The sequence below is a fragment of the Schistocerca cancellata genome, chromosome 9 (assembly GCF_023864275.1).
Source record: "Schistocerca cancellata isolate TAMUIC-IGC-003103 chromosome 9, iqSchCanc2.1, whole genome shotgun sequence".
In the NCBI taxonomy this organism is placed as follows: Eukaryota; Metazoa; Arthropoda; class Insecta; order Orthoptera; family Acrididae; genus Schistocerca; species Schistocerca cancellata.
In genome coordinates this window covers 137458775-138499679 of record NC_064634.1, presented here as the reverse complement: position 1 = coordinate 138499679, position 1040905 = coordinate 137458775, and the positions used below count along the sequence as shown (strand labels likewise).

The window sequence follows — 1040905 nt, the reverse complement described above, 5'->3', positions numbered from 1 at the left end:
GGAGAACAGGCAGGCCACTACATTCGCCTGATATCTCCTGTTTCAAGGTAATCCACAACGATGGCAGCTTGGTGGGGCCGCGCCTGTCATCCATCAGGAGGAAGGTGGGGCCCACTGCGCCCATGTTAAGGCGGACATACTGGTGCAAAATGACGTCCCGATACACCTGACCTGTTACACTTCCTCTGTCAAAGACATGCGGGGCTGTACGTGCACCAATCATAATCCCACCTCACACCATCAAAACACGACCTTCATACATATCCCTTTCAAGGACATTAAGGGGTTGGTATCTGGTTCCTGGTTCACACCAGATGAAAACCCGGCGGGAATCACTGTTCAGACTGTACCTGGACTCGTTCGTGAACATAACCTGGGACCACTGGTCCAATGACCATGTACTGTGTTTTTGACACCAGGCTTTACGGGCTCTCCTGTGGCCAGGGGTCAGTCGAATGCACCTTGCAGATCTCCAGGCGAATAAACCATGTCTGTTCAGTCGTCTGTAGACTGTGTGTCTGGAGACAACTGTTCCAATGGCTGCGGTAAGGTCCCGAGCAACGCCACCTGCAGTACTCGATGGCCGTCTGTGGGCACTGACGGTGAGATATCGGTCTTCTTGTGGTGTTGTACACTGTGGACGTCCCGTACTGTAGCACATAGACAAGTTTCCTGTCTGCTGGAATCGTTGCCATAATCTTGAGAACACACTTCGTGGCACACGGAGGGCCCGTACAACGACCTCCTGTGTTTGACCAGCCTCCAGTCGCCCTAGTATCCTACCCCCCATAACGTCATCAATATGTGTTCTTTGAGCCATTTTCAACACAGAGTCACCATTAGCACGTCTGAAAACGTCTGCACACTAACTCGCTGCACCGTACTCTGACATGCACCAACTCACCTCTGCGTATGTGGACTGCTGCCAGCGCCAGTGTGCGACGACCACAGGTCAAATGCACCGCATGGTCATACCTCGAGGTGATTTAAACCCGCAAACCGCCCTCCAGAGCGTTGTTTCACCATGTATCAGCATTATCCTTAATTCATGAGCATGAGTGTGTACGCTATACCTATATACCGCATGAAGATGGCTGCCTTTTCAGATCTCTGAAGTACTCTTATATTTTCCTGTATAGATGACACTTCATTTGTTTATTTCGGCAGACTGCCGTCATTAGATCAGTAACTGAGACAACCAGTACAAAGTATTTCGTCTGATAGTACATGACAGTACTTGGTTAAGTTATTGATCTTATGATGGCAGTCTGCTAAAAAGCGTAATTAGAACAAATGAAGTGCGATCAAGACAGAAAAATTTTATGTATAAATGCATCATGGTCGCTCATCTTTACAAAGACATTTTGCCATCCGTTAGCCCCTGTAACACCCGGTGACAAACCACACAGGCTAACACGGACTACATTCCACAACTGAAGTTAGTAAAACCATGACCAAGGTGTTGGAATGCTTGCTGACATGGGATATGGTAGCCAAAATTACTGTAAGTGAACCTGCGCTCAGCAAACAGAAAAAAATACATGTATCTAGCTCTAACCATCGCACAACAACGACACATTTCCCTGAACTGTCATTTATGATTAGATCCCTAAGAGATCACGAATATATGCATGAACTTGACGCACAATGAGCCCTAACGATACCAAAGCACAAATATCTCGCACATACTACAAATAATAAATAAATTATTGTTAACAATTACTTAAATGATAACATTTTCTCCACTCGACTTATTTTATTTCCTCCTGTATACACCACAACAGTTTCAGATTTGTAACCATTTTCAAATTACTTCGCTTTTAAAATTAGTTACACTGCATGTCGACAACACTTATAGATAATTTACGTTATACTTTCTATTCGTGCAATCAAGTACCGGTACCACATAAAGGTGTGGTCAAACAATGAATATGATGTTTTTTACATATACTGTGACATACAATGTCTTTTATGTAAAGAATCATATTATTTTTTTCCTCTCATTCTTTTATTTTTATACATGTAAGATACATATACAAAATAATAATTTTGTACCATAGATAATATTGACATACAAACAAAACAAGGAGAGATAAGCCCTTCAATTGATTAATCTTCACGTTTTTGTCTCCATAAGTGATAGCGGGCGGACGTATTACGAGTTCCGCCGAGTAAATACTGTTAAAAAATGTGTATTCCAACCGTACATTAAAGACGTGTTATAAAAAGTTATTAGGAAAGCAAAGTTTATTCGTACGTTCATATTCTGTTCATCATTTCGCCCGCGCCGAGAATTCTGCATCAAGAGGATCGGACAAACAAGAAGAATTCTCGTGAGCAGAGGAGGGGCGATCCGGAACCAGTATTGTCCTACCAATCTCTATGCACAATGGCAGTAACAAGAAAAAGAAGTACGTAAAGTTAAATGCTGAATATATGTATTGAATATTGAAGGTCTGTTGATACTAATGCCAGTTAAAGTTCACTCACAATATGAGTAGTTTCCGATTTCTTTCAATTATTCTTTCAAAATTTCTTTTTTAATTATTTAAGCAGTAATTTTTAATCAGTTTCTATTATATAGCATATTTTATGCACGTCCCCCTATTCTCACAGCTACTATTCATTTATTTCTAAAGAATGTTAAGAAATCATCTGAAAATTGCCACAAAGTCGAAAATGAAATAGTGTAACCAGAAGGAAATTGAATAACAGTCAAATGGCGACAGCACCATTACTCGTATTTAGACAAAACATATCTGTGATCCGTGACAATTAAATAATCATTAAGTAACAAAGAAAACACATATTTTAGCTTTTAAGTATTAAATTCATTTATATACATATTATATTTAAGAAACACACTGGAAGAAATATATCACAGCGGAGCTGCACAACAGGAAACACTGTAAAGTGGAATACACCGTTTCTAATAACAAGTACAGTCACCATGAAAGCATAGGAAAGATCAAACCTATTACATATCAATAGAAAGAATCAGCTACAGCTGTAAAATCTATCATTATAACAGCAACAAAACTATAATTTTAAATCGTTCTTTCATTGTAATATTTTGCAAAAATCAACTGCATATGAATTTTAACAAAATATTAAAATATTAAATAGATAGGAAGGAGCAACAAGATGCTCTCAGACAGCTCATCCTTCTCCTTCAGCGTAATGGGCCATAAAAAAGAAGAGAGCTACGTTGCGGCCAAATGAATGGATAAAACGAGTGTACGGCATACTGGTTTCCTCACCAGGAGATTTCCGTCTTCCCGGAGACGGAAGTCGTCCATGTTACTCTGCAGACGGTGTGACCGCACGGTGCAGTTGGGCTTGCGGTTGCGTAGCAGGAAGTACGATCTACTCGCCTCAGGATCCTGCAGACACAAGACATCGTCTGGTCAGCCACTCGGAAATAATACCATTCGACGCAAAGCTTATAACACTCCTTTCGCTTGCAAATTAACAAGTGTTATCAAAAATGTTCGGATGTGTGTGAGTTCCTAAGGGACGAAACTGCTGAGGTCATCGGTCCCTAGACTTACACACCACTTAAAGTAACTTATGCTAAGGACAACACACACATCCATGCCCGAGGGAGGACTCGAACCTCCGGCGGGAGGGACCGTGCGATCAGTAGCATGGCGCTTCTAACCGCGGGGCCACTACGCGCAGCTAAGCGTTATCGCTTTTCCAGGATAAAGTCATCGTGAGCGTGTGTGTAAACAATTAAAGTAGTCGGACTACGATTATTAACCTGGTTTCCCAACATACGAGTGAAACTGTACACTGCCCGAAAAAAAAAATGCAACGTCCTCGAGGACTATATTAAGTGGCACCAGGGCACAGCACAAGGTGTGGCTATGAAACAACAGAACTAGTACTGTAAAACTTTTCGTTTCGAAAACATACATATTTAGCTAATGCCACCATCAATATACTCCACGTGTCTATCATTACAACGCTCCATGCGAATTTTCCGTTGATAGAAAGTCTTCCTCTGTGAGCCCCTTGATGACGCGTGCTGCTCCTTCTTTCACTGTTTCAGCAGACTGCAGGCCTGTTATTTTTAACGAAGATTTGACCTTGGTGGACGGATAAAAGGCACATGCTGCTAGGTCACGTGAATAAGGTGGGTAGTCTAACAATGGGATGTTGGACTTTGCTAGATACCTCTCAACAGACAGTGCGGTGTGGTGCATTGCCTTCATTTCCGTTATTTTCTGCAAAAGGAGGGAGCGGATTCTTCAGCCTGTATGAGTAACCAAAATCTTAGCATATTTTCAGTTTTGCTTCCAAATTGCTATTTTACCTGAACACAACAAGGAAAAGCCAAAAAATTAATAGTGTAGCTCCTTTTTTATATCCACTAATTAATATCTTCATACCTTTACACACTTTGAAATGTAAAGTTCAGCTAGCCCCAGTACACTCTTAGGCACTCCAAGTGCCTTCTGTTAGCCAGTTACCATAAAAGAAAACTACATATCCACCAGTCTTCAGCCAAACAGAATTCGTTCCCCCCACTCAGAAACAAACTGTAGCGACTTCCCTTTCGCAGTTTGACCTATCGCTGTGAACACTGCGTGTCTCTGCCTTCTGCTGCTCCAGGAAGAACTGCCATCCTCTTTCTTCGTTTGATTACTCTCTATCGACTCTCGTCACAGTCTGCACGGCCCGCTCACACTTGCGGCCGGCAACCCCCAACTAACACCGACTGCCCACTAGAGAGCAGAATGGGGGCGAGTACGAGTGTAATGTTGCGGGTTGCATACTTCACAAATCAGGCTCCTGCTGTTACGTCAATACTACTGGGCTTCTTTCGTTCTCACTGTGGCTCTGTGAGTTCGACGAGTCTAAGAACTGTGGCGCTGCGACTGCTTCATACTCGTCGACTCGTCCTCTCTTACTGAAGCATGCTAGAGTGTAGAGCTAGTCGTGACTTGCTGCTAGAGATGATGAGTTCTCGCACTCGCTGCTGTGAAATTACAGGTAGTATTGATAGCACTGGTAGGGAAAGAAACACAAATTAATGTGTGAGAGAAACTGGGAGCCGACGACTTCTCTTTGCCTTTTGTTTGTTTTGCACATAAATAGAACCGCACATCGTTCATTGTTGTCCCGTTGTGTATTCTATTGCCTTACAAAATATGAACTGCATTTTATAAGTAATAAAAACTAGTTGTCCACAGAAGTTCTACGCTTTTATGTAACCACAGCAATTACTTTCGATGCAAGTACGATTTATGTGCACAAATATAAAAATGTATATTATTATTATTTCTTTTTGTACTCAATAGAATGTTCTTCACCATGATCAAGCGCAAGCGTTTCCTGTTATTATTGATAAGTGCGAAAGTTGTCCATAAATAACAGGAACATGTTTTATATAAGCTCGATGAAGTACTGAAGCAATGTTCTACATGTTTTGGTTCAAATGGCTCTGAGCACTATGGGACTTAACATCTGTGGTAATCAGTCCCCTAGAACTTAGAACTACTTAAACCTAACTAACCTAAGGACATCACACACATCCATGCCCGAGGCAGGATTCGAACCTGCGACCGTAGCAGTCGCGCGGCTCCGGACTGAGCGCCTAGAACCGCGAGACCACCGCGGCCGGCCTATATGTTTTGTTTTGAGTTTTTAGTCTTACCTCGTTTCGAAGAAATTGCATTTTCTAGAGTTATATGATAAACTTGTATCGTCTTTTTTATATTTTTTTACTACAGCATCTCTGTTTTGCATGTTACCAACTGACAATTTTTGAAAAAGACTTGAATTAAATACTGACAGTTGCAATTTTGTTTTTTAAGTAACAGACAGGAGGATAACTATGTAGAACAAAAATGTTCTGTAAGTTATGCAGCCCCTTACATCTACATCTACGTGATTACTCTGCTATTCACAGTAAAGTGCCTGACAGAGGGTTCAATGAACCACCTGCATGCTGTCTCTCTACCATTCCACTCTGGAACGGCACGCTGGAAAAACGAGCACTTAAATTTTCCGTGCGAGCACTGATTTCTCTTATTTTATCGTGATGATCATTTCTCCCTATGTAGGTGGGTGCCAGCAGGATGATTTCGCAATCGAAGGAGAAAACTGGTGATTGAAATTTCATGAGAAGATCCCATCGCAACGAAAAACGCAGCGCGATGATTCCCACTCCAATTCACGTATCATGTCTGTGACACTATCTCCCCTATTTCGCGATAATACAAAACGAGCTGCCCTTCTTTGTACTTTTTCGATGTCATCCGTCAGTCCCACCTGATGCGGACCCCACACCGCACAGCAGTACTCCAGAATAGGACGGAAAAGCGTAGTGTATATATCCTCACTCAGTTTCTAGACATTTCACCACTTCCAGCTGCTAGGGGAATCTAGGAAGGAACTGATCGCCTAAGTAAATAAGGCGATCGAAATTAGGTAACGCCCGCAACACACCTAACGTACAGATAATGCGGTTAAATCTAAATCTACATCTACATTTATACTCCGCAAGCCACCCAACGGTGTGTGGCGGAGGGCACTTTACGTGCCACTGTCGTTACCTCCCTTTTCTGTTCCAGTCGCATATGGTTCGCGGGAAAAACGACTGCCGGAATGCCTCCGTGCGCGCTCGAATCTCTCTAATTTTACATTCGTGATCTCCTCGGGAGCTATAAGTAGGGGAAATCAATATATTCGATACTTCATCCAGAAACGCACCCTCTCGAAAACTGGACAGCAAGCTACACCGCGATGCAGAGCGCCTCTCTTGCAGAGTCTGCCACTTGAGTTTGCTAAACATCTCCGTAACGCTATCACGCTTACCAACTAACCCTGTGACGAAACGCGCTGCTCTTCTTTGGATCTTCTCCATCTCCTCCATCAACCCGATCTGCTACGGATCCCACACTGATGAGCAATACTCAAGTATAGGTCGAACGAGTGTTTTGTAAGCCACCTCCTTTGTTGATGGACTACATTTTCTAAGGAGTCTCCCAATGAATCTCAACCTGGCACCCGCCTTACCAACAATTAATTTTATATGATCATTCCACTTCAAATGGTTCCGCACGCATACTCCGAAATATTTTACAGAAGTAACTGCTACCAGTGTTTGTTCCGCTATCATACACTCCTGGAAATTGAAATAAGAACACCGTGAATTCATTGTCCCAGGAAGGGGAAACTTTATTGTCACATTCCTGGGGTCAGATACATCACATGATCACACTGACAGAACCACAGGCACATAGACACAGGCAACAGAGCATGCACAATGTCGGCACTAGTACAGTGTATATCCACCTTTCGCAGCAATGCAGGCTGCTATTCTCCCATGGAGACGATCGTAGAGATGCTGGATGTAGTCCTGAGGAACGGCTTGCCATGCCATTTCCACCTGGCGCCTCAGTTGGACCAGCGTTCGTGCTGGACGTGCAGACCGCGTGAGACGACGCTTCATCCAGTCCCAAACATGCTCAATGGGGGACAGATCCGGAGATCTTGCTGGCCAGGGTAGTTGACTTACACCTTCTACAGCACGTTGGGTGGCACGGGATACATGCGGACGTGCATTGTCCTGTTGGAACAGCAAGTTCCCTTGCCGGTCTAGGAATGGTAGAACGATGGGTTCGATGACGGTTTGGATGTACCGTGCACTATTCAGTGTCCCCTCGACGATCACCAGTGGTGTACGGCCAGTGTAGGAGATCGCTCCCCACACCATGATGCCGGGTGTTGGCCCTGTGTGCCTCGGTCGTATGCAGTCCTGATTGTGGCGCTCACCTGCACGGCGCCAAACACGCATACGACCATCATTGGCACCAAGGCAGAAGCGACTGTCATCGCTGAAGACGACACGTCTCCATTCGTCCCTCCATTCACGCCTGTCGCGACACCACTGGAGGCGGGCTGCACGATGTTGGGGCGTGAGCGGAAGACGGCCTAACGGTGTGTGGGACCGTAGCCCAGCTTCATGGAGACGGTTGCGAATGGTCCTCGCCGATACCCCAGGAGCAACAGTGTCCCTAATTTGCTGGGAAGTGGCGGTGCGGTCCCATACGGCACTGCGTAGGATCCTACGGTCTTGGCGTGCATCCGTGCGTCGCTGCGGTCCGGTTCCAGGTCGACGGGCACGTGCACCTTCCGCCGACCACTGGCGACAACATCGATGTACTGTGGAGACCTCACGCCCCACGTGTTGAGCAATTCGGCGGTACGTCCACCCGGCCTCCCGCATGCCCACTATACGCCCTCGCTCAAAGTCCGTCAACTGCACATACGGTTCACGTCCACGCTGTCGCGGCATGCTACCACTGTTAAAGACTGCGATGGAGCTCTGTATGCCACGGCAAACTGGCTGACACTGACGGCGGCGGTGCACAAATGCTGTGCAGCTAGTGCCATTCGACGGCCAACACCGCGGTTCCTGGTGTGTCCGCTGTGCCGTGCGTGTGATCATTGCTTGTACAGCCCTCTCGCAGTGTCCGGAGCAAGTATGGTGGGTCTGACACACCGGTGTCAATGTGTTCTTTTTTCCATTTCCAGGAGTGTATAATCATAACATCGTAACAGACGAATGCTACAAGGAAACCTACGGTAGTCTACGCTTACTTGTGATAGTCTACGGTAGTTAACGGTTGTTTTACGACTCCATCGCCATCCTTCGAGGGTGTGGCGTCACAAACGACTACCAGAGACACTGACCCTTGGCGCTGGCCGCCAGTGACCGGTGCTGGGGTCGCGGTCCTCTTCTTCTTCCGTGACGAAGACGCAGCTGCCGCCGCCGGTGAGGTCGTAGGCCTGGTAGTCCCTGCAGCACTTGCGCACACAGGGCGCCGGCCCCGCGCAGACGCAGGCGAAGGCGACGTGCAGCAGTTTGCTGCCCACGCGCACGCCGTCGACGCAGAAGGAGTGCGCTGGCACCAGCGCGCCCTCTGGGGACAAGTCCGGCACCAGCACCTCCAGGCGCACCTGCGCAATCATTCGTTCACTCATTCACCGTGCTGCGTACACCCTATAAACAGAGAAGGTGATATGGAACGAATCGAGTTTTCAAATATGTCGAACGAGTAGGTGCATTAGGTTGGTGGATATGTTCATAGTGTTTTTGTTTTTCATGTTGGTATTTCAGTTTATCTATCGACTGCCATTTTTTATTTGTAGTTCACTGTTGCGATTTGCATTTTCATATTGTTGTTGTTGTTGTTGTTGTTGTTGTTGTGGTCTTCAGTCCAGAGACTAGTTTGATGCAGCTCTCCATGCTACTCTATCCTGTGCAAGTTTCTTCATCTCCCAGTACCTACTGCAGCCTACATCCTTCTAAATCTGTTTAGTGTATTCCTCTCTTGGTCACCCTCTACGATTTTTAGCCTCCGCGCTGCCCTCCAGTACTAAATTGGCGATCCCTTGATGCCTCAGAACATGTCCTACCAACCTATCCCTTCTTCTGATCAAGTTGTGTCACAAACTTCTCTTCTCCCCAATCCTATTCAATACTTCCTCATTCGGTTTGTGATCTACCCATCTAATCTTCAGCATTCTTCTGTAGCACCACATTTCGAAAGCTTCTATTCTCTTCTTGTCCAAACTATTTATCGTCCATGTTTCACTTCCATGCATGGCTACACTCCATACAAATACTTTCAGAAACGACTTCCTGACACTTAAATCTATACTCGATGTTAACAAATTTGTCTTCTTCAGAAACGCTTTCCTTGCCATTGCCAGTCTACATTTTATATCCTCTCTACTTCGACCATCATCAGTTATTTTGCTCCCCAAATAGCAAAACTCCTCTACTACTTTAAGTGTCTCATTTCCTAACCTAATTCCCTCAGCATCACCCGACTTAATTCGACTACATTCCATTATCCTCGTATTGCTTTTGTTGATGTTCATCTTATATCCTCCTTTCAAGACGCTGTCCATTCCGTTCAACTGCTCTTCCAAGTCCTTTGCTGTCTCTGACAGAATTACAATGTCATCGGCGAACCTCAAAGTTTTTATTTCTTCTCCGTGGATTTTAATACCTACTCCGAATTTTTCTTTTGTTTCCTTCACTGCTTACTCAATATACAGATTGAATAACATCGGGGACAGGCTACAACCCTGTCTCACTCCCTTCCCAACCACTGCTTCCCTTTCATGCCCCTCGACTCTTATAACTGCCATCTGGTTTCTGTACAAATTGTAAATAGCCTTTCGCTCCCTATTTTTTACCCCTGCCACCTTTAGATTTTGAAAGAGAGTATTCCAGTCAGCATTGTCAAAAGCTTTCTGTAAGTCTACAAACGCCAGAAACGTAGGTTTGCCTTTCCTTGATCTATTTTCTAAGATAAGTCGTAGGATATGTATTGCTTCAAGTGTTCCAACATTTCTACGGAATCCAAACTGATCTTCCCCGAGGTCGGCTTCTACCAGTTTTTCCATTCGTCTGTAAAGAATTCGTGTTAGTATTTTGCAGCCGTGGCTTATAAAACTGATAGTTCGATAATTTTCACATCTGTCAACCCCTGCTTTCTTTGGGATTGGAATTATTAATTATTATATAATTATTCACTATTATTATGCTAATCATTATTAATTATATTATTACATATTAAATTATTATATTATATTAATAATTATTACATACATTTTCATATTGTAATTTTGTTATCTGGACATTCTTAGTGGAGCTGTGGAAGCTAATAGATGGAGTGTCAAGCGGACAAATCGGAACATTTCCGACGTATTCTTCTGTTTGACTTCAATAGAGGGGTGCCGACAGCGGAGGCAACCAGAATCATTTGCGCCATGTATGGGGATAATGCTATTGGACAGCGCACGGCAGGAAAATGGTGTTCTCGTTTCAAGCAGGATCCTTTATATATTAAAGACTCTCCACTTTCAGGAAGAAATTCGGGATTTGATGAAGATCGTTTAAATACATTAATCCACAATGATCCGCATCAGTGCACTCTAGAACTGGCAAATAGCATGAAATGTGATCATTGCACCACCATACGACATTTGGATGCAATGGAGAAAGTTCAAAAATCGCATGTATGGGTACCGCATGACTGCATGCTCTTAAGTCCAAATCACAAAAATCAATGGGTGGCCAAATGTGCTTTTCTGCTTGCTCGTCATCAATTGGCTCGTGAACAGCACCGTCCATTCCTGTCCTGTATCGTTATTGCTGACGAGGAGTCGTGTCTTTATGCTAACATAACGAGAAGAAAGAAACGGTTATCCCAATCAAAGCAGCGATTCCCTGTAGAAAAACCTATGCGGTCCACGAAAGGTGATGTTACGTATCTGGTGTTACAGCGACGGTGTGATGTCCTCCAAATTGCTCCCCCGAGGTGCAACTATCACTGCTGACATTTACTGTCAACAACTGAGACGCCTGGCAGACGTAATCCAAGAACAACGACCAGAAAGACTACATGAAGTGACGCTTCTCCACGATAACGGCCGCCAGTGTTCCGATAGACTGACAAAAAACTCTATACAGGAGTTGGGTTGGGAAGTCATTCCACATCCACCTTATCACCCGCCTTCGTGTCCGAGGTCGCTGATGCGGTGGCGCTCGGCCCGGAGATAAGTCGGTTCGAACCCGGGTAGTGGAAAATTTTCACTGCCAGTATTTCGCCGGCAAGGGCAGCAGAGTAGGTGGCGTAGAGTACCTGATCACCAAATTTTGCTCCATTGTCCTGGTTTAAATACCAAACCTCACCGCAGCGTCACGTGAAGTGAGAGCCCGTGGCACTGTCGACAGTGATCCGTCCGGGGGTTGCGGACCTTAAGCTTGGCGGACCCGCCGTACTACTCACGAGAGTGGGCTACGTGCCGGAACCAGATTTCACCGTCTCCGTTTTCTCATCGTCATCATCATCATCATCATCACCATGATTATCATCATCGTCTTGAATATCATACAACACGCATATTACACTACACACACACGTGTAGCAATACAAAAAGTTGTAATGAAACTTGTTGCAAACAAACAAGGAAACAAAACCCCCTTATTCATCTAATCTTGCGCCCCCAGATATTCCTTTTTTCCGCTCTCTGTCGAACAACATTCAAGGAACTTCCCATCCGGATGAAGAAGCACTCCGAACACGGCTCGACGAGTTCATCGCCTCAAACATTCGTGATTTCTGCAGTCGTGGAGTCGAAAAGTTACCACAACATTGGCAGACTGTTGTTAACAGTGAAGGAGAAATAACATTGACGATTAAAGTCTCTGTTACGTGTATCTGTTGTGTTTATTGCACTGAAGATCCGAAAAAACTCGTACACCTGTCTAATATCGTGTAAGGCCCCCGCGAGCACGCAGAAGTGCCGCAGCACGGCGTGGCATGGACTTGAATAATTTCTGAGGTAGTGCTGGAGGGAACTGACACCGTTAATCCTGCGGGGCTGTCCATAAATCCGTGAGAGTACAAGGGAGTGGAGATTTCTTCCGAGTAACACGTTGCAAGGCATCCTAGATATGCTCAACAATGTTCATGTCTGGGGAGTTGAGTGGCAAGCGGAAGTGTTTATGCTCAGAAGAGTGTTTCTGGACGTCGCATTGTACTGCTGGAATTGCCCAAATCCGACGCAATGCGCCATAGACATGAATGGATGCAGGTGATCAGACAGGATGCTTACATACGTGTCACCTGTCAAGAGTCGTATCTAGACGTATCAGGAGTCACATATTACTCCAACTTCACACGCCCCACACCATTACAGAGCCTCCACCAGCTTGAACAGTCCCCAGCTGATTTTCAGGGCCCATGTATTGATGAGGTTGTCTTCATACCGTACATTTCCATACGCTCGATACAACTTGAAAGGAGATAAAATAGTTCAAATGGCTCTGAGAACTATGGGACTTAACATCTGAGGTCATCAGTTCCCTAGAATTTAGAACTACTTAAACCTAACTAACCTAAGGACATCACACACATCCATGTCCGAGGCAGGATTCGAACCTGTGGCCGTAGCGGTCGCGCGGCTCCAGACTGTAGCGCCTAGAACCGCTCGGCCACACCAGCCGGCTTGAAAGGAGGCTCGTCCGACCAGGCAACATGTTTCCAGTCATCAACAGTTCAGTGTCGGTGTTGACGGGGCCCAGGAGAGGAGTAAAGCTTTGTGTCGCCCAATCATCAAGGTTAGACGAGTGGGCCTTCGGCTCCGAAAGCCCATATCAACGATGTTCGCACGCTGACACTTGTTGACGGACCAGCACTGAAATCCACAGCAATTTGCGGAAGGGTTGTACTTCTGCCACGTTGAATGATTCTCTCCACTCGTAGTTGGTACTGTTCTTGCAGGATTTTTTTCCGGCCACAGCGATGTCGGAGATCTGATGTTTTACCGGATTGCTGATACTCACGGTTCTCTCGTGAAATGATCGTACGGGAAAATCCCCACTACATCGCTACCTCGCAGATGTTGTATCTCATCGCTCGTGCACCGCCGACTGTAACACCACTTTCAAGCTCATTTAAATCTTGATAACCTGCCATTATATCAGCAGTAACCAATCTCACAACTGCGTCTTATATAGGTGTTGTCGACCGCAGCGCCATGTTCTGCCTGCTTACATATCTCTGTATTTGAATACGCATGCCTATACTAGCTTTTTTGGCGCTTCAGTGTATATGAGTGTCAGTTGTGTTTATAAAACTTGTGGAAAAACGCTACGGACGTATGCACCAATCCCGTGCATAAGCTACCCATAAAAATTGGTGGTCACCCGCTTTGGACATGCTCGTGACCACTCCGTGAATAAATTTTCTCGTTTTGTTGGTGTGTCAAAGCGAACTTTCAATGTGTACGCAAGCAATGATGTGCCACTCGCAAACAGGTAGCGCTGCGTCGTAACACCCCGACAGGTGCCATAGACAAATGTTACGTCTTGTCAGTGACAATCAGTTTCAAAACGGATAGAAACTGCTACCGTCCTCAGTTTCCGAGCTAGTAATATGTAGAGAACTCTATGCAATGGACACTTGAAGTCCGGTGCTTATATCTTTAATGATATTTTGTATTTCATCCACACTGGGGGTTCTGAGTTTGTGTAATTGCATCTTGCATTTTGTTCTAGAAATATGCTCTTGGTTCTCCACAATTTAACAACTTATTGAAATAGCTTGCTTATATTTCTCGATTGTTTCGAGCTAATTTTCTCTCTTCATTTTTGAATTACAAGACAAGTGGCTGGTAAGTTTGGACGCTTTGCTTAGCGGTTTTATAGAAATTCCTCCTATTGTCTTGTGGCTGTCTTCCTCAATTATTGATAACTGGTGTCACCCTTTTCCGAAATGTAAGTAATTGTGTGTATGTGTGTGTGTGTGTGTGTGTGTGTGTGTGTGTGTGTGTGTGTGTGTGTGTCAGTGAGTGTGCGTCATGTAAATATTTGTTTATTTACTTCACATATTTATTTATATATTCTGTGTATGCATGTATATATAAAAAGCAAAAATACGAAAATCATGCATATTAATATGTAAATATATATACGCACACCACAGGGAAAAAAGTAAAAAAAGTTAAAGAAATGTAAACAAGAGCATAAACAAACAAAAAAAATTCGTATATTTACTTATTCATACACAGCGCATGTGTACTGTGTAAATATATATCTCACATAATGTGCGTCATGTAAATAGTAAAGTTGTTTAGTAAAGTTGTTTTTTTTTAAGTTTCACCTGCCGCTAGCTGCGCAAGACTTATAAATTTTTAAGTGTACAAAGTCCATCATAATTATTGTTCAACTATTGAAATTGTGGAATTTAGTTATTGTAAAAAAGTAACTCCACATTAGTTTCTAGCGTAGATTTATATATCTGGAAAAATTGTCAAAACATGGAAAAAATTGTAGAAATATTCTCAATCAGTCTTACTGTTGAGAGGTTATTTATTTCCTAGTTATTAGTAATAGATTGTAAGTTAAAAATATCTCTGCATTGTAATATCAGAGTCAAACTGTATCTCAAGAACTGAATTTATCTCAAGAATTGAACTGTATTTCAAAAACCAAATTATACCTGTGTGAATTGAATAAATGAAAAAATTCATTACCATATGTCTTCGTTGTTATTTCACAAAGTGCTACCGTCACAAATACACTCCTGGAAATGGAAAAAAGAACACATTGACACCGGTGTGTCAGACCCACCATACTTGCTCCGGACACTGCGAGAGGGCTGTACAAGCAATGATCACACGCACGGCACAGCGGACACACCAGGAACCGCGGTGTTGGCCGTCGAATGGCGCTAGCTGCGCAGCATTTGTGCACCGCCGCCGTCAGTGTCAGCCAGTTTGCCGTGGCATACGGAGCTCCATCGCAGTCTTTAACACTGGTAGCATGCCGCGACAGCGTGGACGTGAACCGTATGTGCAGTTGATGGACTTTGAGCGAGGGCGTATAGTGGGCATGCGGGAGGCCGGGTAGACGTACCGCCGAATTGCTCAACACGTGGGGCGTGAGGTCTCCACAGTACATCGATGTTGTCGCCAGTGGTCGGCGGAAGGTGCACGTGCCCGTCGACCTGGGACCGGACTGCAGCGACGCACGGATGCACGCCAAGACCGTAGGATCCTACGCAGTGCCGTAGGGGACCGCACCGCCACTTCCCAGCAAATTAGGGACACTGTTGCTCCTGGGGTATCGGCGAGGACCATTCGCAACCGTCTCCATGAAGCTGGGCTACGGTACCGCACACCGTTAGGCCGTCTTCCGCTCATGCCCCAACATCGTGCAGCCCGCCTCCAGTGGTGTCGCGACAGGCGTGAATGGAGGGACGTGTCGTCTTCAGCGATGAGAGTCGCTTCTGCCTTGGTGCCAATGATGGTCGTATGCGTGTTTGGCGCCGTGCAGGTGAGCGCCACAATCAGGACTGCATACGACCGAGGCACACAGGGCCAACACCCGGCATCATGGTGTGGGGAGCGATCTCCTACACTGGCCGTACACCACTGGTGATCGTCGAGGGGACACTGAATAGTGCACGGTACATCCAAACCGTCATCGAACCCATCGTTCTACCATTCCTAGACCGGCAAGGGAACTTGCTGTTCCAACAGGACAATGCACGTCCGCATGTATCCCGTGCCACCCAACGTGCTGTAGAAGGTGTAAGTCAACTACCCTGGCCAGCAAGATCTCCGGATCTGTCCCCCATTGAGCTTGTTTGGGACTGGATGAAGCGTCGTCTCACGCGGTCTGCACGTCCAGCACGAACGCTGGTCCAACTGAGGCGCCGGGTGGAAATGGCATGGCAAGTCGTTCCACAGGACTACATCCAGCATCTCTACGATCGTCTCCATGGGAGAATAGCAGCCTGCATTGCTGCGAAAGGTGGATATACACTGTACTAGTGCCGACATTGTGCATGCTCTGTTGCCTGTGTCTATGTGCCTGTGGTTCTGTCAGTGTGATCATGTGATGTATCTGACCCCAGGAATGTGTCAATAAAGTTTCCCCTTCCTGGGACAATGAATTCACGGTGTTCTTATTTCAATTTCCAGGAGTGTATATATAAAGGACGTACATGACACAAATGATATTAGTTTTTCTGAAAATGAGTGCTATTAAGGGGCTGAAGTTTAAGATGACAGATAATAAAATATATAGTACGGTTGCATGGGATTAAGCCTATCGTGCACCAAGAATTGGCTTATGGGAGCAGGAGACACGTGACCATGTCCACTTCCAAAGGCAAGTAGCAAACATGGCTAAAATTATATCTACTGTGTTTGAAGAAAACCACAGACATAGTATCTGGGTAAAATTGTATACTATCAAAGTGGGAAAAGAGTGAAATCAGTTAGAAAAAAAGTACACTCATATTATGAGATAAAAATTCATCTATTTCTCATCCAACTTAAAAGTAATTTTACATTTTCATAAGTAGACATAGCAACACTATTTTCACACATCTTCTTCTTGAGCCGACGGAGAGCAGGGCACCCATAGAATTCCAGGTCTTGAATAGCAGCAAAAGTGAAGATTCGACACATCAGTGCGATCTTCTCCTTTCCCTTCACGTAGATGATGGTATCCATGTAGTAGATTAATCGAAGTGAAGTCATCGAGTCTTTATAGGATATTCCAGGCTCTTCCCAGAGAATTCCATGTAGAAATGTGTTAACCGCTTTCCACTCTTCCGTGTTCTAGCGCACTTCACAACCTTGAAAGACCTCAGTGATGCAATGTCTGCTCAGAATGTCTCAATCATAGTTGCATCTATATATGAATATGAACTGTCTACGTTTATCATCATAGAAACCTTGAGCATCTGCAATGATTTTCAGACCTTGAGATGTTGCAGTGTCTTCCAGGAAATTTGCTGAAGGTTCAGATTCAATTCCTACATCTATAGGTCGAGATTTAATTATCTCACTCTGTTTTGAGCAGTCTATTGCGACGATTTGTGCCAGCTCCTTGAATGTCCGTGGCTGAGTAGACATCCTCCTCTTCATAGCATGAAGCATGGAACCTCACACACATGTAATGTGCTAGACTATACAGATTTTCTTCCCACTGCAGGTTTAAATTATCATAAGGAAGGAATTCAGAGTTCAGATAGACCCCGGCATGAGTTAACTAGCGAATTTTGTGGAATAATTCGCTATATTCTGTCTTCTATTGGCCTGAAACATGAGTATGACGAAGCTGAGCATTTCCAGCTGAGAGGAGGTTTTAATAGACAACATTCGTGTGCTTATAGTCGGTGGTACTGGGTACTTGAAAGAACACTGCTCATTCGTTACTGCGATGTGCGGCATTTTCCATATTATTTTTCTGATGGTGATCTCGTTCTCCTCTTGAACTCATTTATGTAGAAGTTGTTATTCATTGCAGTCCGTACCAAAATCAATTCCTCTTTAGCATCCAGAACAATTCGCCACATGTCCGCAAGGTATATCATAAGCAGTTGTAATTGTGTGAACACAGTAAATCTCTTGTACTCTTCCACTGTTGTGTGTACTGTCTCATCAATAAACCATCCAGGATCTTCTAAATCGTTCAGATCTGAGGGAGAAGCAGAAACATACGTTTTAAGAGTTGATGATAAGCCTATATAGCGTGTACAGTCAGTCTCGCCCCTCTTAAGTCCATATCGTACCTCATGAAACAGGAAAACTAAAGTACTACACGTGAGGTTCGATGCCACTGTAGTAGTACCATCCCTTTCCGTAAATGATCGATCAAGATATATGAAATTCTTGCAGGGGAGGGTCACAGTGTATTGGTGTTGGATGACAATCCTAAAATCACCGTTCTTGTTAAATGTGGTTGATGCATAAGGTTTATGCGAGAAGTATTCCTGGTGTATAATACACTCGTCTATTCCACTGGGCTAGTTACGTCGACCACGCGTTGCATTGCTTCAGACCCATTAATTTAAGAAACTCATAGTTTGACATGTCATCACCTTGCTGTACTGTTGTGAAGTGCCAATTGTGGACTGTCGTTTTATACCTTACGTCCATCCTGTCTTGGTTGACAATACGGGTCTGCTGCGATCCCTGACTGGTTGAAGCTCGCCGCCAACGCTTACGGTCCGGCGAGCTGAAGGTCGCCTATTCTGCTTCCAACAATCCCCGCTGCATGAAGACCGACACCGCTTCTGTCTCTCTGCACGTTCAAGGTCACTGCTGGCGCTGCTTTAGAGGTAACTGTACAATGATTTCCTCGCCGCGAAAATCCACAAGTCGATTATCCTGGTCCACAATATGCAACTCCAGATAGTCCAAAGCCTGAACTGTTATTTGGAGGTAAATAGCTTTGGTACGGGTCTCAACGATCTTATAACCTGTTCCCACTGACAGGAAAAATCCGTAAATTGTATGAATCAATCTGTTGTTGAGATAAGAGTTTGTTGCGACGTTACACTCGACATGGATTGTATTGACAGAGAGTATATCCACTGACTGGTTGGATCTGTAGAATTTATTAGGATCCTTCCTCAAAACCTGTCCTTTTGTGTTACACTCGACATGGATTGTACTGACAGAGAGTATATCCACTGACTGGTCGGATCTGCAGAATTTATTAGGATCCTTCCTCAAAACCTGTCCTTTTGTGAAACCCAACAGCCGTCCTACTGATCCTTTCTGGTTGAAGTCAATCGTTGCATTCGTTGTCTTTACTTCAGATTTAAGTTTATAGATGTTTGCATATGGCGCAATCTCTTTTCCAGACCGTTTTAAAACTTCGGTTAAATCGTCAATATCATACGCACCAGGTTCTATTGTCACAATTTCTTTTCCATCCTTAATTTTCAGATGACGTTTATTGTTAGCCTCTGTGATATTGAGAATTTTGTTGTAAATCTCCTGTCCACTCCCCATTGCTTAAATCAATCGGTAGGAAGCAATTCGCGTGTAATGCTGACGATCATTCTTTTAAAGTCAGAGTATACGACATTGCAACTGAAGCCTCACTGACAGGTGAATGCTTAATGCATCTCCTTATATAGAGACTTCTTCGTAAATGTTAGGAGGAGCATAATGCACAGATACCCGCAGAAGTAAGTATTAAAATCTTAATAATGATGAAAATTCTCGAACATGCCCTTCTGTCCAGCTGTAACTCTTCTGGCGGCTGCAGGTCTCTAAATGAATCGAAATAGTAAAAGTTATTTGCATTTTTCTTAACATACGCCATCCAGTGAGTTCCTGGTCCCCAGCAACATCTAAATTCAAAATTCTACAGTCTTCGACATAGTCTTCAGTAATGTATACCGCATAAACACACTACGGAATCATGGAATGCTGAATTTTTTCCTGACGAACTTGAGAAGACCTGTATTTGTAAGCGGTCGTGTGGTAGAATAGCTAACGGTCTTTTTTTATTGATGAAGAGACGTAGTCCGTTCTTGTATGGTTTCAAGCATAGTCGTTTCCCGATGTCTGCTGCTCCTATCATGCAGTTATGTCTTCTTGCTTATTCTAGCTGCTCCTGAGAGCTTTGTGCATTCTTGACTGCCTTGGCAATAGCCGCTGCACCACCAGACAGTGAACCCATTGCTGAGAGACCTGCGAGAGCAGGGAGGGAATAATTCCACCTGATGCCTTGGGTTTCAGTAGAACTCTGGATGCTTTAACGCGTCTTTTATGCTTCAGCGCGCTATTACCTGCGTACATCGCTGTCAGGATACAGTTTCAAACAATGGAAAATCCAGGATGGAATGAACAATGTTATGGAAAGTTGCTGCTCGCCATATAGTGGAGATACTGTGTGCAGACAGTCACAACAAAGAGACTGTCACAAATAAAGCTTTCGGCCAGTAAGGTCTTCGCCAAAAATAGACCCCCCCCCACACACACACACATACGCACGCAAACACGTAACTCACAAACACACACGACTGCAGTCTCTTCAGTTGCCTGAGACTGCAGTCACGTGTGTGCGAGTTGCGTTTGCGTAAGTGTGTGTGTGTGTGTGTGTGTGTGTGTGTGTGTGTGTGTAGCTATTTTTGACGAAGGTCTTAATGGCCGAAAGCTGTATTTGCGACAGTCTCTTTGTTGTGTCTATCTGTGAACCAGCATTTCCGATGTATGGTCAGGATACTGGTTTTTAAGCGTCCCTTCTCCTTCTTCATCGTTTTCTTCTTCTTCAGTGCACGACTTGCATTACTCATAACTTGCTTGAAATTCATCATCTCTAAGCCCAACTTATATTCACCATGCGTGGTTTTATCAATTATAAATGCCGCAATGCTCTGGCCAATACCAATATCGTTTCTCGCACATGTTGCCTTGGCTTTGTCAGCTAAAATTCTATCTGCAGCGTGACCTCCTGGGACACCTCCATGTTGCGCGTATTCAATGTCGTGTTCCAAAAACGCCTCGTCAAGCAGGTTAATCCTCTTATCACCATGAGCCAAACGTTTCTGAAGCTTTGTTCCAGGTCTATAGTAATTATACCCCAGAATGTGCAATTCAATGGAAAGTTTGTAGGGAATACCACCGTCTCCTATAATGCGTCTCCTATCACGTATACTGTGCTACTGTGCTGGTTGTGCTCTATACAGCCCATTATGTGACAAAATCATCAGCATCAATCCAGCTGTTTTGTGTTGCAAAAGCCATTAAACTGTTGCTCTATTCCCTTTATGTCTTATGTCACGGCCGGCCGCGGTGGCCGAGCGGTTCTAGGCGCTCAGTCCGAAACCGCGCGACTGCTACGGTCGCAGGTTCGAATCCTGCCTCGGGCATGGATGTGTGTGATGTCCTTAGTTAGGTTTAAGTAGTTCTAAGTTCTGGGGGACTGATGACCACAGCTGTTAAGTCCTACAGTGCTCAGAGCCATCTTATGTCACGCTCTATGATAAACAGTATCGTTCTGAGCTCTTCTGCGTTTCCTAGGTGTAAAAGCATCCTGAAATTTCAGTACCACTTCTGTCATTTAGGATGTAAGTTCTGGGATTTGTTCTCTGCATTTTGGAAACTGTAAATATCTCACTCGATCGGATTGTAAGTTATGTTTCTCAAATGCTGTCTTGTGTTTTGAGATGTATCAAATCACCCATATTAAATTTCTGTTTTCGTGGATCCAGCATTTTAATATGGTAGTACACTGCATCCATGAGTCCATTATCATGAACATCGATTGGTCTCATTTTTATTGTGCTATGTTTGGTTCGATTTTACTGTGCAATTATTTTTGGTAGGATATCTTTCCATCTGCATCAGCCATGAAGATTAAAACACATCCACATTTGACCTTTTATTGCTCAGTTCAGAAGCTCCACAATACTCGCCTTCAGGTAGGTGAATGTTGAGTAGTGATGTATTCCAAACCACTGCATCACAGTCTTGGAATTCCTACTCTAAAACTCTCCGCCATGATCGGTTTGGAGGTTGTCCAGGCATCGATTCGTCCTTGTCTGCAACAAACATTCAAACATCACCGCGACATTTCTCCCCATTTTTGTTTTAACAGGTAATGCCAAGGCAAATTTGGAGTATGTATCAAAACTCATTAGAACATATTTGAATCCATTATTCTCATGTGAATATTCCCTCACATCTACAAGATCGGCCTGCAGTACGTCATACAACCTTTAATCATAACATGCGTATGACGGTATGTTTTGTGTGCTGGTTTGTGCAGCTCTCAAACAACTGTCTCCATACTTATTCGATTCTACCTCTCTCTCTAAGCTTAGAAATTATTGAGACAACCTGATTTGAATGAGTGGTATTGCCCGCAGCAGCTGATGCCATAAGCAGTGGCAGTCAATCTATCTCGTTGGGACGTCGTAGTATATATGCTGATAAGGCTGCCTGCTGACATTTTTATGCCGAATGTCAATACCATCACCGCTGACATACCGACAGCCTAATAATAACAGCTTTATAATGTCTCTGTATTTGCCACTGCGTTGGTTTTCTGCATTACTGTGTACACCAGTCAATTGTAGTATTTCATGATACATCTCCAGATCTTTGGGCGACAATTTTACTGTTTTTTAGGGTTTTAGGGAAATGAGGTTCAGTAGACCTGGTGTTCTTTGAAATTCCCTATCACCTATGTGTATTGTTTTTTCATTTAAAGTTATAGGCTGTGTGCCCAACAATGTATGGTTTTTCACTACTGACACCGAATGTTTTGTCTATCGCCGGCCGGAGTGGCCGTGCGGTTCTAGGCGCTACAGTCTGGAGCCGAGCGACCGCTACGGTCGCAGGTTCGAATCCTCCCTCGGGCATGGATGTGTGTGATGTCCTTAGGTTAGTTAGGTTTAATTAGTTCTAAGTTCTAGGCGACTGATGACCTCAGACGTTAAGTCGCGTAGTGCTCAGAGCCATTTGAACCATTTTGTTTTGTCTATCCTGGGGTCGCTGTGAGGGTTAATGAAACCGGCAATAGCATTATCGTCATCACTGTGCAATTTCGCTGAGAGTTCAGTGATATTTTGAACGTTTTTCACGGTGTCTGCTCTCAATCCAAATGTCCTAACCTGAGCAACCGTAACTTCTCCTGAAGGGCCTTCCGTGCAGAGATTACCTTATGCTTAGTTGACATCTGCTTCACAGGCTGCACCTTATACACATACATTCCGCTCAAGCTTTACGGTTACATCATGTACTTTCTTTTCAATTCCATCAACCTTTACAGCCAAGTCGTCTACTTTCTTTCTCAGAATGATGCAGATGTACTTCTCTAGTTCCTTAACGCTTGCATCAAATTCGTTGATCAGTCTTGTCGATGTACAGAAGCATTCTCTGTGTATGCACAACTATCCTCTTGGACTGAGAGCCTGACATACATGCGAACTTGTCCATGGTGTGGTGTATACTAACACACTCATCACTTTTTTCATAGCTAGACACACGAGGGTAATCTCAAAAGTAAGGTCTCCTACTTTTTTATAAGTACAGAACTCTGTTTGTGTGGCAGTTGGTCACACTGTTATGAAGAGTACTTCACGCGCTGTGTGTAAACATGTGCACGCCGCGCTGAGGCGCTCAGTCTTGGCTTGGCAGCCGTTGAGAATGGTGCTCCCGTTGCATGTTACCGCCAGGTGCGAATTGTGCGCGGTTATTCGGTTTTTGAACGCAAAGGGCACTGCGCCGACTGAAATCCATAGCCATTAGGAACATGGAACTTGCATTAAGAAACTTTCAGTTCCCATGGGTTTCGCTCTGAAATTTAAAGTTACTGTGCTCTTGACTGACTAGGGGTCCGCCATGGATTTTGCACTGAAGAAGGGGTCCACCAGCTGAAAAGGTTGAGAAGCCCTGCGCTACAGGATCCCATGGTGCCGCTGCCACTGCTGGTCTTGACAAACCAGAGTTCACTGCAGGTCATGCCGAGCCGATGGTGGCCACTGCTGGTCCAGACACACTGGATGTCACTGCCAGTCTGGATACACGAGAGGCCACTGAACAAAGAAGGAAAAAAAGAAGGAACAATAAGCATTCACAGACCAATGACACGGACTTGAATGAATAAAGGGAACATAACAGAGAAGAGGCTGAGGAGGAACCGCTGCATGCAACCACATGTAATGAGTACTTACTTTTACATTTCTTCTGTGATGGAGAGGCAGATGAAGGCCTCAACTGTTACTGTTGATGCTTCATGTTTCTTCTTCTTCCATAGACTGCAAATGGGACTGATAACCTAACACATCCATCTTATATCCCTTACATCACGATCACGTGACTGTAAGTTAATTAGCCAATCAATTTATTGACCTCAGCAGGATTTCTGGCCGATTCCCAGTCAGGCATTTCCCTAGTTCTTGCGTGCGGCGGCATCCCTCAGGGGAAGGCTGAGGTATTTCCCACATGTGAGCCACAAGGGAAGTGTGCCAAGGGGGAAGGCAGCAGTGTTTTCCTGCAAAAAGCACATGAAGGAAGGCAGGAAGGAAGGCAGCATGGTTTCTGGTCTACTGCCAGCTTCACGTGGCATGGTCGGTGTGTCACAAAGAAAGAAAGTACCCCAGGGAGGAGAAAGGCTGTAGTTATTTCCTGGACAACAGAAAGATCTTAGCACAGCCCTGTGCTTGCTGCATCTTGCACCCTGGCCACTGCCACGAGCCCAGTGCTTGGCTCCTTCCAGCGACCACGACTCCGGTGGATGGAGTATGGATGAGAAAGTTCTTCAGATATGCTTAGCAAGATCTGTGACAGTGTAGTTATGTGATTCCTTTCTCTATCAGAATAAAAAAAGGTACTGCAATTTTTTACATTCCCAAATTGTTTAAACAGTATTCCACTTTGTAAATGAACAATAACAATATTCCTATACCAGTGTCAATTTCGAGGTATATTGTGATTTTAGACATACATAAACAATATTCCACACACTATCTAAATTGCTTCAACGCCAGCATCAATTTCGAGGGGTAATGTGATTTCAGAAATAAAACACAATATTCTTAAACAAACTGTTTAAATTATGCATTATGCACATTATATTAGCCTACCATTGTATGTTCTTCCCAGTCTGATATCCCAACACAGGCTGAGCGAGTTTTCCTGCCACTTCCAAGGGCGTGGGGCGGGAGGAGTGGGTGACATCACAGGAGTGAGGGGGATTTTTCAGAGGAGTGGTGGGGAAATGGACACGTGCTGGCCAGGGAAAATGCATTAAGTCATCAGGAGTTAAGGGGCAAATAATTGATCAATTTAATTAATTTGCATAATTAATTTGACAAAACTCTACCATCTGGTGAGCACGATGTATGAGACAGGCAAAATACCGTCAGACGTCAAGAAGAATATAATAATTCCAATCCCAAAGAAAGCAGGTGTTGACAAATGTGGAAATTACCGAACTATCCGTTTAATAAGTCACAGCTGCAAAATACTAACGCGAATTCTTTACAGACGAATGGAAAAACTGGTAGAAGCCGACCTCGGGGAAGATCAGTTTGGATTCTCTAGAAATGTTGGAACACGTGAGGCAATACTGACCCTACCACTTATCTTAGAAGAAAGATTAAGAAAAGGCAAACCTACGTATCTAGCATTTGTAGAAATAGAGAAAGCTTTTGACAATGTTGACTGGAATACTCTCTTTCAAATTCTGAAGGTGTCAGGGGTAAAATACAGGGAGCGAAAGGCTATTTACAAGTTGTACAGAAACTAGATGGCAGTTATGAGTCGAGGGACATGAAAGAGATGCAGTGGTTGGGAAGGGAGTGACACAGGGTTGTAGCCTCTCCCCGATGTTATTCAATCTGTATATTGAGCAAGCAGTAAAGGAAACAAAAGAAAAATTCGGAGTAGGTATTAAAATCCATGGAGAAGAAATAAAAACTTTAAGGTTCGCCGATGACATTGTAATTCTGTCAGAGACAGCAAAGGACTTGGAAGAGCAGTTAAACGGTATGGACAGTATCTTGAAAGGAGGATATAAGATGAACATCAACAAAAGCAAAACGAGGATAATGGAATGCAGTCGAATTAAGTCGGGTGATACTGAGAGAATTAGATTAGGAAATGAGACACATAAAGTAGTAAAAGAGTTTTGCTATTTGGGGAGCAAAATAACAAAAATGGCTCTGAGAACTATGGGACTTAACATCTGAGGTCATTAGTCCCCTAGAACTTAGAACTACTTAAACCTAACTAACCTAAGGACATCACACACATCCATGCCCGAGCCAGGATTCGAACCTGCGACCGTAGCAGTCGCGCGGTTCCGGACTGAAGCGCCTAGAACCGCTCGGCCACCGCGGCCGGCAGCAAAATAACTGATGATGGTCGGAGTAGAGAAGATATAAAATGTAGACTGGCAATGGCAAGGAAAGCGTTTCTGAAGGAGAGAAATTTGTTAAAATCGAGTATAGATTTAAGTGTCAGGAAGTCGTTTCTGAAAGTATTTGTATGGAGTGTAGCCATGTATGGAAGTGAAACATGGACGATAAATAGTTTGGACAAGAAGAGAATAGAAGCTTTCGAAATGTGGTGCTACAAAAGAATGCTGAAGATTAGATGGGTAGATCACATAACTAATGAGGAGGCACTGAATAGAATTGGAGAGGAGTTTGTGGCACAACTTGACAAGAAGAAGGGACCGGTTGGTAGGACATGTTCTGAGGCATCAAGGGATCACAAATTTAGCATTGGAGGGCAGCGTGGAGGGTAAAAATTGTAGAGGGAGACCAAGAGATGAATACACTAAACAGATTCAGAAGAATGTTGGCTGCAGTAGGTACTGGGAGACGAAGAAGCTAGCACAGGATAGAGTAGCATGGAGAGCTGCATCAAACCAGTCTCAGGACTGAATACCACAACAACAACAACAACAAACAATTAATTTGATATCAGAACTGCGCCATAACCGACTTTGTCCCACTGCTTCTACTGACCCAGTCGTACATAATGTTCATGGTCCGGAATGTAAGTGCTAATGGGTGGCACAGCTTCTCGCATCTCCTCTGGCCACCGCAGTCGCCATATCTCAATATTATTGAGCCTCTGTGGTATGCTTTGGAGAAAGGGTGCGCAACGGTATCCACCTCCATTATTGTTACCTGAACTTGCCACTATTTTGCAGAAGGCATGTTGTAAGATTCGCTTGAAAACCATACAGGAGCTGCATTTACACATTTGGAGACGACTAGAAAACATGTTAACGGGAGACGTTGATGAAATTGACCAAAAATGTCAATTTTCGATTTATTTTTTATTTGTTAGTACAACTTATGGACAATAGGTTCCCAAAGTTTCAATTTTAAAATCGCATCCGAAGTGCCTAAAAATTAATTAAAAGTGTGACGCGGCCTCCCTGTCATGCCCACGTTTTGAAGCAGCATTTCAATACCATCTCAGTGAACAACGATTCTGTGTATTACTTTCAACCAAACGTGTGCAGGATACATCTAGAAAACCCTTTGGTTTTATAGATCATCTTTGGCCGATCCTGCACTTCTCAAAAAGTGTGTTCATAGCAAGACCCAAAATCCAAATGAGTCTCTAAATTCACTCATATGGAAACGATGCCCTAAAAACACATTTGCAATTGCTACAGTTGTCAGAATTGCAACTTATGTTGCAGTTATTGTATTTAATTATGGGAACATCGGGAGGATGAAGGTATTAGAAAGAATAAGCTTAAAGACAGGAATTTTACTCAAGACATTCTGAGAAAAATAGGTTTACAGCGCGTCTCTGCAGCTGAAAAGTCAGTTGAAGACCCGGTAAAGGAAAGAAGACAGACAACAAGAATCCAGACGAGAAGCCTTGAAGGGAAAGACGACCCAGAGTACAAATGTGCTGCGTCCTGAAGAAGTGACATAAGGAAAAAAGTTAGGTTGAACTTTAAATTGCGTTTCCTGAAAAGTTTGTTTCTTAAAGTTTATGTAACTTTTTCTCAGATTCTATAAATGCTAGAATTAAGAAATTTTGTACACATAATTCTGTAAACCTAATAAACGTTGTCTCAAGAGCAAATTTTGAAATTATGATTGCAAGCTGAGATATGGGGCAAATTGCTTGGAATTTTGCATGAATTTAAAATTGTACTTGTGGAATTATAATTAAAAAATTATGAAAATTCTCCTATTTGACCTATTCCAAAAACTCATGAGAGAAGCTTACAACATATAAAGAGATGAAACAGAGAAATTTTTGTAGAAATCTCTTGAATACTTTCTGAGAAAAAGGAACATACAGTATTTTTTGAAAATAAAACTTCAAATTTCATTAAAAAAGTTGAATACATATAATCAAAGGATTTTATATGTAAATGTGTTACTTTCATGTAAAGCGTTGTACAAAATTTCATTGCCATATCTCCAAAACTGTGGATGTGGTGCATTTTTGAAATAGTTTGTGCTTTTCATCACCGTTCCCCCTTAAATGCCAACGACTTTCTTGCACTGTATTAGCACGGTAATATATTGTGTTTTTGGTGTTTCCATATTTTGTCCGAACCCTGTACTAGCTCTTCCACTTTTTTAAATTGCCTAACATCGCACTCCGTCTGTATAATTGTATTTTAAAATCAGTCTGCTGCTGCCACTTACTTGTTGATGTCCAATGTGCAAGTGGAACTCGTCCATGTCTTCTCCAGGCAAGTTGACCAGCTCAAGGCGCGACTCCTGGCCACAGGGTGCCGTCGTGTTGTAGACTGCTCTCAAGCCGGACAGTGCACGCGTCACAGCTTTCGTATCGGTCGGCGAGTCGTCTGCAACAATGCGTGGACATATTCCGAATAATACATTTCCTAATTGGACATAATCATTATCCAACACACTTGCATTGGATAAAAATTAGCTATCCCGAATATGTAGTGCCACACTGCACCTGTCATACACAGGCAAGGCGACATTAGACTGCACACGCAACTTCCTTAGGAATTCAGACCAGCAACCAGACCTAGAGAGAACACTGAACAGTATTTCAAGAATTTTAGAAGAAGAACATGCAAGAGTAAAGCCACATGGACCCGTACCCAAACTAAACATAACCAACATGTTAAATGACAGTAGTCGTGATACAGAAAGTGAACATCATGTAGCATAAGATGAAGCAGAGGTAACGCAAGGTAACACATAACACAAACGTAGCTACAAACTTCTATAATTATGTAAGGAAATATTAGAGATAGAAGGAGGAGGAGGAGATTAGCGTTTAACATCCCGTCGACAACGAGGCCATTAGAGACGGAGCGCAAGCTCGGGATAGGGAAGGACGGCGAATGAAATCGGCCGTGCCCTTTCAAAGCAACCATCCCGGCATTTGCCTGAAAGGATTTTGGGAAATCACAGAAAACCTAAATCAGGATGGCCAGAGACGGGATTGAACCGTTGTCCTCCCGAATGCGAGTCCAGTGTGCTAACCACTGTACCACCTCGCTCGGTATTATTAGAGACAGAAATGCATACAAAAATTACTACATGCAAATTTACAATTAAGAAAATATTGGGCAAAAATGAATAATTCGATGACCCCATTCCGAGATCTGCCTTCATGACGAGCCCCTCAGAACTGACAGTAATAACTATTATAATAATTACTTTTGAAATGTAGTTCATGATAGTCTATAAATAGTGACTGGCTTTTGTTGCCTGGCTTTTAAAACAATACAATGCCATAAATAAACACAGTTCAGTATATATAATAGTAAATAACTATCCTTAATATACAGTCAAATTACATACAAAACTTTTAATGGAAAATATCAAGGCAAAGGCTCGATGAAATTCCGAGGCTTTCCATACCGATCCTTAAGAATGACGGGCAACCATCTTATATATCCTTTCCTATCTTTCTTTTATCCTCTTCTAAATTAGTAACAATTTTACTTAACACGTTCCATTTTTTCGCAAATCTGCACTTTATACTTTGCTTGATTTTATTTGTAGCTATTATTATTACTTTGATTTTCTTTGGTGTAAACAATATTTGCTTGTAATATGAAACACTTATGTTATTATGTGATGTAAATTGTAAAATGTGTGACCTGTTTGAAAATACTGGGTAACAAGTTGTTAAGTATGCAAGAAATAAAATGAAAAATTAGATGAAACACCTTCAGATCAAGTCGTGCCCTGTGGTACCGCCAACCCTGGATCTACAATATTTCCGATCCAAGGAAGAAACTTGATGGTGCCCCCCCATCCTCGTGCGTTTGAGATAGGACGTCAAAAATTTTCAAAAGTTTGATTTTTCAAATATGTATTCATTTTGTAACGCATATCTTTCTGAAGATTTTGATATTATAAAACATATATGTTCGAGGAAATCTAAAACATGTAATTTGGTCGTAAGTGTGCCAAAGTGCACTGCCACAGCTCTTCACACAGTGTTTTTCTATCGCATGTCACTGTATTTCGCTCTGTGGAATTCAAGTGTAAATATTTTGTACTGGAAGCCATGAAACCTACATTCCGGGCAGTGGAAATTTAAACGTCCTGTGGTGCCTCTCCTGCTCCCAGTCGGCCCGATTGACAGCCTACCCCCCTTGAAAAAACTCACAATTAATACTGGGTGCGATTATCTGAAACCAGGAGAATAAGAACTCTTCAGAAAATTTGCACTCTTTATTACCTATTAGTTACTAATTTTCTCTTTTGTGTGGCACAAAATTAAATATAGGTAACATAAAAAGACTCAACACAAGAGACAAGCGACACAGCACACATTTCATCAATCCTTAGGTCCCAGCATTTTGTTCTCTCCAATCTTGCTACAGCTTTACACGCCATGGGTATTGGACAATCTGCGTTCTGCCCCACTTTCCATTGTTGCCAGATGTATACAAGATGGCGGTTATGACTGCATCTGATATGGCGGCGTGTAGATTTGGCAACATTGCATGACATCATCCAATATGACGGCCATCACGTCATTCAATATGGTGGCTTTTGGTGGGACGTTCGAATTTTGGTGAGAGAAAGGTCAATTGGGCTACCTCCACTAACTTAAACCATTCTCCCAGAAAAAAATGGCGGGAAGTTCAAATTCCAACAGGATAATGCATCACACCACAGTTATCTCTACTAAGCTAAGAAAATCGCAGGAAGATAGGCCACTTGGACTACCCCCACTAACCTGTCACCCGACTGCCACTTCTTCCTTTGAACTGGCGCCGAGTTCGAACTATGGCAGTAACAAAAGGTCAATTCACGTATCTCTACTATGCTAAGAAAATTGTGGGAAAGAACGGACACTTGCACTAACCTCACTCACTCGACCGCCATCTCCTCCAGAAAAACGGCGGGAAGTTCAAAGTCGAACAGGATAATGCATCACACCACGGTTATCTCTACTAAGCTAAGAAAATCACGGGAAGATAGGTCACTTGGGCTACAACCACTAACCTAAGTCGCTTGACCGCCACTTCTTCCTATGAAATGCCACCAAGTTTGAATTATGGCACTAAACAAAGGTCAATTCCAGTATCTCTACTAAGCTAAGAAAATGGTGCGAAAGAAAGGACACTTGTACTAACCTCACTCACCCGACCGCTACCTTCTCCTAAAGATTTGTAGGAAAAGGAATTGGACATAAGTCTTTATTTAATCATGTTCATGCAGTACGACCATCTAGGGTGTTCACCACGAGATCCGGACTCCAACTGACTTAGTACACATGGCCACCACCAGAGGGAGCTCTCATCTGTGACAGAATCCAAGATGGCGGCAAACAGTGTGTTCACCAAGAGCTCCAGACTCCAACTGACTTAGTACACAGCACTACCGACACAGGGCGCTACCGCGACGTCAGCTGAAGATTCAGGTACCATAATCCAAGATGGTGGCAAACAGTGTGTTCACCACGAGGTATAGTACATATCAAAACACCAGAGAGCGCTACCATGGAGTAGAAATGAATTTTTGCGACTGCCACTCCCACCTGGACTTGGAAGGAAATAGTTGAAGTCTGCACCAAAATCCTCAACCGACCACCATGTCCCCTTACCAAACCATGTTGTTGGCTAATGTACGTTAACATGCACTAACGTGCACTAAGGTGTAGTAACGTGTACTAAAGTGTACTAACGTGCATTAATGAGGACTAACGTGCACTAACATGTACTAACATACACAGTGCATGATGTCATCCAAGATGGTGGGAGAAATGGCGGGAAGACAACTCTGCCTATGATGGACATAAGTTTTTCTTTTGCAATAAATGTCTCCACCACGAGATCTAGACTCCAACTGACCTAGTACACATTACTGCCACCAGAGGGTACTGTCACCTCTCCTGTGACCTAATCCCAGTTCATGGTCTGTAGGGGGAAAATGGCGCGAGAATGACTCAAGCTTTGCTGGGCTGCTGGGAAGAGTAAGGAAGTAGTGCCGTCTATTTGTTTTGGAACATTTTATTTAAGGATGGAGTATATTTATCACACTGACACAAAACACTCGCCCTGATGTGCTTGGGGTCACAATACACAGTCTGTAGACACACAAACAACTCCTAATTTACAGAAATAATTTCAGTACAGATCTGCAAACTGCTCCTAAATAATGTAGCACAGTGATGTGTAGACACACTCAGTACTCGTAAACTGTCCAAATAACGCAAACACAGCCTACAGACCCACGTGCAAAATAATGCAATCAACACCACAAATACCGTCCGCCACCTCCCGGTCACTAAAGTGCACAGGAGGTTAGTGGCAACCCCTGCCAAGTGATGCGGCTGTCAGCTGTCAAACCACACACAGAGGCCCGTTAAGGTCCCACACACATGAGGCAGTGGCGCCCCTTTCATAACTGAGACCAGATACATTCCTATGCAAGTAAGTGTTCACCTAGACACAGGTGCTGTCTTGACCAGCCAGGGAAGCGTGTGCTGTCACAGTCACGAGCCACCGCCAAATGCAGGTGAAAGATGCATCTATTTTCAGGTATACAGTCACTGTTATGCTGACATCATAGAACTCGAAGACGTGGTCCCCATTTGCGGAACAGTTACGGGCATCATGTGTCTTTACCATTGATTTTAGAGTACTTACAAACTTTCGCAAACACATCTAACAATGTTCTCAAACTTGTACTCATGTCATGTGACTATGTGCAAAACAATAACTGAGTCGACCTCGCGAAAATTGTATAGTGTCCCAGAAATAGTTTTGCTCGATTTACTGATGTCTCAGCCTGTATGAACGAAAATTCCTGCCCTAACAGAACCTGTTTACGAAAATAACGCAGAATAACGTCGAATGCAGTCTTCCTCGTGGACCTAACGTACTACCCACAACATCACGTGTTACCCTCCCTGCTCTCAACATACGCAAATGTTCTCACTGCTATGTAGAGGCGCCTATATGCCAGCACAAAGAATGTGAATAAATCGAGCATTGTGATTGGCTCTTATCGAATATACCCCCTGAATTACTGTTGTCGTCAGTATTGAAGCACCATCCAACTTTTTTTCTGCAGATGAGACTTTCAGTGGTAAAATTATTTTGCACAGATCCCTAAGGTACATTGACAGTTAAACCCCTAAATTTGTCTGTAGATCGTCAAATACAATGGAGACTCAAAAGGATATTGGAAGCCAGGAACATATTTACCAGTGTAACTACAATTAAATATTACGATTGCTGCTACAGTCTGACACCGATCCATGCACAGGTAATGTCTTCTCTTGACAGTTGTGCTTCTGGAACCAATCTCAGTATCTATAGAGCACATAATTTTCCATGTAAAAAAAAATCTCTCACGGTTATCGATGTGCTGAATCTATATGTACCTCACGATAGGACACAGAGTAATCTTCTCTAGTCATACCACAACATAAACCACAGTAACTTTACAATGCCATATATACACATTTTAAACAACATAAACCACAGTAACTTTACAATGCAATATAGACACATTTTACACAACAGTGAAGTAAAACAAAACCAAAACAATTATGGTATACCTACACTCACACCAGCTATGTGTCACGATGCTCCTCAGTCCTAGGGAAGCACGTCTGAATTTTCTCTCTTTCTACAGACGAGACTATTTTACACTGATCGCCATACTGCAGCGACAACTAAACCACGCATAGTGCCATACATATCATCAAATGCAGAAATACTCCTACTCAATTACACTGCTATTCCACTGATGACAGGAGCTTGAATACAAGAACACAAGTATTTTTGCATGGTTCACCATAATACACTCCTGGAAATTGAAATAAGAACACCGTGAATTAATTGTCCCAGGAAGGGGAAACTTTATTGACACATTCCTGGGGTCAGATACATCACATGATCACACTGACAGAACCACAGGCATAGACACAGGCAACAGAGAATGCACAATGTCGGCACTAGTACAGTGTATATCCACCTTTCGCAGCAATGCAGGCTGCTATTCTCCCATGGAGACGATCGTAGAGATGCTGGATGTAGTCCTGTGGAACGGCTTGCCATGCCATTTCCACCTGGCGCCTCAGTTGGACCAGCGTTCGTGCTGGACGTGCAGACCGCGTGAGACGACGCTTCATCCAGTCCCAAACATGCTCAATGGGGGACAGATCCGGAGATCTTGCTGGCCAGGGTAGTTGACTTACACCTTCTACAGCACGTTGGGTGGCACGGGATACATGCGGACGTGCATTGTCCTGTTGGAACAGCAAGTTCCCTTGCCGGTCTAGGAATGGTAGAACGATGGTTTCGATGACGGTTTGGATGTACCGTGCACTATTCAGTGTCCCCTCGACGATCACCAGTGGTGTACGGCCAGTGTAGGAGATCGCTCCCCACACCATGATGCCGGGTGTCGGCCCTGTGTGCCTCGGTCGTATGCAGTCCTGATTGTGGCGCTCACCTGCACGGCGCCAAACACGCATACGACCATCATTGGCACCAAGGCAGAAGCGACTCTCATCGCTGAAGACGACACGTCTCCATTCGTCCCTCCATTCACGCCTGTCGCGACACCGCTGGAGGCGGGCTGCACGATGTTGGGGCGTGAGCGGAAGACGGCCTAACGGTGTGCGGGACCGTAGCCCAGCTTTGTGGAGACGGTTGCGAATGGTCCTCGCCGATACCCCAGGAGCAACAGTGTCCCTAATTTGCTGGGAAGTGGCGGTGCGGTCCCATACGGCACTGCGTAGGATCCTACGGTCTTGGCGTGCATCCGTGCGTCGCTGCGGTCCGGTCCCAGGTCGACGGGCACGTGCACCTTCCGCCGACCACTGGCGACAACATCGACGTACTGTGGAGACCTCACGCCCCACGTGTTGAGCAATTCGGCGGTACGTCCACCCGGCCTCACGCATGCCCACTATACGCCCTCGCTCAAAGTCCGTCAACTGCACATACGGTTCACGTCCACGCTGTCGCGGCATGCTACCAGTGTTAAAGACTGCGATGGAGCTCCGTATGCCACGGCAAACTGGCTGACACTGACGGCGGCGGTGCACAAATGCTGCGCAGCAAGCGCCATTCGACGGCCAACACCGCGGTTCCTGGTGTGTCCGCTGTGCCGTGCGTGTGATCATTGCTTGTACAGCCCTCTCGCAGTGTCCGGAGCAAGTATGGTGGGTCTGACACACCGGTGTCAATGTGTTCTTTTTTCCATTTCCAGGAGTGTATTATATCATTTTCGCGGTACTTCTCGATATCAAGCACACAGCAGTAGCCTCCCGATCGCTCACGCAACATAATTCCGAAGATATAGACTGGAAATTGTTTCTGTACAAACCCGAAACTTAAGCAAGGTGGAGTGTGCTCTAGACCACTGAGTAACTAGAAACAAACAGATGAAAAATGATATTCCTACCCGCGAATACCGATCTCGCTGATGTAACAGATTCCAAATCATCTATATAATTTACAAGCCAACTAAGGTGTTTCTCATATCTAGAGAACAAGCAAACGTCTCTTTTACCGGCTAGATGCACACCCCACAATCGATCTTCTCTCAACTAAATAAAGGCGCGAAATATGCAGAAGCAGTCAACCGAACAATTTACATGGGAGGGAATAACAATCCAACGCAAACGCACCTCCATATTCATTCTCAAATTTCCACTTGATCACGAAAGCTATCCAACACATACTAAGTATTAATTCACTATTCAGTCGTCTAGAGGATGATAAAGTTAACTCAGATACATTCCTACACGCCAACAGGCCTTTGCATTCGGACGGATGCTGCTGTTAACAGGAAACGTGAATCATTCCCACCACAGACCATGCATACACAGAATCATTCTAGAAAACCGGTCACATATATTTTTTGCAATTATACTTACAATTAAATGTTATGATTGCGACCTCAATTGAACGGCATTCCACAATGAGCAAAGTATCGGAAATACACCCTGCCGAAGGTTGTAGCTCTGAAAGGGAAATATATGTACCTTCCTTATGACTGGACATAGTCATTTCCTTTGCACAAACATGTACTTTATAAACCTGATGCTCAAATGCGAATGTAACACGCATCCCTACTACTAAGTATAATACTTGGTCACTAGATGATTGCCTATGATACGAAATAATACTGACCAAAAATCAACGATGGACGCGCATGTCTCTTAGATTTCTTCCTGCGAGTGCTGCTACTGTGTCGTAGAAAGAGAGACGGAATTAGCCAGATGTTAAAAAATACCGATCGTAACAACTACTGCATGTTACTGTCACAAGCGATCTTGGTTCTACAAGTGCACACAAGTATCCATGTTAAAAGCAATACCCGCTTTACGAATTGAGGTATGACATTACCTCTGAATGAGGTGGTTTTTTCTGGACAAATACTGTGATGGTGATTGTAGCAATCTGTATTATCAGACCAACACATAGCCCACCATGCAACCTCGTGATAAAATTACCACATTTTGAAAGTGATTTGGCTAAGGAACGTAGTATGTAAGAAGTATTTGACACTCCCTCAAACTAATAATTCTATAGTATTTGTAGCGCATTCTGTCTCAATACCATATCAGAGGTTCCGTGATATATCCACTGAGTTATAAGCGATGACTGATTGAGAAGGAACACTAACAGTAGTAGTAGATGATGTGACAATTGAAGTCGTAAGAAAATGTACACTAGTTTCTCAGATTTCTAGTGTAACGCTATCTGCTAGAAATGATGTCCATGATTTGGAATGGGCTTTTCCATCCAAGCACATACCTTTGTTGGATCCTATTGACAATTCCTTTTATGATTACAACCACCACTCAGTCATATTTCTGGCACTCTCATACGAGGTGCATTCAAGTTCTAAGGCCTCTGATTTTTTTTCTCCAGACTGGAAAGAGATAGAAACATGCCCATTGTTTTAAAATGAGGCCGCGTTCATTGTCAATACGTCCCAGAGATGGCAGCACAGTACACCAGATGGAATTTTACCGCTAGCGGCGAGAATGAGAACTGTCTTAAATACTTAAAATGGCGACGTTTTCCTTACTTGAACAGCGTGCAATCATTCGTTTTCTGAATTTGCGTGGTGTGAAACCAATTGAAATTCATCGACAGTTGAAGGAGACATGTGGTGATGGAGTTATGGATGTGTCGAAAGTGCGTTCATAGGTGCAACAGTTTAATGAAGGCAGAACATCGTGTGACAACAAACCGAAACAACCTCAGACTCGCACAAGCCGGTCTGACGACATGATCGAGAAAGTGGAGAGAATTGTTTTGGGGGATCGCCTAATGACTGTTGAACAGATCGCCTCCAGAGTTGGCATTTCTGTGGGTTCTGTGCACACAATCCTGCATGACGACCTGAAAATGCGAAAAGTGTCATTCAGGTGGGTGCCACGAATGCTGACGGACGACCACATGGCTGCCCGTGTGGCATGTTGCCAAGCAATGTTGACGCACAACAACAGCATGAATGGGACTTTCTTTTCGTCTGTTGCGTCAATGGATGAGACATGTATGCCATTTTTCAATCCAGAAACAAAGCGCCAGTCAGCTCAATGGAAGCACACAGATTCACCGCCACCAAAAAAATTTCGGGTAACCGCCAGTGCTGAAAAAATGATGGTGTCCATGTTCTGGGACAGCGAGGGCGTAATCCTTACCCATTGCGTTCCAAAGGGCACTACGGTAACAGGTGCATCCTACGAAAATGTTTTGAAGAACAAATTCCTTCCTGCACTGCAACAAAAACGTCCAGGAAGGGCTGTGCGTGTGCTGTTTCACCAAGACAACGCACTCGCACATCGAGCTAACGTTACGCAACAGTTTCTTCGTGATAACAACTTTGAAGTGATTCCTCATGCTCCCTACTCACCTGACCTGGCTCCTAGAGACTTTTGGCTTTTTCCAACAATGAAAGACACTCTCTGTGGCCGCACATTCACCAGCCGTGCTGCTATTGCCTCAGCGATTTTCAAGTGGTCAAAACAGACTCCTAAAGCAGCCTTCGCCGCTGCCACGGAATCATGGCGTCAGCGTTGTGAAAAATGTGTACATCTGCAGGGCGATTACGTCGAGAAGTAACGCCAGTTTCATCGATTTCGGGTGAGTAGTTCATTAGAAAAAAAATTGGAGGCCTTAGAACTTGAATGCACCTCGTACCTCAAAACAAGTCACCTTTCCCAAACCTAGCTACTACAGTCAAATTCCAAAGTGGTTTTAGTCACCCCCCACACATCTTGCATACCACAGCCAAAAGCAGATCCGCATCCCTTCAAATCAGTCAGCCCAACATGCTATCATCATTATACTCTACCCCCAAACAGAGAAAAATTACGAACTACAAAAGCTCAACTAACTTCATCCAATATAGAAGTCACCTAGGCACTGATGCTGGCGCGATGATGTAAAGCTGCAGTGGGGACCCAGCACAGATAAAGAAATTTCGCAATACTCCCCAGAATGGCGCAGCATGCAGCCATCCAAACATTCCTATTAGATGGGTTAGATGGGTTCGCGAAGGTCTGTAGGTACTCTGTCATCAACGGTAAAGACATGTGCTGCACGGAGGTGTCCCGCATATGGAAGCTGCGCATTGGAGTTCTGTAACGTCAGTATAACAGTGGCTGTACACCTAAAAGTAGATGCAACTTTCACCTGCGTTCGGCGGCAACTCGCGACTGACACAGCGCACGCTTCCCTGGCTGGTCGTGCCAGCACCTGTGTCTAGGTGAACACTTAAGTGGACAAGAGCTTCTCTGATGTCAGAGCACTCTAATGGACAGGGGATTGGCGGACGGTGTTTGTGGTGTTGATTGCATTATTTTGCACATGGGTCTGTAGGCTGTGCTTTGCTTTATTTGGACGGTTTATGAGTACTGAGCGTGTCCACACATCACTGTGCTGCATTATTTAGGAGCAGTGGTTGCTGTGTAGGAATGTATCTGAGTTAACTTTACCATCCTCTAGACGACTGAATAGCGAATTAATACTTAGTATGTGTTTGATAGCTGTACTGAAATTATTTCTGTAAATTAGGAGTTGTTTGTGTGTCTACAGACTGTTTATTGTGACCCCGAGTACATCAGGGCGAGTGTTTTGTGACAGTGTGATAAATATACTCCATCCTTAAATAAGATGTTCCAAAATAAATAGAGAACACTCCTTCCTTACTCTTCCCAGCAGCCCAGCAAAGCTTGAGTCATTCTCGCACCATTTTCCCCCTACAGACCACAAACTGGGATTAGGTCACAGGAGGGATGACAGCACCCTCTGGTGGCAGTAAAGTGTACTAGGTCAGTTGGAGTCTAGATCTCATGGTGGAGACATTTCTTGCAAAATAAAAACTTTTGTCCGTCATAGGCAGAGTCGTTTTCCCGCCATTTCCCCCACCATCTTGGATGACATCATGCACTGTGTACGTTAGTACATGTTAGTGCACGTTAGTCCTCATTAATGCACGTTAGTACACTTCAGTACACGTTACTACACCTTAGTGCACATTAATGCATGTTAGTGTACATTAACCAAAAACATGGGTTGTAAGGGGACGTGGTGGTCGGTTGAGGATCGTGGTGGAGACTTCAACTATTTCCTTCCAAGTCCAGGTGGGTGTGTCAGTCGCAAAAATTCATTCCAAGTCCATGATAGCGTTCTCTGGTGTTGTCAACATGTACTAGGCCTCGTGGTGAACACGCTGTTTGCCACCATCTTGGATTACGTTACTTGCGTCATCAGCTGACGTCACCATAGCGCCCTGTGTCGGTAGCGCTGTGTACTAACTCAGTTGGAGTCTGGAGCTGTTGATGAACACTTGCCGCCATCTTGGAATATGTCACAGATGAGAGGCCCTCTGGCGGTAGCACTGTGTACCATGTCAGTTGGAGTCCGGATCGCGTGGTGAACACCCTAGATGGCCGTACTGCATGAATATGATTAAATAAAGACTTATGTCCAAGTTCTTTTCCCACAAATCCTTAGGAAGAGGTAGCGGTCGGGTGACTGAGGTTAGTACAAGTGTCCTTTCTTTCGCGCCATTTTCTTAGCTTAGTAGAGATACACGAATGGACCTTTGTTTACTACCATAATTCGACATCAAATTGATATCAAATTAATTGACTAAATAATTAAATTAATCACTTAACTATCCCCATCCTCTCTAGGAAGTCCCCAGCCCTTTCCTCTCAGAGATCAAACCTGTGTGCCGGTCCAGGACTTGAACCTAGAACCTTTGACTTTGAAGTTTGGAAGATAAAAGAAAGGTTCTATGCATTTTATATCAAATTAATTAAACTGATCAATTCATTTCCCCTTCCCTCTCACACCTGGAATAGTGACAGAAAATTCGAAATCGGTGGCAAATTCATTTTTTCTTAATAAATTCGAATTCTGCTGTAAAACAAATCCTAATTTCATTGCATTGCAGAGCATATTATAATGGTATTAAAATAATAAAATTAATAACAAAATATTCATTATTTATTAAAACTAAACGTGTTTATCGCTGGTGTGGAATGATGTAGGTTACTAAGTACTCTCTTCATTATATCACATTTTTAACACTGACACAGTCTAACTACTACATCACAGTCCAATATGACCGACCTAGAATACTTGCGCTGTCTAAGTCCACTACTCCTGTTCACAGTAAATTCAGAAATTGGTGGGAAATTCAAAAATGAGCCGCAAAATTTAAATTTTTTCACCCAGCTGTGGAGCATGGGAGTCATGGAGGTGTACTCACACATTGATCAAGTGCTAGAGAGTCGCTCTAGCCAGTCTCACCAGTAACTTCTGGATGTAGAGAGGATATTTTCGCTATTAGTCTAGCAAATAGTCCTATATGGGAAGGATAATAATAATAATAATAATAATAATAATAATAATAATAATAATAATGGATACAATATTACTGGAACATACCCACACAAAATCACACATTTGCTATATATGGATGATCTAAAACTACTGGCAGCAACAAATCAACAACTCAACCAATTACTAAAGATAACATAAGTATTCAGCAATGATATAAATATGGCTTTTGGAACAGACAAATGTAAGAAAAATAGCATAGTCAAGGGCAAACACACTAAACAAGAAGATTACATATTGGATAACCACAGCGACTGCATAGAAGCGATGGAAAAAACAGATGCCTATAAATACCTAGGATACAGACAAAAAATAGGAATAGATAATACAAATATTAAAGAAGAACTAAAAGAAAAATATAAACAAAGACTAACAAAAATACTGAAAACAGAATTGACAGCAAGAAACAAGACAAAAGCTATAAATACTTATGCTATACCAGTATTGACCTACTCATTTGGAGTAGTGAAATGGAGTGATGATGATGTTTGGTTTGTGGGGCGCTCAACTGCGTGGTTATCAGCGCCCGTACAATTACCCAATCTTTGCTCAGTCCAATTTCGCCACTTTCCTGGATGATGATGAAATGATGAGGACAACACAAACACCCAGTCATCTCGAGGCAGGTGAAAATCCCTGACCCCGCCGGGAATCGAACCCGGGACCCCGTGCTCGGGAAGCGAGAACGCTACCGCGAGACCACGAGCGGCGGACAGTGTGTGAAATGGAGTGACACAGACCTAGAAGCACTCAATACACTTACACGATCACAATGCCACAAATATAGAATACATCACATACATTCAGCAACAGAAAGATTCACATTAAGCAGAAAGGAACGTGGAAGGGGATTTATAGATATAAAAAACCTACATTATGGACAGGTAGACAATTTAAGAAAATTCTTTCTAGAACGAGCAGAAACTAGCAAAATACACAAAGCAATCACTCATATAAATACATCAGCTACACCATTGCAATTTCATAACCACTTCTACAACCCTTTAGATCACATAACATCAACAGATACAAAGAAAGTAAATTGGAAAAAGAAAACACTACACGGCAAGCACCCGTATCATCTAACACAGCCACACATAGATCAAGACGCATCCAACACATGGCTAAGAAACGGCAATATATACAGTGAGACGGAAGGATTCATGATCGCAATACAGGATCAAACAATAAACACCAGATATTACAGCAAGCATATTATTAAAGATCCCAATACCACAACAGATAAATGCAGACTTTGCAAACAACAAATAGAAACAGTAGATCACATCACAAGCGGATGTACAATACTAGCAAATACAGAATACCTCAGAAGACATGACAATGTAGCAAAAATAATACATCAACAACTTGCCATAAAACATAAACTAATAAAACAACACGTTCCCACATACAAGTACACACCACAAAATGTACTGGAGAATGATGAATACAAATTATACTGGAACAGAACGATTATAACAGATAAAACAACACCACATAACAAACCTGACATCATACTCACCAATAAAAAGAAGAAATTAACACAACTAATTGAAATATCCATACCCAACACAACAAATATACAGAAGAAAACAGGAGAAAAAATTGAAAAATACATCAAACTGGCTGAGGAAGTCAAGGACATGTGGCATCAGGATAAAGTCGACATTATCCCAATTATACTATCAACTACAGGAGTCATACCTCACAATATTCACCAGTACATCAATGCAATACAGCAACATCCAAACATATATATACAACTACAAAAATCTGTAATTATTGATACATGTTCAATTACCCGAAAGTTCCTAAATGCAATATAACATATACCATACAGTTACAAGGAAGTCACGCTTGACCGAGGTCCGCGTCACGTTCCATTTTTAACCAGACTTAAGTCTGAGAAAAAAAAGTCAATAATAATAGAAGATACAAAAAAAGTGAAAACAGAAGGAAACTAAACCAAACATTCAACACAAACCAAAAGAAATTTTACCAGACAATAGATAACACACACATTAAAATAGACAATCCACCAAGCATAACAGACATGGAACACCTCTGGAGCAACATATAGTCAACCCAGTACAATATAACAGGCATGCACGGTGGATACAAGCAGAAACAGACACATACAAGATGATACCGCGGATGCCTGAAGTGATAATTTTGCAACATGAAGTCACCCAAGCAATTAATTCTACTCACAATTGGAAAGCCCCTGGAAAAGATAAAATACCAAATTTCTGGCTAAAGAAGTTCACTTCAACACATTCACATCTAACTAAATTATTTAGCAGTTACATTGCAGACCCATACACATTCCATGATACACTTACACATGGAATAACTTATCTGAAACCTAAAGATCAAGCAGCCACAGCAAACCCAGCTAAATATCGCCCCATAACATGCCTACCAACAATATACAAAATATTAACTTCAGTCATTACATAGAAATTAATGACACATACAACACAGAACAAAATTATAAATGAAGAACAAAACGACTGCTGCAAAGGAGCACGAGGATGTAAAGAGCAACTGATAATAGATGCAGAGGTGACATATCAGTCTAAAACTAAACAAAGGTCGCTACACTACGCATACATTGATTACCAAAAAGCTTTTGATAGTGTACCCCACTCATGGTTACTACAAATATTGGAAATATACAAAGTAGATCCTAAATTGATACAGTTCCTAAACATAGTAATGAAAAATTGGAAAACCACACTTAATATCCAAACAAATTCAAATAATATCACATCACAGCCAATACAGATTAAGCATAGAATATACCAAGGAGACTCATTAAGTCCTTTCTGGTTCTGCCTTGCTCTGAACCCACTATCCAACATGCTAAATAATACAAATTATGGATATAATATTACTGGAACATACCAACAAAAAATCACACATTTGCTATACATAGATGATCTAAAACTACTGGCAGCAACAAATCAACAACTCAACCAATTACTAAAGATAACAGAAGTATTCAGCAATGATATAAATATGGCTTTTGGAACAGACAAATGTAAGAAAAATAGCATAGTCAAGGGAAAACACATTTAACAAGAAGATTACATATTGGATAACCACAGCGACTGCATAGAAGCGATGGAAAAAACTGATGCCTATAAATATCTAGGATACAGACAAAAAATAGGAATAGATAATACAAATATTAAAGAAGAACTAAAAGAAAAATATAGACAAAGACTAACAAAAATACTGAAAACAGAATTGACAGCAAGAAACAAGACAAAAGCTATAAATACTTATGCTATACCAATATTGACCTACTCATTTGGAGTAGTGAAAAGGAGTAACACAGACCTAGAAGCACTCAATACACTTACACGATCACAATGCCACAAATATAGAATACATCACATACATTTAGCAACAGAAAGATTCACATTAAGCAGAAAGGAAGGAGGAAGGGGATTTATCGACATAAAAAACCTACATTATGGACAGGTAGACAATTTAAGAAAATTCTTTATAGAACAAGCAGAAACTAGCAAAACACACAAAGCAATCACTCATATAAATACATCGGCTACACCACTGTAATTTCATAACCACTTCTACAACCCTCTAGATCACATAACATCAACAGATACGAAGAAAGTAAATTGGAAAAAGAAAACACTACATGGCAAGCACCCGTATCATCCAACACAGCCACATCCAACACATGGCTAAGAAAAGGCAATATATACAGTGAGACGGAAGGATTCATGATTGCAATACAGGATCAAACAATAAACACCAAATACTACTGCAAGCATATTATTAAAAATCACAATACCACAACAGATAAATGCAGACTTTGCAAACAACAAATAGAAACAGTATATCACATCACAAGCGGATGTACAATACTAGCAAATACAGACTACCCCAGAAGACATGACAATGTAGCAAAAATAATACATCAACAGCTTGCCTTACAATATAAACTTATAAAACAACACGTTCCCACATACAAGTAGCACCACAAAATGTACTGGAGAATGATGAATACAAATTATACTGGAACAGAACCATTATAACAGATAAAACAACACCACATAACAAACCTGACATCATACTCACCAATAAAAAGAAGAAATTAACACAACTAATCGAAATATCCATACCCAATACAACAAATATACAGAAGAAAGCAGGAGAAAAAATTAAAAAATACATCCAACTGGCTGAGGAAGTCAAGGACATGTGGCATCAGGATAAAGTTGACATTATACCAATTATACTATCAACTACAGGAGTCATACCACACAATATTCACCAGTACATCAATGCAATACAGCTACATCCAAACTTATATATACAACTACAGAAATCCGTAATTATTTATACATGTTCAATCACCCGAAAGTTCCTAAATGCAATATAACATATACCGTACAGTTAAAAGGAAGTCACGCTTGATCAAGGTCCGCGTCACTTTCCATTTTTGACCAGACATAACGTCTGAGAAAAGAACGAAAGAAAGAATAAGAATAATAATAATAATAATAGGGCAGCAAACTATCATTGAAGTGCAAAGAAGTAGCCTCCTGCCAATCTTCAAACAAATAGTTGCTGCTGGAAGGGACATAAGAACAGGTAATACTATTAGGGCAGTGACCCACTGTCATAAATCCATGCTCCCTATATACAGGGATCATGTAGCAACAGCACTCAGGAATGAAACACTTTCATACCTACTTACAGTTGCAAGTTGTATGCTAGCCAACAGTAATGTAGAAAAACAATGTACGAATTTTAGCATGTATAGTGCTCATTATCTTACTTGAAGAAGGCATCTCAAGACGAAAAAACTGGCCAGCCATCTTCAGTGTAGTCCAGCGCCATCTATCGAGTGTACCTAAAAAGCTGACTGGCCAGAGCCATTGTAACAGTTGAGCTCTCATGATCACGCCTGCACTGGCCGTGGATGAGCTTCACTAACTCCTAGCACACTGTGAGACAAGCAGCTGTGGCTTGCACATAGAGCTCCAACTGCAGTTCCACGCCAAGATAGACCTTCCACTTTAAAAAATCCACTCTATCCTCTCTAAGAGAGGTATTTTTTTGTCAATACACCTCCAGGGAATCCATTGTCTCACAGGTCAAAAGCCACCCATTTACATTTCACCATTCAGCTAACATCACTCAAGCCTCGTCTTTCCTCCAGAAGACCATCACTGATGCCGTGGAGGCCCAAGTTCCTATCAAATTTATCTACCTTCACTGTACTACTCTTCCTCCACAGGCCTCCCTTCTTCTCTGTGAATCCCACAGGCTCTACTGCTCCTTCCTGCGCACCCGTGACTGGGATACACTCCTCTGCCACCAGCAATTACAACGACACATCCACAACCTCTTAACAGCAGAGAAACGGCGGACCTGGTACCTGACATGTACATGACTCAACTTTGCCCTCCCTGTCAACTCCTCCAGATTCTGTTCTGCCTTTCACTGCCTCACTGGTAACCATCCCACTCTGCATTATCCCCTTCTCCACAACGAATGCCCCTTCCCTGACAATCTCAGTAAGCGTAACCGTTTTACTTCCCACCTCCTCCATTCTCGACGATCCTCACTTTGATTACTCCCTCTTCGCCACAGACTTTGAATGCTCCAATACATCCATCCCACAACTCGCCCCCAGTTTCTAATACTTGGATCAGTTACCCCCTCAGACAAAAACACTCCCAATACCGCACACAACATCAAACTCATGCTCTGCTCCAAATGCAACACTGCCCCTGGTCACTATGGTGTAACCTAGCACCACCTCAAGGATTTGCCCCCTTCCTGGCTGTCCGTGCTACCTCGTGTATCATCCTCTCCATTGGCCTCCACCCCAACCTGTGGAAGACTTCCCACGTCCTTCTGTTCCCTAAACCCAACAAAGCCCCCTCTGACACCTGTTACTATCTTCCCATCTGCCTCACCTCTCTGTTCAGTAAGGTCTTAGAGTCCATCTCTCCTGCCATATTGATCACTACCTTAACGAGCACCACCTCCTTCCCCTTACCCAGTGTGGCTTTTAGCGCTCCTTCTCAGCTGACCAGCTCCTTAACTTGACCAATCTTCTTTGCCTCCTACTTAACTCCCATTGCTCCACTATCTTTGTTCTTCTCGACCTCCAGAACGCCTATGTCAGTGTATAGCATCCAAGGCTGTTCTTTAAACTCCATCAGTTTAGTTCATCTCGTTGCTTGCTTCCCCTCCAGTCGTCCCTCCAAAATACCAACACCTGTACTCTGTATCCTACCACCAGCATACATCAAGCCTCCGTCCCTTCCCTCTCCTTTATCTCCTGTATCATGCAGATATGCCGAAACAGCCACCACCTCTTCACCTCCTCCAATTTGTTGATGACATCGCATTCCTGGCCCTCTATTCCACCCTTCAATGATCCCAATGTACCCTTCAGATCCACCTCGACCAGTTCACCACCTGGTGCAACCAGTGGTTCCTTTGCATCAACCCTTCCAAGACCCAGTCAGTCATCATAGGTCATACCACCCCCTCCTTCTGGCTACCTTACCATACATGATCGTACTATTCACCTCACTCCTAATCTGAAATACCTTGGCCTCACCCTTGACCATCACCTCACCTGGACTCCTCATCTCCTTAAAATCCAACACAAAGCCCACAATAGACTCTGTCTCCTGAAACTCTTATCTGGCCAGTCATGGGGACTGCATCCTTCCACCATCCTTCACACCTACCAATACTTGAACCATCCCATCATTTGCTATGCCAGTGTTGCCTTGATTTCTGCCCCATCCAGATTCTATAAAACTCTCCAAATCGTTGAATGTCATGCACTTCACCTCACCTTACATATCCACTTCCCTTCCCTCATACGCATCCTCTATGACCTCATCCTCTTCTCATGTACTCTCCTTTTCCTTGAACACATTGGTACCCTGTACATCACCCACAGGCTCGATCCACCACACCCCCTGGTGTCCCCTATCCTCTCTACCCCCATCCCATTGCTGCACGTTTACCGTCATGTCCCATTCTCTCTCCATCTCCATGATCTCCACCAACGTACCTTCCAGTCCCTACCTCTCACGGATTATGAGGTTTGACCTGATATCTACCCCTCCTACCAACTCTAACCTCTCCTTCCCCCCTCCCCCTCTAAGGGCTCCCTCTCTCCTTCCCTTCCCTTCCCCTGAGCGGTTTTTTCCTCCCTCTTACATCCCCTCCCTTTCCTGTGCATCCCTTCTGCATCTCTGCACTCCCTCCTGACTTGCCTTCCCTCTTCCTCTCCCACCCAGCCTCTCTCTTGCCCCTTAGTGAGACCCCTGTCTCCCTTTACCCTCATCCCACTCCCTCCAGCCCCCTTCCCCCGCTGCCCCCTCCTCTCCCTGATTTTCCTCAGGTTTGCCCTCCCTCATCAGGTCCCTCCCAGCAGGATTTATTCCTCATCATGTGTGCTCCTTTTTACGCAGTGGTTTTAAAGTGTCATCGTTCTGATGTGTTTCACTGCTGTGCCCAACTTTTAACTTGTGCATTTGACTTCAGCGTATTTTATGTGCTCTGCAAATCGCCAATCTTTATGTGGACTTTTTTAACTGTCTCACAATGAATGTCTCTTTGCATGTGTCTATTTTAACCCCCACTGTCTCCCCTAGTTATGTTCTTCTGCACCCCCTTTTTTTATCGCCTTTTATGTGTCTCATTTCATACTTTTATTTATACTGTCACTCGGCTGAAGAGCAGCGGACTGTGCCGCTGACAACCCTCCTCTGTCCATATTGGGATGGGGAATGAAAATACAATAACGAAAAGTAATGTTACATGCTGATTCTTAGTTTGAAAATCCTGCATAACATTATGACAAAGCCTGTATTTCTCCTAAGAATTCTCTCATCAGGTAAAATAGTCTGTTCTTATCGGCTCAGTATCTATTACATCCTGCATCACAGGACTAGAATATTAAACTCATATTTGGCTGATGATGGAGTGCTGAGAGCATGCTCTCTCTCTGTTACAGGATGTCTTCTCACTTTCTAACTCTCTTCACGTAGTCAAATCCAGATATGTCATGACATACAAAGTCTCTTAACGTAGCCAAATGTCTGGACAGAGGAGCTGTAAATATTAGTTTAATACTACACATCGCTTTAGAAATTGGGTAATACAGATGATTTCATTACGATGGCTGTCTCTTCTTGTAGAGGTGGGAGACTGAATTTTCGTCAAGAGATCTCGCCACAACGAAAAACGCCTGATTACCGCTGCAGCTCACGAATCATATTCGTAACCATCGTCAAATAGTTATAGATATCCAACGCTAATTACTTTATGTCTGTCGGTTGCCTTGCCATGCTAGTGAAAGTAAGTCACTTAGAATTCTGGTATATTGCTCTCAAACCATTCTGGCTGAGACTTGTCAGTCAATGGGGACAGTAGGATGTTTAATTCACCTCTCCCCCCCCCCCCGATGCTTCTGCCTCTGACCCAGCCACCACCACCAGGTCATATGTGAACAGCTGCCCCCACCGCCAGCAGATGGGGAACCTTCACCAGCATGTCGGAGCTGTACCGCTCCAAAGCGAGGAGCCTCTGGTCGCCATGCTGGACAGCTGTTAAAGATTCCAGAGTCCCAGAAGCTGTGCTGCCTTCCTCAGGAGGAATGGGCACTTTAATGTCGCTGGGGTAAATACCTGGACGTTGAACAACGTTCTGAGACGTGTTTTCAAGAATTGCCAGAAAAGCTGACCCAGTCAACAATAGCAAAATATCTGTCTGCTGAACACCCCAAACGTGTATGAGCCTGTGGGCCTGGGTTTCCTCAGAATACAGTTCTGTAGAAGCCTTCCTATTGGCTCCCGCCAAACTATTGGACGGACTGCACTCAATTCACGAGACGTATGTGACAAACTGTAATATGTTTGCCCACAACAATTAGAAGAAGTGTATACATTTACCCCCACCTCCCCTTTTGTCATAGTATCGCTTACCTGCCGTATTCTCGCGAACCTTCCAGTCTTTCACATACGGGGTGAGTCACTAACTATTGCCACCAAGAATAACTCTGAAAGTATGATAGGAGCTGAAACATTTGTGGGACAAATGTTGCATGGGACAACGGGGACCATAATATGACGTTGGTTTTTTGTTGCTAGGTGGGGTCGCTTCAGAGATATGAAGGTCAACTTTGTTTTCTTAAATGAGTTGCTACAGTTTGGTAGTTATTTTCTGATAGCGGCTATCGGGACCAATCCAGTGATGTGTAACAGTAAGGTGTTTGAACGTCTATGAAGGTCACAAACGTGGCATGAACGTCCATTTACAGAAGGTACCCGAAGTGATTATCATTGGTATCAATTCAGTGCTACAATCTTTTTATAATGGATTGAGTGGTATTCCTTATTATATCGGCACTTATCGAAGCACATGCTCTGACAATTCTCTCTCGCATATCTTCAGGTGTAGTTGGAACGTCTTTATAAACAATGTCTTTTACGAATCCCCACAAGAAAAAATCCAGAGGCGTTAAGTCTGGCGAACGAGCCGGCCACAACACATCTCCTTCGCAACCAATCCAACGATTTGGGAATTGTCTCTGCAACTCATTTCTAGCTACCAGCGAAAAATGTGCTGGATACCCATCGTGTTGATACCACACTCTGTTCCTTGTTCCTAAAGGTATTTCTTCCAGTAACTGACCTAATGTTTACTGCAGGAATGTGGTGTACTTCCTACCATTAAGATTTCGTTCGATGAATAGGGGCCTATAATTCTGTCCTCCAGAATCCCACACCATACCCAACATGCATTTTCAGTTGCCCAATAATGCATGTTATGCAAATTAACATTTTCATGGTTCGTAACCTGGTCAGTAAATAAACTCAAATTAATAAATGTGTCATCCCTCTGAATCTGAAGTTGAGCCCATCGGCAGAATTCAATGCGATGCATATAATCCGTACAAGTTAATTCATGGTGGAGACTGTTATGGTAAGGATGATATTTATGGCGAACTTTCCTTTGTCAGATATGTTACCGATGCGTTAAAGATCAGTTGTTCTCAATTTATCACACACATGTTTAAATGTACGATGTGTAGAGTGAGTACGTTGAGGATATCTTTCAGCGTATAAGTCTCTAGCTCTCACTGAATTTCGTTGGCATTCCCCGTAAATGAGAAGCATGTCGACTTGTTCTTCAAAGGAGTACATCATTCACATTCGCTTGATTCGACGATACTAGTCTCACCGTTCCAATTAGTGCTGTATTGGGAAACCGTCGAATGGTGTTTACATGTCAATGGCACGTTAGATGAATACGCTGTATTCGGCGAATGTTTACTATTTGCACGATGCGTGTGCTTTGATAAGTGCCGAAGTGATAAGTGATACCACTCAATCCATGATAAAAAGATTGTAGCACTGCATTTATACCCATGGTCGTCACTTCGAGTACCTTCTGTAAATGGACGTTAATGCCACCTTTTTGACCTTCGAAGACCTTACTGTTACACATCACTGGATTCGTCTCAATAGCCGCTATCAGAATATAAGTACCAAACTATAGCATCCCATTTAAAAAAAAAAACAAAGTTGACCTTCATATCTCTGACACGACCCCACCTAGCAACAAGAAAACCAACATCATCTTATGGCCCCATTGTCCCATGTAACATTTGTCCCACAAAATTTTCAGCTATCATACTTTCATAGTTATTCTAAATGCCAATAGTTAGTGACTCACCCTGTATAAAATTTGAACCCACCTGTTTTTGATATGCAAGGGATGTCCTCCGGCCGGCCGTTGTGACCGAGCTGTTCTAGGCGCTACAGTATGGAACCGCTCGACCGCTACGGTCGCAGGTTCGAATCCTGCCTCACGCATGGATGTGTGTGATGTCCTTAGGTTAGTTAGGTTTAAGTAGTTCTAAGTTCTAGGGGACTGATAACCTCAGAAGTTAAGTCCCATAGTGCTCAGAGCCATTTGAACCATTTGATGTCCCCCGCCAAGTCACAGACCCTGCCAAATCTGTCGAAATCCCATACGACAGCACAGTTCCATTAGTTAGAAGTCTGTCGTCCATCCTTCAATGACTAGGTAGACAGCTATTACAGTTAGAAAATTAGAACACTAACGTATAGGAAGAAATTCACCACCATGCAGAGTGAACGAGGACCGCAAAAAAAATTGGTTCAAATGACTCTAAGCACTATGGGACTTAACATCTGAGGTCATCAGTCCCCTAGACGTAGAACTACTTAAACCTAACTAACCTAAGGACATCACACACATCCATGCCCCAGGCAGGATTCGAACCTGCTACCATAGCAGGAGCGCGGTTTCAGACTGAAGCGCCTAGAACCGATCGGCCACAGCAGCCGGTGAGGACTGCACAAAAACGTTCAGAGGCATAACACTTCAAATCATCGATATCGAATAATTGTCTATAAATATTCCCTTTTACATGTCCTAATCTCATCTATCATATTCCTTAGTGTTTCAAATAGAGCATACCTCCATAATACACTCCTGGAAATGGAAAAAAGAACACATAGACACCGGTGTGTCAGACCCACCATACTTGCTCCGGACACTGCAAGAGGGCTGTACAAGCAATGATCACACGCACGGCACAGCGGACACACCAGGAACCGCGGTGTTGGCCGTCGAATGGCGCTAGCTGCGCAGCATTTGTGCACCGCCGCCGTCAGTGTCAGCCAGTTTGCCGTGGCATACGGAGCTCCATCGCAGTCTTTAACACTGGTAGCATGCCGCGACAGCGTGGACATGAACCGTATATGCAGTTGACGGACTTTGAGCGAGGGCGTATAGTGGGCATGCGGGAGGCCGGGTGGACGTACCGCCGAATTGCTCAACACGTGGGGCGTGAGGTCTCCACAGTACATCGATGTTGTCGCCAGTGGTCGGCGGAAGGTGCACGTGCCCGTCGACCTGGGACCGGACCGCAGCGACGCACGGATGCACGCCAAGACCGTAGGATCCTACGCAGTGCCGTAGGGGACCGCACCGCCACTTCCCAGCAAATTAGGGACACTGTTGCTCCTGGGGTATCGGCGAGGACCATTCGCAACCGTCTCCATGAAGCTGGGCTACGGTCCCGCACACCGTTAGGCCGTCTTCCGCTCACGCCCCAACATCGTGCAGCCCGCCTCCAGTGGTGTCGCGACAGGCGTGAATGGAGGGACGAATGGAGACGTGTCGTCTTCAGCGATGAGAGTCGCTTCTGCCTTGGTGCCAATGATGGTCGTATGCGTGTTTGGCGCCGTGCAGGTGAGCGCCACAATCAGGACTGCATACGACCGAGGCACACAGGGCCAACACCCGGCATCATGGTGTGGGGAGCGATCTCCTACACTGGCCGTACACCACTGGTGATCGTCGAGGGGACACTGAATAGTGCACGGTACATCCAAACCGTCATCGAACCCATCGTTCTACCATTCCTAGACCGGCAAGGGAACTTGCTGTTCCAACAGGACAATGCACGTCCGCATGTATCCCGTGCCACCCAACGTGCTCTAGAAGGTGTAAGTCAACTACCCTGGCCAGCAAGATCTCCGGATCTGTCCCCCATTGAGCATGTTTGGGACTGGATGAAGCGTCGTCTCACGCGGTCTGCACGTCCAGCACGAACGCTGGTCCAACTGAGGCGCCAGGTGGAAATGGCATGGCAAGCCGTTCCACAGGACTACATCCAGCATCTTTACGATCGTCTCCATGGGAGAATAGCAGCCTGCATTGCTGCGAAAGGTGGATATACACTGTACTAGTGTCGACATTGTGCATGCTCTGTTGCCTGTGTCTATGTGCCTGTGGTTCTGTCAGTGTGATCATGTGATGTATCTGACCCCAGGAATGTGTCCTGGGACAATGAATTCACGGTGTTCTTATTTCAATTTCCAGGAGTGTATGAGTTTAACAGTATCACAGACCTTCAGTACATCATCCATTAAATCATTTACACTCGAGTGAAAGCTTCTCACATCTCTACGCATGATTCAGAACTGTTGCAAGAATAGGGGAAGATTCGAGACTTAATCAGAGCAGTGCTCATTTTTACTCTCACCTGCTGTTCGATAGTGGAACGACCATGACACTGTATTCGTCTAGAGCAGAGGATATCCATATAGGTAGTGGTAGTTATTTACCTACGCGCTTCTCCAGTTATCATACATCGAGAGAAAATTAACCAACAAGTACAAGCCAGACCAAATCAATGTCAATGTTTCATTCAGCAATAGCAGCCATCTTAGAGAGCGGATTATACTCCTCCCCCTATAAAAATCCATTCATATGAATTTTAACCTGACACATTCTTCTGTTTTAGCTCACAGACTTGTCATTTCTTTATTCTTGGGATGCTTTCTTTACGGTACCAGAAAATGAATCCTAACCCTTCACATGCTTTCTTCTTCAGCTCGCTCCAAACACTTACTGCAATTAGCACTTCCGATTACAATGTGTTGGACTTCAAGTCTTATTAAGGTGCAACATTTAGTTCAGATCAAATACCTACACTACCACAGATCGTCCCGCTTGCTTACATGCAACTCTATCACCTGTGAACATTCTACACATAAAATAAATACGCCGCTGTACAGTGCTTGATGGAAGGTATATCGCACCAGTGTTAACGATTGCCCTTCCATACCAATCTCACTGTCTGATTGAGTAAAAAAAATGATTGTCTGTATACTTCCATACAAACCCTAATCCAACCTTACGGTCCTGGGAAAAATAAGTCGTGGTTCTCAGAGATTTTTTCCCTTACACATTCGATGGATTATGCCAACCTATACGATCTTAGCAGCATCCAGTTGATGGTTTTGCTTCACAGCTCAGCCACATAACACCAACATATGTGGGCTCAAATGATTTGTGGACAGCAACTAGGTAGTGCAGGGCTGTCTAATCGATGTTACTGTTTAACCATCAACAGGTCTATGCATGTTAATGTTGGAGCAGCAGCCGCCAATGGCCTCATATATGTATGAAAAAGGGGTCGCTATAGTCTCATCTACCTTGTTTCAGCTACTTTTCAAGGTCATTCGGTTACACAGTCCCCCACCCAAAATATACACACGTGTTGTTGTTGTTGTGGTCTTCAGTCCTGAGACTTGTTTCATGCAGCTCTCCATGCTACTCTATCCTGTGCAAGCTGCTTCATCTCCCAGTACGTACTGCAACCTAAATCCTTCTGAATCTGCTTAGTGTATTCATCTCTTGGTCTCCCTCTACGATTTTTACCCTCCACGCCGCCCTCCAATACTAAATTGGTGCTCCCTTGATGCCTCAGAACATGTCCTACCAACCGATCCCTTCTTCTAGTCAAGTTGTGCCACAAATTCCTGTTCTCCCCAATTCTATTCAATACCTCCTCATTAGTTATGTGATCTACCCATCTAATCTTTAACATTCTTCTGTAGCACCACCTTTCAAAAGCTTCTATTCTTTTCTTGTCCAAACTATTTATCGTCCATGTTTCACTTCCATACATGGCTACACTCCATACAAATACGTTCAGAAACGACTTCCTGACACTTAAATCTATACTCGATGTTAACAAATTTCTCTTCTTCAGAAATGCTTTCCTTGCCATTCCCAGTCTACATTTTATTTCCTCTCTACTTCGACCATCATCAGTTATTTTGCTCACCAAATAGCAAAACTCCTTTACTACTTTAACTGTCTCATTTCCTAATCTAATTCCCTCAGCATCACCCGATTTAACTCGACTACATTCCATTATCCTCGTTTTGCTTTCGTTGATGTTCATCTTATATCCTTCTTTCAAGACACTGTCCATTCCGTTCAACTGCTCTTCCAAGTCCTTTTCTGTCTCTGACAGAATTACAGTGTCATCGGCGAACCTCAAAGTTTTTATTTCTTCTCCATGGATTTTAATACCTACTCCGATTTTTCTTTTGTTTCCTTTACGGCTTGCTCAATATACAGATTGAATAACATCGGGGAGAAGCTACAACCCTGTCTCAGTCCCTTCCCAACCACTGCTTCTCTTTCATGTCCCTCGACTCTTATAACTGCCATCTGGTTTCTGTACAACTTGTAAATAGCCTTTCACTCCCTGTACTTTACCCCTGGCACCTGCAGAATTTGAAAGAGAGTATTCCAGTCAACATTGTCAAAAGCTTTCTCTAATTCTACAAATGCTAGAAACGTAGGTTTGCCTTTCCTTAATCTTTCTTCTAAGATAAGTCGTAGGGTCAGTATTGCCTCACGTGGTCCAACATTTCTAGAGAATCCAAACTGATCTTCCCCGATTTCGGCTTCTACCAGTTTTTCCATTCGTCTGTAAGGAATTCGCGTTAGTATTTTGCAGCTGTGACTTATTAAACGGATAGTTCGGTAATTTCCACATCTGTCAACACCTGCTTTCTTTGGGATTGGAATTATTATATTCTTCTTGACGTCTGACGGTATTTCGCCTGTCTCATACATTTTGCTCACCAGATGGTAGAGTTTTGTCAGGACTGGCTCTCCCAAGGCTATCAGTATTTCTAATGGAATGTTGTCTACTCCCAGGGCCTTGTTTCGACTTAGGTCTTTCAGTGTTCTGTCAAACTCTTCACGCAGTATCGTATCTCCCACTTCATCTTCATCTACATCCTCTTCTATTTCGATAATATCGTCCTCAAGAACATCGCCCTTATATAGACCCTCTATATACTCCCACCTTTCTCCTTTCCCTTCTTTGCTTAGAACTGGGTCTCCATCTGAGCTCTTGATATTCATGCAAGTGGTTCTCTCTTCTCCAAAGTTCTCTTTAATTTTCCTGTAGGCTGTATCTATCTTACCCCTAGTGAGATAAGCCTCTACATCCTTACATTTGTCCTCTAGCTATACACACGTAAACCATTGTAAATAGGAAATATCTTAGGATTTGTGACGGGATAGTGAATAATACAAGCAAATATTCTCGTTGTTTATTAATTTCTGCACATATATTTTCACACAGAAAACAATTCTTGCTTTGTGCCTGTTGGGCGTAGGTAACAAAATCTAGCTTAATTTTTAACTTATAACTTAAATCCACATCTGAATCAGATATTTCTTTCTCCAGCCAGTAATTTGACAGGTACAAAGAAAGTATGTCCTCGAATTCTAATACATATCTATTTTTGTTACTGTAAACTATCTTCTTTATGGTTTAACAATTACCTCTGTTCCTTCTTACAGTTCTTCTAAACGACAGCATTTGGGGATTTTAATTTTACCTTTTATTTTCTCCACGACACTACTGATAGAGCACTTCACATCTTCTGTGCGTACGCCAACAGCTTTTGTCCTTCACATTCTTGTGGAATTTCTATATAGAACTTAAAGTTTACAACTATTTCAAACGAGTGTCCTTTAAATGTAAATATTCCATCGATTTTAAACTCTACAAATAGCTGCTGTGTTAGGTGCTCAACATCCAGTTCGCCACCTAAAAGTTTAATATAATCATTTTTCTACAAGTCCAAATGGGAATGGTGGTTTATAAAAAAGTATTCGTGTATCCTTAAATGTTGTAAACATTCTCGATTCCATTGATTTCGGCCAACACTCCAACACGAGACTAATTTCCAGTGCCGTTTACTGCAAGTACTGATATTTTATATTCCCCAGTCATAGCCAGATTTCCCCACACACTGTGTATAAGGCCATATGTAAACCTTGGTTGCACATCTGCAATAGCTACTTTTTCCATTTGAAGTTTATATTCTTCCTCTATGGCGGTTATCTTGGCCATGCACTCCAGTTTTTGTTCCTTACCTCAGTGTTCTCCATTTTCAGTTTTCTTTTTCGTACACATAACTTATTAACTGTACTTTCCTTCATAGGAAATGACTCAATTCTGTTCGACACATTGGTTCTTTTCGTTAACACTTGCTCGGGGACTGGGTGTTTGTATTGTCCACATCATTTCTTTATCATTCGTGCAAGTGGCGAGTCTGGACCGTGTAAAGATTGGGAATGTGTACGAGCGCTGATAACCACACAGTTGAGCGCCCCACAAACGAGTGTGTGGTGTGTGGAGCCAGTCGGCCGTGGGCAAAAGGGGTTTGGAGTTCTGGAAGGTACGTGAGAGCCATGTTTATTGGACTTATATAAGAAGTATACATTCACGGACCCATGTTTATTGCACTTATTTTTCTTGTTTCGATGAGTACTGCCACAACTCAAAGTATTCTGCACTTTTTTAATACCCTGTACAAGAGGACTGACATCAACTTCTCAGTCTTTTTATTTTTTGGTAGCCAGTCGTTGCGTATATTGTTTGGTTATTCAGTACACTTTCATATTAGTTTCAGCAGTTCCGTGACTTTGCTACTTCTATGCCCTCTTTTCATCATGGACAGATTTGCAGTAAGGAAAAAGAAAGCTTTTCGTCGACAGCTGTGAAGAAAATGGAGATGAATATTCTAACAAAAATTCTGTCGTCAACAACCAGAATAACCTAAAACTAGAATGAAGCAAGGTCCAGCATAACCGCCACTATAAAGAAGAAAGTAGAAATTAAGGATTTACGTGGGCAGGCGAGGAGAGAAAGCCTACACTGAAATGCCTGGTGTGCGCCACAGTGTTGTCATATGAGTCTATGATACCTAATAAATTGAAAAGGGATTTGGAACGAAACCATCACAGCGGCTCTCAAAAACCACGAGAGTATTTTCAGCATCGGTGTACTTTCATTCAAGCATCTATCACGATGGAAAACCTAATAAGGCTCTCAGACGGAGCCTTTTTGGAATCACTCAAAATTTCTGAAATGATTGCAGAGCTTATTTTACCGGTATGTGAAGAAATTGTTGCTACTATGTTGGAATCGGAAGCACCTGAACAGATTTAAGAAGTCCCTCTGTCAAATCATACAGTTTAGCGGCGCACTGCGGACATGTCAGTTGATATTCAAAGTAATCCTATACACTGAAGAGCCAAAGAAACTGGCACACCAGTCTAATATTGTGTAGGGTCTCCGCAAGCACACAGAAGTGGACTCGACTAACGTCTGAAATGGTGCTAGAGGGAAGTGACGCCATAAATCCTGCATGGCTGTCCATAAATTCGTAGGAGTACGATGGGGTGGAGATCTCTTCTGAACGGTACATTGCAAGGCATCCCAGATATGCTCAATAATGTTTATGTTTGGAGAGTTTGTTGGCCAGCGGAGGTGTTTAAACTCAGAAGAGTGTTTCTAGTGCCACTCTGCTGCAGTTATAGATGTGTAAGGTATTGCATTATCCTGCTGGAATTGTCCAAGTCCGTCGGAACGCATAATGGACATGAGTGGATGCAGGTGATCAGACAGGATGTGTCACCTGTCAGAGTCGTATCTAGACGTATCAGCGGTCCCATATCACTACAGCTGCACACACCCCACACTATTACAGATGCTCTACCAGTTTGAACAGTCCCCTGCTGGCATGCAGGGTCCATGGATTCATGAGGTTGTCTCCATACCCGTGCACGTCCATCTGCTCGATACAATACGAAACGAGACTCGTCCGACCAGGCAACATTTTCCCAGTCATAAATAGCCCAATATTGGTGCTGACGGGCCCAGGGGAGGCGCGAAAATTTGTGTCGTACAGCCATCAAGGATAGACGAGTTGGCCTTACGCTCCAAAAACCCATATCAATGATTTTCCGTTGAAAGGTTCGAACGCTGACACTTGTTGATGGCCCAGCATTGAAATCCGAGCAATTTGCGGAAGGGTTGCACATCTGCCACGTTTAACGATTCTCGCCAGTTGTCGTTGGATCCATTCTTGCAGGATATTTTTCCAGCTGCAGCGATGTCGAAGATTTGATGTTTTGCCGAATTCCTGATATTCACGGTACACTCGTGAAATCGTAGTACGGGAAAATCCCCACTTTATCGCTACCTCGGAGATGCGGTGTCCCATCGTTCGTGCGCCGACTATAACACGACGTTCACACTCACTAAAATCTTGATAACCTGCCATTGTAGCAGCAGTAACCGGTCTAACAACTGCGCCATACACTTGTTGTCTTATATAAGCTTTGCCGACCGCAGTGTCGTATTCTGCCTGTTTACATGTCTCCGTATTTGAATACGCATGCCTATAGGAGTTTTTTGGTACTGCATCGCAGAAAAGTTAACAAACAAGCAATTTGCTCGACAGTTAGATAAAAGCACTGACATTTCCTGAAAAGGTAATGTTAGCGGACCAGAAACTATGAGTAATATCTTTTTTGTTGTGAACTGGAAACAACAACCACTGCAGCTGATATATTTGGTCCTCTTGAGAGTTTCTTTCAAGACAAAGGAGGCAGGTGGACGGATTGTATTCCTACGTGTACTGATGGTGCTGCTGCAATGTCAGGAAATACAAAACGCTTTCTAACTTTTGTAAGGAATAAAAACCCATCAATAGCAACTATTCATTAATTTTTACATGTGGAGGCTTTAATGGTGAAGACTACAGTCGGAAATCGTTTGGATGACGTCATTCAAATGGTTGTGTCAGTGATCAACTACGTAAAAATTTATCTTATAAAATCGTGAGCGCTTGAGAAACTCTGTAAAGGCCGGCCGCGGTGGTCTAGCGGTTCTGGCACTACAGTCCGGAACCGCGGGACTGCTACGGTCGCAGGTTCGAATCCTGCCTCGGGCATGGTTGTGTGTGATGTCTTTAGGTTAGTTAGGTTTAAGTAGTTCTAAGTTCTAGGGGACTTATGACCTAAGATGTTGAGTCCCATAGTGCTCAGAGCCATTTGAACCATTTGAACTCTGTAAAGAAAAGGATGTAGTCCATAAAGTGTTGTTATTTCAAAGAAATATCCGTTGGCTCCCAAAGAAAAATACTTACCACAGCTCTAGAACTTAAAGACGAACTACTTGCAGTTTTTTTTAAACTAACGATTATAATCAGTTTGAATACTGTGAATGTCTTAATACCCTTTGGTGCACTGAGCTCCCGTGCCTTATCAATATTCCAGCTAACTTAATGCATTGAATTCAGACATGGAGGGGCAGCATGAAACAACAGTAGGAGAACAAGATCGGTTTTAGCACACATTGCGCGTTGCCTACATCAGGGGCAAGTATAGATTCAGGGGCAAACCTATTGTTCTCTTTTGATTGACTGGTCCTTAACCTATTGTTCCTGCTAAGAGCATTATGACCCCCTGGGGATAATCCATTCTTTTGATTGACACGTTCTTAACCTATTGTTCCCCCACCCATATCTCCCCTGCTGCTGTTGGATCCAACTTCGAACCTAGAACACATCTCCAGATGTAATGCATGGTTTCTCCACCTAAGAGCCCTATCCCAGATGTGACATGTCGTGGATTCGCCTCTGGACATCGCTCTGGGTATAATGCGTGGCAGTTCCACCTTCAAATCTTATCCTGGACGTGGCATATTGTGAATCCACATCCCAACATCGCTCTGGACGTAATGCATGGTTGGTCCACCTATGAGCCCTATCCCAGATGTGTCATATTGTGGATCCGCCTCTGGACATCGCTCTGGGTATAATGCGCGGCAGATCCACCTTCAAACCTTAGCCTGGACGTGGCATAATGTGAATCCACATCCCAACATCGCTCTGGATGTAACACATGGCGGATCCACACTTCTATACTAACACAGGTCTACTCTGGATCATGGGAGCCATCCGCAACACATTCACAGATACAGACATATAGAAAACAGAGCAGATGCACTGTAACTGTAGAATACATGGTTGGACGTGACTGGATGCATTCGAGTACAGTGCTATACTATGCCGACTGACCAGAAAAATAGTACGTTTGGGTTTGATGTTGGCAACTGCACTACATTTACAAGCAATTTTAGAATACAGAACGAAAAGTCATGCCATGATTGCATGGGAGGAAGTGACATAAAATCGACAAAATTACGAAAAATCATGGAAAATACGTATAAATTAAGGGAAATACATTGAAATGCGGGAAAATTGTGGGAGTACTTGCATGTATGCAGGACAATTCTTGTACATGGGAACAAGTATGCCAGAGCAAGAGGAATATGAGAAAATGTTGACATGAAAGCACTGGCAGCCAGGGAAACAGCTGTTTTCGTCGACAGCGATAAAAGGGTTGGAAAAGATTGTTTAACGTTGATGGCCACCAAATGTAGAGTAATAAACTTATGTATGTCGGATCACAAGGCTAGGTGTGACCCCAAAATTATTGGCAACCAAAAATGAGTTTAATATTTTAGTCCTGTGATCCAGGATGTGGCAGATAAGAAAAGACATTTTTCTACCTGATGAAAGAATACTTAAGCGGGATACAGCCTATGTCACAGTCCTCTGCAAAATCTTCACAACAAGTAACGATACTCCAGCGATATGAAAATGTGTGTATTGTCCAATTTCTTCTATCTTCGAAAATAACTCATATAAACGGGAGGAATTTACTTTTCGCTTTAGAAATTCCAGGTGTATGATCAACAACATCACTGCTCACATACGAAAAAATGGTTCAAATGGCTCTGAACACTATGGGACTGCTGTGGTCATCAGTCCCCTAGAACTTAGAACTACTTAAACCTAACTAACCTAAGAACATCACACACACTCATGCCCGAGGCAGGATTCGAACCTGCGACCGCAGCAGCAGTGCGGCTCCGGACTGGAGCGCCTAGAACCGCACAGCCACCGCGGCTGGCTTCACATAGGATAAAGTAAATTTTTTATAATGGTGGGTCTATGTCAGAGTGAAGTGGTTTAGACCCCTACATACGACCATGCTGCAGCTGCTTGTACTGTAGTGCACTGTAGCTGCCTGCAAGGGCAGTCAAATGGTTCAAATGGCTCTGAGCACTATGGGACTTAACTGCTGAGGTCATCAGTCCCCTAGAACTTAGAACTACTTAAACCTAACTAACCTAAGGACATCACACACATCCATGCCTGAGGCAGGATTCGAACCTGCGACCACCGTAGTCGCGCGGTTCCGGACTGAAACGCCTAGAACCGCTCGGCCATAGCGACCGGCAACAAGGAGTCGGTAAGCAGAATAAATGGATTAGCTCAGCCTATGATGCATGCAAAGAATGCACTTATGCGTCTGATCTTTCCCATAGCAGTGAGGGCTGGTGAAGTGACCAGTGTGCCAGGTGAGTGCGATAGAAGCAGATGTGTGTGTGTGTGTGTGTGTGTGTGTGTGTGTGTGTGCGTGTGTGTGTGTTGCGTGAGAGAATACTCAGAACGATGGACGTTTGTGCTGGATGTATTGATAACATCCGAATTCCTACCACTTCAATCATCCCCTGATGCTCTCCATTAGCCAGAAGTGGTGCACTCTAGCATACATGCAAGTCCATGACTGCGACTGTAGCGGTTATTTTCACCAACCTCTTTATGTCACCGCTGGTGGTGTACAAGGGGACGGGCAAGCTGCATGTGGACCTTGGGACATGAGCGAGTGGGATGTGTGAATGTTTTCAGCTATCTCCGACATCTAGCCATGACAACTACTGCTATACACTTAAGTGTGTTGTGTTTAGTGCTTCTCAATACGTTGCAGTGGACTCTGTCTTGGAGGGGTATTTGTTGTTGTCTCTATCCTGTCAAGCAGCAGAACCTTCCTCCCTTCTTCCAGATGTAGCGGAGGGAATCGATTTAGGAATTCTATGGTACTTTTAAAAACCCAATAGTGACGCCAAATTCCCGACTGATCAATTTATTGTTTCTGACAGTTGTATTGCTTGCACACATGCATTTGGTATGGGTGGGCATGGCCTGCATGGGTGTGTGTCTCTTCCCTGGCGGATGTGGCCAGGGGCTACCCTAGAGACAGTGAACGGCGGGCGCCTCGCCATCACTAGTTTGTGTGATCGGTAGGATTTTTTTTTTTTTCACCAGATATGTTACATGGAACGTTGTGGTGGAGGAGGTTGTTTGTGCTCTCAAACTTTGGTGTGTGCAAGATATATTTCGCACTATGACCTATCTGTGATGGAAATCTCACTACTTGATATACATAACGTTTGAGTGTGATACCCAAACGTTGAAAATATGTTTTATTATGAAGAAGGATCATTGCAAGTTGGGGGTGAGTGCTTTAAGGAGGTGAGTGTTTCCCTTATTTTATTGTCATAATCGTTTCGATCCACGTAGTTCGTCGACAACGAAATATTTTCACATTTGGAGGATAAAGTTGTTGATTGAAATTTCGTGAGAAAATTCCGCCACAAAGGAAAACGTCATTGTTTTAATTATGTCCATCCGAAATCCTGTATCATTGTCAGTGACACTCTCTCTTCAATTTCACAGTAATACAAAACGTGCTGCTCTTCTCTGAACTTTCTCGATGTATTCCGTTAATACTATCTGGTAAGGATCCCAGATCGCGCAGCGGTCCTCCTAAAGAGCACGGAACAAGCGTAGTGTAGGCAGTCTCTTTAGTAGATCTGTTACATTTTTTAGCATTCTCCCAATGAAGTGCGTTCTTTGGTCTGCCTTCCCCACAACATATTCTATGTGTTGTTTCCAGTTTAAGTTGTTCGTAATTGTAATTCCAAGAAGTTTAGTTGGGTTTACGGCTTTAGATTTGACTGATTTATCGTGTAATCGATGTTTAAAATAATTCCTTTTAGCACTCATATGGATGACCTCACATTTTTCAATTGTCAATTTTCGTACCACATAGATATCTTTCCTAAACTGTTTTACATTTTTTTTAATTTTCTGATGACTTTACTAGACGATATATCTGCAAAGGCGGCTGCTCAGATTGTCTCCTAAATCCTTTATGTACGTGAGGAACAGCAGAGGACCTATAACACTACCTTGGGGAACTTCTTTTTTTAATCGATGACTTCCTGTCAATTACTACGAACTGTGACCTCTCTGACTGGAAATCACGAATCCCGTCACATAACTGAGACCACATTCCATAAGCACGCAATTTCACTTCAAGTCGCTTGTATGGTACAGTGTCAAAAGCCTTCTGAAAATCTAGAAATACAGAATCGATCTGAAATCCCTTGTCAACAGCGCTCAACACTTTCTGTGAGTACAAAGCTAGTTGCGTTTCACAAAAACGATGTTTTCTAAAGCCGGGCTGACTTTGTGTCAATAGACTGTTCTCTTCAAGGTAATTCATAATGTTCTAACACAATGTATCTTCCAAAATCCTGCTGCATATCGACGTTAATGATAGGGGCCTGTGATTCAGTGGATTACTCTTACTACCGTTCTTGAATGTTAGCGTGCAACTTTGCTGTCTTTGGGTATGCATCTTTAGTCGAGCGCGCTGTTGTGTATGATTGTTAAGTGTGGAGCTATTGCATCAGCATACTCCCGAAGTTGCTTCACTACTCCGAGGATATCTACCTCTGCGTTATTCATGTTAGCAGCTCTTCCTGATTAGAATTCTGGAGCATTTACTTCATTTTCTTTGGTGCAGCAATTTGGAAAGGCTGTGTTCAGTAAATCTGTCTTGACAGCACTATCGTCATAGTATATCCAATGTTATCGCGCAGAGAAAGCATTGATTCTGTCTTGCCGCTAGCATACTTTACATATTACCAGATTCGCTTTGGATTTTCTGGCAGGTTTCGAGACAAAGTTTCGTTGTGGAAATTATTATAAGCATTTCGCACTGAAGTCAGCGCTAAATTTCGAGTTTCCACAAAAGATCGCCAATCCTGAAAATTTTTCGTTCTTTTAAATTTGGCATGCTTTTTTCGTTGTTTCTGCTTTGTGTATCAAGTGGTATCAACACCGTCGTTTGTTAATTTATTTGGTATAAGTCTCTCAATTGTTGCCGATACTACACTCCTGAAAATGGAAAAAAGAACACATTGACACCGGTGTGTCAGACCCACCATACTTGCTCCGGACACTGCGAGAGGGCTGTACAAGCAATGATCACACGCACGGCACAGCGGACACACCAGGAGCTGCGGTGTTGGCCGTCGAATGGCGCTAGCTGCGCAGCATTTGTGCACCGCCGCCGTCAGTGTCAGCCAGTTTGCCGTGGCATACGGAGCTCCATCGCAGTCTTTAACACTGGTAGCATGCCGCGACAGCGTGGACGTGAACCGTATGTGCAGTTGACGGACTTTGAGCGAGGGCGTATAGTGGGCATGCGGGAGGCCGGGTGGACGTACCGCCGAATTGCTCAACACGTGGGGCGTGAGGTCTCCACAGTACATCGATGTTGTCGCCAGTGGTCGGTGGAAGGTGCACGTGCCCGTCGACCTGGGACCGGACCGCAGCGACGCACGGATGCACGCCAAGACCGTAGGATCCTACGCAGTGCCGTAGGGGACCGCACCGCCACTTCCCAGCAAATTAGGGACACTGTTGCTCCTGGGGTATCGGCGAGGACCATTCGCAACCGTCTCCATGAAGCTGGGCTACGGTCCCGCACACCGTTAGGCCGTCTTCCGCTCACGCCCCAACATCGTGCAGCCCGCCTCCAGTGGTGTCGCGACAGGCGTGAATGGAGGGACGAATGGAGACGTGTCGTCTTCAGCGATGAGAGTCGCTTCTGCCTTGGTGCCAATGATGGTCGTATGCGTGTTTGGCGCCGTGCAGGTGAGCGCCACAATCAGGACTGCATACGACCGAGGCACACAGGGCCAACACCCGGCATCATGGTGTGGGGAGCGATCTCCTACACTGGCCGTACACCACTGGTGATCGTCAAGGGGACACTGAATAGTGCACGGTACATCCAAACCGTCATCGAACCCATCGTTCTACCATTCCTAGACCGGCAAGGGAACTTGCTGTTCCAACAGGACAATGCACGTCCGCATGTATCCCGTGCCACCCAACGTGCTCTAGAAGGTGTAAGTCAACTACCCTGGCCAGCAAGATCTCCGGATCTGTCCCCCATTGAGCATGTTTGGGACTGGATGAAGCGTCGTCTCACGCGGTCTGCACGTCCAGCACGAACGCTGGTCCAACTGAGGCGCCAGGTGTAAATGGCATGGCAAGCCGTTCCACAGGACTACATCCAGCATCTCTACGATCGTCTCCATGGGAGAATAGCAGCCTGCATTGCTGCGAAAGGTGGATATACACTGTACTAGTGCCGACATTGTGCATGCTCTGTTGCCTGTGTCTATGTGCCTGTGGTTCTGTCAGTGTGATCATGTGATGTATCTGACCCCAGTAATGTGTCAATAAAGTTTCCCCTTCCTGGGACAATGAATTCACGGTGTTCTTATTTCAATTTCCAGGAGTGTATTTCTTTGAATTCAAGTCACATCTAGTCTATTACATTGTTAATGTGCAAGAAGTGGAGATTGTCTCTCAGAAAGGCGTCAAGTGAATTTTTATCTGCCTTTTGGATAGGTATATTTTTCGTTTATTTTTTGAGCATTTGGGGGTTACAATATTCGCTACGACAAGCCTGTGTTCACTAATTCCTGTATCCGTTTTGATGCTCATTATCAGTTCAGGATTATTTGTTGCTAAGAGGTCAAGTCTGTTTTCACAACTGTTTATTATTCGCGTGGGATCATGAACTAAATGCTCGAAATAAATTTTTGAGGATGCGCTTAGCACAATTTCTGATGAGGTTTGACTCGTACATCCGGATTTAAGCATGTATTTTCAGCCGGCTGGAATGGCCGAGCGGTTTTAGGCGCTACAGTCTGAAACCGCGCCACCGTTACGGTCGCAGGTTCGAATCCTGCCTCGGCATGAATGTGTGTGATGTCCTTAGGTTAGTTAGGTTTAAGTAGTTCTACGTTCTAGGGGACTGATGACCTCAGGAGTTAAGTCCCATAGTGCTCAGAGCCATTTGAACCATTTATGTATTTTCGCCAACATATCGAGGATAAAGTCACCAATGGTATGTAAGGAGATGTGCAGTTCATATTATTTTGCTGGCAATGGTTGATCTTAAATACTTAACTGTGTTAGTGAGAGAGATGGGTTTGTGGCAGATATAGAGGTGTAAATCTGTATGATGCACATCCCAAGTGTTCCAAACAAATATGGTTGGTTGGCTTTTCTGTGGACTTATTTGCAGTTTCTGCATTACTGCACACGATCAGAAGCTTAGAGTGATGTTGAATGGGTTATGGACAAACTGGAGGGTATGAAGGGATCCAGGCAAGCGATGACGTCAACATACTACAGGAGATTCGTGGGGGAAGGGATTGATCTGGGAGCGTCTACGTTGTGCAGGATGTAGTGGACGGGGAACATGACAGTGCCTTGAGTCACGCTGGCAGTAGGGTGAAAGTTGTGGAACCATGTGTAGTTGTCTGTAACACATGTAAGACGGATGTGAAGAAAGCATGCTATAATGTGAGTATAGTTAACTAGGAATGCAAACGTTTGTCGCTGAACAACAGTCCACAACAGCATTTCTGGTGGCCAAAATTTTATTGGATATCAAGGGAGACTAATATGGCGGATTTTAATTTATTTAATAGATGGGAGGTGAAGTCATGCAGTACGAAAGTTAGTCGTTAATCCAATAGCTGGTACGAAAGCCACAGTAGATGTTGTGGTCTAGTACGAATGTTGAAAGAAGCTGATAGATTAGTTGGATGAGGATGTGAGGCGTAGCGCCATGTAACGATCCTGCCTTGTAGGCGGTTAAGTGGGAGATGTGTCTCAGAGTTGGAGAGTGACAGATGTTGACGAGAGACTGGATGCGCACGTAGTTTATGTATCAGCCTATAGAGGACAGTATTGGATAGGGGATTGATTTAGTTTCTATTGTGCCCAGTAGAGTGCACTAAAGTAATAGAATGTTTTTCATAAGCTGTTATAGTATTTTCATAAAGTGTTATTATGTCTTTTTGGGTATGTAAAATGTTATAAATGTGTTTTAGCAGTATGAATGATGCGTGAGTGTGGTTTAAGATTAATATGAAGATAATTGTTTAACGAGTTATGTAGTAGGATTTAGTGTGGGAACATTTCGAAGAATTATGGATATGAACAAAGGGGATTTTTGTAGAATAGATTTGTAAAGTAAGTTTATGGTAAAGGGAAAGTTAATTCAGGTATAAATAACAATAGTAAATAAATTTATGCATAAACAAAACTTCAGCATATTAGATAATTACGTCTGTAAAAAGTGCACTCGTTAGGTTTACTATTTTGCCATTGGTTATTGATGAAAAGCGCGGACTGACGCGGCAGAATGTTGTTTTGCTATTGGCTGTTGAGTAAACCGACCAATGGTAAAGCAATATTCTTCGCGCGCCTTTCTCTGCTGGTAGAAAAGACTTAGAGTATTCTAGAGAAGGTCGGAGCCTAGCCGTGAAACAGTTCGGACGTGTGTAGTAGTAGTTCCGATGGAAATGATAAGTTGCCGGATCTAGCAGTGTTTCATACATCTGAAGTGTGGTAAAGTGACGGCATAATTACTCCGATGGGCGTGTAGAAATTTCGGAATTTTTAAGTTAATTTTATGACGAGATAAGACATATATTCCGCGTGGCGTATTGAGCAGGTCGGTGGCTAAAAACTGTGACTGCATTTGGTACCGACAGACTTAATACTTGGCGAGCATTGTCAATCAAAAACAATAAGTATTTTTGTAGCTATTACGTTTTCGGGAAATGAAACACCATAAACTTGCTAACGTGAGTGAAAGGGATTGTGAGTGACTGTGTTAAGACTAGCACGGGCTTGGCACCTACGTTTCGGAATATATTAATTGGGGACAAAATTTCCAACCTTTCATATCATATGAAAACTTTCTCCCGAAACGTAGATTAGTGACTTTAATTGCAGCCTGGTTGTCGTCGAAGTAGGTTTCACTCGGCTTCCCTACTGATGATATGCTGAGACAATGGTCGTAAAGGGACGGAAAGAACCGCGCCGCCGCAGATGCTATCAAAGTTCCTCGTGAAGACTGACGTGAGGCGGACAGGTCGGTAGTATGGGGAGGTCTGTGAGGATGCAGTAATTCATTTTTTAGAAAGTGGAGGACTCTGAATGCTTTCCAATAGCTCTTGGAAGTAAATCGTGTAGAGGACGACATTGTAAAGGATAGCAAGGGTTTCCTAATAGACTCTGAAACGATCCTTGACGTGGCGGTGCCCTTAAGAATTGGGTGGTTCCTTTGAATACACAAACTTAATAGTCGTATGGGTATGTTGAAATTTACCCATTGATGAAACGGGATGAATATCCAGAATAAGATTTTCACTCTGCAGCGGAGTGTGCGCTGATATGAAACTTCCTGGCAGATTAAAACTTTGGCTTTTGCGGGCAAGTGCTCCACCAACTGAGCTACCGAAGCACGACTCACGCCCCGTCCTCACAGCTTTACTTCCGCCAGTACCTCGTCTCCTACTTTCCAAACTTCACAGCTCTTCTGCGAACCTTGCAGAACTAGCACTCCTGGAAGAAAGGATATTGCAGAGACATGGCTTAACCACAGCCTAGGGGGATGTTTCCAGAATGAGATTTTCGAGTCTCCATCCGGCACACAGTTTTAATCTACCAGGAAGTTTCATGTTTGGGATGAATATTATTGGAAAAATCCTACATTTCACAGTTGATGCAGCATCCACAGCGATTTGAAGAGCTGGACAACACGCCAACATGCGGCAGGACTCACTGAGACTGAGAGAGTTGTTGGGAAGCCACCACCAGGAGTCTCCGCCGTCGTCCTGGCTGGCAGCTGCTCCTGCTCTGCGACACACGTGTCCGGCGTCCAGGAGCTGCAGCCGGCCGCAGCACTTCTGCACCAGTGGCTCACCGTCTGACGCCACATCCCAGACCGTCAGCTCCAGCACAAGCAGCAATGCTAGCCGACGCAGCATCGTCACACACACTGCAACGGCACACAATCATCAACTAATGACCAAACATCAAAGATGCATTCCTGCTCCCATCTCCACCCCATTCCCTCATATCTTTATCACTCCCTCTACATCACTGCGTTCTACCTCGCTTTCTGTATCAAATACCAAACCACATGGTCGGTATCACACACGTGTGCTGTGGGTGCTGATTTCACTACTGACCCTTTTGTCTCACGTTCCTTCTTTGTTGATACAAGGACCATCAAAAAAATTTTGTTTGAGGTCGTTGCTGCAATGTACACTACTGGCCATTAAAATTGCTACACCACGAACATGACGTGCTACATACGCGAAATTTAACCGCACGGGAAGAAGATGTTGTGATATGCAAATGAATAGCTTTACAGAGCATTCACACAAGGTTGGCACTTGTGGCGATACCTACAACGAGCTGACATGAGGAACGTTTGCAACCGATTTCTCATATACAAACAGCGGTTGACCGGCGTTTCCTAGTGAAACGTTGTTGTGATGCCTCGTGTAAGAAGCAGAAATGCGTATCATCACGTTTCCGACTTTGATAAAGGTCGGATTGTAGCCTATCGCGATTGCGGTTTATCGTATCGCGACATTGCTGCTCGCGTTGGTCGAGATCCACTGACTGTTAGCAGAATATGGAATCGGTGGGTTCAGGAGGGTAATACGGAAAGCCGTACTGGATCCCAACGGCCTCGTAACACTAGCAGTCGAGATGACAGGCATCTTATCCGCATGGTTGTAACGGATCGTGCAGCCACGTCTCGATCCCCGAATCAACAGATGGGGACGTTTGCAAGACAACAACCATCTGCACGAACAGTTCGAAGACGTTTGCAGCAGCATGGGCTATCAGCTCAGAGACCACGGCTACGGTTACCCTTGACGCTGCATCATCACAGACAGGAGCGCCTGCGATGGTGTACACAACGACGAACCTGGGTGCACGAATGGCAAAACGTCATTCTTTCGGATGAATCCAGGTTCTGTTTACAGAATCATGATGGTCGCATCCGTGTTTGGCGACATCGCGGTGAACGCGTGTATTCGTCATCGCCATACTGGCGTATCACCCTGCGTGATGGTATGGGGTGTCATTGGTTACACGTCTCGGTCACCTCTTGTTCGCACTGACGGCACTTTCAACAGTGAACGTCGCATTTCAGAGGTGTAATGAACCGTGGCTGTACCCCTCATTCGATCCCTGCGAAACACTACATTTCAGCAGGATAATGCACGACCGCATGTTGCAGGTCCTGTTCGGGCCTTTCTGGATACAGAAAATGTTCGACTGCTGCCTTGGCCGGCACGTTCTCCAGATCTCTCACCAATTGAAAACGTCTGGTCAATGGTGGCCGAGCACCTGGCTCGTCACAATACGCCAGTCGCTACTCATGATGAACTGTGGTATCGTGTTGAAGCTGCACGGGCAGCTGTACCTGTACACGCCATCCAAGCTCTGTTTGACTCAATGCCCAACTCGTATCAAGGCCGTTGTTACGGCCAGAGGTGGTTATTGTGGGTACTGATTTCTCAGGATCTATGCACCCAAACTGCGTGAAAATGTAATCAAATGTCAGTTCTAGTATAATATATTTGTCCAATGAATATCAGTTTATCATCTGCATTTCTTCTTGGTGTAGCAATTTTAATGGCCAGTAGTGTGTATGCGACGTAGCATGACTCAGATACGGGTAAGTGAGCACCGACATGTAGGCAATTGATAAATGTGACATTCATGCCTTTCCAACATGCTCGCAGTAATTCTGGGAAAGTGAACTATGGTGACGCTATTACCAGAGAGGCTGAAACAGAACCAACGAGCTGTTACCCTTCTCTTTCCTGCTGTCAGACAAACATCGGAGAATGAAGAATATGCATAGAGCAGCAAGTCTGGGGTGGTGCGCGATTCGACACAAGACGCCGGTCAATCTGGGAAGCAAGCCTCATCAATTACAGAGTCAGGTGGGAGACATTCGAACACCCGCCCTATAGTCATGATCTCTCCCCATGCGCGTATCTGTCCTGCAGTCCCCTAAGAAGGCCCTTGAAGAGTCGACGATTCCTGTCGGTCGAGGGTGTGCAGCAGCCAGTTACGAGTTTCCTCATGCAGCAGGACACGGTGTTGCGCCAAACGGTTATCTTCAACCTGGTGCGTCTTTGGGACGATTGTCTCAATGCTCAGAGCTATTTTGTCTAATTGGCATACCTATTCTGGATTGTATAGCCTTCCACCGGAAACTTTTTGATGGCCTCTAGTATTTCACTCTCTTCGCCCCATACGGGCACTTTTTCTGTAACAAAGCAATGCATGGGGCAATGCAACATGTCAATAAATGGTGTAATTTGAACAATTTCGCTGTAACACGATTTATGGGGCAGCCTGTTACAATTTTATTGCTACATCAGGATGTATGGAGTAATTTGTTATAAATTTGCTATAAAAAGGGCAGTTCATTAAAATTTTTCTGTAACATAGCAAGCCGGCCGGAGTGGCCAAGAGGTTCTAGGCGCTGCAGTCTGGAACCGAGCGACCGCTACGGTCGCAGGTTGGAATCCTGCCTCGAGCATGGATGTGTGTGATGTCCTTAGGTTAGTTAGGTTTCATTAGCTCTAAGTTCTAGGCGACTGATGACCTCAGAAGTTAAGTCGCATAGTGCTCAAAGCCATTTTGTAACATAGCAAAGTGTGGACACCGTTACAATTTTTATGCAACTCGGAGCAGTTTGTTAGAATTATGCGGTAACATGAAGATTTATAGAGCGGTTTGTTAAAATTTTGCTATAACATAGGTAATCTGTTACCACTTTGCTGCATCAATGCGATGAATAGAGCATTTGTTGCGATTTTGCTGTAACATGATTTATTACAATTTTTCTATTGAACCGCGCGACCGCTACGGTCGCAGGTTCGAATCCTGCCTCGGGCATGGATGTGTGTGATGTCCTTATGTTGGTTAGGTTTAAGTAGTTCTACGTTCTAGGGGACTGATGACCTCAGCAGTTAAGTCCCATAGTGCTCAGAGCCATTTTGAGTCTTGTTCACAGGGATAACTGAAGAACACATCGTCACATTTCGTCTGACTCACTAAGCACCCGATATCAGAAGTGCGGACTATTTGCAAAACGCCTGGGACTATTTGGAGCAGTGGATCCTACGCAGCAGTCAACATCCTCGCAGTTTCGTAGTTCTATATGATCTACACTCCTGGAAATTGAAATAAGAACACCGTGAATTCATTGTCCTAGGAAGGGGAAACTTTATTGACACATTCCTGGGGTCAGATACGTCACATGATCACACTGACAGAACCACAGGCACATAGACACAGGCAACAGAGCATGCACAATGTCGGCACTAGTACAGTGTATATCCACCTTTCGCAGCAATGCAGGCTGCTATTCTCCCATGGAGACGATCGTAGAGATGCTGGATGTAGTCCTGTGGAACGGCTTGCCATGCCATTTCCACCTGGCGCCTCAGCTGGACCAGCGTTCGTGCTGGACGTGCAGACCGCGTGAGACGACGCTTCATCCAGTCCCAAACATGCTCAATGGGGGACAGATCCGGAGATCTTGCTGGCCAGGGTAGTTGACTTACACCTTCTAGAGCACGTTGGGTGGCACGGGATACATGCGGACGTGCATTGTCCTGTTGGAACAGCAAGTTCCCTTGCCGGTCTAGAAATGGTAGAACGATGGGTTCGATGACGGTTTGGATGTACCGTGCACTATTCAGTGTCCCCTCGACGATCACCAGTGGTGTACGGCCAGTGTAGGAGATCGCTCCCCACACCATGATGCCGGGTGTTGGCCCAGTGTGCCTCGGTCGTATGCAGTCCTGATTGTGGCGCTCACCTGCACGGCGCCAAACACGCATACGACCATCATTGGCACCAAGGCAGAAGCGACTCTCATCGCTGAAGACGACACGTCTCCATTCGTCCCTCCATTCACGCCTGTCGCGGCACCACTGGAGGCGGGCTGCACGATGTTGGGGCGTGAGCGGAAGACGGCCTAATGGTGTGCGGGACCGTAGCCCAGCTTCATGGAGACGGTTGCGAATGGTCCTCGCCGATACCCCAGGAGCAACAGTGTCCCTAATTTGCTGGGAAGTGGCGGTGCGGTCCCCTACGGCACTGTGTAGGATCCTACGGTCTTGGCATGCATCCGTGCGTCGCTGCGGTCCGGTCCCAGGTCGACGGGCACGTGCACCTTCCGCCGACCACTGGCGACAACATCGATGTACTGTGGAGACCTCACGCCCCACGTGTTGAGCAATTCGGCGGTACGTCCACCCGGCCTCCCGCATGCCCACTATACGCCCTCGCTCAAAGTCCGTCAACTGCACATACGGTTCACGTCCACGCTGTCGCGGCATGCTACCAGTGTTAAAGACTGCGATGGAGCTCCGTATGCCACGGCAAACTGGCTGACACTGACGGCGGCGGTGCACAAATGCTGCGCAGCTAGCGCCATTCGACGGCCAACACCGCGGTTCCTGGTGTGTCCGCTGTGCCGTGCGTGTGATCATTGCTTGTACAGCGCTCTCGCAGTGTCCGGAGCAAGTATGGTGGGTCTGACACACCGGTGTCAATGTGTTCTTTTTTCCATTTCCAGGAGTGTAGTTATCAAGAGAGGCTTCAGATGGATGTTGTGTACCTGAAGAAACCTTTGGACTCTGTTCCTCGCCGACGTGAGACCATTTTCGAGCAAGTGGCGCTGCTATTCGGTATTAGCATGATCTCTCGTAGAGGCGGCTAATCTTTTGCCAGACGCGTTTAATTCAAGGGCCATTTTATCTATGATACCTGACTTAATACACTGACGGGAGAAAAATAGCAGAACCAAGAAGGAGTTGTGCGACATAAAAGATATCGGTAGACGTGTTTCTACAGTTGAAAGGTGATATAAATTCCAGTTTCGCACCAGTAGCATGAGAGTGGAGGTAGTTGCGCCACTATGAGGACGCAAATCAGGTTTGCTTTAAATACACGCTGTAGCGGCCGTGAGCGTTAGTTACCTTCGAGACTGGACGTGGTGAGGTGATGTTAATCAAGAATGCCTTTAAGGCGACAAAGACGACATAATCGACACCTCAGTGAGTTTGAAGGAGACGTTTAATAGGGCTACGAAAAGCTGGATGTTCCTTCTGTAATATTGCGAAAAATCTTGGTAGGAATGTAGCCACTGCATAGGATTTGTGGCAGCGGTGGTCACTAGAATGTACGCTCGCAAGAAGATCGTGATCCGAACGGCCACGTGGCACTATTGGGAGCGAAGACCACTGTATTAGGTGTATGACTCTGGCGCATCGTATTGGATCTGCAACAGCAGTATGAGCAGCAGTTGGCAGCACTGTTACAAATCGGTTACTTCAAGGACGGCTCCGAGCCAGACGCCCTATAGCCTGGATTCCCCTGACCCTAAACCACCAACATTTGTGACTTCAATGATGTCAAGCGAGGGCTCATTGAAGAGCACAGTGCGGGTTGAAACGTCCCCTTAGAAAAATTATAAATGACTGTGCTTAAACTGACACACAACATTTTTAGCGCAACGCAATCTGACTTTAAAAAATCCCTACAAAAGAATTGCCCTGACTAACAATAAGCTATACCTTTCATGAATCACTTACCTCACAAAAATCTTCGTTACTCGAACTACTGCAATACAGTGAGCGCCACTACTGCCAACTAAATAAAAGATTCTAACTACTGAAGGCACTAACTACTGATAGGCATAGTTAGCAAATGAAAGATTTTGATAGAGAACAAACAATGTATTTACCTTAATAGTGTTCAAAAGTCATAATATATCAGTTCATGATATCCAGTATTACAAATTTACTCTCTCTGATGGACACACGTCCAGATCATCCGCTCTCAAAACTCCTCCATCTCTCTCCCCACATCCACCACTGCTGGCAGCTCACCTCCAACTGCGGAACGCTACGCGCTGTTCAAATCAAGCTGCCCAACACTACAATAGCAAACAACAATGCAAACCAGACACAGACTGCACACAGCACAGCCAGTGATTTTCATACAGAGCGCTACGTGGCGTTACCAATAAAAAAAAACCTAAACAGCCTACTTACATAGCCCCCATGCTCCCCACAAAAAAATTTTACAAATTGTTTTGGGCAGTGGCCAATACAGATTTGAAAAAAATTTTCATAATTACAATTACAAAGATATCAAATGCACACACTTATTGATACAATGTTGGTCAAAAGCAAAGATTTTCTCACAGTCCATAAAAACAGTCCTGATCATTCATCACAGTAAAACTGCGCCGGCCAGAGTGGCCGAGCTGTTCTAGGCGCTACAGTCTGGAACCGCGCGACCGCTACGGTCGCAGGTTCGAATCCTGCCTCGGGCATGGATGTGTGTGATGTCCTTAGGTTAGCTAGGTTTAAGTAGTTCTAAGTTCTAGGGGACTGATGACCTCAGATGTTAAGTCCCATAGTGCTCAGAGCCATTTGAACCATTTTTGAACAGTAAAATTGCAGTGTTTTTCTCAAAGTCTGAGCAGTAAAAGAAAATGCACACGGAAGTAGTGGATTTCCATGCAGTCTTGAAGAAGTAGTGTTGTCCTTCCAACGGAAAGACAGTGCTGACTCTGGACATGCAGACAGGTAATGGGCCACAACAGAGCAAACCCACAGCAGAGTCAGTCGAAGTTTTGAAGACTAAACAGCCTACTTACAAGGTCTGTTCTGTTTTCCGATGAGAGCTGGCACTGCCTCGGTGCCAGTGATGGCCGTGTGTTGGCTAGAACGAGGCCAGCTGAGGGCATGCAACCAAGCTGTCTGACTGCTGGGTACACTGGACATATCTGGAGTTGTGATCTGGGGTGCGATTTCGTATGACAGCAGAAGCACCCTCGTAATTACCTCACGCACCCTGTCTGCAAATCTGCAAATCACTCTGGTGATTCGACCTGGTGAGCTGCCATTCATGAACAGTATTCCAAGGGTTCTTTCCCAACAGCATAACGCTCGCCCACGTACTACTGTTGGTCACCAGGTCTGTCTCCATTCGAACACATTTGGGACGTCATCGGACGACAACTCCAGCGTCATTCACAAACAGTATTAATCGCCCCTACATTGACCGACCAGGTGCAACAGGCATGGAACTCCATCCCAGAAACTGACATCCAGCACCTGTGCGACACAATGCATGCACGTTTGCATGCTTGCATTCAACATTCTAGCGGTTACACCGGTTATTACTGTACCAGCATTTCACATTTTCAGTGGCTTATCTCGCAAAAAAATGGTTCAAATGGCTCTGAGCACTATGGGACTTAACTGCTGAGGTCATCAGTCCCCTAGAACTTAGAACTACTTAAACCTAACTGACCTAAGGTCATCACACATATCCATGCCCGAGGCAGGATTCGAACCTGCGACCGTACCGGTCGCGCGGCTCCGGATTGTAGCGCCCAGAACCGCTCGGCCACTCCGGCCGGCTTATCTCGCACTTTCGGTAACTTGTGGTCTTGCAATACGTATTAACCATTTAAGTATGTTCCCTAAACAAATGACCGAGCGGGGTGGCGCAGTGGTTAGACACTGGACTCGCATTCGGGAGGACAACGGTTCAATCCCGCGTCCGGCCATCCTGATTTAGGTTTTCCGTGATTTCCCTAAATCACTCCAGGCAAATGCCGGGATGGTTCCTCTGAAAGGGCACGGCCTACGTCCTTCCCAGTCCTTCCCTAATCCGATGAGACCGATGACCACGCTGTCTGGTCTCCTTCCCCAAACCAACCAACCAACCAACCAACCTAAACAAATGTATTCACAAAATTTCATTACTCTACATTATTTTCTGTTTTTGCGATTTTTTCAGTCAGTCTATTCTACAGGGTGAAAAGTATTTAAACCGACAAACTCTGGGAAGTTTTAGAGGACATCAAAACAAATATTTTTCCCTAATGTCATTTTTTCCTATGAGGATTATTTAAACCAGTGGAGGCCGTATTACGTTCTTCTGTTGTTAGAGGGCGTATTACGCTCTTCACTTGTAGGCAACTGCTGTCCACCAGTGTAGTAGCGCATTGTCTCTGTTTACTAATGGAGCGATACACCTGGAGTGAGTACACTGATATGGTTGGTGCGTACTACATAGCGCACCACAATGGACGAGCTGCACAGCCGGTTTATCAACAACAATATCCTAATCGCCGTATCCAGCATCATACGACCTTTGCTGCTGTGTACCAATGTCTGCGTGAGACCGGGTCATTTACTCGTCGCCGTCGCACGGCAAGAACGCTGCAATTTGAGGAAGCTGTCTTGCAGCTTGTGGAGTCGGATCCTTCAATCAGCACTCGTGCAATTGCACGTAACATGGGGACGAATCAGACGAATGTAAGAACAGTCCTTCGAGAGCAATTGTTACGTCCATTTCACTTACAGTGTGTCCACACCCTGGAACCAGTTGATTATCCACCCAGAGCACAGTTTTCGCAGTGGTACCTGGAACCGTGTGAAATGCATCCTACATTTCCATCCTCCGTGTTGCTTACCGATGAAGCAACGTTCGGGCGTGATGGAGTCTTCAACATGAACAATTCGCATGTTTGGAGTGAGGATAACCCACATGCCACAGTTACTAGCGCTCATCAAGAGCGGTTCTTCGTTAATGTGTGGGTCGGTGTTGTTGGGGACTGTTTAATTGGGCCGTATCTGCTACCTAGGCCATTAAATGGCAGGCACAATTACAATTTTCTAGCCAGAGCATTGCCAGAATTGATGGAAGACGTCCCACTCCCTACAAGACAACGCATGTGGTTCCAACATGACGAGCCGCCGGCACATTTCAGTCGTCGTGTGCATCGATTCCTGTACCGACGGTTCCCAGAAACGTGGATTGGCAGAGGTGGTCCTGTACTATGACCTACTCGATCCCCAGATATGTCCCCTCTGGACTTTCTTGCGTGGGGAAAGATGCGCAACCTTGTTTACGCGACTCCTGTTGCATCAGAAGAGGATCTGGTTGCCCACATAGTAGCAGCAGCAGGAACAATTCAGGATACTCCTGGGGTTTTTGCCCGTGTCAGACAAAACATGATCCGACGGTGTAACCTTTGTTTACGTGTCAATGGAGGCATTTTTGAAAATCTACTGTAATTGAAATTGGGTTGTGGTAATGTGCTGTCTCTTGGTCATAAAAAATGGAAAAGTGTTTGTTGCTTTAATTAATTCGCCGCCAGAGAAATCTTCGATTTAAATACTCCTCATAGGAAAAAACGACATTAGGGAAAAATATTTGTTTTGATGTCCCCTACAACCTCCCAGAGTTTGTCGGTTTAAATACTTTTCACCCCGTATGCTGTCAAAATACACAGAACAAGTCTAAAAGAGCTCCGACAAATTGGAAGCGACAAAGCAGTGATATGAAGCGCTGCAGTAGCGCGGCTGACTTACCAGATGAGGAACAGCACGAAGTAGCTCGATGACTGAACCTGAGGAGGCCGCAGAGATTTCTACCCAGCATCTTAGCCTTACCCCGGGAGTCATGCAACCGGTGTGCGTTCGTGGTTTTCTTGCAGAGTGGCGTCCATCTGGACAGAATTCGATACACTTCTCCGGCCGTGTGCCACGTGGTGTGATGTTACATATTTCGTTACCTCGCAAGGTTAACCGCATACGGTCGGTCTTCGCCAATGAAGTGCACGGACTATTTCTCAGCATAACGAAAGTGCAAACAACTTACAGGAATGCAGCCAGGTGACGTCTTCGGCAACAGTTGATATTTCGACAGGTGAACACCCTGTCACTTTCCAGGCAAAGCGCAACGGCAGAGCTCTGTGCAGGGAAATTTAAACCTTCGATAGGTGGAGCTGCGCTAGCCACGAACAATAATACGGCGTATGTAGAGAGACAAAGAAAAACACACATACACACACTGTAAACAGCTGGCGTCACCACAAAACCAAAGATGACCGACTTCACAAGTTATCGATAGTGAATATTAATTACCAAATGTTGCGCAACTATCATTAATCAAATGAAGCTATATGGTTCCGGAGACCTTTAGAAGTCTCAAACATCTATGATGTATATACGCAGCCTGAAGCGACGAATGAAAATTTGTGCCAAAGCTAGGATTCCAACCCAGGTCTCCCGCTCAGTAAGCAGATGCGCTAACCACTAGACCACCCTGGCACAGTGCCTGTGCTCAACTGCACAGACTACCCTATCACGCCTCCCTCCTCAATCCAAATTCCCACTCACACCTCATTTCCCCTCAACTCGAACATCATTGCAGAGGCTCTCCAACAGCATTGCAATAGCACCCCAGCATCGAACGAAATAGGGGAGCCTGCCAGAAACCTGGGCATAGGTACCTTAATGAAATGCAGCTATATGGTTCGAGAGACCTCAAGATGAAGTTTCAGATTACGCTGATACAATAGCTCCCTACTTAGCACTCATATACAATCGCTCGCTCACCGATAGATCTGTACCTACAGATTGGAAAATTGCGCAGGTCGCACCAGTGTTTAAGAAGGGTAGTAGGAGTAATCCATCTAACTACAGACCTATATCATTGCCGTCGGTTTGCAGTAGGGTTTTGGAGCATATACTGTATTCAAACATTATGAATCACCTCGAAGGGAACGATCTATTGATACGTAATCAGCATGATTTCAGAAAACATCGTTCTTGTGCAACGCAGCTAGCTCTTTATTCGCACGAAGTAATGGCCGCTATCGACAGGGGATCTCAAGTTGATTCCGTATTTCTAGATTTCCGGAAAGCTTTTGACACCGTTCCTCACAAGCGACTTCTAATCAAGCTGCGGGCCTATGGGGTATCGTCTCAGTTGTGCGACTGGATTCGTGATTTCCTGTCAGGAAGGTCGCAGTTCGCAGTAATAGACGGCAAATCATCGAGTAAAACTGAAGTGATATCAGGTGTTCCCCAGGGAAGCGTCCTGGGACCTCTGCTGTTCCTGATCTATATAAATGACCTGGGTGACAATCTGAGCAGTTCTCTTAGGTTGTTCGCAGATGATGTTGTAATTTACCGTCTAGTAAGGTCATCCGAAGACCAGTATTAGTTGCAAAGCGATTTAGAAAAGATTGCTGTATGGTGTGGCAGGTGGCAGTTGAAGCTAAATAACGAAAAGTGTGAGGTGATCCACATGAGTTCCAAAAGAAATCCGTTGGAATTCGATTACTCGATAAATAGTACAATTCTCAAGGCTGTCAATTCAACTAAGTACCTGGGTGTTAAAATTACGAAGAACTTCAGTTGGAAAGACCACATAGATAATATTGTTGGGAAGGCGAGCCAAAGGTTGCGTTTCATTGGCAGGACACTTAGAAGATGCAACAAGTCCACTAAAGAGACAGCTTACACTACACTCGTTCGTCCTCTGTTACAATATTGCTGCGCGGTGTGGGGTCCTTACCAGGTGGGATTGACGGAGGACATCGAAAGGGTGCAAAAAAGGGCAGCTCGCTTTGTATTATCACGTAATAGGGGAGAGAGTGTGGCAGATAAGATACGCGAATTGGGATGGAAGTCATTAAAGCAAAGACGTTTCTCGTCGCGGCGAGATTTATTTACGAAATTTCAGTCACCAACTTTCTCTTCCGAATGCGAAAATATTTTGTTGAGCCCAACCTACATAGGTAGGAATGATCATCAAAATAAAATAAGAGAAATCAGAGCTCGAACAGAAAGGTTTAGGTGTTCGTTTTTCCCGCGCGCTGCTCGGGAGTGGTTTGGTAGAGAGATAGTATGATTGTGGTTCGACGAACCCTCTGCCAAGCACTTAAATGTGAATTGCAGAGTAGTCATGTAGATGTAGATGTAGATCTGACTTGACGTTATGGATATTTAGAGGATGTTTCAGTACAGGGCGAGAGCAAACATTTGAAAGGCTGTTCTAATTAAGATTGTGAATTTATTACTCATGTGGAATACGTGACATAACATTTGATTAGCAATAAAATTTCTTTACTTCTTAATTTTTAGAAGATAGGATTAAATTAAGTTATAAGAGAGTACCATCGCCGCGCGAGATTAGCCGAGCGGTCTAGGGCGCTGCAGTCTTGGACTGTGCGGCTGGCCCCGGCGGAGGTTCGAGTCCTCCCTCGGGCATGGGTGTTTGTGTTTGTCCTTAGGATTGGCTCTGAGCACTATGGGACTTAACATCTATGGTCATCAGTCCCCTACAACTTAGAACTACTTAAACCTAACTAACCTAAGGACAGCACACAACACCCAGCCATCACGAGGCAGAGAAAATCCCTGACCCCGCCGGGAATCGAACCCGGGAACCCGGGCGTGGGAAGCGAGAACGCTACCGCACGACCACGAGATGCGGGCTGTCCTTAGGATAATTTAGGTTAAGTAGTGTGTAAGCTTAGGGACTGATGACTTTAGCAGTTAAATCCCATAAGATTAAAAAAAAAAAGTGTACCAGCGAAGATTGACTTTAGCAGTTAAATCCCATAAGATTAAAAAAAAAAGTGTACCAGCGAAGATCCCACATTAATATTAAAATTGACACACGCAATGCAGTAACAGAAAGGAATAACACTTCCTCCACTACGACTGAATAACATAGGAGCAAGAGGTCATGGTACAGAGAGGCTTGAGTCGAAGTCAAAGCTTTCTCACCAAATTTAATAATTTCCGTAACTTCCATGATATTTGAAAATCGTTATATAAATTGGGGTTCATTCTGCATAGAATTATTCATCCCACTCATTAGCTATGCTTGCGGTACATTCGTTTTGTAGACACATGGCGGTTGAGCATTGAAACAGTCCCAAATGCTGCAACAAAGTAATAAAACTCAAATCTCGATAAGTAAACAAGCAACTCATTTCAAGATTACGAGCTAATCACTAAAGGATATAACTCTCGCTGAGCGGACGGAAACTTGAACTCATTACTTTAAATCGCCAGCCTGCTTACACCGAGGTATTAAATCAATATCAGCATCGTTATGCTCACAAATTTAGAGTACATCGTATTTAAACGGATCAGAACGCTTGATGACATAAATGAAGCAGTTTCCTAATCAAAACGATTACCTATTCTCTCCAATCAAAACGCAAAGATGTTACAAACATGTTCTGAAGAATGTCATGCTTACCACAGCTGCGTTCAAAACCAAAAGCGAAGATCCTGAGGCGCCAGCCATTGGTTCTTGCCGTGGGGACCCGCTGTCTTCTTTAGTGGTGGGGAGGGGCTGGGGGGAGGGCCGTGCTGGTTAGCCATTGTGTGCTAGAAATGGAAGAGCGGGAGACATCCTGATGCACAGAAATTCAAACAGTGTCAGCCATTCAAAATGGCCAGCCAACAATGGTTGCTGCGAAGACCAGTCTCTTCACTAAACCGAGTGACGGTGGTTCTTGTAGTCAGTGTTAAGGAGAGAATCCAACGGGAAAGCTTTGACTCGAAAATAGACCTCTCTGGAGGGGCACTCCACTACCGTCTCCGGTCCGGCACAAATTTTCATCGTTCTGGAATATTCTACAGCTGATGTGGAAGCATAATCGCAGTTTGAGAGTTCATTCTTCATTTATAGAATGGTGTATTAAAACATAGTTTAGCAAGAAACCAGGGGTTCTACGACGAACTGGACGTTAATAACGGTTTCACTTATTCTAAAAGATTTAAAAATGCTAATCAAACGTAATCCTTTTGTTGGTGTCGATTCATCTTGCAACTAGGGCTGACAAGTGTCAGGCTATAGCCAGTTACGTTCGGCTTTTTACGGTTTTGCCCAGCCAAATACAAGTTCGGCCTGTACGACTTTTTAGCAATGAAACAGAGAACGCACTACTAAGGCCCTTAGGAAGCTAGTGACGTAAGCGCGAAGAATGATTATAAGTAGGAATAAGAAGATACGCCGAAGGAAGAAATAGACATATGAACCAATGCTTTTCTTATGTCTGTGTCCTGTGTTTTTATTCGTAAGCCAAACGAGCCTCACACACAATGTTACAAACGCAACACGTGGCGATCAGCCGATGCCAAACGGCCCGGTGCTCCTGCCCGTGCTGAGACAACCGAAGTGCGAGCGAGGGTTGGTCTGCGCTGCGGCATCTTTAGGAAGGCGTTTTGCTCGTGCTTCCGCGCGTCATGGCGTTCGTATCAGTGTGCGGCGGACCTTACTGTTTATTTCGTTTAATGAAGAACTTTTAGTTTATTTTGATATAAAATTATCTTGGGAAGAAGACTGAGCAGTTAAGAAGACAGAAGGCTTAGTTTCTATAACAACTGCCCAATTATAAGGTCATTCAATTTTTCTTTGTTCAAGCATGTTCAAGGTTGGTCTCGCAGAAAACTGACTATAATTGTTCATTAACAAACAACTGAAAATAATCAACTGACTGCAGATACACTTCTTGGGTTTAATGCCAGATGATATTGTACAAGTACCACAATATTTCATACAAGCAACTGTTTGACATCTTCAGGTGTTGGTAGATGCTGTTGCCACCGCCCTTCTCTCACAGCTGTATACAACAGAAAGACAAAGGCTTCGCTCGATGATCGTGCATATCGCAAGCTCAGAGAGGATCTAACGGAAGGTTATGAGAACTGTTGTGGCGTATCAAGACAGCCACGCCACTCGGAAGTAGCCGAAATGCACGCGTTAAATTCAAGCAGGCTTGCTGAGGTCTGAAACAGGATACGTAATGAATGCTATAAAGAAAAGTACGTAGCTTCTGTAATACTTAACTTTAATCCATCATTTGTATACAGCATTCTTGATGATACAAGTGAGACTCTCTCTAGATATGGTTAATGGCGCCTTGCTAGGTCGTAGCCATGGACTTAGCTGAAGGCTATTCTAACTATCTCTCGGCAAATGAGAGAAAGGCTTCGTCAGTGTAGTCGCTAGCAAAGTCGTCGTACAACTGGGCGAGTGCTAGTACGTCTCTCTAGACCTGCCGTGTGATGGCGCTCGGTCTGCAATTACTGACAGTGGCGACACGCGGGTCCGACATGTACTAATGGACCGCGGCCGATTTAAAGCTACCACCTAGCAAGTGTGGTGTCTGGCTGTGGCACCACATTCCTCCCCCGCAAATCGGCGAACGGTCGTGTGATAAGGCTTCCGCCCGCCGTGGGGAGGGCCCCGTGTTGACGTATGCGATGAGGTGGGGAGCCTAACAACAGGCGAGGCTGTGCCACCCGCACCCAGCCATTCGGTCCGAGGGGAGCTAGGAAACGCCTGGAAACCTAGTCCAGGGTGCACGTCAACATGCGGTGTATGCGCCCGTAAAGAGACAGGAGGGGCCGAAGGGTCGACCTCCATTGCGTCGGCGTATCCGACGCGCGATGACGCCATGTGGTCCGGAGCGGGCAAGAGTTCCATGGCGGAGGACAGCTGGTCACTGGAAGCGATCGGCGGCGTGTGACCCAGGGAGGCGCTTGGCGGCTGCAGCGAAGCGTCCACTGCTGGCGGCGCCGGCGAGAGAACAGGCGGAGGCGGCGGCGGCGGCGGCGCGTCGCCTTGGGGCAAAATGGAAGGCAACGTCGGGAACACCTGGGGATGAGGCGAGCCAGTAGATGGGTCCCCAGGGCGCTGACCGGACGGCACCGTCGCTGAAAGCAGACGGGGAGCGGCAGAACCCGTGCGACGACATAGGCGCAGCTGATTGAGATGCCGACGCACCTCACCAGAGGCCCCCAAAACCAAATACATCGCGCGGCCGAGGCAGCGAAGAATGCGCCCCGCGAGCCAACGCCGTGAACCGCGATAGTTTCGATAGAATACAACGTCGCCTGGAGCAAAAGCAGGAGTCTGCCGCTGCACAGGAACCTGATGCGGCGGATGCAGCAAAGACATCAAGGTTCGATGAGGACGACCGTGGAGCAACTCAGCCGGCGAGCGACCATCTCGGGGCTGAGAGCGATACGAAGACAAAAAAAGCAACAACGCGTCCTCCCGAGAATGCGACTCTTTCAATTTCAACATCTGTGACTTGAAAGTCCGGACCAATCGTTCAGCGGCACCGTTTGACTGAGGCGAAAACGGCGCGGACGTCAGATGTTGAATACCATTGGCCTTGCAGAATGACTGAAATTCTGCGGACATGAATTGTGGGCCATTGTCGGAAACAATAGTCTGTGGAAGACCTTCAATGCAAAAGATAGCAGACAACGCTTGGATGGTGGCAGATGACGTCGTGGAAGACATCCGGACAACAAAAGGAAAATTACTGAATGAATCGACCACAACTAACCATCGAGCATTCCAGAATGGACCAGCAAAATCGATGTGTAAGCGTTGCCAAGGGGAAGTGGCTTTTGGCCAAGCAAGTAATTTCCGCGGTGGCGCGGATTGTTGTTCGGCACACGCCATGCAAGAAGAGCACATATTCGTAATCGCAGCATCGATTCCGAACCAAGTACAGTGCTGACGAGCAAGTTGTTTCGTTCGCACTATACCCCAATGTCCTTGGTGGAGAAGCTTTAAGACAGAGGACTGTAACGAACGTGGGACCACGACCCTAGACTGATCATTATCGGAACGCAACAGCAAAACACCACGTCGTACAAAAAGTCTCTCCTTGTGAGCAAAAAATCGGCGAACCAACGGATCCTCGATCCGTGACTTCGACAAGGGCCATTGCGTAGCAACAAAACGCAAAACGGTCGCAAGGACAGGGTCAGCAGCTGTGGCTGTAGCTACACGACGAAAATCAATCGGAAACGATTCGACCACGTCATCAGTTTCCACATCAATGAACATGCAAGCAAGTTCAGAAGAATCGAATGCTCTATCCTCAGCAACAGGCAAACGGGACAACGCATCGGCGTTTCCGTGCTTAGCAGTGGACCGATACAAGATATCGTAGCGGTACTGCGAGAGGAAAATAGACCAGCGAATAAATTTCTGCGCCGTACGCGGAGGTACTGGCTTGTTCGGATGAAAAAGCGATGTCAAAGGTTTGTGGTCTGTGATGATGGTAAAGGGACGACCATACAAGAAATCATGAAACTTTGTAACACCAAACACGAGAGCCAAAGCTTCTTTCTCTATCTGCGAATAATTTCTTTGCGCAGACGACAGCAATTTGGACGCAAAGGCAATAGGGCGATCATGCGAGCCATCTTCGTGCGCAAGCACAGCACCGATCCCGAAATCCGATGCATCTACCATCAACAAAAGGGGTTTCTGGGGATCGAATGGCGTAAGGCAAGTATTTGAAGGCAACGCCGATTTCAACTGGCGAAAGGCGCGTTCGCATTCCGTCGACCAGACGAACGGAACAGCTTTACGGCGTAAGCGATGAAGCGGAGCTGAAATGGAAGAAGCGCGCGGCACAAATTTATGGTAATAGTTAATTTTTCCCAACACACTCTGTAGCTGCTTCAAATTCTGCGGCGAAGGCAAGTCCTGTATGGCACGGAGGTGCTCTGGACTCGGATGTATGCCTTGGGCATTGATTACATGTCCCAGATATGGTAAGTCACGAGCAAAAATCACACATTTGTCCTGCCGCAAGCGAAGACCATTTTGTCGCAATACCTGAAATAACGTTCGGAGGTTGGATAAATGGTCTGCTGCTGTCTTTCCAGAGATCACAATATCGTCCAGATAGTTTGCAGCAGTAGGGACTGACGCACAAACAGTTTGTAAATATTGCTGAAACAAGGCAGGGGCAGATGCACACCCGAATGGTAGTCTTTTGAAGTTGTACAAACCAAGATGCGTGTTAACCACCAAGACGCTCTGGGATTCGTCGTCCACCGGTATTTGCAAGTACGCATCTGCTAGGTCCAACTTTGAAAAATATTTTCCCGGGCACAGTTTGTCAAAAAGATCTTCCAGGCGGGGTAAAGGAAAAGTTGCAGTCACAAGTCGTGGATTCACTGTTGCCTTGAAGTCCACACAAAGTCTGTTTTCCGGAAGGTTTTTGCAAAATTACTAAGGGTGATGCCCAGAGAGAAGCCTGCACACGTTCAATTACATCTTGTGATTCTAAATCGTTTAATGTTCTTGCGACCTCATCACGCAATGCGTGGGGAACATTCCGCGCTCTGAAAAATTTCGGTTGCGCGTTTACGTTCAGTTCCAAATGTGCTTCATAGTTCTTAGCGCAACCAAGGCCCGGTGCAAAAATGTCTGCAAATTCCTCACATAGACGAGAAACACTGGCGGAAGGCACAGTCTGGTTCACTGATAGGACCTGATTGACGATAGACAAGTTAAACAACTGAAATAAATCTAAACCAAACAAGTTCACTGCAGAAGAAGAACGAAGAACGTAAAAAGACACAAGTTTTGCTTGTCCCTTGTATGTTGCAAGAAGGCTACACTGTCCTAACACAGGGATAAGCTGTCCTGAATAACTCTTGAGCTGAACATTTGCGACACGCAACGGAGGTGCGCCCAGTTGTTTCTACGTGGCTTGATTGAGTAGTGAAACTGCAGCTCTGGTATCGAGCTGGAACGGGATCACGTTGCCATTAATTTCCAAGTCTACAAAAAGTTTATTGTCCTGCCGACGACAAGAGCGACTGTTTTGTGCAACTTGAACAGACACTGGTACAGAATCACTTGCGACGTGACGGGATTTCCGTCGACGTCGACGCACACTTTTTGTGGGACGAACACAGTCACAGTTAGAGAGAGTAGCACAGGGCGGAATGGCATTAACTACATGAATGTCCATGGGCGAAGGTTCCTGAGCCTGAGTGTCCTTGATTCGATTCCGGCGCGAAGCAAAGGGCCTGGAATGGTTGGTAGTGTCCGATCTAAGCTTTTTCTGGCAAACACTTTGAACATGTCCTTTTTTATTACAGAAAAAGCAAATAGACTGGCGCGACAGGCAATTCTCACGCGAATGTCTAGTGGCACACCGCGGGCATGATTTCAGTACAGCATTTGCTTGCTTTCGCGGGACACGTGGCTGCGCGGACATGCGCGAGGGCAGTTTACAGTTCCGTGCAGCTCGCCCGGTGGACTGGTTAATGTGACACACAGCTGGCGAAGTTTCAAATGATTCCTGTGCAAAGTCAAGTGTGTCTTGCCCATCCAATATGTCTCACTTGTTGAAGGGAGGGATTGACTAGTTTCAAAATCTGTTCCCTTATGCGAACATCAGAAACGTTCTGTGCAATTGCATCACGCACCATAGTATCTGAATAAGGGAGTCCACATTCACACTCAAAAGCACAATCCCTTGTTAGGCCTTGCAAAGTTGCAACCCACTCCCTATTAGTCTGACTGGCCGTAAGTTTTGTACAAAAGAACGTATACCTTTTTGCAACGACATTGACTGTTTCTTTGAAATAGGCATCTAATGCTGACAAAATTTCTTCGTAGGACAGAGTTGCTACGTCGCGTCGGGGAAACAATTTCACTATCACACGGTACGTCTGCACCCCGACGGATGCTAACAAAAAAGGCTGCCGCTCGTTACCTTGAATTCTGTAGGCGGCGAGATGGAATCCAAATTGGCGTGACCACTCCGTCCAGCTTTCTACATCCGGGGCAAATGGCCAGAACGAGGGTGCAACAGCATGTTGTGGCTGCGGTAGCGCTGAAGCGGCGGCGGCCGCATCGTTTTGCAGTGCACGTTGACCCTGGACGAGCTGTCCAAGGGCATCCAATAACGCCTGCGTCTGCTGATTCTGTAAGCGATAAAAATCGGACAGTACATCTGGAGAATGTGGCGAAGCCATGACACAAGCAAATTAATACAAACGCTATTGGCTCGTCGCCAACTGTTGTGGCGTATCAAGACAGCCACGCCACTCGGAAGTAGCCGAAATGCACGCGTTAAATTCAAGCAGGCTTGCTGAGGTATGAAACAGGATACGTAATGAATGCTATAAAGAAAAGTACGTAGCTTCTGTAATACTTAACTTTAATCCATCATTTGTATACAGCATTCTTGATGATACAAGTGAGACTCTCTCTAGATATGGTTAATGGCGCCTTGCTAGGTCGTAGCCATGGACTTAGCTGAAGGCTATTCTAACTATCTCTCGGCAAATGAGAGAAAGGCTTCGTCAGTGTAGTCGCTAGCAAAGTCGTCGTACAACTGGGCGAGTGCTAGTACATCTCTCTAGACCTGCCGTGTGGTGGCGCTCGGTCTGCAATTACTGACAGTGGCGACACGCGGGTCCGACATGTACTAATGGACCGCGGCCGATTTAAAGCTACCACCTAGCAAGTGTGGTGTCTGGCTGTGACACCACAAGAAATAATTCAGATCTTCTCAAGAAGAGTTCTATTCTGACTAAAGTCATAGAGTGCCTGCGCCAACAGGCTGCAGTTCCCCCAAGACCGTACAGCTTACCGAAGATGCGCAACGATGGGGCTCCTCTTCGCCCAATAGTGAGCGACATTGGAGCTCCTACCTATTTCCTGGTTAAATATCTTACTTCACTACTGGAGCTTCTCGTAGACAAATGCGAGCATCACATCCCGAATTCAGAGGACTTCATAGGTCGCCTGAAGACACTTAACCCTAGGACGCCCAAGCCTTTTTTTCTAACTTGGATGCCTAAGGGGGGGGGGTGTTCGGCGAGCCCACAGGTATTTAATAAGTTTACTGGCGAAAAATTACAACTTTCAAAATGGTTTATGTATTTTAATTAAGGCATCGGTTTATAAATGTTGTTAAAATAAATATTGGATAAATATTGGATTGAGTGAATAAAGAATTGACATATTGCAATACAAAATACAGATGTGTTCATATACAATAGACTACTCTGAGTCGTCAACTTGAAGGCAAGAGACACACTTCACAATTTTTTCTGAATGTGTGTACACACATGTTTATGACACTGTCCACAATACTGTTTTGGTTTACTTAGATTGTTGTACTTCTGCTTCTTTGTTTTAGCTTTTCTTACACAAATATGGCATCGACCTTTCCCTGCAGGAGGCTGACGTGCTTCTGTTGTCACTTCTTTGATTTTCTTTTGTAGAATAGTCTCCATTGATTGAACAATTTGGTTTGATAACCCTCTTGCATTGGCACTTCTTTCTTCTAACTGCAATTTCACTAGTTCCATCCCAGCTTGCAGAAGATAAAGTTTCTGTTTGTTGTGTTTCTTTTCATTTCATCTTGGATGTTGCTGGATGTATATGGTGGTTGCATTGATAGCACAAATGTCGATGAGAGAGTAAAATACAGATAGAGGCCATCTCTTTGTTCCCCCCTTGCAGGTGTACATACGCGCCATTTGATCAATGGTATCAATTCCACCTTTAGTGGAATTATAATATGCATTTATCTCGGTTTTATTTTTCTCTCCTCCAACAGTGCCTTTATCTCGGTGCACTGTTGCCAAACATCAGTAAGTTCTTACTTGGTTTCGTTTTTGCTGTGTAGGACACCAAAGTTACTGGAGGCCTAGGTGTTGGGAACTGCACTAACTCACTGCAAGTTTACGAGATAAATAACAGCTGACTGACATCAACAATCACTTCCTCTGAAAGTAAACCGATCGTTGTGAATATCAAGAATACCGACCAACAAGAAACTAACTTTCATTGTTGTAGAGATGAGAAATACGAAATCCTACTAAGGGAAATTTTCTATAGCATGGAAGCCTAAGGGGGGGGGGGGGGGGTGTTTGTTGGACCCATAATAAGTTTATTTATTTTTTCTTCCAAAGCAGGAATTTTCTATAAAATATATTGACACTAACATTTCATAAAATAGCCAACAAACAATGACTCAAAGGGAATATGTAGTACGAAAGTTACTTGGGCAAAAGCAGGGGACATAAAAAAATTGTGGGTTCAACGAACCCCCCCCCCCTTTAGGCGTCCTAGGGTTAAGCTACAACCGCCGGATATTTTGGTTAGCTTTGACGTTGTGTATTTATTTACGAAAGTAACTCTGCAGGACTTAGGCCTATATGAGCTTGTCAGCAGCAAGTTTGAACAAGACATTGTGTCACTGTTTTGACATGTCCTTACCTCGACGTACATCTCACTTAATAGTTAGAATTTTGAACAACTGGACACAGTCGCCATGGGAAGTCCTTTGTCTCCCATGGTGACTAACTATTTTATGGAAGACACTGTGCAAAAAGCACTACACGCGAAAAGTCCCCAATATTCCTGGTTCTGGCTATGTGTCGATGATACGTTTGTGATGTGGCCCCACGGAATAAAGATACTACCTATGTTTCTCCAGCAACTGAACTCGCTCCGCCGGAATATTTAATTCACCATGGAAGTGATGATGTCACCGTTACAAAAAAGTGTGTACGGTACACTGGGAGAGTGTGTCCATGACAAACCAAAAGCACAAGAGCTATACTTGCAGGCCACAAGCTGTCATCATCCTGCACAACGCGGTAGTGTATTAAGTTCTCTGGTACATAAAGCATACGTAGTATCAGGCACCGAGAGGTTGTTTAGTGAGCTACAACACCTAAGAACGGTTTCCAATATAACCGTTATTCTGAAAAACAAATACGCTTTGCATTCTGTTCTAAGCAAATTCAATGCAGGGATGTAAATGAAGATGCGGAGGCACCCACTACAATGACGTTCTTGGCTTGTTTTGGCGGCACGTCTTCAAGAATCATCAAGAGACACGTTAGAAAGTGTGTTCCTCGTCCATCAGCAAAATTGAGAAATTTGTTGTGTTCCGTCGAAGACCATATTGGCCTTAGGAAACGTAGCGCGAAATCTTAGAGCAGACATATCGAACCGCTGTGTTGGACACGATCATCATACACGCCTATTCAATCTGATAAATCAGCGGTAGCGGAGCATCGCCTGAACACGGTGCGTCGCATGTTTCACAAGAAGACTGACGTTTTATCCTCAGCTTCATCATACTTGGACAGCGTTTTTTACGGCGGTCATACATATCCGTACGGCGGAAAATCTTATCAACAGATATGCAGATTTTCAATTACGAGCCGCCTGGAATCCAACGCTGGCTGCCATTAAAATAAAACGGGAGAAACAGAACTACCATTTCATGACCGGACGTAGCGCATTGGCGAGATTTAACTCAGCTTCTGACCACAGGACACCAAGACAGTCGTTGTCCACAGAGCACACGCGGAAGGCCTTAGTGCAGGCTGTTCCAGCTCGTCGGCCCCGTCGTGAGCCGCGGAGCGCTCCCTGCTCCAGGGAGCCGTGTCGCTCGCTGTGACCATTCAAGTGGGCCGGCACGCCGGCACGTGGCACGGCTGGCTGGGGCAGGCGGCAAGGCAAGCGTTCTGATGTGCTAGCTGTGTCTTACAAGGTCGACAACCTCATACTCTTAGCTGCTAAGACGTTGTGACTTGCTACACCAGAATATATACGATGTTCACGAAATAAATAAGAAACAACTGTTTTACAAGAAATTGCATACTACATTTATTGGGCCTCTCTAGCTTGACATTTTCTTTTCATTACAAGATCGGAAATATCAGGCGTCAAAGTGTTGGCAGCGTTAATGCTGAGGATGGCCTTCATTGTTGCATCCTGAAGAAACGATTGTTCCTTACTTTTTACTCTTGATTGCTGAGAAAAGCAGCTCACAACAATACATACATCCAAACATGCACATGATATGAGCGGCATTGTTGTGAAGCTTGGGAAATGGTTTTTGCTGTAATGTACGATACCATCGTGACAAATTCAACGTGTTGCAGTACCTCTCTTTCAACAAAGTTGAATTTTGCAAATCAATAATCTCCAATTGAAGTGACGATGACAAGTCATCGGGGGAAACTGAAAAAGGAGTGCTGAACACCTTCAGTTCCATTTCCAAACTAGTGAGGTCTCGGAATCGTGTTTCAAACGACGTGATGAGCTGCTTTAACTTTGCTTGGTAATCGCCGAAAGTAGTACCTTCAGGTAGTTTTAAAGAAGCAAGACGATTGAAGAACGTTAAATGTCCATTACTCATCTGCCTCTCAAATAAACGTAACTTTTCCATGAACGCTTTGATCTGGTCGTGCATGTCAACGATTAGCTGCCCTTTGCCCTGCAATGACAGATTTGAATTACTGAGATGCATAGTTATGTCAGCTAGGAACGCTAGGTCTGATATCCATTTTATACCTTCCAGACAACGCATTTCTTTGCCTTTCATTTCGAGAAAAAGGGATACTTCCTCACAAATGGCAAAGAAAACATCAAGAACTTTTCCCCGACTCAGCTAACGAACTGTACTGTGGTAAGGTATATCCCCATACTCCGCTTCCATATCTTTCAGGAATCCTTTGAATTGGCGATGATTCATACTTTGACGCCGCACAGAATTCACACACTTCACGACATCTTTCATTACGCCACCAGGCTCTACTGTTTCAGCACACAGTGCCTCTTGGTGAATAAAACAATGAAGAGTCAAAATGTCTTTCCCGAGTTCGTCCCCGAGTTTATTTTTCAAACGAGAAGCAAAACCTGGGTGACGCCCGATCATTTTTGGTGCACCGTCTCTCGCTACAGAATGGAGCTTATCCCACGGCAAATTGATATTGTCCACTGATTCACAAACAGCTTTAAAAATGTCACGCCCTGTCGCGCTGTAATCGGATGGTACCACATCCAAGAGTTCATCATTTACTTGCAGCTCCATGTCGACATCACGCACAAAGACTGCAAGCTGAGCACAGTCCGATATGTCGGTGCTTTCGTCAAGCGCTAGCGAAAATGCAACAAAGCTCTCCGCCTTTTTCCTGCAGCGACCTCGCAGTGATGTGAGCGACCCTGTAGCTTACTCGAATGGCACATTCAGTAGTGTTTTCTCTACTCTCATTCGCCTGAAAATTATAAACGCATTACAGAACACGAACTATGTTGCACGTTTTGATACCCTCCGTATTACGAAACCGTTTTTAGACTTAGGTCTCCTGGTATGTCGTTCTTAAGCCTGGCTACCAGTTCTCTGCATGCAACGCCTTCTACCTGATCGTAGTGCGCTACTTGAAGACGTGTATAATGTCGTTGTATATTTTACCTCTTCGCAGAATTAAATACTTTATGGCATACAAGACACTGCGTACGACCACCCCTCTCAATGAACAGAAAGGTATCCTCCAATAGAGGTACAGGGCTCCCGCGGCTAGTCATAGCTGTCATTGAACACGGATTATTGCGTCAGTTGCGGCTGCATGCGGCCAGGGGGCAGTGAGTTCGCTTTCCCCCTCCACGCGGGCTCCGAGCTGCCGCAGTGAGCGCTCCGGAGCCCTCCGGCTCCCTGGAGCTCAGTTGGAACAGCCTGCCTTAATGCGTCTCCCGGCAGGGTTGGTTGGTTGATTGGTTTGGGGAAGGAGACCAGACAGCGTGGTCATCGGTCTCATCGGATTAGGGAAGGATTGGGAAGGAAGTCGGCCGTGCCCTTTCAGAGGAACCATCCCGGCATTTGCCTGGAGTGATTTAGGGAAATCACGGAAAACCTAAGTCAGGATTGCCGGACGCGGGATTGAACCGTCGTCCTCCCGAATGCGAGTCCAGTGTCTAACCACTGCTCCACCCCGCTCGGTCCTGGCAGGGGGCACTAGGAGGGTTGCTTTCATCCAGGTGTGAGAACCTTCCCGCGCACGCGTATTTCCTGCTACTGACCTGATAAATTTTGATGCCTTAATAAATTTAGACTATCGCGCGGTTACCAGCAGTTGCGTTTTGCAGCAGTGACAACGGCAACGACAACCACCTGAAGATATCGAACAATTGTATCGATGAAATACTGTACGATTTGCGCACTATTAACCGGTGGCAAACCCCAGAAGTGTATTTGCAACAGGTCCGTCGGGAAAGCCTGAAAAGACGCAACCAAGTGACTGTTTATACACTGCGCAGAAGAATTAAAAGACCAGTTTTCTGAAACATCGTCATTCTCCCCCACTGTGACGCAAAAGTGCGTATAAAATTCCGCTGTAATTGTGCAAAAGCGTGGCATCGTGCGAAGTCACCCTCGGGCTCAGCGACGTTTCCTACATCAATATATCAACAAAAAAATAGCTCAAATGGCTCTGAGCACTATGGCACTTAACATCTGAGGTCATCAGTCCCCTAGAACTTAGAATTACTTAAACCTAACTAACCTAAGGCCAACACACACATCGATGCCCGATGCAGGATTCGAACCTGCGAGCATAGCGGTCGCGCAGTTCCAGACTGAAGCGCCTAGAACAGAACATCATACACAAATAGCAGTTGACCGGCGTTGCCTGGTGAAACGTTGTTGTGATGCCTCGCGTTTCCGACTTTGATAAAGGTCGGATTGTAGCCTATCGAGATTGCGGTTTATCGTATCGCGACATTGCTGCTCGCGTTGGTCGAGATCCAATGACTGTTAGCAGAATATGGAATCGGTGGGTTCAGGAGGGTAATACGGAACTCCATGCTGGATCCCAACGGCCTCGTATCACTAGCAGCCGAGATGACAGGCATCTTATCCACGTTTGCAGCAGCGTGGACTATCAGCTCGGAGACCATGGCTGCGGTTACCCTTGACGCTGCATCACAGACAGGAGCACCTGCGATGCTGTACTCAACGACGAACCTGGGTGCACGAACGGCCAACATATCAACACATGCGAAAAAAGGCCACAGCTCAGGAGCTGGTGTAAGATGGGTTAATGATGTCACATTGGCGCCAATATTTACCACAATTCTGCCCAACGTCACTGAGGACGTGTCACAAGATGGGAAGCTCGTAACAGCCTTTCTTACGCCTCTGAGTTGGAGGTCAGAAACGCGACGCCCAGCGTAAAACCACGCGCTTTCCTTAGGAGTGGACGAGGAAAATTTCAGACGCACCGACGCTCAGAATGGCCTTACGGGGTGGCATGAAGGGCGTCAATGAAACCACTCCTTTCCTTGGGGTTGATTTTCACACATTTCGTTGTCGAGAACGACTGTGCGCAATGTGATCAGCAACATGACGACGTTCTCGACAACCTTTGACACTGCTGATAACCCCCATACCCACTACCACCACCCAACAGACGATTCAACCCTTCGCTAAGGACAACGAGGAACAGCAACCCCACTGAATGTGGTCGTATCACATTGGAGTCAGTGCGACCGCAATTTTTGACCTGGTGCACAGGGTAAACCCACTAGCGACCTTTCAAAACCATTTGACGAAATCTGAAAGTAATCCGAAGCAGCAAAAGGTCTTTATATACTACTGGCCATTAAAATTGGTACACCACGAAGATGACGTGCTACAGACGCGAAAATTAACCGACAGGAAAAAGATGCTGTGATATGCAAATGATTAGCTTTTCAGAGCATTCACACAAGGTTGGCACCAGTGGCGACACCTACCACGTGCTGGCATGAGGAAGGTTTCCAACAGATTTATCATACACAAATAGCAGTTGACCGGCGTTGCCTGGTGAAACGTTGTTGTGATGCCTCGCGTTTCCGACTTTGATAAAGGTCGGATTGTAGCCTATCGAGATTGCGGTTTATCGTATCGCGACATTGCTGCTCGCGTTGGTCGAGATCCAATGACTGTTAGCAGAATATGGAATCGGTGGGTTCAGGAGGGTAATACGGAACTCCATGCTGGATCCCAACGGCCTCGTATCACTAGCAGCCGAGATGACAGGCATCTTATCCACGTTTGCAGCAGCGTGGACTATCAGCTCGGAGACCATGGCTGCGGTTACCCTTGACGCTGCATCACAGACAGGAGCACCTGCGATGCTGTACTCAACGACGAACCTGGGTGCACGAACGGCCAACATATCAACACATGCGAAAAAAGGCCACAGCTCAGGAGCTGGTGTAAGATGGGTTAATGATGTCACATTGGCGCCAATATTTACCACAATTCTGCCCAACGTCACTGAGGACGTGTCACAAGATGGGAAGCTCGTAACAGCCTTTCTTACGCCTCTGAGTTGGAGGTCAGAAACGCGACGCCCAGCGTAAAACCACGCGCTTTCCTTAGGAGTGGACGAGGAAAATTTCAGACGCACCGACGCTCAGAATGGCCTTACGGGGTGGCATGAAGGGCGTCAATGAAACCACTCCTTTCCTTGGGGTTGATTTTCACACATTTCGTTGTCGAGAACGACTGTGCGCAATGTGATCAGCAACATGACGACGTTCTCGACAACCTTTGACACTGCTGATAACCCCCATACCCACTACCACCACCCAACAGACGATTCAACCCTTCGCTAAGGACAACGAGGAACAGCAACCCCACTGAATGTGGTCGTATCACATTGGAGTCAGTGCGACCGCAATTTTTGACCTGGTGCACAGGGTAAACCCACTAGCGACCTTTCAAAACCATTTGACGAAATCTGAAAGTAATCCGAAGCAGCAAAAGGTCTTTATATACTACTGGCCATTAAAATTGGTACACCACGAAGATGACGTGCTACAGACGCGAAAATTAACCGACAGGAAAAAGATGCTGTGATATGCAAATGATTAGCTTTTCAGAGCATTCACACAAGGTTGGCACCAGTGGCGACACCTACCACGTGCTGGCATGAGGAAGGTTTCCAACAGATTTATCATACACAAATAGCAGTTGACCGGCGTTGCCTGGTGAAACGTTGTTGTGATGCCTCGCGTTTCCTACTTTGATAAAGGTCGGATTGTAGCCTATCGAGATTGCGGTTTATCGTATCGCGACATTGCTGCTCGCGTTGGTCGAGATCCAATGACTAGCAGAATATGGGATCGGTGGGTTCAGGAGGGTAATACGGAACTCCGTGCTGGATCCCAACGGCCTCGTATCACTAGCAGCCGAGATGACAGGCATCTTATCCACGTTTGCAGCAGCGTGGACTATCAGCTCCGAGACCATGGCTGCGGTTACCCTTGACGCTGCATCACAGACAGGAGCACCTGCGATGCTGTACTGAACGACGAACCTGGGTGCACGAATGGCAAAACGTCATTTTTTCGGATGAAGCCAGGCTCTGTCTACAGCATCATGATGGCCGCATCCGTGTTTGGCGACATCGCGGTGAACGCACATTGGAAGCGTGTATTAATCATCGCCATACTGGCGTATCACCCGGCGTGATGGTTTGGGGTGCCATTGGTTACACGTCTCTGTCACCTCTTGTTCGCATTGACGGCACTTTGAACAGTGGACTTTACATTTCACATGTGTTACGACCCGTCGCTCTACCCTTCATTCGATCCCTGCGAAACTCTACATTTCAGCAGGATAATGCACGACCGAATGTTGCAGGTCCTGTACGGATCTTTTTGGATACGGAAAATGTTCGACTGCTGCCCTGGCCAGCACATTATCCAGATCTCTCACCAACTGAAAACGTCTGGTCAATGGTGGCCGAGTAACTGGCTCGTCACAACACGCCAGTCACTACTCTTGATGAACTGTGGTATGGTGTTGATGCTGCATGGGCAGCTGTACCTGCACACGTCATCCAAGCTCTGTTTGACTCAATGCCCAGGTGTATCAAGGTCGTTATTACGGCCAGAGGTGGTTGTTCTGGTTACTGATTACTCAGGATCTATGCACCCAAATTGCGTGAAAATGTAATCACATGTCAGTTCTAGTATAATATATTTGTCCAATGAACAGCCGTTTATCATCTGCATTTCTTCTTCGTGTAGCAATTTTAATGGCCAGTAGTGTAAAATGGTAAAGGAGGCCTCTAAGACCATCCAGTTCGGAAACACCCTCAGTGCCACCCATGCACCTTTGTTATGTACTTTAAAAATGTTAGTGTAGAGAGACAATCCTTGACCAATTTGTAGGTTCCTTCAGGCAGGCAACCCCTTCGACACCTATCAGATTCCACATACCTGCAAGCAAGTGTTAGAGCAGCTGTATTGCACCATTTACGGGGGCTATTCGGAGAGTAAGGTCCGATCAGTCACGAAATGGAAACCACTGTGAAAATTAAAAATATTTTGTTTACAACACTTAGCTACACCTTCCAGGTACTTCTCTACATAGTCACTGTTCTGACTTAGACATTTGTCGTAGTGTTGTAGCAACTTTCCAATACTCTCGTCATAGAAGGCAGCCCCCTGTACTTGCTGCCAATTCTCTGCACTGGTGTGCAGCTCGTTGTGTGTGCCAAAAATGTTTTCTTCATAGATAGCGGTTTATGTAAGCAGAGGCATAACTCGGGGGGGGGGGGGCAAATTATGGGCTGTATTATGAGTGATCAAACACTTCCCAATCGAAGACGCCGCAGAAGCATCTTCATTGCCCCTGTAGAGTGCGGCCAAGAACTGTCCTCAAAAATCAAACGCATGACAGTTGTGTTATGTGTGCTGCATGATATCAGGCGAAATCTCTCTTTACATGGTCACTGTGCTCTCAGAACACAAAAAAGCGACATAACGCGATCGACGGGAATACTAGAGACACTGCCCAACAAATCTGTTCAAAAAATGGTTCAAATGGCTCTGAGCACTATGGGACTTAACATCTGTGGTCATCAGTCCCCTAGAACGTAGAACTACTTAAACCTAACTAACCTAAGGACAACACACACATCCATGCCCGAGGCAGGATTCGAACGTGCGACCGTAGCGGTCACGCGGTTCCAGACAAGCGTCTAGAACCGCACAGCCACACTGGCCAGCCAACAAATCTGTGCAAAGCTTCATTGGATGTTCACTGTGGTTTCCATGTTGTACCCGATCAGGCCTTACTTTCCAAACAGGCCACGTAGCTGTATGGTGTTGGAGGGGTTATCTTTCCCACAGGTGCCTATACTCGGGCCGCTGAAACATTGCACTTGACGTTTGCGTATTAAGTTGGCAGTGTAACAGTGTAACAAGTGAAGAACGAGAGGCGCTAGGCGTTCAGCGCGGTGCGCCAGCCAATCACAGCGCAGTGAGCACTGCTGTTGTGACGTCAAAGTTCCCGCGTTGCCGGCTTTGTTTAGTGAATGTGTAAACAACGTGAATTGTATGTTGCTTACCGCATGTTTTCGTTTTACTGTGTTCTATGTGGTTGTAACTTTTGTTACGTTGTGAGTTTACAAACTTGGAAAATGCCACCGAAAAGACTTCGTTCACCTAGTGACAATCCTTTGCGTCGAGGGGTGCCGCTAAACAGCCAGGCACTGGAGTTACTGGGCAGAACTCGTGAGTTTTACGAGCAGGAGAAAAACTACGTGCGCATTCATGGACAGCCATCACTTCCTGCCAATAAAGTGGTGGAACGTACGTCGAAAACTCTCGGAATTAGTGCAAGAACCGTAATAAGTAAGGGAGTATTACTACAAAACTTGGAAGATACTGAAGTGAGCCGTAATGATTCCGAGCTGTCTGGATCAAATAACACATTTTTAACGACCCCGGGAAAGAAGAAAAAGCAGCCTAGTCCTATCACAGATTTAGATTCTTTCCAGACTGATGCAGTTCGCAGGCATGTTTATGCTTACTACAGCAGAAAAGAGTATGCAACTGTAGCTAAGTTATTAGTCTCTTTCAAAGAAAGTGAACTCTTCAGGGGTGGTAAAACATCACTAAAATTGTACTAAAAATATGGGTTTCCGTTACAAAACGCTAGACGGACGCAAAGTACTGTTAGAAATGGCACATATTGTTACCGCTCGAAGCATTTTCTTGCACAAAATTGTGGGCAGAGACATTCATTCCATAATTTGGCTGGACGAAACGTGGGTTAATTTCGGGGAAGCTGTCAGTAAATGCAGGACAGATAACACACCCAGCAGTAGCGGCCATCAGCCGACGGGAAGAGGAGCTAGATTAATTGTGGCCCATGCAGGCTCCTCCAGCGGTTTTGTCCCCTACGCACTTATAGTTTTTAGACCAAAAAAGACTGGTGATTACCATGACGATATGGACCACACACGATTTGTTGAGTGGGTCAGGAACCTTTTAAAACGATTTCCTGTCCTACAACAATTGTAATGGACAATGCTCCATATCATTCGGTGACTGAACAAAGCCCCAACCACAAATGATCGGAAAGAAGTTATGGTGCAGTGGTTACAGGCTCGAAATTTTGCAGCGGATATGATTATGACAAAGGTTCTATTATATTCTCTTGTTAAAGAAAATAAGCCTACGACACCTACATATGTAGTAGACGAAATTGCCAAGGAGCAGGGTCATAGTGTATTGCCTGCCACAATATCACTGCCATTTCAACCCTATTGAGTTAGTATGGAATCATGTAAAAATGTACATAAGGAACGACAAGTCCTTTACAATAAGAGAGGTGGAAAAGCTGTTGCGTGAAGCTCTCGTGACTGTGGATGCAGCCTCATGGAGGAAAAAAATTGAGTACGTCGAGAAGCTTATACGAGCAGCATAGACAATAGAAGACATTATAAGTGGCCATGAACAGTTAATGGTTTGTCTTGCTGATGACGACGATGAAGACGGTTTTGGCGATGAATCGGTCAACAGTAATGATGGCGAGCTGGATGGAATTGCGCCATTATCGCTGTAAATTGCTGAGTGAAAAATTACTAATATTGGTTATTTATTGCAGTCTCGGTTATTATTTATTTTGTAAACTATGTACAGTATTGATTTTAAGGTACCAGTCGTCAGATGCTTGTTTTCTGTATTTCTTTGCTCCGTTATCGAAAGGGTGTGCATTGTTATGCTTTTACGTGCATTATTATACAGTTGTTTACTTCCTGTCATTGTAGTACAACTAAAAACGAGTTTTTATATACTCTGTAATTGCTCAAACGCTTGCATTTACGAGACGGGACGGAAAACTGTATCGTCTGCAGTGTGTATATAGGCTGCTGTTGCAACATCGCTATTACAGTATAGCCAACCTGACTTGGCAAAAAGTGACCTGTCAAGTGCAATGTTTCGCCGGCGCGGGTTTAGTAATCGATGAATGGTTGTTCCTGTACAAATGCATTTTTAAAGCGCTGAACAATGGCACACAGGTGGTACTGATGGTGTTGTGAAAGTGGGGGTATCAAAGAGGCCATTGTTTTATTCACGTATGTGTCGATGTCACATACCCTTGTTCACACGCTGCAGGAGAGTGTGAAATAGGAGAACTGGAAAAGCATAAACACCCTATGCTGCTTTGAATCACATTCAGATTTCATCGAATGGCCCTGAACAGTCCTCAGCGCTTACATTCTGCACGCCTGAGCAGCGGTATGTCTGAAATGTTTCTGTCAGTTACCCATAAGAAAACTGCACGACTTCTTCGCTGGGCGTCATGGCTCTGACTTCCACTGAAGATGCGTCCAGAATATCCAGACACCGCTACATAATGTGGAAATGACCACTTGATGTCACAAGAGGTGGACTAGCCAGCATGGAAGAAGGTGGGTAGCGATGTGTTGTCAGCAGAGGGGCATTAACAGCAGAATGGGTCGAGCAGAAAATCTCACTGACTTTGAAAGTGGACTAGTGACTGCATTACACTTGAGTAACAGACCCAACAGGGACATTTTCAACCTTTCTGACGCTGCTCAAGCCAACTGTTGGTGGCGCGGTTGTGAAGAAGACACGTGAATGAACAGCGACAGCTAAACCAAGACCAGGCAGAGCTGATGTACCAATTGCCGGGGTCGTCAAGCATTGCGGAGATTCGTCGTAAAAAATGGCATGAGATCAGCAGAAGGAATCACTCATGAGTTCCGAAGTGGTAGCAGCAGTCCATCGAGCACAATGACTCTTCGTATGGAGTTACAAAGAATGGGGTAGAATGGTCGAGCAGATCCTCATAAGCCACAAATTTTTGTAGTCCATGGTAATCGATAGGCAAAGGCCTTGCCGCAGTGGATACACCGGTTCCCGTGAGATCACCGAAGTTAAGCGCTGTCGGGCGTGGTCGGCACATGGATGGGTGACCATCCGGGCCGCCATGCGCTGTTGCCATTTTTCGGGGTGCACTCAGCTTCGTGATGCTAACTGAGGAGCTACTTGACCGAATAATAGAAGCTTCGGTCAAGCATACCATCTTACGACCGGGAGAGCGGTGTGCTGACCCCACGCCCCCCTATACGCATCCTCCACTGAGGATCATACGGCGGTCGGATGGTCCCGGTAGGTCACTCGTGGCCTGACGACGGAGTGCTTTTTTTAAGTGATGGTAAGCGATAGATGAGGTGGCGTACAGAGTGACGCAACTGGACACTGGATGACTGAAAACGAGTGATTTGGAGCGATGAAACATGCTACACGCTGTGGTCATCCGAGGGAAGGGTTTGGATCTAGCAAAAGCCTGGAGAACGTCACCTACCACTTCGTGTAGTGCCAACAGTGAAGTGTAGAGAAGCTGATGTTACAGAATGGAGGTGTTTTCCGGGTGTACAAAGTGGCCTCCTTATTGCACTTGCAAGTATACTGCAGGGACAGAATTATTGAACTATATGAAACAAAGTTCTGAACAGTTTGCGTTAGGTCGTTCAAACTGCACTGTTGGCCGCAGGGCATGATGGGAATTAGTAGGCGTATTATGGTTTGGTTTAGCGACGAAGCCCACTTTCATTTGGATGGGTTCGTCAATACGAAAAATTGGCACATTTGGGGGACTGAGAATTCGCATTCCGCGATCGAGAAGCCTCTTCACCCACTGTGAGGTGACTGTGTGACTGTGTGGTGTGGTGACTGGTGTGGTGTGCAATGTCAAGCTACGGAATAATTTGTGCGATATTCCTTGATGGCACGGTGACTGTCGAATGGTACTAAAAGGTTTTGGAGGATGATTTCATCCCCATTATCCAAAGTTATAACACCTTTCTTGCAAGCTTGCGCCAAGTATAAGGCTATGCTCACAGACTGCGTTACCCTCTGGGAGGATTTTTAGTGTTTTGACCGTGTGTTTACCTAATGATCAGAGGGTATCGAATAGTAATTTCGTATATATGGCAATCAATAAAAAACTTAACAGGCTTTACTTTGGGGTTAATGAAAATAGAGAAGTGCATACAAATGAAATAACAAACGGGCGCCAGCCTAATTAAGCATAATAATTTGAAATATTATGTTCAAGGAAATTGAATATCAGTAGCTAAAGTCACTTTCATTAACACTCCCTTTGAATAGTGTATACACACGACTACCGGGCGAACTAATTTTTAGGTAGAGTATTTACCATTTACACAAATCAGTAATCATAGGATGATAAATGGTACCTCCCTCTTAATAATAATAGTTACTACTGCAATCATTAATCAACCTAGCTCTGCGATATTACTGTATGAAACACTGGACTAAAGTTGGGCATGAAAAGAGTTCTGACTTAACTAACATATAAATACCGCAACTTAACTTGAATAATACTACATAGCCACTTTTTATACTCTCATTTATGGGAATGCATCAGATTTCTTTAGTAACAATAAATATCCCAATGATCTGTCTAATATGAGAAAAACTACAATAGGCCCATAAACTGATACTGCCTCTCCAGGCAACTCTGTGATTATTTGAAAACCAAAGTGCAATTCACTACTATTGATTCCTAAATCCACTTGAAATAGTTTATATTTTTATCCTTTAAATTAAATTACTCAAACACAAACCTGAATTAACCTCAACAAATAGTTCATAGTACCAATCAATGCTAAATTAGTTTCATAATAGCTCAATTTATGTGTTTTTTTCACCACCTGTGAAGCAGGTATTTTAGATAGCAACACTCACACCCTATGGCACTGAACTTTAGCACATTTAATATGGCAACAAGTCACTATTTAGTTAGAAATAGGATACTCGGTTTCTGCACGTTTAGGATGGGATCCTGCATCGGTTCATGTTTACGATAACTTTAAGGTTCAAACACAGGTTTATAGCACTTGAATTACTATTGAAAAACACTCACACAAATATACTGGTCCATGTTATAATACATATCTGTATTCCTGAAGTTGTCAAAGCAGTGGTGCAATAGTGGTGGCAACAACGTGGCGGCTAACTGGTCTCACACTCTTGATGTTGAATGCTCTTTACAATTTATTCTTGGCGACGGATTTTTATCGTTTTAGAGCTTTTCTGTAATACCTAGAGCACCATGCAACAGCCGAAACCACACCCGAGGCAGATTTCCATATAAATCGGCTTCCAAATGCCTCCCTTGGCACCCTCGATGTTATCGTACAACTGCAAGCCACTGACTGCGTAGCGTTCCCACCAAGTAGCCGCCCAGATCGACCGGCAAAACCACCTTTTACCATGCGCCAAGCCACTTCCGTAGCGGAGGGCGTTCCCTACACGTTTTATACTTTACAAGTTCCCTAAGCATTAACCAGATTCCAATGTACAAATATTTCTTTACAACCATACATATTTTATAAAATTTCATTATTTTTAAACATTCTTTAACTTTTATCATACATATGCAGGGTGGTCCATTGATAGTGACCGGGCCAAATATCTCACGAAATAAGCATCAAACGAAAAAAACTACAAAGAACGAAACTCGTCTAGCTTGAAGGGGGAAACCAGATGGCGCTATGGTTGGTCCCCTAGATGGCGCTGCCATAGGTCAAACGGATATCAACTGCGTTTTCTTAAGTAGGAACCCCTATTTTTTTATTACATATTCCTGTAGTACGTAAAAAAATATGAATGTTTTAGTTGGACTACTTTTTTCGCTTTGTGATAGATGGCACTGTAATAGTCACAAACGTTTAAGTACGTGGTATCACGTAACATGCCGCCAGTGCGGACGGTATTTGCTTCGTGATACATTACCCGTGTTAAAATGGACCGTTTACCAATTGCGGAAAAGGAAGATATCGTGTTGATGTATGGCTATTGTGATCAAAATGCCCAAAGGGCGTGTGCTATGTATGCTGCTCGGTATCCTGGACGACATCATCCAAGTGTCCGGACCGTTGGCTGGGTAGTTACGTTATTTAGGGAAACAGGAAGTGTTCAACCACATGTGAAACTTTAACTTCGACCTGCAACAAATGATGATGCCCAAGTAGGGTGTTTTGGCTGCTGTCGCGGCTAATCCGCACATCAGTAGCAGACAAATTGCGCGAGAATCGAGAATCTCTAAAACGTCGGTGTTGAGAATGCTACATCAACATCGATTGCACCCGTACCATATTTCTGTGCACCAGGAATTGCATGGCGACGACTTTGAACGTCGTGTACAGTTCTGCCGCTGGGCATAAGAGAAATTACGGGACGATGACAGATTTTTTGTACGCGTTCTATTTAGCGACGAAGCGTCATTCACCAACAGCGGTAACGTAAACCGGCATAATATGCACTACTGGGCAACGGAAAATCCACGATGGCTGCGACAAGTGGAACATCAGCGACCTAGGCGGCGTAAAGTATGGTGTGGCATTATGGGAGGAAGGATAATTGGCCCCCATTTTATCGATGGCAATCTAAATGGTGCAATGTATGCTGATTTCCTACGTAATGTTCTACCGATGTTACTACAAGACGTTTCACTGAATGACAGAATGGCGATGTGCTTCCAACATGATGGATGTCCGGCACATAGCTCGCGTTCGGTTGAAGCGGTATTGAATAGCATATTTCATGACAGATGGATTGGTCGTCGAAGCACCATACCATGGCCCGCACGTTCACCGACTCTGACGTCCCTGTATTTCTTTCTGTGGGGAAAGTTGAAGGATATTTGCTATCGTGATCCACCGACAACGCCCGACAACATGCGTCAGCGCATTGTCAATGCATGTGCGAACATTACGGAAGGCGAACTACTCGCTGTTGAGAGGAATGTCGTTACACATATTGCCAAATGCACTGAGGTTGACGGACATCTTTTTGAGCATTTATTGCATTAATGTGGTATTTACAGGTAATCACGATGTAATAGCACGCGTTCTCGGAAATGATAAGTTCACAAAAGTACATGTATCACAACCGAAATAAAATGTTTAAACGTACCTACGTTCTGCATTTTAATTTAAAAATCCTACCTGTTACCAACTGTTCGTCTAAAATTGTGAGCCATATGTTTGTGACCATTACAGTAGCATCTATCACAAAGCGGAAAAAGTGGTCCAACTAAAATATTCCTATTCTTTACGTACTACACTAATATGTAATAAAAAATGGGGGTTCCTATTTTTAAAAAAAAACGCAGTTGATATCCGTTTGACCTGTGGCAGCGTCATCTAGCGGGCCAACCATAGCGCCATTTGGTTTCCCCCTTCAAGCTAGACAAGTTTTGTTCTTTGTAGTTTTTTGTTTGACGCTTATTTCGTGAGACATTTGGCCCGGTCACGATCAATGACCATCCTGTATAACAAACTTTAAATTTCCTCTCACAAATCAATGACCTTAATTAGTAAATAAGAACCACTTCATAGTCACATACACATAGTTACATAGTATAACCTACTTACAATCGATATTGGAGTTACAAAGTGATCTTGATTTCGATTAGATGTGGTTCATGTGAGACGGAGCTCGACCGCATCGAAGCAGGAGAGCGTTTGATGTTCTGGGGCAGCACTTTGGGGACCGCATTCCGGCTCTGCAGTACCCAGAGGCCAGTGGCATGCGTCTCGATTGGCCGCCATATTCTCCGAATCTGAACACACGTGACTCCTTTTTGTGGGGCTGTATTAAAGACAAGGTGTACAGCAAGAACTCCAAAACCATTGCTGACAGAGCCATTCAGGAGGTCACCGGCGGCATCGAGGTTCCCACACTTCAGTGGGTCGTGCAGAATTTCGCTATTCGTCTGCGTCAAATCATCGCCCATGATGGCAGCCATATCGAACATGTCATAACCTAAATCCGAATATCTGTAGTGACGTTTACATGTTGAATAAAGTGTGTGCTCGACGTAGTTTGTAACCAATTTACGTTTTTTTTATATAAAAAATGGCTCTGAGCACTATGGGACTTAACAGCTATGGTCATCAGTCCCCTAGAACTTAGAACTACTTAAACCTAACTAACCTAAGAGCATCACACAACACCCAGTCATCGCGAGGCAGAGAAAATCCCTGACCCCGCCGGGAATCGAACCCGGGAACCCGAGCGCGGGAAGCGAGAACGCTACCGCACGACCACGAGCTGCGGACTTTTTTCATGTAGTTCAATAATTGTCACCCTATAAATGCGAAAGAATATTAACAAATTTTACAGCATTGTGTGCTACGAACAGTAGATGAAGAGTTCAGAGACGATGACTATTTATATCAGCAAGAAAGTTCACCCTGTCATACAGCTGCATCTGTGATGCTATGATGGTTAGTGGACAACAGGATTCGTGAAATGTACTGGCTGAAACCGATGGAACGCCTTTGGGATGAGTTACGACGTCGACTTCCCTCCAGAACACAGCGTCCAACATCAGTACCTTCGCTGGTTTCGGCTCTTGAGGAAGAGAGGACTACCATTCCTCCATAAACATTCAGACACGTCAATGAAAGACTATCCAGCAGAGTTCAAGTCTTCATGAAGTCAAAAAGACAAATGTGTGTGAATTTCTAAGGGACCAAACTGCTGAGGTCGTCAGTCCCTAGACTTACACACTACTTAAACAAACTTATGCTAAGAACAACACACACACCCATGCACGAGGGAGGACTCGAACCTCAGTGACACGGCGCCTCTAACCGAGCGGCCACTCCGTGCGGCTCTTCATAAAGGCAAAGGGTGGACACAGTTCATATTTATTTTCAGTAATAGGCGACTGGATACTTTTAATCATATAATGTATTTACATTAAGTGACAGAGAAGGTTGAAAATGGGCTGCGTTTTAACAAGCGTCGTAAATGCCATGGCAGGAATAAAAAAAAGTTTGGGTTGCTATTAGGCAATACACCTATAGTTCGGACGTACGGTACTACAAAACATAAACAGATCATTCAAGCAGAACACGTGAACGAGCAAGTGCGTGCTGCCTAACGAGACATATTCCACTTGCGAGGAGATACGCTAACATGTGTATGTCAGGCATGGGGTAAAATCGTTATCAAATAACCAAATGCGTCACAGCACGAGATTTTAAAAGATGTTGGAAGTTATTTCGAGTCAGCTTCAACGACAACATTTCATCTACATCTACATCATACTCCGCAAGTGACCTAATGGTGTGTGGCGGAGGTTACCTTCGGTGCCACTACCTGATCCCTTTAAACCTGTTCCACTCGCGAATAGTGCTTGGGAAGAATGATGGTCGGTAAGCCTCTGTATTGGCTCTAAGTTCTCGAATTTCTCCTCGTGGTCAATACGCAAGATGTAAGTGGGGGGAAGTAATGTGTTGTCTTACTCTTCCTGAAAAGTAATGTCCCGAAATTTCAGTAGTAAATCTCTCCATGATGTATAATGCCTGACAGTGGAGTTTGTTTGGCACCTCCGTTGTGCTAAACGAATCCGTGACGAAACGCGCCGCTCTTCGTTGGATCTCTTCTATCTCCTCTGTCAGTCCTACCTGTTAGGGATCCCAGATAGATGAACTCAAGAACCGGGCGAACAAGCGCCTTATAAGCCACTTCTTTCGTGGATGAGTTACATATCCTTAAGATTCTTCCAATGAATGTGAGTCTGGTGTCTGCTTTTCCCACAATCTGTTTTATATGGTCATTCCACTTAAGGTCGCTCTGGATAGTTACGCCTAGATATTTTACGGCAGACGCTGTCTCCAGCAGTTTGTTATCAATAGTGTAGCTGTACCGTAGTGGATTTCTTTTCCTATGTATGTGCAATATTTACGTTCAGGGTCAACTGCAGGAGTCTGCACCATTCATCAATTCTCTGCACGTCGTTCTGCAAATTATTACTATCTTCTGGTGTTGCTACTTTAGTATAAACAACTGCATCATCTGCGAATAGTCTTAAAGAGCATCCGACGCCTTCTACTAGATCATTTACATATATTGTGAACAGCAACGGTCCTATCACACTTCCCTGTGGTACTCCGGATATTGCCCTTACATCCGTCGATTTAGTTCGGTTAAGAGCGACTTGTTGAGTTCTACCTGCAAGAAAGTCTTGAATCCAGTCGCAGGTCTGCTCCGATACTCCGTAAGCTCTTATTTTTTTCATTATACGGCAACGCCGGACGGTGCCAAATGCCTTACTGAAATCAAGGAGCACGGCTTCAGCCCTAGCGCCGGTATCCACTGTGCTGTGGATCTCATGGAGGAACAGAGCGAGCTGAGTTTCGCAGGATCTCTGTGAGTGGAATCCATGTTGATTTTTAATAGAGGAGCTGTTCATTTTCCAAGAACGTCGTAATTTTTAAGCATCAAACATTTTCCATAATTCTACAACAGATTGACGTCAACGATATAGGTCTATAATTGTGTGGATCTGTCTTACGGCCTTTCTCAGCGGGAATGACTTGCGCCTTTTTCCTGTCATTAGGTACCTTTCGTTGCTCAAGCGATCTACGATAAATTACTGCTAGAAGGGGAGCAAGTTCTTTCGCATAATTTTTATAGAATGCTACAGGTATCTCATCTGGTCCTGAAGCCTTTCCACTACTAAATGAGTGTAGTTGCTTTCAGTTCTGCGATCGGTTATCTCAATATCTGTCATTTCGACGTTCGCGCGACGATTGAAAGGAAGGACAGTGTTACGATCTTCCGCAGTGAAACAACTACGGAAGACCGAATTCAGTATTCGGCCTTCTCTCTGTTATCTTCCGTTTCTGTGCCGGTGTGGTCACCGAGAGAATGAATAGATGATTTTGACTCACTTACTGATTTTACATACGACCAAAATCTCTTGGGGTTTTTACTCAGGTCGGTTGACAACGTCTTACTTTCGAAATCATTGAACACTTCTCTCATTGCTCTCCTTACGCTCATTTTCGCTACGTTCAGCTTTTGTTTGTCAGCTAGGTTTTTACTTCTCTTGAATCTGAGATGAAGTGCTCTTTGTTTACGCATCGCTTTTTTAACACTGCTATTAAACCATGGTGGATCTTTTCCATCCCTTAAAAGCTTACTTGTTCAGGGCATATTGAACGATGCCTTTGAATTTTTCCATTTGTTCTCCACATCTTCGTCCTCATCACAGAATATTTGATGCTGACTGCTGAGATATTCTGAAATTTGTATCCTGTCACCCTTGCTGAGCAAATATATCTTCCTATCTTCCTTTCTTATAGGACCCATCGTCATAGATGCTGTCACAGCCTTATGATCACTGATAACTTCCTCTACGTCAACTGATTCGATAAGTTCAGGTCTGTTTGTTGCCAAGAGGTCTAAGACGTTACACTCACGAGTTGGTTCTCTAACTATCTGCTCAAGGTAATTATCGGACAAGACATCCAGAACAATGCCACACGATCCCCTGTCTCTGGCGGCAGTTTTGAAGGCATAGCACTCCCAGTCTATACCTTGCAAGTTGAAGTCACCCCCTATTGCAACTGCATGATCAGGAAAATTACTAATGATATTCTGCTAGCTCTGTCTGAAGCACTCTACAACTACAGATCCTGACAGAGGTGGTCTATGAAAGCATCCGATCATCATTTTCGACCAATCTTTGATACTCAGTTTCACACAGCTTAATTCACATTCGGAATCCATGACAACCTCGTTAGATTTTATCGAAATTTTTACTGCAATAAACACGCCGCCACCTTTGGCTACTAATCAATCCTTACTATAAACATTCCATTCTGAACTTAGTATTTCGTTGTCCTTGACGTCTGGCTTCAACCAGCTTTTTGTTCCCAATACTGTCTGTGTATTACAACCTTCAATAAGCGATACTAATTCTGGGACCTTCCGTTGGGTGCTCCAGCAGTTTACTAAGATCATATTCATCTTTATCTATCTCTGATCTGCGAGGACCAATATTCTCTGAGGTCTCTCTGGCTGATTTAAAAGGCAAATCGTGGCTGCTCCCAAGGGAGGGGTCCTCTAACCTTAAAAAGCCCCATGTTCACGCCACACGTACTCCGCTACCCTAGTAGCCGCTTCCTGCCCATAGTGCACGCCTGTCCTATTAAGGGGAACCCTACAATTCTGCACCCAATAGCAGAGGTCGAGAAATTCGCACCCGATACCGTCGCAGAGCCGCCTGGGCCTCTGGTTCAGACCTTCCACTCTGCTCCAAACCAGAGCACCGCGATCAACCCTGGGTACAATGCTACAAATAGACAGCTTAGCCTGCACCCCGCGAGCGTTGCTAGCTGCCTTCACCAACTCAGCCAGCCGCCGAAAAGAGCCGAGGATGGCATCAGAACCCAAGCAGCAGGCGTCATTCGTGCCGACATGTGCACTACATGGCCGGCTGCTGTGGCCGAGCGGTTCTAGGCGCTTCAGTCCAGAACCACGCAGCTGCTATGGTCACAGGATCGAATCCTATCTCAGGCATGGATGTGTGTGATGTCCTTAGGTTAGTTAGGTTTAAGTAGTTCTAAGTCTAGGGGGACTGATGACCTCAGATGTTAAGTCCCATAGTGCTTAGAGCCATTTGAACCATTTTGCCACTGCATGCAGCTGGTTGCACCCAGTGCACTCGATAGCCACTGGCACGGCCTCCTCCACATCCCAGATGAGACCTCCCAGCAAACATACCGAATGTACACTGGATTTCTTTCTCGCCTTGCCTGCTATCTCCCTGAGGGACTCCATCACCCGCCTAACATTGGAGCTCCCAATGACTAGCATACCCACCCTCAGTACATGTCCAGATTGGGCAGGAAAATCGACCACTGGCCCATCAGGAGAGGCATTCCGTGCTGGCTCAGAGTTATCATCAACACTGGGAAGCACCTCGTACCTGTTGCTCAGACATAGGGAGCCAGCTACATGGCCTGCTCCTTCTTTCGCCTTCCGCCCAGTGACATGTGAACCCACCACTGTCTGCCGACCACTCTGGAGTGAGAATGGACTGGTCAGATTTTGCGTATTGGAAGCCACAGTGATGTCCGGGCCATGTTGTGTTGCTTCACTTCTGCATGCTCGTGGGGACCCTACATGATATTAGGCAGGCATACCAGTTTCTTTGGCTCTTCAGTGTATATGACCGCTCAATAAATCACTTCCCGACAGGCAGAGAGCCACTTCAAAAGCAAAGGCATGTACGAGGAGTTTCCCAATCCTGTTAAAATTTTGATAATCTGATAATAAAATCCTTTGATAGTGAAAACAGTGAAACACTCTGAAGCTAATTTGATAAATAAGGACACACAGTATACTGTAATTTTGCTTACCAGTAACAGTTAAACCCAGATAAATTTGCATCTAAGCATGAATGAATAGAAATATGACGTTAAGTGACATGTAAACAAAGATTGCGCACTTTGACAGCTGTTAGATTCGAAGTTCCCTTTAACTCGTTAACTTGAACCAATGGCGAGTAAGGTATTTCTTTGTAATTGGTAGGTGTAAATAACTTGAATGGCAGATGCTTCAACTTACATGTCTGGCCACATTTCACAGTGCAACACATAAATTCTCCTGCCTAAACGACTGTATAAACAAGTCGAAGCACATCCCTCCTAAAGACACACATAATGCATGCAACGACTAGTACAAATACACTGAAAAGAAAAGCAAATATGTGATGGCAATAACTACTGTTAGTGGTGGGGTCAACAATCACTGAAGGTGAGCAGTCTTTACAATATACAACTTTTATTTTTGAAGAGAAACATTAAGAGCTAGTCTGTTACAAAGCAGAAAGAAATTAAATTGGTTACAATTGTGAGTTTCTCGAAGGGAGGAATTGTTTTGAATCTTTGGGTCGGTGTGATGAGGCGACGGCAATAGAAGTAGTTTGAAGTTAATTGTATGAATCCTGTAAGTTCCTCCAGCCGTGTCCTTGGACTTAATATATCCTCTTTCCTTACATCCAGTTTCAGCTGATGGTGGTAATAAGTTGCATAGCATCCATTTGTCGTAGGCTGGAACAAAGTAATGTTTATGCAGCACTTGACGTTCATATTAGTTCAGCTGCAACTTCCACACACGACAGTTTGTCACAGTCCATACGTCGTGTTTTTAAAATTCCATTTGCTATAATTTGCCAACTGCATAGTTAGACAGTCTACCTGCTGTTAATACTAATGTCTCATGATAACACAGTTTCTGCAAAAGCAGTCACTTACATCGCAACACAGTTCACAGTTTCCACATTGGCTGTTAGCGTTTTAGCACACATCATATTTCGTTGTCAAGAAAAATGAGTTTATGTAATGCAGTTCAGTTCTAAACTGACGACAATACTGTTTGTTCACGAGTCCATTGTCACTGCCAAAAGCATCATTCTGCAAAAACCAACAGCATTCGCGTAATACAATGTCCGTTTAGAATGTCCATCATAAAGTCAAATTTCAAACCGAGTCTAACACACAAAAGTCCGGTATTAATATCGCGTTAAACGCACTCCATTACCACATACAATACTTGCTTCCGTACGGCCACGCTCACGCGCCACCCGCGACTGCCTGCTGCACACTTTGACCCGACAACTATCGATACCTCTCTCGCTCCACAGTTCTTACAACACTTCTGCCTACTGCGTTCCATTTCACACAATACAATTAATAAAACTATTTGAAATATCACTATAAAAAATCTAAGTCTTTACGGAAGTAACTTCTACAGAAAACAGCATAGTAAACATAGTCACACCTTGTATTCTACACTACACAACCAAATGGAAAATATTCTACGTCATCAGAAATACGAAGGTATTTCGGAAAGTAACGATACACTGTATGCCAGAGGAACAGAAGAGTTTTGGCGAGCAAGTTGGCAGCACTGGTGTTAACCTTGAACCGTTAGCTTTCTCCTCGCGGTCGTTCGGCAGTTGAACGTTGCTTCTGGTTGGAGTAGGTCGTGTTTAAAATGGCTGCGCCGATTCAGAATCCTGCCAAATGCGAAGTGCACTCCGTCATACGTTTTCTTCGTGCAAAAGGTCAGCGACCAGCGAATATTCACAAAGAAATTGTTTCTGTTTATGGGAACATTATGAATCGGCAAAATGTAACGAAATGGTGTCGTCATTTCTCTGAAGGTAGGACCGATGTTCATGACGAACAAAGAACAGGTCGGCCATCTGTGTGATCTTTGATGCCCTTCTTCGGAGAACGGAGGAAGCAATTCGTGCGAATAGACGTCTCACATTGGAAAAGTTGCATTAGATCATGCCAGATGTGTCAATGACAACTCTTTATGACATTGTGACTGTCAAGTTGGGGTACAGGAAACTGTGTGCGCGCTGGGTTCCAAAACTGTTAACGGAAGAACACAAAAAGAAGAGGATGGGCTCTGCACTCGACTTCCTCACATGCTATGCTGAAGCAGGTGATGAGTTCCTTGATCACATTGTGACAGGTGACGAGACATGGGTTTATCACCATACACCTGAATCCAAGCAACAATCAATGCAATGGCGCCATTCGAATTCACCAAAAGCCAAGAAATGCAAAACGTCGATTTCAGCAAAGAAAATCATGGCTTCTGTTTTTTGTGACAGACAAGGCATTCTTCTGTTGGAATTTGTGCCTACTGGAACGACAATTAATGCTGCTGCATATTGCCAGACTTTGAAACGTCTTCGAAGGGTGTAAGTAGGCTGTTTATGTTTTGTTATTGGCAACGCCACATAGCGCTCTCTGTATGAAAATCACTGGCTGTGCTGTGTGCAGTCTGTGGCTAGTGTGCATTGTTGTCTGCCATTGTAGTGTTGGGCAGCTGGACGTGAACAGCGCGTAGCGTTGCACAGTTGGAGGTGAGCCAACGGTTAAGGCGGTGGGTTTGCTCTGTTGTGGCCCATTACCTGTCAGCATGTCAAGAGTCAGCACTGTCTTTCCGTTGGAAGGACAACACTACTTCTTCAAGACTGCATGGAAATCCACTACTTCCGTGTGCATTGTCTTTTACTGCTCAGACTTTGAGAAAAGAAACGGCAGTTTCATTGTGATGAATGATCAGGACTGTCTTTATGGACTGTGAGAAAATTTTAGCTTTTGACCAACATTGTGTTAATAAGTGTGTGCATTTGATATTTTTCTTACTGTAATTATGAAAATTTTATCAAATCATTATTGGCCACTGCCCAAAACAATTTGTAAAATTTTTTGTGGGGAGCATGTGGGCTATGTAAGTAGGCTGTTTATGTTTTCTTATTGGCAACGCCACGTAGCGCTCTCTGTATGAAAATCACTGGCTGTGCTGTGTGCAGTCTGTGGCTAGTTTGCATTGTTGTCTGCCATTGTAGTGTTGGGCAGCTGGACGTGAACAGCGCGTAGCGTTGCGCAGTTGGAGGTGAGCCGCCGAGAGAAACGGTGGAGATTTGAAATTTGTAAGACTGGATGGCATGAACTGCTATATATATTATGATTATTAAGGTAAATACATTGTTTGTTCTCTATTAAAATCTTTCATTTGCTAACTATGCCTATCAGTAGTTAGTGCCTTCAGTAGTTTGAATCTTTTATTTAGCTGGCAGTAGTGGCGCTCGCTGTATTGCAGTAGTTCGAGTAACGAAGATTTTTGGTGAGGTAAGTGATTTGTGAAAGGTATAGGTTAATGTTAGTCAGGGCCATTCTTTTGTAGGGATTTCTGAAAGTCAGATTGCGTTGCACTAAAAATATTGTGTGTCAGTTTAAGCACAGTCATGTATAATTTTTCTAAGGGGACGTTTCAAGGGCAATTCAAAACAAACGCAGGGGAATGCTGACAAGTGGAGTCCGCTTGCTTCATGACAACTCTCAGCCTCACACAGCGCTCGTAACCAAAGCACTACTCAAACAATTCAAATGGGACATATTGGACCATCCGCCATACAGCCCGGACCTTGCACCCACCAACTTCCATGTCTTCCATTACCTGAAGTCACATCTTGGTGGAAAATCATTCCATGACAATGAAGAGATCAAAGATGAAGTTGAAATGTGGTTCCCACAACAGACAGCAACCTTCTATGACTGTGGGATACAAAAGCTTGTGCACCGACTTAACAAATGTTTGGATAACGGGGGTGATTATGTTGAAAAACAACAAATAATCCAGTTAATAAGATGTAACTGACGTTTTCTAAATAAAGTAAAGATACAATGGGTCGCAGTCTATTTAAGGACTACAAGCCATTGTATCTTTACTTTTCAAAATGCCCTCATATATCTGTGAAGTACAAGGCAGTAAAAGAAAGGAAAAAAATTATATCTCGCCATTAGCCATGGCATCACACGTTCCACCGAAGACTAAAACCATATGGGAACAAGCAATATCGCACACAAACACAGAACATTCAGCTGGCGCTGACCTGCACTGCTAACAGTGTACTTACATGCGGCAACAAAGCTATGAGGCAGGCGAATCACAGTGCTTAGCCCCTCCAGGCCGCAAAGAGTGGGTGTGACCTCGAGGTGCGCAATTTTGTGACAGCCGCTATAGCGCTGGGGCATTGCTGCTGCACAACATCAAATCAGTGTTCCCTCAGGGAAATGGCGCTATCAGCTTCGAAAGTTCCAGAAGCCTGCGATAAGTAAGTAGTACAATATCAATACGTTACAACATATAAGATAGCTGTACACCTTACATCCAATTCTCCAAGGCGTGCTTATAGGGAGACGATGTACAATGGGATGTGGGAAGTGAAAAATCATGCACATTCAGTCTTGGCAGATTGTGTTCAGCATGCAATAGAAAAGCCACGCTAGGTCAGATTGTTCATATTTGAGCACTGTAACAGATATTCGCTGGGTGCCATCCATGGAACAACTTGAATCCTTCTTACAGTTATTGTTAGGTAAGTACTATTGACTGTTTACAATCAGCTTCTTCAGAATATTAAATCGCCCACAAGTTAATTAAAGCAGGATAAGGTGTATACCTTGAGAGAATAACGGAAAGAAGCTTCCGAAACACTCAATGAGAAACTGTTGAGGCCATTTGTATGTATTGTCTCAACTTCAGTCAAGTGATCACAATCATTACATACAGTAGCCAGAATACAGAAGAGTTAAGAAATATGTGTCCATTACATGCTCCAAATACTTGAAGGAGAAAGAAGCAGTGCACAAATATGGGGCAGGGAGCCACTAGCATTTGGCTTAGTCAGAACGCATTTCTGATTGCATGTGGAAGGCAATTCACAAACCACGCCATAGTTGAGTACCGTCAGTGGATCTTGGTCCAGACTTATGAAAAGAAAATGTAATGTATGACTGTCAAATTATATGCCAAAGTGAAGGAGTAGTGAAATATCTAATGCCTTATCCATAGGGACCAATGGCCTTTTTAGTCTAGTCCCTTCAACCCCCACAAACCAACCAACCAACCTTATCCATATACGCTGATGAACCAAAACACATGGTGGCGCAGTTAAAAGTATCCCATCTCCACTTTGAATGTGAATTCAATATTTCGACTTCAGAAATAGAGTAAACAACTACAACAATGGCCAGTTTTATGCAGTAATCGACTGTCAGAATTCTTCTGCCAGCATTTCAGTTCATTTCAGTTAATTTCACCAATGAGGTTATACGTTTCTCTTTGAGATCACAAAATGAGTTTCTCGATAGAACAAAGAATTGAAATTGTGGAAGCATATGTGAAAAGAGGTTCGATCAAGGAAACGCGCGAAATTTTCAGGGTCAGGTATCCGGATAGAGGACTACCAAAACAGCAATACAGAGTCTGCATAAAAATTGGCACACCTGCGGATCTGAGCCAATTGTAAAACAACAAAGAGTTTCTTCAGTTCGGACGCCAGAAGTTGCAGACATTCGCCTAAGAATTAGTAAGAACCCAAAGAAGTCTACACGAAAATTGGTCCAACGGGCACATGTAAGTAGGAATTGCCAGCGAGTAACGAAAAGTCTCAATTTGAAACCGTATTGTGTGACAGTTTTGCAATAATTATGGGAGAATGACAGAAATGTGTGTAACAGGAACACGCACCAGTGGACCGATATTTTTTGGCACTGCCCCCAACACGGTTTTATATATGGAAATTGATACACTTCGTGCTCAGCCCACTGAAAATAAAATACAATTCTGCTTCTTCCAGGGAGCAACATTGTACACGTCTAAGGTACCCCGGAACGAATCCATGATATTTTTTGACACTGCCCCCAACACGGTTTTATATATGGAAATTGATACACTTCGTGCTCAGCCCACTGAAAATAAAATACAATTCTGCTTCTTCCAGGGAGCAACATTGTACACGTCTAAGGTACCCCGGAACGAATCCATGATGAACTATCAGAAAACATTAATGGCCACCACTTTCGTCGGGTCTAACAACACGTAATTTTTTTCCTGTGAGGTCATTTGTAGATAAAGATCTATGAAACAAATCCACACAATGCAGGAACTAAAAGACAACATCAGCCGTGAAGTTGACGCCATTGATATCCAAACTTTATGCCGGGTGTTTCCAAATATGCTTAGATGTGGACAGCCTTGTACTGATGTTGCAAGGGGTCGCTTTCAGCATCTTCTACATATGTTTTCTTCATTGTATTTTTCATTGTAAATAAATGGTAAGTCCATTACAGCTCTTCAGTTCTGTAATTTCACCGCATTTCCTTTATACACTCATGCTCATAAATTAAGGGTAATTGCAGAATGTGGTGCCACACAACGTGGCACTACACAAAACTGGCGCTAATAGCGTACGTACATAGGGAACACACACGACACAGATCTGTATGTCTATGGTATTGGTGAGAAGTTGAGAAAACTGTCCCGAAACACACGTGCTACAAAACGCCACTGTTTCCTGCACATGTACCCGGACATCAGTATGGGATATAATCACCATGCACACGCACACAGGCTGCACAATGGGTTGGCATACTCTGGATCAGTTGGTCGAGCAGCTGCTGGGGTACAGCCTCCCATTCTTGCACCAGTGCCTGTTGGAGCCTCTGAAGTGTCGTAGGGGTTTGAAGATGTGCAGCGATACATCGACCGAGAGCACCCCAGGTCTGCTAAATGGGGTTTAGGTCTGGAGAACAGACAGGCCACTCCATTCGCCTGACATCTTCTGTTTCAAAGTACTCCTCTACGATGGCAGCTCGGTGGGGCCGTTCGTTATCATCCATCAGGAGGAAGGTGGGACCCACTGCACCCTTGAAAAGGCGGACATACTGGTGCAAAAAGACGTCCCGATACACCTTGTCTGTTACAATTCCTCTGTCAAAGACATGCAGGGGTGTATGTGCACCAACGATAATCCCACCCCACACCATGACACCACGACCTTGATACAGGTCCCTTTCAAGGACATTAAGGAGTTGGTATCTGGTTCCTGGTACACGCCAGATGAAAATCCGGCGAGAATCACTGTTCAGACTATACGTGGACTCGTCCATGAACATAACCTGGGACCACTGTTCCAATGACCATGTTCTGTGTTCTTGACATCAGGCATTATGGGCTCTCCTGGGACCAAGGGTAAGTAGAACTCACCTTGCAGGTCTCAGGGCTAATAAACTATGTCTGTACAGTCGTCAGTAGACTGTGTGTCTGGAGATAACTGTTCCAGTGGCTGCGGTAAGGCCTTGAGCAAGGCTACCTGCAATACTCTGTCGCCGTCTGTGGGCACTGATAGAGAGATATCGGTCTTCTTGTGGTGTTGTACACTGTGGGCGTCCCGTACTGTAGCGCCTGGACACGTTTTCTGTCTGCTGGAATCGTTGCCATAATCTTGAGATCACACTTTTTGGCACACGGAGGGCCCGTGCTGTGACCTGCTGTGTTTGACCAGCCTCCAGTTGCCCTGGTATTCTACCTCATAACGTCATCAGTATGTATTCTTTTAGCCATTTTCACCACACAGACACCATTAGCACGCCTAAAAACGTCTGCACACTTACTCGCTGCACCGTACTCTGACATGCACCAACACATCTCTGCGTATGAGGACTGCTGCCAGCGCCATCGAGCGACGACCGCACTGTATGGTCATACCCCGAGGCGATTTAAACCCGCAAACTGACCACCAGAGCATTGTTTCACCATTTATCAGCATTATCCTTAATTTATGAGCATGAGTGTACATACATGGTGTGCTGCGTCAGCGTCAGCCTATATGTAAGCGGACCGAAGATGAATGGACGATAACTCTAATGACGAAGCGGGTTGTACATGGGGAAATCGACTGACGTAAGCGATCTGATAAATGCCGCCTTGTTATGGACCGGCATCTGGAAAGGAGCACTTCGAACGCAGGAAAGCTGGTCGGTTGTTTGCATGTTATTGTCGTGAGAATAGATGGAAAATGGTATAAAACCGGTGAAACTCCGAATAGACGAAAAGGTGTTAGACGTCCGCCCCATTACAGAACATGGAGGTCGGAGAGTTGCTGATTCTTTAAAGCAGAATAGGTGGCGATCTGTAACAGATCCGATGACAGAGTACAGTGCTCGTGTAGGCACAGGTGTTTCAGAGCACAGCGTTCAGGGCACACTGTTGGACACAGAGCTCAGCAGCAGACAATTCCTATCTGTCTCCAAGTTGACCCAACGTCATCATCAAGACAGCAGAGGGCACAGGCTCACCGATACTGGATCGTGGATCAACGGAATGTTGTCGCCTGGTCGGGCGCTCCACGCTTCTTGTAAGAGCAAGTTTTCCTCAAAGTAGCCGCAACACTCACCAAACCTCTGTGCAGTGTTATACGGGGTTCTTAGGCCATTAAGTCAGTTTATCGACGAAAGGACGAAGTACGAAACTTTTCGGGAAAAGACAGGAATGTAGCAACATAAATCCCTTAGGAATGAATAACAGATAGCAAATGCAGGGCAACCAAGGCGAAAATCGGAAAAGAACGATCGTCGGGAGGACTGATTCAGCATACAGAAAAGTCAAAAGAACCTTCGGTGAAATTAGAAGCACGGATAGTAACATTCAGAGTGCGATGGGAATCCCACAATTAAACGCAGAAGAGAGGGCGGGCAAGTGGAAAGATCACACTCGAAACCTCTATGAGGGGGAGAACTTGTCTGATGACGTGTTAGGAAAAGAAACTGGAGTCGATATGGAAGACATAGGGGATCCAGTATTAGAGTCAGAATTTAAAAGAGCTCTGAAAGACTTGAGATCAAATAAGGCAGAAGCGATAGACAACAGTCCACCGGAATTTCTAAAATTATTGATAGAAGTGACAACCAAATGACTATACAAGTTTCTATGTAGAATTTATGCGACTGGCGACATTTCAAATATAGCCAGGGAAAGTGCGAAAACTATCGCGCAACCAGTTGAACAGTTCATTCATCAAAGCTACTGGCATTACTAATATTCAGATGAATGGAAAAGATCCTCAATTTTCTTTTCCGTTCATCTGAATATTAATAATGCTAGAGATGCATTTCCCACGTTTCGCTTGATAATAGAAATAAGGTTGAAGAAAAATCAAAGACACGTTCATAGCATTTGTCGACCTAGTAAAAGCTTTTGACAAAGTAAAATGATGCAAGTTGTTCAAAATCCTGAGAATAATAGGAGATAGCTATAGGGAAAGACGGGTGATACACAATATGTACGAGTATAAGAACCAAGAGGGAACAATAACACTGGAAGACTAAGAATGAAGTCCTCGGATTAAAAGTGGTGAGACATTCATAAATGACATTATCCATTATGCTAACACTTAATCGTGTAGTATTAGTTTTCTGTCTTAGGTATCATAGTATGTAGCTTATACTGTTGATTTGCATGTTTGTGATAAATTTTCAATGCACTTTTATATGGAAGCATTAAGCACCGATAAATCATAATCTGAAATTTAATTGTAAGACAGGAATGAAGTCGAAGGATGTAGTTTCATATCCTGCTACATGCAGCTTTTTTCATCTTCGCATTGTTAACACATTCTGGGTTTTTCTTATGAATGTAACACAATTATGTTCTGGGATTTTCTTATGAATGTAATACAATTATGTTCTGCAGTATACAATGCTCAGAGAAAATGAAGAACTGGCAAGAATGTAAATGGCCAAACAGTTGAAAAAACAAGTTTATTTATAAGCTATACTGGAGGCTACAACTTATGATTGATCTGCATCACTCACCACCGTAAAAGCAAGTGTACAGTGGAAATGTTCCTGTTATGATAGAAAAGAATTATTGAAAAGTAGTCTATGTGATTCGTGCAGCAGTGTTGCCTGAACTAATTTGAGGGTAACATTCACTTCATAAGACTTTGCAGTATCGAGACTCGCAGGAACTGCTATCAACTTTGTAACAAGGAAGAAAAATATGTTATGGTGCCTCATTTCACTCATAGGAATTTAAGCTGTTCTCTTAGGTTCCTGCCTAATCACGCACTCAGAAATTGCCCAAAATTTATTTCATCCTTTCTTCTCTGATGAGATGGAATTAAAAATAGCTCCCTTCTTTCTGCACTACTAATTCACTTACTACACTAGGACGCTGAAATGAAGTGTAACCTTGTAGTTGGTTGGCTGTGGTGTGGTACACTCCATGTATGATCTTTTACCCTGATGCATGTGTGTCAGCTTTACCTCTTATCTAACTTCCTGTTGCTGATCTTGAAGCTGATTACTTATTTTTGCAGAGTTTTGTGAAATGAGTATTATCCTTTCTTTGAAACTTCCAAGGCACCATCCAGCCACGATGCCAAAATATAAGCAAACCTCCGCAGCAGGTACAGACGTGCAACTGCCACCGCACCTTGTCAATGTCCAGAGACAGCAGCTTTCGCGCCTATCTGCACATTTGTTAAAAATGCTTGATATCGGTAACTGGAGGAACTACTATCGACTTTCATTAGTGTTCGATAAGGGCCTCCATAAGACTTCATACACACGTATCGGAGATTTATAAAAACAAATCATTTTTGGTACTATTTATTATCATTATTCTTACAGTTAAATTAATAGCTAGGACAGATTGAAGCACCGAGCATGCTGGTGCAGTGGTTAGCACAATGGACTTGCATTCAGGAGGACGATGATTCAAGCCTGCATCTGGCATTCCTGATTTAGTTTTTCCATGATTTCCCTAAATCACTTCAGGCAAATCTCAGGATGGTTCCTTTGAAAGGGCACTGTCGACTTAGTTCCCCAGCCTTCCCAAATCTGATGGGACTGATGACCTTGCTGTTTGATTCTCTGTCCCAAACCAACCAACCAACAGATTGAAGCTCTCTACAGCAGCTACCCCTACTGCAGAGGGTGAAGTCAGAGATCATGGTCTCATGGCACTGTGCAGCAGGAAACTAATTTGATTAATCAAGAAGAAATAAGCTTATTTTGTGTTAAAACTGAAGGAGTGCAAAGTAAAGTCAGAAGTTGAGAAAATAATAGCAGTTGACCATAATAAAGGGGTCACAGTGATAGATGTTCATGTGCTTAAACAACCTTTGGCATGTGCGTGGAGAAAATGTCACAGACGACTCGGATGAAATCTGGATTGTGTCTTCAAGACTATAGACGCAACAACGATCTCAGAGGGCATCCCTGTAGCAGACAACTAGCAGGATAACAATGCTGCTCCTCTTCGCAGTGTAGCGGCTGGTCAGCCTGCGAGTACACAGATGCTCATCTCTACATCACCGAGACCAGTGCACCCAATTAGGTCAACAATAAACGCCCATGGGCTGAGATTTTTTGTTTAGAAATTCAGTCTGTTAAGTGTTGTAGAAATACATTTCACACATTTTGTGCTTTAGTATCAAAACAGACTCACAGTATTTCAGTGTTATTGAGTAAATATATTGTTGCCTATATTGTATACTGGTTACTACCCACAAAATGGAGGAAATAATGGTTGTCATGAAGAACCAAACAGAGTAATTAAAAAAATTGGATGAGTTGTCTAATAGTGTAAAATACTTTGGAGAAGAGTTATCTAATAGTCTTAAAGTCACCACAGATGCATTGTCAAATACAATTGAAACCCAAGGAGAAGCACTGTCTAATTTGTCTAATAGTATTACAGATTTAAAAACACAGAAGGAGAATATAAGTGCAAATAAAAACTAAACTCTATGTGAACAGGCCTCAGAAGGCCCAACAGTACTGACAGACCGCCATGTCATCCTTGACCTACAGGCATCTCTGGATGCAGATATGGAGGGGCATGTGGTCAGCACACTGCTGTCCCAGCCGTTGTAAGTTTTCATGACTGGAGCCACTACGTTTCAGTCAAGTAGCCCCTCACCTTGCCTCACAAAGGCTGAGTGTACCCTGCTTACTAACAAAGCTCGGCAGACCGGACAGTCACCCATCCAAGTGCTTTCCATGCCAGACAGTGCTTAACTGCGGTGATCTGGCGGGAACCGGTGTTACCACTGCAGCATGGCAGCTGGTATATAACTGCAAAAGTAGATAAAATTTCTAATGTGGAAACAATAACTTTAAATTTGCCTACAAAGTTACAGACACAAATAGATAAACAGTGTAACCTAGTAGGAAACAAAGTAGATGAACATTTTAAAGAGGTGCATGATGAACTTAAACATTAATTAATCAAATCTCAGGTTCATGGGGCTGAGCAGACGTGTGTGAACAATGTAAAGAATTTGGTAAAGTAATTGGCACCCCAAACACTTCAGCTAGTTTGGAGGGATCAGTTGAACAAAAAGTACAGGAAAAAGTGGAATCTATCAGTGCAACACTTACTTTTGTGGGAAATACAGAGGAACACCAAAAATAATCCCTGTAAGCTTATAAAAGACTACAGTGAAAGGCAATCATTTCTGAAAAAAATTTAGATATAAAAATTACAATAACACTGATTTGAGCTTTGAAAGTAGCATATCTGGAGATGGTGTGCATACATATAGTGACACTGATGTGTGTTTGTGTTTTGAGGTTTGTGGCAATAAGAATGTGTGCCTTATGGATTGCCTGAGTCTAACCTTACATTATATTTACATTAATTAAAGCAACAAAGTTTCTTATCAGTTAACTTTGTGCTGTATCAGGCATCTTATGTTACCTAGATGCCTTGTAATTACTAGAAAGAAGGGTACTATTTAACAGAAAGATAGAATTTAAGATAATTCTCATTTATTGTTCACTCTCAGTTGCACATCATTAACTATATTACATGTTTCAATCACTCTGGATCATCTTCAGATCCAAGAAGGTGCATCAGCATCCCGTCTCGTCTACTGAGAAAAACATATCAGAATACTCGAAACACGTAATCTATTTAAAAATATGCATTGGAGATGGAACAATAAATCAGAGTTATCTTAAACATCAATAAAGATGCTGAAACTCTCAAGATAATTATGTCAGCTATAGAGAAAGACAGAAAGTAAAGACTTAATGTATATCTTTTCTCCCAACCTGGGAAGAGGTCATAGTAATTAATCTAGAGGGCATTTTAAATCATTGTAGATATAGCATGCCTCACATTGCCAGTCAGAGAACTGGAGGAAAGACTGAGATGGATCAATATGAGGAGTTATCCAAGATTGCCACGTTAAAGAAATTCAAACCTTCAGATTAATCTGCGATCTTTGTAGATTTGGCTGTTTGACATACATCAGGTGTCCAAGTTAACTGTTTCAGTATTTCACGTTTCGTTTTCCCTGGAGCAGTTTTTTCTTCTTCCACTAGCCAGTGATACACAAAAATCTATCTTACACTGGTGCTATCATATCTTGCACTGAGGAACTTTGGAAATTATTCCCTAACTGAAGGCTAGTATGATGTGCTGACATGTAAATAGGGAAAAAAAAACATAAATAGTTTGGAGAAAAAGTTATTGGGCTGTCGTATTTTAGCATGCTATTATCTCTGGAGAGAGAGGGGGTGGGGAGGGAGGAAGAGAGCATTAAAGAAGTGCTTAACAGATGAAGAGCAAAAGTAGTATAGGATACTCAAGTTATACCTGAAATGAGAGTGCTGGCAAATAAATGATTTGAAATTTAGTAAAAAAGCTGCTTTTATTCCCATATCACAAACCTTATAGCACAACTGAAGGATAGCTGTGAAATTAAGTAGATGTTTCTTATCTTATAATTACGGCAAAGAGTAAATACCCCATAAGAGCAAACTTAGAGTTATTCTCAATAGAACTTGAGAAGAGCCTTTCAATAGATACTGTGAGTATGTATCCCAAGAACTGAAGAATAGAGTTCTTTCCCATCAAACTGCATATCTGCAGGATATTTAGTGCTGGTGGAATGTGGCCACTGTGATAATAAAGAACAATAAACCATTTAATTAAATGGTAGTGAGTAACTTGCATGTGATCAATAATTAACAAATGGTATTTATGGGGAGGAAATTTATAATATTGCAAGAAGCATAAGTAGACATTGGATGATGATGATGATTATTATTAGTGTTTTAGGGCACACAACAACGAGGTTATCAGCGCCCGTTCCCAAAAGTTCGATGCAGAGCCGAATTGTGAGAGAATTGGTATTGTTCAAATTGCAAGATGGGACACACTAGTAGACATTGGAGAGGAGTAGTCAGGAAACCACATAGAGTCAAGCTGTTATGGGAAACTTTGTCACTGGGAGGGGTAAAGATAAGGGTCAGAGGCTGTGTATGCTGTTACGGACTGAAGATGGGGTATAGGTGCTGGAGAATTGAAGCATAGGTGGACCCTTGGAAATGATGGCCCACACCTAAGTCAGATGAATTCAAGGAAGGGAGGGATGAATAGAGGGACACTTGCATTGAAGGGATAAAAAGGTATTTACACAGTATCAGCCCATAGAAAAGGATGCAGCTCTTACAGAAGTGGGAAGCAGTACAGTCAGTGACTATTAGTCCCACGACCAGAGCGTTCCCCAAAATAGTTAAAGGCTAATAGACTTAACTGGGCAGGCATTCATGTTTTTGCACAGGCTTGACTTACCACAAATCTGAGATGGGAAACTATAGAGAGTTCTGTAAATTAAAATGTCAGCATGTAACTCCTGATGGTAGAGCTGAACCTAATCATTTTTCTACCTCAATACACGTGAAAAACTTGAACTCTTGTGATCTATAAGTTCAAAGTAAAGAGAACACAATCACATGTGAGTGACCATAATATAGTCTGATTAAGCAGTGTGACACTTCTCTACTGAAATGAAACAATGTTTCCACAGAAATTCACTTAAAGGAATCATAAAAATGCAAACTGGAAAACATAATTTATTATATTATGAAATGTAATGTACAAAGGAATATCAGTTGAACACATATGAATATTTTGAATGAAGTATGTCAGATACAACTCAGTCCTTTGTCTGAAAAAGTTGAATTTCTTGATGCAGATTTCTTTTCAGAGATAACTGGAAACAATGATAATTGACATAAAGAGAAACATGTTATTTAAAGAATAATTTTTGTTATGCACTGTTGTAAATAGTTAAGTAAGTTGGGTTACACGAAAACTTTTGTCTGAGTGAGGGGACCTGTGGTGTAACATGGGACTCGATGGAATAACATGTCACACCTCTATCTTTTAGGCCAACAAAGGATGTTTGGGGAGACTGAAAACGTAGTTCAGGTAGTTATAAAGAATGGAACACCCCACTATGTGCACTTTGGTTTAATGAATGTGCAAATGGGTTGCGAAAGCTGCCAGTTCTGGATATTGAAAAGGTGTGATAGTGATTCCACTTCTCCACCAGCTGGGGAGGCTCACTTACACTTTGGCATTGCGGCTTGCTGGGCATTGGAAGTCTCAGAGAAAAGATGCAATTGGCAGGAATCTAAATGAGCAAACAGTTGAATATCAGAGTAGTTACCTACCATCATGACCTGGCTGTCAAATGTCAAAGCGTCAGAGATAACACGTTACAATATATTGTAAGCTACAGCCTATGAGCAATCTGTGTCATTCATCATTGTAAAAGTAACTGTACAGTGGAAACATTGCTGTTACAGTACAGATGAGTTATTGAAAACTGGTTTACATCATTTAGTATCTTGGACAGATTGAAGCTCTCTTCCAGCACCTGCTTCCATTGCAGAAGGTGAAGAAGTCAGACATCACAGTCTTGTTGTACTGCATAGCAGGACCACTAAAGTAATCAGCTTCAAGAAAAGCAACTGGTGATTATTTCAAAGGTAAAGCTGACACACACACACATTAAGATGACAGATTTCACATGGAGTGTACCTCACCATAATCTACCAACCATAAGGTTACATTTCATATATGCTACTGAAATAAGGATGGAGAAAAATTGTCACAAAATTTTAACCCTGGATAGCTGATGCCAGTAGCAACCAAAATTACTAATGTTGTGTAGATCGACAATGCACCATTTTTAAAGTACAGGAACGTGGGACCACATGCTCCAGTTTCTCTTGGGATTGCCCTGTTACCTTCATCAGTTGACAGGCAGTGCCATCTTTGTAGGTTCACACATACAAACGTCCCTCTCCCCATCACTGCCCCAACAAGGTATGTACATGTGTCAAATGCCTCACATCAGAGGCATTCACATGTAAGCATTGCTTTGGAGCACACACGTCACCTGCAATTTAGTCATACAGTAAGCATGGCAGCACACTATTCGTTTGAAGAACAATGAGATATGGTTTTTGTTTATGGACTAGCCGATGTAATCCACACAAAGCTTGACAGTTGTATGAGGAACAGTACCCAGCAAGATGCCACCCATACCTGCAAATGTTTACAGCAATTCACCAGCAACTTGGCAAAACAGGCTCATTAGTGGTATATCATAGTGATGCTGGAAGTCCTCGAACATGATGAGATGCTGCATTTGAGGAGAATGTTCTCAAGCACTTAAAGGAAGCACCTATGACAAGTACTCAACCAGTGGGACATGACAGGGTGGTCACTCATTGGTTAATCTGGGAGGTTTTGAGGGACGATGGCCAGCATCCATTTAGTTTCCACCCTCTCCGAGACCCAAATCCTGTGGCGGACTATGAACACAGGCTAGTGTTTTGGCAGTAGTTTCTGCGATGTCTTGTACAAGATCACGACTTCCCCACCATTGTTTTGTCTACTGATGACTGCACCTTCCATCAGATTGGCCTTTACAACACTTGAAATGTTTACTACTGGGCAAGGGGAAATACTCAAGTCACATACATCCACAGGCACCACAAACGATTTTTGCTCCACATTTAAGCAGGCACTGTGGGTGACCATCTTATTGGGCTGGTCTGTCTACCTCCTTGACTTACCAGGGCAAATTACCTTCACTTTTTGCAAGAAACTCTACCCGGCCTGTTGGAGGATGTTCCCCTGGACATACAGCTATGCATGTGATTGCACATAACAGTGGTGATGTGCATGGATATTTAAATGAGCTCTTCAACGGCCAGGTAATTGGCAGAGGCACTTGTAGGAAATGGCCCCTACAATCACCAGACCTCACACCACCGGACTTTTTCCTGTAGGGATTCTTCAAGGTTCTACCTCACCCACCCAGACATGAACCATCTAGAAACAAAGAGGAATTGATGGATTGCATTCAACATACCGCCAATCACATCAAGACAATGCCAGGAATCTTTGAAGGAGTTCAGCAAAACACCGTTCGACATTATCAAGCTTGTGTCATGTTAGAGGGTCGCCATTTTGAACACCTGCTATAAGTAAACTATGTCCTAGCTACAAAAAGGGCCCTTTTCAGGGCCAACACAGTTTGTAAAAGGTTTTCTGTACTTGATGGGTTTTTTAACAGTACATCTTATCATGAAACTATAATGGATGTGTCAGGATCCCGGCAGATTCATCCCCAGGCCCCCAGAGTAGAAAGCTGGTGTGCAGCCACCAAGTGTGCGGTCCACCATGGATACATTGTGATCTCCAGCAGGCAAAGCATTCACAGTCATGCATTGTCCAGAGCATCTGGCAACAGTGCAATCCCATGGCCAATTGGAGCATGTGGTGCCAAGCCTCCATTGTTTAAAAATTGTACATTGTCGTCCTACACAACATTATTAATTTTGGTTTCTATTGGCATCAACTATCCACAGTTAAAATTTTGTGACACAATTTTTCTCCACCCTGTATACTGCTGAAATGTCATCCAGATATGACAAAAGCATAATGAAATGTGATCCAGCCACAATGAATTGTGTAATGAGATAATCTCTAAGCTAACAAACTCAGCAGTCACTCTATCCACAAAGTGCACTGTATCCACAATCATACACAAAGGTTGATTTTGTTCTACATACAGACAATGTTGTTTTAGACTACACAAATGTTGGTTCATTGAGAATGTTAAGGTTTTACAAAATAAGACCGGGGTAGTGAAAGAAAACTATTTTATTGAGAGCAAATTCATCTCTGTAATGGAGTATAGATATAATTCCTACAGAAAGTATGTGATTAGTTCTATAAACATTTTTATCTGTAATTTGCTATCCTCAAGACAACTGAGATCCATGACAAGACCATGAAATCACATGTAAATAATATGTACAGATAGCCTGCAATATAACGGTTTCACCTTCTAAGAAGGATATTGTCTCAGTGAGTACAAGACGGAGATATAGAACAGTGATGAACGTACATCATGAAAAGTTATGACACAGTAAAACTAGCCGTGTGTTTGGCTAAAAATTCTGATGGAAGGTCTATGAAGATTCTTGCACGTACTGAGATGAATTCAGCAATTTGCTGTCCACTTCTGGTGTAGTGCAGCATGGTGCAGTTTTCTTGTTGTGATGTGGGACCATTTCACACAAACTTTCACTTGCATTAAGAAACTCATATGGTTGAATTGCAACCAGCACAGCAACCCAGTGGCATGGGAAACCAATCTGCATACCAGGCAGTTGACCTGACTGTCATTGTGAATACCTGAGCACCACCTTTATTAATTTAAACTGTATATTTAAAACAGTATGAAACTGCTCTGCAGTGACACGTATGTAGTGCTTGTTGTGGACCTTAATTAGAAAAGTGTTTCTGGCTCTATGAACTCATTCATTACCAGCATTGGTGGTTTAAATCACCATGTGCTAAACATTGAATGATTCTTCGGGAATTATACAAAAAGATCCCCCCCTCCATGCTAATTCAGATCTGTCTAATGTGTCACTTTTATTTGTGTAAAAAATTTATTTGTACGTTGGCAAAGAACTTTCTTTCAAAACAACTGATGAAGGTTGTACATTAGGTAGTAGTGATTCTGTTGTAAAACTGTTGTGTGTAAGCTAGTGACAATGGGCTGTCTGATAGTGTCATGAGGTACAACCCCGAACTATGATGGCATGACTTTTCTGCTGTCCAGTCATCAACCTCTGTCCAGATCCTGATTACCAAGATGACTAACAATGTTGCCTACACCATGGTCTAGTCCATTGTACGTCATCATCATCAACAAAATCATGCAGCCATCACCATTTTCAACACCACCTGATTTCTGACACTCGCTTCTGTAAAACAAAAACTGTAAGCATTGTTTCAGAGCACTTATCCTACATATTGTACTATATGTTGTTCTTGCAATGTTGTCTCTGAGAAACAATGGAAACAAAAATAATTATGAAGACATAAAAAAGTGTTGAATACTTTTAGAGGTGATAGTACTCATAAAAACAAGAAAAATCGGTTCACTAAATATCAGTGCATAAATGCATACTTTCCAAGGTAAACATGTCTTTATAAGAAGGGCTGTGCAACACTTGGTTGTGAATATCTGACCGGAGGAGAAACACCCCTCTGAAGATGTCCAGCGCAGCTCTGGACGAAACGTTAGGAGCTGAAGAGTTTCATGGACCACGACCTTACATCCCGGAAGGTTTACTAGGAGATGTGTCATCCGGTCGTGAAAGCCTTCATAATACCCAGATATGTTCCACATTGCCTATGTATGGTAACAATAGACCATAGCCATGGCCCAATAGGCACAAGAGACAAAGAAGTAGTAGGGTGATTTATTTTTTTTTTTTTTTTTCCCCGACAACCACCTATGCCCTTCTGGGGTCATCAAACTAGTTTGGAAAATTGCACGGACTAATGCATTGTCATGCATTTCTGCCACAATGCTGATGGAGCCAACACCATGAAGTCTGAATTTATGGTTTTTGTTTATAGGTGTTTACTTTTGTTTTCACAGCCGCCACAGTGGCTTGTAAACGCCTCACACATTCTGTCAGTTGTCCTACTTTGCTTAGGGGCATAGCATGATGACACTATATCTGAGTCAGGGCAGCCTTTCCCACCTTCATTGGTAATGCTCAGATTGGGGCCTACAGCCATGCTAGTCTGTTTGACAGTGTTACAACCTTTATGCTCTTAATATATGGCCATCATCTCAGTTTTGTCGGCCAAGACTGTCAAGGGTAATTCAATGTGTGCTGCTAAGAGAGTGCTGATTATTGGTGGTAGCCACCTAAGCCATAATGACTGAAGGATAGCCTTAGGCAACAAATCAACACCAGCTAGCAATTTTAGTTGTGCCAACATTTGTTTTGGTGTTATGTCACAAGCTGGCATCTCCTATAATAGTTTATGCGATCTGCACTACAGGATTAAAGAATAATCTTTGATAAATCTGCTTTTAGAATCTCATAACCCTGTGAACTTTACAAGTCTTCCAGTTGCTCAATTTGTGCCTCCTACAAATGTACCACCACACAATGAATGAAGCCTGTCAAGAGAAGCTAGGATGCCAGGTTGCAAAAATATGCTCTCTGCCTGCCTGAACCTAGGTGCGGTCATTTCGCCCAGAAAGAGAGAAGTTTAACATTTCCGAAGTTCTTACCTTGAACTGTACAGACTGTAGGTTCATTTGAAGAGATTGCCTCTGCTGTAGTGTCCTGTTATGCTGCATTTTGAAGTTGCTGCTGTGGCTCCAACTTGATTGTAGGGCTGTCAGTATTGTTAATCATGACGATAATTCTTCGGCAGTGTCACCACTTCGTACCTTAATAGAACTGAACTGGTGGTGAGAAAGAACAAGCTACACACTTGCAAGATAACTTAATACATTTGCACTAAAGGACAAATTACAAAAATGGCAAGTCAGTGCCGAAACATATCGAGAGCGAATGCCAGCACAATAGAATAAATCAAACATATATAAAAATGAAACACACTGAAACATATCACTGCCATCTATGTCCACTTATCAATATCACTTGCCCCTACAGAATCATTACGATTTTTCCACAGACTACATTATTATTTTTATAGTTGATTTGCCACAACAAATGTGTAGTAGAATTTCATGCCTGTGCACAGAGCCATTTCCAAGAAAAATCTCTTTAGGTTGTCCATTGCCATATATTTCCAAAGTAGCTGCACTCTTAAACAACAACATCAACAATAAAAATTTGCATTTAATTTTTAAAACACAGAGCACGTCAAGGCCTGTAAGTTTCTCTTCGAGTGTTGCACATTATTTTTGCGATGAAAAGTATTTTAGGCGTTAACTGTGACATGGACATAAACATTAGGCTACACTATAGGTCAATCTGTTAACACAAACTTCATTAGGCACATTCTCATTCACTGGCTTTAGCTCTCAACTGAATTATCTCCTTTCAACCTAATCTAGAACTCAGGCTACCTTACACAGCCAAGTTGTTTTTTTTTTTCCATGGGGGTGGGAGGGGAAGTGAGGAAGGTCTCATATTGCCCATCACACTCTAGCCAAACATATCATTGCTGCTGCAAGGCAGAACACCAAGTGTAAAAATTTTTTCGTGGCAAATTACCCTCTTGGTTCATTTCTTTGACCATGCGTAGGTTATACATTCATAATGTGTGACACAAAGTTCTAAGAATGAAGTACAGAGGTCGGCCAATGGTTGGCATATTATGTTGAATATTATAATACTTAAATGTAACTTTTAGTTGTTACTTGTGGCTGAAATTGCCGCTAAAGGTTTGTGGCATCTCTGACACGAAGTGACACTTCTTTGATTACTTTCTTTGGCTTGGTTTGACATCCATTTCTGTATCTGCTCTGTCCAGTGCTGCAATAAATGTTAATTCTTACTCTAAAAGTGTGTTATTATGGTTCTACGGCACATAATATCCACAGGTTATAAAGATGTTAATGTGAAAACTGCAACTTCTCAATCACTGTGTTTTGTAATAGATATGTGATGTCTTGCCCACTACTATAGTGTGAAAAATCTTTCAATAATTAAGTAGACATTGAATGAACAATTTTTGCTCCAGATATTACATGTAACCTAACTATACATTTCAACTAAATTCTATTCATTTCTCTTATTGTTGACAATGTGAACATTATGCAGTAATATTTTCATTGATAACCAGTAATTCTATTCATGAGAACATCATTTGAAGCGACTGACTGAAATGCAGTTGTCTTACAGACAAAAGTGAATTCAATGAAATTTATAAAGTAGATCTATCATAATTTTCTGACAACACACTCATCTTGAACAAGTGGGACATCTGAATGGAGAGGTGTTTTGTAATAAAGGCTACACTAGTTGTGAAGAACAATGACTGATCATTTGCAGTTATTATTTTTTCTGTCTCAAGTGTACTGCAGTTTAAAAGAATTTTTTCATCAGATGCATTTTGCATGTATCTATAAAGCATTTTCTGTGGTCATTAGTGTTGGTTCTTTTCCATAATACCTCCTAAATGTATGCTGTACTAATTGTAAGAGGTGAACATCTATTGCATTCCAACACACAAACTTTTTTTTCTTGCTTTGTCACCATTTTGTCAAGGTACTACACTCTTAACGCAACTAGTCGACACGATTCAAAAGATGCGAGTTTACAGTTCTAGTCATGCATCAGTCATATCTATACATGTAACACTTTGGAAAATATTAGTTGATAGATCACATGAAGGAAATGGGTAACCCACAATACAAGAAACCTCTTAGTAATTTGTGTCATCTATTAGGAGTTCCTCTGTAACACATCCTTGTAGTTCGAGCTTCTGTATCTGCTCTGTCCACACACACACACACACACACACACACACACACACACACACACACACACACACAGAGAGAGAGAGAGAGAGAGAGAGAGAGGGAGAGAGGGCTGACAGAGTGTCGATCACCAAGTTCTATAACCACCTCCAAGTTTTAGCAAGTGTATTTTTTTGAAAAATGTACAAGTGTATGCAAATTGTGTCTACAGAACAGATGAAAATGGCTGAAGGTTCTCTTCTGTGTGTCCTTTTTGCAATAAAGTTCAAATTTTATTATTTATCATGTTTGATTGTGTTTCTTTGAGACATCTTTCCTCTGTTTTTTTCACACAATGAGTTGAAAGAAGGTTCACATACATACACACATTACATACATATATACTCTTGGTTCTTTTCCATTATCAGGGCAAGGTTAAGTTGATGCATTGTTGTTGTTCTGACCAACACAGGTTCCTCGTACGAAACTTGGTTGTCGACTGACTGTCTTGTGACCAAAAATTGGGCCCTTATATACCATCACAATAATAGGTACTGAAATTACACATTGTTTAAAGTTAAATTTACAGCAATTAAAATTAAAACTTAAATCATTAAATTAACTGATACATCGAAAAATTGGTTCTTTCTAACAGTTTCTTCTACTACAAAGGTTAAGCCAAATTATTTGCTTAAATCATGAAATTAATGTGTTCAGTTACACAAACAATACTTTTGACAAAACTGTTAATTACTTTGGAATTAATGAAGGGCTGGTTTTCCTAACATGCTTCCGACTAAAGATAAATAGATACTTTAAGAATACTAGCATTTTGTCTTCCAAATGTTAACAGTTATTACAGAATTTACATTTGTTTGTATGTTAACATATGAAACAATTACTGACTCCTCCCAATATTGAAAGATACTAACTAGGAATAATAAAAAAAAAAATTATAGAATCAATTACATACCTAAATCTAAGCACAAAATTAGACATGTGTTATATTATTTAAAACTAAGGTCCAATCCTTGTCTTTTATGAAAATGCAGATTGTTAACAGTAATCAGTTACAATTGAAAAAACCAATTTAATGTTGGTTGGTTTGTTTGTTTGTTTGTTTAAAAGAGGGGGCGAGGGACAAAACTGCTAGGTCATCAGTCCCTCGTTCCAATTAAAATAATTCCACAAGGGTGGGAGTAAAATAATCAAGACATACAAAACATAGCTGGAAGAAAAGAGAAAACCGCAAGAATAACAGAAGGGCAACAAACATTAAAACGGGCCAGCCTCTCTGCAACACATTAAAACCTCCACCCTAAAAGCACTAGGGTGGAGGACACAGAGGGACAGAGGACATGCGCTAAAACTTACATCAAATTATATAACCCACCACCCAGGAACAAAATGTAAAACTAAAGCTGCTGTTGAGGCATTGTCACCCAACACCAATGAAGGGTGCTGGGAAAGTTAAAAGTACATCACAGAGCAGCTAAAAGTGGGCAGTCTAACAAGAGGTGGACAACCGTCATTTGTGAGCCACAGCGACACCTAGGTGGGACCTCACGATGCAGGAAGTAAACATGTGTTAGCCACGCATGGCCAATGTATAGCCGCAGAGGACAACTGATTCTCTGCGAGACAACCACATGGAAGATATCCACATATTCATACTCTCCTTAATGACATGCAGTTTGTTGTGCATACTGTTATGCCATTCTGTCTCCCAAAGCCGAAAAATCCTACAGCATAAGACAGAATGCAGGTCAATTTCAGAGATGCCCATCTCCAGAAGTGGTTTCTGCATAGTCTGTTTGACCAGCCTGTCAGCAAGTTTGTTGCCTGGGATTCTGAAGTGTCCTGGGGTCCATACGAATACTACTGAATGACGGGACCGTTCCAGGGCACAGATGGACTCCTTAATGGACGCTACCAATGGATGGCGAGGGTAGCTCTGGTCATTAACTTGTAGGCTGCTCAAGGAGTCAGTACACAGGAGAAATGACTCGCCAGGGCACGAGCAGATGTGCTCAAGAGCACGAAATGAGACCGCCAGCTCTGCAGTGAAAACACTGCAGCCATCTGGCAAGGAGTGCTGTTCAATACGTCTTCCATGAACATACGCAAAGCCTACGTGACCATCAGCCATCAAGCCGTCACTGTAAACCACTTCATGGCCCTGGTACATGTCAAGAATCGAGAGGAAGTGATAGCGTAGAGCCGTAGGGTTAACAGAGTCCTTCGGGCCATGCGAAAGGTCCAGGAGAATCTGCCGCCTAGGTGTACACCATGGAGGTGGTAACGGAAAGGATTCTAATTCAGACAGAAGGAACCGGACATGAACCGCAATCGTAAGCCTTGACATGGGCCACCAATGCGGGAAATCAACTGCCATGGTTGGGAAAAGGAGACAGTAATTCGGATGCACAGGAGAACTATGAACGTGTGTCACATAACTGGCAAACAGTTGTGCATGCCTAACCTACAATGGAGGGACTCCGGACTCCACCGGGACGCTTGTCACCAGACTCGTTCTTAAAGCTCCCATCACTAGGCAAACGCCACAGTGGTGCACTGGGTCGAGTAAACACAACACTGAGGGCACTGCTGAACCATACACCAGACTTCCATAGTCAAGGCGGGATTGAGCAAGGGATCTGCTGAGCTGCAGCAGTGTAGAGCGATCTGTACCCCAGTTGGTGTTGTTCAGGCAGCAGAGGGCATTGAAGTGCTGCCAGCACTTCCACTTAAGCTGACGAAGGTGAGATAGCCAAGTAAAATGGGTGTCGAAAACCAGTCATAAGAATCGATACGTCTGCACTACAGTGAGTGGATTGTAATTAAAGTAAAGTACTGGTTCTCGATGAATGGTGCGACGCCGACAGAAATGCATGACCCACGACTTCGTGGCTGAAAACTGGAAGCTAGAGCTAGAGCCAATGACTGTCTTATGAATGGCTCCCTGTAGGCGCCACTCAGCAACACTAGTACTGGTGGAGCAGTATGAAATACAGAGGGGGTGAGACAGACGGCCCTACAGCTGCTGCTAGACCATTAATGGTCACTAAAAACAGTGATACACTCAACACAGAGCCCTGCAGAACGCCATTCTCCTGAATACAGGGGAAACTATGGGAGGCACCGACTTGGACATGGAAAGTACGGAGCGACAGGAAGTTTTCGATAAAAATCAGGAGCAGGCCCTAGAGACCCCACTCATACAATGTGGCATGGATATGATGTTGCCAGGTAGTGCTGTATGCTTTATGTAAGTCAAAAAAGGTGGCAACCAGATGTTGGCATCTGGAAAAGGCTGTTTGGATGGCAGACTCGAGGGGCACAAGATTATCAGTGGTAGAGTGACCTGGTAGAAGCTGTCCTGACATGGCCAGTAGGCCGCGTGGCTCCATGACCCAACTCAAACGTCGACACACCATATGTTCCAGCAGCTTACAAAGAAAGTTGTTGAGGTTGATGGACCAGTAGCTTTACACGTCAAGCAGGTTTTGACTGGATTTCAGCACCAGAATTATGTTGCTCTCTTGCCATTATGATGGAAAGACGACATCACACCAGATCTGGTTGAAGATGACGAGGAGATGTAACTTGTAGTCAGACGAGAGATGTTTAATCGTCTGACTGTGGATCCGATCCGGCCCAGGAGCTGTGTCGGGGCAATGTACAAGGGCGCTGAGGAGCTCCCACTCTGTAAATAGGGCGTTATACAATTCACTGTGGTGTGTAGTGAATGAGAGGACTTTCCTTTCCATCCGCCGTTTCAGGGTGCAACACAGACGCTCGAGCATAGTGCTTAGCAATCACGTGTGCATCTCTAGATAATGCTCCATTGATGTTAATGCCAGGTACACCTTTTAGGGTCTGGTGCCCAAAAACATGTCTGGTCTTTGTCCAGACTTAGGAAGGTGATGTATGACACCCAATGGTCGACACGTACCTCTCCCAACACTCCTGTTTTCTTCTTTTTATAAGCTGGCATATGCGGGCACAGAGCCGCTTAAAGGCTATTAGGTGCTCAAGGAAAGGGTGCCGCATATTTCACTGTAGAGCTTGCCGACGCTCTTTAATTGCCTCAGAAATTTCTTGGGACCACAAAGGGACTATTTTTCACTGGGTGCACCCTAAAGAACGATGGATCACGTTTTCTGCTGCAGAAATGATCGTTGTAGTGACCTGCTCAACAATATCGATGGCACCATGTGGGGAAGATACAGCGGTGACAGCAGAGAAGGAGGTTTCCCAGTCTGCCTTGTTTAAAGCTCATCTGGATAGGTGTCCTTGGGCGTGATGCCAGGGGAGTGACAGGAAAATGGGAAAGTGGTCACTACCACACAGGTCGTCATGTGCTCTCCAGTGGGTAGATGGGAGCAGGCCAGGACTGCAAACCGAGAGATCAATGGCCGAATATGTGCCATGTGCCACACTGAAATGTGAGGGGGCACCTGTATTTAAGAGGTAGAGGTCAAGTTGTGATAATAAATTTTCGATCTCCCTACCTCGGTCGGTAAGCATGGCACCACCCTGCAAGGGGTTATGCGAGTTAAAGATCTCCCAAAGGTAGGAAAGGTTTAGGGAGTTGATCAATCAGTGCAGCCAATACGTTCAGGGGTACTGCACTATCTAGAGGAAGACATACATTGCAGGCAGTTATTTCCTGCGTCGTCCTTATCCTGACTGCCACAGCTTCAAGAGGGGTTTCAAGGGACACAGGTTCACTACATACTGAGTACAGGACATAGACACAAACTCCACCTGACACACTATTCTAGTCACTACGGTTCCTTTAATATCCCTTATAGCTGCGGAGGGCAGGGGCCCGCATTGCCAGGAACCAGGTTTCCTAGAGGGCAATGCAGAAAGCAGGTGTAAAGCTTAACAGTTGTCATATCTCAGCCAGGTGGTGGAAAAAACCGCCGTAATTCCACTGGAGGATTACGTGATCTTGAGACTGGGAAGGCATGAAACACTCAATGAGGCAGTCTATGCCTCAGGGTCACCCGCTGCCACCAGATGAGTACCTGTGCGACTGACATCCGTTGTGTCCAAGGGCCCAGTATGATCTAAGTCATCAGTGGATGCCAGAATCTCCATGTCATCCTCACACACAGAGCTTGTAGGTAGTGGTGGTGTGGGTGCCACTGCAGTGCCTTTGTTCTGGGCGATCTTTTTCATTTTAGGTTTCTCTCGCTGCACCTTAGGTTTGTCCATCTGGGAGGCCTTCACTGATTCAGTCTCAGCGACTGAGGAGGACCGTGAAGCCCTATGACCAGCTACCTGTGGCTGCTTCAGCCACTGGCAGGTGTCAGCTTTGCCACTGGTAGGAACCTGGGAAGGGAGTGTCCAAGGGATCCATTCCTGGCGAGAGGAGCTGAAGAAGACTTATGCTTCTCCAGCTGAGAAGTGGGGACTGACTTCCCCATTGGTTGGGGAGGGAGGGGTGTTGCTACTGAAGTAGGTTTTGCAGGGGCAACAGGGAGGGAAGTGCCCCCCACCATCAAGGGGCAGGTGGAGTCTGTCAGCTCTGGGAGCTGTACGCGGTGGAATGGAAGATGGTAGAACTGTTGTCATAGAGGCAGTGTAGGTTGACGTCATACGCACAGGATGTAGCCTGTCATATTTTCTCTTAGCTTCAGTGTAGGTCAGTCGGTCCAGGGTCTTGAATTCCATTATTTTTCTTTCTTTTTGGAGAATCCTGCAGTTTGGTGAGCAGGGCGAATGGTGCTCTCTGCAGTTGACACAGATGGGAGGCAGGGCACAGGGAGTATTGGGATGTGAAGGATGTCGACTATCCTGACAGGTGACAATGGAAGTACAGCAGAAAGACATATGGCCGAAATTCTAGCAGTTAAAACACCGCATTGGGGGAGAGATGCAAGTCTTCACGTCACAGCGGTAGACCATAACCTTGAACTTCTCGGGTAATATGTCACACTCAAGGGCAAAGATGAAGGCACCGGTGGCAATCCGATTATCCCTCGGACCCCGGTGGACGTGTCGGACGAAACAGACACCTCGCCGCTGTAAACTGGATTGCAGCTCATTGTCAGATTGCAATCAAAAGTCCATGTGAAATATAATACCCTGGACCATATTTAAGCTCTTATGGGGAGTGACTGAAACAGAAGCATCCCCCCAGCTTGTCATAGGCAAGTAGTGCCTGTGACCGGGCAGAGGATGCTGTTTTGATCAAGGCTGACCCTGACCACATTTTGGACAAGCCCTCCACCTCCCCAAACTTGTCCTCTTAATGCTCCACAAAAAACTGAGATTTCATTGACAAAAAATTCCCCATCAACTCTTGTACATACGAGGTACTGGGGTGAGTATGCTTCACTGCCGTCCATACCCTGGCGTTCTTCCCATGGTGTGGCCAGGGGGACGAGGGAGGGAGGCGGGGCGCAGTGGGGGAATGTTTTGGGATCATATTTCTTAGCATTGAAGTTAGACCTTGATCGCTTAGAAACTGCTGGTGTTTGACCACCAGCAAGAGATGATGTACTACACTTCATGGCGTGTCATTCGCCCTGGGGGCCTCCCCATGGGCGCCACCCAGCCACAGCAAAGGCCACCTGGCAGGATGGCCATTGCCAGGAGTCCTGATGCCCCAGTGGGATGGGCATCTATTCCTTGAAGATTCGGGGGGGGGGGGGGGGGGGGGGGGAGTTAATGGCACAGGCATCAGCAGAGTGGTCCCAGTGTGATCAGGGGGGCTACAACCAACTTGGTACATGGCGGCCCCACCACAACGGACTGGTTACCGTGCAGGATATCAGGCACAAACAGGATAAGAAGTCCATTATCGCCGACAGTGCAGAAAGCAATACTACACAGAGGATGGAGGAAAACACACCCAGGAGGGCGACCTCATCCGACAGCTGGAGAACAAGCGGAAGAGCAGATCCATGCCGACAAAGGATGCTAGAAGTCCAGCACACGATGGACACTATGCACCATGTAATGTGCCATTACCCAATTGGCTCATTCTTCGGGAAAATTTTGAAAAATAGAGGTCAAAAACCCTACAGGGGACCATCACATAAAGGCTGAAATGAGTGAGACTCCTGTTAGTCGTCTCTTATGACAGGCAGGAATACCTCACGCCTATTATAACCCCCTCACCCAGGGGGGAGGGGAAGTAAAAATATTTCAATATGCTTCACCACAAACCCTACAAGTTTATTTTAATTTATAAAATTTCTGCATCTACTAAACTTATGAGAAACTGGACTCCAAACTACTTTGAATCTCTCTTTAAATCCCAAACACTCAACACTAAATTCTCCTGTCCTACACGCATTCCACAATGGAGTAACCTGTCCAGCAACATAAGAGAACATGCACATACCCCCCCCCCCCCCCCCCCACCCCCCGTTTAAAAAAATAAACTGTTGGTTTGCCTTCCGAAATAATAGTAATTCTACATTTATTTCTCACTTAGTGTGTGTACACCACAATCAACAAGAGTTCACAGATGAGTACCAAAGGCCTTAAGACACAATTGTAACCCAATTACTATATGTAGGCCATTTTTAGAGGATATGATTAACTACTTTTTGTTTGCTTGTGTGTGTGTGTGTGTGTGTGTGTGTGTGTGTGTGTGTGTGTGTTTTTCACACATATTTTCCCTTCTTAGCTTACCCAAAGGGAGTGAATTACACGAGAGTCAGGGACGTAGTGTGGCCGGTAGACAAGTAAATATGTGGATTCAGTTTATTAAGCTACCAAACCCTCTTTTTTCAGTCATGCAAGATATCTGGGTGTTGAGCCTCAGTGATATCAATCACATCACCTACGTACTATGCACCTGGATAACATGGCAGTCTATAGTGTGAGCTTTGAAGAACATCTCAGACATATGAGGAAGGTATTAGGTTGTTTGAAGGAGGCTGGAAGACCCACAGTCTTACTTACCGATGGGATCCTTTTAATCCATTATTTCTGTGGAAACTTATCTTAGAAGTGCTCTAATCCCTTGCCCAGTTCCAGCACAGCTCCTACCAAGTTATGTTTGTATGTATGTATGTATGTATGTACTCAGTGATGGGTTGATAAAGCCTATGCTGTAACAAGGTTTGACTGCCCCGAGTTTCCTACCATTGTGCTTCACTCATTTTTGTTAAGTCTGTTTGGATGCTGGCAAGTTCTCCCTGGATGACACACTTTAGAATTCATTACTTACTTGCCCGTGAATTACTTAACATAACTGATAGCAGCTCAACATATTTGGTACTTTCCACCTGCTATGGTTAATAGGGCAGTGCCTGACACCTAGTTTCCTTGGAATTGTATGTTTTAAAATAAGAGTGGCACCCCCATAGTTGTTTATCATACAAGGTGACCTTGAATAAAACTAACAAACTGCAGGGACAGAGTGCTGACTGGAAATGGAGGAAAAAAGCCCAATTCATCTGGAAACCAGTCATTGCCATGGTAGATGGCGCTGACGAATGACAGTTCCTCTGACCATGTGCCATGTGTTCCTTGCTGTGATTGATGCGGCGTACGTAAGAAGCAGAATGGTCCAGTATTTATGTCAGGAACAAGCAGTGATGGCATTTGTGTACGGCCAAGAAGATAGAAACAGTCAACTTTAATAGTTAAATGGTTGCAGGATTTTAAAAAAGCTGAGGTTCATTAAGTATGTGTTTTCTGGATTGATGTATTTAAATGTATAAACAATTTCACGGAGGACCAGGGCCTCAGGTCTGGTTAAGTTCACTTGGGCGCTACAGCACTCCAGTGACCAATTTCCAGGTTGTTAGTACACTCCTGGAAATGGAAAAAAGAACACATTGACACCGGTGTGTCAGACCCACCATACTTGCTCCGGACACTGCGAGAGGGCTGTACAAGCAATGATCACATGCACGGCACAGCGGACACACCAGGAACCGCGGTGTTGGCCGTCGAATGGCGCTAGCTGCGCAGCATTTGTGCACCGCCGCCGTCAGTGTCAGCCAGTTTGCCGTGGCATACGGAGCTCCATCGCAGTCTTTAACACTGGTAGCATGCCGCGACAGCGTGGACGTGAACCGTATGTGCAGTTGACGGACTTTGAGCGAGGGCGTATAGTGGGCATGCGAGAGGCCGGGTGGACGTACCGCCGAATTGCTCAACACGTGGGGCGTGAGGTCTCCACAGTACATCGATGTTGTCGCCAGTGGTCGGCGGAAAGTTCACGTGCCCGTCGACCTGGGACCGGACCGCAGCGACGCACGGATGCACACCAAGACCGTAGGATCCTACGCAGTGCCGTAGGGGACCGCACCGCCACTTCCCAGCAAATTAGGGACACTGTTGCTCCTGGGGTATCGGCGAGGACCATTCACAACCGTCTCCATGAAGCTGGGCTACGGTCCCGCACACAGTTAGGCCGTCTTCCGCTCACGCCCCAACATCGTGCAGCCCGCCTCCAGTGGTGTCGCGACAGGCGTGAATGGAGGGACGAATGGAGACATGTCGTCTTCAGCGATGAGAGTCGCTTCTGCCTTGGTGCCAATGATGGTTGTATGCGTGTTTGGCGCCGTGCAGGTGAGCGCCACAATCAGGATTGCATACGACCGAGGCACACAGGGCCAACACCCGGCATCATGGTGTGGGGAGCGATCTCCTACACTGGCCGTACACCACTGGTGATCGTCGAGGGGACACTGAATAGTGCACGGTACATCCAAACCCTCATCGAACCCATCGTTCTACCATTCCTAGACCGGCAAGGGAACTTGCTGTTCCAACAGGACAATGCACGTCCGCATGTATCCCGTGCCACCCAACGTGCTCTAGAAGGTGTAAGTCAACTACCCTGGCCAGCAAGATCTCCGGATCTGTCCCCCATTGAGCATGTTTGGGACTGGATGAAGCGTCGTCTCACGCGGTCTGCACGTCCAGCACAAACGCTGGTCCAACTGAGGCGCCAGGTGGAAATGGCATGGCAAGCCGTTCCACAGGACTACATCCAGCATCTCTACGATCATCTCCATGGGAGAATAGCAGCCTGCATTGCTGCGAAAGGTGGATATACACTGTACTAGTGCCGACATTGTGCATGCTCTGTTGCCTGTGTCTATGTGCCTGTGGTTCTGTCAGTGTGATCATGTGATGTATCTGACCCCAGGAATGTGTCAATAAAGTTTCCCCTTCCTGGGACAATGAATTCACGGTGTTCTTATTTCAATTTCCAGGAGTGTATTTTGCTAATAGGGCTTGTGCTCATATATTAATTTCGTCTATCCGTGTCAATTTTGTATACTTACAAATAATTTTCCCAAAAGGAGCAGTGCCCAAGGTCTGTGTTCATTTCAGATGGGACCTACACTAACTCCATGGACCAGTTTCAAATTTAACAGTATTTGCTAATAATTTTAAGTTTGTGATGATAAATGCTTTGGGTTAACTAAAGTTTCATCAAGGATGCTGGTTTTTAAGTGTTCAGTTATTAAAAGTTTGTTACAGAATTTGTTAATACAATAACTCCAAATTCGCCACATATTTTGCTGCACATTTGTAAGCTGCCAGCAATGTAGAAATGGGCCTAAGCCCAGAGTTAACAAGTATCTCACTGGATTGTGTGGCATTCATGCTTGTGTAACGTAAAGAGAGTTCTTAAATAAAAATGTATCAATGTGCTCAGGGGCAGTCCACTTCCACACCACTGTGTTGCAGCCTGAACTGCTCCTAAAGTTGTCTTCTGTTTCCTATCCCTGTCCTGAAGGTTTCAGAACCCCTGAGATATTTCATAGCAACAAGTCTTCAATAGGTTATTTAATATTTTTTGTTAAGAGTTTAATAAGTTGTTCGGTCACCCGCTGTCCAACAACATTAACCAATTTGCTCACTGGTCTGACACAAAAGGATAAGAAGAAGGAGCCTTCGAGGTAGAAAGTGCTACATGAATATTATCTACCTCTTTCATGCTGGACAATAAGATGTATTAAACTATATTTCTGGCTCCCTATCTTCAATCAGGCTGTCTTTTATGCCTTTTCTCGTCAATTCTGCGAAGAACCTCCTCATTAGCATACCTTATCAGTCTACCTATTTTTACATTACTCTGTAGCACAGCATCTGAAACACTTCGATTTTCTTCTGGTCCAGCTTTCCCACAACCCATGGTTCACCACCATACAATGCTATGTCCCAAAAGTAAATTCTCAGAAATGTCTTCCCCAAATTAAGGCCTATGTGCAATATCAGCGCATGTCTCTTGGCCATGATTGCTCTTTTTTCCAGTGCTAGTCTGTCCTCCTCGCTCCATTCATTAAGGCTTATTTTGCTGCCTAGGTAGCACAATTCCTGAAATTAGTCTACTTCATGATCACCAATGTTAAGTTTCTTGCTGTTCTCATTTCTGCTACTTCTCATTACTTTTGTTTTTCTTTATTTACTGTCAATCCAGTTTCTGTACTTATTACACTGTTCATTTCATTCAGCAAGCCTTTTAATTCTTCATCACTTTCATCGAGGGCAGCATATGTCATCAGCAAATTTTGTCATTGATATCGTTTCACCTTTAATTTTAATTCTGCTCTTGAACCTTTTCCTTCTTTCCGTCATAGGTTCTTTGATGTATAGATTGAGCAGAATGTGTCTTGATTTTTCTTTAGTCTTGCTTCCATTAACAAATAAAAATGTCAGAACTGACACTCTGGTGCCTTTACTGTACCTAAAGTCAAACTGATTGTCCTCTAACATATCCTCAATTTCCTTTCCCATTCTTCCATATATCATTCTTGTAAAGAAATTGGAAGCATGAGCTATTAAATCAATTGTGTGATAATTCTCGCACTTGTCAGCTCTTGAATTCTTCAGAATTGTGTTTTGTTGCCACTTTCTCAAATGATTTTAAAAATTTTGGGGGAATGTTATCTGTCCCTTGTGCCTTATTTGACCCTAAGCCCTCTTAAATTCTGATTCTAATACTGGATCACCTCTCTCTTCCCTGTCGGCTCCTGTTCCTTCCTTTATCCCATCAGACTAGTTTTCCCCCTCCCAGAGGCCTTCAATGTATTCTTTCCACCTATCCACACTCTCCTGTGCATTTAACTGTGGAATTCTCATTGCAATCTTGATGTTACCACCCTTCACTTCAATTTTACCTAAGGTTCTTTTGACTTTTCTATATGCTCAATCAGTCCTTCCGACAATCATTTCTTTCTTTCAATTTCTTTACATTTTTCATGCAGCCATTTTGCCTTAGCTTCCATGAACTTCTGATTATTTCATTCCCAAGTGACTTGTACTTTTGCACTTCCTTCTTTCATCAATCAATTGAAGTATTTCTTCTGTTACCTATGGATTCTTAACAGTCACCTTCTTTGTACATAAGTTTTTCTTTGCAAGTTCTACAATTGCCCTTTTTAGATATGTTGATTTCTCTTCAACCAAACTGCCTACTGTGATAAAGCAAGCTGGGATAATTTTACTTCCCCTCTTGTTTTGCTATCTGCTTCCTTAATTTTTTTTTTTTCATTTTTGACTAATTACTATTAACATACGCGAGTACAATGTCAATTTTCATAAAACAGAAATGTTCGCCCTCAGTTTTAAAGAATATAACACCAGATCTAATTTTGTGCTTAGTTTTACATATGTAATTGATTTTCTAATGTATTTCAATTATACCTAGTTAGTATCTTGTTGTAGGGTGAAATCAGTAATTGTTTCGAAACTTAAATTCTATTGCTGAATTATAAACAATTATAAATTCTGCCTAATTATGAACATTTGGAGGAACAACTAATTGTATTCTTAAAAGATCTATTTGGATCTATTCAAAAACATGTTAGCAAAGCCGGCTCTTAATTCCAAAGTAAGTAACAGTTTTATCCAAAGTATTGTTTGTGTACTTATATTTGCTAATTTCATGATATAAGCAAATAATTCAGGCTAAATCTTGTAGTTGAAGAAACTGTTAAAGAACCAATTTTTTGATGCATTCAGTTAATTTAATGAGTTAAGTTTTAATTGTAATTTCTGTAAATTTAACTTCCAACAATGTGCAGTTTCAGTGCCTATTATTGTGAGGATATATAAGAGCCAGATTTTTGGTTCCGAGACAGTCGGTCCACGGCCGAGTTTCAGATGAGAAACCTGTGTTGCGTAGAACAACAATGCTTCAACTTAACTGTGAAGTAAGTGTTACACAATTAGGCCAAGTGTTAAAACAATGACAGTGTCAGAGTCTGCTCCGTACGTACCTTTCTATTCTTCAAGAACTGTGAACTTTGTGGTTAGGCTTTTATTCCTCGTAGATGTTCAACAGTAAACTATTACTAACAAAGAGATAGAGTGGCTGGCCAGTACTTACCTCAGCTCAGTACAGCCGATAGATACACATAAAACAGAACCGAAAATTACATTCCTAGCTTTCGGAACAAATGTTCCTTCATCAGGGAGGAGAGAGGGGAAAGAAAGGGAAGAAGGGAAAGGAGATTCAGTTACTCACAACCCAGGCTATGAAGCAACAGGGAAAGGAAAATAGGGAGGGTAGCAATGATGGAAGCATGGTTGTCAGAGGGAAGCCAAAGATATTCTACTGTAAGTACTGTGCCAGCTTCAAACCAAAGAGGATGCATACAGAAGTAAAGAGGTATATAGTATAAAGATAAACACAACTATGTAGGATGAAAAGATGCGTGAAAGATTAAAGAGGAAAGGGAAAGAGGAGAAGACTGAAGAGTAAATGGGAGTGAGGTTGTTTAACGTAGGTTCAGTCCAGGGGGATGGCGGGATGAAAGGATGTGTTGGAGTGCAAGTTCCCATCTCCGCAGTTCAGAGGGACTGGTGTTGGGTGGGAGAAGCCAAATGGCACATACGGTGTAGCAGGTTCCTAGGTCCCTAGAATTATGCTGGAGGGCATGCTCCGCTACTGGGTATTGGGCATCTCCTAGGCGGACAGTTCGTCTGTGTCCGTTCATGCGCTCAGCCAGTTTAGTTGTTGTCATGCCGATGTAAAAGGCTGTGCAGTGCAGACATGTCAGTTGATAAATGACGTGTGTAGTTTCACACGTGGCCCTGCCTTGAATTGTGTATGTTTTACCAGTAGCGGGGCTGGAGTAGGTGGTTGTGGGGGGATGCATGGGGCAGGTTTTGCAGCGGGGTCGGTTACAGGGGTAGGAACCGCTGGGTAGAGAAGGTGGTCTGGGAATATTGTAGGGTTTAACAAGGATGTTACGGAGGTTAGGGGGGCGACGAAAGGCGACTCTGGGTGGTGTGGGGAGAATTTTGTCAAGGGATGATCTCATTTCAGGGGTTGACTTGAGAAAGTCATATCCCTGGCGGAGTAATTTGTTGATGTTTTCGAGGCCAGGATAATATTGGGTGACAAGGGGGATGCTTCTGTGTGGTCTGGGGGTAGGAACATTGTTGTTGGACGGGGAGGAATGTATTGCTCGGGAGATCTGTTTGTGGACAAGGTCTGTAGGATAGTTGCGGGAGAGGAAAGCACTGGTCAGGTTATTGGTGTAATTGTTGAGGGATTCATCACTGGAGCAGATGCGTTTGCCACGAATAGCTAGGCTGTAGGGAAGGGAGCGTTTGATGTGGAATGGATGGCAACTATCAAAGTGAAGGTACTGTTGTTTGTTTGTGGGTTTGATATGGACAGAGGTGTGGATGTGAGCTTCAACAAGACGAAGGTCAACATCCAGGAAGGTGGCTTGGGTTTTGGAGAAGGACCAGGTGAAATTCAGATTCGAAAAGGAGTTGAGGTTATGGAGGAAATTAAGGAGTGTTTCTTCACCATGAGTCCAGACCACAAAGATGTCATCTATAAACCTATACCAGGCCAGGGGAAGCAGCTGTTGGGTCTTCAGGAAAGCCTCCTCCATGCGGCCCATGAAGAGGTTGGCATAGGACGGAGCCATCCTGGTTCCCATGGCCGTTCCCCTGATTTGTTTGTAGGTCTGGCCTTCAAAAGTGAAGTAGTTATGGGTGAGGATGAAGTTGGTGAGTGTGATAAGGAACGAGGTTTTTGGAAGATCCTCGGGTGGGCGTTGGGAGAGGTAGTGCTCAAGGGCAGAGAGACCATGGGTATGTGGGATGTTTGTGTAAAGGGATGTAGCATCTATGGTGACAAGAAAGGTTTCAGGTGGGAGAGGAGTGGGAATGGATTTGAGGCGTTCTAGGAAGTGGTTTGTGTCTTTGATGTAGGATGGGAGTCTGCGGGTGATAGGTTGGAGGTGCTGGTCAACCAGAGCTGAGATACGTTCGGTTGGGGCTTTGAAGCCTGCTACAATGGGACGGCCAGGATGGTTCTCTTTGTGGATTTTTGGTAGTAGGTAGAAGGTAGGGGTACGTGGCTCAGGTGGAATGAGTAAGTCTATGGAAGCCGTTGTGAGGCCTTGTGAGGGACCTTGGATTTTTAGGATTTTTTGCAGCTCAGTCTGGATGGAGGGAATGGGATCCTGGGTAACAGCTTTGTAGGTTGAGGTGTCGGAGAGTTGTCGCAGTCCTTCTGCCACATACTCCACACGGTCAAGTACGACAGTTGTGGAGCCTTTATCCGCCGGGAGGATGACTATAGAGCGGTCTATTTTCAGCTCCTTAATGGCACGGGATTCAGCTGGGGTGATGTTGGGGGTTGTCGGGATGTTCTTCAAGAAGGACTGGGAGGCAACACTGGATGTGAGGAATTCCTGAAATGTCTGCAACGGATGGTTTTGGGGGAGGGGAGGAGGATCCCTTTGGGAAGGCAGTCGGAACTGTTCTAGACAGGGTTCAACACTGGGTCTAGTATTTGGGGGCTGTGTTTGGGTAGTGAAGTGATATTTCCAGTTGAGGTTCCGGGTGAATGAGAGGAGATCTTTAACCAGGCCAGTGTGGTTGAATTTAGGCGTGGGGCTAAAGGTTAAGCCTTTTGATAGAACAGATGTCTCTGGAGGAGAGAGGGATCTGGATGAGAGGTTTAGGACTGAATTGGGACTAGTGATATGTGACATTTGACTGTGGTTATAATTGAGATTTGGTCTGTGTGGGGTATGTGCTGGGATGGGGAGATTGAGTAGGGTGGCTAGGCTAGGTTTGTTGGCTATGAGGGGGGTTTGTTGAAGGTTCTGTTGTGGTTGGTGTTTGTGAGGGATAGGGAGAGGGACCCCACTTCTTAGGTGTTGCACTAGCACTGTGGATAGTTTTTTCAGGTGGTGTGTGGCATGGAATTCAAGTTTGCAGCTGGCTTCTAGGATGATGTTCCTGAGTGTGTTCTCCAAGCAAGGGTTTGAGAGGCGAAGGACTTTGAAGAGAGATAGGAGCTGTTGGGAGTGGTGGTTACATGAAGTAGTGTAGAGATTCAGGACAAGTTGGGTAAGGGCTAAGGATTGAAGGTTCTGGAAGTCCAGGAGAGACTGGTGGAAGGAGGAATTGCACCCGGAGATGGGAACTTTTAAGGTAAGCCCTTTAGGGATAATTCCAAAGGTTAAGCAGGACCGGAGGAAAAGTATGTGGGATTGCAGTTTGGCTACGGTGAATGCATGTTTCCGGAATGAATGTAAATAATGTGGTGTAGGATTAGGGTACATAGTGGGTAACTGGTGGGTAGGGAAATTAAATAACTAAAGTTGAAATAGTAATCATAAGAAGGAATAAAACGGGGAGGGAAGGACGAGAAAGAAAGAAATTGTGTTGGTAATGTTCAATACCAAAGGAAGACCACTAAATAAGAAAAATACGGAAAAAGTTGACCAGACCAAGCAAGTATGTCCAGATCAGGGGTAAATAACACACGTTGCTCAAAAATAGAGATCGCGCGTGCCGCAAAAGCGATCGCGCGTGCCGCAAAAAAGATCGCGCGTGCCGCAAAAAAGATCGCGCGTGCCGCAAAAAAGATCGCGCGTGCCGCAAAAAAGATCGCGAGTGCCGCAAAAAAGATCGCGAGTGCCGCAAAAAAGATCGCCGATGGCGCAGAAATGACCCAAAAAATTTTCTTGTGGCAGAGAAAGATAGCCAATGGCACAAAAATATCGCCAGCAACAAGAAATCGACGGAAATGGATGATACTGGTAGGTGTGGAAGAGATTGTTGGCAGTGATTGTTGGCTGGGAAACAGCGAATAACGAACGTTAAAACTATGGAATGTTGAATAAATAAATCAATAAATAAAAAAGAGAAGAGGACTATAAACGGAACAAGATAATAGGACGAAGATGAAACCAGCACAGTTGGTGACGAAAATATTTATTTATGTATATATAAACACTGACGAAGAGAAAGTGTTAAGATGACAAACAAACAACAGTACCTTCACTTTGATAGTTGCCATCCATTCCACATCAAACGCTCCCTTCCCTACAGCCTAGCTATTCGTGGCAAACGCATCTGCTCCAGTGATGAATCCCTCAACAATTACACCAATAACCTGACCAGTGCTTTCCTCTCCCGCAACTATCCTACAGACCTTGTCCACAAACAGATCTCCCGAGCAATACATTCCTCCCCGTCCAACAACAATGTTCCTACCCCCAGACCACACAGAAGCATCCCCCTTGTCACCCAATATTATCCTGGCCTCGAAAACATCAACAAATTACTCCGCCAGGGATATGACTTTCTCAAGTCAACCCCTGAAATGAGATCATCCCTTGACAAAATTCTCCCCACACCACCCAGAGTCGCCTTTCGTCGCCCCCCTAACCTCCGTAACATCCTTGTTAAACCCTACAATATTCCCAGACCACCTTCTCTACCCAGCGGTTCCTACCCCTGTAACCGACCCCGCTGCAAAACCTGCCCCATGCATCCCCCCACAACCACCTACTCCAGCCCCGCTACTGGTAAAACATACACAATTCAAGGCAGGGCCACGTGTGAAACTACACACGTCATTTATCAACTGACATGTCTGCACTGCACAGCCTTTTACATCGGCATGACAACAACTAAACTGGCTGAGCGCATGAACGGACACAGACGAACTGTCCGCCTAGGAGATGCCCAATACCCAGTAGCGGAGCATGCCCTCCAGCATAATTCTAGGGACCTAGGAACCTGCTACACCGTATGTGCCATTTGGCTTCTCCCACCCAACACCAGTCCCTCTGAACTGCGGAGATGGGAACTTGCACTCCAACACATCCTTTCATCCCGCCATCCCCCTGGACTGAACCTACGTTAAACAACCTCACTCCCATTTACTCTTCAGTCTTCTCCTCTTTCCCTTTCCTCTTTAATCTTTCACGCATCTTTTCATCCTACATAGTTGTGTTTATCTTTATACTATATACCTCTTTACTTCTGTATGCATCCTCTTTGGTTTGAAGCTGGCACAGTACTTACAGTAGAATATCTTTGGCTTCCCTCTGACAACCATGCTTCCATCATTGCTACCCTCCCTATTTTCCTTTCCCTGTTGCTTCATAGCCTGGGTTGTGAGTAACTGAATCTCCTTTCCCTTCTTCCCTTTCTTTCCCCTCTCTCCTCCCTGATGAAGGAACATTTGTTCCGAAAGCTAGGAATGTAATTTTCGGTTCTGTTTTATGTGTATCTATCGGCTGTACTGAGCTGAGGTAAGTACTGGCCAGCCACTCTATCTCTTTGTTAGTATTTGTTTCACATCTTTATATGAGATTTTCCATTAATCATTTAGATCAACAGTAAACTATGGCAGCAGTATGTGAATGTTCACCTGCAACCTATTAATGAGGCTTATTGAAAGTTAAACAGTAAGTGCACTGGCCATGTAACTGTGTAATGTTCGGGGTTGTTGTTGTTGTTGTTGTTGTTGTGGTCTTCAGTCCTGAGACTGGTTTGATGCAGCTCTCCATGCTACCGTATCCTGTGCAAGTTTCTTCATCTCCCAGTAACTACTGCAACCTACATCCTTCTGAATCTCCTTAGTGCATTCATCTCTTGGTCTCCCTCTACGATTTTTACCCTCCACGCTGCCCTCCAATGCTAAATTTGTGATCCCTTGATGCCTCAGAACATGTCCTACTAACCGGTCCCTTCTTCTCGTGAAGTTGTGCCACGAACTCCTCCTCTCCCCAATTCTATACAATACCTCCTCATTAGTTATGCGGTCTACCCATCTAATTTTCAGCATTCTTCTGTAGCACCACATTTCGAAAGCTTCTATTCTCTTCTTGTCCAAACTATTTACCGTCCATGTTTCACTTCCATACATGGCTACACTCCATACAAATACTTTCAGAAACGACTTCCTGACACTTAAATCTATACTCGATGTTAACAAATTTCTCTTCTTCAAAAACGCTTTCCTTGCCATTGCCAGTCTACATTTTATATCTTCTCTACTACGACTCCCCAAATAGCAAAACTCCTTTACTACTTTAAGTGTGTCACTTCCTAATCTAATTCCCTCAGCATCACCCGACTTAATTCGACTACATTCCATTGTCCTCGTTTTGCTTTTGTTGATGTTCATCTTATATCCTCCTTTCAAGACAATGTCCATTCCGTTCAACTGCTCTTCCAGGGTCTTTGCTGTCTCTGACAGAATTAAAATGTCATCGGCGAACCTCAAAGTTTTTATTTCTTCTCCATGGATTTTAATACCTACTTCGAATTTTTCTTTGGTTTCCTTTACTGCTTGCTCAATATACAGATTGAATAACATTGGGGAGAGGCTACAACCCTGTCTCACTCCGTTCCAACCACTGCTTCCCTTTCATGTCCCTCGACTCATAACTGCCATCTGGTTTCTGTACAAATTGTAAATAGCCTTTCACTCCCTGTATTTTACCCCTGCCACCTGCAGAATTTCAAAGAGAGTATTCCAGTCAACATTGTCAAAAGCTTTCTCTAAGTCTACAAATGCTAGAAACGTAGGTTTGCCTTTCCTTAATCTTTCTTCTAAGATAAGTCGTAAGGTCAGTATTGGCTCACGTGTTCCAGTATTTCTACAGAATCCAAACTGATCTTCCCCGAGGTCGGCTTCTACCAGGTTTTCCATTCGTCTGTAAAGCATTCGTGTTAGTATTTTGCAGCCGTGGCTTATTAAACTGATAGTTCCGTAATTTTCACATCTGTCAACACCTGCTTTCTTTGGGATTGGAATTATTATATTCTTCTTGAAGTCTGAGGGTACTTCGCCTGTCTAATACATCTTGCTCACCAGATGGTAGAGTTTTGTCAGGACTGGCTCTTCCAAGGTCATCAGTAGTTCTAATGGAATGTTGTCTACTCCCGGGGTCTTGATTCGGCTCAGGTCTTTCAGTGCTCTGTCAAACTCTTCACGCAGTATCGTATCTCCCATTTCATCTTCATCTACATTCTCTTCCATTTCTATAATATTGTCCTCAAGTACATCGCCCTTGTATAGACCCTCTATATACTCCTTCCATCTTTCTGCTTTCCCTTCTTTGATTAGAACTGGGTTTCCATCTGAGCTCTTGATATTCATACAAGTGGTTCTCTTTTCTCCAAAGGTCTCTTTAATTTTCCTGTAGGCGGTATCTATCTTACCCCTAGTGAGATAAGCCTCTACATCCGTACATTTGTCCTCTAGCCATCCCCGCTTAGCCATTTTGCACTTCCTGTCGATATCATTTTTGAGACGTTCGTATTCCTTTTTGCCTGCTTCATTTACTGCATTTTTATATTTTCTCCTTTCATCAATTAAATTCAATATTTCTTCTGTTACCCAAGGATTTCTTCTAGCCCTCGTCTTTTTACCTACTTGATCCTCTGCTGCCTTCACTACTTCATCCCTCAGAGCTACCCATTCTTCTTCTACTGTACTTCTTTCCCCCACTGCTGCTAATTGTTCCCTTATGCTCTCCCTGAAACTCTGTACAACCTCTGGTTTAGTCAAGTTTATCCAGGTCTCATCTCCTTAAATTCCCACCTTTTTGCAGTTTCTTCAATTTTAATCTGCAGTTCATAACCAATAGATTGTGGTCAGAGTCCACATCTGCCCCTGGAAAATTCAAAACCTGGTTCCTAAATCTCTGTCTTACCATTATATAATCTATCTGATACCTTTTAGTATCTCCGGGATTCTTCCATGTATACATCCTTCTTTTACGATTCTTGAACCAAGTGTTAGCTATGACTAAGTTATGCTCTGTGCAAAATTCTACCAGACGGCTTCCTCTTTCATTTCTTAGCCCCAATCCATATTCACCTACTATGTTTCCTTCTCTCCCTTTTCCTACACTCTAATTCCAGTCACTCATGACTATTAAATTTTCGTCTCCCTTCACTACCTGAATAATTTCTTTTATCTCATCATACATTTCATCAATTTCTTCATCATCTGCAGAGCTAGTTGGCATATAAATTTGTACTACTGTAGTAGGCGTGGGCTTCGTGTCTATCTTGGCCACAATAATGCGTTCACTATGCTGTTTGTAGTAGCTTAGACGCACGCCTATTTTTTTTTTTTATTCATTATTAAACCTACTCCTGCATTACCTCTATTTGATTTTGTATTTATAACCCTGTATTCACCAAAAGTCTTGTTCCTCCTACCACCGAACTTCACTAATTCCCACTATATCTAACTTTAACCTATCCATTTCCCTTTTTAAATTTTCTAACCTACCTGCTCGATTAAGGGATCTGACATTCCACGCTCCGATCCGTAGAACGCCAGTTTTCTTTCTCCTGATAACAATGTCCTCTTGAGTAGTCCCCGCCCGGAGATCCGAATGGGGGACTATTTTACCTCCGGAATATTTTACCCAAGAGGACCCCATCATCATTTAACCATACAGTAAAGCTGCATGCCCTTGGGAAAAATTACGGCTGTAGTTTCCCCTTGCTTTCAGCCGTTAGCAGTACCAAAACAGCAAGGCCATTTTGGTTATTGTTACAAGGCCAGATCAGTCAATCATTCAGACTGTAGCCCCTGCAACTACTGAAAAGGCTGCTGCCCCTCTTCAGGAACCACACGTTTGTCTGGCGTCTCAACAGATACCCCTCCGTTGTGGTTGCACCTACGGTACGGCTATCTGCATCGCTGAGGCACGCAAGCCTCCCCGCAAACGGCAAGGTCCATGGTTCATGGGGTGGGGGAGGGGGGGAGGGGGGGGGGATGTTGGCGGTTATGAACAGTGAAAGTAGAAGACTGTGAAATGCCACTGTGCATCTGTCTGCTACAGCATTTACAGAAGACAGTAGTTGCACTTCCACCCCCTACTTTTTCAGCCAGTACGTCAACACCGAGGACAACAAACAAAAAAAGAAAGCAGCGAACATCGTCACACTATGAACTACTCATTATTGGAGTACCTATAGCAGTGGTCTTCAAACTGCGGCCCACATGAATACTCATGCTGTTGTTGTGGTCTTCAGTCCTGAGACTGATTTGATGCAGCTCTCCATGCTACTCTATCATGTGCAAGCTTCTTCATCTCCCAGTACCTACTGCAACCTACATCCTTCTGAATCTGCTTAGTGTATTCATCTCTTGGTCTCCCTCTACAATTTTTACCCTCCACGCTGTCCTCCAATACTAAACTAGTGATCCCTTGATGCCTCAGAACATGTCCCACCCAATCGATCCCTTCTTCTAGTCAAGTTGTGCCACAAATTTCTCTTCTCCCCAATCCTATTCAATACTTCATTAGTTATGTGATCTACCCATTTAATCTTCAGCATTCTTCTGTAGCACCACATTTCGAAAGCTTCTATTCTCTTCTTGTCCAAACTATTTATCGTCCATGTTTCACTTCCATACATGGTTACACTCCATACAAATACATTCAGAAATGACTTTCTGACACTTATACCTATACTCAATATTAACAAATTTCTCTTCTTCAGAAATGCTTTCCTTGCCATTGCCAGTCTACATTTTATATCCTCTCTACTTCGACCATCATCAGTTATTTTGCTCCCCAAATAGCAAAACTCCTTTACTACTTTAAGTCTCTCATTTCCTAATCTAATTCCCTCAGCATCACCCGATTTAATTTGACTACATTCCACTATCCTTGTTTTGCTTTTGTTGATGTTCATCTTATATCCTTCTTTCAAGACACTATCCGTTCCGTTCAACTGCTCTTCTAAGTCCTTTGCTGTCTCTGAGATAATTACAATGTCATTGGCGAACCTCAAAGTTCTAACAATTCTCAGCCATATTTTGTAATATAATGCATCAAGCAACTAACAGCCAAACACAAAAACGTCAACTAACCGTAACAGCTTCTTAAAAGAGTATTTTTCTTGTCCAATAACATACAAAAATACTTAGAGAGACAGTAATATTTTAAGATGTGTTTAATGTCAGTTGACCTTGGTGAATCCGGCATGAGCCACGTAAATTTTGCAGCTTACATCGGGGGCATTGCAGGGTTAACGGAAGTGAAATATAAATATTCCATTGTTCGTCTCCCAATGCTGACAACTCAAGGAGTGTGCACATCTAGCACCAATCAGCTGCCATAGTATAAATGTCAAACAGAAGTAACATGGATTTGTGGATGCGCATCTACAAATGTGGTACATGTTTGCAGCTAGTAGTATTTAATCAAATTAAGGCTGTTGCAATACAGTGGAATGAGTAAGAGAAAAATATCATTTAAAAGAGTTTGTAATCATTTATCATCACGGCTCTTACTGCAATTATTGTCTCAGAAACATTAATTTTTGTAGGTTACCAACTAGTAGTAAGATTGGTAGGGGAAGATTGGGCAAAGTGGCCAGGCTGGGAGAAGTAGCCATTGCATAGTTTTTGCTCTGCTGGCTTGCGGAGAAGTGAGCAGTCTAGTTCTAACACAAATCACCATTGTTGTGCATGAGACTGACAGCAGGAGCTTTTTTTTTTTTTTTTTTTTTTAATCCAATACAAGAATACTCATTTATAGTAACGCTTTTTTACAACATTGATGCTTGGCCTATAAATGCAGTTCCTTGTTATTTATTTTAGTTCATCTGTGGATCAATAGTGCAACAGGGCACCCAATTGGGAAAAGTGGCCACATTACTCGTTGGGTAAGGTGGCCAAGGTGTTCACCCTAATGAGAGTTAGTTACTTCCAAAAAAAAAAAAAAAATCTAGAATGCAACAAATACAATCGACTTCTAATCTGTTTTATCCACAAAGCTATCATCCATTTCTCTTGCCCTTTATGACAATTTTGAATTAAGTTATATTATTAAAAATCATCTCTGTTGTGCTATATTTGGCCTAATATGAAAGTCCAATGGTAAATGGTCTGCTGCAGTTGCTTCGTATTCCTTCACACAGTAGAGTGTGAAGACCCCTAGAAAATCTGAAATGCAAATCTGTGATCCTGTTACAAAGACACAGGCCACAATACCTGATTAGGTATGGAAAACTGGTCACTACGTAAATCTCCGGAAAAATGCATATAATTTTCCTTTTTCACTTAAAAATATTTGGTGTGATACCTTACAATATGTAGATCCAAAATGTGTAAGTGGTAACCATGGTTGGTAAAAACTGAATTTCTCTTTGAATGGCTACTATAATCCCCAAAACCTATGCGGTCCGAGGTTTTGTCCTACAATGTCCACACTGGCAGTTAAGCAAAACAGCTCGATGACCACTGATACATAGCCTCAGAGAACTTCAAGCATATCTCTTCATTCCTTGGTACTTCCATATCCCTTTTCTTTGCACTTCAGCCTACTCTTCATCACTACTAAATTGTGATCTGAGTCTTTATCTGTCCCTGGTTATGCCTTACAATCCAATATCTGATTTCGGAGGCTCTGTCTGACCATGATGTAACATAATGGAAATCTTCCTGTGTCTCCTGGCCTTTTCCAAGTATACATTCTCTTGCGATTCTCTAAGACAATATTCAGTATTATTATTGCAGAACTCAATAGTCTTTCTCCTCTCTCATTCCTAGTACCAAGCCCATATTCTCCTGTAACCCTGTCTTCTACTCCTTCCCCTACAACTGCATTCCAGCCCCCCAGGGTATAGATTTTCATTCCCCTTTACATACTGAATTACCCTTTCAATGTCCTAATTACCCTTTCAATGTCCTCATACACTCTCTCTCTCTCTCTCTCTCTCTCTCTCTCTCTCTCTCTCTCTCCCCCCCCCCCCCCCAATCTTCGGCTTGCTACATCGGCATTTATACTTTAACTACCATTGTTGTTGTTGGTTTGCTGCAGATTTTGATGAGAAAAACCTTGTCACTTAACTGTTCATAGTAACTCACTCTCTGCCCTACCTTCCTATTTGTAGTAAATCTTACTTCCATTGTACCATTTTCTGCTGCTGTTGATATTTCTCTATACTCATCTGACCAGAAATCCTTACTTTCTTCCCATTTCGCTTCACTGAGCCCCAGCTATAGCCAAGTTTGACCCTTAGCATTTCCCTTTTCAGATTTTCTAGCTCCCCTACCACATTCAGACTTCTGAAATTCTATGCCCTGACTCACAGAACATTATCCTTTCATTGTTTATTCGATCATTTTATTTTCTCATGGTCACTTCCCTCTTGTCAGGCCCCTCCCGGAGTTCCAAATGGGGGGAACAAACCTGGTATCTTTTGCCAATGGAGGGATCATCACAACACTTCTTCAATTACAGGCCACATATCCTGTGGATACATGTTGTGTGTGTTTAATGCAGTGGTTTCCACTGCCCTCTTCATCCTTATGCCATTGATCATTGCTGATTCTTCTGCCTTTAGGGGCAGTTTTCCACCCCAAGGACAAAAGAGAGCCTTGAATCTTTGTCCACTCTTCCGCCTTCTTTGACAAAGCCGTTGACTGAAGAACAGTGACTTCTTATGCTGGAAGTCTTCAGCCACCACTGCTGATGATTTTTATTCAAAATTTAAGTGGTGATGGGTTTCAAACCTGGAACCGAGGACGTTTTGATCACTAATCAAAGATGCCACCCTTAGACCAAGGGTGCACTACGAGATAGTGACAGCTGATTATAATACAGTGTACAGAATTAGTTTCCATCAGCTGATTCCACACATCGATATGTAACCAGAGCCAGTTCAAGGACCAAGCAATACAAACCACCACTTGAGGCCCAAAGCTGAGAGAGGCACACAAGTGTGTAATTTGTATACTGCACTTATCACAATTTGTAGCGAAAACTGACATGGGTGGAATGCAGGTGAAGGTTCATCATGTGAGGTGGGTCAGACATTATGGATGGTTGGACGCATTAATGCTTCCTCTCTTTGTTTTTCATTTTTCTTTCCTAGTTATAACGATTATGAAACACACACACACACACACACACACTCACTCACTCACTCACTCACTCACTGTGTGTGTGTGTGTGTGTGTGTGTGTGTGTGTGTGTGTGTGTGTGTGTGTGTTTTACTCTCTCATTCCTTTCCATATTTTCCATCAGATTATTTTCTTTTTCTCTACTATCAATTATTACATTCCTCGTACTTGCAGAAGCAGCACAATCTAATTTGATGTTACATCACACAATCTCCTGTATTTCTGATATCTTCGGGTGTAATCCTGTGACTCCACAAATAACTTCTCGTGAATATGAATCTCATTTGCCATGCGCTAACTACAAGTTGAGATCTAACGTGTGAGCCTTAGAATCTAGGGGGATTTATCTGGTTTTGATCTGCCTTTTCTACATTTAACTGCCTTACTTGATCGTGTGGTTTTGTAGCAGTAGCAGCAGCAGCAGCAGAATTAGAGAAGAATGAACATAACCACCTACATGGTAATCTATATAGCCACAGTGCAAGTTGTTAAGAGTATTTCCATGATAAGGAATATTGGAGTCACATTTAACAGTTTATGTATCATGACTGGTACAGTATATGTTTATTTGTGTATAATACATATGACTAACAAATATATTTACAATTTAATACATGTATTACAAACAGACTACTATAAAATATCTTTCTGTAGTTTAGGAACTCACAACAAATCTTTGAAAATCAAGCTAAAACATATTTAAAACCTTTTCATTTTCCATATGTGATCCATCTCAGGCATTCTTGAGGGCAAGGGAGCAGTTATCAGCTCCTTTAGATTGGATTATGAAAGATCCAAGCCAGCATTACAAACAGAAAAAACATTACAAACAGAAAAAACCTGTTTAGCTCTGGAATAAAAGAAATACTACAGGCAGTTTTAGAAGAGCAAGCTGCTTCCACCTACCATATACAACCTGTAGCATATTAAAGCACTGCTTGTACGTATTATTGCTTAAGCTCCATTCACTGAAAAGCCACAAAACGTGCAGAAACTACCTACAAGAAGAAGTAAATAAAGTGTACAGTATTGAACAGCATGTTCAACACACATTAATGCCTATTATGAAACTCAAAGAAACTGCAAAACAATGCAGAGTGGAGAATCATTTCTCAGTTAGTACACTAATGCAATGGTTTTCTTCTTATCAAAGTGAACAGTGTATGTTCACAGATAAATGGAAGCGTGTTACATAAACTCCTTCTAGCCCTCAAGATAAACAAATGAAGTTCTGATACTTTACAAGATAGTCCTTCAAAATAATTTTTCATATATAAAAATTACATGAATGAGACCGATGATCAACCAAACACTGATCAGTCATTCATTGTACATCACTTACAAATCATTACAAAATGTACAAAATGCTCTGAGAGAATGGCTGATAAGTTGCCACAAATCTGATGCACACACAAATATGGAACAGTTTTAGAATTATATAATATTCCACTTCAATAATAAAAATGATGTTACTCACAGAAGCAGATTTAATATCATTTTCACCTATGTTATTGCCTTTCTGAAAATTTACAGAATTCCCAGTTCTTTGAATAGTTCTTATCAGTTCATTTCCTTAAATCAATACATCCAACAATACATTATTTACATACATATTTATGGAAACAGTTTAAAAACCACTTGCTGTTAAAATGACATCAATAATATACGTCATTTATAAAATGCAGTAATTTTATGACTAGATAATATAAATATAGCTGCTTTTGAATGTATGAAGATTCTACTGTCATATTATGCTACTATTACTAAAACATCACTGGTTTTATTAATTATAGAGCACTACAGGAGAAACAATCTCACTTTTGTACATCCAGATTCAAGCCCAAAGCTCCCTTATTTCTGGGGAGGGGGAAGGTGTTTGACATATAAAGATACTCTCTCTCTCTCTCTCTCTCTCTCTCTCTGCAGATGATATAGGACTCACACACACACACACACACACACACACACACACACACACACACATAGTTCTTAAAAATATATTGTATCCATTTCAATCAGCAGCTGCACTCATTCAATGTAACAATAAATAAACTAAGTAAAACAGTGATGCTGAGTGTTCTCTAATAAGACTCACCAAACAGAACAGATCTACTAAGAATGTCTTAACTGCTGCTTTGTAAGCTACTTGTTCACTATCATCAGAGAGTAGTTTTATTAATTATAGAGCACTACAGGAGAAACAATCTCACTTTTGTACATCCAGATTCAAGCCCAAAGCTCCCTTATTTCTGGGGAGGGGGAAGGTGTTTGACATATAAAGATACTGTTCTGAGCTGCATTAATCATTTGGAATGTGAATAATTACTTGTTTGTTACCTTTGGACAATACATTAGTATCAATTAATAGTCACTAGTCACTCTGTTCTCTCAATATTTCACAAGAAGCAAATTTTCTAAAACACCTCATTCAAACCAGATAATGTCACATCTCTCAATTTGTCCAAGACATTCATTAATACAACAACCAAAACAGAACAGATGCTTCTTGAGCCTTCATATATAAAATCACGAATTAAAATACCTCCTTTTGTAGAACACTGAACAACAATAAAAAGATGCATTTCAGTTAATTTCACGTCTCAAAATGCTTATAAATGGCAGTGACATATGCCATTATTTGCTGCCAGTCTGGTCGTTCCAGCTGAATCATTTCGGACAGATTCTGAAAAAAATGAAGTACATGCATTATTTCATAATTATAATATGGAAGTTTATGGCAGCAAATAAATAAATATTTCACAACTAACCAATGTTGTAGGAATGCCAACAGATTCAGCTGCTGCGAATGCTATACAAAAATTTCTCCTTTTTTCACTTGGATTCAATGTGTCATAAGGCACCTTATCTGGTAAGTATGAATGAAGGATAGCACAAAATGCTAGCCCATCATTCCATGAACTGCTAAAATTTGTGATGTCTATGTTTTTATAGCCAACTGTCTTATTCTGGCACCACTTCAGGAGAGCGTTGCGCTTCGAGCCACCATTTTTTGTCAATGCTGAAAGAGGATCTTTTCTTTCACCTGTAAAATAAATTGCTAATGTAAAAACATACAAAACGCTACTAAAGTTAATGGTTGCTGCCATGTGGCATATAAAATGTATATATGGTATAGAGAGACTCAAGTCTCAGGAACAACGTTTCTACTGCACACTACTAGTTACTAGGCAGGTTAATTGTTTCATTGATTGCCTTTGCTTTACAAGAGTGATTATCTCAACAAGGTTAAGTGGCCCCCTCTACCCACACACAACTGTATCGATCAATTTATCTGCAAAAGACTCATGACATTGGGGAAATTAGTGTGAAGATCTGGACACAAGTTTAATGTGGCTCAGGTATGCACCCCAGACTGTACTCCACTATAGAACAAAAAGATAATAACTCATTTCCAAGAAATTTTCTTACCTCAGATTCTAAAACAATTCATTTTACAAAATTTTATTCTCTTACCGTATCACCTTTCTCCTGTATTCACACTTTACCTGTTACCAAATAAGTTTTATTCTCATCCCCTTTTTCTACTAATTTTGATTTCCAGAGTTCATTTAAGAAGTAATGCATGGCATTGGCAGTGTCTCAGAAATTAAATAATTACTACCTCTCCCTACTGTATGCAGCAGACTGTTTAACTACACAGTGCGAAATAATTTTGTAACAGAAAGTCGCTAACCAAAAGTTTGTTAAACTTAAATATTTTGTACAATGTCAAGAAGATGAAGGACGAGACATGTACATGGCAATACAAAAATTTGGCATCGAAATATGGTAAGGTATGAAATAAGGTAGAATGATAAATAATATACCACAGACCAACAACAATTGTGCAACTTGGGTGGCAGGCTTGTACACTGCCATTGAGTAACAGTGGAACATTCAAAGTAATAAAAACTACAATAACAAGCATTCAATCTGTTAATACAAATTGGTCTTGTGATATGCATCAGCTAAATAAAAGGAGTATCTAAGGAAATTGTTCTTAATTTTATTCCTAAATGTACTACCATTTACACAAAGTGATAGGGCTCATTCATAGTAGAGCGCAGTGCCCATCCGTCTTAACCCAACTAGGTTCCTTGTCAATTTTTAGCTCGTAAAATTAATGTTTTCACTGGAATGTGTATCATAAATGTGAACAGACTTTTTATTCTTAAACGTATGGTAGTTCTGGTTAACAATTGGCACAGTTTCTATTATATGTAAGTGCAGCAAACAGGTATTATTTTTGATTTCCTGAATATTGGCTTGGCAGCTGATTGAGGAGACACCTGTTTCATTAGCATTATGAGCCTCTTCTGCATCACAAAAATGTTCCATAACAGTCACTGCTTCACTCCAAGCAGCAATGGTCCTAAACCAACCTCTATCTGACATCATGAACTGTGTTTAATAACCACCATGCACGAAAAGAAGTAGCATATCAGCTCATTAATAGATGATAAATGAATAGTGAAAGATCTAGAGACAACTGGAAATATGGCTACGTAAGGTAGAATTTTTTGCCCATTCATGGCTGTTATTCTCCTATTTAGCACAACAGCTTATTTTTTATCACTAAAAAGTAATTTTACTAAAACAAAGTAAGGTTTTTTTAACTACTTTCTGCTAGTTGTTACAAAGTAACAAATCTTAAAAATGAGGTACCCTTTATCTGTTCACATTGAGCATTAGCATTTAACACATAAAATGTGAAACCAACGTACTTAAATCACTGCAACTGTTTTTCCTCACAAAATCCATTGTTTTGTTGGCCAGGATTGACACTGGATTAGCTTGTACCACATCTCCCAATGGTTTGTTATTCTTTAAGCTGTCATTGTAGAGATTTGCTTTGCTGTTTGTGTTGTCTAAACATAAAAAAGAAAAGTAAAAAAAATAAATAAATGAATTGTAAAACAGTATAATATTTTGCTGAGTAGAAATATAACAAACTGTAACAAAATCCCCTTCTGTATAATACACGTTCTACAACAGATCATAAAATATAACACAACAATTTGTGTTGTAATAAAAGAAACTTGTTGAGACATTGTAAACAACCTGCTATTCCACTGTATTCTGAAACAATATTGTGTTTTACAAAAGCACTTTGTAATTTGTTTCTTACAGAAAATTTCATATCCCACAAGTATACTGTTATTAAATAAAACTGCTGGTGAAATTTAATATTTTATAACAAGTCAGGGCCCAGACCACATAAAAACAAACAAAACATAATTTTAAGGAAAATTGAAGCAATCTGCTGTGTTCATGGAAGAAGTTATTTTGTTGAAATGAGTCCTAATGGAAAATTCCACAAGCACATGGGTACCAATGGCAATTCTAAAATGAATATCATTAATAGTATGCGTGAATGTGTGGTGTTGCAACAAGACCCCCCCCCCCCCAAAAAAAAAAAAAAAATGAATAAAAGGCAGTGTACACAGAATGGCAAAGAATGAGGCAAAATTAGCATGCCTGAAACCAATTACATTAAGTAAACCATTTGTTTAACTTACATTGACACACAGTAATGCTGTAGGAATATGGGTCTAATTACACATACAATTTGAACACAGCAGCACACAAGATTTAAATTCAGTAACTGAAACCTTTTTAACTATCAAGTGCAACACAACAGAAGCGTACATATGTTACTTTTGGATCTAAATGATGAATTAATGAACATAAAAACAAAATGTTTTAAATGGCCTAATTTTATGTACACTGGTAAAGAAGTATATCAGCATCCACCATATAGAGGAGATGCCGAGTCGCAGAAAGGCACAACAAAAATACTGTCACACAATTAGCTTTCGGCCAACAAGGCCTTTGTCAAAAGTAGACATCATACACACACGCACACACTCATGCAAATGCAACTCGCACACACATGACCACAGTCTCTGGCAGCTGGAGCCAGACTGAACTGCAGGGCATTACAGGAGAGGCAACCGGCTGGGAGTAAGGAGGAGGCTGGTGTGGGGAGGGGGAATGGTAGCAGGGTAGGAGTGACGGGATGGTAAAGCGCTGCTGGGATTGTACAGGAGTGAGGTGGAGAGTGGGACAGCTAGGTGCAGTCAGGAGGTTAGATGGAGGGTGGTGAAGAGGGCGGAGGATTAGCAGAGAAGGAGAGAAGTAAAAAGGAAAGTACAGTGATGTTCCCTTATTCCCAGCCAAAACCCAGTCCCCCATAGTGTTCCTGCGTTGTTGTTGTTTGGCTCATGGAATCCACCCAAATGGCCTTACCATCAAATTAACCATCTCTGGCTGCCACACTCCCTTCCACTATGACCTCCATCTGTTCGGATTCCACCAACCCTTAGCCCCCCTCCCCCAATCAACATAATCCTGCAAAACTGTATCAATCAGGTCCAAATCTTCTTGCAATACCTTCTCTCCGTCTGCCAAATTCTCCTGCTATGCAATCCCAAATTCCTGGATCCCATAACACACACCAACTCTTGCCCTACAGTAACCAGAGCAACATGAACTATGCCACCTCAAAAAACTCTCCAACCTGCTCACTTCCTACTCCCACATTGGACTACCACTTCCACAACCTCTACAACAACCTGCAAACCTCCCCCACATCCCCTCCTAGCCAACAAACACTGTCTCACAGACCTACTACACTTACCCCACCCTCACTCTCACCACCACATAAAATGCACAACCTAAACAGACCCCAAAAACAAGCATGAACCTTTCCTCCAAAAGCTTTAGCCCCACAGAAGTATTAGCCCTTTCCGAAGGCCTCACCTTTTGCTCCACCCTCAAATTAAATCACGCAGGACTTGTTGAAGACCTTCTCTCCTCCTCCCGGTCCCTACAGTGGAAACACGTTTTCTCCATCAACCCTACCAATCAAGCTCAACTAAAATCAATGATGGACCCTACCCGACTCTGTTCACTCCTCCACCCAACAGTGATCACCCCCACCCCCGGCCCCAAATCAACTCCTGTTAATTTACCAGAATTTCTTAACCTCGAACTCTGCCTCACTATCATTCCCCAAATCCCTGAACATGCAGACTAGACGTACATCCACAGAAAGATACACAACACACCACCTAAAAACTGATACCAACCCTATAATCCTACCTGCTGACAAAGGCTGCACTACTGTTGTTTTGAACCACACGTATCATCTGGCAGAAGAACTCCACCAGCTGTCAGATTCATCCACCCACAAACCATGCCACAATGACCCAATTCCAGAAATCCAGCAGTATCTCCAGACTCTCCTCAAATCCTTAGGCCCATCCCAGGACCTCTCTCCAGAGTTCACCTCTCTAGTCACCCGTACCACTCACCGCTCTCCTACCTTCTAAATGCTACCCGAAGTCCACAAACCCAACCACACAGGTGCCCCATTGTGGTCTGTTACTGTGCCCCCACTGAGAGAATCTTTGCTCTCATAGATCAACATCTTCAGCCCATTACTCACAACCTATATATAAGATACCAACTGTGATGTCACCGCCAGACACCACACTTGCTAGGTGGTAGCCTTTAAATCGGTCGCGGTCCGTTAGTATACGTCGGACCCATGTGTCGCCACTATCAGTGATTGCAGACCGAGCGCCGCCACATGGCAGGTCTAGAGAGTCTTCCCAGCACTTGCCCCAGTTGTACAGCCGACTGGTCTTCATACAACAGACTGAAAACATTTATAATTTTTTTGGTGTTGTATTCTTGGACTGTCTGTTCCTTCTTGTAAATGGTACACATGGGCGAGCTGGAGGTGTGCCATTCATGGCTGTTGATGGAAGTTGTTCAATGGATGTAAGGTATTCTGTCATACTGATTACACTCACACAGCTAGGTTCACTGGGATATCACGATGACAGTGTCTGAAAAGGAAGAACTTAAAATAATACAGGTGGTTTGCAAATGAGTTTTGTCATCACAGCAGTGAACCACGATCTTCAAGTGTGCTCCCATCGAACAATGGAATAAATGCTTCAAAGTCAACTCTATAATCCTTTAACCCCTTCTGGATACAGAGGAAGAATTGCAACCCCATCATTGTAAGTTGGAATATAATATTTTATCTGACTGTAATATCAAGTTCCGGTGAAAAATAATATCTTGTGTTTTGTTTACACTTACATGAATTGTAAAATAAACTGGAATATTTCCCAGAGGAGTCCACAAAAGTAAGGCTCAAAACTGTACACAGTTTTGCAGCCTTTATCACGAGGGAGCCACTCTTCGTCTTTTGAAAATGCTGTCACCACCTTATTTATACCTGCATTTCATTCAATGAAGAACTGCAGCTTGGTCATTAGTAGTGTCTCACTGTCCTTATAGCACAGACTACGTGCTGTAGTGAGATGGGTTCTCCATGTTGACAATGTAGTCCCTACTCCCACGGAACAGCTACGAGCAGTTTGGGGTTATGCTGATGAGCATCAAATTGAGAGTTCCAGCTAGAAGATACTGTCACAGTCTTCTAACTGCTAGTTTGAGTCACTACATGGGACACTGGTCTGGTGACACTCTCTCTCACAGGAGGGCAGGGAGGGGGGCGGGGGGAGGTGGTTCACCCCACTGTAATCACCCAGACATGGCAACAACCACAAGTCATTGTGAATGCTGCACAGATACCCAGTGCCCCGATAGCGATGGGCACCTACTTAGTGGTACCTTTGGAACGTTTATGGTACAGATACTTGCACTGTCAGGGGGCTACAACTGTGCAGTTTCATGGTGACCACACCACAACAGGCTGGCTACCCCATTAGTTTCTGGGGCTGGCTCGTAGTTCTCCTAGAACTGGGTGTCAGGTTGAGTACTTCCAGACAGATACCCATGATCCATGTTGAGTGCCATTGCTTGCACAATTTGTACTTACTGAAATTTGGAAAAGAATAAATATCAAACCTGTTTAGGGTTAAATATAAAGTTATATCTAGGAAACAACGTAAATGATCATGAGAGAATGCCGAGATAAGAATTAGGTGAAAAGCTGTAAGATCGGGCAAGGATACAATTTGTGGGGGAATTAGAGGTGTGAGGAACTGCAGTACAGAATAGAAATAGTACTGCAATGACATGGGGTCCCATGATTGCATGTGCACGCACACACCCACACGCGCACAAGCACGAAGGGGTCAAGAACCTCATCGGGGTGGGGAGACAGTAACAAAATAGCAAAATAAGAGGTGAAGAAAGCTAATGGGTGTGCGTGCGCGCGTGCGTGGGGAGGGGGTGGGGTGGGGGGGGGACTTTACTGTTTCAGTGAGTTTACATGATGAACAACACAGTTTACAATAATGGGTTGCAAGGACAAAACACTGCAAACATTCTGATAAGCAATACATTATTTCTCACAAAATACAAGCACGCCATGTGTACAACTGTATTTTCTCAGTTCAGTGTTTTGAAACTGTGTATCTGCTATTCCCCCATGCCTCAGTGGTGGACATGCTAGCACCTGCGCTGTGCGGTAGTACCGTTTTGTAAGAGAGTTAATGACACCTTCTGATAAAAAGCCACACACATTCAAATCTACAAATTGCTCGCGATGAAATTAACTACAGTTTGCTGTGTGGAATGTATTTATGGTGCAGTTTCAGAAATTAAATTTATGAGCAAGTCACATTTCAAGTATGACCTAAAAATAACAACTTGAAAGTGTTGGTCTGCTACCCACCAGTGATTAGATTTCTCCTATTCTGTGAAGCCTTCATATTGTTTGTATTGTTTCCAACAGTTTGGTTATTGCTCTGTTGTTGGTCCCGAAGAGGCGTCTTCACAGAAAACACAGCATCTGTTTCAGAATTATGCCTACGAGTGAAGTTTGGTGTCTGTGGCATACTTGGATTGCCTGTCGATGTTGCAGTCCTCACTTCACTTGTTATGCTGCTTAGACTAGATGTCGAACTACTTCGGCTTCGTGGACCTGAGAAATTCATCAGTTTTACATTAAAAAGAAAAAAACATGCAACTGCAGTAGCTATACATGAAATGACTGCTTTAAATGTGGTACAACTGGTAAAATGTAGCAGCAACATCTACACTTTGCTATTAGTCCTCAGACAGACACCATTACATATGTCTAACATTATTTAAAACAACAGTGCTATCACTGACTCCATAAGAATATTAGCAGACCATTAGAATTGACCCAGGACAAAATCTGGACTAGTTATGAAGTGGTTCTTTGCACTACGGCTTGGAAAATTGTGGACAAATGTTGATTTTGTCTGGCCCAGTTTGATTTTCTCATAGACGTCTTTATGCGCACACACACACACACACACACACACACACACACACACACACACACACACACAATATTAAGTATTTGTCACGTATAATGAATCATTTTTAGAGAAACCAAGTGGAGAATTTTTATTTCAAGGTGAATGACACAACAAGGATTAATCTTGAAGTAGAGATTAATCTTGAAGTAGAGGAGAAAAATATCAACTAATGTATGCAGAGTGTCAGGGTTGTCACAAGTTTCCCCAAGTGAAATTCCCTGATTACCAGGCAAATTCTAGCATTTTTCCCCGACAAATTTTGAGATCTCAAGGATAAGTAGAGACATAAGTTGACAAAAAATGTAAGGGCTCCTGTATTTCTGAATGTGTGAGCAAAAATCTGAAGTACTAACATCAACATCTTTTGTAATGAACTGTTTTTAGATGGAGAAAGCAAGCCAAATGGTATATATGTTTCAGTAAGACCACTGATATTAATTTTTTCAATAAAACAAAACACATTTGGTGACAAAAATATGCATTTTGTTGGAGTTGCAAGACAGATTTAAAATACTTTCACTGATTTCAGTAATAACCTTAGAAAAAAAGTAGGCCCCTTGAAAGAAGTGTATAAGGCAGGTAAGAGTTGTGTAAACAAACACTATAGGTGACCGCCAATAAAATGTTGGTTAGACTATGTTCGTTATGGTCCATTTTTAACCACTGTGTTATTTCTATTATTTTACAGGTACTGTGTAGTTTTTCTTTCAAGAAATACGTGAGTACGTAGTGTACAAAGTGCCAGCAACTGGTACAATTTACTTCTTCTTACCGACCATACTTTCTACTATAAAAACTACTTTCAAAGTGCCAAAATGAACTAGAATAAATAAAATATCTATAAAACACCACACTGTACAATTACTTGTGTTGTGACTCTCGCAATTCCTGAAATCCATTACCCGTGGCCTCTGGTCTGCCAAGGAACACAGCAGTCCTGGTTTCATGAATAAACCACGAAAATTCACAGCATTAAGCCACACATAAACATACCTAGGCTGTGGGCAGATTGGTGAGACTAGATGCGATAGGCAGAGGCTGCAAATTAGTGGGAAATGATGGGCTTCAGTACAGCAGGCCTGATCTATTAGATACCCACAAAAGTGGCCTGCAGTTTTGAAAGTTCACTCATGTGGCCAGCTATTCACGTGTCATGGACACCATGTCTATGAAATGAGACCACAGTGTAAATCCATGCAACAGATAACTTGCACAAATAATCTGAGAATCAATACTAATGAGGATAGGCAACGTATCACCATAAAGATGATTACTGAGCCACAGACAGGCACACGTAAAAGACAATCACACTCTCACAACTAAATTTTTGGTCATAGCCTTTGTCATAAAATGAGAGCATACAGACATTCACACACTCACTCACAGACAACTAAGGCACACACGACCACTGTCTCCGGCTGCTGATTCAAATATCTCTCATAATCAGATCCAGACAAACCACTCCTCATGTTTCCCTGCAGCTGCTAGGCTAGCAACAAGAAGTAGTGGCAGCACTGACTGCAAGCTGAGAATTTCCCCGACACGTTTTAGATTCCCCAATATTCCCTGATTTCCAGAACTTGTGGCAACCCTGAGTGGGTGTTGGGAAAGTAGTTCAATAAACAAGGAAATGCTACACACTGTGCCAACTTATTCCTTACTTTATACATATAACAACACAACCAATTCAGTAATAAAACACATAATACATTCGTACATTTATACAACATGATAACTGTAAATTTAACGTGAATGTTTTTCAAGTATGGTTTCATATCAGCAAATAACTTTCATATTAACTGACTAATGCCTGACTTCTATGCAGTAACAATTTAAAATTTGTCTCAAACCAGAAATTTCATTGTCACTGATTTTTCCATCTACAATTTCTCAACTATACCACCAGAGATCCTACCATGTGGTACCCGAGACCAACATCACTGGATGAACATAAGACTGTACAGGACGAGGTTCACCCTGCCCCAAACTACATATATGTAGGAGGAAAGTTGCTACTCACCATATAGCAGAGCTGCCGAGTCACAGATAGGCACAACAAAAACTCACAATTATTGCTTTCAGCTCTTAAGGCCATTGTCCACACACACACACACACACACACACACACACACACACACACACACACCTGCAGTCTCAGGCAACTGAAACCACACTGCCAAATGCCCAAGAGTGCAGTTGTGTGTCCGAGTTGTGTTGCCGCGCGCACGCCTGCCCGTGGTGGTGGTGGTGGTGGTGGTGGGAGGGGGGGGGGGGCATCTGTCTACTGTTGGCGAAGCCCTTAATCGCCAAAAGCTACAATTGTGAGTGTCTTTTTGTTGTGCCTATCTGCAACTCAGCATCTCCACTATATCGTGAGTAGCAACTTTCCTCTTCATAATTGTTACATTTCATCCCGATTTTCCATTGTTTGAAAGTATGTATATGAAATGATTTAAATGTATTAAACGAAATGCAGTGACGGACGTGAAATCAATGAAGATATACTGACATGAAATTATATTCGTGTAAGGCATTCAGATATGTTGAACCTGCTACGTAACAAATATTTTGCAGTAATAGGTGGAAACATCAATGACAATGAAAGTTTGGGCCAGGCCTGCACGTGAAATCAACTATACATTGCACGTTATCATGTGTAAACCACTTCTACTGATAACATTTGGGCAACTTCATCTCGTATCATACAGGTCAAGAGTGAATGTGTCACATCATCAGTATTTCAAAGTTTGCTGAAGAAACTGTGTGTTGAAGTTCCACATTATACCTCTCCAAAACTGCATTTTTTTGATTATTTGTTCAAACACTACAGACCTCTTTAAGTGAGAGTACTTGTGAAAATGTCGTAACAAAAGGAAAAACTGAAAAATTGTTATAAACATACCAAAAGTGATAGAAAACTGAATTTATTTGCAGTAAATAAATTTGTAACCTTTTGCGAATTTCAAAATTATATTTTGAAAATATGAGTAGTCACAGGATGTTAACTGTCTTGAGAAATAATAAAGTGGAAGGACTGAAATTGTCAGCTATGATATTAATTGATGAAATTTTTGAACTGTCAAAATATTTGTACATAAAAGTAAAAGAATCTGGATTTTTTTTTATTTAGAAATTATTTTCAATAAAATGTTCTAAGAATTTCATGGTACATGAGTTGGTCATTGTACTTAGGGAATGTAAATCACCGTGAGCAATGCTTGTATGCACAAAAATTTGAGAAAAATTTTAGGTAGATCTAAATCTACTCTCCAGGTCAAAAAAATCATGGACACTTAAATATTTACATTTATCGCTGATTTTAAGTAAATTTCATGCAAAATTTGTATTTCTGAATTAAAATAATTGCTTTGCAACATTGTGAGTGGCAAAAACAATTCATAATTTTGTTTAACAGCATTTTATAACAGAAATGAGATGTAGGATATGTATACGTGCGTGCGCGCGTGCGTGGGGAGGGGGTGGGGTGGGGGGGGGACTTTACTGTTTCAGTGAGTTTACATGATGAACAACACAGTTTACAATAATGGGTTGCAAGGACAAAACACTGCAAACATTCTGATAAGCAATACATTATTTCTCACAAAATACAAGCACGCCATGTGTACAACTGTATTTTCTCAGTTCAGTGTTTTGAAACTGTGTATCTGCTATTCCCCCATGCCTCAGTGGTGGACATGCTAGCACCTGCGCTGTGCGGTAGTACCGTTTTGTAAGAGAGTTAATGACACCTTCTGATAAAAAGCCACACACATTCAAATCTACAAATTGCTCGCGATGAAATTAACTACAGTTTGCTGTGTGGAATGTATTTATGGTGCAGTTTCAGAAATTAAATTTATGAGCAAGTCACATTTCAAGTATGACCTAAAAATAACAACTTGAAAGTGTTGGTCTGCTACCCACCAGTGATTAGATTTCTCCTATTCTGTGAAGCCTTCATATTGTTTGTATTGTTTCCAACAGTTTGGTTATTGCTCTGTTGTTGGTCCCGAAGAGGCGTCTTCACAGAAAACACAGCATCTGTTTCAGAATTATGCCTACGAGTGAAGTTTGGTGTCTGTGGCATACTTGGATTGCCTGTCGATGTTGCAGTCCTCACTTCACTTGTTATGCTGCTTAGACTAGATGTCGAACTACTTCGGCTTCGTGGACCTGAGAAATTCATCAGTTTTACATTAAAAAGAAAAAAACATGCAACTGCAGTAGCTATACATGAAATGACTGCTTTAAATGTGGTACAACTGGTAAAATGTAGCAGCAACATCTACACTTTGCTATTAGTCCTCAGACAGACACCATTACATATGTCTAACATTATTTAAAACAACAGTGCTATCACTGACTCCATAAGAATATTAGCAGACCATTAGAATTGACCCAGGACAAAATCTGGACTAGTTATGAAGTGGTTCTTTGCACTACGGCTTGGAAAATTGTGGACAAATGTTGATTTTGTCTGGCCCAGTTTGATTTTCTCATAGACGTCTTTATGCGCACACACACACACACACACACACACACACACACACACACACACACACACACACAATATTAAGTATTTGTCACGTATAATGAATCATTTTTAGAGAAACCAAGTGGAGAATTTTTATTTCAAGGTGAATGACACAACAAGGATTAATCTTGAAGTAGAGATTAATCTTGAAGTAGAGGAGAAAAATATCAACTAATGTATGCAGAGTGTCAGGGTTGTCACAAGTTTCCCCAAGTGAAATTCCCTGATTACCAGGCAAATTCTAGCATTTTTCCCCGACAAATTTTGAGATCTCAAGGATAAGTAGAGACATAAGTTGACAAAAAATGTAAGGGCTCCTGTATTTCTGAATGTGTGAGCAAAAATCTGAAGTACTAACATCAACATCTTTTGTAATGAACTGTTTTTAGATGGAGAAAGCAAGCCAAATGGTATATATGTTTCAGTAAGACCACTGATATTAATTTTTTCAATAAAACAAAACACATTTGGTGACAAAAATATGCATTTTGTTGGAGTTGCAAGACAGATTTAAAATACTTTCACTGATTTCAGTAATAACCTTAGAAAAAAAGTAGGCCCCTTGAAAGAAGTGTATAAGGCAGGTAAGAGTTGTGTAAACAAACACTATAGGTGACCGCCAATAAAATGTTGGTTAGACTATGTTCGTTATGGTCCATTTTTAACCACTGTGTTATTTCTATTATTTTACAGGTACTGTGTAGTTTTTCTTTCAAGAAATACGTGAGTACGTAGTGTACAAAGTGCCAGCAACTGGTACAATTTACTTCTTCTTACCGACCATACTTTCTACTATAAAAACTACTTTCAAAGTGCCAAAATGAACTAGAATAAATAAAATATCTATAAAACACCACACTGTACAATTACTTGTGTTGTGACTCTCGCAATTCCTGAAATCCATTACCCGTGGCCTCTGGTCTGCCAAGGAACACAGCAGTCCTGGTTTCATGAATAAACCACGAAAATTCACAGCATTAAGCCACACATAAACATACCTAGGCTGTGGGCAGATTGGTGAGACTAGATGCGATAGGCAGAGGCTGCAAATTAGTGGGAAATGATGGGCTTCAGTACAGCAGGCCTGATCTATTAGATACCCACAAAAGTGGCCTGCAGTTTTGAAAGTTCACTCATGTGGCCAGCTATTCACGTGTCATGGACACCATGTCTATGAAATGAGACCACAGTGTAAATCCATGCAACAGATAACTTGCACAAATAATCTGAGAATCAATACTAATGAGGATAGGCAACGTATCACCATAAAGATGATTACTGAGCCACAGACAGGCACACGTAAAAGACAATCACACTCTCACAACTAAATTTTTGGTCATAGCCTTTGTCATAAAATGAGAGCATACAGACATTCACACACTCACTCACAGACAACTAAGGCACACACGACCACTGTCTCCGGCTGCTGATTCAAATATCTCTCATAATCAGATCCAGACAAACCACTCCTCATGTTTCCCTGCAGCTGCTAGGCTAGCAACAAGAAGTAGTGGCAGCACTGACTGCAAGCTGAGAATTTCCCCGACACGTTTTAGATTCCCCAATATTCCCTGATTTCCAGAACTTGTGGCAACCCTGAGTGGGTGTTGGGAAAGTAGTTCAATAAACAAGGAAATGCTACACACTGTGCCAACTTATTCCTTACTTTATACATATAACAACACAACCAATTCAGTAATAAAACACATAATACATTCGTACATTTATACAACATGATAACTGTAAATTTAACGTGAATGTTTTTCAAGTATGGTTTCATATCAGCAAATAACTTTCATATTAACTGACTAATGCCTGACTTCTATGCAGTAACAATTTAAAATTTGTCTCAAACCAGAAATTTCATTGTCACTGATTTTTCCATCTACAATTTCTCAACTATACCACCAGAGATCCTACCATGTGGTACCCGAGACCAACATCACTGGATGAACATAAGACTGTACAGGACGAGGTTCACCCTGCCCCAAACTACATATATGTAGGAGGAAAGTTGCTACTCACCATATAGCAGAGCTGCCGAGTCACAGATAGGCACAACAAAAACTCACAATTATTGCTTTCAGCTCTTAAGGCCATTGTCCACACACACACACACACACACACACACACACACACACACACACACCTGCAGTCTCAGGCAACTGAAACCACACTGCCAAATGCCCAAGAGTGCAGTTGTGTGTCCGAGTTGTGTTGCCGCGCGCACGCCTGCCCGTGGTGGTGGTGGTGGTGGTGGTGGGAGGGGGGGGGGGGCATCTGTCTACTGTTGGCGAAGCCCTTAATCGCCAAAAGCTACAATTGTGAGTGTCTTTTTGTTGTGCCTATCTGCAACTCAGCATCTCCACTATATCGTGAGTAGCAACTTTCCTCTTCATAATTGTTACATTTCATCCCGATTTTCCATTGTTTGAAAGTATGTATATGAAATGATTTAAATGTATTAAACGAAATGCAGTGACGGACGTGAAATCAATGAAGATATACTGACATGAAATTATATTCGTGTAAGGCATTCAGATATGTTGAACCTGCTACGTAACAAATATTTTGCAGTAATAGGTGGAAACATCAATGACAATGAAAGTTTGGGCCAGGCCTGCACGTGAAATCAACTATACATTGCACGTTATCATGTGTAAACCACTTCTACTGATAACATTTGGGCAACTTCATCTCGTATCATACAGGTCAAGAGTGAATGTGTCACATCATCAGTATTTCAAAGTTTGCTGAAGAAACTGTGTGTTGAAGTTCCACATTATACCTCTCCAAAACTGCATTTTTTTGATTATTTGTTCAAACACTACAGACCTCTTTAAGTGAGAGTACTTGTGAAAATGTCGTAACAAAAGGAAAAACTGAAAAATTGTTATAAACATACCAAAAGTGATAGAAAACTGAATTTATTTGCAGTAAATAAATTTGTAACCTTTTGCGAATTTCAAAATTATATTTTGAAAATATGAGTAGTCACAGGATGTTAACTGTCTTGAGAAATAATAAAGTGGAAGGACTGAAATTGTCAGCTATGATATTAATTGATGAAATTTTTGAACTGTCAAAATATTTGTACATAAAAGTAAAAGAATCTGGATTTTTTTTTATTTAGAAATTATTTTCAATAAAATGTTCTAAGAATTTCATGGTACATGAGTTGGTCATTGTACTTAGGGAATGTAAATCACCGTGAGCAATGCTTGTATGCACAAAAATTTGAGAAAAATTTTAGGTAGATCTAAATCTACTCTCCAGGTCAAAAAAATCATGGACACTTAAATATTTACATTTATCGCTGATTTTAAGTAAATTTCATGCAAAATTTGTATTTCTGAATTAAAATAATTGCTTTGCAACATTGTGAGTGGCAAAAACAATTCATAATTTTGTTTAACAGCATTTTATAACAGAAATGAGATGTAGGATATGTATACCAATTTTTCTTTTTATGATGATACTCACAAATTGTTATTGTATTCTGTCATGGTCTTCTTTATGACTTTCCATCAATTAAAATTGCCTACAATGTAACACTCAATACTGCAATGCTGGAAAGACTTCATTCCCTCCCCCCAACTTTGAAGCAAAGTATGACAAGAATTGTGAATCATGTCACAAAACTGACAGCATTTATTTCCAAATGATAGTCACTGCTGTATTTCTTACACGTAAATACAAGTTTACCCTCGGAAACAAAACCAGAAGGAGAGTCAGCATGCACAATAATTATCCAACTACCTATTCCTGTGAAAACTTTAGAATTGCCAGTACCATCACTTATTTTCCAGCAGATCTTCCTGGAATGATTCTAATTGACCCGTTTCATCAAGGTAATACACTGTTTAAGTACATCATCCTCTTGTATTGTGAATCTTCATATGGGATGTAGTTTGTGCTGCACCAACGCCACTTCTTTGAACTAAAAATGCTCTTCTTAGCATATCATGAACGAACGTCTTTTAAAATTCTTTACATCGACGAAGTGCTTACCATTGTAGTTGATTTTCTCCTGCATAACTGTACCACCTTTTTGTGAGGTCGGGCATTCATCGTTCACATGGGGCACTTTAAAACATCGTTGTTTAAACAATCTATTTGTGTTGTAGGTTTCTTGTGATTTCGATGCTTTACAGGCAACATGAAACCAACTTTTCCTATGGTTCCTATAGCTCTGACACTTTTGTTTAGAATTCTCTTTACAGTTTTCTTGCTGACACCACATTGTTCTGGAGTCCGTTCTTATGTCTTCAAATGTCAATGTTTTCAAGTTCCTGTTTGAAGAAGTTATAAATGCGGTAAATAATCCCCCTCGCCTTCTTGTGAAGTGCTTCACTTTTTTTCTTTATTGCACTTAAACATTTACTGATACACATTCCACGCGTATACTGCTACAAGAAAAAAAGAGAATACAAAAAAACTGACAGCTGAATGAATAACTTGGTTGTCGCGAAGTACGGCAACGGTGCAGCATGTAGGAGTGAGATTCTTGCTGCCTAGCTGTAACTCGCTGCTAGCCACTTGGAAAGACAATGATTATTATTGGCTGCTAGTGGCTAATGGAGGGGGATGTGCAGAACGGCTGAAAACTGGGCCGCCTTCCACAATGACGTGGACTTTGGCCTTCCATAATTATGGGAATTTATTTCAATTCACTTGACAGCACCCAACCACAGAAAACAGAGATGTGTAAACCAACCGTAAACACTGCTTACGTGGAGACTAACCCTCTCCCCACTGCAACCCTGACTACTACGCACATGCGTGAATCTGGCAGGTTGGGTGTGCCAGAAAATTTTTTAATAGGTAGCACCTCACTGCTTGTTGCTACTACTGATACAGCTAACAGCCACACTTCAAGTAGCTGGAAGCAGGAGAAGGTACTGTCCATACGAAACTCAACTGGGCATCCATGTGTGCCCACAGGCAACTGCTCAAATGAACTTAATGTAAACAGTTGTGATGTCACGGTCGTCAGCAGCAGTTTATTGTTATGAAGTACTCCACAGTCTTCGTCATAAACCTTATTACACATTTTGCTGTTTATCAAATCTTATCAGTCAAAATTACAAAAATTTAATTGAAGACTGAAACAATGAAAAATTTCCGGACTGTAAAAAATTCCCAAGGTCTTCCCAGTTTTCTCTCGGATGATAAACCCTGTCATTGAATTTGTATAGCCGAGCTGAATTTGCACACAGACAAGGATGATCCAACAAGAGCATTACTTGGGAAAAGAGAACTGTACACTGATCTTTTCATGATGACCATTTGCAACCATTAGCAGGAGCATGAGGGAGACAATTGTATCTTGCAGCTCATGAGAGAGACTTACTACCTGTCGCACCCACCACTGGTTGTTGTACACACAAGAAATGAAATGGCTCACTACAATGTATACTGTGGTCTCTGGATTTCACGCACAGTAACAGGCTGCATTTCAGTGACAACCATTCTTGCAAAGTATGTGCCACTCCGGGATGCAACCCGGTAGTGGCTTGATTGAATTCCTACCACAGGCTTCATAGCAGACCACTCTTCTCTCTTTCTTAAACAGAATTCCCTTACTGTACTTCCATTTCGAATTAAGACTTTCACGTGTGTTACTAATGCTGATATGCCTAAAAACAAAGATGATTTAACTTACCAAACGAAAGCGTTGGTATGTTGATAGACACTAACAAACACACACACACAAAATTCAAGCTTTTGCAACCCACAGCTGCTTCATCAGGAAAGAGGGAAAGAGAGGGATAGATGAAAGGATGTGGGTTTTAAGAGAGAGGGTAAGGAGTCATTCCAATCCCGGGAGTAGAGAGACATACATTAGGGGGAAAAAGGGACAGGTACACACACACACACACACACACACACACACACACACACACACACACACACACATCCGCACATAACAGACATATGTAAAGGCAAAGAGTTTGGGCAGAGATGTCAGTCGAGGCGGAAGTACAGAGGCAAAGATGATGTTGAATGACAGGTGAGGTATGAGCGGCGGCAACTTGAAATTAGCGGAGGTTGAGGCCCGGTGGGTAATGGGAAGAGAGGATATATTGAAGGGCAAGTTCCCATCTCCGGAATTCTGACAGGTTCGTGTTAGTGGGAAGTATACAGATAACCCGGAAGGTGTAACACTGTGCCAAGATGTGCTGGCCGTGAACCAAGGCATGTTTAGCCACAGGGTGATCCTCATTACCAACAAACACTGTCTGCCTGTGTCCGTTCATGCGAATGGACAGTTTGTTTCTGGTCATCCCCACATAGAAAGCTTCACAGTGTAGGCATGTCAGTTGGTAAATCACGTGGGTGCTTTCACACGTGGCTCTGCCTTTGATTGTGTACACCTTCTGGGTTACAGGACTGGAGTAGGTGGTGGTGGGTTTTACACCGGGGGGCGGTTACAAGGGTAGGAGCCAGAGGGTAGGGAACGTGGTTTGGGGATTTCATAGGGTTGAACCAAGAGGTTATAAAGGTTAGGTGGACGGCGGAAAGACACTCTTGGTGGAGTGGGGAAGATTTCATGAAGGATGGATCTCATTTCAGGGCAGGATTTGAGGAAGTCGTATCCCTGCTGGAGAGCCACATTCAGAGTCTGATCCAGTCCCGGAAAGTATCCTGCCACAAGTGGGCCACTTTTGTGGTTCTTCTGTGGGAGGTTCTGGGCTTGAGGGGATGAGGAAGTGGCTCTTGTTATTTGCTTCTGTACCAGGTTGGGAGGGTAGTTGCGGGATGCGAAAGCTGTTTTCAGATTGTTGGTGTAATGGTTCAGGGATTCAGGACTGGAGCAGATTCATTTGCCACGAAGACCTAGGCTGTCGGGAAGGGACCGTTTGATGTGGAATGGGTGGCAGCTGTCATAATGGAGGTACTGTTGCTTGTTGGTGGGTTTGATGTGGACGGACGTGTGAAGCTAGCCATTGGACAGATGGAGGTCAACGTCAAGGAAAGTGGCATGGGATTTGGAGTAGGACCAGGTGAATCTGATGGAACCAAAGGAGTTGAGGTTGGAGAGGAAATTCTGAAGTTGTTCTTCACTGTAAGTCCAGATCATGAAGATGTCATCAATAAATCTGTACCAAACATTGGGTTGGCAGGCCTGGGTAACCAAGAAGGCTTCCTCTAAGCAACCCATAAATAGGTTGGCATACGAGGGGGCCATCCTGGTACCCATGGCTGTTTCCTTTAATTGTTGGTATGCCTGGCCTTCGAAAGTGAAGAAGTTGTGGGTCAGGATGAAGCTGGCTAAGGTAATGAGGAAAGAGGTATTAGATAGGGTGGCAGGTGACAGGTGCTGTGCACAAATGCAGTAACATCTCTTATAGCATCAACAGTTTCATGCTGGAAATGAAATCTCATTGCAAGATGTTTACAGAGACTTACAGTGTTGATCAAGCTCATAAAGCTGAAAGCGACTTTTTAAATGAGATGATGCACCATCAGGCACACACACGTTTAGGAAATGCATGGCGTCTAGAAGCTATGTCATCAGTTATCATGCTGATGGAGTAGCATGCACATGCACTGTCACAAATGAGATCGTCACTGACAATAGCAAAACAGTATGATGTTCCAAGGGAATGTGAAACACATGTAAATATTGATACCTATAATGTGTGCCAGTGGTAAGTTTGAAATTTGTTCTGCAAAGATCAGTTGTCAGCAAAGTTGAAATGAAGAACTAGTGTGGTAGTATTCTGGGATGTGGGTAATTTTACTTCTGCTACAGCCTGTCTCTGAATCCTCTGGATGTGATGGTGAGCTATTCCTTTCATGACACAATGCCTAACCTCCGTAACAAACTTCTCTGGCTCTACTGTCTTCTTCACCAACCCTCTGCCCTCCAACAATGCATAGGTTACATCACTGTCAATATCCTGAAGGTGCAGCGCTTGAACAGTACCAGGACACATTGCACACTCCTGCAATCAACATTTATCATGCAGCTCTTGACATATACACAGAAGCATCAGGTCCATCTCTGCATAGTATTACTGCGATAAATACATGTGCATACTTCCTTCACTGGCTGGCATTTTACCCACTTTGGTTGTAAAGAGTAGAGCTTTGCGAGACCAATTTTTAAACTGGGGTTCTCCTTTTTCGTCAGGAGACATGCTTCTCTTATTGATCTTGTTTCATATCTTTTTACCTTTTTAGCTTTTTCACCATTTTCACTAACAGAGGTAACATCAGCATGGTTAGGGCTTTGCCTGCTGCAATCTTTGTCATCACTTAGGTAATATCCCAGAGCAACAGTAAGCATATCATCTTGCAACAGATGCCCACAGTAAGAATCTCGTTCTTTATTTTATGAGCCTTTGACATCAAATAATGTAAGGAAGTGTGTATGTATTTCTGTATCTTATGATTAGAGTAGCTACCTGGTATCTATTTCAGTAACTGTACCTTCTCAGTATAGTTGGCTGTCAAGATAGCAATATTTAGGTTTTAGAACCACAAATCACATTTTGTGCACATACCACTATTTTCAGGTTCGGCACCAAGTGCATCTACATTATACACTTCACAAACTTTTGAAGCTGTTGATTGTGTAAAACTTGTGTCAATTTCTTCCACTTTTCTTTTTACGTACTGTTTTCTTCTTGTGCTTCTTAGTTTTCTTGGACATTTAAGGAAGGGCATAGTAGGGGATACAGCAGAAATACTAACTTTCAACACATCTATAACTTCTCATACACCCAGGAATATAAACATCTCCACTGTCTTCTTCAATTTCATATTCAGGTGGGTTGTCACTAAATTTCTTTTCATAGTGAATGTAGAAATTCCTGCATAATGAATGTGATGCTAATACCGTTACTTGAGGAAGAAGAAATTTGTGCAATACCTCTGGCAGATTTCTAACAACTGTGAAGTGTTTTTCACTTTTCTTAGACACCACCTTCTTGTGTCTTTTTTCACAGTTCACACACCTCACTCTCTCACTACTGTATTTCCTCATTACATCAGTAGTCTCTGGCAAAATGACAGAACAGATAGCATTCCATGGAAAAATTAACTTCAATTTCGTATTTTTGTCTTAAATTTGTAAGTTAAAGGAAGCCCATAAGTGTGTGGGTGTCAACTAAATTTAACACACTAAGAGGGTGCTTTAATGCAAAATATCTGCCAGGCCTCCAGTACTTTTGGTTTATTAGTTATATACTTTTTGTTGTTCTCTACTGTTGTAAAAGTTAGTTGCAAAATATACATTTTTCAAAAGGCCATACCATTAACAAAAATTAAGATAAAATAAAAATATTTTATATCTTAACACACATGATATAAAGTGTAATATATATTTCTTCCAGAGAAATTCATGACCAAGAGTTGATGTGATCTGTACGATTTAAGATGAAATCACCCATTTCATGTTCTTGCATCTTCATTGATGACAATCCAATTAATTCCCTCATTTTATTTCAGTGCATTTCATTCACTTCATATTTATTGCAATAACTACAACAGCATTAGTATTTGATACAAATGAATAAGGACAACACGTAAAACACACACACGAAGAAATGTGTGATTTATTGGAAGGAAGTTCATGTCACAGGCAAGTAGAAGAAAATCATGTGAAGAAATATGGAATAAAATTTGGAGTTTAATGTCTTATTAAAGTCAAGGTGACTGAACTCAGAGTTAGCTTGGATATGAATTAGGTCACCTTGACTAAATCATCCTGACATTGGCACTTCAAACCTGAAATCAGACTGTCCCATAGGGAATTGAGCCCATTTTAGGCTGCACTGTCCTACTAGAAACCGCAATGAAATTCTATACCACTAATACATCATCATAGTCTTTCTACTGATGTTTATAAGTGCATTTCTGTACCACTACAAAACAATGAAAGGCTTACAGCAATGGGAGTGTAAAATATTGTTATCTTACCACCTTTTGCCTGTTTGGTTGCATTCTCGATGCTCTCTATCAGAGATTTGACAGAAATCTGGCTATCTTGTCGAGAAACTCCAATTTCCCTGCCTCTCAATGTTATCTCCTGTGGAACACTATTTGTCACAGTAGATGGACAGCCAGTTTCTTGCATGGCTGAAGTAGGCACTCTAATTCCCAGTGTAGCTGAAGTCGGTGGTTTTGGCGTGGCTGCTGTAATCCACACAGTATGAAATGCACAAATTTCAGAATAATAAAGACAAGAGATAATTTTGTAATTAATGCAATCACTCAACTTAATATGCACAAGGAAGCCATTTAAAGCCATTATGAATTGTTGAAAATGCAATAAACACAGAACACACATACTAATGACCCCATGTTCCACCTCTCTTCCTGAGAAAAATTAAAAGGTCACTCACTGAAAATTTTACTGTGGACAAGGGCTAATCTAATATATGAACAGAATGTTCTCAAGTTGATAATGGATTCAACAATATGCCTTTGTTTGCGCAAATATTTATCTCAAGCTAATGTTTAAACATAGACAGCAACGCCAAAATTATGAATGCTTTATACAATACACACAATTTTTTTTATTTTCCTTGGGATTAGAATTTTGATAACGCAAAAAAAGTTACAGCCACAAACCACTGTTCTCAACTAAAAAGACACATCATTCAATATTTCTTTTTTCAGTAAAAAGGTGGGGGATCATTACTGACTAGGAGATAGTCTCAGCCAAGACCAACCAATTCAGGTCATATTTGGCATGTCACCTGAGAGCAACCTAGAAAGAAATACTCTTAGGTATTTCAGCGTGTATATGCAGAAGGGGAAAAAAAATAGATTTCCCAGTTAAAAATTCGCTTTTCCTCAGGTGAAAATACACTATACACCATGTGAAAGTATATTTTCTTCATGTTAAGTGACAGTATACTTTCCCTCAGAGCTGTGAAATTTATCGGTCCTTTGAATGGTGAAGCTTTATACACCAGCATCGAACCTCAGAACTTTTTTTTTTCATCCATCAATGACAGCAGATACATGTGTGATGTAGTCAGCCAATACAACACTGTTAAGCAGTGTGAACACACAGATAGGAAAAGTTACCGATTTAATGTAATATAGACACAGTGTACCTACAGGAAAAGCTAAGCTCCCATACATAATACAGGCTGTCAAAAATGTTTCGCCATTTCTTTCCGAGGGTGTGGTTAGACCACAGCTTAAATCGCAGCAGCTGGATATTTCTGACATCCACAGCTATAAATTTCACTGCTGTGCACCAAACATTTTATGGTTACCCGGCTGAATACATGTTCAGTTTACCACTTCAACTTTTACGTGGAAAAGTCAGTTATGTGTGGAATTGCTAAAGAACTCACTCCGCACTCAAAGAACTAAATTGAATATGAAAAACTAACCTTGACACTTGATCCTTTTTAGCCTGTGTTACCCTACAGGATACATCAAACACAAATCTGCCACTAAAATTTTGAATAATGCCGTAAGTGGCTGGTTTTCTGGGCCCAAAATTTTTCTAAGTTGTTGGTCCTCGAAGACTTGAGTTTTGAATGAGATGCAAGAAATTTGTTACACATTCTCACACTTAACATAATACATCTTGCGTAAAACGAAATTTACTTTGAAAATATCACTTCCAAAGCCACCATTCACAAAATTTTCCTGCGATGTGTTAGAAATGTAAACAGCTGAAACATCAGACTCATCGAAGGGAGGATCACAATCTTGTGGGCTCCACATCGAAAGCAGTCTCCTGTTAAGAAGTATTGCATTGTCTTTGACGCATTTTGCTGTCAACGGATGCTAGTGTGTCCACAGTGTTTTGTTGTTGTACATGGCACTTTTTTTCCGAACTTAAGTTTTATTTTGGTGTCATTCTCTCATTTATGTTTTATTGCTGCACTACTATTCTGCAGTAGCAAACTTAAATAAAATTCTTTATTTGAGTATCAATTCTCAAAATTGCAAAAATTACACTGAGAACTAAATTGATGAGAAACTCCCAGAACTATATAAAATAAAATAAAAAATCCTGGGTTTTTCCCAGATGAAAAAATTCCCAAGTTTTTCCTGGATTTCTCAGGGTGTATCACCCTTTGTTTTGGCTTAACACCCCCTCACTCTCTCCTTTGTTTTTGAAAAAACCACCCCTGAAGTTTATGATACACAATCGACTAAAAATTGATGTGATTGATAGATATTGGAAAATATGCAATTTTCATCAACATACATGGAGTCCACAAATGCATATTTTCCTATAAATCTAGGAAAGACACTTTTCTGACTGCTGCCTATGTACCCATAACATAAAGGCTGCTAAATGAAAAGCACTGGTCGTGTAGTGACCAAGCAAACTGTCTGTGGAGCGGGGAACCAGTGTTCTATACCCAGTTGCACTCTGCAGACCCTTCCCCTTCCTCCCACCCTCCTTCCTCCCCACAAACACATACACCCCTCCCCTCATTCTGAAATTGATAGGCATAGGAGAGTTAATAAGGCTAGTAAATCAATAGACTCTAACAACTACTTTTAGCAAATAAATTTCTGAAATAACTTCGATTAATAAAGAACTAAAAATTTAATCCTGGTCACTTTATAATGATTCTTCCACTTGCTCTGTTAGAAGTCTTCAATTTCCTTCAAACTAGATGGATGTAACTTGTCATATAAACATTTGAAGCGATATACTCAGGACACCAACAATATCTAATGAATGCAATCTTTATGTAACTGCATTGTTCCATCTGAAGACTGTGAGGGGAATACACTTTGTTTACATTTAAAAACATTTCTTGATCAGGAATTAATCTGGATGAATACCACACACAATACATTGTCTGAACAATTGCTGCTAAAAGTTAATCATGAATTATGCTGTGAATCATTATTGCATTTGCTTGACTGTGCAATTTCTGCTGGGTTTCCAGAAGCAGACTAATTTTGAAACCTCTAAACAAAGTTTTTAACTAGCACACAGGCTTGCAATTTGGCAGTATTACTTCTAGCGTGCAAGTCAGTTGACCACCATTATCTATAGACATGACGTAACACATGATGGTGTTAGTCTGTTCACCCCAGGATTCCAATACCGTACAAAACTTGTTATCTGAAAAGTATGATTTTAAAATGCAGACTGCAACTAGGAATCTTACACAAGTTCTCTGCTACTGAGCGAGATGCCTTGGTCACTATGCCAGTGACAGTGCGTACCTTTTGGGTACATAAATGGAAGTCGAAAAAGTTTCTTTGCTCAATTTCCATGACAATATGCATTTTTCAGAAGCCATACGTGTTGACGAAAAGTGCTTAATTTTCCAATTATCTATCGATCCCGTCAATTATGAGTCAACTGCGCATCATAAATTTTAGGGGTAATTTTCTCAGAAATGGGAAGCACAAGTTGATCCAAAACATCTTCGAGTCTTTCATCTCAGATGGTACACACAAGTGATTTGCCAAACATGAGCAGCTGGCAGAGTCTGAGAGCTTCCCCTTGTGAATGCACTGAAACCAGCAGTGTCAAAGCTGAGTTATGAACATCATCATACCCTCTCAGGTTCAAGGTGCATCCAGCGAGTTTTAATTCTCAATCTAAAGAGTTGCATCTCAATGAGACTTATTCAGCAATGCCATCAAAGACTTCCATAACCTGTGTCTGGTAAGAAAGCAATGTACTATATACAAGACTGGAAAAACACCTCTTACATACAACATAAAATATTTTAAATAAGAAAACTCATCAAAAATTGCAAACACACAGGTTTCCCAGTGAACGCAAAGCAGGCAGTGAGAATCATGAACACATAAAGCCTGAAAAATTAAGGACAAAAAACTCAAGCTTAACAGCATGACACTTAAAACATTATTTGAAATATCAAGAAGAATAAGAACGGCGCTAGACAATACACTGCAGAACAATGCAACTACTGCACCCTCATTCAGAACTTCACTCAATTAATATTGTTTTACATTCATGTCTCGTATACTAAAACTTTTTTGATGACGTTGAGCCACAGTCATGCAATACTTTTTAAAAACGTAAACAACCGTTTGACTGTTTATTCTTATGTTTATCTTTTGTACTATCCAGATTTTGGCTTTTATGTCATTGTGAAGAACAATGCTAAAAGTTGTAAGACCATTATTAAGTCATATCTGTTAAGGCTGTCAAAAGCAGGTAAACAAGGCTAACCCATGTCTTTAAAATTGAACTGTTGAATAAGGTTAACACACATCTTTAAGATTTAACTGTAAAAGAACTTAACTGCCTTAACATACACAACTTACAATGATCATACAACTTTTAGCATTGTACCTGACAACAGTTTAAAAGCCGAAATCTGAACAGTACAAAAGATAAATATAACAATACACAGTCAAATGATGGTTTTCTCGTATACTAGTTCACAGGATCAGCCCTGATGAAGGCCTGCGTATTTTCTTTCTCACATCTGCGAACAAGCAAGTGATGACACACAATAGTATTCGGTGCCTTCATGGAGAGAGCAAATTTCAACACAAAGGAAGAAGTAATCACCACCTCTCTTGCATACAAAATAAATCCAACTGGTGAAGAACATACCTTATCACTGTTTTGTTAACAACTAACACAAGATCTGCCAGCTCAAAGTTAAAAATGGATACCCATTATTGCTGTCATACAAACATCAGTTCTCAGAAAACTGCAAAACTAAAAACAGGTTTAACAATGCTGCTGCAACTATTGTGTTATAGCATTGCTAGATTGCACTAGACACTCACTGCTGACACAGGTAACGTTAACTCACAGACATCTCTCTCAATCTGAAGACTACAGAGATGAAAGGCAGAGAGAAAATGTGAAGAGAGTACCAGTTCATTCTCATGACTCAACTATGTGATTCTGCTCAGCCTGCGAAGGGACTATACTCAATTTTCCACCTTATATGCATGTCCCTCACAGGAAAGGTCACAATATCACTGCTGTGTTACTCACCACCTTAATGTGGTAGATTACAACTGGGGTTACCCAGAGGATCAGGTTAACAAGCGAGTAAGTTATCAGTTTCACGTAGTGTGGTTCCTCCAATTACCTATGGGGCTATCACAAGAGATGCTGAGGAAAGAGATGAGGCACTCATTTGACGAAAGGTAATGGGTTGACCTGACACCAAGTGTTCTGATAAACTTTGTGTCTCATACAAGGGAGCAAGTAAGATGAATTTATTTGGATTTTCAGATTCTCCTGGCAAAATTACTATATCCAAAACTATTATCACACATGTAATTTTTTTGTCTGGGAAGAAATTAGGTATTTAAAATCATGTTTTCCTATGTTCTCATTCTGGGTTGAATATGCACCACTCAAAATTTTATGATTCTCTCAACAGGAAAATACTTCACATAGATAGTAGATACTCTAGTAATTGAGTATCGCACTTCTGAAGATTTGAATGGAGAACAGTGGAATCAAAGTTGGCATATATTAGGAATAACGGGAGATATTCTTAAGTTCATTTACTTTATGGTGCTCATAAAATATTTAATGTTGTAGCATTATTAATTTGTAAATATTCTTTATGTATTCTTATGCACAAAATTATGAAGAATGCCCAAAAAAAGAAGACTGAACTAAACCTATGAAGGTCATTCAATAAGTAAAGCCCCACTTTTTTTTCATAACATATTTATTGTTAAGAGACAGTATTTGGTGACAATATACATCAACATGTCTTGTCCATGTCCTATTTTTCTGTGTAGTCTCCATCACATTCTATGGCCACATGCCAACGTTGTGCAAGCGCATGTATTCCCTGCTGGTAAAAGCTCTTGTCTTGTAGGTGTAGCCATGTTTTCACTGGATCTTCAAGTGGCCCAAAGAGATGGAAGTCCGAGGGTGCCAGGTCTGGACTTTAGGGTGGATGAGGCAATGATGTCCAACCCCAGTTTGGCAGTGTGTTCCCAGGTTCTCAGATTAGTGTGTGGGCATGCATTATCATGCTGGAGCAAGATTTCTACTAGATTATTGTCTGATAGAACACGTCGGAAACGGTTCTCAAGTTTATTCAGAGCCTTCACGTATACCTCCGAACTGATGGTTGACCCTCTTGGCATCATATCCTCGAGAATGACACAATCACAATCCCAGAAGGCTGTCACCATGACTTGACTGGCACAGGGGGTTGCCTTGAATTTCTTCTTTTGTGGTGAAGGAGGATGATGCCACACCATGGACAGCCTTTTTGTTTCCAGCACAAAATGGTGCACCCAGTTTTCGTCCCCCATACTGATCCATGATAAACATTCCTCTCCATCGGTCTCAAAACACTCCAACAAATTCAGATGAAATGGCCTTTCTTTGAATCTTGTGGTCCACTATGAGCATTTGTGGAACCCATGGTGAGCATCCCTTTAAATATTCGAGAGTCTCCATCATTGCAGATGCACTTCCAATGCCGACTGAAAACTGTAGAGCCAATTGTCGAGTTCTGGTGCACTGGTCGGCACGAATAATGGCATCCGCATGATTCAGCATGTCTGTTTCTGCATTTCCTAAGGCTGTAACTTTCTCTACCCCTCATCCAACTGTACTCCTATCAACTGCACACGAATGTTCATGGATGTTTACCACAGTTTCTTTTTCTGCACACAAGAATTCAATAACAGCACACTGCTTGTAATTTGAGTCATATATAGACGTCATTTTGACGTTTTACTATGGCTCTGCCATCTGCCAGAACGGTTCGAAACTTCACCAGCACACAGAACAAACATAAAATGTGAAGTACCACCAAGGACATTTGTCTATGTATATTTATGGCTTTTTTAAAAAATGTGGGGCATTACTTACTGGGGTGGGGAGGGGGCCACGGGGAAGGGGGGAGGGGTAGGGGGATGTGGCGGGGTATATATTTTCATTCAAAATAAAATGGGTTTCATAACTACATGTCAATGGTTAATAAGATTACAATAACATAGAGTTCACCACTTTATGAGGCGATGGAGACTATTCAGTGAAATGAAAATAGATTGTAAGTACCTTTATTCTGTCAGAAGTACCTAAAGTGAAACGTATGTCTCAGAAGAACCATTCAGAGGCTCCTAATGAAACGGTGCAAAAGCTCGATCTAACATTTCAAAACAATCCCCCCCCCCCCCAAATGCAAGCACCCAAGCATGCACCCACACACTCAATCACTCTCTCTCTCTCTCTCTCTCTCTCTCTCTCTCTCTCTGTAGCCAGCACTAATTACAACCGTTCAGGAATGTAGAGTGAACTCTTTATTGACCTGTAGCTACAATGTAGGACACCTATCTAATCTGTTGTAACTTTACTAAACTCCATTTTCGTAGAACACATTTCACCATTTGTTCATCTGTGACTGACTTTCTGCTAAAGCCACATAATGGATGCAGGAGTGCTTATGTTCCTTAGCATACGTCATAGAATAACAAGAACAGACAAACTGACACTGTTGTGCAAACAGCCAAGCCTGGAAGGGAAAGCATACCAAATCGCATGCTGAAGAGAGATCCTTTTGCACACTGAAACAGTCACACATAGCAGAAGACACTGCAAAGTGACACAAAGATGCTTGTGGTTTGATGCAAAACTTACAACATAAGAGAGAACTGCTTGGGCTGGACCATCGCTGTGTTGGACTCTGTGGTTTACTGCTGTCTTTGGCCCTTAACACAACTCCCGTTTGTGGCAAGTCGCAGAGTGATGCAGTAGGTCTCTGTAAACTTTCAAACTTGGCTATTTTTGAGAGGAACGAGTCACTTGCTTTCACATCTGAGAATCTCCAGTGTATATCAAAAATCTGAGTTTCATTGTTAGTATCAATGTCTGCAAGATCCAAAGTATGTCTGTTTCCTATGGAGCGATGACACAGTTTATCTGTAGATGATACTGTGAATGAGTCTACTGAGCAACAGTCACTATCAGGTACATTGGATGCCACAGTGGCTCTCTCTTTGTTGTCTGGACATGCAAATGCTTTATGAATTATGTTTTTAAACCTTGAAGTGTCATTGTCAGGAAACTTAATCCTTTTTTTTGTCACACGTGGGGACAAATTCTGCTTCCTATGATTAACATGTCTCGTTTCAGGTTTCACTTTGTGCAAGGTTTCCAGGTTTTGTTTCTTATTTGAAGACGGAAATATTTTTTGAAGCTTGAATGTTATTTTCTCATTTTTGTCTACTGAAGTTGCATTTTTATCACAGTGTTTTTCCATACATGCGGCTGCAGACTTTCCTTTCTGGTTATTTTCCTGTTCACTCTGCAAATTCCAACAAGAGCAGCAGATAGTGCCAGACAGATCTTCTGCTTCAGCTGGACTACAATTGCCACATAAATTTCCATTTGCACTTCCTGATAATTGAGAAGGTGCCACACTCTCTTGGAGTAAGGCTTTCCCATTTTCATATAATGTGTGTGTTGTTTTGTTACTGAAAATCCCTGAGAAACCGTCCAGGTCATCCTTCCAATTTTCGTTTTGATCTGAAGTCTGCACCAAAATTTTGTTTTTCTGAATTTGTTCAATATACTTATTTTCACCTCTATTCATCACTTCCACAGGCCTATAAACAATCATGTCTGACAGTCTGGCTCGATTGTGGAAGTTCACAAACTGTTTGTTATACGTTTCAGCTATAGCTGTAGTATTCACAGAATTTAATTGCGTAGTGGGCTTATTTTCAGAACCTGCAATGTTTTCCACCTCGCCTTCATTAATATCAGGCATTTTATCGTAATACAACCGCAGATAGTCTTTATTGTTGTTTGTTGTGACAAGTTTATTTTGTATCCCATTAAAACAATCGGCACTGTTTTTTTCTAACTCCTGACTCTCTCTTGGTGCGACATCTGACTGGCCTGCTGTTGAAACATCAGGGAAAATGTGTGCTCCATGAGACATGTCATGGACTATCATTAAATCTGGTAAGCTTTCAGCTCTTTCTTTAATTTTATATGGACGTTGAGAAACTAGTGGCCTTCCTCTTTGCAATTTTGCCCTTCGAGACCCATCTGTGACATCTTCACCAGACAGTTTTCTCAGCAGCAATTCCCGATCAATTACTTTCTCTTCTAAGGTATTGCATTCACCTACAATTTACATTAAAATTAAAATGTTTTTAATTTTAATTACATATTTTACTACAAATAAAAAAATAATTTGTAATCATCATTACATTACTGCACTTTCCTTCAAGTTCTGTTCAGGACGTCTTTCTCTTATGGGTTATAGATATTAGGAATAGGTTGCAGTAGTTTAGTACAACTTGAATTACATTGGTGCTTAATCTTGTTTCCTTTTTTCATAAATTTATGTAACATTATAGATTAACACAAAATATATATAGTTTAGCAGTAATATATCCTCCTGTAACAACTAAATGGACTGTTAACACTTGGGTAATTCTCTTTTTATTATTTCACCCATGTAGAAATCTTATGCATGTGTTTTGAAATTGTCAAACAGATTTTGAAACAGAAAACCTTTCCGTCCAGAAAGCAATTATCTTTAAGGTTACTGAATACAGACCTGAAAATGTAAGGACACACATTTACAAAATAAAGCAAATTGTGGATGACCTCCAAGCTGCATTTCTCTACAGCTTGTTTGTCATGTTAGAAAAGTGCAAACATGTCATTACACAGTAGCAGCATCTGAAGCACACTACTTTAATGTTTTACTGTATCTGAATACCAAGGAATCTTATTTGTTTGCAATAAATTCAGCAATGACAGTTACATCCCTAAATAGTACCGTATTTACTCGAATCTAAGCCGCACTTTTTTTCCGTTTTTTGTAATCCAAAAAGCCGCCTGCGGCTTAGAATCGAGTGCAAAGTAAGCGGAAGTTCTGAAAAATGTTGGTAGGTGCCGCCACAACTAATTTCTGCCGTCTAATATATGTAGCGCTACACAGACTTGCTTTGCAGGCACAAAGATAAATACTGGCGCCAAAACCTCTGCGTCAGTAAAAAAAAAAAAAAAAAAAAAAAAAAAAAAAAGGGTGGAAGACGAGCTTTTTACTCCGCCCCAAGTTTCGACCACTGCATTTTCATACATTATCCAACGAAGTAAATACAAATTCTGTATTGTTCATCTTCGAATGTAGCAGCATTTCAATGTACTACGAAAATCCGACTGGCAAGACTGTTTGGGGTTTTTGTCAATATGGCCAACTCTACATTCTGAATTTTTTCCTACCCGTGAGAAGAGATGGTTGCTAATAGGAACTTTTATGAATTGTGAATCACATACACGAATATAAACATTTTGCGATGTATTCTTTCGTGTTTGCTGCTATCTCATTTAAATCCTGTCTGCCTAATAAACTACGAAACTAGAGTGAGACAACAGCAAACGCATACAGATCATGTCATGTTTATATTCGTATTATTCGTATGGCTAATAGTGATACAGTCAGAAATGAAGCACGATAATTGACTAGATTTTTAAATCTAAGATGGCTCTAATTTCTTAGCAGAATGTAATGTAATGTACTAAAGAGGTGTCTGCAAAGATTCTCAAACGGGGAAAAATTTTCGCTTAACTCTTGTTCAGAACATGTTCTATCATACACAGTCTATTATTTGGTTCTTGTTGATCATTATCAAAGAAAGCAGCAGTGTAAGTAACAACAAATAGCAGTCTCTTGCCATTGTTTCGCTAATGAGACGATTCCTTTCTTTTTTTAATTGTAAGCGGCGATAGCGCGCAGAAAAGCAAGCCATGCCGCGAACGGTGACAGGCCGTAAACACGCACTATCATAATGCGACAAACAATGCATGACACAGTACAGTAATGCATTTTCAGCTTCGAATGACGTAAACACCTATAACAAAGAAAATGGAACTTATCAGATCAAAGAAAAATAAGCAATCAATTCAAACCAGACGAAGCACGTGAAAAAGGAAGGGTACCTGTATAAGTACGGACGGAGCGCCTGACGCATAGCAATGGCTACCTGGTAAAGCTTAACTGCTAAGCTTACGACTTGAACCAAACTACTGTAGCTGTATCGTCATTCATTCGACCTAAATTGTGTCTCATCTTAAAGTGGACCAACTTTGTTTCGATTGGGAGGTGCGGCCTAAAACTTTTCTCTCCTCTTGTATTTCGAGTCTCAAATTTCAGGTGTGGCTTAGATTCGGGAAAATTTTTTTCCTTGATTTCGAGTCTCATTTTTCAGGTGCGGCTTAGATTCGAGTAAATACGGTAATATGTGGTAATTTTGTACTCATACTCCCAAGCTTGTGCACAGAACCTTGGTTTAAGACATATCCCTCAAAAGATTCATCAGTAAGTTTCCACATTTCCCACATTATTTACATTAAATATCAATTAAAAATCAACTCTAAAAATGGGTGTTTTGCTTCATTCCTACAGTTAAACCCTTATAATTATTCTAATTGTCAAATAAAAATCTCACAATTTTGTATTTGGGGGAAAAAAAAAATCAGAAAAATCGCCTGTGGTTAGAGATTTACGGAAAACTTTATGTAAAACATTATCCAAGAAGTGCTTACTATAAATTTGACAGCTCTGGGGTATACAGAATTAATTGTGGTCAAGTATTATATCAGCCAAACTAGCCACTCTTGTTACGCAGGGTTTAAGGAGCAACCTACCTCGGGACTGCATTTATCAGAAACCCGCCATAATATAGGGAGCATTAACAGAATGTGTATTCTCCACAGGGTGGAAGAAGGCAATGCTCTCAATTTATCAGAAGAGCTTCAAATTTATAAAGCCAAAAAACAGGTGCCAGCAAGTGTGCTCAATGGTCAAAACGCTGCTGTAAGTACTGCTATTTTGCTTTGTTCGACTATGTCTTACATTAACCCTAGCAATACCAAGGCATTTTCCATAACGCTATCACCAGAGAGTGGGGTGGGGTGGGGTGGGGTGGGGTGGGGGTTACTTTATGCCCACCTCACCCAATAACATTGAGCAAATAAAAAGTTAACTGTTCTTGAATTATATTAACAATGTACTTTTGAAAGAGGTATTGATGTGTGATCAGTGTCCAGCACCTGAAAATAGCTTTTAACGCACACTTAGCAATATCAATGTACTTTATGACCCCACAAAGAAATATAAGAAAATGCACATATAGAGACTATGATATGTAAGGCAGGCCTGAAACTGGAAATATTGAATACAACTTCCACTAAGAATAGTGGCATTTACTACTGAGATTTAAATTTTTTGATGAAGTTTAACTGAAAAATTTCAAACATATATGGAATCTGATAGAAGAATTCATTAAAACTAATAAATTTTTTTTTTCAAAATTTTAATATATAAAGAAACTGACTAGGTTACACTTCTTTCAAAGGGTGAGCATAAAGTATCACCCCTGCCCCCCTTTGGTATTGCAAGAGTTAATCGTTGGACACCTCACTTATGAATAAATTGCCTTCTCATTACTGAATATACCATGCTTTACATATTTGCTTATTTTCTTGCATTGACTGCATTACCCTTGTGTTAAAGTGTTACTCCTTTTGTTTATACGCCTATTTGACTATATAATCTTACTAACTGACTGGTCCAATATTTCATCCTCCTCTTTGTACGAAAGGCCTTCTGGCTGATAGGTTCTTCCAACCATTTCTCACCTACACTGCATTCTAGTGGCTATAGCAACAGAGGGTGCTGATTACTTCCTTAATTTTTTTTTCCATTCATTTGGTTTTTCCCTAGTTGTTTTATCATTCTTGTCTTATTTTGTTAGGTTTTTGTGTATGTTACTATTTTTTCAACAATCACTGGAAGAGTGCCTCAGAATCACATACTAACATTTAACCATTTCTTTTTTAACAATTTAAAATTTTTAAACTTATTTGTTTTAATTTATTACATTTCACAACGGTACGGTCAAAAGTAGTATCTTTTAATGTCTCTGATTGTTTTTTTTATTTGAAAACTCTCAAAGCTCAAGAAGTCAACCTAAGCGATCTACGAGTAAGGGGGCCACCGTCAGGAGGGCTCTAGTTTGGCGGTGAGAGGGATCCTCACGTCTGAAAATGTAGCCATACGTCAGCCGAGTGTGACCAATACCGAGTCTACGGAGGACAGTGGATTCACTGTGAGACACATGCAGGGAAGTTTGCCATGTGGTCGCGGTCTCCTTAATTGTTCTCAGTTTGTTTGGGACCATCAGGACAGATCAATCCGAGTTCCAGACTTCCAACAATCCATGGCGCATGAACGACCAAAGGTCCAGTTCTGGGACCCCAAATTCCAGAATCTGCATCCTCATGGCCAGCTTGGCCAACCAGTCAGCTCGTTCATTTCCTGAAACCCCAACATGACCAGCGGTCCAACCGAAAATGACTGGCCACACCACTTAATGGAAGTCAGAGACAATATCCTGGATAGTCGTAACCGGTGTGTGATGAGAGCAGCATTGGTCTATAGCCTGAAGGCTGCTAAGGGAGTCACTACAGATTAAGATACTTTTCCCAGTGCAAAAACAGACATGGCTCGGTGCTCATTTAATGGCCATCAATTTAGCAGTGAAGACACTGCAGCTGTCTGGTAGAGAGTGGAGTTCACTGCAACGTACATGTGTATGCACAACCTGTTTGTCTGTTGACTGTTGAACCATCAGTGAATACCACTTCCAAACCAAGATACTTCTCAATCACAACCCAAGAACAGGCGGCTAAAAATTGTGGGGTCAAAGGACCTTTTGAACGGAAGGAGATTTCAAGACAAATCCGGAGTAGGGGCAAAAGCCATGGGAGCAGATGCGATGTCTCCGTGACCAGAGGTGACAGTGGAGTTTTCACAGGGCTAGTTCAGAAGGTTCCTGTTGCAAGTTTGACCCCACAATAGCGAACGGGGTCCAGTATTCCCAACGTTGAGGGTAATGCAGAACCATATGCAAGACTCCCATAGTTAAAATGGAACTGAATCAGGGCTTTGTAAAGCAGTGGGAGGGTAGAGCGATCTGCATCCCAGACAGTGTTACTAGTGCAGCGAACTGCATTGAACTGTTCCCACCACTTTCGCTTAAGTTGATGAAGGTGGGGAAACCATGTCAGCTTGGAATCGAAGAATAGTCCCAGAAAGCAGTGCATCTCAACTACAAGAAGTAACTGACTGTCTAGATAAAGCTCTGGCTGTGGGTGGGCAGTACGACAGTGACTGAAGTGCATGACGTGAGTCTTGGTGGCTGAAAACCAAAATTCATGGATGAGAGCCCGTAACTGCAACTTTCGTATGGCATCCTGTAGGCAACACTTAGCAACAACCATATTAAAGGAGCAATAATAAAAGCAAACATTGTTGGCATATAAGGAGGGTGATATGAAGACCACACAGTCACCAATAGACCACTGATAGCCACCTGAGAGAGAGAGATTCTCATTACAGAGCCCTGCAGGACACCATTCTCTTGAATATTGGGGAGGGGGAAGGGGGATGTATGCGACAGGAAGTTCATGACAAAAATTGGGAGTGGACCTCAGAGTCTGTAGGTCAAAAAAGACACTGATGTGGTGCTGATGATGTGCAAAGGCAAAGGCCATCTGGATGGTGGACTCCAGGTGAAACAAATTATCAGCAGTGGAATGGCCTTTGCAAAAACAGCCCTGAGATGCAGCCAGAAGCCCCTAGACTCAAGGAGCGTCACAGCGGCTTGCTCACCACACATTCAAGCGACTTACAGAGGAACTTGGTAATGTTGACTGGGTGATAACTGTCCATCTGAAGGCGGTTCTTAACTGGTTGCAGTACCAGAACCAACATGCTTTCTCTTCACTCAGATAGGAAACCACCCTCGTTCCAGATCCGACTGAAGTGGACAAGGATGTGACGCTGATAATCAACTGAGAGCCCATCCACTGAATGGAGCATCATATGGCCCCATGTGGTGGGCAACAGCAGGTAAGCGCATTCACTCATCCAGTTGTTTTATGAGCTGAAAGGTGGGGTGGGGGTTATGAGACGCAGATGCGTGAGCATAATGCTCACAAATCTGTTCGGCAACAGTGTCTGGATCAGTACAAATGGAAAATCTAGGTATACCTGTGTTGGGGAGGTATGTGATCCATTGGCGGAAATGCACCATTCCCAGGATTCTTGCTTTTGTCATTTTATGAGGTAGTGAATGCAGTCAGAAAGCCATTTAAAGGCAACAAGATGTAACAGTGATGAGTGCCAAAAGAGTCAACCTATGATGCCTAATGGCTGCAGTGATCTCTGGGGTCCAACAGGGTATCATCTTCCAATGGCAGCATCCCGATTGCGATTGGAGTTAAGGTAGACAGCAGAGGTGAACCTATCCCAGTCAGAATTATGAAGAACCCACCTGGGCAAGGGTCCAGGGGAGCAACGCTGAGGGAGGGAAGAAGGCCAGGAAGTGTTCATTATCACATAGGTCATCATGGACCCTCCACTGAACACATGGTAGAAGACCAGAACTGCTAAAGAAGAGATCAATGGCCGAATAAGTTGTGTATGCCACACTGAAGTGTGTGGGGGCATGAGAGTTCAAGAGGCAAAGATCAAGCTGTGCCATGAAAGTTTAGATGTCTTTACAAAGGCCAGTGATCATTTACAGATGGTAAAATCCTGTTGTGCCCATGTCCGTACCCAAACAGCCAAAGCTTCCAACAGTGTAACAAGAGGCACAAGGTCACAGCATACAGTGTCCAGCACACACATACAAACCCCTCTTATAATCAGTACGATTCCCAAAATAACCTCGGTAGACATGAAGGACAGGTGTTCTAGTTGCTGGATACCGATGTGACGGAGCAAGCTGGAATAATTTTACTTCCCCTCTTGTTTTTCCACCTGCCTCCTTAAATTCGTTTTTTTCAATTTGAACTCATTACTATTAACATAATCTGTATTTCATAAAAAGAAAGGTTGGCCCTCAGTTTTAAAGAATATAACATGAGATCTAATTTTGTGCTTAGTTTTATGAATGTAATTGATTTTCTAATTTATTTCAACTATACCTAGTTAGTATCTTTTGTTATAGGGTGAAATCAGTAATTGTTTCGTAACTTAAATTCTACTGTTGACTTCTAAACAGATGTAAATTCTGTACTAATTATAAACATTTGGAGGAGCAACTACTAGTATTTTTAAAGGATCTATTTAGCTCCATTCGAAAACATGTTAGCAGAGCCGGCTCTTAATTAATTCCAAAGTAATTAACAGTTTTGTCCAAATTATTGTTTGTGTACTTATATTTGTTAATTTCATGATTCAAACAAATAATTTGGCTTAACCCTCGTAGTACAAGTAACAAGCAATGACAGTGACTGTTCAATTTATTTGAAAGACTGAACTGTGTGGTTAGGCTTTTACTGCACATAGATTTACAACAGTGAACTATTGTAGCAGTATGTGGATGTTCACCTGCAAACTATTAATGAGGCTTATGGAAAGTTAAACAATAGTGCACTGGCCATATTAAATGTGTATATGGTTGGTTGTAAGTAGTGAAAGTAAACTACGGTGAAACGCAAATGTGTACCTGTCTGCTACACTATTTACAGTAGTCAGTGTCCAAACTACCAACTTCATTTTTCAGCCTGTGTAGCAACGCAGTACGTCGACACCATAGACAACAAACGAAGTAATAAAGCAGGCAGAACCACAAACAGTTTCCTGGATGGCAGTACAGAATGCAGGATATGTGCTTAAAAGCTGCTGTAGCTCAGGGAAGTGGTGAAAAAACACATTACTATTCTACTGGTGTCAGGGTGTCTTAATACTGTGGGGGCATGAAGCTACTAGTGGGGTGCTGGTTACAATTCAAGGTCATGTACTGCCATCAGTCGAGACGTCAAAGGATTCACTGACATAGGTTCCCCAGCACCTTGCCACAGAGATCTGGTTCTTCAGGTGCCACAAGGATCTCCACCTTGGACACAAAAGGAGAACATGCAGAGTCCAGTGATGTGGTGGCCATCGGCATTTCTTACAATATGAGGATGGAGAAGATTTCCCTGAATTGGTTTCAGGGACAGAGAAACAACGAGAAGTTCAATGGCCAGCAGCCTGTGGTTCCTTCAGCCACCAGCTGGCATCTAGCTGTGGACCAGCAGGAACTGTGGAAGGAAGAGGCCCAAGGGACCTCTTCCTAACTAGAGAAGCCAGAGGAGGATGAGGTGCCTCCGAGTGGTGGATGGGGACCAGTGTTCCTGTCAGACTTGGAGCCAATGTTCCTGAACTGGGTGGAGTGGAAGCAGCAGAAGGGATCCCAAACTGCCCAGGATACAGGTATCAATGCAAGGTGCCTACTGTAAGAGACGCAACAGGCACCATCGACAGAGAAGGCAATGACATTGCAGCTGTAGCGTGAGACTGTGTAATTGGTCTGGGTTTAAGATACTTCTACTTTTTTCTGGCCTCTTGATATGTGAGCATGTTCAGTGTCTTACATGCCTGATTTTCTTCTCACACTTGAAAATAAGAGTCATCTGGTGAGCAGGGAGAACGGAGTTTGCCACAGTTTACACACATGGGGGTAGGAACACAAAGAACATTCGTATGCATTGGACGACTACATCCCTACATTTAGAGGTAGCAGTACAATGGGGAAACATATGTCCTAACTTCATAAACCTGAAGCTCCTCTTAGGAGGAGGAACATTGTGTTTCATGTCACACCTTGACCTTCTGAAGCATCACCCTCCAAAGCCAAGATGAAGGCCCTGATAGCAACTCCGTTTTCCCTTGATCCCCTATGGACACAATGGATGAAGTGCACACCTTGTCACTCTAAGTTGGCCTGCAGCTCATTGTCAGATTGCAGGAGGAGATCACAGTGAAAGATGATGCCCTGGACCTTATTGAGACACTTGTGGGGAGTGACAGTCACAGGGATATCACTTAACTTTTCACAACAAAGCAGCACCTGTGACTGGGCAGGAGATGGTATTTTAATGAGGAAGGAACAGCTCTTCATCTTAGACATGGCTGCAACTTTCCCGTATTTGTCTTCAATGTTTTCCATAAAAAATAAAGACTTTGTAACCAGAAAGGTGCCCTCGTCGATCCAGGAACAGACCAGGAATTTGAGGGAGGATTTTGCTCCTTGCCATCTAGTCCTGCATGCCTCTCACAGTGTGGCAAGGGAAGGGAATGCACTAGGATTGTATTTTCTTGCATCGTACATGGCCTTGCCATTTGAAACGATTTTTGGGACCGTTTAACCACAAGCAGGTGGAAGTTTAATTCATTTCATGTGCGAACTATCCGCCACAGTGCCACCCACTCTGAACAGGTGCGCAAGATGAAGACAGCACTGTGAAACTAGAAATCAAGACCAAAATTATGAGCGAAGTCCAAGCAGGGTCTACACCAAAAGAACCATCCAATGGAAACACAGAGGAGATAAGAGATAATCTAAGTGTAGGTTTGCAGCTCAGAAAGAGGAATCAATGTTGCAAAGGCTGGGGCCCCATGGTTGCCAAGCTTGTACTCATGAAAGAGTGGCGAGTCCCCTGGGGAGTTCTATAATGAATACCAGTCCAGTGTTTCTGGAGATTCCTGACATGTCAGCTAGCCTCTCAATACGTTGTAATCCCTCTAACATAAATAGAAACAATTATTAACTAGAAAAGTATTTTCTTTTTAATATATATGGTGTTAGAAATACAAAAGATCATCTGTTCTACTCTCTACCTTCCCTTCTCATATTTTTGTACCTAACGGGAAAACAGTCAACAACAGATATAAGAAATGAAAATGCCAAGACAAACTTCAATTAACAAAATGTGTAATAGACTACTACAGCATACAGTTGGCATTCCCACTCATTCTTTCCTGCATACTTCAAGGGTAAGTATCTTCAGAGTGCTACATGTAAATAACAGACAAGGGAACTTTGTTTACAGTATTTTTCTCATGGTTCAGTAGTAATTTATTGCAGGGTAGCATTAATATGCAACGGCAGTGTTAGTAACACACAAAGCAAATTCAGCAAATGAAAGTAGATGTGAACCGAAACAAAACTGAAGACACAGAAAATGAATTGCATTTCAAGGCAGTGGAGCCAAAGAGAATCCTGTTGTGGGAGAAAAAAGGAGCCACTGACTACTAAATGAAATGTGACATTATTAGTACTAGTGAAGAAGTGTGGATGATCTTTGATGTAAATGGTGACTCCTGTAGGCAAGATACACGAAGTGTAAGCACATACACTTCTCAGGTTTGTCACAGGATCGTACTGTGTAAATCCCACAATATTTCATCAATGCAACTAAATATGTCAAGCAGTTGCATCAAGGAAATACTGTACTGATAATTTTCTGTGTGAGCAGTCAATACAAATAGCTCTTGTTCCTACTGTGGTTCACATTACCTTTGTACTTCTCCAGCTGTGCTTCTATGTTTCGCACCTTATCCCTCAAGTTTTTGTTTTCCACCAACAGCTTCTTCAGCTCCTCACTTGCTTCAGTCTTAAAGTCGTTCGCAACTCTAACTGTTGTTAAGAGATCAGTCTGAAACTGCTGCCATTCTTCACTCTGCAAGAAAAAATTTCTCCTTTATGAAATCAGTAACAAGACACAATAACTCAGCTAACCACATGAGAAGATGTCACCAATGAGGAAGCCTGCAATCACACAGTTATAAAAAGAAGGATGGAATTTTTCACATGGCAACAAGTAATTAATTTATAAATGCTCCATTTCATATACAAGCAGTAGCAATGAGGAAATGAAGAGAACAATGAGCACGATATTTGCGGAGTGACTCTCACACTCTTCAGTGGAACAAGTATTGTTTTGAAACTTGTGGACTGTTTAGAACAGCGTGCCACACACTGTCTCAAATAAGCAATCTTGCCTTTGACAGGCAATGCTCTTACCAACTGAGTGGTATGAGGATTGTCTGTAAAAGGTCAGGTTTGAGGCTTGAGCCCCAGTTCAGCCCATAGTTCAGTCTATGTTGCACACTCAGTCAAGTTGCATACTCTCTTATAGAATTAAGGGCGCGTGTTGATTCATTACATTTTGGGAGTGCAGCTGCAGCATAAAATTCTAGCAACGACTTTATCTTTTTGTGACTTGGGGGTGAAAAAAGCAATTGAAATTCATTTGGTGAAAAATTTGACTAACAGAGGTCACAGTTTTAGTTTGGACAAATCCTGGGATAAATCACTTCTTTAATAAACTCGCAAAAATGTCACTTTGGAGCCACTAATAATGGTACATCGCCACTAATAATGGTACATCAATACACCAACATGGATCGACCATGTAGTTACAGATTCAATTTATGCCAACCCTTTGCCATCAATTAGTGTCAGCCACACTTGTGTATCTGTGATTGAAAACAATGGAAGGAGTACTATGGCCCCAGTCTGTCCGCTCACTTAGGAGATAGCGCTGAGATACCCAACCAATATATTAGAAGAAGAAGAAGAAACAAGTTCCTGAAACTGCACTCCCAAATTTTAATGGAGGAAGGTACACATCAAGAACAACTGTGTTTGCTTTCTTGCACCATATCAATTTTTTTTACAAGTTTATTGCTCTATTTACAATTATGTAGGTCAACTCGAAAGAAACTTACAAGCAAGTTTCACTCGAAAGAAACTTACAAGCACATTTCTGGATCACCTCACTGATCACTACAATTTAACTGTGTTATACTACAATTTGTGAGAAATTATAATGTGTAAAATACATGTTTGATCATCAGCTGCTTTTATTTAAACTCAAATATCAACCAGCTTCAGTCACATACCATCATCACAGATTAGGGTTAAAACAATTTAAGCGACTACATCGCATCTGTCACTTCTTAAATAATGGCCACATCTCATGTGTAGAGCATGTCATGAATTCCAGTACACAACACAGAACTTTTAGAAGCAAACATAGTTATAAGAACTGTAAACAGATCGGTACTGACTTTTTATCTTCTCTTCAGTACTGCTCTGTTTATGATTATTATTACTATGATTGCTTCTAGAAGATCTGTGTTGTGTACTGGAATTCGTGACATGCTCTACACACGAGACATGACCATTATTTAAGTAAAGACAGATGTCATTATGTGGCTTAAACTGTGTTAACCCTAATCCATGAAGATGGTCTGCGACTGAAAACCATCGCTATTTGGGTTTAAAATAAAACATGCATTTTATATATTACTTGACGGCTGTTGATAGTCACCTTCCAAAAATATTTAGAAATTATAATCCAGCCTTTACTAGATGAGAATAACAAAACATCTAATTTACTGAAAAGGATGGCTAACTGTTTAAATCTTGTGCTGTAGTTATGAGATAATACTGTTAAGTCCATCATCTACATACATTACCTCTTGCTGCCGTAACCTCCTTTCTTCTTCAAGACTCTTTTCCTGTTCAGTCAACTTTTGTTCAGCTTCACTCAAGTGCTTTTGACAGTCTGCTAAAACTGCCTGTAGTTGCTCTTTATCATCTAGGTAGCACTGACATTGCATCTAGAAGACAATGAATATTATTTACATTGCAATAACAGTTACATAAATTAAAGAAAATGAAATTTTTGGACCGTTATAAATGTAAAGAAGAAGATAAGGTCATCATAACAATACCTTAATATCAGAAAGAGATTTTTGCAAGACCTGCACTTCTGTTGACAGTTGTTGTTTTTCTTGTTTAAGACTTTCAAATTTGTATTCCAAATCAGAAAGTGCTGACTTTGCATTATTACGAGTTACCTGAAAATTAATCATAACTAGTTCAACTATTTCTATAGTGTACAATACCACAGGTCAATACATGGTAAATTAAAACATGAAACATTGTTGCTAAAAAAACTTTCACATGTTTTCTCAAATTATGTATGTCTCATTGCATCTAATATCTTTTGCTGTAAAAATGACTGTGTGCAATATACAACCCAGTGGTTATCTTCAGCACTCTCAATGACTGCTTAGCATAAGCCCGAAACATATTAATGGCTCTTAATGTTTATGAAAATAAATTTAATTCAAATCAAAACAATGTGTGGCAATAGCCAAAGAATGTTACCATTTACAAAAATTATGATTGAATAATGCTACTGAAAGTACAGACTCAAGAGTATCAATTTGTACTGTCCTTCCAAATTGTTTTCCTGTATCAGTACCAACCTTGCACTCCTCCTGCAAGTGCATCAATTGTTCCTCCAACCTAGTGATTTCACACTGGCCACGTAACACTTGTTCCTGCATTGTGGCTACTTGGCTCTCTAATGTATCCTTCTCTTTCCTGACATTGTCCAACATTTCTTCAACATCAGATTTGTCTTCCAACTCACGAGCTGACTCTAACTCCTCAATCTATAGAAAGATAATGTTATCAGACAGTGTATCCATTCAAGGTATTATCAATCGTGTAAATTCCCCTTAACAAGTCTTTCTCATTTTCTTACATATATTCATCTTGAAACAATTACATACCTTCGCTCGTGCATTTTCTAACAGTGTGGTGAGTCTCTGCAATTCAATGAGACGTGACGAGCTTTCCTGTCGAACCTCTGCTAATTCGCGCTCCAATGTGTGCCGTTCTGCTTGCACGGCCTCTAATGTTGCCTCTAGCTTACGTGCTGACTCTCGTGACTGAGCTGCCTCCTCCTGGGCAACATTGGTAGCTTGGCGTAGCTCTGCCACTTGAGTAGTTAATTCCTGCTGTTTAACTAAGAGGCAATCTCTTTTCTCCTGGGCAATCTAGGAATGAAACAGTTTGTTACATAAATTGTGTCACAACACTCCATCTTTTTAGCATTGACTTCCACACTAAAGGGTCTTTAACTACCAGCGGAGAGACTAGTCAGCAAGTTGTTCATATTTTCCATTTAAAAAGAATGAACTAGTACTGCAATTTTTTTCTGGAGAAAAATACCCACAAACTACAGATCAAAGATATTAATAATACCAATAAGAAATGAATTTCAAAAAGTTAATAAAAATAATGAAGATAATTTCCAGTTTCTGCAGAAAACTTCTGGATGATTACATGGTTGCAATCAGAATTTGAGGATCAAACAGAGGCCAGGGATATATGGTGTTTGTAGAAATATGGGAAAAATTAGAAGTATGTGGAATTAAGTAGACACAGGAAATGAAGGTACAGAAAAAGAGTGGAGGGAATGCAATGACAATCACATAAAGAAAGTGTTTAAAGAAACACAAAACTGGGAAATCTTACAATCAGATTACTTACAGGAACATAAATGTTATGCTCACAAGGTAACAACTACTTTTAGAAGTTTATCAAAGCTGGTATCTGAGTAGAGAATTAGTTTATGGCGGTGAAGCAGATGGTAAAAAAAGATTAGTTTCAAGGAACCAACATATTTGTTAGATGAGAAATATCCTTTAATAATTTTTTTTTCTCCTGGAGTAAGTATTTGTAACGTGACAGGCTTTGTTCACAAACAGAACCACACAAGGTAAACAGTGATGCAAACTACTGTAAAATTAATGCAGGTTTGACTTACATTATAATATGAAAGCAAAGAGAAGACAAGCCTGTGGAGTCAACAACTGATGGCGTAATAAAGAGTGTGGCTTGTGTGTATTAGGCAGCATTAAACCATTAACTGCCAAACTGTTTTCTTCAATCTGCATTTATTTCTGGGTTACTTGACTGATATAGAGACTAGAAAGAGGAAAAATGAAATAAACTACAAACAAATGCTATATTCTAATTGATCTCCAAATGGGAGTCATGGCATGCCACTCTTAACACTTTTGTTTGTTTTTTTGTGCCAGACAACAAAACATTCAATACTGGGCAGCTTGTTGTTGTTGTTGTTGTTGTTTTAGTCTTCAGTCCTGAGACTGGTTTGATGCAGCTCTCCATGCTATTCTATCCTGTGCAAGCTTCATCATCTCCCAGTACCTACTGCAACCTACATCCTTCTGAATCTGCTTAGTGTGTTCATCTCTTGGTCTCCCTCTACGATTTTTACCCTCCATGCTGCCCTCCAACACTAAAACTCCTCTTCTCCCCAATTCTATTCAATACCTCCTCATTAGTTATGCAATCTACCCATCTAATCTTCAACATTCTTCTGTTGCACCACATTTCGAAAGCTTCTATTCTCTTCTTGTCCAACCTACTTATCGTCCACATTTCACTTCCATACATGGCTACACTCCATACAAATACTTTCAGAAACAACTTCCTGACACTTAAATCTATATAAGATGTTAATAAATTTCTCTTCTTCAGAAACGTTTTCCTTGCCATTGCCAGTCTACATTTCATACCCTCTCTACTTCGGCCATCATCAGTTATTTTGCTCCCCAAATAGCAAAACTCATTTACTACCGTATTTACTCGAATCTAAGCCGCACTCGAATCTAAGCCGCACCTGAAAAATGAGACTCGAAATAAAGGAAAAAAAATTTCCCGAATCTAAGCCGCACCTGAAATTTGAGACTCGAAATTCAAGGAGAGAGAAAAGTTTTAGGCCGCACCTCCATATCGAAACAAAGTTGGTCCATTGTAATATGAGACACAATTTAGGTCGAATGAATGACGATACAGCTACAGTAGTTTGGTTCGAGTTGTAAGCTTAGCAGTTAAGCTTTACCAGGTAGCCATTGCTATGCGTCCGGCGCTCCGTCAGTATTTATACGGGTATCCTTCCTTTTTCACGTGATTCGTCTGGTTTGAATCGATTGCTTATTTTGCTTTGATATGATTTTGATATGTTAAGTGCCGTTTTCTTTGTTATACGTGTTTATGCCACTCTAAGCTGAACATGCATTACTGTACTGTGTCATGCACTGTTTGTCGCATTCTGATAGTGCGTGTTTACGGCCTGTCGCCGCTCGCGGTATGGCTTGCTTTTGTGCGCGCTACCGCCGCTTACAATTGAAAAAAAAAAGAGGAATCGTCTCATTATCGAAACAATGGCAAGATACTGCTATTTGTTGTTACTTACACAGCTGCTTTCTTTGATAATGATCAACATGTACCAAATAATAGACTGCGTATGATAGAACATGTTCTGAACGATAGTTAGGCGAAAAGTTTTCTTCGTTTGAAAATCTTTGCGGCCGCTTCTTTAGTACATTAAATTCTGCACAGAAATTAGTCATCTTAGATTTAAAAATCTAGTCAGTTGCCCTGCTTCATTTCTGACTGTATCACTATTAGGCATAAAAATAATATGAATATAAACATGACACAATACGTACATTCTTCCGCGTTTTCTGTTGTCCCGCTCTAGTTTCGTAGTTTATTAGGCAGACAGGATTTAAATGAGATAGCAGAAAACACGAAAGAATACATGGCAAAATGTTTATATTTGTATTATTCTTATGGTGAAGAGAATAGTGCATGTGATTCACATTTCATCAGGTTCCTATTAGCAACCATCTCTTCTCACAGGTAGGGAAAAATTCAGAACGTACAGTTGGCCATATTGACAAACATCCCAAACAGTCTTGCCAGTCGTATTTTCGTAGTACATTGAAATTCTGCTACATTCGAAGATGAACAATACGGAATTTGTATTTACTTCGTTGGATAATGTATGAAAATGGCCGAAACTCGGGACGGAGAAAAAAAGCTCGTCTTCCACCTTTTTAAAATTTATTTATTGACGCAGAGGTTTTGGCGCAAGTGTTTATCTTTGTGTCTACAAAGCATGCCTGTGTAGCGCTACATATATTCGACGGCAGAAGTTAGTTGTGGCGGCACCTACTAACATTTTTCAGAACTTCCGCTTACTTTGCACTCGATTCTAAGCCACAGGCGGTTTTTTGGATTACAGAAACAGGGAAAAAAGTGCGGCTTAGATTCGAGTAAATACGGTACTTTAAGTGTCTCATTTCCTAATCTAATACCCTCAGCGTCACCCGATTTAATTCGACTACATTCCATTATCCTCGTTTTGCTTTTGTTGATGTTCATCTTATATCCTCCTTTCAAGACACTGCCCATTCCGTCGAACTGCTCTTCCAAGTCCTTTGCTGTCTCTGACAGAATTACAATTTAAATCCCTACCCTGAATTTTTCTTTTGTTTCCTTTACTGCTTACTGAGCCACTTACTGCACACAAAGTACTACTTTACTGTGAGCTTATTGTGAATTCCATATTTTCTTTGCTTCCCCAATTTTGTGCATTCAATCATGTGCCTGGACCCAGAAGCCTGGAATTCAACTGGAACACTTGAAGTGGATGCCTTTAGTGTTGATGGACATCCTGCCCTTTTGGGATCAGAGGCGTCAGATGGCTGAGCAAGATATTCCCTTGCCACAAACCTTCTGGACTGGAGCAGTGGAATATTTTCATTTGCGAAGCAGTGTATGATGTAGGTGCTGACCAATGCTACAGCTTTTGTGTTGGTGAACAATGGGAAGTACAATTTCTTACCTTGAATTCTCACATAATACTTCTGCAAATTCCAGTCCAATTTGTCCATGCCTCCCATGCTTGTTTTACTCTTCCATAATTCCTGGCTGTGTAACTTTTACTTCTTGATTCTCAGCTTTGCTCCACCTCTTTACTTGGCTTACTGAATGCATTGTATTATGGTTTGTCAAGAGTTTAAACACAACAGTTATCTTTCCACATTACTGCAATTATCTCTGTGTTCTTGTCAAATCTATAGTCATAATTTCCTATCTGTTCCTTTTTCACACTGTTCTCTCTTTCTATGAAAGTTTATTCATTCAATTCATTCAGACATTTTCAGTTGCCCTTATTCTCATTTAAGAGAGCTCTTTTACTAAACCGAAACTCATGAAAAGTTGTCAAAATAAATTTTGAGAAATTTAGGAGATTGCAGAACAGAAGCCATAGTCAGTACAGCTGATCTGCCAAGTCATAAAAACGAAACATCACTTGAGTCTTTAGATTTTCCTTCACAGACTGACATACAATAACACTAACCACTTCAGGAACAGCACATGGCCTGCTGTTTGAAACCGAATCTCACTGGTTTCTCACGAATGAATTGTTTTGGATAATGATGTACATAATATCGAACCACCTGCTTATCAATGCTCAGGCTATATACATAACACAAAAAACTTCAGAATTTCATGAAATTTTGTGCAACAGTCCACCAAAGGACGAATTTTGAAAAGTTTACCCCCTTTTGTTAGCGGTGATTATATTCAGCTGTGTATTGTCATTTAGTGAACGTGGTGCTGGATTTCTAGATATCTGCCGCAGCTTGTACACTGTCTTACAAATTTTGTACCAAAGTCTTCACCTTAATTCCAATGTGACTATTCCTCTGGAGGAGCACGACATCCAGTGAAGAGCAGTATACATAAGAACTTTTTAAGCATTCCTTGGGTAACTCAAAGCTGTGATTATTCTTCTGTGTAGCATGTCAGACACTTTCGTCACAAAATTCTTCAAAGTACTCAACTGCAGACTTTCCTGTTAATGCTACTATCAAAACGTATTTGTTCTGTTCAGTTCCTATTATATTGGGAAATATTTTATTGTAAGTCACATCTTGCACAGTCCAAATAGAAATGGTATTATCTCTCATTTTCTTTTTGGGATGGCCTGCACTTTTCTCATCCTTCCTTTCTTCACTAGTGTGTACCTCGAAGGTACCTAGTGCACCAGCTGAAAGACTACCTTCCAATATATTTTAGTTGATATCATCAGTCAGACATTTCATCTACAGTATCTGGATGTCAGTAGTCTCTTTTACTTTACCCTCATCACCATAAGAAGCCATGAAATTGGTGTTATTTACAATTTCCTCAATTTGTCTTATCAATGAGTTTTATAGCATTTCATTGTGCCTGGGGAGGAAATAGAAATGAAATGCTGTTTTACGCAGAACCTGCCTTGAGCCCCAAATGGGAACCAAAATTCAGAGAGCCCAAATGGGAAAATAAACCTTGGAAATAAATAACTGTTAAACTACTTTTAAAACCATTTTCAGAAAATGCCAGTATACATGTGCTGTAAGTTATTTATATAATTCTATAACTCACACAGTTTGGAAAATTTTCAAAATATCAGAACTCTAAAATAGGTCTCATGGCAGTTGCGTTAAGCCCACGGGGAAGGCAAATTATCACATTAGGACTAAAATGCATGCACCCTGGAGAGGAGGAGACCGAATTTCAGTACCAGTTTAGTTCTCATAGTTCTAGCCTTTCAAAATGTATACGGCCCCCATCAGAAACAAAATTCTTTTTTTATGTTGTAAGTGACAAGCCATGCAGATAAGCAGGTTCATGTGCATTTTCTCTGCAGTAAGCTCCACTTTGTCAGAAGGAATAAATGATACCAAATATTTCAAACTTTGTTCAGGAGACTAACAGTAAAAAAAGAAAGGGGGGGGGGGGGGTGCTTACAGTATTAACTTTTAAATGATGCTGTAAACCTTAGTTTGATAATGCCACTGAACTACAAATTTTACATAGTTCACAGTGAACAATGTGAAAGTACAACCCTCATTTACCACTCCATTCATTTTTCAACACATCTAGTCCCCACTGCAGCACCCCTCTGATCACAAATGGTAGCAGGTAATATTTCTGGTTTGCAAACCACTTAAAATCGCTCCAAGTGAACAGATATTCCCCAAAAACTAATAAACATTTCATTGCAATATTGATCATCAGATGCAAACAGAATAATGTTCTCTTACTTTGAGGAGGTCTAATAATCTGTCATCATGGACAACTTCACCGGGCCCACCCCGCAGCAGCATTCCCTGCAAAGCTTCAGCTTGACTCCGGCTGTCTTCCAACTTTTCTGACTGCTGGCACAGATATTCCACAAGAATGTGCTTGTCTTCAACCAGACGTTCATTCTCAGCCTGCAGCTCCTGAAGCTGAGATTGCAAGTCAGAAAGCTCCTGAAGAGTTGCCTGCAGCTCTTCATTGGTGCTGAAACAGTACATACATTCAAATAATATGAAGTGTTCACCATTTCCAACCATCATAGATATCACATTAATTATTCATATTAAAGTTAATACTTTTCAATTATCAGTGATTTCAGAGCACTAAAAGGTACTGAAGTTATACCTGTGCACAAAATATGTCTCTGTAAACTTAACCACAAATTAACTTTTGTATTATTTCAAGTCTTATACATCAGTGCACACCTAAGAATTACGCAGAGAGGGCTCAATGATGGTCCCCTCTGGAATGGCTGTTTCACACTATTCCGAAAACAGCAAGAGCTGACAAGTGCGAGTATTACCGCACAATCAGCTTAACAGCTCATGCATTCAAATTGCTTACAAGAATAATGTACAGAAGAATGGAAAAGAAAAATCAAGGATGCACTAGATGACAATCAGTTTGCATTTTGGAAAGGTAAAGGCACGAGACAGGCAATTCTGATGTTGTGGTTAATAATGGTAGCAAGACTAAAGAAAAATCAAGACATGTTCATAGCATTTGTCTATCTGCAAAAAGCATTTTACAATGTAAAATGGTGCAAGACGTGCAAAATTCTGAGAAAAGTAGGGGTAAGCTATAGGGAGAGACGGGCCATATACAATATGTACAACAGCCAAGAGGGAATAATAAGAGTGAACGACCAAGGACAAAGTGCTTGTATTAAGAAGGGTGTAAGACAAATATGCAGTCTTTCACCCCTACTGTTCAATCTGTATATCGACGAATCAATGATGGAAATAAAAGAATTAAAATTCAAGTTGAAAGGATATCAATGATACGATTCGCTGATGACATTGCTATCCTGAGCGAAAGTGAAGAAGAATTACATGATCTGCTGAACAGAATCGACGGTCTAATGGGTACAGAGTGGACTGAGAGCAAATCAGAGAAAGACGAAGGTAATGAGAAGTAGTAGAACTTAAGAAATTCTGCTACCTATGCTGTAAAATAACCAATGATGGACGGAGCAAGGACATGAAGAGCATACTAGCAATGGCAAAAAACCGCATTCCTGGCCGAGAGAAGTCTTCTAGTATCAAACATAGGTCTTAATTTGAGGAAGAAATTTATGAGACTATACGTCTAGAGCACAGTACTGTACGGTAGTGAGACATGGACAGTGAGAAAACCGGAACACAAGAGAATTGAAGCACTTGAGATGTGGTGCTACAGACAAATGTTGAAAATTAGGTGGACTGATAAGGTAAGGAATGAGGCGGTTCTGCGCAGAATCAGAGAGGATAGGAATATGTGGGGAAACACTGATAAGGAGAAGGAACAGGATGATAGGACATATGTTAAGACATGAGGGAATGACTTCCATGGTACTAGAGGGGCCTGTAGAGAAAGACAAGAGATTGGAATACATCCAGCAAATAATTGAGAACATACGTTGCAAGTGGCACTCTGAGATGAAGAGGTTAGCACAGGAGAGGAATTCATGGTGAGTCACATCTCAACAGTCGCATGACAGATTTGGGGTGGGGGGTGGGGGGGGACATCTCATTAGTTACGTGATCTATCCATCTAATCTTCAGCACTCTTCTGTAGCACCATATTCGAAAAGCTTCTATTCTCTTCTTGTCTAACTATTTATTGTCCATGTTTCACTTCCATACGGGACTACACTCCATACAAATACTTTCAGAAACAACTTCCTGACACTTAAATCTATACTCAATGTTACCAAGTTCCTCTCTTTCAGAAACGCTTTCCTTGTCATTGCCAGTCTACATTTTATATCCTCTCTACTTCGACCATCATCAGTTATTTTGCTCCCCAAATAGCAAAACTCCTTGACTACTGTAAGTGTCTCATTTCCTAATCTACTTCCCTCAGCATCACCTGATTCAATTTGACTACATTCCATTATCCTCCTTGCTTCTGTTGATGTTCGTCTTATCATCCTTTCAAGACACTATCCATTCTGTTCAACTGCTCTTCCAGATCCTTTGCTGTCCTACTCCGAATTTTTCTTTTGTTTCCTTCACTGCTTGCTCAATATACAGATTGAGTAACATCGGAGAGAGGCCACAACCCTGTCTCACTCCTTTCCCAACCACTGCTTCCCTTTCATGCCCCTCGACTCTTATAACTGCCATCTGGTTTCTGTACAAATTGTAAATAGCCTTTTGCTCCCTGTATTTTACCCCTGCCACCTTCAGAATTTGAAAGAGAGTATTCAAGTCAACATTGTCAAAAGCTTTCTCTAAGTCTACAAATGCTAGAAACGTATGTTTGCCTTTCCTTAATCTATCATCTAAGATACATCGTAGGGTCAGTATTGCACTCTGTCAAATTCTTCACGCAGTATCATATCTCCCATTTCATAATCATCATCTACGTCCCCTTCCATTTCCATTGTACTGCCTTCAGGTAAATTGCCCTTGTATAAACCTTGGCCTTTCTTATTTCCCTTATTTGCTTAGACCTGAAATCTTGATAGTCATACAAGTGTTCTCTTCTCCAAAGGTCTCCTGTAGGCAGTGTCTGTCTTACCTCTACTGATACATGCCTCTACATCCTTACATTTGTCCCTTAGCCACCCCTGCTTAGCCATTTTGCACTTCCTGTCCATCTCATTTTTGAGATGTTTGTATTCCTTTTTGCCTATTTCATTTGCTGTATTTTTATATTTTCTCCTTTCATCAATTAAATTTAGTATATATTTTCTCCTTTCATCAATTAAATTTAGTATATCTTCTGTTCCCCAATGATTTTTACTAGCCCTCATTTTTTTTAGCTACTTGATCCTCTGCTGCCTTCACTATTTCATCTCTTCTATTGTATTAATTTCACTATCTCCCTAATACTCTCCCTGAAACTACCGACAACCTCTGGTTCTTTCAGTTTATCCAGGTCCCATCTCCTTAAATTCACACCTTTTTGCAATTTCTTCAGTTTTAATTTACAGTCATATCCAATAGATTGTGGTCAAAGTCAACATCTGCCCCTGGAAACACAATTTAAAACCTGCTTCCTAAATCTCTGTTTTACCATTATATAATCTATCTGAAACCTTCCAGTGCCTCCAGGCCTCTTCTGCGTACATAACCTTCTTTCATGATTCTTAAACCAAGTGTTATCTATGATTAAGTTACGATCTGTGCAAAATTCTTCCAGGCAGCTTCATCTTTCATTCCTTATCCCCATTTCATATTCACCTAATACTTTTCCTTCTCTTCCTTTTCTACTATCGAATTTCAGACCCCCACGACTATTAAATTTTCGGCTCCCTTAACCGTCTGAATAATTTCTTTTATCTCATCAAACATTTCTTCAATCTCTTCATCTATCTCATTTTGTATTTATAACCCTGTATTCACCTGACCAAAAGTCTTGTTCCTCCTGCCACCTAACTTCACTAATTCCCACTACATCTAACTTTAACCTATCCATTCGCTTGTTAAATTTTCTTAACTACCTACCCGATTAAAGGACCCGACAGTCTGCGCTCTGATCCGTAGAACACCAGTTTTCTTTCTCCCGATAACGACATCCTCGTGAGTAGTCCCTGCCCGGAGATCTGAATGGGGACTATTTTACCTTCGGAATATTTTACCCAAGAGGATGCCATTATCATTTAACCATACAGTAAAGCTGCATGCCCTTGGGAAAAATTACGGCTGTAGTTTCCCCTTGCTTCTTGCACTTTGCAGTACCAGCACAGCAATGGGTTGATGTTACAAGGCGAGATCAGTCAATCATCCAGACTGATGCCCCTGCACCTACTGAAAAGGCTGCTGCACCTCACCAGGAACCACACATCTGTCTGGCCTCTCAACAAATACTCCTTCGTTATGGTCACACCTACGGTATGGCTATCTGTATCGCTGAGGCACGCAAGCCTCCCCACCAATGAGAAGGTTCATGGTTCATTGGGGGGGGGGGGGGGGGATTTCTGTCATAGCTGCATATAATTTTTAATGTCGACTGGTTTGGAACGCTTCCATTCTTTTCGTCCCCTTACCTGCATCTCTAATGTTTGACTAACCCAATATAAACGGCACATTCAAAAAGCTTCTTCAAACTATGTAAGACTTCTGAATGTTCCACTGGAATTATGTAAACGTCAAAGATTACAGATGCAGTAAATTGTTTGAAAATGAGTGCAGGCATTTGAAATTAGACACCATTAAAATTTAAAAGGAATTGTGACAGACACATAAATAAACAATGAATCCAGCACTGAGATAGGAACATAATTTGTGCCTAAGTAAGGTGTTTCAGCACACTGTTCAGTGCAGATGTTTTTGGAGACAATCTGTGATGCTCAAAGTGGTCAGTCATAAGATTGAGATTGTGTTTGGCTATGACATTATTAAAAGGTACCCACTGCTGACATCATCTTTGTAAATGTTTATTTTTCTAAGTTTCTAACAATTGCGTACTTTAAAAAATCTACAACAGATTATTGTAAATGTTTCATATATTTTCTGGAACTTTAATTTGGGAAGACTGGGCTTCAAATCTCTGGCAATCTCATTTATATTGTCTGTGATTTCTCCATATTGATTAAGGGGAAACTTCTGAAAAAGTTACAGGTGATTTCCTCACAGTCTCTGTCTTATCCAAGATCGTGCACAGTGTCTATTAAATTTATTATGAATTAATACCTTTCCACATGATTGTTCAACAAAGGTTAACTTTTGAACCACGACATTTATGCAAGGGTACTAGATAGCTAATAGTTACCTCTCTCAAACTCTGCTAAACGCCTACAGGTTAGTCTACAGAGAGCTTTTCAAGAGACTATATTTTTATTTACGTAAGAACATTTGTAAAAATCTAAAAGTGACTGAAATAGCATACAGTACACACATTCATGGGGAAAAAAAAACCCTGCTACACAAACTTTCTAGGCAGAAAATTTCAGTTATGCAAAGAAAAAAAATTAAGAATGAGATTTTCACTCTGCAGCGGAGTGTGCGTTGATATGAAACTTCCTGGAAGATTAAAACTGTGTGCCCGACTGAGACTCGAACTCGGGACCTTTGCCTTTCGCGGGCAAGGCCCCGAGTTCGAGTCTCGGTCGGGCACACAGTTTCAATCTGCCAAGAAGTTTCAAAAAAAAAAAAAAAAAAAAAAAAAACTTTTTTAGTAGCATGTGGCCACTTGCTTGCCATTACTTACAAAAATCATCAGGAATTTCATTCTTAATAAGCAGACACTTCTCTGAATTACTACTCTCTGGTAGTGAACCCTAACTCACTACTGAATTAAACTTTAATTACGCATACCTATAGTGAGTCTCTTCCATTTGCTGGATACGATCCTGTAAACATGCAACAGACAGTTGGCTGGCACTGGAAGCTGACTGCCTGTCCCATGATGGAATGGATGTTTCTGGTATTGCTGCATCTGCTGTATCCTCCACTGGTAGTTGTAGGTCCTAAAGGGGAATATCAAATTAAAGACAGTGCTGATCTGCTCTACACTACACTTCACACTTTACAAGTACATAAAAAATACAAAAATTAAATTTTATTGGTTTGTTCATTTCTGAAATTATTGTCTTCTCATTACATGAAATGCTTGAAGAAGAAGATGAAGGAAGCCTATGTGTTCATGGATCATTAAAATATGATCACTTCTAAATAACCCTGGTCTCTTGGTACATGTAAAACAGGCCTGGCAAGGTGTGGCTCGAGAGCCATTATCATGCAGTTACTGCTCCCCCTCGAAATTTATTTGCATTGTGATGTCATGAACTCGCCACAGCCTTCAGTTTGCTGTTTTAAAAGTGATACCTGAAAGCTTAGGCTCTTGCATATTCACTGGTATGTTGAGCCATTTTGGTCTTGACACTTCTTACAGACCACTACTGTACTGCGTCATGGGGAAATTAGTTACTAAATTAATTTTTTCAGGGTGATGATTATAGCTTTCACTACCCTTCATAACATGGGAATCCTTTGTTTCTGTGCTCCTGAGACATTTACCACAATTACTGCCAAAGCAGAGTTTCACACGTGTACTCAATAGGTTTTTTCAGACTGCTTTAATCTCGCTACGAATCTGTCACAATTGCTAAGTGAGAAAGAAATTTTAGAAGCTCTCGAAGAAAAATTCAATGGTTCTGGATCAAAGGGACATTTTATCTGAGTGGGAACAGTCTGAAGGAGATTCATATTCATGTAAGCAGCAATATGCTACAATTTTTTCATCGCTAATATTGTAGCTACAGATACTGATGCACTAATTAATACTGAGTTCTGTCTTATCTGTCTGTATTCATCAGAATACTTGTTGCCAAAACAAGCAGGAAAGAAACAAATAAGTATTGGCCTGATTGCAACATACCTCTCTGCATACCAGAATACTCCAGGCTTTACCATACAAAACACAATTATATGTGAAATCGCTCAATAACTCACCTCTCACCCTTTTTATGATAGTTGTAATGTATGAAAGAACTTAAGTAAATATGAAAAATAAACCTTGAAACTTAGTCTTTTTGGTATGTATTATTAAGAATTCGTACTGTATTTACAAAATAAAAACTAAGGACTTTTAAGAAATAAAAAATTGCAAATTGATACTTTGCCACAGACGTTATCTTGTCACAGGCGTACTATTTAGTTAAGGTTTCCACAGCCCTTGCCATTGCTGCCAACGTAAAGCATCTCCGACTATTGGCACTGCAGTATTGAGTTTACATACAGCAAACGGTGTCTGTTGCCAGTAATGTGTGTAGTCGTACCCCCGCTCTATTCTCCATGCCTGAGGTGGGGATAGCCTTATCCCTCTCACCCTAAATGTCATGCAGCTTGAGTGGCCCTCTTAACTGCTTTGGTCTTCGACCTATGCATGCAGTCTTTTTGTCAACTTTTTAACTTTGTGTTAATTTTGTAAGTCTGAATTTAATTGCCAAGACAAAAATAAGGATTTATAAGCACCATAATTAAATCAAAGGATAAAATAAGCACTTATGAGGGCTTTCATCGCACAATTTTTTCAAGTACTTCTAAGAAACATATGAACCTTGTACAATTTTTTGCTTTCCTACAAATGAAGTATGATCATGGAACAACTTCAATTTGTTCTTTTTTCTTGTTTACTATTTTCACAGTATTCCCTTTTCTTCTCCTCATACCGTCTTTTCATTTCTTCTGGCCATGTTGTTCCCAATTTCTTATTTCTTCTGCATAGAAAGGCTTCTAAATTTAGTATTTTATTCTTAAAATGGTTTCTGACTTATCTATGAATCTTTGATGTTTCTTTCTTGTCATTTACTTATTTCTGTAATCCATGCTACTGTCAATTTCTTCTTCCAAAAATACAATGTTGGGGGTTTTTTTTTTTTTTGGTGGGAGGGTGTTCCTCTTCTGATTCATTTGGTAGAGATGTCCAATAAAGATTATCTCCTTTTACTCATTACTTACAATATTTTCTCTATATTTTTAGAGCATTTTTTGTTACTACTCATTTTCCAACCATTTGGAGTTTCTATTGCATCTGTTATTTTTCTAATAATCCACACTGTAAATACCTCTACTCTGTTCAGCTTATAGTTCACTGTTACATGTTCACATCCATATAAGCAATCTGGTCTTACTGCTGTGGAATAGTGTTTTACTTTTCTTTTTCTACACATGCATTTCTTGTTATAGATTGAGATACTTCTTCCATAAATTTAACTTTACATACTGTATGTGTTCACAAATTGTGTTTGCTAATTTTGCTTTAACACCAAATTCTCAAATGATTTTATCTATTGTTTCTCTGTCTACCAAATCAAACACTTTCTTGAAATCAATAAATTTTGCTATTATATGTTTGGTGCATTCTCAATGAGTGGATTTCAAATTGTTAATTACAAATACTAATAACAATAGTAGTTTTTATATAAAAGTATCAGGGTAACACTCTTGCAGTTTTGTTAAATAGATATGGGGAGAGTCACATCTGAGAGCACACAAGAAAGAATGGAATAGTAACAGTGTCAAGGATTTTGCAGTGCACCACGCACTTAGGTGCAAATCAGCCAACATCTTATTTTGGCTAGGATCTTAATCGTTTTCCAGTTTCAAGTAAAATACGTCTATTAATATCTGAAGTGCATTACTGTACAGTATACAGTGTTTATTTACCGCAAATACACCATGATGGCATCTAATTTTTGCACATAGTAACGGTAGCTACTCACAATCTTATAGATGCTACGCTTTATTAGTTCACAGCATGATACTGCAACGGACATTATTAGGGGAAACTGCAATGTGAGGCAAGTGGGTAACTGTCTCACTGCTTGCTGAAGTTGTTAATTCATGGCCACACTAACCTCATCTTGCCTCTCTCAGTGAAATTGTTTTCTCAAATGTATTTGTAAGGTACCTACTGTCGAGATGGCATCAGAAGATCCTTGACAGCTCGCAGCACTGTTGCTGTTTTCAACCACAAAGTGCTAATGGCTGCAGGTAGTAGCTGACTACAGATCTCTCGACAACTCTTAAGCACTGCCGTGGAGATGTTTAGAAAATCACTTTTGTTGTTGTTTGAGGTAGGTATGCGAAGATGCTGCACCCAAACAACTGCAACTGTCAGGGATGAACTCATGTCAACTGAAGTATATGGCATTGCTCAAACATGTGTCATAATATGTCTACTACTAAACAGCAACATTACTGGCTCAGCATGAGAGGGATATAGAAGTGTCATCTAAAATTGGTATTTTCTTTTATGAAAATCCTGAAATTCCCAGAAATTTCCATGATTTTTCCAGGTAAAATTTAATTCCTCAAGAATTCTAGGTTTGGCAGAAGAATCACCAACCTGATATATACTGCATCCTTCTGGAGAGCGGCTAAGAAACATGTTTATGCGACGTTGATCAGAAAACTCCTAATTATTCTTACAGGATGATACAGTACCCTGAACCCAATACAAAAGCCACAGCACAAGTTTTAGAATACATGGAATATAATGTGACCCCAGCCTAAAAAACCCTCTACAAATGGAAAACGAAAACTTTTTTATACTCACACTGGCAACCATAGATGCAGGCGCAGAACTATGCTGTCGAGCTCCAAGGAGTAGTTGTTGCTTCTCAGAGTCTGAGAGAGGCGAGTGTGCAACACTCAGGAGCTTTGCTTGCAAGGACACATTTTCTGCTCTCAATTGCTCCATTGTGGAATGCTGTTCCTGAAAATAATGAATAATTACATGATGAAAATTTCGATTCTTATAAATAACAGAACGTTAGCAACTGAAAAGTCTTTTAACCTACTAACTTGTGAATGACGAGTATGCTAAGTGAAACTAGTTCCTCAGATTTGACCTCTACCATTATTAGAGCCAATGTTGTCCCTAAGTGATACAGCTAAACTGGGTCAAAAAGGAATTTCGCTCTGGTAAGTGGTGGGACCTTAGGAGGTGAGGAAAAATGTTGCCAGTGACAAATATGTAGCTGCATGTGGGAAGTCAGAAACAATCATACATGAATGCATAAGGCAGGGGACAATAGTAACAGAGCCATAGAAAAATTAATACAGTATAAGAAGAAAGTAGCAAATATGGTGACACAGATAACGAAGGGAACTAGGAGAGATGAATCACAGCAGAACAAGGTGGAGAGGGAATGAGAGGCTGGGGTTCCAGGCAAGCAAAAATCATGGATCAGCAGAGCTTATTTCAAATAAAATCCACTGCAACTGGCTGTACTAGTCCTCCCTTTGTTATTGTTTTATGGCAATCAGTCATCCCACTGGCAAGTTTGTTTGCAGTCACATCTATGTAAGGCGCTGTGCATTAGTTGCATGGTAATTAATGATAAGGAGGAAAGGAGTTCCCTTATTGCTCATTATTAGGTGCCTGAAAAGGGATGGATGTGTATCAAAAACATGCAGTCCTCTGTCAACTTAGCAGCACAAACTACCACAAAACTAAATCACGTACTTCTCCTTTGTTCACTGAGTCACGAAATGAGGGATATCCTCCCCACAACACACCCTACCCTTGTCCTTGTCCTTCCCTTTCTTATTCGTTGGTTGGTTGGTTGATTTGGTGGAGGAGACCAAACAGCGAGGTCATTGGTCACATCGGATTAGGGAATGAAGTTGGCTGTGCCCTTTCAAAGGAACCATCCCCACATTTGCCTGAACCGATTTAGGGAAACCACGGAAAACCTAAATCCGGATTGCAGGATGTGGGATTGAACCATCGTCCTCCCGAATGCGGATCCACTGTGTTAACCACTGTGCCACCTCGCTCGGTTTCTTATTTGTCCAACCACCACCCCCCCCACCCCCCCATGTGTCACACCCATGTTGCCAAAGTAGAAAACAGCCTCCATACATCCACCCTTCACCATCCCTTTTTTTCCCTTTGTGCCTTTCATTTCTTATACCATCATGATCTATGTCACTTGTGATAGCCACGTAACAACTACTCTACTGCGACTAATGTTATTTACATGGCTACATCCCAAACAATCCATTCACGTGAATGGTCATCAGTAAGAGCCTACCGCACAAATATTTCTACATCAGAAAAAAGCATCAACAGGACTAATCATAATATGAACAAATAAGGCAAGAGACATTACATTTTGCAGATACCTATTGTGATCAGTCCAGGTTTTTTTTCCTCTCTGTAAACACAGCATCAAACAGAAAGATCGGCTATCTTAAAAACTGTAGATTAGTTGCAGTCCTTTGAAGTCAACCAGCTGTGTTTACTAATTACATAGCCATTCATTAAATTTGTTAATTTCAATAAAAAAACTGTATTTAAATTAAAAGGCATCACAAAGGTTAGCAAATCACCCCAAAATTTTAACTATACACATCAACCAAGTGATGAAAAGAACTCTTTGCAACAACAGCTATGATTATGTATGATGCAATCGTTCTTGAGATGAATTTCAGTTCCTCATAAAGGGGTGTATCATACCAGAATCTTTGACAATGAATGGCATACGGCATACGACAGGACTATACCAAAACTATCCATTGGAAATCAATCTGTTTATACTCTCTTCTAGAACCACATTATAAAATATTAATTCTGGTGGTCACAAGGTTACAGTGATAGTAGGTAAATCCTACAAAATATTCCAGTAAAATATTTCATAGTTGAGACAAGCAAGATTGAATGCCAAATGACAGCCCAAATCATTAGATACAGACTGATAGTGAGCTTTGACAAGAATGAGGGGGAAGTAACAGTGACTCGCTTTGAGGAAACCTCCAGGCATTTACCAGAGGCTACCATGAATCTGCTAATGGAGAAAGGAGTGGAGAATCAAGACAAAATGATCATCATTTCTCTGCCTCAGATGAAAAGAGCACCATCAGAAGCACTTCCCATTACTTCAGAAGACATTATGTTGGTACATGGGGAAAAACTGTAATAGGAAAAAACAGAAATAACAGCTGTAACAACTGAAAATATGACATTGTATTGGCATTAGTGCAGCAATATGTATCACATTACTGCATTAACTTTTAATGTCTCAAAATGAGAAAATCTTACCACATTAAGTTGCCTACTGCTATAGCAAAAAAATTTGCAAAATGAATGTACACCTATCATATGTATCACAAACCTTGCATATATTGCTGTACACTGGTTATTTAATTATAAATACTAACTACATAGCAATGTGTCTTAAGTGTCTAACAAAAATGAACATATCACTCTTTGTAGTATTGTTGTCAATCAGTCAAACATGGAGGGTTAAGTGAACATAGTTATCTTTACTATGGACATAAAATCCGTTTCAATTACAAATTCGCCTGTGTTAACACCATTAGTACTTTACAAAAAAAGATTTGCAATTAATTTTTCAAGTTTATTTGCCGTCTGTCAGACTTTGTATGGTATTGTGCAGACGTTCACAGGGATTATCACTAAACGTGAATCACAAGCCCTGGGTGAAACAACTTGATCCATTCATTGCCTAGTTCTCGTCTTTGGCACCGACCACATGTGGAATTGTGTATATTTACTATGATCGATTTCGAATGTGTAGAGATTTATTCTCTACGTGTTCATTCAAACTGCGCTAGAGGCCAGATCTTCAAGTATATTATAGCTGTAGGCCATCAGTTTAAAAATGATGGAAGTGAAAACTGCTTGAGCGCATCTACCTAACGAGATGAGACTGTAATCTGCAAAAACTTTTTGGATACTCTGTAAATACTACTCGTTGTGTCAATAATAAAAATGGTTATCAATGAGTGGCTCTACGCATACGATCAACTTGTTTGTTGCACGTCAAATTCTTTAAATGAAATGTGAACTCTCACTAAAAGCTATCATGTTTTACAAAGACTGTATCTCCACATAACCATTCCTGTCTCAACTTTTGTGACGTGTTGTTTCTGGTTTCAGTCGCACGTGTATCTTCAAATGCCAGGCTGTGTAAAACACAGTTCTGTTTTCAGTGTGACAAAATAAAAAAAACTATCTTGTTCGAATGACAATTTTGGAACAATTACAACTGAAAACAGGAAAGAAAACTTCAGAACAGAAATTGACAAATGCCATAACTAACAATTTAATGGCTGGCGAAATGTCCACTAATTGTGGTGTGGCCCTGGTTTGATTTAGAATTATGTCATTTTCATCCCTCATCTGGTAGAATGAAATCAATCTACGTTTGTGTATTAAGAAACTAACGAAGTATGAAAACACTGCAATTTCAGATAAAATATTTACAGTGGTCTTAACAGTATTCTTAAAGTTTTTCTGCTTAGTTGCATGCGTGTCGCATTTTACCAATTACAGGAAAATATAATTTCGAAATAGTAAAAGTCTGAATCGATTTTAATAGCAAACTAAATAATGAAAGAAAAAAGCGCGTGCAGAAAGTATATATACAACTAAGTTACCTAGCTTTGCTCAGCTTCTAATACGTTGAAAAGCATTTAGCTTCTCTTATGGGCTCGTAGTCTTCTAGGCATCGAATCCGAAGATACGGTAACTTCAGGAAATACTTCTACGCAAACGGTTTCCCCAATTCGTGGTAAGCATTTTGCGATTTTGTTCTTCACTAGTGAAGACCAATTTTCTGCTGCATTGCTGTTTGGTGACCGTGGTGGAGTTCGTTAACTGGCGAGGAGCACTGCAAGGCAATCATTGTTGGGGCTTATATGCCTAATTTTTTAATTGTTATCCAAATAAAGAGTTCAATTCCAAACGTCTGCTCAGTTTTAAGGCATTGTTTCGTGCATTTAAAACACCGCAAAGCGGCTTTTTTCCAACGTCCCGTTGTCTTATACAAATTCTGTGCTCTCCCTCTCCCACGATTCACCTTTGACAAGTTTTGACGATCCCTCCTATGCGATTACTTATACAAATTCGAATATTTTGATTCTGATGTGCTCTATGTTTTCATCCCTTATGAGCACATTTATCCGAACATTATGCTGGTTTGGATGAATTGCAGTCGAAGATTTTTGTTTTTCCTACAAATGCACTCTAGCCTTAGATGTAGGTTTTTGTGGTCTCTTCCTAATGGTCTGTTGTGTAAACTGAATCCCACAAACTGTAGCAAGGTCTTCTGACCTCAAGAGCTCTCGTCTGGAAGCTTTCTGTAAATTTCTTCAGGATGTAGCAAGAGCCCTTTAAGGCACCCTTGGCGACGCTTCCTTAAATTTCCTTCTACTATAATTAATTACTACGATGTGTGGCAACCTCTTAATTCCCAACTTCTCTGTAGACACACACGAAAGAAATACATTTCCTGACTTTTTTTGATCTATTCACTCGTACGATCGAAGACTCATTGCGTGCTGTAATTTTCGTCTTGCATCGAATGGTGTGGGTACACACACACACGCGCACTATTAACGGAACTAACACACACCAAATGAATACTTTTTGTATGTTATTTTCGCTTCATCTCCATGTTAAATAATATAACCAGTTTTTTGACAATGTTATGGAAAGTATTGATTACTACTTACCATACAGAGGAGATGCTGAGTCGCAAATGGGCACAACAGAATGACTGTTAAACACGTGAGGTTTCGGCCTAAAGGCCTTCTGAAATAGACAGATGAGTTTTAGGTCTTTTGGCCGAAAGCACACATGTTTAGAAGTCTTTTGTTGTGTCCGTCTGCGACTCAATCTCCTCTATAAGTTAAGTAGCAACCCATCCATTCCATAATATTTTCATTATTCCGTCCTGGATTTTCCCTTGTCTGATATAACCAGTTCTTTGGCAGATCACATTTGGTGGTCTGCTTGTTTAAAAAAATATACCCAGCTATATATACACATTTAGAAAGAATGGAAAAGCACAGTGTATGATTAAGTCACTCACTATCGAAGAAATGACGGATCCTGAGTTACATCTAATCCATTACATTCAGTGCTAACGAGCCCACAAGCCTAAAAGCACTCCACAAAAGATGTTTTAAGGCTGAGGAAAATCTGGTAATGTGACAGAGTGTATGTTTTTTGCTTGCAATCTTATTTCTCCTTCAGTATTCAGTTTTGCACGTAAAATAACAGATATTAAAAATAGATTCTTTCGTAAAAAAAAAGAAAAAAACACACACCTTTTGAGGAGCGCCGTACCTACGGTATGGAAGCCGGGGTACGTGTCCTGGGCGCCTTCGCTCTGGCTCTGATTTGGAGTTCGATAACACAAAATAGGCGGAAAGGTTTTTCTAGAGAAGTGTGCATCGCTAATCTGGAACCGGGCTTCGACACCGTTACGTCTACTGTTGGACTATACTGGGTTGAGAGTTAATGGTGCAGTTGGGGTTGCCATACGTCCCAATATATCGGGACCGTCATTGTTATGGATCTTCTTTGTCCAGAAAACCCGGTAAGCCCCTATTTTTCCCCGATTTTGGAAAATACCCGCAGCCATTCACCCCGGTGGGGCCTCGTTTGAGAGCAATGGACGAAAAAAAAAGCTCTGGAATTCCGTGTGATACCCTAGTGCCTTAAAAATAATAGTACTGCAGGGAGTGGGGTTGTGAGTAGTTTTTAATGGGCAATAGTAACCTGCAGGTTATTGTTTTTAATCTCGTCAAGTGAGTCGGAATTTTGATTTTTTACTCGTTGCCGAAATAACTTTGACCATTGCGTAAGCGCAATTAATTGTTTTAAATGTAAGGTTTTTTTATTTCTACTTCTTTGCAACGTCATGTTAATCGACGTAGAAACGTTTCCTTTGTCTTCATATTTTCTTCCTATCATTGTTTTACCTATTTGAATCTTTATTCGCGTGATTTGGATTATTTTCATTTGTCTATCATAATACTGAAACGCTTGAAATGGTCGATCTAGCGATTAAAAACCAAAATACGAATTGATCTACTTATAATGATTGTGCAATGGCGTCAAAACTGTACTTTTCGTTACAATCTGTGGATGGTAATGGTCACACAAGCATTTAATGACGCAAATGAAGAGGTAAACGAAAGGAGTGATCATAAGTAAAACCGAAATTCAACTACAAAGAGGAATAGAAATAATGAATGCAGTAACAAGGGCGAAAACAAACGTTAAAACGGACGAAATGAAATCGACGTTAATAAGCGAAAATAAAAATCATATGAACAAAGCTTGCTAATGAAAAAAAGAATGATAGGAAATAATAGTGTGAGCAAATGAAAAAGTTCATATGATGATTACAATGATGTGACAGAGGAATAGAAATAAAAAATTATATTTAAGCCACATAACTGAACAAACATTATCATCTAAGTAATTTCGACACAGATTTAAAAATAGACAATGTCAAAACACGCGACCAACCTTATGTATGTTAACGGTATCCCTTTCCATTACGTTAGGGCAACCATTTATGTAGTATACTTCAGTTTAAGACACTAGCGTATCAAGCTAAATTCCGATTGTTTGAAAACAGGGATGCCACCATTAGGGCCCTCTCCTTGTTAGTCAACAGCCAGAAACGTAACAAAGGGAGGGAAAAATAATGATGAAGCAATAAATACATTTCCTCAAGTCGTTCACGTAACAACAAAATAATCAAGGACGAAAAGTAACAATAACTATTCACAACTGCTCAAAGCGTCGTCCTCGAATCTGAATGCACGCATTGCAAACGCTGCGTTACGGAGTCCGCAGGTTTTCCGAAATCAACAGTTTCCCTGATTTCATCAAAGGCTAAAATTATCCTCGCAAGAAGCTCTTCTACGGTGCCTACTGGAGTCTTGTGGACGATTTTCTTCTTACCTCTACACAAATAAAAATTTAAAGCGGTAAGATCTGGCAAACGAACAGCGTAGTGTGGCGGTGCGCCGTCATGTTGGTATCATGTTACATGACGGACCACCAGAGGATCACCTCAATGCAATGGAAGGACGTTCACATAAACTGCTAAATACGTCCGTCCGCTAAAGTACGACGGGATTCAGCAAACCTGCCTAAATATTCACGCCTAACTTCACATAATTGCCATGCGTATTTTCGTTGTTCCAAATGACGCCGTTTCGAGAACTGAATGGGCCTTTTCTGGTGAAACATGCCTGGTCTTTTCACGGTACCCTCCTTTAGAAATCTGGAATTTCGATGTATTGATTTAAGCCTAAGTACTACAGGGAATACCGATTCCGATAAAGATAGCCCTTTTTTATCAAATCCTCCATTTCCTGTAGGTTATGGGGAAATAGGTTTTCGTCGTGTAGGTCTTCCAATACTACAGCGTGCGAAACCTGTCGCAGCGAACCGATGCGTCTACTGTATTTAGGCACACTCTAAGAACATCGGATTAACATTTCTTACTCCCGACGAATTATTGCTAATGGCCCTAAAGCTGATAGTAGGATTTGCAAGAACCGTATCAAGAATCTTTTCTTCAAACTGAACGCTCCGAAACTTTGACATTAAGTGAACTTCGTTTACAACAAAACTTCCGGTCTTCTTCAATCGTCTATCAGCCGCTACAAACTAATTCGCACATGGAATAACGCGGTTCGGAAATCGCGCGTTGTATATTGTGCGGTCTCTTGTGCAATTTGACCCGCAGCGCTGTATGCTAAATACATATCTCCGCATTCGTCGAAAGAATAGTGGATGCCCGTGTCACGCCTGCCACCATCTTTGTCCCATCGCACCTCTTTCCGTGTACATTCGCAGCTGATCGAACACTTCCGACAAAGCTCGACTGCCTTAATACGATTTTCGGAGATGGTCGAATGACTAGCAGACACAAATCTGCGACACAATCGGGTACCAGTTATGCTAGTTGTTCTCATAGCGTAGATCGTAGAGCACAGGACCCTAAGCCGTTGACTTGTGTTCAATACCTGTTACAGTCAACGGTTTAATTTTTGTAACGCTCTCTTTTTTTCGGATTGAGGAAAACAAATGAAGCACACGTTCAACAACACCGCCTCTGGCAGGCTGCTTCAACTGTCGCGCGTGACGACCTGATTGGCCAACTTCAATGCTATGTAACAGTGAAACGGCGAAACGTAACGCATTCTTTCTTAACAATTATTTCTCAGCACAATAGAGTTGGGCAACACGATTCTTTTTCCTGATTCGATTCCTACGATTCAATCTCACATTGCGAATCGATTCCTACGATTCGTTCACGATTCTTTCACGATTCATTCTAGTCTGCGATGGCACGATTCTTACGGAATGCAAAAAGTTCTACATCTTACTCACAGATGGCAGGACAGGTCTAAAATTGTCAAAGGGGTTAGAATCGAACTGATAAGATATGCCAGAAACAGTTTATTTATGAGTAAACATGCATATGACGTTACAAGTGCGATTCTCGATTTATACGTGTAATGCCTTAATTGTTGAAAGGTCACGTTTGATTTGATTGCATCTATTGTTTTATTTCAGTATGCCAGGAGAGAGGAGTCGATTTGTGCGGAAGGTGGTGCAAAATTACGTGATATGCCAGTTTGGTTGTGTGGCTTGAACGTGCCTAACTGCAGACGTCTGTTTTATAATAACAAAATCTAGCAGTGAAGCAGACGTGGTTTGGCTCATATCATTCTAAGTTTTCATGTGCTAAGATGTCTTTCGAAGTCCACATAACCCTTGTAATTCATAACGCAGCTGACAGCCCTCCCACACAGGAAATTTAGCTTAACTTTCATTTCTTCTAAATACAAAGCATAGGTATTTGGCTTTTAATTTGTCTGAGAACTTGCCGCCGTCACTACTGTTTACGTGAGAAGACGACGTACTTCTACACAATAGGATTCAGTCGTATACGTCGACATTACTTCACTAAAATTTAATATGAATGTGAACAGGATAACATTTTAAAACTCGAACTGGAAATTATTACTTAAAAAGCTTTAGTTTAAAGACGGTATGTAGGCTCTGTAATATTGGTCTAGTGCGACAGCCATTTAGTGGCGGGACTGGTGGAACTAACAGAATTAGCAAATTAGCAGTGAAGTAATGTCGCTGTATACGATTGTGTCCTACACTTTAGAAGTATGTCGTCTTCTCACGTAAATAGTAGTGGCAGAAGCAAGTTCTCAGACAAATTAAAAGCAAAATACCTATGCTTTGTATTTCGACGAAACAAAAGTTAAGCTAAATTTGCAATGTGTGAGGGCTGACAGTTGCTTTATTGTGAAATATAAGGTGCTGTGGAATTGGAAAGAGCACAGAAAAACGTAGGATGATACGAATCCGTGTATGTGCACTATATAGGGACAGTAAATGGGAAATGCCTTTACGCTCGTTCCCATCAGCCACCGCCAAGTGTCAGCTTGGTTTTCATGTCGAGTAATATTACGGCCCCCGAACTTCGTTTGTTCCTTCCGAGCTTCCTTTGTTCACACGCATCCTCCACTTGACTGCCATCTGGCGGTCGTAATCATTCGGCACGACTCGGCATGATTCCGGAAGATGCCTTCGAAGCATAGCGTACTAAGAATCGATGAATCGTTGGAACTTGGAATCGTCACGACTCGGAAACACGCAATCGTTCTTACGATTCTTTTGAACGACGATTCGTCCGTATCACGATTCGATTCTTACGATTCTTTATTTAGAGTCGTTCAAATGAACGACTCATTCACGAATCGCCACAACTCTACAGCACAACCTCCTCTGCAACCGTCTTACAGCTTTCCACATTGTTTCTGACCAACTCGCATAAGGAGCACTAGCGACAATAATCTGGATAGCCCGTCACAAATTTTAGAACAGCTCCTGCTCAATACAACTCCATTGTTCTTTTGTGTTCTTTACTCCGTCTTTTCACAAAAGCGAAACCAAGAGTGTAAAGCAACACGTGGAAGGGTCGGAGTAGCTGGTCTGTGTCACCAATCGGCATCTTCGAGACAATGACTTCTGTGATGGATTGAAGGAAGACTGGGTTTAAACGTCCAGTCGACGACGACGTCATCAGGGACGGCACAATCTCGGATTTTGTAACGAATTCGTGTCTTCTTCGAAGGAAGAACCGCCATTTGCCGATTTGTCTTGAGCGATTTTGAGAAATCTGAATCTGGGTAGATGGACTAGGACTTTAACTGGCGTGAACCGTAATGCGGGTACAGTGCGCTCGCTCGCTCTCTCTCTCTCTCTCTCTCTCTCTCTCTCTCTCTCTCTCTCTCCCCCTCTCTCTCTCTCCCTCTCTCCCCCTTCTCTAGTTCCAGATATAGAAGATATGGTGGAACGAATAAGTATTATCTCCGATGACTTTTTCATTATTGCATACGGAAGGTGGCCACTTTAGAGGAAACGTGCATAAAACGATGTAGCGATCAATACAAAATTACATTATTGGAAACTTGAGGGTAGAAGGAGTTACATAGCATCTGCCTAGCTAGGTAAGACTTATCACTTCGCACTGTTCGTAATGAGCCAATTTTATACAACTGCCCAGGATTGGATCAAGAAGTCATTCTTCCAGTCTCTTATAATTAAGGGCATGTAAAATTGTTGAAAGTGACACCAATTCGAGTGGCGAGTTTTGTGGACATCTTTTCACATTCCAATAGAAGTTACTCCACAGCATTGCAAGATTTGGCCCATTTTCTCAGCTAAGTAGGGGAATGCAACGTCTGTTATTGCTGACATTCTAGACACTGAAAATGCTGCGAACGAAAGCTTAATGAGCATTTGAGACTGGTGGCAAATTACCTCACAATCGCACAAATAGGTCTGTCCCTTAAACAGATCTTGAGCACGGTGATACAGAACAAAAAATCATTCTCGTGTGGTTCACATGCCTCTCGAAAAACCTTAATATGTTGTTCTATACTGACGCACAAGATGTGTAAAACTAACATACCTTCGGAGTCATGTACAAAATGGTATGTAAAGATTTCAATTGGAGTTGCCGAGACGTAATTTACTCTATTTTGATAAAATCGCTCAATGAAGCACAGCTTGTTATAACACATTAATACTCATCGAACATTGTTTCATTTCACTTATTTGTGTTCAGACCCTCTGTGTTAGAGTGACTGACGAAACAGTTCCTTGTCCAGCCGAAATTAGGGGAGGTAGCGATGTTAATTGCTCCCGAAAGCATTCCATTGGTGTTGAGGCCAAAACTGCGAGCAGACCAGTACATTTCAGAAATGTTACTGACCACTAACCACTGCCTCCTAGATGCCGCATTGCGACAGGCTGCATTGTGATGCTGATATTAACAGTAACTGTCTCCGGACTGTTCCTCTACTGTACGCAATACACGAGGTTGTAAAATGTGCTCATACCTTTCAGCATTTGGCGTTTTCTTAAGCGCAATAAGGAGAGCACACCTTCACCGCTAACACCGCCATATGTAACACAACCTCCTCCGTACTTCACTGTTAGGATTGCAAATGACGCAGTAACATTCCCCAACCAACTGCCAAACCAAAACCCTTCCATTCGATGTCCATAGGGTATAGCGTGATTTAGCATCCAAAATCACTCGTTGCCAGCCATACACTGTACAGTGGAGTCGCTCTTTGAAACTTCAGTGCAAAAGATTTCGAGAACGCGTCTAAAGAGAGAACGTTAAGGCGGTGATTTTAAGTGCGAAAACCGTTGGAAAAGTTCTCATTTAAGATTTAGTCGAACTCGCGCGCCGTTTCGTGTGGGAAAAGGACGGGTCTCAGATTAGCGAATGTCATCAAACGAAACACGTGTGTTACGACACTGTAATAGTCATCGAATACTGTTTCATTTCGCTTATTCGAGTTCAGATCCTTTGTGAATGTATGCACTTTATTGTTCTACGGTAGATTCATATTGTTAACACGAAGTATCGTCAACCGTGACTTTTTTCCAGGAAAGAATTGTCCGCGTTCAGCATTTCGATCATGCCGCAGCAGGCTTCCACGCTTCACTGTTTTTGTTCGGGAGTCAAGGTGTGTCGGACAAACTTTACACACAAATTTCTCTTTGTCTAGAATTTTCTGGAGGGCGTGTTGAACACCTGATTTAGTTATGTTGTTCTATTGCCGTTTATGACACGAATTATCGACACACTACGGTTGAACATCCACTACTTACACTGCCGCCGGAAACTGACTGGTCGAATCCCAATCTGTTTACAATTGTTAGTTAAAGTTGCCACCGCAGCTACTGCGCTGAGGTCGCTTGGAAGTCAGGAATGAAATCAGTCTCCGAACTTTTCGGACGGAGGTTGACACCAGCTTAAGCACTGATTAAAGAAATGTGTGACTTATGAGGAGCCGGCCGCGGTGGTCTAGCGGTTCTAGACGCTCAGTCCGGAACCGCGCGACTGCTACGGTCGTAGGTTCGAATCCTGCCTCGGGCATGGATGTGTGTGATGTCCTTAGGTTAGTTAGGTTTAAGTAGTTCTAAGTTCTAGGAGACTGATGAGCACAGCAGTTAAGTCCCATAGTGCTCAGAGCCATTTGAACCATTTCTAACGCCCTACGCGCGGTCGTTGCCCCAGCTGGACTGCTGGCAGTACTTTAAAATTCGCGAATGATTGCTTCCGCGGATTTCAAGCGATTTTTTACAACCACCTTCCGCAATGCTCGACGGCCCCTGTCCGTCTGTACGTGAGGTGTGGCTCGTCTTGGTTTAGTTGTGGCTGTTCCTTCGTGTTTCCATTTCACAATCTTACTGAGCAGCTTTGGAAGGGCTGAAATTTCCCTGGTGGATTTGTTACTTACGTAACAAATGACCGAGCTCTCCTGATTGAGTCCGCAGCTCGTGGCCTAGTGGCTATCTCTGGACTAAGGGGTCCCGGGTTCGACTCCTGGCCGTGTTGGGGATTTTCTCTGCCCGGGGAATGGGTGTTTGTGTTGTCCTCCTCCTCCTCCTCATCATCATCCGTGACAGTGGCTTAACTGGACTGTGTAAACATTGGACCGTGTAAAAAAATTGGGACTTTGTACGGGCGATGATGACCGCAGTTAAGCGCCCCACAAACCAAACAACACCAACAACATCTCCAGATCGATCCATTCTGCCGTTACTGCTTCTCTACTGACAATACAATACTCAGAGCCTATTTTTGTACAGGCGGATCCGGCTCTCATGACATCTGGTGGTCAATTTCGTTTACACGAGAGTATCCGAATACTTTTGATGAGATAGTGTAGGCACTGAAACACAATTTCATGTGATATAGAATACCGGTATATAAATGTGTGTGAAGTTCAATTTTTTCTTGTCCGTTGAGCTATGGCTCCCTACAATAGTTTTGCATACGTAGGCGTCGAAAGATTTCAGGTCTCTAGGGTTATGTGACCACTTGCTGCCAACAGTAGCGGCTAAACAACACTGTAATAGTCATCGAGTGTTCAGATCCTTGTTCGTTGTGGCGCTAAAATGTGAAGAAATTTTAAAATGAAGGGTAGTGTAATGCCAGGTGAAAATGCACTATCCATGGCCTTCGATTGTATAGTTCACGACCAGCTAACACACTACCTAACCACGAACGACCTATTACACGAATATCAATCACGTTTCCTTAAACGTCGCAGCACAACCTCGCCTTACTAAAGGTAACAGATGGTCTGAGGCTTGCGATAGATGCAAAAAGAGGCGACTATCATGCCTTTGAGACAGTCGAATTCGACATTTTGCTTGCAAAACGTAGCAGCCTAAACTTTTCTCAAAGTGCAGTGCAACGGTTTCGCTGGTACCAGACGTCCCGACAGCAATGTGTCATGTTCGGCCCCATATAGTCAATGGAATATCAGAAATCGGTATTAAATCCTATACACTTTTCATGGTATGTCAATGTTCTGTTGTTAGTTTTGACCTACTGCAAATAGCACATGCACTCTGATTACCCCCATTATATCGAAGTGCAAAATCAATTAACATAAAGGCAGCTGTCGAAAATCTCAATACCGACCTGTGTGCACTAACAAAATAGGCGCAGGATATAGGGTTAAAACTCAACCTGTCCAAAACCCAAACAGTACCTGTTTGTCATCCTAGTCTCATTAGCCGAATTATTGGGAATCGCTACCAACTTTACCCCTAAATGGGGCAAATATCAACTTTTCTCCTCCACTCTACGAGTAAATGGCTCTGAGCACTATGGGACTTAACATCTGAGGTCATCAGTCCCCTAGAACTTAGAACTAATTAAATCTACCTAACCTAAGGACATCACACACATCCATTTCCGAGGCAGGATTCGAACCTGCGGCCGTAGCAGTCTCGCGGTTCAGGACTGAAGCGCCTAGAACCGCACGGCCACCGCGGCCGGCTCCACTCTACGAGTAATAATATACAAATATCTAAATTGGACTGAGCACATAATTGCAATGTGCAAGAAGGTACCAGCATCTCTCCATGCCCTACACAAATATAAAAAGCTCTCCCCTCTTGACATGAAAAATGAACTTCTACAAGCACTTACACTTCCTATTATTGATTACAGAGATGATATCCTCGAAAGCTTTTCTCAGGCCTGTGCACGTTGCATCTGTGATGTTCGACTCTGATTATATTTCACCATCATATGCACAGCTATCGATGCTGCATGCACACAGGCACAGAGATTTCCATACTCCCTGTCTTCTCTATTGTCTTAACGTACACTGTCTTCCATGTCTGTCCTCGATCTTAACGCCCTTGTCTGAAAAACATGGCAGAAACACTGTTCCCATCGTGCCGAAATCTTTTCTGTCCCATTCCATCGCTCATCCATTTTCTGGAAGCCGTTCCAGCAGCAGGCACCCGACTCAGGAATAATCTCCAATATTATATCAAAGAATTGAGTAACATCTCCAGCTTGAGAAAACAGCTGATGACATAGCTACTAAAGCAACAACAGCGATTACCACTGTTTCTGTACGCACTCGTTATCTTTGCACATCCTTCTTTCCAACCAGATCTTCCTCATTTCCCAGTATTCTTAGGTGGTGCAGCCTTCTTAAATTTCCTTTCCCCAGAAGTCGCTACGGCAGAAAACATTTTGTACACCCATAAATTCTTGTTATAGCTGCCACTACCATTATTAGATCAGGTTAAATAAAGTACGTTTGTAGGCACACCCATAAAGGCTTTTGTAGTTGTGAAGTACGTAACACTTCCACTGGCAACACACTGGATAAAAGCACTCCCAAAGCTTTTTCTCGCAGTAGTTTCATCAGATAATTGTTTTCCCCCTCGTACTATAACCCGAAGTGTTCTGAGTCATTATTAAATGCGCTGTCTATCTATGTTATGTCAGTGCTTACAGTATTTCAAGGAATGAGAACTATCAGCGTACACTTCGTAGGTGCGCCTATTTGTAACTGTAGCTCCACATCCACTAGAGGTTATCTGCTATTGTACCCAGTCCCACAGCAGCAGATCATGAGAACGCTTCATGCTTTACATACAATTTAGGCGTTTGCTGCAAAACAGGACGTAGCTTCATTCTTGGGGAGTTTGTTGTTACATCTTGTGCAAAAAGAGGCTTTTTCGTTGTGTCTGAGAAACGTCGCTCGTTCTTTTATTACTGAAGTGATGGAGCTAGGTGTCTCTTAGGTTTGTTGTGTAAACAGTGCTTCATTCTATGGACGATAGGCAACGAAAATGGACGCTGCTAGATTATGTAATACTAATACCGTCCATACCGACGCAAGAGGAAACATCCAGTAACCAGTATGAAGCGACTAAAACGAGTTTCTAACTTCTGCAAAAAAAGAATGTGACTTCAAGTCTCTTCTGAAGGTGGGCCCGAGAAGGTTCGAAATTTAGTTAACGGACATAAATATTTCATAAGGGACTGACCTCAAATTCTATTACTCTAAACAGGGCGATAAAGTTTCCGGTCGAAGGCCGTGAAGCAGAGAATCCCTATGCAAATCAGCCAAAATCGCCGTGAGCGTTCAGGCATCATACCACAGATGCACCAAGTTTCAGATACCAGTTTGGTAAAACACCGTGTCCTGCTGCGTGAGAAAGTCCGTATTTGCCTGCTGCACATCCTCGTCCGACAGGAATTGTCGACCCTTCGAAGCCTTTTTAAGGGACCGAAGGCGTGATGGTTGCACGAGGAGTGATGAAGGGGTGGCTGCTCGAGAGTCTCACACTTGAGCTGGCTATCTTCTGCGTTATGATATTTGCGATATGGGAACGTGGGTTATCATGAAGCAGCAGCAGCCCTTGTTGCGTAGCATTTCCACAACTTTGGTTTTCTATAGATGTGCTGCCCCCATACACATCTTCATTCTCCGAGGGATGTCTACCAGTGTTTGTCCTTCGGCAGCCAAGAAAAGAATAACACCACGCTGATCATGTTTGGATGGTTCAAAAATGGTTCTGAGCACTATGGGACTCAACTTCTGAGGTCATTAGTCCCCTAGAACTTAGAACTAGTTAAACCTAACTAACCTAAGGACACCACACACATCCATGCCCGAGGCAGGATTCGAACCTGCGACCGTAGCGGTCTCGCGGTTCCAGACTGCAGCGCATAGAACCGCAGGGCCCCTTCGGCCGGCATGTTTGGATGGATTTGGTAATAACTTCGCCACAGTTACGTTTCGTCATTTACCGCAGGCATTTCGGAAAGACATGAACGCCACACTAATCCATTGCCTACATGTCAGTGCTGAATGTATCCGCACCGAACTCACGCTATGTTGCATATAAGTTACAGCAAAGCTCTCAAACGGAAACTTCTGATCGCCCCCTTGTAACAGTCACGATGCTACACAATACCCATAACGGATAACCTCAGTGCGGCTTGTGGCACGATACCTGGACTTTTTTAATTTAAGTAACATACACTACTGGCCATTAAAATTGCTACACCACGAAGATGACGTGCTACAGACGCGAAAGTTAACCGACAGGAAGAAGAAGCTGTGATATGCAAATGATTAGCTTTTCAGAGCATTCACACAAGGTTGGCGCCGGTGGCGACACCAACAACGTGCTGACACGGGGAAAGTTTCCAACAGATTTCACATACACAAACAGCAGTTGACCGGCGTTGCCTGGTGAACGTTGTTGTAATGCCTGGTAAATGCGTACCATCACGTTTCCGACTTTGATAAAGGTCGGATTGTAGCCTATCGCGATTGCGGTTTATCGTATCGCGACATTGCTGCTCGCGTTGATCGAGATCCACTGACTGTTAGCAGAATATGGAATCGGTGGGTTCAGGAGGGTAATACGGAACGCCGTGCAGGATCCCAACGGTCTCGTATCACTAGCAGTCGAGATGACACGCATCTTATCCGCATGGCTGTAACGGATCGTGCAGCTACGTCTCGATCCCTGAGTCAAAAGATGGGGACGTTTGCAAGACAACAACCATCTACACGAACAGTTCGACGACGTTTGCAGCAGCATGGACTATCAGCTCGGAGACCGTGGCTGCGGTTACCCTTGACGCTGCATCACAGACAGGAGCGCCTGCGATGGTGAACTCAACGACGAACCTGGGTGCACGAATGGCAAAACGTCATTTTTTCGGATGAATCCAGGTTCTGTTTACAGCATCATGAAGGTCGCATCAGTGTTTGGCGACATCACGGTGAACGCACATTGGAAGCGTGTATTCGTCATCGCCATACTGACGTATCACCCGGCGTGATGGTATGGGGTGCCATTGGTTACACGTCTCGGTCACCTCTTGTTCGCATTGACGCACTTTGAACAGTGGACGTTACATTTCAGATGTGTTACGACCAGTGGCTCTACCCTCCATTCGATTCCTGCGAAACCCTACATTTCAGCAGGATAATGCACGATCGCATGTTGCAGGTCCTGTACGGGCCTTTCTGAATACAGAAAATGTTCGACTGCTGCCCTGGCTAGCACATTCTCCAGATCTCTCACCAACTGAAAACGTCTGGTCAATGGTGGCCGAGCAACTGGCTCGTCACAATACGCCAGTCACTACTCTTGATGAACTGTGGTATCGTGTTGAAGCTGCATGGTCAGCTGTACCTGTACACGCCATCCAAGCTCTGTTTGACTCAATGCCCAGGCGTATTAATGCCGTTATTACGGCCAGAGGTGGTTTTTCTGGGTACTGATTTCTTAGGAGTCTATGCACCCAAATTGCGTGAAAATGTAATCACATGTCAGTTCTAGTATAGTACATTTGTCCAATGAATACCCGTTTATCATCTGCATTTCTTCTTTGTGTAGCAATTTTAATGGCCAGTAGTGTATAAGAACCATTGTGGAACTTCGCCATAAGGATAACTTCCAGGCAACATATTTCTGATTAAGAAAGAAGCAGTTTACCAAAATAAACGCCTTTTAGGGTAAAAACAGCTGAACTTACTATCAGACAGAAGCATTAATAGGACTTTAGGATTAGTAAAAAGACCATTGTCACATGAGTGAGTGTTAAGCTTAAGACGAGTCTACAGAACGCAGTGACAGCTCAAACAGCAAACGCAAAATGTTCCTGTTTGGACTGCTATTATCTAACCTTTTGGAAACTAAGGGACTACAAAGAGCTCCCAGTGGGACTAAAAGACTAAAAGCCTTGGCTATTGTACAATGGTAACTTTAATATTGGCTCGACAGTTCTAGTCTTACACAGTTCCCAACTGCTAGACGGGATAAGTGCGTAGAGAAAACCAAGGGCTGCATACAATCCAGTATGCCATCTTCCTACGACTGAGTCCTATAGCGGCAGTGGAAGGAAAATGAACTGCAGCTGGAGTCAGGAAGGGTGGCGGTCGAGTTCAGGCTTGTTCCGCGCATCTACGTCACGCATTCTCGCACAACCAATGAGCGTTCAGTCGTGTTCTGAGGGCTCTGCTATGAATGTCGTAGCCAATGCGAGCATTAAGCACCATCGTCTCGAGTTATTTGGTGAATTTTTATTCCATTTGTTGCGAGCTGGCACAGCTAACGATTGTGGTAAGCGACAAACTCTGAACAATCAAACAAGTGACATAAACTGCAGTATATACGCTTCCTCCAAGCGCAGTGCACGCGTATGCGCTTACCACAACCATCGCTTGGAACCGACAACAACAGTGTCCCCGTCCGTGGCACGAACCGCCATCGTTCGTGGCTGCGGCTATAGTGGGGTACATGTAACCATTTTATGTATCGTGTCCAATGCATGGCCGTCAGTGCAGGAGTGCATCTTGAGATATAAAGCCTTTTCTCGTCTTCAAAACAGACTGACTGCAGATTAATATGACACTACGTTCGCCGGCCGGAGTGTCCGAGCGGTTCTAGGCGCTACAGTCTGGAACCGCGCGACCGCTACGGTCGCAGGTTCGAATCCTGCCTCGGGCATGGATGTGTGTGATGTCCCTAGGTTAGTTAGGTTTAAGTAGTTCTAAGTCCTAGGGGACTGATGACCTCATATGTTAAGTCCCATAGTGCTCAGAGCCATTTGAACCATCTTTTGACACTACGTTCTGTATTAGCGAAAGAATTAAGAATCTGTCATCGTCCTGCAGCATCCCTTGACTGAATTGGAATATTTTCTTTGCGAAGAATTGTATAAAACGTTACTGACTACGTTACAGGTGATTTATGATCTGCACATTTAATTTAGAACCATCGATTCCACAGTCTTGAATTATTTCATGTCTGAAGATACTGAGCCACTGAAGGTTATATCCTATAGCTACTTACTTTGATTGCCGAACTATACTGTAATGTGGGACTAGCAACTGCTGACTTCTTTTGGCACTACTTTCAAACTGTTGGCTAAAAAAAAGAAGAGGAAGATGTTACTCCACTACATGCATCACTTACGATTCCCTTATGTGATCGTCAGTTGCACTTTATTTTTATTCCATACTTAAAATTTTGAAGGCGTATCTGAATAGTAGCAGTAACGATGAACAAAAAATGTTTACGTGTCTAGCCGATATTATTGTGATTTTCTGATGGCTGACTGGATAAATTTTATTCTGGAAACTGATTCGGCCACTTATACCTTTTTCGTTCATTTCACCTACGGCTATGATCTTTGCGTTCGAAAAATGCGAAGCTTGACAGTGTTTCGGATTGCACACTAAAAAGGTATCAGGCGAATTTTTTGTCATTACTGTCATTATTAAACACATCTTAAGATTGCCGACATGAAATGTTATGGAGTCGCATTCCAATGATTTACTTCAATTACTGATGAGCAGCACGATAATTTGTTTTCTGTCTTTGAAGGAGAACAAAGCGGCAAAAATACTTATGCTCATTTGCTGCAGGTGTCTGAAACAATGTACCATCATATGACACAATGGTTGGGTGATACAAATGCCTCCAGTGTAGTCAAAGTAGTTAAGAATGGAGCGTCTGACCGTCTCTCTGGAAATAACCTGGAATCTAAAGACCTGCGTTTCACTATCGCTGCAGTTCTGAGAAAAGTAAATATCAGTCGTTAATCAGTTCGCAAACATCTTACACGACGTTTTAAAAATGACGAATTTCGCCGCTCGCTTGGCACATAATTGTTCTCCGCGAACAACGCTAGCAGCGGAGATGTTGAGCTACGTCATTTCTTAGACTCTCCCGCCGATTTGATGACATCTCGTGGAAATCGGGTTTTCTGCCGGATATCAGCGTCTTCCAAACACGATATTTCGAGGTCATTACCTGACGTCTTCATCAGGTGTTCCCTGAGATCGAAATATCGTGTTTGGAAGACGCTGATATCCGGCAGAAAACCCCATTTCCACGAGATGTCATGTTGAGCTATGTTCGCTCAATCCAGTTGCCTTCTTTAGCCGCCTGGTCAACACTGACAAGCGTTCGATTCATCATTATAACCTCGAGACAAAGAAGCGATGCAATCGGTGGAAACATGCGGACCCTCATCGGGCAAGGTAGTGACTTTTTTTTTTTTTGTCGCACTAATACGTAATAGCTGTGCACAGTGGTTGCTTTTGCCACAATGCAACTCCCCAACTTATCCTACACAGGAAACACTAACACTCGCTATCAAATTTTGCCACATCCCCGTATTCTCTTCACAGCGCACGCAGTGACTTCTTCCTCTCTCCTGGGATGAAGAAATCCTTGCATGCCATGGACATCCGGAACGACACCGAGGTGATTTCCAAGAGGGCACGTTTCCGTAACAGTCAAAATGCGGACTTAAACAACCTTTTCTGCCAAATTATTCATCGTTGGGAAAACTGTGTCGCATTTAACGGAGATTATAATGTATAGGATTATTCTGTCACCACGCTTCATGGTGGCAGCTTGGTTTTCTCGAGGTAATAATCAAAAGGTTGCGGTTACTCCTCGGATAAGATATGACTGCTCTACACGGGAGGTGAAGTTTACTCCATCCACGCCGCTTCTCACGCCCAATGCCGGTTACAGAAGAATTCTCCGAACAACCTACTAGTCATTTGACGCATCCCCTCTCTACATATACAGTAATACTCCGAAGCCATCTTACGTTGAGTGGTGCAGGATATTTCTGGTGTCACAAACTGGCTCCCCCCTCGCCCCCCCCCCCTTTTCCACTGTTCCACTCGCATATGGGACAATGGAAAAAAAATTGTTGTCAATAGGTCTAACTCGTCAATAGGTGTCTATATTATGTCTAATTTCTCTAATTTCCTGACGTGGTCGTTTTATACGATGTATGTGGGAGGAAGTAACCTGTTGTCTGACTCTCCTAAAAGAGAATCTCTCCGTGGTGCACACCGCCATTCTTGCAGCATCTGCGACTCGAGTTTGTGGAGCATCTCTGTAACGCTATCGCACGGACTATACGATCAGTTCGTCATTCCACCGGGAAGGAGGTACACGGATCCTGTTGTCTGTAGTTCAACCATGCCTAGACGGTCATTGTTACTTTGTGCCAGAAGGTGAGTGAACCAAAGCAATGTTGTTCGGACATGGAGGAGATACATAGAGACAGGAACTGTCTATGACATGCCACGCTCAGGCCGCCCAAGGACTACTACGGCAGTGGATGACTGCTACCTACGGGTTATGGGACTCGAAGGAACCCTGACAGCAACGCCAGCACGTTGAATACTGCTTTTCGTGCAGCCACAGGACGTCGTGTTACGACTCAAGCTGTGCACAGAAGGCTGCATGATGCGCAACTTCCCTCCCGACGTCCATCTTTGCAACCATGACAGCATGTAGCGCGGTACAGACGGGCCCCAACAACATGCCAAATGGACCGCTCAGGATTTGCATCACGTTCTCTTCACCGATGAGCATCGCATATGGCTTCAACCAGACAATCGTCGGAGACACGTTTGGAGGCAATCCGGTCAGATTGAACGCCTCACACTCACTGTCCAGAGAGTGCAGTAAGGTGCAGGTTCCCTGCTGTTTTGGGGTGGCATTATGTGGGGCCGACCTAAGCCGCTGGTGGTCATGGAAGGAGCCGTAACGTCTGTACGGTATGTGAATGCCATCCTCCCACCGATAGTGCAACTATATCGGCAGCATATTGGCGAGCCATTCATCTTCATGGACGACAATTCGCGCCCACATCGTGCACATCTTGTGAATGGCTTCCTTCAGGATAACGACATCGCTCGACTAGAATGGCCACCATGTTCTCCAGACATCAACCCTATCGGTCATGCCTGGGATAGATTGAAATGGGCTATTTATGGACGATGTGACCCACCAACCACTCTGAGGGATCTAGGCCGAAGGGAGTGAGACAATCTGGACCAACAGTGCCTTGATGAACTGGTGGATAGTATGCCACGACGAATACGGGCATCATCAATACAAGAGAACGTGCTACTGGGTATTCGAGGTACCCGTGTGTACAGCAATCTGAACCGCCACCTCTGAAGGTCTCGCTGCGTGGTGGTGGTACAACACGCAATGTGCGGTTTTCGTGAGCAATAAAAAGCGCGGAAATGCTGTTTATTTTGATCTCTGTTTCCAATATTCTGTACAGGTTCCGAAACTCATGGAACCGATGTGATGCAAAGCTTTTTTTGGTGTGTGTATATTGTAAGCAGTAACGGTCCTATCACATTTCCTTGGGGTATTCAGGAAATAACATTTACATCTCCCTCCCTTCTTTTCCCCTCTTGCACTTTCACCCGCGTCATTTTCCGCTACTAACTGTGATACGCACTGTACACTCATCTTGCACTTGGCCGCCCTCTCAGTGTAGCACTGCAAGTGGCTGCCACTAACTGTGATGAGTCCTGTACAGCTGCGGCACCTCTGGCGCCCTAGGTGGCGACTTGTGTCGCTTGGAAACCGGCCCTGCTCACGTCACCAGAGTCTTTATGACGGGATTCCCTTGTCTGACCGCACCTTCCTGCGAATGGTGACGAGTGCGCGTTTAGTCCTACCTCGTGCCGGAAGTCCAACTACCTTGTGGGTACTATCAACTGACAGTAGGGCTGCTAAACGTCCCATATGGTTAGAGATACCCCGTAGATGAGCGTTTAAAACATTATGGTGAATCGACATTGTATGGGACAGCAAAATCCCATATTCAATATTTTCCCGATACGTTACTCTTGTCCGTGTACTCATTTGTCGAAATTGCATCAGAGTTTGGCCGATATGTTGCTGATCAATATAATGACGTATGAAGTTGTCTTCTATCACATTTATCGGTTATCGTGTTACGTTACATCCCACTAGCCGGCCGGTGTGGCCGTGCGGTTCTAGGCGCTTCAGTCTGGAACCGCGTGACCGCTACGGTCGCAGGTTCGAATCCTGCCTCGGGCATGGATATGTGTGATGTCCTTAGGTTAGTTAGGTTTAAGTAGTTCTAGGGGACTGATGACCACAGATGTTAAGTCCCATAGTGCTCAGAGCCATTTGAACCATTTTACCCATCCCACTACTTTTATCAGAAAATGCGTTTTCATTGAATTTGCAGCTGTAGCGTAAGTTATTTGTCAAAGAAACTTAAGAACTGTGTCTACGTACAAGCAGAAGAAGAAGACACGACGGGCCACGTAGGAATTATCTGAATGTGACGGAAATCGGTATATGTTATGTGCATGTACAAACAAACAAATTATTATAATTTCAGAAAAGTGGTTAGCACACTGGACTCGCATTCGGGAGGACGACGGTTCATTCCCGCGTCCGGCCATCCTGATTTAGGTTTTCCGTGATTTCCTAAATCGCTCCAGGCAAATGCCGGGATGGTTCCTTTGAAAGGGCACGGCCGACTTCCTTCCCCATCCTTCCCTAATTGGATGAGACCAATGACCTCGCTGTCTGCTCTCCTCCCCTACAACAAACCAATCCAATTTCAGGAAAACTTTGTGGTTTATTTAAGAGAAAGAACTCCATCAATTGAGCAAGTCAACAACGCGTGCTCCACCTCTGGTCATTAAGACAGCAGTTGTTCGCCTTGGCATCGACAATGGAATTGTTGGGAGTTCTCATGAAGGATGTAGTGCCCAGTTCTGTCCGACTGGCGCGTTACTTCGTTTAAGTCCCGAGCTGGTTGGCGAGCTCTACTCACAATGCTCCAGACTTCCTTAACTAGGGAGCAATCCAGCGACCCCGCTGGCCAACGCAGGGTTTGGCAAGCAGGATTACACGCAGTAGAAACTCTCGCTGAGTGTGGGCGGACATTATCTTGCTGAAATGTAATCCCGAAGGCTAACGAAACGAGCGTAGAAGACCGTCATTCCGCAATGCCGTGAGGGTGCTGTGGATGACAACCAAAGGGTTCCTGCTATGAAAAGAAATAGCACCCCACATTATCACTCTTGGTTGTCGGGCCGTACAGCGGGCGACAGTCAGCTGTCCGAGGCGTCTCCATTGACTGGAGTAGAACTGATCCCTGATGACCAGCGAAAATGTGTGTGGAGACGCCCCGGACAGCGCTGGGATACCAATCTGACTGTCGCTCACCGTACGGCCCTGTAGCCAGGGCTGCTTTTTCACAGCAGAAACCCTTTGATTGTCATTGAGGACACGCTTACAACACAGCGGTACGTCGATGATATCCTATACCCCGTTTTGCTGCCCTTCACGGCAAGACATTCTGGGCTTACATTTCAGCAAGATAATGCCCGCCCACACTGCATGTATTCGAGCTTGCCAAACGATATCTTCGCCAGCAAGGACGCCGTGTATCTACCCAATTAAGAACGTCTGGAGCATTATGAACACGGCCCTCCAACCTTCACGAGATTCTGATGATGAAACGCGCCAGTTGGACAGAATTCGGCACAGTATTCGTCAAGAGGACATCCAACATCCCTATCAATTCATGCCAGGCCGAATAACTGCTTGCATAAGGATCAGAGTAACTACTTTCATAAGGATCAGAGTTGGACCAACACATTATTCGCTTGCTCAATTTGTGAAGCCATTTCTCTCGAATAAATCACCCAATTTTTCTGTAATTGGGTATGTCCATCACATCTACCTGTTCCCGTCCCATTCGCGTAATTCCTTCGTCGTTCGTCTTTGTTTGTTTTTTAAGTAGTTTCCTTCAGATTATCTAATTCCAACTACACCTCCGAACGAACAAAAATTACGCGTCCGTAATAGCCATCAAGTGTCAGCTGTCACGATTGTTGCGTTTCTTTTCTTCTTTTGTCAATAACGATACAGAAGTGGACTCCGTTCAAAGGTGTGCTGTAAAAAACTTAAGTTTCTTGTAGCTTTTAAAATGAGAAATTCAGGTAAACTTGAATTATAGTTACAGTAGTCAGGAATTTCTGGAAATTCTACATCGACAAAAACTTTCTGCCTACAGCAAACACGATTTTATTAGAGATTAGTCTCACGATGGAATGATCTAATACGAAGGATAGTCAATAATTCTGTAGACAAATTAATGTAGAAATGTAACAGTTTGTAGGAGTTGTACATGACTTTACGTTGGCATCACTGGGATGCCCTTAGAACAGCTGATTCGGGTAAAAATTGTTTTGCTCGTAACCTCAATACTGCATTTGACGATGGCGTGTTCGATTCTAGTCGCCGCATAAGCTGAACAAAATTCAGTGATACTTCTATTGTTTTCTGAAGATGAAGAACCGTCTACTATCTTTTCTTGAATAATTTTGTATGGCAGAAGTTGTAGGAACCATGGAAATTTTTGTTCAGTGGGCAGAGCGGTTCAAAAAAAGTCGAACCTCAGTGACTAACGAGCACGTTCTATCCGGGCAGTTGAAGCGTCAGCTCCTTCGCCTGAAGCTCGCACTGACGAGGTTATTCAAAAAGACCGGTATGTTACAGTTGAACATAGAGCATATAACATTGGCCGCAGATGTTGGAACAAGTCAAAACGTTATCAGTAACAAGCTCAAATATAACGTGGGTCCCGAAGGAGTTAACGGAAAACCACTAGCAAAGAAGAGTCAGAGTGTGGACAGACTTGAATGAACGCTTTTCATACAACAAGATTTTGACGTGTAATGAAACTTGTATCCACTATTTTGAACCAGTTTCCAAAAGACAAAGCATGGAATGTAAGCACGCCAGCTCACCTATCCAAAAGAAATTCAGAACTCAATCATCAGCGGGAAAATGTTGATCGTCCTTTTGGAATGCCCAAGATGTATTTAGTGGTTTTTTGGAGGATCAGTGTACAGTACAGTACGTACTACTCAGACACTCTGATCAAGTAGAGCCAGCAATGAAAACATCGCGGATCTCAAAGAAAAGGCGTAGATACGACATTGCTGGCCCACATCCCAGTTGGCTCAAGATACCATTGAAAAATTATGGGTTCGGAGACAATCAACTCATCCTCCCAGCAGTCCAGATTTGGCTCCTTCGGATTTTCGGTTGTTTGGTCTACTGAAGGAGGCACTACGTAGAAAGGAGCTCAGCAACAACGACGGGGTGACTTCTTTGCATCACGTATATAAGACAAAAAACTAGTTCATTATTGGGACAAGCGTACTAATATTAGTAGGGATTATGTAGTGAACTAGTAAAATATTTATTATGTACAAACACTGTTTTGCTTACATCAATTTGTCTGTATAATTATTGAATTCCCTCGTATGTTTGTGTTTAATGTCTAAATTTTGAACTGATTAGTAAGAGCTCTGCAGTATTTACACGTTGAGTGCCTAATTCACTTACTACTGTACACCGATTACGGTAAACTTTCTGTTTAGTACCCAGCTCAAACCGTTCCCTAAATAAAATTATAACCATCCGGGTAAAAATGTGGAGTTACGATTGGTGTTCGTAATTGGGGTATTGTAGAAGTTGGCAACCTTAGCTCGCACCGACGCTACAGCCAGAGTTACCAACATTGGCGTTCTGAACACGTCAGCAATGAGACGGCTCATGTTTACCTCAACGTCTACGCTACACCTGTTGCGCATGCGCTGAGCGCACTTTCCTCTTATCGTGGCTCAAGCGCGCTTTTGGTCCGCACACAATGCTAGACAGCTGTTAGTAGTATTGTGCCGTGCAAGACAGCGTTATCGTCGTACCTGGAGCCTCTCCCTGAGAGAATGGACCTCGTGCTCGGCGTCGAGCAGAACCGCGAGGCGCGCCTCCAAGCGCGCCTTCTCGCTGACCACCTGTTGGTACTGCGCGGCCAGCTGCTGCTGCTGTTGTTGTAGCTGTTGTTGTTGTTGTTGTTGTTGTTGCTGCTGCTGCAGGGCCAGAGAGCCACCCTCGACGTCCACCATGCTGGGCCCCGAGGGCTCGGCCGCTGCGCCGCCCTTGGGCCCGGCGCCGCCGCCCGCGCCGCCCCCGGCCGAAGACGCCGCGTGTCTGCCGCGAAACAGCGATTTCAGCTTCATCATAATAGCACAGCCCAAACACACAAGGAACAAGGAAACCCCGACGCTCACGGGCTCACACAGTAACAAAACCGAACACGCGCACAACTCCTCCGTGGTGTCTGAGCACAGAAAAAACTTAAATCGAGTTGTGTTAAAATACACGATAGTTACTACTTTTTATGTATGACCACACGGTAACGTCAGCACATTAAAAACTGTCATGCACATAGTGGGGACAGAACGACACCTTGGATGCGCAAAGTATTCCAACTCGTCTACGCGACCTTATCTCTTCGAATGACAACTCGCAATTCCAGGAGCGCGCATCATCATTCGACTGCCCCAGCATCACTGAAACCAATCTAACCGGAATGTCAAGATGTCCATAAAACGGAGCTTCACATTACTAAATGCCGACACAAGACCCGGATACTGTTTGTATCACGCAACTGACTCTTGACATCAGTAATAATGCCTCGTAAAGACAGACTGAGAGCGGCAGTCACTTGGCGGATACAACGAAATCTTTCAAATCGACCACCTGTCAGTCTAAACGTTTGATCGCTGTTCTCCTCTCCGCAACAGCTTTGGAGGAACGCTGTCAATTCTTACTGCCAGATCCTACCAGTAGACACGCAGATCTCTCCCACATAAACACATACACTTTTCCTCCGTTATTCGGCCGTGCGCGTCTGTTACTGACGAAACACGGAATACTGCTCAGTCCATAACGAACACACAGAGCACCGCGCACACCCGCAAAACACCGTAGTCAACTTTCCCCGCCGACTGCTCATACGAGACTGGAGTCAGGAGAGACGAGGTGGTGAAGAGAGAGAGCGCGGTAGCTACAGAGTGGGGGTACCCACGGCACTGGTAGGGGGAGGGGCGGGACGCGGGGCTCTGCCTATGCTGACCGTTATCATTTCAATGCCAGGCCGGGCTGCGCGGCGTTGCCACGCGCACGCGCAAGAGGCACTACGTCTCACCGGCGCGGCGCGGCGGTCGGATCGCGAGCTACCAGACGAGACCGTCTCTCCACTGCGTCCTCCGGTCTGTCGCCCACGCTTCAAAACGGCGCGGCGGCCGGGCCGACCTTCGCAAGGACACCTGCGTGCGTTCACTGCCCCGTCCGAGATGCCTCTGGCCGCCGACCTACTGCCTGAAACACATGCACACACCTGTCGGAAAAGAAATCGGCAAATGAAGGATACAGCTGACTCTTCAAGCAAAAGAACGATGAGACTGGCAGTGACAAATCGCGACTGGCTAGATCTGTTTCATATTACACGAGGTACTGCGCCCGGAATGGTGCTGTTTTGTCATGGAGGTATCGCCAGGATAGAATACCTGCTGGACAAAATAAGCGGGGATATTTATCAAAGAACATTGAAGATTAGGGACACGCACAATATACGGAAAGGTAGAACACAGGGAATGATGGAAACGGTGGGACGACGCTTTGATCCGCTCTTATTTGCTGAACCGCCCACAACTCAGTAAACATAAATGAAATGTTTTCATTTTATCCATATTTTTGCAGCTGTGAACGTGACTGTATTCAAAACACATGAAGTTTAAATAAAAACGGCTTCAGTCACAACTTTTTCGTGTTTTATTAAGTTATACGATGCATTTCGGATCTTTAGGTGCAAATAGTGTAATACATAATTTCCATTTGGTATAGAGTTAGGTGAAATGCATATTCCTGCATATTGCTGTTAGGTTTTACAATTTGTCTTTCGTGAATAGTGTGTGAAAAAATGTGAGAAACAGTGGAATAAAAAAAGTTGAAAACTTAACCGTACAAACAAGGAAGATCATTTCTAACCTTTTAATGTCACCATACCTTTGTTTATTCTTTCTGTCATCGCACATCATGTCACTCAAGGCTAACATTTGTTAATGCACTTTAAAAACACTTCTCATATACAGTTTAACGTATGATCATAGATGAAGATTATCAAGTAATGCTAGAAATGTATTACGAAGTTGACATATGCAAAGAATAAATTTTAAGGTCTTTAAAATTAGTAAATAACTATGGCTAGTGAAGTGTGTGTATATTTTTGATTTTATGGAGGTATATTTGCAATTGTTCTAACAGATTTAGGGTCTTAACATTGGCTGCAATGGGTAGTACTACTACATTTTTCCTATCCCGTTGATTACATTACAGTGTTATTAAATTATCATTCCTATCCTGTTGATAATATGTTTGGCTTCTAGCATATGGTGTGTAATAACTCATTTTTCAAGCTAGTTGAATGAAGTATTTCTAAAATGTGTAAACTAATGTGCGCCTTGAGTAACGTGATGTGATGTGATGCGATGTGCAATGACAGAGTCAATAAACCAACGTAAGCTGACTTTAAAACGTTGAAAATTTTCTTCCTACTTTGCTTGGTAAGTTTTCCATTGTTTTTTTCATTGTTTTTCCACTGTCTCTCACATATTTCCCGCACCTGATTCACGAAATACAAAACCTATCCATCTCACCCAAGAACAAATGTAAATTTTGTATTACGATTTGTACCTGACGATCGAGCTCAGAGTCCGAAATGCATCGTATAAATTAATGACAAACGAAAAAATGTGACTACAGGTATTTTGATCCATACCTCTATCACAGCTCCCGTACCTGTGAAAGAACCGGCAACCAGAACCGTAACCCCGGTTAGAAGTTTAGTACACTGGTGCCCAAAATTAAAGCAACAAACGGAAGTTTTGCAAAGTTGTGTTTATTTTACCACAAAACAGTATGAACAGGTGATAGCAAAGTAGAAGCAATGTAAAGAATACAGAACGTAAACTGCAACATGGAGAACAGTATACGAAAATGCTCTTCGCTTTTTCCAACTTCAACAGATTTGCACACACGTCCCGACAACTGCTTAGCGTGCTCACTATGGGGTCTGACCACCTCTGGCAGCAATAGATGTCTGACAACGACGGCGCATGGTGTGAATGACGTCATCAATGTCATGTTGAGGCAATTACGTCCTCTCTTCCTGCAAAGTAGTTCTTAAGTATTGCAGAATGGATGCAAATGTTGGCGTGATGCAACCCGTCAGCCTAATGCATCCCAGACAATTCTATGGGATTCAAATCGGGAGAGCGAGCACGCCACGCCATGTGCACAGTATCTTCCATTTCCACGAAGACATCAACCACTCGTCCTCTATGAGGTCGAGCAACATCAAATCTGGACGCACAGCACCGCGCAACAATCGTGCCCGAGGTCCCAAGACCTCGTCACGATACCTGACAGCAATTAAACCTTCCCGATTCACCCGTACAATTTCATGAAGAGGTGTTGGATTGGTCAACATAATCCCTGCCCATACCATTAACGATTCTCCTCGATATCTGTGTCTTTCATAATGTTCGGATCTCGAAATCGTGTTCCACATCCCCTTCCCGTCGAGAATCGCTCTCCAGACCAAAACGGGACTCATCTGTGAAAAGGACATTCGGCCACTGTTCGACTGTCCAGATGATATGTTGACGACTCCACTCTACACGTTCGCTTCTGTGAAGATGTGTCAGAGGTAGACATACAGCACGTCTCCGACAATAAAGGACACTCTGCCGAAGCCTTCTGTACACCGTTTGCATCGAAACAATACGTCAGATACCAGTTGCTGTGCAGCACTAAGGCGGTTCGGTCGTGCCCTTACAGCCAAATAACGGTCACTGTTACTGGTGTCTCAAGTGGTCGGCCCTGCGCTGGTCTTCGGCATACAGTTTCGATCTCGGTAAACTGTCGCCACACCCGAGAAACAACAAAACGATTCACGTTAAGCCATGGGGCCACATGAATTTTGCGACTGTCCTGCTGCCATTCTCCCTATGGCCCTCCATCGCAGAAACGTCTGGAAAGCGTTTTCTCTGTGCCATATTGCACCAACTGTGACTGTGCACCAGCGATTGTGGACGTGGGACTACCCGGTAAACACTACTCCGTTCGATACGTGCCCTGGTGTCATCGTCGGCGTGGTTTTCCGTTGACCGCATTGCCATCTTCCGTGCAGGACACGATCGTACGGATATCTGTTGACAGTTTGTATCACTATATCGTGAACTGTACACAGCACGGGTAAATAGCGGTTTCTTGCTTAATTTTGGACACCACTGTAATTCAGATGTGGTGACTGCCGCAGCCACAATTACACTACTATCCGGAATAGTTTTTCAACTTACTCCGGCAGCACGGAAGCGGTATATTAGTTTTCGAACGTCGTTTCTGTTTAACATCTTACATGCCCTATAAATCTGTAATGGAACTTTAGGAACACACAGCGCGTATCTCTTAGGAGAATTCCCAGATTCAACCCCGAGTTTTGTAATACAATGAAGACATACAATTAACTATACCAACATTGGTTGCACATCAGCATACAGGAAAGCTTGATCTAGGCTCCAAAATGATGTCGTCGGTTTAAGGTTTTACATAGCGTCCAGAAGAAATGAATAATAGTCCAGTAACCCCAATTCAAAGCCAACGGAGGGGATGATTCATTTGTTGGCCGAGGGCAATCGCGCTTATCATATTTTCTGTTCAAGTGACGTGGAGCGAGTAGCGACGTGCTAAGTTCAAATATTTACCTGTAAGGGCGAACAGGAAGCCGCAAATACTGCTGATGTGATCAACAAGCTTCCTTCTGTGGTATCGCTCCATTAAGGACCCAGAGCCCGGAATTACGATTAATATAAAGCCGCATTTACAGTGGATCTGGAAAACGTGTGTGTTTGTAACATTATCTACATTATCGACGAACCTATCTCTGTTTATTCACATCGCCTGCTGCGGCAAGCCGACGTACAAATATTGGGAAAGGAGTGAGACAGGGTTGTAGCCTCTCCCCGATGTTATTCAATCTGTATATTGAGGAAGCAGTAAAGGAAACAAAAGAAAAATTCGGAGTAGGTATTAAAATCCATGGAGTAGAAATAAAAGCTTTGAGGTTCGCCGATGACATTGTCATTCTGTCAGAGACAGCAACGGACTTGGAAGAGCAGTTGCACGGAACGGGCAGTGTCTTGATAGGAGGATATAAGATGAACATCAAGAAAAGCAAAACAAGGATAATGGAATGTTGTCGAATTAAGTCGGTTGATGCTGAGGGAATTAGATTAGGAAATGAGAAACTTACAGTAGTAAAGGAGTTTTGCTATTTGGAGAGCAAGATTACTGATGATGGTCAAAGTAGAGAGGATATAAAATGTAGACTGGCAATGGCAAGGAAACCGTTTCTGAAGAAGAAAAATTTGTTAACATCGAGTATAGATTTGTCAGGAAGTCGTTTCTGAAAGTATTTGTATGGAGCGTAGCCATGTATGGAAGTGAAACATGGACGATAAATAGTTTAGACAAGAAGAGAATAGAAGCTTTCGAAATGTGGTGCTACAGAAGAATGCTGAAGATTAGATGGGTAAATCACATAACTAATGAGGAAGTATTGAATAGGATTGGGGAGAAGAGAAGTTTGTGGCACAAGTTGACCAGAAGAAGAGATCGGTTGGTAGGACATGTTCTGAGACATCAAGGGATCACCAATTTAGTATTGGAGGGCAGCGTGGAGGGTAAAAGTCGTAGAGGGAGACCAAGAGATGAATACACTAAACAGATTCAGAAGGATGTAGGTTGCGGTAGGTACTGGGAGATGAAGAAGGTTGCACAGGGCAGATTAGCATGGAGAGCTGCATCAAACCAGTATCTAGACTGAACACAACAACAACAACATTTATTGATATTCTATGCTATGTTATGTTTGATGATGACGACAAATTTGCTGTAGTGGGGACTCCATTAATAATACTCCGCAATACAAGCAGGCGAAGAGAAAGACTCAGTCGTCGGTGGACGAAAAGGCACTACAGAAAACGAGACGAGAATAACATACTTCGAGAGCTTAATTTGGAATACGCGCTGGTTTTCTGAAATTCACTAGTATGCTGCCGTCTGACTTTAAATTCTAACAAATATGACAGAGCTATTTGTTTCAAAGAAAGACACAAATTTCAGCAAAGCAATTCCTGTGAAGCAAAGATTTGCTGTATTTGTACAGTTTTTAGTAATTGGATATTCCTTTCAAAGCCTTACGCATTTCTTCCGTATTTCAAAGCCAGCTATATCCCAAACAGTTCCTGCAGTTCGCGAAGCATCGATTGTAGGATTGCGTAAAGACAATTCAATTATGCAAGTAGCGTGTAAGTATATGAAAGGATCTTGATTGTCAACTCCCACAACCTCTCGTACAGTAATGTCAAAACTTTACTGAAGAATGACGCGAGGAGTTACGCAGCTGCCGATCACCCCGCCGCACCCACGCTCACTGACGTGTACGTATTTAGTTGCGCCTCAACCAGTGGTGCTGTAGTCCACACAAATTGTATCTAACAATTCAGCCTTCATTCGCTACAGTGCCTATTTTAATGCTAGTTCTGTACACCTCTGAAATTGTCTCACGAAGTGCACACCAGGGTCACAGTGACTCTGAATTACTTGTTGGAGAAATTGCATGAAAATAGAACATTTTATAATGAAATTGGACTATCATAAGCTAATCGCATTTTATTTCACTTCTGTCATGTACCGTTTCCATCGAATATTCTTAATCATGCATCCAAAATTCGAGATTGAGTAAAAACTGCCATGGAAGCTCTTCAATGACGAAACTTTAAAGTGATCCGATCTAAAGACTTTATTTAATGAAACGCACATATTACACCGATAGTTTGAGGTGTTCTCAATCATTGATAAAATCGTTCGTTCATTTTTTTCCACTCTCTCTGAATATGGACTTCAATGTTACAGGCAACTGGCCGGCCTCTTCTGTTAGGGACATTTGCTCCAACGATGACTATTCTTACTATGGCGGACTGTATTTTCTTCATTGCTGTCGGAAGATTCGGCAGACTGATTAGTTTCGGCAATGACCAGAACTGACGCAGGAGAATCAGCTTCAGAATGACTTTGATCAGGAAAGTCACCCTCGCGACTGATTCTTCTAACAATGCTGCTCATACAACATCCTCTGTTAGTAAATTATCATTTAAACGTGACGTTTTCACGATAGGACAGTTAGACAATGTGTACTACAAGGTCACAGTGACCCTTCAAAAACTATTTCTTTCAAATTAATTACACAACGATGCCTCAAAACTTCGAAAGTCTATTCTATACTAAGTCTCACTCACCGCTGAATTCATATTGGTGGCAGTGTGGGCTGTGTGTGTACGGTAGCGCACGCATGCATGTTATTTCGAATCCTAAGGATAGATTTTTAAGCGGGTTCTTGTTTTTACAGCGTCTATGTGTGTTCTCTGTTCAGTCACGGTGACTTTAGGAAACTGTAAAAACCAGATAAACTGAATAAAGATAAAGAGGTCCAAAATGTCATTGAGCAGAATCTAATTTCAAATTAATTTTTGTGACTGAAGGTGGAAGTATGCTTTTGCCAATAATTTCCAAAGAAGAATGCATACTGATGAACAAGTTCGTTTCCCGTCATTGCCCTTTCAGAGCATACATTTGTTACAGATTAGTTACTTACATGTTCCACAACTCCTAAACAAGTCTTTTTTCAAAATGATGTGGAACCAATCACTTCATACGTTCCGTGTACATGATTAGTGTTAACCCTAATGAACACATTACTTTCAGCCTTACTCTGTCATCTACACTTAGATTATTTTTAGCTTTTTAATTTTTTATTTAGTAGAAGTTCGTCAATGGAATAGGAGGAGACTTCCACGAAAAATTACCTTTGGGACATTTTAAGTTATTGGACAAATAAACAAAAATTTTTGTCGCTGCATACTGATATTTATGAGACACTGGGTAACGAAGGTCATTTTTTCCGCTGGTGTTGTAGGTGTGGAAATCAGTATACTTCTCAAACTGAGGGTTATTTACGACTAATTTCTTTATTGAATGTTATGTGTTGCAAAGTTGCAGTTAAAATGCCTAACTCCTCGAATAGGTACCTGTATCAAGACTGCGGGTGAGCGCATTTCTTACTGCTCGATTTTGTGCAATGAATAATTCCTAAGTGATGAGTTGCCCAGAAAATTATTCCAAGAGTTTATTGGATGGAAATACACAAAATGTGAGGAGGTTGATTAGTTTGTTTCCAAGGCTAGCAATTATATGAAGAGCGTAAGTAGTTGAACTTAAGAATTTAAAACGCAATGTCGCGTGTTTCTTCCGGTTCAAGTCTTCATCGATATGTACACCCAAAAATTTGGAGTATTCTACCATATTTCTTGACTTGTTCATGTGCGACATCAACTGTTGGTATGACACTCTTGTGCACAATTGAACACATTTTTTTTGTCAAAATCATGAGTCCATTTTCAAAGAACTACTCAGTAATTCTTTGAAAAACAACATTGTCTTCTATTGCTTTTGTCTCTAATACGATTTATTAAAAAAATAGTATTATCTGCAGAAAGTGCCAATTATGCTCGTTGAATGTTACGGGGAGGGTCATTTACATTTGTAACAAGAGTGGACTCAAAATTGAACCATGTGGGACTTTGTGATTTCTCCCAAATCACTAAAATTTTCTACCTTTCCAACATCGTTTGAAATATTCCGCACAACTTAATGTATTAACTTTCATATATGTTTTTTCTCTAGCATGCTGCTACAGAAAAAGTAACCATCGCTCTGCCGTGCAGTGCACGAACAGAAGGTATCACCTCAATGATAAATAAATTTAAATAATCTGAACTCACACTATATAGATGGAACTGGCACTGAACACCTTATCTCAGCGGATAAATTAAAGATCTATCTGTTAGGCAACTCCTCCTACTGCACTGAAGACTCTCTTCACAAAGACTTTTATGATCTAGGCTAGTTTATGATTAGAATTCGTGCTACAATACAGTGATTTGATTTCACGATATTGCACTTAAATAAAATGTACATCTGACTTCTTTCCACATCCCAGAGAGTGTTCTCCATGGAATACGACTCACCGGTGACATTATTGACCATCCTCACCTCCGTAAGTGAGCACAAGGGGGAAAAAAGAATACTAATACCTAGTGTAGCGGGAAGTATCCCATGTCCCAAGCACTCCACAGCGTTTTATAGGGTCTGGAACGTATAACGACGACAGCAGAAACCGTAAGCAACGTGGCGACGGCATATCTTCCTGCAAACAGTCTGAAAGGACAACCTGTCAGGCCGGTAATTGTTCAGCTCCACAGCGTGGCGGTCGCTATGGTTACCCGGTCACTGCGACAGCCGCTGAGAAAAACAGCCGACGGGTAGCGACGAAGTGCTCCGAACCTCTCCGGTGGGGATTTCGATTACTGCTGCGCCGACCTTGAAGGTGGCGACAAAGGGGGCGATAGGTAGGGGAATCTAACAAAACGACAGGCACAGGCAGACCAAGGACATCGTTTTTCAGTGCTTGCACTGCCAATGTATAACAAGAATGCAACAGGCACCTAAAAAACCCTGGGGCTGAGTGAAAAAAAAATATACATATATATACAATGCGACAGAAGAACTGCAATGGTCACGAGTTTGCGCACAAAACCACGAAGATATAAACATGACCGAATATCCAAGGCAAGTTCTGTTTTCATTCGTCAGTTGTCAATTACAGCGATTAGGAAGAAAAGTTGCTTTTTCATGAAGCAGCATTTTGACCGAAAGGTTACTACATAACTATAACAAAAGTAAATACACTTCAGAACATCACTGGCAAAGCTACTGATGTTAGTACCGCTGGAGAAAGAGGCTCAATAGATGATTATACTCAATACTTACAGCTGTTAGCTCCGATTTTTATCATAATTTAACTACAGATCCCTTGAAAAAAAAATGCTGTACCCAATGGCTGGCAAGTCTCTTTAAATCATCATAAATATAAAACTGCACAGAAACGTAGCTATAATTATACCAAAACATCAATAAGCCACAATTGGAATCACTCGCCTCATTAAAATATCTGTATGTGACAGTTTGTAATGATACGAGGCGTGTTTTTCAAGTAAGTACGGTTTTGAAATTAAAAGAGACATGCTAAGATATCTCAATTTTATTTTTACATGAAAGCCTGTACCTTAATCTACGAAATGACGCCATTACATTCCAATTCTTCCTTGTTTACGTTGTGTACTGAGTGTTTATGATGCCTCTGATAATCTTGAGTCCCGCCGACTGTGAAGTACGGGCTGTGAAACGTCCCCTTAGAACAATTATACAAGACTGTGCTTAACCTGGCACACAATAATTTTTAGCGCAACGCAATCTGACTTTCAATAACCCCTACAAAACAATGGCCCTGACTAACTTTAACCTATACCTTTTACAAATCACTTACCTCACAAAAATCTTCGCTGCTCGAACTACTGCAATACAGCGAGTGCCACTACTGCCAGCTAAATAAAAGATTCAAACTACTGGAGGCACTAACTACTGATAGGGATGGTTAGCAAATGAAAGATATTATTAGAGAACAAACAATGTATTTACCTTAATATTCATAATTGACATCCAGTCTTACAGATTATCAAAACTCGGCCATCTCTCTCCCCACGTCCACCACTGCTGGCGGCTCACCTCCAACTGCCCAGCGCTACGCGCTGTTCGCATCCAGCTATAGCAGTTCATGACAACAATGGCAGACAACAATTCAAACTTTTCATATAGAGAGTGCTACGTAACGTTGCCAATAAAAAAACATAAACAGCAAACTTACATAAAGAAAACATAAACAGCCTACTTACATAAAAACATAAACAGCAAACTTACATAGCCCCCATGCTCCCCACAAAAAATTTTTACAAATGGTGTTGGGCACTGGCCAATACAGATTTGAAAAAATTTTTCATAATTACAATCACAAAGATATCAAATGCACACACTTATTAATACAATGTTGGTCAACAGCTAAAATTTTCTCACAGTCCATAAAGACAGTCCAGATTGTTCATCATAATAGTAATTACAGTTTCTCATTAGTAAAAGAAATTGCACACAGAAGTAGTGGATTTCCATGTAGTATTGAAGAAGTAGTGTTGTCCTTCCAACGGAAAGACAGTGCTGACTCTTGAAATGCTGACAGGTAATGGGCCACAATGGAGCAAACCCACAGCAGAGTCATTCGAAGTTCTGACGAATATTGGTAGTTAGGTCATCACAGAGCAGACCAACTGCAGTCCTGGTAGAGAGTATGGTATTGGTGGGCCACCAGAGGTGCAGACCCACTGCAGTCCTTGTAGAAACTGTGGTACTGGTGAGTCAGCAAAGGTGTAGACCCACTGTAGTCCTGGTAGAGATGGCCAGCAGCCATCTGCAGCGACTGTGCAGGTGCACAATCACCATCGAAGAGTCTTGCAGAGAAGATAGCAAGTCCATAAACCACCACTTGTGCACGCACAAAGTTTTTGGGAATTGTCCTTAGAACCAGCAATGCTGTTATCCAGTCCCTTGCTGAATTAGTAACACACGTGCAAACACTAACAGTCCCTACTTCTCACATATTGTCCATATACTATGACCAACAGAATGTGTGCAGTGAAATGAATGCTTACAAGTTAATAATATGATGAACTGGTGTCAATTACAATTATATAACATAAGAATACAATTACAAAGATACAAAATACATCATTAAAAACATAACAATACAGATAATATTTGTAGTAATAGGGGCTTTACAAAAGAATAGAAATAAACATATACATCAGTGTTACAGGAATGATGACATGAGTACATACATAAAAGATCAGAATAACTTTTGAAACGTCAACTTCACACATGAGCATTAAAACAAAGCAGAATAAATAAAGTCTAAGCATCTTTACAAAGAAAATAACAGAGTATTAGAAAAATTCTACAACATAGCTCTCATCAGCTAAACACATAAAGACAGGAAAAACACAAATACACACGGGTACCCAAACACATAGTGGGATAACACCAAAAGGAAAGGACAACACACAATTACATATTGGGAAAAAACAGCAAAGAGGAAAGGACAGGGTTTGTTTTACTGCAGTATTTTGCTTGGAGATCTCCCTTCATTCCATAGATCGTTCGTCTTATTTCAACCTTTGCTTCCACCAAAAAAAATCCTATCTAAGCATGCTTTCTGTATTTATATGTTCACATATTGCTTACCCCATCATTTATTTACAAGAAAATCCTACCTATACCTCGTTCCTGTATTCTATTCATATTTCTTTCAAAATAATTATTTCTGATTGTACAATACTCATTGGGGCCCAAATCTTTCTTCGCAATGCATTCTTTACCTATTCTCCATAGTCAGTTTCTTATATAGTCTACCCCCTCTTAAGCTAAAAAATGTCTTAATGCTGAAGACCTAAAAGCGATCGATATTCATCGTGAGATCTGTGCAGTTTACAGAGAAAACATTATGAGTGATGGAATGGTAAGAAAGTGGGTGAGAGCATTTAAAGATGGCCGCACAAATGTGCATGATGAACAACGGAGTGGGCGTCCTTCGGTCGTTAGTGAAAGTTTGGTGCAGGATCTGAGCACTATGGGACGTAACTTCTGAGGTCATCAGTCCCCTAGAACTTAGAACTACTTAAACCTAACTAACCTAAGGACATAACACACATCCATGCCCGAGGCAGGATTCGAACCTGCGACCGTAGCGGTAGCGCGGTTCCAGACTGTAGCGCCTAGAACCGCTCGGCCACTCCGGCCGGCCTTTGGTGCAGGAAGAGGACAATAAGATGAGATAAAACAGACGCTTTACGATTTCCTCCTTGCGCGATGACTTTCCTAATGTTTCTCGTAGTGTTTTGTATAGCATTGTGACCGAGCACTTGAATTACCGCAAACTGTGCGCATGTTGGGTACCGAAAATGTTGACGGATGTGCACAAAACCAAACGTTTACACAGTGCACTGACTTTTCTTGAGCTGTACCACAACGACGGTGATGATTGTTACCGGTGTTGAAACATGGATGGCCTACGTCACATCAGAATCAAAGCAACAGTCCATGGAAGTTGAGCAAGGGCATCGTTTTGCTGCAAGACAACGCCCTTTCGCATGTGGCGAATCAGGCCAAAAGTCTCATCACTTTTCGATGGGAAACTCTAGATCATCCTCCGTACAGCCCCGATCTTGCGTCCAGTAACTACCATCTGTTCCTGCACTTGAAGAAACACCTGGGGGGTCAGCGTCTTCAAGACGATGACGAAGTCAAAACAGTGGTGATGCAGTGGTTAACAAGTCAGGCGGCAGACTTCATGAGGAGGGTATTCAAAACCTGATGCAACGTTATGACAAGTGCCTGAATATTGACGGCAGTTATGTAGAAAAGTGGATTAAGGTACAGGCTTTCATGTAAAAATAAAATTACTGAGATACCTTAGCACCTTTTTTTTAATTTCAAAACGGTACTTATTTAAAAAACACGCCTCGTATTAAATGTAATTGATCACACAGGCTCAATCATAGGGAAGGCAGGTGACACATTGTGGTTGTTTGGCAGAATATTGGGACAATGCAATTAGTCTACAAAGGAGCTTTCTTACAAAACACTTGTGCGCCCCCTCTTAGAATATTGCTCAAGTGTGTGGTAGCCAATCCAAACAGGACTCACGGGGACGCTTAATGTGTACGAAGGAGGGCGGCACGTATGATCACAGGTTTGTAGAACTTGAAACCAAGGCGTCACGCAAATACTGAAAATCTACAACTAGCAGATGCCTGCAGATAGAAACAATTTATTGTCTCGAAAGACTAGTTACTAAGTTTGGGAAGAGAAGAGATATTCTTCAGCCGCCTACGTATCGCCTCCCGTAAAGCAGTAAAGAGAAGGCTAGACAAATTACGGCGCGCACAGAGGCATTTAAACCGTCTATTCCTCTCGTGCTAAAGCCGCGATTGGAACATAAAGGAACACTGTCATGTGGAACCACGTTAAGTAACCCTCCAGTGCGCTTTACTGTAGAATTTAAATACAAATGTGGTTTGATAAGTCTGGTAAATAAAATAAAAACAAGAAAAATGTTTGTTTCGCAAACATCTCCCCTTACTTCTCGACATAGTCTCATTTGAGGGATATACATTTGGTACAATGATCCTCCAGCTTTTTCATCCCATAGGAAGTCATGTTCTTTCAAACTAGCTAAGGCTCAAGCTGGAGAATCTGGGGCTGCCAAGTTTATTGAATAGGGTGGTCGAGCAAACAATCCAAAGCGCAATTTTCGAAGCAATCTATGAGGATCGTTCCTTGGTAATCCAAAATTGTTTCCTCGGCGCACTTTCACCAGCCTTTGTCCGTCGTTTTGACTACCGTTTTGACTGGCGTGTAATGATGTGTGTGTGAATTCCTAAGGGACCAAACTGCTTAGGTCATCAGTCCATGTAATGATGGTACCAGGTATCATCAAGTCACAAATCGGCGAGAAAAGTATTGCAGATTGCGGTTAAACAATGCCAGACAATGTGTTGTGACGGATACAGTTTTGGTCGCCTGTGAGAAATAGCGGCACCGACCTCGCAGACAGCTTTTCAAAGTCAATTCTCCGTGTAGTATATAATGCACTCGCTCTGTTGTGATGCCTACAGTCTCGTGATATTTCACGAATTTTCATCTGGCGGTCTCTCATTACCACATCATGGGTTCTGCCATTATTTTCCTTTGTTGTGACCTCAACTGGGCGGCTGGAGCGCGCTTCGTTCTTCAGTTCTTGTCCAATCCGAGGCCTACGAGAAAGACAGGCCGCGGCGCCTACGTCACGAAGGTAGTCCTGCGCTCGCCCGCTCGCTCAAATCAGCTGACAAACTACGTTCCTATACCTGTTAACTCGTAACTAGGCATGTCCGTACAAACGAAAACTGAATCTTCTACTGAAAACCGCTATTATGGAATTTTACTGTTATTAGTCCTATAATGATGGGAAGTTCATGGGCCTACTTATAATTTGTTACGGCTGTACTCGCGTACAATAAAATAAAATCATGCTAAAATGATTATCAGTTGCATAAGGCACCACTTCCAGCATGTAATGAGTAATGTTGAGCAGGAGATACTGCATGCTATAAACAAGCCGTTATACCATTTATATCGAGTATTGATCTTAAATTAAATTTTGCTGTAGTACTGTTAATCAGTAAGACTTTATACAGATTCCAGTGGAAGATGTAATTCTCCTTAGTATTTACACGACCAACTGTGAGTTAACAGGTTTAGAAACGCATTTTGTCTGCTGTGCTGAGCTTGTGAGCGAGTTCAGGACTACCTTCGTGACGTACGCGCCGCGGCCTGTCTTTCTCGTGGGCCTCGGTCCAATATAGTTTAAGTTCATTAATCGAATAAAATAGTTTCCAATGATGGTGCAATCAGCGTGAACTTCGTCCGTTTCTGTTCTGTTTTGTGCGGCAGCCCAACAAATGAAATGAAAATGTTTAATTCAGACTTTGTCAACAGTGAACTGTACGCTACAGCTTATCAACCATGAAAGCTAAACAAAACCGTTCTATCCCATCATCGAAATTTGCCAGAATTATCAAACCACCCTCATGTAGAAATAAAATGTTTCTGGGTTTCACTAAAACATACCCTTAAGCTCACCACATTCTCCTTTCATCCGGCAAGCTATTTCGTAACACCAGATTATTTCAGTAGGCACGCCAGTAACAAACTCTTCCCCCCCCCCCCTCTCCCCCAGCACCCAACGTCCCTATTGCAGTCACTTCGCCGAGTCAAACATGACCTCCACGCGGTCCGCCGACGGGAGTTCGTTTCATTCAAATCGTTTCGTGTAAGCCTGAAGCTGAGCCGCGTTAATAACCCTGCCATCGCCTGCTTGATTAAATTCCCCGCCGCAGACTTCCAACCCAGTTTCCAACTTCAATGCGCGCCGAGAGAAACGCTCGCCACATCAATTTGATAGCACACAGTGGTTTGATAACCTAGCGTCTGGTACCGGTACAAAAACTCCCATTTCATGCTACTTTTCTTCTTGATAAGCTACTTTATTTTCTGCCATTCCTGAACATAATAATTAAGAGTTTGAAAACCTCATCAGGTATGAATGTAGCAGATGCACTAGTCACGAATGGAAATCGAAACATGAGTTGATGTCAAAGGATACTAGAAAAGTAATTCTTCAAGAAATTACCAATAACCTATGTTTTGAACACGGAAGGTACACTAGTTGAGGAGGAAGATAGAGAGCCTGTTTCTGATGCTGTTCATGATGTACAACGAGTAAGCAGTAAAGAGAGTCAAGAAAAACTTGTGACACTGTAATTTTGTCATAAACGGCAAAGAACTGGAAAGATCAGTTGAACGAAACAGATAATGTTTTTCGAAAAGAAGTTATAAGGTGAACAACAGAGGTGAACCAAGGGTAACTGGATTTAGTCGAATTGAATCAGGCGATACTCAATGACAAATCAGGAAATGAGACGTTAAAAGTAGTATGAGTTCGTTATTTGGGCAGGCCGAAGTAGAGAGGATTATACAATGCAAGCAAATTATTTATGAAAGAGAGATGTTAGGTAACATCTAATAACAGGTTAAATGTTAGGATGTGCTTTTTGACGGCATTTGTCTGGAGTGCAGCCTCGTACACAAATAAAAAAGAAACGGACAGAATCTTTCGAAATGTAGTGCTCCAGGAGAATGATTAAGATTATATGGATGGACCGAGCATTAACGAGGAAGCACTGAGATTAATTTGAGCTAATACATTTATGGCTTTACTTCAGTGAAAGAAGGGTTAGGTTGATAGGACACATTCAGAAACATCTTTAAAATGTGTGTGTGTGGGGGGGGGGGGGGGGGGGGAGATAAATTCTGTAGCAGGAGACCAAGGACTGAATACAACAGGCAGGTTCAACTGGATGTAGGCTGCGGTAGTTATTTGGAAATTGAGACGCTTGCACCCTTAACAACACGACTGGCCGATTATGTGGGCAGTAAGGAATACTGACGAGATCAACACGGTTTTCGTCCTGCAGTACGGAAAAAAATGGCTCTGAGCACTATGGGACTTACCACATGAGGTCATCAGTCCCCTATAATTAGAACTACTTAAACCTAACTAATCTAAGGACATCACACACATCAACGCCCGAGACAGGATTCCAAACTGCAACCGTAGCAGTCACGCGGGACAGCTTTACAGATTCTTCCCTTCTGATCGATAATAATTTTAGTCTCAGAGACATGCATTTGGCGGAAGGTATACTACAACATGGGTTTATCACACTAACACCCTGCCGGCGTGTTCGGCGGACTTCCCTTAAACGTCTCTGGGATTCGCTTACAAGGCTCGTTGAGGCATATTTCATCTCGACCAGCAATTTCGGCAACTGCTCAGCATCATTTTTTTTTTTTTTCAGGGAAGGCCTAGTGCTCCTATAAAGTGACAGTATCCATGCAACGTAGGTGCGAAGCAGAGTTGTCTGCTCGCTCGGACCACATCACTTATTACTCGACATTAATTATGGTTGCTTTGCCTGTTTTTGAGCCCTAAGATTGACAGAAAAAATTATACTCACGAGTAAGTATACACCGGAGACCGACAGTAACATTTTGCAAAGAGGAAGGGGAAGGACTTTCTATAGGACTAGGATCTGAGTCTAATGTTTATAAGGCAGTGATTTTACGTTTCCCTTGGATCTGGCTCCACAGCCGGCGACGTCTAGAAGGCACGGTCCGGGCTACTGACGATTGTGAAGTTTCCGTTACAATCCCCTTCCCCACCCTTTTAAAGCAGACGCTGAATTTGAGTTACCTTAATCGGCGTGTAAAGTGTGCTGCAGGCGAGTCTCATAATACATGGTGACTGTTGAGGTCGGGATCGCTTAGAATAGAACAGAGTTTGGTTTGATCTTCAGTTGACTTCATGTCTCCTCCCTTGCTCCCAGCAGTATCATCAATATTGTCAGAAATCATGGCAAGAAGCAGCACGTTCTCCCACACATGACATTGTCCGCATGTGAGTTAAAAGCAGTCCTTTCTGCTTCTCAGGCCTGAATGATTAAACGTCTGCGGCAGAACAAGGGGCTCGCAAAGTCTGGTGGCGTAAGAGCGGTAGACCCTCTGGAGCGAGAGTATCGTTTCCATATTGGTGTTGATTTCTTAGTTTGGAAGTTGGTGATCTACATTTATCGACAAAGTATTTGTTCCAGCATGAAAGACTTGCAAGAATTGCGAGTAGTGTACTCGTTCACGGGCGTAACATTGCTGTTTTTTCCGATTTTCGTAGCGAACTGTGCGCGCACGAGGTAGGTAGGAAGAGGCATGTAATCGATCGTGGAGTCATTTGCTAGTTCGAGGTGATGTTTAAATTAGTACTATATCGGCGAGGGTTCATTACAGCCAATAAATTGCAATGGTATAAGCAGAAAACTGAAGTGTTGTCGTCTGACTCTCGGCTTAACGCAAGTTTGATGCACTACCCCGTTTCGCTCTTTGTGGACATTATCCTTGGAAGTTATGCGGATCATGTCGGATGAGGTGTAATGGCTGGTAACGGCGTACGTTTTCGATTCCGATGGTTGGATTTCGTAGAGTTTCTCAATGTAGTTTGATTGCTGTATAGTACTTATTATGGCTAATTGCAGAGTGCCTATTTTAGCCCCGTCTCTTGGCTTATAGTGAGGCTGGCGAATACGCACGCCAGCGATGGGAAGTTACATGGCCTCCTGATCAGTGAAATGGTGTCTGATACGTCAATAGTTTGTGTGAACTCAGTGCAGTAAAGTAGACCGACGTCGAAACTTAACAGAATGGCAGAAAGGAACTATCGTGGTTCGAGGTGACCATAACCACACCGTGAATGAAGTTGCCCAATTTGTTGATGTATCAACGCGAATTGTCCACTGAGTCAACAAGGAATGTTATAAAACTCGTGGGCATTTAAGACGAACAAAGAACAGTGGCCGTAAAAAATCTGGCAAACAGGGACAGGAGAGGAGTTTCACAACTTGTCAACGACGAACTGACAAGTATTGCTGGTGTGAATGAATGCAGGTTCATGTCAACAGGTTCCGAGCAGACATGGCTAAAAACAGCGAATGCAGTGGACTACTGGAGTCACATATCTAGCAAAAAGCTATTATTCACTGCGACGCGTGAAGTTTTATGTCTTCAATGGGCCAAACACCACAGAAAGTGGACAGTAGCTGACTGGAGGCATGTAGCGTCGCGCGACGTGTCACCAGTTTGTCAATCGTTAAATGATGAAAGCAATGTTTGGACATGCGGCTCAATGAGGCGTTTAACCTGCAGAATGTGGAGGGTGTAGTTCGGCTCTGAAGTAGTTTTGTACAGTTCTGAGGATTTTTTCGTAACACATTTTGCACCCGCCCGCATTCAGGTTACCATGAAAATGAACCGTGATGTTTATTCGACATTCTTTGTGACGAAGTTTTACTCTTTCTTCTGCATGTTCAAGCTGAGTTTGCTGTGGAGATTCTTATTTCCCTAGATGTGCACAGCAGTAGTGACAGGATAGCAAGCATATGTCCCTGCTTTGACCAACATTCAGACACCCCCCGCTCCTCGGCTGCCTCGCTACATTAGCCGATCTTAATCTCACAGAAAATGCCTGGGACTATCAGGAACAGCGGATGAAAAGTAGTAATCTCCATCCTCGCGATTGGTAGATCTACGGGATGTAATCATAAATAAATTGCTTCTGTTACACATTGCGTACCTGAAGTAATTTCTGATATCTCTTCCTCGCTTAAGTGAGAGTATTATAAAAACTACACGGTTTAGCACGGTGTCTGACTTCTTCCTAGCCGACACTTTCGCCTAGTGGCTCCGACCGCTGCCGCCGTCAACGCTGCTCACCTACCATGTTGCAACTCGGGCCGCCGCGGCTAACGAACCGCGAGCAGCTTCCCAGGAGACAGCGGTCGCTGCCCTGTCGCTGTCGACAGAAGTAACAGTGCACTCCTCTGCAGATCTACTCGAAAGCCAGCGCCTCTGCGTACCTTCCTTCCTAAATTGCTTTCTTTAGGTGTTTTTACAACCGTTATCAGAGGAAAAGGTTAGTTGACTTCGTTCCACAGCGGATCACCCACATAGACGGCGGGCAGGCTAAACGGGTTTTCGTAGGAGCAGAAATTTTGCGCCGCGTCGTACGTAATGTGCCGGGCGTAGTCCGTCGCCCCCTCGACAGTGGCGAAATAGTGAAGGTGTTACCCGACAGAGCGCAATACGTAACGCGACAGCGCATTACTTTAGGCGTGACAGGCCAACTGTTTCTGTACGAGTGTAATGCGTTGTGTGCTGCGTTCTAGCGAAGATATTGCTGAAAGTAAGCTAAAGTTCGGATGAAAAATGGCTATAAAGTGTGCTAACAAGCAACAAGTGCATATCAGTACCAAGGAACATAAACTGTTAATCGACGCAGCGTCAAAAATATATTCTTGCCCGTTTTTCTGAGTTTCGCATAGGTCTGGTACAAGTAACCCTCTCCTCCATCGTCCATCAGCAAACCCAGGAGTTTCGTGTTCTTTTCTCCCACGCAATCCACTAATACTGTACAGTGCAGCAACACTTTGCTTGAAGTACAGCACTTGCCCAGTTCCCTTTTTTACCTTGTTCTGATTTATGCGAGGTAGCTTATCTCGTACGAACAGGCAAGCAACTTGTTTTGTTTTAGGGTGCAAAAAGAACTAGGGTAATGCGCGCCCATGTCAGAACTGTAGAACATGAAGGCAGAGAGAGGAGTTTAAATCGACTACACTTTAATCCCAATCACGGAAGAAAAGACAGCTAAAAACATGGACGTGGAGAAAGGTCAATAAAATACACCATGGAGGTCCTGAACTAAAGATTAAATGTATATAATTGATGTAAATCGCGGAGGACATCCAGCGCGTTGTTCGCTAAAATGTCCGGCAAGTCGAATGGCATCCAACTTGCTGTTCGTGCTTTGACAATATCACGCAGTTATTAGTACTTTCAAGCCGTCTTTGATATACTTCGTGATCGTTTGTAACGGATGGCGAAAGGGAGGAGTTCGGGGATGGCGATGATCCAGATGCAGAGAGGTGAAGCGATTCGCTCTACACTGAACCTTCACGTGTCCTTTCACGCTAGAGACGCAGAGCTTCGTCTTGGACTCACTGCGGCAGTCGTCCCTGCCTTCTAGACGATTGGCAGTGAGCAGCTCGCCGCGAGCCACTGTGCGCAGTCCTGATACACATCGTCAAGTCAGCGGCTCGATGGTTTCTGCCTACTGCCCACTGTTTTACATTAATGTACAGTTTCGTAATAGTTGCCTGTAGTGATAGAGAAAACAGTGACTATACTCGATATATACAGTTTCATGGCGTAAGTACACAGTAGGCCAGTAATGTGGCACTGTTCTACAGCTGTCTGTGAAACAAATTTTAAATGGGGGAAGCTTGTAATGAAATGAATCATACAACTGGGATTTTGACACCTTGGAACCACAGGAGAAGAAAATAAAACACAGGTACTTGAACTGTTTTCTAATAGTCTCTAGGAAGGTATTTACCGAATAATCTTGTGTAACTCGTGCATTCTACTGCATTCCTTTCCGTGTGCAGCAACAAAAACAAGTTGAATTTTGAACCTGATCGTACAATTTTTAATGCTTAAATTAGCGAAGACTGGCATTCGCGTTGTCCAGCACTGCCGACTAAGTAGTCTATCAATTAATCTCGTACAGTGCTCGTTGTGATCTGAAAGCATCTTGTAGCAGAGCCAGACATCGTATCTTTAAAATTACAGCACTGCAACGTATATTGAAATTTTACTCTGCTTCGAGTGCGAACAAATTCGTAAAGCAGCGTCGCGCGAAGCCACACTCGGGCTGCGACCTGAATCCACATACTCTAGGCGATGTGTCCAGCGCGGAACGAATTACGGGACATATTGCTCCGCAAACTTCTTCGGAAACGGACACGGATCTTTGCTGTGCATTGCTACTCAAACTCACCAGCCTTGCTTTGACCCCCGAAACAAGCTTAAAACAGTCGTTACTTCTATACCTCTCATTAAGGCTCAGCAGGAATCCAACTACTTTCAGAAGTCTCTCAGATTGTTAGACCACAGGTACACGTAGACCGCGCACATCCATATCTCTGTCATCTTAGACTTCGAAACAAACGTTTAAGGCACGTGACGGAGGACAAAGAGCCGAGTATCTGTCACTAAGCACTAAGCGAAGTGGTAACGACACTTCCAGTTTTTCTCATGTCTGTCTGAAATCGAACAATGATTTCAAGAGTTCAACGACTTTTAGTATCTGTAACACACATGCAGGAGTGAATTTTACCCAATTTCTTCGAAATTTCTGATATTATTGCGATAGTTTTAGTTTTTACATTTGACCAGGCGAGACGGTAAAAAACAGTTTGAAATATTGTATTGACAGCTTTTTTAAAAAGTGATGGAATAATAGTTCTTCAGTGTATTTCTGAATTTTTTTTGCACTGTCAGTCATTCAATCCACTGATTCTACTAGAATAGAAGACAAAATATCAGTCTGGCAGGAAGCATTTACTTTTCTGACGATTTATCAAAATAATATGTGTGGAATGTTTTACATGTATTATGCTTTTACAAGACATGGCTTTCGTTTCAACCAATAATGTCCGCTATTTAGACAAAATAAGCGTTTACGTTTTATGACGTCTGGTTAATCCGGTCGAGATACCGGAATAATATCAACATATAAAACTTAAAGTATCAGATAACGCTGACTACAGACCTAACTCTTGCAGTGAGGTAGATATTAACATTCTGTCGTCTCAAAATATTCGTCGATCATCGACTTTTAGATCGGAGAACCAACGTATTTTTACGAGATAGATATGTAATGGCCCTTATCTTTCAGTTCGTAATATTTAGACACAAACACACTCAAACAGACCAATCGCATCTGCTTGGTAATGATACAAGCCTTAGCATCAGCCTGTAAATTCACTTTATTTCGAAAAATGTATTCGTAATATTTTGTTTTGAAACAACTTTACCTGTGGAATGAAATATTACTTCTCTCTATTTATCTTTCGTTGCAACCAAACACTGCACAAGATGTCACCACTATTATGAAGGGACTTTTACTAAAAATACTACAATCGCGATAAAAAATAAACTTAAAATTGAGTATTCCGAAGTCGCCGCAAATGCATGTCGCCACTAACCAGCTAACTGTTCGAGATGTTTGTTTCGGTATAATGACGTCATGCACGGTCACTATCATGTACGGTCTAAACTCAGATCCGACCCCTGGATTCGAAAATTAGCCCTCTACAGCCACTACATTGTAACCAACCAAAACATCTCCTCCATAAACAGAACTGCTGAACAGTTCTAATTTGGAAGGAAGAAGGTCAGCACAGATCACCGTACGCTTCCGCTGGAGGAAACGAGTTTTACGGTGTTTTATTAAAAATCGACAGGTTCATCCTGATCATTAAACAACACAACCTGCTAACTAGTTGCTCCGCGCTCTACTGCGCAGTCTGTTGCTACTCAGCACGTTTACGCCCTATGTACTGCAGCTACCTACCGCCTTGGAACCGGGCAACTGAGCAAGCCTGTTCCCACGCCCGCGCATGGGAATGCACTTCCGGAGACTTTCGAAACTTTCTTCACAGAGAATAACTTCACTGATCACCGACTAATAACATTCCTAACAAATCCTCCACCCCCCCCCCCCCCAACCCCCCCCCCCCCCGCCCACACACACACACACACGTCCCGCATGGCTCAAAAATTGTTTTCTGCAATCTACGAGGGCTGCCGGCCACTGCTCGATTTAGCCAGATCCAAGAAATTATTCACATTTAGCATTTCAAACCAATCAGAACTAGAATGAAGACATTTCGTTAGCCATTTCCTGCTCCTGGTAATAGAGTTTTGTGAGATGCTGTTTGCAGACATACCTTTCGCTGCAACGGATGCCAGAAAACATCATGCGGAAGCACAAACCTTCACGCCAGCTATTTACCCTCCGGCCGCAACCCATCCAGAAGCGTTAGACAAAGATCAGCCCATCACCTACCTCCGCTATATACCGGCTTTGAGCACAATAGCCACCTAACGAGCACACAGGCGCTGCAAGGAAATCGTATGGTACATGAGGTCTTCTGCAAACTCGAGAGATACACTGAAAGGTTGGTGATAAATCCGCCCCTTATTAGCTAATATTCCAACTGTATCCCCTCCAGAATGCACCCTCTGTACCACCAAGCAGACCAGGTAGAGCTATCCAGCACAGAGTTCTTATGTGGCTATTCATTAATTAAGTTTTCTTGTAAGATTCGGAAGAGCAATGCTGGAAACTACAAAAGGGTGTTCCTCAAGCAATGTTGAATTATCGTTTAGCTCTTCCTGAAGAGCGGTGCTATACGCCAAGAGAAAACACATTCGTGATAATCTGTGTCCTCATCGAAATCTAATAGTGAAATACACTTGTCTGCAAAACTTAAGGGCGGGACAGATAGAATAACATGTTAGTAACTATACAGAAATGAGCGAAAGCGCGGAACCACGTTGCCAGAGGTCTCCCAGTCGTGCACAGAAAGTTGGACTTAACATGGCGTGAGGTCAGTATGACCAGCCCCTCAACATCAGGCAACCAAAGAGACAGGAAAAGATGCTGTGTGTGTGTGTGTGTGTGTGTGTGTGTGTGTGTGTGTGTGTGGGCGCGCGCGCGCGCAGTCGATCAGCGACCAGTAATGGTGCCCTGTGGTGATTTTCTTCATTGCAGCATGACCCAGAGACATCATTTGTATGAGTTCGCACAGGGAAGAATCATCGCGAAACTGGAACAAGGACGGAGTGTGATCAGTTTAGCCCAGGAGTTTGGCATTGCTCTCAGCATAGTCTCACGTTCGTTGGGAGCGTTCCTAACGAACCACTGGTGTCGCTTCCCAGTTAAGGACCACGATCAACTACAGCAGCAGACGACCGCTGCATTGTGCAGTTCCACATCGACGGCAACGTTTGCGACAGTGTCAGGCGCATAGTGACTGGATCATCGAGGAGAGATGCCGCGTGCTGTTCTCGGATGTACCCCCCCCCCCCCCCCCCACACGGCGAGAGGTGGCTACACTTAACATATCCAGGAGAACAGTCAAACATAATCTTTATTGTGGTCCACCAGGTATTGTGTGAGGAGGCATAATGTAGGATGGGCGTACGGACATCCAAATCTTTTAACACTGTACCCTCCCTCACCAGTCAGTATTACTGTGACACTGCAGTCCTACCAATGTGCGTGTTTTTACTTTCATGGATGACAATGCGCGACCGCATCAAACAACGCACGCGGAGCAGTTCTTGGAATGAGAGGATATTCGGGAAATTGATTGGCATAAACGCTTTCCATAGTTGAATTGCAGCACTTCCACATGCAAATGCACCAGCGACCGTCCAGCCGTTGTCAAGCGCGCTGATGCAGGAATGGAGCGCCCCACCACAAGAACTCCTAACCGGCCTTGTGTCCGGCTGCAGAGCATGGTCTAAGTTTCACCCAGCTACGTTACTTGGCAGCGACACACCATACGAAAGTAACTTGAAAGCTCTCTACTGGATTCCTTTCATGTTAATTTCTTAAATCTGTTGTCATTTACGGCATAAATTCCACTTCTAAATTTACTGTGGTGTTTCTGACTATCTGGGAGGAGACTGAGCAGTGGAACGTATTACTTTTACACATAATCAAGAACGATCTGTCACACCACTGCACTTTAAAACACAGTCTCATATGGAACCTACATGTTCTTTCTTTTATATAGTGTATATGATAAGATACTGTCATCCCCCTTCCCTTCTGTGTGAGAGGATGAATGAGCAAATGTATATATAGTTGCATGCTTGAGGGTAGCAGACAAGCCTGTCTGCTAGAGAACAGTAGGACCAACGTCGGAACAGGTAGCTACGCTTTCTAAAAGCAAAGAGGTTTCTATCCTTAGTATGGTCCTGTCCGTCGCTTGTCATGTTGGTATAGGAAGCTGCCCCTCTGGTCACTTCCGTTTGTATTTGTGAGCCACCCTCAGGAAGGGACCAGTCAGTCTGTCCGTGGCGAGCGTCTGAAGTGGTAAGATCTCCGGCTAAGCGCATCTCTGCTAAGTCCGTAGGACAATGGATTTCTTAAGTTCAGCCTAACTGAAAATTTAATCACCTTTATTTCAGGTTTAGCTCTAAAATATCTAATGTTATCTTAAATTGCAACGCAGTGTGATTCGAGTGTACAGTTCAGAATATATTCCGGTAGTTGCTTTGTCGCTACTTTGTGAGTAAAGTGGAACCACGTGTTGATGATACGTAACTCTAACTAAGATCATCAATCTTAAATGCGAATGTGCGTGTGATTATAACGTCTCGTCTTGACAATATTTTTCAATATAGCAACTTTTCTTTATGTTCAACCCACGTGGGGTGTACTTTGTAAGACCAGTACCACGTGCTTATACAATTGTTTGACCCATCAGGTTAATAGTAAGACGATAGTAATCAGTTCGAGGTTTTCTTTTGTAAATTGCATTTCGATGTAATTTATTTTAATTGTCAAAATTATTGTGGAGTTACACTCTTTGTGTAAACCAAGTTGACCACGTGAAGCATCTGGTGTAATCATCAAAGTAGCCCTCAGCTATTCTTTTCGGGAAGATTTCACAGAGAATTAGTATGAATTTAGTATACCAGTGTGTGGTAATTTCATGACGGACAGGATTGCGCTAAGAACGTAACTTCTTTGGGTGAAAATTGAATCGGTTGGTTGTGGTTAATTTCCTCTTGCGTATGTTTCAACGTTCTTCGTGTGTTATTTTATGAATGCAGTGTTGTATGCAGTCTCCCAATCTTGGCTCCATATTTGATGTGTTCCGTAACATTACAAACTCACAGTTTCACAATCCTAAATAGGGCACCAGTTTACTTATGAGTCAAGTTTAATACGCTGCAATTTTAATGGTGCAATGATCAATGTTAAAATAAATGTCTAAATATAAACTGATTTATTTCTTTTAATTTAAATTCTATTTTTATATGTATATCACCGTTTGTCGTAAGATGACTATTAAAAGATTATAATTACTGTTAGTCTGGTTGGCAATTTGGTAAACTAGACTGGATACCTGGTGAAACAGTTGTTCAGTAACGCAAGGATAACTTCTCCAGATAGCTCACAGCTTTTAACCCGCTTTTATTATCTTGGATATCAGCACCGCTTTCAGAACAACTTAATGCATTAACATTACAAACCTTCCTCCTTAAGTGTTGCAGAACAGTGTGTTGGAGTTGCAGTTCGTGACTATGTCGTTTTCTAGTCTCGATTTCTAAGGAAAGGAAACCCGGTTCTGGAGTAATGGAAGTGTATCAGGTCAGGGGACGCGCTGAGGAGTGGGCTGCTCGTACGGGAAGTGCCGGCGTGGCGTGGCGCCAGCCAAAGCACACAGACTGCTATCGCGCGGCCGCCCTAGGCGAACATTGATTTCCGGCACACGCCGCGCCTTATCTAATCCGTAGGCGGTCCACATGTGCTCGCACCGCGCACTGCGTTGCCGGTATGAGGAAACTCTTCCTGGCGAAATATCCAACACCGTAATGTCACTGACTGAAGAGTCTCTTCGAAGATAGAGTTTTCATAGAAACACGTTAACAAAAGCAATATTAGGGCAGTCACTGTCTAAATAGGAAATAATTGTACATTCAAAGAGCAAAGATGAAAGTTGAACAGAAACTATTGTGTGATCTAACTACAACAAATGACTCTTCTAGAACGGCTAAGAATCTAAGAGTGGAAAAAAATCAGACTAAAGGATACACGAGGAATGACATAACGATGAAAATAGGAATCGTAACAGCACATAAAATGGTATGTGACTTGGGATGTGAGGAAGCCTTATTTTTAAACAAGGTCTAATCAGGAAGTACATATTAATTATCACGTCGTAAAAAAATCAAGCTGTGGTCATTATGAAACTTCGTGATTGTGTTAGCATACATATTCGTCCTTCAATGCGGCACATTTTCTCAACGGTGGATGACTTGGCAGGGGCTTCGATTGTACAACTCCGTATTTTGGGTTTTCAGGATCGTCCCACATCGAAAATCACCTCGTCATCGTTCTGCAAATGTGTCATGAAATCTTTCCTCAATCCTAGGAAAGAAGACGTCCATGGGCGCCATGTCGCGAGAACACGGGAGGTGGTGTCGCGAGAACACGGGAGGTGGTGGCACAATTTGATGCCCAAAAATGTAGGATGTGTGACAGTATGACTGTGTCCTGCGTAGAATGAGCTGGGGAGTTATCGTGTTGACTGTGTCCCGTAACATCGGACGATTTCGGTGGCGTCCTCCTGTGACGACTCGGTCTTTATGAGCGTAATCTGTTACGGCCACAACATGACAGTTTTAAAAAACACTCAGCATCAGCTTGCCTTATATTGGTTGGAACCTGTCCTTTTTCGGCGTTGGAAAATGCACTTGTTTCCATTGGTTGTTTTTCTCCTTTGTCTTACAGTCATAGCCACACACCCAGTATTCGTCCATGGTGATGATTAGGCATCTAAGGAAGTCAAGAAGTCATCTCGTCTGTCTTAACAAAGCTCCAAAATTTCTGGTGCTACGTCGTTTCGGCGAACATTTTTCACGCGTAAGGGCAGTCGTGGAATAACACGCGGGCTGCGACCTTTGTCATGTTCGAAATATCGTGCAAGAGGTTGAAAACTGACCTAAGACTGAATTTTTTTCGTCATCGATTCGATTGTGAACGCCCTTCTTTGAACTCCACGGCCCACGGCCTCAACCTCTCTAACGATTCCCTGTTCTCCACACGGAGAAGGTCTTCCACTGTCGTTTTTCGCCATTCGGAACTGTCTGACCAAAACTGAAGAGAGAGAGAGAGAGAGAGAGAGAGAGAGAGAGAGAGAGAGAGAGAGTGTGTGTGTGTGTGTGTGTGTGTGTGTGTGTGTGTACGTGCGCGCGCGCCCCATCTAGCCACTGTGTCATATGATAGTGCGTCGTTGGCGTAGATTTGCACCAACTCAACATGGGTTGATGCAGCGTTGTTCCTCTTCAAATGCAGAAAACTTACTGACACACGACACTGCACTTTTTCAATGCTGTGTGCCTTTTGTCTTGGTTCCCCTAGCCGCATATTGCGGAGATTTCAGTGTGTAGCTAGACAGACAAACCAGAAAAGAAACGAAAAGTATGTAACCATCTTTCCTAGGTAAGTGCCAAAATTTTCTGACTACCCCTGGTACATGTATGTAAAACTGTTTTTACAGGGGTGCTATCACTGTGACAGTGAAACCATTCATTGAAACCCACTTCTTTGGCCTAGCGCCTTCGCTCATGATAGATAGGCAGCCGAACTTTCTTCCCCACCACAAATCAAATTTTCATAACGTAGCTTATTGTTCATTTAGATTCCGTAAAATGAATGAGGAAAGTATGTTTCAGTCCGCATGAATGTTTCTATTATCTCATCAGTATGACAAACGAAGCTTCAATAATGCTCGAAGGGAAATAATATGTACATACTCAATTATTACTGCTAAAACCGCAAGTGTGATTGTGTAGATGTTTGAGCTCATTCCGTGACTGGTGGTTTTTGTGGCACGTGCTGCTGTGAAGGCGCTTTCCGCTAGTATTCGACACATCTGCGACACGCGTCGACTGGAATCCCTCCACTTTCCTCTGTCCTTATCTGTTGGCAACTACGTTCATTTTTAAAGTCATCCAGCACTACCACGCCTCCTCTCCCTCGCCCACATTCCAGAATTACTGAAGTTTTTCTTCTTTCTTTTTGACGGTCTGTGGTTCACTCTCTAGAAAAAAAAAATCATCATTCGTAGTTCTACCACTCTACAGGAAGTCTTTATCCTCCCAAAAAATCTTTCATCTTTTCGAAAGATCTATTAATTTCCTCCACAAAACTTCATTTTTTTTGTCACTACATGTCGTTAAGTACCTAGAAGATTTTACTTGTTCCAATGTAATTTCCACCCAACTATATTCCGAGTGAACCTTCGTATTTCTCCGAATCCAGGACGGCAGTTTCTGACGACAACGCACTTTAATAACATTCTTCCAGTTTTCTTGCTGTGTCAGGCTTGAGCAGTAATATCAGTTTTTTGTGACTTCCTACGACGTCATCGACGTGAGTTGACTTGCCGTAACTGACAGGGTTGTAACCAGTCGTATCTAAAACTGACACCCATTATGAGTCATAGAGAATTTACGCAGTCGCCAAGGAGTTTGCCTATCCTACCAGAGATTTGGTAGGTATCTGCGAAGAAGGTGTGCAAGTAATTCCCACTGCTCTACATACATCTCTCAGCACCGAGTGCCGGCTCCCATTAACCTCTATCCCTGTCGTAGTAATTGTTTCATAGTCTGATCGTAAGAGATTCCTTGATAACAAAATCTCAGCAGGTCACTGCACGGGACAACTTTAAACATAATTCTATGCTTATCTGTGAGACTGTGCCGACCAATCGCCCATTCGTTCGAATCAACACATTTAACGCGACGAGATAAATTCCGCCCGATGAGAAGATCCAGTATGTGTCGCCTTGCCGTATTACGAGCGGCTCATTCAGTCTGTGTTAAAGCAAACTTGTCAGTAAGAAGGCAACTTTGTCTCTCCATCTCAACCGAAAATTTGATATGAGAGTACGTACTTTGATGCCACACAGGCAAGAGCATAATCGTGTTAAAATAACGAAAGGAGGAGGATGGACGAAGGGGGTAGCTGAATTTAAGGCGCCATTCTACAAATATTCGATAAAGAAATAGCTCACTGTTGGGAACAAATCAGAATAATGGCCATTCTGTAAGCCATCTTACAAAATTTACTGTCCTATAAAAAGTCAGTGGACATAAAATTATATTAAACCAAATAATGTTGAAAAAAAAAGGGACTGCCACGCACAAAATTCTGGTTGTTTAATTTTGTCGACGAACGTCGCCAAGTTTCAAACATGTTTGCAGCAACCAACTACGGGCGCCATTAAATTTTGTTTGATATGGTTACGCTGCAGTTTGAAGAACCAATAGTAATAACAACATGTAACGTATTGGTAAGAAAGATATACCGTGATGTAAAGAACAATACACAATCTAAGCGTTAGGATACTAGTATAGTCAACAGCGAACAAGAAATCCATCGGACAAGTATGTGTCATTGTTTAGTTATTCTCTCTGTAAACGTATTAAGAAACGATTTGCGATCAGTTAACTTCCGTAATTTACTATCTTCCCCTGGCTCCGTTGATGTTATTTCATGATCTCGTCAATATAAATTTTATTACTTATGAAACAACCAACACATTTAGGACGGCATGGGAGAAGAGAATCGGTCGTGATCTTTCTCCAGGATTAGCCACGGAATTCGCCTGAACGAAAGAAATTACCGAAAGCCAAGAAACACAGGGCAGGTATCGATTAGAAGGAGCTCCTTATAATATAAATCTCAGCCGGAAGATTTTCTTCTTTGCTACTCCCTCTTTTATGAAGCGTCAACTTTTAACCCTAGAAAGTTACCATGAAGAAATAAGGGGACAGTGGTTCTAGTACCCGTAGAAGTAGCCTCCATTCACTTTCCCGTCAGTGAACTAGAGACGTTCTATCGCTTTGAGTGCTGAAAACTCACTGGGTAACTGGTCACAGAAAATAAACCTTACTCGCCTCTGTCCCATCGAGGTCAAGAGAGTGAACTGCGGCAATGGCAGTGCGCCATCAGTGTACTGCGGAAAACTCTCTAGAACCGGAGACAGATACCTGTTCACTATTTCTCCGACCGCCCCTGGTAGCTGAGTGGTCAGCGCGACAGTGTGTCAATCCTAAGGGCCCGGGTTCGATTCCCGGCTGGGTCGGAGATTTTCTCCGCTCAGGGACTGGGTGTTGTGTTGTCCTAATCATCATCGTTTCATCCTCACCGACGCGCAAGTCGCCGAAGTGGCGTCAAATCGAAAGACTTGCACCAGGCGAGCGGTCTACCCGACAGGAGGCCCTAGTCACACGACATTTTGTTTTATCATTTCTCCGTAGGAATCTGACGTCTCCGAGGCATGGAAATTTCTAGCGTTGCGACGACGAGCTCGGCCAATGACCATTGCCTAAATGTAAATAGCGAAATGGGTCACGCATTTGACATGCAAATGAGGAGCAGCCAGGACGGCAGCTAGATCGAGGCCTTTCAAGCCCAGGGACGTGGGCCGTTTACGAGACAAAACTGAACCCCAGGAAGCGTAAAAACAGACGCCCCGGCGCGAAACAAAACGCTCGCCGAGGCGTGAAGCCTGCCACGCAGCCAAGTCGTTCCCTCCAGCTTGCACTGCCTGGGGCCAAAAAATAACAAGAGATTGTAGACATACCTAACCGGAACAAAAGTTATAGCAGCGCTATAAAAGGTGCTCTGCGCGACATTCCCATCCAGTGTTCTCGTCGAATAACCCTCTATTAACTCAGACTACAATTAGATATATACTTGGGTTGAATAAAAAGGAGCGGCAAAACGGTTTTAATTCATACGAGACTGTCAGACGTTCACAGTACAAGAAGCCGTCAATATAATCACTCTTATCTCGATCAGCTTCCCCCACACAGATGGAAGGCGTCGTCCACTACCAGCGCGTCCATCTCTGTCGGTGTCTCGCAAAGACCGCCCTGTAACATGGACGAGGTCGTCTATTGTGTTGCAGAGAATGCCGCGGAGAGTTTCCTTCATTTTGGTGAATAGGCCGTAACGGCACAGACTCACATCGAGTGAATAAGGTGGATGTTCCAGTATCTCCCACGCCCCACATACGCAGGAGCTCTTGCACGGGGTTCATAGCGTGGCACGAAGGATGACGGAACGCAGTCCATCAACGATCCACATACAGTGAGGAGCTCAGCTGTCATGCTGTCCAGGGAGGACGTCCCGAATACAGCCTGTCTTGAATGACATCCCTGATGTTTCGACACACCTTCACCCACCTCGCCATTGTACAGTATGGCAATGCTGCATCATCACACGCCTCAAGCAGTCCCTAAAAACGATGTTGTGCGATCCGACCACGTTCCACTTGAATCTTGACCCATGCACGTTATTTGGTTTCCTAAACATACAGTTCGGGAGCTTTAACTGGCTTCCCGCACTTTCAGACAGTACACACTGCAACTGACTCAAACACAGCCGTTCACTTTCACTGCACTACTTCAACTGACTTTCTGTTATCAAATACAGACAGTATGCATGTCATTGGATGCACGTCTTTCATGTTACGACAGAGTTGCCACTACTTCTAATCCGACCACAGCTCTATAAATGGACAGAGATCAGACAGAAAATCATAAAAAATGAAGTATTTCAAAGAGCGCGCGCGCGCGCGCGCGCGCGCGCGCTTGTGTGTGTGTGTGTGTGTGTGTGTGTGTGTGTGTGTGTGTGTGTCCAAACGAAGCGGCCAATACAGAACTCATTTGTGTGAAACACTACTGATACAAGGTGGACGTTGCTGGAAGACGCCCAACTTTTAAGTGGTGGCATGTGAAACGCGCTCCCAAATTACTAAATGGAGTTGCCACTCTCGCGGCTACGCCTGAGTAGATGCTCTAATAAAGGAAAAACCGCCGCCATATACTGAAAAAGCATAAGCTTTCTAGTATCTTAAGGGTATCCCTAGTTGACCACCGTAACCGAGAAAACAATAGAACATTCCATCATCGTCGGATGTGTATTATTGCACGCGCACACATCTGACAAGGAATCACCAGCTTCATCTCAAAGTTTACGGAAAAGAATGTACATTAAAAAGTTACCAGCCCCGACTAACCTATTTAACATGGAAACTTGGGCCACAATTCTGATAGTACGCTGTTGTAACTTCCAGAAGGTACAGACTTTGAACTTTCGCTCCATCTCAACGCAGCTGCCAAAGCACGAGTGCAAGTATTGTACAGCCGTGTGTTGAAAGCAACGGGAGAGGAGAGAGGGGGTGGGGGTGGACATATATGCTCTATGTGTTTTGGAATCTTGTTCGATAACACATGTTCCACGCGAAAAATAGGTAAGTAATTTGATCACGTATGTGCCAAACTCACTCAGTTGTGCACTCAATCTGCGACTATAAATACAGCTTAAAATCAAAATCATAAATCTAAGCAACTGAAGAATTATCGTTAAAGCAAGTTAATGACTCAATTTACAATTTAATCATGGCAATCACGTCTAAGAATAGAGCATCTTGTACAAATTTACTTCACTGCAACTGTGCCAAATTTAAAATCTAAAGAAAATGAAGCACAGCAGCGAAGTTATTAAGTGAAAGAATAGGTCTACGCAACTTCTTTAATGAAACACTCATTCGTTTCATTTATATACACAGCATTTCTGAATCGCAACATAAAACTTTTCAAAGCAAACAGATAGATGGCACCAGGTGCAGGTCAGAAACCGCACACTTTGAGACATTGAACAATGTACGTTTTCAGTGCCAAAACAGTACTTCACAACCCTCTTACTAATTATGATGCACAGTACTTCGCGCTCAGGCATGTGGCTGCAATGGAGCGGAGGGAGTCGCGCTTGTTTAACGTTCAGATGGGCTAGGGTACGGATTCTAATTACCTAAAAATCATCGAAATATGCTACAATTTATGATCTAAAAGTCACATAATATAAACTTAAAATATAAAATTTGACATTATGTAAGTTTTTAAATAAACGTTCTTGTTGAATTTTTATATACCATCAACTAAATAATTCACTTCTGAACCATTTCAAATACAGTTATTACTTTTCGCACAGTTTGAAACTAACTAGTACTTATTTTTGGAATGTCTGCATGTGTGTGAAAGAAACACGAAATAAATGAAAGCATTCAAACAATCAAACCACGTTTTCACTACTGCTCACCAATTGTTTGAAGTATTCCAAATTAGCTACCATGTCTTGTCCTTCTTCAGTTTCTGCACAGTTGCACTGGATCACAGAGTGCGTTCCCAGGTTCTCAATTGCGGTGAGGATAGTTTTGTATCTGGTAAAACTGTTCTCCGTACCACAGTACGTCACACGAGTTTATTTGAAGGCTCCGAGATCACTGCAGGCTAGCTTTGGGTCATTGTCTTCAAATAGTATGGCAAGCCCAGAAAGACTGTCATTAACTTTGAACACTATAGAATAACCAGGATTCCGCTGGAGGATATTTTGCAATTTGTTGAACAGTCTGTCGGCCAAATGATCACGAGCTCGAGCCAACTTCCTCTGCACATGTTGCACAATATCCACGGCTTCACACAGTTGAATACCGGCGGCTTCCAGTCGTGTGATAGCTTTTCATAAAACTGAAATATTGGCGTTGATGCATGACAAGTTTCCAGACAACGTATCTGTAAAGACCTTTGTCACAGTTTTGTTAGCACTTTATTCATCGCTATCAAGCTTACAAAATCCTGTTTTTATTTTTGTGTAGTTCGTGCTATAGGTCTCAGCAACATTACGCCAAGAACCCCGTCGTGCAAGAACAGATTGAGGGGCTAGGGGCCGTGAAGGTGCTTGTTCCTGGAATTTCTGTAGCCGTACCTGAGCTTTCACATAGATTTTCTTGCCACAGGAAATTAATTTGTCCACATCAGCGTAATTTGATAGCACCTCTCCTACAACTCTGTGTAACGCTTGTGCAAGGCAAGTGATGTACATTGTAAGGGTAAGAGAATCTGTAGCCCCTTGGCTGCTGTAGCCCTGTATGAAACACCATTGTTACTAGCAGTACAACGTTGTGTTTGTGCACACTATCCGGCCACAGTAGCTTCACAGAGTTGTCGAACAAAATGGCAACTGTAGAATTGTTTACTCTGGAGAGAAAACGCATACGATAATAAAAGTATCCATGCCCGAGAGTTTGACAAGTTAGGAGCAACGTTTCTCCAGAGCCGTTAACTTTTACAGAGCCAACAACAACATGTACAACATAACGCCTACCCACATCTATGGGCACCCAGAGCTTTTGGTCAGCAACACTAAACCGTATGTTGTTGAGGGATAATTGGTTAATTCTCAAAGTAGACTCATCTGGAACTGGACGTATTGTGTACTTCTCCAAGAACTGTCTGAAGCATGGGTTCTTCAGCTTCTCCAAGGGGATGTCCGAAGATAGCAGCCACTCAAGTTCTTCGAACAATGATTGCACGGCTGCAGATGGACCTCTTTGGTCAAGCAACAACATTTTACAGCTGTTACTTTCAGCACTTCTCTTCGCACTGCTGCTGTCTTGGACGGTGTTACGGAGTATGTGCAGTTTAAAGCGCTTTTCTTCACTAACTGTTTCACTTAGTTTACAAAATAATATTTCCCCGTCAGCGCTGAAGAATTTCTCTCCAAAGTCACGAGCAAAACCTCGCAAATTCCTGTTGTTGGGCCAGTTTATTTTCGGCACGTTGAACCAGATTGAGTTTGCTTTCATACTGAATAGTGTGATCACGTGCGCGATTTTTATTACATCGGAAGCTTGTTGTCTTCGAGAAAGTTTTGTAGACCCCGCGCAGAAATGTATTACGTCAGCGAACTGTTACGTTGCTTGCCTACTATAGTCCTGATAGATAAAGCTTAGTTATTATTGTTGTGCTTATTTATGACAATATAATATGATACATTGTCGTTTTTATTCTTGTATCCTTGAAGATAAAAATATATAAATTTTTGGCAAAAGTTGGCCGAAATATGGCGTATCACTAAAAAAGGTGTAGACATGACTTTATATGCAAAACAAAACAACACTTTTCTGGATCGTGCATTAATTATTGTAAAATGCACCGTGAATGCAGTCATTCTTTAGGCTGCAAGAGTCGGTGGTCCATAGGCAGTGGCACATCCTCGATTAATCTATAAGCAGTTTATGAAAATACACACGTAAAGACTTTAAACGTGCTGAAAATACTAAACGCGTAACTATTTTGCTCAACTCACGATTCTTGTCGCCTGAATATCTACCAGCTTACAGATCGTAGAAAATTTTTCTGGGATTCAGTTGGGAACATTTCAATATAAGCACTACTGCTCAGGTCTTCGGTTATCCCACCTTCACACTCATGGCGACTTACGGAGGGAAACTTGTTTGGAAAGTCTGGACACGAGTTAGGTCCCGTAAATGAACTAAAGATTTATGGGGATGGCCTCTAACAGTTTCATTTTCATTGGAAAAAAAAGTCTGCGCTATTATCATGATTGCTGTGGGAGTAACTGATCTTCAGTAAGACCTTTTGTGGTCTGATGAGTTTTGGTTGACAGCTGCTACGGATTGTGTGTCCATTCGCATACAGCTTACTCCTTAAAGGCGGGGCAATCCACGGTGCGAATGCCCTCATCGCGTGACCTCGGGCCTCTGTTTGCGTCGCGGTGCTAACCGCCCGCGTAAGCAGCCCATACGGGAGAAGGAAGCCTCGCTAATTGACCTGCTTATAAGGCAGCTGCTGACGACCGACATCATTTACGACTTCGACTTCCTGTCAGGCGACCAAGTGCAATGTGCTCTCCAAAGACTTCGCAGCTAACAAATCTTGTACCGCACGGACGACTGCGAAAACACGCACGCGCTCGGGAGAGGGAGGGGGGGGGGGGGGGGGGAGAGAAGAGTGGAGGGGATTACTCGGTAATTTTGATCTACACCAAGCTAGGTTACTACCGATCCAGCTGCTATTACACAAGAGCTTAGCAATTTTAAACGCGGCTTGTCTCATTCAAGCACTTTCTGGTGTAACGTGATCGCCCATCTACTCTGCCTGAAATAGTCCGCTTGAAGCCCGCTGGGTAAAGAGCTCACATTTAGAGTCAGAGCTATTAGTGCTGATCGGAAAAAAAGACTACAAGCTATGAGAGGCTGTAGTTGTTTCACGAGCACTACAAGGACGACATGACATACTATGACTAATGACATATTCAACTTCTAGCCGTATCTGGTACTACCTCTTAAAAGCTTCGAATTACTGTGGCACTTAAAATTTGATAATCTCCTCCGCGAGATTGATCGTTAATTCGCAGGAGCGCTCAACCGATGAGTCAGTCTGTTTATATCTTGGAGGTCGAATAATTCTTTTTTCGGACCACAGAATATTTCAATCTGCCTTTACTCTAACCTTCACCTATCAATGATGTTAAGATTCATCTTCGCGCCCCTTCTAGTACGACGACTATTACAAGACGGTGAAATTTTAGTTTTTTTATTTCTTAAAATAGTAACACCATCTTAGCAGAAATTATGTCTTTTCGTTCAGTACATGGCGATTCCTTGTCCTAACACTTATCTCAATGTTTTTACAGCTTTTATGAAGGAGAGCCACGATTTAAGCTGGATTGTGCTGGTAATACGATGATAACCATTGACAGGCCGCCATCACAGCAGCCCTATGTACATACCGGGTGGTCAATAACACAGCCTGCATTCTTTCTACATCCGTCGCACGAAGTCAGATATTGTATAAAGAAGCATTGCCTTACAAAGCCCACGTGGACATTGAAATATCGATTCACCGTCGCACATCACACTGTTAGCAGCCATTCAGCGACCAACGATTATGCCGATTTCTTTTTCTATCTCACATCATTAAGGTAATTTAGCATTCTCTCCTCATTAGTAAGCAAATAATTAACGACAAACCCCTTGTTTGAAGGAAAGAGGAATTCTATGACTCAACTCGCCGAAATGGCGTTCACTTGAACGACTTGCATCAGGCCGTTTATTCACACGAAATTTATTATTACAACACTGGACAACTCGTAATTTTCAACATCATCGTTATCATCACCACCACCACATCCAGTTTCTTTTTTTATGGACACGTGACAGTACAACCCAATGAGCTTGAGCTTCGATGACTGAGCCTCAACTAGTACTATGAGCAATGGGAAACGGAAGTTATCACTAGACCGCGGATTTTAGGTAAAAACCTATTTTGTTCCTGAGTTCCTATTTGCATAAAAATTTGTACTTACGCGTTTCATGACTATTTACACTTAATAGCGTAAATTCTATAGGACCTAAAAAAGCCTATTTCGACGTTAGTGCCTATTTTTGCCTATTTCGGCTTAAATATTCTAAAAAGTGCTTATTTCATCGTATAAGACAGTGGCTTCAAGTTTTTCCACACTATACGACAGATGGAAAAAAAAATATATTTTCTGCCCAGCGTGCAGCAAGGTGGCTAGTTCATACGCGCTCGTGCTTCGTATTTGCCTAACACGTCGGTCTTTTTAATTTTTTTATATCGCTATCCCTGTTAATACCATATACTCTTTATAGGTGTTTTATTATTCATATGTAAAAAATAGATCACGGATCTTTAGGTTAAAATCTATTTTTTCCTAAGCTCCAATCTGCATATAAGTTGGTACTTATGCGTTTCATGACTAACTAAACTGAATACCGTTAGTTCTAGAGGACCTAAAATTGCGTATTTCGACGTTTACGCCTAATTTTGCCTATTTAGGCATCAAAATCCTAAAAAGTACCTATTTCGTTAATCTGACAGAGTTCTTGTGTTTTCAAAGATTAGAAAAAGGAAGTAAACTTAGGGCTTTACGTTGAAGGCGAAGGTCGTTAGAAACTGTTTACAAATCCTTTGCTTGACTTACTACCAACAGCACTCGGCACGGTTGAATGGTCATCCATCCAAGCACGCGCCGAGCGCGACAGTGCTTAATTTCCGTGAGCGAATGGGAACCGGTCAAAGATTTGAGTTACACATTAGAATCGAACGTGGGAGTACTAAATGTTAAATCTGAAAATATTTCGTTCGTAGGATTCTGGCCAGCTGTGTATTTTCGCAAAGAAACGGTTTCATAGGCCTTAAGCTGAGCACGGATTAAAAAATCACAAAGTTAATCGTAGACGCACTCTATAGCTAAATTACTGCCCTTCGCGCATTTTCTCGCTGCTGGCTACAGGCAGTCCGATCAAACAACTCTGTTTCGTGAAAGTTATTATACGTGAATTTTCCGGTTCGAAAAATAATTTGCCAGTACTGAGATGTTTTCATCTGAAGCACCGGTAGATTCCATTCGCTTGTTCAGAAGGGGCGGCCATCTGTCAGGTGCCATATGTCCAGCAACGAGTACGGTACTTCCCCTACCGCTCCCAAGCACCGGAGTAAAAGGAAAAAAAGAAAACAGGTCATCGTGCACTTTTTCCCAGCGAAAACAAATCAGTACATTGTGTAGCGACCGACGTGTTAAGTGTTACTGACGTTCTAAGTGCAAAATAAATTTTAGTTTCTGTGTGAGAATAATACGCCATGCCGAAAACAGCTAGTGCAAAGTCTACTCACATAAGGCAGTGGCTGCATGATTTTACGCATTATACAACACATGGGAAAATTATTTTCTGCCAAGAATGCAACATGGAAGTTAGTTGATGTTTTTCTTAGACTTCTTATTTTCCTGTCACTTAGGATTCTTTTTTATCGCTATCCTTTAGTAATACAAAATACTCTTTATATGCGATTCTAAACTGCATTTCCTTCTCTCTCGTATTAGGTTTCGAGTGTTAAGAAATCTCACTTATCTCAGCATGCAGATGGAATCGCACATAAAGCTAATGTTGAACGAAAGTCAAAATTGAAGCAAACTCTTTTAACCAATAAATCTGGTGAACCCTCCGAGAAAAACAAGTTCTGCAGTGATTTGTGTCATGCACTTGTGGCAGCAAACATCCCCTTTCGGATACTAGAAGACCCTATTTTCAGAGGTTTTCTTGAGAAGTACTGCCATCAGTCTATTCCTGCAGAGTCAACTTTGCGTAAGAATTATGTGGATTCAGCTTACAATGCTGCATTGCACAGAATCCGAGAAGATGTTGGAGAATCTTGTATATGGATTTCTGTGGATGAAACTACTGACAGTCTTGGCCGTTACATTGCAAACCTGATTATTGGCAAGTAAGATCCAGGTGCTCCATCCAGGGCTCATTTGATTTACTCAAAACAGCTTACAAAAACTAACCAACAAACAATAGCACAGTTTGTGAACAATGGATTTGAGGTGCTATACCCAAACGGAGTGGATGAGAATAAGGTGCTTCTGGCCGTCACTGATGCTGTTGCATATATGATAGCAGCGTTTCAACTATTAAAAGTATTCTACCCATTGATGCTGCACGTAACTTGTTCAGTGCATGGGATCAACCGCCTAGCTGAGCAAGTAAGGCTACAATTTCCTAAAGTAAATAAAGTAATATCTATGGTGAAGAAAATTTTTGTTAAAGCACCATCAAGAATACAGGCATTCAAAGAACAGCTTCCAGATGTCCCATTGCCGCCAGAGCCTGTTGTCACCTGCTGGGGCACGTGGCTGATAGCAGCAGAATACTATAGTACGCATCTCTCAGCTGTCCAGAAGGTGGTTGAAAATATACCGGAGGATGCTGCATCCGTAACTGCTGCAATGGAGTTACTCAAAGATTCTTCTTTAAAACGGGACTTATCTACACGTTTATGGCAAGAATAATTTCACAATTAGAAGGCTCAGGGAGACCTATCTACGACAATATTTCTTTGCTTGAAGAAGTCAAAATGAAAATTATTGAAGCGCCAGGTGAAGTAGGGGAAAAAGTACGGGCAAAAATGCAAACGGTTTTGCAGAAGAACACTGGCCTGAAGGAGTTGTGTGCAGCTGCCGACATACTTAGTGGAAAATCCAGCACTCCTGACTGCAGCATTCCTGTCCAACATGTGCCAAAAATGAAGTACGCCCCTGCCACATCTGTTGATGTAGAACGTTCTTTTTCAGCGTATAAATTGATTCTGACTGACAAGCGCCACAGTTTTTCACTAGAAAACCTAGAAAAGATTTTGGTTATTTATTGTGAAGCCAACTATGGTCAGAATACGTGAAACTACGAATGTATTAATTAAACCATTGCCACATCTTTTTTACGGAGATCTTTATCTTGCAGAAACTCAAAAATATTTGGAGTTCTGTTCAACATTAATGTTGTAGATTGCTGTGCTCTGAAACTGTGTAAATATTCATTCTCCTTGTTTTAATGACTAATAAGTTGTTCATACTGTCCACACTGTGTATTTTGATTTATTTTTATTTTCTCTGCATCATTTTTATTAGAGCCTATTTTAGGTTTTATATAGCCTAAATGAACTACTGAAGGAGCCTATTTTAGGTGCCTAAAACACTTTTTTACGACCAAAAAATCCGTGGTCTAGTTATCACATACAAGGAATGACAAAAGAAGAGCAACGGAGTCAAGTTTACGTGTACGCGCACTGCATACATAAATCTATGAATGCTGGCTGGAAATTGCAAAAGACAAATTTTATTTGTGTTTACTATCAGCCGAAGCAATGACTCTCAGGGAAGGGACGACGTCGTCCGTCATTGCAGACGGAGCGCAAGCCTGGATGGGGCAGAGAATCAGCTGTATCCTTAAAAAATCTTCGCGCTCACGTAATTTGATTTAGGGAAACGACGGAAAATTTAATTCTGCTTGGCCGGAATGTTTTTAACAACGCTGCTCCCTAATGTAAATCCACAGTTATATTCAAGTAACTATGGATCAGACCAGAAAGAGAAAGTAATTATATTATGGACTCAAAATTTCTCGAGGGGAGCTCGAAGACCACCAACGACGTGTACGGATTAGAAAGGGCGCGAGGCGAGGTAACGATGCAGTTTTTTTTTTCGCCTACTGTTCAATTTGCACGTCTAACGACAGCAAAAACGGAAAGAAAAGGAAGGTACAGTAGATGGGTTAAAATTCAGGGTGGAAGGATATCAATCTTAAGATTCGCTGATGACATTCTTACGCTCAGTCAGAGTGAAGAAGAATTACAGAACCTGTTGAATGGAATGAGCAGTTTACTGAGCACACACTATGGATAGAGAGAAAACAGAAGAAAGACGAGAGTAATGTGGAGAGTAGCAGAAATGAGATTAGCGACGAACTTATCAAAATTTGGAACAATGAAGTAAAGTAAAGGAATCTACTACCTAAGAAGCAAAAATCAAGGATGATGGACGAAACAAGCACGGTATAACACGCAAGGTAGCACAGAAAAGGAGTGCGTTCCTCGCTAGAGACAAGCGTAACAGCATGAAATATGTGCTTTGTTTTGGGAAGAAAGTTTTGGGAAGAAAGTTCTGAGAATGTTCGTCTGGGGTTCAGCATCGTACAAAGTGAATCAAGAACATTGGGAAATTCGGAAAATACAATAACTGAAGTGTTAGAGACATGTGAAGGGTGCTTAAAATTAAGTGGACTCTTACGATTAATAAGGAATTTGCGAGGAAATGAATAAATGGAAATCCCTGACTAGAAGAAGGTGCAGGATTCTAGAACATGTGATAACTTACCAGGGAACAACTTCTAGGGTAACAGTGTGAGGCGCAAAAGGCAAAAATAGTTCAAGGAAATTTCTGGAGGGGAGCTGAAAGATGTCACCTTAGATTTTCAACTAAACGGTACCTTTTTTCCATGTTACCCCGTCTGGTACTATATCGTTCAGTCCAGAAACTCCACCAGGTGGCTACGAACATTTAGCGGATCTTCGACGAAATTATAACAAAAATAAAACGTTCAACTACGTGCGGTCATATGCTTCTGGATTATCTGTCGTGCTACCTGAGAAGCTGACTGCACTGTTTTATTTGACTGACTTGCGTTTCGCATCTTTTTCAGATATCTCTGTAGGATTCGGGGTCCAATAATTTGGCAGTGCAATCACAGCAATCTCTTGAAGGCCTACAATCGTCTGCATCAAACAGGATTAGTGTATTAAAATGAACAGACAAAAAAGGAAAACATGCTAAGAACAGGAAAACATTAATTCATTCGCCAGAATTACAATGAACATTTTTTCATGTTTCGCCATAGAGATGTTCGTCCTTGCTCAGTGCGTAAGAAGTATCAATGACGAATGGATTGCTTATCGCCATCTTTGTGACGCTCAGTTCTAGCAGAATGTCTTACTTTTCGGCTCAAAATCACGAGACCAACATTCAATAATGATGAACATTATGACTTACATGATTTTTTCGATAGTTGTTTAATAAGAACTATACCGAGAGAGTACTTTTTTCTCTGAGGTCTCCGCTTGCCACCATTTACTTAGCTAGCTGTATGCAACTGTAAGTTCGGCATTACGAATGTCATCTTTTATGTCTCTCCAGCTCTCTTCATTTTAGTAACAGTCTAGTCTTCTACGCGTTTCTTTCCATTTTTAAGTATCTTCCTGTCGCCTGAAATCGTAAACTCGAAAAGTGAAGCGTTCGATGAATTCCAACAAAAGATATATATACTGAACAATTAATTTAATGAACGTATGAAAATAAAGCAACCATTAATCTTTATTAACGACAGAGTGTTTCGCTATTTATTACCATTGTCAAGCTCCCCGTGAAGAACGCGTAAAGATGTGAACGGCATTTGTATTTAACTAACTATATTGGACTCACGTCTAGAATTATGTGATGTCTATATTAGGTCGTTAGCGAACTGTCTTGTAACTGTCAATGTTTTGATTAGTTGGTAAATGACGTTAATATATTGAAAATATTACTTTAATTCTAGCTTGACAGTAGTTTGGGAGTTTTGCGACGTTTTATGTTTACAAAAATTATACAGATGAACAGTGATGTTGTATTCACTAAATTTGGTCTCGATTAACTTTGGTTGTTGCGTATGTTATTTTAGATTTATCTGTTTTCGTTTCCTAAAAGCACAATAACATATTTGAGATAGTATTTGTCTAAATTCTGTACGCTCACTTAATATTTCTTGTGACTATTTTCTCGTATGTGTATATAGATTTTCCAATTCTTCAAGAATGTTCATTGTAGTTCTGTGGAGGTTTTGGAGTGTATTTTAGATTATATCGGCACTGTGGTTTTAATTTCTCAAATTTAGAAAGAAGCTCGACTGACCATTCTCGCTGCTTCTAGTGTGTTCTTTATATCTGGCGTTATAAGCAGCTATTCTGGCGCATCTTCCTAATAAAGCATCCGTGTTAATAAGTTTGCTTCTATTCCTTTCAACAACTTGATATTACCTAACAAAACTACATATCATACTACGTATCTGCTCTGTTGCTGTCCTCATCTCTGTTACGCGCCTCGCGTAGCGAAGACCTAAGGGATGACACAGGTGTACGCCGCACCAAATGCTAAGTAGTACGGAAATGCAACAGTAAAGCCCGTTAACTTTAATGGTAATATTCGAGAAACTGCCAAGATGAGCTAGTTGTCCGTGCTTACCCCATCTCAGGCTAGGACGGCCCTATTACAGACCAAGAAACATGACCTTGAAACCGAGTCCCACGCTGGCGGCCTCGAAGCACATAAAACTGGGCGGCGTCTGCTCGGACGTCTGTGACCGGAGCAGTCCACACAAGGAGGTCACCGCGGCGTCGCCCAGCCGCAGCCTCCTACGCTAATCACAGCGCCCGAGTGCCCATTAGCATAACACATGTCCTGACGGACGCAACGTCGCCGCAGCCGCGCAGGCGCGCGCAGCCGACTCGGCGTGGCAGGGCGGCGCGACACACACACACAAGCGGCCACTTCAGCCGACATATCCCACGCTGTTACTTTCACAAAGCTAGGCGCATCGGGGAAAATGTCAGTCAAGAGATCACTGTGATCGCTCTTGAACGCTACGAATGGTGCAGAACTGGAATCAGGCTGTCATGCGACACACTACTGCTGATTTAAATCACGGCAGTGAAGTGGTGCTCAAGTGCTGTTCGGTTGTACGGAATCATCGCAGCGAGGTGGTTCGACGCAAAGACATGACAGAACGGCACGAAGGCGCTATCGTGTGTGGACGTGTCCATGACCACACCGTGAACGAAGTTGCAAGTGTAACCGTTGATATATCCACGGGGATTGACCAACGTGTACCGTTCAGTCGTAAGATCATTCGTAGCAAAACGTCCCTACAGACAGCAGCCGGAGACGGGTGCTACACCTAGTTACTGAAAAACCCAACTGGAATAGCCGCGTTCAGTGACTCAAGTCAGTCAGTTTCTGAACAAACACTACGGCGGATGGACATTTGGCGTCACATACCTCACACAGCGGCATATACAGGGTGTTACAAAAAGGTACGGCCAAACTTTCAGGAAACATTCCTCTCACACAAAGAAAGAAAATATGTTATGTGGACATGTGTGTCTGGAAACGCTTACTTTCCATGTTAGAGCTCATTTTATTACTTCTCTTCAAATCACATTAATCATGGAATGGAAACACACAGCAACAGAACGTACCAGCGTGACTTCAAACATTTTGTTACAGGAAATGTTCAAAATGTCCTCCGTTAGCGAGGATACATGCATCCAACCTCCGTCGCATGGAATCCCTGATGCGCTGATGCAGCCCTGGAGAACGGCGTATTGTATCACAGCCGTCCACAATACGAGCACGAAGAGTCTCTACATTTGGTACCGGGGTTGCGTAGACAAGAGCTTTCAAATGCCCCCATAAATGAAAGTCAAGAGGGTTGTGGTCAGGAGAGCGTGGAGTCCATGGAATTGGTCCGCCTCTACCAATCCATCGGTCACCGAATCTGTTGTTGAGAAGCGTACGAACACTTCGATTGAAATGTGCAGGAGCTCCATCGTGCATGAACCACATGTTGTGTCGTACTTGTAAAGGCACATGTTCTAGCTGCACAGTTAGAGTATCCCATATGAAATCATAACAACGTGCTCCATTGAGCGTAGGTGGACGACGAAACTAAAATGAGCTCTAACATGGAAATTAAGCGCTTCCGGACACATGTCCACATAACATCTTTTCTTTATTTGTGTGTGAGGAATGTTTTCTGAAAGTTAGCCGTACCTTTTTGTTAACACCCTGTATAGCTGCAGGTCTTCAATGAGTCACGATGGAATCACTGAAACTTTTCAGTCTGCATTTAACGTAGTCTTCACCTCTTAGCCGTGTGAAGATCCACCAGGAACGACACGTGCTTCGGATTCCACGTTAAACTCCATGTCCCCTTTCCCCGGTAGGATTACTGGGGTACATAGGCAAGTCACCTAAGTGGCGTTCAACTGAAAGACTTGCACCAGGTCTTTGAGCCACACGAAATAACAATATTAATAATAATAAAAAAATTCTTGGAAAAACTTTCTGACGATTTTCAGATAAATACTAGTGTACGGCAAGGAAGTGGACTTTCCCAACTGCGACCTAGAAAAGGTAGCCAGAGAGGGGAACACGAAGATTCATAGTGGAATCCGAAAAAAAAGGCATCAATTTTCTAGCCTTTGATGACGGTACGGCCTACTATCCGAGACCTGGAAAGAAGCCAAAGAACGGACACTGAACTACAAGAAGTAGCAAAAGTGTCAAAATCTCCTTCGGAAAGACCAAGACAATAGCAAACATAATAGGACACCATAACATTTTAAAATGGGAGTACAAATAGAGATAGTCCAATAATTAAATTATCATTTGAGAATGGATAGGTTGGCGTGCCTTCGAGTAAAAGGAAATGGAACCTTGAAGAAAGGAAGCAGAACTGGCCTCCCAACTCACCAAAACCACATGTAACAGAAAGTCCCTCTCCTGGAATGGAAAAACAAAACATTACAACGCAGTAATCAAACCGGAAGGTCTGTATGTAGCCGAAACATCGTATATCAGGCTTTTCACAGTTTCGGCACGGGCACGATGTGCGCCATCTTTTCAGTACTTATTGCTGCTACACTGTTCCACACATTCTCCTAGCCTGCATCCTTTTCGGCAATTACTTCTGGATATTGCAACTTTTACCGTAAGTGGACTGATAAGAAATAAAAGAACGTCTGCATAATCATCGACGAATATGTAGAAAATATAGATTAGAAGAAGCGACAGGGTGATACGCCATTGTGGTAACACATCAGGGAATCACTTCCATGTTACTAGAACAAGCTACATGGGGAAAAATATGTAGAGGAAGATAGAGACTAATGTATCCAACCAGTTATCGGGGACATGACTTCTGAGTGCTACTCTGTGCTGATGAGGGTGTCGTGGAAGAGGAAGTGGTAATGGCCACACTAAACTGCCTACCTACTTCAAAAAGTATATTCATGTCCAGTCGCGTGAGGGTTGTTCTCCATGTCCCATCTGTATATGCCTTACCCAAACATCATTTCAAATGCTAGGTTTCTTTCAGTTACGTACCCGACAATGGTAACTGGAACGCCCGTTACCCTCCTACCTAACGAACTACCTACTTACAGAACTACCAACCTAATGAATTTCGTGTGTACGGTATGGAGTGTCATTTCATTTGGGAAACTTTGTCTTCGTTGTACATCCAACACAACCTCGTGGATTTTGTTGTCCATGCTTCCAATGGTCGCTGTAGAAGAGCTACTAGCATAATCAGAAAATTGAATAGATGAGTTTTAGACCGCACTCACGTCACGAAGAATAATCCCAATACCCTGTTTCGCGTTTCTTCCTTTATTCCACTTGAGAAATTGAAGTAACTGATTTTTTTGTCCTCTTCACCAGAGGAATGGAGACAGTCTTTGATGATTCATTATAAATGAAGTTCTAAATAACGACTACCACGCGTGAGACTGATGTCTGACACCAGGTATAAACGAAGAGAGAAACTTCTCTGAACTCTTGAGAGTCCGACTGTTTTATTCAAAGCCTGTTTCAACACTACAGCTAACGAGAAGCAACGCAACTGATCGTCGAGTAAGTCTGATGAGCGAACGACTGTTAAATATCTGCCAAGCGAACAGGCCATAGGCGCACTGGGATACAAGAAACTTCCATGCGTACTGGTCAGTTTGCTAGACAGGTACAGTCTCAAGCAAAAAGATTGGGTCGTTCATCGTGCATTTGAGCCTAAGAAAGTCGTCCTCTGGCGCACGAGTCTGCAGCCATCCCAAGTGTTTCCAAATGGAACGCATTACGGAGAAGTGAAGGGAACTGCGCTGCTGTGCGGAGCGAGTGCTAAGTAGCGGCAGAAACCGCCTTGTCGTGACGCAAGCCCGGCGCAGCGGACGACCGTCTGCTTGACGTACAGCGACGCCTGTTAAACAGCCTGGCGCCGACATTTAAGCGCCACTACTTCGTCGTGCTGCATCATCCGAGACGGACCACAGTATGAAGATGACAAAGTCACACCTCTTCTATAGTAACGCAACGAACGATATTTTCCATGCGATAAAAACCACCGAGTGGCAACGTAATCTTGATGTAGCATTTACCCGTCATCTCCAGTCGAGTACTTCAAAAATACTCAACACTGGGCTGGTAATTCGAGAAACTGTCATCAGTGAAATCTGCCCACGATTTTCTACGTGCCGCGCGGTCTAGGGCGCCTAGTCACGGTTCGCGCGGCTCCCCCCCCCCCCACCCCCCCCCCCCCTTGGAGGTTCGAGTCTTCCCTCCGGCGTGGATGTGTTTGTTGTCCGTAGCGTAAGTTAGTTTAAATTAGATTAAGTAGCACGTACGCCTAGGGACCGATGACCTCAGCAGTTTGGTCCCATAGAACTTACCACAAATTTCGAAAAATTTTTCTCCGTGTTTGTTAAAGATTGTCGAATTCAACAGTTGTAATGCTGAGCAATTACACATCCTTAGGTTTGAAGGAATAGTTGATTTGGCAAAGGAGTCGAAAGAGAACACACACACACACACACACACACACACACACACACACACACATTATATATATATAAGCGCTCGGAAGGGAGAGAGGGGAGCATGGAGAGGGAGAGGGAGGGAGAGAGAGAGAGAGAGAGAGAGAGAGAGAGAGAGGGGGGGGGGAGAGAGAGAGAGAGAGGGGGGGGAGAGAGAGAGAGAGAGAGAGAGAGAGAGAGAGAGAGAGAGAGAGAGCCCGTGACAGAGTAGGCATCCCTTACCTTCTGAGGCTTCAGCACGCGGCTAATCTTCTAACGAGCATCGCGCCCTAACTGTTGGCCATTGTGGTCGTATGACTGTCTACATGGATTATGGAAATTTCAGAGTGCAGCTACGAAGTAAATGAGACTATTGATCAAGGGTTCATATTCAAAAGCTTCTGCGCAGGGGAAAATAGTCGACTGACGAGAGTGGCACTATTACTTATGACCAACCTAACTGAGTCTTTTGCAGCAGGTTCTGAAAGAACGGCTTTGCTATGTTAGGTTGACGGGTGCTGGCGCCCTTTTTGCCGCCATATTCACATTGTAGGTGTTTCCCTGTACATCACGATGTGTCCTTTCCTACAACGGCTCCGAGGGAAAACACCTTGGCGACAGTTTGTAACTCTTTAATTCTATGAATTACATAGGCGTAAAAATTTGGGAAAAATACCTCCATATCTGAGGAACATAACTGCGTTATACCGGGTTGTTATAATTAAACATTCCCTACTTAACACGTTATAATACGGAAACTAAGTACCGTATGAGTACCAAACTTGGTAGGATTAACGACCAGAGTATGGTGTGCTTGATTTCCATGCGTCACAGCGCCACCATCTAGTTACAACGATGGCCACCAGGCGCCTTGATCAGTCTTCGTGATTCGTAGTCTTACACACCTGCACCCGGCCAGTCGCAGTGTACTTTTGGAGTGTCAACATGAGCGTGGACAAAAGGAGCAGGACATTATTGGTGGATCTCTATTATCAAAATAACAGTAATGCTGCAGCTACACTTCGAGAATATCGCCGGCTGAAAGCATTACTGAAGGGTCTTTTTTCTCCACCTGTAATGCGGAGTTCGAATCAAATGGAGAACTGGGCGTCGCTACGGGAAAAGACCGACGGCCGGTGGCACCACAGGTGGTTGATGATATCGCTGTTGCCATGGCAGACAACGCTGCGCGTAATTCCCGATCGTCAGGCAGTGCGCGTGCTGTGCCACGATAGTTGAACATCCCGCGGTCCACTGTACGGAAGGGTTTCGAACCATTCTCAAATAGTATCCGTACAAGACCCATATCGAACAGCAGCTTGCAGCACAGGACGCACAAGGACGTGTTGACTGGGCTGTCCACTTTCTCGCAAGAATTGAAGTTTACGAGGGCTGGCCCTGGACCATGGTATGGACAGGCGAAGTTCATTTTTCTCTGACGGATGAGATGAACACCCAGAATTGTGGAGTGTGGGGATCTTCACCTCCAGTCACTTTGCATGAAGTTGCTGTGTATGTTGAACATGTCACCGCATGGTGTGGCTCCACAGCTACGTTCATCATTGGCTCGTTCTTTTTTGAACAGGTTGGCGTTCAAGGACAAAGACGTGCAGTGTGACTGGCCACCGTTACTGCTATATGCTTCGCCAGCATGTCCTACCCGCCCTACAGGAGAGAGACGCATTGAACTCAACAGTTTCCATGCAAGATTGGGGCCCCACCGCACGTCGCTAGTGAAGTTCACCTGCTTCTCAGAAACACATTTGGAAGCGATCGAATTGTCAGCCGATCGTTTCCAAATGCTTGGCCGGCACGATCACCTGATCTCACTCCCTGTGATTTCTGGTTGTGGGGCTAACTGAAGGACGGCAACATTCAGTTTCTCCAATGCAGCTTCCCAAAGAGTACCCATAATTTTAAGAGGACTACGGTACGACAGTATTTTCACTTAAACATATTAACAGCGGTGGAAATTACATTAACCGTCAGAAAAATTTAGCATCTGGAGATAATCAATTCCTTTTTTTCTTCATTCGTAACTGACTCCCACACAGTCACCATGCCAAACTTTCGTAGTATCCTCAGTTTCAGAAAATGATCTGTGGCTAACTGATTTGGCGGAATGTACAACTCGGCAACAAATAATGAATACAAAGTACATAAGACCATCATATATAAAAATGATAGCTGAATATGCCACGAAGAGCTGAAAATACCCAAACGTTGCGGCACGGAAGAGACGCCAGTATTTTCCTGTGTAGGTAAACAGTCATCAGTATGTTATCTGAAGATATAATGAATCAACTGTAGCTTTTCCTGAAGGAACGAAGTTATTTGTGAAAGCCACTGCATGGCTCGTTAAAATACACGTATAAAGCACAAGTCAATGTATGTAGTCAAACTTGTCACATAAGAGCTGGAAATCTTTAATAATACGTAAATGCATATTTCAAAATGTAATATTTCTGTTCCTGTCCAATATGGACTGGAAATCCTGATCTGTTCAATTTTAGCAGCTCAGTAATTGAATAAAATGAACTCGGAAAGTCTGTCTTTCAGCGCTTAATGATAATCGACTCTGAAAAGATAGTAAACTAAAGTGAAATTTGTTTCCTCTCTGGCGAGAAATCTTTCTGGCAGATTAAAAAATGTGCCAGGCCGGGACTCGAACCTGGGACCTTTGCCTTTCATGGAGAAGTACTCTACCGATAGAGCTATCCAAGCATGACTCGTGGAGTAAATCTGAGGACAGGTCACGAGTCGTACCCGAATAGCTCTGTTGGTAGTGTAATTGCACGCGAAAGGCAAGTGTCCCAGATTCGAGTCGCAGTCTGGAACATATTTTTAATCTTCCAAGAAGTTTCAAATCAGTGTACACTCCATTATAAATTGAAAATTCACTCTGGTAACCAGCGAGAAGTTCGTCATTATCTTCCACTGTGTTACATCTGCGAGTTTTTTTAAAAATCATGATAGCAATAAATAATATATGAGAAAGAAGGGCAAACCAACTGATACATTAACAGGTGATCATGGAAGTATAACGTTTCGAGGAAAGAAGCGATGAAACAGAAACCGTCTATGTACTGCATTCAGGTATTCTCTCTTTTCAAGATCTGATGCCGTCTCCTTGATGAAGTGAGGGAAGTGATTTCCATTAACACAATACTCTGTCTTGAAGGAGACTTCTCACTGTCTCCACTCATAATCAACGTATGCACAACACTTGTCAAATATGTGGAACACGGTGCAATCAACATGTGCATCTAGCTCTCCTACAGAGGTATCTCCTTTTTGTGTTTGCGAAATATATGTGAAACAGCTTTGAGTTAAGCAAGCTTACGTAATTGAGAAAATGTGCGATAAGTGATTTCGCTGAAAAGAATATTAAAACAGTGTGATTGAAGTGCTGGCGTTGCAGGAAAAACATACTAAGAAATTATTGTTAGCTAAGTATTCACTGAATTAAGTCTACTGACGTATATGGAGAATGTATTAACTGATACACGTCGTGCTAAAAAACAGTGAGGGGTCCGAGGAGCCTGTTCGCCTGTTGGTAGAGTCGGCCTGAGTCGCAGTAACATGATGGAGGAGGAGAACGGCGCTGCTCCAGAAGCTAATGAGGGTGTAATTTTTGGCCTGGTCTCTCTCTCTCTCTCTCTCTCTCTCTCTCTCTCTCTCTCTCTCTCTCTCTATCTATCTATCTATCTCTCCCTCCCCCCTCCTCCTGTGAGCAGACGCCGTGTCCAGACGGAGGAACTTCCAGCGCTGGAGACGAGATGGGTTTGTTTGCTGGACCGGTTTTCACAGCTCTCGCGCCGCTCCGGTTTACTTACGCGTACAAGAAGTGGGTGCATTCCGCGCCTTGCTTTCTGGGGAACTCGGGACTGAGGAGCGTGTTCTGTCTGGGGTATCGTCGCTGGTAGCGACAAGATGGGGGGGGGGGGGGGTGGAGACTGCCGTACAGATTTCACAAAGGTGCAGTATCTCTCTCTCACATGACTCAGCCGGTCGCCAAAAGATAATGATAATCGAGATGCAGAGGGAACTGAATGAGCGTAGCTGAGCTATCACTATAAAGGATTGGAAAGATTTGGCCCAATGAACTGGAATTGTACTGCTGCTACGAGGAAAGAGTGTTTCCAGTGATTATAAGGTGACTAAAATCTTTTTTTAGATTCATAGTTTCTCTGTATCATTTATGAAGTGTGGCAGCTGTGTGATGAATACAGCATAACGTCATAAAGATGCTATCTGGGTCCTCTGTTGTAGGGCAGAGTCATAGATAACCTTGAAGGAGAGAAGTACTCCGCCTTTAATTCTTTAATTCACCAGTATGATGGAAATGAGTGCTCATCAGGTATTTCATGCGACACCCACTGTCGACAGGAAATGTCTGTTTTCCGCTTCAACTACAGTGATTTTTCAAGCGCAATATTTCTTGGCCATTCGACAGAGCGGTTCCAAATTAGTCTAATGCGATGTTCATTTTATTGATGTGCGTTAACAGGGACGGTAAAACACGAAGAAAAGCACCGTGCTGGCCACTGCTGACTGCCACCGCCAAGGCGCGGCGCTGCCCAGTCGCTGCTGGAGTACTGGCTTTTCTTCGTGTTTTACCGTCCCTGTTAATGCACATCAATAAAACGAACATCGCATTAGACTAATTTGGAAACGCACTGTCGAATGGCCAAGAAATATGGCGCTTGAAAAATCACTGTGGTTGAAGCGGAAAACAGACACTTTCTGTCGACAGTGGGTGTCGCATGAAATATGTGAGGAGCAGTAGTTGTTTGGTCTGACTCTGGCTACATATTGCAAAAGCGAAATTGTAAATATCTGCCGAAACACCAGAGAAAATGAGCCAGAAGTCTCTGAGGAGAGGCGCCCTGTGTAACTGCTCAGGCGGATGAATTTAGATTCGATCTCAGGATCTGAAACCTACACAGTACAGCTGAGATGCAACGGGGAGACAAGTTACAGACCGTCACCAGCCACCACAGCATACCAAGCCCCCGCGCACAGTATTATTAAGAATGGGCACGACCTCTGAAGGGCTGTTTTACCACAGCACACAGCAGGCTACGTCGCTACCGAAGGTCGTATGGTAGCAACAAGTACCATCAACATCCCTTTTTACTACCAGAGTCTTATATCATTAAAAAACCTCTTCCAGATATGTAGACGTGTAGTCTTTTCTAGACCAACGTTTCAGACCCTGTTTCAAACAGCTTCATCTGGCTGGGGTATTTACTATTGCCTAGTCGTTTTGTCGTCGTCGTCGTCGTCGTCGTCGTCGTCGTCGATCTTGTGTTTAACCCTAACCTTGTTTTGTGACTATTCCGACATGTTCAGGAAATATGCTCTCCCCCATTGCACTGATTGGTCTGTCACTGTATTCTATAATTAAAATTTACTATGAAACACCGTCGCCATTGAACCGCGCTATTTTGTTTTCTCTACAATCCGCCGTTAGAATCCTGCGGCTCAATCTTTTGGTGCTTCCCTATGCGTCTATTGCCCATGCTAATATGGTACATTTGACACATTGGATTACTTAGCCAACTTTTGAATTTTGCCTTCTGTATTAACTTTCGGCACGATGTTTGCTAAAAAATAAAAAGTTAAAAATAAAAGATGAAGCTGCAAGCTTAAGGTACAATATTACTACGAAGTGAAAGTATGGAATGTGACTGAAGTCATTTATCTCAGCAGGTCCGTTAATATAGGCTACGTGTCCAGTTTTGAAATAAATAGTTGTTTATCAACACCAATGAGTACTTTCAACTAATTCTCATTTCCATCACACTCCATCAGCTGAGATATCTTATATGTAGCAGCTCAAGCGAAGAAATGGTTATTGCAGCTTGAGGCAGGTACCACAAGAGGAATTTTCGGCTTAATTAGCAACTGTAGGCGTTGGAGGAAAGGTCAGAATTACTGCCTCACAAATTTCGAAGACATCAGAGACTGTATCAGAATTGGGTACTTTCGGTGGTTGTGACACTTCAGTACTGCTCCAATTCACACACACTGCATCAGTTACAGAAATTAAAGTTGAACAGTGCTTTCAAGACGAAGACAACAGTGCCGTGGCAGGCAAGGTCGTAGCGGAGGCGGCATTCGCTTGTGTCCAGCGGACCTGAGCAGCGGTTCACATTAACTTCAGCTACACGGTAAATTCGAAACACGCTGCAGCTTGATTTATTCACCTACATGACAAGCATTGCCAGAGGTTAATATTGCGTCAAATGCCAGCGAGTCCTTTGAATGTTTGGTCCAACACTTAGCTCTCGATAGAGAAAGAGAAGTAAATGGCAGAAAGAAAGGTAGTCGAGTCAGTGAAGAATGGAACCTTATCTGGTAACTAGAGTGCGTGCACGCTCACACCTAATGTCCCTACGGTGCGTGCGCTGGAGACACGTCGGTACGTGTTATTGAAGTCGTGAGGGCAGCTCGTGCTCCATCAGGGGAACGTGCCGGTTCACAGACCGCGGCCGTGAGCTCACAATGGCGCTAAGCTGCGTTGGTTATGTGTGTGTGTCGTCTCATGTAAATCGTAATGGTTGCTATGGTGATGGACATCAAGTTTTTTTCTCACTTTACCTCTTCCAAAACTCAAACAGGCCAGGTCCGTTTACACGGCTTCTTGCTTCGACGGTTTTACACCTAATGCACGAGTTGAACAGGTAACTTGTGTTCCAAACTGTGTACTCAAAATTATACATTACCAGTGAAGAGGTGGTATCTGTGCAGCAAAAACTCAAAACAAAAAAAAAATATTTGTATACTCGAAGTAGCCGTCTGCATTTCCACAAGTAGACACTGTAAAATCGTCATTTTCCCGTAAAAGTAAGATAGACCGGTAAGGAAACACGACTGCATCTTTAGTGTCTGAGCAGTACCTCTGTTGTTCACGGTCTAGGAAATAAATCGGCCGTGGGATAGTTAATCGTATCAGCGCTCTCACACACGACAATATTTAGACGAACCACCGAAAATCTTATTCTGCTTGGCCGACGTCCACTTTAACTACAATTCTCCCGATTGCGACTCCACTGTGTTAAGCACTGCACCAACTCACTCGATGAGGTACTGCCACTAGGCATACAAGGAACAACGTACAGAAACAGCAGAGTGTAAATGAAGATACGAGGTATCAAAACTGTTTGTGGGATGTAGGAGGGAAGGCGTAAGACAGCACCGCACACGAAGCGTGCCTTCAACCACAATGCGTCTTAGTACTACAGTAGTTGTGATAGCGATGAAACAGAACTTTATTTCACCACTAAATTGTGGGTGAGCGTTACATTCCTTGCCTAGAATGGAATAGGTAATTATAGGTTCATATTCACTCTCTACATCGTTTTTGTAAATACGGAATAAAATCCAGACTATGGCTTGCATCGCTCGGCACGATACTGCACCATATCCCAACCCTGTTTCCTGAAACACGCCAATTTAAAATCTCTGGCTACCTCTGGGTGCCCCCACTCGCACGAGTACTCCAGCATGTTGGCCATATTCGTATTCACCGGGAATATTGTTCCTTGTTAGTGGACGCGATGCGTATCAGTTGCAATTTGAATCCATTGTCCACGCCCGGGTTTCTGGAAAGCTTTAGCAACGTATGCAAAACTTCCAGTTACGAACAGTACGGAGAAACTTCGAACCTCACCATCACCACCGCCATATCCAAGGGGTATTTTTCAAAGTTTTGTTTTAGCTTTCCGTTGTGTCCAAATTACTTTCATTTTCTGACAATGGGCTCTCGTCCGCTCGCCAAACCGAGTTGTTCCGGTCTTTTTGGGTTTCCCTGTCGAGTCAGCTGTTCATTCGTGAATTTTCTCCAAAAAAAAAAATTGTCTGTTATATCAAGTCTGGTTGCATTAGGTACTCTTTCACATTCGCAATCCACTTTATCGTTTCAATTTACTGCGAGTTTCTTAAAATTCCACAATCTGTCCACTCCTCCTCATATTCATCAAATGATTAAAAACTGAGTTCATCCTCCCTGATGTTAAATTTCGTTCTTCTTCCGAAAAGGCTGGCCAGCATTTCACGGTGGACCGCTAGTTTTTCCCAGCCATGCTACAGCAGTGACGCGCATCTCCAAGAAATGACGCAACGTGTGTGCTGGCAGTCGTGGCTTAGCGCTGTCAGGCACTGCACCCAAGCGATAATTCGGCGCTGATAACGCACTGTGACAACATTACTGTGTTAACATCTCAGTCGGCTTCACCGAGATAAGAGAAACGCCTAAGAGCGTGGAGCGCCTCATAGGTGAAACGAGAAAGATGGGAAGTAAGGTCACAGACATAGACGCGGGCCGGCCGGGGTGGGAACCGCGCGTCCGCTACAATCGCAGGTTCGAATCCTGCCTCGGGTATGGATGTTTGTGATGTCCTTAGGTTAGTTAGGTTTAAGTAGCTCTAAGTTCTAGGTGACTGATGACCTCAGAAGTCCCATAGTGCTCAGAGCCATTTGAACCATAGATGCGGATAAATAAAAATAAAAGGGGGGTGGAGTGAAGGTCTCAAGGGGATCAAGACCCACGCAAAGTATTTTGGTAGTAAAAGAAACAACACTAGGGTTTAACGTCCCGTCGACATCAAGATCATTAGAAACGGAGCACACGCTCTGACTGTTTCAAGGGTGTGGAAGGAAATCTACCGGGCGCTTTCCAAGGCAATCAGCCGGGAGCGTTTTAGGGTAATCGCGGAAAACGTAAATCCAGATGACCGAACGCGCATTTCAACCGTCGTCACGCAGAATGCGAGTCCAGTGCTCTGACCACTGAGCCACCTCCTTCGGTCATTTCAGAAGGACCTTATTTAAAGTAAGACAAGTCCCAATTTCACTGCCAACTTTCGGAGACTAAACTAGCACGAATACTAAACTATCTCGAAAATGTCAAGGAATTCTAGAAGTTACAAGCTACATTTAACTCGGGACACTTTTCGACTGTCGGCACTAGAGGAGCACAATCACAGGATGACCATTCCTGCCGTTTACAACAAATCCGACGAGATAGAGTCCACACGTAGAATCGGCAAACTACGTGAAGCTGAGTAAAAGAATGGAGAGGGCCCCCCCCCCACCAAAGAACAACAAATTACACACTGACTTCCCAAACTTAGGCGGAAACAACAGACTAATACCATACCCATTATTCATTCTCTCGCATACCCAGTCTGCATACCGTTGTTTTTAATCTTAGTGCTTAGCTAAATACTGATTCCGATGAATGCAAATTCCGATTTTGTATCGTGGGAATTATGACAGTGTCCAAGTTACGAGAGTGTGTTGCTACTGCTGTTCTTAAATCAATTGCACGACACACGTGCTTGTCAAATTTTCGGAAGAATGCCTTTCAAATGCGGCATTTCTTTGGGTTACAGCTTGTTGGAACTTGTGCTAAAGCATATTGCATTATTATTGCTATCGAAATTGAAGGCATCTGTTGTACGCTAAAAGTGGGCGCGACGCCATTTTATATAGGGCGCGGCTGAAAAACGCGCTGTTTTAATTAGTCTCTAGAAGTGGAAGGGTAGTATTGGGAACACTGAACGTTGAGCGCTGCAGCGGGCCTGAACGTGCTGTGGCTGTTGAGGCCAATTATAAAAATGGAGACCACGTTGCTGCTGCTAGACGGGAATACCGTCGCTGTTTCAACCTTAGACGCAATGGTACTGAACCACCGGTACATGCATTGAGTTAAAATCTTTGAAGCAAAAGGAATTGCACTTAAGCTGAAATCACCAGCAGTCGACGCTCACAGGAACGAATATAGGAGGTATAAAATGTTGTGACGAACAGTCCAAAGCGTTGTGGGGGACTAATTGCGGCAATAGTGGCGAAGTCCAGTCGTTGTGTGCACGGAATTTTACGGAATGATTTGAAGTTACAACCGTGATGCATGTTGTGCAGCAGTTAAATGAAAGTGATAATGGAAAGCGAATGACTGACTTGATTAAAACTAGGGACACTGAAGGCTTCTTAAATTTGCTATGGATGAGTCGCGACCCATATTTTCAACTCAGTGGTTATGTCAAACAAACACCACCGCCTTTACTGGTGCGAGGATAATCGTCACCAACTTCATCAATACCCCTTCACACTCAGATAGTCACTGCGTAGTAAATTACCTCTATTCCATGGGAATAATTCCATTTTCTTTTTTGAGGATGAACATGATCCAACAATCACAGTCACAGCTCAGCGGTATGCTGCCGTGGCTGACATTGCTCGCACCTCAACTTTAACTGTTTTCTGCAAATGAGTATTGGTTTCAGCCAGATAGTGTTACGTCTCATTGTGCTCAAAATGGCAGCAAAAAAGGTGTTTGGTAGCCACATCATTTTCGGAATGGGGACATTTTGTGGCCTCGCAGATATTGTGACTTACCAGTCTGTGATTACGTCCTTTGGGATTCCTGAAACACAGGGTGTATTGTAGACGTCTACACAATTGCGGAACTGAGAGACTCCATCCCCGCATAAATCAGAAACATTCCGATACAGATGCTTGAACGTGCCCTGAACGGTTTACACCGCAAACTGTGTCAACGTAACACTGCTGACCACATAGAAGACATTTTCAAAACATGAACAGTACGCGAAATGGCAAAACCAAGTGTTTCATTTTTGTGATTGAAAATGTTTCACAATAGAATCCTTAGCCTGTTCCGCTATATTCAAACTGGCCTGTTTTTCTACCATTCCCTGTATTTGTAGGGATGGGGAAATGACAGTAAGACTCCATGACTCCACCTTCAAAAACCGAAGGGTATTTCACGTCAGCACAGTACTACTGTCTCGCCGGCATGGATATCATAGCGGCCGGAGCGTCACATTAAGTAAATTGTTGGGAGGAAGGGAAAGGGGTGAGGAGTGAGAATCGGCCGAGTACTTTGTTGCAGAAACCATCCACGGACTTTTCTGATGCGATTCGGCGAAAACTAATGGTAATACAGATAAGGAAGGGATACCTGGGCGCGTATTTAATTCATTTTCCGAAGGGATACAAGTCCAGTGCATCAACCATTCCTCAGTAGTAGATGGCAAGTAGTTCCGATAGAAGGTCCTCGCCATCATCTGAGATACTTCAGTGCTTTCCACAACTCTTATCCCACTCATAAGTCAATGGAATGATCGTATGGGTTTGATCGCCGTGAGTATCCACCTGCGGAAGTTGGGCCGCTGAGCTTTAAGTCTTTTGAATTGACACCACAGTGGGCGATTTGCTTGTCGATGATGACAACACAATACGCAGTCCCCTAGTAGAGAAGTTCTCCGACCCGGTCCGCTGCATGGTAGTCAAACGCTCTGACCAGTCACCTGAACAGGCGGACTAATCATTCAATAAATTACTATTATTTATTAACATCCATTTTATTTTAAGCCAGTTCAGTTTTTTCAGCATCTGTGTCACACTCACCCAAGGGTCAAACAAATCCGCGACCACACGTGTTACTCTTCGCTTTCCAGGGCCATCGGGTATAAATTCCCTCCACTTGAGCTGTTATTATAGGACACGTGTTTTGTACGCAGTCTTCTTTGCAGAACTGACTGCACTGTCGTAGTATTCTACCAGTGTACCGAAGTCTTCCACCCGGTTTACCGACGTCTGAATCTGTCTGACCACTCCTTTTCATATCACAACAAGTTGTCACGCCAGGTATTTATATCAGCTGATTGTTTTGACTCCTTGATATTTTAGAATACTACATGTTTTCGTTTTGTGAACTATAGACAGTTTTACATTTGTGACAATTTGAAGTAAGATGCCAATATGTGCACCGCTTTGAAATATGATCAAAGAGGCGAGCGAATATTTGTGAAGCTTTTTTCAAACAGCGCTTCGTTACATAGGCTCTTCGGAAATTCCCTTTACACACTTCTAGGACTTGTAGATGGGGGGTGAGTACATAACGTTTTGAGTAGGAACCAATGTCTGGAAGCGTGCCGTTTCCATTCTATGACGGTTTCAATTCAGATGTTTAACTCATCCACATCTCCTTGAGCATTTTAATTAGGCGTGACGCAGAACAATCATTGGCTAACAATTCGAAAGGAAACAAAGAAATATCCATGTATCATTTAAACACATTTGTTTGCATTAACGCTTAAACGTTGTGTGTTTACATTATTCCACAACAAAAAAGAAACAAGCATTCTGCACCTACTGAACAGTACTGACGCATTAAAAAGGCTCGATGTGGCGACCGTCAACGATGTTACAGGCATTGTACGTACGAAGCATGCTTTGGTACTCACTCTCCATCCACCTGGTGACTCAATTTCTAGCGCAGCGGCCAGAACTCGTGACAGATCTTCCTCTGTCTCTACAGGAATCTCGTAAATTAAACTTTGTATACGATACCACAGGTGTCCATAGTGATAAACGTTATCAGCTGTACTCTCTCGCATACCAGGGCAAGCAACTCTGAGACTTTTCTCTTTCCCTGGAGGCGTTACACTTTTGAATTAAAATCATCGCATCTTGAAGTTCTAGAAGTTTGTAACGGGAATTTCCGAACACCCTGTATATGGCAGCATCGTCTGCGCAAAGTCTGAGGTTACTGTTGTATGCATTGTCAATGACGTAACACAGGAAAGCAGGAGCCGCAACACATTACCCTGGGACACAATGGAAGTTACTTCTGAAGCTATCGAGGATTCATGCTGCGTCCTCCCTACCAAAAAAATCCTCAATATAATTATATAAGTTATGCTTGCTACTCTGTACGACTCCACCTCCGTTTAGAAGTTCCTGAATCACTTTTCGGAAGTCAAAAAAAAATGCTGCATCTGTCTGACGGTTTTGATCCATGGCTTTCAGGATGCCACGTGAGAGCAGTTCGAGTTGCCTTTTGCATTATCGGTGTTTCTAGAAGCTATCTTGGCTAGTGTCTACTTCGGCGATGAGAATAGACCTTGCTATGTTTAGAAGATGCGAAAGAGATTTTCTCTAGGTATCATTGGAAGAGAACCTTGTAAATAACCCAACACGTCGACTGGCAAACGACGACCTGATGTTCTCCAAAAAGGTCCACCTTCAGCAGCTGCCGTTATTGAAAGCAGGCGTTAACGGTCGTGGAGGGCGGTGATCGTGAACATCCATCTCAAATACTGGCAATGAATACCCTGTACGGCGGTAGCGCCACGAAAGATTTCTTTCCTGTAAGTGTTCGTCTCAGTATTGTCATTCGCTGATCCCTTGTACTCTCAGTACGTCTGAATCTTAGTAGGCCATCGGACGCAAAAACGTGTCCTTAGACTTCCTCCACAACTGTGCTGCAGCATCCTTTGTGTTGGAGAGATCCAGTGACGACGTGTCAGACAAAACACCTGAGCACCTCCCAGCTGCTAGCCGGGCCTTTGGAGCCGTGGCCAGACAGCCGGGGCCTGCAGTAGCGCTTCCCGTTCCCAGCCTCTGCTTTCTCCCCGCATGCCAGTCTGCAGACGGCTGGCGAGGAAAGCTGGCTTTCTTTGTACCCGGCCTGCCTCCCCTCCGCAGTCGGAAACCGAAGAGCGACCCGCTTTGGTGGTCATTAACGCAACGGCATGGTCGCTCCGGCCAGAATCCGAGAAGGGACGGAGGCTTAAAGGAGGCCACCCATTCGGCCGGCTGCAGGCAAGTCCACTCCTGCCTTACGCAGACGTAGGGCTTCCTGTTTCCGTATCACGGATGTGTGATAAATGTACAAAATGTCTCCAGTATTTTAGCTGCTACAGCTTCGAATTTCAACTCAACGTTGGCGGCATGGCCCGCATTTCGACACGACGAGTTTAAATTCAACCATTAGTATGGAGTGATAGCTGAAAGCTCTTCACCAGCTGAATTGGATTAGCTGAAATGTAATCCCAGAGTGACTAAATGTGGTAAACATCAACCTGCCGACAGTCAAATCTACCACCCTTGCGTGGCGAAGCTCGTGACTGCTACACCTATGGAAGGAAGTGTTTTTGTATTATGGACAGAAAATTGTGTGTTGTGTTTAATACGTTTGCGATTCTGCACAAATGAACCACAAGAAAACCACAAATAGAAGTGGCGAAGTTTGAATGAACTAACTGTACAGGGCGATTCAGCTGCCCCTACTGAAGTTGTCTTATGCAACCCACAACACGTCCGAATCAGCAACAGTACAGAGAGAGGGGATAGCCACGTAATCCATGTTAAGTTCCCTCTCAGAGCTTTGGGCTACTGTTAGCAAACGGGATCTTACTGCAGAAAATACAAGTGAAGACTGGACATAAGTTACACAGTTTTTTGGATCGAGATTTACTTTACTTCTGTCAGCTTATGCAATTGTCTCCAGTCTTTCTTTGTGTAATTAGCGGTCTAGTTACACAGGTTTTGGATGTGTCTGTAAATTTATTCCATTCATAGTACTCTGTCCTTCGTAAATGGTTCAGAAAAGTTGCCTTATAAAGTGTGTTTCATCATAGGAAACAATGACATTAACAGGAGATATTAAAATGGGAGTGTGGAAGTAACAACTTTCCGATGTATATCCCACCATTATCGGTGTTCTGCCCTTGGACAGGTCTCCACATGCAGTTCTATCCTTTCCTACCCCTCTCCGTTTTCTTATAATCGTTTCCTATCCTTACACTATCCGCCATATGGTATCTCGTTCAGCCTCCTCCTCCTCCTCCTCCTCCTCCTTCTTCTCCTCCTCCTCCTCCTCCTCCTCCTCCTCCTCCTCCAGTAACTGTTCCTTCCATAACATCTATCAATAAACAATCTTCTCTTATTCAGCATCCAAACCAATTGTGTCTCCTCTTCCTGATTAACTTTAAAATTTCTCTTCTTTCCCCCTCTCTTCTCAACATATCATTTCTCATTTTGTATATCCATTTTAGCCCTTCCATCCTCCTCCAAATACACATCTCAAATGCTTTTATTCTTCTTCCTTCCTCTTTCCTCAGTGCTCATGACTCAGCTCTGTATAATGCCACGACCTATATGAAACATTTCGCTAATAAAAAGATTAATGTTCAGGGCGATCCAGCTGCCCCTACCGATGATGTTTTATGCAACCCCACGACAGAATAATATTGTTGGCCATTTGGCTCTGGAGATGTAAAGCAAATTGTCAAAATGGTAACTGGTAAACTGCTAAGTTATACAAAGACACCTTATACCTATTGTGCATATTTCATTTATGAAACTACTTTAGAATAATGACGTGGCAAGTCATATATTAATCTTTTTATATTGCGTTGTACACAGGAAACTTGGTACTTCCACACTCCCCATTTTGGTATCTGCTGTTAATTTCGTTGTTTACAATTTTGAAACACTTTGTAACGCAAGGTTTGTGAACCATTTACGCAAGATCAAGTACTGTAAATGGAATAAACTTACGGATACGTCCAAAACCTGTATGACCAGATCGCTAATTACACAAATGAAGATCAGATACGAATGGATATGGTAAGTACGGCAGAAGTAAGGCATTTCTGGTTCCAAAAATATCGTATAACTTATGTTCAATCCTCAATTACATTTTTTTCTTCAGTACGATTTCGTTTGCTAACACGCGCCCAAATCTCTCACAGGGAGCCTACATCGATTACGTGACAGTCGCCTTCCTGGATACCGTTCTTGATTCAGACGTAGTGCCGGCTCCATAAAACGACATTGGCAGCTGCAACTGGATCAGCCTGTATAGTCGCATAAAGATCGATAATCAACTAAAAATTGCAGTAAAGTCAACAGAAACATGCAGAACGCCGTATATCAAAAACATCACAAATAAATGGTGTAGCATACAGAGAAAAATGCACTTGAAAATGGGAATCATTTCCCGAAACGCATTGTGCAAAATATAAATAAAACATAACCGTGATTGATAGCAGAGAAGATATTTGTAAACAAACCCTTTGCTTTTACAATCACAGGATTTCACAAACTGCTTCTAATGGATCAAATTTTCAGATTTCAATGGTTCTTTTCGTGTCACTACATTTCATTTCACTGATGTTTTCTCCATTTCATCGAGTCATTATAGTGAATGTCATTTAGTTGGTATAAACCACTACCACATGATAACCCACGGTGCACCTCCAGCTCCTTTCCCCGGTGGTGTTATTCCCACGTATCCGCTGGTAGAATCTGGGATTATGTTAAAAAATAACAGCAGACAATATGGGTGACGAGGAAAAGGGCTTGGAGAGGTAATCAGGTAGCCCTGTGGTTGAAGTGTCTGCTCTCGCTAAGCACGTCGCCTGGGACAAATTTTCAAGACCTATTCAAAGCTCTGCATTATTGAGTCCGAAATCAAAGCCATTTTCTGTGATTCGACACTACTTTTTCTAGCGTTGCGATATGCGAACATTCACCTCACACAGCAATATCTCCCAAGTTGTTCCCGATCCGTCCTGTTGATGGTGACGCTGTACAAAGAATGTTCTCTCACTCTGTCAGTGTGAACTCGGCTACACAGGCAGCAGTGTTGCACATGTAACTGTTTGCCCTGGCGATCTAGAAGAGGAATATTGAATGAACAGACAGCAAACACACACACACTCCATTTCTTACTACAAAATGTGTGATTTCCAGATATATGCGATTCAAAAGGTAAACCAATCAGAGAATGCATGGTAACTAAGGTTATCGCTTCATAAAAATCGAATAGGGCTGGCTCTTAACGCTACACGCAATATTACTCGCCTGACAGTTAAGTGTGATGACACTTATGGTATTAAAAAACAACCACCACTTACCGCATGATATGAACTGGTACGGATCGTTCCCCGCCACAACGCGCAGTCCTCTTATCAAGAGACTGCATCCTGCGAAATTCAGCTGATGAGTTTAGTCATTATCCAATCCGTCGAAAGTGATGTGTGTTCGGAGTATAGTAGTTTGTAGAGTGATTTTTTGCCAGCAACCCAGGGGAATAAACTTGTTAAATGTCCTAGAGACATGTGCGGAAGACTGCATGCGTTCTGCTCCTCATGCTGATATGCCAAAAGACCGCATTGTTTAAGTGCTTTTCGTGAGCAACTGGTAACTCGCAGAGTCAGGCGTAGATCAACAGCCATTTTCTCTGGCAGACATGGTTTTCCAAAGTGTTTAAAATTTCTGAAGTTGGTAGCTAGTGACCGTTAGAGATCGACAACGCTGTTTTTCCAATACGGCTACAAGAATTCTGATATATGTTCTCGTGCGACGTCGTGGAATTCCCATTGGTCGTTCCTCTGTTTCCTAGAGTGCACGTGCTGGGTGTGCAGATGTCTCTTATCAGATAGTGGAGCCATTAGCTACTTGTCATTAGCCATTAGCTTTGGACCAGAGAACGTGTAACCCTGTCTCGCAGGTCAAAGCGAGACAAGCAACAAATTACTATCATTATAAAACGTGCAGAAGAGCGGAAGATTTACCACCGTCTGGCAATAAACAGTTTCCCCTGTTAGTCTTCGGAGCAAAAAGTCTCGCAATTGGTCTGGCGCGCCAGAAGCACCTAGGCTACGGCCGCGGTGGCGCGTAAGACTTCGCACAACGCAGTCTTTATTTCCCTCAGGGACGAGACGAAGGAAGGTTTCACAATGTTCATCCATTCCTCATACGCGACCCATACGCTGCCTGTTCAACAGAATCGGTATGTTAGTACAGCCACGGAATGCCTTAACCGAGCGCAGGCGCGCAGTGACTCAAATACGGCACCTGCATTCGGAAGAAACCGAGTTCCAATCGCGACCGGCATTCTAGATTTAGATTTTCCACTGCGCCCTCCTACAGATTAGGACGAAGCTGGAATGCTTCCACCCTAAAGAACACAGCTGACATCCTTTCCCATCCTTCACCCTTGGGCTAACCGAACTAGTGCTCGATCTTTAATGGTCTCATGGTTGACAGGATGCTACCTTTTCCTGTGAATTTACCTCCCCCCCCCCCCCCCCCGCACCCCACTTTAAAAAAAAATATCCTCGCTCCAGAATGCAGTAGCCGAAACTGTCCTCACTTGTTTTCCTCGTCTTTAGAAAGTTACTTGAAGCAGAGCTCTCCTTGCTCTATCTTGCGCACATCTCTTCCATCTGTGCGTAACAGTTCTACTTTACATATATTTCATCCCGTTAGTTGTCGTCAACAATATTGCATTTCCCATACTTCCCTACTTTACCAAAGGGACGTTTCTTTCATGACTGATATTGTGTCCTATCAACCGGTCCCTTCTTTTGGTCCACCTGTCCCACAAATGTGTCTTCGAGAATTCGATTCATTACCTCCGCATTTTAGTTATCTAGCCATCAAATCTTTTACACTGTTCTGTAGCACCACATTTCAAAAGTTTCTATTCTCTTTTTGTCTCAACTGCGTATCGTCAACGTTTAACTTCAGTAGAAATCAGCGCTCCTGACAAAAAGAAACGTCCCTTTCGCCCGCACCTCGGGGCTTCCGCAGCATCGCGCGAACTCCCACTCGCGGCATGGTTCGAATCCACGTGGTCTTGCTCACGTGCGGCGCGCGAAACGAATTATGCGACCTACCGCTCCGCGGATTTAGTTGTTAACGTTTACCAGCGAACCCGGATCAATTCTCTGCAGTGCTGCGCACATAAAATACAGTATTAATAAGGATTCTCAGCCTCGCTTTCACCCGCGAGACAGGATTAAACTTCACAATACAAAATTCAATAACTAAAAGCCCTGTAAGTGTCTACCGATGTGTCATGTTCTGAAAGTGTACTAGATTTTTTATACGTTTTTAGAAATAGCGCATCTGAAAAAAATTACAGGATATTGTAAACACGCTTGTTGACTGTTTTCCGACATAGTCGCCGTCCCGTTCAATGCACGAGGAGAGTCGTGGCCCAAGAATTTATGAACTCCCGGAAGAACTTTCCCGCCAACTCTGTCCCCTCTTTCTGCACCTGCTCGTCAGATGAAAACTTTATTCCACTGATGTATGTCTTCAGAGAGGTGAAAAGATGATAATCTGAAGGCGCCAAGTCAAGGAAATATTGGGGGTGGTTCAAAACAACCCAACCGAAGGAGTCAATGATGACCTTGGTGGCTAAGGGCGTGCGAGGACGGGCAACAAGCACACTCCTCTCGTCACCATTCCCTTCTTTTTGTTTGAATGCTTCTTTTGAGCTTCTTTAAGGTCTCTCAATATCGTTGTGCATTGATGGTTTCTCCCTGAGGTAGAAATCAGACCAAATTGATGTCTTTTCAGTCCCAAAACACTAAGATCATGCTGTTTTTCGGCCCGAAATTGTGGTTTTGAATTTTTTAGAAGAGGGGGAATTGGCATGACACCATTGTGATGACAGTCTTTTTGTCTCAGGAGTGTAATGAGTCATTCACGTTGTATTTCCAGTCACAATAGAGCTCAGAAAATCCTCACCTTCCAGTTCCGCCAATTTAAGTCGCTCAAGAAACTCGGCGGCGCTACAGACGCGATTTTTCTTATGCTGCTCTGTCAGTTGTACTGAGACCCATTTTGCACACAGTTTCCGATATACCAGCGTTTGTGTGAAAGCCTCGTATAAGAGTTCTGGAGAGTTGGCGAAACATCGCAGGAATCGGCGGTCTTCACGAAAAATTTACTCTATCTTTTTGTACCAACTCACCAATCAAAATAGGTCTTCCACTTCTCAGTTCGTTATGAACATTTGTTCTGCCTCCACTGAACTCCCCACATCACTTAAACACACACTGTGTGTTCACATACGCCCGAAACGGTTTTGAATCACGAACAAATTTCGGTAGGTGTTATTCCCTCTTACCGATATCTTTCACGTAACTAGACACTACAGTTTACGTACTGTCACGTTCTTGCAATCTCGCTCTGATCAGCTCAGCTACTCCCCCCCTCCCCGTCTACCACTCAGTGTTGGCAATCATGGAAAAAAAAGGACGGTTCGTTATGGTCACAGCATACTTGTTTTCTGAACATGTCTCGTACTTTCACGAAAGATTCCGAAATACGGACACTGAACTGGAATATGTTGGCTGCTTACAGTTTATGCACTCACCCCATGTGGTCACCAACAAGTCCCGCCGATAATGACCACAACGAAATAAGAATACAGAGCAAAGTCAACAGGGGAAACGTCACTCAAAAACACCACACTCAAATTTGCGCAAAACCTTATGAAATTTATCGGTATCAATTAATCCGAGCCAAGTCAGTCCCCTCCAGCTAGCTAATCGCTCTACGCTCTGCTCTCAGGGCACTTTGTTATCGGACAATTCGACGCTCACAAATCCGCACAAACGACTACACTTCCAAATGATTTATACGCTTTCCGAAATGGAAGCATAACCTCACCGATGACAAACGATCACTTAATAGGACTTCCGAAATGTTGCCGATTTTAAAACACAACCACCGCCCCTGAGAGCCCACAAGTTGCCACCTCAACTCCACGAGGGCTGTCATGCGGCTCCTCGGTTTCGGGAGCTCCAGACCGTATTTAACGTTCAGGCCTTCCAGCCCATCCGAATCAGGAGTAGAAATGAAGGCACTGTCCTTGCCCATTTCCTGCTGCTGCTGCTGCTGCTGCGTAAGGTGCTGTGTCCGGACAGCAGATTATGTAGACTCCTGGCACAATCCATTTAGCAGGATTTCAGAAAGGTTGACCTATCAGCTCCTGGCACCAACAATAACAAACGCTGGTAGCACACATGCGTCGCTAGGAAATGACATGTTGGAAAATACGTTTACAAAATACTTTCTAAAAAAGTGATGATGTGGTCTTGCGGGGTTCATCTCTACGTCTCGCTCTCTCGCTCAATGATTTTTATCTCCCCCCCCCCCCCCCCACACACACACACACTTCCCTCCAGCATTAAATTTGTGATCTCTTGATGTCTGACCATGTGTCCCATCAACCCCGAGTCCTCTTCATCAAGCTGTACCAGAAGTGTCTTGTCTTTTCCCGATTCTGCACTACTGCTTCCCTGTCACGCTTTCTGTGCGACTATTACGCAACCTCTCGTTCCTTGTATTTTATGTCTGCTACTTGATTAGTCATCTGATTTTTTTGCATCTGGCGTTCAAGATTCTACTATAGCCCAATATTTGAAAAGGTTCTGTTGTGTTCTACTCAGTTCACTTCCATCTGCCGAATCCCGCTGGTTTATGAGAAGCCTGACACTTCTCCTTTTGTGACCCAGGCCAGTGGGCACAGTAGCGAGACGAAGTGCAAGGAGTGGTGGTGCCACAGGCCAGAGCGCTGCCCTTACGAGGGGAGGGCAGGGGCAGTAGCGGCCGGTCACGCCCCGGCCATATACGGTCTGAGCACGCAAAGCCACGCCGCGCCGCCTGCTTGGCATTCGGCCAGAGCGCCGCCACTGCCGGCACGCATTGCAAACGCGACCCTTAAACGGACCGCGGCAGCCGGCCTGCCTGCCTGTGTCCTGTCAGCCGCCTCCTGTCACCAGCCCGCTGCTCACTATAGCACAAAAAAATTCCCTGACGTCACACCGATCTGCTGAGTCACACACCCATACCCTCCGCGTCAAATTTGTGGCAGCATTTTAGATCACACTTCTAAACCATCCCCTTCCCCCTCGTCATCCCGACCCCGATTCTTTGAAGAATCGAACTGTGCGTGGCGCTGAAGTTTAAATTTGGTCAAGAATTATATGAAATACAGAAAATCAAATTTATATTGCCCCGCCCGTGGAACCCTTTACCTAGACAAGATGCAACCGCGACCGGCTCATCGACTTAGCCGTTTAGTAATATAAATACTGTGTTCCAACATTATGAAATAAGGCCAAGAGAACGATCTATTGACGCAGAGGCGACACATATTCAGAAACTAACTTTCCTGTGAAATACAAGCGGCTTTCTGTTCACGTGAAGTAACGAGTGCTGTATACAGTGGACAACAAGTTTATTCCGTTCTACACCTAAAACCCGACATTGTCAGGGAATTTATTTACAGCTGTGCCCGAGACTCTGTACACGTGGAATTCATTTTTCACTTGTAAAGATTCTTTGTATACAGCGTTTCAAGTATTATCGGGAACATGAACGAAGAGCACGTCCGTTTCACTAACATAAGAGAAAGCCACATAAAGGGAAACCGTCCGACGTCACCTACACCTATATATATATATATATATATATATATATATATATATATATATATATATATATATATATATAAAGACTTCGCTGACTCACATGAGGGTTAACGTAAAATAATTCAATTACTCTGTTTTGGCTTTGTCACTAGCAGAAACGTTAATGTGGAACTAGTATGAATCACTAACGCAAGGACGCTATTTTTCTTTTGAGTTGTCCGGCCTGAACATACTCAGCACCTTCGTAACACAGGTAGAATCATTTATATGACAACACTCTGGCAGAAAATTAATCACTACTTAAAGTCGACGCTTGCTAGTGCGTCGCAACCAGCTTTATTCGTCGTTTCCAAGGGCCCTACCCCATTTATGTCCGCAGATATGCGTTGAACACCAAACATCTGCATATTCATGCGGCACAGATGCTGCTCACGTCATCAGTAGCCGCGTATGGCGCTGTTTACTTCCACGTCGCGGAGGTATCCATTACGTGGATTGGCGCAACGTAATCTTCTGTTGAAAATTTCGTCACAGCTGGCACAGGAATTCAGGTGAGTCGCTTTCTAGGATTTATCGCTGCCAATCGCTTCCGCGTATTCACTTGTCGGCGGTTTGCAATTTCCAATAGTGCCTGGCAGCTATTAAGTGATGTACAGTAGCGATAGTACATCTCGAGACTGTTGCAGGGCAATGTCACGGAGCAAGTGTTGTATGCTAATTGAGTAGCTATTAACTGGTGCTTACTAACTACTTAGCAGGTGAGACGTCACGGAACGATTGTTGCAACGCTCTAAATTTGGATGCGTGCGGCATTTTCCCGCAGACGGCGAGCGCTTAGGAATTCTAATGGAGCGCTTAGGAATTCTAATGATCTAGATCTCAGCGAGTAGCTACAACCAATCTTCTCTCACATATAATTTGAAAAAATTACTAAGCGCTACAACACTTGCATAACACTTTTTTTTGTGAAGGGCGGGATGGGAACGTGTTGACATGGGAGCGTAGCTCTCTAACGCGTGAACCAATTTCAACCAACCTTGTGCACGACTGTGTGTGGCTCACTACACCAAGGAACCTGGAGCACATGTGCGACGGGGAGACGGCGGAGAAAATGTTGGTGGTACTGGAATTACGTAGTCAGACCTAGACAGATTTATAAATTAATGCTGATTTCCACAGATGTATGATGTGGAACGGCTGTTCAGCCGTAAATAAAGCAAACCTTATGCAAGCTAAATGGTACCTTGGTCGGAGGCAGTCAGACAGGACGCTGCATGCCAGCTCCAGAATTATGTTCTTTCCCGCAAATGTAGCTTGCTACGTGCTTAATTTAAAGCTTCACTCCATGATAGCCTTATTCTTTTCGTTCGACACAATTGTCACAGGGAGCACCGAATGAAGCTCGCGCTCCCTTGGTGTGTGTGTGTGTGTGTGTGTGTGTGTGTGTGTGTGTGTGTGTAGGGGGAGATTGAGGACGAGATGCTCTACCGGCCAGCCACATTTAGAAAACTTTATAACGCAAATCTCCGTCTGTTTAGCGGAGCTGTTTAGCGAATACTGTTTTTAGCAGATGACTAGTTTCAGTCACAGTTTCATTTTCGATACAGTTAACTTTAGGAGACTTAATGACAGCATGAAACCCATGTCCTCTACTAAAGATTCACTGAGCAGGTTATGTCGTTTCCACAACCAGCTGTTTCATCCAGATTTACGCTTTCCCTGTGTCCCCTATATTAATGCTGGGAGGGGTTCATCTAAAGAAGCCTCGACCAGTTCTCTCTCTGTCCTCCTCCCATTTGCGGCAGTGGTATGTTTCTAATGGCCTTGACGTCAAGTAGACCCTAACGAAGTCTCACCTATATATAGGTAAGACAGGGAGCAGATATGTGCATTTCTGTCGAATCGTTTGCTTAACGCGCCAAACATTAGTAGCACTAGCCCCTTCCTAGAAGTCTTTTTTCAACAATGATTTATGAAGTAGCAAAATACCTCAAACCCCCTCCCTGAAGCAGAAGTACGATATCCTTAGGTTGGTCTGAGTACTACAGCGGTTTCCAAGCATGGTACTACTGGTCCTATTAGAGGTGGAATATTCTTATCTCCCTCCGACCTTTGAACTGACAGACCACTTCAGTTACAGATGCACCAGCAGGTTAACATGGACTCCGAACCACGGGACAGCTTTGCATTTTTCGTATTGTCATATCATTAGCAGAGGTGAAAGAAAATGTCCTAACACCAACGGGCACGAGTCGCGGACCTCGTAGCCTGACACACTCGAGCTATACATATGTTCCGTATGACACACAATGAGATAAACAAGTTTGAACAGATGTTGATTTGGCAGGGTGTCATCTCGTCTGTCATTATACCATTACGAATTCTTTTAGTTTATCGTTGTCTACTAAAAATTCCTTCTGTCACCTAATCCCACATGAACAACGTAGCAATATTTATCTAAAATTATACTACACAATTTTAAAAGGTGTTCAGTGCTGAGTTCATTGTACCCTCCCGTATCTAAAATGTGATGAAATCAGTGACCAGCTCTGTTTATCCAACTTTTTTTTAACGGTGAAAGTCCGGAATTGGGCTAGCAACATGCGAAATACCACCGTCCGAGATTTGTGACTGAGGACAGTACTTTATCGTACAGGCTTCTGAACGTGAGCATATTGAAATGGTGAGAACATCTCTCTGAAAGGGTAATAGCACCGGAATTATCGGACGTAGTAACCATTCTTATATTTAAGGCAGACATAATGCGGACCTTCATTAAAACGTTTTCGAGGATGTGCCCGCGTCGTTATGCATATAAAAGCAATGTTTCAGGCGCCTGCTGCAGTGATCAAAACGTTGGTTTTATAAGTAACGTGATGGAGCGGCTACACTGTGACAAGGTTTTAGTGAACGGCCGTGGAAACCTAACCTTGCACATAATTAGAATTTTTTATTTTTTAAAATGTAACTTCTGAAGTGATGCGCGACAGAATGCAAGGATCGAAGAGTTATTTACAGCTTTTGCAGAAGCCAAACTGCAGTTGTAAAGAGTCGAAGGACGAATAGGTAGGTAGTAGCTTATAAAGGAGTGGGGTAGGATCGCAGCTCATCACTAAACGAGGAGGTACAGAATCAAATTTGAGATAAAAGAAATGTCTAGCTCAGTTTCACTAAATGAAGAGAGGGGTTGGTATGGCGCACTGTGAGGCGTCAAGGAATAGTGAATTTCATAGTGGAGCGAAGTGTGTGAGGTAAGAATCTTAGATGGTGATGTAGGTCGCAGCAACTGTGCAGAGATCTAAAGACTTGGAGCAGACAGGCTGAGATGTTCCTTTACAGACAAATTACGCGACGTACTGATCCACAAATTTAATCGTAAAGGTTCACTGGCGTACCAGGATTAATTCTCTGCTCTGCTACACTACCAGATCAGTCTAAATGACGGTCGCACCCTCGCTGGTTCGCGAGGCATGGTTAACTTCTCATCAGCTCAATTTCAATAATTAAATACCGTATAGCAATCCCACAACTTTTAAGTACACTCCGCGATCCGACCAGTGGAGTGGAAAATGTACACCACTAACAGCTCATACCTCGCCTCCAACTAGGTCCCAATAACCTCCACCGATAGCCTCCACAGCAAGAGAAGAGGAACACAGTTTTAAGTCATCAGGAAAAGGGTCACGTAGTAACACCAATACCTGCATTTCCCAGCAAATAAATATAACGTATCTGCTTTTCCAAAGCCCGACTCGTTCACTGAACACCACCATCCAACTAGCTACTTCGGTCCACAATCAAATTTGTCGCGTCTGTGCTTAGAAAACCAAGATGAATGAACTCGATATCCATGCCTCTTACCTAGTCTCATTAATTTCCGTATGGGCAGGAAATATCTCGACTGATCACGTGGGACTTACCTTTTCCCGACTGAAGTACACTAGGGAAACATGACATCCGCCCCTACATGGAAAACGAATTCTATACGCAACGAGGACTGCCGGCAGATTCCTCCATTTAGCGAGCTCCAGACCGCTCCACGAAGCTATTTAAAATTTAACCATTCTGGGCTATCAGAATAAGAAGCAGAATGGAGACGATGATGTTTCGTTTGTGTGGCGCTCAACTGCGCGGTCATCAGCGCCCGCACAAAGTCCCAATTTTTACACAAGCCAATTTTTTTTCCACAGTCCAATCGAGCCTCTGTAACAGATGATGATGATGATGATGATGATGATAGTAACACCACAAACACCCAGTCCCCGGGGAGAGAAAATCACCAATCCGGCCGGAAATCAGACCCGGGACCCCGTGATCCAGAGGCAGCAGAACGGAGACATTTTCATTGGCCATTTCCTGCACGGACTTGCAGTGGGTCTGTAAGGTGCCACTTACAATGAGAACTTCTGCAAGTTTTTCTGAAATGGATATCGGAAAACTATGGCCATCACGGGGAAATAAATGGACATCTATCTGGCATCATATGCCCAGACCTTTATACATTTAAGGGGACCGGCCTGTTACATCTAAGCCGGGGAAGAGCTCATTCCCTGGCGAACAAAACATCCACGGAAACGAGCAAATATACGAGATCCGGAAATGGTATGGTACAAGAATAGCGTGGCGTGCTGCACCACCCAGACAACAACATTTTGTAGAAGGTCCGCATCGTACTCGTTCCGGCGACATGAAAGCACGCGAGCCACAGAGCCGCCGCGTGGTCAGGGGCGGCGCCTGGGCGGCCCGTGCGGCGCCGCACCGCACTGATAACCACGCTATCAGCGCTGACGCAGGCGTCGACGCGGCCACGGTAAACAGCCGCGTGGGATGCCACGGCGAGGAGAGCGCCGGGAGCCCTGGTGCGTACAGCGCCTAAAGCCGACCCCACAGGGGACGCGCCAGACGTGGTTTCTAAAGTGGTCGATGCACGCTCGGAAACCAGCTGGTACATAACACGCCACGTGCTCCTCTACGTAATTCGCGACCGCAGCGCTCTCCTGCCGCACCTGTAAGCCAGCCATACTGTTTACGAAAACGGACGTACACGAAAATCGCACGTTTGTTCCCTTTTCCACATACTAGCGTGTTGTTCTGTCTGTAGTATATTAAACTGCGACGTAATCAGCCAGTGACGTAGACAGCTACCTTACATTTTGTCGGTCCCTGTTCTCTGAGACGTACACAAAATCGAACAAAGTCACTTCTGAGCGGCGAGCGCTCTTATTTGTAAATAACATCGAACACTCCAGAACATACACCAGTTATATATATATAGCTAAAGGCTACCCAGCCATTAACCTTCGTCTGTGCGAATGCGCACATTTTGTCCGAACTCTTACGGGAATCGTCACCTTAGTGTGCGCGAGTAAGGAGTGGATGGGCAAATGTCTATTAGGTACATTACGTATGTCTATTGTGGACGGTTGGGAATGTGGGTCTCACGGGAAGCGTGCAAGAGACGAGCCTCTGCAGTCGCGCTGTTCATCTGTGTCCTCGGTGGCTCAGATGGATAGAGCGTCTGCCATGTAAGCAGGAGATCCCGGGTTCGAATCCCGGTCGAGGCACACATTTTCAGCTGTCCCCATCGAGGTATATTAACAACATCTGTCGGCAGCTGAGGGTTCCAATTAATTATCATACAGCAGTTAAATTAATGCTAAAGTTCCAGAATCAGTACACAAAACATGACTGTTCCACTGTCACACCTCACTGCTCGCATATACAGTACATTTCTCTCAGCTCAAAACTACACTGGCTTTCGAAAAATCAAGAGCGCACTGCGTTTTAATTATCAGGTCAAATTTGCATTTTTCTAGTATTGAGATTGTGATAAGACCCTTCTCGTTGACCCACATTCCCATATACAACCGTGATCAGTCAATGCAACGATTCATCGCTTTATTCATACCCAAAGTATGCACAATACAGTCCGATGCTACAGAAGCTCACGGGACTGAATGTCTTTCCTCGCGCTCCGATTATTACAAGAAATGGTCAGTTTGGGTGTGTCGTTATATCTCGGCTGAACAGTAGTAATGGACAGCACACTTCTCACATTATAATCGAATGCTTAATTGTACGAAAATGCAACATGCACACTGCATGTTTCTAATCCGATTTCCTAAGTGATGTTCCATGTCATACTGAATATTAGGTTCGAATGTCCTCCTGTGTTACTAAGGAGACACTTCTGTGAGGCCATGTTCAGTCGCCCGCAAATAAACAAGATGCCATGTACCCTTTACTTATTTGTTACTTAGTTTTATTGCGTAAGAATCGTATAGATAAGAGTTGTTTCGCTGTCAGTCCAGCGCTAATTCAGGTTCTTAAATTGCATGGTATATTTCATTGTAGAATGAACTGTACAGAATACACCAATGGCATCGCATATTGTTTATTTTCATTTAGTGGCTGTAGTTAGACAGGAGAGTGGCAATCCATATGGCTTTTGTACTGAGCCAACTACGTCAAACGGTTAACACATCTGCGGCTGTCTAAGCACTTTTAGCTAGTTATCTGGATAGCTGAAGTTTCTTCACTATTCAGGCAGTTCCTGACAAAATCAAAGATGAAAAACTCTGATCATTCCAAGGTTACCACCATTACCTGATTCAGAACATTAGAACTGTCCAATGATCAAAAGATCACACGTACAGAACCCTCATGTAAGAAAAGGGCACTGAAGACTCGGAAACTGCTGAGACATATAATCTGCGAAATCTGGAAGTTTACTCCTCACTGAAGTGACAAACAAAAACAGCATTTGATTGCTATGATTCCGTAACTGACCAGCAAGGAGCATGCAATAACTGTACTCACAAATCAGTCGAAAGCAAAGGGCACGTGGTACCTGTGACAGTTATGTGGGATTTTGCGCCTTTCATAAATTTTCATGTTTAACTTTTGAAAGGTAATAATTTTTAAATACATCAAATGTTTCGGGAAAGTGTCTCTAATTCATTACCATAAAAGCGGGAAACAATTAGCTCTTACAATTAATAATGATTTTAGATTTACTTGATTAACCGCCAACATGTTCTCTTCAAATACCATTAAAATCGTCAGTCTTGGCATCCAGGAAACTGCAGAGTTACTATGTTCAAATGTGGGTGTCAATTCCTAAGAGGCCGAACTGCTGAGGTCATCGGTCGCTAGTCTTACACACTACTTTAACTTATGCTAAGAAGAACACACACACCCATGCCCGCGGGAGGACTCGAACCTCTGGCGGGAGGGACCGCGCAGTCCGTGACTTGGCGCCTCAAACCGCACGGCCAATCCGTGCGGCAGAGTTACAATTATAGGTAATAATTAACTGTACTTTGAAATCGCTGCTCTAATTTATTAACGCCTGACGAGATCATTCCGAAATTCGTGGCGTTACGGAGAACACTAACGAATATGATCTCTATTAAAAAATAACATACGCTTAAGACATAGGCTCACTTACGAATAGCACGCAATGGTAAAACTACGGAAAATCCCTCTCCATTCCTTTTACAAAATCGTCAGTTGTGCTTCAAGCCCTTGGAGAAATAAGGAAAAAAGAAAAGAAGCAAATTTCTAAGACAGTACTGCTAGACAACGTCGATATGACAGTCTGAAGTTAACTGCTCATCGCCGTTAGCCAAGGTTAAACAATTTACACTACAAACTTAACAGAAACTGCATGATTAACAACACGTTCCTCTTAAATGGACTAGCATCACGACGGTTTCAGGCTGAAAGTTTGGTTTCTCTGTGAGTGTTTGCAGCCGTGTTCTTTTATTACACTTCTGAGTCTCCAGAACCATGGTAACATTACCACTACATCAAACATGTCCCTCCATGGTGGTATCACCACCACCACCACCACCACCACCACCACCACCACCACCACCTAAAAAATTAATTATCACTGTACTTGCATGACATATAATTTCTGTTTATTAATAATAGACAACGAATTGGAAATGCAACCACCGATGCTTACTGTAATAAACTATCCCAAAATTCGTCTGGAATCATTTGTAAAAAAAAAAAAATCCAAAATCAAATCATGATCTTAAGTCCCCATTATAACAACAACATTTCATGAATTTCATTCAGTTTTCTATGTTACAGTAATAATATTAGCAAGCACAATAACTTTACGTGTTTGTCGGATATTACGAGCTTGCCAAGACAATATCTTTTTTTGGCTTGAAAATATGCAGTTTATCCGCAAACTAATTCAAATCTTCTGGAAACTTGCTATACAACTATTTTTCTGAGTACTCTATCAATTAATTACGTTGTACGTGGCGTGAGTTGCAAGTTTAGCCGACGATTTCTTCACGGTGTTGTGAGTACAGTGTTCGAAAGAGCAGTTCTACTGGCGCCTTTGTAACTGTGTGTGCAAGGCTAAACTGTAGGGGGAGTAAAGACTGGTTGTACCCCATGTCGATTGGTCGATGCAAAACGTGTCGTCAAATATTAGCTAGTTGCGCTCAACACGGAGACAGCGGCAACTAGCAAGCGCTATATGATTGTCCTGGGACGCCACAGCTCTCAGCACGTCGTCTAACAAGCTCGCAGCTGCGTAAACAAACACTAGGTCGCTAAGCGCGAATACGCAAACACATCCGCAACACGCGCATCTTTCAGGGACGAGCGAACACGGTGGTGTTTGAAAAACAAGCAGCTACCTAAAGCGTAACAAGGTGGAGGCTGCCAGACGACAACGTGGCAACGAACATACCGACCTTGTTCTGCCGTGTCCTTCGCCGTAGGACGACTCCAGAAGCCAACTGCGACACTAACATCTTATTGTTTTCTCTGCGTCAACTTCCGACATTTTAAAACTTCTTAACGCCCGGGGCCCATTGAATTAAGTCGCGTTACCTTTGGAACTACCACTATAACGTATCAACAGCATCTCTTCTTTAACAGTTGGGTCTGCCAGGTAGTTTGAGCGAGTAGTGCGACGAATAACAGTACTATGGCGCTCTGTTTACACATCTTTGTCGAGTGAAGCAGCTGAGTGTTAGGCACACTGGCTCACACTCGGGGAGGGATGATGGTTCAAAATCCTGTCTAGTCACAAAGATACATGGTTTCCGAGATTGTGGTCCGTCTCTAACGACATCGTCGTCAACGGGACGCTAAATCCTAATCTGTCCCCACTGAGAACTACTTGTGGAAGTGGGAAGCCCAGTTCTGGAAAAGACTAGCCATCGAGACCTTTAATTAGCTCTACCAAGTCATATCCTGATAATATAGCGATGGTTCCTAGATCGAAGTCACACGCGATAGCTTCTGCTTCTGTTGGTGAGCTGGACCTTCTCCAGAAACGTAACAGTAAATGGACGGTTTACCTCGCTTTACCGCGTACTAAATTACTACTACTTTCTAGTTTACGCTGCTGCTGAAATGGACTCAAGAGGCTGTGAGTTCTCTGTGATAAAGTTTCTCATCTACGGATGTGCCAGACCGTATCGTATTAATGGAACAACAGTATTTTATTAACGACTGAAATAGGTGGAATTTATGTGAGCTATGGAGTTAATTAAATCATATATCGTAGACAAGTAGGAACAATTAACCTATGTTGTGGTCGTCGTCGTCGTCATTGTTCTTGTTGTTGTTGTTGTTGTTGTTGTTGTTGATGATGATGATGATGATGATGATGATGGAGCTGGAGGTGATGGCGATGTGCAAGAAACGAAGAGACAGGTAGATTACACTGGGACTTATAAGAAACAATACGAAAGGAATGGGGCGTGGGAGAAATTAATCGCGGTAAAATTTTCTGTTGGAAATGTTATTAGGGGCGGTGCACAAATTGCATTGCGGAAAGAATGGCCGTGTCCCTTTCAAAAGGGGAATCACCGGGCTTTTGTTTTAAGGGGAGTTGGAATGCCCTATCTCGCCAATGTTAAATTTGCTAACTTTGTGTACCTTTTTCTTTGGAACTATTATCTTCAGAACTTTGAAATTCTGGCAGAGGTTTTCAGCATATATTGTGAGCCCACTGAACTAGAACCAATGTTTTCTTTTTGTTGGTATAGTATTTATGAATTTTTTACCATTAAGCCATTTTTTATTGGAAAAAGTATAACATAAACTTCCCTAGTTCAGAGAATAAGCCAGTTCTTGTCATGATTCTAGTTCAGTGGCCTCTTTGAACTGTTTTGCAGCATTTCTGAAAATTTGAATGTTGTTGGTTGAGTGGTTTATGAGATAAAGGTACATGTAACACTAAAAATGTCAAATGCCAGAAAATGCGATTAAAGTAATTTATTATGAAAATTCACAAATACCTTTTATTCTATTATCAAAAGTGTCCAGCAGAGTAATCAGGGTCATCTTCTAGTTCTTCTTCTTCACCTAGAAGCTTTCTTCTCCTTGCTGCCCTTGCTTTTTTTGTATTAAATTCAGCTGCATACTGAGCCTTCCTTACTCGCACGCTGTCCAGAAGCTGAAGACCTCTGATGGTGTTGATACCAGGAGCAATGCCGAGCCTTGCCATGACCTTTAGCCTACCCATATGACCATCATTGAATGAAATAACAGCATCACTGACTCCCCATTTCAATGTTTTTATCCCAACAAATACATTCTTAGGTACACGAGTCCAAATGAGGTTGTTGAACGACTCGTTTTGATTCTGGATACAACCATGAAGACATTTTCGCAGAAGATCAGGATGCCCCAAGTCTCTATATATTGGTTTAATTACTTCCATAACAGCCAATGGAATATAATTTTTATGGTGATAAGGATCCCCAGTAGCTTGAGATTTTCTATAATTGCACCATGACTGAGGACCATCTGGACAAGCAAAATGTTGAGGATTATCATCAGTTGATGATCGATGTAAATATGTGGCCCATACAGCTTGTCTCATTTCCTGCAAATTATTTGCATTATTTCTTATTGCCATACCATAGTATTGTTGTAATTCATTTATAATTTTATCTGACAGGCGACCTCTAATGGTTTTACCATCTGACAAAATTTTGTCCTTCAGATTCTGTTTCAGTTTCCTTAGACGAGTGCCCATTCGTTTCTGAACATGACCGACACATTCTAGTTTAGTTATTGTCTTATTGACATATGGCATGGATTCTGTAACACTTTTGTATGCCTTGGAGTCCCCATCTCCAAGGAATTTTGTGTAAAATACTCCCCGTTCTTTTTCTGATCTGCTAAACATTTTCACAGCAGCGGCAGCCTCCATGCCTCCACTCGTACCTTCATAATTCTTGCTACATATGTGAGCTGCTTCTATCTTACCAGATGCACAATGGTAACAATGTTTAGTGAGCACTTCATAGTCCAAAACTTTACCGCTGTCCACACTAGTAACAGTAGCAACAGCATTTTTGGATGTGTGACCCCTTTTCTGCCAGGTTCCATCAAAAGCAACAGGGATATCTGGGTTTCCTTCATTTATATATTTTGCTTCACTGGCAGCAGCTTTCATTGATAAATCTGCTACAGACTGAACAGCATCTCCTATCACTTCAGTGTAATTGTCAATTTTAGCAGGTGGAGGTGGAAGATTCATTATGGCACAAAATGTTTGAGCAGCAGTATGTCCTTTACCAATTGCTCTCATTGCATACATTAGCCTGATATTACTCTCAAACAAATTGCTACTGCATGTTTTAGAGCTCCAAAAACAGGTCTCATTTTCACAACTGGCACAAACTATAGCAATTTTGCAGGAAAGTCCTATAGATTTTGTTATGTTCATATCAAAAGAACCTCCACAAAGATTACAACACAAACATTTCTTCATAAACTCAGTAAAAACAGGAAAGTCGACTAAAACATATTGTTCATTAGAAGCTTCATCTGTAATTTCACTTGCACAGTTTGATAACTTCTTTTTTGATGCACTGGTGGGCGTGTCTCCTTCACACATCTCAGCTGTACAAACGTCAGAACTTTCACCAGCATCAACAGGTGCTGAAGCAGAATCACTTGAACAAACGTTATTTGTAAATCTATTACCGCGAAACTTTCGCTTTTTAAATAATGATGCACTCCTAGGCATCGTAGAAACTACGCACTCACCACTGAAAGTCAAAACAAGACAGATAACAAACTCCCAATGAGCGACAAACTAAACTCGAGGCTCAAAACAAACACTCACAGATCAAAAACTGAACAATAAACACAGCTAGTCGTAAAAACAATGGTACCTATGGAAGGATCAAAGATTCTACAACTGAAGAGTGAAATCCACAGCCTTCTATATGTAATGTTTTCGGAAATGCGAAGATTTAAATGTGTACAAATCACAAGATGGGTAACTTTGCTGGGCGCACATGTAATTTTGAAAAATTAAATAAAAATACTTCCAATTGGAATTTCTTAACAAATTTTGCACCATTTTAAGCAGAAAATTTCAAATTAAGTTATAAGGTTAAAAACTGAAAATGTGAATTTTTTCCATTTTCCGGCATTCCAACTCCCCTTAAGCGATTTAAGGACACTACAGAAAAACCTAAATCAAGATTATGTCCGGGCGGGGATTTAAAGCCAGTCTCCTCGATTCCTTATTGAGCCACCTCGGATAAGCTAAGGCAAAATGCAACGTCGATGATAGCGAGTGCTCAAAGAGTAACATAAACAAAGTAAGACTTACCGCGTTATTTCTGTCCAAGTGTACATTCGCTATCCACACTACCACCTCCTTATACAACAACAGCCTTAACAGGTACGAAGACACTAACCGAGTAAGGAACACGCCTCATCTGGCTTATGTAGCTCTGTAGCTCCGTCAGGTGGTGTCTCGTGCACGCAGCCAGCCACTGTACAAAAGAAGTGTATGGGGTAAGCAGGGCGCTCTGCCAAACCGGTCTCCCTCGCGAGGCGTCGTGAGCAGGCAGGCAGTAACAGCCCTTTGGGCGCTGGTCGCAGCTGCGTGCGGAGCAACTCGCATATGATTAGCCGCGCACAGGCGGGCACCCGCACGCCACACACCACAAGCGGCAATACAGTCCTCAAAACTCTTCTTTAGCAACCAGCAACAAGAAATACGGTTCAAAAGTCTATAGCTTGCTTGGTGCAAAGGCCGTAAACCTAGGCCAGACGAGATGCTACGAAAACAAATATTACGCAAATCAGTGTAAATGTAAGTTGTTCATAGCACTGACGCTGAAGAGCGGGTCCGCAGCAGTACACACTGATGTGGTGATGTTGGGCGGGAGGGGGAGAACTATTTTGAAAAGGTGTAAGCTTGAGTGGGTGTATAGTTTCCATTTAACTGTCTTGATCGCGCAGCTTTTGAATAGAACTACCGGTTTCCGCTATGCAGTACTTATCGCCAGAGTCTATAACAGAAATAAAAGAAATTACATTACTAGCTATTAAACAGATATTAAAAACAAATGGCATATAAAAACACGACATACCTCTCATTCTTCTGCACCGCAAGTCATAACATGCAAAACTGACACGAGCCGAAGCTGCCATGGATACTTCAATCAATTATACAGGGTCTAACGTATAAGTGTAGATATCTTCGTATGTGGTACATTAATATGTACACACATCAGTGTGTTCGATCCTTTTTCCTCTGCGTCGAACAGTCTTCCCACAAACATGTCACAAACTTTACGACCTGATGTTTTCTGCACGACTGTAACTGCATGACTAAGTAGACGACATCTGTCAGGGCAGACTAACCTTTTTGCGTCTACGCGTCCGCACTTCACCCTGAGCTGCTTCTCAGGGCAAATAAGTATCAATGGCTTGCCCCTGTCACAAATACTTGGAGGTACTAAACAACCTAAAAACACAAGACTTGTAATAGCTACTATTATTCTGCACATTATGTAAATACTGATGTAATGATGTTTTGTACACCGTGCTCAGTTACCAATTGAAATACCTGTATTTATATCCGTTACACCCTGCACATGAGGACGCAAAGTGATCCTCGAGGTCGTAGATGCGTGCATAACGTTCAAATAAATATACAAAGTAAATGAAATGAAATTCATTTAAAAGTATATTTGTTGAAAATATTCTTAGATGTATATAGGAAAGTAAGATTTTTTTTAATGTTTAACGATGTGTATAACGTATTCGTCCTCTGTCATTTAGAAACAATGAATCTTTATTTCTTGTATCCAATTCAAATTTTAAAGAACCGTGCTTTTAAATGAATTTCCTTATAATTACTTTGTTAATTTATTTGAATGTTATGCATGCTTCAGCGACATCTAGGATTGCTTTTTCTCCTATAAGAAACTAACTGAAACATGCAAAGCAGTTTTGATTCATTTTTACATGTTACAACCTTGTTGCAGTGCAGGACAACTGGAGCTGTAATGTGTTATAACGAAAACTTTACCATGTGTTTCTAAGCTCTTAATGCAGAAGCGAGTAATTTACTTTCACTTTTTTTGCAAAGTCTGAAGTTGGTTGTCGCATAGCCGAAATCAGTAATTCTACTCAAAAAGCTGTACGATCAAGACATTCAAATAAAAATTATGTCTATGATCATCGCTCTCCCGATAGTCATTTTATGTCAGATTCTGCAGAACGTGTTTTGCGTGTGTGGTGGGGGAGGGTCATTTTGCAAATAACTACCTTCCTCGTTCTAACTCTCAGCAATTTGTTCGTAATGGACATCACAGTCATAAAATTACCAATGTGACGTTTCTAAACTTAGGATTTATTTATTTTACTTCTTCGTTCCAAAAATAGTATCGGATTTTTAATGCATTATGAAGTGTTCAGCTAGAACAAGGTCCCATATCTATGAAAATGGTAGCGTATTCGCGTATATTTTCTTTTTGGTTTACAAATTGTGTTAATCTTCATCGTTTGACAGATTGTCGCTGCACACAAGGCAGGAAAAATGTGCGAGGATACCTTATGTCTTTACTTAAGACTGCAGTGTTGTCGGTAACGATGAGGTGGATCATGTTTTGGCACTTCCTTTTGATTCCTCCACTGTTTCAATGCAAGCTTTGGAATCCTTTGTCAACGAGTACAGCAAACTTCCGTACTTCTGTGATATTCCATGTACCTGCTGATTCCCTATTTGGATCTTGGCACTCGTCAAATCTTTGTCTTCTCTGGCCCTCAATAAAACACCTATATGTTCTCGTTTTGGGTTAGCGACGCCGACAGCGCGTCGCTACCGCACAGTATCATTTAGTGCTTGGCCGGAGTATTACATATATAGAAACAAATAAATAAATACCTGAGTGGCCAAGCGGTTCTAGGCGCTACGGTCTGGAACCGCGCGACCGCTACGGTCGCAGGTTCGAATCCTGCCTCGGGCATGGATGTGTGTGATGTCCCTAGGTTAGTTAGGTTTAAGTAGTTCTAAGTTGTAGGGGACTGATGACCTCAGATGTTAAGTCCTATAGTGCTCAGAGCCATTTGTACCATTTTTTAAATAACTAAAATGGTATGAAAGGCGCGCAGACCTCGCTAACAACACTTTAAAGATTTAGAAAATGAAGGGTTGTTTGCATGAACGAAAGTGGGGACCAAGCTACGAATTTCTTCCCAGTACTCTAAGCGGATATTAGGACAAAAATTCAAAAATGCGTTACACTTCGTCTGCTGGTACCTGAAGTAGAGGAGCCAAACGAAAAACTCGGTCCGAACAGGCGATGAAGGCCGACCGGCTGTCGTGTCATCCTCAGCCCACAGGCAATGCTGGATGCGAATACGGAGGGGGCATGTAGTCAGCACACCGCTCTCCCGGCCGTATATCAGTTTACGAGCCCGGAGTCCCTACTTCTCAATCAAGCAGTTCCTCAGTTTGCCTCGCAAGGGCTGGGTGCATCCCGCTTGCCAACAGCGTTGAGCAGACTGGATGGTCACCCATCCAAGTACCACCCAGCCCGACAGCGCTCCACTTCAGTGATCTGACGGGAACCATTTTTACCACTGCGGCAAAGCCGTTGGTCAAAGTAGAAGAGACGCCCTCAGGAAAATTGTGGACTGCTGTCAGGTGCGCTTGCCTGCAATGTGGCGTCGCAATCATCGCACTTCGGTTGAGTTTTCTCGCAAGATGACGACGGTGCATCAGAACGGATATCCCTATCAAGAGCCGAAATAGTAGCGCGCCAAATCGCCCTTTATAACTAGCTCTGCTTCGCTAGTAACACCACATTCCAATGCAATTACCGACACGAAAATGTGGCGGACTGTGTTAATAGAAACAGAAAACAAGAACTAGTCGAGTAACTTGCACTAAGTGATGAGAAGTGTTCCCCAGCAGTCACATTCTGGATAATTACCTCTCGTTAACATTCATACTGCGTAGTGTCATTCCGCATCCGGATAGATGTGATCACTTTACACAGCCAACGAAATACGGGACGTTTCGCCAAGGGATCGTTTAGTCAGCAAGAGAACGTTACGCCAAAAAGAGTTGTGAAGAGTCCTTCCACATATCTCACGAAATGTCCATGCCGAGAAAGTGATATCAGAGCTCTTACGAAGATTTGTCGGCAGTCTTTCTTGCCACAGGCAGAGAAGGGGAGAAATTATAGAGGTAAAATTAGTACCCTCCGCCACACACCTTGAGGTGGCTTACGGCGCATAGAGGTACGTGTAGGTAAATGTTGACTGACGGCTAATATTAGCGTTAAGTTTATCCGCCATGGCGCGAGCTTATTCACAGCGTGCTGTTGAAGAAGGAAGCCACAGGCTCGGCAGGTTCTGGGGATCCTGCGGCCTGCGGTTTCCGTGGAGCAAAGAGAGAGAAACAGCCACGGTTAGCGAAAAGCTCGCTCCTGGAAGTCAGTCAGGGTAGGCCAGGCAAACTCGGATGGCAGCTCCTGGAAACTGTGCACTCACGTCCCCATGCACCCCTGGCATGGACCATGTGAGCGATGTGACCCGCACGACCGCCGCAGCGGGAGCCAGCTGCTGCAAGGTCTCTCCCAGTCAGTCACGGCTCGCGCCACTTCTCAGGGTGGCTCACATCCCTCCCCTGCTTGTTTGGTTCCCTAGCCTTGGATGATGTTTACGAGGCGGTCTACGAGGAAGAATGTTAAGGTGCATTAGCACCTGTGCAATTTTCCTTAACCACAGGTGCACGTAGCTATTGCACGCAGGTGCAAGGGAGAGCAGGGAAAATGTCCAAAGCCATGCATATACGAATCAGACTTATCACAAGGGCGCCGTGTGCAGGCGCCAGTATCTCCCCATTCAAGCAGGACAGACATTAGCAACAGCAGTGCGCCTGTCCGCGGTTCTCTGAGTTTCCTGCTTTGTTTTAATATCGCAGGCAATCTGCCTTTTGAAACTTCCTGGCAGATTAAAACTGTGTGCCCGATCGAGACTCGAACTCGGGACCTTTGCCTTTCGCGGGCAAGTGCTCTACCATCTGAGCTACCGAAGCACGACTCACGCCCGGTACTCACAGCTTTACTTCTGCCAGTATCTCGTCTCCTACCTTCCAAACTTTGTGGCTAAGCCATGTCTCCGCAATATCCTTTCTTTCAGGAGTGCTAGTTCTGCAAGGTTCGCAGGAGAGCTTCTGTAAAGTTTGGAAGGTAGGAGACGAGATACTGGCAGAAGTAAAGCTGTGAGTACCGGGCGTGAGTCGTGCTTCGGTAGCTCAGATGGTAGAGCACTTGCCCGCGAAAGGCAAAGGTCCCGAGTTCGAGTCTCGGTCGGGCACACAGTTTTAATCTGCCAGGAAGTTTCATATCAGCGCACACTCCGCTGCAGAGTGAAAATCTCATTCTGGAAATCTGCCTTTTCTTTAGCACTATCACTGAGTGGTCTCATGGGAAACACAAAGAACATATACTGGATTGTCTGCCATTCCATGTTTGTGGTTCATTAATTTCGTACACGATAGAGAGAGTCGAACTAAATGACTCCCTATAGTTTCTTAATGGTACATCGTCTGTGTGTGTCAGATTTTACTTCCTCCTCCAAGCTCAACTAATAATTTATTTAGTCGCTCAAATCCAGTTCCATTACAAAATGGTTCAAATGGCTCTGAGCACTATGGGACTTAACTGCTGAGGTCATCAGTCCCCTAGAACTTAGAGCTACTTAAACCTAACTAACCTAAGGACAGCACACACATCCATGCCCGAGTTCCATTACAATAGCTCATCTGAAGCTACAACGTACATATATGCTCCAATTTTAATGCATTCATTTTCAGGTATACCAGCAATAGAAAGTAAATGAAATTTACGGAATAAGGACGTTAGTTGTACTCAGTGAAACCAAGAAATCTTCTGAATGATGGTAGGTATTGTACAGTTTACTCAGTTCCTCCTCCTTGTAGCATTATACACAATCTACAAACATAAAGTCTAACCAGAGCAATAATAATAATAATAATAATAATAATAATGTACATAATGTCTGAGAAAGGAAAGGAAGAATAATAATAAGACCACAACTTGACATATACATAGATGTGATCCAGTTACTGCAAATTGTCTACCTGTGTTTACAATACTATCAAACAATATGTACATTTTTGAACACATCATGACATTATGCTTCTACGAAGTATATACTGACGTCTGCTAAACCAATACTAGGCTTCTGAAGATGACAACTTGTCGTGTAAAGTGTATTAAAAATAAATCTGCAACTGACGACTAAATTTTATTATGACAACTTTACTGGTGACTGCTGTCGGCGTCTAAAGTGCACGCCCATATATGAGAAGACAGCGAAAATAGATGTGACGTCAACTGAAAGTTTCACGAAAGGAGGCCAGTAGGATGCAGTCCTTGCGCTTGTTTGTTATGCATACAGCAAGGATAGCGTCCCAGCGTAGCGTGCGGCTGAACTCGCTCGGCCAAAAGCCGCAGCAGGCATCTATATCTCTATCTACATAGTACAGTGCATGGCGGAGAGTACTCTGTGCCAGTAGTAACTGTTTCTCTCCCTTTCTATTCTATACGCCTCTGTTTGTTGCTGCAGTAAGGTCGTACAGCCTCTCTCGAACCCCGCTTCTGAAACAATCTGCGTGAATAAGGCGAGCTGTGCTTCACAAGAAGGTTTTTTTTTTTTTCCTCCCTGAAACCGTATCGATTCTCTGAGAGAAGTTGCAACGTAGCAGATCAGGAAATAATAATATGCGGTTATCGATGCCAGGTCTGATGAACATACCGATGCACGGGTCGCTCACGGAACACTTATTTTGTAGATGACTGCTATTATGATCATCGTTCATTTCAGTTAAATTTAAGTTTATAGTAACTTTTTAAGCTCAAACGAGCTTGTTTCCCGCTTTCAGATCATCATTATTTTAAGTGAATCTACTTTAACGCAAAAATTTCGAAAGATCGATTTGACACCAATTCCTGAAATCGCATTTCCAAATTGTTTACTCTGGAAGTGATTTGTAACATTCGTTAGAAAATTAAATTCAGATAAAATGTTAGTCATAAAAATCATTTCATATGTGGAAAATAAATTAATGGTTTCTGAAACTCATTTTTAACTTAACTTATAAAACTTTGTACAGAAAATCCATTTTTTGGAAAAGTTTTTCCAATACTGAAACGTACATAAAAAGCACAATTTTTACTGTAAATTTAATCATGTTTAAGCACTAACAATAATTCGAAGTATGTCAATTAATGTAAGTTATTTATGTCAGCGGCGGAGCCCGCCAATCAGGTTTTAGTATTTTTTTGTCCAAGGCGGTTTAACTTGGAAAAGTTACAGTGCAGTGCCAGCCTGTGTCTACGTTTGTGAGCTCGAAATGTTCAAGATATAGAAGTTTTATTACATTTTAGAGCGTAGAGAAACAGAACTATGACGATCAAATGGAAACATTCGTATGGTTATCAAGTTACGTTAGAAACTGAAAACCCAGGCAGAACTGAGTGGAGGTAAATATCTACGTAAAAATTTATCATACGGTGTTTTTGCTTCTCGGTCATGTACAATGGCAATATGTTCCAATAAAATCATCTGTAATTTTTTTTTAAGTTTAAACGTATATTAATGATTTTTCGTAAACCACTGGATGGTGATGACACGGTTTTTTTTTCCCCTTCTGGTACGTCACAGTTTGGATCCTGTTACAGGTGGGCGTCAGCGATAGTGTTCTGTTGCTCTGTACATCAGATGCCTTAACCTATCTGTTAAAAGGAGTGGTCTGGATTCTTTTCCTGTCATCCGGGGCTATTCTCTGCGTAAGAGATTGTCATTAAATATGAGTTCAGAAAGGTGCTCATTCCGCAATGCACTCAGTGTGAAGTCTAACTGGAGTTCAGCTCCACAACGTGTGGAAAGCGTGCCAATGAGGCTGCTGGAAAGCAGTTCTTCATGCAACGCAGAGATCTGGGACAGACACCGGCAGAAGCAGCTTTTTTTGTGAATGGTTTGGTGCGGCCAGCCACGACTTGCTCTTCTGTCCCAGCCTCTTCCTCCCAGAGGATCACATGCAACCTATTTGTTGGTTATATTGCAGTTTTTGGCGCTGTGGCTCCCTCACGTAACATGAAAGTTATTCCTTTATTTCTTAACACGTGTTCTATCATCCTGTCTCTCCTTCTGTTCGGTGTTTCCCTCCACGGAGGAACATTTCCTATCAGCCCACTTAATTTTGTGTTACTCCTTTCCCGGTTTTCCCACAGTCCAAGATTCACTAACCATGCAATGCGGTGCGCCAGATTACATTCCCAGACCTTTCTTCTCTACATTAAGGCCTCTGTTTGATACAAACAGACTACTACTAGAAAGGAACGCACCCTTTGGCGATGATATTCTTCTTCTTATATATTCTTTGCTTCGTCGGTCAACAGTTATTTTGCTGCCATGGTCGCGGAATCCCTTCCCATCGACAGCTGCGTGAAACCAAATTTTGTTGCGTGTTTATCGCTATCTCATAGCTGATACTCCTCATTGCTTTCATTTTTTGCTCTGTTGGCAGAAGATCCATACAAGCGAACGGTAGAGCCATCTAATTAATTTTGAAGCTACACTTTTGTCAATACTAATGTGTTGTCTGAGAAGTAATTATTCATCTCAGATTTCTATGTGAAAAGAAATTTCTCATGCTTTGTGGTGCGAAAGACCGTTGTAATCTCTGAGACCGATCTGACCTTCAGACATTATCGGAAGGCTTTTCGCATTGCACGGGAGTTATGTTCAGAAAGCTTTGCATGCGAACACGTTAACTTCGCTTCTTTTTATTTTGCCAAATAGAAGGGTTAGTCATAGTTCCAGTTATCACCTCGTAAAATTAAAGTTAAAATTTTTTGTTTGCATGCTGGTACGTGACTGCCGTCCCGATGCACAGAAATCCCAACGCCACAGGGTAGCAGAAGGCCGCTGATGGAGCTAAAAAGCAAAATGGTGTAACAAGTTAATGAAGTGGAATATTGTGTGGTATTTAGTTTTCGGCTGTAGAAGAAATATTACGGGTGTATCAGACCAATCTAGACAGCATTAGCCATCATCTAGACTGGTCTCATACGACTGCAGTATTTCCACTACTGCCAAAAACGAATTACCGCACAATATTACACTCAGATGATTTCATCGTGCAACAGGACTGTAGACTTGAGAACAAACCACGTGTTACCTAAATTTATTCATTTTTTGAGGTGATAAGTAAAACTTTAAATATTCCTCTAAGGGTCAGGACCGTGGTTAGCTCTGGAGAGAACTGCGCTAATGAGAGCAGCAACTGGTCACGAACAATCTATGCTTTCTGTAGCTATTGCACTGATCAGTCAAGAACACTGTATGCGTAACAAATTTCGGGAATTGCTCAGAACTTGTTAAAATGGGAATTCTTCGCGGGAAGATACTTATTCCAGCGGGACCTAGATGCAGTTCAGATTTTCACAAACGGACATTATACTCTCGCAAGCGCCCGCAGCTTCTGTGAAATTTGGAAGGTAAGAGACGAGGTACTGGCAGATTGAAGCTGTGAGGACGGGTCGTGAGTCGTGCTTGGGGAGCTCAGACGGTAGAGCACTTGCCCGCGAAAGGCAAAGGTCCCGAGTTCGAGTCTCGGTCCGGCACACAGTTTTAATCTGCCAAGAAGTTTCATATCAGCGCACACTCCGCTGCAGAGTGAAGATCTCATTCTGGCAGCATCTCTGTTGTTTCCCCGTGGTACTTTCGTTTCAGATCGGGGAGCTACGTTTTAGATGGGCCACGTGCTCTTAGAAGAAATGAACTGTCCACGTTTATTAGTAAGAAGAAGCCGTATTTGTTTCCAGTGAATCTGTGTTTCACTGTGGTGCACTTTCTAGCTTTCACATCTATAAACTCGTGTCTGGAGACTGCTGTCTTCATTGACATTTCGGTAATTTTGCGATGAGCCTATTTAAGGTATCACAGAGATCTTTTCCCGTCCAGCTGTCGGATCTTTCAATTTAACTGAGTGCAGTCTGATGCAGTAGTGTCACAGTTGTGATACTACATCTGTCTCAGGTTAAAAGTGACTAGCGACAATTATTAGAAACTGTTTCGCCAAGTACTGGGAGTTGATCAGGATGAGCTGGTTAACAACATTTCGTACTAGTAACGTTGACTATTTTGATAAACAGTGTAAAAAACTGCGATTCACCGTGACGTTGACGGAACAAGATTACAATTGTGGGAGACATTAGGATAAGCACTTTAGGGGCGAGAAATGCAGCAGTTAGGTAGCCTGAATGAAGATCCTGATACTTGGCACTTCGTTCTAAGCGGTGTCAAAGGTAGTCCGATTGCGAGAAGTTAAAATCCGGAGACTTCACATCCCATTACAACTGTCTAGAAGATCCGAAACTTTCACCGAGGGAAACAGTAAAGTTGAAAGTTGTGAATTCGAAAACTGTTACCCTGTTCACCTCTGATAATTTCACGGTCCTCGATAAGACGACGGTCAAAGGACAGAACAGCGATGAAACTCTTCATTTAAAACCAATTACAACTGTTACACAACACCGTGCTACCGCCTCCAATTGGCAACACACCTTTACCATACGGGAACAAATGTGATTCATTTCCTTAGACAACATAGTTACAGTCATCTAGGATCATTACTATAGTCTGCTCGACCACTGTAACCGAACACCATTGCCTGAAGCAGTGAGGAAGGGAAAACGTATAACTCTGCTCCAAATAACCATGCCAAGCATTTCCGCCTGAAGTGTAACTCCTGGAAACGCGTCAGGATCTGCGTTGACGTTCTGCTGCTGTTGCTGTCTCCTGCTGCTGTTCATTTTTAGCTACGAGCCGGCAATTCCAATCGGTCACGATCGTCTTGTGAATGTAATTCTCGACCGACTTTTGGTTTGGGAGAGCTGCTACTTTTAGTTTGCAAAATTATGAAACAAGTTAATTTTTGATAATAAAACCTACTACGTTTTAAGTGGCTTGGAGCAATTGACGTGATGGAGATACAGTCGATCTTGCTAATTCGAACACCGATAAATCGAATAAATCATGGAAGAAGCCGAAGAAGAAGGAGAAGAACAAAAAGAAGAACAAATATGGATTCCATCTCTGATTTGTCTGATCTCTTCTGGGGTATTGCTGTGCAGCCTGGGATCCGCATCAGATGAGATTGACGGACGACATCGAGAAAGTTCAAACAAGAGTTTGTATTATCGCGAATTGAGTCATTGACATAAAGATGCTTTTCGTTGCGGCGGGATCTTCTTGTGAAATTTCAGTCGCCAAACTTTCTCATCCGATTGCGAAAATATTCTGTTGGCGTTTACAACAGTGTTTGTACCGGATATCTTTACTTCGACAATTTCTTAATTCCACCTTGGTCAATCAAACTTTCGTTAAATCTATCTCTGAATTAACTTATTCTGAGCTTCCCTGAACTATAAATTATTGAGAGACGATTGCAATTAAAAACCACCTCTTCAGATACGAACGCTCTAACATGATACTGCGTTGCTGCACCAAAACATGTACTAAATGCCATGACCAAATTTCGGTAGTAAATCATCTCTTATATGTGTTCTAGAACACTTATCGAGTATAGAAACAACGTACATATTTAGTGTTTTAATACAACATACTTTTTAAACGGTTAGTAAGAAAGCGAGGCGATCAGTAAGCAAAAAACAGTAAAGAGCAAAGGCAGCACTAAAAACTATGTACGAAGTTGTATGGTTTAAGTGTCCAAACTGTATGTTTCTGTGTCCAAACTGGTTCAAGAATACCGAGAAGCATATTTCGAAAATAAATTCGACAGTGGTGATACGCCCGAAAATCACGATCATACAAGGAAACGCACGGAGCTTTATCAAAAATAGAACCACCCCTCTTCACCTTCTACATACCAAACCGAGAAATTAAAACGATACCGGGTGGCCAGCACTATACGCATTATGAGAGGCGCCCAAAAGGCTGCAACCTGGCAAGTAAACAGGCTCCAGGACACAGGACTCGACAGAATCGGCAGGCAATATGATATAGTGGTCTGGAGAACGCGTAAAAGCTTGACAAACGAGGGCAAATGTTAAATGGAGGTCCGTGCGTTCACACAAAGCACATCAGCAGCCGACCTTCCGCTGGCCCTTAACGCTCTTGAGCCTGACTGCCTAAAACTTCAAATTGGGGCGTGCAATGACGAACAGCGCCCCCTAGTGCTTAGTCGGCAGCTGCTTCTCCCGAGCACAGTGAAGCGCTGGTCGGGTTTTCAAAGAAAAAAATAAAGGAAAAAAAAACAACAGCAGCACTCAGTCGTAGTAGGAAAGCCGCTGCTCCATATGGCCGCTCGTGGCGTCTGACAGATACCATGAACGACAATGCACTATGGCCACCGCATCCAATGCCATACAGAAAGCATCAATCCTGTCTCCGTCCACGATCAGAACGTCTCCGTGATTAGTGTTTGTTGGCGTCTGGAGGTCTATGGGTAACTCTCCAACGTTTATTCACGAGAGTACTATCACACGTGGTATCTGTCAGAATTTGAGTCTGGAGCGAGGATTTCTTTGCTGGGCAAGGGGGAGAGAGAGGGGGGGGGGGACAGCATGGACAGTCATCGACGGACATAGAAGTAATATCAGGCTTGCCGCAGAGAAGTATGATCGAGAGTCAGCGAAGTCTTTTTTTACATATAGGTGTAGGTGACGTTTCTTGTTGCTGAATCTGATTATTTTCATGTCCTTTTCTATTGTGGTAGAGTGATGGTTTGTTTGCCTGAGGTGTTCTACACACATCAAAAAAAGTTTTGCCACACTTCGGATCCGAGAGTTCCGGAACCTGTACAGAAAACTGGGAGAGAGATCAACATAAACATCATTTCCGTCCTTTATATTGCTCATGAAAATACACATTGTATGTTGTACCACCATACAGCGATACCTTTAGAAGTGGTGGTCCAGACTGCTGTACACACCGGTACCTCTAATACCTAGTAGCACGTCCTCTTGCACTGATGCATGCCTGTATTCATCGTGGCATACTATCCACGAGCTCATCAAGGCACTTTTGGTCCAGATTGTCCCACTCGTCAACGGCGATTCGGCGCAGATCCCTCAGAGTGGTTGGTGGATCACGTCGTTCATTAACAGCCCTTTTCAATCTATCCAAGGCATGTTCAATAGGGTTGATGTCTGGAGAACATGCTGGCCAGTCTAGTCGAGCGATGTCGTTATCCTGAAGGAAGTCATTCACAAGATGTCCACGATGGGGGCGCGAATTGTCGTCCATGAAGACGAATGCCTCGCCAATATGCTGCCGATATCGTTGCACTATCGGTCGGAGGATGGCATTCACCTATCGTACAGCCGTTACGGCACCTTCCATGACCACCAGCGGCGTACGTCGGCCCCACATAATGCCACCCCGAAGCAGCAGTGAACCTCTACCTTGCTGCACTCGCTGGACCTTGTGTCTAAGGCGTTCAGCCTGACCGGGTTGTTTCAAACACGTCCCTAACGATTGTCTGGTTGAAGGCACATGCGACACTCATCGGTGACGAGAACGTGATGCTAATCATGAGCGGTCCATTCTTGATGCTGTTGGGTCCGTCTGTACCGCGTTGCATGCTGTCGTGGTTGCAAGGATGGAACTCGCCATGGACGTCGGGAGGGAAGTTCAGCATCATGCACCCTATTGCGCTCAGTTTCAGTCGTAACACGACGTCCGGTTGCTGCACAAAAAGCATTATTCAACATAGTGGCGTTGCTGACAGGGTTCCTCCGAGCCATAATCCGTAGGTATCGGTCATCCACTGCAGTAGTAGCCCTTGGGCGGCCTGAGCAAGGCATGTCAAGGCATGTCATCGACAGTTCCTGTCCCTCAGTATCTCCTCCACGTCCAAACATCGCCGGTTTGGTTCACTCCGAGACGCCTGGACATTTCCCTTGTTGAGAGCCCTTCCTGGCACAAAGTAACAATGCAGACGCGATGGAACCTCGGTATTGACCGTCTAGGCATGGTTGAACTACAGACAAACGAGCCCTGTACCCCCTTCCTGGTGGAATGACCAGAAATGATCGGCTATTGGATCCCCTCCGTCTAATACGCACTGCTCATGCACGGTTGTTTAAATCTTTGGGCGGGTTCAGTGACATCTGTGAACAGTCAAAGGTACAGTGTCTGTCAAAGTCTATCTTCAGGAGTTCTGGGAACCGGAGTGATGCAAAAATTTTTAATGTGTGTACAAATGTTGAATGGCTGGTACCATATTTCCATGCCTCTTTCGTGATCCTTGTACCTTATTCCAGAATTTCTGTGTCTGCTTTAAGTATCGGCATCACAACTGTTGCACTGGAGTTGCTAAATGCTAGGTAGTTGGTATAAGTCAATACTATTTTCCTTTATTAGACATTCCTGTATTAAATTATTGCTTTGATGTATTATTTCTATTCCTTGTTTCTTGAGGATTTTACCAATTCTGTGTGTCACTGTTTCCTTATGTGACTGTGCACCAGCTTTGTAAGGTGGCAAGAACTATGCCCCTTACATGAAGTCATTAAAGATCACCTAACTCACGTTGAGCAAACAGTAGGGTTGAACAAAAATGACTGACAAGGCATAATGCATCTTGTAGAGGGTATAGTATGGACGTATTGGAATAATTAATGTCGGGTGATGGTTTTAAAGTAATTCACACGACATGAAAACTTCGTGGAAACGCGTCGCTTTACCGGAGGCTAGTTTATCCCAGGGAAGTGTTCAAGAGTTGACCGAGGCCGGCTGGAAGTGGCGAAGGGAAGCGACAATAGGCAACTTAGGGCGGCTCAAGCTCTGAGAAAGCGGTAACGGGGCGCGGCCTCCAGCTGCCTTAAGATGAGTGACACTGAGTGGGTGGTTGACCCCATGCTGGTGTGCCGGGAAGCAGACGGAGAACTTGTATGCCTGTTGATAAATGTCCGTCGCCCCGTTTTCAGTGAAACGTGCGAGAAAGCCGCGCAAAGCTATGGCGGAGCGGTCAACAGAGGCCAAAATATGCATGTTTGTAACTATAGCAACTTCACACTGAATTCACGGTTCGCAGAGTCTGAAGTAAATCAGGTGAAGAGTGACAGAATGAAATACGCCGGCCTCCAATGGGAACATAGGACCATGGAATTTGAAGTACTCTACTGGGATTCAGAATTCCGGAAAAATTGGTGTTTTTTGCAGATGCTAACCTTCATGGGTGCCCTGGGAGGAGCTAAATAGCAGAAGTTGAGAGGAAGGGAAATTTTGGGGGAAATTTGTTCACTTCCCAGAGCAGGCATTGGTCGGCGCTGGGAAGCAACGCATAATTTACGCGACTTGTGCTGCAATTTGCGTAAGTGATTTTGCTGGAGGGGAAACCAAGGCAAAGAGGGGACTGGCAGAAGTCTCCGTAGAGGTCTTCCGTTCTCAGCTTGCCTAGTGTGCGGACGTGGCGTTCTTTACTCAGCTTGCCTGAGAGAGAGTGAGCATCTCTGCAGTTTAGGACCTAGCAAACGGAACGATTGTGCTTGGAGATAGAAAGTTTTTGTTCAGCTATGTACTGAGCAAGATAGCTAGAAGTGAATAGACGAGCACAGCTTTGCAGCACCACGAGGTCGGCCGCATAACGACGTCGCCCCGCCACGCTGAATTGGGTGATATTGCGCCCACTCCAGCCACTGATTAATTTGTTGGATCGCGTCGGCAAAGTTTCCATGGGGGTTGCATGGGCCGTGTATTGTAGAATTCTTTTCGCACTTCGTATTACGCCTGGGTCAGTCGATAGGAATTACTTTTGATTTATCGCACTTTACTCCACGCAAACGCAATTTATTACCACTGCCTGTTAGGAGAGTCATGTAATGTGATGATTGAAGGTCGTGAGTTAAAATCAATCTGTGCTAATCGACTGCATCTGTTTTCAATCAAGTAGTTGAAATCCCAAATCACTTTCTTAATTAGGTTTACGTTCAACATTTGCATCTGGTGTTCAATAGCTGAATATAACATCAGAGTGCACCCTTTTTTAATTAAAAGGGATCAATTCTGAATAAATTAATGTCAACACTGCCACTACAGTTCAATCAGGAGTCACAGGGCCTTATTACTTTCTTTGTGTTATCCGACATTGCGGCAGTTTTGCACTCTCTGTTAACCTGTTAGTCAATTACCTGGGGTGAACACACACCAAAACCAGATAAGTGATGGGTGGGGTGTTACAGCTTGCCTGTTGAGTTGCTATGTTGTTCTCTTGTTGTGTAGTTGTATTGGTGGTGGTGGTGGTGGTGGTGGTGGTGGTGGTGGTGGTGGTGGTGGTGAGTCTCTGGATATGTGTGGTGTTTTTTATTTTATTTTTATGTTTGTCTGGATTTTTTGTTCAGTTTTGTTACTAGAGACCCTTGGTATCCATCACTTCGTGCTACGTGAATAATTATGTCCAACTCATTACAGTTATGTTTTGTCAAGTGGTGCTTTGTTTAATCTATGGATCATATGTATGAGGACAGATTCTTCTTGGCCCTGTGAATGGTTAGATAACTGATGTAATATTGTTTCTGTTGTGTGTTTCTTGTAAATGCTGAATGAGTGTTGTTTATTTTTCTTTGTGATTTCTATCTCTGAAATTTATTTGGTCTGTCTGTTCCATCTCTGAGATCAACTTTATGTTTTTGTGTAATGTGTGTATCTCTCCATTATTAGTTGTATTTCATTTTCTGATTCATCTACCAAGCAGAGGATGTCATCCTTGTGTCCCCTAATACAGTATATTATGTTCTGCAGGTACTGTTTTTTTTTTGGAAAATAATTCTACTTTGCCATGAATATGTTTATAGCTTTTCTGAAACTAGGGATTGCATTGGCACGCCGCGTTCTTGTAGGTAGGTATCTTTGTTGAATTCTAAGTCATTGTGGTCAGCAATGAGGCGCAGGAGTGTACTTATATCTGTTGTGTGTTCTTGTGGTAACGAATTGTAAGTTGTTCCATTACCTTGATTGTTTCTTTGACAGAGATTGTGCACGCTTCCTACATCAAATGAGACTAAAGTAGCTGTATCTGGAATATATAAGTATTTTACGTGATTTATTAGTTCATACGAGTTTTTAACTGTTTCGTCATTTTGTATTTTATACTGTGCGTGCGTGTGTGTGTGTGTGTGTGTGTGTGTGTGTGTGTGTGTGTGTGTGTGTGTGTATTCCTAACGGACCAAACTGCTGAGGTCATCGGTCCCTAGCCTTACACACTTCTTAAACTTATGGTAAGAACAACACACACACACACACACACACACACACACACACACACACACACCCGAGGGAGGACTCGAACCTCCGGCAGGAGGGGCCGCTCAAGCCGTGACATGGCGCCTCAAACAGCACGGCCACTCCTCGAGGCTTTTTTGTCTGTCATCCAGTGTGTGTTCAACTGTTTTTAGTACATTTTTAATTTTTGTGTGGAACCTTTCTGTTGAGTCGGACTTTAGTTTTGCGATTCTATTCTGTGAAATGAATTCAACACCTAGGGCAGACAAGCAGAACTTTTTAAATAAGATGTAAGGACCACGAAAGAGGCATGGAAATATGGTACCAGCCATTCAACATTTGAAGCACACCTGAAGCAAGAAAACCACCATCCTACCACAACAGAAAAGGACATGGAAATAGTCAGATTCAGGAACAAGAAATAGCGCCTACACCTATATAGAAACGAGACATTCAAACTCAAAAAGCAATAATAGAAAAGAAGCACAATAAATGGCCCAACTAACATCAGCACCCAGATGCTACTTAAACTAATAAAACATACTGTTGAGAAATAACAACCACCGTGGACACACAAAGTAATATAACAAGCTAGGCAATATCCCCTCCCTAGATCATTCACCACTGTAGCATACTAAAAAAGTAACTTACACCGACAGTAGATAGGACATGTTAGTTCCCTTAGCAAACACCCAAACGAAGATTATCACCTCCAGTAACATAATAAAAATGTAATCTCTCTCTCTCTCTCTCTCTCTCTCTCTCTCTCTCTCTCTCTCTCTCTCTCCCCTAGTCGGAAAACAAACACAGAGAGCGATAGCAGATGCTTCCACCACTATCAGAACGAACAAAACACTAACGCACTCCGTAATAGCAAACCAAAACACGCAAAATGGCGAGAGGACAGTGGTACTTCCCAACACGAAAATGGAAGTGTGTTCACTGCAGTGAAAGTACTGTGTGCAAAACCTTAACACCTACACGTGGAAAACGAGGAAAATGCAATGAACAACAAAAATTTGGAATCAACGAAAAGAATAAAAACTGTTGATAGTAACATGTAAAGCATGTGAACCGTTAATGATCATTGCAAACAAAAATTTAAGAGACAAAAAGCGTTCTGTTACAGTGATCACTTGAATATACTTTAAAATAAAGTGAAACGCGTGTGGTCGTAAGAAGACTTTCATTACAGTTGCTAAATATAGCAATTAACCTGTGTTGAAACGTTTAGAGAACACTACTCTGTCCCTTCCGTTCTCCACAAATTACCATAAGAATTTTGTCAAAAACGCCCGCTATACTCTAGACTTCATTAATTTCTTATCATTCCTTTGACCTTCATTTTCATACTACACAATGATTTTTTCGTATATAGGGTGGTCTCACATAATCTCGCTTTCATCGTAAGTGCCATATAGCACCCCCAACATTTATCACTACACACGCAATTTTGGCACTGGCGTGTAAACGGAAACGCCCACTCGTGACAGACGAGGCTCAGCACGGGCGCAGCAGAACCCTCAGTTGCCACTATTAGTCCATTGGGATAAGAAAGTCGCTCGAGTAAAAGGGGCTTCATGTACACCTCACTTGTGAGAACGCTTCAGAAATGAGCGATCTCGATCGCTTTAGCGCGGGCACAGGTCATTGAAACATTCTGATTTTGTCCATTTACTGCCTGACTCGAGGCACGTTTGCAGCTACGTGGAGCTGACATGAAAGTGGTTGCTCGTTGCCAGGAGCGAGAACAGCTGTGTCGGAAAAGGAAAGCAAAGGAACGGAAAGCAAACGACCGCCCGCAGTGATTCCCACGACAGCGCCTCAGCGGGGCCACGTGGGGAGGGGGGGAACGAACTGCAGAGCGAGCGGGCAGCCGGCCAAGAAAGCAGCACGTCCGCAGACACTTCCGCCGCTTTCACTGTCGCCCTGTCGCAGCAAACACAGCTCGCTCTGTCGACATTCCTGCTGCGGAGCTCTCTTCTCACCTGGTGTGCCGTCGCTACAGCCGCTCGTACCCCGAGGGCGCTAAAATGTACTTGTGTGGTGCGCGACTGAATCAGGCGCAGCCGGTTGGAATCTCGAGGGTGGAAACGTTTTCACCATCACCACTGGCGTAACTAGATCAAGTAGCGGCCAGGGCGAACTTTCACTTTGCGTCCTTCACCCCTCCCCCTCCTACCGACCTCTAATTATCTCATTCAATCCTTCTCATTACTTCGCCTTTATCAGCGTAAAGCAGGTGTAAAGTAGGTCTTTGCTTGATATGGAATCAGATTCCCTTAAGAATCCCCCTTCATACATCTCCCCTCCTTCCTATTTTACTAACCTCCAAATCTAATCCTCCTCCACCACAACAACAACAACAACAACAACAACAACAACAACAACACACTACACTTTTAATTTATCTCCATGGGATAAACAGAAGACATCTGATACAGAAGATGTCCAAAACAGAAAAAGTCGCAATAGTCCCTGTGGAACACGAATTTATCACATGTTATTTACAGCAAAAGTCCAACCACTAGCAGGAAACGAAGGATGGCGCCCCATATTGTGATCTTCCAATACATTTCGTCAACTTCCTTTTCAAATATTTACGTCTGTGACAGACGTTATCGGGCACTGTTTTGTCTCTGGCAGTCACCGTCTTAGTACAGCACGAATTGAGTGTGCACAATTCTCGACGAGTGTAGTTCCAAGTACAAGTTACTATTTATGTCGAGCAGTAAAAAAGTTCGATGCCAGATGTCGGTTGTTCAGTAATAAGATTTTCCCTCTAGGTAGTACTCGCAGAAAAACCATTTCATCCTTCAAGAGAGGTACGTTGTTTGAGTTCGTTGTTATTTTAGTGGTGTAAAACAACTGCCTTTCCTAATATCCTTCCTTATTTTAGGCAATCACTACTTCTAAAAATAGCAGGAAATTGCCAGTCATATTTAGTAAGATGTTTACTGCCTTCTGAAGACTAGTCTACCGAGTACAAAACCGCTTCAATTTCTAGCCGAATAAACAGATTAAACAATAGCGGCTGTTTCAGGAAGAAATGACACGTATTTAAAGATTCCGTATAACCTCTCCCTTAGAACCACCTTGGTGAATAGGTTTTCACGACGCAGGAACACAGGCCAATTCCATATCCAAAATGACCAGTTCCAAACATAGCACTGTCCGAGCGCAGATGGCTGTTATTCTTTCTTCCGGCCGAGTCAGCGACCGCCGACCGCGTCAGGCGAGCCAACAACGGCATATTCTGCATGCGGCGGCGGCGGCGCATTTCCCAACAGAGCAACGGCCTTGCCGACGCAGCGACCTCCAGCTGAAAGAGGCGTGAGCGCACAGCACTACACCGCCGACCCTAACCGGCTCACGTGCCGACTTTGTCCTCTCCACGCCTAGCCTGCACCTTGCTCATGCATAACATAATGCCATACAAGCAACAGCGGGACAGGGCACGAGCGTTTAGCCATGCCATTCCTGACCAACGTGTGTGTGCAGAGTCATCGTGATGGGCGGTTATTGAAGAAAATAATGACGAAAAATTAGAAGACGGCAGCTTCAGAAGTCACAGCAGCACTGAGTCTCGCACTCGCGAGCCCCGTCAGCATCAAAAGAATACGAAGGGACCTCCATAAGCAGGGTATTGCACGGTGAGCTGTAGTTCCCAAACTGGTCACCAGTGAGGAAAATGCCCGTAAACGTGTTGCCGAAGTCATAAAACCTACACTATGGAGCAATGGAGGATAGTCATTTGGTCGGACAAGTCTTGTTTCACACAGTTTACAATTTCTGGCCGAGTTACTGTCCAAAAAGTGAAACACGCTCTGCAAAGTCGCGTTACTGCTGAGTATTATGTCACCATTTTGGCTGATCAGATCAGTCTCATGGTAGACTGTTTGTTCCCCATTAGTGATGCCGTGTTCCAACACGACATGGTTCCTTTTCACACAACTCGCATCGTGCAAGAAGGGTTTTGTTTTCTTTTAAGGCGCGAAAACAACTGGGGTCATATGCGTCTAAGTCAAAATTATAGAACACGAAGGCAGAGAGGAGTTAAAAAACGACTAGACGTTGATACATGAGAAGGCAGCCAGAAACAGGGACGTGGAGAAAGGGCTACGAAAGACACCATACAGAAACGGAGGTCCAAAACTAAAAATTAAATGACCTTCGCCATATTGCTTTGAAGGATAAAAAGTAAAACGCGTGCGACAGACCGCGCGTCATTTGCTAAAACGGCCGCTAACTTAGACGGCAAACCCAAGCGGTAACGCAAACGGTTAGAAAATGGGTATTCAGTCAGGAAGTTTCTGACGGTTAAAACTTGGGCCCAATGTATACAAAGCGCTGGGGGAGCGCCACTTATCAAATGACGGTGGTAAAAAGGCAGTGCCCAATACGCAACCTAGTTAAAGAGACCTCCTCCCGGCGGGAGGGCCGAGAGGAGTTCGTCCAAGCCGCTGGGATAGGCTTAATAATCTGGAGCTTATTCCCACGAAGTGAGGACCAATGGCGATGCCAAAGGGACACCACTTCCTGACACACGGCAACACAGAGATCATTGGAGTAGTAGGCTGAGGTACGAGGACTGCAGCCTTGGCAGCAGCGTCAGCAGCTTCGTTTCCTGGCAGACCGACATGAACAGGATCCCACATACATGTCACAGTGGCTCCACAAAGAGTGAGCAAGTGACAGTTTTCCTTGACCCGCTGCACTAAGGAATGGGCGGTGTACAGCGCACAGACTTTGAAGGGCGCTGAGTGAGTCTGAGCAGGGGACACAATTGAAAAAGGCTGTGTCGCCGGATGTACATCGCGGCCTGATACAGGGCGAAGAGCTCGGCTGTAAATATTGAGCACTGTGCCGGAAGCCGGTATCGAAAGACACGGGTGCCACTGACAAATGCACAGCCGACCCCACGGTGAATCCGAGAACTATCAGTGTATACAAAGATGCTGTCGCTAAGTTCCATGCGAAGGTCGTGAAACTGAAGGAGATAGAGCGAGGCTGGAGTAGTGTCCTTAGGACGCTAATGAAGGCCAACGTTAACATGGGCCGCCTCACGAAGCCAAGGTGGTGAAGGGTTCACACCCACTGGGAAAGATGCAGGTAGTGTGAAGTTAAGCCACGGTATCAAGTGGCGAAAGCGGAGTCCAGGAGGTACCAGGGAAGAGGGACGCGCCCCATACTTACGATCAGAGGAACCATCAAAGAAGGATGCATAGGATGGGTGGCCACGCATGTCAGCCAAACGGCATGTATACCTGCTAAGGAGAAAGTCACGGCGGTAGGACAGTGGTAGTTCAGCAGCTTCAGCATACAGACTCTCAACCGGGCTAGTGTAAAAGGCGCCAGTGACCAAACGGATGCCACGATGGTGGATAGTGTTGAGATGGTGTAAGAGGGTCGGGCGTGCAGACGCATAAACAAAGCGTGATCGCTATCCACCTTTATCGTTGCCTGTACTTGTCACTATTCTGCAGAAAGAATGGTCTAAGATTCCGTTGAAAACCATTGAAGACATACACTTACTGATTCCGAGATGACTGGAAGCTGTCCTGAATGCCAACTGTTTTCCTACACCCCATTAGGAATGGTAACTGTTAAGTTTGTGGTGTTTCCATATTTTTGTCGTATGTAATGACAGGGTTTGGTGGCTATTATAGCCGGTTGCGGACGACTTCGGCCACGTCGCCTGCGGAGAGCCTCGGTGGGCGCAACTGACTCAGCATCCGCCGAGCGCCGCTCGCCGCTTCCGCGAACTCCGCCATCAGCTCCGGAGCGAGGGCCTACGTCACCACCACGTCACCAACGGCACCAGCACATGATACGCCCGCTACAAATTTGCGGGTGAGAGTTGGGCTTACATGCCTCGAACGGATTAAAGGCTGATCGCAACCATGTGAGGAACTACCCATGTTGCATAAATCCTAAGTGGCATCTTGCGTTATGCGACTCTCAACTGAGATATTGCGTTACCAGTACCAACTGCCACATACGACATATATACTATTCACAACGCTGATCTCTGAATAAAAACATAGTTCTATCAACAGAGGTCTGCAGACTGTGATAAACAATTTGGTCCCGTTCAGCGAGGTATCGTGTGGATCGATTACGCATATTGACTTCACATATTCAAGCACTCTAAGTTTGGGATGTCTTTAATTGTTGACAGGAAGACTCCAAGTTGTATAAGTTTTGCTCTGAAGACCGCCGCATTTATTGACGACTTGGAAAATTACGAGCTACCTGAACAGTTTTGTCTCTTGCAGGTTTTCTCACTTTCGCCACTATCTGCAGCGCATTTACCTAAAACACTTGCAGAGTGGTGCCGAAAGTATTCAGCCCCGAGGCAAAACAGGGTTACCCCGAATTTTTAAATAAAATGGACCCGTTGTGGAAATTCTAGTTTTGTGTTTACGGCGATTACCAATGGAGATGTGTACGTTGGACACACGCGCACGCGCGATATTGCATTGATGCAGTGACAGACCGCTACTTGTTGACGACGGTAATTATCTATATCAGGGCGTCGTCTGGCATCTATCCCATGTACATCCAACGGAACAGGGATAACATTACGCTCGCTTCCAAAAGATATGGTGGCTCTTCGGATACCATATTTTGGCCAACGAAGACAGCGGCGGCTTCAACACGAAATCGCTCATTTCAAACTGTCTCCACACACGTGTTTCATTGCCGCGTGTCACGAAGTGGATCTTCTGCTTTCCCTAAACAAATCAGTTCGTATGAAAGGTTGCTCGTAAACCATCTGCACTGCTTTCTGTCTTTCAAACAGACAAAAAGCGATTATCCAGCAGCATAGGAAGTTTTTATTTGGAGAAAGCAATGTTCGAACTTTGAGTACTGTTAACTACTGGCTCAGTCAAGAAGGTTGAAATCCCGATTGCTCTTCGGTATCACGGCGTGTGTGTATGGAAACTTATGGAGCCAGCTGTTTCTGCACCATAAATCGCATGTCTGAATATTTATTTATATATGTACGAATTACTCTGAGGGCCTACATAGCGTAGAATTATCGCGCTACGTACGGTCCTACGCGACTTGAGACTCTCTCCCGGTGGTTTCAAAAGAAATCGAACGACACACCATTTTACACTGGTAAGACCGTGTAAGCGTAAGGCTAGAATGCGAATACTGTAGTGAAAAACAGAAATACACGTGTTTTTATTCTAATGAAGTGAATTAAGTTTAGGCTAACAGAAGCCTTTTCATTTTTCTCGCCTTGTCTTGCCTCGGCCTGCCCACCGTAAAGTCTTTTTCTGGGACCAGAGTGTTCGAAACATGGATGAAATGTTTCTTCCAGTACTTTTTGTATCATTGTAACACATTCAACTAATTCATGCAAATGGAGATCTATTACACGTCGAGAAAGAGAGATACCACAGAGGCATTTCTAACGCAGCCATTGAAAATGGGAGCAAGACTTAAGCAAAATCAAGACCTGTTTGTAAGAGCCGTCGACCTAGAAAAAGCGTTCGACAATTAAAATCGTGTAAGATGTTCAGACATCTGAGAAAGACCTGTAATATATAATATATAATACGTACAAGAACCAGAAGTGAGCAATAAGAATTGAATGCTAGAAACGAAGTCCCCGGATTTAAAAGAGTGTAAAACAGGAATGTGGCCTCTCACCCCTAGTTTTCAATATAGCCATCAAAGAAGCAATGCTTGATATAAATGAAAGTTTCAGGAGTGAGTGCTGAATACAAGGTGAGAAGATCTGAATGATAAGATTCGCTCATCACGTGCTACCGTCTAGGGGCGTGAAGAAGAATTACAAGACCCGTTGAATGGAATGAACAGTTTAGTGAGTAGACAATACGGTTTGAGAGTAAACCGAAAAATATCTGAGTAATGAGGAGTAGCATAAATACGGTTAGCGATGAACTTCAGATAGAAATTGAGAACCAGGAGTTTTACGACCCTGAAAGTACACTACTGGCCATTAAAATTGCTACACCAAGAAGAGATGATGATAAGCAGGTATTCATTGGACAAATATATTATACTAGAACTGACATGTGAATACATTTTCACGCAATTTGGTTGCGTAGATCCTGAGAAATCAGTACCCAGAACAACCACATCTGGCCGTAATAACGGCCCTGATACGCCTGGGCATTGAGTCAAACAGCTGCCCGTGCATGACCTGCAACATGCGGTCGTGCATTATCCTGCTGAAATGTAGGGTTTCGCAGAAATCGAATTAAGGGTAGAGCCACGGTTCGTAACACATCTGAAATGTAACGTCCACTGTTCAAAGTGCCGTCAACGCGAACAAGAGGTGACCGAGACGTGTAACCAATGGCACCCCATACCATCACGCCGGGTGATACGCCAGTATGGCTATGACGAATACACGCTTCCAATGTGTGTTCATCGCGATGTCGCCAAACACGGATGCGACCATCATGATGCTGTAAACAGAGCCTGGATTCATCCGAAAAAAATGGCGATTTTGCCATTCGTGCACTCAGGTTCGTCGTTGAGTACACCATCGCAGGCGCTCCTGTCTTTGATGCAGCGTCAAGAGTAACCGCAGCCATGGCCTCCGAGCTGATAGTCCATGCTGCTGCAAACGTCATCGAACTGTTCGTGCAGATGGTTGTCGTCCTGCAAACTTCCCCATCCGTCGACTCAGGGATGGAGACGTGGCTGCACGATCCGTTACAACCATGCGGATAAGATGCGTGTCATCTCGACTGCTAGTGACACGAGGCCGTTGGGATCCAGCACGGCGTTCCGTATTACCCTCCTGAACCCACCGATTCCATATTCTGCTAACAGTCATTGGATCCCTACCAACGCGAGCAGCAATGTTGCCATACGATAAAACGAAATCGCGATAGGCAGCAATCCGTCCTTTATCGAAGTCGGAAACGTGATGGTACACATTTCTCCTCCTTACACGAGGCATCACAACAATGTTTCACCGGGCAATGCCGGTCAACTGCTGTTCGTGTATGAGAAATCGGTTGGAAACTTTCCTCATGTCAGCACGTTGTAGGTGTCGCCACCGGAGCCAACCTTGTGTGAATGCTTTGAAAAGCTAATCATTTGCATATCACAGCATCTTCTCCATGTCGGTTAAATTTCGCGTGTGTAGCACGTCATATTCGTGGTGTAGCAATTTTAATGGCCGGTAGTGTAAAAGGAGGGAATAAAATGCAGACAAGCACTGGCAAAAAGAGCGTCCCGGGTCAAAAGAAGTATAATAGCATGACACAAATCCCTTCATTTCATGAAGTTTCTGAGAATGTAGGGTAGGAGTACAGCGTAGTATGAAAGTGAAATATGGATTGTGGGAAAAGTGGAGAAGAAGTGAATCGAAGCCTCTAAGAAGCGGTGTTGTTCAAGGATGGTGGACATTGGGTGGACTGACAAGACAAGGAATGAGGAGGTTCTGCTCAGAATCGACGAGGAGAAAAATATGCTGAAAACACTGACAAGAAGGGACACTTTGATGCGTCATAGCTTAAGACATCAGGGCAAAACCTCCATGGTACTTGAGGGAGCTGTAGAGGGTAAAACTCGAAGTGAACGCAGAGATTGGAATATATCCAGCAAATAATTGAGGACGTCGGCTGTAAGAGCTACTCTGAGATGAAGAGGTTGGCACAGAAGAGGATTTCGTGGCGGACCGCATCAAACCAGTGACAATACGGACAACAAAAACTTCCACGCAAAAACTTTTCCCGACGCGAACCTGATGATCGTCACTGCGTCAGCCGAACAATGCCTGGCACACAACTTGCTCGTCATCTTCTCACTACGTGTAGGCAGTAAGGACACTTCCCCGCAAGCGAGCGATAGGACACACATCCTTATAACGGCTACACCACAACAGTCCTACGCGGCGAATACCAGCCGAAGATGGATCATCGCCAGATGCGGAAGTGCCCGCCACGTGAAAGTGGTTCCTGCTCCGTCCAGGAATCGTGGGGGCGTGTCTTGTGTTTTCCTAACCACGACGGCAGCCATTGGCTTACTCATGCTGTATGTCATTGTTAGCTACACTACCTATCATATCACACCACTGTGCCTACATCCCTTGAGTGTGATACAAGCAGCTGCACTGATCAGGTATCTCAACGATGGAACATGTTTTAGACAAGTCAGAAATGAATAAAGAACTCTAGACCGCAGTGGAAATAAGAAAGTTTTGCTTCCATGGGATGACGAACGGAGGGAGGGAGGAAGAGAGGGAGGATGACCTTAAGTCAAGCACCCAGATCATTAGATAAAGCACTGTCCCAGTGATCTATTCCAAATTATCATTCCGACATTCGCTGTAAGTGATTTACGAGAGATCGTAGAAAAGCTAGTAGTGAATCAGCCTGTTCCACCACCGGTTCACAACGCTCGCTAGGGGAGCGTTATGCGTACCTTAACAAGGAATCAACAGAAAAAAAGACTTGCTTACAACAACAACAAAAACAACAACAGTAATAGTAACAGCAAAAATAATAATAACAATAATAAAGACTAACAAAAATACTGAAAACAGAATTGACAACAAGAAACAAGACAAAAGCTATAAATACTTATGCTATACCAATATTGACCTACTCATTTGGAGTAGTGAAATGGAGTAACACAGACCTAGAAGCACTCAATACACTTACAAGATCACAATGCCACAAATATAGAATACATCACATACATCACATACATTCAGCAACAGAAAGATTTACATTAAGCAGAAAGAAAGGAGGAAGGGGATTTATCGACATAAAAAACCTACATTATGGACAGGTAGACAATTTAAGAAAATTCTAGAACGAGCAGAAACTAGCAAAATACACAAATCAATCACTCATATAAATACATCGGCTACACCACTGTAATTTCATAACCATTTCTACAACCCTCTAGATCACATAACATCAACAGATACGAAGAAAGTAAATTGGAAAAAGAAAACACTACATGGCAAGCACCCGTATCATCTAACACAGCCACACGTCGATCAAGATGCATCCAACACGTGGCTAAGAAAAGGCAATATATACAGTGAGACAGAAGGATTCATGATTGCAATACAGGATCAAACAATAAACACCAGATACTACTGCAAGCATATTATTAAAGATCCCAATACCACAACAGATAAATGCAGACTTTGCAAGCAACAAATAGAAACAGTGGATCACATCACAAGCGGATGTACAATACTAGCAAATACAGAGAACCCCAGAAGACATGACAATGTAGCAAAAATAATACACCAACAACTTGCCATAAAACATAAACTAATAAAACAACACGTTCCCACATACAAGTATGCACCACAAAATGTGCTGGAGAATGATGAATACAAATTATACTGGAACAGAACAATTATAACAGATAAAACAACACCACATAACAAACCTGACATCATACTCACCAATAAAAAGAAGAAATTAACACAACTAATCGAAATATCCATACCCAATACAACAAATATACAAAAGAAAACCGGCGAAAAAATTGAAAAATACATCCAACTGGCTGAGGAAGCCAAGCACATGTGGCATCAGGATAAAGTTGACATTATACCAATTATACTATCAACAACAGGAGTCATACCACACAATAACCACCAGTACATCAATGCAATACAGCTACATCCAAACTTATATATACAACTACAGAAATCCGTAATTATTGATACATGTTCAATCACAAGGAAGTTCCTAAATGCAATATAACATATACCGTACAGTTAAAAGGAAGTGACGCTTGATCAAGGTCCGCGTCACTTTCCATTTTTAACCAGACCTAAGGTCTGAGAAAGGAAAGAAGATAATAATAACAATAATAATAATTATTATTATTATTATTATAGCGTATAGTCGGTGCAGCGTTTAGCGTCTCGGTAACTCACAGCATTGTTCAGCGAACCAAATGGAACATGACTCTTACTCTAACTATGTTACGCACCATCTGTGGTGAAGTTTCGTCAGTTTATACCTTCCACATTACTGTTTGGTTCAGATGATTGCGATTAATTCTTGAGGTGTGCGTTGTCAAGTATTAGTTGTTTGGGAGAAAGGTAAAGGAGTAGGAAGGGGATGACTATGAAATCAACATTAAATGAGGGATGCCTTACAACATCAGAAGTCTATATTTGGTTCACGCTTAACAGTTAAGATAAAAAGCGAAAAACCGCATGTGGGTACAGTTGTCGCAAAAAGTCTTCGCGCCCCCCACCAGAATCCACGGCGTCCTAGCGATGAACGGTGAGCGCCCTTCTTCATCACTGCGCTGCAAAGTTTTTTTTATCGGATTACACGGAGCAATCATCACTACGTAACAGCACGATCTTAACATGGGCTCCAGCATCGTTTGCTCATGTGAGATAGGGTTACATTTCGACCTTCTCTAACACAAACCGTCCTATGTCAATCCATCTGCATTCAGCAAGACGCCGAGATTAAATCACTGGACTGGACAACGAGCACCGTTGACAGTCAGTACATCACCTCAAAACTGGTTCCTTGCAACTCTGCAAAAATTTCCACGAAGACTGACCAAGGTAATAGTTCGAAGCGACTGGGACGAACGTCTCTACTACATCACGACAAAGTTCCTACGGAAACAACTGTTTATTAACTTTAATTAATCCTTGCGCAGTCCGTTTCTTCCATCGACCAACATACCTACATAGATAACAGATCCAGTATTTGATATGGGACACTTTACCAGTCAGTCATGTGTGTACGTTCCAAGCGCAACTGTCACTTTTAACGTGAGCACAATGCACGTGTGCCAGTGACCATCCTCTTCTCCTGCTAACAGCATTTCTCTTTAATGTGCTGTCTCCTCCCAAAACTTTCTCCAGTACTGTTAATGGCGCTGGAAGAGTAACTTAAGTCTAGGGATATTCTTTAATCCCTAAACGAACCTAGCATGCTCCTACCACAACATTCAGCACGTATTATACGTCTCCCCTACGGCATACTTTAGGCGGGCCTACTTCTGGCTGATAGGGCACCAGGAAACTCCGTCGCACTTCGTCCCTTGCGTTGCTAATAGGCCATGTCGTGTTCTCCATGTGTGGCCGTCTACGGGTGTCAGATAGAAAAGAAACTTAAAACCCCCTCCCTTTTTAAATTAAACTAACAAGGAACCACACCGTAATCGGATTTTTGTATTTTTTAATATTTATGGTACATGAAGGTCAGAAATAAAGTATCAGTTCTCAAGGCATTACCATGCAACTCTCAAAAAATTCCCGAGAAAATAGACGTAAGTTTTCTGAACGTCTTTAATTCCCTAACTCAAGGTTGATTTGTCGGTGGCTGTGTGGCTTTTGAGGTAGAACGCTCTCTTGCCGTGTGGCAAGCCTGGCTTCGATACCTGGCCACTGAACATTTTCAAACAAAGGTGCGTATTCTAGCAGCATTTCCGGGAGGCACAAATACGTAAAAATGAACACATTATTTGTGATGTCTTTTTAAAAATTTAATGTCTTTACTAAAAATATTTTTATAAAAAGATCGGTACTAAATAACTCATATTCGTAAAGAAAACAATGTTTGTGCTGGAAATGTAATTAGAAATAATATGATGTGCATTTTTCATAAAAAATGCCGGTCGGATGTGTGACCATGAGAACGTATTTCATGAATTTGACATTTAAATGACGTAGGTATTCGAACTGAACGGGGGGAAAAAAAAGACAGAAACAAAACTCGAACCAGCGATTTCAGTCTCGAGCGCTACCGATATTTATTTTTCGTTTATATACGCTTCACGGAGAACATGTACCTTTATTTCAAAAGATGTATTGGCCAGGAACCGAACCTGAGCCACCCACAACGCAAGTGAGCACTGCCACGGGGCCCTTCGTAACGTAGAAAGTAACGTGAGTTAGTGAATTAACGACACCCAGAAAAAGTTTCGTTTTCTCGCGAATTTTCGAAAGTTGCAAGAAACTGCTTCGGGGGATTGATATTTTGAGTTCTTAACTTCATTTACCACAAATATAAAAAAGAATTACAAAAATCCCACTGCCGTGTTGCCTCCTTGCAAGACGATAAGTCCCCGGGTACTCCCTCCTCCAGTCTAGGAAATAATGTATTATAAAGGAAGGTGTTTAATGACGAATGTGATAATTTCATGTAGCAAGAAGTTTCAATAACTGGCACGAACATCGCGTCGAGGGCTAGCACTGCTGAGCAAGACAGGGAAATCCAATCGAAAACGTTAAAGAACCCTTTAAACGATCAAAGTCATTTGTCAAATTTTCTGTTTACCATTCAGGCGGTTGTCGAACAAGCGCTATAGCGCAACAAGAAACTTTGTCAATTTTAACCTCACTTTTGAATCACACGTCACGCTAACGCGAAGTATTTCGACACTAGTGGGAATGGCTACCGATGCGAACAAAGCATTCCTTGCACTGTCTTTAGCACTGTGTGTAAAAGTCCTTGCTCCAGTGAATAGTTGACATTGAAATATATATATCCAAGTACGACAACGTGGAAACACACAAATCGTCCGTGAAAGAACTGGAGAGTTTAGTTTTTTTTTTTTTTAAAATTCCTCTTAACGTCTTTCTGCTTAATAAGCGGTTGGGGAAAATGTAACAGTTCACTATTTCGAAATTTAACTGAGATTTTCTGTTTTTATCCAGATACTATTTTGATCATGGTTCACACAATTATGGAAAGTCACGACACAATGAGAGAAACACTTGCAGAAAAATGCACGGCGAGCCATCAGCACAAACATCATCCGACATCTTGTCAAATAAGCCGTCAATCAAAATCGGTCTCCAGCATACAAAACAAAGCTATACTCTCCCAAGTAATTTGACAAACAAACGAAGTTCGACAAATTGTTTGACTGTTTACAGGGGCCTTGGAGTGTGTTGCACAGAGCACTAGGCTGGCTCAGAACAGCTGTGCGCAGCCGCAATTGTACCGCTACGTCAGATGCCTTTGTAGAAGTGACGGAACTGCTGAGACACTCCAAGGAGAGGGGACCGGCGCGAGGCACCTCTCGCTAGCACTCGGAGGCTGCGGCAGCGGACCACCGGGACAGCTGGACTCGTTGCGCAACCTCGCTTCGCGGCACAGCTGCTGTGGCGTAAGCGCCGCGCTGGACTCCAGGTGCGGGCGTCCGCCGCTGCTGACACCGGCACACTCCATATCCAACTGCAAGTGGAGCCCCGGCCACGCGTTTACGTAATTAACGCGTACACAGTGTCCCTAAACCCATTTTCAAACCCTTAGCGCATTCAGAAGACGTTGCGCAGTTAATGGTTGTAAAAGGAACCATTCCTCTTAACGTCAAAAAATATACGAAAGAATGTGTTCAGTTCTGTCAAAAATTAGATCAATGAGCGATACTAATTTAATCTTAGTCTGAATTATGTTATTTATTTACTATTTGTTAATTATTTATTAACTATGGCAAAACCCGTAGGAGAAAAGATATGCAGCTGCACGAATATCAAGCGCTCATACGGCAATGTCGTATACTAAAGGTGCAAGGAATTTATTGAGCAGCTTTGTAGCGAAAACTTCCAGACAATATTACGGAAAGTGCAGACGAAGTAGTTGAAGACGAGCAGCAAAATATGATGCAAAGATAACAAATCGATAGACCACCGAAACACACTAGTCGAAGTAAGGTACGTGGAACAGCGAGCATTTCCTCATAAATATTAGGATCCTTGGAAAAATACAGTGACGAAACTTTGCCACGTGATACGCAAGTAAAACTCGTCGAGGTATACAGGAAGGAGATGGAAGATGGAATGTCCGCGCTCTCTCGCTCTCTAACGGTACATAGCGTCACGGTAGTCACACAATTCCAACTTCAACCGTACCGTGAACTTAGTTTTTACCAAGAGACTCATTCATGAAGGATGCGCCGTAACCTGTTAAGGTTCTATCTATTGTAAACGATAACTGTTTACAACGTACGACGTACCACACAGTCGCGAAGGGGAAGCCAGTATGAACATTTTGGTACAGGGCACTTGCAGTCTGTAAAGATGGGAAAAAATCTCAAACTGGCCTACGAAAGTCATCTAAGCTACTCTGTATGGACGCCACGCTAAGAGTTTAGTATCCACTCGCACTCTTGCTTCGCCGGCTGTTTCGTGAGGGCAATGAAAGAAAAAAGCGAAATCTGTAGATGCTATTGATCTAAAGACTTACAGAAGCTTCGTGGTAAAAAGACCAGACAAACAAAATTATTAAACTATTAATATTATCCTGTTAAAATTCACAACACTTCGAGGTAAATTTTACAGACATTAATTTTACATATTGAAATTGTGAGAATAAAGAGCGACGCACATACTCTGTGACTTAGGGGACTTTTTTAGTCCAATTTGATGCTGTTCCTACACCTACATCGAAACTCTGCAATGCACCTTATTGCGCGTGGCAGATGGTACCCCGTACCGCTACCGGTCATTTCCTTTCCTCTTCCACTTCCAAATACAGCGAGCGAAAAACTACTATCTATATGCCTCCGTATGTCCCCTAATTTCTCGTACGTCATCTCCGCGGTCCCTACGCGAAACGTATGTTGGCGGCAGTAGGGTCGTTTGCTGTCAGCTTCAAAAGCCGGTTCTCTAAACTTTCTCAGTAGCTTCCTTCGAAATGAATAACTTTTTCCCTCCAGGGATTCCCGCCTATGCTGCCGAACCATATCCATAACACCTGCACGCTGATCGACTCTACCGGTAACAAATCAAGCAGCCCGCCTCAGAACTGCTTCGATGCTTTCCTTTAACCCGGCCTGTTAGGGATCCCAAAAACTCTAGCAGTACTCAAGAATAGGTCTTCTCTACCACAATCCTCACACGCTCGTTCCCTTTTATCGTTTTGCAACGTTACGCCCAGATATTAAACGACGTGACTGTCTCGAGCAGGACACCATTAATGCTGTATCCTAACATTACGGGTTTGTTTTTCCTACTTACCCGCATTACTTTTTTCTACATTTAGAGCTAGCTGCCATTCGTCACACCAACTACGAATTTTGTCTAAGTCACTTTACTGGCCCACACGTGGCCAGTATCAGAACGTTCGTCTCCACCTCAACCAGACCAGTGTTGTAAGTTGTGAATAATTATTTTTCACACATTGTATATGCCGTATCTGGAAAGACAGCGAAAACTCATTAGCTAGATGGTGCAGGAGGAACCCAGTTGAAATTATAAGAGGGCTAAGTACGTTAACAATATTTTCTCTACAATAGCATCCTATGATGGTACTGTTACAGTATGAGTAGTTTGAATGGGACAACTGTTTGTCAGTGCACACTACACATATTTACTGAGGGTACGGTGAAACAGCAATTTCATAATTGTACTAGGCTGCATCATGTTCTCTACCTCTCCAGACAATGTTATTACATGAGACTGACACGTTACTACAATTTTACTTGTGTCTGAAAATAAACTGATTATTCTGTTGTTCTTTGATACTACAGACTTGCGTAATCACAAACTGTTCCACCAGGATTTGTTGCACATTTCTCGTTCAGTACCAACTCTACACGTTTTAGTCATCCTTAAGAGCAACGGTTAGTTTTATTTCTTTTAATTTACTCAATGCCCTCATGGTCGCAACATCGAAGTTTTCAGTAACAGCATACATCCGTTTGACATATTTTCCTTAAAACATTTGTCTCTACAACGACGTGGCAGATCTGCTAATGACCTACATATTAATGATAGAACGAGTTTGCAGCAATAGCAAATCTGTGATCCACTTCCTCATGCTGTAACTTTTCGGGACGACGGCGGTTCAGATCCCCACTTGGCCATCCAGATTTTTGTTTTCTCTGACTCTTTTAAATAGCTTAAGGTAGATTTCCTTAAAAAGGACACTGCCCATTTCCTTCCCCAATCTATGTTTATGCTCCGTCCCTAATCACCGCGTTGTCGATGGAACGTAAAGCCCGAATCTGCCTGGTACTGTACTGTGTGGAATGGTGGTTCTGTCATGTGGTGTAACGTTACGCCGCATCCAGACGCCTTCGCGCTACAAGGAACCGCGAGAATGTCACGCTTGCTGGCAACTTCCGCCGCACACCGCATCCGCAACGGCTGTGACGTCACACTTCGCCATCTCTGCCTGGAAAGAGATTTCGGCCTCCTGTGTTCCCACAGCCTTGTTCCGTTTTGCACTACCGGAGGCACTCCCTCTCGTAATACCACCATTTTTCAGTACTCTTCTGGGCTCAACGAATTCATCTCAAACAATGTTTTGTTAGCCATAGAAAACTCACATTTCATACCACTATTTCAAACAATCTCGTGATGCATTTCGAGACCAAGTTCACTAAAAGAACAACTTTCATACTGTTGTGAAAGTAGTTCAAATTATTCTTTTAAAAACATCCGGAAATTAAAAATGCAAGGGCTATGCAATGCATATTTCAGAGTTGGCACCCACGACGTTTAGAGATGTTCGTAAGGATCGAATGACACCTTGAGCGCCGCAATAAGTTACGAAATTATGTCACAGCAGCTTAACACGTTATCCAGTGCGCTCTCCCTTTGCTCCACCTACAGTAGATGTGAGACACTTTCAGTCATTCGGTTCCTCAATTTGGCTAAAGAATCGGCGGCCAGCACCCACCGCCAACTTATGGAAACCTATGGACCCGAGATAATGACTCGTCAGAATGTTACAAGTGGATTAGGTTGTTAAGCAAGATCGTCCCGACAACCACGACGAAGAAAGAAGTGGAAGACCATGTTGTTTCAGAATAGCTTATGCAGCAAGTTAAAGAAAAGTTCGCTATGATCGTCATGTGACTATTCACTCCCTGAAAGAAAGCTTTCCACAAGTTTCACGAAGTATCCTAGGTGAAATCTTGTCAAAAAGACTTCAGTTTAAGAAGCTGTGTGCACGGTGGGTGCCGAAAATGTTGACCCGCAGCACCGCGAATATCGCTAATGGGAACACGCGAATTTCTTATACGTTTTCAAACTACGGATGAATCCTCTGCGAGTCTATTGCAACTGAGGGCGAAATGTGTGTGTGTGTGTGTGTGTGTGTGTGTGTGTGCGCGCGTGTGCGCGCGTGTGCGCGCGCGTGCGCGCGCGTGCGCGCGCGCGTGCGCGCGCGCGCGCGCCACTATACTCTTAAGGGGCTCCGGAAAGGCTCAAAATCATGAAAAGTTCAATTTTTACTTTTTTGCGTTTTCTGAATCTGCAGACTATTACCTTTTAATAGATATATAATTTATTCAATTCCGAAGACTACAACTATTTTTAAATTTTTTTTAAATGTGTTCTACATGGGCGTGACCCACTGTGGCGCTGTTAAACTGCTGTCAAATGGTGTTATTATTAACGTCCGTGTTCATCAGGTACATTTTAGTGATGTGACATAAAGTATGTGTTGTGGCTAACCTGTGATGGTTCAATATATATCGCTGGTGTGATTGTCGATTGTTTCATGTTTATTTACTCTGTCGTTATCTCGAAAATATTCGTAATTAATTCTGTTTCTTGAGTCTCTGTTTTGTTGAAGTATAATAATGAGTAAAAGTAAAGGCTATTAGGCAAAATACACAAAGTGTCGACGAAATGAAGAAGGCTGTTTGGGCTCTTTTTTTTTTTCATACTTCTTCAACCGATGAAAATCCCCAACATAGCTTGTGTCCCAAAGAAGAAGACAGTTGGTGTAAATATAACAAAGGATTGCTAACTGGTGAAGTATACACTCATAAGCATAGTCTGCCTCATGCAATAATGGAGGTGATAAAACCTATTTTCAGAGACTTAGCAGCACCTGAACTGTTGAAAAAGTGTATTCACGGAAAAACTCAAAACCCCAATGAAAGTGTAAATAGTGTTATATGGTCGAGAATCCCCAAGACTGTATTTGTTGGAACAGAAACACTTCACTTTGGTGTGTATGATGCTGTTGCAACTTTCAATGATGGCAACATTGTAAGGTGCAAGGTATTTAGAAATATGGGAATGAAGATAGGTTCTAACATGGTACAGCGATGCTTGCTTTAGACAAGGAACGCCTTCGGGCTGCAGACAGGGCTGTAAAGAGTCTAGAAATACAAGCAAGAGTAAACAGGAGGAGGAACAAGAGGAAGCTGGAGGAGGAGTTTGCAGAGGATGAAGATAATCCATCCTATGGACCTGGAATGCACTAAAAAGTTAATCCAATCTTTGTCGCTCGATTCCCAAAACTTTTATTTTCTCATACTAATTACATGTTTTCTAAGGATCTTCCAAACATATTTGTTTCAAACTTTCAGTAAATGTTACACAGTACCTTCTGCATAATTTAACACAGCCTTTTTCCAAAAAACTGTATTTTTGAATATATAAATAAAAAATTCCAAAAAAATGTTGTGAATTTTCATTACAATTGAAAAAAAATCATCTTTAATAACTGAACTAAAATTTTGTAAAATCCCTGTGTTAAGTTGTAGCCCATGTTCCAATAAATATTCTGTAAAAAGTTCAACTTCCTACCTCAAATACTTTGTGAGGAAAGATGTAATTTATAAGCGTTATTTTAACATTGCAAGTATAGGGCGTTCCGGAGCCCCTTAAGTCAAAAAGTCAATCTATGCAGAGGCGCTGTACCCATTCTCCATCCTCCAAAAAGTTGAAAGTTCAATCTTCAGAGAGGAAAATCATGGCGTCCGCATTCTGGGACTGGAAAGGGCTCATGTTGGTCTATTACACGCCAAAAGGTACCAAAATCAATGCTGCTGAATACTGTGAGACCCAATATAAGTTGAGGAAAAAATCAAAGACAGAAGGAGGGGAATGTTGACTCCATCATGACACCCCAGACCCCATATCGCCCGGCATACTCGTGATCTGCTCGTGTCGTTTGGATGGGACAATGTGACTGATCCACCCTACTACTCTGGCCTGGCACCCTCTGATTATCACCTCTGCAGTAAATCGGAGAAGTTTGTGGGTAGACAGCGCTTTTCGAACGATGAGGTGATCTTTGAGACGTAACAAATTGGCTTTGAAGAGATAGAGTGGACGGTAAACGATGAGAGTATATAAAAGCTGGCTTCAAAAATGCATTGGCTTCAATTTTGCCACTTACCACATCAGTTTTAATTAAAATTATTAATTTTTCGATTTCTAACAATTGTTGTATTCTTCTTTTCTCTATGCCTCTCGTAACTTACATAACACTATGGGGGCTACGAGATTCTAGAATAAGGCCACAGTTGTATTGACTTTCAAGTACCGCAGGCCGTGAACTACTCACTCAGACACGAGAACGGATAAAACGAAGAAAAAGAGGCATGTTCACACAGTGTGTCGCAAGTACTGATTTTATGTAACAAATATTATTAAAATTATTTTATGGAAACGTATCGTTCCCGGCAGATGCAACTTCTTCGAAAATACAGTTTGGCGAGACACTTTATAACTCCGAATCGGGTTCCCCTTGCGCCAATGTCAACTGCACTGGCATAGCTGAAAAGAAGTAAGTTCTATAAGGGTCCGCCCTCTCCTTTCCTGGGGGAAAAGAAAGAAGAATTGACGGTGAGGGTCGGGCTGCTATCAGATAAATGGGGGGAGCCAAGTTGTCTGGAAGTGAAACACTGTAGCTTTCATGCCTGCAATAAATAACATACAATAATTAAGAACAGTAGTCTCACACTCTCTCTCACTCTCTCTCGAGGGAAATCAGACAGGAAGAGCAAGATTGGGAGAACGTGGAATCGTCGAGTCTTGTTCCTGGGCGGCTTTTTCCTTACGTGAAATTGAAATCACCAGTTTTCTCCTCCAATTGCGGAAATATTCTGTTCGCACCCACCTACATAGGGAGAAATGATGATCACAACAAAATAAGAGAAATCAGGGCTCGCACTTAAATATTTAAGTGCTCGTTTTTCCCGCGTGCCGTTCGAGAGTGGAACGGTAGAGAGACAGCTTGAAGGTGGTTCATTGAACTCTCTGCCAAGCACTTTATTGTGACTAGCAGAGTAATCACGTAGATGTTATGGTCGTCTGGGAAAGTGGTGTTGTGTTCAAACAGCCCTGAAGACATTTTCAGATGTCTGGACGTTTTCTTTCAATTGTTGTGGCAAGAATCTGAATTGTTGGGAATAAATGCTATCCGTTACTGTCACATTACTGCCAAGGAATTTCTAGTACACAGCATCCTCTTTCCCCATCCAAAATGCCTAATATGATTACCACAGGACAAACAAACTTTTACACAGTGACTTTTTACCCCCTCTTTGCCTTAATCATTTATTTCCTTTGTTTATGAATTCATAAAAAAGTGCTATTATCTTTCCTAGTCGTAGCATACTGCTCACATTAAAGTATACTATATTTAAATATTTCCTTGCCACATCTTCTCCGATGACTTCTCTCTCTAGGCTAGGCAAGTGTTTCAAACCGCTTTTACACAGGTCATCAGCGTCTCCATCATCTTAGTTCACCAACAGCGTAATTTAATTCCCATTACACAAAACCAAAGGGATTTTTACAAGTACAGACTTACGTACGACGATTCTTAGATAATATGCTACATAATTCCTAGGATAGCAGTGTTCACATAACGTATGCAAACGCACGAGTTTTTTCAACAACGTAATGCATCATTGCCTACAAGGACGAAAGAAGAAACAATCATTATGATATTTTTCGGGCAAAACACTGTCGTATCTTAGTACTTCGTTCTTTAAATTCGATTTTCTGCGAGACTCCAAATGTTGAGTACCTTTGAGATTCGTGGCAACTGTGTCTCTTGACAATTCCTCAAGAACTTCGATTCCCGTTGATCTACTTGGCAAAGAGCTAAGAAATGCGGTAAATGAAAGACTAACCAGGAACGAAGCAGATGGTTTCTCCTCTTTCGTTAAAAAGTCCGGAATTGCAGCTGAGATCAAGACTACCGCTAAACTGTGCACGTGAAACGCAGTCAAGGCCGTGTTTTTATCAGCGAAGACGCAGCACGCGATCTCACTGGAGAGTTCGCGCTGTGTATTATGTACTCTATGGACACCGCAGTACTGAGGTACTTAGAGTGTGTCATAGTCCATCTCACATGTACAAAGGGTTAGAAATAAACAGAGCTTCTGAAATTTCGAAGGCCGGAAGAAGGAAAGGGCATAATACCTCCAGGAAGTCCATGCCTAGATAAAGCTCTGTGATGTTGAAACCGCCCTTACGGTTGAGGACAGCTTAAAGGAACTAAAGCTCGAATTGTTATGGGGGTCACTATCACGCTCACGAGAAACGAAACAAACGCACAATGACGAAACAAGCAGTGTTAATGTCTAAAAATCTTTTACGGCGCCTGGTGCTGAACGTGAGACTGTGGGAGAGCGATCGTACCTGCTAGGTATGAAGACCCCTCTTCCTGCGTGCGGCAGGTGGGCTGGCCAGCAGGTGCGGTTACAACGGCGCTTCCCACGCCTGGGGAACCCTTGTGTATACAACTGATGCCCAGACCTTTGGCAGTGTGAAACACTAGCTGCGTACAACAGTTACCCACTTGTAACTCAACACTTTCTGCCGAGCATTTCATTTCATAGGGCTATTGGAAAATGGTTCTGCGAGGAAGCGAAGTGTACGTTGCGCTCGAGTGCTAGTTTTATTACACTTTGCTGCCGAATGTTTACATAGCTATCGAGGCATGTGCACTGGCAAACAAGCAACAAGTGTAATCTTTAGATGCGCTTGAGACTTATTCTTCAGCGGCAGTTATTTTGTTTGTTTCTACTTTTTAAGACCGGCGATTAAAATGTCCTAGGACACGCAATCTATTCCTGGTGAACATACACCATCACGATTCAGGTGACAATGTCAGTATACATCAGTTTATTTCTAATCAACGTACCTCCGTTCCCCCTGTTACGAGATCGCAAAACTGCATATTTTCCCGGCATATGCAGTCTCCGCGAAAACAGGAAACTCCGGAGCATAAAATAACCGTGTTCTCTGAAACTCTTCGCTTCGATTCTCGGGACCGCCCAGGGTTAGAACCAAATAATGGCACCACTGTACGGCCCTTGACAAAGACGCCGTTGTTGGCGCGCCCTCGCCATAAACACTGTAGGGAAGGCCACTGTGTCATCCGGAAATGCGACGCCTCCCACACAAAAAAGAAGCCGCCCTCGCCGTGGAGATCCTCTCGAGTGATCTGTTGCCATTCAGTTATTTTCCACTAACAGGGCGAGCGCTTTCTTAGATGCGACTGCCACTCGCTTATATTCTAATAGCAGCGTAGTTTCTCCCTATCCATGACCCATAGATCCAGATCGCTCTGACAACTGCTAAAAACATCTCTACCATGCTCACATGTTCCTTTGTAGAGTCTTGCTCAAATCTGTGTGTGGCACGTAGAGGTCAATATCGTGCAACAAATGTTACACCGGTAACTCAAATACTGTATAAATACGTGTAAAACACTTGTGAGGAAAAGGCGAGTGACAATGTTCTGGAAGTATGTCGTCCTCTTATAATTTTGCATGTTAAGAGATAATAACTGTGTGCAGCTGTTTACAGGACTTAAGCTCTGGTTATAAAATCAAATCGAATCTGATTATGAAATCATATCGGATCTGGCGACAAATTAAGAAATGCCAGCAGGGGGGATGAAACATCAAGTGTGAAAAGAAATTTGAGACTGTGACGTTGCCTAAAAACCTAGAAGATTTTACCTTCAGTTTCAGAGGATTATTGCCCCTCCTCATACTACAGTTTTGCAATTTGTTTCTTGAATTAAATAGTGATGAATCTCTTTGAAAGATGAAGATTAACAAATGAACATATCTCTCTATCTGCTTATTTTGTTATGTCTCTAAGCCATTTCAGGTGAATACTCTTACAGACCCTGGTCAATTTGGTAGAAGAAATTTCCATAACTTGGTTGGGAAATGAAATGGAGTTCATGGTGTATTATTGGTTATCAGCTCTCTATAATGTCTACCAGAACCATACGAGACGATTTACGGTGAATCCTCCGTTGAATGGGAATGTTACGAATGGAGGTCCCTTTAGTGATATGGAAGAGTAATACGCGTGTGTCCGCTTCAGGTTTGAACCTCTCTGTCTGTTCTATTTTCGTAGTCATCCGCCACACAAATTTAACACTACAATGGAAGAATATGCTTTGTTGATCTAACGTCCTACCCCCAAAATTTGGACACTTTCAAACACATCCTATGACTCAGAATCATTCTATTTTCCTCCAAAGAATGTGGGATCTGCTAACCAGCTCCTCAACCCTGCAAGTTGCCAACCTCCCCCCCCCCCCCCCCCCAAAAAAAAAAGTTAAGAAATTGGGGGCGGTCAGCCAGTCAACTCACGGACACAATGCAAGCTTTCACTGACCATATTCTACTCCCAGTAACAGCACCCTTTTGGAAAGCGCTGTTTCCTCCCTGCATTTTTTAGAAGTCCATTTTAAACAGGTACTGGAAAACACCCACCAAGATAGAAAGCTCACTGACCCTTAAGCCTTGTAGGTTCTGACCGCAAATCAGATTAGATGAATTAAAGAAAATCTGGTATATCACAAGGTTAGAGGAAGCCCCCCCCCCCCCCCCACACACACACACACCCCCCTTCGGACAACTACAATTCAGAGATTTATTTCTGATATGTTACTTCGGATGAGACGTGCGAGTAACACCGTTGTCATTGCAGGTGTTTCCACAGCTATTTTCTACAAATAAAGTAGGCGTTTTCCGCATGTTGTAAAAGAGCGCAAAGTGAGAGTTGTTGCAGTGTGCATAGATGTATACCGAAATAGTAACGAAGCAATAGAAGAGTCGTGACTCTAGATATCAGTATTTCAAAATGAACATAACGAAACGTTCAGTCAATAACATGAGGATTTTTTTTTCCTTCGAGGGCGCCTAAGAACTGATATAAAGGCAGCAAGCAGCATCTAATAAGACAGTGACCGTGCGGCCAATGCAATATGCCTGCTGACGTGACGGAGTTGTGGTTACGTATGATGGTTAACGATCCGGAATGTAGCTCCCGTCCAACGATCTATTTAAATTGTAACTGGTGCTAGATCACTGCCTACTTTAGGCGCGTATCGACATTTAAAAGCGGTCGGCGATTTGATAAGAGTACTCGGAACGATTCATATATCTGTGGTTTCTGATGGCGCGGAAATTAAAGTAATGTGTGAAGATAAAGATGGGTCGGACATTTCGTTGTGAAGTGCAACAACGTCGCTCCGTCAGGCTATCACTCGTCAATTAGCAGCTACGGGGTTATCTGGTGCCACTGACTTAACCCTGCATCTCATCCTGTTTGCTTGCACAGATGAAATCCAGATCACTGTTTGTGCAAGCAAAGGGTTCGCCTTGAATGCTCGCCCAGTGCAGTCACATACGATGGTTTCAACACAAAAAACATGTGTGAAGGACAGCTGAGATTGCAGATCTCACCCTGGCTGTACCTTCAGCAATAAATAGATAAGTAAATTACATGACAATTTTCAGATGACGTGTTTTTCGGTGTCCAGTAAGTTTACCTTTCGGCCAACAATATCTAGGCTTGATCCTGCCTTTTTCGGCAGAGGTTGGTCCAGTGGGAGTTCCTTTCTGGGTATGTCGTGCAACACCCTCATAGGGTGGTGATACTGAGTGTTGAACCAAGGACTAGATATAAATTAAGTAAAATTAATTGAAGCCCAGAATTGATTAGAAAACCTCATTAGTTAGAAGCACCAGTACCAAAAATTAAATATTAATTTTGTGGGTGTTCTAGAGGGCAACCGAGAGGTGTCCCGGGTGGTTATAATTAAACTTTCCCTATTTAACACCTTTTAACACGGAAACTAATTAGCGTACGAGTACCAAACTTGGTAACATTAATGCCAAAGACATGAGGAAGAGAAATAATGCAGAATTAATTTACCTGAAACACTTTTGATATGCTGCTACGGTACATCATACCATTATATACCGGCACCATTACTGCTACAAAACGGGCTTAATATGGCGCACATCAGTGTCCATGAGAGTCTGAAAGCAAAGGATTGCATTCTGCACAGCAAACCGAATCATGTCCGTAGGTATGCTGGTTATCTCTCTTGATATGCTGCGCGTCTGCGCTGCGTGCTGAGGCGCCTTGTCACGGTTCACGCGGCTCCCTTCATTCCGAGGTTCGAGTCCTCCCTCGGGTATGGGTGTGTGTGCGTAGTCCTTAGCGTAAGTTAGTTTAGATTAGATTAAGTAGTGCGTACGCCTAGGGACCGATGACCTCAGCAGTTGGGGCCCATAAGAACTTACCACAAATTTGCAATATGCTGCGCTTCAGATCAGCACGTATGTAAATGTTGCCCTGGTAAACCCCGTCCTTCAGGTAGCCCCACACCCAGAAATCACAGGGAATGAGACCAGGTGATCCTTTTCGGCCAAGCGTTTGGAAACGATCGGCTAATAATTTGATCGTTTCCAAACGTGTTTCGGAGAAGCAGGTAAATTTCACGAGCGATGTGCGGTGGGGGCCCCATCTTGCATGAAAACTGTTAAATTCAATGCGTCTCTCTCCTGTAGGGGGGGGGGGGGGGTGTTACGTAATGTTGGCGAAGCATATCAGAGTAACGCTGGCCAGTCACACTGCAAGTATTTTGATTCTTGAGTGCCAACCTGTTCAAAAAAGAATGAACCAATGATGATCGCAGCTGTGAAGCCACACCATGCGGTGACACGTTCACAGCAACTTCATGGAAAGTGACTGGAGGTGAAAATCCCCACACTCGGCAATTCTGTGTGTTCACCTCACCCGTCAGAGAAAAATGAATTTCGTCTGTCCATATAATGGTCCAGGGCCAGCCCTCGTCAACTTCAATCCTTGCGAGAAAGTGGAGAGCGAAGTCAACACGTCCTTGTGCGTCCTGTGGTGCAACAAGTACGGATACTGGTTAAGAGTGGTTCGAAGCACCTTCTGTACAGTGGATCACGGGATGTTCAACTGTCGTGGCGCAGCAAGCGCACTGCCTGACGACGGGGAATTGCGTGCAGCGCTGTCTGCCATAGGAACAGCGATTTCATTAACTATCTGTGGTGCCACTTCATCATGCTCCGCATTGCAGGTGGAGAAAGAGGACCCTTCCGTAATCTTTTCAACCGGCGGTATTCTCGAAGTGCAGCTGCAGCATTACTGTTGTTTTGATAATAGAGATTCACCAATAACGTCCTGCTCCTTTTCTCCACGCTCATGTTAACACGCCAAAAAGTGCACTGCGACTGGTCAGGTGTGTGAGACTATGAATCACGAAGACTGATCAAGGCGCCTTGTGACCATAGTTGGAACTCGATGGTGGCGCTGTGATCCTTCGAAATCATGCTCCCCATGCTCTGGACGTTAATGCTACCAAGTTGGGTACTCATACGGTACTTAGTTTCCGTATAGTAACGTGTTAAATACAGAAAGTTTAATCATTACCACCCGGTATAACGCAGTTATGTTCCTCAGATATGGAGGTATTTTTCCCAAATTTTGACGCCTATGTAATTCATATTATGTATATATGAAGACAGTAACTGTTCTCGAAAGAACAATACTGTTGACGACAATGCAGCTTTTCCCAGAAATAAATGATGACTAACTGAAACCCTCAGCTGCCGACAGGTGTTGTTGATATACCTCGATGTGGACAGCTGAAAATGTGTGCCCTGACCGGGATTCGAACCCGGGATCTCCTGCTTACATGGCAGACGCTCTATCCATCTGAGCCACCGAGGACACAGATGAATAGCGCGACTGCAGGGACTTATCCCTTGCACGCTTCCCGTGAGACTCACATTCCCAACTGTCCACAATTCTACATATGTAATGTACTTTATAGACATTTGCCCATCCACTCATTACTCGCGTACGCTTTGGCACACATTTTCAGCTGTCCACATCGAGGTATATCAACAACACCTGTTCGCAGCTGAGGGTTTCAGTTAGTCATCATTTATTTCATATTATGTAATTCATAGAATTAAAGAGTTACAAACTGTCGCCAAGGTGTTTTCCCTCGGAGCCGTTCTAGAAAAAGGACACATCGTGATGTACGGGGAAACACCTGCAATGTGAATATGGCGGCAAAAAGGGCGCCAGCACCCGTCAACCTAACATAGCAAAGCCGTTCTTTCAGAACCTGCTGCAAAAGACGCAGTTAGGTTGGTTATAAGCAGTAGTGCCACTCTCGTCAGTCGACTATTTTCCCCTGCGCAGAAGCTTTTGAATATGAACCCTTGATCAATAGTCTCGTTTACTTCGTAGCTGCACTCTGAAATTTCCATAATCCATGTAGACAGTCATACGACCACAATGGCCAACAGTTAGGGCACGATGTTCGTTAAAAGATTAGCCGCGTGCTGAAGCCTCAGAAGCTAAGGGATGCCTACTCTACCACGGTCTCTCTCTCTCTCTCTCTCTCTCTCTCTCTCTCTCTCTCTCTCTCTCTCTATCTATCTATCTATCGATCTATCTATCTATCGATCTATCTTTCTCTGTGTGAGTGTGCGCATGCGTTTAATGTTTATGTGCTAAGAGGATGGCAGTAACTCTTTTTTTATCAAGTTCGATAAGAGAAGTGGGTAACCTCGAACAATGGAAGTAACGATGAATATATGGACAACGTTCTTAACGGCAACGTCTTTTGCGAAGTAATAGAGGTACGACCATTATACAATACACTGTCTTATGCAACTCATGTAACTGAAGTAATAATGTAGTGTTACTGTTCATTCAACGTATCTGAACCTTTGGCGAGGGTTCAAATCAAGTGGTGAAGCAGTGCCAACGTTGACAACAAAGCTTACGCGACCCTCTCCTCAGAACGCTGCAATGGACCAATCAGCCGAAGAGCCGACACGGACAACGCGGGCCAGACGCTGACGTCTTTTTACCTGAGGTAAAAACAAAAAGGAAACACAGCGCCCAGACAGCCCAGCCGGGCAACGAACTGCGTTCGCCAGGGTCAGTGGCTTCCAAACTGGCCAAGGAAAGCCGGAACGCGTCGCCTTGCTGGCAAAGGTCGCGGAGGTCGTAAACGCACGGCTCTCCTTCACACAGGACGTGAAACCGACAGCAACGACGATCACATCATGCTGAGGTTGAATTATTTGCCCTACGTGATCGTCCTTATCCGCTACTATAACCTTCCACAATACAGCGACAGATTCATATCACCTTACACTATCAGGAATTCAGTTATCCAGCGGGTGCCAGTTCAGCTTAAGGAAACTTAGGATAGTTTTTTTTTTTTTTTTGTTTTCAGCTTTTCGCTGTCTTTGATACATCAAGTTAACCTCCTGCGATCTCACAATTTATACCGCAGTACAGGCGGACGCGAATCGATTAAGAAAGAAAATATTACATAGATATTACCCCACAACCCTTATATATTAAAAGACGTCACGATTACCAGCCTAAGCTGCTTACTGAATAATATTTTTAGTGACTATCTCTTTCTGTAACACAGACCATCATGTGTCAACAAATATCAAAGCAATACACACTGATCAGCCAGAATATTATGGCCGCCTATCTAATATTCGGTCTGTCCACCTTTGGCACGTACAACAACGGCGATATATCGTGGCATGGGACCAATGATACTTTGGTAGGTCGCCGGAGGGAGCTGGCGCCATATCTGCATACACACTGGTCACTTAATTCCGGTAAATTTCGGGCAGGAGGAGTGATGAGGTCTGACGCCATGTTCAAGCACATCTCAGATGTGTTAGGTCAGGTTCAGACCTGGCTAGTTGAGGGGGTGAGGGGGGGGGGGGGAGGCAGCACATGAATTGGAACTCGCCGTTGTGTTTCTCGATATACTCCATCAGACTCATGGCCTTGTGACATGTCTTGTTGGAAAAAGTGCCACTGCCATCGGGAAACACGATTGTCATGGAGAGGTGTACGTGATCTGCAACCAGTGTACGATACTCCTTGCCCGTGAATGTTCCCAGTAGAGATGGGTAGTTCGCGAACGAACGGGTGCAAAGGAACGGTTCACCAAAATGAACGAAAGGACCGAGTAACGAATTCCAAGGAACGATCGGTTCATAGTTCACTAGTTCACATCGGTCGCGGCGGTCACTTCGGCAATTCTCGTTCCAGCCTCGGTCGCGCGCTCGTCTCAGTCTCTGTCTCCCTCGGCCGCACTCGTCGTTCTTCGCATGACCACCTGTCTCAGATCCACTGCCGACTGCTCCTAGTTGGTTCAGTATCCAGATGCTCGTTTCGTTCACTGCGCTCGCCCATTTTACATGTGTTCCAAAGTGTTCTTGCACTTGGTTCTGGCTATTCAGCGTCCACGGCCGGTAATCGAAAAGTATTTTATAGTTACATAAATTACATAAAAATTACGTCGTATGTATAGGTACGTCTTTTCAGGTAACAAAAGGGTACATCAGCTCACTTCATTATATCGATAAACAGCAGAAGACATATTTTTTGGTTTCATCGACTTGACTTAGCAACTAAGTTTCAACAATTTGCTTAATTTTAAGTGTAAGAAACTCATATAAAACGATTTTCATGTGTCTTTCATATACAAAACATTACATTTAGGAAGGCTCTAATTATTTTTAAGTTTGGTTCTTTCCGATTTGAATTACCTGCTAGTTTGGTTTCTTTGAAGAAAAAAAAAAAAAGAGTGGGTTGTGGGTCATTTTGGCTCAGTAGGAAAAGCGGTGCCTCTCCATTTGAAAAGACTTAGATTGCCATAAAATCGTATTTACTTATTATCTCAAAAACATTTGTTCAGAAGGAGCTTTCAAACCAGAAACTTTACTACTGCGAACTTAATTATCATTATTATTGCTGCATTAACTTTAATAATGCTACATAAAAACCCAATTTTTACTAAGCGTGTGACGCAAGTGTGATGAGAAAACCACATTTTATTTTATGCTTCCATAAAGTCTCTACTTCGCCTCCGAACCCAGAGACAACGTGAAGTGTATATACGGTGTAAACGATTATTGTTTACAACGTAGCACAGCTATGTAGTGGAAGTCGAAACGAAGAATTTTATAGAAGACACTTGTGGTCTATTAAGTTGGGAAACAGCCACCAACAGGTTTACAAGACTACATGAGCTATAGCCCATGCGCGTCGCGTGAGTTTTTCATGTTCTCTTCTCCAGCTCTCTATACATCGACATCGATTGCTTCGCAATTGTTGCTTGCATTAGCTTGTTATTTCTTCACTGCCTAGTTATTACATGTTTGTCTGTTTGTTGTATCTGCTCGTAACGGGCAACACATCGTCCGTAATTGGCGAGCAGTCTGTACTCGGGGCCGGTTTTCCGTACACCACCCTACATTATTTCCCTGCGATCAGCCACGCTGGCTAAACGAGAGGTTCTGCAGAATCACAGAAATTACTTCTAAAAGTCTGTAAGAATTTTGTAATGAATAAAAACTCCAGGGAGGGAGGCATGTGACCCCTCTTGGTGCCCTCCATCCTTCAGTTACGTACACTACTAGTTTTCAGTTTTTCATAAGAACCATACCAAGCACAAATGGACTATGAACGAGTAAAAAATGAACGGTTCCAAAAAAGAACGATCATCAGTGAACTAGTTCCCAAGGATGAACGAGTTTGCCCATCTCTAGTTCCCAGAGTATAATAGCCCGCCGCCAGCTTGTCTCCGTCCCGCAGTATTGGTGGCAAGGGGCTGTTCCTCTGGAAGACGACGGATACGAGCCCTCCCAGAGACATGATGAAGAAGGTATCGGATTCATAAGACCACACAATGCTTAGTCACTGCGCCAGCGTCCAGTGCCGATGATCAGTCGCGGTTGCCGATGTCGTGGACGGCTGCTGGGGCCCGCCGTTAGGAGTGCTCAGACACACTTGTACTCTACCCAGCATTAAAAATATGTTAGCCGGCCGGAGTGGCCGTGCGGTTCTAGGCGATACAGTCTGGAGCCGAGCGACCGCACCGGCCGCAGGTTCGAATCCTGCCTCGGGCATGGATGTGTGTGATGTCCTTAGGTTAGTTAGTTTTAATTAGTTCTAAGTTCTAGGCGACTGATGACCTCAGAAGTTAAGTCGCATAGTGCTCAGAGCCATTTGAACCATTTTTGATTAAAAATATGTTTGTTCTGCCACAGTTCGCCGCCTGTCCTGTTTTACCGGTCTGCCCAGCCTACGACGTCCGACATGTGTAATGAGGGGTGGCCTCCCAGCCCACGATGTCAGAACGTGGTTCCACGTTTGTTTCGACACGTGTTGAAGACTCTCTCCACAGCACTCCTCAATACCCGACAAGTCGTGCAGTTTCCGAAATGCTCGTGTCAAGCCGCCGGCCCATCACGATCTGCTCTCTTACATCGTGCGCATTCCCCATTCTATATATGGACGGTAGGCTCACTGATACGGAATGCGCCGTGCGTGTGTCTCACTAAAAGTCATTCCTCGCCAGGGGACTTATCGCCTGGACGGGTTTATATCGATAGAAGGTCGGTGGTAATAATGTTCTGGCTGGTCAGTGCACTTACCACAGGTAATGATGAAATACACTACTGACCATTACAATTGCTACACCAAGAAGAAATGCAGACGATAAACGGGTGTTCATTGGACAAATATATTATACTAGAACTGAAATGTGATTACATTTTCACGCAGTTTGGGTGCATAGGTCCTGAGAAATCAGTACCCAGAACAACCACCTCTGGCCGTATTAACGGCCTTGATACGCCTGGGCATGGCATCAGAGCTTGGATGGCGTGTACAGGTACAGCTGCTCATGCAGCTTCAACACGATACCACAGTTCATCAAGAGTAGTGACTGGCGTATTGTGACGAGCCAGTTGCTCGGCCACCATTGACCAAACGTTTTCAGTTGGTGAGAGATCTGGAAAATGTGCTGGCCAGGGCAGCAGTCGAACATTTTCTGTATCCAGAAAGGCCCATACAGGACCTGCAACATGCGGCCGTGCGTTATCCTGCTGAAATGTAGGGTTTCGCAGGGATCGAATGAAGGGTAAAGCCACGTGTCTTAACACATCTGAAATGTAACATCCACTGTTCAAAGTGCCGTCAATGCGAACAAGAGGTGACCAGGACGTGTAACCAATGGTACCCCATACTACCACGCCGGGTGATACCCCAGTATGGCGATGACTGAGACACGCTTCTAACGTGCGTTCACCGCGATGTCGCCAAACACGGATGCGACCATCATGATGCTGTAAACAGAACCTGGATTCATCCGAAAAAAATGACGTTTTGCCATTCGAGCACCCAGGTTCGTCGTTGAGTACACAATCGATAAAACAGGCGCTCCTGTCTGTGATGCAGCGTCAAGGGTAACCGCAGCCATTGTCTCCGAGCTAATAGTCCATGCTGCTGCAAACGTCGGCGAACTGTTCGTGCAGATGGTTGTTGTCTTGCAAACGTCTCCATCTGTTGACTCAGGGATCGAGACGTGGCTGCACGATCCATTACAGCCATGCGGACAAGATGCCTGTCATCTCGACTGCTAGTGATACGAGGCCGTTGCGATCCAGCATTTCGTTCCGTATTACCCTCCTGAACCCACCGATTTCATATTCTGCTAACAGTCATTGGATATCGACCAACGCAAGCAGCAATGTCGCGATACGATAAACCGCAATTGCGATAGGCTGCAATCCGACCTTTATCAAAGTCGGAAACGTGATGGTACGGATTTCTCCTCCTTACACGAGGCATCACAACAACGTTTAACCAGGAAACGCCGGTCAACTGCTGTTTGCGTATGAGAAATCGGTTGGAAACTTTCCTCATGCCAGCACGTTGTAGGTGTCTCCACCGGCGCCAACGTTGTGTGAATGCTCTGAAAAGCTAATCATTTGCATATCACAGCATCTTCTTCGTGGTGTAGCAATTTTAATGGCCAGTAGTGTATATTATGAATTATTCTATCATAAATCTACTCACCAATGGAAAATCATATTGCCCATTATAGCTGTGATGCCTTGTAACTATCAGTAGATATCATTATAGAAGAACAACTAATATTTCATTTTATTACTGACACTATAGTATTATCTATATCTTGGTGATCATTACACATTATTCACACAAATTGAGGGTTGCAGATTCAACTAAATAGCTAGATATCACAATTTCAAGCAACTAAAATAAGAATCATCACACAGAAAATTTTGTAGTGAAAGTGAACCAGGAAGCTTGTTTTATTGGCAGAACACTCAGAAGTCCAATCAGATCCACTAAAGAGATTGCTTACACTACGTTTGTCCGACATCTGCTGGAGTACTGCTGTGCGGTTTGTGATCCTTACCAGACAGGATGGATGGATGGATGGATGGATGGCTGACATCGAAAACGTTCAAAGAAGGACAGATCGTTTTGCACTAGCGCGAAATTGGGAAGAGAATGTCACGGTTAATATACACGAGCTCGAGTAGCAATGGTTAAGAGAGGCGTTTTCGTTTCTGCGACATATTGTCAGAAATTTTGAATCACCGCCTTTCTCCGAATGCGAAAATGTTTTGTTGACTCTCGCTTACAAGAAAAGCAGAGCCCGTACGGAAATACATAGGTGTTTTTTTCCTACTGGTCGTTCGAGAGTGGGACTGATTTTTGTTTCATTAACTACACTTTTTTCAAACTAACAGAATGTGAACATCAGTTATCGGACATAAAATTCGTACAGTAGTACGACACAGTTCTCCAAAAAAATTCGGAAAATTCTCCTCACATTGCAAAATTTCAGACCGCTTTACTATTTTTAAGTTGATATATATTAAATCCTGGCAGATTCAATGCTTAGTATAAAAAGTTTAATGATCGTAAAAGAACTGTTTCCAGTATTCCTGGTAGCAATATTTTGAGTTCTGTTTAAACTTCAAACAACAAAAGTGCAAATGATACATTGAAAATATTCAAACATTTTTAAGTCGTGAGGCTACGCCTATAACTATCTGCAGTTATTTTCTAATTGTCCTGATGTTGAGTCTACGGTTTTCTAATCTCATGTCACTAAATGGCACCGTTGTCTTTGCCTGTGGTATGTTGCAGGGTCATCACATCAGTCCACTTTTCGATGTTTCAACGTGAAGACCACTGTATCACTCACTGTTTGCACCATAGAACAACAGAAGTCTGTAATCAGAGAAGGGAGCGCGTGGGGGCAGAAGGGGGGTGGCGGGTGGGGGAGCGCGTGGGGGCAGAAGGGGGTGGCGGGTGGGGGAGTGCGTGGGGGCAGAAGGGGGTGGGGGGTGGGGGAGCGTGTGGGGCTCAGAAGGGGGGTGGGGGCGCGTGGGGGCAGAAAGGGGGTGGGGGCGCGTGGGGGCAGAAAGAGGGTGGGGGGCGCGTGGGGGCAGTAATTCATAGCTTCATTGAAGACTTTCAGTACAATATGGGAACAATCTTTTATCACAGCAAAGTGTTTACCAGTGGACTGCATAGGTCAAATGTGGTCGAACGAGCCTGAAGAATAAAGAAAGTGCAGAGCAGCCACAACTAATGCCAATACTAAACGAGTCAGTGCCACGATTCTGAATACCGGACGAGTGATCCCTAATAGTGTGACATATCGTATATACAGGTTCTGCATATGTAATCGTGCATAACAGGCTCAACTATCACCAAGTCTGGCGACATGGACTCCAAAACAACCCTATGAAGAGCACAATGTAACCTTGTGATAAGCTATCAGCACTCACTGCACCGTCATGCTAACGAAGGTGAGATGTTTCTGAAACGAGTTATCACTGGAAATGGGTGCACTTGAAGAGGGCCATCTATTCAGCTCTGATCAACAGGTAAAAGAAGCTGTGCATACGTCTCTTGCTATCCAATCAGCCCCCCCCCCCCCCCCCCCGCCAGAGGGTCTCGAAAGATTGTGCAATGGAGGACCATGTACAAGTAGGGTGAAGAGCTATAACAAACTATAAAAATTGGTTGCAGACAGTTAGTGACTTACCCTCATAGATAACATCCTTCTACTTTTAATTACTAACTGCATGAAAATGCGAGTAATCACAAATTAAAATTTGATACAAGAACACCGAATAACAAATCGAAATAATACCTTTTAATTTCTAGATACTGAACAGTATTATCTATCTGTTTAACTACCTTTTCACAGTAGGGGTTTCACATATCCATCAAATTTTAATTTACTTTCTTGCAATTAGTACCAGATAGAATAAATAAATTATTTTCATTAAAAATTGTGATTTGATAAAAAGATACGGAGTGTATGAGTAAATACAAACTACACTGCCCATGTGTGTGTACTTTTATTACTGTAAATAAGTCCATTTACTAACTGAAGTGCGTGTCATTGCTGGACAATTAATAACCTTGTAATGTACTGTGCTTAACAGCAGTCGAGAGTCTTCTACCTTCAAAGACGAATTTTTCTATTTTATTTATCACCTCATCCTCTCCACCTGTCTGTGTCCATCGCCTACTGCACCCTCTCTCTTTCCATGTCGTCCTCTATCCGTCTCAGCTTTCCCCAAACCATGCCCATGGCCATGTCCAAGTCCAAGTGTAGCCCTTGCAAAATAGGTGCAGAAAGCAGGCTGATACTATGCAACATATCTGTCATGCAGTGTAGCCTACATGTCAGGGGCTACAGAGCTAACTCTTGCCCCTGATTTGCACGCCATCCTGCAAACCCGTCTATAAGGTAGTTGGTACTATTCCCACATGCTACATCTGTAGTGCAGGACGGACTATATGGCAGGGACTGGAAAAACGTTTGTACCCATATCTCTGCTCGTATGGGAGCTAGGAGGTTGTGTCCTGTGACAAATTTGGCTGCAACCCATCTAGGGGGGGTTTGGGAGGATACCCTGCCTCTCTCTCTCTCTCTCTCTCTCTCTCTCTCTCTCTCTCTCTCTCTCTCTCTCATCTCCCCACCATTGCTCCCTTTGTATGTGTAACAGACTGTGTTGTACTACTTTAGGAAGACCCCCAAATTCTCTAAGAATGATTAGAGAAAAAGAGGTCCAGTTTGTAAGGTCTCCCATCATTAGTTTGATTTTTATTTGCAAGAAAAAGACAAGAGATTTTACTGTAGTTTTCTCAGATGTAGACGCTGGAGACAGCCAATGTGCGGCTGAACCAGGTGGGATTATAATCATTTTTCTGAAACTGGCAGTTTAAGAACGTGCGTGTGCATTGCGTACTGACCTGGTCGTGGGCGTGGGCGCGCGGCCGCGGAGGTTGTTCCTGGAGGCGACAGCGGTAGGAACTGGCGGCTTCTTCCTTGTATTGGGCGGCAGATCCCTCGTGCGTAGGCTCCGCACTGGGACGGCGGGAGACGCCGGGACCAGCTGGTGCCGCCGAGGCGGCGGCTGCTGCTGCTTCTGCTTCTTCGCGGTGTCCTGACTGCCGCCAGCCGGCTTGCTGCGCACTGGCTGGACACCACCTCGCGTCACACTCGCGATCACCCGTTTCCTGCACAAATCGTGACCAATCGTCTGATTAACTTCTCTATTCACCGCCTCCCATATATCGAACACAATGTACACTGCTAGGCACTGGCAAGGATAGCGAACAACCAAGTATTACCTGCTGTTTCAATACAGCATACTAGCAAGAATACATTTATGAATGTGTAGGTTATTTGGGAGAATACTGCACACAAAATGTTGCACATAGATCTGCAACAACGTATCTCGACAATGAGTCGAACTGAGCCCCAGCAGCAGATATGCGTCTTCAGCCCTACAGCAGAGTTCAACAATCTTAGTGGCTGTCGAGCTCTGGTGTGCGAGACTCTCCTGATGCTATCAATGTATGAGACATCTGGAGGATGTACCGCCCAGGTCAAGTTGAATAACCTCTGTATCCAATTACGTCAGAGAAGCACGGATAACAATGCGGTCTTGCGTTATCTTTCTGAAAGGTAAGGTCTCAGAACACTGGAAAATAAGGCACAGCCACAAGCCCAAAGTAGTCTATGCAAACAAGAGGTGATCCTGTTGTGTACCCAATGGTACCACACTCCATCACGCCTAGTATTGGGTCCACACGGCGATGACAAATGGAATCTAGTGAAGTGCCATCTCGTCTGACTATCCAACACTGTTACGGCCATTGTGATGCTGGACGCTGAACCAGTTTTGTCTTAAGAGGCGACAAGGGTCCACCAAGCGTCCAGTGTTATTGCTGGACGTAGAATTGTCGGGGAGTTCCTATCTGCTACTGCGTCAAGGGAAACCATAACCCATGACCGTATTTCTAACAGTTTATGGTGCTCTGGGAGTCGTCACACTGCCCATGTGTGTACTTTTCTTGGTGTAAAGAACTGCATTCACTAACTCAGGGGCATGATGTAGCTGGACGATCCCGCACAGGCTTTGCGAGCAATACATTTGTTCTCCCAGGCAGTACACATGTAGAGCCATATTAGCATGGCAGACATAGCATCTTGACCAATGCGATAATCTCAACCACAGTCCTGCAGCTGTCGAAATCAGCCAGGTGCAGGTAGACGTTTCTACTCTTTAGGTGATGCATAACACTAACTTCTCATAAAATCAACCAACAAGATTCCAATGCAGTTTCTGAATGAGAAACCCACTGCAGAATATTTCCTTCCATGCAGAACGGTGGTGACGATTCGCCTATCTACTCTATGCAAATGCGCTGGAATGCCAATCATTTCCATATCGAAGTAGTTGTAAGTACTACTGTTGCCACTTTCACGTTAACTGCGTGGCGGCTTCATGATACTGTAATTTTAACTATGTAATCGCAGAACTTATATAAAATCATTAATACAGCATCAACAATAAGAAACTGACATCGTAGTCGAGTACATCAACTCGGAAGTGCTGCTGCATGCAAGATAGGAGTGCTGTCAACAGCTTGCGTCATCTGTACGTAGCAAACGCGTGCACATGTTGAAACTACAGCGGCAATCGGCAATGTGAGATGGAGTGAAAATGGTGGGGTAACCATTTTTCTCGGGTGGGTGAACACATGACTTACTAGACGGACAGCGACGGGGGAAATCGCAGATTTAGCAAGCCGAACTCGAAGGTAAAATCTCGAGTCTCGTGGTTCTCGTAGATAGGATCAGTATCTACAAGGGCTACCCAAGGACAAGGGCTACAACTCGTGGGAGTACCAGCAGTCACGTGATCTCATCCCAAAAAGATGAGATGGAGATGCCATACCATAGTAATTAAGGTATTGTGTGGACTTTTTCCAAATAATACTGGGCTTGATCGCTCGTTTGGTGAATCATTAAAGGTGGCCTTGAGGAACTATGTAAGTGCCAGAGAGAGAGAGAGAGAGAGAGAGAGAGAGAGAGAGAGAGAGAGTTTAAGAAGAAGCTACAGGATGAAAACTGGTGTCCCTACGCAGCATAGTTATATCTAAATACAGCTAAACTGTGTCTGCCTCCTCCGCATCCCTAAGTAACCCTGTCAATGCTAGTGTAGTCCTCTTGCGTACTCTATGGTGATTGGAGGTTCGACACTTTACCTCCATCCTACAGCATCCTGCAGCACACTGCAGGTAAGTTTTAGGGCTTTCCGGTTAAAAGGAACAGAGATCGTAAACCTTTAAGTATTTATCCCCGAAGAGAACTCTGCATGACGAGAAAGGCGTAGGCACGTCAGCAGGCCGTTAAGTCGTGGAGGGGGTGTCTTAAGAGCTGTTAGCTGCCAGTGGAATGCGCACAGGAGAGCAAACATCAAGGCGCGCGACTCCGTAATATATAGTCACTGACCTTATATGCTGTGCAATCCGTCAGCGTTATTCTGTTTTTCTCTATATACTGCACTCCTGTGAAACACCTTCGCTTGGAAGTAGTCATGTTTTAATCGCAAACTGAAAGCATGTTACCTCACATTTTGTCAACACTACACCCTCGACTGAAACAATTGTAAGTTCAAGGGACTTGACAAGCATTTCGAATAACGGATTTCGATTTAACGCGAGTTTGATGAAGATGAAATCAGGAAAAAGTGGAACCAGAGTGTACGTAGTTTCAATAACATACTAATTTCTTCACGAACGCAGAAATTAACAACTAGAACTCACAATAAAGTTTTACCAGTTTCATTATTTTTTATTTTAATATTTCAATCGAAATGCACACACTATATTCCGCGACTATGTAGGAAAACTGCACTTTCATTAATTTTACCATGATAAACATACGGTGTGTACAAAATGGGAGTGCTTACGACAAATCGTCTTAAAAACGAGATTTTGTCTTTATGAATTTAGTGCGCCATTCCCCCACTTGCTGCAAACCCTTCAGTGCCCGAACTAGCAGCAAATTACTGAAGCTATTTTTTAGGTACATAACCTCAGACATATGTGTTTGACCTCCACGTTGACTAGGCCATTGAAATAAGCGTTTTTCAAGAGGAGGAGACTCAGTTAGCCGGTCCTCTTTGTCCCTCCCTCCTTATGATACATTTCAGCAGTCTTACCGTTCAGCTTCGTGATTGTGGACACCGTGGATGACTGAATCCCGAAACCTTCCGCTGCATCCTGTTTTTTCACCACCAGGGGTTCAATAACTCGTTTCTTTTCTTCGGAAGTCTAACGCATTTACTTCTTTCAAGTCATTTTTACAACTTATTTATGTACTGTGGTAAGTTATGCGTTCGTGAGAAAAAGGAGTGCCACAAAAAGTTGAATGACGAAACAATTATCTGAACAACTGACGCAATAATTCGAATTACCGAATGTTGTCCGCTGGCTCTACACTGCGACCTGCCACAGCAGTGGCTTCGACGTACACAGCACACCAAAACACACAGGATTTCTTCGATTTATGGAGGTTATGTTAACGAACTTTACGAGCAGTTCGATTTATTGCGAAATTCGATTTATTGAAGTTGGTGTAAGCAAAAGTCGCCTGTAAAAATATTTACACAGTCATAGGTGTATTTCGTTTACACTGTTGCATTCATTCACTTGACTCGTTCGTCCTCTGCGCCTGCACCCAAGCCGCCAATAATCGAAAGAACCTCCAGCCATTCTTTTATTTGGCACAGGCGTATTTCTAAAGAAACCCATACGAACTGCGAACGATGTTGCTCAAAGACGCCATAAGCTTCTGTAATGTTTATTTCCTTTGAGACTGAACTACAATTTTTTCGATACAATTTTTTCTTCCTAAAAACCAGAACAACAACTTTCGGCATACTGTCTTGCGAAATACCATTTAGTCAACATGCCACCATCATTCGTACTTGAAGTTGGCAAAAGGGCGAAATGCGCTGTACAATTTGCTTCGAATAAAGTCGGTGAATTGCCAGATGTCTAACACGGAACACATTAAAAATGGTCCAATGTGCGTCTAATAACAAGCCAAGAAGTACCACATATGTCAAACACACAAACCTGGTCCCAGAACGTCGGCTGCAACCAGTGCGAATTTTGTTTACCAGTGATTCAAACGCCATTGGGACGGAAGGGACACTACTGGCGACACGTCACGCTCGATTGTTGATGAGCGTAACGACGAACACCGAACAAGTGCTGACGAGTTTGTACAAAACGTGATTTCCTTTATGACTGAAAACACCACATAGCTCGACGATGCATGATCCTATTGTAGGTAGTATACCGCTGTTTACCTCCAACCGTTTAACTGCATTACCCATTCAGTTAAAAGGGGGCAAATTAACTAAAGAGGAAGACTAACATGGATGCACAAACCTAACTAACCTAAGGACATTACACACATCCATGCCCGAGGCAGGACTCGAACCTGCGACCGTAGCAGTCGCGCAGGATGTCGTCAGAATCTGTGATTAGCAAGAGCAGGATTAACGCCGCTACACACAATGAGCTGGGTAATTGGATAAAAGAAGGGCATGCGGATGGAATATTATAATAATAATAATTCATTCTGCCTTTTCCCCGGTCCTAATTTTTGTTCAGTATTGTTTCACTCACACTTGGGAACCTTATCCGCTCTTCGGCCCATCTTGTTTTTGTCCGGCCTGTAATTCTGTCCGAGGAACATGTCGCAACATCGCATTTAGAGTTATATGTTATCCTGCTGCAAATCTTTAATTCCGATATCATGCGTTTTATTATATAATGGGGTGAATATTTTGATGTACCTTTACACTCGCGTGTGTCACAGACTGACATCATGTCCACTTTTTTTTGTCTAGAATGAAAATGGAAAGCTATGTCTTGTAGTGGGACGCGAAATTGAAGCGTCACCCATCCACCAGTGTCAGCCCAGTTTGCAGGTGAATATAAGTTTAATTTAGTGTTTTGTTTATGTATTTTGTAACATTTGAAATGGCTGTGAATTATCTAAAGTTTTGTATTTATTTTATGTTTCATGTACGGAGAGGGCGGCGCAACGAACGGTGACAGCATCTTCAAAGCTATACGTCGCGGGTCGACAGCCGAAGAGCAACAGAAGATCCTGAAACAGAGTTGTTGCGTCGTGCTTCTAAAAAGTGAAAAAATAAGAATTTGTAATGTTTCTACAACAATGACGTCATAGAAAGTTTACTCATGTTGTACATGTTCAGTCCTATCTTGTCAAGGCTCATGTTCACGTCTATATGTAGTATATATGAAGATAATAAACTAGTGTATACTACAAAAGTTTAAATACGTGTTCTGAGAATTTATTTATGGAGAATTATATTAAGGAAGAAGTATTACTGATTTATTTGACAAGATTATTAATTTTTGACAACGTTCATCGCGAGTTTGAGTCTTAAAAGTTTATTCAGTGTGGTTTTAATATTTGTTAAAGCAGATAACTTGCATTAATATAATTTACGAGAAGAAACAAACGACATCTAAAAATGATAAAAAGTTTGCGCAAACCAATTGGACTGAGTAACGTAATTCTGCGCATACGACTCAAATAATGATGTTTTAATTACAGTTTCGTTCAAGAACCATTCAGAGACAACTTTAAAAAGAATTTAAATAATTTTGAAGTGTTTTGTAACTGACGTAGGTGACGAAGTCTGCACATCGTCATATTTCAAAAGAAAATCATTTATACAAAACTTACGTCGTTACACTACAGTCTCTAGACTCTCCGGAGACACACTGTCTTCCAGCACCTGAAGTTACACCCTTCAGCATTCGGGCAAAATGGACATGTGCTCCGAAGAGACTTCTACAGCTATCTTATGTCATTTATAGACCAAACAGGTACGCCATAAAATGACCAGTTTCCAACACACGCTAGACATTTTCTACTAACCCAATTTATTAGGGCACTAAAGTATATACAGGCGAACATTTAAAACTTGCACCTCTTATTTCCTAAACGATTCAACATATCGATAGGACGTTTATATAGGTGATAATATGCAGAAATGCGCATAATTCTGTTACAAATTTAATCCTCTTAGCTCTTATCACCTTAAATAATGAAGAAAATTGTTTTTTAAATGGAATGATGTTTGTAGCCCTTGAAAATCCGAATACAGTGATATAACGCACGTTGAAGTTGGCTTTAAATGTTCGCAAAAAATTCGAAAAATGTTATGAAGCAAAAAGGCAACGCAGCCGAAATGGCTACAGAGGTGTAAACTCGCCGAGTAGAGCTGTCATGGCAAGCTCTCGGTTTACATGCAGGAAGAACATAGCTCTACGCTGCTAACCCCCTAAAACGTATTTATTCTTGGCCCTACTTTATTAATTCAGCTACGAGACCAAACCTAGTCTGAGATATCTACTTGGCAGCGTTTACAGCCCAATACACGATCCTAGTCGGTTTTTCTTCCAATTTTAGCTCATTCCTCGAATATTTTGCAGAAAGTTTCAACGCGAACATTAACGTGCGTTGTACCACTATTCTCGTCTTTCCAAGAGATATAGTCTGTCGTTATGAAGTATCTTGTTGTTTTCTTTTTCAAACATACTTGCTTAAATATATTGGTTAATACGAGAATTAGTAGTATTTTTTATTCTTATTTTTAGCCCAAAGACTAGTCTGTGGGAGTTCTTCACGTGACTATATCCTGTGAAAGTCTTTTTATCTTTCCATAGTTTACATCTAAATCTATACTCTGCAAACCACCTAGAGGTGCATGGCAGAGGGTACGTCCCACTGTACCAGTTATTAGGGTCTCTTCCCGTTCCAGTCACGTATGGAGCGCGGGAAGAGAGATTGATTGAATGCTTCTGTGCGTGCATTAATTATCATCATCTCAGCCTCACGATCCCTTTGTGAGAGATACACAGGGGATTGTACTAATTCCAAGAATCATCATTTAAAGACTGTTCTTGAAACTTTGTTAATAGACTTTCTCGGATAGTTTACGTCTATCTTCAGGTTCAAATGGTTCAAATGGCTCTGAGCACTATGGGACTTAACATCTGTGGTCATCAGTCCCCTAGAACTTAGAACTACTTAAACCTAACTAACCTAAGGACATCGCACACATCCATGCCCGAGGCAGGATTCGAACCTGCGACCGTAGCGGTCACGCGGTTCCAGACTGAAGCGCCTATAACCGCACGGCCACACCGGCCGGCTATCTTCAGGAGTCTGGTAGTTGAGATCCTTCAGTATCTGTTACACTCTCCCACGGATCAAACAAACCTGTGACAATTCGTGCTGCCCTTATATGTAAACGTTTAATGTCCCCTGTTAGTCCTATTTGGTACGGGCCGCACGAGTGACTTTTAAGCAATCTCCTTTGTAGACTGACTGCGCTTTCCCAGTATTCTACTAATAAACTTAAGTCTGCCACCTGCTTTACTCACGACTCAACCTTCGTGATAATTCCATTTCACATCCATACAAAGTGTTACATCCAGAAATTTGTAGAGTTGGCCGATTCCAACAGTGACTCATTGATATTATAGTCACAGGATACTACGGTTTTTAGTTTTGTGTTCCTGTTACCTACAACCCCCATAACCGTATGAATCTACTTATATTGCACTCAAGCCCTGGTCACGCTATACAGTTTTAACCTCGGACACGTCTTCCTTCAATTGCGAATTACGATGTCTGTATGCCTCAGAATGTATCCCTTTGACCGATTGCTTCTTTTTAGTTAAGTTGTGCCACAATTTTTTCCCCAGTTTGATTCAGTACTTCCTCACTAACCCTGTCGCTACTACAAATGTGTTCTCAGCATTCCGTGCTGCGGGTGGCTTTTGTTATGGCTGTACTGTTCGCCAAACGCTCATACCTGTGCTGAGAGACGGCGTTGTGACCATACTTATTATCCGATTTTTCGGAAACTATTGGGCGAAACAATTAGATTTTTGTATATCTTCCAGTCTGATATCATCACACGATAAAGAACTGAATTTATTTTCATTATCTGCCATACACTCTGCGCTGCATCAAATTAAGTAAAACATTGCACGAAATTTAAAGAGTTTGTAAAGGTAAATACGAATTGCGAATGGTTGATTTTAGCTCATACCTTGCAGGATACGAAATATAGAAAAAATACCGAAATTTTATCTAAAACTGAGAGCAGAGCGACGTCACATTTCGTTTACGACTTATTGGGTTTTACATCGGATAGGCGGTCGCGCGTGACGCGCCCATTCACGTCCCTGCGCATCGCGAATCACGGGGTCCTAACAATCGTCATATTCCATGAACGATTCATGATACTGAACCGAGTTTTTTTGCAAATGATAACACGTAATGACTCTCATAAGCTTTCCGATAAGTACTCGAAACTTTTTTATTCGCCGAAACGTGGAAGTAACTTGTCCGCAACAGTCAGGGGTCACCAGCTCAGGACGCATGCTGAAGTCCATAGCACTGCAGTGAAACCCAAGCGGCGTCCACAGCACCTAGGAAACGGCGTAGCAAGACGTGTACACGTACCTACAGCAGCGAAAGCATTAGTTATTAGATGTACCCATATTGTCATCAGGATTCTTCTATAGCACCACTGTTTTTAAAGCTCCTATTCTCCCCGTGTGTTTGCTATTTATAATCCACGTTTCATTTCAGTGTAAGGCTATATTTCACACAAATAGCTTCAGAAAAACTTTCTAAACATACGAGGGCTATTCGGAAAGTAAGGTCCGATCGAGCGGAAGTGAAAATCCCATAAAGCTTTGCACAGATGTGTTCGGCAGTGTCTCTAGTATGCCCATCGATCACGTCACTTCGCTTCGCTCTCTCCAGTTCTGACCGCACAATGAGCACATAAAGATGCCTAGCTAAACAGTGTCTCCCGCAAAGTATGAGGGCCAAGTGAGAGACTTCGACTGATGTCAAGCAACCCACATAACATAGCTGTCATGGGTGTCCTCCTGCATGACAACTCTCGGCCGCACTCTGCGGAGGCAATGAAGATGCTTCTGCAGCGTTTTCGATAGGAAGTGTTTGGTCACCCACAATACAGCCCGTAACTGGATGCCCATACGTTTCATATCTGCTCGCGTGAACCTTTTTGTACGGTCAACGAGCTGTAGACAAGCGTAGAGAATTGGCAGGAAGCACAGGCGGCTGCCTTCTATGACGGGGGTACTGGAAAGGTGGTACACAGCTAGGGCAAAGTGTAAGTCGGAGCGGCGACTGTGTAGAGAAGTAGCTGGAAGTTTTAGCTAACTGTAGCAAATAAAACATTTTTTTTTAATTCTCACAGTGGTTTCCATTTCGCGACCGATCGGACCTTACTTTCGGAATAGTCCTCGAAATTTTGCATTCGGCGTTAAACACGATTGCGTATTCAGAAATGCTTTTCTCACTACTTCCGATCTGTGTTTTATATTATCTCTACATCGATCATTATACAGGGTGTCTCAAAAGAAAGTTTATTTTGAAGAGGTCTCTGCGCATGCGCGGCAGATGGCAGGAGAGTGGGTGGTACGTTCATTGTTTGTTTGGACTTTACGAATTCAGTCGATATGGGGTGCTTTCCGGGAGATGACCGCGCGTTCTGTGTGCGAGAGTTTTACAAAAACGGTGATTCGGTGACTGTAGCACAGAGTAAATTTTGAGTGATAATGGACGGCATAATGTAAATGATGCTCCAAGTGTTACCCTTGCCTGAAAATGGATCAAAACGTTTGAGGAGACCGTTTCAGCATTGTCGAAACGGAAATCCGGGCGACCAAGCTAATAAAGAACGGACAAATCCGTGGAGAGTATAAATCGGCGTTCGTGACGATGCTAACCTTTCCATTCTTAAGGGTGCAAGTTCTTTAAATGTGCGTAGATCATCACTGCACCGCCGGCCGGGGTGGCCGAGCGGTTCTAGGCGCTACAGTCTGGAACCGCGCAACCGCTACGGTCGCAGGTTCGAATCCTGCCTCGGGCATGGATGTGTGTGACGTCCTTATGTTAGTTAGGTTTAAGTAGTTCTAAGTTCTAGGGGACTGATGACCTTAGAAGTTAAGTCCCATAGTGCTCACAGCCATTTGAACCAATTTCATCACTGCACCAAATTCCGCAAAAAGATCTTGAACTGTACCCTTACAAAATTCAATTGGTGCAAAAATTACAGCCTCAAGATGCCAGACTTCGGTTGCAGTTTGTTACTGGTGTGTCTGAGTGCTCGTCATTTAACAATATCTTCTTATCTGACGAGGCATATTTTCATCTGAATGGTCAACCCAATAAGCAAAATTGCCGCTACTGGAGAGCAACGAATCCTGAACAGGAGCATGAGAAACCCGTTCATTCCCCAAAAGTTAACATACGGACTGCGAAGTCGGCTCGATGAAGATTTGCGGTCGTGCAGTAACAGTGAGTTTGGAACGTTATGTGACGATGTTAAATGACTTTTTGCTGCCTGACTTTTAAATCTTTCCTAGTTATAACCAAAGAACATGGTTTCAGCAAGACGAAGACACAGCAGACATGTCCAATGGGTCTATACGGAAAGTTCGTGAAATTTTCTCCAGGCAAACTGATATCCAGGAGGGGTGACTTAAATTGGCCCACACGCAGTCCTGATTTGACCCCCAAGGACTTATCTTATCGGATTGTGTCGAGTCTGAAGTGTCTGTCAACAACCCGACTTCTCTTGAGCAACCGAAAGAAAATTTTCATAGCGAAGTGGCAGCCATCCCAGTGTCCACATTCCGAGCCATCATGCAAAATATTTTCATCGTTCAGATGAGGGCCTTAGGCATGCTGGATTGCATTTAAAAGGCATTATTTTTAAGAAGTATATTGCTGAACTGCGTATTTCAATAATAAATTTAAAAAATTGTCGATAGAATTCTACCTCTATTTTTGTGACACATCAAAATTTCTTTTGAGACACCCTGTATAATAAAATTACGGACCCCGTAAGAGCGAAGTTGGGAGATGCAGGAAGTGGCGCGGCCTGCAGTGCAGCGACCTGGCGATCGCCGCCTGCAGTGTACGTGCGTGGACAGAAAACACGCCGGCTGACACGGCGCTGGTTTTCATTAGGCGGGCCTGCCGTGCCATAAAGCCGCGGTTCGCCTGCGACGCGGCACTAACTCACCGATAACGAGCGCCGCGAGCCGCGGCTTATCTTAATGAGGCCCACTGGCCCGGCGGCGGCGCCTTCCTCAACACGGCGCGCGCTGCCTCGCATCCAGTCCTGGAACCCTCCCATCCCCACTTTCCGGGCGAGCCTTTATCAGCGGCCACAGAAATCTAGCTGGACATCGTTTCCCTTGCTATAATAAAAGGCCAGACTAGGAGAGTGGGGAGGTAGTTTGTATGCCATTTTATTCTCTGCAAGATAGCTGAAAAATATTTAAGTTACAATCTTGAGATCTTTCGTCTGAAGACTCATTTCGTTTGACGCACCTCTCCACGCTACTCTATCCTGTGCAGGCCTGTTGATCTCTCGACAATGACTACAACCTACACCTTTTCCTAGTTGCGTACTGTAGGTAAGCCTCGTCGTCTTCTACAATTTACACCTCTTTCTTCACCCTCTCCCACTCCCGTATTTTCCTCAGGTACCGTAAAGCCTCAGAATGCGTCCTCTCACCGGTTCCCTCTTTTTAGTTCGTCTGTACCACATAAATACCGAGCTAGGTGGCGCAGTGGTTAGACACTGGACTCGCATTCGGGAGGACGACGGTTCAATCCCGAGTCCGGCCATCCTGATTTAGGTTTTCCGTGATTTCCCTAAATCGTTCCAGGCAAATGCCGGGATGGTTCCTTTGAAAGGGCACGGCCGACTTCTATCCCCGTCCTTCCCTAATCCAATGAGACCGATGACCTCGCTGTCTGGTCTCCTCCCCCCCCCCCCCCAAAAAAAAGAACAAACCACATAAATGTCTGTAACACCTCATTTCGATTCGCAACCGTGTCTTATTTGTCCATCCATCTAACCAATCTTAAGCACCAGATTTCGAAAGTTTCTATTATCTTCCTGTCTCAACTGCTTGTTGTCCATGTTTCACTTCCGTCCAACAGTACGCCCCAGACGAATATCTGCAGGATATTTATATTCCGTGGTAACAAATTCCACTCTTTCAGAAACGCTTTTCTTCCTACTATCGCTCTGTATTTTATATCCTCTCTCCTTCCACTGTTATCACTGATTTTACTGTCCAAATAGCAAAATACTACTACGTTTTAGTATCATTTCCTAATCCAGTTCCCTCTGGAGAGTCTGATTGAATTCGACCACAGTCTGTTACCGTTGTTTTACTTTGATCAGTGTTCACAATATAACCTTTTTGAAGACACTATCCACTGCGTTCTACTGCCCTTCCAAGTCGTCTCTAAAAATGGTTCAAATGGCTCTGAGCACTATGGGACTTAACAGCTGTGGTCATCAGTCCCCTAGAACTTAGAACTACTTAAACCTAACTAACCTAAGGACATCACACACATCCATGCCCGAGGCAGGATTCGAACCTGCGACCGTAGCAGTCGCGCGGTTCCGGACTGCGCGCCTAGAACCGCGAGACCACCGCGGCCGGCAAGTCGTCTCTGACAGAATTAGAAAGCCATCGTGTAACCTCGGCTTTTGTTTCTTCTTTCTGAACTCTAGTTCGCTATGCGAATTACTCCTTTGTTTCCTTCATATTTCACTACACGTACAGATTGAACAACATCGGTGACAGGTTACAGCACAGTCTATCATCTCAACTAATGTTCTTCTTTTCATGTCCTCCGTCTCTAGTAACTGCAGTCTGCAGTTGAAGATAACCTTTCGCTCCCTATATTTTCATTCTTGGCATCTTAAGGATTTCGAAGAGCGTATTCCAATCAACATTGTCAAATCTCTTGATAGGTTATCGAGGATAGCGTCTGATACTATTGTTTTAACTGTACAACATTTCCATGAGGCAGAGTCATGGCTTGCAAATTTGTATAAATTTATACGCTGGTTCGTTAGAAAAGCGTAGGCGCACAGAGCAAGCGCAACGAACGTTGACAAATAGAACCGTCTGTTGGAGAAGTGAGCCGCAGATTCGGCATGCGTGGAGCCGGAATGTACAGCAGCTAGCCGCGGATCTCACAGAATGCCTGCTGGCTTCGATCCCCCATCGGTGTTATCTCGATGAATTCATTTGTCAGCGGCCGACAGTTACTTAGGGCCGCTGATGGTAGTTCCCGGGCTTTGCCGAGTTCAAAACCTGCGTCTTCGTTAATTGTTACCTACAGCTATTTCAACTGTTTCTTTAATGACGGAGTTCCCGTACATGTAGGCGGATGGGAAGGTATCTCCGTAATTCATACCATATCCTCGTTTATCGTATCTATCTTTAACAGTGCCACATGACTGACCAGTGTATTATTTTCCGCACACACACACACACACACACACACACACACACACACACACACACACACACACACACACACACACACAAGCGCGACGTGTTTTACATATCTCTTTTAGGAAACCCAGCATAGCTTGTATCCAGGCCAGAGCATGGAAGACATCTCATTCGTTGTTCCTTGAAGAGCAGCCGGGCTCCCAAGAGAAACGCTGACAAAAGCACGAGTTTAATACGGAAACTGATATACACTACCTGGAAAAGAAATTTAATCACTCAGAACAGTATTTCAGAGAATGCAAAACCTGGTCAAAGTCAGAAAGAAGCAGTATGAGGCCACTTATCAGTATGACGTTGTTCTCCTCCTGGCCTGCATGTGTACACCAAGTCAGTTCGGAAATATATCATAAATCAGCTGTATGCTTTCCTGAAGCAAGATGGCGCACAACTGTTGTAACTGATACTTGACATCCCAGACACGGGCACTGGGACATTTGACATCGGAGGTGGTCCCACCCATACTTTGCAGGGGAAAGATTTGGTTATCCTTCTTGCCACAATAGCGCCCCAACATTGAGGTATCGATAGCAACGATGCCACGGCGTAGGTGCAAGTTATTAAGTTGGTGCCGGCCGGAGTGGCCGAGCGGTTCTAGGCGCTACAGCCTGGAACCGCGCGACAGCTATGGTCGTAGGTTCGAATCCTGCCTCGGGCAAGGATGTAGGTTAGTTAGGTTTAAGTAGTTGTAAGTTCTAGGGGACTGATGACCTCAGAAGTTGAGTCCCATAGTGCTCAAAGCCATTTGAGCCATTAAGTTGGTACCACGACTGACACCGACGACAGCGCCCTCTAGCTGGCGCTGTGGAGCTCTACGAGCTCCGCTCCAAATTGAGCCCATTTCATCATGAGCAGAAGGCCTGGAAACATCGCTTCAGCCTCACAGGGTGTTGGATTGCTCTTGAGACTATGTACTACTTACGACGGGTCTAAGGCTTCGCACTTCAGTGCCAAGTTATGTATTTAATCAATACTGTGATATAGTAAAACCATTTCTAATAGCAGTACCGAGAGATTTTCACCTTTTCCTGCTCCTACTCACTTCCTGCATTCGGCCTACCCATCAGTTTACACGAGCAGACCCACGCGCCGCCTTCCAGGAGGCGATACAAAAAGCATCACACAGACATTTCACATAGATACGTGGCATGTGTGAACAAGTATTGTCTCGTTCAAAAATGGTAAACGATACTGTCGCATCAGACTTAACTCAAGAGGACGAAGGACGTCCGTAACATACCATCGTGCTCTCAGACTTCCCTCAGTCACTGCAAGCCGCGACCTGAAGTCATACACAGTGGCTCCCCATACCACGATAACAGGAGTAACACCGTTGCGCCGCTCCAAAACATTCGAAGAATGGAACCTCTCCCCATGTAGTCACCAAGACGACCGTCATCTGGGGTATGGCAGAACTGCGATTCATCGTTGAACAGAATGCAGCACATTCATCGGCAGTTCGTGCTGCCAGGTGACGACACCACTCCAAACGTAGTCGAAAGTGTTGTCGTGTTAACGGCAGTGTATGTGTGGGACGTCCGCCCCTCGTGGTCTCGCGGTAGTGTTCTCGCTTCCCGAGCGCGGGGTCCCGGGTTCGATTCACGGCGGGGTCAGGGATTTTTCCTGCCTCGAGATGACTGGGTGTTGTTGTGTCGTCTTGATCATTATCATAATCATTCATCCCCATTACGGTCGGAGGAAGGCAACGGCGAACCACCTCCATTAGGACCTCGCCTAGTAAGGTGGTGCGGGTCTCCCGCATCGTTCCCCTACGCTCTGTAAAGAAGCATGGGACTTCATTTCCATTTCATGTGTGGGACGGTTATTCCCTAGTCCAACTGCTGCTGGTCTCCGATGAATGGTGCGGGCTGACTTAGTGTTTCAGGAAGTCCGTTACTTGTTCTGGGATGGCAGTAACAGATATAAGAGGGTTACGATGTGCTCGGTGCACAATACGGTAATCGACTGGAACTTGGAGTATGCCTGCCCTTACGTTCCCATGCAGACCAGCGTCGAGCAACTGTCACATCAGATTGCCCCCAAAGTTGCTCGATTCGACCAGCTGGTCAAGTAATACCTCTTCGAAACTACTGCAGGTGCTAATAACGCTGTATCACACGATTACACGGCTTCTGTGTTCTTTACAGTGATCACTCAACACCTGACTGAATTCATGGCCTTCGTACACCCTATCGAGTGTGCTGAGAACACTACACGTCGGAGATTCGAGGCTCTTGTAATTCACGTAACCGCCGACGGTGTGCACGTGGAATACGGTACACTGTCATGCGACCATTTCGTCTAGTTGCTACATTTTGTCAGGCAGTGTGTGTAACAATACAGAATCTTTTACAAATATTTGGTATTGGGGTGGAGGAATATTGATTTATGACCCTTTGTATCGGCGCCTCTTAAGGCCAAAGTAGTATATGGAAAGTTGCGAGTGCTTTGAGGCAGCAGGAGATGGGTGCCACTGAAGCGCCGCGATGGGAAGGGGCAGGCGGGCGCGAGTTTGGCAACGCCGTGCAGAGCAGCGGCGGCGGAGGAGGAGGAGCAACGAGCCAGGGCGAGATGGGATGGCGCGGCCCGCAGCCTTCCAGACGACCTTGCCCGGCTGCCTGCAGACGGGAGCACACGCGGCAGCTGTGGCCCACGCCCCCGCACGCCCGCTCTGCTCTACTCTCGCCCTCGTCGGAACACAGACTGTCTGTCCTCCCAATCACAGAAACCATCAGCGTAATTACAACGACGTCGCCCAATTACCTTCGGCCACCGACACTCTTGCCAGACGCCCGCAACATCGAAATTCGCGGGGCGACAGTGTGTCCACCATCTAGACTACTGGCCATTTAAATTGCTACACCACAAAGATGACGTGCTACAGGCGCGAAATTTAACCGACACGAAGAAGATGCTGTGACATGCAAATGATTAGCTTTTCAGAGCATTTACACAAGGTTGGCGCCGGTGGCGACACCTACAACGTGCTGACATGAGGAAAGTTTCCAACCGATTTCTCCTACACAAACAGCAGTTGCCTGCGTTGTCTGGTGAAACGTTGTTGTGATGCCTCGTGTAAGGAGGAGAAATGCTTACCATCACGTTTCCGACTTTGATAAAGGTCGGATTGTAGCCTATCACGATTGCGGTTTATCGTTTCGCGAGATTGCTGCTCGCGTTGGCCGAGATCCAATGACTGTTAGCAGAATATGGAATCGGTGGGTTGAGGAGGGTAATACGGAACGCCGTGCTGGATACCAACGGCCTCGAATCACTAGCAGTCGAGATGACAGCCATCTTATCCGCATGGCTGTAACGGATCGTGCAGCCACGTCTCGATCCCCGAGTCGCCAGATGGAAACGTTTGCAAGTCAACACCATCTGCACGAACAGTTCGACGACGTTTGCAGCAACATAGACTATCAGCTCGGAGACCGTTTCTTTTTTTTTTGGGTTTAAGGGCGCTCAACTACTGAGGTCATTAGCGCCCAGTCACAATTGTTAGAGCACATAGAATCTAGGAAAACTCAAGGGGGGGGGGGGGAGGAGAGACACCAGAAAGTGCTTACAAAGATGCAGATAAAATAAGTGAGAGAGTTAGATGTCCTTGGACAATCCAGTCGAAGTAATGAAACGAAGAACACGAGCAGCTGCTCGAGCGTCATCCGCTAAAATATCCTGTAAAGTAGATGGCAGAGACAGGACAACACGAGATTGACTAAAACGGGGGCACGACAGTAACACATGGCGCAGTGTTAATGAATGACCTCAAGGGCACTGTGGGGCTGGGTCACCGGAGAGCAGGTAGCAGTGGCTAAACCGGCAATGCCCAATCCGCAACCTGGTCAGAAGGACCTCTTCTCGCCGAGATGGTCGGGAGGAGGTTGTCCAAGAAGTTGGGAACGGTTTTACTGCCCGGAGCTTGTTTCCTTGAAGTGAGGACCAAGTATCCCACCACAAGGACACAAGCCTCTAACAAACAGCCCCACTAACGTCAGATGACGGGACACAATGGGAGGCTGCCCGAGGCAGGAGGACTGCAGCCTTGGCCGCAGCATCAGCAGCCTCATTCCCAGGCACTCCTACATGGCCGGGAACCCACGGAAAGCTGACAGGAGAGCCACCATCAGCAAAGGAATGGAGGGACTGCTGGATCCGTTGCACCAAGGGATGAACCGGATATGCAGCTCCAAGGCTCTGAAGAGCACTGAGTGGATCAGAGCAGAGTACATACGATGAATGGCGGTGGCGGCGGGCATACTGAACGGCCTGATGGAAAGCAAAAAGCTCGCCCGTAAAGCTGGAACACTGGTCGAGGAGCCGGTATTTAAAGGTGACGCCCCCGACGACAAAGGCACAGACGACAACATCGTCAGTTTTGGAGCCATCAGTGTAAATAAAGGTGTGACTGGCAAGTCGTGCACGAAGTTCGACAAACTGTGAGCAATACACTGCAGCCGGAGTACCCTCCTTCGGGAACGAGCTGAGGTCGAGATAAACATGAACCGGAGCCTGGAGCCAAGGTGGTGTCGGGCTCTCACCTTCTCTGAAGGTGGTAGAGAGGGCAAAATCCAATGGTCGAAGCAGGCGACCAAAGCGGACTCCAGGGGGCAGCAGGGCAGACACACACAACCCATACTGACGGTCGAGAGAATCTGCGAAGAAGAACTGATAAGAGGGGTGGTCGGGCATTGACAACAGCCGGCAGGCATACCGACAAAGCAGAAAGTCGCGCCGGTAGGTCAATGGTAATTCGGCAGCTTCAGCATGAAGACTCTCGACGGGACTAGTATACACTCCTGGAAATGGAAAAAAGAACACATTGACACCGGTGTGTCAGACCCACCATACTTGCTCCGGACACTGCGAGAGAGCTGTACAAGCAATGATCACACGCACGGCACAGCGGACACACCAGGAACCGCGGTGTTGGCCGTCGAATGGCGCTATCTGCGCAGCATTTGTGCACCGCCGCCGTCAGTGTCAGCCAGTTTGCCGTGGCATACGGAGCTCCATCGCAGTCTTTAACACTGGTAGCATGCCGCGACAGCGTGGACGTGAACCGTATGTGCAGTTGACGGACTTTGAGCGAGGGCGTATAGTGGGCATGCGGGAGGCCGGGTGGACGTACCGCCGAATTTCTCAACACGTGGGGCGTGAGGTCTCCACAGTACATCGATGTTGTCGCCAGTGGTCGGCGGAAGGTGCACGTGCCCGTCGACCTGGGACCGGACCGCAGCGACGCACGGATGCACGCCGAGACCGTAGGATCCTACGCAGTGCCGTAGGGGACCGCACTGCCACTTCCCAGCAAATTAGGGACACTGTTGCTCCTGGGGTATCGGCGAGGACCATTCGCAACCGTCTCCATGAAGCTGGGCTACGGTCCCGCACACCGTTAGGCCGTCTTCCGCTCACGCCCCAACATCGTGCAGCCCGCCTCCAGTGGTGTCGCGACAGGCGTGAATGGAGGGACGAATGGAGACGTGCCGTCTTCAGCGATGAGAGTCGCTTCTGCCTTGGTGCCAATGATGGTCGTATGCGTGTTTGGCGCCGTGCAGGTGAGCGCCACAATCAGGACTGCATACGACCGAGGCACACAGGGCCAACACCCGGCATCATGGTGTGGGGAGCGATCTCCTACACTGGCCGTACACCACTGGTGATCGTCGAGGGGACACTGAATAGTGCACGGTACATCCAAACCGTCATCGAACCCATCGTTCTACCATTCCTAGACCGGCAAGGGAACTTGCTGTTCCAACAGGACAATGCACGTCCGCATGTATCCCGTGCCACCCAACGTGCTCTAGAAGGTGTAAGTCAACTACCCTGGCCAGCAAGATCTCCGGATCTGTCCCCCATTGAGCATGTTTGGGACTGGATGAAGCGTCGTCTCACGCGGTCTGCACGTCCAGCACGAACGCTGGTCCAACTGAGGCGCCAGGTGGAAATGGCATGGCAAGCCGTTCCACAGGACTACATCCAGCATCTCTACGATCGTCTCCATGGGAGAATAGCAGCCTGCATTGCTGCGAAAGGTGGATATACACTGTACTAGTGCCGACATTGTGCATGCTCTGTTGCCTGTGTCTATGTGCCTGTGGTTCTGTCAGTGTGATCATGTGATGTATCTGACCCCAGGAATGTGTCAATAAAGTTTCCCCTTCCTGGGACAATGAATTCACGGTGTTCTTATTTCAATTTCCAGGAGTGTAGAATGCTCCAGTCGCGAGACGTAACCCCCTATGGTGGATGGAATTGAGACGGCGTAAGAGGGATGGCCGAGCAGACGAGTAGACGAGTAGACGAGGCTACCATAATCCAGCTTTGATCGGACTATGGACCGATACAAGCGAAGCAGGACAGTGCGATCCGCTCCCCAAGATGAACCACTAAGAACTCTGAGGACATTAAGGGAAAGTGTACAACGGGCAGCCAAATAAGAGACGTGCGGAGACCAACAAAGTTTCCTGTCCAGTGTGAGCCCTAGAAACTTAGTTGTTTCCACGAATGGGAGAACAATGGGACCGAGATGTAAGGATGGCGGAAGGAACGCTTTATATCGCCAAAAGTTGATGCAAACCGTCTTCTCTTCAGAGAACCGGAAGCCATTAGCCACACTCCATGAGTATAAGCTGTCAAGACAACGCTGAAAGCAGCGCTCCAGGAGGCATGTTCTCTGGGCACTGCAGTAGATCGCGAAGTCATCGACAAAAAGAGAGCCTGAGGCATCAGGTGGAATGCAATCCATAATTGGATTGATCGCTATGGCAAAAAGGGCTACGCTCAAGACGGAGCCCTGAGGCACTCCGTTCTCCTGGAGGAAGACGTCTGACAATACGGAACCCACACGTACCCTAAACTTTCGATCTGTTAAAAAGGAATCAATAAAAAGGGGCAGGCGAACGCGTAGACCCCACCTGTGCATAGTGTGGAGGATACCTCCTCTCCAACAGGTATCATAAGCCTTCTTCAAATCGAAGAACACGGCGACCATTTGGCGCTTTCGCAAAAAGTTGTTCATGATGAAAGTCGACAAGGTCACAAGGTGGTCAATAGCGGAGCGGCGGCGACGAAAGCCGCATTGAACATTGGTAAGTAGCCGTCGAGATTCAAGAATACAAACTAACCGAGCGTTAACCATGCGCTCCATCACCTTACAGACACAGCTTGTAAGAGAAATGGGGCGGTAACTAGAAGGAAGGTGTCTATCCTTCCCGGGTTTGGGTATAGGAACAACGACGGCATCACGCCAACGCATGGGGACTTGACCTTTGGTCCAGACGCGATTGTAGGTACGAAGAAGGAAGCTTTTGCCTGCCGGAGAAAGGTGTGCCAGCATCTGAACGTGAATGGCATCTGGCCCCGGAGCAGAGGACCGGGACAGTGCAAGTGCACGTTCGAGTTCCCGCATAGTAAAGGGGGCATTATAATTTTCCAGATTCAGCGAGTGGAAGGAAGGTCGCCGAGCCTCTTCTGCCTCTTTCCTGGGAAGGAAGGCAGGGTAGTAATGGGCGGAGCTTGAAACCTCCGCGAAAAAGCGGCCGAAGGCGTTGGAGACAGCCACAGAATCTACAAGGACCTCATTACCTGAAGTCAGGCCAGGTACCGAGGAGTGGGCCTTAATGCCCTACAGCCGGCGCTGGCCACCCCAGACGACAGAAGAGGGAGTAAAACTGTTAAAGGAGCTGGTGAAAGAGGCCCAACAAGCTTTTTTGCTGTCTTTGATGACTCTACAGCATTGCGCTCGGAGTCGTTTGTACCCAATACAATTCGCCAACGTAGGATAGCGGCGAAAGGTGCGTAAAGCACGTCGTCGAGCACGGATAGCGTCTCTACAAGCCTCTTTCCACCAGGGGACGGAACGCGACGTGAAGAAGAGGTAGTACGAGGAATGGAACGTTCAGCAGCATTGATGATAACAGCCATGAGGTATTCGACCTGACTGTCACAACTGAGAAAATCGTGGTCCGGAAAGGTCGCCAGGGAGAAGTAAAGTACCCAGTCAGCTTTCGGTATGTTCCAGCTCGAAGGACGTGGGGATGGGGTGTGGTGCAGGAGACGAACGACACAGGGGAAGTGGTCGCTCGAATAGGTGTCAGAAAGGACATACCACTCGAACCGACGGGCAAGAGTGGTAGAACAGATCGAGAGGTCCAAGTGGGAGTAGGTATGAGTAGAGACCGAGAGGAAAGTCGGGGCGCCAGTATTGAGGCAGACAAGATTGAGATGGTTGAAGACATCCGCCAAGAGGGAGCCTCTCTGACAGGATGCAGGAGAGCCCCAAAGGGGATGATGGGCATTGAAGTCGCCAAACAATAGAAACAGCGGAGGAAGCTGAACAATCAGGTGCATCATGTCAGCCCGACTAACTGCGGATGACGATGGAGTGTAGACGGTACAAACACAAAAAGTAAAGGCAGAAAGAGTAATACAGCCAGCTATTGTTTGGAGTGGGGTGGTCAATGGGATGGGATGGTAATAGACATCGACTCGAACGAGCAACATGACCCCACCATGAGCTGGAATACCGTCCACAGGGGGGGAGGTCAAACCGCTCCGAGGTATAGTGGGTAAAAGCAATACGGTCAGTTGGGCGCAACTTGGTTTCCTGGAGACCAAGGACGAGCGGACAGTGCAGGCGGAGGAGCAGTTGTAATTCCTCCCGATTAGATCGAATACCTCGTATGTTCCAATGTAACAAAGTCATCGCTAGTCAGAAAAGAGGGGGAACGAAACGGGTGAAGAGCTGGTCACCTCGACGGCCACGGAGGGCCAGGTTTCGAGGGAACAACGCTACAACCGGCGGGAGGCGGATCCTGTTCCATCGAGTCGTCGGCAGCTGCGGCCGCTTCCCCGGGTTGCGTAGGAGGGGCAGCATCATTCGCCGACGAGAGGCCAGCTGAGCGCCTGGCAGCAGAGCGTCCCGGCGAAACTGAGGACGGCCGGGAGCAGCGACTCACAGATGGAGCGTCAGACGAAACGCGCCGGGGTGGAGAGGGGGATAAAGATTTCTTCTTGGAGGATGAAGTCCGATGAGGCACGGGGATGGTGGGCTGGACCCGAAGAAGGTCCTCACGCGCGGGGTCCGTTTTGGAATGCCGGACCTCGGAAGCCGGGGTCCGGAATGTTCCCCCAATGGACGCCTGAGAAGAGGAGGAAGGGTGGCCCCCAGGGCAGAGGGGGCAGGGGCCGCGAGGGAGGAGGATTTGGAAGGGAGGGATTTGGGAGGCGGAGGCACAGACCCCGGATGGCGTGAGGAGGTGGAGGGGGACAGGATAGGGGTGAGGATACTGTGGAAGGAGTGGACACGACTGAGGCAAACGAAGTTGTCAACGTCACGGGATGGAGGCGGTCATACTTCTTCCTGGCCTCAGAATAAGAGAGACGATCCAAAGTTTTTAATTCTAGAATCTTCTTCTCCTTCTGATACGCGGGGCAGTCTAAAGATCTAGGCGAGTGGATGCCAGGACAATTGACGCACTGAGGTGGTGGGGTGCATGTATGTTCCTCACGAAGAGGACGTCCGCAATCGCCACAAAGGGGCTCAGCCTCACACCGTGACGACATGTGCCCAAAGCGCAAACACCGAAAGCAGTGCATCGGAGGCGGGACGTAAGGTCACACGTCGCACCGGTAGCACATCACCTTTACCTTCCCTGGGAGAACGTCCCCCTCGAAGGCGAGGATAAAGGCTCCGGTGTCGATGCGACGGTCTTCGGGGCCGCGCTGAACTCGCCGGACGAAATGCACGCCTCGGCGCTCCAGGTTGGTCCTGAGCTCCTCGTAAGATTGCAGCAGGAGCTCCCGATGAAAAATAACCCCCTGCGTCCTATTCAGTGCCAGATGCGGGACAATAGACACTGGGATGTCCCCGAGTCGGTCGCACGCCTGGAGCGCCGCCGACTGTGTGGCGGAGGCGGTCTTTATAAGAACGGACCCCGAACGCATTTTACTGAGAGCCTCGATTTCCCTGAAGATGTCCTCGATGTGCTGGACAAAGAACATGGGCTTGGAGGTGGCGAACGTCCCCCCGTCGATCCGAGAACAGACTAAATAGCGGGGGAAGTACTTCGCCCCAAGCCGGCGGGCCTGTCCTTCCTCCCAGGAAGTGGCCAAGGGGGAAAGGGCAGGAGAACCAGAACCAGAGAAAGTACCTTTCTTTTTAAAAGACTCGGCCGCAGAGCGACCTGATACATGTTGACGTTTCATCTGCGAAACGTCCGCCCCGATACCACCCACTCGGACCAGGGGCTCTCCCCACGGGCGTCACCCAGCCTCAGCAAGGGCCACCTGGCAAGATGACCATTGCCAGGAGTCCCGATGCCCCAAGGAGACGGCATCTACTCCTTGGCCGACGTGGGGAGGGTGCAGCTTAGGTATCGGCAGTACGATCCCTGTGTTGTCAGGGAGCTACAACCTAGAGGGTACATGACGACCCCACCACAACAGGCTGGCTACCGTGCTGGATTTCGGGTGCCATGGGAAGTCCATCATGATCGTAGGTGCAGATGGGGACGCACTATGGGCGTAACTTGTGCAACCCATCAGGCGTTTAGGCCCAATTTGAGGAAAGTGGGTGTGGTTACAACGCCGTTACAATGCTGAGTGCCAAGGTCTTAGTGCACTGAGGACCAGTGATACACCACGTAAGGCGTCCTTCCCCAAAAGGCTCGTACTTCTGTAGAATTTTGAAAAAGGGGGTCAAACCCCAAGGGGGACTATCACATGGAATGCCGAAACGGTTGAAATTCCTTTTAGTCGCCTCTTACGACAGGCAGGAATGCCTCGGGCCTATTCTTACCCCGGACCCACAGGGGGGGCTCGGAGACCGTGGCTGCGGTTACCGTTGACGCTGCATCACAGACAGGAGCGCCTGCGATGGTGTACTCAACGACGAACCTGGGTGCACGAATGACGAAACGTCATTTTTTCGGTTGAATCCAGGTTCTGTTTACAGCATCATGATGGTCGCATCCGTGTTTGGCGACATCGCGGCGAACGCACATTGGAAGCGTGTATTCGTCATCACCATACTGGCGTATCACCCGGCGTGATGGTATGGGGTGCCATTGGTTAAATGTCTCCGTCACCTCTTGTTCGCATTGACGGCACTTCGAACAGTGGACGTTACATTTCAGATGTGTTACGTCCCGTGGCTCTACCCTTCATTCGATCCCTGTGAAACCCTACATTTCAACAGGATAACGCACGACCGCATGTTGCAAGTCCTGTACGGGCCTTTCTGGATACAGAAAATGTTCGACTGCTGCCCTGGCCAGCACATTCACCAGATCTCTCACCAATTGAAAACGTCTGGTCAATGGTGGCCGAGCAACTGGCTCGTCACAATACACCAGTCACATTAACTATGTTTCGTTATCGATGCCGGTTGCCAGGGAGTGGGTTATTCCATTCGACATATCACATTACGCTTGAGCTCAGTATCTGGAGTCCTCAACCTCAGTTAGAAATCGCGTCCAATTACAACATTCGTCGTGAACATGTTGAGACGTCATGTCATAAACCTGTTGAATGGTAATACTAAGAAGCTATTTTAAACGGAACAATCGCGCAGAATCAGCACTGAGGAAGGTGAATGGAAGACTTTGAAGGATTCTGGGACAGTGCAGCGCACTAACAAGAAAACCGTATAGAAGACGCTACACTTAGAGGTTGTAGCACTGTTGCTAGATTGCAGCCAATAAGAACAAAACTGTGGTGGCTGGACCAATGCCATTTACAGAGCTGCGATCACAAAGAGAGACATACAAGATCACAGAACGTGGTTGGTTGCAGCAGAACAACTGACCCATTATGCCGATGGTCAGTGCTTTTCTTTCGCCATATAGACTACAGCCGACAGACACTAGCGTACTGTTCCATGGTTTGGAGTCCTTATGAAGTAGACATGACTAGGGTCATAGCGCGATATTGGAGGCGCATTGCTATGATCGGAACAGGTCGTTGTAGCCCACTCTAAATTTGACAGAAAATCCTCCGGGAATTCCGAACCCTGTAATAGAGACTCAGATCTCGTGAAACGTTACTGGCTAAATTTAAATAATCCGTATTCCAAAAAGACGGCGCGGCTATCACATATATCGCAATTGGATGATAAGAATAAAATGAAAGGAAATTATGGCGCGTATACAGTAAGATAGGCAGTCATTTTTCCGTCTCTCAATATGTGCATGAATTAGGGCAAGGAATGTATATCATGGGTACAAACATTTCGCTTTCAAAAATGTTAATTTGTAGACTGTAGTAGTTCTCTTCCCGTAGTCTATTTTCTTGTTTACCCCTGATTATGGACAGCCGGCCGGTGTGGCCGAGCGGTTCTAGGCGCTCCAGTCCGGAAGCGCGCGACCGCTATGGTCGCAGGTTCGAATGCTGCCTCGGGTATGGATGTGCGTGATGTCCTTAGGTTAGTTAGGTTTAAGTAGTTCTAGGGGAGTGATGACCTCAGATGTTAAGTCCCGTAGTGCTCATAGCCATTTGAACCATATGGACCTAATCATGGACATACTGTTTGAAGAGGAATGCCAAGCGCAGCATGAAGTTACGAAACTAATGGGATTAAAGTTTTCGTTGTGTTTTTGACGAATGACGCTGATGAAAGAATCGTTACGAAAGACAAGGGAGCTGAAAATCTATACGAAAATTTAATCAGTGGTTCACCGGACGTTTAATTACGGAGGTCGTTTCATTTCGTCTGCATGTGCATTGTAGTGACTTATGAACGTACGGCGTGGTAGGCTGCTTTCAAATGCGAAAATTAGACGAAAAGATAAGTTTGCCTACCTCGATGCTTTGCCTCGATTAGCAACGGTAGTCAAACAGTATGTGCCATTCCCAACAAAAGAAAACCCGCCAAAGTAAGAAAGTAGCAACTATGCGACTTGAAAGCAGGGGAGAGGGGGATGTATTGTTTCCGTGGTAATAATTTCCTGTGGCTCACGGCTTGGTGCAAGTCTTCCAACTGGACGTCACTTCGTCGACTTCAGTGTCCCTAACATAGTCCAGTAATTCCACCGGGGCGTTGTCGTCGGTTAAATCTGGAATCCGAACGAATTGTCGTTACTGACGAATCTTCCAGTCAACGAGAGGTGAAGGCTAGGTTAAAGGTAAACTGAAAAAATTCCGTGGTCCGACCCCAATTCGATCTCGTGACCTCAAAGTTTCATAGCACGCACTTTACCAAGCACCTGTTCTGTAACAGACGTCTCTCTTCTCGCCTCCGCGTTCTGTGGCCACTTTACTGATTGTAGATAAAGAGCGTATCTCGCCGTGCGAGTTTAATGGTCCCGGGCATTTCTGTTGAGAGCTACCCGTACTTGTATTGTGTAGCCTCCTGTTTTATTTATGTGACTTAAGCGCACACCTGCAGCAGCACAAAATGCCCTGCAGTCACGCGACCTCTTGTTTCCTTTGGAACTCAAAGGGCTCAAAAGCTTTTGAACGAAATCTTATCTCTACAGTTTAGCGCCAAGCATAATGCGTTACCGACGAGTTAGAGTGAATAAAATATATTATTATATTCCGCTACGAAGTTATGATTGACATCCTCTTCTCCCTCGCCTTTCTCCATTTATGTCTAAGATTACGGGACACAGAAAACTAATAAATTACTTAATTAACAGTCATATCCTTAAGGCCTATCTGTGACGCTAACGTAGTTTAGGAATTATCTTCCTCCTCCTCCTCCTCCGCCTCCTTGTATTGGCCATCTCTGGGGCATACTATTTCAGCTGTAGTTTTCGTCTTCCTTGTGCCTTAACTTAACCACAGTATTACTGCGTTCGTCTCTGCGCTGTTCTTTCTCTGCTTCAGTCCATGTTTTGCCAGACTCTCGTTATGTTTTTCCTTGGAAACCAAGATGCTTTTTGAGTTCCTTCTTGAGCGGAATGCGCTTATGGATATCCTCCAATGTTATCCTCACTTCTTCAAGCTATATTTCTGTTTCTGTGAACCACACGTCTTTGGCTTCCTTCTAGAGAAAATAACGGACGATCTGGTTACTCAATGTTGTAGGATTACACACGGGCGAGGGAGCATAGAAGACTACCCTCCCTTTACCATGGTGTCTGACTTTTTCCACATGCCCATACAGTTCATCGTTGAATCGTCGCCTGAATTCGTAATTTTCTTTGATCAGGTCATTGATTTTCTTTCAGATTTGATTTACTATTACTTTTAATTTATAAGTCAGACCTTTTCTATTCACGGAAAGGTGTTCTGTCGCATAGAGGGCTTTCAGTCATAACACTGTGCATTGAAGTTGCATCCTGGTTTTAAATGATACTCATTTTTTCTTTAGACATTTTGAGTTAATTGGTATGATGTTTCCATTTATTTGATACATGATGCAAATGCTTCTCACTCTAAAGAGTTTGGCTCTATTCACTCTCCTCGATAGTGAAAACTTATCCGTCCGTTTGATTTCCCTTCCTTCTGATGTTTGTAGTGTTTGTGATACATCAAGTTCTCGGGGTAGGAGCTCTGGAGTCCTGCCATTGTTGCTTGAACCTAAGTTCAATGATTTTTTTCTGCAGGTGTGTCTAGCTATTCTGAAAAAAAAAAGATAGTGAAGAGTCAAGTTCATGTTTCTATAGCCAAGCATAACCCCATTTTAACACCTTTGTCTCGTCGAAATAAATTTGCTGGCTGCGAATTCTTTGACATCAGTTGTATTAGGTATAGATCTACGAGCCTACAGTTGTCCTCGTTGCCTCATTGTCCTTTTGCGGGAATCAAGTAATGTTGCAAGTATTAGGTGATGAACTTAGTGAACCCCACTACAAGGATTTAGAAAGTGTGACATATGAAAGTTTGGGTCGGTCTAGGGAACGTGCTTGAGAAGCCAAAGTGGTTAAAGCTACCGTTCGTGATAAGCAGGAGATTCGCGTTCAGATCTATACGTAGTATAGCTGATGTCAAGGAATTCGCTGTCAGGGAATTAATTTCGAAGTATTTCGTACAGCTGTGGGTTCTTTGAGAAATGCATGTAAATCCATCTTCGTCTCTCATTCCGTTTCGCCACTCATGGATCACTTCCTGAAGTATACAATTGAAAATCCGAAGTTCGACTCAATCTCCTTGCCTTACTGCCTACCTGATACCAACAGCAGTTAGTGAATATTTTTGTTATTCATATTTTAGTATCTTGTCTTAGTCGAACACGTTTCGGAATTACAACTCCATTCTCAACGATTATGTCACAATTTTTGCGAGCGTTACGACTGCTACAGTTTATCGCTTTCATTTAGAGACGAAGTCCTCATAATCGTCATTGGTGAAAAACGCGTTTGAAAAAATGAGAAACTAGGAGTGTGTTTATTAGTAACAAAAATATGCCTAACCCACAAACTCATTACCGGATACCCGATCGCATTTTTCGTAAAATGTTTGAGCGCAATGAGAAGAAGACTACCTAGTAATTACAGGATGGATTTTTGTTCGAATTTTCACAGCGAAACGAAGAAATGGACTAGTGGGGTACAAAATTGATCAGCCTGAGGACTAGTTCTGAAGATAGAGGTTTAATTGCTTGAAAGAAATCAGGATAATTAAGAAAGATTGGTGATATGAGGAAAATAGAAATATTTCACAAGCGAGCTTCCAGCTAAGTAAATGAAGAGTCGACCAGTTGAACTCGACAAGGCCGATATTTTTTGCGCACAAAAAAGTTTTCATTGGTGTAGTAATTGTGGAATTCTTTCTTCCATATTTAAAAATATGAAATTACGACACTAATCAAAACATGTTAGCTTTCTGTTGATAAATGGTCTCTTAATAATTATAAAATACCAATCGGTATTTAAATATATTTCACACTCTGTGAATAAATCTTGAAAATAAAAAAACTATTCTAATAAAAAGGTCAAATGTTTTGTGAAATGATTTGTCTAAAAGTAAGAAATAAAATAGGTAAGAGAAACATTCGATGCACCTCGTCTTCTGTCATGACTTTGAGCATTGTTGTTGTTGTTGTTGCTGTTGTCGTCTTCAGTCCTAAGACTGGTTTGATGCAGCTCTCCATGCTACCCTATCCTGTGCAAGCTTCTTCATCTCCCAGTACCTACTGCAACCTACATCCTCCTGAATCTGCTTAGTGTATTCATCTCTTGGTCTCCCTTTACGATTTTTACCCTCCACGCTGCCCTCCAATGCTAAATTTGTGATCTCTTGATGCCTCAGAACATGTCCTATCAACCGATCCCTTCTTCTAGTAAAGTTGTGCCACAAACTTCTCTTCTCCCCAATTCTATTCAACACCTCCTCATTAGTTATGTGATCTACCCATCTAATCTTCAGCATTCTTCTGTAACACCACATTTCGAAAGCTTTTATTCTCTTCTTGTCCAAACTATTTATCGTCCAAGTTTCACTTCCATACATGGCTACACTCCATACCAATGCTTTCAGAAACGACTTCCTGACACTTAAATCTATACTCGATGTTAACAAATTTCTCTTCTTCAGAAACGGTTTCCTTGCCATTGCCAGTCTACATTTTATATCCTCTCTACTTTGACCATCATCAGTTATTTTGCTCCCCAAATAGCAAAACTCCTTTACTACTTTAAGTGTCTCATTTCCTAATCTAATTCCCTCAGCATCATTATGCTCATTATCCTCGTTTTGCTTTTGTTGATGTTCATCCTATACCCTCCTTTCAAGACACTGTCCATTCCGTTCAGCTGCTCTTCCAGGTCCTTTGCTGTGTCTGTCAGAATTACAATGTCATCGGCAAGCCTCAAAGCTTTTATTTCTTCTCCATGGACTTTAATACCTACTCTGAATTTTTCTTTTGTTTCCTTTACTGCTTGCTCAATATACAGATTGAATAACATCGGGCAGAGGCTACAACCCTGTCTCACTCCCTTCCCAACCACTGCTCCCCTTTCATGCCCCTCGGTTCTTATAACTACCATCTATCATTTCACAAAACACCTGACTTATTTTCACATTTTTAACTGACAGTATTACTGGTAAGACTACACGGTTGACGGCCTTTAGCGACGACTGGTTGCACGACAGCCATGGAGCACGCCAGCTATACTGTGACGTGCCCCAGTTGGTCTGTAACCGCTGTGGCACGACACCGTTCTCCCTCACACGCGACGGAGCAGAACAGCGCACCCAGCCAGCAGCGAATCTGATCGTTCCTAACTGGGGGGCCGCTGTCACCGGACCCAGAGGGCTGCGTTCGTTTCACTAGCCTTCACCCACATTCGGACGGCTATTGCGCAGTCGACCACCTGTTGCTGCTAATCTTTCAGAAGACACCGGCGTGCAGGAAGCGACTACCCCTCAACACCAGCGAATCTCTCTTCAGTCCGATAGCGCGCAGCTGGCCGACACTTTTTTTTTCTTTTTAATTCTGTTTCTGTAGCTGAGGCCAGTAACACCGGTTCCCGTCAGATCACCGAAGTTAAGCGCTGTCAGGCTGGGCTAGCACTTGGATGGGCGACCATCCGGTCTGCCGAGCGCTGTTGGCAAGCACGGTGCACTCCGCCCTTGTGAGGCAAACTGAGGAGCTACTTGATTGAGAAGTATAGCGGCTCCGGTCTCGGAAACTGACATACGGCAGGGAGAGCGGTGTGCTGGCCACATGCCCCTTCATATCCGCAACCAGTGACGCCTGTGGTCTGAGGATGACACGGCGGCCGGTCGGTACCGTTGGGCCTTCATAGCCTGTTCGGGAGGAGTTTAGTTTTAGTTCTGTAGCTGAGGTCGCTAGCGCTCGCACGGAGCCAAGTTGCGCAGTGTTTTTTAACACTGGACTCGTACTTAGGGGAAATCGATTCAGAATCTGCGTCCGGGGATTCGGACTAAATTTCCTATGGTTTCCTGAAATTAAGATAATTGTCGGAAACGTTTCTTCGAAAAGAAGGCGGCCCGAAATCCTCCGCCATCATTTCCCAATCCGACCTTGTGCTTAGTCTCTAATGATCTCATCTTTGACGGGAAGAAGTTGCTTTTTATAATTCATGAAGTGTTGCGAACACTGATTCGTTGATAACGTTTTATATTCGTTCTGAACTTTCTTTCCTTGTATTACTGCTTTTTATATATGGTAGTTCTAGTGTAAATTTATACTACAGTCTACTGCTTTCTGCAAGGATCTTCACACCTCTTTCAAAACATAAAAAGAAATAAAGAAAGGTTCAAATGGCTCTGAGCACTATGGGACTTAACATCTGAGTTCATCAGTCCCCTACGCTTAGAACTACTTAAACCTAACTAACCTAAGGACATCACACACATCCATGCCCGAGGCAGGATTCGAACTTGCAACCGTAGCGATCGCGCGGTTCCAGACTGAAGCGCCTAGAAGCGCTCGGCCACAGAGGCCGGATCAGACCTCTTTCAATGTTTCTTGGGTGGTTGTTTTCCTCTGTGACACGTTTTGCCAAAGCCCAGTTTGTACTTTAACTTTTTAAGACGCTGGAGTGCTTTGAACATCTAGGTTTAGAACTTTTGCCCGTTTGGCCTACATAAGCAGACTGATATGAAATAAAAGTTAATTTATAGACTTCAACTCTATTAAATTTATCTGTGGATGTTGTTTTTTCTGTACCGTGGCGACATGAATTTTCTCAAAAAATGTGTGTGAAATCTTATGGGACTTAGCTGCCAAGGTCATCAGTCCCTAAGCTTACACACTACTTAACCCAAATTATCCTAAGGACAAACACACACACCCATGCCCGAGGGAGCGCTCGAACCTCCGCCGGGAGCAGCCGCACAGTCCATGACTGCAGCGCCTAAGACCGCTGGGCTAATCCCGCGCGGCATGAATTTTTTCCTATATCTCTTTTTTTTCCTTATGAAAACGTGTGATATCAGGTAAATGTGAAGTGCAAAGATATTAAAAACAGTTCCTTTACTTAAAACATAAAAAAAAGAAAAAACATCACAGTTGTACAGAAGGACGGAGAAGAGAAGCACAGGACGTAAGTCACTACTACTCTCCGAAAAAGTATTTCGAAATTAGTAACTCTTTGAACAAGTTCTTCTTACTATTTTGCAGGGGACATGTTATCAAGCCTTAAAAAACCATAAAGCTAAACGATTTTTGCTGTTATCGATATCGACACTAGCAAGATACTGGTCCCTGGACTTCCAAGACCGTATCAAATCTCTGCAGCAGCTCCTCCGACTAACCCGAAGATAAGAAAACGGATGATGAATGCAATGTATGTTCATATGGCAAAAGACATGTTTATGTGATGTAATTACAATTTACAAAATTTCAGACTATTTATTTTATTTGTAGTGTGAAATATTGTTTCTTGCCCCATTTCATAACTCTATGTCAACCGGAAGTACCCTATAGGTGTTGTTGAGTGAATTTTTTTTCGCGAATCAAAATATGTAGTATAAATGACCGAATATTTTGACTGCATTGACTTAGAAGCTTAACATTTTTAGACCGCCAAGGGACCACCGACTTGAGATAAATTTGAATTTGGTGAGTCTACCCATCGCTGATAAAATTGGTTCTTAACACTGGGACAGACAGACAGACACCAAAGCGATTCTATAAAGGTTACAGATAGACACAGAACACTAAAAATCATGAAAATTATATACCATTTGTATAAAAAATAAATTGAGACCCTCGGATGACGACACACAGGCGTCGAAATGTATTTCGATAAATATAAAAAGAAACACTTTGTTTTCCAGAAGGCGGAGTTTAAATCCCGAATTCCAGCACCAGTAACAGGATTATGTACAATTTGTTCGTTTTCTCACAGTAAATGAGTTACACATTGTTGGTTCGAATTTGAATGACATTCTGCTGTAGAAGACAACGCTTTACGTATTTTATCATATGTGTAATAAATAAACACTACTGCTCATTTTTTTAACTTCTTCAGAAGGCTCATGTATTGGAGTTATCTTAGTTTGTACAATGTTATCGTCATTGCTAGCTCCCTCTGGTATAATATTTTCAATCTCGCCTCGCCTAAATACAAAGATAACATGGCACTTCTGCGTATACTTGTTACGTAGTCTTCTTATTAGATCCTGTTTAAAGTGTTCCTCCTCCGAAGATATTACTTGATCTTCTTTGTTGATTGTTGTGGTTAAGTTCACACATCGACGCTGTTCACTTTTTACTGTGTCAGCTGAGCTGACCGTCCGTCTGGTTTGCTGTGGGTCGTAGGGGGTACCCCCCAAGCAAAGCGACAGCCTTCCCTTAAGCCTAGAACTAAGAGACCGACCTGTCCTCCGGAATACAGAAACGCAGCAGCCGCTGTCTAGCAATTGGGTCCTAACGTGATGCTATGCCGAAAGATACCCGCAGAAGTGAAATTATTCTATGTACACGTATTTGGCGGACTGATACATTTCTGACAGGCTGAAACTCGTGGGAGCGCTCGCCCACTCCAACTAGGCCAGCCCAGCCCGCACGGCGGTCCTGTCTACCGCAACTTGACAAGACACAAGAGTCTCTTGTCCCGCCAATACAATTCCGTTGGTTTGCGTGTGCTTGCAAACGGTGTTAAGAGATTAAGTGATTTTATCTCGGAATGCAGTTCTAGTGGGCGTTAAGAACAGAGCCAAGGATATGTCAGATAACTCGTTTCGCTGAGTCTCGTTTCCGATAACGTACTGGATTTCTTCTACCGTAATCAACGCGTTGTCGCCTCTCTCATTTCCAAGTCCATTGTTTTCAAAAATTATTCTGCACTTTTTCGCTGATTGATAGCTGCTACATACAGCTGTTTGCAGTACGTTAAATGCAGAAAAATATTAAATGAATTCGTCAACCTTCGTCACTTCAATTTTTTTAAAAATTGTAGCACGCACAACTTAATTGAAATGTATATTTGTTTACAAAGTTCAACCCTTAGTAGTGTCAGTGGACTTTAAATGCCCGGAAATGAAAGTACAGAAGAAAGTCCCGCAACATGAGTCATAGTAAGAAGATGAAGAAATGTACTACCATGGATAAAAACTTGTGAGAAACTGTTGGTTGGTTGGTTGGTTTGGGGGATGAAAGGGACCAGACTGCTACGGTCATCGGTCCCTTTTTCCAAAGACAAAGAACATCCACAGAGAATAAAAACGAGGAACAGAATAGATCACAGACGATACAGAACAAGAGAAACGGAGACAAGGACAAGACAAAACGAACTAAAACCACACAGAGTGTGACAGTGGTTGGCCGACCATAGAAATAAAAAAGGAAAAGCCAACCACTTAGAAACACATTAAAAGATCAGTTTAAAATCATAGGCCAAAGGCCAGAATCAAAACAAAAAATAAAACATAAACACTCAGATGAAAGAATAAAAACTCCCTGCCCTAATAAAACGTAAAACTAAGGCAGCCATAACAGGGTCATCGGATAAAACGGCAGGGAGCGTATCAGGCAGCGCAAATGTCTGCCTGACCACAGCTAAAAGGGGGCAGGCCAACAGAATGTGGGCCACCGTCAAAGCCGCCCCGCAGCGACATACAGGAGGGTCCTCCCGGCGCAGTAAATAACTGTGTGTTAGCCGGGAGTGGCCAATGCGGAGCCGACAAAGGACGACTGAGTCCCTGCGGTTGGCTCGCATGGAGGACCGCCACACAGTCGTCGTCTCCTTAATGGCACGGAGTTTATTGGGTGTAATCCGATCGCGCCATTCAGCGTCCCAAAGCGCAAAAACTTTTCGGCGGAGGACCGCCCGCAAATCAGCCTCTGGGAGGCCAACATCCAGAGATGGTTTACTCGTGGCCTCTTTCGCCAGGCGGTCAACAAGTTCATTGCCCGGGATACCGACATGACCGGGGGTCCACACAAAGACCACAGAGCGGCCGCAACGCGCAAGAGTATGCAGGGACTCATGGATAGCCATCACCAGACGAGAACGAGGAAAACACTGGTCGAGAGCTCGTAAACCGCTCAGGGAATCGCTACAGATAACGAAGGACTCACCTGAGCAGGAGCGGATATACTCTAGGGCTCTAAAGATGGCGACTAGCTCAGCAGTGTAAACGCTGCAGCCAGCCGCCAAGGACCGTTGTTCGGAATGGTCCCCTAGAGTTAGCGCATACCCGACACGACCAGCAACCATCGAACCGTCGGTGTAAACAATTCCAGAGCCCTGATACGTGGCCAGGATGGAATAAAAGCGGCAGCGGAAGGCCTCTGGAGGGACCGAGTCCTTCGAGCCCTGTGTCAAGTCGAGCCGAAGGCAAGGGCGAGGAACACACCACGGGGGTGTACGCAGAGGCGCCCGGAAAGGAGGTGGAACAGGGAAAAACCCAAGCCCACAGAGAAGCTCCTTGACGCGTACGGCGATCGGACAACCCGACCGGGGCCGACGGTCTGGCAGATGGACGACTGACTGCGGGAACAGGACACGATAATTTGGATGCCCGGGCAAGCTTAGAACATGGGCCGCATAAGCGGCCAGCAAACGTTGGCGCCGGAACCGCAGTGGAGGTACACCTGCCTCCACTAGTACACTGTCCACAGGGCTGGTGCGGAAAGCACCAGTGGCAAGGCGTATCCCGCTGTGGAGAATTGGGTCCAGCACCCGCAACGCAGATGGGGATGCTGAGCCATAAGCTAGGCACCCATAATCCAGGCGAGACTGGATTAACGCCTGGTAGAGCCGCAACAGGGTAGAGCGGTCGGCGCCCCAGTGGGTGTGGCTCAAGCATCTCAGAGCGTTTAGATGCCGCCAACACGTCTGTTTAAGCTGCCGGATATGAGGCAGCCAAGTCAACCGGGCATCGAAAACCACCCCCAAAAACCTGTGGGTTTCCACCACAGCAAGGAGTTCGTCGCCAAGATAAAGCCGCGGCCCAGGATGGACTGTTCGGCGCCGGCAGAAATGCATAACGCGGGTCTTGGCTGCCGAAAACTGAAACCCATGCTCTACAGCCCAAGACTGCGCCTTACGGATAGCGCCCTGTAGCTGACGTTCAACAGCTGCAATGCCAGTAGAGCTGTAATAAAGGCAGAAGTCGTCAGCATACAGGGAAGCAGAGACAGAATTTCCCACGGCCGCAGCGAGCCCGTTAATGGCTATTAAAAACAGGCAGACACTTAAAACAGAACCCTGTGGCACACCGTTCTCCTGGACGTGGGTGGAACTATAGGAGGCTGCGACTTGCACGCGGAAGGTACGATACGACAGGAAATTGCGGATAAAGATCGGCAGAGGGCCCCGAAGACCCCATCCATGAAGCGTAGAAAGGATGTGATGACGCCATGTCGTATCGTACGCCTTCCGCATGTCGAAAAAGACAGCGACCAGGTGCTGACGGCGGGCAAAGGCAGTACGGATGGCCGACTCCAGGCTCACCAGATTGTCGGCGGCGGAGCGGCCTTTCCGGAACCCACCCTGAGACGGAGCCAGAAGGCCCCGAGACTCCAGTACCCAATTTAAGCGCCGGCTCACCATCCGTTCAAGCAACTTGCAAAGAACGTTGGTGAGACTAATGGGACGGTAGCTGTCCACCTCCAGAGGGTTCTTTCCAGGTTTCAAAATGGGGATGACAATACTTTCCCGCCATTGCGACGGAAACTCGCCCTCGACCCAGAGACGGTTGTAAAGGTCGAGGAGGCGTCGCTTGCAGTCCACTGAAAGGTGTTTCAGCATCTGACAGTGGATGCGATCTGGCCCGGGAGCGGTATCAGGGCAAGCAGCAAGGGCACTCTGAAATTCCCACTCACTGAATGGAGCGTTGTAGGGTTCAGAAGCGTCGGTGCGAAAAGAAAGGCTCCGACGTTCCATCCGCTCTTTAATGGAGCGGAAGGCCTGGGGGTCATTCGCAGAAGCGGAACTCATAGCAAAATGCTCTGCTAAGCGGTTTGCAACGACGTCGGAGTCAGTACAAACTGCTCCATTCAGTGAGAGCGCAGGGACGCTGGCAGGGGTCCGATAGCCGTAGACGCGTCGAATCTTGGCCCAGACCTGCGAAGGAGTGACATGGAGGCCAATGGTGGACACATACCGCTCCCAGCACTCCTTCTTGCCTTGGCGGATAAGGAGGCGGGCCCGCGCACGCAGCCGTTTGAAGGCGATAAGGTGGTCTAAGGAGGGATGTCGCTTGTGACGCTGGAGCGCCCGCCGGCGATCTTTAATCGCTTCAGCGATTTCAGGCGACCACCAAGGCACAGCCTTCCGCCGAGGGGACCCAGAAGAACGGGGAATGGCAGATTCGGCGGCAGTAACGATGCCGGTGGTGACCGATTGAACCACCGCATCAATGTCATCACTAGAGAGAGGCTCAATAGCGGCAGTGGAGGAGAACAAGTCCCAGTCAGCCTTATTCATAGCCCATCTGCTAGGGCGCCCAGAAGAGTGACGCTGTGGTAGTGACAGAAAGATCGGAAAGTGGTCACTACCACACAGGTCGTCATGCACACTCCATTGGAGAGACGGTAAGAGGCTAGGGCTACATATTGAAAGGTCAATGGCGGAGTATGTGCCATGCGCCACACTGAAGTGTGTGAAGGCACCATCATTTAAAATCGAGAGATCGAGCTGCGACAATAAATGCTCAACGATGGCGCCTCGACCTGTTGCCACTGACCCACCCCACAGAGGGTTATGGGCGTTGAAGTCGCCCAATAGCAAGAAAGGTGGCGGCAATTGGGCTATCAGCGCAGCCAGGACATGCTGCGAGACATCACCATCCGGTGGAAGGTAAAGACTGCAGACGGTAACAGCCTGTGGCGTCCACACCCGAACAGCGACAGCCTCTAAAGGTGTGTGGAGAGGGACAGACTCGCTGTGCAGAGTGTGAAGGACATAGAGGCAGACGCCACCCGACACCCTTTCATACGCTGCCCTGTTCTTATAATAACCCCGATAGCCACGGAGGGCGGGGGTTCGCATTGCTGGAAACCAAGTTTCCTGAAGAGCTATGCAGAAGAAAGGGTGACGGCTGATAAGTTGTTGGAGCTCAGCTAGATGGTGGAAAAAACCGCCGCAGTTCCACTGGAGGATGATATTGTCCATGGCTGAGAAAGGCGTGAAAGGACTGGGAAGGCAATTTACGCCGCTTGTTCACTCACTGCCACCGATTCAGTACCCGTACGAGAGGCATCCATGGCGTCTGAGGGACCAGCGAGATCAAGGTCCTCAGCGGACGCTAGAATCTCGACTGCATCCTCAGACGCAGAGCGCGAAAGGTGCGGTGGGGTTGGCGCCACCGCAAGTTCTTTGGCCTTAGAGGTCTTTCTCTTTGACTTCTCTCGCTGAACCTTGGGTTGCACCGGCTGGGAAGGCTTCACCGATTCAGTCTCCGGGACAGAGGAGGATCGTGAAGCCCTACGCCCGGCCGCTGGTGAGGACTTATGCCACTGGCGGCCGTCATCCTTCCCGCTGGTGGAACCCTGGGAAGGGAGGGTCCCAAGGGAACTCTTACGGGCGAGAGTAGCCGAAGAAGTTAGACGCTTCTCCGGCTGAGAAGCGGGGACGGACGTCCCCGACGGGTGGGAGGAGGTTGCTCCTGAGGTAGGTGGTGCAGGAGCAACCGGTTGGGTAGAGCCCCCCACAGGCAAGGGGGCAGGAGGAGTCGTACTGCTTATCGAGCTGGCTGGAAGTCTCGAAACTGATGGGGCTAGCACAGTTGTCGTAGCAGCTGCATAAGAGGATGTCATTCTCACAGGATGGAGTCTGTCATATTTCCTTTTGGCCTCAGTATAGCTCAGCCGGTCTAGGGTCTTATATTCCATAATTTTGCGCTCTTTCTGAAAGACTTTGCAGTCAGGCGAGCAAGGTGAATGGTGCTCCCCGCAGTTGACACAGATGGGAGGCGGGGCACATGGAGTATCGGGATGAGATGGGCGTCCGCAATCTCGACATGTGAGGCTGGAAGTGCAGCGGGAAGACATATGGCCGAACTTCCAGCACTTGAAGCACCGCATCGGGGGAGGGATATAGGGCTTGACGTCACATCGGTAGACCATCACCTTGACCTTTTCCGGTAACGTATCACCCTCGAAGGCCAAGATGAAGGCACCGGTAGCAACCTGATTGTCCCTCGGACCCCGATGAACGCGCCGGACGAAATGAACACCTCTACGTTCTAAGTTGGCGCGCAGCTCGTCATCAGACTGCAAAAGGAGGTCCCTATGGAAAATAACACCCTGGACCATATTTAAACTCTTATGTGGAGTAATAGTAACGTTAACATCCCCCAACTTGTCACAAGCAAGTAACCTGCGTGACTGGGCGGAGGATGCTGTTTGTATCAGTACTGAGCCAGAGCGCATTTTAGACAAGCCCTCCACCTCCCCAAACTTGTCCTCTAAATGCTCGACGAAGAACTGAGGCTTTGTGGAGAGAAAAGACTCCCCATCAGCTCTCGTGCAAACTAAGAATCGGGGCGAATAACTGTTACCTCCATCCTGGGACTTACGCTCTTCCCACGGCGTGGCCAGGGAGGGGAACGTTTTCGGATCGTACTTCTGAGCATTAAATTGAGCCCGAGAACGCTTAGAGACTGCTGGCGGCTGGCCGCCAGCGAGAGATGATGTACCACGCTTCATTGCGGGTCATCCGCCCTGATGCCACCTACTCCGACCAAGGGCCCTCCCCACGGGCGCCACCCAGCCACAGCAAAGGCCACCTGGCAGGATGGCCGTTGCCGGGAGTCCTGATACCCCAGGAGGATAGGCATCTACTCCTTGGCATACGTGGGGAGTTAACGGCGCAGGCATCAGTAGAGCGATCCCTGTGTTGTCAGGGGGCTACAACCAAGAGGGTACATGGCGGCCCCACCACAACGGACTGGCTACCGTGCTGGATCTTAGGTGCAAAACTGTCCAAGGTCGTCGCCGCAGTTAAAAGAAACACTGCAGAGGGCAGCGTGGTAATCGCACCCAGGGACGTATCCCCGCCCTAAAGATCGAAAACGAGCGGGACACCATGGCAACGACGTGAAAGCCGGCTAAAGGTCTAGTTGCACGACGGATACAATGCACCACGTAAGGCGCCCTTCCCCAATTGGCTCGCTCTTCAGAATAATTTAGAAAGATGGAGGTCAAACCCGAGAGGGGACCATCACATAAGGCCAAAACATGTGAGACTCCTTTTAGTCGCCTCTTACGACAGGCAGGAATACCGCGGGCCTATTCTAACCCCCGAACCCGCAGGGGGGTGAGAAACTGTGCCGTTCAAGGTACAGAGAGATGAACAGGTTTCTTGAAAACATCTTACTCGCACAAATACGAGTAAACAAACAAACATACAAAATACATTCGCGTGAAATGCACAGTTCGAAAAAAATGTAGTAGCATGAAAGTATTGGAGCAGCAGAAATTACACCTTTATCACAACAGCAACCTCCATCAGTCTGAACCTGCTTACTGTAGTAAAGTCTGTCGCCTCCTATAATTTTTATACCCAGCTCTTTCCCCAGTTGCCAAATTCAATGTTCCTTGTTCCCTGTGCCCTCAGGGCGCGTTCTATCAACTGATCCCTTCTTTTAGTAACGTACAATCAGTTTCTTTTCTCCCCTATTCCTACTTACTAGTTACTCGACCTGCCCATATAATCTTCAGCAATCTTTAATAGAACCACAGTTCACAAGCTATTCTCTTCTTGCGTGAATTGATTCTTGTCAAAATTCTACTCCGTACACGGTTACACTCCAGAAAACTAAGTTCAGAAAAAGGCTCCCCAACACTTTAAATTTATATTCGATGTTAACAAATTACTCTTTTTTCTTTTAGAAATGTCTTTTTATTGCCGGTCTGCATTTCGATATCCTTTCTTCTTCGACCATCGCAACTTATTTTGCTACCTCTATAGCTAAACTTCCATATTACACAGAATGAATCAGCTAAAACTTGCACCGCAAATATTGTGGAAGTGGAAAGTGTTACTGATGTGCGGTTTTCAGAAAACATTTCTACTCAGTGGCTCGTATTTTTAGCTAATCAACAGATTGTAATAATACAATAATACTTAGGAAGTGTATTTCTTGTGCAAACATACACTTTTTAAATTGAACAATGCCTTTTGACATTAACAGACTGAAAGTAGCTTAAATTAGAATGTCAGTGGTGTTTGTTGCAGGCTCCTAGTGCGAGTCGTTTACGAGATACAGTGTTTTGAAAAGTTTGCACACCGCCAATTGCTTTGCCATTCAACCTGCGCAGTTGCTAAGTACGATGTTGTTATGTTTGCTTACAGTGTACTTGCGACTTCTTAGTCAACTAGTGTGTGACAGTCCAAGCAACAGGTCGTGAGTGGATGATGGGATTTACTAACGCAGAAAAAACCGACATGCTAATGGTGATTGAGAGTGTAAGAAGAATGCAGTTCGTTCTTGTACGATATGTGCGGCAAGATAACCCAACAGACGTCAACCATTTCGGCAATTACTTATCAATCTCTTCAACCCGTTACGTGAGAGTGATAGGGTAACACCTAGACAACGTAACAGATGAATGCTGGAAGACGTTCCTCTGCAGACCAAGAGGAACCTGTGGCTCCAACATGGTGCCTGTCCAGCCCATAGTGCACGAAGTACTATACCATGTCTACACGAATTGTTTCCGCGTCGTACGCTTGGAAGCGGAGAACTTTATTCTGTAGGTACAGCTGAAAGATGCTGTCTACAAGGGTATATCAACTACACCTGATGTTACGCAGCGACGTATTACTGCAGCCTGCTCGGGCACCTCCGCTGAAATGCTAGCAGTCGTTCCATACCAGAACTGAAAGTGTATGTTGCTGCTGCGGGTGGTCATTTTGAATACAAATTGTGATGGTCAGTTGTCTCATCACTGGTCAGAATGTAATTAGTGTATGCACTAGTGTAGTTCTTTATTGTGTGTTACCAAAGGTATTCTACAAGTAGTGTCGGTGCAGAAACTTTTCAAAATACGATATCTCGTAAACAACTGTCGTAGAATCCTGCAACAGACACCACCGACATTCTAGTTTAGCCTACTTTTAGTCTATTAATCTCAACAGGTACTGTTCCACTTAAAATTTTATATTTCTACAAAAAATACACTCTCTAAGTACTATTACAATATGTTGATTGGCTAAGAATGCGAGGCCCTGATTACCAATACATTTCTGGAAAAAAAATACATCAATTGTACTTTCCATTGGCGCAATATTTCGGGTGCAAGTTTTACGTGCTGATTCAACTTGTTTATAGTTTCTCATTTCTTAATCTAATTCTCTCAGTATCGCCTGATTTAATTCGAATGCGTTTCATTATATTTGTTTTAGTTTTGCTGACGTTCATTTTATAGCCTATTTTTGCAGACACTATCAATCTCGTTTAACTAATATGTCAAGTCCTTTACTGTCTCGGACGGAATTTTAGTGTCATCGCCAGACTTCAAAATTTTAATTTCTTCGCTCTGCAGTTTAATTCCCTTTTCAAATTTCTCCTGGGTTACCTTTACTGCTTGCTCGGTGCAACAGCTTCAATACCATGCAGAAAACGCTACAGCCCTGTCCCCCTTCTCAAACAGCTCGTCTTTGAATTCGTTGCTGCCGTCTAAATTGATTGAATAATGCATCAAATAAGTTACAAGGTGACTGCGAAAAAAGGTAAAGGAAGGGAAATGAAATGTAGTCTAATTAAATGTGGTGATGGTGAGGGAATGAAATTACGAAATGAGACACTAAAAGTACATTAGTTTTGATATTTTGGCAGCGAACTATGTGATCATGGCGTACGTACAGCGGACATGAAACGGGAAGTGGTAACAGCAGGAAAGCATATCTGAAGGGAAAGAAAAGCTTCCTAACACCTAATATACGCTGATAAGCCAAAACATTGTGACCACAGTCCACCGCGGCGTTGGGTGTCGCCTGGTAGCGTTGCGGGCATGTGACGCGGTAACGAAAGCATTTAAGCGGATCAGACACGGCCGGGGAATCATCCTAGCGAAGATATGGGCTGCAAATGGCGAAATCTATTGAGATAAGAGACTTTGACAGTGGACAGAGTTTTATTACACAGAGCCTGTGAACAACTATCTCGAGAACGGCGAAGGGGGTTGAATGTATACTTGCTCTAGTCGTGAGCGTCTATGGAGAGAGGTACGACAGTTAAAGTACCACTATGCGCTAAATAGCTGGAAGTCCACGGCTCTTCACAGAAGGTGGGGTTCGAAGGTTTGTCTGCTCTGTAAAGTAGGATAGATGGTGATCTGTGGCATCTCTGCCGAAAGAGCACAATACTGGTGCATGTACAAGTGTTTCGCAGCGCACTGTTCATCGTACATTGATGAACATGCAGCTCCGCAACGGATCACCCCTGTGTGTTCGCCTGTTGACCCAACGACATCGTCAATTCCGATTGCAGCGGGAAAGGGACCATCGGGATTCGACCGTCGATCAATGGAAACTTGTCAGCTCTTCGGAGGAATCACACTTTTGCTACACTAGGTCGCTGGTCGTCTCCACAAACGCTATCGTCGAAGTGAACGGTGGCTCGAAACGTGTGCGCTACGGACGCAGGCTGCTGGGATCACTATCATGCTATGGGAGGCCTTCTCCTGCGCTTGCATGGGACCAGTAGTAGCAATCGAAGACACGCTGACATCTGCGAACTACCTGCAGCCCCCTTCGTGCTCTATGTCTTCCCCGACGGCGATGTCATCTTTCAGCAGTATAATTGTTCGTGTCTCTGAGCCAGAACCGTGCTGCAGTGGTTTGAGAAGCACCATAGTGAACTCATGTTGATGTCTCGGCGACCAAATGCGGCTGATGTAAATCCTATGGAACCCATCTGGATCGCTATAGGGCGCCATCACCGAACACGCGTATCAGAGACCCGTTATTTACACGAATTACATGACCTGTGCGTAGACATCTAACGCCACAAACCACCACAAACCTACCAACAAACTTTCGGATCCCTGATACGCAGAATCTGTGATATATTTTGTTCGAAAGACAGGCAAGCTATTAAGCAGGTGATCATAATGTTTTGCCTGACCAGTATAAATTTCAGTGAAAGGAAGGTCCCTGTTTGGAGTGTAGCGTTGAGCGGAAGTGAAACTTGGATGAAAGCCAATTCAGAGAAGAAGAATGTGGAAGCTCTTGAAACGTGGTGCCGTAGAAGAATAACAATTTGTCCATTTTATTTGAACTGTTGAGCTCCGTGGTCGTGGATAATGATATTTTACTATAAAAATACAGCGACAAGCCACTTTTTTTAATGCGTTTTATTTATGCCAATATGCATTTCGGGTTTGCACCCATCTACAGCTGGCAAATTACATGTATCTTCAGTTTCTACAGTGGTAAAACATCGACTGCAGCATCCAAACTGCTGTTGATATTTTACCACTGTAGAAACTGAAGATACATGTAATGTGACGGCTGAAGATGGGTGCAAACCCGAAATGCATATTGGTATAAATAAAACGCATTAAAAAAGTGGCTGGTCGCTGTATTTTTATAGCAAAATACCGTAGAAGAATGCTGAGGTTTAAGTGGTAGATCCAGTAACTTATGAGGCGACACTGAATCTAACTGCCGGAAAAAATAAAAGAATCGCGCTTGGTAGATCACATCCTGCAGCGTCAAGGAAGCATCAGTTTGGTGATGGAAAGTAGAGAGAGAGAGAGAGAGAGAGAGAGAGAGAGAGAGAGAGAGAGAGAGAGAGAGAGAGTGGGTGGGGGGGGGGGGCTGGGGGTTACTAAACTTACAGAGGCACGCCGAGGCTTGAATATGGTAGGCAGGTACAAATGGAAGTAGGTTGCGGTAGTTACGCAGCGCTGAAGAGGCTTGTTCAGGACAGAATGGCGGAGCAGCTACTTCCCAACAGTCTTCGAACTGAAGATTGCAACAACCATAACAACACTGCGTATCTCGTCATTTCATTTCACGATACAGAACAGTCCTTGGTAAGCCTTCTGCACATATAAACAGTAGCTCGCGATGCTCCTCATAGTTTGACCGTGTGACGAGTATCTGATGGCCGCTGAAACCACAGGTCACGTGCAGCGAGCAACCTCGCCTCTGTTGTGTCCCGGCCTCTGCCGCGGGACGGGATATTTGAATTGGATACTGGCAGAACGAGGATACGCCTGGCGTCCTTTTACTTCACTTAGCGTCTGATTCTGGAATTAGGCGGGCGCCTGACCGGGAGAAACGGCGATGCTGACACACTGGCGCGCCCTATCGAGTTGCGGGCAGGCGTAACAGGACACAGCAGGGCGGAACGGAGGCACAGGTGTCTCCTTGCACAACGGCGCCAGGTGCCCGCCGCAAGCAGCCACGAACTCTTTTGTTCGTTAAGTTCCTATCGTAACGTGTGTGTGTGTGTGTGTGTGTGTGTGTGTGTGTGTGTGACCTATTTAATGGCTGCACAGCTGCTGCAGTCTCCAAAGCGGAACCAGCTACCTACCCATCTCTCTCTCTCTCTCTCTCTCACACACACACACACACACACACACACACACACATATATATATATTTGTATTTTCACAAAGTCTAACAAGAAGACGGCTTATCGCCACTCTGTTGAACATCGTACTGGCAAAAATAATCGGATGATTGGAAACGCGTGTCATAAGGTGCTCAAATTGGAAAATAGAAAGGAAGAAGTCACTTTGTTGTTGACATTGCTATATAACAAACAACAAGGATAAAGCCAAACTAGTGCTTGATAAATTACATGAAATCTCCCGTAAAACCGGACCCCAAATTTCCTACGAAACATCTCAGTTTAGGACACCAAATCAACTGGAAAATTTCCACTGAAAGCCCAGCATGGTAAAATCTCACCGGTCACTCACATCAAGTACTTAGAACAAACCATCTACCCACATGACCAGACACAGTCTCCAACGAAGAAAGAATATTCAAACTGAAAATGAGTACAAATTTGGAAGCACTACAATAAAAGAGCAATAACTCGTAATGCAAAACTACGGCACTACAACACTGTTCTTTACCGGAAGCCTTGCATGCGGCAGAAACCACAGTTATTAGAAGGGTGACAAAAATTCATGACACACAACACAGAGAAACAAGACAGGAAAATCCTGAGAAAAATCTGCGGCGCGCTTCCCCGAGACCATCTGTGCCACACTACCTATAAAGGGAAGCCTATGAACAGACAGAACTGTAAATAAATTTAGAAAAAGACGTCTATAGTTCTATGGACACTCATGTAAGATAGATGAAAACAGATTCACAAAGAAATTTTTAACGTTGTTAATGCAAGCAAATTGAAGAATAATTGGATATAAGAAACACAAGACGACCTGCAACAACTGAAAATTTCCTAAGAGATTACGGTGGACAGGGAATAGTTGAATAATAAAATAACATAGAAGTAACTTCAATTGTCAGTGAAAGAAACAACATAAAAAAATGGACAGGCGAAGAAAACAGTGAATTAATGAAGAAAAATGATTCAAATGGCTCTAAGGCCGGTATTACACTATCAAATTTCTTTGTCCAATATCTTTGTCAAAGATATTTCATGGTGTAATAGGGACTTTGTCAAATGTCGTCCAATATTTGATCAAATCTAGGGCCTCGCTGTAGATTTGATCAAAGAAATCGCTTGTCTTCTGTTCACTGCAAAGTGACATGTTACCACATGGAGCGCTAGCATCGCTGCAGCGTTCTGTCGTCTGTAGTGTTTTTATAAACATTACGGTAAATACAATTGCTGTGTGCCGACAACTACAAAATTAATAGAGATGTATGAAGCTGATGAGGCGCTTTACTACGTGAGGCACCCTGAATACAAAAATAGATTAAGAAGATTGGAGACCTGACCTGACCTGATCTAACCTAACCTAACATAACCCCCTCCTGCAGCAAGGAATCTGAGTGTTACAGTGAGCCTGTCTTCTGAAGATGTAGCAGTTCTTAAGTGAATATTGTGCTTTGTGATATAAGGATACACTTCACTGAGCACATACAGAAATGCATGCTCATCCATTCTTAAGTAATTGATGTACGACTTGACGTCTTCCACTGTAAGCTCACGTAACAAGTTTTGTTGAATGCTTTTATCGTATCGTCGTAAAACCCACGGCTTCACCCAGGTTAGATTAGTTTTTCGTTCCACTGACTTGAAGATTTACCCCAAAATATTATCCCATATGACATTATGGAATGAAAGTAGGCAAAGTATGCAAGCTTTTTCATTTTTATGTTGCCTATGTCTGCTAACACTCGAATCGCAAATACAGATTTGTTAAGGCGTTTCTGCAGTTCTGTGGTGTGCTCCTCCCAACTGAATTTACTATCAAGTTGTAATCCCAGGAATTTAAGACTGTCAACCTCGTATGTATGGTTCCTTTTTTTCCCCCCACTTCTATTCCGCGTGTGCACATAATGCAATTGCGGCACGTGCAACTGCTGCGGTTAATAACAAGTTGTTGTCAGCCATCTTGAACTTTGACGAAAAATTTGATGACAGTGTAATACCCCTTCTAGCGCTACGTCAAAGATCTTTGTCAAATATATTTGACGGAATATTTGATCACACCTTTGATCAAATCTTTGACAAAGAAATTTGATAGTGTAATACCGGCCCAAGCAATATGGGACTTAACATCTGAGGTCATCAGTCCCCTACAACTTAGAAATACTTAAACCTAACTAACCTAAGGACATCACACACATCAATGCCCGAGGCAGGATTCGAACCTGCGACCGTAGCGGTCGCGCGGTTCCAGACTGTAGCGCCTAGAACCGCTCGGCCACTCCGGCCGGCTTGGCTGACAGAGACTGCCTACAGTTGAAGAGAGTCGTTATGCGTAATAGGCAGACATCTATCCAGACCATCACACAGGAATTCCAATCTGCATCAGGATCCACTGCATGTACTATGACAGTTAGGCGGGAGATGAGAAAACTTTGATTTCATGTTCGAGCGACTGCTCATAAGTCACACATCACGCCGGTAAATGGCAAACGACGCCTCGCTTGGTGTAAGGAGCGTAAACATTGGAGTATTGAACACTCGTAAAACGTTGTGTGGAGTGACGAATCGCGGTACACAATATGGCGACGCAAAGGCAGGGTGTAAGTATGGTGGATGCCCGGTGAACGTCATCTGCCTGCGTGTGTAGTGCCAACAGTAAAATTCGGAGGTGGTGGTGTTACGGTGTGGACGTGTTTTCATGGAGGTGGCTTGCACCCCTTGTTTTACGTGGCTCTATCATAGCACAGGCCTACTTTGATGTTTTAAGCATTTTCTTGCTTCCCACTGTTAAAGAGAAGTTCGGGGATGGCGACTGCATCTTTCAACACAATCGAGCACCTTTTCATAATGCACGGTCTGTGGCGGAGTGGTTACACGACAATAACATCGCTGAAATGGACTGGCCTGCATGGAGTCCTTACCTGAATCCTTCGTGCCAGGCCTCGCCGACGGACATCTATACCTCTCCTCAGTGCAGCACTTTGTGAAGAAAGGAGTGTCATTCCCCAAGAAACCTTCCAGCACCTTATTGAACGTATGCCTGCGAGTGTGGAAACTAATCAAGGCTAAGGGTGGTACTGAAGTGCAGCATTATCGATGGAGGGCGCCACCAACTTGTAAATCGGTATATCAGCTGTCTATTTCAGTGGCGTTCTGACGCGGAGATACCTATAGACAATACGCAAGCGATAGTATGTACACAAATGAAGATAATATGTACATTTGAAAATTACCCAACCCCGAAAAACTGAAATCCTTTTATCAGCACTTACTGTGTATGATGAGTTCAGCGTATCGTTACGAATGTTTATTACAATATACTCAGTGCACAGAAATTAAAATAGAAAAAGAAATGACAAGTAGGCTTCCAGACGAGACTATAATTATGTTAGGGACGGAAAAGAACTTTCAGTATCAACTGAATGGTCCAGAAAAGAAGTTACAATATGAACGACAAGTAATGTTGGAAAAGGATAATGGAGTGTACGTGTAGCTGAGGCTTATGTTTACCAAATGGGAAGTTGAGAGTAGTTGACGTATTTTGCTGTTGGAGCAGCAAAATAACAGGGGTGCCAGAAGTAAGGAGGATGCAAAATGTGTGTATGATTCCAAGTGTACCTGGCTGCAAGAGAAAACTAAGTCAATAATCTGGGACGCACCTTCACGGTATACGAGCGAATCTACACACACAATGTAAAGAGTGTCCCAGGAGAAATAGGTCAGTATTTAGGGATATGACACGAACGATCATTCGAAACCAAGAAGTCTGGTGAACGTGGGCTCGAAAGCTGCGCTTCATCTTCGCTATTGTGAAACACTTCACTTCTACCGAACAAGCTCTTGACGTACGCATTTTAGACTCCATGTTTACTAGACTTTTTGCTTCGAATGATCTTTACTGTCATAGCACCGAATATTGAGCATTCATACTGGACACACTGTATGAGCCTATGTCCGTGCCGGTTTGGTTGGGTTGGGTTGGGTTGTTTGGGGGAAGAGACCAAACAGCGAGGTCATCGGTCTCATCGACTTAGGGAAGGAAGTCGGCCGTGCCCTTTCAAAGGAACCATTCCGGCATTTGCCTGGAGCGATTTAGGGAAATCACGGAAAATCTAAATCGGAATGGCCGGACACGGGATTGACCCGTCGTCCTCCCGAATGCGAGTCCAGTGTGCTAGCCACTGCACCACCTCGCTCGGTTATGTCCGTGGCGCAGTCTCTCTGATATGCCTGAGCTCACGATAATTCATAACCGAGTATGGAAGAAATAGAGTGAGGAATATCTCAAAACAGATAACGTCAATGAACAAAAGCACAGATAAAAACTTCGAAGAATACAACGAAAAGCACATCGTGTGACATTCGATGTAACTTATATTCCACTATTCCGTTCATACTCGGTTATGAACTATTGTGAGGCCAATTTTATGCTTTTTAGAGTAGTGGTGTATTACACACGGTTAAGTAAACTTCTATAAACTTTGAGGATTTTCAACTCATCTAAAGGAAAACACGAATTGCTTAATATCTGAAAAATCGCTTGTCTTTTCCTGATAGTGGCTGCGACCGAATAATTTGTACAGCTGATGACTAAAACGCAGTTCTTCAAGTTCCTGACAACTATCGAGTCACCTCACTGAAATACTGGAAACTGGAACAATTCGTGTAAACCAGCGGACACACTGAAAAAAATCAATATTTGATCGGGCGAGTAAATGCGAGTGAGGCCTAACCAGCAAACATGAGAGAGAGAGAAACGGTTTCCGGAGTTCGATCTTCTTCTTCCTCAATTTGCGTCACGTGTAAACGTGGCAGAAAATCCCAAACTTGTGGACTGCATATAAGATGCGGTGACTGGCCGGGCACGGAACGAGATAACAACAGTCCAGCAGCGAACAGCGGCAGAGACAGCCAGGACCTGCAAGTAGGTCGCGTCGCACCGCACCGCACCGCCACGTTCCTAGCCGCTTTCCTCTCGTGGCCGCGGAATCCTAGCGCCTACCCCACCGACCCTTCCCTGGCAGTCACAGTCGGACTACACAACTCACTGCGATCCGAAACGTGTCATGCCTACGTTGTGATTAATAAGAACATTATTCACCTGCTGTATGACTACTTATGCGACCTAGCCAGCTTAACTAGAGATCTATTCATATATACTGGAATGGTCGCTAGACTCCTACGTGACAATGCCACACCTTTATTACTACACAACCCTGTTTGTCAGTTCTGTACGCCGGGTTACACAGTGGAGCAGTCAAGGTGCTCTGAGTAAGTACTGTTTCATACAAAACTTCATTCACACACTGAGCATCCTCTCCTTCAGCATGACAGTGGCAGACCATACACGAACGCAGCGGCATCAGTAGTAATTCACTCCCATCCATCATCCTTAATACAGTCGCGACATGACCCCATTCTATTTACATCTGTTTCCGAAACTTATACAGAACCTATAACACTTTCCATCCTGGACACCTTTTTTTTGAAAATCGTGAATAAAGTTGAGTTCTCTGTATACTTGGGCATAGTAGACACTGGGAAAAATAATAAAAAACTCTTCCATAAAAAATGTAGCAGGAAAATAACTAGCACAATCGTGAGGGTCAGGTTTTACTTCACCAAAATTATTCTCTGACTTCCAGCTATTTGTTTGATATTGTAAGTTACCTGAGGAACAGTTATGAATAAAAAATTATTCTTTCATTACTTTTATTTATTAGTTGTTATAAAAAATGTTACATAGATTGTAAATAATATGCTGTGGCAAAAAAATTAATAATTTTTTTTATTTTTTAACACAAAGTCATGGTTCAGACTGCTTCACTTTTCGTGAAATAATAAGAAACAATCCTTTCCTTTTGCAAGACGTAAGTACTGATTGCATTTAATGCACTTGGGCTTTGTTCTGGAACTGCAGCGCTCATACTGACCTGTTCGTGGTGACAAAATATCACCCACTGTCGGCCAGTGATCATACCCATCATATCGCTTGTCCAAACCTGGTTTCGGATGGGTTTGTAAACTTTTGCCTTTGCGGAGGTACTTAACGTATCATCTAATGGTGTTTCAAACTCTTCAGCTCTCCTCTTTCTGTCTGGACATGACAGAAGAGCCTCAGCTAGAGACATTCTAAATTTTAACAGATCCATAATGTTCTTTTTTGCAGTCTGGTTTTCACGACAGTGCTCTCTGTAGAGAAACCAGCAGTTCACCACTGAAAGGTCTATGAATTGCAGCAAGCACTTGAGTGTCCATTTCCTTGTTCTGAACCATGTTCGGTAACACTTGGTTCCAATTGGTGCATGACTCTAGCATTAAAAAGAAGATATTTTATTAAGAAAATGGGAATGATACACGAAATAGGTAACTCAGATCGCACCTCTTTGTCACTGACCTCAACAGCACTGTAATTAATGTTTGGTGGATGAAACTTCTGAACAAAATTTGATCTCCGAAAAAGCAGTGGTCTGACCTCCTGTGACAATGTGTGAACTCCTGCGCTCTTCAGGAACTTCTTCGGCACTCAAATCATCATCAGACGACTCGTCTGCCCGCTGAATATTTGAAGGAGAAGGAACAAACTCGTCGTCTTCATCTGACGAAATGCCACTCAAATCCGAATCCTCTAATAGAGAACGGATTTGATTGTCTGATAAACCTGCATACAATAACGGGAATGTGCATAAAAACTTTCCCTTTCAAAACTGTATGAAAAGCAGTAATATAGGGACGCCAATGACACAATCAACAACACCCACTCGAGGATGAAGTTACACAGTCAACACCTAACCCGCACAATCGTGCTAGTACAAATTTAACGCACAATTACTGTGCGAAGATATGAAGTTACTTTTCAAGGCGCCCTCGTACTACCCGTAATAGCCAGCTGTACGAAGAGCTTTAAATGGGGAAGTCTGCAACCAACAAGCGACGAATTGAAGCAACGGAGGCCCTAATTTCTTACATTTTCCCAGTATTTAGGTCCACGGATTATCTCCGTAAGCCATTGCAAGTTGCATTAGAATGAGTATTACAGATGTGGTATACTGTTACAATTGCGTAATGGGCAAGGAGAAAGTGACAATCTTAAGCCTCTGCACGTGTCCAAATCTCTGGCTTCTTATTCTCTTTATCCCCGCGCCAGGTACACGATGACGCCAAGATAATGGTCGTCTTGTCTTCTTCAGATACACGCTCTCCAAATTTACAGTGTTTCGCAAAAACTACGCTGTCATTCTTCCAAGCATTGCAATTTAAGATCCCCGAGCATTTCTGTTACACTTCCCTCTGGGCAACACCAACTTGTTGCATTAGCAGCGCGTCTCTGAACTCGTTCGATGCTTCTTGTGACGCCTACTCAATAACGACTCCTAACGATAGAACAATACTCCAGAATTGCTCGCATTAATGTCTTGCAAACTGTTCGCTTTCTGGCACATCGCATTTTACAGAACGAAGTCTTCCATTCGTCTTCCCTAATACTAATTTTGGTTGCTCGTCTCACTTCATATCGCTTTTTATTTTTTTATTTTTACAGAGTTAACGTTAATACAAGCGACAAACTGCAGAGACGGATTTCTGACTGGAAGTGGGGGGGGGGGGGGGGGGGGAGGAGGAAGATTCTACGAACGTGTGTCCGGAAATGCATCGTTGCCCCAACAGATGACGCTGACGAATGGAAGTTCGTCTGACCGGGTGCCGTGTGCTCCATGTGTGTTGCAGCTGTGAGACTGACGCAGCGTAATGTAAGCAGCAGAATGGTATTCATACCGGGAACGAGACGAGATGGTGTTTGTTAACGGCCAAGCAGATGGAAACGGTCGAGAGGCAGCACGGTTATACCAGAACAAGTACCCTCGCAAGCACCAACCACGTCACACATTTCTAGACCTTTTTGGGCGTCTGTGTGATCGTGGGTCCTTTCTGAAAGACGAACGTGCATGGAGGGTACTTGTTTTGGTACAGCCGTGCTTCCTCTCGCAGTTTCCATCTGCTTGGCGCCACACACACACACACACACACACACACACACACACACACACACACACACACACACCCACACCCCATCTCGGCTTGTTCGGACCCTTTTGCTGCTTACAATACTGCTGCTTACAATACGCTGCGTCGATCTCTCAGCCTGCAACACACAACGGACACAGGGCACGTGGTCAAAGGAACTTTCAATTGTCAGCGCCATCTACCGTGGCAACAATGCGTTTCCAGGCACAAGATCATACGAACTTTTTTTGCCCATTTTCAGTCAGGAATCTGTCCCTGTAGTTTGTCTGTTTCAGTTATGTTTACCCTTTATATTATTATAGGATGTGGCATGCTCCGTATTTTAACTATCTGGTTTTACTTTTTTCTACTAGCGTTACCTTGCATTTGTTTACAATTTAAGATTCACACTAACTGGAAATTGGTATTACAGCAGTTACTTACGATCGTATAATGACGATACTTTCCTGCAGTCACATTTATCTTTACTGTTTATTGTTTCATATAAATTTGACTGCTATTTTTTCACATAATTTAACTTGCCTTAGATACTGCTTGCTTAGCACGTGCTAATGTCATTCGTCAATAACAGTCAATTATCTAACTCCTCCGCCTGAACAAACTTCTGAAGTTCCACAGGTTCAAATGGCTCTGAGTACTATGGGACTCAACTGCTGAGGTCATTAGTCCCCTAGAACTTAGAACTAGTTAAACCTAACTAACCTAAGGACATCACAAACATCCATGCCCGAGGCAGGATTCGAACCTGCGACCGTAGCGGTCTTGCGGTTCCAGACTGCAGCGCCTTTAACCGCACGGCCACTTCGGCCGGCCGGAAGTTCCACAGGTACACACCAATAATTATCTAATCATATGAAAATTTTAATCAGCATATAACGTAATTTTGGATTTTATTTCCGAGAAGTGTATACGGGGTGATTATAATTAAAGTTAAACTTTCAAATCGCTGTAGAAGTAACACCACTGGTCAGAATGACGTCAAATTGCAACGGAATATTATCGGAGAAAGGGGAAAATATATGGCAGAAGAAAAATAAATAGCTACAAAATGTAGCAATAGATGGCGCTGTAAGCATCATTATTAGTGGTCGACTACAAATGAATCATACAACAATGCTTAGGGTGTGCGTTTGACGTTCAACGAACTGCACTGCTCAGTGTACATGGGTGTGAGCGATACTGCTAGCTCCGTAAGCCCATCCACCACGTCAAGGTCATATCACATCGGACGAGGAAAAATCGGTTTTTAATTGTCCTGGAGCCAAACACTGCATAGAAAGCATCATTCCAAATCAAATTATTAATTTCCACGTGACTGGTGCAAAGCATCAGTAGTAATTCACTCCCATCCATCATCCTTAATACAGTCGCGACATGACCCCATTCTATTTACATCTGTTTCCGAAACTTATACAGAACCTATAACACTTTCCATCCTGGACACCTTTTTTTTGAAAATCGTGAATAAAGTTGAGTTCTCTGTATACTTGGGCATAGTAGACACTGGGAAAAATAATAAAAAACTCTTCCATAAAAAATGTAGCAGGAAAATAACTAGCACAATCGTGAGGGTCAGGTTTTACTTCACCAAAATTATTCTCTGACTTCCAGCTATTTGTTTGATATTGTAAGTTACCTGAGGAACAGTTATGAATAAAAAATTATTCTTTCATTACTTTTATTTATTAGTTGTTATAAAAAATGTTACATAGATTGTAAATAATATGCTGTGGCAAAAAAATTAATAATTTTTTTTATTTTTTAACACAAAGTCATGGTTCAGACTGCTTCACTTTTCGTGAAATAATAAGAAACAATCCTTTCCTTTTGCAAGACGTAAGTACTGATTGCATTTAATGCACTTGGGCTTTGTTCTGGAACTGCAGCGCTCATACTGACCTGTTCGTGGTGACAAAATATCACCCACTGTCGGCCAGTGATCATACCCATCATATCGCTTGTCCAAACCTGGTTTCGGATGGGTTTGTAAACTTTTGCCTTTGCGGAGGTACTTAACGTATCATCTAATGGTGTTTCAAACTCTTCAGCTCTCCTCTTTCTGTCTGGACATGACAGAAGAGCCTCAGCTAGAGACATTCTAAATTTTAACAGATCCATAATGTTCTTTTTTGCAGTCTGGTTTTCACGACAGTGCTCTCTGTAGAGAAACCAGCAGTTCACCACTGAAAGGTCTATGAATTGCAGCAAGCACTTGAGTGTCCATTTCCTTGTTCTGAACCATGTTCGGTAACACTTGGTTCCAATTGGTGCATGACTCTAGCATTAAAAAGAAGATATTTTATTAAGAAAATGGGAATGATACACGAAATAGGTAACTCAGATCGCACCTCTTTGTCACTGACCTCAACAGCACTGTAATTAATGTTTGGTGGATGAAACTTCTGAACAAAATTTGATCTCCGAAAAAGCAGTGGTCTGACCTCCTGTGACAATGTGTGAACTCCTGCGCTCTTCAGGAACTTCTTCGGCACTCAAATCATCATCAGACGACTCGTCTGCCCGCTGAATATTTGAAGGAGAAGGAACAAACTCGTCGTCTTCATCTGACGAAATGCCACTCAAATCCGAATCCTCTAATAGAGAACGGATTTGATTGTCTGATAAACCTGCATACAATAACGGGAATGTGCATAAAAACTTTCCCTTTCAAAACTGTATGAAAAGCAGTAATATAGGGACGCCAATGACACAATCAACAACACCCACTCGAGGATGAAGTTACACAGTCAACACCTAACCCGCACAATCGTGCTAGTACAAATTTAACGCACAATTACTGTGCGAAGATATGAAGTTACTTTTCAAGGCGCCCTCGTACTACCCGTAATAGCCAGCTGTACGAAGAGCTTTAAATGGGGAAGTCTGCAACCAACAAGCGACGAATTGAAGCAACGGAGGCCCTAATTTCTTACATTTTCCCAGTATTTAGGTCCACGGATTATCTCCGTAAGCCATTGCAAGTTGCATTAGAATGAGTATTACAGATGTGGTATACTGTTACAATTGCGTAATGGGCAAGGAGAAAGTGACAATCTTAAGCCTCTGCACGTGTCCAAATCTCTGGCTTCTTATTCTCTTTATCCCCGCGCCAGGTACACGATGACGCCAAGATAATGGTCGTCTTGTCTTCTTCAGATACACGCTCTCCAAATTTACAGTGTTTCGCAAAAACTACGCTGTCATTCTTCCAAGCATTGCAATTTAAGATCCCCGAGCATTTCTGTTACACTTCCCTCTGGGCAACACCAACTTGTTGCATTAGCAGCGCGTCTCTGAACTCGTTCGATGCTTCTTGTGACGCCTACTCAATAACGACTCCTAACGATAGAACAATACTCCAGAATTGCTCGCATTAATGTCTTGCAAACTGTTCGCTTTCTGGCACATCGCATTTTACAGAACGAAGTCTTCCATTCGTCTTCCCTAATACTAATTTTGGTTGCTCGTCTCACTTCATATCGCTTTTTATTTTTTTATTTTTACAGAGTTAACGTTAATACAAGCGACAAACTGCAGAGACGGATTTCTGACTGGAAGTGGGGGGGGGGGGGGGGGGAGGAGGAAGATTCTACGAACGTGTGTCCGGAAATGCATCGTTGCCCCAACAGATGACGCTGACGAATGGAAGTTCGTCTGACCGGGTGCCGTGTGCTCCATGTGTGTTGCAGCTGTGAGACTGACGCAGCGTAATGTAAGCAGCAGAATGGTATTCATACCGGGAACGAGACGAGATGGTGTTTGTTAACGGCCAAGCAGATGGAAACGGTCGAGAGGCAGCACGGTTATACCAGAACAAGTACCCTCGCAAGCACCAACCACGTCACACATTTCTAGACCTTTTTGGGCGTCTGTGTGATCGTGGGTCCTTTCTGAAAGACGAACGTGCATGGAGGGTACTTGTTTTGGTACAGCCGTGCTTCCTCTCGCAGTTTCCATCTGCTTGGCGCCACACACACACACACACACACACACACACACACACACACACACACACACACACACACACACACCCACACCCCATCTCGGCTTGTTCGGACCCTTTTGCTGCTTACAATACTGCTGCTTACAATACGCTGCGTCGATCTCTCAGCCTGCAACACACAACGGACACAGGGCACGTGGTCAAAGGAACTTTCAATTGTCAGCGCCATCTACCGTGGCAACAATGCGTTTCCAGGCACAAGATCATACGAACTTTTTTTGCCCATTTTCAGTCAGGAATCTGTCCCTGTAGTTTGTCTGTTTCAGTTATGTTTACCCTTTATATTATTATAGGATGTGGCATGCTCCGTATTTTAACTATCTGGTTTTACTTTTTTCTACTAGCGTTACCTTGCATTTGTTTACAATTTAAGATTCACACTAACTGGAAATTGGTATTACAGCAGTTACTTACGATCGTATAATGACGATACTTTCCTGCAGTCACATTTATCTTTACTGTTTATTGTTTCATATAAATTTGACTGCTATTTTTTCACATAATTTAACTTGCCTTAGATACTGCTTGCTTAGCACGTGCTAATGTCATTCGTCAATAACAGTCAATTATCTAACTCCTCCGCCTGAACAAACTTCTGAAGTTCCACAGGTTCAAATGGCTCTGAGTACTATGGGACTCAACTGCTGAGGTCATTAGTCCCCTAGAACTTAGAACTAGTTAAACCTAACTAACCTAAGGACATCACAAACATCCATGCCCGAGGCAGGATTCGAACCTGCGACCGTAGCGGTCTTGCGGTTCCAGACTGCAGCGCCTTTAACCGCACGGCCACTTCGGCCGGCCGGAAGTTCCACAGGTACACACCAATAATTATCTAATCATATGAAAATTTTAATCAGCATATAACGTAATTTTGGATTTTATTTCCGAGAAGTGTATACGGGGTGATTATAATTAAAGTTAAACTTTCAAATCGCTGTAGAAGTAACACCACTGGTCAGAATGACGTCAAATTGCAACGGAATATTATCGGAGAAAGGGGAAAATATATGGCAGAAGAAAAATAAATAGCTACAAAATGTAGCAATAGATGGCGCTGTAAGCATCATTATTAGTGGTCGACTACAAATGAATCATACAACAATGCTTAGGGTGTGCGTTTGACGTTCAACGAACTGCACTGCTCAGTGTACATGGGTGTGAGCGATACTGCTAGCTCCGTAAGCCCATCCACCACGTCAAGGTCATATCACATCGGACGAGGAAAAATCGGTTTTTAATTGTCCTGGAGCCAAACACTGCATAGAAAGCATCATTCCAAATCAAATTATTAATTTCCACGTGACTGGTGCAAAGCATGTTCAATATGCTGTCCATCGTTTTCAACAAGTTGAAATAGAGAAACAGCATGTTCCACAACTGATCGAAGTGTTTCCGGGGTCATGTTCAGAATGTGTTGCGCAATGTGTGCCTTCGATGTAGCTAAGTTTGCTGTCGGAACACTAAACACATCTTTCAAATAGCGCCACAGCCAGAAGTCACACGCATTTAGACCAGGTGATCGGGGCGGCCAGGCTGTAGGGAAATGGCGGCTGATAATTCTAACATTTCCAAAAAGGCGCTTCAGCAGCTGCTTAACTGGATTGGAAATGTGCGAAGGTGCGCCGTCTTGCATAAAAATGATCCCATCCAAACAGTTGGAGAGCTAGAATGGCGTGGTTGCGCTAAAGACACTCGTAGCGCTTACCAGTGACGGTACAGGTAACAAGACCGGAAGCACCTGTCTCTTCGAAAAAATACTTAACTTTTTGTTCTGCCTTACGGCCGGTCTTGACATGGGGGAGGCCTCGTCAGAGGGGCCCACCGCATGAGCGTTTAGGGAAGTGATTCCAGTGGTGGTTTCCCGTTGCCTTCCACAGGTGATGATGAAATGATAATGAGGACACCAGAACACCCGGTCCCTGAGCGGAAAAAAATCTCCGACCCAGCCGGGAATCGAACCCGGGCCCCTTGGCGTGACAGACCGGCACGCTGACCACTCAGCTATCGGGGCAGACCGAAGAATTAAAGGGCCCTTTGATAAATGATGCCACAAACCCGCACCATACAGTGCCCTTTTCAGGGCGAAGTGATACTGGTTGATTTGCACGTGGATCTTCCGTTGTAACAAGAAATTCTAAAGTAAAGGTATCCCTTGCTAGCAGGTCAACAGGAAGTAAACGTGCACATTGGTAATATTGAGCACATGGGTAATTTTGAATAGACAGCAGAGGGTGATATTTCTTAGAATTTTACGCACCGTGCTCACGGGTATGTCCGATGTTCGGCCAATTCCCCGTGCACTACACGTTTGCACATCACCCCTAGTCGCCTCCTGCGTTCCTGTGGCCACTGCTTCCACAGACGTAGAGTCAATTTGTTTCCTCCCTCTACCAAGTTGCACACCAAAAGAAACCGTCTTTTCGAATTACCGAATCATTTTCGTCAGACCACGGCAGTCATCGGACCAACCCTTCAGTGTCCGGAACTTCGGCAGAGCGACGTATGCACTATCATTCTTGTAATACAGCTTTACACGCAGAGCCCGATCCTGCATTGAGAGTCATGGCGAACATCTCAGACGCCTGAGGAGGAAATGCCGTGTATCCGGCGTGTTTATACTAATTTCAATGGGTCGTGCGCATGGCATGTGTTTCCATTTATGAATTCTGACACATACAGCGCCATCTACTGATCAATTTTCACGCTATTTTTTTTCCTCTGCCATATGTTCTTGTCCTCCTCCGATAATATTCCGTTACAGTTTGACGTCATTCTAACCAGGGGTGTTATTTCTAATGCGTTTTGAAAGTTATACTTTAGTACTAGCGAACCCGGCAATATTTCGCAGCTGCTAAATATGTAGGAGATTTGGTATTCATCCGAAACTCCTCTCTCTCTCTCTCTCTCTCTCTCTCTCTCTCCCCAATCACTGTTCATCTCATCTTCTCCCCTTCCTTTGACGTTTAAGCCTTGTTTATTGTTATCGGAAACATCGGAAAGGTAACACTGATTGGAAACTGAAGTAACTTGAAACCAATAGGTAAACGTGTTAGGACTATTGGTATGTGAGATATCTCTCAAGCTGCTGCTGGATCTTTGAGGTTAGTAGCTTCAGTGAGCGCACCGTTTGAATCTAACAGTAAGTGCGACAGCAAAGTTTCAGACGATTCAGATTCCGCGATAGTACTCTAAAAATAAGCCGATGAACCTTAAATCCAAGTTTCCTGCTTTGTTTAAAACCGGCGACGAGGAAGAAAACAAAGCATTTGTTGTTCAAAATTACATGTAAGGAGAGAGAATACCTATGGGAGAATCAGTATTGTCTAATAGTTTACATGTCCTGCTATAGTAGTTCAGAAAACAAAATCGCAGGATTTCACAGCATGGCACAGCACAATATTTTCTTTCTCGCAGTCGGTTCTAACACCAAACCTGCACATTATCGTTAAAAAAAAGATTACTGCCAACGACCGTCCGAATGTTTATTAGCACATCGTGTAAAAATCTTAAGTAAATCGGTCAAGTGTATATAAGGTGTGAGCTGTATATGTCAGTGCTCCCACAACACTTCTGTAAGCCGAACACGGTACAAGCGACGTCGGCATTTGTCGTACAGGAAACGTGACACACAAAAGAGCGTGCCGAGAATGCTGCGCAGTCCTTACGACAATATTTACACCCCGGCACGCGCTGGTTCAGAGATTGGATTAAATTGTCTGTCCATCCTGTACTATATGCACACACAATAATCGTCAGGAAAATCGGTTACATGTTTTTCAAAGCAGAGGTTAGAAGAACACGCTGTTTTGTTAACAGAATTCAACCTCAGTTTTGATCATTGTGACGTTCTGTAAAATAACAGGTCCTTTTTTCAGATTCTCACAGGTGAGCGACAAGGCTATTTTAGATAACAGACACTTATGTCTGAAAGAATAATCGTAATGCAAATTCAAAGTAATACAAAGATAATTATTCAGTGTTTAACTTTCGCGTTAAAAAACATTATCTCCTGGTGAAACGGTTTATGATTTTTACTATGAAGCGAAGACGCTTCATAGTGTACTAAGTACACGCGGAAGCACACAAACACCGCAAAATCATTGATGAGCTGTGAACTCAGTGCCCGTGGCACTGTTGAAACAAGTTTCAAGCAAATTTTGTGTAAGGCAGTAAAATAAATCGATTTTATTACATTTTTCCACGCAACTTTTTCACCCTCCCTCCACCCTTACTCACAAGCACACACATAGAAAGCAAGAAATAACGCCAGCTCACTCTATTGTCAGAAATATATGTAATGGGAATCAAATCGTCTAGTTTATTTCCAGAATCAATTCCATCTGATTAAGATTGGCGGAAGTTCCTAAAACAAACACACACGCCCCTGTGGAGAGGGGATACTACAATATTTTGCAAGTCGTCTTTTGTCGCATTTACATTTTTCACGAGATTTTAACTGTTTTACAGGGAGTTTATTACAATATTGTGAGATGTTCACGGGAGGAAGTTGAAGTACATACATTAGTATTTACACAATTTGAGTGATAGCTACGCGTCACTCGTGCTTATCAAACTTAACACGTAGGCGTTAAATGCTTTGCACGAGTAATCTCAATTACACGCAATGCTGTATCTAAATATAGATAGAGGTCAACAGCAGCAACCTACTTTCCGAAGTGAAGTGCAGCTTCACGCAAAATCTTCGTGACATCCGAAACTTTCGTGTCTTATTTTCCCCACGTATTTTCAATTCGGACAGTAAGTACAGACTTTTTTTAGCAAGTAAATCTATGCGTAATTTACTAGATCTTTAATTTTGCAAATAAATAAAAGATCGTTGTGAGTGCGAAGAAATTTGCAAGCTCTTTTGCACAAGAACATGTTAAATAAATAAGTTAGAAATACATATGTATGGTATAGCTACTTACATGAACTGAGTGTCGCTCTAACTCCGAGACTTCCGTTGCTTTCACAACATGAACGATACATACAACAATTTTAAATTATTCCAAAAGAGACTATCCTCCGCAATGTTAAAAACAAACTTGATCAAATTACATGTCAAAGAATACTACACAGAAAAGATATCACAGAGATACTGTATCTCTGAAAAAAAAAAAAAAAAAAAAAAAAAAAAAAAAAAAAAAAAAAAAAAAACAGCTTAGCAGTTCATCCGCAACAAATGATGAAAAATTAAAGAGCATTTTCTCTTTATGATAACAGAACCTACGTTATTTAATGTAGGCAACGATGAACAAACACATAATGCATTATAAGCATATTGGAACGGTACTTCAGCAACCAAAGTGAGCTTTGCTTGTGAACATTTCACAAACCTTATTAGAATAACAACAAGGCAGCAGAACTTTCATTAGCGTTTTGAGGACTCGCTTGGAGAATGAAATGTGGATTTTTTCGCGCATTTTCTGGTACGCTCACGTTCCTTAAGATAGCAGCACATTACTGAACAGGATCACGAGAGTCCTAGTCGTTTCATTATAGGTTTTGCTACTTTTGTGATGCTGCGCAGAGGAAAAGATATCTTCGTCATACAAACCTGTACAAAATCCCTATGTATGAGATACATACCCTAAGTGTAGGGCAGCAACTGTTTGAAACCTATATTGACAATCTGTTGACAATTTACGTAAACTTCTGTTAGAGGGCTACACATAACCACAAAAAATTGCGTTACAAGCTCTCCTTGACAAGGAAGGTACGAAATGAGATGACATATCGTATCTAAGAGAATGCCTAGCGTATTGTTTGAAGAAGGTTTTGTACCAATAAACAAGAGAAATGAACTTGCACATTGTTGGTGGCGTCAACAGCGTCCAACCATAAATTCGTTGTGGGTTACTTAATTCAAAAAGTACCGTTACCAGTTTCGAATTTATACAGTTCATCATCAGACAGCTCTCCTGATTTCGTCGAAACACGTTACGCTGGATTATTGGTGAGTTTACAAACGTGTAAGCCGGCAGCTGTGGCCGAGCGGTTCTAGGCGCTTCAGTCCGGAACCACGTGGCTGCTGCGGTCGCAGGTTCGAATCCTGCCTCGGGCATGGATGTGTGTGATGTCCTTAGGTTAGTCAGGTTTAAGTAGTTCTACGTCAAGGGGACTACTGACCTCAGATGTTAAGTCCCATAGTGCTTAGAGCCATTTGAACCATACAAACGAGTAATACACATGGTTGCGCTACAGACTTGTGTTGCACTGCAACGTACAGCAAATGTCCGCCTGGAACTTACGTTTTTACAGCATTCCCGCAACGAAACACGTTCATGCAGTTTTTGTATTTTCAAACACCCGTTGGATTTAATTATTAAGGACTTTCTCTGAGCCACAAAACAAATTACTTATTCGCATCAAGTGTTTCGACGCTTACGAAACTGTATGTACATGACACTAAACATTAAGAAATTTTAATGTACTGTCGTCAGCACTGTTCAAAGAGCACACGAGGTTTTTAAATCCTTTTTTAACATTATCTGTTCTTCTACCAAAGTACTTTATAAGTTTGTAACGTTGTAATTTACCAAATTTCCATTTATTTCTCTCTATTTAACGCCCAGCATTTAGTATAAAATACATTTCGAATTTATGACGACACTAATGTACGTTTCCTTTCCCGAAATGCCGTAAATTTGTAATGTATCCTTGCACAGCAGCATCTTTGACACTCATGTACTTTGTAACAACCCCGTATTTGTTTTTGTGTGTTTTAAATCAGTCAAAACACATGGAGTGGATTAGTAAATTGTTCTGAGGCCCATCTTAATAATGAAAATCAACGAGTTAGAGTGCGAAAATAATACAAACTATACGAATATATATCGTTTGAGAAAACGTATAAAAATAAATCTTCCATGTGGATATCTGACTTAAGTTTCATGCAAGACAAGTCCGTAGGACAACCATTTTTATTAGACGTTCGTAGCCGTGAATTACTGTTTATAGCAGGGCAACTCACCTATAAACCAACATGACGTGTTTTGACGAAAGCCTGAAAGCTGTCTGATGATATACTGGGTTAGTTCGAAACCGATAGCGGTACATTTTAAATGAACTTCCCTAAAACCAATTTGTGGTTTGTTGCTCTTGCACGCCATCAACAATTTGTATCATGTAACTGCAAAGGCATCACATCATGTCTCGAGAAACTGCGTGACAATGCTTTCACAAAAAAGTGTTGGCACGTATAGTACCTATGTTGGAAATACTGTCCAACTTGAGGAGAAATACTGCCCACTGGAGGCCATTTTTGCGATTCGCAACCGAAGAAAACGGGCCTTCATAAAAGCTACAGCTGTCCTCATTTCACAGTTTATGCGCCTCTGGAACGCCCCGCGCGCTGTTCTGTTTTCATAATCTTCTTCACCGAGCCCACTGACCCCATAACCGGCAGTACTAAAGATCGCGCTATGATATATTATTTATGCGCTTAATTTCTTAATCAGTTCGTGTTGTTTAGTCCAGGAGTTTGCTGCTTTACTGGCAAATGACTTGCACGTCTGCACATACTTTCAACTTTTTATCGATGATTTTACCAGAGTATCTACAATCTTTCACTCTCTTGGTGTGTTACTTATTCTCAATGCGGGAGTTTATCACTCTAGATAGCACTAATATTCTGAATCTCTGAGAACAAATATGCCGTTGGCTGCACATGATAATATTAATTAGTACTTTACTTCTGGAGCTTCGCCGGATTGTCTGCGCTGTAATCTCCAAACATGTAATAGAAATAGCTTATTTGGGACGACGCATCTGCTTCAGTCTACTCAACATGTGGTAGCCTATGATCCATTTTTGTCAATCACTGTGTCTACGATGTAATTATTGTCTATGGTGTAGACGATAAGGTGTTGGTGCTGATGATTCACTACATCTTCTGGATGTTTCGTTCCTGATACCGTGTTGCAGACCATGACAACTGTCAGGTTGCTGCGAAGAGCTTTCAGCGCGTTATAAACAGAGCACACGCGAACGCGAACAGAATGTCTGAAGATGTAGGATTAACGATCCCAGATTGATGGCGAAATGAATAAACGATGTTGTGGTGAGGTAAATGCTTATTTACTGCATATAACTACTACCACGATCAGGTCACAACATTTACTGTATAAGCGTATTCTAACTTGGATTCACGCTACGCTAGGTATGGTACTATTGGAATGGTATACCCTTGCCTTCTTCCGAGCTTGGAACTGACGCATCCAGTCAGCTACTGTGGACTCTGAACAACGGTTTTAACTTGGCATTTTTCTAATGTTAAGAACATTGCCACACGTGATAGAAGCCGTAAGTGACAAATAAATCTTATGACTGACAGGGAAGACTTTAGATTTTTAGTGTGACACCCATTGCAAATGCAAAACCGCGTGTCGCCGAGCAATAATACTGAAACAGTTAGGGCAGAAGACGTTCAGTTTACTGCCTTATTCATAATCATATCCTCTGGAGCTCTTGGAAAATGTCTACTTAGCATGAATATTATGTGCCTGTCAGACTCTTACTCTTCAATACCGTGCCCATACCATCAATTTTTTTCTTCAGCGGTTGCAGAACGGTCTACACTTGTGTACTTCGTAGCATACCTATCTTACTCCGTTCAGTGCTTTAAGGCGGACACAACAGATACGAAACTTACCAGCTTATCCGCCACGCTAACACAGATGTCTTTTATTGGTTATTATTCAGGACGCGCGGGGCGCTCTCTCAACAGCCTATTGTGCCCTGTTGAGCATACACCGTGCTGCAAGTAGGTCTGCTCTCCACTGACCTCTGGGAAAGTGGCAGAGGCCATCACGTCTCTTCTCTGTGACCAGACATTTAAGCTCGTTGAGCTGACGACTGTCCCTTTGTCACCAAGTACGACACCAATTGTGCTTATTCCACACAGCGATCGTTAACACACACAGCTGCGACCTGTCGCACCGTATGCGAGTCTTAAAAAATCCCGCCCGCGCAGAGTATCAGAAATCGTCCTATAACAGAGAGATTATGTGCCCCCTGTTCACTACCAGGTTTTTCTGTGCTTTCACTGAATATGCCAGGGTGGTTTCTTTGATCTGTGATCGTCATTTGTTTAGCCTAAATCGTCACGCTGCCATATATTGCTCTTTCATGCACTTCATGTTACAAATACGCGGCTGTCTGCGGCAGGTTTGTTTCCAATTGTGAAATGATTTCTATACAGGCAACATCGTCTTTCTGAAGAAGATAAAATTACGAATCCTGTAAACCGCCTTTCAACAGTAGTGCCGAATTTAGCTATATTTCAGCCGACGGTAGCGAAAATTTAAAAGAAAGACCACGATAATATTACTGAGAACTACGACTGCATTGCGCACCGCGAACTGACCGTTCTCAGACCCTGCAGAACAATTACAAGAATCCTAGAATAGGAGAACTTATTGCATCTATGAAGCTCAGGTTTCCCAATTATGTTCATATCAAGTTTGAACTAGTGTGTGGTCATACCGACCACCACATTTAATGCCTGTCCATAAAATTCAACTAGTAGTGAGTGCCATGCCTTTTCGTCTCTAAAAACTTGTGTATCCCAATGTAATCTGTAACTACGAATGGATATATTGCATGATAGCATGTACAGCGTGGTTATTTTAAGATCAGTAGTACAAATGCATGGGTCACATATGCAACAGTGTGCAGTGGTATTCTCACCAACAGAGGGGAGCAGTGAGTGACGCAGCGGCAGTGAGAGTACTTTTATAGTTTGTTCTCTTTACTCACAGTCACGCTAATAGTGTGACTGCACCAGTACAGCAACTGTCCAACGGTCACCAGTTCTGTGTGAATAAATGTTTACTAGGTAGATGCGTCTTGTGAAAAATGACGAGTAGAAGAGAACAACTGTTTATCGAAAAGTTACAAAACAAACATTTCACATGTTAGTTCTTGTTGCTGAATATCGTGATGGTGAGTCTCGTACAACGTGGAATTCTATCTTATTTCATATGTCGTATAGGGCAAAGAGCAATCCATGTCATGGACAGCTGACGCGATTATTCCGCCAAAAATTAAAAAAGAAACTGAATGAAACTATGCAGAGTCGGTTCAGCTGAACAACGAACACTGCACGCTCGTATCACAACCGTACTCTTCTGCAATGGTACATTGGACATCTTTTTGATCGTCTCCAAACGCTACTTAAGAGTGCTTTTTAGACATTTGTTGTGTTTTTAGGCACTGAGGAAATGTGCTATCATCAGGCAAGTAAAGGCCACGAACTGCGAGAGAGTATATGATGTATTTTTCTGCAACGTATTACAGCAAAAACTTATGATCTAAGTTCGCGCCTAACTACAACACTGTCTCTAGCTTCGAGCGTTTAATTTTATTTAACTACTGCAGTAATTTGGAGAGAGATTAGAATTAAGGGAGGAGGAAAAAAAAACTTTTCAGTGTAGTATTGTCAGACATGGCAAAGGTTTTGGAAACGCAGTTGAGCGGAATGGGCAGTGTACTGAAAAGAGATCATAAAACGAACATAAACGTAAGTAAAACAAGGGTAATGGAACGTAGTCGAATGAAACTGGGGGAATTCGAGCTGGAAATAAGCTACTAAAAGGATTCTGCTATTTTGGACAGCAAAGTAACTGATGGTGCCATTGTGCAAACGACATAAAATGCAGATTGTCCATAGCGAAGGAAAGTGCTTCTGAAATAGGGTCACTTGTTACCATACAAAATTAGAAGGGTTGATAAAACTCCTAATGAAAAAGCACTGAATCTAACAGAGGGAAACTTTGTTAAAGGAGGTGTCATTTGACAGGGCACATACTTAACGACAATGAATCCTAAATATTTTCAACATTTCGCGGCCCTGTCAGCAACTGTATAAATATTAATTTAATTTTAATAACCAACAGCAAACGGTGCAACTGAGGCTGTTGGTTATTAAAATTAACAATGAATCCTCATTTAGGTAATGGAATAAAGTCTCCTGGGTGGGGGTTGGGGAATTGTCGATGGAGAACAAGGCTTGAATACTAATCAGGTTCAAAATGTGTGGATTGCCGTAGTTTTACGGAGATGAAGAGGCCTGCGCGGAACTGACCAGCATGCAGAGACGCATCAAACCAGTCTTCGGATTGAAGACCACAAAAAGTTACAGCTGGTCACCAAGCAGATATCTAAGAAAATGTGCAACGGGAAGTAATATAAAACGAGATTATATTGCAGTGGAGGTAAAATCCTGCAGGCGACTGTTTCACCGTATCACGTATATAGTTTACGTCTGTTAGAGAAATTTTAACGTACTTGAAATATCAGGAACCACATTTATGCAGTTTTTCCCAAGTCGGCACCTCCATATTTTTAGGTCATAAAACTTCTGAGCGCTATACTTTGTTTACACTACGCAGCGAATGGTCGTCTACTGCAGTGCACATCCAACGGGTGCCATTACGCTACCTGAGAGAAGACCTACTGCAGGTGTTTTCTTGTTGATCTAGCGCAAATAGTATAAAAAGCACCCTAAAGCATTGAAATTCGCGCCGTCTCCTTGTGAACTGTCGTGATAAATGTTTAAAACACAGCGTTTTTGTTTCAGTTCTTCATCGTTATCTGCCCCGCCAGTCATCGACTTTTTATTTGTATGTTCCTTCGTGTTCCTCGGTGAAACAAGTGCCTCCTCAAAAGTGGCGGGAAGCTTACTATATGTAACGTTATTGATAACCATTTACACAAAAAAATAAAAATCCGTCGCCACCGTACATCTGGGTTTATCGGAGTCTGTTTTCTTGTTCGACTAGTAAAATACGGTCACGCTGCAGCTAAAGCCTAATCCTAACTTAGTGCAGCGCTATCGGAGCGGAGGACAACGTAGCGTAGCTCAAGGTTACTTTAGATGGGGTTAGCCCAACGAGGATAACCACGCCGCCACCGTAGTCTGAATACACTGTCGGTTGAGCCAGGCAGTCGTCACATTTTTGTACGAGTAGTCTAGAGATCTCGGGCCAAACAGCCCACATTGGCACGCGTCTTTATGCCGGCCGAACCTGTCGCGTCGACAGGGACGTAGCAAGCACGGGGGAAAGAGTTATGTTAGCAAGTAGAAAGTGTGGACAACCAAAACCAGACTAGACACTGGACACTACAGGACCGCAAAGTGTGAGCAGCGAGACTGCAGCACAGACGTACCATTACAGCCGTGGGCCGTAGCACTTTACAGGACGTGGTTTGCATTCCGCGGCGAGGAGGAGCCATATCAAGTAACAACTAACGTGGAGAAATAGCGAAGTGTTGGCTTCCGTATTGCGATGAACGAAGTACAGCTGTCATCCCTCGTCCCTACCAGACCTCAAAATCTCACTATACTTTACTACAGTAGTAGACAGTGACGAATCGTTTCGGTACATTGTGTTGCAACTGCTTGTAGCACAGTACGCGGAGAAGCAGTGGCGGGACCATGCAAAGTACCACTTACGATTGCTTGTCTGATAATGAAATTAACACTTCACGTCGAGGGCAAATAATCAGTAGGATAAAAGTGTGTATGTGTTCCCACGCAACGCATCACATACGGCAGTCGCCTGTCTACGGGGACGACTCATCGTTCTCCCTTCCTGCTCTTCTTCTTCTTCTTCTTCTTCTTCTTCTTCTTCTTCTTCTTCTTCACAAGTAAAGTGTTCCGAAAACAGTCATTTAAGCCACACAGCCTACAAATTCAAATGTCTGGGCTCTGATCTTCAGCTGGTCCATTCCGTCACCTTCTTTCATCTCAGTGATGGAAGGTGTGAATAACGCTACCTGGGCCAGAGTCCACGTTAACTGGTAGGTCGCCCTATAGTCGTCTGGATGAGTTCTTTCACAGACCGAAGGAAGATGGGGGTGTAACGTCCAGTCGACGAAGAAGTCGTTAAGAGACGGAGCACTAACTTTGGTTAGCGGAAATCAGCCCTGTCCTCTTCAGAGGAAAGGTTTCCGACATTTGTATCTGGATGGCCGCACGAGGATTTCAACAGCCGTCCTCTCGACTGTGAATTTGGCGCTATCACTGCGCCAGCTTGCTCAACAGAGGAAGTCAAGGGAAGGGCAGGACAAACCACCTCCAGCCGGGCCATGTACAGTAATGTACTGATGTGTTCAAACTAAACCAATTCGGGACAGTTTTACCTTCACAGCTCAGAGCTTCCGTACGATGTAAAACGATTCGCTCAGTGGTCCTTGCGTAGAATTTCCTCCGTGTTTGTAATATTCGTTCATTATGTCATGAACCAGAAGTCGCTAGTTTAGGGTCGACCGAAGTCTGTTCACTTCGGCCTGTTAATGTTTTGTGTTCGGCATCGGCCAAGACTGGCGATCTAACAATACAATAATCGTGTACTGTGCTGTGCGAAACCGGTAAGAACTTATCTCAGTAATGTGTGACGAAAGCGCGGTTAGTCTCCTACTCTCCCTCTTCTCCCCCTCCCCCCCGACACACGCACACACTTTCACCCTCCGCTGATGAGATGCTCTGAGCTGATGGGTGGAGATTGCCTCCCTCACGCCCCATCCCCCCCTTTCCCACACACCAGAGAATTCTTTCAGGGCGTTTAAACAAACTTTAGTTGAGTTTTAAGTGGGAGAAATGGTATTCCAGTGCTGTAGTGTTGGCAAGGAACTGACATACTGTTGGCAGCAGAACTCATTTTGTTGCAAGGAGACACGTCCAAGCTAGACCTATAGGGAGAAGTTAAATTTTTCTCCCACTCCGACAACTGTAGTGGAGAGAGAGAGAGAGAGAGAGAGAGAGAGAGAGAGGAAAAAAAAGAGGTTGCGCCTTGCAGCGGACAGTAGGACAAACTTCTTTCTATCTGAAGGTGGCGGAGTCAATTATCAATAAAGGGAAAATAAATCTTAACCGTCGACTTCACTGAAAGGCTCTGCTCTGAAGCAATCCGACATCAGCCAGACAAACCCAGGACGCAGTATCCTCTGCGCACGTTCTAACTGATGCAGGTACCGAGCTGATTTGTGGCAGGACACCGAATACGTCATTTACACTGTGTTCTGGCGAAGCGAAGTGTCCATTAGAAACAAATTTTTGCAAAATATGCGTAGTACTTGTGTACGCTTTCCAGTAAGTCATGGGAGCGCAAAAGAAAACGGACCTGTCAAAGCGAAACTTAAGTAATAGCAAATATGTGAGCGTGATAGCTTGGCACAACAAAATTACGTTTAAATATAAAGTTAAGTTTTAACTTGCCAACTAAATTTACATTAACATCGCTTGGCTGCAGACGATACGCTGCCAGTTCTTGGTAATGTACAAATGGCTCAAATGGCTTTGAGCACTACGGGACTTCTGAGGTCATCAGTCCCCTAGAACTACTTAAACCTAACTAACCTAAGGACATCACACACATCCATGAACGAGGCAGGATTCGAACCTGCGACCTTAGCGGTCGCGCGGTTCCAGACTGTAGCGCCAAGAACCGCTCGGCCAATCCGGCCGGCGGTAATGTACAAATGGTCCTGCAGAAGCGTACAGTGTGTAATTAAGGTAATGACAAAAAAACAGAAACTGTTGTTTACGTCTAATTTTCATAGGTAAGTTATCACTCAAAATACGTTCACATTTCCCCAGATTTTAATAAAGAAAACCTACTGATGACGGCACAGAACTGCTGGAACGTGTTTGGATCGCCTGAAGAAAAAAAAAAAGTCTTTATTAACTAGCAGTCCTTATACCCAATAATTCTACATCAAACTACCAAACTGCCGTTTACTTATCAGCTGAGGAACACATTTGTTGTGATTCGTTCTTACATGCTTGGTTTCTTTACGCAGTGCTTCTTTTCTGGAATTGGGGTGTGTAAAACTTGGGACTTAATACGGGCGCTGATGACCACGCAGTTGAGCGCCCCAAAAACCAATCATCATCATCATCATCATCATCATCATCATCATCATCATCATATTTTCTGGAATGTGTGAAGCTGACCGAAGTAGCTTAGGAAAGTGACAAGATTATGACGATCCTGCAAAGCAAACTCAATACCACACGTTAGCGAGGAACATACGGACGTACAGGGGGGTACTCAGGACGGAGTCACGCTGCTGCTGCTGCTGCTGCTGCTCATGCTACAGCAGCCATACTGCGCCTGCGCGAAACTGAGAACGGACAACGGACATCATCTGCCTCTTCCTTGATAAACTGTCAGTCACTTTGTTACGTTCATTCAGGTACACTGTCCATCATTAGCCGCGCAATATCCGCACTGTTTTGGCCCTCCCTCTGCTAAACAAGACGGCAGGGTTCCCCTCCTCCCACCCCCACGCTCTGTGCCGCTACGCCCCAGCTACTGGCGACGCCTCCATCCTCTTTTAGCTTTCGTTTTTCACTGCGCCGCTGCGGGCTGAGGCGGCCGACAGCTGCATTCGGAGTTATAACACTCGGGGCCAGCAGGGCAGCCAAATATTTGCACCCGGCAGCAGGGCCAAGTGGCTCGGCCGACTGCAGCGGCAGACACAACACAACACAACACACTGGCAGGGCCGCCCGCCGTCGTCAGCGTGTTGACCCGGAGAAGCGGCAGCGGCAGCCAGAACTACAGCCCGCCCCGAAAGTAGATTCGCTTCGAGCTGCTAGCTGCAGGATGGGAGTGGCCACAGTCGCTTCCAGTCAAGAGGAATTTGAAACCATTAATCAGCTGCTTGTGACGTCACTTCTTGAAACGCATTTTTAATTAAATTTGTTCATATCGCTGGTTGTTGTCATACGTTCGTTGGTATCGAAAGAAATTATATCTTTAAGCCCTGCTTTGTACAGGAAGCAACATACTGTCTTCTTTTTATCAGATTTAGCAGTCATTTTCTTTGGGCTATTTTTTTAATTCATACTGCTTACCGTGTCTCCCACTTTGGCTGCAGTGCCTATTTTATCAAACAGTGATTAATGTTAATATTTGCACACTATGAGGGTTTTACTTTGTAGCATCATAACTTTATTCTTAACATAAAAAAGGTATTATATTACGTAATTTGTTTTCTAAATAGTAGCATAAACTTTATTAATATACCATATAAAAGTTCTTTAATAGTACGATTTAAATAAAACTCTGTCCTATTTTCACGTTAATTTAACATTCCGACACTTTTCAGAACTAATCGTTTCAAGTCAAATTGTTGTGTGAAATGGGTGTTTCAGCATCTTGTCGGGTGCCATTCTGTTGTATCACTTCTTTCTAATACTGCGGTATACTGCTAGTGATCTTTTTTAAACAGCCAGTACGCAGACCGTCCCGTTCTTCTTTTAACCGACGATTCAAAGTTTCTTTGGGAGATATTGCAGTGTTTCTGGTACGTCGCTCTATTTCTCGCCACACATTCGCAATAGTGTTGGAGTCTCATGCTGCAGATGGTGTTTGTAAGACTTTCGGGCAGTTTTACAACAAATATTCCTACACGTTGTGGGCCTTACGTTTCGGGTCATTGTCCTGGTGAAACATGGACGTGTTTTATATCCCCATTATTCAGCACTTTCATGCAAATTATTTTTTAATATGTTCAGACAGACATTTGTCGATAATACTGCCGATGGACACTAATTCGCCCGCAACAAATGTGGAGATACAGCCGCAGACAAGAACCCTGCCGTCTCCGTGCTTTACAGTCGCCTTGACATACATGACTTTACATTCTTCTTTCTTCTCCCGCCACGCCACCCTTTCCCCATCCAACATAAAAATGTTAAATTTACTTTCGTAGGTAAGAATGATGTCGTTCCACTATGTTTCTTCCTGTGTAATAAACTTTTTAGCAAAGTCCAGTTTCGTCTTTCGATTCTGTTCATTCACATAGAGTTTTCTCCTAGCCACCCTTCCACTCTAGCCACTATTCTTCAATGCTCTGCGAATCGTTTGAAGGTGTAAATTCCGTCCAGCCTCGTTTAGAAGCTTGCTTGCTAATTTGGGTGCACTGAATATACACTCTTATTTTTCGTATCAGATTCCTCTTGGCACGTCCACCCAACTTCTTTCGTTGGGCTTTTTGAGATAGAGAGTCTACATGGTCCTCATTTTTGAATCGTCTGACGATATCCTGCCACAGTACTATTACTCATGTTGAGCACTGCAGCAGTTTGTCTATACAAGTTATTTGCCTTTCGCGTTATGAAGAATCAGAGTTGTCCTATATCAAAACTGTTATTAGTTTTGCGCGCTACTGTAATGTCTGGACAGTCAACCGTGCTTGTAAACAAACACTGCCCTCTAACTCATAGTACGTAGCTTGTGGTTTTGCGGTAGCGCTCTAGCTTCCCGCGCACGGGGTCACGGGTTCGATTCGCAGCGGGGTCAGGGGACTTTCCCTGCCTCGAGATGTCTAGGTGGTGGTGTGTCGTAGTCATCATCATCATCATCATTACGGTCGGAGGAAGGTAATGGCAAATCACCTCCGCTAGGACCGTGCCTAATACGGCGGTGCTGGTCTGCATTGTTCCGTACGCTCCTCGGAGTATGGGACATCATCATCATCATCATCATCATCATCATCATGGAGCTATCTGCCACAAGCATGGCGTCGTGGTTGTGTGATGACCGTGTTGGGCTATGAAGCGGAAGATCAGAGTTCAAATCTCCCTCGTGTCCCTTTTTTTTTTCACAAAATTATGAACTTTCCGTCCGGTCACTGACGTGTCTGTTCTCCTTCTGTAGTCTTGGCAGTGGTTATACTATACACTGATTATAGAATACGAGTCATGTGGTAAGAATATATTACCGTCGCAAGTAAATGTGGTGAGTAGTGAGAACTGGCGAGACACCGCATATGACCTCTCACAGAATTGAAAACAACAAATAAACACGTCTACTGTGTGGCCGGCTGGTGTGGCCGTGCGGTTCTAGGCGAGTCAGTCTGGAACCGCGTGACCGCTACGGTCGCAGGTTCGAATCCTGCCTCGGGCATGGATGTGTGTGATGTCCTTAGGTTAGTTAGGTTTAAGTAGTTCTAAGTTCTAGGGGACTGATGACCACAGATGTTGAGTCCCATAGTGCTCAGAGCCATTTGAACCATTTTCTACTGTATGTTACAACAAATGTATTAAAGAGCAGAACGTCCAAACCGGAACAGAAAGGGTCGTAACATATAGAACTTGTGTACGTCTGGAGGTCCCTTCATTCCACCTCGCTGTTGCAAACGGACGTTACACCACGGCACAATCATGCGTCAATGAACGGACGGGCAGTTTATAATTTTTCGAAACAAAAATGGCCATGTGGGAGATTTGAATACGAATCGCCACCTTCGCAGTCCAACACTGTGACCACACAACTAGGATACCCTGACTGTACAATTCGCCCGATGTTGCACGTCTTGAGCTTGGACCGCTCACTGTTTCTATTTTGCTTCTTTTCTCACAGTTCAGAACACCTTATTCTTGTTTTCATACTTGATCTGATTCAGTTTTTGACGGGATATGCACTGGGCCATCTTACCACCAAATCTGAAGGGAGTGCGGTGGGAGTTTCTCTTTTAAGATTTCCAATACTAGTTAAGATTCATTTATGATAAATAACCTTTTAGTTCGTCCTGTGCGTTGTGTTAATTACAGCTATACGATTTGTTTTTAAGATATTCCATTCGTCTTATTACCAAGAAATATTTCTCTCATTCATGTATGATTGACCGTAAAGTTGCAATTAGACGTATTTTCTTTCGATAAGTGGTAAATTCTCATAATCTTTTCGCTAATTATATGATGTTAAAGTCGCCACGCTGTTAACGTAGTATGTCACATATCCCATGCTCAGTAAGTCACTGGTCACAGCAGACGGCTTAATATCGCTATTTGCTCTGTATCTTGTAGGGACATTATTTGTACAGTAAACCAAAACGCTGCTATATTCAAAGACCTTTTATTATTTCTGATGCTATAAGCTTATTTGGCCTCCACGGCCATTATCAAGCCATCTGCAAACATATGGACGTATAGTACTTCTTTCGTAATATACCGTTAACGCTGTTTCTATCTAACATTTAACTTGTGTTTGTGACTATCTTAGGTGTAGCGCAGACGAATTTTTTTTTTTGCTACATATGTACTGTCTCATCAGCACAATTTCTTGCTGAGCAATATTCGCTAAGACCTTGTAATATTTTCCGTAAGTTCGATAGCTTCAGTTGACAGCTAAGTGAACCATCTTTTATAGTTATATAGTTGACTTCTCTATGGAACTGTGTGTGTGGCAGTAGTAAATTGTTTTCCAATGTTCGCTGGTGATGTCTTTGCCTGTAAATTTGTTCCAACCGTTATCTTGTTCTATGGAAATGATCGTATGGCGTCAGTGGCCGGGAGTTCCCAGTCGGGAAGTTCGACCGCCAAGTGCAGGTCCTATTGAGTGCGACGCTACAGTAGGTGACTTACACGTCGACAGTGGGGATGAAATGATGAGGGCAGCACAACACTCAGTCCCTGAGGGGAGAAAGGGAGAAAATCACCCTCCCCAGCCGGGAATCGAACCCGGACCCCCGTGCGTGGCATTCCAACGCGCTGACCGTTCAGCTATTGGGGCGCACATCGTGTTCTATAATTTCACTGAAGTCATCAAGACAATTTTTACTTTTTAAGTAGGTATGTTCGTGAAGATATTTGCGTGTGTGTATATAGAATTCTATTCTAAGAAGTTGGTGTTGTGTGTTGATGCAAACTCATTTTGTTATGGCTTCTCTCGTGCTGTGGTACGATAATATGGCGTGGTGATTTCAATGTGTGCCGGGGCTGCGGACACTTACATGCAAACAAAAAAAAAATATTAACATCGCAAAAACATTAATGACTACCATCGTATACACAAAATCGAATTTGTAGAATGAAAGAATTCGACGTGAATTAGGACATCAGACTTTAATTTTCGACAACCGAGAAGCCAAATCCTTCATTTAAGACTTCTGTAGTTTCCTTTAGTAACTCCGATAAATCCTGAGAAAGTTTTTTTTCTACGGAAGCTATAGGTTTCTTTCCGCGGAGCATTGTCAAACTTAACCGTAGCTCTGGTCATAAAGAGGAAATACGATTTCATCTTCATCGAGGTTAAACATCGCAACAAACGATGATAAAATGTAATTCATTCTCTGACCACGGCAATCTCAGTAATACCTAATGAGTCCAAACTTAATACCCTTTACGAAACTTGGCTTGGCGTCATAATGCACCACCACCGCCGCCCTCATGTACCACAGCCAAGAAGTATGTGCTCTGATCCACTAGATTTCCATCCAGGCTCAACCTTTCGAAGCAACTAGAAAATAATTCTGGCGTGATGTATGTTCTTCAGGTAGCCGTTTGGAAAGGAGCATTAATATCTTGCAGTAGATAATTATTGCGGCAGCCTCTTGACCGATAATCGACTCCGTTCTCGCGTGACAATTCACTGTTGGACAAATTTCTTCATCTAAGGCTATTTTCATTGGAAAAAGAATCATTTTATGTATCTTCTGTGTGCGTTGATTGCAAACCCATCCCCACCCCCTGCTTCATAGGATTATTTCATAGGGAAAATTATACTACGAAAATATAATTTCCTGGTCATAGGTTGGGGTTGGGTTGTTTGGGCGATGAGACCAGGTAGCGAGCTCATCAGTCTCATCGGATTAGGGAAGGACAGGGAAGGAAGTCTGTCGTGCCCTTTCAGAGGAACCATCCCGGCATTTGCCTGGAGCGATTTAGGGAAATCACGGAAAACCTAAATCAGAATGGCCGGCCGCGGGGCTGGACCATCGTCCTCCCCAATGCGAGTGCGGTGTGCTAACCACTGCGTCACCTCACTCGGTCCTGGTCGCACACACACACACACACACACACACACACACACACACACAAACTCTCTCTCTCTCTCTCTCTCTCTCTCTCTCTCTCTCTCTGATTGTCTGACTGTTCCTAATCATGGAAAGGATGAAACGCGAAAAGAAAACAATTTTTCTATAAGCTGAGAGCTTAAAAACGCTTTATACGAATGCACTGCCAATGTATTTATTACTACGTTATCGCGTGGCAAGTGGAGGTATTGGATCACTCCAAACGACTAGACAGGAACATACTCAACTTGAAGCTGCAGAAAGCTCTGTTCTTAATTTCCCTTTCCTGTTCGGATATTGCCAAGGGGGAGAAAGGAATGTTTCTTCCGCAGCGCCTCTTTGTACTGTAAGTTATAAGGGCATTTTATCATATGCCTCCAATCATAATTATCTTTTTGTTATCATCATTCGTCGATAAACTGGAAATTCTTTAGTTCTGCTGTAGTGTCATAAATTAATGTAATCATTTAACACTACCCCCTGATATATGGGACAGGGAATATTATAAATACATTATTTATACTTCGGTGCTCTGTGGCTCAGTTTCTGGGAACACGAACATTCTTGATGAATAACGTACAGAAGACAGGGATGCTATCTCTAACTTACCTTTGGTTCATTCATATTTCTTTGAGCTCATTGACAATGGTCTGACTTTAAATAATGCCCGCATCTCGTGGTCGTGCGGTAGCGTTCTCGCTTCCCACGCCCGGGTCCCGGGTTCGATTCCCGGCGGGGTCAGGTATTTTCTCTGCCTCGTGAAGGCTGGGTGTTGTGTGCTGTCCTTAGGTTAGTTAGGTTTAAGTAGTTCTAAGTTCTAGGGGACTTATGATCACAGCAGTTGAGTCCCATAGTGCTCAGAGCCATTTGAACCTTTAAATAATTAGAAGTGTGAATTCACCCACATGAGCATTATAAGGGATCCGCTAGATTGCGGTTACGCGATAAATCACACAAATCCGAAGACTGATTACTTATGGATTACAACTGTGAGTGGCTGAAATTGGAACGATCGCATAGATAAGGTTGTAGGGACAGCGAACCACAGACTGCAGCTTACTGGCAGAAGATTTAGAAGATGCAACATGTTTACTAAAGCGACTGCCTACACTACGTTTCGCCGGCCCGAGTGGCCGAGTGGTTCTAGGCGCTACAGTCTGGAAGCACGCGACCTCTACGGTCGCAGGTTCCAATCTTGCCTCGGCCATGGATGTGTGTGATGTCCTTAGGTTAGTTAGGTTTAAATAGTTCTAAGTTCTAGGGGACTGATGACCTCAGAAGTTAAGTCCCATAGTGCCCAGAGCCGTTTGGACACTACGTTTCTAAGTCTTCTTCCGGAGTACCGCTGCGCGGTATGGAATTGATGAAGAACATCTAAAAAGCTGAAACAAGAGCACCTCGTTTTGTGTCATCGTGGAATAGATAAGAGAGTGCCACAGATATGGTACGAGGCAATCATTAATACATATTTTTCGTTGCGCCAGGACCTTCTCATGAAATTTCGATCACCAACATCTCAGAGTGTGAAAATATTTTGTTCACGCCCATCTACATAGCGAGAAAGGATTATCATAATAAAATAAAAGCCCACACGGAAAGATTGAAGTGTTCGTTCAGCCCGCGCGTCGATTGAGAGTGAAACTGTAGACATATAGTTCGAAGTTCGTTCGATGAACCCACTGCCAGGCACTTAATTGTGAATTGCAGAGTAATCATGTGTTTATGTGAGACAATGGTGATGCTGATTAAAAAACTCGTCTCCCTGGTAATAATGAACTACTTTGGTATCGGCGCAGTCTTTGAGAACAGAGAGACGAAACAGTGCGTGGAGAGAAATTTGTAGGTGATAAAATATATTTAATATTTACGTACCGATAATACAAACTTAGCTGCTTTGGAGGCTCTTTGTTGAGAGAATGCTGAAAAGCAATGAAGTGAACCTACAGGAGAGTCAAATGGGCTCGCCATTCTATCTTCAATTGGTTGTGAACCATGGGAGATTTTCCTGTTTTTATATAGCCTACCTGCTGTTTACGATGAGTATGTTAATAGTGGCGTCTGGTACTTGGTTGGGGTTCGAGGTAGACTGAAGAGAATCGAGGCCATACGACAGAACGTCGTCCAAGTGGAACACAAGACGCCGCACGTGAGCGGACAGCATGGCGGCAGCCTCTGGGAGGAGTGCCGCCCCAGCCGCTGACCCGTAATGCCGGGCGTGATAAGCCACCCAGCTCACACAGGGTCAAGCCGTCCAACCGCTCTACTTGAGCAAACACTCCTTTATCGTTTTACGCGCGCTCTCAATGGAGAAACGCTTACCGGCACTTAATGGACGATGCGAATCACGTTGTTTCACGTACAGCAGAAACTTACCGACAGACCTCACAGAACCAAAAATGAAATCCTCGTCACCACAGCGAAGGAGGCATTCAGTAGAAAGAAGAGATCATTTATTTATTTATTTATTTATTTATTTAGCGTATGGCTCATAACATCACAGTAAAAATTACAGAAACAACACGATTTAAAAAAAATCACATATGTATAAACAGAGCAATAAGTAACAGTTTGTATATAAGGACACCGCCAATTGTAAATTTACACTCACGGAAGAGCAATCACAAGCAGACGTCCAGCTTAGATAATAAATAGTCGATTGCCTCTTGGGTCGCCATTAGGAAATCCTGTGGGTCACCCTCTTATGCCCTTAGTGGGCATTTCTGCACGATGTGTTTGACCGTCTGTCTCTCAGCGCCACAGTCGCAAGCGGCCGAAGGAAGTTTACCCCATCTGTGTAAGGAGTCGGCGCATCTCCCACAGTTGGTTCTGATGCGATTAAGAGTTGACCAAACTTTGCGAGGGCAATCAAATCCTTTTGGTTTACTAAAGATGCATGGCATACTGTGGCAGTTGACTGCTGTTCTGCTCTCCCATTCCTCTTTCCATCGGTCATTTATTTTGAAGTTGGTTTGGTGCAGTGAAACAGAACGACAGACAAAGCGCTATACAAGATACATACAACGGTCCTTTTAGGGACCAACTGACACAGGATCTCGGACCATGCAACCGAATCTGCCATTTCAACATTGAGGGCATAAGCAGAGCAAAATGTCAAGTATTGCAGAGAATTTTACGCGATAACGACATTGACCTGGTAGCCATACAGGAAACAGGAGATCATTATGTGATAAGGACTGAAGAAAAGGGTTGGCAAGTGTTTTGTTTGGAGTGTCTATGGTGCAGAGGCATGGACAATGAGACGAGAGAATGAAAAAAAGGCTAGAACCAGTAGAGAAGTGGATGTGGAGGAGAATGGAGAGGATAAGCTGGATGGGAAGAGTGAGTAATGAAAGGGTTGTTTAGAGGAGAAGGCTGCCAGGGGTTGGAAGAGAAAGGAAGAAGAAGAACTGGATGGACATTCGATGAGAAGAGAGTGCTTGCTAACAGACGATTTGGAAGGACTAGTCTGTGGGAAGAGGTTTAGAGGAAGAAAGAAATACAAGATGATACACGACATAAAGGGAAGTGGAAATTATGCAGACTTTATGATGGCGGCAGACGACAGCACAGTACGGACTGTTACCAGGTGAAAACCTGCCTTCGAGCAGAACACTAATGACGATGATGGAAAGGCTATCATTGGCACCAAAGCTATAGTGTTGTGACACTCACGTGTGACACAGGAACTGAAATAGACGGCAGGGAAGCAAAAGTGTCGCACTTTGTTTCCAAACGTTCGTTTAAAACGAAACTCCAGGTTTACTGCCGCAGTTCAAATCTCGCACCACTGCAAAGTTAAGTGATACGGAACTTACAGTCAGTGGCGTTGTGAAGCTAAGATGCAGCTGAAATTGTTAAAATTGAACTAAGCGCCAGGGCCCCGATGGAACATCTGTGCCGAACAGAATGACCTCCTCCACCGCAACCGTACCACAAAAATTATTCATGGAAAAGGCAATGATCGCTTTTCTTACTGTGACTTCCTAATAGCGCGAATCTAGGCCGTCAGGTAGATGCAGTACATCTCGACCTCTCAAAAGTATTTGACTCAGTGGCACACCAACGCTTACCAATTATAAGTACGTAATATGGGGTACAAAAAAATTGTGATTGGATTGAGAACTACGTCGCAGAGAAGATGAAGCATCTTGTCTTGGATGGAGACTCGTCTACATATGCGGAACTAACTTCAGGTACGCACCTATTAACTGTATTGGGGCTTTATGTCTTCCTGTTTACTGTTAATGATCTCCAAGACAATTTAACACCAGCCCAAGCCCTTTTGCAGATGATTCAGTGAACTGCAACAAAATCCCATCTCAAAAAAATTACCCACATATTTAGTCAGATCTTGGCAAGATTTCAGAAGGGTGTAAAAACTGGCAACTAGCTTCAAATGTTCAAAAATGTAAAATTTTGCACTTTACAAAACATAAAAAGATAGTAAAGGAAGACTGCAGTATCGTGAGTAGCAGTCGGGATAGATCAGTGCATACAAATGCCTGGGTGTAACAACCTTTAAGAAACAACCACATGGGCTCAGTCGTAGGTAAAGTACGTGTTAGATTGCTGTTGACTGGTAGAATACTAGAGAAATTCTATCAATCTACGAAGAAAATTCCGTACAGGACATTCGTACGAATACAGCTCAAGTGTGTGTGACTCGGTCCAAATATGACAACTAGGGGGTACTAAACAAAACATGAATGTCGCAAGACGATAGACGCCAACGATCCAGCGAAAGCCTACTGGAAAAGTCCCAGGGAAAACTGTTGAGTGAGGCAATTGAAAATATATTACAGCCTCCTACGTAACGCTCCCGTACGGACTGTTAAGACTAATTTACAACGCGCACAAAGGCATTCAAACTATCATTCTTCGCGCGCTCCGTGAGCGAATAAGAACGGGAAGAAGACCAGATATGTCTCCCAATACCAAGTGCCCTCTACTATCCACTTCACAGTGGTTTGCAGTGAATAAATGTTGAATGTGTAACCTATCTTCAGACAATATGTAGCTGCTTCAGCGATAGAGTTTGAAATTTGTTTCAAATCAGGAACGGAAGCTCCGTTTCAGCACTAATTTTATCTGCAGAGAGAAAAAAGAACCTTTACAAATAGTTGAAGGTAAGGCCACTTATTTTCGGGAACGTCATTGCTTTTGTTTGAAGCTTTCTGCTTCGCTCTGTCGTTGGTTGCAGGAAATGAAGCTAGGTACTTACGATAACTTCAGTGCTGCGCATACAGCTGGTACTGACGTATCCCAATATTCGAGCTTGCCAAAATGCTAGAACGCGAATTTATAGCAGAAGAGGAGGAAAGGGAGCTCCGTGGAGAACTTTGCATCTGTGTGCGCTTCTCCCAACGGTGTCTTGGGCAGTGCACGCAGTGAGCATATGACGTTACAAGTTAAATGGTTCTGAGTACTATGCGACTTAACTTCTGAGGTCATCAGTCCCCTAGAACTTAGAACTACTTAATCCTAACTAATATAAGGACATCACACACATCCATGCCCGAGGCAGGATTCGAACCTGCAACCGTAGCTGTCACGCGGTTCCAGACTGTAGCGCCTAGAACCGCTCGGCCACCCCGGCCGGCACGTTACAAGTTATGTTCAGGCCAAGAACTGGCATGTAAGTTAGAGTCTTTGTGACACAAAATGCAGAGGAAGGATTTCATAGAATTTAGAATTCTTGTATGGTTATTCGATAAACCATTTTTAATACCTGAGCTTTACAGTGATGCGCCGAAACATGACTACTTGGTTAACAGTGTTGCTGCACCTTAGGAACGCAGTACAGGAGCGGTTCCCTGTGGCATGGATTCACTAGGTCCTTGGTAGATTTCCGGAGGAACGTGACACCAGACTTTATGGACAGGCCACTCAATTCTCGTGAATTACGGGGCGGATGTTTGTGGACGCTGAACTGGCGCCGAATAGCGTCCTATTACCTTGAGTCCTCATCAGGATAATTCAATGGACAAGACAATGTTGAGCTCACTGCCATGCTCATCAAACGACTCTAAAACAATTACGCCCTTGCGACACGAACTGTTATCTTGCTGGAAGATGCAATCGCCGACGGCGATGGCCTACTATCCAGTGGTAACACGTTAATATGCTGTACACAATACTGACGTAACTATTCTTCGCATCTCGCCTTTGTTAATTTATATCAGTGTCGGCCCTTAAATTATATATCTGCAACAGTTACAGTAGCCAGTAGGATACATATTCTCATGCCGTATTTACTAGTTACACGGTCTTATTAATTTGTCTGCAGCAGGAAGACATGTTGGGAACAGATCGTCACCGGATCAAAATTTCGTTAATATCAAAACTTTTGTCAATTTGTCCTATGGAAATCGGTTAACACCACAGTGTTATGTTTCAATTGTCGATGAGATGTCTAGATAATTAGTGTCTGGCTGTCTTCGTAAAATTTGGACTGTATACACTCAGGGATACTGAAAATACCGCAGCAGTAGGAGAGCATCGGATCGACGTGGAGCTTAACTAAACATAATGATACAGATGAGATATTCACCAGATCGCAACGTCGAGACATGTAAATAAATACAGCGAGTGCAGGTGGACAAATACAGTGTAACATCAATATCACCACCTTTCGCTGCAATACATGCCGCAACATGATCCGGTACCGGCTGGATCAACGTGTGATTCGCCGTCTGTTGTCTTGGGCAGATTAGCCCACAAATCTTGAACAGCAACTTGAAATTGCGCACAGAGTGACGCGGCGGCATCTGGCGTTTCAGCTGGTCCCACACACGGGACAAGTCCGGGGAGCAGGTTGGCCGTGGAAGAGTCGGAACATGAACGACTTGGGAAGCCCTGAGCAACTCGAGCTGTATGGGGACGAGCATTATCGTGCCGGCAAATTGCCCCACACAGGAAAGGACCCACATGGGGTTGAAGAACGTCATCAACAAAATGCTGGTCCGTTAAGGTTCGACGCACCGCGATTAGAGGGGATCGGCTATCGTAGGATACGGCCCCTGAGAGCATTACGCTGGCTGTGCGGGCGGTGTGGCGCGCGACAGCTTGGATGGAATTTTACCGTTCACCAGGTTGCCTCTGCATCCGTATGCGGCTATCATCCATGTGTAAAACGAATCTCAAACATCACTTTTTGACAATGTGTGACAGTCCATGTAGTTCTGGCTTGGCACCACTGTAGACATAGTCGCCGATGTCTGGTTGTTAACGCCAATACACGACACGGGTGCCTGGATTGCAAATTTGCGTCTGCAAGGCGTCTGGAAATAGTTCGTGGAACAGCTAGCACCCGATGTCTGCTTGCATCGTGGAGCGAGTTAGTGTAGGATCCTCGATCGCTTGCCGCATGATCCGTCGATACACTCGCCTCGCCGTATTTGTGCTCGTTCCAGACCGGGTACGTTGCACGTGTCAATTGCTCCCAACATCTCCTAACGGAACACTCCGAACGATCGACCTGATGAGACGCACGGCGTGTCGACCAGCCTGCGGTTTCCGGCCAATGATTAGGTCCTTCTCCAACTAGACTGACTGAGAGAAATGCCTGACACGTCTACCTGGCATTCTGTGCCTACTAACGTCCTGCTCGAGTCCGTATACGATCGTCGCGTGTATAACTCATTCGTAGGCATCTTACACAGGGACTCCTGCCCGATTGCAGCGCGACTTGAGGGTCTGTTGGCATGCGCATTGGCACTTTTAGTTAACAAACGTTGTCATGTAACTATGCACTTCACTCCCAGGAGAGCGCTATACTTTGGACTCTATGGTGAAGCGATGCACAGGGTATATTAGGCGGCGTTACGATTTCCGAGAGGAATGCCCGGTGTAGGGTTGGGGGAATTGGAGAGCTGGTGGTGGCTGACTGCTGAAAGTGCGCCGCTACGTCGCTGTGACGACACGGCCACGGCTGGAGGCGTCTGGCGGTAAATCACGTGGGCAAGGCGGCGGACGGCGACACAAACGGCGGAAGCGCGCCGTGCCGGCCCGGAATAACGAACGATGCCCCGGGGCCCCGCGCTGTCTGTCTGTCTGTCTGCCTGCCTGCCTGCATATGTGTGTGTCTCCCACACCCAGCATGGTGCTGCACCCACCGCCTCGCCTCCCGCACTCCATCAAATGGCGCCCCCACAGGCTTTTACTGCCTCAGTAACACCTTCAGCTCAGGTCAGGTATAAAGCTCTTCCTCTGAACACGTAACCTACTCACAAACTGGATCTGGTGGTCCAACAGCAGTCCAATATCAGGTCGTTGAACGACTTCGCCGAGGAGGGGTGAGCGGAAGGGGACAAGTGGAAAGGGAGGAGACGTTAGAGGGAAACTGTACAGAAGTTTACTACTATGGGGTTATTCACAAGTAGCTCCGGGGTTTCAAAAGACGACTGAGCGGAAACTAAAAAATATGCAGAAAAATGATACGCATCAGTGGATGGAGCATCCTTTCAAGTTTCGATTCGCAATACGAGCTGAGGTGTAGTTGCACAGTGCGCTATTGGGTGCCAGGTATTGCGGAACATGACGTATAACGGAGCGATGTGGGAGTTTTGTGTCTTCTGACTTCGCCAAATGTGATGGAGTTGTGACGGTTCTGCGACGATTTCGTACCAAATATCAGGAAGGTGAATGGTCTGAAGATGCGCATTTGCGGCACAGGCCATCAACACGCGGTTATCGAACACATTCCTAATTCACCTAAAACTGATGTATTTGTATTGTCTCCTCTTCAAAAGTTTGACCATTTTTCTTCGTGGTCAAAACTGTGACTGGTTTTGTGTACCTGGGTATGCTGCAACAATGGCTTATGTGTGGATTACACCAACAGTGGAGACATTTTGCAACAAGGCGGTGGTCCACCACAGTTCCTTTATGTAGTAAAAGTCTCCAACAGCGATATGGAGCTGTCGCACCTGCCGGAGATCGAGCCCTTCACAGGCAGGTCTGGAGGCAGCAAGGTAGCAGACCCACGATCATACTCACCACGCACTGCGCCCGTGACACGGCCGCGGGACATTGCATCACGTCGCGTCTCACCAGCTTTGAATGAATGTGTGGCCTGTGTGTTGCATCAGGACGTTGACGACACGGTGGGCTGACATCTGCTAATTTCCTTTTAACGGGGTGAGAAGGAGAAAGCCTCTTGGGATATTTAGCGGAGGTGATGCAGCAACAGAGAGCAGACGTTTGTAGGAAGCGAGTAAGAGTGCACACACTTCAGATACTACTTAAGAACACTTTATTGTTCAATAATTCAAACTTACACGGATGGGTATCATACAATAGCTCTTTATTCGTGAATGATTACACCCTACCAGTCCAGCAACCCCACTTCCACAGTACTACCTTTTACTAACAGAGGCGAGTGCTCTGCTAGCGACACGTTCCGATGATACATCAGATATCCGCAAGAAAGTAAGAAATGAGTGCAAGACAGCTCTCATTCCTTGCTGTACACAGAAAGGCGATTCCGCTGTCTGCATTTTATTTTCCTGGCCGACTGGTACCTCTGTACTGTATGAAACAGGATTGTCTGGCCGCAACGTCTATACGGAGGACGACATTGCTAGTACCCCGGCAACTGCAACGAAAGCGTTGGAGGCAATACATTTCTGATAAATTCAGAGGTGATAGAGCAGACGTGTTTCAAGTAGTGGCTAACTTACAATTTACCTTTAATTTATGTTCCGTGTGGGTTGTATGTTAATACAGGGTCCGGCATAAAAAAACTCCCCGATTACAAAGTAACGTGCAGCGGACAGTAGAAGGAGCAGAGTGGTGGGGGGTGCGTCGTTACGTAGCTGCCTACGTGCCGTTTTCAGTGTACGCCATGGCGTGGTCTGGTGAACATCGTGCCTTCGTAGTGGAAGATTTTTATTCAAAATGGCGAATCGCCTATTAATACTCAACGTGCTTTTCGCGTTCGCTTTGCGCTCGGACGACGGGACCCTGTTCCCGATAAGAAAACAATTTATTCTTGGGTTGCTAACTTTCGTGAGACAGGTTCCGCATTAAAAAGGAAACCACCAGGACGACCACGGACTGCAACAGGCCCCGGAAATGTTGATGCAGTTAGAGCTTCAGTTCAACAATCTCCTCGACGATCCGCTAAAAAGCATGCGGCAGCATTACGGATATCTGATCGAAGTGTGAGAAGAATCTTGCATCGAGATCTTAAAATGCATCCTTACAAACTTGTAACTACGCAGGAACTGAGTGAACGAGACTGTGGTGTCCGTGTAAGTTTGTGCCAAGACCTTCTTCGGAACATTCGTCCCAACGATATTGTGATTTTTCCTGATGAAGCACACTTTCACCTTGCCGGAACAGTGAACAGCCAAAATTGCAGGTACTGGTGTGAACACAATCCCCAAGAACTTCATCAACGACCACTTCATAGCCCTAAAGTAACAGTATGGTGTGCTGTTTACAATTCCGGAGTGATCGGTCCTTACTTTTTCGAAGAAAATGACAGGAATTTAACCGTCAACAGTGAACGCTATTGTGCCATGCTCCGCGACTTTCTCCAACCGCAACTAAGGGAGCTTTTTGGTGAAATAGAGAACGTGTGGTTCCAGCAAGATGGTGCTACAGCCCACACAGCGCGGCAGTCACTGGCATTGGTGAAGGAAATGTTTCCTGGACATGTGATATCGTTGCGTGGAGACATTGGCTGGCCCCCACGATCGCCGGACTTAACGCCCTGTGATTTCTTTCTTTGGGGCTATTTAAAAGCAAAAGTTTATGAACAACGTCCACAATCTTTAAGAGCCCTGAAAGAAGCAATTACACAAGAGGTTGAAGCTATTCCACCTGAAATGACTCAAAGAGTAATGAATAACTTCAGGGAAAGACTCAATCAGTGTGTCGACAGTGCAGGAAGCCATTTAAGGGATGTTTTATTTAAAAAGTAAGACCATAAGAGTATTTTCTAAAATGGCATAATATGTACTTTTATTTAGTATAAATAAAATTGTTCTACCTTATTTGGTTTTGTTTTTATTAGCTTTCCTTAAAGGGGAGGTTTTTCTGCCGGACCTTGTATAATAGAAACGGGTGGGACTCTATAAACTTACTGTAAATCTTCAGAATTTTTACATAAGCGAGCAACTGCAAAGCATTATCGCCTGTTCTACGAGATCTAGAGCGAGCGTCCGCCTCCAGAGTTTGCAGTGATGAACAAGTATTTCGACCTCGCACGTTTAGCAGCCACAGAAACTTAACTACAAAATGGACAGCTAAATCAACTTATATTTGAGACCAGCATTAACCTATTAAGGGATATGAAACAACTAAATAGAGTTGCATCTATCTAAATCCTTTCCTGAATCATACGGTACAAAGAGACGTAAGGCTGGCGTTTGCCCCCTCTATCTGCATCTACACATAAATCGTAAGCCACCACTAGTCGTTTCTTCTTCCACTCACGAATACAGCGAGGGAAAACCGATTGTCTTTATGCCTCCGCAAAAGTCCGAGTTTCTCTTATCTTCGTGGTACTTGCGCGAAATGTATTTTGGCGGCAGTAGACTCGTTCTGCAGTCAGGTCCAAATTCTCTAAATTTTCTCGACAGTGGTCCTCGAAAAGAACTTCGCCTTCCCTCCAAGAATTCCCTTCTCAGCTACAGAAGCATCTCCTTAATACTTGCTTTCTGACCTAACCTACCGGCAACAAATCTATCAGCCCATTTCTGGATTTCTTCGATGACTCCCCATAATTGACCAAATGAGGATCCCGCACACTGGAGCAGTACTCAAGAATGAGTAGCACTAGCGTTCTACACGTGGTCTCCTTTACAGATGAACCACACTTCCCTAATATTCTCCCAGTACACCGAAGTTTACCATTCGCCTTCCCTACTGCAACCCACACATGCTCGTTCCGTTTCAAATTGCTTTGCAAGGTTACGCCTAAATATTTAGTCGATGAGACAGTCTCAAAAAGCACACTCCTAATGCTGTATTCGAACAGCACGGGAGTGTTTTTCCCATCTATATTAACTTACATTTTTCTGTATTTAGAGTTAGCTGCTAGTCATCACAACAAGTAGAAATTTTATATAAGTCATCTTGTATCTACAGTCACTACACGACTGGAACTTACAGTACACGATATTATCACCACCAAACGGCCGCGGACTGCTGCTCACCCTGTACGTCAGGTCATTTATACCCTTCTCAATACTGAGGATACCGCGGTAGCATTCGAAACCTCTACGATCTGAGAGGATTCTCAAGAGAATATGAAAAAGGTAAAGTTTGAAGTCGGCGAATAACGTAGACAGGCTACCGTGACTACCAGACCTGCTTCACGCTGTGGACTTCACGCGATGAGAGAATGCCTTCTCTGCGCGATAACAATGGAGATACTATCAAAGACGGTGCTGCCAAAGCATTGTTACTAAACACAGCCTTCCAAAATGCGTTCACAAAAGAAAACGAAGTAAATATTCCAGAATTCGAATCGAGAACAGCTGCCAACATGAGTAACGTAGAAGTAAATGTCCTAGGAGTAGTGAAGCAACTCAAATCACTTAATAAAATCAACTCTTCTGGTCCAGACTATACCAATTATGTTCCTTTCGGAGTACGCTGAGGCATTAGCTCTATACTTAACAATCATATATAACCGTTCGCTCGACGAAAGATCCGTACCCAAAGACTGGAAAGTTGCACAGGTCACACCAATGTTCAAGAAAGGTAGTAGGAGTAATCCACTAAATTACAGGCCCATATCGTTAACTTCGATATGCAGCAGGATGTTAGAACATGTATTGTGTTCGAACATCATCAATTACCTCGAAGGAAACTGTCTATCGACACACGGTCAACATGGGTTTAGAAAACATCGTTCCTCTGAAACACAACTAGCCTTTATTCACATTAAGTGCTGAGTGGTATTGACAAGGGATTTCAGATCGATTCCGTATTCCTGGATTTCCGGAAGGCTTTTGACACTGTACCACACAAGTGCCTGGTAGTAAAATTGCGTGCTTATGGAATATCGTCTCAGTTATGTGACTGGATTTGCGATTTCCTGTCAGAGGCCACAGTTCGTAGTAATTGACGGAAAGTCATCGAGTAAAACAGAAGTGATTTCTGCCGTTCCGCAAGATAGTGTTACAGGCCGTTTGCTGTTCCTTATCTGTATAAACTGTTTGGGAGATAATCAGAGCAGCCGTCTTCGGTTGTTTGCAGATGATGCTGTCGTCTATCGACTAATGAAGTCATCAGAAGACCCAAAACTGCAAAACGAATTAGAAAAGATATCTGAATGGTGCGAAAAGTGGCAGTTGACCTTAAATAACGGAAAGTGTGAGGTCATCTACACGAGTGCTAAAAGGAACTCAAACTTCGGTTACACGATAAGTAAGTCCAATCTAAAAGCCGTAAATTGAACTAAATACCTAGGTATTAGAATTACGAACAACTTAAATTGGAAAGAACATACAGAAAATGTTGTGGGGAAGGCTAACCAAAGGCTGTTTTATTGACAGGACACTTAAAAAATGTAACATACCTACTAAGGAGACTGTCTACATTACGCTTGTCCGTCCTCTTTTAGAATACTGCTGCGCGGAGTGGGATCCTCACCAGGTAGGATTGACTGAGTATATCGAGAAATATCAAAGAAAGGCAGCACGTTTTGTATTATTGCGAAATATGGGAGAGTGTGTCACAGAAATGATATAGGATTTGGGCTGGAAATCATTAAAAGAAAGGCGTTTTTCGTTGCGACGGAATCTTCTCACGAAATTCCAATCACCAACTTTCTCCTCCGAATGAGAAAATGTTTTGTCGACACCGACCTACATAGGGCGGAACGATCACCACGTTAAAATAAGGGAAATCAGAGCTCGTACGGAAAGATATAGGTGTTCATTCTTTCCGCGCGGTATACTAGATTGGAATAGTAGAGAATTGTGAAGGTGGTTCGATGAACCCTCTGCCAGGTACTTGAATGTGATTTGCTGAGTATCCATGTAGACGTAGAAACCAGGACGTGCCGTGAGCAGCGTCTTTCACGCGGCCGTCAATGCCGGAAAGTGCAACATTTCCTTACGAGTGGCTCGATGCGACTGGAGCTGTGAACCGATCAGCGTTCACAGCTTGAGAGACGGCCGCATGGTCCACGAACCTTCAAGGAGGCGAAAGTAGCGCGAGAGCCAAACCTGGAATGTCCGGCCATTACTCCAAAGTCTTCCAGTCGAAAGGTCGCAACCACGTCAGCTCGCTCCGTGCACTGTAGACGGATACAGTAGTCCGTAGGCAACACTTCCTCCCGAAGACTAAGACTGTATATTGAATTAATGGCATTCCGAAGAAACATTGATTTATATACGCGTGTGAATAAAGAACTGTTTGCCGATTAATCCTTGTGGCCTTCATCGCGCTGTGTTGCAGCGACAGTATAAAAGTCGCATATTGCCGAGAATTTTGTGTGTTGGGACTTACGACATACAAAGCAGTCATAGTTCGTGTAAGGACAGGAGGGATACATCAGAAACGACATTACGAAGTAGTACAATCAATTCAGAATAATAACATAGCCCTGTGCTCATAGTTTGTAGATTGATCCCGTGTTCCTGAACTTCCGGAAGGTATTCTACTCATCTCTGCACTTTCTTTTAGTGACCGAAATACGAGCTTACCGAACCAACTAGGGATGGGGAAAACCGAGCGGTTAAAACCGGTAACTATTTTAGTTTTGAGAAACCGGTATTTGTTGATCTCTGTTATAACACGCACGCGTTCCTATTATTTACTAATATCCAGGTAAAAAACCCATTAATCAATTAGCCATTACAGCAGTGCTATATTTTTTCGTGTTTAAATAAACCTTTTTTAAAGAACGAGTATTTTTTATTCGTAAAATCTGCATTGCTTCGAAATATTGCGTCACTATAGAACATGAAAAAGCAAGCAGTGCTATTTTAATAATAATGCCGACAGAAACGAGCAAGAAGCACCTGGCATACAAATTAATACAGCATTGCTACAACAGTACTGTAACTATGTAACTATGTCTATTAGATTGTCTGCGTGTAACTGTTTTTAAGACTTGTCCCGTCTGGTTTGTATAGTGGTTACTCACTCCCATCATCCGGTATCAATTGTATTACAAAATGACAACATCCCTTGTCTGGAAGAAATTTTAGGAAGTGCGATATCAATGAAGTACTATGCTCCTTTTCCTTTAAAAGATTAAAATCAGACGAAGCCACAACGAACTTGTGGCACAATATAAGGAGAAAATGTAAAGCTTAACAGTTCATTCATAGTGCACAATAAAAATAGAAAGCTGCTGATCTGCTGCTTCTGTCTACAAAACATGCATTATCTTCTTGTTGCCAGTGAAAACAGACAAATTAAAACGAATGAGTTCTTCAACCTCAGATTTCACCCTTTAGCACTCCCCGATTACAGCATGATTTTGGAGCACGGTTTCAAAAATCCAGAATCATGTGGAGAATACTGGTAATCTTTTGTAGAAGTCTACCATTTATCACTTTTCGAGAAAAAAACAACCGGTGGATGGGCCAAGTTTTATTTTATTTGGCTATTTAATTTAATACGAGTATTTCGATTTTATGTATTTTGAAACTGAGAGCAGTCAAAATTTTTCAATTTTCGTTCTGTTTCTACATTTATTACAGGAACTACCGGTAATAGGAATAAACCATTATTTTGGTCGCTTTTAATAGTTCGTTTAAACTGGCGTTGGAAAAAAAAAACACCGATTTAACCGAAAACTGTTTAAGAGATAACTGCCGACATCCCTTGAAGCAGCTCGATAAATGGTCTTCCCACCAGGTGAAATTCCAAGTCGTCGGTGAAGGGTTGAATTCGATAGGTATATCGCGGGAGCTGTGTGGGCCTCTTCGCGGATAATGCTGTTCTATACCACATAACCCTAACACCAGGAAACTGCCGTGATATGCAATTATGCAATGCTGTTGAATATGCAAGAAAGTTTGCAGATTATCGACGCAGGCTTCTGAGGACTAGTGCTTGATTCTCAGTGTGAATAAAATTAACGTACTTCGTATAAAAGCGAAAAGACCCATTAATATTCGTTTGTTCTACTGGGGATGAATGATTGCAAACAGTAACAGTCGTAAAATACACTCCTGGAAATTGAAATAAGAACACCGTGAATTCATTGTCCCAGGAAGGGGAAACTTTATTGACACATTCCTGGGGTCAGATACATCACATGATCACACTGACAGAACCACAGGCACATAGACACAGGCAACAGAGCATGCACAATGTCGGCACTAGTACAGTGTATATCCATCTTTCGCAGCAATGCAGGCTGCTATTCTCCCATGGAGACGATCGTAGAGATGCTGGATGTAGTCCTGTGGAACGGCTTGCCATGCCATTTCCACCTGGCGCCTCAGTTGGACCAGCGTTCGTGCTGGACGTGCAGACCGCGTGAGACGACGCTTCATCCAGTCCCAAACATGCTCAATGGGGGACAGATCCGGAGATCTTGCTGGCCAGGGTAGTTGACTTACACCTTCTAGAGCACGTTGGGTGGCACGGTATACATGCGGACGTGCATTGTCCTGTTGGAACAGCAAGTTCCATTGCCGGTCTAGGAATGGTAGAACGATGGGTTCGATGACGGTTTGGATGTACCGTGCACTATTCAGTGTCCCCTCGACGATCACCAGTGGTGTACGGCCAGTGTAGGAGATCGCTCCCCACACCATGATGCCGGGTGTTGGCCCTGTGTGCCTCGGTCGTATGCAGTCCTGATTGTGGCGCTCACCTGCACGGCGCCAAACACGCATACGACCATCATTGGCACCAAGGCAGAAGCGACTCTCATCGCTGAAGACGACACGTCTCCATTCGTCCCTCCATTCACGCCTGTCGCGACACCACTGGAGGCGGGCTGCACGATGTTGGGGCGTGAGCGGAAGACGGCCTAACGGTGTGCGGGACCGTAGCCCAGCTTCATGGAGACGGTTGCGAATGGTCCTCGCCGATACCCCAGGAGCAACAGTGTCCCTAATTTGCTGGGAAGTGGCGGTGCAGTCCCCTACGGCACTGCGTAGGATCCTACGGTCTTGGCGTGCATCCGTGCGTCGCTGCGGTCCGGTCCCAGGTCGACGGGCACGTGCACCTTCCGCCGACCACTGGCGACATCATCGATGTACTGTGGAGACCTCACGCCCCACGTGTTGAGCAATACGGCGGTACGTCCACCCGGCCTCCCGCATGCCCACTATACGCCCTCGTTCAAAGTCCGTCAACTGCACATACAGTTCACGTCCACGCTGTCGCGGCATGCTACCAGTGTTAAAGACTGCGATGGAGCTCCGTATGCCACGGCAAACTGGCTGACACCGACGGCGGCGGTGCACAAATGCTGCGCAGCTAGCGCCATTCGACGGCCAACACCGCGGTTCCTGGTGTGTCCGCTGTGCCGTGCGTGTGATCATTGCTTGTACAGCCCTCTCGCAGTGTCCGGAGCAAGTATGGTGGGTCTGACACACCGGTGTCAATGTGTTCTTTTTTCCATTTCCAGGAGTGTATATGAAGAAACCGCGAAGAGCGGAATGATCACATAAAATACAGCCGGCCGATGTGGCCGAGCGGTTCTGCGCCCTTCAGTCTGGAACCGCGCTGCTGCTACCGTCGCAGGTTCGAATCCAGCCTCGGGCATGGATGTGTGTGCTGTCCTTAGGTTAGTTAGGTTTAAGTAGTTCTACGGGGCTGATGACCTCAGATGTTAAGTCCCATAGTGCTCAGAGCCATATGAACATAAAATAGTTGTATGAAAAGGAGATGCCTTCTGAGACTTACTGGAAGAATCGATAAGGAAATTTAACTCTTACATTAAAGTAGTAGCTTACGGAAGACTCGTTCCACAAATTCGCTAACACTTTTGTTAGTCTAAGAACCTTAGCAGGTAGGATTAAAAAAAAAAAAAAAAAAAACAGATCCATCGAAGAGCGTTGCGTTCCACCATGTGTGTTCGTTTCGAAAGTGCAATGGAGTTGCGGAGGTGTCCAGCAAACTGCACTGTACAGTCGCAGACACAAATAGAGGAGACTTCTGCCTTATGGAGAAATTTACAATGAGAGTACCGAAGGCGTACGTTCAATGCGGAGTTGACTGAATGTTTGGAATGTACATCTCTTTAAATGACCACGACTTGAAAATCGGAAAAATTAGAGCTCACAAGGAGTCTTCGCGACATTCGTTCTTCCTGCGCACCATTCGGCAATGAAACAGGAAACGGGAGAGACGAAAGAATGGAGGGGGAGGGCGGGGGGTGGGCAGCGGCTAGTAACATTGGTACACCGACAACATTGGTCCTCACCGCTGCACACCGTAAGGTGGTTTGTGGGGTCTAGATGTTCACGTGTTTTATCATCAATAAATCGCAGACTTAGCGTGGTACGTTAGTTTGCTTAGAAGAAAACTTGGATGGAATGTATACTTCTCCAAGTAACGCACGGCTCACGTAAAAGCCCGTTTTAAACAATCGGCTTTCCTCTCTCAATTCACTACTCGAGTAAAGTGAATTTACTACAGCGTCCCTGGTGTTTCATTTCTGTACTGAGTCTTGTACGTTTGTGGTTGTCATTTTCGTTCACACATCAGCCCCAAAATTCTGCATGTGAGAGCTGTCTGCCGAGCAGCGTGGCACCTGAAAGGTGAAAATGTGCTTATGAAGGACTGCTCCTTTTGCAGAAAGATAGAAATATAGTAACAAAATGTAACGATATTACGGTCTATTAACAATAAAGCAAAATTCATAGTGGATGTCCTTGTCATAGGTGTGGTAAATTCTGTACAGTCCGTAACTCTGGAAGGGTAGGAAAAGTGTCGTGCGTACATTCAAAATGTATACATTTTTGTGCTCGAGAAAATATATACTTGCAAACACATCGAACGTGGATCAGAAACAACGAGAATACCGTTGAAAGAAACATTCCGATTTCCACATGGGTAAGGAGGGGTTAACATTTGTTAATTGCGTACTACTTTCTTTGTTTCAGGATATAAACGTTGCTCAATGTCTGCATCCACGACAGGCTGGAACCACACTACAAAATTTCTCTACTGCTGCGCAAAACATCTCGGATGGGATGTTAGTCACTCCCTTGTTCCGATTATCTTCAACCTCTTACGTGTGTTAGTGTCGCGTTCATAAAACCTATCCTTCAGTTAACCCCACAACCAGAAATCACACGTGTTCAGATCTGGTGATCTGGGTGAAACGATCGATTTTCTCCAAATGTGTTACGGAGTAATTGAGTGACACCACGAAGAATGTGAGGTGGAGCTCCAACGTGTATCAAAACAATCGACTCCGAAGTATCCCTCTCTCGTGGAACAGGGATCACAAGTTGGCGAAGCAGATCACAGTACCGTGTGCGGTGGTTCACACTGTACATACTTTGTGTCCGAGTTCGTCAGAGAAAAGTGAACCAATCATGAACTGTGCCGTGAAGCAACACCACACAGTGACGCGCTATGCATGGGATCTTTATGAACGATTGTTGGTGGTGGTGATCCCAAATGAGACAATTTTGAGTGTTCGCTGCCCCAGTGAGCGTGAAGTGTACTTCAGTACTCTATATAAAATAGTCTAAGTCCGAATGTCTTCAACCTTTGCAAGAAACATTTAAGCAAAGTACAGTCACGTGGCAAAAGTTGGTGAGTACTGTCAAATTTGCACGGATACCATTTCACAGTCTTTCACAGCAATTTTGGAACAGTGGAATACAGAATGTCCAGCTGTCGTGACATTGGCCGCGCACTGCTTGAAAATCGCACACTGTGCACAGCATTCTCAGGCATGGCATCAATAACTACTTGTACAACTTGTGGCGCAACAGGCCGTCGGCTTCTACGAGGAGCACTTCCCAAATCGCCAGTTAATTGTAACTTCCAGATCATATTCTTCAATACCCGTGCGGAAAGGGGATCTCTCCGTACTCCTCGAATGCGTCGACTCGCGAGGAGTAGCAGCACTACTCCTACTATTTTGATAAAACAGCTTTACGAGTAAAATCCTGTCCGTCTTGTCTAGATTCACTTTAACTTTCGGGTACTGTACCGCACACTGGTACTACGGTTTCACCCTAAGCCGCCGCAGCCGTACCGGTGTCTACGGTCGAGTCAGAACACTAACACTACCAACAACGCATATCCTGTGGTGTACTGTCTGATCATCACTGCTATACAACTGGGCACCCGTACGGTAAACAGTTTTCCGTCTACATTCGCTCAAGTAGCGAAAGTTTAATTATAACCACCCTGTAATTAGCGCTATCTTACTTTATGCTGTACGTCTTGTTTTCTGATTAAGTGCTACATAACATAGAAAATTATTTTCTCGTCAGTAAGTGACTTAACGCTGTCGAAATAATTTTCATTATATCACGCTTATCTATTTAAGTTACACTTATGCATGGAGTAGGTTTTTTCTCTGGAAAACGTAGATACCATTTTGCGTACAGATATTTCATCTCTCTCGTAGGGGTAGTCCAGTAGGAAGAATATCAGCACCTCGTGGAGCTTTTTCAACGCGTCACAAAGACAAAGCTAAGAACTTTACGGAGACACAAAAGCACGAAATCCATTTCTTAAGATGAGTGAGTTCGGCCAGAATAGGCTAATTTCCGTCGTTAGCAGACGCCACTACTCTCCCCTATTTTATGCTCATGCTCAGTGTTCAGCATACTCGAAAATTTAGAACGCAACACTCGGCATAATCTATAGATCACTGACATCATATTAACACTCGCGACATTGTTGACTGTTGGTACGAAAGGCTCAAGCACTTCGAGTAATATGTTTTGACCACAAAGTCGCTCGTTTAAAACGGTTTAAAATTCTCGCGCTAAATACTACTTTATTTGTTACGAGGGTCTTTCAATAAGTAATGGCCCACATGTTTTTTCTCAGAACATATTCATTTTTAAGTCAGAATTTGGTGACAATATTCATCAACATGTCTTGTCCATGTCCTATTTTTCTGCGTAGTCTCTGTCACGTTCTATGGCCGTACGCCGACATTGTGGAAGAGTATGTATTCTCCTGCTGGTAAAAGCTCTCGTTCTGTAGGCGTAGCTATGTTTTCACTGCATGACTGACACCATCGTCATCTTCGCAATCCGTTCCCCGTACAACACCTATAAGCGGCCCTAAGAGATGGAGATCCGAGGGTGCCTGGTCTGAACTGTGGGGCGGAGGAGGCAGTGATGTCCAACGCAATTTGGCGATGTGTTCCCGAGGGGGTTGTGCGTGGGCGTGCATTATGTTGGAGGAAGATTCCTGCTGGATTCTTGTCCGATCGAACATGTCGGAAACGGTTCTCGAGTTTTATCAGTCTCCACGTATGCCTCTGAACTGATGGTTGATCCTGTTTGTATCACATCCACAAGAACGACGCCGTCACAATCCCAGAAGACTGTCACCATGACTTTTCCGGCAGAGGGGGTTGTCTTGAATTTCTTCTTTTGTGGCGAATGAGGATGATGCCCCTCCGTGGACTGACTTTTTGTTTCCGGCGCAAAGTGGTGCACGCAGATTTCGACCCTCGTAACGATCCGTGACAGAAAGGCCTCTCCGTCTGTCTCAAAACGCTCCAACAATTGAGATGAAATGGCCTTTCTTTGAATCTTGTGGTACGCTGTTAGTATTCGTGGAACCCATCAAATGGCTCTGAGCACTAAGGGACGTAACGTCTCAGGTCATCAGTCCCCTAGACGTAGAACTACTTGAACCTAACCAACCTAAGGACATCACACACATCTATGCCCGAAGCAGGATTCGAACCTGCGACCGTAGCAGCAGCGCGGTTCCAGACTGAAGCGCCTAGAACCGCTCGGCCACGTCGGTAGAACCCATCGTAAGCACCTCTTCGAATATCCGAGAGTCTCAATCATCACAGACGCACTTCCAATGCTGACCGACAACTGTATCGCCAATTATCGAGTTGGGATGCGCCGGTCGGCACGCATAATGGCATCCGCACGATTCACCATGTCTGGAGGAGTGGCTGTGACAGGACGTCCCGAGTACGGCTCACCATGGAGCTCTATTTCTTCATTTCCTGAGGCTGTAACTTTCTTTACCCACCGTGCAACTCTACTCGTATCAACTGCAGCATCGCCATACACTGCACACAAACGTTTATGGATCTTCACCACGATTTCTTTTTCTGCACACAAGAACTGAGTAACAGCACGCTGCTTGTAACGGGAGTCATATGTCGACGCCATTTTGACGCTGTACGACGGCTCTGCCATCTGCAAGAACGGTTCGAAACTTCACCGGCGCACAGATCAAACACCAAATGTGAAGCACGAACAAGGACTTTTGTCTGTTGTTGTGGTCTTCAGTCATGAGACTGTTTTGATGCAGCTCTCCATGCTACTCTATCCTGTGCAAGCTCCTTCATCTCCCAATACCTACTGCAACCTATATCCTTCTGAATCTGTTTAGTGTATTCATCTCTTGGTCTCCCTCTACGATTTTTACCCTCCACGCTGCCCTCCAACACTAGATTGATGATCCCTTGATGCCTCGGATCATGTCCTACCAACCGATCCCCTCTTCTAGTCAAGTTGAGCCACAAACTCCTCTTCTCCCCAATTCTATTCAATACCTCCTCATTAGTTATGTGATATACCCATCTAATCTTCAGCATTCTTCTGTAGCACCACATTTCGAAAGATTCTATTCTCTTCTTTTCCAGACTATTTATCGTCCATGTTTCACTTCCATACATGGCTACACTCCATACAAATACTTTCAGAAACGACTTCCTGACAAATCTATACTCGATGTTAACAAATTTCTCTCCTTCAGAAACGGTTTCCTTGCCATTGCCAGTCTACATTTTATATCCTCTCTACTTCGACCATCATCGGTTATTTTACTCCCTAAATAGCAAAACTCCTTTACTACTGTAAGTGTCTCATTTCCTAATCTAATTCCCTCAGCGTCACCTGACTTAATTCGACTACATTCCATTATCCTTGTTTTGCTTCTGTTGATGTTCATCTGATACCCTCCTTTCAAGACACTGTCCATTCCGTTCAACTGCTCTTCCAAGTCCGTTGCTGTCTCTGACAGAATTACAATGTCATCGGCGAACCTCAAAGCTTTTATTTCTACTCCATGGATTTTAATACCTACTCCGAACTTTTCTTTTGTTTTCTTTACGGCTTGCTCAGTATACAGATTGAATAACATCGGGCAGAGGCTACAACCCTGTCTCACTCCCTTCCCAACCACTGCTTCCCTTTCATGCCCCTCGACTCTTAACACTGCCATCTGGTTTCTGTACAAATTGTAAATAGCCTTTCGCTCCCGGTATTTTACCCCTGCCATCTTTAGAATTTGAAAGAGAGTATTCCAGTCAACACTGTCATAAGCTTTCTCTAAGTCTACAAATGCTAGAAACGTAGGCTTGCCTTTCCTTAATCTTTCTTCTAAGATAAGTCGTAAGGTGAGTATTGCCTCACGTGTTCCATTGTTTCTACGGAATCCAAACTGATCTTTCCTGAGGTCGGCTTCTACCAGTTTTTCCATTCGTCTGTAAAGAATTCGCGTTAGTATTTTGCAGCCGTGACTTACTAAACTGACGTTTGTCTATGTATATTAATGGCTTATTAAATAAATGTGGGGCGTTACTTATTGAACGACCCTCGTAGTTTACTGAAACTGACGAAACCCTCTTTCGACGTTTGTCGAGATTTAACAGCTGCAATTTTTACGAATATTCATATTGTGAGTTGTAGAATCCCTAGTGGTTCAATCATTGTCTTTGGGACGAGATGTTACTATCTACTGGATGTAAGAGTATGTATGTATGTGTATTTGCCAATTTCCCACACGATCGTCAGTGCAACGGATAACTTCACAGGCGAGTACCAACGGCCGAGACAGTTCCATTTCTTGTTGAGAAGCAGTCAGTGAAAACATCCGTGTCTTTCGGTGTTGCTGCGTTCGGTACTTCTTGTAGTGTTCGTCTCCGCGCTGAGGAGCGGGTGCGGTGGGAACTGCCCGCACGCAGCGCAGCCCGCCGCGCGCCCGGAGTGACGAGCGAGACGCAGCGCGGCAGGGCATCCGTCAAAGACGCGGCGACACTGCGTGTCACGCCTATTAATACCGGCTGACGACGCGCATCTGGCCGGACAGTCCCCACACGCGTCCTGACTGTCTAAATCGACGTCTCTCAAACACTTGTTTCGCCGGTCCACTCCGTGTGACGCTGTCTTGGTAACATCGACAACAACTGATTATCTTTCTTTAAGAGGTGATAATCTACAGCCGTGGCCTCTTCATCAGACACTTACGGCAACGCCTTGTTGATACCGACTTCCTTTACTGTCCTTCGTCACCCTTCCTATTTGGTTGTAGTTGCTGCAGCTCATTCCAGTGATTTAAGGCTTTCAAAAATTCATGTTCTAAACCTGCCCCTACGTTTTCCCCATGGTTTTACTTTTTAACATGTTTTTATTGAAGTTATGCAGAAATAGGAGGCAAATTTAATTTTTCATCGCTTATTACGTTAACATCTTTTTTCCCCATTCATTTCTTTTAATATTTCTCGATTACACTATTTTTTGACCCTTGATGTTTCTGCGATTCTGTTCCCTAGCCACAAACATACTGCATGCCATTTTTCTATTCTTGTTTCCATAGAGTGCGCATTTGACAGCTATAGCCTGAACTGCTCCATTTAGATATCTTTATCAATTTCACTTTTGCTTTTTGTTAATGTGGTTATCTTTTAATGAATTACTCTTCTTTCTGAAGACCTGTTTAGTCATACATGAACCTGCAGTCACTGTGAATCAGTATGTAAAACATTCTTGGTTTTCTTGCCGCGTCAATTCGGGATAAAATATCTATCGTCGAAAGCTTGAGATTTTATCCCGAACTGACGCGGCAAGAATACCGAGAATGTTTTACATAGAAGTGCCGTCGCGAAAGACTTCGTTCCCATACCACTCTGAATCAGGAGACAACGGAATTAATGACATTAAATGCCAGTGACCATTGATTTAAATCAATGGAGAAAGGCGAAAATTTGTGCCCGACTAGGATTCGAACCTGGATCTCTTGCTTACTAGACAGATGAGCTGACAACTGCGCCATCCAGACACAGTGGTCATCACAACTCATGGACTACCCTGGCACGCCTCCCGCCAGACCCAAATTCTTAGTTTTTCCACCCACTACTGATGTTGCGCCCCTTGCCCATTATCCTCATTACTCGCAGTATTCCGTTGATTCTGGTAAGATGATGAGCTGGGTTAAGGGAGCGCTCGACATCACGGTCATCAGCGCCCTGACGAAAAATCAACAGTAAATCTCATGGGTGGGGACGAAGGCTGTCCCCACATGCAGAGCAGTTTATAACGTACTAAAGTCTGCCGCTCTTCCGCACCAGTTTAGGGATGAGGCCTGATAGTTCACAAAATTTCACCACTCTGTTAACACTGGTATCGGTATTTGCGAGGGCGGTCGGCAGATCTCCAGTGAGGCCAAGGCCTGCCCTATTATCAGTATACCGGACACACGTAGCCACAATATGCTGAACTGAAAGCGGCACGCCACAAACTTCACAGAAAGGTCGATCCTCCCCCCGGAGGAGGAATCCATGTGTGAAAGGGCTGTGCCCGATGCGCAGTCTGGTAAGCAAAACCTCCTTCCAGCGGCGAGGCTGACACAAAGTCCTCCAAGCTTTTTAGCTTTTGTGGTCGGTTTGAGTGACCGCAGTTTGTTGTCCGACACCTGCAACCATTCAGTCTCCCACTGACGCATGATGCATCTGTCAGAAAATGAGATAATGGTGTGCAACGGGATGGGACATTGATGGACAGCAACATCCCAACATGCTTCCTTGGCAGCTTTATCAGCCATGTCGTTACCCTGTATCCCAACGTGGCCAGGTACCCGGCAAAAGATCACCCCCCCCCCCCCCTTGCCACGGCGTTGGAGCCGCTCTAAGCAGTCATGGATGAGCTGAATCAGCGGGTCTACCGGATACGTTTGGTAAAGCGCTTGCAGTGCACTAAGAGAGTCTGAACAGACAAGAAAACTCGTACGGTGATGTCAGTGAACCCTCTCCAGTGCCATTAGAATGCCATATAACTCCGCATCATCATTTGTAAATTGTTCTGGAAGACGCACTTAGAAACCCTATCAGGGAAAACCACAGAAGAACCAAGAGCATTCCCCTGCTGGGATCCATCTGTATAAATAACGATTCCGGTAAGGGTTCGAGCGTGGTTTGCACCCCACACTGAAGTGATCATTGGCCGTCTTCACCCTAATTGTATATGTGATATCTGTTCTTTCAGACACTACATTACTAGGGTGTGGATAAGCTGGGAATTTGCGTCTGACGGAAGGCATGCTATAGAGTAATCCGTGCAGTCGCAACGACCACCGTGTCTGGATGGCGCAGTGGTCAGTGCATCTGCCTAGGAAGCTGAAGACCCAGGTATGGATCCCTGTCTGGCATAAATTTTGAACTTTCCACATTGATTTACATCAATGCCCACTTGTAGTTAGTGTCATTAATTTATTTGAGACTTGTTTTGTCATTACAGTTTTTCTTTTAATATCCATTATACTTTTTGTTATCTGTTGCTGTAATTCCCAAATAGTGAAATTCATTTATTTGCATCAGTAATTCATTGCCTTATTGCCTATCTTAAAGTTTTCCCTCATTGTACGATTTGTGTGTCACCACTATTTTAGTCTTGATTGTATCAAAATTTTTGTCTGATACCCTGGAAAGCCACCAACTGAAAATATAGTTCATGTCCCTTTCAGAATGTCGTAGGGCTACTACGGTGCCTCTTTTCGTTGTCTGTATTCTACTTTCTACACTTAAAGCACATTAATGGAGAGGGAGGACTGTCTTGTCCGACACTTTGTCCTAGCTTCTTTATTAGTGCCATTCATATCTATTTCTGTACTGCGATTCTCAATCCATGGATAAAAACACTCTTTTGTTTGCCCAGTCTATTCCAATTACATCAATTTTTCCAAACAACTATGACTTACTAGCCAAAAATAAAGGTGTCAAACTCCACATAACTCATTTCCAGCTAGATGACAGCTATCATCAAATCTCTGTTTTTCTTTTAGAAAATCTACTTGGAAAAAAATAAAAAAGAGACACTGCGAACCAGTAAGTACACGCTCAACATATTACTGTAACGAAACATAGCTCCAGACTCTTGTCTGTACACAATTGTTACGTGGCTGATTTGTACCACGCTGTGTTATGTAAGGGATCTGTACGAGTAATCACCAAAAATTTAAACACACGAAGTATCTGTTCAGATAACCAAGTTACGTTTACTACGAGGGTGAGTCAAAGGAAAACCTTAAATTTGTAGTAACAAATCGAAATTTCGCGCCGTTATCCTGTAAGTTGGCAAGCGTGCTACAAACAGCCTGCAGAATGGCCTGTAGGTGACAGCATAGAGCAGATGAACACACACCGTCACAGTATAAATATAAAGACGGGCCGCCCCACTTGCGACTTGCACCAGGGAAGAACAGCGTTCTGTTATTCGGTTTTTGGGTATTGAAGGTGTGAAACCTATTGAAATTCATCGACGAATGAAGGTTCAGTACGGTGATGCATGTTTGTCACAGCAGCAAGTCTACGAATGGAGTAGGAAGTTCGCAAATGGTGTGACTTGAGTGGAAGATGCTCCTCGTCCAGGTCAGTGTTTCGACTCCACAGAACACTGCAACAATTGAAGTCATCGTGAAGGAAAACCGCCGAGTGACACTGAATGACATTGCAGCATGTTTACAGATTAGTCATGGGTCAGCACACCACATTGTGCATGATGTGCTCCAGTTTCACGAAGTGTCTGCAAGATGGGTGCCACGGCAGCTGACTCCTGAAATGAGAGAACGACGTGTTGATGCTTGTGAAGAACTTCTTCGGCGCTTTGAACTTCCACCAATCGGAAACGAAGAGAGCGAACAAGGAATGGCGCCATTCCTCATCACCAAAACCAAAGAAGTTTCGAACAGAACCATCAGCAGGGAAGGTTATGCTGACACTCTTTTGGGAGGAAACAGGCGTCATTTTGGAGCATTACATGCACGAACCTCCTTTAAAAAAAAAATCATCTGCGGCCTGCAGTCAAATCAAAGCGACGTGGATTGCTGTCAGCAGGTGTCCTTTTGCAACATGACAATGCAAGGCCCCACACTGCCTGTACAACAGTTACCTTGCCCCCAACTGATTTCCATATGTCTGGACCACTCAAAAACGCAATGGGAAAAAAGAAGTTCCATTCTGATGAAGAGGTACGCCACGCGGTGCATAAGTGGTTGCGCGGACAACCAAAAGAATTTTTTTGTAAAGGAATTTATGCACTTTGTAAGCGCTGGAGGACTTGGATTGAGCCTGGGTGAGATTATGTTGAAAAATGATGCAGCTTTGTACCATTTCTGAAAATAAATAATATTTTAAAAAATTTAAGGTTTTCATTTGACTTACCCTCGTACTAGCCTGCTGATAAGAATGTCACAAAAGACAATCTCCTGTCATTAAGCGAAAGACTGTTTTCACATGTCTAACGCAGTACACGGTTAAAACATCGTAAATGGTTTCACTCACAGATAGGATCATGCTAATGCCATTTAACAGCGCCTCTAGTCTTCAAAATGGCCTCATTTCGGCGAGGATGAGAGTCCACAAGTTTCTTCAGGTACGCTATATGAAGCACAAGCCATCCATTGGTAATTATATGCCGCAGAGCTGTCACATTGCGAAGACGTCTGCTGATTTTCACTAATTGTTTCAAGTATTCCCAGACATTTTTCCATGGGATTAAAATGTGGATGATTTCGTGGACTCATCGAGCCATACTACACTTCTCCAGTCACCTGCCAGGTACTGCCCATGTTTGTGTTGTCTGCCCCACTGGCTACATGCAGACGTATTCACCGTGGCGAGAAACGGACTTTTGTGACGTACCCGAATCCAAATGTCCACGGAGTTAATTTCATTTTGCAAGGTTGGCCCCGAGATCTGGATGAGATAAAGCTGCATTCACTGACAGGCACAGCTGGTGTGCTCCATGAACCATAGACGTAACCAAGGTGGGGCGCCTTGCGTGCCTGAACGAAACAGATAGCTGTACCGTACGTGTAAAGACAACGGCGGACTATCTGAAGAGAGGCCAGGCAAATATGTAGTTCCTGAAAAGGGGGCAAGCAGCCTCTTCAGTAGTTGCAAGGACAATAATCTGGATAATTAACTAATCTGACCTTTTAACATCAGTCAGCATACAATTCCTGCGCTGTTAATGGGCTCAGCTGAAAGCAAAGGAAAACTAAGGCCATTACTTTTTGCAAGGACATTAATGTGTACAGTGAGTTAAATGATGATGGCATCCTCTTGTGTAAAATATTTCGGAGATAAAATAGTCAGTTATTCGAATCTCGGGGCGGGGACTACGCAGACGGATGTCAACAGGAAAAAGAGAACAGGCGTTCTACAGATGGGAGCGTCGAATGTAGGGTCCCTTAATCGTGTAGGTGGGTTAGAAAATTTAAAATGGGAAATGGGTAAGTTGAAGTTACGTGTAGTGGCTATTTATTAGTGAAGTTCGGTGGCGGGATGAACAGTCCTTCTCCTCAAGTGAATACAGCTTTATAAATACAATATAAAATAGGGGTAATGCAGGAATAGGTCTAATAATGACTAAGAAAATAAAAATGCCGGTAAGCTACTACGAGCGGCATTGTGAAGCCATTATCGTGGCCAAGATAACACGAAGACAAGACCAACCACAGTAGTGCTAGTCTGTAAGACATAGTTCCGCTAATGATTAAATAATTGAAAGAATGTACGACGAGAAAAGAAATTTAAAAAATGTTTAAGGCAAACGGAAATTTAATTGAGGTAGGAGACTGGTTGGTTGGTTTAAAAGAGGGGGAGGGGGGATTAAACTGCTAGGTCATCGGTCCCTCGTTCCGATTAAAATAATTCCTGAAGGGTGGGAGCAAAATAGTCGAGACATACAAAACACAGCTGAAAGAAAGGAGAAAACCACAAGAATGACATTAAGGGCAACAAACAATAAAATGGACAAACCCGGACAAGAAAACCACAGACACACTCAAGAAACATGTAGAAGAGACCAAAACAAGAGAGCAGATTACCATCGCTGGCTGACCATGAGAATAAAAAGAAGCCAGCCACTGTGCAACACATTAAAACCTCCACCCTAAGAGCACTAGGGTGGAGGACACAAAGGGACAAAGAACATGCGCTAAAGCTTAGATCAAATGATATAACCCACCCTCACGAATAAAACTTAAAACTAAAGCTGCCGTTGAGGCATTGTCGCCCAACACCGAAAGCAGGGGGCTGGGAAAGTTAAAAATCCGCCGCAGGGCGTCAAAAAGTGGGAAATTCAGCAAGAGGTGGACGACCGTCATTTGTGAGTCACAGCGACACCGAGGTGGGTCCTCGCGACGGAGGAGGTAACCGTGCGTTAGCCACGTATGACCAATGAGGAGCCGGTAGAGGACAACTGATTATCTGCGAGACGACCGCATGGAAGACTTCCACACATTCGTAGTCTCCTTATGACACATAGTTTGTTGTGCTTACTGTTATGCCATTCCGTCTCCCAAAGCCGAAAAACCCTGCTGCGTAAGACAAAACGCAGGTCAGTTTCGGAGATGCCCATCTCCAGAAGTGGTTTCCGCGTAGCCTGTTTGGCCAGCCTGTCGTCAAGTTCGTTGCCTGGGATTCCGACGTGTCCTGGGGTCCACACAAACACCACCGAACTACGGGACCGCACCAGGGCATAGATGGACTCCTGAATGGACCCTACCGAATGATGGCAAGGGTAGCTCTGATCGATAGCTTGTAGGCTGCTCAAGGAGCCAGTACACAGGAGGAATGACTCGCCAGAACAACAACATCCTGATTAAATTGAGCTTAACTTAAATTCCATAAGGCAGTGAAGCAATTTCGAAGTCTCGGTGCGACGAAAATTGTCAGTCGATCTCCTGAAAACATTTGTAATAGTTATTAACTTTCGGTGATCACATGGGGAAGACCGGAGATCTGCTGGTAAGACCGTGTTAGCCCATTTATTGAAAGTAATAAACTGGATATCTTGAGCGTACAAAACGGCAGGTTCGTCCAGTGTAAATGAGACGTTCCCCACTGATCCCGCGCAACACAGCGTAGTAAGCAGACACTGTCAATAATAATCAGTTAAATAATACGCGAAGACACTTACTTTTAGTTTAGTTCCTGTATTAAATTCCTTCTCATACAGAATCTCATCAAGATGGCGACTAGTTCAACAATACATACATATACATCTTCGTTCTTTCACGGCTAATCGGCAAGATCTCTTTCATTCTTTTCATAAGAGAAAACATAGATAGCAGAGAAACTATTCCATGGGGTGAATGCACGCTCCAAGGAATAATAGGGCTTGAAACTACTTTGCATTGATAATCATCGTATATTAAAGTTTCAGAATCGGCAAGATAAGAGATATTTCGAGATATGTACTGAGTTATATAACTTATAAAATTTCTGAAAATATCGCGGAGAGATCGCTGCAAGAGACATTACACACTACTGGTGTCGGGTCTGTCGTTGAACCGTGACACGCGTCTCGAGCCCCTGTCGTTTAGGTTGTTATCACGACCACTCTTCTTCCTGTATGTTACTCTGCTGCTAGTCGTACACTAGTACTTGCAGACACGCTGGACAGCGTGTCAATAAAAGAAGAAGTGGACAACTGAATTCAGTGTTGCTTTGAGCACTACCGAATAGGATAGCTCCTCTTTGCAATTCTGTCACCTCTCCAGGTCGAAAGCGACCAGTCTGCTATTTTCTTTTTTCTGGGGGTAGGGGTCATTAATATTTTGCCCCGTGATCTCACCTAGTTACTGAAGCTGCAATGCGTTCATTGTAGGGGTAATATCTTTAAGTAAATGTACAGTCAAGGATTTCTAGGCGCAATACTCTGTATTGCTACCTGTAAGAATAATAGAAGAAATTATAATGTCAGATGTAACGCTTTACTAAATACCGAAAAGGTAAGAAATCGACTGCGACAAACGGAATGACGCATGATGTCATTGTGACAGGCGAGGTGAAACTCTTGCAATATTTCTTCGCCGCCGACGTGACGTTCCTCTGCTGCCCAGGGGTACATGCTCACCATTAACACAATTTATTTAACTCTAATACTTTGCTGAGTGTCATCTAGTGCTGAACATTAGGCCACCGGTGCGTACACTGACTAACATTTTCATCGTGAAGATCTAGAAGTATGGGCAACCCTTGCTCACCGAGAATGTTGAAATGAACATACAGTCGTCGATTCATAGCAGGCAGGAAATAATTCCAGAATCAACATTTATTGCATTCTCGCCTGTCTTTGATGCAACGGTTGGTCGCTAGTTGCGTTCGGTCAGATCGTGACCGAGAAAATAGGCCACTGCAACGGTGCAGTTGCGGTAGCGTGGGGCACGTGCATTGGGAAACTGGGCCACGTGCGCGCAGATAGGCAGCGGTACACGGCACCCGCGTGTGGCAACCGGGCCAGACAGCCTGTGTGTGTGTGTGTGTGTGTGTGTGTGTGTGTGTGCGTGCGTGCGTGCGTGCGTGCGTGTGTGCGTGCGTGCGTGGCTCGCCACCCCCGCCAGCGACGTGGTGACACGACGTGCCGAGAGGTGCGAGCCAGCGACAGCTGTTCCACACTTCCGGCCCGCATGTGTGTCAACACAGCCGTGCCGCGCCGCGCGGGAATGTGACAGGAACGGGCTCATCCGACGTTCTTATTTCTGAAAAACTTACTGAAACAAACTTTCTCTAGTAAGCCACGTTTGAGAGAGAGAGAGAGAGAGAGAGAGAGAGAGAGAGAGAGAGAGACTGTTTTCCGCAGTTAATCCTGGTTAAAAACAGTTGTGTGTGTAACAGCATCTTTGTTCTTTTCCAGTCGCCATACTTCCGCTCTTTGAATTAAAGCAACGTGAGTGGTCCAGGAGTGCTTAGAAACACACACAATTTGATCAATACTTGCGTGCTGTATTTCCTGGTAGCCAAAGTGGCTGTTCTTGATAAGGAGAGACAGTGAAATAAATGGGCAGCCTAATGACAAAAACAATCTACTGTGCTCCCAGTATTTTTACATTTCGAAGTCGTAGCTTCGTCAGGGCTTTCTGTTATGTAATCGTGATCACTAGGAGTCAACAAACGATAACAGCTAAGCGTGTATATTGTTATTTGCAAATTGCGAAATTGTCGTAGAATATACAGGGTGACAATTATTAAACTGTATAAAATAAATTCGCCGTTACTTCTGAACGGTTGCCGTTAGGACGTTTAAATTGCATGGTTGGCTGCGGGGCACTATGGAAATTAGTGTGCGCTGTACGGTTTGGTTTAGCGAAGAAGCCCATTTTCATTTGGATGAGTTCGTCAATAAGCATAATTGACGCATTTGGGGGGGCTGAGAATCCGCATTTCATGATTGAGAAGCCTCATCACCTTCAACGGGTGAATGTGTGGTGTCCAATGTTCAGTCACGGAATAATAGGTGCGATATTCCTTGATGGCACTGTGACTATTTGGAGGTAGTCAGTCAGGCAATTGGAGGTAAGCGTGTGGTACGAAAGCTTAAGGAAGACAAAGGCTTTAATGCAGTAAGTAGTTTCAAAAGTATGTGGTATTAACGCAAGGATGAACAGAAAAGACGGAATGGAGAGCATGATCAAATCAGTCTTAGGACTCTTTGAAAACAAAATCGATCGGGTTACGGCAAAAGCAGCTTCACAACTAGCTTCTTTCACATCTGCAGTGACCTTCTCAAAATAGCCTCTGAAAACGTGCGTACGGAATTGTTTTACAGACGACGACGACGAATATATATACATTCAACGACTCATGACAAGACCATCTTCCTCAAAAATGAACTAAATATTCCGTAGGTTGCTACTAGCAGGTCTACAGTATAAAAAAATTGCATGCCAAGGAGACGGTGGAGGACTCATGGACACAAGCAATAAAAATATTCAAAACTATCTCCTTTCTGTATTCAGTATTTCTAATGCTTTATGCAGCTCATGTTTCTTCACAATGGCTACAGTCATTGTCTAGATACATGTGAGGTACGACCTAATTGGTATAACAATCATGAAATGCAAAATCACTTTGGAGTGTCAGCGACTGGCAGAAGTTTTGATGGGGAACACTCCAAAAAATATTTGTTGCGTGGGTATATCTAGTAATTTACAGTGTAAGCCAACTGCCGTGTGACAACACGTGCAACAATTAGTACACATGGGACATGTGAACTTCATGTAATGGATCAACGAATAATTTCATTTACCCCCAACAGGATGTTACCCACGTTCGCTCCAAACTCTTACTGCCATGTCTGCCATTATTAACTGAGAATTAAACAATGGCAAAAATTACGTTCAAAATCTAAACTGATTAAGGAGAATCATTGAGTTCACTTTCTGAAGGCAGCATACATCTACAACGCAAATTTCACATGCTTTCTTATCCGAAATAACACATCGTGCAAAATGATTTGTGTTTATCATGGAGTATCGTCATTCAGTGTGAGATATGGAGTATATTTCTTAAACGTTTTGGGGACGGAAACTAACTAGATTGGCTTCAGAAATTGGCCCATATGGTAATTTTACAATTGGTTTTACTGCCTTTGCTCTTCTAAAATTCCTCCAGACTCTCCATGGGCGTCAAGTCACTGACTGCGCGGTCCCTCCCGTCGGTGGTTCGAGTCCTCCCTCGGGCATGGGTGTTTGTGTTGTACCTAGCAAAAGTTAGTTTAAGTAGTGTTTAAGTCTAGGGACCGATCACGTCAGCTATTTGGTCACTTAAAAATTCACACACACATTTTGACTCTCCTTGAACACCCAGCATTTTTCTGTTTAAGCAGTAAAACTTAATAGTGGAAACAGTGTTTCCACTCGTGCTGTCACTACCTTTAATTGAGATACGGATCTACTCCCAGCAAATTTGCAGTACCAGTACGCTATTTTGCCGACAATACATAGAATGGAATCTCTGTGCACTGTAAGGATGTTGTTCAGTACCATATTTTTCGTTGTCTCTAGAAATATACTATCTCACTTTAGAATATGTGTTAATTTTTAACTTAAAATCACGTCTACCTCAAAAAGAACTGAGAAAGCCGTTCATCTCTGTAGTATTGTACATCTTAGATTTGATTAATTTGTCATTGACACGGCAAATTTAGCTTTACAACTTAAAGCAATCATTTGGTAAATATTTACGAAACTTTTCGTGCCTTGCTATTCTCCTAATGTTGGAAACCCCAGTACTTATTAGCAAATATGTCAGTGAGATTACTCTGTCCCTACCTGGCGAATTCTACTTATTTACTGCGCAGTTGCCGTACGTCGTCGGTTTGGTTAAATGTGTTTCAGAAACTTCCATTCACGGGGAGTGAATTTTATTTGGGAGAATGGGCCAAATAAGTTCTTTGCTGGGTCCTACTAGATGAAAAGAGGCCTATGACAGTACGTCAGCAGCGATGATCAACTGGCTACAGATGAAAGGAAACGAGAATGTTAAATACCCGATAAATCTGAAACTATAGAAGAGGGGTAACAAATTAAACACGTAGCCTTTGACGAGGTATATAAAGGACTGAGATTCGGTTATTTTATGCTTTTCAAACATAGAAAATTACGAATCCAAGACTATCAGGTCGCAATACGTAACACCTTTGCCATCTTAATTAGGTCAGATGAGTTTTTCTAATATTCGCATAACGTTTTGGAAAAGATTCCATAGTATATTTTACACTGGAGTTAGCATGGCTATATTTTTTGAATGTAAATTCGACATGCTTCTGAGAAATTTAAAGTCAAGAAAAAAAACTACAGTGTCCTGACCTTTCAAGATCCACGTATTAGCGCTTCTAACGAACTTTACATTATGACAAATGCTTGCACAATTTCTGTGTTACTCAGAGAGCTTATTTGGTACTTCATATAATTTTTTTAGAGTACGAAAGAATTTTTTTCCGTAATTAAGTAATTCTGCCGTGGTATTTTCATTCTCTGTTCTGACAAACACTGGTTGGAGCACCTTCTTATCGACGTTACCCTGTCAGCTGCCTTCCGAATTATACTTTGCTGTATCCACTACGCCGGCCGGAGTGGCCGTGCGGTTCTAGGCGCTACAGTCTGGAGCCGAGCGACCGCTACGGTCGCAGGTTCGAATCCTGCCTCGGGCATGGATGTGTGTGATGTCCTTAGGTTAGTTAGGTTTAATTAGTTCTAAGTTCTAGGCGACTGATGACCTCAGAAGTTAAGTCGCATAGTGCTCAGAGCCATTTTTGTATCCACTACGAAAAGTAACCAGGCTCTTGCAGAGTACGTTGATAAAACGCTGATGGAAGTTCATTGATTACAAAAGATGGAAATAGCTGGGATTTGAACATACGAATTTCAGTTTGACCATTTACTGGGTGGTGTAAAATAGGTGAAGTAACTGTATTGGAAGAGAACTGAAAGCTACGAGTTTCACTGTCAAGTACTAATTAGAAATTATTCTTTATTATGCTTCATACCGAATACGAGATTGTACTATTCATGTAACAGCATAAAATGTGCCCCATTTGCACAAGATTTGGTACCTCATTGAATGAGAAAATGGAGCTCTCGTAGTTTATTGAAAAATACGTAACGGCCGCAATCTATCAATATGTAAATGTGCTTAAGAAATACATTGCATAGTGCTGCAACACAACTAAAAGACAGACCAAAATTATTTGTATCTAACGCAGAAAAACGACGATGTGATAGCAGACGGCATTTCCCGATGTAACCGAGAAATCATCCGGCAATCGCCGTAAGTACAAATCAACTCTTCAGTTTTTGTAGTTGCTCTCAACATCGTATTATTCATTTAATGCCAAGTGATTCATTGTAATTTTAGCTGACAGTAGGTAAGTCTTGGCAGTTTAGTTGTTGCGGTTACTACAAAAAAAAAAAAAAATCTTTAATGAGAACAGCACTAGAGACTAACAAAATGTTATTACGATATTAGTTTCCCCATTACCTACGCGATGGCAGTACTGCGGCGAGAGACCGGGAGTGCAGTTTGTTGCCGCGAGATAGCAGCACGTGACACGAAGTTCCACCTTCGGCCGCCACGGAGCAGCACTATATGGACATCAAGTCTCGTTTGTAACGAGTCTCGCTAGCAATGGCGGAACGGAGATTCGGTGCTCATACTTAGGTTTGTCTTTTCCTACGACTGACTAAATTTTCGCCAGAATTTCCGAAAGGATACCATGAACAATAGTGTGGGCAAGCAACGGATAAAGAGGATTTGCTTGAATATCTGTGCAGTAAACAGCGACCAGTCAGCTTTGACATACTTTTTCTTTGTCATTAATTTTGCATTTCATCCTGAGGATAAGCCTGAAAAAAGCCGCGAGGACTGGATACTGGAGACAGTCTTTCATATTCATATTCAATTTTACACTAATTCCGTCTTCTACAATATCTGAGGTAGAGACTTGACTGGCCCAAAGATTGTCTTCATACCTTAGGATTTGAATGTCAGTGTCCGGACATAAATACCTGAACCAATACGAAACTCTCAAAGAAAGAAGTTCCAAAAACTCGCCTTTTAAGTTTAGTAGATTTTCGAGCAATTTTAAGTAAAAAAAAAATTCACTCCTACTGACATTGTCGTCGGTCTCTGAATGCCTAGCATGAAATGTTCCTTTGAAAACGAATTAAAATTTGATACAAACATGCGAAATGACTTGTTGATAAATGGAAAATATATACATCAGTAATACTGTTCAATCTATAGAAACAAAGTATTTCATTAATTTTCGCCTTTTCATTCGATTAGTAACGAAAAATACAAAAATAATTCTATTAAAACAACATGATTCACTTCAAGAATTATTACGTAAAATTTTTATTTTTAGTAAATATGGATCTTTAACAAAAGCAGAAAAAAAATAGTTGCTATAGCGACTTCAACGACCATTACATTTTTGCGCTAAACAGTCAATGTCAATGAACTTTAAAACTTTTATATTCGATGTCACGGCAGTAGTTTCCTGTCTTCAAAGTCGATCCGTCAGAACAAACCACAGCTAAAATGCGGTATGTCATGGAATAAAACAACTGGATTCTGATACGGTGGTTGGATCCTCTCATCGCATCGGATTCCGACTGTTTTATTCCATGACATACGGTCTTTTAGCTGTGTTTTGTTCTGACGGACGATGAACGTTGGAACTTTGTTCCCACGCTTTTTGTGTCTAATGTTTTAGCTATACACTGAAACGCCAAAGAAACTGGTACAGTCATGCGTTTTCAAATACGGTGATATGTAAACAGGCAGAATATGGCGCTGCGGTCGGTAATGCCTATATGAGACAAGTGTCTGCGGCTGTTGTTAGATCGATTACTGCTGCTTCAACGGCAGATTATCAAGATTTAATTGAGTTTGATGGTGGTGTTATAGTCGGTGCACGAGCGATGGGACACAGCATCTCCGAGGCAGCGTTAAGTGGGGATTTTCCCGTACGACCATTTCATGAGTGTACCATGACTATCACGAATCCGGTGAATCATCAAATCTCCGGAAAAAGATCCTGCAAGAACGGGATCAACGACGACTGAAGGGTTTCGTTCAACGAGACAGACGTGCAACCCTTCCGAAAATCGCTACGGATTTCATTGCTTGGCCATCAACAAGTGTCAGTGTGTGTGAATCATTCAACGAAACATCATCGATATGGGCTTCCGGAGCCGAAGGCCCACTCGTCTACCATTGATGACTGCATGACACAAAGCTTTACGCCTCGCCTGGGCCCGTCAACACTGACATTGGACTGTTGATGACTGGAAACATGTTGCCTGGTCGGACGAGTCTCGTTTCAAATTGTATCGAGCGGATGGACGTACAGAAGTATGGAAGCAACCTCACGAATCTATGGACCCTGCGTGTCAGTAGTGGACTGTTCAAGCTGATGGAGGCTCTGTAATGGTGTGGGTCGTGTGCAGTTGGAGTGATATGGGACCCCTGATACGTCTAGATACAACTCGACAGTTGACACGTACGTAAGCATTCTGTCTGATCACCTGCACCAATCCATGTCCATTGTTCATTCCGATGGACTTGGGCAATTCCAGCAGGACAATACGACATCCCACACGTCCAGAATTGCTATGGAGTGGCTTCCACACTCCTCTGATTTTAAATACTTCCACTAGTCATCAAACTTACCAGTGTATGTGTGTGTGTGTGTGTGTGTGTGTGTGTGTGTGTGTGTGTGTGTGTGTGTGTGTGTGTGTTGGGGCTTATGGGCGCTCAACATCGAGGTCATCAGCGCCCTGATCAAACTTACCAGACGTGAAAATTATTGAGCATATGTGGGATGCCTTGCAACGTGCTGTTCAGAAGAGATCTCCACCCCCTCGTACTCTTACGGATTTATGGACAGCCCTGGAGGATTCATGGTGTAAATTCCCTCCAGCACTACTTTACGCACTGGTCGAATCTACGCCACGTCATGTTGCGGTATTTCTGCGTGCTCGTGGGGGCCGTACACGATATTAGCCAGGTCTATCTGTTTCTTTTTCTCTTCCGTGAATGTTAACCTGAAGATGTGCCTTTTAGTGACACGAAACCGGTAGTGATCTAAAAATAAAGGGCTAAACGCAGCGGTTTATTAACATCCATTATGATTACTCATAGCTGTGGTTGTTCTATTTACAAGGTTGTCTCTATGTCTGTTATAACAGTGCCATCCCACCTGTAATTTATCTTTGTCGAGGCAAGCATTTATTCATGCATTGAATAGTTTATGGTCGGTTTAATTATTTTTCACACTTTATTATCTGCCAGAAAGGGAGGATACGTTACATCGGCATACCAGCACTCGTCGTTAACCCGTGACGCGGAATCGATCCAGAGCAAGCTCACCTCTCCCTATGCCTGAAACGGCGCGTTAACGCGTTTGATTATTCGGCCGGCTTAAATCACTGAAAATAATAAATGTCGTAAAACAGCTAGCACTAGCCATCTGGAGCGACCCAAAGTGGAATGAGTACACGAAAGAAACTGTTGGGAAAGCAGAATCCAGGCTGAGACTCACAGCAGGAGTTTTAAGGAAACAGTTCGTCCACGAAAGACGAGGCTTACAGAAGACTGGTTCGACCAAATCTTGAGTATTGTTTATCAGTCTGGGAACTTCACGCAGTAGAGTTAACAGAACATTTGATGAAAAGCGGCGCATAAAGTCACAGAATAGTTTAGCAAGTGATGCCCAACAAACTCCAGTGGCAGTCTTAACAACACAGGCTTTGTGAGTGACGGCGAGGTTTGCTAGAGAAACTCCAAGACAGTACTTTGCGAGAAGAGAGAGTGCAACCTACTACTTCCTCCCACGTACGATCCGTGAAATGAACACAACGAGAAAATGAGAGAATTTACAGCCGATACGGAGGTTGTGACTGTTCAACTAGAACGACAGGGACTACATTATTTTAATCCTTGAGTACATCGTACACACAAGGGATTTTATCAGTCAAAAAGAACATTGGGAGGTCACTGCTGCCAAACTAAGAACATACAAAATAAATTCATGTACATTCTATATAAATTGAAGGTGGAGGGAGGGGAGGAAAGAAAAGATTACTGATGTCAGCTGCATCGAGACATTAAACGGTATTAGCGGCGACGAGGGAAAATGGGAACCGGACCAGGATTCGAATTTGGGATATCCTAATTACTAAGCAAGTGCCTTAACCGCTGCGCCATCCGAGACACAGTATTATCTCAACTGCACGGAGTACCTCGGCACGCCTCACGGCAGACCCAAACTCCCACCGAGCGGCACCTATCCGTAAACCCTGTCCATTTCCTCCATGCTCGCTACTCTGATTCCCGCAGGAGGTCGGACGTACGTGTGCACCCACACTGAAGAAGGTGAATCCATTGTCCATCGAGGCAAATCAGTTATATGAATGCGTGGTGTCAGTCCTTTCGGACATTTCCGAAAGACCATGCACCACGCATTCATATAATTATGTACATTCGATCGCAGTATTTTATTCTTCACAGACTGACTTGGATCACTCCTTTTGTACCACGCCAGTTTTGACTGAACTGACATTCATGGAGCACAGTATTTGTTTTGTACACATATCAAAAAAGTTTTGCATAACCTCTGTTTCGAGAGTTCCGGAATCTGTACAGAAAATTGAAAGAGAGATCAACATAAACATCATTTCCGCCCTTTTTACTGCTCATGAAAACCACACATTGCATGTTGTACCACCATACAGCGACACATTCAGAGGTGGTGGCCCAGATTGCTGTACACACCGGTACCTCTAATACCCAGTAGCATATCCTCTTGCATTGATGCATGCCTGTATTCATCATGACATATTATCCACAGGTTCATCAAGACACTGTTGGTCCAGATTGTCCCACTCCTCAACGGCGATTCGGCGTAGATCCCTCAGAGTGATTGGTGGGTCACATCGTCCATTGACAGCCCTTTTCAATCCATCCCAGACATGTTCGATAGGGTTCATGTCTCGCCAGTATGCTGCCGATATGGTTGCACCATCGCTCAGAAGATGACATTCACATATCGTACAGCCGTTACGGCACCTTCCATGACCACTAGCGGCGTACGTCGGCCCCACATAATGTCACACCAAATCAGCAGGGAACCTCCACTTTGCTGCACTCGCTAGACAGTGTGTCTAAGGCGTTCAGCCTGACCGGATTGCCTCCAAACACGTCTGCGACGATTGTCTGGTTGAAGGCATATGCGACACTGATCAGTGAAGAGAACGTGATGACAGTCCTGAGCGGTCCATTCGGCATGTTGTTAGGCCATCTGTACCGCGCTGCATGGTGTCATGGTTGCAAATATGGACCTCGCCATGGAAGTCAGGAATGAAGTTGTGTATCATGCATCCTATTGCGCACAGTTTGAGTCGTAAGATGACGTCCTGTGGCTGCACGAAAAGCATTTTTGAACATGGTGGTGTTGCTGTCAGTGTTCAGAGTCATAATCCGTAGGTAGAGGTCATCCACTGCTGTAGTAGCCTGGGGCGGCCTGAGCGAGGCATGTCATCGACAGTTTCTCTCTCTCTCTCTCTCTCTCTCTCTCTCTCTCTCTCTCTCTCTCTCTCTCTCTCTCTCTCCCCCCCCCCCCCCCACTCCCTCCATGTCGGAATAACACAGCTTTTGTTCACTCAGAGACGCCTGGACACTTCACTTGCTGAGAGGGCTTCCTGGCACAAAGTAACAATGCGGACGCGACTGAACCGCGGTATTGACGGTCTCGGCATAGTTGAACTACAGACAACACGAGCCATGTATCTCCTCCTCGGTTGAATGACTGGAACTGATCGGCTGTCGAGCCCCCTCCGTTTAACAGGCACTGCTTATGCATTGTTGTTTACATATTTGGGCGGGTTTAGTGACGTCTCTGGACAGTCAAAGGGACTGTGTCTGTGATACAATATCCACAGTCAACGTCTATCTTCAGGAGTTCTGGGAACCGGGATGATGCAACACTTTTTTTGATGTGTGTATTATGGACATATATAGTTAACATGCGTTAGAGCAGTTTATTAGTTTTTCTGCGTAGTTTGAAGTGACTGTGTGTTCAGTCAGATCTATGACTTTAATTTGTGGTAATACACTCTGAAGCAGTAGCTTTTACTGAGAAGTAATCGCGAACTGCGCAAGGTGGTTACTCTTTTGAGTTAACGATCGTTCTTAGGGAACTGACATTTTTACTATTCGACTGTAGGCACCACACTGATGTCCACAGAGACTGATGCAAAGCATTTTAGTCAGGGCCAAGTTTAACAAAAGAGAATTCACTTGACATTTATTTTAGCTCCTACTGCTGGCGATCACACCTACACCGGACTACTTATTCGTTGGCGTACAGAATGGGGAAGGCACCAAATGAGATAGTATACGACCACTCACTCAATAAATCACTCCCCGACAGCAGACCGCCACAATGTTTAATTCTTCCCATGCGCCATTCATGAAAGAACGAGGGAAGCGGCTCGCAGACAATGGGAACACAAGCATCTTACGCCATAAACCTAGCACTGCCTTGCGGAGTACAGATGTATGGGCAGAAACGACGAAATAATTTGGTGCACGAATTCTATATGAGGTAAGCAGGTTCGTGTCTATCTGTGAAATACAGCTAAGGGTAATGCATACTTCACTAAGCAGTAGACAGGCGGTAAGACACTGTCAGAGTGTAGTAGGTACAGTCGCGTCGTTGCTTACCTGTCCCTGGTGGAGCTAGATGATGGCGTACTGGTCACCACCTGAGGAACGGGCGAGGGCGTCTGCACGCGGGACCTCTTGCGGGGCGGGCTCGGCATCGGACCCTGCAAAAGCCAAAACACGCCAGTTAACACGTGGCGAGAGATGTGACACAGTGGCGCAATCATTCACTTCTCCATGTCGTAATCTCTTGGAAAGTCAACACTGCCACAACACTGAACACAAATGCTCAGCTCAACCGGAACTCGAACCGCAGAACTGAGTTTGCACTCTTAGTAGGGCACTTACTCTGTTTTATTTATTTATTTACAAAGAGCTACAGTGTTTCAAAAATAATTTTGCATGCTTAGTATCAACGCATCCTTGAATTTGGGGGTAAAATAGAGTACGAAAATTAGTCCGAAAACAGCCACCTCTGGCAACAACAATGAGCCTAAGCCTGCTTGGCATCGAGTCGAACTGAGCTTGGATGACAAATAGCGAAACGCCACTATCCTGTTTTATGTCTGTGCCTGAGTAGTTCATGCGAGGGTAGTTTGGAAAATTCTCGGAATAATGTTTTCTGGTATCTGGGGCGCTCAACTGCGCCGTCATCAGCGCCCGTAGAAAGTACCAATTTTTACACAGCCCAATTTTTTTTTTACACAATCCAGTCTCGCCACTGTCACGAATGATGATGATGATGATGATGATAATGGGATGATGATGATGATGACAACACAAACACTCACTCCCGGGGCACAGAAAGCCCCAACCAGGCCAGGAATCGAACCCGGGACCCTTCTCAGAATCAAATACAAAGAAATTACCCCAGTAAAACTATTTTTCAGTGTGGTCTCTTGTACACGAAGGCGCTTGTTCTATCTACGCTCCAATGCCTTGTTCACATTTCGAAAATCAGATTCCTCCAGACCTGCAAAATACCCGGTAACTTGGGCTGTCACTTATTCGTTTGAAGGGAATTTCCGTCCAGCGAGGAAAGTTTCGAGGTTGGAAAGAGACGAGTTCTGACTGAGCGCAAGCAGGCGAGTTAAGGCGGGTGCGGCAACAATTCTTATCTTGGTTCACTTATTTCTGCCGTGGCAACGACACGTGTGCGGGCGTGCATTTGGTGAAATGTGGCGTTCTTCTTTACCAAACCTCGTCTTTTTTTGGCTTATCTTTTGCTGCAGTTGGTCTAGGTTAGGGTAGTACTGCAAATTTATGTCAAGTAGGAAGACAATCTATCGGCAGAGTACTTTTCTTCTTTCAGAAAACTAGCGCCACGAGCCTTCCGGCCGATCGTATTGCCTTTGTTTTCTTTGATGGTCGTGACATTTTTTCTGTCTTGGGTACAGTAGTGGACTAAAGATTCATCTGTGGTCACAAACCGGCGAAAAACCTTGTTGGTTGTTCTGAAAAAGGGTCAAGCACTGTTCAGTTACTTCCATTCCGATGCGTTCCTGATCCTGCGTTAAGTCGCGACACTCATCTAGCAGATAATTTTCTCGTATCGAATTCCACTGTTAAAATGTGATATACCCGTTCAGATGACATCCCTACAGCTTCAGCAAATTCACGCACTTCCTGCCGGCAATCCTCCACGACATTGTTATGCATTTTTGCAGTAATTTCTGTGGTAGCGGCACACTTCTGACCAAATTTGAACTCGTTTTTCCACTTGGCAACCGCTCAGTATGAAGGAGCAGAGTCGCCTCTTACGCATCGGCCTTCGTGGCGAACATGTCTATGCTCGGTGATATGGACCTAGCGTGTATTGCAACTGGGTTGGCTTCCTTACGAAACATAAGCAGAAATTAAGCGGAACGGGCAAAAGAAGTCTCAGTAGCTTCCAGTGAACATTTTAACGCACTAGCGGTTCATTCACAACAACATGGATTCATATATCACAACAGCTAATTACAAATGAAAGAAGTGACCTGTCAAATTTATCGCGTACATGTGCCGTATTATATCTATCTACCGAGACAACTGCTGGAAACCAAATAAAACAATTACTTACTGATTGCAAGCTTACATTATATGATGTCTGTGCTGTGGCAATTGTTGTACGAAAAATAAATGTTTATGGTCACTGGAGAGCTGAGCTGAGCTGAGCGAGACAATTCTGAGAACTGCTATAAATAAAATGTACACCTAAGTTAATTGTCATGACACTATCATTTCCACTTTCCTCTGATATTTAGGACAACGAGCTATTCGTTTTTCCTGATCAATCACTAATTCTGTTTTTCGAAGTACTCTACGATGCTTTCATCGGCGTCTTCCACCTCACATCCTGATATTTAATCATTCACTTTTTCCCGCTTCTTGCGGAAATTCGAAGCGACTTTAATTTCTCTGCGTTTCGGCAAGAACCGCTGTGTATCGCGCAATAAAATCTACTTTAATATATTGAGCTAGCGTCGATATTGTTAAACTTTTACTGAGCCTTTAAGGACGCCTTAAGCAGTGCCACGGGCTCTTCTTTCCGACGCCTTCGATACGACAACCAGACGGACTACCGTGTACTGCTGGCAGCATATACGGCTACACTGCAGGCGATCTTACCGACTGCTCCTCCCCCAGTTTTCTTCATGCAGGAATTATACGATCACTGCCCAGACAAATTTCTAAAATTAGTACGATGCGCTTCTTCAAACCACTTTAAGAAACTGACTTCCAATATTTCCGAGCGCTTTTGTGTATATAAAAATTGGAATGCTTATACAAGTGTCAGTAGCTGTGTATATAGCCTTCGTCTCATCTGATCACAAATTGAGACATACTGCAGCGTAATTTTTTTGGTAAAAATGACATTTTACTTTTGAATTATTATTTACATGAAAACTTACATATTCAGAGCAAACAAAAATTCCCAACAAAAATGCGGAATATGAAATATGAGTCACGTAAGACGTAACATCCCTTTCATTTCCTGAATGGTTCCAGACGTCGAAACGACGTTTTTCGCAGTTCACAAAGTGACGATGGGCACGTAACGTTTTGTGTGGATAATGGCCTGAACTCTGGTATCAACCGAGCTATTGAAAGAATATATATTTTTTAATGGAACAGTATACTTTTTCATTACTGAATTCAATAGCTCTTGGAAAGACTGTTCAATGATACTGCGCTAGTTAAAATTAACGTTGAAAATTTTCCAAAAAAAGGTCCGGGAAATGCACTAAAACTGGAAAGCAATGAGGCTAGAGTCGGCTATTGCGGTGTAAAAGCCGCCAAGCACAACTTTCGTGTCAGGCTCAGTCGTTATATGCTGCAAGACAGACCTACGGTACGAAGATAAAAACTCATTTTCTCTATGACACAGATACAGGTTCACCTACAAGTTTTGTATATGGAACTACGATATGTCCTAGCTTCTGGGCCATCAGATGGTTCTTAGGGAAACTGTATCAAATGTGCCTACGCTTCCAGGTTTTTGTTGAAAAAAATATAGTTTCTTCAGGCAGGTTTCCATTCCCATTTCGACAAGATTTGACATTTGCCGTATAAAAGTAGCATGTGTAACTTCTACTCATTGGTGTATACGCCTGCATGAAAGAATGCTGATGCTGAAATGACCTGCGTATAGACAATTCAGTTTCTACTGGTTCTGCAGTGTCGTCAAGTTAACAATCGATAGTTTTGCTACAAAGGCGTGGTCTGGCATGAGTGCGTTTATAGCGCAATAACCGATTTCGGCCCACTTGCTTTTTAATTTTAGAATACTTTTCGCATTCCTTTGTGAAGAGTTTCAACCCGCGAATTAACAAATATACCACTGTACTCGTCTTTTCAACTGCTTTCGGATGAATTTAAAAAAGTATATCATTCTATTTGAAAAAGAACGCAAATAAACACCGTCCGAACAGGCCTTGAAGACCCAACGGTACCGACCGGCAGCCGTGTCATCCTCAGTCCTTAGGCGTCGCCGGATGCGCGTACGGAAGGGCATATGGTCAGCACACCGCCCTCCCGCCCGTTGTCAGTTTTCGAGACCGGCGCCGTTCCTTCTCGATCTAGTAGCTCCTCAACTGGCCTCGCAAGGGCTGAGCGCACCGCGCTTGCCAACAGCTCTCGGCACACCCGGATGATGACCCTTGCAAATGATGGCCAAGCTCGACAGCGCTTAATTTCGATGATGTGACGGGAAACAGTGTTATCACCGCGGGAAGGCCGTTGAAATTTTAGAAAAATATTAATTGCTTCAATATCTCGATCGATACATGAATTCAGATTCTATTAGGTTTGTGCGTATGTTCGTAGCGCTTTTTTTTTTTTGCATGTTACTATTCCGGTTGCTGTGGGTTTATTTATCGACTCTCATTTATTTTTTAACTGTAGTTACCTGTTGTTCTTTGAGTTTACTTATTGTCATTTTGTCATCTGGAGGTAGTGGGTGGATATGGACGCTAGAAAACGGAGTACCAAGTGGAGAAATAATCGGATCATTTCCGACATATTTTTCTGTTCGAGTTCAATAGATGGGTGACAGCAGCGGAGTCAGCCAGAAACATTTGCGCCGTGTATTAGGATAATTCCGTAGGAGAGTGGACGGCAAAAAAACTGTTTTCTCGTTCTGAGGAGGATCTTTATGTTGTTTGTGGCCCTCGAGGTTCAGGAAGACCTTCGGGGTATTATGATGATCATTTAAAGGTATTAACTCACAATGACCCACGTCAGAGTACTCGAGAACCGGCAAATGTGATTAACTGTTATCATTCCACGTTTCTATGCTTCATCATTATTGGTGAGGAAAAAACTGAGTGTTTATGCTAACATAAGGAAATGAAGGAGTGGTTGAGCCCAAACAACGCAGCAACTGCCCGTACAAATACCTGTGCGCATCCACAAAAGTTATTGTTATGCATGTGGTACAACAGCGACGGTGTGGTGTACTACGAATTGCTTCCCCGAGGTGTAACCATCTCTGCTGACATTTATTGTCAACAACTGAGACGTCTTGCAGTCGCAGTCTAAGAACAACGACAAGGAAGACTGCATGAAATGGTGCTATTTCTCAACAACCCCCTCTTGCGTTCTGCTAGACTGCCAAAAAAGCACTATACCGGAGTTGGGTTGGGAAGTCACTCCGCACCCCTCTTATTCACCCGATATTGCGTCAGACTTCCACCTGTTCCGCTCTTTACCGAGCAAACTTCAAGGAACTTCCTTTCGGGATGAAAATATACTCCCAACATGGCTCGACATTTTCTTCGCCTGAAACGCACGTGATTTCTACAGTCACGGATTCGAGAAGTTACTCCAGACCGTTGTAAATAGTGAAGGAGAATATATTATTGAAGACCGAAGTCTCTGTTCTGTGTATATGTTGTGTTTATTATATGTGTAGCTGTTGTGGTTACCGAACATACGGAAAAACGCTACGAACTTATGCACCGACCTAAAACATTACATACCACTTTACGTGCCTCCACAGCGGACTGTCCTTTGCCGGAAACTTCGTTTCGATATCCGGAGCCATTTACGAAATAAGAGGGGTATCACGTCTCATATGATTCACCCTACACATTGAACAGTAAGAAGTCTCTCCTTTTCATGAGGTTAATAGTTAAAAATAAAACAGGTTTTCATTCGAAAATTATTATTCAGTATTTCTTATGTAACATCTCTATACGATAATACTTGCAAATACAGGATTGAAATAAAACTAAAAGCAAAGATGTTGCACCTAGTGAGAATCGAATCAGTAACCTGAAAGAATTTTTGTCTGCTATGTATACCTCTGTAGGTATGTGCATGACCCCTTTGAAAAGAATAGGGTTCAAACGCAATCGAAATAAACTATTTAGACGATCTCATTAGATTTCGTGGATCAGTTTATGTAGTCCACTATGTTTTCAGGCGACAAATACAAACTATCTAACACATCGCGCAGCCTGCGTCGAACTGTAGTCGCATGTTCGTACGCTACTCTAAGTTTTTAGAGAACCATCAACATCGTCAAATACCGGTATTATTAAAACTTTTTATGTTCGTGAGCGCTACTGTCTAGTGAAAATATTACAAAGACAGATTGAAGTTTAACATTTCATAGAAGAGGATTCATTCGAGGTGGATTACAAGCTCCGTTGCAAAACTAGGGGGAAGAAAATTGGCCGTGCCCTTTTCTAAATGCCACCCTGACATTCGTCTTATGAGGCTTACAGAAAACATAGATCTGTAAATACTGCTAATTTTCTTGCCATCCATTAATTTAAAATTGTGTTTACGATCGAGCAAAGGTAAACTAACACTGGACTAATTCCCAATAAGCGGGCTTCGAATCCTTGTCTGACCATCCAGAGTTTGTTTTTCCGTGATTTCCCTGAACAGATTAAGGTGAATACGGAAGTGATCACTCACGTTCATCCGTCCTTGTCAAATTGAACTTGTGATGTGTTTAGTACCCTCGTCTTATTGTTAGACAGAAAGTGCAAATGTACGTACTCTTAACTCATCTCCCCGTCATTAGGACTCAAAATCTATTCCAAACCCATCGCCTCCAACTGTGCTAACAGGAAGGCCACACAGCAATCGAGTTTTTGTAATTTTTTTATATTTGCGGAGTTCAGAACTCAAACATGAAACTGCCAAAGCACTTTAATGCAACTCTCGAAAGTTCTCGAGAAATTCCAGTTTTAAGTTTTCCAACCAATTTTAATACGCTAAAGTAAAGTCTATTTTTCGACAAGCAATGTGACTCTGTGGTAGAGTGCTTGCCTGCCACGCGGTGGACGCTAGTTTCGATTCGTGGTAGACTGAAATTTTTAATCAACAATGCCTGTTCTACGAGCATTTCCGTGAACCGTAAAATACATGGACGGAAAAAATTAATTTGTTATGTTGTTTTCTTTTTAAATTTAAACATTCGTTACTATGAAATTTTTGTAGAAGATTGGTACTCAAATTTGTATTTGCGATGAAAACTGGATTTTTGTGTGCGACATGTAATTAGAAGTAATTTTTCACAAAATTGCCAACTGTATTAGCGAATTTTATATACATACGGAGTAGACATTCCAACTGAACGAAAAAAAAATGACAATAACGAGACTGGAGCCAGCCAGCTATTACGAGCGCTACCATTTTTTTCCATCTTTACCAGGATTAGAATTATGAAACCGGAATTTTGTTGCAATAATTACACCTCTGTTGTTTGAAACTGATAAACGTTTTATTCAAAATAATCTCCACTGCTATTTACACATTTCTGCCACCTCTCCGTCAGGATATGAATGCCACACCAAAGAAACAGTTGTTCTTTTGAAGCGAAGCAGTCAGCAAGCCGTTTTCGTGCATTTTCATACGAATAGAAGCGTTGTTCAGCCAGAGCTTGTCCCAGTGATGCAAAGTCTGGAGAATAAGCCTCGATCGTTTCCATGGCCCATTTTTATGTGTGTGATGGGACGTATCATGGAGCAATATGACTGTGTTGCCTATATACACATTCCGGTCGTTTATCACGTAATGCTAGTCTTAAATCGATCTTTTGGTGTTCAGAGCGATCTGTGCTAGCGGTTTCACTAGGTTTTAGTGGCTCATAATAGATAGCACCCTTCTGATCCCACCAAACACAGAGCATTGTCTTCTTTCCAAAGCGATTTGGTCTTTCAATGGATGTCGCTGGTTTGCCACGATTCATCCATGATTTATGACCTTAGGATTTTCAAAATATACCCGTTTTTCATCATCTGTCATTATTAGATGGAGAACGGACTTTCTTTTGTATCTGGCGAGCAGAATTTCACAAGTGGTCATTCAATTTGCTTGCAGTCTTTCATTCGTTTCATGCGGAACCGATTTTCCCACTTTCTGCGCCTTTCCAGTAGCTTTCAACCGAAGGGAAACGGCTTTTTGCGTCACATTCAAATGTTTCTCGAGTTACTGTTGAGTTTGAATAAAATTTTCATCCAGTAACGCCAGCAATTCTTTGTCTTCGAACTTTTTCGGTGGTTTCTCGCGCTCGCCGTTTTTCACGTCAAACTCACAACTTTTCAATTTTTTTAATCACTCTGAACACTGTTTTCCCAAGAGCATGTTCGCCGAAAGCTTCGACAAGCATTCGATGCGAATCTACAGCAGTTTTCTTCAAATGATAACAGAAAACCAATGCTGTCCGCAAATCGTAGTTCATAGGCACAAGACACTACGTTTTTACAGATACCGATATATGAAACTTGGATTGTGTGTGTTGACATTCGTCATCAGCCGTTACAGGAAGGAATTTTAACCACCCAACGCGGCTGGAAGCCCGAGAAGAAATATAGAAATATCTGATCATGAAACTACAAGCGAACAGAGGATGATGAAGCAGAAAGAAGAGAGGATGGTCGGGAAGAATACCGTGAAACAGGAAGACAATCTGGCTATTTTTCTACACAAACCGTTCTAAATACAGTAGCAACAGGGTGCATCGATATTTTACGTAACAACTCGGCATGGCATAGGTCAAATCAAATATCAAAGAGGAAAATAAATTACAGAAATTTTTCTAGGGAGCTTGGAGACTGCGATGGACAACGTCCTTCCTTCGCAAAAATTTTCAAAATTATAGCAGGGTCGCCGAATCTGCAGTGTAAGTCCAAGCGAGACGCAGTCAGCCAAAGAAAGGCAAAGGTGTCACGATGCCACCACAAATGTCCCCATCTGAAAGATACAAAAACTGCAAAAACACGTTCTAAATGTGAAAAATACGTAAGCAAAATGCATTCCGTTGCCAAAAAGGTAGGTCTTTACTGTGATGAACGAAAGTAAGTGCTTAATTCGTTCATCCACGTACTGTGTTTTTAAATTGAAAATTGTTATTTTTTTCTTTTCAGTGTACTGAACTGATCATGATTTGATCTCAAAACATGTTTGTGAACGCTGCAGAAGTAAATTTTTTCTTTAAGTTAATTAAAAAACTGATTAAGCGGCTAATGTTACTGTTGTTGATACAAACATGTTTTTTTCCTCATGAACGTTGATAAAGAGACAGCTTTCTTTTATTGATTCGCTTTTGAGGTCCTCTGATAGAAAATATTTGTACTTGTGCAGGATTATTTTTTGGATTAAGAATCGTTATTTTAGCTTTTGCCAGCTATTTAATTTATCATTCACTGTCTAGGAGTAACTATCATTTTGATTTTCGAAGTTAAAAGGTCCTTTGAGGAAATAATATACGGAAAATAGAATTAAGAAGTACAGCGCTGGGAAACGTCTTCTTTCGACACACATGGTGACACTTCGAATTTACTTATTTCCCGCCTTTACGACAAATTCGTAATCCGTGCGTGAAACCCTTAAGATCACTGCTAAAATTTATTGAATTTCTTTTCTTTCTAATAATATTAACGTCATTCTACATTCTTACTCAGAGTCTCAGCAGTTGTCAAACAATGTACGGACGTTGTTTTATTGAGAGAGCTGAAGGAAGGAAGAATAAACTGACCATGCAGCTATCTCTTGTTTATTGGATCCACGGTTTTAAAAACCAGCAGCTCACGTTCTGAAAGTATGCTATACAGTACCTCGAAAGTATGGTTTATGAACAACTTTGATGCTGCTTCGTCTACTGTAGCACAGGAATACGACTTTTGGAAACATGACGCAAAGCTAGCGCACAACTACAGAAAGAAAATGGTAACAAAGTGTACAAGCATATCTCTATTTGTCATACCCTTCAACATCTTTAAAGAGCAACCCATTTGCAGAATGGGAAGACAAGAAAGACATTTTCTACCTTTGTACAAATATGCCTAAGAATATCTTATCGTCGTTGTATGTGCCTAATGAGAGTATATTTTCTAAAGCTGGGCCAACTATACGCATAATAGAAGTAAGCTGTCTCCTAAGAAATTGCTGCATTTAATTTTTGGGAAACCTCAGAAAACGTGAATAGAATTCAATGTGTTTTGTAAGACTACATAAAATAAGGAAGCAAGTAGAATACCAAGTACTCATTGTGCTACTCCTTTTGAAGAAAAAAAAAATGATAGGAGTAGGTGTCGATACTTTTGTTTGGAGTACTCATATGAGTAGTATCGCTGGGCGAATTGACTACTACTCATTTGTATAGTCATTGATACTATGGTGATATCTGAACATCCTTAGCTGTGCTTGGTGCGCTCGTGACCTGCGGATAACATCTAGAGCCCCGGCTGCAGCGCCATTGCCTCTGATGCGGGCACTGCTTGTCGGCGAAGTAGGTGTCTGCTGGGGACTACTTTGTCAAAAGGCGTACTTGTATTTATAGGCTGTAGTGCTGCCAATCCCATGGTGCGCTCTCAGCGGTCGGCACGTACTCTCTCCAGTGGAGCAGCGCCTGGAGTCTAGCTACCAACTCGACGCAGATGATGTGCGGGAGGCAGAAGTATCTGGCGCATGATGGGACATGCACGGCAAAGGCAAAGCGTCGAGTGAAGCTGTCCCACGGAGTGTATTCTATTCGCGATAATATCCCAGCCAACTTTGCCGAAGGAACAGTTACAGATGCTGCTTCTCTGGACTACTAGATTTTACCTGATTTTCATACTCGCCGGACTTCACACTCTCCCCTCAAATCAAGAAAGCATTACTTGGCACGCACTCCCAGACTAATGATGTGATTTTGAAGGTGTGCTGCATTTCCTGAACACCCAAAATTTAGACTTTTATAACCGACGCCTCCGCCCCCGTCAAGTCATCCTTCATGGAGGACGAAAATATAAAGAAGAAATAACATCGCCAAGGTTCATGGTCTCAGCTTGATCTCTTGGAGTTGATAAGTAAAACTTTATGACTGCGCGTGGTATTAATGGAGGCGATACTACACTGCTGTAGAACGGAAAAAAATCCCAAGAAAAAACCTCAAAGTAAGAAGAGAGAAAGAACAGCCACTCCACAAATGAGTAATAGTAGTGTTAAGTAAACAATGTTTCCCAGTGATACTGCCACATCACTGTCAGCCTATCAGTATTCACCGAATGAATGAACTGTGGAAAGCCTTTAACTGTCTAAACGACTGAGGTGTTTTACACATATATTCTACAGTTCATTAGCACTACACGAATACCCCTGTGTGATGAAGTCATTGGAGACCACCCCGTTCACTGCAATTTTAATGGAGGTATTTACTAACGAAATGTATGTATTAAATCTGAACGAAGGAACCATTCGAAAAGAGTTACACATATGGAGAGAGTGGTTTTAGGAGGCCAAGCTTGAGAACGTATTGTTCTTGCATTGGTTTCTTCGTGTACGCGATTAATGCTTGACTTGCGAAACCCTGAAAATACGTTACTTCCGAAGGGAAATGAATTTACTTGTTTTCTCAGTGTTCTTTTCATATGTGCCGTTGTTTTAGAAAAATTGAAAAATCAGGAAATATGGATGCCCCCAATGAAATGTATCCCTACTTGACGGTTGGTTACAGAAGAAACCAAGAAACTGGACTCTCGCTAATCGGACTAGGTCAAACATTAGGTTAAGAATTATCTCGCTACACTATTATCATAGGCCTAGGCATTATACCATTAACTTACTTTTCTCTGTTATATACCTCTCCAATCCGTAACGTACGATAGGCAATAACATCCCTACTATTAAAAGTCTCAAGTCTTGGACCTGTTTTAATTTTACCACCATTACACCGCAATACTACAATAGTTAACCAGCTATTGCCACACTCTGCTGCATCAATTTTGGTAAAGGTGAAATTCAGAACAAATCCACAAAATACAGACTGGTCCTGCAATGTAAGATAGTAATTCGTTTACAGACCGGAGTGTCTCTGGCATTACTTCGTATTCCCTATAACTCTGTGGATTTTTTTTGAAAGAAAGTTTCTAATAACATGCACTATGAGCGCATTAATTCTAACCCCCCCCCCCTCCCCCCGTCGTTAACATGCACACAGATTTTCACGAAGCATACACCATTCGACCAAATGCTGGTGTGTGACACACCACGCAGACAACCCACACAACAGCTACGTCTCACTAATTGCCGCTCGTCGGGATTGCAGGGGTTGCGCACTCAGATAGGTTACTGCAGTGTGAAGGTATTGGAGGACAACGGGCATAGCGTTTCGTTTATTAAATGAAGTCAAAGTGAACCCGGAGAGGAAGTGCAAATCATCATATCTTTCAACCAGTTAATCGGGAATAAAACAATTTTTGCTAGAAAATGTAACGCTGCTCCTTTGGACCATTTGTCGTGATTACAGACGCCGAAGCCCGAAGTGCTTTATATTGAACCCCAAAGTGAAACTCAGATACTACAATCAACAGGAAGTTGAGTACAGTTGTTACTTGTCGCCTATCTATCATGTGTAAACAATCAGCCACTTGTCATGCAGTGGTGGAGCGAGTCCGCCTTTAGAGACACTCACGCATTAAGTCACTGTGATCTTCAGCTAATACATGTTGTCTAACTTCGTCTTCTTACATTCCGGTAAGTCGTCTCCTCTGTCTTTCCTTACTACTTGGAACCCAAGGAAGAACTTCTACGACCCACTACCTTCCATTCTCATGGCTACACATCCCGAACATCTCCGTTTAATTTTCCCACCCTGTGTTCTAATTTATTTACCTCTTCTGCCTTTCCTGAGTTTAATTTGCACACCTCAGCCAGTTTTCGAATGGTTTCGCACTGAAAATTATGATGTAATTTCTTAATCGATTACCCAAAGAAAGTCTATCGTGATATCTAACAACGAACTCTTTGAACGTGACTACATTTAAAATGAAGTCAATTCCATTTTTTATACGTAAGATATTTATGACTGTACTACAGTACTGCTTGCTGATTCCAGAATTATATCACAAATGAACGAAGAAAGCTGTTGCGTGACAATCAGATTCAATTATGAGACTCTTTATAGAAGTAAAATTTATTCACTATATGCTGAATTCGTATTGCTAAAATATAGATTAGAATATGAAATCCTTGTAACTTCGGAAATAATCCAGACTCGCAAGTTCTAAGAGTAGTTTTGGAATCAGCACTAACATATCCTGAAGGTATGTTATAAATTCTCAGGCTTTTTAAACATTTCACTTATTTTATATTGCTAAGACGCAGAACAATTTTGTGGACATAACACAAGGCTCAGATATGGTTGCTAGAACCTTAATATACCTTCAACCAAGTCTAATATGCAGCAGAGAAACTTAGTTAATAATACTATAATTGGAAACAGCGGTTGCCTTGAGGAAACTTTATTATAATATACATTTTACACGGAATTTTGTGATTTCACATCCTTTGAACTGGTGAGGAGAACGATGTTTTTAAATACATTTGTGGTAGATGCCAAGCGTCACTTTACAGTGACATGTTGATGTGGTAGTTCGCAATTTTTAGTTTTTCTGAAATTCAACCAAATGAAAGTTGGCAACAGTGAATAATCATGTCCATCTTTTGTGAGTTGTTCACGAAATAAATATTGACATATGGTGACATGTTTGGTTTATCAATATCTACATTCCACATAGCTACAAATACCGTATAGCACATGGGAACTTCAGGATCAGACACTTTGAATCGACTGCAGCCGTCAATTAGCACACATAACATTGATGAAATCCGTATTTGTCGAGTATTTATGCTATACTTTATGAAGGCTTAGACTATTTAGTCAACTCCTAGCAAATGTAAAGTTGTAAGTCCACTGATCACTGTTTTAAGCGCTAACTCGCCATATGCACTGGTTGTCAACTATCAGATTTAGACATTATTGCAATCTTCGGTTTGGATATTCTGTAGTTTAAACAAGACGCCCGTTTAGTAGTCTGTCTGCAACAGCTTGACATACAAAAACTCACCAACGAGAGTCTGCCCGATTAAAATACGTAATCACCACATTTAACAGAAAACAGAATAAATTAACGCACTGAAAATGATTTCCAGTCCTACTATCAAACATGAAGGTGCGTTTTTCAAGAGGTGTTATAGATTTTATTGAAATTTAGTGAAATGCTCTCTGGAAACACACAAATCCTAGATAAACTGATAACTTACACCGCCCGTCCAGGAAGTTCGGAGACTAATTTTATTCCTGGTACATAAGCGACGTCAGCGCTGTAAGGTGGCAGCTTGAACTAACTACTGTGAACAACAGAAGCGTTCTGGACCAGTCAGTTGTGAACAGGAATTGCTACGCAGTGGACCTGCGGTCGTACTGTTGTGTCACAAATCACAGTGGTACAGCATCTCTAAATCACAATGGTGCAGCATGTCTAAATCAAGTGTTGAAGACATTCTCCAGAATGTTTTAAGGAAGGCAGAAGTGTGCGCAAAGTTTGTCCGCACACCTTGAGTCCCGAACAAAAACGACACGTGTAATAGAGTAATAATCACGAGTGTCGAGACAGGGGGTGGTGGTGGTGGTGGTGGTGGTGGTGGTGGTGGTGGTGGTGGGAGGGGGCGTCGACGACTCATCGCTCCACAATACAATTTCATCCAAGACTTGCAAGTGGTAGACTGTGCCATATTCACATTTTTTCTGTGCCATCAGTGGTAGATGATATGATTTTGCACTTTCCGCTCTTTCTAAAAAGCTTTTATTTCCTTAAAGTTTATCTTTGTGGGCTTTTTATGGTTTTCAGGTTTTTAAGAACATTCGCAATTGAAACATCCGTTGGCGGTGGCATGCACCAACCGTGGGTAAGTCAAGATGTCATGCAGATGGTCCCCTGGGCGTGAGAAACAGCTGCGCCACAGCTCCTCGACGAGTTACTCTCCCGAGAAAACGGCAAAAAAACAGAGGGATGCTCATCAGGAGGCAAGCGACAAGGAAAAACGCTCCCGAACAGTCGTAGAACACTGTCATTTGCAAACGAGGAAAAAAAGCTCATTTAGACACGCACAGCAGAGCTGAGAATCATTGTTGCTGTAACATCTGCAACCATTTAAAGAGAGTTGCTTTAAAAGCTAGAGGGAGATGTTACTGGCATCTTGCTGATTAAAATCAGGACAGTACTGTGGCCCGGAGGGTAGATTTCTGCGGTTTTAGTCAATTTCTAATCTTTCCTTTCCGTAAGGCACCTCCACTTCCCGGAAGTTCTGAGTCACATGAGGCGGACTCTACATCTGTTTTCACGTAAGTCGCTGGAAGTGGTTCGATGAACCGACTGCCAGACTATTCTCCTAACGGCCCACTCTCCAATATCATGCAGGCCAAATGAATATTTAGATATTCCAGTGTGAATATGTCTTATTTTAGTACGATGCTCATTTCTCCCAGTGCAGGTGGGAATCACTGAAATATTGTGGCATTGGGACGAGAAACAAGGTGAGTGAAATTTCGTGAAAAGCCCTGGCCACAATGAAAATGCCTTTGTTTTTAATAATCGCCAACCAGTGGTCTGGTGGCTGGCATCCATGCATGTAGATCCAGGGCTCTCGGTTCGTGTCCCAGCCACTGCGCACGTTTTCTTCTCTCGGTGCTGGTTGCTTGTGAGGTTATCATCTCCATCAGACACGCAAGTCACCGACGTCGTGTCAGACAGACTTGCACCACGCACCCAATCAACGCCAAACGGGCTCTGTCGCCCAATAATGCCAACGACCACACATGATTGCTACCCCAACTAGTTTACGTCACAGCCTCTCATTTTTCTGCGAACTTTTTCGATGTCCTCCTTCAATCTTATCTGGTAAGGATCCCATACAACGCAGCAGTACTCCAGCAGAGGTCGGGCCAACATAGTGTACGCAATCACTTTGGTAGATCTACTGCATCTTCTGAGTGCTCTGTCAATAATACGCGCTCTTTGGTTCGCCACCTCCATAATATTTGCCATGCGATATTTCCAATTTGTTTCTCATTGTAATTCCTGTGTGTTTACTTGAATCAACAACATTTAAATCTGTGTAACCGAAATTTAACGGACGTTCCTAGTATTCATGTGAAGGGCCTCATACAAGTTTTAGTTCTATTTCTTAAGTGTCAATTGCGACTTTCGTACCATGCAGGTATCTTGTCTAGTTCGTTTTGATCTTCTGACAATTTCAGGAGATGTCAAATGACAGCACCACCTACAAAGAATGCAAGATAACAGCTCAAATTGTCTCTTAAATGATTTATATAGATTAAGAACAACAGAAACATTGTAACAGTTTTTTGGGAAACTCCAGATATCACTTCGGCTTCTCTAGATGACTTCTCGTCGATAACTTCAAATTATGAGCTCCCTGACAAGGAATCACGAATCTAGTCGCCCAACGGAGAACGCAGAGTTTCATTACAAGTCACTTGGGAACAACGCTGTGTGCAGCCATCTGGAAATTTAGAAACAATGGAATCAATCTGATATCCGCTTGCGATAGCAGTAATTACTTCGTGTGTATAAAGAGACAGTTGTGCTTCACAAGAATGAAAACTTAGCAATCTATGCTCCTCATGTGCCAATTAGATTTCTTACAGATATTTCTTAACATTCAAATATAGCATACGTTCCAAAATTCCACTGCAAATCAGTGTCATCAACGCCAAAATAGCTTGTCGTAAAAACATACGAAAGTATATAAACACGAGAGCACTGGGAAATTTCTCACACTTCAGTGTTTCTTACACAAACTCACTAGGACCAGAATGAAATTTTCACTGTGCAGCGGAGTGTGCGCCGATATGAAACTTCCTGGCAGATAAAAACTGTGTGCCGGACCGAGACTAACTCTGAACCTTTGCCTTCGAGGGCAAGTGCTCTATCGACTTTTTTTGTCGTTGATCTCTCTTTGTTCTATATTGTTCGTTGAATTTATTCGGTGCCAACGTCCGATGACACGCGATCAGGTTGTTCGTTGATCCGTTTATTCAGGTTTTTTATTACAGAGGGTAGTTAACCCTCTGACCGAACACGCCGAGCTACCGTGCCGGCTACAGACTGAGCTACCCAAGCACGACTCACGCCCCGTCCTCACAGCTTTAATTCCCGAGTTCGAGTCTCGGTCTGGCACACAGTTTTAATCTGCCAGCAAGTTTCACAGGGACCAGCTTATGTTGCTTCAGATTACGCGGCAGCAACTACCAGACGATCTTACTTTATCCACAAATGTGTACAACCAGATAGCCAAATCTTAAAGCAAAGCTTCGTTAGACATGCTGCTATTGCAGGTACCGTTAACTTGCCTCCCGCCGATCTTCGATGAAACTTATCCTGACAGTTGTAAGGGGACCTGTAATTTCATCTAGACTTCCAACCACGGTGAAACTTTGCGTATTTACATATTCTTACCTGACGCATTTCGGCCACAAGAAGGAGCAACAAACCTTCCGTAACATAACCGAGAATAATATAACATATAACCTAAAGAAATAGAAGGTGAGTAATGGAAAGTTTTATCAGGATAACTGCATTCTCTACTGATCCACTGCCCGAATGATTTACACTTAGGAAACTACAGTACGAAGAAGATATGCACAAATACTCTAAACAGAAATGTTAAAGCATGACACGAAGTTCTGCAAAAGGACGACAATGTTCCAATTGCTGTAGAGTGAGTAGATGGAATTACTCTATCTATGACGACACGACTGGAACAAAGTGAGTAGATGGAATTACACGATCAATGACGACACGACTGGAACAAAAACTGGAAGTAATACAAGCGAAAACAAACCAAAGATTACCTAAATGCATTAACAATGGAGCTTTTCAGCAATACATTAATCAAGAATAGCGTTAAACTTTAGTTTTGTGTCAACATTATGAACACTTTGTTGGGGGGGGGGGGGGAGAAGAGATGTTCATAAAATGTAGTTAAGCACGTCAGCTTCTTTTGAAGCACACAATATACGATGATGACATTATGTTTGCCCGAGGCCACCACGGAACTTAACACAAGTAATGTACAGAGTTACCACTGAAATCACCGACTCTTTGTCATTGCATGTATTTTGATTTGTTTTCGTAATGTCTTTCATCAGAATTCCGCCATGGTTCGGAATGCAAAGGCACGAGCGTATTATTTTTTCGCCGACCATTATAAAATGATATCAGAAACCGTATTCGTGGAAGGAAGTGACTCCTCAAAGACAACACTTGGTATTTGAGTCAGCCGGTGTGGACATGGCGATGCAGCATCATCTTCGCCACGTGGAGGGTATCGATTCCGGACAGCCGGGGAAGCCCCAGGTGGCGCCACGTGACTTCCGTGGCGTGTGGGGCTTCCGCTTCTGCTGATGGCCATTTCTGTGCATACTTTGACGGACTACTAATGGAGCAATTGGATCTGCAAGTCTCCGACCAAGCCGAAAACTCAAGGCTTCCACACGTGCTGAATCACTTCTCACCAATCTTGTTAAGAGCAGTGTAGGTATTACGGGGTGCCAAAAAACTATTGTCCATTCGGTAGTTCGGAACACGTTCGCAAGTTTACTATTCATGAACCCTTATTTAGGAGCACAGTGCATTAACGAAATGCAAAGCCGCACACATCAACATAGATCTGTTTTGTAGCATTAATTCGTAAAGTCCATGAAGATAGTCGACGAGACTAATGTAACATTTCATTGACGAGGATCAAAATCGGGACTACTACGATATTTCGGATGCGACAAAAGGAAATTTGTGCTTACCAAAATACACTATTAAATACGTCTCTTACTGATTCTGAATACCATACACAATGAATCCATGACCAGCATATATTGTAAACACAAATAACAATATTGGGAAATTTATGGGAGAAATATGTCAGTTGACAAATATCAGACAGCTATTCTAAAATAAATTTTGTATCACAGAATAAATACGAAAACATTATCCCCGCACCAGTCTAACTCTTCCTTTCCGTTTCGGTTCTTCTGTTTTATGAGTCATACCGGCCAATTGCACACAATTTTATTTCATGCTTAATCTTCGATGCACAATATTTTCTTTAGCCGTCGTACACTAAAACCACCTTGTGATGGAGTAGAAAATGCGCTTTCTCTGAATGTTTTTGTAAATCCTACAAAAACATTTCCCAACAAATGTACACGCCAACAGCTGCGAAACATCGTTCTAATCGGGTAGGTTTGCCAACAATACTCGAAGATAAGGCACTTCTGATTCCATCACAAGGTGACTATACACGAAAAACGAGTACACGGAAAATATTTTGCATCCAAGAGTAGACACAGCATACAAATTTCCATCTCTGTACAGTCGTCCTGGAAGAATCGTAAAAAGTGATTAGCTAAAATTACATGAAACTGGTGTATTGGACATGCTGATGCTCTGAAGTAAAGAGGTAAAGATGTTCTTTTGTCCGTCCGTACAATGGTCAAGTTACATAGGTACTGTCACGTGACTTTATGTGACATTTCTTGCTCAAAGGAGCTTGAACTTCGGACGATCAGCTCTGAAAGTTGGAGATCCAAATTACGGATATTTCCTCAGCATATTAGAGCTCTTGAGTCACTATGATCGAGTTCTTGTAAAAACGCATTAACAGGGTCAGAGACCAACACGGAGCTGGAAAGCTTTTACAAGTGATACTCAAAATGAATTTATTTCTTCTTGCGCTAATCATGTCAGGGATGCCATGTTGAAACCGAGAGGAAATGAGAAGTATTATTCAATTATTTTTGGTGCAATTTATGATTCAAATTACACTGAACAAACAACATTCATTCTGCGTTGTACTTACTTCAAGAAGGAAATTGATAAGTGTGAAATAAATGGTTTCAGGAATTCATAGATTGTAATCAGGAAATGAGAGCTACTAGTGCAAGTTTAATTCGATCAACACTTGTGAAACACTCAATTCCTATTAGTGAATGCCGCAAACAGGGTTAGAGTTACGGAAGAAATATTAGAGGGGCTTATACAGGAGCTCAGGCACACTTTATTCAGTGATATCCTCTTCCAAAACTTTCCCTGTGTGCTTGTTACAGCATTATGTGGAGTACAAGCAGCTGAGACCTGTCATGAAACAGATGCTTTTTTCGGAATGACCTGTTCAGTAGCAGTCCACAACGGTGGGCAATCGTGGAACAGTGTGCTGGAAGTTCTTTATATTCCGTGTCTCACACCCGTTGGAGTGCTCGAGTTGATGCTGCAATACCAAATGCAGCTCAGTCGGGTAAGATTGTCATTGCTGTTGATAATCTTAGTTAAATTTATCAGTTGAAACACGTTCGTGATACTGGGTGTTTTGGGTTATGCTAGATCATTCAAGTGTTTAATTATGGCATAAATGTACCTACAGTAGTTGGTACAAATTGACTACAGAAGCAAATTACTGCAAGCTCGAAATAGTACCACTGACGTTGAGGTAAGACACTTTGAGAACTTATTACATGACTTGAAATATCTTCGCGAAAATTGAGACGTCATACTCCCTGATCGAAAGTTGTTGACAGTGCAGTTAATATTGATCCTGAATTTCCAGAGGTGCGCGCTAAGGAGAGGAAATCGTTTTATGATGAAACGAAGAATGTAGTGGGAAGAGATGAATTCACAAGATTTTGTCACGAAAAATGTATTTTATGTCATTACTGGCAGTCTAGTATCTAACTTGAAAACGTGATATGAAACAGTGAAGATTTTAGATGAAACATTTAGATTTTATGGTAATAGTCAAATATCAGGTCGCTGAAGCATGCACGTTATGTATCAATAATTACCATAATGATGCCGCAACAGATTTAGAATAAGAAATGAATTATCTAAGATCAATTCATACTTCTAGCTTTGGATACGTTACTTTGGAACCATTGGAACTCTGGAATAAGATGCACGAGCTTAAAGTTTTAAGCTTGGTTCTGAATGTGTATGTAGCTATGAGCATCTTTTATACTCTATCCATGTCTGTAACTGAAACAGAGAGGTCATTCAGCACTCTGGCTGAAGTTAAATGAAATTTGTCAAGGCAGCCAGACTTTGGCGACTTGATCCAAACATTTCCTGAACAAAAAGCTCCCAAAGCGCCATTAATAGTGTTACAGTGAAGTAGCTTGTACTACGCTACTCATTGCACAACTCACAGCGTTTTACATGCGAGTGCGCTGACGTCTATCTACTGAAATGTGTGGTCACGCCAGGGAACTAGTTGCACCAGAACACTCCATAACGCAGCGTTACCATCATGATCAGACATTTCGTCAATGTACACATCAGTGTAATACTTTGCCTTTTGTTTTAAACTGAAGTGAAAGAAAATTAAATTTAAAATATAAAATTAAGTGGAGCTCGCATACGTTTTACAGTAATTCATTACTGAGAAGCATGTGATGCCTAACTTGCAAGTCTGTCTATCGCATCAGTTTTCTCCCTTTTCGTGTAGGTCATGGCTGAGCTATCGTCTCGTTCCCTAGCTGTGGTGGTGTGGGATCCTGGTAAATGTCTTCGTCACTACTTTCCAGATCAGTTCATTTCTATTATTTCAATTTGGTACTCCATGAAAACGTTATGGCGCCAGTATTCTTTCTCAATCTATTTAAATCTTTCCACACCCTTCCATCCGACTGGTGTGTTAGTTCGACTCAGTTGAAAACTAGAGACATAGTTTATGACTTTTGTTTTACTAAATTCCAAATAATTTTGACTGTAGCAGAACATTATACAAGGTGTATCATAATAGCTATTATTATTTTTCCGAAATAACGGAGGGCGTAAAATTAAACATACTCCTTAGTAAACGAATGTCCAGTAATGAGTCGTTTCGAACTTGCACTAAGGTGAAGGAAACTACATTGTAATGAAAGTGCTGGAAAGTCTTCATTGGGGAACGAGTGGGAAATTTAGAGTATGATCTTAGCAAGGGCACATCACACAGGTGTGCTACTAACTGCTATGAAATTATCATAAATAAATGAAAATTCCAAAGAAAAAAACGCTATTTAAATTTGTAGCTACCACAGTCTATAGTAATTCTGTTGAAGATGTGTATGGAAATCAGAAATTTTAATGCAAAAAATTACGTGCTCGAGGCAGCACATTTAACTTTCAGTGTCAGTTCTGCAATTACGAAGCCTGTCTCTCTCCACATTCGTAGAAAAACAATGCTACGTATTTTAAAACCCAAAACTAAATAAACACATTTCATAGAAGGTATTCTGTGACCAATAGTGACAAACTAACGCCAGTAGATCGTTTTTGTGGTGAGAGCAACAACTGAAGCAAGAGCATGTAAACTCTGAGTTGTGAGCACTGGCTTTTGTGCAGAAGACGACGCATTTGTAGACACTGTATTATTGATCAGTGATGTTTACGTTGTTGTCCTCTACACCATTAGGAAATTAGGAACAGTTACTCTCATACATCTGTATGAAACCTTCTGCGCAGCATCTGAACACTTCGCGGTATTTCTTCGGTGGCATCCACTTCCTAAATACAATGCAATGACATGTCACAGTCTGTGTAATATCCTCGAATGTTCCTATGTTCTGTGATACAGGATGACTCTGCATCCAACATGCAGCCGAAGTTAGTGGCTCTGAGCACTATGGGACTTAACATCTGAAGTCATCAGTCCCTTAGAACTTAGAACCACTTAAACCTAACTAAGGTAAGAACATCACACACATCCATGCCCGAGGCAGGATTCGAACCTGCGAGCGTAGCGGTCACGCGGTTCCAGACTGAAGCGCCTAGAACCACACGGCCACACCGGCCAAAGTTAGTACTCTCAATAGTGACTCCATGATACAAGTGTCTTTACTACCGCGCACTCTGATTCGACCTATTGCACCATGAACAACTATTAATTTGCTCGAAGTTTGCCAGCAGTATCTCGTGCAGCGTATAGTAGCGTTGTATAAACCAGCGGAAGAACGCCGCTGACAGACTGCGGCAAGGCGACTAATGTTGCTCTTGAAAACACTGACAGAAGAGTGGAGACCAACTTTCTCAGGTCCGCGCGGTCTGACGCGTCTTGTTACGGTCCGGACGGCTCTCCCCGTCGGAGGTTCGAGTCCTCCCGTGTGTGTGTGTGTGTGTGTGTGTGTGTGTGTGTGTGTGTGTGTGTGTGTGTGTGCGTGTGTGTGTGCGTGGGTGTGTGTCCTTAGCGTAAGTCAGTTTAAGTTAAATTAGGTAGTGCGTAAGCTTAGGGTCCGTTGACCTCGGCAGTTTCGTCCCGTAAGACCTTACCACCAATTTCCAATTTTCCCTTTCTCAGAAAAAATTTCGGAATGCGAACACATTCGATTCGCTCTCTTGACACAGAACATTCTGAATCCTTTTCTCCAGTCTCTGTTTGTCGCGACGTCTTCAGACAACAGTATCTCCGTCTTACTGTCACTATCTGAGTCTCTCCCTCACAGTCTCGTTTTTGTCCCATTGACTTACGGTATATTCCAACGACAGTGTCTCTTTCCTCACTGTCTCCTTTCGTCCTTGACGCTGCCTCGGTTTCCGCTATACCTGGGCAGCACAAAAACTCTTGGGGGGGGGGGAGAAGCTTTTTTTTCTTCTCTTTTCCTCCTAAGCCCACGTGTTTAAAATTTCGCCCAAAATGCGTCCTTCCCCACATCTACGTGTTAAAGTTCGCCTGTCTGGGAGGATCCAGGCCCCCTCCCGCCAAGTGTACGTAGAGTGTCAACTCTTCTCTTTTTTATTTCCACTGTGTCCTCTCTACGTTTCTCTCACTGCTATTATCTCTGTGCATCTCTAATCTCTTTTACTGCCACTGTCCCTCACTGTGAATCAACATCTCCTCTGTCTTTAGCTGCCATTGCTGTTGCCTCCATTCGTCTCTTTTTCTCCTTCACTGGCACTTTCTGTCACCCACCATCTCTCTCTCTCTCTCTCTTGTCACCCACCATCTCTCTCTCTCTCTCTCTCTCTCTCTCTCTCTCTCTCAGCACAGAAAGCCGAAAACACGTACGCATGCCAAAATTTTTGGCGACGAAGCCGGTTTCTATCAAAAATCTGTCCCAGGTGAACATATTCGGCTGTTTTGTGATCTGACACGAGCACTTTTCCACCGGTTCCGTTCTTTTCCTAGCTACAGCAGCGTACTCACCTTATACAAAACGAATTCTACACGTCAGTAAAGTTTTGACAGTTTATTTATGTACTTCCACACATATAAACAAGTAAGTACACATAATATAAGATTAACACGAAATCATTTGCTTTACGTATTTTATCAGTAGTTGCGGAGCGATCGCTATTCATCAAAAACGCTTGGCTTGTAATTTGTATTATAATAGAGTAAAGATTTTGTCAAATATTTTTACACTCATTTTGAGTTCTTATCAGGCATGTTAAGATTCTTTTTAGCTTATTTTATGTCACTGTACTATCACTTTGGGCATGTTTGTGTAGGCGTGAAAAGCCCGCTATACGCAGACAGTGTGTCAGTAAGTTTATTGGTGAAAAAATGCTGACTAAAACAGTTTGGTGATCTCAGAACTCTTACGACTACCGTACAACCGTTTCTTTATGTCCATAACGTCAGTTAAGACAACATTTGCACTTCAGATCGGATAGTACGTGCATAACTTACTGCGTAAGTACGACAACACTGAACCTCTGACTGTTGGTAACGGATAATGATATCGACAAAACACCCACGAAAATATCATCTTAAGAACATGTAGTAACTTCGACGAACTGAGGTGACAAAGTATAGAAGTGGCCATCTTTACTTCTCGTACACAAAAATTGTTTTTTCGGATTTTTTTTCAAGAATCACCCATGAACAAAGGGTGCTTCTATGAACTGTCTAAGGTTCACCTTAGGCCAGCACTAATGCACAAGAACCAACTGATTTGCTCCGTTTGCCTAGAGTGGAGGAAGTATGTAATGTTTAAATTTTTATCTTCTACTACGCGATAGCTACAGAATGGCAGTTCTTCCGATAGGTATAGAAATGGTCGACAGGCCCAGGGCTTTGCAAAATACGAGGTGCATTCAAGTTCTAAGGCCTCCGATTTTTTTCTAATTAACTAATCACCCGAAATCGATGAAACTGTCGTTACTTCTCGACGTAATCGCCCTGCAGACTTACACATTTTTCACAACGCTGACGCCATGATTCCATGGCAGCGGCGAAGGCTTCTTTAGGAGTCTGTTTTGACCACTGGAAAATCGCTGAGGCAATAGCAGCACGGCTGGTGAATGTGCAGCCACGGAGAGTGTCTTTCATTGTTGGAAAAAGCCAAAAGTCACTATGAGCCAGGTCAGGTGAGTAGGGAGCATGAGGAATCACTTCACTTCAAAGTTGTTATCACGAAGAAACTGTTGCGTAACGTTAGCTCGATGTGCGGGTGCGTTGTCTTGGTGAAACAGCACACGCGCAGCCCTTCCCGGACGTTTTTGTTGCAGTGCAGGAAGGAATTTGTTCTTCAAAACATTTCCGTAGGATGCACCTGTTACCGTAGTGCCCTTTGGAACGCAATGGGTAAGGATTATGCCCTCGCTGTCCCAGAACATGGACACCATTTTTTCAGCACTGGCGGTTACCCGAAATTTTTTTGGTGGCGGTGAATCTGTGTGCTTCCATTGAGCTGACTGGCGCTTTGTTTCTGGATTGAAAAATGGCATCCATGTCTAATCCATTGTCACAACCGACGAAAAGAAAGTCCCATTCATGCTGTCGTTGCGCGTCAACATTGCTTGGCAACATGCCACACGGGCAGCCATGTGGTCGTCCGTCAGCATTTGTGGCACCCACCTGGATGACGCTTTTCGCATTTTCAGGTCGTCATGCAGAATTGTTTGCACAGAACCCACAGAAATGCCAGCTCTGGAGGCGATCTATTCAACAGTCATTTGGCGATCCCCCAAAACAATTCTCTCCACTTTCTCGATCATGTTGTCAGACCGGCTTGTGCGAGCCCGAGGTTGTTTCGGTTTGTTATCACATGATGTTCTGCCTTCATTAAACTGTCGCACCCACGAACGCACTTTCGACACATCCATAACTCCATCACCACATGTCTCCTTCAACTGTCGATGAATTTCAATTGGTTTCACACCACGCAAATTCAGAAAACGAATGACTGCACGCTGTTCAAGTAAGGAAAACGTCGCCATTTTAAGTATTTAAAACAGTTCTCATTCTCGGCGCTGGCGGTAAAATTCCATCTGCCATACGGTGCTGCCATCTCTGGGACGTATTGACAATGAACGCGGCCTCATTTTAAAACAATGCGCATGTTTCTATCTCTTTCCAGTCCGGAGAAAAAAAAATCGGAGGCCTTAGAACTTGAATGCACCTCATAATTGAGCCCTTATCTCTGATTTACAGAACCCGAGGTGTGTCCTCCTGAAAAATTGCTTTTTCGCGCGCTGCATTTTCGAACATATTGGCACCGCGCACTGTCGTTAGTTATGTTTATATCATGTCAGACCTTATTTAAAATAACAAAATTTGGTTGCTACGTTTGGAAATGCGGTTCAATCATACATCTTGCCCCGACCCCTGTCCTGACTCTCAGTGGCCCTGGCCGTACTTTCAGGAAATCGGACAGAAGCAGTTACTCAAATCTTCTACCAAGAATTGCGAATACTCTATGTGTCTCAATTTCAGCAGGAAAAACAATATTCGCGACAAAAATGCGTCAAAGAAACTAAGAGATATGGAGTGAGTAAATTTGAATAATTTGGAGAAACCATAAAGCTGAATGGACTAGAAAAAATGTGCAACAAATGTAAGAAGCATATACTTTGATAAAAAATATCTACAACAAGAAGTGCGTATCTAGAAATATAAGGTGGCGATGAAACAACTTCCGTTCGAAGGCCGTGAAGTCCAAAATTGGTATGACGATCAGGCAAAATCGCCGTGACCATTGAGGCAATCATCCTAGCGAAGCATGAAGTTGGAGATACCCCTTTGGTAAAACGCAGCTACGTGAAGGAGTGCGTAACTGCCTGTTACACTTACTCGTCCTACAGGAAGCGTTGACCCTTCAAGGCCTTTGTAAAGGGACCGAAGGTGTGTTAATCGCACAAGCAGAGATCAGGAACATAGAACGGGTGCTCTAATGTCTACGACTTGAGTTAGCGAACTTCGACGCTGTTACATCTGCGATATGGGGACGTGCATTACCATGTAGTGCCCTTGTTGCGCCCCATTCCGCAACGCTGGTTTCCAATAGACAAGTTGCCCCATACATATTCTTCATTCTCCAATGGATGTCTACCGGTGTTTGTCCTTCGGAAGCCAATAAAAGAATAACAGCACGTTATCCTGTTTGGACGCATCTGGTATTAACGTCGCCATAGTTCACGTCTCCGTATTTAACGGACGCACGATGGAAAGACATGAATGCCATACTAACCACCTACCTACATGTCGGTGCTTATACACCATCAGAGTCTCTCTACGTTGCATATACGCTGTAGCAACGATCTCATACACAAACTTTTTGATTGCCCTTTATACTAAATCAGAACACTATATCACAGCTGTAAGACCACAATGTTTATACGCATGTGAATGGTTACCGACGAACTGTAAGTTGGAGAGAAGTGAGAAAATCTGAAGACAAATTATTAGCAAAATAATGGGTGCGATAGCAACTGTAGATGACATGACATTGAGAAGTACTCTGGTATACAAAAATATAAAGAAAATATCAGAAGCAATGGCTAAGCGAGGGTTAATCTTCTTTGGACACCTCTACCGAGTAACTCAAAACAAGCTAACGAAAGAAGTACACTGCATTTCTGGAGAAATAAATTGACAATAGCCTCGATTACTGGACTAAGTGAAGAACTAGAAATAAATAACGTAAAGGAATCGAAAATAATAAACATAATAGAATAACAGTTTTAGAAGTCTTTCAAAGCATTAGTGTCAAGAAATCTGGAGTAACATGCACAGACGAAAAGAAAAAAAAATATGGGGAGAACTTTGAGGAGTACTAGAAAAACAACTAACAAAGAAAGAAAAAGAATTGCAGTTGTTATGTGATCCTCGTTGGTCAATACGAAAATAAAAAAAAAGAGATCCAAAATGTAAGGTTTATGGGGAGTGCGGTGGGAGCAATATAAATTACATCTTAATTAAGTATTATGAGGAACGACCAGGGTAGATCCGACTAAGCTCAAGTGTTGACGTGATGAAACAACACGTTCGCGTGTGCCACTCTCGAACGTTTGTCGTTTTTGATTAAAGCGGAGACAGAAATCTACATTAGTAAATGGCTAACCCGTTTCATGGGACCAGGTTGAAAATTAAAGTTGCTTACTTAACGGCTTCCAAAGACAGAAAAAATTGATTTCCAATATTTCATTGAATTATTGACCAATTTTAAAAATTTACTGCACTTTTATAACCTGCACATTTGGAGGCATAATCTTACATGTGTTAAATGTTTAACATGTTACGGCAAGCATTGCAGTTAGAAACAGTACAGGTGTGTTAAAACAACTAACTCACGACGCGCAGACTACGCACACTACATTTATCCGGTATCTGAGAACGGGACGACTTAGCTACTTACACACAATTTTAAACGTTTTATTCACTTTTTCTCGCTTATATGGTTTACGTCAGATACTTAAGTCATTTACTCTTTTGTAAAGTAATCAGACATTTGGAGCTGTTTTATACACGGGCGTTTGATTTTTTGAAAAATCGAGGGTGTACTGGTTGGATTCTAATGTTCCACTGACGGAATCAACTAGTGTTTAACGATCTGCTAATGGAGCAAAATAGGGGCCCCACTTACTTTATTTTTGTTCTAACAATCGATCAGAATCCCAAGAACCTGTTATCAGCTCACCATCCGAGGAAGTGGTCTTTGCGTTGCTTGGCGAACTTGGATAGGCTCTATCTATTTTTCCAGCAGTTCCCGTAACACGGGACGATAGTGGTGGTTTAACATTATGTAAATTTTACGAGATTCTGCGTTCAAATGCATCCCGTTTTGGACAAACACCATTAACAGCATCAAGCACCTGCCAATTAACAGTTATCAGTTTTCAGTTTATATATTAACATTGTTTAAAAATACCTCACACAAAATCGTAAAGCACTGGAAACAATCGATCGCTGAGAAAGAATTTATTGAATTAAACTTTTAGTGTTACAGACTGGCCTAAGTGTATTACGTCATAACATGATATCTCCCACTATGGCCGCCGGCTATGGAACAGATGGATAACCAGTGCCTTCGCAGTATGTTTGTCATATTTTAATGCATTTCTGTAAAGTTTTCATGCTTGCTATAATATTTAGCCCATTTAGATACACGTCTGTGCGCATTATCTCCCGTCGAAAGTGGCAGTGTTTGGTTTTCAAGTTGCAATGCTAACCATATCGTAGATTAGGCTTTCCCAATCCGTGTTGCCACGTTCTGCTGTCTGACGCAGAACTACAGGGTGTGTTACAGTTTAAAACGTGAGCCGCAGTACCTGATTGTCAGTTTCAAGTTTTTGTGAAAATTGTGTTAGCGGTTACATTTCTATCTCACTTAGTGAAAATAGTAGCAAGACCATCATTTGGTCAGTTTCAGTGTTGCACTGCCCAAGTAGATAGCGTCCAAACATTTTACAGCAGTTTCTTGACGGGGATTCTGATCATCCGTAAGCACTGATTTTTCGTTCCTATGAGAATTGAGCTAATAAGAATTAATCGTGCCGATTAGTTTCAGCGTCCTGAGGTACGTTGCCCAGATAACTATTGAAAAAACTGAGGTGCACAGCAATTTAAAAGAATGGTTCAAATGGCTCTGAGCACTATGGGACTTAACATCTATGGTCATCAGTCCCCTAGAACTTAGAACTACTTAAACCTAACTAACCTAAGGACAGCACACAACACCCAGCCATCACGAGGCAGAGAAAATCCCTGACCCCGCCGGGAATCGAACCCGGGAACCCGGGCGTGGGAAGCGAGAACGCTACCGCACGACCACGAGATGCGGGCACAGCAATGTAGTGATTAAATTAGTATATGAAACTTTATCACACAGTACATAGGAACATTACACGGAAGTAAAATATTTCCAGTCGATAATATTACATACTATGGAAAAAATAATTACGCAATATTCCCGTATCATATGATATAATTTTTCCATTAACATATCGTCGATTACTTCGTGTATCCTGACACAAACCGACTAGCAGAGGACGCTTATACTTCGGTGCTTCAATGATCAGGTTAAAACTGTGTAATAGTTAATTTTGATCAGCACAGCTGCCAAGCCTTTCAAACGCCAGAAACACCGAGGAGAAGGCTACCAACCAGTAACTACATGTCATATCCATTTGAGAATTTGAATGAGAACATGCCACAAAACAAACTTACTCGCATAGCCGCGGTTTAACGGTGATATCGGATTTGTCATTATTCATCATTGATTAGTTTTGTTAAGACTGTTTCATGTTTATGGATGTCAAAACTGATTTTGCATTTTTGCTTTGGTCTTTCTGTAACCGAACTAGGTGGCGCAGTGGTTAGCACAGTGGACACTCATTCGGGAGGACAATGGTTCAAACCCGCGTCCGGGTATCCTGATTTAGGTTTTCCGTGATTTCCGTAAATCGCTTCATGCAAATGCAGGGACAGTTCGTATGAAAGGGCACGGCAAATTTCCGCCCCTACCTTCCTTCAACCGATGGGACCAATGACCTCGCTGTTTGTTCCCCTCCCCGAAATCAACTAACCAACCAGCCTTCCTGTACAACGTTTTCCAGCGGCTTTGAAGTCATAGATTGTATTTGGGAAAATACCCTCGCCCATTCTCCCAACATGATTTAACCAATTTATCGGATGTGCTTAACTTCCTTACAGCATTCTCTTAACACCTCGTAGGTCTTGTCTTTATTTCAGACGCGACAATTTCTTCTGTATCTTTAAGTGGAACGTAGATATCAATTTCTGCTGGCTGGGTTCATCGTATTTGTTTTTCCGTTAGAATCCCTCATACTGCTACACGACGGACTACAGGTGCTACTTCGATTCAATGGAAGTTAATCATGGACGCAAGAATGCCTTTGCGTGCATCGCATCAAACAGAGACTGATTTAATTATGGAGTCAATATCGCAGGAACTACTTCAACTTGAACTACAACCAACATATTTAAAAACATTTGGGTGTCCTATTGACATTTTTCTTCTTGTTAAGTGGTTCCCAGGGAACGCCTGTAGTTTAGTATTGTGGGTTCTTTCCTGATCTCAATGTGTGATGTGTCTAAACTCTACGACCTCTGCCCACAGAGAGACCGGATGTTGCCTACTCGCGTTGTCGGCACGTGACATGGTAAGGGAAGTATGCTAGATGGAGCAGGGACGACTGGAAAGTCATTCTAATGACAATACGGGATGTAAATGAGGAAATGCACTAACGTGGAGCTCTGAGACTTGCCCTCTCTTTAAAGCAGGATAAGAAGCTGTCTGTGGCGGATCTGACGACGGAGTACAACGCTGCTACAGGCCCGAGTGGTTGGGAGCACACAGTTAGGCGCACATTAGTGGGCATGTCCCTCAGCAGCACTGAGACCCTACATGTTTCCATACTGACCCAAGAAGAACATCGATCACGATTGTAATTGTCACAAGATAATCGAGACTGGACCACGGATCAATGGTAACGGGCCGCTTGGTCGATGAATCAAATTTGAAGACAAATGTTTGTAGTTCCTATATATTCTTTTCTTTTTCACTTAAAAATATATTGTGTAATACCTTATAATCTGTAGACTCCAAATGTCTAAGTAGTAAGCTTGTATCAGTCACCATGGTTTGGTGAAGACTGAAATTTCTGTTTGAGTGACCACTTTATCAACTCCCTCCCTCTCGGCTTTTCCTAGCGGCTGCGGTGTAGCCCTACAATATCAATATTGGCTGGTGCTCCACGCCTTGGGAAACTTACAAAAGACTCGTCGAATGCATGGCACGCAGAACCGCCGCTGTGCTGCATTCCACTACTGGACCAACAAGCTATTAAGCAACAGATGGTATTGTTTTCGCTCATTAGTGTATTTGGGACCCTGCAGCAGTTTATTTTTACAGGAAGCTCTTCTGCCTTGTGCAGTCTTTGCAAGGAGAAGTCTGCGCCACTTTGGTTCCAGACAGCGCGCCATTAGGTTTGGGACAGCGGAGAGCGAAGTTCTCCCCGAACGCGGTGGCAGCGCGTGCTATTGACTCAGCCGGCGCTACAGCCGTCCCTCCTCCCCTCTCCCCGCTGCTGCTACCGTTTTGTGCCCCTCTTTTCCCCGAAGAGGCAGCCCAGACGGCAGTGACGCAGCCGCCCAGTGTCTCGGGTTCGTTCCCTTGTACCGGCAGCAGGCTGCGGTTTCCGCGGTTTTGCCGCGTACGGCCAACACGCCAGCACACTCCAGCAGCGAGGCCGCTGCAAGTGTATCCTCTAACTAGCTGACGCGTGTGCGATCTTGTGGAAGAATACTCGGCAGGAAGAAACGAGAGCAGTGAGCCCCAGGACAGAACATACGCATTCCCAGCTAGTGGTGTGTAATTTGAGGGAAAGTTTTCTTAACATTTACGGTTCGTGTATTGCAAGACTTTCTTATCAGTCCGTTATCCATCTAAAGGTAGCGGGGAAACCGACTAAAAGTCATAACTAGGCATCCCGCAACACAGACTCCCGTCGTTAACTGCAGTGCAAACATTCTATCTTGGCTAATTTCTGATGCGGATGTATGTTTGTTTTGTGGCGCAAAAACAACTCTGATCATACGTGCCCATTTCACAATCACAGAACACTAAGACAAAAAAGGCGTTGCAAACGACTACAAGTTAAGCCCAATCGACAGAAGGAAAGACAGCTAAAAACATGAACTTGGAGAAGCGTTTATAAAATACTCCATAGAAAAAACGGAGGTCCTCAACTACACAGTGAAGGTCCTTCGCCATATTGCTATGACGGATAAAAAGTAAAACACGGTCGACAGCCTGCGTATCGTTCGCTAAAACGGCCGATAACTCAGACGGCAAACAAAGTGGTTAAAAAACGGTCACCCCTTCAGGAAATGGCGAACGGTCAACGGGTTGAGGACAATGAGAAAGTGCTGGGGGATAACCACGTAACAAATGGCGATGGTTAAAAAGACAGTGCCCAGTACGCATCCTAGCCAAAATTATCTCCTCACAGCGAGAGGACCGAGAGGAGGTCGTCCAAGCCGCTGGGAGAGGCTTAATAACTCTGAGCTTGTTCCCTCGAAGGGACGACCAGTGGTGATGCCAAAGGAACACCACCTGCTGTCAGACGGACGTCACCAGGAACCCACATAAACATCAGTGGCTCCATGAGGAGTGAGACAGTGACAGCTTTCCTGGATCCGATGCACTAAGGGACGGACGGTGTACAACACACAGGGCTCTGAGGGCGCTGAGAGAGTCGGAGCAAATGACAGTTCAAAAGCCTGTGTCGCCAGATGTACTGCATGCCTGATACAGGGCAAAGAACTCCGCTGTAAATACTGGCGAGTGTTCCGGAAGCCGATACCGAAAAGCGTCGGTGCCAACCATGAAGACACACCCGGCACCACGGGTAGTCCGAGAGCCATCTGTGTACACGAAGGTACTGTCGTGAAGTTCCGTGCGAGTGCCGAGAATCTTACGGCGATAGAGCGAGTCTGGAGTAGTGCCCTTAGAAAGCGAGTGAAGTCCAAGGTGAACAAGAGCTGGCGCACGAAGCCAAGGTGGTGAAGGGTTCACACCCATTGGTAGAGTGGCAGGCAGCGTGAAATTGTGTTGCTGGAGCAATGGCCGAAAGCGAACTCCACGAGGTAACAGAAGAGGGACCTGCCCCACACTGGCGATCAAGGGAGTCTTCGAAGGAGGCGGCATAGGACGGGTGGCCAGACATGTCAGACAAACGACATGCGTATCTGCTGAGGAGAAAATCACGGCGGCATGACAGCGGTAGTTCGGCGGCTTCTGCACAGAGACTCTCAACGGGGCTAGTGTAAAAGCACCAGTGGGCAAACAGATGCAACAGAGCTGGATTGTATTGAAGCGGCTTAAGATGGGCGGACTTGCAGATGCATAAACGAAACAACCATCACCTAGTTTCGTACGGACAAGGGGCAGGTACAAACAGAGGAGGACGGTCCTATCCAATCTCCAGGAACTAGCCAGGGGACACGTAGAACACTGAGGAAGCGGGTACAGCATGCGGCCAGGTAAGAATGTGGGAGGACCAAGAAAGTTTTCTATCAAACAAGAGCCCCAGGAACTTTATAGTTTCAGTGAATGAAAGAGCAACAGGACCGAGATGTAAAGACTGTGAAAGAAACCATTTGCGCCGCCAGATATTACAAACCGTTTTGTCAGTGGAAAAGCGAAAGCTATTATCGATGCTCCACGATTAAAGACGTTCGACACAACGCTGAAGACGCCGCTCGAGGCAAGTCCGTAGAGAACTGCAACAGATGGCAAAATCGTAAAAGGGGAGCCGGAGATGCCGAGGGGGAGACAGGCCATTATAGGGTTAATGGCGACGGCAAAGATGACGAGGCTCAGGACGGTACCGTGAGGCACACCGTTTTCCTGGATAAAGGTCTCCGACGAGGCAGACCTCACACGTACCTTGAAAACCCCGTCTTTTAAAAATTCCTGAAGGAAAGAGGGTCATATGACCTCAGAATCCCCACGTGTAAAGAGTAAACATGATACCAGTACTCCAGTAGGTGTTTTAGGCTTTTTCCAAATCGAAAAACACGGCCACAGTCTGGGATTTCCGCAGTAAACCGTTCTTGACATGGGTCGACAAAGTGACGAGATGGTCAACTGCAGAACGCCGCCCTCGAAATCCACGTTGTGCAGTGATTAGTAAATTGCGAGACTCGAGACACTATACCAGCCGTGCATGATCTTACGTTCCATCACCTTGCACACACAGCTGGTGACAGGTATGTGGCGGCAGCTACACGGAACGTGTTTGTCCCTACTGGGCTCGGTATAGGTATGACATGGCTTCACAGCAGCGTCTGAGAAACGTGCCCTCTGCCCAGATGTGGTTGTACGTATGAAGCAGCAAGTGCTTGGTTCCAAGATAAAGATTCAGCAACATCTGAATGTAAACTTCGTCTGGACCTTGGGCGGAGAACCACGACCAAGTTAGAGCATGATCTAACTCCCTCACGGCAAAGGCGACATTGTAGTACTCCAGATTCTGAGATGAGAAGGGTATCACTCGACCCGCCTCCACTCGTTTTCGATGGAGGAAGGCAGGGTGATAGTGGGTCGAGCTCGAAATCCCCGCAAAATAGCGGCCCAAGGTGAGATAGCAATAGAGTCCACTAGGACATCATCTGCTACGGTCACACCGGAAACTGGGGAATGGACCGTGGCCCCCGAGAGCCATAGCAGGTTAGCCCACACGACGGACGAGGGAGTGAAACTGTTAAAAGCACTAGTAAATGAAATCCACCTAGGTTTTCTTCTATTCCGAAGAATGCTACGACACTGCGTACGGAACTGTTCAAAACGAATGCAGTTTGCCATGGTAGGATGACAGTTAAAAATGCGGAGAGCACGTCTCAAAGCGAATTGCGTCGCGGCATGCCTCAGTCAACCAAGGGACCGGGACACGGTGAGGTAAAGATGAAGTGCGAGAAATAGAACGTCTGTGGTGGTAAGGATAACGTTGGTAAGGTAGTCAACCTGATGATCAGCACTGGGGAAGGTTCCCAGGGAGGAGTAACGCCTCTAGTAGGCCTCAGAGAGCTGCCATTTAGGTGTGCACATACGCGGGATAGGAGTCAGCAAACGGATAGCACACGGGAAATGGTCGGTCGAGTACGTGTCAGAGATAACGAACCACTCGAGACGATGGACAAGCTGGGCAGTGCAAAGGTGTGCCTGGAGTCTGAAAGGAACGTGAATGCTCCCGTGTTAAGACACATGAGATTAAGTTGATTGAGAAGGTCAGCCTAGTGAGTTCCTCTCGGACAGGTTCTGGGAAGACCCCAAAGGGAATGGTGCGCATTAAAGTCAGAGCAGCAGTAAGGGGGTGAGGAAGTTGCTCAATTAGCAGGAGGAAATCTGACCCACTGACACCGAATGACGGAGAGATGTAAACGGTACATAGGGAAAACGCGAAGTGAAGAAGGAAAATGCAGACTGCAACAGCTTGAAGCATGGTAGTCAGGGAGATGGTTTGACTATGAACGTCATCCCGGGTGAACAGCATGACTCCCCCAAGAGATGGAATGCCATCCTCAGAGATGTCAAAGCAGACCGGTAAATAATGCGGGAGGGGGCATGTTTGATGTGGATGCAAGTCTGAGTGAAACAAATGGCGGCAGAAAGAGTATTGCAGAGGAAGCATGTTTAATGTTTAAATAGAACTGTCTTTCCTCAATGTGGATAGTCAACATTATTTTCTGAGGAGGAGTTGTAGAGAGCACTGAAGACTGTTTCGTCTTTCCGTAAGGAAAAGTGGTTACAAATAAACAGTACCAGTTGCCTCACTGACTCGTTAGTTCGTCGTCTGTTGAAAGAAAATGATTTTTCATTCTAGAATTTAGTTAGGCGATGGTGTGGGAAGGAGCGGACTAGCGGCTAATAGGTGATTGCACTCTCGGGTACTGGTCTCAGAATGGCTGGGAGCCACTGTACCAGTACTCTCCACGCTAGTCTACCGTCATCAGGCCTTTTCATCGCTGAAGATCTACTTTAAGCTGCACCCGTTTGAACCTGTTTTCCGTTTATTCAAGCCTTGGTCTCTCTTTCCCCAGTTTTTCCCATCGTACTTCCGTCAATCATCAAATTCACTGTTTCTGGATGCCGGACGATATGTCCGAACTGGTAACTTCAAGCTGTGTCCTACACTTCTCTTTCCCCTAATGTGAGTCAGTACCATGTCGCTAGTTATTCGATCTGTCCATTTAATGTTCGGTATTTTTCTGTAGCAAGACATTTCAAATATTTCTATTCAATTCTTCTCTGTACTGCTTATTGTCCACGTTTTACTCATGTAGTGGGTTACAGTCCAGAGAAATGCCTTCACAAAATACTTCCATGATGTTGGCAGTCTACATTTTATATTTCCTCTAATTCAGCCCTCGGAAATTTTTTTAACTGCCCGAACAGCAAAATTCATCTACTACTTCTAGTGTCTTATTTCCTAATCTAATTCCTCAGCATTGTCTGATTGAATTTGACTGCATTCTAATAACTTTATTTTGCTTCGATTAATGTTTGTCTTGTATCCTCCTTTCAGCTAATATCCATTCTGTTCAACTGCACTTCCAAGTCCTTTGCTGTGTCTGACAGAATTACAATGTCGTCGGAAAAATGTGAAGTTTTTATTTCTTCTCTAAACTTTAATTCCCCTTCCAAATTTCTCCTTTATTTCCTTTACTGTTTGCTGCATGTACAGATCGAACAACATTGAGGATAGGTTACAACTCTATCACTCCCTTTTCAACCACTGCTTCCCTTTTATGCCCCTCGACTCTTACTACTGTCGTATCTAAGGAAGTTATATAAAACCTTCCGCTTCCTGTGTTTTACTCCTGGTACCTACAGAATTTTAAAGGGCGTGTTCCGGTCAAAATTATCTAAAGCTTTCTCCAATTCAACAAAAGCTGTAAGCAGTAAGCAGTAGGTTTGCACGGTCAGTATTGTCTTGAGTGTTGCTACATTTCTCCGCAATCCAAACTGATCTTCCCTGAAGTCAACTTATGCCAAATCAAATGGTTCAAATGGCTCTGAGCCCTATGGGACTTAACAGCTATAGTCATTAGTCCCCTAGAACTTAGAACTACTTAAACCTAACTAACCTAAGGACATCACACAACTTACGCCAGTTTTTCCATTCTTCTATAACTATTTTGCAGCCGTGATTTGGTCGTATTCTCACCCGTCAGTATGTGCTTGCTATGAAATTGTTCACAGCTTATCTGTGGGACTTTCGTGTGGCTAACACTAGCATAGTGCCACGGGTGTCGCTTCGTTTCACCGTGTTGGACGTAAAATCAGAATCGCAGCATGACAAAGCCTGACCAGGAAGAGAGAGAAGCCGACCGCTGGACGACTGAGCGGTGCACAGGCGCAGCAGCAGGGTGTTTCCGTATTTAGGCCGGCAGGTCACCAGGAAGCAGCATGTTGTGGAGTATAGTTCTTGCTGGCTGTCTGGCAGAGCCGCAAAACGTGGTGTGGCGGCACTCCCGTTAGGCGCGGACCACGGACAATGCGCGGTGGGCGACGCTCGTAAAGCTAACGGCCAGGGCTACGTACAGGCTGCACCGAGACTCGGAGCAGCCGAGGACGATACGATTGACCTGTGCGGCAGTCTTGCTGCTTCCGGCATTTTCTTGTTGTCACAACATTGCACTCCCAAAATTAGACGGCCAACTGAGTACACAGTATCCACTTGTTTTATGACAGCAGTCGAAAAGCAGCAAAAATAAATAAATAAATAAATAAAATAAAAATTACGATGCTTGTCCAGGAACTACACAGTAGATGACGGCCAAACGGGCCGATAAACACTGAATGAACCTGTAAACAAGCCTGATCCTTTGTTTCTCTTCACCTTAATTTCCTTGCGGGGGCAGGTGGCAGCAGAATACGACTGCTCATTTTCCTCGCTTAACGCATTTAAACAAAGTCCAACGAGGTGAAAATTACGAATAAAACCTACATCGAAACTAGTGGCCATGTGGTGACGGTACGCACGGTGCAGGTTGTGGCGTTTATGTGGGTTGAATCGAAGAATATGTTCAAAGGCTTTGTTACTAGCTTCGGGTAGAAAGAGACCAGAGAGAGAGAGAGAGAGAGAGAGAGAGAGAGAGAGAGAGAGAGAGAGAGAGAGAGGGGGGGGGGGGGGAGGAGGAGGCATACCTTCCTCGTGACCTGCAGACCAGCTCTTGCAATGATTTAAATGGTGTAATCAGTTTAACGGTCTGAACTTCAACCCAAACCTGGATTTTTCCGGCTATACACATGGAACTTTTAACGCATTCTTAATCGTACCTTTCGTCCGACCTCGGAACTACTATTAAGGGACGCGAAGTCCCAATCATGGCCATGGTCAAATTCCACACACTCTTTGCTACGTGCGAGACGGATCCTCACTGCTATATTTAATTCCGCCTAGAGGTGTTTGAGACACGTAGCGCAATAAGGGAAGTATACAGGGTGGACCTTTTTAATCCGTAATGGGGAATAATTCGGGATGGAGATTAGATACAGCAAAATGTTTCGTCTAAAAGTTGCAGGTGGCAAAGAGGGTCACGCTTTAGTAGTAACGGCCGTGACCTTAAACGTGATTTTCAAGGTGATTTGGAGGTTCGAGTGATTTTTGAAAATGGGAACCCTAATACTTGATTCAATATTTGAAAATAGCGGCAAATTTCACGTATAAAATGTTACATTATTCAAGGTCAAGGCTAGTTTAATGAAGGTACAATAAGCAAAAATGATTTTTGTTCTAGTAGGGATTAATTTAGAGTATGGGAGGGATACAGCAAAATATGTTAGATACAAATCGGAAGGGGTATCCAGAGGAATGAGAGGCCAGAGAACTCTCTCAGCGACTTGTAAATCAATTATCTACGTTTTATTTGTGTTTGTTCTGTCTTGAAAATGCCACAATAACGTTTCAATTAAAATTTAAAGTTCAAATTCTGTTTGCTCTTTTAAAATATGATGTCACAAATAGGGGTTTCCATGAAACAAAATCCAACCTTCGAATGAGTTTCTATAATTACCTACAAAGTCATGGTTATTGGTAATATGCGTGACCCCTTAAGCTCCTTCCGACCTGCATCTAATGTTGTATTTCGTTGTATCTCTCCTCTATTCAGATTTAATGCCTACAAGAATTATAAACATATTTGCTTATTTGACCTTCACTGAACTTCCCACGACCTTGAATAATGTATCTCTTTATACTTAAAATTTACCGCTCTTTTCAAATAGTAAATCAAATAATAGTGTTTGAGCCGTGGAGACTCGGTTTGTTGGCGTAACTACCTTTGGCACCGGTGGGATGGTCAACGCGTGTACCCAGCCGGATCGCCGAGTGACTTGTCGAATGTTGGGCAGCCGCTAAAGAAGGAGACGAAGGTGGAGCTCTGGTGACGGGGGCCTCCTCCTGTTATTTGAAGAGGAGTAAAAATTCACGTGTGCCTTGGCTTGAGAGTGGCCAATGGTTTTTAGTGCATCGTCTTTGATGCCACGTGATTCTGTTAATTGGTAAACCGCTTGTGAGCGAACCAAGTATTGGGTATCAATTTGAAATCGAATTGTGTTTTAGTAAAGTGTATTCATTCTACCCTACGCTGATGTGTTATAGTCATAAGTGAAGTACGTAGGGCTACTACCGAGTGAATTTTTTTGACTTGCTTAAGGGTTAGCTGCAACTGTCCTGTTTGTACCTGCAAATTGTCAGTTACACGTACTCGCTTATCAACTTACCTAGACAGAGGCGTAAGTATTTATTGTGAACGACAAATCCATTCTAATTGTATCTCTATCAATCTTAGCGAGTTTCCCCCAATCTGAGTCAAAGCCATATATGTAAGTTTGGCTTTAACTGTTTTATCTAAGGTTACAAGTTGTATTTATCTTGCTAATGCGAGTCACATCATTTGTGAGAGTATATTCTGTTATTGTTTGAGGGTGCTGCCTCGCGTGTGAATTATGTTCGCAGTCGATTGCGAAACACGCGAGTCTACCTTGGTGTTTGCTGCCGTGACTTCTGGGCCGCTACCTTGGTGGTATCCTGCCCAAGGCCTAAGTTAATTGAAGCGGGAGCGCTTTGCCGCGTAGTCTGCCATACCTAGCAAACGTTTAGTAGTTGTCTTGTTCCTGGGAGCTATATCTGGGTTGAGTAACTGCCGCCAGTGTGTAGGCTGTGGAGTTTGGCAGGATTAACTCACGAACTTTGTAAATTACGTTTCAAATTTTTTCTGTTATAAACAAAAATGCTCCGTGTGTATTGAATACTGTTTCCCATTGCTTATGTTGGTAAATCTCAATGGTTTGTCACTTTATGTGTCACTATAATTCTGATGGTTTTCATGTTATTAATCTGTAACTTAACTGATCAGTATGTTTTTGTTAAATAAATATTAATTTGGTGAAAACGACTACCTGATGGGGTCTCCCAAGTGTTGATGTTTGATCCTCTCCTATCCTGAACCTGTTACCTGGGTTTTAGTGTTCCCATTTTAAAAAGGATCACTTTCGCCTCAAAATCATCTTGAAAAATCACGTTCAAGATCACGGTCATTAGTTGGAATGCGTGACACTCGTTGCCACCTACTGTTCTATCTAAAACATTTCGCTGTATCTCACCTCCATCCAGTTTTATTCCCCCATTATGTATTAAAACGGTCTAATCTGTATAACCGCAGCACAGACGAATGAAGAAACACAGCCACTGAGCAGTTCCAGTTGAGTGTAAGATGTCGAGCACAGCAGACGCCAGCGATGCAAATACTGCTTCGGCCTTAGACACTCTGGGATCCGTCGGTCGGCGACATTCGGTCTCAGGCCCGTTGGAAACTGCAATCGACCGCCGCGTTACCATCAGGCTATGGGAGAGGGGAGAATGGACATGCGACGGAGACGGATTACGCAGCACATTCATACCTCCCTGTTAACCCTAGAAAAACAGGCTAAATCCGGGACATCCAGCACTGCACGTGCCGCAAATCCGGCTTCGCGCAAGCGATTAAGTCACCGGCGCACTACTGCACAACCAGCACACGCACACACACACACACACACACACACACACACACACACACACACACACAGACTGATGTACAGGGCTTAAGAAAACACCTAAATGAGCCGATATATCTCGTCGCCTCTAGCAAACACAGTCGCTGAGGACGTCACATTCTTTAGGACGCTTGGCTACCGAGGATGCCTCAGAGTTCGACGGCGCCGACAGGAACTGTAACGTCGGCTTTAACTCCGAAACCACCACCTTTCTTGATGCAGTTCGAAAGTGATTAACTCGAGCTACTCCGTCAAGAACTTCTTCGATGGTCGCGCATTCGTTTCCATTGAAATTCTCTTAACATGACATCAAGAATTTCCTGGCTGAAGTAAGATGCGCTATCGCGACTTTCATCCGAATGAAGTGGCCAAAGACCAACTCTGAGTGGCCCCGAACTTTTACTTCAACAAAAAGCTGACACACATGTTCATCGAGTAGGTGGAAGGCCTGCACGACAAACGTGGCTCCCCCATTGCTTCAGGTGCCAGAGGGACAGGCCGTGTCGCCCAACACTGCACCATACCTGACGCGTGTGTTAAATACGCTTGCCGATGTCCCAACGCAGACTGCACTTTCCAGAAAGGAACCGACACAACGAACCGCATGAACTTGCGGTGGCGCTCGTGTTGCCGTTTATAGAGGATGCACAGCTTTCAAGTGTATCGTAGTAAGGAAACGAGGCATTACCATAATACCTCCAAAGAAGAGGTCTGATGCAGCAGTGCTCTCTGCAATGCCCTTCGCTGCAGTTACGTCCGGGAAGAAGACGAAACAGTTGCAGACTAAACTGACGACGTTACAGACTTCAAAACAACAAATGACCGGCCGCAATGGACCAGGCATGGCGCACAGCAAGTTACCCGTCCACCACACCAGGAGCCTGAGCTTGCAAGAAATCACTGCCGACGTAACAATAACGCACAATAGTCAACAACCGGCGTCTTCGGTCACGCTATCAATAACAGCCCCCCCACCCCAACCCTGCCGCGCATTCGACCACCGAGTTCACCTGCTGCAAATCGTGACAGCGATCCTCGCCCTGGTTCAGAGCTAAAGCAACTTCTGCAACAAATCACGGCTGCAGTAGTGCAGACAGTCCAGGCTACCACAAATCAACAGCACAAGCCACAACTAGGCTACTGGCAGCAGAGGAATGGTCAGCTGCGTGTGAAATGTCAATGCCAATGCCAATGCCGTTCACAAGCAGTAAGTGGAGTCCCATCAGTCTCTTTAAGATCACGCCACTGCCGCCTGGCTGGTGACAAACACACTTGAAAACGAGGGTAGGCGTCCACGATGCCAACATCATCTACTATCGTAAGAACAGACCCGCAGCAGGCAGTGGCACAGCCATTGTACGCACATAGTTCTCGCACATAGTTCTGCCAACAGCAACAGTAGTTGCAACGTCTCCAGACACTGGAAACTGCATGGGTGGCAGCTGACACGACCAATCGCCAGGTGAGCTTTATCGCTTCTTACCACCAACCCAGAGGGACTTAACACTTTGATGTGACTCCCTGGTGTGATTTTTTTTGGGGGAATATTTCAAAACCAAGCAAACGGCTTGACGCTCAACGGTTTCCAACACCAGCGGCAGACGACTGCTGTGGGTGATCAAGCAATACCACTGGCCCACATTTGCTGACAAAGGTCCCAGCAGCCGGGAATGAGAGCCTGTTATCGTGAACATCGCCACCTGTAATGAACTGCCACACGCGGTGCTTGGGACCGCCAGGGATATATTGTCCTAAGATCATGTACCCGTCATGTTTGAAGTTGACAGTAAGGCCACTACTAGTGGCTTGTCATTAGTACCTTTGAAACGTAGGAGGCTAGGTACTGGCGAAAGTAAAGACGTGAGGCCGTGCCGTGGGTCGTGCTTGGGTAGCTCAGTCGTTAGAGCGCTTGCCTGCGAAAAGCAATGGTCCCGAGTTCGGGCCTCGTTAAGGCACACAGTTTTAATATGCCAAGAAATTTCTTATCAGTGTACATCCCGCTGCAGTGTGAAAATTTCATTCCAGAAGCGAAAACGTTGTATATCGATGCCTCATCACACTTCATTGTAGTCTAAAGCTTGCCAGCTCGGTAAAGCACGATAGGTGGCGATCCGCGGCAGATCCGATGACAGTACAATTCTAGTGCAGGCAGAAGTGTTTCGGAGGAGACGCTCAACGCACAGAGTTGAACATGGTGCTCCGCGTTCAGATGCTGCCACAACGACATCAACAATTACGTGCGCAGTGAATAGAATATCTTCGATATTGGATCCTGAATCGATGGAAATGTGTCACCTACTCGGATGATTCAGATCTGTTTGTTACGTTAAGTCTATTGTAGGGCCGGAGACACCTCATTTGCGTTAAAAGCTCCGCAAAGCACATACCACACCTTGACGCACGTCGGTGAGTGAAGCTTTATGTCATGGGGGAGATTCACATAGGCTTCCGTGTGTCCCGTGCTAGGAACGTAAGGCACCATGACAGCTGTGGATTAAGTGAACATTATTGCCGACAGTTGCATCTCTTCATGCCTGATGTGTTCCCCGATGGCGAGGACAGCTTCCAGCAAGGTAACTGTGCGTGTCCCGGGGCTAGAATAGTGCTACAGATTTTTCAGAAGCACGAAAGGGAACCTACGTTGATGTCCTGGTCACCAAATGCGCTCTATCTTATCCGAAAGAAACAAATTTGGGGCTCTACTAAGCGCCATATCTGCGCCCCCCAAACCAGGGGCAGTAATGTACGGCAACTGCGTGACCGGTACGTACGAAACTGGCGTCCTTATCTCCGGGATCCTAACGCACACTTATGGAATCCATGCCATGCAAAACCGTTACTGTATTGTGTCCCGAAGATGGACCAACATGCCATTAAAGCGGTAATCATAAGGTTTTGGCTTGTCAGCGTGTATGAGCAGTACGCAGTACAAGTAAACGATGAAGAAATATCACGTATCGCGAATAGCGAAGGTGGTGTGAATTTAATTAATTGACACATCGGATTTGTTTGAAATGCATCAGGTAGTGCCAGAGAGATGACTATTTTCGCATAAATGAACCTGACTAATTTCTTATTTACCGATATGCACAAGAAAGAAAAAAAATCAACTTGTGGTAAGTTCCTATGGGACCAAACTGTTGAGGTCATCGGTCCCTAGGCTTACACCCTACTCAATCTACGTTAAACTAACGTACGCTAAGGACAAAACACCCACACACCCACCCACACCCAACCACACACACACCCAACCACACACACACACAACCACACACACACACAACCACACACACAACCACACACACAACCACACACACAACCACACACACGCCCACCTTGGAAGAACTCTAACCTCCGACGGAGGCAGCTGTGCACAAAAAATTCATCACGCGTACGGAGTAATTAATAGCGTATGGATATGGCATGCTACTAGTCAAACTGAATTTTAATCTACGTACAGCAAGTGATATCGATTCACTATTATTACTTGTTTTAAAAGGATTCCGAAGAAACTAGGCAGTCTTAGCAAATACTAAAAAATCTTTAACGTTGACAGGTAATATAATGCAATATTTTTCAAAACACCCATTAAATATTGTTTAACTCGATTACAGGCATAATATATCTAAGCACATCAAAACCAACTCTTGTGCCGACAGCTTGGGGTAGAGCGGTAACAAGAATATGTGGACTCGGTGCCATAAAATCTAAACTCGTATTCCAGATTATATGACTACAGTATTCTTTACGCACCGTAATTCAATGGAATTGCGCGTAAGTAACTAGCCATCTGTAAACTTACATTAAATAAAAACTATTACTATATCCCAAACGAAGCAAAAAAAGGTGCAGCTTTAGGAGCGTGGCTTAGCTGAAAGGCAGTTTAAACTAAGAAGGCTGATCCATTTGGAAAAGGGTGTAGCAACTTGTTGATATGACATTGTTTCAACTGAATGGTTAGTTTCTCATTTACCTCTGTTCCGCTGTGCGACTGACATTTCAGTGAGAAATTTAGTTTCCTCACTAGAAGTATACGTATGTTTAGGAATTTGGTACGCCTAACTGGTATAGGGACCCTGACTTCGCTTCGCTTTCCCCACAACATTTTCTGTGTGATCCTTCCGATTTAAAGTGTGTGTAATTGTAATCCGTAAGTACTTAGTTAAATTTACAGTCTTTAGACTTGAGATATTTAAAGTTCAACAAAAATTTAGCGGATTCTTTTCAGTGCTCATGCGGACGCTCCCCACTTTTCTTTATTTAGAATCAGTTACCATTTTTCGCACCATACAGATATTTAGAAACTGTTTTTGATCATTTGATGACTATTAGACGGTAAACGAGCGTTCATCTGCAAAAACTCCAACTAGTGTGCTCAGATTTCCTCCTAAATCGTTTGTATAGAATTAAAAAAAGAAAAAACAAGAGGGCCCGTAATAATTCATTAGGGAACGTCAGACTTCACTTCTGTTTTATTGGATGACTTTCCGTCAGTTACTACGAGCTGTGACCTTGGCAGGCAATCGTACAACTGAAACTATACTCCGTAGACACACAATTTGATTGGAATTCGCTTGTGAGGAACGGTGCCAGAAGTCTTCAGGGTATCTAGCAATATGAAATCAGTTTTAGACTCCCTGTGGAAAGCGCTCATTATTCATGTTAATGAAGAGTTCGTTGTTGTTTCACAACAACTATATTTTCTGTATCCGTGCTCAAAGCTTTATAGAGAATATCTTTAACAGTTTATCTACAGAAGTTGTGCATTGCGATTTTTGACAAGACACTACGGCCTCTTGTCCGTTACTTAACGCTGGCTGCTCGCAACTGACTGGTCCAATGCAAGTGTGTCAAATGGCTCTGAGCACTATTGGACTTAACTGCTGAGGTCATCAGTCCCCTAGAACTTAGAACTACTTAAACCTAACTAACCTAAGGACATCACACACATCCATGCCCGAGGCAGGATTCGAACCTGCGACCGTAGAAACCGCGTGGTTCCAGACTGAAAATGCAAGTGTGTCGTTTACAGTTATTTCAAGCTGGCGCGATGGTTACTGCGCTGACGCCTCTTATTCGTCACGAATAAAATCATTCTCCGAACGCTTTGGACGGGCGGTGTATTTCCGTATGGAAGCGAATGACCTGACTTTACCATGCGCTATCTAGCGCACAACACCGCATTCTGGCGTCGCCACAGTACAGTTACCACACGCTTTTCTCACAATCTGCACGTGGACGGGCCCACTCAGCTCCTAATTAGACACGGGTAATGCGTGCTTTCGAAAGAATGTAGCATGAAAAATTCATGACGCACATGCATGGCTGTCATTGACCATCACGGTGTCAAACAATGGCGGACAGCTACATCCATTCTCCGTAATATTCTCGCTTGTGTTTCGAGGACCATTTGCAATTCCAAGGAGGCGACTTTGGCAGTGGCGACGCAAGAAACGCTTCCTAGAAGGCTGCTTCAAAAATCGGTCGTGATTTAAAATTCTTTATGTCTGCAGTCGTTCCACTTTCTACAACCAGAAGAAGTTGAAGAAAACGAGTAATGTGAAAAGAAAGTACGGTTATCCATATCTCGCAACACTTCTTCCATTATCATATCAAGTAAGGTATACGAATTTAGAACTCTTGTCTCCTCTTTCTCGTTTAATCCTCATGTGGAATGTTGGTATCACGAAAGACGCCAGAACCCCCAATCCATACGTTCGTAGTTCGGAGTTCTCGTACCACTGTTTCAACCTGCAGATGTTTATGTAGGGTTGCAGACGAACTAGTATATTCCTATATAGTAAACAGTACGCAATTTGCAAATTCCATTTTCGTAATCACATATACACGGTCCGGTCACATTAATGTTACCACTGCCTGTGTTCACGTCAACGTGCAATAACCAATCACACACAGCAGATGGCAGCACTAGCCGTCGAGCGTATGTAAAGCACGTCGGGGTTGGGTGAGAGGCGACACGGAAAACGAAGCGATTCATCTGACGTCCAAAGAGAACGATCATTGGCTTTCAGACCAAGAGTGGGAGCATTCCCAAAATGGTGAACTGGTTGCGTGCCGCCCTGGTTAAAGTATACCGTCGATGGCAAAATGGCACTATCCAAAACTGGCACCAGGCGACAGTGGTAAACCATGGGCCACAGAGGACGGGGGTGAACGATGGCTGCAGAGATGTGTACCGGTCAATAGACGTGCAACTGTTGAGCAGCTGACCGCCCACATGAACCAATGTGATGCCAACAGTGCTTCCTCAGCGACCGTTTAGCGAACATTGCTGTTTATGGACCACAGCGGCATGCCCCTTGATCACGCACCCACAGACTGCTGGAATTTGCAAGCCAATACCGCAAATGGATGTCCACTGACTGGCGACAGGTGGCCTTTTGTCATGAATTACATTTTATGCTCCATCGGACAGATACTCTGCAACAATCGTCGGAAGGGTGCAAGCCGGAGGACATTCCGTGGGTGATATTTTGGAAGGCACACTGGATCAACCCAAGTATGCTTATATCCTTGCGGATCATCTCTCCTCAAGAACTGTTTAGCGAACTGGCCTTCGCACAGCCGCATGGGTCATGCACCCACACTGTCTTTTTTCTCGGCAGCATGGCATCTACCAGCAGGACAATGCAACGTCTCACAGCTCGCAGTGAAGAGTACCCAGATGAGTTAACTGTACTCCTCTTGCCACCGAACTCTATGGTTTGATCTCTATCGGTAATCTATGGGACCATCTCGATCAGGTTGTTTGCGCCATGGAACCTCAACCGAGAAATCTAGCGCAGCTCGTCATGGCAATGGAGTCGGCTTGTCTCCATATCTCGGTCGGTACCTTCCAGAACCTCACATACACTCTTCCTGCACGTCTCGCAGCGATCTGCGCTGCTGAAGTTGGTTATTCAGGTTTTTGGCGGCTGGTCACATTATCGTGACCGGACAGTGTTCTCACTCAAATACCCTGAAAGTTTGCGACGTAATTGAACATTAGACAGTAAAACAATTAACACTTCTATTATTAAAGTGACAAGTTATTTGCAATACTTCGTTAATGTTGAATTAACAGAAACTTATTTTTTACGTTTTTCACTAAGCCAAAAAATAGTAAGTCAATGGAGTCTTTGGTTCTGCTTATTTCTAACAATGGCTTCATAACTTGGTTTGGTATCCACCTTTGCACATCGGAAGTCATGTATCAAGTCCATCAAATTATTCTTTTTTTTTCATTCCTTTCAGAGTGGGAAGTTCACTTTCACACCCGAAAGTCGTGGCGAATCTTAAGATAATAGTATTAACAACAGATCGCCCACTAGAAAATGCTAGTTATGACGTATGAAAATCAGTATGTAGTGAGCTGCTTTTTCTCTGTCCAAGAAATTATGCTTTGACTCTATCACTCCAGGAATCATTACTTCATCCGCCGAAAATTGTCTTAGTACAGAACTCAATTTCCCAAATCTGAAAAAAATTGTTACAATTTATTACCGGCGCCAAGTGATTGCTACCTCTGGATTGACAGCGAAACCAGCTGACAAAAAACTGAAGGTGACCTTGAGTTCTGCTAGTGAAGTATGTAAATTTTGAAAATGAAGCCTTTAACGTGTATGAGACTATGTTTACAAAGAGTCTGTATTAAAAGTTTTGACTCATGAGAGTGAGACGCGGTCTTTTAACACGGAGACCATTCAAAATTTGATGATGACTCATTGACTGATGAACAGATGCCCGTTGCAAATTACTGGGAGAGGCAAGAAAGCAAATAAATGAATTAGGACGCAGATTAGAATGGGAGACTGAAGTAAAATAGTTATGAGAAAAGTTAAGGTGGTTTGTACAATAGACAGAAAGATGGCCAAAAGAAGTTCTGATCTGGATTCCAAGAAATAAGTGAAGGTTGGCAACTACAGCAGTAAAACTAATGTATGCACTACACTTATGCCTTAATGTGAATACTTTTATAGTGACAGTGTTAACAGGTGTTTGCTGTATGCTGTATTGATGCGCAGTAACGAAGGAATGCGCCCTCCTTTGGTTGCTGCATTCTGTACGTCGTTCGTAATGGTACATAAATCACTAGATGGAATGGTATTGTAAGAGATTGCCATTACGATATTTGGTAAGCTTGATGCCTTAACGGACAAAGTGGGGCGCAGAATCTCCACAGGAAAGAGCTTTCAAGAGAGTGAAAGGTGTACTGACAGCCATAAGCAACTCGATTACACTTACGAAGAGGTTCGCCAAAAGTTGTGTGTAGAATGTGTTGTCTTTTGGTTCTGAAACGTTGACTGTCAGGAAGAACAAAATATTCAGGAAGCTTTGAAATGTGGTTATGGGTAAGAATAGAGAAAGTGAAATCGACGACAAATGAGAAATGAGGTGTTGAACAGAGTAGGAAAAAAAGAGGAACCACATGAGGGTCATACAGAAGAGCAAAACATCTTGGATGGAATAAATATTACGTAGGAACTGAGTACTTCAGAGAACCATTGAGGGAAAAGAAGAAGAAAGGGGGGGGGGAGGAAGGAGGTGGTTTAAATGCTAACAGATGGGAAGAGAGGAAGAAACAAAGGAGAATCCTGAGGACACAGAGATATGGAGGCCATCCAGTTGATACCCGTTTGACGACAGAGTTACCGAAAGAAGAAGCTAATCTATTACTGCTACGTCAGCCAAGTCATCAGATAGTAGACACTACCCATGTGAAACCGGGGAAGGTCGCTAGTTGAATTAATGTTCATTGTTTTCCCAAGAATGAAGACAAATATGACACTATAATACAGTCAGCTGTCGGATTATTTTCTTGCTGCTGTATTGACGTGTCTACAGTTACGTCAGGACAGGACTAGAGCTGTTATCACTGATACTTACAGGTTTTAGGAAGTTTAATGGTATAATAGCTGTCAAAGTTTAATGGTATGGGGCGCAGTGCCTGTAGGTCAATGGAGAATTATACAAGTATATCTTCATCACTTTCGTTGGACCTTTGTCCAATTTCAAAGCGGGGTCTGCCTTAATATGGATGTGGCGATGTTAGTGTCAGAGGGCAGCCGAATACCCTTACTGTCGCAGCCCCCTACCTCTCGGGACGGAAGTAGGGTATCCCAGCTGTCTGCGCCTAGTGTAAGCCCTAAAACAGAGTGAACGTTTTCAAATATCTGCGAGTTGTGTAACTGAGGCGGACATGGGGACCAGCCTGGTATTCACCTAGGGGGATGCGGAAAACCGCGTAATAACCACATCCAGGCTGGCCGGCACACCGGCCCTCGTCGTTAATCCGCTTGGGGGATTTGATCCAGGACCGGCGCACCTACCCGAGTCCAGGAAGCAGCGCATCAGTGCCCTTGGATAACCTGGCGGGTCAATTATACGAATGTGTGTGTGTATATAGTTATGACTTTCTCGCTGGTAACAATTTTCGAAGTGGATTTTTACTTAGCCTCCTTATGGCAATCTGTGTATGTAATGGTTTTAAAGGGAAACAGAGTATCAACACTCAAATAGAAACGCCCAAATTGACAACCAGTCCGGAGCACCGAGTCATTTTGGCTGAAGTCCTCACGTTACCGTGGAGTGTTGCAAGTGGGTACTCTTTAACACTGTGTTCGTCTGTTTGCTCTACCGTTCTGCACTTTGAAGTCCGCAGATGAACCGAAATGAACGAATAATTGTTTCGTGGTGCGTCGCTTTTCTTTTTTTTTTATCTTGGAGTGTATTTTCCTGGACACACACAGTCTGGAGGATAAGCTGGTGTTTATACTACAAAACGAACAGAGCTACCTAAGGACCAATCTTTATTTATCTAATTTTAACAAAGATTTTAATAAATTATTTATTTCCAATCATATCAATAGGCAAAAACAGGTCGGGGTTTACCTTGTACAGGTGTATTAAAAAAAACCAGGATGCCCCGGTCGCCATCAAAACGAGGACAAATCCGGAGAAACCACGACGTACGGCAGACCTACGCATAGTTAACGGAGACGGAGTGCAGGGTCAGACCTGTGACGTAATTGAGCTGTGCGCGCACCGGCCGCCTCTGCCCAGCGCCACGTCCCGGTGAAGCTGGCACGGCGGTCGGCCTGCGTGGGCGTACGCGACATGTCGGGCACAGCCTGTGCTGTGCTGGCCGTGTGATCAAGGGCCGGCCGGCCCCGCGCGGCCGCCCGTGTAATTACGCCATCCTCGGGACTGCCGATACGACCGAGGGCGTGCCGCGTATGAATAACAAACCACATGATTTATGGCCGCTGGAAATGAAATTAGGCGTGCGCCTGGGCGGCCGCCCACGCCCCAGCCGCTGGTCAACGTCACACACACACTCGTGCCGGCCTGCCAGTCCACTGATAACTTTCCTCTTCCTAAGGACTGCAGAACACCGTGGGAATGGTGTTGTCTTTGATAACATTACTGACTGCGTCTCATTTACTTCAGCGTGACAGTTACGTGCGAAGACAAACTGATAGTCAATGCCGTTATTGTGCTACCGGGTTGCATCTTTGAGGTCATCATAAGGTCATATTAACTGAAACACCGAAATGATGCATCCATTTTATTTCGTGAACATCGAAACAAGGATTTTGGCGAATGGTAGGCAGAGCATTAAGGACCACCTACCTAATAGTCAGTACGTCCATCTTTGGCACGGATAACAGCGGCGACTCTTAGTGCCATGAAAGCCCTAAAGCTTTGGTAGGTCGCTGGAGGGAGCTTGCACCACATCTGCACACCAAAGTCATTTAATTCCCATAAATGTCGGGGAGGGACACCATGAGCTCTAACGCCACGTTCAATCACGTCTCAGATGTGTTCGATCGGGTTCAGACCTGTCGAGCTGGTGGGGGCAGCACATTAACTGGACCTCGCCACCACGTTCTTCGAACCACTCCTTCACACTTATGGCCTTGCGACATGACACATCATCATGCTGAAAAATACCACTGCCATCGGGAACCATGATCGTCACGAGGGGCTGTACGTCGTCTGCAACCAGAGTATGGTACACCTTTACCATCACGGTGCCTTGCAGGAGCTCCACTGGGCCCACAAATGCCCACGTGAATATTCCTCAGAGCGTAATGGAAGCGCCGCCAGATTGTCTCCGTCCCACAGTACAGACGTCACGTATCTATTGCCATAGAAGACAACGGATTCGCACCCTCCCATCGGCATGATGAGGAAGATATCGGGATTCCATTCAACATTCTCCCACTCTGCGTCAACGTCCAATTCCGATGGTCACTTGCCCATTTCAGTCTTAATTTCCAGAGTCGTGGTGTTAACAATGGCACATGCATGGGTCATCGGCTGCGCAGGCTCACCGTTAGGTGCACTGTGTGCTCAGACACATTCGCACTCTACCCACCATTGAAGTCTGGTATTAGTTCCGCCACAGTTCGCCTCCTGTCCTGTTTTACCAGGCTGTCCAGTCTACGACGTCAGACATCTGCAATGAGGGATGACCGCCCAACGCCAGGACGTCTGGACGTCGTTTCACCTTGGTTTCGCCACGTATAGAAGACACTCGCCACAACACTGCTCGAATACCCGAAAAGTCGTGGAGTTTTCGAAACGCTCGTGCCAAGTCTCCAGACCATCTTTATCTGCCCTCTGTCGAACTTAGATTGGGCGCCTTCCTCATTCCACACGCGGACAGCACGCTCAGTGTTACTGCATGTACCGTGCGAGTGTCTGACTAGCAGTAATTCCTCTCCAGGTGACGCTGCTATCGCCTGAACGGGTTTATACCGATAGTAGGTCCATTGTCATAATGTTCTATCTGTGCAGTGTATCAATGCCGTTTTACTATTTCTTCCAACGCATCGGTCATCCACCTACCCCGAAGGAGATCTAGATACACTATCGGACCAAAAGTATCCGGTCACCCCAATGTAAAGCTTAACTGACCACATGTCACAAGAGGCGGACCGGGCAGTATAAAAGCAAGCGGGGGATATTGTGTTGTCAGTACGGAGTAGAAACAGCAGAATGGCTTTGTCAGAAGATGTCAATAACATCTAACGTGGACTATAGTTTACTCGGCATAACTTGATCACTGACAGTTGCACCGAGCTGGGCGCGGCAGCTTGGCGGGCTTATTATCTCAACCAGTAACTTAACGCGATTTTGTTAACGACTCTATGGGAATGCCTCATTGTTGTCACATCTCTGTAGACGACTGCTGTTGTCGCCTGCAGCCGTCAGTGCTTCACAGCTGAAACCTGGCAACAGAACTACGAACGCCTTCCCGACTGTAATCATTGGATGACACGTGGGAGTCAAATAGACCAGACAAGTCGACCTTTGGTGATTTGATTGCGTAGCAGAAACTACAGCTACACCAAAACCAGCGTACCTCATGCACTGACCGACAAGGAATTTGCGGAAGGCCGTTCAAAAACAAATTAGCATGAAATCAGCGGAAGGAATCATGTTACCGAAAGTTCAGCTAACACAATGACTGTGCGTGGGGAGTTAACAGGGACGGTGTGCAATGTTCGAGCAGCTCCTCATAAGCCATACATTTCTACAATCAATGGTCAGCGAAAATTGAGGTGGTGTGAAGGGCGACGCCGACAGACAGTGGACGACTGGAAACGGAGGATTTGGAGTGAAGAATCACGCTTATATTCTGTGGTAGTCAGCCTGGAGAACGTTACCTGCCATTATGGCAATCGGAATTTTGTAATTTTTTTTATACTGATGGTAAGTGAAATTTAGAACCTTGATGTCGATCACCCAGAGCATTCGATGCAAATCTCATAAATTTTCGATAAAATCTGCTTCAAAACTTGCCTAGAGTAAGGACGATTTTTCGACAAGCAGTGTGGTTCTGTTGTGCGCTCCCCTGGCACGTGGAGGACAAGGAGCACGTTCTGCGAGCATTGCTGCGAAGCGAAAAATATACAAAGATCGGAAAAATGGGTAACACTCGAGAATTGTAACCGCTGGATCGAGTCTCCCTTTTTCGTTATTTCGCTTGCCTATGTGATATAAAAATTACAATATATATATATGCGCTATTAAAAGCGTGTGTAAGACATTTTACAAAAAATACGCGTCTTCTTGTTTCTAATTACGTGTGACACAGAAAAAGCCAGTTTTCATTCCAAATATAAATTCTTATTTCCCGAGCTTCTATTAAAGATTTTTAATCACGATTGTTTAAGTTTAAAAAATTAAAATTGATTTTTCCACCTTTGTGTTTTTAAATCTCACACAAACGCTCTTAGAACATGTATATTTATTTAAAAATTTGAATTTATCATGAATTGAACACAGACCCTACACATGGCAGGGAGAGCACTGTACCATAGAGCCATACTGGCTGTCGAAAGAATGAGTACACATAAGCGTATTAAACGACGTCGGAAAATTTCTAGTCCATTTTCTCGAGAATTTTTAGAGTAGCATCGAATTGGTGTGCGATATTAGCATTTGAGCTCTGAACTTCCTGTGCCATAAATATTTAAAAGAAACGCGAAAATCCGATTGCTGTGTGGTCCCCTAATAAGACGATCCCTGAATTTTGGTAAATGCTGAATGGGTGTTGGACGAAAATACGGAACTATCGACTGAACAGTGTTAAAGCTTCCGTCTTTGAACTGTTCATCGCTTACTGTAATTAGGTCCGCAAGATTAATGTCCAAAATTGTTTTGGATTTCTAGTCTACTGAAAGAAGGGACAGGAAATTTAAAAGTTAAGAATCTGTAGACCACGAGGTCATTTGAGACTAATCAGAATCTACAAATAGATAAGAAATTCAATCACCTGCGACTTTTTTTCAAAGAACGGTTCCATCATTTGCATGGAACGAAATAGGGAAATCACGGAGAATCGTGAACTGCATGGCTGGATAGGTCATTGAAGCCTGCACTTTTGCCGCACGAGACCAGTGTCTTAAGTATCCACCAATCCCTCTGTGTACTGGTGGAAGGCTATTTGTCGGCAGGTATCGTCATTATGTAAAGCACTTTTACACTCCACTTCTTCGAACGCCATACTTTCCTGCGCTTATTGCTTCCACGATGATATCCAAAAAACACTGAGGATCGTTGCATCTCAAGGCACGGGAAACTTGAGTGTTCACATGACAACACACAGCTCGTGTATATTCTGGCATGCGTGCGACGTCTTCACCGAAGTGTCTTGGGCCTGGAGCCGAGATGAAGCATACCCTCAGGAAGTCTATGGCAATTAAAGTCGGGAATGTGGGCCATTAATCACTGTATACCGGTAATTTATAGCTGCCAGAGAGCACAATAACGTTGCGACACCCAGGTGAACACGGAGACCGGCCGATTGGAAGCAATTATCCAATGCCCTGCTCATTATTTCTAGTAAATGTTGTAGCACAGCTGCTGGCACATAAAAGTCCACTATTCCGACAACAGAAAGCGCTTGCACCTGCAGGTTACGCAATAACAGAGCCGAGAATTATGGCTCTCTAAATTATGTTTACAACAACCGCACTGTCTGCCAAACCGTGGAATGTCACAAAAGTGAAGGGAGCTACATGCAACTAACATACAAACGAATGCTGTAACTAGTAACCTGGAGGGAATTTCAACTTCGCTTGTTTATAAGTCTGTAGCTTAGCAATATATCACCACCTGATCCTGTATTATGGTGTTCTTGTTTCGACGACGACGTCAGTCCGAAAATTGTTTTGATGCAACTCTCCATACTAGTCCATCTGTGCAAGCCTCGTCGTCTCTGCGTAACTATTGGAACTTACATCCATATGAATCTGCTTACTGTACACATCCCTTTATCTGCCTCTACAATTTTTATCTCACAACACTTCTATGTATTACCAATTATACGAATTCTTAATGCCTCAGAAGATGTCCTATCAACACATCCATTCTTTTAGTCAAGTTGTAACCTATGGATCATCACGATTTTTTTTTAACATGAGTGCTAAACATTTTACTATATTACCCATATTTCCAGAATGAGATTTTCACTCTGCAGCCGAGTGTGCGCTGATATGAAATCTCCTGGCAGATTAAAAATCAAAGTTTTAATCTGCCGGGACCTTTCATTACCCATATTATTTTTGAGATACACTTTGGAGATTTGGTCATCCAGTCGGTGGGTTTGCACTCAGTAACAATATAAATAAAACTAATTTACAAAAACGAGAAGTTTGCACTAGGAAGCAACCAGGTCGCTTGGAGAAAACAAGTACAGGCGTCAACATGTGATATCGTCCACCCTACGCTGTCTTCACAACAGGAGGGAGAGGGAGAGAATGAGAAAATGAGAGACGGGCCAAGACAGGACTTGACACGGATAGGGGAAAGAGACTGTCAATGACTTTTTGCACGGAAATAGAAATTATGAAAGTCGTAAATCAAGATGGCTGGGCACGGTTTTGTCCTGAATCCTCAAATTTTATCACAGTTATGTAAAAACCTAATACCTTATAAACCCAGAATAATTTTTGTCTCATATATGACGACAAATGTCTGACGCAGTTGTTAGATCGGTTACTGCTGCTACAATGGCGGGTTGTAAACATTTAAGCGAGTTTGAACATGGTGTTATAGTCGACGCACGAACGATGGGACACAGCATTTTTACTGACAGGTAGAGAAGATGACGCACTATCAACACACACACAGTTCCAATCCTGTAGCTAGATAACAGCTCAGTGTCTGCAGCCAGCTTAGTGCAGTCCCTGAATTAAGCTACAGCACAAAGTTTCGCAAGTTTTGTACCGGAGAACTTTGATCATTAAACGTTCTTCTGCATGATTACTTTCAATCATACAATGTATCAGCAATATCTGAAAAACTGTTTGGACTTCACTTATTAGGAATAGATCACCAAATGCCACACATCAAACTGTTACTAATGTTGTACGCTTACTAAATGCTACCGATTATTTCTTGCTGTGTTGACACACTTCTGTTCTAGAGGAATTAATTTGATAGTAATAACAGCGTGCAGCCTGCTATCAATTTTAATGAAGTACAGTACTAATAAGTTTACTGCTACCGTGAATGTTTGGGTTGAATTAATGGTAAAATTCAGTTAAAACATCCAGACAATAACTGGACAAAATCTATAGTCTGAGAACGATGTGTGTGATAGCAAAGAGGAATAAAAGAAAAATTCTACACATCCTGGAATGTAGCGGCTATGTTGCAGCTTGTGAAAATAGTAAACAGGTACAAAAGGATGGGTGGTGCAATAGTTAGGCTGAGATTTGAGACAGTTGCACAAGACAGACAAGGCAGGAAAGCTGCACCGAACCAGTCTTTTGAATGAAGATCGCAACTCAAAAACACATCAACCACCGCCACCACCACCACCACCTCCATTACATCATCTTCAACAGCCAGCCTGCAGCACCGCTTTGTTTGCAATATACAGCCGCCAGGATTGAAGCTAGCGTCGTCATGCTGGGCTGCGTTCGTGCAGTGACTGTCTAAATACACTCGAGGAAAAGCAGGACGCGCCACGAAGGAATTACCTGAATGGGACGGAAATCGGTGGATGTACATGTAAAGACAAAAAAAGATTTCAATCTCATAAAAATTGGATGATTTATCTAAGAGAGTTTCACACATCGAGCAAGTCAATAATGGAATGATCCATCTCTGGCTCTTATGAAAGCAGTTATTCAGCTCGGCACTGGTTAGTAGAGTTGTCCGATGTCCTCCTGAAGAATATCATGCCAAATTCTGTCCGACTCTCACGTTATATCGTCAAATCCTGAGATGATTCGAGGAGCTTGTCCATAATGTTCCCTAAGTTCCCAATTCGGGAGAGATACCGGGACATTGCTGGGCAGGGTATGGTTAGGCAAGCACGAAGACAAGCAGTAGAAACTCTCGCCGTGGGTGGGCGGGCATTATCTCGCTGCAATGTGAGCCAAGGATGGCTTGCCTCGAAGGGCAACAAAACAGGGCGCTCAGTATCGTGCCGCGGATGACAACCAAAGGAGTCCTGTTATCAAAAGAAATGGCGGCCCCAACTCCTCGTTGCTGGTGGCGGGCGACAGTCAGGTTGGTATCCCACCGCCGTCCAGGGCGCGTCTGTACATTCTTCGGCTTGGAATCGTGTTGACTGGAGTCAAGTTGTCTTCAGAGGTGAGCACCGCTTCGACCTGTGGCCCAGTGAAGACGTGACTGGAGAAACCCCGGACAGCAGCGGGGTATCATTCCGTCGCCCGCTATACGGCCCGACATCCAGGAGTGATCGTCTGGTGGTGCCATTTCTCTTCACAGCGGGAACACTTTAGTTGTTATTCGCCGCAGCCTTACGAAATTCTTTACCCTGTTTTGTTGCCCTTCATTACAAGCCATCCTGCGCTTGAATTTCATCAATATAATGCTCGCCCATACACGGCGAGACTTTCTACTGCTTGTTCGCATGCTTGCCAAACCCTACCTTTGCCAGTAAGGTCACCGGACCTCGCCCCAACTGAGAACGTTTCGAGCAGTATTGATTTTGACGATCTAACGCACCAAGTGGACAGAATTTGGCACAATATCCCTCCGGTGGACATCCAGGAACTCTAGACGGTGGCAATTAATGAACTCTATGAAATAATATCGGTATAGCTTCTGAACGGTTTGCGTTAGGACGTTCAAACTGCACGGTTTTCCGTGGGACGTGGTGGGAATTAGCATGTGCTGCATGGTTTGGTTTAGCGATGAAGCCCACTTTCATTTGGATGAGTTCCTCAATAAGCAAAATTGGCACATTTCGGGGACAGAGTTCGCGTTTCACGATCGAGAAGTCTCTTCACGCTCAACGGCTGACTCTATGGCATGCAATGTCCAGTCAAGGAATAATCGGATACTTCCTGGTGGCACAGTGACTACCGAACGGTACGTGGAGGTTTTGGAAGATGATTCATCCCCATTATCTAAAGTGACCCTGGTCCGATGGGATGTGATTCATGCAAGACGGCGCTCGACTCCATCGAAGCAAGAGAGTGTTTGATGTCCTGGAGGAGCACTTTTGGTACCGCATTCTGGCTCTGCGTACCCCGAGAGCACTGACATGCGCCTCCATTGGCCGCCATATTCTCCGAATCTGAACACATGCGACAGCTTTTCATGGGACTAGAAGACAAGGTTACAGCAGTAACCCAAAAACCACTGCTGAACTGAAAACAGCAACTCAAGAGGTCATCGACAGCATCGAAATTCCGGTACTTCAGCGGGACATGTAGAATTTCGCTATTCGTTTGCGTCACATCGCCAATGATGGCGGGCATATCGAACCTAAATCTAATTATCTGACGTTTACAAGTTGAATAAAATGTGCGCACGCCGTAGTCTGTAACGAATTCGCGTTTTTTCATATGGTTTAATAACTGAGAGCCTGTATCAAACAAGGCCAAGTCGAACAGTGCTTGCATACGGGCCGGAGCTGAAAGAACACGTTACTAACTTGCACAGTTTGTGAAGCTATTTTTCTTGTATAAACAATCCAGTTTTTCTGAAACTGTACTCGTTTGTTTGTCTGTACATGTACATCACATTTACCGATTTCCGTCCCATTGGAATAAGTATTTCGTGGTGCGTCGTTTGTTTTGTTTTGTAACGTATTTTATTTTTTCCAGCGGGCCCCTGTCTCTTTATTGAAATTGTTTCCATTGTCATCTTCGCTCTCTTGCGTGTGTGTTCGGTACAAATTTTGCAACTGATTTTAAGCTAACTTCCCAATGAGGCAGATACTTGCAACCCCCCCAAAAAGCTCAGATATGGACGACCTGCAATATTACTTCCCCTTCTTGTCCGGTGTGTGGAGGAGTGTACCACTACCGTTTCTCCCTTTTCCTGCACGAGTCAAAAATTTTTTGCGGGAAGAAAGATTGCTGGTAAGCGACTGTGTGGGTTCGAACACAATTCTTACCGTCGCTGTCTTTTCACGAGGTGTACGTAAGAGGAATCAATATGTTTATTGACTCAGGTGAAGAGAAACTGAAATAAACCCGAGATTTACCACATGTCACCATTGTAATCTCATCAAAATGTTTGAAATCGATTGAGATAATTCTCCTAGCCCTACGCAGATTTCTATGCATCATACAGATAGTCGTGCAATTTATTGACTGTGAAGGTTTTGTATGTAACGACAATAGTTGCACGATTTATAACAACAAATGTGGGACGTAAGCAGTATGTAACTGCTGCATGAATATTTCACCTCCCTACTACTATCTATTGTATGCGCCCCACGTTTTTCGTTATAAATCACGTAACTATATTCTAGCTATTAAAAATTCAGAATCATGAATTTTACAGGACAATCCGTATGGGGTTTAGAAATGTATATAGGGCTGGAAGAATTACCTTATACTTTCAAGTCGGTTTTAAAAACGTGCGGCATAAAATAGATTTTTTTTTAATAATTCTTTTAGTTCACTTTCATTCCACTTTTGCGAGACAAGAAATTATATATTGGATTTACTGAATACAGTATGGTAGTTTTAGTACATGACGATTCAAAATCTTATCTATTGCTTATCTTGCATTTTCTGCCTCCAGTGAACTGCTAAACGCTGCTGAAACTTTTTAGCCAATTTCCAAACTGTGGCTAGTTTCGTGAGATCACAACGCCTGGTACTTGCTGAGATGACGCCAGCAGGGATGAGTTGGGCGACGCCTTGCGCCGCAACAGTTTTCACGCCAACGCGCGCCGCCAGAAAGAGCTGCTGAATATTTAGCAGCGACAGCGGGCCCCGGGCCGCGGTGGATGGAGGTTTATGCGATGAGCGCGGGTGGCGGCGGGGTGCGAGCGATGCGGCCCCTCGTGGGGCAGAGTGCCGTAAGCGACGAAACGACAATGATGTGGCTGAACAGACCGCATCGAAATCACTAGCTTCCTCCGCACTGAAACGTGTGAGGACAGGATCTCGCCCATAAAAAAATTATTTCGCGAGATACCAGCACATCAGCAGTCACTTTCACAGAGATTGGGCCTTCTGGTATAAGGAATGCTGGCCGCCTGCGTCAATGTCTACAACCTTTATAGCGTGTGGATGGCGACGCGTAAGCAGAGATTTCTTTAGAGCAGGGCTTCCCAAACTTTTCACCAGGTGGACCCCTTCTTCAATGGAAAATCCATGGCGGACCCCTAGTCAGACAAGAGCACAGTAACATTAAATTTCAGTGCGAAACCCATGGGAACTGAAAGCTTCTTAATGCAAGTTCCATGTTCCCAACGATCCTCCCTCCCTCCCCCCTCCCCGCCCCGAAGTAGTTTTTGGTTTAGAGATGAATGAAAACAACCTGAAGGTCAAACATCGACTTATGAAATAGGTAGTGCACTGACAAAGCAAGTTCAACTTTTAATGATGCCTGGGGCCGCATACGTACCAGCGAGCGCTGTGATCGGTCGACGAAGCTCGCTCCGCGCATGCGTAAAAGGTTTGAGCGCATCTACCGCCGTGAGCCGGCGCACAAACGACCCCCGTATTGTTGCGAAACAGTCGATCAGAGAGGCCGCATTCTCCGGCACTAAACTGTGTATGCGTTCTCACTTAGGAACCGCAAAGGCTGCTTGGGAATACGACCTGAAGTAAATGTACACATGTTTTTCACACAAAAAGGTGATGAATTTGATTTTCACATTTTTATTCAATAATTTTACTCATTATTTTACACGATTTGGTGAAGGGTGGCCGCGGACCCCCTGGGGTCCGCGGACCACACGTTGGGAAGCAGGTGGATTAGTCATAAATGTGTCAGATGAATTGTTTAAATATTTGGAGTCTGTGACTCTTTTCTGACAAACGCATACACTTTCATGTTATTTACCGTTTCTCACGTAAAGAAGGTGTGCAGGCTGAACGATAACGCGGTGCGTATCCTGAAAGGAAAGTTCGGTTGCTTATACTTCAACGTTGACAGATGAAAACTTTGTTCAACGTTGCACAACGGCTGTGGAATTTGTTCATTGTTTACTTAGCTAAATCTATTGATTTCCCAGTCATTTAACTGCAGGTGAAAGCAAGCAATAATCACTTCACTAGTCGCGAAGTGCGTCCTCCGAGTGCAGAAATATTTACAGCTGGTCAGATTAATCTGGAGTTATCCCTAGTTCACGGGCTTTATTGCTGAGTGGAGGGGGATTGAGACGTTTGAAGTGGCCGTACGAATATGCACGATGAAGGCTCCATATCCTGACCGATGAAATCGTGCAGCAGGTTGACAAATAACTAGTCATACAGATTGATGCTCTGCCTCATTAATTTCCTCATATTGGCCGCACCAGCATTTACTTAAGAGTTACGGAAAAGCTAGGCTATTGCATATTGCGTACCAAGTGGTTACCGAAAATTCTCACCGAGAAACATTCCGCTCCCGTATCGAGGGTAATACTCGGTTAGGAATTTTTGGACCACCGATCCAACATCCCCGACATAGTTTCCAGCGACTATTGCCTCTTCCTACACCTGAAACAACTGCTTGATGAAGAACAGTTTAAGGGTAATCAATGCAGTCATTTCCTTTCTGAGGGCGTGAAGAAGCTAAAGCAATGTTACTACAAGTGATTTGGGGTGAACGGCGATTACGTGGGAAACGAAGATCATTTGCAGAAAACCAAAACCATGAATAACTAATATATAATTTTTACAATCGAACGATGATTGCTTTTCGAATACGCCTCGTGCAAAATACATCATGTCAACTATCTTAAGTTACGTAATGTCTGAAAGTCCGTCTTGTTTATATTGTTCAAAACAAGTGTTTTAATTCGTATTACTGTACATGAATCACGCACAGTACCTGAGCAATGTTATACGATTTCAACAAAAAACTTATGCAGCCGTCTGCCCATCGGCTAAGCTTCCAAACTGGTAACAACAAAATCAATTATTGCAGTCACCTAATTTTGATTGGTGACAGCACTTTCTTTCTTTTCGTTATCCTCATGAGCTTCCGAACAGCCGTGCAGTGATTTTGTTCTCACCGTGTATTACTAACACTTCGCATCTGTTCATCAACGAGTAGTACCCACAACAAATTATTTAAGTTTCAACCTCAGTGAAAAGATCATTTAATACCGTCAACTTATCTTATAAACATCCTCTTACCTCTCTCAGATAACTGAGTTTCGTCACGCGTAGCGACTGTACTGAGGATCGGCGATAGTTATACTTAGAAAAGCGTCACTGATCAACGCAAGAACTACTGTTTCACATCCATGAGAGCAAACGAATGCTCAATACCAGGTGATGGGTCAAGTGCCGTTCAGTAAGCTCAGGGAGAATCCTGAAACAAATTTCTCGTCTTTATTAATTTAAACTGTCACAAACCTCCATAGATAGCAATACACTTGAGTAATTTTGAACACGTTTATTCTTTCGTAAATCATGTTTGTACCCACTGTTTCTGAGACTAGTATTTTCTCTTTCGCAATTTCTGAAAAGCGACTGCGCTTATTATCTCATTAATATGCTCACTTACATCTCTTCAAATACCTGGAAAAGCTGCACTATTTTTCCTGCAAAATCCAATACAGCTGGCAGTGGACCCCGCATTCATCAAAAATCCTGGCATGCAGCCGCACTTATACGGAAGCGTCGCACCTTCCTTGCAGCCACGAACCCCCCCCCCCCCCCACACACACACACACACACTACTTGTCCTCTCCCCAGTGGTGAATACATCCGACTTCCGTTCTTAGAGACCATGAGATCATTTCTGAGTTAACCCATCGCAACAAAATAAATAAGTACGTAAGTAAGGCTCCAACCAATCCATCCCGTTCAAAACTGCACACTCTCCACTCTCTGCCATCTACATTCACTCTCTTGTTCGTTTCCAGTATTCATTCCCTTTTATTCCTAAAATCTTCATTTAACTGTTTTGATTGAAGGCTGAGAAGCAGCAATATGATCACACGAGGATATGAGACATGTATGCTTTATTGAAGGAAACCCTTCACGGTAAAAGAACAAAAAAAAAGATCCGTGGCCTCTCTCTTGTTATTTACAATGGAATTAAAATTTTGTCACATAGTTACTCCAAGTAGGTTAACAAAAGGTGTTTTGCATCGTCTTTAAGTCAACTGTTTGGGACTTGAGGATGTGCCTTATTCACGAAACTAGTAGTGAACCAATACTCTGTCCGAACACGCCTTGGAAGGCCCAGCGGTATCGACAGGCCGCCTTGTCATCGTCAGTTGACAGTCGTCACTGGGTGCGTACATGGAGGGGCATGTGGTGAGCACACCGCTCTCCCTGCCGTTGTCAGTTTTCGTGACCGGGGCCACTACTTGTCTATCCAGTAGCCACTAGCTCCTCAATGGGTCTCACGAAGGCTGAGTGCTCCCCAGTCGCCAACAGCGCTCGGCAGACCCGGACGGTTACCCATCCACGTGACAGCCCAGCCCGACAGCTTTAACTTCGGTGGTGTGACAGGAACCGGTGTTACCACTGCGGCAAGGCCGTTGTGAACCGACAGGAGATGTATAAAGCTTTTCACAGCAGTTGCTGCAATTTTTTTTTAATTCACATAAACAGTATTGGTTTCAGCACATATCATCATACCTAGGGGAGTGTCGTAGGACCGTTGCTATTCACAATATACATAAATGACCTTGTGGATGACATCGGAAGTTCACTGAGGCTTTTTGCGGATGATGCTGTGGTATATCGAGAGGTTGTAACATTGGAAAATTGTACTGAAATGCAGGAGGATCTGCAGCGAATTGACGCATGGTGCAGGGAATGGCAACTGAATCTCAATGTAGACAAGTGTAGTGTGCTGCGAATACACAGAAAGATAGATCCCTTATCATTTAGCTACAAAATAGTAGGTCAGCAACTGGAAACAGTTAATTCCATAAATTATCTGGGAGTAGGCATTAGGAGTGATTTAAAATGGAATGATCATATAAAGTTGATCGTCGGTAAAGCAGATGCCAGACTGAGATTCATTGGAAGAATCCTAAGCAAATGCAATAAGAAAACAAAGGAAGTAAGTTACAGTACGCTTGTTCGCCCACTGCTTGATACTGCTCAGCGGTGTGGGATCCGTACCAGATAGGGTTGATACAAGACATAGAGAAGATCCAACGGAGAGCAGCGCGCTTCGTTACAGGATCATTTAGTAATCGCGAAAGCGTTACGGAGATGATAGATAAACTCCAGTGGAAGATTCTACAGGAGAGACGCTCAGTAGCTCGGTACGGGCTTTTGTTGAAGTTTCGAGAACATACCTTCACCGAGGAGTCAAGCAGTATATTGCTCCCTCCTACGTATATCTCGCGAAGAGACCATGAGGATAAAATCAGAGAGATTAGAGCCCACACAGAGCACATCGACAATCTTTCTTTCCACGAACAATACGAGACTGGAACAGAAGGAAGAACCGATAGAGGTACTCAAAGTACCCTCCGCCACGCACCGTCGGGTGGTTTTTGGAGTATGGATGTAGATATGGTTGCCTTCTGAGTTTTGACAAATACGATACCACCGCCTGCAGGAATGTGACACTTTTTTAAATACCCTTTATAACGATATGTTTTATGCTTCCAGATGCTTGAAAGTGACCAACTGTGTAAATGCAATCGCAAATAATAAATCTGCTGACAACTACAAGCGATATTGTGTCGAACAATTTTCGTGTTACAGGCAAGAGGGCTTGCAACACGGCGATATAAGAGGCGACCGGCACTCGTTTATCGAGCCCACGAAAGGTCAGCGTTTCGGAAACGGCGTGTTGTTGTGGAGAGGGCGTGACGCTGCTGTGACAGCCCGGCCCAGCCGGTAGCAGGAAGCGGCGCGGCGCGGAGCGGCAGGATGCGGTGCGTGGGCGGCCAGCCAGGCGCTGCGCGGCCCACTGCCGGCCGGCCAGCCACGTCGATGGCACCACCTGCCGCCCACGTGGGCCGCACCGGCAACAGCACTCACCGGCCGCTGCCTACGCGGCGTGCCCGCTAATCCCCGTCCTGCAGCTGTTCCCTATCCGGGGAATGGAAACACTTGTTGGATGAGCGTAACGCAAGCTCCTATTTTTGACGGTAGATCACTTTTAACACAAAACTGTGTCCAGACATTGGAAGGAAGATATCTAGAAGATGGGTACCACAAGTGATCCGCGAAGCTGACCCCTTCTTTCGTTGACACCCGTCTGTTGTAGCATCTTAGAACATATTCTGAACTGAAACATAACGCCGTATATCCAACAGAAGAACTTCCCCATGCCAACCAGCATGGATACCGGAAACATCGTTCAGGCGAAACCGGACTTGCCCGTTTCTCATGCGGTAAAGAAAAAACGGGTTGGAACACTGCTGCAGAAACAACGAAACAAACATGCCAAATTTAAACAGACGCAAAATCCCCAAGATTGGCGATCTTTTACAGAAGCTCGAAATTTAGTGCGGACTTCAATGCGAGATGCCTATAACTGTTCTCACAACGAAACTTTGTCTCGAAAGCTGAGAGAAAATTCAAAGACTTTCTGGTTGTATGTAAAGTATGCTAGCGGCAAGACAATCAATGCCGGCCGGGTGGCCGAGCGGTTCTAGGCGCTTCAGTCTGGAACTGCGCAACCGCTACGGTCGCAGGTTCGAATCCTGCCTCGGGCATGGGTGTGTGTGATGTCCTTAGGTTAGTTAGGTTTAAGTAGTTCTAAGTTCTAGGGGACTGATGGCCTCAGAAGTTAAGTCTCATAGAGCTCAGAGCCACAATCAATGCCTTCTTCGCGCAATAGTAATGAAAATACTATCGACGACAGTATTGTGAAAACAGGGTTACCAAACACAGCCTTCCGAAATTCCTTCACTAAAGAAGTAGTAAATATTCCAGGATTAAATCAAGAACAGCTGCCAACATGAGCAACGTAGAAGTAAATATTCTCGGAGTAGTGAAGCAACTTAAATCACTTAATAAAAGCAAGTCTTCTGGTCCAGACTGTATACTAATTAGGTTCCTTTCGGAGTATTCTCATGCATTAGCACCATACTTAACAATCATATCCAACCGTTGGCTCGACGAAAGATCTGTACCCAAAGACTGGGAAGTTGCACAGGTCACACCAATATTCAAGAAAGGTAGTAGGAGTAATCCACTAAATTACAGGCCCATATTGTTAACGTCGATTTGCAGCAGGATTTTAGAACACATATTGTGTTCGAATGTAATGAATTACCTCGAAGCAAACGGTCTATTGACACACAGTCAACATGGGTTTAGAAAACATCGTTCCTGTGAAACACAACTAGCTCTTTATTCACATGAAGTGTTGAGTGCTATTGACAAGGGATTTCAGATCGATTCCGTATTAGATTTCCGGAAGGTTTTTGACACTGTACCACACAAGCGGCTCGTAGTGAAACTGCGTGCTTACGGAATATCGTCTCACTTATGTAACTGGATTTGCGATTTCCTGTCGGAGAGGTCACAGTTCGTAGTAACTGACGGAAAGTCATCGAGTAAAACAGAATTGATTTCTGGGGTTCCCCAAGGTAGTGTTATAGGCCCCAGATTTTGGAGACAACCTGAGCAGCCGTCTTCGGTTGTTTGCAGATGACGCTGTCATTTATCGACTAATAAAGTCGTCAGAAGATCAAAACAAACTGCAAGAAAAGATATCTTAATGGTGCGAAAAGAGGCAGTTGATCCTAAATAATAAGTGCGAGGTCATCCACATGAGCGCTAAAACGAACTCAAACTTCGGTTACACGATAAATCAGTCTAATCTAAAAGCTGTAAATTCAGCTAAATACCTAGGTATTACAATTACCAACAACTTAAATTGGAAGGAACACACAGAAAATGTTGTGGGGAAGGGTAACCAAAGACTGCGTTTTATTGGCAGGACACTTAGAAAATGTTACAGACGTACTAAGGAGACGAGACTGCCTACACTACGCTTGTCCGTCCTCTTTTCGATTACTGCTGCGCGGCGTGGGATCCTTACCTGATAGGACTGACGGAGTACATAGAAAAAGTTCAAAGAAAGGCAGCGCGTGTTGTATTATCGCGAAATATGGGAGAGAGTGTCACAGAAATGATACAGGATTTGGGCTGGAAATCGTTAAAAGAAAGGCGTTTTTCGTTGCGACGGAATCTTCACCCGCAATTTCAATCACCATCTTTCATCTGCGAATACGAAAATATTTTGTTGACACCGACTTACATAGGGAGGAACGATCACCAAGATAAAATAAGGGAAATCAGAGCGCGTACGGGAAGATATAGGTGTTCATTCTTTCCGCGCGCTATACGGGATTGGAATAACAGAGAATTGTGAAGGTGGTTCGATGAACCCTCTGCCAGGCACTTACATGTGATTTGCAGAGTATCCATGAAGATGTAGAAATGTTTAAAGAAACAGACCTCTGCATAACAGGTGTAAAACAAAGCATAGAAGAGAGATACTCACTGAGACATGTTCGGCTGTTAAGAGTGCAATGAGTACTCCAGCAAAATACTGTCAAATGATCTTTCACGTAAAGACTCTTAGTGGCACCGAAGTTAGTATGAATTGAAAGTGAGAGTAGAAAATCAAAAGCAGAGATGCTTAACTATTTTCAAAGGTTCCTTCAAAGGACCAAAACCCAAGAGAAATGACCCAATTTAATCCTCGTACAACTGAAAAGAAGTATTACTGGCAGTAATGTTGAGAAACAGCTGGAATCGATGAAACTGAATAAAGCACCAGGGCCCGATGGAATCCCAATGAGATTCTACAGGGCGATTTTTTCCATCGCATAAAAACACTAGGGATTGATCGATGAGAAGATACGGAACAAAGAAGGTCTAATGAACCTATTTCCGGAAATGCTTGGTTTCCACGCTAGAGACCATTTATTAAGTCATACATTGTTACAGAGACTACGGTACAATACGCACTGTGTCATGCAGCCATAGTCACAGTACGTGTCGAAAACTATTTCCATGTGCCTCAGCGCACGCTCATACGCGCCGTAGTATGTTCTGTCTCACACATTCACATCGGCCAGTCTGTATCCCAACAGTGTCAAAGGCAGCATGAATACGCTGCTCCAGTGCCTCGACATCTGGAATTGGCTCTGCATACACGATTCCTTTGAGATGGCCCCATAACCAGAAATCGCAGGGGGTTGAGATCCGGTGAACAAGCAGGCCATGCAACTGGACCTCTTGTCCGATCCATCTACCAGGGAAGGCACGACTGAGATACGTCCAGACGTTAACGGCGAAATGAGCTTGAGCAACAACATGTAGCGGCCACATAACGCCTCGAATCATCAATGGCGCTTCCTCCAGCAGAGGAGGCAAAGTCAGCCGGAACAAACGCCGATAGTTCCGGCCTGTTAGGTCACATGGAATACGGTCGCCAGTTATCCCGACCTCCGCACTCGGGCTGCACCGACGCTGACGACTCGCTGTCACCTCCTACGAGGGGTCTGCATACTATCCCACATTTGACAGTTTTAAAAGTTGAAGGTATCACCCCGCGTAAAGGCGGCCTCATCTCTGAGTACAATGTATGACGCAGATGCCTGAATTACGGTTCCTGGTGAAGAAACCATGTGACAAACCTGATCGCGATGTGGAAACTCTGTCGCTAGCAAGTCGTGCACACACTGTAAGAGTTAAGGGTAGTAACAATTACTGACACGGCGGTCGCCTTCCACAGTGTTAATCACATTTTCCTCCAAGTCTGGTATCCGAAAATTTTGTGTACGTCCGTCACGATTTCCTGCTTCCTGAAACGAAGCTGTCTCAGATAAACGGTAAAACGCTGTTGAAAACATTGAATGCTGTGGTGGTTGTCTGCGGGGATACGTCTCCTGACGCAGCGTTGCTGCCTGCAGCCCATTGCCATTTGCCTTTCCGTAAATAAACACCATGTCGGCAAACTCTCGATCCGAATACGGAACCATTGTGTATAAAACGTTATATCACAACAAGGTGTGTCAGCACGAGAAGTGAATGGGAAAAAACATTTTCAATTACTATGGCAAGAGAGGGCGCTAGTGCATGACGTATGAGGAACAGTGGCACTCTCTAGGAGGAAACAATGCATACTTTTACTTGTGGCTGTATGGTACAGCGCGTGTTGGACTGCAGTCTCTTTAAACGAAGTATGATTGAATAAATGGTCTCTAGCACGGAAGCCATGCATTTCCGGACTGAAGTTCATTAGACCATTTTTGTTTCGTATCCTCTCATTGACCAATCCCTGGAGTTTCTACACGGTGGGAACACTCACCCTGTATACTGAATCTGCGACTGAGCTAGTTCCTCTCCTAAATAGTCCATTGCAGATCCACTGAACAAAAAACCGTGCGCAGTACTTGGAAGAAATAACAAGCCATACTAGTTTACAAGAAAGGTAGTAGAAACTACCGTCCAATATAGCTGCCACCGATTTGTTGTAGGATATTCTTTATTGTAGAACAAACCTAATGAGGTATCTCTAACAGAATGACGTCCTACATGTCAAACAGCATGAATTCCGAAAACATCTATGACGGGAAACACAACTCGCACTTTTGTCACTTAACATATCGAAAACTTTGGATCAGGGCAGTGAAGTAGATGCACTCTTTCTTGATTTCCGAAGAGCATTTAACTCTGTACCACATCTACCCTTATTATCGAAACTACAATCATATGGGGTGTGAAGCAAAATTTGTGACTGGATTGAGGATTTTCTGGAAGGGCGGACGCAGCCCATTAACTTGAATAGTGTGTCGTAGTCAGATTTAGAAGTAACTTAATGACCTTGCAGACAATATTAATAGCACCCTCAGATATTTTGCAGATGATACAGTACTGTCTGAACGAAGCTCCATAAATAGTCAGATCTTTATCAGATTTCTAACCGGTGCAAAGATTGGCAACTTGCTTTGAATGACCATAAAATTAAAGTTGTGCACTTCAAGAAATGAAGAAAGATGTATTCCATAACACACAAGTCACAATTTGACCTTGCCAACTCTTACACATTTCTGGATGTAACACATTGCAGGGACATGAAATGGAATGATCACGAAGGCTCAGTCGTAGTTAAGACAGGTAGTACATTTCAGTTTATTAGTAGAATATTGAGAAAATGCAGTCAGTCTACAAAGGAGATAGCTTACAAATCATTCTTGCGACCAATTCTGGAATACTGTTCAAGTGTGAGGGACCCGTACCACATAGGACTGACAGGGCATATTTAACGTTTACACAGAAGAGGGGCGTGAATGGTGACAGGTTTGTTTGACTCGTGAGAGAAAGTCAAAGATGCCGAAGAAACTTAACTGGCAGACTCTCGAAGATTGACGTAAATTATCGTGACAAAGGCTACTTACAAAGGTTCCAGAACTGAATTTAAATGATGATTCTAGAAAGTACAACAACTCACCTACGTATCATTCACTTAGGGATTGTTAGGACAAGATTATAATAATTACAGCGCACACAGAGGCATTTACAGCATTATTCTTTTCGCGCTCAATACGTGGATGGAATGGAGAGGAACCATAATAACTGGTAGAAATGGGGCGGACCCTCTGTCACACACTTCACAGTGGTTTGAAGAGTATACACGTAAATTTATCATGGAAACTACGGATCAAGGCAATCGGGTAGATGCAGTATTTCTTCATTTCTGAAAAGCCTTCGATTGGATACAACGCCAAAAATTATTAACTTTGGTACGATTGTAAGGGGTAGGGAACAAAATTTGTGACTCTGCTGAGGCTTTCTTGGTGAGGAGAACGCAGCATGTTATCTTTAATGGATAGTGAACAACAGGAAATGAATGAACTTTTATTACAATAGTTTGTAGTGTACCACTTTGGAGAATACTGTACGAAAAATATTTCTTTTCGTTCATTATTCTTTCTTACCGTCGAACCAGCGTGCACGAAACGTGTTGTTGTTGGCCAACAAGCGTACGGAACTCTCCCACGAGAAAGACAGGTCGTTAAGGTAGAGACGACAACGCACTGCAATGTTAGATCAATGCACCGCCCTTAACTCGCTGGCATTAATAGAGGTAACACGGAAGCAGTGAAATACTGGCAGTAATACCTGTATTGCCACTTCACCTGAACACGTCGGCTCTAACCAGCCCGCTGTAATCGCGTCGACGGCGGCAGCTGTCGGTGGCGAGCTTGTATCATCAGCAGCTGCTTCTACCACCACTACTTTATTACTCTCTCCTAATGCCTAAAAAAGGAAGGCAAGTGTTGCTTTCAAGAGCCCTCTCGCCAGATGAACATATACCTTTTTCTAGTCAAACTTATAAACATCGAAGGCACGTAGAATTAAATATGAAATTTCGTGACAAGGAAAATACTTTTACAATGCTGCTTTTTTCTTGTAGCAACTTAAGACAGCACCCAAAACCAGCATACTGAATTTTCCTTTTACAAATTTAATGACGCACGAGAGTACTGTCGTTCTCATATTCGAACGGCGCACAGAGTGACAAAGGATACTGATACAAGCGACCCCAGGTATTAAAAAACAAAATTAAGACAAGTCCAATCGAACACTGCACCATGCCCTGACGGGATTCCAGATGGACTTCATACTGAATAGCTAATATTTATCGGGAACGTCTTGGGCTGTAAACGGTAAAATGACTGATCCACGAAATTACATTAATCTCTAACGTCGATAAGATGCGTTAAGTTGGTGCATTTTCTAGACTGGGACGTTTTAATACTGCTAGACAAAGAAAATATAAGCTGCTTTATAAGAAGCATCACAGGTTCTGAGAAATTTGCTCATGTGGGAACAGCCCACTCTTTTCACTCATTACGCTTTACAACTATGTTCAGGAGCACTCAGATGAAAGCAATACAGACGGAATAAAGTTTAATTCAAAATTAAACGCCGCAACTCTTAATACATTTGTCCCGCTGCGAGGAAAGAGACGGCCAATGCCTTCATGGAAAGAATGTCTTCGGTTGCCTAAGGAACCATGATTGTAACCATGAGTGTACCTCTTCATCCGAAGCAAATCGACGGCCACAAATGTCTTCCTTCAGGATTCCAAAAATATAGACATCGCATGGGGAGAGGTCGGGATTGTATGGAGGACGTGTAAGTCAGCGAAACTTCTGCAGCGTAGTGGAAAAAGCCTGACGACAAAATGCCGACACCACGTCGCCAAGGTTGTTACGCTGGGAAGCCCTTACACATCCTTCATACAGCCCTGACCTCTTCCCGTGCGATTTCGATATTTTTGGAGTCCTGAAGGAAGTTATTCGTGGCCCTCGATTTGCTTAGAACGAAGAGGTACTTGCGTAGATACAACCACGGTCCTGCATTCAACAACTACCATTTTTCCGTGAAGACAATGACCGTCTTGTCTCTCAGTGGCACAACTGTATTAGCAGCTATAGTAGTTACATTTCAAATAAGAGAAAGTGTCTTACTTTTTCCCATCTGTCTGCTTTACATTTAACTGTCCCTTATGCACGCAGATCAACAAGTAGATTCAGTCTTCCTAGATTTGTGAAATTCTTTCGAGACAGGTCAACTTTATCGACTAATGAAAATGCCGTGTGGCTAGTGCCTCCCGTCGGGTAGACCGTTCGCCTGGTGAAAATCTTTCGAGATGACGCCACTTCCCCGACTTGCGTGTCGATGGGGATCAAATAATGGATAACGACAAAACCCAGTCCCTGAGCGGAGAAAATCTCCGACCCAGCCTGGAATTGAACCCGGGCCGTTGGGCATCATATTCCGTCACGCTGACCACTCAGCTACCAGGGGCAGACTATCGACTAATAATCGAGATATAATCATTCGCATTGTCTTCACACATATGCCACTTGCTCAGTTTTTAAAATCACAGAACGAAGTGCGCTACAACGCACGGCGAATATTGAACAGAAGGGGAAAGTAACATCGGATGTGCCCCATGTCACAGTAATAGTACCTCCGGTGTTCTGAATACATCCAAATGAACTATCGGATAGAGTCAGCAGCAGTAGGTTCTGCGCTCGCGATGCTATTGGGTAGAAGAAAGTATAGTCGTTCGACGATACTAAGGAAAAGCAGAACGATTTACAAAAGATTTATAATTGGTGTAATCAATGGCAAATGTTTTTTGAACTGGGTTACATATACGATAAGGATCACGGAGCCGGCAAAGTAGTACTAATGGACGCGATGTGTAATGGCTTTAACAACTAAAATTTGTAACAGATAAAGCGAATGTATGATCGATTTGTTGCAAGGCTGTGGGAAAGTGCAGTCAATTTCTACGGCATATACCATACATGATGCTACACAGACCAGTCCTAGAGTATTGTACCACTATTTGGAAACCTCATCAAGTAAGCATCACATGAGAGAAAATCTAGAGAGGATCTGTTAGGTACTAAATAGGACGGAAGAGGGCACACGAATGTGTAACTCAGATTGCCGGGGAATTTACGTAGAGATCTTTGGAAGACGGAGGGAGTTTTTCTGCGGATGCAGAGAGAGTATTCGGTGAAAACTGTGCAACGATCTTTGCTGCCACCATCGTACATCGTGCGTAGGGATCGTAAGAATAAGTTAACTAAGATAAGTATGAATATAGGAATACACGAATTGAATAGCGCAGAAAAATTCCAGTGGTGCTACGAAGTATCATCCACCACGCACTGTGGGGTGGATTTACAGGGTGACAATTACTGAACTATGTGAAAAAAACGTGAATTAGTTACGAACTACAGTGTGCACACACTTTATTCAACATGTAACCGTCACTGCAGATATTCGTATATAGGTTATGACACTTTCGATATGTCTGCCATCATTGGTGATGTGACGCAGACGAATAGCGAAATTCTGCATAACCCGCTAAAGTGTCGGGACTTCGATGCCATAGATGACTTTCTGAATGGCTGTTTTCAGTTCAGCAATTGTTTTGGAGTTATTGCTGCACACCTTGTCTTTAACATATCCCCACAAAAAAGTCGCTTGTGTTCAGATCCGGAGAATATGGCGGCCAATCGAGGCTCACGCCAGTGGCCTCTGGGTACCACAGAGCCAGAATGCGGTCCCCGATGTGCTCCTCCAGGACATCGAACACACTCCTGCTTCGATGGAGTCGAGGTCCGCCTTTCATGAACCACATCTTATCGAAATCAGGGTCACTTTGGATAATGTGGATGAAATAATCTTCCAAAATCTTCACGCACCGTTCGGAAGTCACCGTGGCATCAAGTAATATCGTATACATTATCCCGTGACTGGACATTGCACACCACACAGTCACCAGTTGAGAATGGAGAAACTTCTTGATCGGGAAATGCGGATTCTCAGCCCTCCAAATGCTCCAATTTTGCTTACTGACGAACCTACCCAAATGAAAGTGGGCTTCGCCGCTAAACCAAACCATACAGCGCACAATGATTTCCATTATGCCCCGTAACCAACCGTGCAGTCTGAACGTCCTAATGCAAACCGTCCAGAAGTTACGATTTTTTTCATGTAGTTAAATAATTGTCACTCTGTATGTGAAACAGTGTTTTTCACGTGCTGAACTTCGATTGACTATGCATCTAAACGTACGATTGACCATGCATCTAAACGTAGAGGGCGTTTGAAACGGCTTCATCAAAGCTGAGAAAAGTTTATCTTTTCTGTGAATGAAGCTAGTAACTACTGATTACCTTATGGAAGGTTTACGAAGTTTTTGATTTCAGTAGTTAATAAATGCTCTAAATTGTAGTTGCCAATGCGGTGTACTTTGCCCTGTTAAAAAATGAAATTTTTGCCATGTTTTAGAAATTAAGGCCGGTATTACACTATCAAATTTTCTTTGACAAAGTTTCTTTGTGAAAAAAATTGATAGTCTAATGATGAACCTTGTGGAACTTACACCTTGGTCAAATTTTCTTTGATGAAATTTAGCGCGTCGTCTTGGATATGATCAAACATGCGCTCTTCTTCTGTTTAGTGCAAGAAGAAATGTAACTGCTTCGAGTGCTACCACACCTTCAGCTGTCTCACATATAATGACTATCAACATGGCTACGAAATTTACGTGGTACGTCGCATCTAGAACTAAACGAATGAAAATGTACGAGTCAGGTGAAGCACTTTATAATGGAGTAGCTTTCTCCTGTCGCAAAAAATCGCAGTGATACGGTAAATCCTTTTGCGGATATAGCATATCTGTGGTGAGTGCTCTGATTGCTGATGTGATGAGTCACTTGACTGAGCACATATTGAAATGTACTCTCGTCCATTCTGAAGTGCCGGCCACGATAGCCGAGCGGTCCTACGCGCTTCAGTCCGGAACCACGCGGCTGCTACGGTCGCAGGTTCGAATCCTGCCTCGGGCATGGATGTGTGTGCTGTCCTTAGGTTAGTTAGGTTTAAGTAGTTCTACGTTCTAGGGGACTGATGACCTCAGATGTTAAGTCCCACAGTATTTAGATCCATTCTGAGGTCATTTTCATGAGACTTTACGTCCTCGACTTGCAGTTCTGTAACAAGTTCGCCGAAATACGTTTCCTTTTTCTTTTCTTCTGCTCCTGCTACACGTGTAAATATAACGCATTTGTCGTCGGCCACTCTGAAGGAACTATGAAGTCGAAGTTCTGCGTTAAAGAAAATCTGCTAACAGCATAATACCCCTACAAGCACCTAGTCAAATATCTTTGTCACAGAGACTATGATGAATATCTAACAATTCAGGGCATCAATGGAAACAAACTAACGATTTAAAGCTGTTTTTCTCGTAATGACACACACACACACACACACACACACACACACACACACTTTTACGAGGCCGCACACACTGCTCTGTGACTTGCTCGGCGACCAGATAGCAAATGTTTGCAGTTGCATTTACAGGTTTCCGGTGGAGCTTCCAGAAGGGAGGCCTAAACAAAACTCGCCTGGAAAATCTAAGTCCGACGGGAAAATGACCCTTGTTAACTCTTTCACATATAATAAAATAAAAAAAATTAAAAATTTTTTGCAAAACTGACCGTTAAGAAAGTGGCAAAAGGAAGAGTACACTATCAATTGTTCTAAGGGGGTGGTTTCACTTTGGAAGCGCTGGAACGTTTTGTTTTCAACCTCCCATCGCTTCATGGGATATAAATTTCGCATTTTTCCAGGACACAGTATCACATCTCATGCCTAAAAGAAATTATAGTCCCAAAAATAATGTAATTTATCTCAAAGGTACATACAACTCCATTGCTTTGATTTTGAAACTCCTCATAAAAGCTGTAGCAAAAACTCAAATTTACGTTATAGCAATTTAATATATTTACTTTAACTGTTAATGATCTCCATATGATCGCTATAAAGAAAATCAAATGTCACCATCTTCTACAATCACTTAGCACAATCTTCGCGCCGGCTGTAGGGGACTAACACAATGCACCAGATTCGTAGAAGTACCGAGGTGTACCACCAGAGGTGGTCCCGCAACAGCATCGGCGATTTCATCCGAAAAGCACTGGTTCCGGTACTTAAAAAATATTAACAAAATGAAGGCTTCAAGCAGAAACCTCTGGTACTCAAAGGGTTAATGAATAAGTAATCTGCCCATCAGATGAAAATGTTGGGAACCGTTATTTGTACGCAGTAATCTGTTGCTGCCGCAAACCTGTGCATGCTCATCTCCCACTTGTTCTGTTTAGAGTATTTCGCTGTGTCATTACACATGAATGAAAAAAGAGCAGGGAGAAGAGAAGACGTGCTTAGTGAGCAATTGAATGAAATACAAAGCGGTGTTCACAATGAAGCAGTGCGTCCTCACTGTTATGTAAAGCACACTTTATGGAAAACGTATGCAGAACTGTTTGTGCAAGAGTGTAGGACTGCAAGTCCCAAAATGATCAGCAAAGCCTGTTATGCAAAGCTTTGTGGCAAAATGGCGCGAAATGGGCCCTGTAGAGAATAAAACCTGTCGTTTTCGTTAAAAAGGGTCAATTCCGCAGCAAATTTTCGCCTTATCTCCGTGGCTTCACTTGCATACACGTTCAACACAGACATTGCAAACATCTCCTCCCCCCTAACTCTGTCCATCTGCTCGTTCCCATTCTTTGGGTACATCTTCTCCTACCCCTCTCTCAGTCCATCTCCTCTGTCTACTTCCTCTGTCAATATCCAGCTGCCCCCTTCCTTCCCTATCCGTCCCTCATGCTTCCTCTTTCCATCCATCACAACCTTTATCCATCACAAGCTTCGCCTAGCCAAGAACACACACACACACCTGCAGCACTCGCACAAAAGTCTGATGAAGCAGTCCGATACTTCTCCTATAACACACTTGTCATGAGGGTGTCAGAGTCTTCAATACCGTTAAAAAAAATAAAGAAAATGGTTCAAATGCCTCTAAGCACTATGGGACTTAACGTCTGTCATCAGTCCCCTAGAACTTGGAACTACTTAAACCTAACTAACCTAAGGACATCACACACATCCATGCCCGAGGCAGGATTCGAACCTGCGACGTCGCGGTCGCGCGGTTTCATACTGTAGCGCCTAGAGCCGCTCGGCCACCTCGGCCGGCGAACTGTATAGCGGGGGCTTAAGAAATACCATTGTCTTTGTATCTGTGCTCCTATTGGAGCTAGAAGATCATAAACCACACAGTGTTGATACTTGCTAAATATGCTGTTTGTGTGCGAAATTTGTTTGAAATCCATCCTCCATCCATGGCCTTGGGAGGAGATCCCGGACACACACACACACACACACACACACTGTACTTCATATACATACCAGATTTTCTGGGCCTGTTTTGTTTGGCCCGTTCTGTAGATGCGCCGCCAAATTGAGCACGGCACTAGGCTGGCGGCGTGTCTCCTTGCGAGAGCTTGCAGACCGTGTCCACGGACGGGCATGCGGTGCCCGCAATAGCGGACATTACTGCCGGCTAACAGCGGCCATTAGTCGTGCCGCCGCCGCCATTATCGGACACGGGGAAGTAATACGGACAGCAAATCGCGGGTGGTTCTGAGCGGACGTCGCCGCTGCGGTTCCGCTCCGCTGCGGCCAGGCCGGCCTGCACTTCATAACCGACAGCGGCGGCTGTCGCCGGGGTCCCGCCCCCAATAAAGCAGACGCCGGCTGCAGGGCCATACACTTCCCAGAGCAGTGCAACGTCTGCCACAGCGCAGTAACCCTCCTCGCCCGCTCCACGTTGCCGTTCATACAAATGAGGCAGGGTAGAATTTAATATCCACAATGCAGGAAAAAAGTCTGAAGTCGAGAGATTTTCAGGCGTAAAAGTAGCTTTGGGCGTATGTCAAGAGTATATTCACATAGTGATACCACGCGCTTCATACACCGTCTGCCCCAAATGTTAACAGTCTTACTTTATTCCTGGTGAATAAGCAACGTAACTACAGTGCCAGTTTGTATTGATTAACGGGGATGTGCATTCGGTCAGTTTGTGAGCAGGCAGTGTTAAGTGGTGGATGTCCTGCCGTAGTGTGTCAACGTGTCACCTTTTAACATTTTTCTCACATAAGAAAGGGTTTTTGTTATCTCGTCGAAACACGAATAATTTGTATATGTAATTTTTTGGCACCCTTTATAGGCGGAAAGATAATTCACATCTGCCCGACGCATTAACGTGCGCTTCCATTACAAATTCATTCCGATTTCTAAGGATCCATTTTCTTTCTTAAAAGTGCACGACTGGATCTCTAACATTTGCCTTGAGCAGGCTATTAGTAACACCAAAGTTAGCTTTCAGTCAATTGCCGGTCAATCTCGAACAAACTGGGGGTACAGCAAACAAAAGCAGAAATGCTTAACTATGTTTTCAGAATTTTCTTTGCCGGCGTAGTGCACGGAAGCCGTCTGAAGTCCCCTGCAGAAATATTGAGCTATGCTGCCTCTATAGCCGTCCATAAGTGCGAAAGAGCCGTCGGTGCAGGATTTTGTGCTCGAACTGACCTGTCGACTATGTCCCATAAATGTTCGATAGGATTCATGTCGGATAATGTGAGTGGTCATGTCATTCAATCGAACTGTCCAGAATGTTGTCCAAACAAATCGTCAACATTATTGTGGCCAGGTTAAATGGCGCATTGTCATCCACTGTTGTTTGGGAACATGAAGCCCACAAATGGCTGCAAATGGTCTCCAAGTATCTGAACGTTATTTCCAGTCAATGATCGGTTCAGTTGGATCAGAGGATCCCGTCAATCTGATGTTAACACAGCCCACACCATTTATGGAGCAACCTCCAACTTGCACAGTACTTTGTTGACAACGTCGGTCGGTGGCTTCGTGAGCTCTGCGCTAGATACTAACCCTACCATCAGCTCTTACCAACGGAAATTGGGACTCATCTGATCACGCTATGGTTTCCCAGTCGCCTAGTGTCCAACTGATACGGCCAGGAGCCCAGGAGAGTTTCTACATGCGATGTCGTTAGCAAAGGCATTCACGTCGCTTGTCTGCTACTACAGACCATTAACGCCGAATTTCGCTACACTGTCCTAACGGACATGTTCGTTGTACGCCCCATATTGATTTCTGTGGTTATTTCTCGCGGTGTTGCTTGTCTGTTAGCACTGTCGAAACTAGGTAAACGTGCTGCTCTCGGTTTTTAAGTTAAGGCCGTAAGGCACCGCGCTTTCCGTGGTGAGAGATAATACCTGAAATTAAGTGTTCTCGGAACATTCTCGACACTGTGGATACCGAAATACTGAATTCCACAATTGTTTCCGAAATGGAATGTCTCATGCGCCTAGCTCCAAGTACCATTCCGTGTTCGAAATCTGTTAATTCGCGTCGTGCGGCCATAGCCACGTCGGAAACCTCTTCATATGAATCGCCGGAGTGTAAATGACCTCTTCATATGAATCGCCGGAGTGTAAATGACAGCTCCACCAATGTTCTGCCGTATTATACCTTGTGTACGCGGTACTGTTGCCATCAATATCGCAGCCATCATATCGCTAGCCAATGACTTATCATCTCACTGTAAGTTTTTGATATTTGTACTAGGGAGGCGATCTGCAATGTACCGGTCTTCCAATCAAATGCCTTTGTAGCGATCTTGGTTTGTGGAGTTTTCTTCAGTTACTAAACCCTGGAGAATCGCCCTCAATGTCATCCCCGACCAACTGAAAAGATGAGAGAAGGAATTGTCAGTGGCGTTGAGAAACAGCTGAAATAGTTAGAAGTCAACAAGGCTTTAGGAACCGATGGAATCGGTCGGATTCTATACTGAATTTGCAGCAGCTCTTTTAAATACAGTCTATCGTGTGAACCCTCTAGATCGAAACTGTGCCCAGTAGCTGGAAGAATGCACAGGCCACACCAGTCTACAAGAAGGGAAGTAGAAATGATCCTCAGAACTGCAGTCCAATATCCTTGACATCGATTTGTTGTAGAATCTTAGGACATATTCTTAGCTCAAATATAATACGAGTCTCGAACAGGACGACCTCAACGGCAACCAGTATGAATTTCGAGAACATCTATAGTGTGAAACGCAGCACGCACTTTTATAACGTGACTTGTTGAAAGAAATTTACCAAGGCAGCTAGGTAGATTAAGTATTTTTCTATCCCCGAGAAGCTTTTGACTCATTACCACATCTACGCTTATTATCGAAACTAGGATCATATGGACGCAGCGGGTTATCTCGGATGGAGAGTGATCAGATGCAGAAGTAACTTCGGGTGTGCATCAGTAAAGTCTATTGGGACCTTTCGGCACATTTTTAATATTAATGACTATTTGGACAATACTAATAGTAACCTCAGACTTTTTGTAGATGACAGTTGCTTATAGCGAAGCACTGCCTGAAAGAAGCTGCATAAATATCCAGTCAGATCTTTAAATATTCAGAAATGTAAAACTGTGCACTGAGTAAAACGAAGAAACGAAGTAATCTAAGACTGTATCGGTGGGTCACAATTGAAATCGGTAAACTTACACAAATACCTGGATGCAACACTTGGTAAGGATATGAAAGGTGATCATATAGGTTCAGCCACGAGTAAAGCTGGTGGCTAACTCCAATTTATTGGTAGAATCCTGGGAAAATGCAAGTTGTCTACAAAGGAGATACTAAACGTACACAGAGAAGGGCAGCAAGAATGGTCACATGTTTGTTTGATCCGTGGGAGAGTGACACACAGATAATGTAGAAACTGAATAGGCATACTGGAAGACGAACGTAAACCGTCCCAAGAAAGCCTACAAACAAAGATTCAAGAACTGGATTTAAATGGTGACTCAAGGAATAGCTACAACCCCGTCTGTATCGCTCCCGTAAAGATCTTGAGGACAGGAATATATTAATTATAGCGCACATGAAGGCATTTAAACAGTCATTCTTCCCGCTATCCATACTTTAATGGAACGGGAAAAACCGTAATATTTGGTACAATGGGACGTTTCCTCTGCCACGCACTTCACAGTGGTCTGCGCAGTATAAATGTAGATGACTTGGCCTGAACACGCACACCTACAGTTACGGGTGGTTTAACTGATGCGCCTAGGTTCGAGAATCTGTCCAGCTCACAGATTTCATTCGCCACAAATGATGAACACAGCATACACTGGAATTCCATACTTAACCAACTTTTTACTTCAGTGAGTCACGCTAAGTCTTCGTCAGTCGCATACAGCATCAGACAACAACGTAGATACGTTATCTCCGGGTTCTTGCCTAACGGGAGGCCAATGCTTTGTTTTCGGCAGAAGCCTTCGAATGAGAACAACCTATCCGCTAGAACACACCGGCCGTACGTACAGCGTAACGCAGATACTGCCTTCTGGTGTTTGCGCAACTACCTTGGCGCCATATTAGGCGCTGCCCACACGCTCATAAATCATTGGCTGTCGTCGCTGTAGGTCGGCCCTTTCTGCACCTCGTTCATTCAAAATGCATTGTGCAAATGCGTTCCTCAACTTTACGTACACTCAGTTCAACTACACCACCGCGAACTAACTGCTTCACAAACGTCTCATCTTTCTTTTCCGTTTAACCACTGTCAGTAAATGACTGCAGACTGAACTAGACGTGCCGAAAGCTGGTAAGTTAAGAGTCAATATCAGTCTATATCCATCACTTTATGACGGCATCACACCCAGAAGAATTTTATTCAAATGGAAGCCCACGCTTTTATATTTATCTATTTATCTAACCGGATCCTTCAGCTGATCTCTCACATCGGACCACAGTTTTACACATCCAACGCTTTTTATATCCCTGATAGTTGTTGATGATTATGATAGTTTTAATATAATAATAGCAATGATTCGAGGTAGACGAAATTGAGGAATTTTTGCTACCTTCTAAGCGTAACAACACAAGACGAAGCAAGTACGTCTTAAATAGCCGAGCGTTCATGGCGAAAGGAAGTCCCCTAGTATGAAGCATCGGGCGTTAATTTGAGGAAGAAATTTCAGCACTGTACGTTTGAAGCACAGTATTTGGTGTTAATGGATCATGGATTATGAGAAAACTGGAAAAGAAGAGAATCGAAGCGTTTGAGATGTGATGCTACAGAAGGATGATAGGAGTTAGGTGGACTAATAAGGCAAAGAATGAGGAGGCTCTAGGCAGAATCAGCTAATATACAGGAAACAGTAACAACAAGAATATCAGGATGATGGCATATGTGTTAAGACATCTGGGAACAACCCCATGGTATCGTTCAATAGGTAATGAATAACTTTTGTTCTCTGACAGTTACGGTTGAAAAAAATGCGGAATATCCCCGTTTCTGCCCTTATAGTTTCATGAATTTTTAATAGGTGGTCGCGCTACCGTAGCCTCCAAAGAGGCGTTTGTAAAGGAGGTGCGTTCCAAGCACAGCGATATCATTGAGTTTCTTTTTCGCGGAAAACCCGAGTATCGCCGATATTCATAGGCACTTGAAGTCTACGGGAACCTGACAGTGAACAAAAGCACGGTAAGTCGTTGGACGGGACTTACATCATCGCAGCAAGGTTGCTGCAGAGCTATCAGATCTCCAGCGTGCCGGCCAGCCGCACAGAGCTGTGACTCCAGAAAACTGGAACGTGTGAACAATGTGTTCACCGCCATAAAAATGCAACCCAAGGCCTAATACAAGCCTGCGCATCCGAGAGCAGCTCATAAAATTTCATTCGACCGTTCTTCTTCATTCACTCTACAGCCCACATATCACGCACCTTCCGACTTCCACCCGTTTGGCCCAATGAATGATGCACTCCGCGGGAAACAGTACTTCGACCAGTGAGTGGTATCATGCGAGCATACAGGCCCTCCCAGTAAGGTGGCATACGACCGTCGCAATGAACGGAAATTATGTTGAAAACTAGGGTTTTGTAGCCAAAAGTGTGGCGTTTTGGAGCCTGAATAAAACGAACTTGCCAACAGGAAAAAATGTGTTGCATTACTTACTGAATGCCCCTCGTATTAGAGGGAGCTTTTGAGAGTGCGAAGTATGCGATAGAGAAGGCAAAGATACGTTTATAATGGCTCTTCGCTTCTTCTGGTCCGCATCTCGTGGTCTAGTGGTCTAGTGGCTAGCATTGCTGCCTATGGATCACGGGGTCCCGGGTTCGATTCCCGGCCGGGTTGGGGAATTTCTCTGTCCAGGGACTGGGTGTGTGATCATCATCATCATCATCATCATCATCATCATCATCATCATCATCATCATCATCATCATCCGTGAACGTGGCTAAAATTGGACTGCGTAAAGAATGGGACATTGTACGGGCGCCGATGACCGCGCAGTTGAGCGTCTCACAAACCAAAAATCGTCATAATCGCTTCTTCTGGTCACTGTTTCAGCATGGTTGTTGTTTCAGCCAACTGCTACCACCTGCAAGCAGACAAGTGGCCCAGATTCCTGAAGCGTAATAAATGCAAATCCATCCTCCGCGCTCGCCTGCACCTTAGCACAAAGCACGGGCGTTTCCTATAAAAAACGACGTGTCACTTCTTTTACGATCGGCGGCGCCTTTTCGCACCCCGCGTCCAGGCATTATCGCTCCGGCCGGTTGTTACAGCTAGTGCTTGTAGTATAAACGGCCTTATTTACAGGCAACAACAAGAACCCTTGCCGTCACAGGCCACGTATTTCAAGGCGCCTGACAGGTTTAACTACGCTGGCCAGCACTGGTTCCTGAACGTGGCATTTGTGGGGTGAAGAAATCCGTCCTTTGCATCAGACGCTTGGCTTTAGATGTCGCATTAGGCGTTTTAGCTTTTCCTAGTTCCTTCACGTCACCCGGCTATATGGGCATGCCGTTTACGTTCAGTGACGTTAAGGAACCGCAAGAGGTCTTAAGGTACGTCTGTTTTTATTGTCCTATTTCATTAAGCACTTTGTAGCCGAGTGTGCGGAGATTTTCAACCTTCTGATAGATTAACGCTATATGCCAGACCGGAACTCGAACCCAGTATCTCTACGCTCAAATCGATGCAGGATGAAAATTCATTCCGGAAACAATGCGCTATGCTGTGGGATAAGCCATTTCTCCACGATATGCTTCTTCCAGGAATGCTGGTCCCGTAAGGAAAGGAGAACAACTTCTGTGATGTTAGGAAAACTGGAGAAGTGGTACTGGCGGAAGTAAAGCTGGAGGGTGGGTGGTGAATCTTATCTGGATGTTCATCCGGTGCAACAGCTGCTCACGAAAAGCGATTATCTCAAAGTTTCATGGAATATACTAAAGACTATAGCGTCTAGCGGTATTGAAAGTATACAGATATAAAGTTTGAGTCATCAGTCTTCCGACTGGTTTGATGCGGCCCGCCACGAATTCCCTTCAGTGCCAACGCTTTCATTTCAGAGTAGCACTTGAATCCTACGTCCTCAATTATTTGCCAGCTGTATTCCGATCTCTGTCTCCTACAGTGTTTCCCCTGTACTGCCCCCTCTACGGCCGTAGATTATCCCCTATGTCGTAGCAGATGTCCTATCATCCTGTTCCTTTTTCTTGTCTATGTTTTCCATACCTTCCTTCCTTCGCCGATTCCAAATCCACATTCTGTACTCATTAGACTGGCCTTTCAGCCAGATAGATCTGTAATTGTTCTTCACTTTCACTGAGAATAGCAATACCTCTCCAAGTCTTATCATTGATACTCTTTTACCCTGAATTTTAATCTCACTCTTGGACGCTTCTTTTATTTCTGTCATTGCATCACCGATGTATAGTTTGATCAGGTGGGGCGAAAGACAGTATCCGTTTCTTGCAGCCTTCTTAATCCGAGCACTTCGTTCTTTGTCTTCCAGTCCTATTGCTGCCTCTTGGTTGTTGCACATGTTGTGTATCACCTGGCTTTCCCAATAGCTTCCTCGTATTTTTCTCAGAATTTCGAACACTTGCATCACTTCACATTGTCGAACGCTTCTTCTAGATCGACAAGTCCCATGAGGGTATCTTGATTTTTCTTTAATTTTGCTTCCATGACCAAATGCTATGTTAGAACTGTCTCGTTGGTGTCTTTGCCTTCGCTAAAGCCACCATCTATTTAGTTAACGTTTATCTTAAACACCACATCAGCTAAGTTTCATACCTTTTTTTTCCATTCATTTTGTCGTTGAAAATACGTAATACTATTTTTTGTTAACTGACGCATTAGATGTCTTCACTTATCGGTTAAGTCTACTCGAACAATAGAAGCCAAAATATAAGAAGTGCATCTAATCTCTTAAATAAATTTTGATCATTCTTCTGTATTTTTGAGTGCACCTTGGTGGCGTTATGGTTCCAGTTTTCTGTTTATCTAGTACTCTTCCACATCGTTTCTAAGAATTTTCGACTCTTAACTCCACGTTCAAGAAGGGGAACAGCTTGATTAAAACAGGATTCTAATTACTGATCTTGCTTGAAAAACTTACCTGACCACCTATTTACTGAAATTCTTGAATCTTCACGATCTTTCCTCAGCTTCTAAAGACACCCTGTTTATCTTCGCAATGCATCTTTACTGAAAAATTTACTTTCGGGGCTTCTCCTGCAGGCATTGCTATGTTTTTTTCAGTACGGAATCCACCATCTGAAATGTTATCCGTCTCTTTTTGCCCTGCTTCGTCGACCTGATGAAAATGCAACCAGTCTACAAAGGAGAAAGAAAATGACATTCCGTTGAAGTATGTTAGTGATTTACTTATGATGAACTTGTGTTTATTGACGCATTCACCTTTTATGGCAAGAGTCATTGCCGGTTTGGCCCACGATGGACATCTAGGATGTTACTGGTGTTGAGCGGCACTTGGTGAGCGAACGTCAAATTCCAACGAATTTCACGTACAATGTCCCCTTAAGCCATTTACTATTAATTCCTACTCTGAGAATTTATCTTTTAACCAAAGCACAAGTTATATTGTGGAGCATTACGCGAAAGAGAAACACCCATGCTGCCTACGCGGCAATACGAGGAGCGATGTGTTGTACGGGGACATACGACTAACAGTTCCTTCAGTCGTTATTGCAACTAGATAAATCCTGATGATGTCGCTGCTTATGTAACCACGCAGCTACTCATTTGGACCCCGTACTAGACTTCGCCGCATCAGAAAAATTTGAGAATGCACCGCCAATCTCTCCCGCGTCCTTCCGCACCAAAGACAGCGACGCTAACCACTCTGCTATGGCCTGTGTGTATTACAGTAAACATTCGGAACTACTTTCTACGTTGTTATTGAATCGCAACACTGAAATGTCTCCAACACCAATGTGCCTACTGTACTCAAATTGACAGAGAGGCTCGTGTTGTTGAACTGTGAACACGAAAAATTTGCTGTCGAAAGCGCGGGAATTTATGCCTAGAATGACCAACCAGTCTAGTCGTGGAAAAGGCAATTGCCACACTAATTTATAGAAATAATTCTGAGGAAGCGTAATTCACGCACGAGAGGGGTCGCTTACATTATTCTCGTTTGGACAATCTTTCAATGTAGCTAGCCAATGTAGGACCCTTGCCAAATTTAACTAACGGAAGAATGGTTCAAATGGCTCTGAGCACTATGCGACTTAACTTCTGAGGTCATCAGTCGCCGAGAACTTAGAACTAATTAAACCTAACTAACCTAAGGACATCACACACATCCATGCCCGAGGCAGGATTCGAACCTGCGACCGTAGCGGTCACGCGGTTCCAGACTGAAGCGCCTTTAACCGCACGACCACACCGGCCGGCCTAACGGAAGAGATACAAACCATTCACCAGAGGGTTATTTAGGTAGCACATGTGTTAGACGGAAGTGATCAAAGTGGCATGACGGGACGATGAGCATTGCGGTGAGAAGCAGTCCGACAGTCTACTGCCGGAAAGGAATCAGGAAGTACACCACTCTCTGTAACGTATGCCTACAATAATTACCAGAAAAAACATGAATTCTGGTCCATATTGAAGGGAGCCAAACGTCTTCCTTCCCGCGTGACATTTGCGAAATACCGTATTTTGGACTGCGGAGTACATATGTGAAAATAAATAATATAATGTAGTCTGCACGCTGACCCCATTGTCATACACATAGATCTTAGGATTGATCTGATCATTAGTGAGTTGATGAGGACGCGCTGTTCTGTGGCCTACCATTGTCATCAAGCGCCGATGTAATATACGTCGCAGCATCCTGCCTGAACACACATGTAAGCATACCGTACAAAAAGTCACCTCCAGAAGACACACCGCTAATACCGTGTAACGTTGGCTTCCTAGTGGCCTCAACTCGGCGAGGAAGGGTGTCCACAAATTTCTTACACGTGTTGTATCCGAGGTCACTGACTGAAGATTATATACCGCAGAGGTACCAAACTGCGGGGCGTTGACTACTGCATTTCATCCACTATTTCAGATAGTTCTCTATGGGAGTAAGATGTGGTAGTGTGCCTCAGAGTTCATCAAATGACGAACGGTATCCGAAGAGCTCTGCGAACACAATCGTCACCTTGGAACGACGAGAATGTCCAAAGCATCTTCATTATTGAGATGTAGAAGGAAGGACAACACTTGGTACAGATAATGCTGAAATAAACACCATGGTTCTTCGTTCATGGCAACCTGATAAGCAGTCCTAGTTCGTGGTAGGTCTGCCTCACTGAGCCGCCGGTGAACTCTGCACCTTGGATCGTTTGGAAAGCAGCAAAACTGCAACTGGTTGGACGACACAACACGCCTCCACTCTGCAACTGTCCAGTTTGTGTATTGCAGACGTGCAGTTGTACCAGTATGTGTGTCTGTGAGCAACGACCTTGTGCGAGGAACTCCACTCTAAATGTCCATAGCAATATTTGCTCTGAAATGGGATGGGGTGGACCTATATACCGTGACAGTAGCCATCCAATGACGGGTTTCAAATAGACTGTCATTGACAGACGTGACACCCGTCTCTGTTTCTACGATATTTTTACGAGCTCTGTTCATACTCCGTGTGAGAAGGTTGAGAGGTGGAAGAGGATCACTTATGTTCCTGATACCAGTTACAGACGGCCTACAGAGCTCGAAAGCGACCCACATGCTTATTTATGGGAGTAACTAATATTTCGTCCGCTGAGCTTAGACCATAACAAGGTTAGGTAACAGGTTGCATATTTGAACTAAACGCTGTGTCACCGTTCTGTAACGAAGTTCTACAGGGCCCTGTTGGACGAGGCAACTGTACGTGTAGCGCTCTGCAGAGAGTGGCTGGACAGCTGTAGGGCATCACAAAAGCAGCTCCAGTGTGGGGGACTCCTGTAAGTGAGGCACGGCTCCAGAGCTCGCCGCAGTCGCGCCCCACGGACGGAAATAGCGGCGCGTGCGGCCCTCCCCAGCTGCGCACCAGCACCGCTAGCATATGCTCTGCTACTCTCCACGTCGTGACTGTAAGGAACGAACCGTACCAGCATTTGCCCCCCCCCTTCTCTCTCTCTCTCTCTCTCTCTCTCTCTCTCTCTCTCTCTCTCTCTCATGCGGCCCGCCACGAATCTCTCTTCTGAGCCACCTCTCCACCTCAGTGTAGCTCTTACAGCCAACTTTCTCAATTATTTTTATTTGTTGGATATAGCCCACATTCTGCCTTCTTCTGCAGTTTTTACGATCTACAGTTGCGTCTAGTACCATGGAAGTTATTAACTGATGTCGTAACTCGTGTTCTACCATCCTGTCCCTCCTTGTCATGTTCCTTTCGTCGTCGATTCTGCGGAGAACCTCCTCATTCCAATCTTCAAAGTCTACCAAATTTTTAATATTCTTTTATATAACTGCAGTTCAAATGGTTTGATTCTCTTTTGCTCCGATTTTTCCACAAAACATGATTCACTTACCTGTAGTGCCCTTCTCCGAACACACATTGCTAGAAATTGCTACCTCAAATTAAGCTCTGTTTGATACCATATATACACCTACATACATACTCCGCTAGCCACCAAGCGTTGTGTGGCGGAGGGCACAATTCGCGCCAAAGTCTTATTTCCACCCCCTCTGTTCCACTCGCGAATCGCGCGAGGGAAAAACGACTGAACGCCTAAGTAAGAGCTCTAATTTCCTTAATCTTTGAATGGTGATCATTGCGCGATTTGAAAGTTGGTGGTAATAATTTATGCTCTGCATCCTCGGTGAAGATCAGATTTCGGAGCAGCCCCATCCGTTTAGCGCGCCGTCTATCTGCAAGAGTGTCCCACTTCAAACTTTCTACGAGATTCTCGCAATGGCTAAATGTAACAGTCACGAATCTTGCCGCTCTTCTTCGGACCTTCTGAATGTCTTGAATCAGACCCAACTGGTAAGGGTCCCATATAGACGAACAATACATACCAGCAGATTTTATTTTGAGAGAAACGCCTTCTTTTTTCTGTGCTAGTCTGCGTCTTACATCGACCTTGCTTTGTTCGTCATGCGTAATTTTGCTTCCAAAATAAAGTTCCTTGACTCTATACTATTAGTCTGTATTACAGCAGGTAAACAGATTAGGCTGCTACCCGTATACGATACAAAAGATGTACTCAAAGAATCGAACACTTTAGCAAGGAGAAGCTGTACACCGAATGTGACAATTTTTCTTCATTCTGTATCAACAACAGGAACAGCACATGAATCTCTACCTTGGCGCCGCCTTAAAAAAATTAAAACCGAAAGACGAATCAAAATCCGCACTTAACTGAAAATTCCAGTAACTTACGAAGAGTGATTACATACTGTTGGCCCGAATCAGACTAGTAACTAAGGTAATAACGAAACTTTTCAACACTTACATACTACAGCTATTGGATGATTCTTAAAAATTTCGGAAAAAACTAAGTTGCCCCAATCCTCTTTCATTAGAGATGTAGCAGTGTTAGATTGCAGCGTCATTCTGACAGTTTAGTCAACCGACACCGCGATCATTTCCTATTTTAGGAAATATTTTAATTTAGTTTCCTGTCTTGAACCATTAAGTTTCGGACACATGAATGACCACTTCCACAGTTTGATACTAATGGCAATCAGATCACGATAGCTGATGTGTTCCGTTAGATTCGAGGCGATTATGCTATATAATGTTCTAGTTTAAGCTGACTCGGCCTTATGAAAAATCAGAACTGTGCTTCCCAAACTTTCCGATACCATTTCCACTGAACGAGATCAGACATCGGACAATATCCACAAAATGTTTGCCACCTAAGGTTTATACTAAGGAAGAGAACACTTAATACTATTAAAATGAAGGATAAGAAACATAGTTAACGTTCATGCAGATAGAAATCACGTGTTTTAACGTTTTTCTGATCAAAAAATAATGAGTCACTGCCACTGTTGGTACTGTATTTCAGTCAATAATTATATATTCTGTTTGGTGTTTGGCAATGAGCAGCGTAAGATATGCTCCCAATTCATATGGTTCCTCGCTTTTGATTTCATTGCTACTATAGTTAAAAAACACACTTTCACAACTGGAAGTTTTAGCGAACGGAATCTGCGATTTTAGCGCATTTTCGTAATAATAGCGGATACTTAGCACAGACGTTACACGAAACTGTCAGCTTATAACGTCCCTATAAAAATATTTTAAAATAATATTTTTTGCAGCTGAAGTGAGACGGAGAGAAACTATGGGGAAGAATTCTATTGACAAATGCATGAAGGCAATATATTATACGAACAGGTCCAAAAATAATAGTTTAAAACGATATTGTTTTATTGGTAAGTGTTTATCTGCTGTCTTCAACCGATTTATGTACGTAAAGATGTTCTCTCTCTCTCTCTCTCTCTCTCTCTCTCTCTCTCTCTGGTTGTATTGCGAAGCGTTATTACGTATACTACTTATCCAGGTCTGTAATGTAATGCTATGTAACTTACTAAGCTGACGCCAAATAAGATAATAAGTTAAAGCGTGAGCTGAGTTTTATTTGTAGAAGTATTAAGCCTATCTCAAATAGCTCCAGTTTCCAAAATTATAGCATGGTCTGCAACGGAGAGGAAACAACATCGTTGGAGCGCTGCAGTCCGCCGCCATTACGCAGCACATTTAAAATTTTGATTGTTTTAAAAGTGCGTTATTGTCAGCGCAGACTATTTAATTTTTTCTGCTAGCAAAGCTGAAAATCTGGACCAGACAATTTGATGATGAATTTGTCAGTCATTTTAAGGTACTGTATGGAATCAGGCCCTAGCTTGTACTACGTCCAAAGGACGAAGACTTTCATACCAGAAAGTGACTATCACATTTGACCTAGTAACACGATGAAAAACTAAGTGACAGCTAAAAGCACACTTATTTTCACCAATAATATCAAGGTGCATTTGGTTGTGTTTTAATGTGTTCGTAAGATATCGATCGTATATAGCTTAGAATTTGCATAGTGTTGCTAGATTATTTGTACTGTTTAACTATTTGCAGCAATGTTGTACCACATACAGTTTTACTGAAGTAATAATAGCAATATTTAATTAACATAAAACAAACTCAAATATTAGTATATTTTCAAAGAATATGTAGAACATAATTTAATCAGAGTACGGGAGCAGTAGAAGTTCTGTTGCATGGCAGGCTGGTTTTAGTGTGAGACATTCGCAGAGTGCAAGACATGGCACGTTGGCTCGAATTTTAGGTTTTATAATCTTATAGTATCCCTTCATCGAAAATTGAGTTTTAACACAGAGAACCAGTAAATTAAAAAGAGACCAGTTTAACATTCCACTCTAAGTTGAATGCACTACGAAAAGCTGCATGACGCAGTAAATCTTTTACAAGAGTGTGACTTCATGCCATGCAGTACAAAATAAGAGCAATTAAGCATAGAAAGCACGTAAAAAAATAACGTGACGCACTAAGTGTTTTCTCCCTCCACATCTTCTGCACGCATTTCCCTCCTTAAGCCGTAAATCCGTACATCTGTCACTTTCTTACGCAGCTCAAAAATGCAAAATAATGTACGAGCCTAGAGAGAGAGAGAGAGAGAGAGAGAGAGACGCAGGCAGCTAGACAGGCAGGGACCACCCAGCCGGCAGAGTTTGGCAACGCCCGCCAGCCCACGCCGCCGTCCCACGTCACTCTGCAGAGTGCGTACCGCGACGCAGCTGCGCCGAACGCAGTCGCCGCTTTAACACGTCACCACTGCCGCCTCGGTATTCGAGCAACCGAGAGCTGCGATCAATGTCCCGTCGATGAGGAGATTAGACAGGATCGTCAGCAGCAGTGTAACGTTGTTCACTGCCCAAGCTGCTTTGCACAGAGGAGTATCGCTGGGACGGTCGTAAGAAACTGCAAAACAATTTCCACAAAATTTGCGATGTACGCAATGATTGGCAGCTCCCTTCAAATGTAGATAAACGAAAACTACACTAATGAGCCAAAACATTATGACCATCTAGCGTGTTCGTCCACCTCTGGGACGCAATCCAGCTGTGATTCTGCGTGCCATGGATTCAACAAGTACTTAAGTTTCCAGAGGTTTCTGGAACCAATGGCTACGGACAGGGCGGTTCGTCTGTGGGCGCGAAACTGGCGCCCGACAGCACCCCAGTTGGGTTTCATCTGATTCAGATAAGCCGAATTTGATGACCAAAACACGAACGTGAGTTCATTAACACGCTCCTCAAAGCATTGCTGTACGATTTTTGCCTTGTGACAAGGACAATTATCCTGCTGGAAGATGCCGACATTCTTCCAACAATTCCCATTCAGGTTCCCCGAACATTTCTGTTACACTTTCGTATCACTATAACAATTTGTTAAGCATTTCCGAATTCCTTAGATGTTTATCACGCCCACTTAAGTACTGGAACAACATTCTACAGTTGTTGCCACTGTCACCTCGTTTACAGTTCCCTTTAATAGATGCACCGCACTTTCCCAGAGCCCTTCCAACAAATCCAAGTCTTCCATTCGTCGTCCTTAATACTGATTTTAAGTGTTAGTCCAATTTCATAACACTTCTTAATACTACTCCTAAATAATCACACGATGTGTCGTGCTCGAGATGTTCATCACCGTAAAGTGGCTTGCGAAGAGTAGATGTGGATGTAGTCTTCTGATGACATTCTCTAGTAATAATAGTAGTTCACGTTGGTATGTGACATTGTCATTTCACTCTATGTTTTATCATTTATGTAGCACTTAGACCGTCATCTACGTTTGGTCTGTATCTGTGGCTTAGGTCTTCGAACCTTGGTGATCGAATATATTCCAGTCAGTTCGCCCTTTACTCACACTATCAGGCGATACCTTGTTCTGTATCATACGTAAGCTTAAGGCTACTTACAACTGTAATTAATATCTAACGCTGTTAAGTATGCCAATTTCGTTTTTCCTATAATGTGTGTTAGGTTTCATAATAACGACCACATATAATGCTGGTTGTACTTTGCCACTGCAAAAAAAATGGTTCAAATGGCTCTGAGCACTATGGGACTTAACTACTGTGGTCATCAGTCCCCTAGAACTTAGAACTACTTAAACCTAACTAACCTAAGGACATCACACACATCCACGCCCGAGGCAGGATTCGAACCTGCGACCGTAGCAGTCGCGCGGTTCCGGACTGAGCGCCTTAACCGCGAGACCACCGCGGCCGGCTTGCCACTGCAGCTCAGGTTACAACATTTATTAACTTCAGCCGTTCGCTTCTTTTATGAAGCAGTAAAACTGAGTTATCTTAATGGATATCTATTTATTGTGTTTAACACCTAGACGTTAAACTTCATTTGGTGTATAGGTCTGTCCATGTCCTCTGGAAGTTGGTTTGAATATGACTGCCTTTATGAATAGGTATTACAAAATGAGCAGAAACAATGCATATTGGTACATCAGCTGATTTGTATTTTCACTTTCCTCGTACGTTGTATTGTTTGATGATATAATCTATAGCAAGTACCTAGGTACAAGGCACTACGATTATATGCTTGTAGTTCGATCCTTGTAACCGTCTAAAAGTAATGGCTAATGATTCAATTGCACGACTTAGGTTCTATCCATCTGTTTACTGGTTTGTAATTAAAGCCATTTAAAACGCTAATAGTAATTGCCACCTAGACTTCGGGTTACTTTATTACTGACATTTATAATTTTTTTATCATTAGCACTATACATACTACATGTATGTTAAAATATTGTACTGCTTTCAAGTCTGACCATATTGATTTCCTTCTTTTTAGTATGTCCTGGTTTTGTAAAAGTTAGCGAACAGTTTACTTTGGGTATATGGTTACTAGAGATTGTAGAAACTGAACATAGTTCCTTAAATATTATGCAACGTAAATGTAGCAGAAAGTTCGTTACGTCAGTGTTCTTTACATTATTATAGAGGCAGGGCTTTGCAAAACTTAGTTGGTTAGTAGCGCCATCAGACAGCGTTTACGTGTAGCACTAACGCTACATACGTGGCGAGTTGTCTGACAACCGTAATACAGCTACTTCGTTGTTTCTACAACTGGCGTTGTGAGTGATACACCATATTCACATCCAAACACGGACTATATGACTGTTACCACTTTCAGTCTCCTTGCTTTTAAACAAGTGTGGTCATATGAGCCCTGGATACATGTATGGCTAACGTTGCAAATTATATCAACGTGACGACCTCCTTTAGGTAACACTGGAGCTTTACACAACGAACCAAATCTACTTTGTGTGTCTTTATTTTTGTAACGATCGATAAAATTTTTCAGTGCATACGTGACTATGCCAGCGATTCAGCTCAACAGATTATGACGATGTGTAGTGCATGGTACTAATAAATACTGTATTATGTAATTTTTGTTGGTGTGTATCATAGAATCGAAGTTTAAATACAAAATGTATGATACTGTTGTTCACATCTTTTATGCAATTTTCTGTGTTTTAGATCTGAAGACAGCTTCTCAGTGAGCTGAAACTGGTACTCAATAAAGCAATTTAAGCGATCTTGGATTTTAATCCGTGCAATATACACTGATGAGCCAAAAGCTTATGACCACTGCCCACCGCGAGGCTGTAGCCTGCCTAGTGTGGCAGAGGGCACATGCTGTGGCGAGAGAAGTATACGAGCGGAACAGAGACGAACGGGGAATCATTCTAGAGACGATAAGTGGCGCAAATGCGAAAATCAGCCGACTTAAGCGACTTTGACAGAAGCCAGAACATTGTGGCCCAGTGCCTGGGAGCGAGCATCTCGGAAACGGGGAAGCTGGTGGGCTACTCGCCTGCTACCGTCGCGAGCACCTGTGGAAAATGGTTGAAGAATGCTGAAACTACGACTAGGTGACAAGATGTTTGACGTCAATATCTCATCACAGAAGGTAGGGAACGGAAGCCTTCCCACCGTCTAAGACACGATAGGCAGCGATCTGCAGCACGTCTGACTACAGAGTCTAGTGCTGGCACAGGAACAAGTATTTTGGAGCACACCGTACAGTGTTGAACACAATGTTCTGCAGCAGAGGATCCCTACGTGTTCCCATGTTGACCCAACAGTATCGTCAATTATGATTACAGTGGGCGCGGGATAATTGGGATTGAACCATAGATAAATGGAATCGTGTCGCCTGTTTGGATGATTTCCGTTTATTGTTAAATCAGATCGGTGGTCGTTTCCAAATCAAGGCGAACGACTGCTGGAAACATGCAGCGAGCCACGGGCCCAGGTCGGTGGTAGCAGTATTATGTCATGTCGGACGTTAACCTTGGCATCCATGGGATCTGCGGTAGTACTCGCTGCTCATTCGCTGCTAGAGTACTGGTTATTCCTCGTGTTTTACTGACCCTGTCAAAACATATCGACAAAACTAATATTGTACTACACTCGTTTGGGAATGCTCTATAGAATAGTCCCATAAAATTAAACTTAATAAATCATTTTGTTTCTAACGGTAAACAAACGGACCCTTTCCATCGACGCTGGGCGTCTTATGAAAGACGTGTAGAGCAGGATTTATTTGGACTGACTCCATCTATACATTACAAAAACGGAATTCCAAATATCTGCCGAAATACCAGAGAAAATGCGCCTTATGTCCCACAGGAGAGAGATCAGGCATAGGTAGGCCAGGAACTATATTTTGTTTTATTTACAATCAACAGACAAATTTGCGTAGTGCATATATGGAATGTTTGAAGTGAGTTTACGCTGAACCCCGAAGATCTGATACTTTTGCACTGTTGTGCAAGTATTTATTCGGCTCGTCGGCAATATGCGTATTACATTGATAACCAAACAAGTTTCTTTTTAATTTAAGGGACTATGAAGTGCGCGGCAAGTGAGTGACCATACCAAAAACATTGTGTTATGTTCAGATCCACCACATGCGGTTGCTACTTTAATGTGATGATGGACATAGCTTTCTGTAAATATTCAGTCATTTCCGGATGTGGAATAACATAAGAAACAAAGGACCGGGAAGATCTGTGTACGCGTCCTTGTACTTCGCTGGCTTAGTTCTCCCTTCATAAAGAATTATTACTGTGTAAGTATTTATATAAACAGCGCTTGCTCGAGAGAGCGCTTGCTGTCCATTGTGAGACCGCGGATTCTGCAAAACTTCCTTTAGTGCTGTAAAAGAAGCACAACGACAACGTCAAAATACTGTGTTGTTATGCTGTTTTGGAGGTCATTGAGTAACGCAGATCGAGGAACGTCCACTCTACTTCTGCTCACGAGAAATGTAGCAACTATTGCGCAATGTTGGTCGTTCTTTGAGAAAGACGGGCGTGTAATTTCTCTCTGTCTACAATCCATTCAGTACTTATCACAGCGATCAGTCTCACCGCCACTTCGGCATACACTGCAGAGCACCACGCAACTTCAGCGTTATCGCGTAACGATGTGGATAACGTATTCTGACTGTTTACTTCCCTCCGAAAAGCGGCGAACTTCACATAAAAAAATGGCCAAGGGAATAGTTCGTTAGTTTTCGGCATTTGCATCAGACGGTTCCGCTCTCATGTTCCCTTCCTTTCACACTTCTACCGAAATCTGTGACTAGAATGAAGTCCAGAGTCCAGTAAGTGACTACAAGAACCGCAGGCAACCAACGGAAATACGAATCGAAAAGCAGCCATTTGTAGAGAAAGATACTGACATTAGAGTTTACGCATTCAAAGGAGCCACATGCGCTTCCTAGAATCATTACGTACAAATCTTCTAGGTCTTCTTAATGCAAGTGAATCCACCAGATGACAGAGGCTTAGTGGGAAGATAAACAAATGTGCATGGTTTCAGTAATTCATCTGTTTCAAATGATATATCTATCACAGTTTGGTGTAACCTTTCACTGCCAAGCAAGGAAATTTTCGCTCTACCCTTTCCCTTGTAAGGTGCGCGCGATTAGATTTCTGCCTCTTCCGCCGGCTGCGCGACGCGCCCACGGTTCTGGCCCCCTCCAGACGCGACATGCAAATCTGCAGTGTTGCGTCCCCGGCGGCCGCGACCTCACACGGGTGCTAACGGTACAATCAGAGAAACCAGAGCCCGTCCTGGCTCTAGAGTTCCCTCACAGGCCTTGTCTGCTGTCAGCCGTGGGACGTGACGGCAGGTTCCGGTGAGTCGCTCTGCCCGACAACAAGGGGACACTGTAAACGCTTTCAGGTGCCACCGATGAAGGACGCCTTGTGAATCGGCAGAAGAGGCCAAGCTAGCTGCTTTCCTGCCGAGCTGAAGGGGCAGCTAGCAAAAAGGTAGTAAACGTGCTGCCCAGACATGGGCAGAGACCAGTGTCCTGGCCCGCCCCCACGATACGAGATATGCTACGCTCTGTTAAACACAACGTAGCTCTTCGTGTGCACGAAGCGCATGCTGTCCCTTGCGAAGGCGGCAGCATCTGTATGTGAGGGGCATTCGAAAAGTAAAGAACTTTTTCCTACAAAATTTTTTATGTAATATAACTAAACGAAACTTTAGTATACATAGAATTTGATACCCAAGGTACTTTTCTACGTGATCACCGTCCAAATTTAGCACTTATCGTACTGTTTTAGCGACTTTTCTATCCCTTCCGTATACTCAGTTGCCGCCAAGTTTATGAACCACTAACTAACGGCTTCTTTAAGTTCATCCACTTAAAAAAATCTTTCAATTTGGGGAATAAATGATAATCACTTGGGTCTAAGTCCGGACTCCACGGTGGATGTTGAGAAGTTTCCCACTGAAACCGCTGAAGCAAGTCCTACGTCACTCCCGCTGGCTGCGGACGTGCACTACCGTGAAGGAGAATGATTCCACTGGTTGGCATTCCGCGCCGCTTGTTTTTAATGGCGCGGCGAAGTCGTTGAGCCGTCTGGCAGTACTTCGCTGCATTTATGGTCTCATCTCTAGTCATCTAATCGATGGGTAACACCTTTGCGATCCCTAAACACCGCCGACATAATCTTTGTTGTGGTCAAAATTTTTCTTTTTTCGTTTTTTTTGCGGATGGCGAATGATGCCATCCCATTGGCTGGCGCATTGTTTCTGGTGTCAGATGTGATTTCAAAGTCTCATAACCAGTGCCAATTTGATTCAAAAATTCATCATCTTCATTTTCATAGCACTGAGAAATGTCGATGTAGTTGGCATTCGTTTGGTTTCGTGTTCGTCTGACAAAATTTGAGGAACACACCTGACACACACTTTTCATAGCTTAGATATACGCTAACAGTCTTGTACAACAGTTCTTGAAATAGAATGGTGCAGTCGCTTAACTGTGAGACGCTTTGAATTTTTGGTTCAATCCCTGGTTTGAGTCCGTCAGCCGCAACTGAGGACCTGCCCGAGCGATCTTCCGTCGTGAACATTTTTCCGTCCGCCATTAAATATCATACACCCCCAGTTCCGAACTGACGGTTTGTTCATTACATTACCGTAAACAAAAGTGATCTGTCTGTAAATTTCTGTGGGTCTGACTTTTAGCCTGTTTAAAAAGCGGGTAACACGGCGCACCTCACACTTGCCGGGATCTTCAGTTTTCAATCAACCGTATTGGATCGTAGCTGCCGCCAAACTCAGCAAGTAAGTACCAAGGTCCGTGGTCGGTCGGCGGCAGGGGAAAGATGGAGAGGGGGACACGGTCACATACAAAAAAGACCGTTTTCTTTATTTTCCGAATGACCCTCATAGGTAAAACAATCTGCACAGTTACGGTGCGTTGTACTGAGCACAAATGACGTATTAGGAAAGGGAGCTTGACAAGTCGGCAATAGCTGAGCACTGTCTGGTGAAACGACACAAAATACAATTTAAGAAAAACGAGTGTCTTTGTTCATGCGTCAACGTATTGGGATTCCACTGTAAAGGAGGCGGTCGAGATTAGAACAAGTAGCAAAAATTTTAACTGAGACCGGAGTACGCACTTAGTAGGACGTGAGCGTCGGACTTTGGATATGGAAAGAAAGAACGGCGGATGCTTCACGGCGGGAGCGGCAGCTCCAAACGTGGCGCCGGTCCTTCGCGCTACGTGACGTCACTGCTCCTGCGACGGACTGGAGCTGCTGCGAGCTACACAACTCATTTTACCGCGCGCGCGTCACTTCGGTCCTCTCTGATTGATGCCAGAAACTGTGATGGTGGCCATATAAGCTAAAAACCGTGCCAGGCCGGGCAGTCAGTGGCTTTTACTGCTTACTACGAAGGCGTAGATAGCCATCGAAAGCTCGAGTGTATTTTCGATATGACGCTGCTTGAAAATCGAGAAAATTTTATATACTCAATGTTCATATATCTGCTGGCTAAAATGCATGTTTCGCGAATGGAATCATTCAATTACATTAAGCAGCTTCTGTCTCTTGTGATTATACTACCGAGATAATAAAATTGTTTCACATGATCAGTTTTGACATCCTCTATTTTTATACTGGTTTTCATTTCTATCGCAGTCTGCCTCACTACAATTACTTCCGTTTTTCGGTTTGTTTACTTTTAATTTCCGTAATTTATGGGTGCATGATTGCACTTGCAGCATTCTAATCGTTTCTTTTTCGGATTGCGCAACTATTGCCACGTCAACACATCTGATATAACATATTCTTTCGTTTCTTGCTTTTATTCAGTGTGTCTTTTCCATCACGATCTAAACAGGTTTCTCAATGAACACGATAACGATGGAGATAGTGGACATCGTTGTCTAATTATTTTTCTACTCCTGGCCTCCCCCGGTACCTTATCGATGTTTATTTTCGTGCTTTGGTTCCGACACAGCAGATTAATCGTTCTATCCTTGCAGTAAAATCCAATTTTTTCGCAGTTCTCATGAGTAGCTCCCAGTTCACGAAATCAGAGGCCTTTTACTACGCCAATGTAGCCTGGCACCTGCATTTCCTACAATGTTCATGGTTTGTTTAGAGCGCTCCAGAGGGTTACTGCTAAGGTTACGCTTGTTATGTTTGTTATTGTTTCCAGCGATTTTTCACCAATAGCGCAATGGCGTAGCAGTTTCTCTCCTCGGCTATTTACGCGCAGTACATCACATTACACTTACCTACGTTCAGGGTCAGCTGCCCTCCCTGCACCAGCCCTCGATCCTCTGTAGGTCTTTCTGCATTTTGCTTCCCTCTTCCGGTGTTGAAACGTTCCTACAGGCAACAGCGCCGTCCGAACGACAGAGCTCTCAGAGCTTCCGACAGTACTCACAAGCCGGTCGCTTAACACAAATTAATGAAGTTTTCTCGGTTTTCAAGCCGCGCCATTTCGAAAGAACACTCCAGCTTTCGATGGCTCTCCCCGCCAATGACGTCAGGAGTAGATACCACTGTCGGGGCTAGTCAGTGATAAAAATGTGAACTGAAAAAACAGTTAAAAATACTTGAGAAACACTTTAACGTGACAGAAGATTCACTGATAGCCAAAACAGAGCACCGGTACACTTTCGCTAAAACTTGGAAAGGACTTGCAATGGGATATTAGACACACACACACACACACACACACACACACACACACACACACACACAGAACAGTAATGGCTCTATATACTACTGCATTGGATACCCGGGAAATTAACTTCACACTTTCTTTCAATTTAATCCCGTTTAAGAGTAAGATACTCAGTCCTACGTTCTCGGAAGTTCCGTGTCCAGTTACAAATCTGGCCTGATACTCGGTAAGTTCATATCTTTTCGACAGTGCGGTATTGCAAAGAATGCCTTCCAGAAGCCAAGGATCACGGTATCAACCTGGGCGCCTATGTCGAAGAGCCTCTCGATTCCATCGACGAATCGAGGAAGCAATGTTTTGCAAGATTGCTTTTTACAGAATCCATGTAGGTTTTTATAGACACATCTAGGTCTGAAGAAACCTCGTAATATCTGAACCTATAGCAGATTCAGAAGGATGTGGGTTGCAGCAAGTACTGGGAGATGATGAAGCTTGCACAGGATAGGGTAGCTCAGTCTCAGGACTGAAGACAACAACAACACGTAGCATGTCCCAGAACTCTACTACATAAAGGCCTGTCATTATTTGCATCAGTTCGATGAGGCTTCTTGTAAGCGGGACAAACTCTTTCCTCCCCCCCCCCCCCCCCTCTCTCCAACTGGTTAGCGCTTTCAAGGTTCCAGCGACATACAATACGCCACTTCTAGGGGGAGGGGGGGGGGGTTGTTTCGCATAGTGTTTCCAGAATCTCTCATGTGTGTTATCCGGTCCACATGGCTTTCCACTATGCAGAGATTGTAGTTGACTGGAGAAGATTTACTGCCTTCTTTGATTTCTAGACGACAGTTGAGAAGAGAACATGGTGACTGTAATGACGGAGGCGTCGCTGTACGTACTGGTGACGCGGGAGTTTTGGTCACAGGACAAACGTGGACGTGGCGCCAGCGCAGAAAAACCTAGCAATGCTGATAGCTGGCGACAGCGACGAGCAGGCAGACGCGAGCCAAGGCCGCCTGGGCGGGCTTATCGCGCGGTGGCAAAGCGCGGCGCAGCGCAAGCCGGCCACAGCGCTCCGCGGCGTGGCTTGACTGTCAGCACTCAAGTCGCCCAAGAGGCGTCCAATTGGAACACTTGCACCAAGAAATTAGTACTACTGCACCACCACATTACTGGACTTGTCCTCCAGTGGCCGTTATCGGAAACACGCAGTGACGTTACAGCAGTTGTAGCGAAGGAAAAAGAGTAGCACTGTGAATGCTTTCAGGTCAGTTGCGGGTATACAATGAATTGGTTCAGCGTGTCCTCATGATATATCCCGAAAAAACTCACGGTAAACCGACGGAAACGCCCTCACTGCGCGCCAGAGCGGTACAGAGTGTCGTCTGGAGGGCCCAATAACGGCTACGTTATGTCACGGAGATGAAGACTTGAAAGGGAGTCAACAACTACAGTAGACCTTTACAAATTTTTGAGAGTACATATAGGTGAAAGCTGGAAATGGAAAATTCGTATAATTGAACTGCTCAAACACCGGAGTTAAGCACCTTGTAAGCCTCGTATAATTTTGATCATTTCGTGTTCTTCAGCTGAATAACGCATAGCACAGAAGGATGTTATGTTCCCTGCATGTGTTGATGGCTGTGCTTGTACCAAGCAGTCGGCCAAGTCTTACAGCGTGCTCGTCGTGATCCAAACTGTCCGTTTACCGTTATGTAGCACCATTACATATTTCTGAGTCATGGTAACGGCACGTTTCTGCCATTTTGTGAGAATCAGTTAAAGGAGACTGTTGGCAAACTTTCAGTCGGCTGAAGACTCCATTTGTTACGAAAACAGTTGTGGCGTAATTAATCTACCTGAAAAACTAGCTGTGATAGTTTCTCAAACGTTTACTGTGTATAGTTACTAGTTTTAGAGGGGAAAAAAAATCAACATCTTAACACCTCGCAAATTTCCACTTAATGTCTTACAGCTTTTTCGGAGGAGTCGGGGGGTGGGAGGGAAGATGATTGATTGATTGATTAATAGGGAGGGGTATGGGACCAAACGGCGAGGGTCATCAGTCCCGCGATTCCAAAGCGAGTTACAGGAGAAAGAGGGTCTGCTAAAAGTGGACGAATTCTGTCAGGGGAGTCAAATTATAAAATAATGAATATTAAACACACACAGTGAAAGCATAACAGCTGAGACCAAATCCAAAATCTGGAAAAAAGGGGGGCAGGCGGTCAAGGGGAGCAGACCGTGAAGACTGCAAAAGAAGTCCCAATCACAACCAACCCGCCCCTGTTCCAAAACTAAAGCAGAACCTTCTATCTGAAAAAAAAAAAAAAACTAACTTTCACGGAGGAAACCGAGGGCCAGGTCAACCATCCGTGGATCATCTCCTAATATTAAATTTAAGGAAGCAGGAAGACTATACTTAACACGAAGGGCCGAAAGAAGGGGACATGCCACCAATATGTGACATATGGTTGGTCGCGCGCCACAACCACATTGTGGGGGTGGGTCGTTACGTAGGAGGAAACAATGGGTGAGCGGGGTATGAGCAATGCGTGAACGACATAAAACAGTGGACTCCTTCCGAGAGGAGCGAAAAATAACAGCGCCAAACTGCAGTAGCCTCCTTGATTCTGCGGAGTTTATTACTATGCGCAGTAGCGCTCCAAATGGGATTCCACAGTTGGGCAAAGAGAGATCTGACGTAGATCCGCATATCCGCTATGGCCTCAGCCATATGGGTACGTAACAGCTCCACCACACGGACTGGCTACACGTGCTGCCGACCTAGCAGGGTGGCAAATGGTTCAAATGTCTCTAAGCACTATGGACTTAACATCTGAGGTCATCAGACCCCTAGACTTAGAACTACTTAAACCTAACTAACCTAAGGACATCACATACAGCCAAGCCCGAGGCAGGATTTAAACCTGTGACCGCAGCAGGCAGGCAGGGAAAAGGAATCCACACCGTAGATACTAGGGAGGAAGTTCTTCCCCATATGGCTCCCACTAAAAACAGGACATTCTGAAGTGGAGGTCAGACCTCAAGTGGGGACCGAAACGCCAGAAGGGTAAAAGAACAGGCAAAAGGAACAAAATTGTAACCAATACAGGAAACCATGTGGACCGCCAGGTCGACATAAATCAGAACACCGAGAGAGGGGAAGGAGGTGGCATGGGGGGGGGGGAGGAGCGGGTATAGGGAAGCGTGAGGGTGGGGAGAGGGGGCAGGGGGAAGGAAATGCAGCCAGGGTATGACAAATGGGCCGCAATAGCTTGGGGCCCCAGGCACGAACATTCGAAAGAACCGAGGTGGGAGAGAGGGGGGGGGGGGGAAGGGGGCGACGATGACTCTTCTGTTTTTTCACCGCACGTTCACAATAAGCACACTGGCTACAGAAAATCATCCTACATGAGCCACTGCAGTTTAAGAAAGATACGTATGTCCATAGCTGCAAAACTAAGAGAAAATAATTATTACGCTTTATCGCATGTCAGTGGCTCAAAGTTAATATGTAACAACAAAAGGCTTCTCATTTGCCCAACAGTGTAAAATATCTGACCGGTATAAAAGCAAATTTTAATCTGCTGCGAAATAGTTTTTTTTCTGGAAAACTTACTATTTCACAGACGAATAACAAACCTGGTAACACATGTAAAAAAAATAGTTTTAAATGAAACACTAGCTACAAGAATATAATTGCTGGTCACTCTTGTTATAGTTAACGTGCAGTTTATTTACCAGTTAGTGATTAGAAAATGAATCATTCTTAAAGCGAACTTTGCGCAGCCCTTGTGGCAATACTAATACTGTTAAAAAAACCACCTCATGTTCGAAAAGATGTGACCCAAAGGGAGATTAATAAAACCGAAAGAAGTTTTTCACATTCACACTGGCTAGGGGGGGTTTAACATCCCACCGACCACAAGGTCATTGGAAACTGAGTACAAGCTCTCACTGGAGGGATATCGGCTGGAATTTTTGTATAAACTAACGGCGCAGAAATTGCCTTAAGCGATGCAAGAACCCAAATCTGGATGGTCTGCCGTCCTCACTAATCAGAGGCAAGCGTCGCTTACTGCGCCACCTCGCGCGGTCTTTACTGAAATCAATGAAAGATTATTGTTTTTCCAACTTTCTGAAAAATGACTACGACATTTGTAGCATGTTACTTCGTTTAGTGACAGCTGATTACGAAGCCGAATTGTATTGAGAGTAAAGTGGTTAATACTGAATTATGACTTCTTGTCACTTCAAGGTATTTGCCTGCTACAAGAGACTACGCACACACAAAATACGCGAATGTGCGACACTGATTTCTCCAGTTACTATCAGAAATAAACACTGAAATAGTGAATATACATGCCTAGTGCTGAAGAACTATCAAGGCGACCAAGTCTACTCGCCGTTCAGTCCATATCTGTGATATATCCATGTCTTGTCCAGAAATGAAAATGACAGGAGTAAGAGTTCCAAATGGCCGAAACAAAATTGCATATTTGGCACGGAATGGGCCAGACGTGAACCATTTATGTTAGCATAGCTTGCACTCACCAGTTAGTACAGCGGAAATAGTGCAGAACGGTAATCCGAGGGTCGCAGTTTAGAGTCCATCTGGATGAATCAATTTCCTTTTTATTTTCTTTTTGTACGTTACTTACATCGAAAATAAACTGAAAAAATGCTCAGCGTGTTATTAATATTTTCATAAATGGCACGAAAAGAGAAGGCAAATGAAAATGAAGTATCGCAAATAAATTTCGAGGAAGGGATTGTAAGGCGTTCACGACAACTTCGTATATAGAAAAACTGGTATTAGTGTGCAGTTGATGATTTACACATAATGGATTGATATTCGTAACTTGAACAGGGGATGCATGAATTCCCTCAGCGCCTTGCGCACGTTGTGAAGGCCGCAGTTTTATAATCACCTGGTTGTTTTAAAGTTTCTGAAGAAAAATTAACTTGTTTTAGTTTCATAAAAGGCTCTCTCTTATCGCACAGCTTGGCAGCAAAACAGTCCAAATATTGGCGAAGACAGCTGGTGGCGTACAATGGAATTTACACTACTGGCCATTAAAATTGCTACACCAAGAAGATGAAATTTAACCGACAGGAAGAAGATGTTGTGATATGCAAATGATTAGCTTTTCAGAAAATTCACACAAGGTTGGGGCCGGTGGCGACACCTACAACGTGCTGACATGAGGAAAGTTTCCAACCGATTTCTCAAATGGTTGAAATGGCTCTGAGCACTATGGGACTTAACTTCTGAGGTCATCAGTCCCCTAGAACTTAGATTTAAGTCAGTCGAGATGACAGGCATCTTATCCGCATGACTGTAACGGATCGTGCAGCCACGTCTCGATCCCTGAGTCAACAGGTGGGGACATTTGCAAGACAACAACCATCTGCACGAACACTTCGGCGACGTTTGCAGCAGCATGGACTATCAGCTCGGAGACCGTGGCTGCGTTTACCCTTGACGCTGCATCACAGACAGGAGCGCCTGCGATGGTGTACTCTACGACGAACCTGGGAGCACGAATGGCGAAACGTCGGATGAATCCAGGTTCTGTTTACAGCTTCATGATGGTCGCATCCGTGTTTAGCGACATCGCGCTGAACGCACATTGGAAGCGTGTATTCGTCATCGCCATACTGGTGCATCACCAGGCGTGATGGTATGGGGTGTCATTGGTTACACGTCTCTGTCTCCTGTTCTTCGCATTGACGCACTTTGAACAGTGGACGTTACATTTCATTTCAGATATGTTACGACCCGTGGCTCTACCCTTCATTCGATCCCTGCGAAACCCTACTTTCAGTAGGATAATGCACGACCGCATGTAGCAGGTCGTGTACGGGCCTTTCTGGATACAGAAAATGTTCGACTGCTGCCCTGGCCAGCACATTCTCCAGATCTCTCACCAACTGAAAACGTCTGGTCAATGGTGGCCGAGAAACTGGCTCGTCACAATACGCCAGTCACTACTCTTGATGGACTGGGTATCGTGTTGAAGCTGCATGGGCAGCTGTACCTGTACACGCCATCCAAACTCTGTTTGACTCAATGCCCAGGCGTATCAAGACCGTTATTAAGACCAGAGGTGGTTGTTCTGGGTACTGATTTCTCAGTATCTATGCACCCAAATTGCGTAAAAATGTAATCACATGTTAGTTCTAGTATAATATATTTGTCCAATGAACACCCGTTCATCATCTGCATTTCTTCTTGGTATAGCAATTTCAATGGCCGGTAGTGTATCTTGATGCAGTCTTCTCGTAGGATTTCTACTTCTCTCTCGATGAAACAATAGCAGTTTAAAATCTTTTTGATCAAATTCTTTATATGACTATAAAAGTTACATCGCACGGATCGATTAGCGGAATGCATTCCGAGGAAATTACTTAAGTACTGCATGATAGAACTCCTCCTCCATCTCGAAAAATCTCGCATAATAGTTTATTTTCTTGTCCTCACCACGAGTTAATTAACGCAGGAAATCTGTAGCCTTACACGTGGGGCTTCAGCACATTAGTCTTTTTTGTTTATTAGAATGATGTAAGTTTACCAGATGATGATGAAGTAATGGCGACTTTCCTCCACTGAAGCACCACAGAAACTGGCAGAAACATGCGTATTCAAATATAGAGAGATTTAAACAGGCAGAATACGGCGCTGCCGTCGGCAAGGCCTATATAAGACAAGTGTCTGGCGCAGTTTTAAGTGAGTTTGCATGTCGTGTTATAGTCGGCGCACGAGCGATAGGACACAGCATCCCCGAGATACCGATGGAGTGGAGTTTTCCCGTTCGACCATTTCACGAGTGAGTATCAGGAATCCGGTAGAACCGTAACTCCCCGATATCACTGCGGTTGGAAAAAAATCGTGCAAGAACGGGACGAAAGAAGATTGAAGAGAATCGTTCAACGTGACGTAAGTGCAGCCCTTTCAAAAATTCCTGCAGATTTCAATGCTGGGCCATCAACAAGTCTCAGCGTGCGAACCATTAAACGAAACAACATCGATATGGACTTTCGGAGCCGAAGGCCCACTCGTGTACCCTTGATGACTGCACGACACAACGTTTCACGCCTCGCCTGGGACCGTCAACACAGACATTGGACTATTGATGACTGGAAACTTGTTGCCTGGTCAAATTTTATCGAGAGCGGATGGACGTGTACGGGTATGGAGACAACCTCATGAACCCATGGACCCTGCGTATCAGCAGGGGACTGTTCGAGCTGGTGGTGGCTCTGTAATGGTGCGGAGCGCGTGAAGTTGAAATGATTTGGAACCGCTGATACGTCTAGATACGACTCTGGCAGGTGACACGTAAGTAAGCGTCATGTCTGATCACCTGCACTTATTCATGTCCATTGTACATTCCGACGCACTTGGGCAATGCCAGCAGGACAATGCGACACCCCACATGTCCTGAATTGTCACGGAGTGGCTCCAGGAACTCTCTTCTGAGTTTAAACACTTTCGCTGGCCACCAATCTCCCCAGATATGAATGTTATTGAGAACATCTGGGACGTCTTGGAATGTTCTGTTCAGAAGAAATTCCACCCCTCGTACGCTTACGGATTTATGGACAGCCCTGCAGGACCAGGTTTGTGATTGGATTCAGGATTTCCTAGAAGAAAGAACACAACATGTCATTCTTAACGGTTCAAAATCTGCAGATGTAGAGGTAATTTCGGGAGTACCGCAAGGAAGCGTGATAGGACCTTTATTGTTTACAATATACATAAATGACTTCGTTGACAACATCGGTAGCTCCGTGAGGCTATTTGCAGATGACACGGTTGTCTACAAGAAAGTAGCAACATCAGAAGACTCGTACGTACTCCAGGAAGACCTGCAGAGGATTAATGCATGGTGCGACAGCTGGCAGCTTTCCCTAAACGTAGATAAATGTAATATAATGCGCATACATAGGGGCAGAAATCCATTCCAGTACGATTATGCCATAGGTGGTAAATCATTGGAAGCGGTAACGACCGTAAAATACTTAGGAGTTACTATCCGGAGCGATCTGAAGTGGAATGATCACATAAAACAAATAGTGGGAAAAGCAGGCGCCAGGTTGAGATTCATAGGAAGAATTCTAAGAAAATGTGACTCATCGACGAAAGAAGTAGCTTACAAAACGCTTGTTCGTCCGATTCTTGAGTATTGCTCATCAGTATGGGACCCTTACCAGGTTGGATTAATAGAAGAGATAGACATGATCCAGCGAAAAGCAGCGCGATTCGTCATGGGGACATTTAGTCAGCGCGAGAGCGTTACGGAGATGCTGAACAAGCTCCAGTGGCGGACACTTCAAGAAAGGCGTTACGCAATACGGAGAGGTTTATTATCGAAATTACGAGAGAGCACATTCCGGGAAGAGATGGGCAACATATTACTACCGCCCACATATATCTCGCGTAATGATCACAACGAAAAGATCCGAGAAATTAGAGCAAATACGGAGACTTACAAGCAGTCGTTCTTCCCACGCACAATTCGTGAATGGAACAGGGAAGGGGGGATCAGATAGTGGTACAATAAGTACCCTCCGCCACACACCGTAAGGTGGCTCGCGGAGTATAGATGTAGATGTAGATGCAGGATTCATCGTGTCAATTCCCTCCAGCACTACTTCAGACATTAGTCGAGTCCATGCTACGTCGCGTTGTGGCACTTCTGCGTGCTTGCGGATCCCTGCATGATATTAGTTAGGCAGGTGTACCAGTTTCTTTGGCTCTTCAGTGTGTATTTTGTCGCGTACTCATCCACCACATTTTCAATCCACGGTCCAAAACAATCTGTGTTCTCCTGTAGGAACAAGTAGACTGTTGGCAATAATTTTCCTTAAAGGGTTATAGTATAATGCGCTGTATACAAGTGGGTTACTTTGCTCATATCCTGTCGTTTCACGAGAATTGTTTTAGTGCCACTATGCTCCAGGGTTTGGTGTAGGTCGATTGGGACTCGAAACCAGGAGAGAGAACACAAGAGTTTAAATATTTTACTATACGTGACGTTAAAGAAGAGTATTTCGATTGATGTCGACGAATAATAGCTCTCTACTTGTCTGTCTGATAAGACATTTTAATTACATTCCGTCCTTGGGGAATTATTTGCAGACTCCCTGAGAAAGCTGTAACTACAATCCTTTCTTGTAGATTTGCAATCCAGAATTTCTTTTCCTTTCCTTTTCATGCATTTAATGAAAATATTAATAGGTACAATGTACTGAGCATTATTTCGGTTTATTTGCAATGCAAGTAATAAAAAAAGAAAATAAAAATTTATTTCCCACCAATGACTCTTAACTACGGTCCTTGGATTATCGTCATCTACTCTTTCCGCTGCGCCAACTGCTTCCTAGAAACCACGGAAACGTAAATGGGCCCGCAACAAGGCAGCAACTTTTTGCTGTAGCTCTCACTTCCATCACATTCTCTTCAGGCCGAGACCTGCAGTTACCGTAAATTTGGACGAAATCAGTGATGACGAACAGGCGCGGTCCTCTTGTAAGTACAAGTAAGGAATAACACACTGCACACAGTCTCCTTCTGCCGTCATGCAGTGTTTCTTGTCCATGTTGATAAGAAGCATTATGTTCATTCAGTGACAGCATCGCAACTATAATAAATTACTTCTGGAGGAGTTATGGGGATTATTAATGAAGGAATTGCCTCACGAGGAAGGCTACGATCCTCCAGGATTTTAGTTCACTCCTTAACCACTGCACCATATCGCTCAATAAGGCTACTTCAACTTTTTTTCGCTCCGACTGCAACTCTTGCGAACGTCACAAAATAATGACTATTCTAACTACATGTCATGTAGAATTCTGAAATGCGAGTACTTTTTATTATGATGTAGGAGTCACGCGTACCCTCATCGGCAATCAATAAACAGTGAGTTTCTTTTGTTATGAACAAGAAAGCTGGCTTGCTTTACCTTCCTCATAGGCAGGAGTGGAGGACACAGCACTGCTGTAGAGGTTCTTACCTGAAATAGAAAGGAAATTTATTAGTTTCACATGCAAAACACTGCTGCAGCTTGTAGACAATTTCTTAACCACACACTACCAGATTCAAGAGTGCTTTCCCGTGTTTGCACCAACAGAATGTAATACAGAGACAGCAAGAATGTGCAACTCGTTTAAAATTTATAGGCCACGTTAACAAGTACGACCAAAAGACACAAACCGAATTAATCAATGCCTTTTTTGACCACATTAGACACAGGCTTGGGGTTACGCTTCTACTGTTAGCGCTATACGCTGAATTGCCGTAGGGTACACGGGTCACCTGGTTCAAGTCTTTTCAGTTGACGACACTTCGGCGACTTGCGTGTCGATGAGGATGACATGATATGAGGACTATACAACACCCACTCCCAGAGCGAGGAAAATCTCCGACCCAGCCGAGAATCGAACCCGGGGCCCGCGCATGGAATTCTGCCGCGCTACCACTCGGCTATGGAGGCGGAAATGATGTATCATGAGGAGCAGTAAATATTTTAGGAGCTGATAGAATCAACCAATTCGAAAAGAATATTCCATGAACATGAGACCAACTTTCCTCGATTCCAGACACACAGCTGGTTATACAGGTAAGTTTCCTATACGAGTGTTTAAACACCACTTGCTTTGGGTTTATTTATCGATAATTTTGAAGTGCAATTAGTGAAGCTGTGCATGAGTTCACTTTACTTTTTTAACTGCAACTGATTTATGTTGTCAAATTCTGCAGTATCATTTAAGCATGCTGCATGTATTTGCTAATTCTGACTATGCCGATATGGTATTTGTGTATTTGTTTTGCAATGCAGAACAGTGCTGCAGCTTGTAGACAATTTCCTAACTACAGAGTACCAGGTTTACCCGTGTTTACACCAAACTGCGTGAGACTTGTACAGTGCCCAGCAGTCGCATCTCACACGAACGAAAAAAATGACCCGAGTGTAGATGATGATATTCAGATGATATAACTTAGTCCTCCAAGAAGCACACGCAACATTCTGCGTCTATTGGTATTTCAAATACAGGAATACGGCGGACTTAACGTATATACGGCCTCTCTCCTTACCATTTGCTGCCGATTTCACACATTCGAGAAGCAGATCAAATAGAAGAATGGAATTCTGTCGCTGGCTAATTGCAAATCAGTGAGTAATCCAATGCTATTTAGTGATGAAACCATTTTCAATGGCGACAGTTTCAATACAATTCTGACTCACATCGGTTGTCCAACGCAAACCCATGTACCTTCGTGGAGACATTTTACAGAACGCTTTTCTGTAATTGTGTGGTATGTTATGATAACCTGTTGACTGAGCATATTGCGTTACCATACCATCTTACAAGGCCTCGTGATCTCGGCTCTCTTGAAAATGAGAATCTAGCTCTGCTAAAAGAGGTTTCTTTGGCAACAAGGATGGGTATGATCATCCAGCATGTCGGGAACCCCTATGCATTCTAGTTGTCGCGTGACGTTATCTAAAACTAGCATATCACAGATGACGTAACCGCAGAAATTATCACGTTTCTTTTCCACCATACTCCCCGGACTTCACTTGCCTCTTTAGGTTTATCCTAAGGGCATGGTTGAATGCTTATGTCTACAAAGAAAAAGTGAACACAAGAGACATTTTGACCGTTCGGATTATGAATACTTTGCCCGCACAGAATAACGCCAAGACGACCTAGTAAGGGGACCGCGGGTTTAGAAAAACAGCATTTCTGACACGGGTCGGTTGAGGCATGAGCCACTTAGTTAGCATAGTTTCGACACAGCCGTTGGAGTTGCGGAAAGAGCACAAAATGATAATCCGAGCGTTTTGGGGTCGAATCCCTATGCTGAAACTTTTGATTTTACACTGCAAATAATGCTAAACATATTCTATTTCAAATTCTGATAAAAGTAAAGGCTAAGGCAAATTTGGGACAGCAAATTTCAAAGAAGTTATTTTAACGCCCACACACGAGCTTCGTATAGAAAATTATATACTTTTATTATTTTATTGTTTACGATTTACACATTGTAGGGTAATATTCACCGTAAAAACAGAGGAAGCAGTTATCTTCTCGGCATGTTGCACACTTTATAAAAACAGCATTTCTACGATTACCAGGTTGTTTTGAAGTAACTATACACAAACCAAATTACTTTACATTCTTTCTCTCATCGCACAGTTTGGCAGCAACCCTTGCGTAACGCATTATTTCGCCAAATATTGGAAAGACTAGATGGCGATGTACAATGGAACGTATCTTGATGTCTTCTCGGGACGCGATTTCTTCTTCTCTTTTGACGAGTTAAAAACTGCTCTTAAGTTTTTTGATCAAATTCTTTGGGTGATGATAAAATAGGACATCGCAGTCTTGCAGTAGAGGAGTGCATTTAGGGAAGCGGGGGCCGGAAAACATCACTTTAATACTGCACGCAGGTGATAATTTATCTCGGGAACTCGTATAACTGTCGATTTGTCGCCCCACGAGTCAACTAACAGAAGGAATTTGCTGCTCTACACATATTGTTTCATCGCATCAAATACATCATATTGAGTATTACCTCTGTTTACTTGGAATGTAAGTAACGTAAAGACTAAAAATGGAAAAAAAATTCTGTATAGGGTCTCGACCCGACGACCTTCGGATTTCGGTTATGTGCTCTTTCTGCTGCGCCAACCTCTGCTTGGAAATTACCCTAGCATAAATGGTTCATGCTTCGCCATACCTACGCTAAAAGTTCTGTTTTTTATAAACTCTTGTTCATCTGTAGCTCCCACTTCAGTCATTCTTATTTCTGGCAGAGCACTACATATACCAAAATCCTCTTGTGAGATGAGCAACACTTGCAGTTTTCAAGATCATTTACCAGCGGATTGAAATAGAGGTGGTATTTAAAAATCAACTGTGAACCTTATTAATTGACTTTGCTCAACGTCTCCTGCTACTATGTGTATGGATTATATTGTAACAGCTCGATCTTTGTCCGCGCCGATAGCTGAGTGGTCAGCGCGACGGACTGTCACGCCCAGGGGGTCGGGTCGGTGATTTTCTCCGCTCAGGGACTGAGTGTTGTCTCTATGATCATCATCTCATCCCCATAGACACTCAAGTCGCCGAAGTGGCGTAAACTCCAAGTACTTGCACCAGGCGACCGGTCTACCCGACGGGAGGCCCTAGCCACACAACATTTCCATTTCCAGCTTCATCTCTAACCAACAGAAATTGGATGTGTGTTGTACAGAATATGTTATTCCGATTAATGTACACTATCGGCTCTTAAAATATTTACTGTCCCTCCTGAAACACATTGTACATGAAACTTGACTCGACCGTTTATGTCCAATTCCATATTTATAGCCGCACTACCTGAAGCACTTTCTTTTGCATGTCCTACTAGCAAGTAAGTGTTGGAAACAAAGTTGGATATTTACTTTCTTTAAAGCTAACGTCCGTCCGAACAGGCTCGGAAGGTCCAACGTTACTGATTTGACGCGAACAAGTTTTACCAGTGCGGCAAACCGTTGACATTTACTTTGTTTAGCCTGAGCTTATCTGTTACGCAGCTTTCTTTATATTTTTAAGCCACTGATGTCCTATTACCTGCGAACAGTGAGTGGTCATGTCAAACCATGCCACTGATAAACAGATCATTTACAACATAAGTGTTTTGTGTTTCTTATATTTTGGTCATGTAAGTTTCAGGATGTAGCATACTCCACTCGAAAGGAAAGAAGGACTCCCTTATCTTTGTGTGCAAAATGTGGCAATGAATTAATTACACCAGGCCGAACAGGAGCCTCGGTTTGATGCAAATGCAGAAATACTATTTCAATAACTTCATCCACTATACTGGAAGCGACAGCATTGTGAAGTAGGTCGAGTCTGCTACGCGGGCTGTTCAATAAAGAATTATCACAAATTTTTTTGACATTACACATTTACTCAGCCTCATAGTTTCGATGGTCCTTCTCAAAGTAGCCTCCCATGAATGCGGTGCACTTGTTCCAGCGTTTCTACCACCCTTCAGATACATGCCGGAAATCATTTTTTGAGGGGTCCTTCAAATCGCCTCTGCAGCCTTCACCATTGCTTCTGATGATTGATAATGCCTCCCACGGAGACGTTTCTTCATGATGTTGTCGTTTTTGTTGTTGTCTTCAGTCCAGAGACTGGTTTGATGCAGCTCTCCGTGCTACTCTATCCTGTGCAAGCTTCTTCATCTGCCAGTACTACTGCAACCTACATCCTTCTGAATCTGTTTAGTGTATTTATCTCTTGGTCTCCCAGCAAAGTCACATGGGGCTAAATCCGGACTATAGGGAGGGTGAGGGCTGCACTTCACTTTGATTTTTGCACGATATTCAGCAACAGCATTGCCAATATGCGGCTGCGCTTTATCGTGGTGCATCATCCAGCCTGCTTCACGGAAATGTGGTCTTTTGTGCCTGATATGGACTTGCAATGTTTTGTGCACTTATTGATGTGTGTGCATGTACAACATGCTGATAAATTCCAAGAATATCGAAGAATGACGTGACCATAACTTTCCTAGCAGAAGCAACCACTTCTGTTATTTTGGGGGTTGGTGAAAGAGATTTCCACACTGAGCTACGCTGTTTGCTCTCCAAGATCGAAACGATGTAGCAGAGTTTCATCAGCAGTAGTTACATTTGAAAGAAACTCCGGATCTTCCTCTAACATCAACTGTAACTGCATGCAGACCTGCACACGAATGTTCTTTTGTTCGGGAATCAACGGACTTTGGAACCCATCGCGCACAAACACGTGCCATGTGTGAATTTTTCTGTCACCGGGATGTGGGTGGCACCCAATGAAATGTTCAGTATTTCAGAAAATGAGCTGAAGGTGATCCGTCGATCCTGTCTCACAACGACAGCAATAGTGTTGATGTTTTCTTCCGTAAGAGCAGTAACTGGAGCACCATGTCCACCTTCCTGTAAAATTGATTGTTGCACCTCTTTAATCATTTTAAACCACCTTCGAGCTGTGCTGTAGGGAAAAAACAATACTCCATAGGCCTCCTGTAACACTGTATAGGCCTCAGCTAAAGATTTGTTGAGACGAAAACAGAATTTCAAAGCCGCATATTGTTCCTCGCGTGTTACCTCGATTGCAGCGGTAGGCGATACTGAACATGTCTGACCTTGCCTGCCTCTCACAGGCGGGAACAGGGAGTCCCAACAATGAAACTACTACGGCGTGTTTGTTGCACATTAAGCTAACAGAATATCGTAAGACTGCATTTTAACGCGAGAAATTATGACCATAAAAAAAACTATGATCGTTCTTTATGGAACAGCCCTCGTATTAATGTTTTAAATATTTAATGTCAGAAACCTTACTATTGCTACGTCAGCTTCCCTAGAGGTTTCATAGTTGTGTGGCACTTCTGGATGGTCAAATGTAACTATTTGGTGTCCCAACCGCGTCACAGAACTTGCCCTCCTCCATTAGTCTTTCAGGAGAGTTGATTTCTTGCCTCAACAACAATGAGTCAGACTATGTTTTTAGTTCTTTGTCGAATTTCTGATACATCTGCGATTCGTTGCTCTCCCTCGCAAAAAAAACTCTTTATAATAGCCGTACTTTCAGATAACTGAATATAGCAATTAATTAGAGCCGACGAAGCTATGGAAAAACGTTTCAGCCACAGCCACGATTACTGATTCGTCCTGACATAAAGAACGATATACACTGATCACAAGAAATCTAACATCTTGAGCATTACTGTACCTTTGTCCTGCTGTTTAAATGTTTAGAGCCTCTCTATCATGCTGTAAAAACAGATCTTAACGCGCACTTGATACGTAAAATTTATGTCGTTCCTTAGGTCGTATATAAAACTGATACCTAATTCAGCATTTTTCAGCCAACTGAACCTATCAAAAGTGTTCTTTGTTCAGCCTACGAAAAACGGACTGAAAACTATCGCCGCGGAAATAAACGACCTTCGGAAACGACCCTGAATGACATTTATCAGCAGAGCACTGTCATGTTCTTGCGTGAGCGTGTACAGCTAGTTTTAAAATTGTGCCGACATTCGGTTATGAGACTTAAACTACGCCAAGCACACCGGCTGTACTGCCTTTGTTTCAATTGCTTTCGCAGTTTTGTACCGTTCAGTGGAAGAAAGAAAGAAGAAAGGCATTCTGACCATTGTCTTGATCATCCGGTTATTCACATACGCGCTCCATCTTTAGCTTTGATTTTTTTTGAGTTACATACATATAAACGGATACAGTCTTCGAATTACAGAAAATGTTTAATAGAATTAATTGAAAACAGTAACCGAGCTTTCAATATAAATCTGGTTAGACAGCTGGTGACTCTACCTGCACCATGGGTGTAATCTACTGATCTGTTACGAACAACAAAAAGACAATCAGCAGTTACCTCAGAACTGCAGCGTTCACGATCGTGAAACACGGGCCAGACTAAACTTACTTTTACAAACAGTAAACAAACAAAAACAGGAATCAAAATTTTCCAAACAGGTGTATAATTTTAGAGTAATTTTCCGTCTATAGCGAATTCATTAAACAAAATTAAGTGTTATTCTCAGCTGAAGTAACATGTCTTATCAATTTGTAGATGACTATGGATGAGTGAACAAGTAACGTCTTTATAACCGAGCTTCTTCACTCGCTTCAACGGTACTGAAACTCTCAGAAGCTGAAAGTTGTGATATTTGGAAAGAAAGTGAAGAAGCACAATTTAAATAACATTAGGAAACATTAAACCAAGTAAGCGCTGCGTTGAGTTGCAGCGATGCTCCAAGCAACCCTTGCAGTAATAGCGCAGCCCAGCGAAGAAAAATTGCCGTTCTCCTATGAAGGCGCTAATTCTGCATCGTTACAATCCTCAACAAAACAAAACTTAGTGTTGGGATATATGTCTCGCTGCTAAGGCGAGTGTAGGTTCTCACTGCAACTCTAGCTCCACTTCCAAGACCAAGATTCCACCATAAAACGTTTGCTTCTCAGTGCAATGGGACGTAAAAATTAGGAGACCGTTACGTGATCTTCACAGGTCGTAGGATGCCTTAGATTTGCTGTATTTCTGTACTTCGTCCCGTAACAACCTGTTCTGACTGACTAATTTTACTCTGGAATGTTTTTTTATTCGTTGTATCTTCCAACTATCTCTAACGCAGCTTTTGTGACTTGAAAACTTTCTTGTATGACTGCTACTCGCCTCTGATGCGGATAGAGCACACAGAGGAATATGTATGTCGTATAATAGGCCTTAATTACGAAATTCTAAATTGGTTGCGGTAGAGATCAGGACTGCACAGGGTTGAATAGGGTAGTTAGTGTTCAGACCGGGAACCACAAAAAGAAATACCGATACTACAACTGGAGTCATGAGCGATGGCGGCCGAGTTTAGGTTCGCTCTGCGCACCTACGTCACGCATTCTCCGACACCCAATGGGCGTTCAGCAGTGTTCCGAACGCCAGGTATTTCTTAAATGTCTGTTACATTTGTTGCGAGTTATTGTGCTGATGGTGGTACGCGAAAAAGTGTACGTCAGCAGGCGGCAGACACAACATATATGATGCACGTTTCTTGAAGTGCAAAAGACGTACGTGTATTAGAGATGGGGGATCCGCTCTTGAACTGATTCATAGAGTTGAATCTATCAAAGGAGTGAACAATCAGTGATTCAGAAAAAAAGAACGGTAGCTCCAAACGTTTCCCACGGCAGAGAGAGAGAGAGAGAGAGAGAGAGAGAGAGACGGAGCATATCAGCAGTGCCTCTGCTGGTCACAGCACAGTGCATGCCACACAACACAGCCGGCCTCTGCCCTGCTTCTACCTTGGCTGCCTGCATTGTGCAGTGCCCCATTGGATTTTTTGTTTCACATATGCCGTGCTGTCTCTGTGCGTCATCTGCCGCCTGCAGTGTCTGGCGCAGCTTAACTTCGCATCGCACTCTGTCGGCGATCGTTTCAGTCGCACGTCCTGCCCTCTGGGCAGTTGATGCGAGCAACAGGACAGAGAGCCACCTAGCGGATAACATAAGAACTACTTGCAACAACCTGCTCGCAAGGGAACGGACGATTTGTCTCGGAGCGGGTGAGTTCACCGCTCCCCCCACCCTCGGAACTCGCCCGCTCAACGCTCACCCCACCGTTCTCGACTCTAGCCAGAGCGTTGAGCAAAGCAACTCAGGTGTCACTCTGGTCTCTGCGGTCTTAGCTCACGCAGTAATACAGCTCGCGGCTCGGCCTGCTCGACTCAGTGCTTCTGCATCGGAGTTCGTCTCTACTGGATATTGTTCTTCGTAGTAATACCGCTATGTATATTACATTATTATGTTATGTATACATCATTTGTTTTATTTTATTTTTATTTGTTTAAACTGATCAGATTAGGTTCCTGACGACTCCTCTTACTATAGGATTTTTATTATGGACACTCGAATTTACACTTTCATTACGAGCGAACCGATAAACGTATCGCAAAATGTGATACACCAATATTTTCCTTGTTTTATTCTGCGTAAGGCTATATGCAGCACTTTCGTTTTATAGTCAAATTTATACTTTTTATCTTATTCTGGTACGGATTTTGCGATTTTAGGCGACTTCGGAAGGAAACGTTCACTTTAAAAATATATGGCTTGCGATGTATTTGTATGAGGTTAATGAAATTTTAATACATTATAGCCAAATATATTGTTAATGTAAATCTCAAGTTACAACATTTTCTGATCACCCAAAAAACCACGATAGTGCAAAATAAATCAATAATCAAAAACTTTGTCATATCGTGGAAATTTCAATAAACAATACAAAATTCTTACTCATTATCTGTGTTACTTCAAAATAGGATCAAATAAGATCAAAATACAGGTATAATACTGGAATAAACCAAGTTTAAAGGACAATGTGCCTTCCATTTATTTTCTATTGTAAATGAGTGGTGAGTCATGAAAAAGAGCTAATTCATTTCAGGGAGTGAACAGTTCTGATCCCATCTCTGAAAAGAACAGTTTTGCCCATCTCTAACGTGTATGTGCGTGGCCCAACTTGCGCCTGGCGAGGTGGCGCAGTGGCTAGCACACTGGACTTGCATTCGGGAGGATGACGTGTGCGGCCATCCTGATTTAGGTTTTCCGTGATTTCCCTAAATCGCTCCAGGCAAATGCCGGGGTGGTTCCTATGAAAGGGCACGGCCGACTTCCTTCCCTAATCCGATGAGACCGATGACCTCGCTGTCTGGTCTCTCTTCTCCCCCTCCCCCCCCCCCCCAAAAAAGCAACCTGTGCGCTTGGAACCGGCATTTCATTTCAAATCCCCACCCGTGTCCCCACCTACGCGAAACGCCGTCGTTCGTGAACCGAATTTCAGAAGTAAAAAGAGAGACGGCAACGTGAATTCTCTCACAGTACAAACGACAATAATTCAGCTTGAGAGTTATACGTGTACGGGGAGTAATTTGTGCAGCTGAGTGCAACCAGTCGCACGTCGTTTGGCGGCGCGGAGCTATCGCGCGCGAGGTGTTTTTAAGAGGCCTCGGCTTGCAGCCGCGGTAATGAGCGGTTAGAGGGCTGGCAGCCGAGCACTAATTGCAGCTAAGCGGCTGCAGCCGGCGCCACAGCAGCGAGCGAGGGGGCGGAAGTGGACGCTGGCTGGCTGGCTGGCTGTCTGCTACGAACGCAGCGTGCAACTGGCAGACACCGTCATGTAGTACAGGCACCTACGGAGAGAGCATTCGGATCCTGTGAACGAGAATTCTGTCCGCAAAACCTCCTGTAGCCCAAGTTACGTGATTTTGGGACGGCGCGTTTTAGTCCGTGTAGTGCTCAACGTACTTCGAGTGTCATTACCTCTACTACAGACGGATCACCTTCAAAAGTACGCTGAATCTTCGTATACGCGTTTCACAGACATCTTCATTTGATACCAGGAACTGAAGTCTGCTGCTTAAAGATGCGAACAGCATGACTATTTTGGTTTTTCCCCACACTATCATAGCTACCTTTCCGCTGTGTTTACGTTTCTACGGTACCGGTATCAGAAGTGAAAACTTACTTTTTCTACATTTTACACTACTGGCCATTAAAAATGCTACACCACGAAGATGACGTGCTACAGACGCGAAATTTAACCGACAGGAAGAAGATGCTGTGATGTGCAAATGATCAGCTTTTCAGAGCATTCACATAATGTTGGGGCCGGTGGCGACACCTACAAATTGTTGACATGAGGAACGTTTCCAACCGATTTCTCATACACGAACAGCAGTTGACCGGCGTTGCCTGGTGAAACGTTGTTGTGATGCCTCGTGTAAGGAGGAGAATGCGTACCATCACGTTTCCGCCTTTGATAAAGGTCGGACTGCAGCCTATCGCGATTGCGGTTTATCGTATCGCGACATTGCTGCTCGCGTTGGTCGAGATCCAATGACTGTTAGCAGAATATGGAATCGGTGGGTTCCGGAGGGTAATACGGAACGCCGTGCTGGATCCCAACGGCCTCGTATCACTAGCAGTCGAGATGACAGGCATGTTATCCGCATGGCTGTAACGGATCGTGCAGCCACGTGTCGATCCCTGAGTCAACAGATGGGGACGTTTGCAAGACAACAACCATCTGCACGAACAGTTCAACGACGTTTGCAGCAGCATGGGCTATCAGCTCGGAGACCATGGCTGCGGTTACCCTTGACGCTGCATCACACTCAGCAGCGCCTGCGATGGTGTACTCAACGACGAACCTGGGTACACGAAAAACGTCATTTTTTCGGATGAATCCAGGTTCTTTTTACAGCATCATGATGGTCGCATCCGTGTTTGGCGACATCGCGGATGCGTGTATTCGTCATCGCCATACTGGCGTATCACCCGGTGTGATGGTATGGGATGCCGTTCGTTACACGTCTCGGTCACCTCTTGTGCGCATTGACGGCACTTTGAACAGTGGACGTTACCGTTAAGATGTGTTACGACCCGTGGCTCTACCCTCCATTCGATTCCTGCGAAACCCTACATTTCAGCAGGATAATGCACGATCGCATGCTGCTGGTCCTGTACGGGCCTTTCTGGATACAGAAAATGCTCGACTGTTGCCCTGGTCAGCACATTCTTCAGATATCTCACCAGTTGAAACCGTCTTGTCAATGGTGGCCGAGCAACTGGCTCGTCACATACGCCAGTCACTACTCTTGATGAAGTGTGGTATCGTGTTGAAGCTGCATGGGCAATGCCCAGGCGTATCAAGGCCGTTATTACGGCCAGAGGAGGTTGTTCTGGGTACTAATTTCTCAGGATCTATGCACCCAAACTGCGTGAAAATGTAATCACATGTCAGTTCTAGTGTAATATATTTGTCCAATGAATACCCGTTTATGACCTGCATTTCTTCTTGGTGTAGCAATTTTAATGGCTAGTAGTGTATGTACCATGTGGACACGCAAGGGGGAAATTGAACTGTGAACCAGTCGACCACAACATTATCGCACCTGGGAGAGAGGGCGTCCCGGTCGCCTTATCGGGAGTCAGCGCGTTATCGGGACTGACAGTATGGGCACAACCGACCTGAAATCAGTGACAATGTGATGCGTTTTCTTTTGTCAGCGCTGCACTTGGTCACTGTAGAGTCATCGAGTGTTCCCGATAACTTCCAAGCGCAGTAATATCGTGTTTGAATAAAACCAGCAACACCAAGGGCGCACACACACACACACACACACACACACACACACACACACACACACACACACACACTGTAATATCTCTCTACTTTTCACTTCCAAAGTGGTAAGGAAATCTGGAAAACACAAAAAAATGATCCCAGGAAAGTGCAAGGTAGCCTTGATACACCTAGTACATAAGAAAGGCAATAAACAAGACGTTAACGAATACAAAGGAAGTTCTTTGCTACCAGCTGTACATCAAATATTTTCCAAGATTTTGCCACACGTGGAAGAAATTGCGCCGGACAGCGCTGAATATAAAGGTGGTTTTAGGAACGGCAGATCATGTTCTCACCACATATTTAGCCTGAAGTTAATAATGCGCTACAGATTACTGAATTCAAAAGGTAATTTAGTAACGTTTGTTGATTTAAAAAAGGCTCTGATTCCGCTGACACATGAACTATGGATAAAATAATCCGAGAATTTTGTGTACACTCTGAATTAGAAAATCTAATTCGTGAAACATTTAAGGACAGTCTCTAAAGTGAAATTAACGGGGAAAAAATATCTGAGCGCTTCGAAATAAACACACCTGCACAAAAGGTGACGGCATATAACCAATTCTTTTTAAATGTGTTCTAGAAAAAATAATGATATTTTGGAAGAAATACTAAATGAATATGAAATTTCAACAATAAGGTTGGCAAGAGGAAACAAAAACGTTGGAATAAACAGTTTCGCATTTGTGGGTGATGGTTCAAATGGCTCTGAGCACTATGGGACTCAACTGCTGAGGTCATTAGTCCCCTAGAACTTAGAACTAGTTAAACCTAACTAACCTAAGGACATCACAAACATCCATGCCCGAGGCAGGATTCGAACCTGCGACCGTAGCGGTCTTGCGGTTTGTGGGTGACTTTGCTATACTTCCTGAAAATGTGACAGCTGATACGACACAAAAATAATCTTTTAATGGAAATAACCAATCAAACGCAAAAGTAAGGCATTAGAACACAGTCGTTAGGAAAATATTAGGCCCACGAGGAAAAACTACGCAGTATTGGAAATTACAAAGTAACAATCAAATTCATCGAAACATAGGGAACGTATCAGAAGTAATGAGAAAAAGGAGGCTGGTATTCTTCAGACATTAAATCGGAGTAAGACAACAGATTGACTAAAAAGATCTTCAAATATTTGTGGAATAAGAAGTCAACAAATTAGACCCATGAAGTACAAAAGAATTTAGGAAAAAATAAAAGCTGGGGAAATAACTGACAGATACGTTTAGCGAAAAAAGTTTTGAATATCGACATATTTCAAGGTAGGACAGAAAAAACTGAACTGGCATGAAGTGGTCAGAAGAAAGCACGAAAAAACATAATGAACAGGTGCAGGAGTAATGGAAGGAAAGGAGATAACGTGTAAGTAATCGAAATTGGCACTACCTATCTCGACTACATTCTTTTGTCTTCCTCTTCGAAAGACAGCAACAATGCACCAAGATGTTTTAGTACGTTACTGAAACAGACAGGACGCATTTGCCTACTCAGTTGCTATCGTAATCCATTCACTGCCTACTGTACATTAGTAACCTATACTGTGATTATTGTTACCAGACTTGTACCGTCGACGATGTGAATAATAAGATAAATTAAGAAAGGGAGGAAGGCTTATTATAAGAGATCACCTTGTATAACGGGAGGATAAACTTTTTAATGTTTCCCCAACATATAACACACACTTGTGATAACATTCTTCGAAAGTGCGGTAGTTAGATGGTCACAGGCAGAATTCGTGTAAAATTAAAGAAGATTAAAATCCATTCCCTCACCTTTGTATACTGACAGAATCGCTGCAAGCAGTCGCTTTCAGCGTAAGCAGAAGTGGTCAGAAACGTGAAATAGCAATGCCTGTTAACATAATCATATCCTCATGAGACCTGTGGAAAACTAGCCGACATCTAATTACCACGAGGTGCTTGAAAGATAATTAATACACTCTGCACAGGCTACGGCAGGTACGCAGAAAGCCTCAACCGATAGGGGAAGGCTTGGTATTCTCAATGGGACTGTGGCAATGAACACCAAACCATCGAACACATTCTAACAGGCTGTAGCAGACAGGCTTAGCATGAAAATAAAGCGTTTTTCTGAATTGTCAGCTACGATATTAATTTGTTGATCTAGTGTTTCAGATCTACTTACTTTTAAAATTATACGAGTCAAGAGTTTTAGCTGCACTTCAGTTTATATTGCCATATTCCAAATAAGTAAGTAAGTACATAAAACTTCTTACATCGACATGTATCCATCTCATTGCGCGTGGGGGCAGAAGGGTGCTTCTGTCTCCACTTTCATTTCTTGGCTTCCTTGTTTCATTTTCGAATGGTGCATGGAAGAACGACTGCTCGTAAACACAGATGTGAGCTCCATTTCTGATTTCCTTGCAGTGGTCGTTTAGCAAGAGTTGCGGTAAGAAGTAATGTCGTTTCACTCTACTCTTAACACACGATCTTTGAATATTATCAGTGATTCTGTGGTGTACAACTCCTCTTTGAGATTGTTGAGTATCACCGTAACTTGGCTATCAAATCAGACTGACTGTTAAAGTTAAAGAATCGCTTCCAATGATTTATCAGCAACCTAGTTGTTAGCAGCAATGGACTTGTCCGCCTATTTAATGCGCAACACGTTGCACTTATTTACCTTCCTGTGTCATCTGCCAGTCACTGCACCAACACCCGATCCTCTGCAGATATTCCTACTCTTCGCTATAGTCTTCTGCCGTCGAAACCAGCCTACGCAAAAGGGCGTGATCAGCCAACAGGCAACAGTATCTTCAGAGATTATCTGTTAGATCACTTACGAATAGTGTTAACAGTGACAGCCCTAGAACACAATCAAGGTGTTCTCTCGAAGTTACTTCAGTATCTGTAGATTTTGGTCCGTTAAGAACAACATGTCGCATTCTTTGTGACAGGAACTCCCAAATCCTGCCACAAAGCTGGTCTAATTTATTACAAAGTCTTCTTTTATTCACCAAACCACAGCGCGGAGCTATTTCTAATTCCTTCCGAACGTCAAGAAATAACCCGGAGTTGTTGGAATCCGACTCGACGAGAGCGAGGCGAGTTTCACAGTTCTCTGCTTGTGAAATTCTTGTTGATTCCTACAGGAGATTTCCTACGGTAACAACGTCTTCTAATAGCAGATGTAGTAAGCTGTGGAGGGTAAGGCCTACTCGTAGAGGGGTGAGAAGCGAGAAGCGACTGCATACGACCTAGTTATAGAACAGAAAACCAATACCCTGTATCTTCTAGCTACTGTAACTCATCAGACGTTGAAAGGAAAGCAAGAGCTTATTGCTTGAGGTACAAATCACTACTCCCAGGAGAACTACGGCCAATAGACAACGCTCAAAAACGAAGGCGCCTTACAATCTCGATACTAGACAAACTCTGGAAAATACATTCAGAGTCCTTTTCAAAATGTGGCAGGGAGACTGGACATCATGGTACGAGTTAGTATCGCACATTATTTTTCGTAGCTTACAAACAATGTAGCTACATGGTACGCATCCAAGTACTCCTCGGTGATCACTGTATTAAACGATACGTTTATCTGAATGTGGCTTGCAGTTTTATATTTTATAAAGGAAAGTGTGTAAAATATGGTACAAACTTTGACATGGGGACACGATACAGGTCAACCTGTTACCAAAACTGTCTCGCGTTCCGTTCATTGGCTTCTCCAACTTTTAAGCAGACTATCACCTTCCAACGTAAGCTAGAAAATGGACTACGCTACAGGTTATTCTGCCACAGCAATCAACATAGGAGGAGGAGTAGCGCGAGCACCATCACACCACAACAGCACGGAACATCTGGTATTATGACAATAGAGAGACTGGTAGCATTATCGCACACTAGCAGTACACCAGAGCACCGAACCTGTGGTGTAACATGGCAACTGAGACACTGGTTGTGGCATTAGAAATTCAGTAAGCGACACATCACGATTTCAATTGAAAACAAAATTAGCGAGGAAATATATTTTTTACTGTGGTTTGCAGTTTAATTTTAATTAGTATGTAGTAACAGGCGCAGAAAAAAAAATCTGTGGCTGTTCCCATGGATAGTTAAGATGGCAGCGATTAGCGGGAAAAAACGGAGAATTGTAGCAAAGATTACTAGAATACCCAAAACATATTATAGAGGACGTTGGATGTGGGACGTATGCAGAGGTGAGAGGATTATCACAAGTATGGAGAGACGGATGACAGGATGTAGTACTTTTTCTTGAGACTTTTTCCACTTGCAGGTTCAGTCCTGTTTGATAAAGGGCAGCTGTAACTCATAAAAAATTATCTGTATTTGCCATCCCTACTACGTATTTTTTTTTATTTTTTTCCTAATGCAGTAGGCCTACATATTTCGGTAAAATCTATGTTACAGGTTGCTTAACCGAGCTAATTCACAACTTATTCCTTTTCCAGTTACGTTTCACCACTCATTCCAGAAAAGTAATTAACAACAGTTTGTTAAAAAAGAAAAGAAAAGCGTAAACGGGCGCCATGTAGCTCGTCTTCTACATCTTTAGCCGGGGCGGCACTCGCAACAGCTGCCTGTCTACATTACGCTGTGGCGGAACCCAAGGAATCACTGAAAGAAAGAATGAAGTATATTAAATAATAGTCCTTAAAACGAATCTTACCCGAATTAGACATTGCCTTTGATTACACCAGTGGCGGCAGTACGACCGCTAGAGACAGTAATTTTGTGACACGAGTACCTAGCTACAGAAGGGACTGATTACGTTAAAAACATCATTAGGAAAGTTGGACCCGACAAATCGCTCTGTAGGCTGCTCTGTTACGTGTAGTAGAGCAAAGACCAGTGAGCCGCAACTGAGTTTACGATGCTCTGCTCGTTGGGGCAACGGTGCGTAATTCACTTCAAGTCACAGATAAAATCCGTTCTAAGCGAGCGATCAGCTGAGAAAGCCGACACACCCCTCCACGCGTCAGCGGCCGGCTGTTCTGGAAACCCCGGTCTCATCAGCCCCCCGGTGACGAGGAAAGATCCGCATACATGCAGGCCGCACTTTTTCCTTATTGTTCTTGCTGCGCTGCTCCCAGCGACACCACTGGGAGACGCGAAGCGCCCGAAGGCCAGCCGCAGCAAAAAATGCCGAAGCTCGTCATCCGTTGTTGCGCTGCGGAGCTACTTAAACACGCCTTTGTAGGTGCACCGGTGGGCTTTGCTTCTGGACTGCCGCAGTGCTGACAAATAACGCGACGTCCATGTTCTGTACGAAGTTTCGAACAACCTGGTACAGCGGCTTTCGGCCCGCGAGATCCGAATTAACACGTAAATGATGCAATGCGCTGCTTAGGATGATACTGCTGCAAATTTAGACTGAGTGTGACAAAAGGTGCCTCAGCGCCCAGTGTGTTGGGAAAGCGTTTGCTGGAGAATGTTATGGAGATGTGAGGAGCAAGTAGAGACACTGAAGTACAGTAAGTGGCCAATAGTCATGCGAAGGCAAAGAAACTCGAGTCGCTCGTCTATTGATCAACACTATGTAGTGCATTTCTCTTCGCACAGTTTTCCTACAAATAGGTTCCTGGCGCCTCACATTCAACCTGATTAGAAGACCATCCGCAGCCCCTTACGGCTCTGCGGAGACGACTTGACGTCCGTTCTTCAACCACTAGTGCTCGTCCTGTGCGGGGATTTATGTGGTTGGTAACACTGTCTCAACTATATTTAAATTCCCGCTAAGACGTTGTTGACATCGCAAACACGAATTCTTGTACAATCTGCGACACGCATTCTGCACCAATTACAAGTCCACGTTCAAAGTCGATTAATTCTCCACATGCGACATTCACTACACACCTCTCTACCAGACTGCTCAAATATCTTTTCTACATTCGTTCCACATGCCGCATCATTCGAGCTTCACAGAGGAGAAATAATCAAATACGATAGCCCTTCCGTTGACTGTTACTGTACACTGAGGCGTCCGAAGTCATGAGGTACCTCTTAATATCGTGTCGGACCTTCTTTTGCCCAGCGTAATGCAGAAACTCGACGTGGCATGGACTCTTATAAGTCGTTGAAAGTCTCTCGAAGAAATACTGAGCCATGCCTCCACTATAGCCAACCATAATTGCAGAAGTGTTGCCCGTACAGGGTTTTGTGCATAAACTGACCCCTCAATTATATCCCACAGATGTTCAATGGGAATCATGTCAGGCGATCTGGAGGCCTCATCAAATTGTCTACAGTGTTCCGACATCGCGCGTTGTCATCCATCAAAATTCAACCGTTGTTTGGGAACATGAAGTTCATGAACGGCTGCAAATGGTCTCCAAGTAGACGAACAGAACCATTTCCAGTCAATGACCGGTTCAGTTAGACCAGAGGGCTCAGTCCATTCCACGTGAATTCAAGCCACATCATTAAGTAGCTTGCACAGTGCTTTGTTGACAACTTGGCTCCATGGCTTCGTTGGAGTCTGCGTCACACTCTAAAGCTACCACCAGTTATCAAATAGCGACAGCCGACGGGATCACGGTTTTTCAGTCGTCTAGGACCCAACCAATATGGTCACGACCCCAGGTACTCGCGTAGGTCGTCTGCTGTCATAGCCCATTAACTCAAAATTTTGCTCCACTGTCCTAACGGATCCGTTCGTCGTACGTCCCACATTGACTTATGCCGTTATTTCATATAGTCACTGTCAACTCTACGCAAAACGCACTACTCTCGGTCGTGAGAGGGAGTTGGAACGCCCTATCCCGACCGCGTTAAATTAGGTGACTTTGCTTCCCTGTATATCAGGAACCACTGTAGCCATTGACATGAAACTTTTACAAGACATTAAACTTTATGTCCCGAGTCTACTGAACTACAATAACTGCATTTCAACCACTGCTTGCGGAAATACAGTTTTTTAATTACCTGGTTAAAATTTTGTGTACTGTTTGTACTTTGTCCTAAATAATTTTAAGTATACATAATATTATGTTGTTCTTTTAGTTCAGTAGACTCAGGATATGTATGTTATTACTCCTTGAAAATATGAATGCTCTACTCCAAGTGGTCTCTGAGATTTAGGGAAAAATGCTACAGAAAATGTAGATTTTCAGGAAAGGCTTCTAAAGTTTCAAAAGACTAACTCACTTAATATATGCTTATTTTTATTTTTAGTCGCTCAGAAGCACCCTGCACCATACTGCATATCATCCGCTTGATCTTTTTCGAAGTTCTTTCTTCTTTTCTTCTTTCTGGACTCCTTAGTGGCCAATGACCTGCATACTTTGCTTTATCAATGCGAACCTTGTCCATCCGTTCAAGTTCTCTGATGCAGTTTGCTCCAGGATTAAGTACTATGTGCTGTAGCACTTTCACTTTACCAATGTTTCCACCATTAAAAGCAATAACAGCATCACTAACCGCCCACTTTAGCGCCTTCATTCCAACAAAAACAGTTTTTGGTAAGCGAGTCCATATAAGATTATTGAACGACTCATTGGGATTTTGAGTCTGACCTTGCAGACACTTCTTCAGTAATTCAGGATTTTCCAGGTCTCTGTAAATAGGCTTTATGATATCCACGACTGCTGCTAGAATGGAATGTGTATGGCTGTACGAACTTTCAGTACTGGGCATTGCAGTAATTGCACCATGAATCAGGACCAGGAGGGCAAAGGTGGTGTACTGGTTTTTCCATCACTTGGCAGGCTGTGGTAGAAGGTAGCCCATACTGCCAGCTTCATTTTCAACAAATCCTCAGTATTAGTTTTAATGGCCATCCCATAATACTACTGTAGTTCATCAATCATTTTGTCTGTCAGCCTGCGTCTTTCGGTTTTACCATCAAAATATTTCTTGTCTCTCAAACTTTGTTTCAACTTCCTCAACGTGGTGCCCATCCTCTTCTGTACATGACCAATACATACACGTGACTTAAGCTATGTAGCACAGGACTCCACAGCCTTCTATACATAAAAACTATTGATTTTATTAGCTCTTTAAGTAATGCACGTAAAAATTTAACATTTTCAACAGGTGTACAATATATTTAAAAAAATAAACCATTTCCCATGTGAGTTTCTAAGTGTATATATATAATTATTTTATTCGGAAATTGCAAATATTAAAAGGATATAAAAACCTGAAAATGTGTAAAAAATTTCCGTTCTAACTCCCCTAAGTGAAGGCCGTCGGCCACTGCGTTGTCTGTGGTGAGAGGTAATACCCGAAATTTGTTGTTCTCGACACGTTCTTTACACTTTCGATCTCTAAATATTAACGTTGCCTAACGATTTCCGAAATGGAATGTCGCATGCGTCTAGTTCGAACTACCATTCTGCGTTCAGAGTTAATTCCCGTCGCGAGGCCATAATCACATCAGAAATCTTTTCACATGAATCACCTGAATACAAACAACAGTTCCACCAACGCACTGCCCTTTTGTACCCCACGTACGCAGCACTGCCGCCGTCTGTAACATGTGCATATCGACTTAGCAGCGCACCAGTATGGCGGTAGCAGGAGGCGCGGGCCCGGGCGGTGCTGTCGCTGCTGGAGTACTGGCTGTTGTTCGTGTTTTATTGATAAAAAGAGTATCGCGGTAGATTGACTTGGGACCGTTTTACAGAATCAGCACTTAAAAATCCGCTCTAAAAATAATTTATTTTGTTACGGGTGTAAGACCACGCTTTCCGTCGATTTTGGGCGAAGCAGGAAACGTGATGAGCAGGGCTCGTCAGGGCTGACCTCAGCTATATGCTGGAAAAACTAAAATGCAAACATCTGCCGAAACGCCAGAAATAATGCGCCCGACGACTTTTCATCCGTTGAGCGCGTCGCCTTTCCAACGTCATAGCGTAGAAAAAGTCCGGGGGTATTTCTGAAAATGGAAAGCGATATCTGGCACGTAAGATATTTTGAACGTGCGTTTGAACTTTGAGCTATGAGATGGAAGAACTCCATCTGCATCTCATGTCCGCGATATCTCTTCCTAATAAGAACTGCAAACTACATCATTCTGAATCTACTTACTGCGTTCATCTCTTGGTCTCCTTCTACGATCTTTATCCCTCCACGCTTCCCTCCGATACTAAACTGGTGATCCCCAGATGTTTTGCAATGTGTCCTATGAACCGATCCATTCTTTCGGTCAAGTTAAACCAAAAATTTCTTGTCTCCCCAATTCTATTTTATTTAGTTCTGTAAAACAGTTACGCCTCAAAAAAAAAAAGGTTGTTTTGTCCGAGTTTCATAAAATTATGGAAAAAGAAATTCACAATTTACGTACAGTGGTGAAGAATCTGTTGTGCAAGACCTGTGAGTAGTTTATCTGGATGATGTAGTATAGTGAATATCCGAAAAATCAACGAAACCCCGTTAAACAATATGTCACTGTTGTGGTGTAATATGAACGTCGACATTTATGACTTCTTAGGGAAAGTAAACTACCGATTTTCACATAAATTTCATGTTCATCGCATTAATGTACTTTCAAAGAAATTTATACCGTAGAACAATATTATGAAACGAGTGAAAGAGGGTGTTGCGGTTTGTTTTAATATATTAATGGGTGTTATTAATTTGAGGCGGCCCTCCACTCAGACAAAATTATGATTAGTGCCACAACCTAGGAAATTTTTCCTAAACTGGTCATACATAAATTTAAGATATTGCCCGTAACAGAAAGAAAGAACCCAGCTATATCCGATTACGCGATTAGTGGTGAACGTCTTGATCCGGTCAGGTCGCACTAGTATTCAGGGGGGCAAGTTATGATGGGATATGAAACACGACGATCATACAAAATCAGTATTATGAGAAGCGAATGGAATACTTGTGATTTGTTGTAAAGTGGAAGCTGCACTACGTCTGCATAGTGAATCCAACACAAGAAGCCTGTGAGACCAATTCTGGACTGTTGCTCCAGCGTCACGACGGACGTGGAACGAATTCCGAAACGCACTGGTAGGATGCTAACATGTCGATATAAGATGACACGAAAGGTTAACATATGCTACGGGATGTGTAATGGGAATGAATAGACATGCAGTACTGAGTCCACGTATTGTTTGTTGGGGAACCCTATTTTGGCATTCACGTTTCTCTCTGGAGCCCTATGAAACAACAAATAATAAACATATTACTTCTTAGCCCATAGCCCTATGAAACAACAAATAATAAACATATTACTTCTTAGCCCATAGCTGCATCATTATGCAGTAGTACCGTGTAGCTCCTCATGTCTCTACTTACACAGCCATCGGCTATCATCCCAGTTCCCAGAACTCCTGAAGACAGACGTTGACCGTGGATACTGTATCACAGACACAGTCCCTTTTACTGTTCAGAGATGTCACTAAACACGCTCAAAGATGTGAACAACCCTGCATGAGCAGCGCTTGTTAGACGGAGGGGGCCGACAGCCGATCACTTACAGTCATTCCACCAAGGAGGAGGTATACAGTTCGTGTTGTCTGTACTTCAACCATGCCTAGACGGTCAATATCGCGGTTCGATAGCGTCCGCATCGTTACTTTGCGCCAGGGAGGGCACTCAACAAGGGTAGTGTCCAGGCGTCTTGGTTCAAATGGCTCTGAGCACTATGAGACTTAACATCTATGGTCATCAGTCCCCTAGAACTTAGAACTACTTAAACCTAACTAACCTAAGGACAGCACACAACACCCAGTCATCACAAGGCAGAGAAAATCCCTGACCCCGCTGGGAATCGAACCCGGGAACCCGGGCGTGGGAAGCGAGCCATGAGCAATAAAAAGGGCGAAAATGATGTTTATGTTGTTCTGTGTTCCAATTATCTGTACAGGTTCCGGAACTCTCGGAAACAAGCTGATGCAAAACTTTTTTTTGTGTGATTATTGTTGGTTGTTTCATAGAGCTATAGAGAAAAACTAAATTGCCGAAATCGGGATAGCCGATAAACGTATCTCAGCACTGACTTATGATCTCTGTAGTGAAACTCAATGTGTTCACTGATGCTCTAAGCGAACAACATGGCGAAGAAGCACAAATTAAATGAGAATTCTTGGGGGAAAAAGGCGAAGTGGTTTTCGCGGGATCAGTTGCGTATACGTAGAGAAACTGTGTTCGATTAGGAGTGTTTAACCGTTGTTCTACCAGCATCGTACATCACTTTTATGGATGATGATGATGATGATGATGATGATGAGGCGGGAGACATCAGGGTGCGTAAAGAGGCACACAGACCATCTTACCCGTGACAGTGGTACGTAGTACACAGACATATGAATTCATGGCTCAGAGAAGCAATTTGAAGGGTTCAAAATAGGTGAGTGGCCAGGTCCAGTTGGCATATCTATTTGGTTTCACAGAGAATACTCTACGGCATTGGTCCCTTACTTGGCTTGCACTTATCGCAAATCCCTAGACCAGCGCAAAGTCCCTTGTGACTGGAAAAAAGCGCATGCGACTTCTGTATATAAAAAGGGTAAAAGAACAGACCCGCTAAAGTCCAAACTAATATCATTAACATCGGTTAACTGAGGAATTCTTGAACATTTTCTGAGTTCGAATATAATAAATTTCCTTGAGAGGGTAATGCTTCTGTCCACAAAGCACCGCAGATTTAGAAAGCATCGCTCATACGGAAACTCCGCTTGCCTTTTTCTCACGTGATATCCTACGGGCCACAGATTAAGGGCAACAGGCAGCTCCCATAATCCTCGATATCCGGAAAGCGTTTACATGGTGCCTCACTACAGACTTAACGAAGGTAAGGCATATGGAATCGGTTTCACGATCTGTGAGTGGTTCGGAAACACACTAAAGAAACCCGTATGTTGTCCTCGACGGCGAGCGCTCATCACAGACGAGGGTATCGTCAGAAGTGCCCCAGGGAACTGTGTTATCTGATGGACAGGTTGAGCGGCAATCTACGACTCTTAGCTGATGATGCTGTGGTGTGTGGGAAGGTGTCGTCGTTGAGTGACTGTAGAGGAATGCTGTAGAGGAACAGCTGAAATAAATGTAAACAAGCTCAGGTACGCGGATGATGCGATCCTGTTGGCAGAAAGTGATGAAAACGAAAATTATTACAACTACACCTACCAATTCGTGGGATATAACAGGAGAAACCATGGAGGTAGTGACCACATTCAGTTATCTCGGTTCCCAGATCTCTGCTGATGGCGACTGCAGCCATGAAATCCGGAGACGCCTGTTGCTCGGTAGACAGGCGATGTCAAACCTTGACAAGGCTATAAGAACCAGAGGTATAAGACTAGCAACAAAGACCCGTATTGTGAGGGCTATGGTCTTTCCAGTTGTGATGTATTGATGTGAGACCTGGACCATTAAAAAGACTGAACGGCGAAGAAATCACTCCTTCGAATTGTGGTGTTGGAGGAAACTCCTTATAGTGCCATGGACTGCAAAGAGAACCACCAGATCAATATTGGAGCAAATAAAACCAGATTTCTCCCTGGAAAGTCTGATGCTAAAACAAAAGCTGACTTACTTTGGACACACAATGCGAAGGCATGGATCGCTGGAAAAAAACATTAATGCTGGGGAAGATTGAAGGAACTAGAAGAAGAGGACGTCAGAGGATGAGATGGATCGATGGCATCACAGAATCAATGTGTTCCAACCTGGAAGGTCTACGGGAGAAAGTGCAAGACAGGAAAAAGTGGCGCGATTTGGTTCATGGGGTCACGAAGAGTCGGAACCGACTAAACAAATATATATATATAATATTAGCATAGATATTCTCGCGTACTGATCGAGTGTTTAGGATGCTGATCAAGTCGGATTAAAAGAAGACACTAAGCATTTCAGATGAATGCTGGTAGATTTATTACTGGTAGATTCGGTGAACACGCGATTATTGAGGGAATGTTCGGCGAACTCAAACGGTAATTTCCTGCGAAACACTACTGATAAAGTTTGGGGAGCCACGACTGCAGTACTAGTCTACTGTCAACAACGTACGTCTCAGGAAGAAAAGATAAAGAAAAAATTAGGGTAACTACTGAGGCAAAGACACCCTCGTTCCACTTGTAATACGATAGCGAAAGTAGTGACCGAGACCGGTACAAGGTACCCTCCGCCATGCATCATTCAACGTCTTGTTGCGTTTTTAGGTGGGATACTAGAGACACGCGGGAGATGTTTTCCCTGGCTCTGAGCAGTTGCTGGGTGTATACAGGCACAAGGAAAAAAAAATTTCCGGATTTCGCGGTTGAAAATACACTTTCTCCCGGGAGAACATACACTTTTCCCGTGTTAAGTGATAGTATAGTTTTCCTCGGCACTGTAAAACTTATCAGTCCTTTTAATGTTTATGGTTTTATATGCCGACGTAGAATTTCCCGGAACTTCAGGAAACGATACTAAGGGGGAACAAAACACGTTTTGGAAAGATCTTTGATGTGCAGCAACATGTACGCTGCATATTTTCGTGTTATGAAGGTATAAATTCGAATTCCGCCATACACCGCATGTTACTTTCCAAAGCATTGAAATCGAGATTGCGACGCGCTTTTGTAAGCCAGTGATAGCTCATCTCACGTGATCTCGCCAGCCGAATACAGCATAGGACACGTGATGTAGTCAGCCAATAGCAAGATCACTTAAGTAGCGCGGAAACACAAATAGGAAAAGTTAATGGTTTAAATTAATATATTGTTGCTACAAAAAATAAAACAAATCTTTCACATGTAATCGTGGTCTCTAAGATTAATAAGCTGCAAGAAGCGCTAAGCTCCCACATATAATGTTTATCTTTTTTGCGCGTGTTACATTTTCAGATATATCACACAAATGTGCCAGTAAAAATTTTAATAACGACGTAAACTTCTGATCTCCTGCGCTCTAAATTATTCTGGATGGTCGTCCTCAAAAGAGTTGATTTTGAATTGACAGTCAAACGGTCTATGATTTAAGAAATTAATTGTACATTCTCGTACATTGTTCATCTTGTGTAGAAGTAAATGTACTTGGAAAGTAACGCTTTTCAAACAACCGTTCGCAATATTTTCCCGTGACCTGTTAGAAACTGATTCGTTTCAGCAGTTGGCAGAGAGCGCCAGATAGCAGGCGCCACTGCTCATGCGCAGCTACGTCGACGCAGGAAGCTGGTATGTTCGTACGTGTAAAACATGAAAAGATCTTGCACTATGTAACAAGAGAAACACATCAGAAGATAATTCAAAAGTATCGGAATTTCGTGAACAATACTAAAATGCATAATTCGGCTTAAAGTGCACATTGGTATGTCCAGATTCGGATGTAAATTTTCTTGAGTACCAGTACTGGCCGGCCGAGGTGGTCCAGCGGTTCTAGGCGCTACAGTCTGGAACCGCGCGACCGCTGTGGTCGCAGGTTCGAATCCTGCGTCGGGCATGGGTGTGTGTGTGTGATGTCTTTAGGTTAGTTAGGTTTAAGTAGTTCTAAGTTTTAGGGGACTGATGACCTCAGAAATTAAGTCCCATAGTGCTCAAAGCCGTTTGAACCATTTTTGAAACAGTACTGCCTGTCACGTCACGCTCATCGGAGGCAATTTGTTGTTAGGAAGCATTGCATAGTCTTCCTAAAGCCTTTGACACACTTTGCAGTTGGCAGACGCTTGTATCAGCACTACGTTTTGCTGTTGTATTTCCTTTACGACTTAAGTTTTATTTTCGTTTTCTTCCCCCTCACGTTCATGTTTTGTTGCTGCAGTATTATTCTGCAGAAGCGGGATAGAGTAATATCCTTTGTTGGAGTATTGATTCTTACCAGACAAAAATCACAAAAATTTAACTGAAAAATGAAACAACAATAGACTCCCGGAATTCTAAAAAATTCCCGGGTATTTCCCGGTTATCTCCCGGGTCGTAGACACCCTGAGTTAAGGAGCTAACACTCTGCATACGCGCTCGTGGCTCGTCACGGAGCTCTGCGAGACTGCGTGCCGCAGCTCGCGCAGCCCGCCGACTTCGCGCGTATCTGGGAAATCTACCCCGGCCGGCGCTTCGCGGCGCGGCGAGCACGTGGACGCAGCCGCAGCCACAGTGGCCCCCGCTGTGCTCGCGCCGCCCGCAGCCCCAGCAGCAGCCGACGCCGCCTCTCACTCGAGCCTGCGTAGGTGGCGAGAAAAACTCCCGCGGCCGCCTGAGCGACATTTCCGTGTCGGTCGCAGTCAGCTATCCTGTCGCACACGCCTGCAGATAGCTATCTGGAAAGCGCGGCCGGGCTGGCGTTGCTAGGGGAACCAGACGGTACGCGCTAAGCGTCCCCGCGTCTCAAAAGCCTTAATGGACGGGTCACGCTTCGTTGGCCTGCAATTACACATCGGTCGCCGACTTCGTTAATCTTGGCCGAGAGCGCGCGCTCGCGCGCGCGCGCGCGCTCGCCACACTGCGAACGGAAAGCGCTCTCCTGCAGATACCTCGGTGTTCGCTATCGGCCCCATTGTGAAATCGGTCGCCGCGGAACGAGTCGTTTCGCTTCCACTTCGTAACTCGAGTATCATATTTGGCTCGTTCTGACATATATCCCGCTGCAGTCATTACAGAATGCATTATAAACCCTTCCGACATCTATCTACTTGCGCAAAAATGGGGAAGTCCATAATCACTATCGAGTTGCAGAGGCATATTAGGGTATCGACGCGTTGCTTTTTTCTATAGTGTCTTAGCAATGGCAGTGGCTAGGCGAACTTCGGAGCTCTGTCGCCACCGCCCCCCCCCCCAAATACCCTCCCCCTTCCTGCCTACATCTGCCAACTTTTCTTGTTGATTCCTCTTGGCTGCTAAGCCAATGTACTGAGATCAACAGAACTCCACAATGAAGTAAATGGAACACATGTCGGTAATAGTTTCTCCACGACTCAGTTCCAAACACTGAACAACACAGCCCAAAGTCGCGATGATTTCAATAGCCAGAGTCCCTTTTCACAGTTTTAATGTCATGGAGAGAAAAAAAATAAAATAAAAAATAAAAAAATAAAAAATGCACCGTCGTCGCGTTGGCTCACTTGGCATAACGAAAGTAACTCCACCCACTAGTCTAAATCAGAAATCAAGCATCTCCACACTAGGGAGACGTAGGTTTTATGTAACTGTTGCTCAACACGTTCCAACCCGAATATCTTTGTGATATCGATTCAAAACCACGCTCCTGTGGAAACAGCACCAAGAACAGGGGGCCCCCGTCAGCTACATCCTAGTCACATCTTAGGTTCCCGAAAGGCTATACAACAGCACAGATTAAGATGTTCAACTGAAGTTTGCAAGCCGGCCGGAGTGGCCGAGCGGTTAAAGGCGCTACAGTCTGGAACCGCACGACCGCTACGGTCGCAGGTTCGAATCCTGCCTCGGGCATGGATGTGTGTGGTGTCCTTAGGTTAGTTAGGTTTAAGTAGTTCTAAGTTCTAGGGGATTTATGACCACAGCAGTTGAGTCCCATAGTGCTCAGAGCTATTTGAACCATTTTTTTGAAGTTTGCAGTTTATTAGCACGAATGCTTGTGCAGTTTAGCGTTGGGTTTCTCTTGTGCGAAACAGAGGTGGCGGTTCGCTTCAGCCACTCGGATCTCGTGTTGGAGGAACGGTGTCCAAATTCCTTTCGGGCGTCTAGTTTGAACTTTTCAGTGGTTTTTCTATTTCTCACTGTGCCAATACCTACACAATTCCTTCGAAAAGGCGATATCGGATTACGTGTTCCATCCTTGTCCATCAGATTCAGTGCTCTCTTTCTATAACCGTTACATTCTACGAGAAGTTACTGTCAACCACCTAGATATTGAATGGCATAAATTTAACAATTACTAGAAAAATCCGTTGCCGTTACAGAACATATTCCTCCGAAGTAGCAGTGAAGGGGCTGTCACATTCAGCATCCCCCACTTGTACACACACACACACACACACACACACACACACACACACACACACACACACACACACACACACACAAAAAAAAAATACTGTTCTTAACTTTTCAGTTTAATAATTGATATTGATATATGATATCTCGATGAGCAACTACACACCACCGATGTCCTCGCTTTACTGGTCAGATCCTGGTGCAGAGAATCACTTCTATAGCGATTATGGGGACTGGAAAGGCCTGTCCGCCAGTGCCACCATGCTACCTGCGTTTAGAAATACCAGCCAAATGATAAAAGGAAGACTGGGATTTAGCGTCCGATCTATCATTCGGTAATCGGGGATGTAGTACTAGTTCGTACTGGGGCACGAAGTCGTCCACCACTTACTGAAAGTAACTATTCTGTTAGCTTCGTTAATTTGAGGAAGCCAAGGAAACAATGAAAAGCAGTATCTCGTTGACCGAGCACTGATTTGAGATTCCCATCCTCACGAATGCGAGCTCAGTATCGTAACTACTGCACCGCCTCAGTCATCAACCAAATGGTAGAATGCAGCTGCTGTCTTCGCTTCAGCCGTCCATCACGTCAAGTTTTGAGCAGCGCACTATTTTAACCAGCATTTGTACTTTAATCCCTATTTTCTTAGCTTCATAATCATGTATACGTTTTTCGACAAGGTTAAGCTGCGTTCCCAGTTGTTCGGTTTGGAAACTCCCACCCTTACCCGACTTATTGTCTTGCTGGTGCCTAAAGCATTGAATTTATGTCGAACTACAGGTGTGATTTGAACTTGGCTTCACGATCACAGTGGACTAAATCAGGCGTAGCACAACTGAAGTATGCCGGCGTGTGTGGCCGTGCGGTTCTAGGCGCTTCAGTCTGGAACCGCGTGACCGCTACGGTCGCAGGTTCGAATCCTGCCTCGGGCATGGATGTGTGTGATGTCCTTAGGTTAGTTAGGTTTAAGTAGTTCTAAGTTCTAGGAGACTGATGACCACAGCTGTTAAGTCCCATAGTGCTCAGAGCCATTTGAACAACTGAAGTATGCATATTTTCACTAAACACCCACAAATTAACAGTGAAGCTCCCACGAGTGAGCAAGGTAAAAATGCACTGGAATAAGTGGCAACAGTTCTTGTATACAAGACGTATTACTGGACCGGGAGACGGCGCTCGATCAATCAAGAAAATACCACAAACCTAAGTAATCCAAGGACTCGTACAAAATGAAAAAAATATAACAGGGAGAGCAAGAAAAATTGTGTCTATTTACGGTACACGGCAGTAGAAAGTGGTAGATTATCGCAGCGCCGGTATGGAGGCTTCTGCGGTCTGGATGCTATTGTAATTACACGCTGCCATCGTAATTCCTGATGATCCGATTGTCTTAACACGCGAGCAACAAGATCATTGACTATTTGTAGTCAACTATGTTTTATTCATCTCCTGCTGCCTGTAGCACTCAGATAAACTGTCTCATCACGGCGCCTGAAGAGTAAGACCGTGTGGTCTGGAGACTGACTGTACCAGCCACAGAAACGCTTCTTAATGGCATAGCTCTTGCTGTGGGTGCCATTTAAAACCTTGGGTTTCGAAGAATTTAACTGTACTCATTTGCACGGCCTTCAGCACGCAGTTCTATTACGTTAGGCTGACAGACACTGGCTTTTTTTAACGGCCAGAACCGTTCCTCTGGTGTGTTCGTGGCCGAAGGATTATTCGAACTTAGCACAAAGGACTCACAACGGAAATCATCATCAAGGCAAAAATTAGTAACTTCTGAATTAATTGCATTACGACCAGCAAATACTGTGGGCATTTGCTTCTATACCGGGGCATAATTACTATTTATATGGTACACCACCTCTGCTCTCGCAAAACAAAATCACTAATGAAATAACTATAGACCAAATTAATTACTACAGAAATATCGCTGCTAGCCTCGAAAGCTTTTTAATATCCGATTAATTCTGATACGGTGGCAACAGTAGGGCATCCCTGAAGAGCGTACCATCACTACCTCTGAAAATGTTTGTGATTTCAGGGAAGTATCAACATACTGTTCTGGATTTTCCGTTCTTAAAATCGACACGCGTCACTTCATCGGGAGCAGAATTTAGTTGAGTTTTCGTAATGATCCTGGAAGTGCTGAATTCATGGACGCAAGGCTGGCATTTCTATTTGGAATGAACCGGTTATCAAGAAGTAGGAGAAGGGAAGGGGAGGCGAGAGAAGGGGGATGGAGCGGGGGTGGATTGTGCAAAAGAGTACTCGGTCCCTAACCTATTTGCCAGCACAGCCAAGGTTTTTACGACGCTGCAAGAAAAAATAAAAATCTGTCGACGCTGATACCAACTACTCTTCGTTCAAATCCGCTGAATTTCAGTACATACTTCATTAAACAGCTATCTTGACCAAGTATTCCACAGTTTTGAAAGGCATGTTAGCTACTTGGAGGTGGTGCATCGTCCAACCCACGGTAGAACATAAAATTTCTATTTAAAATCATTTCTGTTCCATAATCTGTCAGAAATGCAAAATAGTAATTTAATCGAATTTGTCTCGTCAGAACGGCATTTCTACCCAGGCTCACATCCAATTGTTAGCGAAATTGATTTTACTGACACATTTAATATTCGCGAAAAGAGAAAGGAAACATCAGATTAAACTGGAAGATGTACTTACCTGCGCAGGAATTTCATTTCCTTTGAGCAACCAACACCCCCATCCGCACACAATGCGGCAATCAAGTGAATTATTTTCATTCGTTGTTATTTCCAGCTTTCCATGACGAAATTTAATTATTTATAGTTAACAAAAATAAAAAGACTGTCATAAATTAACATCCAAAGCTGGACAGCCTTAGAAATCCATCGTTACGCAGATGACCTGCCAATCACGTACTTAACAGAGTGTACTTCATAGTACCGTCTCCATTTCGCGCATCACTCAGTTAGCGGGTAGTACAGTACATCTCCCAGCTACTCTGCAGTTCACTCGCCGTTCATTTTTACAAATTTTGGATCTAGAACTGTAAAGCAAGCCAAATTGTAAATTTGTTTCATTACAGACCACTGCTGTCTTATCACATTAATGAAACAAGAATACGCTCTTTCCTGCAGTCCCAAAACCGGAATTAAAATACTTCCAGTAACTGCAAAGCAACTACGGCACTATGGCTACAAAAATGAAGGAATTTTAGGTCTTTTTCTGTTTGATTAGAGTTAACAGCAAGTTCCTGAATATCTGGGAGTATGTTATTTGGCTTGCGGATTATCTGAAAAGTTCTGTTTAAAAATGTGAGGAAAGGCGCCTGAAGTATTCTGCTGTAGTTAAGTAGAATATTTTTTTTTGCGTGGACTGGGGCAGGGCGTCCTGGGGACATTGAGTATTTTTAATATTTTGGAAGACGAACTTCGACTAGGAAGTAGCCATTAAGAAGGTGCAGTTTCGATCCTGTTTAATACTTGAGCAAAAGTGACTTGTCGATCATTTCCTCGAAAGAAAAAACACCTGACTGCTTTGTATTTTTCTTTCCTCGACAACTAAGGTGAGGAGATGCGACCCCCCCCCTCCCCTTGCCCTCGAGTGTGTGCGCCCTTCAACAGTGTGTGTTCGGTAAGGGAAGGAATCAGAGAAACGATCGAAGTACCGTTATCACGCACAGAGACAGTGAACTGCGTTATTTGTTACCAGAGAATACAATGCAAAATTCATTTGAATATTCTGTAGATTTAGTCTCCAGAAAATGAGAACCATCGCCAGGGAAAAAACTGAATTAAAGACAAGATGTTAGCCGAACGATTTTTTCAATGAATTATGAAGTATCTCGATATACGTGAACAGCATGAGTGCGACTCTTTATGTCGACCCTTATCGCTTCAGAGGTTGTTCAGTAAGCAGGGGGCATAAAAAGAAAGAAAATATAGTAATCTAGAAACTTATTGAAACAGACACTATAATTTTTAAGTCGCCCCCGAAACAGACACTCGTCATGCTCTGGCATGAAAGAGAACATTTTGGCGCCACAATGGTTTGCTGCCTACCAATGTGCTTAAAACCTGCAGAAAATGTATTAAATGCTGATGATACTAACGCCAGACTACGAAGAGTATAGTTTAGTCGAGAATTTTTATAACATGGGATAGAGGAAAAATATTGTAGAAGGCCTTTCGACTAGAATGAGTTAAAAGTGATGCAGTATACACAGAACATATCGTAAGAACTTTTTCCACCGCTATTTGCATTAAGATCTTCGCATAACCTCCTGCAGCTGTATGAATAGCCACGTTACAATCAGATACTTTACATTTCACAACTAACATTCGTTGGACTTATTCACCGCGGCCAGAGTTTATAGCTAACAAGCTGTACCTACGCGTGGCTTTCGACTACTAATATGCAAATACCAACTTGTTCGGGACGCCAAGCTTGCAGCATGTGCTTGCAGCTTGTAAAATAGCCTCGAGACAAGGCGTTGCTCAGATACGGAACTTGTATCCTTCGTGCTGGGCGAGGATGGCAAGGGAGGGAAAGGAAGGTAGGAGGAACGAGAGGTGCTGCGAGCGGTCGTGCAGAAGAGGCGGGCAAAGGGGGTGGGGGAGGGGGAGGGGAGGACACGAGTGCCCACGCCAAGTCTTGAGGATGGACGTCATACACGGACGTGGCTACTGGCCAGTGGCTCAATCAGAGCGGTCGCAAATTAAGTGCAGGTGCAGGCAAGTGGCGTTGGTGGCGCTTCTGCGCTGGCTCCATTAACGAGTGCGAGATATTCATGGCGCCAGTTAGCGAGAGGACGTGTTAGCGGCCAGTTAATTGGTAGCCTTCGCTTCCCACGCCCCACAGGCACTGCTAGCTTGTCCCAACTTACGGGGGGACAGTGCTCGTACCTCACGGCCGCTATGCCCATTACGTGGATATTAATGTAGCTGCTCGCGGCTCGCGTGTAGCCTGTAATATCGAGCCGCGTCCACTCCGCCCAGGCTCCTCATTACGTACCTGCTGCGGCGGCGCCCGCAGTATCTCTTCGATCCGCGAGCTTATTTACTTCTGAAATGTCTGACATCCGGCCAGAAATAGGCTCTTTACAGAGCGACACGTTCGCACAGTTCTTCCACATATCAAAGTAGTTTTAACGGTTGGCTTGTTTATCCGTTCGCACCAACTACACAGGGTGAATCACCTAACACTTGCACCGCACATGTTTCAGGCACGGACGCCACTATCGATATTTGTTTTTTACAGAATTGAATTGTTGGCAGGGGAGCTTATTTGCAGTCAATAAACAGATTGAGACGTTGATGAAAGTGCAGTTTTGATAAGTTACAAATTCCAGAATGAGATTTTCACTCTGCAGCGGAGTGTGCGCTGATATGAAACTTCCTGGCAGATTAAAACAGGTTCGCAGGAGAGCTTCTGTAAAGTTTGGAAGGTAGGAGAGGAGATAGTGGGAGAAGTAAAGTTGTGAGGACCGGGCGTGAGTCATGCTGCGGTAGCTCAGGTGGTAGAACACTTGCCCGCGAAAGGCAAAGGTCCCGAGTTCGAGTCTCGGTCGGGCACACAGTTTTAATCTGCCAGGAAGTTTCAAGTTACACATTTTTAAATGGGACAATGCCTATTCACAGAAAAATCCTAAAAGTAGTTTATCCGGGAATGTCAGTAGACGTCAACCTCTTCAAAGAATTACAGGCGATATGAAACGGCGCATTACTGCTGCCTGCGCTGCAATTTCCGATGAAATGCTAGAACGTGTGCAGCAATCGTTTCATGGCAGACTCCAAGGTTGTATTGGTGCTGCTGCTCGTTTTGAGGACAGGCTTTGAGGATATATGGATTCTTTACGTGTCAGACACCACGGAGACACCATCTTTGTCTTTCGTTCGTCACAAGTAGTGTACCACTTCACGACAGCTTCGGAGTCAGGTTAACAACTGTGTAGAGCTCCACATACGCATCCGTGTCAAGTTCACATTCGTTTGTTCTACAACATTGAACAAACTACTGTCGTCGTTTACAATGTTCAAATGTGTGTGAAATCTTACGGGACTTAACTGCTAAGGTCATCAGTCCCTAAGCTCACACACTACTTAACCTAAATTATCCTAAGGACAAACACATACACCCATACCGGAGGGAGGACTCGAACATCCGCCGGGTCCAGCCGCACAGTCCATGACTGTAGCGCCTAAGACCGCTCGACTAATCACGCGCGGCTTACAACTAAGATACCTCGTAAAATACTTGCTCTAGACTCCTGCAACAAACACCACTGAATTTCTTCTTTAGCCTACTTTCATTGCGGTGCTGGCAATAGGCATTGTCCCACTGAAATATTTCTATCTTTTGTAAAGAAATACATATCTGAAACTTCATAAAACACCGTCCATCGGCTGCGAAGCCGGGCCATCTGACAACCATTCCAACCTGTGAAATCCCGATATCAATGGCGCCTCCGATTGTCGAAACACACGGTGATTCACGAGGATATGCCAATATTATTGTGTTATTCTACAAATAAAACCGAAGAAAAAAGTCCAAATAAACATTGTTCCGCAAATGTTTAGTTACAGAGTTACGGCTAATAGAAGATATTGCCTGAAATTTAGCGGCTTCGCTAATATGAAGCCATCGCAAAACTACATGAGGTTAAAGTAAAGCACGATTTCCATTTATTTATTGTTACTGATTTGATGAATCTGATAATACATGTCCCAGACGTGTATCTGCAGTAGCTTTTCAGACCATCCAGAGAAGCAGAGACATAATTTCATGAAATTTTGTTTACAGTGAGGAACACATTATTGTACTTCAGAGTACGTCACACCTTAGATTGTGAAATGCGTAATCGTTGAGAGATACGTCGTGTTTTGGTACCCGGACTACGTTGAACAGCATCCGTAATATCCTCATCATTGTCTTCACGCATCGGGTGCTCGTATTGGTTATGAACGGTAGGTAGAGAACCTGCCTCCTAACATTCGAAATACTCCGTTAATGGTTCGTGCAATCGGAATCCTCCGAGCTGGATAAGGCACACGGTATGCGTTAACTGCAGCCGTAGTATTACCATCACATATGCCATAAATGAACACCATATCGGCGTATTCCTGTCGTAAATTTGAAAGGCACCCGTATTTCATAAATAATCTAGAAACTACAACAGTTGCTATGTGGTTCAACTTAAATACACTTATGTTGAAACAATGAAATTAAAGCGTAACTGTGCATGGAACACGTTAAGAACCGTAACATTCGTAAAAAAAAACTGCTCGATCCGTAAAAAAATTGCTGAACCAAGAAATAATTTCTGTGACATTAAATTAAAGTAGGTAATAAGGAGAACATCAAAGAAGACGCAATGATTCGAAAAAACGCTCAGAAAATCTGAAATTTATCTGATGATTATGTTTTGACCAATGTAGATCAAGTATCAAACTGGGAATGGAAGCCTAACGTGCTTTAACGGAGCAATAAGACCAGAAATACCCGACAACGAAATTAAGCCACGTCTGCGGTGTAATAGCCGAACACCTGTGACGAGTACTTGTGAAACGGAGGAAAATCCCGACTCGAGTCCCAGTCTCGAACACATTTACATTCATCTTCACGTACAAAAAATTGTGCGTGTGTACAACAGGCGCTAAGCCTGTACTAGTCTATCATCTGTATTGCTGAAAAGCATTTCAAGAACCGTACGCCATACATCAAATTGCTTAATTTTGCCCTTTTCCCTAAATTAATATTATTATTCGAAAAATGTATTGCTCATGCCGTGTGTCTCCCAAATACGATTCAATATTTTAACTGACAACACATTCTATCTCAGTGCTACATGATGTGATAGCATTACCTTCTAACGCAGCTTAAGCTATCATCAGAATGAAGCCCTATTACTAGTATTTGTTTCATTAATTTAATCATTGTTTATTAAAGTCATGGCTGTCAATTATTATCACGGATTATCGAGAGACAGTTGAAACTACTGTGAGAAAGGCGTAATTACTGTTCCTACGACTTATTTTTGAGGATATACGTCGAAGAAAGGAAAGAAGAAAGGAAAATAAACAGTTACAGTATTTTTAGATTTAGAAAAGATTTTAATAATGCTGAACGGAACAGACTCCTCAAAGAACTATAGTCATCAGAGATACAGCAAAGGAAGAGAAAGGTTATCTAAAACTCCAATAGAATCCAGATTCTAGTTCCAACAGTTAAAGAATATAAAAGGAGTAAGGATATGAGGCAGCAATCGAGAAGTGAGTGAAGCAGAATTTTAGCCTACTCTCATGTCATTCAATCTGTTCACAGAGGAAATACAATAGGAAACCCAGGAGAAACACTGAAAATGAAAAGAAATACAAACTTTACTGTGTGCCGATGACGTCGTTACTCTGTCAGAAACTGCAAGGCTCGAAGTGTCAGTTGAACGTAATGTTAGGACTTCGAAGAGAGGCTGTAACATGAACATCAACGAACGTGAAACATGTTACTGGAGAGTAGTCAAGAACTTAAGGTTCTGCTGAGGGAATTAGATGAAATGAGGCATTAAAACTAGAGGAGTTCCCTCCCTCCCCACCTCCTCCTGATTTGGTCAGCTAATTAACGCAAGAAGGCAGACAGAGTTAACATAAAATGCAGCCCAGCAATAGCAAAACCGGCATTTCTGGCCAAGAGAAATTTATTAGGGCTTAATATTAATTTAAAAGTAAAAAAGGCCTTTTCTGGAGGAATTTATTTGGAATCTAGAAATGTAGCGTTATACTGCAGTGAAATGCGGAAGAGAAACAGTTCAGACAAGAAGGGATTTGAATGTTTCGAAATGCGGTGCTACAGAAAACTCCTGAGGATTAGATGGGACAGTCTAACTAACTAGGAGGTAATGGATGGGAATGGAAAGAGATAAATTAATGGTGTAACTTCACTAAAAGAATGGATAGGTTGCCAAGATAATCTGAAGTTGTCAAGGAATTGTGAACTTTGAGTGAAGTGCGGGGGGTAGAAATCGTATATGGAGATCGAAGGCTCGAATACAGTAATCTGGTTCAAACGGATGTAAACTGCAGTAGTTATGTACAGATAGCGTGGAGAGTTGCATCGACCTCGTCTTCCTACTGACGAAGACGACCAAAGTTAACACAACAGATATAGGAAATAGGACAACTAATACACCATTATCAACGAAAGTGACGTTCAACTGGAGTGATTGACAAATAAAGGTGTGCTCAGCATCCGTTAGACGGAGTAACATAAATCGATAATGAATAGAATCTTTGACAAAGATAACGGAACGCACAAGCCATAGTGCCGTAGCTCCTACGCTCACATTTCCTCTACAATGAGGTTCCAAAAGTCGTGTGACTACGTTATTCACATATACGGATAGCGGTAGTATCGCGTAAAACAAGGTGTAAAAGGGCTGTGGATTGGCGGAGCTGTCGTTTGTACTAAAGTGAATCATGCGGAAACTTTCCGGTGTGATTATGGTCGCACAACGGGAATTAACGGACACTGAACGCGGAATGGTAGGTGGAGCTGGATGTATGGCAGTTCCATTTCGGAAACCGTTAGGGAATTCAGTATTCCGAGGTCCACAGTGTGAAGAGTGTGCCGAGAATACCAAATTTACCTCACACCACGGGCAAGCAGTGACTGACGGCCTTCGCTTAGCGACCGGGAGCAACGGCGTTTGCGTACAGTTGTCAATGCTAACAGACAAGCAACACTGAATGAAACAACCTCAGAACTATACTAACCGTACGTTAGGACAGTGCGGCGAAATCTGGCGTTAATCGGCTATGGTAGCAGACGGCCGACGCGAATGCCTTTGCTATCAGCACGATATCTACATCTACGTGAGTACTTTGCTATTCACAACGAAGTGCCTGGCAGAGGGTTCACTGAACCACCTTCATGCTGTCTCCTGTCTCTAGCGTTCCACTCTCGAATGACGCGCGGGAAAAAACGAGCGCTTGAATTTTTCTGTGCGAGCCCTGATTTCTCTTACTTTATGGCCATGATCATTTCTCCTTATGTAGGTGGGTACCAACAGAATGTTTTCACAATCGGAGGAGAAAACTAGTGATTGAAATTTCATGAGAAGATCCCGTAGCAACGAAAACCGCCTTTGTTTTAATGATTGCCACTCCAATTCACGTATTATGTCTGTGACACTATCTCCCCTATTTCGCGATAATACAAAACGAGCTGCCCTTCTTGCAGTTTTTCGATGTCATCCGTCAGTGCCATCTGATGCGGATCCCACACCGCACGGCAATACTCCAAAACAGGGCCGACAAGGGTGGTATAAGCAGTCTCTCTAGTAAACCTGTTGCATCTTCTAAGTGTTCTGACAACGAATTTCAGTCTCTGGTTGGCTCTACCCAAAACATTATCTATATGAGCGTTCCAATTTAGAGTATTTGTAATCCCTAAGTATTTAATTGAATTTGCGTGACTTATCGCGTAAGGGAAATTTAGCGGATTTCTTTTAGTTCTCATGTGAATAACTTCAAATGGTTCAAATGGCTCTGAGCACTATGGGACTTAACATCTGAAGTCATCAGTCCCCTAGAACTTAGAACTACTTAAACCTAACTAACCTAAGGACATCACACACATCCATGCCCGAGGCAGGATTCGAACCTGCGACCGTAGCAGTTGAATAACCTCACTCTTTTCTTTATTCAGGGCCAACTGCCACTTTTGGCACCATACAGATATCTTATCTAAATCATTTTGCAAGTCGTTTTGATCAGCTAATGACTTTACAACACGGTAAATGACAGCATCATCATCAAACAATCTAAGACGGCTACTCAGATTGTCTCCTATGTCGTTAATATAGATCAGGAACACTTCCTTGGGGACATATCGCCTGCAGCGCCTCCCTTGGTCACTTGATCATGTCTGATGGACCGTAGACGACTGGAAAACCGTGGCCTGGTCAGATGAGTCCCGATTTCAGTTGCTAAAAGCTGACAGTAGAATTCGAGTATGGCCAGACCCCACGAATCCATGGACACAAATCGTCAACAGGGCACTGTGCAAACTGGTGGTGACTCAATGTTGGCGTGGACTGTGTTTACAAGGAATGGGTTCGGTGCTCTAACGCCACTGGACCGATCACTGACTGGAAATAGTTATGTTCGGCTACTTTGAGACCATTTGCAGCCATTGAGGGACTTCATATTGCCAAATGACTATGTCATGTCATCAGTCCGCAACTGCTCGCGATTGGTTTGAATAATATTCTGGGCAATTCGGGCGAACGATTTGGCCACCCAGATCGCTCGATATGCATCCCATCGAACATTTATGGGACACATCTTGAAGTCAGTTTGTGGACAAAATCCAGTACCAGCAACACTTAATATTTCTGCATTTCTGCCTGGAGACTGCCAACGGTTCGTTGCGTCGACGCCACGTCAAGCTGCTGCAATATTCTGGGCAAAAGGACAACACACACACACACACACACACACACACACACACACACACAGACAGACAGACAGACAGAGAAAGACGCGACATTATGACATCCGCATAGTGCCGATGCAGCGCAGCCGAGGAAGTTGTCGGAGCAGCACTGCTAAATGGCTTGCGGAGCAGTAGTGATGTGGAGATGGTGACGGAGGCAGGCGCGGCGGATGACCCCCCAACGCCGGGGGCGCTCTGCGGCTTCCCAGCGCTGCTCCCGCCTTTTACGTAACGCCGCCGTCTGGAAGCCAGATGACACGTGCACCACAACGCGACGCGTCACGTCATACCGGCGTCACGTCGCGACACATTCCAGCGCCCAGTTGTCTGCCGCTCCCGCTGCGTGATATCCAGCTAAGACTGCCCCCTGTGCGCGGGAGACACCTCAGAATTAGCGTGGAATGTGGCAGACTGCTAAATACTGGCTGGAAGTGTGAGGTATTTTCATTTCGGAAATTACAGATTATGCGAAAGGGGAAAACAGTGTGGCGAAATTTTAACCGGCAAGAAGTAGGGGCTCATTTTGAGCAGGAAACAAAAGTGCATTCCTGAAGCCGGAGTACGTCGCTAGCTTGCAACTCTCGATAACGACGAATGTGAGAAGGAAAATGGAAACAAAACGTCGCCATTAACTAAAACAAACTGGCCAACCTGGCTGATGTGAAGAGTAATTTCGAGACACTAATTTAATTCTAGTGATTTATGGAATATTCCGACGGTACTTGGAGGAACACCTAAAAACATAGTATTGATGTATCCCATTAATATTCCATAGTTAGTTATGAACCGGCTTTCGGCTTTCTACGCCTTTCTCGTAACCTTAGACTAAATAGATCGTCCACGCAACAGCAGCGTGAGTTTATAGCTGTACGAAGTGAGTTTTCCAAAGCTATGTGAGGCTTTACAATAACGTACACAGTGTACACTGACAAGCCAAAATATTGTGACCACTGCCCACGGCGACGATGGATGCCGTTTGGTGGCGTTGCGGGCACGTGAAGCGTCAACAAAAGTAAGCGGAGCAGACACGGACGGGGGACTACCCTAACGAAGATGTGTAGTCTAAATGGGGAAATCCATAGATATAGGCGACTCTGACAAAGGGCTGATTGTTATTGCACAGAGCCTGTGAACGAGTATCTCGAAAACGGCGAAGCTGGTCGAATGCTCACGTCCTAATGTCGTGAGCATCTACGGAAAGACGTAGAATAACTGTGGAACTACCTCTAGGCGCTAAATGGTTGGACATCCACGACTCTTCACAGAACGTGGCGTGCGGAGTCTTGTCTGCTCCGTAAACTAGAGTAGATGGTGATCTGTGGCTTCTCTGCCGAAAGAGCACAATGCTGGTACACGCACGATGGTTTCGAAGCACACCGTTCCTCGGTGTTGAACATGGAGCTCCGCAGAAGAGCATTCCTACGTATTCACACACTGACCCAATGACATCATCAATTACGATTGCAGTCGGCACGAGTCCATCGTGATTCGACCGTCGATCAATGGAAACGTGTCGGCTCTTCGGGTGACTCCCATTTTTGCTACACTATGTCGTTGGTCGCCTCCACAAACGCCGTCATCAAGAGGAACAGCAGCTCGGAATCACGGATGTAGGCTGGCGGGAGCAGTATTATGTCTTGGGATACCTTCTCCTGCGCTTGCAAGGGACCTGTGATACTGTTCGGAGACACTCTGACGGCTGCGAACCCCCTTGTATCCCTTCATGCTTTATGTCTTCCCACACGGCGATGTCATCTTTCAGGAGTATAATTGTCCGTGTCTCTGAGCCAGAATGTACTACAGTGGTTTGAGGAGCATTATAATGAACTCACGTTTATGTCTCGGCGACTCTGATGTAAATCCTATGGAAACCATCTAGGTCGCTATCGGACGCTATCATCGCGTACGCAAATCAGCGGCCCGCTATTTACGCGAATTACATGTCCTGTGCGTAGGCCTCTAATGCCACATCTCTAATGCTACATACCTCCATGAACCTACCAACAAACTGTCAGATCCCTGATAAAAATCAGTGATTATTTCTTTCCAAAGACGGGCAAACAAGCTATTAAGAAGGTGTCATAATGTTTTGGCTCATCAGTGTATCTACACAACAAGACAAGCGTATTGAAATTCAAAAAGAAGCTACGAACAATCTAATCATTGTATTACTTTATACTCTAAGATTAGGAGTACATGAAGTACAGGGCAAAACCGGTTCACAAGTGAGTATCAGCACAGACTATGGTCAAAATAACGGTTGAATGGGATGAACGGGCCAAAAAGTGGGAGGGGGAGCAGAGGCTATGGAATCGCGAGTGAGAACAATTATACTACGTTCAACAATCATATTAAATTATCTAATGGTAATAAAAATATTAACTGGCTGCTGTTACTTTAGGAAGAGCGATTAATGAAACTGTGTTTGGTCATCAAAGATTCAGGCAGTATTTTTTGTGTGTTATTTACTGATAGAATTTAGAGGTATGTATTGATAAACAGAAATTCGATTAATGTTAGTCTTTGGATATATCACTTTTATTAACGTAAGATCGACACTCATTCGGAACATGTTCAGCAAAGGTGTAATCTTTCTTTTTCGGTCTCTAACTCCGTTCATGCTCAGTCAGTATAGTGCTACCTTATTAACCTACATATAATGCACGACACAGATTACAGAAAATCCTATAAATTCCAGTCTGTTCTAAAGATAGGTATCTTGTCTCTACTGTTGAATAGAATGTGGGCAAGTGAATTGCTAGCATACAAAGCTGGTATATTTCCTGGAATCTAGTTTGCTGTCAAGTACCTATGAAGTCGCACCAACATATAGCACGTCTATTTGTTATCAATGTGATTTACTGCTTTTTGAAGAGGCTACTAAAGTGCTGTTATCCTCTTTTCTTTTTAATGAGTATCTTATCAATTAGGGTAGGGCTATAATCATTACTGTATGTTATTTCTTTAATATGTTTAATTCGTTTTCAAAATCTGATTTGGTCTGTAGTGCAGACCATAGGCGCTGCACAATGGAACTGAAGCCTCTTTGTGTCTTACAGGGTTGCTGGGAACTGACAGGTATTACTGTGTCTGTGGAAGTTACTTTTCTGAATATCTCAAAGACTTCTGCTTGCTAATGACAATGGTAAGGTCCGGATCAGTACTGTATATTTAAATTGTAAGGTAATGAAATTTAGCTAACCTCATTTTACTATCTTAAAGGGTTATTTCTGGGAAATTTATTGTGTGTTTCCTCAATAGACGGAAAGGAGGAAGTAGAGGACACAGACGGTGGCAAGAAAAGTCGCAATGCGAGTGCGAAAATATGTCAACAAACGACGCTGGTGGTTGCAAAATATGCAAGTGTGGACTCTGATGTAAATGCCCATAAAAATAATTATCTGCGGACTAATGCTTTCCGAAGAAGACGTATTGCATTATTTGTGCTGCAAACAGACAGTGAAATCAAGCAGGACTAACTCTGATGACCAACTTCCGAATATGCCAAAAAGGGAGTAATGATGAAAAGAGTTTTGAGTATAATGCTGAGTTTCTAAGTTTATGTTCATTATTTTAGTTTAAAATGAATTTACTTTCTTTGCTTTGTATAAATAACCAGCATAGGTCGTCTCTGTCTCGAATTTATTCTAAGGCAGGAATCACGAGACAGCCCGCGGCCCTTAATGCCGCACGCGACGTCAATTCGTCCAGCCCGCCGACGGGACTGTAATTTGCTTGATACATTCATGTAACATAAAACGTTGTGGAACATTTAAATTTAGGTGTTATGTATAGAATACTGTATGTTCACCCGAGCAGATACACTATGTGATCAAAAGTATACGGACACCTGGCTGAAAATGACTTACAAATTCGTGGCGCCTTACATCGGTAATGCTGGAATTCAATATGGTGTTGGCCCACCCTTGGCACTGATGACAGCTACTCCTCTCGCAGGCATACGTTAAGTCAGGTGCTGGAAGGTTTCTTGGGGAATGGCAGCGTGTCCTTCACGGAGTGCTGCACTGAGGAGAGGTATCGATGTCGGTCGGTGAGGCCTGGCACGAAGTCCGTGTTCCAAAGGTGTTCTGTAGGATTCAGGTCAGGACTGTGCAGGCCAGTCCATTACAGGTATGTTATTGTCGAGTAACCACTTCGCCACAGGTCATGCATTATGAACAGGCGCTCGATCGTGTTGAAAGATTCAATCGCCATCCCCGGATTGCTCATCAATAGTGGGAAGCAAGAAGGTGCTTAAAACATCTGTGTAGGCCTGTGCTGTGATATTGCCACGCAAAACAAGGGGTGCAAGCCCCCTCCATGAAACACACGACCGCAATAGAATACCACCATCTCCAAATTTTACTGTTGGCACTACAAACGCTGACATATGACGTTCACCGGGCATCCACCATACCCACACCCTGTCATCGGATCGCAACATTGTGTACCGTGATTCGTCACTCCACACAACGTTTTTCCACTGTTCAATCATTCAACGTTTACGCTCCTTACACCAAGCGAGGCGTCGTTTGGCATTTACCGGCGTGATGTGTGGCTTATGAACATCCGCTCGAAAGTTTTCTCACCTCCTGCCTAACTATCATAGTACTTGCAGTGGATCCTGATGCAGTTTGGAATTCCTGTGTCATGGTCTGGATAGATGCCTGCCTATTACACATTACGACCCTCTTCAGCTGACGGCGGTCTCTGTCAGTCAACAGACGAGGTCAGCCTGTACGCATTCGTGTTGTACGTGTCTCTTCACGTTTCCACTTCACTATCACATTGGAAACAGCGGACCCAGGGATGCTCAGGAGTGTGGAGATCTCGCGTTCAGACGTATGGCACAAGTGACACCCAATCACATGACCACGTTCGAAGTTTCGTGAGTTCTGCGGAGCGCCCAGTTCTGCTATCACACGATGTCTAATGACTACCGAGGTCGCTGATATGGAGTACCTGGCAGTAGGTGGCAGCACAATGCATCTAATATTAAAAACGTATGTGTCCGGATACATTTGATCACATAGTGTACTTCCATACTGCTGTTCGTGTTAGATTGTCTCCAGTGATCAGGACTCAGTTAAGTGGCAAATTACAGGCGCTCTGTTCATACATGCATCACACATCACAAGCACATTGTGGGAAAGACATGGATATTTCTTGTATATTGAAACCAGTCGTCTCTGCTGTTAACTTCATTAGGGGACATGCTCGCAGCCATCGTCAGTTTCGTTCTTTTCATGAAGAAATTTTATTCTGAGTATGTAACCTGCCTTAGCCCACAGCAGTGAGGTGGCTCACTTGCGGTGAATTTCTGTTTCGTTTTTACAAGCTCCGCAACGAAATGGATGCTTCTCACTGAAAAATTTAAGAGCTGATCCACAGCTGTCAGATTTAACTTTTGGTCGACATCACAACCCGTATGCATGAAAGGAACCAGAAGCTTCAAAGGATTTCGGAGGATGCTGTCATTGTTTGAAGAACAGTGACGTGTTACATTTCTTCAAAATGTCACCCTTGACTTTAAGAAAAAAATATCTTGACTACTATTGCTCCAGAATCGGTTTGATTGTGACCTCGATGCTGTGCCACTTGATTTACAGTTGGAGCTCAACGATCTGCAACTTAATGATGAGTTGTAAGATAAGCACAGAGAATGTAAACTTTTTTTTACCTCTGCTTACCCGATGCTGAGGTATCGAAACTGAAGTAATTTGACATCAGTGTTTTGAACAACTTGTATCTGTAAGTAAACATTTTCGAACATAATATATATTAACTCAGTATATCGAACGTAACTGATGAACAATTTAAAACAATTCTCTTGAGTGGACGCAGCAATACCAAACCAAAGATTGATGATAGCTTCAAACACAAACGTTAGTTCCACGAAGCTCACTAACGTCTTTCGCTCCTTAGATTGAGAGGGACGTGCACACTACTAGTACGATGTAATTACATTTTTGCTCAAGTCGCTTTATTTGGCAATTATTTCATTAAATAGATATGTTGTTGGCTGTGCTTGATTCATTTTGGCGTTGCACGCCACTCACCCATGATTAACATGGAATACTAAACAGTGTCTCGTCTTTTGTCCTCGGAGCTTCGTTGTATTGTACGAAATGACGACGATGCATCGCACGCTCAATATGTCAGGAATCCGGCCCATTGTGAAATAGGTTTGGTGACCTTAGTTCTAAGGTGAAAATGTGTACGGCGTATATCTGCGTACCCCTTTGATGTCAAACATGACTATATTGAGCTTGTTCCTTCCTTTACTCGGATATAGTTGTCTTTCCCACAGCTGAAAAGTAACTGTTAGCTGAGAGGTAGCTGTTTGCTGAGACGTAATTTGCAAGTGCAGCGTCCATGATACGTGTCATTTTAACTAATTCCATTACTGCTCACGTTCTTTGTATTGTGGAATCTTAAGTTTGTAGGGCAAGAAGACAGGTATGAAAACTAAAAACATCACAAGTAAAAATAAAACGAGTTGGGGAGTGGGTGAGAGGGCGGAAAGTCTCCGACCTAGGACGTCGCAGTCTGTAAATCCATCCTTGTGAGCCACTATCGCAACTCTGAAAAACTGTTGCTTTAGTTGCTCCTCAATGCTGGGGAACCTACTTTGGCATTTTACATACAACAATCGTTATACGCATTTGAGATACTTCTGGCTATGTGTAAGACTCGTGCACCAGTTTTCCGAGATACTGCGCACTGTCAACTAACAACCAGAAATACGCGCTTGTGACCAACACGTTTAGAATCAGCCTTATTTCGTCAGTACACGATATGTTAGTTTCAAAACGTACGATAATTTGTCACGCTGAACCGGTAAACGGCCGTACTCCATTGGGCCAAGATTAGATTCTGGAATCACTGTTCTAGTTCTGTTCCCCGGAACGGTTCTTAGAGCGACGTTTATCTTCTGCAGCACTTAGTCCGCCTGAGCTAGTAAGACTTAACTATGAGACGTCTGACAGAGAACGTAAAACGGAATAAATTTATGTTGTTTATTGACGACTAAAAATGATTGTAAACGCCAATAACGAGAGGTCACGAACGTTTTATATATTGACATAACAGAGGTTTCAAAGATCGTGACACGATTCTTGATAGTCCACTTACACAGAATTGTTCCCGAACTTACATACAGTACTCCAATTGCATTATAATTGACAACTCCTCCTCGCTTCATTATGCTCTTTGTTATACCTTTTTCCTTTTTGACCCGTTCCAGGAAGTCTTCGTTCCTGACTCGATCAATCCAACTGGTCTTCAAGTCTCCTTCAGCAATACACATCACACTTGTGAAGGCCGTCACAAACCATGACAGAGGGATCGTATATCATAAGAGCCTCTTGTCGAAGTTATGATGAAGGTTTTAACGATCTGTGAGGCGACCACCAATACGGTTCGCGGAGCGGAAGCTTCAGCCCTCTGTGTTGGGGTTAGTACAGTACACAGAGAATCTTCATCCTGCAGGACGGTAACAATCCCTCCAGTAGTCACACTTGCCGGAAATAGAGTATGCTGGAACGGCATCTATGATGATACTTGCAGGCGTGGTCGGGTACAGTTAACGGCTGATTGGAAAGCAACGGATAACCGCCACATTATCTTTCCCTAGTACATTCAGCTCTCTGTTAAAAATGTCATGATAGTTTTACCCTGAGTAAAATACTCCTGACGCTCCTCTAGAAATCTGACACACTCTAATGTTAGAAACCTCGGTCTTAGCGCTCCCACGTCACAACGTTATCTCTCGTGCAAAATGAGTCTCACCGGTATCTCCGGCTAAAATCAGCCGCAGCGCTACTTATATTTGCCGCAAGTGCGTAACAGAGCCGCCGGTCTAAAACGCTGCAAGGCACAGGAACCACTGACGACAACGTCGACGAACTGTGGGCAGTACGAGTTCCCCGGGCCGTATCCCGGCTACCCACCTCCCATTACGATACGTAATAGCTGCATCACAAACGCTTAATCGAAGCCTGCAGTGACGATATCATCTGAACAATAAAGGGGTTAATGGGTGCGCAGCGGGCACAGGAATAATTGGTTGCGGACTGCAACCCTTTACTCGGCCCCAGCAAACGGTTAAAAAAATTAATAATCTCTGCCGTGACCCGACGGCCTCTCGAGTTTCGCAAGCGTCGGCGCCACGGACGCGTTAAGTCACTGCGCTCTTGGTACAATGCAAACTGGCAAATGCGCCATTGCGCTGGGCTGAACGCTAACAAAAAAGAGAGGATACCACGCAAGGACACTTCTCTCTCATTAAATTACACAATACTGTAAATTAGAGTTCCGACATGACGGTGACCAGTAAGTGTGTTATGCATCACCAGCACGTGGTCATTTTGTAACCAAGCTTCAAAATTTCCGGTTTCACTGTGTCTGATAAAAAGGTACGCAACTGAGTAGCAAATTTTCCAAGGGGAAAATGCAAGTCAGGAGACAATGAATATCAAAATTAATTTTATATTTATTGACGTAAAAGACAGCAATACTACCCTTGGCTTCATAAATAATCATTACCAGTGATACTGCGATCAGAGCCTTGCGAAGTGGGCAGATTACGTTTTACCTACGGTTTTCAAGGGTCCTCTAAGCTCTCAGCACTGCACAGTCTATGCCAAGACCTATTGGAAACACTTACTGGTTTATGCGAGAACCACTGGTTCTATTTTTAGGTCTCTGTATTTTTTAAGGTTTTCCAACTATTTTTCCGTCGATTATGCTGTCATCTGACATAAGCATGTCGACGATCTACACCCACTTTTTCCTTCACGATTGTATCGTGTTGCATACTGTGTTTCAGTGTGAGATAACGTGGAAGCCTGAAGTCTCTCAGTATATTTCTGGCCATTCTTTTCGGGTTTATCTTTCTACCAGTTATTTAGAAGTTGCAGATGATAATTCACGCATATGTTACAGTATACCATATGCGCCACAATTAATCATTTTGTGATCTGCCTCTGCGATCTTTTTGCAATAACTCATTATAGAGTCGACCGTTCCATCAGCATCTCTAGAACTATGTTTTCCGATTCTTCCATTGCGCTCTGAATTGTTGGTTTGATTGCATTCGTTCTAATGGCCTGTTCCCATTCTGCAGAATCTGTACAATTGTGTTGTTTTTTATGTTTCAATTGTTCAGCTACAACTTACGAACACTGTGCTTTATTGCACCAGTTGTCGGAACCTGTACACCTGTTTTCCATTACTGATTCTTCGTGTCTTGCGCTTTCAGTAGGTTCTGAGTGTCAAATTACAATCCCAGAAGTGTCGCGTCGTCGTTGTGGGGGAGGTAACTTCTTTGCTACAGCCAGGAGTTATACTGCCTGTAGTGCGATCTCCTGACTTTTTCAATGACGCCTCAGAGGTCTAACCATAGGAGCAGGACAAAGATCACTTAAGTCGTTTATTCTGATGAAGAAACCAACCAAATGAAAGACTGTATTAACTCAGCTGTCGCCCAGGATATGAGTCGGGCGGTGGGGAATACGGGAAATCGTCGACGAGTTGGTTATAGGAACAGATGAGCAGAAACACTAAACGCCAGAGAATCACACTGTCTCTATTTCCTACTTTAAGATAACCAGAAAAGCGTCTTTGCCAGAAATGAAGATGCCAATTATACAACGCGGTGCAGAAGTAGCTATCAGTGGGTATACTACATTTTTATTTCTTCCGATACGGTTTTCTTTTTTTTTCCAAAAATCTCGATAATCATGGATGGTAACTCGAGCGACGACCAACGGAAGTGGATACTTAAACAATATGAAGAATGCCGAACAGGTTCGACACAAATGGACAGGAGAATACAATACATTTCCACGAAGCAGGGTATTAATTTACAGGTTGCGCGACAAATTCGATTTAACTGGGTCTACTCGCAGCGCAGGCGAGTGGTCGACCAGTGAGTGATACTCCAAAAGGAGAGCCTGAATCGAGTTGGACCTTTGCTGCAGATTCCGTATATTCCAGTCGATGCTCTGTTCAAATTTTCCTCTTTCTCTAACTTTTAAATTTTTATTCATCTGCCAAACGGTTGTTTCCGCTGTCCACAGTGTTTCTGGAACTGTGATTGGTGCAGTGCCTTAATTTTTCCGTTAATGGATACTAACCTTTTTTTGTAATGATTACACGTGAGCATGAATGCTATATGAAGTCTGATTCTTTCTTGATCGGCTTTTAACTTAATCACTGATGGTTGAACAGTTGCCCCATAAATATTTACCATTAGAGGCGTTATTGTCCTGTGGTGATCCTTCCGTCTACTGAGTATTTTCGTACGAAATTTGCAAACCAGTGTTTCGTGTTTTTTATCTTTTCATGCGAGAGCACTGCAAGATCTTCCACAGATATAAGACATTTCATGCGGAACATTTTTGTGTCAATTTGGATTCCTTGAGTTTCCTTTTCCCATGTTCTGATAACTGAAGACTGGCGTTAACGAGTGATTGAGTTCTTCATATGGCGTACTCTGGTTTCTATCTCGAACATCTCCGAAATTTCACTAAATACAACGCGAGGAATTTCACCCTCTCCCCCTCCTGAATGATGCCTTATGATGCGACATGGCAACAGACACAATCGTGCGTACCATGGGGAAGTTAGTGAGTCATAATATCAGAAACAATGGGAGTCGTTCTAAATTCTTTGTGAAATATCCGAAGGAAGGTAATTCGCTTTTTTCGAATCCGGATCTACTGGCAGTTTCAAGTATTTTCACTGAACAACATTGTACTACAAATCAAAAAATGTTTTTTGCAGCTTATATCGCTCCACAGTGGTCAAAAAATCTCTGAAGGCCATTCGTCGAAGCATACCTAGTTTTCAAAAAGTTTCACGTCGAATGTTATACAACAGCGCAACGGCGACGTAAATTTAGACCTCGTAGAGCTACTGATATTTCTGATAAACAATCAGAGATGTATTATCTATGAAGTAGTTCCTCTAAGGACTTTTAGTTTCTTTTGTGAAAGGAAATCGTTTAATAGCAGCAAAAAGGGAAGTGACTGATTTCTTTATTTAACTAGATCAAAAGTTTTTGTATATTTAGCATACAGCAAAATACGTATAACGTAATGCATTAACTTTTGTCGATGTCTTTAACTGTTTATGATGCACGCCTTATTTATGGCTGACCTCTAAGGACAGATACCGTAACGACAGAATGTAAACCTTCGACAGGCAAAAACTCCTATCAATATTCTACTACGTTTCCTTTAACAGTGCTGAACTGACTACTTCTAATGGCAGCGCAGAAAAATTAATAGAAAAACTGCATTTCGTTCTCGCTAGTTCAAATGGTTCAAATGGCTCTGAGCACTATGAGACTTAACATCGAAGGTCATCAATCCCCTAGACGTAGAACTACTTAAACCTAACTAATCTAAGATCACACACATCCATGCCCGAAGCAGGATTCGAACCTGCGACCGTAGCAGCAGCGCGGTTCCGGACTGAAGCGCCTAGAACCGTTCGTCCACAACGGCCGGCTTCTTACCAGCTCTCCGCCACCATGAATAAGAACATCGTTCGGTTAATGGAGTAAGTGAGTAGGTGGCCATCATAATAAAGACGTTTAAAAAGAGTTCAGAAAAAAAGTAAATTATTAAAGCCAGGCATGTAATTAATGAGGAAAGAAGTAAAATAAAACTAATGTTTCACTAATGCAAAATCGACTGACAACAGTTCTGAAGAAAATAATCGCTTAACAGAATACAAAAAGAATGTTTTCATACATAGGTACACACTCGCGAGCGCGCGCGCGAAAAAAAAAAAGAAAACTAGCGTATCCATGAATACCAACGTAAAAATGTGAAAGGCTTGAAGCACAAGGAAATGGAAAGGAGGTAGAGAAGGCTCACAAATTTGCGACGTAACCGGTCTGTACAAAAGAATACCTTTAATTAATGTGGGTTCACACCCTGGAGTTTTTAGTGTCCGTCAGAATAGGAATGAAAGACGTAAAAATCTGAGACTAGTAACTTATAAGAAAACGTTATGTACTATGGTCGATGCAGGCGATTCAGAGGAAAGGATGACGAATACGCCTAACTGCACATAGCCGAGTGTGAAACCAGCAGCGCTTGTTCAGAACTAAAAAAATTGCGAAAGGCATGTCGACAGAGAAATGCTTGCGGTATCAGCTACTGTTTACGGTGTACAGCATGACCAAATTACGTGCTATGCCACGGCCTCCCAGTCGGGAGGTTGTTTTGAACACAAAGTGCAGTACTACGCGTGATCCCGTAAGAGGTAATACGCCCTTCGTTCCCCCCCCCCCCCCCCCCCCCCCACCTATGGCTCGGCTGACACACCTTCTTACCACTTAACGCGCTATGTGAGGTATGCTGCAACTTTGCACTTCTCAAGTATACTAACCAGCGCCACTGGAGAAAGTCACGTTAACGCTCTTCGAGCAAACAATGATTCTGAGCCTTCAGAGTTGTCTTCAGTAGAGGCCGGATTTTCATGCACTATCAGGTCCTAAAACATACATGTATTCGTGCAGTATCACTAAACATGCACAATGAGGCATCAAAAAGAAAAATGGGAGAAACCAAAATTTAATTCTATATTTGTTTCTATTTTCTTCTAAAACAGTACACAACAACGAACTTTTCCAAGTTTTCTTAACTTGGGCTCATGCGTTTGTCTGAGAGAACAAGTTTGTACAAATAAAATGACAGGTGCATACTTAAGTGAAGAAATTTCGAATGAGGTGAGATCAACCTAGAAGTTTTTTTGCATTTTCTCCAATAAATATAAATTTTATGAACTCTATAAACTGAAAATCCGGATCTGATCTGGTAATATGGTAAGATTATATTTTCCTTCAACTTCCACTTCTTCGTAAGATGATGCCAAATATTTCTGAACCTCTTCAAAAGTTGTGAAGGGCTCTACTCGTGGTTGACCTGAACAAGTACCATTATTACCGGAGGGAAACATGCAGTATTTCATTTGATGTAAATCATGTTTTTCCTAAAATCCGTTTCCTTGAATGCCAACTGATTGTCTTTAATGAAAGCCGCATCAGTGTCTCCGAAAGTTTCTACGACATAAAACCGAATGAAGTTGCAATAATTACAATGAGAACAACTGGACGAAAACTATACTGAATAGCATAACCCTTTTTAATAGAATCAAGAAAATACATGCTAACTTCAATAACTTTGCGGGAATTTGCTGTCTTTTACTCACTTGATTTGATCAAAATAATCACAGCAAAAGATGGCAGAACTTATCCAGGTACCACATCTGGATAAAAGTGTTGTGGTCGCAAAGCTGAATCTGGCGGTAAGTGTCTAGATGTGGGCTGGAACTTTCAAGACACCTTTACTAGGAAAAAAGTGAATATATGGTTTAATTAATGCTCTCATAATTATCAGATTGGTGGATTTTATGGGTCTATTTACTTTCTTTGTGAAGAATACCAGCGTGTTTACATTGTATTTTATACTTACTGTTTCAGCTACACGATGTAGCCCATGGGCCAAACATCTAATTTGCTTTAGGTCAGTATAAAATAGTTTACATATTGCTTTCCCAGCCTCCATCATATACGAGGCAGCATCGCTTACCAGTACCTTTTTATTTAATTTTACTGGCCACAATATTCGTAAAAATTATGAAAATGAGATTACTGCTACATTTTGATCTAAGACGTATAGTCTGTAAACGTTTCTGCAAACACAGCTCCTTGGCTTGCGAGTAGATGGTTAGGAGCGCACAGACTTCTGGATAGCCATGGGTAGTGCTAATGAATCAGTTTCCGTCACATCGTACAGTGCTGGCAACACTTTCTGTGGCGCATAGCCCAAGAACAATAATTCATACCACCTACCGTAAAGAGCAAGGACTGGGAGCAGTGAGCGAGGGCACGAAGTATATTAACTTCTAACGACACCTAGCGAGCCGAACTAGGGCGCCTGAGCACATTACGAAGTTTACAGACTGTAACAAAAATCACGAAATTACTCATGTTATACACTTTTGGCGTAATTCATACGAAAAACGATCTATAGAAGGGTCTATCATTCAAGTTATTTTAATATATGCACTGAAACCATAAATATAATCTGCATTGTAAATGTCTGAAGTCATACTATTGTATCACTAAAATTTTCGAAACATGCTTTTACTCCCCTTGCATTTGCATGGAAATCCGGGTATTACTAATCTGAAACCAACTGAATTACCAAGACGTACTCCAAGAACATAGATCTGCAAATTTTACTAAGTTGCCTCAGTAGAATGCAACGGCGTTGCCGCAGTGTTAACACAGGTTCCCGTCAGATAACCGAAGTTAAACGCTGTCGGGCTGGCCTAGCACTTGGATGGGTGACCATCCTGTCTCCCGCGCGCTGTTGGCAAGCGGGGTGCTCTCAGCTCTTGTGAGGCAAACTGAGGAGCTACTTGATTGAGAAGTAGCGGCTCCAGTCTCTGAAACTGACACACGGTCGGGTGAGCGGTGTGCTGACCACATGTCCCTCGATATCCGCATCCAGTGAAGCCTTCATGGCCTGTTCGGGACGATTTAGTTTACTTTTAGCCACAGTAGAATGGTATTCATCTAGAAACTATGCCACATTTCAATTTCTACAGCAAAATCCTGGATGGACGAGCAATTCTATATAAAGAGCAGCTGTTATTGCAAAAGCATTCTTAGTCCAAATAAATTTTTAATAACATTTCTTGGCAACAATTGAGACATTTTTCAAGTGATGCAACGCTTTCCCTTTGTCTTCCAGTTCGTATTTTCGTAATTTGTTGCAGTGTTTAATAGCTACGTGTTCTTACGTGTGGTATAACTCTACAAATACCTACGTGTGGCGCCCATGTCTGGCAACTATTTTATCTAACTTCATGGTTCAGTTCTTATCGCTGGGGATGGATTGTGACAATAGATTCGTGCGGTAAACGTTTAGCGTGGCTTGCGCAGTCCTGAAACTACCCAAATACTAGAAAAGGCGCATACGTTCCTTCGTAAATAACGAGCAACACAAACGGCAATATCCTTGTGCTTTAGTAAGTAAAGTGTTTCTCTTCAGTGAATTTCGCTGTTTTAGATTGTGTGCACCGCAGATAAGTTCATTGGCCCAATTTTTTAAAAGTAGGAAAATACTTTAGGCATGTTAGATCAGCATACACAGCAATAGAGAAAATGCATCTCAGGTCTTTTTCGCATGAACTAATGTAGATAAGTTTAAATCTAAACGGAATTTTTAACTTTTGTGGCCCAAAAGGAAGTAGTGTTCTGCAGCTGTGACATTCCTCTCTGACCTGAGATCTATACACTAACAATTTCGCTACGGCATAGATCATCTCGAAAGAGCGAACACATTTCGCTTGAAAGTGCCGAAATTATTTGCCTCCCGTAAGACAGTAAGTGAGGCGCGAAATAGTATGATTTAGCAGCCCATAAGCAGACTAGTTTAGTGAGTAATATGTGAACAACAGCAGGGTTATTAGGTACGCAGCAGTAGTTACGTGTGGCCAGGAACTTAAGAAACAACTCTAATATTCTTCAAGAAAACCCCAGAATAGCGAAATCAAAATTGCCTGTTCCTTCCCAGTTACAAGACAGTACCCTTAACAACTGCGTTATTTCACTTGTTATAATTGCGTTTCGAGGAAGCGACATTCAGATGCATTTCCTGTCACCATGATTTATGTAAACCATTCCATACGACCAATTCCCTAGCCTCTACGGAGATGTACAGTCTGTCTGTAGAATATTAACTGCTTCAGTCTGGGATACGGAAGTCTAAGAGCATGTTAAATTTATGTACTCTGTAACTATTGTTGCCAGTTCTTTACATTCACTCTATTTTCAGTTAAATTTTGAACTGTTAACACCGTGTAGCACATAGAAACACGAAGCGAAACTTCGTTCTGGAGGATCGTTATAAAATAAAGTAAAATTATAATTAAAAATTAAAAATTACGTTCATGGTGCCGTATGTATGAAAGCAACGCCGCGGTATCTTCGTCACCGCCGGGGAAAGCAGTTAACGAGGCCTAATTTCTCCCGAGCGTCGAGTGGGTAATTACCGACATCGTGTTATCACCCGATAAACAGACCACTCCCGCTGACACAAGGCAGAGGCGCCTTTGAGACAACGTGTGTTCCCCACGCCTTTGCTGTATCGTCGACTGAGAATTCTGGACACTACGCAATTCGCCCCTAAGTTTTGTTACTTTACACTAGAGAAAGGCAAGTTCTTTACTCTTTAACGACGTCCTCATTTGTAGTAAACCGTCTTCACTTACAGAAGTCACTTATGGGAAAGAAAGGAGGATTAGTGTGTAATGCCCCGTGGACGATTCAGTCATTTGGGACTGACTGAAAGCTCTGACTTGAAAATGATGGAGGCATGAAATCGATCCTAACTCTCCTTGTGCACTTCACAGTAGTATCCAATTACTACACGAACGAAAACAAAACAAAACAAAACAAAACAAAACGCAAACACCAAGAAGTTCTGCTACATAAACGAAAGTTGGTAGCGTGATACTACATCTGAAACAAGTCTATTCAAATTTTCGCACCAATGGCAAAAGAGTGGCGCTAGTAACCCACTATGAGGATACAAATCAAGTTTTCTTTAAATACACTCTGTAACGGTTGTGAGCGTCAGTTACCACTGAGATTGGACGTGGTCGTTCGATGTTAGTCAAGAATGCCTTTTGGGCATCAAAGGCGCCATTACTAACACCTCACTGAGTTTGAACGAGGTCGTGTAATAGGCTACTAGAAGATGGATGTTCCCTCTGAGATACTGCAGAAAAATTTGGCAGAAACGTCGCAACTGTACGTGAGTGCCGGCAGTGGTGGTCACGAGAATGTAAGGTAACGTAAGAGAATCGTTCAGCGTGCCAGAAGTGCAACCCTTCCGCAAATTTATCCCGATTTCAATGCTGGGCCATCAAGTGACAACGTGCGATCCATTCAACGAAACATCATCGATATGGGCTTTCGGAGCCGAAGACCCACTCGTGTATCCTTGATGACTGCACGACAGAAAGCTTTACGCCTCGCCTGAGCCCGTCAACACCGGCATTGGACTGTTTATCACTGAAACATGCCTCCATCATTTTCAAGTCAGAGCTTTCAGTCGGATGAGTCGTTTCACATTGTATCGAGCGGATGCAACCGTACGGGTATGGAGACAATCTCATGAATCCATGGACCCTGCATGTCAGCAGGGGACTGTTCGTGCTGGTGGGGGCTCTGTAATGGTACGGGGCATGTGTAGCAGGAGTGATACGGGACCCCTGATACGCCTACACACGACTGAAAAGTGACACGTACGTAAGCATCCTTTCTGATCACCTGCATCCATTCACATCCATTGTGCATTCCAACGGACTTGGCAAATTCCAGCAGAACAATGCGAAACCCCACACGTCTATAATTGCTACAGAGTGGCTTCAGGAACACTCTTCTGATTTTAAACCCTTCCGCTTGCCACCAAACTCCCCAGCCATTAACATTATTGAACCAATCTGGGATGCCTTGCAACGCACTGCTCAGAAGGGATCTGCAGCCCCTCGTACTCTTACGGATTTATGGACAGTCCTGCTTAATTCACAGTGTCAGTTCCCTCCTGCACTACTCCAGACAGCAGTGGAGTCCATGCCACGTCGTGTTTGCGGCAACTGTGCGTGCTCGCTCGGGCCCTACACGATATTAGGCAGATGTACCAGTTTCTTTGGCTCTTCAGTGCATGTACGTCGCCGAATTACGTCTTCCCGAAAATTTCTGAGTTCCGTCACTTTAGCAACGCGCACTCGGGTGTTTCTTGAAGTTGCAAAAGCAGAAATTGATTCTTGTGAATCTCCAGCACAGTCTCCCTCGTTATTTTACCCGCGAAGGTTGACAATTTTCAGAGCTGCCGTTACTCATGCGACGACATTCGACAAAAGGCATGTAAGGGTCACTGTTGCCCTTTCCTCCTCGACGTACCATCGCCAGTTATATACGAGCTAACGAGACTTGCTCTTCAAAGTAGTGCCCCTGCTCACTTTCGTGCAGCTCGAGGAGAGCGTATCACATGTATTTCAAATTAACATTACGACACTTTACAACGTTTTGTTAACAGGAATTTAATCGGTAACACGATCCGCGTACAGCACCATGTGCGACTTTGGGTTTCAGGCTGGTAAAGGAACACCACCAACACCACCACGGCAACGTTGACATATTCCAGAGATTGGATTGGCGTTAGAGTGCACCTCCATACAATGACCTCTGCGGGCGTGAACTATAAGGACTTTCATTCAGTGGTCTGATTATAGTACATTGGTAAATACGCTCTGCCGTGCACTTCACAGTTGTTTGCAACGTATGGATGTAGACATAGACAGTTATTTGATTTCATTCTCCTTGAGCGATTTAGGGATGGTGGTATGGGTATTTGTACTCTGCTCCCTGAAATGTATGTTCAGTGTCTTAACTGCTACGCCCCCACTCATGTATTCTAAGAACATCAGAGGATTGCAACAGAACCCAGTAATTTCTTCTGACGTATACGACACCGCCTTCCCATGCATATTTCTTTTGTCACTTAGCAAGCTTTTCACATCTGGATTCTTAAATAAATTTGTCGTGGAATGAATTCCAGTCAGATAAAATCATTGGACGCTTTTTTTTTAATAAAAAAGGGGGCCCCGAACCGACCGAGTTTCTCAAGGGCAAGCAAAGTTTTTCTCATCTATGTACCTCCCTCCCTCTCCCCCAACCTCGTATTCGCAACAGCTGAAAACAGCTTTGCACAGCATATTCTCTCACAGCCGCCACTCACACCAACAGTTAACGTTTAGCTTAGTCGTCAAATACTCAAACATGACATCCAACAGAATGCAACGCCGCGTAACAAGTATGTTCGCGATCACTGGGCGCTCCGTTACCGTAACAAGTGGATACGTGTTTAGGCGTGTGCCACGCTCCACAGAAGGCGCTACGCTCCCACTCGGTTTTACCGTCGGACACAAAGGCGATCGCTGTTAAGCCCCTGGATGCCGAATTGAATAGAACTTTGTGTGAACACGCGCGTAAGAAACAGTGTAGCTATGGTTCACTTTTACATAGCCTGAGGAGGTGAGAAATAAAACTGTGACACTAATCAACAAAAATTAATAAGCTGGATTCGTAAAAATCCAGTTTATACGGAAAGAACATTAAGTGCGATCTTCAGTGTCACCAACAGACAGCGACAAATACACCATAGCACGATCGCAAGAACAAAAGGTGATACTGATGGCCGAATTTCACAGAGAAAAATCTAAGTGAAATGAAAAGTAAAGCAACTGCAATTATGAATATTACACAGTTGCCATAAATAAACCTTCATATACTGAACAATTTTTAACTTGGAATTGTTTTGAATTTCTTGCATGCCTTTACGTAACATTCGAGATGTAGCCGAAATTTACACAGGTCATTCGTTAGCATATGAAGCAGTTTCTCTTTAGAAGCGTCGCGACGATCCACTATTGCGAAGATCCACGAGAATTAACTGGTGCGGTATGATATCAAGACTCGAGCTTTCAAACGAGGATATTTGTATTTTATCGTCTGGTTCAGCAAGATGACGTCAACTGCCGTGGGTAATATGGAACGGTTAGGCGCAAATGACGCTAGTTTCCAAGCGAAATCGGGAAGGGCGTTTTGTGAAGAACTTACGAATGGGACCATGAGTTGTCTCTCTTGCGAGAAAGTGACCGTAGTATTTCTGCATATTCTTTTCTGGCAATAGTAGAGAAGACCTTCTGCAACCTTCCGCAGTACAGTGTATCCAGATATAACCGGCACTTGCTCCAAATTCCAACGACCCGTTCACTCAATGTCCGGGGAAACATTACGGAGCAGAGTTTGTTCACTGCACCGCCCGCAAACTGGAGAACATGCATGACTGGAGAGCACTCCTTCCCGTTCGCAAACTTTATGGATACGCGCCTGAGAACTTCTATAAGCATTATAAGTAAGCTGCTTATGTTTTTATGTTGGTAACGCCACGTCGCGTTCTGTATTAAAGTCGCTGACTGCGCTGTGCGCAGTTTCTCGCTGGTTGGACTCATTGGAAGTTTTTCACCAGTGTAGTGTTGGGCTGTTGGATGTGAACAGCCCGTGTAGTGTTGGGCAGTTGGAGGTGAGCCGTCAGCAGTGGTGGATGTGTGGAGAGAGATGCGAGATTTCTGAGATGTTAATACGGGAGGACGATCTGGACCTGTGTCAGACAGAAAAAGGAAATTTGCTAAACTGGATGTCACGAATATATATATGACTTTTGAACACTATTAAGGTAAATACATTGTTTAATTTTGGTAAACATTTTTGGAGAGCAGTGATCAATAAATTGTTATATTTTGACTAAAGTTCAGTATTGATCACTCATGTATGTTTTAATGATATGGGTAACCGGTTTCGGTTCTTTCTACAGAACCATCATCAGACCCATGGCTCCCTTAGGATGGTAGGCGGAGCTCTCCTCGCTGCTACGCAGTCAACTGCGTCAAGACTGAACTTTAGTCAAAATATAAATACATTGTTTGTTCTCTATCAAACTCTTTCATTTGCTAACTATATGCCTATCAGTAGTTAGTGTCGTCAGTAGTTAGAATCTTATTTAGCTGGCAGTACTGGCGCTCGCTGTATTGCAGTAGTTCGAGTAATGAAGATTTTTGTGATGTGATTTTTGAAGAGTATAGGTCATGGTTGGTTAGGGCTGTTTTTTGTAAGGATTACTAAAAGTCAGGTTGCGTTGCGCTATAATATCGTGTGTCAGTTTAGAAATGATCAGAATAAGTAAAGAGAAAAGTGTCTCAGTGCGTTCAATTTCACTCTGGAGTTTCAAAATCGCGCAACGTGAAAGTTTTACCAGCACAGTCATTCTTTACATTCGAAGGGAAAGTTTCAGTATTGATGCCAGTTGCTAATTCTCGTGGCAGGATATACACTGGATGACTTTAAGGCATTTCATTGTACAACCATCCCTACCATTATAACGCGCACGAACCTGTTTGATTCCGCAGATAACGCCCGTGATATCTGGACCACTGTACCAAAAATTTCCGATGATATGTAAGCCTGTAACATGGACCCGCACGGTTGTTAGTACATGTTATTACCGAACAACGTTCTTTGTGTCCTGCAGTCTTAACTTTATCCAGTGACCGCGGAATCTGTCACTTCGACAGACAAGGTTCTTTAAGTTACAATATTTCGTAATGTGATGGACAAACGGTCTGGTTGTTTAGCCCTTTCCAGCTACTGTGATTCCACACACGCGTCAACTCAACCAAACAACCGATGACCACATAACTTGGAAGTGCCAAATATTATACCGTCTCCTCCATCTATCACCACTTCTTGAACGCAGTTCTGAAATGAAGTCTTCCTATTTTAACGTTATAGGTCCTGATTAAAATAAACATAAATCAGCTGTGGAGAACAAAATGATCAGTATTGTAACTTGCAAGCTTTTCCGATGCCTCCGATGAGGACGAATTAACATCAGTTCCACATGGGAAGACGGCGACGGGTGCATTGAGGGAGGAAATGTGATTCTTCTATTCATTTCAAGGTAATTTACGACAAGCCGACCGAAGCGCATTAATAATGTGATCAACTAATACAGCGCACCATTTGTGTACTGCGACCGTCATGCAGGCTCTACAGCGTTAAAGGCTGTTTATTGGTTCGATACAGACGTCAGTGTGTCAACACTAAAGACCTGAAATCAATTTCGGTGTAACGATGTTAGAAGAATGTATTTCTCACTTACCTCCTTCGCCACGGGCGTACTTAATGCATGCTTGGTGCCCACTGTGTGCGTTCCCGACACCTCCCGACGGAAGGTATCTGTTGGTGGCTCCGTCGTACTATGTCAGTTTGGGCATCGAATACGAACACAGCGTGTATTCCGTAAGAAAAGTACAGTGCGTGACTCAGTGTACCTCGTACCAGCACAGAATATTTCCTCTCACTTATTTCCGTGTTCAGAGAGACCAAAATGACTATGCAACTGTACGCACCCTTCTCTCCGTTGTCTTCTTGTGATGATCCCTATATGCGATATATGACCATTGCAGCAGATATTCTGACAGCTTTTCTCCAATATCTGTTCTACAACATTCACGAAAACAGCTTCGCTTTGGCTATAAAATGTCGCAACTGATGCACGCTCAGTGATACAGTCCAGCAGCGACATGAATGCCATGGGGATTATTATATGAAGACCTACAGCCCTTCATACGGTGACATACGCGAAAGGGACGTTTTTATATTAGTTATTAAACCAGTGACAGTGGTGGGAAGGTGACGGCGTGTACGCCACTAAGTTCAGGACGGTCCGCCATTTCCGCGTTGCGATGCGGTAGGTGATGTGTCGCCATTTTAATCGCACACTTCCAAATTGCAATACGACCCGACAACATGTTACCACTTTCAGAAGAACAGGAAATACGTCAGGGAAAATCCAGGAGGTCCTGATAAAAAAATCACCATTGTGAGAGAGGCTATCATCAAGCGTTCGAGAGAATGGCAGTCACTTGGATGACATAATTTTACTTAAGTGGTCACTTGCTAAATCAAAGGGAAGATGTTAATCCTCTCCGAGTTAATTCGCTGCGAATGTTTTCTCCACTTGCTTAGTTCTGTACGTAATGTATCATGGCTTACTTCAAAAGTTCCTTCCACACTTTTCATTCCTTTTGTGATCGCATTTGGGGTAACCAGTTGTTCGTCTTTGTTCATTTATAAAAGAGGTGAAGTTCATTTTACCAAACGAGAATTTCGATTTGTGGACGATGGTCCAATCATAGTATGACCTTGCGGATAACACGACCGTCAGGGACGATACTTACTATTAGTTCTGACGCACCATACAACTGATTGATTGAGAGTGTTTATGGGGCCAAACAGCGAGCTCATCACTCTCGCGATTCCGAAGTTAATCACCGAGGAAAGAGGATCCACAAAAAGTGGACGGATCCAGGCAGAGGAGTCAAATTATAAAATAATAAAGTTAAAACACACGCAGTAAATGGCATAAAAGGTGAGAGCAAATCCAAAAACGGGGAAAAAAGAGCGGTCTTTCCATTATGGAGTGGTCATCGGGTCCCAGACAGAGAAGACATGAAGAAAGGCCCCAACCACAACCACCCTGTCCCAAGAGTAAAGCAAAACCTTAGATCTGCAAATAAAAACCGCTTTACGGGGGAAACTGAGGACCTGTTCGACCATCAGTGAATCGTCTGCTAATATTAAAATTAAGGAATCTGGAAGACCATACTTAGCAGAAAGGGCCAAAAGAAGGGGACATTCCAAAAATATGTGGGATACCACATTGTGAGGGCGGTTCGTTGCGCAAGAGAAAACGATGGGCGAGCCCGCTACGACCAATGCGTAGACGGCATAAAACAGTGGACTACTTCCGAGAGGTACGGATGGAAGAGCGCCAGACTCCTTGTTGTGCACAGTTTATTACACTGTGGGCAGTACCGCACCAGATGTCATTCCACTTTTGGGCAAAGAGAGATTTGACGTAGATCCGCATATCCGCAGCTGCAATCATGAAAGGGAATGGTGGAAAGTAACTGCTTCTCTAGCCAAAAGGTCAGCCAGTTCATTCCCGGGGATGCCCACACGACTTGGGAGCCAGCGAAAGACAACGGAGCAGGCGGCACGGCGTAGGGCGGAGAGGTGGTCATGGATACCAGAGACCAAAGGGTGACGACAGTATCATCGGTCAATAGTCAGCAGGCTGCTCATTGAGTCGGTACAAATTAATACACTGTGGAGGGACGCCTAAAAAACAAAATGGAGGGCTCTGTGGATGGCTAGAACCTCTGCTGTGGACAAATTACATCATCTCGGAAATAAATGGTATTCTAAGCCAGTAGGAGACGCGAAAGCGTATACCACGTTACCTACTGTCTTAGAACCATCAGTATAGAAGATAGTGGCACCCTGAAACTCTGCAAGTATGGCACGTACAGAACGCCGGAAAACCATAGGGACGATAGAGACCTTGGTCCCTGGAGCAGGCCTGTCCTAATCCGTGGTCTGGGAACCATCCAATGGAGATAGGAAGTACACGGGACTCATTGTAGTGAGTGAAGATGGAGATCCCGACAGAGGGAAGTGAGACGCAGTCGAACCAGCAATCCCACCCGTGGCCGGTTGTCAGGAGGAAGACATCCCTCGTTTGGGAGGATGACTGCGTACACGGGATGGTCAGGGAATTGGCGAATGGCGCCTGCATAAGAAACCAGGCGCTGGCTCCGTCGTATGTGTGAAGGGGGAATCGCCGATTCTGCGGGAAGACTGTCAACGGGTCTAGTGCGAAAGGCACCAACCGCCAAACACAGCCCGCAGTGGTGAACAGGGTCAAGTATTTGCAGAGTGGAGGGAAACGCTGAACCATATAAACCTGACCACCATAATGTAGTCTGGACGAGACCAGAGCACGGTGAAGATGGAGAATAGTGGTACGGCCTGCACCCAAAGATTTATGGGCCAGGAGGCGGAGAACATACGTGTAGACTTTATGTGGCGAATGTGGGGGAACCATGTCAAAAATAAGGCCCAAGAAACGGAACTGTGCTACAACACCGAGGAGCTGGTCGTCTGAATAGAGTTCTGGACCAGGGTGTACTGTGGGTAGTTTTGGAGGGAGGACACGACTAATTTATTGGTCCATAAAGGCTTATATTGGCTTAGATCTCATCCGTCCTGCACAGGATATAGAACCACTTCACTGAGAACAAGTACCTTGCTATTTTACAAGAGGGAGATTGTGCCTGTGACGCGGCGCTAAGCGCCTTCAGATATCGCTCAGAAGAGCAGTGAGTGATAAGCGTAGCAAGTGGTGACAGGCAACAGTGAGTGAAAGACTCCAACCTGCGTGCTCTCCCCTATCGCACAGGTGATAGGGCAGGAATGCTGCCGGTGAGCGCCGCCGACTGTGTACCAGAAATGTTTGCACAGCTTATTTCTGCTGCACACAATGAAGAGTGATAAGGATCAAGCTCCTACACAGAAAAGCTATTCCTGGGCTCGTAATTTCGGCGAGAGCCTTCCGTGAGCGCGAGGAGCAGTGCAGTCACGCACGCCTGCGATCGATCAACACGTGTTATCTGGCGACCGGGAAGAATGTCAGGCGGGCTTAAAAGCTTGTCAGCAAAGGCTCACCAGCAAAGGCCACCGCAGTCACTGAGCTTACGATAGAGAGGTGTGCATAAAGAGGTCGCGTTGTTAAATGTAGTCAACAAATTACTGAGGGTAGAAGAAATCGCAACCCCTTCGAGCTGAATTATGTCATTAAGGACACAGCTTCACCGAACATCAGATTAAGTCAGCAAGAATGCTACCTGGAATCAGACTAAAATCTATTCCATGTCTGCAAATATATCTCCTGTAATACAGCGGTCAACCTGTGTGCAAGGAATGGTTAAGTGCACCTAGGGTACGCAGACATGGATATACTGGAGTGTTGACCATTTATGTCTACAAAACAGTATACGAGAGAATAAAAATTACTTAGAACTTGAATGTCAAGAGAAAGTGGGTACAGAAATAGTGAACTTTCTTTCAGTCCCGATTCTACAAGCCCAATATTTAAATCGAAAACAGCTGGTTATGTTCTCCAGTGTCAAATTAAGCTGACGCTTAATTGATTGACAGTTCATCTTTGGGAATGCAAATACAGTCTGATAGTTTTGTTATGGCACATTTGCATGATAAATTTTTTGAACACGAAGGCTATTTCCTTTTATACTGAAATAAATTAAGTTTTAGATGGTTAAAATCTATGTATACGCATGATAAGTGTGGTTTGTCCATCCGTGCTGCCGTAACACCGCAACCCACTCCTGCAGCAATATGTATTTCTAGGGGGAAAAAAATGGATATTTATAATGTTAGAGATTTTACGAGTATTTTTGAATTCTAACTAATATTCTCGAATGTTGTAAAATAGTATCGGATATCCGAAAGTACTCCGGAGTATTGTAGATTACTGCCCAGTTTTCTTTACCGCCGGCCGCGGTGGTCTAGCGGTTCTAGGCGCTCAGTCCGGAACCGCGAGACTGCTACGGTCGCAGGTTCGAATCCTGCCTCGGGCATGGATGTGTGTGATGTCCTTAGGTTAGTTAGGTTTAAGTAGTTCTAAGTTCTAGGGGCCTGATGACCACAGATGTTAAGTCCCACAGTGCTCAGAGCCATTTGAACCATTTTTTTTCTTTACCGTTCTCGAATATTTATGAATGTTTTGAGATATTTCGAATGTACTTTCTATCGCATATAGAAATGAATAAATGAAGGCAATTTATTTCATATTAGGGCATTGTCGTTAAGTACTTAACTGGATTCATGACTACTTAAAAGTATTTTTTAGCGTTCGAGAGTCTTTGAGCGTGAAATATTAACAGTTTCAAGATTTTTTGAATGTTCATTTTGCATGTTCTCAAGTAATCTGGAATATTCTTAGAAGACAAATGAAAATGAAGAGCGATGTGGATCTTTGTTAGATAGCATTTAATAATTGTGTTGTGAAACGTAAAAATTTTTCAGTCTAACCCACTTTGGCATTAGCGTTCGCATTCGCGGCCATATCCACCCCAAAGCGCACAGAAAACATTCTGGAGTGATCATGTAAAACCTGTTGTCAAAATTCAGTACATGGCTCTGACATTTGGGACACTGTAACTAACTCTTTCTGTCGACTTACTGATGTGCAGCCATTAAAGCAGCCCGCTTCTTTATGTACGATTTGGCAGTATCATTGATGATTGAATTTCTTTCGTACCATTAGTATCGTTAAGAGCGTTAGCATATTAAGCGATAGTATTCTGTCTACACCAATATTGTAATAAATATGCAAAATAATACATTACACTGTAATATCTAGATTTCATTAGTGAATACCAATAATTCGTCTGCTCAGTATTAGGTTGATAAAATAGTTAACTCCGTTGAATCGACTGAGTATGACTTACAAAAATTTCACCTGTCATTTCTCATAATGAATAAAACTACGAAAAGCAAGGGCTGTTCTATTTAACTTTGCTTAACTTAAGTTTTGCGTATGAATCAAGCTCAAGCTATCATCCAATAACTTTTTTGCTCCAAAAATGTGGCCTAGACATGTGATGTCACCTTCGCTAGTTCCAACAGTTGATCTATTCCACAGTTAGTTACGCCCGTTACCATACTACATACATCTAGCAGTCTCAACAAAGTTGTGCCAAATAAAATTACGCTGCAGCCGAGACAAGAGTGACGCCAGTGGAATGGCTGGTACATGGTCACGTTTCATGACCTTTCTTTTCGCCCTTTGATCCAGACAGAGACTCGAGAATTATGAAAGAAAGTGTCATGTAGATTTAACAATTTTCAGATTATTATAAGCCGTTCTGGATATGCACCAACCCATTTTCCGTCTGTCCGTGACGTGTATAAGCTCTTCCACATACAGACAGACAACAGCCTGAGAACGAACTAAAAATGTAAAATACGCAACAGATTTAACTTTCCTCCCTTATTGCCCGCCCCCTTTTTTTCTTGCTATTGTGCTTCTCGTAGTAACACCGTAAGACACTGTGCTGCTGCTTGCACTAAGTTTCGAGGAAACGTGGTAATCAGGAGGAAATCTGTGCCTGCGCTACTCTTAGTTCCGTTGAGACTAGTTACTCCTTAGTTACGAGAATGTACGAAAACTATTGTAATTACATATAAATTTCTTTAGCTCTGTAATATTCTAAACACCGGACTGGAAACAATTGTCATTTACTTTTATACTATTTAATAGATCTACGGCCGGCCTCGCTGGCCGAGCGGTTCCAGGCGCTTCAGTCCGGAACCGCGCGACTGCTACGGCCGCAGGTTCGAATCCTGCCTCGGGTATGGATGTGTGTGATGTCCTTAGGTTACTTAGGTTTAAGTATTTCTAAGTTCTAGGGACTGATGACCTCAGATGTTAGTTAAGTTCCATAGTGCTCAGAGCCATTTGAACCATTTGAAGATCTACAATACTGCCCGAAAGCCGTCAGCTTCTAACAATAAGAACAGCAATCGACTTATGGAAAATACGTACTCCTATCTTTTTTCTACAGAAGAGGTTAGTGGATAGCTCCCTGTGGCAAATACGTCCAGTTTTGATTAGGTGAAGACTGTTTAATTATTCTCTTAGTTCTGTTACCAATTGTACGGCATTACATTAAGACACAAAATGCACGTTACTTCAACCTAGCAAGTGATCAACTGAACTAAGATTCAACTGTACGACGTTTCAACAGAATTCCACAAATACTGTCAACCGACTACCCTTCTACAGAGGCCCTATTTCGCTCTAATTCTCATTATAACCCACTATATCTTTCTCTCTGCCAGAAACAGTGTACAAGTTTATGGCTACATTAATAGTTTTGTCGATGTACGAAGATTTCGCGTAGATGAGAACGCTAAAAATTTCGCTAACAGATCAGTCGGTTGTAACTTGCTGCTATTCTAACGTAGAAACTGAGCAGATTATTAGATTGGTACCACTGTGCAAATACAGCGTATGTTCTGTCAGCATACAAGGTCCACTTAAGCGTGGCTACTCTGTCGCACAGTGTGAGCTTTATCTAGCCAGATCAGGTTAACGAAGTCGCAGCATGACGTACTTCTACCGATAGCCTCGCAGCCTTGCAGCGTGCTGATAAGCAGAAGCCAAAGCACACTGCACGCCAATAACGCAGCATTGCGACAATGAGCTTGCTAGAGGAATGGTCCCATCTTCCGATACAGTTTACCTTAAGAACGCAATATATCAAAAAGTGACACATGTGCATTCATAAGTACAGTTTGCGTTCCAAGAAATTTCTCTGACGACAGAAGCATTATCTCTTCTGACACAGTTGAATTTTAAGTGGAAAAAGATATCGTAAGCGTCTACCTCTAAAGTATGAGCTGTCATCGCCTAAAACCTCATGTTTTCGCACTGCGAGAATGCGTCGTAATTAGAACAGACAACGATAAACGAATGCTGGACCACAGTGCTTGCAGGCAAAGTAGCTGATGATTCGTGTGTTTGAACGAAGTACCCAAAGTTTGTCCCTGCAGACCCGTTCGTCATTGGGAATTGCTGTGGCGGTAGAATCGTAGCTATGCTAGAGAAACCTTTAATTACATAATGGTTGCAACTACACCGCATCAGATGCTCACGTTGTTTCGTTAATTACTGTAAACGTCTATTAGGATACTACTTTGATAGGTGGATAATTATTTCCCTTAAGTAGAAAAACAAGAGGCGCCTTTTAAATTGCCAGAAGGAACTGCCCTAACCTCACATCTTACTAATCGGTGCATAGACCTTAGTTCCGCTTCACAGACACGTTTTGAGTAAAACTCCTGTATCACCACAGTAATGGTTATATAATCAGTACCGCTGACCAAATAAATATTTTCGAGAAAACAACAACCACATTTTCAAGAAAGAAAAAAAATGGCTAATGTCAAGTAAAAGTTGTAGGCTACGTTATTGCAGTTTTCATATGGTTGAGGTTACAAGTAAGATTTGCTGGAATTGAATTTCATCCTGGTTAGTAGAACGTGTTGCCACAGCAACCGAACTATCCACTAAAATAAGACGACGATCTCTTAGTACTCATTTTATTAGATATCACGTCTAGATGCTGTCCGCAAATTCCTTTAATGTAACGAGTGGAGCTTATATTTTGCTAAAGAAAAAACAACCGTTATGACCAGTGTAACGGCTATAACGTGCATGTTACGCCTGACCTCTTTATCAACGTGAATAGTTTTGGTTTTCATATTGCGAATCTTTTGTGCAGACCGAGCATCTGACTTGGCCGTATAAGATGATCCGTTACGCAGCCAAGTCTTGAGACCTTGACAGCCAATTGACGGAGTCGTCTCCCGGCTCTGGATTAGCACACACCACATAAAACCAAGAACGAGAAACAATAGAGACGTTTCGAATTAACCTTTCGAACAAAACAAAGAATATTAGTTCCGAGTAAAAGATTTTCACTGCACAGTAACACTCCATTGTACGGGGAACTGAAACTGGTATGTAACCACAATGATCAGAACCACCTGGTAACTTTCGGACACTAGGTAACACTTTAACTAGGTCAGCAACCATGCGCTTTACGCGCTTTATTTCCGCAGCACCTGTTTTGACATTCAAGTAAGATTTGATGGCACTCCATGTGCACACCATATTGGATTTTTGACTTTCAGATGAACATTATTTTACGTTCCTGAAACATGTATCAATACACAGAACGTGAATCCAATTAGGTGTACGTCGAACATGTGGAAAATCCCTGCTGCGATTGTGTACCGTTCTGAACAGCTTACCGTCTCATCTCTGATAGCGGAAAAAAGGTTTGTTAACATATTACTTCCTTGCACACGTGTCATGCAAATTTTGCAAGACGATAAAAAATCGTGAAATGAGAACTCAGATGAGAGTGTAACCACAGAAATTCTTCCGACGCATCATTCGCGAATGCAACAGGGAAAAAGTGAATGATGATGGTATCTTAAATACCCTCCGCCACACAATATAAGGTGACTTGTTGACTGTAGTGTAGCTTATGTGGAATTTAAAACACAGCAATAGGGAACTATTGACAATACGGACGTCGGTACAACGGCATAACGAAGACTCGGAGAAAGATACAGGTAACCTGAGACGACGTAATTCAGACACTTAGGTGGAATGAAGTGTGGTAGGTTGCGCTTGAAAATTGAAATTTTTCACTGTATCATCCGAGACTGCTGAGTAGTAACAATAGCTATGTGATAGTGCAATTACGAAACGCGTAAAGGCAAAAATCATAAAAAATGAATCAACACCACCACAGCCACCAAATACGGTACTGCCGTGGCATACTTCGATAAACATTTTATGCTGGCCGCAAATAGGAATGTATAGGATTTCGTGAACAATAAACTATCCCGGCCAGTTGCCAGAGATGTGCGAGCTTTCCCTCTCTGCTTACGATAACTGGCCGAGGTCACTGAATAAATTTGACGCAGCACACGACACGAGCAGCTGGGAACGGGGACGGCGGCTGCGCAGCCAGTGGACGTCCGCTCGCAGCAGGTACCTTAGGGGCCACGCCCACGGCAGCGGCAGCGACAGGTGCCCCAGCGGCCTTGACCGCGGCGGCTCTCGACGGCGGTGACGGCGCGGAAGGCCTCGCGCCAGCTGCCGGCTTCCTATCAGCGACGCCTGCAGCGGTCCTGCAGGGTGGGCCGGTCGGCGGCTTATCGGCGCTCGTCTTGGGGCAGGATGGACGGGCCGCCGCCTTACTGTTCGTTTCGCGGACGGGACCGGTCGCGGACCTGCGTCCCGCGCTAGCGGCCGGTCTGGCGGTCCCCGCGGCAGGTGGCTTAGCGGGCAGGGAGGCGCCGGCCGGCCGCCGGGCCGGAGGCGGAGGCGTCGCGGAGCGCCGCATGCCGCGCCTCTGTTCTCTTCCCGCCACGTCACGTGCGGAGCGGCGGCGGGCGCGCGGCTAAACTGAGGAGCGGCTGACGCTGCGGCCGCGGCTGCATCGGGCGGGTCGCGGCGCGCTCAGGGGCCGGGCCACGCCGCCTCCCCCACTGCCGAGCCAGCGCCGGCTGCCGCGCGCGATAACAAACGGCGCAGCGCCGCGCCGCGCAACGCCACGCCACGCCACACTGACTCATCTGCCGAGAGGTCGCGTCTCTGACCGCCAAAACACTGTCTCCGGCATGTTTCTTTGAATTTTGCAGCAGCCACAGCAACAGCAGCACATCAGCATCATGCCGTGAACCAAGGGCAGGAAAATAGCGCCTTGGATTTAGGCTCAATAACTTCTGCCTGTCATTATAAGAGATGATGGCAATCTAATTCTCTCAGCATCGCCTGATTTAATTCGACTACATTTATCATCATTTTGCTTTTGTTGATGTTTATCTTCTATCCTCCTTTCAAGACGCTGTGCATTCCACTGAACTGCTCTTCCAAGTCCTTTGCTGTCTCTGACAGAATTAGTATGCCATCGGCAAACTGTAAAATTTCAGGCTTATTCAGCCATCGTATTAGGCTCCAGGAAGCTATTCCCAGGGCAGTGGAGATGCAAGAAGCATAAAGATGACGCAATGTGGGATGGGGTACCGGTGACAGATGTTAGATTCCGTACCATTCCCGTGAGAAAGACCGCCTGCATGATGCTGCTGCTCTGTGATTGGCTGCTGTGTTCGGCGGTAGGGCGCCAAAACGTTAAAACTTTAGTTGCTATTGTTAATTAAACCTGTCATCCAAATTACTTCATTTTTTTAAATAAACATCTCTCAACAGCCAGCTATCAATCATTCATTTCAAAATTATTAAAATCAAAGAATTACTAAAACAAAAGACTGACGATATTACTGCCGATGCACTTCGGTGGCGTTCGGGTCACGCCTTGCTGGCTTGGCACGCGAAGTGTCTCGGGCAGTCCGGCTCTCCAGTTCTGACCATTCCAATAGACAGACATGTTGTCTGTTATAGCAGTATTTCTCTCGTGCAATTTTATTTACTACAGTTCCGACCGTCGCTAGGTACAGACATGTTGTCTGTAATAGTAGTATTTGATTCATGTAGTTTTATTCTCCAGTTCTGACGGTTCCAGTAGACAGACATGTTGTCTGTGGCAGGATGCATTTCATGTTATTTTAGCCAGATATAACGACTGTGGAAAGATATGTTCAATACGTTGTGATCAAGAATAGTTTCTCGTGTCTATATCAATAAAAACGCGAGTGTCAGTAACTGTTGTTCAACATCGATTAGAATGGATTGCTGTGTTCGGATGAGGGCTGAGTTGGCATCCCTTTGCTCACAGCTGCAGGCGGCGCTGACTTCGGTCGCGTGGCTTGAGGCTGTTGCCAATGGGCACCACTGTGGTTGCCCCGGTTGCTGCCCACAGTGGGGCGGAGCCCTCGCCTGTGGTTGATTGGGACGTCGTTCCAAGACGTGGCAGGCAGCGAAAGACGTCCCCGGAGGCTGATCAGAAAGCCTCCCCGGTGCGTCTGACATACAGGTTTCAGGCACTGTGTCTGGCTAAGCCAGATGCAGCTGCTTGCCCTGTTTCAGAGGATGATTCTCAGCCTTCAAGGTCCGGGCAGTCACAGGGGGTGGACTAATTGGTAGTTGGGAGCTTCAATTTTAGGCGCGTAATGGGGCTCCTTAGGGATATGGCGGCTAAGGAGGGGAAGAAATCCAGTGTGCACTCCGAGTGCATTCCGGGTGGAGTCATTCCTGATGTGGAAAGGGTCCTTCCGGATGCCATGAAGAGCACAGGGTGCAGCCAGCTGAAGGTGGTGGCACATGTCGGCACTAATGACGTGTTTCGCTTTGGATCTGAGGAAATTCTCTCTGGATTCCATCGGCTATCTAATTTGGTGAAGGCTGCCGGTCTTGCTTACGAGATGAAGGCAGAACTCAGCATCTGCAGCATCGTTGACAGAATCGACTGCGGACCTTTAGTGCAGAGCCGGGTGGAGGGTGTGAATCAAAGGCTCAGACGGTTTTGCGACCGTGTTGGCTGCAGATTCCTTGACTTGCGCCATAGGGTGGTGGGGTTTCGGGTTCCGCTGAATAGGTCAGGAGTTCACTACACTCAGCTGGGGGCTACACGGGTAGCGGAGGCTGTGTGGCGTGGACTGGGCGGTTTTTTAGGTTAGAAGGCCTCGGGAAAGTACGGGGTGGGCTTCAATCTCAAAGGGTGCATGGCAAATACAGGACGTGCTTGGATCAAGGAACAGTCGGAATTGTAGTTGTAAATTATTGTTGTTGTGCTGGGAAAGTCCCTGAGCTTCAAGCGCTAATAGAAAGCACGGAAGCTGAAATCGTTATAGGTACAGAAAGCTGGCTAAAGCCTGAAATAAGTTCTGCAGAAATTTTTACGAAGTCTCAGACGGTGTTCAGGGAAGACAGATTAGGCAGAATTGGTGGTGTAGTGTTTGTGTCTGTCAGTAGTGGTTTATCTTGTAGTGAAGTCGAAGTAGATAGTCCGTGCGAATTGGTATGGGTATACTTAACAGCCGAACTAAGTTAATAATTGGCTCCTCCTACCGACCCCCAGACCCCGATGATATAGTTGCTGAACAGTTCAGAGAAAATTTGAGTCTCATAACAAATAAATACCCCACTCAAACGGTTATAGTTGGTGGGGACTTCAACCTTCCCTCGATATGTTGGCAACAATACTTGTTCAAAACCGGTGGTAGGCAGAAAACTTCTTCCGAGATTGTCCTAAGTACTTTCTCCGAATATTATTTCGAGCAGTTAGTACACGAACCCACGCGAATTGTAAATGGTTGCGAAAACACACTTGACCTCTTAGCCACAAACAATCCAGAGCTGATAGAGAGCATCATGACTGATACAGGGATTAGTGAGCACAAGGTCGTTGTAGCTAGGCTCAATACCGCTTCTTCCAAATCCACCAGAAACAAACGCAAAATAATTTTATTTAAAAAAGCGGATAAAGTGTCACTAGGAGCCTTCCTAAGAGACAATATCCATTCCTTCCGAACTGATTATGCAAATGTAGATGAGATGTGGCTCAAATTGAAAAATATAGTAGCAACAGCAATTGAGAGATTCATACCTCATAAATTGGTAATAGATGGAACTGATCCCCCATGGTATGCAAAACAGGTCCGAACGCTGTTACAGAGGCAACGGAAAAAGCATGCGAAGTTCAGAAGCATACTGGGACCTCTGCTGTTCCTGATCTATATAAATGTCGTGGGTGACAATCTGAGCAGTTCTCTTAGGTTGATCGCAGATGATGCTGTAATTTACCGTCTAGTAAGGTCATCCGAAGACCAGTATCAGTTGCAAAGCGATTTAGAAAAGATTGCTGTATGGTGTGGCAGGTGGCAGTTGACGCTAAATAACGAAAAGTGTGAGGTGATCCACATGAGTTCCAAAAGAAATCCGTTGGAATTCGATTACTCGATAAATAGTACAATTCTCAAGGCTGTCAATTCAACTAAGTACCTGGGTGTTAAAATTACGAACAACTTCAGTTGGAAAGACCACATAGATAATATTGTGGGGAAGGCGAGCCAAAGGTTGCGTTTCATTGGCAGGACACTTAGAAGATGCAACAAGTCCACTAAAGAGACAACTCACACTACACTCGTTCGTCCTCTGTTAGAATATTGCTGCGCGGTGTGGGATCCTTACCGGGTGGGATTGACGGAGGACATCGAAAGGGTGCAGAAAAGGGCAGCTCGTTTTGTATTATCACGTAATAGGGGAGAGAGTGCGGCAGATATGATACGTGAGTTGGGATGGAAGTCATTACAGCAAAGACGTTTTTCGTGGCGGCGAGATCTATTTACGAAATTTCAGTCACCAACTTTCTCTTCCGAATGCGAAAATATTTTGTTGAGCCCAACCTACATAGGTCGGAATGATCATCAAAATAAAATAAGGAAAATCAGAGCTCGAACAGAAAGGTTTAGGTGTTCGTTTTTGCCGCGCGCTGTTCGGGAGTGGAATGGTAGAGAGATAGTATGATTGTGGTTCGATGAACCCTCTGCCAAGCACTTAAATGTGAATTGCAGAGTAGTCATGTAGATGTAGATGTAGTGGCAGCCCAAATGAGTTATAGTTTATTCGTAGCAGCAGTTCCTTGCGAAGTTAATATCAGCCTCAAGAAAAAGAATCCACGACCTGCGTGCTGTTTTCTGCGCTGGGGACATCATCATCATGAAGACAGCAGGTTAGTGGAGTGTACAAGAACTTATGTATTCGACAGAGGGCAGTGGAAACAACTAGGCACCTCACGTGTACTGCATGCGCAGTACAAATGCGCTCAGTGACGTTATTTGCAGTAATGCAGAGGAGGTAAAGAAGGATGAAAGTATTAACACTATCTCACTTTTATTCCTTTTTTTCTTGCCATACAACGTCAAAGTTTATATTTCTTCTCCATGGACTTTAATTCCTATTCCATATTTTTCTTTCCTTTCCTTTACCGCTTGCTTAATATGCAGATTAAACACCACCGGGGATAGGCTACAACCTTGTCTCATTTCTTCTCAACCAATGCTGCCCTTTTGTGACCGTCGACTGTCCTAACTGCCATCCGGTTTCTGCACAAACTGTAAATAGCTCTCTCGCTCCCTGTATTTTACCCCTGTCACCTTCAGAATTTCAGAGAAAGTATTCCTGTCAACATTGTAAAAATCTTTCTCTGAGTCTACAAATGTCATAAACGTAAGTTTGCCTTTCCTCAACCTATATCCTGAGATTAATCGTAGTGGATCACTATTGCTTCGCATGTTTCTACATTTCTCCGGAATCCAAACTGATCTTCCCCGATGTCGGCTTCTACCAGTTTTTCCATTCGTCTGTAGAGACTCGTTGAAGTATTTTGCAACCGTGACTGATTAAACTGATAGTTTGACACTTTTCACACCTGTCAGCACCTGCTTCACCACCATCATCCCCGATCTCCGTTACCACCGTTACCACTGGTAGCTCGAAACAGAACCATCGACTTTACTGACAGCATCCCAGCAATTCCTACCACAATCAATGGCAACATCCGCAAAAAACACTGCGACAGAATTTGTCTCTCTAATTACAGCCTACGATAACAAGAACTGTCAGATCTATCGATTTACGTCCATTCAGACATGTTAGCAACAGAAAACCAGCTGGAAATAGTACGGAATTTATATTTTCTAAATAAGTTACGAAATAATGGAGAGGTGAGACGAAACAACGCGTCGTCCAGTGTTAATATAACTTTCTACAGGTAACACACCATCGTCAAGTATGTACAGTCTGTCAAGTATGATCGAGGTCGGCGTTACACACAGATGGTAAAAGCTGCTGTTCTTTCACAATCCAACAGAGAGAATTTTTGTCCTTCATGCATTGTCCGTAAAGCATATTTGGCGATATTTTTGAAACTTGCGTTTCGGCAATTGACATGTGTTTACCGAGAATTAAATGCACAGAAGATGTTAAAATTTATCGAAGATATTCGATGCCCATTGACAAATGTTGGTTCATCGACAAAACGAAAGATTTGATAGTGCAGGAGGGCAATGATCCAAAGTACCGCAGCAGGCTTTACAGGGACTGGATAAAGGAGAAAGGCGTACAAGCACTGGATTGGCTCTCACAGTTCCCTGAAGTCAATCCTATCAAAAATGTATGGTCGTACATTAAAAAGAAGTTGCAAGGAAAATGATTTTCACTTTGAAACACCTGTGAACGCAAAGTTCGACGCATGTAGAGGTTTCTTCCACGTGAATACGAGGAAGAATGTTTCACGTACGCTTCGCAGATGTCGAGCAATTATATACACTGTGGGTGGCTGGAATTATTATTAACTGTAACTGCGCTTTTCTTTTGTTCATGTATGATGTACGTATTGTTTTAGTTTCTTCTCAAGTACATTTTTTCTACTGATTAACCCGATCACGGTCCTATTTAACGGACTGTAAATGACTAGAGCTCTTAATCTCTGTGAAGGTAAAAAGTGCACCGAACTCCATTACTTTTGTTCGTATTTGGTGTAGTTACCAGGCCTCGTAGGGTATGTAAGGGGTATGAACAGCATCAGATTTTGGGTGATCACTGTGGGGCACGGTGGTATCAAATGTCTCTATTTCGCCGGCTGGTGTAATTGTGCAATATTCATGTTTGCTGCGCATTTGGATCTGACAGTGGCCTGATGTTTCAGTACATCCGAACTTGAGGGTTGACATATCGTCGCCAAAGTTCCGGCCAACTAGGTCTGGTCATTCCAGCGGAGGATCGCCGTATTGCGCATCAAAACCACATTGTACCCCCTTCACACGTGAGCCCGATAACAAGTAATGCGCTTCACACTAGTCGCAGATCAGCAGCAGCCGGACTATCGAATTACCGCCCAGTGGGTAGGCCGCCCCCCAACAACACGACACAAACGGACGAGTTTGGAGTATGTTGGCGTGACTGGGAAGCATAGAGTGAGCTGAAGAATAACAGCACATTGTGTTCAGCGTTGAGCCGCGGTTCTGCACTACCCCCGATTACCACCGTCGGCGAGTGTGGCGGCGATCCATCCCATTCTTCCAATGTTTTGGAGAGGCACAGCGGTGTTACTGCTTTCATCGTGGTGTGGGCAGCTACCGGGAACTGCTTCAGATCACGGCAGACGGTGATCGATGGAACTTAGGGCAAAACGATACGTCAAGTAAAGATAGCACAAGACAGGACGAGTGTGGGATCAGCCCGGATATCAACTTCGTCCCTGTGCTAGTATACGGTGTGTCACGGACCGTTAAGAACGATAGTGGGCCTCGGGAGAGGATGAAACGGCTTTGCGACATCCTTCCCAACCGCATCAGTGAATGCAGCCACGCCACAGGGCCTGCAACGTCCTACTGATAACTAGGCTCATACAGTTAAGTACTTCGTAAATTTGATTCAATAATGTAAATACTGAAATAATAACTATGTTATGAACAAGAATAAGATCACATACCGTCTCAACCCGCGAAGTGCTTCACTTTCCAGGCAGCGTGTAGGTATTCTGCAACAACACCTTTTAGTTCCAAAATAGTTTCTTTAATTGCGTGTTTTTTATTTAATTGTACATACGTATTTGTCCAGAGTGAGTATAGTGCAGACACTTGACGCGTTTACTTCACGTAAGTGTTTTTTGTGCCTCATCTGCACCCCACTTTGCTGTGAACAGCAGTGCCGTACCCGTTCAATGATGCAGACCTAACTTATGACGATCGTATGAGGACAACACTTCGGCTTTATCGTACTTGGGTAATATACGGATTTTTGTTTGATTTAGTATGTTTTATCACATTTTCAAGCTAGTGTTTTAAATAAGCAACTTCTCATCACTTTATAATTGGTTTACAAGATATATATATATATTACTCCTGGAAATGGAAAAAAGAACACATTGACACCGGTGTGTCAGACCCACCATATTTGCTCTGGACACTGCGAGAGGGCTGTACAAGCAATGATCACACGCACGGCACAGCGGACACACCAGGAACCGCGGTGTTGGCCGTCGAATGGCGCTAGCTGCGCAGCATTTGTGCACCGCCGCCGTCAGTGTCAGCCAGTTTGCCGTGGCATACGGAGCTCCATCGCAGTCTTTAACACTGGTAGCATGCCGCGACAGCGTGGACGTGAACCGTATGTGCAGTTGACGGACTTTGAGCGAGGGCGTATAGTGGGCATGCGGGAGGCCGGGTGGACGTACCGCCGAATTGCTCAACACGTGGGGCGTGAGGTCACAGTACATCGATGTTGTTGCCAGTGGTCGGCGGAAGGTGCACGTGCCCGTCGACCTGGGACCGGACCGCAGCGACGCACGGATACACGCCAAGACCGTAGGATCCTACGCAGTGCCGTAGGGGACCGCACCGCCACTTCCCAGCAAATTAGGGACACTGTTGCTCCTGGGGTATCGGCGAGGACCATTCGCAACCGTCTCCATGAAGCTGGGCTATGGTCCCGCACACCGTTAGGCAGTCTTCCGCTCACGCCCCAACATCGTGCAGCCCGCCTCCAGTGGTGTCGCGACAGGCGTGAATGGAGGGACGAATGGAGACGTGTCGTCTTCAGCGATGAGAGTCGCTTCTGCCTTGGTGCCAATGATGGTCGTATGCGTGTTTGGCGCCGTGCAGGTGAGCGCCACAATCAGGACTGCATACGACCGAGGCACACAGGGCCAACACCCGGCATCATGGTGTGGGGAGCGATCTCCTACACTGGCCGTACACCACTGGTGATCGTCGAGGGGACACTGAATAGTGCACGGTACATCCAAACCGTCATCGAACCCATCGTTCTACCATTCCTAGACCGGCAAGGGAACTTGCTGTTCCAACAGGACAATGCACGTCCGCATGTATCCCGTGCCACCCAACGTGCTCTAGAAGGTGTAAGTCAACTACCCTGGCCAGCAAGATCTCCGGATCTGTCCCCCATTGAGCATGTTTGGGACTGGATGAAGCGTCGTCTCACGCGGTCTGCACGTCCAGCACGAACGCTGGTCCAACTGAGGCGCCAGGTGGAAATGGCATGGCAAGCCGTTCCACAGGACTACATCCAGCATCTCTACGATCGTCTCCACGGGAGAATAGCAGCCTGCATTGCTGCGAAAGGTGGATATACACTGTACTAGTGCCGACATCGTGCATGCTCTGTTGCCTGTGTCTATGTGCCTGTGGTTCTGTCAGTGTGATCATGTGATGTATCTGACCCCAGGAATGTGTCAATAAAGTTTCCCCTTCCTGGGACAATGAATTCACGGTGTTCTTATTTCAATTTCCAGGAGTGTATATATATACGGGGTGAGTCACCTAACGTTACCGCTGGATATATTTCGTAAACCACATCAAATACTGACGAATCGATTCCACAGACCGAACGTGAGGAGAGGGGCTAGTGTAATTGGTTAATACAAACCATAAAAAAATGCACGGAAGTATGTTTTTTAATACAAACTACTTTTTTTTAAATGGAACCCCGTTAGTTTTGTTAGCACATCTGAACATATAAACAAATACGTAATCAGTGCCGTTTGTTGCATTGTAAAATGTTAATTACATCCGGAGATATTGTAACCTAAAGTTGACGCTTGAGTACCACTCCTCCGCTGTTCGATCGTGTGTATCGGAGAGCACCGAATTACGTAGGGATCCAAAGGGAACGGTGATGGACCTTAGGTACAGAAGAGACTGTAACAGCACATTACGTCCACATGCTAACACCTTTTTGTTGGTCTTTTTCACTGACGCACATGTACATTACCATGAGGGGTGAGGTACATGTACACACGTGGTTTCCGTTTTCAATTACGGAGTGGAATAGAGTGTGTCCCGACATGTCAGAAAAATGGATGTTCAATGTGGTGGCCATCATTTGCTGCACACAATTGCAATCTCTGGCGTAATGAATGTCGTACACGATGCAGTACATCTGGTGTAATGTCGCCGCAGGCTGCCACAGTACGCTGTTTCATATCCTCTGGGGTTGTAGGCACATCACGGTACACATTCTCCTTTAACGTACCCCACAGAAAGAAGTCCAGAGGTGTAAGATCAGGAGAACGGACTGGCAAATTTATGCGTCCTCCACGTCCTATGAAACGCCCGTCGAACGTGTACTTCGCCCCTCATGGTAATGTACATGTGCGTCAGTGAAAAAGACCAATAAAAAGGTGTTAGCATGTGAACGTAATGTGCTATTCCAGTCTCTTCTGTACCTAAGGTCCATCACCGTTCCCTTTGGATCCCTACGTAATTCGGTGCTCTTCGATACACACGATCGAACAGCGGAGGAGTGGTACTCAAGCATCAACTTTAGGTTACAATATCTCCGGATGTAATTAACATTTTACATTGCAACAAACGGCACTGATTACGTATTTGTTTATATGTTCAGATATGCTAACAAAACTAACGGGGTTCCATTATAAAAAAACGTACGTTTGTGTTAAAAAACATACTTCCGTGCATTTTTTTATGGTTTGTATTAACCAATTACACTAGCCCCTCTCCTCACGTTCGGTCTGTGGAATCGATTCGTCAGTATTTGATGTGGTTTACGAAATATATCCAGCGGTAACGTTAGGTGACTCACCCTGTATATATATATATATATATATATATATATATATATATATATATACTCCTGGAAATTGAAATAAGAACACCGTGAATTCATTGTCCCAGGAAGGGGAAACTTTATTGACACATTCCTGGGGTCAGATACATCACATGATCACACTGACAGAACCACAGGCACATAGACACAGGCAACAGAGCATGCACAATGTCGGCACTAGTACAGTGTATATCCACCTTTCGCAGCAATGCAGGCTGCTATTCTCCCGTGGAGACGATCGTAGAGATGTTGGATGTAGTCCTGTGGAACGGCTTGCCATGCCATTTCCACCTGGCGCCTCAGTTGGACCAGCGTTCGTGCTGGACGTGCAGACCGCGTGAGACGACGCTTCATCCAGTCCCAAACGTGCTCAATGGGGGACAGATCCGGAGATCTTGCTGGCCAGGGTAGTTGACTTACACCTTCTAGAGCACGTTGGGTGGCACGGGATACATGCGGACGTGCATTGTCCTGTTGGAACAGCAAGTCCCCTTGCCGGTCTAGGAATAGTAGAACGATGGGTTCGATAACGGTTTGGATGTACCGTGCACTATTCAATGTCCCCTCGACGATCACCAGTGGTGTACGGCCAGTGTAGGAGATCGCTCCCCACACCATGATGCCGGGTGTTGGCCCTGTGTGCCTCGGTCGTATGCAGTCCTGATTGTGGCGCTCACCTGCACGGCGCCAAACACGCATACGACCATCATTGGCACCAAGGCAGAAGCGACTCTCATCGCTGAAGACGACACGTCTCCATTCGTCCCTCCATTCACGCCTGTCGCGACACCACTGGAGGCGGGCTGCACGATGTTGGGGCGTGAGCGGAAGACGGCCTAACGGTGTGCGGGACCGTAGCCCAGCTTCATGGAGACGGTTGCGAATGGTCCTCGCCGATACCCCAGGAGCAACAGTGTCCCTAATTTGCTGGGAAGTGGCGGTGCGGTCCCCTACGGCACTGCGTAGGATCCTACGGTCTTGGCGTGCATCCGTGCGTCGCTGCGGTCCGGTCAAAGGTCGACGGGCACGTGCACCTTCCGCCGACCACTGGCGACAACATCGATGTACTGTGGAGACCTCACGCTCCACGTGTTGAGCAATACGGCGGTACGTCCACCCGGCCTCCCGCATGCCCACTATACGCCCTCGCTCAAAGTCCGTCAACTGCACATACGGTTCACGTCCACGCTGTCGCGGCATGCTACCAGTGTTAAAGACTGCGATGGAGCTCCGTATGCCACGGCAAACTGGCTGACACTGACGGCGGCGGTGCACAAATGCTGCGCAGCTAGCGCCATTCGACGGCCAACACCGCGGTTCCTGGTGTGTCCGCTGTGCCGTGCGTGTGATCATTGCTTGTACAGCCCTCTCGCAGTGTCCGGAGCAAGTATGGTGGGTCTGACACACCGGTGTCAATGTGTTCTTTTTTCCATTTCCAGGAGTATATATATCAGAATTTTGTCTTGTTTCCTGTTTCCCGCATGGTCTGAAGATTGTCATTATGGGCCGAAATCTACAGTCGACCACTTGTTTGTGATCACTTACTGCAATGAAAGATTCTGTACTTCCGGGATCACTCCTATTCACGACTACGTCACAGCTTGTAACCCTAACGCCGCCGCCGCCGCCGCCGCCGCCGCCGCCGCCACCACCACCGCCGCCACCACCACCGTATTTTCGGAATAAACCATTACCATCATTACCAACATCGCCAGCACTACCGGTATCTTCAACACTCGCATTATCGATAATTAGCATCGCCATTTATTTCTTTAAGCTTGTTCTGCCTCTGTTACAGATCTTTTACCTTATTTACCCGTCTCAATGCTTAGTTATGGAACCATGTGTTGGACCCATAGATATGCACTGTGTTGTTGCCAATAATTTCAGGTATCGATTTATTCTGATTTCTTCACTCCCTTCACGGAGAAAGACTGACCACACCTTTCCAGTCTGCAAGAACTATCTTTTTTTTTGTATGTCTGATGTCAAACTTACGTTTTCGTTTATGTGAAGCTACCATGGTATTTCAAATACTTCTTAAAATTGGAGTAAAATTTACCACGTAGCTCCGCTCTCCAACATCTCTGCATTGCTCCAAAGGAAATTCTAAAACAATGATGGGTCCTGTGAATTTTAGTTTTACATTTCAAGGAAGCGTAACTATGGGAACAGTGAATTGTATTTTAACGATAATATTGTTAACTAGAGGTTTGGTTCAACTATTTCTATATCATCTTTCACTGGTTCCATGATTTAACTAGTATTCTACAATTTCGTTCCGTGATCTTATTTCTCGAATGAAATTACTTGTCAACAACACGACTTTTGTGCTACTGTGACGTACTATAAGAAACTCCTTCATAGCTCTCAAATTGAAGTTGTTGATCATGTGCATGTAAAAATGTGGGCGACAAAACACATTTGTCCGATTCCTTGCCTTTTTGTTGTTCTGCAATACTATCAGTTTTATTCGTTCTTATTCGTCTGGTCTTATTGTAAGAATGAGATCTGTTGTAAGCCTTCTAATCGAACAATGTTTTAAGTGCTACCCGCTCCCACAACTGGGTGAAACCAACTTGCGATGCCGCGCTGGTGTTGTATAAGAAGGTGGGTAGTTCGAGTACCGTTGGCAGTGACGAATCGCATCACTACATCAAGCGTCAATTCTCTGATCAATAGCCAACTGTCTGGGCATGACCAAAGCGGCGAGAGCTTTGGGAACTGATACTTAAAGGGTCAATTGCTGATCGCTGTCTTTTATCACTCGCCATTACGCTCGGCAACCTTTTTATAGTCTTTCTGGGAAGTAGCTTGTGTTGCAGCACGTTACTGGACATATTTCGTGCATTACATCACAGACAGATACGGTATTTGGCATTCAGTGCATCATGGGTACAGTTCAGGAGAAAATGCGAACTGAAAATGAGCTCGGGGAAAAAGTTTTGAGTGTAGCCGTCAGTCGACATTGTACTACCTCATTTAAGCAAAAGTGGTGATTTGAGAGGTCAATCTCAAATTCGGTCGCCAGACAGTACTAGGATTTCTGTGTCACTTATCACTTTTAACCTCTGCAATGTTTGTTAATGTGAAACGGGCCGAACTGCATCGTGGTTAAACTATACGTCTTCCTATAAACTAACTGGATACGAGAGGTCAAAAGTCAAAGGGAGGCAAAGTATCACCATTAAGATATGCCTGGTAAAGCACTCTAGCGTTCAAACCAACACCGGGTTGACAGTTTGACTTATGGTACAAAGTTCCTCTGACCTACAATTTTCTTAGAAGAACCACCACCACGTCCAATACGTTTCGAGATCTGATTAATGAAAAAATAGAGAAAAGTTACGATGGTTGCTTTAATGCTTCAGATGTTCTACGTAATCTGCCCCACTTCTCTCACTTCAATAAAACACACTTAATGTTCACATAACAAAGTGGAACTGTTATGAAAGTCCTCCTTTGCAATGTTTTTCAACTTGTGCGTCAAATCAGTTTTGAAGTGCGTCATGTCGTTCAGGTGCTGACTCTGTATGTGAGTATCCGCTTTTTTTTCCTTTTTGGTAAATTTGCAATGATGACACCATGTCTTGTTACCAGTCATGACCTTTCCAGAAAAGAACCGTTTCGAGTTTTGCACTTCAAACATGTCGCGGGAGGCGTCCACGCGTGGTTTTCTTGGAGTCGAGGTGTGCGCAACGAACTTTGCACACACTTATCTGTTCTTCAAAATTTTTTGAAAAATGTGTAACGCTTGATTTATGTATCTTGCTCCACTGCGATTTGTGACAGCAACTACACACTACAGTCACTGCTACCCGACCACGATATTATTGCACTTGGGCTCCCGTGGTCATTATCGGAAACAAGGAGTGATTTTACAGTAAACAAGTACAGTGGTAACTTAGGAAAACTTAACACTGTGAATGGTTTCTAGATAGCTGAGCGTGAAGTGCTTGAGCATGTCCTCGTGACCGATCAGGATAGAAACTAACGAGAAATCGACTGAAACGCCTCACTTCCAGGTGCAATAATATTGTCGTCGAGCATACTTAACACTGCTTGCTCTCAACTGGTCTAATGCACATCTGTCAGATCAAGTTGCCACCGTAATTACTGCGCTGACGTCGCTTATACTCCAGGAATGGAATCCAGCCTCGGAGCTCTGGGGGCGAACAGTTTATGTTTATAGTGACTTACAGGAAAATCATTATGAGAGTGGTAGGACACAGATTTGTGCCCCCATCGTGTCGGTTGAATGTCCGGTATCTTAGCACCTGCGTGAACACAATCGGTTTAACAGGCTGTCTCCGATGTGCACGTACATCGTCGCCACAGCCAATACCACGTACATCAACTTTGTGTGTTTCCACGCAAGTGGACTCGCCAGGAAATATTTTTACACAAGCGTCAGGAAGGAGAATATGTATTATAGGTAACAACCAGAGAGGTCTCTTTAGGACAGTAATATGAACTACTGTTGTCCTTGTGGTCAAGAACGATCAAGACTGCCGAATTTCGGGCCGTAAAATCAATTTGGCGCTTACGAAGTCTTGTAGGCATATTTTGAATTTGTAAATAACAGTACGATCGATGATAATAATAATAGTGAAACGAATTTGTCATTCCGCTATTATCGCTCAACCTTCACAATGCCATCATGGACGTAGGTGAGGACTATTCGAAAAGTAGGGTCCGGTCGAACGTGAAATGGAAACCACAGAGAGAATCTTATGTTTCGCACGGATGTGTTGGGCAGTGTCTGTAGATGCCCGTCAGTCTCATCACATCGCTCTTTTCAGTTTTCGTCGCACATTGAGCACGTAAAAATGCCTATAAAATAGTGTCTTCACGACAATTCCCGGCCACACTCCGCAGGGACACTCCAGCGTTTTCTATGGGAAGTGTTTGATCACTCACAACACAATCCATAACTGGCTCCACCTTAGTCTCATCTCTGGTCACATAAACCGCTGGCTATGAAGACAACATTCTGGCTCAGACAAAGAGCTACTGACGAACTTAGAGAATTGGCGGGAAGCGCAGGCGGCTGTCTTCTGTGACGAGCGTACTGGAAAATTGGTACAACGCTACGACAAATATCTAAGTCGGAGCGGCGACTATGTAAAGAATTAGCTGGAAGGTGTACTTAACGGTTGCAAATAAAACATTTCTGATTTTCACAGTGGTTTCCATTTCGTGACCGATAGGACCTTACTTTCGGAACAACCCTCATACTTATTATGATCAGCTGTGAAAAATTTTAGTGGTAACTTCTCCACTGAGCTACACGTATTGTGGGTCGACCAGCATCTTTATGACTTATTTAAAGTAAATTAGATCGTCATTTTTGGAAAGTACGGCATTTTAGTCATACCGGAGACGTCAGTAATTGTTCAGATGTTTGTTTGGAATATAGTTTATTTTCCGGTACACCCACACAATCTCAGTAAGAAATTAGAAGTTTCGGCGGTCAGCGATCGACTTCAGATCATATCACGTATGCAATAGTTCACTCCAACCACATTTCTTATTGAAATTGTGGGTATTGTACCAGGTAATGTACTGTACTTTTCTTGGCAGCCAAGGGAACCCGACTCGTCAAGTACTGCTGGAGCCGTGTCTGTACGAAGTACGTTACATACAGTCATGAAACACAAGTGAAATGTTGAAATCTCGTAAGCTAGTGTAACGAGCTCTTAGCTCTCGTTAACCTGTCGCAGTTCGACCTTTGAGAACCAGACCCTGTTCACTCTCCCATAATGCACTTGCATCTGGGTAGAACAGTAAGAAATTGATATACAGTGAAGATGAGTGCCGTAATTAACAAGATGTATTTCAGAGAGTCCCAACGTTATGGATCCATTACCACAGCGATTACGGTACTTGTGCTCTTAATGAGACGACACAAGCTTGGATTCAATAACAGCGTGGTGTTTTGAAGGAAGGCCGAAGCATACGTTAGTTACTAGAAGAAAAAAACTATCGTATGTTCAAGTATAACAGCTAACGATTCCGTTATCCGTTGTGCTGCTCCCTACACTATTGGACGTTTCATAACCCAAGTACCGGACTAGTTTTTGTGTTGGCGGGTACCGTAACCTCAGACAGCAAACAAAGCGGTTCGCTCCGCATCTCAGATTACCGTAACATACCGCAGGCACGCAGAGATTGTTTCGCAGCCAAGGAGTGCCTCCGAGAGCACACGCTAAGGTAAGAAACTTGTACAGGATCCTCTGTCACGTATACCCACTCACAGGAACTCTCCTGCCGGCCACTGAAACAACTCAGCAACGAACTCTGCGTTGGCAACCGGATCACGCGAATTCCGCATCTCGTACGTAATGATTATTATTACTCCGCATAAGCGAAATGTCCCTAGTCATACAACGAATGTGGCAAGGAGCGACGTGCGATTCCGAGCAGCCGTCATCCCGTAAAATAACTCGTGACGCGTCCACACAGGTGTCGACCTCTCCCCCTTTCCCCCGTGTCGCTCACTCACACATACAGATTAAGCGAATCTACTTGTGTATGAGTGAGTGAGTGGGGAAAGCTAGTAAGTATGAATGATTATGAATTCTAGCACGCAGGTCACGCATTGTTGAGGTCAGGGAAAGGACGTTTGCGGATCCTGGCCAGCATGCTGGGTCTATTCTGTAACGCGCTGGCGCTGTAGCAAGAATTAACACAATCGACATATCACGCGCTGAACTGCTCGAGCCCGTACGTTAAGCTTCTAGCGGCGCAGTGTATCCCACCTTTACGTTACCCTGACACTGTTCTACTATGTGTCCGGCCACGCCTATCATTTGGCGAGAATCTAGTGAACATAATCTCATCGTCAGTGCAGTGTCGTGCTGCTGTAATGTCACCGAGATTGGATAAAATATAGCGAAAGCGAAACAGGAAAACTTAGCCAAGAGTCGACTGTGGTTTTTTCCTAATTCGAACCTGGATGAACGGAATTCCTGTATCAATGTAAATGTTTTTCCAGTCCCTTGAAAATCCCTCGATAGGTCTAAGAAATTGACAAATCGAAGCGATTAACCGCCGCGCAAACACACTGTCAGTGCCAGTGACTAACACTGCTAACTTTAATTGTTTCATGACTCGTTGGATAAATGTTTCGTCATTCACCTCATCGCAATCCTTCTTTGATCTGTCAATAATTCGTGACTTAGTATAGTATACAAATCAGTTGTAAGAACATTTCAAAGTAGCTAAAATACGTGACTCAAGCAGAGAAAGAGATCACTGGAGCCGTGAAATGAAAAAATAAAGTATGGAAAATTTTCGTGATTGAGTCATCTACGCGATTTTGTCGATAAAGCTGGAAACATCACATACGGAGAGAGGAAGCAGATCCGGGAGGGTGAGTTCCTGGGTCTTGAAGAATGCTTATTGTAGTGCGTTAGAAAACTTAAAGGACAAAGCATGCCTATTAATTTAAAAAAAGAAAAGTAAAAAGCGTAAGAAGCAGCTTCGTTTTTAAGGTAACTTGGAGCAAGTACGAGCGTTCATGGTTCCGTCTGTTTAGCATTATAAAATGAATTAAACTGACGTTTTCTTATGTATTCTTGGAAATTTCTTTGTGCTTTTCGTTTGAAATGTGAAAATGAAGTAGGTAAGGCCATGTTTGAGTTTTAGTTGATCGTTTCCGCTTTTCCACTTTTTTGAAAGAAATATGAAAGTTATTAAAGCTGCTTTTTTTTTTTTAATTTGTGCTCTTCTTTCGCCTTAGCTTCCACCTTTATCAGTTACCATTTCGTAAAATGTAAGTCATTCTCACTTTTCGTTAGGTCGCTTGAATATCAAATTCCCGACAGTCGACTGTCGTATTACTCTGCCACAAAACTGATCTCCAGCGACACATTCCGTATTGGCTTACGTACATTATATCAAACACCATCGGTTTAGTACAGACGCGAACACAACAAGGAAGTAAAATTTCAATACTCTGCCGGCGTTGATGATATTACAGATTGGGGTTCTGCACCACTAGGTGAAGTATCTGGGAGGAAATCGTTGAAGGCATTCACGTGTAGTGATTTAGGGAAACAACAGAAGACTATCACCCGGAGAGGGATTGGGGCGCAACTCATTGCTAGTAGCGGACCATTCTAACTGCACAGTCACAACTGGTCGTACACCAAAGTAGAGCGTATGTTACCTCAGATGCAGAGTATTTTTTAAACAACTTCATCGTGGAAACTTGGAATCACTGATTTTTTAACGAAATTAAAAAATGAAAAGAAAAAGCTTGCGATATCCATACATAACTATTGCTATATCTTGTTACAAGACACACAAAACGAAGCGGATGTTGTTCTATTACACGATAGGTAAGAAATCATTACATGCAAATACCGTCAAAATATTTAGCGTTGTACATCAACCAATCTAAAACGGGATGTCTACGTCGAACTTTTAGCTCAGAAAGCAGAGCACCATTTGTATTCATGAGAAGAATTCTGAAATCCATTACAGAAGTCCTTTCGTCTAACATGTGCTTCAGCATTGCTCATCTCTGGAATTCGCACTGAATAATGGGACAGAAATGAAGAATCGAAAAGAAGAGTTATGACGGATATCGACATGAGCAAGGTGATCTGCACCACGTTGATAGCTGCTGCTAAATTTTCCAAGACTGTTTAACGAATGAGTCAAAAGACATATTTAAGTAAAATAATTACGAACAGGGTATAATCTTGAGACAACGGAAACACATGGAAACTGAAGAGGCAATTTTTCTTTCCTTTCTTGTCTTTCGAACAGTCTAAAGTTATTGTACATTGTGTTTTCCGAGTACAATTGGGTCACACATAGATGGAGATCAGTTTCATAATTTTTCATCATGGTGCCCATTTCATCCACTGAACACTTTCAAAACTATTATTGGTGCAGGAAGCAGAGGGTCATAATGAAGCAAGTAAGCTCCACCTCAGCCGCAAGATAAATGGAAGGCAGCTTCTAAAAACGGTTCAAATGGCTCTGAGCACTATGGGACTCAACATCTTAGGTCATAAGTCCCCTAGAACTTAGAACTACTTAAACCGAACTAACCTAAGGACATCACACACACCCATGCCCGAGGCAGGATTCGAACCTGCGACCGTAGCAGTCCCGCGGTTCCGGACTGCAGCGGCAGAACCGCACGGCCACCGCGGCCGGCTGAAGGCAGCTTCCGCTGGGCGCTCAGTGTCGACTGTTGACCAAGGCACAGGAAGTTGCGCGACGAAGCAACGAACTGTTTGGTACATTCGAAAACGATATCATCTTACAATGTTTCTCAAAGAATTTAACTCTAAAATGTACGCACCTTTGCATACGTTAGAACCCATTCCGGGAATAGTTTTTTCCCTACTCCTGCGTTGGTACCTCAGAACCATGTTTTTGGATTCTGCAGCTTTTGACGGAAAAGAACTAAAAACGAAACCGTTAGGCGAATAATCAGGCGAATACCTGCAATGAGAGACTATTTCCACCATTCTCTCCGTCACGTAATGAGTATGTGCCAGCTGCCGTTCTCATGATTAAACTTGATGCGACATTTCCGGTTATTTGTCGGTGTTACCTGTGACTTGTGGCAAACAAATTCTTTTATATCATATAGCGTTAACGGTTCTTATATCCTCTAATGCAATGATCGCATCAGGTACAGTGGACCAACAGAAACATGCAATCATTTTTTTTTAGAAGTGAATCGTGAACGATCCACTTTCGTTTATTTCACCTAATCTTGGAAGATTCGAACAGTTGACTGTTGCTTTTTTTCCGGCTGGTATGATTATATCCTACTTTCGTCCCCTGTTACGTTTTGCAATTCCTGGGTCGAATTGTTTGAGCACTTGCACGAAATGACACCAGCCTGTTTTTGAGTATCGCTCAAATTGTACAGAATCGATCTGGGATAGATCTTTTTCACAGCTAAATGTTTAGGAAAAATCGAACGTACTGAGGTCTTCAACATAGCTAAGGATGCCTTCATCTCGTGCTACGTGACCGGATGATACCATTCACTCATGCTGCGCCGGTACTGATGTTTTCTGAACCACTCGCAATTTTGTCGACTTTCAGGAAGTTCATCGTTGATGTAAGTACGACCACGAGGAAATCCTGAAAACGAGTTGTAAGGACACTATATCGATCCTCGATGGCGAACTGCAACTTATTTAAATTGGTGATTTATTAGGGTATTGAATGCAACAAGTCTTTTTTTTAATTTTTGATTATTAAGTAATTTTGAGGTTAACGGAGACTGATCATACGGTGGAAGTATTACAGGAACATTACATGGATCACTTACTCGGCTACTAGAAATTTAATCGCAAAACGCGTTTTTAGTTTGATTGTACTAACATCTTTAATTGATTTTCATTGCTGATTACCACGAGCTTGGCTCCACTTTTTCCATGGCGTATTTGGCACTGCTGCAAAAATTGTATAAAATAAGGTAGACACTGCGGTGGAGTAGTCGTCTGTCAATTTTCCGAACAGCAAGCGGGATAAGGCGATAAGAAAATCATGCAAGATAGTTTTCAACATAGCAATTACCACTTACGACTTCCCGCAGGACTGATAGATGGAAGGTCACGGGCGTGAAACCGGACAGCTACTCACCTGTAACAAACAAAAATGAAGTCTGTAGGCATTACAAATTTATTACTTTCTACAGGTATTATTCTTTATACCACTAACACCTTACGTAATTAAGAAAAAAAGACAAAAATAAGAAGTCCACAACATAATACCACAAATGACCCACCTATTAAGTTCAAATAATATATTGGAATGTATTAAATTGTTGAGAGTTTCATTTATGCACGAGAGAAATGGTGCTTTAACAACAATGTGGCATTAAAATAATTAGCATCCACTATGAACTTACTTCCAGTGCAAAATAATTTTGTTGTAAAGGTTGCTACAGTTTGAAGGCAAACAAGACGTAACGCTTTAACACTACTACAAGATTACTAGAACACACTGTGCGTGCATGAAGAACTTCGGCTATTTCTCGACGTTTATGTTTCAAAAAATGTACAGGGATGGCCCAAACATTAATGCCGCCTGCTTAATATCCTGTTAATCCATCTTTAGAACGCAATACAGCAGCGATTCTGAAGGCATGAATTCAACTAGTCCATGGTAGGTTTGCGGATATATAGCGTCGGTTGTCTATGTGAAAGTAACGCTATTCCCGTAGATTTTTGTGGGCGCAGAACTGGCACCCATGAGGGTCCCAGATGTGTTCCATCTGGCTCATAGTAGGATTCACTACCATGCTCTTCGAAGCAATGTAGCCCGATTCCGGTCTTGTGACACCGACAAGTATGCTGATGGTAGATGCCATCGCCGTCGGGGAAGAACTTCCAAGCATGGGCGGACGCAGTTGGCCCGCAATAATGTTGACGTAGTCCACAGCTGCCATGATATAGTACTGCCACAGGTCCAAGGAAAGCCCAGGCGAATGTCCCTCAGAGCACGGAACTCCCCCACCGCCTTGCGTCCGTGGCGCGGTGCATGCTTCGAGCGGCCGTTCTCCTGGATGACGGCCTATCTGGACACGACCACCGACCTGTCGTAACAAGAAACGTGAGTCGTCCGACTGACCGACACGTTTCCATTGATTCACGTCCAGTCTACATCGAACAGTGCACTTGGCAAACTTGACCGACGCTATCGTCGGATCAACTTATGAGCAGGTAGTGGGCATCTGCTATCGAACCCATGTTGAACAACGTGCTCTTAACAAGAGGGCTCCGAAACACTTGTGCCTGCAGCCCTCTTCTACGCTGTCGTCATATCTGTCAGAGACCACCGTCTGCCGTCTTTAACAGAGCGGACTAGCCTTTAACCTCCACGTTCTACGATGAGAGGCGGACGTCCAAGTAGCAGCTTACTCCAGTACATTTCCCCCACTTGCGGCCCGTATCGTCGCTAGAAAGATCCCTTTTTCTCTGTTTCTTTCGAGTGTGTTTGACGTCTCATCGCCTGCTAGAGGCTTCCTTCACTTTAGAGAAGTGGTTGTAGAGCCATTGGGATCCATAAGCCTAGCTCAGACACTTTAAAATTTACTATTACCATAATAATAATCATAATAATGATATTGTTGTTAGTTATGGGCTAACGTTTTAGCAATTTCAAAAAAATAAAGCTTTCGCCCCCCCCCCCCCACACACACACACAAGACTGCAGTCTCAGACAACTGAAGTTTCACTGAAATTGTCCGAGACTGCAGCCGTGTGTGTATGTGTGTGTGTGTGTGTGTGGGGGGGGGGGGGGGGTTAACGAAGGTCCTACTGGCCGAAAGCTTTCCTTGTGACAGTTTTTGTTCTGTTGATCTGCGACTCAGTATCTCCGCTATACAACTTTCCTTTTCATAATACTGTTACATTCCATCCTGGATTTTCGATTATTACATATACGTATTTTTGGAACAACCAAATTCTTGAATAATCGAAGTGTTTAGTAGTGTATTTGGGTTCGCTATGCAGAAAAATTATGTTTCCCGTAGCGAGCGATTTCCTGTTCGTCTTTGTTCCGCTGATATACTTTTCTCTGTTATATGAATGTTTGGTGTCTGCTCTTTCGGACATGTCCGGAAAGAACTGAAACCACGCATTCATATCATTGAGTCGCCTCGACAGGCAATGAATCCATAATCGTCAGTCTACATACTGTTCGACCTCCAGCGCGAATCTAACATCAGCGAGAATGGTAGACATGGATAACTGCGGATAGGTGGTGCTAGGTAGGAATGTTGACTGGGTCGGGAGCGTGCCGAAACAGTCCGTTCATTTGCGACCAACGCTGTGTCCGGACGGCACAGTGGTCAACTCAACAGCCTAGTAACCAGGAGATCCCAGATCCCAGGCTCGAGTCCCGGTGTGGTACGCGTTTTCACTTGTCTTCGATTCCACATCAAGTCCCCATGCAGCCGATACCATCAGTTCCACCCTTTTCTTTCTCCCCCCCCCATTCAATTTACATAATTATATTTTTTCCTTGCGGCGTCACGTGTCCACAACGTCGGCATTCCGTTTCGCTGAGGGTATTGGTCATGCTGTTCCGCCTCATGAGCGTAACATGTGCTCGTAATCATATGGACAGAAAGTTCTATTCATTTTTTAAACGGAAAGCACATGTTGTGCTTTTCGTTTATAATTACGAAGTTTATCAACGAAGCGCTGACGGAAGTATGAGTCAACTTATAGCTTCTATATTGTTCACTACATTACTCAGCTGCGTATGGAGGTGTACATTACGTATGAATTCCTCAGATTTCTCTCTCACTGGAACGAGTGTGCTTTCCACTCACCTTAACTTGAGGCGAATTTTCTTTTCACCAAAGACGACAGGTTCAGGTGGAATCCCAGTTCAGTTTTACAGCAAGCAGCCTATAGCACTTACCCGTTGCTTAGCTTTCATTTGTCACCAATCTCTGCTCAGCGCAAAGTCCCAAGCCATAAAAGAAACCAGTGATGACTCCTGTATATAAGAACGGGAAAATAACGGACCCGCAGAACTGCAGACTATTATCCATAACATGGGTTATCTGCAGAGTTCGTGAGCAAACCCTAAATGTGACTATGACATTTCCTTAAGGCAGAGATGCTTCTGTCCCCAAATAAGCACGGATTTAGAAACCATCTCTTGTGTGAAACTTCGCTTCCCTTCTCTCTGCTCTCTGTCGATTATGGATGGACGGCAACAAGCCGAATCATATTCTTAGATCTCCGGAAAGCGTTTTACATAGTGCATCACTGCAAATTTAACAAATGTCCGAGCATACGTTATAGGTCCTCAGATATGTGAGAAGCTCTAAAATCTTGCAACTAACAGAAACTATTACGCTGTTCTGGAACAGGGACTGTTCATTGAGAAAGGTACCGTTACGAATGCCATAGGTATGTGTGATATGACCGTATTTTCTATATACATAAATGATCTGACGGGTAGATAGAGTAGCAGTCTGTTACCCTTTGTGATGATGCCACAGTACACGGTGAAGTATCGTGGTTGCGTCACAGCAAGATAATTTTCACAAAATTTCTGTTTTGATGGACGGCACAGTGCTCTAAATGTAGAACTATGTAAGTTAATGCAGGTGAGTCGGAAAAACAATCTTGTAATGTTGGAATACAGTACGAGTTGTTAGCTGCTTGCACAGACTCTTAGATTGAATATGTACACGTAACGTTGCAAAGCGATATGAGCTGGAACGAGCAAGCGAGGTCGGTAGTAGGAGAGGCGAATATTTGACATCTACTTATTAGGAAAATTTCCGTGAAGTTTAGCTCGTCTACAAAAAGAAAGATGCGTACACAACACTAGTGTGACCCGTTCTTGAGTATTGATCGAGTGTTCGGCATCCCCGTAAGGTCATATTAAACGAAGACATCAAAGCTATTCATAGGTGGTTTGCTGGATTTGTTACCGGTAGCTCTGAACAACACGCGTGTGGGAAGACTACGTTCCTTTTGTGAAACATTATTCAGAAATTTTGTAGAACCCGCGTTTCCAACTGGTTGCTGAACGATTCTATTGCGCAAGTGTACATATGGCGTAAACACAGCGAAAACAAGATAAATATGGAGCGAGTGAAAGGGGAGAGGGAATGACTAGTAGTGGTACAAAGTGCCCTGCGCCATGCACCATACGGTGACTTGGTTGAGTTTATATGTATAAGGGGACGATCAAGGAGTTTCCGTTCGAATGCCGTACAGTCCAGAATCAGTATGCCTTTCAGGTAAAATTTCCGGTATCACTGAGGCCCTCGTCTCACTGACGCACCTCGTTGAAGTTAACAGTTTGGTAAAACAGTGTATCCTGCTGTGCGAAGAGCTCCGTAACTGCCTGCTGCACAGCCTCGTCCAACAGGAGTGTGATAAACGCTTGGGGAGAGGTAAGGACAATAGGACGGATAGTAGAGTGTCTCCCACTTCAGCTGGCAGAACTTCTGCGTCGACCGGTGTGTTGGGTTGAATCGCGACTAGCGCGGAACGTCGCACACCGTCTCGCAACGGTCTTTTTGAGGGACATGCTGCCTCACATACATTCTTCGTTCTCCTATGGATGTCTACTGGAATTCGTCCTTCGGCAGCCAAGAAAAGATCAACAGCATGTTCGTGCTGTTTGGACGCATTTGGTAATAACGTCACCATAATTCATGTTTCCTCATTTACCGCACGCACTTCGGAAAGACAAGAATACCTCATTACAAGAATGCTTCATTACATGTACGCTGCAGCAACGCCCTCAAACGGAAACTTTTTGATCGCCCCTTACATATCTAAGATCCATCGAAAAATGCTTACCCAGGAATTCGACGAAACTTCGTTTCTGACGTAGGAGACTCTTTTTAAAACTTAATAATTTTGGTAGTATTTTTATAATCTTCAATTATTAATTGGTTTGCACATAAAACAAAAGATCGTTTTCTGTTCTAAACAAGGCATTTTTTATTTAGTTAGAAGATGTAGATCAAACGAGTTATGCTGCAGAATAAAACTGGTAAGAAAGAAATTAGTCTGGCGTTAAGTGTAGTGAGGACACAGCTTGTCTATAGCGAAATAGCTAGGCCCCGGACACAATACCCGCTTTCGGGTTTTCAGCAAAGTTGGTGATCCCACTTTATGTGCAGTATTCCGATGACCTCTGTTACCGTCTCCTTCAGGCAGTGCGAGCTGAGTTCTTATGCGTAATCACCTCCAGGACTCTAACTTGTCTGGATGGCGCCCAAGCGGCTAGTATGCTTGAGAACACATCGCAGCAGCTGAAGAAAACGTCCGCGTCGGTCGTTAAGTATTTTGCTTAAAATGGAACCAATAGCTCTGCAAACTTCTGAAAGCGCACCATTAACCTCGCCGAGAAAACTGACATATAGAACCACTTCGTTACTCGTCTACAAACAATTTCACGAGGTTGTAGGTCGTACTACTTATGCAGAGATGAGGCTAGCACTAGACCAACTAACTCAGATATGCTTCAAACTGGTCTTCGTGCTGAAAACAGCACCAAACACAAGAATCACTCAACTGTTTCAACGAGATTCAGTGTGTCCTGTGACTGTCCTCCAACATCGATACCATTGATACGTTCCTTAAGGATACCAAGAATCAAAATAAACCGAAAAAGCCGACTGATACTTCAGCTACTAGTTATTACAGAATACCTCTAATTGCTCACGATATCTAGGTAAATTTTCGGGCAAAAGCTACAGCACGAAGGAATGACGTATTTTGCCCCATGTTCAATATACTTCACTTATGACCGAGGTCACTTTTGTAATCTAAAAAGTTTAAAGTTTCAGGAGGATTCCTTCTCTCTGTAAGCGGCAAATACAGCGGTATACAAAGCATACGAGCATATTGGTGACATATTTAGGAACAATAGTCCAATTTCGTAAATGTTGACTGCTACACGATTTCTATTTTGTCGGAACTTTTCATTAGCAAATACGATCAAGCGTTGACCTTTTCAACACGTAGAAAACGCTGTCTTATACTGCGCCATAAAAAAGTTCAGTACAGATTAGAATTTAACTTTCCATCAAAGACGAGATCATGAGAAAGCAGCATAAAGCTCGGATTGAGTCAGAATTGGGGGAAGGAACCCGCGTACGTCCGCAAGCGAATTAAAGAAACCACTGAATATGTAGATCTGGAGGGCCAAATGGGATTTTAGGTCCTGTCGCCTCGAATGAGACCAGTGTTTTTCCTACGGTGCCACCTCGCTTGGTTTCCAGCACAGGTAGTTGATGGTATTAATTATAATAAAAAAATATTTGTGCTTTGGGCGCTGTCAGCTGCCCAAAACGTAAGAGTACGTGTAACGTGCATCTTTGCTAACCACAGACAATGTAGTATCAACTAAACCATCTGTTCTAGTATCCAGTCCCGTTGCGGGACGGAAGACCTGAAGCTCATGCTTCAGTGGATTGTGAACTATATTTGTTACGGGATAATTCAGGAACTACTGAAATTTAAAAAATTATACACGTCTTTTTTCTTCGTCTCAGTTGCATATTACTGTCACAGTACGACTACTTTCGATCACACTTTCGTCTTCAGATCTACGTAGTCGCGTTACACACCCGTGGTGTCAATGCAGAAACTATACATTGGAATACTTAAGTACTTCCTTCCGTCGTCCTCTTAACGTTTCTAGAAAAAGCAGATGCTTCCCCCCTTCCAAGTTTTACTTCTTTCCCTCTTCGTTTCACAGTTAGTCCATTTTCTTTTCCCCTAACTTCACTAGTTGTATTTTATCACATGCCTCTTTCTCTTGTACTCATTATCATTTCCATTGCAATTAGCGCTCATAGTCTGAGTCTGCTTTCCTGTAATTTGTCTTTATTGCTGTACTGGCATGAAATTATGAAAACTGTTCTCTCTTTTCTTCTGAACCATATTTCTAAATATTGTAAAATTCTGTATATTAGATGTAAGTCATAACATGCTTACCATAACGAATGTAATGTAATGTAATGTAAAATGTGTACCAGAAGGTCTGATGGCTTTAATCCCATCAGGTTACATTAACAAATAAATAGAAAGAATGTTGTTTCTGCTGATTGTATAGCATGTAGCTCGGATTGCTTCGACACTGACTGTCTTGCGTAGTGATGAAACACTAACGCAAATCGAAAATGTTTGAGGAAAATAAAAGGTTGTGCCCGGACATTCGCTTCCATTGGGGACCTACGTTCTCCCTGGACTTTAAAACGCATCCGCACTCTGTGCGCTTAACTTGGTGATGGGGTCTCGTCTCATGTGTGCGTGGATGTAACTCAATCTTCTCGCTCCAGAAGTGATTACGTCCTTAGGTTCCTCACGGTGCTGCAAGACTTTTACTTACTTTTTGGTATCAGGCTCGACACCGTAAATTTAAGTAACAAAATGTTCTTATATTTCTCAAACTAAGAGGCAGCGGCAGTGCACGGGACCCCGCCAGCATGGCCCCTGCGATATGAACAGTTCCAAATACGTATCTGTTTATAGAAACTAAAATTAAACTTTGTTAATTAAATCAGTTTAGAGATGAAATAAACACTGATATTATTCAGAGCTTTCAACAACATGACAATTTACGAATCCATTAACATTAGGATGTGCAGTTACTTGAAGTTAATTAGAATAACAATAACAGATATAAAAACTGAATTACTATAACATTACGGTTAATTCAATATTACTAACATGTTTTCAGCAATGAAGTAGTTTTTAATGCGCTAACGGTCTTTAAAGATCGTGAAATCCAGATCCTGGCGTTTGTTCTGACAATGATGAAACGTTTTGCATTTGGATACTTTCGTGAATGTTTTTGTTGTTTAACCACAAAATAAGACGGCGTGCTGAAAATTAAGCCACTTAATTTTTTATTTCGTTCTCAGTATCGGTTGAGGCGCTTCCTACATGCCGTGGGTATTACCCGACCGACGTTCCTGCTTCTTTCACGCAAGCTGCAATCCTCTGCCGCTACAGTTCTAAATTTTAGCGTGTCACATGGCGGTGTGTAACGTAACTATCAGTCCAGTCAAATGATGGAAAAAGCCTATACCTTGCAAAAGATGGGGTAGAAGATTTTGGCAAGAAAATTTATGTTGGTTAATGTATCTGTAGTAAAAATTAAAAGTATCGGACTTTCTTCAGCTTCTTGTGCTCCTAGCGTGTTGGCGCCTAATTCTTCTTTAAAACAGCACAAAATTTTCTACAAATTTGATTAGTACAACTTTTTTCTGCACCCAGCGCCATGAGCGCTACAGTTTGTCATACAATAAGGACTTTTCAAACTTCGTGTAAAATGACAAAACACCAGTTTGTAGCACTTTTATTTGAATTTCTGTTTATATGGTACTAATATGTTATCATTGGAACTGAACATCTCACTTTGCGATATGGCCAGCATGTACTCAGAGGTCTACAGCACCGCTGACATATTCAGTTCGTAACTGACTGTCAGGTCAGGCTGCCTGCAGTTTTTTGTGGCTTGCACAGAATAAATTTTTTGTCGCTGATGGAGCGTACCTTGTACGCAAAGTAATCTGGCATCGAAATGTTTCCTCGAAATCAATAGCCTAAAGTTATGCTTCTTACCTACAACGTCGTTCAGGATCTGAATTTGTTATGGTATTTGGTGTGTTCCATGCTGCGAAAGTGACCAATGTAGCACCAAGAGTCCTGGAGAGAATTCGTAGATGTAGAAAATGTTCTTCGGTTGGAGTAACAGTACAATCGCAGATAGTAAACCAAGTCACCCAGGACAAGTTTTCGTACCACAAACGAAACAAAAATCGCTTGTTCACACTCAAAAAGAAATTTCGTGAGTGTAGCCTTGAGGTGGAAAAGGCACAAGAAGATGATGACCTTATGATTATAACATCTTCCATTTCAAGAATAGACGATTTTGCAAGTGTGGACATAATGGGAGATGATGTTGACGGCCTTATGCTCATGATCGGTTTAGGACAGGGCATCGGAAAAATTACATTTTTTAAGCCAGGAAGAGGAAGTTCGGAATACTTTTTTTTTGTACTGTATCCAACACGTTTGGCAGTGTAGGATTCACTCACACCGTTATTGGATGTGATACAAGACCCCCTTTCTTTCGTCAGGGAAAAAGGAAGTTTTGAAACTTTGTTACGAAACATTAATACCTAAACACAGCGCGTGGCACGTTCAAGAAGCCACACACCACTCGTGAAGAAAGAATAACAGGCGGAGAACAGTTTACTATCGCATTGTATTGCGGCGTTAGCTGTTCCCGGACGCCAGACGATTTGCAGTGCCAGTTATTACCAAAATCTAATCTTACAAGGTTGCCACCCGCAAAAGATGCTGCGCAACATAATTCGTTACATAGTTGCAAGAAAATCTGTAGTTGCCGGCCGTTGCGGCCGAGCGGTTCTAGGCCCTTCAGTCCGGAACCGCGCTGCTGCTACGGTCGCAGATTCGAATCCTGCCTCGGGCATAGATGCGTGTGATGTCCTTAGGTTGGTTAGGTTTAAGTAGTTCTAAGTCTAGGGGACTGATGATCTCAGATGTTGGGTCCCATAGTGGTCAGAGCCATTTGAAAGCTATAGTTGGACGAAAAACTGGTAACCTCCTGAGGAATGAGGCTGGACTCAAGTAACCACAGATCGAGGCCTGTTGTAATCAGCCAAAATCCAGCGCCTGAGTCAGTACTTCCACGTTGTTTCGTGCTGCTGTAACTTGAGCTGTGGCGGAGCGCGTTTCTGCAGAAATGCAGGGTTGAAATGTTTTTCCACTTCCAACGACGGTCGTGGAGTCAAATGTGGAAAAGTGCCCGAATTGTTATATCAAGAGTGTGACGAAGCAGATGTTACGGACACTGAGGACACAGAAGTCGAAGTCAACGAACTGGAACAGGCTGGCACTCTTCTGGAAGAACAGGTCGATGTGGGAGCCGGCATCTTACACTGAATCCACTAATCAAGGCGTTTTAGACATACCGAGGAACTCGGCTCATCAAAACGTCGCAAGTGACTCTCATATCCACTTTAAGTGCGCCAAAGGTTGAAATACATAATCACGCAATCAGAAATGATGATAGTAGGAAGTGTTAGTAAAGGTTACTATCTTGTTAATTATCATAACGCTACCTATGTTTCATTTGTATTGCATGGTTTCTTTATAGAAGTACATTTAGCTACATATCTTGGTTTACATTTTTCAGCTAATAATTGTTAATTTCCTCTCGCAGGTTGTTTAATATATACATAAGATAATGAGTAAATGATTTAGTTTTATAAATGCGCATGGGAGCGGAATGAAAATAATGCCCTGGAGAGTGACTTCGATTAGAGATGTATGAATCACAATACGTGGACGCCAGGAATTACGCGACTGCACATGCAGAAACCGAATACCGCAAAGTGAGATATTCAATTCCTCAAAATGACATAATCCTTCTGCTAGATGAACAGAAATAAAAATTCTCAAAAACTGAAAAACTGGTATGTTTCGACGAACCCTGGCGCCCCTGGTACTGGATGTAGAAAAATGTTGTAATCAAATATGGAGACAGTTTTGTGCCCCTTTAAAAAGGAAACAGACAACAAAGCGTTAAGTGTAGAAAAAAAGCCTTTTTTTTAAAAAAGAAAACTGATAGAAGCCCGAATTTTTTTTAGAGTTTTTTGACCACGGAAAATTTACCCAACGCAAATGTTGTTGGCAATACTTCGTTTTCCAATATTTCAAACCACATGAGCAGTTCAAAAAATGGTTCAATTGGCTCTGAGCACTATGGGACTTGACTTCTGAGGTCATCAGTCCCTTTAACTTAGAAATACTTAAACGTAACTAACCTAAGGACATCACACACATCCATGCCCGAGGCAGGATTCGAACCTGCGACCGTAGTGGTCGCGCTGTTCCAGACTGTAGCGCCTAGAACCGCTAGGCCACTCCGGCCGGCCACATGAGCAGTTAAAAGAATAAAATCTTCTATCCCACCTTTTGCAAGGTGTATCTATTTTGTGAGTGGGACTACGAGTAAGTGTCGTGTGTCGGTGCGTGAGAAACAGCGTACTGTAGTCCCTCAGAAAACTGAAAGCACAAATTCGAAGAGTTCGTCCACACATGCAGCACCCTCTCCTTCAGCATGAGAACGCTGGACCACACACAAGCGCTGCGACATCGGCAAGAACCCGACGCCTGGGTTCACTGCCACAGTTCATCCCCTACACGGCCCTGACTTGGCGCAGTATCAGTTTCCAGAACTTCAAGATTACCTTTCAGGACTTCACTTTCATAATGATGAAGCGGTGCAAGCAGAGGTGAAGTCGTGGCTCCGTCAAAAAAATTCAAACATTTTACAGAACGCCAGAGTGACTACGTTGAGAAACAAATATGTTGTCATGAAGAATAAAGATGTAGAATGTGAATGAACTTTATTTTATCAGAAAATTTGAAGAGCTTTCATATAAAAAAATTCGGAAGCATTGTTATTTCAGCGCGCCCTCTTCGTTAAACAATAATAATCAAGAGCACAAAAATTTTTCTGTGAATCATACGTATGTAGGTGAAGCCGATATTTCTTCCCTGTGAATAAATTTAAGATGCGATACGGGCACTATAATGTGTTGTTAAAAGCGGTATCGACAAATTTGTTCTGTCCATCCCCATTCTGACGTTTCCCACTTTAGACGACCCGATTTTCTAGTGAGAGTCTTGAGTACCGACTATGTGCTTATACCTTTGCAGACCTGAACGTCCTGTCAGGGCTGCATGTATATCGCACGACTGGGATTCCACTCATATGGAACTCAACGTCTTTCGAAGTCCTACTACGAAATTCTTATGCGTTTCGCTTGGTCCTTTGTTAGTTTCTTTTTAAGGAGGCTAATACACGCTTCGGCACAACAAGCCTTTGAATAAGCTCTGCGAAATGTTTGCATAATGCGCAATTTTAGCGGTCTCACGGATGGTAAGTAGGTGAACAAGGTAATTACGACGCTGAAATATTCATGGCAGCTCCCACCTTAGCGGCAGGCTCACGATCTTCCGTCCCTGCAAAACGCTTTTATCTCCCACTGACAATTAGCGGTAGCGCCTGAAGCTTTTTCACCTCACTGACAGGAAATATTGTCAGCTGAGTTCTCGCGGGACAGACGTGGTCGTCCACTTTCCGTCATCAACGAGGTCTGCATCTGTCCCACGCGCGGCTCGTACGCCTGACTGCTCTTCCGCATAGAGACTTCTATTGTTTCTACGCCGCGGAAAGAAAAATCTCGCGCTGAAACAAAAGCTGGCTTTCGCACGGCCCTACGGCACGTTTCGCCTCCCGCCATTTGTTCAGACAAGGATAAGATCTATGAATTACAAGGCAACCGAGTCGCCAACCAGTCACCGCTGCCCAGCGGAGGTAGGTCTAGATTTAAGAGGTTTTCTCATGAACTTCGCAGAGATAAGGACCTATCAGGCGGTATGTTTTAAAGGACTTGTGAAAGTGATAGTTACTGCCCAGTATCTTTATCTGATGGATAAACGACGTAAACAAGTTGTTTTTTGCTACTCCACCACACGACTATCGACACACACACACACACACACACACACACACACACACACACACACACACACACAGGTGTAGTAACTGCGACCACTCTTTTGTAACAATTTTCTGAATTTTCCGAAACACTCACTTCTCCGGTACTTCAGGTAAACGCCTTCAGCTGAATGTTGTTGCTTATTGCATAATTCGACGCGTCACAGGAGCATCCATGAAATTGTGTATTTTCACTCCTTGCTACATCGGATGATAAGCATTTCATAAAAATTACAGAAGGGTGACCAAGAAGTGGGACTTTTGTGATAGGTACAACGAAACAGCCTTCCGAATCGACGGATAATAATAGAATGTTCGCATATGTATTTTAAGAAGATGAAGTGCACGGCTACAACTACTCCAGATAGATAAGATTAAATATCGAGGAAAACTTCATACGCCTCGGTACTGCATTGGTAAAATCTGACCGATTTGCGCGGATTTAAAAAGTAAGTATCAGCGTCCGTAGTGAGCATACATTTAATAGTTTGATGCGCCATATGAACAACAAAGCGGACCCCCTTCTCAAGGTCTAGGATCTGCAAAATATACTATGACTGACGCCAGTAATTTTAACATGTTAAACGTGGCCGTAACTTCAACACCAGATATAAGGAGCGCACTATAATGACACAGCAGTAATTTCATAGTGCCTACACATTTAAAGACACTGTCCACACTATTTCAGAGACCGACAAAGCCATACAAATATTGCACACAAGCAACAAAGGGGGATGTATGAATGGAAATGGAAAAATACACGCATGCGAAGAGCGTGGGACAATGTGTTGTACAAACAGACAGAAATACGTAGCATAAGGTTTTTACATATGTATGTTTGAATTTTGACAAAACTGAATAGTGAAGTGTAACAAATAAGTGCCCAGGTTTTTTGTAATAACATGTATATTATATAACGACAGCTTACAACTCCGATGAGCTTGTGAAAATTTATTTAAGTATCAGTCTTCAACAATGATTTTAAATTCTACTCCAATTCGTCGAATGACTTAGAATATGAAGTCACGAAAGCCTGAACCTGTTTTTATTTAAGAAAAGAGACACACATACTAACGATAACTCGTCGAGAAAAGCTAATTAGGCACCATGTTCCCGGTTCACATCAACGGGTTCCATCAACCGGACAGTGGTGACGGATGCGGCTGTTTCTTTGAACTGCTGTTTACTGTGCAATGGACTGTGTAAAATCAACCCGTGAAGAACGATGTTCTAAGCGATAGCTCATTAGTTTACGTACGTATGCCGCTACGATAGTAGTGTTTTTTAAAGCGTTCACGAGATTGGAACGTTGTCGTCGTTCGATACAGCAATTAAACACTATATGATCAAAAGTATCCGGACACCCTAAAAAACAAACGTTTTTCATATTAGGTGCACTATGCTGCCACCTACTGCCAGGTACTCCATATCAGCGACCTCAGTAGGCATTCGACATCGTGAGAGAGCAGAATGGGGCGCTCCGCGGGACTCACGGAATTCGGACGTGGTCAGGTAATCGGGTTTCACTTTTGTCATACGTCTGTACGCGAGATTTACACACTCCTGAGCAGCCCTTGGTCCACTGTTTCCAATGTGACAGTGAAGTGGAAACGTGAAGGGACACGTACAGCACAACAGCGTACAGGACGACCTCGCCTGTTGACTGACAGACCGCAGACAGTTGAAGAGGGTCGTAATGCGTAATAGGCAGACATCTATCCAGACCATCACACAGGAATTCCACTGCAAGTACTATGACAGTTAGGCGAGAAGTGAGAAAACTTTCTAGTGGCTGTTCATAAGCCACATATCACGCCGGTAAATGCCAAGTGACTTCTCGTTGGTGTAAGGAGCGTGAACATTGGACGATTCAGCAGTGGAAAAACGTTGTGTGGAGTGACGAATCACAGTAGACAACGCTGCGATCCGATGGCAGGGTGTGAGTATGGCGAATGCCCGGTGAACGTCGTCTGCCAGCGTGTGTAGTACCAACAGTAAAATTCGGAGGTGGTTGTGGTGTTATGGTGTGGTCGTGTTTTTCATGGAGGGGGCTTGCACCCCTTGTTTTGCGTGGCACTGTCACTGCACAGCCCTACACTGATGTTTTAAGCACCACCTTGCTTCCCACTGTTGAAGAGCAAGTCGCGGAAGGCGATTGCACGTTTCAACACTATCGAGCACCTGTTCATAATAGAGATGGGCAAAACTGTTCTTTTCAGAGATTGGATCAGAACTGTTCACTCCCTGAAATGAATTAGCTCTTTTTCATGACTCACCACTCATTTACAATAGAAAATAAATGGAAGGCACATTGCCCTTTAAACTTGGTTTATTCCAGTACTATACCTGTATTTTGATCTTATTTGATCCTATTTTGAAGTAACACAGATAATGAGTAAGAATTTTGTATTGTTTATTGAAATTTCCACGATATGACAAAGTTTTTGATTATTGATTTATTTTGCACTATCGTGGTTTTTTGGGTGATCAGAAAATGTTGTAACTTGAGATTTACATTAACAATATATTTGGCTATAATGTATTAAAATTTCATTAACCTCATACAAATACATCGCAAGCCATATATTTTTAAAGTGAACGTTTCCTTCCGAAGACGCCTAAAATCGCAAAATCCGTACCAGAATAAGAAAAAAAATATATAAATTTGACTGTGAAACGAAAGTGCTGCATATAGCCTTACGCAGAATAAAACAAGGAAAATATTGGTGTATCACATTTTGCGATACGTTTATCGGTTCGCTCGTAATTAAAGCGTAAATTCGAGTGTCCATAATAAAAATCTTATAGTAAGATGAGTCATCAGGAACCTAATCTAATCAGTTTAAACAAATAAAAATAAAATAAAAAACAATTGATGTATACATAACATAATAATGTAATATACATAGCGGTATTACTACGAAGAACAATATCCAGTGGGGACGAACTCTGATGCAGAGGCGCTGAGTCGAGCAGGTCGAGCCGCGAGCTGTATTACTGCATGAGCTGAGACCGCAGAGACCAGAGTGACACCTGAGTCGCTTTGTTCAACGCTCTGGCTAGAGTCGAGACGGTGGGGTGAGCGTTGAGCGGGCGAGTTCCGAGGGTGGGGGGGGGCGGTGAACTCACCCGCTCCGAGACAAATCGTCCGTTCCCTTGCGAGCAGGTTGTTGCAAGTAGTTCCTATGTTATCCGCTAGGTGGCTCTCTGTCCTGTTGCTCGCATCAACTGCCCAGAGGGCAGGACGTGCGACTGAAACGATCGCCGACAGAGTGCGATGTGAAGTTGCGCCAGACACTGCACACGGCAGACGACGCACAGAGACAGCACGGCGTATGTGAAACACAAAATCCAATGGGGCACTGCACAATGCAGGCAGCCAAGGTAGAAGCAGGGCAGAGGCCGGCGCTGGCTGTGTTGTGTGGCGTGCACTGTGCTCTGACCAGCAGAGGCGCTGCTGATATGCTCCGTCTCCGTCTCTCTCTCTCTCTCTCTCTCTCTCTCTCTGCCGTGGGAAACGTTTGGAGCTACCGGTCTTTTTTTCTGAATCACTGATTGTTCACTCCTTTGAAAGATTCAACTCTATGAATTAGTTCAAGAGCGGATCCCCCATCTCTAGTTCATAATGCACGGCCTGTGGCTGAGTGGTTACACAACAACATCCCTGAAATCGGCTGGCCTGCACAGAGTCCCAACCTGAATCCTATAGCACACCTTTGGGATGTTTTGGAACGCGGACTTCGTGCCAGGCCTCACCGACCGACATCGGTACGTCTCCTCTGTGCAGCACTCCGTGAAGGATGGGCTACCATTCCCCACGTCACCTACCAGAACCTGACTTAAAGTAAGTATGCGAGAGTGGAAGCTGTCATCGAGGCTAAGGGTGGGCGAACACCATATTGAATTCCAGCATTACCGATGGAGGGCGTGTAGTGTCCCTTTCGCAATATTCACCCTTATCAAGATGAAACCTAAATAAAACTGACAGTATGTGACTCAAAATGAATTGCAAGCATTGATTTATCATTGATTTAACTGTAAAAATATACAATATATATAGATATCGATAAATACAGAAAAGACATTATTTTTATTGTATGAGATTATTATGTGATTATCTTTGTAAGGGTACAAAATACAATGCAATGCTTATTCTCCTGTCTAGTCTGTTTTGTTCTCTTCGTTCTGGTGTTAGCTGGAATAAGGTACGCAAGCTATTGTGCTGCGCTAGCATTTTGTTTCTGTTGTAACGTAATTGAAAATATTTAATGGTGTAAACTGTGTCCTAGTACGAATATATTAGTATAAAGTGATCTCCGTGTGTTATTTCAAGAACCTACGCCACATTTAGCTTATGAAAAGAATATTTAATGAAAATTATTTAGCATGTTTCCAGCTGCTGCGGAGCGAGTAACAGTAATCTCTGACTGTTAACAATTAGCCGCCATTACGCGGTACATTTAAAAATATTTTTTCACAGCACAATGTGTGATAGCCGGAGCGGAAGAAATTAAGTAAAAATATTCAGTGAGATTAATTGAAGTAATCCAGTGAAATAATTTTATTCAAACTTGTCTATTTTCTGTGATAGTAATAATTTCAGAGCTGAGTACTACTACGCTATTGCATTTACAGTAATTTGTAGGGAGCCTGGCGCTCGATAAAACCAGATATAACACGTAATTGGCAACCTACGAAATTCATTATTTTGCTTATTATATCTCTTTTGTATTTTTTTTGAAAGCTAAAGGAAAAACTAACTCCACTAAAAATCAGTAACAGATCACGAAAAATCAAAGGACAAACAAATTTACTAGGAGAGTGTTTTCCTCAAAATAAATAGCTAAATAAGAGATATAATAGGCGCAACGAATTTGTAGGTCATTTTCACCAAATGTCCGGATACTTTTGATCACGTAGTGTATGTATGCCGCTACGATAGCGGTGTTTAAATCTTTTACGAGACTGTAACGTCGTTCTCGTTCGATACAGCTATTATATCTCGTAAGAGTCGTGAGGCACATTTTCTGTTTGGAAAAGTAATTATTTTCTTCGTGTAGCTGGAGCCAGCTCAGACAAGTACTACTCGTCACGTCTTTCATGCCACTCTCAATGTCGACAGAAACCGTCGGTTTGTTTTCAGTCACAAACAAAACTACCTTAGTAGCGCAATTTTATGTACCCATTCGATAGAACGATCCCTAATTAGTCTCGTGCGATATAAGCGTCATCGATATGTATTAACAAGGGCAGTAAAACACGCAGAGTAACTGGTATTCCAGCTGCGATAGCAGGGCCCTGTTACGCTTTGAAGTATTACCGCCACGGAGCTGCGCTGTTCAGTCGCTGCTGGAGTACTGGTTATTCTGTGTGTTTTTCGGTCCCTATTACCATGTAGCTATAGAGCAAAATAACGCACTGGACTAATATAGGACGGCCCTATCGGATAGGCAAGTAAAATCACGATTTTAAAATCGTTTTGTTTGTAACGGGAAACGAACCGTAGCTTGCCGTTGACACTGCGAGTCGCACAAACGGCGTGATGAGCGTTATTTGTTTGGACTGACTCCAGCTACATATTGAAGAAACGAAACTGCCAGTACCTTCGGAAACAGAGAAAATCCGCCTGACGACACTTAAGAGCGACACCCGGTATCTAAATGACAGACGAATATGTTACGGTTTAATCTCTCCTGAACACAGGGAATAATTATAGGATGAACTATCCACAGTTTCTGCATTCATGGCTTACCTTGCATTTTAACCACCCTATCCAACTAATAAACCGCTTAATTATCTCGGCCTAACCTTTGGTCGGAAACGAACACGAAAACCCCACCTACTAACCAACCAATGGAATGCCCACAATAAAACTACTGACCAGGTAAAAATGGGGATTGGATCTCCCCACCACCCTCCACACCTATAACGCCTTGCTCCGACCTTTCCTCTAAGCAAACTCACTCTGGGTATCTGTCACACTGACATTCTATCAGTCCTTTCAAATCCTTTAACGCCATGCATTTCGTATAGATTTTGGAATTCGCTTACCCTCTCCTAGCTCATCCTTTTCCCCGTCTCCTCGCCCACATTAACACGTTCACGCCGGCGTACACCGCCGGTGGCTCACTTTCCCATCAGGAGGCATGTTCCATCGGCGGCTCTTGCTCCACTCTACCAATTACGCTACCAGCAATCCACTCGTCTATGATGTATGAAATATCATCCAGCCGCAACAGACAACAATGAATACAATTTTGTGTGACCCTTCGACGCGAGGAAAGCAGATGACAATGTTTGATTAATTTAGTACAAAATTATATTATGTGACTCCTCGTTCTTTTAAAAGAACGGACTTTGAAAAGGAAAGGTCAAAATATTAAAGTAATAGCCTAGGGCGTTTGAATAGACTGCCAGAAGCAGGAATTCATGAATACGGGCGCAGCCCCACAGCGAGGAACAATTCTCAGCGGTGTCGTGAACGTGTTAAACACCTCCGCGTATCTTATACTGATGATCATGATGATTATGATAACACCCGTTAACTCTAATTCACAAACACTTTTACACGCACTATCCGTATCCCCATATTAAATCTGCATCTACATAGATACTCCTCAAGCCACCGTACGATGCGTGGCAGAGGGTACCCTGTGCCAGTACTAGTCATTTCCTTTCCCGTTCCATGGAAGAACGACTACCTACATGCCTCTGTATGATCCCTTATTTCTCCTGTGTGATCTTCGTGGTTCTTAAACGCAGTGTACTGTGGCGGCAGTAGGATCATTCGGCATTCAGCTTCAAATGCTGGATCTTCAAATTTTCTCAACAGTGTTCCTCGAAAAGAACGACGCCGTCTTCCCTCCAGAGATTCCTAGCTTGTTGTTCAGATCTACCTCTAACAATTCTAGCAGCCCGACTCGGAACTGCTTCGATGTCCTCCTCGAATCCGACCTGATACGGATCCCAAACACTCTAGCAGTATATAAGAATAAGCCGCAGCAGCATCCTAGATGTCTCCTCCTTTACAGATAAACCACTCTTTTCTAAAATTTTCCCAATGAACCGAAGTTGATTATTCTCTTTCTCCTTCCTTCCCACAATCCTCATATGCTCCTTCCATTTCATATTGCTTTGCAACGTTACGCCGAGGTATTTAAACGATGTGATTATGTGAAGCAGTATCGGAACATTACCGGTTTGTTTTTCCTACTCATTCGCATTGACTAACATTTTCCCACATTTAGGGCTAGCTGCCGCTCGTCAGACCAACTAGAGACTTACTTTAAGTCATCTTTTATCATCCTAGAGTCACTCAACTTCGACACGTTACCGTATACCACAGCATCATCAACGAACAAACGCCGACTGCTGCCCACACCGACCGCCGAATCATTTATGTATACAGATAACAACAGTGGTCCTACCACAATTTCCCCAAAGTGGAGTGGAATGAGAGGATATACACCCCCTAATATCCACCATGTACCAGAGGTACTCCCCTAAAAAATTGCCTCGCAAAGACTAGACACACGGACAGTGCAAGAGAAAACATAGAGACAGATGATGAACAAGTCCAACAGACCATGCGAGAGGGGAAAGACGAGTAAAAGGAGCAGATAGGGTGAGGTCATGGCTCACCAAGCCCTGACAGCTGCTGTCCGGTCTGGGCAGACGAAGCAACAGTGTGTTCTGCTAATCCCTCAATACGCCGATTACGATAAGTGACGCTCCCTTAAAGAGTGTGATAAAAGCCCCCTTCACGAATACAACGTAAAACTAAATCAGCTGCTGGGGCATTGTCTCCTGACACCAACCGTAGAGTGTCAGGGACATTTAGAGTTCGCCGCCAGGGTGGCTAGTTTAGAACAGTTCAGCAAAATGTGGACCAGCGTCAAACGGGAGCCACAACGACAGTGGGGCGGGTCCTCGCGATGCAGGAGATGACCAGGAGCCAGGGAAGTATAGCAGATGCGGAGCTGGCGAAGGACAGTCGAGTGCTTGCGAGAGGCCTGCATGGCGGACCTCCAGAGATTCATGTTCTCCTTTATCACCCGTAGTTAGCTTGGCAGAGAGTGAGCCATTCCATATTCCAGGTTCCTAAAACTTGACGGCGTAATACTGATCAGAAATCTGTTTCCAGAATGTCCATCTCGAGAGCGAGTTTACAGGTAGCCAATTTCACCAGGCTATTAGCGAGTTAATTCCTGAATGTCCTGATGTGGCCGGGTGTCCAGACGAAGGCCACTGGGCGTCCACATTGTTATACAGCATACAGGGATCCATGGATAGTACAGACCATAGTATGGTGAGATTAACACTGGTCGTGAACTTGCGAATTGCTCAAGCAGTCGTTGCAGATGGGAAGGACCCACTGGTGCAGGAATGGATATGCTCAAGACCACTAGAGGTGGCTACCGACTCCGCAGTTGAAACACTGGAGCCATCCGACAAGGGGTGCAGTTCAGTATGTCCAGTTTGAGTATAAGCTAAGCCTACGTAACCAGCAACCACCAGGTCAGTATGAACTATTTATGAACTCTGGGATGCACCAAGGATAGAAAAAAAATTGGTGGTGAACGGCCTCTGAAATGACAATCTTTTAGTCCTTGTGGCAGGTTAAGACAAAGCTACAGCCAAAGGATTCACCACAGCAATGTACGTCAGTGGGCCCAGAAGAGAGGTGTAAGAGGAAAGAACTGGAGTTCAGAGAAGGCAGACTGAGCATGGACTGGTAGCATAATCCCTGATTTGGGTCGCCATTGCAGGAGATTGATTTCCATGTTTGGAAAGAGCAGATGGTTGTTCAGATGCTTAGGGTAGGTACGATATGGGTAGCAAAATTTAAAAGCTGCTGTTGGCGCCTGATCTACAATGTAGTGAGTCCAGCCTCCAAAAATAAGCTGTTCAGAGGGGTATTTTGAAGGACTCCTGTCGCAAGTCGAATCCCGTAATGGTGTATCAGATCCAGTATCCACAATGCTGAGGAGATGCCAAGCCATATGCTCGACTCCCATAAGCAAGACAGGATTGTATCATGGCTTTGTAAAGCTGCAGGAAGGTGGTGCGATCTGCACCCCAACTGGTGTTACTCAGGCAGCGAAGTATATTAAGGTGCAGGCAGCACTTCGAAGATGAAGAGTTCACGTCACCTGAGAATCAAAGACGAGTCTTGAAAAGCGGTAAGTCTCCGCCACACTGAATAGTTGGTCGTCAAGGTAAATTTCTGGTTGTGGGTGAATGGTAGGACGTTGACAGAAGTGCATTACGCAAGTCACGGCGGCTGAAAACCCGAAGCCATGGGTGAGAGCCCGTGTCTGTGCCTTTCGTATGGCACCTTGCAGTCGATTTGCCGTGGCACCCCACACTAGCGGAGCGATAGTAGAGACAAAACCGTCAGCATTCAACGAAGGTGATACTGAGGACTCCATAGCTGGTGATAGACCATTGATTTCTGCAGGGCCCCAGACTCTTGGATGTGGGAGATACTTTGGGAAGCACGAACTCTAACCTGGACTGTGTGGTGCGTCAAGAAGTTCTGGATAAACATCGGAGTGGACCCTCAGAGATGCCACTTATAAGGTAGCAACGATGTGGTGTCACCACGTGTTGTTATAAGCGTTTTGCAGGTTGAGTAAGACAACTATAAAATGTCTGGCAAAATGTCAGAGTCCAGGTAAACCAGATTATCCGTAGGGAGACGGCCTTGGCGAAAACCATCCTGGGATGGAGCCAGAAGAACCTGAGATTGAAAATGCCAACACAGCTGCCAGCTCACCACACGTTCGAGCAACTGACAGAGAATATTGGTGAAAGCTATTGGGCAGTAACTATCCGTCTCGAGAGGGTGCTTAGGCACACATGGTTTCAGTTCTGGAACGACGATTACTCTTCGCTATTGCGATGGGAATTCGCCGTCGCTCCAGATGCGGTTAAAAATGGCAAGGTTATGACGTTGACAATCCACTGATAGGTGCCTGATCATTTTGTTATGGATGCAATCCGGCCCTGGGGCTGTATCAAGACACTCGACTAGGACACTGACTAATTCCCACTCCGTGAATGGAGCATTGTATTGCTCCAGGTGACGGACAATTGAAGACAACAGCTTTCGCTCCACCCAATGTTTTACGACACGAAAGGCAGGTTGATAACTATCAGACGCAGAAGCTCGAGCATAATGCGGAGCAAAATGTTCGGCGACGACATCTGGGTCGATGTCGACAGTGCATTCAAGATAATACCAGGAACAACTGTAGGTTTCTGGTATCTATAGACACCAAACCTGCGAAGGAGAGGTACTTGGTCCGATAGTTGAAATGTACCGTTCCCAACATTCTTGTTTCCACCGTTTTATTAGGTGGCGGACCAGGATAAGGAGCCGTTTAAAGGGAATGAGCTGCTCCATGGAAGGATACCACTTATGGCGCTGGAGAGCCCACTTACAATCTCTAATGGCATCTGTCATTTCTGATGGCAATTAAGGCACTGTCTTCCATCAGGACGGACCCAAAGAACAGGGGATCGCCAAATCATCTGCCGAATTAATGGCTGTAGTTGTATTCTAGACTGAATCATCGATATCTCCATGCGGTGGGGAGCCAAGGGCGATAGCACCCCTGTCAACATTGTCGAGAGCCCATCTGGGCAGGCGTCTACGGGAGTGACGTTGAGGGAGGGGCAGGAAGATGAGGAATCGGTCAACACCACACAGATCATCGTGGACTCTCCAGTGGATGGTTGAGAGAAGATAAGGGCTGCAAACAGCAAGGTCAATGGTCGAGCGCAATGAAATGTGTGTAGATATCAATATTCAATAGGCCAAAATAAAGCTGTGCCAGTAAGTTTTCGAGGTCTTTACTGCAGCCACTTATGTTGGATCCACTCCACAAAGGGTTTTGAAATCGTTCAAGATTAGGAAAGGTGGAAGGAGGGGGGAGAGAGCTGAGAAAACAACGCAAACAATGTTCCGAGACACTTCATCGTGAACTAAGTAAACATTGTCGATCGCAAAAGCCTGAAATACCGTTACCCAAACAGCCACAGCATCCAAAGGTGTATTAAGAGGCACATGATCGCTATACAGACTGTCCAAAACATATGTGCAAACTCTGTCACACACCCTGTTATAGGTAACACGATTCTTATAATATTCCCGGTATTCACTAAGGGCTAGGTTCTATGTTGCTGGAAACAGTCACCTGAAGGGCATGCAGAAAGCAGGGAAGTATTTAAAAGATGTCACAGCTCATCCAGGTGGTGGAAGAAACCGCTACAATTCCACTGAAAAATAATGCTGTCTATGTACAGTGAGGCCATCAAGGGACCAAGAAGTCCAGTTATACCGTAGGGTCACCTGCTGCCACTGGTTGAGTGGTTATGACATGAATATCCATAGCTTCCGGGTTCCTTTGTGTGGTGAAAGCTAGATAAGGTGCCAATGCAGCAGAGTACTCTTTGTAAAACCGAGGTGGGATTCCATCTGGACCTGGTGACTGACTTGCTTGCTTTGAAATCTTTCACTTGTTTCTTTATGCCACGGATGCTTATTACTATGTCGTTCATATGGCAGTGTGTCTTCTGGTCAAATGACTGTGTCTTTGTACGGTTCTCCTGCGCGAACGATTTCTTGAACGCGAACTTTAAAACTTCGGCTTTCGTTTTGCTATCTAGAACTACCACACGAGCCTCGTCAATGAATGACTTGATGGACCCGCTTAGAGATTTTGCATACGACCAGAATTTTCTCAGGTTCTCTGTCACATATTTTGCTAAGGTATGACGGTGGTGGTAGTTTTATGCTTCACCTATATATCTTTTCATAGACGCACGAATATCTAATAACCTTTGCTTGTCATTTATGCAGTCTCTTTCGAACCGATGTGCAACAGCTTCTGTTTCCTCAGCATCTTCCGAATTTCGTATTAAACTATGGTAGTTCTTTCCCATCCTTTGTCCACTTACTAGGCAGGTAACCCCCCCAGACCACGATTTACAGTATGCTTTAACTTTGGCCAAGCCTCTCTACATCGATCTTACTGGGTGTAAGTGAGTCAGTTCACACTCTACGTGAAATGCTAATGATTATCTGCTCTATCTAGCATGAACACTCGCCTAACTTTCTGACTGATTTATTAACTTCCGTAACCATAGTTGCTACAATGTTCGCTAATTCTCGTTTCTATACTGACATTGTCGGTAAGGTCCGGCCTATTTCTAGCTACAAGGTCTAAGATATTCCCATTGCGTGTGGGCTGCCGAACTAGCTGCTCAAGGTAATTATCAAAAAACGTGTTCAGAAGTATTTTGCATGACTGTGTGTACCCCAGGCGATGAATCCATAGACATCCTAGTCAATACTCGGCAAGTTAAAGTCGCTTCTAACAAGTATTAGATGTCTCGGTATTTACGCGCTATTGGCCATAGATATTGTTTAAATGACTCAAACTGTCACAGTGGAATCGGGTGGCCGATAAAAACATCCAACATTAGCTTGGCTTCACCTACGCCTGTTATACTCTACCAGACAACTTCACTGTCACACAAGTTCGACCTCAATAGATACAATATTTTTGTCAACTGCAATGGAAACTCCCTCTCGTATGGCCTCTAATCTGTCTTTCCGATATACGTGGCACGACTCGCTAAATACCTCAGAGCTTACCACACCGGGTTTCGGTCAGTTTCTAGTCCCACGAACAATATGAGCTTGAGAACTTTCCTGGAGGGCAGTAAATTCTGGATCTTTGTTACGAATGCTCCTAAAGCTTACTGATAAAGTTTTAATAGTCGAAGAGTCTTTATTCTGAACGCGATCTGACTTCCCTTGCTGCGTATCGACTGGTGAGTGTTCATCGGAGCACCTCTAACTACCGCCTAGCCTAAAAAACCCTCATGTGCACTGCGCAAGTATTCTGCTATCCGACTAGCTGCTTCCTTCGTGTAGTGTACCGCTAATCTATCAAGTGGATTCCTACAAATCTTCATCCGATAACCCTAGAATGTTTTCCTGCGAACCGTCCTGCTACGTTTTATCTGTCCCAGTAACCCACTCCAATTGAACTGAATAGCTCTACAAACAATAACCGTCCTAAAGCGCCTATTCGTCCTCCCTTTCCCAATTATTCCCTCAGCCATCAAGAGGTAGTAATGTCGTGAAGTGTAACGGTTTGTCTTAATTTTTTTGGAACACAGAAGTCTGTTTGAAACTTCACAGTACATTTTTGTGTGTTATTTATAATTATCATTAATTAAAAGCGCCCTTTTATATATTTTGAAGCAATTGTACACATAGAATTAACCTGATCTAAACAAGAACGAAAGCGATGAATCGTCAGCAGCCGTAGCACACGTACAAAAGCGTACCATTGCAATCTACACACAACAGGATTGACCTGGAGTGAAGTTAAGCGATTTGCTGCGCGAAATAGTACGACATTTAAGCTGCCAGACGTACTGTAAATGCACGAAGCTTTGTTACACGTCACTGCCGAAAGCTGACAGCACGTAATTAACGAATACAAGAATATGTGGCGCTTGAATGACTTCCTGGATTCTATTAGTGATCGCTTCGTTACCAACGCAGCATGTGACAGTTGGGGTACTGAAATTTATTCTTCGGATTTGGGTATGGAAGCAGCTCAGATTACCAGGAGACTATTTACCTTCATTGGCTTCAATACGGGAAATCCCTGCAATACGCTTTTACATAACATATAGCTCAAGCAGAAAAATTACCAGGTGTTTAATTTAGAAATTTTCATCACTCTTATTTTTAACACCAAAACTGTGTTAACTAGGAATGAGAATATGGTATGTTTCCCGTCTGGTCTCCTAGCGAGCGTATTGCCGAAGTTTTGCTGTAGATTTTTTTTCATTCTGTTTAAAAATTAAATGACACTCGAAGCTATATTTTTGCAGTGCTCGTCTCTTTTACGTCTTAACTACAACTGTTCAACGTCACTGCAGGTTCGTTTGTCCAGCCGGCTGGCCGGCCAGCTCTGTGAGAGTTAAGTGCTCCGATAAAGCTGTTAATTCTGCATTAACGCTGAATTTATGTGCGCGTAACGCAGAGTATAAAAAATATCCTTAGTGTCGTATTGGACTCAAGATAGCTTGGCTTCCGCTCCACGTAAAACGAAATCCAACCAGATTCTAACAAACGCGGAAGAATATGTGGTGTAATGCTTACATCAGGTTTATTCTTATGGTGAACGCAGTAAATGTGTGTAACCGAACCCTGTATCGGCGCATGAGAGCGGTTGCTATGCCAGCAGAAACTGAATTGAGTACGTGAGTACAGGAATTCCGGTTTACGTATCCCTACCGCCGCAACTTTCTCCAGTGGGCATGCTCAGTGCTGGCTGGCCCATTTGCTAACCGCGGCCGCCATACATCGTAACGTATCGGATCTGTTGTAAACAGATCCCGGTAAGCAATGCTGGCCACTGAAATACGAGCCGGTGCGAAAGACCTGCACCTCTGGAGAGACCGAGTTCGTACGTGCTCCCATACCGGAGAGCTATTCCTCGAGCCTCGGGTCCCAGGCTGCTCAGTCCTACGGGGCTACTGTTTCGACAGCTTTAAACGTCTAGCAGAAAGTCAGCTATCTTTATCTCCTTTCTAGATATCGTAATCACACACTCATATTTGTCTGGTAAGGTTTCGTTGGAGACATTGTAGGATGATATTGGACGACAAATGCCGCTCCAAGTCACTGTTTTCAATTATTTCTTTATTTAGTCTACACCCTGTAAGGAAGAAAGATCGAAGTCTAACATTCCGTCGAAGATATTAGAAACGCAGAAAAGGATCACAGGAAAGTCAGCCGTGGAGTCTTACAAGGAATTATCACAGCGTCTGCCTGAAGCGACTTAAGGAAACCACGGAAAGTCTCAATATACGAAAGTTGAAGCTGAAGGGAGAGAAGGGAAAGAAGAGAAAGGAGAGGGAAGGAACAACTGACGTCAGTTGGATAGGGACTTTATGCAGAACCAGTGGCGACAAGCGAAATTTCGTACCGTACCGGGATTCGAACCCACGACCTCCTGCTTCCTGGGCAACTGCGTTAACCACCGCGCCACCCAGATACTGACTATGGTAACTGTGCGGACGATCCCGGCACGCCTCGCCACCGACCCACATTCACACGCTGCGCAGTCCATATGCCCGTCCTCCATGCTCGCTACTGTGAGACTCCCGCAGGTGGTCAGACGTAAACGTTCATCTGCACTAAAGAAGGTGGATAGGTTGCCCAACGAGGCGAGTCAATTGCATGAATGCGTGGTGTGTTTTCTTTCGGACGTGTCCGAAAGAACAAACACCACCGATTCATATAAGAAAATCTCTATGTCTCTGGCTACACGGGGATTTAAACCGCATCCCTGCTAATGTAAGCCCATTGTCTTACCACTGCACCACCTCACACAGCTCCAGTACCGAAGAGCTTCTCCTTAGCAGTGGTACGTATTTTTTATATTTAAGTCCTCCGATTTTCATAAAGGATGCTTCACATTCGTACATTTTTGTGTATCACCATAAAATTTAACTCTCCTAAATCAAATTCAGTATAATTGTCTGCAATGAATCGGTGCTAATTATATTCCGGAGAAAAAGCTTTCACTGCTCTTTGCAGCACTGCAGTAAAATTGCTTGCCATCCGGCTTTTAAGTTAACACACAATTATAATGAAGAATATACCTGAAACAGAATATCACTTTCATGTTATATAAAACAACGAAGGCGGTGATCAGTAGAAGAAACGGGAACAGCGAACTGCTCAGTATTGTAATTGGGAACGACGCGGTCCGTAAGAAATCAGGGAAAAACATAACTTATACATTAATTACTTCAAATAACGTGCTGTCGAAAAACGTTAAAATTTAATTGGACGGACTGGTTATGTACCAAATGAAACACTAAGAAGAACAGATGAAGAAACAAGTTGGTCGTTCTTGTACGACAGCCAGGAACAGTTAATATCGCGCTGGAAAGAACAGTAGAGAAGAATAGTTAAGACGGCAAAGACTAAACTATGATTATCACATTACATCGCATGTTCACAGTACGTAGACGATAAGATTAAGGCGACAAAGGAAAGTACAGGACAGTATCAATCCAGTTCAACGACTGAAGGCAACGTTCGGAGTTTCTATTTCCAATCTTCATCGTGACAGGATGATGCCAACCACAATATTACGTATTTCCTTTTATACTCCCTTCGTGCTGGCCAGGTGCCTCAACGCCATTCGTCCAGCACTCCGCTCCTCACGTGGTAACTCCCTCCATAATAGCTTTTTCCCTCTCTCCCAGTGCAACATCCATCCTTTGCGCTGTTGTAGCAAAAGTGCGGGAGTGAGTCTACGCGTTTGCGTTTAAATTGTGCATCACGTCGAGTCTGAGTAGTATTAGGCGACAGTTGAAGGACATTGCGTATGAAGTATATTACTTTTTCGAAGCGCTGGGAAACTGCCAGGAAACGGTTTGTGATGTTTTCCGAGATACAAAACAACCGCAGAAGCATGTTAGATCTTGGTAAGAACAGTACAACGCATGTCACTACGTTCGCATTAGACATGACTACGTTCACATGCGACACATCTTCCGAAAGACGAAAACCAAAGTTGCAAAACAGCTTTTCTCTGTCGTGTTTGAATGTTACGGTCCGAAGCGGATTTGCTAGCCCAGTTAAATAATGCGCCTGGAAAATAGTTGTTACAGTTTCTGATCTAGTCAGCACAAAGACTATTTCGCTTCAATTAGACGAGAAGTAAACAGCTTCAGTCCAATATATCTACTTAATTGTCCATTGTACAAAAAGACACTCCATCCATAATATCCGAAATTTTTTTAAAAACGAGACGAGAACTGACGGCCCAAGCAAAATTTCGAAACTGGTCGCGTTTACATGGGAGCGATAATCGATTGCGGAATTGAAAAACTGGCAACACGTACAACTACAGAAGGCAGGGAAGAATGTAAAACGAGCTATCGCCACGGCTCAACCATTATTGTAATGGTGATCCAAATCCACTAGCAAACGCTGCGAGAGGCGCGTCCTTCATTACGGAATGGTCTACTATTGAAATTCCTAAAGCTTACGTACTCTCGCTCACGATCGACAGCGCGAACAAAATGCCATTCACCGTCTCTCCAAGAAATTCAGTAACAATCAGTCTTATGTACAAAGACGCATATTGCCCTTAGCTGCTTCTGTCTACAGGAGAGCGTAAACGTTCAGTCTGCTACCTGCAGTGTGTGTGTGTGTGTGTGTGTGTGTGTGTGTGTGTGTAGGAGGGGGAGGAAGGGGGAGGGAGCCTGTTGCGCGGTATGGAATCCGCTTCTGACCCGTTCACTTTAACTGCGCGGCATTCATTTCATTGAAAAAGAGAGGGACAGGTTTCGCTGCGCAGTAATGTGATGTGAAGTGATGAAGGAGCCCGTGGTATGTGAGTGAGGGGCTCCGTAACTCAAAGAGAGCCCGCTGGAAGGGGCAGAAAGGGAAAAGGAGAAAGACGTATCCGCGTTCCTCCAGGTTCACACACCGCCGCCGCCACTGACACGGTAATTGATTTCACTGAACCACACCAGTCTTTCATACGTACGTCGCCATTTATTATTCGCGTCTGTGTATCTAATTGCTGGTGATATTAAACCTAAAACACGACTTGTAAATGCTCTGTCCAGCCACATTACTGTGACCATCTGTCAAAAACCTGAATAACCACCTTTCGCAGCGCGGACGACTGCCAGATGTACAGGAAGGGTGTCAGTGATGTTCTGGGAGATACCGACGTGGATCTGGATCCGTGCCGACTCCAAAGCCGCGGCCATCTGCGCAACGTTCCGCAGTTGAGGATCCACGGTGCGAACCGCCCGATCGATGTGGTCCCACAGATTGTCCATCGGGTAAAATCCGGGGAGTTTGGAAGCCAAGGGAGTACGGCAAAATCATAGACTGCGAGCTATGACACGTAGCACTGTTCCGCTGGTTAATGCCAACGTGACGTAAAACAAATTGCATGTAGGGGTGTACATGGTCTCCAAGGATAGATGCACACTTTTGTTCATCCCTTCTGCCTTCCAGAATGACAAGATCACCCAGAGAAATGGTTCAAATGGCTCTGAGCACTATGGAACTTAACTCCTGAGGTCATCACTCCCCTAGAACTTTGAACTACTTACACGTAACTAACCTAAGGACATCACACACATCCATGCCCGAGGCAGGATTTGAACCTGCGATCGTAGCGGTCGCGCGGTTCCAGACACCCAGAGAAAGGCACGTAAACATCCCCCAGACCACAACGCCCCCTCCTCCGGCCTGGGTCGTTCCGATAATTGTTGCAGGGTGTTTTCTTTCAGACGTTTCACACCAATGCAGGGTAAAAAATGAACCACCTGAGAAGTCAACCTGGCGCCACTCAGTGGACGTCCAGTTGAGACACTGGCGTGCACATTCCAGCCTTCGTCGTAGATTAACAGCATTCAGCATGGGTGCATATAACAGACGCCTACTGCGGAGATCCAAACGCAGTAACGTTCCCTTAAGGGGCGTTGGGGGGAGACTGATGGTAGCCCCTTCGTTCATCTGGGCGGTCAGTTGCTCGACAGTTACACGGCTATTCGCCCGCATACGTCTTCACAGTCGTCGTCACCTCTGTCGCCTGTGGTCCGTCGTGCACCATATCTGCCTCGGTGCCGGTTTTGGCTAGCACCGTTTGTCCATGACGGTATAATTTAACCACGGCTGCACGTTAACAGTTTAAATTCTTAGCCGTTTCCGAGATGCTTCTACCCTTGGCCCGAAAGCCAATGATCATGCCCTTTTGGACGTCAGATAAATCGCTCTGTTACGAGAACGACTGCACTGTTTCCGCATCCCCCGGACAAACTTTTACATACCTTCCATTGCTAGCGCTGCCACCTGCCGTCTGTGAGTTGTCACTTCACGCTGACGTCAAACATACAGGGTGGCGCACGAAATGTGTTACCATTTAGTTTTGGAATATAAACTTTATTGTCAATACAATCTGAGAGGAACATATACGACAACGAAGAGCCGTCCATGGAGATTTGTTCTAACTCAGCACATCCTCAATATGTCCACCATTTCGTTTCCCAACTTCCTTCAAACGAACACTGAAGTTAGTGATTACCCTACGGCACATGTCTTCCGTTATTTCACGGCAAGCTTGAAGAATAACTCTTCTGAGCTTCATTAAATCACGTGGACGTTTCGGGAAAATATTTTCCTTTAGGTACCTCGAAAGAAAAAAGTCACATGGATTGAGGTCTGTACTATTGGGGGGGGGGGGGGGGGCAATTTTATCCGTTATTGAAGCGACCTGGAAACCCGAGTGATATGATCCGCATGTCGAAATGCTCGTGTAAAAATAACACAGTGTTTGCAGTATGTAGCCTTGCTCCATCTTGCATGAACCACTGCGTGTTCAAGGGCAAGGTAGTAGCAAGGTGTGGAATGAAGCCATTGCGAAGCATGCTCAAATAACGCTCGCTGTTCACAGTTTCTTCAAAGAAAAGGGTCCAGTAAGTCCGTGACTGGAAACTGCTGCCCAAGCTGTAATCCTCGGAGCATAATGTTGTCGTTCATGAAGCACTTGTGGGTTTTCAGTGGCCCAAAAGTGTACATTTTGTTTGTTAACCACACCGTCTAAATGACAATGCGCCTCGTCTGAAAACCAAACCTTGTTGAGAGATTCTTCCCTATCCTCCGCCCACTGAGCAAACTCTAGTCTCTCCTGTTTGTGTTCTTCAGTGAGCTTCTGTGCACAGGTCATCTTGTATGGGGACATATGGAGGTCACTTTTAAGAACGCATTGAACGGAGCGTCTGGATATTCCCAGTTGCACTGCTGCCTTTCTACACGATTTCCCGGGACTTCTCTGTACAGCAACTCGTACCGCTTCAATATTCTCCGGCGAACAAACAGGCTTAGGCCGAGGTCGCTTCGCTTCCAGTACTGTTCCTTCCTGTACAAATTTATTGTACAACCTGTGGATGGTCTTCTTGCAAGGGACCCATCGTGTGTTAAACTGTTGTCGAAAACGCCCCTGAGTCACAACATGAAAATGTAACACAATTGCCGACCGTTGCTGTGTCGTCAGTCTTCCATTGTCAGCCATTGCTGCTTACTAGTCTCCTAGCGGCAGTATCGTGAATTACAGGTAATTTCGTAACTCATTTGTTTTTCCAAGCTCTGCTGGTACTGCTGTAGAGATCCCAGCGGGATATCTAATGTGCGTCGTAAATTATGAAAGAAACAATTGGTAACACATTTCGTGCGCCCCCTGTAGGCGGTACTCACAGTTACTGGACGTGTAATAGCAATCGTCAAATGAATGGCTCAAATGGCTCTGAGCACTATGGGACTCAACATCTTAGGTGATAAGTCCCCTAGAACTTAGAACTACTTAAACCTAACTAACCTAAGGACATCACACACACCCATGCCCGAGGCAGGATTTGAACCTGTGACCGTAGCAGTCCCGCGGTTCCGGACTGCAGCGCCAGAACCGCACGGCCACCGCGGCCGGCGTCAAATGAAATTCAACGTCCTCAGAGGTACACAGGGGTCAAAAGTAAGGGCCTTCGACAGTATACAAAGAAGCATATTTGGTAGTAGTTATGGCCACAGCTGAGTGTACAATGCTGCTGCAATTTTCCCTGTACTTAAATATGTATTTTAGCCCTGTCAGGCTGGCACGTGTGGAGAGGTAAGATTTTTAAATTTCTTTTAGAACTGCTACGCTAAATCGTACACATGGGAGATTAGGAATAAAATGTATAAATTCGAATTGCTCAACGACCTTCATAGCTTGCACACCTGGATTACTACGGTGTTATCCGAGTTAAGTCGCGATAGAACTTTATCACTTTAGCCCTACGGGCAAGTCTCCAATTAATGTGGCCTATGCTGGATTATGTGCGCAAACTTAGAAACAAATTCGTGAGAAAGTATCACCAGTAAGATACACAACGCACTAACGAAAAACTCCACGAAGAAACCCATCGAAATGGAACAGTAAGCAAAGAACTTTAAGACTTAATAATGTAATCCTCGGCTCCAACATCAGTGCGGCTTAGCATAGCTTAGTAAATGAACTGAGCCTACCGACGAGAGGCTTTATAACTTACAGCTAGGAACAACCTACTGCGAACAGAGCAATTTTAAGAAAACGATACCACATGATGTCATATGTAAGTACCAAACACTGGTATGGAATTCGACTATGAAAACCAGATAAATGCAGCCTCAGAGGAAACTAACATTTACAGATTTGATACGACTAGACTGAAAGCTATCCCCAAACGCGAAAAATGGCTTCACCTGGTTAGGTGGACATTATGTAAATTAATACTCCCATTCAATGGTTATGATCCCACTCGTGCCCGCTGATTTGTAAGTTTCGTACTTTCGTTTGCAGTAACAAACATTACGCGGAAGGACTTTCAAGGCGCCTGCACACTGGTCACTCACGTTCTCAGCTCATTCATTCTGTGTAAGTACGATTGGTACCTAAGCTTCAGCATGTGTTTATTTCGAAACACAAGATACAAAAAATTTTAAGAGAAGCTAATTAGGTAAATTAAATACCTGCACGAACAAGCCTAAACATTGGTCTGTCTTCGGTTTTTAAATTTTCATTATAATTATTAAGAAAAGCCCAACACGTCATTCTTCATTGTATGTGTATTTCTTCGAATTCAATTCTTTAATCCCTTTTTTTAATTAAGAATTTTTTTGCAGGCGACTGAGTCACATGTATTAGGAAATGCAATTCTATGTTTCTGTAAAATATTGACACTGTTTTTATTGCACGCGTGCAAGGATGCACGTAACAATGAATCTTCTTGCTTTGTTACAAAATGGAACGATAATCAGCATGTACTTCACAACTCTTACCTTTTTTTCTCAATGAATTACATTTCCATAAATTTGGAGGCAAACTTTAACTTGTGCAATTACACGCATGTAGTCAAGGGGATGTCTGCTACGAGAAAACCATTGTAGCTTAGGGCGCTGATATGCACGAATTGATTTATTGTTTAGTTAAATGGCAGCCAGCATTCACAATCACTGGGCTGCGAAACATAAATCCAGTTATGGTGGTCCAAAGAGTTTCGTAAATACTCAGTGTGGCACATTCAAGGGTCAGTTCACATTCTGTTTGGAGAAAATGTAACACTTAGGAGCGACAGATGTGATCACAATGAAATTTATTCCACCGATTAGGGACAAGAAACTACACAAATACTTAGGTTTACAGACTTTTACATGCACTCTGGTTGTGGAAATTCTGTACGGCGTAGCGCCACCACGTGCTGCAATGACAGCGGCTAGACGTCGTGGCATGGAATGAAAGAGCGCGTGAATATGCTACAGGAGAATACTCTGCCACGCGGTTTGCAAACTCGTTCACGAAGCATCAACTGTGGCTGCAGAACGACTTGGGAGAACAAGTTGCCGACGACAATATCCCAGACATTCGTTGCGTGATATGTCAGAAGAACAGGCACGCCAGGGAAGTAGTGGTATCCGTTTTTCTTCGAAGAAGGCTTAGATATTCCTCGCAACATGCGGTTGGGCGTTGTCGTGCTAAACTATGAAAAGTTGAAGGGCCTGCAGGAGAGGCAGTGCCTGGGGCTGTAGAACCTCCTTGATGTAGCGGTAGTTGTTCAGATTGCCCTCAAGACACAGGAGGCGAGATCCTGCGTTATAGGCAATGGCGCCCCAAACCATCACACTTGGCTTTTGTCCGCTACGCCGCTCAACAGTGGTCTGCCCGACTGTGCTCACCGTGGCGGCGTCGGAAAGGTATGCAGGCGTCACTGTAGGACAAACTGAAGCGAGACTTGTCCGAAAACACCACATTTTGTCACAGCACGCCGTTGTCTGCGTTCACGTGCTCACTGCAGTCCGCGACGTATGTCGGCTCTTGTCAGTGGAAGCAGACACAATTCTATGTGTGCTACTAGTCCAATCCGACAAGACAATATCGAACCGTCGACCCAGACATGTCCGCGTCCGTTGCGGTGCTCCAACGTCACGCCAGCTGTTCTGTGCGTTACGGCCAAACGGACAAGATGGCCGTCATCTCGCGCTGTGTTCACGTTGTGTCGTCCAGTACCCTGTCGGCGCGCCCGCCAGGTAAGCCGATCGGTCTAACGCACGGCTTTCCGGAGTGGAAGGAGCGCCTGGTCCCCGGCACGCATCCGCCCGGCGGACTTGTTTCGAGGTCCAGTGAGCCGGCCAGTCTGTGGATGGTTTTAGGCGGTTTTCCATCTGCCTCGGCGAATGCGGGCTGGTTCCTTTACTTCGCCTCAGTACACTACGTCGGCGGTTCTCCACGTATGCGTACACCACCATTACTCTATCACGCAAACATAGGGGTTACAATCGTCTGATGTAAGACGGTCCCTGGGGGCCCACCGAGGAGCGAACTGCACAATAACCCTGGGTTCGGTGTAGGGCGGCGGAGAGGTGAAGTGGACTGCGGTAGCCGTGGTGGGGTTGTGCACAACTGCGGCGGGGACGGAGCCTCTCCGTCGTTTCTAGGTCCCCGGTCAACATACAACCACCCTGTCAGCGCTGTGTACGATCCTCTTCTCTCCACTGGTTTCACATACGCGTCACTGTTGAAGCAGTATGACCTTTACTACGAGTCGCAATGTCACGGAACGACAGACCCGCGTCCCGGAGACCAGTCATTTTATCCCATTCGAACGCACTCACATGCTGTTATTTCACCCTGTGATGACGACGAGACATCGTGGCACTTGGTTAAACTTTCGACTTCGTATGACGGCTCCGCACCGACTGAGCGTTGTGTAACACTGACCTCTCCAGTCACACAAAAAAGGACGTTGTTGGACCTACTTGCACGCTACCTCTCTGCCACTTAAATAACTTATTACAATTCTCCTGTTCTACGCGTCTGCTTATCTTGCCGTGTTGCAGACCATCGCTTCTGTTTCACTTTTTACCGAAAGTAGTGCAGTTTTATGACAACTTTTCAAACTAGAAACTTTAAGAAGCGCCTTTATTTTTCCTGTAGGTGTAGTTGCACCAGTGGAATGATTTCATTCACAGTAATACTTATATAGTGACTAAAAAAGTTAGTTTCTCTCTTATCTCTGTACCCACTTTCACGTGTATCTCTCGCCAATTTCTTAAGATTTTAGTCCCTAACTCTGCAAAATGGATCTGGCAACATTAACCGAGAAGCACACCATCCGGGGGGTGACAGGGGCTTACGCATAATGTCGTTCCCAAGCAGCCTCATCTTCGAACATTCGAATTTCTACTCTCACGCTGTTGACTGCACCTGGCCACTGTCTCTGCTTTTTTTTTAAGTCTGTCGCTCACTAAACGTCAGCACAGTGGCATTGGCAGAAGATGCCGGGTGCGAAAGCTTGCGGTTGGCCCTTAGCACACGGGCTGCTGGGGAAAGACTTGCCCCCTCCTTCCAGAGATGCCAGATTACAGCTCACAGAAGACAACAACATATAATCGGTTAAAGCTTCTGAGAAGTGACACGGCAGTGTGTAACACCTTAATGTCTAAACGGAATCTCACAGCCAGCCATGATGTCAGTAATACTTGAAATAAAGTCAACTGTAAGTAAGTACGAGGGAAGGTCGCCAAGTTAATGCACAATTTATTACCCAAAAGTTTAATAGGTAACAAAAAAAAACATCACATGCATTTACATAGTTCACCAAATTTTCTACATAGTCACCAAGATTCTCAATACATTTCTCCCATCGTGCTTCCAGTTTCGATACGCGTGTTCGTAGAAGTCCGTTTGGTTAGAGTATAGCCATCTGTAGACTGCTGATTTCACTTCCACACCTGTCGCAAAGCACTGCCCGGCCAGGAATTTCTGCAAGGGATCGAACAGATGAAAGTCCGACGGTGCAAGATCCGGACTGTACGGTGGATGCTGGAGCACCTCCCACGGAAATCTGGCTATTTTCTCACGAACAGGAGCAGCAAAATTGGGGCGAGCAGTGTTATGAAGTTACCATCAACGTTGTAGCGTTTATCACGAAGGGCACGACGCAACTTGACCACAGTTTCAATGTGTGCTGCAACTCTCACAGTGGTCCTGTGTTCTGAAAAGCCCACCAGTAACACACCATGGATATTCCAGAACACTGTCACAAGCGCTTTCCTAGCAGACCGAGTCACTCAATTTCTTTCATACTGGGGAACCAGCACATTTCCTTTCCATGGTGGCCTGCTTGGTTTCGGGTATGTAGTGGTACTCCCACGAATCGTCACCAGTGAGGTTTCCTTTCAGAAAGTCCTGCCCTTCTGCAGAGTAACGTGTTAAGTGATTCAGGCTTATCATTCGCTGGCCGTTGTGATCGTCAATCAGGTTCTTAGGCACCCAGCGAGCACTAACTTCACGAATTTTCAGCATGTCATGAACAATATCGTACACCGCACCACAGGAGATGTTTAACTGTTGCGATACGGTTCACATTTGCAAATGCCTGTCGTTCAAAATTGCTGCCCCCATGGCTCCGATAATGGGTTCTCAGCTGTTACCGGTCTCCTGGAGCGTGGCGAATCAGTAAGGTTCACATGGTCCTCTTGGAAGAATGCACACCAAGTAGGGACATTGCTACGGCCCACAGAGTCATCCCCATACACGGCTCACATGTTCCAACGAATTTCACTTGGTTTATGACCTTTGGCCCACAAAGATCGAACCACATTTCACGGCTCATCACAAGGTGACGACCATAACATGAGCGCCATGTTTGTTTTGTAGTTCAGGCTTTTCTCGCTAGAGCTGCACATGAAAACAAAATATACTCTGTGGCACAAATTTCGAACTATAACGTCGGATAATTTCGACATTCCAGCTGCAATACCAGGGGAGTAAAAACTATTGTGTTTTACTTTCCGATCCTCCCTCGTAATAGGTATCAGTAAAATTCCACGGAACTATTCGTGGTTTCCACTACCATCGTCCGTGGCCGTATCTCTGCGGAAGTCTTCGGATACTGCGGTGCTGCCGACTGGGCATGCCTTACGGCGATTCGCATCACTGTCGGGTCGTGGTTCTGCACTCATTCTCATAAATTAAGGGTAATTGCAGAATGTGATGCCACACAACGTGGCACTAAACAAAACTGGCGCTAATAGCGTAGGCACATAGGGAACACACACGACACAGATCTGTAAGTCCACGGTATTCGTGATAAGTTGAGAAAACCGTCCCGAAACACATGTGCTACAGAACGCCACTATTTCCTGCGTATCAAGATGGGATATGATCACCATGCACACGTACACAGGCCGCACAACGGGTTGGCATACTCTGGATCAGGTGAAGGAGCAGCTGCTCGGGTATAGCCTACCATTCTTGCACCAGTGCCTGTCGGAGCTCCTGAAGTGCAGCGATACGTTGACCGAGAGCATCCCAGACGTGTTCGATGGGGTTTAGGTCTGGAGAACAGGCAGGCCACTCCATTCGCCTGGTATCTTCTGTTTCGAGGTACTCGACGATGGCAACTCTGAGCGGTAGTGCTTTATCATCCATGAGGAGGAAGGTGCGACCCACTGCACTCCTGTAAAGGCGAACATACTGGTGCGAAATGACGTCCCGATACACCTTTTCTGTTACAGTTCCTCTGTCAAAGACATGCAGGGGTGTACGTGCACAAGCCATAATCCCACCCCACACCATCAAACCACGACCTCCATACAGGTCCCTTTGAAGGACATTAAGGGGCTGGTATCTGGTTCCTGGTTCACGCCAGATGAAAACTCAGCGAGAATCACTGTTCAGGCTATACCTGGACTCGTCTGTCAACATGACGTGGAACCACTGTTCCAATGACCATGTACTGTGTTCTTGACACCAGGCTTTACGGGCTCTCCTGTGACCAAGGGTCACTGGAATGCATCTTGCAGGTCTCCGGGCGAATAAACCATGTCTGTTCAGTCGTCTGCAGACTGTGTGTCTGGAGACAACGGGTTCCAGTAGCTGCAGTGAGGTCCCGAGCAAGGCTACCTGCAGTACTCTGTGGCCGTCTGCGGGCACTGATGGTGAGATATCGGTCTTCTTGTGGTGTTGTACACTGTAGACGTCCCATACTGTAGCGCCTGGACACGTTTCCTGTCTGCTGCAATCGTTGCCATGATCTTGAGATCACACTCTTGTGGCACACGGAGGGCCTGTGCTACGACTAGTATTCTAACCCTCATAACGTCATGAATATGTGTTCTTTGAGCCATTTTCAATGCATTGTCACCATTAGCAGGTCTAAAAACGTCTGCACACCTCTGCCTATGTGGACTGATGCCAGCGCCACCGCGCGACGACCGCAGGTCAAATGCACCGCATGGTCATACCCAGAGGTGATTTAAACCCGCAAACTGCCCAGCAGAGCGTTGTTTCACCATGTATGAGCACTGTCCTTAATTTTCGAGCACGAGTGTAGTAATCTTCCCGCTAACCGTGCACGTTTCGGCAGTAGGCTTCCCAGCTCTCGGCGACTCACTGGTAGGGAGCGTTGGAGAGGGTTTTCTTTTTTTAATTTATTTGCGACAGATATATTACGTCACGCTCCGCTCTGCGTTTTCTTTTTCTTTCTCTTAATTCGGCACATGCAAACTCAACACCATTCAGATCGCAGTTCTAAGGCGGCACTCTGATAACTTTATGACCTTCAGCGGTGGCCCATTGGTCGAGGTCAAATGAGTCTCCCGCGCTCCTGTTTTGAGAAAATAAATCACGCAGGGTCTACTTCCGAATCTACATCTACATCTACATTTATACTCCGCAAGCCACCCAACGGTGTGTGGCGGAGGGCACTTTACGTGCCACTGTCATTATCTCCCTTTCCTGTTCCAGTCGCGTATGGTTCGCGGGAAGAACGACTGTCTGAAAGCCTCTGTGCGCGCTCTAATCTCTCTAATTTTACATTCGTGATCTCCTCGGGAGGTATAAGTAGGGGGAAGCAATATATTCGATACCTCATCCAGAAACGCACCCTCTCGAAACCTGGCGAGCAAGCTACACCGCGATGCAGAGCGCCTCTCTTGCAGGGTCTGCCACTTGAGTTTGTTAAACATCTCCGTAACGCTATCACGGTTACCAAATAACCCTGTGACGAAACGCGCCGCTCTTCTTTGGATCTTCTCTATCTCCTCCGTCAACCCGATCTGGTACGGATCCCACACTGATGAGCAATACTCAAGTATAGGTCGAACGAGTGTTTTGTAAGCCACCTCCTTTGTTGATGGACTACATTTTCTAAGGACTCTCCCAATGAATCTCAACCTGGTACCCGCCTTACCAACAATTAATTTTATATGATCATTCCACTTCAAATCGTTCCGCACGCATACTCCCAGATATTTTACAGAAGTAACTGCTACCAGTGTTTGTTCCGCTATCATATAATCATACAATAAAGGATCCTTCTTTCTATGTATTCGCAATACATTACATTTGTCTATGTTAAGGGTCAGTTGCCACTCCCTGCACCAAGTGCCTATCCGCTGCAGATCTTCCTGCATTTCGCTACAATTTTCTAATGCTGCAACTTCTCTGTATACTACAGCGTCATCCGCGAAAAGCCGCATGGAACTTCCGACACTATCTACTAGGTCATTTATATATATTGTGAAAAGCAATGGTCCCATAACACTCCCCTGTGGCACGCCAGAGGTTACTTTAACGTCTGTAGATGTCTCTCCATTGAGAACAACATGCTGTGTTCTGTTTGCTAAAAACTCTTCAATCCAGCCACACAGCTGGTCTGATATTCCGTAGGCTCTTACTTTGTTTATCAGGCGACAGTGCGGAACTGTATCGAACGCCTTCCGGAAGTCAAGGAAAATGGCATCTACCTGGGAGCCTGTATCTAATATTTTCTGGGTCTCATGAACAAATAAAGCGAGTTGGGTTTCACACGATCGCTGTTTCCGGAATCCATGTTGATTCCTACATAGTAGATTCTGAGTTTCCAAAAACGACATGATACTCGAGCAAAAGACATGTTCTAAAATTCTACAACAGATCGACGTCAGAGAGATAGGTCTATAGTTTTGCGCATCTGCTCGACGACCCTTCTTGAAGACTGGGACTACCTGTGCTCTTTTCCAATCATTTGGAACCTTCTGTTCCTCTAGAGACTTGCGGTACACGGCTGTTAGAAGGGGGGGGGGGGGGAAGTTCTTTCGCGTACTCTGTGTAGAATCGAATTGGTATCCCGTCAGGTCCAGTGGACTTTCCTCTGTTGAGTGATTTCAGTTGCTTTTCTATTCCTTGGACACTTATTTCAATGTCAGCCATTTTTTCGTTGGTGCGAGGATTTAGAGAAGGAACTGCAGTGCGGTCTTCCTCTGTGAAACAGCTTTGGAAAAAGGTGTTTAGTATTTCAGTTTTACGCTTGTCATCCTCTGTTTCAATGCCATCATCATCCCGGAGTGTCTGGACATGATGTTTCGAGCCACTTACTGATTTAACGTAAGACCAGAACTTCCTAGGATTTTCTGTCAAGTCGGTACCTAGTATTTTACTTTCGAATTCACTGAACGCTTCACGCATAGCCCTCCTTACGCTAACTTTGACATCGTTTAGCTTCTGTTTGTCTGAGAGGTTTTGGCTGCGTTTAAACTTGGAGTGAAGCTCTCTTTGCTTTCGCAGTAGTTTCCTAACTTTTTTGTTGTACCACGGTGGGTTTTTCCCGTCCCTCACAGTTTTGCTCGGCACGTACCTGTCTAAAACGCATTTTACGATTGCCTTGAACTTTTTCCATAAACACTCAACATTGTCAGTGTCGGAACAGAAATTTTCGTTTTGATCTGTTAGGTAGTCTGAAATCTGCCTTCTATTACTCTTGCTAAACAGATAAACCTTCCTCCCTTTTTTTATATTCCTATTAACTTCCATATTCAGGGATGCTGCAACGGCCTTATGATCACTGATTCCCTGTTCTGCACTTACAGAGTCGAAAAGTTCGGGTCTGTTTGTTATCAGTAGGTCCAAGATGTTATCTCCACGAGTCGGTTCTCTGTTTAATTGCTCGAGGTAATTTTCGGATAGTGCACTCAGTATAATGTCACTCGATGCTCTGTCCCTACCACCCGTCCTAAACATCTGAGTGTCCCAGTCTATATCTGGTAAATTGAAATCTCCACCTAAGACCATAACATGCTTATGGTACCATCGGATATTCTGTAACCACTATCACTGTAACCTTGGGTGTTGTATTTGACAATTTTTCGACTTGCCTGCATTGGTATGGTGCATTATCCAACGCAATAACTGATCGTGATGGAGGGTATGAATGCATCTCCTCATATCATTTGTGAACGTTTGCGGAATTTATTTGCCTTTAATAGCCAACCTGCGTGGATTTCGTCAAACACTGAAGTTACTTTTTTTTTTACCGACACTTCCTATAATGAAGGTTCTGGAGATTCTTCCCCGTGCTTAGACATCGGTCACTCCTTCACTCTGCAGCATTTACCACAGCTGAGGGTAATTTCTATCCACGTCTCGTCTAAATGGAAAGTTTCGATGAAAAGTAAGAAACGAGACCGCCAGGACGCTACGTCTGTGCGTTCGTTAAACAAGTGTCTTATTGTCTACCTTCTTTCACTTCAAGCCCACAGTGTTTAATACGTTTCTCAAGGAGGTAGCACTTAAGCCCTAGCCTATGTTGTTCTTCAATATTGGCAGAAATTAACCCACTGTTAATACAGTTTTCTTAAGGGTACAGAATTCAAATGTGTCGAATTATTCGCTAAAGAAAATCTTCGGTGGTTGTTTCAAGCTCGCCACTACTTCACCCACGGGCAGTATTAGAAAATTAATTCTTAGTACGTTGGTCTATACTCTACACTGAATACACCGAAATGAGGTAAAATAACGTATGATATACAATTGTGCTACCATACAATATGGTTTAGGCAGGAACAGCGTGCGTAAGTTACAGTGTTTAACGCACACAATATGTGCACTGAAATTTTTGTCTTTCGTAGAGAATACTAAGAGCGACGGGATCGCTAGAGAACCTTATACTCGCTCCCAGCAGCCAAAGCGTTAAATTATGGTCCAGCTAAGAGACGCCTAACCTATTTTAAATAACTATCCTGCGTAACGAGTCAGTACTTGCTAAGTAAAGTGCGTTAAGTCCAAGTTATTATGCGCATCTCTAGCTATGTGTATCATAAAGAAATATAGCCGTAACTTCAATGACATTCGGTAATACATGAAAAGAACTGAAAAATTGAAGTACCTGATAATTCACAACCATATATTTGTAAGCAGATAATTTAGAAGTGCTACCGGGAAGCAGTACACATTCAACAAATATGTATAATTAAGTAATTTTCTTTATATTATGGGCTCCTGATGATACGTAGTATACATAGGAGAAACATGTTTGGTTAGAAACAAAAACTTCCATTTGCGAAATTTTCTAATCTGTATCAGAAACCTAACAGGAAGATACCTTTACGCCTAAGGAAGTACAGTAACATTTAAAAATCCGGCCCTGTCTGCGAAGTGTTGTGAAATTGCGGTAAGCATGGATTCGCATCTGCATCGGACCCTTCCTTCAAGGTGCTGAACTGCTTTTGTCAGTGCTGGGACCACTAACTACGTATTGTAGCTGCACTGGTACGGCTGGCGTTATTAGAGTGACGGTGTTTGGACACACTGGTGTCAGCGTACGTAGGAGTAGCGACTCGGGCGAGCAAGAAAGCGGCAGCGGCGCACTGGGACAGATAGCTATCGGCTGGGCGGGACACGGCGCAGCGACACGGACAGGGAAACAGGTCCCTCTTCGGCGCACGCCTTCCGGGTAGCCACTGGCAAGCCGAGCCGAGCTCAGCTGGGCTGGGCTGCAGGCGCTGACTCACGACACGGCTGGTTTCTCTCCGCAGGACCAGCGGCCGCCACCGCCACTTCCCGTTGCGCAACGGTAATTAGCGCTGCGAAGGTCGCCACCGCGAACTCGCGCAATTCCTCCCACGAGCCAATCTGCGCTTTCTGCTCCGGGAGCTACATATCCTCTTAACTGCGATTCACTAGATACACGATATCATCACTCCGATGCTTCGTCCTGTCCGTTTCACTTTAGCGCCCAGTGCCTACAAAATACACTGGTGCGCAAAACTTAACGACGAAAGTAGCTTCCGGATGGTATGTCATTGCTAAGTAACATATCTTTTATCACAGATAGAAAGAACAGCTGCTGCGTAATGTAGGTGATGGCTCATAGAAATATGCACTCAGACGAACACAAATCACACTTATTCGAAGATAAGACTTACACTACAGCCACCGCGACGATTGTTGCCTAGACGTTACAGAAGGGGGAACATGGTTCTTAATAGAGTATGTGGTCACCACTGACGGCAGTGTATTCTCTGCAACGTGCTCCCATGCTGGCCCCCAAGGTCGGTAGGGAGACTTTTCCATTACTCCACCAGAGCCGCTGGAAACTGCTGGATGGTCGATCGTGCGTGCCGAAGTAAGTCTTCCCAACGGAGTTTGCTTTGGGTAGTGAGCAAGCCAGTTCACTCGCCGAATATCCTCTCTTTCCAAAAGCTCCTGCATCTACACTGTTCGGTGCTGTCGAGCATTGTCATACGTAACAAAGAGTCAGGGTCGAATACACCCTTTAAGACACTCATGGGGAAGAAACAGTGTCAGATTAGCAGTGACCGTTGAGTGTACTGTGTTCAAAGATCTGGAGATCAGTACGCTCATGAAACATTATGCCTCCCACAATGTAACATCTGGACCACTAGAACTATCACGTTCGACGGTGTTCCTGGGTGCATTACGTGTTCCACTTCGCGCCACATGAGCGTGTGTCCAGAATCGTTACTCACACTGCATCAGCACTCATCGCAGAAGAGCTCACGACCCCAGTTCCAGAGCGTATGCTCTTGGCGCCATCGCAAACTATCAATGATCTATCCGAGTGTCAACGGAACTTTGCATGCCGGTCGTCGGCAACGAGACCACCTCAGTACATTCGCTTTGCCACTGCGTAGCGTGAGACTGCGTTCCTTGCAGTCCTGGAAAATGTGGTTGCAATTTCACCTGTTACTTGACTTCATTACTTAATCAAAAGTATCCGGATTCCTGGCTGAAAATAAAAGGTTCATGGCGCCCTCCATCGGTAATGCTGGAATTCAATATGGTGTTGCCCACCTTAAGCCTTGATGACAGCTTCCACTGTCGCAGGCATACGTTCAATCACGAGATAGGTTTCTTGGGGAATGGCAACCCATTCTTCACGGAGTGCTGTACCGAGGAGAGGTATGTAAGTCGAACGGTGAGGCCTGGCATGAAATCGGCGTTTCAAAACATCCGAAAGGTGTTCTATAGCATTCAAGTGCTGACTATGAGCAGGCCACTCCATTACAGGGATGTTACTGTCGTGTAACCACTCCGCCACAGGCCATGCATTATGAAAAGGTGCTCTATCGTGTTGAAAGATGAAATCGCCATCCCCGAATTGCTCCCAAAAATGGGAAGCAAGAAGGTGCTTAAAACATCAATGTAGGCCTGTGCTGTGATAGTGCCATGCAAAACAACAAGGGGTGCAAGCCCCCTCCATGAAAAACACGACCACACCATAACACCACCACATCCTGATTTCACTGTTGGCGCTGCACACGCTGGCTGATGTGCCCCCGGGCATTCGCCATACCTACACCCTGCCATTGGATTGCCACATTGTGTGCTGTTATTCGTCATCCCACACGTTTTTCCACAGTTCATTTGTTGAGTGTTTACGCTCCTTACACCGAGCGAGGCGTCGTTTAGCATTTACCGGTGTGATGTGTGGCTTATGAGCAGCCGCTCGACCATGAAATCCAAGTTTTCTCACCTCCCGCCTAACTGTCATAGCACTTGCAGTGGATTCTGATGCTGTTTGGAATCCCTGTGTGATGGTCTGGATAGGTGTCTGCGTATTATACATAGCAACCCTCTTCAACTGTCGGCGGTCTCTGTCAGTCAACAGACGAGGTCGGCCTGTACGCTATTGTTCTGTACGTGTCCCTTCATGTTTCCACTTCACTATCATATCGGACACAGTGGCTCCATGGATGTTTAGGAGCGTGGAAATCTCGCGTAGAGACGTATGACACAACTGACACCCAATCAGATAAGTGAATTGTCCATAGAAAAATCTATGGCAATTATCGAAGCAAAATACATGTGGCGTTAAAGTCAACGGAACGCCCTTTCGGCGCATTAAATTTGAGTTTTATGTTCGTTAGTAGATGACAGTGAGAAACGTAAGCATAACTTAATTTTTAAATTTACAATCGCTATGAAGTTACATAAAAAATTATGATACAATAAACCCTCACAAATTCAGACTCAAGTAACTCTGAATTAGCGAAATGAAACGCCACCTTACTGTACCCGACATGATTCGTGACAAGGTTGTTCATTGTAAAATGTTTTCCGCACCCTGTTCTTTCCCATCTGTTTCCCCCTTATCATTTTGGTAGCAAGCACGCAACGAAGATGAATCCTGCATGCCGAATCCATCATGAAGAGTTGTTTTATATTCCATCTTCGCTATCAGTCAAAACCGTATTAAATTGAATATAGTGCGAAGTATTTCAAAAATTACAGTTCAGTTACTGTAATACTGTGTTATAATCCGAATTACAGCTTGACGTAACTTCAGAACGTATTTCTGTAATTCCTGCTTTCAACAAAAATGATTCAAATGGCTCTGAGCACTATGCGACTTAACATCTGAGGTTATCAGTCCCCTAGAACTGAGAACTACTTAAATCTAACAAACCGAAGGACATCACACACATCCATGCCCGAGGCAGGATTCGAACCTGCGACCGTAGCAGTAGCGCGGTTCCGGACTGAGCGCCTAGAACCGCTAGACCACCGCGGCCGGCTAACGACTGTTGGTACAGTATTATTAATTTCATCGGCCAGCCGCTGTCTCACGCTCCAGAGCCCTAGATAGAGTTACATTAACTGGCAGAGGACAGGTTTGTAACGTTTTCGAGTATAAGCACACTTTGTGCCGATTGATATTCAGCGTCAGCTTTGCAAAAATCTTGAGCTGGACATAATGAGCAATAAATAGCGAATTTATAGTGCAGATTTCTGAAATCATTCAGAGAAGGGTACAGTACATAAAAAATAAAGTAACACCCTCCGCTGCCATCACGTTTTCAGTTGTTCCTGAGCTGTCTTTCCTTGAATGTTTATTGATACGATTAGAGTATTCTCTATAATGTAGGCCATGAGATTATGGTATCAAACCACGTTTTTTTCGAGTGAAATCCGGTATAAATGTAACAGCCTTATGCAGATGCTTCCGCTCTGTACGACTGCCATCAGACTAGTTTTTCAAAATTGTTTATCGTTCGAGATGATTTTTTCAGATATATGTGGAGACTATGACAAGATATCCTGAGAGCTCCAATCGACATAATATGTAAATTATAATATATTTGGAATACCAATAGTGACTTTATATCGGTCTTAATCTCGAAAAATTTTATTTCGTAAGACAACCTCTTCAAGACTGCTACTTCTTGTGATCACATGATTATTCAGGTATTGTCTAGAATCATCAACACTAGAGATCATCCACACTTTCACGAACATAGACGCAGGACATATTGCAATACTAGCTTGGCAGTGCTGGATTGCTCAACAGAGTAACATGCGTAAATTTAGACAAGATCAATGAGAAGGAGTTGTGGTTCAAGCACCGGAGACCCCTCTGACGTTACGCTTGATAACCGAAAAAAATGAAGAATGAGGCTTAAAATCCAGTCGACAAAGAGGTCATTAGCGAAGAACCTCAAGTTCGTATTGGGAAAGAATGGAGAAAAAAAATATTTAGTGTCCTTTTTAAAGGAACCATCCCATTTTTTACTTAGGGAAAACCAACTTGTATAGCCGGAAAGGGATTAGAATCCTTAACTTCACTATGCTAGTCCTATGTTTCCTCACTCTTCTATCCCTTTCGGATTGCTTTTGAAAGCAGGAATTACGAGAAAAAACACTTTTCTAAATTTGTTGACCTAAGATAATCGTTAGAACACGTCATGTGGTTCAAGATCTTTAAAAGCTTCTGAAAATTATAGGTATACGCTGCAGGGAAAGATGATTAATAAACAATTCTTAGAAGAACAAAGAGGCAACAGTAAGAATATAATACCAAGAATGAAACGCTTGGATAAAAACAATAAAGCAAGGACGCAATATTTCCCTTCTATTGTTTAGCCGGCGTATCGAACAAGCAATGAAATAAGTAAAACATCCAGGAATGGTATTAAAAATTCAGGGGAAAGGATATCAATGATAAGATTCGCTGATGAAATTGCTATTCTCAGCGAAAGTGAAGAAGCATTACAGGATCCGCTGAATTGAATGAAGTCTAATGAACACAGAATATGGACTGAGGATGAACTGAAGAAAGTGGTAAGTAATGATGACCAATGGAAATGAAATTAGCGATAAATTTATCGAAAATGGAGCGAAGAAGTGAAGAAATTCTGCTACCTTGTAACCGATACGTGATATGGCGCCTCTAACTTCGCGGCCGCTGAGCGCGGCTGCACCATGGTCTGCAGAAAAATAGGCAAAGAAGAAAATCGACAAAGGTCAGGATGACGTGGAAAAGGCATATACTGAAAATTAAGTTGATATATTTAGTAAGGAATGGGGTTCTCCGCAGAATCGGCGAGTAAAGGAGTGCCTGAAAACTAGTTACCAGAAGAATGGTCAGGACGATAGCCTGTGTGTTAAAAAATCATGGGATAACTTCCATCGTACTTAAAATGAGCTATCAAGGACAAAAGCCATGGGGTAAGACAGAAATTTGAGTCAATCTAGCAAATAACTGAGGACTTTGGATGTAAGAGCCACTCTGAGGTGATGAGGTAGGGACAGGACAAGAATTCATAGCGGGCTGCATCAAACGCGTCAGAAAAGTGACGAAGAAAGAAAGTACTGAAGATGTGAAATACCAGTGATGGAGAGTGCAGTGTGCGGCCGTCTGTCATTAGTGGCAATACAGGGTACATATACGAAACTTGACACCCTTTTTCCGCATATTCCCTCATTCTGTAAACTGCAACGGGCTGTTCACTATCAATCACAGGATGCTCAGAGAACGTGTAATGTTGATGCTCGACATTTCTCTCCCACACAATAATGAAGTCGAAACATATTTTACAAGCATTCAGAAAGAATTCGTCCGAGAGCTTATTCTATGGTACTAACGTCGTTCCAATAGGTTCCATTGATCAATGTGACTACTAAGAGAAGACGGCGTACACAATTTCAGTCTCATCCGATGAATTTCTTTGAGGCGGGACTACAAGGGGTATCGCTAGGAATGACGATTGTCTTACTTATGGAGATGAAAATATTACTTACAGTTCAATCATTGGTTATCCGTCGCAATAAATGGTTCCAGAAAATTTTCTGTTTTGTGAAAATTGTCAATTGTCATTGTATGTTCAGTACATCAGTGGGAGTGGGAACACTAAGTCTGCACTTTATGCAGTAAATGTGTTCTGATTTGTTAGAAAATTTCATTACCCATCTTACGCCATCCACAATATAAAGTGTGGAATGAATTGCTGCTGTCAGAAATTGTTGCGACCAAAGTTTTCAGCAATAATAATAATAATAATAATAATAATAATAATAATAACAGTGTCGCGTGGTGACAGATTGGAGTACCTCAACATCTGATTGCCTATTCCAGTCCTCAAGTTGTCTTGTCATGCACGGAGAACAGTAATTTAATGTTATCGTTTATTGGACCGTAAAGTGGATGGTTTTTAAATGAAACGGATGATTACAAACGTTAAAGGAACGAACAATAATGTTTCACATTGCGTTGATGTCGTTTTCACACAGACATACAATAATGTAGTAAATTAAAAATACTTGTTTATGAACAGTAATGAGAACTAGAATCTGTAGTACTTCTATAGCTATGAGACCATGTCTTATACACCATCCATTATATTAGTAATGTAATGATATCCTCTATGTGCTGTAGTAACGCTAGCTCTTCTCAATTCATGTAGCACATCAAATGAATTTGCAGTTGCGAATGAGGACTACCATCAGCTGCAGAATGGAATGACAAAATTTGTGTCGGGTCGGGACTCGAATCCGGATTTCCCGCTTATCGGGAGCGGTCGCCTACCATTTGGCTATCCGTCCACGACTGATGGCCAGACCCGAACTACCGCATGTCGTCAACCATGCGTCTACGCCAATTTATTTGACGTGTTTCATAACGGCTGTAGTCGCTCCAGTGCATCGAGTAACACATGCCCTGCAACACCGAATGATATCAATTTCTGTAGCGCCCCCGTCTCTCCTTTTGCCAGCCTCCGTTCTCGCACGACATATTTCTATTCGCAACGACACAGAACGGACTCTGCAAAATTGTTTTAGTATGGATTTAAAATGCTAAATAATCTGAAATTAAAATGTACGCCGCGGGTATTTACGTAACGTGCGGAACGCGGGTATGCTGAAACCCAGGAGTGCGGCCCGCCTACAGCCTGACTGTGGGAACGCTTGGTGCCCGCGCGCCACTGGAGTGTCAAGCGTTGCCTAACGGCTAGGCGAACCGGCGCAGCGTATCAAGAACTTACACCTGACCCGCAGTGTGAAAAGGTCGTAAGGAGCACAGCCATTCGCTTTCCCAGTTACTTGCCGGCACATTAGACACACAGTAACGGAGAGCGGTGTTAAAATTACGAAACCAACTCAATGCAGACAAGCAATAAGATATTGTAACAACGCGCATGGCACTTCCACATTTTTAACTCAACTTCGCATGTCGTTAGTACTATGCAGTAATTCCTCACAGTTACGCACCTTTCCGTAATTCCTACAATTAAACGCATTTACGTGGTTATTAGTAAATAATCCGTTATTGCTAGAGTTTGCGAGAGCACGTTGTAGACACAACGAAAGAGGACCCTGTGTACTGAGGAGAGACGTAGCTGCTCGTTACAGTGCGTCACATCAGACCAGCGCGCCATTAAAGAACACTGATAGGTGTTATGAAGAGACATCCACTGCTCGTACAATACCGCAGCTATGTCGGAAGTCACTAATTCACAGGTGCATGGAACACTCGAGGCACCAGTTGACTTAGGATAAAGACTGAAAGGCAGCAGTGTTGGAGTAAGTTGCTATTTACACGTTCCTTACAGCACGCTTTGAAGTTATTTAACTGCGTGTATCACACAAGATTTGAACGACTCTTATCGATGGAAACTAACCAGTTTACAAGTATACATGATTAGCAGTAACACTGATGAACAAATCTTTTTTCGTCCTACTCGTGCAGCTATCTTAAAAACGATGCTTTCTTCTCAGACTGATTTTTAAATAGAAATTCGTCCATGTTATAGAAACAGTTATCCAGGAGAAAAAATTTCAGGTTAGATTTAAAAATTGTTTAGTGATCTGCCACACGTATTATGGTATTGGGCAAACGATAAAGAATTTTTTGTTGCTGCATATCTAACTTCTTTCTGAGGTACTTACAGCTTTAACAATGGGCAGTAAAGGTCATTTTTTCTTCTTATGTGATAGGTTATTTACGATAAATTTCGTTATCTAATGTATGTGTTGTGACGGTGCAGTTATAATGATTAACTCCTTGAAGCGGTAGCTACATGACGACCGCCGGTGACTGCGTATTATTCTTACTGCTCGCTTTTGTGCGGTTATCAATTATCCCAAAGACATTAGGGAGTGGCAGTATGCAAAATATCTCAGGAGATTGATTTGCTTGTTTCAAAAATTGACAATTATACGAATAGAAGAAGAAGCTGAACTGACTGGCTGACAGGCTTAGTAATATCCTCCTTCCAGTTCAAGTTTTCATCAGTACGTAAAGCCAAAAATTAGGAGCTCTACCCTATTTATTGACTTCTGTGAATGTGCTACATGCATTGTTGATATGAGTATTTGTTGCACAGAACTGAACACAGTGTTGTTTCTCAAAATTAAAGGGTAGTGCATTTTCAGATAAATAATTCTTTGTAACGCAACATACATAGTCTTTCTGTTGCTTTGTCTCTAATGGTATATATTAAGACACTAGTACCGTCCGCAGAATGAACCAATTTCTAAAACTTTCTAGCCTTTCAACGCTGACGATATTTTATTATTTAAGTCTTTTAATATTTGGTGGGTGTATGTGCAAACAGAATTCTCAGTTGACTAGCCTATATGGAATCAAAACCGTAGTCTGCTGCGTAAATTGTTTCTACTTAAATGTGAGACTATGCTCGAGTACATTACTTTTTCGGATATTTTACAAAGAGATGTCAGTAAGAACAGCGCGCACTAAAAGCAAATGGGGGGGGGGGGGGGAAATGTGTGTCTTTACACGCACCACACGGCACGTATCAGCACTTCACACAGTAGCAAGCATGCCGTCGATAGCTGAAAGAATGTCATTTTTTTCGTGTCTTTTATGCTGCCGCTGTAACAAACAACGAACAGTTAACATATCTTTTTAAATTTGACTCCGCCTGTAACATGGAAGTGCTCAGCGACCGTACTTATTCCAATTGGAGAAAGAAGATACAGCAATCAGCGGCAACTTTATTGTTGCTGATCTAGATTTCGTTCAGTGTGTGACCATCTTCATGCGGCGATAAGGTTAACGCATTTCAGCCGCTATTTCGCATGGTCCCTCTTGGACTACACATGTAAGGAGCCCTAAGTGCAGTTGGTCCTTACCTCCACAGCGATTCTTTCCAGACAGTAAGGAACATCTGTACCAAGTTTGGGTGAAATCGGTCCAGTGGTTTAGGAGGAGACGTGGAACATACGCGTACATCCATTTTTGTAGTATGTATGGATTACGAATGCCACTGTGTCGTCAAGGTCTGCTACGGAAAATGAAGTGCTACGTTTAGCAGAAATGGCAGTTTATCTTCCTTTTTCATTCATTACTCTTTCAGTTTAACTGCAACAATTCGTTATGAAATCTGTGTGTCTATAGAAAAGTCACCGTACGCAGCACTTTTCGTTTCCATAATTCCTGTAGCAAATCGTTAAAGGAAGAGTTAGGCTACATGAACTGCAAAAGACGTTAAGTACATCAGTAGAACAGTTGTGTTCTAAAACAAGATTTAAAATGCCCACTTCGTACTACCCCGTTCTATTTGGAAGTTGAAAACTTTAATAACGCTCTTTTTTCATAAATAATTCTAAATCACCAGATGGAGCCCGTTATAAAGGGTGTTTCAAAAAGGACTTTCCAGCTTTGAAAAGTTATAAATTAATTCATAGTATTTACAAAGGTGATTGTAGCGTCAATTTGTAGGGAATTACATGAAGTCTTGTCTCGTTTAGTTCGCTAGTGCCGAATCGCACCGTAAGGGGTGCTAGCGTGCAATTGTGTTAAAGATGGCTGCCTTCACTGGACCCAAGCGTGCTAGCTGTGTGGTTTGGTATGAAGAATCTAAGTCGGCGACAGCATTTCAGCGTAATTTCCGTACCAAGTACGCTAAAGATCCTCCTAGTAAGCCTACAATTTACGAGTGATAAACACGATGCTCGGTAAGACATGGGAAATCATCTGGTCGTCCAAGCACATCTGAGGACGTCGCTGACCGAGTGACAACGTTTTCTTAACAGCCCTACGAAATCGACACGACGTACATCTCGTGAACTGCATATCCCACGTACGACCGTTTGGCGTGTGTTGAGAAACAGTTTGCGTCTGAAACCGTACAGATTGACGATCATACAAGCAATAAAAGACACTGCTCTCAAGAACTTTTGTGCGGATACGTTACATTGATTACATGATTAACATTTCTTTGGACAAAATCATCTTTTCTGATGAGTGGACTTTTCACTGAAGTGACGAAGTTAACAAATTTAATTGTAGGATTTGGGGCTGTCAAAATCCACATAGAACCTTGCAACTTGTTCGTGATAACCCTAAACTGACCGTTTTTTCTGCATCGAGGAAGAACAAAGTGTACGGCCCCTTTTTTTCCTGTGAGAGAAGCATCAAAAAATGGTTCAAATGGCTCTGAGCACTATGGGACTCAACTGCTGTGGTCGTAAGTCCCCTAGAACTTAAAACTACTTAAACCTAACTAACCTAAGGACATCACACACATCCACGCCCGAGGCAGGATTCGAACCTGCGACCGTAGCGGTCGTGCGGTTCCAGACTGTAGCGCCTTTAACCGCTCGGCCACTCCGGCCGGCTGAGAGAACCATCAACGAGATAGAATACCTGGATATGTTTTAACAATTTTTGATACCAGAGATCGGTAAGGATGATATAGAACGAAATGTTTACTTCGTGCAAGATGGTGCAGAACCCCATTACCTGGCTGAAGTCCGGCATTTTCTCAGTGACCTGTTTCCAGGTCAATGGATAGGCCGTAACGTGCCAATTGCATGGCCCCCACGTTCCCCAGACCTGACAACTCAACTTTTTTTATGGGGATTCATCAAGGATATCTTGTTTGTACCTCCTGCGCCGGCTTCTCTACCTGAATTTAGAGCAAGAATTTCCGCAGCCACTGAGGAAGATGCACCTGCAACTGGAAGGAACTGACTTCTCATGGGATGTGTGCAGGATAACCAACGGAAGTTACGTACAACATCTTTACTTTAAGGTACAAAAACCTTGATGTGTTTTCCTACAAAATAACATTACACCCAGCTCTGTATCTTCTTTCAATTTTTACGAATTTAAATGAATTTTTAAAGTTGTACAGTCCTTTTTGAAACACCCTGTATTCTGATGATGTTTATGGACATCATCTGATTTTCTCCTTCTGGAGTATAAGCTTCGAACTGCTGATCACTGCATTTTTTTTGTTTTTTAAATTTGAGTTCCTCTCAATGTAATTGAAGTGACAGCCCCACCTTCAATTTCACTTTTCAGAGTTGTTCGTGCTCCCGGAAAGCGATATGAGTAAGTACGCAGCCACACCAAAGAAAAGTTTTGAATCACCCCGGTTCCCAGAACTCGGGAAGATAGACGTTGACTGTGGATCTTGTACCAAAGACACAGTTCCTTTGACTGGCCCAAAGATGTAAACAACAATGCGTAAGCAGCACCTATTATACGGAGGGGGTCTGACAGCCGATCAGTTCCAGTGATTCCACCACGAAGGAGGTACACCACTCTTGCTGTCTGTGTTTCAAATCATGCGGCGACTCATTGTTTATAGATTATTCAGTGACACCGCGAATGCATCGTTTACTGGTGCACGCGGTTTGTGAAATTTTAATTGGCCCTGCCGCACCACCTGGCGAAGCTGGACAGTTTTTGCTGTGAAATAGTGTGGAGATACGATAATTAAATCTGCTGGTAAGTCCGAGAACCGTTTTTAAAACTACAGCACTGGAAAGCCTTAAGAAACATAAATTAATATTATTTATGTTACGAAATGCCACGCTTAGCCTGATTTAGCGCATAGTTCTAACAGATTTCGAGTTGCGAAAGTTAGTCGAACGCACAAAATCTGTGCGTAATCTCAGGTCTGCTGCAAAACGTCAAGCGACCTTAAGAGAGTCAGAGAGAGAGAGAGAGAGAGAGAGAGAGAGAGAGAGAGAGACGTTAGAAGCCACAGGCCCATAGAATTTTAGACACTGAGCGTCGCGCATCTCTTATAGCTTCAGAGACGCTTGGAGACTCACGAAGGAAGGCGCCATCTAAACGGTGTACGACAAAGGGAGAGACGTCGTGGATTTACATGTAGAGCGTGGGACACTTCAGTGAGACTGCACTAGATTACGAGCCATTAATTTAAGTTGATAACCAATAGGCATCATAAGGGGAACGGATGAAAACTGTAAGCATCGTGGAGCGCTGAAATGGAAGAAAGAAACCGTTGGTATGTGTTACTCTGGTGGCAAAATGTCACTTCCATAACGAAGTGAGCCAGAGGAACCCCTAGAAACTCTTTCATGGAACTACTGATATGTGAGTGCAGCCGCTAGTAATATCTAGCTACCAGATAAATCAAGTTAGTGGCTAACTCCTGTTCGGTAGTACTCTCTTCTTTGTGAGACTACTTTCACGAAACTATACTGTGACAACGACGTAGTTCGCCCAAGGAAATCATCCTCGTAGTGAGAAGATATGAACCCAAGGGGGGGTAAGAAATGGCTTACTTGTCTTGTTTAATTTTTAAAATGTTTCATCCTTATTTTTTCCGGACAGTTTTTGCGACTCAATGCCTGCGGCGTTGGTGGAGACCTATCTCGCCATCCCCTTGGTACGGCCCTGTGCGTGGGTATGTCTGACCCATTTGTTGTGTCATTTAACTGTGAAGCTTGTTAATTGTCTGGAATCAAAACGTGATGGAGGGTGCTGCCAAAATGAAAATACGCACACCTCTTTGCAACCGCTGGGCCGACGAGCGGCCGTAACACCACGGCGTGGAAAGTACAAAAAGCGGGCCTCCAGCGGGAGAAAGTGGCCCTCCGCCCATTGGCAGACAGACACGCCCAAGACTGGCTGCAACTGCCGCGGAATCGATTCTCGCCCGACTGCAGCGTGAAGTCACTGAACTCCGCCAAGGTGATGGCCTCCGGCCCTCGCGCCAACCCCTTCATAGCGCACTTTTATCTCGTCACGGTCCGTAGCGTGAACGGTGAAGGTGCTAATTACGCTGCAATTAACCAACTGCCCTCGAGACCCTACTGAGCGGACTGCTGAACACTTCGTAGAAGACCCACCAAGATGTTACACCTTATCACCTACACCACACTAGCAGCAGCAAAGGAATCTCCCCAGGTCATGCAGCGTTCAGCTGACCATTTGCAGTTCGTAACTTCAGTATTCGGCGCTTCTGGGTGAATGGTCTCAGTGTAGAGAGCAACAATTATTGAATCCGATATCCTTACGCATGCACTTGCGCTAACTGCGCCTTAAGCTCTGTATAATTCCGTCTACACAGTTACCTTCGATACGTGGACGACATTCGTCTTTTGGCCGGGCGTGGAAAAGCAGAGCTGCACCATCTCGATCAGCAAATTAACAGCCTGTATAAAAACACCCAGTTCACGCTAAAACAATAACGTAATGTGGAACTTCGTTCTTGGACGTGCAGGTTTACAGAACTTCCAAAAGCAAACAGGGATACACGGTCTACTGGAAACATACCAAAGTCGACTCGATCGTACACGCTGTTCCATCCTATATACGTTTACCGCTCGAGCCCACCTCGTCAGTTATAAAATTATCAAACTTTGGAGAGTTGCAAAACACCTTCCGAGCCATCGGATAGGACATTGTAACAACAAGAATTGCTGAATTCAGTAGGAAGCCACATACAAAAAATGAAAAAAGAAATGGTCCCCATGGTGTGGTTACCTTACATCAAGAGCGTCAGTGGTCGAGGAATGAAGGTGCTTCGTCGAAGAAGCATTAAACCAGTTTTCCAAAGTGGGGGCAATATCTAGCATTTCGTAGCGTCCATTAAGCATACATCAACGCTGCAGATAGATACCAGATACAGCAAGAGTGCAGTGCCGCCTTCTTCGGGGAAACCCGAAGGCTTGTTAGTACCCACCTAGTAGAGCATGAGCTCTATGATCGATTGGGGCAGCACAACTCAGCAGCTGCATCGGAGCACCATTGAGACTGGGGGAGTGTCAGAAGGCATGTGGAATTGGAAGACCGCCTTACAAGTGAACATTGAAAATCGGGGAGGCACTCAAAATCCTGAAGCTGTCTGACAAGAACAGGGAAGGCGGCTACAGGTTCCCGGCGCTCTGGCTGCCGGCAATCCCAGACGAGTGGGCGCCTGTGATCGCAATGGCAGCTGGACTCACCGGACACAGCCGTGGCGGGGACGCATAACCGGCGTCGTTTCTCCGCTACTAACAGTAGGAAAACTCTACCGTTCCCGTCCCCGTACCGAGAAGCTCGTTGATTCGTAGCGCGCCACTCATTGCCGACACGCCGTGTAACCCCTAAGTTGACTGCAACTCATCCGCTCCCTATTCCCTCCCTCTGAAAAATAAAATCTAATAAACGTCAGTGGTCTAGTGACATGATTAGAAAAGGAGTACTTTCACCCATTCCTTGGCTAAAGATGGCCGCAGCAACACGGCCGAAACGTCAGTTTATTATAGTATTTAAATCTTTCAGTATTTTGTAAAATGATACGACTGTACACGCAGAAGGATTTTAATCAGATTGACACAGGCTGCAGGAAAACATGCATTTATATCTAAGGCCAGAATTTTTACTCGCTCTTGCCTCAGCGGCAGGGAAGTCCTACACGGAATACTAACGATCTTCCTGCGTATCCCAAACTGTCCCTGGTGCGGTGACGCCCGACGTGGAGATCGCCGACTCCAACCCACGTGGTTGAAATAACGATCAGCGGAACGTGGAGTGTCAGTACGTACCGGCTAATGGTGCACTGGGGTCATGGGAGAGACGCCGAAGCTCTCTGCAGGATATTCGGAAGGAAAGAAAGCGAAGGAATGTGAGGGACGTTTCTTATTCTGATTTCTTCTGCCCAGATGAGATTACCGACTGCTCTCGCTCTCAGATTTGCCTCATGCTTATACGATTTGAACGTCAGCGCCTGGCCATCAGTTTCCTAACGCAGTGCAACGCAATTAAAAAGAAAAAAACTCGAAATAAGTCCTCGAAAATTAGATGATTTCCGACCACTGTCAACTAGAAGACATTTTTTAACATAGGTGCTGGTAGCTGAATGCCATAGCTTAGAAGTCGTCGGTTTGGATCTCGTTTGTAACAAATTTTTAAAATTTCATTTTAATTCGGTATTTATTAACATATGGAAATGTTAATACTGAATCAATTTTTAGTTTAAATTAAAATCGTTCTAAATTTATTAATAATTGCAGAAAAATAAAATCTGGTATGCAAAATGCCTTGTGAAATGACACACACACAATATATATATATATATATATATATATATCTAGAAACAAGACGGCATTTGCTTTGCTTTGACGTTAATTTTACATTATGACTACTCACATTTTAATGCGATTAGTGATTGGAAGTAGAAACATGTTTTCATTGGAAAAAATAGTAGAAAAAAATAAAATCAAATATAAAATTACTTGCTAGGAATTCTTTGCTGAAAGTAATTGTCTGAAGTGTAGCGTAATACAGAAATGAAACGTGGACGATAGCCAGTTCGTACAAGAACAGAAGATTTTGAAACATGGTGCTACAGAACAATGCTGAAGATTACATGGGTAACTCTGACAAGAAATAAAAAGTTACTGATGACTCAAATCAGAGAGGAGAGAGCTTCATCATACAACTGGAGTTAGAGAAAAAGGAGATAATTATGTTCGAATAGATGGCCAAGTGTCCTGGTGCTTAAAACAAGGTCTAACGCTCAACTCACTAAAAAGACAGAACGCAATGATCAAATAAGATTCATGTTACCCCCATGGTCGTCAAAACCAGAATGTAGCGCACTCTGTTTTGCTGAGCCCTTGCTGAACCTAGTGAGTGAAGTCACATTGTACCATTAAGGGCGCTTTTACTAATTTGCTACAAAATAAATGCTAAGGCTTTAACTGTCTCACCAGAACACATCCGGGGCATCAAGAAATTGTAAATGTGGTGGTAACGTAGGAAAGTTTGGACTGTAAAAATCGTGAAGGAAGACCACGTTTTGACTACAGTAACCAGGTTAAAATGGGTGTATGTTGATACAGGTATGCAGAGATACAGAGGCACGTGCAGGATTAAGGCTGTTGCCTATCGTATTTAGTAGTTACCAAGTACCGGGTATTCCAGTACAGTTTCATTACTACCTGAAACGTTTCATTTCCCGCAGGTTTTCTTCCGCGCACGCAGTCCGTACCCGATGCCGCCCGCTCCGAGGAGGTGGTTTTCATATTCCTGTAATTCGTTATCCTCAGCGAACTCTGAGCTCGTTGCCCGCCTGTCTTTTTTACCGCTCTTCTTGCCGGCTCTGTAGTCCCCGTACACCTGCAGCTTTTAACATCAGAGGGACCAAGTTGTTAGTCATACGAAGTACCGAATAATGTTGTCCCTCGCAACGTTTTCTTTCCCGTATCAAATTCGTGTCCGACTCGGGGCGGAGTGGTCACTACTCCTATTCCACAGACTCCGTTTCACACAACCCTTCCGCCTTACGGCAAATGGCTGTCTCTGCCCCCAACAGCCTACGCGAGGCGTGGCAGTTCAATATGGTATTACTTTGATTTGCCAACGAAAGTACCTCTTCAGACGACGGCTGTTCCTTATTTTGGCAGTTCAGTGATGTTGACTATTCAAGAGAATGTAGAAGAGCAGAATTTATTCAGGGAAGAGAACCAACTCAAATGGTGGAATCAAGAGTAAGGTTATATTCTGAAGTTGGTAGATTAGGAAAGTAGTATTTTTGTAATGGCTACGCCGGTAATTAAGTTCAGTACCGAATGCTCCGTAACAGTTATGTTTGTCGAAAATACTGAGTAAATAAGGTACAAAGGGTCGTCTTCAGTTTTAAAACCCCAAAGAGAATAGGTCTTCCAACAACAATGTAACACACCACTCCATCACACTGATGTGACCAGCACCTGTGCTCGACGTCAACGTGGAATAAACACTCACAGACGGCTGGTGTCAGCAATAGCAGTGGAGGGTATATATAGCGCGTCGAGTAGAAGCGACAACGACTGCACGGTTCTCAGTTTTCCGCAATGCGAAAACGATTATTGGCTTTCGAGCCAAAGATAGAAGCAGATGCAACACGCGTAAGTTTGTAAACTGTTCGCTTTGCGCCTTAGTTAAAGTACACTATGTGATCAAAAGTATCCGGACACCTGGCTGAAATTAAGTTCGTGGCACCCTCCATCGCTAATGCTGGAATTCAATATGGTCTTGGCCCACACTTAGCCTTGATGACAGCTTCCACGCTCGCAGGCAAACGTTAAGTCAGGTGCTGGAAGGTTTCTTGGGGAATGGCAATCCATTCTTCACGGAGTGCTGCAGTGAGGAGAGGTATCGATGTCTGTCGGTGAGGCCTGGCACGACGTCGGTGTTCCAGAACATCAAAAAGGTGTTCTTTAGGGATTCAGGTCACGATTCTGTGCAGGCCAGTCCATTACAGGAATGTTATTGCCGTGTAACCACTCCGCCACAGACCGTGCATTATGAACAGGTGCTCAATGTTGTTGAAAGATGTAATCACCATCTTCGAATTGCTCTTCAGTAGTGGGAAGCATGAAAATGCTTAAATCATCAATGTAGGCCTGTGTTGTGATAGTGTCACGCAAAGCAAGAAGGGGTGCAAGCCCCCTCCATGAAAAACACGATCACACCATAACATCACCGCCTTCGAATTTTATTGTTGGCACTGAACACGCTGGCAGATGACGTTCACCGGGCATTCTCCATGCCCACACCCTGCCATCGGATCGCAACACTGTGTACCGTGATTCGTCACTCCACACAACGTTTTTTCACTGTTCAATCGTCCAACGTTTACGCTCCTTACACGAAGCGAGGCGTCGTTCGGCATTTACCGGCGTGATGTGTGGTTTATGAACAGCCGCTCGAAAGTTTTCTCACCTCCCGCCTAACTGTCATAGTACTTGCAGTGGATCCGGATGCAGTTTGCATTCCTGTGTGATGGTCTGGATAGATGTCTGCCTATTACACATTACGGCCCTCTTCAACTGTCGGCGGTCTCTGTCAGTCAACAGACGAGGTAAAAAAATGCTCTAAGCACTATGGGACTTAAGATCTGAGGTCATCAGTCTCCTAGACATAGAACTACTTAAACCTAACTAACGTAATGACATCACACACATCCATGCCCGAGGCAGCATTCGAACCTGCGACCGTAGCAGCAGCGCGGAGACGAGGTGAGCCTGTACGCTTTTGTGCTGTACGAGTCCCTTCACGTTTCCTTTTCACTATCAAATCGCAAACACAGGACCTAGGGATATTTAGGAGTGTGTAAATCCCGCGTACAGACGTATGACACAAGTATCACCCAATCACCTGACCACGTTCGAAGAGTGTCCCATTCTGTTCTCTCACGATGTCTAATGAGTACTGAGGTCGCTGAAATGGAGTACAATGCATCTAATATAAAAAACCGTACGTTTTTGGGGGTATCCGGATACTTTTGATCACATAGTGTATATCATCGCGCATTGCAAAATGGCGATATGCAACACCGGCGCCGAGGGAACTGTAGTGCAGCACGGGGCACAGATGACAGGGGTGAACAACGGCTGCGGAGAGAGATGTGCAAGGGCGAATCCACATGCACCTGACTGCCCAAATGAACTAACGTGCTACCAACGGTGTCTCCTCAATGACGCTTCACGTTGCTGCGTATGAGCCTCCACGACGGGCGTCTGGTTCATGCACCCATGCTAACTGCTCTTTATCGGAGAGGAAGGCTGGAAATGCACCCGAATCCGACAACTGGGCGTCCACCAAGTTATGACAGGTGGCCTTTCCAGATGAATTCCGTTTCCTCCATGTATCAACACAAATATAGGTCTATCACTGAAGGCCATAGCGACCCCTATATGCACTCTTTTTCCTGGGCACCATGAGATCTATACAGTGAATCGTGTCACCATAGCTCGCAGCGTACGTTCGAGGTTCGAAGAGCATCAGAATCATTTTACCGTTCTCTCCTTGTCACCGAACTCCGTGGGTTTAAACCAAATCGAGAATCTGTGCGACCACGTCGATCGGGCTGTTCGCGCCGAACCCTAGTGCAGCTGCAGCTGGCCACGTCACTGGAGTCTGCATGACGCGACATCCCTGTCGGCACCTTCCAGAACCACTCAGACACTCTTCCTGCACATCACGCAACGGTCCGCGCCGCGGAAGTGGTAATGCATGCTTTTGACAGGTTGTCACAATGTGACAGGACAGTGCATAACACGCCTCTCAACCGAGTTGACGGCAAAGTCGGGAGGCAGCGACTCGGCGGCGGCCGCAGCTGCGGCGTCGGCTACCAGTTGGGCGGCACGGCGTGCAGACGCCGGCATTCCGCGCTGCCAGCCGCCGCGGCTGACCCACAAACCTGCCGGGGCGTCACGCCGCGCTCGCAATCTGCTTCCCCACGCAGTTCCGGCCGTTCGCCCCCGATACGGTGCACGCCACAGAGTGCACCGGCCTCGACAGCTGGTGGTCCACAGTTCCCCCACACATTCGCACACCGTTGGTCTCAATCTGCTTCTAATGGACTCAGCAACACTGGAGGACTTTTCAGCGGTCATTACATCACATCGTATCACGTACAATCATCATCATCATCATCATCATCATCATCATCGGTGTTTTGCCCTTAAAAGAGTGCAGTTAGACTAAACTACATGGCCAATTCCTTTTGCTGCCTTCCTTGCTGCCCAAACTTCCCTCATTCGCCTGCTGTGTTTCTGTTTCCGGTCCTCTATCCATGCTTCTTGTCGGCTTCGTGTCTTCGGCTTCATCTTGGTTGCCTTTTTGGTTGCCCATATTTCTTTCACCTTCTGGCTGTAATCTTGTTTGCGTTCTTCGGTCCATTTTACGCCTGTTCGTTTGTGACAATGTATCTTAAAAATGGCTCTAAGCACTATGGGACTTAACATCTGAGGTCAACAGTCCCCTAGACTTAGAAATACTTAAATCCAACGAACCTAAGGGCATCACCAACATCCATGGCCGAGGCAGGATTCGAACCTGCGACCGTAGCAGCAGCGCGGTTCCGGACTGAAGCGCCTAGAACCGCTAGGCCACAGAGGCTGGCACAGTGTGTCTCATGTAGTTTACTTTTTTAAATGAGTTTCTGAATTTTATTCTGTCGTTTATTGTGTCTGGTGTGATGTTGAGTTGGTTCAGTTCGTTTTTTACCTTTGCCACCCATTTGTTGTTTCTAGTTGTTTCTGTTTGGTCAGTCTGTGTGATGGCATTCTGTATAGGTGTCAACAGAATTGGAGTCTGCGATTTCTAAAGTTTTCTGTCATTGTCTCCGTATGTTTGTATAGTTCCTCTGTATGTTTCTTGATCCATATTCCATTGTTGTTAGTTGCGCCAGACATTTTCCTAAGTATTTTCCGTTCTACTTTTTCTAGTTGCCTGATACGTGTATGCTCTAGGATTAGTGTGGTCTCTGCCGCATACAGTGCTTCAGGGAACACCATCGTGTCGTAGTGGCGTAATTTGGCTTTTTGTGACAGACTTCTTGTTGTAATGATTCCACACTACTTTGTATGCCTTGTCCAGTTTAGTATTTCTTTCTTCGTTTGAGTCTGATGTCCGCTGATTCGTGGTGTTTTGTAAATCGTGCCGTACTTTGTGTTCAGAGATGAGAGTTTCTTTGTGCTCATAAACAGTGTCTTTTCATAAGAGATATGTACTCCAGTTTTGGAAGCGATTTCGTGTTGTTTTTCAATAACTTCTTTTGTTTCGTTTATACCTTTCGTGACAATTGCCAAATAGTCTGCAAAAGCCAGGCATTTAATCTGTACGTTTCTTGAGGTTATCCCCTGTTGTGTTATTTCCCGTTCTTTTATTAACTTGTGTAACACTAGATTGAATAGGAGAGGTGAGCGTCCATCGCCTTGTCGGACACCTGAGCGAATTTCAAAGGGCTCTGATAGTTCCCCACAGAACTTTACTTTGGAGGTCGTGTTGGTCAAGGTTTCTCTTTGATAGTCCGTGTTTTGTTGTCTACTTTGTATTCAGCTAGAATTTGAAGACAGTTTTCCGGTCGTCGATAGAGTCGTACGCCTTTTTGAAGTCAACAAAGGTAATGAGCAGGTTCTGTTTGTGTTGTAAAATCATTTTGAGGTTCTAAATTTGTTCTGCACAAGACCGACCTTTACGGAAGCCTGCTTGGTATTCCCCAATGAAGTGCTCCGTCAGGCATTCTAGCCTGTTTAGTACAGCTTTAGAGAGGATCTTCTGTGTGACCGGTAGTAGGGATATTCCTCTGTAGTTGTTCGGGTCAGTCTTGTCACCTTTTTTCGTGTAGTGGGTGTATCAGGGTAGTTTTCCACTCGTGAAGAATTTTCATGGTTTCCCAGATATCTTCCAAGAGCCTGTGGATGTATTTGGTGAGTTCTGGGATTTTTAACTTCCAGATATCCCCAGATTTCCATTATGATGCCGTCTTCTCCTGGTGCTCTACGGTTCTTGAGTAACTTTATAATATCTGTAACTTCTTTTTGAGTTGGAGGTTCACTATCTGAATCGTACGTGCTCGTTTCTGTCATCAGTTCATCCGTGTTGAGAAGTTTTTCGAAGTACTTTGCCAGAATGTCAGAATTGTTTTTTGTATTGGTTTCTAGGGTTCCATCCGGTCTCCAGGATGGTTGATATCCAGTCATATTTTCTCGGAACGTTCTATAGAAGTTTCTTGTATTGTTCTTCGAGAAATTCCGATTCGATCTCCGTCAGTCGCCGTTTATCATACTGTCTTTTTTCACTGCGAATGATTTTGCTTCATTGTTTCTGTGTTTTCAGGAAGTTCATCAGATTCTGTGGGGATTTATGTTTAATAAATTTTTTCCATGCACTGATTCGTTGGTCAATAGCTTTCTCATATGTGTGGTTCAACCAACGGTGTTTTCTTGTGCTTGGTGCTTGTGCTGGTTTCGTGGCCTCTCGGATTTTCCTGAAAGTTGTGTCCAGTCTGTCGTTTTCTCCATTTTAATTGTGTCTAATATTTGTGTCTGGTTATAGTAAGGTATTCTGGATCTGGTCTAACAATTTTGTTCTTCTGGAGCTTTTTCTTGGGCAAGAGACGAATCCTGATCTGTAGTAGGTGGCGGTCTGATTCGAAGTACCCTTTACGTGTGTGTCTGTTCAAAAATTCTTGTCGTGGGTCTTTCTAGACTATTACGTGGTCGATTTGTAGTTCTTGCTTTCCCATGGGGAATTTCCATGTGGTAAGTTTCGGTGTTGGTTCCTTCAATTTTGTTGACATAATGGCGAGGTCGTGGCTTTTGCAGAAGTCTATCAGGTGTTTTCCATTTTTGTATGTCTCCTTGTGTGGAGTATGTTTTCCTTTTCTTTTCAGAGTTTAGCGCTGAAGTCTCCCAGTATTATTTGGACTATGTGTAGGAATTTTCCTTATAGTTTCTTCCACTGTCGTCCAGAAGTTATCAATTTCGTCCGGGTTTTCCCTGTTGTAGTCGTTAGTCGGTGCATGTGCGTTGATTACTGTGTAGGATTTGTTGGCTGATTTCACTGTGATGGTGCTGATTCTTTCACTTCGTGAGGAAAAGTCGATTATGCTGTCCGTGATGGACCTGTGTACTGCAAATCCTGTGCCAAAAAGCCGTGAGTTTTTCAGTTGTCTCGATGGTTTTCCTTTGTATATTCTAAAGCTCTCCGTGTTGAAATGGTCGTCTGTGAATCGTGTTTCTTGCAGTACACATTTTGATTTGAAATTTTTCGAGAGTGTTTGTGAGGTTTCATCTTTCCTGTCTTCATCATTGTGTTCACGTCGAGTGTGCCGATGTAGTGTTTGCGTTTGATCTTGAGGGAGTTTGAGAAGCTCCGGTTCTTCTCATGATGTCCGTAAGCCCCCGGAATCCGATGCTCACGACGATCCCAGTCTATTGACTGGGGCCCGGAGTAGTGAGATTTTCGTCGACGTACCATCATCATGTTGGATATATGGCATGCTACAGTACACTTCCTTGGTTTCTTGGGACTATGTGTGTGTCCCCCATTCCATCGACTGTGTTTTGTTTCACAACTGACATGCTTGATCCAAGTCTCATCTCCAATAACGATACGATCGATAACTTTGTTACCATTTTTTTCTCGTGATCTTCGAGGAAGGTCAGTGCTGCAGCCGGTCTGTGTTTTGGATTCCGTCAGGATTTCGGTAACCCACCTAGCACAAAATTTGTGACGACCAAGCTTCTCCGCCACAATTTCATGCACCTAACTCTGTGGAATATGGGAGAACTGTTGCAGAAGTTCCATAATCGTTGATTTTCCACCGCCAGTTCGTCAAGCTACGCCAAACACTGCGGTCCTCATCGTGAACACTGGTACGTTCATTTTTGAAATCACTGACCATTGCCTCACTCAGCTTTCACTCATTACTCATTTTCCGTACACATCACGAATATCGCGACAAATTTCAATTGTTTGCAGAGTCTTGTGAACAAATAGCTAATCACAGAACGCGCCTCCCAAGTGAAGAGATTTTCTATTGCAGCGCATATTTTAACACGTCACACGAAGCAAATTAGCACACACACTGACCACACGCTACCACCGCTGGATGCGTACTGAGTGTAGGAACGTTATGGCACCAAGATGGCGGCTGTAGTACCACCCATCGCCGCCATAGACAGGCATCTCGTACTTTCTGCATGGCCCTCGTTCACAGGTCTTGCAGAAAGCGCTGTCGATAAATAACTGAGGCAAACGAGAGGATCTGTCGCCCAACATACCTGATGACAGTTTGTTTGGCAGGACTGTTGTTCATAATACGCATCAGTGTAACCTTTCGATGCGTACAGCGAGGTCGCTCCAAAACGTAGGGAGAATTTCCACATGAAAATTTTTCCTATTTCACTGTTTGGACAATAATTTGGTTCAAAATTAATGTGGAAGTTTTTTGTTGATATGCACGGTCTTCAGAAACTGACTGTGGCCAGCACAGGCAGCCGTGTGGCCACACGATCCTGGTTGGTGTTCACGACACATTGTGCCGTGTGCGGCACGACCTTTCAGGTTGGCACTAGTCAATCTGTGTTGGTCGGCCTGCCCTGCCTGTGTATGTGGAATTCCTCTCTGAGGAGGAAAGGGGTTTATTTGTGAAACAGGCAGGCTTTGAAAGGAGGAAGATCCGTGGTTGTAGAGGGGATGAACGCACGGAGGAGTTAAAGAACCTGGGCTTGTGTGGAAAGCGGGGCGCTATAATTCCCTATCTTTCGGAAAACGTCGATAAATGACAACGCATTTTTAGAAATATCATTAGAAGAAAGTATCTGAACACAAAATCTGAAACAGGAAACACAAAAAACTTGGCACAAATAAAAATCATCAGTGGGTTCCGTCGTCCTCCTGATCTACCGTAAGTGTTTATGAAGACATTAACATGTTCTAACTCTTAATGTTAAGCCTTTGAATGTGGTTATTATAACACGTAAGTGTTAACTTCTTAGAATCATATTTAAGCGACACTCAATAACGTACGTTAATACTTAACAAAACACAATTCACGAGGCTGGTGTTGAACACTCGCGGTAGACTATTGTTCCGATGACGTCATACGCATTAGGCAATAGCTTCTATTGCTTCTAGTTGCCTTGACAACAACGGTTCAACCACGGATGCTACTGTGTGACGTGACTGTTCAGATTTAACAGGAGAGCTGTCTTCTACATTGACGAGAAATTACTGGCAGGCAGCAGCGTGCACGAAGAGCTGGACGGACAGTTCACAGTAGTTCCGCTGTCTCCAACCGAAATACCTAAGCATCATCTTAGGAAGTCAGAGGCTTAACAGCAGTGAACAGTTGCATCTTACGCTAACGTAGCGGACAGCGACGTACATAATTATTTACTTAACCATATGTGTTATTCCGAGATTCACTTAGTGTATACCGGTGCACCTACTTTCGCCAGAGCTAAGGAAAGCACTATCCATAATTCGTGCTCCCTTCTACGTAATCATACCCTCTACCTCCTGTGACGCAACTAACTAAGTTTAGGATTTAACGTCCCGTTGACAAGCTCAACATACTCTGAGCACAAGCTCGGATACGGCAACAATGAGGCATATTTAGTCTTTAGGGACACAGCCAAGCACCTAAATCTTGACATGTGAGCGGGAATTCGAATCTCAGTGCCCCAGAATGCAAGACCACTGTGCAAAACCCTGTGCTATTTCTACGGACCTCGTAGACGTAAGACGTAAGTCAAAAATGTTCATTTGCCAACTGTTCTCGGGCGATAGGCAGTCTTCCTATATTAGCCTGCTTTCCAGTGTTCAGCCGAGTTATTGATTCCGTTTCTGTAAACGATACATCAACGTCCTATTCAGTAACATACAGCTGTGATGTACCTGCTACCTGTACGTCAACGAGTGAGTACGGATGCTAAAAAAGTTGTCATACAGTTTACTCCTTGCAGTAGTGTTGCAGCCTCCCCCACTCTCCCACAAATACACCTGTTCCTACCTGAGTTCCTTAAACAGAAAAAAGCTTGTAATATCACTTCATGATCCTAATTTTGAAGTGGTTGGTGACCGTTTAAGTTTCTTGAAAAATAGACTGTTCTCAAAAACCGTCTGAATAATAAATACACTCCTGGAAATGGAAAAAAGAACACATTGACACCGGTGTGTCAGACCCACCATACTTGCTCCGGCCACTGCGAGAGGGCTGTACAAGCAATGATCACACGGACGGCACAGCGGACACACCAGGAACTGCGGTGTTGGCCGTCGAATGGCGCTAGCTGCGCAGCATTTGTGCACCGCCGCCGTCAGTGTCAGCCAGTTTGCCGTGGCATACGGAGCTCCATCGCAGTCTTTAACACTGGTAGCATGCCGCGACAGCGTGGACGTGAACCGTATGTGCAGTTGACGGACTTTGAGCGAGGGCGTATAGTGGGCATGCGGGGGGCCGGGTGGACGTACCGCCGAATTGCTCAATACGTGGGGCGTGAGGTCTCCACAGTACATCGATGTTGTCGCCAGTGGTCGGCGGAAGGTGCACGTGCCCGTCGACCTGGGACCGGACCGCAGCGACGCACGGATGCACGCCAAGTCCGTAGGATCCTACGCAGTGCCGTAGGGGACCGCACCGCCACTTCCCAGCAAATTAGGGACACTGTTGCTCCTGGGGTATCGGCGAGGACCATTCGCTACCGTCTCCATGAAGCTGGGCTACGGTCCCGCACACCGTTAGGCCGTCTTCCGCTCACGCCCCAACATCGTGCAGCCCGCCTCCAGTGGTGTCGCGACAGGCGTGAATGGAGGGACGAATGGAGACGTGTCGACTTCAGCGATGAGAGTCGCTTCTGCCTTGGTGCCAATGATGGTCGTATGCGTGTTTGGCGCCGTGCAGGTGAGCGCCACAATCAGGACTGCATACGACCGAGGCACACAGGGCCAACACCCGGCATCATGGTGTGGGGAGCGATCTCCTACACTGGCCGTACACCACTGGTGATCGTCGAGGGGACACTGAATAGTGCACGGTACATCCAAACCGTCATCGAACCCATCGTTCTACCATTCCTAGACCGGCAAGGGAACTTGCTGTTCCAACAGGACAATGGACGTCCGCATGTATCCCGTGCCACCCAACGTGCTCTAGAAGGTGTAAGTCAACTACCCTGGCCAGCAAGATCTCCGGATCTGTCCCCCATTGAGCATGTTTGGGACTGGATGAAGCGTCGTCTCACGCGGTCTGCACGTCCAGCACGAACGCTGGTCCAACTGAGGCGCCAGGTGGAAATGGCATGGCAAGCCGTTCCACAGGACTACATCTAGCATCTCTACGATCGTCTCCATGGGAGAATAGCAGCCTGCATTGCTGCGAAAGGTGGATATACACTGTACTATTGCCGACATTGTGCATGCTCTGTTGCCTGTGTCTATGTGCCTGTGGTTCTGTCAGTGTGATCATGTGATGTATCTGACCCCAGGAATGTGTCAATAAAGTTTCTCCTTCCTGGGACAATGAATTCACGGTGTTCTTATTTCAATTTCCAGGAGTGTATATCTCATCGCGTGGGCTATTCTGCCAGCTTTAATCTCATCCACGAATCATTGTGGCTTTTGTCCTCCCTTCCTTCATCCACGAATCGTTGTGGCTTTTGTCCTCCCTCCCTTCATCCACGATTGCCTAGTTCATGATACGTGCTCACACGAGTACGTACATTAAAAATTCAAAACCGACAGATTTTGGCCTATTATTAATATGGACTGTCTTGTTACAAACCTGTCTCCATTTTTAAATGTATTTTTGTTTCATTCTGTGTAACAAATAGCTTGCAGTTGGTCTCTGTGCTGGGCGCCTGGCCAGGTGAATTCTCCACCTTTGAGAGGGTGGTGCCGGTTGGAGAAATGGTAACTAGATTTGGTGCTCTCTGCAGCATATTGCTCGATTTAAATCCGGCATACTTTATCACAAACTTGGAACGCTGAAGCCGAGACTGCATCTCTTGAGGAGGAGCGATGGTTAATTCAGCTACTCGACCACGAACTACTCCACGTTCCACTGTCCCGCAAAACGCTAAAAATAGGGCTCAACCGCGGCGACACTGCTGATGCAGTGCAACAGACGTAATTGAGCGCCGTATCTCGCCATTTCGACCCATCGAGCAGCTGAGTGTGGATAGCCACAAACGTACGCCGGCAGCACTTGCGACGTTCCTGCACGGAGCGGAGCGGCGGCACTCCAGATGGCGGGACCGGTACCGCTAGAGCCGGCAGTTGTGCCAGGGCTACAGTTAGGCGCCACGCCGTGCCAGGGCGCTGCGTGACGTGATGCGACGTGCCCCGCCATGTCTTCATCAGCCAGGGGTTACCTGCTGATGCCCCGCGGCAGATGAGCTGCGCAGCCTGCCGCCAACCTGACCTGGCAGGCCATAGGCACGAGCCCCCCCCCCCCCTCCCCAATCTCTCGCGCCTCGAGGGTGGGAATGAGGGAGGGAGGGAGGGGAGAGAGAGAGAGACTAGTATGCACGCTGAACATTTGTCAGGAGTCCTCAAGAAGTTTTAAGTCAGTTCACGCAATCAAGTTCATTTATCTCTAAGTTCGTAGCATTGTGCTGTCGGTGTCAATTTCCATAAAATACATCTGAGTTTTCGGGAAAAGATCCTTACAGTCGCCTACTGTTGTGGTTAGTGCGGCTGGAGAACTACAACAGGTATACTGCACGTGATTGCGGAAAAACGTAAAGAGGGAACGCCTTCCATAGGACAAGATTCCTCGGGTACTTCAGTGATTATACAGCAGGAACAGTTCTACTCATAACAGCACTCTATCGTAGATCTATGGAACATCGAGGTGCCTTCATGAACAATAGAGTTAATCGGCGAGATTTGTGCTGAGTGTCGGTCATTTACTAGATCACTCGTTGCTAATTACTCATGGCAGTGCACTTCAAGTGTATCACAATGCCATGCAAGGAGCACGAAATTACTCATGGTGATATCGCGCTTGAAGTACAAGCACCGGAGAGTACTGAGAGCTTTAGACATGGGGAATTTTGGGTGGAGGAGAAGGGAGAAGGGAGGCGTAGGATGAGGAAAGGAAGAACGAAACTTCGAGTGTTTTATCTATTTATTCCGTACATTTATTCCGACTTTCTAATACTCATATGTCGTATAAAACAGCGAATATTAAGAACAGGAGCTAAAAATGTATTTTTTTCTACACACCATATGATCTGGTTTGTTGTGACGACTGTTTGGTTACCACACGTCCAGAGCGCGTGCGCGTGAGTTGCATGTTAAAAGAGCTCACAAACCAAATTCTTCAGAACATTTTAATGTTGGTGAGGAAGACAGAATGAGGCAGCTACAATCCCACATTTTCAGTTTTTTAAATAAACAGGGACATACTCACATTTTTTGCTCCGTTGGTCTTATATTCGTGGACTTTAGGCGAAATGTACGTTGGTGAAAGTAGAATCGTTCTGTTATCAGCTGCAAATGCCAGTGCTCCTAATTTTCTTGATAGTGCTTCGTGAGAAGAGCGTCATCCTCCCTCCAGGGACTCCCAATTGAGCTCACGAGCTTCTCCGCATACTCCCGTGTTGATCGAAACTACCACTAACAAATCTAGTAACTCATCTCTGAATGGCTTCGAAGATTTCCTTGAATCTGACCTTGTTGGGATCCCAAACACTCGAGCAGTATTAGAGAACGGGAAACGTAAGTTCACGCAGTATACCCTAAAGCCGTCGGCACACGGACCGTGTTGTCGAAGGTCAACGTTGAGCATGCAGAGTTCAACGTGCTGCTGAACGCTCGAACTGCCTAGAATGTTCTTCAAACCAATCGTGCACAATTGTGGACCAGACAGGACTCATTGTCGTGAAGTCCATGAATGAGTGGCTCCAAATGGCCTAAGAAGTCGTTCATAACCATTTCCAGTCTGATCAGTTCAGTTGTACCAAAGGACGAAGTAATTCCATGTAAACACAGCCGACACCATTACGCAGCAACCACGAGCTTGGGCAGGGCCTTTTCGAGAACTACTTCCATGGGGTTTCTCGCCATACTCGCATCCTACAATCAGCTCTCACCAACTGACATCAGAACTCCTCTGACCAGGCCATGGGTTTCCAGTCGTCAAGGGTCCAACCAATATGTTCACGAGCCCAGGAGAGGCGATGCAGGCAATGTTGTGCTGAAAGCAAAGGCACTCGGGTTGATCGTCTGCTGCCCTGCTGCCATAGCCCATTAACGCCAAACGAGCAATGGGGACAGAAACTCGCTGGGCTGGATACCACACGTCCTGGCGTGTGGCAGCTGGCCAGACACTTCACCAGGGAGAAACATTACATTCCCACGTTACAAGGACCTGACGGCCCGGCCTACTCCGCGACGGAAAAGGCAGAGCTTATGGCCACAACACTTGCAGCGTCCTTCATGCCGAATCTGGTTCCTTCAGACCCAGCATTCACACCTGAAACGGACCAGGAGGTTACACAACTTGTAGCCCAGCCCTCGCGCAACGAAATAAGACGTACTAGCACAAATGAAATCACATGGGCTATCAAGCACACCAACGCTAGAAAAGCCCCTGGGCCTGACGGCATCAAAACCGTGTCCTCCAAGACTTCACGGATAAAGCCGTAGAATACCTCACACACTTAACGAATGCCATTCTAACACACCAACACTTCCCTGAATTTTGGAAGGCTGCCAAGGTCCTGATGTTCAGGAAGCCAGGGAAAGACCACTCCCTCCCACAAAATTACCGACCCATCAGTCTGCTGTGTTTGCTCAGCAAGATTGTTGAGAAGGTAATACTAAAACGTATCACTAGGCATTACATCGCCAACGACACCCTAAGACCGGAGCAATTCGGCTTTAGGAATCACCACTCGACAACACAACAACTCCTCCGCGTAGTCGAACATATAACACACGGCTACAACATGAACAAAGCCACAGGGGCCGTGTTCCTAGACATCGAAAAGGCTTTCGATCGTCTCTGGCACAACGGACTCATACGCAAACTAAGCGAAGCTGGTTTCCCGGACGGACTCGTACGTCTCATACACTCATATCTCACGAACAGATGTTTCAACACTAACGTGCAGGATAAACAATCAACACAACACGGTATCCAAGCTGGAGTACACCAGGGGAGCATCCTAGTGCCCATCTTGTTTAACCTGTACATTAATGACTTCCCAGCGACACAAAACACGACGTTAGCTGTCTACGCGGATGACACAGCCATCCTCGCGCAAGACTGGAAACCGTCGAACATCAACTCACGAATACAGACAGCACTCAGAACAGCTGAGCCTTGGTTAGAGCGATGGCGTATTAAAGTAAACGTCGACAAGTGCGAAGCAGTTCTGTCCACACGCATACCGAAACTACTGCGCAAACACCAACACTGTAGACCAATAACACTACATACACGCCCAATACGTTTCCGAGAGAAAGTCAGATACCTTGGTGTCTGGCTGGACCGGAAACTTACATGGCGGGACCACATCGAATACGTTGCCAACCGAGCGCACGCGAGGCTCAAACAGCTCTACCCAATGCTCAACAGGGAAAGCACACTGAATAGGAGGGTGTCGAGGTCCATATACATGACACTGATTAGACCTCTGATGACGTACGCAGCTCCCGCCTGGGGATATGCAGCTCCTACACGACTGCGCCGCCTGCAGATCATACAGAACAAGGTGCTACGAATCATTAGCAACGCTTCACGCTACACACGCACTGCGGATCTTCACCATGAATACCGCCTTAATATCCTCAAGGTAGTATTCAAAAAACACGCCACACGACTATACAGGAACTCGACACACTCGAACAATCCTTTCATCCTCACTCTGGGAAACTACGATCACAACCATAGGTGGAAGCACAAGCGGCCAAAGACACTGCTAGCTAGGGCATAGCCACCTATGGTAAACTAACATACGCAAACAGCGACAAACGTCGGCAAGCCCCTGCATATCAGCAACACTGACTGGCAACTACCAGCTGCTATTAGAGCCGACCAACAGGCCACAGCAGGGACACCGACGAGCTCGCCCACATACGCACAAACAATCTGCCAACATTCCCACACACTGTGCCTCCGGTATATGACCTATCGGACACAAGATCGATAACAAACCTAACTGTTGCAGGTTGCTGACGCTGAACGAGGACTCTGTACCAGCACCCAGCGCCAGCCGCCGAGCAGCACAAACGCACAACGTCAAGGTATCGACATGCATGATACCCACTACTAACAAAGCCTATCCTTGCACAACCTATCGCAGGCAGCAAGACAACCGCTACTGCTCTTACCACCCGACCTAACTTTCGCAGAGGTTTTTTTCCCTTGGCTCTTGCCTTGGCACTTTTTTTTCCTCTGCCCTTCAAACCGCTACCCTTCGTCAGATTTCGACCAATCTATCTCCAGATGAGCGCGTATTAATGGTTAATCCTGACCAGACGTACGCAAACATCGCAGTACCCACATCCTGCGACACCTCACTTCGGTGAATACTAACCCTTATGCAGAGATGGCAGTAGACCTTTTGTGTTGGCCATCATGCCGGTGTGGGCGTGGAGGGGCTCCACCTCTTATTAAAAAAATTAACGCCAAATTTCGCCGCACTGCCCTAACGGACACATTCATCGTATGTCCCGTATTGTTTCTGCAGTTATTCCACGTAATGTTGCTTCTCTGTTAGCGCTGATATCTCTGCGTAAACGCCGCTGCTGTCGATCGTTAAGTAGAGGCCGTCGGCCATTGCGTTCTTCATGGTCAGAAGAAATGCCTGAAACGTGGTGTTCTCGGCACGCTCTTGATGAAGTGATTTCGAAATACTGGACTTCCTATTTCCGAAATAGAATGTCCCATGCATCTAGTTCCAACTATCATTCCATGTTCAAAATCTGTTAATTTGCGTCGTTCGACCATAATGACGCCGGGAACCTACTCACGCGAATGACTTGAGTACAAATGACGGCTCCGCCAATGCACTGCTGTTTTATATCTTATGTGCGCGATACTATCGCCATATATAAATGTGCATTTTGATATTTTATGATTTTTGTTATCTCAAGGTATATGTAGACATTTCTGAAGCCGGCCGCGGTGGTCTCGCGGTTCTAGGCGCTCAGTCCGGAACCGCGCGACTGCTACGGTCGCAGGTTCGAATCCTGCCTCGGGCATGGATGTGTGTCATGTCCTTAGGTCAGTTAGGTGTAAGTACTTCTAAGGCCTAGGGGACTGATGACCGCAGATGTCAAGTCCCATAGTGCTCAGAGCCATTTGAACAATCTGAACACATTTCTGTCTAGTTTTCTCGAGCACTCCCATACCACTTCCCGGGACAACTAAACATTTATTAGAGTAGATCTTGCCTATATGCTCCCCGCTGTATTGTTTCTGCATAGCTGTAGTTATGAATCCGCTGTTCGCGCTAGCAATCAGCCGCTGAAATCTCCCGGAAAGATCGCGACAGTCGCGTCTTGCCTATCGGGCAGGCGCAGCTGGCCACACGCGCGCGGCTGCGGCACATTTGCGTGCCGTCGTCCGGCGTCGGACAGCGGACACTGGTGTAATTTGCCGCCGCCACGGGGCACGTAGCTAGCAGCGGGGTTCGCTTTGTTCTCGCCCTCTCGTCGCTAGTCGCTAATTGTTAATCGCTAACGGCTACACCATACTGCGAAATGGACGTGTATCTCGGTAAGGTTCCTATATTCACCAGCCCTATTCAAGAATTGTCGGGAGAAAACTTTATCAACAATTAATTTGGTGGATGAGGTTCATTTCCCCAGAACCTGGCTCTGCCTTCCCTGCAACTAACTGTATTCGGTCGTCCGACTCTTGATCTCTCCGTACCGTTACTCTCATATTTCACTGTTACTACAAACTCCAGTGGTTTAGTAACGACTTCATTATGGCTACATTTCTTCACAAACATTTACATGAGTCATAGAAATTGCATATGCTGAAAATACAGTCTGGCAGTGTTGGTCGGAAAATTTTGCCGGCCACACGAATTGCAGCCCCATTTTCGGGAACGTTGCAGGCCACTGTTGCCTGGCAGTGTTTGCAGCAATAAGTTTGCGTACTACAGGTTTGGCGCGTAGTGGATGAAAGCAAGCGTCTGCGCTTATAGCTAAATGATTCAGTCAGATTAAGTCGAAATGTTTTGAGTTCAGTTCCGCAGTCGCTCCTGTGAGTTTTTTGTCATGCTTTTCAGATCTAGCAATGTTTTCTAAAGGGGTGAAATCCAGAATTGTACCTTAGTTCTTACCCCAATTTAAATGATATGTCCCAATATAAAGGACTGGATATGTGAGTTCGGAAGTCGGGGGTGAAAAGGGGGGGGGGAGGGGTCGCACAAGCAGACGCACACCGCTGTAAGTCGATCATACGTATGCATTCCTAGTTGGCCTTTCTCACTCATTCCGCTCAAACCACCACCACCACTCTTTCTTTCTCAGCATAAAAGGGCTCGAATATGTTAGCATGCCAAAATTTTTGGAAAAAAAATTTTAAGGTCCTGAGGAAGGTAAATTGATGCAGCTGGTACCCCTATTTCAGTCAGACTTTTCCCAGCTCCAGCTGGGCAAGTAACTCAAGAAATATACAGGTCAGGAAAATTCAGATAGTTTACTTAGGAGAAACTGAAATAACGTAAAACTATTACTGCGGATCAGTACGGATTTTACGTGAAGGAGTAGTGTAACTTTGAACCTCCGTAACTTGGAAATGGGTAAAAATAGCACAAATGTTTTGAAGGCTGTTATGGAATCTTAACCTTAGGAATATATCTTAAAAATTCCAGCGATCTGGTATCCGCCTCTATAAAGTACAGTAAAAATTTGTTCTGAGAATCCGCGCGTGAACTTATGGTGCCTAAGTAAGTACCTGAAGGCCCACCGCAGACCATATGGAATACAAAAAGAACCAACCAATTTGCTGCATCTGCCTAAGCTGCAGGTAGTATGTCACATTTTGACCCTGTACTGTAGGGCAGTGACATTGAGACGATCCTTCGGGCTACAAAAATTATCCCTACGCTAAGGACTATCCAAAACGCTTTTATCTTTTTATCATCAATACAACCCGAGGTAGGAGCACCGGAAAATTCCGTTTTTATGCACGGCGTTTAGAACGTACAAGGTACGGATGCTGTCGTATGCATACCGATAAGTGAAATAAGGGCTCGTGAGTAGACACATCGACAGTAGTTTTTTCCCTCGCTCTATTTGCAGCTAAATGAATGAGCAGTAGTGGTATCGTCGGACCATACGGGAGTATATGTAAAGAGTGTGTGTGTGTGTGTGTGTGTGTGTGTGTGTGTGTGTGTGTGTGTGTGTTGTAACAGTAGCTCCCCTCGTGTCGCCGCTGCTTGTACTGTGACAGCAGAGTGCGAGCTACAAGTGGGGACGCCGAACCACGCAGGCGCGGCAGGCTGAGTAGCGCCTCGGGGACAGGTGTGGCGTGGCGTGGCGCAGTGTGGCCGCGGGCGCGCCTCGCAAAACAAGCCGTAAATCAGCGTCGCCCGCCTGGCCTTGAACAAGGTCGCACCGTTACCGAGAAGCGAACGCAGCCGGCCGCCAACACACCGTGGCTCCAGCTCCAGGCGCCGCGGCGTAGTGCGGCCAGGTGTCTCTGTACATGTCCCACGTACTCCTGTAACTTCGTACTGTCCAATCCTAGTTCTGCACTTCAGATCAGCCTATGGCCGGTGTTTGCGGCATCTACTGACCTGGATTACTGTTCTTCGTCTCTTCACCAGGCTAAAGCCGTAGGCACACGGACCGTGCTGTCGAACGTCAACGTTGAGCGTGCTAAGTTCGACGTGCTGCTGAACGCTCAGAAACGATAAAGCTTGTGCATACGGTACGTGGGCCCCAACGTGGTACACGCGATCGCAACGCACTCCGGCGGAAGTTGCGGGAAGTTTCTAGTTCGTAAATCACACTGTTTACTAAACGGGGGCGCGTAAAATTCCCACGTTAGCTCTATTAAAACGCGCATTTCCTCCATTGTCCAATCAATAAGGACACAGGCTTATAAAAGTTCCATTACAAACAGTGCGATACAAATTTGCAATACTTCTTCACATAAGATAAACATTATTTCATCATTCCCACATTTTAGTAAAACTCTAAGGTCAGTCTTACTTGATCACTGTTCCTACCCAGTAGCAGAATCTTTGCAACACGTGAATTACAAGGCGTAAAAGAAAAAGGAGCAAAATATCTTTACACAAGTAGCACAAGGTGTCCTGTAGATCAAGCCAATCTAACATCCTAAGAAAGGTGAACTTATATTTACATAACATCAAAAATTCTAGTATATACTTATATTAAACTAATAGTAAAGAAACAGAACCTAATAAAAACGCAAATCTTAGGGGGAAAAAAAAAAATTACGTACTGGCGAATCGCGAACCACCGCCCAAACATAAAATTTTCACGAATCAATGACGCTACCCACCACGCTAAACCAACATCATTTTGCAGTTAATTGCTAATCCTGGGATCTTACCAATCTTAGCACTTGCTGAAAGCTTTAATCGTAATTATGTTACTAACTGAAATTTAATTATAACAAATTTTACCAAGAACAATGCGTTTTGGGTGCATCCTCAGTGCATTGCTGCCTTCAAATAGCATACTCTCATAATACGCGAGTTAGAATAATTCTTTTACCACGAATATGATGTTTCTCATTTTATTGCAGCGGATCACACAGTTAACAACGGGTTTTCCAGTGATTCTCAATTTGCTGGTACTCAGAAACGGCATACATACGTGTAGGCTTGAAATGAATGCCAATATGGCGCCTCACAACTTTGTGCTGAAGGGAGATGGCATGCATGTGACGTAGGTGACATTGTGCCATCTCATTGGTCAACGCTCAGACGCACGCTCAGAATATCTGACATGCTACATATTGCTCTGCACGTGCGGAAAGACTCCCGAACGTGCTATTCCACGCTATTACGTCAGAAACTCGGCACGCTCAACGTTCGGATGCACGGTCCGTGTGCCGACGGCTTTAGGTGAGTCTAATGAGGAGATCACGGCAAGTGCCAAGACCCGATTTCCCAGGAACTTCGCTCAGTGAAAGGGGGGTTCAAAATTAGCGAACACGTGCCTCGACTTACCCGTAGATGCCCGACCGTTTCTGAGAAAACTAGGGTGAAAATTTTTGAGGTACTATGTGCCTTCTAGCACATGATGAAATTCAAGTGAAACGGTGGCACAATGGCAAGTGTCACAGTTTTCCATTTACCTGCCCATGCCCGTAGAAGACGATTACAGGGATGTTTCCTAATGTTTGTTGAAATAACGTTGTCATTATTCTCTTACTAACTGTAACTGGTGAATAAATTGTAAAAACAGGAGAGTGATAAAATTACATGTAACTGTTTCCGGTTAAATTCCTGGAGTGTATCTTGATTCATAATCAACCGCAAGCGCCAGTTTTCGGTAAATTGATCCGTTATGCGTGGCTTGCGACGAAATTACTGTCAATGCGTGAAGTCTTCAGCAGTGGTAACGACGTTTCTGTCCCAAGTTACATTCGTACGAATAAGTGTCACTGTGGTAAATTTGTCTTCGTGCGATGCTTGTGGTCTTCGGGATTTCTATGTTCCGAATGTTTCTAGGGAGTATCATACATAGGAATGCACTACATTTTCCTGAAGAATAAACGTAAGAATAAAATCTAAGAACTGATGGAAGAATGAGTTAGAGTACGAGAATGTAAGAAGACTGTAGCCATTGAAAACACACGACACACACATTTTACATTGTAAATGTATGACTTATTGTGAAACCAAGTTGCAATTTTACAGTTAATATAACGAACGCTCTCGTATCCCTTAATTTGATAAACATTTGTTTAGTAACCTACGAGCATAGGTAGATAAACTAAATAAAATAAAATTTAAAAACCGGGTGTTCGAACACGGGGCACGACGCTAGTCACTGTTCCACCGCTTCAATTAGCGCCCCCCGTGCTGAAACGCATATAAATTACAGCGAAAACTTCGGCCGTCGTTTCTCAGAAACGGTGGAGTATCTACGTATAAGCCCAAGTGCGTGTTTGCTTGTTTTGACTTCTTCATTGAGCGTACTTACTACGATATTGGGTAATGGCACTTGAGTGCTCTTCACGTAAGAATATACGAAGAACCGACAATACAATGTAATAACATAATGAAATACTACTAATTAACTGACTACGCAAATTGCCTCGATTTTTCCAGAAATACAAGAACATCTGTTTCGTTACTTTGTTCTTGTCTGTTCGGTGGAGCTATCGTAGGATGTTTAATGTTGGTTTTTATATTGATTTGGATATTATCAGCATCGACAGTATGGTCGCACGAAATATCAGGCGAAATTTATGACTGAATTGTGGATTGCTTGGTAGGGAAAATGCATCATGCTATTTCGTACGGACTGACTTCAGGTGTGGCCCAGGGAAGTACGTTGAATCCCTTGCCGTCCATTATCTATATTAATTTGTAACACCTCAGTTTTGTAAACGCTGCACTTACCTATAATGAAGTACTGTCTGAAAATAAATATTTTTTCACATCTTGAAAACATTCGAACGTGGTGCAAACATGGGTAATTTAGTTTAAATATCCTCAAACGTAAAACTTTGCATGTCACGAAAAGAAAAAGCGTAGTATCCAATGACTAAAATATCAGTCAGTCATAATTTCTGCGTCAATCGAATCACAAAAATATCAAAGTAACAATTTATGGGAATATGAAATAATATAATTATACAGTCTGAGTCGTAGGTTAACCATGTGACAGACTTTGGTTCACTTGTAGAATATTATGGATATGCAATCAGTGTACAAACGGTGTCACAGAGTGTATGGGAACCCTTAACAACAAATAGACATATGATGACTGGTTTGCTTGACCAATGGCAGAGCGTCACGGGGATCTTTAAGGAACTGAACTGGAAGGCATTTACGAAAGGTACATACAACCTAGTGAAAGCCTGACTACAAAGTTTCAGGAATCGGCTTTGAATGATGACTACAACCGGCTTCGTATCGCTTCCGCAGCGATCGATAAGGCAAGCCTAGATTTATATAGCCCGCACCGCGGTGTTTAAGCAATCACTCTTACCGCGATTCATACCAGAATGGAACGGCATAAAACCCCAACAACTGGCTCAATGCATTTCACAGTGCTTTGCGGAGTATGTATGTATGTATGTATACATGCATGCTTGCATATATATGAACGTAGATTTGGTTATTTTGTCAGTCTGTGATGATACAATGAAATTCAAATTGCGATATCTAAAAATTTTTTATTTACTTAAACAGTATCGAGCGAAAATCGACACAGCAAAATGATCGATCTTGTACGAAAGATTAGTGTTAAGGAAACCTGTATAACTATATAAAGGACAAGTGTAATGTCTGTCAAATGTTCATTCGACAGAGAGGGCATTTTGTAAAAAATAAAATATAGAAATGAATATAAGTTATAAATGTACTTACTGTAATATTGTAAGGGTATTAGAAAATGTAATTCAGTTGAACCAAATGAATTCATAAAGGCTGGGAAACCACGATGGGTTTTCGACGGCCAGTTTTTGCATGACCTTGGTGCGAGCACCGCAAGGGAGTCCAGTCTCGACAGTGCGCGTATCGTGACGTGCAATGTCTGACGATGTGATCCTTGAGCAGTAACAATTCGGAGTGAAAGTGCTTAATGTTTGGTGTGGCGGTGTTTTATAGTTCCTGAACTCTTCTCCAGTTTGTTTCGTGTCGGATAGCAGGAATATCCGACAACTTTTATATGATGGAACATGGATCCGATGACACATCTAGTTAATTTGGCTACCGCAAGTGGGTGGTAGTTATTAATTAATTCCATCACTGGAGACTTTACGAGCCAATCCACATTTTAATACAGCAAGCACCAACTTAAGCACCAATTCCACTGCAGCGAACCAGGCGGGTCATTTTCATATTAACAGTATATAGCAGTGTATTAGAACGTTATAGTCAGCCCCACGGTTTGGCAACTTTCTACTATTATTTTGTTAAAAGAAATAGTTAGCATGTTGTCGAAAAGTCATACTAATCCAAAGTTCCCTGTCCATTATGTTAAATGTAAATTTTGTGTCACTCTGTGTCGTCGAAAGGTCGTAGTGATTGTTGTTACGACATTCTTCCAGTGTCATATAAAAGTAGCGTCCAATAATAATTGTTTACTTTCGAATTGAAGAGACGAAATGTGGTCGCTTTGATACGTCACTGTAAAGTTCAATTTAATGAGATTTCTCACCTTTAAATTTGCTTTATCGGAGTATTAACTTCACATAATTATTCAAGGTAAAGATGACAGCCATTAAGCCATATAAGAATCTCAGTCTGCTTCTGTCTTGTTTTCAAGTAAATTTATTGCCTCGAAAACTGTTAAAGTAAATTTACTGCTGGCACTTTTATAGACAAGCTGAAATAAAGTATTGAAATTGCTCCTTGAGAACTGGCGACCATAACAATTTTCGTAGACATACCTGTCTTTCAGTGGATCTATCGTAATGTAAGACTACATAGCTACAAGCTGTTTGCTGCAAGAGAGCGGATAGAACCAAATCCAGAAACGCCATATAAAGTTTTGTGTGTGTAATAAATTGTGATGAGTACCAAGCCTGAAAATTGAACACCATTCTCTACACCTCACTTTGGAGACAAGCTTAGAAAATATATATATTATATATGTCTTGCTAATAATAGTATTCTGTTAGGAAACACGCGTCAGAATTTGTGTTAGCGACTGTTGTTAATGTTAGTAATAAACAGTGTAATGTTGTTCAGTTTTAATGAAAATGCTCTATTGAGCAAACTGCAATTACTGCGTGTAAACTGCCCTATAAATGTCCCCAGGGTGATTGACTTTAGAGTCAGTAAGAGATTGCAGTCGGGAGCCCGAAATAAAAATTCCCTCAGTATTTAGTCACCAAACGTGGTGGAAATGAAGCACCAATATGACTAATAATCATCCTTATCAAAGCCCCCATACATCAAGGACTTGGCATCACGGCTTAGAACTTGCGGCTATCTCGGGTATACTGGGTCAAACCAGTCAACCTGAGCTATCTTCGACTCAACAGCAGGTAGGTCTGGCCAACCGCGAACTGCAGCTTCTACGGGTTTCAGATTAAACCGCGTTGCTCGCTGTATGGATTACGATGCCGAGTGATCAGCTAAGACGCACCTCATCCACATCCCCATTGGCTCTGTCCAGCAGTCTAATGGCGCTGGCAGTGGCTTAGTACAGTCCTCAGTAAGTTAATTACGTCATGATGGTCACAGCCACGAAGATGGGGGGGGAGGTGGTTTCCTGAAGTCCAGACGTAGGGGCGAAGCGGATTAGCGAGGAAGTGCAGTCGGTTTTTACTGATAACGTGATTATATTTCTTGCCAGTTTCACTATAATTTGACTGTTACCACAACGCTGTTTCATAGCTGGTAATGTGCCACACACCACAGTGATACAATCGGATGTCGATACTTAGTATTGCAGCTGTATGTGTGGTTTATAACCTCCTAGCTCCAATACGAGAGGAGATACAGTCAAAAAACGGTTTATTCTGGCGTCTGGAATATAAGCTGCCCTACAAGGCAGGCATGTTTATGTGGGAACAGTACAGGCCTACCAACGCAACCAGCTTTACACGACAGCACACATGTAAGGCAAAAAAAGGGGGGGGGGGAGCAGGTTGAGATGGATAGAAGAAGGGATGCACAGAGTGAAGGGGAAGGGGAAGGGGAAATGGAGGAGGGCGCATATTCATTGTGTATGTTGAACGCATATACAAGTGAAGCTGTGGAGAAAATGCCAGTAATCTATATTCTCAATGGCTTATACTTCATTTTTATGTATTACATGCTTATAAAGTAATAAGTGTTAATTTGTATTGCTAGATATGCACTCTTTGTTTTATGTATTTTGGTTTAATAATTATTTTTTCCATTTTACTGTCCTGCATATACTGCAAAATTTTCTAGTACATTCTGCTACATGTTTTCTCCAAGGATTTAAATTTATTAATTCGATGGATTTTACTATGTACTTACCCACTTTGCTGCCTTTTGTAGTCATGTTATGATTTTTTCAGTTGAAATCCTAGGATCTGTTCTATTGGCTCTTCCCCCAAGATGACTCATTTCAGCAACTTGTTAGATTGTGAAAATAATGCAAAATCATTCGTAAAAGTTAGATAGTTTACCTTTTATGTATGTATTGAACCGGGGACCTAGAAACGATGGAGAGGCTTCGTCCCCTCCGTGGTTCACAGCCCCCACAACATGCTACAGCAATCCACTCACCTCACCGCCGCCGCACACCGAACGCAAGGTTATTGTAAACGTATGCCTGAAGACAGTGTGTGAAGAAAATACTTAGACTATAGCTACACATCATCTAAAATACCGTTAGTTCCTTTGCATCAGTTGTGGTCTAGGATGGACCTTAGGCGTATTATGAAAGCACCATTTGCTCACCGGCAGTTCCTGAGAAACTCAGGAAAAAAAATAATCATTTCTCGGTACGGAAAGTACCAAGTGTGGCGATAGACACTTCTATAATTTCTGTTCAAGGCTGATGGTCGAAGTTCTTACCGTATGTTCTGAAGATTCTGGGGGAGTTACGAAACTTTTTTCGGTATCATCATCTGATATCGAGATCCAGAGGTTCAAAGATAACTTACACTGATAAGCCAAAACATTATGACTACTGCCCACCGTGACATTGGATGCCGCGTGGTGGAGACAGGCTCTAAATGGGGACACCCATTGGGATAAATTCCTTTGACAAAGGACAGATTATTACCACGCAGAGCCTGTGAACGAGTATCTCTAGAACGGTGAAGCTTGTCGAATGTTTACGTGCTACTGTCGTGAGTATTTACGGAAAGATGCAGAAGGGCAGTGGAACTACCACTTGGCGCTAAATGGTTGGACGTCCATGACTCTTCACAGAAAGTGGGGTTTCGAAGCTTGTCTGCTGTAAGAAGTAGGACAGATAGTGATCTGTGGCATCTCTGCTGAAAGAGCAGAATGATGGTGCACGCAGAAGTTGTTCGGAGCACGCCATTCATCGTACATTGTTGAACATTGAACTCCACAGCAGACCACCCCACGTTTTCACATGTTGACCAAACAACATCGTCCGTTAAGATTGTACTGAGCAAGGCACAAACCGAATTCGGCCATAGACCAATGGAAACGGGTCGGCTCTTTGGTGAATCAGTTTTGCTACACTAGAGGTCAATGGTAGTCTACAGAAACGCCGTGGACGCAGGCTGGTGGGAGCAATACTATGCTAAGAGAGGCATTCTCCTGCGCTTGCATGGGACCTGTGGTAGTACTCGGAGACACGCTGATATCTGCGGACCACCTGCATCCCTTCATGTTTGATAACATCCCCGGTGGCGATGTCATCTTTCGGCAGTATAATTGTCCGTGTCCATGAGCCAGAACCGTGTTCCAGTGGTGAGCATTATAGTGAACGCACGTTGAAGTTTCGCCTAATGTAAATCCTATAGAACCCATCTGGGTCGTTGTCGGACGCCATCACTGCGTATGCAACTCAGCGGCCCGTTATTTACAAGAATTACATGACCTGTGCGTAAACACCTAGTGCCATATACTTCCACAAACCCGCCAACAAACTGTCGGATCTCTGATATGCAGAATCAGTGATTTATTTCATTCCAGAGACGAATGAACAAGCTAGTGAGCAGGTGGTCAGGATACTTTGGCTCCTCAGAGTCTGAGGCGTAAATCGTGCTTTAATTTATGTAGTGAACACATGGGAAGAGTTCTGGGGTCATGGCAGTAGTGTCATCAAACCATATTTCTAGTCAGCCATTTTTCACCAATAAAACTTTATGACGAGGTGTGTCTGTATAATGGGCACTTCACGCCTATACAAATATGCCGGAAGTGGTACCACAGTGACATGAAACTGGCTAAAAATGGTCTAAACGTGACTGAAAAAAATCTGAAATGACTGCCAAAAATTATTGTAAAAATCGAAAGACTGCAAATTCACGAAACATTTCCAGTAACATCTTTACTCTTAAGATAAGCGTCCAGAAAAAATTTAAAGCGAACGATTTTGTGCTAACCTTATATTATACGTAATTATTTGTTGTTCGTAAGTGTCTAAGGACATGCATGTGTCGAAATATATACATATTTAAGTATACAAATTGTGCTGGCATATGCCTTCGCCAGCACACCGGTCGGCACTACGAAACATTGCATAGCAGGCGCTGAACTAAGGGCGCCTGTGACAATAGAAGACCAAAAGACGCCCCGGGGCTACGCTCCGATAACGCCCCCTGGGCAGCGTGCATATAGGCCGCCACCGCCAAGTCTTAATCGCGCAATCTCAGTACCCCAGTATGTCGCATGGAAAATTTGGAATTTGGAAATTTGCGGTAAGATCCTATGGGACCCTAAGCTAACACACTGCTTAATCTAACTTTAACTTCCGCTAAGGACAACACACCCTGTCCGAGGGAGGATTCGAACCTCGCGGGGGAGGGGGGGGGGGGGGACCACGAAAAGGTGGCTGAGAACACGCACGTCGCAGCGGGACTCAGTTCGCATTGCACCTCAGTACGTCGCACAGTACTCTAGTCTTCCGCAGTGATAGTCGTTGCCTCGCACCTAAGCTAGCTGTGAGGGAATGTTAGTCATTGCATGTACTTGTTATATGGACACGGACAAGATTAAAGAATTAGTACATGGTATTTGATTGCTGTTAACCGGAGAGTTTCAGATTGGACATCATTGAAGTTAAGCACTCAAGTGGTTCCTGTAATGTAGTGTATTTTAACCGTGTGTGCATTTTGTGTTTTAGTGAAAGGAAACCGGCCACCCACTTATACCACCACCCTCTCCTCATCCAGCCAGGAACCACGAAACAGTACAAGAGGGCACAGCCACAACATGAATGAAGCGTCAAAAGTTTAGTGCCTATAGAATTAGTTTTATATAAGCAGCACAGACAGCTGTAGCACGGAAAAGAAAAGAACCAGCCAACAAATTTTCATGCGCGAGCACAGAACAGGTAGAAAAGTGAGGAACAAGCTGCCTCGTCTACATTCCGCCTTCCTCACCAAAAATTTTGGCGTGCGAACACAGTCGCGCTTTTTTATACTGAAAGAGAGTAATAGACAATGCCAGTGGCAGAGTAAGATAGAGGTGGGACAGACGAAGTGGCAACGAAAGAGAAAGAGAAAGCAACGGCAGTGGTAACAGAAGGCAGAGGAGACAGTGGAAATAAAAAATACGGTTGAATGTAGACCATGGCTTTGGGAGGAGGGGAGGGGGTTCTGGACCCTCCCATGCGGCGAATTTTAACGCGTAGGAGAGGGCGTACGTTGGACCGAAATTTTAAGAACCTGGGTATAGGAGAAAAAGTAAGCTGGAACCGCCTCCACCGCTTCCAAGAACTTGTGAGCTGCCAAGGTATAAGGGTGACAGTAACAGTGGGAAAGAAAGACAAAAAGGGACAGTGTAAGAGAGGAGACAGTTGCAGTGGGATATGCTGTTAAATCAGTGGGAGATAAAGGTCAACAGTCTGTGTGTGTGTGTGTGTGTGTGTGTGTGTGTGTGTGTGTGTGTGTGTGTGTGTGAGAGAGAGAGAGAGAGAGAGAGAGAGAGAGAGAGAGAGAAAGGGGGGGGGGCTGTGAGATGGAGATGCTGGTTATGAAGGTTGACTACAAAGAGACTTGGTGAAAGATTTAAAATGTTCTGTGTTAAAACAGCGCAAATATGTTCGCATGCAACATTTTTCAGGAAGGCGGAATGAATATTGACGCAGCTGGTTCCTCACTTTTTTTTGTGTCTCTTCTATAGAGAATATATTCGCTTTTTGTGCTCCGACAGGAACGCGCTGGTAACGGGTTTGCGTTGTAGCAAGGTTGCCACTGTGCGACAGACTTCTCCCTTAGGCCCTGGAACCTTGAAACGACATTCGCTCAATTTACCACGTCTAGGCATCAAAAGTCACTTCCAATTTGCATTCGGAATTACGATTTGCTACTGTATATACTGGTAGGAGTCCTCTGCTTCACCCGGTCTCTGCGTAATTAAAGTGGACGGCAGCCAAGACATATAATGTAAAAATGAGATGATGAGATATGCTACGCAGTGGTAATACGAGGGGTCTCTTCGAATGATACTCGTTTGGTCCCATGCAAAGTCATAACGCCAGCCCGGCAGTGTGCGCTAATCATGTACGCAGAGTAACACAAAGCTGTGCAAACAGCGACCGCAGACGACTGGGATAATTGCGCGTTGTGCCCCTGATCGATGCACATCACCCGGGAACCGGCCATGTCTCATTAGACAGGTTCCAAACAAACAAAACATATGTGAATACGTCCGTTACCAGGCGGACGTATCAACAGCAGTTAGTCACTTGAACGTAGGTACAGAAGTAATGTATTTAGTATATGACAAATACAGCAAACTGCGACATATTGTACAGATGATTAAGATACGTCAAACATAAAATGTACTAACTGATTAGTTTAACATGTAAAACCACTACAACACTAGCAATTCTAAAACCAGGGAAAACTAGCAATGACCTACTAAGTAATCGTACATCGGACTGCCCAGTACATGTTACAGACCATTACAAAGGTAAATTTACAACGGAGTAAGACCACTCTCGACGAAAATGTAACATCTGAGCAAGCTGGAGTCGGATCAAATCCAAGTAGATGTGAACAGTATTTCGCTTGAAAATGATTTACAGAAAGAAGCTTGTGTGAAGAGGCCAGGAAATTCAGTTACCTTTTGTTGACTTAATTGCAGCCACCAATATTTTATTGTTAGATGCACTGGTATTTAAACTTCCTAATACCACCGGGGTCGAAATGAACCGTAAGCATACCACACATACCTCCCATGTTTTGCAAACTATCGTTTTCAAAATCTATCACTTTCTCTCCCTCTCTGAGTCAGTTATAGCTAACTGCGTTTATTTCAGTTTTATATTTAAGACACATTAAAATTTATTAATGGTTTTTGCTCCGAGCGCCACTGGCGTTAGTATGATCGCGATTGTTTGTTTCTTGATATTAACATTATGAAAATAGAATGACGGCTGTTGTGTTAAACATGTATTCTCAAACAATGAAAGTAATTTTTCCTGCATATCTTGCATCCACCATCAGGGTTTCTTGCCTCAGCTTGTGTGTGTTGACATGTTTGCCTAAGCTTTTCATCGAATTACATTACGAATAAGAAACATTTGAATATCCCTAAAATACCAGCAATTTTGAATGAAGAGGAGGAATTAAGTAAAACACAAACTGATGACAGTGGGATTAGTGCTACTATTCATGAAGGCAGTGAACCAGGTGGAGATTCTATTGAGGACGATTAAGATGATCATAAAGATGATGATTTTGAAAGTTTTGTTGATAAAGTTGGTGATATTTCAGGTCAGTGTTTTCAAGGAAGTATTTCAATACCATCTGTTTACAAGAACAGTAATAATAATAATAATAATAACAATAAATCCCGTGGAGGCCCGGGAAAAGAATAGGCCTCCGGTATGTTCCGCCAGTCGTAAAAGGCGACGAAAAGAACACACCACTAATAGTGCTAACCCCCTTTTAGTGTAATTAGTTGGTTCAGGACAGAACAAATGGAGCCTCGGACAAGCGCTGTCATAGTCGGGGACACCGCTTGAACCCTATGCCCGTCCACAATGGTAACGACACTGCTAGCAACACGAAAAATGATTTTAATCCAAATAGAGGTGTTTTGCAGGATATGCTTCCTGCAACCACTCTAGATGGAAAACAAAGACAGAGGATGAGATGGTCAGATGAAGTTAACCGACACCTCATGTTCTGTTATTACCAAGCAACAAACTTAGAACCAACACAACTGGATACAGATCACTAGTATACACAACATTTATTACCAGATACCAGAATTAAATTTTTTAACAGAACAACAACTAGCTGATCAGATCCGTGTAATAATCAAAAATAACAGGATACCCCAGTCAGAATTAGAAAACATCAAACAATAAGTACAACAAATACTGGAATAAAATAATGTGCAATCAGAAGAATAATAATAAGAAGAAAATACAGTAATGGACTCAAACATCCCAGAGCAAACAAAAAAAGAACAACACGCATCAATTAAACAATCAGAGGAAAACGAAATCTTAAGACAGCCACCAGAACAAGCACAAATAGAACAAGAAGTGACACACATGTTAGATATAGAAGAAAAATTTCAGCTGACATACACTCCTGGAAATGGAAAAAAGAACACATTGACACCGGTGTGTCAGACCCACCATACTTGCTCCGGACACTGCGAGAGGGCTGTACAAGCAATGATCACACGCACGGCACAGCGGACACACCAGGAACCGCGGTGTTGGCCGTCGAATGGCGCTAGCTGCACAGCATTTGTGCACCGCCGCCGTCAGTGTCAGCCAGTTTGCCGTGGCATACGGAGCTCCATCGCAGTCTTTAACACTGGTAGCATGCCGCGACAGTGTGGACGTGAACCGTATGTGCAGTTGACGGACTTTTGAGCGAGGGCGTATAGTGGGCATGCGGGAGGCCGGGTGGACGTACCGCCGAATTGCTCAACACGTGGGGCGTGAGGTCTCCACAGTACATCGATGATGTCGCCAGTGGTCGGCGGAAGGTGCACGTGCCCGTCGACCTGGGACCGGACCGCAGCGACGCACGGATGCACGCCAAGTCCGTAGGATCCTACGCAGTGCCGTAGGGGACCGCACCGCCACTTCCCAGCAAATTAGGGACACTGTTGCTCCTGGGGTATCGGCGAGGACCATTCGCAACCGTCTCCATGAAGCTGGGCTACGGTCCCGCACACCGTTAGGCCGTCTTCCGCTCACGCCCCAACATCGTGCAGCCCGCCTCCAGTGGTGTCGCGACAGGCGTGAATGGAGGGACGAATGGAGACGTGTCGTCTTCAGCGATGAGAATCGCTTCTGCCTTGGTGCCAATGATGGTCGTATGCGTGTTTGGCGCCGTGCAGGTGAGCGCCACAATCAGGACTGCATACGACCGAGGCACACAGGGCCAACACCCGGCATCATGGTGTGGGGAGCGATCTCCTACACTGGCCGTACACCACTGGTGATCGTCGAGGGGACACTGAATAGTGCACGGTACATCCAAACCGTCATCGAACCCATCGTTCTACCATTCCTAGACCGGCAAGGGAACTTGCTGTTCCAACAGGACAATGCACGTCCGCATGTATCCCGTGCCACCCAACGTGCTCTAGAAGGTGTAAGTCAACTACCCTGGCCAGCAAGATCTCCGGATCTGTCCCCCATTGAGCATGTTTGGGACTGGATGAAGCGTCGTCTCACGCGGTCTGCACGTCCAGCACGAACGCTGGTCCAACTGAGGCGCCAGGTGGAAATGGCATGGCAAGCCGTTCCGCAGGACTACATCCAGCATCTCTACGATCGTCTCCAAGGGAGAATAGCAGCCTGCATTGCTGCGAAAGGTGGATATACACTGTACTAGTGCCGACATTGTGCATGCTCTGTTGCCTGTGTCTATGTGCCTGTGGTTCTGTCAGTGTGATCATGTGATGTATCTGACCCCAGGAATGTGTCAAAGTTTCCCCTTCCTGGGACAATGAATTCACGGTGTTCTTATTTCAATTTCCAGGAGTGTATATAGAATACAAAGATACAGTGTCAGTGTCGTCGTAACTGCCGTCTGTGTCACGTCTGCTGTGCAGCGAGCTACGTTAATTTAAGTATTAACTGTGTTTTTCTTACTTGTCACTTCTTCCTTGTGTTTTTGCTTTTAGGAAGCTTTAATTGTCGAGTGCTAGTAATAGTGTTCCATAGATTTCGTGTTTGTTTTGAATACAGTCAGAGAGAGTCCCTTTAGTCAGCCATAGTGCCAGTAGTGCTAGTGTTTGTTTTCAATACAGTCCAGAGACAGGTAGTGCTATTTTCATTGTTTTCTACAAGAAGTGTCTAGTAACCACAGTTTAGTCAACTATCAGCCGCCTTTAGTGAATTAGCAGTCTAGTTAAAAGTTTATTAACTCTCTACAGTAAATTGATTTCTTAGGATGGATAGAATGTGTGACTGCTGTGTACGGACGCAGGAGGAGCTGGCCACTGTTCGCGAACAGCTGTACGTGTTGATGTCCGCGGTCGGCCGTCTTCAGGCTGCTGCCTCGGAGTGTAGCGGCAGTGGGGAGTCTGGTGCGTCGCATGGCACACCCCAGGTACTACATGCTTCACCCACTGTCCCTGCTGTCGACACATCGTGGGTACCGGGCGCAGTTGGGCCACCCTCTCCCCAACAGGAGTCGCGGGTTCAGCGGCGTTCGCGGCGCACGAGGCGGAGGGTCAATGTGGAGGCTGGCCGTGTGGCATCGCCCGCTCTGCCTGTGAGTGGACATGTGGCCGCCCCTTCAGCAAGGTCCGAGCAGGCACACAGGGGGAGGGGTTTATTAGTTATTGGGAGCTCCGATGTTAGGCGGGTGATGAAGCCCCTTAGGGAAATAGCGGAAAGGTCGGGGAAGAAGGCCAGTGTTCACTCTGTCTGCTTGCCGGGGGTTCTCATCCGAGATGTGGAGGAGGCCTTGCCGGCGGCGATAGAGAGCATTGGGTGCACCCGACTGCCAATTGCTGCTCATGTCGGCACCAATGACTCCTGCCGTCTGGGTTCAGAGGTCATCCTCAGTTCGTACAGGCGGTTGGCGGAATTGGTGAAGGCGGAAAGCCTCGCTCGCGGGGTGAAATCTGAGCTAACTATTTGTAGTATTGTTCCCAGAACCGATCGCGGTCCTCTGCTTTGGAGCCGAGTAGAAGGCTTAAACCAGAGGCTCAGACGATTCTGCGGACATCTGGGGTGCAAATTTCTCGACCTCCGCTATCGGGTGGAGAAATGTAGGGTCCCTCTGAATAGGTCAGGCATGCACTACACGCAGGAAGCGGCTACAAGGGTAGCGGAGTACGTGTGGAGTGCACATGTGGGTTTTTTAGGTTAGAGAATTCCCTCCCTAGGTCCGACAAGACGCCGCCTGAGACGCAGCAAGGTAGGAGTAGGAAAAATGCAACAGGGAATAACAATATTAATGTGCTAATAGTAAACTGCAGGAGCGTCTATAGAAAGGTCCCAGAACTGCTCTCATTAGTAAACAGTCACAATGCCCATATAGTACTAGGAACAAAAAGTTGGCTGAAACCAGACGTAAACAGTGATGAAATCCTAAACTCAGATTGGAATGTATACCGCAGAGACAGGCTGGACAGTGAAGGGGGAGGCGTGTTTATAGCGATAAGAAGTGCAATAGTATCTAAGGAAATTGACGGAGATCCGAAATGTGAAATAATTTGGGTGAAAATCACGGTTAAAGCAGGCTCAGACATGGTAATTGGATGTGTCTATAGGCCCCCTGGCTCAGCAGCTGTTGTGGCTGAGCACCTGAAGGATAATTTGGAAAATATTTCGAGTAGATTTCCTCACCATGTTATAGTTCTGGGTGGATATTTTAATTTGCCGGATATAGACTGCGAGACTCAAACGTTCATGACGGGTGGCAGGGACAAAGAATCCAGTGAAAGTTTTTTAAGTGCTTTATATGAAAACTACCTTGAGCAGTTAAACAGAGAACCGTTTTTCTGTTTAGCAAAAGTGACAAAAAGCAGATTACAGAGTACCTGACGGCTCAACACAAAAGTTTTGTCTCAAGTACAGATAGTGTAGAGGATCAGTGGACAAAGTTCAAAACCATCGTACAATATGCGCTAGATGAGTATGTGCCAAGCAAGATCGTAAGAGATGGAAAAGAGCCACCGTGGTACAACAACAGAGGTAGAAAACTGCTGCGGAAGCAAAGGGAGCTTCACAGCAAACATAAACATAGCCAAAGCCTTGGAGACAAACAAAAATTACACGAAGCGAAATGTAGTGTGGGGAGGACTATGCGAGAGGCGTTCAATGAATTCGAAAGTAAAGTTCTATGTACTGACTTGGCAGAAAATCCTAAGAAATTTTGGTCTTATGTCAAAGCGGTAGGTGGATCAAAACGAAATGTTCAGACACTCTGTGACCAAAATGGTAATGAAACAGAGGATGACAGACTAAAGGCCGAAATACTAAATGTCTTTTTCCAAAGCTGATTCACAGAGGAAGACTGCACTGTAGTTCCTTCACTAGATTGTCGCACAGATGACAAAATGGTAGATATCGAAATTGACGACAGAGGGATAGAGAAAAAATTAAAATCGCTCAAAAGAGGAAAGGCCACTGGACCTGATGGAATACCAGTTCGATTTTACACAGAGTATGCGAAGGAACTTGCCCCCCTTCTTGCAGCGGTGTACCGTAGGTCTCTAGAAGAGCGTAGCGTTTCAAAGGATTGGAAAAGGGTACAGGTCATCCCCGTTTTCAAGAAGGGACGTCGAACAGATGTGCAGAACTATAGACCTATATCTCTAACGTCGATCAGTTGTAGAACCTTGGAACACGTATAATGTTCGAGTATAATGACTTTCCTGGAGTCCCGAAATCTACTCTGTAGGAATCAGCATGTGTTTCGAAAAAGACGATCGTGTGAAACCCAGCTCGCGCTATTCGTCCACGAGACTCAGAGGCCCATAGACACGGGTTCACAGGTAGATGCCGTGTTTCTTGACTTCCGCAAGGCGTTCGATACAGTTCCCCACAGTCGTTTAATGAACAAAATAAGAGCATATGGACTATCAGATATTATCTGAATTTGTTTGTATTTTAAGTGTGGTTTATCAATTTTTCATTACTATGTTTAGGAACTGTATTAATTTAGGATCTGCTTTGTATATTTCCAGTATCTGTAGTAACCATGAGTGGGGTACACTATGAAAAGCTTTTTGGTAGTCTATGTATACGTAGTGTAGCGACCTTTGTTTAGTTTTAGCTTGATATGTCACCTCTGTATCTAGTATCAGTTGCTCTTTACATCCTCGTGCTCCTTTGCAGCAGCCTTTTTGTTCTTCATTTATAATTTTGTTCTGTGTTGTATGTGTCATTAATTTCTGTGTAATGACTGAAGTTAATATCTTGTAGATTGTTGGTAGGCATGTTATTGGCCGATATTTAGCTGGGTTTGCAGTGTCTGCTTGATCTTTAGGTTTCGGATAAGTTATTCCTTGTGTAAGTGTGTCAGGGACTGTGTATGGGTCTGCGATGTAATTGTTAAATAATTTAGTTAGATGTGAATGTGTTGAAGTGAACTACTTTAGCCAGAAATTTGCTATTTTATCATTTCCAGGGGCTTTATAATTGTGCATAGAATTAATTGCTTGGGTGACTTCATGGTGCAAGAGTATCACTTCAGGCATTTGTGGTATCATCTTGTATGTGTCTGCTTCTGCTTCTATCCACCGTGCATGTCTTATGTTGTACTGGGTTTGACCGTATGTTGCTCCAAAAGTGTTCCATGTCCGTTATGTTTGTTGGATTGTTTATTTTAATGTGTGTGTTATCTATTGTCTGGTAAAATTTCTTTTGGTTTGTGTTGAATGTTTGGTTTTGTTTCCTTCTATTTTCACTTTTTTTGTATCTTCTAGGTCGTTTGGCCAATGCTTGTAATTTCTGCTTCTTTTCATCTAATTGCTCTATCGCTTCTTGTTATGAGATTTTACGTAACCTTTTTCGTTTTTGTCTGATATTTCATTTCTTATAAATTGTGTTAGCTGTCCGATGTCTTTTGTCAGTTTTTCTATTATGATCTGTAGCCTGTGTTGCCATGCTGGTTTTGTGGGTTTCTTCTGTGTGTTGGTTGGTTCTGATCTCTGCCTAGTGTGTATATTTAGTGTAGTGAGTGCTCCTACATAAACCAGTAGTTGTAACTCTTCCATAGTTCTATTTTCATTTATTTTGTTGTGTATGATTGTGTTGATAGTTGTTATTGTTGTTTCGACTTGTGGGTTATTTGGTGGTCTATGCAAGAAAGGTCTAATGTCTGTATTTGTGTCTTTGTATTCTATATATGTCAACTGAAATTTTTCTTCTACATCTAACATGTGTGTCACTTCATGTTCCATTTGTGCTTGTCCTGGTGGCTGTCTTAAGATTTCGTTTTCCTCTGATTGTTTAATTGACGCGTTTTGTTCTTTGCTTGTTTTGTCTGGGATGTTTGAGTCCATTACTGTATTTTCTTCTTATTATTATTCTGATTGCACATTATTTTGTTCCAGTATTTGTTGTACTTGTTGTTTGGTGTGTTCTAATTCTGACTGGGGTATCCTGTTATTTTTTATTATTAGACGGATCTGATCAGCTAGTCGTCGTTCTGTTAAAAATTTTAATTCTGGGTATCTGGTAATAAATGTTGTGTATACTTGTGATCTGTATCCAGTTGTGTTGGTTCCTAGGTTTGTTGCTTGGTAATAACAGAACATGAGGTGTCGATTACCTTCATCTGACCATCTCATCCTCTGTCTTTGTTTTCCTTCTAGGGTGGTTGCAGGAAGCATACCCTGCAAAACACCTCTATTTGGATTTAAATCATTTTCCAGTTGGCTAGCAGTGTCGTTACCATTGTGGGCGGGCATAGGGTTCAAGCGTCGTCCCCGACCATGACGGGGCTTGTCCGAGGCTTCTTTAGTTCTGTCCTGAACCAAGTAATACCACTAAAAGTGGGGTTAGCCCTATTAGTGGTTTGTTCTTTTCGTCGCCTTTTACGACTGGCAGAACATACCGGAGGCCTATTCTTTTCCCGGGCCTCCACAGGGTTTATTATTATTATTATTATTATTATATTATTATTATATTATTATTATTTCTTTCTATTCTCAGACGTTATGTCTGGTCAAAAATGGACAGTGACGCGGACCTTGATCAAGCGTGACTTCCTTTTAACTGTATGGTATACAGTTATTATTATTATTATTATTATTATTATTATTATTATTATTATTATTATTATTATTATGTTAGTGTTAATATTCGCATTTAATTTTTATGGTAGTTGTGCATCCTCTGACCCAATGCTTATGTCTGTATCCCATGCGCAATAACATCTGTGTCAGAACCACTAGACCATAGCCCAAAAGGTAAATATTGAAAATAAATTTTAAACAGTCAGGGAAACCGTGATAGTGCTTTTCTTCGTATTCTATTTTGCGAAGCATCAACGTTGAAAGCGTCAGTGAAGCCAACAGAAATTGTTAATATATATAATAACTGAAACAGAGTGGAGATGAGAAATTACTGACCAGCTTCCTGTAGTAATTCTAGTCATCTGTACTCTGCTTTTAGGCGTGGATTTCACTTATATATAACACACGTAGTGTTATGTTACGTTGTATTTTCCAGCGTTCTCTTTGACGCTTCGTGGAATAACGTGCGATATTCGTTGAGGGAGATAGGCCGTAAAACACGGAGTTTTTTTGATTCCACGATTAGAGGCTCTCATTGCAATACGCGCGAGCTTCACACAATGCTGAACTATCCAAACCATCAGTCATGTGCAGTTATAAAAGCCTCATAATTTGTTAATTATGGCACATGCGTCTCATGTATCCTCTTAGGTGATTGGTGTGCAGTTCCGTTTGTTGTAAACGAGAAAGCCGCCTCACATTACCTTCTGAATTCCTAACAGGCACGGACAAAGGCCACAGTGCTGCAGTAGAGTTTCTTACCTAAAATAAAAAGAAAATATATCAGTTATGAATGTGTTGCGTTCACAACTCTCAACTATCATTACAAAAATATCAAGAAGATACAAGTGATATAGACTGCTCCGACCAAATGAATATGTAACAACAAAAGAGTAAACTTATATTAATCACCAATTCTTGCAGAGTACTTCAATGCCTTTGCGGACCACATTTGGTTCTACTGTTAGCGTTATACGTTAACGCGCCTAAACAATACACATCAGATAAATGTAGAGCACGATATGTTCACTATTCAGTCTAATGAACCCTTTTCTAGGTGGACTAAATTGCTTATGTCGTTCACAATTAGATCGTTAAAAACTAGGTTCTTGTTCGATGTGGCAGGTTGACCGTGGCATTGTAAGTCGCCGATTCTGCTAATCTTTCGTACCATTTGTAATAAATACTTTGATATGTCCGGCACACGATTTTAATCTGCCAGGAAGTTCCTGGCTGTCAGCGAAAATACTTTTTCCGCTACAGCCCGGCCGCCGCCCGCCCATTGTCATCTCCCTGTTCCTACGTGGATGATGACTGGTTTGTGGGTTCTCAACTGCGCGGCCATCAGCGCCCATACCAAGTCTTTTTGTTTTTTTCTTCACGTTCCAATCTAGCCACTATCACGAGTGGTGGTGAAATGACGAGGAGAGCACAAGCATCCAGTCCCCGGGCAGAGAAATTCTTACGTGGAGACCATGTCAGCCTGTTCGTGATTGATATATAGGGCCACCGTCTCCCAGAGCGAGACGACACGATGCGACACACATCCGTGATAACGTTAGTCGCAAAAAAAAAAGGCTCTGAGCACTATAGGACTTAAATTCTGAGGTCATCAGTCCCCTAGAACGTAGAACTACTTAAACCTAACTAACCTAAGGACATCACACACATCCATGCCCGAGGCAGGATTCGAATCTGCGACCGTAGCGGTCACGCGGTTCCAAACTGAAGCGCTCAGAACCGCACGGCCACACCGGCCGGCTTAGTCGCCAGCAGCAGTCAACTATGTACCCCAGAACCGATGTAAGAGTGCCCCGCCTTCATGAACATTATGGGCCTCCTGAGGTGAAGGTAAGTCACTGTTACCGACAATATTCCCACTAACTTCGCATATTTCCGGGTGTGCTTTCCATCAGTCCGTGTACCTCCCTCGGAACACATTTTCTTTTTCCACCAGGGGCCATTTCCTGCAGTCTGCTCCACTTAGCAAAATCACCGTGTATAGAGAATCTATACAGGGAAAAATCTTGAGAAAAATATTAAAATAGAAGAGGAAGTAGATGAAGACGAGATACATACCACAATGCGTGAAGAAAATTAAACAACACTGAAAAATTTCAATGCAAAAAATGGTCCCTGGAGAAGACTACATTCCCTCAAAATCAGTGAGATCCGTAGAGAACCAGACATGGCAAAATTATTGCAACTGGTGAGCGAGATGTACGAGACACGCGAAATACCTTTGGACTTTAAGAAGACCACAGTAACTCGAATTTCAAAGAAGGTAGGTGCTGATGTGTAGTACCTCATGGTTGCGAAGTATTGACATGGATTTTTAAAAGGAATGGAAACACGCAAGGCAATACCAACGCTATGAATTATGTTAGAATATAGTTTTCTTTTTATTTATCTTAGGGATTGAAAATCCATGAAGTCAGATCGCATATGAAATCGTGTTTGACTGCCGTCTTCATATCTAAGAAATGAAACAGTTTTTTCCCTTATGTTAGCAAGACACAGAAAGAAATTTGTGATAAGTTCCTATGGGACAAAACTGCTGAAGTCATCGGTCTCTAGGCTTACACACTATTTAATCTAACAAACTAACTTACGCTAAGGACAACACACACACACACACACACACACACACACACACACACACACACACACACACACACAAGGGGTGACTAACCTCCGACGGGGGCAGGCGAGAAACATATAACAGCTTACACAACTACACACAACATTGTAGCAGCGTTCAAGCGTATATACAGGGATTATTAGGTTGGTGCGTAAGTTGGTAGCGCTTCTTTTTTTTACGTGTTGGCATTCCCGTTGCTATGGATTGATTTCTCGACGGCCACTTGATCTGCAATTCACTGTTGCTGTTTGAGTATACATTTTGTCATTTGCAGAGCCGTGGACGCTAGAAAGCGAAGTGCGAAGTGGAGAAACGAGAACATTTCTGACATATTATTCTGCTTAAGTTCAGTAGAGGGGTGACAGCAGTGAAGGCAGCCAGAAACATTGCGCTGTGTATGGGGATAATGCCACCGGACAGAGCACGCCGAGAAAATGGTTATCTCGTTTTGAGGAGGATCATCCTGACAGTGACTTTCCCACTTTCAGGAAGACATTCGGGGTTTGATGAAGATGGTTCAAGCTCATTATTCCACAATGATGCGCATCAGTGTACTCGAGATCTGGCAAATGTGATGAACAAATGGTGATACCACCATTGTGCGACATTTACATGCAACGGGGAAGGTTCATAAATCGTGTATTGGTACCGCATGTTAAGTCAAAATCCCAAAAATCTGCGGGTTGCTTCTTACCAACTGGCTCGTGAAAAACACAGACCATTCCTATTCTGTATAGTTACTGGTGATGTCCCCATCCAAAGACCTGTGCATGTACACAAAAGATAATGTTATGTATCTGGTGTAACAGCGACGGTGTGGTGCACTAGAACTGTTTCCCCAAAGCGCAACCATCACTGCTGACATTTATTGTCAACAACTTAGTCGTCTTGAAAATGGAATCCAAGAACAACGACCAGGAAGGCTGCGTGTAGTGATGATAATTCATTGTAATTCCCAGCCACAGTCTGCTAGACTGATAAACACTATTTATGAGTTGGGTTACAAAGTCATACTGCACACACCTTATTCGCCTATCTTGCGAGTCTCTATCTAACAACCTTCGAGGAACTTATTTTCCGGATGGTTGGTTGGCTTACAAGATGGGAAGGGGGGGGGGGCGACCAAACTGCTAGGTCATCGGTCCCTCGTTCCGATTGAACTATTTCCACAACGGTGGGAGTAAAATAATCGAGACATACAAAACACTGCTGGAAGAAAGGAGAAAAATCACAAGAATGGCAGAAGGGCAACAAAAATTAAAATGGACAAAATCTAACAAGAAAACCACAGACAGATGCAAGAACCATGTAGAAGAGATCAAAGCAAGAGAGCAGATTACCATGGCTGGCCGACCATGAGAATAGAAAGGAGAAGCCAGGCACTCTGCAACACATCAAAGTCTCCCTAAAATCACTAGGGTGGAGGACACGGAGGGACAAAGGACACACGCTAAAACTTAGATCAAATGATAAAACAAACCCTCACGAATAAAACGTAAAATTAAAGCTGCTGTTGAGGCATTGTCATCCAACACAAATGTAGGGTGTTGGGAAAGTTAGAAGTCCAACAGTCCAGCAAGATGTGGACGACCGTCATTTGTGAGCCACAGCGACACCGAGATGGGACCTCGCGACGGAGGAGGTAACCATGCGTTAGAGACGTATGGCCAATGCGGAGCCGGCAGAGGGGAACTGATTCTCTGTGAGACGAGCGCATGGAATACTTCCACACATTCATAGTCTCCTTAATGACACGCAGTTTGTTGTGCGCACTGTTAGGCCATTCCGTCTCCCAAAACCGAAAAACCCTGCTGCGTAAGACAGAACGCACGTCTGTTTTGGAGATGCCCATCTCCAGAAGTGGTTTCCGCGTAGCCTGTCGGCAAGTTCATTGCCTGGGATTCCGACGTGTCCTGTGGTCCACACAAACACCAGTGAACGACGAGACCGTTCCAGGGCATAGATGGACTCCTGAATGGATGTTACCAAAGGATGGCGAGGGTAGCACTGGTCGATAGCTTATAGGCGCCAGGGCATGAACGGGTGTGCTCAAGAGCACGAGATATGGCCGCCAGCTCTGCAGTGAAAACACTGCAGCCATCTGGCAAGGAGTGCTGTTCAATATGTCCTCCATGAACGTACGCAAGCCTACGTGACTATCAGCCATCGAACCGTCGGTGTAAATCACTTCATGGCCTCGGTACATGTCGAGAATCGAGCTGAAGTGATATCTATGATCCGCAGGGTTAACCGAGTCCTTGGGGCCGTGCGAAAGGTCCTGAAGTAACCGCGACCTATGTGTACACCATGGTGGTGTAAGTGAATGGACCTGGAGGAGAGGTGGTAACGCGAAGGACTCCCGACAGAAGGGACTGGACGCGAACCGCAACCGTAAATCCTGACCTGGGTCGCTGATGCGGTATATGAACCGCTGTGTTTGGGAAAAGGTGACGGCAATACGGATGCGAAGGAGAACTACGAACGTGTGCAGCCTAACTGGCGAGCAGTTGTGCACGCCTAACCTTCAATGGAGGGACTCTGGTCACCGGAGTCTTTCTAAAAGCTCCCGTCGCCAGGCGAACGCCACAGTGGTGCACTGGGTCGAGTAAACGCAACGCTGAGGGCGCCGCCGAACCGTAAACCAGACTCCCATAGTCAAGGCGAGATTGAACAAGGGCTCTGTAAACTTTCCGGATGAAAATGTTCTCTGAACATGGCTAGAGTTTTCGACTCAAAACTACGTTATTCCTACAGTCGGGGAAGCTACCCCAGCGTTGGTAGACTGTTGTAAAGAATGAACGAGTATATATTATTGATGGCTGAAGTCTATGTGTATCTGTTGGGTTTATTGAAGTTATGGAAAAACGCTAGAAATTTATGCACTAACCCAATAATTACAGAATACATACCACAAAACGTTTGTAATTATTGCTGGTACCACTACGGCTTCACACAGTTAAAATATTTTTTAAAATGACAAATCCATGTATGACAGAATCAAGAAAGCTTTTCATCGTTCGTGCTCAGTGTAACTGAAAGATGGTCATAAAACTGGCAACACACTAATATAGGAAGGGGCAGTGAAAATAAAATATGTGACCGAGTTACTATCTACTAAAAAGCCTAAAAGTAGACGATGTTTTACCAAAGGCATTATGCCGTTTCAGATTAGTAAGTGACAAAATCCATTTTGTAACACATCATCGTATATATGAGGCTGTGACGCGGCACATGTACGTAGTATGGCAGCTGATGCCCATTAAAACTTATGAAGAACGCAACATTCGGCATATACATAGTATACAAGTGTGTGGCCAGTACTTTTCACGAAATGAAGAGTGACAGCCACTAGGTTTTGACATGTTGCTTGAGTCGAAAACCGCTAAGTGATGTTAGCAGCTGGCTACCCAAGTTACATGGAATCTACATGTTCTACTAACAATTTAAGGAACAAGATGTAAATGTAATTAAAATTACATGGTTGATGTCAATACACCTTATCTTATAGTTATACCAATGGAACTTTTAACGATAACAATTAGGATGTAGCAGTCTGCTGAAGTTATGTAAGTGATGAAATGTTATGTAATACTTTATGGTACTAATACTTTACAATGGATTGCAGCCTTAGCGATTATCTCAAAATACTTTTCTTTTTAATTTTAGTACGTTGTCTACACAGCGCACGAAATTATAGAATACTTACGTTTTCGACATTTGCAGATCTGGAGAAATGTTTTTAACGTTTACTGGACTACACTACTTGAAATGAGAAAGTAGTGAAGACAAAATACAGGCACCAAGTTAAGGAATGGGAAGTACATGAAGGGAAGCAGTAGTTGCGAACGAAGCCATACAGGGTTGTAGCCTCTCAGATTTATTCAATCTGTACATTGAGCAAACTAGAAAAAATTTCGAATGGGCATTGAAGATCAGGGTGCAGAAACGAAGACTCTGAGGTTTGCCGATGACATTTTAATTCTGTCAGAGGCGGCCGAGGAATTTGAAGAGCAGCTTAGCGGAATGTGTAGTGCCTTGAGAAAAGGCAAAGTGAACATAAAATTAAAACAAGGGTAAAGAAAACTGGTGTAATTATATTAGGCGGTGCTGCATGTACGACATCAATAAATGAGATATTGAAAGTAGTTCTTGTGTTTTGCTATTTGGGCAGCAAAATAACTGACACTAGCCGAAGCTATAGCAAAAAAATTAGCTCTCAAAAATAGGCGTTTATTTACTTTTAATACAAATTTAAGCCCTACGAAGTCTTTTCTGAAGTTATTGCTTCCTTGTACAGAAGTGAAACATGTACGATAAGTGGTTCACACTAGATAAGAACACGAGCTTTTGAACTGCGCTAGAGAGGAATGCTTACGGTTATAGGACTAGATAGAGTAACTAATGAGCAGGTATGGACGCGACTTGTGAAACAATTTATGGCACAACTTAAGCGAAAGAGTTGAGCGGTTGTTAGGACGCATCCTGAGCCATCAAGGAAAAGCCTACTTTGTAATGGAGGGGAGGTGACTGGAGAAGGGGGGGGGAAGACATACAGGGAGAAGGGGGAGAGGGAGTAGGAGTAGAAACTGTAGTGGGAGACTAAGGTATAAATACAATAATGAGGTTCAAATGGATGTAGGTTGCAGCGGTTATTCGAAGATGAAGGGAATTGCACTGACTTGACTAGCGTGGAGATCTGGGTGAAAGAAGTCTTCGGACTGATAACCACTACAGAAATTATGTTTCAGATTCTGAGTCATCTGTACCAGTTTGTGTGTCAGTATGTCATTACCATCACCATTCATGCCTTGTCACTGTAATACGCAGCCCCAGAGTTCCGTCTCGCAATCTGTTACGCACGCACAGATGTACGAGATCGAGATGTTTCTCTTACACCTGGAATCTGTTTTAAGCTAGGAACGTTCCATCGTAGCCGTAACTCAATGTTGCAAATATTTTCGCCTCCAAACTCAACACAGTTACTGCCTGCAGACTGAAACCAGAGGGCCCACAGATACGCCTTCAGAGCACCATGTGATCGCCGTTGACAATGACAAATGAATCACTGACACTACACCCCTCAGTATGTACTCCCCTAAGATGTCTGTGTCTGATCTTGTCTGTCCGTTTTCAGCCAATATTTTACCACTAAATGCTTTACCATAAAGGTCTATTTATCGGGTATGTCCCGATTACCACGCACAGTGCCCCGACTGACGTGGAAGTCTCCCGGACAGGAGCGTTGCCGGGCAGAAGTTTCCCGGACGGCACGGTGCGCCACGGCAGCAGTGAAGGCCAACGGCTGACATTTGCCGCAGCTTCCTGCGCTGCCACAGACGCAGCCGCCACCACCCCCACCAGCGGCTAACTACTCAATTGGTCGCTTCCTGTCAGCCGCCGCTCGCTGCACCCACACGCGCCTGCAGTCGACTGCTCTGGACTCCTTTTGCCAAGAAAGCATCATACCTGGTGAACTGTCTTAGGATCATATAACGACACTGTAGATCATATAATCACACTGTTAGAACACAGCCGTTAGGGTTCTAAGGGCACAGCGAAATGCTGGTGGCCTTCAGATAGGGCTGCGTAGTCCAGTGGAATGCCAGCCTGCCGAGAGGCCTCGCGGTACAGGTTGGTTGGTTTGGGGGATGAAAGGGACCAGACTGCTACGGTCATCGGTCCCTTTTTCCAAAGACACAGAACATCCACAGAGAATAAAAACGAGGAACAGAATAGATCACAGACGATACAGAACAAGAGAAACGGAGACAAGGACAAGACAAAACGAACTAAAACCACACAGAGTGTGACAGTGGTTGGCCGACCATAGAAATAAAAAAGGAAAAGCCAACCACTTAGAAACACATTAAAAGATCAGTTGAAAATCATAGGCCAAAGGCCAGAATCAAAACAAAAAATAAAACAGAAACACTCAGATGAAAGAATAAAAACTCCCTGCCCTAATAAAACGTAAAACTAAGGCAGCCATAACAGGGTCATCGGATAAAACGGCAGGGAGCGTATCAGGCAGCGCAAATGTCTGCCTGACCACAGCTAAAAGGGGGCAGGCCAACAGAATGTGGGCCACCGTCAAAGCCGCCCCGCAGCGACATACAGGAGGGTCCTCCCGGCGCAGTAAATAACTGTGTGTTAGCCGGGAGTGGCCAATACGGAGCCGACAAAGGACGACTGAGTCCCTGCGGTTGGCTCGCATGGAGGACCGCCACACAGTCGTCGTCTCCTTAATGGCACGGAGTTTATTGGGTGTAATCCGATCGCGCCATTCAGCGTCCCAAAGCGCAAAAACTTTTCGGCGGAGGACCGCCCGCAAATCAGCCTCTGGGAGGCCAACATCCAGAGATGGTTTACTCGTGGCCTCTTTCGCCAGGCGGTCAACATGTTCATTGCCCGGGATACCGACATGACCGGGGGTCCACACAAAGACCACAGAGCGGCCGCAACGCGCAAGAGTATGCAGGGACTCATGGATAGCCATCACCAGACGAGAACGAGGAAAACACTGGTCGAGAGCTCGTAAACCGCTCAGGGAATCGCTATAGATAACGAAGGACTCACCTGAGCAGGAGCGGATATACTCTAGGGCTCTAAAGATGGCGACTAGCTCAGCAGTGTAAACGCTGCAGCCAGCCGCCAAGGACCGTTGTTCGGAATGGTCCCCTAGAGTTAGCGCATACCCGACACGACCAGCAACCATCGAACCGTCGGTGTAAACAATTCCAGAGCCCTGATACGTGGCCAGGATGGAATAAAAGCGGCAGCGGAAGGCCTCTGGAGGGACCGAGTCCTTCGAGCCCTGTGTCAAGTCGAGCCGAAGGCAAGGGCGAGGAACACACCACGGGGGTGTACGCAGAGGCGCCCGGAAAGGAGGTGGAACAGGGAAAAACCCAAGCCCACAGAGAAGCTCCTTGACGCGTACGGCGATCGGACAACCCGACCGGGGCCGACGGTCTGGCAGATGGACGACTGACTGCGGGAACAGGACACGATAATTTGGATGCCCGGGCAAGCTTAGAACATGGGCCGCATAAGCGGCCAGCAAACGTTGGCGCCGGAACCGCAGTGGAGGTACACCTGCCTCCACTAGTACACTGTCCACAGGGCTGGTGCGGAAAGCACCAGTGGCAAGGCGTATCCCGCTGTGGAGAATTGGGTCCAGCACCCGCAACGCAGATGGGGATGCTGAGCCATAAGCTAGGCACCCATAATCCAGGCGAGACTGGATTAACGCCTGGTAGAGCCGCAACAGGGTAGAGCGGTCGGCGCCCCAGTGGGTGTGGCTCAAGCATCTCAGAGCGTTTAGATGCCGCCAACACGTCTGTTTAAGCTGCCGGATATGAGGCAGCCAAGTCAACCGGGCATCGAAAACCACCCCCAAAAACCTGTGGGTTTCCACCACAGCAAGGAGTTCGTCGCCAAGATAAAGCCGCGGCTCAGGATGGACTGTTCGGCGCCGGCAGAAATGCATAACGCGGGTCTTGGCTGCCGAAAACTGAAACCCATGCTCTACAGCCCAAGACTGCGCCTTACGGATAGCGCCCTGTAGCTGACGTTCAACAGCTGCAATGCCAGTAGAGCTGTAATAAAGGCAGAAGTCGTCAGCATACAGGGAAGCAGAGACAGAATTTCCCACGGCCGCAGCGAGCCCGTTAATGGCTATTAAAAACAGGCAGACACTTAAAACAGAACCCTGTGGCACACCGTTCTCCTGGACGTGGGTGGAACTATAGGAGGCTGCGACTTGCACGCGGAAGGTACGATACGACAGGAAATTGCGGATAAAGATCGGCAGAGGGCCCCGAAGACCCCATCCATGAAGCGTAGAAAGGATGTGATGACGCCATGTCGTATCGTACGCCTTCCGCATGTCGAAAAAGACAGCGACCAGGTGCTGACGGCGGGCAAAGGCAGTACGGATGGCCGACTCCAGGCTCACCAGATTGTCGGCGGCGGAGCGGCCTTTCCGGAACCCACCCTGAGACGGAGCCAGAAGGCCCCGAGACTCCAGTACCCAATTTAAGCGCCGGCTCACCATCCGTTCAAGCAACTTGCAAAGAACGTTGGTGAGACTAATGGGACGGTAGCTGTCCACCTCCAGAGGGTTCTTTCCAGGTTTCAAAATGGGGATGACAATACTTTCCCGCCATTGCGACGGAAACTCGCCCTCGACCCAGAGACGGTTGTAAAGGTCGAGGAGGCGTCGCTTGCAGTCCACTGAAAGGTGTTTCAGCATCTGACAGTGGATGCGATCTGGCCCGGGAGCGGTATCAGGGCAAGCGGCAAGGGCACTCTGAAATTCCCACTCACTGAATGGAGCGTTGTAGGGTTCAGAAGCGTCGGTGCGAAAAGAAAGGCTCCGACGTTCCATCCGCTCTTTAATGGAGCGGAAGGCCTGGGGGTAATTCGCAGAAGCGGAACTCATAGCAAAATGCTCTGCTAAGCGGTTTGCAATGACGTCTGAGTCAGTACAAACTGCTCCATTCAGTGAGAGCGCAGGGACGCTGGCAGGGGTCCGATAGCCGTAGACGCGTCGAATCTTGGCCCAGACCTGCGAAGGAGTGACATGGAGGCCAATGGTGGACACATACCGCTCCCAGCACTCCTTCTTGCCTTGGCGGATAAGGAGGCGGGCCCGCGCACGCAGCCGTTTGAAGGCGATAAGGTGGTCTAAGGAGGGATGTCGCTTGTGACGCTGGAGCGCCCGCCGGCGATCTTTAATCGCTTCAGCGATCTCAGGCGACCACCAAGGCACAGCCTTCCGCCGAGGGGACCCAGAAGAACGGGGAATGGCAGATTCGGCGGCAGTAACGATGCCGGTGGTGACCGATTGAACCACCGCATCAATGTCATCACTAGAGAGAGGCTCAATAGCGGCAGTGGAGGAGAACAAGTCCCAGTCAGCCTTATTCATAGCCCATCTGCTAGGGCGCCCAGAAGAGTGACGCTGTGGTAGTGACAGAAAGATCGGAAAGTGGTCACTACCACACAGGTCGTCATGCACACTCCATTGGAGAGACGGTAAGAGGCTAGGGCTACATATTGAAAGGTCAATGGCGGAGTATGTGCCATGCGCCACACTGAAGTGTGTGAAGGCACCATCATTTAAAATCGAGAGATCGAGCTGCGACAATAAATGTTCAACGATGGCGCCTCGACCTGTTGCCACTGACCCACCCCACAGAGGGTTATGGGCGTTGAAGTCGCCCAATAGCAAGAAAGGTGGCGGCAATTGGGCTATCAGCGCAGCCAGGACATGCTGCGAGACATCACCATCCGGTGGAAGGTAAAGACTGCAGACGGTAACAGCCTGTGGCGTCCACACCCGAACAGCGACAGCCTCTAAAGGTGTGTGGAGAGGGACAGACTCGCTGTGCAGAGTGTGAAGGACATAGAGGCAGACGCCACCCGACACCCTTTCATACGCTGCCCTGTTCTTATAATAACCCCGATAGCCACGGAGGGCGGGGGTTCGCATTGCTGGAAACCAAGTTTCCTGAAGAGCTATGCAGAAGAAAGGGTGACGGCTGATAAGTTGTTGGAGCTCAGCTAGATGGTGGAAAAAACCGCCGCAGTTCCACTGGAGGATGACATTGTCCATGGCTGAGAAAGGCGTGAAAGGACTGGGAAGGCAATTTACGCCGCTTGTTCACTCACTGCCACCGATTCAGTACCCGTACGAGAGGCATCCATGGCGTCTGAGGGACCAGCGAGATCAAGGTCCTCAGCGGACGCTAGAATCTCGACTGCATCCTCAGACGCAGAGCGCGAAAGGTGCGGTGGGGTTGGCGCCACCGTAAGTTCTGTGGCCTTAGAGGTCTTTCTCTTGGACTTCTCTCGCTGAACCTTGGGTTGCACCGGCTGGGAAGGCTTCACCGATTCAGCCTCCGGGACAGAGGAGGATCGTGAAGCCCTACGCCCGGCCGCTGGTGAGGACTTATGCCACTGGCGGCCGTCATCCTTCCCGCTGGTGGAACCCTGGGAAGGGAGGGTCCCAAGGGAACTCTTACGGGCGAGAGTAGCCGAAGAAGTTAGACGCTTCTCCGGCTGAGAAGTGGGGACGGACGTCCCCGACGGGTGGGAGGAGGTTGCTCCTGAGGTAGGGGGTGCAGGAGCAACCGGTTGGGTAGAGCCCCCCACAGGCAAGGGGGCAGGAGGAGTCGTACTGCTTATCGAGCTGGCTGGAAGTCTCGAAACTGATGGGGCTAGCACAGTTGTCGTAGCAGCTGCATAAGAAGATGTCATTCTCACAGGATGGAGTCTGTCATATTTCCTTTTGGCCTCAGTATAGCTCAGCCGGTCCAGGGTCTTATATTCCATAATTTTGCGCTCTTTCTGAAAGACTTTGCAGTCAGGCGAGCAAGGTGAATGGTGCTCCCCGCAGTTGACACAGATGGGAGGCGGGGCACATGGAGTATCGGGATGAGATGGGCGTCCGCAATCTCGACATGTGAGGCTGGAAGTGCAGCGGGAAGACATATGGCCGAACTTCCAGCACTTGAAGCACCGCATCGGGGGAGGAATATAGGGCCTGACGTCACATCGGTAGACCATCACCTTGAACTTTTCCGGTAATGTATCACCCTCGAAGGCCAAGATGAAGGCACCGGTAGCAACCTGATTGTCCCTCGGACCCCGATGAACGCGCCGGACGAAATGAACACCTCTACGTTCTAAGTTGGCGCGCAGCTCGTCATCAGACTGCAAAAGGAGGTCCCTATGGAAAATAACACCCTGGACCATATTTAAGCTCTTATGTGGAGTAATAGTAACGTTAACATCCCCCAACTTGTCACAAGCAAGTAACCTGCGTGACTGGGCGGAGGATGCCGTTTGTATCAGTACTGAGCCAGAGCGCATTTTAGACAAGCCCTCCACCTCCCCAAACTTGTCCTCTAAATGCTCGACGAAGAACTGAGGCTTTGTGGAGAGAAAAGACTCCCCATCAGCTCTCGTACAAACCAAGAATCGGGGCGAATAACTATTACCTCCATCCTGAGACTTACGCTCCTCCCACGGCGTGGCCAGAGAGGGGAACGTTTTCGGATTGTACTTTTCAGCATTAAATTGAGCCCGAGAACGCTTAGAGACTGCTGGCGGCTGGCCGCCAGCGAGAGATGATGTACCACGCTTCATTGCGGGTCATCCGCCCTGATGCCACCTACTCCGACCAAGGGCCCTCCCCACGGGCGCCACCCAGCCGCAGCAATAGCCACCTGGCAGGATGTCCATTGCCGGGAGTCCTGATGCCCCAGGGAGACGGGCATCTACTCCTTGGCATACGTGGGGAGTTAACGGCGCAGGCATCAGTAGAGCGATCCCTGTGTTGTCAGGGGGCTACAACCAAGAGGGTACATGGCGGCCCCACCACAACGGACTGGCTACCGTGCTGGATCTTAGGTGCAAAACTGTCCAAGGTCGTCGTCGCAGTTAAAAGAAACACTGCAGAGTGCAGCGTGGGAATCGCATCCAGGGACGTATCCTCGCCCAAGAGATGGAAAACGAGCGGAACACTATTGCAACGACGAAAAAGCCGGCTAAAGGTCTCAATGCACGACGGATACAGTGCACCACGTAAGGCGCCCTTCCCCAATTGGCTCGCTCTTCGGAATAATTTAGAAAGATGGAGGTCAAACCCGAGAGGGGACCATCACATAAGGCCGAAACATGTGAGACTCCTGTTAGTCGCCTCTTACGACAGGCAGGAAGACCGCGGGCCTATTCTAACCCCCGAACCCGCAGGGGGACCTCGCGGTACAGCTGCGACGTTCAAGAAAACTGATGACAGAGGGAATGATCGTGAAATTTAGTGTACCTACCATGGCCGCACCCGTCGACTCTTCCTCTGGCTACTGTCTGCGCCAGAGCTGAATTCCGCCATCCATAAACTCTGAGATTATGGGTTGGTCTTCCCATAATCCTAAATCGCCTGTTGTAACAGCATACAATGCTGATATGAAGAGCGAGAGATTTTTCCAAAGGTAGACCATCTTTTCCAGAATCGGATAGAAATAAACTTTGAAAAACCCTGGCATGAAGTAGCTCTTCGCAGAAGAACGCTGTTAGCAGAAGCAGGAATTGCGCAGTGTAAGTGCCTGAGTTATGTTCCTGTTTGGCTGTAAGAACTAAGTACGAAATCAGTTTCATTGAGCTACAGAGACCTCGCGAAACTGTGATTTGGTCGACATCCCTCACAGCTTTGGTTGGGAAGTCTTTGGCCCTTTCGTGGCGCAAGTGATGTTTTGGAGGGTGCTTCTGAACTCTGATCAGTGATCAGTGGTTTTAAATTAACAACAAAGCTATTTTTCGAATGGGGAAAGCCTGCAAGAATCCGTATTGTGTTCATGTGCGCGGAGGTGGAATTGCTGATGCATCCGTTGCTGGCTTTCTGGGTGAGTGGTGTGATTTTGTGTGTGGTACGAGCATGTGCTCGGCACACGGCTGCTTCCTCAGACTGAGGAAGCAGCCGTTAGGTGGAGGTGGTGTTCGATGGAAGTGATCAGCCTCGAGGTTCAACTGAAGCCAGTAAACTCCATTTATTTCTGTGGAAACGAAGTGTGGCGTTATTGCGTATCTCGACTAATTCATTACGTAGTGAATTCAAGTTTTTTTCTTGTGGACCTTACTGGCTGAAGGTGTTGGAAGCCACCTGGATGTTGTGTATGGAGTATTAGTGCCGTACATTTTGCCGTCCAGTGATCGGATCTCACTTTTCCGGAAAGCAATGTGGTTGTAACAAGGCATTGATCAGTGCCAAAGGTGTACTAAAAATTTAGCGCAGTCTTTCGTGTCAAAGCGAAGCTAGTGACCCTCATTTGGTCTCATTTCAGTAGTTTAGCAATGAAGAGGATTGATCGGAATACGTTCATATAAGTTTCGAGTTAATATTTTGTGCCACAGCGAAGACTGCATGGAATCTGACTGGCCGCGAGTGGTATTCCTTATGAGGCTACGGAAACTTAAAGGAATGGCGAAAGGAATCTTTCAAACCCTTCGCGTCAGCTACCTTCCTCTATAATCGACGTCGCTGATGCAGGCCTCTGTGGGTGGCGCTATATTCACCGGTAACCGGTTCGCATAATGGTGGCGGTCGGCATTTTCACCGCTAGTATTTGACTGGCGACGCGACGCAAGATGGTGGTCTAAAGCCCGCATCTCGTGGTCGTGCGGTAGCGTTGTCGCTTCCCACGCCCGGGTTCCCGGGTTCGATTCCCGGCGGGGTCAGGGATTTTCTCTGCCTCGTGATGGCTGGGTGTTGTGTGCTGTCCTTAGGTTAGATAGGTTTAAGTAGTTCTAAGTTCTAGGGGACTTATGACCACAGCAGTTGAGTCCCATAATGCTCAGAGCCATTTTGGTGGTCTAAAGTGAAGGGATGGGACACAATGGTGATCCGCTCGTTGGATGAGAACGTTGAGCGGGACGGTCGCGCGGTGCCATTCGAGAGGAGTACACGATGTACCAGCACCAGATTTCACCCTCTCCCTTCTCTCACATCACACAACACTCACGCCCATTACAGTCACCTACGCTCAGATACATTTAAGCACAACTGTCATAGCGTGCAGTGAAGCCACTGTGCGCTACCTACACCTTGAGATCTCCAGTAACATTTCTAAATGTGAACGAATGGTGCATGCAAGCTTACGAGTGCAGGAATGTCATTCACGGCTTTTTTGACCTGATGCACCAGTTTATCAATAAGGTGCATTGTCTATTATGACAATGCTGCGGCACACCTCTCATTGGATTCATGAGGTTTCATTCTTCTCTAGGGTTCCGTCAGACTTTAAAATCTTGAAGTAGAGTGATTTCTATCAGGAATAGATGTTCCAAAAGGATCACCATATTTTGTTCGGTTTGCGGTCGAGGTCGTATTTGGCTCTCTATTAGACGAGTGCTCTCGTGGTGTACGCCTGTGTCTATGGAATAGGCCACTATTACGGTGGACTATATCTGGACAATCCGCAAATATAAGGGGCGGTGATCAAGTTTCCGACAGGGGGCATTGCTGCAGCGTATATGTAACGTAGCGCGACCCCGATGCGGGTATATGAGTACCGTCTTTTAGGCAAGGGATTAATGAGGCATTCGTGTCTTTCCGACGTGCGTGCGGTAAATGCAGGAAAGTGAACTATGAACTTGCTACCAAAAGGACCAATGTGCTGTTATCTTTTCTTAGCTGCCGAAGAACGAACACGCTCGCACACCCAGTGGAGAACGAATGTACGGGGCCAGCACGTCCGCCGAAAACGACCATTGTGGGATGGTGCATCGAGCTCCGTGCTGGTCGCCATTGGATCCTTTAAAAAAGAGGCCTTTAAGGGTCTACGATTCTTATCGGACGACTATGTGCCGTAGACCATTACCCACTTCATGCAGCAGGACACGCTGTTTTACCGAACGAGTATCCTTGACCTGGTGCACCGGAGGGACGTTTGGGTCAACGCTCACGGCGATTTTTCCTGGTTGGCATATGGATTCTGAGCCGTACGGCCTTCGAATGGAAAGATTATGACCGTCGCTTATGCAAGCCTTACTTCTTCCTATCGTATTTTCTTACCAGTATCGCATATTAGTTGGACAAGATGTACTGACGATCAGAATCAGACTGTTCAACCATGTCCGTTTTTACTATAAACAATAATAATAGTCAAGCATGCGATGACTGCGCACATAAGGTAACAGTACGTATATACTTACGTGCACAAAACATTACGTTCTGAGTTCTGCTGCCTGGCGTAAGATTAATACTAATTCATGCACATACAATCAACGATTCTGTTCGCAAGCTACAGATACAGACGCTACAGATACAGACGTACATACGGTGCCCGCGTACAGTACTCACTTTGATAGGCTGTTGTGATGAATTTCAAATCCATTTGAAACACTACACAGTTAACTGTTTTTCAAGTGTAAAAGGTCCCAGAGTGTGTAGCGTTATTGAGAACACATCTTCACGGCGTAGCTGTCCATTACACTGCTCGCTACCACCAGATCACCACAATGCTTCTATTTCAGTGTTCACAGACATCGCTTGTAAGGAAATGGCACCTGTATTTCATTCTCCAGCGAAGTACGCAAGGAAACTATATGACCTTCCAATAGTAATGTTGTTGTTTTCTGCATATCGTTGTCATTTTCTTCTTCTTCTTATTCTCCTCCTCCTCCTCCTCCTCCTCCTCCTCCTCCTCCTCCAGTCCGAAGACTGAATTTATGCAGCTCACCACGTTAGCCTGTCGTGCTAAAGACTCATCCTCCCTTCGTAACGGCTGCAGCTTAGTCAAGCATTGGTCCCCTCTCCACATTGCTAACCACAAACGCTTCCCTGTCTTACCGAACTCTCCATTCCTTGACTGCTCACTACGTGTTCAGTCAACCGATCCCTGTTTTTAGTGAAGTTGTGTTCAATAACGAACTGTCTTTCTCCCTGATTCGATTCAGTGCCTGTCCATTACAACTGGTGGTCAAAGCTCGAAAAAGAAAGTTCTGTAGTTAATTTTTCGTTTGTTTTCAGGTGCACGTCTGCAGTGCACGAGCCACAGCCCCGCAGCACGCAGGCACGGTGGCCGGAACATGGCGCACTAGAGAACGCCAGCACACGGACCGAAACATCGTGGGCTGCGTCATGTTTTGGTCCGTGTGCTGGAGTGCTACGGTGCTGTGGCGCAGCAATTTCATTGCTAACCAGGACTACAGACGTGTACCTGCTAAGAGACAAATTCATTACGCAAATTTAGTTTCGGAAGTGACAGTTGAACGTATGAGTGCATTACCACATTTCGAAACCTTTTCTCGTCTTGGTCACGTAAGACGATCACTCATACACACACACACACACACACACACACACACACACACACACACACACACACAAACACACACACAAACAAACACACAAACAAACACAAACACAAACACACACACACACACAAACACAAACACACACACACACACACACACACACACACACAGAGTCTTTATCTGTTCTGCTTCCGAAATATCGAACTTCATTTTTCAGAGCGACTCCTAGTTTAACATTTGCCCGTCACGCACTTCCACCTGCTGCGAAGTGTTTTGTTTCCTTCGATTTTCCCCAGGCTTCTTACTACTGCATAGATCATCAATTCGAACAATACGTGACCTTTCGTACCTCTGGGTTGAAATTCGTTTGACGCAGCACGTCTCGTGTATCACTCATGCACAGGAGACAAGGTCCGCTGTAACGGTCACAGGGTGCCCAGACCGTAGCAGAATCGCAGCGCCACGGCGTGGCGTGCAGAGCAGAACACAGCGGAGGCGGCAGATGCGGCGGCCGTAATGACAGGCGGCGTGGCGTCGCGCCGGCCGCAGACGCCGCCGTAATCACAGGCGCCGTCTCGTGAAGGAATGTGGCCGCCGCCGCTGCGGCTACCACGGCAAACACTCTGCCGCTACCAGCACCGCCTGTCTCCCCTTAGCTGTCAACTCTCTCTCATAAATCGTCAACACCATCTTCCTAATATTATGCACATGCCCTATCGCTAACACACACTACGCTGTCCCCTAAACCCACAACAACCCTCTGAAGTTTTGAAGTTATTAGGGATAAAATACGGGAAGCGAAAGTCCACCTGCAACATTTTTTCATACAATCCACACTTCAATTATTGCATCCTGCAACGTTGCGCGTATGCAGGTAAGCTAATCATCCGCCTATAACCCCGTACAATTAAGGTGAATTTGCAGGCAACTATGTACGTAGGGCAATCACAGCTATGAACATTCATCTTGGGTACTAATAACCGCTTTAGCTGTATTTAGTCCTTTATTATTGGATCACTACCGGTTTCGTGACACTAAAAGACACGTCTTCACGTGAAGATCTCTCTAAATCCAAAAGGAGTAACAACCCCGAAATAATTTTGGGCCAGAATGAAAAACTACCTCAAGATGGAGCTTTTAGCGCCACGAAACCGGTAGTAATCCCTTACTAAAGGACTAAAGACAGCTGAAGCGGTTATTAATACCCAAGACAAGGTGAATTTGTTTGTGAAGCTGTGTGGCAGCAGTGCCGCCCCGGCCGCCGCAGGCCAGTCACAAAGCAAAGGACCGGATGTGGGGAAAATCCCGGTGTGGGGACTTTGGACGACCCGTCGATCGCTTAAGAGGGCTGACTGTACTCCCATAATGGAGGGCTTTGAGACAAAGTGTAACACGGCTTCTTACAGCTCTCTGAGAATCTACGGGAGTCGTTTAATAACTAATGCCCCACATTTTTGTCTCAGAACATATTTGCTAAGCGTCAGAATTTGGTAACAATATACATCAACATGTCTTGTCCATATCCTATTTTTCTGCACGGTGTCCATCACTTTCTATGGCCGTACGCCAACGATGTGGTAGAGCATGTATTCCTGCTGGTAAAAGCTCTTGCGTGTAGGCTTGACTGACGCTCTCGTCATCTTCAAAGTGTGTTTCCCGTAGAGGATGTTTAAGCGGCCCTACGAGATGAAAGTCCGAGGGTGCCAGGTCTGGACTGTAGGGTGGATGAGGCAATGATGTCCAATGCAATTTGGCGGTGTGTTCCCTGGGCTTGGGAGGGGGGGGGGTGTAGTGCGTGGGCGTTCATTATGATGTTGGAGCATGATTCCTGCAGGATTCTTGTCCGATCGAACACGTCGGAAACGGTTACCGAGTTTATTCAATCTTTACGTATGCCTCTGAATTGATGGTTGACCCTCTTGGCATCACATCCATGAGAATGACGCCGTCACAATCCCAGAAGACTGTCACCATGACTTTTCCGGCAGAGGGGGTTGGCTTTAATTTCTTTAATTTTTTCTTTTGTGGCAAATGAGGATGATGCCACTCCATGGACTGCCTTTTTGCTTCCGGCGCAAAGTGGTGCACCCAGCTTTCGTCCCCCGTAACGTCCGTGACAGAAACGCCTCTTGGTCCGTCTCAAAACGCTCCAACAATTGAGATGAAATGTCCTTTCTTTCAATCTTGTGGTCCGCTGTGAGCATTTGTGGAACCCATCGTAAGCACCTCTTTGATCCCACGATCTCTATCATTGCAGACGCACTTCCAATGCTGACCGACAACTGTAGAGCCAATTGTGGAGTTGGGATGCGTCGGTCGTCACGAATAATGGCATCCGCACTATTCACCATGTCTGGAGCAGTGGCTGTGACAGGACGTCCCGAGTCTGGCTGATCATGGAGCTCTGTTTCTGCATTTCCTGAAGCTGAAACTTTCTTTAACCATCGGACAACGTCACTCCTATCAACTGTAACATCACCGTACACGGCACACATACGTTTATGGATGTTCACCACGGTTTCTTTCTCTGCAGACAATAATTCAGTAACAGCACGCTGCTTGTAACGTGAGTCCTAGGTATACGCGATTTTGACGCTGTATTACGGCTCTGCCATCTACCAGAACGGTTAGAAACTTCACCTGCGCACAGAACAAACATCAAATGTGAAGCACCAATAAGGACCTTTGTCTATGTATGTTAATGGCTTTTTTTTAAAAAAAATGAGCATTACTTATTGAATGACCTTCAAATAATAATTTACAATCAAATGCTAACGTAAACCTGTGCTCGTCGGCGATCTCTGAAAAATCAGGCGCATCCAGCGACATAACAGTAATTTCAATACCTTTAGAACTGCTGAAGTTACGAACACCTTTTAATCACTTCATGCAATTTCAACAAACGATGTCTCTCATGATAGCCAGTGCAGTATAGGTATCACCTCTGAAACTTACGTACCTATATCCATTCTTTCCTTGATTAATTACACCTTGTACATCTTGTTTGACAGAAAATCGTGTCCGCCACAATCACACAGTGATTATTACAGCATCAGTACCTCACATTTAATCATACTTCTCTGTTTATTGAATGAATAATTTACTATTTATCCAATGAATAGTACTATTTTGCCGGTGAGTTTGTTTAAATGTTGATTAGAAATGCTATTAAAAATTATCCTAATGTAAAAGCGGTCAGTCGCTTGTGTTAACGGACGCCACGGCTGAACAGAGCGCCAAAAGACACTTCATTAAATGTACCTGCAGTTGCGAATATGGAGAACCATCAGCTGTATAATGGAATGACAATGAAAATTTGTGCCAGACCGGGACTCCGGCCCGGATCTGTCGCCTTCCCATTTGGCTATCCGGGCACGACTCACGGCCACACCCAAACATACATATGTCGTCATACGTCTGTCTACAACTTGTACTCTTACATCCAATATGTAAACTCCTGTATTTTCATTTGTCATTCCATTGTACAACTGACAGTTGTCCATATTCTAAACTGCAAACACATTTAATGTACTTCATAATGGCTACAGTCGCCGCAGTGCCTGTTTCTTCGGACATGCATTCATATCTGAAACAACTTTGCATCGTAATTCGGAATAACATGGGCACTGATGTCTAGTAAAAATGGCTCTGAACAATATGGGACCTAACATCTGAGGTAATCAGTCCCCTAGAGTTAGGTTAGTTAGGTTTAAGTAGTTCTAAGGACATCACACACATCCATGCCCGAGGCAGGATTCGAAACTGCGACCGTAGCGGTCGCCCGGTTCCAGACTGAATCGCCTAGAACCGCTCGGCCACAGCGGCATGTTGCTGTCTAGTAAAAAGACACCTCTCAGTATGGCAATAATATTTAACGACACTCTTGTCATTTATCGTGAGCACGCCTGCGCAACAATGCTGGCCTATTTATTTATGAATCAACTACTATTTATATTTACTGTAAATTATTTGAGTTTAAGCAAATGTTTATGACGTTCCTTTATTTAAATATTGTTGTAATATATTAGTCTTGCAATTGATCAACTTGGATCACATCCTATCTATAGAGCTTAGAGACTATTTAGTTTTGCTGGGGATAGCCTTCAGCCAATGACAAAGCAGAGATTAATGCAACACAATGGCAGTACATTGTAGATTAGGGCTTTTCGAATGATGAGCTCAAGGGAGCGATTCTGAACACTATGTCGCGTTCCGGAAGGCGGACGTTCTTGGTATCGTGTGTGTTATGTTTGAATCATCATGTTGAACTCTAACTACTTTGACCTCGTGAATATTTCGTGTATTATTGTCACGATGTTTACTTACTTATCGTGGGTCTTGAATGACTTGGGGATTCTGCTGACATTATCGTAACGTTCCCAGTGCAACTTGACTGCATTTGACAAGGTTGTTTCCTGTATGTATTATAACTAATGATCACTTTCCATTTAGTTGAGATATACTTGCATGAATAAACATTCTTCGACAATTTTCTGCCGTCTGCATCAATTTCGGACTTATTTCATTAATTCCCAGTTCTAGGCACTGCCCAAACTATGCATTGGTTCGATCCTATGACTACATCGAGCTATTCTTTGTAAGCAGAGTTGTGCGCTATCCAATTGCGGAAGGTACAATTAACATCAGGTGCAGTCACAATTGATTTGCTCATGTGGGACTATTCGTTAGGGTGCAACTAATCAGCAGAAATACGTTACGTAACGCCGCATCCAGAAAGGATTGCACTAGAGTTCTGTAGTCTCCTTTATAAATAAGCTATACTTTCCTACAATTCTCCCACGACACAGATGACGACCATTTGCCTTCCTTACATCCGATGTAGCATGATCGTTCCATCTCATGTTGCACGTTTACAGCGTTACACCTAGATATTTAATCGACTTAACTGCACGGACCTGCACACCGTTAATACTTAAGTATTATAGGGTTATTTTTCCTAATGATTTGCACTAACTTACAATTTTTGCATGTTTAGATGAAAATACCATTCATCACACCCAATACAAATTCTTTCTAGACCATTCTATATTCAACAAGACATTATTCCGTACACTTTAGCAACAATCGCAGATGGCGGCTTACCGTATCAGTCAGATGGTTTACCTACACAGCGAAGACGAGCGCTCGTATCACACAACGTTGGAGCGCTCTTGACGATACCTGTGTGTACTGTCAACACTCGCCAACTGGGACAACGTATTGCCTTCTCTTAGTGTGTTCGAGTCAGTTGAACCTGTTGACCGTACTCAGACTTCATCTTTCATCTTTTATCCCCTTCCCGAGCACAAGAATATTTCTTTCTGCCAATTCAATTCGGTAGCTCTTAATTAGCTACAACGTGTACCTAGCCTCCTTTCTGGACATCTTTTATTATTTGGGCATCAAAATAACAGTGCGCCACAAGTAACGAAGAACTTAAACGTAGATTGGCAGTAGGTAGAAAAGATTTTCTGTAGACAAATTTGTGTTCGATGTTAATATTTCTGAGTTCGGAAGTATCTTCTGAAGTAATTTGACTGTAGTAAAACTTCGTATGGTGAAACATGCACGTTGAACAGTACAGACAAGAAGAGAATAGATTCCAGTTGCAATGGAGATCCGGCAGCGTTAACAAAAGCCTATTACAGTACCGAGACACCATCAGAATTAAAGAGACTATCTCAAAGCGTAAACAGCTCGCAATCTGGCGACCGTGACAGGATGCACTCTGGCACAATACACGCCTGGCAATTTTGCGGCCGTGGCATAATGGACTCCCTCGCCTCGACAACCACTCTGCTGCCGCCTGAGGAGCGAAGGCAGTAATTTCCAAAGCGCAAGTGCGAGTCCGGAGTTCGTGGTTTGGGAGGTCCGCCGCGCGGCGGCGCCGAGCGACGCCCACGGCGTGACTCAGCCTTGGCCGGCGCCCAAGCCGGAATCTGCAGCTTCGCAGAACGCTGCCTGCCTTTTCTGGAAGCCGCTTCGCACGGCGCCGTGACATCCGCTCCAGGGAGTCCCAGCACTTTGACGGTGTCGATATAGTGTACCGCATTATAGACGCTTGCCTCGGCGCCTGATTACTAACAGTTGACCCAGATATTTTGTGCAGTACTGTACAGGACGAGAAAATAAAATCGAATTTTGTCAGGAGTAGTACTGAAAAGAAATGAAATCTTAACGAAGAGCTACTACTTGTGATCCTGTAATATAAAAGCGTTAGATGTATAATACGGTGGAAGATTTAAAATACAGATACAAAATTGGACAGTCTGAAAGAAATAAACGCCATGTCAAGGGCAAATGACAATACACTCTACCATAGTCCAAAGGCGCACTGATAACTTTCACAAAAATACTCGTAGAAATGTTGGATTAGTCACATTCCGTCTTAAGGAAGTTACACATGAGACTTCATGAAAACAGCCTCCCGTAAAGAAAAACCACACGGAAATATGTTGGGGTATAGATAAAATTTAATGTCAACGTATCGTAGTACACAAATTTCAATAGTTCTCGCAAAAACTCAGATATTAAAACTCACAGAAAATTGTGTTCAGTTCTCTGACTATAAATACATCACAACCTAAATTTGAGGAACCTACCTCATCGCCTTCATGGAGTACCACAGTAGCTCTACATTTGATGTCCACATTATTATAACTACTGGTGATTTACAGATGATGTAATCTGATTTGTACATAGAAAAACCGAGAAAAACGAATTGTCTAAATGCAATTCTTAAATACTAAAAGAGTATATTGAAATTACATTTGGTGTTCGTGTCCTACAGAGACCTCTCCGACAAGTATTTATAAAAATTGTTGTACAACATGTACACTCTCATTTATATCTTCTTGGGCTTTGGTAGTTCACTTTTCCTAAAATAGTACAAAGCAGGACCAACATTTATAAGCATATCTTCGAAGACTAGATTTTAACACCTTTGTACAAGCTGTTAACTACATGACTAAGGAAGAAAATTCATAGACCTGAAGGCTAAAGTTACTATTTTTACGTAAGCCTTTTGTTCACCGTTTCCTGGTGAACACATTTCATCTTTGAAGTGCAATTCCAGAAGGAAAATACGTGCCTAACATCTGTCGTAACCTTTGACTATTCAATATACTACACAGGGTTAACCAAAACTTTCAGAGGTGATAGTGTGGATCAAAACGAGGGAAAGTTGTGTAGTGAACATGGGTCTAAAATGCATACCTGAAGATCTATGAGCATTTATTCAGTAGAAGAGATAAGTTTCAGTAGTAGCGAACGTACGTATTCATAGCTATTAAGATATGCATGTTAGAACCAAGTTTACTAGACTTAATTTGACCCATCACTATCTCTGAAAGTTTGTAGGAGTTTTGGTTCACCCTGTACGGTGAAGACGGAGATGATGTGGCCGTCAAGAAGAATACCAAGGGAAGGAGATCGAAGCGACAAGTTAGTCTGAATTTATGAACGAAATTTAACATTCCACTTCCAAAACATGTCAGTGTTAATGCGATGGTACTTTAAGGTGATCAATTTTATAACTGCGATTAGGGAGACATGCTCGTGGAAATGACCAAAAATTTGAAAAAAATTTCTTGGTCTATAAAAACGTATAGTTTATGGGCATTCTCATTTTCCGTTCGTTCTAAAATTGAGGTTGAATGTAATATTGCACAGGTGCCACACCCATATGTCAGTTTGAAGTGCGTTAGAATACGTGTTGCATTATTTTGTTCTTCCGTTTTTCCCGTCGTTAGTTACACACAGGTGTTTTCTAGAAGGCACTGACTCCCAGAACCAAAGTACAGGCATGTCTAGAAGGCTGTGGTTAAAATGTAAGTGTGTGTGTGTGTGTGTGTGTGTGTGTGTGTGTGTGTGTGTGAGCGCGCGTGTGTGTGTGTGTGTCCTGATCTATAAATGCAGAGAATAAAGAAATTTCGCCCCAAACGAAGTTTCGCGGCAACCAGTTCCAAACACAGCGGAATAATACACATGAGTTGCTTCAAAAGTCGTCTGTCTATAGGCAGTGCTTCTAAGTGTAAATTTTCTCTTTCTGAATGTATTAAGAACAAGCCTAGTAGTATCGTGAGCAGAAATAACGACGAAAATGTTATTGTGAACCTAAATATGCTTTCAAGACTTTTGAAGATTGCTGTGAAATGTAAGTACTGCAATTGTGAAGATAGTAATAACGTTTCTGAGTACCTTTCAGCAAGGAAGGGTCTTTGAAGTCTGTTAGTAATTGTCTGTAGCTCGTGTAAGATGCACAGTGATACTGTGATATCGCCAGTAACTGATAGTCGACGTTACAGTGTAAATATTCAGCTTGGTTACGCAATGCGATGTATTGGAAGGGGAAGGAGAGCTGCCCAGACTTTTTGTGCAGCGATGGTTTTGCCTCCACCTCCACTGACGTTTGACAGATACAATAAATTAGTACATAATGCTTTATGTGGTGTAAGTGAACAGTCAATGAAAAGAGCAGCAGAAGAAGCAGTAGCCTTGTCTGAGAATACAGATATTGTAGCAGCATTTGATGGATCTTGGCAGAAGAGGGGTCATACCTCTCTGAATGGGGTTGTAACTGCCACATTTATTGAAACTGGTAACATACTAGATTATGAATGTCTAACGAAGCACTGCCAGGGTTTTTCAAGTAAATTTATTAGCACCCACGTTTGTGTATAGAACTTTGATGGCCCAAGTGGAAACATGGAAACGAAAGGAGTTCTAAACATTTTTAGAAGATCTGAGCCCAGTCGTGGTGTGAGGTATGTAGGCTACCTTGGGGTGGACACCGTAAAGCACATATTACTGTTGTTAATGACAGACTATATGGGGACACTCATAGAAAAGCTTGAATGGTGTTGGACATGTAAAAAAAGAATGGGAGCTCGGCTGAGAAAATTATTTGAAGACTTCAGTGGGAAAAAAGTGTCAGACGGAAACACACAGGTGATCCAGGTCGTCCTACAAAAAGTGAAATTGGTTCTTTGACTCAATATTGTGGACTATCAATAAAGAGAAATGTAGGAGATTTGGAGAACATGGGACAAGCTGTTCGGGCAACATGGTTTCACAGTGTTAACACATGAAACCCCACAGCATGGTTTGTGTCCAAAAGGGGACGATTCGAAGTGCAAGTACTGGTTGAGCAATGCTACAGGCATAGAATATACCTCCAAGCATTTTTTACCGCTCGCTGTAATGGAGGCAATTAGGCCTATGTATAGGGATCTGGCAAATAAAAATCTACTTAGGAAATGTATGTGGGCTCTATCAGAACGCAAATGAAAGCGTCAACAGCTGTATATGGGAGAGAGTACCCAAAACTGTATATGTTGGGCTGATAGTGCTGAAGATTGGTGTAATGGATGCAATACTAACTTCCAATTATGGTGAAATTTCAAAGATCAATGTTATGAAGAAATTGAACATCCATACGGGAAGGAATGTGATTTCAGCTCTAACTGTTATTGATAAGCGGCGGATAACAGAAGCAGAGACAGCTGCAGAAGCTGCTACCAAGGAATCAAGGACAAAGAAAAGAATGAAGAGAAAGAATATGGATGATAAAGAAGCAGGAGGACAACTGGAGTATGCAGCTGGAATATTCTAAACGAGCGTAGTGGTAAGTTACTAAATCTGTAAATCATCTTTTGCGATTTACCAAAAACTTGAATTTTCATCACTCAGGTACACTTTTCTCCTATATGACTGAAGTTAAATTCACAAAAATTTGTACAGATATTTAGTGCAACCTCCTCTACCTCCCTTGCCTACTATTTGTCACATGTCGGTGATATGTGAGCTACATTTTTAAATATTTTTGTTTTAAAATAAATTACTTGTCTTTTTCACAGATCAGCGTCAGGGAAGGAAATTTGAAGCATAAAACACTGATGTGAATGTTGTCTGTACTCTGACTTTTTCCAAGCTGTGCAGTCAGTGGCTCCAAAGAAAACGGTACTGCAGTGAAATAGTGTTCCGTTTTTTATACTATTATAAATATTATTGTCAGTGCCAAAATACAATAAATATCTTAAAGATTCTTTGGGAAATGCTTTGACTAATGACCCAATTGTATGTAATAATTCCGAGCTGTCTCTCGTTTATAGATCAGTTGCACTATTAGGCTGAAGATAACGCTGAAAATGGAGCCCGTTCAGGGGCGTGTCCCCTTTAGCATAAACATTACTTTGATATTGTTAAATTAGAATCTCGATATTGTTTCAGTTGTATTATCAAATTATGTATTACGGTTTAAAAGTCTTTTATCTCTGTCCAAATTTCATTCATGGTGCAGGAGGAGGACGCTTTTTGAGTACACGAGCATATTCACGTAACTAAGGACATACTACCTGAAATATTAAGATCGTCAGTTGGAAAAATTGAGTAATGGCTACAAGAAATGAGAATCACAGTGGACGTCTTGGAGAGATAATGTACTTCTTGAACAGAAGTAACGAAGCTCAATAATCACGCAGACGCATAGAAATAAAATTTACAAAAAATAGTCACACTACGAGATTCGACACAGTGAACTCGTCGTATATTTTTTTCCGTGGGACAAGGGCTTCATTAGGGGTAGACACGATGGTGAAAATCGTAAGGAGAGTCGAATTTAAAGACGCTGTTGCATAAATATAATCCAAACGCGATGCTCTATTTTGCATTGCTCTAATTACTGAAATGGCATTGTTTAGGGAGGTCAATGGTTGGTAGTCCCCACTCCCCTAAATCATCCTTATCTAGGCGCCGAATACTAGTTGTCTGCACGTAACAAGTAGGTGATGGGGCCGTGGGCAGTGGTTTGGGACAGTATACGAAGTGGCGCACATAGCCCATAACGCCTATTCTGACATATTCGTAAAATTTATAGCGTTAATTTTTTGTGTTAGGTATGGTTAACGTACTTTGCTATTGTAATATTTATCATTGCTGGCATTACGCAAAAACGTTAGCTACTACGTTAAGAAGCAACAGTGATAGTTTTCCTAGCAGAAAAAGTTCTCTAGTTAGTCAAAAGCAGAAACGGTGGCCCGGTGCTGCCAGATATGATAGACAAGGCCTTGAACGTGTGGTATAAGACAGACAGCACATTGGCGAAGCAGGAAAGTACTCTCCCTTTATTTCTCCGAACGAGACGGATCACGAACCCGCCTTCTTACTTGCACATTACTGCGCCTATTTCAAAAACTTCGAATTCGGAAAGGTCCCCCTGAGCTTGAGATAGCACAACTTATGTAACGTAGAACGAAGGAATTGGATGCGCTGACGGTAGGAGAACGACCTAATATTCTCCGGAAGTGGTTTCGGCTGTAAGGCTTTCACGACCTGGTCTATGGCGCCCCTCAGACTCGTGTTTGCCTGGAGGCCCGCCACGTGGAGGCAAGCCGGGCACCTGCTAGGGCGGTGCCGACACTGGGTGGAAGGCCATCCGCTAGCGCCTCGTAACCAGGCAGCCCCTCGTAAAGCTGCCACCACCCTACGGCGCAGCGCCCTCCCTGCCCGCTGTCTCAACACCCGCACAGAAAGCTTGCTTTTCTTGTCTTCCCCGCTGACGCAAAGGCTGACACGTGTGCGGTACAGAAGCTCACGTATACCTCTACGTCTGGCTCAAGCGTCTTGTGAATCTTCTCTGATAAGAGATTCGTCAAGCTCAATTTATTTCGCCCTCTTCATCACACTATGAGATAGACGAAATGCTCCAAGACTTCATGAAGAGAATTTTTTTTACAATACCAAATAAGGCAGATGCTGACGTGTGCGAATATTACCTATCCATCGTTTTAATAGTACATTATTGAAAAATACTGATATGATTTATTTACAGAAGCATGGAGATTCAGTTTGGGTGCCGGAGAAATTTAGAAACACTTAAGGAAATACTGCCACTACGACTTGCCTTTAAGAGAAGGTAAAGAAAGGCGAATCGAAATTTACAGCTAAGGAGATGGAATTTTCACTTCCTGCTGTTTTAGAAACATGTTTTTTATAGCATTCGTACATTTCGGGAAAGCTTCTGAGAATGGTAACTCGAGTACATACTCAAACTGTCAAGATAAGATGGACAAAATACAGGGGGAGAAAGCTTGTTTATCAGCTGCACAGAAACCAGACTGCAATAACGAGAACTGAGGGACATGAAAGGGAAGCAGTGGTTCAGAAGGAAATGAGACAGGGTTGTAGCCGATCCGCCGTGTTATTGTCACTCTACATTCTCGAACAGTTCAGATAAGGGACCTGAAGCTTTCGAAAGATTGCGTTACAGAATAACGCTGAAGATGAGATGGGTGGATCTGATGAGGTACTGAACCGAACTGCAGACAAATGTATGGCCAAGATTGATTACAAAGAACGATCGATTTATAGTATACATCTAAGGGCATCGAAGGATACCAATTTGGAAACGAAGGGAAGAGTCTGGAATAAAACTAAGAGGAACACAAAGAATTCAGTCGAAAATGGATATAAGTTGCAGTAGCTCCAGATAATTTTATTTTAGCAGCATCTGAATGGAAAGCTATCAGGGACCGGAGGCCTCTATAACATAACTACGTAGTATTAACAAATATTCGGTGTAGTTAGTTTGAATTCTTACTACTGTTCACAGGATTTAGAACAAAAGTCTATGCATGAAACATGTATTACACAGAGTAGATGCAAATAGAAATGATGAAATCTAATTTCAGGGATGAAGCTGCAGCGAGGTTAGAGGAAGTGCGGACAATATATGGATGACACGTGCACGAACACCGAATGACTTAAATCTGAAAAATGCGTACAGCACTTTCATCAATACATTTCCAACGCGGTAGTATCGTCTTTGCATGACGGTAAGTAACAACTGTGTCAATGGTTCCCATGAAATTATCATAGTTACGTAGTAAAATTTCATACAGAGGACACTGAAGAAATGAGCTGTGTATGCTGTGTTGTGAAACGTGTCCTCTCTATAGAGAAAGTTCTACGAGTGAATAGTCCTCCAGATAAAGGATGTTAAAATATGCGAAGTAGTTCCACGTGCGTACCTTTGTCGCGTCAAGAAAGCACACTCCCACAGCAACTGGATTATGTTTTTAGCCTACGAACGGTATAAATATCTTTTAAGGGCATTAATACTTCTTATATGCAACCATTCGTGATCACAAAAAATAAGATATATGAATTATTCACATCGCTATAAAGGAAAAAGATTAGTTACATTTCAGGCCAACGCGTCTCGGTTGTTGTTGTTCAGTAACACTCGACTGTGAAAGTTTAATAAAATTCTTACACAGAAATAATGTAGGAATTAACGTAATCTGACTCCGCCATTGACGAAGAGGATGACTAGCGGAAGAGCAAAAATGAAGTCCGAATCGTTTGGTCATTGAACAGTCCGGCTAAAAGCCTTTGAAGGCGGTCTTTGAAAATCATGAATAATACGTTTAATCCATCAAATGTTATTTCAGATACGGTGTATCTTCTGAAGTTAAGTAATTGATTTTTAATTATTACTTCGTAAGCATGCAGTACGAAGGACTTAAATGTTGATTCCAGAAAGACTCGACAGAGAAAAACATGAGAGTAGTTAAGAGACATTTAACCTTAAGCATCAGAGTAATGAAAAGATTATATAAACATGCGTAACCTCTCAATAACTTATCAATAATATACACTGGTATTTAGAGATCGCTGGATTACAGTTTCTTTATTGCCTTGACTTTACATTCAGTGTCTCCAGAAAAATAACACTATCGCATAATACCGTTTTGTCACGAGGTAATGCTACAGTTGGACCACGCACTACCTACGCCCACAATTTACGAAGATACACTTAGACTGTTAGAACTTGACATCAAAGTTAATTGTAAATGTGTGGCACAAACGCACCCATGCTTCGCTCCCGCCCGGTAGAGGGAACGTGTTCCCGTCGCTCCTTAGGCTTTGCTGTTATGACTGTATTCGTCCATGTTTGAAATGACCTTCAAAACATTTTTTTTCAGCTACAATCACATAGCCCAAAATGTTTACCTATTTTCTTGCGAACTCAACCACCTGACACCACACTTTTAGGGCATATAGCAAACTTCCTAATGCAACAAAATAAAAGCCGACGATCGAGCATGCTCAAACCTTCAGTATCAGCTGGCCTTCGTCCTACGTACGTCCTCAGCTGCTGAGATGGAGCGTGCAGCTACACACAAGGCAATACAGTAACTCGCAATACAACCAGCGTTTGAACCGTGTTTCCAAGACTATTTACAAATCCTATTATGAACCCGCGGATTCAAATCAACCCGTTCGGAAGAAATAACTTCTAGAGTGTACGAAGGTTTTCTACGCGAGATGTGAAGGCGTACGTGTCACGATACGATTCAACCCATGGTGTCTTTTTCTTACATTTAGATACATACTCCCAAAGCCACCTAACTGTGTGTGGAGTAGGGTACCTTATGGCTCCACCATTACACACCTCACCCCCTTTTTGCCTGTTCTATTGCTAAGTGACGCGTATGAAGAATGAGTCGCAGGAAGTAGCAGGTGCCCGATTCTTCTTGGAACGCATGCTTTCGGAATCTCAGCAGTAAGCCACTATGTTGTTACCAGCTCCTCTTGTAGCAGCTGGCACCGGAGTTTGTTGATCATCTCCGTAACGGTGTCTAGCTTACTAAAATAACCCTATCGAAACTCGCCGCTCTTCGACAGGCCATTTCTGTCCTATTAATACAATCTAGGTAGAGGTCCCAGACTGATTAGGAACAAACTTGCGGATTTCTGAACAAGAAATACCATACGCCAGATGTAAGAAACTGTTTGATTTCAAGTTTTGTGAGAGTCTTGAAACTGTGGGAAGGGGATGTTACAGACTGGCAGTCTTTGATTTTCTTCTTCAAGAATTTGAAGGTAATTGGATATGAATTTACTAAATCATGTGGCGTTTGTGCTATTCAGGGCGGGGAGGGGCTGGGATTACTTATGTGTATCTGTTCCCACATTCCCGTTCCTCAGCCGGCTAGGAACTATTCAACAGGGCCCTAATATTCAAATCCCTTAATGTGCGCTACTGACATTTAACTGAAATTGTATGTCTTGGGCCTGGATATACGTCTTAATGCGTACTGAAATCATTGCCCTCTGGGGACAAGACACCGACCTGTGAAGTGCATTGTCTGTTCCTTGGACGAGTATCTGATTTCGATGGTTTGATGTTTATTCTTCATTTTTCGTTTTTGTTTAGAGCTGTACGTTCGACGTTACTCCAAGTAAGTCTATGTGGGCTTTATTTCTGTCCTACACCCCAAATTCCTAAGAGTTTATGTAAACCCCGGAGAAGAAACGTTCCGCCCTATTTCACGAAATGATGTTCATATGAAACAAGATTTGTGTTGACTATTAACACTATGCCCTCCGGCGACACCACAGTGGTGTCGTGCGTCTAGTATCGCGCAGTGGCCTGCGACAGCACTTAAGTATGTTTTGCATTCTGTTGGTGTTTTGTTTAGGTAACAATATGTTACGTCAACAAATACGTGCCGTTTTGTCATGGCAGACGAAAGAGACGATAGGATTATTAACGATGAATACGCGGACGTCTTGTCTGACGTTTCGGACGACTTGGACGAATTGGAAGGAGACACTGAGTATCAAAAATATGAAAGTGAAGCAGAATCGTCAGAAGATGGTGAAATACGTCCAAGAAGAAGTCGGCGAACGCTACGGTTGCCAACTGATTCGGATGAATGAGAGGAAGACGACAGTGCACAGTGGTCAGACTTTGATTTACCGTGGATCAACTATAAATTTGAAGGATCTCCCGGTGCAAACATATTTCCCAAGGATACACTGAGCGTAGAGGATATCGTAGAATTGTAAATTGGAAACGATCTAGTTGAATATATTAGCAACGAAACCAGCAAATACTACAGTCACAATTGCAATAGAAGTACTGGATAAAAAATGCCTAATCTGTCGACGTTACGGGACCCGAACTTGGAAAATGACTTGGGCTTTCTATCCTTATGGGAATTGCAAAAAAAAAGGAAGGATCAATGATTATTGGTCAACGACTCCGTTGATGGACACACCAATATTTCTCAAAACGATGTCCTGCAAACGATTCAGCCAAATATTTTCATTTTAACATTTTTCCGGCAACAACAAAGAGGATACTGCCGACCGGCTTTTCAATGTGCAGTTCGTAAATGATTATTTTTCCAGAAAGTTTAAAGACACTTTTAATCGAAGTCGAAACATCTTAATTGATCAAGGAATGATACCGTGGCGTGGACGGTTACATTTTAAAATTTACAATCCGTCGAAAATTACGAAATATGGCATGTTCATTCGGAAGCTGCGTCATTCGAGTACGGGCCACAGTTACTCAGTCAACATATATATAGCGGCACTAGGCAGCCTAGAGCAGAAACAGTGATGGAACTATTGACAACTTCTTATGGAAAGTGGCACCATCTCTACATGGATAATTATTATAACAGTGTAAAACTTGCAGAGAAGTTACTTGAAAAGAAAATTCGAGTTTGTGGAACGATACGGCAAAATATTAGATCTCCGCAAAAACTTAAAGCGCGCAAAAGTCAATGTGTTTGAAGCTTGTCATCAACGGAAAGGTGATGTACTCCCGCAAGTATGGAGAGCTTCGAAACCTAAAACGATACGAATGATCTCTACAATATATAATGCAAAGAAAATTTAGGAAAAACCAATTACACAATAAAAAACCTGAAAGTGTATTAGACTACAACAAATACATTGAAGTAGTGGATCGGGCAGAGCAATATTTGAATTATTGCCATATACAGGGTGTTACAAAAAGGTACGGCCAAACTTTCAGGAAACATTCCTCACACACAAAGAAAAGATGTTACGTGGACATGTTTCCGGAAACGCTTAATTTCCATGTTAGAGCTCATTTTAGTTTCGTCAGTATGTACTGTACTTCCTCGATTCACCGCCAGTTGGCCCAATTGAAGGAAGGTAATGTTGACTTCGGTGCTTGTGTTGACATGCGACTCATTGCTCTACAGTACTAGCATCAAGCACATCAGTACGTAGCATCAACAGGTTAGTGTTAATCACAAACGTCGTTTTGCAGTCAGTGCAATGTTTACAAATGCGGAGTTGGCAGATGCCCATTTGATGTATGGATTAGCACGGGGCAATAGCCGTGGCGCGGTACGTTTGTATCGAGACAGATTTCCAGAACGAAGGTGTCCCGACAAAAAAAAAATGGCCCTGAGCACTATGGGACTCAACTGCTGTGGTCATAAGTCCCCTAGAACTTAGAACTACTTAAACCTAACTAACCTAAGGACATCACACACATCCATGCCCGAGGCAGGATTCGAACCTGCGACCGTAGCGGTCGTGCGGTTCCAGACTGTAGCGCCTTTAACCGCTCGGCCACTCCGGCCGGCGTGTCCCGACAGGAAGACGTTCGAAGCAATTAATCGGCGTCTTAGGGAGCACGGAACATTCCAGCCTATGACTCGCGACTGGGGAAGACCTAGAACGACGAGGACACCTGCAATGGACGAGGCAATTCTCCGTGCAGTTGACGATAACCCTAATGTCAGCGTCAGAGAAGTTGCTGCTGTACAAGGTAACGTTGACAACGTCACTGTATGGAGAGTACTACGGGAGAACCAGTTGTTTCCGTACCATGTACAGCGTGTGCAGGCACTATCAGCAGCTGATTGGCCTCCACGGGTACACTTCTGCGAATGGTTCATCCAACAATGTGTCAATCCTCATTTCAGTGCAAATGTTCTCTTTACGGATGAGGCTTCATTCCAACGTGATCAAATTGTAAATTTTCACAATCAACATGTGCGGGCTGACGAGAATCCGCACGCAATTGTGCAATCACGTCATTAACACAGATTTTCTGTGAACGTTTGTGCAGGCATTGTTGGTGATGTGTTGATTGGGCCCCATGTTCTTCCACCTACGCTCAATGGAGCACGTTATCATGATTTCATACGGGATACTCTACCTGTGCTGCTAGAACATGTGCCTTTACAAGTACGACACAACATGTGGTTCATGCACGATGGAGCTCCTGCACATTTCAGTCGAAGTGTTCGTACGCTTCTCAACAACAGATTCGGTGACCGATGGATTGGTAGTGGCGGACCAATTCCATGGCCTCCACGCTCTCCTGACCTCAACCCTCTTGACTTTCATTTATGGGGGCATTTGAAAGCTCTTGTCTACGCAACCCCGGTACCAAATGTAGAGACTCTTCGTGCTCGTATTGTGGACGGCTGTGATACAATACGCCATTCTCCAGGGCTGCATCAGCGCATCAGGGATTCCGTGCGACGGAGGGTGGATGCATGTATCCTCGCTAACGGAGGACATTTTGAACATTTCCTGTAACAAAGTGTTTGAAGTCACGCTGGTACGTTCTGTTGCTGTGTGTTTCCACTCCATGATTAATGTGATTTGAAGAGAAGTAATAAAATGAGCTCTAACATGGAAAGTAAGTGTTTCCGGACACATGTCCACATAACATATTTTCTTTCTTTGTGTGTGAGGAATGTTTCCTGAAAGTTTGGCCGTACCTTTTTGTAACACCATATTATATATATATATAATTCTCAATTTTTTTATTGAAAGTGCGTGATTTGTGGATGAAAGACCATGTTCCTGCTTATGAGCAAAACTTGGCGGTTGCCGCTACATCGCGTACGTCTCATCATGATTCGGTTGACAGACTTTCCAGTCACATAAAGCAACACCCCAGCTAATACTTATTTCCGAAACGAATAAACGAAAACGAAGGCACTGCCATGTATGTGCCGTGTGCGTTACATCTTGGAGACTGTTTTTCTCCATATCATGCCGAAGAGAAGTACTAAGTACCAAAGACAATGCAAATAAATATAGGAAACAAATATTGTATTTATTTACATATGTAGGTCTTCGAAATTTTATGAAAGTAGGGGAACAGGGTTTTGAACTTATAAGAACTAACGACGAGATTAGTAAAACTTAACAATTTATAATCTCCCGATAATGTCAAGAACGGCCAGCGACAAGCCAAGTAATGCCAACTAGCGCTGCAGGCGCCAAGAGAATACATTTGTACGAGACGTGCGGACGGCAAAGTGTTAGGCCCTAAATCAATTATCACACTCCACGATGATCATTGATGCTTCTTCTAACTGCTAACAGGGAGGAGGAAGAACTGGTACACTTTTTTAATCAGTTTTTGAACGAATATCACAGGCACTGCGCCTCATTTTTTCTACCCACCTCTACGTTTATCATAGACACAAACTCATTTCAATAAAAGATCTTGCCTGGCGCAACGTAAAAGCATTACTTCAGTCAGTTACACCGTACACCGACAGGCGGTTCATCAAGTTTGTAACTTCTCCTCATAGCGGCATTGGTGCACCGTTGCTCCTTGACGGTCGATCCATTGTAGCCCTGCTGTCGCGGCACATGCTGGTATGGCCTGGTACTTGTGTCCAAACCGCATCTGACTACTGCTTGAAGGCCAATCAACCATATTAGAATTGGTTTCGGAACAGATTCACACACGGTGTATTTCCCCAACTGTGACTTAATCCTGTCGCTCAGCAATATTTGTCTTTACATCTTCCTACACTTATTAGTTGTTAGAGAAAGAATCAGAAGCTCGTGCTGACTCGCTATCAAGGCGCCTTCGATTCCCGACCGATTGGGAATTTACTCCGCTTGGGAGAGACGTAGACGGCCAAACTTCCCAGAAGGGGACTCCCGGACGCGTATGCCACACGCAGATTTCATTAGAGAAAGTAAAACAGGCGAGTGGACAGTCTACGTAGGCGGATCACTGCAATCATGCGAGTATGCACAGTTAAAATTCGCTAAAATGCGAAGTATTACACAGAAAGAAAATATTTTTGTATCTGCGTAGACTTAACTGTTCTCGTCTTGTAATTTGCGTAAATGGGTGGCTTCGGTCACAGCTCCTCGAGAAGTCTCATTTGGCTTATGAAATATTGTGCAAATTTCAGAAAGAAATTTGATGTCTTAATTTTTTACGCTATGCAAATATGTTTAAAAGCTTTTTGCAGTTAACACCAATCTGAAACCTTCTGATCTTCACAGTCGATTTTTTTTCCGAGTTTTTTGAGTTGTATCGTACTGCTTTAGGAAATGCATATCCGGACAGCGTCGCTGAAATGGAATATAAAGAAAATCGAAGATGGGCAGTCCAGCAACTTCCTGTAACGAAACGTCCACCGTACGGACTCCACAACAAAACCTTCGTCACACGGTACGACTTGGCTAACGTTGACGTGGCGCTCTAACGGTTTCGCGACGTCTCTTCCTGTTATTTCACTTTGAGGAGCCATTTTGGCACGTGATACACAACATAAATTCTGCGATATTTCGGCAACTTACTATGGAAAGTAGAAGCAATATGAAGCAACATGGACGCATATAAAGAGGGGGGTTCAGGGTGTCCTGACCCCCTTATGTTACGTAAATATTACCGGAATATCCCCTTTGTCAACCCCTATTCCCCAAGTTAGTAGTCACGCATCGCAATTGGTTGAGGTGGCAAAAAACCATGGAGTTGTTGTGCAGAAAACGATAGCTGTGCCCTGTATTGTAGTTTGTCTCTCCCCCCCCCCCCTCTCCCACACACCCTCCAAGTCACATCGCTATGCGCGCCACGGACTTAAGTCAGTCGAAGGCGTAGCTTCCACTCAACAATTAACGGTGAAACTTTCGGGCATCATGATCCAACCGAGCCTGAACTTCGTGTGTGTGATTAATCACGATTGAAAAACTATAAAACTTGAAAGTCAGAACTCTTTTGGATTTCGATCATCAGGGAATATATTCTTGAATGTATCTACGCAGACTATGTTTCAGCTCAAGCACTGGTAACAATGATTTAACAGATCTCTTATCTTATAACGTGGTCATGGATAAATTTATTGGGCGAGGCACTGATGGCACTACAGTGATGAGCAGCCAGTTACAAAGTTTGAGAACAATTTCAGAACGACAACCAAGAGCGCAATACATACACTGTGTGGCGCACATTAGTAATTTAGTTTTCTAGAGCATTCATGCGAGATACCTACGATATGGAAATACAAATTAGCCTCTCTCATTCGACGCTTATCTCCCTTTGTGAGACGCGGTGGACCGAATAGTATATGGCTGTATAAGGATTTGTAGAAATGCTTCCTGTAGTACACCCAACACTTGAGACACTTCAAGACGCTGCTAGCAGGGATGTCCCCACTCAAGCGTACAAAGAGCAGACCACCTTAGAAAATAGTTTGTTGTGTCGATAGTTATACTAAGCAAAGTTTTTCGACGTACACCGAACCTGAACAAAGTAATGCGGAAGGTCACTGTGGACTTAACAAACGCTTGTAGCTATTTGAAAACAATAAAAACTACTTTGCAAAATATTCGGAATGAAAGTCAATTCTCAACCTTTTCGAGCAGGCGGAACAGATGAGACCAAGTGACAGTCGTTCAAAGAACGACTGGAAGGCAAACCCAGCGCAGCAAAGTCCCAGGAGAAACTGCCGAAATATATTACCCACGAAACTTATTTTATCCTTTCATTGAATGTATGATTACTGAACTCTATGGTCATTTTAAAGCACATGAAAAACGATGGGAGAGATTCAGATGCTTTTGCCTGAGGAAAGCAGTAAATATTCCATGACAAAAGAATGTCTTAAAAAGATAGCACGAATGTTTGTGGGGTGAAAATTCAGGCACAGTGTTTCTGACTGAATATCGGATATGGCACCACCAATGGAAAACTGTAGAGCAAACACCTGCAACTGCAACAAAACCTATTGATCAGTGCAATGACCCGTTTTTCCCTTACATGAAAATCTCTATCTTACCTACACTACCAGAAAGCCTACAGACGCTAAAAACTTACATTAGAAATAAAATGGGGGATCACAGACTTACTGTCTTGTCTTGTTCATCGTGATCTGGCAGTGTACGTAGATTCTGAAGAAATTATAAATAAGTTGTCAGTAAGACATAAAAGGCTAAATATAATGTTTCAAAGTCATTTTTGTTATTTATTTACAGTAACTTACGACCTAAAAATGCCACAGTGTCACAAACTAAAATATAAACAAAGAATACTGTAATAATATTGTAATATTTTATTATGTAACACAATGATATAATTTACTGATATATAAATATCCACAATTTTGTATTTGTATCTTTAATCATCCATGAGTACCTTATTACACACATTACATACTTTTTATTTGAAGATGCCTAGATTAATTAGTGCTTACCCGCAGCTTTACTTACACGTGATGTGATTTCTAATGTGCTTATGAGATTTTTATTTTCCAAGAGATTGATTTTACTGAGGATAAATACCAGCTCTTTGTTATGATGTGAACGAAGTTCTGTGCAAAATCTAGTTTACCTTCCGAAAGTGCAGTGAGGGACACACCCTTTTTAAAAGCTATAGGCATGTCAGTGAGAGCCACTAACGTTCCCTATGTACAAACCGAACACGCTACACGCCAATTTGTATTAATTGTCGGGCTCAGTAGAAGCCCACATTCGGCGGATTTTGTGTTATACCGTACACACTATAAATATATGTTGTTTCTAACCACCAGAATACATAACGTCAGGTGACGCGTCGTTATTGGTGGTCAAAGAATTTTCGTATTTAGTTATTTTCGCGTTACAATTCGCCTGTTACGAAAGAAAGCCGTTTCAACGGAACAGCACATTGAATATCACCGAAAAACGCATCGATGTTGTTAGGATCTGTTATAACTGTCAATAACATATCAGAGATTAAAGCCTTTAGAGAACCTCAACATAGATGTTGTGTCCGTAGAAAATTTTAAATTTTATTCTTGCTTTTGTGACCATAATAAGAGTCCAGGCTCCATAGGCAAACAACCAGCCGACATTAAGAAATAGTCCACCAGGACGTAGGGACAAGATGAGTGGCAGAGGCTGCCGAGTATGGCTTGTTGATCAAATAATTTAGTGTTTGACTTCCTGCCAGAGGAAGCAGCATGAATCAAAATTGTGCAATGGAAGACGCAAACACCAGGGCGATAATACAGCAAGAGAGAGTGCCAGTCATGTGCAGAAAAGACTCGTGTGGAACCAAATTAAGTTGTGTACAGCTAGAAACGAAAGTGTCGTATGGAACCATAGGAATTCTTGTGCAATCAGACCACTTAGAAATGAAAGGGTCGTGCAAAACAAATTAACTTGTGTGCACCCAAGTATATGAGAAACGAAATGAAAGGCCAGGCAGCGGAATAACTAGAGGCACAGATTCAGATGCAGATTCAGATTCAGAGCCAATGCCGGCAGTATGGAGATTCCGCAGTGAGACGCCAGCGGGATCGAGTAGGCCTCTAGCAGCCGATACAGCTGGTAAAGACTTCAACTACGAGAAGACGGTGATACTCAGGTGGACACCCAGGAACTGCAGGTCAAGTAGGATTTTTAGAGTTTTATTGGAATAGCGTTGAACAGAGGCTGTTAGTCTTTGTCTCATTTACTTAGAGAGATTTCAGTGCTAACCAAGAACAAGTGATTGCTTTGTACTTGTTTCTTATATGAACCGGCAATTGGCTTTGAAGTAGCTAGTCCGAATAAATAGACTGAATCTTACTAAGGGGTTTATGGTCCAACACCTCACAGAAGTATATGTGAGACTAAACTTAATAGAAACTGACCGATCTTTTCTGCCTATTGCAATTGTGTAACCTATTTTCAGGAAACTTATTTGCTTTAAACCAAGGAGATTCTGTCCCTCTCATCTCCGATGTAAAGGTTGACAGCAAGTTATAACTAACCCATTGTCGTTAACGTCCAGCTTGCGCTACGCAGTTCGCACTTACTTCATTGTGGTATAGTGAGGCTGTGCCGGGACGCGACATAGAATACAAGGTCGATAGTGGCAGCGCTTCAGCTTAGCGTAGTTAGTAGGGACCGAACGTTACCGAGTGGTAAGGCTCGATTCGATCGTAGGAGGATTCAGGTCCCGCTGTATCCTATTTTTTCCAGCTTCGCGTTTGCTAAAAAGTGTGTAACTTTCTTATGAAACTAACAGAAAGAATTTGTCGTATTTGATAAGTGCAGATATAAATGCACTCTGTATCAGGAGAGAGCTTGTTCGATTTTGGGAACTTATTATCTGATGTCCTTACTGAATGGACATGTATCTTTCCTCCTTGTTTTATTACATTTTTACGGATATTGTTTTATTAATGCACGCCAGAGACAGAACAACATGCCTAGCATATGGAGAATGGAGGAAATGTGCGTTTTAACAGAGCTGAAGCGGGAATTTTACGCGCACCCATTGGCGAAATAAAGTGGACAACGGCCGCTGCAGAGTGCCGATAGCGCAAAACGCAAAATCACGCTAACCAGTGCTCTCAGTGTGATGCCGGCACTGTATGCCGACACGTCGAACGTCCCGCCCGCGTGGGGAGCGCGGCGAGCCGTGGCGGCAGAGCTGCCGCCGTGTGCTGTGCGTGCTGTGCTGTGCTACGGTGTGGTGTGGTGGTGGTGGTTGTGGTCCCGGCCAGCCTCCGGCAGCGAGCGCGCGTGGGCTCGCGGCCGCTCCTCCCACGTCCCTGCGGGCGCTAATTGTTTGATAGCCTAGCCTTGTGGTGACGTCACGAGCCGGGCCCAGGCAGACAGACCGCCGTCCTACGCCTCGGTCAGCGCGCCTGTCTACACCTCCAGACGTTCCAGTGTGCATTACAGCTCGTTATCTGGGATAGCCGACTCCGCTATAGTCGAAGGTGCGCCGTGATCCGTTATACCCTATCTGAGAACTCGCGCAGAGAGCCATGTCTCTTATGCATTAGAGAGGCATGCGGAGCAAAGTGAAACGTGATCTAAACCAATATAGGAAAGTGCTGCAACACGAGATGGGGAAGGTCCACCACCGCAGCAGTCTTGTGGACGTACATACAGCAAGTCGCCAGCGTAAGAAACAAGATTCATCAAAGAAAACGTGTCATTCGAAAATTAAATTTATTCCTTCGGAGAAATACAACCAGCAACAAAAGAAAGACACGATATAAAAACTTAGAATAGCTCGCATTTACAGGGTGACATTATTAAACTATATAGAAAAAATGTAAATTAGTTACAAACTACAGCGTGAAGGTCGCTACAGATATTTGGATTTAGCTTATGACATTTTCGATATGCCTGCCATCATTGGCGATGATGTGGCGCAGGCGAGCAAAATTCTGCATGACCCGTTTAAGTGTCGGAACGTCGATACCTCCTGAATGGCTGTTTTCAGCTCAGCAGTCAGCAATGTTTTTGGGGTTATTGATGTACAGCTTTTCATTAATATAGCACCACAAAAAGGAGTCTCATGTGTTCATATCAGGAGGATATGGCGGCCAATCGAGACCCATACCAATGCTTTTGGGTACCACAGGGCCAGAATACGGTTCCCAAAGTGCTCCTCCAGGTCATCGAACACACTCCTGCTTCGATGTTGTCGAGCTCCGTCTTGCATGAACCACATCTTGTCTAAATCAAGGTCACTTTGGATAATGGGATGAAATCTTCCAAAACCTTCACATGCACTTCGGTAGTCACCGTGCCATCAAGGAATATCGCACCGATTATTCCGCGACTGGATACTTCACACCACACAGTCACACGTAGAGTGCGAAGAGACTTCTCTGTCGCGAAATGCGGATCCTCAGTCCCCTAAAGGAGCCAATTTTGCTTACTGACGAACCCATTCAAATTGAACTGGGCTTCGTCGCTAAACCAAGCCATACCGCGCATACTAATTACCATCAATCCCCGCGACAAACCGTGCCGTTTGAACGTCCTAATACAACCCATTCAGATATGATAGAGTCGTTTCATATAGTTCAATGTATATCCATTTATAAGCATGGGTCCGAAGTGTCTAAAATTACCATCTGCTCGTCACTGAATGGTTTACTAAAGGTTAATTACTTTAGCCTCAGGATTAAACCACATCATAAATGAACTGGCGAGTAAAATCCAACTGACGAGTAAAATCCAACTGATGAGTAAAATGAACTAACCAATAAAATGACTGAATGCTGCAAACAACTTAAAACACACACACACACACACACACACACACACACACACACAATATAATCCAAAGTCTTTTTTGGTAAGAAATATAACCTAACTTTTTCCAGTTCTGTCAGTACCCTGACAACTCGAAATAGACATATTCTGAGAAACGTTTTAGTAACAAATATTTGAGTGATTTGTATATGCCGTATGGCGAGCACCAGTGGCTTCAAACACGTCGCAAATAAATTAATGTAATAATATTCATAATCTTTCAAAATTGCTACTCGTTACGGCGGAAAAACTGTGTTACAACGTACAGCCGTGCAAAACTAAACTCCAAATAAGACAAATGATTATATAGGTAATTTCAGGCGCACTTCCAGTGTATTTCCTAATACATTATAGCGTCTGGCTCATTCTTTCCCCTCTGTGGTTACGGTACCATTCAAAAACCAACCACCCGCAAGGTTAGGTGCTGTCAAAAAAGTCGTTGCTACCGACTTGAGCAATTTCTTTCAAGTTTAAGGAGTTGCAGAGACTTGGACAAAATTCCCATTTCACCTAATGAATGGCGGCTCTCTTGAAATGTGGATAAATTTAAGAATGCCTATATAAAAGAGAAGGAACCGAATAATGCCTAGTTACAAGATCAGTGGGGGATACCACAAACAGATGGAATCATGTAATTCTGTAGGAGTAATACTAAGAAGTCACAAGGAACGAGACGAACGTGTAATGATAGTATTAGGAATGACAGATGAAAGACAATTGTGACGTGTGTTCTGGGAGAACTCAAAAGATCTGTGAAGAAAATCGCATAAAATACAACGGCGTGACCAACTTTAAAGTACTGTTCTAGTGCTCTAAGTCCTTAAGAAGTGGGCATGACAACCGACATCGAAGGAATTCCGAAATGCACAACCCGCACGAAAGTGTACCAGGAACGCTCGGGGAACTTACAATGAGAATCTTTGGAACACACGCAAATTAGCTCTTGCGAAACCCAGGTTGGTAAATTTAGAGAACTTTTATTCGAAGAAAACTCTGTGACCACTGTCCTGTCACCATCTTGTGTCTCGTGTATGGTTCATGAGAATTAGGTAAGGGGGATTAGGGCGCGCAGAGCATATACAGTGTCTTCCCATCGCTAAATATGCGAATGGAATAGGAGAGTGACTGTAGATGAATAAGGCGGGAAAACCTGTGCCGCTTTTTATCATTTAGTAACTCTGCTCCTATCTCGTGAGAGAGATCGCTCGGTGTACACAGGACAACGGCGACGACATTTGTGCCGAGCTCCGGAAGCCGACGTGCCTCTGCCCGCCACCCCACCCCTTGCCCTCGCCGTGACCCACGAGGGGGCCCGGACGGCTCGTGTTCGCGTCACTCGACGCGCTGACGTCACACGTCTCCAGTATCCCGGAGGTGACGCATCCCAGCCGGGGGCGCGCGCTGGGGTGCGAACCCAGCTCAAGCCCGCGGCGTTACAACTTAGGTTACCACGAAATAGAAAAAAAAAAAAAAAATCAACTCAGAGTGGCGTGCGCTCCACCTCTACGGTGTTAGGCAATCTTATCAGCTACGACGCAGACTAATAGCTATTAAAAACTGAATGATACTTGCAATAACCCTTCAGATAATGTCAAGGCAGTATACTAAATTCTAGAACACACAACAGACGAACTAGGCTTGACAATGCGAATGGAACCGGATATGCAATTAGAGCATGAATCATAAGCTTAATGATGCTGCAAATTACCCACAGGAGTGTCTGCCATAAAGGCAGAGGTGTTAGCCATTTTAGAAGCCGTTAAGCATGCAGTAAACTGTAAAGGAAATAGTTTTGCTGTCGGTTCGGAGTCTCTGTTTCTAATCACGACCCTGAAAACCCGTTTTGCAGAAGCAGCAACAACAGCAGCAAACACCCTGACGTCTATCAAGTTACTCAGCAATTCATCAGTCTCCAAATCAGCTCAAAAATGTCATGAATTTCGATCAATGTCATTAAACTCGAACGAAGGTCACGGCTGCATTCGCATCAACGAAGACGCTGACGAATTGCCTAAGAAAGTGCAGCTTCTGGCATACCACACCACCCAAAGGTACCGCAGACTGGTCTCTTACAGTGACTTACCGATGGGCATGTCGTGGCAAGAAGAGTGGAGTAGAGGAACTGACGACACAGCGAATCGTCATACAGAGACAATGCGTGTAGCCCCAACAGCTCACTGAATACCAAGCAAAAAATATCTATTTCATACAAATGAAGCAAGTATGAAATAAGTTTCTTTTTAAGAAAGGAACATCTACATCGAGTAGGACTAATTGACGCCACTGTTTTTGGATGTGGAGACGAAGAAGATGAACCACATATTAAGATTTACCGAGAAGGAAGCCAGGATACGTGAAATACTAAAACAGGGTGTATACGTGGACAGGGAAAAAAAATTCCCGGATTAATTCCCGGATTTCCCGGTTAAAAATACTTTCTCCCGCGTGAAAAAAACCTTTTCCGTGTTAAGTGACATATTTTCCATGCGAAACTTATCAATCCTTTGAATGGTTATGACTTTATACACGGGCGTTGAATTTCCCGGCACTTAAGGAACCGAGACTAAGGGGAAGAGACACGTTTTGGAAATATCTTTGATGTACCACAACATGTACGCTGCGTATTTTCGTATTATGAAAATATACATTGGAATTCCACCAAACACCGCATGTTACTTTCCGTATCATTGAAATCGAGATTATGATGCGCTTTTGTAAGCTAGTCATACCTCATGTCACGTGATCTCGCCAGCCGATGACGGCGGATATTCAGAGCATAGGACACGTTATGTAGTCATCTAACTGCAACATCACTGTTAAGTAGCGCGAATACACAAACTGGGAAAGTTAATAGTTTAAATATATACATAGTGTTGTTACAAGAAAAGCTTTCACATATAATATTGATCTCTAAGGTTAACAAGCTGCAAGAGAAGTTAAGATTCCGCATATAATGTTCATCTTTTTGCGCGTGTTACACTTTAAGAGTCGCACAAATGTGCCAGTAAAACTTTTAATAAAGACAAATGTCTGATCTTTAGGGTTCGAAATTCTTCTAAATGGCTCGTCATCAAAGAGTTAATTTTTAGATGAGAGTCAAACGCTCTGTGATTTAAGAAATTCATGCTATATTCTCGCACATAATTCAACTTGCGTAAAAGGATATTTACTTTGAAAGTAACGCCTTTCAAGCAACCATTCACAATATTTTCCCGCGACTTATTAGAAATAGGTTCGTTTCAGCAATTGCCTGAGAGCGCAAATAACAGGCGACACCGCGCTTGCGCAGCTACCATGACGTAGGAAGCCCGTAAGTACGTACGTATAAAACACTGAAAGATAATACATTGTCATAAAAGAAACAAGACATCAGAGGATACCCCAAGAGCATCGGAATTTCGTGAACCATACTGAAATGTGCACATTTAAAGTGCATACTTAAAGTGCACATTCGTATGTCCAGATTCCGAACAAAGTAGACCTCGACCTGATATTAAGCTTTTCAGTGTGGTTTTCGGGACTTAAATTTTCTTGGAGCACCAGTACTGTATTACATCATGTTTGGTTTTTTATTATGGCATAATGCCATACGTGCTAGAAGATGAAAACGTGTACTTGAAATGCAGCGAACAGTTGAAACTAGCTACTACCGGTACTATGGAATTAAATATTTCGTTTCAAATACATATACTGCCTCTGCGGAAAAGGTTAATAAAAGCCAAATTTCTTTAGCAAAGAGACAAAAATAACTTCACGGTCAGGAAAGGTGGAAATAAAATAAAATCTGAAACTAATAACATATTTTAGCCTTCTGTAATTATGTGAATGTATTTTAATTCACTTGATAGCTCCCGACCACAGACATCCGTTTTGTTTTCATTTGACGTGAGTAAACGAGGGAGAAACAGCAAAATCACTAAATGTGAACACCGGTGACGTGGAGACTACCCACTATATATCAGACTGCTCTGCGTATCAGCCCCGGATCTACGATATTTGCGACCCGGGTCAATACTAAAAAAAATCGAATTTTCAATAACATGTTCATCTAGTAGCGCACATCTTTCTGAAAAGCCTGAAACATAAAACGTGTGTTCGAGGAAATGTAAGACATGTTATTTTGTCTTAAGTTTGACGAAGTGCAGTGCCACGTCTCTTCAGACAGCATTCTTCTATCGCACGTCACTATTTCGCTCTGTGGAATTGAAACGTGTATATTTTGTAGTGGATACCATCAAACTGTATTCAGGACAGTGGAAATCGGAATGTCCTGTGATGCCTCTCCTGCTCCCAGTCAGCCGGTTTGATAGCCTGCCCCTCTAAAAAAAAAAAACTCGCAGTTAATAGCGAATGGGATTATTTGTAATCGGGATAACAAGAACTCTTCAGAAAATTTGCACTCTTTATTGTCTATTAGCTAATAACTTGCTGTTTTGTGTGACAAAATTAAATATAGGATACATAAAACCAATTAAGAGCCAAGCAATAAAATACACATTTCTTCAATTAGCTCCTAGCATTTTTTCTATGTAATCTTGCTACAGCTTTACATGGCGTGCTTTCCTTTCTGCGAAAGAATTTATTACCTCATCAAAGTTCGTCAAACGTTTTGCTACATGAAAAATCGAAATGTCGTTATCTAGAACTGAAGAAGCTGTTAATACGAATAATACCCAAGACTGGTGTGGTATCTCGATCTGCTTACGTCTATTTTGTCACTGTCTGCTAGATAAAACAAAATAGGCCTTTCTCAAAAATGGTTCAAATGGCTCTGAGCACTATGGGACTTAACAGCTGTGGTCATCAGTCCCCTAGAACTTAGAACTACTTAAACCTAACTAACCTAAGGACATCACACACATCCATGCCCGAGGCAGGATTCGAACCTGCGACCGTAGCAGTCGCGCGGTTCCGGACTGCGCGCCTAGAACCGCGAGACCACCGCGGCCGGCAGGCCTTTCTAATATTGCAGCAATTTAGTGACACACTTCTAATAAACGAGACTGTTTTGGCACAAATGGTCATTTTTATATAGCTCGACAGAATATAATTCAGGAAGTACCAATATCAAATGTCTGAGACCTACTACAAGCAAAAAGCTTTATCTTAGGAAATAGTTTCACATTTTATTCAGACGCACCAGCATGAGATCGAGTAGTAATATTACGAAATTTTTATATAAATTTGGAATTGTCTTATTCTTCCATAATTTGTGTGATGTTCCCGTTTCTTCTCCTTCCTCATTCAAACAAACAATCTTATCACCAATTGTGTAGCTATTCCTGCCATTGTCAAAATTTGTTCGCCGATTAACTTCACTAACCCTGGCAGAATCACAGGTTTAGTTATCCCACGATTATTCTCCGGTTAGGCGTTGTTACATGTTCGTACAACACATATTCCGCGTTACTTCCAGAATATAACTAAAGCGCCTGACAACTGGTCTTTACTAGTTTAACTATCTGGCCAAAAATTCTGTCAAAATTTCATTTTCTTAGATTCACCGAGAGGATAATACGTGATCTTTCTCACCTGTTATTTCTGTTGGTCGTTTATTTCCATTCTGGTTGTCTGAATCTATTGATTTCGCTAGTAATTATAACAACGTTGATCATTCGCAAACCCAATCAACCACATAATCAGACAGCGATTGGCATTCATCCGTTCGGCTTTACTCCGCTCAGCTTGTATAGCCCCGTCCCCTTTTGTCTGCAGAAAGTTTATTTCTAGATGCAACGAGGATTCTCCTGACAGAGACATAACGTGCACTATGCACGCATTCAATAACTTATGATTCTTTCAGAAATCAACTTAAAATGTGTTCAAAAATGTTCAAAAACCAACAGGGATCCGTTTCAAAATCATATGAATAATTGATAGACCAACGTGCGCTGGATGCTAGGCCCTTTGTGAAACAAGATTTTTTTCCCCTCAAGAATATGAATTTGGCGCCATCTTCTCCAGTAGCATCTAGCTACTTGCTGCGACGGCTTGCACAGCCAACAGCCACATTCCTGTAGCCAGAAGCGGGAGAATCTACTACTCAAACGCGACACAACTGCGCATGCGCATGAGCCCGCTCGTAACTGCTAAAACGAATCTAATGTAAACAGTTGACTTCACGCTTATAGGAGGCAATTTGTTGTTATGAAGCATTGCATCTGACTTCCTAAAGCTTTTGACACATTTTGCTGTTGGCACACGCTTGCATGAGCACTGTGTGTCGTCGTCGCAGAAGGCGCATTTCCTCTCTGCAATTTAAATTATTTTCGTTTTTTCATAAATGGTTCAAATGGCTCTGAGCACTATGGGACTTAACAGCTGTGGTCATCAGTCCCCTAGAACTTCGAACTACTTCAACCTAACTAACCTAATGCCATCACAAACATCCATGCCCGAGGCAGGATTCGAACCTGCGACTGTATAAGTCGCGCGGTTCCGGACTGAAGCGCCTAAAACCGTTCGGCCACCACGGCCGGCTTTCGTTATTTTCTCTGGTTTATAATTTATTGTTGAAGTGTTGTTCTGCAGAAGCGGGATACAGTAATATCCATTGTTAGAGTATCGGTTCTTACCAGTCAAAATTACAGAAATTTAACAGAAAACTAAAACAATGAAAAATTCCCGGAATTCTAAAAAATTCCCGGAATTCTAAAAAATTCCCGGAATTCTAAAAAATTCCCGGAATTCTAAAAAATTCCCGGAATTCTAAAAAATTCCCGGAATTCTAAAAAATTCCCGGAATTCTAAAAAATTCCCGTGTTTTCCCAGTTTTCTCCCGGATGAAAAAATTCCCGGGTTTTTCCCGGATCTCCCGGTTGTCCCGGGTCGTATACACACTGTAAAACAGTTAAGAGTTGGAGTAAGGACGTGAAAACGGGTCGTATGGTGAGTGGTGGCTGCAGATCTTCGTGAGGAAGGAAACTGGCGGCTAGAGGCAAGCTTCCGAGTTACAGTTCCGGCCCAGCACACAGTATAATCTGCCAGGAAGTGCGAACAGACGTCAGAGTTTATAAATCTCTGTAAAAATGTCTCATGAAGTACGATTGGCCATATAATCAGATATGGACCAAAAATTTAGATCCTACGAGGAACTCCTAATGTTTTGTTCTGCTGTAACGTGACAAAGACATGAAACTTCTTGGTAGATTAAAACTGTGTGCCGGACCGAGACTCGAACTCTGGACCTTTGCCTTTCGCGGGCAAGTGCTCTACCAACTGAGCTACCCAAGCACGACTCACGCCCCGTCCTCACAGCTTTACTTCTGCCAGTACCTCGTCTCCTACCTTCCAAACTTAACAGAAGCTCTCCTGCGAGGTTCGCCACTAACGCTGAACAAAAATTTTCCATTTTGACATTCACCACATGGATGTAGTCACTGGAGGCTGTTGCCCTCTTCCGTTTTACGTTTGGGGAGGAATGCTCAACGAAGCGTTCGCGTCCGAAGATTAGACTTCATTACTAAATATTGCCGGAAGATCTGGAATTTCATTAACATTACGAACACTTGTTACGTCTTTCAAATAAACGGAAGCTAGTCGTGTGATGACGCGCGAACCACGAGCTTTCGGCAGGCGACCGATCAGTAAAGTGTACTTTCTAGACCTAAGTACAATGTTACGCACTTATAACAGGGCTATTTGCTGACCATTATACCTGCAGTATACAGGGTGAACAAAAATTCACGCACACTGAAGCCACAGAACGATTGCTTGAATAGTAACTATAAAAATCGACTGCATGCAAAAGCTATCTGGCAACATTGTAATGACATGTACGACAAGTGTCTTGATTCAATGCTTAGCAGCCGCACTGCCCAGTTGCTGCAGTAGGTAGAGTTAGAATACTCTTGTTAGACTGTTCCATTCCAGGTCTAGAGATAAATTTCTTTCTCCTTTCTTTTCAAGTTTCGCTTTTCTCTTTTCCAGTTTCTCTTTTCTTTTCCAGTTTCTCTTTTCTTTTCCAGTTTCTCTTTTCTTTTCCAGTTTCTCTTTTCTTTTCCAGTTTCTCTTTTCTTTTCAAGTTTCTCTTTTCTTTTCAAGTTTCTCTTTTCTTTTCAAGTTTCTCTTTTCTTTTCAAGTTTCTCTTTTCTTTTCAAGTTTCTCTTTTCTTTTCAAGTTTCTCTTTTCTTTTCAAGTTTCTCTTTTCTTTTCAAGTTTCTCTTTTCTTTTCAAGTTTCTCTTTTCTTTTCAAGTTTCTCTTTTCTTTTCAAGTTTCTCTTTTCTTTTCAAGTTTCTCTTTTCTTTTCAAGTTTCTCTTTTCTTTTCAAGTTTCTCTTTTCTTTTCAAGTTTCTCTTTTCTTTTCAAGTTTCTCTTTTCTTTTCAAGTTTCTCTTTTCTTTTCAAGTTTCTCTTTTCTTTTCAAGTTTCTCTTTTCTTTTCAAGTTTCTCTTTTCTTTTCAAGTTTCTCTTTTCTTTTCAAGTTTCTCTTTTCTTTTCAAGTTTCTCTTTTCTTTTCAAGTTTCTCTTTTCTTTTCAAGTTTCTCTTTTCTTTTCAAGTTTCTCTTTTCTTTTCAAGTTTCTCTTTTCTTTTCAAGTTTCTCTTTTCTTTTCAAGTTTCTCTTTTCTTTTCAAGTTTCTCTTTTCTTTTCAAGTTTCTCTTTTCTTTTCAAGTTTCTCTTTTCTTTTCAAGTTTCTCTTTTCTTTTCAAGTTTCTCTTTTCTTTTCAAGTTTCTCTTTTCTTTTCAAGTTTCTCTTTTCTTTTCAAGTTTCTCTTTTCTTTTCAAGTTTCTCTTTTCTTTTCAAGTTTCTCTTTTCTTTTCAAGTTTCTCTTTTCTTTTCAAGTTTCTCTTTTCTTTTCAAGTTTCTCTTTTCTTTTCAAGTTTCTCTTTTCTTTTCAAGTTTCTCTTTTCTTTTCAAGTTTCTCTTTTCTTTTCAAGTTTCTCTTTTCTTTTCAAGTTTCTCTTTTCTTTTCAAGTTTCTCTTTTCTTTTCAAGTTTCTCTTTTCTTTTCAAGTTTCTCTTTTCTTTTCAAGTTTCTCTTTTCTTTTCAAGTTTCTCTTTTCTTTTCAAGTTTCTCTTTTCTTTTCAAGTTTCTCTTTTCTTTTCAAGTTTCTCTTTTCTTTTCAAGTTTCTCTTTTCTTTTCAAGTTTCTCTTTTCTTTTCAAGTTTCTCTTTTCTTTTCAAGTTTCTCTTTTCTTTTCAAGTTTCTCTTTTCTTTTCAAGTTTCTCTTTTCTTTTCAAGTTTCTCTTTTCTTTTCAAGTTTCTCTTTTCTTTTCAAGTTTCTCTTTTCTTTTCAAGTTTCTCTTTTCTTTTCAAGTTTCTCTTTTCTTTTCAAGTTTCTCTTTTCTTTTCAAGTTTCTCTTTTCTTTTCAAGTTTCTCTTTTCTTTTCAAGTTTCTCTTTTCTTTTCAAGTTCCTCTTTTCTTTTCAAGTTCCTCTTTTCTTTTCAAGTTCCTCTTTTCTTTTCAAGTTCCTCTTTTCTTTTCAAGTTCCTCTTTTCTTTTCAAGTTCCTCTTTTCTTTTCAAGTTCCTCTTTTCTTTTCAAGTTCCTCTTTTCTTTTCAAGTTCCTCTTTTCTTTTCAAGTTCCTCTTTTCTTTTCAAGTTTCTCTTTTCTTTTCCTTTTTACGTTTCTCTTTTAAATTTTCTATTGCTGGGCAGAGGTTGTGGTCCTAACATGATGGTGTCTACACCCGCGCACTTTTCAAGAAATGTGCGAAGGTATTTATGCAGTGCCCGTCGTTGGGAAAAGAATTGTTGATGGAGGGTTTGTTTTACGGCCTCCTCGTTTACCTGACCTAAACACAAACTGATTTCTTCTGCGGAGGCACTTTGGGGAGCATGTTTGTTCTACTCCACCGATGACACGTGGAAGAAGCGGTAGATAGCTTCCGTGCTGCTCTTTGAAATGTGAATGCTGCGAGGAGTTCAGATAATCATGGTCTTTGAGGCAAATGTTTCAAGAAGCAGCGAGATCCTTTCACGCATGTGCTCAGAAGACTTTTGTGAAAGACACGGTGTCAAACGCCAGTGAATTTTAAAAAATACAACTGACCACTCTTACTGAATGTAGAGCATATGTTTAAAAACACATTGAGTTTTGTAGTTATTTCTGCCTTATGACACACAGTATATGTTTAACTTGTTTTTGAAGTGTCTGACGAATGATTGTAACGTTTACCATTTAAAAGTTTTAGAGATGGTGTACCCTATAACACGAACAGATCAAAATTGAGGAATTTTTAAAAAAATTCAGCGATAGTCGGAATCTAACTTTCTAACTTGAGTAGTCTAATGCAGAACTGTGTCGTTTCACAGGAAACCTTGGTAAGCGCCACCGTCTGGCAGGGCAGGGCAGCACTGCTCGGCAATGGACTGTGGTTCTGATGTGAGGAGCGGCCGCCCACGTGTTAGTGGGGCGTGGAGGCGACCTTCGCGATCCACCTGTGCACGCCTGACTTTCTACCGTGCCGCACGTAACGCAGAGCAAACACTTACACTCGCAAGAGATGCGGTTAGCCCGCCTTCAGTTCTCCGAATCTTTACTAAACTACATTTAAGTGCAGTACCGATGCCCTATCCTGATAATGTTAAATTTAACATATTTATATGCCGTTTCCTCAGCAACTACCCAAGTGTAATAAAACTAAACTTTGCCAGGATAGAGTCGTATCTTAATCATTCACTGGACTACTATCAAATCGACAACTTCGTTAGGAATCAAGATATGAGTATTTTTAATGGAGTCTTAAAAATTTATGTAGCTTTAAAAAAATATTTTTATGATCAAACTATGAGAGCTATCTCTACCATCGAAGATTCACAAAACATAATACCGCTGTTTGTAAGAGCGAAAAATTTCAGGACTTTACCATTATCTACGAAATTACTTAAGCTAAATATCCGCAGATAACGAAGTTTTTCAGAAATCGCACTTGAATGCTGAAGTAAAGGAAAACTCACTATGGGTGAAGAGAGTTTAAAACTCTCCAGCTTTGTTATCAGGGTCAACCAGATTCAGTCTCTTTCTCCGTCTTTCTGCTTTTGTTGTATTTTTGACCATAATATCTGCTCTGGGAGCTCGCTATCAATTCAGTTCTTTGAAGATTCTACGTCTACGCAGATACTCCGCAAACCACCTTACGGCGCGTGGCAGAGGGTACCCTGTACCCTAACTTGTCATTTCCTTTCGTGTTCCACTCGCAAATAGCACGAGGGGAAAACGATTGTGTATATGCCTCTCTATGAGCCCCAGTTTCTCGGTGCTCAAACTCCTCACGCGTCAGTACAATCGTTCTGTATTCAGCTTCAAAGGCTTGTTCTCTAAATTTTCTCAACAGTGTTCCTCGGAAAGAACATCGCCTTCCCTCCAGGGGTTCCCATTTAAGCTCCCGAAGCATATCCGTAACACTTACGTGTCGTTCGATCTTACTAGTAAGATCTCTAGCAGCCCGCCTCTGAAATGCTTCGGTGTCCTCCTTCAATCCGACCTGATACGGATCCCTAACACTCGAGCAGTACTCAAGAATAGGTCGCACCAGCGTCCTTTATGCGGTCTCCTTTACAGGTGAACCACTTTTTCCTAGGATTGTCCCGATAAACCGAAGTCGACCGTTTGCCTTCACTACCACAGTTCTCACATGCTCGTTCCACCTCTTATCGCTTTGCAACGTCATGTCCAGATATTTAAACGACTTGACTGTGTCAAGCAGGAACCAGTTATACCGTATCCTAACATTATGGATTTTTCCCCTACTTATTCGCATTCACATACACTTTTCTACATTTAGAGCTAGCTGCCACTCATCACACCTACTAGGAATATTGTCGAACTTTTCTTATCTTCCTACAGTCACTCAACTTCGACACCTTTTCGTACACCACAGAATCAGCAGATAATCGCAGATTGCTGCCCCTGCGTCACTTCCGCTTTTGTAGGAGCACAAATATCGTTCATGTATTAGTTGCCCATGTTCTGTTCACTTAGTGGTGCTTGTTCCTTCAGGACACACCAGTTCCTGTAAAATTGAACACAGTAAAAGCACAACCTAACGAGCGTCAAGTTTATTTGCGTGGTGGCTGGAGATAATCATTAAAACATGGAGCTGTATTTAGGCATTATGTGATGTCGTAGTATCGCAGTGCATATTCGGAAGTGATGCACGTGAAATATGAATGTCTAAATGGACGTGAGGCAACACTGATCTATTCTTGCCAAGAGTTGACGACGAATGTCCGGGAATGTTTTTGCAAAAACTCCTAACCCTGTAGGTATTTCTTAATCTCTTGCCCGTTTAAGCTGAAACCCCTTGTTTGAAACTTGTGCAGCGGATGAAGTAGCTCACCATTAATTTTATTTATTTTTGAGCATTATGAATAATAATTTTTCGAGTGCCTCGACGAAGTATGTTGCCCCTTAAGCTTCTAGCTCTTCAGGGTATCGTAGGAGGCAGCCTCAATGTGTCAACAATGGCTTCTTTGTCACTCATTTCGTTCTTTAAATGTCACACAACAACATGATTATTCTTCGTCAAGGAACTGTAGTGCCGCACCTGTTGAATCGCTCTCATTAACATCAGTGAGACAAAGAGTACAGTCGTCACTAAGTGTTCGGAACGGTGCAGATGTGAAACGATCAATACACTTCGCGCGCCACCGATAGTCTCTACTGGCCGAAGAAGACTAATAGACTTTTTTGTTGTTGTTTTGAAAATAAATCGTATAAATCAATCATCTGTGTAGAATTTTTTCAACAAAGTGGGGACAGTGGTCAGTTTGTGAAGTGTACCATCTGCATTAAAGAATATAAACGTTCAGGGAATACAATTAATTTAAGACACCACTTAAAAAGACAACATGGTGAAAAACTACAGAACCATGAATTAGTAACAAAATTGAAAGGTGAGAAATCAACTTGTAAACTAGATCAAGTGCAAGAGGTGCAACCAAAAAAACTGAGCAGCTAATTGTTTTAACAAAAGTCAGTTGTACGATGTCTGTTCAAAAATTTAAAAAACTACTTTATTCTCTTGATGTGCAAATGATCGCTATTGATATGCCGCCGTTCAGAACTTCCGACCAACAAGACTCGAAAAAAAATTGTTCATGACAGACATCAGGTGTGAGTTTCCAGATAAAACCTCACTCAAATGATCTTTCTTTCGTGCTGTGTTACGGTTCATTCTTGTGGTCGGTACATGCCAGTCTAAGTCAGGTCGGTATAGCTTGTAAAGTTTTTCTTGGCTGCTTAACAGCCTCCACACTTGCATGCAAACGATCAGTCAGGTGCTGGAAGGTTTCTGGGGGAATGGCAGCCCTTTCTTCACGGAGTGCTGCACTGAGGAGAGGTACCGATGACGGTCGGTGAGGCCTGGCACGAAGTCGGCGTTCCACAACACCCGAAAGGTGTTCCATAGGATTCAGGTCAGGACTCTGTACAGGCCAGTCCTTTGCAATGATTTACTTGTGGAGTAACCATTGTGCCACAGGCCGTCATTATGAACAGGTGCTCGATCGTGATGAAAGATGCAATCGCCATCCCCGAATTCTCTTCAACGGTGTGAAGCAACGATGTGCTTCAAACATCAATGTAGGCCTGTGCTGTGAAATTACCACGCAAAACAAAGGGTGCAAACCCCCTCCATTAAAAGCACGATCACACCGTAACACCAGTGATACCGAATTTTACTGTTGGCACTACACACGTTCACCGAGCATTCGCCATACCCACGCCAAGCCATCGGATCGTTACATTGTGTACAGTCATTCGTCACTCCACACAACGTTTTTCCACTGTTCAATCGACCAATGTTTACGCTCCTTACACCAAGCTGGGCGTCGTTTGGCATTTACCGGCGTGATGTGTGGCTTATGAGCAGCCGCTCGAGCATGAAATCCAAGTTTTCTCACCTCCCGCCTGTCATAGTACTTGCAGTGGATCCTGATGCAGTTTTGAATTCCAGTGTGATGGTCTGGATAGATGTCTGCCTATTACACATTACAACCCTCTTCAGCTGTCTGCGGTCTCTGTCAGTGAACAGACGAGGTGAGCCTGTACGCTTTTGTGCTGTACGTGTCCCTTCACGTTTCCACTTCACTATCATAACGGGAACAGTGGACCTAGGGATGTTTAGGAGTTTGGAAATCTCGCGTATAGACGTATGACGCAAGTGACACCCAATCACCTGACCACGTTCAAAGTCCATGAGTTCTGCGGAGCGCCCCATTCTGCTCTCACTATGTCTAATGGCTACTGAGGTCGCTGATGTGGAGTGCCTGGCAGCAGGTGGGAGCACAATGCACATAATATGAAAAACGTATGTTCTTGGGGGTTTCCGGATACTTTTGACGACATAATGCATCAATTATCGATGTTCAACTAACATTATCATGAAGCAGAGCTGCTCAGGCGTTGCGCCACTTGAGTAATGGTTATTCAAAATGGTTCAAATGGCTCTGAGCACTATGCGACTTCTGTGGTCATCCGTCGCCTAGAACTTAGAACTAATTAAACCTAACTAGCCTAAGGACATGACACACATCCATACCCGAGACAGGATTCGAACCTACGACCGTAGCGGTCGCTCGGTTCCAGATTGTAGCGCCTAGAACCGCACGGCCACTCCGGCCGGCAGTACTGGTTATTCTTCGTGTTTTACTGCCTTTGTTGGTCGATATCGATGAAACGAATATCGCACAAGAGTAATTTGGAATCTATGTGGAACTGGCACGTAAAATTCTGCATCAGCAATATTTTTGTTTGTAACGGAAAACAAACCGAAACTTTCCGTCGACAATGGATGTCGCATGAAAGACGCAATGAGCAGAATTTGTTTGGGCTTAGTCCGACAGCACATTGCAAAAACGACGTTGTAAGTATCTGCCGGAGCACCGCAGAAAATGCGCCTGATGACTCCTAGCAGGATCACCCTGTATAAATGATCTAGTAGATAACATAGGAAGTTCAGCGAGCCTGTTCCCAAATAATGACGAAGTATATACGAATATAGTAGGCTAGGAAACTGTGGTTAACTTGAGGAAGACCTGCAGAGAATAGAGGGATGGTATAGGGGCTGCCAGTTGACAATGAACTTAAATGAATGATGTACTGTGCATAAATATGTGAAGGAATCTATCACTATAAGATCACACTACTCGTGACAAATTACTGCAAACTGTAACTACCGTAAAATACCCTGCAGTTGCCATCCGGATAGAGCGACGTAGAATGACCACATACAACAAGTTATAGGGAAAACAGATGGTAGGCTGAGTTTCAATGAGAGAATATTAAGGGCAGGTAATTCGTCCACGAAGATAGTGGCTTACGGAACACTCGTTCGTACGATTATCGAGTACTGCTCATTAGTCTAGACGCTACAGCAGGTTGGCTTACCAGAAGGGGTAGAAGACGTTGGAAAGAGCGGCGTGTTGCGTCACGAGATCGTTTAGTCAGTGCCATAACGCTACGGAGGTTCTATACAGAATAATGCCAGACGTTCCTAGACAAGCCTTGTGCCTCTTCAAGCGGTTTACTTTCGAAATTTCATGAACTTGAGTTCCAAGGATATCCGGACAACATACAGTACTACTTCCTCTTATACGTCTCGTGATACGACCAGGACGAGAAAATCAGAGGAATTAGAGCCCAGGTAGAGATTTATCGCGAGACGTTCTTCCCACGTACCATCCGCGAAATAGGAAAGTGAGAAAATACCGAAATTACCCTCCGCCACAAACCGTGAAGTAGCTTGTTGAACGTACATATCGATACGAATCATAAGCTCAGATTGTAGAAGGCAATCTGCCACATCAAAGATCTGGACATTTGCGTTAAACGATTTACAAAAACCGTAGAAAGCCTGCAACTCGGTGGATAGACAAGATGAGAACAGACGTCCTTCCGAATCCGAGTCTATCGCCGTAACCACTGCATCATTTCGCTCGTTGGACTTAAGGCGGTGTTCTCACTGCGAGTAACTATCTTAACGCAGGTAACACGTATAGGAAAGATAACGCGGTAATATGATTGCGCAAGTGTGTCATGAAAATGAGTAATTACTATCCTTACGTTGACCATAGCGCCAAGGAGACTGCGCCAGTAGCTCCAAAGCAATCGCGCGACCATTTCCCAATGAGGTTGTCTCAGCGATTAATCCGGTATGCTTTGTGCAAACAATTCCTGTGCAGGTATTCGTATCGTAGCGTTTAATTTAAATAGCCACAGCAGGAATTCCAGCAGGTACGAAACATTACATATGCGACAACAGCAAGGCCAGCAAGCCTGTCCAGGAACTGTCCTCGGCATTCCAGCAGGTGTCAAGTGGAATTAAAGCACGCAAGTCATTATGAAAACAACAACCTGTCGGGCTGTACAGTACACGGCAGTCTGATAAAGCGAAGTACTGGCGACAACAACGAAGACGCGGCGGCAAGTTGTACTCTGAGGAATGAAAGAAATAGTATTTAACTTAGTTTTGTTACGTCTGACGACGCCACTCATGTTCCTTGGCCTCCATCCCGACAAAACACTAGAAGTTTCCAGCCCGGAAGTGAGTGACCCCCAACAAATGATAAAGACCAATCGGAGAGATAGAGGTATTTCATGTACAACATTGTAAATGGTGTGTTTTATTCATATTTATTTGTTTACAGTTCCATGATAAAATGAGGAATAGCAGCTCTATCTCAAATTTCAGACTCTGGCTAGTGGAAGTTTTGTCAGGATGTGTGCATGTGAACAATGGTAAGTGCCAAACATATGAATGCCAGTAGTAGTAGCAGCAGTAGTGTTCGTACTAGAGAAATGCTTTTCAGCGACGGCTGGTATGAAACTGAGGATCATGTAGACAACTGCGACTCAGATAAACATCTTTAATACGTTCCTGGGCGTAAATGCGCTTCCGAAAGTGTTTGCTGATCACATAAACGTGAATCTTCATCTAAGAAAGTAAACACTGTAATGTCCCTTATCATCGATTACTTGATTTTACATGACTGTGACGGTAGAAATGGTAACAGCCATCGTTAACTTGGCTGCATAAGTTTCTCGCTAAAATTAATTATTTAGCGTGCTGACTCAGATTAATTTTTCAAATTGTTATACTTTATTATTGCAAAAATTCTTAAAAAGTTGTTGATGCAAATCTTTATATAAAAAACAAATTCAGAATTCTCAAATATGTATTTCTTAGGGGTTTCGCTATAAAGCTTCGTCATTTTGCCCAACAAGAAAACAGTGACGACCGACGTTAGGTGCACTGAGTTAGAAAGTAGACTAAGTACCCATTGACGAATTTTCTAGAATTTGCAGTAGAATTTACCGTTTCAGAAGTGTCATTCTACATAACTGAAAAGAAACCAGACTTACCCGAATAAAAATATCGCACAGGGTGTACTTGAAATATTTATGAGCTGTTATTGAAACTTTACCGTTTCTCGAAACAATCGACTTATCCATTTCCATTGTTTATGGGCGAAGTTTTTAACCTTGCCTTGTGGATCGAAGGTAGGCTGGAGACCATTAGATTTAATTCGTTAGTGCAGCACTGTCTCAGTGCTGAGAAATAATCCGTAACCGTCAAAAAATGTTTTCGAGCACATGAGCGGAACAAAGATCGCGTAATTTCTTTCACGCGCCACGCACAATCCATAACGTTGATTCTGGCAGTAACCGCGAGTGAGAATTTGCGCGACGCCACAGGAGCTCCGAGGTACAGAAAGGAATGTGTGCAGTGAGAGGAAAGAGTGTTTCTGATTAATCTTAGAGACAACAGAAACAACTCACCTACGCGCTGTTCGGGCTACTGTGGCGCGCTCTCTACCTTTGTAAGAAGCTGACGTTAGATGTTATAAATCGCTCGAGAAAAACGTTCAGTAAGTAACAGGTCCACCAGCTGCTCTGATAGTTGGTTTTCGCGATGGCTGTCTCTTCAACAGGCACCATGCATCCACATTATAGATTTCACGTTTGTCGCAACTCAGCAAGTCATGGGCAGCGACCCACGATAGCACGTTTCTAGTGAACCCTTTCTTCTGCAAGAGACCGCAATAAAGAGAAAACACTACCGCTGCTCTTTCGCTTTGCCGCATTACTGCAGACAGGTGACAAATCTGAGCGCCACGAAATAATTCTGGCGCTTTCTTTGAGTGTTCACGAGCCCGAGTTGTTGTTGAACTGGAACGGACTTGGACGATTTCTTGTAGCGTGGTGACTAGGAAAACGTTGGGATGAGAATCAACCGAGCGGAGAACTTCCGGGTGACTTTAGAAGCATCCTCGATCAACTGGCTGATTGAAATCTCTAGAATGGTGATACTTGCACTAAAAAGAAGTCTGCAAATCGTGCTAAGTAGCAGCAATCTGTTCTCTTCTGGTTTTGCTACCGCGCCGCTCCTTCCTTCGTGAATGGCGTTACTCATCGTCCGTGTGCCGCTTCTAATTGGTTTGGATACCACTTTTGTCGCTGTAATGTAACCTCGCCAGTAACTGTGGCAGAGTGAAGTGGGTGGTATGAACGTGTACGTCATCGGTACGGAAACACTTAACTCTATTTCACTTTTTAACCTTTCGAAATTGTAAGCCTAGGGCCGATGACCTCAGTAGTTTGATCCCATGGGAAGTTACCACCCCACACATCTATCGGAAAGGGCACAAACAACTGCCTAAAAGAAGACTCCGGGTGATTGGTCAGTAACACGGGAGCCTACGGGTCTATGTGGGCTCTTAACCACGCTGTTACTTAACGTTTACCACCTTCTCAATTGCCAGAAGTGAAAAGTGAAAAAAATCCTAAGGCCGACTGATTACTGATCACACATTTGGATTAGTAATCTGATTTCCATCGAGCAGTCACTGACGTAACAAATGGGAACAGTAGTGCTACTTATAAATGCTTATGGCGGCCACTGGAAATACGTAATCTAAAATTTAGTAAATGTTTCTTACTACTGAACAATTATTCTTTCAGTGATATTATCATTTCCATAAAGGATTTCTTATTCAGACATTGTCGTCGTGCATCTAAAGTAGTGGTCCACAGCACCTGCCTGAGTATGCTAACTCAACAGTCTTCTTGCACGACAGTAAGTACCGATTAAAGTGAATAATGGAAGTCTACAAAGTCCTATGAGGTAACAGGAAAATACAGCACCCACCTCAGATCTACGAGTTGGTGGCTCGAAACTTTAACATAAACGTAACAGATCACAAGGTGAATGAGAGCCTGACGGAAAGGTCAGAAAATCAATTTCAGAAATTATCTGTGTATAGCAGCTTGTTTTACATCTGCAAGTCTGGGGAGGATAGCATATTATGTAATTCTACTCACTGTGCATATAGAGTATACTAGAAAGAGTACATTGTAGCACTTTACGTCATTTCGAGGGTGTACAGGATTTGGAATTTAGTACAGCTGCAACAGTTATAGCCCCGGCGCTAGCGCATAGTATGACCGCGCGCATCGGATGTTGTATGTGAAACGAACTAAATATTTGGAGTTCTCTATATGTGAATTCAATAGTCAAGATACTGAGCCAAGAACGGTATCCAAAGTAAATAAAGAAGCCTGATGTTCTATTATTAGAGAAAGTTAAGACTGATGTCACTTGTCACTTTACGTGTGCTATTTGGTTACCATATTTGAAGTGACTGCTTTCGGATTTATAATGCGGTTGGTTTAGAAGGGGGGAGGGGGGGGGGGGACCGAACTGCTAGGTCATGGGTCCCTCGTTCCGATTAAAGTAACTCCACGACGGTGGGAGTAAAATACTCTAGACATACAAAACACAGCTGGAAGAAAGGAGAAAACCATAAGGATATGACAGGAGGGCAACAGACACTAAAATGGACAAAATCGGAAAAGAAAACCACACACTCACTTAAGAAACGTGTAGAAGAGATCAAAACAGGAGAGCACATTACCAAGGCTGGCTGACCATGAGTATAAAAATGGTAAGCCAGACACACTGCAACACATTAAAACCTCCACCCCAAAAGCACTAGGGTGGAGGACACAGAGGGACAAAGGACATGCGCTAAAACTTAGATCGAATGATAAAATCCACCCTCACGAATAAAACTTAAAATTAAAGCTGTTGTTGAGGCATTGTCACCCAACACAAATGTAGGGTGCGGGGAAAGTTAAAAGTACGCCATAGAGCGGCTAAAAGTGGGCAGTACAGCAAGAGGTGGACGACCGTCATTTGTGAGCCACAACGACACCGAGGTGGGACCTCGCGACGGAGGAGGTAACCGTGCGTTAGCCACGTATGGCCAATGAGGAGCCGGTAGAGGACAACTGATTATCTGCGGGACGACCGCATCGAAGACTTCCATACATTCGTAGTCTCCTTAATGATACGCAGTTTGTTGTGCGTACTTTTATGCCATTCCGTCTCCCAAAGCCGAAAAACCCTGCGGCGTGAGTCAGAACGCAGGTCAGTTTCGGAGATGCCCATCTCCAGAAGCGGTTTCCGCATAGTCTGTTTGGCCAGCCTGCCGTCAAGTTCATTGCCTGGGTTTCCGACCGTTCCAGGGTATAGATGGACTTCGGAATGGACGCTACCAAAGGACGGCGAGGGTAGCTCTGGTAGATAGCTTGTAGGCTGCTCAAGGAATCAGTCTACAGGACAAATGACCACCAGGGGGGACCGGATGTGCTAACAGCACGAGATATGGCCGCCAGCTTTGCAGTGAAAACACTGCAGCTGTCTAGCAAGAAGTGTTGTTCAATATGCCCTCCATGAACATACGCAAAGCCTACGTGACCATCAGCCATCGAGCCTTTGGTGTAAACCACTTTGTGGCCTCGATACATGTCGAGAATCGAGAGGAAGTGATAACACAGAGCCGCAGGATTAACGGAGTCCTTAGGGCCATGCAAAAGGTCCAGAAGAATCTGCGGCCTAGGTGTACACCATGGAGGTGTACGTGATTGGACCTCGAGGAGAAGTGGTAACGGGAAGGTCTCCAGTTCAGACATAAGGGACCGGACGCGAACCGCAATTGTAAGCCCTGACCTGGGCCGCCCATGCGGAGATGAACCCTCGTGATTAGGAAAAGGAGACGTTAATTCGGATGCGCAAGTGAACTACGAACGTGTGCAACGTAATTAGCGAGCAGTTCTGCACGCTTAACCTTCAATGGAGGGACTCCGGCCTCCACCAGGACACTGGTCACCTTCCGTCGTTGGGCGAACGCCGTTGTTCTGCATTGGGTCGAGTAAACACAACGTTGAGGGCGCCGCCGAACCGTAAACCAGACTCCCATAGTCAATGCGGAATTCAACAATGGTTCCGTAGAGCTGCCGCAGCGTAGAGGGATCTGCACCCCAATTGGTGTTGCTTAAGCTGACGAAGCCAAGCTGACGAAGCCAAGTCAATCGGGCGTCCAAAACCAATCCTAAGAATCGATATGTCTACACTACAGTGAGTAGATCGTCATGAAGATAAAGTTCTGGTTCTGGATGAACGGTGCGACGCCGACAAAAATTCATGAGACACGACTTCGAGGCTGAAAACCGGAAGCAGTGGGCTGGAGCCCGTGACTGCGCTTTGTGAATGGCTCCCTGTAGGAGCCGCTCAGCCACACCAGTACTGGAGGAGCAGTACGAAATGCAGAAGTCATCCACAAACAAAGACTGTGAGACAGACAGCTCTACAGCTGCTACTAGACCGTTAATAGCCACTAAAAATAGAGGCACTCAATACAGAGCCCTGCGGAACGCCATTCTCCTGAATACAGGGGGAACTATGGGAGGCACCAACTTCGGTACGGAAAGCACAGAGCGACAGGAAATTTTGGATAAAAATCTGGAGTGGGCCCCGGAGACCCCACTCATACAATATGGCACGGATATGAAGCCGCCAGGTCGTGTTGAATGCTTTACATAAGTCAAAAAGACGGCAACCAGATGTTGACATCTGGTAAAGGCTGTTCGGAAGGCAGGCTCGAGGAACACAAGATTATCAGTGCTAGAGCGACCCTGACATGAAGCCAGTAGGCCACATAATTCGAGGACCCAACCAAACTACCGACACACCATACTTTCCCACAGCTTCCAAAGAAATTTGGCGAGGCTGGTGAGCTGGTAGCTATCCACATGAAGCGGGTTTTTACCGGGTTTGAGCACCGGAATAATGGTGCTCCCTGCCATTGTGATGGAAAGACACCAACGCACCAGATCCGGTTGAAGATGACGAGAAGATGTCGCTTGTAGTCAGATGAGATATGTTTTATCATCTGGCTGTGGATCCGATCCAGCCCAGGAGCTGTGTCGGGGCAATGTGCAAGGGCACTAAGGAGCTTCCACTCTGTAAATGGGCGTTATAGGATTCACTGCGTACACGGGCACGGAGCTGCTTAAAGGCTATCAGATTCTCTAGGGAAGGGTGTCGCTGTAGAGCTCGCCGACGCTCTGTAATTGCCTCAGCGACTTCCGGCGACCACCATGGGACTGTTTTTCGCTGGGGGCACCCTAGAGAACGAGGGGTCGAGTTTTCCGCCGCAGAAACGATCGTTGTAGTGATCTGCTCAACGACAACGTCGATGGCACCATGTGGGGGAGATTCAGCGGTGACAGCAGAAGGCTTCCCAGTCTGCCTTGTTTAAAGCCCATCTGGGTAGGCGTCCGTAGGTATGACGACGGGGGAGTGACAGGAAGATGGGGAAGAGGTCACTACCACACATGTCGTCATGTGCTCTCCAGTGGATAGATGGGGGAAGTCCAGAACTACAAACCGAAGATCAATTGCCGAATATGTGCCATGTGTGGGGGGGCACCTGTATTTTTAAGAAGCAGAGGTCGAGTTGTGACAGTATAATTCGACCTCCCTACCTCGGCCTGTAAGCATGGAGCTACCCCGCAAGGAGTTATGCGCGTCAAAATCTGAGTTTATCAATCAGTGCGTTCAGAGATACTGCACCATCTGGAGGAAGATAAACACTGCAGACAGTTATTTCCTGCACTGTCCTTATCCTGACAGCCACAACTTCAAGAGGGGTTTGAAGGGGCACAGATTCACTACGTACCGAGTTCAGGACATAAGACGCAAACTCTACCTGGCACGCTATTATAGTCGCTACGGTTCCTGTAATATCCCTTATAGCCATGGAGGGCAGCGGTCCGCATTGCCAGGAACCAGGTTTTCTCCAGGGCAATGCAAAAAGCAGGTGTAAGGCTTAACAGTTGCCGTAGCTCAGCCAGGTGGTGCAAAAAAAAACGCCGCAATTCCACTGGAGGATTATGTAATCGTGAGACAGACTGAGAAGGCATGAAACACTCAATGAGGCAGTTTACGCCTCAGGGTCACCTGCTGCCACAAGTGAAGCACCTGTGCGATCGACAGCCATTGTGTCTGTCCCAGCGAAATCTAGGTCCTCAGTGGACGCCAGGATCTCCACCTCATGCTCAGACACAGAGCTTGTAGGTAGTAGTGGTGTGGAGTGCCACCACAGTGCCTTGGTTCTTTGGGGTCATTCTTTTTAGGTTTCTCTCGCTGCTCCTTAGGTTTGTCCAACTGGGAAAGCTTCACCGATTCAGTCTCAGGGACTGAGGACGACTGTGGAGCCCTACGACCAGCTACCTGTGGTTGCTTCAGCCGTTGGCAGGTGTCAGCTTTGCCACTGGTAGGATCTGGGGAAGGAAGTGACCCAAGGGATCACTTCCTAGCGAGAGGAGCCGAAGACGACTTACGCTTCTCCGGCTGAGAAGTGGGGAGTGGGGAGTGACGCCCCCGCTGGGTGGTGGTGGGGGGGGGGGGCTGTTGCTCCTGAATTAGGTTGTGCAGGAGCAACAGGGAGGAAAGTGCTCCCCACCACCAACGGGGCACGTAGAGTCTGACGGCTGAGAGCCAACTGTACGCGGCAGAAAGGAAGATGGTAGAACCGTTGTTGTAACGGGGGCATAGCTTGATTTCATACGCACAGAATGTAGACCCTCAAATTTTCTCTTGGCCTCAGTGTAGGTCAGTCGGTCCAGGTTCTACTATTACATTTTTTTTTTCTTTCTGGAGATCCTGCAGCCTTGCGAGCAAACTAATGGCGCCTCCACAGTTGACACAGGTGGGAGGCGGGGTACAGGGAGTATTTGGATGTGAAGGACGTCCACAATCCCGACAGGTGACGCTCGAAGTACAGCAGGAAGATATATGGCCGAACTTCCAGCACAAAGCACCACATCGGGGAGGGATATGTGGCTTTATGTCACAGCGTTAGATGATCACCTGGAACTTCTCGGGTAATTTAACACCCTCGATGGCTAAGATGAAGGCACCGCTGGCAACCTGATCATCCCTCAGACCCCAGCGGACGCGCCGGACGAAATAGACAGCTCGTCGCTCTAAATTGGCGCGCAGCTCTTCACCAGACTGCAAGAGAAGGTCCCTGTGAAATATGATACCCTCGACCGTATTTAAGCTCTTATGAGGCGTGATGGAAACAGAAACATCCTCCAGCTTGTCATAGGCGAGTAGTACTTGTGACTGGGCAGAGGATGCTGTTTTGATCAAGACCAACTCTGACCGCATTTTGGACACGCCCTCCACCTCCCTGAAATTGTCCTCTAAATGCTCCACAAAAAACTGAGGTTTCATTGACAAGAAAGACTCATCAACTCGCGTACATACAAGGTGCCGGGGTGAGTAAGCTACGCTACCATCCTTAGCCTGGCGTTCCTCCCATTGTGAGGCCGGGGGGGGGGGGGGCGGGGGGAGGACAATTTTGGGTTGTATTTCTTAGCAACGAAGTGAAACCTTGACCGCTTAGAGACTGCTTGAGTTTGACCACCAGCAAAATATGACGTACTAAGCTTCATGCCGTGTCATCCGTCCTGATGCCACCCGCTCTGACCAGGGGCCCTCCCTACGGCCTCCGTCCAGCCGCAGTAATGGCCACCTGACAGGATGGCCATTGCCTGGAGTCCTGATGCCCCAGGGTGACGGGCATCTACTCCTTGGAATACGTGGGTAGTAACGGCGCAGGAACCAGCGGAGTGATTCCTATGGGGTCAGGGGGCTACAACCAACAGGGTACATGGCGGCCCCACCACAATGGACTGGCTACTGTGCTGGATAGCAGGCGCAAACGAGCTAAGAAGTCCATTATCGCGGACAGCGCAGAAAGCGATACTGCACAGAGGATGGAGGAAAACGCACCCAGGAGGGTGACCTCGCCCAACAGCTGGAGAATGAGAGGAAGTGCAGATCTACGTCGACGAAGGCTGCGAGAGGTCTCAGCACATGGATACTACGCACCATGTAGGGTGATCTTCACCAATTGGCTTACTCTTCGGGAAAATTTTGTAAAATGGAAATTAAACCCTACAGGGGACCATCACAAAGGCCGAAACGTGTGGGACTCCTTTTGGTCTCCTCTTACGACAGGCAGGAATACCTCAGGCCTATTCGAACCCCTGGACCCTCAGCGTGGTGTTTATAATGCGGTAGGCCACAGTCCGTCGACAGCAGATAAAGATTCATTTTCGAATTCGTTGATAAAATGTTGGACTTCCCCGTTATCCACTGCGAGGCTAGATTAACTATCCGTATTCAAAAGACTGGGTAAATACGTCTAATTAAAACACACACTCGCTGTTATATTCGAACAGGAAAAATTTTATGCGAAGTGCTACAATATGAATTACTCTTGTGCAATGGCTTTTCAGTTTAGCCCCTCGGTGAATTGGTGTCGTGCTGCGTTTCTTTCTAAAAATAAAGCTATAACCAGCACCACTATGACTTACTTACGAGGTCAACGAACCTCTCTTATTGATCTACAATTAAATCTAGAAGGTTTTAATTCAAGATTTAGAAGAAAAGAAACCGTCTGCAATTTGATTAATGAACCGAAAGTAAAGTTTACTTACATTCTGTTGTATCATTCCAATTAATTAGCATACATGGTTATTTACATTTTCTCTTGTTTCTCAATGCTCAGTCCTCCTCAAAATTTTACAACGAAACCTTTTCGTGTCCATATTCTCACAGGAGAAAGCACATTTCATTTCATCCCGCAAGAGCCGGCCGGAGTGGCCGTGCGGTTCTAGGCGCTACAGTCTGGAACCGAGTGACCGCTACGGTCGCAGGTTCGAATCCTGCCTCGGACATGGATGTGTGTGATGTCCTTAGGTTAGTTAGGTTTAATTAGCTCTAAGTTCTAGGCGACTGATGACCTCAGAAGTTAAGTCGCATAGTGCTCAGAGCCATTTGAACCATTTTTTCATCCCGCAAGAATACGAGAGCATTATTAAGAATAAGCAATGTGTACATCGCCATGTCGAAGAATAGTTTTTGTTATTTATCGTTACATGTATGCCGTTGTTTAAACAAAAAAAAACCTCGCTGGCGCTGCTTCGATTTTTTTCACTCGGTCACAGATGTCACTTCGCGGCAGTTCATGTCCTGTCTACGGAGTCGTAATTAATTTCAATGGACGGGAATACTCGTCTTTCTCAGATCGTCTCTCGCCCTCATCACTGTTTCCTACAAAAACCCATTTTACTACCACTTTCTGTGTACCTACTTCAACATTATAAACTAACTGAAAAAAACTGCAAACAAAAAAAGAATATACAATAATAAAATTTCAGGAATACATTTGTCTGGGTAACATATTTGATTAGTGTTGCAAGACCATAGGTAAATGTACGTTAGAGAGACGGCATTGCAAACGTTAACTGTTGGCACATTAATAACCGGTGTAACCGCCAGTATGTTAAGTGGAAGGATGCAAACGCGTATGTATTGTGTAGTACAGATACTGGATGTCGGTTTGTGTGATGGGAGTTCCACATGTGTTGCACTTGGTCTGTCAATACAGGGACGGTTAACGGTCGTCGCGGATCACGCTGGAGTTGTCATTCCATTATGTCCCATATGTGCTCGACTGGAGACAGTGCTGGTGATCAAGCAGGCCAATGTAGAGCACAATGGGTTACAACAGCGGTATGTGGGCGAGGGTTATGTTATTAGAAAACAACCTCTGAAATGCTTTTCATGAATGGCAGCACAACAGATTGAATAATCAGATAATTTTGCAGCCAGGGTGCGCGGAACAAACACGAGAGTCGTACTGCTGTCATACGAAATCGCAGACCAGATCGGAACTCCAGGTGTAAGTCCAGTGTGTATATGACCTTGGCAGGTTGGTCGCAGACCCTAAACTGGCATCATCCTAGCCAACACTCTGCCATCACTGTCATCGAGGCAGGGCCAGCTTTCATCAGAAAAAACAACAGACTTCGACCCTTCCCTCCAGTGAGTTCTCGTTGGACACCACTGAAGTCGCAGATGTTAGTTTGGGGTCAGTGGAATGCACACTACAGGGGTCTGGCTCCGAACTGTCCTTGCAATGACCGACAGTAACAGTTCATTGTGTCACTGTGGTAACAAATGGTGCTCGGATCGCTGCTGCACAAGCAGTACGATGCTCCAGAACCTCACACCAGAAACGATGGTCTGCCCTCTTGGCAGTGCCACGAAACCGCACGGATCCCAGTCTTCTTGCGACCATTTATTCTCGTCACCACCACTGCCAGCAATTACGTACAGTGGCTACAATCATGCCAAGTCTTTATGCAATATATCAAAAAGAACGTCCAGGTTCTCGTATCCCTATTACACGAGCTCGTTCAAACTTAAGTGCTGTTAATAGTGTCTTTGTCGCCTTAAAGACGTTCTTGACTAAGATCAACTCACCACGTCAATCGCAAAGGTAACGAACGATCACGTCCGTGCCAGCGTGTACTTTAAGCAAACCTGATTTTCATCCTCTTAGTGGTGCCACTAGCGCCTCTCTTGTGCGACTGGCGCGAACTCTGTATAGATACCTTTCAGACGTAGAAACACGCCTACAAACTTTTGTTCATGTCGCACAGCTCCTCCTCGGTATCTGGATTTTCATCTGTGTATTTCATTCCAGTGTTGTGAGAAATTATCTGCATCTGATGGGGTACAAAAAACACACTGCTTGTGGACGAAATTCGCTTGTTAATATACGAGTATATGCGAAAATTTCTTAGAAGACATCATAGTCGCCGTTGACTGTATAAAATATTTATTGTTACTATTGCAATTTCGGCCTTATGGTGATTTTGGAATAACACTGCAAAAATTTCCGAAACACAAAAATACAAAAGTGAAACACAGGATGTATATACATAATTAAGCAAACATTTCTTTAAGAAAGTAGTTCAATTATAAAAATTTAAGATAAATGTACATTACTTACATTCTGTCAGAATATAAAACTATCTGACATGTCGTCGTCAAAATGCAGCCTTTTGACTGTGAGAGTCTCACAAGATCGGATGACTACGACACTTATTACATGGTAATATGGTAATTATCTACTTAACTGTCGATGTTACCATCGTTGTAATAATCTATCACACGTACAAGTTCAGGTGCACTGACATGTGGAGCTAAGTCAGTTGGCGCGAAAATACATATACTAAAGATACTGCCTGTGCACGTAGCAAAGATAGTGCACACGAAGGATACAACTTATGAGCTTTATATCGTAAAGTCTTTTCATCTGTCGACATCATACAGCTTACTAAATAGTGCTATGATTGTAATGGGGAGTAGGATAGGCTGGGAATATTTATTTACAACATAATGGAGGATAATACATGTGTTATCTGTTAATAAGCTCTCACATTGATTTAAGTGCTCGTAAATGAGATGAAGACAGAGATCTGATATGTAATACTTTGTATGCGTATACATTTTACGAATATGAATGGCTTAAAACGCTCGCCAGCAATCCAATTCACTGTGCAGCACCACAAATTCTGCCAAAACATCACAATGCCTACACACAAATACAGGATGCATCCTTCAACCAGGCTCTATTATAGCAAACAGGACTGAGTAAATATGTATACTATTCCATCGAAATGGTTTAAAATGTTTTCGGTAAGTGTCCAAAATAACAGTACAGTTCTATTAACTACTGTTGTAGTAGATTGATACAATAAATCACATTCTTCGGAAATGTCGAGGCTATATTTCGTTTATAACACATACACAAATAAAATACATTTGAGTATGCTTTTCTTCCCTCGTTATAGTCGATAAACTTTTCTTTACAGTAAAATACACCAGGATTACTGATAAAATTTGTTGCTTCTGATTTAAGACAAAACCCGTCAGATACATCACATAAAAATTGGCGATCTTAAAATACATAAAATAACTGAATAGATACATTACAAGTGGTAGCGGATATGACATTACACAGTTTCTAATTTAATTTTTAACTATCTACGTATTTTTTTTTTAAAAAAACCTCGTTTACACTCTTGTCTATACAAAATGTCAGGGTGGTAAACTCCCATCAGATGTCACCGTATTGCGCCTGTAAGCCATTTTACATTCTATCATTTGTACATAAAACGGACTGGAAATTATCTAAAAATCTTTTATTTTTTAAATCAATTTGATCATTAAGTAGGTCATTGGGACGATTTTTAATACAGTTGTAAATCTCTTTCTTCTAGAATGTTCATAATTCTACTTTTAGGCAGAATAAGCAGTATTTTAAGGGATAAATCTATGCTGTTGGCCATATGTTTACTCTCAATTAAGTGTTTGCTAAAGGTAGAGGTGTTGCTCTCTGTCTGCCTGACGTTCTTTAAACCTGTCGTTAAATGCCAGCCCAGTTTGTCCAATATAACATTTTGTGCATGAGTCACATTCTATTCTGTAAACCCCTGATCTTGCAAACTGGTTTGTGCTACCTGTTCCATGCATGAATTTTTTACTTAATGTATTGTCTGTGTCAAAGCTGATACCTACGTTGGTTTTCTTTAACATCTGTGCAATTCTGTCTGATACTACTCTTAAATATGGTAATTTGGCAAACTTAGTTGTTTTATAGTTAACATCTCTTTAAAGTGTGATTTCATCTGTTATACCTGCCCTGCCTTTTTTAACTTTCCGTTCAAATAGGTCTGTGACCATTTCCGCTCTGAAACCATTGTTGATCCCTACTTCCTGCAAGATATCTAGCTCCTTGTTTATTTCGTCATCGTATAGCGGAAGATTACTTAACCTATATATCAGAGTTAAAATAGGCTCGCTTCTTGCCACCCAGTGTGCCATGAAATGTTTGCTTAATTATGTATATATTCCCTGTGCTTCACTTTTTTATTTCTGTGTTTAGGTAACTTTTGCAGTGTTACTTGAAAATGGCCATAAGGCTGAAATTACAATAGTAACAATAAATATTTTATCCAGTCAACGGCGACTATGATGTCTTAAGAAATATTATATGACTGTGAATCCCAACTATGAGAAGTTAATCATATACGAAAATGTTACCTTACGCTGCCACGGCATGGGGAGAAATGAGCTGGGGATAAGGTACGGGTACATAATTCCATGCTGCTTGAACTGTACCAGACACCCTCTATCGTAGGACGCTGAGATTTGTGGGATGACGAAATGTTTTCAAATGGTGAGAGCTATGGAAAATGTCCTAGCCAGGACAACAGTAGTGCCTTCTGTATCGAGGTAGGTCAGGGCATCATGCAGTCTTGCGACCTCGAAAACAGAGCACGTTCGGAGCCGCCACACATTGATACTTAAATGTTAATCGAATTCGGAGACCTGGGAATCGTCTGAGAAGATGGCGTGGTGCCACTCTTGAGTCCAATGTTGCCGTTGGGCGTAGAATTGTCTGCGCACCTCTAATGCCGTCAGAGAAAGCCGAAACAACGGTCTGCCCGTTTACAGCCCGTCGGGCTGCAGACAGTCACACTGGGCATCTGCATACTTATGTTGCAGCAGACAAGCCCATTTTCTGATTAGGTGTAACTGATGTGACGTGGCTGTAGGATCCTGCATGGTTGTGTGTCTGGCCTCTCGGGCGCTAACCGCGCGGGGGCCCCGGCATGCTGCATGGCGTATGGCCCTCCTGAACCCATAGATTCATATTCGCCCGACAGTGGTGGGATTTCAACAAATGTCACCGACAATATCGCAGAACGATAGACCGTACGATTCTACCATAGTGGAATTCCGACACGTGCTAATAAGCGTTTATTCCCCTTCCACGGAGTGTAACACAATCTTCTCACAAACAACGAACATTCAGTTGCGAGATTTGCATACGGAACCCGCCGCATATTATTTCCTTACGCTCTTCCCACTTTGTGCAGCTGTGCTGAAACGCTGATCATTTGCATATGCAGGTACGTCATTCCAGTTTGACCTTTGTTCTAAGCCGCCTTCACGGTGTTCAGTTTTAATGGCCAGCAGTGTATCATCTCGTGCGACAGCTTTGCATCGGACCGACGTCACCGTAAGCGCCGCCGCATAGGCAGAGAATCGCGCAACCAACGCAACAGGTTAGAGCGGGGAAGGGAGCAAGTGTTTGGCGCGGCTGCGTGCCGGTGCCGTTACGTTGCGGGCTGCGCGCCCGCGGCAAGGCGAGGCGAGGGCAGGCGGGCCGGGGCCGAGCTAGCTGAGCGGCATTCCAGCGGCTCGCGGAGGCGGAGGCGGCAGGCCGCCCCACGCCACGCCGCGCCGCACCATCACACGTGTCGTACACGCGGCCGGAGCGCAGCGTCAATATTTGGACGCCGCCGCCGCTCCGCACACGCTACTGCTGCACTCTCGCCGCCAGCAGGTGCCGCGGTTACACACACTTGCGCCCAGCCTTCAGTCCACGAACGCGTCCAGAACACTAGCTAGAGGCGAGTTTGACACTAACGTATTTGTCACTCTAACGTGAAACACACTAATGTTACCCTCTGAGAAGGGGAAGGCCTCAGACACGGGCAACCGATTCGGCTCTAATTTGACAGGTCGCTTGTGTACAATCTAAAACGAAAGACTAAGATATTTTGGGTCAACACCCCCGCGATTTTGAGAAAATCACCCCCCTGAAGGTTATGACGAGCAATCGACTGAAAAATTGGAGGGATCGATAGATAATTGCAATTAGAGCATTTTTCATCATCAGGTATGGGGTCCGCAAACGCAAACTTTTCCAGAAATCGAGGATAGAAACTTTTACAACTGCCGCTTCTGTACCCACATGGTAAACGCTTTTCGCCGACAGCGCCGATAGCGCAACGGCCAGGTAAAGCCGGCACGGTAGCTCAGTGTGTTCGGTCAGAGAGCTGGTTGGACTCTGTAATAAAAAAACTGAGTGGAAGGATCAACAAACGAACTTGAACGCGGATGTCATGTAACTTCCGCAACGACCAAATCCAACGATCAACAACGAACAAAATGAAAAAAAGAAAAAAAAAACTTAACTGTCTGGGAATCGGAAAACCCGGGTTCGAATCTGGAAGAAACCTAGCGGATGTTACTCTTGTCGTTTGTATTTTTCCATATCTCAATTGATAGGAATAGCAGGGTTATTTGCCTAACTTATTATTATTATCATTCCTTATTGATTTACTTACCTCATTGACTCTCCTATCCCTATCAATTGAGATATGGAAAAATACAAACGAAAAGAAGAACATCCGCTAGGTTTCTTCGAGGTTCGAACTCAGGTTCACCGATTCCGAGCCAGCTACGTTGGCCGTTGCGCTATCGGTGCTGCCGGCGAAAAGCGTTTACCATGTGGGTACAGAAGCGTAGGTTGTAAAAGTTTCTTGCCTCGATTTCTGGAAAAGTATGCGTTTGCGGACCCCATACCTGATGATGAAACATGCTCTATTTACAATTATGTATTGATCCCGCCAATTTTGAGTCCACTACTCATCATAACATTTAGGGGTGATTTTCTCAAAAAAGTGGTTGTGTTGACCCAAAATTTGATTCCTTCGTTTTAGGTTGTACACAAGCGACCTGCCAAATTTGAGCCGAATCGGTTGGCCGTGTCTGAGGCCTTCCCCCTTGTGAGATGATTTCGAAGTTTGACCGCGCGTACGTCTAACGGACAAAGCTATCTGACTGTCATTTTGCATATGGCGAAATTAACAGAAAATCCAAACGGACTTTAACCCTGGCTATTAATGAAAGAGGTAAAATCATAAATGAATGAAAAAATGAACGGTCGCCACCCCAATTAGGCACATTAATTTGGAATATATATTTGAGAAAATTGACTATTGGTTATTGAAGTTACTTTCGTTGAGATTTCCCTTTGAATAGCACACAGGATACAAACTCACGTAGTCCACTTTGAACTCTGTGTAGCAGCTGTTACCAATAACGCGCACACCAGTAAATTGTAGGAAGTACATTTACACCAAGCTCATACTAATGACCGCTACACTCAAGTGCATTACTTAATCAAATACTGAAATGTTAAGTGCAGAACTAGATTTGGACATGAGGGGCTTTTATCTTCACTGACATGAGAAAAAAACTATGACTAATAATATCATAAATACACTGCTTAAGCTCCTCTACATGCATCAGTTTTTCCTTAGTAACAGTAATAGTTCAATTTTTTCCTAATAGGTGGAGAATATGATGGGGACCCATAAACTAGTGTAGACTCACTGGTCAACGTTCTTTGATTACCCCCGTAGAGAAGACTAATTCAAAAAGCTAATATTCACTTCACTTGGAGTAGTTCATAATTTACTTTGCAAGACAATAAACTACAACACTTGGCTTAACTTAAAAAAATGAACCATTCATGATAAAAATCAAAACCACACTATTTTTTAAAATGAGCATAACGTATTTGCCTTTTCATCATGTGACAATAATATTTACACACTCTTGCACTGTAATCCTACAAAACTATATTTTGTAGGAAACTAAGGATCTAACTTCTCTTATGGTTTTAACTTTAACTACTCCTTTTACATAAGACAATAAATCACTTTTAAACCCTCGAATGCAGGAATTTTTCCATTTAAATCAGGATACTCTGTTCCAGTAGCACTTAGGTGAGGACTCTGAGTAAGTTCTTGATCAGGATAGAAAATATGATTCCGGACACGAATTTATGTTTTTTGAGTATTACTGGAACAACACAAAAATTAACTTTGTCCATGTCTATATACATTACTGAATGTATGAAGTCAGTGAAGCAGTGGCGATGATTGGTGGCAAGCGACATGGCGGCTAACTGTACTGACGGCTCTTTATGTTCGAATGCTATATTGAAAGATGTAACTGTACTCCTTACTGAAGTGGAGACTTGAGTGCGCTAGAATATTTGCCGGGATTGTCTGCCTCTAGAGGGCAGTATGCTGCTAAATGACGTGTGAATGGGCTTTTGACACACGAAATTCAACAAAAAAGAAACAATTTACAAACGAACAGACAGTAACACCGCCGTTGCTTCGTTACAAGAAGATATAATCAATTCCCGTCGTGTGTTGAATACCAAATTGATTAATGATGGAACCACCGTGCGTACACTACTGCTGTAAAAATTAATTCATGTTCACGGTAACTTATGCTTATCACAATTTGGTTCGAATGGAAAGAATAAGAGAGAAACCCTTGTTTACATTATTTCCTGAATATTTGGAAAAACGAAAGGATGCCAACGATTACAGCGCATGCTAGGTAATTCGCTTCTTAAACTGAGTAGTTCGTAGTCGAACTCTTTTTGACATTGCTGCCGTATGCCAGTGATAGGCGAGGAAACAAGAAACAACCTTTCAATTAATTGCTGTCTTACCACAAAATATCTCGGCAATGCAATGGGAAAAGAAACACGATAGCCATGGTGTTATAGGTGCCTATGTACCCACGTTACTAGCATTTTAGGCGAAAGACATTTAATTGGCGAGATTAAGTGGGCGCAGCGTCAGAGAGAAAGCCGTTTAAAAGGCTGGAAAATTGTACTGCGCCTTAGTAGAATATAGCATGCGAAAGACCGTGACATTTCGACTAAATTATGCAGCTATCTACTCTGATCTTAGAAATTCTTCCACGCAGCTAATAAGACAACCGCACAGGCAAGCAGGTGCATTTCTCTAGATGTTTACTATCTCAACAAGCAAAAGCACCTTTCGTTAAATGAGCAAGACCGCGCTCCTATTTACATTTCGTCGCTTTCTAATGTTCCATGTAAGTATTTAGCAGTAGTCAGCTTCATCGTTGCTTGACCTTCCTCTCAGCGTATTGTATGCTGTTAATTATGCTTTGTCTATACGTATCGACAATTCATTGTATTTTAAGTTAGCAGTTCGTTTAACAACTATGTCGTCTTCTTCTTCTTCTTCAGTGCAGATACTGGTTTGATGCAGCTCTCCATGCTACTCTATCCTGTGCAAGCCTCTTCGAGTAACTACTGCAACCTACATCCCTTTGAATCTGCTTAGTGAATTCATCTCTGTCTGTCGTCCTCTGCGATTTTTACCCTCCACGCTGCCCTCCAATACTAAATTGGTGGTCCCTGGTGCCTCAGTACGTGTCCTACCAACCGGTCCCCTGTTCTTGTGCCACAAACTCCTCTTCTCCCAATTGTATTCAGTACCTCCTCATTAGTTCCGTGATCCACCCATCGAATCTTCAGCTTTCTTCTGTAGCACCACGTTTCGAAAGCACCTATTTTCTACTTGTCTAAACTATTAATCGTGCATGTTTCACTTCCATACATGGCTACACTCCATACAAATACTTTCAGAAAGGACTTCCTGACATTTAAATCTATACTCGACGTTAAATTTCTCTTCTTCTGAAACGCTTTCCTTGCCACTGCCAGCCTACATTTTATATTCTCTCTACTTCGATCATCAGCTATTTTGCTCCCCAAATAGCAAAGCTCATCTACTACTTTAAGTGTTATTTCCTACTCTAATACCCTCAGCATAGCCTGATTTAATTCGACTACATTCCATAATCCTCGTTTTGCTTTTGGCGATGTTCATCTTATATCCTCCTTTTAAGACACTGTCCATTCCGTTCAACTACTCTTCCAGATCCTTTGCTGTCTGAAAATTACAATGTCGTCGACAAACCTCAAAGTTTTTATTTCATCTCCATGGATTTTGAGTCCTCCTCCAAATTTTTCTTTTGTTTTCCTTGAACAACATCGGGAATAGGCTATAACCCTCTCTCACTCCCTTCTCAACCACTGCTTCCCTCGAGTGCCCCTCGGCTCTTGTAACTGCCATTTCGTTTCTGTACAAATTGTAAATAACCTTTCGCTCCCTGTATTTTACCCCTGGCACGTTCATGATTTGAATGAAGGTTTTCCAGTCAACATTGTCAAAAGCTTTTTCTAACACTACAAATGCTAGAAACGCCACAAAGCGTGAAGTGGCTTGCGGAGTATGGATGTCGATGTATATTTGCCTTTCCCTAACGTATCTTGTAAGGTAACAATACAGCCTCAAAACTGCAAGCTAACACACACCTCGGTAGTGAATTTCACATTTTTGGCCTTTTGTTGAGATTTAATGCACCATCGACCAAAGGAATATAACAGACGAAAGATACAACTAGATTAAGCACTGTTTTGGAGAAGGATTGGTAGAAAGCTGGTTTAATGGACCTTCTCGTATATTACCACTGAGAAAATTAACCCATACTAAGCGCTAAGATACTTGCTTTACAGACCTGCGATGTGCGTGCCGTTGCGTCAGCAGCACCAGTACTAGATAGAACAGAAGAAACCTATGTGTGAGAAGAAAATAAATCTGATGTTATTCCAACAAATACTTGCTGGTTATTGCAAAGAAGGAAGCAGCAACTACACACTGTTAATGCCATCTATTTACACAAATAGCGCCGTTACCGGATCGAACCGACAGGTTATCTTCAGACGGCTGTTAACGTTTCTATTACAGTAGTAGTTGTTTACACTATTTTTCGGCTGTTTTTCCCTCCTTGATGTCAAAGTTCCTTGGGGTGGTGGTGTCCTAAGAAAATTTGGAACAAATCTGCTATTGGATTGTAACTGTACCTAGTAACGTCATTCTTGGAACGCCGTCTGGAGCATCATTGTTGCGACTTCCCTTGATGCAGCAGCAGCAGAGAGCATTATTTACTTTCTAAAACTTTTAGATGCCGGAACGCGCTTCTACAACCAGAAAACCACCCTCCCTCAAAAGCTAATGGATTTTTTTTTTTTTTTTTTTACAAAATGCTGTTCTGAAATTCACATTTTAGAAAATTTCTTATAATTAAAACACAAACCACAATATTTAATATAAGCAAAAGCCGCTACCTTCTGTTACTACATCAGTGGTACTTTGGTCGGCCTAGTTCTTCTCTATACATATTGGCGCAAATCTGTAGGCTTTGTGAATAGGACGCCATGTTTTCAACTGCTGCCAGCCCCAATGTTCAAACAGGTCATCTGTGGCTGCTCTGCGAAAGTATGTCCAGTATTAATTAATAAATAATTTAGTGATCAATATATTCCTGGCGCATCGGCTTCACGTACAATTCAGACTTCCCCAAGAGTCGTGGAAGAAAAAAACACGTGAGATGGTAAACGGTGTTAGATGTTTTGTAAATGCTTTAAATGACATTTGTGTTCTACTCGTTGAATCTATTACAAGTGAATGTAATGTGCCATCACTACCAATGCACCAGACCGGTAAGCGGCGCCGTGCGCGCAGGTGATCAGCAGCTACGGCATGAATTTCGACGCGGAACGAACAGGATTTCGTGAAAGCACATAACACAGACGCCCTTGTTGAAACACTCCATACGTATTTACTTCTCATTGACATTCATAACACGAAACGCCGCCATGATACTAGATCGCTCAGGTTGCTGGCTGACGTAAGCAAAAGATGATGTACCAACCGGCGATGCTCAACTAATCTTGGGTATACTGAAGAAACAAACAAAACTCACTCACTCACTCACTCTTCGCCTGCATCGTATTACGTTGGTCACCCGTTTCCACGTTCAGTGGTGCTTGCGCAGCGGCAATGAGTTACGTTGCGATTTGACACAAGTGTACTCTTAGATCTCTGGTGCCGACTTGTTCCAGTGAGTTCGGAAAAAATTCTCTGGGCAGTGCCGGAACGCCGTTCCGGCCGAAATTAAGCCCTGGCAGGGAGGTGCTTCCAATAACACTGGAAACCGGACTCTCCTTATCGTCTTACGGTTTTGGGACCTGGCGTCATAGTACGGAATGTCACTGCGTACCCACCACGAACTTCTCTGATTCGCATAGACGCTTATCTGGCCAACAGCCGTCATTTCTGTCGTGTTAAGGCCAGTGACTGTCTTCCTGAGGCCTGCGCGGTGCTACGTTTCAGAAAAATAACCTAAGACCACGTGTTCCCCGTGCTGTTCTGACCGAACTCAATACAAAGGGTGTGACTATTGTCCCAGCAAACACATTCTCCAGCAAAAACATCTGGCTACCACTTTTAGGAAGTCTGGCACAACACTCCATCAGGTACCAGAATTTATTAACTTCGCTGAGTTGAATCTAAGTAACGTACCCCTATCTGTCAGTCAAGGTATGTTCCACTATGCCCTAGTGGGCCAAAATCCTTAGTTGTGATATTGTTAATATTTGCAGCCATTTTCCTCGGTTGCTAGTAAGAACTTCAATTATGGTTTATCATGAAGATAAGAAAACTTCCGTCTTTTGCAACTGAAATTTATTCGTGAGTATCAGACATGTTTCGCCTGTTCATGTTAGTAATCTTCAGTGATCTATAACACAGATGAAATTATTAAATTATATATTGATCTGAGAGTTATTGTGATTCTGAGTCAATTTGTTTAGCTCCATTTCTGTTTACAATTCTATGTTTGTGTTTCTCGTGTACACTGCTTTTTGTGTCCTGTTGATGCAGCCGTTTGTTATTCTGTATGTGCAAAATTCATGTTGTGTAAGTTCCTGCCAGCAAATATTTCTTTGCACATAACCTATACTGTAGAAAACAGCCCATGCTTAAACGGGTCTTGGTCACATGCCTTACAGCTAACAGAGGGGTCATGGGAACTGACTAAGAGATTCTGGGACAGTGGAATGGGGTACTGGGATTGCAAAAGATAAAAAATTCCATCTTTATGATGAAACAGTTTTGCTACAAAACACCTATAAATTTGATCATGCATTACCCCAAGTACGCTGTAAGTTTACACACACAATACTTAAAATTTCATTAATTATTACTATTATCCATCCTAGCGTTGCAATTATATGTCTAACGAAGTCGATGATGCATATGGTTCGGACTTTTTTTTTTACAACATAACACATACGCACAATGTGGAGAGTCACTATGCACTTCAGAAAAATTTAATGAGTACAGTGTAAAATGCGAAGCGATGTAACAATATCCACCCACATTCGTGCCTAATGTACGTAACTCGGGAAACAGCAGACAACACAGCGCGCTCACCGCAGCAGGAGTTTTGCGCTCTGCATACGCCGGCTTCGCCCCCTAGCGGTACCGACGACTCGAAACCGCAATTACAACGGACCACATGCACGCGATGCGTAGTGGCCTGGCCTCTTCGTGTCATACGGCTTCCGTGACTGCCGCGATCCGCCGGCAACGCCGCGCGGCGTCCGCGTACAATTTCCGGTGACCAGACGGTGTCGACAGAACGCCAGCGAGTCCGCCGCTGGCGAAACAGGAAGACCGCTGCCTGCCATCTTATCTCCATCTCATCGAAGTCTGCAGGGCAGCCAGGAGAGGCGCAACAGCTCTGGAAGATCAGAGTACTCGGCAGCTGCGTGACGAGTGGAAAGAGTGTACAAGGGGGCATGCGCTGTAGTTAAACACACACACACACACACACACACACACACACACACACACACACACACACACAGTTTTTATCTAATCCTAGATTATTCTGTTTGGTGAAAAATTATAAAGTAATACACAAAATCTACCTAACTGAAAAGTTCCTCTCGTTCGTGCCTCGGAAGCTAGAGCACACTCCCTCTTGACGACGCGTGGCGCCTGAACAAAATTACGCTAAGCACAGTTCCGCGGATTTGATCAGAAAAGTTTTTGGGTGGAACGGGATTAATTCCCTGCTCTGCTACACTAACAAATCAGTCTAAATAAGGTTCACCTGCCTCGCTTTGACGTCCGGTACAAGACAAATTCTCACTACTCCGATATCAATAACTGAAGTCCTTCAGCTGTATAACTACTACACCCAGAAAGAGTCCGATATCCGACCACTGGACTAGGAAGCACACCGCCTGAAGTCCCTACACAGCCTCTAACTGGCTCCTACAACTTCCGCCAATCTCCACGCTAAGAAACAGAAATACAGTTCCGCTACGGTCGCAGGTTCGAATCCTGCTTCGGGCATGGATGTGTGTGGTGTCCTTAGGTGAGTTAGGTTTAAGTAGTTGTAAGTTCTAGGGGACTGATGACCTCAGAAGTTAAGTCCCATAGTGCTCAGAGCCATTTGAACCAGGAATACAGTTCATTGACAAAGCAAAATTCTCACTAAACTCATTCCCATGGAAACAAATGGGATTATTTGCTTAAATTTAAACATCGCCATGTCCGTCTCTTTCTCTACACACTATCGTCCATGTAACTGCTGGCTTCGCTATCTGATTTAATGGCTCTACCCACCGACCACGTGCATCCTTAACTGAAGACAACACTCGCCTAGAATATCGGAGAGTTCGACATAAAATCAGTCTGCGCTGGGAATGCACTTACGGAACGTCTCATAGTTGTGTTGTGGAAGGAACAGCTCTTATTGTTTACGAAAAATCACCCTGTCCGCAATTCACCATTTTTGTTATGGTTTAACTGGTTTGATGCAGCTCTCCATGCTACTCTATCGCGTGCAAGTCTCTACCTCCGAGTAACTACATACTTTTCTATCCGCTTACTGTATTCATCTCCTAGTTTCCCTTCATTTTAGCCCCCCCCCCCACCCCAATACCATTAAATACGAAACTGATGGTCACTTGATGTCTCAGAATGTTTCCGATGAACCGATCCTCCTTTTAGTCAAGTTGTGCCTCAAATTGCTTTTCTCCCCAATTGTATTCAGTGTCGCTTCATTAGTCCCGCGATACACCCACCCAATCTTCAGCATTTTTCTGTAGCAGCATGTTTCAAAAGTTTCTATTCTATTTTGAAGCTTTTAGCGTCAATTTCTCATATCCATATCAAGCTGCACTCCAGATAAATACCTTCAAAAAGACTTCCTAGCTACTCCAAGATGGACACAATACCATTTAACTTCTATTTCCCGCCTGAACGGGACAAATGGGCGACGTAAGAGGGCGCTGTCGTTTTTGCCTTGGTCGACATCGGCGAAGCTTTCTTCCGATGGAGTTCCACGGGATTAGCATCCAACAGACCGGCGAGCAACACTAGGCGTGATTGGACTCTTGTGAAGGACACTGATTTGACGTGACGAACTTCCATGTGTCGGCAATGCGGCCATGGAATGTTTTTGGGTTGCCCCGTGGCAGTTTCGCGTATTTCTGGTCAATTGTTCCTGGAAGTAATCTTATTAAGTCAATTCCATTGTGTCACCATAGCCAAAATGCAAGCTCAAAAAATTGTTCCATATCTCAATATTCTGTCGGTAGAATTTGGTCCACATCCTTGCTGACATTTTTTCTTGACGACACTTATAATGAAGCTGCTGTCCTAGCTGCTGATGTGAATAAGGTTACTTTTCTGCCTCGAAGGACAAGTCCTTATCTTCCAGACAATGCTCTATTTCTATATCGTGTATTTTAGATTCCAAAAGGTTAACTTTGATTTTGAAATAGTTTAGCGTCGATATTCTTCATTGGAATGGAATTTGTTATTGTCTTAAAGTTCTTTTTTTCGATTTGTTTACATGTTGAATTTTCAATTTGGAGCAATTAAAGACAGTCGACATGAAAAAGTAATTTTTTTGCAATACTTGGTATTTAACAAACTACTTGGCAAATACTGTGAAATATACTGCACGCAATGAGCCCAGTTCTGCCACGACCCTTACGCTATCAAAATGGAATGATCGCCTAGGCTGAATCGTAGTTGGAACAGTGGGCAGACTTTGTAATTGGTGAGATACTGGGAAAATCCTATCAGTGTATAAAGGAGAATGATTTTACGAAACTCCCGTGCGACTAATCCTACATCATTGCTCAAGTTTCTGGGACACGCACCGAAAAGGTTTATGATGTGATATCGAGTTTATTCGACGTGTCACAACACTGGTAGTCTCAAGCTTTGTTTGAATCATAGGAAAGAGTCACCGATACCCTGAAAGCGTAAACTGGTAGACAACTGAAGGTAGAGGCAAATCATGCGACAATAGAAAACCAACATGACACGAGAAACCTTGAGATACGCCACTACTCCCCTACGTATCGCTCGCGTGGGGAACGATGACAGGATCATGTTATTTACAGCACACACAAAGGGGCGTTTAAGCAGTCTTTCTTCCCACGCACCATACGAGAAGGTAAGGGGATGAACCCCTAGTAAGTGGCGAAACAAGACTGCCATGCTCTTAGTTGCGGCTTGCCGACTATAGATCTAGATTTAGGAAAACCACGTAAAATCACAATCCGGATGCCGAATGAGGATCTGAATATTTTAGTCCAGAATGTGAGAGTCAACTGCGCGACCTCTCAGTACGAATGGGAAGTATCTACCTGTAGTTCATTCCTCTCCTGTAAAAAAAGAGGTTCTCAGACATCAGCGCTGATGCCGCGCCGCGTTATCTGGAATTATAATGCAGCAAACTCAAGAGACTAAACCCGTCGGGACCTTCTTGAGTGCAACAAGGCCCAGACGATGTTTTGGCGTGTGGTTTGCTTGCAAAACCACGGCGCGTCCACGGGACGATTAATCTCCGCCAACACGCAACGCGGTCCCGTTTGAGCGATTAACATGCGCGCATCCATCATCGTTCCGCTCTACATGTGTCGTTTTCTCCGTGGCCACGACGGCTCGCTTTCCGGACCGTGGGTCAAGGAAGCCGATGACTATCACAACCGGTAACAACTAACTTGCCGGACTGATTAAGACATCAGGTCCACTTTCGAAGGTTGCGAGAGACAGGGAACATGTGAAGCAGGCCCCCAGTACATGTAATTGTTTATTACGTAGTCACTGTAAGACAATGGACAGTTCCAGGTGTGCGCGATGAAATTGTCACTCATTTAACATCTGTCGCAATAGTGTGCTTTCTCGATGCGTAAGTTTCATTACCTTCACGCACACATTGCACGAACCGCGTTCTGCTTAAAAAGCAATTATCTCGCCGTTTAAATCAAGGGTAGTACTATCAGATTACGAACTGTAATTTGGCTTGTGGAAAACATTTCTTAATTGCTTAGCTCCGAGTCTGGTTCGTATTTCCGACATGCAGTAGTCACCGAGAAAGAGGCACGGTTGCTAAAATGGGCAAAGTTTCCGTCTCACGCATTGCAGAAACTAACAGTCCAAGTATTCTGAGGAACATACCTATTTATCTAATCTAATGACGAAATGTTTAACTAATTAGTTTACAATCAGCTACTGAAAAGGGACCACCAACTGTGGAAACTTACTGGCACGCCTGTGAATTACAATATTACATCCAGATTTGCTTAAAAACTGATTTCAGTTTTGCAGACTTTTTCAAGCACCATCAATATTAACCGATGGTACTCTGCCTGCATTATATTGACGTAAGAAGTAATAATGTATATTAGTATTCGGCATTACTTATGTAACAAACTAAACACAGAAAATCATTTTAATAAATATGAAAGATGCAGGTGATATTCTCTTAAGATTACCTAGCGAATGATGTACGGTAGGTGCAGATGCTTCAAAGTTTTGTTGCCACTAGTCTAGTGTTGCGCTAAGAAACTATACTCTGAAAATTTAACGTCTGGTCATTCCGTAGCTGATCGACCACGGATGTCCACTTCTGATTATCGACATTTTCGTTCTAACCGTGGAAAATGCCTTATCTGCCAAACATTCTTTAAAATAATATACACGAATTTTTGTTAACAAAAACATACGCATTTTCACAGAAGACACTTACGAAAGTGCTAATACCGAACTGTTCAAGGGAAGCAGTTTATTTTAATTGTATTTGTAATTATGTGCCTACAAGTTTTTCAAAACTTACAGGGCAATCTACACTACTGTTCGTAAAAAGTGTAGCACTCAGTAGCAATCGTCTGCAGCACGTCACGCTATGAGGTCGTGTAGGACAGCGGAACCACAATAAATGATTTAAATGGCAGAGAAGTGGCGTGCAAATAGGCCCAACTGCGCCCTTGTTTGTGTGACCGGACAGGTCAATGTTGGGAAACGCCCAGTCGGTGCGGAGCTGTCATACGAAGCAGAAACGTGTAACCAGATGCAGCTATGCCTCGCCGGCATCTCAGAGTGGAATATCGACATGTGAGTGCGTTCGAACGGAGCAGACTGATTGGTCTCCGGGAGGCGGGTCTTCCGTGACGTTGCGACTCGTGAAGGTCATGCTGCTCCAACAGCGACTCGTATGTGCAACCAGTGGAGAGAAGAGGATCGTACACAGCGCCGACATGGAACTAGACGACACAGTGTGACCACAGCGCCAGATGACAGCGGTCATACCCGCTAGACCGTAACAGACGGAACAGCTGGCGTGACGCTGGAGCACCGCAACGGACGTGGACAAGTCTGGGTCGACGGTTCGATACCGTCTTCTCGGACTGGACTAGTAGCACGCATACCATTGTGTGTGCTTCCACTGACCAGAGCCGACGAACGTCGAAGACTGCAATGAGCACGTGAACGCCGACACCGGCGTGCTGTGGCAAAATGTGGTGTTTTCGGCCGAGTCCCGCTTCAGTCTCTCATACAGTGGCGGCTGCATACCCGTTCGACGCCGCCGTGGTGAACGCATAGGGTAGACTGTATTGCTGAGCGACGTAGCTCACAAACACCAAGTGTGATGATTTCAGGCACCATTGCCTATAATACGTGATCTTCCTTCCTACGTCTTGGGGTCAATCTGAACAGCTACCGCTACACCAAGGAGGTTTTAAAGCCTGAGTGCTGTCCCTCCTGCAGGCCGTTCCATATGCCAACTTTCAGTAGGACAACACCCGGTCTCATGTGGTGAGGAATGTGCACGCCTTCTTCGTAGAACGACGGATACCACTGTTTCCTTGGCCTGCCCGTCCCTCTGACGTGTCACTCAACGTACGAGTATATGACTGCGATATGGTCGGTGGGCAACATGTTCGTTCAGGCCTTCCTGCCGCCACAGTTGATGCCTTGTGGAAGCGCCTACAAACCGCGTGGCAGAGTATGCCCCAGTATAGTTGAGCGAGTTAGGAACACGAAAATGCTCAATGGTCAATAGATTTGAGTGAAGTAAGTACGGCTTTAGGGTGACTGCTTGAACTGTGGACATTGCTATATCATAATTTGAACAGTAGCTTACGAGAACTAAGAGCTTGTGATGAATTCGGTATCTTTGAACGGGAGGATAGCTCAGAGTGTGCCTTAACAGTATTAGTAGATCACAGCATTATTGCATCTGGGGGTGAGGGTGCTTCAGTCGGCTTATCGTGATGTTTAGCGAAGACACGCTGAATCACATAGTATATGCGCAACTGCCTCGAAATCATTCACAAGCGATCCGTTTTCCTCAGTCACCACCGTACTTGTTTACTGTAACGTCAATGTGTGTGTCTGTCATACATATTACTCGGTCAATGCCTCGCTTCGCTGATGCAAGCTGCGACCATCCACCGCAAGAGGGCTCCGAATTTTAGTGTGTAACATGGTGGCGTGTAACGCCACTATGTCGGGACGTAAGAGCCAGCGTGCTGCAGTTCTCTAGGAAACTGAAATCACCAATTCAAACATTTAGTACACACATGGAACACCATCTCCTTCAACACGACCATGCCAGACCACACACGAGAACTTGCGGCATCTGTAACAATCCGACACCTTGTGTTCACTGTAATCGATCATCCTCCATACACTCCTGACTTCGAACTATCCAATTCTCATCTGTTTCCGAATCTTAAATAATACCTTTGAGGAATTAGTTTTAATAGTGAAGAAGTGGTACAAGCAGAGGTTAGGTTATGGCTCCGACGACGAAGTCAAACTTCTACAGCGACGGTATCAACAAACTGGTCTTTGCTTGGGAGAAATGTGTTCGTCGCCAGGGTGACTATGTTGACAAATATGCAGACATGAAGAATGAGGGTGTACAATATCAATAAGGTTTTATTTAAAAAAAATTCACATGAAAAATCCGAAATATTCCTGTTCAGCGCGCCGGCGTTTGATAGTATCGTTTAAGTTTTCTTTACAATGCTGTCATTGTTAAGTATAGTTGAGCTGCCGGCGCAACGAGTTAAATCATTGTTCTTCGAAATGAAATACCTCCACCGGTGCTTCAGTGATGAACTGCGACAGTAATAGACGGTATTTAGCATATCATTTTCAAGCCGTCGAGGTGTTTTAGTCCTGTATTGGTATGGTAGTAGCCTCACGTAGTCTTCAGTTGCTGGGGGATGGGGTTCTGTCGATCTGAAGAGAATGGGATGGATTTGCCATAATCTTTCTAAAGATCTGAACAGTTAGTTTTACAGGGAAAGACATTTCTCATGATGACCGTTGCAGGAAGGGTTCCAAACATGGACGCCCATACCGGGGGGGGGGGGGGGGGGGGGCGGCGGCAAGAGGACGCCGCCCCCCACACTTATCTCTCAGTAAAAGAAAAAAATATAGTATAGTCAGCTGTTTTTAATTCAAGAAAATGATTTAGAAGTCGGTATTACGTGGGTACCCCCCCCCCTTTCCACCACAAACTATTGCATGGATTGCCTTGGTTCCAGATGTCAGAGGGCAGCACATTTCACGAGTGCTGTAAGCAGGAGCAGGGGATTGCCTACGACAATGCCTACTTTTTGCTTTCTCTTCCTGACTCGCTGAGCGGTGTGTAGTTTACGAAATCGAGGAAGTCGGCCAACAGCCCTCGTGCGGTTTAAGTGGCAAGCCATGGGCCCTTTGTGTTTTAACGCAGTTACAATTTCGGACTTACGCAGTGCGCGGTTCTCCATTATCGACGGAGTTATGTTTCTAGTACGGTAAGCCGATGAAGTATTCGAACGTGTGTTCCCGTGCTCGAGGTTTCTTTTGTTATGGTTTTAGGGCGCAAAACCGCTACGGTCATTATCGCCCGGTCTGTGACTTAGGAAAAGCTAAAAGACGAAACTGGAAACCAGCAGCAATGGGAGCAAAACTCAAAAAATCGGGGAAACCAAAAACAGAAGGAAAGCTTAAAAAACCCCTATAGAAGGGGGGGGGGGGGTTGTTGTCCCCAAAAAGAGCTTCAAATGACTGACGTCATTTCACTGGCACTAAAACTCGAGAACGCGGTCGGCTGATCGCGTGTCATCTGCTAAAATGGAACATATATCAGGCGACAGCTGTAGACGAGCGCGTAATGGAGTAAAATAGGGGCACTCAAGTAAAAGGTGTCTCACCGTCCACAGTTGAGAGCAGTGGGGACAGAGTGGGGGAGGATCGCCGCTTAAAAGATGTCGATGGCTAAAAAACACAGTGCCCTATCCGGAGTCTAGTTAAAATTACCTCCTCCCGACGACGCGTTCGGGAGGAAGAGGTCCAAGCACAAGGAAGAGCTTTCACGTCCCGCAATTTATTATTGGGAAGTGTCGACCAATGTGCGTGCCATAAAAGAGCAACACGACGACATAAAACACTCCGTAAATCGGCGAAGGGAATCATGAGAATAACTGGCCGAAGAAGAGAGACTGCTGCCTTGGCCGCTATATCGGCCGCCTCATTTCCACAGATACCAATATGTCCCGGGATCCAGAAGAACGCCACAGAGACGCCCCCCAAGTGGGTGCTCGAGGGTCGCTTACTACTTATGCCTTTCTCTGTTCTCTGGGATTACTGCGGTGTGAACTTTTCCGATGAGTTAAGAATTCTCAGGAATCGTGAAGCCAGTAGGTAGCCGGGTAGCATTGGTTTCGTGAACGAGACGGACTTTGTTAGGCTTAATCATGTCACCATTTTCTGTACAAAAGGTGACAGTGACGGTTATTTGACCTTTCCCCTGATGACACTGAACGGGGTTTCCGTCTGATGATTTGGGTGAATATCAAGGGCAATCAGTACTAGCCTTTCAGAGTATGCAGACACAATAGCGCCTTTCTTAGCAATCATATACAACCTCTCACTTGACGAAAGGTCTGTTCCTAAAGACTGGAAAGAAGGACAGGTCACACTAATATTCAAGAAAGGAAATAGGAGTAACCCATTGAATTACAGACCCCTATTACTGACTTCAATTTGCAGTAGGATTTTGGAGCATATACTGTACTCTAACATTGCGAATCATCTTTAAGAAAATCACTTGTTGATACATAACCATCACGGATTCAGAAAATGTCGTTCTTGTGCAACGCAGCTAGCTCTTTATTCCCAAGAAGTAATGAGTGCTGTCGACAAGGGATCTCAGATCGATTCCATATTCCTAGATTTCCAGAAGGCTTTTGATACCGTTCCTCATAAGCGACTATTAATCAAATTGCGTGCATATGGAGTATCGTCTCAGTTGTGTGACTGGATTCGTGATTTCCTCTCAGAGGTCACAGTTCGTAGTGATAGATGGTAAATCATCGAGTAGAACAGAAATGATATCTGGCGTTAGGCAAGGTATTGTCATAGTCCCTCTGCTGTTCCTGATTTATGTAAATGATCTAGGTGATAATCTGAGCTGCCCCGTTAGATAGTTTGCAGATGACGCTGTAATTTACCGTCTAGTACAATCAGACGATCAATTCCAATTACGAAATGATCTAGAGAGAATTTCTGTATGGTACGAAAAGTGGCAATTGGCACTAAACAAAGAGAAGTACGAGGTCATCCACATGGGTACTAAAAGAATTTTGGGTATACGATAAATCTAACAAATCTAAAGGTTGTCAATTTGACTAAATACTTAGGAATTACAATTACGAGCAACTTAAATTGGAAATACCACATAGGTAATATTGTGAAGAAGGCGAAACAAAGACTGCGCTTTGTTGGCAGAACGCTTAGAAGAGGCGACAAACCCACTAAAGAGACAGCCTACATTACACTTGTCCGTCCTCTGCTGGAATATTGCTGAGCTGTGTGGGATCCTTACCAGGTAGGATTGAAGGAGGACATCGAAAAAGTGCAAAGAAGGGCAGCTCGTTTCGTGTTATCGCGCAATAGGGGTGAGAGTCACTGATATGATACGCGAGTTGAGGTGGCAGTCACTGAAACAAAGGCGGTTTTCTTTGCGAACAGATCTATTTACGAAATTTGAATCACCAGCTTTCTCTTCCGAATGCTGAAGTATTTTGTTGACACCCACCTACGTAGGGAGAAATGATCATCATAATAAAATAAGAGAAATCAGATCTGGGACGGTAAGATTTAGGTGTTCCTTTTTCGCGCGCACCATTCGAGAGTGGAATGATAGAGAAATAGTATGAAAATGGTTCGATGAACCCTCTGCCAGGCACTTAAGTGTGAATTGCAGAGTAACCATGTAGATGTAGACAGTCGAAGGCGATTTACTGAACTGTTAACGCTAGATCTTTCCAATCAAATGGTCAGATGTAGGTATCTTACCTGAAAGCAATAGGGCTTTTAATTATCAACTTCTGGGTCGTAAAGCTTAACCCTGTTAATGGCTTGTGTTGCACAGTAGAAAATGAATCCGGATTCGCTAAAGACGTTTCCGATTAAATACGCGAAGCAGTGTGTCGCGTCCTTGCTCTCGCGCTGTACATCGCCAACTGTGCTTGGATTTAGGGCTCCGTGGCGAGTGACTTCGCACGACGCCACAAAAACTTCGAGGGCGGACCAAAAGAACGTTTCAGGTATTAGTAAAACGAGCCAGAAAAAAATTCTGTATTCAGAAACGGTGGAGGAGGTGACTTCATATAGTGATAAGTATGTGATTTCTCCCTTGTGTTAAGTAACAAGAGCAGAAAAATTCCAGATTTGTCCATTTTATCGACAATTTTGAAGGTGTGTGATGCAACTAAAAATTATCACAGTTTCCTCGTGAAGAAAATGTGATGTACTCCACTTTCTACAATGAAGCGTTTGGACTCAAGTGACTCTTCGTGAGCATGTAGCTTTTGCGCGCTCAAATTTCACATTCACAGTAGTATGTATGTGCCCTTTGATTGTAACCTATCTACCAGCTCAGGCACCAATACACAGCTGCACGAGCCCGACAGGAGTCTTTCGTCCCTTTGGCCCACGCAACCTGGCGGCTTCGGCGTGGTCACGCGCGATCATCGACTGCGCCCTCAGAATACAAGAAGAGCATTTCTCAGTCAGTTGGCCGCCCTCGCTGCGCGTACCTCCGTGCATCGAGTGACTGGGAGACACGCCAGCTGTCTGTGCCAATCACAGGTCTGGACCCTCCAACTGTCCCACGGTAGCGGCGATAGCATGTCCAGCTCAACGATGGGCAACTTGACCTGTGCAACCTGTCACAGTAACCAACATGCTTCTACGTCTGTTCGACGCCGGCCTTACCGCTTAAAGGAGGAACGACCATGAGTCACAGGAAAGAAAAACTTCAGTGTCCCGTTGATGAAGTTTTCACAGCTTACGATGGACGAGGATAGATGAAGGCTATCGGAGCTGCCTATTTAAAGCATCACCCCGGCATTCATCTATGAACACTATGAAAAAAAATACATCTATTGGAACTGGAGGTCCAAAACACTATCTTTCTTTGCAAATCAGGTAGGACGAGACTACAGGTCAGGGAAAAGGTACGAACAGATGAAATTTCAGAAGTTAAAAGTTTTTTGCATTCTACTCACAAGGCAGTGCATTTTTGTGTTATTCCTCTGGGTGCAGTCTGTACCCAGCAGAAACAGGTAATAGAACAGAAAAGCTAAAGAACTGTGCTGTATACGTTGGCTGTATTTGGTCACCAGAAGTGGGTCAAAGATACGCTGTACGACTGCGAAATGAGGATTCCACAGTAAAGGCAGTACACGCAGCACTTAAGAGTTACTGTTGAAATCTTTACAAATTACTCGAAGAGAAAGTAATTTTCCGTTCTTACGTTTCGCAGTTGGATCACAAAGACATCATTACAGATATTAAAGTTTATACACAAGCGCACGGGCTGTTTCACTGCACCGCAGTCGTGAATAGAACAGGAACTGGCCGATGTGTACACCCGTTCACATGGGACAGAACTACACACAGCTGTGTGGGTATCTATTCTGAAGTTGTGCACACTGACGACTTTGCTATGGATAAATATGAATGGCATGTGACTTTCATTTTATACTCCTTACGAAGACGATGTACCACATACACCAAGCACTTGAGAATGAGCAACTCCCGAAATTAGCCAACAGCCTTTTTAAGTAATAGCCTGATGGAAACAATGTTCTTTAAATAATCGATATAACACATTCTGTCACAGAACTGACCTCACACCAAATTGCTACGAGCATGAAGCTAGTGTACGAACATAATATGTCAACACTGACTGGTCACCAAACAGAAAGGTGCCTTTTAGAAGGTTGTGTTATGTACCTCCTGTGTTCCATACATAAGCTGAAGCGATCAAGCTATGAGCGGACCTGTTTGAGGTAGTGATACATAGGAAAAACGGAGAACTATCACAGTCCTGTCCAGGGGAGTACAAACAAAAAGCGTCAGCGATTCAAGAATATCTTACTGCCGACTACGACCGCTGGGAACAAATAATATGGTCCCGTGAATCTACTTACAATGTACCGTAACACAATACGTGTGTTAGTATGGTGTGAACCTGGGAGAGAGTGTGAATGCAGATAGTCTGTGCATTGTGAAGCATGGCGAAATGTGAAGCATGGCGAAGGTTCTTTAACGTTTTAGTTGACCATTTTTATCAGTAGTTCCGATGGTCACACACAGCTGAAGTAGCTGGAAGTCTCCATAAAAATAATTTTAATGACCATATTCGTTCAGAAGAAGCTTCCATTTTCTTTACAAATTATGAGAAAATTCAATAGCGAATCATTCGGAATTGGTTTGAAGCAATCTCCGCGGGTGCGTAGTGTAAACTGGCTGCCAAAGGGAGCATCTACATCTACATCGATACTCTTCAAATCACATTTAAGTGCCTGGCAGAGGGTTCATCCAACTACCTTCACAATTCTCTATTATTCCAATCTCATATAGCGCCCTTTAAGCTCCCAGGGATTCCAAGATTTTCGAGAGTCTTAATTTCAAGTCTGAAGTCTGATAACAAATGAGAATATTTTTTCCGTGTGAATTTCACATTGATGATTTTCTATTTTTGTTTCTACTTCTTCTGTGGAACCTTGATTCTTACCAAAGTTCATGATTCTAAGTCAACGAGAAGTGCCCTATAGACTTTGATGAGTTTGCAAGTATCCAAATGTATAACCTACATAGCGCATCTTTTGATTGCATTAACTTAGAACCTTCAATTTTTTTTACATCGCCAAGGGCCGTAGACGTTAGTATGCGACAAATTTCTATTAGAAGCGACTATCCTTTCCTGAGAAAAAGGGTCTTTAATAGTCAGACAGACAGACGACTAACGAAGTGATCCTATAAGGGTTCCGTTTTTACCGAATTAGGTACGGAACGTTAAACACACGTCTCATTAGAGGAGGCATGTTAATTAGGACAAATTTATCCTTATGTATGGTGGTAGGAAGAACTCCATTAACATCTGAAAAAAAAAACTTTTTTCTAAAAACACAACCATTTTCGCGGCCTGAAGCCGCACCATGAGGTGCAACCTACGCGGTGGAAAGCGAAGTACAATGTCACCACATTTTGTGCGTATTAAAATTAATAAAGGAATGTCTAAAATATACTCATAACGTTAAAAGGTCATAGGCATATATAATGCTCCTAGCCAAAATTTACTATTCAGAGAATATCGTCAATACTACGGCGAGAGGAAGGAAAAGATGTGTTCCATTTTTTAGAATTTGCCTGCATCTTTTTGAAAATATTTTGTAGCAAGCGGACGTTAAACGTTTTAAACAGAGGCCAAATTGTCGATAAATTCTCACTGCAAACAGGTACGCTGAGGAACTGAGCTGTTCAAGCCACGGAGAGCTGGCCAGAGCTCTAAACAAAAAAATGTTCTGTGGAACGAAAAACCAGTCCAAGTTGCAATTTTTTCCTTTTCATTCGTTCGATGACTAGTTTCGGGCCAAGGCCCATTTTTACATCAGAACACAGTCGAAAATGGCATTTCCGAATATGTTAAAAATGTGCGATGAACATATACAGCGCATACAGGTAATTCCAGCATACTAGAAGTTCGTAAAAAATTGTTCGCGTAACAAGAGTTCATGGGGACGCTATTGGATTGTGAGATGCAGAGATTCAAAAATACAGTGTTGAGAGTAGAAGTGAAGCAGCCATTAGATCCCTACCATAATCCAATTGTGCAATAAAAGGAGCCGAATCATTCTGAATCCAGAGTTAAGTTCTGTCAAAGGATGCACTGAGACTGACGGTCGTCACTTTGAACAACTGCTTCGTGTCACTGTTTTGGGACGATAACTTATTAAATCATGGGTGGTTTTATAAACATGTCAGCACCTGCCTTCTTGGGCTTAGAACTATAACATCCTCTACAATATATACACTGAGGTAACTAAAGTCACTGGATAGTGATATGCACATATAAAGGTGGCGGTAGTATCGTGTACACAAGTTATAAAAAAGTATTGCATTGTCGGATCTGTCATTTGTATTGAGGTGATTGATTATGGCCGCACGACGGGTATTAAACTTTGAACGAGTAACGGTAGTTGTAGCTACACGCGTGGGACATTTCATATCGGAAATCATTAACGAATTCAATGTTCCGAGATCCACAGTATCAAGAGTGTGCCGAGAATACACAATTTCAGGCATTACCTCTCATCACGGCCGATGCAGTGGCCGACGATCTTCACTTAACGACCGAAAGCAGCGACGTTTTTAGAGATGTCAGTGCTAGCAGACAAGCAAAACTGCGTGAGACAACCGCAGAAATCAATGTGGGACGTATGACGAACCTATCCGTTAGGACATAGCGGCAAAATCTGGCGTTAATGGGCCATGGCAGCAAATGACCGACGCGAGTACCTTTGCTAACAGCACGACATCGTCTGTAGCGTCTCTCCTGGCCTCGTGACCAAATCGGTTGGAGCGTAGGCGACTGGAAAAACGTGGCCTGGTTTGATGAGTCCCGATTACAATTGAAAAGAGCTGACGGCAGGGTTCGAGTGTAGCGCAGGCCCCACGTAGCCAGGGAGCCAAGTTGCCAAAAAGGCTCTGTCCAAGATGGTCGTTGCTCCACGAAGGTGTCTGCCATGTTTACGTGGGAAAAATTAGCCCTCTGGTACAACTGAACCGATCAGTGAGAGGAAATGGTTATGAACGGCTACTTTGAGACCATGTCGGTTGGATCCTGGACGAATAGAAACCCGTGGCCTGGCCAGATGACTCCCGATTTCAGTTGGAAGAGGTGATACTAGTATTATAGTGTGGCGCAAATCCCACGAAGCCGTGGATACAGTTTTTCAACAAGGCAGTCTACAAGCTGCTGATGGCTCCATAATGGCGTGGGTTGTGTTTACATGGAGTGGACTGGGCCCATTAGTCCAACTGAACAGATCATTGACTGAAAATGGTCATGATCCACTACCTGGAGACCATTTGCAGCCATTCATGGACTTCATGTTCCTGAAACAACGAGGGAATTATTATGGATGACAATGCGCCACTTCACCGGGCCGAAAGTGTTTGCGGTTGGTTTGGTCACCAACTAAACATTTATGGGACATCACCGAGATGTCAGTTCGTGCACAAAATCTTGCACCGGCAACATTTTCGCAATTATGGACGGCTAAAGAGGCAGCATTGATGATTATTTTTGCAAAGGATTTCCAGCGACTTGTAGAGTCCATGCCACGTCGAGTTGCTGTACTACGCCGCGTAAAAGTAGGTCTTACCCGATATTAGGAGGTATCCCATGGCTTTTATCGTCTCAGCGCATAATTTTAACGCGATGGTTTGGGACACCGTTTATGTCTGTTTTTCTTGTTACGAGCGACGTGTTGAGATTTAGCTCTGCACGTTGCTGTTTAACGGAAAGAAATCAAATGACGTTTCGGAAGAGTGATAGCACCGTTAATGTTTACAATGTTTGTAACTGATCTAGAGGATACGGTCGGAAGCTCTATGAGGCGCTTTTCAGACTATGCTGTTGTCTGTCTGAAGAGTGCAACGCCAGGAGACTGTAGCAAACTGCAGAGAGACTTCCAAGGGGTTAGAAGTAGTGCCGAGACTGGAAGTTGATCCTGAGCGTAAGTAAGTATAGTGTAACATGCTAGGCACAGATAGGCGAAGTAATCCACTAATTACGATGACACTGTTGACGAATCACTGGGAACAGTAACAACCGGTTAATGCCTTGGAGTAGGCGTCGTAAGCGACCTAAAGCGAAATTTCTATAGAGAACAAGTAGTTGTCAGGCAGATTTTCATTGGGAGAATCTTGAGGAAATGTATTTCACACATGAATGAAGTCGATTATACGAGGCGTGTTTTTTATGTAAATACCGTCTTGAAATTAAAGACGTGCTAAAATATCTCAATAATTTTATTATTACATGAAAACCTGTACCTTAATGTACGCACTGACGCCATTACAGTCTGATTCTTCCCTGTTTACGTTGTGTACTGAGTGTTTAAGATGCCTCCGATAATGTTAAGTCCCGCCTACTGTGAAGTACCGGCTGTTATAAGATTTCTTAGTGCTGAAGGCCTAAAAACGATCGATATTCATCGTGAGATCTGTGCAGTTTACGGAGAAAACATTATGAGTGACGGAATGGTAAGAAAGTGGGTGAGAGAATTTAAAGGTGGCCGCACAAATGTGCATGACGAACAACGGAGTGGGCGTCCTTCAGCAGTTGATGACAGTTTGATGCAGGAAGTAGACAATAAGGTGAGAGAAAACAGACGCTTTACGATTTAGTCCTTGCGAGATGACTTTCCTAATGTTTCTCGTACTGTTTTGTATGGCATTGTGACCGAGCACTTGAATTATCGAAAATTGTGCGCACGTTGGGAACCGAAAATGTTGACGGATGTGCACAAAATCCAACGTTTAGACAGTGCATTGACTTTCCTTGAGCGGTACCACAACGACGGTGATGATTTCTTAAGCCAAACTGTTACGGGCGATGAAACATGGGTGGCCTGCGTCACACCAGAATCAAAGCAACAGTCCATGGAAGATGAGCAAGGGCATCGTTTTGCTGCAAGACAATGCCCGTCCGCATGTGGCGAATCAGACCAAAAATCTCATCACATCTTGCGCCCAGTGACTACCACCTGCTCCTGCACTTGAAGAAACACCTGGGCGGTCAGCGTCTTCAAGACGATGACTAAGTCAAAAGAGTGGTGATGCAGTGGTTAACAAGTCAGGCGGCAGACTTCTATGACGAAGGTACAACGTTATGACAAGTGCCTCAATATTGACGGAAATTATGTAGAAAAGTAGATTAAGGGACAGGCTTTCACGCACAAATAAAATTGAGAAATCTTAGCAAGTCTTTTTTTTAAATTTCGAAACGGTAGCTATTTAAAAACACGCCTCGTATAATACTTGTTCGAGTGCTTGATGAGAAAAGCTCGTCAGTCTGGGACCCGTACAAAGTAACAAACAGAAGAGGCAGAGAAAATCCTACGACGAGCGGCGCGTTTCGTCACGAGTTCCTTTTACTCGGCGGCAGAGCGTTACGGAAATGCCGAACTAACTCCACTGGCAGAGAGGCGTTGTAGCTCAAATAGAGGTATACTGTTGATATTTCGACAGAGAGAATGTTCCGAGAAGAACCTGGGAACACATTTTCTCTCACATACGTTTCACGGAATGTCCACTTCGAGAAATTAGAGGTGAAAGGAGTGCTGACCGATAATCTTCCCATGCACTGTTCGCGAATGGAACAGGGAAGGGGATAGAGTGATACCAAAAGCACCCTCCGCCAGACACCCCACTGTGGCTTGCACAGTATACTGCGACGCACGGACGGTACGGCAGAGTGAGCGGCGCCTGGCTGCCGGATACCCGCACCACGGTGCGCGCCGCGCCTGCTGCTAGGCAGGGGACGGGGAAGGAAACGAGATCGGCGCGCCGGTGACCGGAAGCCGGGGCGGCCACGTCCGCGCGCTGCGGAAGCGACACGGTGGCCGACGGGCCGCCGCGCCAGCCAGCTCCCGCCCTCATCCGTCGCATACACCACGGCTGCATGCTCCACGTCTTCCACAAGACGAAAATCGAATTTCGGACTCTGTTTGTCGCTATCGTGTTTAAACGGTAAGGACTGACGCGCATTCGCCTCCCCAATCAAATAAAGCGTCTGGAAAACAGATGTTCCAGTTTCTGATTTAACCAGAACAATCGCCATCTCCTTCAGTTAAATATTAGTAATGCGTGCTTGTACGGATTCGTAGCTTTAATTACATTCAACTTAGAATTTTAAGTTGTGCATTAATATATACATTACATCGACCTAGATAATACATCATAAATAAATAAGACATCGATGTATGTAAGTAAATAAATAAATAAATAAGACATCGATTTATGTAAGTAAGCAACACATCGACCTAAGTAAGCAAGCAACACATCGACCTAAGTAAGCAAGCAACACATCGACCTAAGTAAGCAAGCAACACATCGACCCAAGTAAGCAAGCAACACATCGACCCAAGTAAGCAAGCAACACATCGACCCAAGTAAGCAAGCAACACATCGACCCAAGTAAGCAAGCAACACATCGACCCAAGTAAGCAAGCAACACATCGACCCAAGTAAGCAAGCAACACATCGACCCAAGTAAGCAAGCAACACATCGACCCAAGTAAGCAAGCAACACATCGACCTAAGTAAGCAAACACATCGACCTAAGTAAGTAATACATCGATCTAAGTAAGTAATACATCGATCTAAGTAAGTAATAGATCGGTATAGATACTGCATCAATATACAAGGAACATTTCATTATAATGGACACAAAAAATTATTATTTACACGTTTTTTCCCAATACGTCTTTCAAGTCCTTCAATGTCGTCTCCCTGCTTCTGTAAGACAGAATTCCAACGTCTCTGAAGCTTTATTACTCCATCTAGGACACCACTTCTGTTCATCTGTCGAATGGCTCGGGTAACTGTGGTAGAAAGCTCTTCCAGAGAACGATAACGAAGTCCGCGCATAGGGTTTTTCAGCTTCGGAAACAAGTCTAAGTCTGGTGGAGTCATGTCCGGGCTGTAGGGACGATGTGGCAACAGATCCCATCTGTATTCGCGCAGTTTTTGGGCTACAACACTGCCAATATGCGGGCGAGTATTGGTAATGAGGAGCCCAGCCACAAGCAACTGAGGTCATGGTTTGTTGATTTGTCTGTGTAGGCTCTGCAAAAAGTTACGATAATACACTGTTGTGACACTTGTTCCACATCTATATCTGTCATGATCATTCCTTTGTGATCACAAAAAAACTCATTTGCTTCAACTTTGATTGAGCGAGTCGAAATTTTTTCGGGCGAGCAGCTCTCCACTCATTGTAATGTGATTTCAACATCGGTTCGAAGTCTGTCAACCACTTTTCATCAAGATCGACCATTCGACACAAGAATCTTGACCTTCACGGTAGAATCGTCGTTTGAGCAAGGTTGCAACGTCAAAACGTTTCTACTTCTCTTCAGCAATGTAAGGTTTTGAGACCATCTCGCAGAAATTTTTCTCTTCTTCAAATCATGTCAGAAAACGGAATACTGACGTTGGCGTTTTAGTGAGATCCTCATTAGTCGCACTGCTGTTTTCAAGAGCGTCTGCCACTAGTTTCACAATTCGTTCGTCTGTTGACGTTTTCGGCCTTCCGGCTCTTTGATTATCGTCTACGCTTTTACGACCACCACGGAAACGACCCAACGTGAAAAAGAACTGTACTACGGTGCACTGTGAACTTGCCACAAACATCACTTAAGGCACCGTGGATTTCTGTCGGATTTTTGCCGCATAAAGTTTCGAACTTTATGTACGACCTCTTGTCTTCAGTCAGTCACAGTACCATGTACCCCTGCGGGGTCCATTTCTACCTCTCGCAAATTTTATGTCAGAGTGCACAGCGAAAATACAAACACACGTGCTTATTCCTCAATCTCCCAACTAAATATGATGTAATTTTCGTTGTTGTTGCATCAAGTAATGCACAATGCATTATTTATGAAATATTATTTATGAAATATTCCTTGTAAATAATACATCAAATGAAACAGCAACTCAGATGGTTTTCTTTGTGTACGTGCGGGCAGAGGGCAGAGTATGGAATATGGAGCGACAAAGAGTGACTGAAGAACGTGTTGAACGACAGTCTTTCAAGCGTAGCCGCAAGAGATCAGTTGGGAAGGCTAGTCGTGAATTAGAAATTCCATTAATGTCTCTGTGGAGACTTAGGGGACGGTTACAGCTACATCCTTATCGTCTGCAGTTGTTAAAAGCTCTAAAACCAACATACAGTTTACGCGCCAACTTCGCAAACTAAATGCTGCTGCATGACGATTTTCTGCATCGTGTCATTTTCTGCATCGTGTCATTTTCAGCGATTAATCGACATTCCACCCACGTGGAAATCTGAACACACTATGTGCGCAGACGGAGGTCAGCAAATCCCCACGAAACTGTACAGCTGCAACGAGACTAAATTGAATGTTTTTTGTGCCACATCCGGGTGGAAGATTTATGGGTCTTTCCGGTGAAGCAATTGTAACTGGTGCTTCTTACCTAAATACACCGGAAATTTGCTTCTTTCGTGAACTGGAAGAAGCTGAACTACAGAATTTGGCAGCAAGATGGTGCGCCGCCTCACTTCGGTAACCCAGGTAAAACGGCATGGTACCTGACCGGCTGGATTGGACACAAGGGCCGGATGACAGTTTCTTTTGCATGACCACGTTCACACACGATCTGGCGCCATGCGATTTTTACCTTCGGAGGTTCATAAAGGATCATGTGTATGTCCCTTCGCTACCAACTGACACACACTACCTAAACAGAAAAATGGTTCAAATGGCTCTGAGCACTATGGGACTCAACTGCTGAGGTCATTAGTCCCCTAGAACTTAGAACTAGTTAAACCTAACTAACCTAAAGACATCACAAACATCCATGCCCGAGGCAGGATTCGAACCTGCGACCGTAGCGGTCTTGCGGTTCCAGACTGCAGCGCCTTTAACCGCACGGCCACTTCGGCCGGCACCTAAACAGCATTGGTGCAACAATTACTCCAGGCATCCTGACGGAAGTTGGGGAAGAAAACGCCTATCGACTCGGTGTGTGACGAATGTTGCTCACACTGAAAACTTACGAGAAGCTCCTTAATTTGATTTATTATTTATAACTAAGTTGAACGTAATAAACGCCACAGAGCCTAAAAACCCGCATATTCATTTCGATACACCCTGTATTTCCAATTCTCCTTCTCTCTACAAGAAGTCAGTCCGTCCATATTAACCGAAAATTTTTAAAAACGAAACGTAACCTGACAATCCAAGCATGTTTCAAAAACATGCTGTGCGTTTACATGGGATCCTTGCCAGATTGATAGACGATATCGAAAAAGTTCAAAAAGGGGAGATCGTTTCGCATTACCGCAAAAAAAAGTAACAGAAACCACAGCTCGCACGGAAAGAGTCTGAAGCTGATTCGATGATACCTCTGCCAAGCACTTTAAGTGTGGATTTCAGAGTAGTAGTGTAGATCTGGAACCCGTTAAGATATTCCCGTGTTATTCTCTCCCGCCAAATGCTGCAGTGTCAGGTTTCCAACTTCAGTCACTAAGCGTAACAGATTACGCTTTATCAATCTATGTATACCACGTTTTACTGTGTGGCCCGGAACTGTAGAAGCTGTCCCTGAACTTTTTTGTATCCGCAGATGAAAACTGTAGAAGTTTATAATACGACGCATTAACCTGAGCTCTACGGATTGATGATCAATTTCGAGGCATGTGGGACAAGTCAGCGTCAGCAACGAGGAGCGACTGTCAGTTCCGCTCGCTCTTAATAAGAGTGACGGTGAAAGTATGTGACACTGGTTACCACACTCTTTTCACTTAGTGAAAAATATAGTAATAGGACTCTCGTCGCATTGTCACTTTCCTTACGACGTAAATGGAGCTAAGGAGAGTCAATTCTGACGGAAAGTTTTTTTTCCTTGAATAATCTTTATAATGTCGCTCAGATAATGTTCCGACCACTACGGACTCGGGTTCGAATGCTGCCTCGGGCGTGGATGTGTGTGCTGTAGTTAGGTTAGTTAGGTTTAAGTAATTCTAAGTTCTGTAGGGGACTGATGACCTCAGATGTTAACTCCCATAGTGCTCAGAGCCATCTGAACCATTTTAATGTTCCGAAAGTCGAGAAACCAGAGTGCAGTTTTAAGAGGCGATGAAATGTTATTCAATCTGTACATTGGGTAAGCAGTAAAAGAAACTAAGGAGGAATCTGTATAGAGGAATAAAAATCTGGCGAAAAAAATTTGAGGCTCGCCGATTGCAGTTTTATCAGCCAAGGACGTGGAGGGGTAGTTGAATGGAAATCTTAGCGTCTTGGAAAGACTGCAAGATGAACATCAACAGAAGTAGGAGCGGGGTACTGGGTTGTGATCGAATTGAAGTAAGGCGACGCTGAGAGAATAACATTAGGAAACGAGAATAAAAACCGGTGGGCGAGTTTTTCTACTTGGGCAGGAGAGTAATGACGGTTGAAATAGAGATGATACAAAATGGAAACTGTCATAATGGGTCTGAGCACTATGGGACTCAACTTCTAAGGTCATCAGTCCCCTAGAACTACTTAAACCTAACTAACCTAATGACATCACACACATCCATGCCCGAGGCAGGATTCGAACCTGGACCGTAGCGGTCGCGCGGTTCCAGATTGAAGCGCCTAGAACCGCTCGGCCACATCAGTCGGCAAAACTGTCAATAGCAAAGGAAAGCGTTTATGAATAAGAGAAATTTGTTAAAAACTAACATAAAATTTAGTTTTAGCAATTCATTCCTTGTCTGAGAGAAGCTTTGGCGGTTGTGATACGTGGACGATTGACACTCCGAACAATAAGAAGGATGTGATGCTACAGACAAACGCCAACAAACAGCAACATCTGTTAGTGCTTAAATTAGTGAAGCGAAATTTTATTAGACATTACTTGGTATGTTACAGTGAAGTAGATCTTTATATCTCTGCGTACATCTTGTTTAGTAGTGGCCACGCGGGTCATACATGTTATGGGCCCGCGGCATCTTAAATCACCCTGGTGCCACTTGCAAACAAATTTCGTTTCGCCTTAAGGTTAGACGAACAAGTGGGTCGAGAACAGTGCTTCGCGGCGCGGCTCGTGCTACAGGAGTGGAGGTCCAGCGTGTGTCAGCCGTGAGTTTGGCCGCACCGCGCCGCGCCTGGCCGCCCTGCGGATCACGCCCGCGGCGTCCTGAAGCGGAACGCCGAGGTCGATGAACGGCCCTGCGGAAGGAGCCAGCGACCTGCCGCCGCCGCCTGCGGTCCGCTACCAGCGCAGGCACCGGCCCGGGGCGCACGCACGCCGGGCCACCTGCTGTTTGATGGCACACGGGCCCAGCAGCAAGCAAGCAAGCAACCGCAGATGATTACCGAACAGGCAAGTGCAGCACATCCCAAGCACGACTTTAACGTCACCGCCGGAATCATGACATCCAAAACTGCACGAATCCCCTGCATGTCATCGCAATTCACTTGGGCCACCACATCCTGAAATGACACCAACCACCGCCAAATCTTTTAGTGAAAACAACTTGAGTTTATGGAATCTCGAACCAGAGTTGTTACTGAATTCGTGGCTCCCTAGCAGGTAGAACTCAGCATGTCGTTAATGGGACGATATCGACGGCGGACTGTGCAATGATCTTTAGACGATGTGTGCTGCTCCCAAACGTATGTTAACTAATATATTGCGCATAAATCGGTGGAGTGGTCCATTATTGTACGATTATGCTAACTCTGATATAACAGTGGAAACAGTACCAATTGTAGAACATCTGGAAGTAACTGACCAGAGGGATCAATAGTGTGATAACCAAATTACTTGCAGGGAAACAGATGCCAGGCCGAGAGTCATTGCATGAATGAAATGTAACTCATCCTTAAAATACGTGGCTTACTGCGAGCAACTTTAGTATTTCTCGTTACTGTGGAACTCTTACCAAGTAGCTTCAAGGAAGTCGACAGGGAAGAGCCCACTAAGAGTGGTGTGGTTTATCAGGAATTCGCTTGGAAACCACTGAGTGTGATAGAGATTAACGAATTCCAGCCGCAGACGTTGAAAGGTGGGCGTTGAGCATTACAAAATATTTTGCTCTTCAAATTTTGAGTTAGTAGGTTTGTAGAGGAATCAAATAACTTTGTCTCTCCTCCTTTTCCCTACACTGCCCATTTACCAATACATCGAATGAAATAACAACGATGAGAAAAAATTTAAAAAATTAAACTGGTGCAATGCAATGCCGCGACGCGGGGGTGCTGCGAGGACGCAGGGAAGCCTCCACCTTCGTCCACGGTCGGTATGAAGATACCGTTTAACACGTACAGCCCTAACATCGCATTGAGATTTCTTTAAAGAAAAATGGACGAACAACCCTGTCGTCCCAAATCTCGCGCCACATCTCGAGTTTCTCCGCACGTTGACTTTACCGTCGACATCCTATATCGACGACTGCTATGCAGCCGGTACTTGACAGTTTGTTCGTTTCCACCACTAACTTCTAATACCTCGGCTGAAAAAAACTGTGCAGTAAGAAAATCAGAAACCATGTACATTGAAGAGAGGCAGAGAAAAGAAAGGGAAGGGAAGGGAAGGGAAGGGAAGGGAAGGGAAGGGAAGGGAAGGGAAGGGAAGGGAAGGGAAGGAACTAGCAATATCCGCTGTATCGGGAATTTATGCGAAATCCGCGGCGAGGAGTGAAATGTGTGCCAGATCGGGACTCGAAGCCAGAGTCTCCTTCTTACTAGTCAGCTGCGTTAACCACTTCGTGAACAGACACCACGCATTCATATAAAACCAGATTCTCGTGCACGTTCAGTGCCCACTGAAGAACAGTTACCGGAGGTCAGAATCGTCTTCGGTCCAAGTTTGTATGGATGCCACGTGTTACCTGCTCTGGCGGACACTCATTTGCGTAGAGATGTTCTTGCGTTGTCTACGAACCTGTTTTTTCGAATTTTTGGGGCCACGGTATTTTATGTCATCTGCGTTCGGGGCGTTGTATTACAAACAAACGGTTCATGCGGGGTGGAACAACTCCCAGCCAGCGCAGTGTCATTTTGTTCTTAGTTAATGTCATTTCTTTTTAATCAGTCCATCTCTCTGATAACAAAAGAAATTAGTGACGGCTTCTATAATTTTTGAAGGAACTTACACTGAAGAGCCAAAGAAACTGGTGCACCTGCCTAATATCGTGTAGGGCCCCGCGAGCACGCAGAAGTGCCGCAATACGACGTGGAACGGACTCGACTAATGCCTGAGGTAGTGCTGGAGGGAACTGACACCATGAATCCTGCGGGGGCTGTCCATAAATCCAATAGAGTACGACGAGGTGGAGATCTCTTCTGAACAGGACGTTGCAAGGCATCTCAGATATGCTCAATAATGTTCATGTCTGGGGATTTTGGTAGCCAGCGGAAGTCTTTAAACTCAGAACAGTGTTCCTGGAGCCAGTCTGTAGCAATTCTAGACCTGTGGGGTGTCGCACTGTCCTCCTGTAACTGCCCAAGTCCGTCGGAATATACAACGGACATGAATGGACGCAGGTAATCAGAAAGGATACTTATACACGTATAAGCTCTCAGAATAATGTCTAAACGCATAAGGCTCCACTCCAACTGCACACGCCCCGTATCATTACAGAGCCTCCACCAGCTTGAGCAGTTCCCTGCTGACATGCAGGGTCAATGGATTTATGAGGTTTTTTCCATGATCGTAAACGTCCATCCGCTCGATGCGATTTGAAACGAGATTCGTTCGACCAGGCAACATGTTTCTAGTCATTAACAGTCCAATGTCAGTGCTGACAGGCCCAGGCGAGCCATGAAGCTTTGTGTCGCGCAGTTATGAAGGATACACGAGTGGCCCTTCGCTCTGAAAGCCGATATCGATGACGCCTCGTCGAATTGTTCGTACGCTGATACTTGTTGATGGCCCAGTATTGAAATCTGCAGAAATTTGCGGAACGGTTGCAATTCTGTCACGTTCAACGATACTCTCCAGCCATTGTCGGTCCCGTTCTTGCAGGTTCTTTTTCCGGTCGCAGCGATGTCGGAGATTTGATATTTTACCGCATTTCTGATATTCACGGTACACTCGCGAAATGATCGTACGGGAAAATCCCCACGCCATCGCTACCTCGGAGATGCTGTGTACCATCGGTCGTGCGCCGACTGTAACACCACGTTCAAACTCACTTAAATCTTGATAACCTGCCACTGTAGCAGCTGTACCCGATCTAACAACTGCGCCAGACACTTTTTGTCTTACGTAGGCGTTGCCGACCGCAGCGCCGTTTTCTGCCTGTTTACATATCTCTGGATTTGAATACTAATGCCTGTACCAGTTTCTTTAGCGCTTCAGTTTATGACTAAGCCCATACAGCAGGAACAGTGGCAATCAGTTCGCTACTGCCCGAAGGACGTGAAAATTCTCAAAACGTAGAGTTCAGATTTACAGCAGACCGTGAGTCAATCGTAGAGAAGACTGGAAACGTGCTAACGGCCTCTGCCTATGCAGTGCCTTGTCGCATCCCGGCACAGCTTCACTATACCAGAATGAAGTAAGTGCGAACTGCGTAGCACAATCGGGACGTTAACGACAATGGGTTGGTTATAAATTACTGTCAAACTTTATATCGGAGATGAGAGGGAGAGAATCTCCTTGGTTTGAAGCAAGTAAGTTTCCTGAAAATAGGTTACAGAATTGGATAGGCAGAAAAGATTGGTTAATTTCTATCAAGTTTATTCTCACATATACTTATGTGAGGTGTTGGACCACAAACCCCTTAGTAAGATTCAGTCAATTTATTTGGACTTGCTACTTCAAAGCTAATTGCCGGTACATATAAGAAACAAGTACAAAGCAATCACTTGTTCTTGGTTAGCACTGAAATCTCTCTAACTAATTGAGACAAAGACTGACAGCCTCTGTTCAACGCTATTCCAATGAAACTCTAAAAATCCTACTTGACCTGCAGTTCCTGAGTGTCCACCAGAGTCTATCACTGTCTTCTCGTAGTTGAAGTCTTTATCAGCTGTATCGGCTGCTAGAGGCCTACTCGGCCTGCCGGCCTGCCGGAACTGGCTCTGAATCTGCATCTGAATCTCTGCGTCTAGCTATTCCGCTGCCTGGCCTTTTATTTCGTTTCTCATGTACTTGGGTGCACACTAGTTAAAAATGAAAGGGTCGGGTGAAACAAATTAAGTGATCGGATTGCACAAGAATGCCTATGATTCCACACGACACTCTCGTTTCTAATTGGTCGGCTTGCGCAAGAATGCCTTCGGTTCCACACGACACTTTCGTTTCTAGCTGCACACAATTGGGTTCCACAGGAGTCTCTTCCGCACGTGACTGACACTCTCTCTTTCTGTATTATCGCCCTGGTGTTTGCATCTTCCATTGCACAAATTTGATTCGTGCTGCTTCCTCTGGCAGGAAGTCAAACATTAAGTTACTTGATCAACAAGCCATACTTGGCAGACTCCGCCGCTTATCTTGTCCCTACGTCCTGATGGACTATTTCTTAATGTCGGCTGGCCGTTTACCTGTGGAGCCTGGACTCTTATTATGGTCACAAAACCAAAAATAAAAATGAAAATTTTCTACGGTCACAACAGCCTTGAACCTCGAGCTCCGGCCGATGCGTCGCCGTGAGCTCGCCGCGCGGCCCTTTTTGCCGGCGCGCCCCCGTGGGGACGGGCCGTACATCAGCGGACAGTCCCCTATTAATAGCGGTGGCTGCGGGTGGCGCGGTGGCGCCCACCGACTGCAAGGTCGACGTCCCGACCCGCGGGCCGCGGGCCCGGCAGCCATTAGCATGCGCCGGCGCCGGCACAGGCAGACGCACGGCCAACTGGCCGAGGTACCGTTGCGACACCTGCCGTGGCGGCGGCGGTGCGACGCTGGCTGGACTGCTGGCTAGCTGCCCTCTGGCCTCCACCGCGGCCACGGACACTTCTCGCTCGGAATGGCTGTTACACCACCGACGTTTTCCGTGCCACCACCGTCACGTTCACATTGTAATATTTCTGGCTTAGTCAGCCATCATACACTACTGGCCATTAAAATTGCTACACCAAGAAGAAATGCAGATGATAAACGGGTATTCATTGGACAAATATATTATACTACAACTGACATGTGATTACATTTTCACGCAGTTTGGGTGCATAGATCCTGAGAAATCAGTACCCAGAGCAACCACCTCTGACCGTAATAACGGCCTCGATACGCCTGGGCATTGAGTCAGAGTTTGGATGGCGTGTATAGGTACAGCTGCCCATGCAGCTCCAACACGGTACCACAGTTCATGAAGAGTAGTGACTGGCGTATTGTGACGAGCCAGTTGCTCGGCCACCATTGACCAGACGTTTTCAATTGGTGAGAGATCTGGAGAATGTGCTGCCCAGGGCAGCAGTCGAACATTTTCTGTGTCTAGAAAGGCTCGTACAGGACCTGCAATATGCGGTCGTGCATTATCCTACTGAAATGTAGGGTTTCGCGGGGATTGAATGAAGGGTAAAGCCACGGGCCATAACACATCTGAAATGTAACGTCCACTGTTCAAAGTGCCGTCAATGCGAAAAAGAGGTGACCAGACGTGTAACCTATGGCACCCCATACCATCACGCCGGGTGATACGCCAGTATGGCGATGAATACACGCTTCCAATGTGCGTTCACCGTGATGTCGCCAAACACGGAATCGAGGTTCGTCGTTGAGTACACCATCGCAGGCGCTTCTGTCTATGATGCAGCGTCAAGGGTAACCGCAGCCATGGTCTCCGAGCTGATAGTCCATGCTACTGCAAACGTTGTCGAACTGTTTGTGCAGATGGTTGTTGTCTTGCAAACGTCCCCATCTGTTGACTCAGGGATCGAGATGTGGCTGCACGATCCGTTACAGCCATGCGGATAAGATACCTGTCATCTCGACTGCTAGTGATACGAGGCCGTTGGGATCCACCATGTCGTTCCGTATTACCCTCCTGAACCCACCGATTCCATATTCTGCTAACAGTCATCCGATCTCGACCAACGCGAGCAGCAATGTCGCGATACGATAACCCGTAATTGCGATAGGCTACAATCCGACCTTTATCAAAGTCGGACACGTGATGGTACGCATTTCTCCTCGTTACACGAGGCATCACAACAACGTTTCACCAGGCAACGCCGGTCAACTGCTGTTTGTGTATGAGAAATCGGTTGGAAACTTTCCTCAGTCGCGATTTCAGCCGGTAAGAGCTGGTGGTAGGATTCGAGTATGGCGCAGACCCCACGATGCCGCGGACCCAAGTTCTGAACAAGGCGCTGTGCTCCGTAACAGTCTGTCCTGTGTTGACGTAGAATGGACTCGGTCCTCGCTTATGTTCCGTTAATTGGAGACAATCTGCAACCATGTTCCCAAACAACGATGGAATGTTTAGACAATGTTATATGTCACCAGGCCGCAATTGTGCACGATTCGCTTACAAGAAATTACTTAATATTGGTTTAGCAGATGTCAATATCATCTTGACGGAAGTCTAATGCTGTGAAATATAGAAACGTGTACATCAAATTTTTGTGCTACCCAGCAAAGTACATACATAAAAGTGTATGGAAAGTATGACTAAGATACAGGTTGGTTATAATTAAAATTTCGCTACTTGTTAGAGAATTGATTACCACACCTTTCTCGGTCGAAAACGACAGTTCACAGTTCGACGAGCTCTTTATAACTTTCACTGCTGCTGACACCCCGCCGGACGACACTACTCTAAACAGGTTGTGGGGCTGCAAACTCACTAAACTGACCCCTTTGGAGTTTTCTCAGACCACTGTAACTGGTAAGCCCACTGGTATCAGGAGGCCAACACCCCTTGTATGCAAAAAGAATGGGATACATTGGAGGGAGGGAGGGAGGTATACAAGATGGAAGCATTCAGAAGCATTCTACGAAATCTGAACGTGATCCGAAGCAGCAAAGGATTTTTATGCTTTTTCAGCCGTCCTGTTGGGTGTCCTCTTTTGATGTGACCACGTAGGCGTACAATGTTGAGCTGTGCATGAATGAAACGGCAGCGTGTCACTAACAACCCCCAATTCGGCAATACCCTTGGTGCCACCAACGAACTTTTGCGGAGCAAGTTAAAAATGTACCTAGGGATGTACACACGCCGTGCTGTGCGGTGATCTGTATGGTTGAAAATGAACGTACACTGTGTGATCGAAAGTACACGGACACATGGCTCAATATGACTGACAAGTTCGTGGCGCTGCAATTCAGTATGGTGTTGGCCCAGCTTTAGCCTTGATGGCATCTTCCATTCCCGCAGGCATACGTTCAATCAGGTGCTGGAAGGTTACTTGGGGAATGACAGCCCATTTTTCACCGAGTGCTGCACTGAGGAGATGTATCGATGTCGGTCAGTGAGCCCTAGCACGAAGTCTGCGTTCCAAAACATCCCAAAGATGTGCTATAGGATTCAGATCGGGACTCTGTGCAGGCCAGCCAGTTACAGGGATGTTGTCGTCGTATAACCACTCAGCCACAGGCCGTGCATTATGAACAGGTGCTCGATCGTGTTGAAAGTTGCAAGTGACACCCAATCACCTGACCACCTGACCACGTTCGACGTCCGTGAGTTCCGCGGAGCACCCCATTCTGCTTTCTGCGCGATGTCTAATGACTACTGAAGTCGCTGATATCAAGTACCTGGTAATAGGTAGCAGCACAATGCACCTAATATAAAAAACCTTATGTTTTGGGGTGTCCAGATACTTTTTATCACATAGTGTACTTGATACGCCGCGATTGCAGTATGGACACTTATTGCTCCTAGACGACCGGTTTCAACCGTCTTATGGTGCCACCATCTAATTTAAGGTGAAAACGATGATGATAAGGAAGGGGACTACAATTCATATGAAGGATATAAAAAATGTACAATATTCCACATACCTTCTGGAACTTGCTATATAATTGCCATGTTAAATTAATGAAGTCTAAGCATAAGAGACACTCGCTACATACACAGGACTTGATAAAAACTATGTCTATAAAACGCACACAGTTGGTAAGATGCACAGAAGTGATGAAAACGTCGGCGTTAACAATCCTTGTATCGTGCATGCAAGCTGATTAACATGTTCGCCAAGCTGGCCGCACATCATAACGCTGCCGGCGGAGTGCTGACAGAAAGTAAGTAGGCTGTTTAGGTTTTTATGTTGGTAACGCCACGTAGCGCTCTGTATGAAAATCACTGACTGTGCTGTGTGCAGTCTGTGGCTGATTTGCATTGTTGGAATATTTGCTATTGTAGTGTTGGGCAGTTGGATGTGAACAGCGCGTAGCGTTGGGCAGTTGGAGGTGAGCCCCCAGCAGTGGTGGATGTGAGGAGAGATGGCACAATTTTGAGAGCGGATGATCTGGACGTGTGTCCGTCAGAAAAAGGAAATTTGTCAGACTGGATGTCATGAACTGATATATATATATATATATATATATATATTTTGACTTTTGAACACTATTAAGGTAAATACATTGATTTTTCTCTATCAAAATTATTTGCTAACTATGCCTATCAGTAGTTAATGCCTTCAGTAGTTTGAATCTTTTATTTATGTGGCAGTATTGGCGCTCGCTGTATTGCAGTAGTTCGAGTGACGAAGATTTTTGAGGTAAGTGATTCATGAAAGGTATAGGTTATTGTTAGTCAGGGCCATTCTTTTGTAGGGATTCTTGAAAGTCAGATTGCGTTGCGCTAAAAATATTGTGTGTCAGTTTAGTGATGATCAGAATAAGAGAGAAATGTCTGAGTACGTTCAGTTTTGCTCAGCTGTTTGAAAATCAAATAACTTAAGAGGTGTATCAGCACAGTCACTCTTAATTTTTTAAGGGGATGTTTCAAGTGGTGGCAGACCCGGTACGAGGTTATTTATCTCGCCGCTGGATGGCGTAAGTGTAACATACTAAATAATAGCTTATGGTGGTTACAAGTAATGAATAGCGGTACTCAAGGAAGAAAGCTGGATTTTTCGAAGTGTCCAATATAACAGTTAGGAATGTCCTCTAGCTATACATATAAAAATACCTTGGGTCGATGCTCGTATAAAATGTGTTGTAGTTACATACTGTGTGCTTGTTGACACTGCGAAAACAAGTGATGATAAAAAATTTAAAAAACCAGTATCTTTAATTTACAGAGCAATATGACGTAAAAAGAAGAAAACCGCACTGCTGCGAATGCACTGTCGAGAACTCTTGTCTAGGACTACAAGCACATTTAATTCTAGAATCAGTTTAACAAGACAAATGTATCCTGCCACTCTTTTCCGCAATTTTTTTGTAGTCAGCAGTGAGATCGCTTGCTGAGATTCTCATCACAGCCTCCAAATTAGTGTGTCTCAAAGATCATATAAGAGCCTAAAGTGGTTCTTGGTTTTCTTCAAGCAAGAAAAGCTGTGCTCACAAATATGTGTAGACCAAAATATACAGAACATTTTCCCGGTAAATTTCTTCATACATGGAAATTTTGTTGCAGGAAAAGATTTGCAAAGGTCAACTACGTCACAGGGTGAGATGTGTCTTTCACGACGTGATGCGAATGCTTGTCAATAAGGAAATTGAAAATGCCTTTATAGACGCTCCCATCAGCCGCTGGGAAGAGTGTCAACTTTCTTTGTACGATTAGTATCTACACTTTGCTGTATGCACGGGTAATGCCGTAGCCATCCTAATGGAAATCCTCGAGCGCTCGCAGGAAGGAAAGCTCTGTTCAAAGCGGATTTTTTACTCTTGGCGGGCTACACAAAAAATCCATGGAGTGTCGCATGTGGCCCGCAGACTGCTATCTGCCCAATCCTGTGCTAGGCGATTCGCCAAAAAAGTAAAGTCTAATCGACCACAAACACTACACACAGCAAATTCTCAGTATGATTACAAAAATCGAATACACAGTATGTATCAAATGTGTGTCCTGTCTTTGCATTCGCAAAAGGCTGAAACGAATATCTCAAATAGTAACACTCAATGAGAGATCCAGATTATCTTTTCTGCAAAACGAATACTCAGCGAGAAAGATATGTAACTACCAAGCAATGTAATGAATCTGCGCAACACTTACTTATCATCTGGGCTTCGAAGTTAAAAGAGTAAGTCACGACACTTACCTGCAAAACAACAAAACAATTGTCCATTAAAATCAACATACACAGAAATTAGCAAAAGAAAAAAAACAGTAAATTGTTACAAATCTTATTACAAACAAAATAGTTTCCAGCATATGTACTGCGTCTGTCGGAGCATTGATTATTACGCGGGACTCGCATTTGAAAGGGCCGGGATTAAAATTCTCTTCCAACAATCCTAATCTAGGTTTTAGATTGTTTAAATTAAATCAGGGAAGGCAAACGCCGCAATAACCTCCTTGAAGGAAACGAAATAGCCGATTTTCTTTGCCATCCTTCACGAACTCTGCTTGTGTTCCATCTGTTATAACCGAACCGTCGATGAGACGTTGAGGGTCAAGGTACCTTGCTATTCTTCCTCTCACTGAATCACCCATTATACTGTGAGCAAAGCGTATAGCAGCGTGATGTCAGAACTTTGGAATGTGTACGACGATTCCATGGCGATAAATATGGTATATTGTCGAGGTTTTATCCCAATGCCTTCCATCCAATCGGTGAATACTGTCCAAGAACGCAGCTTTGTTAAGCTACCAAACTTGTGAGAGGGCTTTTGTTTTAATTTTTTCACCGACCTCCGATCAGTCGCGAAATGGAAACTAAAGTCAAAATCAAAAATGTTTTGTTTCCAACGTATAGGTACAGCTTCCAGCTACTTCTCTACACAGACGGGTCTCCGACGTAGGCATTTGGCGCAGCGTGCTACAACTCGCCAACATCCTCGTCGTACAAAGCAAGTAGCTGTGCTTTCCGCCAATATTCTTCGCTGGTCTACATTCTGTTATTTGTGCCAAAATGCTGTCCTCGTAGCCAGCAGTTCACGTGAGCGAATATATGAAAATCAGGGAGGCAAGTTCAGGTAGTACGCTGAATGATCGAACACTTTCCATCGAAAACGCTGCAGAAGCGGAGTCGTTGCCTCTGCAGTGGGCGGCGGAGCATTGTTATGAAGAAGTGAGCGTATGACAGTTACGGTATGTGGGCTGCATGAAATCAGGCAGAACCCCTCAGCAGGCACTTCACATTTGGCGACAGACGGTTGTTGTAAGTACTTTTACATGATCACTGCACACTCAGAAATGAAAAGCGTCATTTGAAGTAATCGACGGACGTCTGGAGACTTCGCGCAACACATTTGTGCAAAGCATCTAATTTTCACTGTAGGGTTAATGTAACTTCGCGATCCATCGGAGCTTTGGAAAGAAAAGCCCTCGAACATGCGTATTAAATGAGCCGTTTCGACAAGAAAAAGAGGTGATACCTCACCAACAGCAGAGTCTTTTAGATTCATTCTCGAGCAAGCAGGAACGTCGAGCACAGTTAGTACTTCGATGGGTGACTGCCTGGGAACAATGGTGCCATTTGAAGACTTGCAACATGCCGTTGAGCCATACGATGATCATCAGTTCATTGCTATGGAGTCTGACTGCTGCCCCCCTCCCCCTCCACAAACGTTCTCCCATAACGCAAGACCAAGGTTCCTGAGAAACAAAAAAGATGTTAGTGTATCGTCTAATTTCATGAGTAACTGCAAGAGAATAAAATACAAGGCACTATCGAAGGACTTACGCGGCACTGAAGTTTGGCACGAATGTGAATGTCTCCCAATTTAATTGAGAAACAGGAGCTTTATTTTGAGGATTACAATGTAATTATTGTTAAGTCTTCGAGTAGGGTTATCTTTCGAAAACAAGTAGCGTGCAGCAGCACAGGTGTAAATGGACAAGTTTAAACCTTCATTAGTACAAAAGCTGATCGAGATGTGAACAGTGATGATAAATGCAGAGGTAACCATATCCCGAGAAATTTTTACTGTTTATCTCGTTCTGTAACACGTTGCTTCATACTCCGATGAGAGGAGCCCTCCCTGATGCCTGTGACTGGGTGCAGTATATGATGAGGGAGAAGCAAATTTAGTCCTGGTCTACCCTATATTTTTGCTGAGGAGACGAGTGTGGTAAATATTTTAAAAAATTATGAAGCATCTGCACTCCAGCCTAAGTCTAAGCCTGGATACTTTAGTGTGTTGCACAATGGCGGATTCATCTCTGTTACTACAGCGATCAGCCAGCCCATTGTCTGGTACGCTAATTCTTTCCACAGCTTTGTCCTTTGTAACTGGACGTTTTAAATCTGCGAACTACGTGATTTCTGTGCGCATGTGGGAATGTTTTGGGAAGTTTTTGAAATTTTTCATTATACTTCGTTTCATTATACCGTGTGTTATCCACACTCTTTTCATAAAATTTAAGCACGGGCGCTGAGGACCTTGTGCGCCCACACAAACGTATTGAGTGTCAATTTAGATCTATCACGGTCGTCCGTCGATCTTATGGTACTCAGTAGCCAGGTTAGGGCCTCTTCGCTGACGGTATGCCGTCCGTAACGATCCGCATTAACTGATTTTGCGTTACAAACGCACGCACGCAGGCACGCCACAATTACACTCAGGAGCCAAAGAAACCAGCACACCCGTATAATATCGTTTAATGCCCCGCGAGCACATAGAAGTGTCGCAATACGCATGGACTCGACTAAAGTCTGAAGTAGTGGTGGATGGAATTGACAACATTAATCCTGCAGGGCTGTCCATATATCCGTAAGAGTACGACAGGGTGGAGATCTCTTCTAAACAGCACGCTGCAAGGCATCCCAGATATGCGCAATGATCTTCATGTCTGGAGAGTTTGGGGGCCAGCGGCAGTCTTTAAACTCAGAAGAGTGTTCCTGGAGTCACTATCAATTCAGGACGTGGGGGATGTCGCATTGTCCCGCTGGAGTTGTCCAAGTCCGTCGGAATGAACAATGGATATGAATGGATGCAGGTGATCTGACAGGATGCTTACGTACGTGTGACCTGTCAGTCGTATCTAGACGTATCAGGGGTCCCGTATCACTCCAACTGGCACATCATTACAGTCTCCACCAGCTTAAACAGTCCCCTGCTGACACACAGGATCCATGGGGTTGTCTATACCGGTACACGTCCACCCGCTCGATACAATCTGGAACCAGTCTCGTCCGACCAGGCATCATGGTGTCAGTCAATATTCTAACGTCGACGTTGACGGGCCCAGACGAGGCGTAAAGCTGTGTCGTGCAGTCATCGACGGTACACGAGTGGGTCTTCGGCTCCGAAAGTCCATATCGATGTTGTTTCGTTGAATGGCTCGTATGCTGACACTGGGTAATTGCCCAGCATTGAAGTCTGCAGCAACTTGCAGAAGGGTTGCACTTTTGTCCCGCTGAGCGGTTCACTTCACTCTTCGTCGATCCCGTTCTTGCAGGATGTTTCTCCGACCACAACAATGTCGGAGGTTTGATGTTTTATCGGATTTTTGATATTCAAGGTACACTCGTGAAGTGGTCGTAAGGAGGAATTTACACTCCATCGCTACCTCGGAGATGCGGTGTCCCATCGCTCGTGCGCCGACTGTAACACCACGTTCAAACTCAAATCTCGATAACCTGCAATTGTAGCAGCAGTACCGATCTAGCAACTGCACCTGACACTTGTCTTATAGGGACGTTGCCGACCGCAGAGCAGTATTCTGACTGTTCACGCCTCTATTTGAATACGGATGCCTACATCAATTTCTTTGGCGCTTCAGTGTAGATTGTGGCTTGCCTTGTACCACACCGGTCTGCATATCAAGTAGACTCTTGTGTTTTTGAACGGTGTGTTGTTTTTAGGTGGCGTGGACGGGAACCACGTCAGCTTCGGCCTTAACAGTTTTAAAAACTGCCAGTTAACTAAAACTGAATGGGCGGTTTAAAATATTGAGCAGTAATTTCATAAGCCTGTCTACAACCGCTTCCAAGAAACTAACCTATTTCATGTAACATTAACACAGGATTCAATTAAATTCTGAGCTCTGTCTGTGTTAGTTCAGAAATAAAATATTACGACAGGCAATTTGCTACTAACATAGTACTTAAGCCGTTTAATGAACGCAGGCAGATAAGGGCGGTCTGTGAAAGTCGCATGAGAACGTTTGTTCTGCCGCAACTTGTAGTGCCGCAGGCTTCTCCGAATACCGTAGTAGCAGGCGACAAATGCAAACTCGTAATGACAAGCCGAAGAACAGCCGCTGTCGCCCGATACATGCATTTCAACCTGCCGTATAAGGATCTCATTGCCAGCGCGGATACGAGATGGGCTGCGCGCGGCAGCAAGAACAGTTAAGGCGAACGTCAGGACATCAGATATGAACAGCCCCCTCGCGCCCAGTGACTGAAATACGAGGAGGAGTTAATGTAAAGAAAAGGCAGCGGTGCGGCGTGATAACGGGACAAGTGCGCCTGTCGGCTGCGCGCAAATTACAGACCACATCTCCCTAACGGGAAGGCGGGCGTATACGGCCGGCATAACTCGTCTCCGTGTCATTCGCGGGTCGTTAATATCGCGCGTCCTTCGCCGGTTCAGCGACCTCTCAAACCGGCGACACTCCGCCGAACGAGCTCCGGGAAGGGGCATGAGTGCCAGCTTATTTTGAATTATCGTTAACGAAAACATGCAGCAGACTGACAGGCTGTTGCTTCCAAACGGAGAAGGTCTCTCAGGTCGGACAGACTTGACTACTCTCCGTAGATGAATTACTCGGTACTGTCTCATCCGGATGGGTTTTATTTCTTCTTGGCATTGCCACATAGCGAACTACTCTAGACGCCTTCTACTGCATGGCCACGAGAATATACGATTCTAAAGATGTGATGATGAACTTACGAACGCAAGATTTTTTGCACAGTGTAGATACTTCTGTTTACTTCTTTCCGTGTGTAATTTAGAACTGATACGTCGACTAAACAGTAAATTCTCTGCGATGATTCTGAAACACGGAATATCAAAAGTTCACTCTATTGTTATCTCACATATGATCCATTCCCTGGAAAGTGAAACTTCTGTGAAGTATGTAATACTTCCTGTTCCTTTGTTTACTGACAGATCAACGCAGTTCGTATTATCAGACCACCGCTGTATATTGTCCATATTCACGTCTGTTTACTTTTATGTTAATACTTCAATTCTAATTGCGTAAATGATAAGTCCGTAATCACGGAATGACTCATATGGAAAAAAATATCAAATGAGAAATAATTTCCCTGGGATGATCTCAAAATATTCTCCATATAGCATTGGTAATAATTATTATTGTCATTGACTTGGAGAAGATATCTGGCATCTATCCACAGAGATTTATTGTTACACGGGTTGTGTACAAAAAAGAATGGATACAAAATTGTTTCTGAAATGTTCCACTCCTGAATAACGCTACAAGTGACGGCTGCTACGGACATTCCCGAGGTTTTAACGACAAAGATTTAGTTCCACATAAGGCGAAAAGACACTTCTGATGCTGAGCAGGCTAGTGAAATACCTTGTCATAAATATTTTACCGCCAACTTGCGATAGAGACCCACAATCGTATTTAACAGATACTTCCTGTAAGAACAGTTCTCTGTTGCCATATCTGACTGTCTCCTATACATTTCATAGAATTAACGTATTAAAGTAAGTATTCTTTTGAATCAATTTGTATATTTCGCAATTATTCTTACCTTTGAAGGAATACGTATTACTTCAACGACACAGAGGCAAGAAAAAGGTGCTAAAGAAAATGAAAAATCATCCAACTATTTTCACAGATAGTGCCACCTTCGCTTTCAGAGGTGTACATGCGAATAATTTATGTAAAAGAGACAGCTGTGTATTCCTTAAAATTTAGCATACGAGCAGGAACTCTAAATTACTACTCGTCTCGTGTGTAAGATATAGCACATAGAGCAAAAGCGAAAGCTCCTGCGGCGGTTCAGCATCTTAACAGAACAGATCATATACGTGCACTGGACGTTGACAGCCGTTTGTACGTCACTCCCCTTTACCTCGACGTTTTATACCCGCTCGAGTAGCCGCGCGTGTTATCGTTAACGCGAAGGCTTTTGGGACGGGCGTGGGAAGGGGAGTTTGGGAGTGTGTGTGTGTGTGTGTGTGTGTGTGTGTGTGTGTGTGTGTATGTGTGTGTGTGAGGGGGGGGGGGCGTGTATGCCAGCCACGATAGATTCCGTCAGGGGGGATTAACGCCGAGGGGTCTGCGTACCAGCCAGCCTGTGGTTTTTAGGCGGCTTCGCACGTCAGACTAGCTGAATACTGGGCTGGTTCCCATGTTCCGCCTCAGATATGCGCAATGCAAACATGTAGAACACTTTCAGATAGAATTTAGTCTGTATGACGACTGGGGACACTGCTTCTGTTTTGTCTAATACTGCTGCTCCCTGTGTTCGTTTAAAAGTCCCTATTCCACAATCTAATAACTGCACTTTTTTCAGCTAGTCATATAGCTATGTAAGTGTGTAGTAAAAGAAACAACAATGTTAAACAGTTTTAAAATGTTTGATGTAACTAACACAAATTTTAATGCTTTTATTATTCCATGAATGTATTTGTGGCTCCAAACTACTTGCCTACAGGGTGATGGAAATGTCAAGGTTCGTCAAACACTAGTAAAGCACTTATTCACATTTTCATTATATTTTCTTTTATTTCCCACCCAACCACGACAAATAATGAAATATATGCATCGGTTTTCTGTATACTGCTGAAGAGTTTCCTTTAGGGTGTACACAAATTTCACTGTCTTCAATTAAGTTCGTAAAACATTCCAAATGCATTTCCAATACGAATTACATTTTCCAAGACGAGAAAGCCATACTTAGTCTGTGGCCCGAATATGCACCAACAACCCCTCGTCTATACAAAGACTGTATCACACAAGCTCGTGTCAAAGACTAATTTTTGGCACATATGACAAACGATATATTGCATTACAGCATGAATCTAGTTTCTTCTAGTGCCAGCAATTGATCAAATTAACTTCTGTACATAGTTAGTTACACACATGAGTGAGCAGCTATAAGGATAATATGCTTCTTGAAGTTAGTAATATTTAAAAAAAATATAAATCTTTATTATTGCACATAATTCTGACACAGAGTTTCGTAATAATTATTGTGTATGCCATATTTCCAGAATAACAAACATTTCTCTTTCTTATGATTTTTCGTACGGAAAATTTAATCTCCTTTCAACAAAACTGTATGTTCTTCATTTAATAGATAATAAAATGTTACTAGAAATTTCGTAACCAAAATATTGTGAAGTGCGAAATTCATGCCATTTATGGACAAATAAAATAGAATTAATATGATAACTGACTTCTTTTAAACTCAAAAATAAAAATCTTTATTAAAGAAAATCTTCGAAAAGTATGAAATGTAAATAAATATTTCCATACAATAAAACGATCCCACATGGTTGGCATAACCTGTGTCTGATGGAATCGCAAATTTCGTCATATAGGCTTCAGTATCGCTAATTACTGTGTATCAAAGAGCCCCATAATTCTGGTACTTTATACTTGGGGACTGATGACCCTAGCTGTCTTCTTAAACATTTACTCAGGATCAGCATCCGATTTCTGTACTTAAATGTGACATACCTAGTCTTATTTGGGCCTTTTGTGTTTTATTTTTATTTTTTTAAAGTATTGCGAAGATTCCAATATTACAATATTTTCCCAAGCAGGAGCTTTTAGAGTTGCCAAAATGTAGAGTGAGTCTGTTCCCAGAGCCAGACAGACTGAGCCGTATATATGCCCTGGCAATATAGTGCTTACAAGCAGGTCTGTTGTGAGAGTAGCAACTGGCTACTTGGAAGGATTTAATGCACGCAGACATGGCCCGGAGAATGGGTGTAACACTCATGCTTTCGTTATTTAAGTTCCTTTGGCTGTAAGGATGGCTATGTGCTTCCTGTATGATGACATCCCTTCAAATTTTAGTCATAATGTGACATCCTCTAAATCTAACATTTCCTAGAAGGTGGATCGGCAGAACTGATTGCGTTTTTCTTGGCCTCCAAGGTCCCTGGACCTTACGCCTATAGGTTTTTGCCTGTTGCGATGATTAAAAGGTGAAGACTACAAAGGAAAAGTAAACAGGGAACGACTCTATCGTTCAGGCAGCGACCAGTGCTGTCCACATGAAAGACCGCCAAGACGGCCTCAGACGAGCTACACGTGGCTTTGGGAAGGAAACTGGAAAGTGCACTGCGGGCGTGGAGGGGCCCCATCTTTATTAAAGTGCCCTGAAGTCTGATGTAGAATTTGTGATAGTAAAGCTTGGACTTAAACATTTGACTTCGCTGAACACCTCTCGTGAGTATTTGTTCGGTTACATTCTAATTTCTCTATCTTTTTAAGCATTAAGTACTGGATACGTTGGATGAAATGTTTCATTCCACATTTGCTATCCTTCTTGACGAACTGTGTAGGTAAATTTTTTTATCATGCACATCCTGTAGACTTTTTGTTGAGAGGACGAACAACATTATTTCTATGATAATCGTTGGCTTTCAAGTGATTAAACTTTGTCGCTATCAGTCCCTTTATCTTCAAAATGCTCAACAATGGTGAGGATTGTCAGGGCTTTATCGAGGTGTATCATCTATTGCTGATCTAATATTAGGTTAAAATACGTGTGTGTAAGATGAAGATGGAATGATCAAACGAACAAGTTACTATAGACACAAGCAGTAGACTTAATGCACGTAATTTCGGCTAGACTTTTGCTTTACTTCATCTATTTGTATTTCCCCACTTAGGCACTTATTCATATCCTTTCGTGCGCACTACGTTAGCTCCTCCAGTCTTCCCAGACGTTGTTTCCATTCTCGTCCCTAAGACCATTTAAGTCATCTTCAAGTATTCTCTCTCTCTCTCTCTCTCTCACTCTCTCTCTCTCTCTCTCTCTCTCTCTCTCTCTCTCTCTCTCTCTCTCTCTCTCTCTCTCTCAAGTATGCTTACTCCAATATTTTTTTCGACCACATCCTCACTACATTACCTAAGCTACAGTTCTTCTACAAGGTAACATTTCATGAACTAAGTCACTAGTTCAACAAACATTTGCATTACCAGAAATTAATTTCTTAAACTGATGACGATTCAGCGGGAGAAAGAGCCTATCTGCGAGGAATTTCATATGGAGTAACTTTATTACGTTTACTCAGAATGCGAGCGTCTGCATCCGCTGCCGTTGTCAGCATGAGTGTACGTGACCGCGTCGTTCTGAAGCAAACTAATGCGGAAAAGTTTGAAACTAATCTCGAGGAAGGAAAATACAAATGTTCAGACTGCCATTATAACAGGAAATAAAACAATTAAACTGAGAAAAATGAACTTTTATCTTCACATCATTTGCGCCCACAACTTCGCAGCTACCGAGGAACTCTGTGAAGCATTTTGGGAACAGCAGACACTGAATCACGTTGCTTGCTCGTTTTTATATTCATAGTATGTGCCAATATTAAAGCTGCATTTCTTCACATTGTTCTTCGATATCCCCATTCCGGATCGTAATTGTTTAGCGAGTTCCATACCAACCAGCTTTCACTGTGTCCAGCGGCTAGCTGCCCGGCTGCTGTCGAGAATCTGCGGAGATGAGGCGTTTTCTACCACAGTTCCAGCTTCGCCTTGTCTGAAGCATCTCAAATGATTTTAAGTTATTTTTGGACGTCAGCCGTTGAAAGGAGAAGGGAGTGTCCACGCAACGGTTGGGCGCCGTTCTGCTCCACTTCAAGTCCCTCCACACAGGCAGCCGGTTATCTGCCTACAGAGTGTGGCGCCGCAGAGTTCATCTGAGTAGGTTTGAAGCAACCTGTAATCGGCTTACGCGTTTCATCCATCTGTCTGACAAGATAATCGGTACCAGACTGAAGAAGTATATTCAGCAGCAGAATAATTAATGCCAGCGTCTATGCGCGGATTGTTGAACTGTGTGAGTCCTATTTTGACTTCCAGTTGACAAAACAAATTTTTTCTTGAGGAGATTTTCCATGAAGTTTGCACATTAGCTTCTCCAGCATGCGATACCAAGGGTCCGACAGACAATATTCTGCTGCACATCCACATCGCTCTACTATCTCGTTCGCCTCGAATATCGCTGGAAGGTGACGAAGAAATTGCAGACAGACGTTCGGCGCACGGGGAGAAAGCTAGAAACGAGCCACCAACGGAGCAGCTCCACTTCACAAGAGTGCGCTATTAGTGCAGCCGTAGTACCACACGGTACGTCATTACCTGCGAGTCAGAGGAGACAGGCTCTGGCGCGCACAGCTGGGCGAGAGCGCGTTCGGCGCGGCACGACACTGGACTGCCGAGTACGGCGAGGAGCTCGTTATAAAGACGTCGCGTCCCACGAGGAGACAGCTTCAAGGCAAGGTTACGTGCCGTGTTCAGTTTCCGCGAAACGAGCGGAAACAACGACCAGAACGACCAACCTCGAGGGCGCTTCTCTTGCTACTTCGAACAGCCACGCCACCGCCGGTAATTACGCGGAGAGACCATTCGAAACGGTCACAGAGCGCTCTGCCCACATTTTCTGGGAGTAGGAGAAATCCCGCTGCCGAGGACAGTGTCCGCAACTGCTTTCTTGTAACTACATAAGGTGACCCGCCCGAGTAAGAGTAACAATTACTGGAGTGTCCAATTCGAAACGCGCTTGTGCCCACGCTGAATACAGTTTGCTTCGTACTGCGATACCGTTCTTCAGGGACAGCGATTCAAGTGGCATGAATGATTATATCCTCTGCGCAGGATAGTTAGTCCAAGACAAACACTTCCCCCATTACGCAGTATAAAACACGGATGTATCCAGTCGCTAATTATGCAGTCAAAAGTAGGAACGTTAGACAAAGCTTTAAAAAAAGGGAATTTTAAGATTGTACATGAACCAAATTTTACTTCAATATTAAGGTATGTTAAATTAACGAATTATTGACAGTTCATCGACAGTTACATAAAAATCATTAAAAATGAAACAAACACTGACGTTTGTTAGATTTTTACTTGCAAACGAGAAAAAAGAATGTCTCTATTTGCCTCACGTCTGGGATCTGTTAAAATACTTTATATCGATACGACAATGTATTCCATTTTTAAAAATAGTATGCGCTTTAAAGTACCTCTTGGACTACGGTTAAATACATTACAACATAAGTCATCCGTGACTGCCCTATTATTGGTTTTTGCTAATAATTTATAGTTGGAATTTAAAGCAGTACAACGCAAGCATGCGCAGTATTTTTGCTTCATTAGAGCTAAATAGATATCCGGTATTGTGACTACTGCCTGTATTTCAGGATCGACACGCCTCAATGCATATAGAATTTCGGAAGACAGAGTAACAAACTACGTGTCAATTACTATTAACTTGTAAACTGGATATCACTGAAAGAACTATCTAAGTGATGTTAGAAATTACGATACTCAACGGGATGTTTTTTTTCTTAGGAATCAAACAAAGAAACTTAAGATGCTATCTGAGTCAACATCAAATACGACAAAGACACACAAGATTAAAACAAGCCAAGGCCTTCTCTAAAGGGTCGTGTAGTCCAGTATGAATGTACGGCGTTTAGTCGGCTATGCAGCATTCTGGGCGGGCGGGAAAGCATATTAAAAGCGACGACGCATCTTATGTACCTTACATTGGTTCGTTTTGATGGGAGCTGGACCTCTGACCTAAAAATGTGTAAAGAAGCAATACACTGATTAAGAAACAGAGAAGGGAAAGATGTATGTAATAGCTGGTTACCGTCCAAAGACAACTTAATTTTCGAATTAAAGAGATGAAAAATAGTCTGAAGTAGGCCCGTCTTAGAATGAGTATCATATTCCGAGACATTCTCAAGATATTTAACTTTGATTTCTGTATTTCAGTTTCCGTATACTTCGTCCCTTCGGCTTATTTGCTGCTACACTACATTACACGGAACATCAATTGCCACGTGTATGAAAGATGATCACTTGAGAACGGCTCGACCGATTTGACTGATTTTTTTGTATGTTCGTAGTTGTCAGGACAAGGTAATTTTTGGTAAATTTTTATGGTATTTTTGTACGAAAATACCAATGAAAGGAATGTGACGGCCGGTTTGACACTTCTGCTGTCACATGTTTTCACAAGAATAACGAATTCCGCATTGAATATTGATCTTTTACGAAAATAATAGAATTGACAGCTAGATTTCAGTGTTATCGGTGGTGATCATATCTTTGATGTGTTGCAGAAATTGAATTGATGGCAGTTGGTGGTAGTTTGGTGCATTGAAAACATTCAATTGATTTTAGTTGGTGGTTTATTTCCTTGGAAAAAGAGTCACCAGTGCGGCGTCGAAATATTGGTCGGCGTACGCGCAACGCATGCCAACCACATGACCGTCTAGTAAACGAGACTGACGAAGAGCGTAGACGGCGTTTGGAGGCAAATCGAATAAAAATTTCTGAAGCGCCACCCATTATGACTCCGGAACAACGGATACACTCGCGCTCGACACATTCAGTTGGAGCTTACGCACAAAATGATTTGTAACGACGACAAACCAGACGACAAACGTGACTATTCGAACTGAACGTTTGGCGTTCAGATACGATCCAGCATCCGAATACAGGAAAGTTGTGTTTATGGCTAACTTTATAATCCTCTCTATTCTTAGATTAAAAGCGTGCGAAATACTGTCATTAAAGCTACTATCCTCACAAATCCAGGAGTTGGGAAGGCCTCTCTAATATCCCATGTACTAATTATTACAACTGATTTATCCATTCATTTTGATTTATATTTCCAATCAAGGTCCCATTTGCATTAGCAGTAAATAAGGTCAGAGGGGGGGGGGGGGGGCAGACGGACAGAAAAGGGAGGAGGAAATTGATATTAAGGAGCGGAAGGAGCAGATGGATAGAGTGTGGAGTAAGAGATCTACAGGTAGCAGGGACAAGATGTGGACAGAGGGGAGGAGTATGAGGATGAGGAGGAGGAGGAGGAGGAGGAGGACAAAGGGATAGGGGGGGAGGAGGAGGAGGAGGAGGAGGACAAAGGGATAGGGGGGAGGATGACAAAGGGATGGGGGGAGGAGGACAAAGGGATAGGGGGGAGGAGGACAAAGGGATAGGGGGGGAGGAGAGGAATAGAGGCCGGTGGGGGGGGGGGGGGGGTTAGAATGGTTCAAATGGCTCTGAGCACTATGGGACTTAATTGCTGAGGTCATCAGTCCCCTAGAACTTAGAACTACTTAAACCTAACTAACCTAAGGCATCACACACATCCATGCCCGAGGCAGGATTCTAACCTGCGACCGTAGCGGTCGCGCGGTTCCAAACTGTAGGGCCTAGAACCGCTCGGCCACTCCGGCCGGCGGGGGGTTAGAAATAGAGTAAGACGCATATCCATTTCGCGTACATATGTAGCAATTGCGAAAGATTGCCATGTTCGTTAGTTGTAAATAAAAAGAGAATGCACTGAATAAGAAGTTATGAAATGAACTAACAACAATGACATTTTCCCGTTCAAATGAGTAGTGACAATGGGTAAATCGTGATTTTTGTGCTGTTGCCGTTACAAGGAAGATGGTGAGACACGCTGTCTCTTAACGTGCTGATCTTAACACACGAATTACTAACAGTGTAGGATGTCCCGCTACATGAGACACCGCAGAGTGTTTTATAATTTAACATAGGACTTAATGCTGAAATCCGGTGAGCAGTGACTATACGACTTCACATCTACTTCCTTTTTCGGTCAAATACTGGCTGGCTATAGAGATTTCTTCCACCACGCGTATTCGAACCGGTTACCGCCAAGTCGAGCGCACACTGTGGAAGCATGTGTTAGCGGCCTGGGCCACAGCGGCAGGTACCAACGAAGTACCCACTGCTGCACCCACGAAAGGATGCGGCTAAAACTAAAAGATGTATGTCAGCACCATCTCAAGTCAAAACATCAGCTGTATCACCATCAGGTACTAATCTAAAGTTACTATAACAAACTGAAAAACTTAATACATGCATGAAGAGCTGTAGTTTTGTTAAAGAAGGCACATTGTGCAAGGTAAACGAAAGCCAGTGAACGACACAAAATGGATTCTGAGTTCCACGATCATATCTTCGGCGATCTGCGAAACATCGATAGGATATTAACACACACCAGACGCCGAAATTATTTGGAAAACACCACCGCTTGCGTCCGTCACTTTGTTATTTTGTTCACAAATCTCAGAATCACTTCAGAAACAGCAAGAGTAATCACAGTTGTCCTGGACAAATCAAAATGCGAAGGCTTGAGACGCTATTAACGGCTAAGACTTCCCGACAGATGCGTCGGGACTCTGACCGGCACGTTTTCCTTTCGCTGGTGAAGTTCGTAACATCTGAGGCACGGGGGAACCTATCATGATCTGCTCTCACAGCGCCAATAGGCCAGTACATCTTTTGGTGATGGTTATCAGTTTGTAGGAGGAGGACATTGAACATGATGCACCGGTTGGTGCTTTTTGAGAATTGAACCGCTCAGTTTGCAGGACTGCTCCGGTTCCACTCTGTCTTCTATGACACTGTACTCACGGGATACAAGGCGGCATGAGGGGCTGGGCTTGCAACCCTCCCCCTCTTAGCCCCGCGGCGAACGAAAGGTTGCACTACACCGCAGTCAGGCCAGAAGCCCGTTCACGGGCTCAGCGTCACAGATTACCCTTTATTCCACGTTCAGTACTGAGTCAGATGGTGGTGGCGTAATTACGACAATGCCTTTATGATTGGATTAGATTGTTTGGGGGGGGGGGGGGGAGGAGACCAAACAGCGAGGTGATCGGTCTCACCGTATTAGGAAGGACGGGGAAGGAAGTCGGCCGTGTCCTTTCAAAGGAACGATCCCGGCATTTGCCTGGAGCGATTTAGGGCAATCACGGAAAACCGAACTCAGGATGGCCGGACGCGGGATTGAACCGTCGTCCTCCCGAATGCGAGTCCAATGTGCTAACCACTGCGCCACCTCGCTCGGTTGCCCTTATGATAAGGAGCGACAGAGTTACCTACCCACTCTGCCATCCCCATTTACGATTTTCCATTTCCGTACAGATAAAGTACGACAGTTTCCCCAAACTGATCAGCGCAGATTTCTTCACCATACATATTCAACAGAGCTGTTATGTCGTTAATGACATCGTCCTAGCGAGAAGATCCAGTTGTTGCGACAATGAACTCAAATTATGGAGAAGGTGAATTAAGATGGCAGCTCGGCTATACGTGTGTCGGCGATATTTCCACAGAAAAATCAAAATGCAAGAGGAAGATCGTTCCTTACGAAGGACATATTCCGTTTCCTAATGTTTTCTTGTCCAATCCGATAGAATGCTCGGTATCCAACAATCTCTTCTTTCGAAATACAAATTCTCTTGTTTTCAATTATCAAACGTCAGCATACTCATTTAGAGTGTGTCATCTAACTTCTCCGAAACTTTTCCCAAATTTTATAGTCATTCAGTTGTTGACCCTTCTACAATTTTCATTTATGTTTTTAACATTTATTTTATCGTTTATTATATTTGATATGTTAAACTTAATCATATAAATGTGGTCGCCTTTGCGCCATCTAGCAGACTAGTGCCCTCTGTCTAAAAAGGTAGCATCATGGAAGGCACTTCAGTTTGACGGGGAAGTTGCACAAACAATTTACGAGTTACTCACTGTAACTAGGTTCTGACGGTATGTTCCATATTTTTTTATACATCATACACAGATAAGCCAAGTTTGGAAAGAAGCAGTTAGTAATGGGGACAAGAGAACCGGGGAAGAAGAGCCAGGGCCCTAGCCGGAATTTAAAAAAAAAAATAATAAAAAATCCAGGTATGTAACGCTTGAAAAATAAATGTTATTAACGAAAAAGTTTAAACTATCGTTATTTGTATACACACAACTGCATGTACTCTGTAAAGGATAAAAACTGTTACGCTCCGCAAATGCAGACCAGAGCAATGAGTATGTCTCTTGTGCTCGGAAACAGTGGTTGCAAATGCTACTGATGTTTTCGAAAGACTTTTGACGATTGTTAATACACGAGATAGACGTCTAATAAAAATACTCTGGCAGAGTATTCGTTACTTTAAAAGAAAGCTTTAAATTCGTTTACCAATGTCTGAAAGAGACAAACAGTCCAGGAGTTAATTCAAATACTACCGAACTGTTTTACACTGGACAGTGACGTCACAGCGTGATCAGCATGCCAAATCCCAACATTACTACAAGTTTACGCACCCACAGCAGCGAAGCTAGCGGGGCACCACTGTAGAAAAGAAGTGTCTGTGCTAAATAGATAAAAGGGTATTGCGTTACTTTTTAAACAGTGGTGGTTCTCAAAATGATGCAACGAAAAACACTTTCGTAAAACTAAAATAAATCAAGCAGCGAATTCCGTAATTTTATCTGGGGCTCCTGTAAGACTGTAATTTTACCCTAGGAATCGTGATAATTACAGACAAATCGCAACACTTGTCATGCCCGAGTACATACTGTATGTAGATAGAGAAGTTTAAGAACAGTGGTTTATATCTGTTGCACATATGAAGTTGATTGCCTGATCAGTCTAGAACTGTCATCCTTGTATAAACTTCTGAGCAAGACAATTTATATTCCTTCTAATGATATCCACGCCGTACGCAGTTTTTGAATTCCAGTACTACTTCAATATTTTGTTCGTTTATATTATATACTCGCTGTTTCACAATTATGCTTGGGAAAGAACAATAGAAGTTTTTGTACCATTCAGGGCTTGAACCAGAGAACGCAGGTAAGTTCTTCGCCGCGAAGCATCTTTGTTTCCTAAACAATAACTTTGTGTAATCGAGGAGAGCTATTTATGTCAATGAGAATATAATTTTGTAATTAGTGCGAGTTGTACCCAGAATGAAGATCTCAAATAATTATAGCGACGTCTTCACTAGCTTACGCTATAATGCTTACATCAACTAGGACATATACTGTTTGGTCAGTGGTTAGAGCACAATATAATGCTGTGGTTACCCTCCTGATTACTGTCGGATATTTGAGAGATCCTGAATAGTTTATCTAGGGCACCATTTAGCTGCTAGCAGAGCCAGCATTACGCCCGTAGTCACGGCAGAAGTCTGTCACAGACTAATTGCTAATCGGAGCACGCCAGGTTTGCCAGCATAGACAGCTGGCGATGCTTGGCCGGAACTGCGCAGTACGGAGAGCGTGCTCCCGTGCTCTCCAACTACAAACCCAGATTCGAGAACCGCGCACCTGGTGGAAGGCCATCTGTGAATATCTCCAGAGTGCGAAAGCTGCAAAGCGACTCACACCACGCACCTGCACGCTAATGATATTGCCCGTTTATGAAGTTCCGTTATACCTCACACTGTGTCTGACGGCGGCGGCGGCGGCGGCGGCGGCGACGGCGATTATTGGTTAGTGGGGCCCCTCAGCTACCTTGTGATCAGCGCTCGTACGAAAACCCCAATTTTTTATCATAGTCCATTCTAGCCACCGTCACAAATGATGATGATGAAATGGCGAGGATAACAGAAGCACCCAGTCCCCGGGCAGAGATTAGAGAATAGATTAGTACTTGTTCCATAGATCATGAATGCGACACTTCGTAATGATGTGGAATGTGTCAGGTTAATAAAAGGTGTCTATACAAGATATTACATTACACAAAACATTACATGCCACTTAATTGTTTTTGGTGGGGTTGGGGAAATTACCTACTTACTATATCCAAAAATTAATCTAATGAGTAGGAGGAGTTGCTATTCAGAAATTCTTTTAATTTCCTTTTAAATGCTATATGGCTATCTGTCAGACTTTTGATGCTATTAGGTAAGTGACCAAAGCAGCATAATTTACCCCCTTCTGAGCCAAAGTTAGATTTAACCTTTAGTAGTGAAGGTCATCCTTTCTCCTAGTGTTGTAGCCATGTACACTGCTATTACTTCTGAATTCGTTCGGATTGTTAATAACAAATTTCATAAGTGAATATATATATTGTGAGGCTACAGTGAAGATCCCTCGCTCTTTAAATAAGTGTCTGCAGGATGATTTTGGATGAGCTCCAGCAATTATTCTGATTACACGCTTTTGTGCAATGAACATTCTTTTACTCAATGATGAGTTACCCCAGAATATGATGCCATACGAAAGCAGAGAATGAAAATAGCCGTAGTAAGCTAATTTACTGTTATGTATATCGCCAAAATTTGCAATGCCCTAATAGCGTAAGTAGCTGAACTCAAACGTTTCAGCACATCCTCAGTGTGTTTTTCCAGTTCAACCCCTTATCAATGCAAACACCTAGAAATTTTGAATATTCTACCTTAGCGATTTCTGATCGAAGTCTATATTTATTAATGGTGTCATTCAATTTACTGTGTGGAACTGTATATACTGTGTTTTGTCAAAATTTAATGAGAGCACATTTGCAGAGAACCACTTAATGATTTTCTGAAAAACATCGTTTACAATTTCAACAGTTAATTCTTGTCTGTTGGGTGTGATAGCTATACTTGTATCATCGGCAAAAAGTACCAGCTTTGCATCTTCGTGAATATAGAATGGCAAGTCATTAATATATATTAAGAACAGCAGAGGACCCAAGACCGAACCTTGCGGCACACCATTCTTGATTGTTTCCCAGTTTGAGAAATTACCAGATTTTTGCATATTATGTGAACTGCTTATTTCAACTTTCTGCACTCTTCCAGTTAGGTATGATTTAAACCATCCCGGCCGGCCGGGAGTCTGACGGTGGTGTATTGGGAAAGAGACACTGCTTGTTTTTATTGATCTGGTCTCTAGCTACCTAGGTAGTTCCACGAAATTCTCCAATAAAATAATGGAAAGTGAGTAACAAGGCTAGGAAACGATCATCACCAAACTTGCATATTGTAACTGCGCAGGCTTCGGAGGTCAGAGTCAGTCGAGGTGAAAGATTTCTTGATATCGTCCCGAGTCATTTTTGTAACAAGTGTCACTGAATAAAATCGACGTTTTGGCTGTAGCTGCAGCTACTGTGAGTAGACCAAGGAGGAGGCCACTGCAATTGCAGCCCAAACGTCACTTTACAATATAACAATAATGTCACATTGTAACCACACTCTAGTCGAAATGCGAAAGCACGGTAGTCAGTGTAATGTAACACTTAGCACTGAAGGCACATTACTAACACCATCGTACAGCCAGAGCTAAACTAACCGCCAGCACCGTTAGCGCAGCTACTTATCCCAACATTCCAGAATACGCAAACGCTCCAAGCATACAATATTTCTAGAAGCTTCCAGGAAGGACAAGTACTAAATGACAAATAATACAGGTGATTAGGTTTGAACTAGCAACTCACAGCACGCCCGCAAGCGTCGGTAAACACTACTCTTACTGCATCCACCAGACATCGTGGCAATGTGAAGCGGTGTCAACCTGTATGACAGACTCAGGGACGATAATTCAAAGCTGGCAATGGAGACTCCGTGCCCTGAGGTTTCGAGATTTTTTCCGGTTTGAAATTCCACTTTTCCCTGAACCAGTTTTTCTTATCTGTAAAAAATTTAGTCGTCTTAATGACTAGAAACGATTTTTTTCTGAGTTGCCACGTCAAGAATCTGTATCAATATTCTAATTTCTGTTAATATTTACAGTTTTATAAATAACTGTTAACGTTATAAATTCTTAGCGCCCCCGGAAATCCCCTAGTTACTATTACCCTTCCGTGCTATGCCATGACATTTGTGATCACCTCAGGTATGTACAGAAGGAATCATTACAGGAAGATGTTTCGAATTGTTGCCACTGGAATGCAATATATTATCAATATTTTATGACAATTACATGCAGTCAGAGAAGCATGGGCGTACACGGGCATAATGTATCACTAAAGAATCGGCTGCAAAATTTTTGAAAACCGCCTAAGGCCGAAACTATACAATTGTACGTGAAATACACAGAATGGCAGCTGAAGGCATCACGAAATCATTCAACGCAGCAGCAGATCCTGTCGCTACGAAAAGTACAATATCAAGACACTTTCATAACAGATGCGCATCGTGTTTCAAACCATACGCTCTTCACAGCATGCTCACTGTCGATCTGAAACATGACGCCGCAAGAAAGTAAGGATTATTAACACTGAAATTATGAAAAACGAACCGAGCCTGAATATTCTGTGGTGAACTAACAAGGGAACCTCCCCATCACACCCCCTTCAGATTTAGTTATAAGTTGCAACAGTGAATAGGCCTTTAAAAACTGAACACAGATCAGTCGAGAAAACAGGGAGAAGTTGCATGGAACTACGAAAAAAATAAGCAAAATGTAAAAACTGAGTAGTCCTTGCGCAACATAGGCAACAACATGGACGACGGAAGTTCAGGAGCGCCGTGGTCCCATGGTTAGCGTGAGCAGCTGCGGAACCAGAGGTCCTTGGTTCAAGTCCTCCCTCGAGTGAAAAATTTACTTTCTTTATCTTCGCAAAGTTATGATCTGTCCGTTCGTTCATTGACGTCTCTGTTCACTGTAATAAGTTTAGTGTGTGTTTTGGGACCGCACTGCAAAACCGTGCGATTAGTAGACGAAAGGACATGCCTCTCCAATGGGAACCGACAACATTTGATCGCAAGGTCATAGGTCAACCGATTCCTCCACAGGAAAACACGTCTGATATATTCTATACGATACTGGTGACGGCATGTGCGTCATATGACACTAATATGTTGTCGACCCACCCAACTTGTACACATGGCGAATAGGTAAAAAGATTCTTCTACCTTACCCGATTTTGGTTTTCTTGTGGATGTGATTATCACGCCCAAAAAAGTGATCGCATCGGACGGACAGATATAATTGTCTGAAAACAAAAAATTAAAATTTTCACTCGAGGGAAGACTTGAACCAAGAACCTCTCGTTTCACATCTGCTCACGCTAACCACGGGACCACGGTGCTCCTACGCTCGGACTCTTCTTGATATTGCTTATCTCACATGGACTACTCAGTTTGTGTATTTTGCTTATTTTTTTCATAGTTCCACATAACTTCTTCCTGTTTTCTCGATTGATCTGTGTTCAGTTTTTCAAGGCCTATCCACTCTGCCAACTTATAACTAAATCTGAGGGGGGTGCGATGGGGAGGTTCCCTTGTAAGTAATGTGTTTGTTAGGAAACGGATCGGTAATCAGATTTTTGAAAGATTAAAAACCAACCTTCGCATTTACATCTACTTGGAATCTCACGTGCATAGACCTAGAGCCCGACAAACCACGGATAATGAAGATTCCTGAAGTAGTCGAGAGCGCCGGAGCTGACGACGACCACTACATCAATCTAATGATCCCTTTTCAACTTTCCTCACGCGAGTGCACTTGCAGTTCACTTCCGAAGCGGCATCTCAAGAGCTATTTGTAAGAAAACAAATCTTCCCATTAAAGCTCATTTCAATTTATCTTGTCTTCACATTACCGCAGCCACACGCACACAGAAGTGCAAATACGAGGTCTGTTCAAAAAATTCCGGAACAATCGTAATTTCGCCCAATGGTGCGTTGAAGCACAATGTGTTTCATGTCTAATTGTCGGAAGTTTCATTGTTCTAAGTCTGTTAGTCATTGTTCAGTGATGTATTGAGTAGAATGTTGTGTTGCACAGTTTACCAACGTCAAGATTACAGAATTAAAGGAGCAATGCGTCTGCATTAAATTTTGCATGGAACTCAAGAAAATCTTTACAGAGACACACCAAATAATGCAGGAAGCCTATGGTGATGAGCGCTTAAGCTGTACTCGGCGTTACGAATGGTTCACACAATTTAAAAATGGCCGGACGGAAGTTGAAGATGACACTCGTTCAGGATGCTCTTCGACGTCGACCGACGACGCTCATGTCAGAAACGTCAACGAAACTGTGCGTGGCAATCTAAGCGACTGTCCGAGGGATTGCAGAAGAATAACGTATGAGTTGGATGATGTCATGAAATACTGACAGCATATTGGAATGCACCGAGTTGCCGCCAAGTTCGTCCCACGGCTCGTGGGTGAAAATCAGAAAGACCTTCACCTCGCAATCTGTGAAGAGGTTTTGGATTGCGCAACTGAGAACGAGATGTTCCTCAAGAGAATCGTAACTCGTGGTGAGACATGAGTGTACATTTATGCGATTGAGATCAAGGTTCAGTCTTCACAATGGGTCAAGAAAGGTTTTTCAAGACCAAAAACGTTCGTCAGGTCAGGTCTACATCTACATGACTACTCTCCAATTCACATTTAAGTGCTTGGCCGAGGGTTCATCGAACCACAATCATACTATCTCTCTACCATTCCACTCCTGAACAGCGCACGGGAAAAACGAACACTTAAACCTTTCCGTTCGAGCTCTGATTTCTCTTATTTTATTTTGATGATCATTCCGACCTATGTAGGTTGGGCTCAACAAAATATTTTCGCATTCAGAAGAGAAAGTTGGTGACTGAAATTTCGTAAATAGATATCGCCGCGACGAAAAACGTCTTTGCTTTAATGACTTCGATCCCAACTCGCGTATCATATTTGCCACACTCTCTCCCCTATTACGTGATAATACAGAACGAGCTGTCCTTTTTTGCACCCTTTCTATGTCCTCCGTCAATACCACCTGGTAAGGATCCCACACCGCGCAGCACTATTCTAACAGAGGACGAACGAGTGTAGTGTAAGCTGTCTCTTTAGTGGACTTGTTGCATCTTCTAAGTGTCCTGCCAATGAAACGCAACCTTTGGCTCGCCTTCCCCACAATATTATCTATGTGGTCTTTCCAACTGAAGTTGTTCGTAATTTTAACACCCAGGTACTTAGTTGAATTGACAGCCTTGAGAATTGTACTATTTACCGAGTAATCGAATTCCAACGGATTTATTTTGGAACTCACGTGGATCACCTCACACTTCTCGTTATTTAGCGTCAACTGCCACCTGCCACACCATACAGCAATCTTTTCTAAATCGCTTTGCAACTGATACTGGTCTTCGGATGACCTTACTAGACGGTAAATTACAGCATCATCTGCTAACAACCTAAGAGAACTGTTCAGATTGTCACCCAGGTCATTTATATAGATCAGGAACAGCAGAGGTCCCAGTACGCTTCCCTGGGGAACACCTGATATCACTTCAGTTTTACTCGATGATTTGCCGTCTATTACTACGAACTTCGACCTTCCTCACAGGAAATCACGAACCCAGTCGCACAACTGAGACGATACCCCATAGGCCCGCAGCTTCATTAGAAGTCGCTTGTGAGGAACGGTGTCAAAAGCTTTCCGGAAATCTAGAAATACGGAATCAACTTGAGATCCCCTGTCGATAGCGGCCATTACTTCGTGCGAATAAAGAGCTACCTGCGTTCCACAAGAACGATCTTTTCTGAAACCATGCTGATTACGTATCAATAGATCGTTTCCTTCGAGGTGATTCATAATGTCTGAATACAGTATATGCTCCAAAACCCTATTGCAAACCGACGTCAATGATATAGGTCTGTAGCTCGATGGATTACTCCTACTACCCTTCTTAAACACTGGTGCGACCTGCGCAATTTTCCATTCTGTAGGTACAGATCTATCGGTGAGCGAGCGGTTGTATATGATTGCTAAGTAGGGAGCTATTGTATCAGCGTAATCTGAAAGGAACCTAATCGGTATACAATCTGGACCTGAAGACTTGCCCGTATCGAGCGATTTGAGTTGCTTCGCAACCCCTAAGATATCTACTTCTAAGAAACTCATGCTAGCAGCTGTTCGTGTTTCAAATTCTGGAATATTCCATTCGTCTTCCCTGGTGAAGGAATTTCGGAAAACTGCGTTCAATAACTCCGCTTTAGCGGCACAGTCGTCGGTAACAGTAGCATCGGCACTGCGCAGCGAAGGTATTGACTGCGTCTTGCCGCTTGTGTACTTTACAAACGACCAAAATTTCTTCGGATTTTCTACTAAATTTCGAGACAATGTTTCGTTGTGGAACCTATTAAAGGCATCTCGCATTGAGCCATGCTAATAGTTTTCTTTGGCTTTGAAGGTATCAGTTGTGGAGGAGAGTATTTCAAAGGACACCATGCACAGTAAGTAAAGGCGCACGTAGAAAAATTTTGTAGACAAAGTCACGTACACTCAACACACGAGTCTCACATTCGCGAAGGAAAGATTTCACTCTAACGAATAAAAATCCTTCCAATTAGGTGGCTATAGCTACTCCAAAAGATCTGGCAGCCAGCCATGCCATACGGCTTTACTTTTTACAATTTAAATGCTGTGGCAATCGGCAGCCCAGTTTCTCCGGATGCGGGGAATTTCCATCGTGAAAGGAGAGGGAGGGAGGGGGAGGGAGAGAGAGAGAGAGAGAGAGAGAGGGGGGGGTAGGCTTGCGCAGCTGGACACCTGCACGGGAAGCAGTAAGTCACGGGCAGCGCCGGCGCTACGGAAGTTGCGCAACAGAACGAGTACACCGGCGGCGGCGCTCGCTGCGCCAAGACACCTGCGCCTCGCCTTCTCCGCCATTCGCACGCCCACAGTTCCGCCACGCCCCGGCTCTACTCCGAGCCCGACCCGCGTGGACGGCGTAAACAGCACGGCTCGGTCTGTGTTGGTCGGGCGGCAGCCGCTTCCAGTGCAGCGTCAGACACGTACTTGTGGACATTAATATGGTGTGTCCACCCTTCGGTTAAGTACGCTAGGGGACATTTTAAATGAGGTGTGTCAGTATCCGTGGATGAATGACAGCCCCATCTTCCTCAAGATCCGAAATCAGAAGTAATGATGTTGGACGCTGGAGTCTGGAGCAAAACTGATTTTACACCTGGTCCCAAAGATGATGCAGGCCAGTCCACTTCAGGAAGCATACTGTCCACAGACCATGGCCTCGCAGGCGCTACTTAATGACAAGGTGCACAATTATGCTGATACAAAGTCATAGTCACAGAATTGTGTTCGCACCTCTTCTTAAGCGCAAGCAGCGGACAACACCTGACCACAAAAAACACCACGTATTCCTCCACACTTCACTTTTGCCCTCCCGGCACTACACACAATGGGTAACGTACTATGGGCATTTGGCCAAACCGAACTCTTGTCACTGAGTACAGCGTCATTCATCGCTGCAAATCACTCAACTCCAGCCATCCACTGTCCGGTGGCGTTGTTCTTTACACACCTCAAGCGCCGCATAGCATTGAGTACAGAAATGTGTGGCCTATGAGGAGCTGCTCCTGATGCACAATCTCTGTTCTACCTGGACTGCTTGGTAGCACTTTGGTAAAGGCCAGTGATTCCTTCCACTGATTTCAAGGGACAAGACTAAGTCTGCCCGGTCTTGGTTTAGCTGTGGTTCTTCATCGCGTTTACACTTCGATAGATTCGTTACTCAGGTGACATTCATGACAGGCACATTCTGCAGTTACAGCTTTCTGCTGACAACCCGATACTCCCCGGCTCCTCCCACGCTGGCGGGTCCGCCTCTCTTGACATCTAGTAATAAATTCCCTATTACGTAAAGGTGTCCGGTAACTTTTGATCAGATAGCGTACTGTTGGATATCTCTACGAAATTTGCTGAAAAACAGTAATTTGTTTTTTGGGTAATAAATTTCTTTGTTCGTCTACATCAATGTTTACCACCTCAAAATTTTCTCATTAGACAAACTTACGCCACCGATTTTTCAGTCCCTGAAATACTTCTGAACTACACACACCAAAAGAAGTTTTGCATCACCCCGTCTCCCGGAACTACTGAAGATAGACGTTGATTGTCGATATTGTATCACAGACACAGCCCCTTTGACTGTTCAGAGACGTCACCAAAAACGCCCAAAGATGTAAACAACCATGCATGGTAGCGCCTATTACACGGAGGGGGTCCGACAGCTGATCAGTCCCAGTCATTCCATCAGCAAGGAGGTACACGGCTGGCGTTGTCTGTAGTTCAACCATGCCTAGACGGTCAATACCGCCGTCCGATGCGTACGCATTGTTACTTTGTTCCAGGAAGGGCTCTCAACAAGACAAGTGTCCAGGTGTGTGTGTGTGTGTGTGTGTGTGTGTGTGTGTGTGTGTGTGTGTGTGTGTGTGTGTGTGTGTGAACCAAAGCGATGTTGTTCGGACATGGAGGAGATACAGAGACGGGAACTGTCTATGAAATGCCTCGCTCGGGCCGCCAAAGACTACCACTGCAGCGGATGACCGCTACCTAAGAATCATGGTTCGGAGGACCCCTCACAGCAACGCCACCATTTTGAATAATTCTTTTCATGCAGCCAGATGACGTTTTACGACTCAAACCGTGCGCAACAGGCTGCATGATGCGCAACTTCACTCCCGACGTCCATGGCGAGGTCCGCCTTTGTAACCACGACACCATGCAGCGTGGTACAAATGGGACCAACAAAATGCCGTATGGACCGCTCAGGATTGGCATCACGTCCTCTTTACCGATGAGTGTCGCATATGCCTTCAACAAGACAATCGTCGGAGACGTGTTTGGAGGCACCCCGGTCAGGCTGAACGCCTTAGACACACTGTCCAGCTAGTGTAGCGAGGTGGAGGTTCTCTGCTGTTTTGGGCTGGCATTATGTGGAGCGAAAGTATGCCGGTGGTGGTCGTGGAAGGCGCTGTAACGGCTGTACCGTACGTGAATGCCGTTCTCCGACCGATAGTGCAATTTTATCGGCAGCATATTGGCGAGGGATTCGTCTTCATGGACGACAATTCGCTCCCCCGTCGTGCACATCTTGTGAATGACTTCTTTCAGGGTAATGACAACGCTCGACCCGAGTCGCCAGCATGTTCTCCAGACATGAACCCTATCTAACATTCCTGGGATAAATTGAAAAGGGTTGTTTATGGATGGCCGGCTGGAGTGGCCGAGCGGTTCTAGGCGCTACAGTCTGGAGCCGCGTGACCGCTACGGTCGCAGGTTCGAATCTTCCCTCGGGCACGGATGTGTGTCATGTCCTCAGGGTAGTTAGGTTTAAGTAGTTCTAAGTTCTAGGGGACTGATGACCTCAGCAGTTAAGTCCCATAGCGCTCAGAGCCATTTGAACCATTTTTATTTATGGACGACTTTACCCATCAATCACTCTGAGGGATCTACGCCGAATCGCCGTTGAGAAGAGAGACAATCTGGACCAACAGTACCTTGATGAACTTGTGGATAGTATGCCACGACAAACACAAGCATGCATCAATGCAAGATGACGTGCTACTCGGTATTAGAGGTACCAGTGTGTACAGCAATCTGGACCACCACCTCTGAAGGTCTCACTGTATGGCGGCACAACATGCAATGTGTTGTTTTCATGAGCAATAAAAAGGGCGGAAATGATGCTTATGTTGATCCCTATTCCAATTTTCTGTACAGGTTCCGGAACTCTCAGAACCGAGGTGATGCGAAACTTTTCGATGTGTGTTTTTCTGATGGCCTCTTAGCTCCCTCAGCGATACGTGTTCAGTGTTATCAATCCTTTTAATACTATAGTATTTTAAGGTTCCTCTGTTTTCTAGAGAAAGTAAAGTTACACAGGGCCTTGTCTGGCGAATATGGGTGCATATCATATCCAATTTTTGTCTTTAATATGCGTTGGCAGGTCGGGCTATGTAATTGTTGCTTTATCGTAGAGGTTGCCTCTTTTTGTTGTCGCTTGCATGCCTTTCACTACTCGCAGTCTCACTGCTTCGTTTACTAGTGGCTTCTTTCGTAGCCCATGAAGCCATTTAGGTCACTCGGCGGCGAGTGGTTTGAACTCCGTCCTGCTTGCAGTAGCTCATATTACATATGGCTACGCCCACGAAGTGACGTACGCCCAACCTTCCTCTTCGAGTTTCATAGCTCACCACACAAGATATTCTTTCCGCAGGTAATGACTCTGCACACGGACCTCATGCTCAGTTCCTCTACACTTGTTTTCTAGCATGCGTGCCAAGTACGGGCCTCGGAAACAAACAGAAGCAGGTAAGTTTATTGATTAAGATGAGGATATTATGTTTCAGAGATGATGGTATAATACTAATACATATCATGAATGATTAAGGCACCAACTCAAACGAAGCATCTGCTGATCCAATGCGTTAATCCATTTTTTACGTCACAGTACTATCCACATACTCAAATTTATTCGTTGATCTTAGTGTAACAACCCCGTTGTTGATGCCCCTAGCTTCATGGTTTTTAGGATCAACTACACAAGACATTACTTTGTTACTGAGCGAGACCAAGGAACATCCCTCGCAAGGTGATACCACAGTATCTTTGTCCCGCTTAATGTCTGCAGCTATAGCCACATGGATGAACATTACCGCTTTTCCTACTTCGATATGCGTCTTCTTGAAGCTTCAGAGCTCTTACAAATTAGTAAGTCTCCAGGCGGATCCGTATCTTGAGGCGAACGTTTTCCACATTTGTCAACCCCGAATATCACTATTCACCTCTCCTTGTTGCTGTTACAGTTGAGATACAGAGATGGCGAATGAAACAAGTAGAATGACAATTTCAAGTGTTTACGCGCCCCCCACTAATTCAAGACGAGAGGCTCCCCTCAACTGTATCGCTCACTTCCGCTGCCTATTGCATCACGTACGGGATTTTTATTCAAATAATATGACACAGGACTCCACTACCACCTGGATTCAAGGGTAGAGCTATCGAGTCTTGTTGACAGAATTTATATGCCTTCTGAACTTGCGACCGAGTACGTCTTCCGGCGCTCTTACGGCGTCTATTGCTTCCAACTTTTCGTTCTTATGCTCTCCAGCATGTAAGACGTTACCCAGTGAGAAATTGTCGAAGATCTGAGCTCCAGTGTCCCACTTACAATCGCAATGAAACAGATGGAAAAAGCTGCCGCAAGAACATTATAGGTCACGTTAAACCTTGCAACAAAGGGTCACTGAGAAAGACCTTGCATTTCTCATCGTGAAGGCTGCTCAGTATCCACGGAAATCTACGTCAGCCGATATTTTGTAGTACTGTCCATCATCACAGTTCTTCTCAAGGACTACACAGCATGTAGACAGGTCCTGTTAATGATGAGGTGAGAACACAGAATTAACACAGCTCCTTAACAATCCCTGTCAAGTAGTTGTGAGAAATTTTTCCGCCAGGTCTTCAGATCATGTAAAGTAGCACCCCTGCAACGTGGACCAGCACGATGTAAATCATAGTCCCTCACATTAGCCAAAGGAGAACACGCGGTGCACTGTGCAAGATTACGCACTAACGAAGTTCACGAACAGAAATCTTTCATCACAAGCTGGAGCTGTAGTGCCAAGGGTGTGCTCATCCAGTATCGAAATACGGCAATTCCTATTACGACTTATGTTCTTAACGTAATAATCGAGTAACTATTTGATCAAGTTATATTTTATAAAAGACAATTTAGGTTATTTCTAAGAAACGTCCATTTCGTGCTCCCGGGTCGTGAAAACTATACCTGAAATTCTGTAAGAATAAAGAAACAGATCCCAAAGCGGGGAACAGATGCAGGAGAGAACATTCTAGGTAAATAGCTCATCGAAGTCTTAACATTAAATGAATAATGCCAATTCGTAACATACTACTTGTTTATACTTTTGGAGCAACTAACCAAACTTCTGTCAAACCTGAGACAGCTTGTGGCGCAGTTTCTTCATTTTTCAAAACACAAAACTGGTTTATCAAAGTCACTGTCATGCTAAACAACTTTTGCTATGAAACTTCCTGGCAGATTAAAACTGTGTGCCGGACCGAGACTCGAACTCGGGACAGGAGAGCTTCTGTAAAGTTTGGAAAGTAGGAGACGAGGTACTGGCAGAAGTAAAGCTGTGAGGACGGGGCCGCTTAATCAAGATTTTTGACAAAACCACCTAACAAGCAAAAATAACTGAAGACTAACACAGAAATGAAATTATACATTTTTTTGGGCAATAAAATTCGTATAGACATTTCAGTCTGACGTCTGCAAGGCTACTTCATTCCAACTCTCGACCAGAACAGAGCAATATGAAAAACGAATTACGTAATGATCGTATCTTAGGTATTACTATTGTTACAAAATGGTTCAAATGGCTCTGGGCACTATTCGACTTAACTTCTGAGGTCATCAGTCGCCTAGAACTTAGGACTAATTAAACCTAACTAACCTAAAGACATCACACACATCCATGCCCGAGGCAGGATTCGAACCTGCGACCATAGCGGTCGCTCGGCTCCAGACTGTAGCGCCCAGAACCGCACGGCCACTACGGCCGGCCTATTGTTACACATACAGTATCAATGACTAAGTTCTCTTTAGGACACGTTTAACGTCGATAACACAGTTACCTGAGGTTATCTAGGTGTGGTTACCCGAGAGTATTCTACGCTTTCCAGTTAAGATCTTACTATTTCAAGTTTCGTGAAAACAGTTTTTCCGCAACAACGACGTACGAAAGATAATAGTGGAACCAATTAACAGTTATAAAATGACTACTTCTGACATTGTTAAAAACAGTCCGGAATTTATTTCACGATAGCTTGAGACATGTAAGCCATTTTGAAGTGGTTCTGAAGCACACTGCACAAAGTTACGTGCAAGAGATGTCCATATGATTATTCTGTGGACTGCTGTTACGTTCGTCATTGGGGTTGGTCATTTGAGTAGATAATGCGTTTAGGTAGATCGAAATCATTTGAGAATAAACTATTTATCATCTTTATAATGACGTCTACCACACACGTCTATATTTCATATTTATTAGACGTTTAAACTTTGATGCGCCTGAGACTTCAAGGAGCACATAGTATACTGACACAAAGTAGGTATTATAATCTATGTGACAGATTGGAAATTAGTTGTAAATATTACCATACATTCACGAATCATTCGAATTACCATTTTTAAGAATGTCAGTCATAAAATGGTAATGGATAACGTATTTACGTCCAGCAAGGAGGGAAAGGAGGAAATCAGAATTAAAGCTGGGAGAGGAGGGGGTGGTAACGTCGGCGCTGCCAAAAGTAATGGTAACTGCTCAGATACCACATCGATGCGTACAGGAACTCTTCCTCAACAAGCGTTGGCCGTAAACGAGGGGTAATTGTAAGTCTGTATAATTTGTGTATTTAACTGTTACTGAGGGTCTTAACATGGTGAAGCCTTCTAGACAATAACACTAAAAGAATGTGCACTCCTGGAAATGGAAAAAAGAACACATTGACACCGGTGTGTCAGACCCACCATACTTGCTCCGGACACTGCGAGAGGGCTGTACAAGCAATGATCACACGCACGGCACAGCGGACACACCAGGAACCGCGGTGTTGGCCGTCGAATGGCGCTGGCTGCGCAGCATTTGTGCACCGCCGCCGTCAGTGTCAGCCAGTTTGCCGTGGCATACGGAGCTCCATCGCAGTCTTTAACACTGGTAGCATGCCGCGACAGCGTGGACGTGAACCGTATGTGCAGTTGACGGACTTTGAGCAAGGGCGTATAGTGGGCATGCGGGAGGCCGGGTGGACGTACCGCCGAATTGCTCAACACGTGGGGCGTGAGGTCTCCACACTACATCGATGTTGTCGCCAGTGGTCGGCGGAAGGTGCACGTGCCCGTCGACCTGGGACCGGACCGCAGCGACGCACGGATGCACGCCAAGACCGTAGGATCCTACGCAGTGCCGTAGGGGACCGCACCGCCACTTCCCAGCAAATTAGGGACACTGTTGCTCCTGGGGTATCGGCGAGGACCATTCGCAACCGTCTCCATGAAGCTGGGCTACGGTCCCGCACACCGTTAGGCCGTCTTCCGCTCACGCCCCAACATCGTGCAGCCCGCCTCCAGTGGTGTCGCGACAGGCGTGAATGGAGGGACGAATGGAGACGTGTCGTCTTCAGCGATGAGAGTCGCTTCTGCCTTGGTGCCAATGATGGTCGTATGCGTGTTTGGCGCCGTGCAGGTGAGCGCCACAATCAGGACTGCATACGACCGAGGCACACAGGGCCAACACCCGGCATCATGGTGTGGGGAGCTGTCTCCTACACTGGCCGTACACCACTGGTGATCGTCGAGGGGACACTGAATAGTGCACGGTACATCCAAACCGTCATCGAACCCATCGTTCTACCATTCCTAGACCAGCAAGTGAACTTGTTGTTCCAACAGGACAATGCACGTCCGCATGTATCCCGTGCCACCCAACGTGCTCTAGAAGGTGTAAGTCAACTACCCTGGCCAGCAAGATCTCCGGATCTGTCCCCCATTGAGCATGTTTGGGACTGGATGAAGCGTCGTCTCACGCGGTCTGCACGTCCAGCACGAACGCTGGTCCAACTGAGGCGCCAGGTGGAAATGGCATGGCAAGCCGTTCCACAGGACTACATCCAGCATCTCTACGATCGTCTCCATGGGAGAATAGCAGCCTGCATTGCTGCGAAAGATGGATATACACTGTACTAGTGCCGACATTGTGCATGCTCTGTTGCCTGTGTCTATGTGCCTGTGGTTCTGTCAGTGTGATCATGTGATGTATCTGACCCCAGGAATGTGTCAATAAAGTTTCCCCTTCCTGGGACAATGAATTCACGGTGTTCTTATTTCAATTTCCAGGAGTGTATATGCTCACAAGGTGCCAGTAGATTACAGAAATTAATTGAAGGTCAGTAATTTCCGAAAAAATTTTATGTCAGCTTACGCCAACAATTTCTTCCAACAAGGTGGAAGGCTTAGCATTTGAAAATGGCTTGTACGTCGATCCTTTGGCATCGGCAGTCGTCTGGCGAAAGAGTTTTCATTTCACAAATAAAATGGAACTAGCGCCAGTCACAGTAAACATATCCATTGACAACAATTTTATTAGCTCATTCCCGCAGCGCTCAAGGGTGCGAGGACCACTTTCTAGCAAAAATACTGCACATTCTACTACAGCTGGTGGTAACCAGTAATGAACGCCAGCAGCCGAATTTTATCCGTGTTCCGAAGAGTAATGTTCACTAATAACGGTAGCGCAATTAACATTAAAGGAAGGAAAATACAGGTAACTCCGTAATTCTTCTTGCAATGAAAGTATTACGGATATCTAGAACTAATTAATAAAATTTCTATAGGGCAAGTAGAAAAGGATGAGAAAAGCAACAGAGATGCTGATATAGAAAGACAGAAAAATTAACAGAGAAAGTACTGAAAGAATTAATGGAGTAAGGGTGCTCGTTAACAGGAACAGACTGCAAGGAACAGAAGGACTACAACTACAAAGCCGTGCCTTTAGTGGACGGTGGTAAACCAGAGAACATCCCGAAAGATCTATCACGTGTCAGAAAGCACTATCTGCTGTAATATTTCTTTGCGACTTAAGTATTTTTTAAAGACCGTAACAGTTCCACGAATTTATCTTTCCTGTTAGCTGCTATATTGTTCTCGTTTTCAGTTTATTTAAGTGGCTAGTTACTTTAGTTTGAATTGAACCGGGGAAAATGAAATCAGAGGGAACAGATTATACGAGACTGAGGACGACGGCAACAAGTAATCAATGTGACACAAAATGTGTAAGCGGTAACACAAATTATAAACAACCACGAGAGGATCGGAGAACTTTACTTGGGACTACCTCCCCTACAATAAAAAAAGATGATCTGCGTTTTGATTCACCAATACTGTTGCTGAGAACCGTATCGACAACATAAACACACCCTCTTTTGCTATTATACGTTCTTGTCGCGGAAACGTGGATTACTCGATCCACATTTGAATGTAACACCAAACACAACATATTGCCCTTCAGAGCCAAAGGATCCCGTCAGCCTTTTCAGTCACAAAACCTTCAATTTTATGCACCTAGAGTTACGTTAAACGACAGCTGCAGTGCCGACAGAGAGCACAGGGAACATCATTCATTTTGTGCAAGCGCGATTCACATCATAACATGTTTCAGTTGGCCAAGGGCGTTTTCGCGGCACAGGCATGCAGCCAATCACCATCTCGTAACCCAGTGATTAGAGCGAATATTATACGGCAGGTTGCAGTATTCGTATTATCTCACAAGATAGCTCTCTCCCTATGATAAAACGCACACTAGACTCTCCTTACAAATAAGTGGAGGAGAGAGAAGCTTGCACTATTTTACGATCGTCCAGATTTTTTTCTTGAGTTCATTACAACTAATTGCGTTCGGAAACTTAATAGCCAGTACGCAAAATGCTTCGCCAAAGAACTGGATCACTGCACAAGAGACTTTTACAGACCTTTACGTTGGAAACCAGTAAAGAAGGAAAGAACAGAATTAACTCTGTTAGACATTTCTAGTTACAAATGTTGTACACTGCGATGCTACACCCGCCCTAGCCTAGACCTTCTGTTTGCCGTGGAACTCACGATACGGCAACATTTCAAAGCCTTGTCATAATATACCACATGTACGAACTCGTCAGCTGACTGCATTGTAATGCTGTGAGGCGAGGTTAAGTGACTACAGTGTGGATAGCAGCTAACTTCATGTCAGAACAAAAATCCAGCTAGGGAAGTTCTCTCTAATGAAACATGTCGACGAAATTTATTCGCCCTTACATTGGTTGGTTGGTTGGTTGGTTGGTTTAAAAGACGGGGAAAGGACCAAACTGCGAGGTCATCGGTATCTTGTTCCCGGTAAAATAATTACACAAGGGAAAGAAGAACAGAAAGGAGGCGTATAGCACAATAACAGGAGAAAGAAAGAACTAGAAGAACAACAGAAGGACAACCAACACTACTAAGGACAAAACAGGAAAAGAAAACCACAGAGAAAAGCAAGAAACAGGTAGAGGTGATAATAACAAAGCAGATGACCGTGGCTAGCCGGCCACGAGAATAAAAAGGAAAAGCCAGCCACACCGCAACACATTGAAACATCCAGCCTAAAAGCATTAGAGTGGAAAACACAAAGGAACAAATGACATGATCTAAAACTTAAATAGGAAGATAAAACCCAACGTCATGTATAGAACGTAAAACTAAATTAGCCGATGAGGCGTTGTCAGCTAAAATTAATAGAAACGAGTCCGGTAACCGAAGAGTCCGTCGCAGGGCAGCCAAAGGAGGACAGCTCACCAAGATATGGGCCACTGTCAGCCGGGCGCCGCACCGACACTGAGGTGGGTCAACGCGGCGCAGGGGGGTAGCCCTGTGTCCCCCAAACGTGGGCAATGCGGAGCCGACACAGAACCACAGATGGCAGGGGTCTGCATTGCTGGGAACCAGGTTTCTTGCAGGGCAATGCAGATAGCAGGTGTAAAGCTTAACAGTTGCCGTAGGTCGGCCAAGTGGTGGAAAAAAACGCCGCAATTCCACAGGAGTAGTACGTGATTGTGTGACTGGGAGGGCATGAAACACTTAGTGAGGAAGTCTACGCCTCAGTCACCTGCTGTCACCAGATGAGTACCTGTGCGATCGACATCCACTGTCTGAGGGCCCAGCGAGATCTAGGTCCTCAGCAGATGCCAGAATATCCATCTCATCTTCAGACACAGAGCTTGTAGGTAGTGGTGGAGTGGGCACCACCACAGTGCCTTGATTCTTCTAGGTCTTTTTCTTTTTGGGTTTCTCTGACTGCTCCTTTGGTTTGTCCAACTGGGAAGGCTTCACTGAGTCAGTCTCAGGGACTGGGGAGGACTGAAGCCCTATGACCAGCTACGTGTGGTTGCTTCAGCCACTGGTGGGTGTCAGCTTTGCCACTGGAAGGGACCTGGGAAGGGAATGACCCAAGGGATCCCTTTCTGCCAAGAGGAGCCGAAGAAGACTTACGCTTCTCCGGTTGAGAAGTGGGGACTGAAGTCCCCGGTGGTGGTGGTGGTGGTGGTGTGTTGTTCCTGAAGTAGGTTGTGCAGGAACAACAGCGAGGGAAGTTCCCTCCACATCAAGGGGGCAGGTGTTCGACCACCAACAAGAGATGACATGCTACACTTCATGGCGTGTCATCCACCCTGATACCACCCACTCCGACCAGCGGCCCTCCCTGCAGGCGCCACCCAGCCGCAGCAAAGGCCACCTGGCAGGATGGCCTTTCCCGGGAGTGCCTATGTCCCATGGTGATGGGCATCTACTTCTTGGCATACGTGGAGTGTTAACGGCGCAGGCACCAGCAGAGTGATCCGTGTGGGGTCAGGGGTGCTACAACCAACACGGTACATGGCAGCCCCACCACAATGGACTGGTTACTGTGCTGGGTATCAGGCGGAAACGGGATAAGAAGTTCATTATCGTCGACAGCGCAGAAAGCGATACTGCACAGAGGATGGAGGAAAACTTACCCAGGTGCGTGACCTAGCCCAACAGTTGGGGAATGAGCGGAAGTGCAGATCCACGTCGACGAAGGATGCGAGAGGTCTCAGCGCATGATGGATACTATGCACCATGTACGGTGCTCTTTCCCAATTGACTCGCTCTTCGAGAAAATTTTGAAAAATGGAGGTCAAACCCTACAGCGGACCATCAAAGGCCGAAACGTGAGACACACTTTCTAGTCGCCTCTTACGACAGGCATTTGAGATACTGGTGCGTAAAGTAAGTTGGACCGCCACATCTAAAGGTTTCGCTTTATGGTGGTACAACATGCAATGTGTGGTTTTCATGAGCAATAAGAAGGGTGGGAATGATGTATATGTTGATCTTTATTCCAATTTTCTGTATAGGTTCCGGAACTCTCGGAACCGAGGAGATGCGAAATTTTTTTTCCTGTGTGTAGTTCTGCCTGTAGTCGGGTTCGCTCTGTAGCAGATTAGTATCTGAGTACTGGCTTCGTTTAAAGAGTTGTCTTTACTATTTAGATAGTTCCTTCCATCTGAGGCTTTTTTCGAAGGAAGTTGTGGACATATATCTCGAAAGAATTTCCCTCATTACAGGTTGATGTTTGACTAACATTTACGAGAGCGTAGGTACGGATCATCTTCGGAAACAGGAATAATTTATTAATACAATACAGTGCGTTATACTGGACATCTAGTGTTGCACAGAAACTATGGTGACATCGTGTGTGTTCCAAGGACCTCTAATGTTTTAATGTTTTCATTAAATGATTTATCTGATATGAATAGAACACTAACTTTGTTCGTTGACTTTGCAGATGCATAGAAGAAAGTATTGTCGTTGGACAAACGTACTGAACTGAAGAATTTGCCAGAATGTTCGTTTTGTGTTGTGATGGTAGCTCTATTTAGAGATTAGTGAGCTAAAGGTGATAATGAAAAGAAATACAGCGATACCCTGATTTCAAGATCAATGTTGAAAATCTTGAGCATTTCGTGTCGAAAAATATTTAAGTGTAGTTGTAGTTGTTGTAGTAGTAGTAGTAGTAGTAGTAGTAGTAGTAGCAGCAGCAGTAGGCGACATGAATTTGTTACAGCCCCGTAAAATCAGTACTAGGAAAGGCGAATGGCATGGTTGTGGAACAGTGCGGTGCATCTGTAACGAAAAAAAGCATACAACGCACCATTGCAATAATTCTATGAAACTGTTGCAGTCTTTGGAGTCCTTATCAAGTGGGGATAAAAACTGACGTCGAATCGTTTCAGACACGCTCTGTCAGTACCGTAACAGCTTCGTATTGCCCATGCGAAGGCCGTCTCAAATACTCACGGACCATAAATGGAAATCGACGGAGAAAGAAGACTTATTTGTCGCGAAACCCTGTTGGGAACATTCAGCAAACCTGTAATGGACGAAGACTGTGCTACCTTTCTGCTGCAACCATCTTATTCCTCGCGTAGCGATCTAGAGAGATTACTTCACGTACAGAGGCATAGAAACAGTAGGTTTTGTATCGCTGCACAGGCGAATAGAATAGGAAAGAAAACCGGTAATACTGGTATTATGTATCTTCCGGCAAAGAAGCTTGCGAAGTGTTTGTAGACATGTAGATGAAGCCACTTACCACTGAAATTTCTTTGCAAGACCAGCACATGACAGGCAACAATAGATCGAAGCTGACTCATTTGGATGCGCGAGATTTGCAGCGATTTATGGCGTGCGCTGACATCCGCCGTGTCAGGTCGTTACGCGTGGATCGGCCACATACGTCTGGCGTGCTCACGGGCCTTCAGCTGTCGGCGCGAGGCTCTTCTGTTTTGTTTTAGGATGCAAACAACTTAGGTCTTAAAATGCCATAATATTAGGACACTAAGAAGTAACAGAGATTAGAAGTGACTACACCTTAAGCCCAAATAACGGAAGGAAAGAGCTGAAAATAAGGGTTTCTCCTTAGTGAAAGATCCACAAAATATGTCGTAGAGACAGTCGAGGTCCCGAACCAAAGATGAAATATCCTTCGCCATATGACTACGATGGATAAAAAGTAAAACGCGGTTGACAGCCGGCGCGTCGTTCGCTAAAACGGCCGGTAACTCAGACGGCAAACATGTACTCGAACCAAGCTCTTAAAAAAAGGCCATTCGGTCAGGAAGTGCCTACTGTCAAAGGCTAATCACAATGAGCACGAATTGTTGGGAGATCACTACTTATGACGATGTCTAAAAAGGCAGTGCAATACGAAACCTAGCTAAAATGATCCTAACGCGACTCGAGGGCAGAGAAGAGGTCGGCCAAGCAGCTGGGAGCTTTTTGTTCCCGTGAAGGTAAGACCAGTGACGATGCCAGAATGACACCATCTGCCGACAGACGACAACACGGAGATTATCAACAACACGGAGATTATCAAAAGGAATGGAAGAGCTAGCAGGTCGAGGTAGCAGGGCTGCAGTCTTGGCAGCAGCGTCGGCAGCCTTGTTTCTCGTCAGACCAGCATGACCAGGAGCTCTCACAATCAGAATAGTGGCCCCTGAAGAGATATGAAGTGGAAGCTTTCTTGGACATGTTGCAGTAAGGGATGGACTGTGTACAGCACACAGAGGCTCTTAAGGTCACGGAGAATCAGAGCAAATGACACTATTAAAAAGTCTGTGTTGCCGGATATACTGGATGGCCTGACAGAAGGCGAAGAGCTCTGCTGTAAAAATCAAGCGCTGTTCTGGAACACGATACCGAAAATGGCCGATCCAATGAAGAAGGCACACGCGACACCACGACGAGTCCGAGAGCCATCAGAGTACACAAATTATTATCGCGATGTTACGTGCGAAGGTCGTGAAACTACGGCGTTAGAGTGAGGCTGGAGTAGCGTCCTTAGGAAGCGAAGAACACGGACTACCGGAACAAGCCAATGCGGTAAGGAGTTCACATCCATAGCAGGGACGTAGCAGGTGGCGTGAAGCTTGACTGCCGGAGCAGTAGTCTAAAGCGAACATCGATCGACTCGAGGCGCTGGCCGCGTCCCTGGCTCGCAGCAACTCCACGGGCAGAGGCGTCTGCCGGGATGCATACCCTCGCCACAGACTCCCACGTCGTTCACCGGAGACGAATTTGCGGCAATTACAGGTAATGGTGCGGCCATTCTGTTACCTCGTGGAAATGTTGTCCGCCCTTAAAAATATCTGAACCCAACTGCTCGCAGTTATTATGTACCTGCTGACTTTTTTAAAGCCACTTTTACGACCTACTCAGTTATCTTTATTTTAGTCTGTCTTTATAAACCTGCACTCGCCTGTCCAGTAGTCGTGTAAAAGCGTCATCGCAGTCCGCTACTGTAGCTTCACACCCAAGCATATCTTTCTAATTTTTTTAACCTACCTACCAAAATACGGAATACCACGTTCCACGCTTCAGCCCTTAAAACGTCACTTTCGTATTCTTTCCTGATGACATTCTCCTTAGTAGTGCCCGCCGGAAGATCTGAATTTAGGGTCGTATTTTACTCATGATGGCCCCATTTTAACTCCATACATTAGAGCAGAATGTTCTCGGAAAAGTAATGGTTGTAGCTTCCCCTTGGTTTCAGCCTTTCACAGTACAAACATAGAATGGCCATATTCGCTAACTTAAGAGGTGGAATCAGTCAATACTTTTCTCCTGTAACAAATGAAAAGCGAAGAATTGACGGTTATTGTCTTAAATACAACCTTGTACGAAGGAGACTCGCGGGTAATAAACAGTTCAGACAAAAGAACAGAAGTTTTGGAAACGTGATATCATAGGAATATGCAGAACATTGATAACTAATGAGGTGTTGAGCCTAGTCGAGCAAAAATATTTTTTGCACAACTTTACTATAACACGGGATCGGTTGATAGAACACAATCTGCGGCATCAAAGGATACTTAATTTGGAAATGTGTGAAATATGAACTGTAGAGCGACAATAGCTTGAGTACATAGGGAGGTTGAAATGGATGAAAGGTGCAGTAGTTGCTTCGATATTAAGAGACTTGCATAAGATGGAGTAGCGTGAAGATCTGTATCAAGTTACTTTTTTATTTATTTATTTGAGATATACAACTGTTCTGCAACATGTTCACGATAGACACATCTGCCACAGTTGTGAAATACTTTATCGACCCGAGTCTTGCACGACGAAAGTCGCAGTACACTACCACTGCTTCGGGGTCTTAGCCCGACAAACAGGTACATCTGAAATGTATTACGGCCTTTAGCTTGTGCTGTTATTTATGTTAGCTTTCCATGCCATGTCTGTTGCACTTTTTCTGTCATTAGTCATGCTGTTTTTTCTCATTTATTGTTAAGGCGAACATCTCTCGTAATGAATCGTCATTACTTTTTGTTACCCACAATGTTTCTGCACTTTTTTGACATTCGTATGTGCTTTTACCTTAGTTGTTCTCCAGTCGGTGTTACGCGCCCCCCTTCGCGCTGTTTACCACGAATACGGCCCGGAGCGTTACTGCTGAGTTCGCTTGCCGCAGCCACATGGCTCACACAGACGCGCTGTATCAGCGTTTTCAATTATCGTCCTCTAATTTAGGCGTTTTCGCGTGGTTCGTCATATCGAGTTTTAAACTGATCTGCGCTTTTTGCAGCGCAGGAAAGTTGTTTCGTTTAACTCTGGTCTAGCACGTGACTTCAACCTAATGTCCAAGGGTGGCTTTATTGTTATAAAATGCATGCATTCCTAGTGAGAATTTTGGGAAGAGAGGAATTTTCCAAGGCCGCGATTGAAAGTTAGGATGCTATTTGACGGTCCATCGACGGTAGATTTTTTTCCTATTAGTTGTTAGGGCATGGCATGAAGTCCAACTACAGTTGGGTAGGCGATGTCCTTCATTTCATCTGTTTTTCACTTTCTTACGTCAATCTTTAATGTTTTTAAAATTTCTTAATCGCTCGATGAGGTAGGTTACAAGTGTTTTACTTTAGATTTCAGAAACACTTGATGGGGCTCAGATCCCGAATCCGTGGATTTGCTAGTGACTTCTATCGTGAAAGACTTCGATCAGTAAAGTATTTTACAACTGTGGCGGATTTGTTTAATACGTATGCTTCTGCTTGCCTCATCGCAAAAGGAAAAGCAGATGAGCGCATCAAATAACGGGCCTTTTATTTCGATGACATCTCGTGCATTGGGCAAATTTAAGATTGACTTGACAGGTTCTCCGGCAGTTACTCGCTCGAGTATAGAATGTAGAACTGACAAGAAAAATGGTGGTCACAGCGTGAGGCTTGAATCTTGTCGCTGCATCAACTTATTCAGTCTCCCGTTCGGGATTTCATCACTTGATAGTATCAGTATTCCAGAATCAAAGTCATCGAAGGACATTTACCTGGACCAACTAGTGTCCTTTTTATAAACAATGCCGAAGTCAGTAACTATGCAGAAATGGAATTAGCTTGGTGTGTGTACAGATGGACAGCTGAATATATATATATATCTCACGATGTCGAATGACTACTGAGGTCGCAGATATGGAGTACCTGGCAGTAGGTGGCAGCACAATGCATCTAATATGAAGAACTTTTTTGCGGGTGTCCGGGTACTTTTGATCATATAGTGTATATGAATTGAAAACCTCATCAACTAGTCAGATACCGTGTTCTAAGAAGTGTCGTCATCCTTTTCATGCACCTCTTGCAGATGGAGGCGCAAATACACTGAAAATGTTATTTTTCGTAGCTTTCAGTCAACGAAATATAAAAGAATATTTATATTTCTGACTCTGTACTGTTACATTACGTCAAGGGAACCGACTTTCCAGTATCGTTCGAGCAGGGATTTTTGACGGTACTTATCAGGAATACGTCGTTGAGCACACACACCGATTCAGTGGTACCCGAAACTGTTTTGCATTTTATTGCCAGAAGTTGATAGAATAAGGTAGAACACACACGCGGTCGTTTATGTACGATAGACTGATGGCGCATTTCTATTGTTAGTAATGCTACTCGAGTGAACAGCAGATTATACACAACTTCGGTCTAGTCCTGCGTTTAACTGGACGTCATCCTGGAATGACGCAGGCTACTGCAGCACACTTCCAGAGCTGATGTCTAAGTGGACGTGATTCACTTAGAACCTACACTGTGACGAGAGTTTAAAAACTGCAGAAATTTATTTTACGTAATACGGCTGCGTAACGTCTGCTGCGCACAGGAAGCTATTATTTAATATCCTGTACATGTAAAGTTGTCAGCAGCTCGTGGTCTCGCGGTAGCGTTCTCGCTTCCCGAGCACGGGGTCCCGGGTTCGACTCCCGGCGAGGTCAGGGAGTTTTCCTGCCTTGAGATGACTGGGTGGTGTTATGTCGTCTTCATCATCATCATTCATCCCCATTACGGTCGGAGGAAGGCAATGGCAAACCACCTCCGTTAGGATCTTGCCCTACGCTCTGTAAAGGAGTATGGGACTCATCATCATCATCATCATCATCATCATCATCATCATCATCATCATCATCATCACATGTAAAGTTATTGCCCAATAAAAAAAATGGTATGCAAATGAGATACTGTTGATTCCGGCATAGTGTGACTACTACTACTACTACTACTACTACTACTACTACTACTACTACAAGCTTTCTACCGCCCATATTGCTGTCAGCTTGCAGTGAACTAGCACCCAATGAGCCCTTGTTACTTACGCGGCCCACTAAAGGTATTACTGTGCAATATTAAACTGTTGAATAAAAATGTTCAGTAGTATTGTCCAATATTGAGTCTCACTCGAAACGTTGGATGATCAAGATACCGCTACTGTGGCAAACGCTCTACTTTGTTTCAAGCAGAATGAGGTGGATGAAAAATTGTATAATGACAATCAAAAATTCACTCACGAAAACTTGAGAGAACTGAGGTTGAACGCAATAAATCATTATCAGAAGTTTTCAAGTGTTGATGGCCAAAAATTCTATACATTACTGGGAATGGTTGCCTGTATAATTTAAATATACATAATGCTGGCTAAGCTGACCACATCGTGGTCCCTAAGAAAACTGCTCGAAATACCAACGTGGTTGTTCCACTATTTCGTCAGTGTCTGCACCATTGTTCTTTGAGTCTCCTATTCGATTAACTTATTCGATTTCAGAAGATTTTTAAAAAGATCTCTAAGCTATAAAGTAACTTCTGTAGTTAGTTATCAACAAGTCACAAGAATCATTCTTAATTTTCCGGTTTTTATATTTACCTGCCTTGACATCCAATAATGCCGGAAATTTTTATATTTCGACACAATCGAATATGAATGATTTTGTTTTGACCAAACTTTAAAACACGCTCTAACACGAATTTTGTATCCCATCTTTATTTCACGATGCAAGGCACAGAAGATAAAAACTAGTTCTGAGGCATGGATATATATTCATTTGTAATGAATCTGGGTTTAAAAAAAGTGCAACAATAAAATCGTCCGTTTTCCCACTTTTTTTTCCACAGTACTCGTGAGCAGTGTCAATATGTAGTGGAACATCCTCTTGCTCCGATACACGCTTGAATATGTCGAGGCATAGCATCGATGAGATGATCAAGCCAGCGTTGGACCAAGTTGTCCCACTATTTAATGACGATTCCACGCAATCGCGCGGAGTACGTAGATCGAAGTCAAAAAACAGCTCTTTGAATCGATGCCAAACGCATTCGATCGGGTTAATGCCCGAGGAACAGGCAAGTAACGCCATTTTAGTGATCCTAACATGCTGAAGGGATGTGCTCACGAAAACAGCAACATGAGCACGAGATTTATCATCTATCAACATGAAACTGTCATCAAAATATGGGCGATACGGTCCCACTATTGGTTGCAGAATCTCGTCCCTGAATCGTAGAGCAGTAAGATTTCCCTCAAAAGCCACGAAAGATTTACAGTGGCCCCATGTAATGCCATCCCAGAACATCACTCCGTCACACCCTTGTTGCACATGTTAGCCATAGTGGTGGAGGCATTCGATATTTCTCCAGACTCGTTGGCTGCTATTACCAGAGTACAAACAGATGCGAGTTTTATGCGTTAACAGCACACGACGCCAATCCTGGGGCGTGCATACAGCATTATTCCTTGTCTATCTGCAGCTGAGTCCACGGAGTAGTCATGTACGCCGTGGTGCTCACCATGTTCATCGGGAAAGGAGATTCGCAACATCCAATCGCATCCTAAGAATTTGATGCGATACATGACCACTCACTCACTACTAGTGCGTTATTTTCTACTGAAATGCTGCAATCCCTTTGAGTGCGTTCTACCCGTAAGCTGCGCTCATGGTAAATGTGCCTGTCTTTACAAAAATCGTTAGGGGGTGACATTCCTGTCGGTACAGAAACGGTCACAATAGCAACACATCTGCATGACATATCGGAGTGATGCGAAGCTTTTGTTGGTGGGTGTAGAAGCTAAACAAAAGCGAATATGAAGACCTTTAAGCACTTGAGCGATTGGCAAGCATATTGCCAGTACTGCACACAGTCGACAGTTTCTCAGGCAGTATCTGATCTGCTCGGTATTACACGGTCTCTGAGCCTAAAAATACAACAGGCCCTTTGCCTCATCTGTGCTGTTCATTACAGAAATCTTTCCCACGCAACACGGCCGACTTGTGACTGTGGTGAAGGACCGCTTCGAAGGCGCGCAAAGCCGCCACTGTGTTAGCGACGGACGAAGATACACAGGACAGGAAGCGGCCGCTTCCAACTCGCCACTGCGGCAGGCTTAAAACACCGCGTGCGATCGCCGCCGCTCTAAGCCGAGGGTTCACTGACACGCCGTCTGGTTTCTTGTGCGCGTGCCTCAGTGGCCTGAAGTCAGTGGCCATTCATCGTGATGGACGGTCTGATAGCTGTTCCCATTTTCTGAGTTTCAAGACGTTCTTGCATAAACTGGAATTCTTTTAATACTTGCTCGTGCCAACCTTCTTCACGATACGCTGCTGGACCCAATTTACATGTGCGGCTCGTCGTTACAATGGGGTGCATCACCTGTGGTTGGAACCCGGCAGTCTTGTTGGGAAGCTGCATCTTACTGGCGATTATACGCGCGCTACGATTAATGAATGCTCTTCGCAGAACGCTGCTATTAAACACTGTGCTATTCTTAACGCACATAACTAACGTTCCTTTAGTAAAATAGGATTATGAGTGTCCTGAAATATTATGAACAGCATCATCCTCATGCATGATATTTTTCCATCGGAAACTTCTAAATAGCTTTAACCACAGGAAATAACTACATGCAACCCCTTTGTAATAGAGAGAAAACTAAACCTGCATTCTCAGTTAAGTATAGCCTGTCTTTTCCAATGGCGAACTAGACAACGCGGCATCCGTATACAGTTAAGTGCGTCGAAATGCCTTTAAGAATGATATCAAGATTCCACCGAGCGCTCATGTCGCTTTCAGGGAATAAGAGCTGGCATTGATTACGTTATGAACCGGTTTGCCGAACGCCAAACACACGTTTACGAAATTCAGTCGCTTAAGTGAGGGACAATGTAATGAAGTCTCGAATGCTTGCCGGCTGTCAGGACTTGCTCTAATGCGAGGAAATTCGAAAGAACTTAGCGCTGCCTTTGCAGGTAACTGGGACTGTCTACATAGTTTTGCACTGTGTAATTGCATCCAGAGCCTCTGCCATTGTTGCGGTTTCCTGTGACAGTCGGAAAATCCACGGCTGATCGGAAACACCACGCTGACGTCACGAGTAACGAAGTCGATTGGCCGAAAGTCCACGACACCCTCGACATGACCAATGTGGCCTCCTACAGGCCACCTACGAGAAACAGTACACACCTCCAGCACCGTTCTACGTGAAGAAGTTCGTAAGGAAACAGCTAGGATTGAATCTCGATCAATGGCATCGATTCACTGATGAAATGCAGGATTTGTCCGATGTTTGAAGATCGTAGCAGAAGAGAGTGGGAACGATCAGATTTCAACCCAAGTCTCAGGCATGTAGTAACACCGTGTATTTCAAATCTTCTAAATAATCTAGTTTGTATCTTCGATGAGCAGTTTCAGCCACTATAGGTCATCTTCAGATTTAAAAATTCGTCGCAGAAAATGGTGTGCATCGTCAACAGTTGACTTGTAATGGGTTTTCAGATTTGAAGATGGTCTACACTGGCTGAAATCGCTCATCGAAAATAAATTCCTGATTCACACTTATTCAGAAGATTTGAATAAACAGATCACTATGTCAAATTTTAGGACAGTTTATTTCACTGATACACACTTTAGAACAGACTACCTTTATTTTACACATTGTTTTTAATTTACAGTGAAGTTTCTCTCTCACAAACGTTCGCAGGTACGAAGGTGGTGTAGAACTTTTGAGCATTTATTACTAGAGGGTCTCCTCCGATTCAAATTTCCAGCGGATTATCTGTGTCCAGAATTTTACTTCCGCGAGTTTTTTGGTACCATGCGGCATAGAAGGAAATTAACTAAAAGATAATTCCATTTTCCACTTTAGCTGTTATTACGATCACAATCTTTCACTTCCCACGATCAGCTGATTTTTGGCGATGTGTCATTCAGAACTGTTTACTCGTAGCATGTAAGCCAGTGCATGCGGTATAGTTACATGAAAGATGTGCATGTTATGAATAACAGCTGATCGAGTGAAGTAAATGACAGTGTAATACAATCAAGGTGGAACATGGCGTTATCTTCTGTACTTCTGTGCTTAAGAATGACCATAATTCGTTTTTACACAATTCATATTGACATCCAAGTTGCTGCGGAAGAGTAGAGGCGGGAAGTTATGTCGTGGGTTGTCAGCTGTTTCAGTATCAGGTATATTTCTCGTATTCACTGTTATTCGCCTATTTTCAACACGGTAATTCTCTGGACAGAAAGGTCTGAATCTTGTAATAATCGTACGACCCACGCCACAACTTGGTATTGGTTGTGAATACAGTGCTCAGTGACATTTCTCTGGCCTATTTCGTGAAAATACGAAACGAGCTGCTCCTCTGAACTGTTTCGATGTGCTCCGTCAATCCTGTCCTGTAACAATCTTATGACGCGCAGTGACACTCCAGTAATGACGGAAATGTAGGAAAGCTCTTCAGTAGATTTCTTCCACCTTCTTAATCTTTTGCCAATAAAACGCAGTGTTTGGTTTATCCTCCCTACACCATTTTCTGTTGTTTGACATTTGATGGACACCTAGCGTCACGCTGGCTAAAATAAATGTACTTCTGTCTTAACTGTGTAATATTTCAACTTTCTGGTTGATAAAGATACCGCGCACTGACGCTGAATAGAAACAAAAACAGTCGGCTCTAAGTAAGCCAGTCTCCCTTCCTCTTTGGTTCGCTCTGACTGGTTCCGTGCAAATGTCAAGTGCATGCCAGCAGCTTCCCCATCTCATCTGAGTTGTGGGCGTCGAGCGTATCTCCAGGTGACGTCGGCCCAAGGTAATGGCTAACACGGCGAGTACACAATACTTTAAATTCTGCACCGCACCTCTCTTACTCCCAGTTCAGTACTGGTATTTCGAATGCATTATGACCAATCAACAACCGCCCGAAGGATTACATCGTTACTGTGTACCAAACTGGTTCACGCCAACGCATGTGGAAACCGTTGGTGCGGAGGTGCTGTCGTAAGTAATTTTGCCTATATATATATATATATATATATATATATATATATATATATATATATATATATATATATATATACAGGGTGTTTCAAAAATGACCGGTATATTTGAAACGGCAATAAAAACTAAACGAGCAGCTATAGAAATACACCGTTTGTTGCAATATGCTTGGGACAACAGTACATTTTCAGGCGGACAAACTTTCGAAATTACAGTAGTTACAATTTTCAACAACAGATGGCGCTGCAAGTGATGTGAAAGATATAGAAGACAACGCAGTCTGTGGGTGCGACATTCTGTACATCGTCTTTCTGCTGTAAGCGTGTGCTGTTCACAACGTGCAAGTGTGCTGTAGACAACATGGTTTATTCCTTAGAACAGAGGATTTTTCTGGTGTTGGAATTCCACCGCCTAGAACACAGTGTTGTTGCAACAAGACGAAGTTTTCAACGGAGGTTTAATGTAACCAAAGGACCGAAAAGCGATACAGTAAAGGATCTGTTTGAAAAATTTCAACGGACTGGGAACGTGACGGATGAACGTGCTGGAAAGGTAGGGCGACCGCGTACGGCAACCACAGAGGGCAACGTGCAGCTAGTGCAGCAGGTGATCCAACAGCGGCCTCGGGTTTCCGTTCGCCGTGTTGCAGCTGCGGTCCAAATGACGCCAACGTCCACGTATCGTCTCATGCGACAGAGTTTACACCTCTATCCATACAAAATTCAAACGCGGCATTCGGGAGGACGACGGTTCAATCCCGTCTCCGGCCATCCTGATTTAGGTTTTCCGTGATTTCCCTAAATCGCTTCAGGCAAATGCCGGGATGGTTCCTTTGAAAGGGCACGGCCGATTTCCTTCCCCATCCTTCCCTCACCCGAGCTTGCGCTCCGTCTCTAATGACCTCGTTGTCGACGGGACGTTAAACACTAATCTCCTCCTCCTCCTCCAAACGCGGCAACCCCTCAGCGCCGCTACCATTGCTGCACGAGAGACATTCGCTAACGATATAGTGCACAGGATTGATGACGGCGATATGCATGTGGGCAGCATTTGGTTTACTGACGAAGCTTATTTTTACCTGGACGGCTTCGTCAATAAACAGAACTGGCGCATACGGGGAACCGAAAAGCCCCATGTTGCAGTCCCATCGTCCCTGTATCCTCAAAAAGTACTGGTCTGGGCCGCCATTTCTTCCAAAGGAATCATTGGCCCATTTTTCAGATCCGAAACGATTACTGCATCACGCTATCTGGACATTCTTCGTGAATTTGTGGCGGTACAGACTGCCTTAGACGACACTGCGAACACCTCGTGGTTTATGCAAGATGGTGCCCGGCCACATCGCACGGCCGACGTCATTAATTTCCTGAATGAATATTTCGATGATCGTGTGATTGCTTTGGGCTATCCGAAACATACAGGAGGCGGCGTGGATTGGCCTCCCTATTCGCCAGACATGAACCCCTGTGACTTCTTTCTGTGGGGACACTTGAAAGACCAGGTGTACCGCCAGAATCCAGAAACAATTGAACAGCTGAAGCAGTACATCCCATCTGCATGTGAAGCCATTCCGCCAGACACGTTGTCAAAGGTTTCGTGTAATTTCATTCAGAGACTACGCCATATTATTGCTACGCATGGTGGATATGTGGAAAATATCGCACTATAGAGTTTCCCAGACCGCAGCGCCATCTGTTGTTGAAAATTGTAACTACTGTAATTTCGAAAGTTTGTCTGCCTGAAAATTTACTGTTGTGCCAAGCATATTGCAACAAACGGTGTATTTCTATCGCTGCTCGTTTAGTTTTTATTGCCGTTTCAAATATACCGGTCATTTTTGAAACACCCTATATATATATATATATATATATATATATATATATATATATATATATATATATATATATATATATATATATATATATATATATATATATAGTGTTACAAAAAGGTACGGCCAAACTTTCAGGAAACATTCCTCACACACAAAGAAAGAAAACATGTTATGTGGACATGTGTGTCTGGAAACGCTTACTTTCCATGTTAGGGTTCATTTTATTACTTCTCTTCAAATCACATTAATCATGGAATGGAAACACACAGCAACAGAACGTACCAGCGTGACATCAAACACTTTGTTACCGGAAATGTTCAAAATGTCCTCCGTTAGCGAGGATACATGCATCCACCCTCCGTCGCATGGAATCCCTGATGCGCTGATGCAGCCCTGGAGAATGGCGTATTGTATCACAGCCGTCCACAATACGAGCACGAAGAGTCTCTACATTTGGTACCGGGGTTGCGTGGACAAGAGCTTTCAAATGCCCCCATAAATGAAAGTCAAGAGGATTGAGGTCAGGAGAGCGTGGAGGCCATGGAATTGGTCCGCCTCTACCAATCCATCGGTTACCGAATCTGTTGTTGAGAAGCGTACGAACACTTCCACTGAAATGTGCAGGAGCTCCATCGTGCATGAACCACATGTTGTGTCGTACTTGTAAAGGCACATGTTCTAGCAGCACAGGTAGAGTATCCCGTATGAAATCATGATAACTTGCTCCATTGAGCGTAGGTGGAAGAAACTAAAATGAGCTCTAACATGGAAATTAAGCATTTCCGGACACATGTCCACATAACATCTTTTCTTTATTTGTGTGTGAGGAATGTTTCCTGAAAGTTTGGCCGTACCTTTTTGTAACACCCTGTATATATATTTTCCGAGTTCTTTTAGATTGCTTTTGGTAAGGAGATTTGTGTGTTACATACACAGTTCCGTGGTTTTGGTTTTGTTTTGCTTTAGGGAGCAACAAGCAGCTGGGGTCATATGCGCCCAAGTCTAAACTATAGAACACGAAGATAAGGAGGAGTTAAATATGACTATAAGTCAGACCCAACTGACAATTTATTTAACCGTATGGGTAGGGCCCCCAGTCGGGCAGACCGTTCACTGGGTGCCGGTCATTCAATTTAACGCCACTTCAGCGACCTGCAGTCGATGATAGGATGATGATGATGATGATGATGATGATGGATGATGATGATGATCGCACAACCCCCAGTCCCTGGGCGGAGAAAATTCGACCCAGCCGGAAATCGAACCCGGGCTCAGAGGATTGACAATCCGTCACGCTGACTATTCAGCTACCGGGGGAAGAAAGCTAAAAACAAGTACGTGGGAAAAAAATCTGAAAAAGGCACCATACTGAAACGGAGGTCCAAAACAAAAAATTAAATGGCCTTCGCGGTATTGCTTTGACGGATAAAAAGTAATACGCGGTCGACAGTCCGCCCGTCATTTTCTAAAACGGCCGATAAATCAGACAGCAAACCCAAGCGGGAACGTTAACGGTTAAAAACGGGAATTCTATCAGGAAGTGGATTACAGTTAAGACTTGGGCGTAATGTGTACAAAGTGGTGGGGTAGCACCACTTAGCAAATGACGATGCCTAGAAAGGCAGTGCCCAATACGCTGCCTAGTTAAAATAACCTCCTCCCAGCGGGAGGGCCGAGAGGAGGTCGTCCAAGCCGTTGAGAGGCTTAAAAAGCTTGAGCTTATTCCCGCGAAGGGAGTACCATTGGCGATGCCAAAGGGACACACCATCTGTCAGACGGCAACACAGATCGTCGGAGGGAATATAGGTACTCGCGGGCTGAGGTACGAGGACTGCAGCCTTGGTAGCAGCGTCAGCAGCCTGGTTTCCTGGTAGACCGACATGACCACGAATCCACAGAAACATCACACTGGTTCCACCAAGAGCGAGCAAGTGACAGCTTTCCTGGATCTGATGTACTAAGGTATTGGCGGTGTACAGCGCACATAGACTTTGAAGGGCACTGGGAGAGTGAGCAGAGGACACAATTGAAAAAGGCTGTGTCGCCGGATGTTCTCCGTGACCTGATACAAGACGAAGAGTTCACCAATAAATACTGAGGAGTTTGCCGGAAGCCGATATCGAAAGACACGGGTGCCAATTACGAAGGTGCAACCGACCCCACTGTCAGTCCGAGAGCCATCACTGTATACTAAAGTACTATCGCGAAGTTCCATGCGAAGGTCGTGAAACTTAATGCTATAGACCGGGAATGGAGAAGTGTACTTAGGAAGTGAATGAAGGCCAAGGTCAACATGGGCCGCTTCATGAAGCCAAGGCGTTGAAAGTTGCAGGTACTGTGAAGTTAAGCCGCCGTAGCAAGTGCTGAGAGCGGACTCCAGCAGGTAACAACAGGAACGCTCCCCATGCTGACTATCAAAGGAATAATCGAAGAAGGAGGCACAGGATGAGTGGCCACTCATGGCAGGCAAACGGCATGCATACCTGCTGAGGAGAAAGTCACGGCGGCAGGACAGTAGTAGTTCAGAAGCTTCAGCATACAGACTCTGAAATGGACTACTGCAACAGGCGGCCGTGGCCAAACGGCTGCCACGATGGTGGACAGTGTTGAGACAGCGGAAGAGTGATGGACGTGCAGATGCATAAACAAAGCACCCATAGTCGAGTTTCGAAGGTACAAGGGACCGCTACAAATGGAGGAGGATGGTTCGATCGGCACCCCAGGAAGTACCGTTGATGACACACAGGACATTGAGGAAGCGCATACAGCAGGCTGCCAGGTAAGACATATGGGACGACCAAGAGTGTTTCCTATCGAGCATGAGGCCCAGGAACTTCGTAGTTTCAACGAACGGAAGGGCAACAGGCCCAAGATGTAAAGATGGTGGGAGAAACTGTTTGCGCCACCAGAAATTCATAAAAATGGTTTAGTCAGTGGAAAAATGAAAACCATTGGCAATGCTCCAGGGGTAAAGACGATCAAGACATCGCTGAAGATGCCGCTCAGTCAGACACACCCGTGGAAAACTAACAGATGGCAAAATCGTCAACAAAAAGGGAGCCGGAGATGCCTGGCGGGAGACAGGCTATTACATGGTTAATGGCGATAGCAGAAAGGACGACGCTCCAGATGGAGCCTTAAGGCACACCGTTTCGCTGGATAAACGTGTTCGACAAGGCAGAACCCACACGCACCTTGAAAACTCCGTCTTGTAAAAATGCCCGAAGAAAACAGGGCTGACGCCCACAGAAACCCCACGTGTAAAGAGTACGGAGGATACCAGTTCTCCAGCAGGTGTCTTAAGCCTTCTAAAAATCTAAAAACACGACCAGTCTGGGATTTCCGCAGAAAATCATTCATGACATAGGTGGACAAAGTAACGAGACGGTCAACTACAGATTCCACGCTCGAAATCCACATTGCGCATTCGTCAGTAAAATGCGGGACTAACCACCATACCAGCCAGGCGTGAATCACACGTTCCATCACCTTGCAAACGCAGCTGGTAAGAGAGATGGGGCGGTAGCTAGAAAGAAGGTTTTTGTCCTTACCGGGCTTAGATATCGGTATGACGGTGGCTTCACGCCAGCGTCCGGGTAATGTGCCCTCTGCCCAGATGCGGTTGTACGTGTTAAGCGGAAAGTGCCCACAAGAGAAAGGTGCTGCAACATCTGAATGTGGATGGCGTCTGGCCATGGGGCAGCGGATCGGGATGAACTGAGAGCATGATCTAGCTCCTCATAGTAAAGGTGGCATTGTAGCACGATTCGCAGGAAAGGGTATCGCCAGAGCCGCCTCCTCTCGTTTCCAATGGAGGAAGGCAGGATGATAATGGGAAGAGCTCGAAACTTCCACAAAATAGTGGCCCAAGGTGTTGGAGACAGCAATGGGGTCCACGATATCATCTTCTGCTACTGTCAGGCCGAAAACTGGCGAATGGCTCTTGGTCCCAGAGAGCCGTCGGAGGTTGGCCCACATGACAGAGGAAGGGACGTTAACGTTTGTGAGATATTCCACCTGGTCATCACTACTGGGAAAATCTTGTTCTTCGAAGGTCGCCAAGGAGGTGTAAAGTTGCAAGTCATCCTTAGTAATGGGGGCGGTAGCTACCCAATAAGCTGAAGGAAGCCTGCCCTGGTATCAGCAAATGGCAGAGGGGGAAAAAGTCAGGTGGGGAAGGAAAAGGCGAACTGCAACGGTTTGAAGATGGGTAATCAGGGAGATGGGTTGACTATAAATGTCATCTCGTGCGAGCAGCATGATGCCCCCCATGAGATGGGATGCCGACCTCTGGGGGAAGGTCAGGCAGCAGTAGCCGGCAGAGACAAGCAGCAACAGGGAAGTAACCGATATTGTGACATATTACAAGTTTCTAATCAGGGGTGAATTATCTAGTTTTCACAGGAGTACTTCGGTAATTCTGTTTTTGGATCTCTGCGTAATAACCTAATTCATTAGACAGTTCCTGAGTTTTCGTGAGGATCTACGGTAGAGTTGCGCAGCACGTGCTGACAGTCCGTTTATATGCAGATTTTAGTTTTCCACGGTCTTTAGTGTGGACAGGGACTGCGACTTGTGTGCGGATACGAGCCGAGTTGGTGACACTTCGCTCTCAGCTTCAGGCTGTGATGGCTTCGTTTACACAGCTTAAGGCTGCAGTGGATGGGCGCCACTGTTGTGGGCCGGCCGTGGGGATCCAACGGACGTCCAGCATGTCAGAGTCCTCCGATCGGCCTCACCGGCGGCCAGCCTGGTTACTGCTCGCACTGAGGTTGACCCCCCACCTGTGGTCGAGTGGGAGGTCGCCCCGGTGCGTGGCAGGCGGCGATAGACTTACCAGGCGGCCGCACGTAAGGCCTCCCAGTTTGTCTGACAAACAGGTCCCAGGTGCTGTCTGTGGCCAACACTTTCGCTGAGCCAGATGCTGTCTCCTGTTTCAGAGGAAATCTCTCAGCCTCCAAGATCCGGATATGTCCTGTTTCAGAGGAAACCTCTCAGCCTCCAAGATCCGGACAATCACAGAGCATGGGATTATTGATAGTCGGGAGCTCCAATGTTAGGCGCGTTATGGGCCCCTTAGGGACATGGCTGCCAATAAAGGAAAGAAAACCAAAGTGCATTCCGTGTGCATACCGGGTCTAGTCACTCCACATGTGGAACGGGTCCTCCCAGATGCCATGAAGAGCACAGGGTGCAGCCAACTATAGGTGGTTGCTCACATCGATACCAATGATGTGTGTCACTTTGGATCAGAAGAGATTCTCTCTGGTTTCGAGCGACTAACAAAAGTGGTAAAGGCTGTCAGTCTTGTTTGCAAGATGAAAGCAGAGCTGACCATTTGCAGAACAGTCGACAGCACCGATTGCGGACTTCCAGTACAGAGTCGTGAGGAGGGTCTGAATCAAAGGCTCAGACGGTTCTGCGACCGTGTAGGCTGCAGATTCCTCGACTTGCGTCAAAGGGTGATTTGGTTTCGCGTTCCACTGAATAGGTAAGATGTCCACTATACGCAGGAGGCGGCTACAAGGGTAGCAGGGGCTGTGTAGCGTGGACTGGAGGGTTTCTTAGGTTACAGGGACTCGGAAAAACTGAAGGGCTTCAGTCACAAAGGGTGCAGGAGGAACTCATGTAGAATGTAGACACAGGAACCATCGGTATAACAGTTGTAAATTGTCGTAGCTGTGTTGGGAAAGTACCAGAGCTCTAACCGCTAACAGAAAGCACTGATGCTCAAATCGTTATAGGCACTGAAAGCTGGCTGAAGCCGGATATGAGCTCCGCTGAAATTTTTGCGAAGAACCTAACGGTGTTCCGAAATGATAGGCTAAACACGGTTGGTGGTGGCGTGTTTCTTGCTGTAGAAGTAGTTTATGATGTCGCAAAATTGAAGTAGATAGTTCCTGTGAGTTAGTATAGGCAGAGGTCATTGTTGGCAACCGGAATAAAATAATAATTGGATCCTTTTACCGACCTACCTATTCAGATGATACCGTTGGTGAAAGGTTTAAAGATAACTTGACTGATTTCAATGACGTACCAAGACTCATACGACTGTAGTTGGTGGTGACTAATTTACCCTCGATATGTTAGCGAAAATACGTGTTTAATTCTGGAGATACGCACGAAACATCATCCTAAATTGTGCTAAACGCATTCTCTGAAAATTATTTCGATCAGTTAGTTCGTGAACCCACGCGAATAGTAAACGGTTGTGAAAACACTTGATCTCTTAGCAGCAAATAATCGTGAGTTAGTAACGAGACTAAATATTGTAACCCCCAAATCCTCCGAAAATAAACGAGAAATATACCTATTCAAAAAATCAGATAAAAATTCACTTGACGCCTTCCTAAGAGACGATCCCCAATTCTTCCAAATTAATAATGTAAGTGTAGACCATATGTGGCTTGAATTCAAAGAAATAGCATCAGCAGCAATTGAGAGATTACACCAAATAAATTAACAAAAACGACGGACCTGATCCTCCTTGGTACACAAAACGGGTCAGAGCACTGTTGCAGAAACAATAGAACAAACGTGCCTAATTTAAACAGACGCAGAATCCCCAAGATTCGCGATATTTTACAGAAGCCCGATATTTAGCGCGGACGTCAATGCGAGATGCTTATAACAGTTCCTACAAAGAAACTTTGTCTCGAAACCTGGCAGAAAATCCAAAGAGATTCTGGTCGTATGTGAAGTATGTTAGCGGCAAGAAACAATCAATGCCTTCCCTGCACGATAGCAATGGAGATGCTATCGAAGACAGTGCTGCCTAAGCAGAGTTACTAAACACAGCCTTTCGAAATGGCTCCACAAAAGAAGACGAAGTAAATATCCCAGAATTCGAATCGAGAACAGCTGCCAACATGGATAACGTAGAAGTAAATATCCTCAGAGTAGTGAAGCAACTTAAATCACTTAATAAAAGCAAATCTTCTGGTCCAGACTGTATACCAATTAGGTTCCTTTCGGAGTATGCTGATGCATTATCTCCATACTTGACAATCATATACAACTGTTCGCTCGACGAAAGATCCGTACACAAAGACGGAAAAGTTGCACAGGTCACAGCAATATCCAAGAAAGGTGGTAGGAATAATCTACTAAATTACAGGCCAATATCGTTAACGTCGATATGCAGCAGGATTTTGGAACATATATTGTGTTCGAACATTATGAATTACCTCGAAGAAAACTGTCTACTGACGTACAGTCAACATGGGTTTAGAAAACATCGTTCTTGTTAAACACAGCTCTTTATTCGCATGAGGTGTTGAGTGCTATTCACAACGGATTTCCGTTCGATTCCGTATTTCTGAATTTCCAGAAGGCTTTTGACACTGTACCACACAAGCGGCTTGTAGTGAAACTGCGTGCTTATGGAATATCGTCTCAGTTATGTGACTAGATCTGTGACTTCCTGTCAGAGAAGTCACAGTTCGTAGTAATTGACGGAAAGTCATCGAGTAAAACAGAGGTAGTGTTATAGGCCCTTTGCTGTTCCATATCTATATAAACGATTTGGGAGACAATCTGAGCAGCCGTCTATCGACAAATATAAAGTCGTCGGAAGATCAAAAACTGCAAAACGATTTAGAAAAAATATCTGAATGGTGCGAAAAGTGGCAGTTGACCCTAAATAACGAAAAGTGTGAGGTCATCCACATGAGTGCTAAAAGGAACTCAAACTTCGGTTGCACGGTAAATCAGTCAAACCTAAAGGCCGTAAATTCAACTAATACCTAGGAATGACAATAACGAAAAACTTAAATTGGAAGGAACACACAGAAAATGTGGGGAAGGCTAACCAAGGACTGCGTTTTATTGGCAGGACACGGAGAAAATTTAACAGACCTACTAAAGAGACTGCCTACTCTACGCTTGTCCGTCCTCTTTAGGAATACTGCTGTGTGGTGTGGGATCCTTACCAGATAGGACTGACGGAGTAAATCGAAAAAGTTCGAAGAAAGGCAGCACGTTTTGTATCATAGCGAAATATGGGAGAGAGTGTCAGAGAAATGATACAGGATTTGGGCTGGACATAATTAAAAGACGTTTTTCATTGCGACGTAATTTTCTCACGAAATTCCTATTACCAACTTTCTCCTCCGAATGTGAAAATATTTAGATGACACCGACCTACATAGGGAGAAACGATCACCGTGATAAAATAAGGGAAATAAGAGCTCATACGGAAAGATACAGGTGTTAGTTCTTTCCCTGCGCTCTACGACATTGGAATAATAGAGAATTGAAAAGGTGGTTCGCCGAACCCTCTGCCAGACATTTAAATGTGATTTGCAGAGTGCCCATGTAGATGTAAATGTAAATGTAAATGTAGATGGTGAAAACGAATCGTTAAGTAATGTGAAAGGTCAAAGCGGTCGTAAGGGTGCAATTTCGTTTCCTGAAGGCAGTGTACAAGGGGATGCTGCAATGCTAAAAGCAGCCGTAAATCCTCTTTGTGGGACCGAAGGCCGCGAACGTTCCACTGGAGGAGAGTCATGACGAAGAGATGTAGGGGGCGTCACCTCGGCGTGGATCCTGCTCCGTGGGGTCCACAAAAGCATGAGCTTGTTTGTGCGCACTGACGATACGAAGGCTGGAAGGCTATGGTACCACGTGGTGACACCGACGAAGAGGATCTTCGGGTTGGCGAAGGAGAAGACCGTTTGCCTTTGGTGGACTACTTCGAGCCTTTCCGGTTAGAGGAAGCCGCGTGTGTTGTTTAGCTGGAGGGCCGGAGGAAGTCTACAAGGGAATACTCGTGCTGTCCTTCCGTCCTACAGGTTGTGTAGCTGGTGGCTTCGCCCCCTAGAGGCTAGAGGCTGGCCGTTTGTTGCACAACTGGACAGGGGAATGGCGATGTTACCTCGCCACTGGGCGATTTCACAACTTCAGACCTGAATTCCAGGTCGCATGTCTGCGTAGTCATTTCATTCATGGAGCGATGGATAACAAGAACGGAACTATAGGTGCCAGACGGGAGACCACAGTGTTTGCGACTAGCCAGTAACTGGCCAGCGACTGGGTAAGGCACTCTCCTTTACCCGGATCTTTTGAACAGCCCACTCCTCAAGATACGTGGGACAATCCCATGAGGCGGCGGCATGGCCGCCACTGCAGTTGATACAGTGGGGAGAAGGAGGCAAACAATCGCCCTCATGTGCATGCCTGCCACAGGTTACACATTTGGCTGGGTGTCAACAAGACGTTCTAGTGTGGTTGAAACGATGACACTGACAGCAGCGCATCGGGTTAGGAATTATGGCCGGACTGTGATAATTTCAGAGCCTGCTTTGATCTTGGACGGAAGCACCACACTATCAAAGGTGAGAAAAAGAGTGCGGATGGGTACTACGGAGGAATCTATCTTTTCCATTACACGATGGACGGCAATGATCGAAGAGGTAAGATTGGATCTCGGCCTCGGTTAGACCGTCGAGCAGCCTGGTGTCAATTATACAACGGGAAGAATTCAAAGTTCTATAGGCATCGACACGAACAGAGTTAGCCGAGGCCGCAAGCAGTTGTGCTTGAGAATCAGAAGTAGTCTCCAGAAGCGAAGTGCCACTCCGTAAACGAGAGCAGGATTTCACAGGGCCGGCAAGTGCATCAACACCTTTCTAGATAGTAAACGAATTACCGCGGCGAAGGACTGACCGTCTTCAGTACGTGAGACCATGGGGAACAGTGGGGCAGCGGGAAGGGTCTTTGAATCATTAACCTACATACGTTTACGTTTAGTAGGTTGGTTGGTTTAGAAGGGGGGGGGGGGGAGAGGGACCAAACTGCGAGGTCATCGGTCCCTTGTTCCCAGTAGAACAATTACCCAAGGGAAAGAAGAAAACCAAGAAGACATACGGCACAATAACAGAAGAAAGGAAGAACTTGAAGAACGACAGAAGGACAAACACTACAATGGGGAAAACTGGACAAGAAAACCGCAGAGATGCAAGAAACAGAAGGAAGACATTAAAAACAAGGATGCAAATTACCTTGGCTGGCTGACCATGAGAATAAAAAGGAGAAGCCAGCCACTCTGCAACACATTAAAACCTCCACTTTAAAAGCCCTAGGGTGGAGGACACACAGGGACAAAGGACATGCGCTAAAACCCAAATCAAATGATAAAACCCACCCTCACGAATAAAAAGTAAAACTTAAGCTGCTGTGAGGCATTGACGCCCAACACCGAAGGTAGGGTGTTGGGAGAGTTAAAAGACCGCCGCAGAGCGCCTAAAAGTGGGCAGTCCAGCAAGAGGTGGACGACTGTCATTTGGGAGCCACAGCGACACAGAGGTGGGTCCTCGCGACGAAGGAGGTAACCATGTGTGAGCCACGTACACATTCGCAGTTTCCTTCAGAACACGCATTTTATTGTGCAGACTGTTACGCCACTCCGTCTCCCACAGCTAAAAAATCTTGCAGCGTAAGACAGAACACAGGTCAGTTTCAGAGATGCCCATCTCCAGGAGCAGTTTCGGCGTAGCCTGTTTGGCCAGCCCGTCAGCAAATTCGTTGCCTGGGATTCCGACGCCACCTGGGGTCCACCCAAATACCACTGAACGACTGGACCGTTCCAGACCAGAGATGGACTCCTGGATGTTCGCTACCAAAGGATGGAGAGGGTAGCACGGGTCGATAGCTTGTAAGCTGCTTAGGGAGTCAGAACAGAGAAGAAACGATTCACCAGAACAGGAACGGATGTACTGAAGTGCACGAGAGATGGCCACAAGCTCTTCAGTGAATACTCCGCAGACAGCGGGCAAGGAATGCTGTTCAACACGACCTCTGTGGACACATGCGAAGCCAACATTACGATCGGCCATCGAGCCGTCGGTGTAAACAACTTCAGAGCACCGAAACACGTCAAAAATCTAGAGGAAGTGACAGCGGAGAGTGGCGGGGATAACGGAGTTCTTAGGGCCATGCGAAAGGTCCAGACGAAGCTTCGGCCGAGGAGTACACCATGGAAGTGTACGTGAATGGACCTCAAGTAGAGGTGGTGAAGGGGAAGACTCCAGTTCAGAGAGAAGGGATCGCACGCCAACCGCAATCGTGAGCCCTGACCTGGGCCGCCGATGCGGGACATGAACTGCCGTGGGTGGGAAAAGGAGACGGTAATTCGGATGCTCAGAAGAACTACAAATGGGTGCAACATAACTGGCTAGCAGTTGTGCACGTTGGATCTGCAATGAAGGGACTCCGGGCTCCACCAGGACACTGGTCACCGGATTTGTTCTAAAAGCACCGTCGCTAGACGAACGCCACAGTGGTGCACTGGGTCGAGTAAACGCAACGTTACGGGCGCCGTCGAACCGTAAAACAGACTCCCATAGTCAAGGCAGGATTGAACAAGGGCTCTGTAGAGCTGCAGAAGTGTAGAGCGATCTGCACACCAGTAGGTGTTGCAGAAGCTTAAGCTGAAGAGGGTGAGGTAGGCAAGCCAAGCTGCGTCGAAAAGAAGTCGTAAGAATCGATATGTCTCCACTACAGTGAGTGGATCGTAATTAAGGTAACGTTCTGATTCCGAATGAACGGTGCGACGCCGACGGAAGGGCATGACACACGACTTTGCGGCGAAAAACTCAAAACCGTGGGCTAGAGCCATGACTGCTCTCGATATTCTACATAGATTCATGTGTAATGAGAAAAGGCGAAGAAAGCATAGGCGTAAGTACTTTCAGCCAATCAAACAAGGAGAACTTTAAATTGTTTGCTATAATGTAATGAATGACCACAAAACTACATTTTCTCTTCTATATTCAGAGTGTGAAGTATTGCGCTAAGGAAAGCTAAATCACCAACATCGAGAATGGCAGCAGAAAAGTAACGTCCTTCTGTGCGTAAGGAACTGTTCTGGGACGAGTCATGGGAAGCATTAGGATCTATGTAGGAAGCCGCTGGAGATTTAATTAGTTACTAGCCTGTAGTACCTCTTTTTGCCCTCATTCCAGCGAAGTCGCGAGGTATCACGGGCTTTGGATTATACTGAAAGTGTTGGAGAACCGTCCTGATCCATGACCGCTCACCCATGGATCGCAACTCACGAAGACTGGTGGAACATAGACCCAGACGCGCACTTCACGCTCAACAGTCTTTCAGGCCTGCTCACTAGGACTGAAGTCAGGTAACAGAAGCGAACACTATTTCCAAGAAGTATTGAACCACTTTGATGCAGTTCTGGAGCGACGGGTGTTGTTGGTCAGGTTGTTCGCGTGCTGTTTCAGGCTAACGAACGGATACGCATAATCTGACAGTAGGTTTCTGTGTAGTTGGGCGATTAGAAAATGGACTCACCAAGGTCCCCATTCCATATCCCTCTCTACAATATTTCCAAAGCCTGGCTGAAAGAAGCTCCGTTTGCAAACCTGTCAGTTGATTTAAAAATATAAAATCTGACAAATTTAGCTTACTATCGTACCATAGACTCCTACGGAATCATTTTGGGGAAATGTCGTCGAGGTAATGTTTATACACACACACAGCCACACAGCTCGGTTCATGAAATCAACACCATGTATCGAAAATGCAGGTACTCTGGTAGAAGCGCGTTCGCCATTCAAGAATAGACATTTGCAATAACTCGCCAAAACCATCGAAAGTGTCGCTGCTCGAAACGAACAGTTGAAGCATCCCTAAATGATCTATTCCTGGTCAGTTCCTGCGTCACTAATAATTACTTAACAGAACCAACTACTGATACAAAAATTCTTTGCAATAACTACTTCAGCAGTTCCCGTGCAGTAATACGATATCTGTAGTTGAGAGTTGTGGACTGTTTTGCCGATGCTTATCGGTAGCGTAGAAACCAGACCTAAAGTAGCCTAAGCGTACGTCTGAATGACTGCGATGAATTTTTTTTCATTAATACCTAAATAAAAATGTATATCATTCCTCATCCATGTATACCACTAATCTCATCTAGGATCTATGAAACTAACATTACCTCATTTCTTTCTGTAAATAATTGTTTTTATAGCATGTTTCCCTGAGGATCTTAATTTGAGTTAACGGAACGAACAGTGTAATCCAGAATGATCCCTGTGAGCAGGATGCACGGCCTCGTGTGATCTGACATACTCGTGTTCTGTCACAGGCATTTGCCAACATTCATCATCAGTCCAAGCGATCATTCTGCATATTTCGAGCCTCCAACAGCGGAACTCCTGCGTCCATTCTGATCTCTTGGGACTGCCGTCCAGTCCTAATATGTATGGGCGGCGGTCCTAGTTGGCACGGGTGTTCACCTGTTATTCTGAAACATCGAACTGGAGAGTCGTTTGAAGCATCGTGGCTAGTGCGTCTGCTACTAAAATGCGCAATACATTTTTTTTAGTAACATTACTATAGTAGCCGTAGCTACGACAATTTCCATTTGAGCTGACCAAATGGCGAATGATCTGTGCCACATGATTTAATTATTTTTTTCCAATGCACGTGTACCACAAGCTATCGTTCGAGTTTCGTGTGGCACGAGAGGAAGAACCATGTGACAATGAAAAGGCTGTCTCCTGAAGAGCTCAGTTATGCGATCCTGCTATGGAGGACCTAGCAGGTAGGCGGACCAGAAATGCTAAAATCCTAAGCACTCCTCCGTGTTCCTACGAAGGCGGAACGGATTTGGGCCACTCCGTCAATAGCGGTAAACATGAGGTACCCGAGAACGCGATACGGCAGCATTTAGCGTTACTGATGACCCTGGCAACACCAGTTGATGTGCTGCTGAATGTGCCTACCTACTTTCCCCGCGGTACTGTGCAGTTCCAAATTATGTAAACGACGAGCTTGTGGGAAGTGGTTATGGCCTTCGTCATGCCTTATGGGCGACGAGGTCACAGGTTTAGCTTGCGAGGGCTTGGCGGAGTGTACTTGGACCCAGCTAGCTCCCTCTTCTGCGATAACGTTTCTACTCTTCGGCGGAGTGTACGATACAACCCGTCCGCATAGTATCGCGCGTTAACGCGCCCTTCCGGGATTTGGGGAGGTGAGCCTTCCGGATAGAATCCACCTCGAGGATTAACGAGGAGGGTGGTGAGCCAGTCAGCTTGGATGTCGTTTTTAGGCGGTTTTCCTTCTACGTAAATATCGGGCTTTTACCAACATCCTGCCTCAGATAGAAGCCAAGCAACCATTTATTAAACGTTCTTACATTTTAAGTGAGCCGGGATGTGAGAATCAGTCAAAATAAAGAATTTTTAAAATATGTTAAGTATCCCAGTTTTTCCTGAACAAGAATGTATACGGAGTGTAGAATGTGTCTGAGGTGTAAAATTAGTTTTTCGTTATTTCAGTTTTACATAAACTATGAGAATTTTACTGAGATACAAAGTTATTTTCATATGAGTGACAAGCTCTGCTCTGGCAGGGAAACGAAGGGAACCAGCGGAAAAATGCTCTTATCGGAGGGAAAAAAAGACAAATATCCTCCTGTTAGGAAGATTCTTCCTCAGCACCTTTAAAAATTATCCCAGAAATTTTGGACTGCGAAAACATTTGCGCTTTTTTTATTTTGAGAGGGAGAGAGAGTGGCATTGGGAAACAGATGTAAAAGCAATAACTACTAGAAGATTGTAGAGACTGGTTGGGGTATACAAAAGGGAAGGAGACAATGACAGTGTGAGACAAAGAGAGAGACACAGCGGCAGTGGAACAAGTTGACGGTGACAGAGCAGTGTAAGTGGAACAGATGTGAAGAGGAGGACGAAGGGGAAGTGACTGATGGCTTGTGATAATAACAGACAATCGATAACCATGAGAGAGAGAGAGAGAGAGAGAGAGAGAGAGAGAGAGAGAGAAACACACTGCAGCAGTGGGAATGAATGAATGATGAGACAGTAGTAGTCAGGCAGAGCAAGAGGGAGCCTGATAGGAGACAGTAGTAACACTATTACTAGTAGTAGTAGGCCGCAACGAAGGAAACAAAGACAAGGTCAATGAGTTGAGCTGAATGAGTAAGTGTGAATGGGCAAGTGGGAGCGGACTGGTATGATTGACTAGTGGATGCGAGTTACAGTTAGGGGAGCTTGCGGGAGCGGGATGTGAGCTGTATGTTAAAAGGAGTGCAAATATGTTCGCACACCAGACTTTTTTGGTAAAATTTTAAATGTTCTGACGAAGATAGAATGAGCCAGCTGGCACCGCAGTTTTCAGCCATTCTTTTAAACAGGGGTAAATTCCTTTCTTGTGCTCCGATAGGAGCATTTTTTCCGCTGGTCAAAAGGCTTTACCCAATGTTTAAGAAAGATCTCAAGACACTGAGGGAAGGGTGCCACGAATGCCCAGATTCAGCACGACTGTGGTGAGCTCCAACACAGGGTAAAACGCACATACAAACCCAGTTTCAGGTTCCATATCAAACGGTTTCTAGGGGGCAACAAAAATTTGATTTGCGTTATTGGATGTGTAATTACTGACCGAATTTAAAATGCTATGAACCTGCTCATTAAAATGTACGATCTTACGATAAAACACAGTAAGTCAAATATTAAAGTAACAATGTCTTGAAGGAGCTTAACTCACGGCGCACAAATACCCGGACTACATTCATCCATTACTAGAGAATGAGAACACTTAACGAATTTCAACGAAAGTTATACGTCATATCAAACCTTTACGGAACGTTTTACTGGTATCTGGGTTAATAATTCGAAACTAATTAAATAAACATAAATAGGGTTTTACATCTTCAAATATTAAGGTTTGACATACTTAACGTCAAATATTTAACGTATTGATTTGTGTATGGAATGATCACCCACTTCGATTTTTAATAAAAGAAATCGACTGAACAAATGTGTAAAACGTTCTTAACATTGGTGCCTCTGTTTTCGCTTGCTACTTAAATTCCACTCAGTAACGTTTTATTTACCATATAAGATGACTACAGCAAAGAAAATGTTAGGGTGACCTTCAGACGAAAGACTGGTTTGACGTAGGTCTCCAGGCTACCTCGTACAAGTTGCTTCGTCTCTGCTTAAGTACTGCAACCTACACTAATAGTTTCCTTGGTCCCCTTTACAGTTTTACTCTCTCTCTCTCTCTCTCTCTCTCTCTCTCTCTCTCTCACACACACACACACACACACACACACACACACACACACAAAACGTTATTACATTTACGGTTACTGGGTGCGACACGATGTGCCTCACCAATCGAACGTTGTCTAGACAATATCATAAATTTTTCTCCTAATATCGATTCAGTATGTCTTCATTAATTACTAGGGCCCGGATTTTAATGGCAACTCATTTTTTCCTGATCTATAGGGTGAATTTTAGAACAATTTATACACAAATCTAGGCATTTTAGGGTCGAAAATTGTATTTTGATTGTGCATATAAAGTCATATTTCAACAAATTTTAGTAATCGCTCATATTGCGGCTAACTTTCAATATAATATGTCATATTTCTGTCAACTTTTGCCAAAAATGCATATACTGTTTTTCTCGTATCTTACGGGACACACGAATAAGAAAATGAGTATGTTGCTCACGAGACAATATTTAACGTGCTATTATGAAAGATAAACAGATAAATTAGTACACAGCTTTATTTCTCAGGACTGTAGCAGAAAATCTGTGTACCACAACAGTCGTTTCGCGAACATAAAACCATGTTGCGCAGAGTCGACAATACGCTCTCAGAGCCAATAAAGGTGGCTTCTGCCGTAATAATCATCGCAGTCGCACAGGTGTTCCCAGTAACCAGGTCGGTCGGTTTGTGTGACATGATTGTGTCCTGCAACATCCCATTGGAAAAGCTGAAGAATCCACGCTTCAGACGGTTCTTTGAGAAGTGCGCAACACATCCAGTTCCAGATGAATCTACACTGAGAAAGAACTATTTATCCGTATGCTACAATGATGTGCTCAACAAATTACGAATTGCTATAGCTGAGCAAAAGATCTGGCTGTCGATAGATGAAACTACGGATATTAGTGGGCGATATATTGCAAATTATGTTGTTGGTGTTCTAAATGTTGATGGTCCGGGAGATATGTTTCTACTAACGTGTGAAGCTCTCGATAGAGTAACAATTCGACGATTGCTATTTTGTTTGACAACTATCTGAAGCTACTGTGGCCGGATGGTGTGAAAAGCGACAACGTTTTGCTGCTTGTAACAGATGGTGCATCATATACAGCTAAAGCAGCCAAAGGGCTTTAGATTCTCTACCCCAGTATGGTGGACGCCACTTGCCTTGCACATGCGTTGCACAGAGTTGCCGAAGAGGTGCGATCAAATTACCCTGACGTGGACAAATTAATTTCCTGTGACAAGAAAATCTATGTGAAGGCTCCGCAACGGGTGCAGAAATTCAAGGAGCAAGCATCTTCAACGCCCCTCCCAACTAAACCTGTTCTTACACGATGGGGTTCTTGGCTTAATGCTGCTGAGTATTACTGCACCAATTACACCCAAATAAAGACAATCTTCTGTGAGGTTGATAGCGATGAAACAAGTGCTATCAAAATTGTGAAAAGTTTTTACGGATACATTGTCTCGAAACTTGGCATACATCAACGCCAATTTTTCAGTGATATCAAAAGCCATCAAACGACTGGAAGCTGTTAGCACTCAGCTATGTGAGGCCCTGAGTATTGTGCAACATGTGTAGAGTGAGTTGGGTCGATCTCGTGGTTATGTGGCTGACAAAGCGAAAACCAAATTCCAAAGTGTTCTCCAACGGAATCGTGGATATTTTACACTGTGCAAAATTAGTGACAGTCTTTCAGGGAATGCCGCAACTTTTGAAGATACTGAAACAAAGCTGAACTCCAGTGACCTGGCTGCCTTGAAATACGCTCAAGTGATGTCTTAAGTGGAGAGGAGCTTTTCCAGGCACAGAATTATCCTCTGCGACAACTGTAGATCTTTGACAAAGGAAAACCTGAAAATGCGCCTTGTGATCCAGTGCAACTTTGCAGATACTGGAGATTGACATACAGTATTAAATAATGTGAAACGCTTTAAATACTATGTAGAAATAAAAACATTGTTTTACTGTTTCGATAGATGAGCTTTTCACTGTACTGTGAGTTTAGAAAATAAAACAGACATTCAAAAAATAGGTGCAAATTAGACACAAACCCTACAGAAAGAAAGAAGTATACTTACAATATTTTGAGAAATGAATTTTGTCTTACTTTATGGTGAATAAAAAATTACACAAACAAGAATGCTTTAAATAAACTTATATTAAGTCATATTTTATTTTTTAAGGTCGTTTATATAAGTTTTAGGTCATAAATGCTTGCATATTTCACTGTTTTTTTAGGTAATTAAAATCTGGGCCCTATTGCTAAGTAATTTTTGTGAGCGTTTCAGTTGCCGAGGAAAGACTTTTAGAATTCAAAACATAGTTGTTAAAAGCTTTTCAGTCGTTCAGCAAGTTCAAATTCTCCCACCCAAGATCTCCTCACGAAAATTCTGTTCCAGTTGTGTGTCGCCGCACTGCACTGAGCGGAACTCAGTTGCACAAAACTAAATCTAAAGCTTAATGTGCTTAGGATAACTGAGTGTCTTCGCATTGCACAGCGCGAGGCTTTCTTTTCTTTAGCTGGTTAGGCGCTGCACTGTATTTCAATGTTCATAACTTTTGATGAAGTGCCGAATTTCCGTTGACACAGATAAGCTATAAAAAACTATTAGGGCCAATTTAACATCAACCAGGAAACAATGTCCTTCACAACTAAGCACTGCATTTCAAAATTAGTATCAGGTTATTGGCTGGCAGTTCGGAGGTTTTACTCGTTGGCTAGCTTGTTGTTTATGTCACTGAATGATAAATGAAAGGGAGTAACACCGAGTGGTGTAACGAAGTGTGTTAATTCTTGGGCTCTTTTATACACCGTTTATCAACTTCTGAATTTGTTGCACATATGCCCTAATGTTATGCCATTAAGCATATTACCATTTCTGGCAGTCAGCATATGGCTACATAATCTATAGGCAAAGAATCTATTTCTTATAAGCTATCGAATAGCATAGTAGATTTTCAAATAATTGCTGCGAGCCATATATGGTTCCCTGTACTTAAGCGAACAAGAAAAACATATTTACAGTATATAGTTTTACTGTTCATTTGACATTTCAGAATCAAACGGTGTGAAATTTATTGAGCTGCACCACACAATGGAATACATAAGCTCCACACAGTTGCTAGTATTTTAGGTTAAACCTGTTTCATCACCTTGGGTTTACATTTTTGAAAGGGGACAATGATGGGAATGAAACTATTTAGATCCACTGTGCTGTATGGGTTTGTTGTATGAATTTGAACTTTGTGTATGCAAGGGCAAGTTACATCGTGGATTCTGAGAATCAAGGAATGTCCTAGTTGTACCTTTGTCAACATCAATGAAGGAAATCGCCAGAAGAAATATAGGAGTCAGAAGCAGTTGGTTCATTAGTCGAATCTTAATTTCGTAAAGGAAAATTATGATACCGTAACAACTGCAGTCTTTCTTTGTACATAAAAGAGATCTCGTTGGGTACTCCAGGATCATATTGATTCTCACTAAAATTGGAAACTACATTGCTCGGTACAAGAGTGTGAATGCTGTGTGTATTGTTCACAAAAATCCTTCCTCAACAGTAAAAGTGATGAAAACGATGCTAAGGGAGATTACTATATTTTAAGCATTAATGAAACTTCTTTTTCGCGGTATATACGACCCGGGACAACCGGGAGATCCGGGAAAAACCCGGGAATATTTTTAGAATTCCGGGAATTTTTCATTGTTTTAGTTTTCAGTTAAATTTTTGTAATTTTGACTGGTAAGAACCGATACTCTACGAAAGGATATTACTGTATCCCCGTACTGCAGAATAATATTTCAACAATAAAACATAAACCAGAGAAAAAACGAAAATAAATTGCAAAGGAAATGCGCCATATACAACAATGACACACAGTGCTCATGCAAGCGTCTCCCAACAGCAAAACGTGTCAAAGGCTTTAGGAAGGCTATGCAATGCTTCATAACAAATTGCCTCCGATAAGCGTGAAGTCAACTGTTTACATTAGATTCGTTTCAGCAGTTACGAGCGGCCTCATGCGCATGCGCAGTTGTGTCGCGTTTGAGTAGTAGATTCTCCCGCTTCTGGCTACCGGAATTTGGCTGTGCAAGCGGTCGCAGCAAGCAGCTAGATGTTACTGGGAAAAGATGGCGCCAAATTCATATTCTTGAGGGGAAAGAACTTGTTTCACAAAGCGCCTAGCATCCAGCGCACGGTCTGTCGATTATTCATGTGATTTTGAAACGCATCCTTTTAAGTTTTTGAACATTTTTGAACACATTTTAAGTTGATTTCCGAATGGCTCATAAGTTGATTATTGAATGCGTTACATCTAGAAATAGACTTTTCGCAGACAAAAGGGGACGGGGCTATACGAGCTGAACGCAGTAAAGCCGAAAGGATGAACGCCAATCGCTGTCTGATTATGTGGTTGATTGGGTTTGCAAATGTTCAGCGTTGTTATAATTACTAGCGAAATCCACAGATTCAGATTACCAGAGTGGAAATAAACGACTAACAGGAATAACAAAAATGGCTCTGAGCACTATGGGACTCAACTGCTGTGGTCATAAGTCCCCTAGAACTTAGAACTACTTAAACCTAACTAACCTAAGGACAGCACACAACACCCAGCCATCACGAGGCAGAGAAAATCCCTGACCCCGCCGGGAATCGAACCCGGGAACCCGGACAGGAATAACAGGTGACAAAGATTACATATTATCTTGTCGGTGTATCGAAGAAAATGAAATTGACAAAATTTTTGGCCAGATCGCTACGCTAGTAAGGACCAATTGTACAGTCCTCTGCTAGCAGCCGCTTAAGTTCTATTCTGGAAGTAACGCGGAAAACGTGTTGTACGAATATGTAACAACGCCTAACCGGAGAATAATCGCGGGATAACTAAACCTGTGATTCTGGCAGGATTTGTGAAGTTAATCGGCGAACAAATTTTGACAATGGCGGAATAGCTACAGAATTCTTGAAGACAAGATTGTTAGAACGAGGAAGAAGAAGAAGAAGAAATGGACATCACACAAATAATAGAAGAATAAGACGATTCCAAATTTGTATAAAAATTTGGTAATACTACTTTTCGATCTCGTGTGTGAGAAACTGGTGCGTATGAATGAAATTAAAACTATCTCCTAACACAAAGCTTTTTGCCCGTAGTAGGCCTTGTAGGCATTCGATATTGGTACTTAGTGAATTATATTCTGTCGTGTTATAAAAATGGCCATTTGTGCCGAAACAGTCTATTATTTGGTGTGTGTTACAAAATTGCTGCAATATTAGAAAGGTCTATTTTGTTTTATCTAGCAGACAGTGACAATATACACGTAATCAGCTCCAGAGAGAACACCAGTCTCTGGTATTATTTGTATTGACAGCTTTTTCAGTATAACGACATTTCGATTTTTCATGTAGCAAAACGTTTGACGAACTTTGATGAGGTAATAGATTGTTTCGCAGAAAGGAAAGCACGCCATGTAAAGCTGTAACAGGTTAGAGAGAAAAAAATGCTAGGAGCTAAAGACTGAAGAAATATGTACCTTCTTGCTTGTCTCTTGTTATTGGGCTTATGTTTCCTATATTTAATTTTGTCACACAAAATAGCAAGTTATTAGCTAATAGACAATAAGGAGTGCAAATTTTCTGAAGAGTTCTTGTTCTCCCGATTACAAATAATCCCATTCGCTATTAACTGCGAGTTTTTTTTAGAGGTGGCAGGCTATCAAACCGGCTGACTGGGAGCAGGAGAGGCATCACAGGACATTCCGATTTCCACTGTCATGAATACAGTTTGATGGTATCCACTACAAAATATACACGTTTCAATTCCACAGAGCGAAATACAGTGACGTCCGGTTGAAGAATGCTGTCTGAAGAGACGTGGCACTGCACTTTGGCACACTTAACGATTAAACGACATGTCTTACATTTCCTGGAACACACGTTTTATGTTTCAGGCTTTACAGAAAGATGTGCGCTAGAAGATGAACATGTTTTTGAAAATTCGATTTTTTTTTTTAAATATTGACCCGGTTCGCAAATATCGTAGATCCGGGGCTGATGCGCAGAGCAGTCTGAGTTATAGTGGGTAGTCTCCACGTGACCCGTGTTTACATTTAATGATTTTGCTGTTTCCCCTTCGTTTACTCACAAGTCAAATGAAAACAAAACGGATATCTGTGGCTGAGAGCTATCAAGTGAATTAAAATACATTAACATAATTACCTTTCTGACAGTTAAGCATTAATCACCTTGCAGAACACTGAAGTTATTTTTATCTTTTTTACTAAAGAAATTTGAGTTTTATTGACCTTTACCACGGAGGCAGTCAATGTATTTGAAACGAAACGTGTAATTCCACAGTACTGGCTAGTTTCAACTGTTTGCTGCATTTCAAGTGCACGTTTTCATCTTCAAGCACGTATGGCATTGTGCCACAACGAAGAACCAAACATGATATAATACAGAACTGATGCTCCAAGAATATTTACATCCCGAAAACTACACTGAAAAATCTTAGTATCAGGTCGAGGTCTGCTTTATTGGGAATCTGGACATACGAATGTGCACTTTAAGTATGCACTTTAAATGTGCACATTTCAGTATGGTTCACCAAATTCCGATGCTCTTGGAGTATCCTCTGATGTCTTGTTTCTTTTATGACAATGTATGATCTTTCAGTGTTTTACACGTACGTACATACGGGCTTCCAACATCATGATAGCTGCGCAAGCGCGGTGTCGCCTGTTATTTGCGATCTCTGGCAACTGCTGAAACGAACCTATTTTGACAGGTAGCAAGAAAATATTGCTAATAGTGGTTTGAAAAGCGTTACTTTCTCAGTAAATATCCTTTTACAAAAGTTGAACTATGTGTGAGAATGTAGCATGAATTTCTTAAATCACAGAGCGTTTGAAAAAAAAAAGGCTCTGAGCACTATGGGACTTGACATCTTAGGTCATCAGACCCCTAGAACTTAGAACTACTTAAACCTAACTAACCTAAGGACATCACACACATCCATGTCCGAGGCAGGATTCGAACCTGCCACCGTAACAGTCACGCGGTTCAGGACTGAGCGCCTAGAACCGCGAGACCACCGCGGCCGGCACAGAGCGTTTGACCGTCATTTAAAAATCAGCTCTTTGATGAGCTATTTAGAAGAATTTCGTACCTTGAATATCAGACATTTGTCATTATTAAAAATTTTACTGGCACATTTGTGTGATACTTTAAGTGTAACACGCGTAAAAATATCAACATTGTATGCAAAAGCTTAGCTTCTCTTCCAGCTTATTAACCTTAGAGACCAATATTATATGTGAAAGCTTTTCTTGTAACACCGTTATGTATATATTTAAACTATTAACTTCCCCTGTGTGTATTCGCGCTACTTAACAGTGATGTTGCTGTTAGCTGACTACATCACATCTCAAATGCTCTGAATTTCCGCTGTCATCGGCTGGCGAGATCACGTGACATGAGCTATGACAAGCTTACAAAAGCTCATCGCAATCTCAATTATTCGGAAAGTAACATGCGGTGTTTGGTGGAATTCCAATCTATACTTTCGTAATACGAAAATACACAGCGTACATGTTGCTGTACATCAAAGATATTTCCAAAACGTGTCGTTTTCCTTAAGTTTTCTTTCCTAAAGTGCCGGGAAATTGTACGCCCGTGTATAAAACCATAACCATTCAAAGGATTGATAAGTTTTGCAGTTCCGAGGGAAAATATACTGTCGCTTAACACGGAAAAAGTGTGTTTTCACCCGGGAGAAAGTATTTTTAACCGCGTATACACTAGAGATGGGTAGTTCGCGAACGAACGGGTGCAAAGGAACGGTTCACCAAGATGAACGAAAGGACCGAGGAACGAATTCCAAGGAACGATCAGTTCATAGTTCACTTCGGTCGCGGAAGTCTACTTACAGTTCCCGGGAACGAGGAACGATCGGTTCATAGTTCACTTCGGTCGCGTCGGTCACTTCGGCAGTTCTCGTTCCAGCCGCGGTCGCGTGCTCTTCTCAAGTCTCAGTCTCCCTCGGCCGCACTCGTTCTTCGCATGACCATCTGCCTCAGTTCCATTGCCGACTGTTCCTAGTTAGTTCAGTATCCAGTTGTTCGTTTCGTTCACTGCGCTCGCCTATTTTACACGTTGTAAACTGCTCTTGCACTTTGTTCTGGCTATTCAGCGTTCACGACCGGTAATCAAAAAAGTATTTTATAGTTACGTAAATTACATAAAAATTACGTTGTATGTAATAGGTACGTCTTTTCAGGTAACAAAAGGGCATATCACCTCACTTCATTATATCTATGAACAGCAGAAATACTTATTGTTATTCATAAATTTTTTGGTTTCATCGACTTGACTTTTTAGTCTAAGAAAACTCATGTAAAACGATTGTCGTGTATCTTTCATATACAAAACATTACATTTAGGAAGGCTCTAATTATTTTTAAGTTTGGTTGTTTCCAATTTGCATTACCTGCTAGTTTGGTTTCTTTGGAATAAAAACGTGGGTTGTGGGTCATTTTGGCTGCGTAGGAAAAGCGGCGCTTCTCCATTTGAAAAGACCGTGCCACAAAACCTTATTTACTTATTATCTCAAAAACATTTGTTCAGAAGGAACTTTCAAACCGAAAACTTAATTACTGCGAACTTTATTATTATTATTATTATTATTGCCGGCCGTTGTGGCCGAGCGGTTGAGGCGCTTCAGTCTGGAGCCGAGCGACCGCTACGGTCGCAGGTTCGAATCCTGCCTCGGGCATGGATGTGTGTGATGTACTTAGGTTAGTTAGGTGTAAGTAGTTCTAAGTTCTAGGGGACTGATGACCTCAGATGTTAAGTCCCCTACTGCTCAGAGCCATATTATTATTATTATTATCATCTTCTTTCCTTTCTCAGACCTTAGGTCTGGTTAAAAATGGAACGTGACGCGGACCTTGATCAAGCGTGACTTCTTTTTAACTGTATGGTATATGTTACATTGTATTTAGGAACTTTCGGTTTATTGAACATGTATCAATAATTACGGATTTCTGTAGTTGTATATATACGTTTGGATGTAGCTGTATTGCATTGATGTACTGGTGGATATTGTGTGGTATGACTCCTGTAGTTGATAGTATAATCGGTATAATGTCAACTTTATCCTGATGCCACATGTCCTTGACTTCCTCAGCCAGTTGGATGTATTTTTCAATTTTTTCTCCTGTTTTCTTCTTTATATTTGTTGTATTGGGTATGGATATTTCTATTAGTTGTGTTAATTTCTTCTTTTTATTGATGAGTATGATGTCAGGTTTGTTATGTGGTGTTGTTTTATCTGTTATAATTGTTCTGTTCCAGTATAATTTGTATTCATCATTCTCCAGCACATTTTGTGGTGCATACTTGTATGTGGGAACGTGTTGTTTTATTAGTTTATGTTTTATGGCAAGTTGTTGGTGTATTATTTTTGCTACATTGTCATGTCTTCTGGGGTTCTCTGTATTTGCTAGTATTGTACATCCACTTGTGATGTGATCTACTGTTCCTATTTGTTGTTTGCAAAGTCTGCATTTATCTGTTGTGGCATTTGGATCTTTAATAATATGCTTGCTGTAATATCTGGTGTTTATTGTTTGATCCTTTATTGCAATTATTATTATTATTATTATTATTATTATTATTATTATTATTATTATTATTATTATTATTATTATTATTATTATTATTATTGCATTATCTTTAATAATGCAACATAAACACCTAATTTTTACTAAGCGTGTGACGCAAGTATGAGAAAACCACATTTTATTATATGCTTCCATAAAGTCTCTACTTCGCCTACGAACTCAGAGACGACGTGAAGTATATATAGGGTGTAAGCGATTATTGTTTACAACGTACCATAGCTATGTAGTGAAAGTCGAATCGAAGAATTTTATACAAGACACTTGTGGTCTATTACGTTGGGAAACAGCCACCAACAGGTTTACAAGACTACATGAGCTATAGCCCATGCGCGTCGCGTGAGATTTTCATGTTCTCTTCTCCAGCTCTCTACACATCGTCATCGATTGTTTCGCAATTGTTGCTTGCATTAGCTTGTTATTTCTTCACTGCCTAATTATTACATGTTTGTCTGTTTGTTGTATCTGCTCGTAACGGGAAACACATCGTCCGTAATTGGCGAGCAGTCTGTACTCGGGGCCTGTTTTCCGTGCGCCACCCTGTATTATTTTCCTGTGATCATTCACAAACGAAAATCATGACGTGGCATTTTGAAATATCGGAAATTAAAAACGTGTGGCCCAGTTACCCAGTTATACCACGTATTACAGACACAGTAAACAAAATTTCAGGCCTTTAACGTGAATGTTGGTTAGGTGACCTCAGGAAAGTGACTGCAGCGGATGTATGTTGCGTCCTACCTGAGATGACTCCCCGGGAGGGGGCTGAAATCTCTGCGAGCGACGCAGATTGAGCCTGGGCGTTGAGCGCACAGAGCATAGAAGCTCTGCGGTTGAGCGGCGAAGAGATGGCGTGCGGGGCATCCTCCCGATATTGCGACTGTCACAAGACTGCTAGCGCGGGGCCGGCGTACGCAGCGGCATATGGTAAACAGCGGCACGGAGGCGACGGCCTATCACAGGATGTTTCCGGCGCCGCGCACGCCGTTCGAATTCTTATCAGGGAGTGCTGCGGTTGGTGGCGCTAGCGGCTAGAGGTAGCATGCGCAGGGTGTACGCTGCTTAAAGCTCTCTACACACGCACCAACCGACCGGCCGACAAACTGAACATGTGGAGGTGTTTTGACCGACCAACCGACGAAATTTCCTTGTTTGGATGTTGGGCGGCTAGCATGACACGGCAGTCGACACACCCGCACCACTTCATCCGACAAATAGTGCTGTGTATAACGCTGTCGAGCCAACGGTGTTTGTGGGGCACGTCGTGCGAGGAATATTGCAACGGAGGTGCAAGAAATGAAGCACCTATTCCGTTTTTCAACGAATCCATAATGACGTATGTGGTACACACAGAGACAGGGGAAGTTACAAATTTTTTGAATAAAAGTTCGTCGATTTTCTCTATTTCGGTTTTTAGGTTTATTTCCAATAGAATCCGAAATACAAACAACTTACGTTTTAGATTTGATTTCCTATACATATAGGAAGTAAAACCGAAACATACACAGTTAATAAATATTTATTTATAAAACATACTTGCTTCACTGTTATAAGTATTAAAATTGTCCATCCTATATCCAAGCCTTCTGCTATGAAGAACACAATGTGTGTGCTTTTTTATTTTTTTCACAGTTCCAACAGTTGCAAAATGTCTCATTTCCTGTTTATCTGTTGTATTTATTACATGATGTGTGGCATCACCACTTGTACTCTTTCTTCTTCCCATCTGAAATGAGATCAGAAATTTACCTGGCATCTTTTATGCTACATACAGAGATAAATTGATAAACAAGTTTGTTTGCGTGGCGATCCTCCGCAGTAAGCATAGAAATACTTATTTTGTAAATAAAACCGCCTTTTCCTACTCAAACTCAAAATAATTGTTACAACAATAACATAGTCACAAAGCTAAACAACAAAATTTTAAGTAAAATAAAAGTAGAAAGCACCAAACCACAGACAACACTATAATAGAACCAAACACAAACACGCAGTCCCATAACAACTATACAGGATGCTCAGAAAAAGATGAAAGAAAACACAAGAGGGTACACAGTGATATACAAACACAAACTCACCCATAAAATCACCAACATTTTTAAAAGATAGTGAATAAACATAGCATACACAACGGACAATTCTATACAAAAATTCATCCCAAAACTGCCAAAAACAGAGACATATAACAGAAAGTAGGAATATATCAACTACAGTGTAACACTTGTGAAGGCAGATACATAGGACAAACACGTAAAACGTTCTATGTCAGATACAAAGAACACATGAGAGCCTGGAAATATGGGTCAAACCACATCACATTTGCAGAACACCTAAGAGAACATGAGCACAAACCAACCATTAGAGAAGGTGACATGAAAATAATTAGAATCAACACTAAAAAACACTTCCTAACTCTGCAAGGAAATTACGACATACAGAAAACCAAAGCAGAAACGAAAACCCTGTTGAATAATCAAGTACACATGGCAAGCAATTCATTATTTACACTAATAGATAAAATAATAGAATGACGCTCTCAAAGAGTATTACTATGATAATACCATCCCTTATAATAATAATACCACCCAACATCTTTACACTTACTTATCCCATCCACAGAATATTGAAATGAAAAGTCAAACTAGCTGTCACCAAAGCTTTCAACCACTCGCTATCAGCTAGTATATTCAAATTCAACACCATACAGTTCAAACGACCCCCCCCCCCCCCGCAAAAAAACACCACACTCTTCAGTTCTCTCTCTCTCTCTCTCTCTCTCTCTCTCTCTCTCTCTCTCTCTCTCTCTCTCTCTCATACACACACACGGTATAATCATCATGAATAGAAGTTAGTCTTGAACATATGCTTCGTTAGGTTGGCAACAAGTAGGTAAACACGCCAAAGAGGAGGAAACACGTAATGGAGTTGTAATATTTACGTTGTTAAAAGCAGTGTTCGACGATATAGTTAAATCGAGTGGCAGAAGAACAATAGTACACCACGAAAAAGAAGGAGAAACATGGTGAACAGCGTCAAGAAGATCAGAACGCAAAATTGTGCTTATATGTCGGTAATAAACTGGTAGAGCGACTTCCTAGGCTAGATCAGCAAATCGTAAGTAATTACCTTTTTACATAAATATTGCGACGTGAACTGTTTAATAATCTAAAAATAACAAAACTGTATCGTTATAGATCCGACTGATGATGCCTTAGAAGAAGAAAAAGGCGAAACGCGTCTAGCAAAAATAAATTAAATGGCAGCAGGAAAAGGCGGTTTTATTTAAAAACAAGAATAAATTGATAAAGTTTACACGAACATCTTTTGTTTTATTTATTTTCCCTTACCATGATCTATTTCGTCAGGAAACTATAAAACACGTTGCAGGTTTCGGGAATCATTTTAGATAACAACTGCACTGAATTTGAAGTACGTGTAACTTCTGCCAGTAGCGAGAGACCATAATGTAGCAAGAGCCTCTCCTCGCACCTACAGCCTGTCTCATGACTATTCTTTTTCTTTAAGAACGGTTTGATGTTCAGTATTTCCGAAATACATGTTTCATCCACTCACAGATAATTCCAAAAATCATCTATTCCCAACGCTGTAAGTAACAGAACATGGGTGAATTTATTTCTTTGCATAAACCACTTGTTTGCCCATAGCTTTCTCTTGCCCCCCACTTTTTTGGTCTTGTTACGTCCAAAACAACGTACGCAAACCCCACCCAGTCTTTGTTTCTATGCAAGTTCAAAAATGGTTCAAATGGCTCTGAGGACTATGGGACTCAACATCTTAGGACATAAGTCCCCTAGAACTTAGAACTACTTAAACCTAACTAACCTAAGGACATCACACACATCCATGCCCGAGGCAGGCCGGCCCAGAGGGAGTCCCAGTTCTTGGAGAGGACATCCTTTTGACCTTGAAATTTCACGCTCTCGTTTCTTCTCTTCTAGTGCAAAGAATGGCTGCGTGCTTCAGACTTTACTAAAACAGCTCTACAGTGTAAAACTGAATGTAGATTTAGCAAGCCATCAAGGGTCTTCTTCATCCACATACATACGGAAAACCGTTGAGACGCCCTTCCCCTTCTGCACACGGGCAAAAATGACAGAAATTCGCGAGAATTTTGTACTGAAAAAAAAAGTCTGTACCCAGTTTCCAGGAGCGACCAGATTTCCAAAGTTATGCCGACCGCAGCGCAAATTTTAAATTAGTGGCGACGCAGTGTCCATGGACTGTTTATCCACATTACTAAACGGCTAACCCGGTTCAGGTTTCATGCTTTATGGTGCATGGTCTCATTTGCAGTTTGGCTATCGGACGGCTTCTAGGGACAACGAAAATTTAGTGTTCAACATTTCATATAATTACTAACCGAATTTAAAATTTTTAAATTCTGTCACAATCTACACGTTAAGCGGTATCTAATCTTCATACATTAAGACAAGTATTACAGTTAGAAATTGTGCATACTCTTGAGGGAGCGTAAGTCACGGCACGCAACGTACCCACGCCATATTCATCCAGAATTTGAAAACGAGACCGCTTAGCGGTATACAACAAACGGTACACGTAATTTCTGACCTCTACGAAACTTTCTTTCGCCTCTATGCTTAACGTCAGATATTTAACACATTAAGCTAACTCATTTGTAAAATAAGCATATGTTAGAAGCTGTTTTTCACAAGGGAGTTCTATTCTTTAAAGAATCGCGGGTTTACTAAATGCACTACGTCTATAAGAAACACAGAATGAGATTGCCTTTTTAAAATCGCAACATTACGGTACAGGGATAAACCAATGTAACGTACAGCGCACAAATGGTCAGAAAGGGCCCTAATTGTTTCATTACATACTTGCCGAATCAGAACCTGAAACAATCACATCCATTAAATACCCTGCTTTTATGTTGACTTCAACGATGTACTATAGGTTACGGGTTTGGCAACGAAAATTGTGTTCGCTACTGATCACCGATACATCTGAACGTAACAGGAGCTGCGACACAAAATAAAGAAAACTAAAGAATTAACAATCGTAAGGCTTTCAACCTTGTATTTCAAGGTTACTCTCTTCCGAAAGTGTCTTTACAGATAAAAAATGTCCGGTTGTTACAGCAGCAAAAATAAATCCCGCTGAAAATTACTGGAAACTGCAAGCAAGAAGAACCCACCACACAGATGCCTGATGGGGAGGCCCAGATCTCCGACTTGCCGCATTTAAGCTTTCACTGCGTCGTTTCCACGCCTGCGAAATAGGCGTTGACCGGACACGTAGCTGTGAAAAATTTGTGCAAATTATCTGCGCTCCTGACAGCCTAAACACCACTCTCACGCTCCACTTATTTCTCACACGTGTCTGTTTTCTGACAGGTCCTGCGACAGGTTACATGAAACAGAGGCAGCGTGAAACTTAGCGCGGTTCGAGCGGCATGATACTGTAATGCGGATTCGTTCTGCAACGGTTAACGTGTCCTCAGAACACTTCCATATCTCATATATGATGGAGCCTACCACGTTATTCTTAACTTTTACTCCGTAAGCTAGGTAATTGGTGATGGAAATCGGGACGGTACTGCGGGATCAAACCCAGGTATTGTGTATGACGAACAAAATAACACGATGTGCCTCAAAATGACAACGAGTTAAACGACGCTCACCAGTTCAGGAAATTACGCAGCTAGTAGAACTAACTTATTCCACATACAAATTGGGCTGAGTTGCGAAAACATACAAAAAATATCCATAATATTACCAAAATCTAAATTCAATAGGAAGTTATATTCATACACATTAGTCGATATGACTAGATCTACAGAATAAGACACAGATTTTGTGTGAACAATGTTTTCTGTAAAGTGCCTTCATATCACGTTCGGTGAGTTCAGCTTATGGAAGCTGTCCCCTACAAAAAGTATTATTTCACTGCGAAAAAGGGCGGCTCTGGCGTACGATTAGTGCGAGCAACTTAAGGTATACTTTCTAAAAAGGAAACTAAAAGTGAATACGTGAGTCACATGATACTTGATTAGCTGAAATATATATTCGAATTGTTTGGTACGAAAAGCGACAGCAAGTTTCAAGTAATTTAATGTTGTAGTCTAAAGTATATGTTATGCTTCATAAGTAACAAGCATTTAATATGTGAAAATTAAAGTTGAAGGAACGAACAGTTCTCAGTGGGAAACTATCGATTAAGTGCTTGCTATCGACCTATGAATAGTATAGACCGCTGTTGCAAGGTAACTGTACCAGAATTTGTTTAGATCCTTAACATCTAGACCCGCCCACATGTTGCGACTACGTTGCAGAAGTTTCGCTGAGAAGCTCTTACACATCTTCCGTACAGTCACGATCTCTCCCCGTGCGATTTCCGTATTTTTGGAGCCCGGAAGAAAGACACTTGTGGACGTCGTTTTTCTTCGGTCAAAGAGACGGACGTCTTGTTGAAATCATGCTTCCGCAGGCAACAGCAAACTATTTTCGATGAAGGCACTGGCCGCCTTGTCTGACAGTGGGATAAATGTATTAACAGTTACTGCGATTACTTACGTTTTTTTTTTCAATCAGTCTTATTTTCATTTGACTGTCCCGTAATAATTTTTGATTTAACGGATAAAAGACCCAACAGACTGTTTGCAGAACACAAGGAAACGCTCCGACGTGCACTGCCGCGTGTGCTAAACATGCAATAGCACTTACTAATTATAGGGTGCGCATTAGGCAGCACAAGTGTAGCGATCAGTGACGACAATGTACTTGTTGAGCTGATAGCCCCCTGATTGGTGGCCACCTCCTCATTAACGTCCACATCGATGATGCTGCCTAACCAACGATGAAAAGAGGTGCTGAATGCTGATCTCGAGAGCCTGAGCGACACCTGCAGGATCCTCTAGTAGCAGAGGCGGTCTCAGAACGTACGTCAACGTAATCTTTCATGCACCACTAAAGAGACTAGCGCTCCTGAAAGAAAGTATATCGCCCATGACTGTACAGGTACAACCAAGACGACTGTTTTCAGAATAAATCTTTCATCGTGGAAAGGAGTATGAGATGTTTTGAAACTTTGTGGCAGATTAAAACTGCGGGTCTGACCAGAGTTCGAAGACGGAACATTTCTTCAAGGACTGCTAGCACCGCATGCAAGTTTTCGCTTGTGTGTAGTTTGGAGATTAGGAGAAAGGTACAGGAAGAAGTGGAACTATGGCGAGGGCTCGTCAGTGCTGCTTCGATAGCTCAGTCGGTAAGAGCTACATTCTGGGTTCAAGGCTGTACAGGCATAAAGTTTAATCTGCCAGGAAGTTTAAGGTGGCTTTGTTCTCGCGAAACCCTGTGTAAATTTAGAGAACCATACGCGAGTAAGACTTCAACGATCCGTAGGGTTCAAAATGGCTCTGAGCACTATGGGACTTAACATCTGTGGTCATCAGTCCCCTAGAACGTAGAACTACTTAAACCTAACTAACCTAAGGACATCACACACATCCATGCCCGAGGCAGGGTTCGAACATGCGACCGCAGGACGTGTAGAGATGAATATATAAGTTTATCTCTGGTGCAATAAGCAGATCGAATATGATAGAAGATCGGTAATTTGGCGCGTAGCACAGTCCGGTATGGTCTATTTACTGACTTCAGGAGTATGTGCAATGTGCGTCTGAGAAGTTCGGTGAATGGTCTCACATAATTAAATAAACAAAATACCTTTAATGGTCTTCAGAGAAATCGCCATCAGCTAAATCACACTTCAGACATTGATTCAAAAGGCACTGGAAACTGTGAGCAAAGGCTTCTTGTGGAATCGCCCGAAGCACGCTGGCCATGCTTTGTTGAATATCCGCACCATTACAGGAAATGAGCCCTGGTGCTAAAAACACGATTCAGAGTCCAAGCGACAGTCAACGCCATGGTGTTCGTTTACTCCACCTCCCTCGGGTCGAAATTCATGATGGATCAAGCCCTCGCTATCGAAAAAGACGAACAACATCATCTTACTCTTTGATTTTGCCAGCCGAGGTTTTTGGAAGGTCAACATCGTATTGATAATACTAGCTCTCATCCCTTGCAATGATGCGGAGGTCCAACAACGCGAGACAACGCTGCTTCGAGGGATTCCACAGGAAACGTTTACCGAAACTATCCGACAGCTTTACAACCAACGTCAGAAGTGAGCTGTAGCTAATGGCGGTTACTTTGAAGGTCACTAAATGCATTTGTTTCTAACTCTTGTTTCCTTCATTTTCTGAGACGATTGACCGAACGTTTAAGCCGCAACTTGTATGTGGATGTAGCTTAAGTAGTATGAGACTACTATTCTGTTCTCTCCCCTGCAGACATACACCATGTGATCAAAAGTATCCGGACACCTGGCTGGAAACGACTTACCGGTTTGAGGCACCCTTCATCGGTAATGCTGGAATTCAATATGGTGTTGGCTCACCCTTAGCATTATGAAAGATGACAGCTTCCACTCTCGCAGGCTTACGTTCAATTAGCCTCTGGAAGGTTTCTTGGGGAAGGGCAGACCATTCTTCACGGAGTGCTGCACTGAAAAGAGGTATCGAAGTCGGTCGGTGAGGCCTGGCACGAAGTCAGAGTTCCAAAACATCCCAAAGGTGTTCTGTTGGGTTCATGTCAGGACTCTGTGCAGGCCAGTCCATTACAGGGATGTTATTGTCGTGTAACCTCTTCGCCACAGGCCGTGTATTATGGACAGGTGCTCGACAGTGTTGAAAGATGCAATCGCCATCCCCGAATTGCTCTTCAACAGTACGAAGTAAAAATGTGCTTAAAACATTAGTGTAGGCCTGTGCTGTGATAGTACCACGCAAAACAACAAGGGGTGCAGGACCCCTCCATGAAAAACACGACCACACCACAACACTACCGCCTCCGAATTTTACTGTTGGCACTACACACACTGGCAGATGTCGTTCACCGGGCATTCGCCATACCCACACCCTGCCATCGGATCGCCACGTGATTCGTCACTCCACACAACGTTTTCCCACAGTTCAATCGTTCAAGGTTTATGCTCCTTACAGCAAGCGAGGCGTCGTTTGACATTTACCAGCGTGATGTGTGGCTTATGAGCAGTCGCTCGACCATGAAAATCAAGTTTTCTCACCTCACCCCTATCTGTCATAGTACTTGGAGTGGATCCTGATGCAGTTTGGAATTCCTGTGTGATGGTCTGGGTAGATGGCTTCATATTACACATTACGACCATCTTCAATTGTCGGCAGCTCTGTCAGTCGACAGACGAGGTCGGCCTGTACGCTTTTGTGCTGTACGTGTCCCTTCACGTTTGCACTTCACTATCACATCGGAAACAGTGGACCTAGGGATGTTTAGGAGTGTGGAAATCTTACATACACACATATGACAAAAGTGACACCAAATCACCTAACAACGTACGAAGTCCGCGAGTTCCGCGGAGCGCCATGTTCTGCTCTCTCACGATGTCTAATGACTACTGAGATCGCTGATATGTAGTACCTGGCAGCAGGTGGCGACACAATGCACTTCGTATGAAAAACGTATGATTTTGGTGGTGTCCGGATACTTTTGATCACATAGTGTATTTTGCAAACAGAGCCTAATTAATGACCAAGCGACGCAAGCGGGCGCTTGGGACGTCAGTCTGAGATGAGCACACTGGCTCCCAAGTTTAAATGATACAGAGGATGAAAAATAGTAGCGAGAACTGACTTTGGCGAAAGTAGAAGATAACATTAGGAGAAGCAAAACCTTTCCAGTAAACATGGGTCTGCAAACGAGTCGTTTGCGTTGTAATTGCGAACATGGTTACGAGCCGCGACTGACTTCAGTATTATTTATTGTCCGAGTCAGTAAAAGTTTATTTAAATGTAAACTTTTCGATTAAGTGCCCTCTAACTGTGCCAAAATTTCACCTATAGCTCACAATGGCGCTTTAGCAAGTCACACTTTACAATTTACAGACTCGTAACTGTTAAAGGAAGTGTCGCATATCTCGTCCTCGCATGTATAGTACTGTAGTACTGGTCTTGTCTCTGTATTGAGTTAAGATTTTTTACAAACATCCCAGAATCATCTCGTAGATCTTGACAAGACTGTACCATCTGCTGCTTCTGTTTTTCGACCATATCAGTGAGAGAGCTGTACACTCCGCTTACGAAACGACGACATAGAAATCCAGAGGACTGAGACCAGCCGGCCGCGGTGGTCTCGCGGTTCTAGGCGCTCAGTCCGGAGCCGCGCAACTGCTACGGTCGCAGGTTCGAATCCTGCCTCGGGCATGGATGTTTGTGATGTCCTTAGGTTAGTTAGGTTTAAGTAGTTCTAAGTTCTAGGGGACTGATGACCACAGATGTTAAGTCCCATAGTGCTCAGAGCCATTTGAAACATTTTGACTGAGACCAGGTGACGATGAAAGCCGAGTGCAGGTCATGTCTGACCCGTCCATCTTGGACCATACTGGCACATAAGATGCCCTCTTGTACCAGCAGAAAAATGCGACTGTCTGTCGATACGCACGTACAGCATTCCATAACGTTGCGCAAGGTAAGGTAGGCCATGGATGATACTTGGGTCCTGGTAGTAGGGAGACTGCATCGAAAAGTTTCCGTTTCAAATTGGTTTATACTAACTAGAGCAGTATTTCACACTGAAGTCATTGACGGCTAGGAATCACACATGCTCAGCCGTTTGCGACCCGTTCACCGGAATGTTTTTGATTACGTTATCGTATACTTTCAAATGCAACTGTTTCCTTTATTAATTCTGATCAGCCCTGGATACATAATAACAAATCGTTTGCACTATTTTCCTTTAAAGATCTCAGGAATTATCTTATATGGAAATGAACTGTTTCCTCTCTCAACCTCTTCTCTTTAATACTGGAGTAAGTGTACAAGTAAATGTACCACGATAACTTCATTTAAATTTATTCTTGAATGTCTTAGTAATATCCGAAGAAAGATAACTCATGTCTGAGCGGGTCGGGGCGGGAGGCGCCAAATAACACGTCGCTTGTGGGGGAAAAATGCTCTCGAACCGGCCCTATCTCAGACATACTGGATATTCAGTGACGTGTGATATCGAAGTACTGATTGCACAAGAAAGCGTTTGCAGTTGCTCATCGTGTAATCTAAAGTATACTGTGTCATTGGGGATTATTTTGTAGTCGAATAATGTTATTTTGTTAGTCTCCTGCTTTCTTTATTTTATGCCATCATTAAACGAACATCTATTCGTAAGGCCTAATTGACGTTACACAGTTTTTAGTGGCTGCAGACATATGAATTAGCTCGATAGGAGTATCCTCAGAATGTTTGGTCCGACCCTAATGCACTCTTCTTACTCGTTCTCCTCGTTACATATCGCATCCTACATCTCTGTTATTGTTCTTTTTCGGCTGTTCCATACACTCTTCAGGCGACGTCAAGTAGCTATAAGAATCCGATTTCAGTAAACAGTTATTGTCTCTTGATGCCTGCGAACTCAAAAATCTCAAAGAAATTTCCACTTGGTCCACTTCATGACTTCCTGTGTTTTTGGACGTCAGTCGAAAAGAGATCAGGTATGCGCCGAGGACTAGAAATCTTGGAGAATGTTGAGGTGAAGCATAAAATATTTACTGTACTTGTTAAATATGGAAATGTATTTACAGGTTAGCGGGTGAATGTACTATCTCCCCTCTATCAAAACACATGTACCATTGCTGAATGCCAATGGAGGAGACTACTGTGAAGTGGATGCGTATGACTACATAGCGGCCAGAGAGAGAGAGAGAGAGAGAGAGAGAGAGAGGCGTGCTTTGATCACTCTGAATGATTGTTAGGCTTTAGAACCAAATCGCCCAGTTACAGTTGATACCAAAGGTGCGACACACAGACGAACAGACAGCAGTGCAATAGCGCAGACTTGCCGTATGTTCTTTTAAACACTTCGAATATAAATAATAGCACACCGAATGCGTTACTGATATTATAAATTAGTTCATCGTCGAGATAAGTTAAAAGGTCCAAAAAGCAAACGAGATCTTTATGTAAAGATAAATCTAAGATAGCGTAAACTTCATGCCGACAAGTTCGTAATGCCGTCTGACTCTTTATCGCGTAATGTAACATCGTGGAACATGACAACACCATTAAAACTGATTGTCTGATACTTTACGATAGTGGAGGATCTAGTAAATCGTTCATGAGAACGTAGGCCTACATTCTGTTTTTTCTTGCGGCTGTTGCGGGAAAAGGACAGGGACTCGGAACGTGATTCACCTGTTAGTGCGTGAATGTGACACAATACAACTGAACAAATAAAGCCACAGCGAAAATCTGCGTATACGATGCTGATTCACATTCGTGAATAGCAGGCTTCTTTATAGCGTAAAAGCTTGACAGCCAGGTTTCAACTACAACCCTGACGTTACATGTCAATGTTTAAACATTTCTGTTCGGAGTAAGGCAGTTGACCACAATTTACGCTACACGCACATTTTTGAGGAAGCGATTGCAAAACTCAGTTCGGAGATTGTGATGTCGGTCTTCCACGTATTTTAAAAATCGCGCCAGATAAACTCTTTTCTCCTGCCGTTGTCATTTGAGCTTGTTCCTCGGTAGTAATGAACTGACGGTATACTGACGCCATAACACGCAGACGATTGATGTTACGGGTGGCCAGTGGTTTTGGATAATTGATACAGCTGAGTATTCCAGTACTTTCAGGTGCGAAATGCTTCTTTCTTATAACTGTTCGTTTTCTAAGTAACAATTACCGGTCTTAAATGGTATTCTAATCCAATTCAGAAAACGACGATAACTGTACTGTTATCATTAAAACGAGACGGACAGAAATACAATGGCTATTTTCTCAGCAGATAACACGTTAAGACTTACCACGGCTGTAAGGTCAGATAAGGAATTCGTCAGTAAGGTACCAGCAAAGACATAGTGGTCCGTTGATATTAACAAATCCTAGAATCCGACAAGTTTTTACTAAATATGTAACTTGCAATACAAGTACGAAGCGAAAGGTGGCACTGGCTTTTCCGCAACTGTCGCAATAACAATGATATATGAAATTCGTGTTAGAATTTGTGGCAAACATGACGTGAAACGTGTTTACTGCCCACGTTGCATGTGCGATAGAATGTGACTGCAGCATCTTTCATGGTCAGCTTAAGTACAAACTGGAAGATATACACTGAAGCACCAAAGAAACTGGTATAGGCATCGTATTCAAATACAGAGATATGTAAACAGGCAGAATACGGCGCTACGGTCGGCAACGCCTATGTAAGACAAGTGTCTGGCGCAGCTGTTAGATTGATTACTGCTCTTACAATAGCAGGTTATCAAGATTAAAGTGAGCTTGAACGTGGTGTTATAGTCGGCGAACGAGCGCTGGGACACAACATCTCTTAGGTAGCGATAAAGTGGGGATTTTCCCGTTCGAGCATTTCACGTGTGTACCGTGAATATCAGGAATCCGGTAAAACATCAGATCTACAATATCGCTGCGGCCGGAGAAAGATCCTGTAAGAACGGGACCAACGACGACTGAAGAGAATCATTCAACATTACAGAAGCGCATCCCTTTCGCAAATTGCTGCTCATTTCAATGCTGGTCCATCAACAAGTCAGCGTAGAAACCATTCAACGAAACATCAGCGATATGAGCTTTCGGAGTCGAAGGCCATTCGTGTATCCTTGACGACTGCACGACACAAAGCCTTAGGCCTCTACTGGGCCCGTCAACATCGGCATTGGACTGCTGATGCCGGCCGGAGTGGCCGAGAGGTTCTAGGCGCTTCAGTCTGGAACCGCGCGACCGCTACGGTCGCAGGTTCGAATCCTGCCTCGGGCATGGATGTGTGTGATGTCCTTAGGTTAGTTAGGTTTAAGTAGTTCTAAGATCCAGGGTACTGATGACCTTAGATGTTCAGTCCCATAGTGCTCAGAGCCATTTGAACAATTTGGACTGTTGATGACTGGAAACATGTTGCCTGGACGGACGAGTCTCGTTTCAAATTGTATTTAACGGATGGAAATGTACGGGCATGGAGACGACCTGATGAATCAATGGACCCTGCATATCAGCAGGGGACTGTCCAAGGTGGGGGAGGCTCTGTAATGGTGTGGGACACGTGCAGTTGGAGTGATGTGGGACCCCTGATACGTCTAGATACGACTCTGACAGGTGATACGTAAGTAAGCATCCTGTCTGATCACCTGTATCCATTCATGTCCATTGTACATACCGTCGGACTTGGGCAACTCCAGCAGCACAAGGCGACACCCCAAACGTTCAGAATTGCTACAGAGTGCCTCCAGGGACACTCTTCTGAGTTTAAACACTTCCGCTGGCTACTATACTCCCCAGACATGAACATTACTGAGAATATTTGGGATGCATTGCAACGTGCTGTTCAGAAGAGATCTTCACCCCCTCGTACTCTTACAGATTTATGGACAGCCCTGCAGGATTCATCGTGCCGATTCCCTCCACTATCTCAGACATTAGTCGAGTCCATGCCACGTCGTTTTGCGCACTTCTGCGTGCTCGTGGACCCTACACGACATTAGGCACGTGCACCAAATTCTTTGGCTCTTCAATGTATATGAACAATGTTCTGGAGGAGGAAAATGTGCAGGAATTAAAAAAAAAAACACATAAATCCCACTGCACTACCAACTATTCAAAAAGTCACTGCTTCGTGCCTGCAAATGTTTTTTTTTTTTCAGACAGTCCAAAGATAAGCAGCGATTGCCTGAAAAGCACGAGAAAGACGCATATTAAATACGTACTGATTAGCTACAACATTTCAAGAATCTCTTTATCGTATTTATTTATTTAGCTTCTGGCTACATCACTAAAACCGTCCATCATCACGAGGAACTCCTGTTGGGTCGCCAGGGAAAGCTCTCAGAGGACATTCTTGAGCCACATGGTGAAGAGCATGCCTTTGAGCGCCACAACCACTAATTGGACAAGTTATTTTCTCTCACTTGTGGAGAGAATTGGCACACCTGTCAGTGTTGGTTTCTATCGGTTCAGAACCGACTCGATGTTGCGTTGCTTTTCAGAGCCAGGTGGCTTGGTCGATAAGCACGGCATCTTATGTTGTTCCGTTGCAGGATTAATCTTCATCGTCACGTTGAGCAAACTGAGATCAGAAGAAGGTCACGTGTCAGGACGGAGGAGAAATGTCAGAGGGAGGCAGAAACAGTGTCCCCCAGAGTAGCACACCTTAGCGTTGCCAGTTGCCAGGAAGGCGAGCAGCTGTTGTGGCGTGAAATACACAGACAGAGACCACAATGGCGACACCGTACTGTGTTCCCTCTCCACGCAGAACATATCACGCACCTAGGAACTCGAATTAGTACGAAAAGTATCTATACTTATTAATATTACTGTAAGAAACGTATAATACTAATAAAAAGTATCAACTGAAACTTTCTACACGTTAGGGTATAGGTACATATCTTGCATAAAAAGCTTTTTAATAACATAATTAAGTAAACTCCATTATCTCAAAACCACATTTTTTTATTTACGCCCGTCTTCCATCCAGTCATAAATACGTAACTCTCTATTCACTCTTTATTTGTCGTGTTAAGTTGTGTGGTGTTTTCTCACATGCTTACTCATGTTTAAGTATTTCCCGAAGACATCAAATTTTTGAAACAAATTTTGCAACTCATATCAGTATCACGAGATCATCAAAATACTGTCAGGCTCGACTTCTAGATGGCGCAGTTCCGTCTACTGATTAATTTTTGCACTTAAACTTTTTGCAACAGCGACAAAAAATACAAACACTGGAAGTAGGTAGATTGCAGTTATTCCGGCGCAAATCTAAATCTGGTACTCGCAATGTGTCGAAAATAGAATGCACAATAGCCATAAATAATAGGATATAGGTATTGGTTTACTTTCAATTTTTAAAAAAGTTTATACAAGTTGAATTTACTTACTAAAACGATTTATTTAATTAGTTGCGAGCAGTATTTTTCAACAACGCAACGTTGTCAATAATGCTTAATTTTTGTTAGACACTTGCCGAATCCGCGTAGAAAAATAATAGTTTATGGGGGGAGGGGGGCTGACGCAGCTTCGGTAGTTCTGCCAGGAGCGCATGGTCGCCTCGGCACGCTTCTCGTGACGAGAGAAGGGGGTGGGGGTGAGACCCGCTGTCCGCCTACAGCCTACTCATCTGGAACAGCACTAGCGAGGGCACCGAGCACAACGTCCCGTGTTCCTGCTTGACGGAAAGGACGGAAGTAAGATTGGGTCTAACGTCCCGCCGACATTGAGGTCATTAGAGACGGAGCACAAGCTCGGATTGTGTCAATGAGGGGGAAGGAAAATGGCCATGCCCTTTCAAAGGAGGTATCCCGGAATTTGCCTGGAGCGATTTAGGAAAATCACGGAATTGGAGAGAAGAGGAGTTTGTGGCACAACCTAGAAGAAGGGATCGGTTGATAGGACATGTTCTGAGGCATCAAGGGATCACCAATTTAATATTGGAGGGCAGTATGGAGGGTAAAAATCGTAGAGGGAGATCAAGAGATGAATACACTAAGCAGATTCAGAAGGATGTAGGTTGCAGTAGGTACTGGGAGATGAAGAAGCTTGCACAGGATAGAGTAGCATGGAGAGCTGCATCAAACCAGTCTAAGGACTGATTACCACAACAACAACAACGGAAAATCTAAATCTGCGTGGCCGAACGCTTGTTTGTACCGCCGTCCTGACGAACAAGAGTCTGGTGCGCCTGTTTGACGGACAGACTAAACAGTCATGCCTAAATCCTAGAAATACGAGATGAAGCAAATCTACAGTAATAACTGTGTAAAGCTGTCGTGTCTGTTTGAACACCCTTCTCCAAGGCCAGGACACGAATTTTCATGGGGTTTTCGCAGGTAATTTGAGCATAATATGGGGCACCGTATAGGCTTTATTCATGAACATAAGATCACAGAAAAAAAGATGTCGCAATTGAAACTTTTATCCATACTAATATTATAAACGTGAAAGTATCTCTCTTTGTTACGTTTTCGCAACTCACCCGCTGAACCGATTTAGATGAAATTCGTATGGCGATACCTTGAAAATGGCTCTGAGCACTATGGGACTTAACTTCTGAGGTCATCAGTCCCCTTGAACTTAGAACTACTTAAACCTAACTAACCTAAGAATATCACACACATCCATGCCCGAGGCAGGATTCGAACCTGCGACCGTAGCGGTCCCGCGGTTCCATACTGTAGCGCCTAGAACCGCACGGCCACCCCGGCCGGCGCGATAGCTGGAACTCTTGAGTAAAAACACAGGCTACTTTAGAAACTGTGTAACACAAGATACTTATTGATTTGAAAAATATTACGTGAATTAGGGAAAAATGTTCACTCTTTGAAATAGATAATATACTCTTTTACTTTTGATCTTTATCATATGCAGTAAAATGCTTTTATTAGTTGATGTGTGTTACGTGATACAATTCGAAGTATTGAATTCAATCCTCGTACATTCTTCAACGCGTTTAATTCATATTTTCACTCTATTTGTTGCATTTTGTACACGTTCTGTAATGTATAGCTACTTCAAGGAGCACGATACATAGATGTGCGCTCCCGTCCATGTCCTTCCATACGGAATGTTCGGCAGCGAGGCTGTGCGTGCCGACGCATCGTGGGTTGGGACAGCTTGGGAGGGGGCAAGCGGGGCGCACATTTCGAGTTATGCTTACCCGAACAGACAAACACGTGACAGCGCCGGTGTTATAGCACGTACAGTAGCTTACTTACTCACCATCACTCATCACAACAATATTACTAATATGCGAGTGTAGCTGCAGCTAACTGCTAATAAAAAACATTACACGAACCGGCAGGCAATAGCACGCAAAAAACTGCACCATACGCTCAGGTCAGTTACCCCTTAGAGAAGAGACTGCAGCGCTTAACGTCCCCATCCGATAGACGTATCAGCGATGTCACATGCCCTCATTCTCCGAGACACTGCAGAGACATTTATATTTTAATGCAGGATATTGCCGCAAATTCTGATGACCAGCAACTACACGCCACCAGCTCTCCTCCCCTCGCCCACTAAATATTGGCAGTAAAAATTTCATCCACCGCTGCGATTCGAACTGGCTGCGTGTAAGTTGTGCGTCACCGCAGTGCCAGTTGTTAGTGGCCTCAGCTATGGGGCGAGGTAAACGCCTGATCTAACACTATTGCAAACGCTCTCGAGCTACGAGAATTTTGTATGGTGTGACGCCCACATGTGCTCCAATTAAAAGTTTTCCACCGTAACAATGCGTGCATTTTCTGCAGCAACACAATGGCGGGTGGTGGTATTTGCAGCTGAGGATTCTAACAAAGTAGCATTTCTACATTAAAAGCTTAGAAAGGAATGGTTTTTTTTTAAATCGGCACCTCGATTCCTGACATGCCATCCCAATACATTATACTTAAAAAAATCTGTCTTTCAGAGGGCGTGTGCAGATTTTTATACGTACAAACTCTTAAAATCAGACACCAAGAACGCGGAATGTTTGAAATACGATGACTTCAGTTGAATCCAATATGCTGTAGTAGCGAAGTTCTGACATCGACTAATAGGAATGTAAGACAGTCAGCTGATGCGAGAACTGTAAGAAAAAAATCACCTCAAAACACAACAAATATCCTAACACGTGATAAACGTAAACATAACGCTCACAGTAACACCAACGATACCGTGTTGCTGTAGTCTAGCCACTTTACCAAGCGACAATGTCGACGCTAAGCTCGATTTACAGTTGACAAAAACATAAAACGAAGTTAACTGATGAGAGATCATATCCTTTGAGACTTCATTCTCATAACAAATTTGTGTGTGAACCAAAACGGTCGATTTCTGATGAAATGCCAATGTTGGTAATGTTGCTGTGGATGGTAAGATTCGCCCTAGCAGAGTGGAAAGAAACTGCCATTGTGAGAGGCCAGAAATGAGGGATAAGATAACACCTGTAGAGTGGTGCATCCATACAGGGATATTTGGAACAACACTGTGCAACACAATTACAGGAAGTTTAAAAATGTACCTGTGCAGAGAACACATGTCATGAGACTCCTAGGCGCCTGCAGGCACGCAACCACTTGACACCTCTAAGTTCTGGCATGCTAACTAGCAGACAGCCAGGACCCTTCCATAAGATTTCACTGCGCAGGTAAATTTTTTACGCGCTCAACAAACGTGGTCGGGAGGCACTGACAGTACTGCCAAAGTAGTGGGACGCAGAGGAACCCTTTCCTGCTTTATTTCTAGTATGTATCAATGCTGCACGCATCCGTGATCACGTCGCAAAACAGGAGGACATCAAAAGTATGAGTACCCTTTGCTGTTTCAGATGGCATTCAAATTTCTTCGATTAGTTTTGAACAGTCCCTTCTGGTTCCACGCTGTACACCAGAAGCAAAATTGTAGTCACGCTGCTCTCCAAAGATGTGAAACCACGTTTAATATTGGTGCAGCCCCACGGTGCCCCTAGAAACGAGTTAAAACGTCCGAGGGAGTCACGTGTGTCAAAGGTTGTCAAGAACATTGTTCTGTTGCTCATCGTTTGTCGTTGTTGTGATCTCCAGTCCTGAGACTGGTTTGATGCAGCTCTCCATGCTACTCTATCCTGTGCAAGTTTCTTCATCTCCCAGTACCTACTGCAACCTACATCCTTCTGAATCTGTTTAGTGTATTCATCTCTTGGTCTCTCTCTACGATTTTTACCCTCCACGCTGTCCTCCAATACTAAATTGGTGATCCCTTGATGCCCCAGAACATGTCCTACCAACCGATCCCTTCTTCTAGTCAGGTTGTGCCACAAGCTCCTCTTCTCCCCAATTCTATTCAATACCCCCTCATTAGTTATGTGATCTACCCATTTAATCTTCAGCATTCTTCTGTAGCACCACATTTCAAAAGATTCTATTATCTTCTTGTCCAAACTATTTATCGTCCATGTTTCACTTCCATACATGGCTTCACTCCATACAAATACTTTCAGAAACGACTTCCTGACACTTAAGTCTATAAACGATGTGAACAAATTTCTCTTCTTCAAAAATGCTTTCCTTGCCATTGCCAGTCTACATTTTATATCCTCTCTACTTCAACCATAATCAGTTATCTTGCTCCTCAAATAGCAAAACTCCTTTACTACTTTAAGTATCTCATTACCTAATCTAATTCCTTCAGCATCCCCTTACTTAATTCGACTACATTCCATTATCCTCGTTTTGCTTTTGTTGATGTTCATCTTATATCCTCCTTTCAAGACACTATCCATTCCGTTTAACTGCTCTTCCACGTCCATTGCTGTCTCTGACAGAATTACAATGTCATCGGCGAACCTCAAAGTTTTTATTTCTTCTCCATGGATTTTAATACCTACTCCAAATTTTTCTTTTGTTTTCTTGACTGCTTGCTCAATATACCGATTGAATAACATCCCAACCACTGCTTCCCTTTCGTGTCCCTCGACTCTTATAACTGCCATCTGGTTTATGTACAAATTGTAAATAGCCTTTCGCTCCCTATATTTTACCCCTGCCACCTTCAGAATTTGAAAGCGAGTATTCCAGTCAACATTGTCAAAAGCTTTCTCTAAGTCTACAAATGCTAGAAACGTAGGTTTGCCTTTCGTTAATCTAGCTTCTAAGATAAGTCGTAGGGTCAGTATTGCCTCACGTGTTCCAATATTTCTACGGAATCCAAACTAATCTTCCCCGAGGTCGGCTTCTACTAGTTTTTCAATTCGTCTGTAAAGAATTCGCGTTAGTATTTTGCAGCTGTGACTTATTAAACTGATAGTTCGGTAATTTTCGCATCTGTCAACACCTGCTTTCTTTGGGATTGGAATTATTATATTATTCTTGAAGTATGAGGGTATTTCGCCTGTCTCATACATCTTGCTCACCAGATGGTAGAGTTTTGTCAGGACTGGCTCTCCCAAGGCTGTCAGTAGTTGTAATGGAATGTTTACTCCCGGGGCCTTGTTTCGACTCAGGTCTTTCAGTGCTCTGTCAAACTCTTCACGCAGTATCATATCTCCCATTTCATCTTCATCTCATCTGTTGCTCATAGCACTTCCACTTGTTCGCTTACGAACTGAAAATGTGTGGGAATCAACGCCTCATGGAAAGGGGTGGTTTCATGGACGCTTTTTTGTGCAACCCTCCTGATGTCTTTTCTTGTGGATTATGAGCTGCGGTGTGTCTGAAACGTTTTCCTCGGCCACCCATACGGAAACAGCGTGATTTCAACGCTGGGCGTTGCGGTTCTAACCTGCACTGCAGAGGCATCGAAAGAAGGGGTGAAATGTGGGTAAGTGGGCTGCTATGACCTTCCCGTCGTATGACACGTCTAGGATGGCCTTGGGCAGAACTGTAGAGACATTTGTTGCCAACGTGACACCATTAACCCACCTTACACCTGACATAAACTTCTGAGCTCTGGGCTCATGTCTCGACAATTTGTTTGAATCGTTGCCGATCGCGACGGTGATTCCGCAGGGCGCCACACTTTGGCATCATTACAGAAAAAGGTTGTAGGCACCTTTGAGCCAAAATTCAAAAATGATGCGTCACAATCGGAAATAATAACGGAGTTTCGAAAAGTGATTCTTTAATTGTGTTGCGCAGTGTATTTCCTCATAAGGATTCGCTGGTGTGCTGTGACATCAGTGGACATATACAGGCGAACGTTATACCTGAGCTTAATCGCAGCATATGGACGACGTAATATCGGCGAGCCCCTGTATTACAGTAAATCCGATTGGTATTGCCAACTGAGCTCATACAGCCTACAAACCGGCAACTACAGGGAAGAAGATCCTCCCCCCCTCTCTCCCCCCCCCCCCCCAAAGCAGATTTTATGATCATACTGATCTCCCTGACGACCAAACTGCAATGCTACGGGTACGGTGGAAGCAGAAGCTGAACCAGAGGATGTCGTCGGTGCCCAGCAGCCTACCCGCTACTAACACTTCTTCACGCCATGCATGAACTAACGCTGCTGGCAGCATAAATATGGCAGTAGCCGTACTGTTCATCCCCACTGTACCAGAAAAAACGAAAAATGTAATGACAGCAACGAGAGAAGGTGAGAGTCTCGCATCCTGGTGACTCGTCGATGTTGTGATGGTCAACTTGCAACTGCAAGCATGGAGGGAATCTACATTATATGCCGTATATATAAGCTGCTGAAACTGCTGTCAGGTACGGCCTCTCAAGCTCGACAACGCTGAAATTAAACTGCGGAATCTACATCTACATCTACATCCATACTCCGCAAGCCACCTGACGGTGTGTGGCGGAGGGTACCTTGAGTACCTCTATCGGTTCTCCCTTCTGTTCCAGTCTCGTATTGTTCGTGGAAAGGATTGTCGGTATGCCTCTGTGTGGGCTCTAATCTCTCTGATTTTATCCTCATGGTCTCTTCGCGAGATATACGTAGGAGGGAGCAATATATTGCTTGACTCCTCGGTGAAGGTATGTTCTCGAAACTTCAACAAAAGCCCGTACCGAGCTACTGAGCGTCTCTCCTGCAGAATCTTCCACTGGAGTTTATCTATCATCTCCGTAACGCTTTCGCGATTACTAAATGATCCTGTAACGAAGCGCGCTGCTCTCCGTTGGATCTTCTCTCTGTCTTGTATCAACCCTATCTGGTACGGATCCCACACTGCTGAGCAGTATTCGAGCAGTGGGCGAACAAGCGTACTGTTACCTACTTCCTTTGTTTTCGGATTGCATTTCCTTAGGATTCTTCGAATGAATCTCAGTCTGGCATCTGCTTTACCGACGATCAACTTTATATGGTCATTCCATTTTAAATCACTCCTAATGCGTACTCCCAGATAATTTATGGAATTAACTGCTTCCAGTTGATGACCTGCTATATTGTAGCTAAATGATAAGGGATCTTTCTTTCTATGTATTCGCAGCACATTACACTTGTCTACATCGAGATTCAACTGCCATTTCCTGCACCATGCGTCAATTCGCTGCAGATCCTCCTGCATTTCAGCACAATTTTCCATTGTTACAACCTCTCGATATACCACAGCATCATCCGCAAAAAGCCTCAGTGAACTTCCGATGTCATCCACAAGGTCATTTATGTATATTGTGAATAGCAACGGTCCTACGACACTCCCCTGCGGTACACATGAAATTGCTCTTACTTCGGAAGACTTCTCGCCATTGAGAATGACATGCTGCGTTCTGTTATCTAGGAACTCTTCAATCCAATCACACAATTGGTCTGATAGTCCATATGCTCTTACTTTGTTCATTAAACGAGTGTGGGGAACTGTATCGAACGCCTTGCGGAAGTCAAGAAACACGGCATCTACCTGTGAACCCGTGTCTATGGCCCTCTGAGTCTCGTTCGCTGAGCAGTTGCAGCAGTAAAGCAACGCCCGAGTTTCATCCAAAGCCGGCAGCGTTTATTGGTCCATTACGAAGCTTTACGACGTTGATTTTAACACAGGTTAGAGGGCATGCTAGGTTTGTTAAAAACTAGAAGAAAAGGCGACAAAGGAATGCAAAGTTACTGAGAGTTGTGTAACACTGCAACAGTATCAAACGCCGCGCCTGAAGCGACGGCCACGCGTCCCGTGCTCCGCGCGCAGTGGATGGAGCCGCCGGCGCAGTGAATCAGGCCCGCTCGTCAAACATTTACATGCTAAATTGCCGCTGTCCCAGGACCGACAGCGCCGGCCGCCTGTCAGCGCACGCTGGCTCCGGCTGCTATTACGGACGCCGAGGCGTAATTAAGAGCGGCCCGATCGCCGCTGCCTTCCGCGGGGCAATTACCGCGATTTACGTGGCCGTATGCACTACCCGCGCCGCCGTCCGTTCTTCTCGACCGCGGACCCGCGAGCGCCCGGCGAAACGCCGCTGTCTTCTCTGCCTGCGTAGAAGCGGATAATTTGCGTGTCAGTTTTGCCGCAAGTTCGCGAGCCGTAAGACTGGGGGATTTTCAACCGAGTGAATATTCATTTCATGCCGTGTTTGGTTCGGAACGAGGACACCATCTGTAATCTAAATTTTCGGAGCTGGAAAGATGATGGGCGCCAGCCTTTGAGACTAACATGCCGCACACATCGTGTTACTACAGGACGGCAGGTCGAAAATTCTATACCTTCACGAAACTCACAGATACGGAGTCAGAATGGACAACAATACAGTGCTATTATAAATGATTCATTCGTTTTCCGAACGTATTACACGTGCACACATGACATGCGTGGATCCAAACGTAGACTCAGCGCGTTTGCATCTGCATTCACCAGTGCAGTGCCTTGATAAAATGGCCCCTAAGGAAGAAAGCTGATATTCAGTGCAAAAGCAACCTTCTGCTTATCTGGAAGTGTTAATCGTCGCAATTTGGGAGTGCAGGGCACTGAAAATCCTAAAGACACAATGGCGCATGAATGAGATCCACCGAAGAGTAATGTTTTCTGTGGACAGTGACAGAAAAAGCAGTATGGGCTGTTTTCCTTCTGTGAAAGGCTATAACGGCTATCTCTTGCTTGATACGTTACGGTTGCGGCTATTTCAACAAGTGATTGTAGATTGCGAAATTTCATCTTGGAACACGACGGAGCGTCCACTTAATGGAGTATAGATGTTCGGCGCTAACTCAACGACGAACTTCCGCGTCGCTGGATTAGCGATAGTGGTGAAGATGACGTGGCTCTGTTTCAATGCGCCCCTACCCCTTCCCCTCGTCGCATGACTTTTCCCTCTGGGGGTGCCTAAAGCACCGTGTTTGTGTATCCCCGTTGGCAAGAATACTAAAACAGCTGCAGAACGCATCAACGCTGCTGTGATGACCATCCACACGATGTTGCTACATTAAGTGTGGAACGAACTTGACTACCGCTTGGACGTGTGTCGTGTAACCAGAGGGGCACTGACAGAATACTTGTAGATTGCAAAATGCAAACTTGGTGAATTTACGGTTCTATTCACGCATCAAGCATGTAAAACTTGGCAAAATATAGAGCTCTGAAAATGAATACTTTATAATAGCCCTCTATGTTACTCTATTACATCTGAACAAGATTACCAAGGTGTTGTCTAGAAGTAAAACAATGAATACAAGATTTTTCATAGGATACAAAGGGAGAGGGGTTAAAATACAACACAAATAAAAGAAAAGGAAGTAAAGATGGTAGGAAGAAATACACTTCTCGTGTCTGCCGCGGGTAGCACTGTTTAAGTCCCACAGTACTTCATTTTATTGTTTTTTTGTGATATTTCAGGATAGAGAGAGAGAGAGAGTAACTTTACTTGCCGGCTGTAGTGGCCGAGCGGTTCTAGGCGCTACAGACTGGAACTGCGCGACCGCTACGGTCGTAGGTTCGAATCCTGCCTCGAGCATGGGTGTGTGTGATGTCCTTAGGTTAGTTAGGTTCAAGTAGTTCTAAGTTCTAGGGGACTGATGACCTCAGAAGTTAAGTCCCATAGTGCTCGGAGCCATTTGAACCATTTTTAACTTTACTTGTAAACAATGCAAATAGTCTGGCCAAAGAAACTATAGACTAAGAATCAAAATGCTGACTGCACCTCGGGGTCATCCGCTTGTGGACCATCCCAAACGCTCTACTGATTGCTGGGTCGTATGACAATCGACAGCCGTGATCGCTGCCCTCATCTCATTACAATGCAACGTACGGGGTGGCAAAAACCCAATCAAATAAGGAGATATGGAGAGGAACATTTTACTGAAGGAATTTGAATCACTTAGCGTAGCCTTTTAACAGACAACAGTTGGAATTACGTATGTCGGAAAATTGCCAACTGCTTATATCCCTTAGAGAGTTGGTACTGTGCTCAAGGCACTGAAGTCGCATTCGAGAAGAGTGACGTTCAAATCCTCGTCTGGCTATCGAGATTTGGGATTAATCTGTATTGCTTAAGCCAACTGCCGAGTTTGTTCTTACGAAAAAAACATGGTCGATTTTCTTCCTCAGCTTTGCCCATTGCGAGACCGTAATCCGTTTGCAATGAGCTAGTCTTCAACGGGGCGCTTAATCACAATGTTCCTTTCTTTTCTCTCTGAGTTTACGTTTTCATTCGTCTTCCTTAGAGCTGAAGTTCACTGCTGCCGACTGCATCATCTCAGTTGATACTCCACTCCCTCTTGGAAGGTAGGTTGTAAGTGTCAGTCGTCGTCATAACGGTGTTCTGCATAGTGGTGAGTACACTTTATCGGAGCAGAGCGGTTTCAGAAGTGGGCAAATAGTTGGTGGTCGCATGGTGGGTGCTTCCGTAACCAAGGTAGCCGAAGTGTTTGGTGATCCAGGAGGCCCCGTACCACAGCTTTATACTGCATACAGAAAAGCGGGAAAACGTCATCCGCTAAGTCACAACCCCGACGAAAGGGTGTGTTGAGTAATCGTGACAAACGGTCACTGAAGAGGACGACATCTCCAAAATTCACTGTAGAACACAATGTCGTAAGCGCGAACACCAAAACAGCACGGAGGGAGCTCCATAAACACGAAGTCGAGGACGAGCCGGAATTGCAAAACCTCTCAGCAGCGATGCAAATTACAGCAGCAGGAAAACGTGGTGCCGGAGACATTAAACCTGGACCATGGAGCAATGGAGGAACGCCGTTTTATCGGATGAGTCTTTTTTTTCGCAACGTTTGAAAGTTCTGGCCGAGTTTAGATCCCAAGCGTGAAAAACTGTAGGACTTCGGTGAAGATATGGGCAGTCATATCGTTTCATTCTATGCGCCTCATGGCTACTCTGGAAGGTCACAAACAGCCAACGATTATGTGACCGTTAGGGCTGATCAGGTGAAGCCTATGGTACAATGTTTCTTCTCCAAATGTGATGCTGTGTTCAAAGGCGACAGGACACCGGTCCACACAGCTCGTATCACGCAGGGCTGGTTTTGTCAGCAAGAGAATGAATTGTCGCATCTTCTAGGGCCACCAAGGTCGCCAGATCTCAATATTATCTATCGATTCCGAGACGACTGCAGGCTCCAGTGAATTTCAAGAGGTTTCCTACTTGGAATTAGGCACGGTTATGTGTAGTGTTCCTCGTGCTCTCATATTTTTGTCCGCCAGCAATAGATGCAGATAACCCCAGCTACTCTGTGTGGTTGTGCTGAAATGCAGTACAAGCATGTAGTACACTTCATGGTGATTGTATGTTTATTGCATGTCGCCTTCATGGTGCTTTAATTTTAATGCCCAACAGCGTATCTTTAGAAGAAGGTCGTCAGTGTAGACTCATTACACGGAATTACTGTAACGCCTTTGTGACGTGCGGTGTGGACTCGATACACTACCACACAACGAAAGACACAGTTTCTGAATGACGCGCCGGTTTTGCTCTAAAGGTTGGTATCGTGGTCGTTTACTGTTTCCATCGATCGCTAAAGGAATAGTGTGTAGTTGTGCTGAAAGCCGACTGAAAATGAGCAGAATGTCGTGCCTCGTCATCAAAAAGCATGAACCACGGATTTCAATACCTAAAACTCTCAAGTAATCGCCTCATCTTCTTTTCTCTCTTGTCTGATTCTGGAGATAGGAACTTTTCCAATGCAAATATTCGAACTTACGCGTATGTACAGAATGACACATGACTCGGGGCTCAGATATCTGTTTTGGCTAATGTACGTGAATACCAAAACGCCGCAAGTAACACTGCAATCGGAAACACGCGTTGTAGAGTAACCTGCAGCGAACCGCAGATGTGCAGGAAAAGCGCGGCCTTTGCGTCAGACCAGAGATAAAATCCCCGACACTCACGGAACAGCACGGTCCGTCGGGAAGTTCTGGGTCTCACGCGCCGACAGCGAACAACAAGCGGCGGACGCAGCGTGGGTGGACGGTTCCTGAGTGGGACACGCGGAGAATCTCGGCCAGCCAAAATAAGATAAATTGACGCCCGTGCAATACGCTGACGGCTCTAACACTAATTAATTGCTTAGCCAATTATTTCTGACGGGGATATTTATGAACACGCGGCACCGGTTTATATAGCCGCAAAAAAGGTCATACAATAGATCGGCCGAGGAACGCAGCTTGTGCGGTTGGTAGCTCTTAGAATCAACGTTGAGACCCGATGTATGAACATGAAAGTGAGTTGTTGCGTTTAAAGAACTAAAAGGAGAAATACTCGAAGTAGTAAATGCCGTCCCATTTGACAATTATTTACCTCTCTTTCTTTGTTATTAGAAGAACAGAGACATATACTAATGCAGTTTACCGAATCACTTCATTTCTCCAGTTTTTACCCATGATGATTTATCCGAAATTTTTTTTTTTTTCATATTTACAGAGTTCACATACTTGAGTAGCTGCACATTTTCTTAACACTTACATCAAGCATTCCATTTATTTTTTTATTCTAGTATTGTTGTAGGCACTAATAAGCTAACAGCAGCATTGAAATTTGTCTCTGAGTCGAAAGAAAACACTGCACCTTTTAATGCTCGGATCAGAGGAAGAATGGCCTACATAACTAGCAGCGTCCTTCTCGAAGGAACCATACCGGCAGTGTCTTAAGCGATTTAGGGAAAACCTTAAAGAGAGAACAACCGTCTTCGGAGCCAAGTGTGCTGCGTTAACCACTGTGCCACTTTTCTCGCCCAACGGGAAACCTCAAATAATTGAGTAACTAAGCGAGTGTTTTAGTCTTCGATGACAAATAGCTACTATGCCTACTACGATATATTTTGTGAACATCTAAGAAGTAAACATCCGACAGAAATATTGTTGTTCCTTTTGTTGTTGTTGTTGTCGCGGTTTTCAGTTCGAAGAATGGTTTTTTGATGCAACTCTCCACGTTTGGTCTATTCTGTGTATATATCTTCATATCTGCATAACAACTGCAACCTACATACACTTGAAACTATTTACTATAGTCTCCCTCTATCATTTTTACACACACCCCCTCCCCTAGACTTCCCCCTATCACAAAATCATCTATTTCTTGAGCCCTCTGATTGGTATCGTCAGTCATAACAGT

At 43.8% G+C, this 1040905-nt stretch overlaps 2 protein-coding genes, 2 non-coding genes and 1 pseudogene across 10 annotated transcripts; 2 read left to right on the top strand and 3 right to left on the bottom strand.

The window, feature by feature from the left end:
• Positions 1–2870: 2870 nt before the first annotated feature.
• On the bottom strand, positions 2871–70955 carry LOC126101233 (uncharacterized). Its single transcript, XM_049911922.1, has 4 exons — positions 70751–70955; positions 28488–28648; positions 8707–8973; positions 2871–3383 (listed from the first exon to the last, which is right to left on the bottom strand). Exons 1-4 carry the CDS (start codon positions 70953–70955, stop codon positions 3204–3206), a joined length of 813 nt encoding a protein of 270 aa, XP_049767879.1. The 3' UTR covers positions 2871–3203.
• A 33675-nt stretch (positions 70956–104630) lies between these two features.
• On the top strand, positions 104631–104748 carry LOC126102503 (5S ribosomal RNA; annotated as a pseudogene).
• Positions 104749–165620: 60872 nt separating this feature from the next.
• Positions 165621–699932, bottom strand: LOC126101575 (cytospin-A). Of its 7 annotated transcripts, none has more exons than XM_049912225.1 (18): positions 699808–699932; positions 515891–515994; positions 393720–393986; positions 254039–254324; positions 226332–226490; positions 222587–222738; positions 217085–217325; positions 210902–211168; positions 210593–210781; positions 210053–210178; positions 209795–209938; positions 207828–207990; positions 196093–197586; positions 188466–188681; positions 177926–178174; positions 168452–168595; positions 166496–166770; positions 165621–166410 (listed from the first exon to the last, which is right to left on the bottom strand). In XM_049912225.1, the coding sequence occupies exons 2-18, from the start codon at positions 515986–515988 to the stop codon at positions 166321–166323; spliced, it is 4560 nt and encodes a 1519-aa protein (XP_049768182.1). In that variant the 5' UTR covers positions 515989–515994; positions 699808–699932; the 3' UTR covers positions 165621–166320. The 7 variants fall into 7 exon arrangements, with proteins under 7 accessions (XP_049768182.1, XP_049768181.1, XP_049768184.1 ...); XM_049912224.1 differs by lacking the exon at positions 177926–178174 and adding an exon at positions 173389–173637; XM_049912227.1 differs by having other exon boundaries at positions 188469–188681.
• On the top strand, positions 331478–331551 carry Trnat-ugu (transfer RNA threonine (anticodon UGU)). Its single transcript has one exon. It is a non-coding gene; the product is annotated as a tRNA-Thr (tRNA).
• Trnat-ugu (transfer RNA threonine (anticodon UGU)) lies at positions 384226–384300 on the bottom strand. Its single transcript has one exon. It is a non-coding gene; the product is annotated as a tRNA-Thr (tRNA).
• Positions 699933–1040905: the final 340973 nt, after the last annotated feature.

Excerpts from the sequence above, each read along its gene's own strand:
- LOC126101575 (XM_049912225.1), bottom strand. The coding sequence starts at position 515,988 with ATGCCGAGCCCGCCCCGCAAGAGGTCCCGCGTGCAGACGCCCTCGCCC. Across the intron at positions 209,939-210,052 it reads AATCTCTTTCTGATATTAAG|ATGCAATGTCAGTGCTACCT; the intron begins GTATTGTTATGA and ends ATTGTCTTCTAG. Across the intron at positions 188,682-196,092 it reads AAGCAGTTCTCTCTTATGTT|CAGCCACGCCAAAACCACCG; the intron begins GTAAGTTTTGCA and ends TGTGGATTACAG.
- LOC126101233 (XM_049911922.1), bottom strand. The coding sequence starts at position 70,955 with ATGCTGCGTCGGCTAGCATTGCTGCTTGTGCTGGAGCTGACGGTCTGG. Across the intron at positions 28,649-70,750 it reads CAACAACTCTCTCAGTCTCA|ACGACTCGCCGACCGATACG; the intron begins GTGAGTCCTGCC and ends GCATTGTTGCAG. Across the intron at positions 8,974-28,487 it reads TGCACATTGGACATCAACAA|GTGCGCCTGGAGGTGCTGGT; the intron begins GTAAGTGGCAGC and ends ATGATTGCGCAG.